Genomic DNA, 1,067,328 nt, shown 5'->3' with positions numbered 1-1,067,328 from the left:
CCCAAATAATCACATCTGTGACCCCTTGTACCCAGGTGGGGCTCTGCGCTTTGCAAAGCGCTTTGCATCTATTCCCATGACAGGTGTTGAGAAAATAGGGAGAAGGCAAGGCATAACTTTTTCCCCCTCATTTTTACCTTTCAAGAAAGAAGCTTAGAGTAAGAATCTTGTCTATGTTTGCACAGCAGAATCCAGGAGAGGTAGTCATAACATCTTACGTGCTTTTTATTTTTTCTCAGCTTTCTTTTTCTATTTGGAGAAAGGTCAATTGTCCAGAAATGTTGCACCACCAATATTACATACTCCCAACCTGGATCCACTTTGCTGCCCCCTCTGCTTTATCTCTATCTACTTACTTCTCCCCCAACACTATTTACAAGTACATTTCAGAAATAATGACATGTCTCCCCTAAATATTCCAGCATATTAATAATAATCAAGTTAACATTTCCTTTTTTTTTTAAGTTAACATTTCCTTGTATTTTATGTTTTGTTAGTGTGGCCACATCACCCATCAGGATAATCCTACAAGGAGTGGGGTGAAGAGATTTTAAGAGGCCCCCTGGAATTTCATAATAAGAAAGTGAGGCTTGTAGACAGTCAATACTTACACAGATATTCTGGAAACAAATCACCTGCTGCTGTAAGGGTGCTCAGCGCAGGCCGTTCCCTGAGGCCACATCAGCAGCTGCCCCTCCTTCCTAGGCAGAACGGTACCCAGTGCCCTTGTCATCGGCATGTTCTCCTCTCTTAGCCTAATTCACTAGGATTCTCCACCAAAGAATTTCCCCAAACCCAGGACTTGCAGTTTGTACTCACTGAAGGTGAAGAAGTGAATGGGTAGGCACCACTCACCAGGGCGAAAGGAAATCCATCAGCAGCTCCAGGTGTGGGCCTGGGGCGAGGGGCTTCCTTCACTCATTTATTCATGTCTCCATTGGCTCGTTAGCGAATTGATTACCTGGCTCTTACAGTCTGGCCCACACTGGCAGGGCAAAGGCCAGCCAGAGTCCTAGCCCAGGGTCCTGGGGTTCAGGGCCTCTCCAGGTGTTTGGACCGAGAGCTCTGGGCAGGGGAAGGCAGCAGAGGCCAGTGCCAGAACTGGCCCCGGGGGGACTGTGAGACCAGATCACCTGTCTGCCAATTTGCCCGAGGCCATGTGGCCTTATGCTGTGTCTAGTAACACTACATAAAATCTGTGTTTGTCAGATAGACAAAATAGTGCATATAATTAGATTATTTCTACCCTTGGCTTTTTTTTTTTTTTTTGCATTCTTTTAGAGATCTTAACCTATAAGGATTATTTCTGAGCATTTCAAAGATTTTTTTCATCCTACTTTTCTGAAGGCCCCTCTATGTTAACATTTTGAACATTTTTGTCTCTTCTTTGCATATATATGTGTATATAGGTATATAAGAATATTTATGCATATATATTTCTGGATTTTTTTGAATATAAAAAGTAATAGGAAGTTTTGAGGTACTATGGGGATTTATTAAAACAAAATAGTGTAAACCAATGATTTGCTTTTCATATTTATTTAGATAATTCTGTTTAACAGTATGGGTAAGATAAAATGGATTAATCCGAAGATATTTAACTATTTTTAGTATCCAAATCATAAATTAACTGGGATAATTAAAAAGGAATAATTACTACTTTTGATATGAATCATTTATCCCAATTTTTTACCTAATTTTAAGGAAATGTTGATTTCTAAACATTTTTTATTATGAAAGTAATGTATCCCCCCAAAATAGAAAGAGTAAGAAAATTATAAATTTAAGAAACCTAAAACAGTATTGCTTAGTGATATTCCCAGTCAACATTTCCAGCTTTTTACCAAGTGTCTTTTTTTGTATTTATATATTTTCAATTTTACTCTATATATGTATCTCTCACCTTTCCATCAATTTTATACTTAAAGCAATTTCCATATTATTTTTCAAATTTTTTGTGACTATGTTTCATTAGTACTTAGTGGAATATTCTAACTAGAACATGCAATATTCAGATTTTGCCTCATTTCTCATCCATTGATGTTGTCTCTCCCTGTGCATTTTTTTGCCATCAATTATTTTGAGCCCCTTAGCATCATTTTTTTTAAAGATTTTATTTATTCATCCTTGAGAGACACAGAGAGAGAGGCAGGGACATAGGCAGACGGAGAAGCAGACTCCCTGTGGGGAGCCCAATGTGGGACTCAATCTCAGGACCCTGGGATCACGCCCTGAGCCAAAGGCAGACGCTCAACCACTGAACCTCCCAGGTGCCTCAGCATCAGTTCTTTAGAATTAGTTTTCCAGAAGTGACTGAGTCAAAGGGAATATCATTAAGAAATTCAATCATGTTGTCAAATGACAGTCACTGTCATGTATGTTGATTTAATGGTTTATTATTATTATTATTATTATTATTATTATTATTATTATTACTGGTAACATGACTTTTTAATACAGTCAGATTTTTCTGTGGTCACTTTGTGGTTTCATTGGTTGGATTTTTAAAAATTCCCTTTGCAGTCCTGCTGGCATCCATCCTGGCGATGAGTTCTAAGTGAGGCTGTCATTGTTGCCCCTTGCACTCAGCATTCAGGACCCTGATGCTCTTCCCCAAGGCCCCACCCCCCCCACCCCCCCGGCTCCTGGGTTCAGGCACAGGAACTGCGGACAGGGGATGCCATGTTCTGAATGCGAGGGGATCAATTATCCTGCATGCGTTGCACTTCCTCTGACAATTTGATTAGAGGCTTTAGGTGCTCTGGATGATGTTAAATCAGGCCAGGGTGTGTCTATAGACAAAATGACGAAAAGTCCCTCAAATGATCACCATCAGAACACTTGAAAAAAACAGAAAGGATCCAATGTCAAAATAAGCTAAAACCATTATTTCCTAGACCAACTGCTTACAGGATCTGTGGGGGGGGAAAGGAAGATCTATTTGTAGAACATACAAATCCCTTTCATCGAAAAAAACAAAAACAAAAACAAAAAAACAAACCCAAGCCATTTTGTGATACATCCCAGGAGATCTTAACAGAAATCATCAGATGGCTTAGCTTACAGGAACAAAAACATTCATCATCTATGTCATCGATTAAATAATCCCCCGCCCCCACTAAATGAATTCTATTCTGAGACAGTAACACCCTTGAGCACATCTCAGAGTGTCACGTAGGAGTCCCCATTGCCAATGCTCCTCCTTTACGAGGGCATCAAATTTTTTTTTTTTTTTTTAGATTTTACTAATTTGTTCCTGAGAAGCAGAGGGAGAAGCAGACTCCCTGCAGGGAGCCCGATGTGGAACTGGATCCCAGGACCCTGGGATCACACCCTGAGCCAAAGGCAGATGCTCGACCACTGAGCCACCCAGGTGCCCTTGGCATCAAGTTTTTATCTTTGCATTTTACAAGAGAGACTTTTCCATTTCTGAGACATTATGGACATGCCGGAGGATATTGTTTCAGTGACTCTAAATAAAGCCTTTTGTTTGAAGTTTAGAAATACATCTTGGGTCTGGAAAATGTTGTTCAGGGGAGGGACTCGGGAAAAGATTGTTTCCAGTTTTCTGAATAATAACTGAATTTGTTGAGACATGAGAGCGAATGTTGTTGGTGGTGGTGAATTCCTCATAAACTCATCAGCTGCAAACAAGTTTGAAACTGAGCAGACACCCTGAGATTTCCATCAGGGGTCACGTGATACTCTGTTACTCATTTAGCCGGTGAGAGGTTCCTAACAGGGGCGGCAGCAAGTGAAGACAGGCTGTCACCACCACATCCACGGAATCCCCGCAGAACAGGAGCTGATCCCCAGATGGGTGGCAGTTAAGATACAAATTATAGAGCTGCCCTGTCCTGCTCTGCTGTCGTGCTTTCTCGAGGCAAGAAATTCTTTTTTAATGGAGGGCTGTATCTAAACACATGCCCCCTTCTTGGAAATGAAAAAGAGAATAGAACTTTCTGAAAAACTGGGATAATGACAAACAATTGAGTTCCTTGTCAAGCAACCACTTAATAGTTGGCTGTGATTTTTCTCTAATGATTTTTAGATTGTATGTCCCTGAACACTCGGGGACTGGTAGGAAGCACAGCCAGTGGTGTCTCTGGGGAGGGACAGTCTCCTGCCAGCATTGCCTCTCCATCCCGGCGGATGTGCGGTGGGGCAGACAGTGGACAGAAGCCCAAGGAGCCAAGCGCATGAGGCAGAGGAGGCTGGGGGCAAAATATCTTTATCACATGTGGACTTACCACCCAACCATGAGGTTTCTCAGGTTCCTGCCTCTGTCTAAGTGCAATATTTTAAAACCCCTTCTTAAGCAAATGATCTTCATTTTTTTCCCTTCAATTTCACTGACATCTTTTTTCATCCTGTTTTGATACGTGATCTCTTGTTTTATAATGACCTCTAAAAGTCCCCTTCTTGATGTGCAAAGCAATTTCACCCTTAGCATTGACTTAACTTTCCCTAAAGAAGACTTGAAAAAAAAAATTGAAAGCCCTTCTCCTCTCACTGTTTTTCTTTTCATTCTCTGTCTCCTTCTTTGTGGTTAAAGCATATTTATGTAGATCTACCTACATCTCTGGTGATTTTTAAGTGAAGAGCATTAATTTTGCTCCATGTGTGCCCAGAAATAGTAGACACCTGTGAATTCTATTATCATCTTAAATTCTGTGCAACGAACGTTGCAAGGGTCTTCGTTACAAATCAGGGATTTTACATTTTTGCACAAAAGCTAAAAAAATAAAATGGCTTACCTATTACATTTTCTCTAAGAAAGATAGAATTTACTCCAACTTGTGTGAATAGTAAAGTCTGTGTGAATCTTCCGTGAATCTATCATTTGTTCAGTTTCTTCTAAGAATCTAACTCATTGATCCCAGAGTCCTGGAATCAAGCCCTGCATTCGGGCTCCCGGCTCAGTGGAGAACCTGCTTCTCCTTCTCCTTCCTGCTCCCCCTGCTCGTGCTCTCTTACTCTCTCTCAAATAAATAAATAAAATATTTTAAAAAAAGGAATCTAACTCATCAACCAAGATTATTTGCAAGGACCTTGGGTTCGAATAGTCTTCATTAAACACAGCACCACTGCTGGCGGGCTGGGTTACCTTGGAGGAATCACGGACTGTCCTTGAGCCTTTACATCCCTACCTGTAGAGTGGAAGTAACCTTGAAAGGTTGTAGATGCTGTTGTGTAGGATGGACCTAGTACAGTGCCTGTAGTGCAGTAGGAGCCTCAAACTGGCAGGTATGTTTTATTGTTGTGTCTATAATCATATTATCATTGGGTTAAAAAAATGAAATGAAAACAGGACTGGAATGATTTGAGCTTAGTCATTTTATATGAGCAATTGTTATGACCATCATTATCCCTATCATCAGCCTTATTTTAACTTCAGCATGAAAGCTGATTAGAATGGTATTGAAACCATGTATTTCATGACAACAGACCTGATTCATGTACAGACTTTACAAAGAAAGTATATTGCAAAGCTATTTATTAATTACATGATAGATATGCTCTGTGTGTTCTTTAATATAGCTATAAATACAAATGAAACTTAAAAAAAATGCCTTCCTCCTTCTAAAAAGCAGAGGCATCTTACAAATCAGCCTGAGCAGCGAGCGATTACCTATCCAGTATCTACGTAGGTGTCTGCATTCACTGCAGTAGGCTGTGGGTGAGGGCCCGAGACACAGGATTCCTCCCCAAAGCTCATGGGGAAGCAGGCTGACAGCTGAATGAGTCTGTACCATGTACCTGAACATGTGGTTCTAGCCTAACTGCAGGAAACTGAGAAATTTATTAAGCGATGTTTTTCCTGAGTTTAAAAAAGGGAGACAGATTATCACGAATTATGATAGGATCTTATTAAATTTCTATGCTGTTAATTTGGAATCTTTGTTAAGCTGACCTGGCCTACATGATGGAGAATATGTGCAATGAAATGCTGTCACTTGGAGAGTTTATGTGAGCTGCAGAGCCAGATGATACGGGCCTATCGCTGATTTAAGTTTATTATATTTCCATTCTGTGCACCTAGACTTAACTCCTAATGCCATAAGCTTGAATGTTTTTGGGATTCACTTTCAAGGTAACACTCAGGGAGAAGCAATAACCCCCAAGTGCTAGGAAATCATTTCGGTGGTTGCAAAACGGAGAGAGGAGGTTTGGGAGGACATGGGCTGGGAAGCAGCAGGGGCCGTTTGCAGAAGGGTGTCTATACAGCACACATTGAACCCAGGAAGACTAACAAAATCCAGGGCAGAGAGTCAAGTAGAGTGACTGAATGGCCCTGGTGAGACTGGTTGAGAGCGACCCACTCCAAAGAATGCTGCCATGACCTGTGTCTGCGTGGTAGCAGGTGCAAACAGAGAGCCCCAGTGGGGCTGGCGGGGACCCTGTGAACGTCGCCTGCCTAGTGACTCCATCCAGGGAGGGCTGGCTGCTTTTCCTTGTTGGTTTAACCATACGATACACTATCCTGTAAACAAATTAATTTCCCCCGGGACTTTTGAAAGCATCCTAACTACATTATCATTTTTCTGCATAAAGGAAGCTTAGCAAGAGAACAATTATGGAATGGACTTCAAATGATCTCCAAATGGTCATAAAGTGGAGAAGGCCATCCACAGAGATGGGAGGAAAACACGAACAAAGTTTTGTTGGCTAAAATTGAGGATCGTTTATTCTCAAAGCTGTGTTGACCCTTTCCAGCTCTCTCTTCCAGCAGAAACCCTTTGGCGTCCTCATTTAAAATGTTTCTATTTTTCTCCTGTTGTCCATAGCCTTTCAGCTCTGTCCCCTCCAATCCAAATGTCAAAGCCAAAACAGAATTCCCAACTTGACCTGTTCTGGGATGAGCTGACATGGTGGGGCCAGAGAGAATGAGCCAATGTGCCAGAAAGATACAGAATGAATTAGGACATTCATCATTTAAGGCTGGCTTGTGCCTGTTCCTGTGCACTTCCTTGGGGGTGAGATGAAAAAAAATACACTAACCTCTCCTTAATTAAAGCAATATGTTGTCTAGTAGGATGACAGGCAAACAAAGAAGGAGTTCTAGGGCAATGAAGTAATTGCTCTGCTATGTTGGGAGGATATATTCTTGTCTACTCAATTTGGGTCTTTGGCTCAGCTTAAGAACTCTACTGATCTAAGACAGATTAACAGGAGGAAAGCCTATACCTTTTATTGAATTTTTTTATATGTACATGAGAACCTTCACAGGAGAATGAACACCTAAAGAAGTGATCAGAGTAGAAAGCTTTTTTAAGTTAAAACAAAAAACAAAAAACAATAGAAATGCCTGGGTGGCTCAGTGGTTGAGCATCTGCTTTTGGCTCAGGTCATGATCCTGGGGTCCTGGGATCAAGTCCCATATCGGGCTCCCCTCAGGGATCCTGCTTCTTCCTCTGCATATGTCTCTCTATATGTCTCTCATGAATGAGTAAATAAAATATTTTAAAAAAACAATAAATTTATGTAGAATTGATAAGACAAAGGGATTTAGACTATGGGTAGTAAATGTGAAGAAGCAACAAGGTTTGTTATCTTACCTGTCGACAAAGGAAGCAGAGTGTCCCTCCTGCACCTACTGTTTCTCAAGTACCTGTAATTCATAATCATCAATATGCTAAAGTGACCTATTTTGGAGTGACAGATTCTGGAACCTCTTTAGCTTAGCTAGATGCTTGGAGCTATAGAAGGGTAGAAGAGAGGAAAGGAGTATTGCCTTGTCTGGGCCCTGGAAAGTAAAGTCCTATTCTGAAGGCATAGTGGAGGCTGGGTGAGGGGCAAAGGTAGGTCATTCAAGACTGAAAACTCCTTTGGGGACAGGCAGGAGCAGCCAATCTCCTCTGGTCCCTCAGGCCCTGAACCACCTGCAGAGTATAGGTGAGGGAGTTGCCCAATATAGGGCCAGAGGAAAGGTCACAGGGATATGGATGTTTAGACCCTAGGCCCTAAGAAGACACAGATGCCTTGAACTGGAGTCCAAGGCGTAGGTTCTGGCAATCCAGGGAACCTAATATGCTCCTGGCCCAGTGTGTCCTTAGGAGCTGGGAGATGTGCTGGATGAAAGTCAAGTGAAGCTGGCAAGCCTTGATGTGAGCTCCACTCACTCATCAAGCACAGCCTCATCCATTCAATAATTCATCCAGTGAGCAGTACTTACTGATATCTATAATGTGCCAGCCCCTTCTCTGCCCCCCGGCTAGTCCCGGGGGACCTAGGGCGAATGGGATACCATCCCAGATAACTGGCATTAGGGTCTGGTGTCTGTTCTTCTGTGTCATAGCCCTGGTCAACTGTGACTCATGAGTCTGTGTTATCCTTCCACACTTCTGAGAAGATGTCCCTAGCCTCTTGTCATCCTCATTACAAGAAGCCTATATTTCTACTTTTCAGCCTGTCATTTAAGAACTTGTGACATCTGTCACCTTTGAGCCTCAACATTTATCTCCTCCATCTATGCAGTTGGACTGTCATTCCAAACCCCCGTCTTCTCTGCCCCCCACCCCTCCCCCCCGGCCTGATCCTCCCATGAGAATGGTCTGTCCTCTTCTGCTTATGGGGTCTGGATCCCCTGTGCTTTCCTGGAGTCCCCTACAACCACAGATGGCCCTTCATTGTCCTCCTCTGGGAAAAAGGAGCTCTTCTCCTTATGTCTCCTCCCTTTCTTGCTCCCCCCTTCAACGACCCCGTTCCTCTCATGACCCCATCATGCCCCATCTCTCATGCTCCATCCATCCAGCTTAGCACCTCAGCCCATGAAGCACCCCCTTTCCCAGCCTTACCTACTAGAAGATTCCTGGAATCACAGGAACATTGCTCTAGACACAGGCTCCTTGATGAAGCATCTCTAGGTTTGTAATAATGGGGAGGGAAAAAGGAGGACAAAGTCATGGCCCCCTCCAGATATTGGGTTTGAAGTTGCAATGGAATGAGAAAATTCGAAGAATTCCAGTTCCCTTGATATTATTCAACATATGAGCACCTCTCCATTGATTATCAATGCCATCTCCCCTCTGGAAGCAGATATCTGGAAGTGAGATCATATTTAGTAAACACGCCCTTCCTTTTTCCCCTAGCTTCTCTGGTCAGCCCAGTAGGTACGGAAAGTCTTCTCGCCAGAAGAGGTCTCAGAGCTCTTTACTGCACTTATTCTAGGGGTATTTGATTATCATTAACATTTCCCTACGCTACCAGGCGGCTCCTTCCTGAACACCTCAAGGGCTAAAAGATCATTTTCTCCTGAAGTAGTCCATTTATCTGTGGATTGCCTTGGCCATTAATGCTTTTTTATATGGATCTGAAATTATTGTTCTAAAGTTTCTACTCATGCATTTGATTTTTATTTTCTAGAGCCGGATAACTAATAAATGGGGATGGCAAAGTTACAGGACACAAGGTCATGATAAAAATTCAAAATTTTGTGTGTGTGTGTGTACTAGTAATGAATACTTGGAGTCTGAAATTAAAGAAACAGTGCCATTTACAATAACACGAAGTAAGGGAATATTTAGGTGTAAGTCTATAAAAATGTGTACATGATTTGTATGTGAAAAACTGTAAAACACTAATAAAAAGATTTAAATAAGTGGAGAGCTATTTCACATTCATAGATTGGAAGACTCAGTATTATGAAGATGTTGATTCTTATGAAATTGGCTTGCGAATTCAACATCTCAACTAAAATGTTAGCAAGCTATTCTGTATGTGTCAATACACTTATTCTAAAGTGTATATAGAAAGGCCCTGGACCTAGAATAACCAACATAACATCAAAGTACAAAATTGGAGGACTCCCATTACCCAATTTCAAGACTTAGTATACAGCTATAGTAATCAAGAGAGCATGGTGTTGGTGAAGGAACAGACATACAGATCAATGGGAAGCATCCAGAAATAGATCCACACAAATAGTCAACTGATATTTGACAAAAGAGCAGAGGTGATTCACCAGAGAAAAAACAGTGTTTTCAACAGGTGGTGCTGAAACAATTGGATATTCATACATAAAAAAATAAATGTAGAAGCACACCTTATACCATTCACAAGAGTTAATCAAAAGGGATTATAGATCCAACAGTGAAATGCAATCTGATGAAACTTCTGGAAGAAAACAAAGGAGAAAGTGTACACGATCTTGGGTTTGGTTATGAGTTTTTAGATATAACACTGAAGTATGATCCATGAATAGAGACACTTGATCAGTTAGGCTTTATTAAAGCCTAACTGCTTTATTAAAATCAAAACTCTGCTCTGGGAAAGACACCTGTAAGAGAAGGAAAAGACAAGCCACAGATGGGAGACCACACTTGTAAAACATATGTGGTAAAGAAACTGTGTCCAAAATACACAAAAAGCTATTTAAAAAATCAATAATAGGGATCCCTGGGTGGCGCAGCGGTTTGGCGCCTGCCTTTGGCCCAGGGCGCGATCCTGGAGACCCGGGATCGAATCCCACATCGGGCTCCCGGTGCATGGAGCCTGCTTCTCCCTCTGCCTGTGTCTCTGCCTCTCTCTCTCTCTCTCTGTGACTATCATAAATAAATAAAAATTAAAAAAAATCAATAATAATAATACAAACAACCCATTTAAAAATAGGTAAAAGATCTGAATAGACTTCTCACTGAAGAAGATACTCAGAAGGTTTATACAAATAAGTAAGCATATGAAAAACTGCTCAACATCATTCATCATTAGGGAAATGCATATTAAAGCAATGATGAAATAGCATTAAATCACTAGATGTAGTGGTTAGCCATTTTAGAATGGCTAAAATCCAAAAAACTGACAGTATCAGTTGCTGGTGAGGATGTGGAGCAACAGAAATGCTCATTCATTGGTGGTCAGAATGCACAATGGTGCAGCCCCTTTGGAAGACGGGTTAGCAGTTTCCTAAAAAAGTAGATGAGGTCTTACTCTGAATCATACCTTACCACCATACAGAATGAGTCCTATAGTCTTTGCCCCTAAACTCATTACCCCAGTGTAATTGTGAGAAAACACTAAACAAATCCCAGCTGAGGGGCATCCTAAAATATACCTAACCCGAACTCTCCTCGAAACTGTCAAAGTCTTAAATAGCAAGGAACGTCTGAAAAATGATCACAACTAAGAGGAGTCCAAAAAGAAATAACGAGTTAAATGTGATGTGGGATCCTGGATGAGATCCTTGAACAGAAAGAAGAAGGTCATTAAGTAAAAACCAAGAAGGTCTGAATACATTATGGACTTTAATTAGTAACAGTGTATCAGTATTGATTCATTAATTGTGACAGATGGACCTGACTGATGTAAGATATTAGTGACAGGGGAAACCGGGTGTGGGATATATGAGAGCTCTGCGTGTTACCGGCACAACTTTTCTATCAATCTAAAAGTATTCTAAAATGAAAGTTTTTTTTTTTAATAGTAGTGTCAAGTGCAGAAAAAACAAGCTGTAAGCTGCTTTTCCAAATGTCTCCTGCTTTTACTTTTCTGACATTTCTTTGGCTCAAACTACATGTATATGTTAGAGATATAGAATAGCTAAAACAAAAGCTAGCATTTATTGAGTATCTCCTATGTCATTAGGTGAGGAGTCTATTCAGATCTTTTACCTGTTTACCTATTTTTTAATTGGGTTGTTTGTACCTCTTATATACATCTATTAACTATACTAGTGTATCTCCATTATGATCCTGATAATAGCGATGGTTATGAGACAAGAAGAAAGGGACAATCAGGTTCACTCATATCTGGTTTTCCTGTTTTTCCTGAATACATGGGAAAACCATTTTCCAGCATCTTTGCAATTAGGCCACATCCTGTGCCTGGTTCTAGTGACATGTGAGCCAAAGTAAAATGTGTCATGTGCAAAGCATGATGTGTAACAGCTGGTGAGACCTATCCACCTGTCTTGTCCCCTTGGTGGTGACCATTGAGGTCATAGGTTGAGATGGATGTCCGCATGGAGGAGAACGTGGAACCACGTAGTGCCTGATGCGAGCCAGATATGAATCTTGATTGTGTTGAACATAACCTCTTCAATGTTGACTCCTGTGACGCTGAGACGTAATGTATAATATATACCATGTAGTGACAGTGTGATCATGCAGTCTTTATGGATAGCATTGATGGTCTCGGTTTTGTAATAACATCTCCTGAAGAATATTGGCTCAAGGAATGACAAATCATGGAGAGTATCACGGCTTCATTTCACACCTTTTTGGAAGTCCTTGAAGTGGACATTTCTGTTTCCTTTTAATCCCAGTAGCCAGCCGAGACCTTCCACAGCCATTCTCATATATCCTGACCTCTGTTCTTTCCTGCTGCTTAATGATCTTCCTATAAATTGTATAGGAAATGGAGCAAATGCAGTTACAGTGTCTGCCAGCTCTGATGCAGATAAATAGATGGAAGTCTAGCCAAGTGTCTCCCTAGGGCAGCCCTCAGCTTTCAGCCTGGGTCTCACTGAGAACATAATCACAGCAAGGCCTTGCTCTGATGATAGCACCAGCTCCTGGAGTACAGGGCAACAAAGATATTTCAAATGGACATAACTAGTCAACACAAACCAAACTGCTTCTGGGGCAGAGCTTTTATAAATTTATATTAGAATTCTGATTTGCCAGTGAATAATCCATTGGATCTGCAGGCCTCATCCAAACTCTCAATGTAACCTCCCTCATCTCTGTGTCCCAGGAGGCCTCGTCTCCAGCTGGGACCCAGGTCCCTTTGGACGGTGGAGTCATGACCAGGCATATTGGGAGGGCTAGTTACATGGGCCAGTCAGAGATTTATCTACATGAGAAACGAAATGCTTACATGGTTCGGAGCAGGGAGCTGGGCCTTCAGAACATCATCTCCGAGATATTCTTTAATTCCACAGCTTGTAAAAGTTAACCGTCTCAAGGAGAAGAGTTGACATAAAGAGTAAGTGAATGAACTCCTTTGTTCTTTTTTCTTTTTTTTTTTATTCATGATAGACATAGAGAGAAAGAAAGAGAGAGAGAGAGAGAGAGAGAGAGAGAGAGAGGCAGAGACACAGGCAGAGGGAGACGCAGGCTCCATGCAGGGAGCTCGATGCAGGACTTGATCCCGGAACCCCAGGACCGCGCCCTGGGCCAAAGGCAGGCGCCAAACCGCTGAGCCACCTAAGGATCCCCAACTCCTTTGTTCTTATGGTTTTTGCTTGATGATAATATGAGAATACAAGCAATTTCCTTCTTTGACCTAACTCACAACAAAATGCAGATGGAGAAAGTATCCTCCCCATGGTCTTCAGTCTTGACCCAACAGGAATAGAAACAGGAACTTTCCTGCCCAGGCTGGGTAGATGCTAAATGTTCTCACCTGTGTTTGGGCATCAGGGTCAGCGCTTGGGGACTGAGGTATACTGCCTGCAAAGCTAAGTGTGCACTCTAGAGATCTGAGTGCCAGGAGGCCGCCAGGAAGATGGTAGGTGACAGCTTTTGAAAAAGTCCAAGGATTCCAATTCCTTAAACCAAAAGGCAGGATCTTCTCCACTGTTCTTTTTCTTTAGATTTTATTTATTTATTCTTGAGAGACACAGAGAGAGAAGCAGAAACACAGGCAGAGGGAGAAGCAGACTCTCTGCAGGACTCCAGGATCATGACCTGAGCTGAAGGTAGATGTTCAACCACTGAGACACCAGGCACCCCTTCCCCATTGTTCTTTCACACTTTGAGACTTTGTTGTGCATGATGGCCCATCCTCCTACCCCATTCCTGGGCCCTTGGATGACCATACCCTTTGCTTTACCAACCTTCACTCTCCCGCTAGCTGTGATCTGACTTTGCAAAGTGGCACCTCCCATAACCAGTTAGTGTCACCCTCCTTGTTACTTTAATTGGTGTGTAATAAAGAATATGGCTGACCTTTGTGCCCTGTTCCTGGGAGGTAACCTCCAGACCTTTGGAATTCCCTGAATGATAGGAGTGTCTTTGTTATTCATGATGCCCCGCCCCCGCCCCCCCGCCCCAACCACCACCACCTTGGATAGTTGATTCTAAGCAGATGACTCAAGATGGGGGCTGGTCCTGCCTGAAAAACCAGCCATAGCATTACAAGGCTGGGGCTTTAAGCCAGGGAAGGGAGAAAGGTAGAAGCGGGGTTCAACCACCTGGCTAATGATTCAATCAATCACACCTACATAATGAAACTTCAATAAAAACTCTGGACACCAAAGCTGGAGTGAGCTTTCCTGGTTCATAATACTCTGCATAATGTCACACATCCTGATTCCTGGGGGAGAGTATCGTTCTGCTGGGGCCCTCCAAGGGCTCACTCTACGTGTCTCTCTATGCCTTTGACTGGTTCTGATTTGAATCATTTTGCTGTAATAAAACTGCAGTTGTAAGGATGGTGGTTTCCTGAGTTCTGTGAGATATTCTAGTGGCCAGGGTGATCCCTTCAATTTGTAGCCAGCTAACTTTTCTTCAAGACTCTGCCCTTCTGTAGGAGCCCAGGGCCCCATCCTGAGTGTCTGGCACAGCTGAAATGTGTTCTGAATCCGGAGTGGGGTGCTGTCCACATGGAGTGGCTCACATGGAGGCCAGAGCAAGTTCTCACAGCACAGATCCATGTTAGTATCCTCGAACAACTGAAAGGCACTGGGGACTTTTTTGTTTCTTTCCTTATGGCAAAAAGAAAGACAACTGAACTCTTAAATATGATAACTCATGAAGCCTGCTCCCTCTGTTGAGGGAGGTCTTTTCCTACCCTTTCTTGCTCACCTTGTTCCATCCTTCTCTGGCTGTCCCCCAGCTCCTGGTACCTTAAGGCAGGAAATATCAAGGCTTCTTATCTTACCCAAGTGATGAAATGATGTAATCCCAAAGTGCGCGTGCCTGTGTGTGTGCATGCATGTGTGTGAATGCGTGCATGCATGTGCGTGCGTGGGTGCATGACTCAAGCGTGGTCACAGTACAGAGACAACTCATACTATCTTGAACTCAAAGAGGTTTGCCTCAGGATACCGAATCTAGAATTTTCCCCTCCACATTTTCAAGCCCTGCCTGGGAAGGATCTTTCATCCTAATAAACAATTGATTCTAGGCCTTGCCCTACTCAGGGATGTGCGAAGGGAGGAGTGATACCTATACTTGTTGGTGTAAGGGATCTCATCCTGGACACACTCCCTTCAGGACCAGAAGGGATGAATATGATCCCACCCTTTCCTTGCACACTGGCCCTCCCACTCAGCCTTCCCGGAGTCTTTGAACCATTCCCGGAGTCTCCCATTCCCGGAGTCTTTGAACCGCCTTGTGGGAGACTGAAAGGCGCTGTCAACCTCATCCCATCAGGAACTACTCAGAATTCCTGCAAATCCAGGCTAAGCTCCCAAGGGAGGCTAGTCCTGCCCTGTCCTCTGCTCTGAGGCCCTCCGCATGAGCAGCTCACCTCATAGCTGCTCTTTCTTCAAACTCAGTCGAAGAATGGCTCCCTCCTGTCTGTTCACAACCGATTCTGTGAACTCTTTGTGACTCAGGTCTTCCTTCTTGAAGATAGGGCCAGAGGTTGGGCTAGAAATTAATTAAGGTATTCCATCCTGAAATGCTCCCTACAGAAATTCCAAGATCAGGATGAAGTCTCCATCTTGTGGCTGAATTCAATTCTGCAATTAACTCTTCACATCCAGCAACCCTAGAGTCTACTTAGAGGAGCAGCTCAGCATAAACACACTTTCTTCACTAAGATCCAGGTTTGTTTTATTCATGGCCGTTGGAAGGGGATCTCAAGTTGTACAATGAACTGTGCAAAGGTATTTATTTGTTCCTTTATCGAAGAGAGGGCCCGCTGCGGCTAGGAAGTGAAAGTCTGTTGGTGAGCAAGGCACAGTCTCTACCTGTGCTAAGCTCACAGTCCAGTGGGGCAGGCAGGTGGACAGGTGGGTAGCAGCGAGAAATACTTATGGAGATCTGTGTGCTGTGGGATCCCGGGGAAGAGCCAGGGAGTCAGGTGGGCGTTTGAGAGCAGAGGGATCTGAGCTGACACCCGAAGCAGGTGCAGAAGCTGACCTGGGGAAGGTGAAGGGAAGTGCACTGGGGGCAGAGAAGAGAATGACAGATCCTTAAATATCAGGAAAAAGTGTGTATAGAATTTGAAAAGGAGCAAATCTTACACTACAATGGAAGTTACTGCCAGATGCTCAGATTTTGTCCTGACGTCACCTGAAGCATGTGAGCAACGTGTGCTTTGAGAGAACATGCTGGGGTTGTGGGAAATGGACCAGAAGGGCATGGCTAGAGGGTGACAGTGGCCCTCTGGAGAAAGGACTGGAGAGTAAAAAAAAAGTGGGCAGAGGGGAGTTAGGTCCAGGATGTGACCGGGTCCCAGATGTTCTCATCATAACGGTAAATTTCATGAAGTCATTGGAATTGTGATGGTCTAAGGGACCAGAAGTTTGGGGTAATGAGTGGGTGGCTAACAACCAGAGTTGCATTAGTTTCCTAGTTCTGTGTCACAAAGGATGATAATCTCACTCCCACTTGTCACTTCACTGTGTGGGCAGAAGTCCAGGGGGCTCACAATGCTGAAATCAAGTGTCAGCTGGGCTGTGTGGATTTTGGGGTCCTATTTATTTATCTTTTTAAATGATTTTTCTTGGGGTCCTTTATTAAAGCTCTCATGTTTTCTTTCAGAATCTAGTTCTTTGCGTTGTAGGGCAGAGGGGCTCAGCTCCTAGAGTCCATGTCCAATCTCCATGCCATGTGGCCCCCTCCTTGACAGTGTCTTTGAGGTCAGTGGGAGAACCTCTCCCTCTGTCAGTTGGGATGAAGACTTACACAGCGTAAGGTGATCAGGGATGTGACACCTTCTCATCGTTGACACAACATACTCTGTCCACACTCAGGGCAAGGGTCATAGAGCCATGTGCATTAGCTGGCAGGATCCTTGGGGATCACCACCTTGAGTTCTGCTCACCACAGAGGTCTTCAAGGGAAGAAGGGTGGTGAGGAGGGGCCAGAGCCGAGATCTGAGAAAAGGAGGCAGTCACATGGCTCTCAGGACCCTCTGGGGGAAACCAGCCTCACTGTGCTAAGGGCTGTGCTCCACCACCACGGGGCAGCTTGTCCAATGACTGCTTTACTTCTCAGGGAAGTGAGTAAGATGGTTGAAAGCTCTTTTCTTTTTCTTTTTTTTTTTTTCTAAGATTTTATTTATTTATTTGAGAGAGAAAGAAAGAGAGTGAGAGAGACGGAGAGTACCAACAAGGAAGAGCAAAGGGAGAGGGAGAAACAGACTCCTCGCTGAGCAGGGAGCCTGAAGTGGGGCTGGATCCCAGGACCCTGAGATCATGACCTGAGCCAAAACCAAGAGCCTGATGCTTAGCTGACTGAGCCACCCAGGGGCCCCTGAAAGGTCTTCTGTTTTAGGTGCTCTTGGATATTGTGGCGCTGGAATCACAGAAGTCCCTAAACTGCTCTGTTCTGTCCCCACTTCCCAGCTGTTTGCATCAGTTCCTCTGCTATTCTGGGTGACCTTTCCTCTCAGCTCGGATCTGCTCTCTGACACCTCCTCCCACTTCTCTTTCCAAACAGAAAATAGTTTCCTAAGTAACTACTTGGGTCTTTAACTCAAACATTTTCTGCACCCAAATGTGAAATGAAGCCACATTCATGAAATTTCTAGCATCAAGAGCTGGTATAACATTTTAGGGGTTGGAGTCTCTGAAATGAAGGACTCAAGGTCTTTCTGCTTTTTCTTCTCCGTTTATAGCCAGGACTCATGCTCTCCTGCAGGAACAGCTCCTGGAGACGGGAAATATGAAGACCTAGAGCACTCAGCCAGCTCACGAAATCTACCCTGTTACTCTTTGACTTTGAACTCAGACCCCTAAAACTGAGCTCCTGTTTGCTTCTTGTGAACCAGCCCTGTCTACCCACACACATGCATTGTCACACCTCCATGGAGGCCACCCACACCTCTGTCTGCACCATCACTTCCTTCCTTGGGCTCTGTTTGCTGCAACACAGGTCTTGCTGCTCCTGAAAAAGAACCACATCCCTGCTGTCCCAGCCCCAGACTGGGTCCCAGCAGCCTGCTGGTCTCCTCTGAGGTTAGGCTGTGTGCCTGGTGGAGGGAGCTGCTCTTGGGCATGGGAACCCCTCTCTCAGCAGATACTCCTAGCATTGGTGCTAAAGGCTAATAAGTCCAGCGACATCTGAGAGAAATGTACTAGATTAGGGCTTCCTAAATGTACATAGTGTTTTATTAGGGATCGTTGGTGTGCAAGGGGAAGTATTGTAGTACATACGGGAGATTGACAAATCCATTAGCATGGAGAAGGATGTGAGCAGGTTCTATAGTAAAGAAGTCTCTACATTAGTTAATCCAATATCTTCTGAACTCTTCAGGGCAATTATTTTGAGTAACCCTTTGTGCTGTGAAGTAGTTGTCTCTAAAATGCAGTATGGGAAATACTCTTTTGCACAAATGAATAATTTTTTTTTAAGCCAGACTCCTCTCCCTCCCCTAGAAATGTCATTAATGTGGTGTAAAGGCTCTCTTTGGAAATAACTCCCATGAAACAAGGAAATAAAGGGAAGTTTACTGGATCTGCCATCAGTGAATCTAGGAAGCAGCTGAGACTAGGATCACACATACAGGAGAAATAGAAGGAACAGAGGGTGTTGTGAGACAGCGTGGTGACAGTAGACCTCAGAAAGTAGCAGCAAGACTCCCTTCTGGGAGCCTGTGGTGTCCCCTGAAGGACGAACACACACCTCACATGCAGGATGCAGGACGGCACCGAGCAGAGCTAGGGGCAGGAGCTATCCCTGCCCTCACTTACTGTAGAGAAGCAGAGGGATTGGGGGATTCAGGGAAGCACGTGAGGGAGCCTTGGGTGCAGGATGTAGCCATGTCCCAGTGCAGCAGAGCAGGCGAGAGGAGTAACAAGCCTTCAATAAACAAAAGAGCTTGTCTTAAAAAAAAAAGGAATGACTCTTTTTTGTTTAAAGATTTTATTTATTTATTCATGAGACACACACACACACACAGAGAGAGAGAGAGAGAGAGAGAGAGAGGCAGAGACACAGGCAGAGGGAGAAGCAGGCCCCATGCAGGAAGCCCGATGTGGGACTCGATCCTTGGACTCCGGGATCACACCCTGTTGAAGGCAGAGCTAAACCACTGAGCCACCTGGGCTTCCCATGACTTTTTAAAAAAGATTTATTTATCGGGGATCTCTGGGTGGCTCAGTGGTTTAGCGCCGCTCTCAGCCCAGGTTGTGATCCTGGGGTCCCGGGATCAAGTCCCATGTCAGGCTCCCTGCATGGAGCCTGCTTCTCCCTCTGCTTGTGTCTATGCCTCTCTCTCTCAGTCTGAGTCTCTCATGGATAAATAACTAAAATCTTAAAAAAATTATTTATCTATCCATGAGAGACTCAGACTGAGAGAGAGAGAGAGAGAGAGGCATAGACACAGGCAGAGGGAGAAGCAGGATCCTCACAGGGAGCCCAATGTGGGACTCGATCCCAGATCCTGGGATCACGACCTGGGCTGAAGGCAGGCACCCAACCGCTGAGCTACCCAGGCATCCCCAAAGAAAGAATGACTTTATGATGAAGAGAGAATGAACTGGTAGAGCATTCATATGAAGAAAACTATGGAAGAAAGTAGGGGTGAGCTATGAAGAGGTGGAGAGAACCTACTATGACAATGTTGATGCCAAGGAGAGGAAAGCTGGCCTGATGATTTGCTAAGGCTTGTTTTTAAAGCCGTGGTGAGCATGAGGAAAAGTACAGAGCACAAATACAGACACACAGGGAAGAGATGGAGAGATGGCAGGAAAGGAAGCCCAAGGGCCAGAAGTCACAGGGAGGAGGACATGATGGGGAAAAACAGGCATTGAGCAAAACATGAGAAAGGGACACAGAGAGTGGACACACAGAACTGAGGTGTAAAGGGCTGGGGAGAAGATGAGAGACGGGAAGCAGAGGTAGAGGATCCAACACATGCTCCGTTAGGTGATCGCCTGTGAGGAAACAAAACCAATGGAACAGAAATGGTGTTTAAAGTTGTAACTGAAGAAAGCATTCCTGAGATTAAAGAATACTTGGTTTACACACTGTAAAGACACCTCACGTAGCAGGGAAAAATGACCTAAGGCCAACAACACAAGGACATAGCTGAATAGAATTAGTGTACCTAATAGATAAAGATTCTTTTTTTTTTTTTTTTAAGATTTAATTAATTTATTTTAGAGAAAGAGAGAGCATGAGCAGGGCAGGGTGAGGGAGAGAGAAACTGAAGCAGACTCTGTGCTGAGTGCAGAGCCTGATGTGGGGCTTGATTTTACGACCTTGATATCAGACCTGAGCCGAAATCCAGAGTGGGCCACTCAACTGATTGCACCGTCCAGGCGCTCCAAGAAAGTACTCTTTCAAGTGTCCAAGTGAAATAAATTCACTTACGCTTGGAAGAAAGCCAGGCGGGTTTCAGATGTCTCCACAGCAACATTTAAAGCTGGAAGATAATATAACAACCTTTGTAGATACTCAGCAAAAGAGAGGATAATCTAAGGGTTTTATCTCCATGTAAATTGCCCTGCACAAAGCCTGCAGACGTGCTTTTGAATCAGCAAGAGCTCAGACTCCTGAGAAGGCTACCAGAGGCTGAACCCCAGTGGAAAAAGAAATGAAGAAGGACCAGCGAAGAGTGAGAAGCACCCTTAATCACAGAACTAAGACTAACATAATGTGCAAGGGTTTTAGAGCAGAATGTACGGACTCTATGTGTTAGTGATGTCGGGATGATACAAACAACAGAACCGGGTAGAAAAGCAATTCAAGGTGGGGAGGTGAAACAAGTAGACTCGTCACCTGTTCCATAAAAGCTGGAGCCAAAGGGATTGATTTAAAGCATCAATTCAAATCTTAGTCTAAATCAGGTAATGAGAGGGATGCCTGGGTGGCTCAGTGCTTGAGCATCTGCCTTCAACTCGGGTTATGATCTCGAGGTCCTGGGATCAAGTCCTGCATCTGGCTCCCCATAGGGAACCTGCTTCTCCCTCTGCCTGTGTCTCTGACTCTCTCTGTGTCTCTTATGAATAAATAAATAAAATCTTTTAAAAAATCAGGTAATGACATCCTTTAATAGTTCAAAAGCAGGGCACCCGACTGGCTCAGTCTGTGGAGTGTTCGACCCTTGATCTCAGGGTCATGAGTTCAAGTCCCATGTTGGGCATAGAGATTACTTAAAAAAATAGTTCAAAAGTAACCCAGAGACATAATATTGTAGATTAAAATGTGGTTGTAGGACAGGGAAAAGAAAAAGAAATGGGTCAACTTATCGCCATTTATGGTGATACCATCTAAACAAATCAAGAAATAATTTTAAAAAATGTTATGTTGGTAACTAGTAGAGTTCATTTACAAACCATTATAGGTATTAGAGAACCAAACACACAAGCACACACGTAAACATACGCCACACAGTGAAAGGCTTTTAAAATCATCTAACAGACACTACCCCATAAAATCACAGGACAATTCTGATGAGATGCGTCATAAATATGCAAAGTGGTTTAACTAATTTATAATGAGAAAAACACTTATATTGGATCAAAAGCAAACGTGGCTATGATGCTTGTAAGAGACGGAGACAGTTTGAAATGGAGAGATGGGCACCTGTTCACAAGGCAAATCCAGGCAAACCAGCAGGAGCTGAGGTCAAGGCCATAGGATGAGGGGACAGTTGGCTCATGAGACCTTCCACGAGGCCACAAAGCACACCTCACAGCTGTGAAGTGTGCATGGTTGACACGGGACGGCATCTCCCACATGATGCTTTGGGCCCAGCACAGCCTGGCGTCTGCCGTGTGGACCACCCTCCCAACTTACTCTTCGCTGCTAGCAGAGTGGTTCTCCCAAGGGACAAGTCACCTTCCTTGTGACATACCGTCCTGGGAAGAGAGCAGGCTGGCAAAAATAAAGAGGCTCAGGGGAGGGCAGCCCTGGTGGCCCAGCAGTTTAGCACTGCCTTCGGCCCAGGGCGTGATCCTGGAGACCCGGGATCGAGTCCCACATCGGGCTCCCTGCATGGAGCCTGCTTCTCCCTCTGCCTGTGTCTCTGCCTCTCTCTCTGTCTCTCTCTCTGTCTCTCATGAATAAATAAATAAAATCTTAAAAAAAAAAAAAGAGGCTCAGGGGAAGGGCTAAAATGTGACAGATCCAGGGGCAAAGGGCTGGGCCGGTTGGTTTTAGCCTTTCTTTGGGGATGAGGTCAAAACTTGGACATTTCACTAAATTGCATCCAGATTATTGGTCTAGAAAATAAAAGTTGGAGAACAGAGACATTAAAATGAATATAAAACAGACCCCATGGAAAGGACATCGTGAAAAAGGATGCTGTCTTGTTCTTTGGCTCGAAATTATTCCACACCTACATTAGTTCTATTGTTTAATTGTTCTTTCTTTTGTTTTGGCTAGTATAAGAATTCTGCTGAGGACGTTTTTTGCAGCTGACGTCAGATGTTACACACCTCCAGGACTATTTCCTAAGGACGTATTCTTAAAGGTAGACTAGCTGAGCTGGCAGGATGCATAGTTTAAGGAGACAGGATAAGGAATTGCAAGTCGTACTGTAAGCGGGCTGCCCTAGGTTCCCCTCCGGGAGGCACTGCTGGAGAGTGAGCGCCTCGCCTCCCGAACATCGGGCCACTGTTTTAATCTTGGAGGAGTTAGGTGAAAGATGCAATCATGGTGTGATTTAAATCCACATTTGCGTATTAGTAGGTAAGCTAAGCCTATAACCTCTTATACGTTCACCAGCCAATTATGTTTCTTCATTTTGTATTTCCTTTTATTATTGGGGCAACTGTCCTTCTATTTATTTTTACTGTTAGCTACTTGAGGCAGGTCCCGCAATGCACAGTCTCTCTGGGCCCACAGCTTGAATCAGTCCCCAGAGAGAATCCACACCGGCAAAGCCGGCTTCTTCCCCTTGCCCTCAGCGTCCTGCAGCCCTGTGAGCCTTTCCCTGCATGGCCAGTATCTGAAGCTCTCTGCTGCATGAGCAAACTACCTGGAGGAGGGTTAGTCTTGGACCCTGACTGAGAAGGGAGGGTGTGAGGAATGAGTCGGGACAGTCTATGTCATGAAGACAGTGGGTGGGTCAGGAGGCTGAAGCGAAGCAGAAATTTAAGTGTTTGGGTAAAAAAAGAATCAGGGAATGAGGAGTGTATTCATTTATTGAGGCCAGTGTAACAAATCACCAAGTATTTGGTGGCTTTTAAAAGCACGCATGTATTCTCTTACTTGTCCTGGAGGTCAGAAATTCAAAAACAGTTCCAGGAGCCCAAGTCAAGGAGCTAGCAGGGCCGTGCTGCCTCCGGAGGCCCCAGGGGGGATCCTTGCCTTCCCCAGCTTCCAGAGCCGCACTCCCAGCGTGCCCTGGCCTCTGTCTCCATCCTCGTTCTCCACCTTCACAGCCAGTGGGGTGGCACCTTATGCTGCCCTGTTCTTCCCTGTGTTCTGACCTCTCTCGGCCTCACTTTACAGGGACACTTGCAGTTACTTGGGGTCCCCTGACAAAGCTAGGATGAGCTTCCTATCTCAAGACCCTTAATGTAATCACATCTGCCAAATCTGTTTCCTATAGAAGGTGGAGGAGTTTGCTATCCACAGGTTGCAGGGATTAGGATGTGGCTATTTTTGGGGTATTCTTCAGGTTGCCCCAGGGAGGAAGTAAAGGGGATTTGGGGAAAGGGGTCACCAGGCCAGTGTCACATGTCTGGCCAGCATCTATTCCGCCACTGCCAGGGTGGGATACAGCAGGGAAGGGGCACCTTCATCCAGGACTCAGTGAGCCCTCACTTGCGGAAGGCCATCACCATTACCAACCGTGATCTTAGTGCTGTGTTCAGGAAAGGTCACTAATTCATGATTCAGCCCAGCTCATGGCTGCAAACCCACCTCCTTGCTGGTGGAAGGAGGGCTGTCCTCCCTCCTGGATCAAGTCAGCTGTCCTAGAGGGGGATGATGGAGCCCAAGGGACTGCACTTCCTTGACAGTAAACCTTGTAGGACTGCTTGACTTTTCCAAGTACATGCATGAATTTCCTGGAGATTTCTTTTTTTTAATTGAAGCAGAAATAATTTGATTCAAAAGAGACGACTAACACAAGTCATGCAATTTCCGCATATGGATTATGATTCTTCAGAATATCCTTCTTTTTAGTATCTTTATTTTTTATTTAGCTTCCATGTGCATTGCCCCCAAAACATGTGGACTCCAAGAAATACTTTATAAGTGGAATACTCTGAAGACATCCTTCTGGGAAAGTATAGGGTATCCTTGGTATTTTTTGCTTGTCTTCAATGTTTTCTAGCTCATCTTAGATATAGTAAGCAGTGAACTTACACTTGACAGTACTGTATTTTTCAATTCTCTTGGTTTTTCTTGGGTAAGTCTGGTTGGAGAGCTCCTGTGGTTATTCATGACATGAAATTCTTTTTTTTTTAATTTATTTTTTATTGGTGTTCAATTTACTAACATACAGAATAACCCCCAGTGCCCGTCACCCATTCACTCCCACCCCCCGCCCTTCTCCCCTTCCACCACCCCTAGTTAATTTCCCAGAGTTAGCAGTCTTTACGTTCTGTCTCCCTTTCTGATATTTCCCACACATTTCTTCTCCCTTCCCTTCTATTCCCTTTCACTATTATTTATATTCCCCAAATGAATGAGAACACATATAATGTTTGTCCTTCTCCGACTGACTTACTTCACTCAGCATAATACCCTCCAGTTCCATCCACGTTGAAGCAAATGGTGGGTATTTGTTATTTCTAATAGCTGAGTAATATTCCATTGTATACATAAACCACATCTTCTTTATCCACTCATCTTTCGTTGGACACCGAGGCTCCTTCCACAGTTTGGCTATTGTGGACATTGCTGCTATAAACATCGGGGTGCAGGTGTCCCGGCGTTTCATTGCATTTGTATCTTTGGGGTAAATCCCCAACAGTGCAATTGCTGGGTCGTAGGGCAGGTCTATTTTTAACTGTTTGAGGAACCTCCACACAGTTTTCCAGAGTGGCTGCACCAGTTCACATTCCCACCAACAGTGTAAGAGGGTTCCCTTTTCTCCGCATCCTCTCCAACATTTGTTGTTTCCTGCCTTGTTAATTTTCCCCATTCTCACTGGTGTGATGTGGTATCTCATTGTGGTTTTGATTTGTATTTCCCTGATGGCAAGTGATGCAGAGCATTTTCTCATATGCATGTTGGCCGTGTCTATGTCTTCCTCTGTGAGATTTCTGTTCATGTCTTTTGCCCATTTCATGATTGGATTGTTTGTTTCTTTGGTGTTGAGTTTAATAAGTTCTTTATAGATCTTGGAAACTAGCCCTTTATCTTATATGTCATTTGCAAATATCTTCTCCCATTCTGTAGGTTGTCTTTGAGTTTTGTTGACTGTATCCTTTGCTGTGCAAAAGCTTCTTATCTTGATGAAGTCCCAATAGTTCATTTTTGCTTTTGTTTCTTTTGCCTTCGTGGATGTATCTTGCAAGAAGTTACTATGGCCGAGTTCAAAAAGGGTGTTGCTTGTGGTCTTCTCTAGGATTTTCATGGAATCTTGTCTTACATTTAGATCTTTCATCCATTTTGAATTTATCTTTGTGTATGGTGAAAGAGAGTGGTCTAGTTTCATTCTTCTGCATGACATGAAATTCTTTACTGGACGCTTTCTAGCTCTAAAGTGAGAAGCTTCTGCACACTCCGGCCTCCACCTAAGGGCCTGAGGACCTGCTTTCTGTACTTGAGTTTTAAGGAAGCTACTATAAATTCTTGGTCAGACCCAAAGTCTCTTGCAGGACCGGTTTCATGTACTAGCCTCAGACCACTCCCTGCCATGTTCCATTCCCCAGCTTTGACCCTAGGGCTGTCCATGTCATTATCCTAAAAAGCAAATTTCTGTCCTAGATCAGTGAGTTCAACAACTTCGCGAGCGAGGAAATACCTAGCAGAAAACTCTGGACATGTTGTCTTCCTAGATCCGACCAAATATGTCCACTTACGGGAAGGTCATGACTAAAATTTAGGGAATTGGATTTTTAGGATTAAGTGAGGTCTTAACAATGATTCAAGGTAGTGTTTCTCAAGGTGAGGGAAGTGAATTACTTGCATCAGAGTCATTTATGATTTTGTTTAAGACTCAGATCCCTGGGCCCTCTACCTGTGGAGACAGAGTCTGTGCCAATGCCAGATGAAATGATTCCTAACTTCACTGGGATTTGAGATCAATTATACTGGACTGATTCCTCCATCCAGTTCTCAAACCACCTTGATATTTATGCATGTGATGACTTCTCCCCAGAAAAAGGCACATTTGCATCCCTCTACCCCCCCACATATGTACTATTGCCTTAATCTGCTCAAGTTGCTGTAAGGAGATAGCTGCCCTTCCCAGACTGCTGTGTCCTCACGTGGTGTCCTAAAGCCACTGACCTCATCATGGGGCTCCAGCCTTGTGATCTCAGCTAAGCCCTGTGACCTTTTGAGGGCCCCACCTCCAAATACCATGACGTTGGAGATTAGGGTTCAACACATGAATTTTGAGGGAGTATACACATTCATGTTTTTAACATTGCACCCCTGACCCCCACCCTCAAATTTATGTCGTTTTTACCTGCAAGATATATCCATTCTGTCTTACATAGCCTCAAAGTCTTAAGGTCCCACGTACACTTGTGTCTACAGCCCAGAGTCTCATTTAAATATCATTCAAATTAGATATGGTGAGAGACTTGAGGTCTGATTCATCCTGAGGCCAAATTCTTCCCCTGCTGTGAACTTGTGATACAGAGCAAGTTACAGGAGTCTGCAATCCGGAGCTGGCCCAGGTGTAGAGCAGATGGTCACATTCCAAAAGGGAGAGACCTGCAAAGATTCCCGGGTGTTGGGGGGGGAAGCATGGTGCCCTCAAGGCCCCAGTGGTCCCACCCCATAGCTCTAGGACACCCCAATGTCCAGGGCTTGGGTCAGAGGCTGGCTGGCCTATTAAAACTGAGGCAGTGTGGGCACCTGGGTGGCTCAGTAGGCTGAGCATCTGACTCTTGGTTTTGGCTCAGTTCATGATCTCAGGGTCATGTGCCTGAGATCCGATTGACCTGAGTCAATCTCTGCACTCAATGAGAAGTCTGCTTGAGATTCTCTCTCCCTTTGTTCCTCCCCATGCTCTCTCAAATAAATAAATTAGAAAAAAAAAAACCAAAAAACTGAATCAGTGGCCATATATGAGATCCCCTAACAGATTGAAGTCCGAAACCAACAGGACATGGTAGGCTGTCACAAGTCACTTTACTACCAGATAGTGAGCAAAAGCTATGGGATTTACCCAAAGCATCTTTAACTGATGGAAAGGAGAGACACAGCTTCCTGAGTTTGAAGACAAAGACTAGAGAAAAAAAACATTCCACTCCTTTTCACGTTTAGGTTAGACCTTTCGAGAAACCCAGTCATGCCTTTTTGGAAGTACATTTCAGTATAATAGCTAACATAAGTAGCTTGAATTTATCACCTAAAGCCCAAAAGAGCACGATTTTTAATGTTGGGAATGTGATATCACAGTTTATCAGGAAGCAATAATGAGACACACAACTTTGATCCCAAAGTGCTTAATTTTCTCAAAGTAATGATTTCCTTTCCTCATCGAAGACAGACTCTCACATTGGATATGTTTTAAAATCACATCTGTGTGAGGCATAAGACTGTGAAGGAAGTCTTCTTAGATCCAAACGTAACTAGAGACCATTTGCCTTTCATGATGATGACAATGATGACAATGATGGCAATTTCTTTGGCCCTGCCTATGGTGTCAAATACTGTGTGAGGTGCTTTACGTATATCAGCTCAATATGGACAGAAAAATAAAAACCCCATATGGGAAAATTCTTTGTGAACTGTAAGACACTGCATAAGAGCAGGGTGTATGACCAACACCACAAGAATAACAATTGTTAATATAACACAGAAGTTAGGTTAATGTGAACTTAAGAAAAAAGGAGCACAATGTCCAGTACGACACCTTATTCATCCACCCTGCATTGCATTATCTCTCTGACGGCAGCGTGCTGGAGACCATGACTCTCTCTTCCTTCCCTCCCACATCTGGAGATTCTGGTCCCTCCTTTATATGTCCAGAAAGTTTCCTTTTGCATCAATAACTGAATTCTGCATACCGAACCTGGATCATGCACGTGCTTGTAGGATGTCTCCAACTAGATTAGAATGCATGACAAGAATTCTTGGGAAGGCCAGATCTTCTCCACTAGCCAGCACCCCACTCACTAAGGGCTCCAGAATTGCATTGGTGTGATTACTGGTGGCAACTATGAACTCTAGCAGTCTGTGTTCAGAAACAAAGCCATTTGCCTCGGTCCAGCATGACCTCATTCTTCGGTTACATTCCGTACTTCACCTTTATGGATGCAAGCAAGAGTCTTAATTTATGAATCAGTAGTCATTCCTCTTTGTCACACGTTTGGACTTGTTTTGCAGAATTACAATATTGGATGCAAATTTAACATCCAACCTCCAGATGGCACCAGAGAACTGAGGAAAATTACATTTCCAAAGAGCCTTTGTGTTTACAAGAGACTGTAGGCTGAGGGAAGCCGCCCTATTTGCCACTAAGTTACCATATGGGATGCCCTTTCCTGGAAGGAAGGTGTGGGTGGCCTGGTAATGTCCCCGTGCTACGACAGATCCGTAACCGTGGACAGCTCTCATGCAGACACGCAAGCCTTATTGTTCTTGCAGAGACCCTAGAGATGCAGAAGGATGATGCTCCTGGCTGTCTCTGGAGCAAATTAGGACACGTGCTCAAAGATGTGTTATCTACAGAATTTACTTGTTAAAGTTCTTCTTGCAATATAATCAGATATACAAAAATATCTTCTAGAAAAGCAGGAACATAAAAGATCTACACGACCTTAGATTTTGTGGTTCATTCTCTTTGACGACATCAAGTTCTGCTATGGGCTCTCAAGCAGCAGAAAATGACCAGATTGGAAACAGAAACAAACTGCTAAACAAACAAATAAACAAAACCTAGGAGATGATTCACTAACCACAAGGAAAACCTGATAGCGTCCCTTCCCTATGTAGTCAGAGACCTGCATGTACTTTGTACCCTAAACGGATAAATGACAAGATGCATCAGGGGAATTGGTGGTTTCAATCAACAGTTGCCACCTACCCTACCTTCTTCATCAGTGACTATCTTATCTTAGAGACACAGGTTCTGCTGTGAGAAACCAGAGGTGCCCCCGCCCACCACATTATTCCTGTAGCCTTCCATAGGATTCCACTGTCTAGGGAAGCCTGGGTCCTATCCCAACACCTCTCCAGTAACATCGACACCTTTGATCCTACAATTGATGACTCAATTTTGCCACACTGATACACCTGCTACAGTTGGAGCCCAGTGCACATCTGGAGACCCAGATGTACTTTTCCTGGCTCATCTCCTGACTCTGTCTCAGCTCCCAGATCATATGTCACCTCATTGGAGAGATCTCCCTGACTATCCTACCTAAAACAACTTCCAGCCACTCTCTCATCGCCCTGCTTACTTACATCCAGCGCTTTCCAAAGTAAAAATCATTTTTTCTTATACTTATGAGTCTGCCTCCCTCCCTAAAGTTTGTGGTCAAGCAGGCAGAAACATTTTCAGTCTGGCTCCTACTGTTTATCCTTTAGAAGAGTGTGTGGCCCTTTTTTAGAAGGTTTGATAAGGATTGAATGAACCTACCTTATGACTGGTAGGTGGGTCCATTTCTCTGTTTTCTTCTGGTTATGAAATTTGATTAGAAAATAAAGCTTGGATCAAAGCCATTACTGGAGAGTATTATATTAACACAAACAACAGAATATGTGCTAGCCAAAGATGGTGTATAACAAGAGGGGATTATAGATAACTTAGAAGAATATATTCTCTATAGTGATAAAGCACTGGAACATTTTTTTGAATAGTTATAAAAAGAAAACTCAAAGGCATAGGAATCCTGAACAGGAGTTATATATAAGGGTATATAATTTCCATGAGAATTTGTATATCTTGGCTCAAAAAGAAGCAGAATGAAGTTGCCATAATCTCAGATTTATCTGCTATTTATCTGCAACTCTGGAGCTGCACAACCACATGGGACCTCCATTAAGTCACTCATTTGAAAGGGGGGAGGTGCCTTGCATTTTTGCTATATTTATAGTCTAGTACTTGCAAATTGCATTATCTTTAACCAACTTCCAGATGAGCTGGAAAAGATCATTTTAGTACCTCAAGAAAGCTTTCTCAGACTTCCAGATTAGCTCTGGTTCCTGTCTTCTTATGCCATCCTCTCTCCCTCATCCAACTGATCAAAATCGTAATGAAGTGGTAAGCTGTGTGACTTGTTAACTGGCCTCATGGTCACCTTCCTTAGAGTGTAAGGATCTTGAAGGCGGGGACTGTGTGCTCCTGTTCAATGCTGCATTCCCAGCCCTTAGCATAGTACCTGATAAATCAAAAGTAATCAATTAAATATTTGTTGAATGAATGAATGCGTATATTGAGCGCTCATTGTGCTCCAACAATGTGCTACATTTTTACATACTTTTTATTTTTCCCACTTCATCTCATACAACCCTGTCTGGTAGACATAGTTTTATCTCCATTTCACAGATTTAAAAAAACAGGCTTAAAAAGATTAAGCACTATAATTAAACAACAATTGAACAATATCACCTATAACAAATTGCCCATGTTAAGTGATATTTCACTGAATTGTGTGAATTACTGTGGGAGAAAAAGGTCTTGGCTAAGAAATGCCTGGGAGCACTCCTTGTCTCAGTCACACATAGTTGTGTATGCTCTCAGGGTTGTTTTGAGGACCAGAGAAGATAAAACATATGAACCACATAGCAGAATGCCTTGCATACTGTAAATTCTCCATAAATATTATTAATTAGTAAATGAAAAGGTAGAAAACATCTCTCCATAGAGGATAAAAATATACCTGATCAAACTTGATATTCTATTAAAAGTACTTTTTATATTTCTACTTGCATCACTGTGGTGGTCTAGGTATCCTGAAACCTTCCACCACTGCAAAGTAACCACTTTACTGGATAAATTAGAGTGAGCAGATCTTACTTGCCTTGCTGAACTTTCCAGAATGTAAAAGGTACCTACAATAATAGGTTCAGGAGCTGAATCTAGAGTGCACAAATGCACAAACCAGAGACTCCCCGAAGGCAGCTGCTGATTTCAGAAAATTAGCACTGTGAGTTACAAACGTCAGTGGGAGAATCAGAGCTGAGGCCCTTGCACGAAGAGCGGGGGTTGTGCACCGGAGACCCTTAACTAGGATAACCCCTCACAAAAGGAGATTGAAGAAATGTGTGCCTGCAGTTGTAGGGCATCAACAAAGAGAACTGCTGATCTCCCCATGGCTCTGGACTGGGAGAACAAGACAATGGGCAGTCAAGAAACCAAAGGGCAAAGCAAAACTAAATTTTTCAAATAGGAAACCTTTAACCCAAAGCTAGATCCATCTGAGTTCAGGATGTGGATGGTTGCTACCTGCAGGGCTATGCCAGTCCCCAGTTAGGAACCTGAAATCGCAGTGGCCTTAGGTTGGTAGTGCCCTTGAACCAAACAAAAAATGCAGATCTTCTCTTGAGAAAATGAATCCTCCACCCATAGCTGTTGGGGTTCCCAGAGAATACATGTAGCCAGATATTGACTCATAAACAAAACATTTTCAAATTAAGTGCTATGAGTTCGAAGATTGGTAGAACTTCCAAAAGAGGAAAAATAGTGTACATATATGCCAATAGCCGACAAAAGATGACATAATAAGGGTGTGTATGTGGGCAATCAAAAGGAAGTAAAAAAAAAAGAATGTTTTAAAAGTATTAAAATAGCACAAAATAATTTAAGATAAATGCAATCAAAGAATTGATAACACAAATAAGCAAAAGGTCCAAACACATGTTAAAAGGCATAAATTGTCCTCTAAGGTTTAAAGACATCAAATTTAGCCATCTGATAATTATGAAACACCAATGTACGTATGAGGATGGAGAGACAACAGAAATGCTGAAGGTAAAGCTGAAAAAAGATATGCCAAGCAAAGAAAGCTGGTATCTCTGTACACGTATCAATACAAAATGAGTTTTGAGACAAATCTTGAATAAGTGTATAAAATTAATAATTATGATAAAAGCGTCACTTCATCAAGGGGACAGTTCTAAACACACCTGCCTAAAAGTGCATCAAAATGTATACAAAACTAATTACAAGGAAAAGGTGACCAATTCATTATTATACTAGGAAATTTCACTACCCATCTCAGTAATTTTAGGCCAAACACAGACAGACAGACATGCAGACAAACATAGGCTCACACAGAAAAACACATGGACATGCACACACTGATATACATGCACACACGTTGATACACATGCACACGCTGATACACATACAATCGACATACATGCAATACACCAACACACATGCACACATGACATATATGCACACACAAAGACATACACATGCACACACATGTGCACAAATACACATGCATACACACTCCCCTCCCAAACTGGAGAATTTGATAATAGTTAATAAGGTAGATGTAACACATGCATGGAACTAACACCTAGCCACTAAAGAACACCAATTTTCTCAAGTACACATGGAACAGTTATACATTTGGATAAGTCTTAAGCCATAATGAAAGTCTCAACATATTTAAAATCATTTAAAATAGCTATTTCCACACAGCATACGTCGTTGTACCATAGTGCAATTAAGCTAGAAAGCAATAATGTAATGTTAATGAAAAATGTGCCAAGGGCTTAGGCTTTCAAAAACTCATCCATCAGATAGAAAGAAACAGAACTGCCTAAACACATCAGCATTGAAAACTAACAAAAACGCTATATTATTACAATACGATTTTTAAATTATTTAGCCCCTGAGATTATGATGGAAAAAAAAGAAACAGATTTAGGGCAATTTGGACAACCCTCATGAATGTTTCCTGAACGTCGTGAGCATTGTCAGCTGAGTATATTTTGTCATAGATTGATGTCCATCGTGGAGTGATTTTTATTTCTGTACAGCGTGTTTAATTTTGGCATCTCTAACTTCCTGTTATGTCCTGATATGTGCCCCCCCATTTGTATGTTGAAGTCCTAACCCCCGACACTTCAAACTGTGACTGTGTTTGGAGACAAGGCATTCAAAGAGGTAATTAAAGGAAAATGAGATCCTTAGTGGGACCTTAGATTAAGATCGCTGATGTCCCTACAGAAAAGGAGATTAGGGTACACACAATACATGTGCCATCTGAGGACCAGCGCGAAGGTGGCCATCCGAAATCTCAACACCCTGAGCTGAGACATCCAGCCTCCAGAACTGAGAAAATGCTTGTCTGCTGTCTAGCCAGCCAGTCTGTGGTATTTTGTTGTGGCCGCCTGTGCAAACAAAGACACAAAGCTAGCACCTGTTCTAGGTGGCCAGGTGGTTTCCATCTGTCATGTCGTTGAAAAATCACAGTCTAGCGTCCACATTCTAAGGGCACCAACAAATACCTCCTTGGTGCTCTTTCATCCCTACTTCCTTGGATGTGATTTCAAAAGTAGAGTCACCCTATCCCTTCCTGGCTGAGCCCAGTCTGGGAAAAGCAAGAAAAAGGCTTTGCTTTGCTGATCTGCACATTTTTGCTCCAGTTTTGTCTTCAGGCTGTAACCTGAGCCTCTGAAAATGGCTGAGTTCCTTGACCTCTCCCTACCCTTGACTCTTAGAATTGTCTCAGAAGGACAGCTCCTGGTGTTGGCTTTCCTGTTCCCCAGCACGGACCGGACTGAGACCCAGAGAGTAAGACATGGGTCCCCCAGGTGGCGAGGCTCAGAGTTCAGATAGCTCATGCAGTTGCAGAAAACTGAGCGCCTGTTTTCTCACCATGGCTTGGTCACCCGTGCTGTGCCAGGCATTCCTCATCGGTGGCTCTGACCCATCGGTGCTACCCTGTGTCAGCGTGCTCCAGAAGTCAGGTCAGACAGAGTCAGTGTCACTTTGCTAGAGCTGTGGCTCCCCGAAGCTACAGGTGGTATGAATTCCTCAAGGGCTCTCTGTCTCCGGGCTGTGAGTCTAGTTGGGAATAAATGGGCTTGTCTCTCAACCTCCCTGCTAGAAAGCTAAACAGGAAACATTGACTCAAATCCTTAAAAATCCTCCAAATTGGGGGTCAGTCTTCGCAGTCGTTTGTTAAAAAATACCTGACCTGTTTTCAGTGGATAAAAATAGACATATCGAGGAGCCACATTTAAAACCACAGGGTAACCTTGCAATATGCACATCCTCTTTTTACCTCATTCCGCAAGTGACACATTGGAGTTCCTCATTTTTATAACGAACTGCTCTGGTCATGATACCGTGAAACAATCATCAAATAAACTAGGAGATATAAAATGGTTTTTGAAAGTTTAAGTGTTATGGAAACATAGCATTGTTGCTATTGGAAATGAGCCAACACCACGATCTATATTTTAAATTCAAGATGAGCACCAGGTGATGTATGGAAGTGTCAAATCACTATATTGTGTACCTAAAACTAACAACACTGTAGGCTAAAACTTCTTTAAAAATTTAAAAGAATAGCTGGCATATGTTGAATTTGGTTGTCACCCATATCCATGACTGCAGTATGAAACCATAATTACGTCACTGTAATACCTAAAATCACAATAAGTCTCCATAATTGATCTTTATACAAATTTTTTATAGCACTATGATCATTTCCTTGTTAAAAATTTTAAAATTAGACATCCGTTTCCACGACAGCTAATCAAATACACTGTCCCATGGCAATTTCTCTTAATTTGTGATGGAGTGATCTGAGCCCATTAGCAAATAATATGTTGAACTATTGATTTAAGTTAGCAATCAATACCAATAGAGTGCCCATTACGTGGCAAGGACTGTGGTAGACCGTGGGTTAGAACCACTTTGTCTGCAACAAACAGCCAAACCAGAATCAAATTGCTATAAGGACACTTGTTATTTCCTACAACCAGAGCTCAGAGAGGATACGGAGCAGGCACAGGGCCTCCAGGGCCAGAGAGAGATGTCCACAGACGTAGTTTGTTCTATTCCTCTACTTGGCCAGGCTCGCTGTCAGCTGCATCACCAGTCTTGTGGAGGGGTGCTGCAAAACAGAACAAAACCAAGGCCTCGAGACAAGAAAAGGACCAGGGATACCACGCTCGCTCTGTCAGAGCTCTGCTGAGTTCGGAAACAGAGGCCTGTCAGATGGTGGGAATCACGATGTCTATGAAGAAAAAATACCTGCGTGGACACAGGAAGAGCTAGATGGTGACACTACATTAATGTCTTTAAATCTTTTTTGGAACTAGAAGGACATATAACACTACCCAAATAAAACATCAAATCATAATACAGTTTATCATTTAGGAAGAATGAAGGCTGGAAACAACAGGAAGAGTCGGAGCTCATTGGCAAACCATCCAGAGAAAATTTTATGGGAGCCATGAACTGGAGGAAGACATGTAGATAACATATGTGTGTAGATAACATTGGAAGATCTAGCACCATTCCTGTCCTGCCTTTCCTTGAAGCTTTGAATCTGCCGGTTGTTCCAGAACTATCCAATGAGGATGGATGCTGACTCTTTCTTGTACATCTGGATCTGCTTTGGTTCCAGAGGCATTATATGCTCGAATAGTTTCTGGTATCTTTGACTCCAGGCTCCTTGGCCATCTATTCCTATGTTCGTTGTGTATAATCAAGGCTCCAGTAGCCTCTCTAGCGCTATCCGCTGGCTTCCCCTTCAGCAACCACCCACTAACTAACTACTTGGGTTAACGCATGGTTCTAAGTACGCTGGCTCCCTCCCCAGCTTTTGCCTGGGGCCATGCTGGCCTGTACCTCTATTTCTGCACCTGGCAAGTAGGGCATCACCTTACCCACATCGTGGGGTTACTGGGAGAGCTAGTGAGTTACATCCAGGCAAAACATCTAGAAAGGTGTCTGGAACATAAATGCTCACTAAGAATTAGCTGTTCTCAATGTATATAATTATTTTGATTTTTATTTTTATGTTCCTATCAGTCTCATGAGCTTGAGTTTGATTGAGGAGATAATTATGAATATTTCAACTAGGCAATTTATATAATAAAAGTGATGGTTTAGGTGTTGAATAGATCGGTAGGTGGCGGACGAGAGAGAGAGAGAGAGAGAGAGATACTGTGATATTTCAGGCTCATCCAAAAAAAGACTTCAGATTTGGTCTAGAAAACTGTGCAAAGCATTAAAAAAAAACAAGACAAGATTTTAAAACCTTTTTTGATATAACTGGTGCATTTAGGGAGAAGGTGTGAGCTTGCATACCTGGAAGGATTGACAGAGGGCACTTTTTTATCCTATTGCTTTTTGAAAAGTCTAGCTACATTTTGTATGATCAGGTTTTGCAAAGAGGCTGTTGTGCATTTATCGACTTTACATGAAATCTTCTCTTTAATATGCAATCAAAATAAGTTCTCTTTGATGCCTGTATCTTTAGACTACAGTGGGAGTTAAATTTTTAGGAAAGAACCAAGTTTGGATGTTTTAAGAAGCTGAAATCGTATCACATAACATTGTCCTCCTTGTAAAATCACAAGTGTGTTGAATTTAAGCAAATGCAATTAGGCCTAGAAATCAAATTAAAATATGGAAGACACTTTTTCTGCCCTAAGATGTTTCCCTCTATGCAAATGAGATGGCAAACATGTGTAATTTATGAGTTTGCTGATTAAATCACCCGTCAGCAACCACCTTTCCAGGGTACTGCCTCTCCCCCAAAACCACACAACCACCGCAAGGGACACAACACTCGCACAAGCAAAATTTTTCATAAAGGACATTAATAAAATAGAATTAAATAAAATTTGAGAATTGGTATAATGATGATCAGAGTCACTGAATGTGACAGCCTTTGGGAAAACTTCCTAACTGACATTCACAATCCTGTAAGTCAGACTATCCAAAATGGATTGGCAATTCGGTCTTTGTTGTGTTTGGACACCAACTAATCCATTATACTTGTGCTTCTGTAACTGGCTAGACATGGCCACTGTGGTAGAAAGAAGTTTCCTAATGTGTCTTTGGTTTTCTTTATTTCTTAGCTTTACACATATTTAGAGAAAAAGGCACCAGATTTGGTGAGATAACCCAGAAAGAGAGAGGCAAAGCCATGTGTACTGGATGCCCCTAAAATGGCACCCTCCTGTTCTTGAGTTTCTGTAGACTGAACAGTTCCCTCTCTGTTCTCCTCCTGCTGGTGTGAGAGAATTTGTCAGATATGGGATGCCCAGTTACTAAGCATTCTGTATTCATATGTGATCTGGACTGAGAATTAACTCCACCTCTCACATATTCCCACTTAAATCATGAAAGGAACATGGCAGGAGAGAAGCACACCTCCAACCTCAGACATTTGAGCACGGTCTTGTGCAGCCAAGACCAGATGGAGGGAAAGTCCAACAAATCTTTAAGTCACGTGAGAAAGAAAATCCAACACAACAGTGGATGGAGGGGACTCTTGGGAGAACCCATCAATGTTCCCAAGCTATCCTATCCTGCTGGGACCACATATTGGAGCCCAGAAAATTTTCTGGATTTCTTAGGGTTCATATAATTTGTCATGATGGAAGTTCAGTCATTTCATAACATGTACATATATCAAGCACCACATTGTATACCTTGAATATATACAATTTTTATTTGTCAATCATACCTTCATAAAGCTGAGGGAAAGAAGTCATACATGTTTATTGTGGAGGTTTTGAAAATAATTAACTATCAGCTGGCCTCTGTGGAAAAAAATTATTAATCTTCACTTTCTCCTTCCTGTTATTTGCATGTATGTGCATATTTTTGCATGTGAAGTTTTTTTTTAAAGATTTTATTTATTTATTCCTGAGACACACAGAGAGAGACAGAGACATAGGCAGAGGGAGAAGCAGGCTCCCTGTAGGGAGCCTGAACAGGACTCAATCCTAGGACCCCAGGATCATGACCTGAGCCAAAGGCAGAAGCTCAACCACTGAGCCACCCAGGCTCCCCACTTGTAAAGTTTTTAACCATTTTTTAAAAAGATTTTATTTATTTATTCATGATAGACACACAGAGAGAGACAGAGAGAGAGAGGCAGAGACACAGGCAGAGGGAGAAGCAGGCTCCATGCAGGGAGCCTGACGTGGGACTTGATCCCGGGTCTCCAGGATTAGGCCCTGGACTGAAGGCCGCGCCAAACCGCTGAGCCACCAGGGCTCCCTTTAACCATATTTTTGAACTCAATATTGCTTACATCATGATCATTTTATGATTACAAAATTTACTTCAAAATATGATTTTAATGACAGCATAAATGGCTATACCATCATATATTTAACCCTTTCTTTATTGTTGGATATTTATATTGTTTCTAACTTCCCTTTATTGTTGTTGTAATTCATGTTTTTGTATATAAATCTAGCTCATATTTGATTATTTCCCTAGAATGTTTTCCAAGAGGTAGAAATTGCCAGAGAAAGTGTGTACTGTGAAGGTGATTGAAAATACATTTCAAATCTCCCTTTAGAGGATTTAGATTCATTTACATTTTTTGATGATCTTGATATGTATCTTTTAAAACTCTTTGCCAATTGGGGAAACCAAAACGACAGGGTTTTTAAAATATATGAATATTCACGTACTTGATTATTCATAATATTGAATATCTTTTACATTGCCTTGGGACACTTGTTTAGCTAGTATGGTGATATTGTGTGCCCATTTCTCCATTGTAGAAAAGGGATAAGAGAGAACAGAGGTTCTCTCCTGCTTCAATATTCATCTCTGATCTTTCCCAGACCTCACACCCTGTATTTAAACCAGCATTGAACCATTATTAGCTCCTCTGCAAAAATATAAACAGAATCTGCCATTTCTTCCATGCATGCTGGTCAAAAAGATGACCACCCTCATCTTTTGTTTGCACCAACTCAACGACCTTCTATTTCTTTATCATGCATTCCCCACAGAGTAACCAGAGTGGCCTTTGAAAAATGAATCTGAAATATTATTTTCCTACTTAAACCCTGAAATGACCTCTTCATTGCTCCCCATCTTTGTCCTCATCCAATATGACCACTGGTCTTCTTTCTGAGTCTCTTGAACATGCCAAATTCCATTCAACCTTAAAGGCTTTGCACTTGCAGTTTGCCCAGAAAGTTCTTCCCCAGGTCTTCTTGTGGGGCCTCCTTGGAGAGGCCTTTGACCATCTGGCCAAAACCGCTTTTCCCCAGCCTACTCTGGGTACCTCTATATTCTATTAGCCTGTTTTCGTTAAGGAACATTTTGGGTTCTAAAATTTTATATGTAAATGAATGTTGACAAGGGTGCACCATTATTCCAGGGCACCAAGAACACCCAGTGCAGAAAGGAAAGCCTTATCAATAAATGGTGTTGGGAAGACCAGGCAGCAGCAAGCAAAAGAATGAAACTGGATCCTTACCTTACATCATACACAAAAATCAACTCGAAATGGATTAGAGACTTAAATGCAAGACCTGAAACAGTAAAATTCTTAGAAGAAAACATAGGGGAAAAGCTTCTTGACATTGGCTTTGGCAATGATTTTTTGGATATGACATCAAAAGCACATACAACAAATGCAAAAATAGGCAAGTGGGACTATATTAAACTACAAAAGATTCTGCACAGAAAAAAAATCAACAAAATGAAAAGACAACCTTCAGGATAAAAGAAAGTATTTGCAAACTATGCAAAAATAAATCAGAGCAAAACTCTGATAGTTAATATTCAAGATATATGGAGAACTCTTAAGACTCAACAGCAAAAATAAAATAAAATAAAAATAAAATAACCAATTGAAAAATGGCCCAAGGACCTGAACAGACACTTTTCCAAAGAAGACATATAAACTGGCCAACAATTATATGAAAAGGTGCCCAATATAACTCATTCTCAGGGAAATGCAAATCAAAATAATCTCAATTAAGAGGTAACACCTCATATCCTTTAAGATGACTATTATCAACACCCAAAAGATAACAAGCATTAGCAAGGATATGGGAAAAAGGGAGTCCTTGGGCACCATTGATAGGAAAGTGAACTGTGTGGCCACTGTGGAAAACAGTATGGAAGCTCTTCTGAAAACTAGACCTACCATGTGATCCAGCAATCCCCCTTCTGGGTGTATAGCCAAAGCATTGAAATCAGAATCTCAAAGATATAGGTTCACCTTCAGCATTGTTCATTGTCCATTGATGGACAAATGGATGAAGAAAATGTGGAGTATTCGTACAATGGAATATTACTACTCAGGCTTCATAAAGAAGGAAATCCTGCCATTTGTAACAACATGGGGGTGACCTTGAGGTATCATGCTGAGTGAAAAAAGCCAGACACAGAAGGACAAACACTGCTTGATCTCACTTGCATGAGAAATCGAAAATAGCCAAACTCCTAGAAGCTGAAAGTAGAATGGTGGCTGCGGGGCTGTAGAGAGGACACGGGGAGGTGTTAGTCAGAGGATGTGGATTCTCAGTTACTAAGATGAAACATTTTAGAGATTCACTGTATGGCATAGCACTCACAGTTAATAATAAATATTATACTACAGGGACTCCTGGGTGACTCAATGGTTGAGCGTCTGCCTTCGGCTCAGGACGTGATCCTGGAGTCCCAGGATCGAGTCCCGCATCAGTCTCCCTGCATGGAGGCTGCTTCTCCCTCTTCTCCTGTCTCTGCCTCTCTCTGTGTGTCTCTCATAAATAAATAAATAAAATATTCAAAAATTAAATAAGTAAATACTGCATTACATAATAATTTTCCGAGGTCGATCCTATGTTAAGTGCTCTGACTTGAACAAATATCTCTAAGGCTTACAGCACAGGGATTGGCACATATTAAGTGCTCAGTAAACAGCATCTATTAGTACACTGTGAAACATTATTTATCTATCATCGCAGAGAGGTTGAAAATCTTGCTTTTTGTCTTTTTATCTTTCCTGTCCCCTGTCTTTTTCATCTCCTACAATGTGGTCCCTCTTATTAAAACAAGGAAAAATTGGGGCAGCCCAGGTGGCTCAACAGTTTAGCACCGCCTTCGGCTCAGGGTCTGATCCCGGAGACCCGGGATTGAGTCTCATGTCAGGCTCCCTGCATGGAGCCTGCTTCTCTCTCTGCCTGTGTCTCTGCCTCTCTCTCTCTCTCTCTCTCTCTGTCTGTGTCTATGTCTCTCATGAATAAATAAACAATATCTTAAAAGAAATAAAAAATAAAATAAGGAAAAACAATTCTGGTAAAAATAGTATCTCCTGGTGTATTTAAATATAGAGGTTTTAGGGGGAACAATACTTTCTGCAACCAGGAACCCTCATCTCTAATTGGAGTGAAATTTGTGAGTTGAAATTGGCCTTTAATGGCTTTGCCTGAGGCATTGGTTTTGGACTGAACAAATGGCCACATGGCTTAATGCACCTGTGACAGACACACTGAGAACTTGGTCCTACCATGGAGATGGGTTTCATGGACTTTTATTTCACGGCTTACATAGGAGATCTAATTTTACCATCAACTCCTCTTGGTATCTTGGAATAGCTTTATGTTAAACATATATTCACATAATGCAAATGATACGTTAGGGTGTGTTTGAGTTCTTAATAAAGAAAGGCTGCAAATAAAATTTAGAGCAAAAGGAATTACATTAACAATAAGCAGTGCTTCATTAACAGCAGGGCTTTTTGTTTGCTTTGTAAAATGTAATAGACAAGCATATAACTCCTTTTTTATGGCTTTGCCTTTTTGGTGGTGGTACCCTGAACATGTATATGTATTAATACCGTGAAGTACTCTGGGCAGCTTTTATACTCCTGAGAAGGCTAAAGCTGCACATAGACTGGTGGATGGGAGGGATGTGACAAGAAGCGGAGTGTATAATCAGTGATTTTAAAGAAGACAGTAGGACATTCATGAGAGAAAAGCAAAAGGACCTGCAATTAGGTGGCTAGTTTCATGGAAGAAAGTGCTGCAGGAGCTCAACTTAACCCTCTGTGGTTATCAAAATTTATTTCCTGTTTAGACAGAAAGCACATATGCACCTATAGCAATCACCTGGACACAAATTCTCCCTTCACGAATACTAGGCGATGGTCTATTTCTTTTATCCTGCAAAATAGCAATGGCTTCAAGCAAAAGGGAACTGATTTTTTGGTGAGTTTTCAGATAAAAGATAGAACTGAGCTAGCCTTAAGGGGGAAAAAAAGTCTTCTATGTAGTGACTTGGATTTTACAGTGTAAGCTACTTAGGTTTTTAAAGATTTTTCAGAAGAGCAAAAGACAAAAACCCAGTGATTTTTTTTTTTCAAGGCCACATGAAAAAGTGTGGTGTCAGGAAACTTTATCCAATACTTGGAAACAAAGCCAAAGATGACTGAATGTCCTTTCAGTGTCCTGCCGGAGCCGGGTTTCATAGTCCTTCCCTCAAAGGTTATTTATTATCTAGCTAACACACCTAAGTTTGACTTTGCTAGTGCTTGATTTAGAACCCACACACTGTGAAGTCACATGCTCACTTGTATATTACTGTCTGGTAGAAAGATAATTCCAAAGACTACTTTTTTTTTTTTTTTTTACATTATCTTGTGGGACATCATACAGTTTTATATCTATTAGCAAATTCATTTCAGTATTCCATGGACCAACTCCATCAGCCTTCACTCCTTCAATTGTCCTTTGAACCACTTTTACCATCCTATGGGTCGGTTCCTCATTAATTGAGTTGAATAACACATTTGGTGCATGTTCATTTATATTTGTGTGAGAGTCAGGAACATTGTTACTTGACAGTGGGGACGTGATGCATCACGGTTTTAGGACTGCAATGCTGAGCAGAGCCTGGCAGTCACAGGTCACAAATCTCCAGCCAAGGGTTCTCAACACAGTGCCCAACACCGATACGGGTAATCATATGGAGGCAGAACCAAGCTCACTGCACAAACTAGAGCTTGCAATGAGAAACTGGTGAGCCTAACTGAGAGGAAGATGGCAGCATCTCAGAGGGATAGGGGGTAGCTAAAATATCTAGGGACAGAATCAGAATTCAGAAAGGCCAAGGGAAACTGGAACACTGGGTTGAAATAAACCACATGTAACATAAAAAAACAAACAGCTATATTTGATGGCTTAGTACGAATTACAAAATATTGGAATCCCTTGACTCTGTAGCCCCACATATGTAAATCTATCCTGAGTTAATAAAAATATGGAAAGAGATTTTTGCACAAAAATGTTAATTGCAATGTTGTTAGGAATGATGAAAAATTGGAAGCAATCAAAATGTCAACAATATGGGAATGATTAAGTAAAGTGTACTGCATTTACTTCATGGGGGTTTTTTTCCTAGTAAAGTAAAAGAACACTTATTGTGAAATACAGCATATAATAGAAAAGGTGCACACTGCCTAATGTACAGCTTATTGAATTATCATAAAGTGAACAGCCAGATGACCACCACCTACACCTAAAACAAAGCACTACCTACACCACATTAGCTCTCTCCATGTGTTCCCTTCAAACCAAAAACCTTTAAACCGCTAAACTTATCATTATCTGGATTTTAAAATAATCACTAAAATCTTTTTGCTATAGCCTAAGCATGTATTCCTCAGCTCTATAGATTTGCTTGGTCTTTTGAAATTTATATAAATGGAATTTTTGTATTTGACTTCTACTTGCTCAACATGATTTTTTCCTTTTTGAAAAAAAAACAGGTAATGATATATATATGACACAAAACTAACCCATTTAAAGTGTACAATTCAGTGGTTTTTAGGATCATTCCAGAGTTGTGCACCATCACCACTGTCTCATTCTAGAAGATTTTTACTACTCTCAGAAGAAACCCTGTACCCACTGGCATCACTCCCCATTCTCTCCTCCCCCACCTCCTGGCAATTACTGATCAATTTTCTGTCCCTGTGAATTTACCTCTTCTGGTTATTTCATATAAGTGGAATCATACAATGTGTGGATTTTGTATCTAGCTTCTTTCACGTAACATATGGTTTTCTTCTTTCTTTCTTTCTTTCTTTCTTTCTTTCTTTCTTTCTTTCTTTCTTTCTTTCTTTCTTTCTTTTTTAGATTTTACTTACTTATTCATGAGAGACGCAGAGGGAGAAGCAGGCCCCATGCAGGGAGCCTGATGCGGGACTTGATCCTGGGACCCCAGGATCATGCCCTGGACCGAAGGCAGGAGCTAAACATACGGTTTTCAAAGTCATCCATGCAGTAGCACTAACTTCATTTCTTTTTATGAGGGAGTAAAATTTCAATGTAAGGATGAACCACATTTTACTCATCCATTCATGAGGCGATGGGTGTTTGGGTTGCTTCCACTCTTTGACTATTAAAAATAATCCTGCCCTGGATATTTGCATGTAAAGATTTATATATATATATATATATATGGTTACATTATATATATATAAATATAAATAAATAAATAAATAAATAAATAAATAAATAAATAAATGGTTACATTTCTCTTAGGTGTAAACCAAAGTGTGCCTTGCACTATGCTTAACCATTTGAGGACTGCCAAACTGTTTTTCAAAGCAACTGCACCATTTTATAGCCCCAGCAGCAATGTGTGATGGTTCTAATTTCTCCACATCCTTGCCAACACCCGTTATTGTCCATCACTTTGATTATAACCATCCTAGTGAATGTGAAGCGGTAGCTCATTGTAGTCATTGGTTTGCATTGGTTTGCAGTTCCTGGATGGCTAATAATGTTGAGCATCTTTTCATGTACTTGTTGGCCATTTGTATGTCTTCTTTGGAGAAATGTCTATTTGAATTCTTTGTCCATTTTTTATTGAGTTGTTTGTCTTTTTATTGTTGAGTTGTAAGAGATACTTATATATTTTGAATACTAGTCCTTAATCAGATATAAGGTTTGCAAATACTTTTCTCTCTTCAATGGGTTGTCTTTTAATTTTGTTGATAACATCCTTTGAAACACAAGTGTTTTGGCAATAGTTTTACCAACTAAGTATAAATCTCTGAACATTGTAGCTTAGTTTTGCCTTTTGAAATTTATACAAATGGAAGGTTTGTGTTTGGCTTCTTCCATTCAGCAGTATGATTTTTTTCCTTTTTTATTAATTGAAACAATTCACATACCATATAATTCATCCTTGTAAAATGCACAATTCAGTTAAAAAAAGAAGTCCAACAGAAGTGCAATTTAACTTTTTTTCCTTTCTTGCTCATGTTTTGGTATCTTATCTAAGGAACACTTTTTTCTAGTCCAGAGTCATGAAGATTTACACCTACGTTTTCTTCTAAGATTTTTGTAGTTTTATCTCTTACATTTTTTTAAAATCTATTTGGGTTAATTTTTGTATATGATGTGAGATAGGGATCCAACTTATGTACTTGCATGTTATCTTAGAACCATTTGTTGAAATTTTCCTCATTGGACTGTCTTGGCATCCTTGTCAAAAATCAGTTTATCATCTGTAAGGGTATATTTTTGGATTTTCAATTCTACTTCATTGATTTATATGTTTATCCTTATGCTAATAGCACACAGTCTTGTTTAACTATAACTTTGTAGTAAGTTTTGCAATACAGAACTGTGAGTCCTCCAAATTTATTCTTGTATTTATTTCAAGATTGTTCTGGCTATTCTTTTTTTTTTTTTTTAAAGATTTTATTTATTTATTCATTAGAGACACACAGATAGAGGCAGAGACATAGGCAGAGGGAGAAGCAGGCTCCCTGCAGGGAGCCCGATGTGAGACTCCTGGGACTCTGTAATCACGCCCTGAGCGGAAGGCGGAGGCTCAACCGCTGAGCCACCCAGGCATCCCTGTTCTGGCTATTCTGAATCCCTTGAATTTCCATGTGATTTTTAGCATCTACCTGTCAATTTTTTTTTTTTTTTAAGAAAGGCAGGTGGAATTCTGATAGGGATTGCATTGAATCTGTAGATCAATTTGGGACATGTTACCATCTGAACAATATTAACTCTTCAGATCCATGAACATGAGGTAGATTTCCATTTACTTAAGTCTTCTTTAATTTCTTTCAATGATGTTTTATAGTTTTTGGAGTTCAAGTAATACACTTTTAAAAAATTCATTCTAAATTATTTTATTCTTTGTGATGCTATTCTAGATGGGACTGTTTTACCTTTAATTTTTGAATTATTTATTGTTGGTATATAGAAAGACATTTGATTTTTATATATTGATTGTATCCTAAGCCTGTTGAATGGTATTTATTCGCTTTAGTATATACTTTGATTCCTAGGATTTTCTATAAACAAGATCATGTCATTTGCAAATAGAGGTATTCTTACTTCCATTACAATCTATAGGTGTTCTCCTTCTCCTTGCCCAACTGCCTTGGTTAGACCTCTGCCCAGTGTTGAATGGAAGTGATGAGAACAGGCAGCTTTATTCTGTTTATGATCTTAACAGAAGCATATTAGCTTTTCACTGTAAGTATGTATTAGTTGTGCAATGTTATCTCAGTGTTGTTTTAATTTGCAATTCCCTGATGACACACTTTTTAAAATATGTTTATTTGCCATATGTGTGTTTTCTTTGGTGAGGTGTCTGTTCATATCTTTTGCCCATTTTTAAACTGACTGTTCTTTTTGTTGGGTTTTAGGAATCATTTTGTATTTTGGACACTAGTCCTTTATCAGATATGTGTTTTGCAAATGTTTTTCCCAGTTCACGACTTGTCTTTTCTTTTTTCAACAGTGTAATTACAGTTTTAATGTGAATGAAGTCCAGTGTATCTTTTTTTCTTTCATAGATTGTGCTTTTTTGTCTCCTAGTTTTTTTAAATGTATTTCAAAGAAAAGATTTAACGCAGTTACTAAGTCCAATATATGGGCTTCCTCAAGAACCATTTCTATTGACTGTTTTCTTTTCCCTCTGTATGGGTCATACTCTTTCACTTCTTTGCACAACTCATTTTTTGTTACTGAAAACTAGACTTTTTTTGGTTAATATAATGTGGCAGCTCTTGAAACCAGATTCTCCTCTTCTGTATTTAATATTTAATATTGTCGCTGTTTATCATTGTGTTGCCATTGTTGTGTGTTTAAATCTCTTTCCTGAACTAATTATGTAAAGTCTGTGTGCTTTGTCAGGTGACCATTGAAGTTTTTGCTTGGTTAGTTTAGTATTCAGCTAGTGATTGTACTCAGATTTCCTTAAATTTCCTGAGTTAGTAAGTCTCCCTAACTTTGCTGAGAGCTTGTGTTTATGTTAAGGCCATCACACAGCTCGCAAGTCCGCCTTAGCCTTTTCTCCCTATCTGCCTAGAGCCTCAATGTCAGTCAGATGTGAGAGCTGAAAACCTTCTTATGTCATTTCTGAGCAGGTGTAACCCCCGGGAGGCCTGTGCACAGCCCTACACGTAGGAGTGGCTTTCCAGATTCCCAGCAACATGACACACCTCTTCAAAGCATCCTATGAAAATCCCTCACTCTCTAGTTTTTCCTTTCAAATTTTTGGTCTGCTTGTTGCTTGCTTCAGTGTTTGTTGCCACCTCGGGCAATAACAATGTTAAACAATTGTTGCTTTTCTTTTTTCTTTCTTTCTTTCTTTCTTTCTTTCTTTCTTTCTTTCTTTCTTTCTTAAATTGTTGCTTAAAAAAAAAAGATAAATGCCACTGGGCACAAGGTTGGGCACTGGGTGACCTCAGAGCCAAGTTTGAATGAAGACAAGCCTTGTGTGTGCTATTTTCCAGATGGGCCAAATAGTAATAATTCTCTGAGAATGGTGTTTTGAAAGAGATTGAACCCTGTCTGGCCCTTTCAGTGCCTCACTAAGCTGCTGGTTTCTGTCTGATTGTGGGCAGTTGGCTTTCAAGGGTACCATGGAGTTTAGGAGAAGGTCATAGTAACAGGGCAAATTAAAATGTCACAAAGCTCACTATTTTTAACCACAATTCCATCATTTTTTTCTTTTTCTGTTTCTATTCAAATTCTAGTTAGTTAACATATAGTGTAACATCCACCATTTTTCTTGAATATACAGTCTACAGTGAGCCTTTGGTTCATTGCTAGAGTTTTGAAGAAGTAGATTTTGTCATTATTTCAATGTTATCATTGCAGCTTTTATGGCAAGGATTTTCAGAGGTCTTTACTTCACCATTGCCACTCATGTCTTAAAATTATAATTCCAGGAGTCGTTCATGTTTTTGATTGGTTTCAATCTTAATATTCTTGCTGAACGAATCATCCTCCTCTATCCAGGACATATTTTCTATCATGCAACAAAGCACTTGGTCATACATAAAAGTTTTACCTGTCTGGTCGATCAATGAATCAATGCTGACAATGAAAGAGATGCCAGATACCTTCTCTAGGTAACTTCCACATCTATAATCATAATAAAGTTAACAATGTTTTATAGCTACTAAAATAGACCAAACAATATCAGGTTCATATTGCTTTATCATTAAGAAATAATGGTACACATTACTGAGAACCTGTCTGACCACAGGATGATTTGAAGACCTCCTAATTTTGTGTGTTTTTCTTCCCCCAAATTATGGGTTTGTTAAGGAAAAACTTGGTTTTTCCACCTATGTTTCTTTCCCATGTTTCCTCTAACTTTACATAGATACCTCACTTCTGACATTTCTGGTCACCACATGTCTGCAGGTTTTGGCTCACACCAAGCAATTATCTGCAATATAAGCTGGGTGTCCTACAATGTAGCTCAATTCTGATACTGTCTACCCAGAGAAAGCATCAGATCCCATAAGTTCAGGGCTCAGTCCCCAAGATTGCCCTCCCCAGTCCAGGTGCCAGCCATGAGTCCACATTGTCACCTGTGCCTCTGAGGAACCAGCTGTAGATGAGAGGTTCCAACAAGCCCCTCCATTTGATTAATTTGCTGGGGTGGCCCAGAACTCAAGGAAACACTGAATTACATACTAGTTTATTAAAGGATGTGATAAATGATACAGATGAACATCAGATGGAAGAGATGCATAGGGCAAGGGAAGGGTATATTGTGCTTCGGGGATTTTTCTGAAGGCTTGATGATAGATTTCTTTTTTTTTTTTTAAGATTTTATTTATTTATTCATGAGAGACACAGAGTGAAAGGCAGAGACATAGGCAGAGGGAGAAGTAGACTCCTCCCAGGGAGCTTGATGCGGGACTTGGGACTCAGTCCCTGGATCACGACCTGAGCCGAACGCAGACACTCACCCACTGAGCCTTCCAGGAATCCCTTGTTGATAGATTTCTATGTAGGCATGATCAATCATGAGCTTCATTTTCAGCTGCTCTCCCTTCTAAAGACAATGGAGAGTGGAGCTGAACATTCCAAGTTTCTGATCATGGGTCTTTCCCATGACCAGTCCCTATCCAGTCATCCAGAATCACCTCACTAGAATAAAAGATGTTCCTATCATCCAGGAAATTTCAAGGATTTCAGGAGTGCCATATCAGGAGCTGGGGGCAGAAATCAATATGCATTTTCTATTATCTCACAAGATTGTGTGAGTCTACATGTTTCCTATACAGTTTCTTATATAACTCCTATGTGTGAGGAATTATAATCATACTAACAAATGAATACCCACTGTAGGCTATAGGACTTTCCTCAGAAGAGGAATGATATGAATAGCAAGGGTAGCCTTTCCCAGCGCTCCTCAGTTTTTTAATAATATGGACCCAGACATTCTCTTTTACCGGATTTCTGCAATGGGAGTTAAGTCACTAGGGAAACTGGTAGAGGATCTAGTTCAGGAAGATCTAGTTTTTTCTTGGATTCAGGACATTGGGTTATACACCTGAGTCTGCCATTTACAAGTACATTTGAACCTTAATCTCCTCATTTGTAAAACAGGGAGAAGAAAACCCACCACATAGCTTGTGGTGAGGATTAATTGAGATGATACTTGTGAGAGAAGTGAAAGCTATTTCAACATGAAGGCTTATTCTGATGACCTAGAAAATATCCATGAATCTGGGTCCCAAGACAATGTTGCTGCCAGGAGGCATCTACTTCTGTCATGCCTGGTGCATACCTCACAAGGTTCACATTTAATTGGCCTTGGATGTATCCTGAGCATCTGGAGTTTTTGAAAAGCTCCCCAGGTGATCTATCATGCAGTTAGGGTAGCTTCATCCTGTTAAGAATAGTTAAAAGAGAAGAAGACTTCAAAAAATTATGGCTTTCAGATCTCTGTTTATCTCCATAGCTGCAATCGACAGCTTGGGTTTTGCTTCCAGAAAGCTTAAAAAAAGAAACAAAATCAGTGGATGTGTGAAAACAGTTCTTGAAATAACTCTTAGAGATGACTGAATCCACAGAAGGCAGAATAAGGATGAAAAGACCAGCATGATTCTTTCACTGTTCTGAATTTTTTTGTGCTGAAAACTAAGTGCTCACCTAACCTAGATATGGTGGGTTTTGTTCCCTTTTCACGCTATATTTCCTGCAGCAATTTCGTCCACTGTTGTAAAAGACTTCAGCAACAACAACTGTCTGAGAGTGTTTCAATAATGCAAAAGAGGGCTATGTCTGTGGCATTTGCTCAAGGCAGTGTCCTCCACACAGATGATCCAGCTGCCTGCAAAGCCCCCAACAAATGAATCCAAGGTAACTCTTTGTTCTTCCCTCCTTTGACTCCCCCGGCCCGTCTCAGCACTGTCCTGACCTAGCAGTGTCACCGTAGATCTGCTGAAGTGATTTGCAGATCCAGCAATTCTTCCTCATGTCTTCCTTTCTTCCTACTCAGAAAAAAAAAAAAAATATAGAGACATGCAGCTTGGGTTTACACCATTCAAAGATTGATTGACTGATTGATCGATCAGTTGCACTAGGGCAATGTCATTCTGAAAAATATCAGTATGCTTTGACACTTATTGTCAGTAACTGCAAATGAAAAGGGGGAGCCTCTCTAACCTTGGATGTGAACTGCTGAGAACCACACATGAACCCGCCATTCCTAGTCAGCTGGGGAATCCAAACCAAAGACTGCCTGTCATCAAGTGCCTGAAATTTGTGAGACACCCACAATTACAATCATGGTAAATGAATGGCCATCTCAAGGAGGGAGCACTTGAGAGTGAGTCATTCAATTCATAGATTTGTAAATATTACATCTTCACCTTCAGGTTTATCTTAGAAAATAAAATTCTCTTGAAATCTTTCTTACCTATTGTTAGCTTTATTCTTTTCTTTGTTTACCTATTGCTAGCTTTATTCTTTTCTTTGTATTTCCTCATCATAGCTTTCTTAATTTCTTTAATTTAAAATTTCTACACTCTTTCTGTTGCCTTATTGACAATTCTATAATTATTTTGCTTTTTGTAAAAACTATTCAATTTGACCTCCCTATATTCTCTCCTTTATCCCCCGTCCCTTAAAGAAATCATACCTGGGAATATGCCTGGAGTTGCATTAATTGATAGATTTTTAAAAATGGGAATTGATTAAAAATATTGACTTATTCCCACATAGGATTATGTTATGCCTTTCTATATCCATATCAAAATCTTTCCTTTTTCCCCCATTTTTTTCTTATGCCCTCCAGTAAAAGGCTACATTTTTCTCCTCTTAAATCTTGTAGGATTCTTAAATTCTATGAGGTTTTGTGTTTTACATATAATCTTTGACTATTTACATTTGTTGCTGTGAGCTGGGTCAGAGGATTCTGCAGTAAGAGCACTGAACTAGTCAAAGCCACAGCAGTGGTTCTTGAGAATGGTTTCCGAGGAGACTCTTGGGTTTTGTTGTTTTTGTTTTTCAAGTTTCTAACAAGTTCCCAGTGATGCTGATGTTGTGGGTCCCTTTACACTCTGAGAAGCTCTGGCTTGTTGCAGGAATACTCAGCCCTGGCTGCCCGTTCTTGTAAAAATCCCAATGTCCTGGCCACACAAGGACACCAATCCTTCAGCAGCTCTGGGAGAAGGACCCAGGCAGTAAAAATCCCCCAAACTTTCCCAGTGGATTCCAATGTGTTGCTCAGGCTGAGAGCCAGGACCTGAAAATCTTAAAGCCTGAGTGGGTTATCAAAAATGCATTTTCAGCTCCCTTTTGAATCAGAATCCTGGGACCTGGGGATTCCTTGTATTTTATTTTATTTTATTTTATTTTATTTTATTTTATTTTATTTATTTTATTTTATTTTATTTATTTTTTAAATTAAGATACAGGTGACATGTTATATTAGTGTCAGGTGTACAGCATCATGATTCAATATTTGTGTATATTGCAAAATGATCAGCATGGTTAAGTCCAGTTAACGTTCATCACTATACATAATTATAAAAAATTGCTTCTTTTGGTAAGAACTTTTAAGATCTGCTCTCTTAGCAACTTTCAAATGAACAATACAGTGTTATTAACTACAGACACCATGCTGTGCATTACATCCCCAGGACTCATTTATATTGTAACTGTAAGTTTGTACCTTTTGATCCCCTTCACACATTTTACCCATCCCCACGTCCCCTGCCTCCAGGAAGCACCAATCTGTTCTTTGTATCTATGAATTCAGTTTTTGTTTGTTTTTTTTATAGATTTATACATAAGTGAGATCATAGGATGCTTGTCTTTTTCTGTCTTATTTCAGAGCCCTCAAGTTCCATCCATGTTGTGGCAAATGGTAAGATTTCCTTGTTTTTGTTTTTGTTTTTGTTTTTTTTTTATGGCTGAATACTATTTCCGCTGTGTGTGTGGGCATGCGTGTGTGTGTGTGTGTCTGTGTGTGTGTGTGTGTGTGTGTGTGTGTGTGTGTGTGATCTCACATTTTCTTAATCGATTCATCTGTCAGTGGATACTTAGGAGACTTTTCAGGTTGTAAAGCTTAACACCTGGTGACACAGGCCCAAGATGAAGGGGGACAATTCTTGTACTAAGTAGGCCTAGCCATTTCAGGGATAGCACACAAGTGAGGGAAAGCTGCCCAGAGCAATTACTATCCCTGACATCTCCATGCCCTCCCCTTGTGTTGGTCAAATGGCATAGGGCCTACAGATCACCAACTGTGCTTACATGATGCACCTGTTTCTTGAGAAAATACTGGGTCTGAAGCGAAGACTGAACACGTTTAAGAACAGAACACGGAAATGACAGAAACATTCCAGGGCATAAACATACACACAACATGCCAATGTCAGGAAAGAAACATACTTTGGGGATTTTTTTTCCCCAGGAGGAACAGTAAAATCAAGATATCACATTTTGCTGTGAATTATTTATAAGATGAAAACATTCTTTTGCTTTTTTTTTTTAGAGAATATGTCATTCATTACATAAAGATTTGTGACAATAGCTCCTCATGTCAATTGCTCTTTATTGCTTCCTTTTTCTTTCTTTCTTTTTTTTTTTAAGATTTTATGCATTTATTCATGAGAGACAGAGAGAGAGAGACAAAGACAGAGACAGAGACACAGGCAGAGGGAGAAGCAGGCTCCATGCAGGAAGCCTGATGTGGGTCTCGATCCCAGGACTCTGGGATCACACCCTGGGCCGAAGGCAGGCGCCAAATTGCTGAGTCACCCAGGTGTCCCCGATTGCTCCCTTTTTCAATATGTGACTTCATTTTATATCATTTTTCACATTTATTGTCAGATATAATACACACATGGCTAACTTAAATTGATTTGTTTTACTTGGTTTTAAATATTCATTTTTAAATAGAGTGAACTTAAGTGTTCCTTTTTTTTCTTACCTACTCTATGAGGTTTTGTCTTTTAAATAAAAATTTTAATCCATTTATGTTTGTTATTCCGATACTATTTTAAAAAGTTTGACTATGGATGTGTGTGTATTGGGTCTCACAATTACTCAGTTACACTCAGATTTGCAGCGAAAAAAATTAACATCTATAGTTCTTAATCTGGTCTTCATATGATTCCCCCACTCTTACTAAGTAGCAGGGCAGGTCAAGGATGTAATAACATTTTACTTATTTTCCTTTTGTTTTTCCCTTAAAAGTTCCATCACAGACATTCCCTCCCCAGTTCCCCGGATGACCGTGGGAATGAAGGTTGTATGACCTCATGGGCAGGACCATCCTTAGATTCTGGTGGTGGTTTCTGGAGACTAGCAGAGTACCCAAGGCCAGTGTGGGCCTTGGGTCAGCCCTTGTGCTAAAGAGAGCAACGTAAGCATCATAGGCTGTTGTAACACCTTGTCCTCACTGTGTTGGTGAGGGAGATCCCCTCACGAGGATTAAGGACCTGTCTGAGTACATGACCCCCAGCACTGGACAGAAGATTGTCATATGGTGGCCTGTCCACCACATAGCATGCTCACAGCCTGAAGGGACGACACCACATACCACCTGGCCCACCAGGGACTGTAGAAGGCAGGCTTTGTAGTATCAAGAGAATGAGGGGACCTCTGGTTCCTGGGGAGGCTGTGATTGATTTGTTTGAGTAATTCCATGAGCTGGCCGAGAAATGAAAGCCATGATTCAGGGGTGAACAGGAATGGTGCCCTGTCCCCATGACAGAAGGGAGCCCAATGCTCCCAAGCAGAGTGGGGAAGTGGGTTTGCAGTGGGGCCACTTTGCCCCAGATGTTCAAGTGACTCATGACACTGGACCCTCATCTTGGGCCCCACACCACTCTGGCTGGTGGTGTTCTTTCATAAAAGCCCTAAGCCTGTGGCTTCTTTGTCCCGTTTTCAGAATCCCCAAACCAGTCAACAAGAAAGTCCCTCTCACAGCGCATGTAGGTCTTGCACAGCTCTGTGGCACTGACGATGCTCCCATGCCATGTTGGATGTGACTCCAAGTCAAATGACACTCATTTGCCTATGGAAATGAGGCATCTGTCTCACTTTTCTTGGATTCCTTCCTTTTGCGGCAGTGATGTATGATCTGGCCCTCAAGGTCCCTTCCCCCAAGAATGACTCACGGATGAGGTGGGTTGGAGTCTGACCTCTTTCCCCTTGGAAAAGAAAAGAGGATTTTGCAGGCAGGTGAGCACACCTGAGTTCCCTCTCTCCATCTGTCCGAGAATGGTGATCTCCTGAATTATAAGGTCAGATCGGTTATGTTAATGAACTTAAAAATTTAGAAATTACTTTCTCTCAGGACCCATGCAAGCTGGCAAAACCTTTATCCCTACGCTGACCAAAATCCCTACGCTGACTGCTATTCCATCAGCACGATACTTACTTCTCCTTGCTCCCTTGTGAAAGTCCTGATCCTCAGCCAGAAAAGTGGGCAGTCACAAGGGAGGAAACATGCATGTTAGCACATGTCAGTGTTATATATGCGGTATACTACATATGTGTAAGCAGAAAACCCAGAAGAATATATGCCAACTTGTTCATAGTGCTTGTATCTATAGAATAGAAGCAGAAGAGGATGCGGGAAAGTTCCTTTGAGCTGTATCTCTTGGGATAGCACCTAAATATTTTCTAAGCAGTGCTTACATCTTCATGTTAAATAATTATTTAAAACAAATACTTGGAGGGTGCCTAGGTGGCTCAGTGGTTGAGCATCTGCCTTCGGCTGAGGTCATGATCCTGGGGTCCTGGGATTGAGTCCCACATCAGGCTTGTCTCTACCTCTCTGTGTCTCTTGTGAGTAAATAACTAAAATCTTTTTTTAAAAAGTGCTGTAAGAAAGTAGTGCCAACCAAGAATTCTATAGACAACATGACACTTGGTTTAAGGTTTTATCTTGTTTTTTTTTTTTTTGTTTGTTTGTTTGTTTGTTTTTTTATTTGTTTGGAATGCCTCATTCCTTCATTTACGACCATTGTTTCAGGATTGCTCCAACCATGGTTTACCCTCAGCCTGGCTTTGGGTTTGTGACATTTATTTTTATTTGTCTTCTCCAGTATGTACTTGCTTTCTATTCTTTAACTGTTATAAATGACTGTTTGCCTTAATTCTGCAGGTTATTGGAGTGCAATCATGTTTGAGCATCCAACTCAGGCAAATTCAACTATGAGACTGCAGAGAGACAGAGAGCAAGAGTGAGAGTGAGAGAAAAGCTTTTTATCTCCTCCTTTGCCCTTCCCAAGGACTTTTCCTCAAATGCCAGAAGGGAAAAAAAAAAAAAAAAAAGCCATCACTTTTAAGATGCAGAACAATGATGGGAAAAAGAATCACATCTTTGGAATTTCAAGGGCCCAAGTCTAGGTAATTTAAAAAAAGACTTAATTTTTTTTCCCCCAGGGCAGATATAGCTACAGACTTTTTCTTTTTCAAACCTTTGTGCTGATTTTAGATTCTCACTCTGGCATCGGAGGCAATCCATTGTAGTCCAGAATTCCTCAGAAGCTTTAAAAAAAACCTGCTTTTGCAATTTTTGGATCCAAGACTGAAATGCAGCGCTTACTACTCCGCCTAATGGAGGCACACATTTACGAAGGTGGCAGGTGACAGGTGGGACCAGAGGGCCAGGACATGGTGGATGTGCCTTTGCACACCCGCCTCCACCTGCCTGGATAAGTAGGCTCCTTCCTCAAGGCGGCACGCATGCTCTTCACTGACACTTTCCAATCTCCCCAGAAAATTACTAATTGTGTTTATTTCTCTGTTCCTATAGTATTTCCTGTTTACCTCTGATGTAGCATACAAATAAATATTGTATTGTAGTGAGTTACACAGATCTATACCCCAGCCTCCCTGAAGGTAGAATCCATCCTATCTCATCTTTATAGGCTCATTCTAAACAGTATCTTGAACGTGAGGGGCTTGGAAAACTATTTCTGAATGAGGGAATTATATATTAAGCATATGGGTAGAGTAAATGTATTAATGATATGAAGTGAACACCAGGCTTCAAGATGCAAGACGTTCCACGTGTTTGGTCTTGGAAATCAGGACACATTTCACAGTCTGCGGCATGCTCTGGTTTATTCAGAGGCTTCTTTTACTTCTTGTGCATACTCAGAGGTGGGATGGCCCAAAGGTTGCTACGTGACAAGGTTGGCTTTGAGGGTAGATGGCCACTAACGTCCTCCCTCTGAAGTCCCTTACAGAATGAAAGTTGTTCACTCATAATTCTCTGCACCGAATTAAAAAAAATCAAATGTAAAAAGGTTTACTCTATTTGTTTAAAGTTGATAGTATCTCCTGCTGAAGGAGGAGTGGCGAAGTGAGCATGCTTGCCGCATATGGCATGGACGCATATGAGTAAGCACAAGGGCGATGTGAAAGCAGGTGTGCTGATTCTTAAAACTTCTGTATCTTTTATTTCAATATACCTGAAATACTTCCTAAGAAAATGATCATTTAAAAAAAATCAACATATAAGTAAGTTCTATGGGGCATTATTTATGATAGCAACATAGTAGAAACAATAGAAATAGCCAAAAATATAGAAAGCAAATGTGGTAAAAAATTATTATATATTATATAGTAGGACCCTCTGAAGTCATTAAAATTATATTGTAGAAGAATATTTAATGATATGCAAAATTCTCATGATGTACTGTTATATGTAAATGGCAGAATGAGAAAGGTATATAATTGTCTTTTTTAAAAATAAAATTAGATGTCAATTATGTGTATGTATTATATGTATTATTTATACATATTCATAGAGAAGTACTGGCTAAATAGTTACAAGTGGTGATTCCTCTGGATCTTGAAATTATAGGTCATTTAATAGAAGATACTTTATTATAAAAATTTGAACATAGTATTATAAAGAATATAATAATGGACTCCTATGAACCCACCATCCAGTTTCAATTATTAACTCTTGACCAATCTAGTTCCATGAATATTCTCATGTAATCCCCCTTCCCCAACTGGGGTATTTTGAAGTAAACATAGGCATTGCGTCATTTTATTTGCAACATTTCATTATGCATCTCTACAAGACAGAGGGTCTTAGAAAACCAGCCACTCTACTACTATCAAATTAGTGTACCTGTCAGTCCTCCTTAACATCAATACTAAAGATTCAAATTTTCTCAATAACTTCACATATAGATGAGTAGGTTTGGTGGATTCAGATCAAAAGCCGAACAAGGTCTACAAGTGACATTTGGTTGATCTGTCATGTGTGTGCACTCTATGGATTTCCAGCTCCCTGTCTGTCTTTCCCTTGCCAGTTATCTGCTGAAGAAACTGGGATGTTCACATCCTGCAGAACTCCTATGGTCTGGATTTTCCCGGCTGCATCCCCGTGGCATGCAGAGTATATTTCACCACCTCATGTATTTCCCGAAATGTGTAGTTAGATCCAGATGTTTGCTCAGATTTGGGTTAAATTTTTAGCAAGAGTACTCCCACTGCTGATTATTCCCTCACTCTGATATTCCATTGGGGGTGCCCACGGCTGATAATCATCTCTCATCTTAGTTGGAATAATGATATAAGGAAAAACTTTCTCTCACCAACTATTTGATTGTCCTGATGTATATATAGGTGATACCTATATAGTATATACGTATAGTTTTGTATAGCGAAACTTGTATGATTGTCTTTCCTTTGTTCATGGATTTTCAGACCTGTTCTCTAGGATTCTCCAAAGAAGACCCATGCATTTCCAATGTATTATTGTGAACACATGATTTAAATACATTTGGCATGTTTTGTTTTTTTTTAAGAAGGATTTATTGATTTATCTTAGAGAGAGAGAGAGCAAGGTTGTGAGTTGTGGGAGAGGGAGAGGGAGAAGGAGAGGAAAAGAGAGAGAGCATCTCCAGCGAACATCTCCAGCAGACTCCTCACAGAGCACAGAGTCTGGCATGGTGCTCCATCTCATGACCTTGAGATCATGACCTGAGATACAACTAAGGGTCAGATGCTCAACTGACTGAGCCACCCAGGGGTCCCATCATGTTTACTTTAAAAGAATAAGTCCTTGATACATTTAACTGCAATGAATTGTTCATTAAAAGGAAAAAAACCTGATGAAACTTTTAATATAATCAAACAAGAGGCCATCAGACTGGGGTGGCTCCAATGCCTTGGAAGACTTCTAAGCAAACCAAACCCCCCGTGAGCTGGGGTCAATGCACTCATATCCCAGAAAATGAAACTTAGCAGTCACAAACAGCCAACTAGGCTTTGCCAAATAAGGCAACTGCGTAGGTCCAAACTCATCAAATAATTTCCTTGCTTTGCTTGTGTGTCTTCTCTGTAAAACCCTCTCCCCTAGTTCCTGTGGTAGAGCACTCATAATCACTTTTGATTTGACACTGCTCAAAGAAACTCTTGAAAAGTTTAACACACTACGGTTTATTTTTTGAGCTATTGTAATTATTTCCAGGATCGCTCAAACTTTCCTGTCTTTTTCTGGTAACGGCAGCTTCTTACCAGTTGGCTTCTGAGTTTTTCTGACACGATCATGTTTTCAGGAAGGGATGAATGAGTGAAAGAACCGTGTATAGATTTTGCAGAAGCTCAGAAAAGGGCATGATAGCACTGGTTTAGACTGGAGAAGGCAGCAGGGTGGGAGAGAAGCAGGTTGCCTAGAGAGATGTTCTTGGGGCACCCTGAGAGCACCCATACTCAAGAAGCTATTTCCTAAATTCTGGTTCTTTAATAAGATCTTAAAGAAATTTATTCACATGTTCAGATGGTTAACCAAATGTGATTTAAGAGAAAATCCTGGACTCATGGGTTCTCTGCTCTGGGCCAGCTCTTCAGAAATAGAATCCAAGACACATTATCAGATCCCATAAATCCCTGCAGTTTAGACAAAGGCAGGATATATTTTCATTAACTTTCTAGGTGTCTTCCAACAAAGTAGAAACTTGGAAGTTGCACATGTTCCTTTATGAATTGTTGTCTAGGCAGCACCACTCAAGAGGAGTCTGTGAAGAGCAGTTCCTCCTGAACTAATTGTCACTGGTCTGCAATGACATACAGATTAGAATCGAGAGAGCTTTCGTAGTGACCTGACAAAGTGAGCAATTTTATGTTTGGTTAATCTAAAATCTTTAAAGAACCCTAGGGGTTCTGTTACCTATTTTTAAAGTTTCATCTATAATAATATACTTTGGTTATATTTTCCAAAATGATCAGCGAGTGACAGACTGGGGAGACACAGGAGAAGACCTGGTTCTCGTGTCTCCCAATTGCATCAAAGTGGGGACTCTGAGTTCATTGTAAATGGTGACTTTAAATACTCATTTGGAATTCATTTGGTAAGAAATCCGCACATAAAGAAGTTTTATGCTAGCAAATAATAGATGAAATGTAAAAGCAATTATCTTTGCAACGTAGCGTGCATTCCGTCATTGTTAAGTAGTTCCGTGCTTTCGATTACAAATGCGAAATTGCGGGAGAGGGAGATGCCACATACGTGATGTCCTGATTGTATCCATTCCACAAGTACAATTCAACCTGCTAGTTTTTAAATGCACGCACAGAAAATGCATCCATTAGCATAAATTATGTATGCAGATGAAAACGAGCACTCACTCTCCTTAATAGCCATTATAAATCTGACACACCCCTGCCTGAGTTTCCAAGAAATACATGTGGTAGAAACATAATTAATCAGGGTCCATTTTTTTGTCAGCCTTCAGGAGTCAAAGCGAAGGAAAGCCATTGATTTTACTGCTTTTGAAAGGCTTTTGTTTGGTAAGTCACCCTTGTTAATAAAGTTGAAAGTGCATATTAACGGGATGGAAGCATGGCTGGCTCCAGAAGAAACCAGAAGATTGAATGGTGTGATGCTGGTAGAGAGCTGTCAGGCCTCCTGTGATGGGCAAATTCGCTTTGGGGAGTCTCTGTTTTACTTTGCCCCAATTTAGAATATGTTCAACAACACACAGATGGTGCAGGCTGAGGAAAGAGTGTGCCCATGACACATTCTGATTTCCTTACCCACCAGAGAGATTTCACTCTCCCTTAAATTAAATCTCATACAACTATTTGAAGGTCAACTATATCAGTGGAATTTAGCATGGTAATTTTTCAAAAGTTTGCAGGACAGTGTGTTCCTCCCTGGAAGGACCTAGCCCAGAACCCCCACTCAGTGGGGATAAGGTGGAGGTGGCCCTCCCCACGGAGAGCTTGGAGAACATCTCTCTTTTTTTCTTTTTTAAAAAGAGTTTATTTATTTATTCATGAGAGATACAGAGAGAGGCAGAGACATAGGCAGAGGGAGAAGCAGGCTCCCTGCGGGGAGCCCGATGCAGGACTCCATCCTAGGACCCCTGAATCATGACCTGAACCAAAGGCAGACACTCAGCAACTGAGCCACCCAGGTGCCCTTTACAAAGCATCTCTTAAAAGGACACTGGATCCCCTGGTCAGAGCCCTGTGTTCTTCCCTGATTTAATTAGATTACATTATAGCAAAACAATTCACATACGTATTGAGTATTATGATAAAAACTCAACAGAGTGGCTTCATTCTGCATACTGTGGGAAAGTATAGGCTATTTAATATTCTATAATATTGGCATGATTTGCTGTTCATCTGGAAAAAAAAAGAATTGAATTTCTATTTCATGTCTCATAAAAGATCAATTCCAAACATTGTAAAAACTTAAATGTAAAAGAACAACAGCAACTGTTCTATAATCTAGATGTTAGAGAAACCATCTAATTAATACAGAAAGCTTAATGTCTAAAGAAAAGTATAACCCTATTTGAAAATACAAAACAATGTTTTTGCACAACAAAAGATAGAAACAAAAGCAATGGGGAGATGTTTGCAGTAAGAATAAGTGATCTATCAGTTAGTATGATTCCAGCTGCAAACCACAGGCTTCCCCTGCCCCTGTGTCTCTGTCTCTGTCAGTTTTCCATGAAGGAGGCAACACATCTTCCATGGAAGGCCTCCACTCTAGTAAACTTATTCACTTATATCTTATTGGGCAGATTAGAACATAAGGCCACCTCCACCCCAACCCCTGGAAATTGGTAGTGAGATTTCCACAATGGGGTAATGAACTCCTACTAAGCCTTTTCCTGGGCCTGAGCAGTGCTCAGCTGATACTAAGAAATGCAGGGTTCTATCGTCAGAGGGGAGCAGGGTGAGTGGAGGACATAACTGCCAAGTAGGACAACCACAGTGTTTGCCAAAATAGATAAAGAGTAAATACTCTTAATACGAAATAGAGCTCCTTCAAATTGGCAAGTGAAAAAGTCCAATGGAAAATTGATCAAAGAAGATAAATAGGCAGAGAGAGAGAGAGAGAGAGAGAATACAAAATGAGACATAGTGGAAAGAGAAAATTGCAACAGCCTTCCTGGGAGGTAATTGCATTAAAATATAAAAAGTCCATTTAGCCTCTGACCTGATAATCTAACCTGGAGGTCAACAGCTGGGACATGGGTATATTAGGTATTAGGTAATAAAAAGAATACTTCAGATCTATATAGCTGGGAAGAAGTTAGGAGGTAGGGAGGAAAAGAAATAAACAAATTAAGAAAATCATTGAAAGGTGCAGGGAAACATAGGTCACCAATTCTTCATGTAGGGGTGAAAATTGGAATAGAGTTGCAATATCCAAGAAAGGCTCAGTTAGCTTGGAGATGGGAACCCTCCAGGATCCCACTCTTGGAGACATGTAGTCAAGGAGGATGTGCCAAAGTGTTTACTGCAACTTAACTTCTTAACAGCAGAAATTGGAAACAGCCTCAATGGGCAACAATAATAGAACGGATAAATTAATTTGTAGCATAATGTCTGAATATGCTGTTTTTATATGAATATTATAATAAAAATAAAAATGAATACTTTAGAATTACATATAAGAACATCTATTAACTATAAAAGCATGTTGAGCAAATGAAGGCAGGCTACAGAATATATACAGTATGGTCGAGTTTAAAATTAAAAGTCAAGGAGACAAATGCTATATACTGTTTATTTCTGTGAAGAGGGACCTGGATCTGTACTAACTTCAAGATGGGGCTGGTACCACCAGGGAAGGACAGGGGGATGGACAATAGGATTATTGTCCAATAGGATTTCCATCAGAAATGCTTGCTTTTAAAAAAATATGGGGAAAAAAGAAAAATTGTTGAAGCGTATCAAATCTGGGTATAGGTACTTGAGCATTTTATTCTGTGTCTTTTGAATGTTTGAAATATTTTTCTAATAAAAATATTTTTTAAAGACTAAGTTTAGTTTACTTGGCTTCTGTACTAAACCATGAGATCGGGGTTCCCTTTACCACCCAATTTCCCACTTTTACTTTAAAAGTACATGTCTTAAAAAATAAAAGCACACGTCTTTATTAAAAGACCAAGCAGCAAAGCCAATATGCAGACAGAAATTGAACTGAATACTAATCAATTAATTCCTCTCTAGGCACCGCTTCATTTGGAAGCAAGTTCTCTGGATCATCTGAAACACAATTCAGTCTCAGAACATGAAAAATTCTGGATCATTTCTTAATCAGATACCCAGATTTACATGATGGTCCCCACATTTACTAACTGAATGATCATTAAAGAAATTAGTTCACAAATGGAACCTACTCCCCTGAAGCTTAATGGGATTTCGGGTAACCTGGTTGCTGTTGTGAAGACGAATGAAAACGTGGGTCCAATGCCCAGCACAGTACTTGAGTGGTTGGCATCAGACATACTGGCAAATAGAAGAATAGCTGATATTCACTGAGGTCTTAAGTATATCCTGCATCTTTGTGTGCACTTCACCTCCTCAATAGCCCTGGAAGGGAGAGCTATTTATGATGCTCTTTCTTTTCCCAGGTGATTACAGAACTTGCCAATGGCTAGTTAGCATCTGAAACCCAAAATCAAGTTTGTCTGACACCAAATTCTTCGTGCATAGCCACCAAACTAAGGGATGAGTAAGCGGTATATGTTGACATGCAGCTGGGAGAAGTCGGAAAAACTTGTGCGTCTGACCTGGATCTCAGTGACCCACGTTAACCTGGAGAGCACAGAATACAATCCTACTACCATCCCACTCCTATTGGATGTTGAACCAACCCTGGCTTCTGCATCCTATTTCTTAAGGAGAGAGCAAAGCTTTCAAAAGTTCAAAGCCACATACAGATAAGGAGCTAGTCCATGATTCTCCAGGCTTCCCCCGTGAGGGTGGGTACTGGAGGCTGGGAGGCAGAAAACTACTGGGGAGTCTCACCAGAGGATTGTCGCTCCTGCTTCACAGGACCTCTTACCTGGGAGTGCAGGATGGCATCCTTTGTGGCTGCTGTTCCTCTCCACTCCTCTGTCCTAGCAGTCACCCTGCTTCCTGCTGACCTGGTCTGAGAGTAGAGGGCTGCTCAATGGGGCTGCAGGTCACCCTGGCTTCTGCGGGGCATCTCCTGCCCATGAGACTGCTGGTGCGTTGTGTCTCTGCTTCCCCACACCTTTTTCTGAGGCTGTTTGTCTTCTCTCACAGCTATTACATTGAGCTCTAATAGGAACTTCCCAAAACAAGAGAGCAAAACACATATTGAGTCTAATGTACGTGTAGTCTTAACTTTTAGTGTTACCTGCTGGAATCACAGCTCCCTCCTCCTCTTCCTCTTCCTCTTTTTCTTCTTCCTTTACCTCTGTAGTCCTAAAAATTTCAAACATACACAAAAGTGCTAAGAAGAGTATAACCAGCCCTCATGAAGAACTCATCCAGTGGCTTTAAACATCTTGCCAGACTGTTTCATTTGTTTCCATTCTGTTTCCTTCCACTGCCTTTAGCCTCCAGTGCCTATCCTCTATGTGTTTCTTCAAAAGCACTCCCTAACTTCCAGCTCTTTGCTCTGTGTCCAAAGAGACTTTGCTTAGTCTGTATCAAAGATGCCTTTCTTTCCCCCTTCCAACTGGGTTTGGCAAATGGGGAGCATTAGCAAGAGATTGGAAGAAGGGGAAAAGTGAAGTTGGAAATTTACCTCCCTAGGTGCATTTGCTGGATCCCAGGGGGTTGACTACATCCCTTCAGCAAAGTTACAGGTCCTGTAAGGTAGTCTTCCCCATACACAGCTCTTTCTGGATTCACCAAATTAGCCAGTTTGTGTGTCATCTTTTCCTACTGGGATCCTGACTGGCCCACCCCTACCCTCAACAGCTGAGCCTATTTTCATTACCATGCATCCATATATTAGTCCCTTCTGGTTGCTATCACAAAAATATCATAGACTGAGTGGTTTATAAACATCAGAAATCTATTTCTTACATTCTGAAGGCTAGGAAGTCCAAAATCCAAGTGTTGGTGGATTTGGCACCTGATGAGATATATGGGTGACTTCTCACTGTGTCTTCACATGGCAGAGGGAGCAGGGGAGCTCTGTGGGGTCTCTTTTATAAGGCATGAATCCCATTTGCCCTCATGACCTAATCACCCCCAAAGGCTCCACTTCCAAATACCATCCCACTGGGCATTATTAGGTTTCAATACATGGCTTTTGGAGGTGAAATAAACATTCAGTCTGTAATACCCCCATCTCAATTGATAGTTACTAACCACATACTCTACTAATACTAAAACTAAACACTGACCCTAGACCCATTCTCTGGCATCCCTCACGTCCTATAAGAACAGGCTAACCTCTCTTCTTGAATTCCTATTGTTAATGACATCGTTCAGAATTCCATGATCTTACCTCCTCCAGCCAGAGTTATAGTTTTAAAATGTAGTTCTGACCATCAAAGGCTCTAATAGGTTTTGATAAGGTTTTGATAGTTCTCTGAGGTCTGAAGAATTAAGAAAGGTGCATCATCTACACATGTACGTGTACTAAGACAAGCTCTTTTATGTACTCTAACCAATACCTACTGTGAAATTTGAGAAAAAATTATTTATGCATATGCTCATTTTTACCTAAATATGAGTAGGATAGATTATCAGTGTTTATACCACATAAAGGGAGAGATTAATGTGTGAGGAAAAAAAAAGCATAAAACAGAGGGAATGAGCAAGGTCAAAAGTTAGATCTTTCATAGATGAAGTCTTAAATGTGGAAGACAAAGCTATAAAACTTTTAGAGGAAACTACAGAATATGCTTATGACTTTGGCATGTGGGGGGAATACTTAAACAAGACACATACGGCATACTCCAGAGAACAAGATTGATAAATTTCACTGCATTAAATTAAGAATTTATGTTTAAACAAAAGGCCCATAAATAAAGTGAAGAGATAATGTACAATATCCTGAGTATATAAATAATTGTAACTGATGAATTAGGAAAAGAAAATGACTCAATAGAAAAACTGGCACAATTCTCGAACAGGCATCACATAAAAGAAGAAATGAATGAACAACAAATCATATGAAAAGATGTCTGATAGTATCTGTACTCCAGAAAAAGCAATGCAAAACTATGATATCTCATTTCCCATCCATCACGTTGGCAAAAATACTTACACGTGTAAGATCACATGTTGACAAAGGTATGGAAAATAACTCATAACTGTGCTGGAGGAAGTGTAAATTGGTGTAACATAATTCAAATACAATTTGGCATCCTGTTTCCATTTCTAGTTGTTCAATTAGACAATTAGAAAGTTGCTCTTAGAAATGGGCATCAGGACTCAAGAATCAGAATGTTCATAGCTTAGTAAAAAAAAAACCTGAGGAAAATCCATATATATTTTATAAATAAACTGGATAAATATATTGTGGAGTATTTGAAAAACAGAAAATGCGATACAGCAATAAACATATAAACCACAGTTAGGGAGAGAAATAAGGATGACTCTTGGTCTTAGTCAATTAAAGGTAGTCATAAACCAATGCATAGACTATACATCTATTTACAAAGAGTTGGTTTTAAAGTAGAAAAACTAGGGCAGCCCAGGTGGCTCAGCAGTTTAGCGCCGCCTTCAGCCTGGGCTGTGATCCTGGAGACCAGGGATCAAGTCCCGTGTCGGGCTTCCTGCACGGAGCCTGCTTCTCCCTCTGCCTGTGTCTCTACCTCTCTCTCTCTCTCATAAATAAATTAAATCTTTAAAAAAATAAAAAAATAAAGTAGAAAAACGAAACCATGTATTGTTTAGGAATGCACATATGTGGTAAATGGAGTCAGATTTCATGTCCCTGGATGGCTGTTGGTCCCCACCAGGGCAGCCTGGCAGGTGGTTGGCAGTCGGGCAGCATGGTGCCTGAGCCTAGTCTGAGAGTTAATGGGGTTCATTCTGATATGGATATGCTGTGTATATGTTTGTTATTCTAGTTATTCTTGTCCAGTTATTCTTCTGCTGTTTCTATTTCTTCACTTATATTCACTGTATATCTTATTATCTGTATATCTTCACTGTATATCTTATTCTAGTTATTTCCTATTATTCTTTTGCTATTACAACTAACTTCTTTCTTTGTTTCTCCCTCTCTTCCTTCCTACCTTCTTTCATTCCTTCCTTCCTTATTTCCTTCCTTTCCTATTTTCACCGGTAGAATTCAGTGGACTAAGAGAATCTACAAAAAAAAAAAAAAAAAAAAAAAAGAGCATGAATAGGTCCTACATTTCATCTTCGACTCTCTCTGAAATCATCACCTTTAAGGCCATATCCAGAGTGAAACAATTAAAACTCTCTGTGAAAAATGAGTAAATAAAAAGATGTGATATAAGTATTATAATCTGGAAAAAGAAAGACACTGAAAGTTTAAGAAAACCAGAAATCTAAGAATTTAGAAGTTAAGTATAGAGAGATCAAACAGAGCAAAAGAAATATCAATCTGCACTTTGAAAGGTAAAATAAAAAAAATTTAAGACTTATTAACAATCAATAGAAACATTAAAACAATCATAATAAATCAATGTACTAGCTCAGAATTTACTGTGATCGAATTAGGTTGAAATTCAGCCACAGAAGAGAGACTAATAAGAATGAAAAGAAGATAAATAATTAAAAGGCCACTTATAAAGCAGATTAACAAATCAAAACTATGAGAGCTGGAAGGTCACTCATTCTTCAAACTGTTCATTTGGATCTTTTTGTGTGCCAGGAAAAGTGCTTGCTACTGGCAATTAGAGCCCAGACATTTAACCACGGAAAAATCATGTCCTTGTTAAATTATTCAAGGGTAAATAATAAGATATAAAATATTTAAGGAATAAATAGACACACATTTTAAATGATTGTAAAAATGAGAGATAAAAAGGAGGCTGAAAAAAAAAAGGAGGCTGAAATCCTGAAAGCGTAAAAGTTTATTATGAGAGAAAACCAGTGAAGGCACCTTCAAAACAGCGTATGAGTCCCATGCTGAGAAGCTGGGGGGCTCAGTGGTGAGTGGTCCAGGCTCTGCCCTCCCTTCCCGAATGCGGCCCCTGCTCCACACACCTGCCTCCTGCTGTCCCCATCTGTCAAATGGGAATAATGAAGGCTCCTGGGGTTGGGGGTTTTGTGAGAATCCAAAGAGATCATGAATGTAAGCAATTTGCACAGAGCTCGAACGAGGTCAGTGCTCGACAATAACTAACTGCCCCTAAAATGAGCCCAAAGTGCTGAATTTGGAAACTATAGGACTCAGGAAAGAAAAAGAGTCCATAGGGAAGCAGCCAAGACTTCAACTTTTTTTCTCAGTCATGTCTGTGGCTAAGCTGACCTAGGACTGGGTGGGAGTACTGGGGGGCAAAGAGCGACCCCGGTGGGAGGGTCATAACCTCTGACCTCTTGTTCTTGCCTTTGAGCTCTTCTAGGTTGGGGCCTCTGGCGTCTTCTAGGGACTCTGAGCTACTCAGATTTGGGCCTACCCCTGCCCAGTGTCCCCACAACCCACACCCCTGTAATGGCAGTCAGCCCTATTTAGATCCCCAATCCCCCAACCCCTCAAACCCACAAAGAGTCTCTTTAGTTTCCTTCAGGGCCTCCTCTTGTAGGATGTAGGAAAGAATACGAGCCCTGACAACTGAACTCATGACCAGGCCCCCATGGCGTCTTAGCCACTCACGCCAACATTTAGAAGTGTTCCTCCAAATGTCCTGCTCAGGGTCAGCCCGCTTATCTCACCATTTAATCAAGGTGGCTGGTGCACTTAAGAGGGCACACTATAAAACCACCACTTGTACTACAAAGCCATCAGAGACAAATGAAAACAATCTGTCTGGGTTCGGGGATTTTTTTCTGTTTCTCCTAAACTTTGCCTTCAGCTTTATAATCTCACAGAGAGAGGGGTGGGGAAGGAATTTTATTTTAGGATGCGAATAATCCTGGATGATTTGCACACTGGCATTTGTATATTGCATGGAAATATGTTAAAAGTGAAAAAAAGAGAGAGCAAATTGGCAATGGCCTGTATCAAATCATGGAGGAGAATAACTTTCAGGGATTGCTAAGTCGGAAAGTAATATCTTAAGTGATCTTACAGCCAGGAATATTGGCAATGTCAAGAGTGTTCCATTTTATCCTCCAGCGGGAGCAACATTTGCAAGCAAATTTGGCAGGGTAAAAGATCCTAAAGTGCATTCTTAACTCTCTACATTTTCTTTCATGTAAACTGCCAATAAAGAAAATTAAAGAACTGAACTAGGTACAGAGGGACAAAGAATGCTGGTTTGCTGTCTACTCAGCCCTGTAGAAAATTAAGAAGGCAGTTGTGTGCATTGGCATTACACTAGAGGACTTTCTTTCCTCAACTCTTTCTTTCTTTCTTTCTTTCTTTCTTTCTTTCTTTCTTTCTTTCTTTCTTTCTTTCTTTCCTCTCTTTTCTTTCTCTCTTTCTCTCTTTCTGTCAATGTCAAAATTCTCCATAGAATATCTATGAACTACACCCAAAACAGCAGAAATAATCCCAGAATGGAGACTGCACACTCTCAACTTGGAGCTGGAATTTTTTTTTTAATCTATTGAGCCTGGTAAAAACATGGCAATCTGAGCCCACATACGCACACATATATTCTTCTCACACATTCTTCTTAAAATGGCCATAGATGAGGAGAGGTTTGTACAATCATTGGAATTCCAGAAACTTCAAAACCTTTTTACAAACAGTGAAGTTAAGATGACACTGGGGAAAGATAATGCATAGAATTTCAAGAGAGGTAATTTAGTCCACCTGGCTAAAGCCTCTCCCTTCCAAATTTCCATTGAAATGACCAAAGAAATATGAAAATAGGAGGGGAAAATCAGTCTAAGCACTTAAAAGGGGGAAAATGTCATGCATGTGCCAGAAACTGTAGGGAAATTCCATGGGGTATACACACAGAGGATTGGGTTGAGAGGAGAAGCAACCATCTCACCACCTGTGCAGTGTGGAGTTCACAGCAGCTTAGACTGGGAACGATGGGGCCAGTCGGCCACAGGGGGATGAAGAAGTATCTTCCATGCCTCAAAGAAATGCTGGGTGCTGACAAGAAGCAGGGTATTCAGAGCTGGGCTTCTTGTTTGCAGAAAGCACAGACAGCAGACTAGGAGTAGCCATTGTGATCTCTAGAAGGAATGTTCACTCCTACTTCGTGCCATGGATTAAGTTGTGTAACAGCCTCAACCTCACTGAACTTGGGGACCAGAGTCCTCAGCTTTGGGGGATCTGTAAGTGTCCTGGGAAGTTACCAGGGATTTTGAAGGGCCTGGTGGGTAGTCACTGAACAAAGTGTTGGCTGCTGTCAGAGAGACATCTGTTGAAAAGGTAATGGGCATTGCCTCAGGGCTCACACCAGGCTTGGGTTGCTGGCAATCTGTATGAGTGACCCACTTTCTATGGTTAGTGTGCCCCTTGTCCAGACCCTGCTGGCTCCTCTTGCCTCTGGGCTCTCTCCCATCCACCAAGGGCAGGGTGTGTGTGTGCTCTGGTGTGTAGAGGGTGCGAGCAAAGGACAGAGATTTGCCCTTCCTGTATGATCCTGCTTTTCCTAAAGTCTTTGTCTCATCCTTCATTCTTTCCCTTGTCTCCCACGACCTGTGTTTTGTATATCAAAGCAAGATAGCAGGTGCTTTTATCTCTCTCTCTCTTTTTTTTTTTTTTTTTGCTTTTATCTCTTTCTTTCTGCTGTCACATTGTCGTTCAGAAAATATAAGTGGAGAATAATCCAGCTCTTGCATAGGAACAGTTGAGAGCGAAACATAAAGTGGAGCGAATATTGGCAGGGCAGGGACACGTGTCAACATTTCAGAGACAATCAGTTCTGCCGCAAACTTGATCTATTTCATCACTTACATTGCTCTTTGTAGGTTTGAAAGCAGTTCCAATCCTATCTACATCTAGGTCTCCCGAGAAATAGAGGCAATAGCCAATTACTTAGAATAAATCTCTTAATTATATATATGAATATATATGATAGTTATTATGTATTATTATTAATTACACAATGTATACAATAACTATCTTCTCTCCTGGGTCTCCAGCTTGAAAATTGAAGATTTTAGGGCTGCTCAGCTCATAATCTATTGTATATATGAAAAATATTAAATAAATACTATAATACTTATGTAATATAACAATATAAAATACTATTATGCTATATCATATATGAATATTATATATGACATTTACTTAATATGTTATACATTATATATAATAGACTTATTATATGTGTGTATATAGGTATATATAGTATATATACACATCATAAAGAGATTATAGAGGCTGAGAAGTCCCAAGACTTGCTGGAGATGCAGGAGGAAAAGGCAGTGCAATTCCAGTTCAGGGCAGAAGGCCTGAGAACTAGGAGGCTTGCTGATTGATAGAAGTTCTACCCTGAGCTTGAGTGTGAAGGCATGGGAGACTGATGTCCAAGCTCGAAGTCAGTCAAGGAGAGAGTTTTTCTTTACTTGTGGTAGAGCCTTTTTGTTCTGTTCAGGTCTTCAACTGATTGAATGGGGCCCACCCTCATTGGAGAGAGTGTTCTCCTTTACTCAGTCTAGTGACTCAGATGCTAATCTGAAATACACTCACAGACACACCCAGAATAATGTTGGCCCAAATGTCTGGGCGCCTGGTGACCTTCTCAAGTTGACACACAAAATTAACATCACACTGATCATGTGTCAATGAAATGAAATATTATTGGTCTCTGCCAATGGAACACTTGCCATAATAAGACCAGCCAGAAAGAGGTCTCACCCTTTTTCCTCTTGCTATTCCTACAGTTGTGTTATTCCATGCAAGGTTTTTAATGATGCTGCCAAGAGAGAGAAGCCAAATCGGCATCCTAACGGTGTGGATCAGGGTCTCTGACTCAGGTCACATTAGTAGAATCTTTGTATGGGTCAGTTTTATAGTTTCTGGTAAAATGGAAGATTACCAGCCAAAATTCATTGGTGAGTACAGGCATGTGCTACAAGTGTCCCCCTGTTTCAGGTAAGTAAAGGAAGAGAAATAAAGTCAACCACTGGCCATGGGACAAGTGTGCTGCTAGCATTGCTGCCCATTGGAATCACAGACTGGGGTGGAATAATATCCTGACCTGGAAGGTAAAGAATAAAATACTCCAGTACAATGATTCTCAACCAGGGGCAGCTTGGTCCCCAGGGGATATTTGGAAATATTTGGAGATATTTTGGGGTTGTCGTAACTAGAGTGATGCTACTGGAATCTGGAGGGTAGAGGCCAGGGATATTGCAAAATGTCTTAAAATGCACATGACATTCCCCTCCACCAACAAAGACTCATCTGGCTCAGAAAGCTCATTGTTCAAGTTTGAGAAACTGGTCTTCCAAGAACAATGTTCTTCATCCTTTATCGCTGCCAAGATAGCATCTCTCTCAAGGCATCCCCCTCCTCACCCTAATACTTGTTTGGCTGTAAGGACACATGCCTTCCTCTGTTTCCTGAAACGCTTGAGCCTGTTCATGGCCTGGCACTTTGCCCTGCTCTTCCTTCTCCCTCATGGGTTTGTTCAGCTAGGTTTTCCTTCATCCTTCTGGTCTCCACAAAATGCTGTGTGCTTAAAAAGGCTTTTCTCAACCACCCATTCTAAAGCAGAATCCCTTCTCCAAGGTGTTCTGTGAGGCTTACCACATTTCCTCACCAATGCCAGCTTTCACTGGTAACCTTTAGAATGTAGAGTTCCACAAAAGCAAGACCTCATAGCTGTTGTCACTCCTTCAAAGACTGTCTGGTACCAGAGAACAAGTAGCCTCTGAATTAATGACATCTCCCGAGTATTTTCTGGTCATGGGAGCTGGGACCATTCCCATGTGATACAGGCTCTTATTAGAGGAAAGGTCAAGATGTTTTTTAGTCTGAGAATTTATAATGATAAACTCTCTAACTATGTATAAATATTCTCATAATTAAGAAAAGTATGTGATCAAATAGGCCCATTGCTCTTCTTTGATCACTCTGAATTTCTTATCTGGGTTAAAATGGTCTTTCATAGTTTTCATAGCTATGTTATTTATTTAAAGCATTTCTTTTTTTTTTTTAAATTACTTTTTTTTTTTTTTTTTTTATGATAGGCACACAGTGAGAGAGAGAGAGGCAGAGACACAGGCAGAGGGAGAAGCAGGCTCCATGCACCGGGAGCCCGATGTGGGATTCGATCCCGGGTCTCCAGGATCGCGCCCTGGGCCAAAGGCAGGCGCCAAACCGCTGCACCACCCAGGAATCCCCTATTTAAAGCATTTCTTTTTCAATATAAACTTCAAGATGATTAATCCAAACTGAAGGGGTTCTGTATGAAACTTGATTAAATTCATACAGGAATTTTATCCAGTGAATAAGAACACAATCTATATTCCTCCTCAGGGTTCCCAAAACCCCATGTGACTGGCTGCCCATCCTTTCTGTTCTCATGGGGTTTGAACTTCCCTGGATGTTGGTTTCCCAATAGCTCATGCTTCCTACCAGCCTTCACACTTTACCGTCCCTCTGCTCAGAGAAGTCTCCTGCAGTCCTGCGTCTGTGTACACCTCTTCATCACTCATGTTTCATTGGAAATATCACTGCAGGGAGAAGATCCCTTCCTTCCCCAGACTGAGAGACCTTACTCCACACATCTACTCTGCATCTACCGACCCTTCGTTAACTTTCATTGCACCTAATCCTTATCTAAAATTACTCTGTCGTTGGTTTATCTGTTTGCTGCTTGCTTCCTCTCAGTAGGATATAGGCATCAAACAGAGAGGACCCTTTTTCCTGACTAGTTCACTACATGATCCAGGCGCTCAGATAAAGACCCCAGATTAGCAGGAACCCAAGCATTTGTGTCCATGGAATGAGTAAATAAAAGCATAAATGGGAACTCAGCCAATATACTCTAAAGATACAAAGTAAAACCTCAGAAATTCTGTACTTTTTTTTAATTAAAAAGGACATTCAGAAGACATTGTATCTCTGAAAATGAATCCCTTTTTCTGCACACGCTCTGCCTCCCCATCTCCGTGGCACTGATACTGTCTAGGTAAAGCACTCTCCAATCCTCCAGAAGAATGCTTTGTGATGAAGGAATGTCTTAGCTCTGTGCCATCCAGTGTAGTAGCTACCGGCCCTCCATGGTTTGTGAGCACTTGAAATGAGGCTAGTGTGACTGAAGAATTGAATTTAAAATTTTATTTTATTTAAATTTAAATAACTATATGTGGCTAATGGCTACTATGCTGGATGATTCTTTTTCATTCCAAAAGTTAATATGGATGTACTTTATTTTCTTTATCTTTGACCTATTTTATTTTTTTAGGTAACAATAAACATTACAATGCTATATGTTCAAACTTACTATGTATGTCTCCTATGGTAATGTCTTAGATTTATTGAAATGGAAATCTATTTTTAAATCTATTGATTTAAAAAATCTAATATTGATTTTTAAAATGAAGAACTTAATAAGATCTGCAAGCTAATGCCATTTATGTAAATTAATTAGAAGCACCATCATATGTAATTAATCTAATATTTTATAAGGATATATAGTGTCTTTGATAAACATACACATATCTTAGAGATGTGTAGTGTCTTTGATACATACATGTTTATATATCTGTGATATACAACAAACATGTAGATGACAATGTATGCAAAACTGGTCTTTCCATCTCTTAAATATTTTATCTCTTACTCATTTTCCTTGTCTAATCACAAGGGGCTGAAGTTACAAACCAGTGTTAAATAATGATGGTAAGAGATATTTGTATTAAAAAGGAATATGCACCAGAGAAATTAGTCAAACACATTAGCTTGCATGTCTTTAGGAGTGAGGAACTGGCACCAGAAGTTAAGAGGAAGATCAGAGGCACCAGTGTGGCTCAGTGGTTGAGCATCCGCCTTCAGCTCAGGGCATGATCCCAGGATCCTGGGATCGAGTCCTGCATCAGGCTTCCCACAGGGAGCCTGCTTCTCCCTCTACCTACATCTCTGCTTCTCTCTGTGTGTTTCTCATGAATAAATAAATAAAATCTTAAAAAAAAAAAAACAGAAAAAGAAAAGAGGAAGATTAGAGTCACCATGCTCAGACTGATGACAATGTATCATGAACTGAGGGGTCTGGTTAACTCAGTTCTCTGTGCCTTGGATCCAAATATCACATTATCACCTCATTGCTATGGACTGAATTGTGTCCCTTCAAAATTCATATGTTGAAGTGCTAATCCCCGATGTGACTGTATCTAGAGATATAATTAGGGTTAAACAAGGTCATAAGGGTAGGGCCCTAATCTAAGAGAACTGCGTCCTTGCAAGAAGAGGAAGAGAGCTCTCTCTCTCTCTCTCTCTCTCTCTGCCAACTGAGGACATAGTGAGAAGGTGGCCATATGCAAGCCAGGAAGACGACTCTCACCAGAACCCAACCACATTGGCACTTCCATCTTAGATTTCAGGTCTCCAGAACTGTGAGAAAATAAATCTCTGTTGTTTCAGCCCCTGAGTCTACAGTATTTTATTATGACTAAGACAATCATATTCTTATTCCATGAAAATTTGGCATTTCAAAAGTTTGAATTACTCAGTAACTGATCTTTGGACAGTTGACTACACATTTTTATTAAGAAAAAAACAAAGTTTTCTTCTACTACATATTTTAAACCAAATTCCAAATGGATTAAAGTTTAAAATGTGGGACACCTGTGTGGCTCAGTGGTTGAACATCTGACTTTTGCTCAGGATGTGATCCCAAGTCCTGGGATCGAGTCCTGCATTGGACTTCCTGCAGGGAGCATGCTTATCGCTCTGCCTATGTCTCTCCCCACCTCTCTCTCTCACTGTGTGTCTCTCATGAAAAAATAAAATCTTAAAAAAAAGTTTGAAGATTGAAATGTAAAAAAAAAGTAATGGAGGAATATTCTAAATAAGATATTATCACTTGGAATTCAAAGTTTATTAAAAGAAAATTAAACCATGATACAGTAGATTTAATTTTATGAAGATAGCAAACTTTTCTTAAAAGACATATATTTATTGGGATGGGGCAGCAGGAGAGGGAGGGAGAGTCTTAAGCAGGCTCCATGCTGAGCATGGAGCCTGACACGGGACTCAATCTCTCAGCCCTGAGATCATGACCTGAGCCAAAATGGAGAGTCAGATGCTTAACTGACTGTGCCACCCAGGTACCCCAAGAAAGGAACACTTAAACATGCTTTAATATGTTAATATAATGGGTTAGATTAGAAGGTCACAAATATACAATAATACAATTAACCTGATAGGTATACCACTTTTCCCCAAAAAACACTGGATAAAATTCAACATTCATTTTGATTAAAAGCTCTTGTTAAAGTAGGAATGAAAGGAAACTCCCATAATAGCATAAATGAGGTCTGTCTTAAATTGAGTCACCTGTCCTATTTGATGGTGAGAACCACAAGGGGTTACCATTGAAATTAGAAACAAGCTATAAATATCTCCTGTTGACATCATCACTTAACATAGGTTTGGTATTTCAGTCCCTCGTGATCAGACGAGGAAAATGAATAATATAAAATGTTTAATAAATGAAAATTACATTTTTGTAGATGGTGTTATTATAGGCATAGAAAAACTAAAAATAATTAATATAAAATTGATTGAGACTGATGAAAAATTTCAATAAAGGGAAAGTTATAAAATTAACAAAAAGAAATATACAAAAAAAGAACATACTTGCTATATGTCTTGAATATGCAATTGAAAAGTATAATACAATAACGATTCCATTCACAGAAGCATAAAAATATCTCATTTTGTACTCACATTGACAGAAAACTGTAGGGCTTTTATGAAAAAAGTCCCTGAAGAATGTGAAAGATCAGAGTAAATGGAAATTTTGCCTTGGAAGATTATATAAAGGTCTCAATCCACTTCAAATAAATCTATAATTCAAACATGATTTTAGGGGTGTCTGAGTGGTTCAGTCAGTTAAACATCTTACTCTTGATTTCAGCACAGGTCATGATCTCAGGGTCGTGGGATCTAGCCCCATGTCAGCTCCATGCTTGGCATGGAGCCTGCTTAAGATTCTCTCTCTCCCTCTCCCTCTGCCCCTCCCCCAACCCTCTTCTGACTCCGCTCATGTGCTCACTGTCTCTAAATAAGCAAATAATATTATATAATTTTAACAATTTTAGTATAATTATTTTGGAAATTGAAAATAAAACAAAATAAAACATCTCAAAGAACTTATGGTTGGAAGCAGCCCTAATTAGAAGAATACTGAGCCTTTTTTTCTACAATATTCAGATAGATGATAAAGTTATAATGAAAATATCAGGTGAAAATAAAGTATAAGTAGGAAAGTTATTTATGTAAACAACATCAAAGGCAGAGATTGCAAGTAAAAATGCATTAGATTAACTGTACAAAAACTACTTTTTGTTGAGAAATATCACAAATAGAAATTAAAGGGAAATGATGAACTGGGGAAAATATTTGAAAACAAGGGGTTACTATCTTTAACTTGTAAAGAGCTCTTCCAAATCAATAACCATATAAAATATGATAGGCAAAGATTTTAAAAAGAAATTTCTCAGAAGGTGATATACAAATAAACATATAAATAAATGCTACTTTACCTGAACAAAAATCCTGGAAACTAAAATACAAAAAATAACATTTACCCACATCACACCAAGAAAAATTTGAATGTTTTCATGGCACTAAGGGTAAGTGGCTATCATGTTCATTGCTTAGAGGCAACACAAATAGCTGTAAACTGTCATCAATTAAGTTTCTCTATGTATCTCAACAGCCTTAAGCTTGTGAATTTTCTTTGATCTAACAATTCTTCCTCTAGGAACCTTTGCCTCCCATAAAAGATAGTTATGTCAAGAGTTACCTATAAAGCTATTCTACACAAAATCTTTCATTTGCTGAGAAGGAGATAATAATCAAAAGCAAAAGCAAATTATTCAAGCATAGGGAATTTATTAAATAACTTATAGAGCAATAGTAAATGTATTGTAGAAGTATATGTAAGTAAACTAAATTATGTAGCCAGATATAGAATACAGTTTTTTTCCACTTGTTAGTATTCACGAACAGGTAACTTGTTACATTAATGGATACAATACTATAAAGATATATAACACAGTATCAGCACTTGGGTTTTCAAGTTTGGCTGCTCCAAACACTAGAAATTGATCCTAAATCTAGGGATTATAAACTTGAACTCTGCTGAGGATCACAGACAAAAGTTTCCCATCCAGCCATCCAGTGATATCCCTGGTCCCCAAATCAACCTGATGTATCATGGCCATTTTTAAGCATCTTTACAGCACTTAGGGATACTTAGAATTATATCATTTTATTCATTTGTTAATGTATTTATATTACCTGCCTCGTTTCCTTTTTTTCTAAAGATTGATTGATTTGAGAGAGAGAGAGCACAAGCAGGAGGGACGGGAGAGGAAAAAGAATTTCAAGCAGGCTCCACTGTGGGTGGAGCCCAACATGGGGCTTGATCTCAGCACCCTGAGATCATGACCTGAGTTGAAACCAAGAGTCAGACGCTCAACCCACTGAGCCACCCAGGTGCTCCTACCTTGTTCCCTTTTAATGTCAGCTCCATGAAAACAGGGGCTATCTTGTTCCCACTTTATTCTCAACAATATATCCAACATAGGTAGATGCTGAGGAGATATTGGTTTAGTCAAGGGCCCTTTCTTACTGTTTTGTAAGAGTTTTTAAATATTAGGGATGGTGAACCTCTACCTCCTATATCAAGAGTTGGCAAACTTTTCTCGTGCTGGACCAGATAGTAAATATTTGACAATTTGTGAGTCATCAGGTCTCATCACGACTACTCAACTACTGCCATTCCAGTGTGAAAGTAGTATAGACAACACATAAACCAGGGGTGGCTGTGTTCCAACAAAACTTTATTGTAAAAATAGGAATTAGGCAGGATTCAGCCCTCAGACTGCAGTTGCTAGCTCCATTTCATAATTGTCACTATTTTTCCATTTTCTGGCTTGCCCTCTAATTGTATGCTTTTTATGTATAGACATTTTCTACTTTTATGTAGTCATTAGCCTCAAACTTTTTCTTTAGTTTTTCTTTAGAATTGTTTACAGAAATTCTCTCCCCATTCCATTAATGTAATTATTCTCTGAATTATTAATGTATTCAAATATATTGAATTCTCATCCTTTGACCTTTGATTTTACCCTCTACAAACACAAATTTCACACAAAAACTGTTTTCTTGTGCAAATGATCTGTGCATAAAGATCTTACTGCAGGCGATGTCCATCACAAGGCTTTCTGTAGGGACCACTTTTAAAAATAATCTTACTATCTGATCATTTGAAATGTAGTATGTTATCAATATGAATAAAAACAAATGACAGAAAGTGATGAAAAAATTTTTATATAATATTTAATGACCAGGAAGTGTGTTCACAATATATAAAGCAAACAGAGAAAATCAAATCACAAAATAGAATCTCTAGTTTATTTATTGCAAACAAAATAGGCACCTATATGATGCTCAGTGACTACATGCTGAATGAGCGAGTGAATACATGAGAAAATCAAAAAGGAATATAGTTTTCTTTTTGACAATACAGCCTAAAATTTTAGGAGGCCTAAAATGCTGCTAGATTGAAAACCAAACAAAAAATAAGCAACATGTTTTTTTTTGTTTGTTTGTTTTTTTCCTAAAGCATGGTGTGGTTTACAGGAGACGAAGCCACAGGGGGATGGGGTTGCATTGGGATAAGTATATATGATGCTGCCTGTGCCCTGACGCCATCTGCTAACCTTAGGATTTCCAGAATTGCAATGAGGAGGAAGGGAAGAACCCACACTCCAAGGGTCCTACATAAATAAGGTAAATAAGGTTGGTAGTGCCTAATAAAGCCTAGACTCCCCTTTCTTGCTCTGGGTGGAGCAAGTTGCCAGCTGTGTGTCTAGCCCTTTGCCTGAGGAGTGGGGAAGTCTGAGCTGGGAGTGGCGCAGCCCAGAGAAGGCATCTCCCTCTGTAGGTTGCTCATGAAGGATTGAACAAGCATGCAAATGGGAGTCTGAAGGCCTGACTTCAGATCCTCAGGTGAGGCTTTTAGCTCCTCCGAACATGCATTTCCCAGCATGTGGGACAGGACTGCTGACATCCTTCCCAGTGTGCTGGCCTCGGGGCAGACTCAGGGCTGGGTGAGCAGAAGGAGGCGGGCAGCAGAGAGGACTGATTGGAATCTCAGGCCTCCCACTTATTTGTGATGTGGCTTTGAACACTTCCTAGCACTCGGTAGGGACCCTGTGAAAGGCGCTGATGACTGCCTTAGGGATGGGACAACAAGGAGCCTCTGTAGAAGTGACTGTCTCAGGGCAGTCCCAGTGGCCCAGTGGTTTGGCGCCGCCTTCGGCCCCAGGTGTGATCCTGGAGACCCGGGATTGAATCCCGCATTGGGCTCCCTGAATCCCGTGTTGGGCTCCCTGCATGGAGCTTGCTTCTCTCCCTCTCCCTCTGCCTGTGTTTCTGCCTTTCTCTCTCTCTGTCTGTCATGAATAAATAAACAAAATCTTAAAAAAAAAAAAAGAAGTGACTGTCTCAGAACAAGCAGTGAAACAGTGTTTTGTAAACCATAAAATGCTAATCAAACATGGGAAACAGTAATTGGTAAATGATACTAATATTATTATGCACTAACCTTATACTAAAATTTCCTAACAGTATAGAAGAATTTTCATTGGTTTTCTGAAGCAAAATCAACTGGATCTAAATTCCCACTTTTCTGCGTTTATTTATTTATTGAGTGATGTGTTCATCCTGAAAGCTGAGTTGTGGTTGAGTGGTCGGTAGGAAGAGAAAATTTTGAAGAGCAAGAATGAGAGCAAAGGATCAAACATGCCAGGGAGATCAGGGGACCAGGTTTAGGATGGGGATTTATTTCCTTTGCTGAGTGGGTTCAAGCTGGTGGTTGAAGCTCTGCTGAGCTGGGAAGGAGGAACCAGAGCTGGGACTGGGCCCTGCCAGCCTGGGGCATGTGGCACAGAGACCCAGGGCCATCTGGGTGCTAACCAGCTCTCCCTTCCTTCTATGGAGCACACTGGCCTCAGCACAGGTAGGTTCCCTCTGCTTCCAGGGCCACTGCTGCTGCTGTTGCTGTGGCTGCAGAGCAACAGGAAGCATAAGTGACAGTAACAATATTGGGCATCATGTTCATTTTTCTTTGAATGTGATGGGAAATAGGGGCACCTGGGTGGCTCAGTGGTTGAGCATCTGCTTTCTGCTCAGGTGGTGATCCCCAGGTCCTGGGATCGCTCCCCACAGGGAGCTTGCTTCTCTCTCTGCCTGTGTCTCTGCCTCTCTGTGTGTCTCATGAATAAATAAATAAAATCTTAAAAACAAATAAATGTAATAGGAAATAAAGGAGAAAAGTGAAAGAAAAGAGTACACTTGGTATTGACTTTTTTCCTGCTTCAGAGGATATAGCTAAATCCCAAACTTTAGACCCTTAAAGAATAGTGATTTTCATAAATTGTTTTCAGTGATACAGTTTTCTTCTGCTTACCATGACCTCCTTTTTTTTTTTTTTTTGAAAACTGTGCATGGCTTCTGTAAAAATGCAAAATTATCATTGTGAAAAAACTGAGCATGTATACGAAGAACACAGCAAAAAGCACCATGACATTCACATACAGAATTTGTAGCAAACAGACAAAACAACAGCAAGAAACCCCAAAGGCTTCTCTCTGAGACTTAGCAAAACAAAGGATGGTAGCCTTTTGCAGAGTGTTTCTCTTCCAAGAAACATGCAGTTTTCTTAGGAGAATGTTTTAGCGCATTGTGACCAACGGCGGCAGAGATGGCAAGGCAGCAATGAGCGTCTCTGAGCAGAAGGAGGATTTTGCCACTTAGTGTGTGACCCTGGGATGGTCACTTTGTTCTCTGGGCCTCACTTCCCTCAACTGTGCCATGAAAGGGTCGCACAGGATCCCAAGAATAAACACGGGGTGGGAGGTTTCAGAGACTGGGCGTGCGTTGTTCTGAGTCCCCACCAGGGGACAGCATTTGCATAGTCAAATGTGCACTGGGCCACATGCAGGACTGGGACCAGACACGCAACATGTGCAATAGGAAGCCTGAATCCATCTCTGCAGAGGACAACGGTGTCAGCAGGTGGAGACAATGGCCCACGTGGAGGGGCTGGCCGCTGTCCCCACAGGCGGCACAGGAGGGGACGCCTGCACCGCCGCTGGAGGACCTGGCCATAGGGAGCACCTCTGACCCCGCCGCCATTCACTTTCCAGGGTCCTTCTAAGTATTCCATTCATCTTGATTGCTGAGTGCTTCCTGGCTGCCGTTTATGATGTCTTTGGTGAGGATATAGTGGGTTTTGCCTCATTCGCTAATTGTTTTTTTTCTTCCTGTCCCTTAAATATGGGCAGAGACATCTGCAGGAATTTTACTTGTGAACTGGAGTGGTTATCTTCATGGGTGGTTTTTAAAAAGATGTCTGGAAATCGAGCCAGGCTACACCAGGGCTACTGGGAAGCCGTCTCAGACATAGTGATGCCTGTCGGGGGGTTCTAGAGCCCCTGGGCATACCATAGAGCAGGTCCAAACCAAGTCTCCAGGTTGCATGGAGGACCCAGAGACTCTGGGGACTTGGCAGGTTATTTATGTGATGATGGCAAAGGGAAGAATGTCAGAACAGGGTTCCACTGTCCAAAGAGTGCACTTAGCTGCACCCTCTCCAGCCCGAGCCTTCCTTCTCTTCCCACCAAAAATGCTGCTAATGCTGCTGTAAAGACATCAAATGTCTGCATGTGCTGCTGGTGACAGGCTTCCATCAAGACCATTGTTGAATATTCATTGGTCCTCCCGCCCTGGGAGGAGCTGCTACAGAGTACCCAGATCCCTGAGACACATTACTGCCCTTGGGGAGTTTTCAGGATGAGGCTATAAACCCAGCAGACAAATATTGTGAAATGAAGAGAGAGCATGCTGGAGGACCCAGGAGAGAACAAGCCAATGCTATGGTGACAAGAGACATCTCGTGAGCCTTCCTTGCCCTGGGGAAGGGGACTGGAAGTGGGGAGCAGATCTTGAAGAGGTGAGAACAGCAAGGATGGGCCAAGGGGAACAACCAGTCACGTTCAGAGAAGATGAATGGGGCTGCGTGGTCAACAGCGAATGAGGTGGCCCAGAGCAAGGCTGGTCAGTGCACAGTGGTGGGCGGGAAAGCACCAGAGAAGCTCGCTGTCCATGCGGCAATATCAGGATAATTTACGGGTGTTACTATCAAAGTCATAGTTAGAAAGTATGTGGGAAATTAGGCGTTCTGTATTCTTTGAGGATGTGTAAACCATCACATTTTCTCTCCCTGGGCTGTTTGGCACCATGCATCAAAATAAAAGAATGTATACACTTACGATGTGGCCATCCAACCACTTCAAGGAATGTTCCCTAAGCAGATAAGCACACAAATGCGAGAGGCATGTGTGAAAAGCTGGTCATCACAGAACTAGGTTTTAATACTTAAAAATTAGGAAAAAAAAAAACCTATGTGCTCTTTAAAATGGAACCTAAATCAGTAATGATATACAAGAACCATTTAGTAAAAAGTGGTATGTATGGTGGTGAGGGGCTCATATTTTGTTCAATGCAACAGACAACTCAGAGAATAGCAATACATAGTGCTACCTTTTCAAAGTTGTCTATGTGTGTGGCCGAGACCGTGAACCCACATGGAGTGGTCCGAAACACTGCTTGCCAAAATTTAACACATATATGTGATGTTTTCCTTCCTATTTTATGTGTTGTCTTAGCTCTTTACAACAAATATGCATGCCGTTTTTACAAAAACTTTCCAAGGAAACAGAAGCAACTGGATACTACCGGAGAGAGTAGTTTTAAAGATTTGATTGAGACGCTTATAGGCACAAATCTAGATTCTACTGGGTAAGCCAGCAGGCTGGAGGCCCGGGGAAGAGCTGGTGTGACCGAACAAGTCTAGTGGTCATCTCTGGCAAAATTCCTTCTTTCTTAGGGGACGGCAATGTTTGTTTTATTCAGACCTTCAACTGATCAGATGAGGCCCACCCACATTCAGGAGGGCAATCTGCTTTACTCAAAGTTGACTGATTTAAATGTTAATCTCATCTGAAGAACTCTTGCACAGAAATAGGCAGAATGATATTGGGCAAAGTATCTGGCACTGTGGCCCAGCTGAGCTGACACATAGAATTATCCATCCCAGGCCGTGCCCAGGATACGCTGATGTTAGGGGCTGGTTGTTGGCTTCCTGAGAGTTTCAAAAGGAGTCCTTTCATTAGGTGCTCATGACATACGGTGGGTGTGGGGGACATGGAGGGGTCAGAAGTAGGGGCAGGTGCTACGTGGGTTTTGTTTTCCTTGGATGCTAGAGAAAATTGGAATCTCACAAAGAGTTCCTGAATTGAAGACAAATCTATAAAGAAAAATGAGGAATTTGAGTTCCTTTCCTACACTGGACAGGTCTGCCGCTGTCAGTGAAAACTGTAAGAAATCTCTTGAGTGTCTCACGTGGGTGCAGCCTGTGTCAATGATGTCACTGTGGCATTCTGTTTCTGTGTCCTTTCAGGCACCCCTGCCTGTCCTCACCTGCAACCAACATACCTGGCTAGATGCGAGGGCTACGCATTGGTTGTAAAGGTACAACACGCAAAAATGCAGCCTATGTTCAAAATATAATTTTCTGCTTTCTCAATGCTTTTTGTTTCCTTTTTGGGCCTTGACACAAGAAAAGTAGAACACAATTGCTTGTTCAGGTGAGATAGACCCAGTCCTGCAAAAGTGCGAGAGCCTCTCTGTTCACCTCCATGGGGAAGAGCCCTCTGTCCTCTGCTCTGGGCTGCTACTTTCCTCAGCACCATTCTGGAGAGAGGCCAGGCCTTTGGCTTGGCGGCAAGCAAGTCCTTGCTCGAGCCCTTCCATCTGAAGCCAGGCTCCTTTCCCACAAGCTCTGAGTCTCAACAACAAACGGCAGAGGTTCTGAAACTGGGATTTGAGTGTGAGCTGTAAAAATAATGATAAATAAACCCCAGCTACCAACCACAGTGGCAGGGCTGGTTCCTCTTAGTATTAGAACTTGAGCACACACCCTGGAGGGGCTGGGGTCTGTGTGCCAGGAGTCTCCTTGTATAATTACCGGCTCTTCTCATGCACCCTGGGATTTGCACATGGTGAGCTCAGAGGGACAGGGGTGGGGTGTCCTGTGCAACCTCTGCTCCGGCTCTCTTCTCAATTCTTTGTGTGGGGTTCAGTCTGGGGTGCCCTGGGCAGGAAACCTCCCATCTTTGCACTCCTGATGAAGATCTCTTCCCTTCTCAAAATGGAATTTGTAGGCGGGGTCCCTTCGGTGTGCTTACCCTGGCCCAGAAGCCATGTTCTTCTGAGAATTGCCAAGTTAAATGTGTAGTGTGGGTGCGTGCAAAAGGGGAGACTCACTCACATTGTGTCACCTGGGATCAGGAGACGTAGGGAGCAGGTGGACTTGAATTTGCAACCCCTGACTGCCTGAGCTGTGCAAAAGTTTATTGTGTACAACCTGCCTAGAGCTCTGCCTCCACAAGCTGGCCTTCCCATCATTGGCCTCCCATCTACTTTTTACTTTTGCAATGCACTTCCCCTTCTCTGACATTTATCCTGTTTGCACTTATGTCCATCTAACAAAGTGTGGATGTTTATCTTACTTACCTGTTCATTGTCTCCCTCTAAGTGCCTCCACATGGTGCTTTTGTGAAGGTAGGGGTTTTCATTTGCTTCCTCAGGGTCATAACCCCAGAGGTTGGTTCAGTGCTCTCAATAAATACTGGCTGAATAATAAATGAATGAATAAATTCCAATGCCTTGTTCTACCTCTATCCTTTGTGCTTTACATAATAAATCTCATCAAATCCTATCTACATTGGAAATAACTTGCTAGCTATTTGTTATTTATAAGGTATTAGCAAACACGCACTGTCACCGACCTAAGAAAAGCTAGATTATCATTCTTTATAAGAAGGGAGCATTTGTTGAGCAAATACTAATATAGCAGAAATAGCGTGCAAGGACGGTACTAAGGGCTTTGCAGACAGAGGCCCATGTAATCTTCTTTGAAGCCCTGTGAGAGAAGTACTATAGTTATCAGCCCATTTTACAGGTGAGGAAGTGAGGCTTGGAGTAGTTCCTCACAGTGCTCAGGAGCACACAGCTGGGATGTGCAGAGGTGGGTCACACCAGGAAGTCTGGCTAGAGTCTCTTCTTCACTGACCTGCAAGGACTTGGTTCTCCAGTGCCAAGCAAGCCATCTGTAGGCATAGGGACACTGGGAGTGATGCACAGCCTGGACCCTGCCCTTCAGAAGCTCATGCTCTGGTCGAGGAGATGAGACACATTTACGACTGTGTCATGGGAACCGTGCAACCACACACCTCAAGAGATGGGGAGCCCGGACACCTCCCCAGTTTCCCAGGACAACCACCCCAGAGCTCATCTGTGAGGGCAGAAGGGACCCCATCCCAAGGCCCGGTCTCTGGATAGAATTCATGCTACTTCCAGGTCTGCTTGTCAGGGGGTGGGGTCAGCAAGATGGAGTGAAGAGGGCAAGGTCATCTGTGGAGTGGGGGGTACTGAGGGCCAGTATTAAACTCGAACTTTCCAGAAGCTCACTTTTCAATTATTCTTTTTCTCCTCAAAAATGCTGGGTCCTCCAACTCAACTGACTGTGCCATTCAGGTCTTCTGTCCACTGGAGGCAAGCTGGCCTCATGGAAGAAGACAGAGGATGAGGACAGAACTGGGCATGGCTCCTAAAGCTTCTGCTCAGAAGTTTGTTCCCAGTGCACTGGAGGAAGCCAGGTGGCCAGGTCGATCCCAATGCAGAGGACAATTCCAGAAAGTTGAGCCAGTTCTCTACTCACAGGCAATATCCAATTCTCCTCAGTTGTAACCCAATTTTATCTGCTAATTCAGTATAATCCCATTCAAAATCCTAAAGGAATATTTGGAGGGACTTTATACAATGAGCCCAAATTTTATAAGTAAGCGTGTTCGAATGTTCAGGATAAAGTAGAACTTTCCCTGAGGGGTGTTAACACTTATTACCAAGCTTCAAACAATCTCAACAACTGCACCAACACCAGAATCAATTGATCAGAAGGAAATCTTAAAAATCAGACTCCTCTGAGTGTTTACATGCATGTGTCTGCTATAATCAAACATGTGCTAAAGATGGAATTTCATATCCATCTTTAGTAAAGCTGGATTAGTCAGAAACAAATGTCAGGACAAGAATGTAGCAAGGTATTTCAACAACAAGAAAAATATGTTATGACATTAAATAATTAAAAGTAAAGTGTAGACAAAACTCACAAAACATAAGTGAATTTACATAATAGCAAGATAGAGCAGATCTTCCTAAGCATGGTCCTAAAGGCAGAAATCATAAACAAAATGATTGATAGAATTGTATTTCATAAACATTTAAATAACTATCAAGTAATGTTTTTTAAAAATTGAGAAAACAAAAATATATTTGTAAAATATATGGCAGACAATGATTCAGTGTACATATCAAAAGCTCCTAAAAATTAATCAGGAAAACCTAAAAACATTGGTAGATAACGTGGCAATCAGCTTATAGGGCATACAAAAGAATTCCTCTCAGATATAAGGAAACAAAAATTATTCATGATACGTACAATGATTCTCTTTGTCTTATTTGTTGTATGGCTTATATTTAATTACCCTAATTTCCTTTTCATTTTTTATTGTTTCTAATAGAAAATAGTTTAGTTTTATGTAAACATAACTCATAGAGCTCTAGCTTTGTGACTTTTCTATCCTTTCTAGAAATCCAATGGTCAATTTAATCTTTTCAGAAGTTCTGACATATTCTGTTCTCTATAGTTTCTATAATTTCATTTTGAGAATTTACCCCTTCAACACATTCAGAATTTATTTTGTATGCGATGAGATGTGGAGCTGGCTTTACCCAGCTGCCTTAAAAGTTTTACATAACACATTCGACATTTATTCTTTTTCTAATGTGTTATATTAATGGGCATTCATTTATCCATTCAACACAATTCATTGAAAGTTTTGGTGGGCTGTATGGTTGTTTTATTGGATAATCATTACCGCTTTAGAACACATGTTTATTACCTAGTCGTATGATCAACCTCAAATGTACTTCCTTTTCAATTTTTTAACACATCTTCACATTGTTTTACTAAATCAACTTTGTAAATTTCCAGGGTCCTGATATAGGCATAGCTGTGGGAACAGTGCAATTGCAGATACACATGCATGTTTGTACACGCTTGTAAGCTGAATGGATGCTTCAGTAGGGAGGATAGGGTTAAGATTCCAAGAGCATAAGACACAATGTATTTGGTGATGTTCCAGTTAGAATCAAAGGCACAACCAGATGGGTAGCTTTGGAGAGAATCCATAAGATGGCTTGGGTGTGGGGAGAGAGGGTCGTGAAGGAAACAGAGGCACAGGTTGGTTGCCAGAGGAGTGAGTCAAGGGGACCCTTCCCAGAGGACTGGGAGATGGGATATTTAACAAAACAAGAATGAAGCTAGTTCCTACAGAGAGATTTTTAAGGAAGCAGAGTCACGAGGGGGCAGTGTGTGGAGAAGTAGAAGTATTGGGGGGACAGAGGAGGGAAGAGCTTTCGTTTTGCCAAGAACCCATGCCTGAGAACACACGGCGGTACCAGGGATGCCTTCTAAGAGCAAAAATCTCCTGTTTTGATATAAACATACGAGTGCTGGCTCCTGCACACCTGTTTGGGTGCATCTTTGGTTAAAATGAACAAGTCCCCAAGAACGATGCAGGGTAGATGCCTAGTGGGAACCTTCTGAGATGACCTTAGGGGACTTTCTGCTCACAATGGATAGAATTCTCTGAGCACAAGTAGGAAAAGGAGTCAGGAGAGAGTGGAGAAGAAAAGGAGGCAAAAACAGTCTCTGAGTTTCACTTCTGGAGCTCCGTTCAGAGATGTGACCTCATATGTGTTTATAGCATCCTTCTAAGATGAGCAGGAGGTGGCTTTCATCAGCCGAACCTCACGGAGAGGTGAGAGTCCACAGTGGTCCATGGAGGTCAGACGCCCTCTCCCGAGAGGTGGGGATTTATTACAGTGATCAGGAACACCACACGGTGGGTTAGTAGCCTCAGAGATCTAGAGTCTTAAAGGGAGGGGTCCTTATTCTTAAATACAAGAGACTATGATTACTGAGACACAAATGTAAGATGTTTGACAAATGCGATCGCTTTTATGGCTCTCACTGAATTTAATCATCTTATTTGCATGTGTCAACAGAGACGCAGAAGAGAGCTCTAACCACCAGTAGGCACAGCCCCATCTCAGGATTAAAGGAGGTTTCAACTCATGGCTTTGTGCCCGGAGAGGAAATATGAGTCCCCGCGTAGAGCAAGGTGTGCTTCATCCAGCAACAGGAGCTGCTTCGGCTCTTGCTATTTGAATCGGGCCGGATGGTGGACAATGTGGGCACAGGGGCCAGGTTTGCAGATGAGGGAGTCTGTGGTCAAATGATTGGAGATGGAAGAATTTGATGCGCTTTGGGAGGAAGCCATGGCTTGAGCCTCCTTGTGGTGGCAAATCGCCCCGTGGGGCGCTGCCCATCCTAACAATGATGGAAATCTGCCCAGGGCCCCGCAGCCGCCGGGCTGGCTCATGCAGTCTGGCCTCACCCTGTGCTCAATGGGGGAGCACACATGAAAAACCTTTATTAGGCATTCCAGCACTTCTACAGCCGAGCAGCCACATTAAACACGTACTCCTAAAAAGTTCGACATGGAAATTTAACCTTTCCTGGTGGAGGACAATGTGGGTCTCCTCATCACCACCCCCAAACTCCAAAGGCTCTGGTGTCAGGAATTGGCAATGTTCCCAAAGCACTGGGATTTTTTTTCCCCCCTGAGAATGCCCGGCTGAGGTTTTAACTATGTAGTAACTAGGGAAGCTACAATAAGAAATTGAGGTTTGGTTTCTCTGAAGGAAGCTCAAGATTTTCTTGATTTTTTTTCCTTTGTTTTATCCACAGCAGCACTGGCGTGGCACCCCAGCGGTACGGCAAGGGGAACCGCAGCCCGGACGTGACAGGTATCAAGGTTCCGTGCCTATACCTAGTGCCTGCGAAGGTGTCGACTGGTTGATCACTTAACTACATCCTGTGTATTCATTTCTTTCAAGCATGAAGCAGCTGGAGAGCAGACCCAGTACCACAGTGGGTCAGTGTTAGGAACCCATCAGCTCTTGTTTTTGTACGATGCGTTCCTTTCACAAGATATATTAGTTCTCACCTTGTTCATGCACACAATTTTACCAAGACTATATTAAGCATGGGTAGACAAATTGTGTAAAGGTTCATTTTGGAACTATTTTAGCACTTGTGGGTCAAATGGTCTCTGTTTCAACTACTCAGTTCTATCACTGTAGTGTGAAAGCAGCCCTGGGCAATATGCGCATGAATAGATGTGCTGTGTTCTGATAAAACTTTATTTATAAAAATGGGTAGCAGGCTAATCCCTGGATAAGATGGCCTGACATTGCCCATTAGGAATGTACTGCTCAAATAAGTTATGTCTTGTTTCTTTGTTTGTTTAATCTGCTCATACTCTGACCCATTTTAAAAAGGATTTTTATGCTCGTTTCTTATGCTAATTATCATGGATTCAGCCATAAGTGTTTATAATAATCAACATTTGATGATGACAGTTACCCCCAAGCCCACCCCATCTGGATCTACTGCTCTATTATCCTACTAAAGCCTTTGCCTATTGTGCTAGTAAGAGTGATTCATGCAAGAAATAAACTAAGCGGGCGGGGCGGGGGGGGGGGCATTGCTCATACCCCGGAGCCAAATGACACCAGTAAGGACTGCGAATGATGGAAGAGTAGCTCTGTTTTCTGAACCTCTGTTGTGCCAAGGTCTGTGCTGTGCCCATTGGCCCTGTCAATCACTTTCCTTTCATTTACAATGTCCAGAGCACATAACTGAACTCCTCAAAGTCATGCATAAGGTCATGTGCAGGTGCATACAGCCCCACAATCAGAAGGGTCCTCTTTATGCTTGGTTTTCTGCTCTGTGGTCATCTTCTTGAAGAGCTTAACAAGTTTTGAACAAAGGATTGGTCCTGGTCATACAGCCCATAAGAGGGGAGCTGGGACTCAAACAAAACTCTATCTGACCTCAGTGGTCTTTCTCAAATCTGTATGCAATGCTGACGTCGGCCACCAGGTAACTGGACTGGGTGAAGCTGTGGACTTGGGGCTCAGCTTCCCCAGAATAATGTATTTGCCAGGGAGAGACAGAAATGTGTTCAACGGACCAAATCCATGTGATTTGAATCAACGATGCAAAACTCAACACAAAAATATTTTTTAAATCATGTGGTTCAAGAGATTGCAAATGTGGATGCTAGTTTTCACCACATATGTCTCCATTCTGAATACCTGATGCAATCCTTCTAGTTTCCCTCCAAGTGGACATTGTCATCTCGAGCTTTGCAGAGGAGACTGAGGCCCAGAAAAAGTTAAACAGCAAAGGAAGGCAGCAAGGCAGACCATAGATCCAATCTAATCTTTCTCACAAAATGGAAAGGACCCTGTCCCAGGTCTCATCTCAACATCCAAGCTTACATGTGGTTCCTGGAAAGAAATGTAATTGCTTCCAGGTATGCATGCCGACCCTCTTCTTGGCCCACAAACAGTTAAAGAGAAGAAAGAAGTGTGCCGTTTTCTCCAAAAGAGCCCCTCCTCCTCTCCTTCATCTGTTAGAGGAGATGATGTGGCTTTTGGTCCACTTGGTTTCTCTGGGAAAGATTCAACCAGAAAAGCTTTGTGTGCTCTCCAAAGGAGATGTTAAAGTGGAGACCCCCATAAAACTTAAGTAGAAGCAAGCATTTTTCCTGGAAAAATATCCACTCTGATGTGGCCATACATGGTGTTTTACAGTGCTGCCTCAGCAGCAAGAAAAGCTGGCTGCTCCCAGATTCATGGCATGGATTTCAGGCCCATCAATCACAGGGGAAAAAATTATTTCAATGAAGCCCTTTCCAGAGTTTGAAGCAAGGCTAGGGTGCCCTTGAGAAGGGCTCTAGTCTGGAAGCATAGTGAGCCAGCTTGTGAAAAGTAAATTCCAGGTGCCAGATATGATGCTGTGCCTCCCTGGGGCACTGGGATTTCAGCAGGTGGCAATGCTGAGCCAGGAGGGGCAGCTGGCCCCGTGGGGGCACCCAGCTTGCTCACCGTGCGACCTGTGGCAAGCTACCTTCCTTCTGGTGTGCTTCAGTGTCTCCAACCAAAACAGCGTTGCCACTAATGATCTCACCAGTTGCTGTAGGGGTAGAGCAGAGAAAGCAAAGCACACATGTTAATTTACATAAAATCCACAGAGGGTCCCCTCGAATAACAAAACATAAATGCTGGTAATTCATGTGCATTTCCAGCCCCCAAGGGTGAGCACTTTAGGACTATGGGACTATCTCCAAGGAGATTACCCTCCAGGGGGAAGGTACGCAAGTCCCAGTGGGAAGGATGGCACAGCCCCCAAGAGGCAGTTGCACTGAGGTCAATGAAGGGCCTGTTTACAAAGGTGCCAGTAGGTCATGGAGACCGATGGAGGGGTGGCGAGGCTCCCCGGGGTGTTCAGCTGATGACAGGACAAGGAAAGGAGTATTTTCAGAACCTGCAGGAAACTCCAGCTGTGGGAGGAGGCCTGGATTGTTGGCACAGGTGGGACGAGGTGGGGATGGGGCAGGGAGGTAAAGTCTCTGTCCACCACCTGCCAGTGCTGCCTGGGTGGGACCCAACCAGAGCTCAGAGGGACCCAACCCCACTCATGCAGCTGCTAAGAGTCTGCCTCCAAAGTGTAGAGCAGGGTGCAGAAGAGGTGGGAGAGGGTGTACAGATGCCAGTGGAGAGTATCTGGCACGGGAGACACCAGAAAGCAGTGATTTCCAAATGTGGCTGATTCTTGTGCTCATCTGGGGCCAAGCCTGGTCTTAAGTCTACTGATTTAAGAGATCTGGAGCTTTGATGAGCTTCCCCAGGTGCACCTGATGGTCACACAGATTTGGGGACCACAGAAAGATATTCTTTGAAAGCACTTCCATCCTGGCCTGTAATGGATCTGACGGGACACATGTGCAACTAAGATTTGATCTCGAGTGTTTGCCCAACTGCCCCCCACCCCATTCGGAAGAATCAATGCTGGTTGAACATCTGCAGGGCGCAGAGCACTGTGTTTGCTTTTCAGCGTGGAATTTGCTTTCCATCTCCCGCAAATTCATGTAAGATAAAACATTCTGTAAGAATAAAACATTTTCCTATAACTTCAAGGCAATATTAGGGGAAATAGCATAGGAGAGCAGCTTTAACGGGATAAGTCGTTTTTAGACAGATTCCTGTGCTGGAGAAGGAAAAGAGGGAAGAGGTGGTGCTCATGTGTGTTCCTAGCAGCGTGTGGGGTCGTGATTCCACGCGAACCCATTTCACAGACAGCAGGGTAAGGTCCAGCATGGGCTGCATCAGGACTTTGGAGAGCTCTAAGGACCCTTCACTGCATGGGTCCCTTCCTCCATTACAAAATACTAAAAATTATATTTTGCAACTATGTTGGTATAAAGATAAAGATAGCCCTAATTATTTTTTTCTTCTTCTGATTTAAAAAAAAAATCATAACATTTTACAGGCCCCTAAGACAGTCTCGGGCCAGCAGCACTGTGTCCCCTGTGCTTAATGGAGAAGTCCACCCCGAGCATTAAGCCAGGCCCTTTAAGCACACAGGTGGTGAGCAAAACTCAAATCAGCCAGCAGGCTCTGGAGCTGGGGGTCCCAACCTTGACCACACCTGAGGATAAGTCAGCAGCTTCCAAAAGTCCCCGACGTCTGTTTGCACCCCAGACTGGTGAAGTCTGAATTTCTGGGGCTGGAGCCCGGCTCCGGCAGGTCACCTTTTGCAGGCCATCCCGGTGTGTGACACAGTCGAGAACCGCGGGTGGAAGTCCAGGCTCTCTCCTCCGCTGCAGGGAGCACAGGGCAGCCGGCTCCTGCCTGTCCCACACCTCGCTGTGCGGGCTGAGGACGCATTTTCCATGAACGTGCGGACTCGCATAATCCGGCCCTGCTGCTCCCGCTGGGCCCCTCACTGCAGCGGACGCGGGGCTCCTGCCAGTCCTGGAGGCGATTTCCCTTACTGGGATCCTCGTTTCAGCCCCTGGACGCAGACCCAGCCTGCCTGCGGCTGCCCATCCTCAGGGCCGGGCCGGGGAGGCGAGCCGGCGCAGCGACCGTGGCCCTCCCGGTGGCGGTGGCGGGCGGGGCTCTGCACGCGCGCCAGCTCGGGGCCCCTCGGCGCCGGGTCCCTGCCCGCACCCCCACACCGACACGCTCCGAGCGGGGGAGGCGTGCTGGCCACCCGCAGCCCTCCGCGTGCCCCTCCGTCACGTCCACGTTGACTTCAGGATTGCTTTTGATCACTCGCAGCTCATTTCGCCCGGACCCAGATGCTCAGGGAAGAGAGACGGCCCAGGCACCAAAAACCAGTAGCCCATATTCAGGGAAAAGAAGGTACAAAGTCAGAACCAGGGATCTCCCTACAAGATCTTGTAATCAAAGGAAACGCGCAGCTGCGGAGCATATCACCGGGGCCTAACAGCACCTGTGTACTCATTCCCCGTGTCCCGGGTCCCTTTTGTGTGCTAATAAGATTGCGGGAACAAAGTCCTAGCAGCCAGCTCACCCCGTGAGCGGGTGTCCCAGCGGAGAGCGTGCATTTTACTAAGCTGCATACTCCGTTCCAGTGGTAGAGGTCCTCTCTTGTGTTTTCCTGCTATTTGAAGTAAAGAAAAAAGGGCTCTCTTGTCACTCAAACACAGCGTAAAGAACATTACCATGGATGATGGGGCCGTGGTGCGCGGTCTCCCGCTACTTCTGTGGTTCAGCCGCTACTTGGCATCCCCTTCTCACTTGGCTCCAGCCTCCCAACCTGCTGACTCTTCTCTTGCTGTCTTCCTGGCCACTCTCGCCTCAGGGTCTTTTCACGTGTAGCTCCCTGTGTCTACAGCGTTCTTCCCAGGGCTATCCACAGGGCTCACTTCAGTTAGAGTCTACTCAGATCCAGTCTCCTCCTCTCCTGGAGGACTTTTCTGCCCACCCCCCATAAAGAACAGCATTCCTCCCCTCCCCACTCTCCATCCACCCTCATTTCTTTTTCTCCCAGCCTTGTAAGTGTGCTGAGAGGTGTTTCTCCCCTCTCATTTTTTAAAAAGATTATTCATTCATTCATTCATTCATTCATTCATTCATTCATTCGAGACACACAGACAGAGAGGCAGAGACACAGGCAGAGGGAGAAGCAGGCTCCATGCAGGGAGCCCAACATGGGACTCGATCCCGGGTCTCCAGGATCACGCCCTGAGTCGAAGGTGGCGCTAAACTCCTGAGCCACCCGGGCTGCCCTCCCCTCTCATTTTTTTCTGAGGTGACACATTGGCCATGGCCAAAGTGATTGTGAGACACAGCCCCACAGCCCCACAGCTCCGGCCTACAGGCAGACAGCTCCGTGACTCAGCCACATCAAGAAGGTGCAAAGGTGTTCCAAGAAGGGGCTTGGGGGTACACCTTTTCTTCCTACGGGGACTGGTGCAACTATGCTGTGAATCCTCTTTCCCTTCTGATTTCAAGCTTTGGTGATGGAGGAATCTGCGTGCCTCCTGCAGTGTGGGGTAGGGGCAGGAATGAAACACGACAAACAGCCGAGTCCTGCCTGAGACACCCATGGTGGCCCCAGGCAACAGGGTCCAGCTGCCCGCCTAGGATCACATTACACTCCAGGGTTTTTCAGAACAAATAATGCATGATTGCTTGTGTCACATCGTGGGTGGAGACAGTGTGGGAGGTAGTTGCCACTTGAAGTCCTGCCCAGGAGGAATGATGGCCTGAGGAACAGAGGGACTCAGGACCCTCCTAGGGGCCCCCAGCAGACACTCTCAAACTAATCCTCAGGTGCGCTCAGCAGAAGCAGACTCTCAGGTGTGAGCCATCTGGCCACCAGGCCCAGGATGGACCATGTGTCCAGTTCTCTCCAGCTCTGAGGGCCTGAAGCTGAAGTGAGGATCTAGGGAAGGCCCTGTGGGTAAAGAGAGGATGACTCTACCCCTTCCCCTACTGCCACTGGCCAGTACAAAGCCGCTGGGTCAGGGCGCAAGTGGGGTGGGAGGGTGGGTGGGAGGGTCAGAGAATGTTGAACTCTGGTTCAAGTTTGGAGTTTTGATTCTTGCATAAGAATAGGCATTGTAACTACCAAACTGAGATTGTTTCCGGGATCATAAGGAATCACAAACAATTTTGTTTGAGTTTTATCTTAGAGTGAGCAAAAAAGTCTTGAGATTGCTGGAATGTTCGTCCTGGGGCAGAGAAAATATCCTGGGTGTTTCTCTGTAAATACACTTTTAAAGGGGGAGGGATGGGGAGAATGGGAGAAAAAGGGAGAGAGGAAGAGGTATGGGGAGAGGCGAAAGGGAAAAGAAAAACACATTGAAGCAAAGTTGTCTGGCTTTGTAACTACATTCATCTACACATTGCAAAAGTGATGTCCAAATGTATATGAAGGTAAAGTTGCAAGAAATCCCTGTGCTCTGACATGAAACATTATATTCAGAGCTGTCCTTCAGCTATGCCAAGCACAGTAGCTAAACAAAGTTGGCCCAAACTTTTTTTTTTCCTCTCTGGAGTCAAAACTGAAAAATTATATATATAATATATAATTATATATATATACACACATACACACACACACACACACACACACACATATTTTCTGATCTGCAAAGTTGTTTGAACAGAGTACCCTCCAAGGCATATAATTAAAATCTGGCCCTTGTTAATTGTCCTTTTAAAGACTATAGCATCTACAAATCACTTGAAATCTCCTATATTTAAAAAAGATTCCTAATTGAGCCAAAATATTAGGGTATTGATTAAACAGTTTAAGCTCTATTCATATAAGTAAATACTATGCAGCCGTCAAAATTGAATAGAAGAAATTTGGATGGCATGAAGAGGTGTCGTGGTACACTGATTGCTGAGGGAGCAGAAGTCGCTCCAAGGCAGAGGTCATGTGATGGACTAGGGCAGGGCTTCTTGAACTTCACTGATGGGGACCCACTGTGAGAAATACACTGGAGATGTGGTATACAGCCCTCCATCCCAAACACACACACACACACTTGAGGTAACAATTTTGTAAAGCTCTGTCTCCTACTCATATTTCTCCATTGAAGGAGAGTTTTGTGAAATCCCTACTAGCTTGTATCATGTCTTCCTTTTAACGCCGGTCACAACACCTAAATCACAGTCATGGTACGTTCATAAGGCTCAAAATCTGCAGCTGGAAAACCCCTGATAGGAAGAGAAACAGGGGCCACTTCCAAGCACATGGCCGCTCAGGGAACACAGTATTCTAAACACTTGGTATGAATTAAAACAGTTCATTTGGTGATAAATCTATTGTGTCATTACAACTTTATCCCCCTTTTCTAGATGAAGTAAATGTGGGAGAGAAAAGTGCAACACCTGGGACAAACGCATGAGACAGAAGAGCAGTGGAGTGACACCTGTCCTCGGGGACACGCCTTATGATGCCACATTTCATCCGCCTTTAACCAACATAGATGAACAAATCTGGAGAGCACGACCAGATGCACCAAGGCTTATCTCTTAGTGCAGAATTAAGGTGGGGGATAGTTTTCTTTCTGTTTATCTACATTCCAAATTTTTTTAAATTAAAACATTCCTTTGGAACCAAGTAGAAAATTCATTCCATTTACCTATTTCTGAATTCAGTGACAATGTTGTTGGGAAAACTCACCTTGTTCAACAAATCTTCATTCATCTAAATTTCTCTAAACATCCTTTTGAGTGACTCGGAGCAATTTATTTGAATTGTCAAGAGAGGTCTTACAGAATCATTTCGATGGCCACTGCTGGTCCCTCTGACTTTAGAGAGCTGTTAATTAACACAAATCACTTGTCAAGCCCACACCCTATTCGCTAGTAAGTGGTGGAATTTGCAGATGCCCCGTATTTCTAGCATACTTGATGTCATCATGAGAAAAACGTGGAGGGCCTTTCTGCAGTCTCTAACGCTCACTTGCCCTTGCCTATTTCCCTGGGAAGTTCTGATGGAAACAGGATTGAGGGAAAATTTACCTTAGGATATGGTGTGTTGGAGCCACTCCAGCTCACAAGAGCCAGTTGCACATGCCTCTCTCCAGTGACATCAGGTTGGTCACTTAGAATCAACCACGTTTATTTAAACCAGGCATGTTGGCAAATTCTATAAATCAAGACTTTATTTTTGGAAAGCTAGTTAATACACATTTACCACCATAGCATTGAGTATAATAGATCTGTGACTGAATGGGTCTTGTCGGGTGATGTACAATTACCCACACTGTTTGTACCAAACCTTGTTTTGCATGAGTTTTATCTTAAGAAACGTATCCACTGAAGCTCTAGACACAACAGAATCAGCAGTTAAGCCAGCCTCTCGCATAGAATATGTTGTCATATTTCCTGCCTTGAGTCAGGCTTATTCCACCAGTGAAAAGATGAATTGTCATGTCTCTTCTAACAAATGTGATTCTTTTGGCAAAGCTTTTAAAAAGTAAATCTTTTTTTAAAGTTATCATTTATAGTCATTTTGACATGAAAATTTAATATGTAGTGATATATTTTCAAACCTCTCGAATGCGTTTGAGCTCTGGCAACATAATATTGTAATACAGCATATGGAAATGTTCCTTGTTGATATCACCTGGGCCCACGCCTTTCCTGACCTAAGGCCACAATTTCTTGGATCCCTGTACCAACTGATAAGTCTCTTGGGCTTTAGCTATTGAAATAGCATATCCAACCCTGATCATTGTGCATGTATTAATGTTAATAACTGTGTAGTCACCTTAACTTATGAATTGTCATTTATTAATGAGTTTCAATGTCTAATGACTTTATGCATATCATTATCTAATTATCTAGTTATAGATATATATACACACACACATACATTAAAATCTAACTACTTTTAATTACAATGTATCAAAATCTAACTGCTTCTAGAAGACTCAGATTAACTCTGGAAAAAAGAACTATTTTAGAAACCCAAAATACATGGGCATTTTATTTAGAGGAGAGGTACTGAATTGGAGTTCAAAGAGCCTACCTGGTTCCCTTAATAATATAGCAGCCTGATTCTCAAAGGAATGTTTGTGTGGGACCGGTGGCTGGCTGTGTAGTAGAGATGTTCTCCATTACCCCAACCACCACTTCTGCAGGAGGTAGAGGTGGAAATCTAATGCTTGCACAATTCTCCTGTGAAGATATTTGTATTTGAGGCTATTTCTTAGAAATGTTTTTCTATTTCTTCACTGGTAATTGATTGTGGTGTAATTTCTTAAAAAAAAAAGATTTTATTTATTTGAGAGAGAGAAAGAGAATGAAGGGATCAGCAGAGGGAGAGGAAGAAGCAGATTCCCTGCTGAGCAGGGAGCCCAATGTGTGGGACTCAGATCATGACCCAAGCTGAAAGCAGATGTTTAACTGACTGAGCCCCGATTGTGGTGTAATTTCTCTCTTAGGGTAGGTTTTAATCATTTAGATTTTATTGGGAAATGACCACGGGGTTCTCGTTTCCTTGCACAGAATTACAAATAAGTTTTTTTTTTTTTTTAAATGTGCTTATATCTTTCCTTCCTTCTGCCTTCCTTGGGTTTATTTTATCATCTCTTTTGTGCGTATGTATGTATGCATGCATGTATAGTTACACACAGTGTCACATTACTTTCAGGCATACAACATAATGATTTGACAACTTTCTACCTTATGCTGAGCTCCCCACAAGTGGAGCTACCACCTGTCACCATATAACACTATTACAATACCATTGACAGTTTCCTTCCTTTCCTAACTTTTTGAATTAGATGCTTAAATGATATTTTAAAATAAATCTTCATTTATTAATAAATGCATTGAAGATAGTGAATTTTTCTCTGACAACAGCTTTATGTAGGTCGGCAGGAATTATACAATAGGGCGTTTGGTTCAGTTAAGGGATGGAGGGTTTGCATCACTAAGGAAATGGTATTGAGTTCAGATCTGAGAAACACACAGGGGTGCAGGGTAGGGAGCATTCCTCTCATGTGACAGAAGAGGCCAATTCCCTGGGGTGGTGGTAGGGAAAGAGTGGGATGCTCAGGGAAGTGAACTGATTGGTGAGGCCAGAGTAGGAGGGTTGATGGGGGAAGGATGGGGAAAGGGGACTGTTTGACACAAAAGTGAGAGCTGGAAGGCTGGTTAGGGGATGAAGCCTGGTGTCTATACAGAGACACAAAGAAACGGATGGATTGAAGACTGATCTAGGAAAAAATCAGAAATAGTCCCTGGTGTTATATTATTAATGGATGGGGTAAAGGAGATGGGGAACTCACATAAATCCCCTTTCTTATGCAACCACACCAGGTGCTAGTTCCTAAATCTTATTTCAGTGTAGCACTTCCTTATCCCAAGAGTCTTACTCACGGGACTCCCAGTATACCCCCCCCCAAGCCCCATCCTCTTCTATGCCCTAATGATGCCCAGGCTAGCACCTGTGTCCACATGTACCCCCCTGTCTAGAAAGCCTCGCTTTCTGGTCACCTGTCCCAACCCTAGATAGATGAGAAAGCATGTTTATAGACACGCATGTGTTTTTTCTTCTCTTCTCACAACTTTTTGTCTTGTGACCCTTCACCTACGTGGTCAGCACATCTGTCACTTCATGGAAGGGATATTCCAGCAGACAATAGGCTATTGCATTTCAAAAGCTTGGGCCTTAATGGGTTCTCATGGTGGAGAACAGTCATCTCTAAGTAAGAGTATATAAGTCAGATCCCAAGAGGAAAATATTAGCTTTTCTCATATGATGGGACTGACAATTATGAACTCATGATCAGTCAGTGGGGTCACCTGAGGGAACAGACGGAGCTTCACATCACAGGGCAATCTGACTACCTTACTCTTTCTTTTACTGTTTGTATATGTATTATAATTTCTGTGTTTCTGGTTTAGTGGTCATTTAAATTATATTTCTTGAATTTAACTAAATCAACCTTCAAAAAAAATGGACAGGTGGCTTTAAAAGATTTTTGGAAGAAACTTTGATTCCAAAATAGTACTATAATATATGCACAAGACAGAAACAAAATACCAAAGCTGACATATCTCCTACATCCAAACTGAGTTGTCAGCTACCTCATGAATTTAAAAATGATAATGTAATCTGACCTGGAAAAAAATCAGAACAATTTTAAAATTATTAAAACAATTAGAAATACAGATTTTAAACCCATTGCTATGAACAATAAACTTCACACTGAATATATATAATTCCTTGAGATAACAACCAGTAATGGTAATGGGAGTATAAATGAACATATGTATTTTGGCAGAGCCTGCCTTTGGTTGGTAAGTGTTCGTGTTCATGTAAAAAGCAATCTACAAATTACTGGCATATGGAATATTTGATAGATCATAGCATAACTCCCCACTCACTGAAAGCAGAAGATCGTCCTCCTATTGCAGTGGTGAGAGCAGTATTTCTAGAGGAGTGAGGGCTTGGATTCTGGTGCACTGCAGAGTAGGAAGCACTGTGTCCTGGCTCTGGCTGGGGCGTCTTTGCAATGAGTGCCCTGGCCCAGTACTGAGAAGTCTGTAGCAGAGTAGGCCTAGGGATCTTTAGAGGGCTCTCTGATTCTCAAAGGGCTGTTAAAGAGAACTATCTTTGAGCGCTTAGGAGGGGCCTGGAGAGATTTAGAAGACTTGTTGAATCCCTAAGGCCTTTTTAGGTGGGAATAACAGACGCAGCAGCAGGAATCTGCAGGAAGTAAGACTGAAAACATGACAATCAGCATCATGTTATGTGACTCTAAACCACGTGCTCCATATTTATCCCTAGTTGCAGGCTATTTCTTCCTGGTTAGATTGGGACCTTCTTTTTATTTTTATTTTTTTTTTAAAGATTTTATTTATTTATTCATGATAGTCACACAGAGAGACAGAGAGGCAGAGACACAGGCAGAGGGAGAAGCAGGCTCCATGCAGGGAGCCCGACGTGGGATTCGATCCCGGGTCTCCAGGATCGTACCCCGGGCCAAAGGCAGGCGCCAAACCGCTGCGCCACCCAGGGATCCAAGATTGGGACCTTCTTGAGAGCAAAGTGGTCTCTTTATAAGTGTTTTGTGCTCTTCAAAATACCTAAAGCATTGATGAGGACACACAGGTGTTAGTTGAGGGCTTACTGATTTATTGACACATTGACCTCAAGAGAAACAAAGGTTTATCTATCTCCTCCACATCCTATGGATGGTTATCAATTCAGAGACGAGACTAACCAGCCTCAGCCACTGATCTAGTGGCTCTACCCATTATTTACTCATTCCTTGCTTGTAATGAGTACTCCCAAATGGAACAAACCCCCCAGGAAGAGTTCTTGATCCATAGAAATAAATCCAAGTGAAATCCATTGAAATAAAATTTATTTTATTTTAACAATGCAACTATTGGCATAGAGACACACAGGAATTTGTTTAAGGTCACCAGGGAAGTAGTGACAGAAAACCAGATGCTTCATCTTTACCATTTCCAGGCAGCTATTAGGCAGTGATAGAATGGTCAGATTTTGTGTTTGTATGCTGATTAGTGATATTTGTATTAATTAATAATTATATTTTAAAAGGTAAAAAAATATTTTCAGTACTCATTACCTTCTCAAGAAATAGATGAGTTGATACCTACACCTTGGGACTTTATATACATAGATTTTAAAGATTTTACTTATTTATTTGAGAGAGAGAACACTAGCAGAGCGAGGGGCAAAGCGAGAGGGAGAAACAGACTCCCCGGAGCCCAATGTGGGGCTCCATTTCAGGACCCTGGGATCATGACCTGACCTGACGGCAGACACTTAACCTACTGAGCCATCCAGGCACACTGGGACTTTATATATTTGCTTCAAAAACAGCTTTTGTTTTCTTTCTGATTTGTCTCTATTATATGAATTGCTTGTGATTTTACATAATTCAATAAAAGCATCATTGGCAGAGCTAAGGCAACCCAATCTTAAACTATGGCTTTCCTTTCATTAAAACATACATACACTTTAGAGAAGCTTTGGAGAGGATACCAGTTCGAATTAAAACAGTTCAAATTCCATTTTAAAGTTCTTGCTGAATTACCCAGAAAAAATACCAAACAGGGAAAACTCCACAACGCCACCAGATACTGTTGGGGTATAAAATCAGTACATGTCAGAAGGAAGCTATGATGTATATTTTGTGTTGACCACAACACAAAGATGATGAACTTCTGTGTTTGTAAAGGGATGTGTGTGCTTGCTGAGACTAGCAAATGATTACTCCTCAGTCAAGAGAAATTTTTTCTTACAAGTATACAGCAAGGGACACATACTCATTTGAACTGTTAAGAAAGTACCTATAAGAGAAACTTCTACTTTGGAGAAAAGGAAGGGGAAAGACTCCCATTGAGCAAGACATATCCTAGAACTTCAAGGCTTCCTAGGAATAGAGATGGAAATACAATTCTAGTTCTTGAGTCTACGAAAGACAGTATGGCTTTGAACCAAACTGGTAACAATCTTCACTGTGATTTTCCTAGTGTGGCTTCAGCATGAGATTCCAAAGGACATTCATTTCTTGCTTGAGGTGCTTTGAGTAACTTCACTGAGGTGACAGAGATCTGAATATCTACCTATGGTTTCATCTTTAGCCATCTGGCTTGCGTACATCTTTAGTAAGACAGCAAAAGCACTTGCTAAGTATTGTTCATTAAGTACAATCAGAGCAGGGCCACATGGCCATGGGCCAGGGTCTTATAGATTGCTACTGAACAGAAATTATTCTCTGGAACAGTAGCTGCAAGCCAGCATTTCACCTCTGAAGATCTATTTCCTAGGACTTTTAACTGGTATTGTATCTTTCAGGGTTCTGTCATTAAAGTAGAAACCATAATAGGTATATAAACTGAAAGGATTTGATATAGGAATTGGTTTTATAATAACTGGTGTGGTTGAAAGAATAGAGAAGAAACAAGTAGCAAGCCCAGAAAACACACACACACACACACACACACACACACACACACGAGAAATAGTTATCACCCATACGTTTTGGGGAGAAAAGGAAGGAAATCACTTGGAGTTATCAGAATAGATAATTTTGGAAGTGGGAACCCCACTGAGGTTGAACTTAAACTCCTGAGAAGTTTATTTTGTTTTGTTTGTTTTGTTTTGTTTTTTCCTGTAGCTGAAATGACTCTGATGATCCATGATGATAAAGGTTTGGGAGTGTTGAACAAAATTGAAATCTAGAACTAATTTCTGCTGTTGGGGAGAAGTGCTAATGTTGAGGTGGCCAGGGACAGTCTGCAGGAAAGAAAAAAGAAGCTCACTCCTCCCTCTAGCCTTCCCACACTCCCCAGTCCTCCCTGCTGTCAGAACCTAACATGAAGTCACTTGGCAAAGAAATAGTCCCCCACACCACCATCTCAAGATGCCTTAAAGAAAGTTTGGGCAAAAGACAATATGTAAAATTTTATTTTGAGAATCTTGAAGTATTTAGTTTATTCATTCAAGGAGGAAAAGAGAAATTTATGAATAAGTTTTCTGCAGTGAAGTCACCTGGGGACTGTTTGGGTTTTTCTGAATTAGGATCACAGTGAGTATTATGAATTTGAGTTTAGCATTGAATTAGTGAAATTGTATTAAGTGATTGGAGATTTGCAAACACAGATCTACAATGAACATTTGCACTAAGTTAGGAGAATTTACATTTCGCAAGTTACAAAGCAGAGCCAAGTGTGAAGGAGGACTGAGGGCAACAGCATCAGCTGAGATTAACAAATAGAAATTCACATTAAATTCAACCCCCCAATTCCAGGATATTAATTTCACTCAAGGTTCTCCAATTTCCAAATTAATGTTAGAATTATGAGGCTGTCCAGTCACATTTAGACTTCTGTTATGCCATTCCTATTTCCCAGCCTCTAAAATGTAGTCATTTGGCCCGTTATGCTTAGATAAACACCTGGAAACTCTCTTGGGAAAGATCCCAAGTCTAGACATACTTTTAAAAAAATCCTCACATGTGTTTCTTGTTATAAGAACCGATTACTCTGCACACAAGAGAAAGTTCCCATGTCTTCAATGAGTTGCCAATTATGTCACATTTTGTGATGAAGCCCTTATGACTAATATACAAATACTTGCCTTCAAAAAGTAGAATAATAACAGGGAAGATAGAGAAGAAAAATGATTTTATCTAAACTGCCAGAAGACCTATTTTTTAAATGCAAGCCTTAGATGATGGAAAAGGAAGGTGACTCACAGCAATCTACCAAGTAAACTGTTACTGTAGTTTATAATTTTGGCAATACCACTTATGAGAAATCTGATCACAGCATTTCAGGTTTAACACAGGAATCCATGCAAATACATTTAGCTACTATTGTTTTCTAGATTTTCAACTGAGATGTCTCTTTTCTTCTCCTTCCTCTTTTTCTTCTCCTTCTCCTCCTCCTTTACCTTCTCCTCCTTATTGTCCTCCTCCTTCTTCTTTTTCTTCTTCAAATGATGATGATGAGGAAATAGGAAACCATCTACATTAATACTCAATTCTAAGAACAGTTACTGTTTATAAATCAGAAAATTTAAAAAAAATCATACATGCAATGCTACCAAGAATGGACTCAAGGGGTACTAGCCAAGAACATTTACAATTCTGCAGGTATGAACTATGGATAAATGGCAACTCTTACTAGCTACCCACTAATGTACCTTTCTTAGGGCAGCCAGGACCGGCCATAATGACAACCTCTAAACAAGCACATCAAAAGAACACAGATTTGATATCTAGAACTAAACTCTACAAAAATAAGAATGCATCGATAGTACTTGGTTTTAGCTAAAAGTTTGTATAGAAAACATACCGAATAAAGTTGGAAAATAATCAGTTATCAGGCAGGGATTTTGATAGCTTGAGGGGTCAGAGCAGTGACTCAGACAACTCTGGGCTTCCAAAATAAACATATTAAGATAAAAACTTAATATCTTCTTGAGAAGATAATCAAAACATGACTCCTGCGTTAGGAACTCTCTTCTTAAGCCACTGCATCCCCGATCTTACAAATTAAAAGTTTCATCAGATTGATTTCCCCCAGAATTTCTCTCATGGTTCCCTAAAAAATCAAAATTCGAATGTGTAAAAATTGAAAACAAACAAACAAACTAACCCGAAATTGCATTAACCCTTATATACAATATTCATTATTTTTGAAAGAGCAGTCACAACACAAAGAGCAGTACAACAAAATGTATTTATGTACAGACATTTGAAAAGATTCAGTAATAGAGAAAAGAACCATCTGATATCTCAGGGAAATACCTTTTCTTTGAAAACCTATAACCTGAAAGAAAATGCTCAAGAATCTTTCATTTCATTTATGGAATCACAGCATAGAATCATGAAGAGGGAAGAATATAGGACCAGTACAGTGCTTACAGTACAAATGAAAAATGTGTCATGAAATTGAATATAACAGGCAGTAATAGCAAATTAAATATAATAATTAACATTCTTGATTTCATGACACAGAGCAGATTAGCCTAAAGCATTTATTGATTCACATAACTGGATATTCCTGTAGAATGAGTTTCTTTTCAGGCAGGGCCCAATCCTGACACTCAATGATGTCATCCACTTTATCTATTCTGCAACTTTACTTGTCTCTGTTTTTCTTTTACTTTGGCTGCAAACCTTTCTTACTCTATATAGACTTTCAAAGTGTCTGGCAAGATACTCATCCAAAGTCCCAGGCCTATATGCTTTCAGGTCATAATCCTAAAAGAGAAAAAAAACCCTCAAGTTCCCCCAAAATATCCCAGGGAAAACTCTGGCCTGGGAAAATATCATATACTCCTATCTGAAAATATCACCAAATCCGTTGGGATGCAGTACTATGATTCTCAAAATGCACATTCCTGGGTCTGGGATTAGAGTTTGGAACCATAATTAACAGCCTACCAGCACTCCATGGGACTGAGAAGTTCCTAAGAGAACCAGATTAGGTGTGGCAGTTTCTAATGCCTGCCCTGACCAACAACCACCACGGTGTGCTACTTTGCAAAATCCAAAGAAAGAAGTAAATGACTTAAAACACATCATTATTAAATTCTCCAGAACTCAAGGGAGGGCAGATAAAGAGATGAAAATAACCAGAAGATAAGACGTGGAATTTTGCGTGAAAGATCCAATGTCCATAAAAGAGGAATCCAGAAAGAGAGAGTAGCACATATAGAGAAGGGGCAGAAAGCTAAGCGAGAGCAGGATTCAACAATGCAAAATGCCGCGTCAATAGCCAGCCCCAATGCCGCCTTCTGTGGCTTCTCACTGATATCTGGGGAAATTGGACACCAACAGCGCAGCATATGGGTTGAAATGAGTAACCTCTCTATTTTTTTAATAGTACAATTTGCTTTTGTTTTTTGAAACTGAAAATATATATTTTCTAAAAAGTCAGAAAGGTTTCAATTTGCCTTCTCCAAAGCCAAGAGTTGTGAAAAAAAGGAAGGAAGGAAGGAAGGAAGGAAGGAAGGAAGGAAGGAGGAAGGAAGGAAGGAAGGAAGGAAGGAAGGAAGGAAGGAAGGAAGGAAACAAAACATGACATCTTGACACCATTCACCTATGTTCTGTGGAATAACCAGAGCGCTGTTCTACAAGACCTGTCTGCTACAAGTTGCCATTCTTTAAAATGTCAGAGAGCAGTCAGACTATAGGAAAAACAGGCTCCACATATGTTCAGACGATTGTGCTTTTCAAATGAAGTGTTGTCGGAAAGAGTTGACAGTGGAAACCTGCCAGCAGATGTTCATATTAGAAATAATTTTTTAAATGATTTCCTTAGTTCGAAATTGCAGACTACTAGTCAGCTTTTTTTTGGCAATACACCAATAGAGAATCTTCTGGAAACCAGGAATTAGAATGGTTGTAAATGAGATCTAAAACAATAGTTTGTACCAGTGGGGAGAGAGGGACACATGGAAATCTGCTGACATAGTCTATTAATAGATCTTATTTCCAAGTCTGGAAACAAAATTCTCTTAATATCTGTGGATAAATGAAGGGGAGAAAATCAAGAAGGAGCCTATGAAAATATATAGCAGAGCAAGGGAAAGGAATACACCTTTAGAAGGTGCATAGGAAGAGTGTTTTTGTGATTTCCTTTGGTATTCAGAAGGAAAATTCTAGAAACTTTTCGCATGATGAAAAGAATTTAAGTAGACACAGAAATTCTGAAATAAAACCACAACAGGCTGAAATGGAAAGATGAGAACAGAGGGCATGAATACATGGGTAGAGATAAAGATGATCACAACCCAAGACTGTCCGTGCAACATTGAATTGTTTGTTGGAGGCATTGAAAATTGAGATGATGCCAAGACTAATGAGATGAGTAAAGTGGAAAACAGCTTTGTAACTCTCTCTTTCAGATTTTAGGAGATACAGTTGAGATGGGAAATCATGAGAGAAGGTTCTAAATGTAAATGACAGCAAAGCATCCTTAACAGATGGAAGATTATTTCTAAAGAAGGTAGATGGTAAGAAATCCACAAAGTTATAGGAGAAACTTTTTTCTAAATTGAAGAAAGTGAATAAGAATTCACTGAAAGAGGAAGGATGACGAACACATAGCGATTTCCCTAGAAAACAGAAAAAAAGAAATGACTAAGATAAAATAATTATTAAAATGAGAAATAAGAAAAATTAAAAAGAAGATAAAATTGATAGCTTTTTCTGTAATAAATACCATTAAAACTAAGAGCAATAAAACAGTTCAGTCTCTGGTCTGAAACAAAAATGTGCAATAAGCAATTTTAGGAATAAAAACAAGGGCGTGACCAAAGATTCAGTAGATATTTTGAAAAGAAAACGAACATGTTCACATTCCATTCACATGTTCCATTCAATGTAAAGAGAGGCTCTCTTGGGTTCAATGAGATTCACTTTTAAAGTACAAAGATGCTTTTAAAGGACAAAGTAAAATTCCAACAAGTATCTGGGCAGAAAGAAAATTAATCATTACTTAGTCACATAAATCAGGCTGCCCCACCTTTCTCTAGTGCAACAATCATTTTAGAAATAAGACAGAACAATTCTGGGTGCCCTAGAGGAGAAAGAAAAGGTTGTGATATTTCAATATATCCATTCAAGATCATTTATGTGCACATGTGTAGTGGGAGTAGAGACACCCCAGCCATGTAACTGCTCACAAAAATATACCATGCATTTCACTTGAAGATTTTATTTCAACAGGTAATCCTTCTAAAAAGATGATGCAAATTTCTGATTTTCAGAAGCAGGCTACCATAGCATGAAAAGTCTGAATATCAGCCACTGACATTAATTCCATGAGACTGAACCTTTAAAAAACAAATATTGTTAAGTATTTGTTGCTATCTTTAAAAAACAAATATTATTAAAACTTTTGTCTTTGAACTTGTGAATGATGAACAAATGAAAGATACTACTTCACTGTTTGAAAGAATATTGCATGATTCTGATAAAGAATATAGCTTAAAGTTAAAATTTGATCTTTTAAAATATAAACCTGTAAAATTTAAGACAGATCTCAGGCCTCTAACATACGGGAGAAGGGTGCCTGGGTGGCTCAATTGGTTAAGCATCTGCCATCAGCTCAGGTCATGATTTCGGGTTCCGGGGATCCAGCCCCACATAGGGCTCCCTGCTCAGTGAGGAGCTTCTTTATTCTCTCCCTCTGCAGTTCCCCCTGCTTGTGCTCTCTCTTTTTCTCTCTCTCTGTCAAATAAATAAAATCTTCTAAAATGATAAAAGAAAATATGGGAGAAAATCAAAACAAAAGCGGAAAAGAGATTCATTGGAAAGTTATTAGCTAGTTTACAGAATTCATGGAAACACTGAGGTGGAGGGCAGGTCCTAGGAGGTGAAGCAGCTAAGATTTTGTCATAAGAATAATCTTCCAAATACCGCCTATGTCACTTGCCACTGCCACTCCCCACCACCACCACCACCACCACCACCACCACCACCACCACCACTTGGTTGACTCTCCTGGGACCACTGGCTATGCATTCCTGTTCATTTCTATGGCTCTTGGACACTCACCTTTGTTCCAGGAGGATTAGACTCTCAGCTCATCACAAACATCTTGAATAATCTGTAAGCTACCCAGAATATTTAGGTCACTCCTTCAAGGGTTGGCATCTGATTATCTGTGCTCTGATTCATGCCCATGATCCCCCTACAAATTAATTATTAAAATTACCTGATAAGCTTTTTAATAATAAAGATTCTAGAGACTCACACTGGAAACTCAAATCCAGCAGATCTGTGATGGAAATCTCTCTCCCCCATTATCTTTAAAAACTACCCATGAAATTCCAACCAGGTCCAGGTACTGCTATTTAAGGATCCCTACTGGGCACAGAAGATGGGGATATAGCTGTGCTTACAAAATGGGATCTAGCTGTTGTATAGACATAAGGTGACTCTCAGATGAGCCCTGACCCTAGTTTCAGGAGGAGAAAGGAAGGAATCCTAAGGAGTACAGCATGCTCAAGACATTGTTCAAGACTCAAGGGTTGATGAAGAGAGGAATTAATTAGTAGGAAGAAAACTGAGAGCAGATGTTCAAGAGATTATACACAGAAAATGTGAAATCAGAAGTGATACCTGCCCAGTGTGCAGAAAGTGAGATGGGGAGGCAATTAGGAGGAGGAGGTAGGCTGGGCTGGGTGAGATCGTATAGCAAGTTCACATTCTTTTTGGCTTTTTGGAGCTTGAGATAGGAGTAGAATTAGTCTGTCGTTCATGGCAGAGCTGTTATGATGATGTCTGATCTGTTGCCGCTCATCTTCTTTAAATCAGAAAGTTTTAGAGACGATTGTCTGTGCTAAGAAAGAGAGAGAGGTCAGGCAATGGATGCCAAATACCATGTCTCTTTAGATAACTCTGCTGCTATTCCCAACATTTTTATGAATAGCAAGGAATGGAACAAGGAAACATTGTGTGTTCACAAAGTAGAATTGGAGACATGGATTACACAAAATAGTCCAGGGGGATATGGAATGTTTGAGAAGGGCAAAATTAGACTGAGAAATTATGTCTGCCATAAAAAGAAAAACTTGTCCCAGTTATAAATGAAAACAATGTTTTTGTTTTTTTTTAATTCTAGAAATGTAAAGAGATTGATGGGACATGTGATCTCACTTCTAAGGAGGAGTTCAAAAAAGGAAATGTAGGAAAATCTCTGGAAAGAAAATTAGAAGGAGTGGAAATACCATTTTCTGAAAGAATATATTTGCAGTGAATGATGTTAAAACCCATGGTAGTTTGAGAGTTCTGGTAGAACAGTGTGCTCATGAGAAGGTAAGATCCAGAATCTGGGATAGCACAGGTGGTGCATGGCACAGAAACATCCTCAATGAAACAGCAGAAGCTGTTGGTCCCTGAGATTTATAATAGTTCCCCTGAGGTAGGGAGGAGCCTCTGAATTCAGCAAAACCCACAGTTTTAATGACTAAGACAAAGAGAGGGAGTTACAGAGCAGAAAATTTGCCCCTGGTGATAGGAAAGGCCAAGGAAACTTGATATAATAGGAGGTATTAAACCAGACAGAGAAATAGATTCTAAGACTGAGCTGTAGAGTCAGTGAGTCTCAGCTGTTTAATTAAAGTGCACTTCAATTCGCTGAGTAACATTTTTCTTCCCTTAAGATTATACATTTGAAAAGTGAAGGGATAGGCAGAGAAAGACTCCCTCGTGTTTGAAGTGCAATCTGTCTCCCGTGCCATGCTACATAAAGAATGTCATTGTGGGAAACAAAGGTTCACTCAGCAACTCTTCAGGGACAGTATTACAAATCTTCCGTTTTTTACTTCTTTGGGCTGGAGTGAATACAAGCGAGCATCAAATACGGACCCATGACCTTCACCATGCTGGAGCTAAAGATACAGCAGACTGTGGGAATATCATTCATTCCTTCAACACACATTGGCAGAGAGTCACTGTGTGCCAAAACCGGTGTCGGACACTAAGAAATCAAAGAACATTAAGACACCAGACCTTGATGAGTTTGCTGAGTGGGAGCAATGCCATGATTAGTGTCTAACGTGATCAAAGACAGCATTCCGGGGATCCCTGGGTTGCTCAGTGGTTTAGCTCCTGCCTTCGGCCCAGGGCATGATCCTGGAGTCCCGGAATCGAGTCCTACATCAGGTTCCTTGCATGGAGCCTGCTTCTCCCTCTGCCTGTGTCTCTGCCTCTCTCTCTCTCATGAATAAATAAATAAAATCTTTTAAAAAAAGAGAGAGAGAGCATTCCAAACAGGTGTAAGAAAACACAATACTTAATCCAGCAGAAAGGAAAGAGATTGATCACCAGTCGAGGGTTCCTTAGCTAGAGATCTCAATTATGTTTAGTGTCAGATAGCAAGCTTTCAGTGATTTGGGAGGGAAAAAAGCGTTCAGATTTTAGGCACAAGATAATTTCCAGGACTCTGCAGGAAAAACAAATGAGTGGGAGCCTCCTACATCCATGCACTTCTGGTCTTTCCCTTCTCATTTTCTTTCCATGCTACTGAGGGCATAATCTCATTTTAGACAGGAGAGGAGCAGCTCATTCTCTCATATGGGTGAGGGGACATTGAGGAATGGGGGGCACACATAGTTTTGCAGGAGAGCAGGAAGTTGAATGAGTTTCTGTCTGAAGACCTCAGTCTTCTCCATGAAGTGGGAGGTAAAATCATTGTTAATGGGTGTATTAGACTCCAGGGCTGCCATATGCAATGCCATGGACTAGGCGGCTCAAACAATAGAGACTAATCTTCTTCTATCAGTTTTGGAGCCTGGATGTCCAAGCTGAAGGCACAGACAGGGTCTATCCTTGGCTTGAAGAGGGCCGTCTTCTCCCTGTGTGTCACATGACTTCTCTGTGTGCTCACACCCCTGAGGTCTCTTCCTTTTGGAAAGAACCAGTTCTATTGGATTAGGACCCCAGCCTTGAGAATTAATTTAATATTAGAACCTCCTGAAAGGTTGCATCTCCAAATACAATCATACTGGGGCTTAAGATTTCAACATATGAATTTGGCAGGGGGCACAATTCAGTGCATAATAGTGTATAAGGTAGATGAGGTGGGTTGGCGGTTTGGAGAAAAATGTGGAATTGCAAGAGCTGCAGAGAAGAAATGGATCAAGAACAAGCAAAGACTGACCAAGGTAAACCAAACAGTGCTAAGAACCCTGCAAAGATTAGAGATCTGGGGTATACAACACAGCCATGTGTTCCTCTAACTGCCCAGGTGTGTGAGTGGAAAGGCTGGCCCAGCAGGCTGATTGCACCTGTTTGTCAGGATCATCAGGAGGGCAAGGCATTCTGAGTCCGAGGGAGATCAGAGTGGGTGAGAGAGTATAGAGCCAAAGCTGGAAAGTCTGGCACAAGGGATAGAGGCAGGAGAGGCACAAGAGGAGTCACAAAAGGGACTCAGGAGGGATGAGAAATGGGAGGTGGTGACTCAGAGTGTGGGATATGGGAATGCAAGTCCAGAGATGCAAGAAGCCCCAGTTTCCATTTGTGAGTCAGTGACTGAAATGCCACAAATGTTATTAAATACAGGAACATTTGGGACCACGTTAAGAAAAAAAAAAGTGAATGTTTTTCTAAATGCTAATGAAAATTATAAGTCTTTGGGACTACTTAAGAAAAAAAAGCTACTAACCAAAATAATTTACAATGCAGGTAAATTCCTGAAGCTTCATTTGTGACCTTCCCCAAGATGAGCCTGAAGGAAAAGTGGAGGGAAAACAGCAGATTTCACAATGAATGTAGACAATTTTCCAGACTAATATGAAGGTTACATGGCCTAAGAAAAGGGAGGCGTGCATACCAACATGTTGTATTCAGTGAGGAACTTTGAGGCACTATGGGCTAAGGCTTAATCTAAAATATAAAATGAATCAGATAATTTTACATTTCTCACTGAGAGCTGTCAAGAATAATGGTTTGTCTTCAACTTAATTGCCACTATTACTTAGACCCCTCATCCTCTGGATGGGTTTCAGGAGGAATGAGGCCAAAGGAACTGCCCTGTCTGATGCAAGATGCTTTGGCAGGGAGGGGGTCTTTCGCTCATGGATGGAAGGGTGTTCTTTGAAAGAGCTGGCCCTGGGCAAAGAACACAACTGTTAGAGCTTGCACATACTTTCTTCTCAGATAATGCTCTGGCGTCAAAACCAAATTTGTCATCTTTGCCTAGCTGGGCCTTGGCAAGGATGCAGCACAGTTAAGTCTGGGAGCAAGAGGCTCATTGACATTGCATGTTTCTCCAGTTATATCCATCCTGAGCATGGGAGTGTTCACAAGACAAGGGATCAGGGACTGGGAAAAGCGGACATTGGCGCTTCTTTCCTTTCTGTTCTGTTCACTCTGTCCAGTAAACGTGTCTTTTTTTGTACGAGAGTCCCTGGCACTAAGAATGCTCAATTGCGCCAGAACATTCAGGTAGACTTGGCAAATGTGGAGTAAGTCGTTATGCAACCATTGTGTAGAAGTTAGGAAAAATTGCCACCTGTGTAGATGAAAATATGTGGAAACAGCACAAAACTTACGCTCTGACGGGAATGAGTTAGGTAAGGGCCAGAAAATACTTCAGGTGATAAGCCCAATTCTTAAAGCCAAAAAGTGTATGTCTTCATCACCGACATCATGAAGTCCTTGACATGATATAAAAAAGTCAGAATTTTAATCAATTCTGTTGTTTTTCTCCTTTTCAAATTCATTTCTTATTATAAACTTAATAAAAGTTCTTTCTTCTCTTAATTTGGTTTATTATGTGGCTGTTTTTCTAACTTTTCTTTAAATGCTTAAATAATTTATTGTCATTTTTTTACCAGACAATATCAAAGCAATTTAAGTCATGATTTTCCTTTTAAGTATAGATTTGGCTTTTACTAAGATACACAATATTTGCCTTGATATGTTGTTCTGGTTATGCTAACTATAGATTATTTAGAAAATAACGTCAATTTATTTTGTTACTCAGGGATGCTTTAGGTGAATTTCAGATTTAAATTTTCAAGTGGTTTCATTGTACGGTATTTGTTTTGCTTGCATTTTAATAAAATACCTTCTTCCATCACATTACGGCCCCAAAAATGTGGTCTTTACAATTTCCATTATGTAGCGTTTCTTTGTGTCCTAGCTGTGGTTGATTTCATATACATTCCATAGAAATATTAAAAGAATGTGCATTTTTAGTTCTTTGTTTATAAGAATCAAAGCACATGTGTATCCATGTCCATTTCACTAATTAGATTGTGAAGTTCCTCTATTTTCTTATTATAGAGAGTTTTGTTTGTTTCTGATGTCCAACATCTACATTCTATAGCTGAGGCCACAGTTTTTGTTGTTGTTGTTTTAATTTAGATTACTATTAATACACAATAAAGTGCACGGATGTTAAGTATTGAGTTTGGTGAATTTTGGCAAGTGTATACTGCTGCATCAGTACTACCTAAAACAAAATATAGGGTGCTTTCACAGCCTGCAGAGCACTCCTGAGCCCCTTTCTGGTCAATTCTCCTCATCCCATAACCTCTATCTGCTGAGAAACTTGATTCAACTTTGAAAGAAGCACTGTTATCTAGCTATATCTCATAATAGGAGCAAATCATGGTGGTCTAATTCAGAGGGAAGTTTACTATTTATATTCTCACAATAAAAGCAGTGTGGAGTTACACAATCCAGAATCTAGCTTCCTTCCAGGTCAGGTTAGTACATAGTCTCCCATCAAGATTACCTTGTAGTGTCAAGTTAAGCTTTACTACTGAAACAGAAATGAAGAATGAAGGAAGAGACAGGGCAAATGGGTCACCTCTCAGCTTTTTTCACAATTTTTCCGGAAGGCTTGCTTGAAAACCACTCCTTACATCTGGTCAACTGCACCCAACTACAAGGAATGCTAGACCATGTAGATTTTTTCTTTTCAAAAGCAGAATACACGGAACTGCCTCCATGGCACAGGGGTTTTGGGCAGGAAGAATGGCTATGACCAGGGCCCCAGCTTACCTCTGTCACAGCGTTCTTCATCTGTATGCTTCTGGTGAGGCTTGTATCTTATCCAGCTCCAAGCCCAGGGCCTGTGACCCCCAACTAAGTCACCTTCCATTCCCCTGACCACACATTTGTTTCAGGAAGGGCCACTGAGAATCGACAAGTCTCGCTTCCATGGCATGTGTTTGATCTCAGGGAAGCCTCTTTTTCCCTCACCATCTGGAATTGCTTGATGCTAGGTGGCTTGGCCAACTTGACACCATGTGGGAAGCAGCCACCTAAAATGGAGTCAATGTTGGGAGAAGTATGGCCAAGGAAGCTTCAGAGACCAGGTCTTTGTCCATTGTCACTGCCCATAGTGTCAGGCCTACCATCAGAGGTAATAGGTAGTGTTGGTACAAGCAAAGTAAAACATGGTCCTTAAAAAAATTAAAGACTAAAACACATATTACAGATTATTTCCAAAGAATGAGATAAAAAAAAATAAAAGACTAGAAGGAGTCTTCTCATGTCAGCCGATAAATCTCCCTGTCTTAAAACAGATTTGGTTGTATTTCTATACTTTTATGGGAGTCCTAGGCGAACCACTTACATAAGTTTTGTGTACTTGATGGGTAGAAAGGCCGATTGGTGTGTTCAGGTTTCTCTGAACAAGTGTGACCTTCCATGTCTGTAAATCTCATTTCATTTATTTTATGTCTATGCCAGTTTGGTTTCTAAAAACTTTCTGATGGCGTACTTGCATTTACTGTATATTTATTCTTTAGCAATTAGAAGCATACTGTTTTTGTCTTGTCTACTTATTTTCCCCTCCATTACTACTTTATCTGCAATTAATATTCTCCTCCCAAACTTCATTTGGATTTGCCTGGTCTCTGCCTCCCCTTCGAACTTGGTCATCTTATTCATCATCTTTAAGGTCTATCGCAATGCCTGACCTACAGTGGATATTCAACAAATATCTTTAGGATAATTTCATAGGATTTTGTTTTGAAAGATGAATCTGAGAGATAAAAAAGTATGTCCTACTTGTAATAGTCTTTAATATATTTGTTTCCTTTTCTCCTTTCTTGATAGATTTTTATATTCCTAATCTTTCATTTTGTCTCATTATGTAGAAGTCATGAATATGACTTTTAAGATATTAAATCTTTTAGTTTTGTTTTAATTTTTTCTGAAGGATCATGTTTTACTTACTTGTATCTACCAAAACCATGATCTGACTATACCCTGACATACTTACTTATTAGTTGATTCTTGTGGTACTGAGAAAATATTAAGAAGATGATATGGGCCTAAAAATATTTATCAACATGAGCCAGGCATTTTTGGGGGGGAACATTGTAGTATTTGGCATATTTCTCAAGCAATTATTAATTTCATTGCATTTTCTGACATTCTTTACTGGATTTAGGGAATTTAGGATGGGTGCAACACTTGGCTAATAAGGATCTGTATGGCTTCAAGTGCCTGTAAAAGATGAAATTTCATCCTACAATTAATTCTGACAAAGAAATGAACAATTATATTAGTTTTTAAAAAGGAGGTGAAAAAATATATTCAAAAGGTGGGACACAGAGGCAGGAAGGATGTCTTTTTCTTGGCTCATTGAAATGAAGACATATGAGAGGATCAAGAAAATCTCAAATCCCAGTATTTGTTAGTATGCTTCCTTGCATCTTTATTCCCCCCTAGGTATCAGGAGATTTTTATTTTTTGGCAACATGGGTTCTGTGCCTTTGTGTTTCCCTCTTCCCAAAGCTAAGCCAGGAAGTTCTTTATCTTTACAGACAGCCAGTGTCACAGAGATAGGATATTTAGAGAGACTAATATTTGTACTTGTACACATGGAACACATTCCGGGATGCTTGTGCCAAGGATTGAGGAGAAAAAAAATATACAAAGAAGCAAATTTAACAGGGAAACAGTGCACACCATTACAAAGTTGTGTTTAGTACGCTGTGTGCCGTGCATGCTTTACCTGAGTATTCTTACCTACCGGTGGAAGCCTCATCCGTTTTCTGCAACCCTGGAGTATGACCTCAAGATGGCCAATCCAGCAAGAACTATGTGGTTGTTCTGGTAAACCTCAGTTACTCCAGCCCATCTGGGAATCTGCTGGTTTCAGGAAAGGGCAAAACTCCTCCAGACTGAGGGAATTGGATGGGAAATGGTGCTGTTCCATTGGTGGCTGTTCTTAACTCTCCTTTTTCTCTCTCTGCCTGGGGCTTAAGAGCCAATGGACTCGGGGAAGGAGGAGGGCAACAATTCAAAAAATAAAGGAGATGCTATTTTACTTGTACCCAGAGGTGGTGAAATGACTCATATTGGTTCCAAGTACATTGCAGTTCCGGGGATTATCTTGTATACCACTTTAAAAAAAAATTTAATTATTTATTTGTTTGTTTATTTTAGACCGAGACAGAGAGGGAGAGAGAGAGAGGGCACAGGGGTAGGAGCAGAGAGAGAGGGACAAACACTCCGCACTGAGCGCAGGGCCCGACATGGGTCTCGATCTCACAACCCTGAGATCAGGACCTGAGTTGAAATCCAGAGTCAGATGCTTAACCAACTGAGCCACCCAGGTGCCCCATACATCACTTATTTTTAGGCAATTAAGCCATTTTTATAACAAGTGAATACTAAGTCTCGTCAAAAAATTAAATAATATAAAATAAATGGAGTAAAATGGGAGTTCTGTCTTTGTTTTCCTATTCTTCCTCCCTACTCTCAGAGGACTCTTTTTTTCACTTTGGGTCTGTGTGACTTTGAGCAAGTTATTTTTGTCTCTGTGTTGGAGTTTTTTTTTTGTTTTTTTTTTTAATTTGTAAAACAGCAATAACAATAGCAACTATCTCCAGGAACTTTAGTGAGGATTGAAGGAGAGACAATTCATGTGAAGTACTACTTACAGTAAACTCTTAATAAACGCTGGTTATGACCTTGCTAATATCATCATCAATTCATACTTGTCTTGTATTCTGACACATTTGGAATTTATTAAGTTGTTTCTCATGTCAACTTTTTCTTGGATATCTTTCCATTTCCATATTTGTTTCTATGTAACGATTGCATAGTAGCCCACAATATGAATAAATCATGATTGATCCAGCCACTCTTCTGTTGGTAGAGATTTGAGTTGTTTTTCGGTTTCCAATATGACACATAATGCTGCCAAGATCATCTTTGTGTATAAATTTCAGAGCACCTACTTGTGAGAATCCTTCATATTTCAAGGTATAGCACTGCCATGGTATATATTGTATATTTAATTTTAAGAGATATTGCTAAGATTACCAGTCCAAAAGTTGTATCAACTTGTATTCAGGCCACCAATGGTGAATGAAAATCGCTTTTCTTTTGCTTCATCATTTTTTAATATCTTCTTTCCCCTTTTCCCCAAGTTCTAGGGAAATTTCTCAATCTTTTCACTGTGTTCATAGCCTTTAACAATTTTTTAAGAAATTGATAAAGACAACAACCCAAATCACTCTTTCAAACTATAAGTTGTGCTATAGCATTATTGTTATTCAGAGGCATGGTGCCTATTTTCCTTAAAACTCTGGAGACTTGGTCTCACACCTTTGAGGAGAGGTGGAGGAAATGGTGGCTTGGATTTTGATTGTTGTTTTTTGTCTTATTTTGTTCATTGTGTTTATGTCTTAAGAAGCTGTGGTCATCAGCAGAGATATCTGAGATATAATTAGGACATAGAATATTGGGATTAAAGTCAGAGTTGCTCTGAATAAGTTTCATTATATGGAGTGTGGCTACCAAAAGATGTCTCTTTAGTTGTCCAGGGAGCCTGCCTGGACATGAGAACACCTTTGCAAAATGGAACACAGGACATGAGAGCTAAAAACCCAAGTTTGGGGGAGCCAGTTTTCTTTTGTTCACTTTCCACTATCTCATAGGATCATCTCTACCAGGCTGGCCTCCTTCTTGAACATGAAGTTGTGATAAATGCAGCTCATTGTCTTTGGCTAATTATGGACCATGAATGATATCACTGATGCACTGGTAGGAGAGGTGAGCCCATACACAACTCTGTACATGTGACATACACTGCAGTCAAAGGTACCAAAAAAATTAATAAGTAAATCCAATAAGCAAAACACTGGTGAATTATATATTAAGATGATGGAGTAAATAATAATTAATAATAATAAAAGCAAACTGTCTTATAACACATAATGAAATGAATGTAAATTTTTTGCAACAACAGAAACAAAATTCACCACCAGTAATCAACCTAAGAAAGGATAGAAGGATTCATGTAAAGCTGTGAACTCCCCAAAATGATGACCAAATAAAAAACCAGAAGATTCTAATGTGGAGCTGAAAGTTGCAATGCAAGACTGTCTCCTAATCCCACCCTCATTGTGAGAATGAAGGTTAGAGTTGTTTTTTTCTAAATCATGTATTTCAATTTTGGATGGTGTTAATTCCCTGCAGTTAAAGAGGTGGCTCTTCATGTTTTCAAAGGCCCACTCACTCATCTTCTTTCAATTTTATTTACCTTTAATTTTATTACATCGCTGACTTTATTGATCTAAATGTGAGCATGGAAAGATGTCTGGAATAATGCTTAAGGAAAAACCAGTATTTTTTTTTTTCCTAAAATAATTCACTCAAGAGCATCCTATATCCTGTGGCCATTTCAAGGCTTTGCGGACAGTGGAGTTCACATTCCCACGGTGCAATCCTGAGATGCCTGAGGGTCTGTCTTCAGCTCCGACCCTGAGGATTCTGATCTAAATGATTTCTAAGGCCTATTGATTCCAGATAAAGATCTTCAACAATTCCTGAGGGAGACTCTCCCGTAGGAAATCCAGGAAGCTTAGTGGGAATGACACCATCACCCACATCATGGACTGAACCACAATCACCGTGTATTTGAAGAATTAAAGACAGCATACATTTACAATGGATGACAAATAACATAAAATACGATTCTGGCATGAACTCCCAACCCATCCTCCCTGGGGAATGGGCAAATTCCTGACCCAGATGTAGCTGGGAGAAATGTTTTTGCTCTGGCTCAGCGGAGTCTGACTCTCTGTCCTTGAGTGATTTTGTGTGTCTCTGCAATGTCCTGTCTACCCACAGTTTGTGTCCTTATTGTCATCACCCTGGTGTCAACAAACAAACAGAGGAATAACCTCAGGTTGTCTGTTGTCCGTGGGCTGAGATTTGTCACGGTCAGGTGCAGGGTCATAAACAGGTCCCTATTTTTCTGCATCCCACTTTTGAGACCACCACTTGCCAGATCTCTGCAAAGCCCCAGGCTTGCAGTGTGCACACTTCAATACAAATGCCTTATACATGTTTAACAGAGGCCCTCCCTCCTGAGGCCCTGGCTCTGCTCTGGTCCACATGCTCTTTAAATCACACTTTGTCTTCCTCTGAGCAGTCCCCTGGCAAGCGGCAGGGATTTTATGTGGCTCTAAAAACCTATCTTTTGTGAGAAGACAACAGTTTCTGGGTGGAGTTCAATGTGAAAAGCCACACTTGGTGCAGAAGTCACTGATTTTATGATACTTCCAGTATCTTTCTTTTCTGAGCATCTCCTGGCTTTAGCACAGGACTATTCCACTTTGGCTTTTCTGAGTTAACCTTCCCACAAGCACCCTCAACTTCTGCCTGCTTTTAAAGACCCTGAAACAGAGACAGGGTGTGGGTTGATTGGGTGGCCTTAAACCGAAGACATTTCCCAACACCATTCTGTGAGTGAATTTCTGACCATGGTTTCAAAGTTTTATTTGTAATTCCCAAAACGATGCCCCCACCACTTGCTAATCTTAACAGATGTACCAGACAGCCATTAAATTGGGGTCGAATTCTGTGTAGGAGAAGAGAAGGGAGCTCAGATTCATTGAATTTCCATGTGTCAGATGCTAGACTGATTTCTCTTGTTTACTTCTCTCAACAGCCCCATAAAGCAGGTACTGTTCTCATTTTTCTAATAAAGAAACTGAGGCCAGAGCAATTTACGTAACTGGGGAAGGTCACTCTCCAGCAATCGATGGGATTGCCCAGGTCCATCTGATTCTGTGGTTGATACCTTTCGCATGAAACAGAACACATTTCCCAGAACTGGAAACATGAAGGGAGTTAGAGACCCATCTTTAAAAGACTTCCAAATGTTTATAACATTCTTTATTTCAGACAGCCCAAGGTTGCTCTGTAAGGCTGATGCTGCTGTTTCGTAGCTAGGGTTAGCTAAGACAGGTCGGGGGCTGAGCACCACAAGGAAATTCTTAACCAGATCCCAGGGGTATCCAGGAATCCACGTGGTACTTATTAGGAAGATTTTTGCAAATGAATCGCTTTGAGGATTTTCATGGAGGAAGTGGGTCTGGGAGACCCTCCTGCTCCATATGGGCTGCATTTCGCTCAATGGGGTCTTTGTTTGAGCTCAGCTCTGGAAGGAGGTCAGGCCGTGGTCAGCTGAGGGAACCCCCGCTGAGCAGCCTGGGCCCCGAGCTGTCATTCCCCCACTTTGCTTTGGACAAGGTACAAGAAATCCTTTATGGGCTGGTGCGGCGAAAGCTGATGGAAGCCAGCTTTGTTCTATTTTTGTAACGTATTTCTGGTTGAGTTAATTCTATGGAAAAAAATAGTCAGTGGGTTTGTGTGTTTATATAGGCCCTTCATCCCGCTGCTTTGCGCCAAAATTCCCCAAGCCTGTGAGGAAGTGAAGCCAGACGTGCTCTGCGTCCCGGGTTCTCACCCCAGTAACCTTGTGATCTTTCCAGGTTTACTCGCAGAGCATTTGCGTGGAAACTGATCTCTCAACTCCTGCCTTTTGGCAGGAGGACACTTCCTTCATATGGAAAAGTGTTTAATACCAATTTAATGGTCTGTCTAGCCACTGTACACCCTGAGCCCCCCTCCCTCCTCAGCACCCACTGGCACAGAGCATGGAAATCTAACTTTTAATCACCTTTTCCAAAACGCCCCCAAATTTTCTTTCCAGTGTGTCCACTGCTTTTCTAATGAGGGCTTGTCCCAACTCCCTTTTAATCCTGCAGAGGGTAACTGCTCCTATAAATTAGAATGATGCTCTTAATGCATCCATATTAGTTTTTAGCTTCTCCTACTCTCATTAAACTTAATCACAGACAGGAAGGAGGTGGGTTTGTTTTTTAATTCTCAGAGACCAAAGCAAATGGAAATTATTTTGTTGGTAACACTGTTAAAATGATGCCAAGTGTTTTAATTTAAAGACTGAGACTGATACAGGCCAATGGGAGGAAAAAAAGATGTTTAATGAGCATTTGCTGAACCTGAGGAATCAGATAGACACTGCATTACACGTTTTTTTTAATAATAAATTTATTTTTTATTGGTGTTCAATTTACCAACATACAGAATAACACCCAGTGCTCATCCCGTCAAGTGCCTCCCTCAGTGCCCGCCACCCAGTCACCCCCACCCTCTGCCCTCCTCCCCTTCCACCACCCCTAGTTCACCTCCCAGAGTTAGGAGTCTTCCATGTTCTGTCTCCCTTTCTGATATTTCCTATCCATTTCTTCTCCCTTCCCCTCTATTCCCTTTCACTATTATTTATATTCCCCAAATGAATGAGACCATATAATGTTTGTCATTTTTAAAAATATTTTATTTATTTATTTGAGAAGTGGGGAGCAGAAAGAGAAGCAGACTCCCCACTGAGCAGGGAGCTTGATGCAGGCAGGGCTCAATTCCAGGACTCTGAGAACATGACTTGAGTCGAAGGCAGATACTTCACCGACTGAGCCACCCAGGCACCCCACTACAATACACATTTAAGCAAATCGTAGCATTATTTTGTTCAAGTGTCCTTACATAACATATGGGTACATGGTGGAAGACTGTTAAGTATGCTGAAGTCTTCGTTAAATACCACGCAGTCATAAGATAAATTAGCTACACTATCCATTTCTTATGTCACTTAACTATGAATGATCAACTCAGTGATTTATCCCTGGCCAAATTTTGCTTTTGCTGATAGTTGCTGTTGTTTTTTGGGTTTTATGTTTGCTTCTCTGTTTTTCATTTTTAAGTATTGTTATTGTTTCAACTGTCCAATTTTTTAAAAATATATATATTTATTTATTTATTCATGAGAGACACAGACTGAGAGAGAGAGGCAAAGACACAGGTAGAGAGAAGCAGGCCCCCCACAGGGAGCCCCAGGCGGGACCTGATCCCAGATCCCAGGATCACGACCTAAGCTGAAGGCAGGCACCCAACCACTGAGCCACCCAGGCATCCCTCAAATGTCCAATTTTTAAATTCATTTAATTTTAGTAGAAATAGCTGTGTTCTAGTCTTGACTGCTAGTAATCCACTAAGTGACCTCGGGAGCACTGCTTACTCTTTCTAATCGTCCTTCCCTCACTCCCACCAATTCTTTTATTCTCTGAAACATTTATAATTCTCATATCCCCAGTGCACTTCCAGCAAATTGCAGGTCTTGTAAAGATCTTCCAGACCCCTGAGAGCTTGGACTACTCACTCGTCTTGCTTTCCGGCTGCTTTCTTATTTTTACATTTTAATATACTGCATAAACACTATTTTAGCAGCAATAAAAGAAGAGGGAAAAAAATCTTTAAATTTCCCTGAAGTTCCCATTGTCCTTAAACACCACTTTTCTCCACGTCTGGGAATCTACTCACCAAGTTCTCATGTATGCACACATAACTTTTACATAGTTATACTCATAGTCTCAGTGGAAATTATTTTTGTCTTTCACTTAATATTATATTTTAAGCATTTCCTGTGTTGCTGGAAAGTTATTCATTCAATAATCTCTTTTCTATGGACTTCTATGAATCAGTTATTATAAAAAATGTAATTATATTAATAGTTTATTTTTATGTGAGGAGAGCTCACATACAATAGTGTTATATTAGTTTCAGGTGTACAGTATACTGATTCAACACTTCCATACGTCACCTGGTGCTCCTCACCGTGAGTGTGCTCTTCATCCCCATTACCTACTCCCTCAACCCCACCCACCTCCCCTCTGATCACCAGTAGTATATTCTCTGTAGTTAAGAGTCTGGGTTTTGTTTTTTTTTTTGTCTCTTTTTTATTGGTTTGCTCATTTGTTCTGTTTCCTAAATTTAATAATTATTTCTATAAAAAGGTTACGTAAGGGATACCTGGGTGGCTTAGCCAGTTGAGTGTCCAACTCTTGATTATGACTCAGGTCATGATCTCATGGGATCAAGACTCAGGTCAGGCTCTGTGCTCAGTGAGGAATCGGCTAAGATTCTCTCCCTCTCCCTCTGCCCCTCCTTCCAACTCATGTTCTCTCTCTCTCTCAAAATAAATAAAGTCTTAAAAATAAAAAAGATATAAGAAGGCTATATAATATCTCCATAATATGTCATTAAGAAACATCATTTAATGAAGCACCCTCTTTTATTGGATGTTTGACTTTCAATTTTCTGTATTATAAGTAAAGCAATAATGTAAGTCTTCTTGCATCCAGGTCTTTTCTCATATTGACAGCCCCTCACCCCACGTAAATTTTGACGAGTCTTATTTTACTCAGAAATTTCTATAGTCATAGCAGTATTGGGTAAGAATTTAAGCTTATTTGTTTACTAGTCTTACGGCATTCAACAGGCATTTAAATCTTCTGAACTTGTTTGCTTGCTTGTATGATGTTGATAATATCTGCTTTCCATATTTATTGTGAGGATAAAATGTGATTGGTTGTGAAAGCATCTAACCAGAAAACTATGAAATAGTAGACCTCTACTAGAATTTTATTTGATTTATTGCCAAATTATATTTCAACTGTAGAAATTTACACTATGTGAGAGTATCAATGTTGCTAAAATCTCACCATATTATTTATATTTTTTCATATTTTGAAAATTGACAAGGCATTAATCGGTGCCTGATGCTGTGATTTTTTAGTAATTTTTAAAGATTAAAATATAATTTATATACAGAAATACAAAAATCAGAGTGTGCATCCCAGTGAATTTTATAAGGTGAACATACCCATAAAATGATAGAATATTATCATATCAGTATTCTGTAAGCTATACCATACTCTTTCTGCCATTACCTCATGACCAAAGGTAAACCAACATTTTAACTTCTATCATGATAGGTTAATTTGGTCAGTTTTTGAAATTTTTATGAATGCCATTATATAACAAGTCCTTTTTTTTCTCTGGATGAAATTACTCATTGTGTTTATGAAATCCATGTTTCATATAAAAATAGTTCATTTACTCCATGGTACAAATATATTACATTTTATTCCTCCATTCTAGTATTGATAAACATTGAAGGCATTACTAAATTGTAATAGAGGTAGTTAAAAAACAATAGAAAAGATGGAATAAAATTCTAAAAATGTATTTGTGAAAGAAGGAACAAAGAATAGAGTGACCACATAGGAAATAAATAAGATGATAGACTTAAGTCCAACTGTATTGATAATTACATTAACGGTAAATGGATTAAACATTCTGAAAGACAGAGATTTTCAGATTGGATAACAAGCAATATCCAATTCCATGATTGTTTAAGAGTTTTACTTTAAACTCAAATTTGAAAATAGTAGGATAGAAGAATATATACTACACAAATCATAAGTATAAGAAACTTATGTATATTAATACTAGGATAATAGGGTCACTTGGGTGGAGTTAAGAGCCCAACTCTTGGTTTCAGCTCAGGTTGTGATCTCACTGTCCTGAGATCAAGCTCCGTGTCAGGCTCCATGCTGAGTGCAAAGTCTGTTGAGTTTCTCTCTCCTTCTCCCTCTGCCCTTCCCCCACTAGTGCTCACATGCACTCACTCTCTCTTTCTCTCTCTCTCTCTCTCTCTAATAAATAAATAAATAAGTCTTAAAAAATACCAAGAAAATAGACCTCAAGATGATAAATCTTGTCTTAATAATAAGAAGTTAGTTTATGAAGAAGACATAATAATCCTATTGGTAGTATATTACCTGATAACAGACTTTCAAAATACATGAAATACCATCAATACAAATGAACTGCTGTTAAACCCCAAAACATGGATGAATGTCCCAACTAATACCACACAGAGGAAAAGAAGCAGATATAATCAATTATATGCTGATTGTCTTTATTTATAGTAAGCTCTATAACAAGCAAATTAAATTATGGTAATAGACATACAATCAGGGGCTGCCTAAGGCAGTGTATGTTGCTTACCCAAAGGAACTTTTCTGGGCAATGGAAGTATTCTGTAGCTTCAATATGATGGTGGTTATACAGGTTTACACATTTGTCAAAACCCACCAGACCTACATTGAAAAGTTATGCATTTTAATGTATGTCACTTTCACCTGAATAAAGTGGATTTTTGGAAAGGTAGAAACATGGTAGTGAAGTCCCATTCACCTCAGTGTGTTCCCTTCTATTTGCCTCTCAAGTTCCATACTCTCTGAGTGTTTTCCAACACCTGCAAGCAGTTCTTTTGTTGTTTGTTTTTGCAACATACCTCAAATTTGTATTTGCTCCTGGTGGGAGATTTAATCTCATACAAGCTCTTGCATGATAGCTAGAAGCATAAGTCCTATTGACATTTTTTAATTACTAGAAAAATTAAACACTTTTAATATTTGGAGAAAAAGGTAAAGAAAAGAGAAGTGACGTACCCCCAAATCACACAGCTTCTAAATTGAGAATAAGGATCAGAACTCAGCCACTCTTTTTCCAGAGTCTATCCTTTTATTAATCATGTTTTATGGAGAGGATGGATTCTGGATAGGTGAACATGGGAAGGGGGGGCTGCTGATTGAATGGCCCATGTATATTTTTTTCCTGCTACATGAGTTATAAGAGGGAATCATGCCAGGATTTTCAGAAGGTAAGATCTGAAAATCTTGTTGCTGCTGAAAAATGCTTTGTTTTTCAATGACCTTTTGGTATTCTGGAGAGACTTGCAGGAAGGAGCATTTTGGCACCACTGCTGTCTTCTCCTGTAAACTAATTGAAACCTTATTCAAAGCCAAGCATAATTATGATGAAAAATCTTCTGCCAAAAATGGAAAATGCATTCCTTATAAAAGATTTTGGGGTTATCTGAGAATAGATAATAGAGTGTTGAGTGTATTATGTCATTTTTGTTCTAAAATTTGATTCAGTTTAGTGAACTTAACCTTAAATACAACTGCCAGACACTTCTCTATTGCTTAAAAAATGTTTAAGTTGAACAAAAAGTTGGGATGCTCCCATCCCTGGAAGTTTTCCATCTTAGCTCTGGTTTGTCCATGACAGTTCCTCAACCTTAGCTTGACTTTGTAGTAAACGTTTAGATTCTGTCCTTTTACTAAATATGGCTTCCAGAAGTAATGCAGGCAAAATGAACTATTTTTTATAGGAAATAACAGATTTTATCATAAGGTTTCAGTGAGAGGCATTGCAGTATAAAGGACAGAAACCCGGGGATCCCTGGGTGGCGCAGTGGTTTGGCGCCTGCCTTTGGCCCAGGGCGCGATCCTGGAGACCCGGGATCGAATCCCACATCGGGCTCCCGGGGCATGGAGCCTGCTTCTCCCTCTGCCTGTGTCTCTGCCTCTCTCTCTCTCTCTCTGTAACTATCATAAATAAATAAAAATTAAAAAAAAAAAGGACAGAAACCCTTCTCAAAGATTGATTCCTACTTACCAGTTCAACAGTGAAGGAATGATTGTATCACTGTGTTTCTCAGCTCCCAAAGACTCCTCAACACCGGTCAACATGGGATTGTCCTGGACAATTTCATCTCAATTTCATCTTTCATGCCTGTATAGTACCCATATCACACAGTCTTAAGCTTAAGTAGAAGAACCATCAAAGGTCAATAACCTCTCTGAGATTGTATTCAATAATTTATATATGAATTGTCTGTTTGCCCCCCAGATCTTATTCCTTGCTCTTTCCTAGCTCTGCTGTCTAAAGCAGAGGGACTCACCGATGTCCTGCGGGACCTGGTTCCAGGCTCCCATGTCAACTGATTTCCCCCTTGCCTTGGCTAATGGAATACACTGGCTAGATATTGGAGATCCAAGGCTAAGAGAAGTCAGGGTACATTTCCCTTCCCTCTCTTCTCAGGTGACTTTTCTCTTAGGGCGTCTACCTCCTCCAGGGCTTCAGTTTCTGCAAGACAGGTTCATTGTGGTTCCAGCTTCTGTCTGATGAAGCTAAGCTCCTGTGCTACAGTAAGACCACCTCCACTATGCCATTCCCACCCGGGCATGGGAGTGGGTTTCTGATGTTGTGACTCTGATTGACCTCACCTCACCCTGTTTGGCTACTTAAGTACTTAAGTTTACATAAGTATTCCTTATATTAAAATTTCTTTGTGGGTAATTGTTAAGGTCATTTTCTCTCCCTGGTTAAATCTTGATATAGGGCACTGACTTATAGGGTATATTTACTGCTATCCTGCCATTGCTGCTAAGGCACCAATGTAAAGACAAAGTGTTAAGTAACCTACATTCTGAAGACAGTCCCAGACATCTGCCTGCAATAGGCATCATCCAGGTCTCAGGGCTTCCCAAGGGCTTTTTAGAGGCAGCAGAACCTGCTTCACCATAACCCACCATCCCACCACACATTCCCAGTCTAAGAAGGAAAGCGAGGAAGAAGGGGCACTTCTTACCATGAGAAACACAGTATGTGTGGAGAGAAAATTTCCCCTCCCTCATACTAGGTAAAGCTAGGAGGGAATGATTTGTAAAGCTGAAGTGGATCTGTAAGAAATAAAGATTAGCATGCTTTCCCTTTGATGGATGTCAGTTAAGGCAGAGGAACTGCTGATATGACATCATACCTATACTAGAAGGGATAACAAGAACAGGAAAGAGGAGGGAGGGCTGAAAATGAGGCCGGTAGGGCCCAGGAACACCCTTCCTTTCTTCATAGCCAATTCTACACAAAGGTCCTTTAGACCAAGTGCAGACAAGTGAAGGTGACCGTGTTTAAGTCATCTTGCCAGAACCCCACCTTTCTGGTGAGGGCACCAAGGATCAGCCTGTGGGTTTAAGTCTGTGAAAAGACTCAGATGCATGCAGTAGGTAGATCCTGGGGACCCTAAAAAGTCCACATACACTGCCTAAAAGTTTCAGTGCCAGTCAACATGGCCCAGGACACAATGACAACAAATGGGAGAGGCCTGTGACTTTGCCCAGCTGGTTAGGGAGACATTGCTCTGCCTTCATCTCTAACCCCTGCTGGAAGAGGAAGGATCAGGGTGCACCAAGAGCAGCTCTCAAGCTCACCCTGCAGCCCTGCCCCCAACAGAAATGCTGATGCTGGGAAGTGCAGGAAGCCTGGTCTCAGACACACTGTCCACATTTTAAACCAACCCAAGCTAAGTTCTTCAAAGAGAGATGACTCAAAAGTTATAGAATCAGGTGGCTCAGCATCGCCTTCAGCCCAGGGTGTGATCCTGGAGACCCGGGATCGAATCCCACGTCAGGCTCCCTGCATGGAGCCTGCTTCTCCCTCTGCCTGTGTATCTGCCTCTCTCTGTCTCTCTCTGTGTCTTTCATGAATAAATGAATAAAATCTTTTTAAAAAAGTTACATAATCTACTTACGGTATCACAGGGGTAAGAAAAAAGTTTAAGTAAAAGATAAGTATGAAAAAATTTCAGATTCTTTAGTGAATCAATCATGAATTTGTGTATTTTCTGGAGACAGGGTATACAGCTTTCATCACTTTGCCAAAGGGTCTATGAGCCCCAATTAGCCAAACCATCAACATATGTAGTAATGACTTCAAATCTTTATTCTTTGCTTTGATATGTCTCTGGAACACCAAACTTGAATTTTTAATTTTATGTCATTTACCTTTTCCTACCATCTTGTTTCCCTTGTTGTACCCATCACTCCCTATTATTATTTGGTTTACCTACCCAGCCTGTGAGTAAAGCCATGTATTGTCTGTCTCCCCCACTAGGATGCATGCTACATGAAGACAGGGCCCCTGGTGTCTTGCTTACCATTTTATCTTTGGAAAGCCATGGAGTGCGTGGGGTGACAAGACTGTCTATAGGGAGTGTCCTGTACACATCCGAAACAGACCACCTCACAAAGCAAACCCTTCTCAGGCCTACTCTTGTTCTTGGTTACTCTGCACTAGAAAATGGTCTTGACTTATCTCCCACACATAATCAATTTCTAAATCTTGCCATGTGCGCCTGAGAAATGGTCTTTAATCTAATCCCAGCTCCTAGCTCGTGCTGCTTCGGCTTCAGATCTCCTTCTTACCTCTCTCACCAACCTCCTAAGCAGGTCTCTGTCCCAGTCCTCCCATTCCAGGGGTGCTAAAGCTCTGATTCTAGAGTTACTGCCCTAGAACCAAACCTCACAACATCAGTCCTTTGCTTAAAGACCTCTGTTGTCTCCACCTTCTATCAGGATAGAGCTCAAATTTATCACGTGGCCTTGATGAATGTTCAGAATTTGGGCCTTTTGTCTCTCCAGCCTCATTCTCTGAGTCCCCAAAACCTTCCACCCAGGCCCTAGTGTCTCAAACATCCCAGGCCCTCCCCAGCTGGACACCGTCGTGCCCTTGCCTCCCTACCTCTAGCTTTATTTCCCTCCCAAATTACTCTTATTCTTCCAGACTGAGAAAAAAAATCCGTGTTGCTTTTCCTACTCCCCTCGGGAGAATTATTTATGTTAACTGAGCAAATTTCTTAACCACATTTGGGACTGCTGCTCAATCTGTCTAACGGACAAAGTGAGTATGAAGGAGATGATGAGCAAGGAGTCAGTGTGGCAGGGAGGAAGGAAGCTTGGCTTCATGTGCAGTGCTAACTTTATATCTTTGTTTTGCAAAAGTCAGCCCTAGCTCACGAGTGAGTGTTTCTATCACCTAGAATAGGACCTCATAGAATAGCCCAGCCTACTTTCTTATTCCCAGATGTCGAAACTGAATGAAGTTCATGAAGACTGAACACACACCAGACATGATTTTAAATATTTTCTACATATGATGCCATTTCACTCCTTCAAAACCCCAATGTAGGTGCTCTTGTCCTTATTTTACTAGTGGGGAAACTGAAGCACAGAGTGATTCAGGATTTCAGAGTCAGCACTCTCTCCCCCTACTGTACTCCCTGGACCTCAGGGAAGGGGTGATGCTTGCAGCCACACAGCTGCATGTTGGTGCAGAGTCAAGACTCAAACGTGGCCCCTTACTGCCCAGTCCTTTAGACAGTGACTCGATATCTGGGAATATGAAGATTCACCCGAAACCACAAAACTATAATAAGAGACCAGAATCGAGAACCAGCTGACTGGCCAGGACTTGCACTGAAACAGGCTGAGCAGGTGGCTGAACTTTTATGCCCCTAAAGCTTGTGAGTAAAGCACATAGATGTTCAGGCCAGAAGAACATGTGGAAACCATATACTTTCTATGACCAGAGAGCCCTGTTGGAAGGTGGAGTTGATCTACAGTGTGTGTGTGTGATAATCCGCACATTTTTTCTTCTTGGAGCAAAGCCATTTCAGTCTCAAAAATGAAAAGAGCTCACTTTGACCAGAATGCATCTCATAGCTCTTCTCTGATGCTATAAGACAGCAGAGCAGTGTGGTAGGAGAGGAGGATCCCACCCTAAAAAGACCACAAGCTACAGGAGGGTCTGGTGTGGCTCAGCTCCACTGGTCAGCCTTTGCACAGGACCTCTGGGGTCTGGGACTCACATTCATTGGGAAGAGCTATAAGCTACTGTTGCTCGGGAAGAAAATATGGAAAGATTTCAAAAAAGACAAATATCTATTTCACCTCGAAAACTTCAGAATTAATGATTCCTTTAATTGGTTGGGGTTCTATAGTTTACAAAGCACATTCTATATACTACCTCACTTGATTCTCACATGTGTGTGCATGTGTGCCTGTGTGCACATATGTGTGCATGTGCATGTCTGCCTGCAAATGCATATGTGTGCATGTGCACGTTTTGTGTGTATTTCCTTCTGCTCCCTTTCTCCACCACCATCCCACACAGAACCAGAAGAAAGTCCAATCGCAGTATTGTCCATTTTCCAATCCTGCAACTGGATAAGACCAGAGACGGGAAGACCGAGTAAAATGGCTGAAGGACACTTGAACAGGGCAGAAGGTGCAGAAAGAGCTGAGTCCTTGAAGGAGGCAGGTGAGACAGGGTCTTCGTTCAGGAAGCCCCACAAGTGGAGCTGAGGGACCTCAGTGCTGAGCTGTCTTAAGTGTGAGTCCTTGTGCTGATCAGCTGCCCGCAGACAACTCACTGACCAATATTCTAGATATGTTTAAGGTCTGTTAATATGAGGTGGGAAATGGGGAAAACTTTCATGGGACTGGGATGAGGAAGGGAAATGTTCACAAAACTGGAAGTGAATAAAGTAGTTGGAAACATTCTTGGTTTCCAAGCTTGGGTCATGGGGAGCACATTTACACTTGCAGGGGGCACATCTAGACCCAGAATGTAGGTCTAATAGGTATTATCTGCTCTTCTTAATAAATAATGAATTGAAAGCCAAAGAAGTGAGGAAAATTCACCCAAGACATAAAGTCAAGAAGTGACCAAACCTGCACTTGTACCTGAATCTTCTGACAATGACTCCAGTGGATCTCTCCTGCAGAACTGGAGAAGGCACCAAGAAGGGACGGGTTGGAATCCAACAGCCACACACCATCCCTGCTGAACCAGCCAAATACAAGTGACTTGGAGGTCTTTGTTTTTTGCTTCCACAGCATACAGGCTCGCCAGCTGATGTTATCGACCTAGGTAACAGGGATCAAGATAACAGAGCAGATGGAAAGGTGACATGGGAGAAACTCAAAGTCTAAAAGACCAAAAATTCAGATGCAACCTGACCAGTTATCAGGAAAATGCAAAATAGAGCAGGAAGGCAATATCTTTTCATCCAACAGAATGAGGTTGGCAAAACACATTGAGTTGATAATATGAAGTACAGGAGAAAATATGGGTGCTTCCCCCACACTGCTAGTGACAGGGCCTCTTGGAAAAGCATTACCAGGCAGTATCCATTAATTTAAAAATACATATGTCCCATATCCCTTTAATTCTCAGTATCTCCACAGAGAACTGCGTTAAGTGTACACAAGGAAGCGTGTTCATTGCTAAATGTTTTTTACTGCAGTGAAAAATTGGCACCAATTAGCAAATGTCTAAAGTAAAACAAATTTTTTAATTAAAAAAATCCCACTGTTATTCACTTCCTTGCTACTCACACCTAGTAAAAATACAAGGATGGAGTGACACGATCTGGCAGAAAAGATCCCTCGTAAAATTGTGCTGAGTGGACAAGGCATGCAACAGAATATCATTTTTGCAAACACATGCCTACGCATCAGCATTACAAAACTCCATGTGGACATATTTCTGTATAAGTGCAGATGAAATGGTCTGAACAAGTTGGGGTCTTATTGTGAGCAGGGGTAATGGTGAATGCATTGGCAAATTCACATCTATAAAGTATAACCATCAAATAAACCTCTAGACTGGAAGCAAGGATTGGGACTATTAAGAGAGATTTTAGCTTTATCTGTCCTGTCTGAATTTTTCAATGATAATATATTTGTGTTTACTAATATATATTATATATTGCATACACACAATTATATATTATATGTATACAAACATAAAATTATATGCATACTAACATATTGTATGTTTACAAATGTACTCTTAGGAGCAGCAGGAGGGTGCCTGTGGCCATCACAGCCCCGCTAGGTCTAGGGTGGGGGGTGCCCAGAAACTTCCCATGAGCTTCTCTCTGAGCTATCCTGCTCTGTCCTGCTGGGTTAGGCCCTCTGGTTTTATTTTATTTTATTTTATTTTATTTTATTTTATTTTATTTTATTTTATTTTATTTTATCTTATTTTATTGTGGTTATATTTCCCACATTAAAAATATGTACTCATTGTAGAACATTTGGGAAATACAGAAAAATTAGGGGGGGAGATTAAAACAATCCCCCATGGTGCCACAATCCAGAAGCAATGGTTGCTAAGCTGTGGTCATATCTATCTTTCAGGACTTTTTTTAGTACATTGTTCACATGGTGCTAATCATATGGTATATATCTAATTGCATATATTGATTTTAATATCATTTTTATGACCACCAATGTAGTGCGTATTAGCTGTAATATATATTAGTTTAAGGCCAAAAATTTGAGAGGGGGAAATAAAGATTGTAAAGAAAAAACAACAAATGACTCAGGTTCCCCTCTTCCTCAGTAAACATTTTCTCGTGTGTGTGTGCGTGTGTGTTTTTGTAATTTTATCTAGTTGAAAGCAAAATACGCCTACTGATTTTTAAGTTCAAGGGGTTATCAGTAAGTACCCGGTGAAAGACGAAGGTTAATATCTGCCGTGATTTGCATTAGCTTCTATTTCTTTCAAAATGACATGGGCTACTTAATATATATTTTTATACCTATGTAGAGCACCAGGATTTTAGTGGTTCTATGCTGCATTGCTGGTTTTTTTTTTTTTTTAATAATTTTCCTAGCATTCTTCCAACCATACTACATTTGCTATTAATTTTGTTAGGAATAACTAATTATTTAGAACACAAAACAAGTCTAATATTCTTTTTTTTTTTTTTTTTTTTTTTTTATGATAGTCACAGAGAGAGAGAGAGAGAGAGAGAGATAGAGAGAGGCAGAGACATAGGCAGAGGGAGAAGCAGGCTCCATGCACTGAGAGCCCGACGTGGGATTCGATCCCGGGTCTCCAAGATCGCGCCCTGGGCCAAAGGCAGGCGCCAAACCACTGCGCCACCCAGGGATCCCAAGTCTAATATTCTTAAATAAAAAAGCCCTGCAAGTCAGTCTACACTGCCGCACCCTCCCCACCCTCACATTCCCTAGGTTATTCATTATTATTGGTTTATCAGTAGCTCTGTGAACTGCCTTGTGTTTAGAGTCAAATTTTCACAAAGGGCACGTAGGCAAGGTATTTACAAGGTTTTTGTGTATTTAAGAATCTCTTTCTCTTTAAGGAAAGCGAGTGGGCCTGGTAAAAAATTAGGGGTCTCAGATTTTCCTCCCTCCCTCAAGTCTCACAATATTGCTCCATTGTTCTGGTGTTCAGTCTTGTAGATATATATTCCTAATTTTTGTTGCTTCTAATGTGACTGGTTTTCTGCAGGGAAGCTTGCCAAACTTTCTCATAACTATTAAACACTTTAAAAATCATGTTTTCAGGATCTTCCTTATGAGAAATTCCTTTCATAGGTATTTTTTTTCTCCCCCTGCACAGGTGTTTCCTGTGGGTGCAAGCAGGACTCCTTCCCCCCAGGCAGCAGGCACATGCTGTGTTTCCTGCCGCTTTGGCTCTAGCTGTTCTGCTCTGTGCTTTCTCAGGCCCATCACTGCCCATGTCTGCACACCCCTGTGTCTGAACAGCCCCATGTTTGCACACCCCCATGTTTGCATACCCCCATGTCTGCACACCCCCATGTCTATGACCCCCGTGTCTGCACACCCCCATGTTTGCACACCCTCATGTCTACGAACCCCTATGTTTGCATACCCCCAGTCACCGCAACTGTGCTGGGCCCCTCCCTCTCTCTCCGCTGACCTGGGTCCCGTGGAAATCCCCCTCCAGATAGAGCCCTGAGACTCATGGCCCTGCGCAGGTCCCCTGCTGCGCTCCGGGGAGCCCTCCTTCTACCCTGCACCTCTCTTCTCTGGCCCTCAACCATCTGCCCCCAGCATTGGTGAGATACAGGTGCACATAGCAGGGAGGCCAATACTTCCAGGGAAGCCAGTGACACCTGAGTAACACAATGAGACAATCAGCGGTTGAAAGGGGGGCCAGAGCCACATCATGGTGAAAGGGCAGAACTGGGGCCCTGTGCTCGGATTATAAGTGAAAAATGCCCCCTTTCTGATCCCTAATAATAATACTGGTTAGTACTGACCTCATGCTCACTCTGTCCTGAGTACTTCCTCTATTAGCGCATTTACTCCTGGAGATAAACTTGTGCAGTGGACACACCATGATTACTCCTGTTTTACAGATGAAGAAACTGAGGCAGAAGACTTCAGTCTCTTGCTCCAGCTGTCATGGCCAGGAGGGACAGAAGAAGGACTCAAAGCCAGACTGCTCCAGCGCTGAACTCTTAACCACCAGGCTCCAAACATCTCAGTGAATCAAACTGGCCATGATTCCTGGAAAAAAGACAACTTTCTCATCAACGAGTAGATAACCAGACCACTGATATTCACGGTGGGGTTACAAGGACACATTTGGACAAACCAGAGGCTGAAGCCCAGGGTCATATGGGTTGCATTTGGTTTTGGTTTTGCACTGTTTTGCACCTTTGCTCCTCGTCTCCTCCTTACCCCCAGCCTGCTGCTGTGGGGGGTGCTCCTCCCAGAGTGCAAGAAACTCTCCTAGTCCTTCCTCTGGTGCCTGCCCAGGTGTGTCCTGGCCACGGCCACCTGGGAAATGTTGTAGAAGAGAAGGACAGATGAGCACGAGTGAAGAATTGCACGTCACTCAGGATGTTACCACGGCTGTGGCCACACAGCAGAACCAAGGCTGCTGGTTCCCTTGTGGGGACAGTGTTATTTCAGAGCTAGTGGTTGGGGGTGGGGTGGGAACAGACAGTGATACAAAAATTGGGTTCTATTACTTTTATTTTATTTTTTAAAAATATTTTATTTATTTATTCATGAGACACAGAGAGAGAGGCAGAGACATAGGCAGTGGGAGAAGCAGGCTTCCTGTGGGGAGCCCGATGTGGGACTTAATCCCAGGACTCTGGGATCACAACCTGAGCTGAAGGCAGATGCTCAAACACTGAGCCACCCAGGAGCCCCAATTCTAATTACTTTTAAAGCTGGATAGGTTCATTCTGTTCCAATTGAAATAATTGCAGAATATGGAATGAATGAATGAATGAATGAATGAATGAATGATCTAGGCAAGCTATAGATCATGCCTCCACGTGTCTCAGCTCCTACAATTATTTTTCCTAAGATAGTTGACTCTGACTTTCATCCATGAAACATCCACACTCAAATTCTCCCCGACTTGTCCAGCCTTTGTTCCCATGCTTGTCCTCATGCTCCAATTCATTGTATAGGTCCTACTATAACTGAACAGTAACCATATGCCATCCTATATGTTTCAGTGTCACGTGTGTGTCCTCGTGGAGAAATGTTTGATCACCCGGGGACTGGACTTCATTTACTTATTCTCTATTCCCCCTTACTGCTTTTTTTTTTTTTTAAGATTTTATGTATTTATTCATGATGGACACAGAGAGAGAGGTAGAGACACAGGCAGAGGGAGAAGCAGGCTCCATGCAGGGAGCCCGATGTGGGACTCGATCCCGGGTCTCTAGGATCAGGCCCTGGGCTGAAGGCGGCGTTAAACCGCTGAGCCACCCAGGCTGCCCTCCCTTACTGCTTCTTGCAGAGTATTGAATATGTAATTAAAGTACCAGTGACTGAGTGCTTTTCCAAGGGTCAAGACGCTCCACAAGATGCTCCATAACCCCTGCCATAGTTAATCTCACAACAGCCTGGTAAGTAGGTATTTATACTACAGGTTAGCGGAAGAGGAAAATGATGTATCAACACATTAAATAATTTACTCAACCTGGGATTTAACCCCAGGTGGCCAGATTCTAAAGGCCATACTCTTAACATCATTCCATGATGGTGCTTTCACCCAAAAAAGACACAGATATGGTTGTGATAGGAGAACGTTATTAAATTCTAAGTGTTTTAAAATTTTCCTGAAAGGAAATTCAGTTAAAGAACAATTCTGCTAAAGAAAATTCTATTTTTGCCGATAATGAACCTTTCATCAACTTCTAGGGGTAGTCTGTGTGCTGGCCCAGTTTCTATGCTTTGGTTGAGTAGAATCTGGGAAATGGGTAGACAGAGCCGAGTAACTACCAGGAAGGAAACTGGTTTACTTTGTTTCCAGTTAAAATAGGAGGAGAACTGCATGTGTGAAAAGAAGACATTGAGGAAGAGTGGACTATCTAAGGTGATTACTTAATTGGTCTGGAAGAATTTTGTTTCAGGTCAGACCTGAGCATGAAGAGTGAGAGCGATCTGGGAGCAACTGTATGAGAGACTTGGGAGATGGGGTGGGTACGGAATCCTGTCCCTGGAGCTTGGAGATACTTTTGCCTTCAAAGAGGGTTGTCTGGCTCCAGGAAAATCAGATTGGAGCATTTTCATAGGAAAGAGGAAGGATGAAGATAATTGTCCTGTTATCATCATGTACCAACCAGGCTGTCCAAAAACACAAGAGCTCTGTTTCTGCGAAATGCTTCACGAAGGAGGGGGCGTAGCACCAAACACAGTAGATGAGATTCAGGTAAGATTTAGTTGGATTTCTAAAACAGTTCTTGGGAAGGACTGGCATGTGCATGAAGCAGCTGTCTGCATTCAGCTCATTCTATTCTATGCATTTTTAAGGAAATATTCTGTTAATGGAAACATAGGTATAGGTGTGCAAAAAGTGTACATTGCTAAATAATTAGACTATTACTGCTATTTTTGAGATCTTTATGTATTCTTATTGCTCTAACCCCCAGAATTGACCTCTGACCTGAACCTTGTATTTATAATTCCTGTGCCTTTCTTTAAATTTTCACACAGGTTTATATGGATCAACAGTATATTTTAGTTTTGCATGATTGTGAGTTCTATATAGATGCCCTCATACACCTAAATATGGCACGTGGGGTGTATATTCTTCTGTGACTTCCTTTCCCCACATTGACAGCATAATCCACTTTGATCCATGCAGCTAAAATGGATCTACCTTCACTGCTCTCTAATGTTCCATTCTGTGAGTAGACCAAAATTTATTTATCCATTTTTCCTCTCAAATATTAAGATTGTGCCCATTTATTTTTGCTACAATAAAAACACTAAGATGACGTTATGTATTAGGGTTCTCCAGAGAAACATAGACAAATGGAACAGAATATAAAATATGTATATATGTATTCCTTCTATATATATGTATGTATGTATTCCTTCTGCTCATGTGTATATATATATATATATATATATATATATATATATATATATATGAGAGAGAGAGAGACAGACAGACAGACAGAGAGACAGAAATAGAGGGAGATTTATTATAGGAATTGTCTCAGGCAATTATGCAGCCTGAGGATTCCCATGACCTACTTTGTACAAGCTGGGGAACCAGGAAATCTGGTGGTGTAGTTCAGTCTGAGCCTAAAGGCCTGAGCGCCAGGGGAGCTGATGGTGTAAGTCAGAGCTGGAGTCTGAAAGGACTCAGAGCGCCAGCGTCTGTGGGGAGGAGGAGATGGATGTCCCAGCTCAAGCAGAGAGGGCAAATTTGCCCTTCCTCTGCCTTTTTGTTCTATCCAGGCCTGCAACAGATTGGATGATGTCCACCAACATTGGTGATCACCCTCTTCTTTACTCAGTATACTGATTTAAACACAACCTCTTCTGGAAACACCTTCACAGACACACCCAGAAATAATGTTCTACCAGCAGCCTGGACATCCCTCTGCCCAATGAAGCTGACACATAAAATTAGCCATTGCACATTCTTAACCATGTCTCCTGGGATGTGGAAGCCTTACCAGGGAAGTGTGATTCAGAGAGAGGAGTTGCGGGGTCACAGTGTATTCATGGCCACCCTGACTAGACAACACCAAACTGGTTTCAAACTCATGGAGCCTCTTCAAGTGCCTGAGTCTGGTGGCTCCTGCTGGTGTCATCTAACCTAATAGATTTTGGTCAATTTATTTGGTGTGAAACAGTAGCTTATTGTGATTTTAACCTGCATTTCCTTGGTTAATGATAAAATGGAGCATCTTTTCATGTATTTACTAGTCATTCATGTTTCCTCTTTTGTAAAATGTCTGATTACGTCACTTGCTCAGTTCTAAAATTAACTTTTTTTTATCAATTTATTATTTCATTCCCAAACTTAACAAATTTTGTCATATATTTTGCAAATGGACATTTGCTCCCTATTTGTAACTTAAAGAATTGATCTTATGATGTCTTTGATCAAAAAGAGTTTTAAATTTTAACGTAGTTGCACTTTTAAATCTTCTTTATCATGGGAAATAATATAAAGATTCCAATAGGCTTTTTTATGAAATAATAATATTATTTGTTTATAATGATTGTTTATTTTCCTTTTTTTTCTAATCTTTGCCCTCTTTTCTTACTGTGTGGCCAGTACATTTTTTGAGTAGAAATGGTGATAGGTGTTTCCCCTCCCCCTCTGGTTTTAAGGAACACGTTTTAAGTATTTCCATTAATAGTAACCTTTACTATAGGTATTTTTTCCCCACATACTCTTTATGGAGATAAAGAAATTTCCCTCTATTCCTAAATTGTTAAGTGTGTGTGTGTGTGTGTGTATGTTTTAACACACTTTAAGTCTGGACTTGATGTTCAATTTTATTGAATGCTTTTTTCCTTGCATTAGTTAAAATGATCATATGGTGTTTCTCTTTCCCTCTAAGAAGTGAATTACATTTCCTAAGATAGTGAATTACATTGCTACCCTAAAATAGATCTTTTAATGTCAGCATGTTAAATTAGATATTTTTATGTTAATCCCACCTTGTGTTGCTGGAATAAACCCAATATGTCAATGCTCTATTTTTTTTAATACGTTGGTGGATCTAGTTTGCTAATACTTTATTCAGAACTTTTGTATCTGTGTTTATGAAGGAGGTACGCCTATGATTTTCCTTTTACATTCTATTCTTCTCAGGTTTTGGTTAGGCTAGTCTCAAAAACCCAGTTGAGAGATGTTCCTTCTTTTCTATTTTCTGGAATAGTTTATACAAGTTCAAAAGTCCTTAAACATTTAAGAGGGGCTGTCAATAAAACTAGCTAGGCTTAGAATTTAAAATTTTCCCCTTTATGTTTAATGCTCTCTTTTTTTTTTTTTGCTTAAAATTGTTAAGTGTATTTATCTTTTCTTTTTTATACTTTTTTTTTTTTTATTAAGTAGGCTCCACATCTAATATGGGTCTTGAACTCACAAGAGTTCACTTGATCACTCACAGAGATCAAGAGTCACATGTCTACTGATTGAGCCAAACTGGGGTCCTTATATTTATCTTTTCTATTCCAATAGTCCAATATCTGGGGATGCTATAGTTTTCTCCCAAATTATAAGTGTTTTACAAACAAGAGGATTCTTCAAGTTTCTAATCCTCAAACTTATGGAGATGATACATGTTTTTCAAAGTAGTTTCATCAGGTGACCTATTCCATACTTCACTGAGGCTCAGTGGATAAATACAGTCAACCCTTGAACAAAACAGGTTTGAACTATGCGGACATGTATACACAGATTTTCTTCAATAAATACGGTCGAGTGCTGTTACCATGTTGTCTCCTCTTTATGATTTTCTTAATAACATTTTATTTTCTCTAGGTTACTTTACTGTAAGAACATATAATACAGATAAAATACAAAATATGTGTTAATCACCTGTCTGTGTTATTTGGTAAGGCTTCCCCAAAACAGGAGGCTATTAGCAGTTGAGGTTTTGTGGAATCAAAATATATATGTGGACTTTCAACTACGTGGAAGGTCACCACCCCCACCACCATGCTGTTCAAGGGTCAGCTGTATTATTATGTGAAAGTCTTAAATAAAATTCTTCACAAGTATAGGGTACTGTTACTTTTATTTTTGCTGATGTAACAAATGAAGAACCCAGGTATTTAAATAACACGAAATTTTTTCCTAATCTAGTGGGTTTTCCACTCATACACACCACCAGGGCTAGTCTTTCTCCTAGCCTTCAGGCTGCAATATACTTGCACTGTCTCCATCATCAATTTTTCTCAACTGTGTCCTTAGGCTGGTGAATGACTTCTTACCTTAAAAAGATGACCAGAGAAAACTAAAAACATTAGCTGGAGGTTCTGCCCATGTGTCAGTAGTAATGGGATGGACATTTCTTCTCAAGAAGGAAAACAGAAATATGCCAAGGTCCACCTTCACTGTTGGTCTCTCATTTGGGTTTGATTTTATTAAAGATCCCCCACCTTCTAGGTTTTCTTTATAAGCACTTTTCACATTTCTTATATAAACGCTTTATATTTCTATGGTGATTTGTAACTTTTCATGCAACAATGTAAGAACCTCACCAATGATGAACTAGAAGCTCAAGAAACTAATGTTGATTAAATCACAATTACATGCCCGATATACACCCATTATCTAATCCTGCCACCAATTGTGTGAGTTGGGTGTTGTTATTTCTACTTTTCACATGAGGACACCAGAGTCACACATCTGTGAGTCACAGAGCCAGAATTCAGATCCAAGTTTGCTGTCTCCAGGCACAGTGCTAGACTTACAGAACTCTCCTACATACAATTCTCTAGGCTCACACAACCTTGTTACAAGTGACCTTACTAAACTCTATTCTTTTGACTTCAAGTCCAGGAAGCCTTTCACCATAGTCTACTGCTTGAACTGAAATAGTAAGCATTTTTCCTGAATATTTCTATCAGTAATGAAAAGTGAAATGGATAATATGGCAGAGACTAATTGGTATCCCCCAAGATGTTTCTCCTTCTCCTATAGCCACGGACCTTCAACCTCAGCTAAAAGGTGGGCTGTGGCCACCCTCCATGAAGGTGAGATTCCCCAGGCTCTCTGGCAGCCATGTGGGGACTGTCATGAGGTCTACCAATGGGATCTAAGTGGAAATCAGGTGAGTGACTTTGAGAAGCATCCTTAAATTTCCATTATTTATTGGAATCACAGTAGGTATTTGGGATCAAAGGAGGTCCTGGGGCAGGAAGCCAAGCCCAGTAGGACACAAGAAAGAAGCCTGGGATCCTGCTTCAAGAGGCATTACTTAGCCCTGGACAGTCTCTCTCCATTTTATATGAGAAAGAGCCTGTTATCTTGTTACATTACAGTGGTTTTGCTTATTTTTTTTCCTCATTACAGTCAAATATAATCCTAACTCATAGTAAAACTTTACAAAGAAGACTCTGAACCCAAATCCATTTTCTTTCTGGTAGAGAAAAACAAATGTTTTTAGTTTTGCTAAAACTAAAGCTATTTCTTCATTATTTCTCTTTGGGAGTGGAGAGGCTGGAATGAAGCCCAGAAATGATGTCTTTGGAGTTTTAACATTCCTGTAAGGTTTATGTAATAAAAATCAGAGCTTCTGGATGGCTTTTTAGAAGCTCAAGATGAATGAACTACAAAACCAAAATGTGGAATAGCACCCAAAGTATGAAAGGCCTGCACTCTGCCCCTTAGCTCAATGAAGAGAGCACAGCATTGCAAAACTCTCTCACTCATCAGCTTAGACCACGCAGACTGCCTTGTGACAGTCACACTGATACACAGAAGACAACAAAGGCACTTAAAATGGTTTGCCTTTTCCACTAACAGCTTCAAGCATGTCAGATATACCCATTATTGTTTAGCAGAACAATATTCTTGTGCTGCTGATGGAAGGGCAAATTCTATAACATATATATGGTGATCTGAATAAAGACTTTCAGCCCCCATGTGAGTACTTTTATGAAATATAGAATTAACTGTTTTCAATAACTTAGCTCATCTATAAAGAATATATCAATATTTCAATTGTACCAGTTGCCAATTTCAACCCAGATAAAGGATCTTTAAAAATGGAGGCTATTATTATGGGTAATTTATACACAAGGCAAAAATATATATGGTGACTAGGAAAATAGAAGAAAATAAAAATCTGTAATCATCCCATCACCTAGAGTGATCTCTAACTTGATCATGCATCAGAATTCCCTGTTGGGCTTGTCCAAACACAGAGTGCTGGGTCTCACGACCCAGAGTTTCTGATTCATTGATGTGGATGGAGCCCAACATTTTGCATTTCTGACATGGTCCTTGGTGATGTTGATGCTGCTGGTCTTGGAACTCCAATAATAGACTTTGAATAATCACTTTTACCTTAACAATGTCAATCTTCTGAATCTTCTGAATCTTCTGATCATCAATACCTAACTGTTCCAGTCAAATCACTGATAACTTTCACACTTTATTAGGGTCACTTCTTGGCCCCTCTCCTTTTTATTTATCAGCAGAATTAGGCAAAATAATCATGCCCTCCTCTTGGTAAACTGTCCTCATTTGGCTTCTGAGTTCCTGTCCTACCTTATTCCTCATTTCTTAACCTCCAATAAGGGAGTGTTTCAGGGCTTAGTCCTTGGACCTTTACCTCACTCCATCCACACTTACCTGTTATTTTTGACTTTTTGATACTAGCCATTCTAACAGGTGTGAGGTGATATCTCATTGTGATTTTGATTTACCTTTCCCTGGTAATGAGTGATGTTGAGCATCTTTTTATCTTCCTGTACATCTTATTTGGATAAATGTCTCTTTGGATCCTCTGTCCACTTTTAAATCAGGTTGTTTGTCTTTTTATTGTTGATTTGTAGGAGTTCTTTATATATTTTCGATATTAACCCTCTTATCAGATATACAGTATGCAAATATCTTCTCCCATTCAGTAGGTTGCCTTCCATTTTGATGATTGTTTCCTTTATGGTGCAGGAGTTTTTTAATTTGATGTAGTCCCAATTGTTTATTTTTGCTTCCATTGCCTTTGCCTTTGGAGTCAGATCCACAAAGATACCACTAAGACTGATGTCAAAGAACTTACCACCTATGTTTTCTTCTAGGAGTTTTATGGTTTCAAGTCTTACATTCAAGTGCTTAATCCATTTTGTGTAGGTGTAAGATCATATTCTAGCTGTATCATTTTGTGTGTGGCTGTCCAATTTTTCCAACAGCATTTATTAAAGAGACTGTTCTTTCTCCATTGCACATTGTTGGCTCCTTTGTCACACATTAATTGTCCATATATGTGCAGGTTTATTTCTGAGCTCTGAATTTTTTTCCCGTTGACCTATGTATCTGTTTTTGCTGTAATATCATACAGTTTTGATTATTATCACTTTGTAGTATATTTTGAAATCAGGGAATGTGATATATCCAGCTTTGTTCTTCTTTCTTAAGATTGCTTTGACTATTCAAGGTCTTTTGTGGTTCTACACAAATTTTGGCATTGTTTATTCTAGGTCTGTGAAGTATATCGTCAGAACTTGATAAGTATTCCATTGAATCTTTTTTTTTATTTTTTTAAAATTTATTTATGATAGTCATACAGAGAGAGAGAGAGAGAGAGAGAGAGAGAGGCAGAGACACAGGCAGAGGGAGAAGCAGGCTCCATGCACCGGGAGCCTGACGTGGGATTCGATCCCGGGTCTCCAGGATGGCGCCCTGGGCCAAAGGCAGGCGCCAAACCACTGCGCCACCCAGGGATCCCCGATTCCATTGAATCTAGAATTTGATTTGGGTAGTGTGAATATTTTAACAATATTAATTATTCAAATCTATGGGCACAGGATAGCTCTCCATTTATTTGTGTCTTCCTCAGTTTCCTTCATCAGTGTCTTATGGTTTTCAGAGTATATAGGTCTTTCCCTTCTTGGTATTTTAAATTTTAAATTTTTTGATGCAATTGTAAATGAGATTGATTTTTTATTTTTTGCTTATCTGGGAAACTCTTAAATTCTCAAAATAACCATGCTGGGTAGAAAATTCTTTGTTGAAAGTTTTTTCTTTCATTACTTGGAATATGTTATGCCACTCTACTCTGGTTTGTACCATTTTTGTTGGAAAATTTGCCAGTCGCCTTATGGGAGTTCATTTGTACATAAAGAGTTGTTTTTCTCTTCCTGCTTTTAAGGTTCTCTCTTTATCCTTAACTTTTGCCATTTTAATTATAATGTGTCTTGGTGTGGATCTTTTTGGGTTCATCTTATTTGGAGGTTTTTGGGCTTCCTAGACCTGGATATACACTCATTGCATGTTTGTAATGTTTTCCTCAATTTTTCTCTGACCTTCAATAGTGTACATTTTTTTAAATGTATGCAGGTTTTTGATTTTATATAATCAAATTGAGTCAATTAGTTTTTCTGAAATGCTTTCTGATATTCATGTCAGCAAGCCTTTCACATATATGCATGGGCTTATACTTTCTTCTCATTCACTTGTGGTTCCATTGTAACGTTTACCTCTAAACCATTTGAGATTTGTTTTAGTGATTAAGTTGAGATCTAGAGCTAACTTGCATGAATATGAAATTACCCAATTGTCTCTAAGCTTATTTAAAAATCCAATAGATCAAGTCCATTCCATGCTGAGAGAGATAGAGACAGACACAGAGACATTCTTGCATAGGCATTATACCAGATACCTTTTTTCTTTTCAGACTAATTCAATTTGTATTTTTGTGTAATGAATTTTTTTAGTTGGTCATTTTGGCTTTTTCAACCAAATACATACTCCCGTGATCTGTATTAGTAACATACCTTTATTTCATTATTTTGTATTTGTTATCTTGGCTAGCCTCTTCAGCAAAACGATAAGCATTTTCAGTCATACAAGAAAGTATATAAAAAGAAAATCACTAGTAGGGTTTATTTCAGGAATGCAAGATTAATTTGATGTCATAAAATTTATTAACACATTCAATCACATTGGTAGGTCATAGAAAAATAGCAATTGACCAAAAGAATTTAATAAAATTCAACCTCTCCTTAAATTTAAAGCTAAGATTAGAAATACATTTCTATTCTATTTGATTTGAAAAATGTTAGCCCAAAGGGTGACACTATATTTCAAGATACAAAAGCTTAAGTCAGGAAGAAAACAAGAATAGTTGCTTTCTAATTTATTTGTTTTCATATCGTTTTTCTTGATCAATTTATTTTTTTCTTGCACATTTGAAAATCACACATTTTATTTCTATTTTAGAGTGGTTGTCACTAGTAATTACAAGTTTTATTAAAAACCACTTTTCAATTAATGTCAAAAATTAATGAGTATCTATTGTTCTTCCTCTAAAAGTAAAGCATTAAGCAGAACTTTACTCCCTTCTGTCTTACCTTCTGCTCTACATAGCAGTTCTTTTGGGGCTGAAATATGCAATGTAGATTTCTATGATCAAAATTAACTTCTTTTTGACTTCTGAAGCTTTCATTTCAAGATCCTCATGACCTGGGGCCTGCCTCCACTTCTGTGGTGCCACCTGTTCTGCTCTCCCTATGGTGTTCAGTCTTTAACCACATTAGCCAACGGCTGGCTCTGGAGGGGTACCATGTGCTTTCCCACCTCAGAGTCCTTGCATAAGCATTACTCTCTGCCTTGGATAGTCTTCCCTTTCCTCCCCTTCTCCTAATTACATTCCCACTCATCTTTTGTATCTCAAGTCAAGCATCACCTCTGCATACCCTGATAATACTCTGTACTTTTTCAATTATGGTGTTTGGTAGAATTCATAATTATGTATTTGTGGGGAAATTATATGCTGTCTCTTTTCTCCACTAGTCTATAAACTCCATGTGGGCAGAGACTGTGTTTTGCTGACCATTTTATCTCTAAAAATTAAAAAAATTGAATAAATGAATGGTGTATATCTTAGATATTAATTTGCATAATCATACAAAAACTGATTTCTACCTGAATCTGTATGTTACCAATTTCATTGTTTATAAGCTCCAGGAACTCCTTTGTTTGGAGTGACCTTAAAATGGGTGATCATAAAAATGATGAGGCCAGGATAGGGTCACACCTTGTTGGTTTTTTTTAATTTATTTTTTATTTATCTTTTTATTTATTTATGATAGTCACAGAGAGAGAGAGAGAGAAAGAGAAAGAGAAAGAGAAAGAGAAAGAGAAAGAGAAAGAGAAAGAGAAAGAGAAAGAGAGAGAGGCAGAGACACAGGCAGAGGGAGAAGCAGGCTCCATGCACCAGGAGCCCAACGTGGGATTCCATCCCAAGTCTCCAGGATCGCACCCTGGGCCAAAGGCAGGCGCCAAACCGCTGCACCACCCAGGGATCCCGGGTCACACCTTGTTATACCTCACCTTTCCTCACCTCACCTCCCCATGCAGAACCAGGTTTCATATATATTCTGTGAGGTACAAAGGTTTTTATACCAATGCTAAAGGCACAGTAATACTTCAAGACAAGAAAGGCTGGTGTGATCAACTTATGGTGTATAGAACAGATCAGAGAATGTACATCAGATTTTTCATTTCTGGGTCATATCTTGGTCCCTGTCAGTGACTTTCAAATTGGTTCCCAGGGGACATTGCTGGGGGCTTCCAAAGAAAATTATTGTCTGCATTTTCCAATTGTTTTAAAATGAGTCTGCTATTTCTTTCTTGATTAAAGAGAAAATGTTAACTAAAATAGAATGGCTCTTCACAAACTTTGGACCTTTTGTGGAATTCAGTTCTGCAAAAGGTTATTTAAATTTTGGACTTAAATTCCAGCTCCAAGAGGATATTTATTTCTTGTTGCATTTAGTCAATTTATCTGTAATGAGAATATACTACCATGACTTTGGCAATCATTGGAAAACCCCTGTGTAGTGGTATGCTGGAGCCACAGTGTGCCAGCTTGCAAGAGTTGAATGTTATATTTTCAGAAATTTTGCAATCCATTTGTTAAACCCTCAGTAGCTTGAAATCAGCCATGGTGGAAGTTTTACACCATGGAAATTGGCAAATGCTACAAATCAGGGCATTGCTCCCCTGAGAGAGCTGACTTTTAACATTTACCAGCATCCCACTGAAGCAGGCTTGAACTATAGAGTATTCCCCTGGGTAGTTTAAAGCCACAGCCTAAAACACTGAGTAACCTAATCCTTTACGTGTTTGGTTAACCAAGAGAGAATTTGGAATGTTGCCCTGGTCTATGAATGCTTTATTATATTTAGGTGCTTGACAAAATCAGAGGGGACTTCCTTTAGGAGACTAGACACATTTGACTACTTTCATGGGCAATGAAGCAAAATTTCAAGATGCCAAGAAACTTAGAGACCAATCAGATGATTATACGACTTCTCATTTGTTTTCAATAGACACACATGCATGCACATACCCCTTACAATGTGTGTAAGAATAGTCAAATATTCTCCGCCTGAGTATTCAGCCCTTTGCTTTTGAGGTAGATTCATAATTCCTATATCTGAGCAGAGCTAAAACCTCCTCTTTCTGTGTGTGAGAAAGAGACTAAGGACTTAGGTCATCTTAATTCAAATAGGAGAAGGGGTTCTTTTCCTCCTAATATCCCTCTGAAGGCAAAAATGATGGGCAGTGATACCATCCAGCCAGAACATTATGTCCTCAGTTGAAGTGACATTAATGAGTATATCTTTTTCTCTTCCCTAAGTAGCTGCAGTAAAGACCAAGCTGGCACATATTTTGAACAGTTTCCTTCTAGAAACATTTTCAGCTGCTTCACGTCCATTTGTTCCTAAAAGGTAAAATTGATCTTTCTGAGAACAATGCACACAGATCATTATGGGTCTCAAGTTGAGAATAATAGCTAACAGCCAAAATTTGTTTTCTTCTCTTTTCCCCAAGAGAAAACACACACACACACACACACACGCACACACGCACACACACACACACAGTCACAGAATATATAATGAATGTCAATGGAGCTACAAGCCTATGAAAAGGAATTTGAGCATGGGTCTCTCGGGACATTTTCAAGGAATAAACATTGGCTCAGTTTAGCACCACTACTAGTTGTGAGAATAATGGTGTGCAATGCATATCCAGGCCAACTGTACACTGCTGTTCAATTCTCATCTAGGATTCCCCTGCATATTCCCCAGAGCCTCACCAACTATTCTAATATCTCACTCTTCTCTTTTTTTATTCCTAAGTGCAAAAGCTTTCGAAAGTAAAAACAAAAGAAATGAGAGATACAAGAATGTAAATAGGTGCCTTCCTTAGAAAAGGAAACCTAGTGGAATCTATGATTCAATGTCAAAGTTATCATCATGCTCATTTCTTTTGGGCTCTCTAATTTTGTGTTCATATTTCACATCTTTAGTTTTTGGAAATATTTTTGTTTAGCCAGTAATGGTGATCTTTGGAGGAATTGTTTAAAAGGCTTAATCATATAGCTTCCTTCACTCAGTTGAGATTATGGCCAGTATAGATTCTTTTTTAAGACTCTTTTTTTAAGAATCCTCAATTTTGATGTGTTTGTTGCATGTGTTCTCTCCGTGGAGTCTTGAGTCCATTTACAGTGTGAAATAGAGCAATGGGTCCCTGTGCAAAGGTGGTGCCATTGTTCTTTCCGGATGCCATTCCAATGCACTTCTTGCACTGGCTTCCCGCCAAAGCACAAGATCTCCAAGGAAACCTGGAGCTGGTTGCCATGGACACTCCCTTGGCTGATAAGTCACATTGCACCTCTCCACTTCTAAACACGCCCACGAAGCAAGTCCTTTGGGTGATCAGACAATTCTATTCATTGACATTTCCAAACCTCTTAAGCTCAGATCCATTTCATGGGCAAGGAAATGGCATACACAGGGCCCAGCAAATATTTGTGCCTATCCAAACTAGCATGGAATGAAGCCATCTTTCTGGAGCGTGGGGAATAAGTAAGCTTCTGCAAATATCAGGCCTGAATTCGAGCAATCAGACTGTAATGACCAGAGCAACAGGAGTGAAGACTGTCTGTGAAATCTGCTCCTTGTAATCAGATTGTACTCAATCCACTTCCACTTGATTGAAGGTCACATCACACTGTGTTTCTCTTGGGGATGACAAGGAGAGGACAGTGGCCCATGGGGTCATTCACACTCACGCTGTAAATGTTCAACAATTTTGAACACTCACGCTGTAAATGTAACAATTTTTTGACAGTGACTATTTTGCTTATGATGTCACAGTGTTTAGAAACCAGAGGTCACTTACTAGCATCTTATGAAAAGTTTTTCTCGTAATTTGGGAGAGGTGTTGATAGTGTAGCAGGTTTTGCTCAAAATCTTCTGGCTTGATTTATTTTCTAGAACCAAGCATTTTGAGCCACCAGTTCAGCTAATTCTGATTGCTAAATGGGAATTCTATATTAAAAACCAGAGAAAGATGAACTCCTTGGGACATGTCCAGGGGTTCAGTTGTTTATTCGGCCACACATTCCTTTGGACCTTTACTCACTATTTTACCACCAAAAGTAGCTGTGATGCAAAAGGACACCAGACATGGAGCTGTGGCTTTCTGTCAATCCACAAGGATGAAGTCGTGTGTGTTTAAATATTTAACATCAACCAATAGTATGTATGAATGGTCAGAAAGGAAACTGAAAACCTATTCCAAATTGCTAACATTTGTTATCTTACTCTGAGAGAGGGGAATGGATGAAATTGGAGAACGCTTACTCTCTTTTCTCTCAATATCTGTCTGTTGTTGGCTCTTTACAATTAGGATGCATTATTTTGGTAGTTAAATAGGTAAACTATTATTTTTAAAGAAAATTGATGGCATTTTCCCCTTTATCCTTGAACATATATCTGCTATGAATATGAAAAAAAATAAACTGGATGCAAATAGGATGTAGAAGGATGTGTGTTTTGGCCTCCCCAGGAGCACAGGCTGCAGGTTGCTTTATGGAAAATTAGAAGCATCCAAGAGGAAGAAGGTGACGGGATCTACAGTATCCAATTTTTCTCATCCTTCCCAGAATGCTGCTGGAGATGGTCCCAATCATGCACAAATGAAGGGAAACCCAAACTGTCACTCAACACGAGGGGAGAATGTCATTCAGATGCAGCAGTGTGCAACGGAGTCAGCTGTGCACTGTCTGGGGGCTGGTCTGAAGAACACCCCACACTGCCTTCCTGAGATCATGGGCCTGTAATTCTGGGAGTGGGTCGAGGAGACTGGGCCAGAGTTAGCACCCAGTCAGGTTGAGAGGCTGTTAGCACGGATATATACATGAGGATCATTTCACTCTGAAACGACAGCTTGAACTCAAAGAGAGAAAGACAAGCAAAACCACAAGAGCAGGAAGCAGGTGTGGAGGGTGTCTTATCACCCAGGAGTAAGTAGCTCAGAGCAGGAGATCTGAAGGGGACTTGGGAAGAGAGGTGACACCAAGGATGCATAACTGGTGCTTGACCCCGGAGCCCAACCAAACCCAGAGAAACCACATGGAGTGATTCCCCACGCTGGGTCTGATTAGCACTTGATCAGAATGCCCTTTCCACCACAGGGCACTGGACCCAGCACCCCAGCTTTCATCTCCCTTCCCAATTAAGACTGGGAGAGTGTCTTTAGTCTCCAGCTGGTCCGTTCTGAGAAGCATTTTCTCTTCATGTTATTGCTGACTAAATCTGCCAGGGATTTGTCTATTTTCTTTCCTTCCTCCTCTTCTCCTCCCCACCTCCCTCCCTCTTCCCCCTCCTCTATCTTTCTCCTCCTTCTTCCTCCTTTTCATTTTCAAAGAACCAGTATTTTTCTGTTTTCTGATGCCTTCATATTAAATTTGTTATCATAGATTCTTTCTTCTTACTTTCCTTGGTTTCATTTTGATGTTTTTTTTAAAATATTTTATTTATTTATTCATGAGACACAGAGAGAGAGAGAGAGAGAGACAGGCAGAGACACAGGCAGAGGGAGAAGCAGGCTCCATGCAAGGAGCCTAACGAGGGACTCAATCCCGGGACTCCAGGATCACACCCTGGGTCAAAGGCAAGGGCTAAATTGCTGAGCCATCCAGGGATCCCCTTTTTTGATGTTTTTAAATAACATTTTGAGGTGAATGTTTAGATCATATATTTATATTCTTTCTTGTCTAATAATCAAAGCCATAGAGGCCTTATGAATTTTATACTGAATAAAATGTTGAGTACATGTAATGAGTTTTGATGCACAATTGTCTCTGTCCTTCTGGTCCATGCAGTCTGCAATTGTTTTTGTTTTACTTTCTGACTCAAGATTACTTGAGAGTGCTTTTGAATTTAAAAGCAAATGGGATTTCTATTTAGACTATTTTTTAAAAATTCTTGATGTCTATGAACTGTGGTTTTTATAAATTCTGATTCTTGAAAAGTATTGAGGTTTTCTTCCTGACATAATGTATCATCAATTCTTTATAAATGTTTCACAGGCACTTGAACAGAAGGTATATTCCCTAGAGAGTAAAAAGACATAGTAAGATATTTACTGGTTATTTGTTTGCTTTGCCTTGGCTTCAGAGAGTCAAATCAGCCATCTTGTTCCACTCATGAGACTTTCTCATTCTTCATTCAAGCCAGGATTTTTTTTTCCCTTTAAGTTGACTTGCTTTAATCTATTTTATTCCCCCCACACCCATTCCCCTCTTTCTCTACAGATAGTTTCCCTAATGGGTCTGCTAATGTCTTTAGAAACAATAAATCGCTGTAAACTATGATGTTTTGTGTATGTGTATCTTAGGTTTGTGTAAATCTTATTATGCTGAGGATCTAACTTCAGTTTTTACCTTTTCCTTGACACTGTTTTAAGCTCTACCCATACTGTTGTGTTTTTTCCTATTACTTCTACCTGCTATAGTGTGCGCCCGGCATCGTGTACATTCTGTTTCATTTCATATTCAGTCTTTATGTGTCCCTGCTTCCCACTTCTGCAGACAGCAGATGATACCCTACTTCACATGAGCCCTCTGGAAGGCACATTTCTCAACCTTGTAACCACTGACGTTTGGGGCTGGATAGTTAATTCTTTGTTGCTCAAGCTATCCTGGGCCACGTAGGGTGTTGAGCAGTATCCCTGGCCTCTCCCCAACCAGAATCCTGTAGTATCCTCCTAATTGTGATACCAGAATAAATCTCCAGACACTTCCAGATGTGTCCTGAGGAACAAAACTATTGTAGTGAGCTTACTGCTCTAGGGTACATATTCAAGGAGGTAACTGGTGAGTTGTTGTAGCAGCAGGACTTCACGGAGGGTGGCCAAATTGCTCCCTGCCCCCAGCAGGGTTTTTGTTCTAGCATTTCTGCCAAAGAAAGATAGCATTCAACTTTCCTGTGGGACTAATCTGGTGGCTGTGATGTGGAAACTTATTGACTAATAAAATTACCAGTGATACTGAACAGCCCTTCGTATACTAGCTGCATCTCCAGTCCCAGGCTGTTGAAACGTCTAGTCATATTTTTGCCCACTTTCCTGAGTATGTATCCTACATTTGTCTCTCAGGGTAAATACATCCACGCAGTCAGCTCTCTGTTAACTTTATCTGGATTGTCCTTTAGGAAGCAGAAATCCTTAATTTTGATGGAGTCATATATAAAATTTTGCCCTATAAACTCTAATGCTTTTGAAATCTTAAAAAGACCTTTGCCATTTAAAGGTTTAAAAAAATATATCAATCTCTGTAGTTTGTATTAATCCATCCAGATGTGAAATTTGCAGATATCATGTGATAGGAATTTATAATTTGAGTCCTTCATTAAGTGGATGATTTTCACCCCCAGTAATCAGTACTGAGCAATCTAGCTTCTTCTAACTGTATGTGGCCAATAGCTTCTTCCAGTCTGTAACATCTTTTCATTATTGTAAGATTAGGAATTTAAGACAACCAAATTCAGCAATATTTTCTTCTGCACTTAACGCTTCCCATTCCTGTTCAAGTAGTCTTTCCCAATTGCAAGGATGGAAAAAGATTCATCAATATTTTCTACTAAAATTTTGCCACCTTATTTCGACATTTAAGCTTTTAATCCTTTTGGAGTTGATTTTGGTTTTTCATGTAAAGTAGGTACACAATTTAATTCCTCCCCCCCTCCCCGGGTGGATAAATATGTTTTCCAGCTCAATTTATTAAGTGATCTTTTCCCAGTGATTTGTTAGACCACGTTTGTCATTTATCAAAGTACCATAACGTAGGGCCTGGTTTCTGAGCTCACTACGCCATTCCACTGGGCAATGTGCTCATCCCCGCGTAATCACATGATGCTTTAAGATATGCTGGCTGCAGTGTCACTCCTAATCTCTACTGAAGCACATCTCCCCTCCTTCTTTTTCAGACACGTCTAGCTACTTAGTATCATCTTATTGAGTTCCATGAGAAACTCTGTTAATTTGTGTTAAATTCATTGTATTAAATTGAATTTGTGTTAAATTTATAGATTAATTCAAAATTCAACATAATTTTGACAGAAAACCTTCCATCCATGAGCATGAGATATTTCTCCGTTTATATAGGTCTCCTTAATGTCTTTCAGTGAACTTTTATAACTAATATGTACAGGTCCTTTATGTAAACTTTGCTAGATTCATTAACAAGTATGGTTTTCGTTGCTGCTGTAATGTTCTACATAAATTACATTTTCTGTGTGTTGTTGCCACAGTACAGAGATATGATCAAATTTTCAATATTGATCTTCTTCTTAACCACCTTGCAAGTCTCCTGTTATTTCTAATAATTTATTGATTTTTTTTGAGTGAGGTTTTATGTAGACAATTGTTATTATTTCTAATGCTGGATGTCTTTCTTTTCTTTTTCTTTTGGTTCTGTGCTGGCTATGCCCTCTATCATGATGTGGAAGAAAAAAATGATAAAAGTTGGTATTTTTGTGTAATTCCTGATTTTAAACCTATGGGGATTTCCATAGGTTATCAATGCTTTCATGATATTTTCTTATTTAGCATAATGCTGAGTATAGATTCCTTGTTTGAGGTTTGTTGTTATTTTGGAGAAAGAGTGGTGATACACATCATCATATTAAGAAAGTCTTCTTCTTGTCCTAATCTACTGTTTTTTTTAATAACGCATGAAGGATTATAAATTTTATAGGTGGGATTTTTAAAAAAAAATTCCTTTTTCATTCAAGTTAATTTAATTGTGTTATTCAAATCCTTGGTAAATTTACTTATTTCTTTTCCTCTATTTGATCCATCTGTTTCTGAGCTGGGTATATGATATATCTGACTATAATTGCTTACGTTTCTAGATGCCTCTACATTTCTAGAGGTGTTACATACACTTTGAAACTAAATTGTTAATTGGATATGTGCTTATGCTTCAGGGTACATTGTTCCTCCCCCCACCCCGGATTCATTGTTCCTTTATATTCATTATGATGATTTTCACTATAATTATTTTTGTGTCATATTAAAGCTATTACCCTGGCTTTCTTTGGGTTCAGAACGGCATGAGATTATATCTCCCATCTTATTGTTTTCAGTCTTTTCCTATCTTTTTCAGTCTGCCTATTGAAGAAAACGTGATGATGAATATCATTTTTTTAAAAACAATTCTTTTCTACCATCACACTGTCTTTTTATTTCTTTAATATTCTTTTCCTGCTCTCCATTGCTTTGAAAGTTACACATTTCTATCTTTGTAGTGCTTTCTCATAACATGTTAAGATTCATACTTATTTTCTTCCAGTCTATTTCTTTTTTTTTTTTTTAAGATTTTATTTATTTATTCATAAGAGACACACACACACAGAGGCAGAGACACAGGCAGAGGGAGAAGCAGGTTCCATGCAGGGAGCCCATTGCGGGACTCGATCCCCAGACTCCAGGATCATGCCCTGGGCCAAAGACAGGCTCTAAACCGCTGAGCCACCCAGGGATCCCCTCTTCCAGTCTATTTTTAAAGCTCACCAACAGATAAATACGTTTCAAATATTTTAAATTTTTCAAATATTTCCATCAAATAAGAAAAATAAGAGTGCTCATCTCACTCTAGTTTCTCCCTTTTCTGCTTACTGCCCAACCCCTAGGCCCAAGCCATAGTGTTAGTTTTCATTTTATTGATTAACTATTACAATTAACTTGGAGGAGTGAGATAATTATTTATTTAGACAGGAGTAAACTTACTCTTGCTTTACATATACCTCATGGGGCCTTGAATTTAGTTTTCCTTTTTTATTAATGTATTCTTTGCAATGAGTTTTCGAAGAGGGTCTTGGGGAAACTTTCTAACACTTTTTCACGTCTAAAAATATCTTTATTTTGTTCTTACACTAAAAAGGTATCTTGGTTTGGTATATTATTTTAAACTCTAAGTTATCACTATTCCACAACTGGAAAATACTATTTCGTTGTCTTCTAGCATCTGACATTGCTATTGATAAGTATGAAGTCAGTCTGGTTTTCCTCCTTTGCAGGTAATCTTCTGTTTCTCTCTGGAACTCTCTACAATATTATTTGACTTTAACCTTCTTAAATTTCACTATATTGTGAGCAGTTGTGAGGTAGTATGTACACATCTTCTGATATTCAGTCTGTAAGTCATTTATTTTTAAAATTCATTTAAAAATTATTTATATTAGGAATCTTTCACTACACAAAATAAAGACAATATTACAATGAAGTCTCATGTCCATCACCCGGTTTGAACAAATATCAACAAATAGCCAATTTAACTTTGTCTCTACTCTTCCTACTTCACCACCACCACCACGCCATCCATTTTAAAGCAAACCCCAAGCCTCATAACTTTACATTCACAATAAATTCAGTATCTTTAAAAAAAATTTAAGGGGTGCCTGGCTCAGTGGTTGAGCGTCTGCCTTCAGCTTAGGGTGGGATCCTGGAGTCCTGGGGTCAAGTCCCCCAACAGGCTCCCTGCAGGTGTCTTCCTCTGCCTGTGTCTGTGCCTCTCTCGGTGTGTCTCTCATTAATAAATAAATAAAATATTTTAAAAAATTTGTTTAAATTTTTTAAATTTTAAGTAGGCTGCATACCCAATGTGGGGCTTGAACTCACAACCCCAAGGTCAAGAATCACATGTTGCACTGACTGAGCCAGCCAGGCACCCCATAAATTCAGTATCTTTAAGTAAAAATTATTAGGTTTTTCCCAAATGAATGGCAGAGAAATTAAAACCGGCAGAGCCATGCAGTAGGTTCAAGTGTGCTTTAATGGGAAGTGCTCCCGGGCGAGGTTCTGTGACTCGGAGGGGCTTGAGTCAGGGAAGTCCTGCCCAGGCAAACGGCAGGGGGGTCTATAAAGAGTTTTCCGAGGATCCCTGGGTGGCTCAGCGGTTGAGCGCCTGCCTTTGGCCCAGGACTGGGATCAAGTCCCAAGTCGGGCTCCCGGGATGGAGCCTGCTTCTCCCTCTGCCTGTGTCTCTGCCTCTCTCTCTCTCTCTCTCTCTTTAGGTCTATCATGAATAAATAAATAATTTTTTTTAAAGCGTTTCGGCGGGGAAGATGGGGGCAGGGCGGCATTCTGATTAGGGCAAGGGTTACAGGTCTTGTAAGCTAAGTTAGGGTAGGGCGGCAAGGTGGCCTTATTGGGAGGCTGCTGGCCTGGGGTCAGCCGTTTTGAGGTCCCCAGTCTCACCAGCCCAACAAAAAGAGTCCATCTTCTTAACATACCCACAACACTATGATTACACCTAAAAATATTATATTAATTCCTTAATATCGTTTAAAATCTAATCTGTGTTATATTTTTCTGATTAATCAGAAAGATGTCTTTTTATACTTGTTCAAACTAGGCTACAAACAAAATCAAAGCATTACATTTGTCTTACATAGTTTGTAAGCATTTTTAAACTGTAACTGTTTTTCCCTCCTTATTGGTTTTTTTGATGAAATGGTGGGGTTTTTTCCATTTTTTTTCTAATTTTGAGAAATTCTTTTAAATATTTTTCAAGTATTTTCTCTTTTGCTTACATTTCCCCCCCTTTTTGTAATTCTATTATGCAGATGTTGACATTTCTACAGTATCCTCCATCTGTCAACTTTTCTCCTGCTTTTTCTGTTGTTCTACCCTTTGCTAATGCCTTTGAGACAGTGTCCTAACCTGTTCTGCGTACTAATTCATTCTTCAGTGAGACCTACTTTGCTATTCAGTTCATCCATTGTATTCTTTATCCCAGTTCTTGTATTTTTTCATATCCAGTATTTGTGATTGATCCTTTGTTACAGCCACGTTTCCATTGCACGCTATCAAAACTCTCCATTAGTTAAGACGAATTTCTACATTTATTTTACACTCCTGCTTTTCTCTTCTCCATAAAATCTCAATGGTTTATAGTCTTCCTTGTATACAGATTGGCTCAGATGGCTTGGCATTTTTCTTCCTGAGTTCCTATTTTACTAAAGATAGCAGCTATGTTGGCAGATCCTGTGTGCCCCAGGGCAAAGCTCCCAGGCAGGAAAGTCTGGGTGATGGGTGCAGAGAGAGGAGTGTGAGTTTGGCCATGCTGTCATTCTAGGCCACCCACCTTGTCACATACCTTCCTGTCTCTGCCCTTTCCCAGTTTAAATGCTCTATGGTTTCTCTCCCTTGGTTGTGATCACCTCACTTTATGGGGTGCTGGGCTTGTACCACTGTTTTTCTCTTTTCTGGGGCAATGGCTTCCTCAGGGGTATGTCTGAGGTCCCCCAAATTGTCCCCCAGTACAAACCTTTGCCTCTCAGCCCTCTTCTGTGTTTAGACACCCTTCTGTACTGGGCTGCCTCTTCCCTGCCCCTGGGGCTCCTCTGGGGATTTCCATAGGTTATCAATCCATCCACCTCCCTCTTCCTTTTATGGAGTAGATTAACCTACATCAATATAAAATGACCATCTTTGTCTTATATAATAGTCTGTGATGGTTTCAAGTCTATTCCTTTCATGTTCCTCTGTTTAAAATAATCCTTACCTATTTTACTTCCCCCTATCTCTTTTAGTTGTCTTTCTTATAAAGCGCATAGTTAGATGAGGTATTTTTTCTATCATATCTCAAGAAGTAGTCTTTTAACAGGAAGCTCTAACCTACATATAGTACTTTCATAACTAAGATACACGGTTTTTGAGCACATCATCTATTCTAATACTGATTTTTATTTTCTGCTTCCATGTTGGTTTTTTCTAGTTGTTTTAAATATCGCTTCCAGCTTCTTCCAAAATAACTCTTTTCTTTGATAGTGTTTTAAAAATTGTATTTACCATCAATTTAAAACTTTTGAAAACATCTTCTACTGAATTGTTGATATTTTGTGTTTCTCTTATTTAAGAATGGTGCTTAATCTTGCTCCTGTTTTCCCATGCACCTTTCTCCTACCCCTCTGTCTGTGTTTATAGAAACTGAAGCTTTAAATTCTAATCATTACTAATAAGTTATAGTTCAAATGTGGCAGGTTCTGTATTTCAAGAATTATTTTGAAAATATATATGCATTCAGCATTACAATCTGCTCTGCTACTATTGTGATTTATGCTCTGTTGAACTAGCTTGAACTCTCACAGTCAGTTCTAGTTTATGACGACTTCCTTATACTTGAGCTCTTTATTTTGCTCCCTCCCTCTAGATTCAAGGGCTTTTTGAAACAAGTACACATAGATGCTATTTCTGAATTTTTGCATGTTTGAGAATGTTTCTCAGTTTCCCTCACCCTCATAAGATGATCTTCATGGGAAATAATGTCTGGACAGCATTCTTCTTCCTACAAAATTTAGTAATTATCACTTTATTGACTTTCAGTGTTCTGTCAAGAAATAAATCTAAAACTCTAATACAGTATCAACCAAAATTCACACACTTCGTCTTGACAAAAAAAATACCCTAACATTTGTGTGGACAAATGAATATGGAAGGAAGGTCAAGACTTTTCAATAAACTTTCTGAATCAAATGTATAATGAGGAGGTACTTGCCAATCCAAAATGAGAAGATGTTATTAATTTCTAACAATTAAAAGAACACTGGCTCAAGAACAAGCATACAGATCATAGAAGCAGATTTAGTATAATGTTTAGCATAAAGTAAAGATAACATTACAAGTAATGTTAGAGAAAAGATAGAATATTTAACTTATGGTATTTTGATTCATTTGTTCCCAAATTGACTGATATGGTTTATAATATTTGAAAGCTATTTTAGTGTAGAGAAACTAGAAATAAATATAATTATGTAATATATAAATTTGCTGTGATGGTGGCCCAACTACATCAACCCTGTTTATCAAACCTGACAGTGTGCTAAGTGATATTTCAGGAGCAAGAAGCATAATGATGAATAAGAGGGTTTGTGATCCCTGCCCTGGCAGAGCTCACACTCTGTTACAAATTATTAAAATCTAAGAATAACACAACAGGGAAAAATCACACAGTATATGAAAATGCCCAGTGGTTAAGAGAAGGGAGGTATTGGTGTCTGATGTGAGTAATCATGCAAATTATTCCTATGAAATAGATTAACTGTAAGAATATGCAAAAAAAAAAAAAGAATTCTAGTGTCAATGAGATCCGATAGTGAAATGAAAATGAAATGAAAAAAATGATATCTGAAATTAACGTTCTCAGATGTATAAGGAAGAACTACAATTACGGTGATACACTGTCTCATTTTTCCTAGTCTTTGACAAACCGTACAAATTTTAAAATAATACAGAGCATTTGGATATTGAAAACACTCAAACTTAAATTTTAGTGATACACACACAAACATGTTTCATACTATGATGAAGTATTAAGATATTCAATTACTAAAAAAAGAGATATTCAACTACTAACATGTTAGGGAAAAAATATAAGATTATTTTATAAATCAATATGAAAAATGTAGCATCTCAATTTAAGAACTAAGAAGCTAAAGAGGAGAGAAATACAAATAAATAAGATGCTACAAATTATGCAGTCTCTTAATAACAGAAATTCACTTTATTAAAAAATGAGGCAGAATTTTAGCTCTCAGTTTGGCAAATATCTTAAAACACGATATGATGGATTGCTGCCAGGACTGTCGTGAAAACAGAACTCCCATAAACTTTTGACATTGTAAATTGGTATATATCTTCTGGAAGCCTCTCTTATATCAAGAGACTCAAAAATGCCCAACTTTTCTGACTCAATATTTCTAAGATTTCCCCCCAAATAAAATGTGTGTGTGTGTGTGTGTGTGTGTGTGAAGATGTTCAGTGGGAGATTGTATGAGGAACACAAACAGACACTTCCATTCATAAGACTAAGTCATGCACAATATTAAATCATGTCTCTGAAGATTATTTAATACAGAAAAATGTTATATAACTTAAGAAAATAAGCCACACAATTGTATGCACAGTACATATGTATTTTGTGAAAACCATATGATGTGTAAGCTATGTATACTTTTACAAAGTCCTTGTGTAGATTTTTATTGTATAGAAAAAGGTATCAAATGGAAACATGTCAAATTGTTAACAGCGGTCAGCTATGGATGGTGAGGTTAAGGATGCTTCTTTTCTTCTGAACACTTTATTTTTCAAATAGTCATCTGTGGACATATTCTACTATAATAATTATTACAAAATGTTATTTTTAAAAGTGAGTCATCTGGTTTTATAGCATCTCTGACAGATGGTATGCCAGCCTGAACACTTCCAGTGTGTAGGGGTCTCAACATTTCCCAGCTTATCCACTCCATTGTGTGACAGTTTTAATTATTAGAAAATGTCCCTTATACTGAGCCAAATTCTGTTTCTCTGTGAATGCTGTCCATTGGTCAGAAGTGCATCTTCTCCTCCATATGGAGAGTCTTTGGATATTTGAAGACAGCTGTCACGTCAGCCCCGGGTTTTTCCAGGTTCAAACTCCTTAGCTTCTTTAACAATCCCTAGTATGGACCACATCTAGTTCATTGGCTTCCAGGCTGCAGAATTATGTGTTAGAAAGAAAAGCTTAATTATCAGAATCAGTTATGCTTGCCAAAAAGGAAGACATCAAGCCTGCCTGTGACCATTTGTGGCCTTCACTCTACCTGTGATGACTTCTCACAGCCCAGGCAGAGGGGGGAAGGTCCTCACCTGCCTCTTGTCTTCTCCTCTACCTGCCAGGTCTTGGCTTCCTCCTTACTATCAGAGTACCATGTCATGCCTTCATCTTGTTCAAAGCCGAACCGCAAGGGATGTGCTTTTGCTCTGCTATTCTCTTTATCACTCTTTGTTACTTGTCTCCTTCAATTCCCTATTTCTTCACATTTTTTGCCAGTGTTGTCTGCCTTTTCTCCCACCAAACCCCACCCTCAGCCTTATCATTAGATATCTAGAAGGTCATAAAAAACAAACCATATCTTTCTTCTTTGTGACACTTAACCTCAGAAGACCACTGCTTTTCACTTCTTCTTACTTCCAAACTGCAAGTACATTTTACTTATTTTTAAAAAATATTTATTTATTTGAGAAAGAGACAGAATATCAAGAGAGAGCACAAGCAGGGAGGAAAAGGAGAAGCAGGCTCTCAGCTGAGCAGGGAGCCTGATGCAAGATTCAATCCCAGGACCCTGGGATTATGATCTCAGCTGAAGGCAGATGCTTTACCCGCTGAGCCACCTAGGCACCCTTGCAATTACATTTTAATAACTTATTATCAGAATAAGCACACTTGAAGCAGAATACTCAAAGAAGTAGGAAATATTGGGTAGTAATATAATATTATGTTGTGAAATAAAACTAAACTCCTTTCTGATGGATTCAATCAGTCACAAAGTGTCACTCCATGTGCAAGAGAATGGTCCACCTTAAGTGTCACCCCATGATGCTTCTAGCTGAGAAAGAAAAACACATTTTCAGATTGTCAAGTGCAGCAAATATGATTCTACTAGCTTCCTAAAGAGTCTACTTCTAGGGATCACCTGTGTATTAGGGTTTTCAGAGAAATGGGACTAATAGAATGTGTGTGTGTAGAAGGAGTGATTAGAAGGAATTGGCCACATGATTACAGAGGCTGGCAATACCCATGTCTGCAAGGTGGGCTGTGAAGCTGGAGATGCAGGACAGACAGTGGTGTAGCTCCAGTCTAATGGGCAGCAGGCTGGTGGTCCAGGAAGAGCTGGCATTTCTATTTGAGTGTGCAGACAGGACAAGTTGATGTTCTATTTCAAGTCAGAAGGCGGCCTGGAGAAAGTCTCTCTTTTAGGGGAGAGTTGGTCTTTTGTTCTGGTCACAGCTTCAACTGATAGGAGGAGACCCACCCACATTATGGAGGGCATTCTACCCAACACCCACTGATTTAAATGTTAATTTCATCCAAAGATTCCCTCACAGAAACACGTAGAATAATGTTTAACTGAGTATCTGGGCATCCTGTATTGATGCATAAAATTAGCTATCACAGCCTGCTTATTAGAAATAATCTAAGTATCCATGAATAGGCATTAGCTAGCAAACAACAACACCTGGTGGCATACTATGTAGCTACTAAAAACCATGAGTAAGTAACACCCAAAACTGTCTGTGAAATAAGATTCCAAAAGAAAAGTAGAATAGAAATTCATATGTCCACAAACATAGCTTACGACCTGCCAAAAATAAATGTGCATTATTAAAAATGACTAGAAAATCTTAAAAAAAAAAAGATCAAGGGTGGTGGGATGAAGGTATGAAGTTTCTAATGCATAGAAAATAATTCTTCTGCAAACTCCCAAATTGATGTCTTAGCCACATGTTCATAACTTCTGCTTTGTCCTGTGAAATTATCATCAAATGGTCCCTTGAAAACTCTGTAGGGGCTTTTACTATAAGATTTGGTTGAAACCAATGGAATTCCCTTACCTAAATTAGTGATAAATTGTTTTTTTCCTCCAAATGTTCTTATATCTCTTAAAAACAAACATCAAACCAAATAGTTTCCTTTGAATATCATCTTTTTTTATATGGGTCTTACCGATCCCTGCAATAAAAGACCAAAGGTAAAAGGTGCTGGCTTCCTGCTTCCAGAGAAGTCCCAAGCCTGATAATCATACAGTATACAAAAACTGTCAGTGGTCTCCTGAAGCTCTCCTCACTCTCTCCAGTCACAGGAAGAGGCAGAGCGTCCACTCTGGAGAACAAGAAGTAACACAGGTTTGAAGTGAAGCTCACTGGCAACAACAGTAGCTCCACAGTGAGCTATTGGCTCTTCTGCTGTTTTGTCTGTGACGGGGTAGGGATGAGTGTGAGTCAGGGCTGCAGCAGTACCAGAGAGCTCGATAAGAATAGAGTGTGGGACAGAACAAGCAGGGAGCCTTGGGACACCCTGAAGCTGGTAAGAGCAGGAATCTGGCCCCATTCCTGACCCCCCACCAGGACCACCACTGCTGCCACGCAGTTCCAAAGGAGCACAGAACTAGGTTAGGGGCTGGGCCATGTTTTCCAAGCCCTTGAGAGCAAGAGCTGGGGAGGATGGGCCCAGCAGGAGCTGTGGCCACTGAGGGACACAGTCTCTGTGACTTCAGTAGGGAGCAATTGGGGAGAGACAGCCTGGTTCCTCTTTACCATCTCTTGATGGTGCCTCCCATTGGTTGATCCACCAGAGGCCAGTGGGCATGGGAACCTGGATGGTAAGTCCAGTAGGTCCAGCCTTGAAGACAATGCAAGCAGAGAATGGCAGACAAAGGTAAAGAACAGCTTTCAGCTTATGTGGAGGTGGGTAGGAGGACAAATAGAAGGTAGTCAGCACGGTATGTTCTTTGCTGAGATGCATGGAGGAGGTAAAAGGTTTTTGCAGGGCTTCCCTTGACTTTGGGTAGATGGTGACACATTTCTGATGGTTCTCTCCAAAGGATAATCTAATCTGAACACCAGCGGGGAGCCTCGCAGGCTCAATCACGGCCAAGGTCAGGCGGAGTTTAATGATATGCCTGACCATCATCATGGCCCACTGAGACACCTCCAGGACAGACTAACCAGGACATGCTATCAAATTTGAAAGCGTGGTACTTAACACGGACAGGAGCAAGGTAGGAGCGCCCAGGAAGAATTGTGGCAGATGCAGCTCTCATAACTCAGGGAGATGCCGTGTGTCATGTGTTCAACCCCAAAGATGACACAGGCACTGGTATTCGAATGATATTTTTATCCTCACTGCCTTTATATGTTTTAATGATAATCCTGATGTGGCTCAGGCCATGCTCTGGAAGACTTCTGCATTGTCTCAAAGGGAGACAGATCTGCAGTTTGGCCTCTTATTCATGTCTCTCTGGTTTGGAATGATGCTTGTTGTCTACAGAGCAATCCCAGGAAGGGCTGTGGCCGAGGGTCATCAGGTCCATATCAGACAGGAACTACAAATGCGCAGATTCTCCTCATAGGGGACGCCCATGGTCTGGCTGTGCCACAGTTTATTCATTCACCTACTGAAGGACACCTTGGTTGCTTCCACTTTTTGGTAATTAAGAGCAAAGCTGCCAAAAACATCCTTGTTCAAGTTTTTGCATGGACCTCAGTTTTTAACTCATTTGGGTGAATACCAAGGCAAGCAATTGCTAAATCTTATGGTAGGGGTATGTTTAGTTTTTTGAGAAACTGCCAAGCTAACCGCTAAAGTGGCCACACTCTGTTGCTTTCCCATCAGCAAGGAGAGCTTCTGTTGCTCCACATCCCCCAACTGTTTGTGATGTTGTCAGGGTTCTAGATTTTGGTTATTCTAACAGGCATGTATCTCATTATTGTTTTAATTTGCATTTCCCTGATGACATGTGATGTGAACCATTTTTATTATATACTTATTTGTTATCTGCGTATCCTTTTTGGTGAGATGTCTGTTCAAGCCTTTTGCCCATTTTTTTGGGCAAAAGACATGAAGAGAAATCTCACAGAGGAAGACATAGACATGGCCAACATGCACATGAGAAAATGCTCCGCATCACTTGCCATCAGGGAAATACAAATCAAAACCACAATGAGATACCACCTCACACCAGTGAGAATGGGGAAAATTAACAAGACAGGAAACCACAAATGTTGGAGAGGATGTGGAGAAAAGGGAACCCTCTTACACTGTTGGTGGGAATGTGAACTGGTGCACCACTCTGGAAAACTGTGTGGAGGTTCCTCAAAGAGTTAAAAATAGACCTGCCCTACGACCCAGCAATTGCACCGTTGGGGATTTACCCCAAAGATTCAGATGCAATGAAACGCCGGGACACCTGCATCCCGATGTTTCTAGCAGCAATGTCCACAATAACCAAACTGTGGAAGAGCCTCGGTGTCCATCGAAAGATGAATGGATAAAGAAGATGTGGTTTATGTATAAATGGAGTATGACTCAGCCATTAGAAACGACAAATACCCACCATTTGCTTCGACGTGGATGGAACTGGAGGGTATTATGCTGAGTGAAGTAAGTCAATCGGAGGAGGACAAACCGTGTATGTTCTCATTCATTTGGGGAATATAAATAATAGTGAAAGGGAATAGAAGGGAAGGGAGAAGAAATGTGTGGGAAATATCAGAAAGGGAGACAGAACATAAAGACTCCTAACTCTGGGAAACGAACTAGGGGTGGTGGAAGGGGAAGAGGGCGGGGGGTGGGGTGAGTGGTGACGGGCACTGAGGGGGACACTTGACGGGATGAGCACTGGGTGTTATTCTGTATGTTGGTAAATTGAACACCAATAAAAAATTAATTTATTAAAAAAATAAAAAGAAAAAGAAAAAAAGAAAAAAAAAGAAAGCTAAAAAAAAAAGCGCCTTTTGCCCATTTTTTAAAAATGGAGAATGGGGGGATCCCTGGGTGGCGCAGTGGTTTAGCGCCTGCCTTTGGCCCAGGGCGCGATCCTGGAGACCCGGGATCGAGTCCCACATCGGCCTCCCGGTGCATGGAGCCTGCTTCTCCCTCTGCCTGTGTCTCTGCCTCTCTCTCTCTCTCTCTGTGACTATCATAAATAAATAAAAATTAAAAAAAAATTAAAAAAAAATGGAGAATGGGGTTGTTCTGTTATGTTGAATTTTAAGTGTTTTTTGTACATTTTGGATAATAGTCCTTTATCAGATGTGTCTTTTGCAAATATTAGCAAGCCCAGTTGTGGCTTGTCTTCTCATTTTCTTTATAGTGTCTCTTGCAGAGCTGAAGTTTTTTAAATTCTAATGAAGTCCAGCTAATCAGTTCTTTCTTTCATAGATCATGCCTTTGGTGTTGTTCCTAAAAAATCATAGCTAACCAAGATCATCTAGATTTTTCTCTCCTCTATTATCTTCTAGGACTTTCATAGTTCTGCAATTTACATTTTGTCTTTATGGTCCCTTTTCCATTAATTTTTGGAAAAGACATAAGGTCTGTGTCTGGATTTAGTTTTTCACATGTGGGTGTCCTGTTGTTCCAGCAGTGTGAGTTGAAGAGACTGTCTTTGCTCCATTGTACTGCCTTTGCTCCTTTGTCAAAGATTAGGTGACTGTATTTATGTGGGTCTATTTCTGGGGTCCCTGTTCTGTTCCATTCATCTTTTTGTCTACAGCATTCACTTTTGATGTACACCATTCTCCCATGGCTTTTAACAGCCAACGACAGGTGCTCCTTGCCCTGAGCCCAACCTCAGTGGGTGCTACAATTCAGTCCTGGGTGTTTAGGTCTCTGGAGATGCCTCTGCTCCACTGCCCTGACTACCTTTCCCAGTCATTACTATTCTACATCTCGTTTTATGAGGAATGCAGGGCCTCTGTGAGAAGTTCACAGATATCACCCCCCAAAAAACAAGACATAAATACTAATGTTCTTAGGTTGTTCCTATAACCCTCTGGAATTCTTCACCAGACCCACCTGAGGGGCAGCATGTCCTCCTCCTGCCACAATGTTGAATTTTTATTTCCTCTTGGACAAGAACTAGATCTTATAACAGCATGTATTCTCTTTCCCAACTGTTGTTTTTTATAGAAACTTTATACCTTCTTCCTTTAGAGTTTTTATTCTATCTAGTCTCAGAAGGTCCCCTTTCTCTTACAAAAACAAATAATCAAACAAAAGATTTATGTTCTACAAATGAAAACTTGGATTTAGAGACTATTAGTTATGAGTTTAACAAATCCAGTAGCAACTTCACCAATGTCTGTTGTCCTAAGGCCTGAGCTCTATCTTCCCACTCAGGTCATTTCATACAACATGTTATCACAATGCCCCAACTAGTGGAAAAAGGAAATAATATTAAAATGCATGAGAAAGAAAAAGAAAGTCTGGCTAATATCTCAGTATATCCTGGGTATACACATAGGCTCACACATAGATTACAAACAGAAAAATAGATAACTTTGTGGATCAAAATAAATGAACACTATATTCACATTGGTATATTTCTCACAATCTTTAATTGAGAGATAGTTTTGCATAGTGAAGACCATAGTAGTGTATGAGTGAAAGATCTAAGTGTTGTATCTATTTATACAACTATCTATCTAGTAGTAGAAGTATAAGCCAGTTCTTATTTCAGTTTGTTATTAAATACCTGTTTAATAAAATATCTAGTTGAACAATTAATGACTGTTCTTAATAACAGAACTGTTAATTATTTAACTTTTTTTAATCTGCATTTTCCAAAACTTTTAATGGAAATAAAAGCTTTAACCAGATTTTTTTTTGCTAATTAAAAATGTTAAAATGTAGTGATAACTATGAGATCTCATTTCCACGTAACATATTGGCAAATATCCCAGACTTCAAGTGCCCCCAAACACTTGGTAAAGCAAGCAAAAGTCCTCTCCAAATGAAAATCACCTCACTCTAGATCTCAAGAAATTTCTTCTTTTTTTTTAGATTTGGGGTTTTTAAAATTTATTCATGAAAGACACAGAGAGAGAGGCAGAGACATAAGCAAAGGGAGAAGCAGGCTCCCTGTGGGGAACCTGATGCAGGACTCGTTCCCAGGACTCCAGGATCATGCCCTGAGCCAAAGGCAAATGCTCAACCACTGAGCTACCCAGGCATCCCTCAAATAATTTCTGAAGTAGTTTTACAAAGGCAATATCCAGCAAATAATCAACAGTAACCAGAAATGCAAGAAGATCATACAACATAAATGAGATCTATAAAGCAAAACAATAGGATAGATCTATATGGATTCCAGTTACTAGAACAATCAACCACATCTTATAATATAACTGTGCTATCATGACAAAGAATACAAAAGCCATGTTTGCAAATTTCTGTAAGGAATAGGAAACTAACAACTGACATAACCAATTTTGTAAAGAACAAAGAGCAAATTCTAGAACTGAAAAGTACAAAAATGAAAATGTATTACATGGGTTTAAGGGCAGATTAGACATTGCTGAAAAGAGAATTAGAACTGGAATAGAGGTCAAAGAAAATATCCAAAATAAGGCACAGAAAGACACAGGAGGAAAGAGACATAGAGTAAGATGCAGAATACAGTGAGAATCTATCAATGCATGGAACTGGAGTCACAGAAGGAAGAGAGAAAATGAGTAAGAACCTTTAAAGAATAATGGTTGAGAAAGTTTCAGAAGTACTGAAAAACAGTAATTCATAGATTCAAGAAACCCAATAAATCAGAAGTAGAGGAAATAAAAATAAATCTAAAACTAGGCACCAAAAAGAAAAAAGTCTATAAAGACAGATTATCTCCAGTTTCAAAAGTTAGGGAGGAGGGGCAAGACGGCAGAAGAGTAGGGTCTCCAAATCACCTGTCTCCATCAAATTACCTAGAAAACCTTCAAATTATCCTGAAAATCTATGAATTCGGCCTGAGAATTAAAGAGAGAACACCTGGAATGCAACAGTGAGAAGAGTTCGCGCTTCTATCAAGGTAGGAAGACGGGGAAAAAGAAATAAAGAAACAAAAGGCCTCCAAGGGGGAGGGGCCCGCGAGGAGCTGGGCTGAGGCCGGGGCGAGTGTCCCCAGGACAGGAGAGCCCCGTCCCGGAGACGCAGGAGCTGCACCGACCTTCCCGGGCGGAAAGGGGCTCGCAGGGAGTTGGAGCAGGACCTAGAAGGGCGAGGATGCCCTCGGGTTCCCTGGGACACTAACAGAGCAACTGCGCGCCCAGGAGAGTGCGCCGAGCTCCCTAAGGGCTGCAGCGCGCACGGCGGGACCCGGCGGGACCCGGAGCAGCTCGGAGGGGCTCGGGCGGCGGCTCCGTGGAGGGGGCTGCGCGGCCCGGGAGCGCGAATCCAACAGCGCAGGCCCCGGAGCACAGGGCGCCGGGACACAGCCCAGGATCCGGCCTCCCCCGGGACAGGCAGAGGCCGGGAGGGCCCAGGACAGCAAGGACGCTCCTGCCCCAGCTGAGCAGATCAGCGGCCCCGCCCCGGAGCCTCCAGGCCCTGCAGACAGAGAGCTCCGGAGTTCCTGCCGGAGCTGAATCCAGGTTTCCAGGGCTGGCCCCGCCACTAGGGCTGTTCCTCCTGGGGCCTCACGGGGTAAACAACCCCCACTGAGCCCTGCACCAGGCAGGGGCACAGCAGCTCCCCCAACTGCTAACACTTGAAAATCAGCACAACAGGCCCCTCCCCCAGAAGACCAGCTAGACGGACAACTTCGAGGGGAAGCCAAGGGACTTAAAGTACACAGAATCAGAAGATACTCCCCCGTGGTTCTTTTTTGTTTTGTTTTGTTTTGTTTTGCTTTTTGATTTGTTTCCTTCCCCCACCCCCCTTTTTTCTCCTTTCTTTCTTTTTCTTTCTCTTTTTCTTCTTTTTTTTTCGTTTTTTTCTTCCTTTTTTTTTCTCTTTCTCTTTTCTTTCCTCCTTTCTCTCCTCTCTTATTCTCCTTTTCCCAATACAACTTGCTTTTGGCCACTCTGCACTGAGCAAAATGACTAGAAGGAAAACCTCACCTCAAAAGAAAGAATCAGAAACAGTCCTCTCTCCCACAGAGTTACAAAATCTGGATTACAATTCAATGTCAGAAAGCCAATTCAGAAGCACTATTATACAGCTACTGGTGGCTCTAGAAAAAAGCATAAAGAAAAAAAAATAAAAAAAAAAGAAAAAAGCATAAAGGACTCAAGAGACTTCATGACTGCAGAATTTAGAGCTAATCAGGCAGAAATTAAAAATCAATTGAATGAGATGCAATCCAAACTAGAAGTCCTAACGACGAGGGTTAACTAGGTGGAAGAACGAGTGAGTGACATATAAGACAAGTTGATAGCAAAGAGGGAAACTGAGAAAAAAAGAGACAAACAATTAAAAGACCATGAAGATAGATTAAGGGAAATAAACGACAGCCTGAGGAAGAAAAACTTACGTTTAATTGGGGTTCCCGAGGGCGCCGAAAGGGCCAGAGGGCCAGAATATGTATTTGAACAAATTCTAGCTGAAAACTTTCCTAATCTGGGAAGGGAAACAGGCATTCAGATCCAGGAAATAGAGAGATCCCCCCCTAAAATCAATAAAAACCGTTCAACACCTCGACATTTAATAGTGAAGCTTGCAAATTCCAAAGATAAAGAGAAGATCTTTAAAGCAGCAAGAGACAAGAGATCCCTGACTTTTATGGGGAGGAGTATTAGGGTAACAGCAGACCTCTCCACAGAGACCTGGCAGGCCAGAAAGGGCTGGCAGGATATATTCAGGGTCCTAAATGAGAAGAACATGCAACCAAGAATACTTTATCCAGCAAGGGTCTCATTCAAAATGGAAGGAGAGATAAAGAGCTTCCAAGACAGGCAGCAACTAAAAGAATATGTGACCTCCAAACCAGCTCTGCAAGAAATTTTAAGGAGGACTCTTAAAATTCCCCTTTAAGAAGAAGTTCAGTGGAACATTCCACAAAAACAAGGACTGAATATTTATCATGATGACACTAAACTCATATCTCTCAATAGTAACTCTGAATGTGAACGGGCTTAATGACCCCATCAAAAGGCGCAGGGTTTCAGACTGGATAAAAAAGCAGAACCCATCTATTTGCTGTCTACAAGAGACTCATTTTAGACAGAAGGACACCTACAACCTGAAAATAAAAGGTTGGAGAACCATTTACCATTCGAATGGTCCTCAAAAGAAAGCAGGGGTAGCCATCCTTATATCAGATAAACTAAAATTTACCCCGAAGACTGTAGTGAGAGATGAAGAGGGACACTATATCATACTTAAAGGATCTATTCAACAAGAGGACTTAACAATCCTCAATATATATGCCCCGAATGTGGGAGCTGCCAAATATATCAATCAATTATTAACCAAAGTGAAGAAATACTTAGATAATAATACACTTATACTTGGTGACTTCAATCTTGCTCTTTCTACCCTCGATAGGTCTTCAAAGCACAACATCTCCAAAGAAACGAGAGCTTTAAATGATAGGACCAGATGGATTTCACAGATATCTACAGAACTTTACATCCAAACTCAACTGAATACACATTCTTCTCAAGTGCACATGGAACTTTCTCCAGAATAGACCACATATTGGGTCACAAATCGGGTCTGAACCGATACCAAAAGATTGGGATCGTCCCCTGCATATTCTCAGACTATAATGCCTTGAAATTAGAACTAAATCACAACAAGAAGTTTGGAAGGACCTCAAACACGTGGAGGTTAAGGACCAGCCTGCTAAAAGATGAAAGGGTCAACCAGGAAATTAAGGAAGAATTAAAAAGATTCATGGAAACTAATGAGAATGAAGATACAACCGTTCAAAATCTTTGGGATGCAGCAAAAGCAGTCCTAAGGGGGAAATACATCGCAATACAAGCATCCATTCAAAAACTGGAAAGAACTCAAATACAAAAGCTAACCTTACACATAAAGGAGCTAGAGAAAAAACAGCAAATGGATCCTACACCCAGGAGAAGAAGGGAGTTAATAAAAATTTGAGCAGAACTCAACGAAATCGAGACCAGAAGAACTGTGGAACAGATCAACAGAACCAGGAGTTGGTTCTTTGAAAGAATTAATAAGATAGATAAACCATTAGCCAACCTTATTAAAAAGAAGAGAGAGAAGACTCAAATTAATAAAATCATGAATGAGAAAGGAGAGATCACTACCAACACCAAGGAAATACAAACGATTTTAAAAACATATTATGAACAGCTATACGCCAATAAATTAGGCAATCTAGAAGAAATGGACGCATTCCTGGAAAGCCACAAACTACCAAAACTGGAACAGGAAGAACTAGAAAACCTTAACAGGCCAATAACCAGGGAGGAAATTGAAGCAGTCATCAAAAACCTCCCAAGACACAAGAGTCCAGGGCCAGATGGCTTCCCAGGGGAATTTTATCAAACGTTTAAAGAAGAAACCATACCTATTCTCCTAAAGCTGTTTGGAAAGATAGAAAGAGATGGAGTACTTCCAAATTAGTTCTATGAGGCCAGCATCACCTTAATTCCAAAAGACAAAGACCCCACCAAAAAGGAGAATTACAGACCAATATCCCTGATGAACATGGATGCAAAAATTCTCAACAAGATACTGGTCAATAGGATCCAACAATATATTAAGAAAATTATTCACCATGACCAAGTAGGATTTATCCCCGGGACACAAGGCTGGTTCAACACCCATAAAACAATCAATGTGATTCATCATATCAGCAAGAGAAAAACCCAGAACCATATGATCCTCTCATTAGATGCAGAGAAAGCATTTGACAAAGTACAGCATCCATTTCTGATCAAAACTCTTCAGAGTGTAGGGGTAGAGGGAACATTCCTCGACATCTTAAAAGCCATCTATGAAAAGCCCACAGCAAATATCATTCTCAATGGGGAAGCACTAGGAGCCTTTCCCCTAAGATCAGGAACAAGACAGGGATGTCCACTCTCACCACTGCTATTCAACATAGTACTGGAAGTCCTAGCCTCAGCAATCAGACAACAAAAAGACATTAAAGGCATTCAAATTGGCAAAGAAGAAGTCAAACTCTCCCTCTTCGCCGATGACATGATACTCTACATAGAAAACCCAAAAGTCTCCACCCCAAGATTGCTAGAACTCATACAGCAATTTTTAGCGTGGCAGGATACAAAATCAATGCCCAGAAGTCAGTGGCATTTCTATACACTAACAATGAGACTGAAGAAAGAGAAATTAAGGAGTCAATCCCATTTACAATTGCACCCAAAAGCATAAGATACCTAGGAATAAACCTAACCAAAGTGTAAAGGATCTATACCCTCAAAACTATAGAACGCTTCTGAAAGAAATTGAGGAAGACACAAAGAGATGGAAAAATATTCCATGCTCATGGATTGGCAGAATTAATATTGTGAAAATGTCAATGTTACCCAGGGCAATATACACGTTTAATGCAATCCCTATCAAAATACCATGGACTTTCTTCAGAGAGTTAGAACAAATTATTTTAAGATTTGTGTGGAATCAGAAAAGACCCCGAATAGCCAGGGGAATTTTAAAAAAGAAAACCATATCTGGGGGCATCACAATGCCAGATTTCAGGTTGTACTACAAAGCTGTGGTCATCAAGACAGTGTGGTACTGGCACAAAAACAGACACACAGATCAGTGGAACAGAATAGAGAACCCAGAAGTGGACCCTGAACTTTATGGTCAACTAATATTCGATAAAGGAGGAAAGACTATCCATTGGAAGAAAGACAGTCTCTTCAATAAATGGTGCTGGGAAAATTGGACATCCACATGCAGAAGAATGAAACTAGACCACTCTCTTGCACCAGACACAAAGATAAACTCAAAATGGATGAAAGATCTAAATGTGAGACAAGATTCCATCAAAATCCTGGAGAAGAACACAGGCAACACCCTTTTTGAACTCGGCCACAGTAACTTCTTGCAAGATACATCCACGAAGGCAAAAGAAACAAAAGCAAAAATGAACTATTGGGACTTCATCAAGATAAGAAGCTTTTGCACAGCAAAGGATACAGTCAACAAAACTCAAAGACAACCTACAGAATGGGAGAAGATATTTGCAAATGACATATCAGATAAAGGGCTAGTTTCCAAGATCTATAAAGAACTTCTTAAACTCAACAGCAAAGAAACAAACAATCCAATCATGAAATGGGCAAAAGACATGAACAGAAATCTCACAGCGGAAGACATAGACATGGCCAACACGCACATGAGAAAATGCTCTGCATCACTTGCCATCAGGGAAATACAAATCAAAACCACAATGAGATACCACCTCACACCAGTGAGAATGGGGCAAATTAACAAGGCAGGAAACAACAAATGTTGGAGAGGATGCGGAGAAAAGGGAACCCTCTTACACAGTTGGTGGGAATGTGAACTGGTGCAGCCACTCTGGAAAACTGTGTGGAGGTTCCTCAAAGAGTTAAAAATATACCTGCCCTACGACCCAGCAATTGCACTGTTGGGGATTTATCCCAAATATACAAATGCAATGAAATGCCTGGACACCTGCACCCCGATGTTTATAGCAGCAATGGCCACGATAGCCAAACTGTGGAAGGAGCCTCAGTGTCCAATGAAAGATGAATGGATAAAGAAGATGTGGTTTATGTATACAATGGAATATTACTCAGCTATTAGAAATGACAAATACCCACCATTTGCTTCAACGTGGATGGAACTGGAGGGTATTATGCTGAGTGAAGTAAGTCAATCGGAGGAGGACAAACATTATATGTTCTCATTCATTTGGGGAATATAAATAATAGTGAAAGGGAATATAAGGGAAGGGAGAAGAAATGTGTGGGAAATATCAGAAAGGGAGACAGAACGTAAAGACTTCTAACTCTGGGAAACGAACTAGGGGTGGTAGAAGGGGAGGAGGGAGGAGGGTGGGAGTGAATGGGTGACGGGCACTGGGGGTTATTTTGTATGTTGGTAAATTGAACACCAATAAAAAATAAAAAAAAAAGAAAATAGTAACAGACAAGATCAGGAAGATTAGGAGAATATTCTCAAACAAAATGAAAAAGCAGAAGGAAGGTAAAAGCAATAGTAAAAAAAGTATAGTCTGTGTGATCAACAGAGTATGCATGAAGGTCAGCAGCAACTTCATTTTGACAAATTATTGGATTCGATAGGATTTGGTAATGATTCTTTTGTTATGATCTGATATGATAAGCAGTATCCCATTCACATTGTTTAATGAAAGGTGGTTTTTGTTTTTAAAATTATGATCCAATAATAACAATAGAGAATCCAACAAAGTGTGTAATGAGCAAAATATATTTTTCTAACACATTTCAAAGGAGAAAATTTAGTACCATTGTTATCCAACCTCATCAAAGCTTAAATACCTTGTTTCATTTCCAGTCAGTTTTTGACATGACAGACATTGCTGATCTTAGGTTTTCCAACTTCTGAAATGTATTGAATACATACAATAGTCATCATGATCTCAGAGAGTAGAAGAAGGTGATGTTTCTTGGATTGCATGTAGATCAAATAAAACTGAAACAGATCAATCTCTTTAAAGATATATAAATATTATTTTAAAGGGCTAAAGATAGGGCAATGCCAATTAAATTTTTACATGAAAGATGCTTACCTTTCAGAAGTCAAGAAATGAAGTGGTGTTCTTCAAATAATGACAATTTAATGAGCATATTAAACCCATTGCTGTGTTAGCACCAGAGTTATGTAAAGAGGAAAAACAATTGGCTTGCTTATTCAAAACAATTTAGGAAGAATTAATTGAAATAACTGTTAATTAAAATTAACTGAGTTAATTGAAAAAAACGGTAATGAAATTGTAAATCAAAGAAAAAACAGACACAAAATACAATACCATTATTGTAGAGTTTCTACCACATGTGGGATTTAAATAATAATCAGTGTGCAATTATATTGCATTACTGTTATAGCAGAAAACTCGATGAGTTTTAATTTTTTCACCAGCTGCAAACATCTATCTGAGAATTGATTCAAAAGAAGAGAAATAAGTTCTGGATGATTCTAACCTGCTACTAAGCAAAATTCATGGTAGGCCATGAGACCACACTGAGGTTATGGAAAAGCAAGGGGAAAGCTATATGTGCTCTCTTAAAACTTTGATAAATATGCAGAAGGCACATGAGACATTGTTCTGATAGCTCCTGGACTGCTTTCTACTTGACTATTTTTCATTAGTTCTGCATTTCTCCTTCATATTCTCCTTATGGAGAGAGTACTTGGCCAACTTAGATTTTTTTTCTGGAAAAGACCAAGTGTGATGAGACAACCTACTCATTAAAAAGCTGTTCAGCCTTGAAGCACAGAATAATAACATTTTTTTAGGAGTCCGGAATAAAATTTTGAAGACTCATAAGAGAAAGCAATCATGAATGCCATGCCAAATGTTTGTTTTACAAGTTAATACATTTCAGTTGTGCCTTGCTTGAATACACTCTTCCGCACGCTCTCCTCCTTCAAGCAACGAGAGGCACCTGCTCCTTATTTTCTTCCCACTTCGTGAAGTTGCAGGCTCTGTTTTGCCTCCTATTATGTGTACTTTGCCTCTTTCATCATGCAGCTTATTATATCTTTCACTTCCTTGTCTTCTCACTTTATGGGTCTTCTCTGGAAATTTGCATATAAGTGCAACCCCAGATCTAATGTCTATCTTATGGACACACTGACCTCTCCTCTGATGCTTACTGAACTCCTGCCTGCCTGCTGGGCCTCCCTGTGGAGTCATGCTGCTTCTACCTCAAATACGCTGTTGAAAACTGAACTCATCACAACTCATTCGCCTGATACTTGTGTGAACATCAACTATACAGTGAGTGCTTTCATTTGGGTGGGACAAAAATAAGATGGCTCTGGCCCTACCCTCAAAAAGCTCATAGTCTGGAGGGACAAAAATGTGTGGATAAATGTGGGAATGCACCCAAGGGGATGCACTGAGCCTCACTGGTCCTCAGCTTCAGGTGGATTGCACCTCTCCGCACCCAGGGCACTGGTGGCTCTGACTCACCCTCTCCTCCCCCCATACACACCCAGGCAATTCCGAGCTCATTAATGGCAGTGTCCTGGCTTCTCTTCAGTCTTTGGACACCACTGCCCTTGCCCATACCTTTATGATGGCCCTATACCAGCTTTTGAAATGGGATTTTCTTATGCCAGTCTTTGACTTCCCATCCATTTTATACAGATCACTGCTCCAGGGCTGTTACCCAGGCTGAAATGGTTCATTGGCTTCAGTGCCAAAGAATCAAAAGAATCAAATCCCAATTCTCAGCTTGATATGGAAGGATGGCACCTCCCCCAGGTTCCCACAGAACCTTCACACACACACACACACACACACACACACACACACACACTTTCCCATGTTCCCTTGGGCTCAGGTATACCAGGTCACAGACCACCTCTGAGTGGCACAAGCACTGTGAGTTCCACGCATGCACAACTGGCTTACTCACCAGAGCTGCAGTGTGGGTGCTACAGGGTGCACATCTCCTCATTCCCTATGCAGTCTCTCCCTCCCCGCCACACACACTGTGTGCATAGCAGAGTCCATGTGCCTGGTGTCTAGCAAATGCTTCTTGGATTGACAGAAGTGCTTTAGAAGTGTCATTGGCTCAAGGCAGTGAAGGGAAACTACACACATGGTGAGGGTAGCCGTGTAGCTCTGTGCTCTGCAGAGGTCTGCAATGTTGGCCTGAACAGCAGAGCGTGGGGTACTGAGTACCAGAGCACCCTCCCTGACAAGTGGGGAGGAAAGAGGGAGGGACAGATCCCAAATGAGAAAGTCTGCAGCAGGGCAAGCCTGGAGCTCAGGTCTCTGGAGGCCCAGCCTCCCTGCCTTCTGGCACAACCTGCTGCTCCAGAGTTTTTTATTTCAGTGACAGGCATTTCATGGTTCTGTCACTTTTATTCCATTTTGGTGAGGCTTCTGTTTCCAGGAAGCAAGCAGACAAATGCAGGCCTCAATTATAACATTTCCCTGCAATCCTAAAACCATTATCCAAAGGACGGGAAGAAGAATTTAGGTTTGGGGAACCGCAATGCTGGGAGGATCCTCAGTGGGGCCCGAGCCCGCCCTCCGTGGACAGTGAGTCCCAGCCTGCGCTCGCTTCTGCTTGAGGGACGCTGTGGGGGTGGAGAGGGGGTGGAGAGTGGGGCTCATGCTCAGCACCGTGGACAGCTGCTGCGGCCCCAGGGCGCGGAGTCCTCCTCGCTGGCCCCACCGTGCGCATCCACCAGGCGACCTTGGAGGTTGGAACTCCATGTTCTAAACGTTTCTGTCCCTTTCTACTTCTAGCTTTGATTCTGGAATTTCAGCGCTACTGTGACAGACACATGAGGGGCCGTGGGGTTCCGTGAGGTCAGAGCGCGTGACTTTCCCTCACAACCAGATGGGCGTCAACTGCCCCAGGCAGAAGGTCCTCTCCCCCACTCCTATCTCTCTCCTCTCTTTCTCCTCTCTCTCTCTTTTCCGTTCTCTCTCTCTCCTTCCCCCCCTCCCCCTCCTCTCTCTCTCTCTCTCTCTCTCTCTCAATCTGTCTCTCTCTCTCTCCCCCCTGCCCCATGACCTGTCTGTTCTCTGCCCGGAGCATAAGGCACAGTGTGTGATCACCCTTGGCTGCCCTTGAAGAAGTGAGTTTCCTCCCCCTGAATCTAGAGAGCTCTTTGGAGGCCGGCAGGCCCCTCCATTACACTGTCACAGAGGCTGACCCAGGCAGAGAGGGCCAGGCCATCCGCGGCAAAGAGCAGAAGCCCTGCAGCCTCAATTTCGTGCCCGTGAGGGCCTCCCCTCATCACCAAGGACGGCGAGTCCCTGGGCCCTTGCTCAGGAAGCTGCCAGGCTGGGACAGCTGCAGGCCACCGTGCAGTCATGGGACAGCCATAGGTCACCGTGGGTAAGCGCAACATGGCACAGGGAGCGAGGCCTCCAAGCTCAGGTCTGTGTGTAGGGAGTTCAAAGGCCCTCCTGCCTGATGGAGTTTTTGGATCCCCTTGTTAAGAACCACAAACAGGGCCATGACCCCTGCTGGGCACCGTGTGCCTCGGGTGCAGGGCTCTGTAGGATTCTGACTCCTCCACACAGCATCAAATCCTTCAACGAGAAACAGGAAATGGAAATCGTGCCCTAAATTTAATTCCAAAATACAAGTTGCCTTTCAGGCCATCTGATCCATATAACCAGAGGACTGGCATTCGGGAAGGATCTTTCCCTGAGGATGTTATTCTGTATTGGCAATGAAAGGCCACCAGAAGGTCACGTTCCAAACAGCATCGTGTCTGCTCCTGTGTCACCGCAACCATCATCTTTGCTCATGTTTACTGGGAACTATTCACTGAGCGCTCTGTTCAATGCCTAGTGCATGTTCATTCATTTAACCGTCACAGCGATTTTACAGTATGGAAACTATAACTGTCCCCATTTCACAGCTGAAACTATAATTGTCCCCATTTCACAATTGGCTTCTGGTCTCACAGCTGGGACGTTGTGGAATTAGGATGTGGTAAAGCCCAGATTTGAAATCAGACCCCAAAGAGATGAAATGACTTGCAGACAGTAACACGAAAGTGCTGCACGACCAAAGTCTTCTGGTCCCCGGTGCTCTCCTCTGAGAGTCCAGGAGCCTGAGCTTTGGGGGGTTTGAGGATACCAGCTTTAGGATCAGACCAGACCAAGGTACTTAGTCTTACTCACTCGGGGACCATGAATAAGTTAGGTCTCAGCTCAGAGCTCCAGTTCTTCCTCCATACGAAGGAGGGGGCGACATCACCCATAGGGTGCTTTGGTGTGTTCCATACAATTAGTTCAGGGCTTTTCAGAAGTAGAAGAACAGCCGGGACTGAGAAGCACTAGGATAGAGACGTGGCTCCTGCATTTTCCCTGCGGTGGAGCTGAGGATACCTCCCTAAGCCGCCAGCTTCCTGCCTCCTCCTCACAGCTTCTCAGGAACAACACCTGCCCTGGCCAGGGAATGTCATGGAAAGGTGAAGAAGGGCTGTGTCCTCCAGACAGGTTGATATATGAAGGACTTCTGAAGAGCCATCACACCACACTCACACATACACACATGCATACACATGTACAATGCACATGCATGTGCACACACGCACATGCACACATGCTCACACACGTGCATACACACACATGCACAGACTCGCACACACACACTTTCTACTATCACCACTGGAAGGATAGGAAGGTGGTAAAAAAATTATAAATGTTATTTAAAACTGCCTCATCCTGGGAGGTCAAGTTCTCCCCTGAAAACATGAAGACAGGGAGTAAAAGCTCTCACTTTCACCCCAATGGGGCACTGAGTGAAACCAAGGGCCTTGCCTCATGGGGCCTACGTGTGGGTGCAGACCAGGTGGTGAACGAGTCTGGAGTAGCAGTGACATGGCATGAAGCAGCCTGTCTCGAGAACTGAAGGGCTCTGTGGATGTTTGCAGGAATCTGCGGATGCATAGCTACACCGTGGTAGGGGATAATCACTGCTAAGCTGTTTGGTGCTCTTGTCACGTCTCGGCCTTTCATCAATGACACCAAAACTTTGTTGTCTATTTTGCAATTGAGGAAATCCAAGAAAGACCAGAGAGCTACTGAGTTAGGACTGGGGTCTGGGTCTCAGAATACCCAGAGCAGAGTCTTCAGAAGGAGAAGTAAACCGCATGAGCAGAGCTGATGGTGGGGAGACCCGGCTAAGCCCCAAGGCTACCACCTCAGGTAGCCCGAGCCTGACGGGCCCAGAGGGACACGTGAGGCTGTCAGTCAACAGCAAAGAACTGTTTGAAGACCAGCTCCCTGGAGGGAGAAGAGCATATTAATGATACGATTTGCATATTCTTAACAAGGCAGCCTTGGAGAAATTAAGCATCAAGGAATAGTGTGTGGCTCAGAGCTAATTTACAAACTATTCAAGGCAAAGATAATGAAGATGAAAGTCCATGTTTATTAGAGATTTTTTATGTGCCAGGAAGTGTGCTATTGGCTTTTCATAGATTATGCTGTGTAATCCTCAGGAAGCCCTTACAAGTTAGGTGCCAATATCATCCACATTTTCACAGATGCAGAAACTGAGTCTAGGAGCTTCTAACCATTCCTCAGACGCATCGTGCTGGCCATGCATTTGCCATTCATTTTGTTGGGACGCTGCTCCCTGGGTCTTCACGTGCACAACCTTTCATAGGCTTCAAGGATGCACTCGAATATCTCCTGGAGAGGTTTTCCTGACAATGAACCTACCAGAACTCCAGAGTCTCCTAAGTCTGCTTGCCTTCTCTCTAAGGCAGCTGTCACTACTCGAAATTATGTCACACCTCTGTTTGTTTACTGCTGGTCTGTCCGGCTAGAAGGTAAACTCAGTGAGAGCAAGGGACTAACCCAACTTATTGCTGGTTGCAGAGTCTGACACATAGTAGGTACTAAATAAACATTGGGTGAGCAGATGCCGGAGCAGATGGGGATTCAGCGTCCTACCCTCAGCCTTTGCTGGCCCTTCCCACTCCACACTGGCCCTCAGGTTGGTACATACTTTCCGAGAGACCAAGAATTCTGCTGCCAAGTGTCACTGCCTACTGGTCAGTAAACAGAGATGGGGATGCTCTAGGCTTCTTGCAGATCACTTTTCTACTTTAGGTCCTTGGGCTGATTAATTTAAAAACCAGAGAACTGAGAATCATCACAGGCTTTCCTGGAGATTAAATTCTGTCTGTTGTTATTTCTTTGAATATTTTTTCCTTCCACTTCTCCCTGTTTTCTTTCAGGAATCCTATTAAGTAGATAGTGAGGCTTCTGAATCTGTCTTCTCTATGACTTTTTTTGACACAGTTCCTATCTCCTTGTCCCTTTGCATTGCATTCTGGGGACTCCATTTGGCTTAAACATGCAGTTTATTAATTTGGTCTTTGGCTGTGTCTTTTCTGCTGTTTTTATCAGCCACTGAGTTTTCTAAATGATTTTTTTTTTATATAGATGCAGCATCCGCTGTCATCTCTCAGAGAATATTAACAAATCTATCAGGACCCTCTTGACTTTCTCTGGGTGGCAACTGTTCTCTTTGTCAGGTTGCTTCATCTGCATGCATGATGTCCCTCTGCTGCCATATTTGGTCCTTGTGTGTGTGCCTGCCTCTTTGAATCTAAGAATTGCCATCCAGCCATGAGTCCTGGTTTTACTTGCTCAGCCTGCCTCTAGGGATTGCAAGAAGGGACAGGGCTGTGGCCATCAGGGGTGCTCTTAGCCGTCCTCCTGGAGGTCATCATGCACAGGGACATTGCCTGCATCTCTGGTCTTGATTCCTCCACTCAACACTCCTGACTAAAAGTAGCACTCACTGTGGTCTACAGTTCAGCACACAATGGCTCTCCTGCATCTACCACAGACTCCTAGACATCTAAACATCTGATGGTGCCTCCTCCTTCCTGCCAGTAGCTTCCGCCCCAGTGCAGGGCCTGTCAAGAGCCAACACACCAGTGGCAGTGCTCCTGGGTTCTGCACCTGTGGTTCTGAGAAGTGCTCCTCCTCTATGACCTCCAGCCAGGTCTCCCAGAGACCTTCCTAACACCCGGGCTGTGGGGAGAATGACCTTTTGTTCCAGGACAGTGAGAACTCAGCATGGGTCAGCTAGGTGTTCACCATGCTCCTTTTACCCTCTTATGTCTCCTTAGCATCTGGTTGTTTTGTGGATGTAAAAAGAAGTCTCAAGTACTGAGTCTGTTGGGAGAGCAGGGGGAGGGAAACAAATAAATACACATACACACAAAACCCTCTTACATTTGAAAAATAAATGATATTGACGTAGATGTCTATCATACAGCCCCATAAAGTTTGCTGATGGACCCTCTGATAAAAGGTTGTCTCTGAGATATCTGGGTAGCCAAATGTCAAACCCTGCCAAATGTCTTCTGAGATGAAAGGACTCTAACCCAGTGAGACATTTGTTCTTAAGTAGAAAGTCCTGTCTCCCAGCTGGCTGACCAGCCCCCTTAGATACAAACAACCCTCAGGAGTCTGAGGAGAGGGAATCTGCAAGCAGCCTGGGGCTCTGTGTGTGGGCTCTTTGCTCAGCAATACTGTGGGCCCCTCTGCCACGGAACCCGCTAGTCAATGTGCTCTGTGATGAAATCTTTCCAATTTCCCTGTTAAAGGAGTTGTTGCTATTTCTCAAAATTAGAATGATTTATGAATTATTTTTCAGAGATAAAATATTATTGACCAGACCCTTTTAGAGTTAATAAACTAGCTACACCAGTAGGTTGATTGGTCAACCCAGATGAATAACTATGCGAAATTTTTGTTGTTGGAGTTTTAAAATATTTGTTGCCTTCCCTTTCTCTCTGTGAAAAAGATAGACTTTTTGAAAAAAGTTTTCAAAATCAGTTAAGAAATGTATAGCACGGAAAGGCACAGCCCTGGGAGCCTACCAGTCACTGTAAACCTAACTTAACAATTAGGAGAACAAGAGGAAATGCTGTGGTGGAGCCAAAAATTGTAGTCTTTGGGTATAAAACAAAAAGAGGATGGAATCAAATTAACAGAAGAACCAAAGAGAGGGTCAATATTTTAAAAGCAACAAAAGGAGGGGGTCAATGTTTAGAGCTATAATACCTGATAATACCAAACATTTCTCACAAATGTAGTACATGCTTTCTTTACGTGTATGACCATATGCAGTCCTTTTAACAATCCTATGAAGCACAGAGTTATTATCCAATTTGCACATGAGGAAATGCAGCCCAGGATGGTTTAGCAACTTGCCCAGAGTCACACAGCTGGTGATGGATGAGGAAGTTGGAATGCAAATCCATACCGCCTGGTTATGGAGCTCGGCTCTTGCACTGGATATGGATACTCTTCTGACATTCACAAGGGCAGCTGCTTAGGCTTCTTGTCAATCCTTATCCCTATTTCATTTTCTTTTTCTGTTTTGTCTGCGCTGACTAGTACTGCAAATTCAATGTCAAATAGAATTGATGATAACAGACATCTTTGTCCTAACTTATTTATATTAGTCAGAGTTCTCCAGAGAAACAGATACAACAGGATACAGATATGAATTTTGATGTATCTATAGATGTAAATCTATAGCTCATATTTGGCCAGGACATGAGCTACTGGCCATAAAGATTATGATACAGATGCTAGCTTAAACTGGCTGCAAGTTGGCACTCCTTAACTTTTTTAAAAGTAAACTTTATTTTTTAGAACAGTTCTAGACATAGAAAAAATTTCAAGATAGTACAGAGAGTTTTCTTATACCCCCTTTCAATTATATTTATTTTGGGTAGATAGTCTGTTTATATCCATTGTCCATTTTTTAACTGAGATTTAATTTCATTACTTGTGAATTTGAATTTTATTTCATTACTTTAGGGAAATTAGTAGGGAATGTGTGTGTGTAATGTCATTTGCAACAATTTACCCTCTCATTTTTACCTGTCTTCTCATTTTGCTTCTAGTGGTTTTTGTCATGCAGAAATCTTGTATTTGTATGTAATTAAATTTACCAGTACCTTATGGTTTCTCTGTTCTAAATTGTACCTAAAATATTTATTATTCTGAATCTATAAAATAACTCACATTTTCTTCCCTATCAAGTAATCAATTTTTCCCCCTAGATCCCCCCATATGAAATAAAATCTGTTCTATTTTTTAAATCTATTTCTGGATTGTCTATTTCGTTTCCCTGAATTGTTTCTCCATGTGACAATATCATGTTGTTCAAAATGGTTCCATGATGACTCTTAATAATAGAAAGCAAATTGAGAGTTGATGGAGGGAGGAGGGTAGAGGATGGGCTAGATAGGGGATGGGCATTAAGGTGTGTACCTGCTGTGATGAGTACCGGGTGCTGTATGTAAGTGATGAGCCACTGAATTCTATTTCTGAAACCAATGTTGCAATGTTTGTTAACTAACTAGAATTTAAATAAAAATTTGAAAAGAAAAAATAAATGGTGGGATGACATGTTTTCATACTTGATACAGATTAAGGATGCATATACATGTTTCATTTCAAAACATGATGACAACTGACGGTGGTGTTTTTGAGGTGGTGTTGATGCACACACACTGCTGGCGTTACCATGCTCAAACTGGAGAAACCTGTTCAGAACTGCTAACTCTGGGAAACGAACTAGGGGTGGTAGAAGGGGAGGAGGGCGGGGGGTGGGAGTGAATGGGTGACGGGCACTGGGTGTTATTCTGTATGTTAGTAAAAGAAAAAAAAAAAGAATTTAAATAAAAATATTAAAAAAAAAAAAAAAGAAACCTGTTCAGAAAACGAAGACAAATGCAGGAAAGTAGTCTCAGCCTTTGATCCTATAACATCACTCCTGTTAGGTGTCAGGAGAAATCATTCAAATAAATGAACATTTTACATTTGTGAAAACATTTCTCTTGCATTACTTATTATAGAAAAAAAGTAGTAAGAGCCTTAATGGCCAATAATAAGGAAATGAGTAATTAATTTTGGGAAATGATCTAAATGAAATAATATTTACTCATTAATATTGTAATTATGAAAAGTATGTAACATCCCAGAAAATATATTATGGATATAATTAATTTTAAAGAGCAAAATAAAATACCATAATAACATATGTAGAAAGTATATACACATACGGGTATTAAGCAGTGATTGATGTTTCTTCCTTTTTAAGAGATTGCTTTGAAGTAAGAGATTTTTCAAAGTTTTTTACTGTGTGTATAAAAGATTTTCATGACCCTAAGTGCTTTTTATTTGGAGGTTTTCTAAAGGTTATTATTTTACCACATATTTATCCATTATATTTTATTGTGTTCTTATCATGAAGCCACCAGTTTAAAACATTTGAAAGGAACACTTTAATAATGTACTAATTATTTTGCTAAGAAATGGCTAATTCAGAGATTGCTATAGCAGAGTGACATGAAACCTGAGTCATTAAAAGACACCTTTTTAGAGCTGTCTTGTTGTCAAGCAGAGTTCTAACAATTGTATGCCTGTTGCACAAATTCAGTAAAGAGGGAGGCAGAGAAGAAGCAGGAGAGGGGGAAAGAAAAGGAGCCAGGGAAGCCCAGACAAGTCAGGATTTCAGGGTTTTCCGTTCTCAGTATTGGATGCAAACAATGACACCCCCGGCCTGCCCACCTCGCAGGATTGTTCCAAGACCAAACGAAAGCAAACATGAGCCTAAGTGGAAAGCTGTTGTTGAAATTATAAGTGCACTCATCAGTGTCATTCCCTTCAAAATGTGCAGATTTCCAACTGCTTTGAGGGAATAATGCCACTGATCCCACTAATGCACGTAGAGGCTGAGAATTTCTTACTGAGATTTGGTCTAAAGAGAGGCCAATTATGTCTGGTTCCACACCTTGCAGGGAGCTGGCTTTTTTTCTTCTTCTTCTTCTCCTTCTTCTTCTCTTTTTTTTTTTCTTTTGGGAGAGCACTGCTTCACAAATCTTGACCTCAGCAGAGAATGAATGAGCAAATGCAGAGGCTGACATTGACTTTGAAATGTCTGACGGGACATAGGGCTGAAAGCATCTATCAATAATTCATTTTAGGTTATGGGGCAGAACAGGATCCCCGCTGGTTTTAAAGCCATTAATTGGTTGTTAGACTCCATTAAGTCACTATGGTTGTGAAAAGCATGTCTGAAGTTTAAAAAAGTCACAGATAATAAAGGCAGCTTTTTTTTTTTTTTTCTTCACAACTGGTGTGACTTCTTTGCTAGCAGGAAAAAAAGCCTAGGCCAAAAGGAGATGAAAATTGAGACTTCACAGCCATGGTTCTTTGGTCTTTATATCTGGGAACCAGAAGAGATGGCAAGACTTGCTCAAGCCATTGTTCTTTTTCCCAAACAAAACACAATTTTTATTTTAAATGTTAATTTCCTGACAGTTGCTTCCTAATATTCTAATGAACTCTGTTTGCAGATTTACAGATGTTTTGTCAAAAGTATCTATTTTAAAGAGAAAAAGGAATTCATAGGCTTGAAGTCAATTTGCCAAAAATAAACAAATAAATTTCCTTTTGGGCTAAAGTGCACTTATATTACAATGAAGAAATTATATGGGAAATCATTAAAGCCTTCCCTTGTTTTAAAAATGTTTTCATTCTTTCACTTGTCTTCCTAAATGGCCACAAGTAAACCAGGAAAGCCACAATTTCACATGTGATTGTAAAACAATATGGGGGCAATGCTGTTTACCTGCCAAGTGGAGCTCTTCCCTTTGCGCATTTAACATCATTCCTCTCACTTTGCATACAGATACCACTCATGGGCAATCAATCCTCATGAAAATCCAGACAGGAAGTTGAAACAATTATCTGTATCTCCATTTTTCACATGAGAAAAATCATACCCAGAAAGTTGAAGTGAATCTAAAAACAACACAGATAGAAACGTGCCAGACATCTTTGGAGAGATTTTTACCTGTGGTGGCTTTCTAGGTGCCATTCTGTAAAGTCCTCACCTGACCTCTTGATCAGGGGAGTGATTTGCAAAGGGTCCACTGAGTGCATGCAATACTTTACTGGGTCAAAATAATAATAATGAACCATTTGGTAATGATCCACTCTTTTTGATAGTAAAATACGCCCTTCCAGCCTTTGCTCTTCCCACCTGATTGTTCAACTTAGGAGCTCTCTCTTTTTTTTCTTTTTTTCTCAGATAAATATCCTATGCCCTCTTACCCTCACCTAGCTTTAATGGAATATCATTGACAATAAAAATTGTATATATTTAAGGTGTACAATGTGATGCTTTAATATACCTACATGCTGTGAAATGATACCACGATCTAGGTAACTAACATATCCATAAGCTCATACAGTTACCTTTCTTGTATCTGTGTGTGGTGAGAACACTTAAGATCCACTCTCTTAGCAAATTTCAAGTAGACAATAGAGCATTATTAAATATAGTCAAAATGCTTTACATGGGATCTCCAGAACATACTCATCTTATAACTGGAAGTTTGTGGCCTTTGGCCAGCATCTCCGCATTTGCATCACCCCCAGCCCCCCAAAACTACAGCACTACTCTCTGTTTCTAGAAGTAACATTCTTAGATTCCATATATAAGTGAGATTATGCAGTGTTTGTCCTTCTGTGTCTGGCTTATTCCACTTTGTGTAATAATTTCCTCTTGGTTCATCCATGTTGTCATTAGTATCAGGATTTCCTTCTTTTTTAAGGCTGAGTGATATTACATTTTTTATATATATATATAAATTTATATTTATATTTATATATAAAGTATATATAAAATTATATATATATAATTATATTTATATAAAGTGTGATATATATATATAAAGTATATCACACTTTATCCATTCATCCAATGACAGGCACTTAGGTTGTTTCTGTATCTTGGCTACTATGACTAACACTGCAGTGAACATGGGAGTGAGGAGATTCCTCTCTTCTTTCTCTTTCTAACTGTACATGACAAGGGACAAGGGTGCTACGTTAATTTTTGGAATGGGCATAATATGAATGCCTTTCTTAAAAAAGTACATCATGCCTCCAGTGTATATGTATCATTACTGCTTAAAACTTGAACTTTATAAAAGCAGCAGAAGCACTTATCAAGAATGACTGATCCACATGGACCAATTATGCACCTGCTGTTTAAAGACACCTACAAAATACATCCTGGGACAGTATGGAAAATGGTGGTACAGACACGGGCATGGATATTATTGCTGGCATTCTTCTCACTGTGTGATCCTGGGGCCCCTGCTGCTACTGCAGAAACCGTGGCTCAGATGACTCAGGGACGATAAAGAGGGGATGGTGAAGCCTGAGAAACCAAACACAGGAGATTTCAAGTCTTTGGAAATCACAGCATGTGTCTTATTTCTCCACCATCATGGTGGCTCTCAAAACGAAATTCAAAGAGTGCTCTGACATAATTCAATTCCATTTACAGAGGGCCAGAGAATTTCGGTGCGTGGCACAAGGAAGGCCATGACTTATAAGTAACAATCTCAAAGAGTTCTCACTATTCTATTCTTTCTCAACACTATATGAGTATTCCCTCCAGTATCCTTGGAGTTTGGAATATAGTATATTTAAATGATCTCTTCTGTGTCTGTGTGTGTGCACGCACATGTGTAAATAAACTCAGTCTTCCAAATGATCAAGGCTCTACTAAGGCAACCTTGACCTTGGCTCTAAGCAACCTTACTATAGTAATTTTTTTAACATGTGAATAACATGATTGAAACAATTTATTATTTGTATTTGTTTCCATGAAACAATGGAAAATACCACAGCGATCTCAGATCTGTTTCAGATCTGTGATTTGCTATGATTTTGATTTTCTTATGAAGGAGGTATGGAAGGCAAGTGTGGGCAGGACATGGAGAACAGGGAGTGTGATAGGAGTGGGGAAAAAAAGTTTCTAGGAGAAAGCTGGGAGGTCTCACAGTGATTCAGCCAGGGCTTTGCAGTAGGCACATTCCACAACCTCCACTGTTCTTTGACTATAGGTAAACACAGTCTTAACAAAAACAACGAGGCGTAAATATTAACGAGGCCCAGTGTGAAATGATGTTTAAATAGATATAACCCAAGTAAAGTAAGGTAAAAACATATACACAAACAATCCTTTTATGTGACTATTTTTTGAAGTTTTGGAAGGCGCCCACGGATTCACCATACGTCTTATAGGCAGGAAGGTTTTTAACGGGCTGAAAATCGACCGCCAGTCATTATGATAGAATCACATCTCTGTTAGGACCCTTGAACACTGTCTCTGAGCTCTGTTATGACAAAATGGGGCAAGGGAAATAGGTCAGACAAAAAGAAAATTTTCCTGATTGGAAAAATTATATTTCTATATATATTTTTTAAAAAATCAAGAGTTTTTTTTTTTTTTATTGCATCGTGGGGGTTTGTAATTCTCTTTTTCAAGCCTAAGAAAACTGAGTGGTAAAGAACTACTCTGGGAAATAAAAGACACTTTTCTCTGTTCCAAAATGAATAGAAAGCCCAAGGAGCCCAGTGGCCAATTCTGAGTGCTCTATCCTGCAGAGAGCACAGCCCGGCTGGATTTCAGACTTCTAGCCTCCAGAACCATTGTTTAAAGACACAGTGTTTGTGCTAATTTGTTACAGAAGCCCAGACAAGCTAACACAGCGCACTAATATTCAGACATGAAAATGTCAATTCATTATTCACTTTTAATATTTTCTCCAGTCCAGAGTAATTTTAGAATCATTTTGTCAAAGCATGATGAAAAATACAGTCCTATTCTGATGTTACTTAGAATAATGTTAAATACATAAAGGAAATTGGGGGCAATAGATCTCTTTACAATTTGATCCTTACACCCAGCAACATGATATGACTTTTTAGTTATTCTTCTGTTATATCGCATAAGAAAGCTTTGATTTTTTTCTTCATATGATCCTTGTAGTTGAGTTTAATTTTAAGTTTTTTGATAAGTATGTTATACATCATTGCTAATATAATTGAGTGTGATTTTATTTTTGTCATTATATGCTCTAAATCAGTGCTGTCAAGTAGAACTTTCTGTGATAATGTAAATGTTCTATATTTGCACTGACCAATGTGGTTGCCATTGGCCCTACATGGCTACTGAACACTTAAAATTGGGTTAGAGTCATTGAGGCACTGAATTTTTAAATTTTATTTCATTTTAATTGATGTAAATTTAAATAACTACATCTGACTAGAGACCACAATATGGAAAAACATAGTTCTGAGAGATTGATTACTGATGTTTTGTAAGAAGACCATGTAAGGCATTATAGTAAAATGGTTAAGAGCATAGGCTCTGGAGTCCTATAGTCTGACGCCACAGCTCGTCACCACCATTACTATCTCAGTGAACTAACACTGGAAATAACTCTAAGTATTGGTCTGGAGACCAGCACAGGGAGGTGAAAAACCCCGAGGAAGATAAGCATTGTCTTATGAGGGACTTGCATCATCTGAGGCTTCCTCCTTTTAGGTAAAAGATGGGAAATGGTAAAATCCTTCTTCAACTCCAAGAGTCCTGGGGAATCTTATGTACATCTATTCAAATAGCTCTATCCCAATTCTTCAGGCCCCACTCCTCCTCTCTCAGGATTTGGTCTTTAGTGTTGGACACCTCCCAGTACTGAGAACCCAACATTCTCTAAAATTTGTCTCCTCTTACAATTTGGTCCTCAGTTTGGTCCCCGCCTTTACCTCGGCTCTAGGAAATGAGATAGTTTTGCATGCAGTTGAAGAGGCCCTGAAGGACAGCCCAGAGAGGTTCTTGACCCTTTGCTCTGAATTGGTGATTGATTGCACCATGCTTGCCATTGTCTCTCTCCTGTGTTCAACAGTGGCTGCTCAGTTCCACAAGCGTTGTAACCACCATTTCCCCTCAAATCACTCAAAGGCTAGAGATATTGCTGGAGCTAGGCATTGGAGTTTGTGCAATCTACTGAGAAAGTGATCTCAGACAAAGTAGGGGAGAGAAGCAGAATAAGGCAGGAAGTATTGTTTAACAAAGATGTAGTCTCAACTGGAGTCTAGCTTTAGTCTGAGCATGCATTGTTCCACAAGGTCAGCCCACCACTAAGACAAGGGGGTCTGTCTTCTGCAGCCCTCTGTCAGGAAGTCATTGTCTGCAGGCTACCTGAGGTCAAAAGTAATGCCATTTCTGTTCTGCAGAGTGTGATTTTTCTGGATAAGTTGTAGCTATGAGCTTTTGGAACTTAGGAGAGCAATTGAGGCATTTGTTACTGTCCTGGTAAAGAAAATCTGTGAATCAAGAGTGTTCACTACCCTAATATTTTTAAATTGAGTATTAGGAATTGAATTTCTCTTAAAAGCTAATCATCTACTAAGATTATCATTTTTTCTTTTCTTTTTTTTTAATTTTATTTATTTATTCATGACAGACACAGAGGCAGAGGCAGAGACATAGGCAGAGGGAGAAGCAGGCTTCCTGCAGGGAGCCTGAGGTGGAACTCAATCCCAAGACCCAGGATCACAACCTGAGCCAAGGGCATGACCTGAGCCACCCAGGTGCCCCAGATTATCATTTTATCTAATTATATTTAGAGTTATTAGTTGTTATTGCTTATTTATTTGATAATTGGTCTATTGCTTGATTGCTCTATGTTACCCATGATGAGTTAGTCTTTTTTAAGCAACTGTTAAATTCAATTGACTAACATTTTATTTAGGATTTTTTTATCTGTTGTGTATAGCTGCATAAAACCTATTCTGATTCAAATTGCTTAAAATAAAAATAATTTATGTGCTCACAATTTTTCAGTTTGGGTAGGAGTGGGAGGTATGGCTCATCTTTGTTCCATATTGTACCTGCAGGGATGTAACATTTAAGATAGCTTTTTCCTAATATGGCTTGGCACCTTATGGGATTCTGGGAGGATGAAGGGTATTTCTCTCTTCCAGTGATGTCCCCACCTGACTAGCTTGGGCTTCCTCACAGCATGGTGGGTGGGTTCCAATTAAGAACATGCCAAGAGGAAAGTCCCAATGTTCAAGCATATTTCACATTTCCATTGGCAGCAGGTGGACTAATGTCTTATTGGCAAGACCCAGAGTCTCTGTGGACCTACCAGAGAGGGAATACCCATAAGGTGAGGGTCACTTGAGACCACCAGCATCAGTTTACTACAATTCTGCCCTAATGATTCATGTTTCTCCCACATGCAAAATATATTCGCCTCGTAGGACCTGTAAAGTCTAATTCCACCAAGGCATGAGGCTGAGACCTGACATCCAGAGTGGAGACATCTAATTCAATCAAGTAAAGGCAAGGCTCTGTGGATATAGCTCATCTTTATATAAAGACCTGTGAGCAAAACGTCTACATTTTCTGCTCACTCAAAACCTCCATATACAGTGATGAGACAGGGACAGCAAAACTGCAGTGGACACTGTTGTTCAAACAGAGGAACACAGGAGGCATGTAGCAATCATTGTTACATAGAATTTCTGAGATCCAGCTGGGTGCACTCTCTGGTTTCTCTACCAAGACTCAATCATCTTCCCTGGGAGAGATTTCCCTGGGATTTTTTGCTCTTTTCCATAAATTTGTGGTTCCTCCCTCTGGTTCATCCTTCTTTATCCATGAGAAAGGCCTATTTTTGTAGCTGAGTGGCTTTTGTGGCTTACTTTCTGCTCATTGTGAACATCTCTGTCCCTTTTCACCCAAGCAGTCGGTGCAAGTACAGGAACAGCAGGTGTAACTGTGTGATTGCCCAGGCAAGGCAATTGGGAACTCTTTCAAGGCTCTTTGAAGCCTAGAGAAAATGGACTATGAAGAATCCACCTTAAATTTCTTTCAATGAAGGGTCTTACAGTTACACACATAATTTTCTACTTTGAGAGTCTTCTGTTAGGAGAAACAGGATAAAGTGGAGAAGGCAAATAAAAATCCACGTCTGGCAGCATATAAATCATCAGGAACCAAACTACAGAAACCTATACTTGTGAATGATGAAGAAAGTGAGGAATTTATTCATAAATGACATTCTTCTTTCCATTCTTTCCCTTTTCTCCCCAAAATACCTCACTCCCATCGTTAAGTTTTGGAAAGACTGGGAAGTTTTATTTTTATTTTTATTTTTATTTATTTATTTTTTTAATAATTTTTATTTATTTATGATAGTCACACACACACACACACACAGAGAGAGAGAGAGAGAGAGAGGCAGAGACGCAGGCAGAGGGAGAAGCAGGCTCCATGCACCGGGAGCCCAACGCGGGATTCGATCCCGGGTCTCCAGGATCGCGCCCTAGGCCAAAGGCAGGCGCCAAACCGCTGCGCCACCCAGGGATCCCGGAAGTTTTATTTTTGAATACAAGAAGTTCTGGATTCTTTTCACTATTTCAATAGCATCTATTTATTTGCTGAGACTTCCTATTTGTGGATTCATCGTAAGTATATTTTCTTTTATATCCTTGAGAATAGTTATAATAGCTCCTTTAAAATTCTTATCTGATACTTCCAACATCTGGCTCATCTCAGGTTTAGTTTCTTGTGATTGTCCTTTCTTTCCCACATGGGTCACATTTTCCCATTTCTTTGTATGTCTAGTAATTTTGCATAGTTTACTGAACATCATGGATGATGTATTTTAGAGACTGGTATATTCTGTTATACTCCTTCCTCTAAAGAACTTTGTTAATTTATTTTATTTTATTTTATTTTATTTTATTTTATTTTATTTTATTTTATTTTATTCTATTCTATTCTATTCTATTTTATTTTATTTTATTTTATTTTATTTTATTATTTGCTTTGTTTGGGCAGACATTTATTTTGTCTGGATACAAACTCCAAACTTTTTCTTTCCTGGCGAGAGGCAGTTAAAACATCTCTTTCATCATTTTATTCTCAGCGGGGCTATTTGGAGTCATCCTCTACATATGTAGTTCAAAGGTTTCCACACAAAAAAATTGTGACTCCTCTTTTCTGGCTCTTTCTTTGTTAGGACAACTCTGATCCCTGGTGATCACACCCTAGCTGTCCCATCCCAGCCAGTAAGATGGAGAGTTTCTATTCTAAGACTTTGAGTTTCTATCCAAGTTTTAGCAGCCTCACAGGGAGTCTGCCTGGAGGCAAAGAGCAATAGAAGTGGAAGACACCCACAACTCCAAGCATCCGCTCTCCTACAGCTCTTCCCTGTATCTGCAAGAAGCTGTTTTAAAATTTTCATCCAAAGTTTATAGTTGCTATCTGTAGAAGGTTTTGTCCAATAGAAACCCTTCTGCCATTAATGGAAATGCAATCTCTATTTCTTAGGTCTTAAAAATAGTTCACCTAGAAAAACATCTAGTCCTAAAATCTGGGTCAAAGTGAGGTCGTTGGGGAAGGAAAGGGAAGAGAAGAATGGAGAAAAGAATATGATTTTTCTATATGTCTCTGTTTCTTTCTCATTAATAAATATAGCTTTTCTCATTAATAATAAACTATAGTTTTTGATGAGTTATATTTTTGGTCATGGACTTTTATCTAGATTCGTTGCTTAGTAAATGTTTCCTTGGGTAAGTAATTTAACATCTCTGAGCTACTCCTTCTTTATTTTTGTAACAGTGTTGATCATGCCTTTCTGAGGGAGAAACTGAGGTAACAGGTACTCTGTAAATGTTCATTTCTCCTCATCCACTCATTCACATGTGACTTATTCAAAGGTAAAGACTACACTTTATCTTTGAGCCACAGATTTGGATCATTTGGTTGCCACATAAATATTTGTACAGTAAGTAAACAAACAGACTTGCCTATGAATGTGGAAAGTTTTAAGATTATATATATATATATATATAATTGGTGCATATATATAATTTAAGATATTTATATAATACATGTATATATTAAGCTATTGTTTCTATGTAGCGGTATTTTATTGCTCTGTCTGTGTACAAAATCTCCTGTATTGATATCCATGCTAATAGAGGTGAAGTTACATCTGCTTTATTTTAACAGTAAACTATTTAGAATCTGCACTTCTGTTTTTATGGTCTTTGTATACTCTTTATTACTATATAAATGAGTACAATTTTGTGTACCTCTTGAAAAATAGCTATATTAAAATGTTCTGCAGAAATACCTTAGTCTAAAATCAGGTAATAAAAATATTTTTCCCTAGAGCCAGTTCTGGGAAAAGCATAATAGTCCAAAATCCCACGATTGCATAGTATAATAGTATAAACTAAGAAAAGATTTTGTATTTGTTGTTGCCTATGAATTATGTGAATTATATTAAATATTGTGGAGAATATTTTCCTTGCGTGAATAAAGTTGTTTATGTAACTAAGGTCTCAACTATGAAAAGGCCATGCAGATCTCAGCTTATACCAGCAGGTCATGGTATAAACTGCATTCTTAGCTTGCTGAAGGTATGAATTTGCTCTCAGATAAAACATTTCTTATTGTTGCTCATATATACAACTTAAATTTTTTCCTGAGTGCTCACTAACCCAAATGATAGGATGTTTATTATTAATTAAAACTGGGGCTTCCATTCCAATTCCATTTCAGAATGAAAGAAGTCCAGACTAGAGTCTTGACTGTCTTGGCAAATTCTGCACTGTCCACCCATTTATGCAGCTATTACCTTGGGCATCTTTTTCCAACAAGAGATATGGCTGTGCTGAAAATAAAGCACCTACTACATGTTGTGGCATATGCTGGACACTGTGGGAGGTTTGGAAAAAGATAAGACACAATCCCTATCCTCAGTGAAGTTCAGGAAAAATCTCAAAGTAAAAAAATATACAGTTTACAGGCTTCTGGACATAGTCATTACTTTTAACATAGCTACAATCGATATCAATGGAAAACTGGCTGTAAAAAGCAGAACCATGGAACATTTAGAAAAGAGTAATGAATATGGCAGAAAATTCAGTTCTCAGCAGAATCCTGTCAACAGGAGAAATGCTACTTCCACAAATTCCTGAGTGGAAGAAGGCGTGTAGAGAGCTTCCCAGGCCATCTATAAAACATGAGACCAAGAACAGAACAAATGAAGAAAGGTTTCTATTTTCCTTCTGATTTAGCCTTAACTTGTGATTTATATAAAAAAAATTTTTTTTTAAAGAGAGGACTAAGCTCTTCTTGGGGCCGTTACAGGGCTGCATGGCTATGTGCTTGCACTAACATTGTTTATTTCAAACATCTGTGCCATCATCTTTGGTCATGCCTGTGGAATATATGAAGTCATCTCTTTGGATGTTTATATAGCTGAGGAATAATCAAAACCAATGCACCAGAGATGGATTCTCCTTTCCAGAGTTTTGAGCTCCTTTGCCCTTTTCATATCACTTTTAAATTTGCTCAATCCAGCAGCAAATGGTTGTTGAATTAATTAATGAGCATAGTCTGTGATCACTTTCTTACCCTTCTCTCTCAACACGCACATATACCGCATTCACGTGCACATATGCACATATATATGTACATGCATGCCCTTGCACATGCACACACACCCATGTGCACCCATGTACACACACACATATGCACAGTTCAAAGCACAGAAGAAAGATGAACAACATGACTTATGGTGAGCTGAGTTCTACTCTGGATCCTGCCATCCATTGCTCCGGAACTTGGGCAAGCCCAGCTCCCACCTGCCACCAGGGTGAACTCTCTTTGTTCTTCTTCTCCTTGAAACCCTCTTTTACTTCCTACTACGTGCATGGCAAAACCCACAGATCCTTCATGTTCTGGCTTCTGCCTATGTTTCCAGCATCATCTGTCACAATTCCACCAAAATGCACCCTACTGGTAACCATCCTGCACTACTTGCTGGCCTTAACTTCAGACATGCTCTTTCTCTCTCAGCTTTTTTTGTCTGCCCCTTGACCAAGCTGAATGGCAGCACCTCCTTCACCATCCTCAGTGCTACAAACACATCCTTATGGACACAGTCTTGTAGCTGCAGTTGACCCAAAGGCAGGTGAGAGTCTGGAATGAATACAGCACTGAAGGCAATTGATGGTAGTTCTCCTGAAAGTGGGAAGGACCATGCTGAAAGGCAGCAGGATCAGTGGAAACATTTGACATTAAAGATTAGGTTGTTTCTTTGTACCTACAACCTGTTGACATATTCAGGCTCTTTATTTTCAGATTCTTTTCTTTTTTATTCCAGTTGTGTTGTAAGCAATACAAGCGGGGCAGTCTTGGTGGCAGGAGGTGGCGCATTGCGGGTGTCATGCCTTATCTGGAGACTGCTGACACCCAGAGCCCTCACCCTTGGGGGCACTTTCTCTCCCAAAGGGCTAGCCTGTCCACCAGTCTCTTTCAAGAAGCACACTCCTGAAGGCAAGTTACTCGTGAAAGGCCCCTCTCTGTATCCATCCCCATTCCTCTTCCACCCTTCCAGAAAAGGCCCTGATGGAAATAATCAAAGGACATTGAAATGGAGAAGAAAGCTGGAGCAGGGTTGAGAAATGGGAAGGGTGCACCTGCATGTCCATCTTGGCCGTAGATGGGACTGTTCTGAAGGGAGTTGCTGGCTGCCAACTCAAACTCTTTCTTCCTCAGAAAGTGACGCAGTGTGGAAGGACCAGAGCAGTACTCTGCCAGCAGCTCCAAACCAGGAGGAAGAGTTGCACATGAGGGTGGCTTCAGTGAAAGATGGGGAGCGACTCCATTGTCAGTGGAACCAATGACGTTTGTTGGTGACTTCTTAGAGAACTAGTGGCCCCTCATGAGAGACCGTCTGTGGGAGGCAGGGCTTGTTAGTTGGCCCTGCTTTCAATAGTGGGAAAATATTTCCTATGGGAATTGGACATTCTTTTACTCCCAGAGTGGCCAGGAAGCTGGCTCAACCAAACCATGACCTTGAAGTAGAACTCCAGGAGAGCAGATGAGGAAGGTGTCCTCCTGTCCATAGGTTTAAGGGAAGCCCGTGGAGGATACTTGGAGAAAAGATGTCTCTCACTTGACTACTCTGGACTGGAAACTCCTCTCACCTCCAGAGTTGGCAGCTGGACAGGCATGCTGCTCATACTACCAGGCTCTGATCTTAAGGCTAGAGAGAATTCTAGCAGTCACTAGGTAAACATGAGGGGGGCCACTCAGACTGTTTAGAGGGACACAGCAAACTGGGGCGTACCCATGCATGAATCAGAAAGCAGTGGTCCTGCGGGCAGACACTCACCCACATCATCCATCACATGTAGACTCTAAAATAGGTAAAGAGGAAAAAGATAAAGTAGGGTCTACCAAAAATTCACTAATGTAAAAGTAGGAGACATATGTCACCCACAAGACATAGAAGAAGAGTGTATCTTCACAAGAGATGCACCAGTGACTTTTTGCATTGTTATTATGCAATTATTCATTGCAACAAAACGGTAAGTAGAAAATGCTGTTAAACTAAAAGAAAAAAAAAGCCAGCCATAGTCTCATCTGTGAGACATAGCCCATCATCCTGTCCACATATATTAGGGGATAATTTACTATTAAAAAAGAAGGAGGAAAGAGAGTGAGCTTTCCCTTGTCTTACATTTATTTAATCTCATATATATTTATTATTTCCTGATACATATCAGCAAGGACCTTTGATTATTATTTTAGCCTGTGGATTATATCACTAATGGTTTGGTGCTTGTTGCATGCCAGGTTTGGCTAGTGGGAACCCCTTCAAACTGGCTCCTGTTCTCACCATCTTTGGAGTACATCCTTACCTCCCAGCCCAGCCCTAGAATGAACCATTTCTGCATGGATTCCTCCTGTGAACATTTCCATATATTTCTTCCCAGTCATTTTTTCCTAGGACAACTTAGGGAGATTTGGCTTGAATTTCATGGAAGTCCAGACATTTCTTAGCTATTCAGGTGAGGAAAGGGGGCAGGTTCTCCTGAGAACCCTCCAGGTGGAAAAGATCCTGAGGGAAGAAGAGCTTAGATGTGCTGTACCTGAGCCAGTAAGAAGCCCTCCCCCAGCAGAGGAGAGAGGTACCTGTGTGGAAGCAGGAGTCTGTCCCTGAAGAAGTGAATAAAGCCTAGAAAGCTTCTCACCAAAAATATCGTGAAACTATGCAACATGATGGCCTGGCCAACACAGATAATAGGGTCCCTCCACCACCGCACTTTGGGACTGTGCTTGCAGGGGACTGTGGCTGGTAGCTGCTGCCCTTGGAGAGGACTTTTGGGTCCCAGGGCAGGAGCTGAGGATGGACCACCAGAGTGGAGGGAAGGTAAGCATCCCACAGAAGCAGACAGGCTCGTGCACACCTGTGACTCATGCCCTGGTGCTTCCATAGTTCTGGGAAGACACCTGCAGAGGATGGACTTCTTGTCTGAACAAGAAGAGGGAAAATTGGTTAAATCTTAGTTATTATGACTAAGATTTACACATTAGCACCCACAGAAAAGTGAAGCTCTGGTTACTTGGAAGACAGAAACAGATACTCATTTTATTTATTTATTTTTGATATGTCTGCCTTCCTGTTGAAATATAATGCCACCTCCCAAGACAAATCCAGAAATTTTCCTTCTGGCTCCATGGTTCTCAATTAGGAGAGCTTTCCCCCCACCCTAGGGGACATTTGGCAATGTCTGGAAGAATTTTGGGTTGTCACAACTAGGAAGATGCTAGCGGCATCTAGTGGGTGGAGGCCAGGGAGGCTGCTGAGCATCCTACAGGGCATGGGACAGACAGGATGGCCCCCGCAGCAAAAGATTCCCTAGTCCAAAGCGTCAATAGCACTGAGGCCAAGAAATCGTGTTCTAGTTATATATTTCTTAATTGATTTGGAAAAGCTATTTATATATTAAGAACATTACCATACTTTATTGTATATGTTACACAACTTTCCCATATTTATCTTTTGCATTTAATTGTATTTTTAGACTCACAAAACTACAATTTTTGTATATCCAAATCTATTAATTTTAGGTTATGTCAGAAAATATTATTTCTATTTTTGATATTATAATTTTCCTAGGCTAACATTACATGAATATTCACCTATTGTTTTGATGTTTTCCTAGTTTTATCATTTATTTTTAGTGATCTGAAATTTATTTTGTGGTAGGGTAGAGTGGGAAAATCTCAAATTATTATTTTCTTCACAAATAGTTATTTTGTGTTCCAGCAATGTATACTGAATAAACTTGATCCTTTCTCCAATTTTTGAAATAATAAAATCATTATATTCTAAATCTAAATATATAGTTAGAATTGTTTTGGGGATTTCTATTTTGTTCTATTGGTCTATATATTGTGGTGACAGTTTTGTTGTAGCTTTTTTATTGTAGATAATAATTGTGTCAAGGTCAAAGAAAAATCGTATTGAGTTTGGATCAGGAAGGATATTTTCTGGGTTAATTTAAAGAGAATTGTTTTTGCAATGAGTTTTTTAATCCAGAAATATTCTGTTTCTCTATTTATTTATTTATTTTGTCTCTTAGTATATAGTTCAGGAGGGTTTTTAAAAAATGTCTTCTATATGTTTCCTTTAAATTTATTGCCAGATTTTTCATATTTTTGGTGTTACTAAAATATTTCCCCCTTCTGTTTTAATAGCTTATGCTCCATAGGAAAGATATTGCTTTTTAAAGTTCATTTTGTAGCTGGTTTTCTAAATTGCCACTGTTAGCAGTTTTTCAATTGATTGTTTATTTTCCAGGAATCATGCCCAGTTACTGTTCTTGTGCCTTTTTCTTTCCTGATAATGCTCTAGGGACCACCCTCACTCTTAGGAATTAGAATTGCTTTGAAGTTCTGACAAAAGTCCAAAAGTTCAGAGACTAGACACTTCCAGTAATATCCTAAGATGTACTGACTTCAGGACACCTATCATCATCATTTACTATATGCCCTAAATATGGAATGTGCTGTGCTGTATTTCTAGAGTATGAATGAAAACTGAGGTAAGATGTTTATCTGTTGAAATGCAGAGATCTTAGTTATGTAATTCCATGAGTTGCATGTATTCACATAACCACCATCTAAATCAAGATATAAAACATGCCCTTTAGCCCAGAAAGTTCTCCCTCTCTCCTTTTCAGTCCCCATTCTCCTGAAGGCAACCACTGTTCCGATTTTTATCAACCTGGTTTTGCCTCCTGTAGGATTTCATATAAATGGAATCATGCAGTACGTCATCTTCTGTGCTTGGCTTCTCTATTAAACACAGTTTTTGAGATTTGAGCCCATGGGGCCACATATCAGTAGTTCATTCTTCTTTATTGGCAAGTAGTATTCCATTTCATAAGTTTGTTTATCCATTCTTCCATTGGTAGACATTTGGGTTGTTTTCATTTTTTTTCACTACTTTGAATATAGTTGGTAGGAATATTTCTGTACAAGTCTTTCTGTGAACATATGTTTTCATTTCTCTTGGGTAAATATCTAAGAGTGAAGTTCCTGAATCATTTGGCAGGTTATATATTTAACGTTCTTTGAACATTTTGGTCTTCCAGAGTTTACCAATTCTGAGAGTAGACACTTCTGCTAATACCTGAAGAGTATGTATTGACCTGAGGATGCCTATTGCTATCTGCTGTGTTCCCTGGATGTGGAATGTTTTATAACTTTGCATTCTGGCTAGAATTTTAAACTTACAAAAAGTTGCAAAAATAGTGCAAAGAATTCTTGCATATCTTTTATGCTAATTATTCACCAATAGTTTACATTTTGCCCTATTTGCTTTCTCTTTTGTTCTATCTACCCATATTATTATCATATATGTATGTATATGTGTTTACATATTAACCTTTTCTGAATTGTTAGTTAATAATAAAAGTAAGAGTGAACTAGTTGGTAATCATTAGCTAATTCCTTTCTGAATAACTAGCTAAAGGGATCATTTGATATTTTACCTCTAAATAGTTCAGTGATCCACCTAATAACGGTTTTATCCACTGAGTGGCATTCAATTATTTCAAGAGTTCCATCTACTTAAGTTTCTGGCCACTTTTTGTCATTATCCAGCATGTTCAAATAACTGTTTTCTAAAAAATATTTTGTACAGAGTTTATCACTGTTATCTGACAGGAGGGATGTTATCCAAAAAAGCTGTTCCTCTTTTATAGGAACCAAAATATGCCTTTGATACTGCTTTTGACTGAATCTTAGTGAAGTGCAACTAAAATCTCCCAGTGAAATACTGTTAATCTTCTTTCCCTCCATTGCCATCATGGCATTGACCATACAGCATGCATGATCAAACATGAGCTCAAAATCTATGCTCCCCCAATTCAGAGACATTGAAACCCAGAAAGCTCATTCAGTGATTTTAACTTTTTGTGGGATCTCAGTGTTTTGTGGTCATAGCATTAAAAAAATCTTCCATTTAATCTTAGCTGCATTCCCATTTCTAGAATAATGCCAAAATAACAGAGAGACCAAAGCAGATAGCCTGTGTTGAACCAATGTCATAATGTAGGATCCTTTTTAAAATCATGGAATGAAACCTGGTTGGTTATCATGTATTACTCTTCTAATTTAGTGTTTGAGTTCAAATAACATTTTGTCTGTGGTTCATGTGTTTCCATTCATAAATTAAACTATGGTTTTCTCTTTTGAGGTTTCCATGTCAAGTCCCTCTACAAGGGTGATATTTGTTGCATAAACTGGTCCTAGTCACTTACTTCACTATTTTCTGTAGGAGTTCAGAGAGCAGAGAAATCATTTGTGTTTTGGGGATTTGAAACACTGCACCATGAAACTATCTGTGTCTGGATTATTATTATTTTTTTTATTAGAGTTATTCCTATGAAGAGTTTTTCAAACTCTTAAGGTTGTTGGTCTGAATTCACATTTATTTCTCTTCATAAATAAATTTTAGAACATAGTAATTTCCTTGAAGATTATGTGATCATCAGAATCATCAAATTTAATAGAATATATGTTTAGATGGTTGTCTCTTACTACTTTGGAATCCCATCTGCATCTACAGTTATGGCTACTGTAGTAATGTTGTATATTCGTGTTTACTTTTTAATTTTTAATGAGTACTGAGAATTTAGAATGGTTGTTCTCCCAATTCTTCAATGCATTTTGAGGGGCTGGTAGCTTTGTTCTTATTTTTTTTTTCCCTAAAGATACAGCTCTTGTATGTTTATACTCTAAATTAGTTTTCCAGTTCATTAAAATCTATGTTGCTATTAATTCCTTGCTTCTCTTCCCATATGTTTATTTAATTATGCATTCTCTGACTTTTTGTACTAAGTACCAATTTCAATTATTTTAATTCCTTTTTTATTTTACAATGAATATAGTAACTGCTCTGAATTTTTCAATGACTTTAGTTTCGGCATATGTTTTGGTTTAATTGTACTGCCATTTTTATTTCCAAAATATTTCTATTCATATGTTATCGATTCTATTCAATCATTATAAAAATGTGGGTGAAAATTATTAACATAAATAGATGCTAAAGATATTTTTTAAGTAAAAATACTGTGTTACTATCTGGCATCTACAGAATCATCCAATTTTTTTCATATATTTAGTAGTCCAACAAGTATCAAGTATTTGATAAGCATGTAAAAATATTTTTCGTGGGTAGATATGTATCTTAAATATATATCAATCATCTATAAAAAATATATTGACAGATAGTTTAATAGCTATGCAGAGAAAAGTTCTGGAAGAAAAATTAGCTGAGACATGATTATGTGCATATGGTAGAATTATTATTGTTTTAAATTTTTTGTTTTACTTCTATTTGTAGCAGATATTTGATTTTTAAATATTGTTATTGAGGTTTTTTTAAATGTGACTCTTCTTTGACCCAGTTTTTATGTTTGTAGGAATTTTGCCTAAGCAAATAATTCGGGATGTACAAGAATTTAGGAATAGCATTTTTTCATGCCAGATTGTAAGTAAATCAAAAGTGCTCCAACTATCTCTGTGTCCAACAATGGCTATGGATAAAATAAGTCATGGGGTTTCCTTACATGGTACCATGTACCCAATAGTATTATGTTACAAAATATATTAATGTGCATTGATGTATTTTGATAAATGACACACTCTTAAGAAAGCTATTAGCAACATATAATATAGAATGGTTATACTTAGAAATTCACCATAATTAGATAATCATAAAAAACATCTATAATTACATGGTATGATTTTAACCATTTATTTCTTAGCTGTTAATATTATCATGATGTTTTATTCCATTATTAATGCCTACCTTTTTGTTTCCTACGATAAACTTTCATGTCTTCTATTATTTTTTAAAGACTTGTGAAGGATAAAGAAGCGGAGGTGAAACCTAGGGGATGGCTGGTAATTGAAAGCATGTTTTTCATTCAACCCTTGTTTGGGGGAAATTAAAGCAAAATTGTTTTTCTGGAGACTCTAATAAAACTTAGATAAAATAGCAATAATTAAAACGGCAAGGGGGAAAAAACCCTCTGTGGAATTTTTATTGCAAATTTCCGAAAATAGAGAATGTGTGTCCATTTATGTGAGACCTTTCTTACCAACAGATTGGGGAACTTTCAACAGACCAGACAACAGAAACTAAGACTAACAGTGAACGTGAAAGAAACACATCCTTATGCTATTCCGGACCAAATACCTGGACTCTTGTTGCTGACTGCGCTGCAGGTGCACCCCTGTTCTGTTTTTTGTTAACTGTACCATGCCCCACACAGAGCCCAACTGGGGAGCACCAGCCATGAATGGGTGTGTCAGAATGTAGATGGGTCTGGGTGAAAAGTGTGGCTTTAGTGGAGTTACTATAGAATGAGGGTGAGAAGATGGTGCCCTGAGCTTCCAAGCTGTTAATTATTTTTAGAAAGTCATTTGGCAGACTACAGTAAATATGTCTATAATTTGAAAAGATATCTATTTGAAACCACATCTATTTGAAACCATGTAACCATATAGGTTTGAGCTAAAAAGTTCCCTGCTGTATTGACAGCCAGGAAGAATTAGAAACTATCTCTCCCTGATGCCAGTGATGCTGTCCGTGGACTACACTTTGAGAATCAAGGATCTGTAATACTGCCAAGGATCTATACAATGATAATTGTTCAGCTATAATGACCCTTCTCATACATAAATATAAATATTACCTTGAGCAAGATACTCTGCTTTACTCAAATGAAAAGTTAAGATAACACCTACTTACCAAGAATGTTGAAAGGATCCCAGTAGCTAATGCATTTGAAGTTTCTGGCATACAGGCACACTGTATATGGTTCGAGAGCAGCTTCTCTTGGCTCTGTTAGAGAGATGGAGTCTTTATCTTAGCCAGTGACCTGTTAGGCATGACCTTCATGATGAAGGTGAAGATGGCATAGATCATCAGATCTTTGAGATTAGCAGAATGTATTTAGGACATTTTTTAAAGATTTTATTTATTTATTCATGAGAGACACAGATAGAGAGGCAGAGACATAGGCAGAGGGAGAAGCAGGCTCAATGATATAGGGAGCCAGATGTGGGACTTGATCCCAGGATCACACCCTGAGCCGAAAGCAGATGCCCAACCGCTGAGCCACTCAGGCATCCCATATTTAGGATAATTTTTGGATGGCGATAAGAGCTTACATTTGTTGAATCATGACTTCAAGTCAGTTTTGTCTGACTTAAGTGCCTGCACTCTGAACCACTGCTTCTTTGGGGGGCATTTTAAAAAATCATCTTTTTTAAACTTTTGCAATCATATCATTTAAAAGAGAGGCTTTCTTCGTGGTTGGACACACCACCTCCCCATAGTGATATCCTAGCCCTCCACAGACACCGGGAAGACCCTTACATTTTCATCTTGAAAGGAACAATGTTGTATCCCACCACAATAAGACATATGTAGATGTTGATGGCTTATAAATGTCCTTCTAGAGTTGATCAGCAGTTTGTGGCTGTGACATGACACCTTCACAGTCAAATGCATTTGGAAAAAAAGAAAATTCTTCCAACAAGCAAAACTGATGCAGGATAGTAAGCTTGCAGCTTCTGGGTAAACCCAATAAGTGATTGCCTTCCTTTTGTGGGTATAATCTTACCAACTTCATAATGGCTCTGTGAGGATCAGATGAGATGATGTCAGCTATGTTTGTACTCTAAAAAATAAACATATTCTTTCCATGTAGATTGGCTCTGGTGGGATTTGCTTCTATGTCAAAGTATATTTAACATAGTCTAATGTTTTAAAGCACTTTGAACAAGCGGAGATACAGTAGGATTAAAGAGAGATTTGCATATGGGCTTTTCCCTTTGTGTTGCATAATGAAAATGTGAATTCCACTTTCCCAGCCACAGGGGTGATGACTTTAGCATAAAGGGCTCACCAGGTAGGAGGTGGCTTCCTGGGATGACTGGCAGCATTCTCATGGAAAATTAAAAACAAGTGCTTATTTTTAGCTATGAAAATGTAATCATTCTTGCACTCAAATATGCTTTACATTACCTGGAAGAGGGTTTATTGGCACTGAGTCTGTTGTGTAACTGAGGAAACCACCATGTGCTATAAAAATGTGCTGATGTGAAAAGCAGTCCAATGAGCAACAGGCTGATGGCAGGAACAGGTAGCAGAGCAGAGGAGGCTCTCCTGGAGGGCGCACAGGAGACTGGGGGGGAGCCACCTGGTGCCACATGGTTAGGACTCTCTGTCTTAGCATGCTGCTGAACAGTTGGCAAAAAGAATTCAAGGTCAGAGGAATTATTACCTTATCAGCATGTGGGATCATTTGCCCTTTTTAGATACAAATTTTTATCTCTTGTTTGCAATGGTCAATCATCTCTGAGATCTCACATTTGAGCTCTCTAGATTGCCTTTTTCAAGGGAGAGATTCCCAAATTCCTAAACTGAGAATGTGGAGAAGAGTTCACAGTGATTCTTGGAGGGTAGAGTAGAAATAGGCATTTTTATAGCACATTATCTGGGGCTAAACTTTAATCGAGATCACAAAGGGCTCACTGAGGGTGGATCTCTTGACACTCAGAATTATTGACCTGACCTCTGGGACCTCTGGGTCTCATATCTGTAGCTCTTGGAAATGTTATTCCACTCATAATACAGAAGCATTATCAGTAGACATAAAAATTAAAATAATCAATACCAAGGCTCCTCTGGAGAGCACGGGAGCAGGAAAGTCTTAGTATATAAGCCACAAATATTTTCCTCTTTCTGGTCTAACAATTGGCTACAATGACCTAACTCCCTCGTGAACAGCTCTGCTCAAATCTGATATCTCAGGGCAAGCCCTGCCCTTGCTGACACCTCTGTCCAAGATATTGCCTGGGTCCCTCCAATACCCTCCTCCTTCTTTCCATGAAAAGCTTTGCCTGAGCTTCCAGGGATAGGACCCTCTCTTGTTCATTTTTACAATTTTTTTAACTGTGACTATCTTCTTTTTTTTTAAGATTTTATTTATTCATGAGAGATACACAGAGAGAGGCAGAGACATAGGCAGAGGGAGAAGCAGGCTCCCTGTGGGGACTCCAACGCAGGACTCGATCCCAGGATCCTGAGATCATGATCTGAAAAGACAGATGCTCCACCACTGAACCACTCAGGCATCCCTTATTTTTTGTTGTTGTTGTTGTTAACTGTGAGCTCTGCTGCCTCTAGGCAGTGTGCCAGCATCATGGAGAAGAAATCCAAAATCTCATGCCTGGGCTGGAAGAGGCAAGAAAATAAACCTAAAGAGATTCAAAAAGAAATACTGAGATAAAAGCTGAAATTAATGGAAAAGATTTCCCCTTCTCTAGAAATGATTTGATTAGCAAAACCCAAAGCTTGTCTTTTGAAATGATGAATAAGACAGATAAACCTCAGGCAAATAGGATCAGAAAAGATGAGGCACAAGTAACATTAAAAACCACAGGAAAGGGATCCCTGGGTGGCTCAGCAGTTCAGTGCCTGCCTTTGGCCCAGGGCGTGATCCTGGAGTCCCGGGATCAAGTCCCACGTCGGGCTCCCGGCATGGAGCCTGCTTCTCCCTCTGCCTGTGTCTCTGCCTCTCTCTTTCTCTCTCTATGTCTATCATGAATAAATAAATAAAATCTTAAAAAAAAAAACACACACAGGAAAACACCAGCACACAGATAAATAAAATGTTTGAAAATTGTAACAGGATACTATGAAAAACTCCGTAACAAATTTGAAAATAGAGTTGAAATAGACAATTCTCCTGAGAAATATAAAATCAGAATTGGCCCCAAGTCCCATATACAGAGGCTCTAGATTTCCTAGATTTATATGCACAGTTGTTTGTGCAATTCCGGCTCTTTCTCTCTACTTCTCACACCCGCTACACAGACTCTGCTCAACACCTGTCCCGGTGTGCTGCTCTACTTGTACCTGCTTTTGCTCTTTGCAATTTCTTTCCTATAAAAGGAGCATCCAGGAGGAAGCAGAAGAGGCACATGTGGGCAGGGGGTGTCATTGGGCCACTCTGCACTTGTCCTCACCTCACACTCTCCATCCCATCAATGGATGGGAACATTTTGCCATGGCTGCCCTACTGTCTCCTGTTTCTCCACAAGGTGTCAGTGATCCATGCCTATTCCTGTCAATTCTGAGTTCACACATTTCCGTTCCTTCTACATCTGCTCACTGACTCTAATCTATTTTCCACCTGCAAAAGAAGAGGCTCCCTGGTGGATCAGTACTTGAGCATCAACCTGCACATATGTAGAAGAATGACTAGAAGGATGTGCAGCAACAAGCAAAATGTGCTTTTCTCACGTGGCAAGACGACAGATTTTCTCTCCCATGTGTTTTCTAGTTTTCCAGAGTGAGGCTGGACTGTCCTTTTAAAATTATTTACTTTCTTATTCAAAAGTAAAACATGAACACAGTCTCATGTTTAAAAATATGCCCAAGGTCCACAAAATGTTTTCTTAGAGGAATTACTCATCAATGTGGTGGGTATCCAAATGCATCTTTGCTTTGAATTTCAAGCTCTCTCCTGCTGTGTGTCTATTTGTCTCTATCTCTGTGTCTCTTCTCGTTGTGGTTTGTGTGTAGGAGGGGTTGATTTTGTATCTAAATCTTGTTATACTATACTTCTTGTCCTGTTAGTTATACTTTGCTCATTTGACATGTTTTGAAGACCTTTGCACATTGGCACACACAGATTCGTTTTTGGGTATGTACTGCAGAGTTTGGAAGTCTGGTGGTGTATTTATTCCAATTTGATGTATTTCTCCAGTTTTGCCTGTTACCCACACCGCTGCAGTGAATGTATATGTCCTTTCACATCAGACACATGCGACTCTGTCTCTAAGGTGGAGGAGACACCGAGGCAGATATTTGCTGAGCCATGGAACATATATATTTTTCTGCTGAAACTATACTGTGGAGCAGCTATGGAAATTTATACCCACCAAAGCAATGAATGAGAGCATTCATTTCTTTACCACATCATCAAGATTTGATATGGTAATAAGAGATGGTTAATCAGATGAGTAAGAAAATGACGTGTCTTTGTTCTCACCTGCATTTTCGCATCACCATGAGGCTGAGAATCTTTTCCCATGTCTGTTAGTTATTGGTACCTCATCTTTTAGGACCAGGACTACCTGTTCATGACTTTTGTCTGTTAGGATTTTTTATTTCTTTTTGAAACAAGTATCTTTATATGTTCTGAACGTCCATTTTTCTGTGGGCTATGCACCTTGCAGCAATGACTTTGGATACCGGGGCTCTCCCTCTCACTTAGGGCTGCAAGCAGGGCAGTGTATTGTCTCGTCTCAGATGCCAGCACCCTGTTCTGTGATGCCTGGCCCAACGCAGAGAAGCAGAGACACCAGATAACTCCTTCTGCTCATCCCCAATGTCTCCAGTAAGCACCCTGATGACCGCCCTTGGCCACATCCATGCCTGTCCCTCCAGCGTCTGCTCCCTGGGCTGTCAGCATCTCCAGAGCCCATCTGTCCTTCCAACAGCCCTCCTCAGGTGCGTTTTAGCCCACGAGTTCTCCTCCAATCTGACCCCGTAGTCTATTTCCCTTTCAGGAATCTTTATAATCTTTTCCTTTTTAAAAATTTCACTTTTTGTTTCTTGACATTGAACAGGGAACTATATTCACTTTAAAGGAAGAAGAAGAAGCTCAAAGACCTTATGGTGAGGTCACACTTTTGTTCGTTTGTTTATGAGTTAGGGTTGATAACCTCCAGTGTATGCAAGGCTGGGTTTCCTTGCTCACCTGGATTTATTCTGTAATTATTAGGCATCCTGGATGTTGGGCACATGTTTATTCTGACAGTCATCTTGAACTGGAAGTCTGGTGATTTTTAACATATTGCTGAAAGAAAGCAGAAGCAAACACCCAAACCCCAAATCTTTACATTATTCCTTAAAAATAAAGCCATTTCATCTAAAAATAGGTGTATCCAGCTACCATGCTGCACTTGGTGGTGGGCTGGGTGCCGAGGCCAGGGTGGTAAGACAGACCTTGCGCTCCCCCGGTGCAAGTGCACAGCCTCTTCCAGGGGGTCTTGGCTTAAAATACATTCCAGCAGGGGTTATCACCCAGAGAGAGATCCTTCCAAAAACTCTTGTCTAGTCACTATAATCAGGTCTCTTCCACTATGATAATAAGAACTATATGTTATAATGAACAAATCTATATTCATCTGCAAAACAACCCTATAAGGTAACCGCTATTTTTATCCTAACTTTGCATATAGGAACTATTTTAATACTCTAAGCACACAGTATTTACCTTTCCTGGTGCACAATATGTTGCAAGGAAATCCCCGTTGGTTGACATTTTGCAGTGGCAGGCCTCCATGGGTTGATGACAGACCCCAAGTAACTCTAGGATAACCCACCAGATCCGACGACCCTCCTTCCCAGACCTATTGGCCAGAGGTAGGGCTACACTGTGCCCACCTGTGTTCTCGCTCTCCACAGTGTTTCATTTGCATTAAGCCATGACTCCCTATGAGCCCTCAGGTGGAAGTGCTCTTAGGATCCTCTCCCCTTTTCCTGAGGCACAGAGCAATGAAGCAAGCAGGCAAAGGTAACAATGCTGGGGCTGGGAGGGTCAGGATTTGAACCCCTGCCAGTAGAGCTTCCGAATTTTCGTTCTCAACCACAGGGAGGCAAACCATGGATGGTTTTGCACCGTCTACAAGCTAAGGGTGTCTTTGGAATGTTTAAGGCTTGTGAAAACAAACAAAAGCAAAGAATAACTCGTGCTAGGGGTTGTGTGTATGGCCCACACAGCCTGAAGTACTTAGTCTCTGGCTCTTTATGGAAACAAACTAACAGTCCCTGCCCTGAACTGCTTAGCCACAGGGACCGCGAGTGAGCTGAGCGCTGGACCAACTTTGATGACCTTGCATCGGGAGCTCATCCCAGAAGGGATGCTGGCGCTTGTATGTGAAAATCCCAGTGAGACATAAGACTCGGGTGTAGGTCACTGGTCTGGTTCCACAAGTTCTTTTACATCTTTGGATCTTAGATTTGATGAGCTGTGCTTGTCTGCTTGGGTCTGCCAGGATTATTTGAGCCCCTTTGAATTTCAGATAGCATCGCCACTCCCAGGATTATCTGCAGGTTTTGTTCTAAGTGGAGTACAGAGCACGGATGGTTTAATAGGCATCACATTTGTCCTAGAAAAGATTGAGCTCTGAGTCTGTTGCAGAGGAGGAACTGAGGTCAGAGGGGGTGACACCTTGATGACCACGGCATGAGTGATCCTCGGTCACTGTGCAGGTCCCTTCTTCCTCCCAGTCATGAGCACACAAGGGAAATGGGAAATGGGAACAAGGGAGCATCTCTGTCCCTGCAACAGATGGGAGGATGCAACCTCCCATCTCACTGCTCCTCTCTCAGCTTTGCATCATGGGACTTGTGGAAACTTCAGAACACCTGTGAATCCTAAGACATCATACACAAAATGTGGCATTTGTGAACATGTATGGGGGACAGATAATTGTCAACAGATTCTTAAGCATATTCAGGACTCCCCAAAGATTAAGAACTATAAGCTACACCAGGACAACTGGCCCATGGCCTTGTTTTATGTATACCTGAGTAAAAAGATGGTCAGTAAATTCAGTTTCTGGCTTTGGGAATTTTGATTCTTTCCCTCAAGTTTATTGTTTTAAATAAAGTAGTAATGATTTTTTTTCCACTCTGTAAGGGACATCTGTGGGTCATCGGAGAGCCCTGCAAGAAGCTACATAGCCTACTAAGGGTCCTGCAAAGGGAACACAGACCACACATCAGCATTTATTGAGGATCTGCTCAAACATGGAAGCCTGAGTCTCTAAGGAAGGATGGTGACCCTTATGTGATGGAAGCTTGGTATGTTTTCACCAGCATTTCACTGTCACAGCTCTGACCTCTCTGACTCTAAGCCCACAATCTTGCTTTATTAAGCAAAATGTATCTTGTTTTCTCAGATTACATGTTTATTATAGAGTAAATTAGAACTAACACAAAGAAATCACTCTGTTATCACCATAGTATGTTTCCTTGTCATAGACTAGATCTAGAGGCATAAATATTGACATAGGCATTTCCGAGATTGTGATTATACCAAATGTACAACATTTTATTCTGCTTTATTTCACTTAACACGATAACGTGAGTATTTAATGTTTACTGACAACATCTTCTTAATGATTACATTATATTCTAAGGCAAAAAAATCCTGGCATCATGTATGTACTAAGTCATTCAATTACAGTTGTAGAGGAAAATCATTTACAACATTGTATGATTTCCATGAATATTTGTAAGCATAAAGGCTGTAGAGTTACTTTCTGATGGTAAAATTCTAGAAATTGTCACAGGTCACGAACCTTTTTTGAGTTCCAGTTTTGTATATGTATGTATACAAATGTACCAAAATAGCTCCCAGGAAAGTGAAGTTTATTTACACACACAGACACAACAGTTTTTCTGTTTTATCTGTTTCGTGCATATTTGTCAGTACTGCAACCTGCCAAATTCATAAATTCAGTCCATTTGATTATTTAAAATAGTATTTTATGGAACAGAGCAGCATGGTAGAGTACGAAGAGTACAGCTTTGGAGCTGGAGAGCTCGCTGTGAAGTAGCTGGAACTTGACCGGTATGTGGTCTGTAGATAAGTCATTTACCTTGCCCCATGCCTCAGTTTCCTGACCAGTGACGTTTGGAACATGACACCTGCTTGGTGGGCCTGTTGTGAACATCAGAAAAAAAAAAAAAGAACTAATGGAGGTAAGTGGCACTCAGTAAGGAGAGGTACTGCAGTCTTGGTAAACCTTCCAATTTCCAACATTTGATCGACCAGCCATGTCCAGCCCAACTTGAACTTTCATGTCCATTTTCCCCTTGACCGCAGGTTCTTTGAGCTGAAAGGATTGAGTTCTCATTTAAAAAGTTGGGAGTATTGCCTCTGTATGTTCTTCTAGCAGATCAGAGTAGGGAGGTGAGGCGGTAAGGATGCTGTACCCTCAGGCAGCTGCTCCTAGAAGAGGCATGGCTGCGAGTGTCTGAGGCAAAAGTCAGGCCATCCCAGAAGAGCCAGGAGGGCCACACCACGGACAGGGTTCAATGAAGCAGGGGTACAGGAAGAACCTTGGGGTATAGGAAGAAAATTTATATGTACTTTTTAATTTAAGAAAGTTTTAAAAAACATAACTAAGCTAAAAATATATACAAATAAAAATATTTGTATTTTTTAAAGATTTTTTTAAAAGATTTATTTATTTATTTATTTATTTATTTATTTATTTATTTATTTATGATAGACATAGAGAGAGAGAGGCAGAGACACAGGAAGAAGGAGAAGCAGGCTCCCTGTGGGGAGCCCGATGTAGCACTTGATCCCAGGACCCCGGGATCACGACCTGAGCTGAAGGCAGATGCTTAACCCCGGAGCCACCTGGGTGCCCCTAGGCTAATATTTAAGTACAGATCCTGGCATTTGCAGTTGGCCACATGCTAACCAGTTATGTATGTGAAGAACCTTCCTCTGAGACAGGAAGTTGCAGCATAGGGGTGGGCTGAGCACGCGCTTGCTTACCTGCTGGCTTTCAACATGCATTTTACATGTGTCCCCACCAAGTGAGTTCACAGATCACAATCTTAGGTGGAGCATGTACAGACATGTATACATACAGAGTAAGTATAAGGTTACCTGTAGGACTTATGTTTTATACAGAGTTGTATACATGTGTACCCATTTATATAACATTATATAAAGAATTTTATGTATCTATAGGAATATATAAAGTGCTACTAGTATTTAGATGTGTAAAACTATGTTCAAAATTTTATATATGATGTAAGTATATACATAATCCTGATTATGATAGGATTATCAATCTGTATAGAGCTGCATTTAGTGAGTACATAGATGATTTTATACATGTGTATATACAAATACACATAACGTATATATCATATAAAGTATTAATGTACTATTGTGCATATATTATTTTGCACATATATATAATGTGATTAAAGGATATTTTATAAGAAAATGTTTATGGATATAATTATGTATATATGCAAAGGCTTATATATGTGTGTCTGTGTCTGTCTCATATATTCTGTAACTACAAAGAGGTTCTTTGATTGCCCTGGAGTAACATACTTGGAAAGTTTTCAAAATTGAAGATGTCTGCAAATTTTTAGTTTTAAGTAGATGGATATTCCAAATTCACTAATACTTTCTGTGATGATAAATGACTCTGAGAACCTCACTCAGTAGGTATTATAAATGCACAATCTGCTCCTTCAAAGTAAAAAAAGTTTTAACAGAAACTAAGAAGGCAACTACTTTTCGGAAGAAAATCATAAAATGGAAAGAGCACCTTGATACAAATATGATGTTTGGAATCATTTTCATTGTTATGCAGTTTTGTTCTGAAATTTAAGGGTGTTACCCATAACAACATTCGGGTCTGCAGGCTCTAAAACCCTGGAAGTGGAATTTTCTGGTTAAATACTAAATAGCTGGGCAGCCCGGGTGGCTCAGTGGTTTAGCGGTGCCTTCAGCCCAGGGTGTGATTCTGGAGACCCAGGATCGAGTCCCACATTGGACTCCCTGCATGGAGCCTGCTTCTCCCTCTGCCCATGTCTCTGCCTCTCTCTCTCTCTGTGTCTCTCATGAATAAATACATTTTAAAAATCTAAAAATAAAAAAAAAAAACCTAAATAGCTTCAGTGGGCTTTGAACCCACTAAAAATATGCAACTAGTTTGCCAGAGCACCTGATTCCCACAAGGAGCGAGGGAAATGTATTAACTAAATTTAACAAAGTACTGTGCATAATGGGTGAACCGATCTAGTCCGTTTTAGCCAAGGATACACTGATTCCTTTTTAGACCTTTGAATCTTTATGAAACAGCTCCTCAGTTCTGAGAAGCATTAAAACAAAGTCTGGAAGATGAATTTAGAAGCTTCTTTGAATGACTGTGTTGAAAATGTAAACCAATGTTTTCCAGAAATGATACATCTTCTCACAAAACATTATTGATATTTAGTAAAGGGGATTGGTAATATTTATGGAGGGCAAAATAGATTGTACAATTGAAAAATAATTTAAAGGACTTGTTAATTCATCTTTTCCTCATCCTGTAAAAATTTCTTTGATACATAATTGACATATATTAGGAAGGTAAGGCATGTAATTTATAAACATATATAAGCATGTACTCACATATAAAATTATATGCACAATCTCAATATGTATGTATGTAATAATATGCATGTATATGTGTGTGTACATACATATATTCACACATGTGTATGTAGTATACTTAAATATTTTTTAATGCTTAGGGGAGGTCAAGTATGTATTTGGAAATCACTGCCTTCAGTAGAGTAGGTCAGAAAGAACAAGTGCTTACCCAAGTACATATAGGTAATTTGCTCCACACATAGCTCAGTTACAGGCTTTTACACATCACTTTACTGCTGAGAGACAGAAGGGCAGCTTGCTCCTGGGGTGTCCAGGTAAAGTAATGCTTTTCCTCTCACTTTCTCCAGGTCTTGATAAGTCAAATTAGTGACTTAACTATCAACCTCAATTTTAGCAAAGAGGCAGACTTAAAGGGTCAGTGACAACTGGAATGAAACTAAAAATGCATTTAAAATAGTTCTTCGCAGGTAAATGTTTTACAGCCTCTCTCTGGAGATAAAAGCCTTGATGTGTAGCATTTGCCGATTTTCACAGTGTGACTACCTCCCTTGAAGCCAGTTTCAATACCAACACATCTCTGAATGCTAAGGTTGGAAGAGCTGCACACAACCAGCCCTTGCCAGACAGGATGAGCTGGCTCCAGCACCCACCGCTGAAAAAAAAAATCATTAAAGTAAGTGCACCTTTAAGATTAAAAAGCACCATATGGGCAACAGAATCTCTTTCCCTTTCCCTCTCCACCCCAACCCATGTTACTGCATCAAAGAATAGAGTGGAGTCAGAAAACTGTGTGCCCCAAGTCAACCACTTACTTTTGGGGTCTCATACCAATCACAGCATCATGCTGGGCCTGTTTCCTTTTCTGTGAGATGAGCATGACACTAGCTCTCCCACCCAGCTTCCAAGATTGTCCTGAGGACCTAATGCTGTCCTGTGTACAGATTAACTTCTCATAACTTCATCCTGTCCATCAGGCAAACATTTCTCAAAGTTGAACTCTAGAGCCCTGTCAAAAAGGCAGATAACCAAGTGCATGAATTGTGAGCCGGAAACTAGGAAAATATAAATGATGAATCATCTAGCAAAGGAATGTCATGCCCAGTGCCTCCTGCAATTAGGGCTTCTAGCGCATTTTATTTTTCTTGATTTCTCTAATCATATGTAGTTCTTCTGTAATTAACTGGCTACTGTTCTTGAATGAGTGGAAAAACTATTTGCTAAAGGCAAAGACTTGATAATATTCACACAAAATTGTGTGCTTCTCTGACATATGCTGTTCTTAAAGTCAGCTGCTATTTTTGTATACATCCCATACACCAAACCCCTGCAGGAATATTCTAAAGACTCGCCTGCTTGCTGTCTGTCGATTACCTTGTAGAACGTGTATTATTAATGGCAGCAATTGCTTTCTGACCTCCTTGCCATGATCCATTTCCATCCATTAAGGCATTACATTATCCACTTTAGCAAAACATGAATCATAAATGAAATATTGATTTTAAAAATCACCAACTGCTTTACATTAAAAATACAATTCTTATAAAGTAAAATTTCTTCTAAACTGAAGTGAGAATTCATACCATTTAAAAGACGCAATGTAGCTCAAAGACTGCACAGTGATCAAATAAATACATTCATGTGTAGTTTCCTTTTATGATAGCTTTATTTTTAGGATCTCAAAATTATTTGTTCTTTGAATTTATCATTACTGAATTGCATACATTTGGATCAATCTATATCTTTTATTAAAGCAAATAAGTATAAGTTTTTAAAACTGCAAATCTTCTTTCTCACTGTGCATTGGAGAAATTAGGGCTCTGTTTCCAAAACAAAAGTGAGGACCATTCAGCAAGGGAGTGATTTTAGAGTAAGGCACTATTACCAAATGTAATGTAGTATCTTTCATAATGTTAATTTTCTTTGCAGCATAATAGAGGGAATTTGATACTCTGTGACAAGTGAGACACTAGATATTTGTAAAAACATAAACTTGTCTCTCTAAATGGGATAATGTGAGACAAGTGTTTATATCTATTATGATAGATGATCAGCTCTCTTGGACAGGCTTCACCCCAACATCTGAGAAGGATTATGGCTTATGTAGGGAGGAGTTGGCTGACTCTATAAAAATAAAGTCCAGTGCTGAGAAGCTGTATCCCTGAACCAAACATTACCCTGAAAGGATGCTAATTAAAAGGAGGGATTGTGAACTTGGCCATGTGCTGACCTCACTTTTAAAGCATATAGAGATCCTCAAACACACAGAGAAAAGATGATTCTCTCAAAGTGAGACATTCTCATGAGTAAATAGATCTACCTCTATGTCTACACCTATGCCTATATACCTCTTTCTTCAAAAGAAGCACACCTGGTAGTACATGAGCTCTCTCACCTGTGCTGAGACAGCCAGGTAAGTAGACCATGAGTGTGGATGTTCATGACTGTCTTCCTCTAGTCTCAGTAAACAGCACATAAATGGGTGTTCTGATTGATTAGCCACTGCCCACTAATTGGGAAAAAGAGGAGGCAATGTTAGACCCTTTTAAAGGTCTCCTTTGACTTAAAACTCCTGACAGTTATCTTATCTTTTTGGTCAAGAACATGCCATTAGGAAATATCTCTGTGACTTACTTTGGCCAGTGATATGTGAGTGGAAATGAGACAGATTATGTCTGCTTGCTTTGAGAAAGAGAGCATGAAAGCATTTTAAATTCAATACTCAGTGGTTTCTCATGATTTTCCTGGGAATTAGAGAAATAAGAACCTGGGCTGAAACTCAGGTGGAGAGGCTGAGAGGTACCCTTTCCTTGTAGGTGTGGCTAGGGTTTTCCTTTTGAAGGAAATCTTAGGGAAGTTGGTGACATGAGTATATTTAATAGAGGAGTCAGGACCCATGTATTCTTGAGATCCCCTTTAGGAGCCAACACTCAGTTGTAAGAATGATGCACTTTTGGATGCACGGGATGGTTTCTAGAGGCCATAAATTAAAATTTAAATTAGAGATGTCCAAGAAACTTCTAGATGAAAAACCATCTAACTTAAATGTCTTTTAGTCTAAATTCATTAGGGCTTAGATTTACTCCTCAAAATCCCTGAAGACAGGACTTTCATTATATCTCACAAGTAGTCCATCCCATCTGTGGAACAGCTCTGAGAAATGAATTGATGTTTATTTTTTCCATCCTTCTGCTTTCTAGGTGGTACAAAAAAAGTGTAGAACTTTTTCACCTTGATAGACACCTCAATATTTGATGACAGTAATCATGAACACTGTCCCCATTACCCATTCTTCCTCTCCTCATTGCTTTTAAGTGCCTGCCATGCTTTTGGTTAAAATTATTTTATTTATCCAAGGATTAATTTACAAAAGTAATATAATAATCTACTTTTATAAAAATTTAAACAATAGAATCATATCTAAGATAAAATGTTAAAACTCCCTTTTACTACTTTCCACCTTCCTTCCCCATGTTTCTTTTCAGAGGTAAACAGTTTTTTAAATTTGGTGTATATCCTTCCAGATTCTGTGCCATTCTATATGTGCATATACAGGCACAGAATGTTATGGTTCTTGTTTTTATATAAATTAAATTATATTACAGGTTTATATGTTTCCACTCATATATTTCCATTGAACACTTGTTTTAGAGATGTTGCTATCACAGAACTTATAAAGATACCTCATTCTGGAGCACCTGGGTGGCTCAGCTGGTTAAGCATCTGCCTTCGGCTCAGGTCATGATCTCAGGGTCCTGGGATCAAGCCCCATTTTGGGGGTCCCTGCTCAGTGGCGAGCCTGCTTCTCCTTCTCCCCGCTCTTGCTCTCTCACTATCTCTCACTATCTCTCTCTCTCTCTCTCTCTTTCTCTCTCAAATAAATATGTAAGATCTTTAAAAAACATAAAGATACCTCATTCTATTTAATGGCTGCAAAAGTATTCTATAGTACAAATAATTTATTAACATTCCTCTATGGATAGCCATTTAGGTAGTTTCCATTTTTCAGCATTGTAAGCAATGCTAAAATAAACTTATTTGTATATGCATCTTTGTGCACATGTTCAAATATTTCTTACAGAATAGATTCTTAGTAGCAGAATTGCTTTTCAGAATGATATGGAAACTGGACTTTTTATAGAGTCTATCTTAGTGTCCTCCTCTTATTTGTACAGCCTCTATGCCATGCTGATTTGCAAACCCATAAGTAACACATACAATTGTCCAATTTCACATGACAGCCTAAGGTGTCATAGACAGATACTGGTTGCAGAAGCAGATTGCTACCAATATAAGTGAACATAAGATATATAGCAATGGCTTCAGGGCCAGACAATGGTGAGTGATACATGGAGGCTGAAGAGTTAGTAACCCACATTACACAGTGGTAAAACATCTGGTCAATTTGTTTCTCTGATAACTTGGGAAGCAGATAATATACCAAATGAGCAGATGACTTTAGGCAAAGAGATTGGGAAACAAAATGCTAGCAGCAAGACTTGGTTGTTATTGGCTGCATTTGGCAAGGTAATAAAGAGATGAACTCACACAAGGATTGCCAGTTTAAAGGGATTAAAGGGACTGATGTCTAGAGATTTCTGGATTAAAAAATGAAAAATAAGACTATTCCTCATCTCCAGATCTTTGATCAATAAAGGCCAACTAATATTTAGCCTTGTCCCGTGGCAATGAGTACACTTAGTACCCTAGGGTAAGCACTAAGAAAAACTTATCACGTACACAAGCATTCTTGTAAAAATGCATAAATTAATTGTACTGTGACTACACAATCAGACAAATCCAGGATCCCATGTTGAACTTGCTCCATCAGCCTATGTCCATAAACAAGACATAGGACAGTCCCCAGACAAATCATGACAGATATGTAATCTGAGAAAGAAACAAACTTTAGAAATTATAAAACAGAGATTTTGAGATTTCTTGTTATCATAGAATAACTTAGCATAGGCTGATTGATACAGGGATGATAATAATTAAAGTGTTCTAATATCCTCAAATTATGAATTTTACAAATTAATTAATTTTAGACTTTATTAATTATTCATAGTATGTTCTTAGGAATAACTATTAAAAATAGAAGCAAGATATATAACATCCATTCCAGTAAGAAGAAGAATAAGAAATAAAGTCTCAATTACATTAAAAAAGGGGGGGGAGTCATAAAATGAAAATATGAGAAATAAAAAGGACAAGTAGTAGAAAATATACAAATATATCAATATATCAATGATAATGATAAATGTAATAGACCAAGCTCAAATTAAAGTTAAAAAACAAAGACTCTGAGTTTGCATTAAATTAAACAAAGTTCAGCCATAAGCTGCTTATAAATCACACACCTAAAATATAAAGAAAGAGAAAATTTGAAAGTAAAAGGATTAAAAATGGTATATCAGACAATGATAAACCCAAAGGAAGTTGTGTCAATTGCACATAAAATAGATGTTAATAAGACAAAATAGACTTTAAGACAAAAGGCATAGAGAGGTAACATACATGGTAATAGAAGTTTTAATTCACAAGAAGGCACAACAGTTCTTAACATGTATGTACTTAGTAACATGGCCTCAAAAATATAAAGCAAATATTAGCAAAATCATGGGGAGAATTTTACAAACTCTTCATTTCAGTGATATACTTAAATACAACTCTCTCAGTTACTCATAGATTCAGTAGAAATATAAATTTAAAGAAGGTATCAAAGAAATAGAAATACATTTTTGTCAAGCAATGAAGACATTTATAAAAATTGATCACAGTTTGGAGTGTAAAGCATATTTCAATGAAATAAAAAGAATTGATGTCATACAGATCATGTCCACTGACACAATGCATTTTAGAAGTCAATATCAAATGAAGAAATAAATCCTCATATGTTTGGAAATTTAAGATACCCTTCTTAAGTAATCTTGGGTCAAAGAAGAAATAAAAATGAAAACTTGAAAATGCCAAGACTGAATGGCAATTAAAATACTACATATCAAGAGGCACCTGAGTGGCTCAGTTAGTTAAGTGTACAACTTTTGAACTTGGCTCAGGTCATGATCTCAGAGTCATGGGCTCTGTACTCAATTGGGGGTCTGCTTGAGATTCTTTCCCTTTATCCTTCCTCTGCTTGCTGTCTCTAAATAAATAAATAAATAAATAAATAAATAAATAAATAAAATCTTTTAAAAAGGACTACATATTAAGCACATGGAAGAGAGTAACAGCTGTATTTTCACACAAATGTATGACCTAAAATGCTAATTTTTGAAAAGAAGAAAGGATGAAAATTAGTGAAGTATAAAATAATGAAATTAGGGAAAAAACAACTGAATAAGTAGAAATCAAATAAATAAAAAGGATCATAAAAACCAAAAGTTAGTTCATTGAGAAATCTAAGAAAAGGGACATAATTCTAGTAATAATGACAAAGAAAACAGAAAGAAGGGCACAAATATCAATATTAAGAATTTTAAAAAGTTATATTGCAAAAAACTTATAATATTTCATGCAAAAAGATAAATTAATGCCAATGAGTTTAAAACTTGGATAAAATACACAGATTTTTTTTTAAAAATTAACAAAAACTAAAACCAAGGAGAAATGGAAAGACTGATAATTTCTAATGCACTACAGAAACAGAACTGATAGTTAACTTACCATGAGAAGAATACCAGAGCCAGATGTTTCCCAAGCAAGTCCCAACTTTTTTAGGAAAGATCATTCCAATTTTATACAAACTATTTTATGGAACTGACAAGAAGAGAATACTTCCAATTCAATCTATGAAGCCAGTGTAATATTGATAACTGGCAAAAAAAAGAATATCATTAGAAAGAAATATTATAGGCCAGGTGCCTAGATGGCTCAGTCAATTAAGTGTCTGCCTTTGGCTCGGTCATGATCCTGGGGTCCTGGGATCAAACCCCACTTCAGGTTCCCTGCTCCATGGGGAATCTGCCTCTCCCTCTCCTCTGCAGCTCCTCTGCTTGTGCCCTCTCTCTCTCTCTCTCTCTCTGTCAAATAAATAGCTAAAATCTTTTTAAAATAGATTATAGGCAAGTTTAAACATAAGTGTAAACACAGAAATTTAAAAAAATACCAGTAAACTGAATTCAGCAACATATAAAAAGATATAATGAAAGAATTGGGGTTATTCCAGACATTTAAGTGGTTTTGCAATGGAAAAAAAAATCTATACATGCAAATGCAGAAGGAATGACACAGTTAGAAAAATCACCATTGTGCAACTCCTAATGAAGTAATCTCTCTTAGCAATGATCATCAGTAGACTCTAAGACCACTAGGTGAAGGATTGATGGCCAGTGTGTCCTGGAAGGATGAGGCTGACACCATTTGAACCCCAGGGATTCATCTTAGCTTGACTTAGAGCAACAACAGGACCCAACAGGAGGTATATAGCACCACTGGGAAATATTCTTAACAGATTGGAACCTGAATCTAGAACCTTGTATCTTAACCATCAGTTTACAGGAAATCCAAGGGAGAAACAAGCTAGATGATGATACAGAAGAGCAATCAGCCAAATCCCTGACCTAGTTTCCACAAGTCAGTGACATAAAGAAAAGAAAGAAACATTTTTGTAGAATAAAAAAGCAACAAAACAAAAATGTCCTTCAGGGGCATTCTGAAATATTCATGGGTGAAACAGCATGACTTCTGTCTTGCCATAATCAAATAATGGGTTTAATTGAGGGAATAATTGAAACAAGATTAACAAAATACACTTAGGGTTTGTTACTAAATGATGGGTACATGGTGGTTCGTTTACATCATACTACTCTCAGACATATTTGGAAATTTTTATGATAAGAAGTTTAAAAAAATGAAGTATTATTACTCAGAGAATCAGATTAAATAATGGGAAAAATATGATTATTTGATAAACATCAAAAACCTTTTCGAAAAGTCAACATCTGGGCAGCCCGGGTGGCTCAGCGGTTTAGCTCCACCTTCAGCCCACGGCGTGATCCTGGAGACCTGGAATCAAGTCCCACGTCGGGCTCCCTGCATGGAGCTTGCTTCTCCCTCTGCCTGTGTCTCTGCCTCTCTCTCTTTCTCTCTGTGTGTCTCTCATGAATAAATAAAATCTTAAAAAAATTAAAAAGGCAACATCCATGCAAGATCTAAAAGAGTCTTAGTACACTAGAAATAGGATATTTTTATATATGTTAGAATTACTAATTAAAAAGAAACTATATCAAAATACCATACTTACTGCTAAAATGTTAGTAATATCCTTCAAAAAGGAACAAGATAACTATACTCATTATCACTACTTTTTTCAAAGGTTTATTGTACGTACTAGTTAGAGCTAAAAAGTATACTGACACATGTATTCTATGAGCTCATATGCACACTCACACACACAGATAAATAGTTTTTAGATTAAGGTGTAAGCAAGGATTTGGAAAGTAAGAAACAAAACTGTCATTATTTAAAAATTATGACTGTCTATAAAATTCCAAATAATTATCAAATCAATTGTTAGAATTGATAAAAGGACATTTATAAGATCGATATACAAAATGAGATCAATATACAAAAATTCATTGCAGATTCTATAAGCAACAACAATTTAAAGATGAGATCTTTTTCTAATAGCAATGTATGCATGTATATCCCCAAGGAATAAATTTAACAAGAGATGTGTAAGACTTTTATGAAAATAGTGATTAAATTCTACTGGAAGACATTAAAGTTTCATGAATACAAAGTTTCAATATCCAAAAAATGTCAATTCTTCTCAAATTAATCTATAGATTTAATACAATTACAATCCGAATATCAATAGCATTCTTTCAGGAACATGTCAAGCTGACTTTAAAAGTATTCTCAAGAACAGGTCCTGAATAAAGAGAATAAAGTGGGAGAAAGTGCTATATCAAATAAAATGCGCATAAAGCTACAGTCCGGTGATGTGGGCACAAGTGTAGACAAACTGTTAACCATTGAACATAATAGTGAAACCAGAAACAAAGCCACACACAAACATATCTGAGGTACATAACAGATAACCAAGGAAAAGATAAAAATAGTCAATGGTTCTGGAACAATTGATCATTCTTGTGAAAAAAATGAAATTGAATCCCCAACTCATGCACAAAAATCAATTTCCATTAGATTAAAGTCTAAAATGTAAAACACTCTTAAAAGAAAGCAGAAGTAAATATTCTTATGATCTTGGGATGTGAAAGATCTATTTAAACAAGAAACAAAAGCATTAACCTTTAAAATGTTCATCAGTTCAATTGCATTGATATTAAGATATCACCATAATTAGAGTAAAAAATAAGTTAACAACTTATTGTATGAATACAATATAATACAACTTATTGTATTGTGCTTATTGTAACTTATTTTTGTATGTACCATGTGTTAACAAAAGGGAAAACTATATCTGCCAAATATAACACTTGAATGACTAACTGGAACAAAGAATCCTATAAATGAATACCGAAAAATAAGCAAACCCACCTGAGTGGTGTTGTCCAATTCTAATGAACATACAAATCCCCTGGGAATCTTATTTTAACGGAAGCTGGATCTGGCATAGGGGCTGAGATAGTGCATTTCTAACAAGCTCTCAGATGATGCTGAAGCACGTGTCAGTAGTCAGCATGTTGAATATCAAGGCAACAAGAAAATCAGCAGAAGATCTAAGTGAGAATTTCATGAAAAATGAACCACAAGTGGTCAATTTAAAAAAATGAAATGATGCCCAGTTTCATTAGTAATCAGCAGAACAATGTCACAAAATTTGAAAATTCTGACAATTTCAAAGGTTGCCAGGAGTGTGAATTAACAAAAACTCTTATGCTGATAGTGCAAGTTTGCTTTTGTTTGATTAGTGAAGGCACTTTGTTAATAGAACTAACACAGTGTTATTTGCTTAAATAATAAAATATTATATAGCAGTGAAATGAATGAATTACAGGTGCATATAACCACATGGGTACATTTTAAAGTATAATTTTTGGTAAAAAATAAAACATCACAGAAAACCCAAAGTTAGGTAACAAAAAAATAAAAATAAATAACATATTGCTTGGAGATGTGTTTATATATGATACTATTTTATAAAAAGCAAAGAAATTGTTAGAATTATGGTCAACTCTGGAGAAGAGGCACAGACAAGAAAGTATACAGAAAGTACACAGGCTCTAGTAATATTTGAACTATGTGTGTTGTGATTTCACAGATATTCCTGTAATTACTACATTTCATAATATATGTCTATTACTTATATAATTGTATGTATCATGTGTTTACAATAATAAAATTTAAATAATATTATAAATATGAAGTTCTGTGTTTATAAATAGATATATTTACTTTCTTGTGTATTGGTGTGTGTCCCCCTCTTGAGCTAAACTATTTAAAATCATTTAAAGTAGGGGATTAAGAGGTACAAACTCCCAGATATAAACTAAATAAAAGTCTTGGGGATGAAAAATACAGCATAGGGAATACAGTCAATAATATTGTCATAATGTTGTTTGGTGACAGATGGTGACTCCATTTATCATGGTGAGTGCTGCGTAATATATAGAGCTGTTAAATCATATATGTTGTTCACCTGAAACTAATATAATACTGTAAGTTAATTATACTTCAATAAAAAATCATTCAATGTAAAAACACTTCAAGAAACATTTATGTAGTTCTATAGAGATTTAGATTAAAACACTTTCACATACGCATAGGAAGATATATTTAAATTATACCTCATAAATAAAAAATTGATTTATTTTCATATTTAGTGCAGAAGCCTCTATCTTATATTTAAAGAGTTAAAATAGAAAAAGAAATTGACATATGACACTTGGGTAATCCTATACAGATACTGATGCAATGATCTTTCATATAGATCATTCTTAGAGATAACAGATACTATTCATATGCAAATAAAAATGTACTTACAAATATCTACACAAATTTACATGATCCCACACAGGTAGATTTACAGATAGATTTGCAGAATTTTAAACAAACCCTATATCCAGACATATGTATATAATCCCATATAGTCTCAAATATATGTGTTTACATATAATCTTAAATAAGATATATATATATGCAAATACATATGGGAATTCTATTTACATAATCCTATATCAATAGTGACACAGATATTTTCATGATCCCACAAAGGAACAGAAGCTAATACATTAAATAATACCATACTAGGTAGTATGTACTGAGGATTTACTGAGACACTATATACTAAACATACAAAGTTATAGAGAGCAATTAATGTAGGTAATCTTGTACAGGTATATTTAATTATGTACTCTAAACAATTACTGATATAGTAAGATTTTTGTGATACTAAACAGATACCCATACATTTACAGAACACTAAATGTTATACACAACTGATAAATCATTTAACACAACATCTGAAATTAAGTATGTACTTTATGTTGGCTAATTGAATTTATATTTTTAAAAAAGAACACTAAATGTATTAGTGTTCTATAGGTCAAGCTATGTAATTTGGTATAAATACGTAATTTATTCTATAATCTGAAACAGAATCAAAGAAAGATTTGGAACATCATCTAAATATATGGATATATTTGCATAATCATAACAAACTTCCCATTTCACATAATCAATCTGGCAATAAGAAATTTAAATAATCCCTTATGAAGATACAGATATATTAAATAATCCATTAGAGAAGTAGACTCCTATATATCTGTCTATATATTCCTGAGCAAATAGATATATATTTATATAAGTCCATACAGGAATTTCTACACATATATATTTATATTATATATATTAAAAATATCTAGAGATATATGTATTAAAATATCTAGAGATGCATTTTCATAACTAATGATGCAAAAGATATATATCTTTATATATGTATGTATGTATTTATATATTTATCTGCATATATGTAACATATATATTCCTACCCATAGATAAACTTACACAGTTAAATATATAATTAAGCATGATCTTAAATAGATGCAGAATCAAAACCCTATTCTGGTACAGATTAAAAATTCAATTAATAATACTATATAGTCAAAAACTCTATATTCATAATCCCAATGAATCTATAGCTATAAAATCATATATAGTTGCATAAAAATAAATCATAATCTCACCCAGATCCACATTTGGGTCAAGGTTTATGCTCTTAATCCTGTCCATAACCTAGTCTCCAACCTCATACCAGTGCACACCTGTGATTCCATTCTCACCTACTATCAAAACCATACCCTAACCTCAGCTCTTCCCCAATTTTGTATACTATCTCAATCTTAACTCACATACGTGTACATACTTACCCAATTATACCCACAATCTGATTGTGTATTATTACTCCTTTATAAATTAACATCTTCATATTCCTCTATACATAGCCATACATATGCCTAGTCCTCTATGTACATAAACAAATGTATATTTAAAGATATGTTTACATATACCTGGGTATCAATACATGTATATGCTTAGTCCTATATATACTTAATTTGATATATTAATACTTAAGCTTATCTATCTGTTTGAATATATATGTTTCTATATAGACACATAATTTTATTATACACATAAACACACATACAGTTTTTTGTTTGGAAGGAATTATACTTGTCTTGCAACAATTGAATCATATATTTTCCCACTTCCTTTTTCTTTCCTAAAAATACCTTGGGATAGTTTTCCAAATCAACTGGTGGGCATCTAATTCATTCTTTTAATAGGCACTACTTTTGTTCTCCGTTTTGCCCCAACTAACAAATGTAGTAAATATCTATGGATATAGAGTCTTTTTTTTTTTTTTAAGATTTTATTTATTTATTCATGAGAGACACAGAGAGAGAGGCAGAGACACAGGCAGAGGGAGAAGCAGGCTCCATGCAGGAAGCCCGATGCGGGACTCAGTCCCAGGTCTCCAGGATCACGCCTTGGGCTGAAGGCAGCGCTAAACCGCTGAGCCACCTGGGCTGTCCTGGATAGAGATCCTTATATACTGTGGCTTCTGTATCTAGAGAAAATTTTCCCAGGAGTGAATGTCTGGGTCATAAGCTATACATTATTTTAATACATGTTGTCAGATTGCTTTCCCAAGAAGATAAACAGTTTACTTTGCCACCAGCAATGTGTAAGAGTACTTTTTCTGTTGGTTCTTACCAGCAACCATTATAAATCTTTTAATTCTTTTTTACTAGTCTATGAATATTTAGTGTTCTTTGTTATTAATTCAATTTTCATTTCCCCAGCTACTGATAGATGTGAGCAACTTTTCCTATTTTTTGAGCCTTTTAGTGTTGTTGCACTGTGAATTATCAACACTTAGCTCACTTCTCTCTTGAATTATTCCATACTTTCTCAACTTATAGGAGTACTTTTTATATTATAAGTAGTAATGTAACATCTGTTGTATGAATTTCAATTACTTTACCCAGATCTATTATTTATTTGCCGACTGTCATAAGGTATCACTGGCCCATACAAAAGTGCTTCACTTTTTTTTTTTAATTTTATTTATTTGAGAGAGAGCATGACAGCACAAGCAGAGGGAGCAGCAGAGGGAGAGGGAGTAGCAGACTCCCTGCCGAGCAGGGAGCTACATGTAGGGCTGAATCCCAGGATCTTGGAATCATGACCTAAACCCAGCACAGACATTTAACCTACTGAGCCATCCAGATGCCCCAAAAGTGATTCACTTTAGACATCTGCATTAATTTTGAACCTTTGGGTGGCCTGTCTTGATGAAGGCCTCTCCACCCTTAAATTGCATATGGAGTCTCAAACATTTTCTTGAAATATTTTTTTATCATTTCAATAGTTTATTTAGCCCCTTTGTCTGCTTGCATGTGAACTCCCTTGCTTATTCAAATTGCCATCTACCAATCTGGAGTGATCTGCCTCTTTCCTGGGTCTCTCCTTGTCCTCCTTTTCTGGGTCAAGGTTAGAACATCACCCAGGGAACTCCTGAGCTCGCAAACCAACACCACCAATGATTACCAGAATACCATCACTTCTTTCTGATTTATCCAAACCTGAGAGATGTCAAAATGTTCGACTATAATTATGCTTCGATGAAGCTTTCTTTGCATTTGAAAGAGTTTTTGCTTTTTTACCTGCTATGCTATTTGGTGCTTTATTGTGTATCAGCTTTTTTGGGGAAGGGGGATTCAGGTGAATCGCTTCATAAACTGCCTCATCATCATCTCCTTTACACATCATCGTGCTCCATGCCTTAAGCTCCAGCTCACTTGATACTACCATTTCAACCTACACTCTGTTTTTATTTGCCCCCTTATCTCTTTTCCACCCCTTTATTTTCAAGCTGTCTTTATAATTTTTTGTTAAATGGGTTTCTTAAAAACAGCACATAGCTGCATTTAAAAAAAATCACAGCCTATATTTATTTTAATGAAAGAATTCAATCTGCTCAAATTTATTGCAATTATTGAGCTAGTCAGCTCTATTCCCTCAATTTTCCTTTGTTACTCATTTTCCACAAGTGTATTTTTTCTTTTACTCATTATTTGTGAGTTTGATCAAAAAAGCATTGATTCTATTCTTTTTATCTTTTGAATTGGAATTTGTGTTATATTTTCTATTTTATTACTGGCTGGTATGATTACCTTTTCTTTCCCATATCTTACATCTGTACTCTACTCTTTTTTTTTTTTCTTCCAGACTCTACTCTTAAAAACTGAAGTGTTACACTTTTTGGAAATAATGACAGTCTTAGTGGGTTATAGACAAAATTATATTCATAGAATGTAACATGCTCATTGTTTATTGAGCACCTATCATGTGCCAGAGACTTCGGAGGTGCTGGAAAGACTTCAGTGGATAAGACAAGTCCCACCCAGGCTGTTTCCACCTGAGCGAGTGGTGGTGCCTCCGGCTGAAGGCGAGCACAGGGCAAGCTCATTGGCTTGTTCATGTTTTTTGAGAGCTTGGAGTCGAGAGTCTATAAGAATAGCAAATATTTATAAATCACTTAACGATTTTCCATTGTTTTATGTGTGTGTGTGTGTGTGTGTGTTTTTTTTTTTTAAGATTTGTTTATTCACGTGAGACACAGAGAGAGAGGCAGAGACACAGGCAGAGGGAGAAGCAGGCTCCATGCAGGGAACCCGATGTGGGACTCGATCCCACGACCTCGGGGTCACGCCCTGGGCCGAAGGCACATGCTCAACCACTGAGCCACCCAGGCATCTCTATGCGGTTTTTTGCAATGTATCCACTCAATTCATGTTCACAACAGCTCTCTGAAGTAGGTACCCTTGCAGTTTCTCCAGAAATGTGAGGCAAAGAGGAATTTAAGTTTCCCGCGGTTCAAAGCTACGGAGCCACAGGGCCGAGGCGAGGTCCTAAGCACGGTCGGTCCAGCTCTCGCTCGCGGACCAAGGTTGGCTCAGACTCTTCCACGAGGTCGCCCGGGGAGTTCATGGAGGTAAGGGAAAGAGGTGTGCAGATGGGACCCACACGGCAGCACTCAGAGCTGCCACAGGTGGAGGAACCGGCCAAGGAGGCTGGAAAGGAATGGCCCTGAGCAGAAAGAAAACCAGGAAGTTGGGGCAGCCCCATGGCCCAGCGGTTTAGCGCCGCCTTCAGCCCAGGGCCTGATCCAGGAGCCCCGGAATCGAGTCCCACGTCCGGCTCCCCGCGTGGAGCCTGCTTCTCCCTCTGCCTGGGTCTTTGCCTCTCTCTGTGTGTCTCTCATGAATAAATAAATTCTAGAAAGAAAGAAAGAAGAAAGAAAGAAAGAAAGAAAGAAAGAAAGAAAGAAAGAAAGAAAGAAAGAAAGGGAATATAAGGGAAGGGGGAAGAAATGTGTGGGAAATATCAGAAAGATGAGACAGAACGTAAAGACTGCTAACTCTGGGAAACGAACTAGGGGTGGTGGAAGGGGAGGAGGGCGGGGGGTGGGAATGAATGGGTGACGGGCACTGGGGGTTATTCTGTATGTTAGTAAATTGAACACCAATAAAAAATAAATTAAAAAAAAAAAAAAAAGAAAGAGAAGTTGATGTTTCAGGAAAGAATTGCAACACAAAGAAGGCCCGGGCCTCCTGGAAACCCCAACTCTGAGCGCTTCCCAGGCAACCTCTGAAGCCTTGCCCGTCGTGGTCCCGCTCTGATGGCGGCAGGGATCGTTGCATCCGTGGATTTCCCGCAAGGCGGCCATGACGGTCGCATCAGGCTATTTCCTGGAAGTGCCCATAGAGGCTTCCGGAAGTGACGCAAGCGCAATGGGACCCGCATGGGGGTGGGGCGGGACACCGAGGGGCAGGGGTTTCCGGGAGTGGGTCCTGGAGGGATGCTGGTCGTGGTGGGGCAATGTTGGGGGCTTGTAATACCTCACTTCCTGTTACACGTTTTACGTGTAGGGCAGTGTGCTACACACCAGCATTGCCATAGGGTTCAACTCAGGAGAAATAAATGTTACCGTTTCCATATTCTGTGAGGGAGATGAAGGCTGGGTGGGGGTGGGGCAGGTGGTTTGTGCGAGGCCACAGCTCCTGTGGCTGCTCCGACCTGCTCTCTTGGGCAGCAGAGCCTGTGCTTAGACCTCCTCTCCTCCGTGGTGCTTCCACATGCAAGTGCCAGACCCCAGGTCCCCTGGAGAAGCCAGCTCAGCCAGGGCGTGGAGAGGGCCGACGCAGGGACATGGGGCCAGCCCCCTGGTGACCTGGGGCTTACCTGGCCTTCTACCCCTCCTTGACTCCCCAGCGCTGGCCGACAGGAAACGGCTGATGGCCTGGCTCAGGGAAACTGTCACCCCTGCCAGGCTCCTGGGAAGTCAGGCTGCTCCCACCACTTGAGGCCTGTCACCACCATCCTATAATACTATCTCTGGCCTTAAGAAGGGACTGACAGCTATTATCGTGGACATTCCTGCAGAAAGAGAGAGAGGGGGGAGGGAGGGAGGAGAGAAGGAAGGAAAGAGAAAGGAAGGAAGGAAGGAAGAAAGGAAGGAAGGAAGGAAGGAAGGAAGGAAGGAAGGAAGGAAGGAAGGAAGGAAGGAAGGGATACATGTATACATGGACATTAATGTAATATAAACAAGCAAAAATCCCAGTAGACTTGATCAAAATCAAAGTTTTTAAAAGAGAAAAATGGGCAAATTCTGGTGAATCTCGTTTTTTAAAGCTAGAGAAAGCTCAAGTATGCAACCTTAAGAATAAAGATGATTATACATCTACAGGTACAAAGGATATCTAAATATTATATGAGGATAATATGCCCACACTTACGAAATACATCTGAAAATACAGATAAATTGAATTAACTCCCAGAAATAGATTAATTACCAAAATCAACTCAGGAAGAAGGGGAAAACTTAAATAGACTCAAAGTCATACCAAAAAACTGAAAAGTACTTCTGAAAAGGTACTGAAAGATCTACTCAGATTGTTTTTCAGAAAAAAAAATTTACTAAGTCTTTAGAAAAAAGAAAACTGCATACTTAAGAAACTGTTCCAGGGAATAGGGAAATGTGAAACACTTCGTCATGTGAAATCAGCATAACCAACTAGGCAAAACAGACAAAAATAGAACAAAAAAATAAACGATAGAACTACATATATGTCACTTTTGAAAACAGATGCTCATATCACAAAAAAATATGTAATGATTATCTGAGTCTAGTCCAGTAGTAAAGTGAATATTACAAGCTAGGCATAACCCAAGAAGGCAAAGGTGATCCAACCTTAGGAAATATATGGAAAGTATTTACTACATTAACAGATTAAAAATCACACTTCAGTCTCAAAAGATGTTGAAGAAAAATATCTAAAGCTGTTCCTGAAAAGAAAAATAAAAAGCACTAACAAAAAAATAATCTTAGTAAACCACACATAGAAGAAAATATTGGGGCGCCTGGGTAGCTCAGTATGGCAAGTGTACAACTCTTGGTTTTGGCTCAGGTCATGATCTTAAGGTCTGAGATAGAGCCCAGCATCAGAGTCCACACTCATCAGAGAGTCTGCTTCAGGATTCTCTCTCTCTCTCTGTTGCTTCCCTGTGGACATGCTCTCTCTCTCTCTCTTTCTCTCTTTCTCTCTAAAATAAATAAATAAATCTTTTTTTAAAAGAAGAAAATGCAAATAAACTAATGAGCAATATTGCAGAAAAAAAGTCTTAGCTATACATATTAGCAATCTCCAGATCAATGGCTAAAACCATTAGGAAGAAGTCTTGAGGCACGTTTTCTAGAAGACCAACAAAAGACTTTTGTCTCATTAGCCAGAATTTCATCTCAAGCTCATTCTTAGACCAATCGCTGGTATTGGGAGTGGGGTTCCAAAGAAAATATGGCCATGTGGAGCTGTGTGGGTCAACCAAAAAAATCATAATTTCATTAAAAATAAATAAGTATGCCAGTGAGGAAACCAGCAGTATCTGTTAGCGATCTCTATCAGAGACCTGAAATAAACAGCATGTTTAATATATAAATAAATGCCAGAAAATTAGAGGCAGACTTCTTGAAGTCAGGAACAAGATGGGGCTGCCAGTAGTTACCATTCTGTTAGAAATCTTAACAACTTATTCAATATTGTTTGAGCGCTTACGAGGCACCTGGTGCTGTATTAGGTGCAAAAAACGTAATAAGCGAGCCTCAGATTCTGGCATCTAGTAGAAGAAAACAGTAAATACAAAATAACTGCAAGTTATTCTAAAGGTTGTGCGCTAGAAGAAAGGAGCACTTTCTCCAGGTGGATCCAGAAAGTCTTAACTGAGAGATATTTAAGCTGAGAGCTAAGAATTAGAAGGATCTGGAGGAAGAAGCAGCAAATGTTCCAGGAGGGAGAAAATGCCCAGAGGACAGAAAGGGTTGAGGTATCAGTGCCCAAAGGTTGATATAGCTAAAACACAGCAGACAAGGAGATATTTAGTGACATTGGCCAAGGAGGACACCGGCTTGCCCACGGGGCTGTATGTCTCCTAGGAGTTCGGACTCTAATTGCATTGACGGCTACTGAAGGACAAAGTTGGGGAATGCCATGATATGATGCCCGGTTCAGGAAAACCTCTTCTGCTACTCTTTAGAAATGGGATTGAGGAATGCAAAGTAGACACAGGGATTCCAGTTTCAAAGCATTCGCCAGTCACCCATGTGAGAGATGATGGTGGCTGTTATGGGAGTGGCTGTGTCCCTCCTGCCAGATTCATAGTTTGAAGTCTTAACCCCCAGAACCTCAGAACATGGCTGTATCTGGAAATACAGTCCTAGGAAGGCAATGAATTAAAAATGAGGTCATTAAGGTGGGCCCTCATTCAATGTGACTAGTGTCCCTATAAGAGGAAGTCTGGACATACGCACACAAAGAGAGAAGAAAAGGATTAGGGAGAAGATAGTTAGGCACAAGCCAAGGAGAGTGGCCTGGAGCAGATCTTCCCTTGCAGCCCTTACAGGGAGCCAGCCTTGCTGATACCTTCATCTCGGACTCCTAGCCTCCAGATTGTGAGCCAGTAAATTTTTGTTATTTGAGCCCAACTGCCCCCCATCCCCAGTCTGTGGTACTTTGTTATGGCATCCAGGAAACTAATACAGTGGCCTAGACCAAGATGGGGGTAGTAGAAATGTGAGGGGTGGGGAAAAGGCAAATCCACACACATTTTGGATACAGAATCACAGATGCACCGAAGGGTCATCCAATACAATCATACAATGAGATAAGAGATGAAAATATTAGAAGGGAAGAGATGGATTATCACTTGAGCTGGTGATGCAACTGTTGCCCTAGAGCCTGCCCAAGAGCTGCAAGGTCATACGTCATAGTCATTGGTTATTGGTGGTTGGACTTTCCTGACCATGTCAGTCAGTGTTTTCTTTTTACCTATTAGAGACCTAGAGCAGGCATAAGAGCTGTCTTTAAGGAGATAAGGGCTGTCATGGGGATTAGAAACCTGACTTGTTTTGTGACGCTTCAGTAGGTGAAGCCAGGGAAATAGTAGAAATCATAGGGAGGCTTAAAACAAAAGTTATTCTGATGAGAAGCATCCAACAAAAGAACTTCCTGTTAGTAATGAGCCTCCTGCCCCTGAAAATACTTCGTCAAATGCTGGGAGACAAAAGTGATGCTCCTCTTTGAAGAGGAACTCTTCCCTGGAGGGAATTGAGGCTAGGTGACCTCTCCAGTGCTGATTCAGTGATTCCAGGAGATGCAGTGATTTGTTTTTGTAACTTGGTAGCAGAGGTAATACCTTGTGGGTTTCAAATGCCAAGGCACGGAAACCTGTCCTGGATCTGGCCGTCCAGTGTTTATTGGTGAATTCAGCATGGCCACAACTCACCAGAGACACCCTCTTAATTCCCAGATCTACCAAACCCAGTCTCTTCTGTTGTATTTGGTTGAGCGCCAAGCACATGGATCATCTCACCATATTCTAGGTCAACTAAGAGAGAGCTAAATATCCTTTGAATCATTATTAACATTTATCAAATGTTCAGTTTCTTTCCAGCAACATTTACCACATATGGTTCCCTTTCCTATTTAGACTAAAATTATTCTATGGCTGTTTTGTTCCCAGGTTTTATTGCAGAACAAAGCAGTCCTGAAGAGCATGTGAAATTGCTCTGTACCTAACATTCTGTAAAAGTTTGGTATGGGCTGTGGTTCATGAGCTAGTCAACATTTGTAAAACCCTTCCAGACTTGTCTGACAGTATTTTTTGCCAGGAAATTGCTTGATCATTAGATACCTGATGTTCATGATTAGCAAAAATAATCTTTCTTAGAGTTGGGGTGTGTGTGTGTGTGTGTGTGTGTGTGTGTGTGTGTGTGTGTTTAGTTGGAGTTAGTGGGGTTTTTTTTTCAGTTTTAAGATATTTACAAAGCATTCTTTATGCTGCCCATAAAAGTGCAAAATAAAATTTTCCTCCTGACATTCTGTACAAGCTTGTAAAGAAAATGTTGCAGCCACATGAACAGCCTATACCTCCATTCTGCAGTTATGATTTATAATAACACTGGAAGTCACGGGCCAAGGAAGGATTATGAACTGATCTTCAATGCTCTGACACTTCAGCATGAAAAAGCAGTTGCCCAAGTGCCAATCTGCAAAATCCCACCATAGTTCCAGCCAGACTATAGGGCTTTGAAAAGGAAACAGATTTCGGTGACCATATGTGCAATTATTATTCATCCCAATGATGATTGAATAAACAAGTGTGTTAGCCTGTCTGGCCCTCAACGTGCTGAAGCCAGGTAGGCTGATGCCACTTAACCCCTATGCAGAAAGTTATCCCACCTGACCCAGAATCTAGATCCCTAATTCCCCCCCAAGAGGGAAGAAGCACTCTTAGTAGATCTTAGGCCAGGATCACAAGGTAAACATGTGTCACCCAGACATGAGTCATCCAAATGGAGACACATGGCCATTTCCTCGGACAGCGTGACCTTAGCTCACTTTCTCATTGCCCCTGCCCTCTGAAACACTTGACTTTTATCTGGCCTCATTTATCTTGTTTCCCCCATAAATTCATGCCCCCATTCATCTGTGATAGAATTACACACTACTTTTGTCTCTTAGTTTTGTTTCAATTGTGTTTTGTTTTAAGCAAGAACCAGAAGCATTGGTTTCATACCAATGAAGGTGCTCATATAACAACACAAAGCAAGGTGCCAAAATTAAGGGAGTTATGGTTACTCTTGCTCACTAAATCTGGCTAAAAGACAGATCTCTTTTATTTTTCCCTTTGTCTAATCTTGGATTAAAAGATGAATAAGGCATCATAATTCCTCAGTAATTCTAGCTTTTCATTCTCAATGACCCTACCACATCCCCAAATGGCCCTAGATCTCCACAGCATCCTCAAGCATGTCCTCTAACCACTGAAATGTCTTGGATTCTGGTTCCTGTCCAGCCACATTTCAGAGAGAACACTTAACAAAGTGAATCATGGCCAAGAACTGGCTCCAATAATAACCACAGCTGTGTAGTCATAGGCAAACGACACCCTATCCAAACTGACAACATTCAGAATCCCTGATTTGAAGGGAAAAATCAAGGCACACAGACTAGGAAATACACTGGCCAGTGACTTTCCCTAGCAGGTAGTTTCTTATAATTCTAGAAACATGGGCAAGGGTAGCAAAGCTGCCATGAACATCTTTGGGTCCCCAATGTCTATTTATTTCCCACTGACTACATGGCAACCACTCCTTCACTTAATCAGCACATGTTTACTGACCCTATGTCCCAAGCACTGTCCCAAGGAAATGTAGATACTAAGATGGGAAAGAGACAGAAGTGACCTGATGCACCATCTGGCTTCAAGAAAGCTCCCAAATTAGTTACCTGGCAATTGGAATCATTTCCTTTTTCTTTTTTTAAAGATTTTATTTATTTATTTGAGAGAGTGTGTGTGTGTGGTGTGAGTGTGTGTGAGCCAGGGGAGGGGCCAAGGGTGATGGACAAGCAGACTTGATCCCATACCCTGGAGATCATGACCTGAGCCGAAAACCAGGAGTTGGAGGTTTGAACCTACTGAGCTTCCCAGGAGCTCCAATTGGAATAATTTTCAATCAAATTAAATGATCTCAGTGCCTAATTTGACTAAGAAATAGAAATTCTCGTGGAGGGAAGTTCTGAAAGATGTTCCTGGAAGGGCAGCTGTGGCAAATGGCTTGGGAAGCGCACGATTTAACACATTCTGTCTCCAAATCAAAGAACAAAGATTCCAGATAAAGTCATGCTCCCCATAGATCTAAAGTCACCTAATGAAGGTGTGGGTTTCAGAGATAATATTCTAAAATTAAAAAAAAAAAAACTTTTTAAAGGAGCAATGCTATTAAATTGAAGCCCAGAAACCAGTGATAGCTACAGGCATGGAGTAACCTGGCCAGTGTATCTTATTCCAAATATCCAAAAAAAAAAAAAAAAAACAAGAAAGGAAGGAATGGCAACAATAAATGCTGCATTGATTTCTGCTTAACATACTTCCTTCTTTTAAAATAGAAATAAGGGGTACTAGGTTGCTCAGTGGTTGAGTGTCTGCTTTTGGCTCAGGGTGTGATCCTGGGGTCCTGGGATCGAGTCCCTCATCAGGGTCCCTGTAAGAGCCTGCTTCTCTCTCTCCCTATGTCTCTGCCTCTCTCTGTTTCTCTGTGTAATAAATAAATAAAATTTTAAAAATAGAAATAAGTTATTTGCATTCTATTCTGTGCTTAAAATTTGAGAGAGATACTTTTCTTAAAGGACAAAGACTCTGTGAATATAACAGCCACTGAGATCATTACTATCTAAATCAGATGTTCTTACCTTATACATTTACTTCTGCCCCTTTGCACTGCCACCTACTCTATTCACTCTCCCTTCCAACAGCCCCTACCTTGGGCCTTTTCGTTTAACACAGGAATTAGCAAAACAGGGCCCTGCCCACTGCCTGATTTTGCAGAGCCTGGGAGCTAAGAATAGCTTTTATACTTTTAAATGATTGGGGGGTAGAGGATGAGGAGAGGAAAGAAGATTATCTTGTGACCTGTGACCACTATGTGAAATTTACATTGGAATGCTCTAGATAATATTCAACAAATGAGTGTAGCTGTGTTCTAATAAAACTTTATTTGTTGGCTGCTTTTGCACCAGGACGGCTGAGCTGAGTAGTTGTGAAAGAAGCCTCATGGCTTTCACAGCCCAAACTGTGAACTTCACAGAAAAGTCTGCCAACTACCGGTTTAATCTTACCTTATTCTTTTTCTTGTAGTGGTCTTGCACATTGGTGCTGTCTCTGGATCTAGCGAGGTCTCTTTCACTTATCTCACCACAAAATCTGTTCATTCGGCACTTTTTCTACCTCTCTGAGCACTGAACTTGTACTTCATGCTATGCTTTCTTGCAGGCTGAGCCAAGGCATCACTGATCCATCCCCTCGCTGCCCCACCTATCAACCTATAGGCTTTTCCTTGTCCTGGTGATTCTCCCCAAGGCTGTTCTCTATCATTTTATCTCTGGGGCATTTTCTCCCTTCTAGAACTCTACCATACAGTCTTTCCACAGCCTTTCTGGCAAAGGACTTTGTAGGCTTGATCCCAGCAACCTTTGGCTCCCATGTCCTCTTTTCTCATCCTCCAGGAGGCTCACCCATAATGGAGACACATGGCCATGTCCCTCAACAATGACCTTAACTCCCTTCTGCATTGGCCTTCCACCTGAAACACATAGCTTCAGCCAGAAATTTTATGGGTTCCAAACGTCTTTTCCTTTCTCTAAATATTTTAACACAGCTAATCAAAACAAAACTGTTTTTAAGTTGGTGCAGGTTTTTTCTATGGTAAACTATTTGGAAGTTTTTGTCACAGTAGTTCTATTAAAGCCACATGGTGAAGACACTTCTATGACTAATGTTGTCAACATTCCTCCTGTCCCTCAAATTTGTTTTTGTAAACAATTTTTAATTTTCCATGGAAATGGTTGAGATGGGAGGGTGCAGAAGACCATGAATCAGAGCCACCTAGTGATGGTGCTTCCCGCAATTCCCTACTCCACTCCAGGACTGAGCAGCAAGTTTGACTCTGTGGATTGTATCCTTTTCTCCTTGGCCCTACACACTCAGCATCAATGGAGGTATTGACAGATTGTGAAAGACTCAAGTACAATTGCAGGTAAAGAAAGAATAAGAGAAAGATCCTAATGATGATCCAGGAAGTAAACTGAGTTTCTGATGTTTGAGGTAGGGGGAGCATATCCTTAAGAATCTTTGCTGAGTTGCAATCCTCTTTATTACTTTTGCAATTTATTTATTTATTTATTCATGAGGGACACAGAAAGAGAGACAGAGACATAGACAGAGGGAGAAGCAGGTTCCCTGCAGGGATCCTGATGCAGGATTGGATCCCAGGACCCTGGAATCGTGCCCTGAGCAGAAGGCAGATTCTCAAGCACTGAGCCACCCAGGCGTCCCAATATAGCCTTAAATTACAGAGACCTAATCTGGCCATTTGACTGCCAATAATTCTAGTCCCAGTAGTATCAATGAAGGATGAACTTCTTTGGATCTCAGTATTCTAGGACCAATACTCATCAGTGGATTGGGCAGGATTTTGTCCCCTCACAAAGAGGTAACAGGAAGCTGAAACCTCAGTAAAGTCAAATGGCATGATTACATTAACTTGATGTATAATTGTATGGTGTGATGTATGGCATGATGACAGCCAGACTAGATGAACTTCTCATCAGTGCATGTACCATGTGCAAATTCTACTAGAAACCTACTCTCCTAAAAGGTGTTCTGTATTGTTGATTCTGAAAATACCAAACATAACATACCATCAGTAATTCTGGGCGTTCCTGAACCTGTGGGATCCTCTTCTGGGAGAAGAAAGCTATTGAACCATGAGAGGTGATGTTCTTATGTCTCTGGGAACTCCCAGTCCCTGCAGACACATGTGTCTGTGCACATCGTATAATTGTTATGCAAAAATCTATAATAAGAGGCTCAGTCAGTTAAGCCTCCAACTCTTGATTTTAGCTCACGTCATGATCTCAAGATGATGAGATTGAACCTGTGTCCGGCTCAGTGCAGAGTCTGCTTGTCCCTCTCCCTCCCCCTGCTTGTTCTCTTTCTCTCTCTCTCTTAAATAAATAAATAAATAAATAAATAAATAAATAAATAAATAAATAAAATCTTTTTAAAAATTACAACAAAATCCCCGGGAGTCACCTAGATCTTGCCTTTCCACTGGTTATAAAAACTTACACTGTGTTCCTTTGTCCAACTAATCATGCACACTGATGGAGAGCACCTGCTCTGAAAGAAACTATAGACTCAGTACCAGGAAAATGAGTATCTAAGCTCTCTTATCTACACTCTTCAGATAAATCCAACTCTTCCATGAAAGAGGTAAAATGAAATAATCACTACAATTTAGAAAGGGAAAAAAATGTCTGTGCGATGTCAATCTGGGTTGTGTACAACTGTAAATAATAATAAATATGGTGGCTTAACCAAATAAATCCTATATGGATTTGTCCCAGGCACCATCTCTCTGTCCACTCCTCCCATCTTTAGGATGTGTTTCTATTTTAATGTAGGTTGTCTCATGGTCACAAAAGGGCTGCTCCAACTCCAGACTCAGTACTGAGTTCCAGGCAGGAAAGTAAAATGCAATGGGGGGACTAGGAGGGAAATGAAAAGAAAAAGAAGAAAATTGCAACATTTGTCAGAAATGCTTAGCTGACTTCTGCTTCTATCTTATTATCCAAAATTCTATTCTGCTTCTATCTTATTATCCAAAATTCTATCATGAGGTCATCCCTAGCTTCATTGCAAATTGGAAAAATTAGTATTTTAACTGAATGTATCACAAAATTGGCCTCCTGTTAATAAGGAAGAAAGAGACAGCACAAATTGGGTAGACAACTAGAGACGTCTGCCATATATGTATAATTCCCAATGGGAAGCTCAGAGACAATGTGTTTATCTATAGCTATCTGCAGCTATTACATAGGGATTCTGATCACAGAGTGTCTGTTTCTGTGTGATATTAAACATCTAGCTGTATGAAAACCATCTGAAATATGTTCACATCCAACAGATGTTTGGCACGTTGGAACCCCATTCTACATGTGCTGATTTTAACCCAGCCATCCTTCAAACAACAGATCTCCAGGTTATGGAATTAAAATGAAGTACAAGGCTTGACTTATATTAGAACTAGTGAATTGTGCCAGAACATGGAAAGAATGTATGGAATGATCTGTGAAAGTAGAAAGAATGATTTTGTTGTATGTGCGATATAGTAAGAATTGTTCTGATCTAGATGCCAAAGTTGAAATTTTTGCAAGCAGAAGGTTGATCCATTAATTATTTTTGAAACCCCAGGGTTAGTCATGCTTGCCTACCTCTATACATCTTGGGTTTGTAAATTGCCATATTGTAAGGAAAAGATTTTCAGATACATATGGAAGTTGATTGAAAATCCAACTGTTTCCAAGGATGAGGTTTGGCTGACTGGATTTGCTGTGCCTTTACAAAAAAAAAAAAAAAAAATTTTTTTTTTTTTTTTACTTCCAGATTTAGTTGAGACCCTGAAATTCTGATTGCATCTGAAGGTCACACAGCTGGCATTCATTTCCAGCTACTAAGTTAAATAACACCCCTACCTGCCACCTTTCTTTCCAAGAGAACAGAAGCATATACATTTAAATGAAGCAACATTTTTTAATGAGTCTGGGAGAAGGAAAACCAACTTTTATTGAATACCTACCATGAACCAGACCCCGTGCTAAAAACTCTTTGCATATTTGCAAAGTAAAATGATACCTTAGTTTGTGAGTCCTCTGGGAAGAGAACATTTCATGACAAAGTGAACCGTGCTTAAAAATTCTAAGTCAAGCTGAGAAGTTGAAGTGCACAATGACCCAGCTGAACAGAACTTCTATATTGTCTTTGTGATTAAAAGAGATCAACACCATCCAATGAGCTTCATGGCCAGCCCAGTTCAGCTACTTCTCAAGCCTTTTTATTTTTTCCCTCATGGTGAATTTTACGAAGTTTCTTTTCCAATTCCTTCTACTGATACAAGCGGGAAAGATTTTATATGTTGTCTTGTTAACAGATTGCAGTTCTACGTATGTGTATACCTGGTCATGATAGGAGTTCAACTTAATTTGATATTTCTGTTTTTATCCATAACTATGTGATAAAGGCTTTGTCTCCATTTTAAATTTTCCACCCTAGAGGCACATAGATTGGAAAGTATGACCATCAATTTCAATAAAACTTTCTAGGGTACTGAAAATTCCTATGCAAATAAGGTGTTCCACAGCACAGAAAAGAATGGGAAATTCCCCCAATTCAGTTTACGGATCTAGCAAAACCCTTATAACAAAACCAAAACCAGACAAGAATAACTGAAAGAGGAAGATTGTAAACTGCTTCTCTTATGACTATAAATATTCTAAATAAAATGCTATCGAACAAAATCCAGTAGCAAATTAAAAATATTGCCAAGTGTCTCCCCTCAGAATACAAGAATGATTCAAAATTGGGAAATCTAGTAACATAATTTAAATGTAAATTTACACATGAGCATTACATCAAACCTCTTCTCTTCAGAGCAGGAGAGAAGAGGACGGAAAGTTCATCGTCCAGCTGGGAAACTTAAGAAAGAGAGGCTGAAGACAAAGAATGTAAGTTGCTGATTTCATTTTTCACCCAGGCTGGCAACATTTTAAAAGATTTGTCACATCCACTGTAGTTGAGCATATGGGAAATGGGTACCTTCATACTTTAATGAGTGAGTGTATATTGGTACAGTTTTCATGGAGATCAATTTAGCAGCTGTCTCTCAAAAGGTAAAATGTATGTATCCTACTGACCCAACAATTCAACTAAGGAAACTATCCTCAAAAATATATGCATATGTGTATAAAGATATATAAAGATTTCCTATTTCTGTATTGGAGAAAATCAGAAAAAAGCTGAATGCCCAACAATAAAGAAATTGTGATATAAATATTGATGTATTCTTAAAACAATGTATTCTACAGTTACTAAATAGAATGACGTGGACATCTGAACTGACAATGGGATTTCTGAGACATTTCTTTGAATGATTAAGAAGTTGCTCTGCAATATATATACATAATGCTCCCACTTTTACAGATAAAACCTCTCCGTGTGTAGACACACACTCACACACACACAAACACACACTTTAATCATGGTTACCTCTGGATACAGCGGAGGGGAGGGGTCTCCTCTCCTCTCAGGGGAGACACTGAGATTCACTGAAAGTATAGGATATAAATGGGAACTTTACATTTTATATCTGTCCTGATTAAGTTGTACTGCCCACAGAGGTATATTATTGCAATGTAAAACAAAAGACTACAGACAAATATAGAAAGAAATTCAGGCCAGTAAGAAAGAATTGTTCTGGACAGGCTAAGAGAAGGCAGTTGTTCAAAGCACATGATTCAGTGCTCCATGGGGAAAGAGACTCCATGCCTTCAGGAAAATCAGCCAGCCACTTCAGTATTTCATAATTAAACCTCTTCTGTTTTCTATAGGCAACAAAAAACATAGTGTAGTCCTTCTCAGATATCCTACTAGAAAACGTTAGTGCGTAGAGAAAGCTCTCTGTTTAAGAGAGGTTCCCAGAGATATAATCTTAGAAAGCCCATGGAACCTCTTTCAGTGAGACACAGGCTTTCCTCCAGCCACCCTAGCCCTTTGGGAAACGGGATCTTTGTGACCTGGGCAGACTCCTGAGCGGAGTCTTTGATTGCCAAGTTCAGGTATCTTTTTAATGTATCTTGCAACCTTAATAATAGATTTAGCCAGACCAAAATATGTGGGTGGCCCCAGGGAAATTAACATTTTGTCGCCCTTTAGAAATAAAGCTCTTCAAATATCTGCTTACATCCATTTATTTAGGATCTGAGCACTGTAGGAGAAGGGGAGAGAAGTCTGTAGATAGCAGGCAATAAGCATGCTCTTGATTGTTCTGAATCATTTAGTTCCGATTTTAGGCCTATGCACCTTATGAGACAATCAATTAGCTTGCTTCTGAAGAGTCTAACCCCAAACCTAAGTGGCTCATGACATTATTTCTTCCCACCACACTTGTTACTGCCCTTTGCATGGACTCTGAGCAAATACAACTTTCTCCACCTGTGTCACATGTTCCACGTTGTATTGGTTTTCCATGGCTGCACAGCAAATTACCAGTAGCCCAGAAGCTTAAAGCAACGTGCATTTATTATGTCATGGTCTTCTGTGGGCTAGAAATCCAGGCACAGCTTCATTGAACTCTGGGTGGTAAGCTAAGGGTCAGCCAGGACTGGGGTCCCACCAGAGGCTGGACAGAGGAAAGAGCCACTTGGGAGATCCCTCGGGCTGTTGGCAGAATTCATCTCCTGGCTGTAGGACTGAGGTCTCTGTTGGCTTGCTGACTGTTGACCATGGGACTCTTTCATGGCCTAGAGGCTGCTTGCAGTTTGGCACCAAGTGGCCTGTCTCCATAGTCCTTCTCACAGCATGGAGGCTTACTTGTTCCAAAATAGCAAAAGAGAGTCACTCTTATACACACACACACACACACACACACACACACACACACTGCAACATGGCAGGTGTGATGTCCTGTTACTTTTACCATAGTCTATTGGTCTGAGGCAAGTCATAGCCCCTGCCCCTGGCACTCAAGGGGGGATGATCACAAATGTGAACATTAACATAACAGAATATAAACAGTAACTAGCCCATGCTAGGATCTATCGTGGGGTGGTTCAGCACCCTCTAATAGATCAAGGTCCTATGAATTCATTTACTGGTCTACTCCTTAGTCTGGATGATAAAGCCAAGTCTAAATTATTCTCATTCCCTAAATTCATGACACTTCTCTCATTCCTTAAGAGATTAGTGTGTTCACTTAAAAATGAGCATGGATTTTCAAGTGCTACATAATGTAAGTGTTTCAGTAAAGACAAGTATTTGAGCATTGTTTCCTGGTCTTTGTTTTTGAGCAATTGCTATTAATATTTATCTAAAAGTCAACTCGGCTCTGCTTTTCCCAGTTTCCATTGAAGGGTGAAACCATTCATCTGGGTGCGCCTGATATCATTGTAAATGGAATCTCTGGAAATGCAGCATGATATGGTAAGCCATCCATTAGGCCTTAATTTTGCTTAAAATCACAGGCGGCAGAGTATCATGCTTCCATTTAAAGAAATAATGGATGCAGAAAACAATCCTGATAGGGATCCCTAGAGAAACGAATGAGTGTGCACCCTTGATGTTGGCAACTTCTCAAGAAAAGAAAGTTTTCAAATGAGGAGGCATGATGACTCATGTTTCCACGAGTAAAAAGATCATTTCTTTCCATAGAAATAAAAAGCCACTTGGCTCTCAACAAAGATCAGGAGATTGAAACTGAAGAAAACAAAATGAATAAACATGGAGAGGATATCTGGGGTCAAAAAAGAATAAATCTATTCCCTAAATCACAAATACCCTCAAAAAGAGAAACACGACACCTTCAGGAACTAATCTTATTTATCCAAAGCAGGCAAAAGCTCAGGAGGGGAGCTCATAGGGACCTGTGATTAGCATGCCCATGCTGGTCGGTCATTTCTTCATCTCTTTGGAGTGGCAGCCTAACATGGGTGGTGGCATGCCCCCCCCCCCGCATCTTCTTCTCCCATATTTTACACACCATCCTTACCCCTTGGATTCCAGGATGGAGTGCCATGGTCAGTGGCTCCGTTTGCCCAAATCAATCCACTCCCTAAGGCCACTCCTGGTGTTGACCTGGCCTCAACTAACTACCCCATGGCTAGCACCTCAAGCCTTGCCTTTCCCAATCTCAAAGAGACTTTTTTTGGAAGTTCTGATGGCACTTTGTCCACTTTCCATCCCTTGAACCATGGTCTGATTGGAATTTCTTGAAGGATGGGAAGGCATACCATTCAAGAAGGATAGGGAACTCTTCCCTATTTTCCAACATTGACATAGATTTTGGGTTATATTGGGAAAATGAGAGGATAGGGAATTAAAGATGAGTTCAATCACCATCTTGAACTGGATTGGTGCAGATTCTTTTCCCATTGAAACCCTGTTTTTAACTGTTTGTTTTTCTTGAAGGAGGAAAAGAGAGGATCTATTCCTGACAACTCTTTGTTCAGAAATCATGTAGAAGATGCTTGTAGGGGGTGAGCCGGTGCTTCACTGGCTTACTTTTAGCATGCCTGATGCTATAGCCTGAGGCCTATGGATGGGCTCCGCCTGAGGCAGACCATTGTCTCCAAGCCTCTCGCTTGGGTGTGTGTGTTATGTCTGCTTACCCTCACCTCCACACCAGGTGTGTGGTGGGGTCACACTGAGTACTCTTCCCAGGGTGCTGCTGCCCGAAAGCTGAGTGAGGGATCTTGCACTCCAGGGAGGTCAGATGCCCAGGTCCATTGGCTGGTGGCTCCTTAGGCCGCAGCACCTCCAGTGGTACTCTTTGTCCCATCTCTGCCAACCTACAGAGACAGGTTGGTAAACACATGATACATACCAAAGAAATAAGAGTGTTGAACATTTTTATAACAGTAATTGGCTTAAAAATTGAAAAACTCTTAGAAGAAGAAGAAAAAAAATGTAATTATAATGAATTACTCAAATGCACCAATCTGAGTTTTTGACAGCAAATACACAAAAACAAACAAAAAAGAGGTGAGAAGAATCGAAACTATACAATGGCTAGAGCAGAATTGATAAAACATACATGAAAATCTACATTGTTTAAACCAACAATGCACATTGTAATACAGGGTCTAGGCATGCTTAAAGATTTGTTTTGATCACAAAGTACATTTAACACATGTGAGAAGTAGAAAGAGAATTTCCATTCTCTGAAAAAAGTAATAAATAGATGCTCTTAGTAAGAAAGAAATCAGACAAAAAAAAACAACTCTGTTATCCTTTGCAAATTGAAAAATTCTATGAAATAGGTTTCACCTATTTTTTTCTGATTTCCAGGAACCCAGCAGATGTAAAATGAACCCTTATTTTAATAGCTATTGTTTTCAGAGTCTTTAGGACAAGTTAATTAATTATATATAGATTGGGGCCAGAAATTGATGGTATATGCTTTTTGTAAGTTTCCATTAAAACTGACTTTCGAATTTATTCTTCAGTTTTTGTAATTACAGTAAAATACACAAAACATAATATTTATCATCATAACTATTTTGAAGTGTACAGTTCAGTAGCATTAAGCACATCCACATGGTTGTGCAACCCTTCCCCAGAATTCTACTCATCTTGCAAAACTGAAACCCTGTCCCCATTAAACAAGAACCCTCACCCACCCTCCAGCCCCCCACCCCCCACCTGCAACCACCATGCTACTTCCTGTCTCTGAATTTGACTGCTCTAGGTACCTCAGTTATGTGGAATCATAACGGTATTTGTCCTTTCTGGTTGGCTTCTTTCCTTTAGCTGACTATCATCCTAGTTCATCCATGTGATGTTAAATACATTTTGAGAATACCTTGAGACAATTGTTTTTCTTACATTATCTATTGTTACATATTTATTAATATATTCCCTAAGGATTTGGCTTCCGTTTATGGATGAATCCCTTCTTGGTCATGCATTGTTCTTTTAACACATTCTTGAACCCAATAAGGCTGTATTACATATATATGAATGCTATGAATTTGCTTTGCAACAAGTGTGTCTGGGTTCTTAGCTCCGGCAGGCAACTGTGCTCCCTGCTATACCACCAGCTTTTGGCTCTTATCTTTGGTAGATATTGGGATCACCATTTGAGTTGCTTCATACCTGGGCAGGTGCCCACATTTTTTAATACTCAGGATGAGTTCATTCATTTTATATAATCTCTTCCTAGGACATGTGTTATCCCTTCCCTGATTTGCTTATTTCTGGGTTTATCTGCATCAATTCCTCTCCTCATAGCTCTTTGATTATTCGTTTGCTTTCCTAGAGTGTATTTTCTTCCTGGTAAATGAAGAAAGCATTTAACATTATTTTTTTCTGATTATAGATTCGGCACGCTTCCACTGATTTTCACAGGCAATGTTCTAATTTTCATTACTTATTAATGTATATTTGATTGCCTCCTTAACCTACCATAATTCCTTGATTTTAAAAGGGCCATTTAAAAAACAAAAACAAAAACAAAAAATAATAAAAGGGCCATTTTCTCATATTTTTTTAACATTTTGAGAACCAGTTTGTGACTTAAATAAGAAAGACCCAGAGCAAATATGAAGACATAAATCAACATCTGTTCAAACTAACTAGTGGATGCAAAGGATCCATTAAATAATTCCTTGTGCATATTTATATTTTCAAAATATAATTACTATAATAATTTAAGAACATGCTTAAAAAACGAATGGGCTTACGTGAGATAGGGAAGTAGCAAAGGAAAAAAAAACTCTTGTCTCGTCCAATCTATTCTTTTCACTGATGAGGTAACTGGGGTCATTTGAGAGGAACTGATCGGCCACAGAGCGGGAGTATTTTTAGGCAGTAACTTGCAGAGCAAGCTGTCTGTGGAGCACGTCCTCGCAAGTGAATGGCCTCGCAGAGGCTGGGGGAAGAGGAGGGTGGCATCAGGCATGCAGGTGACCCACCAGAGCCAGTGCTTGAAATTGGTACACAGATCTAAACACAGACTTCCCATGATATCTGAAACACACAGCATCATTCATTTCTTTGGACCAAAATGCTGGAAAATCCTAGGAGACTATTCAGGAGAAGTGAACATCTCAACCTGGCATTGCCTTTAAAAGCTTGGCCTCAATTTATTTATTAGATATGATTGCAGCTTTCAGGACCCTGATTAAATAGGACACAGAAAGGTTAACTTTTGAGGAGGGAATAATGGGTCAGAAAAGTCCACCCTGCACAAGGTCTGCTGGCAGGACAGACTGCCAGCTGGGGAGGGAATGAGGAGCAGGGCGTTAACGCCAGGACTTGGCCGCTTCCCATGGGGGCCGGGCTGGGACGCTGCCACTGCTGTGGGCTGCCTGCTTCAGGGTCAGACTTCACTGCACACTGTACACGTGACCAACCTTGAGCTATCTCCAAGCTCTTGTTCTGCTCTCCAGATCTGTAGAAAACTCCTTCTGGACCAGATGACAATATATCGACTGCTAACATCAGAGCTGGAAGAAGCATTTAAGAAAACCAAGTCTACCATGAACCACCTGGCTGAACTGATACCTACATGATTTTGTCAATTTAATTTCTGGAAAGTGGTGATAAAAATAAGAACCTAAAATGTTAGAGACAGTCTTCAACATCATGATTTCTTTAACTTGCTGAAGTCTAGGTTTTATTTTATTGTTTATTTTGCAACAGTAGAAATAAAAATTAACCATGATCAGAAATGTATATTTTTAAAATGACAAAATATTAAAATCATGAGTCAAGAAAAGCTTCAAAAAATAATGTAATGCAGCTGGTGTTTTGTTTGGGATGTTTAGCAGAAGTTTCCTTCCTTCACATAAGTTCTTAGGAGGAAGCTGATATGTACAACAGTAATGGTAGAGTTTCAGTACTTGAACGTAGACTTGGGGACATAGAGGCAGCTCATGGGATCCCTGTAAGAGCAGATTTTGCAGTAGCAATTCTGTGTAACAACCACAAGTGTTTAGTTCTTGCTCACAGGTCTGCGGGGTGGCTGCCAGGGATCGGTTCCAAGTAGGAAGATAGGTTTAGAATTTTGCTCTCCATGTGTTCTCACTGTCAGACTAGACTGAAGGAGCACCTCCTACCCGGGACATAATGTCCTCATGGTACAGAGCATCAAGGTAAGAGGCTAAACGAGAGACATGAGACACCTCTTAAAGTCTCTTCCCATAACTGGCAATGGGCACACAGGTACTTCCACACAAAGCCCACCAGACAAGGCAAATTATAAGGCCACACCCAACGTCAATGCAATTCCTCCTATAGAAAGAGGCGTAAAGCATTTTCTAAACTAAAATATCCACCTGCTGTGGTCTGTTTGTGTCCCCCTAAAATTCATAGGTTGAAACCTACCCCCAAAGGTGATGGTATTAGGAGGAGGGCCTTTGTGGGTGATTCGATGATGAGAGCGGAGCCCTGATGATGGGATTAGCATCCTTGTGAAAAAGCTCCCTTGCCCCTTCTGCCATATGAGGGTAAAAATAGACATCTGTGAGCCAAGAAAGAGCTCTTACCCAATAGTCTGGCACCTTGACCCCAAGCTTCTGGTCTCCAGGACCACGAGGAGAAAATTTCTGTGGCTTACAAGCCAACAGGTGTGTGGCATGTTGCTATAGCAGCCCAAATGGACAAAGACTTTGCCGTTTCCCTCATTCCCCCTTCCTCAATTGTGGGCTTCTGATCATCTCCATAGAGCCCTAAGACACCAGGGAGCAGAGTTTAAAAACAGACAGTCAAATTCAACTCCCTTTCTTTTATAGTTATTGGAAACGAGGCCAGGGATGGTTCAGGTGGAGCCTGCAGCATCACAGTGCACACAGAATCCGCTTCCAAGGAAACCTGGAAACAGAGCAGCTTCGCTAACTTATCTGGTGCTCAGTCCATCAGAAGAGAGCTGCTCTCCGTTAAATGCTAATGCACCAAACTGATTAAATATATCTTTATATACTTAAAATTTTGAGACTTAGGCAAAACTTATAATTACAGAGTATATAGTAAGACTGTTAATTAACTTGTCCTTGGAGAAGATTTAGGCCAGTAAGTCATATCCTCTGATTTCACTGATGTCAAAAGCATCTTGGCAAAGATTTGCTGCCAACCTCAAACACTGGACTTGGTTTAAGGGCCCTCCTTAGGACAGAAGATGGGATGAGAGTTTGGGAGGAAAAAGAGGGTTTTGTTATTGTACCTGTTGATTTTTTGTTCTGTGTTTTCAGGTTTGTTTCCTTGCTTTTTCAAATCTGGAACATTTTCCTGATTAACTAAAGAGCCCATCAGGTAACTTTCCTATACAAACTATATGTAGTTCCCAACAAACTCAGGATGAGCCATAGTCAAATATGGTGGAAGGAAAGAGCAGCCAATCCTGTATTTTTTAAAATTCTCAAAAGAGCATTTTTCTTTATGAGGTTAGCAAGCCTTTCTAGAAGATTCCCAAACTTTCCTTTCTATCACAAAAGGTCTTCACACTAGCCTGCAGATTTTAGAGAGATGGACTTTCCTAAATCTTTAGGACATCCTTGTAGAAATAGAAATATTGAAAGATCAGTGTTCCTCACAGACTGGCTGCAGGCTTCAGCAAGGCTTTCCCCTCTTTTGCTCTTGAACAGCAGAGAGCAGGAGTCCCAGGCTTGCCTGATTCTTAAGAAATGAGCTTCTGTGGATTTCATAGAGAAATTTGGCTGCTGGTAGATTGATTGTTCTTCAGCACATGTGAGCCCGTCTTTCTGAGGATGCCAACATTAATGCATACTCTCTTCTCTAGAGTCAGACAGCACTGCTTTCCCCCTCCTCCCTTGATGTTTCTGTGGTCTGGAGGTCTTGCACACGAGTGGAAGTGTATCTCTTCCAAGCTGTTGCCAGAGTGTAAGTGTATCTCTCCCCCTGAGCAACCAGAGAGATGGGTAGGGCAGGGAGAGAGTGCCCAGCAAAAAGCAGAGACAGGACAAGTGATTCCCCTGGTGCCGCAGCCTTCACTCCTTCTTTCAGGAGGGTGAGATGCACAAGGAGGGGACTTGAGTCTTCAAAATGGTGCCGACTTTCTCATGAAAGTGTTCACTCTCATCACACCAACACTGATCCGGAAGCAATCAGGTTTATGATTCAGTTGAATCTCTGTGAAAAACCAACTCTTAATGATCTGGATCAATACAACTGAGGAGAAGGCTCTAATGCCTCGTTATTCATGAACCTTTTATGTGCCTTAGATTTCATCTGTCCAAGAACTGAGCAAACCCAGGGTTGAATGAAACACCAGATTTGTTTTAGAATTACCTTGCCAACCCCAGTTCATCTCTGTGGCTCTTCCAAGGGAGCATATTATAGTCCAATGTATTCTTCGAGATCACACTATCACATCTTAGATCTAAAAAGCTGATGTAAAAAAGTCATCTAGCCTAGTTTTAACTTAATGGATAATTAAAATTAGAGAGAAAAGTCTTTCCAACTATGATAGGCAGAATTCTGACACAGTCCCCCACATTCCTGCCGCCTGGTGGATATGACTCTTTAATCCTCTCCTCTGAGGGTGGGGGGACTGTTCACATGATGCGCATCACTTTTGTGGTTGAACTGTGCTATATGTGGGTGAGGGCAAGGCAAAGGAATCTCTTAGATATAATGAAGGTCTCTAATCAGTTGATTTTGACTTAATTCAAAGGGAGATTACCCTGGGTGGGTCTGTCCCAATCAGTTGAGTCCTAAATGAAATTGGAGATTCAAAGAAAGAGAGATTCTCTGATCCACCCTGAAGAAACACCGCCATGTTGCAGACAGGACCACATGGCAGAGACCTTTCTTAAAGGAGCTGAGGACCTCAGTCCTACAGCCACAAGGAAATGAATTTTGCCAACCACCTGAGTGACCTTGGAAGAGGACCCTGAGCCCTAGCCAAGTGCTGCTGAGACTCTGAGCTGTGCACCCAGCTAACCTGTGCCATGCCACTGACTCCAGGCTGTACAACAGCAAACCTGCATTGTTTTAAGCCTCAAAGTTTATGGTAATTTGTTATGCAGCAGAGAAAACAAATACACTTAGATCATATATCCAACCTGGGCAAGGCTGGGCCGAGAACAGTCTCTTTATCCACGAATTGGTTTCCTTCTGTTGGTTGCTGGACTGAAAGGCCTCAGCTGTCCCCCAAGAACACAGACAAGATGAGACCCCCAGAGGAGCTCAGAACCCTTGAGAAGGAATTCCTTGAATGGAGCTACCATGCACAGTTCCATGACCTCAACCAGCCTCCAAAGGGGCTTGTTTATAGCTTTATTCCCACACATTTAGGGCAGCCATCACACAGACAGCCCCAGGCCTCACACACCAGCAGACATGGTTTGTTTGGTGCTTAAGAAAACTTGGGATATGTTACCAGTCTGTGAAAATTCCAAGGATTTCATACAAAAGTTAGAATGTGTGGCTTTTCTTGAAAACTTGGGAGATGTGACATTAGCACATGGGGCCTGAGCATCAGTGCCCTTTCCAAATGGGGCGACCCTCACCATCCCCAGGGCTTCAAGTTAATTTGCACTGGCATCAAGTTAACTTGAATTGTTTCCCTCGTTTACTTTCTTTTTTTCTTTTTAAAGATTTTATTTATTTATTTATTTATTTATTTATTTATTTATTTATTTATGAGAGAAAGAGCAAGAGAGAGAACACAGGCATAGGGGCAGGGGTGGTGGTGGTTGTGGGCAGAGACAAAGGGAGAAGCAGACTCCCTGCTCAGCAGGGAGCCTGATGCAGGACTCATCCCAGGACCCCAGGATCATGACCTGAGCTGAAGGCAGATGCTTCACTGACTGAGCCACCCAGGTGCTCCTCCCTCATTCACTATCAATGCCAGGTCGTGGGAGGTTGTTGGTTTGGTACATGTTGGGATGTGTCCCTGCAGGGAGCCATTTGGCACCATACAGAGAATGAAGAGAGGATCCCTAATACAGGGGCAGGGTCCACAGCCCTTCCTGCCCTGGCAGGTGGAACAGGAGAGGAAGGGGAGCAGAAAAGGGGTCACTGGCTGCCTGCCAGGCAACTCCTGCTTCTCAGAGCAGGTATTAAGGTGCAGAAAGATGAGTGCTAGGGGGTTGAATAGAGAATGAAGTGCTGGTGGCTCTGGCTTGGGGTCCGGGGAGAGGGTCACTCCTACCTGCTGCCAAGGGAGTAGAGGCAGAGTCTAGCAGAGGCTGAGATGGAGGAAGCCACAGAAACCATACTGTTCAGTCTCCTGGGAGGCCCAGGTAGGGCAACAGCCAGGTCTGGTCACTGGTTTGCCCAGTGTCCTGGAGACCCTTCCCCAAAGCTCACAAAGACTGGACAGACAAGGCCACACAGCCCCAGGTTCCCAGCCTGGCCAGCAGCTGCTTCCATAAACCAAAAATGCATCCTCTAATGCTTCACCATACTGGGAACAGTGGGTATTTGGTAGATTAAAAGGGTGTGAGTGGAAGAGGCTACTTCCTCGGTGGCAAAGATGCCTGTCCCTGCTCTTTGCACACAGCCCCCGGTGCCACCAGAGTCCCTGGAGTCAACAGTAGCCTCTGCTCATCCCCCATGGCCTCACCCTCAGTTGTGCTCTAAAGCCCCCCACTTTGGTGGGGGAGGGGGTGCACAAGGCAACATTGTCCTAGAGTCCATGTGGCCCTTATCTGTTAAGGAAAGGGGTGCCCCCAGCTGTGATGCCAGCCATCTCTGATCTGAAGGTCCCCTCTCCAGATCCGACCTTCTCCAGGTCAGCCCTGCTGCCTGAGCATCTGGTCTCCTGTCACAGTCTCAGGGGCATTCCTGAGAACACAGAACCAAGCCATTGTCCTGAGCCGAAGTCAGTGCCAGAATGCAGAGTCCAGCCCGGACGTCGGCAGGAAAGAAAGCCTTCCAGTGGATAAGAAAATGCATCTGAGGCCAGCGTGCCAGCTGCAAAGCACAATACGAATGCCAAACACGACTAGCAGTACTCCTGCGTCGGTGCTAGAGCCGACCGTGTAAATTATGCATTCTCCAGTTGGTCTGGGGCTTACCGTCACATGCGCTTTGCACTCAACGCATCAGGCTTCCATTGTCTCACTTGTGCATGAGACCGGCTCGTCTGAAGACAGTGACACTTGTCTCAGAGAAGCAGAGGGGGCACCAGACGCAAGACAGCAGCTGCCCCCGTCTTGCTGCTTGCCCGTGGATACCTAGGAGCGGTATGAGGCTTCTCGTGCCTCCCAGGGCCCAGCCTGGATCCAAGACTCCCTTTGTTACTGCTGAGTGAACCCGCACCGGGAAACTCCCGTGAAGACGGCTTTCGTAAGGCTCCCCCAACAGGAGCGCCCGCCCAGGACATGGGCACCGGGCTCCGCATAGAAGCTGCAATCCGTTTCTTAATCCCGTTCTCCTCCTGCTTCCTCCTTTAAAGGGAAAAGTATCTCCAGGAATATGTCCTCTATCAGGAACATACCAAACCTCTTCACTGAGTCACGCCTGACTGCCTTCATTCAGTACACAACACCCTGATCGATGTCTGCTGATGAGAGATAAGATCTCCTGATGAGTCAGGTGTTATCCGGGAACAAGGCTCCCAATTCAGTGGCTTTTGCAGAACAGTGTAACTAAAAAGCATCTCTTGAGGACAGGCACATTGTCAGGGGAATGGCTCGTGGCCCCTGATCATGTAACTTTCATAACTCCTGGTTTGGCAGGAGGGTTACGTGGGTTGGAATATATATATACATTTATATATGTATACACATATATGTATATATGTGTATTGAATTATAAGATGATTACTTCACCTTTTAAAAAGTCAGTTTCAAGTGAAAAAAAAAAATTTAAGTCTGCAGAGAAAGAACCTGGAAAGGAATACAAATTCCTTCCTGGAAAACATGTATCCCTTCCTGCCCTCCCTCCACCCCTGATAAATAACATGAGCATGCAGCAATTTGCCAACAGCAGCTCCAGGCATGAGGCACAACATCTGTTACTGAGACGCTGGAGAGACAGTGGAAGGCAAATTGGCTGCCTGCCAACCCTCAGACTCCAGATTTTTGCTGACAAGGCTGTCAATAAATGGGCAGATGGCATCAGCTCTGCTGGCAGGAGAGTTCGGTTAACCCAACGTGGGACATCATCTTAAATTCATGGTGCACTGGGCTGAACCCTTTGTTGGGCCATTAAAACCATTCCTTGATGGAGAAGGGAGAGCACTGGCTTCGTTTAATGAGATTAACTAAGCTTCCCACGATTGGCAGACTGAGTAAGATCAGCCCCTGTGACCGCAGCGGGGACGGGGGGAGGGGGACCTCATTCACACACTGCGTTTTATGCCATTGAAGCACGGGGATCTGCCCTGAGGAGCTGTGCATGCCCCTGCAAGGAGAACGTGACCTGAAATAAACGCTCGCCAGGAAGGACGGGCTGCCTCCTTTGCAAACACATGGGTTTGCACGATGATCGTCTTCCAGGCGCCTCATGAGAGTCTGTGAGACCCAGGCCAGCAGCCTCTGCATGAAGAGCTGTGGGAGCTCCAGGTCTCAGCAAGCAGGGGCACGAGCATGGGGAACCCTCGGAGACGTCCTCTGGTGGTGACTCGGGAATAGCACCCTTTCCTATGGGAGACAACGATGGAAACCCCTTAGAGGAGAAGCTTTCGGTGATTACAGCATCATCTAAGGCACACGGGCTGTGACAGATCTGCAGTGAGACCTGAAGCAGGTCATCCAGCAGCTGGCCCTATTTTGCCATCTATGATGTGGAAGAAGGACGGACCACTCAGCTGTTGGAACGTGACACTTGAAATATTTCCACACACCGCGTAGCGTTTCAGAGTTGCAAGGTGCTTTTGCATGTTGTACGACAGTGGGTCTCAACTGGGGACCATTGTGCCCTTCAGAGGACGTTTGGCAGTGTCTGCGGACACCACCAGCATCTCGTGGAGGAGACTGGGGATGCTGCGAGGTGTCCCGCAATGCAGAGGACAACCCCGCGACAAAGAATGTCCCTGTGCCCGGGCTGAGAGCCTGCACGAGGGCAGTGGATGTCTTCCCAACGCCCTGGAGATGGGGAAACATGGATGGAGACGCAGGCGGGTCAGAAGAGAAAACTGGTTCTCCATGTCTTCAGCCGACTTAGTTTCAGGGTGGCTGTTCCAGATGTTATTTGCTGTTTTTAACTCTTCACTAAACTGCGAGTTCTCCCAGTTTCTTCCAGCTATTCTTGTAAATCAGATTTGAATAATGAAATGGCAGATCCATAAAAGGGCTTTTAGTTCAGCTTCTCCATCGTAGACGAGAAGATACATCTGCTCTGTAGCTAGGCCCGTAATAAGGTGAATAAAAGCAAGGTTTAAAACTGGCAACTGGGAGGGAGACAGGGTGTGAGGGGTTAAAAGGAAATTAAGGCAGCTTGGGGATGGGATTTGGTGCAGACGTGGTCTCTCTCTCTCTCTCCTTTCTTGTCTCAGGTCTGAGTTGCTTTGGGTGGACAGAGAGGAGCGGTGACTTACTTCCTTAGGCATCAGTTAGGCAAAACTTTGACCTCCCTGCTAAATTGTGTCACCCCCAAAATTCAGATGGTGAGGTCCTGACCGCAAGTATCTCAGAATGTGACCTTGTTGGGAAAAAAGGTCATTACAGATGCAGTTGGTTAAGAGAAGGTCATATCGGAGTTGGTTAGACCCTTAATCCAATGACTGGGCTCTTTATAAAAAGGGGTATTCTGGACACAGGCGTCTGGGGAGAACTGCACATGACGATGAAAGCAGGGATCAGGGTGATGTGTCCTAGCTAGGGCATGAACTACCAGAGAAGACTGCCAAACATAGCCAGCAAACCTCCAGAGGCTGAGAGAGAGAGGCATGGGGCAGAGTCTTTCTCATTGCCCTTGGAAAGAACCAACCGTGCCCCCACGTGGAATGCTGGCTTCTACTGAAGCCAGCTAGTTCGTGACGGTCTGTTACTGCAGCCCCAGCAAACTCTCACAGCCAGGCAGGTAAGAGTGGTGGCAAATGACAGGTTGTTCTTGTTGGAGTCAGCCTCCACCCTTCCCTGTGCCACCCAGCTGCTCCTAAAGAACCTGAGACTCTCTGTTCCACTCATACACTGAAGCCTCCACACCCTCCCCTCTCTAGCAGGTAGGGAGGAAACAAGTTTTCATCTCAGCAGGGCCCAGGGAAGGTTTCCAGGAATCTTTGCTACACAACTGGTGGTAAACTCTGTCTTTAAAACATCATGACAGGGGATCTCTGGGTGGCGCAGCGGTTTGGCACCTGCCTTTGGCCCAGGGCGCGATCCTGGAGATCCAGGATCGAATCCCACATCGGGCTCCCGGTGCATGGAGCCTGCTTCTCCCTTTGCCTGTGTCTCTGCCCCTCTCTCTCTCATTCTCTCTCTCTCTCTCTCTCTCTCTCTCTCTCTGTGACTATCATAAATAAATAAAAATTAAAAAAAAAAAACATCATGACAGGATGGGGGATGGAAGGCTGCCTACCTTGATTCCTTCTTCTCTGCATCTTGGGGACCTAGGGTCTCTACACCTCTGGTGTAAGGCTGGTTCAGGTTGTGGTCACCCCTGGATGCACATTAACAGGATCTGGAAGCTTCAACAAACAAAATAAAACAGTGTCTGGGTCCCCAGCCTGGAATCTCCAGTCAGGGGTGCTCAGCCATCTTCCCCATGTGATCTCATATGCAGCCCAGGCTGAGACTCTCTGGTCCAGAAGGAAGAGCAGAGCAGCCTGTGTGGGAGGGTGAGAAGCCACCATGTGACTCCTGCAGGACTCCAGAGTCATGTTATTATAGAAGATGCACATGGGGTCCCTAAAGAATTCCATACTGGGCAGTGAGTGGTCACGTTTCCATTGCTGAAAATTATGTTAGCAGCAACAAAAAGGATATTTTGGAAAGAGGAGGCAGGGAAGGCATGAAGACCAGCAAGAGGCTGTTGTGCAGTCTAGGTTAATGGCAGGGAGCATCTCAGCGGGAACAGTGCCGAGAGGGTGTAGCGGCGTGGGCTTAAACCACATGAACAGTCCGTAGCTTTGAACAAACTCTAGGCAAAGTTGATTTGGAGGTTGAGAGAGAGAGGGGTGAGACCAAAGAGAAACCCAGTGCATGTCTAATGGTGACACAGTAGGATGGGTAGCGAGGCCGGAAAGTATCCCGGTGAGCTCTGTTCCAGGAGGACACTGGAACTCAAGTGAGCAAGTGAGGCTGAGTCGTACTTCTGGAGGCCATCACCATTTTTTGAGCATGGATTGAGACCAACCCTAGGACCTCCAAGGTTTAAAAGGAATAGGGAAAGGAGCAAAAGCAGAGCAAAAGGGGGCACGAGACAACACCAGGAGAAAGGAGGAGGGATTGCTGTCAGAGGCATCAGAGAAGATTTCTTCTGGAAAATCAGTGTGAGGAGTAACCAGGGGGTTGGGAAGTTTAGTGAAGGAGTTTCAATGGATTGGTGGGGAGAGGAAGCCAGGAAAGAAAGGGTCGAGGAGCTGGGGGTGAGGAATGCCAATGGAGAAGAACTCCTGTTGTAATAATAATGTACCTAACACCTGCATCGAGGGCTTTTTAGTTGTGAAAACATACACATAACATAAAACTCACCATTTTAACCGTCTTAAGGTACACAAATCAGTGGTATTTAGTGTACTTAGCATGTGACACAATCGCCACCACTAGAGCTAAAATAAACTTCCCAATAAATGTCCAGTCTCCAGAATAACCTCATTTCCCCTTCTTCCCAGCCCCTGGCAATTGCTGGTCTTCTTTCCATTTCTATGAATTTGCCTATTTTGAATATTTCATACCAATGTGACAGTTTAGTACATGGCTGACGTCTCTCACTCAGCATATGGATTTCTTGTGTTTTCAGGCCAATCTATGTTGTAGCATGTGTGAGTACTTCCCTTCTTTTTATGAATGAATAATATTCCATCCTGTGAATAGAGAACAATTTGCCTGAGCATTCATCAATTTGCGGGTAATTGGGTTGCTCTGCGATAGAGTTTACAATTTACCTCAGTCCAGATTCTCTGAGAGGTGGATGCCAGAATGGGATTGAATACGCAAGGATTTCATTAGTTAAGCCACCTGTGAGGAGAGTGGGGAACGCTGGGCAAGGGTGGGAACCATGCAAGCCTCTGACCCACATAAAGGGGAGAGAGGGAGGGATGCATAGAAATGTTCTCGGCCCCAGCCAGTCCAAGTGAGACTCAGCAAGGCCAAAGTCAGATGTCCAAGACTTGTGTCTCCCGTGAACAAGCTCCCCTGTGGACCCTGGCAGTAGCTCCAGCGAGGCAGAGCCAGGGACAAACCAGCAATGACTTCAGAGCCCAGTGGCTGAGGCCCTGGCTGTATTTGATAGTCTGTGCAGAGCTCCCTCATGGCCTCCACACAACATTCAATCTATGAGGCAGATATTATGTTTACTATCCATATTGTAGAGCTCAAGAAAACTGAATCATAGAGTCTTGGCCGATATCAATTGGGCAGGAAGTGGTAACACTAATGTTTAAACTCAGATTTTTTTAAATCTCTGTTTTCCCCAAAATATCTTCAAAATGCTTGGAGAATCTCCCCCTCATCTCTATTCTCTGTTCTGCTGCCATTCTGAAGTTCTCAGGATTCATCCTCCGAACTGCAGCTTCTGACAAGTCTTCCTGCCTTCACTGCTTTCACACAGATGGTCCTGCACGTCTCTGCTCAAAACGCTCTGATGGGTCTCTGTTCTTATAAAATGGAACCTAACTCCTTGGCATGATTTGTTAGACCTCCAGGACGCATCTCCTGCTCCCCTTTCTAATGAGCTGCCTCTCTACATCCTCTGCCACACGAAGCCACCCTGCGTCCCCCAAGGATCCCCAGCTCCCTCAGACCCCTCCTCACCTTATGCTCTCTCTGTCCCTCACAGGTACCTTCTCCATTCCTTTGATCTGAGAACTTCTACTCATCCTTCAAGACACAGTTTCTCTGATCTCCAGGTCAGGATTAGTGCTCCTGGGATGAAGCATTTATAACACCGCACTGTAATTAATCGGCTAGCTGTTTGTCCCCCAGAATGTGGATCCCGGGAGGGTTGGGACTGAATCTGATCCATCTCCACTTTCCCTGTGCCAGAGGCAGCACTGGCACAGAGTAGCTGCTTAATCAGTGTTTATAAGCCACCCAGTTAGATCAAGGAAAGCCTATCACAGATCAAAGCCTTGCTTTTCAGTGGGTAGAACCTCATGATTTCTCACCTGAGCCTGGTGGTGGAAGCCAGGGCACTTAGGCTTCTAAGGAGAGAAGAGTGGCAGAGCTTGAGGAAATCAAGGGGTAGACGACCGACCAACATCTCCCCAGTAATCCCGAGCCTTCAACTGGCGGTTCAGAACCTGTGAACCAAGGAAGTGGTTTTCTTCAATCACTCAAGACACATTTAACAATAAGAAGATCAAGTTCCCCTCATATCTCTTTAGTTCCTACCTGGAGTAGCCTGAGGGAAGTGATATCTGATTCTATGAAAAGCACAATGCTTGAAACGTGCAAATGCCAGAGGAGGCGACGGCCTGAGTTTTGATCTATGGAAAGGAATGATAAACAGGACTAAGATCTATTAACCTCACATCAAAGTGAATCGCAGCTCCTTCTTTTCAACAGCAATTAGCATGGCCATTTCTTGACTCTTCAGTGGAGTGAGCCCAACTCCCTCTCTTAAAAAAAAAAAAAAAAAAGGCAGAAATCTGATCTTACAGAGAACTCTGGCAGGAATATTAAACTGCCCTCCCCACTTCCTTTCCACAACTGGAATCAAAACTACCTTTCATCCCTCTGGTATGCAGATTCCAGAGCCTCCTGGACGGGGTGAAGTCTGCTCAGAAACGAGTGTGGTGCTGGGCAGGGTCGCGTGTAGCTGCAGGACGGTGAATGTGCGAGCTGGGGAAGCAGCCCGTAAATCAGTTTCGTCCCCGCCTGGCTCCGAGGAAGCAATCATAATTGTGTAACTCTCTTTTAAGACCTTCCTCCCAAGTACAAATGCACTGCGGGTGAGAAGCACAGGACAAAGCCGGTCTGGCAGATCAGGAAGAGAAAGAAGTGGGAAGAGAAGCAGGGCCCTAACCCCAATTCAGATGCCCCACCCCCCACCCCGTCCAGCCACCCCTCCTACCCCATCCACCCCCATCCACTCCCTGGCCAGCCAGGTCTCCTGTTCTCACCAGTCGCACTGGGAAGAGCTGGCTGGGCAGACAGAAAGGCCTCCCCTGCCTGGAGCACTTAAAACACCTCTGTGCCTGGAAATGCAGGAGTCTGGCTGGGTCAGTTCTCAGGAAAGCCGCAGGGAACCCCTTCTGGATGCCTTGTGGACTCCAGGCTGCTTCAAACTTCCCTTCTCCTCAGAAGTGGGTTGTGCCTTACCCTCAGGCTTTCACTTTTTTACTTTTACTTTTTCCCTCATTTAAACAAATACATCTACATCTACATCTGGGACCTGCTGCAGTCCAGGGTAGGCACCCAACCAGTGTTAGCTTTGGGGTCATGTAAAGGCCCACTATGATCTCCTGAGGGGTCTCAGCTTCCTCAAAAGACAAGACGCAGGGTCCCCAAAGTGGGAGCACTCAGAGGTCAATCTTTACCTGGGGAACTGTGGTCTTGTGCCAAAGCTCAAATGCTCCTCTTGCACGCGATCTCCTCTGTACGGGCTCTGCTCCCACATCCTGCCGCCACCTTCAAACGTGGTTTCCCCTGTTTGAGCCTGGACACAGCTGGCTCTTTCACTTCTCCTTAGCACGGATGCTTGCAGTTTTCACAGGAGCTATTCAAACACCAAGAGAGAATAAAATTAGAACAAGTACGGATGATGCAAAAACAATGACCTCTATCACTTACAAGGCTGTCCTGGCCACCAGGTGCTCCGCGTGCCGGTCCTGTGCGGCCACACAGAGCAGATGCCATCCTCACGTGATGCGTGGTAAGAACAAGGGATGTTATGTACTGGGTTGCCCACCACTCCTCCTCTCTTCTCTGAATACTACACTCTTCGGAGCAGCCTCTCACCCTCTTCCCTCCAACATTCAGTAAGACCTGCTGTGGACTGGTGATCCAAAGCATGGCTTTGGGTCAGAATTGCCTGAATTCTAATCTCAATTTCGCAACTTCCCTCAGACAAGTCTCTTAACTTCTCCGTGCTTAGTTCTGCATCCTCAGAAGAGGGATGATTTTATGAGTACTTCGTCATGGATTGCCTCCTAGTGTTGTGATGGGGAGTAAAAGCTCCTATGAGTAGATGCTAGGAATATTAACAAGCCAAGGAAGAAGTGCTATGTGGTTATTTTTACTCTGGAGGGGGCAGCCTATTGTGGCACCCATCCCCTTGGCCACAGCTGACCACCTAAAGAGTGGACACACTACTCATGTGGCTAGTCTACTTCTTCGGTTTTTCTCAGGGCATCCAGGTTAGGAGAATCAGTCCCACTAGGGGCAGAGGAGGGCAACAGTTTGAGATATGAGATGCAAGAACTTCTTGCAAGGGGGCTGAGTGCTGCTGCCAGAGCAAATCCAAGAAGAGGGAAAAATTTCAAGAGAAGCACTCCCAGCAGCCTTTGAATCTCTACTAGATGTTGCTGACATCCAATAGTACCCCAAAGCTTCATCCCATCCCAGACCCCACCCCTATCTCCTAGAATTCTAGTACTCATCAATGGTAATAAAACAGTAACATTTTAATGTCTTCAGGGTGAAGAACAATCCTATTAAAATAACTGTTACTCACAGAATAACCAACCCCTGATTCAAGACACTGTAATACAGATAGATGATCTGCAAATATTTTCTCTCAGCCTGTATGTTGCCTTTTCATATTGTCTGATGGAGTTCCATTTGTTGATTTTTGCTTTTGTCACTTGTGCTTAAGAGGTAAATATCCAAAATATAGAAAGAACTCATAAAGTTTAAAAACAAAAACACAATCCAATTAAAAAGTGGACCAAGGATTTGAATAGACATTGCTCAAAAGAAGATACAGAAATGGCCAATGGGTTCACGAAAAGATGATCAATATCATGAATATCAGGGAAATGCAAATCAAAAACACCATGAGACATCACCTCACGCCTGTTATGGTGGCTATCATCAAGAAGACAAAAGAGACCAAGTGTTGATAAGACTGTGAGCTAAATTGCAGTGGTTATCACATTGCAATATATAAATGTATCACATCATCATGTGCAGCTGAAGCTTACATAATGTTATATGTCAGTTTTTTTAAAAGACACTACAACACAATATTCAGAGACATATTACACACCCAGAGCCATAGTTCATCCTTCAACACAATCACTTGAGCCAGACTTCCCCAGTTCTCACCACCATTTCTCACTCAGACTCCTCTATGCTGTAGCTCTGTAATGCTGGATGGTTTAACTTGGCCATCTGGGCCAGCTATTTGGATGCCATTCTTGATTATTTTATTTCTGCCAATTTCATAATGCCAACTTTAGATTCCAGCCAGTTAGTAAGCAGTTGGGTTTCCAACCTTCGTCAGTGACACTCATAAAGGAAGGGAGGACAATGGGACAGGGAGAGGAGGACTGAGGGCATCATGCTTGGTATTTTTCAAGAAAAATGTGGTTGGCGATGTGAGGTTTCGTGAAAATTAGTGCATATCAATTCCCAGCAAATGCCCAAGATACAACTGAGTCTTTTTTTGGCAAATAAAGAAAATACCAACTTTACACTTAATTCATATTTAATTCTGGAGGATAAGTCTGTAAAATTTTTAGTTATCCATAGTTACTATGGAGTATCAACTACAAGGAAAAGAGAGGTTAGTGGATGTTGCTCTTTGCATGTGGCTTTCTAATTGGTATAAGTTGCACAGAAGAATTAGATAAGCAACCAAATTCCCAACTTCACAATGATGTCAGTCATAGGAACACATATTCCTTCAGTCTCTATAAGTCTCTGTGTGTCTTATAGGTGTGTGTGTTTAGAATAGTCTGGGAATGAGGAATCCTGGCTCCAACACTAACGTGTAAAGCCTGAGACAAATTCAGGATTTAGGAGCATCATTTGGCCTTTCTTTCTTTTTATATTCACAGAATTCAATTAATGCAGTGGAAAAAGCTTACAATTAGAAAACATCAAGACTCTAAACCAGTTCTGCCTTAGGTTTATGCTCACTATGTGACCTAAGACAAATTACTGCCCTCTCTCAACCTATATGGTCTCACCTTCAAAATAGGAGTAATAACTTCTGCCCATCTTGTTGGGTAGGAAGGATCTGATGAATTAATATATGCAAACTACATGTGCATTGTAAGTACAGGATGACACCACCATGACCATCACCATCATTACCACCATCATCCTCATGATCGCCAGGATCACCACCATGATCACCACCACCACCACCACCAGCATCACCCATCACTATCACCATCACCATCAGTACGACCATCACCACCATTGTCATCATCACCATATCACCATTACCACCATCACCACTACCACCACCATAATCACCATTATCATCATTTATTTTTGGCCATGGTTGGTGGGCATTCCAATAAGTGGGATGGGTCTAAAGCAAAGTTTCTCAATCTGGGTTCTACTGACATTCTGGGCTGTCATGGGGTCCTGTCCTCTGCATTAGAAGGTATTTGGCACTAACCTGGCCCATGTGCCCATAGCACCCCCTTCCAGTTGTGACAACCAAAAACACCTCCGGACATTTCCAAATATCCTTTAGGGGTAAAATCACCTCCAGTCGGCAGGCAGTCAGTGGCCTAAAGGGCAAGCCCTGTCTTCCCTTAAGATGAAAGAAGGATAGAAGAAAGAGTTAAGCTTGTTTGGCAGTATGGCAACCATCATTCTCTGAACATTTGGATGGGACTCAAAAGAGATATCTGCACCTGTGTCCCATTGCTTCTAGAATATTCTTTTGCTCCTGTTCCCAAACATTCTTTCTCTGAATTAGAAGTCATCAGCCCAGTAGCCTTTGACTCCAGGTGTCTGTCTCAGAAAGCTTACATTGTTTTACATCAACCCCCCTACCCTTTGCATGGAGAGTGCACCATTCACTTTAATCTCTGCTGATCTTCCCAGTAACCTGGAATGAGGAATCTGAGGATATTATAGAGGGATGCCTGGCTTGTGGCAATGCCATAGGTGGTAATCCTTGTATACATTCACCTGGAAAAGATACAACTCAGAGAGTAGCCAGGGAAATCTGCCTTTTATCTTCAAAGTAGCAGGTCACCCCCTCCCCAAAAGCTAGCTGGGGGAGCTCAAACCCAAGTGCCATGGGGTCCTTTCTGATTTGTGTTCTACTTGGTCCTCTCCCATTAGATGTGAGCCCTCTAAAAGATCCCAGCCATCACTTTGCCTCTGACAGTGTTATCATTTGTATTTTGTCTTGTCTGGATTCCTTTTTTTAAAAAAAGATTTTATTTATTTATTCATGAGAGGCACATAGACAGAGGCAGAGACACAGGCAGGGGGAGAAGCAGGATCCCTGCAGGGAGCCTGATGCAGGACTCGATCCCAGGACCGGGATCAGGCCCTGAGCTGAACACAGATGCTCAACCACCGAGCCACCCGGGAGTCCCTGTCTTGTCTGAATTCCTAAAGTTGATGTTGCAGAGCTGCCTCCTCTCTTTGCAACCACACTGGCCCAGCTGCAGAGGCCAGGTGCCGCTTCTTCTAGCCCCAGAAATGTTCACCTAATCTCATGCCTCACCTTGGCTTTAGAGCCCCTCCAGAGACCGAGTACTATGTGCTGCTCTAGCCCCTTGACAGGGAGGAGAGATGGGGCTCTGCAACATTCAAATAAGAACAAAGGACTTGAGGAGCTCTGGGGTGACACAGTTGGTAAAACGTCTGACTCTTGGTTTCAGCTCAGGTCGTGATCTCAGGGTCATGAGATAGAGCCCCATGTCTGGCTCCATGCTCAACAGGGAGTTTGATTGAGACTCTCTCTCTCTCTCTCTCTCTCTCCCTCTGCCTTTTCCCTCCCCATCCCTGCTCTCTGTCTCTCAAACAAATAAATAAATCTTAAAAAAAAAGAATAAAAGATTTGGAAAACTTAAGCACTCAGATGCACAATTCCACCCCTCAACACATCAGCTAGTTTATTTTTCCTGTATTCCTGTCTAATCTTTGTTTAGGCCCAAACATAGCTTGCACACTTATTAAGGTATAAATATAATGATATGTCCTTCTTTTCCATAGTTAATACCATATCATAAGCATTTTCCACTTTGCTTTAAAAATTACCGTTTTAATGACCACCTAAGCTTCCATAGAGTGGTTATAAAATTCCTTACTTAACTGTTTTTCTGAGATCTAGTCTTTTTCTGTTTTCCCTATTAAAGTTAATTCTGCAATTAACATTCAATATCTTCCAAAATTCAGAATTTTTTCTTTTAAATTATTTCCTTGGGACAAATCCCCAGAAATAGAATTGAGTTCAAGGACATACATGTTTATATGACTTTGGTACAGCTTGCTGTTGCCCAAAGAGTTATCCCAGTGACCATGGTGTGAGCAATGTTGGAATAATTATTTTATCACATCCATGTCATTATTTTTTTAATGGTATCAGATTATTTATCATTGTTTTCTCCAACATCTTTTTGAATACTATTAAAGGCAAACATTTTCTCCATATGAATTTTATTTTATTTTATTTTTTTGTTTGTTTGTTTGTTTGTGATAGTCACAGAGAGAGAGAGAGAGAATGAGGCAGAGACACAGGCAGAGGGAGAAGCAGGCTTATGCACCGGGAGCCCGACGTGGGATTCGATCCCGGGTGTCCAGGATCGCGCCCTGGGCCAAAGGCAGGCGCCAAACCGCTGCGCCACCCAGGGATCCCTCCATATGAATTTTAGTTCCATCAAAGAGTTCATGGAAGGGACAGAGGAAGAGGTTTATGTCCCAAGTTCTACTTCAAATCATTTAAAATCACACGTTAAATTACAAATGTTCTGTCCAAAGCCTTCCTTAGGCTCACCACTCTCTGTAGGTTTTGTGGTTGCTGTTTTGCTCCTTCCCTCACCTCATCCTCTTGTGCAACACCTCTGTACTGCCTCTTTCTCTAGTCATGGAACCTCAAACTTCTCATGCTTTTATCTCCCAGAACCATTCAGCTTTGCTCAAACCCATACAGGTGCAAACACCTCAAAGGTAAAAGAACCAGCAGACATAGAAGGCAGTTAGTGACAGCGTGTTAGGCTTTAGCTCAGCACCCTTCACAATAGACATTACTGCTGATGCTTCTGGATAAATAGAGGGCTGTCCAAGGAGTTCTGGTGAAGAAATATTTCTGTATCCCATCATAAGCTTCCATCATGGAAGACTATCTGAGTACAGTACCTCTTCGTCACATACCTGAAGCACCACCTAGAGAATCTGTACCATGCTTCTGATAGATCTGACAATGCTTTCCTTCTAGATGTAACAAAAGCAGCAGCAATCCCCGTAACATTAGCTAGCTCTTCTATAGCTCATAGCACAGGCCAAGGACGGCTCTAAGAGTTTCACATTTATTAACTCATTTAATCAACCCTGAAAGCATATAGATTAAGTATGGGAACTATGCCCAGTATACAGATGAGGGAACTGATGCAAAAGTGCACCCAGAGCTGGAGTCCATTCCTAGACCCTGTGTGTGTCCTGCGAGCCTTGTGGGATGCCAAGACCAGTGGGGTCGGGGGGAGTACATGGGACCATGCAAGCCCCTCTGACTCCTTGCTCTGCCCAAACCTGGGCTGGCTCTGTGGCCAGCTCCTCATGCAAGGCTATTCAGAAGGAACACATGTTCGGAACCAGCATGGGCTCAGGCCTTCTCCCATGCTGGCATACAAGGTTCTCAAGACATGCTAATATCCCATTTTTCTCTGCTGGCCAGGGTTAAGGTCAGAGTGAATGTGGTTGGATAATGGATCTTAGTCAATTCTGCACAGTAGTCGTGTTTTGCTGCTCCTAATGCGCCCTTAAAAATCAATCCCATTGGCATTAATAGAACGTTCTCATTAAAAATATATGAGACATGCTGAGTGGCATATGAATGGAAAATAAACATTATGAAATGAAGTCAGGGACTGTGTGGAGTCTATTCTTTCCTGACTTCTATTTTTCTCCAAACTCTCAGGCCTTCACTCTGATGATTGCTAATTAATTACTAGTTATTTGTGCGAAATTAGCAGCATCACTGTCTAAGTGGCAGTACCATATATCAGGAAAGACAATAGCCTTTGGGTGGAATCTCAGCTGTGCTACCAGGGGCTGGTCCCTCAGCATCTCTGAGCTTTATGTTTCTCCTCCATGAAGTTCAGGTGGCTGGACCTCTTCCCACTGCCCTGCAGGCTCCAGGAAACCCACATGAGGCCATGTATGTCTCAGCAATGCCTCCACCCTCACTAACTCTGGGATTTTCTCAAGTGACATACCTGGGCGAACCTTAGTTTCCTTGTCAGTCAAATGTAGAAGACAGTATGGGATTGAGTGAGGAAATTGAGGAGGAATCGGTACCAACATAGTTTGCAAATATGAGTGTGCTGTGTCTGCATAATAGATGCCTTCTGAAAAATTAACAAGGCAGGAAACAACAAATGTTAGAGAGGATGTGGAGAAAGCGGAACCCTCTTGCACTGTTGGTGGGAATGTGAACTGGTGCAGCCACTCTGGAGAACTGTGTGGAGGTTCCTCAAAGAGTTAAAAATAGATCTGCTCTACCACCCAGCAATTGCACTGCTGGGGGTTTACCCCAAAGATACAGATACAGTGAAAAGCCGGGACACCCCGAAGTTTATAGCAGCAATGTCCACAATAGCCAAACTGTGGAAGGAGCCTTGGTGTCCATCGAAGATGAATGGATAAAGAAGATGTGGTCTATGGCTACAATTGAATATTACTCAGCCATTAGAAACAACAAATACCCACAATTTGCTTTGACTTGGGTAGAACTGGAGGGTATTATGCTGAGTGAAATAAGTCAATCGGAGAAGGACAAACATTATATGGTCTCATTCATTTGGGGAATATAAAAAATAGTGAAAGGGAATAAAGGGGAAAGGAGAGAAAATGAGTGGGAAATATCAGAAAGGGAGACATAACAGGAGAGACTCCTAACTCTGGGAATGCAAAAGGGGTGGTGGAAAGGGAGGTGAGGGGTGGGGGTGACTGGGTGACGGGCACTGAGGGGGGTATTTGATGGGATGAGCGCTGGGTGTTATGCTATATGTTGGCAAATTGAATTCCAATAAAAAAAAAATAGATGCCTCCTGACTCCCAGTAACTTCACAAATTAAAAATAATGACTAGGAAAAGGATAGAGATCCTCAGTTCTTATGGTATATCTCTTTTTGCACCCTAAAGATGGTGTGCTGGTTGCACTACACCATTCTTTCCTCCCCCATTGAGAGACTTTGGAGAGGCTCACCATTCATCCCTAAGGTGACACAGAAGAGGAGCTGTGTCAGACATGCTCAAGCTCAGTGGTCAAGTGTTATAGGTAAAGTGTAATGTGAATGTACTACATGGGCTTCTGTTGGCTTTATTCACACACCAGGGCCATCCAAGCCAGCATCAACTGTGACATTTCAGGTTCCCCAGAAAGCAGATATTTATTGGAAGGTGGAGCAACAACTGTATGAGAGTCATCCCATGAAAGGAGCAGGGCTGGGCCAGGAAATCCTGGGCCGTAATGGGGTCTGGTAGAACTTCTGTCTACACCTAGTCCTTTCTTGGAGGAGGGATAATGTTCCCCTACGCACCCCTAAGGATGTGCACATCCTAATCCCCAGTGAATATGCTACTTTACATGCAGAAAGGGACTTTGTAAATAAGTAAGGATTTTGAGATAGGGACCTTATCTTAGATTACCCAGGTGGGCCCGTGTAGTCAGTCACAAAGCTCCTTATAAGAGGGAGGCGGGGGTGTCAGAGGCAAAGAAGATGTGATGATGGAAGCAGAGGTCAGAAACACAGAGATGAAGATGCTATGGTGGTTGCTGCCTTTGAAGATAGAAGAAGGAGCCATGAGCCAAACAAAGCAAGTGGCTTCTAGAAACTGGGAAAGATGAGGAAATGGGTTCTCTCCATTTCTTTGTTTTTCCTTTTTTAAAGATTTTATTTATTTATTCATGAGAGACACACAGAGAGAGTCATAAACATAGGCATAGGGAGAAGCAGGCTCCCTGCAGGGAGCCCAATGTGGGACTCGATCCTGGGACCCCAGGATCATGCCCTGGCCAAAGGCAGATGCTCAACAACTGAGCCAGGTGTCCGTTCTCTCTATTTCTAGAGCCTCCACAAAGAACTCAGTCCTACACACCCTTTGTAGACTTCTGATATCCAGGACTGTAAGATAATAAGTTTGTGTAATTTTTAACTGTTAAATGTGTATCAATTTGCTGTAGTGGCCATAGGACATGGACACAGAAGATCACATGAGGCATCTCTGTGGCTGCCTGTGACCTCCAATGCCCTTCAGGCTCTGTACGGATACCAGAGGAAAAGCTGCTGAGCTTTAAATATTCCCTCTCTAAAGGCACAGAAAATGTTCAGCCTCAAAGGGTGTGGGAGCTTCACAGACCTTCACAGAACCCGCTCCCTGTATTGGTGCTGGGCTTTCTCGATGCAGGCATTTTGACAGGCCTGGAGCATCAGGCTCATGCTGAGCTGGATGGCCCATCATGCACAGGCCAGAGTCTGCAACACGGACATCAGTCACTGTCCAACATGGTGAGAAGGAAGTGTCAGAGGGAGAGAGCAAAACTGTGTACCTCAGGAATTCAGACCCTAATATCTCAGGGACACTGAAATCTCAGGGACGCTGGGGACTGAGTTTCCTAATTAAAAATCATTCCACAGGGCTGTCTACATACTATTTAATTTCTCTTTGTTTGGTTCCTAAACTCAACCCTGAACATATGTTCCAAAACCTCAGTTTCTTGTGTCCCTTTCCACAGTTCATCTCTAAACACAGCCCTAGTGCACTCTCCAAGAATCCACACTTTTCTGGTCCCCATATGACTAGATGCACCCTCCCACCCCCACATGGCACCTCCTGCTCTGTGGGCTCCATGTGGCCTGCCCACCGAAGCCACATCCCAGCTCCAAGAATGTAATCCCTTGCCTGGCTGGGGGTGTTTTACCTGCTAGAGTTTGGATGCAGAAAGACCCATTGCTTCCAATGAAGGGAGGACCAGGGTTGACCTTGTTATGCTCTGACTCCAGGGGGGATTGCTGCATCACAGTGCAGAAGGATTTGGGGGATGGGAGGTGAAGGAAGAAATCCCAGACTGCACATTCATGGTGTAGGCAGCTGGATGGGAGGATGGAGAGCACAGCCCTGGGGAAAGCAGAGACATTTCTTGGGCTGGCGAACCAGGTTAAGGCCTCCTTATGACTCGGTTTGCAACTGAAGCATCACCCAGCAGCAGACCTGATCCTCTAGAAAAGTCTGTAAGGGGTTCCGTAAGGAGGTTTGACCATTTTGAGGACGTTTACCTCCAGGTTGTTCCTCAGAGGCCCACCGGGTTATGACAGAGCATCTGATCACGCTTCTGCAGGCCCCAGCTGGGTGAGCCCCAGGTATCTACGACTGTCCTGGGAGCAGTCAGTCCCAGCCTCCAGCCTGCAGCAGAGCTCATTACTGCAACGCACCCAGTGCTACACCAACACCACCCAGAGATTAATTGGCTGTTACAATCTGATTGCTTGGAGCTCCCTTGTTGGAAGTTTGAAAAGGCTAACACCATCCGTGGGCTCCTCTGATGGCACTTTTTATGGCAAACCAGGCTGAGGACAGGGATGCTTATATGCAACCCAGCCGCCCAGAAGGGGTCATTAGCTGCCTCAATTATGGACCATGTTTTTCTAAAGCTTACCTTGGTTCTGGGTTTTCCAAAGTTGTAATCAATCCAAATTAAACTGCGTGAGATGTTCAATAAAACAACTGATTGTAAACCATTTGCAATTCGGTAACTTCCAGAGCTTATTATCCTGGACGCCTAAGGTAATTTTTTTACATAAATGTGTGATATTTTCCATCCCTTTATGGATTCAGTTTGGAAGTTCAGCATACAAATGTTGTTTTCTTCATTTCTTCATTATTTCATTCACTCATTCGATTCAATGATCAATTCAACAATTAAGGTCCACTGGATGGGTCCTAGGGACAGTGAGAGAATCACAATAATGAGCATGGCACCCCAAAGAGTTTGTAGTCTAGAGAAAACACAGATACATAGATTGAGTACAATGCAATGAGATATGTGTTCTAACAGGTGCACCCAGGGACACCGAACCTAGAAACATTGACAACCCACTCTGCGTGGAGCTTGGAGGTTGTCAGGAGAGATCTGAAGACTGGACAACGTTTGAGCTGAGGAGAAAAACCATGAAGGAGACACTGGCATGATCTAAGCAGTTTGATATGTTTGGGGCTCTGGTTGTCTGGGGGAGGAGCTGGAGGGGCTGGTCGGTGAAGGGACTCCAAGGGTCACAGCGAGGAGCTTGGCTTTGTTCTGAAGGCAGTGCAGAATTTGTGGTCGGACACTTCATGGGGTTCAAGTTCTCCTGAAAACCAATGGATTTTGCCAAAGGCAGTCTTCTGCTTTACCTGAGATTAATGTGCTCTCTTCTGTAGTATTAGAATTCTTTATCATAAGAAAAAGTCAAACAGAAGGTTGGTTATCTGGGTGAGAAGCTCAGGAAATAATCAAGTATAGATAGATAAAGGTTTTGGAATCATCCAAATTTTTTTTTTTAGTTGAGGCTGTAGCAATGGATAATTTCACTTCAAGAGAATTGATTAAAAAGTAAGAGAAGAATCTTGAGATACAACAAAAATTACCTGGTAATATACTTAACAAAATATAAGAAAGTGTCATATAGAACTTGGCTAAAGGACATAAAAGAAATTTAAGCTATCAAGCCTCTGTAAATAATAATTCTCTGCCCAGCTGAGTCCATTCTAGCCAAACTCATTGTGGAATTAGCTTTTAGAATTTGATTTAAAAAGAAAATTCTAGTGATCATCTGGAACAACGGTGATCTGAGACCCTGGGGTGCTCCCCATGCTCTTTCAGGGGACAGTCTGCTAGACCCAGTTATTTCCATAACAGTAATCAGGTGCTGTTTTCCATTTTCACTTCCGATTTGTGTCCAAATGTGTGACAGAATTTCTCACAGGCTACACGACATGCAATGATGTCATCATTCTGACCGCTAACAGATCGTGTGCTTTTGTATTCATGGGTTTCTTCAAAATGTTCAAAAGTAGCCAATGTAGAGGATAAATGTGTAAATTTTTGAAGATTACCTCAGTTTGCTGTCTGTGTTTTGACTGTGTCCCATTGTCCTCTTATTTTTTCCTGCAAAAATATCCATAATACCCTGTAAAGCATTACTTTAAAATCCCAACGTTTTCCTCACATCTATGCAGAAACCAACAAGAAATAATGCATCCTATTGTTAGATTTTGCAAGTCCTAAGTTTTGAAAACTTTACTGAGAAATAAATAAAATCTTTAAAAAAATTAAAAAGAAAACTTTACCAAATTATCATTTTTTACATAAAATTTATTTTAGAATGCAATATTTTGTTCAAAAGTAAAAGAAACCTTACTTATAATTTAATTTCTTGTATTTATGGGCAGATTATTGGCTTAGAGAAGATCAGAAGACAAACTTTTCTCAACTCACAAATTTACCACCTTCGTCTAGATCCTGAAGAAAGGTCAAGTGGGCTTGAGAGAATTCATCAACTTTATGACAAGAAGGAATCTATTCCAAGGAAACTGGGGAAAATTGTAATACGAAACAAAAATATGACAAACGTTTCTGTTTCCTTGGTTTATTTTTTTAAAGATTTTATTTATTTATTCATGAGAGGCACAGAGAGAGAGAGGCAGAGACACAGGCAGAAGCAGAAGCAGGCTCTCCGTGGGGAGACTGATGTAGGACTAGATCCCAGGACCCCAGGATGGATCGAGACCTGAACCAAAGGCAGATGCTCAACCACTGAGCCACCCAGGTGCTCCTCTTTGGTTTCTTATATGTTAATAATTTACCTTATTGTTTCTCACACAACAAAATATTGTCAAAAGGTATTATGGTGGAATAGTACTATGCAGTTAATTTGCTACATCGTTTTGAAACTAATAGCTTGATGTTTAAAGGAAAAGACATTGAATATTTAAATGTAGGCATGATGGGCTCTTTGAAAGCCAAAAAATGTGTTTTACATTTTTTTCCAACTAGAAACAATATAGCCAGGGAAGCCTTTTCCAGCGCAGGAGAAGCGCACTCCATAATGAGAAGACAAAAAAGCCTTATTAAGCCAGCATTGCTGACTGCCTGCTGAATGAAGTCAGTCAAAGATATAATGGTGACTCTACTTTCTGATAAGATCAGTGATGACATTAATGAATGTGATTTTTTTTTAAATTTTGTATAATGAAATATAGCAGCATTTGGGAAAGCTGCATAACTCAATGAACCAATATCTTCTAAATTACCAATACATGACATTACAAAACCATGAGTAAATAATTTATTCAAAGGATAAGATAAACAAACAGGTTTTAATGTATGAAAAGTTCATTGCTGTCATTTCAGACTCCACAGAGCAAACAATCTTTAAGAAACTTCCAATTGTTAAATTTTTGTGTAGTATCAAAGAAGAATATCCATAGTTGCCAAAAAAGCTATTAAAATACCCCTCCCATTTCCAAATACTTACCTATGTAGGGTCAGATTTTCTTCACAGGCTTTAACCAAGACAACATCCACCTGTAGATGGCATGCTGAGTCGGATGTAGGAACTAGGCAGTGTTCTAATAAGCTGGACATTGGAAATATTTGAAGCAATAGTCCTTAGAGCTATGGCTACTGGTTGGTCTCTCACTTCTTGGGAGACTCCAATTCTCTCTGATCCCAGATATCACCTCTGCTGGTCCCCAGGGCTTGCCTAGCAGGATGAACCAAACCCCAGCTCCTGGGAAGTCGGAGCTCTTGAGAGTCACACTACTCAGGTGAGCACAGTTCTGTTCACAGTCACCACTGTCTGAGATAGCACCTAAAGGAATCCAAATGGATCACATGAGTTCTACACCCTTTCACCCCTGCTATGTAACCAGGGCTATACCACCAAAAAGGGAAAAAAGAGAGAGACAAACAGACAGACAGAGAGGCTTGCAAAAATGTAAAACAATACTTTTCTCTTTTCCAATAATTTGTTTTGGAAAACATAGCCATTTTTATAAAAATTATATTATTTATGTTAACATGTTATAGTTACATGGCATTTGTTTTTAAATGATTTAGCAAATAAGTATTTTGAATAGTTCTCAGTTTTAATTTTTTTTAGTTTTAATTTCTAATAGGTGAATATCAGTAGGTATAACACACATGAAACAAGCATTCTTTGAAGTCCTCAAGAATGTTCAAAAATGCAAGAGAGTCCTGAAGCCAGAAATTTTAAGAATTTTTGATCTGAAAGAGTAAATGCATTAAAATAGTCAAGTTTTTGAAAAGGAAGAGTAAGAAATAGAAATTTTCCCTTCTCGATTTTAAACCGCATTATAATATAAAGCAGGCCACCTGAGTGGCTCACTGAGCATCCAACTCTTGATTCCAGCTCAGGTCATGATCTCAGGGTCCTGGGATCCAGCCCCATATTGGTCTTCATGCTCTTGGGATTCTCTCTCTCCTTCTCCCTCTGTCCCTCCCCTCAATCTCTCTCTCTCTCTCTCTCTCTCTCTCTCTCTCTCAAATAAATACATATATCTTTAAAGAAATAGAAAATAATATAAAGCAATAAGGTGAGGCTGGCAACAGAAAACACATATTTGGCCCAGAATATATATATAAATATCCAGTGAATGATAAAAGCAGCATTTTGAATCAGGGGATGGAGGTAAAGATTATGTAATAATTATTTATTATTTTTAAGTCTTATAAAAAGTTACATGACAAAATAAAATATAAAGAATATATCTGTAATATATTTTATAAAAGGTTAATAATATAGTTAATATGTAAGGAGTTCCCAATAATTAATAAGCAAAAAGAGAATCACAGAATTAAGAGGATAATGGGCTAATTTACAAAGCACGCTATTCAAAGGCCTAATAAACACATGAAAAAAATTTTTCTCATTAGCAACAAAGAAACGGAATAGTTAAAATCAGATATCATTTTTATTGATTGTATTCACAGAGAAATTTACTTTGTAGTCCTGGGAACAATTTTTGGGAAATAAGCACATTGATCATTATTCTCAGGACTTAATAGGCTCCTTTTTTTCTGAAGAACAATTGGTCAATCTGTAACAAATTATTTAAAAATGTGCATGTTTTTTGACTAGGAGCTTTCATTTTGGAGAATTCACACTAGCAAAAAAATCCAGCATATGCACAGACACTATGTAGAAGACTGCTCTTCACAACATTGTTTTTACTAGAGAGAAATTAAACCAATCTAATTATCCACCCTTAATAAGGGATCATGTCAATAAAATGTGGTATAGACTTACCTTAACATACTGTGCAGTCACTAACAATGACAAGGACACATGGAAAGATGCCCAAGGCAAATCAAAGGCTAAAAAGAGTAGATTATAAATTAATATGTTTAGTACGAACCCACATGTGGGGAACATCACCCGTATTCATCAATATGTGGTCTTCCTCCTCTTCTGGGCGTGCAGAAAGTCATATTTTTCAGTTTCATTGAAGTTAAGTGGAATCACAGGACTAGTTCTGGCCAACAAAATGAGTGCAGAAGTGACTTGTTTGACTTCTGGGCTGAAGCAGTAAAAAACTGATGCTGGTTGTACAGTCCCGTTTCCCCACCCACAGCAACCAAGAAGGCCATGCGGTCCAGACAGTGTGGTCACAAGACAAGAGTCTCTGTGAGCTTGGCTCACAGAATGGCTGAGTAGAGCAGAGCCACTGCCAATCTGTGTTGGAAAAGTATGAGGAATAAATCTTTGTTTTATTAAGCCACTGAGAATCCAGAGTTAATTTATTGCTGCAGTAAAACTTAGCTAACATGAGTAATATGCTATTTTTTTAAATAAAAATCACAACAAAAAGAATGTGTGTGGGGTGCTATGTAAATGTGATTGGTAAAAAATTTTATGTTGTGACTTTCTCCGGATGATCTATTTTCATAGCTGTAATTTAATCCGTATTTTTTTTCCTTGAACTTTCTACAAGACACATGTATAATCAGAAACTCTGAAGCTGTTTCCATTTTGGAAAATGAAAAGTGTATCGATAATATCTCGGAGAGAATTCTCTGGTCATTTGAGGGCTTACTCCTGTCTACTCACATTTAACCCTTATTATAAGCGGAGGATGATAACTGCCAAGTATGTGTTTCTCAATAAACAAGCATATCTGCCTGGGCAAGAGTGTGTTTTCCTTCTGGAAGGGTATTGAGAGGAGCTAGCATTGAAATGAAACCTAAGATTGTCAAAGTGGGTGATGTCAGATGAACAGGTCCTTGAATACAAAGCTACAAAAGGAAGGACCTGGAAGGGGTAGGGAAAGGGAGTTGAATGAAACCACTGAGCCAAGTGACCCCAACACATCTTGACTTGACTCCAACAGTGTCCCGGAGGAGCTAGCGTAGCCATTGGAAAAGCTAGAGATCTGCCAAGATCTGTGAAATCAGCCGCGTTAAGTTAAGGCTCTGTTTGTTCACAGAATGTTATTCATTCTGTGACAGAGTACAAGAAAAAGCCATATATTCTTTTTTTTTTTTTTTCAGGAGAGAAAAGAAAAGCAGAGACGTTCGTGCCATTTCATGAAGAGCACTAATGTTTACTCACACGTGTCTGTACTTCCACCTCCTACTACACGTCCCATCACTGCGTCTTACCTGTGGCTACTCCAGGCCAAGTCAGGAAGAGCTGAGGATGCAGAGTCAAGGGCGTGTGATCCAAGGCACAGGAAGAAGGCTGCGTCTGAGGGATGGCTTGGGGAGGGGAGTCTGTATGTCATTTGTAGTTTACCCCACGGATTGGGAGTTTCAGATTTCTGGAACCTTTAGAATTTCCCCAGTGTTAACTGTCCACACAAGCAGCAGTTTTCCCATGGGTATGAGCAATCAGATAAGTATCTAAGAGATTTGCAGGAGACAGGAGCTGAAGTGACGATAACTCCACGTGCCAGTTGGTGAGCTCCCATGTCTCAGCCCCAAACCCATCCTGCTCTGCTTGTTTCTGGGATGCTGGAGCGGGAGCTCTGCAGACCACATCTCTGCTCTGCTGACTGCTTCCTGCCTGGTCTGGCAGTAGGGGTGCTGGAGGGAGGCTGGTGGGCTGGGGGAGCCAGGGGCACCAACAAGTAAGATACAGGACACCCAGATAGATTTCAGTTTCAAACCAATAACAGGTCCCTGTTTACCATAAGCGTGTGCACGATCTTGCATGAGATAAACTAAAAAAATCTCTATCGTTGATCTACAATGTAAATTTTGGGCATCTATATTTTTATTTGCTAAATCGGACAGTCCTCAGAGAAAGTAGGCATTAATTATTGTTCCTCCCTGGATTATTCACCTCGAGGCCACAGTGTGTTCCAAGAGAAGGGACTGAATTCACTGGACAGTCTGTCCAACCCTTGCTTGAAGAATCAGCCTATTTCATACCCTCAGCGATGCCAATACCAACTGACCAGTGTCCCCTCCTCTGAAGTCTGGGTCCCAGCATCACAGACCCTCCTCTCAGTCCAGAGACACTGGCCCCAGCCAGGCAGTGCCCCTTCATAGAAATCTGCTTCAATTCAGAGATAGTTTCCACTTCTTTCTTCTGTCCCCCAGCCTTAGAAATGGTAGTTGCTACTTCTTAAGACAGGCATATTTTTGACCTTTTCAGTTCTTCAGAAACTAATGAGCAATTCTTTACAGTAAATTTTCTTTGTTAAAATGAGTGACATGGTTTTTCTTTGGATTGGGCTTGCCTGATGCATCCACTCCGTAGCTAATCGTGATACAGGCATGGAAAGCGCCAGGGGAAATTGAATGGTGGCATAGATGTAAAGTAGAGGGGGAGGGTGGGTGGTTGTCTGGACTCTCCTAGGGCTGGGGGACTGGGATCTAAGGGAATTAACCTGGATGGAAATGGGCTGTAGGGATTATCATGCAGAACGTCCGTAGAACTGCCTGACAAGAGAGCAAGAATGACTACCCTCCAGCGGCTGGTACCAAAGGGAAGAGAAGTTGACTCTGGAGTGTGGCACAGGATTCTGCAAAGATGTGGACATGAACATGAATGGCAAGAAGGAGGAACACAAAGCAATGGTGCATCGGATCAATGGTCCAAACATGGCCATGGAGAGCATGCAAGAGCAAGCTCTTCCCCTTGCTGCAGGAGCTACAGCAGGGGGCAGGAACAAGATCTGCATCAGAGTCACCCAGAGCCGAAGTTCATGGAGGTCGGGGGCGGGGGGTGGACACATCCAAGGAAAGCACTGGAACACATAGATGTTCCCAGGGAGCGAGTGGGAGCAGAGAACAAAGGAAAGATCTGGGAGGCATGTGATGGGGTGCACACCCCAGGAACCCTGACTTGGGTTAGAATCTGCTGTATTGTGCTGCAGAGTGTTGGGGCAGATGTCTTTCCTGGGCTTTTTAAAGGCCAGTGGCAACAGGTGAACCCATCATGTTACTCACTGTTCCATTGATCTTCAGACCCCAAGTGTATGTAAAAACCAGACTGCCACTAGCCTGGGGCAGGTGATCGTCATCTCTCCTGCTGGTGGAGGGCAGCAGCCTCCCAAGGCGGCTGTATTCATTTCCTATCATTGCTGTAGCAAGTTAACCCAAACTCAGTGGCTTAAAACAACACAAATTTATCATCTTGTGGCTCTGGACGTCAAAACTCCAACGTGGCTCTCATCGGTCCAGAATCAAAGTGTCGGCAGGACAGCGTTCCTTCTGGAAGATCTAGGGGACAATCTGCTTTCTCGCCTTTTCCAGCTTCTAGAGGCTGTGCCCGTTCCCTGTCTTATGATGCATATCACTCTGACCTCTGCTTCTCTGAGCACATCTCAGACTCTCCTACTCCCCTTGTGACGTGGGCTCTCCCCAGTAATCCAGGCTAACCTCTCATCTCAAGACGTGTAACTTCAGTCGCATATGCAAAATCTTGTATCCAATATAAGGAAACACATTCACAGGAAACACATTCACAGGTTCCAGGAATTAGGGTGCGGACAGTTTTGGGCACCATTATTCTGTCTCCCACGGGCACCAGGACGGAGTTTCAAGTGTACCAGTCCCTGTGACTATTCCAGGTGGACAGGAGTGACTCACCTGTTTATGATGCTAACGCCCCCCCCCCACCCCTGGTGGGAGGTAGCCGTCACCTGTCAATCTATGTTGGGTGCAGCAGGGGTGGCAAAGAAGAAAGTGTGGACAGTGGGCTCAGGTCTCCCCCAGCATGCTCAGAGCGGATCATGTGAACAAGGATGGTAGGGGCATCTTTCCCAGTGTGACCAGTTCCCATGACCCACTGGACTATACACATCCGTTTTAGCCTCTAACCCTAGAGGACTTCAGGTAAGTAGCAAACAGAAGGGAAGTTGACAAGAGCAACGAGGAACCAGCTGCAGGGAGGTGATGCAGACAGAATGCCCTCGGGGTGTTGCTGCCACCCAAGCCCTCACCAGATCTTGCCCCAGAGGACAGACATCCTCCCACAGAGGACCAGCCCGGATGGGAGCCAATTGGCAGTACCATACCCATAGAAGTTTTATTTGTGACTTAGCAGCCAGGACTTCTGTTCCAGAGCACCTGCCAAGTTGGCCAGCAAGAGAGGTTTTCTCAATATGCTAGGCCAGAAAAAGCAACCTCAATTTGCTCACATGACCCTTCGTCTGACAGGTTTAAGAAACACCAGAAGTTAATTATCTGAACCTAATTTCCCAACTGGTGTAATAAAGGAACAGAGATGTTAGTTAGCAGCTCCTGTGCAGCATCTGGAGTGAGAGCTCCGGAGGACAAACCCCTCCCCAGGCCAGGCATGTCCTGGCCACCACCTCATCCGTGTGAGCCTCCCAGGCATATGGCTCAGGATGCAGGCCAACAGTTGCATAAGCAAAAAAAAAAAGTACATAAAATGACAAAGTTGTCACCTTTCATAACACATCTCTGGCCTCCTGGGTTGACATCTTTTTCTCATTCATGGTGGGGGCTGCGGCTATTTCTGTTACTTGATCTGTTATCGTATCCCTCCCCTAACTTCTAGGTGAAGAAGTGCCACAAAGGGATTAAGTGACTCAACAAACATTTAGAGGACTTTATGAACTGGCCCGGAGCTTGTCTCGGGAGCCTTGCAAAGGCGGGCGGAAGCTGTCCCTGCACCACGGGACCTGGGACCCGCAGCCAGGGAGAGCGGGGGTGTGAGTAGTCAGGGTCTGAAAGTGAAAGCATCGATCGCTGCAAACAGCCACAGACACCGTTCAGGGGGCCGGGGGAACACAAGGCTTGGTGGGGAGGCAGGGACTGTTTCCAGAACAAAGAGTCTGTGCTGAGCCCCAAAGGACACAGAGGTAGAAGGAAGAATAGGGGTAGACATGGCAGGGCTTTTTCTGGGGGATAATGACCCTGCGGTTGGATTCCAATTTATATCCGGTTCATAAAGGGCAATGGAGAGAAAAAAGGAATCACAATGAAATACAGTGTATGATTCTTGCCTTCGGGAACCTGAAGTCTTAAATGCACTCATGTAACAACAACAAAGCTATAAAACACTGGGCAGTGGAGGGATTTGGGGCGGGACAGGTGTCTGGGTCTGGGTTTGGACGGAGGTTAGAGGAGGGTGGTCTTATTTCTGGGCACGGCAGCCCAAGCCCAGTTTTCGGGACATTTCCAAAGTCCATGAATGGGCAATGGTTCTAAGACCCAAAAAGTTCCAGAAGGCTGGCAAGTGCCTCAGGGCTTCCTTATCATCAATGCTGTTGCACTGACAGGGAAATAAGAAAGGCTCCTAAGTATCCACTACTGTGGAGTCTGGGGGACCTGGAGGTAGATCTTTGCTCCGCTGGCTTCTCACTGTGTCTTCCTGGACCTCAGTGGCTGGAAAGCTAAAAGCAATCCCCGTCTTCCTTTGCAGCCAGGTAATGTTCCACATGTATGTCCCACCAAGCTTGAGACTAGGGCAAGAGCTGATCTGGAAACCGAGTCAAGTAGCAGCAACACCAATGAGGGAATGGGGAGGAGGACCAGGGAGGCTTCTATGATGCTGCCCTGGATGGTGACCCCAAAGGCCCGGGGAAGTGGGGTCTCCCGGCGGCTTTCACTGAGCAGGAACAGCAGCTTCCCTGGAGCCCGGTGCTACAGTGCAGTGTTAGGAGTCTGCTCTGGACACTCCGTCTCTAGTCTGTTCCTAAAGCCCTCCAGGATCTGGTAAGCTGTCTACCACCGTGAGCCTCAGTTCTTTCTGCTTAGCTTGAGTAGATTCTGCTTTCTGCAATGGAATCCCAACTCAGAGGAGCTAGGAATGATTTGTATAAGCGAAAGGGCCTGCCAAGTGCTGTCACCGAGATCTCAAAGCAAGACCAAATAATGGTCCCCAAAGATGCCCACACCCTAATCCTCAGAACCTGTGAATATGTTACCTTACACAGTAAGGCAAATCAAGGATCTTAATAGGGGTGAGCCACATGGATACACAGTACAATTACAAGGGGACTCATAAGAGGAGCACAGGAAGGTTGGTGAGAGTCCGAGAAGATGTGATGACAGAGCACAGTGGGGAGTGATGCAGGGCTATACCACTAGAGACAGGGCACTTCCAGAAAGTACCTGGCTCTCCCGATGCCTTGATTTAAGCCCCATAAGATTCATGACATCCAGAACTATAGGGGAAAAAAAACTTGTATTGCTCTAAGCCACTACATTTGTGGCAGTTAGTTAGAGCAGTGATAGAAATTAATACAAGTGGCTTTAGGGATCCCCCCACCCCACCCTGGCCTGGCTGCTGAGAAGAGCCACAGTAACGCTATGGAGCTGTTCGAGGGTGGCCAGTTGACATTGAGGTGGACGGGACCCTCAGGGGCCTGGATCTGAAAGTTCCTTCAAAGGCGGCCCTAGCTCTTCAGGAATCCATCTGGGGCCTCCTCACCGTCCTCCAGCCCATGCCCTGTAGGGAAGAGTGGCAGGATGTCGGGAGCAAAAATAGGATTATAGGAGAGAGAGCACAAGGTTTGGGTTGTCCTGTGCCAGTCTGCAACTTCTGGCTACACCTCCTACCAAAATCCTGAGAAATCCCCACAGTTTATATTCAGGGCTTCTCAGGAGTCCAGCAGTGACCCACCTTGCACATTCAAGAAATTCCAAGACTGAAAAGTTATCAACAGATCTGGAGAAACCGGATGGAGGAGGTGACTTTGTGACATTTTCCCATGGAAACCAACATCTAGGTGCGATGAAAACTCTCTAGCAGATTCATGGGTGCCAGGGACAGACAGAAGGGGGTCAGGGGACTGCATATGGATACGGAGTTTCCCTTTGGGGTAACAGCATGTTCTGGAACCAGATGGTAGTGATGGTTACATGGCATTGTGGATGTACTAAGTGCTGAAAAAGGTTTAAATGGTCAATATTAATTTATGTGCATTTTATCACAATAAAAGAAAACAAACCCTCTGCTCCTTGTGGCTGGGTTGGTGCAAAACAGATCAACCACCTCGGCATTCTGCATCCCTCTAGACACTTCTCAAAAGTGAGGCTGTACTACGAATCCCACCAGCCAGCCCAGGGCAAAGAGCAGTTTCCCTGCGGGAGCCCCTGGCTGGGCATTGATCAGCGGGTTCAGCTGCCCAGACCACCCGTCAGTGGGGCAGCACCTGCTGAGGGACCCATATCTCACTTTGTGGAAGAGCCCTGGAGTCCCAGAGGCTCACACATTAATCATCCCTCTCCTGTGCTCACAGGCACACCCTGGAAGTAAATCAGAAGTCTTGGAGTTTGCTCCAGATGAGAGCAGGAAGCACGTGTCTGTTACCCCCCAGCCCTGCAGACGTGGCTGCAGGAGGGGACGTGCTGCCCAGAAGCTGTTCCCTTGCTGGTTCTACAGGCAGCTACGGCAGTTTCCAGGGACGACAGCTGCGCCATCCGGATGCACTGGCTCCGCTGAGCGAGGTATGCAGCCACCGTCGTGCCTACAGCTCAGGAGCTGAGCACATGCCAGACCTCCTGCTCCCTGCTCGGTCCTCCCAGCCAGACTTCCTCCCGTCGTTCGAGAGTGATCCACCCTCACATCCACCTTATAGGAACTAGAGCCTCAAGTACTGAAGCGCTGTGTTCAGTGTCTCCAACCATAGAGAGCTCCTGAACTGCTCTGATTCCAGAGACTACAGTCTGCACCATTGCAGGAGGGTGAGATGTAGGGAGAGAAGATGTTTGCACATTATGCTGCCTTTAAGGAAAAAATAAAAGTCCTTTTGTGTGTCCTTGGTGAGGACTTAGACGATGCAGCTCCTGTAGGTCACGGCTAACCTGTGTGCAGGTGTGAGATGGAAGCCTGAGGGAATGTGTCCCACCCTCGCACCGCTGGAGAGACTCCAGAGCAACCAGACTCAGAAAGCTAAAGCCCAACCTGGACTGTCATGTCAGAAGTCCCCAGGGTTGGGTCCCTGTGTTCCCAGGGCAGGCCTGAGACCCTGAGAAGGGGAAGCAAGCTGAGGTGCCAAGAGGTGCCTAGCAAGGGGCTGCTATAAAAATTATATATATATATATTTTTTTCTTTAGGTCCTGGGAACAAACACTTTTTGAGCTTCTTATGAAAGTGAACATAAATCATAAATCACAAGTTGTAAGCACACGGCTTGATGAATCTTCACAAACGGGACACATTTGTGCAGCCAGAAGCCCATCCAAGCAACCTGCCTTGTTCCCCAACACCACAGATCGGTGTTGGCAGTGTTTGAACTTCATGAGAATATAATCACGCACTAAATCCTCTTGCGTGTTGCCTGGTAGGACTCCTGGAAGCTTCATCCATATCGCTGCATGTGGTTTCGTTTTAGTTTATTTATTCTTATCAAGGAACTGTATCTGTTTCATCTTGTGAATCTGTCTACCCATTCTATTACTGATGGACATTGGGGTGATTTCCACCTGGCAGCTAGTATAAATACTGCTGCCGTGAACATTCTTATATAAGTATTTTGGTGAATCTCGCATGCATTTTAGAAAATCATGTGTCAGTGTCTACTTTTAGGTGTGCTTTTCTCCCCCCTGCATTTAACAGCTTCATCTCCAAACCTAGATTGAGGTGTTCCATATCTATGAAGTTCAAAATCTAAAAGCAGAAATGAAATAAAACTAAAATCCCAGATGTCCATCCGCAGTAGAACAGTTAAGTACACATTAGTATATTCACCACATGCAATATGATGCTGCATGATGGGGCGCAGGGGGCAGTTAAAGGGTAGGAATATAAAGAGAATGAGACTTTACTACTCCTCCCTGAGATTTGCATGGCTGTGGCCGCATCACCTCCAGGGAATGGGCATCTCGGGGTTCCAGACTGTTGCTGATGGTAATCTCTTTGTATCAGTGGATGCAGTACGGGTCCACAGGCAGGACAACCAGAAAGTCCAAGCTCAGCTGCACACCTCGTCAGAGCTGACCTGTGTGCATCCTTCTCTCCTTCATTCTGATATTATGGTTTGGTTATGCAACCTTCCCCTTCGAAGCAAACCATGAATGATGTATGCTGCTGAGGAAGTGTCCTCTGGGTTGAGCAGAGACACATTTTCCAGAGCAGAGCTAGTCTGAGATAATCATGAAAGAGCCTAAGAAAACACATGCATATGTGTTGCATAGAAGTGAAGAGAGAGAGGAACAGAGAGACACAGGCAGACAGGAGAGAGAGATAGAGGGAGGCTATGCAATCAAACAGAGCTGGCAGGTCTTGAAAATGAGACTCAGACCATTGACTCCAAACCTGTAGAAAAGATTGAGTGGTGGTGAGATGCACTAAGCCTGCCCGTCTCTGGACCTGCAAGTGCAGAGGTCTGGGAGGGAAATACCTGCTGTGTCTCTATCTGCCTCTTCTCATCCCAGCTTCTGCATTAGGGAAATTCATGAAGCTCATGAAAGAATTCTGCAATATAAATGAGAACTTCTGTTTCCAAATCAAAATCTGGGAGATAGACGCTATAGGGTTTGAAAAACAAAAGTTAAAAAATTCTCGCCGAGCATCTCCTAGCTCTGTGAAAACACACATTAATATTGATGCCTCCTCAATAAATGTTTGTGAACAAAAATCTCTTCCCAAAGGAAGTCAGCCAAATTGCTTCATTTCAGATAATTTTCCACATTTCCTCCAAAGTTTCCATAGCTCGCTTCGATCCATCTTGAGAAGCAAATAAAGAACATTGTTTTCCAGGAATACGTTTCAACAAAGACCTCCACTTTGAAACAGCCGCCGGGACTTTCTGCGTGGGGATTGCAGTGAGCTTGCTGGCGATGTTGCTGTCGCTTTTACCAAGATCAATATCATCGGGTGGGACAGAGCACACTCCTCCAAGGACACCTGTCATGTAGTGCTGCACGCTCCTGTCCCTTGCAGGGAAGACAGGTTACTGATCGCAAAGAACGTCCTCATCTTGACCCCGGCTGGTTAGGAAATTCTGAAGGTCAGCCTAAACTGATTATTCTCCAATGAAACTGCTGTATTTCTGCATATTTGTTTTCAATCTGCTTCCCAGGCACCTCACCTGAGATTTCCCCAGCATGTTCCATTGTGTCTGAACTTTTGTCCGTGTGCCGTGGAGACCATCCGGGACCAGCACAGTGGATGAAGGGCCCTGCCGTGGGGACCATGGGACAATGAGCCAGAGCTACAGAAGCTGCCCTGGAGATATGAAGCACACACCTGCAAGCCAAAAGCAAATACCATCCTAAATATAGCTGAAGCCACACGATATTAGGAATGAGATAGTTACGCATAAATACCACTGAGATGCTGTCATAGTGTCATCTAGAAGTCATGAGTCTATGGAGACAGAAGGTTACCGGTCGCAGCAAATAGACTGGAATAAACAACCTTGTCTTTGTCATAATTGCACAGAGGAGATGTTGGCAGCTGAGGACAATGCACACAGACAGGTGCGCATACTCACTCCCTGATACCGCAAAACCATGTTGAGGGTTCACCTATGCCAGGCACCATGACTCCTGCGGGACAGCTGGCGGGGACCAATGCAGACCAAGCCCTGTCCTTGTGTGGCCACAGATATTAGGGCCAATGGAAACCTGATGGAGCAGGTCCATGGGGGGTGTGTGCTGGAGTGCAGTGAGGGGCCTTTCTGAGCAAGTGACATTTAGGGAGGATCTATCTAGGTGACACACGGGAACAGAGAAGTAAGAAACCAGTAAAAGACTGACACACTGACAATTCATATGGTAACAAAATGAATGTTGGCTCAACATATGTTTAAGTCTCTCATTTTGCCAAAATTCAAATACCTGCAAGTTGAAATAAGAATAAACCATGATAAGCCATCAAATTGGAATTTATTAAAAAACTGTCCTAGTGCTGGCAAAGAGGTAGCAAATTGTCATTTCCACATTGGCTCAAGACTCAAGAAAACTGTATCATTTGGTCCTCCAATTCTACTTCTAGAAACTTAAACTACGAAAAGATAATAGAGTCCCCATATTTAGACTATGAGGATATCGGACATTGGAACACTGAGGGACAACGGGGGTTGCCATGTATGCACAGACTACACACTCGGTGAGAATACACCCAGTGCCACGGCAGTCATGTTTGGAAGGTGGGGCTAAAAATGACTCTTTTATTTCATTTTTTGGTGCTATTATCTATTTCCCGTTCTTTCTGCTTTGGAGTCTCCTATGCATGAATAAAAAACCTGCAATAAATGCTAAAGAAATATTTGCCTGGACTCACATAGTGCAAGGAAGAACTTAGTTTGCACTCCCGATGTCCAACAGGTTAGCTGGAAAGGTCTGGTCTCTTATGCTAGGTGCTTCTATGGGTGGAGCGGGTTCCGTCAGGGGCAGTCGGAGGGCCTGAGGGAAAGCACCCAGTTTGATGTGTCACCATCTGACAGGCATACATCTCACACCGATGGCAGTGAAAGGATGTGTCAGGGAAGCTATTACATGAAATGGGAATTTGGATCTATTGAAAAGGATTAGAGAGACGAGGAGGGATTTGGTATAAGGAAAGAATGCCTCCTAAATCTGCCACGGAAACTGCTGTAGTGGAAAGGTCAGAAGAAATATGGGAGGCGTCCGGGGCTGCAGAGCCGTGGCCTGGGACCAGAGAGGCACACCTCATCAGTCACGGGGATGCTCTCAGCCCCAAGAACTGGCTCGGCTCCCTTGCAGAGAACCAGGAGCACTCTGGCTGAATACAGCACTAAGAAACTGCATGTTACCCTAAGTCCCATGGTTAATGACCCCAAAGGAAAGATAAATGTTTGAATCATTCATAAAAGGAAAGAGCAGAATAATGAAGTAAATGAAAAGAGAAAAAGAAGGGGGAGAGGGAAAGAAAATAGATAAGGAAAAGAGATGAGAAGTAACACCATTAATATCATTTTTTAAAAAGCCACTAGAGAGTAGAGAAAGGACCATATTCAGAGTCAGTGGAAATGGGCTCTGGCCCCTCGTTCTGACCATGTCTGACCCTGAGAAAAATCCCTTACCCTCTCTGGATCCCAATCTCTCCTCCTACAAAACAGGTGGGGGAGTGGGTAGGCTTCACAAGCTGCAGGGGATGTTTTAGGCTAAATCTCAACAGGTGTAGATCGGTAGTGCTGATGCCTCGTTTCCACCCAACAAGTGAGCATGACAGTTATGTACACATGCTTTCATCTGAACAGGGGCTGAACTTGAGCGGAAAATTTATACCAGAGTCTTCCTCTCTCCACTACCCCTTGGTGGTGTCACGTCCAAAGAGAAATAGAACTGTAAGTTAGGGGCAGTCATATGTGGCATCTGCCTTCCAGAGGAACGGGAGCTGCCCGCAGCTTTAGCAGCAGTGACCACATGGATGGCCTTGGCAGTGATTGCTTCGGTGTGTGCCAGGAACAGAAGACACATTTCAGGAACACCTGGGTGGCTCAGTCGGTGAAGCATCTGCCTTCGGCTCAGGTCATGATCCTGGGGTCCTGGGATGGAGCCCCGAGTTGGGCTCCCTGCTTAGCAGGGAGCTTGCTACTCCTTCCCCTCCTGCCTACCGTTGCCCTCGCTTATACCCTCTCTGTCAAATAAATAAATAAAATCTTAAAAAAAGAAGAAGAAGACACATTTCAGGAGACTCAGAAATAAAAGGGAAATTTGAAAATAAAAAAAATGAAGACAGAGGGCGTGAAGCATACTCTCGAGCAGGTAAAAGTTCTGAAACACAGCTCTGTGTGTTGGAGTGCGAGCTCTAGGGTCTTCTTTTTTTTTTTTTTTTTTAAGATTTTATCCATTTATTCATGAGAGACACAGAGAGAGAGGCAGAGGCACAGGCAGAGGGAGAAGCAGGCTCCATGCAGGGAGCCTGATGCAGGACCTGATCCCGGGACTCCAGGATCACACCCTGGGCCGAAGGCAGGCGCTAAACATACCTGCTGCTCCCTGGCCGTTTGCTCCCAGGTACCAGAGACTCGCAAGGGGTCGCGGCCACTGAGACGGTGACGGCGGCAGGGAGAGCTGGGAGGATGGAGGGGTAGGGTCCCTTGAGATGGAGAGGTAGCTGGTGCAGACCTCACAGGTGGAGGCAAAGCTGTGCTAGTGGGGAGGGCTGAATGCAGGAGGAGCCAGGTTTGTTACTTGGAGAGCAGGCAGGAGAGCACCCTGCTCTAGAGAGGGCACCTTGGTTGAGAAATTAATATTCTTCGTGTGGATCCAAACATTGCTGAAGGCAAAGATGGAGTAAGTGTTTGGTGAGGGAGCTGGAATTTTAGTACAAAATGTCCTCATGGAGACTGGAGTGCCAGAGGACCCGATGCAGAGGATTGGCAGGCCCCTGGGGAAAAGGTCAAGATAGGAAGCAGGAGGGTGAGGGGAAGGTGAGGTAGGGGCTCAGACGCAGGATGCTGGCCAGGAACGCATGGGATTACCAAGCCTCATGGTTATGAGGGGATCAGTGATTAAATTTTATTTTGAAAGGACCTGAGCTTCTGTGAACCATATCCTAGGTGCTGAAAACATATTTATTCAGCTAATTTTCTCATCTGGATCTTTACAATTGTATCTTAACGATTTTTTTAATGTCCAGTTGTAACTTCCAGGCAAGTCCAGCCTCCACACTCCCCCTAGAGTTATCTTCCTAAAATATGGATCAAGGACCTATCAATTCCCTGTTGGAATACTGCACCAGCTCCCCAGCACATTAAGGAAGAGGTACAGCTAACTTCAAACACGTCATTGAAAGCCCAGCACAATCTAATGTATCTGACATCATCTGCCCTGCCTGGCACCCCCTGCTCCGTCTCATCATGCCAACTACACGGCACTCCCCTCGCCGGGGACAGGTGGAACATCAGTGGGCATTCGGCCTCCAAAGCCAGTTTGCATGTGTTAGAACCCCAGGGTCATGACATACAGTGACTGTGTGACCTGATTTAGTTACTGACCATCTCTTAGCACTTCCCACATTCCTGAAGTGAAGTGGTAATAGTGCCAACCTCATAGGGTTGTTGTGAGGATTTAATAAGTTCATGCAGGCACAGCACTTAGATCACAGCCTGGCACCGAGTATGTGCTCAATAAATGTTAGTGATTCTAGAACAAGTGTTCACATTTCCCGTGATGCCGCACCCTCCTCTTTGCAGGAAATGCTCCTCTTGCCTTCCCCACCTCCAAATCCCTTATTTCCTCTCAAATCCCAACTCAAATATCACTCCTTTGAAGCTTTTAGAGCTTTTTCCTTTTCCTATTTTCCAAGTTAAAATTAATCACTGACTTTGGGCTCTCGTGAGATTTATCCAGACCCAATTAGAGCAATAACAGCTTTTTACTTAAATTAACTGCTTAATGCAGCTTCACCTAGAGCAAACCGAGAGTGGGCTTCCCCCTTCTGCTGAGGGCCATGGACAAACGCAAGCTCCGTGGGCTTTGATACACAGCAGTGAGAAGGTGGCATATGTGCTTTCATTCACCTGCACATCCCAAGGGGCTAAACACGGTGCTCAGCACTTACTAGGTGCTCAGGAAATGTCTTTTGGGCCAAATGGAATGGAATGGAATAGGATTAAAGGGAATCGAATGTATTTACATCTCGAGGATTTAGAGGTATCCACCACACGGATCTCTCAATGCATCTAACATTATTACAGGTTTTAACTATTTTGAAGGAAAACTCTAAACTGAACCCCTTCTAATATGAACAACTAACATGCATTTTAATGAGCAACAGAGAGCTTATAATATCCCACTGTACTAGCCAGCAATATGTCCCTTTTCTTGCCAGTAATAATTTCAATGGGGAAAGTATCCACAAGTATTTCTAGCTCCCTTTAATGTTATTAAAAGTACCAGTGTAGCCTAGCAACCACCAAGATACAGATATTAAAACAGACACTTTATAATATATTCCAGTACTTTGCCATCCATTTAGCATAAATGTCTGCATTCTAATAATTCCTGATTTCTTATTTATAAGAATAATTTTATGCCATTTTCTGTGCTGTCTTTCTCAGGACCCTCTTCCTCCCCTCTCTGGTCCCTTCATGTGTTGATTGATCTACTCAGATGTGATGCGAGAGAAAAAACAAGTTAGTTAAAAAAAAGAAAAATAAAAAAGAAAGGAACCCAAGAGCACCTCAGGGCAGGGCAGGCTATGTGAAGTGAAAGGTATGTTTAAACAGGTCCCATGGTGAGACTTGGACTTCTTTCTAAACCCCAACATTCTGCTTTCTTAGCAAGGCAAGGGCATCTCTTTAGCTGCAAATCTATTATCTCATTGTGCAAAGAGTTGCAGAGGCCCTGGAGTCAAATGCCAGAGGTCAGTGTAGATTTTTGTGTGGGGATCTTGCATGCAACTGAACCATGAGGCATGAACAACAGAATCGTAGAATTGGGTCTTAGAAGGAGTCTTGAGAGTCATCTCTGCTATACTCCCACATATGTTTGACAAGCAGGCACCCATCCTGTACTAATGCTTTGGCCATAGAGCACACTGGCAGGGTTTTGTGCCACCAAAAGGAGCCTGAGACCCAGACTAAGGTGGACAGGGAGACTCTGGAGTCCCCATTTTGGGGAAAATCTCGGCTATGAATGCAAGAAAGGACACTGAGGCAGTCATCAAGGCACAAGCATGTCAAACAAGACCCTTTTTTAAGCTCCATAGAGATGGGAGTAGACATCTGCAGACTCTTATGGTGAATGAAGATGGAAAGATTGATGGTCCTAGAGAAAGGACACACAAGAGTGTGTCAAGCCTGGAAGGTGCAAAGCAGGGGTGAGTGTAGTCAGTGAAGCTCACATAGGTCAAAAGGAGTAAGAAAATCTCTACTAGGCACTAAAAGGAGAGGAAAATAACTGTTAGAACTAATAAATGGATCAAGCAGAGTTACAGGATATAAAATCCATATAAACATCAGCTGCATTTCTACATGCTAACAACAAATTGTCAGAAATAGAAATTACAAAAACAATACCCTTTATAAATGCATCAAAAAAGAATAAGCTACTTAGGGAATAAGTTTAACCAAGGAGGTAAAAGATGCATACTCTGAAAACTGTAAGACATTAGTAAAAGAAATTAAAGAAGGCACATGTAAATGTGCTCATGTGCTGGAAGAATTAATATTGTTAAAATAGTCATACTCCCCAAAGCCATCTACAGATTCAATGCAACATCTATCAAAACTCCCTCTCTCTCTCTCTCTCTCTCTGTGTGTGACTATCATAAATAAAAATAAAAAAAAATCTTTAAAAATTGCAATGGCATTTTTCACAGAAATCAAGGAAACAATCCTAAAGTTTGTATGGAACCAAAAAAGTCTCACTACCCAAAGCAATCTTAAGAAAGAAGAATAAAGCTGGAGCTGTCACAATCCTAGATTTCAAGATATGCCACACAGCTATGACAATCAAAACAGTATGGCACTGGCATTAAAAACCAACAACACATCAATTAATGGAGTGAAATCAAGAGCCCAGAAAGAATCCTATGCATATAAAAAGGAGCAGGGTGTGGGAGACATTCCTGAAGACGGAGGTACATCTCTTTTTTTTTTTCATTTACTTAATTTTGATTAAGCTATTCCTCCCTGCCAAGCACTGTCCTAGGCATTGGGAATACAACATAATTCCTTGTAATTATGTGCCAACATAATCCCCTAGTGGCAAGGAGCAGTTCAGAAGTGGAAAATCACATTTGCAGTAAGAAGTAACCAAGTAATAAAAGCAAAGGATCAAGAGGAGGCATCATCCATGCCTCAGTCAGCATGATTTCCAAGAGGCAGTGGCATATAGTTGTGATAAGGTGGAAAGATGGTGGATGTTACCAGTAAATAGATTGTGGGTGTTTTCTGAAGGCAATTTTTCTTTGCAATTAAGAAGTCTAAAAACTGAGGAAGCTCACATAAGCTCAAATGCAGAAGTAAGAGACGAGAGTGTGATGTGGTCGCTAAAGCCATCACCACATCTCCTGCATCTTCTGCATCAGAACAGAATCCCTCCTTGCTCTGTTCTAGAGACAATGTTTTAAGGACGGCTTCCAGAAGAAGGTGAGCAGGTGTAGGCATCTGAGAACATGGCCTACAGGAGTATCTCAGAAAGTATGCTGAGCTCAGTGGAGCAACGGGAGTGGAGATTAATTGAGCTTGACAGTTGCCGAGTGCGGGTACACGTCCTTCCCATAAACCATCCAGGGACACGTTAGTGGGAAGATGGCTCCATTGGTTTCCCATGTCCACGTTCCTTGGCATCAGTCTCCCAATGCTTTCCTAATTAAGTCAGGGAGTAACTGTCCCTACACCCCTGCTGCTACAGGAACCCTGGCCCCTGAACAGGGGCAAAGGTTCCATAATAAATTCATTTAAATACAGTGAGGAGTCCCATGTGCTGCTTGTCTCCTCTCACTCTTGATCTCTAGCTCCTTTTTCAAACCCCGTGTCCTGCAGCTAGCTGTCTAGCTGGCTCTGCAGCCGTCTAGCTGGGCTGCAGGAGGAGATGGAGTGGGGAGGGGCAGCTGGGCCGAAAGTGAGAATCTGGCAGAGAGAGCATGGGATCAAGACTCCCTCCAGAATGAGAAAACCATTTGGCTCCCCACCTCACTCTCCTCCCCTCCCCTGCCTCATGACTGAAGAACAAATGGGACCCTGACTGTTTCCTGAAAAAAAGTGCTGCCTGCCAAGCCTAGCACCATCTGTCGTATGCCCCAAGATCATTTCCACTGCACCGATAGCATTGGCTCATGTCCTGGATGGTGAATGTTGCCTAACTACCTAGGATTGAAGGGAGGAGGGAGTGCAAGGGAGGCGCGACCAAATGGGTAGATCATTCATACTGGATATAACAGAAGCCTCATCAATCGGGGGGGTGGCATCTAGAAGGATCTCACACTTGTTGAGGAAACACAAAGGTCAATCAGCAGAAGAAGCTAGCAAAGAAAAGAAACGATGCAAGTTGGCACTGAGTTCGGGAGATCGTGGGAAGATTGTTGGAGAGACCTGGGGGTGTGCGTGGCTTCTCTTCACAGGCCTGGGGTGCCTCAGCTTCTGTTACAGGGCCAGAGGTGGGTGATGAATTCATATACACCTGAGAAAGCAGGTCTCATCGTCCACCATGGTCCCCTCACTCCCATCCAGCTTCTCCTAGCGGTATCGCACAGAAGCGACACAGATGATGTGTGTTGCTGCGAGTCCTCCTGCCACACGTTCTGTTCTCACTGTCGGGGCTGCTGCCAGTAGCTGCAGACAGATCTGGGAGGAATGAGTTCTGCAAGGGTTTGAACATGGAGCTGTGAGCTCGATTCTCAGCTGAGGATTGAGCGGCATTTCTCGCTGGACCTGCCAGCCAGTGGGTTGATCTGACCTGTAACTCGGGACCCATCATCGGTGATGTTGGGGAGCCAAGACGCCTGCAGACGAGGGCAGCTAAAAAGGTGAGGAACATTTGAAGACCCTGGAAACGTGTCCTTCACCTTATATAAACCAGAATTCTGTAGAGCAGTCATTGTCAGACTAGCTGAGCCAGGGGTCTGTTGCACCCCCGATTGCCAGCCCCACCCTCCAGGTTTCTGACTGCTTGGTCTGCGGTGGGCCTGAGACTCTGCATTCCTGGTGAGTCACCAGATGGTGCCGGTGATGCGGCCCTTAGCAAAATGGGCTGCCCTGGAATGGCTACTGGGTTGGAGGCAGAACGGGGGTGAATACAATATTCCATTTTGGGTTCCCCTAAGACTAAGAAGGATTAGTGTGCAGGCACAGTGAGAGGGGTTCCCCACAACACTGGGTGGGGGGGTAGGGAAGTGAGCCGAGGAAGGGAAGAACCGACAGAGGGTACACAGCGAGGCCACTGACCCCAGCAGGCGTCTACGGCTTACTCTTGCAGAAGACCTGGGAAACCAGGCAGCACACGTCTCAGTATCACTCCTCTGTGGGAAGCAAGCTGTGGAGGGTGGCAAGCAGGAGCCCCCCCACCCCACCCCACCCCCGAGCCACTAACCTCCCCTGAGGCTGCTCCGGGGAGTGGTAGGTCCTTAGCACGTTCATCCTGCCACTCGGGGCGGTTGACAGGCTCTGCAGAGCTTGGCTGATGGGATCCGGACAGGATGCCGGCAGCAGGGGCGGCAGGGGAGGGCCAGGCAGGTGGCAGACGGATGCATGGCCAGCCCCACTCCCTGCCATCTCGGTCCGCGATCCACGGACCTGCCTCCGGAGCCCACGTGTCCCCTCCGGCAGAAACTGGCACCCACTCTGCCAGCGAGGACAAACCTCTTTCCCGGATGGTGGGTAAATCTCAGAGGCTTAAGGGAACAGGGAAGGTGTTGTCAGGGAGAGGGCATCTCCTGGGGCACCTGTCTGGGGAGGGTCCTGCATGACACCTCCATCAGGCCACTGCCCATCCCCGTGTCATGGGGTTAGCTCTCGTAAGTGGCACCCTAAGTTACAGATCATGTCCCTGGCCCGAGGCTTCAGTCATCCCCTGGTCTCTTTGGCTAAAACCCTTTGCAGGATATCCCATCCCCTTCTCCACCAAACCACTCTCTCCCTTACCAACCCTATACCCTCCTCTGTCCCGGCAGAAACCCAAGCCATAGCATGCTGAGCTTCTTAGACTTCTACAAATAAAACATTGTTTTATGCTTTGTAGTCTGCAAATGCTGTTCCCCTTCAAAGCCATTCTCACTTTCTCACCTCCAGGCATTTACTCTGCAGGATTTGAAGGTTTGGGACCACTTGCCCCATCATGCTCTATTTCCTGGGCTGAGACACCAGTGTTTTTGGTGCATTATATTAAGTGCTTGATTCTTTGCTTTTTTTGCTTTGCCAGGTCTGGCAGCGAGGAGCACCTTCTAGCCTTCCTTCTGGATAACGCCACCTAGTGCTGCAACTGGGTGAAACCCTGGCTGCTGCGCGGCGGCCCCTCCTGTTGCCTGAGCGGCTCCAATGGGTGGCTAGCTCCTGGCACCTGCAGCTACCATGTTGGGGACCGCTGACTTCATACGGACAGCCCTGCTTCCCCTGCTCCTTTCTATTTTTATTAGGGCAAGAGGGTAAAACGGCATTGTTGTTGTCTTATAATTGGAAACATGACCCATATATTCTTGGCTGCCCCAACCTTTCCTAGAAGGGGGGAAAAAGTGAAATATCATTTCAGGAACGAGGGCTTTCCTAATCTGTACGCTCAGCATTCCTGCCTCCAGGTTAATTAAGGACAATGAGATATGATCCACGGAAAACAATGTGGGAAGGAGGCAGAGAAGTTAGAAGTACAAAGCTTCCAAGAGGAGATTGAAGAATAGGATCCGTGCCTACAGCCGTCACGGGAGTTTTAAATAGCTGAGTCTATTGACTTGCCATTTTGGTCTTGGGAACAAAGCACTGGGAAGAGGAGTTTCTGGGGGACCTGCTCTGTCCTGGCCCCTGAGATATGAAGATCCTAGCCAGCACCACCTTCAGATGCCCGCAAGCAGGTAACTTAGAATCTAAGCAGACAGAGCCAGCCTCCCAGCTTCTGTGCAGCCCCGGATCCAAGAAAAGCATGGGCCCCAGATGAGTGAGACCCTTTGACTCTTTGTCCTTCCCCTTCTCTCCCTTGCTCCTACCTTGATGCTGTCATCTCAAAGGCCTCTTGGTACCTCGTCGTCTGTTCCTGTCTATTTTCCATGTGGACACTCAGCCCTACCCAATCCCTGAGCCGGTGAGAGACTCTGGCCTGGCACCCACAGGTGGGGTCTGTCCCAGCCCAGGTCCCTGTCCCTTGCATGAGCTCTTGGTGCTGGGAACTCAACGATCAAAAACTTTCCACTGGGGACCCCTGTGAATCTACGTCCAGGCATTCCCCCTGATCAGACGGGAGCCAGACCAGTCCGATCAGAAGCACCATACCCACAACATGCCTGCCACTCCCAGTCCATGAAAGACATTGAGGTAGAGGGGACCAGACCTGGCCACCATGAATACAGTGCTGCAAAGCCTCAGAGGCAGCGGGCAACAGCCTTCGTCTATCACCTGCTGCTTTCAGATTCCTAGGGCTTCCAATTCCAGCTCTGTGACTTACTACTTTAGTGGCCTCAGAAATGTCCCTCTCTGGATTTACTCCCTCTTCGGTGACGTGGATGTCATGACTTCTGCATCTGCCTCCACAATTGTCCACCCTCAGGCCATCGTGGAGGCACAGACCCTAGGCCTTACTAGAAGGTAAGAGATGGAGAAGGGAAGGGACAAAATGGATGGTTTGGAATGACAATTGTACTATGCACCCAGTGGGTTCCTATTCCTGTACTCTGATCACCGAATCCTGATCACAGGGACATTTCCTCCCTAACTTCCAACCATTCCGGTGGAGCACCAGCCACATGCTCCACCCTGTCCCTCACAGCCCTCGGAGGAGCAGCACATGACCAAGAATTGCCTTATTGTGCACTGTACTCCCTGGACAACGTGACCCAGAAAGAGACAATCCAAGACGTCTGCAAATAGGTGACAACTGGCTAGCTATTCCTCTCTGCCTGTAGATTGAGAATTCTCAGGAGTACAGACACAAGGCTGTTGATGAGCATTTTCTCAGCTACATGGAGAAAGGTGAGTGAATATGAGAGCCAGCAAAGACAAAGCAGAGACACAGATCTACCCTCATTTCTCCCATATATTTCCCAGTGAACCCACCACTACCATCACTACCACCACTCTCCTGCTCCCACCACCCAATTTATTTTTTGGCTAAGCCAGTTTGAAGTAGTTTTTATCATTTGAATCTAAAAGTGTCTGGAGTCATAGAATAACTCCTTGTTCATCCTTGCTCATATCTCTTTTTTTTAAAGATTTATTTATTTATTTATTTATTTATTTTCTTGAGAGACAAAGAGAGAGAGGCAGAGATATAGGCAGAGGTGGAAGCAGGCTCCATGCAGGGTGATCCCAGGACCCAGGGTCACACCCTGAGCCAAAGGCAAGACACTCAGCCACTGAGCCACCCAGGCGTCCCAATCCTTGCTCATCCTTGCTCATCCTTGCTCATCCTTGCTCATCCTTGCTCATCCTTGCTCTTTCGGCATCAGAAACCCACATCCCATTACTTTTCAAAGCCTCCGCTCCCTTCATGGCAAAAACCTTGCATTGTTTGGACTTTCTGTCAGCCTCCATGGGCCTTGGGCTCTCCCAGGTCTTTTAGGTTTCCTTGGCCTAATGACAAACATCAAACATACTCACACTCCCAAGAAATACAGTCCAGGGGCTGTATCCAACTGTGCTATCTTTGTGTGGGAGCAGTGTCCAAGCACGCAGGAAAATGGGAGGATGGGGACATCCCAGCCAAGAAAGGCAAGCCCCAACACTGCCAGAGAGAAATGAAGACCACATTTCCAGCATGTATTTCAACCCAACATAGACCTCCAGAAAACAAATTCCCTGTCCCCCAGTTTCCATCAACAAATCAACTTTATTAATCCTGAATACACTGCAGATGAAAAGTTTAGATGGGCTGACCTGTCTGTCCAGCCTAAGGAAAGTAGCAAGAGTACATTATGCACCAGCGCTGTTTATGCCAACTGCAAAATCCCACCACCTCGGCTTTTTGAGAGCTCCTAAGGTCATAGGTTGTGAGAGGCTCATGCAGTTTCAACACCCTAAAATAAGCCACCAAATATAATAATTTCACACCTTACTTATTCCACAGATAACCACATCCAGTTTACACGTGTCATTTGGCAAAGCCACGAAGACAAAGAAACATGCCCCTAATGAATAATCTTTTCTAAACCAACCCTGGAAAAATCTTAGTGCTTTTTGGAGCACAACATACAAAATGCAATTTCATTTTTCCATTTTTTCCCCAGGTTTCAAGTGGCAGAAGCAATCTGATGGGCTTATAGGCTCCGTATGTAGGTCACTGGCACATTTGCATGTCCTCCCAAGAGTCATTTTCCATGGGATTTTTGCTCGGGGAGTGAACACATCTAAAATTGAAACTCTCTTTGGTGAGGCTGGTATTCAAGTGGGAAAAAATAGAGAGCAGCTCCCAAGCCATGCTAACAATGTTGGTTCTATTTCAAAGTGTGTTCAGTCTGGTGAAAATGACAGGGAGGGCCACCTAACCTGCCTAAGTGTCAAGCAGCCAAAGCTGTGTTTGGAAAAAAAAAAAAAAAAGTGATGGTGTCATTTATAATCCACATGTGCCCTTTCTAGATTTATACCCAAAGGCATCTTGTCATTTATTGTTTGGCCAGTGCCTCTTGGAGACATTTTTCTGTGATTATTTCCATGCATTTTCACAGCAGCATCTGCTGCTCGGATGGTGATGCCCAAGAAGAGAATTATAGAGGCTGCATATCCAGAAAGTCATGGAATCTGAGCTCTCAAAATGAGAAGTGACAAAAGCCAAGAAAGAACATGGGATGATGTGTTTCCAATTCGGCATTTAGAAATATATTCATCTACTAAGTCACCAAAGCCACGACAGAAACCACTTTTGATTTGCCTTTGTGCTTCCTTCTGCTGCCATCCAAACAGAGGGTTAATTGGACAAATTTCACCGCATCTTCCCTCAAAGAGCAGGTTGTGGACAGAGTCTGACGCACTTGCTATATGCCTTCCCTGGTTTCCTGTCCTCACCTGGCAGAGGAGAGCCAGAGGCTGTGGCAGCAGAGTGACCTTGGGGGAAGCTCCAGGCACTACCTCCCTCCCCACACCTCCCTCCCTGTAGAAGAGAAATAATCAAGGTCAAGGACTCCATTGTTTCCAGCTACTAATAGTTGGTGAAGCCAACAACAACAACAAAAAAAACAATGTATCTCTGCTAAATGCTGTGCAGCACCATTTTTCCCTTTGCTCCCAGACAACATTGCACAGGACCTGCAGGCGTATCCTCTCTGCCTCATTAGGATGCAGGTACAGCCCAGAGGGACAGTATCTGGTTGTGGTGGCTGAATTCAGTCCTTTGCTTTCCATCTGCTGCCCTGGAAACTTGTAAATGGTGACATGGAAGGAGAGCCCGGGGAGATGCCCATGAGGCCTTGTCCTTGGCTCTCGTTGAGGCCCAAAGTTAGAGCCCAGGCACCCAAGTGCATTACCCCAGCCCACCTCAGTAGGATGAGCCCCCCAGTAAACAGGAGGTGCCATCCCCAGAGCTATCTGCCTCCCCCATTCCTGGCCCAAGGCAGGTGGGCAGATCCTGCATAGCTGCTCCTCACCGTCTCAATGGACACACTCAGTCTCCAGTCATAGAGCCATTTACTCAACAAAGCATTATGGGGCCCTGTGACAGGTGCTGGGGACATCACAGTGAGCAAGGAACACCCCTGATGTAAGGCAGCACAGAACAAAGCCAGACGGAGTTGTCTGTCAGATGCTTATGTTCCAGGGCAATACACACAAGCACCACCCAGACAACCCAAGTAGTGTGGCAGTGGCATGGGCAACTGCTCCTGGTGACACAGAGAAGACTCCAAGGATGGGCCGAGGAGGGAGCAGGAGTCCACCGCGTGGGCAAGGCAGGAGGATTGGTACATTTTTGAAAATACAAGGCAGGTAAGAAAGGGAAGAATTATTGGCTATTACAGTATGACTGAAGAACAGCACCCAGTAGAAGACAACAGGAGCAGGTGAAACAGGCCAGGGCGTTTTCACGGAGGCCCATGTACATCACCCGCCCAACACGTGTACATCATTCATTCAGCACGTAACTATGGCACGCCACCTCATCCCCCAGTACTGCTCTAGTCCTTGGGACTGTGACAGCAAGCAAGTACATTGTGCTTGTAATGTATACCAATGTCCCGATTTCGTGCGGGTACCATCTAGCAAGGGTGGACACACAAGCAAGTGAATTTCCAGACGAGGTCAGCCCTGTGAAAAGCAGTCATGCTGAACAGGGAGGTAGGAGAGATGGAGCTGCTACTCTGCACATATGTACAGGGAGCCCCGGATGGCAGCTGGACAGAGAGCTGAAGGAAGTGACCAAGTGGCTGGGGGGACTGGGCCTTCACAGATCTCGAATGCATGCACAGAACCCATAAACCACGTTATCACAGGTCCCTGGGCAGGTGCTCCATCAATGCTTCAAAGCTATCCCTCTAGATCTTTCCCAACCCCAGTACCCCCATATCAGCTGACTTGCCATTTCTCACAGTGGATGAAATCACTTTCTCTTGGTGCCGGTGTAAGTGGAGGCCTCTCTCCCCACAAGTACAGTCCCTTCTGTGCACCCCACTGTGAGCAGCCGGCCAGGAGCCACTGTGCTGGCATCCCCGGCACTCACTCACCTGCTGGATCCAGACAACTGACCCAAGCATTTGGTGAATTTACCATATCCCCTTATTTATCAATGATGCTCTTAACCACATCAAGATGACTATGAACAGCTGTAAGAACGCTCATTCTTTATTCCCAATAATGAAATACAATTTTCTGTTAAATATTGCATTAGCAGAAACCCACACTGCGTCCTTTTGCAGGAGAACTTTGCAGTTCATGCTTTTAGAACCAATTTGAAATCCTTCTTGGTGTCTTCTTGTTGTTTTTACAAATCTTTTAGCATTTTTAGGGTTTTTCATCCTTCTTTCACAATTCCACTCTTAACCGTTAACAGACGTGGAATCTGAGGTACAAACGTACAGCCATGACTGTCATTTCCCTGAGAATTCTCATTCTTTCCCCTGATTTGAGTATTGCCTAATTTTTCTGCAAATGATTAGCAAGTCAACACATCCAAAATTTTCCTTATTAGAAATGAAAATGTAAACGTTTAGCAACATGTTTGCAGCTAATTCTGATTTCTTTAACATTTGTTTCATTTAGTTCGTCCTTAAAAACTTAATTGCAAGGAATATATATACAAGGCTGATTTGAGGGATTAGCAAAAACGATACTTACGCTATAAAGATTTTAGAAAGAGAAAAATGCATTCAAACGCATCAGAAAGCAATCAGAAGTAACAAAGGAAATCGTATCACATTTGCAATACAGAAGTTTGAGTTACAGAAAGATAGTACTTTATATGGAAAATGTTCATTTGCAGTGATTTCTCCTTGGACAAACTTTTAGAATTTTACAATTTGCTTGCCAGTTTCTTAGAGGGGGGAGGAGGGGGGCAAACCAATTTTAGATTAGCTCTCAATTAGATAATCTTATTATGTAATCAGTACCCCAAAATGAACATTTCTGCCAGAGCTATTAAAACAGTCACATTAAGAGCTTTCAAACTGCAAATCTATGATTGATAACCATGATAAGTTGAATGAGTTGGTTATTTGACAAATCGAATTTTAACTGGTTGGGTTTTTGAGAATTAACTTCTGGCCATATTGCCTGACTTTGAAAGAGCCAGTGCCCCTCATACTGGGGAGTCTGTCTCCACAACCCACTTCCCAGGAGCAGTTGGTCTCCCGACTGGTTGTGTTCTTCTCTGTCTACTCCTACTGGCACTTCCAATTACATCATAAATATTGGCCAAATCCATAGCCCTTGTAGGATCTGTGGCCTCAGCTTCCCTGGAAAGACAGGATGTGACTGGTATCATGAGCTGTACCAACACCTTAGCTACAATGCAGTTCACTTCCATTAATACTCACATATATCACTCTGTTGGGATCAAGACCTCTTACTTCTGGCAGCTTATAGTGCAGACGGGAAGCCTCTGGATTTCTGCTAAAACACTGACTTCTATTTTCAAGTGGGTCATAAGGCCCAGACACCTAATACCCTTGATACTTAAATCCTGGCATTCTTGTTTTGAGCACAGTTATTCTCCACTTGACCATGAGACTATCATCCCGGATTCACAAGAGGAGAATCAGAGGATTTCCCTGAAATTATAAAATCTCTCTCTCTCTGCCATCAGTTTAGGAGAATGACAACATGGGACAGAGAAAAGGGTGCTGAGCTCACAGCCAGGAGACCTAGCTCCACCCAGGATGCTGCTCACTGGGTGACACCGAGCACACAGTCCCAGTTCTTCGCATCTTGGCTCTTGGCACTGTCCAGCCAGGGGCGGGAGCTAAATGGTCTCTGCAGCCTTTCTTGGTGGTAACTCTTTGGGATTCTTGTAAACACAGAGCTTCTGCCCGTATGTAGGAAAATGAGGCATCCTCTCCATCAACCACTTTTTCTTAATCATTGACAGTCCACTTCTTATGAAATCCTGTATTTGATTTTGATTTTAATTTTGGACAAAGTAACAAAGATCTCTCTCCCAGTAAAACCACACTTTGAGAACTGAGACAGCAAAGCAGAAGAGAAAGTGTCAGCCATCTGGGGTCTCCCAAGGCCCCATCCCAGGCTCTGTTCTGTCATAAACAAATCACCACCCCTGTGCTCTGTCTCTTTTGATAACACAGAAACATTTATACTCATCCTCTGTATTGGAAAAGGAAAATATGTTTATCAACATATTAGAGCTCAAGTAGTCATTCGGTTCTCTCCGCACATAGTAGGGATTCTCAACCTCAGGACTACTGACAATTTGGGTTGGATAATTCTTAGCCATGCAGGGCTCTCCCTCATGCAGGCTGTTCTGCAATATCCCTGGTCTCTAGCAGCTGGATGCTGAAAGACACCCCACTCCCCAGGTATGACAAACCAATAATGTTTCCAGATATTGTTGAAGATAACCTAGAGGCAAAATGATCCGACTTGTGAACCAATCAGTAATGTGGTAAAACTAAACTACAAATCTAAAACGTAGATAAATGATTTAGTAGATCATGTTAGTGCTTTACAGATGCTGATGTCATTGGATGTCTGGAAATGAAGAATTTCCAGGCCAGAGAACAGCATGACGACCTAGCAGACTCAGAAAGGAGAAGAACCTCTTTGAATCCTGCTTCCCAACCTATGAGCTGAGTGAGCTTGGGCAGGGAACATGACTTCTCTGAGCTTCCATCTCCTCACCTGTAGGATGTAGCGGTTGGGAGGATTAAATGTGAACATTTGGGTACTTACCGTAGCAACGACTATTGATAGCACAGCGACACCTACTGACAAACTTTCATATTGCCACTCAGCTCTGCTAGAACTTTTTTTTTTTTAATCCAGCATCGTTAACATACAGTGTTATATTATTAGTTTCGTACACTATAGTGATTCAACAATTCTGCACATTATTCGGTGCTAATCATCACAAGTTCCCTCCTTCATCCCCAGCATCTATTTTACCCAATCCCCTTCAGGAACCCCCCCCCCCCCATCAGAACATTCTCTGTAAGAGTCTGCTTTGGGTTTCTCATTTTTCTTCGTTTCTTAAATTCCATATATGAGTAAAATGAGCACCTATTGCGTGTATACCAGATACTATGCTGAGTGCTGGAGTTATAAAAATGAACCAAACTAAATCCCTTCCCTCAAGTTTCCCATTCATTACTAGGGGAGGCAAAGGCAGTTCATTGCTAGTCCCAATGCAATCGAGTTGGTGTGCTATGCATATGTGGGGCACAATGGTCCAGAGACAAAGGAGTATTTCACGGTGCCCTACAGAGAATCACAGTCTATTGGGGTGACAGAAATGTGAACACAAATGATCTATATAGTACACTTGAACTGTCGCAGAGATATATGAAGAGAGCCTAACATTGCCTCAGAGAATCAGAGAATGCTTTTCAGAGGAGATGATAAGTAATGTCACACCGCCTTTAATAATAAACTGTTTAGAGATTACTATAAAGTTATTTTTGAGATTTCTTAGAAATGCAAAGAAAGATGAGAAAGCATGTCTACTAATGATGGAGTATTATTTTCTTGAGGATAGTTGACACACAATGTTATATTAATTTCAGGTGTACAACATTGTGATCTGACAAATTTAGACATCATACGATATCTACAAGTATAGCAATCATCTGTCCCAATTCATCATTGTTATACTATCATTGACCAAATTCCTTAAACTCTGCTTTTTATTCTCATGACTTATTCATCCCATAACTGAAGGCCTGTGTCTCCCACTCCCTTTCACTCATTTTGCCCACCCACCCTCCCCTCTGGCAACCATCAGTTTATTTTCTGTGTTTTAGTTCTGATTCTGCTTTTGGTTTATTCTTTTTTAAGATTCCATTTATGAATATAATCATATGGCATTTGTCTTTCTTGTCTGACTTATTTCACTTAGCATAATACTCTCCAGCTCCAACCATGTTGTTGCAAATGGCAAGATTTCATTCTTTTTTATGGCTGAATAATATTCATATATATCTATATATATCACATATATAGAGATACATATCACATCCTTTTCATCCATTCACCTATTTATGGACATTTGGATAGCTTCCATGTCTTGGCTATTGTAGATAATGCTGCTATACACATTGTGGTGCATATATCCCTTTGAATTAGTATTTTCATATTCTTTGGTTAAATACTTAATATTTGGAGAATATTCCTGTTTCCCGAATTCCTGGATTGTAGGGTATTTCTATTTTTAATTTTTTGAGGAATCTCCATACTGTTTTCCACAGTAGCTGTACCAGTTTGCATTCCCACCAACAGTACACAAGGGTTCATTTTTTCTCCACATACTTGAAAATAATTGTTGTTTATTGTGTTTTTTATTTTAGTCATGCTAACAGATATGAAGTGTATCTCCTTGTGGTTTTGATTTGCTTTTGCATGATGAGGAGGGATGTTGAGTATTTTTTCATATGTCTGTTGATTATCTGTATGTCTCCTTTGGAAAAATGTCTATTCTTCCACCTATTTAATTGTTTTGTGTGTGTGTGTTGGCTTGTATGAGTTCTTTATATATTTTGGATACTGACCCCTTATTGGATCTATCATTTGCAAATATCTTCTCCCATTCAGTAGGTTGTCTTTTTGTTTTGTTGATATAAAAGCTTTTTGTTTTGATGTACTCCCAAAAGTTTGTTTTTGCTTTTGTTTCTCTGCCTCAGAAAGCATACCTAGAAAAACGTTGCTATGGCTGATGTCAGAGAAATTACCACCTGTGCTCTCTTCCAGGATTTTAACATTTCTTGTACAGCTGGTTTAGTGGTGATAAACTCCTTTATCTTTTGTTCATATGGGAAACTATCTCTCCTTCAAATCTGAATGATAACCTTGCCTAGTAAAATATTCTTGGTTGCAGGTTTTTTCCTTCTGGCTCTTTGAATATATCATGTCACTCCTTTCTGGCCTATAAAATTTCTGCTGAAAAATCAGCTGTAAGCTTTATAGATGTTTCCTTTTAGGTAACTTTTTGTTTTTCTCTTGCTACTTGCAGGGTTCTCGCTTTAACATTTGGCATCTTAATGACTAAGTGCTGTGGTGTGGACTGCCTTGGGTTCCTCTTGTTTAGAACTCTCTGTGCTTCTTAGACTTGGGTGTCTATTTTCCTCCCCAGGTTAGGGATGTTTTCAGCTGTTTTTTTCTTCAAATAAGTTTTCTTCACCTTTCTTTCTTCTTCTTCTAGGACCCCTCTAATGCTAATGTTTGTTCACTTTATGTTGCCCAAGAGATTTCTTAATCCACCCTCAGTTTTTAAAAGTTCTTTTCTTCTTTCTGCTGTTCAGCTCATATGCTTCCCATTACCTTGTCTTCCAGATCACTGATACATTCCTCTGCCTCCTCTAATCTACTGCTGATTCCCCCTAGTGTATTTTTTTTATTTCAGTTATTGTATTCTTCAGCTCTGATTGATTGTTTTTAATATTTTCTGACTCCTTATTGAAGTTCTCACTGAATTCTTCCATTCCTTCTCCAGCCTGATGAGTGTCTTTAGAATTATTACTTTAAATTCTTTATCAGGTATATTGCTTTTCTTTGTTTCATTTAATTCTTTTTCTGAGATTTTTCTTCTTATTTGTTTTGGAGAATATTCCTCTGTCTCCCCATTTTGCTTGACTATCTGTGTTTGTTTCTATGGATTAGGCAACATGGTTACTTCTCCTCAAGTTGAAGGAGTGGTCTTGTGTATGATGTCCCCTGTGTAGACCATGTGTTCTTGATGATCCTTGCTGATTGGCTGCAACTGTGGCTATAGATGCTACTTTTTAAAACCATGGCTTTTTACAGAAAGGATAAAGGAAAAAATAATAAAAGAAAAAGGAAAAGAAAGTAAGAAAAGAAAGAAGAAAAAGGAAAAAAGAAAAAGAAAGAAAAGGACAAAAACACAGGAAAAAAGCTAGAAACAAGACAGACAAATTTTAAAAGGTAAATAAAACAATAAACATTAAAAAAAAAAAGAAACACAGAACTACAGCTTATTTTCTGTGCTCCAGCACAACCAAGGCTGATGTGGGCTTCAGGACCCTGGGCCCACTGGAGTGTGAGCTCATTAAGGTGACTGGGCCCACTCATATGGGGCTCCAGACTCTGCTCGGGTCCAGGTTTCCAAGCTGAGGTGACAATGTACACCCTGTGGTTCTCCAGTCCCTCTGACTTGCAGAGCATTCCCAAGCTCCTCTGCTTTGACAGAGTTCTCTTTATATGCTAGCTGTTCTTTTAGACACTTTTTTCCTGTGCCCCAGGACAGAGATATCTGTCCCCAAACCCACAGTACTACCCTCACTGCTGTTGGCAGTGTCAGAGGTGAGACTTCCCTTCGTGTCTCCATCTCTTTGTCTGATCTTTTGTCATTCTCTATCTTTGGTTGTCCAGTAGCCATTCAGTCATCCCTCAGTTCTTCTTCAAGAGGAATCATTAGTAGACGTACAATTTGGTGTGTTCCATGGAGGAGGGAAGTTCAGAGTCTTCCTGTGCCACCATCTTGAACCAGAACCAATGGTGGAGTCTTATGATTAGGGCCCATAGGGATGTGGAGTCACATGGGGAGTCACTTTGTCAGTGTGCAAACATTCTCTGTTCCACTGTGTCTGGGTTTGAGACATACTCTGGTATCACAAATACCTGATAAGCCAACACAGCACTATCTTGATAATGATCAAAGTTGAAGTGACCAGCCTTTTCATGGTTTGCTTGTATTCAGGCTTCCCAAAGAAGTAAGATCAGATTGCATCAGGCTGCCATTCTCTCATTTAGAGTGCCTCTACTGGACAAAGTTGGTCTCAAGTCACCTCAAAGATAATTGACCTTCCTTATGCCTACCCATTGTCTTTAGCTGTGCACTGATCCATGGCACAATCAGCTGTGGCCAGCATCATTGGGTTGGTTTCAGTCAAGGTATATGGCACAGGCCAAAATAATAAATGAAATAAAAATGTGCTTCAGGTCACTGTATGGCAGAAACTTCTAAATATATTGGCCAGACCAGTATATAAATTTACATGCTAGCTTTGTATTAGTTTGTAGCATATTTCTTGTATCATAAATTATCACAAATTAAGCTGATCAGCACAATGGAAATTTGTTCTTTTATAGTCTGGAGATCTAGAATTCCAATATCAAGGTGTCAGTGAACTATGTTCTCTTCAGTTGTCTCTGAGGAAGAACCGGTACCTGATTCTTCCTAGCTTCTGGTGGCTCCTGAAATTGTTAGCATGCTTGGCTAGTACAAAGACATCACTTTACATTCTACCTGCATCTTCACACTGCCCTCTTTGTGTGTCTGTGTGTCTTCTCTTCCTATAAGGATACCAGTCATTAGATTTAGGGCCCACCCTCACCCAGTGTGATCTTATCTCAACCTTTAACTAAAAATATCTGCAAGGACCCTATTTGCAAATAAGATGACATTCTGAGGTTCAGGGTAGATATGAATCTTTGAGGATACTATTTATCCCATTACTAGCTGTAGGGTTATCAGACTTGTTTTCCAACTATACATTCAACCTTTGATGCAGGTGTGAATTTATGAAAAAAGCTGACTGGTGTATTTCAAAATAAAAAAATCAAATAGGCTGCTTTGAAGAGTTGAGGGGAAGTCTTCAAAGTCATATATGTAAATCTGGTTCATCTTTGCCTTGGACTAGTCAAATTTCTGAAGAGAAAATGTAGGTGGGGCTGGACCAGTTTGCAAAAAGGGAATGCCAATGTATAAAAGCAGATTTAGTCATCCAGGAAATAAGGGATAAGTAAAAATACTATCCATAAACGTGAGCCCTTTGTCTAGGCAGACAAGGAAGTTTTTCAGGTGTCATGAGTGTTTTAAAAATATTAGCATTCTTTTTTTTTAATTTATTTTTTATTGGTGTTCAATTTACTAACATACAGAATAACCCCCAGTGCCCGTCACCCATTCCCTCCCACCCCCTGCCCTCCTCCCCTTCTACCACCCCTAGTTCGTTTCCCAGAGTTAGCAGTCTTTACGTTCTGTCTCCCTTTCTGATATTTCCCACACGCATTCTTTATAGATTTTGTATATTACAAATATCTTCCCCCTAGTTGTGAAATATATTTTAACTTTCATATCAGTATCTTCTAATAAAGAGAAACACTAAATGTTAGTACAGAAGAAAGTTTCAATTTTCTCTTTTATTATCTGTGTTTTTCTTTAGCTTACTGAAGAAACTTTTCAACTTCTATATCAAAAATATTTTTCTGCATTTATTATTGACTTTTTTACACAGTTAGGTCTCTAATTCATCATATCATTGATTTCTTTTAAGGTGAGGATCTAACTTTATTAATTTGGAGAAGTTGACATTGTACACATGATTATGGCATGGCTCTGGAACCAAATCATCTTCTCTGGCTTATAAAATAGTTTCTTAACAGTTCCTTGTAACACGTGGACAAGAAGATATACAAGAATGTTCATTGCAATATTTTTCATAACAGTAAATGAAATGTCCCTTAAGAATAAAATTAGCAAATAATTTTCAGTGTATTTATATAGCCGTAAACGTAACTGAACTGGAGCCACACATATCAGCGAGGGATATTCGAAAATTACTGTGTTGAGAGAAAATAAATTTGAGGATGATATTTTTTAAAACCACTTACTATGAGTACTAGCATTAAATGTTCAAAACAATTCCATATGTTTCATATGTACTAACAGCATAGAAACATGCCTGGGAATGAAAGACTCCATTATGAGGTGACCGCTGGGCAACAAGGATGGAATCAAGGAGGTGACCGTGGCGGAGGGGGTGTTCAGCTTCAATTCTATCTGTAATGTTTTCACTTAAAAACAAACAGACCAGCAACAAAAACCCTGCGGTGATCCGGCGTGCTGTCTTCGAGCTGAGTGGTTCAGAACTGAGCAGGGAGTTCTCGGGTGTTGATTACAGCACTGCAGACCCGGTGATCGTTAGGCCTTCTGACTGTGACCCACAGTAAGGAAACGGTTATTTCACATTGTGACACACGTGCATGCACAGGCGCTTGCCCACATCTGCATGTACACACAGAGAACTGAAATCAGATTTTTATGAAAGAAGTTTGCGTTTACTAAATTGATACCCTCATATTTTCCATTCTCCTTTATTCCATTTATTTTCTTGAAAAAATGTTACCTGCAGTTTAAAAAACACTGGCTTATAGTTTTGCATGGTTAAAATATTTTAAAGTTTAAGAAATATCAGTACTGGCAAATATTTTAATTGGATGAAAGGACCGATTTATCTGGAAGGAGGACTGATCATGTACTCTCAAAATTCGTCACATGCTCCATCAGAAAACAATGATGTGCAATGGCTTTCAAACTCTGCTTAGCCATGAAGCCCTTTTGATAAATCCAGTGCAAAGAAAGTTGAAATGTGTGACCTTGAATAACAGTGCCAAACTCTTCCTCAGGGAGGGAACAGTGGTTCTTGGAAAACTTTCTTTGATGCATGCCTGGAGCCGAAGGTGAGCCTCTCCGAGGCCTGGCTCCAACCTTCGGAGGCAGATGAGGCTGCTCCGCGCAACTGAAGTGGGAGAGTCTGGAAGTGCCAGGATGTCCTGCAGGGATGGGGTGAGGAGCAGAGTTGGGAGGGCAACAGGGAACCAGAAGACAGCAGAGGACTGTGAGAGGCAGGAGGTGCCTGCTGCCCTGGAGCCAACCTCCAGAAACGTCTATTAAGCTCATGCATGTCTGGTATATGGGAAATTATTGTTGTTATAGAAGCCCAGGGGGCTTCATATCAGGGCTGACCTGTCATGACATAGGAGCCCAAAAGAACTCCAAATCCCAAGAGACAATTGAGGCCAAATGAAAATCATCGTCCCTTGTAATGAACAGAAATCAGGAGGAAGGTTTGGGTTTCCACTGGGTGACAAAGTGAGGGATCCAACACCATTTCAAAACTAGATCCCAAAGGGCAGGGAATTCTGTGGATGGATATGGGTCACGGTGGCATCTCAATATGTAAAATAGGTAAAAACTGGGCTGCTTTGATGAAGGAGGCAGCAGGAAGGGAGACGGGGGTCAAGAGAATGGGATGGGGGTACATTCAGTGGAATCTGGGCCCTTAGCCTCCCCCAGCAACTGAGGGACCTCTGGAAAATGCTGTGCGTAACCTATTTTACAGATTAGGAAAGAGAGCCCCAGAGTAGTAAAGTCACTAACCTGAGGTGACCCACTTAAGAAAGCAATGGGATCTCCTGGCCTCCAGTTCAGACTCTCTCATGACCATGCTGCACTTGTTTGTGTGACTTGCTTCACCGTGTGAATTAGGTAGAATCAATAAGATGAGAGCCTTGAGAGAGTAAAACACAGGTCATCTGATTTGGGCATTACTATGCCCAAATGTATGTGGGAGTTCGAAAGAGGAAAGGAGCAAGGAACAGGACATTCTATGTGGAGAAACTGAGTGACATTAACAGCAAGGAAACAACAACAACAACAACAACAACAGACAGGCAAGCCTTAGCTTGTGCAGAATTTGCATAGGGCTTAACTGCCTGCATCAGGAAGTGGGTGGGAACCTGCCAGGCCCAGGCCCCCAGTGTCCATGGAAGGTTTTAGGACAAATGGCCTCCTCTCATCCTCTCCTAATGAAGCCCATGGGAGGATTTACAGTTGTTAAAGAAACTGAAAAATGTCAAAAGATCTATATTGTGTCAAGACACCAAGAATTTGCCTCGGTTTCGTTTCTACCTTGTGCCTTCCTGTCTGCTTTTGTCAGGCCCGTGATGGAAAATCTTTCAAAGACAGCAAAGCCAAGGGACATTTGCTTCTAGGTTCTTCCTTTGACTTCTTTTCTCCAGTGACTGAAAGTGAGCAGCACACAGAATTGACAGTTCCCAGGCAGCACAGTCTTCATTCGGTTTTTGTGTTGTTCCTTTCCAGATTCTGGAGCTCTGAAGATTCGAATGGGCTCTGGTAAAAGCAGAGCTTGAAATGAAGACAGGGAAGCTGAATACTCTGTTTTCGTGATAATGGTATAGTCTGGTTCTTCAAGGGCTCTGTCTCCTGCTTGCTGCTATAAGCACTAGAAGCCACACCTAAAGCTGACTATATAAGATTATTATTTAGATATACCATACCTCTGTACACTAAAAAATCTCCATGGTGACAACTGCACTGTTTCTCTGGAGAATTCTAACATGACTACATTTCCACTTATTTCCATGTGGTGGGTCTTCTGTTTTCATGCTCTTTATTGTACAGTCCAGGCTTTCTCCAAGATTTAGTTATCACCTTTATCATATAGTAAAGGCTTTCCTCTTTCATCTCTATTTGGGTCTATGTCTGGATTTTTTTATTCTTTCTCATTCCTTTCTTTGTGTACTCTTTTGAAAGAACCACATTGTCAGGGCACCTGGGTGACTCAGTGGTTGAGCGTCTGCCTTCCACTCAGGTCGTGATCCTGGGGTTCTGGGATTGAGTCCCACATTGGACTAACTGCAGGGAGTCTGCTTCTCCTTCTGCCTATTTCTCTGCCTCTCTCTGTGTCTCTCATGAATAAATAAATGAAATTTAAAAAAAAAAAAAAAACATGTTGCTAAATTATTGTCACTTTTTTTCTTTCCAAGTTTTTATTCAAATTCTATTTAGTTATCGTAGAGTGGAATATTAGTTTCAGGTAAAGAACGTAGTGACTCATCACCTGCATACAACACCCAGTGCTCACCAGGACGAGTGCCCTCCTTAATCCCCATTTCACGTATTCCCTGCCCACCTCCCCAAATTATTGTCACTTTAAAATACATGCTAACCCTGGTACAGAAAGCTGTCCATCATTATCCCTTTTCTTTCATTATCCCTTTTTATGATATTTTTTGTCTTCTTACCACTTTATTTTGTCTGCTGAACCTTATGAACCAGCATTCCCAAAGTGTACCTTTGAGATTTCCATAGGTGACACAAAGAATTTATAGATTTCTCTGGGGACTATTGACATAGTTACAGTATTGTCTTTCCAAGTGTTCATCAAGTATTACTTCTAATTAATGGATCATTGTTTTATGTCCTTTGTTAAAAGCTTTGTAGTTCTCTTTGAGTAAATGAAAGTTATTTCTTTTTTTTAAAGATATTATTTATTTATTTATTCATGAAAGACACAGAGAGAGAGAGAGAGAGGCAGAGACACAGGCAGAGGGAGAAGCAGGCTCCACGCAGAAAGCCCGATGTGGGACTTGATTTCGGGTCTCCAGGATCACGCCCTGGGCTGAAGGCAGCGCTAAACCACTGAGCCACCCGGGCTGCCCAAAAGTTATTTCTTATTTTATTTATTCCTAGGTATTTTTTTTGTTGCTATTTTGAATGAAAATTTTTTCTTTATATATCCAAACTGGTTATTTCCAGTACACAAGAAAGTTATCAAGTACTGTATTTTTATGTTAAAAGTAGTCTTCTCACTAACTCTTTTACTTCAGATGCAGTTTCAGTTTATTTACTTGAGTCTTCCCAGAGATAGAAAGCATCATCTACAAATACTAGTTTCACCTCTTCCTCTTCAATGTCTCTGTCCCATCTTACATTTGTATTTCCCAAGCAGCAAATATACCCATAAAAATATTGAATAACAGTGTTGATAGTGATATTTTTCATTAGTGTTTAAGAAATATTACTATGTTCTAAACTCTGCAAAGCAGTTTACATGCTGTTATTAACTGAATATTGGTGTTCCCCAAACATAAAATTTTGAAATCCTTACTCCAATGTGATGACATTGGGGGCAGGGCCTTTGGGAGGTGAATGACAAGGTCATGAGAGTAGAGCCTGAATTCATGAGGATTAGTGACCTGGTAGAAGAGACTCCAGGGAACTCTCTCACCCATTCCACCATGTGAGGACACAGCAAGAAGATGGCCATCCATGAACCAAGAAATGTATCCTCAGCAGACACTGGATCTGTTGGCACTTTGGCTTGGACTTTCCAGCCTCCAGAACTTGAGAAATAAATATTTATTATTTGAGCCACATAATCTATGGTGTTTTTGTTGTGGTAGCCTGGACAGGTTAAGACATATACTTTGTTTTATTTGTCTTTCAAAAAAAACATTAAGAGGTCAGAGAAGATAGTGAGCATCCTATTCTCACTTTCTCCATCAGCAAAATGAGAGTAACAGCATCCCCACACAACAGATTATTTGTAGAGATTGATGGTCTACAAAATTCTGGTTCAACTTCTCACACTGCAAGCTTCTGTTATGATAGTTGTTAACTCTGCATCATGACTACTGTTATTTTATCATCATTTTACAGATGAAACAAGGAAATGAGACTTGGAGAAATTGAGATCCACACAGCTAGGAAGTGCTGGAATTGGGACCCAGGCGCCTATCTGTATAACTTTCAGATCTATGCTTTTGCCTCCTCTTCATTTGATGGAAATTTTCCTGTGTTTCAAGGTTAAGCAAATCACCTTTCAACTTCTAGTCAATGAAAAACATTTTGGGAGGAGTTGTTACCTAATTTTTATCAGTGGCACTTCTGGATATTAAAATGATCATACAGTCTATCTTTTCTAATCTACTAACAAATTAATTTTATGGTAATATTTCCTCATGTTGAACCATCCTTGCATTTCTGAAATCAACTGCACTTAGCAATGGTCATATTATCTTTTAACATAACAGTGGAATGCTGAATTTAATTCACATGCATTGATTCATTTCCCAATGTAAGACAAGGCCCTAACATTTTTTTGTTTTTAGATTTGAAGCAGTTGTTTTAGATGTGTCTCTCAGAAACAGCATTTAATGGAATTGAATTTTTATTGATTTAAGACATTTTGTATTTAATGTGAGTATTCAACCCAATTACATTTTGTTTCATAGCTGACAAAGGTGGCCTTACTTCTGCCAACTGTATTTCCTTATTTCTGTACTTGTTTACTGTTTCCTCTGCCATATTTTTCACTAGTTTTTCCTCATGTGGCAATTTAGAAAGAAATTTTAAAACCTTACAAGCACTTATATTTCAGTTTTCTTTCAATATACTTGATATAGCGTGACATTCTGTTCCTTTTATGCCATGACTTCTATATGTTTGCATTCTTTGTTTTGATTTATTTCACAATTGCCTGGTATATATCTTTAAGTAAAGATTTTTGGGAAGAATATAAGTGCAGTATATTTTTTTTTAAGAGTTGGCAAATCTGACCACATCTTTCTTTTGCCTGTACTCACAAATTTAGCTGTGAATAGAATTTTTGGATCATGGCATTTTAAATTCAAAAGTCTATCTACCTCACCTCATTATTTTCTGTCACTGACTTATGGCCACCTCCCACTTTATTTACATCTCTGCTATAGTGATTCCTATGTTATATGATGACATATCTCTTTGTGGGACACCATGCTACTAGGTAATAAGCTCTCAAGAACTGTGACTTTATCTTTTTGATCTTTGATTCCCTAAGACCTATCACCATACCCAGCACATAATAGAATGGTTCTCAGTAGAGGTTACTTTAATTAAGGGATATGAAAACAAATGAACTTTGCCAGTTATAATGTTCTACATAAATAGAAAGGCAAGACCATCATCAAAGGCTCTTCATTATTCGTGAAGATTACATAGCAATATGTTTAAAAGCCTTTCTATTAAAGTTAATATTATTTTAGTTTAATTTGTTGATTAATTGATTTTGTAGGTGACAGTATGACTGAGGCTAATGGTAGAATCTAGAAAAGGATATTTCTACCTCCCAGGGTTTTGTAGGTAAAGGCTATGACTTCTCCATCAGTTAGTTGATCATTGGGAATAACCATTTAATGAAAACAAATTGTTTAGATTTTAAAATAGCCTGGAAGAGAAGCAATAATAAAAGAAAGCTGGCATCCCATCACAATGAGTTCAATTATCGGAAAAACTCAAACATCCTAACCCCAGTGCAGGATAGGTGAACATGTGCCAGGGGCAGCCACACATCTTTCCTTTTTTTTTTTTTTTTCTTTTTTTTTTTTCACACATCTTTCCTAAGGTAGTACAGCAGGTTGCACAGACAAGTTTCAGAGTCTGACAAACTTAGGCATGAATGCCACTAACTGTCTAACTGTTTAGGGATTATATCATTTATCAGGAGCCCACCTTCAGATTTCCTTAAATGTAAGATTGTCATAATGCAACCTATCTCTTAGAAGTCTTATTAGAGGGCAGCCCTGGCGGCTCAGCGGTTTGGTGCTGCCTTCAGCCCAGGGTGGGATCCTGGAGACCTGGGATCGGGTCCTGCGTCGGGCTCCCTGCATGGAGCCTGCTTCTCCCTCTGCCTGTGTCTCTGCCTCTCTCTCTATGTCTCTCATGCATAAATGAATAAAGTCTTCAAAAAAAATTTGCAAATTAAAAAAAGAAGAAGTCTTATTAGAATGAACTACAATATGGACGAAGCATAGGATCTGAAAAATTGTTATGTGCAAAATTGATATAAATCCCATTCCTTTGTCCCATATGCACAGGTATTAAACAGGGGGATATCAATTAATGAGTAATTCAACTTTAGGAGTTGTTCAATGGTCATGAAGGGCATTTTGCCTGGCCATCTGTCACTAATACCTACTCAGTGAAGAGCAAAGCATTATTGTTTCAGGCTTGGCATTGTGCCATAAACCTGTAGATATTTAGTAGAATTTCTTTTTAAAAATATCATCTTTGCTCTTTAGTTTATTAACCATGTCAGAAGAATCCCATACCTCAGACTGGCCCCAGACTCCAAAAGACATAGATAAGTGTCAGATTCAATAAAGTTGTTTTGAGAACGAGCACTGAGTGGTCCTCTTTTCTAAACTCATTATTGGGACCAGTTTACATTGGGTAAAATGTTCTTTTGATGTTATAAAATGTAAAAGAAGGGGGGAGGACCTAAAATACGTATCCATGTTACTCTTTGAAGAAAAACTAATTTGTGAGAAAGTACCCAACTGGCAAAAAAAAAAAAAAAAAGTACTGAAATAAAGAATGCCAAAACAGACAATATCTTTCAAGACTGTTGGTGTCAAGCAAATAAGTTGGGAAAACTTGTAGTGATATTTAAATAATTGTTAATGTAACTATGGAACTTAATGTAAATGTTAAGAAACATCTTCAGAAAAAGGTTCATAATTTAAACATCAATAATATTTACTTGATTTATATTCTTGATTTATTGGATTATTTAACTTAATATTAACAATAAATATATTGACTAGCTTAAAGTCTTAGATATTCCCTCACAAAAATATATAAACGAAACAAATAATTATACAAAGGACAAGGATGAAGTGAATGTGATAAATTTCTCCCTGATAGAGCAATAAATTTTTTCATTCTTGTTTTTGACAGAAAGATATCAACTCAATATAATTTTACCTTAAAGTAACTAGAGTAAAAAGATCATATATTTTTGGAAATCTAGAAGGAAAAAAGACTAAATAAAATGTGAACAAAATACTAGCACAAGAGGTAAAGAAAGTCATAGTAAAAAAAAAATCAAGGAAACAAGAATAAAAAATACAAAACAATGAAAATCAAGCCTGTCTATGAGCACAGTAAATGAGAACATACTGAGTGCAGTTAAGAAGTCAATGTCTCTAATACTGAGTCAGATAAGAAAGTTCAACTTTGTTGTTTGGAAGACATAATCTCATTTCTTTTTTTTTTTTCCAAAGATTTTATTTATTTATTCATGAGAGACACAGAGAGAGAGAGAGAGGCAGAGACACAGGCAGAGGGGGAAGCAGGCTCCATGCAAGGAGCCTGACGTGGGACTCAATCCCAGGACTCCAGGATCAGGCCATGGACTGAAGGTATCACTAAACCTCTGAGCCACCTGGGCTGCCCCATAATCTTATTTCAAATAATAGTGAAAGGTACCAGGAAACATTAAAAAAGAAAGCAATATTATTATCAAACTAAGAAAAATTCTAAACAAATAACATTTCCTAATAATAAACATAAACCACAATGAATGCATAACAACTAAGAAACTTGATGCTTCATCTAATTATCATGAAAATCCATATAGCTAATCTAGAAATAGAAAAACAAGCTTACAGAATCACAACCGCGGTGGAAGAGTTTAATCCACATCTCTTGTATTTGAAGGTCAAGTTGACCAAACTCAGATGATGATAGAGAATATTCTGATAATAAAACTGACCAGCTTCTTCAATAGCCACAAACGTTTGAACTTTGGAATCCCAACACAAAATATATTCCTCTCCAATACTTCTGGTGTATTTACAAAGATCCATTTCATGTCAGAACACAAAAATTCAACAATTGTGATGAACAAAAATTACACATCACAATTCTTTTGTGACGATTTTAAAAATACCTCTTTGAACAAAGAAGTTGAGAACAAAAGGGTCTCAGAAGAAATCCTCACACTTGGGAATTTAAAAATCCTTTTTAAATTTTAAAAAATTTAAAATACTTTTTAACTTTGATGTTAAAGAGATTAAATAATGGCCCCCACTCTGAAATGACAATTTTCCTAATCACAAGAAGCACCTCATGTGCCGGCAGCAGCCTGGCTGGGCTCCCGCTGTTTCAAACCCTCCCTGGGGACCAGAGGGCAAGTGCTCTCCCACCAGCACCCCATCACCACTGGGGTTCCCACTCTCCCCTCTCTGCTTGCCTGGGGTCCTGGGGTAGGAAGGCAAAGGACATGTTTTCTTCTCAACACTAACTGAAATTAACTCTGACATTTTCTCCCTCCTCCAGTTCAGAGTCTATTTATTTTGGAAGCTTGGCTCTTTATGTATTCTTTCAAAACTCTTGGTTGGACCCTCCAGCCCAACAGTGCCTCTTTCATTTTCCATCTTTTACTGTTATCTCTTTCCTGAGGTTGTAGGCTTTAAATGCCACAGCCATGAATGGACTGAGTCCCAGAGAGGCCAAATGAAAGGAAATTTTAGAGAAAGTTTAGATAAAGTGACAATATAAAATATAAAATATAATTTTTATTTTATGTTTAAAAAAGACACACCAGATTTGCCAAAAACTGGCAAAATGTTGATAATTATTGAAGTTAGGCTAAGAGTTCATCATGCTCTTCTCTCTACTTTTGTTTGTTTTTGAAAGTCCCATAACTAAATGATTTTTAAAGTAAACTTGCATACTGTGTCAAAGTGGACTTTATTCCATCACATGCAAAAATAGTTCAATATTGGGAAATCCATTTCTATAGTTTGTCATCATATCAAAGGGGGGAGATTTTTGTTAATATTAAATATCCATTCCTCAAGGAGCTTTTAGTCAACTAGGAAAAATGTGATCTTGTGTCAAAATATTTTAAAGAAAGTTAGCAGACATCTTATTTATAAATAGTGGCAAGCCCTTCTATAGGATTTATGACATACCAGTCTCCATTCAAGTCCTTTACATACACGAATGCATTTGACTCTCCCAACAGCTCCGTGAGAAACATGCCATTACTATCCCCAGTTTACAGGTGCTGGAACCAAGAACAGAGAGGTTGAAAGACTTGCCCAATTTCACCCAGCTAATCAGTAGAGGGGCAAACTCACAGTCTGGCTCTAGAGTCCATCTCTCTCTAGTACCGGGTGCTTCCCTAGGTTATGCTCACCTACAGTAAGACTCAGAAGAGTTTATCATCGGCATTAGGACCACATTCTAAGTTGTCAAGATCATCACAGTTATCCAATATTGATCTGAAAGCTCTAGTAACTCCATAACATGAGAAAAAAATAAAAGGAAATGTATTAATATTATGAAGAAGCTAACCAAATTACCATTATTTGAAAATGTAAAAATATATTAATTTCTCTAGGAAATTCAGGATAATCCACTGGAAAATTATTAGAACACATAGGTAAAATGAAATAAATAATACACCCAAGAAAGGTTTTTTTTTTTTTACTACAGAAATATTTAGTTAGAAAACATAGTGAAAAATGGATTCCCTTTGGAAAAGCAAGAAAAAAATCTAGAACAGCTAGAAATAAACATAACAATATGGATGCCATGCCTAAATGATGAAAAACCACAATTTTATTTAATAATAAGACTTTAAAAATTAAGATGTATTCCATATCCTTGGATGTGGAGTGGCACAGATATTAATTGTAGCAAAAATATTAATTTCCAAAAAATGATTCCAAAAATCAATTGATAAAGATGATACAATTCCAATTATAGACCTAGTGTCATGATCTAAATTGCTTCCTCCCAAAATTCGTAAGTTGAAGTATTAACGAAGAAGAGATTCCCTCTCTCGCTACCAGTGTCTGCAAGCCAGAAAGAGGATCCTTACAGGAAGCAACCATTTTGGACTTGATCTTGGATGTCCAGCCACCGGAACTATAAGAGAAAAATTCCTGTGTTCAAGCCAGCCAGTCTATAGTGCTCTGTTATGGTGGCCCAAACTGACTCATACATCCATTAACTTTTTTTTTTCTGGTAAATATTTAATAAAATTGTTCTAAGCTCTTCCAAAAGACTAAACTCTTAAGAGTTATATTCTAGAAAAACATCATTTAGCAAATCTCATCATAAAGCTGATTCCCTCAAAAGCCATCAATGGATGTTAAAACTAGTAGGTGAAAGTTTGATGAGTAATGGGATATTTTTTGCATTTCAAAGGATCCCCTCAGATGATGCTTATTAATTACAAAGGGAAAATAACAACTTAATCGTGGAGACATCAGTATTTCTGATAAGTGGCATCAGTATTAATAGGACCAATAGATCTGATGTGTCTCCCAAAAGGAGAAGAACACAGCCTCCTTTCTGTGATATTTCTGCCTAAAGCTGCATAATCTGAGTCTAATCATGAGGAAACACCAGATAAATCCAAACAGAAGGACAGTCTGCAAAATTGTTGGCCTGTCCCTTTCAAAAAAGTCAAGTTCATCAAAGACAAGGAAAGATTGGGAAATTACTCATGAGAAATAAAGAAGACCAAAGAAATAGGACACCTGAATGCAGTGTATGACCTGAAATTTTCTTTTGATGCAAAACACATTATCGGGCAATCGACAACATTTGGACAAAGTCTGTAGGTTACTAGCAGTGTAGGGTCAGCCTTGCTCTTTCAACTCTGGCCATTATGCTGTGGTTGAATGAGAGAATTCCCTTATTTTTAGGAAAATACACACCTAAGTACTCAGGATAAAGCGACTTTCTGTCTGCAACTTATTCTCAAACAGTAAAGCAGAAAAATGGTGTGTGTGTGTGTGTGTGTGTGCGCGCGCGCACACACGCACATGCACGTGCATACACACACGCAAACACCTGAGAGGAAGGCCCAGGAATTGAGATTTAATCTCTGGAATCATAAACTCTCAAGATTTCAGAATTAGAAAAAGACCGTAAAACTGATTCTCCGATCCTTTCAGCAATTTTTCCACGCAGGGGCCCTCAGAGAGTGCCTACATACAAACATTAACAGGCAGCCATTAATAATAAAAGTATATGTAATTAATTATACGCCTTCATGCCAGGTGCTGCGTTAAACCCTTTGCACACATTACCTCACTGTACCCTAACAAACTCAAGACCAAGACTCTATGATTTCCACTTTAAAGAAATAGAAACAAAAGCCAAAGAAGTGAAGAAATTATCGGAGATCACAGAGCTAGCCGGGTAGAAGATCCAGTCTCTCTGTATTTTCATTGTATTAAGGACTTCGCCAGGCCTCTGGTCACAGATCTGCACCCTGGGGCACCTCTAATGACATGATTTCTCACTGTTTGCACACAGTTCAAGATGACCCTAGTCATGGGCAAGGGACAGATCAGAAGAACGAGAAGTTTGGGGGAGATTGGAGCTTTCTATAGTGAAAGACAAGCCAAGAAAAGTGTATCAGGAAAGAAAAGACCCCAAGAAAAGGGAGGGGTATATGCTTGGGGGGTGGGAGTTCAAATGAGAGGGAAGGCTGGTCCCCAGGTCAAGGCACCCAGGAGTCCAGACTGGTCCCTGTGAACCATGTCAACTCCCTGAAGTGGAGCCCTGCCATCATAGGAAAAGAGACCCCAATTTCTCAGAGAACCAAGACTTTGGAGAAAATCATCATAAACTGGAAGCATACAGCAGGGTGGAAGCATACACAGGTGTGGATGTCAGCTGGATCCTGCCTGTGCATGCCGGGCACATAGTCGAAGCTCTCTGAACCTCAGTTTCTCCAACTCTATAATGGGGATAATGATCATTATTCCAGACACTGGCTAAGGATTAAATAGTTAACATGTAAAATGTTTAGCACATAGTAGGTACCTATTAATATTAACTGTTTCCTTCTTTCCTATAATGAAAGAAGAGTATCTCCAGAGGCCTCCAGGAGGATATCAGAAAGGGAAGAAATTCTGACAAGCATAGAGGAAGATGATTAATTATTGGAGCCACTTCAAGCTCCTAGAGCAGCCGTAGGCCTTCAGCCAAAGGTCACAGAGGTTGGCCAGCTGTCCGGCCCAGCATCCAGGCCCTCCTTGCCGCCATGAGTCAGGGAGTACTGTTCCCTCCTCTGCCTGCCCTGCTCTTGGCCACGTGCTTCCTGCTTTCTTTGCTTTACTTATTATTCGTTTGTTTGCAGTCACATCCCACCTAGCTCAGAACTGTCGGTCCCCAGTGAAGATGCCGTTGTGAATTATGATCCTGGCTATTAGAACTGGAGTGGCCTTGCCACACAAAAAGGGAAACCGAGGCCCTGAAGGGGCGAGAGGGTGGCCAGAGGTTGTAGTAGTGATAGCTCGCAGGAAACCAGGCACAGGACACAGACATGTTAACTTTTGGACTCTCCCCAGGACATCAGGTAACCCTGGAAGGAAGAGTCCAAGCTTCCCATCGATACTTGAGTGGGGACAAAGAAAAAGTTCCCCCGAGAATGACAGCGGGCATGACTCTGGCCTCGCCTCTGAGTGAGGGGTGGCTGACCGCTGGACAGAGACAGACTAGTTGATCACATGCTGGCCATATTCTAAGCTCCAGCACAGCGAGCCCCCCGGATGGGGACTCTGTCCCTTGCCAGGGTTCTTCTATAGTCACGCAGTGTAGTGCTGCCAGGTGCTCGGAAAATATTGGCTGAAATAGATTGGGCTCCCTGTTCAGGTTTTGAGGAATGTCTCCTGGCTCTCTCCAATTAATTTGCAACCAGGAAGCTCCTTCCTTTTTTAAGAGAACAAAACAAAGCACATAGAAAAAATGAACAGTGAACAGAAAAGTGGATAGAAATTGTAAAGACAATGAGGTAGATACCTTATTCCTTACTTTATTCATTTGACATTTATGTAGTACTCTCCAGGGAGCCACGAGTATGGGAGGTGAGGCCCACAGAGCAGCAGTACCAGTGTTTCTGGAGAACTTGTTAAAGATGGAAGTTCTAGGGCCTGGGTGCAGACCTCTGATGAGGCTGGGCATCTGTATTTTAACAGTTGTCCAGGGGATTCTGTGCACACCGAAGTTTGAAAGCACTGCAGGAGAGGATAAAGGCAATGCAGACAAAACTCCATAGAAAATCCACCCAACAGAGGGAAAGGCTGACTCCAGCATGGCTGTGGAAAGGTTGGCCCAAGAGGTGGGCTGGACATTGTCTCCCCTGCGCCTCCACCCCATAAAAAGATAAAAATGAAAAGTAGGCAATTGTCATGTTCTTGTATGCAAATCACCTTCTATGGCAGGATTTTTTTTTTTTTTACTATGTAGGTTATGTTTTGTGAATTCATTTTCAATTATTTTGAAATGAGCTTGATCCAGCCATTTCCAGAATGCTAAATGCAGCAAATGTGGATGTTCTTATACAATCGTGGTCAAGGGACCCTGCCTTCTGTGCCCACGTAGTCGTCATGGTACCAAACTTCCCCGAGCAAATCTACAGATTGCTAATGTCAGAGGGAAGTTGGAGATGCAGTGAACACATCCATATATCATAAAACCTGTTGGTACTAAGTGAGAAACCCACTATTGGTACCACGTGAGTCTCTAAAATGGCCTTTAATTCTGCCAAAAGAATAAGCATGGTTAATTGTATGTCCAATTCAGATAATTGTTACAATTGAGCATTATAAATCACTATTCTAAAGAATAAAAATCATTTAAAAACATCCAGGTTAAAGAAAAAAAAAAACACTACTCTATGTGTGACCTGATAGAATGACTGCAAAAGTCAGCATAGAGGTGAAATAAGATACTGTCCACAAGGAAGAAAAGAAACAGAGGCAGCCAAGCTGGCGCTCCTTGTGCATAATGGGGGAGCAGCAGGGTCACTTCCGGTGGTATGATTCTTTTGTGCTCCTAGATTTGCACTTCTCAGTGGATCAGGATGGGTTAAGCAATTTTTTTTAAGTTTTAAAGATTTTATTTATTTATTCATGAGAGATACAGGGAGAGAGGCAGAGACATAGGCAGAGGGAAAAGCAGGCTCCCTGTGGGGATCCTGATGCAGGACTCAATGCCAGGACCCTGGGATCATGACCTGAGCCAAAGGCAGATGCTCAACCACTGAGCCATCCAGATGCCTCGGTTAAGCAATTAAAAAGAAAAGAAAAACTTTGATGAAGCCTCTACTACTCTAACAGCATATAGCAGTGAGGAAATTTCAATTGTTGATTATTTTGCAGAAAGCTAATAGTCTAGCCTTTCCAGAAAAAGAGTGTGGGAAGGGAACATGGTTGATGTGAAGTTAACGAGTCTCAGGGTGTGGGGCAACCTCCTCTCACCTGGATTGACTCTTGACTTTACAGAGAGCTGACTGAGATGAGGGAGGATGGGGTGGCTCGCCCGAGGTCTCAAAGCTTAAGACTGAGGAAGCCCTGACTCCCACCCCCCCACCTTCCAACCCCATGCAGGGATGCACCCCCCCTCCCCCAAGGCATCTGCAAAGTGACAGGTAACACATTTGAGAGTTTTAATTTCAGGGTCAGAGCACATTGCTGCCTTATCTTTTCAGCACCACTAGTGGCCCCTAAAGACAATTTTCCAGGTAAATGAGTCTAGCCCTTTTTAAGCACCAGATTTTGAAGCACTTTGGGGGATGAGAGTGTTTCTAAAATAAGCTAATCTCCCACACCACTTTCCAAAACAGAGAAAGCTGAATATTAAGTCTGGTGGGCCGAAGAGCGGCCCCTCTGAGAGGTCTCTATCCTAACACGTCAGCATTACTCAACGTGGCAAAAAGGGAATTTGCAGATGTGAATAGGCTAAGGCTCTCGAGAGGGAAGGTTACCCTGGATTATGTGGGAGGGCCTCGTGTCACAGCAAGGGCCCCTGCAAATGGCAGGCAGGAGGCTCAGGAGGGGGAAGGGAGGTGGGATGACAGCCACAGAAGCAGGTGTGGAGAAATGGGAGAGGATGTCTCTGGAGGAAGTTCTGTCCACCCTGAGAGGTCACCCATGAAGGGAGGTTTACTAGGCAAAGCGGGAGAGGCTGGGAAGATGATAAAGGCAGAGGAAGCAAGGTACAAAACGGCCCTATCGGGGGAAGTAGGGGGCTACGTCCAAGCCTGCCCCACGGGCTGCATTGAGAAGAGCAAGGTGCCCACCGTGCAGGGAGGGCTCAGGCTCAGGCTCAAAAGCCAAATTAGTAATGATGGACTGTGTTCTCAGAGCCACGGGAAAATAGGAGAGTATTATCAAGGGATTTGCATTTTGAAGTGGTCTGTTTGACAAGTGGTAAAGGACATACAGAAGAGGCAGGAGGAGAAGTCGGAGAGCCATGCAGAACAGTGCCAATGGTGGCTTATGTGAGAAAGGCTGGTGGCCCTGAGCGAGGAACAATCCCCAGACCCATGGCTGAGCAGGGGTGGAGTGTCGGGGGTGGAGAAGGTAGTCAAGAATGCCTCTGGGACCCTGGTTTCAACAGCTCACCAGGAAGCAATGTCATTTGCAAACAGGCAGTGCTGTACCTGAGGAAGGTTGGTCCTTTGGGAGGGAAGATGGGAAGGAAGCCTCTGGACACGCTGCATCTAAAACTTGCATGTCCGTCAGGATGACAGCGGATGACTAAGACCATCTAGGCTCATGGTGGCATACTCTGCAGCGTTCCTAAGAGGAAACTGTATGGAAAGATGAGGAATATTCTCAAACTATATAATTACATGGTGGGGAAAAGTGGACAATGTGCTACCATTTTGGTTTTTAAAAATGTGCGTGTGTGTGTGTGTGTGTGTGTGTGCATGTGCACTTGTTCATTTACATAAGCTCAGAAACAGGAGAAAATAAACTAGCAACAGGGACTATCTCTAGGGGAGATATTAGAGGATCCAGGGGGACAGAAGAGTTTTCATTGTATAATTGTGTGCCTCTTGAATGTTTTGACATGTGCACGTATTACCTATTCATTTAAATTGAATTTCAAATAAATTTCACATAAATAGATGCACAATGCATATCTTCCTAGAAGAATGGAGGGCATGAGGTAAATGCAAGGAAAACAAACAGACTGGACAAGAGAGTGACAGTATCACACAAATTAAAATCCCTGTCAAAAACGTTTAGGCGGACAAAACAAGTTATTTTATGCTGAAGAAAGATACCGTGCAAATTAATATGCAGTCACCTTGAAAGCTTATGTACTAAATATCATAGCCTAAAGCATATGGAATTTAAAAACTCAAAAATATGAAGATAAATTGGAAAAACTAAAATCACAAAGGGAGATCTAACTATACCTCTTTTTAACTGACAGAATAAAAACATAGGAAATAAAGAAATCAAATAGTAAAATTTAAAGTGTTATTTACAGAAAACAATGAACTTTGTAACTTATAGTCCATCGCTTTCAAATAAATGTGAAACGTTTACAGAAAGAAAGAAAGAAAAAGAAAGAAAGAAAGAAAGAAAGAAAGAAAGAAAGAAAGAAAGAAAGAAAGAAAGGATCTCTCAGGGCAAAATGAAATCTACAATGAATTCCCCAAAGTGAAAATTATACAGGATTCATCCTCTCCCCACAGTGCCGCAAAATTAGCAATTAATATTTGGAAAGCAACCACTTGGAAATTTAAAAACCATTTCTGAGAGAAACCTAAATTGCAATCACATGTTGTTTAGAAAGAAACAGCAGTGACATAGTCAAACATTGCGTATCAAAGCCAGTGGGGTATGACTAAGATTGTACTCAGCATATCAGTGGCCTTAAATGCTTTCATTATTTAAAAGAAGGAAATAATGACAAAATGAATAAATCCAGATCAAACTCAAAAAGCTAAAAGAAAGCAAGAAAAAAATTCAAGTGTCCACATGCAACACACACACACAGGAGTGAGGAGGGAATGGGGAGCTCCATGTTGACACAGCTGGTGAAACTTTTAACAGTATTGGTTAATCACCAATATGCATGAGCATGTTGACACTCTGGAATCTTTTTTACATCCAGACAGACTGTTGAACTTCCTACATGGCCACTTACTAGCACAGCACTGGTGTCCTCTTACCCTAGAGATGAAAACATAATTTAGGATAATATTTTATAGAGATACATTTGTAAAGGCTTAGGATTTATTTTTTTTAAGATTTTATGTATTTATTCATGAGTTACACAGGGAGAGGCAGAGACCCAGGAAGAGGAAGAAGCAGGCTCCCTGCAAGAAGCCCAATGTGGGACTCGATCCCAGGACCTCAGGATCACAACCTGAGCCGAAGTCAGATGCTCAACCACTGAGCTGCCCAGATCCCCAAAATTTAGGATTAAATTGATAGTTTGGCTTCTGGGTAATTATTCAAAAGGCATCATCCAGGAGATGTGCTAAAAGGATTTTCTCAAGAATTACTTTGATGGGGAAAGTTGGAAAACTTTCAGTGTGCGACAATGGGAGACCATTGAGTTTGATAACCCAATCTGTCGTACAGTCGGGTCCCGTGCAGCCCCTTAAATCCATGTTGAGGATTCATTTAAGATTAGGTGGAGACAGTGGCTTGTAAACATGATGCAAAGAGCCTCATTTTTGTAAAATGCCTCAGCTACTCTAAGAAATAAAACCTCCCTGAACAAACAGCCAGAGATTTCTAAGTCAAGTCATCAGTGATGTTAGGAGAACAAGTTTCTGGTTCTTTTCTTTTCTTTTTTTTTTTTTTAAGATTTTATTTATTTATTCATTCATGAAAGACACACAGAGAGAGGCAGAGACACAGGCAGAGGGAGAAGCAGGCTCCATGCACCGGGACCCCGACGCTGGACTCGATCCCGGGTCTCCAGAATCTCGCCCTGGGCCAAAGGCAGGCGCTAAACCGCTGAGCCACCCAGGGATCCCAAGTTTCTGGTTCTAAGTCTATTTTAGCTACATGACTTGGGGAAAAATGACTTCTCCCCCTAGCCTGTCTCCTCATCTGAAGGGATTGATTAAAACGATCCCTTCCAGGCCAAAAATACTATGATTCTTTTATGTGAGGCATTCACAATGATAAAAATCCTCTCAGGTACATCGTGTAAATTCAGACCTAAGGGCCTGCGTTTCCCGAATGGCTGTTTGGTGCAAGTCCCCAGGGCAAGGACAAGACCCAGGGCTCTGGCGTGAGTCTCCTAAGGCAGAAAGCAAAAAACGCCAATGCACCAAACCACCTCCATGCTGGTGAGTTTTATTCTGCAGAGAAAGCCAAGAGAGAACAGGATTGCTGCTCATTTCACGTCACAGTTTTAACAGGCCTGTTTGCTCCATTCTCCAACTTTCAGGCTATTTTCATCCCGCCAACAGCTAATTATCGCAGCTTTCCACGGTACACGTTCGCGAATTACGGCTTCGGCCAACCTCTCTGTTCCCTTCCCCAGTGATTTGCTATCCCTCTCTAAGAATAAGCATTTCTAGATTCTGAATGAAAGCTCCTAAGACGCAAAACACATGTGATCATTATTTTTTTTCTGTTATCTTTTTTCCTTTCTTCTTTTATTCCCCGTTCACTTCCTTACTTCTTGGCTCAAGATTCCATCTTCAGTTTCCTGTGCCTCAACTTCATGTTGCACAGTGAGGAGACGATGTCCCCCCAGCTCGGTGAGTGCAGATGAGACACGGTGCATCCCCCGCCCCCACTGGCAGCAGGAACATTCCTTACCCCAGGCCGGCTGGCTGCGTGTGGGCACCGGGGAGTCGGGAGGCCCGGCCTGCGTGCAGCACACGATCCAGCACAAGCCATTACTATCCCAGGCCTCAATTTTGCATCTGTTACAATACACAGAAAGGACCCCTGCTACGGTATCGCCAGCTGGCAATGCTCCTTCTAGTTTAAAGCTCTGTCAGTGTGGACGCGTCCGCAGGTCACTCGTTCACACGGAGGCATGCCTTGATCACCGTGGGTACCCAGCATGCATGAAGCAACTACTATAAACAGAACATACACCTGTCCCTGGAGATATGACACAAGCGTGCGCCTCATCAGAGCCGATGGCCATGAGATCCAGGGAACCTTCTTCCTTCCAGGAGTGGGGAAGTGAAGACTCCCCTGACTCATCGCCTGGTCATGATTCCAGCACAGACAGAAGAAATGCCTCAGCATCTTGTGCAAATCTCTCTTCCTGGGCCCAGTACACCTCCTCATAATGGTTTCTTTCAGTAACCATCGTTGGCGATGGGCGGTGAGCTCACTGAGGGCAAGAACCCGCAGCATCTGGTTTGGGACCTGCTGTGCTCTGTGCGAACAAACCAACTGGCCAGGTAGGAATGCAGGACACACGTGACCTGTGCCGAGTGCCCAGCCTGCGGAGCCCCCCTGGGAAATGCAGTGCTCGGCGGGAGAGGTGGTGTTCAGGCTGGGAGCAGAGAGTGTGTTTTTGTGGAAGAGATGGAGTGAAGCAGGATCTCAGGGTCCCTGAGATTGGTTCAAAGAAGGGAAGACTGGAGGGAATTTAGAACGAATTTGGCTTTCCTTTTCACTTTTCTGTGGGAGTGAAACATAACCTCTAAAAATCTCATCATTAGGCATTGGCTGATCAGAAAAGCATCCCTTCGGCTCAAGCCCAAATATGACCCAAGCGGCAGCCCCAGAGGGGTAAGGCCGGGACGAGGGGCCTGGCGGCAGAGAACCGACGGTTCACTTTGTGCTTCATGCCTAACAGGGCTCTTCTCTCCGGGGTCTCACGTTTAAACATATGCGTCTGCGTTAGTCACTCCAACTCAGTTTCTTTTCAATCCGATTTCTAAGCTAATGTAGCATTTTCAATATGATTCCACAGTGTCTTGGCATAGGAGAGACCATGATGTCATACTTGAACTATTCATTATGATTCTAATATGCAAGGGGAAATGGCCAAATCTTTTCTGGCTCCATGTGTGATGGCAAGATGAACACTCTCTCTCCAGTTAAGAGTAAATCAAGATGCAAACGACCTAACATTTCCCAAAGAGGGCTGCAGCAGACAGCCCACATAAATTAGGAGCTGCTTCCTCAGAGGTTATATAAACTCGGTAATTATTTTTAGGAGTAGATAACTGTGATCAGATTGAAAGGCCCTATGGATGGAAAAGAGGGAAAGAGACAAAGAAATAGGAAAATTGAATGTGCCTTGAGCATGTAGATTCTGTATTTATTCTCAGAAGTGAGGGAGGAGACAGGTGAGAAGCCAGAGGAATGAAGTTGCAGGGCTACCTTCCACGTGGGCTCTTTCATAAAAAGGTCCCATGAGTCCTAGCTCGATCCTGGGAGAAACTGAGGCCCAGAGAATGGAGGTAACTTAGCCCAATCTTGCCAGTGGGTGACACCAGAATGAGGGTGAGGAAGCATGTCTCCTAGTGTCCAGTCTAGGGGCTGGCTGTTTACCTTCTGCTTGAGTCCTTGGAGCTGTGTCTTGGGACTGCATAGACTGGGGTTTGCCTGACTAGTTACATCTGGAAGAGAGCTGACTTTTGAAGATCAGCTCAGGCTTGGGCTTTCCACCACCACACGACACAACCCCAGGAGAGAATCTAAGAGGGTTCTGGGACACAGGATCAGAAGGGTGGGCTCCCAGCTCAGACCTCCCTGGCCTTTGCTCAGTAAGGCTCCAGCCTCGTTCTCAAAGTGAGTGAGCCCATCACACCCGCTGAGCCTTGCCCCCCCAGCCAAGCAAGGTGAGTGAGAACGGAGAACCGCTCATCGCTCATCGATTGTTAAGGGTAACACAAGCATGTGGTATTGACAAGTGGTGTGATTGGGAGGAGCGTGCCGGTGGAGGCCTTCTGAAGGAGGGTAGGAGTCAAAGCCACAGGACCCAGGAACCAGGACGGCCGGATGAGCTGCCGGGGTGGGCTGCTCAGACGGGATGCCAGGAACTTCCCTGAGGTGGTGCTCTCTGCTCCATGCTCAGCCTCAGGGCTGTCAAGCTCCAGAAACTGCATACACTATGGGATCCCAGCTCACTCGGTTTCAAAATCACCACAAAAGGTGAAAACCACGTAGCACTGATGTTTACCTAGTCACAGCTGAACAGATCTAACACATTCAACTCATTTTCTGAGGGTTGGACACAGGCTGGGTCTCTCTCGCGGGGCCCCGGTTGCAATAGTTCGCTAGTATTCTGGCTTCTGTTGTCCAAAAAGTACACATCTTCAAGGAGCAAGATCACATCCAGAGAGTTGTGATGCGCAGAGCCCAGCCCCTGGAGACCAGGTGGGTAGAGAGCGCAGAGGAGTCACCTTCCTCATCCCAGGCACTCAGGCAAGGAGCTCACGGAAGAGAAGGATGGGCCAAATTCCCTCCACCACTTACACTGTCCTTTCCTCTTCTTCCTCCCTCTCCTACCGAGGTTATAACTACACTAGCATGTGTGAGGTGCCTTGTCTGAGCAAATGTTGGAGCTCTGGGCCAGTCTCAGATTGTTCCCTCACCCACCATGCTTACCACTGAGGTCCCTCAGGTTTGCTGTGGGGCCAGGCCTTGTCACACAGGGTACCTGACTGGCCTCACTGTCACCTTCGTGGACAGGGCGCCTGGAGAGCCAGCAGGGAGCCCCTGCCTCAGACCCTGCTAGAGTCCCAAGGCAGAGCTATGTCATCCTCTCGGCAGAGTACTGAGAACCCTCTGAGTATTGAGAATGACTGCAGTCAGAGGCCCCTTCTCTTATTTCCTTGGCTCTGCAGACAGAAGTTATCTAACCTGGGGAAAACCCCTCCCCTCTCTGGGGTCTGTAAATTGGGAAGATTGGCCTACATGAGCTCTAAGCCTCTCTCCCCACTGATATCCTATGTGTGCCAACATTGTGCTGATGCACACCGTCACTAGACAGTTTCCAAAGAGAGTGTGCTACACACACCTATCTGTAGCAACACAGTGCTACAGTCCCAGAGTTTCCTTAGAGTGTCACTCGGGAGCCCCAGATTCCCCAAAACTATAGGAATAAGACAGGGTGGGATCCAAAGCCCAAAGTGAGGGGCTTCGGGTACTGCTTCACTATTGAATGCGGGGCCCCTGGTTTATTTATTTAACAAGTATTTATGTAGCACCTATATTGCCAGACATTGTTCTAAGTGCTTTGCAAATATTAATTCTCTTGGTCCGGGTTACAGTCCTGTGATGAAGGCACTATTATAGCGCCCACTTTACTGATAAAAACATTGAGGCACAAAGCGATTAAGAAACTTGCCTAAGAGCATAGTGCTAATAAGTAAGGACTCCTTTACATATTTGCTCAGAGTTTAATACGACTAACATTCCCATGGAGGGGAAGACGGATGGGAAGCAAAATCTCCAGGGAGGAGCATTAAGAAGGCTGGGAAGTATGCCCAGGCTTTATGACCCTCAAGCTCATGCTTTCTCCCCTTCCATAGCATTTCTCACAGTGCTCATTTCCAGAAGACATTTATAGGTATTTTGCCAACACTTGAAAAGGAGATGTGTGTGGGGCTTAAAACTTAGCAGGTCCCTTTGCTGTAAGTTTTTTCAGAGCCTCTACTCTGAATAATACGATTAATCAATCATTGATTATCTAATGATCAATTATTATTTTAATTTGTTAGTATATAACTACTGATCGGTTATTAGTTATATAACAAATAATGATTATTATACAATTATTAATTAGCATTTATTTGTGTTATCAATTAACTAACGATTGGTAATTATTAGTATAATGAATCAATTATTATTATTTTTTAAAGATTTTATTTATTTATTTATTTATTTATTTATTTATTTATTTATTTGAGAAAGAGAGCATACAAGCATTGGAGAGGGAGAAAAAGACTTCCTGCTAAGCAGAACCCTGAGATCATGACCCCAGCCAAAGATAAACGCTTCACCAACTGAGCCACCCAGGTGCCCCAAATTTATTATTATTAATGCTACTAATGCTTTTTACTCTAATTATCATTATGAGTCTCACAGGGAGGTGGATAGAATGCAACTTTTGTCAAACATGTTTGACAATGGGACTTTTTTCTCAAGAAGTGTCCCAAGGGATGAAAGCTCTAACAAGCACACTTTGAAGACACCAGCAGAAGGCAGTAGAAAGTTGATATGTACTCATTACATCCTCCAATGTGACCATCCACTCCCTTCCCTTCTGAACTCACACATCACATCATCTTACCCTTTCCTGAACATGTCTAACTTGCCCCTTTTTGTTATGCATGAACACACCTGCCTCCCCTCTATTAGTGGTGGGTAGGCTCCCTAAAATAGAGCCCTCTCCAGATTATCTGTAATATTCACAGTAATGAGCTCAATGTCTCGCTCATAGTAAACACTCACCTGTTTGCTGAGTGAATAAATGAGTATATTAAAACCACTTCCATAGGAGAACAACAGAAACCAGTATCCCAAGAAAAGAAAGAAAATTAAATCTAAGAGTATTCATTGGGGGTTAGATTTCCAGGGTGGCAATGCTGTTAAAGACAGCACAGATCAGAAGAAAAGGCAGTTCTCACGTGAGAGTTGGTTCCCAAGTAGCAGAAAGGGGAGAGAGAGATGCAAAAGAAGCTGCAAGACTATCCAACTTTTAGAACTGGAGGGGACATTGAAGACATGCCTGCCTGAGTCTGACATTTTATAGGTGGGAAAACTGAGGCTTACACGTACATCATGACTTCCCCCAAGCCAAAATCTATCATCCCCAGACTTTCATAATGCTATCAAGGCTGTAAATCCAAAGAATCATGCAAAGCTGACCTCTGAAATTATTTTTAAGGAAATGGCATTATAGGCAGGCAGGGAAAAAAATGATTTCTTATTAGATTTTCCTCCTACTTGGAAATAGCATGGGGCTATCTAATTTGGAAGGGCCAAGGGGCAATCTTGCCATGAGTCCTGAGCCGAGCTCCCACCCAAGCACCCCCATCCTACATCACCCTTCTCTCTCCAGTCTCTTCTCCTTGAGCTTGGATCCAGGCTAACAGGACAGTGGCCCACAAATGCTAAGCTCTGAGTTTCTGCCCCCCATCACACCAACTCCTCAGGGCTCACAATAGAGAAACTGCAATTTCTGTGGCTTCCCCATCAGCTGGCCTGCTCAGTGAATCCTTTTTCATCAATCTTGGTAAGAGTTGAAGTCAAACTCATGTTTTTTATTTAGGTCTAAAATAAATGAGCGGCAGCTGATTTTCTCGGCCTGGCACAAAACTGCAGTCATGAAACATGAAAAGGAACAAAAGCCATTGGGCCAGAAGTTTTTTATGGTTTCCTGTGAAATATCATATTCCCTCCGCATGTCCTGGAGCCCTCACAGTGCTCACTGCAAGAAACCTCAGTCAGACCCGGGCTGCAGCTCAAATCCAGGCCTTGTCTAAACCCTACACACGAGGGAGCTCGGGGGACAGCTCTCTTAGAGTTCTTCTAAGGTCAAGGGTATTTGTTTGTAGATAGGAATGTCTGCTGAGAACAGGCTACAAACAAGTGGGAGTTCCCACACTGTTCTTTGGAAAGAGTCATAAATGCTGCACTAGCTCTGTCGAATTTAACAAGATATTCCAATATCTATTTGAACAATTTGGTCACATTCTTATGGATTAATGGAGGGTTGACTTACATATGCAGACTTGGACCAAAATAGAGAGAGGGGCCCGTGGGAAAAAAAAATCTAGATCTTTATTATAAACAAGAGCTAGTGGCAAGTAGAATTTCTAATGTCTCACCAATAGGAGAGGTACTGTCTGCATTTCAGTAAATACTTTTATCTATATTAAATTCTTTCAATCAACTTATCTTATTCGATCCTCATACGGCTGGCAGTGATGGTAGTAACAATAGTTGCACCGGGATACAGGTGTTGAGGTGCAGAGAAGTAAAAGAAACCAAACAAGGTCACCCTGCAGGTGACAGAGTCAAGTTTAGGGCAAGATTGGACTTCTTCCTCCATCCACTCAATCCCCACAACATTGGGTAGATTGTCCTGACTTGTGTACAGTGCTGATTGGATCCTGCCAAGCTGAAACATGCCATTTGGGTGCCTTCCTAGAGACAGGGACAAAATTCTCCATTAGGATCCCAGCACAGGAGAAGCTACTCCTGGCTTTGTGGGCATGCTGCTGCCCAGTGTGGGAGCCACCACCAGGTGCAGTGTGGTCAGCGGAACAGAACCACATGACAGAAGCAGGCAGGTCCTGTGGCACAGGCTTCCTGCAGCACACAGTTCCATTCAAGTTCATTGTAAACAACTCTATTTAAATAGCAGAGCGTGGCTATTATTAACTTCTATTGCTCTGTCCAGACATGGGATCAAAATTTAGAGGAAAACAGCCACACACAATTTAATCATTTCCATATTCGTTTTCAACTACCAGCAACCAGCATTCAATTCATCCTTGACCGTCTCCCACCCTAAACTGGAAAAGTTTAGGGCAGCACCTGTTAAGGGTGTAGGCACAGCTCTGGCTGGGGCCCTGTTTGTTGGCTGCTGCCAGCCTGCTGGGCTGCATACCAGGTGTTGAAAGCCTTTCGCCCTGACAGCCTCAGCGGAGCCCGTGCTCGGAGCCAGACTGGACTCTGAGTGTTTGGGAGTCTTGCTGTGTCCTTGGATGTGGTCTGCCAAGAGTTGTGCTGCTGGGATTCCACGTGAGTGTGCATGCACACACACACAAACACTTCAAAGGAGTGGGACCACAATGTTCATGGTATCAAGTAGGACATGAAAACAGGACCCTATTTTCTTCCCCAGGATGAATAGGAGGAATGAAGCAATTCTAGAGGGATCTGAGCAAAGACTCTACTTCCTCTGGGTAGAAAGCCTGAGTTAGCTCAGCTTCCAATCAGGGGCTGCCCACGTGAGTATTAGCATGGCCACATTTCACAGAATATAAGACACTACAGCTTGAAATAAATATCATTATTTCATATATCGATTTAAGAAAAAAAATCACTTCCAGTTAAGCTATGGCATACCTTCCATTTTAAGAGACATCCCAATATCAGAATTCTGAAATTGTGTGTGTATGTAGGAGAAGTTTTAGAAATGATAAATTCCTAAGCCTATAAATTTCAAAATAGCCTATGCTATTTTGTGGATGGGGCAGAAGGATGGAAGGAGGAGGTACAGCTAGGGGAGCTGGTTTACTCAAGGTCACACAGCTTGTTTGAACCTGGGATGCAAATCGAACTGATTCTGACTCCAAAGTCAAGATTCTTTCTACATGTTCCACCCCCTGAATTCCACCTTTCAAACAACAAGGCCTTCTAGTACCAACTAGTGTGCTTAGGACCTAGTGCCTTACAGAGCTGACCACCAATAGGGCCCAGCATCATGGTGGGGCCATTAAGCCCACACCACTCCTGGGTTTACCCTCCTGACCTCCTGTTTTCTGAGGTTTCGCTACACCGACTGCCAGAACCCACCAGCAAGTCTGCGTTCTAAAGCAGAAATGCCAAGGAGATGCTGGACACTTTGGTTTTACATTTCTGGCACGAAAGACCAGAATTCTTAATAGAGGAGCATTATTGGTATTTGGGGCCAGATAATTCTTTGTTGTGGGGGTCTGTCCTATGCATTCTAGAATGTTTAGCAACATCTCTATCCTCTATCCACCAGATGCCAGTAGCACTCCCCAAGTTGTGACAACGAAAAGCATCTTCCGACATTGCCCAATGTCCCTGGGGAAGGAGTAGAAGGCAAAAGCACCCCCTGTTGGGAATCACCACCATAGACCTTTATTAGTCTACTTTATCAGTCTCTTCTTGATTTAAAATTTTTTTCAAGGCAACTCTTTGGCATCCTCATTAGCTTTCAGAGTATTACCTTGCCTCTGGCCCCATCACAAATGAGAAAGAAAAAAGGAAGGGAAGAGTAGATTCCAACTGTGCTATAAGTCCATGTGACCATATTTTCCAGTAAGACAGAACAAGCACAGTGTTAAAAAAAAAAAAAAAAAAAAAAGTTCTTCTCTAGTCCCATCAAGTATTTTGTCAACAGCACATTATTTGGTAAGTCTGTGGGTTGGAACCCACTTGAGAAGGTTTGACCCGCAGCTTCACAGTGTGACGCTAACGGCTTCTAAAGACAATCTAGCTCTTATTTCTTGAACATAGTCTTTGTAAACGCAATTAGGCACACATAACCAGTTTTTAAAGTGGAAGACAAAGATTTCTCAACTAGGTACCCTCCCAGTTATGTGGATTTGAGTTCAAACATGTCTCCTCCCTTCCATTTCTACCTCTAGTAACTCAACTGGTCTACACAGTGGCGAAATTTAAATCTAAACTGAAGCCAGAGTCTAGTGGCTTGATTTAGAGTCTAGGGAGTTAATTCTCTTAGGATAGGATTTGAGATATCAGCCGAGTTCTCATTTCCTGCCTTTTAAGCGAATCTCTGAAGCATGGATTTAGGAATAAGTCTAAATAGTCTTCGGATAATTTTAATGATTATTAGTTTGTATTATCTTTCTTGTCAACTGCCTAGAGGCACACGGAGTGTTGTTATAACTCTACCGTAAGGCTAAACTAGCATGCGAGATGTTGGAGACAAAGATGCTGCCAGAAAAATAGAAGCTTACCCCAGCTTTGCATATATTGTATTTTTGTCCATTGCTATGCAAATTACCTCACAAAATTATAAAGAAAGTACAGTCAAGGTCCAGGAAAGTAAGAAAATAAATACATAGTGTGGGAAGAGTGTTTTTATTAAGCAGAAAAAATAAATTCTTGACCCATTTATTCTTTCATTCATCCATTGAGATTATTCAGTATAAAAATATTTATTAGGCTGCTACTTTGGGCCAGGTAGGAACAGGGGAGATAATAGAAGCAATTCAGACAGGACGTCAGAAAACCTATGCCTAGCTGGGAAAACAGACAAATAAGAAGCGCTATTGAGTAAAGCGATCATTGCAATGTGAAAAATAGGCGCAATGTTGTGCAATAAGAGGCATTCCCCTTCCAGGGAAAGTGAGGAAGGGCAGGAAGGTCCCATGGAGGCAGTGATCTCTAGGTTGAAGCTGGAAGGGAGAGTAACTCCTACCATCACAGCTGATTGATCGGGAGGAGGTAGAGTGTTCCAGGCAGAGAGATCTTCAAGCCACAGACAGTTGGAGGTTGACAGGAACGGAGATATGTGCTCACATTATGTCTTCATTTTAAATATAGGAAGCCTGAGGTTCAGAGAAGATCTTGCCCTTATATGTAACCAGCAGAGCTAGAACCTAACTATCAAATTCAACTCTCCTGACTCACCATCCAGGGTTAACCCGAATGACTGGCTAGCTGATTCCTTCTGATGCTTGCATTCCTGCTTTCATTCAACTGTTGGTAGATGACCTCTGTATGTTCCTGATGATAAAAAACTGGACCTATGATAGCCTTTGCCTTCAAGGACCTTACAGCATATATATAATATATTATATAATAAAATATAATATAAAAATAACTTCACTAAGTGCAAAAAGAGGGGTACACTACACACTAGTGAGTACGTGGAGCAACAGGGACCCTTATTCGTTGCTGGTGGGAAAGCACTTTGGAAGGCAGTTTGGTGCTCCTTCATATTTACCCAAAGCAGATGGAAACTTTGGTCCACCCCGAAGCCTGCATACAGGTTTATTCATAATCAACAAACTTGGAAGCAACCAAGATATCCATCTGTAGAAATGGATAACCAGAAAATACACTGTGGTCTGTCCAGACCATGAAATATTATTCAGCACTAAAAAAGAAACAAGTACCAAAAGACAGGGAGGAACCTCAAATGCATATTACTGAGAGAGGCCAGTCCAAGGAGGCCACACACTGTATGATTCTACCTACATGATATTCCGGAAAAGGCAAATCTGTGGAGGCAGTAAAAAGATCAGCCGTTGACAGAGATGAGGAGAGAGAGGGATACACAGAGCACAGAAGGCGTTAGCAGTGAAACGTTTCTGCGTGCTACGAGGGTACCTGCCACACGTCATTACGCATTTGTCAAAACCCACAGAATGTAGAACAGCGAGACTGAGCCCCGGCGTAAACCACGGAGCTTGGTGATGATGGCCCAGGCTCATCTGTTGTAACAAAAGTCCCACCCTGGGGAGGATGTGGATGGTGGAGAAGGCTGTGCATAGGGGAGGGCAGGGGAGGGCGTATACGGGAAATCTCTATACCTTTTGTTCATTTCACTGAATCTAAAACAGCTCAAAAAAGTCAAGTCTATTAAAAATTTTGAAAAATACCAGAGGCTGTGCACATGTGAAGAGTACAATATTTGAATGGTGTTAAGAGACTATTAGTTACAGGGGGGGAAGCTGATGGAAAGAGGAGATCCCCGAAACTCAGTGGCTGAGAGAAAAGGAGAATTTCATGCTGTCACTTAGCTGTGGCTGATGAGCACTAGCGCCAGCTCTGCCCCAGCGGCCATGCCTCCCCACAGGGGTTTCCCCGGCCGCACCCCCCAAGGTGCGAGGAGCAGTCCTGGGTCCCTCCCTCCAGAAGTGAGATGGCACCCGGCACCTCCACTCCCCTGCTGCGGGAGAGACGAGCAAAGTGGCTTCAGCTTTGGATTTCAATTACATAAGAAATAAATTTGGTAGCTCTCCACTCCCCAAGGATCTTAGTTATCTTCACTAAGCCCAAAGCAAGCCCCGCAGTCTGCGAAGCATCTCCTTGTGAAGATTTCCCATGCAGACCACCTGTGCCCAGTGCGCTCCCTCCAGCAAGGAACTGGGAGCGGCCGGCCAGCATGTCACCCCTCTGGGCTGTGTCTGCCCAAAGGCAGATGCGTTTGGAGGAGTAGAGTCAGGGGGAAGCAGGACAGGGACCCTCAGAGATCATGGAGCCCAACTAGCTCTTCAGAGAGGGAACCTGACTTCCAGGGAAGCTAAGTAGCCCATCCAAGCCCTGACAGTGCAGGGAAGAGAGTGTTTGCTCTTTCTACGGCCAACTCTGAGCTTCTGATCTTTCCTTACCTGTTTCCTTCAGGGAATCACTGAGTTAAATCCCTGAAAAGGAAGGTCAGTTTGTCCCCCATGGTACCTACAGCATCCTGCATGATGACTTCAGGGGGTGGGGCTCTCTGCCGCCAGCCAGTGGGTGGTGCAGAGCAGCTGAGCGAAGGGCAGTGAGGATAAACCAGATCTCTCCAGATGCTGTCATTCCCTCCCACCTCAAGGACATTCCCTCCCACCTTCCCATTGAAGTGACCCCTCCACCACTCCAATGATCTCTCTTTGAATTCACTGAATTTTTTCTTGGTTAAATAAAATGATTCTAAAAAGAAAATATACATCCCTCCTGCCATAAATGGAAAGCGATACCATTTCTCTTAAATGGAAAGTAAGTATGAAAATAAAAACCCATTAATTAAAAAAGACACCTGTGTACTGCCTGCATTGTCTCACCTGTCCTCAGTGGAACATAACTCCGAAAACATGTCCTAAACCACAGGACAAAGCAAGTGTTGTCAGATCAGCTTGAAGAATGCACACGGGACATGGAAGCCTGTGCTCACCTTTGCCAAGGTGGAGGAATTGCTGAAGACCAAGTAGCTGTGTCACCATGGGGTATAAGTGCACGTCCTAGATAAGTGACAGATCCCTCTGTTTCCAGGAAGTCTGGCCTTTGCAAACACACCCCGGGGCCTGAATTGTCAGTTCGACAGGGGAGAGTCCAGGTCCCAAATGCAAGGCCAAGATTCAACAGTTCATCTCTCTAATCTTCATGCCTTCAACGAATGGGCAGAAACAAGTGTAATGAAGTGGGGCAGGGGCGTTGTATTAAAACAACATCCAGCTCCAGCATTTCTCTTAGGAGAGCAGCTGGGTTCACCTGGGGGAAAAGCCTCGGGAAGTGTTTGGAGTTGAAGATGACTAGGGGGACTGAGTGGGTCCTCATCTGCCCCATGGAAGGAGAGCCCGGCTTAGTGACCCAGGGAGGGAAACAGGAAGGAAGGGAGAAGTAGAGCCAAAGACGAGGAAGGTGAAGAGTGCATGAAGAACCCCCTCCCCACCGTCCATGCTGGCTCCACGTACCCGAAGTGACCCAGAGACTACTACGAACCTGTTGCCTGCTGCCCACAGTCCCTCTGGGGCCACCGCCTCGAGTACGGCAGCTGCCCGCTTCCAGGGCCCCCATCCCTAGCAGCCAGTGACTGCCTAGAACCCACTCCTGAAATGCCTCTGACGCCTCCCCGGACACAGTGGGGACGTGGTGCCTGCCGGGGTGCAGAGAGGGTGCGTGGCATGTACCCCTCGGTCCCTGTTCCAGCAGAATCAAGCTCAGTGTTTCCCTTCATGCTTCCTCCTATATTTGTTATATGCCTTACCTACCTCAGTGTCCTAGCTATAAAATGGGTACAATAATAATAGGGCTTGCTTCCTGTTATCCTCTCCTTTCCTTCCTGCATTAGACAGGAAGCATGGGCCATCTAATAAGAACTTCCTGAATTTCTTTTCCCTCGCCCCTCAAGCAACACATCTACGCCACATCTTTATTTGCTTCCCTTGGTCACAAAACAGTGAGCAACCCTGGCCTGGGCTAATGGGGTCCCCTGTGCTCTGACCCACAGCTGTTCCTCCTCCTCTTGTACCTCCCTTCTCCTTCTTCCCTCTCCTCCTCCATCTCCCCCTCCTCCTCCTCCTCCTCCTCCTCCATCCTCTCTCTTTCATGACTGTCAGCAGCCCCACCACCATCATGATCACCAGCCTCCTTTGCCTTTTCTCCTTTGGGCTCTCACTCAAGCATCTGCCTCATCCGTCTTGCTGGGCTGACTCTCTCCTGAGTCCTTCACTCCCCCCATAAATATGCCGGGTTACTCCCCTGCCCAGAGAATCACCACCTTCCCTCAACCCGCCCTTCTCCTGTGGCTCCTGCTCTGCTTCCCTGCCTCCCTTCACTACCAAATTCCTACAAGAGGAGTGGACATGCTGCAGCCGCCTGCGCTCCCTTCTCGTTAGTTGAGCCCCTGCAGTGGGGACGCAACCCTGATGGCTTTGGGTTGTCTGCCAGCCGCTTATGTCGTCTCTCTGCAGCATCCAGTGGTCACACAACAGGCATCCGCGAAGGCTCCCTAAGGACACACACCATGCCGGTCCCTGTGCTATTGCTTCGTGTGCATCATGGTCAGTGTCTCCCAAGCTGTGAATCAAACTTAAGCTCTCTTTCAGAGCTACAGACCAGTCCAGTGACAGGCACTGCAAATTCACCCAGACTCCAGCAGAGCTCCTTAGTGAAGTCCTGTAGCTGCATGTCTCCTGCCTGCCCTTCCAAATCCACAGGCAACCTTCGCCCCTGCTCTCTACTCAGAGCTTCAGTGGGGCTCTGTGCCCCTGGCTCTCCAGGGGAGGGCCCTGGAAGAAAACTGGAGCAAGAGAGAAGTGAGGGAAAGGTACCGAGTCTTCAGCTGCCTTCTGGTGTGGTCCCCTGGGTGGGCTGTGTGCAGGTGTCTGGGCCTCTCTTCAGAGGGTCATGGCTCCTGCCAGGAAACCCTCCCAGCAGATCTTCCCCTAGAGTCCAGTAACCTCTTTCTTTCAGGCCCAAGGAGGGGAATCACAGCTCCATTGATGTAGCTCTAGGGCAGCGTACAGTCTCTGGGCCCTTGTCTATACCTCCCAAAGAGCCTCTCCGCCTCTCTCCTCTCACTGGTCAGTGTGAGCGTGTTGTTTGTTCCACCAAAATCATGTCCGACATATGGATCCCCCATTCTCTGTTCCATTCAGTGGAGGGAAACCAAGACTGACCCTTGACCCTTTGCCCTCTCTCCTCACCCAGAAGCCTATGTCCTCCGCCTTCAGATATGTGGCCCTAGAAGGCGCTCTGAATGCCTGTTCTCACTGAGCTCGCAGCCCCACACCCAGTTCTCCCTCCTGCACCAGCACGGAGGTCCTTCTAAAATGGCAGGCTGGCCATTTCTGTCTCCTGCGTAGAAATGTCCCCACGGTCTGAGGATGGAAGACAGAAATTACAGTCTCTGCAGGGGTTTGTAGAAAGACAAGTCTCTGAAAACTATAATCAAATGACTGCTGGAAAGCTTGGAGAATTTCTACACAAGCACATATTTGTCCTTAACCTAGAGACCTACAGAGGTGTCACACACACAGTGATGTTTCCCTAAATGTCTCGCATGTCATCACAGTGGTTTCATGCTTTACCATAAGCCTGGGTAAATCCAATCTCTAACAGCTAGCCCAGATCATAACAGCCACAACACACATGATTTCATCTTTCTCAGGTCTGTGAGAGTCAATACGTAACAAACCTAAAATAGAGGGAAAATATTTGCATCCTCTCCAACAAATAAAAACACATTTAATTTTGCTTAGCAAGTGACAATTGCCATAAAGCAATGCAGCAGAGGATCCAGTAATTCTGTTTGACTTTGCTAGGAGTGAAGCTTTCATTTTTGTGATAATTTTGGTGCAACCCTCCAGATGAATAATGCAAGCAGGAAAAAAAAAAAACTAACCCCTGCGCCCAGTGTAGATGCCAGAGGCCACAGAGCTCTGCAGCAAGGGTGTGAGGCCATGCCTGCAGCTTCTCAGCAGGACAGAAGGACACCAGCCAATTAGGAAGAAGGCTCCTGATCCACTTTGTTCTCTGCAGAGCAAACAGAGCTGAAGGTTTTAATTCCCTGGGAGCCAAAATCTTTCACGAGAGAGCCTCGCATAATTTCTTATTTAGGGAAGGTTTAAAGAGATTTGCGCTGGGGTATTTAATCCAAAACCCTGGAACTGTCCCAGCAGTGGGTATAGATTAGAGGACAGTTGACTTCACACATTGATATTCAAAATAGAAAGTCGCTATTCTTCAAAAGTGGCAGGGAGATGGGTGAGTGACAGCATCCAACACCAGCTGTGCCGGGCAGGGACCTCTGTCTCTCACAACCTTCAGGGTTCTACAGCTCTTGGCAAGCCGCTTAAGGGAGGACTCCCCCCTCGCGCCCCCACCAGCCTCTGGATGCCCAGCCCTTTGCAAAATCAACCACAGACCTTTCAGGAAAGTCCCTCTATCATGTCTCTCCCTCCCCCTTCTCTCTAGCATGCTCTCTCTCTCTCTCTGGGCTACCTTTCCTGTTCTGTTTCACTGGATTTTCATGCCGCAGACTAGGGATGTTTGCACTTGGCAGTGAGCCCACAATCATAAAATCCAAGAAGGCTTGTTTATTTATAAGAATTCTGCAGTTAGGGTAAGTTCAGTAGAATGTTTCAATTTAAAGTAAGCAAGAACCATTGGGTAATCCATCACCAATTTACATTTTCCATTGAGAGGACGCTATTTATCACTATCTGCAGATAGCCACACATTCCGTCTCAGTGTTTGCCAAGTCAAATCCCTGGCCAGTGAATGTTAGACAGCCCTGAAAGGAAGTGAATGCATAAATCAAATTTGGGGATTTTGTAGATAACATGCAGAGAGCTACAGGAGATGCCCACGGAACTTGGAAAGAAGGTGACCCCTGATGTCCAAAGTTAGAAGATTTGGCTCCATGCTTTTTTTAGAGCCCCAAACAGAAGTGATTCACTGCCAAGAGACATTCTGTAAGGTGTAGTGAATGAGATCCTAGAAAGCCCAAGTCCAAGCAGTGCTCATGGAGGGTGGTGTCAAGGAGGTGGGAATAATTGATGTCAAAGGAGGCTGGCAATGTGCCCTGCTGTTGGAACATAATGTGAACAGAGTAGAATGGATAGCACCCAGATGAAAAGGAGGCCCAAAGGACAACAGAGTGGGGGTTGGTCCAAGAGCACAAGTCCTGGCTTCTGGTTGAGAGACCAATGGATGAAAATTCAATTATAGAAACCAAAAAAAAATTATGTACCACATAACTGGCACATGTCTGGACAGCCAGATAGCTCAGTCTCATTCCTTTCATTTCTCTGTCTCATCTCTGAAAAAGTGATGGCTTTTGTTTTCACTCCATAAACCTATAACCCCATAACCCACCCACCTCATCCCAATCTACCAGCCATAAATTCACATTATGTCAGTGAGAAGGTACAACTCACAATGGGATGGATCATGGCGAAGTACTTGCAACAGAATGGAGAAAAGAGGCAGAGGCATGGCCAAGGTCTAGACTCACCTTGGCACTGGGATAGAATACATCACATTATTACCAAGAGTAATGCCATGCGCGATTCTGATTGTTTTCTACATATTCCAAATATTACCGTGACACTTAGTGAAAAAAAAATCACAATATTTAAAGCATGGCAAGCAAAAAGATAATAAAATAAAGGTCCAGGAAGCAGTTTTAAAAGTGGTTGGCATTTGGTGATACAGGAGAAAAGAATCCTATGATGACAGATGGGTAAAGCCCAGAAGCAAGGTAACCCAAAAGATGTTCAAGTAAGTACACAACCAAATATCAACAGATATAGGTCTCAGCCAATGGAATTAGGGTTGGGCATAGCCCTTACCCAGAGGAGGAAAAATGAAAAAGACAAGGTAAGACTCTAGTTCTAATTAGTCATGGAGATACAACACAAGTGTCCTGAACTGGAAACAGAAAACAATTTTGAGACAAAATAATGGTAGTGAGAACTAAGATATTCAAAGACAAGGGTAAGGAAAGCCTGGGGGCCCAATGTGAGATGCTAGGTCGAAGCAAGTAATGAAGTGATAGAAGGTGTGTTGTTTGTGTAGGGAAGGAAAACTAATTTCCTCCTTCCTCTTCTGAATTCTTGGCTGAAATCTCTGTAACAAAAGATAAATAAGAGACAAAAAACAAAACAAAACAGAAGTCTATTGACATATACGCCTCTTGTGCAAGTGGGAGATATCCAAGGACATAGTAGTAACTCAAAGCAGCAGCTTAGAACTCTGGCTTCTTATAACACCTTCAGTCAAGAACAGTACATTTGTGGAGAAATGACAGAAAAAAGAAACACAGCTTTAGCCTTCTGAGTGTGGAGATAAAGGCTGGTGAGCAAAATTTGTTACGTGGATTCCTCTGGTGCCATCTCCAGGCTGATAGGGTCTGTAGTTATCTCCAGTGATTAAATTTTGCCTTTCCTGATTGAGAGGGGAGAAGAGATATCTTCATCAATTTATGTCCTGCCTCAAGGAAAACAGGAAGAGGGCAGGAAGCTTTTCTTATATCTGGTTCTTCTCAATTAACTTCAGCTCAAAATAATCCTTATGTCAAAGTGGCATATTTTGGGGTGGCATATGTGCTACCTTTCATCTGCCCTACATATTTCAGCTAATTTTTGTGTAGCAAACAACCACAAAATTTCAGTGGCATGGAAAAGCATGCATCTATGTAACTCACACATACATGGATCAACCAAAGGTCAACTGATGTAGGCTATTCTCAGCTGGGTGGCTCTCCCAGTCTCAGTAAGCCTCACAAAAGTGCAGATCAGCTGAGGATTACTGATGTAGGCTCAGCTTGTCTGGAGTGTTGGGCTGGTGTTGCTCTACACCACATGTTCTCCTTCTCCTGTACCAGTGGGCTAGCCCAGGCATGTTCTGCTCATAGTGAAAGAGACATACCAAAAAGTAAGCCCAATGCGAAAGTTCATTTTAAACTTTTGGCACAGCAAGCCCACTGACATGCCACTGACCCCAGAAGGCGACAACCACACCCAGCATGAAATGGGCAGAGAAGCACATTTTACCCTTGGAGACTGAGAGGAGGGGGCAGCCCTGGGAGAAATGCATATTCCTGAACAGCAATCCACTAGCCCACAGGTTTCCAAACACAATAAGTTCAGAAACGAGGAGACATAAAAGGGAAGATGCAGAAGGTAAGAACATAGCCAGGTTTGATTATCACCACTTTGTCAGACAAGCTGCAGCTTCCCAACCTGTCCTCCAAGACAACAGGAGACACAAGTTGGATTTCTATACTTATTTTTTCTTCCCACAACTGAGGCCACATGAGCCCCATCTGCACATTCAGTTCTGCCCTGCAGGCTTGCTGTGGAGAGAATTTACAAGCTAGCCTCCCTCTCACAACTTGAACCTCCATGTTAATCCTATGAGGCACACTGCTCAGCTGTCACCGTCCAAATGGTTGGCCCATTTCCCAGAAATGATTATTCTTTAAGTGTGGAGTAGGGATACATTTTTTTAAAAATCAATTAAAGGTCAAGTATGAATAGAAACCAACATAAGGACTTGGGACCAGGATAACAGTGATTAGTGCTGGAGAAGTACTTCAACACGCTTGCTCAACTCAAAACACTTCCTGGTGATAAAAAGGAGAAATAGGTGAGCCTGATGACATCACTCAGGTCAAAGTGAAACAAAAATCTGCACGACGCAGAAGTGGAACAGAAACCGAAAGTAATGAACCGGAATGGAGGGACTGCAAGATCTTGGACCCAAAGGAAGAAAAAAGTGCCCGGGAGCTTGGTCCAGGCACGGGTGACAGGAACAAAAGGTTTTCATAAGAAATGAGATAAGAAAGAGTCAGGAGGAGGTGCCTGGCTGGCTCAGTGGTTAAGTATCTGCCTTCAGCTCAAGTCATGATCTTAGTGTCCTGGGATCGAGCCCTGTGTTGGGCTCCCTGCTCAGCAAGGGGCCTGCCTGCTTTTCCCTCTCCCTCTGCCTCTGCTTCTCCCACTTCTGGCACACTCTCTCACTCTTTCTCTTTCTCTGTCAAACAAATAAATGAAATATTTAAAGAAAAGAAAAGAAAAGAAAAAAAGAAAAGAAAAGAAAAGAAAAGAAAAGAAAAGAAAAGAAAGAAAAGAAAGGAAAAGAAAAGAAAAAAGAAAAGAAAGAAAAGAAAAGAAGAAAAAAAGAAAAGAAAAGAAAAGAAAGAAAAGAAAAGAAAAGAAAAGAAAGAAAAGAAAAGAAAAGAAAAGAAAAGAAAAGAAAAGAAAAGAAAAGAAAAGAAAAGAAAGAAAAGAAAAGAAAGAGTCAGGACTGTGTGAAGTGAAGGGCTCCCCACTACTCTTCAAAGGAGGCTGGAAGTGGCAAGTGGCTTTAAAGCTATGATTGCATAGGAAGCAGTGGAGCTACAGAGGCGTGGGCACAAGGAACAGAGACAGATGTGCCGGCTCTGTGTTTGGGTGTGTGGTATCCTCTGTAACACAACTGAGGTGGAGCCTCCTTGAAGCTGGGGTGAGATGGTGCTAAGCTAGGAGCCCAGGGGTCCCAGGAGATGGGGATCATGGAGGGTGACAGGAACACACCAAGACCATTCAAGGAGTGGAAGAAAACTGAACCACACAGATAAGACCAAAGTAAAACTACACTGCCCTCTCAACATTAGCTTCAAAACAAGGAATGATAAAATTGAGGGGCCAAGGAGAACACCTATATCAGAGCATGACCTGGTGTAGTTTGAGGGGCCCGAGCAGGGTTAGGGAGAACCCACGGGAGGGAAGGTGTCAGCCCTGCACCATGTATTGCGACAGAGAGTGGAGGGACAGAGGCCCAGAGAGCAGCCAGGCAGGGAACAGGGTACTGGGAGTGGTGGGGGAAGCTAGCTCACCAAACACAGAGGTGTTCATCAAATATTTAAGTATGCCGAGGATCATGGGAACCCGGTCTCTCATGCTGGGAAAGGAATCTGTAGGTATGAGAGGAGAAGAAACCATGAGTAACACTATGTGTCAACTGTATCTTAAATAAACAAATAAGCAAATCAGTAAATAAAATGAAGAAAAAAACACCTAGAACAAATCCTGTAATGTTGTTTGGGATTGGAATTGAAGGTGTAGGTGTGAACTCATGCTTTTCAATACATGGAAATAGAGAAATAAATATGAATGTAAATGCTTATAGATCCATAGATCTGCAGATCCATATCTGCACCTAGAAACCCCAGGAGCAAAGGTTCCTTAGAGAAATGACTGATTTCACGACCAAGACAGTTTTTATGCCAGGAAATAGGACCCAGCTTGAAGGGGTTCCCACTGCCCCACAATGCCCCACAATGACAGCATTTGCACATCAAAATAAGCAATGATAGTAATGATTACAACCAATTGAATAACATGAGAACCCATGAGCCCATGCTGATATAAATGAGTCATTGGATGAACCCAGTTTGCAAAGAAATGAAGCATAGCTTCCAAGTACCACCCCCCAAAACACTTAGGAATTACAATGAGTAAAAGAATAACTTTTCCATTTAAAATTCCAGCAGCCACCACCTTTCTTAAGGGACTAAAGTACACATCATCAGTCATGTGATGGATTCCAATGGGGCGCCACCTGATAGGAAGCAGCAAAGTGAGCACTGTGTCACTGTTAACCCCCTCCCTGTCCAAAGTGCATGGCATGAGTCTCATGAAAAAACTTTACATAAATGCAAATTTGTCAGGAAAGGCTGAGGAGCTGCTCCAGAAGAAACTAAGGAGGCCTAACAACTAAACATAAAGCATAATTCTGGACTGGAACATTTTATTAGAAGGGACCTAAATGGGATAATTGATGGAACCGTAGGGAGTCTGATGATTAGATCGTAGGAGTGGCTATTTCCTGTGATGTAAATGGCCTGATTCTTGTAGCTGTCTTGTGTACTGACCTGTGTCATTACCATCGTTTTGCCTTTTCTAGATTGTTCTATAATTGGAACCATGCATATGGAGCCTTTTCAGAGTGGCTTCTTTTACTTAATAATATGCACTTAAGTTTCCTCCATGTCTCTTCATGGCTTGACAGCTCTTTTTTTTTCTATGTTTTTATTTTTATTTTTTCATTTGGTTATGTATTTTTATTGTTGACTTTTTCCCCCCAGCTTTACTGAAATCGGTGGTTGGCAGCGGTTTGACGGGAGGGAAGAATAAGTAGGGTAGCACAGAGGGTTTTTAAGGCAGTAAAACTGCTCAGTGTGATCCTATAATAGTGGACACATGTCATTACATATTTGTCCAAGTCCACAGGATGCACAACACCACGAGTGAACCCTAGTGTAAACTATGGGTTGGGGTAATAATGACGTGTCAATGTAGGTTCATCATTTGAAACAAATGTACCCTCTAGTGGGGGATGCTGATAGTAGGGAAGGCTGTGGTGTGCAGGAACAGAGGGTATATGGAAAATCTCAGTACTTGCTTTTCAATTTTGCTGTGAGCCTAAAATTGCTCTGAAGGAATAAAGTCTATTTTTTTAAAGACAAATATTTCCAACTAGTTTTTTTTTTAAGAAAAACCTAATCATGTGCTTCTTATAAGAGACTATAAAATACAGTTACAAAAGGTTAAAAGTAAAATATGTAAAAAGATGTATCGTGTAAATACTAACCCGTATGAGGCTCTCACAGCTATATTAATATCAGACCAAGTAGACTTGAAGGCAGGAAGCATGATTAGAAATAAAGAGGGAGCATTCCATAATGAGAAAAGAGCCAACCCACCAGAGAGATTTTACAATTTAAATGCACCAAGTATAAGACCCTTAAAATATATGGAACAAAAAAGAATCTGAATCCCAAACATCATTTTTAAGAGTATATCTTTCAAACAAGTGGGGAAAAAATCAAGAGAAGTAACACAACAAAATTTGATCAATTAACTAAATAGCAATATTTTTTTTAAGCAACACAGCTTTCCAAATCTGCATTGCTCTTGGCAATGTTCCTTGGTTTTATTTCTGGCCTAGAAACTTTAAAGTTATGTTTGCTGTAACTCATGGCCATCTAGCTATATTTTGACAATAGTGGCTTTCGGAATATCCTATTCACCATGGAGCTAGAAGCAGAAGCCCCCTTCACAGCCCTTGTCACAGCCCAAATTTTATATTCCTATTGTGATTATTTGATTAGTATCTATGTTTTCCAGTATCCTGGAATCCTAAATCCTAAATCCCATCACAGCTGAGGACCCTGTTGTTTTCTGTGCCTCATACCATGATCAGCAAGTAATATGAAAAATGTGATATTTGCCTTCAAGAAATTTAGCAGGGAAGGCAGTTATTAAACAAAGAATAATACAGAGTTAGATAAATCTACGTAGGCTGAGTGATACGAAGATCTACAGCTTGCCAGGAAATACCTAAAAAGGGAGAGGATCCAGTCCCAAAGATCAAAGTTACTGGTATCTAAATAGAGCAGCTGTCAGGTGCACAGCTCATTCTTCAGGCGCTGCATTCCACTACGGATGAACCAAGCAGAGGCTACGCATAGGAGGCAAAACCTCCATTATCCTCACAGGATGGGACCGCTTTGCCTCAAGCCTGAGGAGGCCAAACTCCCATTACCCATGCTCGGGCTGTGCCTCACCGCATCGAAACTAGATTAATAGTCTACCCTTTGGAACCATTTCCCTGCAAGACCAGTCATACAGAGACAGAAGGTTTTCATAAGTTGAAAAGGGCTCTTTGGCATTTGAAGCTTCATCATTCTCTGAGGGTTTGGCCATTTTCGTATCTACAAGTTTTGAAATCTGACTGGGGTTGAACTTCCAATCTACCATTTCCTGTGTCATTTTGGTCAAATTGCTTAACCTCCCTAAGCTTTGGGTTCCTCTCTGAAAAATGGAATGAGAATGACATGTTGCCTCATGAGGACTAGGTGAAGCGAAATGGGTCACGTGCTCAGAAGGGCTCATACCCTCCTGCTCAGCACTGGCCCCCAGGCTGCCAGCACATGGAAGCACCTGCTACATGTCACACGGATGAGTGCCTCGCAGCTCTGGAGGCCTCCATGAATATGTTGATTCTCACTATCCACTCTCATTAGATATAAAGACATCTCTTACACTTATTTTGGAGTTTTAGTCTTCAATATTTATTCCTGTTAATTTCCATGCGGTATGCAGTCCTTTTACCATCATCCATAATGCCTCAATGTGTGAGGCTGGGAGAGGTGGGAGGGGAGTACACCACGCACAACCCCCTTCTCTAAGTCCAAGAAGGCAGAATGTGAGCAATTGTCTCTTCTGGCTTCATAAAGCTCACCCAGGCAACATCATCAGTTGTATTTCACAGACTGGGATTCTTATTTGGGTAGGAAATAAATAGTAGAGTACAGAATGATGACTGTAGTTAACATCCAGCATTAATGTACTTGAAAGCTGCTAAGAGAGTAGATCTTAAATGCTTTCATCATTTTTTAAAAAGGTAATTAAGTGAGGTGAAGGAGGTGTTAATTAACCTTGTTGTGGTCACCATTTCACAATATATGTGTTTGTCAAATTATCACAGTGTACACCTCAAACTTAAACTTACACAATGTTTTATGTCACTTATATCTAATAATGCTGGGCAGGATTATAATCCTAAACTACCTGTTCATGGTAGCTCATCAATTATTGAAGGAAGGTGGAAAACATATATGGATGGATGGATGGATGGATGGATGGACCGGTGGATGACAGATGAGGATAGAAAATATTTACAGATAAAAATAAAATTTTTCTTTGATGCCTGGGTGGCTCAGCAGTTGAGCGTCTGCCTTCAGCTCAGGGTGTGATCCTGGAGTTCTGGGATCGAGTCCCACGTCGGGTTCCCTGCATGGATCCTGCTTCTCCCTCTGTCTATGTCTCTGCCTCTCTCTGTGTCTCTCATGAGTAAATAAATAAACATCTTTTTAAAAAATTTTTGTCCTTGTGAAAACAATGCACTTAGGCCTGTACTAAGGGAGGCTTACAAGATATGTAATACAGATTAAGGACTCAGGAGTTTGGAATCTTGAGAATTAAAAAGCCTAGACAACGATTTGCACTGCCACTGTCTGCCTGTGCTGCAGGACCATCTCTATGGAACAGTGTGTTGACGTAGTAATAGACAGTTTGTCCGAGCACTAAGGAGAAATGACCTCTAGAAACACTTCACTGACCTGTACAGCAGGGCCAACTGTGTCTCCTTTTGTTCCGAGTGGACCGAAGCAATGACTCCAAAGAGTATTACAAACTGACAACTCACCCTGGATGATCAGGGATCATGTAGGAAACACAATTCATGACTTTTGTGTCTGTGAAATGGAAGTTGGGAGATGACACCACCCATCTCCCTGTGTGATCTAATAGTTCAAATACTCTGGTCCTTCTTACACAACAGACATTTTCTATGCGTTCCTGTAGCATAGGACTGTGAAGAAGCAAATCCTTTAAAACCCTTTGGGGATTGTGGGTTCATCAGATGCCTGCGTGCAAGCAATACCTTAAAATGTAAAGTTCGGCAATGGGATAAACCCATCAGAACAGGTTCAACGAGGACTGCAGCCTATTTATCCACAATTAAATAATTCTGACACCTTGGTGAAATACCCATACATCTCTTTCCCAAGTGCCTACAATTTCAAATAACACTAATGTTAAAGAAAGAAAATATACTCTGGTTCTTCCCTCTTCCTCACCCTACACCCCCTGCACCCTTATAGCCACAGTGGTCTACCTTCCCCACCCCAAAAAACATCATACATGCATTCGCACACCCAACATGCCCAATTAATTTGGGGGAAACCCTGGAAATTTCTCACACATATTTACAGAATATCCCATATGTCACCATGTACCATCTGCTGACTGTATCCAGATACATCAGCACCCATGACGAAGAATGCTCCCTCCCCACAGACTGTGCTGCACTCTTGTATCTCTTTCTGCTCCAGTGTCTTGTGGAGTTTGGGCTGAACCAGCCCACCACATGCCACCAGCACTCTGTTGAGTAAATCCAGGAGAGGCTGGGGGTATAAGTCTAAATAAAAAATATAGCAGGCTTGACTCAGAATGGCCCTTCCTTGCTGATGACTCAGTTTTTGTTACGTGGCCAGGAATGTTTTTTCAATCTGATTCTCTTCCTTCAGGGTATATTCTGTGCCAGGGGGCTCCTCAATGCCTCATGCACATCAGCTCCTGGCATGCCCACCCTGCAGCCCCCAGACCAACAGCTGGGAGTTTGAACTGTAGCAATGGGCACACCATCCAGGCTCAGCTTAGGACTTACTATCCTTCGTCAGCATCATCTTCAACACTTGTTTTAAAATTAGGCAAAAAAAAAAAAAAAAATTTAATGAATTGTTTAGGACTGCAATCTTAGTCCTGAAGGTATTTAAAATACCTCTTGTGGGAAGAACAAATGTTTCTGAAACCCAAAATAGACAAATTGCACTGGCCTACTTTTCAACAAGTCCTAGCAAGGCACCGACCATAAAAACTTCCAGTTTTCTTTTGGTCTTAACCAGACTAGGAAAGTGTTGAGGTTTGGTTTGCAATTTTCCACTGGTCCAAAGAGACCACTCTTTGAAATCGCTGCCTCAGGGCATTGGCACCCATGACCATCCTGCGCTCCGAGTCCCCCCAGTGCCCCCGCCCCCCAAGAGGAAGGGTTGCAAGTGATCCTTCTGCCCATGGCTGATACATTTATCATCGAAAAGAAATGTAGCTTTGTTGGTAGGATCAATGACTTCCCTAATGAAAAGCACATTTCCATACATGTTCCTAACAAGGTCTCACGGAGGGCCTGTGCCGCTTTCAAAGTTAACTGTTTCCAGGTGCCCGGAGAACAGGTCTCAGGCTCAGCGAGCCATTTGCAACCTAGTGCTTGAGTGTCTTTGTTCTTGCAAGTGTAAAGTTTCCCTCATTCTCTGCTTTATGGCCAGAGGTTTCTGAGTTGCGTAACACCCAATAAGAGAGCACCAAAGGGCTTAGTTTTATTGTTTTGTTGTGTTTTATTGACTACATGTTTTATTCAGCTAATGTGTGCCGGAGAGGCAGGCAGTAACAGCTCAATTATACCATCACGCTCTTCCTCTTTCCCGAGAGCCCAGCGACCCAGCACACTTTTATTACATCCACATGCCAATGGGAAGGAAAAGAAGGAACAAAGGAGGACGGCATGGTGCTCTGGTGTAAGGGTTAAAGCTGGAACTGCTTCCTTCTCTGGCGATCTTTCAAGGCCAAGAGCTTCCCAGACACTAGCAATGGGTTCCTGGGGTGGTCATACAACCAGCCACCGGATCCCTACCTGGGGGCAGAATGCCGTGCTCTTTGGAGAAGGGCCGGGGGAAGCTTTCTCCTCATTTAGAGGACTGGGAGCACTGGGATTGCACTACAATCATCCAGCTTTGGATGGAGTGACATTTCAGCCAAGGTGGAGGAGCTCACTCAGAGCCCCTTAGATTTGGCTGTTATTAATGTTCATGACATTTCAAAGTAATTCATAAAAGGTCATATAACCAAAGCTTTAGAATGGGTGAGTGACCAGAGTTCAAATCCACACTCAGCTACTTCCTGTCTTTGTGAACTTAACAAATCTCTCAATTTTTCTCAGCTTCAGTTTCTTCAACTGGAAAATGGGAATTATGTTACCTGCCCTCAGGGTTGTTGCAAGCACTTAATGGGATAATTGGAAAGCATGTAGCATATCACTGAATGCACACCAACTGGTACCAGTTTCCTGCTGTGCACAGTTACAAGCAAGTACACTCAGTTTTTGCAGTTTGCTTTTGTCACTTGTTGCGTGAAAAGCATATTGGTGGTTTTACCCACCTTTGTACCATAATGTTCAGTGAGAAGAAGCGACATAATGTTTGAGCCATTTCCTTGCTGCTAAAGATTTCCCCAATATCTATGTAAATAATGCTACAATGTATATATTTGTGCATAAGTTTGTCAGTATTAATGGCTATGTCCTTAAGATAGATTAATAGATGAGGACTTATGGGATCAAAAGATAGGAACACTTTTAAGACTTGATACTCAATAATATTGTTCAATTATTTCCCAAAAACTTCCCATTACATTTCCCAGCAGCACTAATAACGTCTCTTATTGGCCAACAGAAATGGGAAGAAATATCCTAAATTTGACTTCTTCAATGAAAGATTCGTATTTAGGCATGAAGTTCACATTCCCCTCTTCATAGCAAAAGAAAGGGGAAATAATGGTAACTATGCAGCCAATAGGAATTATCTAGAAAATTGAAAGAAAATTAAAACTGAGTTGCTTGAATATTTTCTTAATTCTCCACACTGCAATTCCAAACACAACCTCAATACACAGAACTGTTGTTTTCTACATTTTACAGTGTGCATATTTTTGTCCTAAAGTAGAAAGAGTTACAAGTGGAGTGCCTGGGTGGCTCAGTGGGTTGGGCATCTGCCTTCAGCTCAAGTCACGATCTCAGGATCCTGGATTGAGTCCCACGTCAGGCTCCTTGCTCAGTGGGGAGGCTGCTTCTCCTTGTCCCTCTCCCCTCCCCTTGCTTGAGCTCTCTTTCTCAAATAAATAAAATAAAATCCAGAAAGAAAGAAAGAAAGAAAGAAAGAAAGAAAGAAAGAAAGAAAGAAAGAATTACAAGTTAGACATCCAGCCACTTTGTGGAGTCTTTAGCACTCATTAGGTAGAATGTGGTGCAGAATTAGTGAATTCTGAGCAACTTGAAGATTGTGTAGGACACACTGTCTTCCATGTGGCCATTAGTGTAAGTCTAGCATCGCTATGCAGGAGAGTTTTTAGATGACCCATCTCCACATTCTCATTTTTGCAAATGAGCAAACTGAAAGCAAGAGAATGCAAGGAATCTCACCAGTTAGCCAGCTAGGAAGTGCAGAACTAGGGACACCCCACAAGCAAAGCTTGAGTCATGCTGCCTCCCTCTGCAAGGAACATCCATACTACCACCAAAATGGTAAAGCATTCCTGGAAACGGTCCAGTTCTCAAATCTAGCAACTACCTAAAGGGCATATCTTGGTGAGAACTGTGAAATGTACCCTAGTGAAAAAAAAAAAAAGCAGGAAACCATTAGTCCACAGGCTAGGATAATATACGATTTGATTGTTTTGCCTAACAGGGGGTCAGCACAGAAGTTGAGTGAGTTAGCCAGTCTCATGTTCAGGAGCCTGCTCAATACTCTCTTTGTTTACCACATATTAGACCACCTACTTCCTCCACACAGATAGGAGATGGGAAGGACTGCTTTCCAATGGAGCAAAGACCCATGGGCCATCCCAGCCAGGCAAATTCTTGCTGCACAAAGCAAGAAAGCACAGGCTCTGCTGTCTGCGATCATTCAGTGGTCTAGCAGACCCACAGCCAAATCCAGCTGGCAGCCTGTTTTCATATGGCCTGTGAGCTAAAAATGATTTTTTTACCTTTTTTTAACGGTTGGCTAAAAAAATAAAACAGAAGAATATGCAACACAGACCGTATGGCCCACAAAGCCTAAAATATTTACTATCTGGCCCTTCACAGAAAAAGTTTGCCAGCCCCACTCTAGATTAAAGCTCAGTACTGATTTATCAAGCCTACTTTCAAGGCTCTGACTATATTTTTAGACCTGAAATTCTTTCTTGTCTATCAGAACACCTCTTCTCAAATAATGTAAAGGGTGGAAAGGTAATGTAAAGGGGAAACAGTATGTCTGGTGGTCAGGAGCACTGCTTTCAGAGTCAAAGGAGTCTGAGCTTGAGACTCAGTGCCTCTGTCATCTGTGAGTTATTAGACCTTGGACAAATTGCTTTACTTGTGGGAATCATAATTTTCTCAACTTTGAAGTGGGAGAAAGATCAGTGACCACCTCATAGGGCTCTATTGAGGAGCCAATAAGATTTTCTATATGTAGTTAAATAACAAAAATACAGCTGAACACATTTGAAGATCTGATTGGCTTTATTCGGTGATTCATTAATTGGGTAGCATCCCAACTAGCTAGGAGAAAGGAGCGCTCACGAACCGGACAAAATAGGAAGTTTTTAAAGGTAGACATGGGGGCCCCTAGGTGGTTCAGTCGGTTAAGCATCTATCTGTGGCTCAGATCATGATCTCAGGGTCCTGGGATCAAGTCAGCATTTGGCTCCCTGGTTAGTGGGGAGTCTGCTTCTCTCTCTCCCTCCAACCCTCCCCCACCCCCTGCCCACTGGAACATGTGCATTCTCTCTCAGATGAATAAATTAAATAAATAAATAAATAAATAAATAAATAAATAAATAAATAAATGCAGAGAGGAGGTGGAACAGAGAGTCATAAACTGCCTCCCCCAAAAAGAATTATTTTGGACAAGGTCACCTTCCTTTGGGAGACAAAAGGGTCTATTAGGTGGATTACCTCATGGGTGCTGACCAGTAAATTCTAAAATTAGTTAATTAGTGAATATTACATTTCTGGGGAAGGTGGAAATTACAATTAGATTAAGTAATAAATTTTAGTTTGATGATGTGGGACATAGCACAAGTGACTCCATTTTGGACCTATTATTTCTGTTTAACTATATAAATATATGTATATATTTATAAATTGTTTTATAACTATATATGTATATGCATATATATGTATGTGTATATTTTATAACCTAGAGTTTATATTTCTATAAACATAAAATTTATATTACATTTACATATATATAATATATGTAACATATATATGAAGTTTTTATAGCCTATAAAGACCTACACAGATAAAGAAAGGTATTTTTACTCATGATATTGAATCCAAAATGACTTTTTTTACACTTGCTCATGTTTTAAAATATATCATATCTTTAAGTATTTTTAATTAAGGTATAATTGGCATATAACATTATATTAGTTTCAGCTATACAACATAATGATTCAATATTTGTATATATTGCAGAATGATCACTGAATAATCTAATTAACATTCATCACCATACATAGTTACAATTTCTTGTGATGAGAACTTTTAAGATCTACTCTCTTAGCAAATATGCAATACAGTATTAACTATAACCACTATGAGACATTACACTACATTACATCCTCATGACTTATTTGTTTAATCATTGCAAATTTGCACCTTTTGACCCTCTTCACCCATTTTGCCCACCCCTTTCTTTATTAAAGTAATAAAAAGCATGCTTATTTTTATTTTCAGATCATGTATAACTACTTATCCCTTGAACTGGAATAATGTAAGGAAGGCAAATGTTCCAAAGGGTGCATATTTTTGTGAAACTCAAACATATTCCTATGGTATTGAGCCCATGGACAAATCTAAAGCTACTTGTAATTTAAATCTAAAGGTAAGAGGAAAAAAAATAAAGGTAAGGGGAGAAGAGTCAAGATGAATATGAGGTTCCTGGGATAATTACTACTTACTGATTCACCAATTCATATAACAAATGAGCTTTGTATCTCTTAGAATTAAATTAGGCTGTAAACAATGACAAGCACATAGCAGTTTGTTTTTTTTTCTTATAACAAGAATTGATATATGATGGCCACTCATGCCCCCATGTGTTCCAACTCTGTCACCTGTGGCCATCTGCCTTTCACGTTCATGGTCACAGGATGGCTGTGACCATCTCCAGCATGGGCATCAGGTTCATGGAAAGGCTGAGGGCATAAAGCCAAGGTTCCTACCAGCTGAGCTTTCCCTTTTACAAAGAAGCCCACCCTGTGATCTCAGAACACATCACATGGACCTCTGCTTCCAGGAACTTCTCCGTGTTCCTCCTGCTAAGTACAGCTGAAAACTTTGGACATTGTATTTAAAACAAATATAAGAGGACTCTGAACCATGGACAGAAGAAGACAGACCAGCTGGGGACCTCAGGACTCAAGGAACAAAACAGTTGGTGAGTTCCCCGGGCTTTCTTCTTGCCTGGTGTATTTCAGATCTGGACCAAAGAGGTTGGCAACCAAGAAACTCCAAGAGGCACAGACAAAAAGCCCAGAGAAAGCCTTTTCTCTCTTAACAAAGGATCAGGGAGATGGCAGCTTAGAAAAACAGAAATCTTTTGGATAGCAACCTCTCTACTCAGCCAAATAGCACAGAAAAATCTGTGCCCCTCCCCACAAAATTGTAACAATGCGTCCCAACACACACACACTTGTACACACACACACACATCCCAGATGGTGTCAGAGTAGGCTAATGAGAAGCCACAAGCTTCGTTACTGCTGACTGGTCATGCAGTCCCACTCCAAGGTGTCAGAGGAGACCAGGTAGGACCACCATCCTCACCTGGCAGTAAGGAGGAGCCTCCACAAGCATGGAGTATCATTGGAGATGATAGGGGAACCTGAGCCCCTCCTTCACCTGGCTATTACGGGAAGTCCCTCCACCCCTGCCAGAGTGGTGTCAAGGATAGACAACTGAAACAGAATGAAGTAAGACCAATGCCTTGTACCATTATACAAAAATTTCCAGGATTCCATCACAAATCACCTGTCATACCAACACCCAGGAATATCTCAACATGAATTCAAGAAAAACAAAAACAGACAATCAATACATGCCAACACTGACATGAAAGAGATGTAGGATCAGATTTAAAATCTGACAGATTTTAAAGCGTGATAAAAATGCTTCAATCAGCAGTTATGAACACATTTGAAGCCAATGAGAAATAGAAAATGTCAGCAAAGAAAGGAAAGTCCTAGGGGAAGACAGACATCTCCCCAGCCAGAACCAGTCACACCGCCCTCCTGGTGCAAGAACGACTAGGAAATGTTTTAGCTCCAGTGTCCTGTGCAGAGGACAGGGAGGGATGACAGGGTCTGTGTGAGCAGTTAGGAACAAACAATCTTGAGTGTCTTCTATTAAGCTCTTGTGTAAGATGTTTGTAGCCAACTACTTTACCCACCGAACCAGAGTTAGCATTCTCCACGCATCGTTGTCCTCTTCCTTCTGGTGTCTGTTGCATAAGTGTGTTCCTGTGGCCCTAAGCCTTTGTGAGGACAATGGTAATTAAAGGAATTATTCCTTCGAGACAGAGTGGTGATTGGTGATCATCGATAAGTGGTCTCTGTGGGAAAAGACTCAAGATTAGAAGACCTTCGCTAGCATACTGGCATTTTTTTAAGATTGTATTTATTTATTCATGAGAGACACAGAGAGAGAGGCAGAGACATAGGCAGAGGGAGAAGCAGGCTCTCTGCTGGGATCCCGATGCGAGATTCAATCCCAGGACCCCAGGATCACGACCTGAGCCAAAGGCAGACACTCAACCATTGAGCCACCCAGGTGCCCCATCATTCCAGCATTTTAATAACTGATTTTAAGAGAGCTGTAAACAGATTAATATTTTAGGGGAAATATAAGAACGGTTTTTGAAATTGCCATAATATGCTGTGTGTTTTCCATCACAGTAGATGCCATAACAAACCTCCTTTTTCCAAAGTGACTTTGAAATTTTCCTCCCACTGAATCTTTTTGCCCCAGGAATAAAGTCACACACCAACATGGATGGAGAAGTAGGGACAGCCAAGGCAGAGGCCTGATACTTCCCACTGTGTGAACTACACATGATGGCACCTGATTAAAACAAAACAAACAATAAGGTGCTCTGCATAATTAATAGTTAACCAAAAGAGTGGAGGCTGGGCCTTGAATGAGAATAGAACTGAATATTTCTAAGAACCGAAGGTGCCCCATGGTTCCAAGCTGAGGCTCTGGTTACGCGGTGTGGCATTCTGTTCCAGGAGCAGAGCGAGGTGGGGCCCAGCACAAGAAGGCTGCTCATTAAAAAGAAGAAGAAGAAGAAGAAGAAGAAGAAGAAGAAGAAGAAGAAGAAGAAGAAGAAGAAGAAGAAGAAGAAGAAGAAGGAGAAAAGAGAAGAGAAGAGAAGAGAAGAGAAGAGAAGAGAAGAGAAAAGAAAAGAAAAGAAAAGAAAAGAAGAGAAAAGAAAAGATAAGAAAGCTAACAATTATAAAGCATATAGAGGAAATATTTCACTGATGATATATCTTATTAGGTTCTGTGTGTGAATGTGCCTTCAAAAGTTTTATTTCAAGAAATACATATTTCTAATATATGGTGCTTGTAATGCAAGAGGCAGGGCAGACAGATGCTGCAGAGGGAAAGGTTCAGAAAGGAGGGAAATCAGGCAAGAATTTTCTGTTGAAAAGAAAAGAAAACTAGAAAGAGGTAGGTGGAGAGAGACTTCTAGAAGGGGAAGTAACAGCTGTTGGATGTGGGTGACCATGCTCTGAGTACAGGGCCATTCCTGCCTCCCTCTGGTCTTTCAGGGTCTGTGGTTCTGCTGGGTGGGTGAGAAATGCCAGGGCAGTGGGTCACTTTGTTCTCCTTGTGGAAGGTAATGTTAAGAGCTAAGAAGAGCTGGGGCCCTGATTCTGGTTCTGTCACTTTGAGTGCAAGTCGCAGAAATGGGCCTCCAGTGCCATGGAGAAGCATTAATAGTAACATAGTGGAAGGACCCTCATGTGAGGGAATAGGCTCCAACTGTCGTCTTTTGATATTTAAATGCCCAGGAGAGACCACCTAAGCAGTCTTGTGTGGGCCTGGTTCCCACCTGTTCCCCAGGACTCCTGCTTCTCCAGTTCCACCATGGCTAAGAAAAACTGCAGCAGTGATAGCCAAAGATGGGGCTGTTGATGCCGACAGGTGTCCAGTACACCAGCAGAAGTCTCGGATGGGTGGGCCAGTTTCGGGAAAGGTAAAATCCCAAAGTATTATTAGTCAGTGAGTTAGAAATGAAGAGTTGAGGGAGCAGAGATTGATCCCCTTTAGGAATGGAGGAAAGTAGGTGCTGTGCTCTGAGCTTTCTGGGCACCATGTCTTCTGTCCTTGTAACAACCCAGTGAGCAGAGTACTAATATTTACCCCTTCTACAGAAGAGGGAAGTGAGCTTCAAAGCAGTCAAAGGATCCTCCTAAGACCACACAGGGGTAAAGAAAGGAGGAAGGTGGAAGACGGAGAGCCAGCTCTCCTGCCGGAGTCCTAGAGTTTACAAGTCCAAGAGCAAATGCACCAACCCAAGTGTATGTCCACCCCACAGCCTCCTTGTCTACCCCTCAGGCCCATCTGTAACCACTGTTTCTATGTAAGATTTCTTCTTGGAGAATAGAAGTGCTTCTACTACTAAACACAACAAACAAAACGTTATTCAATCCTCTGATGCAGGTAAACAGATAGAGATTTCCAGATTCTAGCCTGTGAAGACGTAGGAGGCATCATTTAAGGAGTCGACAGTGTGTGGCTCAAACGTATGGACAGAAGCCCTTCTCTGGCAATAAATACAGAAAAAGAAAATAGTTTCAGCAAGTATTTAAGGCCATAGCAGCAGAAGAAAAAAAATCTGTAATTGGTTAATATTTCCGTGTTAATTCCTTACAGTTTGGTCATTGCTACAGTCCATGAGTCATTGAGCATCATTTAGCTTTTGGTCCTGAGCAGGGTAATGCATTGTATCATTTAAAGTCAAAACTTTTAAAGACAGAGTCAAAATTAAAGCCAGTTTTAATAAAAAGCCTGAAATTATTACATGTCATCTTGATGCTTTAAACTATATATTTAATGTTTTAGTTCTTATATCAATTATTGCTATGAAATGTTATTTTATTTGGCACTTTTCTTCAACTCAATGCACCCAAACTATATTCTTTAGTCCTCGTGTTAATTGGAAATATCCCACCATATCTGATTCTGTGTGCAGGAGCTGTACTCTTTTAACAATGACAGTATTCAATTTAAAAGTCTCTACTATATTATTGCATAGGCTGTAATTTGTGCCCGAACGCTTTTGTTAATATTTCTACAAACTGTGATTCTTTTATGTGGGTTTCTTCGTACTATGGATCTCTAAAAGCTAAAGTGCATGTCCTAGTCTTCCTTCCTTTACTACACAATTCAGCTTTCAGAGTTACTGTTTCTCACCCAGTATGACATGGAGTGGTCCTCTCAGGGGGAAGGGGGAGGGGGGACCACAGGTCTCTGACCTTTGCATTTTACTTTTGGAATCTCTGTGACCATTTCTAAATATATGATGCAGAAGAGGGAACACAACTGAGGACCAGGGACCCAGGCCCTAGAAAACCATCCCCATGGCTATGCTCCTTGGGCCTCAGTCACTTCCTCTGTAAAATGGGAATAACGACCCTCAACTACATGGTTAAAAAAATATTAAAGCACCTTGGCATGATTCTTCACAGGTGACAAGACAAAGTGACATGCTTGTTCTTATTCAAAGGATTCAATAATCCTCTGCGATAGAGAGGAAGGTAGCTAAGAACATAGGTTCACACTCTGCCTCCACTGTTAACAACATCATGACTTTGGGCAAACTACTTAGCTGTTTTGCACATCCACTTCTGCATCTATGAAATGAAGATTATGATTATGTGCACAGTTTGTTAGAGGATTAGGTGGGTAAAGACAGTAAAGGATGCCCAGCAGCATGTGGTGCATGCTAAGCACTTAACTGAAAGTCTACTGTCATCACCATTTGTTATCACGCCTGCTGAGCTTCTAGGGAATCTGAGGTTTGAGTGGTGGATGCCACAGTTGCCTCACTGGATTTCCATCCCACCCCAATCCTGGGAGGTCTCCTAAGTCACAGTCTGAAAGCAGAAAACACCTCCCAGACTCTGTTAGGCTAGAGCCCTACATGGTTTGGTTTCCACCGTCCAGATGAATTTATAAGTGGGGAGAAAGACAAGGTTCAAGGTGTTAGTTTTCCCAGTTCCAAGTTAAGCAGAGGAGTGTCATTCCAGAGCAGGAAGTGGGGGTGGGGGTTGGGGAGGGATTTCCAGACTGGCAACTTCCTGACCAGGTAGAGGAGGAGGCTCCCTTGTTGGCTCAGTTTAGTGGTGTGGTTTTTGGAGATGTTCCCAGAAGCTCAAGTCTCTTCCACTCTCCTCCCTCTGATGTTGTGAACTATATTTTGTTTTTCTAGACCAAGTGGAGAGGATTCTGTTGTCTGCAACTGAGAGGCTCATCAATGTGGAAGGCCCAGGGCATCTGCCCTCAGTCATAAGCATAAACCATAGAACACCAGGTTTACAATTCCGATGTTAGTTCTCATTCCACTACGTTACAGGAAGAGAAAAGAAAATCCACCAGATTCATCTAAATTCATTTATCAAGTCTCTGAAACATGATTATATCCCTATAATCTAGGAACTGTGCTAGGTCCTGGGAAGGAGTCTGAGTTCATTTGTAAATAAAGAGTTGTCTTCAAGAAACTTGTAATCAGTGGAAGAGACCAAATGAAAACAAATAACGTGTGATGTAGTGCTTTCGTAAAGACAAACACTATACAACAGCAATAGGACAGAGAAAGCCACTATCTCCAGAAGCAACAGTGTGAGTTTCTCAGGTAAGGAGGCCAGAAAGGGTGGCTGGGGAGGGCAGTAATTACAGGTAAGGGAACAGTATTTGCAGGAGCACAGAGGGCATACCCAATCATGGCATTTTCAGGATTGTTTTAGTATTCAGAAAAAAAATATTACTTTATTTCAAAATTGTGTTACTTTATAATCATTTTACTCCATAGCTATCTTGAAGCATCTTGGGGTATTTATTTCAGAGTATTCAAACCAATAACATAGAAGCCCTAGGCAACAAATTAGCAGAATAAATGCATATGGCTATGAAGCATTTCAGCTTATTTAACCACATTAATATGACTATTGCTCCCTTTGGAAGAAAACCAGGGGCCTCCTCAAGTGAGATTGAATTAAGTATGGGGTTTCTCTACCTCTGATCTAAGGAATTTAGGGGAAAGAGGAAAATAAATCCTGAAAATTCTCACTAAGGAAGCATCTGGTGGTCAACCAAATGGGATAAATTATATCCACAATTCCTATAGAATAAATAACCAAAATATTTGATAACTATTAGTAATGAAACATAAATGTAATTTTATAATTTGGCCAGCTGGCTTTTACAGGCTTCTGTCATTATCTTGAGAAGTAGAACATTTTTCAAATCTAAAGCTGAAAAACACAAGCTGAAATTAAATTACATGTACAATCTGGACATCACAACTTCCAGGGACTGATGAGAACAGGGAAGTGGTCAGAAAATCTGGTTCTGCTTCTGGTTCCTGGTGCATTCCTACTTGGTGAATAATTACAGGTAAGCCTCCCAAAGTCTTTAAACTCATGCCAGCCCTAATTCGTGGGGATCAGCAGAGACCATGAGAGTGAGACCATATTCTAAGTTGTAAAGCACTGTACTTCCTTGGGAGTCTCTTATTGTCCAACTGTCCTGGACCTTCCTGTTTTTTCATGTACTTAAAAGGAACCTTAAAACATGACTTCACATTGTTCAAGATATCGAGTTGATTTAAATACATTTTAATTATTACAACATTTTGTATCTCCATTTTACAGGTGAGGAAACAGAAATCTAGAAAGACAAAGTAACTTGTCCAGGTTCCCACTAGTCAGTAAAAGCAGAGCCAAGACTCAAACTCAGACCTAGCTGACTCTAGAACAACTAGAAGTTGTGTTGTCTACAAAAATACCTTAGTAAGATATTCAACAGAGGCCTCTTTATCAGAATAAAACATGAGGATTCTTGATGGATTTCCAAGTAGTAAGGAAGGCAAGAGCTAAGATTTATCTATAAGTGGTCCAAATTTCTGGCATTTTCTCAGCCTGCACATTCTCATCATCTTCTCAACTCACACAGGAAGTCATTGTTACTTCCACTCGGGCTCAGGTATCGTATGTGCTACTCTTTCTTCCTGGGTATCACAGGGAGATTGCAATATTATGGCCTCTTAAGAAAGCCTTTCACATTCCCATGCCTGGTCTATCATATTGGTTTGGGATCTTCAGATCCCTAGGCTATTCCCATATTAGACATCTCCCACAGGCATAGACTTGGCAGGATGGGATGTAGTTGGTAAGTAGTTGGAGAGAGTCAAGAATGGTCAGACTGAATAAATAGGAGCCAGGGAAAGCCAAGGCCCAACACAGCCAGGCTCCTTCTTCATAATTGTGTCCCCAGGCTCTACAGGTCCTGAGGAGGATGAAAATTATACTCCTAAGCAGTCTCTGCTCTCAGGGCATTTACCCTCAAGTACCAGAGGTAAGACAGATACACAATTGCTCTTTAAACAATGCAGCACATTTCTGGGTAGGTAATATATCTCTTTTCTATACAAGTGAATACATGATTTTAAAGGTTTGGTAAAATAAACAGAAGATGAAATTTGCTTTATAACCTATAAACAGCAGCTTGCATGGGCCAGGGAGTTGATCTGACATTCATATTTATGCTTGGTTCAAAATTCAGGGCAAAGATTTACAACTGTTCTTGTAGATCAGAGATTGGAGTGTGGAGTGTGTCCAATACCACGTCTATTCACTCCACAGAAAGTAGATGGAAATCCAGCCTTCATAATTTTCACTGTTGCTAATTGTTTCTCAGAATGCTAGGAGTCTTTATAAGCTGGAGTGGACAGAAAAGGGGGAAGATAAAAAAAAATCCTAGTTCTAGAATCTTCCCTGCTGGAATGTTTGTAGGGAATATTATAGAATGCCTGCTGGCAACTCTCATTGGACAGAAGGGTAAACTGAGGCTGTGGGAGGATGGACAGCTTGTCAAAGTCACACAGTTAAAGGTGAGGCCTAGTACATTTCCTCTGTCTGAATTCAAGTGCCCTGAAAGCCAGTTTCTGTCAACTGGAAGAGAGGGAAGAAGGAAGGAAGGAAGGAAGGAAGGAAGGAAGGAAGGAAGGAAGGAAGGAAGGAAGGCAGAAGGGGAGGGAAGGAAGGAGTAGGAAGGGAAGGAAGGAGGTAGAGAGGGAGGAGGTGGAGAGAGGGAGGGAGGAGAGAGAAAGAGAGTGTTCATATTTGACATTACCATTTTAATGATCAGCAGCAGAAGGAGAGCCAGCCAGCCAGGAGAACCTCCTAACCATGAAAGCACACTTGGAAATTTGCATGAGCAAAGACAGTCATTGTATCGAGCCACTGAGATTCTGAGGCTATCCCTGCCACACTCCTCCTTTACCTAACAAGACAGTTATTACTGAAGGAGGGGTTGGCTGAGCAGGCAGTGGGCTGGTGTGCTGGGAGGCAGAGCATTTGGAAAGACGGCTGTCCTCAGCAGCTTGAAAAGGCAGCCCAGATGCCTACTGATCCCACAGCAGAGGACAGAGGACAGAACCCACGCCCTGCCTGTCGGCTGTTACTTGCCGAATTTGGCAAGGTCTTATAGGAAAGTAGTGGCTGGTTTAGAAGCACATATGAAAGAGAACAGGAAGATTTCAAGTATTTGCAGCAGCAAATGTTGAAAGAGCCAAATCCTTCTGGACCCCAGTAGCATAAGAATGGACTGTAAACGGCTTTGTGTGGCAAAAATCGGGTGAACTGACTCTAGTGACTCAAGGGATCCCAGGCTCTGACTGCATGGAAGCAAGGTAGCGCCCTAAATCCCAGTGTGTGGGGGTAAGGGAGCGAGGGAACCAAGAACCAAGACCACAATCGAGGGGAGGGGAAGTTGCATATAACACTGAGTGGGAAAAAAAAAAAAATCAGAAGTCTTCCAAGTTTTAAAGAGAATTATAAATTGCTTAAGAAAAACTCCATTAAAAAAAAAAAAGAGTTTTGACTGTTCACCATAAAACATATGCTTTAGGAAAAAGGTCAGCAGAAACTGTATCTCCCAAAGAAGGCATCCACCTGCATGCTCTCTTCCCTTAGGTACAGTCAAGGAAACCTCTTCCAGAAGGTACAGCCAGGGGCCACAGATGGCAAGGCTCTAGCAGCCTTCCCCACCTGGGTCCCCCTCCAGGATAGAATCAAGCCCTAAAGCCCCAAGACATTCCTTGTAAGCACTGAATTAACTTCTTCCCCACGAATCCAGAATAGTTCTAGCTATACACCAACCTTGGGAGAATGGGAATGGTGGCTCCAATCATTTTCTGTATGGCTTTATTCTCTCATGGAACCCCAGTTGAGAAAGGATTCCAGAGAGTTCCTTTTAGAAAACCAAACCACTCTCTAACTGGGAAACTTTCTCCAAGGCCAAGGCAGGAAGCTTCAGGATACTGCCACGGAGAGGAATGAGAGGCTGCTGTGTGGAAAGTGAGTACTCTGGAATCACATGGATGGGTATGGACATGAGGCCCACACTTTCTGGGGATAAATTAAAAGGTCTTTTAAAATGCACATCTTTTGGGGGCCCCTGGGTGGCTCAGTGGTTGAGCGTCTGCCATCGGCTCAGGGATGATTCTGGGGTCCTGGAATCGAGTTCCACACTGGGTTCCCTGCAGGGAGCCTGCTTCTCCCTCTGCCTGTGTCTCTGCCTCTCTTTCTGTCCCTTATGAATGAATGAATGAATGAATGAATAAAATCTTTTTAAAAAATGCACATCCTTTCAACCCAGCCCTTCCTCTTTGAGGATTGCATCCAGGAGACAATTGCAGATTCATGCAAAGATGTTCACTGAAATTTTCATCATGGAGTAAATTTTTAACTGTGCAGACTTGTATATGCAAGAAATATCAACATCACTTTATAACTTTTAAATTAAAGTGAATATAGCAGCATCCCCACCCAATCATCTCAAGAAGGTGGGAATTCAGTCTCGGCTGTTTTAGGAAACTCTGCTCTCTTCTTGGGGTCTCCAGTCAATGGAATCAGGAATCTTACATTGGGTCCAGTCTTGGTGGAGATGGAGGGCTTCTTTTTCCAAGCTGTCAGGACCCCCCTCTGGCCATGCACCACCCCCCAAACTCCCCCTCCATGTGGCTTCCATCGCTTGCTGGGGGATGGGGACGCCTGCCAGGGTTGAGAGCCCCCTGCTCAACACCAGCCCTGCAGCAACCATTCCCTGAGCCCAGCCAGGCACACGTTGGGTCCCCTCCCATTTATAAACCTAAACTCCTCCCTGGACAAAGCCACTTTGCATAATCCTCTCAGTAAACTGAAACTTATCCAAACAAAAGTGTCTTCACACCCCTGCCACAAAGGAGCTCAGGCTTTTGGTTTCCTTTCAAAAAGGAGGGAGAGGGAAAACCCAAAAACCCAGGGAGAAAGGGTACAAAGAACCAGCCTCCCTTCATAGTCTTTGACAAAGACGAAATGAAGCACCAAATAGTAAATTAATCCGCACCTCAAGGATAGCAAAACTACTGGGGAAAAGATGAACAGTTTGCAATTCGAGGGTATTCCCTTCATTTACAGTTCACCCAGTGTAAGGAATACCATGTGGGGATGGAAATTCAGATATAGTCATTTTAATAACAGGAAAACATTACTAAAAATTAGGTTTTTATGAGGGACTCCTGGGTGGCTCAGTGGTTAAGCATCTGCCTTTGGCTCAGGTCGTGATCCCGGGGTCGTGGGATCAAGTCCCATGTCGGGCTCCCTGCAGGGAGCCTGCTTCTCCCTCTGCCTGTGTCTCTGCCTTTCTGTGTCTCATGAATAAATAAATAAATAAAATCTTTAAAAATAAATAAATAAAATTAAAAGGGGTAGGAAAGTTGAAAACCAGGTGGCACAAAAGTGTTTAAAGATTGTCTCCCCCTTCTAAAAACCCAAAGTATAAGGGTACGTGTGTGTCCAAAGAGCCTCTCCACACAATTATGAGACGAGCAGAGACACGGGGCATAAAGCCCCAGTGCCAGGTGCCATATGCATGTCTTCTGTCCTTTTGCTTGTGTGTATATCATGCAATTTTTATAACCATGCATTGTGTTTGCATGACGAAGCGTTTAGAAGGACGCTACATCCCTCTGCTGTCACCTTCTCTTTTCCCCACCTGGCTGAGGCTCTGGTGGCTGCCCCCTAGTCTGCTAACTCAGACCCCAAAAGAGCAGAGCCCAAGTCCCATGAATTACTGAAAACATTCTTGCCCTAGAATTGGGAGTTGGGGGGCTCAAGGCAGGCTTCTAAAGACAGGGAGTCCTGAGCAGAAGAGAATCCGACCTTGCACTTGTGCATTCAGTCACACCATGGCCTTTGTTTTTTAATAAGTGTTTAATTTTAAAAATATTTTAAAACACAAAACAAAACAAAACAAAAGTTCTTCAGGGACTTTTTTTTTTAAGATTTTATTTATTTATTCATGAAAGACACTCAGAGAGAGGCAGAGACACAGGCAGAGGGAGAAGCAGGTTCCCTGTGGGGACCCGAATGTGGGACTGGATCCCAGGACCCCGGGATCACGCCCTGAGCCAAAGGTGGAGCTCAACCACTGTGGCACCCAGGTGCCCCTCGTCAGAGACATTATTGGGCCCTCTGTTGGTCAGTAGGAAGAGTAGGCAGGCAGCAGGGCCAGTCAGAGTGTGGAACATAGATGGGGTGAGGGAAGAGGAAAGAGGGGGAAGTGGGGTCACTTCTCCCTAAAAAGGGAATAAAATACGGGAAGGGCTGGGGCTTGGATCCCAGTGTCTACACCATGAATAGAGCTTGATTCATAGTGTTGAGTTGTGCTGAGTTTATAGGAGTGTCATTTTGGACATCTAGGGTTTCTGTGTCCCCAAATTCATCTCAATCCGTGTTCACTCATGGCCCCTAAGGGGGCATCAATGGATCCTTACTGTCAAACCAAAAGAAAGGTCTCTGAAGTGTGGCCCCAGGAAAAAGGTTGGAATGGCACCCAGGAGCCTCAGATGGACTCCCCCACCAACAAGCCCAAGGTCCTGGGTCAGACATCAGCCTTCCGGGACCCACATCTCCTCCTGACGTGAAGAGGTCCAGGCTGGGCTGCATTGGGCCAGTCAGGGTCAGTGGCAGGAAGCCCTGCATGTGCCCAGATCTCCAGGGACCCCTGAGGGGACACGGAAGTGGGTGTCACCCCTTCACATGGGCAGCGCCTGCCTGGTACCATGCGTGCGTGTGTGTGTGTGTGTGTGTGTGTGTGTGTGTGATTTGGTAAATGCTTTCATGTCATTTTTTTAATGCTCTACAGCTAGAAAATGCTTTGGAAACTATGACACTTGATTTTTGCATTGCTTGTCTCTTCTATCATTCCATGGTTGTTTTTAATCAGTGTAGTAGCAACAGAGAAACTCAATACAGGGCTGGAAGGGCACCTAGGGCTATGCCGTGACACCACCCAGGACCCCGCCGGGGTCAGCTTGGTGCTGCTCCACCAACTGTCTCTTTAGAACAGTTTGCACCTGCTGTTTGGGTGTTAAACATGCATTCCTGAGAAAGACAGCAAAAAATGAGAATGGAGATGGGGAGACAGGCAGGGAGGAACGAGTGAGTCTATGGTCTCCCACAACGCGAGAACACCGGGTCCTGTTGTGACATCCATGGGTCCCTTCCACCATAAAGAGATATTAAAAATTACATTTTTACAACCGCATTGATATAAAGAAAAATATAATCTAGCTTTGATTATATTCATTGCCTTCATTCTATGTTTAAATGAAATTAAGACATTTCCCAGGGTCCCTAGAAGCATCACAAGGCCAGGCACTGTACCTACTCCTGCCTGATGGGGAAGATGGTCCTGAGTCCACCTGCCTCTGCCCCTTACCCATGGCTGGCTCCTTCTGGAATATGCTCATCCCTGGTCTGACCCCAAGCTCAGTGCAAATGTCCTGAAAAAGGGATCTAGTTTTTAAATATCAGAGGGATGAAAAGTTAGACATCATGTTCTGTAGGAATCTTTAGAGTCTCTCTGAGAGAATGTGATCACAGACACAGTAAATAAATTTGAATTAAACTATCCCTCTTCTTCTCCTCTCAATCTCTTCACCATCCTAAAGAGAAAATAGGCAAATAAATAAATCATAGTTTGGAAGAAATTAGCAGATCATTATTGTGTGATTTTGCTTGGTTTCAGCAAAGTGTGGTTGACATTCTTTCTAGGGGAACAGGCAATTAGTGCACAGCAGAGAGCAGAGGCAGAGGCTCATTATAAAAATAAAATAAATGTGTGACCCGGGCACCACGAGGGAAGTGGCACGGCTGCAGAGTGACACGGTCGGGGCTTTCTTCAACAGCTTGAGCTCAGTCTGTGTCTAACACAACAAGTGAGCAAGAGGTCTCAGAAAAGCCCCCGTCAAGAACCAAGGGTCAACCATGGAAGATCAAAATTAAGGAGAAACCCGGGGAGAGAAAGGAACAAAGAAAGAGCAGGGATGCCTGGGGCTGCAGAATGTCAGGGTGGAACCAGGAACCGGTCTCCATGTTGGGCATTATTGTGCCAAAGCAGAGCGTGGACAGTCTTCCGAAGGCAGTGGGCACTGGACGTACAACCCCTGACGGGGGATGGAGTGCACCCAGGTGGCGAAGAGCACTCCGGGGGGGCCCTGGGACAGGCAGGCTGTCAGCACCAAGGTCACCGGGTGACCTTGGGTGAGTCAGCTCAGCTCTCAGTGCCTCTACTTCCACACCTGTGAAATTCAAATAACTGCATGATTTTCAGGGTTGTTGTGGAGGGAGAGTGACAGCACATGTGGACACTACCTGCTTAGAATAAGAACTCACTGATGGTTTGCCATTGCTAGTGTCATGAATCTTAATACATCATGGTCAAGATTTTTAGGCAGCTCCAGGGAGGATTATGGAGACATGGCGTGGCCCAGTTAAGTTTTGGCTCTAGGGGCTCCCTCTGAAGAGCTGTGTTTTTGAGACTGAAGGGATTCAAGGAGAATGGGATTGGTGAGAACCCACTAGGTTTAGTGATTGTTCTGTCTCATGCACACACACACACTCACACATGCAAGCAATGCACACATGCATGCACACATGTATGCACATACATGCACACACATGCACAATGCATGTATGCACACGAGCACACACATGCACATGTGCACACATGCATGGGTACACACGTACATATGCACACACATGTGCATGCACACACATACACCCAAAACTCAAGGCTGTCTGACTCCAGAGCCCACACTTGGGAGTACCAATCCTCTGCTAGTTCATAAGAGTCAAGAGAGGAAATGTAGACCCTGGTGTGTTGATAAAGTCCATCAGGGAAGCACACACTAGAGTAATTTAAATAGTTAAATGAAGGTGTATCATGGTAGGACTGACTTACACAGGGTTTACTGCAGAACAGCTTCAGAGCTTAGCCTGATGGAGTGGGGGCAGGATGGAGTCTTCATTCTGAAAATGAACTAACAGAGCCACAGGTGTAAGGTCCACAGCATCAGATAAAGGTCAGTGGGATATAGATAAACTTTGAGAATTAGAATAATCCCATAAACAGGGCTGGGCTTGGTGTCCAAGTGTGGTAGAGCTCTGGTCTGCACTGCACCCGTCTGGGGCCCATGGAAAGTCCGGAATTTGGCTGAGGTCCAGGCACTGGTGAAGCCACATAAAACCTGAACCCTCGCAGTGTTGGGTCAGGTCTAGACTCCAGGATAGCTCTGCTCTTCTCTGTGGGGAGCAGCTGCGGAGCATTTCCAGAGGACCATGGTCTCCACCAGCCATGGGTCTCCCCTGTTATCTCCTTGCTTGGCCAGTGGCACCATCTTAAGCTACCTTAAGTCCCCCTGCCCCAGGGCAGGAACAAACTCTCAGTTCCTCTGACAACTTTCTCAGGAGGGTCCAAGGGGACCAGTCCATCCCTGGGACTCTCATCTATCAGTTTCCTCCCAAGACCTTCAACCAGTCTTTAAAAGATTTGCATTTGTCCTCTATTCAAGGCCATTGCTGCAAGAAGCCCTCCTTCCGTTCCCCTAATTCCTTTACATGGAACACTGACTCCAGCTCTGTGACCTGGGGTGGCCTCCATGGTCTTGACTCAAACCTCTCCAGCCTTTGGGAGGAAGGCTTCCCCCCTCCTCTGAATGTCATGAATTCTCCATCGCGACTGGACACGGCTTCCCCACAGTACCTCGGGACGGTCAGGCAGCTCTTGTGGCCAGCACAGCTGTATCGGTCCCCAAGCGGCTCCAGTCTGTGGACCACACTTGGAGTCAGAGATCCAGGGCTCTGGGCCCTGGCCCTGCCCCCCCACCCCCCCCAGGTTGGGATCCCACCCACCCTCTGTCCTCAGTTTCCATCTGTGGCGCCAGGAGCTCAAGGAAATGCGTGCTGTTCCAGCTGCTGCAGGGCCCCGCAGAGCTCCTGGGGCTCTGGGGGACTTCCGCTCCCTAGCCTTCTGTATCAGTTTTTACTGCCTATGATTTCATTTGAAGACAGGTCTCTACCACGTTAAAGAGTTTGAAAGCCACTGGGCCCTATGGCCACTCACAGCCCTTCCAGCTGTGGCTGCCCATCATTCTGTGACAACTCCCTCCAATAGTAATTGCTGGCACCAGGTGCAGGGGCCCCACAGGCGCGGGCTGGGTTGTACTGATTCTCCTCTGGCCCCCAGCCAGGAGCCGGCACAGCCTCTGCACCGTAACACTGCAGGGGCCAGCCCCAAGGGACACTCTGGCTAGTGTTCCTGCTGATGAACAACAGCTGGCCATATGCTGGCGGCCGTTTCTTGGTCCCGGGGACTCATCCTTTCTCCTCCCATGTCCAGCCCCCCAGGCCACAAAGCCAAGGTCAACCTCCTTACGGTCTATGGAGCCTTGGCACAGCTCGAGAAGGCAGGAGGAGGCTCCCTGAGGTGGCCAGAAATAGCCACTGCCACCAGGGAGGGCGGGAAGCCTGGACCAGCATCCAGCTCACAGCTGGGTGACAGCTTCGGGAAACCCTTCGCCATGGCCAGACTCACCCCCTGTTGCCCTCAGCCTGGTTCAGGCTGGAAGCCAGGCTGAGGACAGGGACACCTGCCGGTGGCGTCTCTCCTGTGGGGAGATATGTATGTGTGACCATGGAAAAATGAGTCATCCTTTTGTTATAGTTTCCTAATCTGTAATATGGTGATAATAGTACCCTACCTTACATAATTTGTGGTAGAGACTGGTGGTGTCCTCTTGGGCCCCTACAACAGGACATCAGTTTTGTGCCCCACCCCCACAATATGGGTCATAAGTAGTCGAAGCCGGTTATGTTCTCATTTGCCAGAAACTGCTGGGGAGGAAGGGCACAGGACATAATTCTATAAAGAGAATATCTATTGGAGACTTCCAGGAAAGATGCTCATCCCTAATCAGTGATGAGAACTTTTCAAACGAAAGCTCTATTTTCCTGTTCCTTTTTCCTCTTCCTGCTTGAGATGCTGTCCTGTGGAGATATATGCTGGAACCGCAGCAGCCACTCTGCAGCTATGAAGCCATCCACCACTGATTCACTGAATATGGCAGAATGGAAAGACAGAAAGGACCCAGGTTCTAGAGAGGATCTTTCAGCTGCTGAGCCAACCCCGAGTCCATTAATTTCCAGATTCTTGTTCATAATAGACCTCACTGATGAGCACTTACTACATTTACTATATGGTAGATATGATGTTCTAGCAGATGATACATCTGAAGCACATTTTTGTGCAGTGTCTGGTCACAGTATATACTCCGTCAATATTTGTTCCGGAAAATGATAAAAAAAAAAAGCCCAGTTTTTCCCTGTGGGTAATAGCCTCTTTCGTTTTCAGTAAAATCTCTAGGTCAAGGGAATGTATTTTGAGAGGCAGCATACATTTACCAAGTGCTCACTTTCTACCACTTTTGCTCTTGAGGACATTATACAAGATGCATAGAGTCCTGTCCTTAAGGATATTACATTCCAATGAGGGAGAACAAACTAACATTTAGGAGGAAAAATTGAGTCCTATTCATAGTGCTAAGAGAAGAAGGGTAGATATTTTTAAATTTTAATTTATAAATAAGAGTAATGTAAGTAAGTGGCTTAAAAACTTTAACACTGTAGAAAAACATAAAATTAAAAGTATGCGTGCTTTTCTGTTACTCTTTGTCACACTGTTTACAATTTCTTATATATCTGATTAGGAAAAAATTTATGCATGTATCACCATTTCAACCTATAGACGTTTATATGAGTTTTATTGAGATCTAATCACGTGTCATACAATTCACCCATTGGAAATATACAATTCAAAATATACTCACAGAATTGTGCAGCTCAAGCTGCAATTTTAGAATATTTTCATAGCCCCTCCCCCCCAAGAAAGAACCCTGTACCATAGCAGTCCCTGCATACTCCCTACCCACAGCCCCTGGCAACCACCAATCTACATTTTATCTCTGTGGATTTGCCTATTATGGATCTTTCATATAAATGAAATCAGACAATATGTGGCCTTTTGTGTCTGCCTTCTTTCACTGAGCATGTTTTCAAGATTTATCCCCCTCGTAGCATGTCTCCATACTCCTTTCCTCTTTACTACTGAATGATATTCCAGTTAATGTACATTTGGATTATTTCCATCTGGGGCTATTATGAATAATCCTGTAATGAACATTCAAACCCACAAGCTTTTTAAAAAAAAATTCAGAAAGGGGTTCAGTCCTACTTTTCTTCACAGTTCATTTGTCACTTAGAAATCCACTTCAGGGCAGCCCAGGTGGCTCAGAGGTTTAGTGCCGCCTTCAGCCCAGGGCGTGACCCTGGAGACCTGGGATCAAGTCCCACGTCGGGCTTCCTGCATGGAGCCTGCTTCTCCCTCTGCCTGTGTCTCTACCTCTCTCTCTCTCTCTCTCTCTCTCTCTCTCTCTCTTTCTGTGTGTGTGTGTGTGTGTCATAAATAAATAAATAAAATCTTTTTTTTTTTTAATTTTTATTTATTCATGATAGGCACACAGTGAGAGAGAGAGAGGCAGAGACACAGGCAGAGGGAGAAGCAAATAAAATCTTTAAAAAAAAAAGAAATCCACTCGAGATCTTTATATATTAGCACATACAGGTTACTGGGTAGAAAAATAAGTGCATCATGCATTTGATAAATGCAATAAGGAGATGGGGTTTGTGTGGGGAGAAGCCATCTTTTATTTTGAATGAGTCAATTTTATAGAAAAAAGAAAAAACTGGGGTGCCTGGGTGGCTCAGTCAGTTAAGAGTCTGCTTTCGGTTCAGATCATGATCTCAGGATCCTGGGAATGGAGCCCTGCATCAGGTTCCCTGCTCAGGGAGGAGTCTGCTTCTCCCTCTCTTGTTCCTCCTGCTTGTGCTCTCTCTCTCTCTCTCTCTCACACAGATAAATAAAATCTTTTAAAAAAAAAAAAAAAAGGAGATAGCTGGGAAGGAGTGTTTTTGCCAGCAATCAGGAAAGGTATAAATAAGATTAAATGCCATTATCACCTACTTTTGCAAATATGGTAGTTTCTCTTGGTATCCCTGGCCTCATTTCTAAATAAATAGGTTATAAAAACAAAGCAAACAAACAAAACAAACAAACAAACAAAAGCAACAATTGGTGATTGTCGGACGGCATGGAATTGACAGGGGCACCTGCGAGCCTCCCGCCGCCCTGGCTGCCATCCCAGGGCACACACCATTAGAGCTGGCAACCACCCCTGCCCACCACCCCTAGTCACCCTCTGTCATCCCCACCTCTCCCCAGCACAGTCCTCCATCCATCCCCTCACATCTCACATGCCCAGTGCTTGGGTATCTCCCGTTTGCTTTATGAACAAGTCCACAGAGGTACCCCGGAGTGGCTGCTCCTTCACCACCATGCAGCCTGGGACACTGAGCGAGGTGCCCAGATGAGGAGGGGTGGTAGGAAAAGGGTCCCACATTTCCCCTTATTACCTCTCGGTAAGGTAACTAGAACTGTAGTTGTCTTGCCTGCCCACCCTCAGGCAAACCTCATGCAAAACAGTACAGGCTCCTCTTATTACCTACTTTAGCACCCCATCGCTTTGTTTTTCCTAAGTCAGAATTGGTTGCTATATTTGTAAGAATTCATTACTGAAATATTCCACCTGGCGACCCAATCAGACTGGCAGCAGACTAAGGCTGATTATACAGAAACCCATCTGTCCTCATTAATCTGGGTAATGATGTGCAGAACACCAGCCCGGTACCCTGGACGTCAGCGTGAGGGTCCCTATGCAGGCGACAGCGGGTGGTGACATGGCTATACACCACCTCCCTCTTTGATCTGCAAGAACCACATCAGAGACAATGACAGCCCGAGGTCCGAACACAGCCATGCAGACAAATCATTAGCTGGTATCACAGGGGACAGGACCAGTTCCTGTAGAAATTCAAGTCTGGCCCCATCTCCAAACACACAGGGGACTGTAAGCACTCTTTCCCCTGCTCCACCATTGCTACTTACCACCCTTTCCTAGACCTGAAAAAATCATCTAGCTTTTTTAAAAAATGCAGTTTTAAGATATCGTGGATGTTTGGAAATTTAAAAAAAAATACAAATTCATTGTGCTGCAAACTTTGTCATCACCCCCACTGGCTAGCTTCTATCCAGAACCGAAATTCTAAAATTATCCCATGGACTGACATGGTTAGGGTTATCCCAAACACCTGCCACGTGCTCATTTGCAAGTAAGCTGGTGCCACCCCTTCCTGATACCAAAGATGTTCCCTGCGCAGCTCTCCTGCATCACCTGATCTGACACTCCATTCACCACCAATATAGACTGGTACCATGAAAGGCAAATCCAAATGGTTTCACTGGGAGCAGTTGTTCACCTGGAATAAGGATTCACACTAATGTCTAAATTCCCAGATGCCCAATGGACCCTCCATTTGAAGGTCCCATGGGCCATCAACTTCACTTATCTAGAACTGAACTCAGTCTTTCTCTTCCAGCATCCAAATGAAATTCTCCTTCCTTTGCATCATGGCACCACCCTCCTCTTGGTTCATTTTCTCTGAACTGGAGCATCCCACTCCCCTTCTCCTTTTCCTGTAAGGGAGGCCACTTAATGAGCTTCTAAGCTATGACAGTCATCTGGCTATTTCCCTTCCTCTATCAATCCCTACTAGGTTCAGCTCTTCATCCATCAAATTAGCCCTCATACTTTTTTTGCACACACTATTAGTTACAGATCTCTCCAACCTCAAATACAATCAAACAAAACAAACAAAACAAGAAATAAGATATTAAATACATTAATACTGGAAAGAAAGTAAAAAAAAAGTCATTGTTCTCATATGAAGCCAGCCAGTTAGTAAGAGAGTTCAGTAATACACCAAACACATGACAAAGAAACAAAAAATTCCTGTATTTGTCCCAGAAACAGATAATAATCAACTAGAAAGTGTAACAAAGACATTGCCTCCCCAAAAGCAACAAAAACGTAAATGCTTAGGAATTAACACCAAATGAGAAGCACACAGGTCTCAGATGAAAACTGCAACACTAAAAAAGCAAAAGAATACTACATTGTTTTTAGGTAAGAGGAAGCAGTGTAAAGACGTTAATTTATCCCCTAAATTAATCCATCAGTTCAATTTAATCCAGTAAAAATCACCACTAAGATTTATCATAGAATTTGGGTTATTTGACAATTATACAAAAGGTCATATAAATCTAAATTCATAGCGAAGAACAAATATGCATGAATAATTAAGAAAGTCCTGAAAATAAGAACAATTTGGCAGGAGTTCTATTGGAATTTGAAATACGTTATAAAGTTATAGTAATGTGTGTCTTTTTGAGTCAGCAGCAAAAGTCAAAGAAGTTTGCGCAACAAAACAATGACTCCATAGACACAACAATGTAGGAATTTAGTTTATGATGTTTACTGGAGAGTGAAGGGGTTAGAGATAGAAGATGAAATCATCGATGCTATATGGAAAAGCATGTGGATTCAACCTTACTTTACACTACACAAAAGACTAAAGATAGAGCAATAAATCAAGTGCAGAAATCAAAGCTCTAAAAGAAAAAATACAAGAATATTTGTGTACTCTTAGGATGAGGAAGGTCTACTTCAGAAGACAAAGAAATCCATGAGCCATAATGTATAAGACTAATTTAGCCACTGCAAAGATTAAAATTTCATATTAAAAAATCACACACACAGCAAAGTTATGAGATAATTTACATACTGGAAGAAGAAAAGTGGCAACAAGAGAATGGGGGTGGGGGTATGGTATGAGCTAAGAGATGAGGCAGACCATGGAGGACCTCAAAGGCCACATTGTAGAATTTCAACTTCACCCTAGAAGAATTGGACAACCAATTCTACTGGACACCAAAGGGTTATGTACCAGATGGTGACATGCCTGGGATTTGTATTCAGAAAGATCCTTCTGATACAGGATGGAGAGTGGATGGGAGTTCAGCTGCGGTGAGTGTGGGCAGACCAATTACAAAGGCTTCTAGCACGGCAATCTGGGCACAAGGTGTTAACGAGGGTTGTGATGGAAATGGACAGGAGTGGATACATTGGAGAGACATGCAGGTGCTAAGGTAGCAGCTCGTGGCCATAGATTGTCATGGACTCAGAGGTGAGGAAGACAAGAGTGTCAGGAATTACTGGTAGGGGTCAGGCTTGTGCAACTGGAACGGTGGTGGGTCCTGCAGGGAGACAGAAAACAGAAAAAGATGCTTGGAAGAAAAGCCTAAGGCTGTTTTGGACAAGTTAGATTATGATAAGTTTGAGACCTCAGCGCCAGTCATCGGTGTCCCACAGGTCCTGGTTCACAGGCAATAGGAGAATCAGGCAACCGTATAAAGATGTGAAGATGCGGGATCTAGGGGAGGGACATGCCTAGGGGAAGGGAGATGCTCACACCAGGAGTGGCACACTGCTTGTTTCTCCACGTGGAGATATTTTGTGTCACTCTGACTGAATCCGTGGAGAGTGTCAGGACTTAGGGGAGTCTATGTTCAAGATGTGCTCCCCAGATCCCGGGTCGTATCAGCACGGGGATCATGCCAGTGGGATTCTACGTAAATGTTTCCTTCTTCTTCTTCTTCTCACTCATAACTTCCAGATTTTGTCAAAATATACTTGTATTATTTCATTAGGAGGCTGTAGAATGAGGATAGATGAATTAAAAAAAAATGCCTTCCAGAGAAAGACAAATGGGAAACTGAAGATGATAGATGGTTATTTTTTCTTTTTGATTCTCTTTAATGCTTACAATGTTTTGAAGAATGGTAGCATTTGGAAGGAAACTTAGAGTGGAGACCACCAGTGCCTGGGGGTGTATTGTGATTCTGTAGGGACAGGAGAAGGGGAGGCAAAATGAACCCGCAGGGGGAGAGGAGAGGAAAAACCCACTAACACACACTTTTAAAACTAGTGACAAGCTAGAGGGGATTTCTCACCTCAAAGTGAGAATGCCATTTCTTAACAAAAATATTCCCCTCAAAAAAAAAATATTGTAATGTTGCTCCTGTTTATCAGAATCACCCACTGCGGTTCCCAGTTTGGAGTCTTTCATATTTAAACTTAACAAAGTCATTGAAATTAAGTAAAATTCTTCCCTTCCACTGCCATTTCCCCCCCTTGTACCTAGTAATAGAAATGCTCAAAATCCATTTGTTGTTGATAGACTAACTGTGATTCTGCAGCGCCATGGGATTTGAACAGAAATACCCTGACATGTTCTCAAGTATATCCAGGGTTGCTGGGCTGGCAAAGGCTGCCCCAGGTCAGTTCTGTGGAGCCCCATATTCCCTCTGTGTGGCAGTTTGTGCTTTTTGCACCTTTCTGAACCTTCCTTGTCCCTCAGAAATCCCTCTCTGTGGTGCTCTGAGCTTCATTTCCTGGTGTGAGTGAGCAGATTCTCTGACATCTGCTTCCTAAGTGTGAGTCTGGTGCTTCATTTCCATCTCCAGCAGTCTAAAATTAGATGACATCACTGGGAAGACATTCATCCCAAGAAAAACCATCCAGCCAGCAACACAGACTCGACTCCAGCTATCGTTCTTAGGGACTGCATCCAACCTGGACAAAAGGAGAAGAGGGGCAAGGATGGCCCTGGGCGACCTTCTCCAGAAGGGAACTTAGGACCTTTGTCATAGGGAAGTTTCCTTCCACCTCCACAGAGTGCAAGTCATGTTCAAATATGGAGTTAGAGACACTAATGTTCACAACAGAGCAAAATACAAAATCTGAGCTGTGTTTGCAAGAAAGCAGCCCACGGTAACGCCATTAGAAACATCCCTTATCTGACCCACATAAACAATACATACACGTATGTGTGTAAATGCACATGTGCAGCTCTAGATATAGATAGAAACATATACCAACAGACTAAAGAAACCAGTCTCATTTGCTTTTTTCTCTCTAATCAAGATGCATTTTGGGGGCCTGCATTCAGTTTCAATTAAGGGATGCTTTTAGACCTTTTATAGAGGAACAACTATATTTAACACCACCATTCCCTCTAAATAGTAATTGGATTTTACAAGGTATGAAGCTTTTAAAGGTACCTTGAGTCTCAAAACCTTCTCTCTGCCACTCATGAGCCAAGTTGGCTGAACTCAAAGTACAAATGCCCCAGCAGGAGCTGCCCAGGAACCAAAGAACTCGCATTCCACCTCTGAGGGTGGAAAGCAGAACCATGCACAGAGGGTTTGGGCTCATTTTTCGCCTCCAAGGGAGGAAGCAATCCCTTTTAAAAAAAAAAAAAAAAAGAAAAAGTAATTTGAGGTAATTGGCTCACTGAATTTTTTAAGGATTCAGAATTAGGTTTTAAACATGATGACTGTAAAGAAGAAGGAGGAAAAATATGCATTCAGAAACATATATATATATATATATATATATATATATATATATATTCTGTTGGAAAAAAATCAGCTAGAAAAAAAGGACTTTTGCAGGATCCATTGAGATTAAGCATGTTTTTCATCTCAGTCTGCTTTTATGGCACCAAATCAAAATTTTCCCAATGTCACAAAACAATGATGCAAAACTCCAAATAAGTCAGAATGAAACACTAATGCATCAACAGGATGTGTTAAAAAAATAATAATAATAACCCTTCAGACATCTTCTTCTGGAATGCATGAGCCTGCCCTTATTACAGCCTAGACATCTGCTAGCACTCTCCTCATTTTCCTCCACATGGTATTCAAGAATTGATGGACAAAAAAAAAAATGCATCAAAACAGGTTTACTGGAGCCTAGGAAGATGGCAGAGCAGGAAGCACCAGGAATCTGTCTCTCCACCTAGACAATTACACTAGCAGAATCTGTCTGAACTATTTTGGAACTCCGGAATTTATTGATGTCTTGCAACTTCCAGAGGAAGGTCTAGACAGTATTATGTGGTTAATTTCTGCCAATTTTTCAGGTCTTACTTCACCAGCAGTTACCCTGCCCCACCCCAGCCCCATGGCAGGCAGCTATGCACCTGTTCCTGGAGCCGTTGGCATGAAGTGTGTGTGAGCCAGAGTGGACAATAAGGACCTTGTCCCTCCAAAAATCAGGTTTTTATGTTCTGATCACCGATTGCTGCTTCTGATCATGGAGGTGCTGGACACAGAAGCAGGTGGCCATTGTTACACTCTCCCCCCAACCCTATCATTGTTGCAAGCTCCTCCCTTCCAGTTGAATGACTTCCAGGGGATTTAAATGGCCGGCATATTTTTTCCCCATCCAGTTTTCTTTTTTTTCCCTTTAGGGAACTGGCAGCAAAGTACAGGTCATTCAAGGGACACCTGAGTGGCTCATTGGTTGAGCATCTATCTTTGACTCAGGTCATGATCCTAGGGTCCTGGGATTGAGCCCCGCATTGGACTCCCTGCTCAGTGGGGAGTCTGCTTCTCCCTCTCCCTCTATCCATCCACCCTGCTCGTGTACTCTCTCTCTCAAAAATAAATAAATAAGAAAATATTTTTTTTTAAAAAAAAGAATAGGTCATTCTAAAGCAGCTGCATATACAGAGGAAAGATTTAGGCTAGAAAAGACCCAAGAAGACCTTAAGTTTATACATCAGGCTGATCCTTGGTACAGAGCCCACATGATAAAAAAAATAAACAAACAAACAAACAAAAAGACCCAAAAAACCCCAGCAAATTCTGGGGAAGAGGAAGTATATAACTGACTTCAGACTTGCCACATTATTAGATTCAAATGTCCAGTTTTCAACAAAAACTCAGAAAGCATACCAAAAAAAAAAGGAAATTATAGACCCTCTGAAGGGAAAAATTAAACCATCAGAAACTGTTTCAGAGAGGGGCACCTGGGAGGCCCAGTAGGTTAAGCATCCTATTTTTGGTTTCAGCACAGGTCATGATCTCAGAGTCATGAGTTCGAGGCCCACTTCAGGCTCAGTGTGTGGAGTCCACTTAAGATTCTCTCTCCCTTTCCCTCCCCTTCCTCCCCATCACCCACGCACATGTGCACACCCACTCTCTCTCTCTAAAATAAATAAAATCTTTTTTGAAAAAGAAACCATTTTAGAGAAAAACCAATGACTCACCAAGCAGACAAAGATTTAAACAACTGTCTTAGTGAACTACAGGAAAATGTGGAGAAAATCAAGAAAATGAAGTATGAACAAAATGCAAATATTAATAGAAACAGAAAATCTACAAAGAAATGAAAAAGAAATTCTAGAAAGGTCTAGAGCTAAAAAGGACACCAACTGAAATGAAAAATTCACTAGGGAGATTCAAAGTCAGAGTTGAGTAGGCAAAAGAATCAGTGAACTTAGAACAATTGAAATTATTGAGTCTGAGGAACCGAAAGAGAAAGGATTGGAAAAAAGTAAACAGAACCTAAGTGACCTGTGGGACTCCATCAAGTGGACCAACATATTCATTGCAGAAGTCGTAGGAGATGAGAGAGAAGAGGTAGAAAGATTATTTGAAAACAATGGCCAGAAACTTCCCAAGTTTCATTAAAGACATGAATATAAAATCAAGAAGCTAAGTAAATTCCAAGTAGGATGAATCAAAGATACCCACATCAAGACATTAAAATCAAACCATCAAAATACAAAAACAAAATGAAAACCTTGAAAGCAGCAAGAGAGAAACAACTCATTACATATAAGGGATACTCAGTAAGATTATGAGCAGATTTCTCAGAGATTTTGGGGGTAGAAGACAATGGGCCAATGTTTTCCAAGTGCTAAAAGGAAGGGAAAAAAATTGTCAACAAGAATCTTATCTGGCAAAACTTTCCTTTAAAAGTGAGGGAGAAAAAAAAAATAAAAAAAAAAAATAAAAGTGAGGGAGAGGGGATCCCTGGGTGGCACAGCGGTTTAGTGCCTGCCTTTGGCCCAGGGCGTGATCCTGGAGACCCGGTATCGAATCCCACATCGGGCTCCCGGTGCATGGAGCCTGCTTCTCCCTCTGCCTATGTCTCTGCCTCTCTCTCTCTCTCTCTCTCTGTGACTATCATAAATAAATAATAAAAAAATTATAAATAAATAAATAAATAAATAAATAAATAAATAAATAATAAAAGTGAGGGAGAGAGGATCCCTGGGTGGCTCAGCAGTTTAGTGCCTGCCTTCGACCCAGGGCGTGATCCTGGAGTCCTGGGATCAAGTCCCACATCGGGCTTCCTGAATGGAGCTTGCTTCTCCCTCTGCCTGTGTCTGTGCCTCTCTCTCTCTCTCTCTCTCTTTCTGTCTCTCATGAATAAATAAATAAAATCTTTAAAAAAAAGTGAGGGAGAAATTAATACATGCACACATAACTGCCAAAAGCTGAAACAGTTTGATACCACTAGGTCTGTCCTGAAAAAAATACTAAAGGAAGTTGAGCCGGTTGAAATCAGCAAACACCAGACAGTAACTCAAAGCCATGTGAAGAAATAAAGATTTTAGTAAAGGTAAACACATGGAAAATGATAAAAACTAGTATTGTTGTAACAATAATTTGTAACTTCAGTTTTTGTTTTCTACATGATTTAAGACATGAACAGATTAAACAAATTATTAGTTTGTGTTTTTGGAGACAATGTATAGAGATATAACTTTATGACATCAATAAATCAAAAGGATTGAGACGGAGCTACAAAGGAGCAGAGTTTTTGTATGTTATTGAAGTTAAGCAGTATAAATTCAGATTAGAGTGCTATAACTTTAGGATGTTAATCAAAATCGTCACTGTAACTATAAAGAACATAGTTATAGAAATACACAAAAGGAAATGATAAGAGAATTAAAATGCTTTATTGTGGACAAAAAAGTGATAAGGCATATAGAAAACAAGTAGCAAAATGACAAAAATCTCTCCTTAATAGTAATTAAATGTAAATGGGTTAAACTCTCTAATTAAAAGAGAAAATGAAAAAAATGATACAAATATATGCTGTCTATAAGAGACTCATTTTAGGTCTAAAGACACAAACAGGTTTCAACTGAAAGGATGGAAAAAGATATTTCATGTAGATAGTAACCTAAAGAGAGCAGAAATAGCTATACTAACATGACACATAATAGACTTTAAATCAAAAAAAGTGATAAGACACAATGAAAGGTATTATATTATATATCAATAAAAGTTTCCATACAGTGAAATAATATAACCGTTATTTGCACAATTAGTAACAGACTATCAAAATATCTGAAGAAATTAAATGGACAGAATCAAAGAGAGAAACAATTTTACAGTAACAGTTGAAGATTTCAATATCCCACTCACAATAATGGACAGAATGCCAGACAGAAGTAAGAAAACAGAGGACTTATACAATATAGTAAACCAACTGTATCTAACAGCACTCCACCCAAGAGCAACACACACCTTCTTCTCAGGTGCATATGGGACATTGACCAGGATAGATCATATGTTAAGCCATGAAATAAGTCTCAATAGGGTTAAAAAGAGAGACATTATACAAAGTATTTTCCCCAACCACAATAAGGTAAACATAAAAATCAATAACAGAAGATCAACTGGAAAATTGCACAGATTTGTGCAAATGAAACAACACACTCTTAACAAATAGATCAAAGAAGAAATCACAAGGGAAAATAGAAGCTTCACAAGGTTAGAAATAGAATTGCCATATGCTGCAGCAAATTCTACTTCTGGATGTGCACCTGAAAGAATTGAAAGCAGAGTCTCAAAGGGTTATTTGCACACTCATGTTCCTAGTAGCATTTTTCATGAGAACAAAAATGTGAGAGCCACTCAAGAGTCCATTAACAGATGAGTAAATAAACAAAATATGGTACATACATACAATGGAATATTTTCAACCTTAAAAATTAAGGAAATGCTGACAGATACTACAACATGGATGAACTCTTAAGACATTATGCTAAGTAAAATAAGCCAGTCACAAAAAAAAATTGTATGATTCCATTTTTCAGAAGTACATAGAGTCATCAAGTGCACACAGAAAGTAGGATGATGGTCGCCAAATCTAGGGGAGGAGGAGTGGGGAGTTATTGTCTGACAAGTGTAGAGTTTTAGTTTGGTTGCACAATAATCTGAATGTACTTAATTCCACTGAGTTGCACATTTAAAAATGGATAAGATGGTAAAATGTTTGTTACACATATTTTACCACAATAAAAAAAGTGGTGTTGGCCAAACTCACAGAGTTTATGAACCTAATTCCATACTCTCCCACAGTGCCATTTTTTCCTCATTCTAAGTTTGCTCTTACCCTAGATTTCATTGCCTAGTAGTATTGTGCCTGAAAGATATTTCCTCCCATTTTACCAAGATCCATTCTCTGTGGATTGTGTTTTCAGGAGCTAAGAGAACTAGCTTTTGGAGCTGGGTTGCCTTGGTGTGAATCCCAGCTCTGCAACTCACTAGGTGGGTGATGATAAGAAATTTATTTATCCTCTCTGTGCCTTCAGTTTTGTTACTTGTAAAATGGAGTTCATAATAGATCTTATCTATGAGAGTAGTTGTAAGGATTAAATGTTAAGCTGTAGGTACAAAGCTGATCAGAATTCCCAGGCCATGTTAGATGCTCTATTATTACTGTGACTACCATTTCACTAAAACAAGCATTTTCTAGGAAATCAATCAGGCCCATGGATTCTACATTATTTCACTTTCCACTGTACTTACCTTTGTTTCATAGTCTTTTAAGTGGTCTCCCTCCTCCAGTCTTGGATCCTTCCAATCCATTATCCACCTCCAAGCTAAGGGAATCTTTCTGAAAGACAAATCTGACCATGCCTCTCCTCTGCCTAAGGTTGTTCAGCTGCCAATGCCGCAATCTAGCCCCTGCCAGCTTCCTGAACACTTTTGTAAGGTTCACCCACACTCCGATTGCCCTGAACTGCTCGCGGTTCCCTGAGTTCTCTTTTGTTATTTCCTATGGCAGGTCCACACAGCTCCCCCTCCTGGGAAATCCTTCCATGTTTGATCCACCTGGAAAACTCACTCATCTTTTCAAGTGCAGCTTTACAGTCACTTTTCCGTGAAGTGTTTCTTGGCCACCTTGGCATTGGATCACAGCAACCATAACACTTGACTGCATTTGCTTGTCTCCATCTGGCAGGAGCTGATGCTTATTCCACTTCATGTTCCCAGTACCCAGCATGATCCTGGCTCAGGACAGACAAACAATATGGAATGAATGGACCTACTGTGCACCAGCAGACAAGGAGACGGAAGTCATGGTGTGTCTGCTCTCAAGGAATTTGAAGTTATTACAGTTAGAGGCAACACCAGCCAATAGTTCAGGAAGGACTCCAACCAATGTGCAGGTAAAGGTCTCATAAAGGCTGCAGATAAACTCTCACCTTCAAAATGAGGACATCACTTGGGGAGATTTTAGAAACATTAAAATAGGAGTCAGTATCTGTTGAGCACACCTATTGTCTGTTAAGGACCATGATAATTGTGTTAAAGGCATCATGTCATTTAAGCCTCATTAATTGATTAAATAATCAGTCTGAGCAAGAGAAATCAGATACTTATATTGCACATAATTAAGTTTACACTGGGAAATTCTTAGTCACTCTATTCATTCTCTGCTCATGTATGTATGTGTCAATTTGTATTTATTGACCCTGTCACAGAAGGAATGCAAAGAGAAAACAAAAGAGGTAAAATAGCCTTTGATTCTCCAACAAGACAATGGTTTCAAAAGCCAAGCTTTAAATAAATGAAGCAGAAGGAAAAAGAATTATAACTCCAAACACTTATTTACTTATCAGAGGCAAGCCCAGCCTACTTGCAGACCAGAGTGTTTTACCATAAACCATGGAACTCAGAAGTGAAATCAGAGAAATCTCTGCCACAAGGAAAGAGGGGAATTCCACTCCTTCTCACCTGTGGAATGTGGGAATGAGAGACATGGGGCAAGAGGTGAATCATGGATGCTGGCAAACTCACCAACTTCTAGGATGAAACGTGGAGGCAGAGAGCCAAAGTCTTCAGAAAAGTTTGGAGGAATTCAAGTATACTGTGCCTAGTGGTTCATTTCCCTGAACATAGCTTAAGGAAAGTTACAGAACTAGGAAAAAGCCTTACGTGTAGCAAGACCACACACCTTACGTGGCATAGATTGGGAAGGCCACACTGACCGAGGCAGCCATCAACCATGAAGGAGATCTGGAAGTTCTGTGTGCCTCAGAGAAGTTCCCAGAGATCGGGAAAAAAAAAGAGAGAGAGAGAGAGAGAGAGAAGTTCCCAGAGGAATCCAGGACAGAGAGACTGCAGAAGATGGCTTTGGGATCAACAAAATATGGTCAGACCAGTCTTCAGCATTGGGGACTCATGTAAGCACATCTGAGTAGACACTATGCAGTGGCCCAGGTAGAAGACAAGGCCAGCCACCCAGCAGAGAAATCAGTCAGGACATAGGAGTCAGCAAAAGGTCCTGCACTCACACAGACATAAGATGACCCCTCACTTCCCCTGGGCCATCAGATTTGTAACACCCTCACTGTAGACCCAAATCTTTTGGGGGACAAGTAAGGGGAGAGAGACAAAATCAGAATGACTGCACATTTTCCAAAAGGAATTAATCCACTCATTCTACAATACTAAGTTCCTATCCCATGTAAAACAGTCTCATAGATACTGGAAATATAGCAATGAACCACATAGACAAAAATCCTACACTCACAGATCTTGAAATAAGACATTATTCTTTCTATTAGATTCTATTAGATAAGACATATGTACCATGGGGTGCCTGGGTGGTTCAGTCAGTCAAGCATGCAACTCTTGATTTCAGCTCCTGTCATAATCTCATGAGATCGAGCTCCCAGCATGGAGCCTGCTTAAGATTCTCTCTCTCCTCTCCCTCTGACCCTCTCCTCTCAACTCATGCTTGCTCTCTCTCTCTCTCACAAAACAAAACAAAATTAAAAACAAAAACAAATAAACACTAAAATACATCAAATATACAAATACATCAAATATATACAAATATAACAGAGGGGCATGCTAAACTCCAGTGCTAAGGAGGAGCATGGGGAGTGTGTGGGGTTGCTGTTTTATGCAGAATGATCAAGAAGGACCTCAATGGTAAGGAGGAAAATGAGGAGAGATCTGATATCATAAGTAGTGATCCACAAGAATGCCTGAGAGAAGAAGGTTCCAGATAGAGGGGACGGCAGGTGCAAAGGTCCTACAAGGAATATGTTATGGGTGTTTTTAAAAAATCACAGAGGCCAGTTCTGTTTTAAACAAACAGAACAGGAAAGACAGTTGTCAGAAAAAAGCAAGGGGCCAAATTATATGGGCCTTATAAGCTTTCATAAGAGAAAAGGGAAGTAATTGACAGGTTTGAGCAGAGGAATGATATGATCTGACTTGTGTTGTGAATTCATCACCTCTTGGCTAAAGAACAAAGAGGTTATAATTTCCTGATAGAAGGGAAGTGATGGGAGAGAAAAAAACAGAAAAGAAAGACACACAGTAAATATACAATAAAGTGATTGATATGATTAAACACACACACATCAGTAATGACAAACAGTACAAATGGACTCAACTCAGGAAGAAATAATAAAAATAATTCAGCTGCATGTTGTGTAAAAGACATAGGTGTTAAGCACAAGGACACAGAAAATTTGAAAATAAAAGATGAAAAAAAGAGAAAAGAAGAAAATGTTAACCAAAAGATTGACAAAATTGACTTCAAAACAAAAAGCATCACTGAAGATTAAAAAAATCATAGATGATTAAAGATTCCGTTCACTAGTAAGATATGAAGAATTCTGATGCCCTCGGTGATTTGCATATGAATGGAAGCCCCCAGAAGAGCAAACATCCATGCTAAGCCTGGAAGAACACCAGGAATGATACTGCAAGAGAGATGACCAATGCACAGCCAAAGATAACAAAGAATATAAGGAAAGGAACAAAGATTATTGATTTAAAACATCCAACTGCCATGGCCCTTCACAAGGAGACATCCAAAACTAAAGATATACTAAGATTGAAAGTAAAAAGATGCCACTTACAATAGCAGCAAAAAATATAAAAACATAGGAACAATTCTAGCAAAAGATGGACAAGCCATGGATGGGATAAATTGCAGGGCTTTAATGGAAGTTTTTTTCTAAAGCTGAATGACTGGAGAAATATAGTATTTTAAATACCCATTCTTCCCCAAGTTATCTATAAAGTCAATGCAATCCTCAACCAAAACCAAGCAGATTTTTTAAATAAGTTGACAGCTGATTCTAAAACTTCCATGGAAAAGTTAAAAGATCGAAGAAGAGACCAAACGCCACTGAAGAAGTCAAAGCCAATATGCTTGTGTGAAGATGTATTATTAACTCAAGTAACTAAAACAGTAGAGAATAAGTCAGAATAGTCAAGTAAATGAAAAGAATATCCTAGAGAGCCTAGAGACAGATCCACATCTATGTGAAACTCACTATAAGACCAAATTGGCATTGCCTATCAGGAGAAAAAAAGAGGTTACTTTTCAAAGAATGGTGCAGAAACAACTGATATCCATGTGGGGAAAAAAATCAAATTGAATACATACACCATACCATTCATAAAAATCAACTCCAAGTGGACTAAAAAAAAAAAAAACTTCCAAGTGATTACAAAAGGAAAATTATAAAAATTTCAGAAGACAGCATACATGAATATCTTTATGACTTGAGGATAAATAAAGGTTTCTTAAAACATTAAACTCACAAACAGAAGCATAAATTATTTAAAATTCAGCTACATTAAAAAAAAGGACTTCTATTTTTTATGTGATTGAAATTTTCTATAACAAAATATTTTTAGTATCAGAACTTCTGTTAATCCAAATACAATAAAGACTGCCAAAAAAGCCATGAATTAAATGAAATGTTTAATTTAGTTAAATGATAAGGGATTAATATACAAAATACATAAAGAGCTTTCCAGAACCAAAGAATTAAAAGACACACAATCCAAGAGAAAATGAGAAAAAAAGAATAATGTCAAAAAGAGAAAAGACTAGTGGACCATGAGCACATGTTCAACTCCATTACTTTCATTAGGCATTAGGCTAATGATTATTAAAATCCCAACGATAGACCTTTTCATCTCCATCCAAATGGTGAAAATTGAAAAGTTGAACAATATCAACTGTTGGCAAGGATATGAGGCAACCAACTGACTCTATATCCATTCTTGGTAGAGAAGAAAATTAGTGTAAACACTTTGGTAAGCAGTTTGGCATCACCTAATACAACTAAACATGTATGTATCCTATAACCCAGACATTCCTCTGCCAGGACCATATACTGAGTAATCTTCACACATATACATAAGAAACTCTTTCTCAGCAACATTGTTTACATCAGGAGCCACCGAACTTTCTGTCAAGGGCCAAATGGTAAATATTTTATTCTTTGTAGCGCATCCAGCAATTATTCAACTCTGCCAGAGTAGCAGGAAAGCAGTCATTAGACAATACATAAACAAATGAATGACTGCATTGCAACCAAATGTTTTTGATGGGCACTGAAATTTTAATTTCATGTATTCATGTGTTATGAAATATTATACTTCTTTTAATTTTTTTTACCACTTAAAAATATAAAACCTTTTTTGTATTGAAGGCCCTATAGAATCAGGTGGATTTGACCCAAAGGATAAATTTTTCTCTGCCTTTGGTTTGTGACCTAAAAAAAAGAAAAAAAGATAATACAATCATCCATCAACAGACAAATAGCAGGATAAATTACAACATATACACAACAGATGGGGAAGTAAGTACCTGTGTGGAAGAAAGTAGAGGGGACCTGGAAGAAGTCTGGAAGAGCCACCAGACTGCAGTGAGGGAATGGGAGGGGAGGTTGGGTGGAGGCATCCCAGACTGCCATGCAGTCGTGAAAAGGAGCTTCAGGGAATCTGTGAGCCAGAGTTGGCCCACAAAGGACCTGTCTCCCAGAACAGGTCTACCTCAATACCTTTACCTGAGGTATCCTCAGTATGGACAGTGAGTCACTGCTGGTGAGCAGCATATGGGAGGTGGCCTTGGCACTAACACTCTTGAATTTCAGATCCCACCAGCGAAACCCTTGGTCAGTTATGTTCCCTGCAGTAGGACACCCAAGACACATTGTCATGGCCACCATTATCAGATAAAGCATATATCCCACTTACACGAAGTTCTAAAACAGGTGAAACTAAACACTGTTTGGTTTGTTGATTTATCCATAGGTGCTAAAACACAAAGATAGACAAAAGAATGATTGATAAAACCTCAGGATGGCGATTTGCCCCCCCCCCTCTGGGCAGGGGAGTAAGTGGGAAATTACTCAGCATTAAGGCCACTGGACATACCATCTTGAGCTGGATAGAGGGCACATGGGTATACATTTTATTATTGGTAACCAACTGCACATAGATGTTTTACCTACTCTTTTGTATATATGACATGTCACCCAATAATTTTTATAGAAAAGTATATTTTGCATATCAAAGTAGCAGAGTGTGCAAATACTCAACCATGCCAAAAGGATAGAGACTCTGCACTTGGCTGCTGTCAACTTTAGAGATCATGTATGTGAAGCTGCCTAGCTCAACAACCCAGAGATCTCTTCCTCCCTTCCCCCCTGGCAGTCTTCAGCACCAGTCTGCACCTGGTCAAGTTTGAGAAGGTGCTTTTTCTGTTTTTTACTAAAGTCAATGGAATCACATCAGTGCTGTTCAAAGGGGGTCTGGAAGATCTCCTTCCTCTCATCCCTGCAGAAAGGGACAGCAGAGCTGTTCATTTTTTTCTGTCCCCTTCCTGATCAGTACTCACGGGTGAGAGGGAACCCATCAGCCACAGACCAGCCTTCACTAGCAAAATGCTCTGTGTCACTCTCAAATTCAGAAGCGCATACAGTACTCACACTGCACTTGAGATTCCCCACCAGCTTAGTTCATTGTAATTATCATTAAGTGCCTCCGCATTGGAGTAGTAGTTTAAAACTCTTGGCTTAAAAGAGAAATTGAGATAGAAACTTGATAATGTCGAGGACAAATTTTCCATTCCTACTTCATTGTTACTCTTCAGTAATTTAATTTAAATTTTAGCAAATACCATTTTGGTGACTATTGAGATTTTTCTTTGGACCTATGGATATATATTACAGTAAAATTTTTCTAACATCAAATCATTATCGCATTCCAGGAATCTTGTTAATTGAGTCTTGAATTCATCTTAATTTAATAGAATGCTAGCCTCAATTTGCTAGTGTTACATTCAGGAACTCCTTGCCTATTTTTGAAACTTAAATTGGACTGTAATTTTTTGTGTGTAGAGGGAGTGGGCTGTGTACATTCTGTTACCAAAGTTATTAACAAACAAATAAGGGAAATTTCTGTATATTTCCTTTCTGTGTTTCTTATACATTCAAATGAATCTAACCAATAAAACCATCTACCAGGTGCCCACATCCTTTTTTAAGTGTAAATTTTGGCATCTCTGGAAATCAGTCCTCAGTTATTCTAGTTCTCAAGATTTTCCGCTTCTAATGTAAATTTTTATAAAGGCTCTATTTTCCTTAAATTACTCTGTATTTTAAGATGTTCAGATTTATTTCCTTAATTACACAGAAGAAAAATCTCTATATTCTTTTCTTTCTTCCTTCACCAAAAAAAAATTAAGGAGAGATTAAATTAGTTTCCTTATAATCTCCATTGTTTATTGTCTCTTAATTATTCATTGGCGCTACTATTATTCTCTCCTCCTGCTTCCATGAGATTTAATCTGTATTTCCTTTTCTAACCTGGACTCCATCTTTGTTACGTTCCCTCATCCGCAAACTCATCAGTTACTCTGCTTTGGAGCCACTGCTCCCCCCACATCACTGTTCTCCCGGTGTCTCTACAGCTAATATGGGGGACTCAACTTTCACTGTTTTCTAGGATGTTTGAAATCACAAATTTAGATTCAGTATTTTTTATAGGGGATTTCAATTATTTCCCATGTGATTGAAGTTTGTGATCACAAAAATGGACTGTATAATTTCTCCCCTTTGAAATGTATTAAGACTTTCTTTGTGATCTAATTACGTCTTATAGTTGTTCAATGCATTCTTACCAAAGGGCACTCAACTATGAATAAGGTACAAGTTTCAATTTGGTCTATTTAATTAAATTTAGTAATGTTGTTATCCAGATCCTCTGTATTCTCACCTAGCTGAGGCTGCTTGATCTTTCAGAGGTGTAGGAAACTGCTGAAGTCTTCCTCTCTGCTGGCCTTTCCACTTTTTCTTCTTGGGTACCTTATACAAAAGCACCCTGTCATGTATGCCAATGACATGCTACTTCTCACAGGTACATTCTGACCCTTATGTCCACAGGGTGCCCTGTACTTTTTGTCAAAATAAAATGATCTCCATCAATTTTAATGCCTTTGTACTTTTAATTCTTAAAAGAATTATATAGGACTCATATAGGAGTCTTTTACTCAAGATTTTTGCTTTTTTGCTTCTTTGTCAAGATTTTTGTTTTAATCTTCCCATTTTTCTTTTTTTCTTCTTTCCTTTCTTTGATAGTCTTTCATGAGTGATGTATAATAAGATTTGATTTGCTATTTCTTTTATTGCAGACTAGGATTAATTTTCTCTTTGAATATCTTAATGCACTTATGTGTGATTTCATGGATAATACGTTTGATCTTATTTATGTTCATCTTGTTTCATGCTTTTCGAGTTTGAGAGAATTTTGTTTGTTTTCTGTGTTTGCTTATACTTTACACCAGGTTTTATTTATTTTGTCTTCTGTGGTGATATTAAAATTAGTCCTTTTTAAAACAGACTAGTGATTACCCTGAACTCTTATAATATTATCATACTTGCAAATACATTTCTCTAATGATCAAAATCAAATATAAAATCTCTCTGTCTCACACATGTGTGAGATGACACACTTCGTGCGCACTTCTTTGTCCCTGTTGCCTACCTTCTTCCCAGTTTTGTCACATGATATTCGGGATTTTCAGAAGCATGTTATAATTAAATTACAATATTTACCATATTTGTTCTATTTTCATGCATATAGCTTACAAAGTAAACATAAAACAAAAACAATTCCATTCTCCTCCTTTAATTCTCCAAGTACCTGCTTCCATAACTGGAAAAACCCACTTTTACTCATTTTGATTCATTTCTTGGCCAACTTAACTGCTCTGTGGATTCATTGTCCTCTAAAAGAGCATGTAGGTATTACCTGATGGCACCTTCCCGTCTCCCTCCCCTATCCCCCCAAAAGAGAAAAGATAAGATCTCATGGATGCCCTTGTCTATGAAAACTTTCCCTGATAGAAAATTTGGAGGCTAAAAGGTTTTTCTTTCAAAACATTAATTTGGAAAAATCTATGGCAAGCCTGAATATAAATAGAACAAAATTCTATTTGTGCCTTTACTCCCTACCTGGATGACAGTACGAATTTATAAAAGCACCACCACACCTGATGTGCTGTTCTTTCCTTTGTTTAATCGTACAGAATGTGTGCTTATTTGGGCTCAGAGGCTTTCTTCCACGTGTCTTCCCTTTCCATGGCTGGGCTTTTCAGCAGGTGTCCTGTCACCCACCTGTGGCTCTGCCACCACATCATGCTCCTCTCCATCCTTACTGTTCTCTCTCTCTCTGTACCTCTTTTCCAGATTTTGAGAGCTTTCCTTAATCCAATTCAGTATCACTTTCCAAAAGGTTCTAGCCATGGAAAACAATTTCAGACAAAATCTCAGATACCCAAATTATTATAAGGATTATTTTGAAGGAAAAAAAAAGGATCAAAACTAGCTGTTCTGGTTGGCATGAGCCCACAGGGCCCTGGGCCCCCATGCCCTACAACTCCTTTCACCTGCTAGCCAGCCCCCAGGGCACTCCCTTGTGGCTGCAGCATGCTCAGTTTGAAAAACACTACTCTGCATTTCTCATGAAATTTTCTGCAGTGTCAGCTTGCTTCTTTATTACTTCTACTGCTGATTTTGATTCAGCAATTTCATTTTTAATGCAAAATACTATATTTTGTTTATTTGGTACATTCTAAATGTCCCAAAGCTCTGTACCCAACTCCTCTGTACACCTGTAACCTTACAAAGCTTACACTTCACATTTAATTGGCAACACAGGCCAAAAATTTTAAAAGAAGTCAGATCTATTAACATTTGGAGCAATTTTAATAACACATTTGGCATTCACTGATGGTAGGTCTCTTTGAAAAGCCAAAAGAATAAAGAAGGAACTTAATTTATAATTTTCTTTTCACTAAGAAAGGCTCAATATACACTTAAAAAACAAATTTCGAACTCCTGAAAACATCTGTCTCTGGGTGGGAGGGGTGCAGGATGTGGACTCAGCCCTGGGAACCATACAAATTAAAAAGGAATGCAATATTCTGTGCATTTTATGTTGGTCTTTGCACCCAGGTCTGTTATCAACCATTTTAAAAAGTAATTAAATTCTAGTTTTCTTAAAAGCTTTCTTTATCACAATCATCTCCCGTTTCATGAAAATCTCTTGTGCTCTCCTCTCATCCACCGGCTTCCTGAAGTTTATTGAGTTCAAGTTAGATATTTTCTAAAAATTTTCTGCTCTTTCCCATAATAAATTTTTTCCAAAGCACGCTGTTCCTGGGCCCCTTGGGTCCTAGGTTCTCTGTCTTCCTCATTCAAGCCTTTGATCAAGGGAAGATCTTGGGTTTGATATTTGGTCATAAAAAGTGCATGTGGTTTTGCTCTGGTCCCCACCCTCGTCTACATGCCTCCCATAGAGTTTCACATCTCTGCCCATTCCCAGACAACTCTCCCGCGATCTGCAATTTACTCAACCTAATGAAGGATCTGCTAGGTCAGCTTTCTGGTCTCAAGTGGCACAAACTTATTTCCTCATCCAAGACACTGAATGAAGAACAGAGCCTTCTGTTTGCACTAATCCCACAGTTTTCCCAGTTGCCAAATTCATATTTCCCCATTAACATATTGGGATTGTAGTCCAGGAGTAAGTTGGAGAGAGAGAGAGAGGCTATCACAGACAAAGAATTTCCTGTGACCTCTTTTCCCCTATATGGCCTTACTCTGTTCCTCAGAGCTTCCTCTCAGTTCTGTGAAGTAGACATTTCTCCAGGCTTCTAGGAAGCCATTAAATAATATTTCTGGTTTCCAGCTTCGGTGGAAATCTGAACTCACTTCTATATTTTCACAATTATGTCAGAGGGAAGATGGGAGAGGGTAAGTGGAGAGTGTCTAGTTTCCTGCCATCATAACCCACAAACTAGCATGGCAACTCAAGTACATAAGGCCACGGATCCAGCCTGCAATCTTCTCTGAAATCGTTCAGAATGACTGCTAGTACCCAGAGTGAAATTTGACCCATTAGCATGAAGAAGACAGTAGAGGACTTGAGTATATATTTGTGCATATGTGTGTGTCTATGCATGGAATGTAGACATGTGTGTGTGTATACATGAAATGGGGTGGTAAAATAATCAAGGGGTGGACACACATAAATTTAGCACAGAAATAGAAATCTAACAGAATCTAAAAATCAGAGAGTTTGTATACTCATTTCTGGAGTGTTCCTCATGGCAACTGTTAAAGGTCATTTATTTTATCTGCCCTCTGGACTCTAATCTACTTGGTGCATGGCCTTGCCATGGGCTTTTGATGATTAGCTACTGGGTATCCACTGCCCTCCTAACAGTACCCAATTTGAGCTAAGCTCTTGATATTTTTACAAAGCCCTTGTACTTTGAGGGAATTTGACCCTATACTCAGTGCCCTGGGTGGAACCTGGGCACTCTAGTCGTATGACTCTAATCCAGTCAGAGTCATACCACCTGCCACAGGGCTAATTCAGATAAGTGGCCTAAACCAGCCAGTATCTGTCTTTCCTCAGCCTCAGCAACTGGTCTACACTTAGCAGACAACCCAGTGAGATATGAGAAGAGGTTTGCTGAGAAATTCTAGGAAGGAGATGCTTTCTCCTTAGCACTATAGTCACCAATATTAAATCTGGAATGGTGACCACACTTGGCTAACATGAAGAAGTCACCCCCGAGATAAACAATGATACTGCAGAAAACTGAGTAGAAACAAGGTCCTTAAGAAACTGTGGTGACTGAAGTAATCCCATCCTCAGATCACCCTACCTTGAAAATCTTCCATTCATGAACCATAAATCATGGCTTGATATAGTTCAAGCAAGTCTGAGTTGGTTTTTCCATTATCTCCAAAGAATCCCATGTAACTCAGGGACTAGGGGTCATGTTCATGTCTATATCTCTTACCTCAAACATGACATCACCTGTTCTGCTCTCTGTTTCCTAAATGATTAGCCTTACAGGAAGCTAATGCCCAAATGGCTCAGAGAAACCAACAGTGGAAGTCAGCACCAGGTTATGGGTTATCTGTGCTGGGCTGAATCTTGCCATCTGCCCCACTCAGCAAACAACCTCATGATCAATGAAATCATGGTGGGCCTTTATTTTATGGCACAAATTGCATCATCAGTTGAAACCATAGTCACTCTGAAAGCAGGAGTACCCGCTTTATTTTTGAGACTTCCTTCCAGAGCATCAGTGGTAGGAAGTTGGGTTGTCTCAAAGAAAATGAGTTAAGCAACTTGATAAGTGAAAACTTCCTGATTGGACGATGGGAACTGCCTGTGTAATCCATCTCTGTGTCCCCAGCACTAAACAGAGGACCTGATTCTCACAGTGCCTTCCAAATGTTCTATGAACGATGGCTCAGGAAACATGGCCTTCTGGAAAAATCACTGAGCTCTACGTAACTATAAAAATATCCCTTCTTTCAATGCCCACAGTTACCTAATGAAAGTTCATTGAATTAATTGTCTGTAAATATAGGCTTCATTGCACAGGTGTTTTGAGAAGAAAGGAACAAGAATCTACCCTTGTCTCCATGCAGGAATTTCCAAAGAATCTATGGAATATGAGAGAAAGTTTTAATGGCAGCATGAGTTACATGCAATTCTAGGCTCTGGGGATAGATGGAGTGAATAAAGCCCTGATAGGAGCTCTCAGTCAGAAGAAATGACCAACTTCCTGGTGATACGGAAATTTCAATGAACAGCACTTTCCTTTTCTGTACACCTTACCCAATTAGATTCCTATTAAAAGGGATCCCTGGGTGGCTCAGCGGTTTAGCGCCGCCTTTGGCCCAGGGCGTGATCCTGGAGTCCTCGGATCGAGTCCTGCATCAGGCTCCCCGCATGGAGCCTGCTTCTCCCTCTGCCTGTGTCTCTGCCTCTCTCTCTCTCTCTCTCTGTCTCTCTGTCTCTTATGAATAAATACATAAAATCTTAAAAAATAATAATAATAATTAAAAAAAAGATTCCTATTAAAATATCAAATGGGAAACAAGTTTAAGGAGACAAATATCTTAAACATGTAGAATGGTGACATCTATAGTTCAGTGTTCCTTGATAGATTCTATTATAACTCCTTGGGAAAACATGATATTAGGTCTTGACCTCAAATAATTCCTTAAAATAAATTATGTATTTACATTACATTACACATAATGCCTTATAATAAATTAAATCAAACAAATAGGAGAAAATATAGACCTATATTTTTCCATTCTTATAGTAGATAAATGCTACTTTAAACATAAGAGAAAATAAAGATTTGCTAAGAGAAAAAAAAAGACTGATAAGCACCAGTATGTTAAAAAAGAACTGTTACATTTTGTTATATGATATTTTTTAACTTTTAAATAGCTCTAAGCTTGGTATTGATGACATCATGAAATCATTTTCAGATATGTAGTAGTTTTAATGTAGTTCTCACCCCTTACACAGACCCAGATTTGGTTAGGACTATTTAGATTGTCTTTGCTTCAATGAAGTCAGTTCATTATTTGTACTATGTGTCCAAGTAGTATAATTGAAGATAGAAAAACGTTACCAAATTTTCAAAGCTTAGTAAGGCTGGCATGACCAGTCAACACATCCATCCAACACATGACTATAGCTGAGGTGTTAAACATTGGAGACCTCCTGCAGACTTTAGGGCATCTGGGTGGCTCAGTTGGTTAAGCATCTGACTCTTGATTTCAGCTCAGGTCATGATATCAGGGCTGTGGGATCAAATCCTGCCTTGAGCTCTGCATTGAGTATGGAGTTCACATAAGAGTCTCTCTCCTCCCTCTGTCCTTGCCCCCACTCCCATGTGCATACTCTCTCTCTCTTTCTAAAAATAAATAAAAATAATTTTTTAAAAATTATTCTATTTCTCAATTATTCAAATTTTCAAAATTATTTAATTATTCAAGTTCTGTCTTTAAAAAAATTCTCTCTCCTTGTCCCTCTGCTCTCCCCATTCATGCTTTCTCTAAAATAATAATAATGATAAATTTTAAAAATCTGCTTAACTTTAGTGATATGATTCAATTAAAGAAAACATGAAGTCATGAGTTAATTCAAACAGAAAAGTGACAACATAAAAACTTGCAGATTCAGCAGAGAGTGGATAACAACTTGGAAGAAAATCATAGACATTTGTAGGGATTTTTTTTTTAACTGTAACATCACCAATTAGCTTTGATGGCAAGAGGATGATACTTGTGGAAAACCATAGATATCAATGAAAAGCTTTAGATTCTTTGAAAAAATACAACTTTCAAAACTGACAGTAAAAAGACATAGAAAATTAGGATATTCCTGTATCTATGAAAGACATTGAATCTGTAATTTTAAACCCTCCCACAAAGAAAGTGCCAAGCTCAGCTTCAACAGGAAATTCTCCCAAATATTTTTAAAAGAACTTCTATTTTACACAAACTTTTCCAGAGAATAAGAAAAAGCATGAATACTTTCCATCTCTTTTATTCTCTATCCAGCATATCTTTGGTTCTAAAACCTTAATATATATATATATATATATATATATATATATATATATATATATATATATATATAAAAGTCTGATCCAATCTTCCTCATGAACATACAACAAAAGTTAAAATGAAAAAAAATCAAAACCAAAATATTAGCAAATCAAATCCAGTGATACATTAGAAAGAAAATTAGCAAGGGTCAACCAAGTTGAATTTATTTCAGGATTGCAACTTAGTTTAACATTTAAAATTTAATCATCAGGGTCACCTGGGTGGCTCAGCGGTTGAGCATCTGCCTTTGGCTCAGGGCATGATCCTGGAGTCTCAGGATTGAGTCCTGCATCAGGCTCCCTGCATGGGGCCTGCTTCTCCCTCTGCCTGTGTCTCTGCCTCTCTCTCTGTGTCTCTCGTGAAGACATTATTAAATAAAATATTTTAAAAAAATAAAAAGTAAAAAATAAAACTTAATCATCAGATTAACAAAAAAATGGAGAAAACCATTTTTCTCAAATAAATGAAAAAACATATCTGGGAAATTAATCACCCATTCACAATTTTAAAAAACTATAGCAAATTGGTAATAAAAGGGAACTTTTTTAATATAATAAAAGAACCTACAAAATAAATATATTAAATATAATTAAATGGTGAAATATGGAAATGCACGTACCTAAGTTTGGGAATGAAATAGATGCCACTATCACCACTTCTATTCAACATTGCTTTGGAAATCCTACCTAATACAAATATATAAAACAAGAAAAAATAAATAAAAGTTTAAAGTATTGGAGAACATTTGGAAATAATTATCATTATGCACACATGATGTAACATCCAAATGATCTACAGATAAGAAGTGAAAGATTTTTATACAGGAAGCAATAAAATGTTACTAAGAGGAATTTCAGAAAGACCTAATTAATCAGAGGAATACACCATGTCTGCCAATTTGAAGACTCAATATTATAAGGATGTCAGTTCACTCATATTTATCTAGAGTCAATGGTCAATGTAGTCTTAATCAACTTCTTGCAGCTCTTGTAGAAATTGGTGAACTAATTCTAAAATTTGCGTGGACTGCAAAAGGGTCACCAACATCAAACTTAATGATAATGAGCAATTCTAAATGACTTGCGCTTCCAGATAGGATAACTTATTAGAAATCTGCAGTAGTTATGGCTGTGTTGTGCTGGCACAAAACTAGACAAAAGAACTAATGGAACTGGATTGAGAGTCCAGAAACACACATAGATGTTCACATGGATTATGACAAAGACAATCTTGGAGCACACTGAGGAAAGAGTGATGTTTTTCAAGAAATGGTGCTAGGTCAATACACTATCCAGAAAAATAAAGAATATCTGAATTCTGAGGCATTTAGGTGGCTCAGTGGTTGAGCATCTGCCTTTGGCTCAGGTTGTGTTCCCAGGGTCCTGGGATTGAGTACTGCATCAGGCTCCCTGGAGGGAGCCTGCTTCTCCCTCTGCCTATTATCTCTGCCTTTCTCTGTGTGTCTGTCATGAATAAATAAATAAAATCTTAAAGAAAAAAAAAAAGAATAGGGCAGCCCAGGTGGCTCAGTGGTTTAGTGCCGCTTTCGGCCAGCAGCGTGATCCTGGAAACCCAGGATCGAGTCCCATGTCAGGCTCCCTGCATGGAGCCTGCTTCTCCCTCTGCCTGTGTCTCTGCCTCTGTCTCTCTCAGTCTCTCTCTCTCTCTCTCTCTCTCTCTGTGTGTGTGTGTGTCTCTCATGAGTAAATAAATAAAATCTTAAAAAAAATATTGGAATTCCTAACTCTTATGGTAAAGAAAAATCAATTCCACAGGGCTGATACACATTATTTGGGCTGATGTGCCCAAATGTAATAGGTAAAAGAGTAAAGCTTCTAGACCATAACATAGAGGAACTCAAGCTCCACAGATAGCACGCCCAAAAAACAACCAGAACATAAAGAAAAATAATGATAACTAAACTTATGAAATTAGAATTCCTGTTTATCAAAAGACACCATTAAAGAGGTGAGTCAAGAGTCAAGCCAGTGAGTGGGAGAAGAGGGATTTCAACCAGCATATATAAAGAACACATATATCGATTTTAAAAGAGAGAGACAACAGGTCCAAGGAAGGCCTCTGGGCTGTTGCTGCTGTTCTATTTCTCAATCTGGGTGCTCATTCCACAAGGGCTTGCCCCAGTTGGTCCTGGAAGTAGAAGGATTCCAAACCCGGGTATACCCAACTTCAGTGCCCTGTCAATAACACTGTTTTAATAAATGTGTGTATAAATCGTGGTTATGAAGAGGTCTACTTCAAAATGGTTAAGAATAAGAGGATATTCAAATCATCTTTAATCACCCATTTGGTGACAAAAAAAACACAGAACCATGACTGAGAAACCACTGCCACCTGGTGGCACCTTGCCCTAATTGCAGGATCAGATATTTTCCACCTGACTCCACTTCCAAGTGTGCAAATTCAAAACAGCAGGATGACAGCAAAAAGTTGTCCAGTCTCCCCACACACACCCAGTACTTCTTCTTCGAACAATTATTTATAGAAACCAATCACTTTTCTTTCATATCACTTCATCTTAGTATTATAAATATTCCATCTTTATCCTCTACTCATAATAATACTGTTACCTACTGATTATTGGACCATTACTACATGCTCAACATTTTTGTATCAGTCTCTTTGCACAGATACATATCATTAGCTTGTCATGGCAATTCAGTGAGGAATCTTCTACTGCTATACCCAATTTAGAAATGGGTAAACTGAGATGTGCCAAGATTTCCCAAGGGTCGACAGAGGTACTAAATAATCAAGTTGGGATTGTAATCCAAGTCTGTAGGATTCCAGATGTCCTGCTCTCCTATTTTCCCAGCATTCAAATTGGATGTTTTCTCCTCACAGTAGGGAATCCAGAGATGAGTATTCCAGAGTCCAAGGAACATGAACAAATCACTGTATTTGTCACATTATCTGCAAACTAAAAGTCTTGCCCAGATGATCTCTGAGGCTTCTTCCCACCCCATCACCTCATAGCTCCTGAACACAGAAGAAAGGCATTAGTCTAAGTCACTTGCAATATGTTTTTGCAGTTTGCTGCAACTATTTTTAGATCATCACAGAATAAGAGCTCATTTCATGGAGCCAGTCACAAATTTCTCACAATCTTTGGGGGAAATCCAGGCTTGAGGGATTCTAGTGCTTAATGAGATGATGTAATGCAGGAAAATATATAGCTGGAAGAAAATTTTATTAGTGTGAGTAAATGTACATTTTCAAGTGAATTACAAGACCTTAAGAAGTAAATGTATATGCCCCACGGGGAAAATCACCTAAGACTCTAACACAGAGCATGTAGTGTTCATTTTCAGGCATTCTGAGAACCTCTGCAGATGTGAATAAAAAAAGGAAAATTGTGCAGAACCTTTAACCCTAGAAAGAAAAACGAATGACCTCAGAAAAATATCTTCAATTAAGCAAATTGAGGACACCCTGTGACAGGTGCAATTGTCAGATAAAGGGCCTTTCTAATGCAATATGAGTTAATATATTCATTCAGCAGAAGTGCATTTATGTAAATCTGCTGATGTGAAATATCTACAGGATTAGCAACGTTTAAGACTAATACATGAAACTGGTCTGGTATTCAAATAGTTCAACATGTCTGTTTTTAAAAAAAAGAAAAAGAAGAAGAAAGAAAGAGAAAGAAAGGAAGAAAGAAAGAAAGAAAGAAAGGAAGGAAGGAAGGAAGGAAGGAAGGAAGGAAGGAAGGAAGGAAGGAAGGAAAAAGCCATGCTGCTTCATGCAAATACAAGAAGTAACATTCCAGGGATCCCTGGGTGGCGCAGCGGTTTGGCGCCTGCCTTTGGCCCAGGGCGCGATCCTGGAGACCCAGGATCGAGTCCCATGTCAGGCTCCCGGTGCATGGAGCCTGCTTCTCCCTCTGCCTATGTCTCTGTCTCTCTCTGTGTGTGTGTGTGACTATCATAAATAAATAAAAATAAAAAAAATTTAAGAAGTAACATTCCAGGTCATATAAATTTCTCGAAGTGTTTCTAAACTGTCACATATATAGGTATAATACATTCGACACATACTAGCAGATTTCAATCCTATGATGTCAATTTCAGAATTTAAAACTGTGACAGACTGTTAGTGAATGGGAAATCAGGTTATTTCCATTATGATTTCAAGAGTTCACCTTAAATGAATAAAATAATAGAGGTAAGGAACTGCACAATGAGAAAGATGCCTCAGAGAGATGCTCTTTTGTCCTGTCCTACCTCTTCTAACTCGGCAGAGGTGCTCCTGCTGTTTTTTTAGTTATTAAACAGGAATTTACCAGTGTGTAAGCTAAGAATAAATTCAGAGATTAAAAATCTTAGGGAATACCCCTCACTGATGCTTTCAAAACCAACAGAGCATTGCAAGAAATAAAGGGACCACAGCTTGATGGGGCTAAAGCAACTAACTTATCCCCTACCTCGTTCTCAGCATGCAAAGGGCCATGCGGACACTTTCACAGAAGAAGGGACCGGAGCACAGTAAGAAGGCAAAACCGTGCATGCATCCAACAGACCCAAGTGTTGATGCCTCCAAGTGTGGCCTGAGGGCTCCTCTTTAGAATGCTTCTCTGTCCATTTTAATCTTGCTATTTACCTTCTCACGCTGTCCTCCAAGGCCAAATTCCAGTTTTGCATTTCTCAGAAAGTCATTTTGACTGTAGTAGCCCACAGGGATCTCTCCTTTCTCTGAGTGTCTGCAGGACTTGCAATGGGAACCATACGGTTTGTTTCTCAAACATAAAATGCCCCGAATCTCCTCTATGTCAAAGGAAATCAGATTATTCTGCAAGAGATGCCTCTTAATGCACAAGAAATACTTTGCATTTCTGATGTGTCCTTTCCTAGACACTGCGTGGATCCTGACTTCCAAGCTGCTGAGCAAGGGTGGGAGTGGGGGGATGGATGGAGACTGCGCTGAGTTTGAATCCAACCTCCTCACTTACAAGTCATTAATTTTTCTGAGATACCACTTCCTTGTCTGAAAAAAACAATGGGATGAGAATATCTCTATTGCAAACACAGTATGACAGTTGAAGGAGACAACCCATGTGAATGTACTTAGTACAGTTCATAGCAAACGTTAGGCCTTCCACACATGCTTGATTCTCTCTTCTATTGGAACTTAAAATGCAGGGAGGGGGAGGAGGGTTAAGGTAAAATAGCCCCCTCCCTCCAAGGTTTAAGTCTATCAAATTCTAAAACAAATAGTTTGGTCCTTAAATAATTCACTGGAAGATGACTTTGAAAGAGTTAAGCTTTAAGTGTAAAATCTTTGTTTTACAGAGTCAACCCTCAGTCCACAAAACCCTGTAATTCGGGAGAGAGCAGGATGGTGTTCCACACAGGCAATACACATGTGCCATGACCCCACAGAGTCCAGGGCTTATCAGTCAAGGGCTTATCTTGCCAGCCAACATCCTTAACAGCTACATTGTCTCTCCAGAATTATTTATAAAATGTCTGCGGATCGTGGTGGTATTTCAGCCTCCTGCAAGTCATGGACAGCCTATTCCCTGCCTTCTTGAGTCTCCTCTTGCAGTGGGCATGGGCAGTCAGACAAGACAATGCAATGAGCTCTTAGGGTCCTAAATCAGAGAACTCACCACAGCACCTTCCACTGACCCTATTTACACACATTCTGGGACAGAGATCTAAATTTGTGTAGGTGAAATAAGACCCAATGAAACAGGGTCGGTAGAGGTAGTTTGTGCTCACACAACAGAGATGGGCCAAGTGGAGAGTGGTGTACTTCCTCCACACTTCTGGATTCTGCTCTCTCTGGGCACGGACCTCACCTTCTCCTCTAGGAGGGCTCCCTTCTGTGCCCCTTCCAGCTGCCATCTGAATTCCCTCATTCCTTTGTGGTCAAAATCCTTGACAAGCTCATCTACATAAGATTGCTCCGTGTTCTCCCCTCCCACTCTCTCCCTCAACCACCCCAGACTCATTTCTGTCCTACCACTGCATCCTAAAAATGCTCTCCTTCCAGTGACCAAAAACCTCTGACTTGCCCAATCCGACCGCACTTTGAGTCTTGTGCCTCTCAGGCTGGTCTCTTTCTACCTCAGCAGCCTTTTCTTGGGGTCCTTCACTTGGCTTCCTTTCTTCTACCCATCTTTTTAATTTTGTTCTTTCCCAAGGTTATGTCCTTGGCTTTCTTCCATTCTCACCCTGTTTTCCTGGGTTGTCGTAGTCACATTCTTAGCTTTACTGTCCACCTTTAAGTAATGACTCTATTTCCAACCCAGATCTTTCCTTTGAATTCCAGATCTTTAACTCTCTCTATGTTTTCCCAATGTCCAAAGGCACCTGGAGTTCAACATGTCCAAACTGAACTCAGCATCTCCCTTAAAGCTTGTTCCCCCTTTTATTTCTGAATGGCAGCATTCTTCCCTCAGAATCCCAACCTAGACACCTGATAACCACCCTCAGCTCCCAATTCAGCAATCCCCCAGGTCCTATTGATTTCTAGATTATATTTGCACCCACACACACAACGCCACTGCCACTGCCACTGCCACTGCCACTGCCACTGCCGTGGCTCAGGCTCAGGCTCTGGTCCTTTCCCCTGGAGCACCACAGAAATAGCCTCTAAATAATGGTGCTCATCTCCAGTCTCCCCTTCCTACCTCTTTCCAGTCCAATCTCAAAACTCCTTTAAGCATGCACTCTCTAAAATATAACATAATTGTGATCATGTTACTCACCCACCCCCGCCTAAACTCTCAAAGTGCTACCAATTGTCCCCAGAATAAAGTGTAGGAGAAAAATGTCCATCATGATCTGGCCCCTGCCAGCTCCCCCAGCCTCCTCCCCATCCTGCGTGCTCATGCTTTGGCCCACCTGTTCCACGGGGCTGCCCCACTGTGGCCACACTCTCACATTGGCAACGTGGCCTGAGATGCATCTCTCGATCAGGTGTTTTTCCTCCTTATTTGCCTAGAATGTTCCTCCTTATATTTTGGATTTCAATTTAAACATTGTATTAATGTCCCAGGGCTGCCACTAACCAGATGTCTCAAACACGTGAACTTGATGGTCTCTCGTTTCTAGAAATTGGAGGTCCAAACTCAAGAGGTCAGCAGGAAGGGAACAGGAGAGTCTGTTCAGTTGCTCTGCCCTCAAGTCTGGCAGCCTCAGCTCTTTCCTGGCTTGTGGAGAGCAGGCTGTGTCTCCATGTGGTCTTCCTCTAGGCACATGTCTCTCTGTGTCTCCTATAAGGTCATATAGGATCAGCCCCCCTCCCACCCGCCAATGACCTCTACTTGCAATTTTCACCTGACAATCTGCAAAGACCCTCTTTCCAAATCAGGTCACACTCACAGTTTCTGTGGGTTAGGACTGCAACATATTTTAGGAAGACGTGATTCAACCCATGATAGTCATTATTATGTCAAATTCCCTTTTTCTTTCTGTTTCGAGTAATGACCCATAAACACTCCCCCATGAAGTTTTAGGGACTTCTTCACCCAACAATTAACAGGCCAAAACTAAGAAGACTAGGATCCAGTGAGGCGATATAGCCCCACTGGCCACTTGCCCTTGCAGGGAAACTGAGCTATTCATTTTGGGGCCTTCTGGGCCAAAGGCCAAGGACCAGAAGTGACAGTCAAGGGCCACAAGATATGAGGAGTCTGCTGGAGGTCTTCCGCATCCCACATTGTGCCACAATGATGAGAAATGACAGCCGTGGGGCACGAGTGAAGCAGAAGTGCACTGGACTCCCTCCCCCAGCTCAGCAGAGCACAGAGGGCAGCTTTGGTGCTGAACAGCAAAGGGAGGGGAGAAAATCTATTCCCGAGAGGCAATAAACTGACATTACCCTCCACACAGGATTGCAGCCCAGATTTGAATCACCAAGGCCAGCTGGAAGCACCTGTGCATCCAAGAAGCGCATGGATACAGTGCCAGAAATGAAATGACTGGTGAATGAAAGACTGCATCTTTAGAATGAAAAACAATTTAAATCAAAACTATGTAATATTGATACAAAATGATGACTTTGTTTTTTAAAGAAAGCAAGTGAATGGGGAAAAAGGAGTTTGGCTTAACACCTTTAAAACTGATATTCTAACATATTATGTTTGCTATTAAAACCATATATAACAGAAGTTCTTCATTCCTCTGACATCTGATTAATCTTCTTCACTTCCTTTTACTCTTTTTTTTAAAGATTTATTTATTTATTTATGATAGACACAGAGAGAAAGAGAGAGGCAGAGACACAGGAGAAGGGAGAAGCAGGCTCCATGCAGGGAGCCCGACGTGGGACTCGATCCCGGGACTCCAGGATCATGCCCTGGGCCAAAGGCAGGCGCTAAACCGCTGAGCCACCCAGGGATCCCCTACTCTTTTTTTGTAAATAAAACTACTGGGCCTTTTGGGGGGCAGGAGGTGTTATGGCATTGTTGGAGAGAATTGTATTGCTTGGAATCTAATGATCGTGAAAACACAAGGAAGCACTGACATTTCACAACATAATAGTCAAAACAATTCTCAGGAGTGAGTTCGACCACAGAGGAGTTCAGTGCTGTGACCATGGCCTCAGAAAGTTTAAAACCCCTTCCTCAGCTGGACGTTACTGCACGGTGTCATCTTATCTGTAACAAGGCAGGTATTAGGGGCACCTGGGTGGCTCAGTGGTTAAGCATCTGCCTTTGGCTCAGGTGGTGATCCCAGGGTCCTGGGATTGAGTCCCTTATCAGGCTCCCCACAGGAAACCTGCTTCTCCCTCTGCCTGTGTCTCTGCCTCCCTCTCTGTGTGTCTCTCAAGGATAAATAAAATCTTTAAAAAAAAAAAAAGAAGTCAGGTGTTAAGTGAGATAGCAGGATGGCAGTCAAATAAAATGAGGTTTCAGAAATCAAAGAGGACTGAGAGATCAGTGTTCTGCCGAAGCTTAAGCAGGTCCTTCTTCGGGGTGCTCAGAAAGGCTACTGAGCTATTTGGACAGAAGCCCGGGTGGATGGAGCCAAGGTCGACAGCTCATGGGACACTCAGGAAGTTAGTCCCGTCCTTCGACAGGGTTGAGTGGGTCTTAAACTTTGGGGTCCCTTTGTTCCTGCAGTGGCCTCTGGCAGAAAGATGTACAGGGCCGGAGGGGAAAAGCCTCTCCCGAGCACACTCAGGCCAAGTATTTTGCAAAGCACTGGCTGGGAGAGAGAAAAACATCCCTATCTCCTCAAAATTTCAGACACATACAGATTCAGAAGTAGCATATCAGAAACTAACTAGCTACATTTAAAATGTGTGTGTGTGTGTGTGTGTGTGTGTGTGTAGCTAGTAAAGACTGTAAGGGAAATAAAATTGGAGCTATTGCAGGTAAAAAGCCCGAAAGCTGAGTCTAGAACTCAGGTATAGGATGCAGCCTTCTGAAACAGGACACGTGGCCCATGGGAAGGGGGGTGGCATGTGGAAGACCTGTGGAAGTGAATCAGAACCAGGATGATCAGAGAGATGAGAAAACAGAGGGGCTCCGGGTGAGGGGCGTGGAGGGTGGGGGAGCTTGGTATCTGCTCGCAGTTCCCTACAGAAGTTCTCCGCTTCGGACCTGCCAATGCAGGAGATGAGACGGGGTGAAGACCGGCGCACCTAGCTTAGCTCCAAGGCACTGCGCAGGTAAGTGCAGGTAAGAGCAGGTAAGCACATCCTCCCTCAGTGGGGCTCATTCCTTCCTGTGTGTCCACACAGGGCACCTCCGCCTCTCTGGGCCTCCACGTCTTCATCTATACAACCAACGGGCTGGACGACATCGCTTGTGTGGTCCCGTCCAGCAGGCCATTTGTCTGAGTTTCCTATCACTGCTATGGCAAATTATCATAAACGCAGCGGAGCAACCTAAGCGTGTTCCCCCATAAATCTGTTCCCTTCCATGGGTCTGAAGTCCAAAATGGGCCTCACTGGCCTCCGATCAACGTGTTGGCAGAGCTGCGTCCCTTCTGGAGGCTCTGAGGGAGAATCCCTTTTTTCTTTTCCAACTTCTAGACGCCCCCCCCCCCCACTACATTCCTTACCCTCCCTCCTTCTTCCAACAATGTCGGGCTGGGTCCTTCTCACCCGGCCATCCCTCTGCTGCTCTCTTTGTGTTTCCTTTACCATTTCCGTGGACTCTTGTGCTTACTTTGGGCCCACTCAGATCATCCAGAATAACCTCCCAGTCCTAAGGTCTTCTGATTCCATTAAGGTCACCTTACTTCTAACCTTATTTCCTCTTTGCCACTTAACCCATCAGTCTCAGAGTCTGGGGATTAGGACACAGGCATCTTTGGCGGGCGAAGGGGAGTCATTATTCTGCCTACCACACCAATAACACAGAATTCTGTTTCTATGATAATCACCTTTCCTGCACATCACCTCCCCAGGGCCCAAGGGGTGAGTGCCATTGGAATAAGGAATAAAGAGTTGGGCTTGTGAACCCCCTGCTGGTGGAAAGGCAAGAAGGGGGCACACCAGCTACTTATCACATGTTTCATTTATGGCATCCCATTTGTCTTCACTTTCGTAGGAGAAAACCAAGTTTCAGGTCATTTATTGAACGGGGCTAGTAAGCAGTAGAGTAGAAATTCAAATCCATGTGCATCAGAATGGACCAGAATTTATGTTCTTTTGCTTATGTTAGTATTGTCCCGACTGATGGGCCCTTGACTTGGACATGTTCCTCATGAATTTTCAAAACATAAATAAGGGAAAGATAAAGCTAAATGTACTCAATTCAAAAGACTGTCCCAGGCAGCCCCAGTGGTGCAGTGGTTTAGCATCGCCTATAGCCCAGGGCCTGGACTGGAGACCCGGGATCGAGTCCCACGATGGGCTCCCTGCACGGAGCCTGTTTCTCCCTCTGCCTGTGTCTCTGCCTCTCTCTCTGTGTCTCTCATGAATAAATAAATAAAAGCTTTAAAAAAAAAAAAACTGTCCCTATTCTGGGCTTTTGATCTTCCTATCTTTAGGTTTGGGGATATTTTTTAAGATTTTTATTTATTTATTTATTCATGAGAGACACAGAGAGAGAGGCAGAGACACAGGCAGAGGGAGAAGCAGGCTCCCTGCAGGGACCCTGATGCAGGACTCGATCCCAGATCCCAGGATCATGCCCTAAGCTAAAGGCAGATGCTCAGCCGCTGAGCCACTCAGGTGCCCCTATGTTTTGGTTTTAAAATGATTTCCAGTTTAGAGGATGCTGGATGTGGAAAATGAAGTTTCTTCCAGTTGTACAGACCCGATCTTTGGTGTCAGCACTGCTGCCAGCCCCAAGTCTCTGTTAGCTTCTCTCTGAAATGAGAATAATCGGATTTGTCTTGGAGCTGTTTCAGGAACTGAGATAAGGCACAGGGCCTGGCCTGGCACCCAAGATTGCTGCTGATGGGAATTTGCTCAGGCCACCACCTTTGCAAGGCCAGCCAACCACTGGCCTCCATCTCTCACTTGATGCAATTGCCTCCTGCACTCCCACTCCTGGGCCCTCCTCTTCCTGGCCCTGACTTGCCATGGCCTCGCCAAGCATCACCATCCTGAAGTCTTGGCAGATTCTCAGACTCACCACATCCCAAGCTGAACCCTCCTCTGCTCCTAAATCTGCTCTTCTCAAGTTGTCTTTGTTTCTATGCAGGATACACACCCCACTGCCAGTCGCCCAGGCCAGTAACCTGGAGACTCCCTTGGTTCACTCTTTCCCCTAAAGAAGCAGTCGCTGCCTGGGTGACACCCTGCTCTTAGATGGGATGCCCGTGGCCGCTATCTCCAGTTTTTCTGCCCTGGTTACTATTCTAGAGCTATCCTCACTCTCTGTTTCCAAATGCCTCCAGAGAGACATCCAGACTCCCTTGCCTCATCCTCAAATGCTCTGCAGCTCACAGTAGCTTTCCTGTGCTCCTCCTTTTCCTATCACTCTCTCACCACATCCTGAACTCTAGCTGAATTACCAAAGGCCCATTGTCTGCCTCACCACCCCCATCATGGCTCCTGCATATGCTCTTTCTTCCACAAGATTATCCTGGGCCTCGATAGGACATCCCCAAAGGATGTCCCCTGCCCAGGCCCTTGTGCCCTCCCAGTGAGTGCCCCGTGTAAGAAGCCTTCCTTTCTCATTAGCCAGTAGACTGCTCATTTTATGTCCCTAGGTCTTCCATATAAAACAGGTTGAGTAGGATCCTCCATTACTTTGTAGGATACATTTACTTTTTACATTACTTTTCAAAGCTTTATTTGAAATATAAATACGGGAACTGTCAATTGGCTTTAGTTACTTATTCATAAAGAACAGGTGCTCAGTTGAGCCTGGCAACCCAGCTTCACAGTGTCTGGCTCTTCTCAAGAGAGTTAGGACCTCACCCACTTATTCTGTAAAACCAGGGGCCCAGTGACTCACTGGATGGCAGCTACTTCTCTGGCGCCCACCAAGATCCAGTGACAAAAGTTATCACCTCTTCCCTGACTCAATGAGAAAGAACCAGTCCTTCTGGGGTAGGGAAACACCACCAGGATCTCCTCTTTCTTCCCCACCAGGGACAGCTTTTCTCATATCCAGAGCCCCATATCCATAGTGAGTCTGTGTTTTCTCTGGACCCGCTGGTTTAGAGGGAAAAGATGCAATGTCTAGCTCACCTCCTAGATCTAGAAAGCAAGTCCTTACAAGGTAGCGAATCTTTCCTTTCTCCCACCCCATGTGCTCACAGCTTCACCTCCTTCAGGCACCTGTAAGGATGCATGGTTTTAGGACTGCCCCCGCCATGCCCCATCTCTTAGCCAGCTCTCCTGCTGCCACCTCTACTGCCTTACCTCATCACGGTTTCCAACCCAGTAACCACAGAGCTGTGCCCACACTGTAATTCTGGGTCCCACCCGGACACACCCCATCATCACCTCCAGGGCCAGGGCCAGGCATCTGTGCTTTACATATATGAAGCTGCCTGATTTCTAGGGTGCATGAAGACAATGGTCCCATAACCGCATCTTGAATTACAATATTAACTCCCATATTAAGTGATATCTAGCCCCTCTGCCTTGGGGGTGCTGCACCCCCAACACTTACACTCACGAACCAGGAATCCTTCCCTTGCTCATGATTGTCACAAGCTCACCCCTTTCCTGGAAATGCCTCGTCAGATATTTGAAGGTTCTACTGGAGATAATATAGTTCACGATCAGTTCAGTTCCCCCAAAGTTTGAAGAACTCCAGAATCTTTTTCACATGGCTCGCCCAGTGGGAACGGACAACATTATCATGTCTTATAATGCTCCCTGAATTAGCAAATAAAATTATTTCTGCTCTACCTTGAGAACTACGTTGACAGTTGGCAAAGAGACATTAGTTTTTGAAGCCAGATTCAATAAACCAAATTCATAAATCAAAACAAAGCCTTTAGATCCTTTCACTGTATTATTCTCAAGTTATTTCTTTACTATTGTATTTCAGACTCCTACCTCTGATGCCCCTCCTTCACTGCAGATCAATCTGTTCATTTTTTTTTAAAAACTATACCTGCATCTATTAAATGCCAGGAATGATGGCTCTAAACCAATAAATGCCTGTTACCCTGTCATTCATTTCTAGAAGGAAATCGGCTATTGATTGAATTTGCTTCAAGTCCCATACCTGGTTCAGTTCAGCTGCCTCTGTACTTTCTGATGTAAATACTTTGCAAAAAAAAAAAAAAAAAGAGTCTGAAATCCTTTGCTACTTGATGTTAGCATTATTAGCAGCTTGTCAAAGAATTCCTAATTTTTTTATGTGCTCTTTTTAAATACTTTCACCTCTTATCGGGTATGATTATATATTGTCTTGGGAACAACGCTTTCCCAAGGAACATATGCTTAGCCGTGTACTGTGAAGCCACAGGAAAGCCATCCTCTTGGTGCAAGCACTCAATACACTGGCACACACCCATCTTCAGGGGATGGATGTGATGGTGAGAAACAGTCCTAGTGTGTGTGTGGGGGGGGGGGTTGTAGGGCACCCTTCTTGTTCCAGCCTCAGGAGAAGAGGGACACCAAATATTTTCGGATTCTGACTCAAGCATCCGCGGAACATTCCTGGGGCCCTGGGGAAGGCTGCTCATTTTGTAGTTCAGTGTGGGGAATGGCCTCTTGGAGCCATTAAAGAGGGACAAGCTGCCCAGAAAAGCTGTGGCACCAGAAGAATGTAACCAATATGGGAAGGACTCAAATTCTTCAAGCTCCAATATGTGCTGAGCATATCCTGCTTCACTCACCAATCTCAAGAGCAAAGCATGAGGCTTGATGCCACCAGGGTACAAATCTCAAACTTGCAGTTTACCAAAAAAGTGATTATCACCAAAGTCTGTGTGAAACAAAGCCCCTCATGTTCCCAAAGGCCTGCTAGCTCCAGCTCTCTTTTCTAGAGTGGGGACAAGGCCCCAGGACATGCAGTTCCGGGGGCCTGCAGGGAATGACGAAGAAGGTACAGGGTAGGGGATGAGAACCACGTCACAGTGAAGGAGAGTGGAGGTTAGGGACACCCATGGGCTACCTAGCATCACATGAAAAATGATCCCTAAATGCAGGAACCCAAAACAGTATCTGTTTTTTTTTATATAATAAATTTATTTTTTATTGGTGTTCAATTTGCCAACTTACAGAGTAACACCCAGTGCTCATCCCGTCAAGTGCCCTCCTCAGTGCCTGTCACCCATTCACCCCCACCCCCCGCCCTCCTCCCCTTCCACCACCCCTAGTTCGTTTCCCAGTGTTAGGAGTCTTTATGTTCTGTTTCCCTTTCTGATATTTCCCACACATTTCTTTTCCCTTCCCTTATATTCCCTTTCACTATTATTTATATTCCCCAAATGAATGAGAACATATAATGTTTGTCCTTCTCCAATTGACTTATTTCACTCAGCATAATACCCTCCAGTTCCATCCACGTTGAAGCAAATGGTGGGTATTTGTCATTTCTAATGGCTGAGTAATATTCCATTGTATACATAAACCACATCTTCTTTATCCATTCATCTTTCAATGGACTCCGAGGCTCCTTCCACAGTTTGGCTATTGTGGACATTGCTGCTAGAAACATCAGGGTGCAGATGTCCCGGCGCAAAATGGTATCCTTTATTGTGTGGCAGGTTCTGTTGGCCAGGACTCCGGAAGGAGCCCGGGGGCCCTAGCTTAGAGGCTCTCAAGTGGGTTGCAGCCAAGACATTATCTGAGGGCTTGACTGGGTTCCCAAGCTCACTCAGGAGCTGTCCACGGGGGTGTCCACTCTGTGCCACATGGTCCTCTCAGTGGGTGCCCTGACTATCCAGAGTACATGGCAGCTGACCCCCGCCAGAAGGAGAAATCCCAAAGACAAACCAAAAAGGAAGTCCCAATGCCTTTTACCAGCTGGTCTGGGAAATGTAGACCTTCACTTCCTCTTTGTGCTCTTCAGGAGGAGCCACCAAGGGCAGCCCACCCTGGGAGGCAGGGAGATTGGACCCCACCTCCCGAAGGAAGGAGGATCTCAGAGAGCATCTGCATTTTCAAACCACCACTGAATGGATGGGGGCTCAGAGCAACGGCAGAGAATGTCGTTGTATGCATTCTTGGCCATAAAAACACCATTTTTACACTTTTACATTCTAACACACTTGCTTCAAGACATTTTGCCCTGTCCAAGTGCCCACTCCTTCAGAAGTATGTATAATCTCTTGCACCTCCTGCAATCTGTGGTTCTGCATTAGTGCAGGCTTGCAAATCACCTTATGTCTGGGTGCTCAAAGCCAATGAGCAATTGTATCGACTTATTGGAGAGGTCTTCCAGGTCATGAGCATTCGGGGCTGGGGGGTGAGGCCCAAAGCCAAGTTCTCCGCCCTCAGACTAACGCCAAGCCGGCACCGACTGTAGCAAATCAAACAGGATGTGTCAAAGGTTTACACATTGGCCCTGCGGATTAAATTCATATAATTTCGTAGCAAGAGATAGCTTTGTCCCTGCAAAGGCTCCCTAACTCCATCACAGATAAAAATAAGCAAAGCTGCTTTTAGAAGCTTTGTATACTTTTTCCCCTTCTGACAGGCTTCAAGTGGCAGCATATGATTTGGTCTCTGAGATGTACAAAGTGTTTTAATTAAAGGTTGTCTAAAAATACAGAACGTCTCCACAACCACATCTGCCATTAACTCTTCTGACATTCTGGCGGCATTAAGTCCCAGAAGATTCTTTACATATTAAAAAGAATGCAAGTGTGCCTGCACGCTGCTGGCTGTTTGCACCGACAAACCAAACCGTGTGTTTACAGTTGGTGACCACAATAATCGCAGGCGCCACGGGGCCCGCTGCAATTTGTTCTTACGGCTTGAGAGGCAGACTCAGAGATTGGGTGGCATTTTGCTGAATGACTTTACTTAAACATCCTGGGAGGAGAATTTGATGGCATAAGTGTCCACGGGAACAGCCCAGGGAAACAGTTTTTTTATCCCAGATGGCCACCAGCGCTTCCCTGTCTATTAGTGAATTTGCCCCTGTCTGTCTCAGGTTTTTAGATCCATAACAATAACACTAGGTATGAGCTAGACAATGTGCCTAGGAGCGTGCAAAATGCTTTACACTGACGATACACCCGATCCTCACTTCCTCCCATGAGCAGGTCCTATGGTTACACCCGTCCTGTAAGCCTCCTTCATCTTGCTCATTTACACCTTATCTGATGATAGACAGAGCTGTCCTCTGAGAGGCAGTGGCGGGTAGTGGGAAACAGTATATGCACGGAAAGAGAGGTCCAGAAGCTGGCTCTGTGCTTTACCAGCTGAGCCCTCTCCAGCTAACTCCTTAGCCTCTCTGTACCTCAGTGTTCCCCACCTGTGAAATGTGGGTCATAGCAGTTTGTTAATATGAATCGAGTCAGTTAGTATCTGTAAAGTACTTAGAACAGAGTTCCGTACATAATAAGTTTTCAAATAATCTGGTCCGGTGTGAACCAGCCTTTCCTGGAAAGAAGAAGGCGACTTGGGAGTTAGATCCTTAATTAATCAGAGAAAGAGAAAAAAAAAAGTGTTTTCGTAAATGGCCTGTGTCTGGATCCCCCTCTAGAGCCTCCCACCAGAGGCGGGGAGGGGGCGGCGCGGGGGGGGGGGGGGGGGGAGCCGCAGGGCTGTCCCAGCAAGCCAGGCTACCAGGACGACAGAGCAGAGCCTCCCGCAGACTCAGCCTGAGCGGGAGACACAGTGAGTGGGAGCAAAGCTCTGCCAAACGTACTGCAAGTAGAGCCACGTTAACTATAGAGCAGAAGTCACCATACTTCACGCCGAATTCCAAGCTGCTGGTACCAATTAGCCTCAGTCATGAGACGCCCTTCCTCTTTCTCTGTAATCCCTACAGCAATCTTGTAAATAATCCATCAAGGCCCAGGAGCCTAAATCCAGCGTTTGCTCCTGGCCCACAAAGGAGAGCAGCAATGCGTGAATAAAATCTTGGGTTTTTTATTCCTTCTTCACCCCAAACATTTTTCCCTATAAAGGAAAGGTTGCCATATATATCCCCAAAGCTGCTGAGGGTAGGCTAGGAGTTCTACTCTCTGAGATAATGGGTTGAAGGTCTCCACACACAGGAACTCACCATATGTATCTTTGCAAAATAACCAAAGATAAAGCTTTCATGTATCAGAACTTAGGGAGTGAAGTGAGAAGTGTCGATTCTTGAGGGCCAAGCCACCCAAATGGACGATAAGATAAGGAGCCTCTGGCAGCTGGAGGGTCAGGAGTAGGAAGCATATCTGCATGAACAGGGCACTGTTTGGAGAATTGAAAGGGAAGAAAGCAGGAGAAGAGATGGGGAGTCCAGGAGAATTTTCCACCAAGCGTTGGTTACGGGAGTGGTTGCCGGCTTTGTGGGGGATACTCAGAGAGGGAGACATGGAGAGGGTTTCTAAGAAGAGTTGCTGTGCATTAATCAGCCCCCTGCTCCCCACCTCCCATCCTGTCCTGGGAGATTTTTCTAGAGACTAATTCGACACTGGCAGTGTTTCCAATGTTATTATTCTAAGGGACTTTTAATTCTTTTAATTGATACACTACAAAGGTGGGGCCACATAGAGCCCTGGTTATACTGAGCCTATATGTTCAAAACACACCAGCTTCAGGGGAACCTCGACCCCAGGATTCCACAGCTCTGAGAACACACTATCCAGGCAAACATTAATTAAGCTGTAGCGTTTGTGCCATGAACCCGTAAGAAAAATATGCCTTTTTGACTTGGAGGTAGCCACAACCAACATTAGGAATGGCTCGAAAGGCGGATTGTATGGGGTAAAAAAGTCAGGCTGTGCAAGAATCTTCCACCCTTGTGAGGGAGCAGCGGGCCTCCGGCAAACCCACGACGATCCAGACCCACTCGGCTCTCCTTGGCTACTGTTGTTATAAGTCTCTTATACTTTTAGGCCAGGAAAAGATTACCACTCATCAGACAGTAAGACAATGTCACTTATAAGATACAAGAGCACACTGTGACCTTAAGTCACTGGGAGGAGCTGCCCAGGGACCATGAAGTCTTCCACCAGTCAGGGCGTCAGGGCAGGATGGAATGAAATAGCTCTCCTCTCCTTCACAACACTTCCTCATCTTCCCTTCACTCTTAAATCCCCTAGACTGGTTTGGGGGCCCATCATTCCAACAACGTCATCCACAAACCCTGCTGATGCTGGGTCCTCATCCAAAGGCTCTGCAGCAGCCCGACACTCCTCACCTGTCCCTCGGCTTCCACGATGCCACTCTGCCTTCAGTACCTGTCCTGGTGCCCTGGCTGTGCCTTCTGTCCTGCTGGACATGCCCCCAGGCCTCTGCATTTTATTTTCCCCCCAGGCCTCAATGTTGGGCTCTCTACTTATGACCCCACGTCCCTCCCTGAGCAGTCACATCAGTGCCCAAGGCTCCCCTAGCATCTGAAATGTCAGAGCTCTCCTCGGAGCTCAGAAGAGCCTGTCTGAGTGTAATGCTTTAAATCTCCACTAGCGTATCTCTGAGATAATTCATATTCAGTATGTCCCAAGCTGGACATGTTATCTCCCCGACAAATGTTCCTCCTCTCAGTAAAATATCAAAAATAACAAGGATGAGAGCAAATGTATGCTCTGTTTCCCGTGCCCTCAGCACCGTGCTGCACATATTATACGTGGCGTCTATAAATCTCGTACTTTGCACAGGAATTCTAAGGGTTGGTACTTCATTAGCTGGGCTTTACAAATAAAGAAACTAAGGAGCTGACAGGTTAGGTCATTTCACTGTTAGTAAGTGGTGGAGCCGCTGTCTAGATAGTTGTCACACCAGAAGCCAGGGAAACGTCACCCGCTCCCCGCCCAAGAAGCCTCTGGCCAATTCATCAACCAGCTCTGTACATTATTGCTCCTAATAGATGTTTCTTTTCCCTGCTCTCTATCTCTGAGGACACTTCCCTTTCCACCTGCTGTTATTCCTCCTTGGCATGCCTGTGATGGCCTGACCCCCTCCTCTAGCACCTCCTGCTCATCTCCAATACATTCCCCACACGGCAGCCAAAATGACACTTTCAAAATTCCATCATCTAAGCCTTTAATATCTTCCCACTGCTTTTAGAATCAAGACCAAGTTCCTTTTATTTCTTATGATTTCATTTATTCATTCATGAGAGACACAAAGAGAGAGAGGCAGAGACAAAGGCAGAGGGAGAAGCAGGTTCCATGCAAGGAGCCCCAGGTGGAACTCAATCCCAGGACTCTGGGATCACGCCCTGAGCCAAAGATAGACGCTCAACCACTTTGCCACCCGGAAACCCAAAGACTGATTCCTAATGATCCCACCCCCACCCCGCAACACTCCAGGTCTGTGGCGTGATACTACCTTCTTCTCTGAGGGCTATAGTCACACTGTTCTCCCAGGTCCTTGGCATCCTGCTTCTTCCTTCTTCTACCCAGGCTCTGCCCTGTGCCTAGAAGGTTCTTTACCCCCCCCCCCCTCACCCTACCTAGTGAGCATCAACCCATTCTTCAGATCTGAGACCAAATTCACTGTTTAGGGAAAACTCCCTGCCTCAGAGCTGTTTGTTATCTACTTCACAGCATTAATCTCACTTGGGCATCTGATTCATGGTTATAGTGATGTCTGTATCCTTCACTGGTCAGCAAGTTGCCTGAAGACAACAATTATATCTGTTCTGTTCACCACTGCCCCCTCCTTTGACTGGCAAGTAACTGGCATTCATGGATGTCTGTTGGGTGGATGAATTGATGGAGAGACAGGTGGATGGATGGATGGATGGATGGATATGATAGATGGACGGGTGGATGGTTGGACATGGACAGGTGGATGGATAGATGGATGGTTGGATATGGATAGATGGATGGATGATCGGATGAATGTGTGGATGGATGGATGGATGGATGGATGGGTGGATGGTTGGATATGGATAGATGGGTGGATGGATGGATGGTTGGATGGATGGACAGACAGATGACTGAATGAAAAGGGACAATCAGAAGCGCAACCTACCTGCCCCTGTTTTTTGTTTTCCACATTTATCTGAAAGATGATCGGTGTTTTTTTTCTTTGCACACCCAGCCATGTCTTCAGCATGCTGCGTGGGTGTTAAGTACCAGAAGTCAAGTGATTCCTATAAACCTAAAAAGAGGCCAGCTGCCAGACTCATGAGAGCAATGAATAAAACTGGAGAGGAAAGCAGAGTTCTAATCTCAGCAGGAGACAGTGAAGAGGGCGTGAACCCGACGTCTGGAGACGTGCCTCCAGTCACAGCTCTGTCACACATTAGCCATGTGACCCTGGAGAAATCTCTTCGCTTTCTTAGTTTCTCCAAATGCTATTTTAAAAAAAAACAGTGAGAGATACAATGCTGTCTTCATCTCTCAGGATCCTTACTGACTTATTAATAACTCTCAGTTTATTTCAATTATAGTATTTGAATTCTTCCCATAGAGGAGGATTTCACATAGGATACAAAAGGGAGGTTTAAAATAAGAAAATTCGTATAAGAACTAAACGTGGCCTTTAAATTTCTTTTGGTGTTGTTTCCAGACCAGGTACTAATGTTTTGCTGCATTTTAAAATAGCAATTTAAATGTTCTGCTTCTTTTATTCACCATGGTCATTTATTTGCTGCTCTGTAGGACTTTAAATGAACATTGAAGAAGTCATGTTTATTTCATTAGTAGAATTATTAATTTCTCCTTATCATGAATGCTGGTGAGGAAAGTCATTTTATGCACTGCAGTTCAGAGCTGCAGCATATCATCTGTGTGTCAATCATCAAAACACATTTTCTTTGAAAAAAAGTAAACTATAAGTACAACAAATTGAGCTTTATCTTCTTTTTATAATCACTGAATTCTATTTGTGCACTTTCCAGACATTAACTCTGAAAGGGAAGAAAAGCAAACTTCAGATCTGTTAAGTCTAATTAAGGTAAGTATAGTGGATGCGTTGGAGTGAGACCCAGACCACCAGGAAACTTCAGTACATTTTCCGACGAAGTGTAAATAAACACGTCCACTTTGCTATTAACAACAGCAATAGAAGGCACTGAAAAGCTTGGCCGACATGAATAAAGATGAAGTTATGAATACTTAATGACCAAATGCCCCAATTAAGAGAGGCAGACCCGGAATATGTGGGTGCAAGTGTATGTGAATTTCCAGCCCGTGAGGGAAGAACCTGTAAGTTTCACAGTAATGTTGAGCTTCAAATGTGTGAGCTCTATAAACTCATTCTCAACCAAGACTTTTAGGTTTATTTTAGATTTGGTATTTTAAATGTAGGAGGGAAGCAATGCTTATGAATGGTAGATACAGTGTTCCTTTGTCAGGGGGTGGGTGAATATGGTTGAGGAGAAGCCAAGTTGGAGATTTAAATAAACCCAATCCTCTTTTATATAAGGGTTAACTCAAAAAGTACAATTTTTCAAACCTATTGAAGTGTTTATATCCAGAAAGAAAATAAGGGATTTTATCCAAGGGGGAGAAAAAGAGATGCAGGTGGTAACCACATTTTGGTTAGGGTTCAGGCAAGTTTGCAGGTTGGGGAACAGTTTTACAAGCACTAGCTGGGAGGTCTTGGGCAAGTCCCTTCCCTTCTCTGAACTCAATTTTTCATAGCCATACACTTTATGTGAGGATGGGAGTCCTCCAAAGTCCCTTTAGCTGGAATATTCTAGGATGCTATAAGAGCATCCCCATCATTTCAGAAAAGCATGAGTTGAAATTTTTTCTGTGCCTAAATTCTCATAAACGAAAATTTGCCTTCTGATTTGTACATGGGCACCTTATAAGTTTGGTAGCTGAAAGTCATTCCTGACCACTTGATCTACTTTATGGAGTTCAATCACATGGCATTCAAATCAATTTGTTGAATTGTTAATTCAACAAATATCTACTGAGTGCCATATACCCTGAGGTTAGCAAGTGTCAGGAATTGCCTGACCAAAAAGAAAGCCATGGGATGGATGCTCTCATTTGAACTTGGTCCCCAGGAGGCCCTCTCTGTCCAGCAGGTGTTCCGAACAACCATCTTTGCTTCACTGTTTTGTCTAACCCTATCAGTGTTTGTTTCCAGTATTGATCTCTCTACCTAAAATAAGTTTTATATATATCTATGCCTTTTTATCATACCAGACTGGACATATTTTCAATAAATTTAAGAGAGAATGCTGTGAATGGTCAACCGCACATTACAGTCTATGGCACCCTTGAAATGTACTTGAGTGGCCTGTGAGTATGTCTAAGAGATAGGTCCTCTCCTGAGCCAGCTAAACCTAAAGTGTAACAGGATGTCTTAGTATTTGGAAACAAATAATGATTTCAAGTGTCAGCTCCAAACTTCAGGAGTTGATTTGCAATGATGCTCTTTCTCAATGAGTAATTCAATGTAGCCTGACACAGGTAAGGTATAGCAGAGATTTACTTATTTTAAAATGATGGATGATTCTTCCACATAACACTGGAGGAGTCAAGTAATACAAATGCAACTTACTTAACTCCGTATGTATTCTATCTTTATATAATTATAAAGCAAACATTAGTATGGGCAATTAGTATTGTGTTCCATACAAAGCAGAGGATTAGTAATGCACTAAATATGATCCCTACCCTTCAGCATTTAAGTTAATAGGAGAAGGAAGATATTGACATAAATAAGTACTATACACATTTCTGTTTCATTCAGGGTAATGATAGCTTTGCCCCTTCCATCTCTTTGAAATCAACCAAAACAGCAAAGAAAATACAAACATAAAGGCAAAGTCCAGAGTTACAGGAAAGATACCAAGTCCTGCACATCTCAGACAAAAGCCATCAAAACATAATTCTCCTAAATACACAGCATGACTAGATGCCCTTGTCTGAAATGAGAGTCAGGTGCAAGAGCCAGTGCTAGGCACCCTTCTGGATTTAGGACAAAAGTTAAGAAGGCAAGAATAAATTGGTAATCACACACACACATACACACACACGTGCATGCACACATACTTTCACAAGTACACACACACACATGCAACATATTTGCAGGAAGTAGTTTATTGTTGAAGAAGAGTGAAGGAAAAATCATTTGTATTAGAAGCAGCCTATTTCTGCCAAGCTCCGGTGACCAGGTAAAAGTGTGAATCCTAAATGAACTCATTCCTGCATACAAACCTGAGAAATGAGGAAGTTGGAAGAGTTCCCACTAGCCTGAAACAGTCCTGGGTCCTCCCCTCACTGAAATTTTCTGAAAATAGCCGATCCAGGAAAGAACTCATCTTATTCAAAACTGAGTAGGATTTTTTTTAATTTATACAAAGATGCCATAAAAAGTGAGTAAAGAAACTGGAAAGCTAAATGCCAAAATAAATGCTCACTTGAAAAAATGTTGCCATAAAAAAATAAAAAATAAAAATAAATAAAAAAATAAAAAAAATGTTGCCATAAACAGGTGAAAACTGTGATCCAGCATATTGTCATGAATGTTCAATACTTAAACAATCAAAATTATCTAACAAGAGTACAAAGCAGGAACAAAGAACCAGAAAAGCAGTGAGAAAATCACACGAGGAAATATCATAACTGGTAGAACTCAGGAAATCAGTAAAACAGAAAAGGAAATAATGACCTAATGAAGGTATAGTGGAAGCAGCAAAAGAGAGAAAAGAAACTGCTGGAAACTCAGTAATGCATGTAAAGCACAACAGAGAGAAAAACATTCATTCTGAGAAATGAAAACAATCAAAAAGTTAAAACAATATTTTAATTTTAATGGAAAAATAGACAAGTCCCATGCTATATAGTTAAAATTGTCACAGAAACAGAGAACTTGAATAAGGGACTACATTAAAAGTAGTTTATATTTAACATTTATAGTTAAAAATATAAACAAAAAAAGTTTTGAATCTACTACAACTTGAAGGACACATTATTTCCTTGCCCAGAGAAGGAGGGTGTGGGCAGAGGTCAAGTGATACATAATGAACATCAACACATATTCTAGTAAAATTGTTTGAATTTATAGACATCATTATTTTGCCAGCCTGATAAAAAGATCAAGTCACCTATTAGGGAGAGAGAAAAAAAAAATCAGGTGGCCTCAGATTTCCCTACAGCAATACTCAACCTAAGAAGAACCCTAGTAAAACAATACCTATGAAATTCTCAAGGAATGCAATGTGGGGCAAGGAAGTGAAACTCAGCCAAGCTGTCATTCATATATAAAAGCTATAGATGAATATATTTCCCATGAGACCTTCCTGAGGAAACTACTAGAAGAGCCAAGTGACAAATGGAGAAACTACATTGAAATAACAGGTGTTGGACACTTAATCCACTTAACTATTTGACTACAGCTAAAGAAAATACAGAGATTATGGCTCTATAAGCAAATGTAAATGGTATACACCATGACAATATAAAAGATAATAAGACAATGAGATTGGGAGGAGGAAAAAAGAAAAGAGGTTATAGACTATACTAATTTTGTCAAGAAATAGTGCTAATAGAGCTATAAGTATAAGAGATATAACATCTCGAAAAATAATATAATCTAATAAAACTAAAGAGGAAGAGGACAGAAAAGATGGAAGAAATACACTGATTCACTATTGCTCATAAAAATTGAAAATTGAAGATTATCATTGGAAAGTAAGAACTAGAGAACACAAGTGTAAAGCTTCCAAATTAGGGGCACCTGGGTGGCTCAGTGGTTGAGCATCTGCCTTTGGCTCAGGTCAGGGTCTTGGGATCAAGTCTTGCATCGGGCTCCCTGTGTGGAGCTTGCTTCTCCCTCTGCCTGTGTCCTGCCTCTCTCTGTGTGTCTCTCATGAATAAATAAATAAAATCTTAAAAAAAAAAAAACCTTCCAAATTATAAGGAAAAAATATAAACACAGAACAAAAGCAATAACTATAAATAATTTGCCCATGGAGCTTATATAGTAAAAGATTGTTTCAAAAAGCATTAAAAACAGAAATTAAGGTGTAATATTCTGACAGAACAAGTCAAAGTCATATTAGTAATGATGTGGTAAAATACACTTATTCAAAGAAAAAAATCCACACAAGCATTTGCACAATCGTTACAAAGAACAAAGCACTCTTAGAATTCCAGCTGCCCCTTTTGCAAAAATTGACAAACTGACCCTAAAATTGATATGGGAATGCAAGGGACCCAGAATAATCAAACTAATCTTAGGGGAGAAAAAAAAAACAAAATTAAAGGGCTCACAGTTCCTGATTTCAAAACTTATTATAATCAACAGAGTGTGATAGTGGCATAAAGATAGAATTAAGATCAATGAAATAAAACTAACAGTCCAGAAATCACCTGCCATTGATCAGTTTTAAGGTCAATTGATTTTTGTAAAGGATGCCAAGACATTTCAATGGGGAAAGAATTATTTTTTCAATAAATAGTACTGGGACCAACTGTATATCCACATGCAAATAAGTGAAGTTGGACCCCTACCTCACATCATATACAAAAATTAACTAAATGGGTCAGACCTAAATGTAAGACTTAAAACAATAAACACTCTGAGAAAAAAATAAACATAGGAGTAAATCTTTGTGACCTCAGATTAAGCAACGGCCCCTTAGATATGACACCAAAAGCACAAGGAACAGAAGAAAAATACGTAATTTGACTTCATCAAAGTGAAAAGGCATTGTGCTTCACAGGACAACATCAAGAAAGTGAAAAAGTAAACTACAGGATGGGAGAGAGTATGTACAAATGTTTGTAAACATCTTTTAAGGGAGTTGTATCAAGAATATATAAGGAACTCTTACAATTGAAAGATAAAAAAACAACTCATATCTTAAATAGGCAAATTATTTGAGATTTGAATAGCTATTTCTTCAGAGGAGATCTACAAATGGCCCATATGCACATGGAAAGATGCTCTGCATCATTAGTCATTGGAGAAATGCAAATCAAAGCCATAATGAGAAACCAATTTATGCCCATGGGGATGGCTTTAATCAAAAAGATTGACAATAACAACTGTTGGCAAGGATGTGAGGAAATTGGAACCCTCCTAACATTGCTGGTGGTGGGAATGTAAAATGGTGCAGCCACTTTGAAAAAGAGTTTGGCAGTTCCTCAAAAAGTTAAATATAGAGTTATCATTTGACCTAGCAATTCTACTCCTAGGTATATATCCCAGAGAAACAAAAAAATATGTCCTACCAAAACTTGTATGGAAATTTTAATAGTGATATTAATTCTAACAACTAACAAGTGGAAATTACTCAAATTCCCATCACCTACTGAACTGATGGACAAGTTGTGCCATATCCATACAGTGGATTATTATCCAGATATACAAACAAATGAAAAACTTATAGGCACTACAACAGAGATAAGCCTTGATAATATTATGGTGAGTGAAAGAAACTCAACACAAAAAGCCACATATTGTGGGATTCCATTTCTATGAGATATCCAGAACAGGCAAATCCAGAGAGACAGAAAGAGTATTCGTCATTGCTGGGACCTCGGAGGAGGAAGGAATAGGGAGTGAGTGCTGAAAGGAACAGGGGTTCTTTGTGGGGGTGATGAAAATGTTCTGGAAGTAGAGCATGTTGATGGTTGCTCAATTCAGTGACTACATGAAGCCACTGGATTCACCATGTGAAAAGAGTGAGTTGTATGTTATATTAGTTATTTCTCGATGAAGCTGTTATTCAAAAAAAGAATAAGCCATTATCTACATAGTTTTCATATATATATATATATATATATATATATATATATATATATATATAAAGAAATAAAATGACGAAGAGAATGTACCATGCATGTAAAAAGTAGATAGATAAACAAATACTGAAAGGGTAGGAAGGCATCCAACTTTTCATCTTATGCTCTTTTGTTGTTTGTACTATGTGCAGAATTATATCTGTTAAAATAATAAGAATTCAAAAATTCACTATAAGGAAAAGTGTAATCACCAACATACAAGAGAGATTGACAAAACTCTATCCATAAAAAGATGGACAGGGGAGGATTCAAGGTGAAAAGGTAACTCAATATAAGCCTGCAAAGATTTGCTGACTTCATCTGATGAGAATCAAGGACATTTTAAAAGGACAGAAAGAACTAAAAGAGCCAAGGGGTAAAGAGTCCCTGGGCTGTATTTGTGTCAGGTCAAAGTTTGGAACTTTATCGATGAGGCAGGTCTTTGTAAATATAAGCATGTCAATCCTCTAAAAATTGCAATGACATTTATCAACAGCTCTATTACTCACTTAAATAAGGAAGGAAAAGAATAGGCAAAACTATATACCAAGCATATTCTTTAATGTTAAGCCTACTATATTGAACATCAAAAGCAATGATTATTCTTGTACAATGTTTTCTATCATATGTTACATTTTAGGGAAAAGCTATAAATATGAAACCAGAGGCCTCTGGTTCTCTCTCAATCCCTCCCTTCCTCCCTGTCCAGCCTTCCTGCCCTCCATACTTTTGATCTACCTGAAAGAAAAGAAAAGAAAAGAAAGAAAGAAAGAAAGAAAGAAAGAAAGAAAGAAAGAAAGAAGAAAAGAAAGAAAGAAGAAAGAAAGAAAGAAAGAAAGAAAGAAAGAAAGAAAGAAAGAGAAAGAGAGAAAGAGAGAGAGAGACAGGGAGGGAGGGAGGGAGGAAGGAAGGAAGGAAGGAAGGAAGGAAGGAAGGAAGGAAGGAAGGAAGAGCAAGTGATCTTCCAAAGCCCATGTGTGTGGGAAGATCTCAGAGCTCAGCACCTCTCCCCCTGCATCAGAGTGTCAGGGCCTTAGCAGATTTCTGGATCACTGGGTGCTGAGAAACAACAGCAAACTCATCCAGAGTTGCTGCCTTTGTCCATCAGCAGGTGTAGACAAAATAACCATTGTAGAAAGTGTTATGCATTCCTCCTACTATCATTTTCTCTATGCATGCTGTCACACTTGGGAGCATTTAGATTTTCTGCCAAGGACTGAAATGAGAGCTTAGAGGTGCATTCTTGCACACCCGAATCCAAGATCGTACAATTTACATCTGTTAAAATGCACATGTTCTTTGACCCATTATTCTTATTCTGGATATTTGTCTTAGAAAAATATCTGTATCTGTGCAAAATAATTCATATATGAAGATGTCTGTTGCACCACTGTTTCACAAAACAGAAAAAACTAAATGCCCATTACTATGGAGATGATAAGCCAAGTTGTGGTGCATCCATATTATGAAGTACAACATGGCATTTAAAGAGAATGATCTAGATCTACATATACTCACAGAAAGCTTTCCAAGACATATTAACAAAGGGGAAAAATCAAGCTGAAGAAATATGTGTACAGTGAGATATTTATTCAAAACACACCTCTACTCATAAAAGAATATAAATGTACCAGAAAAGGACCTAAAGGATTCATACCCCACTGATAACGGTTGCCAAGGGTAAAGCAATTGGGAAAATAATTGAAATTTCATATTTATTTCTTCTCTATTGTTTAAATTTTTTTTACAATCAACACAGCTTTCTGTATTACTTGCATAATAAAAAAAATAGTAACCCACTGACTTGGCAAAAATTTGGGAAAAGACAAAACACATAAAGAAGAAAATTAAATTGACTTTAATCCTTTTGCTCAGAAATATCTACAATTAATATTTGAATATGTTTTCTTCCAGCATTCTGTGGACCTTTTTATTATAAAATGTTCAAGGGATTTAAAACTTCAAAATCCCCAGCACAGAGCATAAACTGACAATGTAGGGCAAGGGTTGTACCCTCAAGTTACATTTCTATTAAAAATCAACCCAACCCTGCATGTGCACAGCCATTACAATGAAGTTTTAAAAACTGATATCAAAGAAAATAAGAGAAATGAAATGCCCTAAAGACCCAAAACAGACTGCACTGTGGGCTTTTGACTGCTGCAACCTCTACATCATCCATTTTAAAATATGCTGCAATTGTGTTAGGTCGCTTTTATAATTCAAATAGATCTTGATCATCTTTTGAGTTCTTTGAAGAGCAAAAGGTTTTAAAAAAATGAAATTTTACACCTGTTTATAGTAATTCTCATTTGCAATATAACCTCTATAAAGAAACATACACAATTCCTCAATGCTCCAAACCAAGGCCTAAGAAACATGCCCATCCTGGAATAAGAGAGGGGTCTCTAACAACCACAAGGCAGAGGAAGGTGGGCTGAGAAAAATACTGCTGTACCTCACAGGAAACCCAGTGATAAACCCAGCTTTATCTGCTCAGGTGGTCCCACCTGGAAAACACAGATGGGATGTCTTACTCTCCCACTGTTTGCTTCAAAGAGACAGAGCCTACACCAAAGTCATAATTGGCCAGGGCTACGGGGGCATTTTCTTGGTGGCCACTGGAATGTGAGTATCACCACCACCCAACCTGATGTGGAGGAGTCCCTGTGAATAGCATTTCCTGGGGTAAGACAGAAATTCTAGAACTACATGCTGGGTGTTATATTTAATATGTCCTCTACTAGTTCAGCATATCAGAGAGTAGAGATCATTGTGTTTCAACAGAGGAGAGTTGAAACAGGCAAATTAAGGGGAAAGAGGTGAAATAAAGGGAAAAAAACATATAAGAAGAGTGGAAATCCTGATTGGAGAGAGTAAATGCCAAAATTGATGGTGCAGAAAATTGAATCAGTATAGCAGAAAAAAACCAGAGAGTTATTCTCAGATTTGAAAGAAAGGGATGAGTAGACTAAAATGATTAAAGATAAAATGACATATAGAAGAAAGTGGAACAATACTCTGACATAGACATGATTGATTCCTGAATAACATACCACACAAAATAAGAAAATAATTACCTAAAACATAGTGAAAGAAAGTTTCTCTTAGGTCAATCATTCTCGAAATATGGTCTGCAAACCTTTGGGGGCCCGGGACACTTTCAGAGAATACACAAACTTGAAACAATGTCCATAATAATACAATGACATTATTCTCTCCTTTTCATGGAGTTGCTAATTTACAACTAGCTATCATATTCTTCACCCCCCATGCATTTTTTTTAATGCCAGTATGATTTGAGAATGTCTTTGCTGTAACAGCACAAGTAATAATATTATGAAATCCTGGCCATTTTATATTCTGAATGTTACTCTATGGTACTGAATCTCCAAGACATCCCAGTGGTGTGCACCTGCCAGTATTCACACTCTCATGCAGCCTCTCACATGAAATAGAGACAACCTGTATGACCGAAAGGATATTGCAAAAATAATATATGTAACTTCTGAAGCTAAGTCATGAAGATATCATGCCTCCCTCCTTACCGTCCTTCTCCTCTGAGGAGGCAGCTGCCATGTTGTGAAGTCACAACCCCTCTGGAGAGGTCCTCATGGAAAGAAATTGAAGTGTGCTGCCATGACCCACCAGGCATGTGAGTGGGCCACCTTGGAGGTGGATCTTCCAGCCCCAGTCAAGCCTTTGGATGATGCAACCCCAACCAACATCTCAAATGCAACCTCATGAGACCCCCTGAGCCAGGATCACCGAGTGAGGCTTGTCCTGGATTCTGGACCTGCAGCAACTTTGTGAGAAAATAAATGTGTGTGTTTGTGTTAAGCTGCTAAGTTTGGGAATAATTTGTTATACCCTCATAGATAGGCAGGAAGCCATGTGTCAACTGGAGAAGCACAATGATTGCTCCAGAAGATTTGCTGACAGCACTAGTCACTGCTTTTCATGGAATAGTATTTTTACTGAATAAGTAACTGGCACATTAAAGTTACTCAGAAGCAGGCACATGGCAGCCTTTTTCTCCAAAATGAACAAAGTGAACAAGTCACCTTCAAGGAAAACTGATAGCATTTGTTGCCAGTGATAAAATGTGGACTTTTAGAAGGAAATTCAAAGCTTGAATTTATATCTGCCACCACGAATCTGTTTTCTTTTTTAATTTATTTTTTATTGGTGTTCAATTTACTAACATACAGAATAACCCCCAGTGCCCGTCACCCATTCACTCCCACCCCCCGCCCTCCTCCCCTTCTACCACCCCTAGTTCGTTTCCCAGAGTTAGCAGTCTTTACGTTCTGTCTCCCTTTCTGATATTTCCCACACATTTCTTCTCCCTTCCCTTATATTCCCTTTCACTATTATTTATATTCCCCAAATGAATGAGAACATATAATGTTTGTCCTTCTCCGACTGACTTACTTCACTCAGCATAATACCCTCCAGTTCATCTTTTCTGATGAAATAGTGACCAGCTAATTAACTACTGTGATTTTTAATATGGCATGATGAAATGTGTCAGCATTTGGAAGATCTATAATGCTCAACAAATTATCATTTTCCACGTGACCACTGCATGATGTCACAAAAGATCCATTTGAAATGTAAGATGAACCAGTGGGTTTTAATCTAATGGAAGACGAATAGCTCATTGATAGTTTCAGAGTCCATGCTGGAGCTCACCTTTAAGAAATTACCACTTGCTAAGTTTTGGTATAATATCAAAGAGAAACATCCATAAATATCCAAAAAGTCTATAAAAATACTCCTCTTTTCATCAAATACATAACCATGTGTTGATGGATTTTCTTCATCTACTTCCATAGAAACGACGTAATGCAGCAAAGTGGGTGAAGAAGCAGATCCAAGAATTTATCTGTTTTTTAGTTATCTCCTCTTAAAGAGATTTGCAAAAATACAAAGCAATGCTAGTCATTGAGTTTTATTTTGTTCTGGAAGATATAGATAGCCTTGATAAAAAAAAATTGCTGTTTATGCAAAGATTTAATGAGCTTATTATTCTACTTTAGATTAATTAATGAATTTTTTAATCCTCAGTTTTTAATTTACAATATGGTAAATAATTGGTAAATATATCCCACATAAACAAAAAGTTTGCCGGAGAAGGTCCTCAAAATTTGTCAAATCTGAGACCAGTAAGTTTAAGAACTGCCTTATATGTGGAAGATGTGTGTGCCTGGTTGAAGCGTTGACCTTTCTGTGACTCAAAATTGGTTGAGTTGTGCTGTGGAAATGAAAGCCTGCAAAATCTGAGGCTTACAGCAAGAAAAGTTTATTTCTTGCTCACACCGTAGGTTCATAATGGCATAGCTGTTGTATAGGAAACTTGCAGTCATCATGACCTGGCGTGATGGGGAAGGAGGGCCTGGCAAAGCATGAGTGGGTCTCACAACTCCCAACCTAGAAGGTAAGTCACAGGGACACACCCGACCTGAAGAAAGGCAGACATTTCTTCTTGCATGGCTACCAAGTACAAGTGCTGTAATCGAGTAGATGACACCATATCTCAGACAAAAGTCAAGTGAAAGAATCCACATCCTACATCCAGGGCTTTAATGTCAGGAATGAAGAAAATAGTCCAAGTACACATGCAGAGAGAAAAAAGCCTACCTAAGAAAAAAGAAACAAAGTCAAACCGGGTTTTCTGCAACTCTGAACGCCAAAAGATAATGGATTAAAAGCCACAGAAACTCAAAGATTAAATCATGTGACCCAAAAATTGTCTTGGTCACATTTCAAGGTAACAGAAAACGCTCTGAGATGTTTAGGGGCTGCAAAATCCACCACCCTTGAATGCAATCTCAAAAGCATTTTCCAACCCACTGAGAAAGGAGCAACATGAAGAGCCGGGAAGTGGGAAAACCATGTTGTAAATGAAATGGTAGAGAACCCTAGAACCACTTAAACGGAGATGAGACTGAACACTTGTAAATCTGGTCATAAAATGGAAGGCAAAGAACAAGAATTATTCTGGAAGAGGAAATAGTATAAAGGAACTAAGACTTTTATAATGTCAATCAAGATCTAAAATTTCAGATAATAGAAACAAAGATTAACAAGTGGGAATATAATGAAATAGAGCTAAAGTTTTATATTTCTATTTCTTACACCAGCATTACTTCCTTCTTGAGTCTGATATTTGATGAAATATAGGTTGAAAGTTTTTAAAAATTTAATCTCAATTAATAATAGAAACCGAAATTACAGATATAAATGTAGATATTCATAGATCTATAAATATAGATTTTTTTAAATGATATAAAAGATAAAAATAATAGAGTCATTTATAAGGAAATAAAAGAAAAGCTCTAAAACACTGAAAAGGAGGGAGGGGCCAGATCAATTATGATGATTTTGGAAACTAAGCTAAACTCTTCTGAAATGGGAGTGATTCTGTAATAGGGAAATTAAGTGTGCTGTTTATAAAAGGCATTCCTAAAACACAGTAGAAAAAACTAAAAGCGAAATGAGAAGCAAAGTATATCAAGCAAAAACAAAGTCGAGATATCAATTTACTTTACACAGAATGAAGTTCAAGAAAATAAAAAGACACCACAGACTACAGAGATGGTTAATTTTATCCTGATAAAAATCACAATTTACAATGAAAAAGTAACCACAATGAATTTTTATGTGTTGGATAACTTTGTGTCAACAAACCTGTGGAAAGTATAAAGTAAAAGGAGAAATGAATATAAACATAAATGACTGGAAAGCTAGTGTCAGGCCATGATAGATCAGGACAGCACACACTTAATAAGGATATAGAAATAGGAGTACAATTTTTAAATTAATATATAAAAGAACAAGAGAATTTGATGCTTGGACTATATCTTATCTAAAATTCATGAAACATAAAATTGATCATAGCATTGGCCAGAAAAATAAGTTCAGTAAATTTCAAACAGCATAAGTTATTTGGGCCATATTTGCATATAAAGCTTCCATGAGATTAAAAATTAATTTTTAAAAGGGAGAAAATTTGACTGAGTGCCATGTAAAAAGGAATTAATATCAAGGTATTATTAAAGTAAGAAATCAAGAATAGCTTATATTTTAGAAAATCAATTAGTATAATTCATTATATCAATAGTTCATAAAGAAAAATGAACCTCTTATTTTTTAAATACACACTGAGATGGAATTTGAGAAAAATAAAATTATAGACTTCTGACATTGAAAAATATATATATTCTTAGTAAATTAAGAATAGGAACTGATTTATTAACATTATTTTTTAAATTCCTACTTTAATGCAAGAAAAAAAGTCACAATTTAAGGCAAAACTCTAGAAAAAGTGAGAACCAAGACAAGTATATGCATTTTCCCTCAAGGAGATTGCCTATTCAGCTAGCCAAAAGAGCATATAAAAAAATTAAAGATGATTGTTGTATGATCCAGCTATTCCACCTCTAAATGTATACCTGAAAGAATTGCAAGAGAGAGACAAACTGGTACTGTCACTAATTTCTCGCCAAGTTGAAAAGGCAAAAACAACCTAAGTGTTTACCAACTGATGAGGAGCTAAACGAAATGAGGTCTGTCCAGACACTGAAACACTATTCAACCATAGGAAGGCATGAAATTCTCATACATGCTACAACACAGGTAGACCTTGAAAACATGCAAAATAAAGTGTACAGACACTGCAAATATACTTAACATCACTGAGTTAGGCACCTAAATATGGTTTAAATGGCAAATTCTATGTTATATATATATTACACCATCATAAAAAATGCAAAGAAAAATTAAATATAGAAAAAGAAGAATTATAATTATTGCCTTAAGCTGATATAAATATGCTTATTATGGAAAATAAAGGAAAATAAACTGAAAAATTACTAGAACTTAATAAACTAGAACTAGAGCTTAATAAAGAGACTAATTACAAAATAAATAAACAAAATCCAATAATTTCCTATATAGCAATAAGAATTACTTATAAATTTATGTATGAAGTATTATTTATAATACTTATAAAATGCATTAAAAGTAAATATTCTAATTTTAAGAAAAAGTTTAAAAATCTAAAATACTTAGGGAAAAAAACCTAAAACATCTTGTAAGAAGAAAGCTATAAGCTTTATTGAATGACTTAAAAAGAACATCTGAAAAATGAACAGACATACCATGTCCTGGAATGGGAGGGCTCAATACTGTAAATATGTTGGTTATCACCAAATTAATCAAGATGAACAACTAAATCTCTATCAGAATTTTAAACTTAACGAAAAAATCCACAAATGTATCTGGAAGAATAAATGTATTAAAATTACTAGGAAGAAAAGGTTACAACAATCTAAAATACGTTACTAGTACTCAGATGTGCCCATTGGCCGATTCATTTCACATTTATGTAATAAAAAGCACCGAGCACACACCATGTACCATGTGCAGGGACCCAGTGATAGGCCAGACACACAGGGTTCCTGCCCTCATGGGCCAGTGGGAGGAGGGTACTTGGCAGATATAGTGAGAAAACACTGAATTCTTTTCCATCTCCACCTGTCTTAGGTTCATCGGCTGTGACTCTGCAGCTGAGATTGCAAAAAGAAAAAAACAGTTTGTTAACACATACATCATGCATACCCTGCATGCGGAGTAGGGGTGGTTACAGCTGGGGGTTTATACAGCATTTTAACAGAGAACAATAAATTGGGAGAGAGATGGGAAAACAGAGGAAAACGGTCCAGGCTTCTAGAGACGGCACACTGGGAAGGCGAACATCTAGGGGAAGCTCATGGAAGGTCAGCGTTACTTCAGTGAGGTTCATTACGTGGACTCTTCCCCATATCCTGGGCTGTTAAGTGCCTGGGGTTCTAGGGAGCTCAGCCCCTCCTGAGACAGGAAAGGGAGACACCTTTGCAAACTCACAGCCCGCTTTGAGGCAAGGAGGGAAGCAAAGCTTTTCCCGTGTCTGCTTCTTCTCAGTGGCCTTCAACTCAAAATAACTTGCATGCTGAAGTGGATACTTGGGGTGGCGTATTTTGATACTGAGGGACCTGGGGGGTGGATTGCAGTGAGCTCTGTGGAGGAGAGAACCAAGATAAAATGCAAACAGGGACCATCCCCCCAGAAAAGACCATCAAGAAACGGGAAGGGAGATCATGTAGCAGGTGAGATTTAAAGCAGGGGGTCAACTGTGGGGAAAGCCTGCTGCAAGCATCTCCCCAAAGGGAACAGTGTGCACAGAAGCCCTGAAACAGGAGGGTTCACGGGTGTTTGCATGGCAGCTGGCCAGAGGACAGGGGATGGAGAGCTGTCCACAGTGGTTTGGTAAGCAAGAGATTTTAAGCCAAGGGAAGGACTTTTGATTTTATTCTTTTTTTTTAATTTATTTTTTATTGGTGTTCAATTTACCAACATACAGAATAACTCCCAGTGCCCGGAGTGTGATTTTATCATGGTAAGATACTTTCGTAAGGATTATATTTTATTTGGATGAAAAGGTTCGATTTGAAATAGGAGATTGCATGATCACGTGCTTACTGGTAAAGCAGCAGGCTAGCTGCTGTGTGCAGAATGCCCGGAGGGGAGAAAGCAGTGGAGGAAGGGGGAGCATTGGAGTGCTGAAGCAACACCCCTAGAAGACACCTGTGATGGCTTGTCCAGCAGAGGTGACAGGGAGGATGCAAAAAATTAACTTGTGGGACAGAACAGGAGAAAGTTGTCCGGAACAGACCCAAACATGAATACAAATGGACTACATAATAATTAATAGTGTTTCAAATCGGTAAAGAAAGAATAAATGATATAATAAATAATTTCAATATGGTAAGCTCTTCCTTTGGGTAAAGATTCAGTCATGACCCTACCTCAAGTCCCACACTGAAATAAATTCAACCTAATTGAAAATGTCAGTGTGATGCATGACTTCGCCATTGCTTTAGGGAGGGGGACAAATCTATGACCGGAATTTTCCGCCCTTTGAAACAACATCCCAGAGTTTGAACATGTGAAATCACAAAAGAAAAGGGACCAGAGAAGAAAATGAAAATTGCCACTTTACAGGTACTTGTCATATTTCCCTGGGCGCCTTTTGGCTGTCTCTCAGATTGTCCTTGCCTCTGATGACTTAGACAGCCTCGAGGGATGCTAGTCAGCTCTTTTGGAGAATGTCCCTCCATTTAGATTTGTCTGTTACTCTCACGATTAAGATGGGAATCCTGGTTTAGAGAGGACGAGCACAGAGGTGAAGTGCCACCTGCGCCATATCAAGTTATGGCATCCTGTCCACGTGACTTGCCATGCTAAACCGGATCACCTGGCTGAGGTGGTGTTTGTCAGGTTTCCCCGCGTAAAGTTATTCTTTGGTCCTGTTTCCCTGTGGTCCCCATTGGAAGGAATTCACATGGGACATGGGAGGAGTAGGGAGTTGGGCTCCACCTCCTTGACGGCACAGCTTCCACATCATTTGTTTGGAATTCCTCTGCGTGGGAGATCTATCTACTCTCCTTCGTGTATTTATTTATTCAATCCTTATTTATATCAGTATGGACTTGTGGATATTTATTTTATACTTGGGCTTCTAATCTAAATACTACTTTATTTATTTAGTTGCTCAAACCATTCCAGCTTTGGCCATTGGGAGCTCTTCCATGGTTCCTGTGACCTTTGACACTTGCCATCTCCTTCTTTTTCGAGCACTTCCTTACTCTCTGGCACTACAAGATGCTCCAGGTTCATCTTCTATATTTCCTGTGCCAGACCCAAAATCAGTCACTGCTCCAAGGATCCCTGGTTCCTGTAGTTGGGGAATTGATTTTGAAATGAAGATCCAGACACCAGGTGTTAATTACTTTTTTAAAAAATCTGATATGATTCATTGCTTTCAAGGTTGTGTTAAAAAAAAACTGGCACTTTTCATCCATCACTGATGAAGGAGCAAATGATATGGCTTTCCTGGAAAAGTAAATTTTCAAAGTGTGTACAGCCTTAAGACTTACACAGATTTTGATACTGTAGTCTCACGTTTGACGCTCTATCTTAAGTGCAAAGATTTTCTGCCTTATTATGTACAATAGCACAATATCAGAAAAGCCAAATAACATAGAAATGATGAGACAAAAGAATAAGAATAAATAAATTATTCATATAAATGAGTAGGGAAATAAATAGATACATATGCATATGGGTGTTGTGGAGGAATAGTTTTTGTGTGAACGAGGAGCAATAACGTGTGTGTGTGTATTGTGAATTACAATTTGTTAATAAGAAAACACCTTTTAAATGAAAGGAAAATTTCTAAAATATTAATAGCAATGGCCTCTGAATGACAGGATTGTCATGTGTAATTTTTATTGTTTCTTCACATTTTTTTCTGTTTTATCCAACATTCTTCTAAAAGCTGTACTTATAAAAAAACTAAACATCAAATGTTTCTATCACTTTAAATTAGGGATGTGAAGCGGATGTCTAAATGATTGCTGTGGGCTGTTTGGATTTCATGGACAACTGGCTTATCTCTTCACTGAGTGACGCCATGATTTTTTGGCAGTAGGTTCCTCATCAGCAATAGAGGAGGAGGGCCTTACCCGGGAGATGAATCAACTGTCCTCAAATCACACAGCCGATTGGTAGCAATACTTGAACTCGACACAGCAAAAGATGCTGGTGTGGGGCTGGACTAAAGGCGAGGCACCAGAAGCCTCTGGATTGATTTGCTCTGTCACGGTTCTCTTGGCCATGCTAACTCCTGAGGAACACACCTTCCTGCGTCATAGGGAGGACTGAGGAAAGGAGCAGACAAGCCTCAAAGTATCACAGGGAGCAGAGCATGTTGAAATTACAAAGTCAAGCAAACTTGGCTTTCAGATGTTGGCAAGGCGGGTAATTAATTCACGCGGGACTTTGAGTTCTGGATTTGTTTTTCTCTTGTGCGAATCTGGGTTTGTTTTGGTGGAGAAGTAAGTAATAATTTTGTGTCGTCTTCCCCAGCGACAGAGCTAGGTCACATGACTCAAAGTTTTACCAAAAGCAGCACTTTTATTCTGTAAAGTTGCCAAGGCAACACCAGCTGCTTATGGCATCATGTGACGGAGGGGACACAGACTGATTTTAGAAGCCTAAAATTATCACTCAATCTGCTCACCAAAATTCTGAAACAGCCAAGATGGCCCCAAGCCCAAGGAAAAGCTTCATAAATACTGCTCTGTAAAAATGATGATGCTGATGAATTATGTATTGTTCTCTGAAGTCTGGTATCACAGCCTCAAATCACATACTAAAAACATATTCAAGACCAACATATGCTGGATATGCAGGACATGCAGGACACACCTGCTAATCTGTTACCAATTACAGTTTTCCCAATACCACATGGATAAAAATATTTCTTTTTAGTTTTTGTTAAATGGACTTGAAAAATTAAAATCTATTTTTGTATAAGTTAGATTATATCTCAAAGAGTTCTAATTCAAGATATGTTGAAGATGGAGAATGAGAATGATACTTTCTGACTAGAATATACAATTGTATAGTAATTGGGAATATATATATATATATATATATATACACACACACACACATACACACACACAGTAATTGTTTCAATATTTTTATGATAATAAACAACAGTCCATGGACCATAGTAAAAGTCTAAATCTTAGAGGTTCCCAGAGAGAATTAATTACATGGACAGATTCCAGAGAGTTATAACCTAATTCTAAATTGATCATTTGTCAGGCATTTAGAAGCAGAGAAACTGGTCTCAACCTCTCGTCATCCCCTCTTAGAGAAGAGATAAATTAGAATAGAAAGCAAAAACTGGACTCACTGCAAAATGCAATACTTTATCCTATCATGTTACCCAAGCTTTACACTTTTTGTTCTCAGAACACTCACTTTTAAATTAGATAGTTGCTTTGAAGTGTATGCTGCTTTTGCTGACAAAACGGGTAAGATTATTGTTGAGGGAAAAAATCCAGAGTGCGTGTGTGTGTGTGTGTGTGTGTGTGTATTTCTTGTAAACAGACTTCTCAACTCTTTACATTACTTTTGCAAAGATGAGTAATTGAGTACTCACTGTGTGCAGTACAGTGTGCTAGGTTCTATGGGGATACCAAGATCAACAAAATAACCTTTCCTCCGAGGACATGAGATAAAGGTACAAATAAATAAAACAAGATACAAAGAAGTAAAATTGAAAGCAACAGGACTATCCGATTACAGGAAAGGCAAAAGTGTCTCTGACTAGAAGGATCATGAGTGCTTCATGGAAAAAAGTAATATTTTGAACTGAGCTTGTAGGATGAGGAAGACTTTAAATTGAGTGAGGAATAGTCTGCTGAGGCAGAGACGCAGGTGGGCGAGGGTGGAGGAAGTAAGTCAGGAGCTCGGGTGGGAAGCAGAGAGGAAAAATACAGTCAGGAAGTTGTTTGAAGAGCGTTTAAGGGTAGGTCGGGACCAGGTCCTAGAGGAACATCATTCTGAGGTTCTGGACTGCATTCTGAGAACAAACAGAAGTGCTGATGACTTGGGGCTGCAAGAGTGACGTGTACTTTAAGATTAATTTGGAGAATGTCCATTGAATGCAGGCTAACCCAGGGGGGGCGGGAGTGAGTCATGTTGGGGGCCCAGAGAAATCACAGGTGGGAGGCACTGGAGATGGGGACTGGGTAAGTGGATGAGGAGGCAGATGGCCTTAAGATGCATGTGGGGGGTGCCCAGCAGGGCTTGGGGCCAGCTGGGTGCGTGTGGGTGGGAGGGAGTGCTCGTAGACTATACCAGTGCAGAGTATATGAAGACAAGCAGCTCTCTGACCTCCATGCCAGCTGGAGTCTGGCTTTGTCTCTGGAGCGTCTTCCCCTTCCGCTGCCTTCTATGCAGAGTCACGTGTGCATGTGTGCCCATGCGTGCATGTCCCTGTGTCTATCTGATCAGAACTGGAGGGAGAGAAAGAGGACAAATAGACATGATAAGGCTAGGGCATTGTCAGAGAATCCAGAGCACAGCACCTAAGAGAATCGAGGACCCAAAGTGAATATGAAAGCCAGTGTCCCAACCATGATCCCTTTAATGCATGAGGGAAGAATCAGATTCATTTTAAATTATTTTTCCATGGTGATATTTAATCCTGGAGACCACATATTCCAGAATTGAAACATAGAGATTGAAGCTTCAAGAGGGCTGCATGTGGCATGGACCATGATTTGCTTGGTTTGGTTCTAAGGACAGCAAGGAAGGGAGAGGTTTTTGATTTAATTCATTTTTTTTAATGTTAGAGGCAAAGGCCCAAGTAGCAGTGTCCAGGAGGCAGGATCATCATGAAATGACTGTCCTGTGATCCGTGACTGCTGTTGAAATGGACTTTCACTGGCCACGATCCACAGGTCACTTCAGTAAATACAGTAAATAAGTAAAAATTCAGACCCTTGATGTAGCGGCAAAAGTGGCTCTGAGAATATTTTAATCTGCTGTAAACTATACACATACATTGTAGCATCACACCTGCATTCAGATCCAGACTGTGAAAAATATTTACAGTGCTTTATAAGTCATCTTATGAAACAACTCAGTTGGATTTCAGGTGCCTGATTTCACCGAACTTTTCGGAGTGGTCATCTAAACCGTATGAATGTGAAGTTTGATAGGCACACCTCATTTGAAAGGTAATTCCATTTTATTTTAGAGAATTTTTTAAAATATGGAAAGGTAGAAAAAGCTTATGCTTTGCCTGCCCCCCAAGTGACAACTGCTTCCATGTTGATGCCAGTGTTTTAATATTTTCTTCTCTGCATGGATTTCCTGATCATTTTATATAGCCTAAATAATAGTTTATGTGTAAATTTGTATCATTTAATCCAGGTGTTTCCACGTCATTATAAAATTTTCATAATTTATTTTCACAGGTAAATAACGTTCCATCAGATCAGTATACCATGATTATTGAACTATCATTGAAACTTCGGGTACCTATATTTTTGCTAATAGAGGAGCATCTCACTGCATATTTTTTATGCTTAGGTTTGTTCCCTTGAAATGTGTTCTCAGAACCAGGATTGCTCACTTTTTTTTTTTCTTTTAGGATTGCTCACTTAAGTGTAATTTTATTTTGATCCAAATATCCTCACCTAATGTATAAATGCAGCATCTCCCATTTCTTACAGGAGAGAAGAAACAATCATGGCATTTCACGTGGCGAGCTTTATCATTATATCCTTCACTCCTTTTCTGTTTCGCTCACTGTCAGGCAAGCAGGGTTGAGAAGCAGGAAGGGTAAACTAAGGCTGGTGTCAGATGAACTCCCCTGATGGAGAGATGATTAGACTCTAGAAGGAAGTGTGTGAGAACCACCTACTTGTCCCCCCTCCTCTGGCTCTGTTTGGTCTCTTGTCACTCCACCCAGTTGTGATGGACAGTTCCTAACATCTGTCTGAAACTTGGCATCAGCCTCCCCTGTTTGGTGCTCTGAGGTCCTGCACCCTCAGAGCCCCAGAATCATGGTAAAAAGCTGTAGCACCTGGACTGGATGAAGCCAAGATGCGCGTGCATGCCCAGTACCACGTGGAGTCTAGCCTCCTCCCAAAATTGGAGCCCTCTGTATGAACTCCAGTCCATACAACATCAATATAGGTTTCACACACACACACACACACACACACACACACACACACACACAAGCATTCTAGGGTCCACTTTAACAAAGTTTTCTTGGTTGAAGATTTTCTCCGAGTATTGGTAGTGCTCTCTTACTCTGAATTCCCAAATAGGAGATAAAATACATAGCATTTTCCAAACTCAGTTGATGACAAGGACTCCTTAATGGTCTACTGATGGGTAGGAAGAATGTTGGGGAACAATACTGTGAAATGGTGCCTCACATTCCTGCTTTCTCCTTCTGTGTACCTGACATCCTTACCCCAGCCAGTCCTCTGAAGTGTGGAAGACCACCCTCCCACAAAGCACAGTGTTAGCACTTTTGAAAATGAGCAGGTGGTCACTGCTCCCTCTGTTTTATATCCCTTGTGTAAATACAAATTAGCCAATATCTTGTCTTCAAACCACTTTTCTAACTGTGTCTTTGTTCAATAATGGGTGCTCTAGAAAACATATAGGGACTTAGGAAGATTATATGGCATGCATTATGAACAGCATTATCTTCACATTGAAGTTGGCTGAACCCACCTCGAGATCAGCAACCATTCATTACAGGGGGTGGGGTGGGGGTGTGTGCGGTAAGGAAAAAAATGAAACCAAATGTTAAATATCCCCTGAAGCAAAAATCCAGAATAATCTGGGTTTAGACTAAAATATAGACTTCAGGGATTGGAATGAAAATGAGAACCTGAGGAGGCACAATAGTTTTAACACCTTATTTAGTAGGCTATTATTCAGAAACTAGGTTGTGTATCCCCTTAGCAGCCAATAAGCATACTTCTTTAAGAAACAGGGTCATGATTGGCCAACATGGATAAAATAAAAGTGTTTTGCTTAGCATTTCTCTTAGATTCTCTGACTAAATGAAGAACATATTATATTCAAATATTTTTGAGACACTACAAATGCTGTCTTGATTAAGATGTAAAGGTTCCTGGTGACACATCATGGAAATGAACTTTTGACTCAGATCATCCTCGGTGATGGCCAATGTGTTTAGGGCAAAGCTTTCTTTGCAGAAAGAGCCACAATTTAAGCCGAAATTATGTATAGTAGTTGTCATTCCAATTTACCTGTTTTTGCTAGAAACTCTACCTGAGATGTGAGGCTGAGGACTAGGAGTTAGAGGGACTAGGAGTCAGAGCTTGCATCTTATGCCCCCACTGCACCCACAACAAGGCCACCATAGACAATGGCCTCAGACTCCAGCTTCCCAGGGTCTGGATGGAGCCAAAATGTGTGTGCATGCCCAGTACCAAGTGGAGTCCTGCCTCCTACCAAAGTTGGAACCCTCTATATATAAACCTCATTGGTTCCAGGAACTAATTGATAGAAAGCTTAAGCATTTTGCAAAATAAAACAAACAGCTATAGCTTAAAAAGAAGGGTAGCCAAAGCTCCAAACCATAGATCATAATGTATTCAAATGAGTCAACTCAGCTCCAGCTCTTGGATTCTGGAGAATGAGACAAGGTATCTATGTGCTAGGAGGTCACTGCTGACAAGTACAGAAACAAAAGGAATGTGAATGACCTGCAAAACAAAGAGGACTTGGATCCAGGGAGGATTGACTAGGAATCCAGGCCTTCCTAGGGGACAGTCTGCTCCCCTCTCTCTTCTGAGCCATCTTAACCACAAGTCCTCTGGCTATCTCACCCTGCTGCTCCATCCTTAATGTCAACTACATTTCTGAGCACAACCACTGTTGGCTTTTGACCACCATGGATTCTAGCCAGGGGGTTCCTGAAGACACCAGGGCTTGTCAGAGACAAGATTTCCCACTCTCTGACCATAAATTGATGGTTTCACTACTTTCACTGAGCTGTTCAGGCTCAGAACCCAGGAGTCAATTCCAGAAATCCCATGTCCCTCCTCTCCAAATATAATTACTCATCAAACTTTGAAATTCTCTGTATTGTCCTCCATTCCCCCAACACACACCACTCATTGTGCTCCCAAGCTTTCTTAAAAATGTCTCTTGTCACACTAGACCCTGAGATTCATGAGGATCAGGGCTACATCTAATTCATATTCCTAGCTCTGTCCCCTGCTATCGTGCCTGGCTCACAATTGATACTTGGGCATGTTTGGTTGAAGGAATATGATCCAGCCAATTGTTCTGTTCCATGTGTTTCTTCCCTGCTTTATATTCTTGCCAATACTATCATCTTTCAACTAAGACTCAATAATATAATGATTAAATTATGGATAGTGAATGCTGTGAAGAAAATAATGTGTAATAAAAAGACTGAGGCAGGCCATGATATCACAGATAAAATAGTCAAAGATGTCCCTGAGCAGAGGCATGAATGAATGATGGAAAAGAGCTACGCAACCACCTAGGAGGCAGAGGAGAACAGGGAAGCAAAAGTGAAGGTAAAGGCCCTGAGTTAGGAATGATGGCATCTTGCTTGAGGGGAGAGGAAGAGGGCCAACATGGCTAATGCACCATTAATCAGGAAAAAAGGAGCCAGAGAAGAGGTCCAAGAAGTAGCAGGGACTAGAACATACCCTAGGTATGTCAAGAAACGTGGATCCTATTCAAGTGCAGTGGGGAACCATAGCATGGATTAACTTAGGAATTTAAGTTGTCTGAGTTAATTATTTCAAAAAATCATGCTGGATACTGTCTGCAGAGTGGGTTGAAGGGGGACAAAAGAGACCCGTGAAAGCATGTATGCAGAAATGTAGGAGATGGTGTTTGTGGATTGTGCTTGAGGAGAAGAAGTAGAGGGTATCAGTAGTGGTTGGATAACATATATATTTCTAAGGCAGAATCGAAAGAATGTGCTGATCAATTGGATGTGGCTGGTGAGGAAATCCGACAAGCCAGGGAAACACCTGGGCCCTGGATCTTGGGAAATGACGAGCTGGGTGAGGAACTGCTTTGCAAGGTGGAGACAGTGAGAAGTCAATGGGAAGAGAATCTGTTTGTGTTAAAGTGAAAATACCACAATTGCAATTGGTGTGGATCTGGAGCTTAGACAAGAAGACTGTGCCAAGGACATCAGTTTGAGAATCAGTCATATGTAGAATGTATCAAAGATCTGCAGGGATGGGTGAGTTCAATGAACCATGCATTTTAATGTCATGGGGTCCCCTTTGGCCAGGAGCCATGCAGGTGCACAATGCCCTAATGAGAATGTCCAGATGCCTTCAAACATTTGACTTTTATATCTACATCATGACCCTTATGGGCATTATTAAACTTTAAGAACTCTCTGGAGAAAACAGGGAAGGAGCAAAGGGCATAAGAACCTCAGGAATTCATGTGGCCCCCAGGGAGGCAACGCAAGAACACACAGTCTACAGCAAACAACGTAAACCAAAGTTGGGGAAACTCGCCAATGAGTGTGGCTCCAAATCGTCTCTGCAGCAGCAACAACAGCAAGGACCAAGAGCCAGAGATATAGAAACAGAGGTGAGCTGAGCACGTCTCCCCAGAGCCTCCACCTCCACCAATCTATTAGTCTACAGATATCTGGTCTCCAGAGACTTCTTCCATTCAGACCCTTAGGCCTATTTCCTTGGGCTCAAGGGCATCCTTCTTCATCTCCAGACCCCTTTGGGGACCTCCATGTTTATACCTACCACTTCCCACCATGATACTTTGATCCAAAGTTGGGGCTGACCATCTGAATGAGAACCATCATAGCATGGGAACATACCTGAATTCACAAGGAGAGTCAACCCACTGAGATGTTCAGCTGATCCTTAGGGGAACCATGAAAAAAACCAGGAAAACAATTTATGTTTGTGTAATTCATTCACGATGCTGCCCCCAATTTTTTTTTCTGTATACTAGTGGTTCTCGGTCTTTAACATCAGGATCATTTGAAGGGCTTGTTAAAACAAGCACTGAGCCCCACCTGATCTGCTAGGTCTGAAGCAAGACCCAGGAATGTGTATTCCTAACAAGTTCGCAGGTAATGCTGCTATTTCTGATGCATGGTACGTGTTTTGAGAACCACTGCCATAGGGTATTCTGTTGTGTGACTATCCCGCCATTTATTTATACTTTCTACTGCCATTGACATCTGGGTTATTGTCATTTGGGGGCTGTTATAAATAATGATTCTGTGAGTATCTTTGTCTACATCATCTGTTCACATATGTAACAGGTTTCTGCTGGGTCCCTAGGAATTGTTGGGTCATATGGCATGTGTAAGTTCAGCATTAAGAGATACTGCCAACAAGTTTTCCAAAGTAGTTGTAACTAATTTACACTCTCAGGAGCAATAAATAGTTGAGAGTTCTTGTAATGCACAGCATCCCCACCAATGTTTAGGCTTTTGAAGCTTTTAAGTCTCCGCCAATCTGTTGACTGTGTATGTGGTTTTCATTGTGGTTTTATTTTTCCTTTCCCTGATGACTAATGAGGTGGAGGCCTTTTAATATATTTATTGGGCACTAGGCTTTCTTTTTATATGAAGTGCCTCATCAAGATTTTGCCTGTTTTTCTAATTGATTTGAATGAGTTCTTTATACATTTTAGATACTAGGTCTTTGTCAGTTCCATGTGTTGCAAACATTTTCTTCCATTGTGTAGCTTGTCTTTAATCTTTATGATGCCTTCTTGTGAATAGCATTTCTTGATTTTCATGGAGTCTGTTTCCGGGTCTCTCAAACTAGGAGCGGTGAAAGACCTTTTCTCCCCCACCCCCACCCCCACCCCCACCCCCGCCTCACATCAACTGGGGAGTGATGCTTTAGAAATTACAACATGATTGAATATAAACATATAACTTTTTAAAAGCATTCAAAAAACTTTAAGCATTTGATTATCAAGAAATGTGTTCAAGAGACCCTCCCTTCATCCTTAAGCCTCACCCAGTCTTCTGAGGATATTGTACCCAAGAATGAAGCAAGACTCAGGAATCCGAGTTTTGTACTTATCAACTGACTCTTAAACAGAAGAACATTCAATTGCCAAGCTTTTTACTGCTTAATAAAGGTCACAATAGACAACTTACCCTATTTACTCCCAACTATCCCCCCACTCATTCTTTTTTTTAAAAAAATATTTTAGTTATTCATTCATGAGAGACACCGAGAGAGAGAAAGAGAAGCAGAGACACAGGCAGAGGGAGAAGCAGACTCCATGCAAGGAGCCCAATGTGGGACTCAATCCCGGGACTCCAGGATCATGCCCTAGGCCGAAGGCCAGGGCTAAACCACTGAACCACCCAGGGATCCCCTCCCCCACTCATTCTTGACCTTGACCCAGTTCATGGGCCTCCAGTGTCCTTGAAGCACAGGGGTGGTTAAAGTCATGGATGTGGTGAAGTCATCTGTACACATGATACACAGTGATAAAAAAAAAAAAAACTATGGTTCTAAAATCATGTTCCTCCCTCCAGAAAAAAATTTTAAAAATAAAAAATAAATGAAAAAAGTAAAAAATAAATTAATCAAATTAAATCAAATCATGTCCAAATATCCCCCAGAACTTTTTTCAAATTCAGAGTCCAAATGTCATATGGACTAGCTGAATGGCATGCTCATAATATAGATTGATTTTAGCAAAACACTTAAAAACTTTCTTCTAGAATATAATGATAGATAAGAGTACAGTGAGAACTGGGGGATTACACCATTAAGTCATGGAAAAGGAGATGGTTGAGCAATATTTTTTCTTTTTTTAAGGATTTCAGTTATGTATTTGAGAGAGAGAAAGAGATGGCAAGAGAAAGCACAAGCGGGGAGGAGAGGAAGAATCAGGGAGCCCAACGTGGGGCTCGATCTCAGGACCCAGAAATCACAATCAGAGCCAAAGGCAGATGCTTAACCAACTGAGCCACCCAGGTGCCCCTTGAGCAACTTTATGATATAAAAAGAAATTAAAAGGTGAAGACTGATTTAATTGATATGATCCTTATTTTCTTCTCTGTTAAGAAGACTTAAAAATTAATTATGTTGTCATCAGCTGTCACTGTTTCTGTGCCAACCCACCCTGGATTGTGAGCCACTTAAGGGCAGGAGTTAGATCTTGTTCACCTCTGCAGTGAGTCTTTTGTAGATAATCTTTAACAAGTAAAAGCAGTTCTCTTTCATTCTTTTTTTTTTTTTTAGTTCCCTTTCATTAATTTGTTAAAAGTCTACCATAAACGAATGACTGCGTACATGTTTTTCCTGCATCTGTTGAAACGATCCTGTGGTTTTCTGCTCTAATCAGTGAACGTGACAGCATGTACCAATAGATTTTCTTTCTTACATCCTTGAGATGCACCCAGTTCATCACAATGTAGGATCATTTCTACACATTCCTGGATTCAGCTTGCTAATTTTTGTTCATCAGCTCATGATCAAAACTGGCCAGAAGTTTCCTTTTCTCCTCCTGTCCTTGTCTTGTTCCGATATCAGTGTTACACTTGCATCATTAAATGAGTAGGAGAAAACTCCTTTTTTCCCTCTATTTTATGGAACATTTTGTGTGAGTCTAAAACTGTATATCCCTGAATTGTTTGTTAGAACCCACTTCTAGATGACTCCAGATTCAAGGGTGCCTGGGTGGCTCAGTCAGTTAGGTGTCAGCCTTCGGCTCAGGTTATGATCCTGGAGTCTCGGGATTGAGTCCTATATGGGGCTCCCTGCTCAGCGAGGAGTCTGCTTCTCCTCCCTTGGCTCCTCTTCTTTCTAAAGCTCTCTCTCCCTCAACTAAGTTTTTAAAAACTGTTAAAAAATAGACTCTAGACTCAACTATTTCTTTTTGGGAAACATTTAAGTACAAATTACTTTCTTTAATGGTTACAGAACAATCCGTACCTTCTGTTTTTTTGAGTCAACTGGATAAAGTTATTTTTTCTAAGAATTTGTCCATTGTTACCTAAGTTCTGAAAAATGGGGCACATAGTTATTCGTAACATTGTCTCATTACGTGCTAATCTCTGCAGCACGGACAGCTCTGTTGCCTTTCTCTCTCTGGTATGGTTTATCTGAGCTTTCTTATTTTCTTGATAAATACTGCCAAGACTTTATCCATATTATTAATCTTTTCAAACAGCAAACTCTGACTTTCTTTATTCTCTTTATTGTCCTCTTCCTCTTTTATTTAAATAATGTTTATCTTACCTTTAATATTTTCTTTGGGGGGTTATTTTGTTTTTATTTTTAAAATTTACTTAGAATCACTCAAGTCATTTCTTAGGCCTTTCTTCTGGTCTTGTTTAAGTATTTAAGGCTTTACATTTCTCTCTACCAAATTTAGCTGCAAGTCAAGTTCACATACTCTGCCTTTTTGTTCTTGTCCAACCCCAAATACATTCAATTTTCTATTGTGATTTCCTCTTTGACCGACCTCTGAATTCTTTAGAAGTGTTTTGAATTTCCAAATGGATGATTTTCTAGTTCTCTTTCAATACTGATTTTTGAAGTTAATTTTTGTTAATGTCAGAAAATGTGACCTCCTCATGGCGCCCATCCTTAAAAGTGGTCTGGCTTTTATAATCTAGTCTTACATTGTCCAATACATAACCACTAGCCACAATGGCCATTTAAATATAGATTAATTAAAATAGAATGCAATTTAAAGTTCGGTTTCTTTATTGCACTAGCCATATTTCTGTTGCTCAGGAGCCGCCACAGCAGACTGCAAATACAGAATGCTCCTGTTACTGCACGAGGTTGGTATTGGACAACTTCTGGTGTGGCGTGTGGTCAGTTCTCCTAAATGCACTCTGTGCACTCGAGAAGAGAGACTGGGGCAGCTGTGGGATCCAGCATCTTACATGCACAAGTTCGATCAACTGTGTGGTTCAAACTTTCCATGTCCCCCTTGAGTTTTAAATTTGTTTTACCTACTACTGGAGAAGTGTGCTAAGTTTGTGTACTGCTCCATGCAATTCTGTCAAATTTCATCTTAAACGTTTTGAGGTTATATCATTATGGGCATGCGAGATCAGAATTGTGACATCTTCCTTGTGACTTGCACGATTTCACCATCATGTGTTGACCTTCTGTGTCTCTAGTGACATTTTTTTTTTAACCTGGAAATCTATTTTATCAGATATGGTTACACCCATGTATGGTTTGTCTAATAGAGCAGTCCCTTTATATGGTTCATGTTTACCTGGAATATCTTTATCCAATCCTTTACTTTTCAACTGTATATTTTACTTTAGCTGTGTCTTTTAAGCAAATAATGGCTGATCTGTTCTTTAAATCCCAGGTGACAGTATTTATCTTGCAACCGGATGGTTTCCATCATTGACATATATTGAAATGAGTGATACATTAGATTTATTTCTACTATTTTATTTTGTGTGCTTTATACTTTTCTCGCTCTTTTACTTTCTTTTGTTTATTATTATTCCTTTCTGGCTGTGTTGTAGAATAGTCAAGTTGCATTTTTCTTCTGTTTTTTCTTACTACTTTGAAAGCTATGCACTCAATATCTATCTTGTGGTGGTTTCTCTAGAAGTTGTAACATGCATGTGTAACTTAGTAAAATCTTAGTTAATCAATATCCTGCCTCTTGAAGAGATCAAGGTGTATTTTAACTCTGATTAATCCCATTCTGAATAACGTGGTTTGTGTCCAGTGTTTTGGGTTTCACCTTGTCTTTATTTAAATCAGTGTTACTTTAGGTAAATGGTTAATTATTGTTTTGCCCTTAATCACTCTTAATTTCTGCTTTTTCTTGTCTTTGGGCTTCAAAAGAGTTCTACTTTCTTGCTAATTTAGCATTTGAAGGGTTTCTATGTACATATATGTGTGACCTAACAAGAGTCACTCATTTAATGAAGACTTTTTTTTAAAGATTTTGTTATATATTTATGAGAGACACAGAGAGAGAGCCAGAGACATAGGTAGAGGGAGAAGCAGGCTCCCTGAGGAAAGCCTGATGCAGGACTCAATCCCTGGACCCCGGGACCATGCTCTGAGCCAAAGGCAGACACTCAACCACTGGGCCACCCAGGTACCCAATGAAGACCTTTTTTATTAACTCTTAGAGGCTCCAGACTTAGGGGGCCTTCCTTATAGTTTGAAAGAGACATTTCAACCCAAGAAGATATTTACTGAGACCCGAATGTGCACAGGTCAAGTAGTTTAGAGACACCCTGGAAAATTCATCGCAAACATGTGCACAGCCTACCACAGGTCAGGGTTGTAACCTGCATTACTTCTTGCAGAAAGTATAATTATGATCATTATGATCTTCAGTGTTCAGAGGAGGAAAGTGTGTCTTAGATTATAGATTATCCAAATCCCCAAAGCTTGGCAGAAAGATCTGGAACATGAATCCAGATCTTCTGGCTTTGAACACCCCTGACTGTCCACTACCCCTCCACTTGTTTGTCCATCATAGGTAGTTAAGAGCAGCTAGAGATATTCTGGGAGTCCCACTGGTTTAAAGTTAATAGTGAAAAGGAGATCTGTGCCATGGGGGGTGAAGTGTGGGTGAGTAAAAACTGAACAGAGAAAAACATGTTGAATGAAGTTTGTTTTGTTTTGAAACACTGTGATTATCCTCTTCATGTCCAATTTTAAGTGCTTGCTCTCCCTTGCCTACTGTCCAAACCTCCAGATGTCTTGGAAAGACAGATGCTCCAGCATGTCAACCGTTTGGCCCCTTTAAGATGACAACGTATGGTTCCTGAAACACTCAATTACCAAAAATAATTGTGCTGTACTTAATAAATCCTCACTGGTGCAGTAAGCATATGGGCAAGGCAGTATGGTAGATGTCACACAGCAAGAATAATGACAACAGATGTGCTACTACCAAGTTCTTTCTGGAACAGCCACTCCCGTTTCCTACTCTTTATTTCAGGATTAAAAAGTGAAGCATATTAATGAATGGTCTGGCCTACAGGAAAAAAATATACGTTACATGATTTGGCCTAGTGCCCATCCCAGAGTCCCCATGACTTGTTCATCCTTGGAATTCCAAGCTGTTTTATATGGGCTAGTCATCATGGACTCTTTTGAAGGCTTCCACTTTCCTTCCTGCTCTCTCCTGCCAGGTCAAGAATCTTTAACTCTCATTTTTAAAAAATGGCATCAAGCTGATAAATGTTTAATTCTAGAACCCCTCTCTATCCCTTCATCCATGAAGCTGTGTCACTGTCCTGAGTCACCTTACGTCTGATCCAGAAGATGGAGGTCACTGACCCTGGTACCCTCAAGGCTGCCTGGATCCTCTGACTTTATGCTACAGCAGTGGCCTGAGCTTCTTCTCTCTGCCCTATAAGCCAACTCCGCCCCAAAGACTACACATTCCTTTTTTTTTTTTTTTAAGACTACACATTCCTGAGACTCAAACAGTCTCCTATCCCTTGTCTCTTCCAGTTTCATGGCTTTCCTGCTTTAACCACACTGCTGGGACCTCATCTTCCAGGTTCAAATCTCAGAGGCAGTCAGGCAGCCCTAAGAGAGCCATTGAAAAGAGTTTAACCATGTGCCATTTCTGTGTGTACCATGGGCTTCCCAGCAAAGACTCCCCCCATCCAGGGAAGTATCCTCTCTTAGACCAGCATTGCCATGGTGATTCCCAGGTCTAGAAATACTTAGTAAGCAAGGAGAGATATCCTGATCCAGGTTCTCCATGAGCAAGTAACAGGCATGGTTCCTCTGCTATGACCCATCATACTCTTCTTTTTTGTCCCCAGCAGACTGGATTCAGAGGTCTCCAACCTCTAGGTTCCTCTGCCTTAGAGACTATGGAGGACCATGAATACAGGTGGGAAAAACTGGTGATCACCATCTCATGTTTCACTGTGAGGCACCCATGCAGCATTCCCATGAAAAAGGTGTTCAAATCCTGTAAAGCTGTAGGTGGTATCTGAAACACAGTATTATGTTTAACAGGCTTGGCAAAAATCTCCTCACAATGAAGTCTTTCAGAATCTACCTCTGAGTCTCCCCAGTTCAACCTTCTCTCTTGTTTTCCTCACTAGAGCCAAGAGGCAGCTTGCAGCTGGGGAGTATTGAGTGTGAGAGCCCCCACTGGTACTGAGGCATAGCAGGAAGAAAGACAAAGTAGAGAAGAAAACACTGGCCATAGAGATTTGCTCCCAGATGAGTGGTGCTTGATCTCCCTACATATTGCTCATCATCCTTCATCCTTAACTCTGCTCCACTCTCTCTGAGAACCTCATCTCCAATTCCATTAAGAAAATTGCCTCCTTCCACCCAACCAATTACATTATTTCTGCACCCATCACTCATCTTTACTGCATTTCATTCTCCCTGTTTGACTACTCTCCCACTGGTTCATTTGACATCATCCCATCTACCTCCTTGGAAACATTCTTCATCAGTTTTTACCTCCTTGCTTTATTTCTGAAATCTCTCCCTCTCTCCTGGCACTTTCCCTTAAGTAAATAGGCATGCTTACCTCTCTTATCATTTTTCAAAATTCCTGCTTTAACCCTGTGTAGTAGATAGAATAATGCCCCCTCTGCCAGAACAAGTCCACATTCTAATCCCAGGAACCTGTGAACATGTTACCTTACATGGCAAAAGAGAATTTGCAGACATGATTAAGTGAAGTATCTTGAGATGGGGAACTTATCTGGGATTATCTGGGTGGACTCAATGTAAACATAAAGGTCCTTATAAAAGGAACGTAGAGGGGTCAGAGCAAGAGAGACAGATATGACAGCAGAAATGCAGGTCAAAGGAATGCCATTGGTAGAAGGGGAGCATGAGTCCAGCAATACAAACAATCTCTACAAGGTTAGAGGCAAGGAAGAGATTCTCTAGAGTCTTCAAAGTGAAGTGAAGTCCTGCCAACAACTTGATTTTAGCCCATAAGACCTGTTTTCCAACCTCTAACCTCTGCAACCATAAGATAATAATTTTTTGGTTGTTTTCAGCCACTAAGTTTCCACAATTTGTCACAGCTGCAATAGGAAGCTTATAAACATTGCAATCCTTCTTTAGCTAATCTTCAAGACTCTCTTCTCTCTTATCCAAGCTGGCTCACCCTCTTTTCCCATTAACCCCTTAAATTACTATAATCTCTTATCAGAGAGAAATACCCAAGGTATTTTCCTACCAATTCCCATTCTGGAACATTCCCATTTCTAGAACATAGTCTCTGTCTCCTTCTCAGAGAACTAGCTATAACTCAAGAAGATAATCCATAAAATATTATGGAGGGAAAAAAAACCTGTTGCTTCATATCCTGGTTGCCTTAAACATTGTTCATAAATAAGAGACTCTCCACTATTTTTGTGGGTCTTCTCTGTAGTTTAAAATATTTTCTCTGTGTGTGTATTTCTTGGAAGAAATGATAACATGAGAAAAAAAAAGAAAGGATAACATGGAAACACCTGGTTAAGGGGATTTTACCCACTGTTTATATCCCTTCAAACCCCCCATGACCTCTGTCAGTTCTGGCCCCCAACCCTGGTCCCATCACTACACCACTACCTTCCCCCCCAGACAAGACTGCCTTTCTGGAGCCCTCCTCCAGCCAGCCTCCCATGGCCCATTGGAATCCTGCCCTTCATCAAACTCAGAGCATGGCTCCCCTCAATCTCCTGAGGATTTCAACCTGCAGGTAAGGTTCTGGCTCCAACCCTTCTTCAGACCTTTCCCGGTCTCTGAGATCAGCTCTTCTGTCTTTTCCCTGGGCACCTTCTCCTGGGACTCACACTGGTGGTGCCATCTGCATGGATGAGGAAGATTGAAATGTCTTTAATGTCACTCAACAGAGGCCACTACCGAGGAGACCTGAATCCACTCTGTCTTGTCTGCTCTGTGGATGGAAGAGTCTGGGTGAGTTCTCCTTAGGCACGACTCTCCGCCAGTACCTCATGTCTCTGCCTCATCAAGGTTGTCCCATTTGGCCTACTTTCTTCTTGCATCTTGTGGCATCTAGCTTTCTCAGTTTGGCTGACATGAGAAGCTACCACATCTCCGATACTTTCTTTCTGTTGAACTCCAAGTTCTGAGACAAAGAGTCTTAACTCCAGCTCCTCCTTAAGGAGACTCAGCTGCTGAAACTGTCCTTCACCCCATGCCAGTATCCTCCAGGATGGCCTTTGGATGGGAAACACACAGCATCTGACCAGCCACCCCCAGGGTCTCTGCTTAGACCTCTTCTTTTTCCTTCCTTATGGACAAGCTCATGTATTTTAGCCACTACCTCCTCCTCAAAAGGCCTGATGGGATTGACAATGAACCAGAATGAGCAAACAAGAGCAAGCTTTAGAGTATAAAATATCTGACTGCCAAAATGTGTTTTCAAATTTTCAATGGAAGGGTGGGAAGATAAAAGTAAGAAATATTTTAGATGGACAGATCAAATCTAGAAGGTCAAACAATCAACATATAAACTCCAGAAAGATGTACTCACACGGGAAGAATCATATTCAAAAATGAAAAAAAATTTTCCCCAGCTAAAGGGAACACTGACCTTCAAATTAAAAGGCCCCTCAAAGTGCTGGATGCTGGAGAAAGGATTCAAATGCAGACACATCCCCACAAAGTTTCAGAACCTCGGAATGAAGCAGGCAATCCTGAACCTCTTGAATGCTAGCAGGTCACTCAAAAAGCAATAAAAATTAAACACGATCATCATCAGCGATCCCCGGTGACCTGTGACAATAGAACACCCTGTTCTTTTGATGGAACATTGCCTTCAGAAGTTCAAGTAACTGGTCCAAAGAAACAAGATTCAGGAAACAGTAGCTCCAATACAGCAGAGCAAGGAAGGGCTATCCCTTGTGATATTAATGCAGCAGACCTAGAAGCCAACAGCACAGACGGCAACAGGCTGGCTGAAACTAATGACGTGACCAAATCAGGGGTCTCACATCCAGCCCACGAGTAGCTATTGCTTGCATAGGACGGAGAGGTACCAAAAATAGCAGAGGGTGATAAATGCCATCCCCGCTCCTAGGGGCTCATAGTCTAGCCTACAGGAAACAAGCTGTGGTCGGCCCCAGCCTCCCCTCCAAATACACACCATAGCCATCCCCTGGCTCAATCCCAGGGCTGCAGCTCCTCGGCAGCGTGGCAAAGTACATGTGACTCAGTTGTTCAGGGGCGAGCAGTCTAGTAGGATAAGGGGGTTCCAGGAATGAAACCCCCATTCCTTTTTTTAAGATTTTATTTATTTATTTATTTATTTATTTATTTGAGACACACAGAGAGAGAGGCAGAGACAGAGGCAGAGGGAGAAGCAGGCTCCATGCAGGGAGCGCGATGTGGGACTCCATCCCGGGTCTCCGGGATCAGGCCCTGGGCTGAAGGCGGCGCTAAACCGCTGAGCCATCCAGGCTGCCCATCCCATTCCATCCCATAGCCCATCCTCTGCTTTCCAAACCAGGTTACTTCCTTGCATCCTTCAGTACCCCCTGCACCCCCTGAAGGGCAGCTACACACAAGAGGTCAGTGGCCCTCCAGTCTGGGCCCCTCGGGACTGGACTGCACTGGACAAAAGCTCTTCCAGAGGGTGGCCTATGGGTGGCCTCTTGTCTGAGGCAGACTCTCCCCTATTTTATATCCTTTTTGATTTCAAATCAAAACAGAATGGAGGTGTAGTAAAATAGAGAAAGTAATTCTATATATAGATATAGATATATGATAAAATTGCCATTTTACCCAGAGTTAGAAGGAGCCGTGAGATTGAACAGAGCAAGAAGGAAAATTGGAAGTTAATTACTACTTTACAACAGAATAAGAAACTGAGAATGCCTTGCGTTCTTTATCATCAGTCCTCCCTGAATTACAAAATAAACAGGATAAAACTTCATGTTTTCTCTATGCAGACTGAAGCGTGGCATTAAGAGGCTCTGGTAATTAAATTTAATTGGAGCCAGATTTATAAAACAGACTGTGGGCTGTTGGGGGTGAGGCCTGAGCACCATCTACCTTCCTCGTCACATAAATGCTGGCTATTAAACTTGATGCTGTGATCTAGTATGTGTAACAGGCCTTAGAAATAATTGATCAAAATGAGATTTTACTTCTATCAATTTTTTTAGAAGATTTAATTTATTTATTCATGAGAGACACACAGAGAGAGGCAGAGACACAGGCAGAGGGAGAAGCTGGCTCCATGCAGGGAGCCCGATACAGGACTCAATCCCAGGACCCTGGGATCACACCCTGAGCCAAAGGCAGATGTTCAACCACTGAGCCACCCAGGTGTCCCTCTATTGATGATTATAAGATTTTTCTAAGTAAATCATGGCTGGATGAAAAGCATGCACTTCTTTGTAAGGGATGGTGTTCTATAGCAGGATTTATATTTAAATGCTAGGGATAATATTTTTGTTAGGGTTCTTACAAAATCAGTCATCAAAAAATGGTTTCCCCTCCTCTATCCAGCACAAAGCCAGCACTCTGAATCTGTGAAAGGTAAACTTGCTTCTCTCTAAATGCATTCACCTGCTGGCTTTCAGATGGACCTCCTCCATCCAGGCAGAGAGCGGCACTCTGTAGGGGAAGCCAGAGGCTAGTCCCATCAACAAAACAGCACTTGCAGAGCAGGGGGTGCCTTTCTAGGACAGCAGCAGAGAGCACAGACCAGAAATAAAGATGGGGACAAATCCAGGATGATAGAGTAAGTGCCAACGCAGGGTGGGAACAAAGAAGAAGGGAGTGGGGTCCATGTGGCAGCTTGGGGAAGGAGAAAGGGAAGAGCCAAGAGAAAAGCAGACACATGGGTAAAAGCATGTGAGAAGCCAAGCTGGCCAAGCAGCAAGCCACTGTCCACACCCCAGTCAGAGCACAGTGAAAGATGGAGGAGCAAGGTGTGGGGTGTGGAATAGACACTCAGCTCCCTGTTTCCAGTTCCATTTCCAGTTCCGATTGCCACAGAGATACCGTCATATCCACTTTCATCCACATAGCAGGTACCATAAACCTCCTGGACAGAAGAGAAGAAGACCGATCACTCCAAAAGTAGCATTTAACTGAGCAGCTACTATGGGCCACACCCTCTGCTGGGCACCATGCACACATTATTTTATTGAATCCTCATAACTAGCATATGGGAGACAGATTGTTTCCCCTTCTGTTATGGATGGGGGGAAAGGGTCTGAAGGAGATGAAATACTTTTCTTCGTGGCCCAACATACAATGATGTTTGAATGTCTACAAAGTCCTTGTCCTTAACGAGAATAAAACCCAAGAATCACACAGTGCTCTCAAAGTCTGAAAGCAGCCTAACAAATTTTATCTCGTTTGTCTTATAAACACTTACCTAGTGAAACAAGCAGGTTATTTATTAATACCTTAGTGGGAAAAAAATGAATAAACTGAGTTAAAAATTAACTCAAAGCCACAGTCACACAACCTGGAAAAAGTGCCAGAACTGTGGGCACAGCCAGATCTCCCAATTCCCTGACCGACGAGTTTCCAAGCCCCTTCCAGGTTACAGGGAAGAGCTGGGACCTATTTGTAAATGGAAGTGAGAGTGACTTTCCAAGGAGCAGAGGGTCAACGGTGAATGGGTGAAAACATACATTTTCCCTTTAATATTGTATTAGGTCAGGTAACCTTGATCAATGGAATAGATAAACTCCCACATCCCAGCAGAGAAGCAAATAGAAGAGTCTTTCTCAATTATAAAAAATAATTTATATATAAATTTTATATTTATTTAATATAAATAAAGAAGATGTGGTGTATATACAGTATGGAGGCAATGGTTTTGGCATCGACCAACTCTCAGCCGGGAGAAAAAGGATCCTCTGGCTAAGTGCTCCTCAGACAACTTCAGTTTCCAAGGCACCCTCTGCCCACCCTGGAAATGCCAGGCCCCCCACCCCTGAACTTCTGGGCCTCAGACTTTCCTGCTCAATCTTCAGGGACCTCCAGGTATCTCCCGATCCTTCCTCCTCTTCTCCCATGTAAGCCGGTCGCGACCGCAACAAGTTCAAAGTCGCCAGCGGGCAGGTGACTGCAGGGGGATTCCTTATGCTCGCTCCTCCCAGCCTCCTTAGAAACCAGTGCCTTGGGTGCCTGGGTGGCTCCATTGGTGAAGCCTCTGCCTTTGGCTCAGGTCATGATCTCGGGGTCCTGGGGTCGAGCCCCATGTTGGGCTCCTTGCTCAGCAGGAGGTCTTCTTCTCCCTCTGCTCCTCCCCCTGCTTGTGCTGTCTTTCTCTCTCTCAAATAAATAAATAAAATCTTAAAAAAAGAAAGAAACCAGTGCCTTCCAAGATGGCCTCCCCAAGCCACTTCACATTCCATTCCCAAGGCCATGTTCAATGACAAGGAAAGCTCCAGAGCTCCCTTGTACACCTGGCAACTATGATAACCTGGGCACTCTTTACCCACCTGCTAGGCTGGAGCCAGCACAAGGGGATACACGTCCCTACCTCTTCCTCTACATTCTAGATGGTACCCTTGCCCCACCACTCAACCAACTTCCCCTCTCCCCCATTCCTCCAGACACAGTGTGTTTCTTTCTAGACACCACATCTCAGAGCTGATCAAGCCATCCCAAAAGAGAAAGGGCAGCGCAAATACATTCCAGTTAATGTCCAAAGCCAGTCAAATCCACAAAATGTGGCCAAGTCCTCAATAGCTCCTCCTACCCCAGAAGTTCCCTGGGGTTCCCTGTCCAGGGATGACCTCATCAGAGCAGAGCCCTGGGACTGATGGAAGGGGGTTCCTTCTTGGCTGCAGCTCAGCATGCTGTACCTTGGCTTTTTTGGTAACAAGCTGAGCCCATTCACTTGTCTCTGGAACCGGTCTGTAAGCTCCTCCAGGGCTCACCTTTGCCACAGTGCCCAGAGGATGATCAGAACTGCAGCTGAAAGCGAAGGATCACTGCAATCAGCCTCCTGCCCAGTCCCTGCTTCCCCTTGTCTTGCACCCGCAGCCTTGGGAAGCCAGCTAGAGAACCCGGATGGAGCCCAGTAGGGCCCTATGTGCAAAGAGGCACTCACCTTCTAGTTAATTAACTAATTCATCTGATCAGTCTGCAAACATATGCTGATGCTCCTCTCTGCCAGTTCCCTGGCTGGGCGATGGGCACAGGATGACTCACGGTCTCTCCTCCCAGACCTCATCCCCGGGGGGATTTTCCTACCAGGAGTTCTTTCCAGCACAATCTCTTTGGGAAAAGAGTCTGTAGGCCCCCTTCACACGGTGCATTGGGCACCAGTCAGAGGTGGAAACTGTAGTGGATTTTCTCCCCCAGGGGTATGGGTGAAAAAGATGGGGAAACAACCCCCTGCAAAGCCAAATGGATTCAGACTCTGTCAATTCACATTTCTTCATGAATCATGGGCTCTCCTCGCCCCTTGGCATGGATTTCAGGAGAGCAATTCTGCTCTCTGCTTGGGGGTTGCTAGGAGGGAAGGGGAGCATGGTGGTACTCAGACGAAGGGAGAGAAAACCTGTATGTCCTGCCCAGAAAAATGTCTCCATGGCCTTGTGGCAGTTCAGGTTCTTCAGGTTGCAGGGAACTGGGTCAAGGGTCAATACACACACACACACACACACACACACACACACACACACACTGCTGATGTGCCTGGAGCCTCTCCCACCCACCCATCACCCACAGAAATCTCTCTTCCACACAATAGTGAGGTTCACACTGGGAGCTGTGCCCCATTTTCTGGATCAGGCCGTGGTTTCGCCTCTCTTCTCCTGGGTGTCCAGGAGGGTATAAGTGTCCCTCAAAGGTCAGCTATTCTGAGCCTCCTGCCAGAGCATCTGCTCCTGAGGCCAGTCATGCTGGGCAATCAGGAGAAGGGGGTGGAGTGGGGCAGATTCCAAGGCCTCTGATGAGGGGCCTCAAAAGAGAAGACAGCATGTCCCCCTCCACTGGTTTCCCTCCCAAAGTCAAAGATCCTTATCCTCAGCATCAGTTCAGGAGCAGGGTCTTCTTCCTCGTCCTCGCACACCCCCTGCTTTTTGCATCCCTTCCAGCTGTTTTTCCAGCCTGTGCAGCTGCTGTCTGTTCACCCAACTGCTCCTGCAGGACTGGACATGTTTCTCTCTTTGCATTTTCTCCCCTCGTGGCAGCAGGCCAAGCAACAGAAGTCCCCGAGAGTCACCAGCCCGTCCAGCCAGGGTCACTGCCCGGGGCCTGTCCTCCTCCACTACCTGAGGGACAAGCTCTGTCAGGTCAGATTCTGTTTCCTCTTCCAGAGTCCCACTGAGACCCCCTTGCCAGGGGGTCTTGTGTTATCTTCCCCACTGGAGAACAAATTCTGCTCTGTCCTGCAAGCTCAGACGCTTGGGTGAGGAAGGGGGTCTGCAGGAGGTGAAAACGCAGTCTCTGCTTCCCATTCAAGTGTCTCCTCCTTTAGGGTTTTCCACTGGCTTCTCCAATGTCCCACAGGTCCAGCTTGTTGACCTTGTTGATCTCCTCAGCTACCCACCCGCCTGCCCGCCCTACACCTGCTGGGATTCTTTCTTTGAAGGATCCAGCCAAGAATATCTTTCCTCTTCTACTAATGGAAATCATGAGGTCTCTGGATCCCTGCCTTATCTATAACCTAAGGAATTCTTAGCCAGAAGCAAATTTTACATACACACACACACACACACACACACACAACCAAGGAACATTTGGCAATGCCTGGAGACATTCTTGGATGTCACACGGGGGTGGAGGGATGCTACTGGCATCTGGTGGGTGGAGGCCAGGCATGCCGCTAAGCATCCCACAGTGTGCAGGACAGCCCCTCAGCAAAGATGAGCTGTCCTAAGATGTCATTCATGGCCATTTTGAGAATTCTGGCCCTAAGGGTTTGACACCAAGGGATCTGCAAGTGTCTCTGCAGCCTAGCAGTCTATGAAACCCTATCAACTTCTTCCCACTCCCAGAGATTTACCCTTCCTGATTCCAAGTTCTGAGTCCCAAGTGTTTGCAGGGAATATCCAATCTTGTGTGTGATTTCAAGTAGACCAATAATAGGAATGCCTAACGAAAACATTTTATTGACCTTTAATAAAATCATTTGTAAATGATTTTACAAATCATTTGTAAATACTGTGGCATATTGTGTGTATTTTGTATGTGTAGAGCACCTGTCTGTTTAATTTTTTTTTTTTTGGTCTCTCCAATTTTATTATAGGACGTGTTAGGGACCTTTTTTTCCCCAAACATTTATTTGTTGAATATTAGGTGAAGAATTCCTGAGAGACTTCAAAAAAAGTTTTTACCAAACCTCCATAATGCAGTTTTCTCTCAATGGAGAAACATGTGATTTTCCTTAGTGTTATATAGTTTAAGTGGAGGAAATACTGACCTCTTTAAAGGTAAGGAATTTTATATCAGCAAATGTATTTAAGGAACGAAAAATGAATCCTATCTTTCTGTTAAGGCTTTTATGAGATCTCCCGATAGAGAAGTGTTCTCCTTGCCCCCGACAATGCTGCAGCAGGTTATCTACAGACTTGAGAGCAATGAAATTGCCTTTCTCTACACATTTGCCTCTCCAGTCAAAATTCTTGAATTCAGATTAACCTCTAGTGAGAAGTCAAATCATTGACATCTACTGTATCTTAAAAGTTGGAAGTCAGGAGCCAACTCCTCGACCAAATGCAGGGCCTGAGGAACTCTAAGGGAAGCAGCAGGGGGAAAAAACTGCCTGTGGTGGTGGTGGCCTGGTCCAGGAGCCCAGGAAGGTGACTGAGTCGGGACACCAGGCAGCAAGAAGTGTGGGTATTCATGGGGGTGGGGGGAGAGAGAAGGAAATAAGCCAGAAGGGAAAGATAATAGTGGAAACCAGAAAGGCAGGTAAGGGGATAGAGAAAGGGAGGTGGGGCCACTCAGGGATGAGGGGCCAGGGGGCACAGAAGACAGACTCACACAAAAAAAGTCTGCATCCTTGACTCTGCAAAGTGAAATTTTAAATAAGAAAACTATGAATATCTTCCTTGAAGTTTCTTGATCCTTGAGTGGGGGATGGATGGAAAAGCCGGGAAGTTAAAGAGATGGGGAGTGGGGCCGAGGGCCTGAGCGCATTATTGGGGGTCAGGACCCTGGCCCCCAGCAGCAGGGGTGCTCAGGGCTGGGGTTGGGGGGCAGCCTACATTCTGCCCACCGCACTCCACTCCCATTAACTGCAGGTATCCTTGGTACTCTCTCAGCTCCCAAGAACTTCTCAATATGGTGCTCCAACACCACCATCCTGCCCACCCCCAGCATACACCTGACTCTCAGCTCCTTTGGCCCTTTTGTTTTTCCCAGACCTTTTCTCCAAGATATTCCATTTCTGCATCTCTGGGCACCAGCCACCATGGGGCTCTCTTTCCCTCTTGGAATGCCAGAAGATGGGGTGCCATAAAACCCTTTGTCCTCTGGTTTCTGCTTCTTCTTGGCTCATCACCTTCCGAGGATTCTTCTTTGGGCCACAGACCTCAACTCAAGATAAATACCCCAAAGAGGTTCCTACTACCAACCCCAGCCACTTCAGTCAACCCTACAGCTTCCTTCATCTTGGGCGCTCAGTCTTCCCCACATCCTCCCTCCTCTCTGCCCCTTTGCTTCCAGCCAGCCAACAACCACCTCTCTAAGAGCTCATCTTGGATGACATTTTCCCCATTCCACACTCCTTAGTCCCAGATTTTCCTCCTTCCCTCCTTTGCCTACATTAAAAAGTTGATTATGAAAATACAGTTTTAAAATACTTAACCAGCATGAATTGGGGAAGAGTCATATCAAACAGTAGGCCCCTCCTGGGACTTTTTGGCATGTCGCTGGTCACTGTGCATGGGCCGGTGACCACTGAGGAGCTGGTCTGTGCTCATTATGCCTTAACTTAGATTCATGGAAAAACTCATGCATCAGTGTTCCAGGTGCATAGTAAGTAACTCTTAGGAGCTATGCAATGTGCTCCTGCACGACCATTAACTAATCGGAGACCTGAAAAAGCCCTGCAGATAGCGTCCTCACTATCCCACTTGCAGTCCATACTTCCTGCCCCACCCTCTTGGGGGCTCAGCCACTTCCCAGTACCCTCCCTGGGACAGATGTTCCAACTAAACTCTTACTGATCCATGGTCATAGGAGAGCAACACCACCACGTCTTCCAGAGGCTCCTCGCTACAAGGAGTATAGGTAGCTGGTCCCCTCCAGCTACCACATTTTAGGGATCTACTGTGCCACTCCTGCTGAGGCCTGGGCTACTCCCAGTCAATGTCTAAGTGCAGTGGAAGTACTACCGCCAGGGTATTCCTGCCCAACACGAGACTCCTCTAATGGGAAATCATAGCTATGCCACTCTCCAGCAGGCTTCTTCCTTCCGTCTTTCTCTTCACAGATGTCAAGTCAGGCTGCAGTCTGAAGGCTGCCCACTACACCTGTTCCCTCTCTCCTTCATCCTCCATAGGACTTTACCTTAATAAATATCTTGCATGTCTAATTCTGTCTTGTTATCTGCTTCTTAGAGGATCCAAACTAACACAGTGATTACCAAGAGTGGCCCAGGAAAGCAGACAAGAAGAACCCTAGTCTTGAGGCTGGATGACTCCCTCCCAGGTTGGCAAGGAGGATCCCACCTCCAGTGAAATGTGAACATGTTCCGTGGCACAAAGTAGCTGCCTAACTGGTAGATTTCACAGGTGGTAACCTGAGAAAATATCTCAGTGAGGGGCAGGGGGGCACTTTCTTGATGCTATGGTGGCTTTGAGAAGCCTGCAGAATAAGATGGTCCATGCTAAGCAATAAGGATATGCCTGATACTGCTTTGGCAAACAATAGAGGAAGGGCGAGAAAATGCTCAGGGCAGTGGATCTGATATACAAAGCTAAAAGACCCACTGGAGAATTAAGTTCCATTGGTAGGCACCGTGAACCCACCATTCATCAAGGTCACCAGGAGTAAGTTGATGAGAGGGGTACCAACGACACCCAGCAATCCAGTGGTGGCTCTCCTCTGCAGCCTAGAGCTGACTATAGGGGAGGCACTCACAAAGTTGGTCTCATAAAAGGTGAATTATGTGAAGGAGGCCCAAAATAGTAGAGTCCAGGTGGCAGTACCTCACTACCAGAAGCCAAGAGGCCATAGTTACTGCAAATCAGAGAAGCAGTCATGGGGCCTGGACCCATAGGGAATTGTAGAGTTGGTCCATAAGGCATAGTGTCCTGAGAAGTAAAATAGATCATCAGCCAACAAGGGAACTGCTAAACATCTCTTATCAAAAGAAGGCAAAAATGAGATGGTAGGAGGCTGTCAGAGATCACCCAAATAAAACAGTCATGATCCTTCTTCCAGTTCCTAGACCTGAGCCCAATGATTGAAGAGTTGGTCAGGTGCCCTAGAGAAAGGACCTTTCGACACCACAGCAAGTACATATTGTGATGATTCCTTCTGTCTTTCCCCAATGACCTCTGGGCAATATTCTCGTGACTCTTCACTGGGTAAAGGGGAATGCACATACCTTTCAAGAATTGGTAGACACTGATACTTGGATACCTAAAGTGTCATCAGGACTTCATTGTTATAGTAGGAGCCCACAGGGACCACAGGAGCGATATAGTTCTGGCTAAAATTCACTGGATCAGTGGACACATGTGGTGGTCATTTCCCCAGTCCCAGAGCACATAGTTGGGATTGATATACTTGTCAGTTCGAGTTAGCCTGTATTAGTCTCCTATTGTGGCTACAATAAATTGCCACAAAATAGCTTAAAATTATATACATTTATTAATTTATAGTTCTGGAGGTCAGATGTCCAGAAAAAGGTCTCGGTGGACTAAAATCGAGGCAGCAGCAAGGCTGTGTTCCTTCTGAAGGCTCTAGAAAAGAATTTGTTTCCTTGCCTTTTTTAGCGTTCAGAGACCACCCACATTCCTTGGCTTAAGACTCCTTCCTCCAGCTTCAAAGCCAGTGACTGCATCCCTCCAGCCTCCCCTTCTGTCACCAATCCTCCTTCACTAACCCTCCTGCATCCTTACTTCCCCCATAAAGACCCTTGTGATGATATTGGATCCACCCAGAAATTCTAGGATAATCTCCTTTTCTCAAGGTCCTTAACATAGTCACACCTGCAAAGTCCCTTTTTGCCATATAAGGTCATGTAGTCACAATTCTGGAGATGAAGATGTGAACATCTTCAAGAAGCCACCTTTCTGCCTATTACTCCCAACACTGAGTCCTTAGCCTCTGGGCAAATGCTGTCACAGTGAAGAGGACCAAGCCTGGTAATCCATCAGGAACAATGTGGTATCCAGTGAAAATTCCAGAGGCTAGTGGCATCTTTAAGGATCTTGGGGAAACACATTAGAGACCTTATTGTATCTCAGTTTAATTTATCACTATGGAGCCTCTAAAAACCAGATGGATCCTAGGGAATAACTAGAGACTCCCACAACCTCAATTAAGTAGTAACCTCAGTTGCATCTGCCCTGCAGATTGTGGCATTACTGCTGGGACAAATTAATAAAGCTTCAGGTACAAGGTATGCTGTCACTGATTTGGCAAATTAGTTATTTTCTATTCCAACCAGAAGAGAAGATGTGAAACAGTTTGCATTCCTAAGAATCAGACAACAGTATTAATTTACAGTTTGCCTCAGGGCTATGTTAACTCTCCTGCTCTCTATCATAATGTAGTCTGAAGAGATCTGAGGCACCTGGACATCCCACATAACACCACATTGATCCATTGCATTAATGACACTGTGCTAATCAGTCAGGATGAACAGAGCCGGTGAGTACTCTGGAGGCCCTGATAAGATACTTGTAATCCAAAGGTGGGAAATAAATACCACAAAGATTTAGGTACCTGTTCTTTTGATAAATTTTTAGGAGTCAAGATGTCAGGGCAATACTGGGATTTTACCTCCAAAGTAAAAGATTGCTATGCCTTGAATTTTCTACCCTAAAGAAGGAAGATAGTCCTTTTGGGGTTCCACATCTAGGAGTACTGCTGTGGTCCACATACTGGTTGACACAGAAGGCTGGAAGATTCAATGGAACCCAGGGCAGAAAAGAGTTTTGTACAGTCTTGCCCCTTGGGCCAGACAATCTGGCAGACCATGTGACATTGAAAGTGTGTGGTAGCAGAAGATGTGGTATGGAGTTCATTGCAGAGGCCCATGGGAAAAATCATAAGCAGATCCCTGGGGTACTGGATTGAGGCCTCATCATCTACAGCAGAGACTTACATGACTTTCAAGAAATAACTCATGATGTATAAGTAGGGCCTGGTAGAGACAGAATGCTTGATTTTGGAGCATCAAGTGAACGTGTGTCCACAGATGTCTATTATGAGCTGGATTCTCCACATCATAAAGTAAGATGGGCTCAGTAATCCATTAGTAATTGAAAACAAGTTATCCAAGACTGGGTCTAAAAGGACCAAAAGGCACAAGAAAGGTGCATGAATGGGCCCAGATGCCCAAGCCATCCACCACAATTTTCTCAGCTTATATGGGACCAACTGAGGAGGAGAAAAGATCTAAGCTTGGTTTACTGCTGGGTCAGCTTGGGATGTGGGTATAGGCTAAAAATAGGCAGCAGCTGCATTATAACCACATTCAGGGTGGTCCTGAAAGACAAGTTAGAGGGAAAAAAATCTTCCCAGTGGAAGAGTTGCATACCTGGCACTCTAGTTCATGTGAAAGAGAAGTGGCCAAGAGGAAAACATCTAAATTCCTGAGCAAAGGCCAGTGGTCTGTCTAGCTGGTACAGGGCCCAAAAGGAAGAGACTAGAAGGTTGAACACAAGGAAGTCTGTGGAGGAGGCACATAAATGAATGTGGGAATGGGCACACTATGTGGGGATTTTTTTCACCTGTTAGCACCCACCAGAGAGCATTCACCATAGAAGAGATGGTGGACAACCAGCTAGACAAAATGCCTTGGCCAGTTGGCTTTACCCAGACTTTGTCAGTGGCCACCCCAGAACTGGCACCATGAGCACAGGAATGGAACAGTGGAGGCCATGCATGGGCCCAACAGCCTGGACCCCTACTGAGCACAGCAAGTCTAGTCATGGCAATGTCTCAATGTTCAACCTGCATCAACAGAGGCCAATGCTAAGCATAAGAAATGGCACTATTCCTTGAGAACAACCAGCATGGAGTGGCAAGTTGACTATTTTGAACCCCTCCACCCTCAAAGGGATGGCTATTCATCCTGTCTCTAGGCTTCAGGTCCCATTTCCTGCCATAAACCAAACCTTACTCAGCTCAGGCGGATCTATTCAACTACCTGCCTGATGACCTCAGCCTTAATGGCAAATTACCGGCCCATCCAGTCTCAGCTCTTAAAGTAGGTCTGTTGCCATTTGTCCAATATTTATCCCCCACCCTCCTTCATCCTTTATCTTTTGTTCAAGATGACACTATGCAGAGCTAAAAACGTTTGTTTTCCCAACCACATGACCAGTTCGGGCCAGTGAGAGGCAGTCCACAAATGAAAAGGCAGACACTCCCCAGGAAAGTGCCTCTTTATGGTCACCTTTGCCCTTTCACTGGGCCTCCCCGCTTCTCTTCATGCAAGGACTACAGAAAAGAGGGCACCAAGCAAGCAACATGGTGGAAAGAGCAGTAGTCCCTGGTTATGTCTCTGAGCCAGCAGACCAGCCCTAATCTGTTCAGACCATGTGATGTGATGTCCTACTCTGGGGCTGTCTATATGTAAATCCACTCAAACTCTGAGAAGCCACTATGGGAAGTCATACAAGCTGAATTATGTTCCCTGAAAAAGATGTATGTTGTGATCCTAACTTCTAGTATCTCATAATGTGACCTTATTTGGAGATAGGGGTCTTAACAGAGGTAATCAAGTGGGTGGGCCCCAGGCCAATATGACTGGTGTCCTTACAGAAGGGGGACATTTAGCACAGAGACACACAGAGAGGGAAGGCAATGGGAAGAGACATGGGACAAGACAGCCATCTACACACTGAGTTCAGAGGCCTGAGATGGGTTTTCCCTCCCAGCTCTCAGAAGAAACCAGCCCTGCAAGTACCTTGATATCTGACTTCTCACCTCCAGAACCATGAGACAGTAAATTTCCATTGTGTAAGCCACTCAGTGTGTGGTGCTTTGTCAATCCTAGCAAAAGAATACAAGAGGGTTTTCTGTTATTAAAAATGGACGAATTGCCTATGATGCAGCCAGGCAGCCTCCAGGTCTGCTCCTCCCCAACCCTTCTTCCACATGTGACCTCAGCAATCATCTACTGTAACCCAACATTTGGAAAAATCTCCCCGCTCCGGGTGACTGATGGGTCAGTGAGCTATAGGGATAGCCACTAAATTGTACTTCAATTTACAGAAGCCAGTAAGAACTACCAGGGAGATTCTCAGAGGTCTTAGCAAGTGGCACACGGACTGCCCATGGCCACAAAGTTCTGAGATTTCATAAACACCATACAGGGATGTGTTTTTGCATTCCTCTTGTCCTGTGCATCAAACCCTGCAGACTTTCCTATTTTGAGAAGTTCCTAAGTATGACCAATTGTCTTTGGAGGTGGGTTTGGATCATATTCTAACCATTAGGGAAGGATTAATTGGATTGCCCTGGAAGGGACTTCATTCTGGTTTCCAAATTTAATATATGGCCGAGTTCCATCAAGAACCTGCAAGGCCTGGCTCACTCACTCTCTTACAGCGTGTTGCTTGGCAGCTCCAACCTCACTAAGCAGAGGGTAAGATACTTAGGCAGTAAATTCAAAATCCCACCCCTTCCACCACTTCCTTGGTCCCAAACTTCTCATAAATTTTTTAGTGAAATTTAAGGTGGTTTTTCTCCCTAAGTGGGAAATATAGATTGGAGGTTTTCATTCATTTTGATCTCATCTTTGGAGTGGAATTGCTGGAATCTGACTGGCACGTGCTCCTAAAATGTATATTAATGAAGACTGAGCTCTTGAAATTAAACTTTTATGACAATAACACACTGATGTACATGCTCATACAAGAGAAGATCTAAAATACTGCTACTAATAATAAATGGATCTTAAAAGCTTCCTGGTAACAACTGTTGGTCTTTGATATTTAATTAACATGAAGCCAGAGCCAGTGTAAGGCTGTTGAGCAAATCCTAACAGTAATAAAATAGTAATGCACTTATTTATTCCTAGATGTCATTTAGATACAGTTAGCAATTCTTTTTTGTTTTCAGATATCACATTCAGTGAGTCTGGGGGTCAAATATGCTCCCATTAGATGCGCAGAACTGCTTACTGTGCTCTCGTGTATCAACCTGCTTACGCGTTACATTGTGAGCAGTTCTTACCCTAAAGCACTTGGAAAAGAGTCTAAATCAAGCTCTTCCATCATGCAGCATTTAGGGTATTTATTCCATGTATTTTATCCTTGTCTCAACATGCTATATTTCAGTGTTCACCCCGATAACACATGCTTTCCAGTTTTTGCCCTTCCTCATAATTATTATTTGTTAATTATGTGCATCTCATACATTTCCGTGGTTAATCTTCCTTCCTATCTTTGGATTCTCTTCTAAAGTGTTAAATTGCTTCTTCTCTGTCTTCTGAAGCCCTGCTTCAGAAAACTTTCAAGCCAATTTGTAGGATCTACACTTCTACACTTCCTAATAGCCTTTAGCCTTTGATTATGTAAATATATGCTAAGAAACAAGACTTTTATTTAAAAAATAAACACTGGTTCTCTATAGTAAGTTTAAAGTAAGTGACAAGTGTTTGAAACGTTGTAGAATTTCTAAACTTAATTTGAAAAAGATGGAATAAATGAACGCTCAGAAATGTACACATTCCTATAAACAGAATATATGAACATACCTGTCTCCTATTAGTATCAGTATGTGTAAAACTCAACAATGGAGGTTTTCAGATAATCTAACTGTATATTCATTGGTTAGAACAATTATGTAAAAACCATACTCAGAAGAAAGCTGGGAAACATTTTTAAGCTACACACACACACACACACACACACACACACAAAACTTTGAATGAAATAAGCAAGCACATGGGGCTTTTCCATGACATTCACCTCTTTATATGGCTGTCTGGGCTTTGCTTCCAAATGCATAGTTTACCGAAGGATAGAAATGCACTTTGTAATGTGGATAATCATGATAAACCTAAAGCAAGTTGTTTCAGGTCGTACACAATTGTACCATGTCCCCTTGCTAAGGAGCACATCCTTCCTCATTTGAAGTCATCCGCAGCAGAGTTAGCCCTTCCCCGGGGCTCTTGAGCTCTCAGGTGAGCCTGTGAGTAGAGGTAGGGAAGGTTTGATTTCTCAGCACGGTCAGAATATTACTAGGCACATGCACAAAAGCTTCCTTTTCCCCGAAACAGGCTTTTTTCCCTATCTGCTCTCCCCTGGTGGGAAGGAATTCTGTGGTAAACAAAAATATATGTAAAAGAGGGACATGACTTAAAATAGCTCAGTCCATTGAGTCAGAAAGTGAAATAGTGGTCACCAGAAGCAGGGGAGGGAAGTAATAGGGAGTTTTCATCTGAGCAGATGAGAAAGTTCTGGAGATGGATGATGTGATGGTTGCCCAGCAGGTGACTGTGCTTCATGCCACTGAACTGGGCACTTAAAAATTATTAAAATGGTAAGTTTGGGGCAATGTGTATTTTACCACATTTTTTGTTTTTGTTGTTGTTAAACATATAAAAAGAGGAACATGTTACTAAAATAACACCTAGACATGATGCCGTTAGGATCTGTCAATGTTAGAAAGATTTGGTTGTCTTGTGGATGCTCTTCTCTGTAGACAGGCTTACATGCTCTCCTACAGCACAGTACAAATGTGCCTCCCACGAGGAGGAGGTGTTAGAACTGCTAGGACTTGAAGCTTCTGCACAACGAAGGAAATAACCAACAAAACCAAAAGGCAACCTATGGGAAGGGAGAAGATATTTGCAAAGACATATCTGAGAAAGGGTTAGTATTCAAAATATATAAAGAACTTATAAAACTTAAGATCTGAAAAGCAAATAATCCAATTATTAAATGGGCAGAAGACACAAACAAACATTTCTCCAAAGAAGACACACGGATGGCCAACAGACACATGAAAAGGTGCTCAACATCACTCATCATCAGGGAGTGGCAAATTAAAACCACAATGAGATCCCACCTCACACCTGTCAGAATGACTGGAGTCAACAACACAAGAAACAGCAGGTGTTGGTGAGGATGTGGAGAAAGGAGAACCCTCTTTCATTGTTGGTGGGAATGTAAACTAGTGCAGCCACTCTGGAAAACCGTGTGGAGGGTCCTCAAAATGTTATAAACAGAGCTACCTTATAAACCCATAATCGCACTACCAGGTATTTACCCAAAAATACAAAAACATTTATTCAAAAGGGTACATGCACCCCAATATTTATGGCAGCATTGCATTGCCTACAATAGCCTAACTATGTAAATAGCCCAAATGTCCATGGACTGATGAGTAGATGAAGAAGATGTGGTATATATGATGGGATATTACTCAGTCATGAAAAGAAAGAAATCTTGACATTTGCAACAACATGGATGGAGCTAGAGTGTATTATGTAAGTCAGTCAGAAGAAGACAAATACCATTTGATTTCACTCATATGTGGAATTTAAGAAGAAAAAAAAAAACCAAACAAGCAAAGGAGAAAAGAGACAATCCAAGAAACAGACTCTTAACTCTAGAGAACACATTGCTGGTCACCAGAGGGGAGGTGGCAGGGGGGGAACAGGTGATGGGGATGAAGGAGGCACCTGTTGTGATGTGCACCAGGTGATTATGAAGTGTTGACTCACTATAGTGTACACCTGAAACTAATGCGGCACTGTGTGTTAACTATGCTGGAATTAGAAAAAATAAGTAAAAGTTAATCATTTGAGAAGAGAAAAAGAACTGCTATCAGAAAGAGAACTGATAGAAAAAGGACTCCACATCCCTCCTCTAGGATGGAGATGGAACCCTCACGAGAGGACAACTCTACAGATAATACCAAAAGGGCCATGACGGAGAAGGAAGAGGGAGGAGGATAAGACAGTGGAGGGAAACCTGTGCACACATCCAATGTGGTCTGTGTTCAAAGTGAAAGCAACTCCATAAGAAACATCCAGAAGTGGTGTCCAGCCCCTATACCCCTGAGTCCCTGCAGCCCTCCTCACAATAGGAACAGCCTCAGTGTCCAATGACAGATGAATGCATAATGAAAATGTAGTATATATGTACACAATGGAATATTATTTGGCCTTGTAAAAGAAGGACATCCTGTCATTTGCAACAAAATGGATAGGACTGGGGGGACACCATGCTAAGTGACACAAGCCAGACACAGAAGAACAAATAACTGCATGATCTCACTTGTATGTGCAATCTGAAGTAGTCAAACTCATAGAAGCAGAGAGCAGAATGGTGGTTAGAGGGGTAGGTGGGGGGCACCTGGGTGGCTCAGTGGTTGAAAGTCTGCCTTCAGCTCAGGTTATGATCCTGGGTCCTGGGATCGAGTCCCACAACCCTGCAGGGAGCCTGCTTCTCCCTCTGCCTATGTCTCTGCCTCTCTCTGTGTCTCTCATGAATAAATAAATAAAATCTTAAAAAAAGAAAGAAGGAAGGAGGAATAGGGGTAAGGAGACATGAGGAGGGGATAGTCAAAAGGTACAAAATTTCAATTATGTGAGATAGATAAGTTCTGGAGATACACTACACAGCATAGTGCCTATAGCTAACAATGCTGTATCGTATAATTCAAATTTTGTAAGACATTAGATTTTATATTGTGTTCTTACTACTACTACTACTAATAATAATAATAATAAAGAAGCAGGAGGAAACTTTGGGAGGTGATGGATATGTTTATGGCCTTAATGGTGGTGATGGTTTCACAGATATACATTTATCCCCAAACTCAGTGAATTAAATATATTAAATGTGTATGTAAAAATGTATATAAATGCGGGATGCCTGGGTGGCTCAGTGGTTGAGCGTCTGCCTTTGGCTGAGAGCGTGAACCCAGAGTCCTGGAATTGAGTCCCACATCGGGCTCCCTGCATGAAACCTGTTTCTTCTCCCTCTGCCTGTGTCTCTGCCTCTGTGTGTATGTTTCTCGTGAGTAAATAAATAAAATCTTTTAAAAATGTATATAAATGCATATGTACTGCGCTTTATGTCAATCATACCTCAATAAAGTGGTTTCCTTTATATTTTTTTAACAGAGAAAAAGAGAGTGAGTGTGGCGGGGGGAGGGGGGGACGACGGGAAGGGAGACAGAGAATTCTGAGCAGGTTCCACACTAAATGGACCCTAAGATCATGACCTGAGCCGAAATCAAAAGTCAGATGCTTACCTGACTGAGCCACCCAGGTGCTCCAATAAAATGGTTTCAAAAAAAAAAAAACTATTTAATAGCCTTTCCTGTACTTATCTAGTTATGGTTTCCAATCCCTGCCCTACTCCCCCCACCCCAACACACACACAGGCCTTGCTAGGCCTAAGGTGTTTGGTGAAACATGTCTTGCTGACAACTCCAGCCAGCAAGTGGCCAGAGCCCATGACCGGGGGAGTATGTCCAGTCCTCACCATACATGGCCACATGCCAGCAGCAGGTGTGATGGAGTTTGGATGGTCTGTGTGAGCTCTGACTCGAGAATGGGCTGGCAGCGTGACCAGGTAGTCAAGAAAGCATATGAGTGCCAAGGACGTGCTCCTGCTCCGAGTCCCTGGAGCTGATGGTGAGCCAGCCCAAAGCACAATATTTCCTGGAAAGCCAAAGTCCTCGAGTGGGGTAGCGTGGAAGTCAGAAGATTCGGGGTGTCCTGGTGAGGATCTTCAAATCTCTGATGGGCTGATTGTTGGGCCAAAAGAGAAATCTGACTTGATCCACAAAGTGAAAGCTGCTGAGTGGAGCTTCGGCTTTTGGCTCCAGGCAAAGACCAGCTTTCTCACAGGTGGACCAGCTCAGGGGCACAAGACGGATGACCTCCATGGCCCCAAAACTCTCCCAGGAAACGGGGTAGAAGAGGCAACTCTAGCACCGAGGGAGGTTCTGTTTCAGCAAGACTACATTGAAGCTGCCTTCTTGCACCAAGACCCTGCCAGGCCCTGAAGGTCCTCAGCTCATTCCCCTTTCCCAAACCAGCAGTGGCCTTCCTGACCTAGGAACCTCACCACCTCCATCTTGGGCCACTGATGGCTCTTCTCAGTCCTGACTACAACCAGGCTTTCTTCTTCCTAAACCAGCATGTTCCTTAGGGAGCCACTGTGTCCACAGGCCCATGCCCAACCACATCAAATGTAAATGCTTCTCTTACCTTTCAAATCCCAGGGACCTCTCCCCACCGCTGTGAGTGCGTAAACCCCTGTTCCAGTAGACCTTTCTTTCTCAGTCTCACCAGACAGCCACTTGGATCTCTATTTTTTTTTTTTTTAAATAACGCATCTCCTAGGGATAGGGAATGGTCCAGGCAAAGGCACAAGTATGTGAAGACAGGAGATGTATTCAGGAAACAGTAAGCAAACGTGTTTCCTCTAAAATTCTATGGCTCCATTCAGTCATCCCTGAAACATCTCCATTCCTTTATCTTTAATAGCAGGGACATAGCCACTGAGACTTCAAGTCCCCACCTCACCCTGTCCCTCTGCACTCTCCAGGAACCCCCTCTGCCACCATACCGTCAATTCTATGAGGTGGAAGCCTTCAGAATTGCCATCATTTGGGGCTCCGAAAGGTCCAACACCAGTGATTTCATATGACTCAGTCGAAGATTTTTGCAAGGCCCTTTGCACTCTCTCCTCTCCTCGGGCTATCCCAGATGCTCTTCGCCGCTCTCACACTGAGCCATCTGCTTCCAGGATCAGGGCCAGGGCTCCTCACCAGCATCCCCAGCCTATCCTGGCTCTGGCCCAGTTCATCCGGCTCACGGTTACGAGAGAGTGATATGAAAAGCGTAGCCCCTGAAGGCCTGAGAGACGCACGCCGAAACCCTCAGCCAGGCCTTCTGGGCCCTCTATAGTCTCCATCTGACCTGCTTTTGCAATCCTTTGTACTGTTTCGTTCAGCTGGAGCCCTCCCTGGAAGGAGCCTGTGCCTGGAGCTTGCCCAGGCCAGTGGTTCCCAAACCTGGCTTCGCATCAGAGTCCTGGGAGCTGTTACATCATCAATCTGTCAGTTGATCGATCCAGCTTCATGGTCATTCATATACGGGCTTACGATGTTCTTGTACTTCAAACATTTTTTAAATTCATAGATTATTCCTTTGAGCAGTTTTACTTAGGTTTACACCCAAGTTTAGCAAGAAAGTTATAAGGAGTTAGGGATGCCTGGCTAGCTCAGTCAGTAGAGCACACAGTTCTTGATCCCGGGGTTGTGAGTTCGAGCACCGCACTGGATGTGGGGATGACTTAAAATGTAAAGTCTTTAAAGAAGAAAAAGTCCAGAGAGTTCTCCTATACCCCTCCCTCCCTCCCTCACACACACACACACACACACACACACACACAGCCTCCCGACCAACCACCGTTATCCCACATCAGTGGGGTGCATTTCTTACAGTCAATGAACCAACTCTGACTCATTATCAGCTGAAAAAAATGCTTTTGAATGGGTAATATTTATTATTTAAAAAGATGTAAACACTACAAAAGGATATGCAACAAAAGCAAGCCTCTCCCCAGCCCCTGACCCCCAATCTTACTCCCCAGAGGCATATTCTATATATACACAATCACACCTGCATGTATGTCTCCATATACAATTTTAATACCAATGTAGCATCCCGTCTATGTAATAATGCACCTTAACTTTTTCTTTTTAAAGATTCTGTTTATTTATTCATGAGAGACACACAGAGAGGGACAGAGACATAGGCAGAGGGAGCCCAATGTGGAACTCGATCCCAGGACCTGGGGATCATGACCTGAGCTGAAAGCAAACGCTCAATCATTGAGCCACCCAGGCGTCCCAACTTTTTCTCTAATAATGCATATTGGAAATTACCTAATATAAGTACAAATTAAAAGGTTTCCTTCTCTTCCACAGCACCTTGCAAAGTGTTGTCTAAGGTATATATTTACATCTTTAACTAACCACCCCTACTGATGGCTGTAGGGACTTGGTTAAACTGCAGATTCCCAGGCTCCTCCCAAAGGTATTGATTTTCTAACGGGTGGATCCGGGAATTTTTTTTTTTTTAGGACTTTTCCGGGTTTCCCTCACATAGACATCTCAAGGGACAAAGCCGCTTACAAAGCAGGGAGTGCGGACCAACTAACCCACCCGGGAGGTCCCCGCTATAGGTGTGGTGGTGATAAGTAACCCCAAATATCAGAGTCCTGCTTATAGAGAGCTTCTCAGCGCTCATTTTCTTATAGGGTCATACACTACTGTTGAGGTGCTTTCCGGACTCTGGAAGGAATGGTAAGGCAATACTATCATGGTTTTAATGAGAAATGGGTTTTATGGACTCTAAATTCATGGTGGTGGGGTGAGATATTTTCAGTTAACAATATATTAAATGTACTCCTAAAACATTGGAGTCACTTCTGAAAATTCTGTGAAAGCAAAAGCTCTCCAGATATCTGTGCAGGGCGTGGTTAGAAAGATCTCAGTTTCCAGAAATCCCTAGTCTCCACTTCACCAATGATTCCCTGTTGGGCAAGGTATTTAAGCTCTGTTTCTTGGGCTGTAAAATGAGGACCATAATGATATCGATATTATCCACCTCCTCAGGGGATCGTCATGAGGTCAGTTAAATAAAAACATTTTGAAAAGTGTAATGTCTCCTGTGCAAAATAAAATAATGGCATTGCATCACTTTTCAAGGTACATTGTCCATCAAAATGTTCTGATGTAGAAGATTCGACTCAGGTAAAATTGACCAACACCACTCATGCCTCCTACTTTGAATTTTTCAAATTATTTTTGACCTACGAAAATAATGCAATGACATGGTAGAAAAAACCCTAAGGGTCATGAGGATATAAAATGAAAAAAAGTCCATATATCAGACGTATGGATTAATAGGTAGTGATAGATAGATGCCCTTTCCATAGGTCACACATTATCCTAAATGCTCCTCAGTGCAACACTTTGTTAATAGTAATAACATTACTATTATCATCCCTATTGCATAAATGATAAACCCGAGGTGCAGAGAAGTTTAGTAATTTTCCCAAATTATACAGAGTGGCAGAGCCAAGTGTCCTGTCATCACCCCCAAATATCCATCTTACTCCCCAAAAATGACCACTGTTCAACAATTAATTGCATATCTGTATAGTCTTCTATTTCTGCATAACAAATTACACTGAAACTTGGACACTTGACACAAAATGCATTTATTGTCTCACAGTTTCTGTGGTTCACGAATCAGGGTTTGGCTTAGCTAGGAATCTCTGACAAGGTCTCCGCAAGGTTGTGGTTGACATGTTGGCCAGGGCTGTGGTCTCATCTCAAGATTCAACCTAGGGACTCTGCTTCCAAGCTCATTCTCATGGTTGTCGGCTGATCCCAATTCCTGACAGACTCCTGGGCTGAGAACTTCAGTTCTTCATGGCCAGAGACTCCCCCTTACCCCAATTTCTCACCCCATAGACCCCTCGCAGGGCTGCCTCGGGACATGGCTTCATCTGGAATGAACAGTTTGAGAGGCTGGAGCCAGCACAGAAGCCACAGTTTTCTTTATAACCTAACTTTAGGGGTCATGTGCCACATTCTGTTCATTAAAAGCAAGTCACAGGGACACCTGGGTAGCTCAGTGGTTGAGCATCTGTTGTCAGCTCAGAGTGTGATCCTGGGGTACTGGGATCGAGTCCCACATTGGACTCGCTGCATGGAGTCTGCTTCTCCCTCTGCCTCTCTCTGTGTCTCTCATGAATAAATAAATAAAATCTTTTTTAAAAAGAAGAAGAAGAAGCAAGTCACAAAGTCCAACCCTCACTCGAGGAGAGGGATTACCCAGGGGGTGATTATCGGGAGGTGGGGATCACAGAGGGCTAGCTTGAAGGGTGCCTATCACGATAGCCTCAGAACCTTTTCTATGCACGCAAAACTTTGCTTTCACAAAAAGCCTGTCTTTTGGGTTTCTCCTCTACAGACATCAAGGTGATGATTCTGTTTATTATAATATCTAGAATTCCACTCTGTGTAGGTTATAGAGCTTAATAAACAAATCTCCTAGTGATGGGCATGTAGGTTATTTCAAGTAAAATAGCCTTTTCTCACTAATCTTCCAGATACTTACTGAGTACCCTTGTGGGCTCTGTGTCAGGTGTTGGGGGCTCAGAAATGGAAGGATGAAACCCCTGCCCTTGAGGCATACTCAGCCTAGTGGAACAGAAAGACCAATAAACAAACAACTGTGAAAAAAACAAACAAACAAACAAACAAACAACTGTGAGAAACACCAGCCGGTGCTGCCATAGAAGGAGGCACAAGGAGTCCTTAAGCCCAAAAGAGGGGCTCAGCACGACTGACACTTCCAGAATGATGTGAGCCATCACTCTTCCCCTCAGATGAGGAAACTGAGTCACAGACCCATCATGTCTTCCACCCACACCTCCCATGAAGACATGTGCTCCAGATGAATGCCCAAGGTAATGAAGCCAATGGGAGAAAACAGAAAAAGAGCTTCGCATCCTAGAGGCTAAACAATGGATTGATTACATTTTACTTTTCAGTCAGGGGTTTGGCACCTTTTTTGTCACTAAGTTAGTTCAGTTGACATTTTTAAGGAGTTTTTTTTTTTTTTTTAAGTATTCTGTACTCATTTTATCCTCACCAAATTGTGTGTGTGTGTGTGTGTGTGTGTGTGTGCACCTGGGAAGAATATGTTATAGAATGAGCTTAATGTTCACTGTTCAGCTGGTCACAAAACAGCCAAGAGATCACAAGGCTTTGGCACAGAAAGGCCCATGTGCTTCTACGGCACTATTCGTGTTCTCACTTCCCATCAGCAGCACGGGCACATGGCCAGGAGTCCTGAGAGCTGTGAGGCCCTTGCTCCACTTTCCAAATCAACTACACTTATCAATAAGAAAGAACCATCATCCCCTTGCTTGACCGTTGTGTGATGAATGAGTGCTCACTCTTTCTGAAAATATCTCCTATAAAAGCCATTTTTTCTGAAGCGGTAAAGATAGGAGCTTTGGATTCACGTGGAATCCTAGTCCAGTGCTTATGACTATGTGGTCTTAGGTAGGTCATTTAACTTCTCAACAACTCAGTCTTTTTATCTTTGAAATGGGTTTACTCATAGTCACCCTGTTGGGCTGGGTGGGCACAGCGATGGCCCAATAAACTGTCACCAGCACATAAGGGATGCTTAACTCCTCCTCCCCACTTTCCTTTTCCTGGAAAGTAGAGGGAGCAGGAGCCATATGGGGGGGATAACCTTTACCACTTGAAGCATCATCAGTGGGGGCACAGTCAGGTTTCCATTGGATCAGGGGAGAGAGGAAGGCAAATGGTGGGCAGTACTCCGCATTAGAAGGACCCGTGTTCCCTAGCTACTCGGGAATGACCTTCTCAAGGTCAGAGTCATCGACACTGATACAAATTCCACCTCTTCCCAAGTTACCTTGTTCTCCATTGAGCTTTAAGGGCGGCTACTACCAGCGCCACACTGGCCTGCAGGCTCAAGACCCCCGTGAGAGGGGGCAAATTTGTCCACACTTCTTGGAAAGATAAGGCTTAAGAGATAAAAGCACTGGCCTGCCTCATATCTGAAGGCCACTGAAGATAACGAGGCTTTTCTCAAGAGCCAATTGTGGTAGGATAAGGCAGACGCAGGAAACAGGGAAAAGGGAAAGGCTGCTGGCACCGAATCCATTCCCAGAATTCTCCAGAACCTGGTTTCGCCCTGACGAAGCAGAAGGAGCACAAGCCTGAGAAAAGCCAGGTTTGCATTCATTCGGACCGCATTGTGAGTATTTGCATTTTCCCACAAATAGGCACAGTAAGCTGTCAGTGGTGCCTCCTGCACGGCCGTGGGAAGGATCACGGCAGAGAACGGGACAGAAAGTGCTGTGAACATTCCATGCAAGCGGTATTGCTCATCGATCGGGTGCAAACTAGCCCTGTTTGGTGCATAAAGGAGTTCTTGAATTCTGCTCCCCAGAGCTCAGGCGTCAGCTGTGCTCCCCCAGCCGCCCCCCTCCCCATATTCCTGATGTCACTGGAGCTACCCTGGCTAGTAGATAATCCCACCAGAAGATGGCTGAGGGTCAATCTTTATGCATTTAAACATCAGAAGAATATCACCAATTTCTTGTTTTGTTTTTTTTGGGGGGGTTGTATATTTTTTATTGGAGTTCAATGTGCCAACATATAGCATATCACCCAGTGTTCATCCCGTCAAGTGCCCCCCTCAGTGCCTGTCACCCAGTCACCCCATCCCCCCCGGACCACCTCCCCTTCCACCACCCCTTGTTCGGTTCCCAGAGCTAGGAGTCTCTCATGGTTTGTCACCCTCTCTCATTTTTCCCACTCATTTTCCCTCCTTTCCCCTATAATCCCTTTCACTATCTCTTATATTCCCCGTATGAATGAGACCATATAATGTTTGTCCTTCTCCGACTGACTTACTTCACTCAGCATAGAATATCACCAATTTCAAGGCAGTGAATAAACAGCAGGGAAGATACATTTGCTTTGTCTACATCAGGGTTTCTCATACCCTGGGCCACATTAATTCCATCCTGTGCCTTGTAAGACATCTAACAGCATCCCTGGACACTACTCCCTAGATGCCAAGAGGAGTAACCCCAGGTGTCATACCCAAAAATGTCCCCAGAGACTGCCTAAATTTGGGGAGAGTGCAAAATCACCCCCGTGATTTCGTACGATTAGTGTACACAAATGGGAGCGGGGAGAGATGTCTGTTTGCTGGCCTTTTGTTGCTGAAAGATTTCAGAGGGGTATAAAAGCAGAAAGGGAAGGCGCTGCCAGTCTCAGGGCATGAACGGGGCATCTCTCACCTCTCCGGCGGGAGGACTGTCACCTCCACACCCAGTGACCACCTCCACGTGGGGCTGTCATTCAGGGTATCTGGGGAATGGGACAGAGGGCTTGCCTTGGATCAAAAGCTAATGCCATCTGATACCATGAGCATTTTCCACAACCTGTGCTGGTGACAAGGGCCTGCCCTGCAGGGGAAACCAATGGTCTAAAAGAGAGAAAGCTCTTTCTCTTAAGAAACCAACATTTATTAATAATACATCCCCAAACTTCATGTCAACAAAGGGAGCTTCTCACCGCAAAGAAATATAGGCCATCCAAGGGGATGTTAGTGGCCTCAAGACCTTTTTTTTCCAAAGCAGTATATGGACCACAAGATACCTCTACATGTAAGAGCCCATAAGAAGCTCAGGCAAGGCTTTTGGGTTTTGTTTGCCTTCTGTGTAATCATTCTGCCAAAGCAGAAAAGCAAAATTACACTGGTAAAGAAGTAAGTGTAAAAAGAATCTTGGTTCTGTTCTAGGCATTTCCGAACAGCTAGCAGGAAAGGTGGAATTGGACTAGAATATTGCTGTTTGCCAGGCCTCGGCCAACCTCCAGTCCTTGAGGGAGAAGAGAGGAGGTAAACGCCGACTGGGAACGTTCCAGAGTTGGAGACGATGCCAGAAATTTCCCAAGCTGGGCCACTCCTTTTTCCCTTCCCACTCCGGATTCCAGCCTCTTGCCTTCACACGGCAGCATTTAAACCAAACCAATCAGGAGCTATGATGTGACTCAATTTCTGGACAAATAAACATTAATACAAAGGGAAAAGAGGAACCACCACCAATATATACTGTAGCCCACTGTTTGGACTCACCTGCTAAATGTTACCCATCAGCACAGATTAAAACAAAAGCCTGCCACAATCTGGGCAGACACCATTCCCCAGGGGCAGCTCAGCTGGAAAGTTTGCTGGAAATTCAGTGGCATGGTCTGATCAAATTTTAAATACTCTCTAGAAGACAAGAGTTCAGGTCAAGTGAAAGCACAGGGCTCCATCGCTTGACAAAACCCCACAGCCAGGGAGCAGGTGTAGCCTGCCAAAAGCAAACAAAAACTTCTCTCAAACAACAACAAATAGTTAACACCCTCAGCCTGTCAACACCAATTAGCCTGCCTTCCCAGCAGAAGCCTCTTAAGACAGACGGGTCCTGAAATCCAGCTAGGTCCTCTGAGAGCGGAAACTGTCACTGGGTGGCTTCTCCCAGGGAAGTGACCCTCAGTGGAAACCTACACCAGCAGGCACAGCCCTTAGGCCCCCTCTACCCGCCCCCCCCCCCAGGGGCCCCGCTGGGTGGGATTCTAACTTTGCTGGACTCCAGGCACTTTTGCTTTGGCAGGCTTCTTCCTGCATAATAATACCTACGTTAAAATTTACTTTTGATAGAACTTTAAATACTTTCATATTTTATTTTCTTAGCATTTCAGGCAAATTTTAATTAATAGGTTCTTGCGGACCTGAAAATTAAAACATTCCCTTTGAATAATTTCATTTCCTGTGGGGGTTTCTTTCTTCTAATTTGAAAAGAAATTAAACGTTTTCCTGGGGCCCCCTGAAGGTGTCAGGGGCCCTAGGCTCCATGCCCACCACTTCTCAGGGAAAAGCAAGCCCTGATTAGAAGGAACTTGCAGTTCTTACAAAATACTGTTACCCGTGGTCTGTACATCCAGCTCAGCACAGCTCTGGCCTATTCCGAAAGCCCATTCTATTGATAAAATACTGACATAACATGCCTGGAATGTACACATTTTCACTTGTCACTTAAGAGTGATTTACACAGGTGTACTCCAAGGCGCTTAAAACAAAACAAAACAAAAAACCAACTCACCACACAAGATAGATTTTCTTCAATATTTTATTTATATAGAAATACTTAAAAAATGAAGTAGCACCATTACTTAAGTTTTTACCTTTATTATGTAGAACTTTAAATGTCAGAAAAATAAAACTCTTGATACAATTTCAAATCTTGTCTCAGCAAATATAATATTAGTATTTGACCATGAGGTTAAAGGCCCTTTATCATAAAATAAAATATACTTTGTTTTTTAAACTTTGCTCAGTAAAGTACATTTAAGCTCAAGTAACGTCACCTACATATACATAAACAAGTGGTAAACAAATGTATTAAAATAGAAATACTAAAACTATAGTGGCCCAACAGAATTTTTGTAGCTTGCACTGAATTCTATTTATACAAATGTTAGAAAGCATCAACAGTTCCTTTTGACATGTTTATACATTTCCGTTTTTTTTGTAATAATATAGAATAAAATATGCTTTATATCACTGAATAGAAAATATGCTGGGTGAAGCATTTCTAGAAGATTTGTCTGAACCTATAAAATCTCCATCCCAACAGAATACTGTTCAAAACATTACACATTTTATGGTTTTGTAATTCCGTCACGATTGTGTGGTTATTAAAATAATACAGTGTTCTTTGCCATAAGGCCATACTAAAATAAAAAGATTTAACCCAGCTACAAAAAAGTTCACTGAACTTAAATTAAAATACTTGTAAACATCTTTGCAATATGAAATATAATTTTTCAAGTCAAAAAAGAATAAAATACTTCAATCTGTATTAATGCAATTTCTCTTTTAAAACTTTTAAACGTTTTTTAATATATAAGAGATATGTTACAGTTTGTTTAACTTTTATAAAGCTGCAGTATCCTGGTTTCACAGGTACTCCTGGCCCTTCCAAACATTCAGAAAGGATCCACTGTGTTCTATAATAAGCATCGTAGGAACCCAGCCACAGAGGGGAACACACTAAAACAGTCCACACATCCCATAAGCACTATTATTATCATCTTCATCATAATCATTATTGTTCATTTTTTTTCCTACTTAAAGAAAATGGAAAACTTTGTGGGGTTTTTCTTCTTTTGGAAGCCTCCTATGAAGTACAGTGTAAAAACTATCATTACTAGAATGTCGCCGTTCCTATTATTTATAGAGCATGCATTTCAGGTGGTTCGGGGGTTTCCCAGGCTATAGGACTCTGGATGCAGATATCCTGGCAAGTTCCTTTGTTTAAAAATTACTTTAAAAAAACAAAAACAAAAAACAAAAAACAAAAAACAAAAAACGAGCGGATACTACAGCTTTCCAAGCTCCTCTCGGATCTCAGAGTGTGAGCAGGGCGGGGGTGGGGCGGTGAGCGGGGTGGGGGAGGGAGGAGAAAGTGGGGCACCAAGGCGGCGGGCAGGGGGGCTGGGGGGCTGGGGGAGGACGCCGAGGCCGCGGGGGAGGGGCCCCCTGCCCCCGCCGGGTGCGCGCACGCGCGCTGCCTTCAGGAAAAGATGCGGATGGCCTGAGTGACCGCGGTGTGGCAGACGGGGCACTCGGGCTCGCTCTTCTCGCAGATGCGGTTGGCGCACTCCATGCAGAAGAGGTTGTGGCCGCAGGGCACCAGCGCGGCGATCACCTCGCTCTCGAAGCACACGGAGCAGTCGCGGCTGCCCTTCCGCCGCAACCCCGACGACGAGGAGGAGGAGCTGGAGGAGGAGCTGGACGACGACGAGGAGCCCGAGGTGTCCGACGGCTGCAGCCCGGGCAGCTGCGCCCCCAGCCCGTTGGCATAGGCGGCGTAGGTCAGGCCCCCGCCGCCCGGGTCGCTGCGCACGCGGCGGGCCAGGTGGTGCTCGCCCGCCCCCGGGGCCATGTGCAGGGGCGGGGACAGGCGCGGGCAGCTGGCGCCCGGGTGCAGCCGCCGGTGCACCAGCAGCCCCAGGTTGGCATTGGAGGGCGCGCCGGCGCCGCCCCCGGGGAAGACCACGGAGGAGGACGACGCGGACGAAGACGCGGACGAAGAGCAGGACGAGGACGCGGGCGCCGCGGGGCCGCCGCCAGGGGAGCGCTCGAACTGCGCCCAGAGCAGGGGCGCCCCGGGCGGGGGAGCGGGAGCCGGGTCGAAGGTGGGCTGCAGCTCCGGGCAGCCGTCGGGGGAAGGCACGGGGGCCTCCCCCGCCGCGTACGTGTATCCGTTGCCGTTGTTGTTGTTGTTGCCGTTGTGCGCGAAGCTGAGCGCGGGGCTGGGGGGGCTGTAGTCCGCCAGGCGCGGGGTGGCGGCTGCGCTGCCGCCGGTCCCCCCGCCGAAGTAAGAGTCTGTGGAGGCGCTGCCGAGCGAGCTGGAGCTGTCGTTGCGGTAGCTGGAGAAAGGCTTGCGGCCGGGGGTGGGCGTGATGCTGGGGGTGGGCTTGCTCCAGAGGCTGCCGGGGCCGGACCCGCCGGACCCGTGGTGCAGATCGAAGCCCACGTCCGTGCCGTTGGCGTGAAAGTCGTTTTCGTCTGTGAGCTCAATGATGCCGCCGGTGCGCAGGGCGATATGCGCCTCTATTTCCTCGCGAGCCCGGTCCACGTTCTCGGGCATGCCGGTCACCTCGAACACCGGCTCCTTGTCGCGGCTGGGCGTCACGATGTACGTGTGCGTCTGTTGTTGGATGCGCTTGATGGTCGCGCCCTTGGGCCCCACCACGAGCCCCACCACGCGGTAGGGCACCCGCACCTGGATGGTGGTCTGTCCCGGCAGGTTGGGCGGCCCGGGCACTGCGCCGTTGAGCGCCGTGTTCTTATTCCGCGAGGCGCGGATCATGGAGAAGTGCTCCGCCGCAGAGATGATCTCTCTCCGAGCCATGGCCACATCCTCCTTCCTGCCCGTCACAACAAAGACAGGCTCCTCCCCGCGAACCGGGGTCTTGATGTAAGTATTGGTCTTCGCCCGCAGCGCTTTGATTTTACAACCTGGGAGCCAGGGCGGGGGTGGGGGGTGGGGGGTGGGAGGGGGGTGGAGTGGGAGAGAGAGAGAGAGACAGACACGCCCATTATCCCGGGGTAACCGCGGGGACCCGGGACCGCCCGCGGCCAGGGCTGCGCGACGGCAGGACACGCTTTGGGCGGAAAGGGGGCGGCTCCCTCCCTGACCCCGGGCCACGCCACGGGCCGGGAAGCGGGTTCCCCCCGCGAGGCGCTCGAGGAACAGCCCATTGGCTGCCCGGCCCTCCCCCAGTGACTGCAGTCGTCCCGAGCAAACCCGAGAATCCCAGAAAAAGTCAGCTGGGGAGATGCTGCTAGGATCCAGCGGGGCGCGCGGTCCCGCCCTGGAGACGCGGCGGAGGGGTTCGGGGACGACGGCCGAAGCCGCGATGCCCCAGAACTGGGGGACTGATGGGAGGGGGGGGCAGTCCCGGGACCCATTGTTCCTCCTCTGGGCTCCATTCCGCTCTGCAGAAATCCAGAATCCTCCTCCCATCCGATGCTCCCTCCTCCTCCTCCCCCTCCCAAAGGACCGATCAAAGGCCCCCTCCCCCAAGCATCTTGTATTTAAATTCTATTTCCCGGGGTGGGCTAGGTGGGGGGCGCTAGGGGAGAAGGCAGTGATTTTAGCAGGATGGAGCGCATCCCGCCGAGGCAGCGGCGCGGCTCCGGGAGACAGCCTGCCTGCACTTTCTTTGTCTGGGGCGCCGGCCCCTCGCGCGGCTCTTCCTCTCTCCTCGAGCTCGCGGGCGCCGCGGATCCCGAGCCCTCCCGCGCCCTTCCCGCGGGGCGGCGGCCCGAGACCCTCTGCCCCTCCCGCTCCCCGTCTCCGCCGGACCCACCTTGGCGCCCCACGATCTCGGCGACGTGCTCGGAACTGGGCACCGGTACGCACTCGGTCATGTTCACGCTCTTCTTGCGCGGCTCGCTGTCGTACAGAGAGGCGCCCTCGTCACTGTCCAGCCCCAGCAGGGAGAGCTGGTCGAGCGCGAGCTGCAGGGCTCTTTGGTCATCCAGGGTCTCGCCGCCGCCGCCGCCGCCGCCGCTGCCGCCGCCGCCGCCGCCTCCCCCTCCGCCGCCTCCCCCTCCGCCGCCGCTGCCGTGGCGCTCCAGGTCTGCAAACAGGGAGCTGGGCATCGCTCGGCCGTGCGCGCCGCGCCCCCGCCGGCCCTCGGCTCGGCGGCCAGAAGCTGCGGCCACAAAGGCAGCCGGGAAGCGAGCGGTCAGGGGCGGGGAGGCCGGCCGGCTGCCGCGGGCTCCGTGGCTCCTTTCTCGGCGCCGGGAGGACTGGGTCGCTCGGAGCGGTCCGCGCCGGGCAGTGGCCGCGGGAGCCCCCGCCTGGGTCCCCACCCCAGGTCTGCCGGCGGGTGGGGCGGGGGCAAAGCTCGAGCGGCAGCCGCGCGTGCCCCCCGAGTGCCCGGCTGGCTGGCCACAATGCCGAGCGAGGAGCGAGCAGGCGAGCGACAGCAGCGTTTCTTTAAGGAGCCCCTCCCCGGCTCCTCTCCTCCCTCCCGCCCGCCCGCCCGCCCGCCCTCACTCAGCGCTTTTTCCTCCTCTCCTCCCCGCCTCTTGACTGAGCCTCTGCAGCCAGACGGCTCCGGAGGGGGACGAGGGAGGCGCAACGTCACCGGCGGGAGCTGACACTACAATGCTACTGACACTATCGCTGGGGGAGGCGATTGGCGCGCGCCGGGCCGGGGGCGGGCGGAGGCCGCGGTCGGGGCGAGCCGGGAGCGAGCGCCCCCCGCCCCGCCCCGCCCCCGCGCCCGCGCCCGCCGCAGCCCGCCCCGCTCTCCGCCCGGCCGCGCCCCTCCCCCGCCGCCGCGAACGCCTCTCTTTGTTGTCGAATGCGGGACCGGCAGGCTCGGGACCCTCGCGCGCACCTACCGGCCGAGGACGGCCTGTCCCCAGCTCTGCCCCCCCGCCTGACGGGGACCAGGGGACGCGCCCAACTCTGCGGCCGGCGGCCGGCCCGAAGCGAACGGTCCTGAGAAAGTCCCGTTAGCGTCTCCAAATAGACCGCCCCGGGAGCCCTCGGTGCCGCTGGGAGGAGGGGCTACTGTCTGCCCCGCAGGGCGGTCCGAGCGGCCGGACGCGGGGAGTGGGACTCGAGGTCCCGTTGCGCTCGGACACAGCGGCTCCTGGCGCGGGTTGCCCACCTGCGCGGGAGCGCAGGCGACACAAAGGCACAGGCCCGCCCGCATCGCTCCCGGCGCGCGCGCCCGCAGCCCCGCGCCCCGCGCCCCGCGGGCGGCACTCGGTCCGCCCGGCCCCGACCCTGCGACTGGGCCAGCCGGGCAGCCGCCGCGGCGCGGGGCCGCCCACCCCCCCCCGCCCCTGCGGCCCGCGACCCGCGACCCCCGACCCCCGGAGCGCGCGGCGCGGGGGCCCTGCACTCGCCCCGCGCGCCGGCCGAGCCCCCGCGGGCGCTGGCACGTGCACGAGCGCCGCGCCGCCACCGCGGGGACGCCGGCCATGGCTCCGGCGGGCAGCGAGGGCGTGCGCGCGCCGCCGGCCCGTCCCTCCCCGCCCCGCGGCCGGGCATGCGCGGTGCGCGCGGGGAACGGGCGGGCCCTTTAAGGCGGGAGCGGACGGAGCGCGCCCCGGCCCCTCCCGCGGCCCCGCCCCGCCCCGCCGGGAGGTGTGCGCCCGCCGCCCGCCGCCCGCCGCTCTTTGTGCGCTTCTCGGGGTGGGGCTGGCGGCGGAGGGAGGGCGCGCCCCGGCCGGCGGGCACGGCGAGCGGCGCCCCCTCCCGGACCTGCCGGGGCCGCCTCCGAGCGCGAGAGAAGAAAGGAGGCTTTGAGGGCCCGGGCCCGCCGCCCCGTCCCCCCGCGCTCGGCCCCGCGGCGCCGCCACCCGGCCGGTGGCCCCTCGGCCCCGCGCGCGCTCCTCTCCTTTGTTCCCGGCGCCCCCGGGCTCTCCGCGCCCCCGCGCCCGGCCGGCGGGGCCGCTCCGCAGGGCGGCCGGGGCTGCGGTTTCCCGCCCGGGACAATGGGGCCATGTGGCCGCCGCCGCGGACCGGCCCCCTCGGGGGACCTGGCGGGGCCGCGGGGCGAGCTCGGGGCGCGCGGGCGGAGGCTCCCCGGTGCTCGCTCCTTGCGGGAGGAGCGTGAGCGCCCGGGCGTCGGGGTGCGGAGCGTGAAGTGGGGGAACTCGTGCCTGCCGTGGCCGCCTCGCGAGTGCGGAGAACTGACTGTGACAGCGGACGCGAACGCGCCTGGCCATCGGGCCCTTGGGCTGATGCCTTTACTTGGGAGCGCGGGAAGGTGTTCCCTTCTTGCTCACCTGGAGCTGTCTTGGGGAAGAGGTGCTGATTATTTCCTCGGGGAAATGAGGCTTCGAAGCCACTTCCAGTAGTTATTTCCTCAGGATGTTTATGTCCGCGTCCCTGCGCCTGAGTGTGTGCGTGTGTGTTTCTTCAAAGGGAATGATGGATGGGGTGGGGGAGGGTGCTGTGTCCTCCCAGAGAGCCACCACCTAGAACTCCAGCGGAGGAATCTTGTCTTTTGACCTGGTTTATGGACTCAAGCCCCACTAATCTGTGAATGAGGAGGGAGTGCCTTGAGGGTGGAGAGGGTCCTGGCCGGTCCAGGCGCCTCACTCAGGGCCCGACAGCACCAGGGCGGGCAGGAAAAGCACTCCAGAGGCCCAGGTATTTGCATCCTGCCAGCACAACAGGCTTATTGCTGGCCTCTCAGCTCTGTTTCTAGGAATGTATCAGCCTCCCTCTTGGGCCAACTGAGGTTTCTTTCTTCAAATAACACGGTGAAAATAAAGTTGTTGCCCAGCCATCCAGTGCTGGTGAGGCCTGTACACAGGTAAAAGGGGGGGAGGGCCTCCTCCCCAGCGTTGCTTGTGCTGGGGAATGGGCCTGCACACATCCTCTCCTGCTACCTGCCGTGCTGGGATTTCAGATGGGAAGACTGCATGCTTCAGAATCCCCGGGGTGCCTGGGTCATCTCCACGAAGGTGACTGTGACACTTTGCATAGGTGACAGGTATCTTTCTCCACGACCTGATCATGGAGGCAGGAACTGTACCTGGCTCTACTTACACATGTCCAATGAAATCACACATCTTAACGCACATGGAGGATGAGCTGAAACTTTGAACGTAGGAATTCATGAAAAGCTGCCAACCCCAAGGAGCCTATGACATTCCTTGTAGCCTGGGGTTACACTCCATAGACCAGAATGCTTCAGTAAAACTTATGCAAACGTGGCATCGTTTTCTGAAGACACCCACGAAATTGAAATGATGGACATGGTAGCAGGAGCTATGACGATTCACAGATCTGATTCCCAGTGGAGCCCTGCTTCAGCATTCCTACCCTACGAAGAGAGGCCAGCATCCAGCTTCCCACCTACCTCAGGGGGTTGTTTTAGCAGATGGATAATGATGGTGAAAGCTAACTCATTGTAAATTACAAAGTACTAAGCAAACATATGGGTAGATTGGTGCTTTACCTACAGCCTCTTCTTACCTTCTCAGTTCAGTACTGACTGGTCAGGGTATTTTCTGACACTTGAATGCCATCGTACAAGTTACAATCTGGAAAAATTAACTCTCAGTGAATGGATTTAATAAGCCAAGACCTGATAAAACTTGCAAAGTCCAGTTCTGTTTTAAAATAGGTAATACAACCCAACTCCGTAGTTTTTGGCTAGACTTTCCCAGGCTCTTTTAGGACCTCAGAGCTTAACTGCTTTTCCTGATACAGGACACATTCCCTAAGGACTTCCCTGATGTGGCTGTATTATTATTATTATTATTATTTTTTTTTTAGCAAGACAGAAGCTTGAAGAGCGTGATCTGGTAATATTATAGAGAATTTCAGTTGTTATAAAATAAGAAAAGGTAAAGTTACTCAAAACAACCAAGATAAACAATGGGCCCATCTCGTACTGGTTTCCAAAGAACTCAAACTATTTTGCACACAGCCTTCTCACTTTTGCAAACTGAAAAGCTGGCAAAAGCAGCTAAAATCCTCATGGGAAAACATGCACACTTTCAGTCAACTCACTTCACATTATTGAGTATCTACATACCTTACTACAGGCACCCAAGAAAGTGCTGATGGTACAGAAATGAACATGGCAGGGGGGTCCTTTCCCCTGGAGCCCTGCTCATGTGCAAAGCCAGTTACACGGCAGGGATGAGTGCCCAGAGAGTAACAGGTCTGCCTGGAGTCCTGGGAAGGCTTCCCAGAGGTGGGGACGTTTGTGTTGTGCTTTCAGAAAAACAAGGTGTGAGAATTGAGATTAGTGCCTAGTGTGGCTCATGGTATCTAGTAGGAACCCCATCGGTGTTTATTAAATGAATGAGTAAGCCAAGCTGAAAAGGCTCCAGGTATAATTTTCTTAAGTATGTATGTGAATAACTGTCTCTGGGAAGCAGCCCGAATGACTCCAGCCACAACTACATGACTTTGAGTAATCACAGGCAAGATTTATCGAGCACTCACTGTGTGCCAGGCAGTTTACCAAATGCTTTACAACGTGCCATCTTGTGTAATCCTCTAAACCACTCAGGTAGATTCTTCTCTTGTCCCCATTTTGCGGATGAAGGGAAGTTAAGTCATTTGCCCAAGCGGAGGCAGATTTGCCTCGAAGCAGGTGAAGTCCAAGTTTCTGTGCCCTTTTTGTGCACATGATCTTTTCACGGCCCCAGGAAGGGTCAAAGCAATTTATGTACAGGATCACGTATTTTAGTAAAATTTCCAAGAGTCATGTTTTTATTCTTTTCCTTAAGGAGGACCACAACACTGATGTGACTTAGTCTGTAATCGTAAAGTACCCCAGGTTCCTTCCCGTCTCTGGGCTATGGGTTCCCCAGCTGGAAGTTGGGAGCATTTCCAGCCCTGGACTCCCCACAGGATTGGAATGATCACATGAGGGAGGGCCCTGAAAAGCATGTTGTTTTTTGATGTCTTATTGTCTCTACTGTTAACGTGTATGTGACATGAAACACAAAAGTTTTTTAAGAATATTTTAATGAGGGACACCTGGGTGGCTCAGCAGTTGAGCCTCTGCCTTTGGCTCAGGACGTGATCCTGGAGTCCTGGGATCAAGTCCCACATCAAGCTCACTGCAGGGAGCCTGCTTCTCCCTCTGCCTGTGTCTCTGCCTCTCTCTCTCTGTGTGTCTCTCATGAATAAATAATAAATAAAATCTTTTAAAAAATATTTTAATGATATGGGAAATCCTCCCACGTTGAATGAACAAAAAAAAAAAGAGGTAAGAGGTGTGTGTGTGTGTGTGTGTGTGTGTGTGTGTGTTACGAAACATTCAGGAAGCATCAGCAGAAGCAAATGAATAGGCTGGAAAGCAAGACATCAGAATTTTCACACTTGGCTATTTAAGTAGTGGGCCACATTTTATTTTCATGGTTCCCCATGTTTCAAGTTCTAAACATACATCTTTATTCAATTAGTCTTTAAAAGTAATACATGGTTAGTTTAAAAGTTAAATAGTGCTAAAAGGCTTAATAAAATAAAAGCACCTATCCTGCTGTAAGTAGGAGGAAAAAAAAAACCTAAAGCGAATCCTAGCACACATTGATATTTATTAAAGCTTTTGGAATTATGAGAGTAAAGAGAGAGGAAGTTCCATAAATTTTATAAAATGGGCCTTTAAAAGTCGCTTGACTTCTAAAATTTAAACATCATTTAGTTAATAATCAGTAATAACCATTCTGCAATATCACAAAGAAGTAGGAACAAGAGGAGGTAATTTGAAAATCTCTCAGATACACAGGAATCCAAGGAGCCTGGAAGCTCACTGATCTTCAGAAAGGAGATGCCCTTTCTTCTTCCTGCACAGACATGAAAAAGATTGGTGGAATCAGGGCTTTTTTTTTTTTTTTTTTTTTTTTTTTCAGTTCGATCCTCCACTTTGCACCAGACTCTTGGGTGGAGCCCCTGTCTCTGAATTGACAGAGGCCACAGGTGGCTCCCATCTCAGGATGTCCGCGCAGGCAGGGTCCCACACCCTCGCCTGGCAGGGCCCCCACGGCCGGGGATGAGAAGTGGCAAATACTCCTTGACAGGGAGTCTGCGTTGGGGACGCAGAGACCCAACTTCCAGCATGAGGTGCTCATTGTCTCGGATGTAATTAAGGTGAGCCACTGTGTGTGTCATGGGTCAGTGTGGGCTAGACTCAGACTGGCTGCTGCGGTATCTAAGAGGAATGTGACAACTGCCCCCCAAATCTAGGTGGTGGGGTCTCCCTCCCCTGGTTTCCGGCCTCCCTGAGCTCAGCAGTGCCTGGTGGCATTTATAAAGCAATAGAAATAGAGCAAAAAAGTATTTAAAGCCCTCATCTCTTTCAACATCTTGTATGACCACACTTTCTCTCTTCCTGTAACTTTTTTTAAAAAGTAAGAAATACCTTTGTAACCTAAGGAATTTTTGTATTTTCAGCAGCACCTCTAAATGTCACGATGCTAATGAGTGAAATACAGCTGTAATGTTGTCAGGACTAACTGTGAAGTACTAGCTCGTTTCACTTCATGATAAAAAAAATCCTTTCTTCCCTGCGCATTTCAGTTCAAAATATAAAGATTATGTCAGCGGAGCTATTAAAGTGTTGGCTAATAATAGAATCATTTTCATAATGCTAATAAGACAAATCTACAATTTTATTAAAATTCTAGAGTCTTCACCGTAGTAACATGTGTGTGCAGCTACATAGAGAAGACTCACTAAGCAAAGAAATACAAGGGCAAGAATGCGTTTGAGGAAGCATGATCACCAGTCAACCCAACTAGAGAACTAGAAGAGGCCATGGTGTAAACTCCACGTCTCAGAGAGAAGAAAGAAGACGTGGCCTCCAGCAGGAAAATCTGAAGCAGCGTCCTAAGTGGGAAGCATGAGACCAAACACAACTGAGTGTATGGAAATATAAAACCACTGCATATAGAAAACAGATACCAACAGGTTGGTTAGGAACAGAGCTGAGGAGGCTGCACGTCCCCCTCCCCCCAGAAGAGGTGGGTCTCAGGTAGGACTTCAGTGGGTGGAGGGCCCGCCTTGGTCTCCGGAGCTCAGCGGCCCCGGGTGAGAGCTGCCGCCCTGCCTCGTGGTGAGACCTTGAGCATGTGTGTGTCTTGGCCTGGCGTGCTCAGCCTCCGCGTCTGTAACACCTGCCTCCCGGGGCTGATTGCAGGGTGCCGAGTGACACGTACTGAGTCACCTGCACTGCTCGCTGAACTGAAAAGACACTCTCTGGGAAAGAAGACAAGGGGGCTGCTGTGTTTAGCTGTGATGTGCAGCCAGAGGAAATTAAAACCGCGGACACTGGTGTCAGATGAGAGCTGGGTCCTTAGAACGCTCACAAACGTTCAGAAGCAAACCCGAATGGAAGACCGCTTACTATGTGACAAGAGTAGAGACGCACATGAGTGGGGGCAGGAATCGTCCTGAGATGCAGCTGAGATGCCCGGCTGTTTTGAAGCACTGTATGAAAACTGGACCTTTCCCTGCTTCACAGCATAGACTCTAGTGAGGTCCAGTGGGATTAAGGAGTTCAGCTTGAAATATGAAATCCTAAAAGAGCCAAATGGAAACAGGTGACTGTTTCTATAATTTCAAGTAGGAGAAGGGCTTTCTGAGCGTCACCCTAACAGTGGAAATCACTTAGGGAAAGGCTCTTATAAAACAAAGAAACTGCACTGCAGGAGAAAATCCTATACAGGAGGCCTCCGCAGGTGTGACGTACCAGGGGTCACCTTGGGGGGGGCACACAGATAAGCCCTCCACTATAGTTATTGTAAATAAAATGTATTTATTCTAATTGTATTATAAAATCCTATCAGTATATCAAAACTTGGAATTCACTGGTGTGGATGCAAGGAGGAAGCCAAATTTGGCATGTCGTTTTTAAAAAGGAAGTCAATCTGAACAACAATCTTAGATGAAGGACATTACAGTTGGTTCTCAAATATGGTAAAATATGTAATATGGATCTTCTGTCAGAGAGTGATGATTGAGATGCGAACTGTGGATGAGATGTTCTAATTAAGGCTGCTTCTTTAAAGATTAATTTATAACTAGAATTTTATACAGTCCAATCAAAACAAGTTATTATGGGGGGAGGCATGCAAAATCTTTCGGAGGTTCATCTGAAAGATCACAGAAAGAGCACGGCTTCTGTGCAACCGAGATGCAATACGCTATAAGGCTGTGCATGGACTCCAATCCTCCTGGCAGATACTCAGCGCACCTGTCCTGCTGGCACTGGGCTGGGGGATCCAAATGTAGTGGTGACCCAGGGCAGGACTTGGGCTGATGGGCATTTGTGTAGAATCACCACTGTCACAAGTGCCATGGAGGACAGGACCATGTGCAAGGAGTGTAAAACAAGAAATCTGATAATTCTTGGTACATAGAGGACTTCATCTCTGACCTAAGAATACGTAATTGATAAGAAAATGTATTCATGAATGAAGTGAAAAAAGCAGAAGAAATTGCTAGCCTGTAACATTTCTTGAGCGCTTAATATATACTAGGATTTTGCTGGTTCTCTACATTAATAATCTCAACAATCCAGTGAAATCGGTACTATCATTATTTATATTTTCACTCAAGGGAAATGGAGCCTGAGCTAGCAGGTGGCAGGCTGACCCAGGCTGCCCAAGCCAGAGTTTGTCCATCAGCCTTTTTTTTTTTTTAAAGACACCATCATTGAGAAATAATCAAAATTCAAAACCTTGGACATACTTAACACGTATATTTTTTTAATATTTTATTTATTTATTCATGAGAGACACAGAGAAAGAGAGAGAGGCAGAGACACAGGCAGAGGGAGAAGCAGGCCCCATGCAGGGAGCTGGACGTGGGACTCAATCCCAGGACTCCAGGATCATGCCCTGGGCCGAAGGCAGGTGCTCAACCGCTGAGCCACCCGGGCGTCCCTAATGTGTACAGTTTGATGGGTTTGTACATATGCACGCACCTGTGAGCCCATCAACACAATCAAGGTGATAGACGTAGCCAATCAAGCCAAACATTTCCTGGTATCTTTTTTTTTGTGATAAAAAGATGTCACTGACATAAGATCCAACCTCTTAAGTTTCTCAGTATGCAATACAGTGGTGCTAGATGCAGGAGCTATGTAGTATGGCAGAAACCTGGAACTTACTCATCTTGCATAACTGAATAGCTTTACACCAGTTGAGCATCTCCCCATTGTCTCGTCCGCCCAGACCTGGTAACCACCACTCCACTTTGCTTCTCAGGCAGCCGTGTTGGAATATCTCTGTAAGCGGAATCATGTGGTCTTTGTTCTTCTGTGGACTTATGTCACTTAGTACGGTGTCCTCCAGATTCGGGCATGCTGTCACAAATGGCAGGATTTCCTTCCTTTTGTAAGCCTGGTATTCTATTGTATGTGTGTGCCACCTTCTCTTTACCCATCTGTCTGTGGACACTTGGTTGTTTTTGTACCTTAGCTATGGTAAGCGATGCCGCAGTGACCGTGGGAGTGCAGATGTGTCTTCGAGAACGTGACTGAGCGTATACACCCAGAAGGGAGACTGCTGGATCACACGGCAGTTCCACTCTTGTGTGTGTGGAGCTTCTATGCTCTTTTCACAGCAGCTGTACCTTTATGTGTCCGCCAACAGTGCACAAGGGTTCCAATTTCTCCACATAATTGCCAACGTTTTGCTCTGTTTTGTTTTGTTTGCTTTATAATAGCCATCTTCACGGGCATGAGGTGGTATCTCATTGTGGTTTGGATTTGCATTTCCCTCTTGATGAGAGCCCTGGAGCATCTTTTCATGTGTCTGCTGGCCATGTGGATGTCTTCTTGGGAGAAACGTCTATTCAAGTCATTTGCCCATTTTTTTAATCTGCTCTTGGCAATGAAATTATGGCTATGACACCAAAAACAGAGTCGACAAAAGCAAAAGCAAACAAGTGAGACTACATCAAACTAAAAGCCTTCTGCACAGCAAAGGAAGCCATCAACAGAAGGAAAAAGCCACCTACAGAACGGGAGAAGATATTTGCAAACCACATATCTGATTAATATCTAAGATGTTAAGAAGTCGTACAATTCAATCCAAAAAAAACCCCCAAAACACACAGTAACTCAATTGAAAAATGGGCAAAGAACTTAAAAACATTTTTCCCTCTTAATCATTATGCTACAATGCCAGAAGAATTTCAGGATTACACACACACACACACACACACACACACACACACGTGTGCGTGCTAACGTTTGTTCACACACCGAAACATCTGGCCACATACATATCTAAATATTAGAAAGTTATAAATCAAGGTACTGGGGCAGCCTGGGTGGCTCAGCGGTTTAGCGCTGCCTTCAGCCCAGGGCCTGATCCTGGGGTCCTGGGATCGAGTCCCGGATTGGGCTCCCTGCATGGAGCCTGCTTCTCCCTCTGCCTGTGTCTCTGCCTCTCTCTCTTTCTCTGTGTCTCTCATTTCTAAATAAAAGCTTTAAAAAAATAAATCAAGGTACCAACTATTGTATAAAATATATTTTATCCTCCTACCTAGACAAATAGAACTTCATAACGAACTGGAAGGCCAGGTTAGAATCCAGAACTCTCAGCCTCCATGGGGTCCTGCCGTGGAGCCTGAGCAAGTGGGGAGATGTAGCTGTGGCCAGGATCCGCATCTCCCACCCCTCTTCTGCCCCGTGGTCAGGCTCCACCCCACACCACAAGGGGTTCTCCGGCACACATGTGTAGACACCCCAGGCCCATCCACACCTGTCCCCTGCAAACGGCCACTCCCTTAGACACACCTTGGGCCTGTGCACACATTTTCGGTGGAAGGCCTAAGGGACTGTCAGGGGAGAGGTCCACATAGACACCTCTGGGCACAAGGTCCCATTGTGACCTCACATTATGGGGAGAGGCACAGCCAGAGGGCAGCAAGAGTGGGACCTTCGAGCATGGGGTCCAGGGCTGGGGCCTCTCTTGTCTGACACATAAAATGACTTAAAAATATATATGAATTTATATTTAATATTAATATAAATATTAAATATTTATATATAAAATAAAAATATATTTAATGACCTAAATACATATATGTATTTATGTATGTATGTATATGTATTTGTAAGTCACTTACAAACTTTGTATATATACATATATATATGAGTTATGAGGTAGCAATTGAGGTGAGTACTGTTATTCTCCCCATTTTGCATACGGGGAGCGATTACACAGGAACTTGCATGCCCCAGGACAGGGAGGTTGTAAAGAATACCTGTGACAGCCTCCCTCGCGGCCTCCCTCCTTGCTCCTCCTGCCCCCTGCCTCTCTTCCTTCCCTCCTTCCCGTCCTCCTCTCCACAAACGTTTGGAGGGCACCCCGTGGTGTGCCAGGCACCGCCTTTACCCAAAGATTCAAGGGTGATGGGGACAGACTCTCTCTGCGGTATACAATGTAGTGAGGAGACGAGCATCGATCCCACACAAATACATGTCTAATTACAATCTGGGACGAGTGCACTGACAGATAAGCATGTGTTGATTTGTTGGTTGTCTTTGATTTCAGGTTTCCTGCTGAGACAGGGAGGAATGTAAATCTGTTTTTCTCTTAAAGCCAGGGGCCTTCCGTATTTGCGCAAACCTTCGAAGTGGATGCATTTCGTACAGCTAGCCAGAGCTGGGTAGGCTTCTGACACGTCTATAAGCTCATTAAGTCAACTCTACCACTTAACTCTTTACCAAGAGTTTCAGAGGCACACCTTCCTGCAGTGCTACGCAGCCAACTGCCCGCTTATTGAAGGTGGGGGTCTTACTCGGGACCTCCGTGCCAGGTTCCCATGGAAACGCAGAAGGGCGGGTGGAAGAGGGTCTGCGAGCTCCTACAAACCCATTTGCCTTCTGGATGTCCATGCACCACACACCAGAAGAGGCCAGAGGTGGTGGTTAGTGCCCGGTATCTCGGTGCTGCTCCTCCGACTGCCCTACTCTAGATGATTTCTCGTAAGTGGACCCTCACGGTGTGGGGGATGGACGGTGGTCATCTTAAAACTAGGCAGAGGCCCCGTCAGCGGAGAGCAGGAGGGTCCTCACTCTCACTCGACAGTTAACACCCTCCACAAGGATTTTGGCTGAGAAGACCTAAAATCATGTTATTTTTAAATAGCTTTTGTGTTGTGGGACAGGCTCCTAGGAGGAGGATCCACTTGTGCCGTGTGACATTGGTTCTGTGGATTTCGGATTGCCTGTTGATCTTACAGCTTTTTGCACACGGTTTTCATAGTTTCCAGTAACCAATAACTAAATCCTGACGAACTTTACCTTGGGAACGGAACCGTTGTATCTTTATCATACTTAAGTGTCAGTTAGACAAATATTACCCAAGCAGCAAAAGCAGCTTGTCTTCCCCCACTCCCTCGCCCTGGACTGAACATTCCAGCTTTTTAAAATCTTATTCTTAAAATCTTTTAAGAGGAAAATCTTATTCTTAAAACTGGTTTTACACACACACACACACCTTCCTTTCTCAGGTCTGCTGCAGGGGCGCCAGTCTGTGGGCGCCCGTGGGAACTGGTACACCTTGCGGTGGCCTCCTTACCCCTCACTGGAGTGTCTTCTGCTGCCTGGTGGTCTCCCGGGGTGCACGAGGGACTGGCCTGGACGCGGTGAATGAGCCCCCGCCAGGATTGTCGTGTCCTGCCCCAGGATTTCCAGCTGGGATGCGTTTCCTCCAAGTCACTTACAAACTTCAAGGCAACTGTTGGTTTGTGGAGGTTTTTTTGTTTTGTTTTGTTTTTTGTTTGTTTTTTTTTGCCTGGGGATTGACAGGATTTGGGAAAGCACCAAAGCCCCAGAATCCGAGCTCAGAAAAGAATGAGGACATGGCTAAGGAAGGGGGACTATCTTGTCTCCAAGGTCTCTTCTACCCTATGAGCCCGAGTGGGGTGTGAGTGCTGCAGAGGGAACCAGCTCAGTTCAGGCGCAGGCAGAGAAACCCAACGCTCATGAAGCTTCTGAAGCGTCCCAGGGCCTAACGCCCAACCCGCCACCACCACCACCTCTGCTCCTCCCTCTCTACCTCCACCTCATTATTACATTATCACTATTATGATGAAGCACTTTGTAAGCTCCCAGGCTTCGTTGCCACCCTAGATGTGTATAATCTCCTGCGATGCCTCCATTTACTCGTTTAAGGAATGAGGTTGTCACGGGTGCCCGTCGCAGTGCTACAGCTTCACACGGGCAGATGCTCCCCGCCCCAGGCCCTGCACCTGGAAGGCACTCAGTGAACGCTGCCGTCTCGGTCTCAGCTCCTACTTCGTGTTCCACCAGTGCAGCCCTCCACGGCTCTGTCTCCAACGCTCTCTTTTAAAAATGATTTTCCGGACATAATTGTTCTCATCCTGTTCGGCCCCACACGGATGCCAGGCCCCCGGGGAAGCCACAGCCGGCTTCGAGCTGGGAGTGAGGGTCTCCCACACATTCTGGGTGGCTTCTTACCCCCTGCTAGGCTGCGGGTTTGTTTGGGAAATCCCAGGTGCACTCTTTCCCATGTCACCTCAGAAATGACTTAACCTCTGTGTTTCAGGGTCCGTCTTTGGAAAAGGGGGAGATGTCCATTTTTCACAGCATGGAGTTAGCACAGGGATTACAGAGACCCTGCAGGCAGGGGCGCCTGGGGGCATCTGTCAGTGAAGCATCTGCCTTCACCCCGGGTCATGATCTCAGGGTCCTGGGATCGAGCCCCATGTTGGGCTCCCTGCTCCATGGGGAGCCTGCTTCCCTCTCCCTCTGCCCTCCCCCTTGTGCTCTCTTTCTCTCAGATAAATTAAAATGCTACCCGCAAAAATGCAGCACGGTCCCTCATGCCAAGGCCACAGTGTCACATAGTAGATGCTCAGAAAGTGTCTGTGGGGCATTGTATGGGCAGCTGATGCGCCGCCACGCCGAGCGGCAGGCCGGGGTAGAAGGTCTGAGATTGTAGGTACATAGTGTCGCCGTGGTGAATGGAGTCAGCAGATGTGAGGGCCACAGATAGCTGTGACTGTCCCCACTCACGGTGGGCGACTTCGCAGCCACACAGATGCTACTGTGCACACAGCCCAGCGACCCAGAGGGGGGGCTCTGCAACTGCAGGCCTCACTGTTCCTCAGGGGCCGCATCTGCGGCCGGAGCCCTGACACCATATGTGCGGCCGCCCCAGCACGTGTCGGGTGGCTGCTCGGGGCACAAGTGTCCCTGTGCTGCCAGCGTCACATCTGTAAGGAAGCCCAGTCGCCTCTCACAGAACTGGGCCAGCTGAACTCTAACCAGATTCAAGACACATAACTAGGGAAAGAAAAGCAGCCACGGCAAGTCAGCCCCAAGTTGCTCCCGTCCAGACAGCGGGCACTCGCAGCTTCCCGGCCCTGCTCCCTGGGTTTCAGAGAAAAACAGGCATCACGCCGTCTTCTCTGGGGTGTTCACCTGCTCCAAGGTCAGCGGTCTTTTTCTTTTTAACCTTTCACAATTTCAAACGTCTAGGAAAGTGCAGACACAGGAATAGTTGGAAGAATACACATGTGTTCTTTACCCAGATTCATCAGTTGTGTGGGGTTTTTTAAAAGATTTTATTTATTTATTCATGAGAATAAATACCCACACCCACACCCACACTGTCTCTGTCTCTGTCTGTCTCTGTCTCTCTCTCTCTCTCACACACACACACACACACACACCTACTTTCTGAAACCACCAAGAGTCAGTGAGCACGTCCTGGCCCTCTACCCTTAGTCACCTTGTTACGCATGTCCTCAGACCCAGGATCTGCTCTCACAAACCCCACCACTGTGACCCACTTTAGTGTGTTCCACGCTGACAGCGCTTTCATCAAGTCCACCGTCCTGTTCCGATGTTGTCAGTCAGGGTCAGCACCTTTTACGTCCCAAAAGATGAAAGAATCAAAAAGATGAAAATCTCAGAGACTGAGTAGAGTCGTATGTATTTTAAAATCCTCACCTTTTGGAGTAAATTCTTGAGTGTGCACACGCGCGCACACACACGCACACACACAACTGTGCTTTAAGCCACCCACCTTGAGGTGCTCTAGGCTCTTTTGTGTTTGCACTGTCTTAGTGAAAACTCCCTCCGAGTCCCGTGTCCACCGTGTAGGCCGGTGTCCCAGGTCCTAGAAAGGGAGGCTCAGGGAACGAGGGGCACAGGCACGCAGAGCAGGCTCTGCCAAAGCCCGGTTCGTTCTCCAGCCACCAGCTCTCCAGCCGTCCCTGGGCTGGGCTCGGGAGGTACTAGAGGGAATGCTGACCTCTGCCCCCACTTTGGCTTTGCTCTGCAGGAAAGATCTCAGACTTAGAGGGAGGAGGAACCTGGGTTCTACTAATCAGACGAGAGCAGACTACAGAACTCTGAGCCTCAGTGTCTTGAGCTGTGCAATGGGGGTGCTAGCGGAAGCCAAGCACATCTGTCCAGTGTCAGCACCGTGTCTGTCTGCGGAGGTGCTCAGTAAGTGGCAGCCAGCATGTCATGGGGGGAGAAGCAGGGAGGCACACAATTCTGACACAGTCCCCAGATGGCTGTAACAGTAGCTAGGGCCTCCAAGGATCCCCCCAAGAATGTCTCGAAAGGGAGGCCAACTCTCAGGGGCCATCAGAGGTGTCTTCAGAGGAGGCGTTTGACCCCAGAATGGGAAGGCAACTTTCCAACAGACTGGAGGGAGTCTGGAGGCTGCAGGAGGGTGAGGAAAAGGGAAGTGGAAGCAGTCCATATTCCACCTGCAAAGCACAGGCCATCAAGAGGCTACAGCTTCCTCTGTGGGGCTAGCCCTAGAGCCAGAGGGCTGGGCCAGTGGAGGGGAGGCTGGAAGGCCCCACAGACATACTGCAACAATCGATTTGCACGGACCCTTCCCGATGCACGCTGACAGCACCTGCCCCACCTCCACCCCTGGGCCATTAGCAGGTGCAGGCTAGTAGAGGAGCCAGCGAGAACAGATCGGCCCAGCCCTCCCTTTATTAGGGACTTTACTTTACTTTATTTATTTATTACTTTATCAAAGTAACCAGGTACTTTTTTTGGACTATAAAATTAATAATGCTCATCATCGATGATTTTGAAAATATTTTTTAAGTCTTTTTTCGCATTTTCAATTAGGGAACTCTCACTCTGTAATGGCTTTGTTACCTGGCACATCAGAATAATTCAGAGGCTGGTTAGCTGGTATAAAGTCACTAGATACCACATGGACCCCCCCCCCTTCCACCTTCCCTCCTATGACCTGTCAGCACCTCCTATGACCTGCAGCTGCCCTGCAAGGTCCCAGCACCCCTTCTCACCCAGGGGGAAAGCCCCCTGTGGCGGCAGGCTACCCAGTGGTTTTCCTACAGGCGATCCATTTTGAAAGTTATGGATTTTGCTGAATGTAAAACCCCTAGCTTGGAAATAAGACCCCATCTGCTGTGATTCTCAGGCAGAAGCTGGCAGCAGTGTCACCAGGAGCATCTCGTACCCTCTCGCATCCCCCTCTGGAGCATTGGGGTGGGGGCGCTGGGCCTGTGTTTGGGCCTTCAGCTCCCCAGGTGGCGGTGGTTCCAATCCTCTCCATCAGAGGGTGTTTGTTTACTGGCTTCACGCTGAGCAGGAAGGGACCCCAGAGGGAGCTGGTTATGCCAAAGCCCCAAGCTGGAGCCCCCTCATTAAAGCTCCACTCACCCCGTTGTGCCTCTAAATGGCACAGTGCCCTGGAGCTTTTAAAACACAGTTTACTCCCAAAAGTAAGCACTTGTGTCTTCTCTTCCAGGAACAGATCCGCCAAGTGAAGCTCAGCTCTCGTCTCTGGCCTCAGTGTGGCCCTGACAGCCATCAGGGAAAACAGCACGAAGCAGAGATCTGATTCATCCAGGTTACCCGTCCTGTTAACTTTGTCTTTTTTTAAAAAATATTTCTTCTGGTCTAAAAAATATTATCTTACACAAATGCTGGCAAAGGTGTTGTGTTTCACTTCACAAAGGGCTTCTAAGAGTTCTTAAGAGCTGAGGGTAGCTTCCCCTAAAGCGCTGGAAATGTGATTCAGCTTATATCTGGGTTTTATAGAAAATTTGGAAGAAGGTAGATGATGCAAGAGATAGGTGCATCTGCCACAGGTGTGGCCCGAGGGTCCCGGACACCCCACCCGAGTCGGTTCGGGGCAGGGGTGCAAATAACAAGCCTGGGGCCCTCCTGGTGGCTCCGCCCCATGTGTTTCCCCACCCCAGCCTTTAGCCCCAAATCTCAAACACGGCCAGGCCTTGCTGGTGTGCAGGCACCTCTCCCTGTCCCTTTCTCCTGACTTCGTGAAAAATCGGGATACAAATCAACCCATTCTTGAGAGAAGCACCTGACTATGTCCTCAAGGGGAGTTAGAAGGAAAGCCATCATTCCTTCCCTGCCTTTGTGTTTTTATCATGTTTGTTCTGTGTGGTTTGTGGAACAGCAAACTATTCAATCCAGCTTGAAAACACACCCACACCCACACCCACACCCACACCCCAGGGAAGTGTGTTGGAAGGACCCAGGAAGCCCTGCCAAGGGCAGGAAACACAGCTTTGTCTCAAGGGGCTGACACCATTGGCTGCAAGGACAGAGGGGTGGCTCACACTCCTTGTCTCTCTGGGGCTCCTGGGTCCCTAACCTTCTCCTCATTTCTGCTTCTTTCTCTCTGCTTCTGTCCCTGTAGCTCCTCAGGCCAAATACCTGGCGGAAGCTTCCAGAGTCTCTGAGTCGCAATATCTAAGTTTATCGTAGGGACAATCTGGTTCAGCGTGAGTCCCATTAGCTCAGTGGGGGCAGGGTCCACCAAGGTCCTGGGACTGGCCCCCCAGCATGCATCCCCCCCACGTCACTTCACCCCAGCTCTGTCATTCATAGACGTGCACACATTTCTCTACCTCTGACTTCTCAGTCCACACGGCAAGCGTTCCTGGAACACTCTGCTCTTTCTACCTCTCTGGCACCATCAATCACTCCTTCTTCCATCCACAGAATCCCTGATTGCCTTCTGGAAATACCCCTCACCCAACACCGTGTAGGTTCAGGTGAGGCTGTCACGTCCCACTCTGCCACCTGTCTGGGCAGTGGGTCACTGTGATTCAAGGTCAGAGGAGGAGCATGTGACCCAAGCAGCAGGGCCAAGGAGCTGGGCCTGAAGCTGCCCATGGTCATCTTGGTTTGCCCCAAAATGAAGCCAGCACAGACAAAAGGCAGAGCCAAGAAACAAACCAATGATGGACAACGTGGTTTGAGCAACTCAATCTGGACACATCTGAAGTACATGTCTCTCCCCACCCCCCACCCCTGCAAAACAACCTGCTTTTTGCTTAAGCCAATGTGAGTTGTACTGAAGTTACTTTTCCCAGGAATGACCCTGGCTGGGCAGAGGGTGGACCCGTAAGACCCTCCTGAGGTCTGAATCACTTGCAGAATTGCAACTCAGTGACTTCCTAATTTCTGAAAGCGCTCTGGATGGCGGACATTCTCGAACACAAGTCTCCGGTGTGGGCTCTGCTCTGAGAATACTGGCATCTGCAGCTCTTTTCAAGACCCAGACTTCAGGATTATATAAATACGTTACCCGTGGGAATGAGAGTTTGGAAGGTAAGTGGACATAACATTAAGGGCCTATGGGATTCAACAGACAAAAAGGGCACGTGTAGACACAGTGACAAGTGGAGGGCCCTATGTAGGACTGGGCAGGTGGGTTCTTATCAGGGGGGAGCGGGGCTGCAGCAGCCCCTACGGAGGATGGACCAGTGCATCTTCCTTGTTGCCCCTGGGGAGGAGCACAGGTCATCCTGCCAGTTTGCCCCCCTGCAGGACCAGCAGGTCCCAGTGGCTCAGCCACCTACCCCATGCCAACAAACCTCCCTTTCAAAATCCCCAGTGGGAAGTGCCGGGATGAGGAAGGGGTTGGAAGGCTTAGATCATTCACGGGCTGTTGCTCTTCCTAAATCCCAGCTCTGCTACATCCTGTAATCTGACCCTGCAGGCATGCCCCCTGAGGAGACACTGGGGGCATGACCCCAAGGTTCTCAGGCTCAGCAACCTCTCTTCTTAACAGGACCCTAGCAACCTGCTTAATCTGGAGAGTTGAAAAGAACCAAATTAACAGCAAAGATGAATGCAAAGATAACCCTTAGGAAATAAGCACCAGCCTCTCTTCCTCAGGGTTCTGAGGGCCTGGGCTGCAATCTTACCCTAGAATAATCAATCAGGGCCGAGAGAGACTTAAACTATTTCTAGTGTTTGAGAATTCCAGTATATGTTTTGATACAAGGAAGAACATCTATATTAAATGTTAACGTCAACCAACAATGGTGCGATATAATCATGCTAGTTCCCAATGATGATAGGATTGATGAAAAACACATTAAGGGAGCTGGTGCCCCTGGGGGGCTCAGCCAGTGAAGTGACTGCCTTTCACTCAGGTCATAATCCCAGGGTCCTGGGATCGAGTCGGGCATTGGGCTCCCTGTTCAGCTGGGAGCGTGGTTCTCCCTCTACCTCTCTCTCTAATAAATAAACAAAAAAAATTTTTTTTTGAAGATTTTATCCATTCATTCATGAGAGACACAGAGAAAGAGGCAGAGACACAGGCAGAGGGAGAAGCAAGCTCCTTGCAGGGAGCCGGATGTGGGACTCGATCTCAGGGCCCAGGGATCAGGACCTGAGCCAAAGGCAGATGCTCAACCACTGAGCCATCCAGGTGCCCCTAAATAAAATCTTTTTTTTTTTTTTTCTTTAAAGCATCAGAGTGCACCAGAAGCAATACAGTCCAGGCATGAACCTCTGGCACAGAAATGTTGGATGTACTTTCCCCAATCCTATTGCTGGATCTCTGTGACTGTATTTGTAACCTCATTTGGAGATAACTCCAAGTCTAACTCTGAGGCTCCTCCTGAGCGGAGGGTAAATCACCCGGCCCCCTGCCCACCCCTGGGCCTCTGCCCCAGATCTAGATCCGTACTGGTCTTGGATGTGGGGTGGACGCTCCACCTCTGACCTGGGATACCAGCTTCGGGAGGCCCCCGCGGTCCGTCCAGACCCTGGCTGCTGCTGACCCCAGGGACTCTGCTGCCCCCGTCTGCAGGTGCCCGAGGTCCCTTTAATGAAGGGAACTCTTTTCTGCCCCACTCTGCAGAATTCAGCAGTCGCTCTGGACATTTATTAACTGCTCCTGCTCCTACCGTTCCTACTCTTCTGCCAAACCCATGTGACACACTCTTCCCTTCAAAACTGTGTAAGTAGTGAGCATCGGCTGGTTAACACAGACACAGAGCAAAGGGGGTGAGCGGCTCTCCGGGAACCCCCAGCCCTGCAAAGGACACAGGCATGTAACAAGATAGCACCACACGGTTCGATGAGGGGGGAGGGATATTTCTCCAGTTTTTCTTTTCTTTTTTTTTTAAATTTTTATTTATTTATGATAGTCACACAGGGAGAGAGAGAGAGAGAGGCAGAGACACAGGCAGAGGGAGAAGCAGGCTCCATGCACCAGGAGCCCGACGTGGGATTCAATCCCGGGTCTCCAGGATCGTGCCCTGGGCCAAAGGCAGGCGCCAAACCGCTGAGCCACCCAGGGATCCCCAGTTTTTCTTTTTTAAGATTTTATCTATTTATTTGAGAGAGAGAGAGAGAGAGAGAGAGAGAGCACGCACACGAGAGTGAGCTGGGAGCAGCAGGCAGAGGGAGAGGGAGAAGTAGACTTCCCCTGGAGCAGGAAGCCCGACACAGGACTCGATTCCGGGACCCTGAGATCATGACCTGAGCCGAAGGCAGACGCCACTCTGACTAAGCCCCCCAGGGTCCCCTCTCTAACCTTCACTGTTCATCTCCCCCCAGAATCCACATTCCAGGAAGACAGATGGTGTTCGTTTTGTTATGCCTCCACCCCTCCTGGCACACAGTAGGCGCACAATAAATATCTGTGGAATAGACGAATACCTCGCATGTTTTCCTACCCTGTTACTCCATTTGACATTCTCAGGGCTTAAAACATCACGCCTCAGTAGAATTACGTTCTCTTGGTAAACATCAGCTTGAACGACATCATGGCACATTTCATTTTATTTCCGTTTTATGTTATATTTATATTTTATTTCAATGTTTTCCAAATGTGTCAGAGGACGAGAATGGCCTGAAGTGTCTTTCTGAAACACGGGGTCCTGGATGCCACCCCAGCCGTTTGGAATCAGAATCTCCCAGGCGGAGGGACGCAGTCTGGGGCCAGTGCTTGGGCACATCTCCCTCATCGGCAGGGAGACTGGGGGACTCCTGATTCTAAGAAATTTATCAGGGATTACCCAGCCTGCTTCTAGTTAAGTGATTTGTGGAAAGCCTGCATTCCGGTGCACTGCATGGTTTCCGTGGCCTGTACGTCGCAGGTGTGTCACTGGGCCCGCGTCAGTGCCCAGGTCCTGACAGCCCTCAGCTCCGGCGGGGAGGGGCCCCCGCTGCACTTGGGCCCGCACCCGCCACCCTGGCCACCGCCGGGACCTCACCCGTCTTACCACCGACTCCAAACCTCCTCATTCTATTTCGTGCTGGTTTGATCCCTCCTGAGACTGAACATTTTCCAGTGTTTGCATACTAATCATATTTTCTCTTTGGAGACTTTCTCTGACCCTGTTTTTTGTCTGTTTAATTCCTGGTCTCTTCATGTTTCCTGCCTAGTTTCCACAAACTTTATATACAAGATAGCAACTCTTCATCTTTCATATTTACTGCAAACACTTTCCCCTCAGTGGTGTTTGCCTCCGACTTTATTTTTGAACACAGGAGCTACATGTGCACATGGACTCACACACACCTATGCACACACACTCCCTCTCCACAAGGAGCATTTGGATGTCTGCAGGCTGGCGGCCTGGGCTGGCGACATGGACATGGCAGTGGGAGCTAACAACACGAAGGACACACAAGACTGGAGTTTCGACGATCACTTAGGAAGAAAGTAGGAAAGAGAAGACGTAAAAGGACCCAAGGACTCCAGCATGCAGAGGCCAGTGCAGAGGGAGCGATGGCACGGGAGGCTGGCCTCAGAGGCAGGAGAAGGCCAGGAGCCCTGGGGGTCAGAGGTGCCGAGAGGGGAATGTGCAAGGAAGACAGGGTTCTGGGAAGAGTTCGGGTCCTAAGGTGGACAGGCCTTTGCTTTTCCTTCTACTTGTTCCATGGTTTGCTTGGTGGGTTGTGCATTTAACGGCTTCATCCGTCTGGGGTATCCACAGAGAAGCAGTGCAAGGTGTGCCTTGGCAGCCTCGAGATGGAGGGGGCTGAAGCTCTGTCCACTTTCTCCAGCCTCACAGACCAAGGGGTAGAGGAGGAAGACAGAATGGAAACTGTTTCCTCCTGACCTGTGGTAAGGATGTGGTTTCCAGGACAGGCCCAGGTGACTCTGTGGGTCTCTCCCATCTGGATTAGAAGCCCAAGGTTTACTTAGACACTTGAAATTAATTGGAATTAATTTAGGAGAGGAGTGGAATTAGGGAGGAGAGCCTTTCCTGACCACAATAAACTATTTTAAAATCACTTTCAACTACTTGTGATGCAAAGTTATGGCTTTATACTAATAGGTGAGGAAACTGAGTCAGAGCAGTCATGTGAGCTGCCGGAAATGTCATGACTAGAAAAAAGTGGAATTGGGAGAAAACCCCCAATCCGGTCATTCTCCAGCACATCAGGCCACCTGAAAACCATAAGAGCAAGACTGAGGGAGCTTGATGCTCCTCTCTTGCCTGAAGGGACATCTCTGGTCATGATGTGTCCCGGGAAGACACAGATCTGAGGCAAGTGGGAAGGTCTGACAGGCATTTGGCTCAGGTGCTCTCATGGCTTTTTGAGGAAAAATGTTCTGCTTTCTTGAATGAGAAAGGGACCCCTCCAGGGACAGCTCTCCTCTGGGGCAAGAGGGGGCTCCATTCGCTGCGGCCAGGCCAGCAGTCTGCACGCTGTCATCTGTTCCTGTCCTTGGACTTCACAAGGCTGGCTTACTTTAGCCAGGATCGGGGCTCCATCATCCAACAGGTAGCGCGAGTGTGTACTTGGGGTACAGCAAAGTGGGGGCACGAGAAGGTGCTGGTACAACAGTTTGGTATTTTAGAAAAATATGTCATTATCATGGAGGAAATTAACCTTGTTGAACTGGCATGTACTTAATTTTAGAGCTTGGTATTGTTTTGTATTTTGAATTACACATTGCGGGCAGGGGGAGGGGAGGGCACACTGTAGCGACTTCAGCATTCAGGGCCTCCTTTTTTTTTTTTTTTTAAAGATTTTATTTATTTATTCATGAGGGACACAGAGAGAGAGGCAAAGACAGAGGCAGAGGGAGAAGCAGCCCGATGTGGGGACTTGATCCCAGGACCCCAGGATCCCAGGATCATGGCCTGAGCCAAAGGTAGACTCTCAACCACTGAGCCACCCAGGTGGCCCGCATTCAGGGCCTCTAGACGGATTCTCCCTGCCTTGGTGAGGACTCGGGGGTCTGAAGAGGCCATGCTCTGCTCTCCTGCTGGGCTGGGGAGGGAAGCAGCTGAATTTCAGGCTTCACCTAATATCCTGGCTCTGCTCAGGGAATCAAGAACAGGACATTGTAGGATCTGCGTAAAGCTAACAGCTGGCATAAGAAGATGTGCAAAAAGTGGCAGCCCTTGGCTTAGCCGCTCCTGGACAGCTAGTCCTGTGGCCTTCCTCCGTGCAGGGCTAGCCTCAGTGTCTCTGTAGAGGACTGGGTGGTATTTTTGGTCGCCGTCATACAGTGTCTGTGTTACAACTACTCAGCTCTGCTTGGTGGAGGGCAGGAGTGGCCACAGAAAATATATATGAACCATGTAGTCCCAAGAAGACTTGATCTAAAGATAAGGTGACTGAATCTCATGTCATTTTACAACTGCCCCCAGCTATTTAAAAAAAAAGTGCGAGGACCATTCTTCCCTCATGAGCCGCATAAAGCCCAGCAGCGGGCCCACCCTGGCCCTCAGACCACATGTTACAGCCCTCCCATCCCCTCGCCCCCTCGCGCCCCCTCCCACCTCATCACATGTTATAATTGGCTCTTCCTTATGCAGGACCGGCATCACATTTCTTCTCGCTAGTATAGAATGGAAATTAAGTACCAACCTGTCTTAAAGCCACACAGACAGTGGGACAGCCGAGTGCCCAGAAATGCAATTGTTCATTTATTAGCACTGCCACCCTCTCTCGGCTACGGGGCTGTGGCTGTGATGGGGCGCCCCCGGTCCTAGGAGATGCAGGGAAGCTGGTGGCGGCAGAGATGGGGAGCATTTGCCTTTAGATTTCCCGGTCAATGTGCCGAAATCTAACTTGGAGGTTCAAAGTCCCGCTTCTCTGCTTCCCAGCAGTGTGATGCCAGACAGCTCCTCGGCGTCCGGCGAGGCGTCCGGGGTCCGGCGTGCAGAGCCCGCGCTCCCCCTCACCTCGCAGGGCTGCGAGGATTCTGGGAGAGGAGGCAAAATCGGTACCGACACACGATAAATGCTCAGTGAACGCAGAGGAGAGCACCCTGAGAGCCCAGGGTAAGCGCCACACGCATGGTTCCTGATGTGGCCTGACATCTGGAGAAGGCACAGAATGGCAGAGGGCTCCGGGACATCTGCAACCTGGGGCGGGCACAGTTGTCCACAGTGCTTTTTGGCTTCCATGGGGCAGGGAGCAGGTTCCTGTCTATGGATCCCAGCTATCGTGAGCAGAGTGTGCAAACATACTGGTGCAAAGAGTCTACTCTTACCCGCCAGCAACCCCCCAAAGTCCCCACCTCTCCACAGGAGACAATTTGGGGAGGAAAATCTCTTAGTGGGATCCTCCTGTGGGCGGCTGTTCTCATTTCTGCAGCCTGGCTCCCGGGCCTCCCCAGTCAGTGTATACAGATGTTTACACAGCTGCAGACCTCACCGAATGTCCTACATCCATACGTTCCCCCATGTTGCCGTATGGTGCTCTTATCTACCAGTGGTGGTGGCAGCAGACTATTTCTCCGAATAGCTTCACCATCTTTGTCTTAACACAGCCTCCTCTGAGGCATTGGGCTGGGTTGGTTGATTTGTTTTTCCAGTGTCATATATAATGCAGTGCCCACAGCTCTTACATTCTGCTGAACTCTTCCCCTTTGTTTTCTTCTGAGAGATTCTAAGGAAAGGATTGAAGCCGCGCTGCACTCAAATCAGGTTACAGGTTTCTCCATCCCCCTCTGGCTGCATCCTTCCTCATATGATGAAGGGTCCCCAGCAGAGTCCCTGCCCCAGTGGCCCCAAGGTCATCTCCAGATCTGCTTTCTGGATCTCTCCTCCCAAGGTCCAACCTCCCCAGCAGTGGGCATAGACGTGGACCTGAGGGGTGGCCACTGGGCACTGGTACAGCGGACAGAGTTGGAATGTGTGAGCCAGGCTGTCTGCACACATTTACACGAGGTCCCTCCCAATGCCAAACAGACCCAGGAACAGGGAAGAGATTGGGTGTAGGAGCCAGCGACTGGCACTTCCCATGTTGTCACACTCCAACATGGGACCCGGAGCAGTCTGAGAACCGGACACGTGAGCCTGGCCTTCTAGGTGCTGTGCACATGTACCCGTCGAGGAAGGACAGGTACCCACTGGTTCGTAGCCTGACTTATTACCGTAACCTACTGATGCACATGGTAGGTGAGGCCCCAGTCGTCCTCTTACTGGCACCCTGCGAGTGAGCAGGAGTCCTGGCGTTGCCACCATATTTAGCCTCTCAACGCGTCTGTGCGGCCACACTGCCTTTCCCAACAACCATCCTGGTTTACAACCTGTGCGCAGGCCAGCTTCGTCCCTGCTCCCTCAGGCAGCGGGGACGGTCACTGCTGCTACCTGTGTCCATTCAGTAGGAGTGGGACCATCTGTCCGCACTGCTTCCCCCTGCATTTCTTGGATCAGCTGCATGAGTGATAATAAAAATCACCTTTTACTGAGCCCTCACCACACTCGGGGCAGGAAGATAAAACACTCTTGCCCGCACATTCTCAGTTACTCCTCCCTGGAGCCCTTTGACCTTCGGGGTCCCTATTCCAGAGACGAGAATGGCCAGAGGAATAAAGGGGGTGATCAGTGCAGAGAAGCTCTGCTGGACCCTCCTTCCCGCCTCTGCGGGCTCTCACTCTGCCCCTGTCCCTGCCGACACCTGTCTGCTCTGGTCTGAACACGTCATACAGGTGGAGTCCTACCCCAGTGACCCTTTGTGCCGGGCCTCCTGTTCAGGAGGCGCCTCCGCCCTCCACGCCGTGGCAGGTGGCAGCACCACATTCCCATCTGCGGCTGCATGTTCGAACTATGTGTTCTTCCGTCCAGACGGCCAGAGATGTTCCTTCCTCTGTAGTGCGCTTTTGATTAATTTCCACGTGGGGAAGGGAGAGGACTGTCTTCAGGTGACAGACGGCCCTTGTCTCTGTGGGACCCCCAGCCTGTCACCCTCCGGAGGGCACCTGTTTACCTTCTCCCCTCAACAGCTTTCCTCTCTGAGTGCCAGGGTCCTGTTGACCAGAAAGTCACCAGGCCTGCCTTGGGCATGCGGGAGGCTGGTCTGCGGCGAAAGCACACTTCCTATCGGTCTTAGCTGGTTGGTTAATGGGCTTGTGGATGATACCAAAACAGAGAAAAGTGTTTTTATGGTTTCCAGGAGTTGATGAAAAGCCACAGAGGGGGTAAAACAGAGGCTCAGCTACAGCTTGAGCTTCCAGGTTCCTTTTAAAAATGAGCGCCAGGGCCCAGGGTTTCATAAATAATCACTGAACACATGGGAAGATACCACCTCTTTCGTGAAGCCTCTCCAAATGCCCATCAGACACCGAACTCGCACATACCTTCCCAAGGGCTACCTTCCCTACAGTTCTGTGACGGCACCTTCCACGTGCCCCAGACCTGTCTCTGTACTCATCCTTTGCCCCCCGAGAGACGACACACTGTCTACAGTGTGGGGCCAAGGCAGAGACCTCTGGGGCTGCACACCTTCACCTGTGCACTGGGCCGGGACAGGCAGCTTGGAGAACCTGTCCTGAGTCACAAGTGAGAGAGAGTGAGCGGGTGAGCAAATGAAGTGAGACCACAGCTCTGTGGTGCACAGCCACACTGCCCAATGCTGTTGCCGCTGGCCACACGTGGCCACTTCAGTTAAAATTCATCAACATGACATGCAATCAAAAACTCACACTGGCCACAGGGCAAGTGCCCCATAGCCACACGTGGCTGGTGGCCTCCAGTGCACGGCACATGTGATGGAACATTCCCATCATCACAGAGAGTGCCTTGGACAGTCTGATCTGAACGCCTGTGTCTGTTGCACACTCACACACGGACGGACACGTGGGATTGCAGGGACTCTCCAGTGCAGGCACAGGAAGGGTCATCTCACCCCGACAGATTCAGCTGAGTCACTGCCAGATGTGCAGGGCGTCCAGGTACGTAGGGGGGCAGAGAGGGTTCTAGAGAAAGTGACAGGGGATGCATTTGTTCCTAGGTACCTTCCTCTTCCTACTTCAAGCCCTCCTAGAGATTAAAAAAAAAAAAAAAAAAACCCTCAGGGGGTGAGCTCATGGCCGGGACGTGAGAGCCCTTCACGCCTTTCCCAGACAAGCAGCCTTGCATGGTATTCCCATGACTCTGCACTTTTGATTTGTGAGGGGAAAGTCCTAGGTGTCACGTGATAAATCATCATTATTTATTTAGGGCTGGGAAGGGGCCCCAAGCAGACGGTCTGTGAGCCACGTGCGGTCACCACAGATGCCTGCCTAGAGAGCCCGCGTGGGGCACACGCCTTCCCCGCCGATTCCAAAACAGTCTTTGCTGGGCCATGTTTGCCCAGACGGCTTCAAGTGTGCTGTGCCTCTGTCCCTGGGGCCCCATCTCAAGCAAGCACATCGGTCACCCGCAGGAGGCCCCCTCCCCTTTGGGGTGACATCTGACTCCAGCCCCGGAGCTCAGCCGCAGCCAGACACCCCCACTCTCTGCTTGGAAACAATGAGCGACCGTTACTGTGCGGGGCAGGGAAGTCCCTGGGGTAACAACTGGATTCTTTTTCTTTTTTTTTTTTAATAATAAATTTCTTTTTAATTGGTGTTCAATTTACCAACATACAGAATAACACCCAGTGCTCATCCCATCAAGTGCCCCCCTCAGTGCCCGTCACCCAGTCACCCCCATCCTCCCCTCCTCCCCTTCCCCCACCCCTAGTTCGTTTCCCAGAGTTAGGAGTCTTTATGTTCTGTCTCCCTTTCTGATATTTCCCACACATTTCTTCTTCCTTCCCGTATATTCATTCCCTTTCACTATTATTTATATTCCCCAAATGAATGAGAACACAACTGGATTCTTTTTTTTTTTAGACATTTTTTAAATTTTTATTTATTTATGATAGTCACAGAGAGAGAGAGAGAGAGGCAGAGACATAGGCAGAGGGAGAAGCAGGCTCCACGCACCGGAAGCCCGATGTGGGACTCGATCCCGGGTCTCCAGGATCGCACCCTGGGCCAAAGGCAGGCGCTAAACCACTGCACCACCCAGGGATCCCCCACAACTGGATTCTTAAAACCTCGAGGCGACCCGGGGTCTTCCAGGCAGCAGCTTCTATGAATGGAAGATTTCACAGGAGAAAGATCTTGGCATTGCCCCCAACACAGATACCCTGGACGGCCACAGTCTCAGGCAGAACGCACAGCAGGGACATGCACATGGAGAGGGCGGCTCACTGCGCTCCGGCTCCGGGACGGGCACACGGCAGGGGCAGGGGCGCAGTTCCCGGGGGCCCCGGGGGTCCCCAGGCCTGAGGAAGCCAGCCAAGACGGCCAGGAACACCGTCTCGGCTGCAGAGACCTATTAGCTGAGATTTCTCTACGTGGAAGCCTGAGGCTTCAAAATAAGCCATCGAGTGAGACGAGGAGGAGGCATGTCTCACCCAACAAGGATGAAACCCGCAGCAAGAAATTCATCCGGAACCAGAAATATTTATTTGTCAAAGTAAGTGCCTAAGAGTCTGTGAGTGCTACAAGCCCACTGTAAGGCAACCGGCACGACTGGAATATTAAAAATAAGGTTGTGAATGCTCGTGACTGGTAAGGGGTGAGTGGGAGCAACGCCCAGAGGCCCTGCCCGGAGCACCCGGTGCCAGCGTGAGAGGGACCCCGAGAAGCGTGATGAGGACGCCATGCGCCGGGTGGCCTGAGTCTGCCCGAAGAGTACGGGGAGTCCCGATGGGTCTCTGCAGACCTTTCAAGGTTTCCCTCCTCCGGAGGGTAGGTCAACAATGCTGCTTGTTCTGAGCAGGGGGAGCACCCGCCCGAGTGCCATGCTGGGGGTGGAGGCTGCTCATTATATTTCAAGCTCAAGGGCACACAGCTTGTAAGTGGCAGCACTGGCACTCACACCTGCACCCTCCTGATACCCCGGGCCCCTTCCTTCGGGAAGTCCACCTGACTGTGCCAGGAGCCCCCTGACCTCTGACTTCTCTCCCCGGTGTCGCCTTTCCTCTTGGGTGGCTCCCTCGGACCTCTTCTCCCCTCCACGGAACCCACTCCTCCACATGGTCTCAACGTCCATCTCCCCCTCCTGCGGAATACCCCCGCAACACCAGCTGACCCACCTGCCCAGCCCCCTGCCACACCCCTCCCCCCATGTGCAGCTGTGGTACCTATTTCCCCTCACGCTCTGGAGAACGACTCAACGAATTGACCAGTTATGGCCTGAACACTTACTGGGCTCAGGGTGGCTGGGGGTGTTTGGGAAACCACCAACAGGAACAAAATAATACCCAGAAATCTCCATCTGATGGTTAAACAATGGACTCTCCGCATACCCAGCTAGCGCTCCATCCCTGCCTCCCAGGGCACAAGAGGTAGAGATGCCCACAAGTAACTTCGGGTGTTGCGGGCGATGCAGTGGAAGCACAGAAGTCTTCAGGGGCTTGCAGGGGCCTGTGGGGGGCCTGCGGGCATGTTCAGGTCGGTGTTCCGCAGGAGCTCAAGGGGCAGGGAACATGGAAAGGGCACCCCCAGGAGAGTCACTTTGGCAGCTCCAGGCACGGGGACTGCACTGCTCAGACATGTCAACACACGGGGGTGGCTTTGGGTATTGATTGCAAAGGTCAAATTGTCAGCTAACTATGAGCGCAGGTGACAGGGAGGTGATGGCATTCAGCACACAACTCAGGCCCTCGGGCTCGTTCATCATTACACTTATTAGAGCAGGAGCACAGACTGTTGGGGAAGGGATCTCAACAGGGCCTGATGGTCAGATGCAGCCATGATGCCCTGTGATCCAGCAGTTCCCCTGAGGACGGTACCCTACAGAAGCCCATCGCTCACCTCACTGCTCATCTCATTGTCCAGCACATTGTTAATTTTTGTTTTTTAATAGTGGGATGCTGGATATCTTGCTAATGATTTTTATAAGGAATTACTTGACAAATTATCAAAGATCCACAGGATGGAATATGATGGAGCTGACAAAAGGAATGAGTTCAACATACATGTCTACATGGAGAGATGACCATGAGAGACTGTGCTTTGTAGATCAGGATACGCACAGGATTCTGTCATGGTGCCCGTGTGTGTGTCTGCCCAGGAAAAGACCTGAAAGATCTGGTTGTACATAAGGGTTGACTCTATCTATACCCAGGAAGGGAAGAGGATGGAAGGGAAGGTTTTCACTGTTTACTGCATGTGTTTCTGGATCGCTTAAAGGATTCATAGCACACAGAAGTGACAACTTCTGTTAACTTAGAAAATTTTTGAATGAAACAATTCAAGAGAAGATGCTGGCCTACAATGAGATGAAGTAAAATCTAATTAAATATCTGCTTCATTCCTTCTCCAAGAGCCCCCAACCAAAGGGCCAGATGTGCTGGCAGGAACCACGCAGGTGAGGCCAGGCACCTGGCACCCCTGCTGCTCGCCTGCGGTGAGTGGTGGCTGGGGACAAGTCTTGCTGCCCCAGCTGGAGGGGGCCAACGCCCATCCTGAGGGACCTGATTTTCCTACTTAGGAACTGTGTCCGATCGCTATCCTTACCCTTTCCAACCTGTGTCCAGTGACTGTTCACACACACACACACACGCACACGCACACGCACACCCACATACATGCATCCCAGGCGCTGAGCAGGAGCCTCTCTGTTTCTCCAGCCAGGATAATTTTCGGGGCCCTGCTTCTCACTTGTGACAGAAGTTTCCCTTCTCTCACTGCACATGAACCCATAGCAGCAGCAGATCAGCATCACTGCTGCAATGTACAACCACGTGTGCTGGAGCAGTGCTGCGGACACACATCGCACATCTCCGAGCAAGTGCACACGCTTTGTAACACACCCGGCAGCAGTTACTGCCTGTCTTTACTCCGTATGAAAAACTCAGGCTTCTCCCACAACTTATTTGCAGCTTCCCACTGAAAGCACAAACGGTGCAATTGCTGGGTCGTAGGGCAGTTCTATTTTTAACTCTTTGAGGAACCTCCACACAGTTTTCCAGAGTGGCTGCACCAGTTCACATTCCCACCAACAGTGCAGGAGGGTTCCCCTTTCTCCGCATCCTCTCCAACATTTGTGGTTTCCTGCCTTGTTAATTTTCCCCATTCTCACTGGTGTGAGGTGGTATCTCATTGTGGTTTTGGTTTGTATTTCCCTGATGGCAAGTGATGCGGAGCATTTTCTCATGTGTTTGTTGGCCATGTGTGTCTACTTTGGTGAAATTTCTGTTCATGTCTTTTGCCCATTTCATGATTGGATTGTTTGTTTCTTTGCTGTTGAGTTTAATAAGTTCTTTATAGATCTTGGATAATAGCCCTTTATCTGATACGTCATTTGCAAATATCTTCTCCCATTCTGTAGGTTGTCTTTTAGTTTTGTTGACTGTCTCTTTTGCTGTGCAGAAGCTTTTTATCTTGATGAAGTCCCAATAATTCATTTTTGCTTTTGTTTTCCTTGCCTTCATAGATGTATCTTGCAAGAAGTTGCTGTGGCCAAGGTGGATGGAACTGGAGGGTATTATGCTGAGTGAAGTAAGTCAATCGGAGAAGGACAAACATTATATGGTCTCATTCATTTGGGGAATATAAAAAATAGTGAAAGGGATTAAAGGGGAAAGGAGAGAAAATGAGTGGGAAATATCAGAAAGGGAGACAGAACATGAGAGACTCCTAACTCTGGGAAACAAACAAGGGGTGGTGGAAGGGGAGGTGGGCAGGGGGATGGGGTGACTGGGTGACGGGCACTGAGGGGGGTACTTGACGGGATGAGCACTGGGTGATATGCTATATGTTGAAAATTGAACTCCAATAAAAAAAATAATTAAAAAAAATAAAACCAACTTCCCAGAAAAAATAAAAAAAGAAAGAAAGAAAGCACAAACGGGCCCCTGTAGCGACAGCCTGGGACTCTGTGTAGGGGAGGCTGCTGTCTGCCTGGGTCCTCCTCACCCCAAACCCGGGCCTCTCCTACGGGAGCTTGCAGGGCAACAGAAGAGAGGTCAGTGAAAGCGCACTTGAGATCACACACTGGCCTCTCCAATTAGGAAATATCCATTTTAGTCTTCGTGTCTCTACTTCAGTCACTCTTAACTCTTCTTCCCGCGTCAGTACCTCCTTTCCATATCATGGCCTCTTTCTAGATTCCTCTATGCATTTGATTTGTCTTTAAGGATTGACTCAGCAAGACCTTTCAAAAGCAGACAGAGAAAAGGCCTTAAAACTCTCGCTGATTTAAGTCACTTATCCTGTCAGAACTTCCATCTGGTTCCAAAGTCATCCCAGCTGACAGGAGCTCAAAGGCTCACAGATCCTTCGTTAGTCCGTGACGCTGACCCCACAAAGCTGGTCTAAAAACCTCCTCAGGATGCACACTGGCCTCCCAGGGGGGTGGGGGGCGGTCACAAAGCTCCACTTCTTTGGGAGAAGGAACTGCAGGGAACGCTGGGTGAGCACAGAACACGGGATGTCAGAGCGCTAAGGGCCTGGACGTGCGGAAAGATAAGGAGCCTGAAGCCCCAGGACAGCAAAGTAACCTCCCTGCAGTGGAACGTCTGGAAGAGCCTCTCACACCATGCCCGGCAGTCACGACAGCCCGGACACTTAGCTCCTCAGACCGTCACTCACCTCCCTGTGCATGAGCCCCTGGAACCTTGAGCTGTAGCTCTCATAATTTACACCCTTTTCCAGCTAGCTCTGCAACACAGCTCTCTGTGTTTAAAATGTGGCCAAGGGTGGAAGTGAGTACAAAGGCTTCTGAGCAGCCCAACTGAAACACTGTTTACCCACAGAAGCATGTAACTCACTCACATTCAGATGCAAGCCTCTCCACCTCACTCAGAGCCCGTGTGCTCTTACTTAACATGCAATTCTAACAAGACCAGATGTGAGGCTCCTAAACTAACAGCAGATCAGAAGTAACAAACTACAAGTAGATAGAGGAACGTATCAATATGTAACAGAAAATGACCCCTTACAGGAAAAGATACCTTTCCTACAGGGAAAGATAGTCAACAAGGAGTGAGTGCAAAATCTGGGCTGTTATGCTGGAAGACAGATAGTCTTGCATCCCTCAGGGTCTTGAGCCTTATAACCAAGCACCTACCCTGTAACAGGCTCTTTGCTGGTACATTAGTCATTGCTTTTGGTCACTAGTTATAGGGACCCAAAATAAAACTGGTTGAACCAAGCTGGAGCATGGGGGGCAGATGTTTTCTTCCACATACCAAGAAACCCAAGGGGTAGGGAGGCAAAGACTGAGATGGCTCTTGATTTCATTAGTAACCTTCACCATTTTTAGCCTGTGGCTTCCAGCCTCAAAGTCACCTCATGATCACAAGATGACTGCTCCAATTCCAACCATCACATCTGCATTCCAGTCAGCAGAGGGGAAGAAAGGGAAATGGAGGGAAGAAGGCACACTTCACATCTCTATTGACCTCTCTGAAACAGCTTTACCTGATTTTGCTTTTATCTCACTGGCCATCCCAATGTGCAAGAAGAATGGGAGATGAAGGTTTCCATGGTGGCTCCAGACAACACAGAGGTTCCAGTGGTGAGGATGAAATGAGAAAGAGGTGTTGGGAAGACAAAGACATCGCCGTTGGGCACCACGGGCAACGCAGGGATTTAAACACAACTCCACCTTCAAGGAGCTCAGGCTTCAGGGAGAATCCTTTCCTTCCAAAATTGTTAAAATAATAATTATGTCTTGAGACATAAACTCTCATCTTGATGAACAGACTCCGTAATTTAGGGCAACACTTTCCCAGAAGATTCTAGACTGCAGAGAATTTTGCTGAGTTTGTTTGTTTGCTTTAATTCCATGAGAATTACATTTCTGTCTATGAAATCCGCCTGGGCCGCGCTCCCGCCAGCATGTAGAGTCTTCATGAGTCTGCGGTAGGAAATGGGAGAGGTTTTTGCTAATAGCAAATGGCCACAGAGTTCCCCAGGCAGGTAGACGTGGAGGGCCTGTGCTCCTGTCTGTCCCCCGACTTACTCCCTCGGGCTGGTCCCGGGATCATTCAGGTTGTGGGTATCGTGGCTGCGATTCTTCCCTCGTGGCACTTTATCAGGAAACGAATCGGCCGCAAGAGGCGGGAAACCCTCCGATCACGCACCATGTGGCTGCAACTCCAGGCATGGGAGGGATGCACTTTTAGATTTCACTCCGAGCAAAACTGATGTTTTCTTAAATAAAGCGAATGTGCTAAACTGTGATGGTTTTCTGCCCCCAGGGGAACAGGTGAATTTGAAGCAGGTTTTTTCTATCTCTACACTGGCCAGGGATGCGGATTTCCCGACTATGCTCTATGCCTCCTCCCCGAGCCAGAACTGTGGGGGCGAGCGCTGCACTCTGGCACCTCCTGCCTCTGCTGTTCACTGGCCCTACCTGTCCTCTCTCTGCGTAGGGGCAACATGCAGGCTTAGTGACAGGTGGAGGTGCTGGGTGGGGCGGCACTGAGGGAGGGTGTGGAGCACCCCACGCAGCCTTGGGGAGCATGGAGAAGTGGGGCCTGAGGGCACAGGAGGAGCATGAGCAGGTCCAACCAGACACCCAACAACCTTGAGGATGAGTCGCACATCAACGCAGGCGTGCCAACCCCGTTGTCACTCACTCGGCATTCCTCCTGCCGGGTGCGAACCAGGCACCATGATCTGTCCATACCAACTCCCTGCCTCCCAGTAGGGTTGATGGGCACAGAAGTTTTTCTGAAAGAGGTTTGCCCAAACTGAGTTCCAATGGAGGGACAGTGCAAGCAAAGCAGAGCGGGGAGCGGGGCTGGTGGGGGGAGCCCGTCCAGGGCAGGTGCAGGTGAGGCTGGGCAGGACTGGCTGGGGTAGGCGACAGGCCGAGATGATGGGGCCGCCCTCAAAGGGGCAGGATGCCTGGGCCCCCATGGACTGCAGGCAAGGAAGGGCAAGGAACCATGTGGCCAGGGGAGGGCAGCTTGGGGCGGGCCTTCCTGGGGGTCAGACAGTGGGCTGCGACACAGACTTGTCAGGATACCAAACACAGGGGCAGAGGTACAGGCTGCTAGAGACAAAATCCACAACTGCTGGGGAGGTGGGGGGGGCACTGAGCGATGGGGAGTGGGTGACCTCATCCCAGCTACACATCCTGCTCTGAGAGTCTGTCAGAGTGGGAGGTTTGGTGGGTTAGCCGTGGGGCCTCCCTCTGATCAGCTTGGGGTATGTGGGTCCAGGAGTATGGAGGGAGCTGGGGAATGCAGCAGGTGTCACTCTTCTGCTGCGGCCTGAAGACTGAGCAAGGCTGTCCCTGTGACGATACATGTACTGTTCCCCTAGAGAGCATCAAGTGCCATAAGAAAGGATGAGGATCCTCAAAGGGAGAGGGGCCTTTTTATGGAGGCTCTGTCATCCTTGGCAATGGGGACCCGTCATTTGCAAACACATGTCTTCAGAAAACCCTGATGGGTAAGTGCTGGGTAGGATTCACTCCCCGAAAACCACAGTGAATCAGAGGATCAGAGATGGACAGCGGCTCCCTCAAGCTGACCCAGACAATTAGTGACAGACAGGGAACCAGACTGCAGGCCCAGTGGTTACGTGAAGACGGGTCAAGGCTCGGATCACAGCCCTGCCACTCTCCAACCTCCCTGAGCCTCTGCTTTGTCACCTGTGAGCTGAGGCTAAGCGATACCACCTTCTCACAGGGACACGGGGAGGCTCAGGTGAGATCATGCAAACCTGCATCATCCTTCACACGGAGCCCAGCACACGGAGCTGCTCAGTTACGGGGGATACTTAACAAAGCGACCAGTGGGCCCAGTCTCGTGATTAATCTGAGAGTAGGACATGAGGGCTTGGCAGTCTGGGAGCCATGGATTTCCACGGGGTGTTTTTCTTCCTCTAAAAAGCTGAGTTCATCCTCCGTCCAAAGCTCAGTGCAAGCCAGGGTCGGGCCTGCAGCTGAAGCCCAGGGGAGAATGTAAAGCCCACCCTCCTGCTGGGCCTGACACAGGGACAGCATATGACACTCCTGGCAGAAGCAAGCCAGCCTCCTCCATGCACCCACTGGGCTTAGCCACCGCTGCCGGCCCACGCTCCCGGACCCCACTCTGCCTCTTCCTGCACCGCCCCCTCCAGGTGGCCCTTGGCACTGACTCGGCGGCCCCAGGCAGGGGCACTGGCAGGGCAGGCAGGAGCGGCCGGGTGGCGGTGGGTAGGCGTGTTTTGGGGCCCTGCCTTCTGCAGAGCCAGCGCTAAGGCGAGCAGAAGCTCTGACTCAGCTTGGCTTCTTCATCTGTGCCCTCAGTCACATGTCCGTGGTCAGGACCACAGGCCCCAGTGACAGTGACGTCCGACTGTGAGCAACACAGCACACAGCTGCTCTGTTCCAGGTCTGGGGTGGGGGTGTCCCGTAGGATTTCTTGAAACCTTGTTCCTGTGGTTGCTATGGACCAGACACTCTTTTGCTTCTAAAGTTCAAATATAGCCTAGTCTAAAAAAAAAAGAAAAGAAAAGAAAAGAAAAGAAAAGAAAAGAAAAGAAAGAAAACAAAACCTGCCACAATTCAAAGTGAACTCTGTTTCTATAAAAAGGAAAAAAAAAATAGTACTTTTCCAAAAAACCATAGCCCAAACTGGAACATTTAAATATGAGACTGATATATAAATATGCATACCCTCTCATAAAAATAGAGCGGTTTAGGTTGTGTTATTTTTTTCCCTCATTGTTGAATGTCATTGAAAACCCACCAAAAGCCATCCTGTGGTGAGTAAAATCGACTCCACACTGGTCACACCTCCCCCTGCTCACAGCAGACAATTTCTAACAGAGGAAAAATCTTAGAGCCTCTTACAGGGCCACAGCTGGTTGTTGCAAAGTCAGCCACAGTCATGATGCCCATTCTGAGGCAGGAGGTGCATTCCCAGGCCCCCAACCCTGCCCTGGGGAGCTGGACGCTGCCTGCTAGCAATGGGGCCGGGGTGAGCAGAGACAGGGGCGGGGTCTGTGTCCGCCCAGGGGTGCTCTCGGCGGTGGGTGCCAAGTGAGGCACCACGAAGGGGAAGTCTCGGGCTCTCATCCTGCACCCTTCTGTGTGCTTCACTTTGTGACCTGTGGTGACCAGGGGCCTGGCCACTTGGGGGTGCTGCGGTGACCTGCAATGACCAGGGACCCAGCCACACAGTCATGGGGCCATGTTGTCTCAGGGCTGCACAGTGTCACAATCTTGGGGCTGTGCCATCACAGGGGCCACCTGTGGGAAAAAGCTGGATACACTTGACCCCTGGGGCAGTTGAGGCATTTTTCTACATAAAAACAAAGAATTGAGAAGGCCCAGGAAGAGTCAAGAATGGGGATGAAAAAAAAGAAAGAGCACATCTTGTGCCATGATGAAGGTGACTAACTGCCCAAGCGTGCCCACAGATAGGTGGAAGGGCCAAGAGCCCAGCTAAAGGAACCCCCATGCCCGAGTTGGAGCTGCTGAGTGACAACATCAGTAAAGGAGGACTGAACGGTACACCCAAGTATAAAATAAATACCCATGAGTCTATACTGACATAAAGAAATGATCGAATAAATCAGTAAAGAAGAGAAGAGACAAAGCTCCCATGCAGAATTCCAGGTAATTGATGTGGGTTATCTGCCCTCAAGCAGGTGGAGCTGACCCTCCAGCTCTGAAGTGTGGGGGTGCCCTGGCCTCCTTCAAAGACCACTGGTGGGAAGAGGGGCAAGAAGGAGTAACCTGACTGTCTCTCCTGGGCCAGCATCACAGCCAGAGGTCAGGCTGACAGTGTCTGCGATGGACGTTGATATGATCTGATGACAGTGGAACTTTACCCCTGGGACCTTCCTCACAAAAACCTATTGCTCTGCTCTAATCATGAGCAATGCATCAGAGAAAGTCCAGCAGAGGGGCCTCCTAGGAACATTTGCCCAGAGCTCCTCAAACCTGCCAAGCTCATCAGAGACAAGAAAGGTCTGAGAAACTGGCAGAGCTGAGAGGAGCCCAAGGTGCAAGGCCTAATGTCACATGGTGTCTGGTATTGGATCTTGGAACCAAAAAGGATGTTAGGTAAAAACCTAGGAAGTCTGAATAAATTGTGTTAATCTAATGTTAATAATAATGTATCAATACCACTCTATTAATTCTGGCAGAGGTGCCCTACTGGTTAGGTAAGACCATGATCATAACGGGAGAAATTTAGCGGGGTGGGAATGGGAGAGCACACGGGGAACTCTCCATACTATCCACTCAGTTTTTCTACAAATATAAAACTGTTCTGTTAAAAAAAAAAATCGGGTCCATTAATTTAACAAAGGAGGAGGAGAAAAGAGAATTCTTAGTGCCTGCCTCCACACAGGGGTGACCCGAGGGAGGGCAGGGTCAGCACGCGAGGAGGGGAATCGAGGCAACCCCACACCCCCAAGTTTGTGGGGAGGTGTGCAAACCTCCCTGGGCAGTCGGGAGAGGAACCCCATCAGCATCAGCGAGCAGGCTGCCCGGGCGCCCGGCATCAACACCACACGCTGCGGGGAATTCCGGGCTCCTTACCCTCGCTGCTGTAAAGGAAGGCCATTGCTTTGCTATTTATAACCACAATAGCCTTCTAAGGAAGAGGCACCCTGTCCTGTAAAGACCCTTTGTCCTGCCAAGCACAGCTATGGCTTCAGATAGCCGGAGGTGAGTGGGAAGGGGAGGACAGGGAGGGAGAGCAGCAGGAGCCCCAGAGGCTGAGGGCTACAGGGGGAAGGGAGGCTGGCCGAGAGGACTTTTATACCCCGAATGTCAAAGGTGAGGCTGTCGCTGTCTGCACGTGGCTCCCAGGCGGGAACTCCCGGGTTGGCCCACAGGGCGCCTGCAGAAGCCCTGCCAAAGCGATGGCCTGGGACATCCCAGGCTGCTTCACTGGCAGAGGAACAGGGCTAAGTGTTTGTCTGTGTATCACTCAAGTGGACATAAGGAAGCACCCACAAGGCATGGAGCAGCAGACGAAAATGCAGTCCATGTGGGAAGCTGGCTGTGGAGGCGACCCCCCTCCCCTTCGAGATCTCAGATGTCTCGAGGGAAGTGAAGATTTCCATGCATCCTTCCTGGGAGGGTCTGTGTGGCATAGGGACATGAGCCAGCAGCTCCTAGGGGACGCCAGGAGCCAGGAGATGCCAGCTGACATGTGGGCTGCAGAACTCTAACTCAGCACTGGAGAACTTGCAAAGGTGGCCCGGGCCATGGGACCAGCGAGGTGGGTGCAACCATGTCCGAGCAAGGATGCCCAGGGCTTTCCTGGGGAAGACCTAGAGCTCTCAAGGCGGGGGCCGCAGCTCCCTGGCCCTCGGCACACCCTGGTAGAGGTACCCTACTGGGGTACTTCCAGAACACGCCTGCCTGAGTGAATGTGCCTGAAGTATACAGCGCAGTGCCGTTCCCTCCATCTGGGAGTGCGTTCGCTCCACTGCTGACAATCATTTCTCATGGGTAACAATGAACACACCATTCACTAATTAGCACCCTCAGAAAACATCTGTTTGTCTTGTTTCTGGTGGATATTTGGAAATAGAAATCACTGCCGAGCTAAACTGAGCGAGTGAGCATGTGTGTTGGCGAGCTGGGGAGTGGCATGGTGGTAAGGCCGCCAAGAGCAACTCTATTTAATATCTCCCCTCAATGCCTGGGTGGCTCAGCGGTTGGGTGCCTGCCTTTGGCTCAGGTCATGATCCCAGGATCTGGGATCGAGTCCTGCATTGTGCTTCCTGAGAGGAGCCTGCTTCTCCCTCTGCCTATGTCTTTGCCTCTCTCTCTCAGTCTGGGTCTCTTATGAAGAAGTAAATAAATTTAAAAATAAATAAATAAAATAAAATCTCTCCTCTACCCGCGTCTCACTGTTCAGCACAGGCTGCTGGCACAGGTCAAGCTCTCGTGGAAAAATGGCTAGGGTGGTTTCTGTTGTCAAGACCCACTGAAGGGCTCTTGACAGAGAAAGGGCTGGAGGTGGCAGGGGCTGCACACTGACACCCCTCTGCTGCGGGATTTATCTGGCCATAGAGCACAGGCCAGCAGAGGGCTCTGGGAAGAAGGAGCCTTAGAGCATCAACGTGGACTTGCAGGGTCTGGTGGTGGGACGAGGAGACCAAGGAGGATCCAGAGTCATCTGGGTAGAGCCAGCCATTCAGGTGAGGGGGGAATGAAAGTGGGCAAGGTTGAGGGGAGAGGGACCCCAGAGGGCTGAGAAAGGGGGCATCTGGTGTGCTCAGAGGCAAGCAGAAACCCAAGTGTGGTCTCACCGCTTCCATTGTGCCCCATGGGCCAGTATCTGGGTCACACTTGATGCTCAGGCCCTTCTTCCTCTCCAGGAGGAAGGACTCTCCCCCAACCCCTCTCACCGTGCACAGGACACATGGCCGGGACCCAGTTCTGGTGGCCACGTGGTGGTCAGCAGGAGGACCACATCAGGCCCACTGAGATCTTTCTTGAACCCTAATCCTGTCATCGCCTATCTCTTGTGGCCCTCAGAGAAACTGAGCTCTTTCCAATGATAGTCAGAGAGAGCCTCCACCACTAGGATAAGCCTGTAAAAAAGTGCCCCCATGATCCAACTCCCAAGCAAGGAGGGGCCCTGCGCCTGCACATGGCTGTTGATGGCGGACACTGGCAGCCTGTCCCAGAGCCCAAGGTGAGCTCAGGAGACCACTCACAGCCCCTTGTTCCTGCCTAGCACCTGCACGCACAGCGTCCATCCCAGCCCCAGCCCCAACCCCGGCCCCGGGGGTGTCTGCCACCCCAACAACTCGACTTCTTCATTACTCTTCCCACATGCAGGGTTCAGGTCACTTTCTTACCTTTCCCATCCTGAAAACACAAAACCTTAATGGATCATTGGAAATTGATGGCTAGAGTTCTGGTGCCCATCACCACCCCCTCCAAACGCAACCACTTAACTTTTGGGTTTGGGTTGGCAATAAGGAAAGCTCAGACACTAGGAATATAATCATTAGTCTGTGACTACAATATATAATAAAAAAGAGGTAACATGTCATGTGTAGTAATACAGATGTATATGTAGCATTTAATACCTACTATATGATACATAATATATGACACAGTATGTATGTGTCTCAACACATAGTAATGGGTATTCGGATGGTTACTATTATTTGAATTCAATCAAATGTATTATAGCACTTGTCTTTACAATACACATTTTTCTATAACAAGAGGGACTCCAGCTTCCCATCAAGTCTGTTACCATGTGCTTCACTCACGGTGGGGAAGTTCTAATGTTCTCATCCGGGGAGGAAATTCTACCTCTGTGAGACAAGGAAACTCCCTCAGGTTTTCCCAACCCTCATCTCAGTTACCTCTCGAGCTCAGGTTTGCACACGTGAGCCATGGATGGCAGACTAGGGAAGACGTGACGCACACAGACCAGTGAATCCAGGCCAATTGAGGTGTGCTTTTTCACAGCCCAGCCTGGCCAGCTGGTGAGAGGTATGCAAGGTTGTGGAGCCCACAGCCCACGCCCCCCATCCTGCTCTCTGCCCTGAGCACCCGTCTCCCTCCCCTGCCACCCCCTGAAGTTCTGTGTGTCTTAGAAATTCTCCAACCCTGAGGAGTTGAGTGTTCATCAGTCCCAGCGAGAGGGAAGAAAGTGGAGGGGCCCATGGAAGCCAGCACACAGCCACTGGGAGTGCCCACTAAAGGGCCAGGCCTCCACATCCATTCCTGTGCACTGCTCTGAGCCTCAATCCTTGCGCCTCTCCCTCCCCCTGGACATGTCCACACGGATGTAACAGTGGAGACTCCATGTTAGTGTTGGGAATGGCTTGTCTCTAGTCACCCCAAAAACCCAAGGAAAGGGAGTCAAAGGGAGCCGAGGAGAAAGATACCCAGCCATCATTCACACATCATGGAGGCCAATCCATCAGGGGAGAAAGGGCAGGGATCAGAGGGACCCCGCTACTGACCTTGACTCAGAAAGTAAATGCAAGCCCAGAGCTGAAGGTGGCAAACAAATCTGAGCCCCATGGAGCCTCATGTGGTGTTCTATAAACAGCTTTTTGTAGCATACGCTCTATCAAGATCATCTATGTCCATAAATGCACTTGCACAACATAATGTTTAAGGGCACTCTAATGATTTCATCAATCCTTTAATAACAACTTTCGGGTTTTACACTAGAATAGACAGTGCTGCTCAGAGTCTAATCAAAACAGCTTTGCCCACTTGTCTACTTCCTTAAGACAAACCCCAGATGGAAACGTCAGATAGGCACACTGATAAGGCTACATTTACATTCTTTTCCAGAAAAGGTGTGGCATCTTTCAATCCCACCAGGGAGACAGGAGAAGGTCTGTTTCTCCCTGTTCTCACCAAATGGGATTTATCGTTACATGATGCTTGCCAGAGCTTCTCAAGAGTCAGGATGCACATATCCTTTGATACATTAATTCCTTTTCTGAATGACCCCTAAGGAAACATTCATTCATAGCTGTATGAACAAAGACCTATGATGGCGCAGTGTGAATCACAAGCCGGCCTGCTGTAGGGTCCTTTCAGCTGATGGCTAAGTGTCTCCTACCAAGGACAGCATTAGTCCTCTCATCAAAATCCTTAGGGCCATGATTAGTAGGGCGGGTATCCTAATGTCCTCCCCACCCCAATAGCAGCGCTCCCCTGGAATGCCCACAGCTGCATTCCCGGGACAACCACAACCTTCCTTCCCCAAACCTGTCCATCAGACCCAATTGCTGGCAACTTCATCTTTCTTAAAAGCAACTTTTAACACTTCATACCTTGGCTCAAAGCAAGAGAGATTCTGAGGTCACCTTGTAGGCCGTCTGGCTTCAGGCTTTCCTGGCCCCTAACCCTCACCCTGGCCCTCCTTCCTCAGTCCTCAGGACGAGCATCCCACAAAGGAGCATCCAGCTTGTGGACCAATGCTGACGCTGTGACCAATGTCTGCCCTCCTCCTCCCCACCCGCCACCAAGACCCTGCTGCCCCCCTCTGTTTGGTCCCCGAAAGACCTGAAATATTCAGAGAACACAAAGATCTGAGTGGCGGCGGCAGGGGAGAGGGGGAAGGACACCATGAAAATTAGAGATCCATCTCTGGGTAGAACTGGACTCCCTTTCCTTGATGCCAGAAGTGATCTTTGTCCACTCTGTCCAACTTCAAACCTCATTTCCTTATTCTGTCCAACAGCCCAACAACTAGGAACCCATGAAGATGAATCTCAGGAGTGCTACTTCCCAGGGGATAAGGTACCTGAGAGTGAAATCGATGGTTCAATCAGCTTTCTCTCCCTCAAGCCCTCAGCTGCCATCATGTGCACTGGGGGCTGGGGGTGTGGGGCATGATGGGAGACGGACAAGCTACTGTGTGGCTGGGGGAGGCCCAGGCGGTACCCTGCGGGGGTGGAGGCCTGGGGGGCGAGGGGTGGGTAAGGTGAAGCCTCTGGGACAGAGGGAAGGAGGCCCAAAAAGAAAGGAGTGCACAGACAAGGAATCAAAAGGATGTCAAACTCATCTTGCTTATAACAACACCTGACTTGGACAGGTCACATAGGAATCCAGGCAGAAAAGGAAACTCAGCTCACACTCCTCTTTTCTCTTTCCTCGCAGCCCCCACCCCATGTCTCTTCCCAGTTCTACTGAGGTATAATTGACCAGCGATGCTGCATAAGTTTAAGGATGATTCGATATGCACTCGTGTTGTAAATGTTTACCGCAGTAGGGTTGGTCAACACATCCTTCACCTCACACGATTACTATCTTGTTACGGCGGTGAAAACGTTTAAAATCTACTCTCTTAGCAACTTTCAGGCACACAATACGGTACTGTTAACTCCAGGCCCCATGCTGCACATTAGATCCCCAGAACTTGCTCATCTTTACCGGAAGCATGTACCCTACTGCCATCGCCTGATTTGCTGCTGCCACCTTCTGCCCCTGGCCTGGCACTGACCGGTCCACACTGTTTTCCAGAGTGGCTGCACCAGCTGGCAGTCCCATCAACAGTGTAAGAAGGTTCCCCTTTCTCCGCATCCTAGACAGCACTTGCTATCTCTTGTTTTGATTCTCGCAGTCCTAACCAGTGCAAAGTGATAGCTCATTGTGGTTTTGATTTGCATTTCTCTGATTAGTGCTGTCGAGAAACTTTTTGGGTACTTATTGATCATTTGCATGTCTTCTTTGGGAAAATGTCTATTCAGATCTTTTGCCCATTTTTTAATCAGATTTTAATTTTTTTTTTTTTTTGCTGTGGAGTTGTAGGAGTTCCTCATATATGTTGGAAATTAACTTCTTATCAGAGACAGAGTTTTGGCACAGTGTCTCCCATTTCATGGGAGGCCTTTTTGTTTGGTTAATAGTTTCCTTTGCTGTGTAGATACTTTTTAGTTTAGTCCCACTTACTTTTTTTTTTGCTTTTATTTTTTATCCTTTTTGTGTATTTTACAAACCATTCTGGCCAAGACTGTCAAAGAGCTCTTTTCCTATGTTTTCTTCTAGGACTTTTATACTTTCACACTTTACATTTATTTGTTTGTTTATTTATTTATTTATTTATTTATTTATTTATGTTATAACGATTTACTTATTTGAGAGACAGTGCACACCTGCAAGCGGAGGGGGGGGGCACAGAGGGAGAGAGAGAATCTCAAGCCTACTCTCTGCTGAGCGTAGAGCCCAACACAGGACTTGATCCCATGACCCTGAGATCATGACCTGAACTGAAATCAAGAGTCGGACACTCAACCGACTGAGCCACCTAGGCACTCGACATGTCTTACATTTAATCTCTTAATCCATTTCAAGTTAACTTTTGTGAGTGGTATAGGACACATTAATAGAATAAGAGACAAAAATCATATGATAATCTCAATAGAAGCAGAAGTAGCATTTGACAAAATTCAACATCCTTTCATGATAAAAACTCTCAACAAAGTTGGCATTGGAGGAACTCACCCCAACATATTAAAGGCCATCTACAGCAAGCTGCAGCTAGTATCATGCTCAGTGGTGACGGGTGAAAGCTCTCCCACTAAAACCAGGGACAGGACAAGGGTATCCACTCTTACCACTCTTATTCAACACAGGATTAGAAGTCCCAACCAGAGCAACATAAGCAAGAAAGAGAAACAAAAGGCAGCTAAGTCAGAAAGGCAGAAGGAAAATTGTTTGCTTATGACATGATGTTACATGAAGAAAATACTAAAGATTCCACCAAATAACTGTTAGAACTAATAAATTCAGTAAAGTTTCAGGACACAAAATCAACACACAAGAATCAGTTGTGTTTCTGTACTAACAATGAACTACCCGAAAAAGAAATAAAGAGAACAATCCCATTTATAGTAGCATCACAAGCAATTAAATACTTAGGAATAAATTTAACCAAGAAGTGCAAGATCTCTACGCTGAGGTCTGTAAGACACTGATGAAAGACTGTGAAGAAGACACAAATAAATGGAAAGATACCCAGTACATGGACTGGAAGAGTTAATATTGTTAAAATATCTGTACTACCCAAGGCCATCTATAGATTCAACACTATTTTTATCAAAATTCCAATGGCATTTATTACACAAATGGAACAAAGAATCCTAAAACTCCTATGCAACCACGAAAAATCTGAAATAGCCAAAGCATCTTGGGAAAGAACAAAGCTGGAGAAGCCTCACCTCACACTTGCTGATCTCAAATATATTTCAAAGCTATAGTCATCGAAAGAGTATGGTACTGGAACCAAAGCAGACACCTACATGGCTGGAACAGGGCAGAGAGGCCAGAAAGAAACTCGTCCATCTGGTCAACTAGTACTTGACCAAGGAGCCAAGAATGCACAACGGGAAGAAGACAGTCTCTTTAAGAGGTGGCCCCGGGAAATGGATTGTCCACATGCAAAAGAACGAGATAGGACCCCTGGTTCCAGGAGCACTGCAGAGTCCTGCAACCCTCATAAGCTCTGACCCTGGCAGCAGGTGCTGGTGCAGTCACCACAGAACTCTCTTGAGACAAGCAAAGAATTTTCCAGCCCATGATGAAGTGCTCATTTCCCATGTGGGGCAGGGAGGGGAGCTTAGTGATGCTTTATGAAGTGGAGAGTCAAGTTACAGATTTTTTTTTTTTTTTTTTTACCATCACTTCAAGCACTCAATTTTGTCCTCGCTGGCACAGAAAGGGCTAGAGTCATTTGAATTCTGTGCTAAGGCTGCTTTTCTGGAAGGGAAAACAGGGAGCCTTTTAGGATAGCGGCCTCACTTTATTTCAGAAGAGGGACATGGGATTCAGAGTTGAAATGCCCTTCCAGAGGCAGCACAACTGGTCACACATGAAGCCCAGAGTGGACCCCAAGCCTGCCTGACTACAGGGTCCATAGTCCCAGTGCCATTGTAGCCCAGGATGCCCTCAGACTCAGGCCCGCAACGGGGGACCTGTCACTCGGCTGTCACTGTCCTCAGCTTCAGCCTCGGACCCAAAGAGCCCATTTCCCTGCAAGCTTAGTTGCCTGAGCTTCCTGGCTCTGCACCGTCCAATGTGCAAATGTGGGTTTGTTTCCTCAAAATGGATCCCCTCAAGTCGGAGCTTCAGGCCCCACAAAACTTGATCTACTTCTGCTGACCAAAAGCATCTCCATTTCATCTTCAAAACCCTGTCTGATGGGACTGTCTCTGGGATGAGGGACAGAAGAGCCTGGGCAAATATGGACAAGGCTTCGGAGACAGTGGGAGCTTACCCAGAGCAGCCCTGATGACCCCTGGTGCTTGATCTCTGGGCAGCCAGTCCGAATACACGTCCTAAAAGGCTTCCTCTTAAATTCCTTCCTTCCTAATTGGGGTGGGGCAGGGGCGGGTTCCCCCTTCATTTAGGACTTCCCACAGGCTCAGAGCCCCATCTGTAAGCCCCTGCCACTGACGATCTCCTCCATCCAAGACATGCGTGCACAGGACCAGAAGCTTTGGAAGAATCATCCAGGCCACAGAAAGAGGGCCAGGGGATGGGGAAAGCCATACCGGAAGAGAGGAAGGCCCATCTACAGAGCTGGAGGTTGGAGATCGCAGCGTGCTGTGGACACTAGGACTAACTGCATGCGATGGAAGCTTAATCCAAAAATCAGGTGGAAGACAAACTGGTTTGGGGAAATGTTCAGAACAGACTAGACTTGGTGAGCATATAGAACAGGTGAGTGGGGGTGTGGGAGGAAGGACTTGGGTGGAAAGTGGTGCCAGGAACCGAGGCGGGAAAGGCTAGAAGTGGACCCAGTTTGGGGAGGTACTGGGAGGAGGGGAAGGCAGAGTCAGCTTTGGACATTTTGACTCTGTGGGACTCCTGGTAGGCACTGGGATGAAGTGCCTGCTGGGTGAGGGGCCCAGAGTGGGGCAAGGCATGGATAGCAGCCACAGAGAGGCAGGGGGAAGCCCCCTTCAAGGCCACCCAAAAAGCCCACGTGGGGACCCTGGGGAGGAGCAGCCCTGGAGCATCAGCTCCTAGAGGTGTCCCAGCCAACAGGGCTGAGCATGCCGCTCCTTCCTCCCCGCCCTCTACCCTGTCCTGACTGATTCTGGAGACCAGATGTGGAGGGTGACCGGGGTGGGGGGCCAGGGTGGGGGGAGGTGCAGACATGCTCCCTCCCATCCCCACCTCCTTCAAGCCAAGGCCAGGCCAGTGTTAGGGAAAGAGGTTGGGCTCTGGGAGGCAGAGAGTTGGACAGACATTTTAACCTGGGCCAGGCATTTTTCTTTTTAACATTTATAGGTGACTGGGAAGTTTTTAGATCTTCCTGAGATGACAGCAAGGACCGGACAGGAAGGCATGCTGCAGGTGGGATTTTGTATTTCTAAGGCAGTTTCCAGGACCCCACTGAGTTTGGGTGCTTGATGAACCAATTAAGGGGTTAGAGATGTTTACTTCAGACAATTTTAGAAAACACTTGTCTGCAGAAAGATGGAAATAAAAATCAAGCATGATCCTAACACCAAAGTATTATTGATGTTTTGGGGAATAACATTCAAGTTTCTAATGTACTTCTTGTAACTTGTAATCCTGACGTCATTCGAACTTGCAGAAAAGTTGCTGCAACAGTGTGAGAAGCTCCCACACGCCCTCACTGGGGTTCACTCTCCCTCTTCTGTCTCCATGTATACGGGCACAGGTGTATGGGCAGGATGACTATTATAGTGTTAAATGTATCAAATGTGAGTGTGAATATTTAAATAATGATTTTAACAATATACTCCTGTATTACAGACATTTATTTTCTGAACCATTTGAGATTGAGCTGGAATCGCTTCTCGGCCTTTTGGCTAAAATCAAATGCGACTAAGCTGGAGGCTCCCTTAACCCCTGAATGTTTCCACGTCTGTTTCCCAAAAGAAAGGTAGCTCCCTACATAACCACAGTACTGATACCAATACCAGTATCAATATCTGTCAATATCTAGCCCACAGTCCATATTCAGACGATGCCAATTGTCCAAATACTCTTTTTCACAGCAACTTGCTTTCCTGACTCAGTGGCCAGGTCAGTGGTCTCAGGATTTTGAAGAACACAGGCCAGTCATTCTATCAGCTGCCCCACAGTGGGCAGTTATGTGACGTTTCTTCGTGGTTCAGGTGACGCATCTTAGGGTATAGATACCCCAGAAAGGATGTGTGTTCCCAGTCCATCCTGGGAAATGCACAGGAAACGGGCTTATCCCACTCTCAATGATGTTAACTGACATTTATCACCTGGTGGAGGTCAGACGTTCTTTAGGAAAACTGATATTACACTGGATATGCCATTTTACAAATAACTTTTTCACTAAACAACCTGCTATAAATGTTTGGTATGTTTTAAACATACTTACATGGCACTATTGTAATAGATACATAGTTTTACATGATATGCACATCCTATTTACTTATTAAATTCCCATTTTTTGCCAATTTCAACATTTTGCCAAATTTTTGCTAACATTAGCAATATGGTGATCATTTTAATAATTCTTTATACATCAAAGATTATCTCCTAAGGGTACGTCCCTAGGACTGGAATTAACAGTTAAGGGTTATAGATATTTTTAAGGCTAAAAAGGCCATTAAAAGGGCCTTGTCCTCAAAAGCATTCATGGTATCCATCCCGCTCAGCCAAGTGTCCTCCTCACCATCCGCCTCCCTAGAGTATGCCCAACATTGGGTTTTGTCAGTTTCCAAAATCCTTTCTTGCTCCAGTTTCTGTTTCTTTACTTAGAAAATGTGAACTTTTTTTCCATTTATTTTGGGCCATTTATGCAACTTCTTTTCTTCGGCTTCCTAATCACACCCTTTGCTAGTTTTTCTGCTGAGTTTTCATCTTTTGTTATAATATATAGTTCTCATTGTTACTATTGTATGAACAATTTGTAAGTTTGGTTTTGAGTTCCTCCTTTCTTTTTCCCTTAGTGTGTGTTTTTCTAAACTTCCAAACAATATTTCCATTACTCTATTTGTAAATAGAGTAAATTTGTATTTGTAATTTTTTTTACACATTTGTCAATGTAGTCATAAGTAATGCTCTGCTGATTAATGTGTGATTAATGTGTGGTGCTACATCTTCTGGTTCAAAAGCAGAGCCTGGAAGACTTTATAGTCAGTGGTTAAGATCATCAGCTCAGGGTCAGGCTGACCTGGTGTGGAGTGCTGGAGTGCTGTCTCGACGGGGTGACTTTGGGTGGGTTCTTCATTCTCTCATCTGTAAACGAGGAGATAATAGTAGGGCTTTGGTGAAGATTGTATGAGATAGCGTGTGAGGTGCCTGTTCCCTGGCGTTCAGACAATGTTGGGCTCTGTGGCCATTTCATTGCTCTAATGCAGGCTCCTGGGGACCGCATCCAAGGCTCTGACCATTCAGGATGGTATAAGAGGACAGTGAGCTGCTCCTGGGATGTGGAGCGGGGCTTTCAGAGAAGCTCGATGGTGGGTCAGCACGGAGACTTGTTCGGCATCTGATAACTGGCTGTGGTGAGGGTGCCTCCAGGTGCCAGCCCCAAATTGCTGCTCTGCCTCTAACTCTTCCAGGTCCGAATTGGGATGAGCGGCTGTGTCTATCAGTTTCAGTTTTCTATGGTCCCTGTAGGCCAATGACTTGGAGTTTTAACCTAAGTCAGTAAGTCCTCGTGAGCCACTGAGTGAATGATGAACTTGGAAAACACTGAGCCTGGCTCCTGGTACAGGTACAGGGCACAGGGTACAGGTGCACAACCAGCGCAAGCTGCTTCTGTGGTTCCTGCCTCCCCATCTCCTGCCCACACTCTCATGGACAAGGCAGATGCTGTGGACAAAGCCCAGGCAGCAGTCTGGTGCCAGCTGAGGTTCTGCTCGTTACCTGCTGTATGGCGCCAAGCAAGATGGGCACCCCGGGAATTCTCTTCCCTCCTCTTTGAAATAATGGTTTGGAGGACAACTTGCGTTCAGAGGGCCATTTCCCACTTGAACATTGTGTAATCCTATCCTATGGGATTTGGCATCAACGCTGATCCCTGAGAGCTTACCCTCTTGAGCTGCGTGCATACCCACAGAACGAAAGCATGACACAGGAGGCGAGCACCAGAGTCTTGGGAAGGGCATCCGACCCTCTACCTCTCATCACCTGACCTGCTTCCCAGGTGTCCACCCTCCCATTCCTGCTAAGTGCCCATAGAAACTCCAACTTGTGGGCACCCCCTGAATGCCAGGCTTCTTACTCAGCTCTACAAGCTAATTATTCGTCCGACCCCAACTACGCACATATTGGGAGAAGGGCCGAATTCTTTCCAACCTCACGATGGAAATCTAAAGAAAACAATGTGAGACCAAAACAATGGACAACTGCACATTCCCCACCACAAATGGTGCCATCACCAAGACAAATATGCAACATTGCAGGGCTTGGGAGACGGCCCAGGAGCGGCCTATGCTAAGAATGGGAGCAATCTGGTCCTGTGGTCCAGTAGAGGAAAAAACCCCAAAGTTTCTAATTACCTCGCCACAGTCCTTTATTTTTGATGTAAAAAAGAGGAAATAGCTGAGATCTCTCCTAGTCACAGACACGCTCAAGAGTCAAGAGAAAAGCCTCGTGGCCAGAGCATGGCTGGCCTGGGCCCGGCAGCCCCTGATGCTCCTCCGATGAGCCCTCAGGAGCCAGCGGTCCCACTTCCTCCTCTGCCCGCTGTGCAGGGGTGTTGGCAGCAAAGTTCCCCTCAAAATGCACCTCCTCCCACTTTGGTGTTCTTTCTCACAAAGGTCTGTTATGGGAGGAAGGACCTGAGGTCAGTCACCATCCTGGTCTACTCAACAACAAAAGGAAATTGCAGCTCGTCCCCATGGGTGCTCTCCCATTCCTCCACAGCTCGCTGCTTTCATCCTTTATGTCCTCTGGGGGCCGCTGGGGGCTGTGAGGTCAACAAAGAGCTCATCCACTACCGGCTGCAACAGAAGTGGAATCAAGCTTCAATCCTTAGACTTTTAGGGTATCACTAATGTCCTGTCTCAAGAATTTTCCAGAAGCCTCGGCATGGACAAGCATGGCCTGAAAGGATGCTTCCTTCCCACAAATAGCATTTCTGCTGGGGAAACGCTCGGCTGCGTCTGTTTCCCTCAGTCTGGCCCCGAGTGTGGCTCTCCTTGCTCAGCCGCAGAGTTACCCCAACTGCCCACAAGGGACATGACTCTGTGGTATTTCCTGTCCCTTGTGAGGGGACAACTGGCATCCTCCTCGCCGCCTGACGACACTCACAGAACACACGAACCCTTCTCCCAGCCTGCCCGGTTTCAGGACGTATAGATAGGAGAATGGAGTAGGGACGGCACATGAGGTGAAGGGCCAAGGAGAAGAAATTCAGGAAGAGGGAATGAGGGATCCTCTCTTGTTGCGGTTGGCTTGCCTCTCAATACCACCGACACGTGCCAGCAGGGCTCATTTGACTTTTGTCCTATCTCAACAATGGCAAATCATTAAAACACACACACACACACACACGCCCAGTTTATCAGAAAGTATAAAAAGAAAAAAATATTACCATATGGCTGTGACATCTCCCCTCCCACATCCTAACCACACAAGCCCCACCCCGGCCCCGATGCCCCTCCTGCTTCCTCTGCCCGACCAGCCCCACTCTGTTCTCCTGTGATTCCTGAGCACCTCTCCCAACAGAACACCATCAGATCTGGAGGAGAAATGCATCGCTTGAAATGATGCAGGAAGGACAGTCTGTCTGCAGAGGAAGAGGACGCTTGAAAGAGGGGAAGCAGAGCTGGATTCAGAGACAGAAGACCAGACGGGTCGTCCAGAGGAACTCGGGGTGGCAGCGCTGGGAAGAGCAGAGCTCATGGGGCAGGGTGCCGGGGGCTGCCCAGTGCTCCTCTCACCATCTGCCAAGGGCCCCAGGAAAGGTCTGGACAGAGATTTCGAATCTTGATTCCTGCCCCCGAATATCCTTGTTTCTTGTGCAAGACCCTCACCACAAGTCACCTTCAGGGAGTCTACTATACCAGGTCCTGGTGACCACCCTGTTCCAGTGATTGCCAGGTCCTGGTGACCACCCCAACCCAGTGACCACCAGGTCCTGGTGACCACCCCATCCCATTGACCGCCAGGTCCTGGTGACCACCCCAGCCCAGTGACCACCAGGTCCTGGTAACCACCACATCCTGGTGACCACCCTGTCCCAGTGACCACCAGGTCCCGGTAACTACCCCATCCTAGTGACCACCCCAGTGACCACCAGGTCCCGGTGACCACCCCATCCTAGTGACCGCCCCATCCCAGTGACTACCAGGTCCCGGTGACCTCCCCATTCCGGTGACCACCAGGTCCTGGTGACCACCCAATCCTAGTGACCACCACATCCCGGTGACCGCCATGGCCCAGTGACCTCCTCGTGTGAGCTCCTGGAGGGGACTCCCATCGAAGTGCCTGGGGCCACCATCTTTCAGGAGTGACCCTGGGAGTGGTGGCCTCAGGGTTCTGTTAATGCACTGACCGGGCAGTGTGGTGACAGGCGCCCCTCGGGGTTCTGGGAGGGACCTCGGGGCAGGAGGTCCAGCACCCAGCCGTCCAGGGAGGCCCACTTCTTGGTCTCCAGGCTGCGTCCCCGCATGGGGACCCTCCCCCGTGGGCTCCCTGGGGTCTCTAACCCCATTCCTGGGGGCTCCTCCCTGGTGGCCCCAAGTGCTCCCAAAGGCGCCGCCTCGGGCCGTCCCACCGGGAACTCGGTTCCAACCGAGGAGTCTAAGGGGGACACGGCCTGGTGTCTACACAGGTGGGCTAACCTCGGTGTGCGTGGGGGCGGGAACAATGGCGACGGCAGTAATCATAGTGGGCCCCGCACTAACCGCTCCACGGACCCACCTGACCCGGCGCTCCCCGAAGCCGCGCCCCGGGGGTGGGATCCCCCTGTTGCAGATGAGGCGCGTGGGGCCCGGGGAGGGCACGTGCCCCCAGCCCACCAGCTCGCAAGCGGCCGCGTCGGGATCCAGGCGCTGACCTCTCTGACCCCAGAGGCCAGCTCCTCCTCACCGCCACCCGCAACCACGTCCAGGTGGGACAGAGGAGGCCCAGCTTCTCCGCCACGCAAGGCCGGGTCAGGCCTGCCATCGCTGATTGGTGGAGCTTGAACGAGCGACCCCACCTGTTGGCTTCCCATTGGCTGGTTTGTCGCTGCACCCGCCTCTTCCGGCCCCACCCAGAGAGCTTTGATTGGATGGGTAGGGGGTGGGGCTGTGCGAGGGCACGCCCACTAGTGGGGCGGGGCACCCGGGAGCCCCGCCCCTTGGAAGCCGCAGGTGGGAAGGTCTGTCCCTGGCTTTTCCCGGACCGTGTCCTGGGAGACCCCTCAGCCCTCAGCCTGTTGGTCACCCCAGGGGGGCCTGACCCTGAGCTGCCCCTGCCCGGACCTGGGGCCACCCGGTGAGAAACCAAGGAGCGTCCAGCTCAGAGCACGTGGCCAGGGCCCTCCCGGGCTGGCCTGACTGGCAGGTGCTTGCACCCATCCATCAGCTCGCGGGGACCCTGCGGCACCCCCAGGCCACAGCTGGATGGGGCCTCTGCGGCCAGATAGTCCACCTCGCTTGGCATAACGCGTGGCTGTTTCCTCTCCCTGGGGACTGGTTGGAATGCACCCCCCCCCCACGCCCCACCCCAGACTCCCCGCCCCAATCAGGAGCCCTGGGACTCGGGCCACTCTGCGTTTTAAGTCCTACAGGAGATTCTGGTGCAGGGTCCAGTTGAAGAGTCTTCAACACTGAACTATGTATGGGTTCGCCTCTCTCCCCAGGTCGGGCCTGGGGCTGGCAGTGCCGGGAATGGGCTACAGACCTGAGGCTCTGACCACCCAGAGGATGTGACCTGGCTGGGGGGTGGGAGTGGGGAGCTCATCCCCCATCCCCCGAGGGGCACGTTGATCACCTTCTGAGGTAGAGTGGATGGTGTTGGGGCGACACCGCCAAGGTGTGGAGGAGGTGGTTGAAAGTAGATGGGGTTGGGGCGAGAAACTAGGCAGAGGGCGGAACCTGTTTTCAGGGCTCACATTCCCCCCCAGCAAGGCCTGCCCCTGCCTGGTTCACACTGTGCTCCTAGAGCTCCCGAAACAGCCGTCCTCAGGATCAGTGTCGCCAGAACAAACCTACCACAGGAATAATTCCTGAAAGCAGTTTGCACAAACAGATCAATATTTAATTTCTAATGAGCAATTTTCGATGAGATCCTCAGTCTGCTGTCCCCTCACTCACCTGCACCCTCGGTAGGCCTTCTGCTTCTGCCAGTGGCTGCATCCACCTGATATTATGGCCTTGATAATCTGATATTACGGCCACATTAAGACGGTTTTGCTCCTCAGGAAACATTTGACAGTGTCTGGAGACATCTTTGCCTGGACCACTGAGGGATCTACTGGCATCTAGTGGGTAGAGGCCAGGATGATGCTAAATAGGAAGATGCACCCTCACAAGAGTTATATGCACGCCGCACACACAGACACACACTCCACAGCACTCATTGCCTGCAATCTAACAATCTAAACTCTACCAATGATTTAGAGCCAATCACACCCTGGGGCCACCTGCCCTTCTGCTTTTTAAAAAAAGATTTATTTATTTATTTGAAAAAGAGAGAGAGCACAAGCATGGGGGTAGGGAGAAGCAGGCTCCCCACTCAGCAGGGAGCCTGACACGGGCCTCGATCCTAGAACCCCAGGATCATGACCCGAGCTGAGGCAGACGCTGCACCAACTGAGCTCCCGGGCTCCCTGCCCTCCCACTGCTGTCCCCTTCTCCCTCCAGTTGCTGGCCACAGTCCCTATCCCAGTGACTCTCAAGCCTGACTCTGCACCAGAACCTCCTAGAAGATTAGTTCGAACACACATTCCTGGACTCTGTCCCCGGTCTTTGATTCTTGTAGGTCTGGACCTGGGCTGCAGAATTTGCATTTTGTACAGGTGCTGCTGCAGCTGCAGCTGCTGTTCATCTGGGGAGCACACTGGAGAACCACTACCTGGCGCCAGCTTCTCTTCACCTCTGGTCCTGTTCTCAGGCTGCTGCTGCTGCCCTGGCGCCCCCGGGGTTCCACCCTCAGCATCCGGCTGGAACGCCACCTCCTCCACCAAGTCATCTCGGGTGCCCAAGTGGAAAGAATATTTCTACTGCTGCCCTCTATCAGCCATATGGGCTCTCTGTAGCCACTTATTTTCTTCTTCCATTGACAGTTATTTAAATACATGCCTTGCCAGTCAGGCATACTCAAAAGCTAGTCACTGGAAGAGACTTTAATCAAAGAGATTATCCACAAAAATGTGGGAAGGATTGGGGCACCTGGGTGGCTCAGTGGTTGAGCATCTGCCTTCAGCTCAGGGCATGATCCCAGGGTCTTGGATTTGAATCCTGTATTGGGCTCCCTGCAGGGAGCCTGCTTCTCCCTCTGCCTGTGTCTCTGCCTCTCTCTGTGTGTCTCTCATAAATAAATAAATAAAATCTTAAAAACAAAAAACAAAAGATCTGGACAGGATTTAGGGAAACTAGCAAGGATGCTGAAGATACCCCCACCCCGGGCTACAGTTGCTGGAAGCCATGGCTCCCTGAAGGGCAAGTGGACAAGTCATTACTGGAATCAGGAGAGGGTCACTGGACAGGAACTATGGCCTTGGGAAGAGGAGCACAGACACTGCCAGGGGATGGCCTGGCAAGGAGGAAGTTGCAGGAATAAACACTCTGGCCTCTCCCTTGCACCTGTCAGTATCCTGCCGGTGCCTCCCACTAGCTAAAGCCAACAAGCACACAGATGGCTCTGGAGCAAATGGATGCAACCCCTAGGGGTCAGCCTCCCAGGGCTTGAAGATGGTGGAGCAGAGCGGAGGGTGGGCCTAGTGGCCAAACAGAGGGTCCCTGGCACACAGCTTCCATCCCTGCAGTGAAATCCCAGAGTGTAGAGTCCACGTCAGAATCACCCACCCCCTCCCAGATCCATGAGAAGCCCAGACCTTGCATAGCATAGTAAGTTATTAATAAATATTTGGTGAATGAATCTTTCATCATTAGTGGGTGAGCATGTCTGATGATTAACTTTCAGATGTTTTATGGAATTTAGCTGCTCAAAGAAATTTCTGAGAATATTCTAAGAATGTTCATAGCTCCACAGGAAAACCTGCCAGCAGAGGCCCCATGATATGGCTAAGAAAACCAGCTCGTCATATTTCCCAGCTCCATCCGGCACTTTCTCACTTATATGTCACTTTATCTTTCAAAACAAAGAATATGAAGGAGGGATGTATCAGACATGTGGAGGAATGAGAATTTTCTCAGGTTTTGAGTCATCAGAGAAAACACAAAGCAACAGAATTAACAGCAGAGATACTAATCTTTTATAAGTGAAATAGAACCACACCATATGTAAAGGGAGAAAATTGACTGCAAAACATATTTATTTATTTAAAGATTTATTTATTTATTTATTTATTTATTTATTTTCTTAGTGTGTGCAAGCAGGGGGAGGGGCAGAAGGAATATCAAGCAGACTCTGGGCTGAGTGCATGGAGTCCTGCTTGGGGCTCCATCTCATGACCCTGAGATCATGACCTGAGCCGACAAGAGTCAGACACTTAACCAACTGAGCCACCCAGGCACCCCAAAACACATTTACATTAGAAGTGAGTATGGGTTCAAATCTATGCAGTTCTTGCAAAGATGACCAAAAAACAAACTAGAGCTTTTGAGAGAGAGAAGTGGTCTTTATGCTAACACTACCAGCTACTGTTTCCTGAGCACTTACTATGGATAGGAGCTGTGCTAAGCGCCTTATATATTTTGTCTCATTTAATTCCCACAACTAGCATGTGAACCACATACTGTTACAATTTCCATACCAACAGGTTCTCATAGTTGGTCAAAGGCAGGGTCAGAGTTTAAATCCAGATCTGCCTAATTAAATCCGATTCTCACTAGCAAATAGGTGGTAAAAAGTCAAAACATTTAGACCAGGGACAGAGGAGAGGCCCGCCGAAGTCCCCTGGGATGGTGTGACTCAGGATACAGGACCCAGACAGAGAGGCACAGCCACAATTGTTTGCTCCCAAGCTCACTGACCTGGAACGACAGATGTTGATTTGCAGCTGTTGAGCAGGTGCAGAGACGGGCCAAGGTGGGGGAGCTCCCTAGTGAGCATGAGGTCCCTTCCTGAGCTGGGGGAGAGCGTCCTGTGCACCCCTGCTGGCCACTGTGGGAACTGGGAGAGGCTTTCTGCCTCTGCTGCCTGGCCTCCTGGAAGCACCTGCCCCTCAGCCCTACTCTGGAACAGGTGTGTGGAGCATTCAGTAGCGCCTGGCACCTAACAGGGACTCGATAAGTATTTGGTTTTCACTCTTCCCTGATTTGTATCCAACAAATTAGTGGAGGAAACATGTGTGTACAGTCTTCATTTTATAGGATAAGGCTCACCTCGTTTGGGGTTTTAAGTTCTCACATTAGTGAGAGGGCCTAGTGGCTGGAGCTGGCATGTATGGAGCAGGGGCAGACAGGACAATGTAGCAGGGCTCCACCGGAGGGGAGCAGAGAGCTGGGAGCAGGGGCGGGGGGCAGGGGGTCTGCATCCCTGTGCCAGGGCAGGAAGACCCAACAGGGCCACGGAGGCTCTGGGAGGCCCTTCCAGCCTCTGTCACTGCAAGCTGGTAGTTTATAGGAGTTATGAACTGGTGTCATCAAACCCAAGACTCCAGAGGCAGAGATCTAGGTGAGGAGGAGCCCAGGATGGCTTTTCGATTAAAGGTGTAGCAGTTCTGTAGGGTCTAGAAGGAACCCTCTCAGAAGGGGGCATAATGACAACCACCGCTGTTCACTGAATGTGCTGCTATATAAGGATATTACTGGGGGGATCTTAAACCGATACATTCTTCCCTGTGGTAACATCTAGTGCCAAACCCAGCAGACGCAGGTCGCGGAGTGTGTTCTGGGATGTGGGGAAGATACCCCGGAGGCACCCCATGGGTTTTAGGACTTGGGCGGGGACGAGGAGATTGTGTGGAAGGAAAAGCTTCCAGACAGGAAGGGGAAACAAAACTCCTGCTATTTCCTCTCGATGGGCCGGGGAAGGAAGAGAAGGGAGGAGAAGCAGTGGGTCAGACCCATGTGTCCCGGCTTCCCCAGGATGTGGCGGCGTTGGCGTGAAATCAGCTGAGGCTAGTGCCCTGCCTCTGGGTTGTGACTCTGAGAAGAGTATTCCTTGCCAGGAGCCCCTCACGTTGACACGGAACGGCCACACCAAGTGGACATGGAGGCTCCATGGGGGAAGGTAGACTCGAGGCCTGATGGAGAGCTGCCCGGCTATCCATTGGTTGGCAGACCAGAGAGCCAGCGCATGAGAACCTGAGCTCGGCCCAGGGACCTGGGCTGGTAAGAGGTGAGAAGACCCCACGACAAAGGCCATGGAGTGCACATCTTAGGAGGGTGTGTCTGACTCTCGGAAGCCATGCAGAACCATGGAGAGCTGGGGTAGGGGCAAGTCAGCAACTGACCCAGAAAACAAACTTCAAGTTAATCACCATTCCCGGGAATCAGAAGCTGAAGCAGCCCATGGACCAAGCATCCTCACCTGTGCTGCCATGCGGCCTCCAGCCAAGCCACAGGGCCTTTGCACATCCCCTCTCCTCCCCTCAAACTCGGCTTCATAGGTCTTCCTGGCTCAGTCACCTGCCCCTCTTCCATACTCTCTTTTATAACACTTGTCATTTTATTTGCATACAATCTTACACTTACCTTGGCAGCTCCTTGCCTAACACCTGCCTCCCCCACAGATTATAAGCAAACTACAGATATCCTGCAAATCTGGAATCAAATACTTCAGTTTGCATCTCTAGAAAATAAGGACACTGCCCTGTTGAACCAAAACGCTATTATCATACCTGGCAGGATGAACTCTAACTTCTTCATCCCCTTATACTCAGGCTGCGCTCACATTTCCCTGAGTCTCCAAGATGTCTCCTGCGCTTGGTCTCCTGGATCCAGGATCCAATCAGTCCTCACACAGAGCAGCATATTTAGAAAACCATCTCAAATGTCATAATTCAGACCAGATGTTTATCAACATGGATCACAGAGAGCGCCAGATGCCTCCCATGTGCATCCCTGCAAACTCAGGCCCTTCCAAAGCAGCCTTGGCCTGGATGGGCATGCGCGTCCAGGAGTGAGTAGCTGTGTGGATGCCGAACGTTCCAGAAGCCGACTCCCTGAACATTCCAGGAGCTGCGTGGAGGGGCCACAGGGTGCTCTTCAGAGGAGCAGACCGATGGCCACAGGGAAAGTTTTCTCTTTCTCTAAAGGACGCCACAAATCCTGCCACCTTGTGGGTGGCACTGCCCCCGAGGCAGGTCCCAGGAGGCAACCACGTGGGCAGCAAGTCCTCCCTGGTGCTCGGCCACAGTGCAAACAGCGGTGTCACCACACCAGCTGGGGCAAGGGCTGGGCCTGTGAAAATTTTGTGGTTTGCACAATCGTCTTGTGACAAAGAGGCCCTTGGTGCATGGGACCCCACTGGGCACCAAATACTTGGTGGTTCGGGGCCCGTCCTGTGAGCTGTGGCCGTGGAGGGGCTGCCTGGCCTCTACCCAGCAGTGTCCTTGGTGCCAACATCGCCCTCAGTGGACGATGACTCCGGTCCTAGGTCTTATAACCAGGGACTGGCTTGAAAGAAAAGCCAGGAAAGTTCCAGAACTATGAGGGAGAACCTCAAGCCAGGCATTTCCGTGGTGCCGGGAGGGCACCTGCTCTCGGGGGTAGGCAGATGCATGGGGGCCACTGGCCAGCTCCGTCCTGAGCCTCAGTGTCCCTCCACCTGTGTCCGCGGCAACCAGCACTGGCAGTGAGAGGACCGATGGGGCACTTTGGCTCCTGACTCCTTCCCGGAGGCCCACTCACTCACCCCCCCTGGGCCTAGGCCGAGGCCTCACCCCCCCGTGGCCCCTGCGGGCCGCACAGACGGCCTCTGTGGCCCCCACCAGGGCCGCCCCCGCCACGCTTGTTGCCGGCCGTCCCCGAGGTAGCACCGAGGCCGACCTCAGCCCCCAGGGCCTGGCTCTGGGCCTGGGCTGCGGCGCAGCTCCCGGGCCTCTCAGCCGGAGGCGCAGGGAGCACGAGGCGTGGGCAAGCCTCGGCACGGGGTGGCACCCGCAGGGGCTCTGGGGTCCCGGTGGGCTCCTCCATCCTTCCTTGCTATCCCACCGGGGTGGTGAGAGGGGGCCACACGGGCCGGGCCAGCCCACCGACAAGAAGGGGTGGCACTCACAGGGAGAGGTCAGGAGGTCAGGAGCAAGCCGCTCTGCTCGCTGTGCAGGGGCGCAGGGAGGATGCCCCTTGTGGCCTCCAGAGCAGGCACCCCCGTCCTGGCCCGGACGTGCCCGAAGGTCCCTTTCTCACTAGAGGCTTTTCTGGCCCCCGGGAGCTCAGGGCCGGGGCCTGAAGTCTTTCCCTCGAAGGCCCTCGCCCTAGATCTCCAAACACCTTCCCCCCAGTGGGGACCCTCCGTCTCTCTCGCCAGGATCTGCCTGGAGCTCAGCACATGAACGAATCTCACTCCCGATCCTTCAGTCTCGGGGGACCACCTCCCTCCCCTTCTCTGCCCGCACCCCACTGCCCACCCACAGCGAGGAGGCCGTGAGAGGCCGACTCTGCCCGCCTCGGTCCCCCTCACCACGTGCCCCGCCGGGCTCTCACGTCGAACACGGGCACGGGGACCCCACGGCCGCTGGGGCCAGCCCGGGAGCACCCCAGGCGGGTACAGCACACCTTTCTGCTGAAACCAGGTTGGGTGAATTTCTTGGAAAACAACGTGTTTCTTAGGAAGGACATGAAGCATAATGTCTCCCCTCGCTTGGTCTCCTTGGTCTGGCGGGCGCGTGCAGCTAGCTGGGCCTCTCTGCCTTCTGTAGCTCACACGCCTCCGCCAGGGAACCAGCATGCAGACGCCCCGCGGGGTGGGCTCTGCTCCCCCACCAAGTAGCTGTTGACCTTTAGCTCAGTGAACCTTAGACCGGCATCTGTAAATGAAATAGAACCAGTGCACATCTCGTTACCAGCAGTGTTCGCGAGCATGCAGTGGGTGCCAGGGTTCAAATCCCAGCTCTGCCTCCTGTGGGGCCTTGGGCAGCTTCATCTCTCAGCCTCTAGGTCCCTCGTCTGTAAGAAGACCTCCTGCCTCAGACAACTGTCACGAGGCATTGGGATGCCTGGCACAGAGTAAATTATTAATGGTTCTGGAGGATTAATTGTAGGTTGCTTGGCACGGTGCCCAGCACCTAAGGGCTCGATGCATGGCAGCTGCTATTATTGTAATGAGTTCCCTGATATGCCAAGAGTGAGGGCACCCTGGGCTTTTGGGGTCAGCCTGTTAGTGCCACGGCTCATAGTGTATTTTTTGGTTCCACTCAATCTGTTCTCTACCTCTCCAGCCGCTTGATCAAGCATCTCAACCATAGCTACATCCAAAATCCGAGGCAGCTGAACTGAAAACCCCTTGTTTGCAGCAGGAAATGGTTTTTCTACTTTTTACTCCAGTTTTAACAGTCCAACTGTGTGGCGACGCCTGGGTGGCTCAGTGGCTGAGCGTCTGCCTTCAGCTCAGGTCATGATCCTGGGGTCCTGGGATCGAGTCTCACATCGGGTTCCCTGCATGGAGCCTGCTTCTCCCTCTGCCTGTGTCTCTGCCTCTCTCTTTGTGTCTCTCATGAATAAATAAATAAAGTCTTTTTTAAAAAAAATAAAAGTCCAGCTGTGTAGATGGAGATAAACTCACAGCGAAATAATCAGTAATGCTGGCCTGTCCTTGATTCAAAGTTTGAGCATATTTTTCAGCTGATGATGAGAAGTTGTAAGGACAGGCAGGTTGGGCCAGACATTTTCCAGTTTGGTGAACCATGGTGGCCCTCAAGTCATGACCCACAGGGAGGGGAGGGCCATCCCTGGCACAGTCCGGGTCTGAGCATTCATGCCACCTGCCACCTCTCATCACACCCACAACCTGGAACACAGGACAGCAGATTCCAATTGCCAACACTTAGCAGCGGGCCCCCGAGAAGCTGGCAGGGCTTCCCTTCTTCGATAGAAGAGCACAATGATGAGATATCCAGGTCCCCCTGATTCATAATTTAATTGACTGTATCCCAACATCTGTGTGGTGCTTGGGCAAGGTCTTCAGCCAATCTGCTCAGTTTTCTCAACCATCAGAAGGCGCTATCTGGGAATCATGGTGACGTTTGGAGGTAATCACATGATGTGCTTGGATGGAGTCTGGCACACGGTAGGAGCTCAAACAATATTTATTTTCACTACTACTGGTTTTATCATAAACATGCTGAATTGTTTTGGGAAAGAGTAAGCATATTGTATAGGAGGCAGGTACCCATCTCAGAAAGAATCCCTGTGATGCTAAGGAACACCCGTGGGCTCTTTCCCTGCTGCGTGTCCAGAGTCAAGAACTGTGTGAGGGCATCTGTGCCCTGAGACCCATATTTCTTGTACATAAATAATGTAAAAACCCAGAAGGAAGGTGAACAAGGGTCACTGCGTTCAGTGAAATAATTAGTAATCAATGTGTATGTGTGTGTCCCAGAGCCTGTGAGATTTGAAAAATGTACTGTTTGTATCCAAGGGGAGCTTCCCCAGGACAAAGCATTGTTGGAGGGACAGATGGACTCTTATCCCTCTGCTGGCGTAAGGCTCTTGGCTCCTGGCAAGGGGTCCCTGATTTTTCCTTGAAGTTCCCTGGGAGCACTTCCAAGACGGGGTGCCCACGGTATGGAAGGGAAGCTGTGCTCTCTGGAGGCACGAGCTGGGACTGGGCAGCAGGGGGACAGGTGTCTGCTTCCTTCCACGCCACCCTTCCCATAGGAAGGAGGAGACTGCACTGTCCTCTCCCCCAGGACCTGAGAGATCCAGCGAGACAGCTTTTTCTGGGTGTGCTCACCACCTGCAGTGGGGTTGTCATGAGAGGCTGCTCCAGGAGCCCAATCTGAAGAGCAGGCCCCGGGTGAACTCCAAGGTGCTCCTTTCTTGGCTCTTGCTGGGGGCAGTGGTCCTCAAGCCGCAGAGTGCATGAGAATCGCTAGGAGGATCGAGGTGGCCGCCCCCACCTTCTGGTTCAGTAGGTCTCGGGTGGGCCTGAGGGTTCGCACTGCCCACTAGTTCCCAGGCTAGGCTGCTGCGGCTGGTCCAGGGCCCGCGCTCTGGAACCACTCACCGATCCAGGGCTTCGCTACTGAATTAGTGTCCGCCTAGACGCCCTTTCGAAACAGGAGTCTCGGGGGCTGAGACATGTGCACCTGAGTCACCTCGGTACCCCCTGAGCTCGGCGACAAGTCAGCAGCCAGCTCACTGGCTGCCACGCCCTGTGACACGGCGTGCTCACGTAGACTCTGGGAACGCAGGGATGGGGCTGGGGTGTGCGGGGAGGAGGGGGACCCGGAGCATGCCGCCTGAGTGGGATCTGCGGCTGGGGGGTCTTCAGATGTGCTCTGCAGGCCCCTCGGAGCTCCGAGGAGTCTGTTGCGAGCCACTGTGTTGTGCTCCTGGGGCTGGGTCTGAGGCTTCCCTTCCTTCCTCCCCCTACCCCCCTGGAGCCTGCAAACGGGTAAGTCCACTTGGATTGCTTTTACGTTGGACCTTCCACACTGGGTCTGTTCTGGAGGGAGCACCCCAGGCCTAGGTGGACTGCATGTGTGCCCACTTTAGGGTGAGCAGACCTTGCCCTGAGGTTTCCCTATAGGGGGAGGTACACCCGGGAAGCAGCCAGGCCTTGAGTGACCAGGGTCACAAGGCCGGGGATGCAGCACGGCCAGGTTGTGGGGATGGGGAGCCAAGATGTGGTAGGGTCCCAGGAGACCCAAGGACTCCACCCCGGGAGCTGAGCACAGAGCTTCTGGTGACTTCACAGCCCCTCCACCTCCCATGGCCTCTCAAGGGCTTCTCTGTTCCCCTCCTTTCGTCTCCCAGCTCTCAATGCCAGATTCCCTATTCAAATTCCTGAGACCCATCAGCAGCCTGCCCTGATCTGGGAGCTGCGGGTGCAGACACATGGTTCAGGATGGGCCAGCTCCTGGGACAGGTGCATCCAGGGTCCTTCCCCCCAATAGATGCTGCAGGGGACGGTGGGGGGTGTGTGGGGACTGGGGTGCCCCGTCTGTGGGGTGACCAGGTGCCAACCATATCCCTCCCCGCACTGCCACTTCCCTGTGGACACAGAGCCACTCAAACCCTGGGCAGCCAGGCTGGGGCACCGAGATGAGGCAGGACAACTGTATTCGCTGTCTCAGCTCCTGGAATTACCTTTTTCTGATCATCAAAGTAATTCACGTTGGATTTGCAAAAGAAAAACTGTAGAGAAAAACATAACATAGAAAGAAAAGACACTCTAATGATGACCACAGAGGTAAGACATTTATTTAACAGGTTGGTAACCAGGTCTCCAGGTTTCTTCTGAGCATTAACAATGTACACACGTTATAAATGCGTGATAAAAACGGATTCAGGCAAAGTATAGAATCTTGGGATTTCAACGTTCATGGGTGGCTGCTGGTGACCCGCTGGTGCCACCGTTGACGTAAGCCATCCTTATCGATATCTGGGCACCTGTAGGAATGGAAGAGAGGCTTCTATACAGAGGCCCGGGCTACCCGTGACAGTCGTACCTTCTAGCACATACTGCCAAACCAGGCAGGATCCCTTCTCAGACCCTGGTGTCGGGGTCAGTCTGCAGTGGCCAAAAGACGGCCACTTCCCCTCTGGTGCTACTGGTGTCCTGTCTCGTCTTCAAGCCTCGCCCGGCTGCCAGTTGCATAGCTGCCACCACAGTATAGTAAACAAGGTCATGGTGGTGGCAGTGGTGGGGTCTCCTTAGAGGGAGCTTGGGGTATGAGAAGGAGGCAGACTCATTTATTTGTAGGGGATCTGAGGAACTTTCTGGTGCATAAACATACTATAAAAAGCACGACTGGTAGAGTCACGGGAGGACATAATAGCTCTGAGTACACTAGTGATGGCCATTTGCATCCAGCCCAAGCCAGGCCTCAGGGACACCTGCCGAGGCCCCGGGGTGAGTAGAGTGTCAAGGAGCTGATTTACTCAAGATTCCACAGAACCCCAGGACATGAAGGCCCACTGCTTTGAGGGCTTTCCGATGTGACAACACAAAGAAGGTAAGATAGAAAGAAACAAAATCCAGCTCCACGGCTCTGGTAGGAGCGTGGCCCAGGGAACAGTGGTGGTGGTGGTGGTGGGCAGGGGCCTGGGGCCCCAGAGAACGCAGGTCTGACCCTGGGGCTGAGTGAGCTCCCCAGGAGTCCCTGCAGTGGCTGCCGCAGTGAGTAGGGCTCCCCTCGGGCAGGGTGGCCCAGGGCTCCGTGAGGAAGGCTCCGTGCACACGGCTTCAGAAACATCAACCTTTTCTAGGGTAAGGGAAGCAGCTCTCAGAGACAAGGCTGGGCACAGTCTCAGACTTCGACGGTGTTCTGCCTTGTGTGGAGAAATGATTGGCCAGTAAGCATCGCTTTTTCTAAATCCAACTCTACTCCAAATGTAAAATGCTATTTTTTTGGAAAGACTGAGAGGAGATGGGGTGGGATGGGGTGGTGGTAATTTAAAAGCACCCTAAAGCCGCTGCAAACAGCCAAATGAGCTCACTTCCAGCTGATACTCTCAAAAGTGAAGTTGTTTTAATAAAAGAAAATGACTTTGGAAGAGGTGGCATATAAAAGGAAAAGCATATATTGTCAATGATCTCATGTGATGGGCAGAAAGAAAAAGTCTCCAGCTCTGAATTTTCTAGACATACTTTAAAAAAAAATAGAAGAGGAGTAAACATTCATAGCTGTACCTCTCATAAGGTCATTTTGTCCCCCCTAGAATTAGGGCAAATAAAAAAAGAAACATCTAAATCGGATGTTCAAACAACCCCGTCCAGTATGATCCAACCCTCACTCCTTAAAAGCACACTTAGAAGTGCCCCAGATCCTCCTGCTGGGCTTGAAAGGCATGTAGCTGCTTCCTCCATCCATCTGTGTTCTGTGCAGAGCAAACGCTATGTGGATGCTCTTTCTCAAATCAAACAAACTTTTTGGTGGTTCTATCCTATGCCCTTTCATGTCCCAATCCTAAAAATACAGCGTACACATGTGGAGAGACTGCAGAGTTTTTTTTTTGAAATGATCGTTCTGATTTTATTACATCAGAAACTCAGCCTATACATTTTCTACAACTAGTCACTGGGGAAAAAAGCATTATTTTTTCTCTGTATCTCTATTTTTAACTTTTTATTATTATTATTTTTTTAAGAGTTAAGAGTTTCTCTATCATAAAGTGGAAGAAAATCTCAGCCAGACACAAAGACCTGGCAGAGACATGCAGGGTCAACGGATTAATGAATCCCCAAACCAAAAGCTCCACCCTGTGGGGCTGAGATGAGCTGGGGGAAGAACCGGTGAGCTGGGAATACAACTCTCTGGCTCTCTGGAACTTCCTTAGGAAAGCCAGGCACTGAGGAAGGCCATGTGTGGGGTGAAGAAACCCCATGCCCCTCCTCAGGATCATGCCTCTGGCTTAGCCCTGCTGGGTCCAGGAGTGCCCAAGTTGGGAGAGGCCTAGGGAGCCCCTCAGCCCCTCCTGCCCGGCCCATCTGGCAGGAGCTACTCTGCCTCTCTGGAGTCTGCAGCACAAGGCTGCAGAGACCCCACGGGCAGAGACACCACAGGTGGGTGCCTTCCCATTTCTCATCCCCAGGCCACCAGGAGACACTCCGGGGCAGGCTGTGTGTGTGGAACAGCAGGATCAAAGCAGAGGCTCAGTCCTCTCTGGTCTGGTTCGTGTTCTGGTTGGCATTCATAATCTTGCTTTTAGAATCTGAACAGAATTCTTGGCTTTTATTAATTTTTATCAATTTTTGTCTCCTTAGAAAGCTTAAAATGCTCTTTGACTTAAAAAGACTGCTTCACAGTGGAACACCTTTGAATTAATCAATCACCTGCTCCTCTGGAGGGCTCTGGGCTCAGGGACGAATGGCCTGCGGCCCTGTGCCTTATTTGGTTGCTGTAAGACAGGAGAGGAAGGACACGTCCTATCCAGGCCCTTATTCTCAGTTCCAAGTGCACAAAGTCACCTTCCTGAAAGCAATTATTTTTCCAAACTTACCAGCCACAAACCAAGCCATTATATGATTTTGAATCTTGGACACTGTGAGTAGCTTTAGCTTCTAGGCTGGAGATGCAGACTATAAATACAATAAACATAAAGATGTCCCATGTCCTCCTCTCTGCCAGAGCAGGGATTCAGCTTCTGTTGAAGAACCGTGGACAATAATCCCTGGAGCGTAGGGCTTACCCGAAAGACAGATGGGACCATGGGCTGTGCACTTAGCTCTTCCCAGGCCCTACTAGATTTCCTTATTCCTACCCCATTCAACACATGTGAGAATTCTTCAAGTAATTCCACACGTGTGTGTGTACACATGCACACCTACACATAGTTATACACACACACACACACACACACACACACACACAATCTATGTGTCTGTGTGTATTGATATGGTATCCCAAGGATCATAATGAGATTTGGGTATTTTGCATCAGGTCTATGAAAACTCTGACCCAAGAAGCATGTCTCTTCTAGCCTTCCCTCGCTTGGTCTGCCTCTGCTCCAGGGTTGGAGGGGAAGAGGCATTATATTGATGTTTCCTGAGCAGAAGGACGGTGGGCCCTGGACCTCCATGAGTGAGGGTCCTGGTTTTGTGGCTGCCTCAACCCAGCCCTCCTCATGGCCCCTGAGGTCATCTATAATGCTGCAAGAAAGCAATGCCTATGTGAGAACAGGAGCACTTCTGCTGAGGCAGGGTCTGGGCACAGCACTGGAACATAGAGTAGAGACACAGTCTCATTAGCACGCCTGCCACAGATGGATGGGGATGCAGTGACTCGGGTTCTGGCACGAATTGCGTTGTAGGATGATCACCCCCGGGAGGTGCCTAGCTTACCCCTGGGCTGGCCTCTCTGTGGTTACTTGACTGCTCATGACCGTGTCCCTCAAACAAAGAGAGGAGGGAGGAAGTCTGTGAGCCCGACTGCCACTGCCCCCACAGCCACACACTTGGCAGCGCCCATGGGGCTGCAGAAAGAGCTCCCACTCTAACTCTTGTGCTTCTTTTTCTCTGTTAAATGCAGCATGTGCTGCTAAAGGGTAGAGTCTAAGAATACTTTTTATAGCACATCTGGCAGCTTGAAAGATGTTATTTACAAATGCTATAAATCGACGTGCCAGCTTTTCCTGCGCTATCAAAGTTTTCAAGATAAACCAATACATGGACAAACGCTCCTAAATTAATTCAAATATCAGTACCTGTTAAGCTCAAACAGATTGCGAATTACCTAGCCACGCTTTCCTCAGCGTCTGGGCCAATCAGACTCCACCAGCTATTCTGGGGCTTGAAAGATTAAAGATAAAATGTCTATAACTAGTATTAAGACCTAGTTTATTGACCTAGTTTATTGGGGGGAAAAACCATTAAAAGCATTTCGAAAACAAAGCCTGGTCTGATCATTTTATGTGTTTTGAAAAAGAATCCTTCCTTGAAGTGGCTATAAAAATTATTAGGGCAACATCAAAAAATTACAAAATCTATTTTTGGCTGAATTGCATTAGCTCCTTATATGGAGATCTCCCTGAAGGATGCAGCCGAGGAGATTTAAGAAAAATATTTGCAATAAAGGCAATGATCTCGTCACATGAGCTAATATCCCGTAAGACTAAGAGGAAGCAGCCAAGGAAATTATAGAATTTTTTTTTTTTTTTTTTTTTTAAAGAAAAGGTATAAGGCATGACGGTCACTAACACCTATTTGAACACGGGCAATCTGATGCACGAGGAGCTGTGAAAACACAGGGTTGAGGTCAGCACCAATCAGACCGGACACTGTTTTGCCAGACAGAAATACCAACATAAGAAGGTGGGCTGTGCCCATGCCTGGTTCAACCAGCTAAAAGGGAGGTAGTCTCCTGAGCCTGGGGTCTCTTCCAAGGGATAGAAGAGATTACATGCGGTATGATGCGGGAATTAAACATGAGCCACATTTAGGTGGAGAACCCCAGCAGAGGTGTGATGCGGTGGAGGCGTGGCTGCCCAGCGTGGGGTCACTGTCTGGCCAGGGGTCTGTGCATCAGGCCCCGACAAAGCACATGCCTCACTGCCAGGGGTTACACACAGGGTGGGCACACGCCACCACTGCATCGTTTATTTAACCTTTCCCCTCTTACCAGAATCAATCAAGAGAACGCTTCGGATACATGTTCTCTAACACCTTCTTTAAAATATTCATAAGGACCAACTTTATTGAAAGTGGACACACAGAGAGAATGCAGCATAAAGAAGTGTTTCCAGGATCAAACCCTGGGTGATGCTTTTACATTTACTATAAAGAAGAGAACTTGTCAGTAGAGTAGCTACTTATTTTTGCTGAGGGTTCTCTGCTTTTCTGCGTGCTCCACGATCTTCTCTTCCACGTAAAGACCCTTCCGTTTGCGCACGGCGTTCATGTACTTCCGGGCCTGGTTCTCAGAATCAGCCTTTTCCCCAAAGTGCAAGTATTCTTCCTCGGTGGTTGGCACCCAGAAGGGGTCGCTGGGAATGATCTTGTAAAAAGAAGGTGACAGAATGTGCTTGATCAGGCAAATATACTTTCATGCCAAACAGCCCTTCAAAATTCGTACAGTCTTAGCTGAAGGACAGTTAAGCAACGAGCAGGGGAGCAGGGAAGCTTGCCAGAAATGGTAATAAACCAATGTGGACAATGAAAGGAGTGGGATGAACATAACTGGTAACGTCCACACCCCAGAGCCTGCATGTGACACTAAGGAACGAGGGAAACTCTTAATTTTGAATAATGTAATAAAAAATCCCTTTCACTAGGATATTATCTGGGTACTGGTGTCTCTTCATCAATTTTGCCTTTGTCCCCAGCAGAGACCAACACACATAAGCCCATTCTTGATGACTCTGAGCCTTTGGCTCCAAAACCCAGTGGCGTGCCCGCTGAGCTGGACTGGAGGGTTGGCCCGTGTTTGCCTGGATGAGACGCAGACAGAGGCACCTCCTTCCCTCTTCTGTCTGGACCCATGCCTGTTCCCACTGGGCCCGTGAGGAAGACAAGGCCAGGGGCAGGCACGCCAGGGATGCTTTCTCTCTGAGGCTACTGCCAGGGTCAGGGGGCGGGGAGGGGAGGAGAGGGCCAAGCAGGGCCCAGGGATGGCAGTGGGGAAGGGCCGAGGGGCTCTGTGGCTCTGTGATGACCAGCCAGGTCACGATGTCCATGGAGGTGGTAATAACCCAGGACATGACAGAAAGTGGGGGTGGTTCCGACTCCTGACGGTTTCATTCAGGCAGAGAAAGATCCACGAGCCCAACACTCACGGCCTCTCTCTGCCTCCTCACCTCAGACTATGATGGTGAACGTGAGAGGAGGAAAACAGACCTGAAGAGCATGGCCTCCCCTTCCTCCAGAGGCTGCCCCCAGGAAGCACACAGCCTGCCTGTCCCTTGCACGACTTGCAGCAGCCTCACTGCCCCCTTCCCTGCCCCTGCGGCAGGGGCCCCGCCAGGCCAGCTGGTGTCATTCTGGAACTCAGGATCGGCTGCGCAGTACTGCCCGCGGTCAAGATTGCATCCTCCAAGGTCAGCTTCATCAGTAATGAAGGTGAGAGTCTGCCCCTACGTGCCTTCTTCTTATGTGTGTTTTCTCCCGTTTCTCAATTGGGTGAACAAAGGGATGGTATTTATTAAGTGGCCTCAAATCCTGACACTTTTCAATTTAAAACAGATGTGAAAGAAAAATGTATTTTAAAATAGTTGCTCTTGAGCACAAGAAAGGGGGGTGTCTGTGGCCCAGGAGAGGGAGATGTCTTGGAGGGAGAGATGGGAGCCCCCAGTAGAGGGAGGCAAAGGCCCCATCCCCTCCCCACTTTGGATGGGCCCTGCCACACAGCCCGGCCCCCAGGGGCACGGGCCACTCCTTCTCTGGAGCTGGAATGACCAAGGGCCTATGTCCCTCATCCTGTGCTGCCCACCCTGGTGGCGGCACTGAGCCAGAGCTGTGGCTCTTGGGAGGACAGAGGGACAGGCGACTCGGACACGCCCTGCCACGCCATGACACAGTCCATGGGGAAGGAAACTCTCACTGAGGTCAGCGGATTACTGGGCAGGTAACCCCGCACATGAGAGCAGGAACCACGCTCAACAAAGGGAGAATTCACAATCAAGTAAGACATAACAACAGAGGGCCTGGAAATTATAGGTTCATTTAAAAGTCCTCTAAGAAATAAAGGGTGTGTGGGGCCATGGCATCCATAAAACGTTAGGCAGTCAGAAAAAAGAACTGGAAATCCTAGAAATAAAGAATTTGGGCTACGAATAAGAAAGAAACTCCATAGCAAACTGCTCAAGGGAGTAAGTGAAAAGATGGACTTGACAATCAGATTCTGTAACGAACTCAGCAAAGTAGACACACAGCCCAATAAAACATGGGTTAAGACGTGAGAAGACCTTTCTGCAAAAAAGACATGCAAATGGCCAACAAGCCCTGGAAAGCCTGTCATTAGTCCTCAGGGAAACCCAAGCCCACAAGGAGCTTCCTCTTCTCACACAGGAGGACAGCTACTGCTGCAAACAGGAGAGGGAGAGACAAACACACTGGTGACTGGCTTGCGGCAGGAGGGACATGGTCAGAAGGGGGGACACCTGAAGCTGGCTGGGCCACCATGCTAGCAGAGATGGGGAGCACAGAGGGCACTGGGATCGGAGCCCCCCGCCTTGCAGGGGTATGAGGAGGCCCCCGGGAAATGGAACCATCACCTGGGCACCTGGGCAGCCATCCACAGGACTGTCTATACTGCAGGAGACTAATTTTAAGCTGATTACCCTCCCTTTTCCAGCGGGACAATAAACCCACCACAGATGATAAAGAAGCTATGTGTTCTTAGTAAGTCTGAGGGACAGTGGCAAATAAGTTGTTGATTCTGCTACAAAAGTGACAAATTTTATGAACAGCAAGAAATGAGCTACTAGTTGAGAGATACCAGACTTGGACTAGCCAATTTAAGACAAACCAGAGTCCTTGATTCAAAAATTAAGACCAGGAGTTTCAAAAGATCTCATTTTGTGTGGGCCTTGGGCATAGACTTCCAAGGTTTGCTCAGTTTGTTGGCCAAGACTCCAAGCCCACCTTCTGCACTCACCTTCATCTGCTGGAGGCCTCCTCTGGGGACCTGCTTCCTACCACACTCCCTGGGGGCTGAGGCACCCACATTCCCTGCTCCTCCCCAGGGCAGGTACTCCCTACCACCCTCCTCAGGGGCTCAGGCGCCTACACTCCCTGCTCCTCCCCAGGGCAGGTACTCCCTACCACCCTCCCCAGGGGCTCAGGCGCCTACACTCCCTGCTCCTCCCCAGGGCAGGTACTCCCTACCACCCTCTCTCTGGGGGCTCAGGCGCCTACACTCCCTGCTCCTCCCCAGGGCAGGTGTTCCCTACCACCCTCCCTGTTCCTCTGCAGGCAGGTGCTCCCATCCAACTGTCCCCAGGAGCTCAGGCGCCCACACTTGCTATGCCAAAATGAACAGCATCCTTGAGGCATCAGTTTGGAAGAAAAGATGCTGTTTGCTAACTGGCTCAGCCAGAATTCATCGGCCCAAGGGGAGAATGTTTTTTTTGCAACCCCACAGGCTGAAGGGAATGGCATTTACTAGTTCATGGAAAGGGAGGCACCCAAGTGTTTGCTGTTGTCCTGAGTATTTAAAAAAAGAAAAAGAAAAAGAGAAAGAGAAAGAGAAAGAGAAAGAAAGAAAGAAAAGAAAAAAAAGAAGAGAAGAGAGGAAAAGAGGAAAAGAGCTCGGAAGGAAAGAGTCTGGGGAGCCCCATGTCCGTCCTATACCCAACTGCCACCAGGATTAGGGCCAGCAGGTGGGAAACACCGAGTCCAAGATAACCCCGTCGGGCGCTCCCGTGATCCTAACTGTGCTCCTCAAGGCAGGGGAGCCCGGGCCTGCCCCCAGGGTGGGCTCAGCGTCACACAGCCAATCCCGAGCCTGTGCTAACACAAATGTACCCCGGCACTGGCTGGGGATATTTTTCTTTCTGTGCCTGTTATTAGCTCCTTTTCTTCCTTTTTCATAGAAGGGGCCAAACATAGAAAGAGAAATTATGGGATTGCTGACTTCAAAGGTTTCCTCGTGGAAAATGCCTGTAATCTTATCTCCTCTATTTTTTGAAGCACTTTCTCTCAAAAGCTCTTGATTGTAAATTATATGGTGTGATAGAACACAAATGAAAGAAAGTGCCTTGGAGTGAGAAGCCAGATCTCAACAACAGCGTTATTTCTAAACCTAGCTATGGGGGAAAAACCAAGACAGCCAGAAACTATCAGATCAATGGCATTTAATTATAACATCGTTTTCAAGACTTTCAAAGATGCGAAGCTTTTGGGAATAGGACCAGGACAGGTGGCCGGGGGATGACACGGGACAGCACCAAATTCTTGACTCTGTTCTCTTTAAAGTTGTCAGGAGACTGATTTTTAATAACAAACTAAGGAAGCCAGAAACCAATATTAAAAAAAACCAAACCACTATTATTAAGTATGTAAGATGCCTGGCCTCTTTTTAATTGAGAGAGAATGGAGACTGAAAAAACCATCATGGTTTTCACATTAACAAAAACTGCCTACTTGGTATAAACTTGCTGTTGTTACATGGCTGCCCCTAAGCACCCATCCTCCCCAGTTTCTTGGCTAATAGGTATTTCAGGTGGGCATACTTAGGATCAGGATGAGGGGGCACACTTCTTCTGGGAAGAGCCAGACAGTCAATATTTTAGACCGCAGGCCACACGGTCTCTGTTGCAAGTACTCAGCTCTGCTGGAAAGCCACCACAGAAAATATGTAAATTGATACAGCTATACTCCAGTGAATTTTATTAACCAAAACAGGTCACAGGCCACAGTTTGCTGTCTCCTGACCTAGTCAAAGACAACATTTCCCAGCCTCCTTGTTAGGTGGGCATTATCAGATGTGTCCGTATGAATGGCTGTGGGCAATGGGACTTGTATGAAATCCCACCGTGTCCCTGCAGGGAAGGCGCAAGCCCCCCTCTTACTGGCTGGAATGCAGGGATGCAGGGGTATGGTGGGAGGCAGAATGGCCACTCTGGACCATCAGCAGGAGCCCAGCAAACCAGAGGAGCCTAAGCCCCTCCCAGTGAGCCCCCACCACCCCAAGCTGCTGCCCTAGATGCAAAAGAGCAGCTCTGCCTTAGCTGAGCCACTCTACTCTGAGACCCTTTTGAACGAACAGCCTTACCTGCCGCTTATTTGCCAATTAAGAAACCATGAAAACATGACAGATTTTTTAAAATGCATTTTATAAACCCACTTTCCGGTTTAAATCTGACTATACAGCGATGATGTATTTCTAACAAACAATAGAATATATAAATTCACACATCTAACTCTTCCAATATTGATAACATTACAACTGCTGTGAATACCTTCTTTGGATCTTACATGCAGGGAATGCTGGGCATCACTAACTACACTCTCTGTGCTGATCAAGCATACTCTACCCCGGTCCCGTCAGTAGTGTGGATTGAGGCTATCTTCCTGAAACGGATGAATTGTCATCTCAAAGATATCAGAAGCATGAGCTGCAAGTTCTGGAGGCTGTTTTCAGCCATGGCAGCACCAATGAAGAAAGTGCTTTGCCTCTCAAGGTCATTGCTTTGAAGTGGGATAAATCTCGCTGTGGTTCTACATATCATTTGGCTGCACTGCCCCATAATCACAGCTCTGGTCCCCCCAAAAAACACAGGAGAGGGCTGTCGAGATGTGTTTCACGGAGAGCATCACTCTGATTGACACCACAGACGGAGTTCCTCACTAGCTGCTTGGATAAATCCACTCCTCCTATTTCTCACTGCTCTGTGTTCTTACATAAAGTTGAGTGCCAAAAACCCAAACTGAAAGGGTAAAAGTTTGGGTGAGTGGGAAATTACTACCTGTTTAAATTCAGAAGTTAACCAGTCAGTTAAATGTTTTGGAGCACCTGTTTTCCACATAACGAAATATAGCAATGACATCTATTCAGATATAAACCAGTAAAACCACCAAAACCTCATTTCTAGACAAAATACACAATGCAAGAAAAGTTTCATAGCAAATCCCTGCTAAAATGGAGACTGTGCTGACATAAGAAAGGAACCTATATTAGAACCTTAACCGTAGTTCTATCAAGCTATAAGAATGACTTTCTCTATGGAGAGGCAGACTCAGGTGTGAGCTCTGGATTAGCATCTTCAGTTATCACTTCAAGTGACACGAACTGACCAAGTACAACTGGCCCTGTCCAGGTCCGTGGTTCTCAAGAGTCACCTTTCTTTACTATGCTGAGTTACCTGACTATAAAATTCATTTTAAAGAGGAGGTTCTCCCTCACTTACTACATTCGCCTTTATTTTTTTTTTTAATAATTTTTATTTATTTATGATAGTCACACACAGAGAGAGAGAGAGAGAGGCAGAGACACAGGCAGAGGGAGAAGCAGGCTCCATGCACCGGGAGCCCGATGTGGGATTCGATCCGGGGTCTCCAGGATCGCGCCCTGGGCCAAAGGCAGGCGCCAAACCGCTGTGCCACCCAGGGATCCCTACATTCGCCTTTAATACCTGCATTGATATGGGACCCATCTGGCTAACGGAGGTGAGAGAAGGAACAGCTGAGCCCCGATCTGAAACCGGGAGCTGTGCCAGGGCAGCACTGAAGAAGAGCCTGGTGGTCTGAGTGGCCGAGACAAGCCTAGTTGAGCATGGAGCAGATGCCAAGCACACGCATGCCAGCGATGGCCCATAGCATCGGGCATCAGGCCCTGCACTCACCATGCCTGATGTCAGGGAGAGATACACTGAGCAGGTTCCGTCTGCCCCAGGGAGCAGAAGGACACTATGTAAAACCAGAGTCTCCCACTGCAGAGCCAATGCTCCTTCCAATAACAATGACCCTCCCAGGGAAGAGTGAACACTGTGACATTCTTTCTATTCCCTGTAAAGTGACTTACAGCCAGTAATTAAAATATTCCACTCCCGACCCAAGGCCATGTCTTGAGACCTCTCCAAGGCTTCCGGCATGCACTCTGTACTCCCCCCAGCAGCACGCGCCTCTGGTCTCAGCAACCTGTGGGTCTCTGCTCAAAGATGCCTCCAGAAGGCTGCTCTGACCTCCCTACCCTCCTTGGATTATTACCTTTCTCTCCTGCTCACCATCTTCTCTTCTCTCCCCAGCAACGTGGATCAACACGTCCAGTTTTAATCTCAGGTAAGGTTTGCTCTCACCCACCTCTCCCTACCCTGGCAGTGGGGTGTTCTGATGAGCCCCTTCATCCCAGTACATGTGAGAGCCGTGGAGACCCTGAGCCTTCACAAGGCGGAATGAAGGTTACATGATGCATCGGAATTGAAAGCTGTCCCTTGCAAGAAGCACAACTGTCCCCTAAATACTTCAAGTACTTTTCCCCCAGAAGATAAGTTCCTGAGAGTTTCACTTTCAAAATGTCTGTGATTTTCCTTTAAAAATCTAAAATCTGGGATCCTTGGGTGACTCAGTGGTTTGGTGCCTGCCTTCGGCCTAGGGCGTAATCCTGGAGTTCCGGGATCGAGTCCCACATCAGGCTTTCTGCATGGAGCCTGCTTCTCCCTCTGCCTGTGTCTCTGCCATTCTCTCTCTCTCTCTGTCTCTCATGAATAAATAAATAAAATCTTTAAAAAAAAATCTGAAATCTATCTTCGAAGGGAAACACAGAATTGAATGTTGTGGCTTAAATTTTACATCCAGTAAAAGGAACAAATGAGTGTGTGTGTGTGTGTGTGTGTGTGTGTGCGCGCGCACGCACGTATGTGTGTGTGTTTATTACAGGCCACCTGTGACCTAAGGATCATTCGATCTGAATGAAAAGCAGCCCTGCGCCGTCTCCAGGGCCATTGGCGGAGCTGCAGGAAAACCAGCCGGCGTGGGAGGTCCTGTTTGCCACTCTCTGGCGTTATGTGCAGGAAGCACATGTGCCCCCAAGGAGGAGGGAAGGGGATCAGGGCTGTTACCTCCCAGTGGCTGAACACCAGCTGCGGGCTGGCCAAGCCACTCGTCCGCTTCCTGATCTCATCCGCAAAGCCGAAGCTCTCAGCAACGGGCAGCACCGCCTTGATGATGAACATGTCTGTCCCTTCTTTCATTTCTTCTTGAAGCACTCGACCTTCTCTCTTTGACAAGACGGCATAGACACGACCTGCAAGGCCATACAGCTTTTAAATTCACTGAGCAGTTATGTATCTAGAGCCACACAAAGACATGATTACGCACACCCCCATAACAATCCACCAGTGAGTGTAACTTGGTTCCTGATAACTGAAGTTTCCAAAAGCATGAAAACTTTTTCAGTAGTTAAAAGTAAGCTACAAAAAAATTAGAGGCAAAAGGTAACAAAAAGCAAAATCATCCTACCTAAAGGGCAATCCCAACACAGCATGAGAAGCAAGAGACTTTCAGAGGAACTTCTGATATAATTTCACCCATGAGCAGTCTCATGAGATGAGTGTGATTGGGCTTTGTAAATATTAAACTATTTTAATAACTATGAGACATCATTAATAGGATGGTGATAGCATAAGGCTATTTGGGACTCATAAGCGGGCAACTGGCACAGTGACATTTTTTATATCAGAAACAAAACCACACAGAGACAACTGGATGCTCAAATTTTTAAGAACCGCTAATATGTAAGTGGCGTAAGATTTTATTCCCCCTGAAAACGGATAGTCCCTGGCATCTTTAATGTCTGATAACAACGTCTCCTGCCACATCACAAGAACACCACCAAATCCTCTTGGCTAATACTCGCATTTCATCCTTAGGCCCGAGGCTGCCTGACACTGCGAGGGGGAAGTCTTCCCTGGGCGGCTCGGTAGCGGTGCCTCCAGGTGCGAAGTCTCCTATCAACTGGTAAGCAGGACAGACGCTAAGAAGAGAGACAGACTCACACACAGCTGTAAGGCACCAGCTGGGGCCAGCAGATACTCTCATTAAAGCCTCCTCTTTCACCTGCCACTTAGGAAGTTTTCATTGCATAACTGATCCGTCCTTAAAAGTTTACAGCGTTGCAGCTGAGCAGAGCAGAAATCTTCTCTGAGCACTGGCAGGGTCCCTGATGTTTCCTAGGTGCCCGGGGGACTGCCCCAGTGTGCCCGTGCCCACCTTCCTCCCTAGGTGCCAGGGGGTGACCCGGTGCGCCCGTGCCCACCTTCCTCCTTAGGTGCCGGGGGGGGGGCTGCCCCGGTGTGCCCACACCCACCTTCCTCCCTAGGTGCTGGGGGTGGGTACTGACCTGGTGCGCCCATGCCCACTTTCCTCCCTAGGTGCCCAGGGGGGCTGCCCCAGTGCGCCAGCACCCACTTTCCTCCCTAGGTACCCAGGGGGGCTGCCCCGGTGCACCAGCACCCAATTTCCTTCCTAGATGCCCAGGGGGGCTGCCCCGGTACACCAGCGCCCACTTTCTTCCCTAGGTGCCCGGAGGGGGGCTGCCCCAGTGCACCAGCGCCCACTTTCCTCCCTAGGTGCCCAGGGGGGCTGCCCCGCTGTGCCACGCCCACCTTCCTCCCTAGGTGCCCGGGGGGCTGACCCGGTGCGCCCACGCCCACCTTCCTCCCTAGGTGCCCAGGGGGGCTGACTTGGTGCGCCCGCGCCCACCTTCCTCCCTAGGTGCCTGTGGGGCTGACCCGGTGCACCTGTGCCCACCTTCCTCCCTAGGTGCCCGGGGGGGCTGCCCCGGTGCGCCAGCGCCCACCTTACTTCCTAGGTGCCCGGGGGTCTGCCCCGGTGCGCCAGCGCCCACTTTCCTCCCTAGGTGCTGGGGTGGGGGGCCTGACCTGGTGCGACCGCGACCACCTTCCTCCCTAGATGCCCGGGGGTCTGCCCCGGTGCGCCAGCGCCCACTTTCCTCCCTAGGTGCCGGGGCGGGGGGCCTGACCTGGTATGACCGCGCCCACCTTCCTCCCTAGGTGCCTGGGGGGCTGCCCCGGTGCGCCAGTGCCCACTTTCCTCCCTAGGTGCCCAGGGGGGCTGCCCCGGTGTGCCCACGCCCACCTTCCTCCTTAGGTGCCGGGGTAGGGGGAGCTGACCCGGTGTGCCCGCGCCCACCTTCCTCCCTAGGTGCCTGGGGGGCTGACCCGGTGCGCCCATGCCCACCTTCCTCCCCAGGTGCCCAGGGGGGCTGACTTGGTGCGCCCGCGCCCACCTTCCTCCCTAGGTGCCTGTGGGGCTGACCCGGTGCACCTGTGCCCACCTTCCTCCCTAGATGCCCGGGGGTTTGCCCCAGTGCGCCAGCACCCACCTTACTTCCTAGGTGCCCGAGGGTCTGCCCCAGTGCGCCAGCGCCCACTTTTCTCCCTAGGTGCCAGGGCGAGGGGCCTGACCTGGTGCGACCGTGCCCACCTTCCTCCTTAGATGCCCGGGGGTCTGCCCCAGTGCGCCAGTGCCCACTTTCCTCCCTAGGTGCCGGGGTGGGGGGCCTGACCTGGTGCGACCGTGCCCACCTTCCTCCCCAGATGCCCGGGGGTTTGCCCCGGTGCGCCAGCACCCACCTTACTTCCTAAGTGCCCGGGGGTCTGCCCCGGTGCGCTAGCGCCCACTTTCCTCTCTAGGTGCCCAGAGGGGCAGCCCCGGTATGCCAGCGCCCACTTTCCTCCCTAGGTGTCCAGGGGGGCTGCCCCGGTGTGCCCACACCCACCTTCCTCCTTAGGTGCCGGGCGGGGGGGGGGGGAGCTGCCCCGGTGTTCCTGCACCTACCTTCCTCCCTAGGTGCGGGGTGTGGGGGGGCCTGACCTGGTGCGCCCGCACCCACCTTCCTCCCTAGGTGCCCGGGGGGGGGGGCTGACCCGGTGCACCCGCGCCCACCTAGAGCTGCTTATGCGTCCCTAGGAACTGAGGACGCAGAGCCAGCCTTCTGCCTGCGAACTCTGAGGACTCAGATCCCCCTGGTGGTGGTGATCAGGAAAGACCAAGGAAACAAAAGGCAGGAGGCCCTTGTGTCAGACAGTGGTGGCCTTAGGAATAAAAACCCCTAAAAACTCTAAGGGGTCTTCCTCATCTCCAGATTTAATGGAAAAACAAGCAAATTGCAATTCTGTTCGTGCTGAAAGGCTCGGCCTCCCCTTCTCTCCCGCCAGCTCCCGCACTGCTCCCTTTCTTCTGTTTCCCGAGTGCTCAGATTTTCACTTCTTCAACACCCGGGTTCTACCGGCAGCCTGGGCTGAAGAACGATGGCTGCCCTGACGTGCCACCATCACTTTCAGATGGCAAATGTCCTTTCCCCATCCTCTCATGATTTCTGCGTGGCTGAAGCTGCTGGCCCACACCTCTGACGGCTCTCTCTGGCATCAGCATCGACCCTCAGAGCCTGGCCCTCTGACTGTCAGCAGCATCTACCCAGGGACCAACGCCCCAAGGACCACTGGCCGAGGCTCCCATCGCTCCTCTGAACACTTCCCACAGAGAGCCCATCCATATCTTTTGTGTGAGTTAAGCTAGGGAGGCCGTGCCTGAGCTGCTGAGACCAGTTCTTTGCTAGGCCCCGCGGTCACCCACGCTGACTGTGACTGCCAGGGCATCCCCACGTGCACCCCAACTCCTCCAAAGCCAGCATGCTCGGGATGAAACACAGTTCCCACCCGTCATCCAGACTAGCAATCTGCGGTAGGGAAGCAGAACAGAGGTCAGAGGGGTAACGGAAGGGTCACCGTGATCCACCCCAGCTGCCACAGAGATTCTGCTCACCACTCTGCAGCTTACCTCCTCCCACAAGGCCCAGTCCATCAGGGCCACCCTCCCCCATGGGCCACTCTCCAGCCCCAAACCTGCTCCCCTCTGGTTTCTGTTAGCCCCAGCTTCTCTCACAGGGAGACCAGCCTATAAGCTCCTGGAAGATAATTGGCTCTCTCTCCACCCTGAACACCTCCAACTTTTCCATCCCAACCCTTTCCTATCTGTACCACTGTGACTCTCTCATCCTGCTCTCAACATTTGGAGCCCAGACCTGAACATAGCACTCTGGGTATGGTCTGGAAGCTTTGACACAGCACAACAAGGGTCTGTCCCCTAGATGCCCTATGTAGCTGCCTGCGATTCCCAGGAGGGGAGAAAACCTTCGTAACCTTGACTCAGCTAGCTTGTTGCAGGAAAAGCTGTAGGTGATTTACAGAAGCAGATACGAAACAGCGAGGCGCAGGGTGGGGGCGGGGGAGAGATGGTGATCTGATGAGTGAACTGGAGTGGAGACCACCAGGGGCAGACACTGCAGAGGCCCCTTCCTTGGGGGTCATGCCAGCGGGCTCAGATCAATAACTGAGATGGAGGCTGAATGTAATTAATCGTGTAATTTTGAGCCATTCAATTTTAATTCCACTAAAACTAAATCCTGAAACTGGGGCACAGTGATGGATCACTGAACAGGGGAAAATAGCTATAAATAGAACCTTCCAAAGATACTTGGCTTTTATGACAGGTGTGTCCAGTGCTTGGACCCTGTAACCCTGGCTCTGCTCTCACAGAGCCATGATGGCTGCCTTACCCAGGAGGACTCACCATTGTGTGGCCTCTGTGGTGACTCCAGCTCCCCTTCAACCAGACGTCTGCTCCACGATACAGGAGACCCCTGTCCATGCGCCAAAGGCCACGGTGTACCCCGCTGTACCGCATGCAAGGCACCAAGAGCAAGCACCCACCAGGGAAACCACAGCAACAAAAAGCTTAGTCGATGACAACAGTCTGGTCACAGCTGGTCTTTGAATGACTACACCACGAATTTCTCAGCCCGAATTCAGGGCCCTCTGTGGCCTGTAGCAACCCAGGATGTCAAGCCCCAGGGAATCCAGGCCCTGCAGCACAGAGCACAGCTGGAGCACTCACTACCACAGCCACCTGAGGTCCTCCCACTCCCCACTCTACCTACAATGCACCTACTCCCACTCCATGGTCACGTCCTTTTCATGAGTTAAAGCCCATCTAGAACCACCATCTTTCATGGGATCCTACAACAAGGAAAATCATCTCTTCACCACTTGGGCTTCACTGAACCTACTCTGCTCTAAACGCATTCATTATATGTTCTTATATGTATATTTTCTTCTGTGATAGGCAGCAAGACAGGTCTGTATACTCTACAATCATTCGAGCTGAAAGTTTGGAAATTAAAGGTATGATTTTTTTTTTTTTCCTCCAGTATTTAGGAAAGGAAGCAGCTGTTCATAGCAATGTTTTCTCTTACAGTCAACAAACAGGAAACAATGCAGATTTCCAATTTGGGGATGATGGGAAGTAAATTATAGCCTAACAAGTTGATAGGATGTTATGCAGAGGTTAAAATGAAGTTTTGTGAATACTGAGTAGCCACATGGAAGCGGGCTTATAAAATGAATAGTAAATACAAAAAGCAAAACTAATATTACACTCCTGCTACCATAAGGTTAGAGCCACGCAAAATGTAGTATTATGGATGAAGATTGTAAAAGAAAGTGGAAAACGACATGTTGATCTCCAAGGAGGAAGATTTTTCTTCATCTTGTGGTTTCTGTTATTGTTGGCAGCCCTTGCAGTGTAACTTCAATTAAAACACATAGATGGCAAAATTGGTGGGCACTTCTCACTCTAATAAATCAGGTCACACTAACCTCTTTCCCTTTTGTTACAGAGCAACCAGGCTGCTAAATCCAGCAAATGTGGTTGACAGGATGCAGACGGGCTTCCACCAAACATGCGCTGCAGGGTGCTGTGGACTGTGGGGAATGTGGGCTGCCTGCTTGCCTACAGAGGAATTCAGCCACGAGTTTATAGGACAAGCATGTCAACCAGTTGCCCCCACCCTGGGAAGACGCGCCAGTGCTCTGACTGCAGCTCCGTGCCCTTACGATGATCACCAGCAGCTTACAGGCTCAGAAGGCATGGGGATCAAATCCCAAGGTGACAGGATGCTGAAAGGCTAAGAGATACTTGGACAGAATCAGGGTAACTAGGTAAGAACACACACTCAACATGACATCAGTTAGTATGGGTAAATGCAAGGTTTTACAGTTGGCTTCAACCAACCAGCCATCCAGGGTTAGAGGGAATGCTGAAAAGAAGCTCCTGTAAGTAGTTTGGTATCTACCAAGTAGATACCAGTCTTCTGTAGGCTCTGTCTTTAGTCTGTGGTACACAGAGAGCCAATTTCACACTTAGCTGCTCAACTCAAAATTATTCCATCTATCAAAGCCCATTTCAAAGAACTATCACTTTCAAAAAGTCTACCCTGTTTCGAATTTTCCTAATCCCAATTTCTCATAAAATTTCACTGGAAGGCCATATTTATTCACTGGATTCAACCATGTTGCACTTCCTGTTTTACAGTTAGGCTTTGTCACCCAACTCATCTCTCAAAGCAGGATCTCACACAGCATAGGCATACATACATATCTGTACATTTTTGTTGAAATGAATTATGAGATGCTGATGAAATGTAGAAAGAACTCCGAGTTTGGAATAGGAAAGGTTTTTAAAAGTAAACAGTGACACTTATTAAGACTGTTTCTGACATGTTAAGGCATGCATGTTCTCACAATGTGAGCATTTATCCCTATAGGTGAAAACACAGGATGGACTACAATAGCTGTTGCTGTGATTAAAACTCTAGAACTAAAAAAACAAAACTCTAGAACTACCAGAAAAAGTTATTTTTCATACGTGAAATTATTGCCAAAAACAATGAGAACCCAAGAATGAAAGAAGCTACCAGGTTAGAAGAAGGAATATAAAGAGAGACAGCTTGCTACCCACGTGGGAATTAAAAACACAAACAAATTCCACTAATGTTAATGTTAAAGACGCCTGGGGGGCTCAGTCAGTTAAGAGGCTGACTCTGGGGGCTCAGGTCATGATCTCAGGGTCATAGGATTGAGCATTGCATCAGGATTCCTGCTCAGTGCAGAGTCCACTTGAGATTTTTCTCTCTCCTCCTCACTCTGTCTCTCATGCCCACTCTCTCTCTCTAAGAAATAAATTAAGTGGAGCATTTTCTCATGTGCTTGTTGGCCATGTCTATGTCTTCCTCTGTGAGATTTCTGCTCAGCCATTAGAAACGACAAATACCCACCATTTGCTTTGACGTGGATGGAACTGGAGGGTATTATGCGGAGTGAAATAAGTCAATCGGAGAAGGACAAACATTACATAGTCTCATTCATTTGGGGAATATAAAAAATAGTGACAGGGAATAAAGGGGAAAGGAGAAAAAATGAGTGGGAAATATCAGAAAGGGAGACAGAACATGAGAGACTCCTAACTCTGGGAAACGAACTAGGGGTGGGAGAAGGGGAGGTGGGCGGGGGGTGGGGTGACTGGGTGATGGGCACTGAGGGGGGCACTTGATGGGATGAGCACTGGGTGTTATTCTATATGTTGGCAAATTGAACACCAATAAAAAATAAATTTACAAAAAAAAAAAGAAATTAAGTAAAATTTTTTAAAAGTCTTAAAAAAATAAGATCAAAGACAATTTTCATGGGTAAAGAACGAGAACAGAACCATACCTCTGAGAAAATAGAGTTTATAAGTAAAGAAGGCCATTTTCTTGGGATCATTCCCCAGGTAAAGTGATTCTGAAATGACTATTTTTCCACAGAATGTCCCAATCTGACCATAAGCAATTTTATCTATTTAAAGAAAGACTTCTATACTTTAACAATCTGTGTAGAAGGAACTACATTTTTAAGAGAGACTAAGGACACTGACTTTGTTAAATAAAAAAGACCTGAACTTGTCTTTTTACTCTTCTTGTGTCAATTCTTGGAGAATTAAAGCATCGGTCAGCAAAGTCTGGAAGATCTCTGAATATCCAGGCAGGGATACTGCTGGGTACTAGAGCATGGCTATCATTACCCAAGAGCCCCTCAAAGCCATGGGAAAATGAACTTGAAAGGAGACCCTCCCCTCTAAGCAGCTTCACACTAATTCAGGAGGGAATAATTCCAGACCAAATCAAAATAGTTTCTTTGTGAGGCGGAGATGTGGCAGCCACGTAGGCCAGCCAGGGACGATGGGACTGAGGCTGAGCAATGACCAGCCCACACACAGGAGCCGTGTTGCTGGGGGCAGAGAGGCCAGCGCAGTGGAAGGTGTACCAGGTGGAGGGGAGGAAAAGACTGACTTTGCTCCTAAGACAGAAGAGGGCAAACAACCCTGAGGATGGAGATGTGTGTGTAACTCTCCCACTAGGTGCCAGAATGCAGCCTGACGGCCAGGTGAAGAAGAGCGCCAGGATGGAGAGAAAGGCCAGGAACCCAGCGATATCTCAAGGGGCTGTCCTAGGGCTGTCTGCTCTTGTGAAGGGTCCTGGTGGTGATTTCCTACAGGAAAAGGGGAAGCGGGCATGGCACACTGATTCGACAGTCTGCCCAGAGTTTCAGTCTGATAAATGCCAACAGCTGATCCAGGTTTCACGTGTTATGTGAAAAACTGTCTTCTCAGAAAGCGAAGGACAAATGCTACTCCAAACACACAACGTAGGAGAGCCGGCAACTTGAGGAAGAGATATGTGCTCCTGTCACTATCGTAGGAGTGCAAGAGAAGGAAGGACAGGCGCAGATGTATGGGGACCACAGACTTTTTGAAGGATTCCCCAACCGCATATACAAGAAGAAACAGAACAAGACAAGTTTTAGGATAACAAACTCCAAGATAAAATTCCTTTCAGGAGTAACAAGAGTCTGAAATATCAACCACAAATAGTCCCAGTGAGAGACAGAGGAGAAGAGATCCTCCCCACCCCTCAAATACAACAGTAGCTCCAAAATAAACCTTGGGTCAAGGAAGGGATACTTTCACTGTCGTTAAGAGGACACACACGGTGGATAGAAGAAAAGGTGATAGAAGCACATCCAGAGTGTTAAGCCGATCCTGACAAAACCACAGTGCCAACTAATGATACCACAAAGGGTCTTCTCTGTTAGCTTCAAAGTGACTGAGGCAGGCCCACAGTGAGGAGAAACATGTGCAGTGTCAACAGAGAAGAGCCGGAACGCAGGGCTTCCTCATATCTGTGTGTCCTGCTCTCTCTTTAGTGGGGGGCACACACGTAGAGACAACACTCGCGTTCAAGACAGCAGAGAAGCTGACGAGCAGGTACATGGATTCTGTCTCTGGATCTCATGCTCCTGAAGGAACTTGGCCTTCTGAGAAACTATGGATGATAGGCATCTACCAACAAATGAACCTCTGGGGAGTGGGGTGAAAACCCCCTGCAGTATAAGCTGCAGACTACGAAGCCACATGCTAACTAACCCTGCAGATTTTTAAGAAAATATTAAAGATTTGTGCATATTTATACAAGCATGAGTTAGGCCTCTGGACATCATGGACTGTGTCACAATAGCTTATCAACCTACGCTTACTTCTTTTATATGGTTGGTATGCTGATCATCAGGGGAAATCTATATATATGAAGGAACTTAACTTCATCAAAACATTCAGTTCACTGCTTACAGAGTTTCAGTTCTCAGCAGATGAAAAAAGACACATGAAAAAAAATGAAAAAAGAATCTGTGTTAAGATTGTGGTGCTGGGACTTCTTTGTCTTGGCATTAAAAACAAACAGTAAAAACCTTCCTATAAGCATTGTGTATCTATATAAAACCTAAGGGAAAAATGAATTGTATAAATCTGGCTGACTCATAACTAAATACAGTTGTCTGTGGGGACTATGTACTTTCTATGACCTAGTCAATACCAAAATTTGGATTCTGCTTTCTGGAGAATAAGCGGGAAGATATAACTTATTTTAAAAAGAAACGAGGTTGAGGTTGATTTTGACTCCCTACGAGTCAGTGACAGGATGCAACTGTTAAACGCTGTCATCAGGAGAGTGCTGTCACATTGGGGAGGCGAGAGCAAGTCTGTGCTCCATGCCGGTCAGATGGTATCTGCGGTGCTATGTTCACATACGGCTGCTTTAAGAGGGATGCTGAGCAAGTAAAGTATGCCTCAACAGACGGCAATGGAACAGCGAAAGGGCACAGAAAATCTTCTCAAAAAAACAAGCCGAAGGCTCTGGAGAGTCTTCTCCAGGACGTACCTAGAAAACAAACGTGCCACAGTGTGGAGGAGGCACACATGGTTGGAAACTAGCAGGAGACAAGACTTTTGCTCAAGAAAGGAAAGATGATGCCTCATCATGGAACAGGTTGTGAGCCACCCATCAACAAAGGCATTCAAGTTGAGGTGGCATCTGTCAGGGTTAGAGAAGTTGGAGCTCAGGTCTCCTTCATGGGTCCCTGATTCTAACTCCACCTCTGCCTTCATGAATTAAGAAAGTTCTTGGTGAAAATGGAGAATAACATCTGGGAATGGCCTTGATTGGTTTTCTCAAACTAATCTATGGATTCCACAGCTACTAATGATACACTGGACCCAAATAATGCCGAGGCACATTGTATACTACATGGCACCCCCGCAGATGTGATTCACAGCACACACAGGCTCTGAGCAGCCCCACATCACCAAATCCGTGTGACTGTGTAACCCAGCTGTTTCTGAAACACTGTTACAGATGCTAAGTCCCTATCATAAGAGCCCTGCTGTGGAGAAAGGCATACATTTCTTTTGGGGAAAAAAAGCCCTAACAATTTAGATAGCTGCTTTTAGGAATGAATCAGCAGAAGAACTTTACCAAAAAGAATGTAAGATAACCACAAAGTGACTCAAAGGGCCGCAGACCTAGAGGAAACCTAGTAATTTGGTCCACTCTCCCAACCAGCGCTCAGCTCCCTATCACCCTTCCAGGCCCACAGGAGAGCTGCCGCGTGCCAGGCACAGCTCGAAACCCAAATCTGTGTTCTCCTGTTAATCTTTCCTACCTCCAGTGAATGATTATTGTACTTCTTACAGATGAAGACAGTAAGTCTTAGCAAGAAGTACCAGCTGTCAAAAGTCAGAACAGCTCCTAAATGCCAAGGCTTGTGTCTCCAGGGATCCCAGAGGATCTTCTTCCAGAGAGGAAAAATCAGAGTGGGATTTAAGGTAATGCTTAGTGGTGAATAAAGCCCCCAACAATTTTCTTCTTCCACAGGGACCCATAATTTATAGAAGCCCTTCTGTGTTAGGTGTGTAAGAATGTCACCCACCTCTTTGACCATTTCCAGGAAGACTTCTGGCTACCCAGACTGATACGGTTACTCACTTGAGAAAGAAAATACTGCACAGGTTTGGGTGGTGATGTTTCTGGGCAGTTTACAGCTCATTTACCAGACCTCTCATGACAGAAAAGAGTCTATGTGCCGCAAATGAAAAGACCTTGGGTAATCAAGTTTCCTCCCCCAACCACCCCATCACAATTTTAGTATTTAAGATGCCTGGCTTTCAAAGACCTTAGTCTTTTAGTAAACTAGATGATGATGTAGCTTCTGTAAAAAAAATATTAAGTGCATTTGAGTTTTCTGATCTCAGAGACCTCACCATACTCGCCCCTTCTTACCAAGAACATCACCGGTAGCCATGATGTCACACGTGTACATTGCTGCCATCAGACGCTGAGGTTTCACCTGCAGGGCATAGCGACAGGCTTCCTTCATGGTGGCGATGAGCTGTCCTGAGAAGGGTCCGTAGCAGTCAGTGAGTGAAGACTCTCCTCTCTGGGAAGTCTTCTTCTCCATGGGCTCAAGGCTGCCATCTTGGAGTCCCTGGTTTTCACCTTTGCTGGAACAGGCTTCTCCTCCCCCCTGTCCCTCCTGCACCAAGTCTCTTTGCTCTGGATTGTGTTTATCACTCGCCCCTTGTTCCTCAAATTTACTTAGGTCCCATTTTTCCAGAACGAAACAGACACCCATGAGAGGCTCCTCACACATGGGGCCAGAGAGGGTTGCTAGCTGGAAACCACTCACGATGCTATTGCCAAAATCTCGGTATCTACTGGTCTCTTTTGAAGCTTTGATGGCTGGGCCTGTCCATACTGAGTTCTGAAAGTCTTCACTCTTATTTACTAATATGTTGGGCCCGCATTTCCTTGGGCCAAATGACCAGATCTGGTCAACAGTGTTCCTCCATTTCCTCCCTGTTAGGTGCTGCTCTAGTCTCCCTTTGAATTCCCACATTTTTTCTTGGGTCTTCTGGTGCATCATCTGATTATGTCTGCCCTCATTCAAAGAGGATGTCAACTGCTCCATAGAACGAATCAAATCACTATTTTCTTCCAGGATCTGTGTGACTTCTTCTGGAAGGGGCATGGCTCGAACACTGAGTGTGGCAAGCTTATTGGGGGTTGTTATGGTGATGAGCCCGTCAGAGTCAACTTGGATTCCTTCAGGGATTTTGCTCTGATCTTCTTTTGTTTGGTGGATAACTGCAACTTTTTGTTGTTTGCCTATTTCTTCATTGACCATGTCAACTTTTGGGGGTTTGGTGATTGTTTCTCTGAATGGAATAATGGGTTCAGATACACTGATTTGAATCCTAGCAAACCTACAGACAAATTCAAAAGAAATAGCAAGGTTATATAATAAAAAATGGCATCAAAAATCCCATGTAGAAATATCACAAAATGGAGAGTCTGCAAAAACACAGAAACACAGAAGTGATTTACTAGGAAAGATCGGTACTGTACATCATATCAGAATTCAAAATCCGCTTTCATTTTGGATTGAAAGGACTCCCTCTAATGGGGACATATCTTCAGGGAGTTCTGTGCATATATAAGAATGTCACTGCTTTGTTCACTCAAAATAAATAAGCCATCTATTTAGAAAAAGATGTTTTGAGTGGAAAATAAATATTTTAGTAAGATCTGACATATGAATTCTTTAAAATAATATTTGCCAATTTAAGAACCTGGAGAAGAAAAGCTCCATGATTATAACTCTGAACAAAGAATATCAGAACTTAAGGACACCTTGTCAAGTGCCGGCAACATATCTGGCTTTGATAGTGAGGCTCATGGCAAGGCTAGCATGATGCAGGAGTGTGCAACTGGGGAGATGAGGCTTTATTTAATTAAATTTAAATAGCCACACGTAGCTACTGAGCATGTGATATGTGGCTGATGTGACTGAGGAACCGAAGTTTTAATTCTACTTAACTTTAATCTGAAATAGCCCCACGTAGCCTGTGGCTACTGTATTGGCCAGCGCGGGTCTTGGACCGTAGTCTGGTACCATGTTCAGAAAGCCCCTTTTCCACATGTCATGAGGTTTAGTTTCATGCTGCATTTTTTTCCAAATGAATCATGAATTTGCAGAGAGGGGATTCAGAGAAATTGGTGTGGATTGAATGTGATGACAAAGAACCATGCAATTTTTCTCTTCTTTTCTATCTAGTTCACTCTCAGGTAACATCAAGGCTCTGGTCTGCTCTATGTCTGCCACTGGCAGTGGATGGATGGATATGCAGATCAATGGACATACAAACATGTATGTGCTCACATATACATGTTATATGAAATTTTGGGATTGCAGAACAATGCTTTTCTCTGGGAAATGTTATTCAATAAGAATATTGAACATTTCTTATTCAGTAAGAAAACTAAACACTAAACATAAAAGTTTATCCACATTCTGTGGATCTAGGCAGGTATTTGGTTTATCTGATTTTATTCTTTTTGATTAAATTTGAAAACTCAATAAATGGATGGTTTTCTAAAAACAGCATGTTATCAAAATTGGTAAAAATTGAACCTAACTGATTTCAGAATATGGAACCTGAATATACCATAAAGTGTGGAAGAAAATAATGTAAAAAAACATTATTTTCAAGAAAGGTTTTGGTTTTGCCAGGGAATGTGTTCACCTTCAAGGATTAGCTTATTTCAATGCTGTTATGATTCACTGTTCTTACTGTTACAGAATATGTAAGGGATGTTTTCTTGACTTTGCATTAATTTAAAATATACTTTGTGAGGGGCACCCAGGTGGCTCAGTCACTTAAGCAGCCGACTCTAAATTTTGGCTCAGGTCATGATCTCAGGGTTGTGAGACTGAGCCCTGTGCTGGGCTTGGCACTGAGCATGGAGCCTGCTTGGGACTTTCTCTCTGCCTCTCCCTCTATCTCTAAAAAAAAAAAAAAAAAAAAAAAAAAACGAAAAATGAAAAAAATAAGAAAAATATATGCTTTGTGAAATAGGTGATGGGGATTAAGAGTACACTTACAATGAGTACTGGGTAATGTATGGAACCGAACTACTATATTATACACCTGAATAATATAACACTATATATTAGGGGGCCCCTGGGTAGCTCAGTGGTTGAGCATCTGCCTTTGGTTCAGGTCATGATCCTGGGGTCCAGGGATCAAGTCCCATATCCGGCTCCCTACAGGGAGTCTGCTTCTCCCTCTGCCTATGTCTCTGCCTCTCCCTCTGTGTCTCTCGTGAATGAATAAATAAAATCTTTTAAAATAAACCCACTGTATATTAGTTACACTGGAATTAAAATAAAAAACTCAAAAGTACTACTTTATTCAAGGTATTGTGGCTAATATAAAAATTATAGCTGAAGTCATCATCAACATGCATTTGGTGCCCTCTATGTACACCAGGACATGCCCCATACATTTTCATGTGTTAAGAAAATAATAAAATATACTTTAATATTTGAACTACACAGACAAACCTGCAGTTCAATCTTAAGAATTCAAATATAAAGTCTAAAATAACGGTGAGAAAAAAGGATATATGTGTTTTTTTTTAAATAGTCATTTACTATGTATGAGGCACTGTGCTAAATGTTTTACATGTATTATATCTTTAGTATTATCCTCATTTTCTACAGAAGTAAGAAACATTAAGCCACACCCCCAAAGTCCCAGAGCTAGTCAGTAGAGGACCAAGGACCCAAATTTAGGTCTGACCCCAGAATCCATTCTTTTTCCAGTTATACTACACTGAAAGTTAAATAGCACATCAAAGGAATACTTCACCACAACACTAAGTAGCTTTTATCACAGGGTATAAAAATTTATTTGTATTAAGAGATCTGTTAAAATAATATAGCATATTAAAAATGTCAAATAAAGTAATCAATCTATGTAACCATCTGTAAAAATGCTTAGCATTCAATAAAATTTTAATACCCTTTTCTGATTTTTTTAAAAAAGGAAAGCATTTAGCAATCTCAGAAATAGGAAAATATTTTTTAAATTATCATTATTTTGAGAAAAAACACTCATGTTTTTAGAACATTCCAGAAAATCACTGCACAGCTACTAAGATAATGAGTGCCACATCTATGACATCACCCCCTTTTCCTCGTGTTGTGAGGTGCTGTGTGTCAGACTAGCCTTCAAGTTTCGGAGGGTCCCAGGAATTCTCTACAGGAATCATTTATGAGATTGATGAAAACCACGCCATGGAAGTGGGACTGTGCACAGGATGGTCACACCTGCAAAGCCCCTTGGGATCAAAGGCTCTTCAAATCCCGGGAATGCAGAGCCACCATTACTTCAAAGAAGATGCAGCAGGCTCAGACACCCCAGTAACTTCCTGCAGTTTCCTGTCACCCTGACCACCACCACCTGGAGGTCTTGTGGTCTCTGACCGGTACTTCCTTGAGCTCTGGACACTGAGAACACTGACAGTTTCTCTGGCCTGGACAAGACAGACTGTCCCCTACCTCCCGCTCCTGCGCATAATATATTCCTGAAAATGTGTGTGAGCTGAAAAGGAAGCTTATGTATTAGAAGGCAGGTTCTGTCCCATGAGGGCTAAAATACTCTAAAATTCTATAGTCCTATAGGACAGGTGACCAAACAAACATCTACTGATCTGTGACTGACGACATGTAAACAACTTGTGACTGACCCACGTAAACAACCACTCAAGTCAAGACTATTCGCTGTCAGGACCTGTCAGAATTTCCTCCAAGTCCATCCTGAGTTCTACTGTCGTCCTTTCTTTAAAATTCTTTTTATCACGTGAACCTGGAACCCCCATACTTTAGTTCAATCTGCTCTGCTTTCTTGTGCTATATGTATAAACAGAATTGAATTTTGTTTTTTCAGTTGGGTTCTTTGGCTCAGGATTATGTTGTGAGATTTCTCCATGTTCGCTTGTTAGCTTGTTCACTGAGATTACAGAATTTCATGGTAAGAAAATATCAAAATTTATTTACCCACTGTGCTGTTTGAGTTGTTTTCAGTCTTGGGCTATTAAAATGTTTGTTGCTATGAATATTCATTATGCATGTTTGTCAAACTTTGTGTTAAGTATCCTTAGACTAGAAACAGGAGTAGGTTTGCCAAGCCACAGGAAATACCTACATCCTACCTGAGTACATAGTATGGAATTGTATTCCAAAGTAGTTATACCAATTCACATTCCCACTAGTTATGTAAGTGAATTCCTACTGCCTATCTCTGCCACCATCTGATACTGTCACTTTTAAATTTCAACCACTCTGGTGGGTATGAGGTATCTCACTTTGGTTTTAATTTTGTTTCATTTCATGTATCTTTTCATGTATTTATTGGTCTGTAGACTTCTGTTATGTAAAGCACCTGTTCAAGTCTTTGTTCCAATTTCTAGGGATTGTTGCCTCTTGAATGAATTCCTCTCTTGGAATTCTTTATACATTGGGACTTTAAGTCCTTTGTTTATTGCACGTATTACAAATGTGCTCTCCAACCCTGTGGCTTACCTTCTTACTCTTCATAGTATCTTCTGATGATTAAACTTCACTTTGTCATTTATGCATTTAACACTATATTTAAGAAGCTTTGCTCTATCCTGAGGCCTCGAAGATATTTTCCCATATTCTAGGTACTTTATGATTTTGCCTTCCACACTACTATATACCTGGAATAAATGTCTGAGTTCAGGATGTCAGGAGTTCAGAGGCCTGAGCTGCCAGCCCCATCTGCAGCCTTCCCACTGTTCCGCTGTACCCCTCATTTCTATGCTCTGTGAGAGTCTACCCACCCATCCATCTATCCTTGTGTCAACAGCACAGAGCCTACTTCTGTAGCTTTAAAATAAGTTTTGATTTCCAGTGAGTGCAGTAAGAACTTGCACCTTGTTATACTTTTTTTTAAGGGTTTTGGTCATTACTGGCCCTTTGTATCTCCACACAAACTTCAGAATCAACTTGCCAAGCTCTGCAAACACATGCAGTTAGCAGGATTTTGATTGGGACTGCTATGAATATATAATCAGTTTGGGGAAAGCTGATATCATTATAATATTAACTTTTTAAAGCCATAAAGATACTTTCTTTCGTGCTTTATAAGTTTTGCACAGAGGGCCTATATATGAGTACATTTTATTCCTGGGTATTTAATAGTTTTGTTACTATAAATAGTAACCTTAAAATAATTTTCATTTTCTGTTTACTAATGGTATATAGAAATGCAATAGATTTTGCATATTAATCTTGAATAGAGCAACTCTGCTGTATTTACTTTCTAATCCTAACAGTTTCTGTAGATTCTTCTGGATTATTAGTACACGATAATATCATGTACAAACAGTAATGGTTTTAATTTTTCTCTTTCAATTCCCATACCCTTCATTTTTTATTCTTTATAATGCTGCCCAAGACGGATAATATAATGCTAAACAGAACTTGTAAAAGGAGGTACCCTTGTCTTATTTCTGATCACAAAAGAAAGCTTTCAAAAATTTCATCCAGTAAGTACATGTTTGCTATAGTTATTCTGAAGATACTCTTTATCAGTTTAAGGAAATTCCCTTCTATTCCTAGTTTGCTATGAGTTTTGATCATGCATGAATGCTGAACTTTATTAAATGTTTTTCCTTAAAAAAAAAAATGTTTTTCCTTTGTCCACTGAGATGATTTCTCTCTTTTTTTCTGTTAATCTGGTAAAGACACATTCATTGGTATATTTTTTTAAATAAAGATTTGGTTTATTTATTTGAGAGACAGAGGGAGAGAGAGGGAAGGAGAGAGCCTAAGCAGAGGGAGGGGCAGAGGGAGAAGCAGTCTCTTGACTGAACAGGGAGCCCCACTGGAGGCTCGACGCCAGGACCCTGAGATTATGATTGAGCCAAAGGCAGACGCTTAACTGACTGAACCACTCAGGTGCCCCTTGACTGATATGTTTAATGTAATTCCAACTTTGAATTCTTTTGATAGTTATAGGACTATCAGGCTTTCTATTTTTTCATGGGTCAGATTTTTCTAGGACTTGGTCCATTTCCTTTAAAATTTATTGGCATAATACTGCTTTTAATATTCTCTTCTGTTTCTTGGCCTGGGACAAGCTAGCACCTAGCACCTGATTCATCAAGGTGCCCTAAACTCCGACACGCCACGAGGGACTTAAAGATACAGTGACCTGTAGTCAATACCAGCTGATGCAGTTACTCGGGGTCCCCATGGGGCACGTAACAGAACTCTGCCTCACAGGGTCCTGGAGGATCCATCCATTATCCTCTCCAATGCTTAGTCTTCCCTGCTAACTATCCCTCCCTACTTGGGCTCCTGGTCTCCTCTTTGACAAGGGGCAGTAAACAATGAACTTGAGCATTATTTCTCTGTCACACCAGGGGCCACACAGAGATTATTTGTGTTTTCTTTTGAAGGGGGTTGGTGTCCTCACTTTCAGAAACGAATTTTTAGGAGAAGAAGATAATAAACAATTCAGAACTTATCAAGTATCTTATTAAAACAGTATATATTTTTTGAAAAGTAGATATGTTTTTGCTTTTGTTAGCCTCATTCAATGTAAGTCTAACTTATTTTCAGGTATTTGGATATTTTCTAAAAAGGTTTACATAGAGTAGTTTCCAAAATAAACTGATGCATTAAAGTATTTTAATGCTATGTTAAGGGCATATTTTTTAAAAACAAATTTCTTTTATTGTAAACTATAGTTTTTTTCTCCTGAGATAAAAAAAAAAAGTACCCATATGAAAGCCATGAAGAGGAAAATTAAAAAAGACTAAACAAAGATACAAATAAGTAATAGTCAATTAAATTAACTTTAGGTTTATGGGAAAACAGTATTTGAAATGTAATTCTAAGTGCCGAAAAGCATCTTTTTTTTTTTTTTTTTTTTTTTTTAAAGAGGAGTTAATGGCCTGAGAAATGTAAGGTTATTTAACCTGAATTTTAATTGGCAACAGAGTATGAAAAGAGAAAATAATTTAGTTCAAAGACCCCAAAAACTAACATAACATTTCAATGGTTTAAAAAAAAAACCCTCTTGAGGGGAGGAGCAAGATGGCGGAGGAGTAGGGTCTCCAAATCACCTGTCTCCACCAAACTACCTAGAAAACCTTCAAATTATCCTGAAAATCTATGAATCCGGCCTGAGATTTAAAGAGAGACCAGCTGGAATGCGACAGTGAGAAGAGTTCGCGCTTCTATCAAGGTAGGAAGACGGGGAAAAAGAAATAAAGGAACAAAGGCCTCCAAGGGGGAGGGGCCCGCGAGGAGCCGGGCTGAGGCCGGGGCGAGTGACCCCAGGACAGGAGAGCCCCGTCCCGGAGGAGCAGGAGCTGCACCGACCTTCCCGGGCGGAAAGGGGCTCGCGGGGAGGTGGAGCAGGACCCAGGAGGGCGAGGATGCCCTCGGGCTCCCGGGGACAGTAACAGCAACTGCGCGCCCAGGAGAGTGCGCCGAGCTCCCTAAGGGCTGCAGCGCGCACGGCGGGACCCGGCGGGACCAGGAGCAGCTGAAGGGGCTCGGGCGGCGGCTCCGCGGAGGGGGCTGCGCGGCCCCGGGAGCAGCTCGGCCGGCCTCGGGCAGAGGAAGAGGCTCCGTGCGGAGGGGGCTGCGCGGCCCGGGAGCGCGAATCCACCAGCGCAGGCTCCGGAGCACAGGGCGCCGGGACACAGCCCAGGATCCGGCCTCCCCCGGGACAGGCAGAGGCCGGGAGGGCCCAGGACAGCGAGGACGCTCCTGCCCCAGCTGAGCAGATCAGCGGCCCCGCCCCGGAGCCTCCAGGCCCTGCAGACGGAGTTCCTGCCGGAGCTGAATCCAGGTTTCCAGAGCTGCCCCGCCACTGGGGCTGTTCCTCCTGCGGCCTCACGGGGTAAACAACCCCCACTGAGCCCTGCACCAGGCAGAGGCACAGCAGCTCCCCCAACTGCTAACACCTGAAAATCAGCACAGCAGGCCCCTCCCCCAGAAGATCAGCTAGACGGACAACTTCCAGGAGAAGCCAAGGGACTTAAAGTACACAGAATCAGAAGATACTCCCCCGTGGTTCTTTTTTTGTTTGTTTGTTTTTGTTTTTGTTTTTGTTTTTGTTTTGTTTTGCTTTTTGATTTGTTTCCTTCCCCCACCCCCTTTTTTTCTCCTTTCTTTTTCTTTCTCTTTTTCTTCTCTCTTTTTTTTTTTTTTTCGTTTTTTTTTTTTTCTTTTTCTTCCCCTTTTTTTTTCTCTTTCTCTTTTCTTTCCTTCTTTCTCTCCTCTCTTTTTCTCTTTTTCCCAATACAACTTGCTTTTGGCCACTCTGCACTGAGCAAAATGACTAGAAGGAAAACCTCACCTCAAAAGAAAGAATCAGAAACAGTCCTCTCTCCCACAGAGTTACAAAATCTGGATTACAATTCAATGTCAGAAAGCCAATTCAGAAGCACTATTATACAGCTACTGGTGGCTCTAGAAAAAAGTATAAAGGACTCAAGAGACTTCATGACTGCAGAATTTAGAGCTAATCAGGCAGAAATTAAAAATCAATTGAATGAGATGCAATCCAAACTAGAAGTCCTAACGACGAGGGTTAACGAGGTGGAAGAACGAGTGAGTGACCTAGAAGACAAGTTGATAGCAAAGAGGGAAACTGAGGAAAAAATAGACAAACAATTAAAAGACCATGAAGATAGATTAAGGGAAATAAACGACAGCCTGAGGAAGAAAAACCTACGTTTAATTGGGGTTCCCGAGGGCGCCGAAAGGGACAGAGGGCCAGAATATGTATTTGAACAAATTCTAGCTGAAAACTTTCCTAATCTGGGAAGGGAAACAGGCATTCAGATCCAGGAAATAGAGAGATCCCCCCCTAAAATCAATAAAAACCGTTCAACACCTCGACATTTAATTGTGAAGCTTGCAAATTCCAAAGATAAGGAGAAGATCCTTAAAGCAGCAAGAGACAAGAAATCCCTGACTTTTATGGGGAGGAGTATTAGGGTAACAGCAGACCTCTCCACAGAGACCTGGCAGGCCAGAAAGGGCTGGCAGGATATATTCAGGGTCCTAAATGAGAAGAACATGCAACCAAGAATACTTTATCCAGCAAGGCTCTCATTCAAAATGGAAGGAGAGATAAAGAGCTTCCAAGACAGGCAGCAACTAAAAGAATATGTGACCTCCAAACCAGCTCTGCAAGAAATTTTAAGGGGGCCTCTTAAAATTCCCCTTTAAGAAGAAGTTCAGTGGAACAGTCCACAAAAACAAAGACTGAATAGATATCATGATGACACTAAACTCATATCTCTCAATAGTAACTCTGAATGTGAACGGGCTTAATGACCCCATCAAAAGGCGCAGGGTTTCAGACTGGATAAAAAAGCAGGACCCATCTATTTGCTGTCTACAAGAGACTCATTTTAGACAGAAGGACACCTACAGCCTGAAAATAAAAGGTTGGAGAACCATTTACCATTCGAATGGTCCTCAAAAGAAAGCAGGGGTAGCCATCCTTATATCAGATAAACTAAAATTTACCCCAAAGACTGTAGTGAGAGATGAAGAGGGACACTATATCATACTTAAAGGATCTATTCAACAAGAGGACTTAACAATCCTCAATATATATGCTCCGAATGTGGGAGCTGCCAAATATATAAATCAATTATTAACCAAAGTGAAGAAATACTTAGATAATAATACACTTATACTTGGTGACTTCAATCTAGCTCTTTCTATACTCGATAGGTCTTCTAAGCAAAACATCTCCAAAGAAACGAGAGCTTTAAATGATACACTGGACCAGATGGATTTCACAGATATCTACAGAACTTTACATCCAAACTCAACTGAATACACATTCTTCTCAAGCGCACATGGAACTTTCTCCAGAATAGACCACATATTGGGTCACAAATCGGGTCTGAACCGATACCAAAAGATTGGGATTGTCCCCTGCATATTCTCGGACCATAATGCCTTGAAATTAGAACTAAATCACAACAAGAAGTTTGGAAGGACCTCAAACACATGGAGGTTAAGGACCATCCTGCTAAAAGATAAAAGGGTCAACCAGGAAATTAAGGAAGAATTAAAAAGATTCATGGAAACTAATGAGAATGAAGATACAACTGTTCAAAATCTTTGGGATGCAGCAAAAGCAGTCCTAAGGGGGAAATACATCGCAATACAAGCATCCATTCAAAAACTGGAAAGAACTCAAATACAAAAGCTAACCTTACACATAAAGGAGCTAGAGAAAAAACAGCAAATAGATCCTACACCCAAGAGAAGAAGGGAGTTAATAAAGATTCGAGCAGAACTCAACGAAATCGAGACCAGAAGAACTGTGGAACAGATCAACAGAACCAGGAGTTGGTTCTTTGAAAGAATTAATAAGATAGATAAACCATTAGCCAGCCTTATTAAAAAGAAGAGAGAGAAGACTCAAATTAATAAAATCATGAATGAGAAAGGAGAGATCACTACCAACACCAAGGAAATACAAACGATTTTAAAAACATATTATGAACAGCTATACGCCAATAAATTAGGCAATCTAGAAGAAATGGACGCATTCCTGGAAAGCCACAAACTACCAAAACTGGAACAGGAAGAAATAGAAAACCTGAACAGGCCAATAACCAGGGAGGAAATTGAAGCAGTCATCAAAAACCTCCCAAGACACAAGAGTCCAGGGCCAGATGGCTTCCCAGGAGAATTTTATCAAACGTTTAAAGAAGAAATCATACCTATTCTCCTAAAGCTGTTTGGAAAGATAGAAAGAGATGGAGTACTTCCAAATTCGTTCTATGAAGCCAGCATCACCTTAATTCCAAAGCCAGACAAAGACCCCGCCAAAAAGGAGAATTACAGACCAATATCCCTGATGAACATGGATGCAAAAATTCTCAACAAGATACTGGCCAATAGGATCCAACAGTACATTAAGAAAATTATTCACCATGACCAAGTAGGATTTATCCCTGGGACACAAGGCTGGTTCAACACCCGTAAAACAATCAATGTGATTCATCATATCAGCAAGAGAAAAACCAAGAACCATATGATCCTCTCATTGGATGCAGAGAAAGCATTTGACAAAATACAGCATCCATTCCTGATTAAAACTCTTCAGAGTGTAGGGATAGAGGGAACATTCCTCGACATCTTAAAAGCCATCTATGAAAAGCCCACAGCAAATATCATTCTCAATGGGGAAGCACTGGGAGCCTTTCCCCTAAGATCAGGAACAAGACAGGGATGTCCACTCTCACCACTGCTATTCAACATAGTACTGGAAGTCCTAGCCTCAGCAATCAGACAACAAAAAGACATTAAAGGCATTCAAATTGGCAAAGAAGAAGTCAAACTCTCTCTCTTCGCCGATGACATGATACTCTACATAGAAAACCCAAAAGTCTCCACCCCAAGATTGCTAGAACTCATACAGCAATTCGGTAGCGTGGCAGGATACAAAATCAATGCCCAGAAGTCAGTGGCATTTCTATACACTAACAATGAGACTGAAGAAAGAGAAATTAAGGAGTCAATCCCATTTACAATTGCATCCAAAAGCATAAGATACCTAGGAATAAACCTCACCAAAGATGTAAAGGATCTATACCCTCAAAACTATAGAACACTTCTGAAAGAAATTGAGGAAGACACAAAGAGATGGAAAAATATTCCATGCTCATGGATTGGCAGAATTAATATCGTGAAAATGTCAATGTTACCCAGGGCAATATACACGTTTAACGCAATCCCTATCAAAATACCATGGACTTTCTTCAGAGAGTTAGAACAAATTATTTTAAGATTTGTGTGGAATCAGAAAAGACCCCGAATAGCCAGGGGAATTTTAAAAAAGAAAACCATATCTGGGGGCATCACAATGCCAGATTTCAGGTTGTACTACAAAGCTGTGGTCATCAAGACAGTGTGGTACTGGCACAAAAACAGACACATAGATCAGTGGAACAGAATAGAGAATCCAGAAGTGGACCCTGAACTTTATGGGCAACTAATATTCGATAAAGGAGGAAAGACTATCCATTGGAAGAAAGACAGTCTCTTCAATAAATGGTGCTGGGAAAATTGGACATCCACATGCAGAAGAATGAAACTAGACCACTCTCTTTCACCATACACAAAGATAAACTCAAAATGGATGAAAGATCTAAATGTGAGACAAGATTCCATCAAAATCCTAGAGAAGAACACAGGCAACACCCTTTTTGAACTCGGCCATAGTAACTTCTTGCAAGATACATCCACAAAGGCAAAAGAAACAAAAGCAAAAATGAACTATTGGGACTTCATCAAGATAAGAAGCTTTTGCACAGCAAAGGATACAGTCAACAAAACTCAAAGACAACCTACAGAATGGGAGAAGATATTTGCAAATGACATATCAGATAAAGGGCTAGTTTCCAAGATCTATAAAGAACTTATTAAACTCAACACCAAAGAAACAAACAATCCAATCATGAAATGGGCAAAAGACATGAACAGAAATCTCACAGAGGAAGACATAGACATGGCCAACATGCATATGAGAAAATGCTCTGCATCACTTGCCATCAGGGAAATACAAATCAAAACTACAATGAGATACCACCTCACACCAGTGAGAATGGGGAAAATTAACAAGGCAGGAAACAACAAATGTTGGAGAGGATGCGGAGAAAAGGGAACCCTCTTACACTGTTGGTGGGAATGTGAACTGGTGCAGCCACTCTGGAAAACTGTGTGGAGGTTCCTCAAACAGTTAAAAATATACCTGCCCTACGACCCAGCAATTGCACTGTTGGGGATTTACCCCAAAGATACAAATGCAATGAAACGCCGGGACACCTGCACCCCGATGTTTCTAGCAGCAATGGCCACTATAGCCAAACTGTGGAAGGAGCCTCGGTGTCCAACGAAAGATGAATGGATAAAGAAGATGTGGTTTATGTATACAATGGAATATTACTCAGCTATTAGAAATGACAAATACCCACCATTTGCTTCAACGTGGATGGAACTGGAGGGTATTATGCTGAGTGAAGTAAGTCAGTCGGAGAAGGACAAACATTATATGTTCTCATTCATTTGGGGAATATAAATAATAGTGAAAGGGAAAATAAGGGAAGGGAGAAGAAATGTGTGGGAAATATCAGAAAGGGAGACAGAACGTAAAGACTGCTAACTCTGGGAAACGAACTAGGGGTGGTAGAAGGGGAGGAGGGCGGGGGGTGGGAGTGAATGGGTGACGGGCACTGGGTGTTATTCTGTATGTTAGTAAATTGAACACCAATAAAAAAAAAAAAAAAAAAAAAAAAAAAAACATAAAAAAAAAAAAAAAAAAAAAAAAAAAAAAAAAAAAACCCTCTTGAGAACTATTATTTTTTAAATATACTTTAAGATTTATCCAATTAGCAGAATTCTCTAACCTGATACTATAACCTTCAGAAATTGTAAGAAAATGTTATCAATATTGAGGAGATGGAAGATCTGCCTTCCAGTTTTGTGCTAATCATGGCTATAAAACCATTTAAAGAAGGAATAAGCCACAACATCATTTAAACTAGAGAACAGAGCTGAGGAAACTCCTCCTCCAGCAGGAGATTTTACAACATCCCCAGGAAGGTGCTGCAGAGCAGCTGTTTTCATGCTATTCCATTATCAGGAGTAGCAGGACAACTGTAGCAGGAATACTACAGCAGGAATATTTTAGTAGTAGTATCGTAGCAGGAGTAGTAATAGTTGGTGTACTACTATCAATGTGACTGGCTCATCATAAGGATTAAATGAGACAGTGTTTAATACAGTGACTGGCATGTAATATTTAGTATATAATTATGTTGATTATTTATAATTATCATTACAATCATCACAGCCCTCCAAAATTTTAAAAATAAGAGGAAGGAAGGCCATGACAAGGCAGTTCATCAAAGAAGAAAAATGAATGGCCAAGAAATACAGAAAGAAATGTTTCAATAGCATGGAAAATGTCTTTATTAACAGTGAACATCTTAGCCGTCTTCCAGACTGGTGAATTTAAAAAAAATATACAGGGTTGACGAAAATTTGGGAAAAGAAGCACTTTCAAATACTTTTTGCTGGCTACAGTGTAAACTCTATCAGCCTTTCCTAAGGATAATGTAGATCAGAAGCCTAAAAAATATGCCAGCAATATATGGCACCTGGTGAGCCAGAAATAACACCTCTGAAGTTAATGTAACCAAATCAGAGCTGCGCATATGTAGATGTCCGTATATATGAGAATGTGCACAGAACAGGCTGCGGGTTTGAGAGCCCAAATGTAAGTGAGTGGTTCTTTTCATCCTTCTGGCTTTTCCTAATTGCTATAATAAACACACGTTGGCTTGGGAATAAAGAGGAAAAGTGTTATTTATAAAAAGTGGTCTGGGATGCCTACTTCCTAAAAGGCATCACCACCAGGATGGAGAAACAGATCCCCTCAAGGTGTACCTCGCACAGACTCCATCAGGAAGGAGAGAACTCTGTCTCAGTGGCCCCTGAGCTCACAATGTATGACGTCATTCTGTTGCCCTGACATGCTGTGTGTGTGTGTGCACCTACAGGAAAATACGGATGTGTAGAGATATTTTATGACTTAAGCTTAACAATGTTAGAGTATTCAAGTCCAGAAGTAAATGGTCAGTCATTAAAAACCTAGTCTACAATCTGACAGCACAGTAACAGTTCATGTTTGAATTGAGGGCATTTCATTTTTCTCCAAAAACAAGCCACAAAGTCCCCCTGGTTCAGGACCCATTGCCCCCCAATGACTTGGGGGCTATGCTGGCCCACCACCATCCTACCTTTCTTTCAAGTCATCCAGGCACCGCTGAAGGTGGACCTCCCCTGCTGTCACTAAGACGTGCTCTCCTGTTTCTTGAATTAAGATCTGGACACAGGGGTCAGCCTGGTTTAAGAGTTTCATTCCTCTGACGAGCTGAGGCATTTCACCTAGGTTAATAGAATGAAGTGCTGATTAAGAGCAGCATAAGGACTCATCAAACCTCAAGACGGTGTCCATGGACACTGAAAGGAAAAGTATAATGAAAGTCTTAAAATAACTCTTCCAAATCATGCAGCAATGTGAAGAAAACTGACTTCTGCTCATTTGAGTACAGAGCACTAACATGAAACACTCAGAAGCTTACCGTCAAGACTCCCAAAGCTGGTCTATACCACTTCTTCAAATGCTCGGCAAATACAAACTACCACCACTGTATGTGTAAATCCACCTAAATTGTATTACAGAAGTACATACTCTCTACCTAAAATGTAATAGAGCTCTTCCCCAAAGAAGAGTTAAAATCAACAAATCAGCAAATAATGACAACAAAACCCCACTTCACATGGTATTCAAGAAACTGCAGTAGAGCCACACATGTAAAATGATCACCCTGAGGCTCTTGACAAAACTGTGTTTTAGAAGAAAGCTGTCCCATGGGTCGAGGCCACTGTGCCCGCTGAGCCATGGGCACCTTCTGTATTCCCTGCTGCCTGTGCTTCTGGCATGCGGCAGCTTTCCCGTATGGTCTGTGGGAGCTGAGGCCATGGCCAGGATTCTGGTCCATATCGTGGGCTTGGCCACTCTTTCACATCTTCCTGCATGCTCAGCAGCTACTGTTCATTTAAGTAGAGACTCCAGTCTTGAAGGCATTTCTATGCAGCCTGGTTTCGCTTCTGCACTTGAAGGAAAGCCTCTACCATTCCTCAATGCTTGGTTTTCAACATGCCAAGCAAACAAAGCCACAGGAACTTTCTGCCATCAGTAGTTTTCAGTATGTCTATTCCATGGCTATTTATTTATCCATATCTACTTGGTTCTGAAATAAAGCTTTTCTAATGATAATACTTCATATTAGCTAGTGACATGACAACAAGTACTTCATAGAGACAAGCTTATTAACTATGTGGCAGAAATGAGTACCGTTCTTGTTTTATGGATGAGGAGGCAGGTATGGAGAACCTAAGGACTTATGTCAAGGTCCCAGAACCATGGGCTTTGAAGCATGCGGGACAGGTGTCAGCCCCCCGCAAAGCCAGGCAGCCATGAACCACACATGGGATGCATGCAATAAGAGGACCCCACTGTGCATGGGACTACCAGACTCGGTCTCATTTGTTCCCTCAAAGTATACTGTGTCTTCCTCTGCCTCATTAAGTGGACTCACGGGCATTACCTAGTGTTAACTTAAGTTTCATAGAATTTGAAGCATGGCTGAAAAGCATTCCTGCAAAAAGACCACTGATGACACAAATAACACAAAGCACAGAGGAATCAATAAAAAAATAAACAAAAGAGCTTTCCATCAGCTCCCCATTAGCCAAATTACAAATTCTTTTTTTAAAAAAAAAGAAAGCAAATACACTTAAATCTATCTCTTCATAGTAAAGGTGACAGTTTAACAATAAAGAAGAAACTTTCTCAAAATAAAACTTGGAATATGGAGACATTTTGAAATTAGATGTTTGAAAATGTTTATTTACAATGATAGTCATTTTGTTGGCAAAAACAACGTTGATTTAACCTCTTAAAATCTGGAAGTTGATTTTCCTAACCTGCTTAAAAATCTTCCAAATGATCTGTTAAAGATAAAAAACCAACATCTTTTAATACTGTAAAAAAAATCCTGAGATGATGACAAATACTATCTGGATTTAAAGGAAATCTTTGTGTGTAAACTGCTGACTGGGTTTTAAAACAGACACTGTGAGCTAGCAAAGGCAGCCCATGATCTATTTCTTCCATCTGGACCACACAGTTTTGAGGTGTCTTTCCTAGTGGTGAGGCCCATTTAAAGTGATGGGCTGAAGTCAATAGACACTACAAGCAGATCCTTGGATGACTGTATCACAGTCCTGTGTCAGGACAAGATTTCAAAAACAACAAAGTGTCTCTGTGGCAGCCATCTCTATGATAGCCCAGCTGTCCTCACCTCCTGGCAGTCCTTATGGGCCCATGTGGGCCAGAGTGAGCCTAAGTGCTGTGTGACCCCCAAGCCTCAGCCACACAAGCACTCAGCCCCCATGTCAGGGTGCTGGACTACTGGCTAACAGCAGCTGCCATGCTGTGCCACAGGGCACTGACTACTCCCTGTAGAGCCTTGGGCAAGAGTTAGTGTAAGCCTCAGTTTACCTCTCATGAAGATGGGGATAACACAGCACAGGGCTAATGAGAGGATTAAATAAAACAGTCAATGTAAAATCCTTAGTGTGTGGCATGGAGTAATGAGGAAGAGGATGTACTGGTTGTGGGATGTCTACACTGTTTTGTACTGGGGTGTCTGATCTTAGGAGGACCCTGTGGATACAGAACTGAGAGGTGGTCACCATGGTATCCTAACTCCAGCTTCAGAAATCAGAAAAAGAAAAGTGGATGAACAAGTGCTCAGAATTACCTATGCTGAAAGTGAGAAAGAGGCTGTCTTGTAGATTAGTCAACCCAGTTTGTGAGTATGAACAAGAAAAAACGGCCTGAAAAAAAAAAAAAAAAAAAAGAAAAAATGGCCTGTTCTGCTCAGAAATAAATAGCACATCCACCTGGTGGTTCTCAGGGGCAGTGTCACTGGGAAGTCTGGGTACAGGAGGGTGGACACCACAACAGTTGGCACACATCATCCACGGAGAATGGAGCTCTGCGCCACAGTGAGGAGGGGCACAAGAGACTAGGACACAGTAAACACAGGGGACTCCTCGGGGAGTCACTGTCCCCGAGGGCTCACGGGGTGAGGACAGCATTGGGAGAAGTGTTCTCACACATCCTCAGTGTGTAATGAGATGTGGGCCTTGTAACAACAGCAAGAAGACAGAACAGTGGGTATAAAATTCGGACACAGAAGTGTGGGAATGGGGCACCTCAGTTACAGTCAGTAACATGCACAGTAAATCCAGCAAAAACAATACATCTGTTGGGAAAAAGGAGCAACACTCTTTAAAATTATGAGAATTGGGTGCTCCTTCTAAATCATCTTAGTTTCTTTTTTACCTAGTACATTCTAATGAAACACATATGAGGGAAACCCTAGCATCCAGATGGATCATCCTTAAGTCTTTCTATTTATTCCATCGCCTCATTTATGGAGAGGAAATCACTCTTACTGAGAGTCTGCTATGGGACGGGATGGAGACAAAATGGGGGCAGGAGCGAGGTACCAGGGTCCCTCTCCTCCTGCCGCCAAAGCTGTAGAGAAGCTGGTTCGGCTCCCTTCAGGGCTAGGAGTTAACTTGGCAGAGACAACAGCATAGGGCAGCACACAACCCTCAAACAGATTTCAAATATTATAAATTTCTAGTAAACCATCATGGTTTGAATTATCAGTTATTTCTTTAATCTCTGTTTTAAAAGTTTAGATCTAAATGGAATAGAGAAGAATTAAGTAATACTAGAAAGGCCCAAGAATAAGCTATGGTTGCCAGACTCAAATGTCACAACTCCAATAAAACTGAACTTTCTTGTACTGTATGTACTTCTGAGGTGGAGGCAGCTGACAACAGCCAGAGCCAGACCCGCAGTGAAAGAGAAGAGCCAACCAGGAGGGCCCAAGATCTGGACAAGCGCACAGAGAGGAAGCGGGTGTTAGATAGAATAGGGTAAGTCCATGCAGTCAGTCACCACACGCTGGTCGTCTCCAATGACAGCCCAGAAAGGAGGCTGTATCCCTGGGGCCCAACGAAGATGGCTGTTTCCTAGGGCAGAGCCCAGAGGTCAGAGATGCAGTTCTCCAAGTATCTGCTCTAGCATGCAGGGAGCCTCAATGCCAAGGCTATCTGGTAGAACTTGAGGCAGAGATAAGCTTTCGGAAGGCCCAAGTTCTGGGGCGAGGAGGCGTACAGCCATGCAAGGACAACGGGACCATCCTCTACCTCGGCAGAGATCTACCACTTCACAGCGCTTGTCCTTTGGGTCCCTGAGCACAGCCTGGAGGTTCCCTGACCTACCACCAAGCACTGGGAACAGCAGAGTTGGGGTTAGCGATGCCATGGGAAACTACATACAAGAGTTACTGAGGACTGCTCAGGCAAATGCTAGAAGCCAAAGACTAAGCACCAGTCAGGACATAATCTGGCATATGTGGGTGGGGCAGGACATGCTTCTAAACAGGCAGGAAATGCTCCGTGTCCAGATAATCTAGCAAACCTAGAGGGAAGGGCCCCCCCTGTGCCAGGGCTGTGAGGGTGCAGAGATGCCCTGGTTTCTGCCGGACAGACAGACCCAGTTTCTCAGGGAACAAAGGTGCCTAAGTACACCATGTTCCTAAGGCAGAGGTCAGATTCCCTCTGGAAAACTGGCAGAATGTGTGGCCTGATGGCAGGGTGGGGGGAGGACTCCTTCTATTATGCACCTGAATGAGAATTCACAGCATACTTATGAAACAAATAGTGAGGAGTCAAGTATGAAATCCATGCATTTACAAAGTGTAATGAACATTACAGGCTTTTAAAAATGAAGTCATCTTACTTGGGTGTTTCGGTTCAACAGCAACCCTCACAATAGGGGTGGCCTCGAAGTTGAGCGGTATGAACGGCGGGCAAGATGGCACACTGCACAGTGTTGCTGACTTCAGCACCAAGTCCTGAAGGCCCCCGATGCCTGCAGGGAGGAAAAGATCCATGTGATCAGTAAAGGGTGATGGGTTCTGAATTTACGTCAGAAAAATAAGACCATCAACCCAGTGCATACATTGCTGAGGAAAAACACTTAAAGATGTTGCAAGGAACGAGGCCGACCAGCACCCATGGATACTATTTAACTGCTGATAAACAGACAGGAATTCTGCTGGCCACTGGCTTCCAGACGCACAAATCATGTGGTATATCAAACTGGGCTAACACATCTCTACTTTGACCACAGAAGTGATCACGTCCAAATACATGTCTGAAAATACTGATGATTTCGAATCATAAGTTTTAGTTTTTTAAAGTACATTAATGTGATGAAAGTGAGTGTCTACTGAAATAGTCTCTTTTCTCAAATCCTTGCTTCGGGTCAAGGGCATTTGGAGACTTCAGGTTTGAGGCTGCTCTGGAGTCCTTGACCCAAGCCACCCTCATACCACCCCAATTTTAGAAGAAGACATCACACCTTCCCCACTTCAGGCTCCCAGAGACAGTTGAGTAGGACCCTCCCGGAGGGCATCCATCCCTGAGCAGATGGGGGCAGAGAGAGTGCTGACAGGGGAGCTCCTGGGGCATACTGAGCCTCACATCCACACTAAGAGCAGACAGCATTTTAGAAGAACTCAAGTCATACGTACAAGGGCCATTTTCGTGCTTCTGGGCTAAGGCAAAGATTAGGGAGGGTATGGAAGGAGAGGCAGTCTACTCAAAGGAGAGGGGACACAGGAGACGGGCAGGGACATTCCATCAGCATTCCATGTCTCCACTGTGAGCTCAGAAACAACAACGGAAGGGAAACAGGGAAACCACTCTGTTGCCTTCAGTTGACACCCAATACACTCTGTTTCAATGTGTATTGGGGTGATGGGATGCTCCACGACTGAACATCCAGCAAGGGAAGGGAAGTGACACAGAAGCTTCCAGCACACAAGCTCAGAAGGTGGTGGAGAGGTCTCCCATATAGCATGGTGTGACCATACAGTGTGGATGGCCCTCCCTCGTCCCCCACTGAATGCCTCCAGTCTTCACCACCTGCCTGCATGAAGGGAGGCTCTAACCACACGAAATCTCCTCCTGTAGCATGTATGGCTACACATGCCCAGTTTAGCTCTCCAGAGGTCCACATAAGACAGGCTTCCATGTCCATCGGACACCCTCAGGATTTTGAAGGCTCCCGTCAGATCCTCTGAAGCCTTTTCTGCCTTACTAATCATCATTAGCTCCTTTAACTGTTCAGCTCCTGACAGGATTTCTAGACCTTTGTTGTGCAGGGGACCCTCCCCAGACTGAAGTTTCCAAGGTCCTAAATTTAGTCTTCGTGTATCCTGTGTATGTGTCTGGTCAAGGTATAAGTTTCTTATCACTGTGCCCCTTGGCCCAGTACACAGAAAGGTCTACCCTGGTCCCGAGCTTCTTGCTACTTCCCCGTACTGGTAAACAATGATGGAACAGATCTGGGTCTGCCCAAGTTACCACCAAGTCTACTAGGACTAACATCCTCTTCCCTTCCTCTCCCTCTGACCATGCACACACAGCACATGGTTTCAATGGAAACAGAGAGGCCAGTCCTTCCTCTGTATTACCAGAGATGTAGGCTGCAGATGGTCAGCAGATTGGCAACCCTGTCTGTCTGAACTTCTGGTCTACATTTTGCTATTCAAATTACCAAATCTATTCTTGCTACTTAGATGTGTCCAGATTTGTGAACATGATTGTAATTCCCCCAAAAATAGAAAAGAGAAAAGTTATTACCACAGTATTCTTAGTCAAGGTTAAGGATTTACAGAAAAAGCAATGCTCCAAAGATCATCAAAAACCCACCATCTGTATGACGTGTCACCATTTTTACTTAATTTAAGATATGATCTTAAAATCCAGGAAAGGGACCATTTAAGTTATTGGGCAAATCAGAAAAAAAAATTAAGAATCACTTTAAGAATTCCTTGAAATACTAACAGATAATTATTAAGTGTACACTCTGGTATTTATGCAAAACACAGTTTAGAAGAAGCTTTTTGTTTTCAAATGATAACACAATTTTGAAAAAAGAATACCCAGGATCACACCATCCTAAGATCATCAATGTTTTCATTTCCCCCGCCCCCCCAGGCACACATAATTTATCGTTACAATGTTCATATAATTTTTTATCCTTTCTCTTTCACTCCTATTGCTCAAGTCACAGTGATAGCAACTTTGGAGGAAGAGTTTCTTCACAGAAAGGACATTTGCTGAGGCCTTTTTCAACTGGGGCTGAGGGGGTAAGGGACATATTCCTTCAAGAGAATCACTTCAGAATTTCTGGGATAGAATAACAGTTCAGAAAAAAAGATCAAATTATCATGTCATTGATTAGGGTTAAGGACTGACGAGTACAAGCTTATGTTTTTTTTAAATATTTATCAAAAACAGATGTATGATCTATGAGAGAGAGAGAGAGAGAGAGAGAGAAGACAGGCTGAGGAAACAGGAACATGGGGTCACAGCGACGTCCTGAACACCAGAAAGCTAGCGTTGTTTCTCTATGGACACGGGCAACTGTTGCCTGGTTGAAGATAAATGATCCAAGTCCTCTCCGCTCCGAATTCTTCTCTCCACAATATCACTTAGGTGAACTCCGGCTCCGGGGCTGGGGTGGAAAGTAACACACCCAGGTAAATGCCGAGCCCTGTGCCGTAGGCCCCTGCCAGGCTGGCACACCGCCCCCTCCCAATTCTTATCTATGCAGATCAGCACTGGACAACACAGTCAGGCCCCAATTTTTTCCAGGCTCTCTAATGTTTCCCTTTCAAAAGTATTCCAGAAACAATACACAGGAGCATCTTTTATGTCTCCTCTTTTATGGTCTGAGACTGGAAATTTGGAGTCTGAGAGACAGGCTGGCTCTTTGCTGACAACGTTCTTCTATTCTGAACAACTCCCTGAGCACAGGCTGAATGAGTCTAGGCCCAGGTCACATCAGCGGGCAGGAAGACAGTAACAATGTCACTGAGTTCTAACACTGCTTCCTACAGACTGAACCCACTGCCCATCTGAACAGCATTACTATCTTCAGGGAAGTCTGGATTCTGAAGTGTGCATTCAATGCTGGTATAAAAATGGTATTGGATTTTAAAAAAAAAAACAACTTTGTGGGAAAAGATGTTAACGCTCTAGCTGGAATATAGTCTCCTAAATGCCAAGGTTTCATTTCAAGCCATTTAAACATTACTGCTCAAGAACCAGCAACTCGTTCCTCTTAATCTGTTTAATACATCTGAGATACCAGTTTCCTTTACATCTCCACAGCAAATGCTAGTTATATACCATGAATGCCCACAGAGCCTCAGGCCCATGAGAGCAATGAACGTGACCTCAGAACAGACATGGCAATTCAGACCATGTTGCTGACCCTTGAACAACAAGGGGTCAGGGGTTCCGGCCCCCATCCAGTTAAAAATCCGCGTGCGACTTTGACTCCCCTAAACTACTAACAGCCTGTTGTTTACCGGAAGCCTGATAACATAAATAGTTGGTTAATACATGTTTTGTATGTTATATGTATTCTACACTGTATTCTTATGATAGAGTGAGCTAGAGAAAAGGTCATTAAGAAAATCGTAAGAGGAAAATATATTTACAGCACTTCATTTACTGAAAAAAATCCACATATAAGTGGATCCACGCAGTTCAAATCTGGATCCAGTTGTTCAAAGATCAACTGGATAAAAAAAAAATTTTTTTAAAGTGCAAGTTTCCAGGGTAGTATGAATCCAGAAAACCACTGGCTGGAAGACCACCTTCTAATCTAGGTCCTTCTGTCTTTGGATCCCAAAGAAGCCCAAATCTTCTGTCTCAAGTTCATGCCCTTATTCTGTATTTTTCAGCAAAACTCTTATTCCGCCCCCTTTGACTCGGTCCAGAGGGCAACACAGGGGATCCACACAGTTTATAACTTGTTACGGAGGTAGGGGGGCAGATGGGTACATGAATATAAAATATACTTGAGGGCCTTTTGCAAGTCTGCTTGGCTAACAGAATAAATAGCTCCAAAGTAGACCAACAGTGCTGACTGAGGTTTTCAGAGAATTGGTCACGTTTCCCCAGCATGCTCAAGAAGTCCATTAAATCAATTGCCCTGTAGCTTGTGTTACAAGAGGCCCCAGGGAAAATCTTACAGCAGTGACATCACCGGGTCAGAATTTCTTCTTCTCATAGGGACAGATGGAGCTCATAAGCAGTTAATAATAGTTCTTAGGCAAGTTACATCAAGACCAGGGCCTTGCTCTCAGAAGGGCCTACAGTAAGGAGAAGAAGGAATACCTAAGGAAACAAAAAGACTTTTTTCTGGAGCTGTGGAGGCTTGCTATCCTTGTCCAAGTTAGAAAACAGCCAAAAACTTGCCCTGCAGTGTCCTGCATCAGATAGGAGTGACACCTGGGTGTCACAGTGGAGTCTCAATTTACACCCCAAGAAAGAGTCCTAAGGGAGCCAGACCCCCTCCACTCCTGCAGGAACAGACTAATGCCACTGGGCCTGTAAATCCTCACCCAGAATCCATGGTAAGGGAGGCCCAGGATTAAAATGATGGAAGAAGGGGCACCTGGAGTGCTCAGTAGGTGAAGCATCTGCCTTTGGCTCAGGTAATGATCCTGGGGTCCTGGGATGGAGCCTTGCATCAGTCTCCCTGCTTGGCGGGGAGTCTGCTTCTCCCTCTCCCCCTGCTGCTCCCTTTGCTTCTGTTCTCTGTCTCTCTCTCCCTCACCTCTCTCTCAAATACATAAAATCTTAAAAAAAAAAAAAAAAAAAAAAAGTGAAAAAATTCCAGCTTGGGCCTGGAAGTGGAACAGATCACTAAATGCTGCCTGATATCCTATCTCAGAGCAAATAAAAAGACAGTCAGAGAAAGAAAAAGAAAAAAGCCTTTAAGTCATCTCTTGGTGTGTCACATCAGGACCAAAAAGACTTCCAAAGGCGCTTTCTAGGGAAGCCAGGAGTCTAGAGCGCCTGCAGTGGAGGGCGGGCCAAGCTGGAGGCCAGGGGAACACACACAGAGCATCAAGGGCCTTGCACGCCACGCCTGGACTTTCCACTGAGGGTGGATGTGGGTGAACCAGACCTGGAGCAGAGCTGGCAGCGAGGGCTATTACTCTGAGGCTGGGCAGAAGGGATGAGGAGGGAAGTGAGGCCAAGATCCAGATTTCACATCCAGATTTTGGACTCAGCAGAGGATAACCTGTCCAAAGTGTTTCTCTACCCTTCTTTCAGCTTCATAATTATTCCTGCCATTTGTATATGGGTTTTGTGTGTGTGTGTGTGATAAATATTGTGATTCTTATTTTTCCCTCTAGACCATAATTTCTCTTTTTGTTCTACGTCTATATTTCCTCTCTAGTACCTTTTCTGAGCCTTTTTTGTTTGGTATCTAAGTTTAAATGCTTAGAAAGTTGTGCTTTCAAAAAAACTAATAAATATCTATTCAACTTTCTGTTCATTTTTTGATGATTATGTTTTGAGGGCAAGGGTACAAACAGGCACTTCATAAAGTTTTTTCAATGAACAGGTGAACATGAGCACAGCTGTGTCCTCAGAACTGAAGATCCAGATGTGGACAAAGGCAGGTGAAGTTGGTGACAATAAAATGTGACAAAGGTCACAAGGAGAAAAACATGAGGTTTGTTCATGGAAGAGAGAGAAGTGGGTATGGGGGGTGACTGGGGAGGTGAGGTGGGAGGGCAGCACCACGGGGGGGCAGGGGTGGTGATGGTGGACATGGCACCTTCGGAGACCCAGTGGGATACCGGCCAGCATCCACAGAGGCCCTGGGACCACATGTATGACTGAAGATCCATTTTCAGCCCACTATTTCCACTTCTCTGGGACCCTGCAGCTGCTGCCGGTTCTCTCATCTAACAACATGTGACCATGTTATGTGCACTTTGCGGTCACAGGAACCAGGATGTAATTCCAGCTTGAGCATTACACCGGCCACCTCACCTCTTCCAAGTTCCAGCTCCCTCATGGGCAACATGCAAATGCAGCAGGTGGCACCTTTCCAAGGTTCCTGTGAGCCGAGGATGCCCACACACAGTGTCTGAGTCCCAGGCACACAGTGAGCATGTGTAAATGGAAGTGGTGGTGTGGTAGTTGTAGGGGTTGTTTTATTACTAAAGTTCTTAACCAATTTGGGGTTGGTTTTTTTTTTTTTGGTGTACGGTATGAATTCGTTAATTTTTTTTTTACAAATACTATTAACTGGTTAACTATTACATATACTGGTTAACTGTAAAGAAGGTTATAATAACTTCCTTTGAGGCATAAAATTCATATTCATAATCAGATCCACATAGGAGCTTTGTATCCTGGCCCACTGACCTACATTTATATTTTACTCAGTTTTATGGGATGCTCCTTTGAGATAGGTTTCAACTCGAGTGATTTAAATAAACAAGGAAATATAACAAAAGTAACCACATAAGAAGTACAAAATGCCTGGTATGGTTTAAAACAACACTGGAAATTTATTTTTATGGTTAAAAAGAAAAAAAAGAAAAGAGATATGGCTTTATACAACCAGACAGTTTTAACTGGATTTATGTTTCAGCTCAAAGTATTTCCAGGTATTTCCAGTTAAAAGTGGGAAGCAGAGTCACTTGCAGATGAAGTAGCAACCTTGTCACAGGCTCATACCAGACCCTGACTGAAGGATCCAGGGAAGAAAACAGAGGGTAACCCAAGTGCACGAGGCCTGAGAAGAGCCTCCAAGCTCTGCGCTCAGGTCACAATACAGACAGAAGCAAGGCTCTGTTCCTAACTCCTTTCTGGGAAAGTAGTGCAACTAAAGGAAACCCAATGCACAATGTAGCAGTTGCAGCAGTGGCATGTCTGATTACACAGCACGCGCAAAGAGCCCAGAATTGTGTATGTGGGAACCCAGACATGACCAAGGGGACACAATGGGGAAAGGAGGGACCACTGGGGAAACATCATGGAAACAACAGTACGTGTGCCTTGACCACACAGCACATAGAAAAATAAATCTCTCAGGGATCGAAAGCCTGAAGGTGAAACAGAAAAACAAAGCACAGATCACAAGATGACACAGCGAAGACTGGTAACTCTCACGATATCATTAAAACTGTATCACAAAAAAGCCAAGGATTAAATGTTTCAAAGTATTTTCAATGTTTAAAAGACAAAGGATTAGTAAGCATAATATATAAAGAACTAACAGAAATCAATGAGAAAGATAGGCAAGCCACTAGCAATACAGGCGAAGAATATAAGCACTTCCAAGAGAAGACTGAAAGACAAGGAAGCTCTGAACAGTCAGAAAACACATTTAAAAAATCTTAATCTAAATAATAAGGTAAATGCAAGTTAAAACAATGAGATGGCATTTCATGCCAATAAAACCGGTATAAGTCTGAAGAAAGCACGGGTTTAGTAAAGAAGTGCAGAATAAGTAGGTCCTCTGCACTGGAGACAGAAACAATTGTCATGACCACTCAAGAGAACAGCTCTGCATGTTCAGCGAAGTACGCCCAGACAGTGCAGCTCGACAGTCTGACTTCCAGCTGTATATCCCCCAGTGTTGGTAACATCACAGCAGTGCACACTGGCAGCAACCCAGAAGCAGTGACAACACCAATGGTACGATCTAGGAGATCTGGTCTCTACTGGGGACATTTCTGGCTGGAGCCTACTGCTGACATTCAGCAGGCAGGACCAGGGACCAGGGCCTTGCAATGTGCAGAAACATACACTGCAAGGAATTCCCCCAAGGTGGCACAGCTTTTGAGTATTCTGCTGGACAAACCTGCTTATAATGATCTGAGCTTAAATCTAACTTCCTTTTAATAATGAAGTACTTTCTTCACAGTTTAATATATTGAGCTTTCGAGAATTCTGTTCTGAGAAGGAGCTGTTCACCATTTCACTGACAGCCACACACGGCATCTGAGTCATCAGTACCATACATCTGTATCAAGCTACATCTGCAGCCACCACACTCACGGTGATTGCAAGTTCCTGACTTGATTATGCTATCGGTATGGTCCAACTGGAGCACTGACATGCTGCAATGTATTTAATTTCATTGTGGATCATTTCTCTTTTATTTATCTTATCACAACAAAGGTAACTATTGATGTTTTTGAAATTAGGCAAGAAGGTAGATTATCATCGAATTTCATTTCTAGGTGGATGTTCATTATATTACATGCTATTTTTATTATTATAATTTTTTTAACCAGAAGATTAAAAAAAAAAAAAAAACACACACAGCCTTTCAGTTGCTCCTGTGCCTTGAATGCTTGCATTGTTTGAATGACCACACAGCAATAAACTCTGTGATTATCCTGCATATGTATTACATCTGCATTAGCCGGTTTAGGCCCTAGATACTAAAAATGTGCTCTCACCTCTGGACTGCCAGACTTGGATTTCCCTGGTGCCTGGTGTCCACTAAGGGAGTTTTGGATTCTTATCTGATGGGGAGCTAGAATGTTTCCTGAGGTTAATCAAGGTTCTGAGATTGAGGCGTCTGATACTTTGAACTATTCACTCTTAGTTCCACGAAGACCCTAATCTCGAGATCCCCTCACAGGCCATCCTGGCATTAGATGTGGGCCTGTGTCACCTGACATTACCACTGTGTCCTCTACCATTCATAATAATCATTTTTCCAATGATTAATATTTTCTTCAAAGTCAATTCAGTAATTACAGAATTTAGAGGGTCCCACAGAACCTTATAATCTCATATATCATGATTTATTTAAAAGTAGAGCTCAAAATAGTTGGTGAAAGAATATTTCATATAATTCCTGTCCATTTTAGATTTATGTCAACAAACACCAGTTGACCACTTAGATTTATAGGTCTGTGCTGAGCACTATGAAGGACACGGAAATGAAGACCAAGACCCCACATTTAGTTTTCTTGCATTTTGTTACTGTAAGTGCCAGCAGAGCATTTTGAAAACTCAGTCACATTGTTGCTGATAGTTTATTCAGTCCTTGAGCCTTGGAGTTTGAGATGTCTGAGACTACTGCTATGTGTCCGCATCTTGATGAAGCATAGTCACTATGGCACAGATACAACTCACTTGATACCTGAAGAAATGTAATTTCTAAGAAGAAATGAAACAGTATTAGAATGTTAACTAGATTTTAAGCAAACTCAGGTCATCCTAATGCAAGCTGGTACTTTTGCCAGTTCATGCAGCTTTCAAAGCAGTTGTTACTGTGGACTGATCACTTTATAGATGAATAAAATAATATATCACTTAAAATATTAGTGAGGCTTACATTATAGTAGTAGTGGGCTTTAATTTTATAATAAATGAAAGCATTTGGTCAGTATTGGTATCAACTCCCTTAATAAAGGACCAAGGAATCTGTGCTAGAGACTGGATTAATGGGAGAATCAGCTTAAAAAGAACTGAATAAGATGGGGCCCCCGACAGATACATCCATTCTCATTTGCTGCTCTCTCGTAAAATGACAGGTCAATAAAATTTCCACAAGGTAGCAGTTTTCATCACTATAAGTTAGAACATCCTAAATGCCTAGTAATATGCTGAACACAATATACCTGTCAATAAAATACCATACTACAAATCGAATTTTGAAGACTACTTAGACACAGATAAAGCAGAATATAAAATTATATGCTGTAAAGATGATATGAATAGAACTATAACTAAAAATGAAAATTGTAATAGTATTAGGATTGACATTATGATTATTTTAAAATAAAAGGCATTGTAACTCTACCATGAAAAGTTATTAGACACAAGCTTTAAGAACTCTGGAGGGTTTTTGTTTGTTTGTTTTCAAAGAGCTGTCATTAACTGGGTCAAATGAACATAAACCATATAAACTGATTTACAGCAGAGGGAACACCACAGTGCAGTGAGGATCTGGTAACGACTCTAGTCACTGGCGTATCTGCACTGGAAGAAACAATTCATGTGACTCTCACCTCATACATTTTACAAAGACCAATTTCAGACAGATCAGAAGTCTAAATCTCATAAACAGAACAAAACAGTTTACAGAAGAAAAATGCAGAACTTCTTATGACTTTGGAGCAAGCAGATTTCTGAAAAGGACACTAAAAGCACTACTCATAAAAAATTGGTAAGTATTACACTGCATTAAAATTAAAAACTGGGCAACCCGGGTGGCTCAGCGGTTTAGCGCCACCTTCAGCCCAGGGCCTAATCCTGGAGACCAGGAATCGAGTCCCATGTCGGGCTCCCTGCATGGAGCCTGCTTCTCCCTCTGCCCGTGTCTCTGCCTCTCTCTCTCTGTCTCTCATGGATAAATAAATTTTAAAAATCTTTAAAAAAATTAAAAACTGTGGTCCACCCAAAGACACTGTTAGAGAGAAGGTAACTCCCCGAGTAGGAAAAACTATCTCCAATAAATACATGCAACCAGGGACTTTAATGTAAAATATATGAAGACTACGTACAGATCAATACAAAAGAAGGCAGAGAACCTTAAAGAAAGCAAACACTTAACAGGCAATTCATAAGTGGGTAAAAATCAATGGTCAATAAATAAATGAAAAGGAATTTAAATTCACTAGTCATCAGGGAAACCAATGTGAGATACTACTCCTGCACATACCAGAATGACTCAGTGGCAAACAAAACAAACACTGGCAAAGGTATGGAGCAATGGAATTTTCAGCGAACTGGTGGAAGCATAAACTGGTACATTTACTAAGTTTGTACATATGCCTACCCGACAACATAGCAATTTCTTTTCCAACAGAAGTGTGTTCAAATATTTAGGAAAAGACATGCACAGGAATATCCAAAGCAACGATATTCCTAACAGCCAAACACTGGAAATAAACAACATCTGCCAATAGAAGAGTGGATACACTATGGCAGTCACATAAACAGTGACAAGAACGGACAAATCACAGCCACATACAGGGACACGATGACTCTCACACCACTAGCACATGGAGTGAATGAAGCTCAACAGACGACACATGAGGACATTCTCTCTGATTAGGCTTTCCCAAAGCTTAACAACAGGTAAAATGAATCTATGAAGCCAGGATGGTGGCTACCCTTGGCATGGGGTGGGAGGCAGGTGGCAGTAACCAGAAGGGCATTTGGCTTCAGGGAGGCTGGTTGTGTTCTGTTCCCAAATCTGGGTGCTAGTAACACTGGCACATGTGCAGTTTATGAAAATCTATCAAGCTGTGGTTTAAGATTTGCATGCTTTTCTCTATGCCTATTGTGCATCAATAAAGATTTACTTAAAAATGTTATTTGACACAGATTACAGGCAACCTCAGGTGCTTCTGAGTCTTTTACAGATGCCATAACTCAACTAATAAAGATAAGCCATTTCAGAGCCTTCACAGAGGAAGTGGCAGCCAGAGAAAGAACACATGGTGTGTTGCCTTGTCTCTTTTCCTGCCACATCATCCAGTGACTAATGAAAGGACTAAGGGGCCATGTCCTTACATGGATTTTTCTGAACACTGTCCTCGAGGAAATCACTCCCCTTATCCAGTCAGAGCAGCCAATCTCTTCCTGGCTGTAAGTGTGTCTACCTCCTGGCTCCTGACACTGCACTTCGTTCAGAGGTTGGTCTTTTTAAATTCTCATTGGTAGATGCTCAAAATGATTTTGAAATTTATTGTTTGGTTTTAGATCTATTTCATTTTCCAGGAAAACAAAACAATTCCCAGCAAACATCACATAATTTTCTACTGCTACCTTTATCTATTTGTAAAAAGCATCCAACACATTACCCAAAGAATTTCCGGGTGTCTCCTTCCACTCTAACTAAGTACCAGAGCTGAAATCTAGCCACCATTAGAGTAAAATGATCTCAGTTACATCATGGGAAGCATTTCTTTGGCTCTAAGAAAAACAGGAAAAGTGCTGCAAAAAGTACGTCAGCAAAATAATATGAAAGTCACTTCAAGTTGATTATTTCCGTAATGTGGTCCACCGTATCTCTCGACAAAGACTCCAGAAATACTGTGAGGTAAGACTACCACCTCTAACTGACCCTGAATAGGAGAACATAAAGAGCGATATCAGGAGAACCTCCTTTACTCTACTGGGGCCCTTAGTGTATCTTCTTAAACAACCACAAGTGTCCTTCTGATTTATTAACAGGCCCTGCTCCCCTAGTGAAACCTGTTACAAACCAAAGAATTCCACTATAGCACAATGCAGAAATGCTGATGGAGCATCGAAAAAGCAGCCTTCCTAGGATAGACTCATGAAAACCATTCTCAGGGCTTCCTGCCCCTAGTGGAGTTAGACTAGCCATAACCAGATCCCACTGGCTCTCTGTCCGCCAGTTCCAACAGGGCCCTATTTCGGACCTGGCCACCAGTTTCTCTGGGGCTGTTCCTCCAGGGCCCAAGAGCTCACACTCACTATAGATACTCAGGCACTGGTACTGTGAAGGTGCCAAGACTTGGCAGAGGGATCTCTGAACTAGAAATGCTTTTTCCATATGCTATACTGTTAGATGGTGTAAGACACTGCTCATGACCAAAAGTCTCACAGAGGTCAACTCTTGCAGCTCTTACTCTTTCCTTCCAAAGGTCTTGGTCATGGGAGCAACAGGCCTGGGCCAAAGGCAAGTCAAGGGACAGTGTCACACCCTTCCTCCCTCCAGAGGCTAAGGTGTAGCTACTGGATTATTCTGTCATGTGTAGTTTCCTATTTCATAGGAGGAGTTTCCTTCTAAGAGGTACCTCAACCATATCCTCAAGGGCCCGTTCTACAACCAGGTGGATACAACCCACATCCAAACCCCAGAAGATAATGTAGTCCATGCTGAAGCTGGTCCTTCACACTTCACTATTCGAGTAACTATTCCACATTCCGGAAAGGGCTCATGATATTCAGCTCAGGTGGCAGAAGACGAGGGTAGTGGGAGATGTGGGAGCAGCCAGGTTTCCAGATCCAATACCACATCAGGCTGGCAAAGGCCTTCTCTGGAAAGCAAAATCACCTCCAAAACTGTCACCATTGCAGATAACATCAAGGGCCTTCTTTAAAGATTTGCAAACACCTTTCGTAGCTTGCTTGTAAAGCAGCAATGTTCTTGGTTTCAAGACACAAACAGAAACCGTAAATTCCAGCAAGTCCTCAGAGCTCATCCATTTCACAGAGGAGGACCTGAGGAGTACAGTGGGGTAAGGCTGATCCCAGACCGTAGTTCTGGAGAGAGACCAGACCAATTTTCCTGACTCTCAAGCCAAGAGTTTTTCCCTCTATGCCATGTTCCCCTGATGTAGTCCAGACAAGAGGAGTTACATTTTTCCAAGGACAATAAATAGTCGTAACATCTCTGCTCCTTTCCAGGATCACTAAGATCTCATTCATATGAGTTCACGGCTTCATCCTGAACATGTACTGCATTACACGCACGTGGATGTTATATCACCTTCCCCTGTCAGGCTCTCCCTGGCTTCTCGTGTTGTATCCAGATGACAATCCTTCTTTGTAATGCCACTGCCTCTACTTTTACCTTCTGGAATAACACAAGCCTTTACACACTCGAGAGCTAGTACATCTTCCCCAATACTTCTGTTCTCATAAAACTCCCTGGAAATGTCATATTCCCTCCATTTTTGGGCCCATTTCTAGGCAGTTCAGCTTGTTCTAAGCACAGGTCTGCTGGGAGTAGATGGTCAGGCAGCTGCTGGCTCAGACTCAGGTTCCCATCCAGTGGGGGTCCTGGGGGGGAACCTCTTCTTCCTCTCTGCCTCTTTCCTGTCCTCTCCCTCCGTCGCCAGTCACCAGCCATCCTTCTCGACCAGGCAGAGGGTGGAGCGGGCAGTCAGGGGCCTGGGGTGGCCTGGCACAGGCCACCGGCCCACAACCCCTTCTCTGGTCGCCAGTATTTCCCCCGCCCCAGCCCTTTTTAAAACGAAATGCCCTCGTTTGTAAATCCTTAGACGCTTGAGAATAAAACCCCTCCCTTTTCTTCAAAAAAAAAAAACCTGCACAGTGCAGTTCATAAGCAGCAGGTTCCCACAAGGGTCACCTGCATTGGAAGGATTATTCTGTAAGGAAAGCTGGAGTCCACCCAGGGATGGCAAAAGAGGATGTCAAGCCACTTGTAAGGCATACTTTAGGGGCATGAAGGACAAGGAGCCTGGACATGGTGCTAAGTTGGGTTTCACGAAAGCACAGCAGGTAAGCATGTGGACAGGAGCTGGGCACCCACCTCTACGTTGGGGATCCAGCCCCCTGGGCACAGGCCACAAGGCAATGACAAGGTCAGCAGGTGGAAGGCTCACGTGGTGAGAGAGCTAGCCTGGCACAGCCCACGGAAGGCCTAGTCTGTAGAGGGAGCAGGAGCATCAGCAGGCCCTGTCGCAAGAATTTTCCTGGAGAAGCACTTAACTGAATACTGAGGAGTGAAAAGTATCAATTTCTCAAATGAGGGGAAAAAGGAAGGTTAATAATTACATTTTATAATGATTTTGTCCCTAATATAAACTTAGTGACACCAAGCGTTGCCTATGCCTGGGTGTGTGCCCATTTCTGCAGGCACAGGGGTTAAAGACAGATTTGGCATCAGGGTCTATTTCTCTGCACACAGCTCCCACTGGCTCCTTCCAAAAGTGAATCTCAGCATGCTGCAGGGGTGATGGCTCCACCGCCGAGGGCACCTTGCACCGTGAGCTCTCCCTAGCACACCGCACTGCTCTCTCGGCAGCTGGGGCCAGCTGAGGAGAACACGTCTGAAGAGGCACTGCACCCACCCTCCCCAAATCTGATAGAAGGAGCTGGAAGAAATGCAATCATAACAAAGGTTCTAAGGATGGGCCAGGAAAACTTATTCTGTGGCTCTGAGTTGCTGAATTTCTAGCCATTTTGAATACGATCACTGGGTTTACAATAGGCCCTTGTGTTCTCTGTTTGCGAACAGGGTCAGTTGGCAGCTGCTTAAATTTCTTAGGGAGTTACCGAAGCCAACGTTAAAACAAAACCAAGCACAGGATTCCCTAAAAAGTACAAAGCACCGGGAAGTATGCCCAGAAGAATAATGTCAGGTGATCTTCTGAGTCCAAGAGCATTATACTCTATCGGTACATATTATTAACGAAAAGCTCACCCTTCCAGATGGCTAGAGCCGGCTGTGCCCTCCTCCCCAAGGTCCTAGTTTACTTTCCATGGTGCTGTGGTGCTCTTGGACCGCAGAGGTGAGGAGACACATGAAGCAGACCAGAACAGAGGCCAAGAACAGTGACTCAGTCTTCTGGCTGTCATTATAATCAGTGGTTAATAATGTTTTTTAATCCAGAGATTTGGCCTCGATATTGTCAGGAAAGTCATTGTTACAAACGTCTACCCCGGGAAAGCCGGGTGCTAGATTGCCATGTGGAAGGTCTGCAGTTGAGACACACATGCAGGATTCTTTTTTTTTTTTTTTAATTTTATTTATTCACGAGAGATGCAGAGAAAGAGAGGCAGAGGTACAGGCAGAGGGAGAGGCAGGCTCCATGCAGGGAGCCCGACGTGGTCTCCAGGATCATGCCCTGGGCTGAAGGCGGCGCTAAACCGCTGAGCCACCCAGGTGCCCCACATGCAGGATTCTGACCAGCCAGTGTCACTCCTGGTACCCATGGGAGATTGAACTTGAGGAAGGCTCCAACCACGGCTGGTGACACACACTCACGCCAACTTCACAAAGTGATGGGGGAGCATTAATTTAGTTTCAAAAAAGTTGCCTAACAACAAGAAAGACAACACATTGCAATCCGGTTGGGTTGGGAATCCTTCAGTTCATTCCCCAGAGGAGGAGGGGATTAATTATCACAGTGAGCCTCTCCTTGAGAAGGAACTGTCCTCCCACTGCTCCGAAGGCATACTTAGCATTCAATCAGGGCAGAGGAAGACCCTCCCGGCAGGCCCAACCCCCGTCAGAAGCTAAGGCCATGTTATGACGTGGGGCGGACAACCTGCCGTGCCCCCCTGCCGGCATGGACAGACTCAAAACACACACATTCACAACACACATGCATCCTGCCCAGGAGACCTGGGACTCTCAGGAGCGCTGGGTGCATATCTCTGACCACCCTCCCTCGACATGGTTGGGACCACCTACTTTCAAAAATAAAGAATCAAAGCTAAAATTACACCTGCATCTCACCCAGGAGGCCAAGGTAAAGATGCAGGGGGGGTGAAAAGTGAGACAGGGACTCGTTCTTGTTTCTGTAAGCCCCACACCAAGTACCAGCCAAGGGGCTTCGTCAGAGAAAGGAGGAGGCCAGAACTTTTCTCTACTTGTCACCCTTTTGCTTGATTCATCATAACGTGTCTTCTTACATGAAAACAGACAAAAATGAAGTAAAGAAAGTCAAAGAACAACAAATATCTAAGAGAAATTAGGGGGGGGAAATAAAAGGAAAAAGCACATCTTTGCCTATAAATTTTAAAACCTTCTCTACGGCAAAAATAAAAGTTAAAAGGTAAACCAAAAATTCCAAAAAGTTATATAAAGTGTACATCAGAAAAAAGACGAATAGCCTCCACATATAAAAAGCTTTTTATGAATAAATGAGAAAATGACTGAGATATAGCCAAATCTAAAGATGGAGCCAGGGACACCTGGGTGGCTCAGCAGTTAGCACCTGCCTTCAGCTCAGGGTGTGATCCTGGAGTCCTGGGATCAAGTCCCTAGTCAGACTCCCTGCGTGGAACCTGCTTCTCCCTCTGCCTATGTCTCTGCCTCTCTCTCTCTGTGTCTCTCATGAATAAATAAATAAAATATTTTTTTAAAAATAAATAAAGGTGGAGCCAAAGAAATGATTCAACAGAAGTAACACAAGAGGCCAACTTACATGTACTGCCCCACTTCATTGACAACAAAATAAACGCACATCTGAATGAAAACTCAGTTCCACTGGTCTGACATATATGCAGAACTCTCTAACCTAATGTTCTGAGCCTAGAAGAGTGGACAGTATCCTCCTACAATTTAAAAATCTCCATGTGTATCACTCTATTCCCACACATTCCTAATGCATGGTTGTTTCGCCCTCCACTCAAGGAGAAATTGATCTGTTACGCTGATCTCTTCAAACACATCTGCTATTTATCAATTCGAGGGTATTAGTATCGTCCAATCTTCCTGGTTGTTTCTTTGCTGATGGTTGTTCTTTCTCTGATTTCTTAGTGTAATCATCTGCTGATTTTTTTTGTTTGTTTCTTATGAAATAATAAAAGCAGAAGCTAGTGTTTACGGTCAGAGTTTCGGAACCACATCTCTAGGGTTTAAGTAAGTAGAATCTCACTTTTGTCCACTTCAGAATCTGTGTGGGAAGTGCCCTTTCCACCTTCAAATAATACCCATAAAATGTAGGGCACCAGGCAATAGGGGGAAAGGCCATTAAGAGAACACAAAAATATTCTCAAGGACTATCCTGTGTTGTCTGGCTCTCTGGCAAAGCCCAGCAGGAAAGTACATTCTCTTTACATAAAAAGCCAAAGGAAATTCTGCTTTAGCAGAGGGCACTCCATCAGGCTGAACTGAACCAGTTCCAAACAGCATTTTGCTTTTGCAAGAAGCACCATACACTTATTTTTGGATCCTTTTTGAGTATCTGCTACCTTTAATTTTGATAACTTAGCTAGATTATACATTATACAGCTTATTTATTTTTATCTAAACCTTGTTAGTTAACATACAGTAGAATTCTGGTTTCTGGAGTAGAATCCAGTGATTCATCCCTAATGCCCACCCCCCACCCACTTCCCTTACAATTTAATTCGTAATAATGGCCGAGTTTAACAGCTGGTTAGCAAAATTCATTTAACAACTGGCTCTCGTGAGCTCCTCAGTTTCCTTTTCCACATTTTGCAGGGCTGATTTTCCAGACCTGAGCTTTCTATTTCAACTTTCTGGAAGCTGTATTTATAGGACTCGGTTTTGCTCCTGTTCTGCAGAAACGACCTTCACCGTGCATGCATCCTCTCTTATGAGGGAGGCTCATGAGGCTCTTACTTGCACGGCTCCCTACAGCAGACACCCCACAGTGCTGTGCCACTCATTCTGGTAATTCAGGGGCTCACCCAGAGACTCCTCTGAGCACCTCCCCACTGGGACCTCCATCTGCAGTGACTTCAGCTACTTTCTAGAGGGACGTTGTTTACCATTCCCTTGAACCCTGAGTCCCCTAATCATCCTAACCCTAAGATATTTTGTTTAACTTTCCTGTGTAAGCTATTTCTAATCTATTTTTAAGTGTGATTTCACAAATGCTATTATATACTGCCTTGCAGAGAAGTTAGCAGGGGGTGACAAACACCACTGCCATCACAGTGGTTTTGTACTGGGGACACACTTGCCAGGGAGTAAAGGAGCGAACACCGTGATGCATATTTAAAGCTCAAGTTTCACTTTTTATTTCTAATGGTAGGAAAAAAAATATTATAAAATGGACATAATTTCCACTAAGCTGTTTGGTTAAAATGAAATTCAAGTGTTTTAAATCAAGAGATACTATATCCTATAGACACATATTTAATTTCTACTTTGTTCTACAAGTGACTTAAGAGATTATATTTTAATATCTAACTGGTGAGAAGTATTTTGAATATATTTTATTATTAATTTTGACTTTTAGTTTATTTTATAATATAAAACTGCCTTGCTGCTTATATTTTGGGAACTTTATCAAGATTTGGCCTGTAATCTAGAACCCAGTTTTTAAATTTAATTTACATACAGGGAACAATGTTTTATATACACCTATTAAATTAAGCTTACATTCTAATAAGGTAAAAAGATGGACCCAGAAGGACACAGAATTCATGAGGAAGAGCTTTCCCCTTTTGGAATTCTGGAGATAGGAAAAGAAAAGCCTGATGCTGACCTAATTTTCTTTTTCTCGTGGGTACCCCTGCTTTCAATGATGTGGATGTTCTGGATTTTTTTAATTCTTGAAATTCTTGAGATATCTGTTTAGAAGATTTCTGGGGGTCTTCTCTCTTGTGCTCCTGTCCCTAGCCCTCAACGGTGTCTGTTCCTTGGGTATGCTTTCAACACGAGGACGCAGGTCCCTGGACACTCCCCCCATGACTTCTTTCTGGTGTGCAGACACACACATGCAGGCATGTCAGTACACACATCTACTTATACTGAACTCACTGTGACTGTTTCCTGTGTCCCAGCTTTGCACTCGAGTTTGAGTTCTGCTAGAGTTTCTGCAGAGCCTTCTTCTCAGTCACTGACTCAGGTCTCCTCTGCCCAGAATCTGCTTCTCCACGGCTTTGTTTTAAAAATCCTACGGCCATGTTTGTAATTTCCAGTAATTTTTCTGTTCTCAGTTCATTTGTTTTTCTTGAGTGTCTGCTCTGGCTTTCATCAGTGCTCTATCCTCCTAATCTTACCCTGGATAATAATTCATTTTTCTCTATTTCCTCTGGTTTCTTGTAAGAAGTCAGTCTCAGATGGTCCTACTGCTTTTGTGGGTCAAACTGGTCTTTTTCCTTAGAAACGCTCTATCTTTCTCTATATCCACTGATTCTTCCCATGTTTACTCTGGGAGAGAGAAGCATCTGTTTTGTGAGTGGTCAGAAGCTGTGCCAGAGTACTCAGGTTTCTCTTTGAATCTTTAGTCTTCATGAAAAGAGGAGGGAAAGTCTGAAATTTACTGTAAATTTGCCATCTTGGTGACACAATCATCTATATGGTACCGAAGGGGTTGGCAACTGAAATCAGAGCGGGGGGGGGGGGGTTTACTTTATTCTTCTCATGCCTTGAGTAATATAAGCAATAATACTGGTTTAATAGGGATGTGTGTGCATGCATGGGCATACTTCCTTTTTAACGTCTGTGGAACATTTTTTTTTTTTAAGTAGGCTCCACGCTGGGAGCCCAACATGTGTCTTGAACTCACAATCCTGAGATCAAGACCTGAGCTGAGATTAGCGGTTAGATGCTTAACCAGCTGAGCCACCCAGGGGCCCCAGTGTCCGTGGAACATTTTAAAAGGGACATTAGGTCACAAGTATAATCTCACTAAAGTCCCCCCAAAATATAAGCTGCACAGCTATGATTTTATTTTCTGATTCTCCTTGGATTTTTTCCATCCTAGTTTGCATCCCCACTACGATCAAAAAAAAAAAAAAAAAAAAAAGGATTTTTCCACAATGAAAATTATTTATAATTCATTTCTACCACCTTAGATATTTAAGGAAAACTGACAGCTTTCTTCGCTCCATATTCTCTCCTGGCTATATCCAGAGCTTACCCTGCACATGTTACTCGCTATCCACATCTCGGTCAATTACAGACACTCTTTGTAAAGAAAAACAACAACAGAATGGAAATCTCTGAGGTTGCTAATTTCTCAGATTACCTAAAGCAGTGAAGTATTCTTTTACGGAAAAGCAAGTTTAAAGTTTCATCATTCAAATGCAGCCTATCTAAAACACCTGGAAATGATTTCCAAGTTTTCAAAGTCACTATTCTAATAGGTATTACTTCCAACCTAACCATTACTGGCCTTTGAAATATAGAAGCTAAGAGCAGACTGGACGGATCAAATACTATAGATAAAAGGAGTCTGAAAAGCATACAGTGCTGTAAAAACATAAGGTGGTAGTATTAAAAATGGATTTGGACATGAAATCCCAAACTCATTCATTTCAACGACTCCCCTAAACCTTGGCTGAGGGCAGAGAACAGTGAGACTTTAACCCAGATCTCATTCTGCACCTTACCAGGGTCCTTCCAGGCCATCAACACCAGTCGAATTACACCCCGTCCCTATGTGATTAGAAACAAACAGGTTTTCGTCAAGTGCCCTGGGTTTTCACTCAAACCCAACACGTTTACTTTCTGGGGGCACTTCTGCAAATTATGTGATCAAATTTGAAAGTAACTTTTCAGGAGCTGCATGTGGTCTGACAAAGAAGAGCTCTGCATTTGTGGCAAAGTGACAATTCCTGGCTATAACTAATTGGTTGGTAATAAAATCATCACAAGGAAAATGGATGCAGACTACCAGTCATAAGAAATCTCAGACTCTAACATACACGTGTTAGCTGAAGGAAATTTATACACTCATCCACCCAAGAATACACAGCTGAGTGCCAGTGAATATATGCAGGAAAGAGTTGCTGAAGGTACAAACTAATGGGATTTTTTAGTATCTGCTGAGGAAAAGAAGGCTAGGCACGCTGTATCCGAAAGTAACAAATGCAGTAAAACCAGGTGTGGAAATGTCCAAAAGCCACTAAAATAATTAAAATTGAAGGAGATGTACCAGTCTGTCCTTTAGGAATCACAGAAACTAGAATTATTCTCAAAAAATTATTAGCAATCATCGTGGTCAGATCCTGCTGCTCTATGTCTAATGAGGGGCTTTAATAAACATTTCTTTCTTTGGTTTTCACAACTCTATAGGGTGGAAAGTCCTCATGTGAATCAAGAAAGAAATTAACAACAGTAATGACTTGGAAACTGTGTCAGAAGGGAGTGTGATAAATTATATACCTGTAGTACACAATCCCTCCTGACCCTGGGAGTGAGGCAAGACCTGCACAAAGTAATCACATATTCAAGGCCAATTTTATAAAACAAAGAAAAGGGGCAAAAATTTGTGTGTGTCCGTGCCTTGTATAAGGAGGAACTATGGAAGAATACATCCCGATTTGTTACTAATGGTAACATCAGAAAAGTGGTTGTAGACGTGATACTATTACCTCTGACATTTCTGTATTGTTGATAGTTACTATTGGCATGTGCTACCTTTGAAATCCAAAATGAGTGAAATCAAAATAAAAACATATCAGTTAAATTTGCCAACAAAGAATGGGTATATATTCAAAACAGAAAACAATTCAAATTTCATACACACACACACACACACACTCATACATTTTAATAAAAATGAAAACACCCTTGGATTATGCTGTGGTTTGTGACAAATGGATCTTGAAAATGGAAGTAAAGTTGATCAAATATACACACTTGCTGGAGGAAACAAAATACAGATTCCACTATATGTACATTTACTGAGCATTAATCATCATGTCTTAAACATTACCTAATGACTTAGGACTCAAGAGAATATTTTTTTTAATTTTTTTTCAAGAGAATATTTGTAATCAATTTATCCACAGCCTTCCTTCTACACTCAATTATATCCATTTCTATCCTTGCAGATAAGCAACCCTTACACTTTGAACACAAAGTCCAAGATTACTGTGCTTCCTCATTGCAAAGGCTTTTATTCATGACAGTCTACAGCATCATGACAATGTAAAAACAGTTATGTTTGTCCACATTCTGCTTAAATGTGGAGGTACTTGGTTAAAGTAAAATTTGGCAAAGCCTTTAAAAGGACTATTTTTTTTAAAAAAAGGACTATTTTTTTTGATGGTATAAATGCCTATCAAAGTACAAAGTCATATCTTACTAATTAAATTCTTTAAAAGGGTGTTCTTCCCTCCTCTGGCTCGTAACTGATCAAGTGTTACTAAATACACCTAGCTTTTAGACTAAGAAGCCAAACCCATTCTTTAGAAAAACCCGGGGCCCAACCAGCTGATTGTGCCCACAAAAATCTCTGGCCTCTTCCACGACCTCTTTTCAGGGCTCTCCAGTTACCATCCCACTTGGTCTCTCCCACCTAACTCAGGGCTCCTACTCTCCCTTGGCCTTGAAGCAAGGTTGCTGCCAACACTGCTGGCATCCACAGTGGCCAAACCAAGCTGGAAAAGTCCTTTGTCTTTACACTCAGTAGCAGTGTAATCTCTGAAGAAGAATTCTAACTGAAAAAGAGTTTACTGAGGACTTCTTTGGGAGTCCCTCAATAACAGAGCAAGATGAATGGCATCTCTTCTACAAGGGGGTTGGTCAGTTTGCAATGAGGAAGCACAGCTATGGGGCTCCCACTCCTTCATCTGCGGGAGGACCTTACACTAACTTCAGATCAGAAGTTCACCCTTCCTTCCATATGACCAAACTGTTTCCCCCAAGATTCATTCCAGAAACGTTTCTTTAGCTCTTACCTAGTTCAAAGCATACTACCAGATGCTGTCAGAAACAAAGATGAGCCAGGTAACATCCTGAAAGAATTTATAGTCTCCGTCTTAAATTGGCAGGATACGTGGGATGGTAGCATTTCATTGTTGACTCTTATGTTTAAAGAATGATTTGAAAGACATAAAAGGCAATGATATATGGAATTAAAAATAGCATATGCCTTCCAATTAGCAATAATCGCGCCTTGGATAAACCTCATTGGCTACAATACTGCCACTGCGCAAAGCTAGCATGTGCCTTCCAAAATGTTAAGTAATCCAACAATACACAAAAGTATCATAAAAAAATGCAAAAAAAAAAAAAAAAAAGAAAGAAACATTAAGATCAAAACATAAAATAAAATAACCAAGGATAAATACTTTGGTCATAATTAGGGTGGATCACAGAATTCAGCATCCAAACTAGGATTTTCAAGAGTGAGAGGGGGCACAAGGACTTCTCCAAGACAACAGGCATAAACCAGAGTGTCCCGCACAAGCCCGGCTGGGAGGTCCCCATCAGAATAAAAACAAACAGCTTGCTTGACCAAGGAAGGGAGACAGAGTGATAGGCTCTAGTATTCACTCTTCCTGTTCACCTCACGCCCCAACACAGTCCTGCTTTCAGAATCTGGAAGTCAGTCAGGCATACACTGAAGAAAAATGGAAAACAAAAAAGGATTCACACACACAAAAATATCCTACAGTGTCTGCAAAGAACAAAGCTACAGACTTCTTACATTTAAACTAAATTTAAATTTGGTCATAATGTGAATTTTGGAAATACTGGGCTTTTGTTTTTAAAGACAATTTTAGATTTTAGCACCAGGTTAACACACCTGGTTTCAGTTATAAGCTGGTCTAATCTCATAAAGGGAACTGTTTTCCAAATTTAGTATCTAAATAACTATGAATACATTAGACTTTCATGGGCCAAACAAATCCATGAAACACTCAGTTATTCAAAAAGCGAAGTTATTTTGAAAGATCTAAGTAAGACCAGTGCTGTATTACTTGTGATCTCTCACTGCTGTAGGAGTTCAGGCTGTGAAGAGCCGCAGATACATCCCATCTGGGCAGATTGACACATCTCTGTATGAAGGATACCCCGCCACCAGAGTGCATACACCCAGCTTAGGTTACGACACATTCTGCACCTCTCAACTGACGTTGGCTCTTAGACAAACTAATTTCTGGTAAACACACTGAGGATCAGAAGCAGCAAAGCAGCAGCAAAGCAGGAGACCAGACATGTGACTGGTGCCGCAGGCTGGAAACTTAAGCGCCCAGTAAGCTGGGTCTCTACTCTCCCTGTCTGATCTCTGGGACCTCAGTTCTCCCATACATACTCCAGAAAGGAATCCTGGCAAACCAACAAATTACTGTAACAATATCTCTTGGGATTTCCACAGACTCTCTTCTTTCTCTGGCTCAAAATCCACTCCATCCCTATGCTCAGAAGGAGCAACTGGAGGGGCAGTATACACCTGCATGTCCACTTACACATAGCCGCACTGTGCCATGAGAACACGCCCCCACTTGGTAACAGGCCCAAGGAATAAAGGTGCTGAGAGATGTACTAAAAGAGGTATAGGGACTCAAAGGAAGGAGCCAGATATATCTACTGGAGCAGTTGGAGAATGCTTCAAAGAGGTGGCAACTGAGCTGGGTTTTGTGTCTGCGTTCACAAGGAAAAGGAATCCTGGAGGAGATAGCACATGCTGAAACACACAGGGAAGAAAACTCTGAGGGTGCGCTGCTGGTGGGAATGGAAACTGATGCAGCCGCTGTGGAACAATATGGAGATTCCTCAAAAAACACAAATGGAGCTACCCTGTGACTCACTGCTCCCACCTCTGGATACACAAGTCAAAGAAATAAAAACAGGACATCAAAGAGATATCCACACCCCCTGTTCACTGCAGCATTATTCACATTCGCTAAGATATGGACACAAGCTAAGTGCCCACCAACAGGTGGACAGAGAACGGTGTATGGAGTGTGTGTAATATTATAACAGGATAATAATGGGACATTGTTCAGCTGTTAGAAATGAAGGAAATCTTGCCATTTGCCATAACATGGATAGTTCTTGAGGGCCTTATGCTAAGTGAGGTAAGTCAGGCAGGGAAAGACAAATACTTGCATGAACTCATTCATATATGGAATCTGAAAAAGCCAAACTCATAGAGAGTAAAATAGTGGTTACCAGATGCTGAGGGCTGGGGGCTCTAGGGGCAAAGTTGTTTATAGGCACAGATTTGAAACTAGCAGTTAAGTAAGTCCTGGAGATCTAATGCAAGCTTGGTGATTACAGACAATAAAACCATATCATAAACTTCAAAACTAAGAGACTACATGTTCTGTGTCCTCACCACCAAAAAGAAATGATAATTAAGTGATGTGATAGATATAGGCTAATGTGACAGAGAGAGTCATACTGCAATATATAAATGATTCAAATCAACACACTGAACACCTTAAATTTAGACACTGTTATGTCAATTATGTCTCAATAAAAATAAATTCTTAAAAATCCTGATATATTCAGAAGTGGTGAGAAGCAGATGGCGAAGGGTCTCTGAAGCATGAATACAAAGCAAGTCTAGACAGCTGGTGTGTGGTTATCAGCAGAGAGGAAGTATAAAGGGGCCATTGGAAAAGATTGTTGCTTGGGGACAGGAGTCTCACTACCTCACCTCTGTATATAGTTCCTCTTTCTAAATGACAAATTCTCATTGATCAGCTTCTCTCCTCTCCCTTTTGAGAGAAGCCCAGCTATCTCTCCTCTTGTCCTTCTCTACAGTTTTCTCACTTATAAAAGCAAAGACTGGATCCTAGTTTCAAGTCTCATCAACCAAGCTCAGAAGACTCTGAGTCTTAAATTCCCCTTTTATAGGAGGAAAAGACTGGGCTACAGAAGGATGAAATTCAAGGACCCCACAACAAAATGTCACAGATCACAGCATTTCTGCATTGCAACAATCAGAGAGTGTGAGGAGAACCTGGCAGAAGGATTTAAAATAATCTGGGCTACACAACTGAGCAGGAAACAAAATCCAGCTAAAAAGCAGTGAACGAGACAGTATCATTTGTTGTAAGTCAAACTTCCTAGGCTCTGTTTTCTCATCAAGTTTCTTGTGAGGCTTCCATAAACAAACATAAACGAAAGGGACTCACTGAACACCTGGCATACAGTAGGTGCTCAGTAAATGCTGGGTAAGTCTAAGTCTTTGATACATCGTTCAAGCACATTTAGAAATGAGGCATCTCAGGCACCTGGGTGGCTCAGTGGTTGAGTGTTTGCCTTTGGCTCAGGGTGTGATTTCCAGGTCCTGAGATCAAGTCCCACATCGAGCTCCTTGCAGCAGGGAGCCTGCTTCTCCCTGTGCCTATATCTCTGCCTCTCTGTATGTCTCTCATGAATAAATAAAATCTTAAAAAAAAAAAAGAAAGAAATAAGGCATCTCTATGTGTATCAGTTAGCAAAATATATACAAATATAAACTGCTTAGAAAATGGAATGACAATGGTCATTTTGGAAACACTGAAGGCTTGTGGCTTTGAAGAGAAACAACTATTCTGCAATAAATCTACTAATTGCTGCTTCTCTAGACCTGAAAGAAAACATCCCCTATCTCACTCCCACCCCCAGGGGAGAGGGGCTTTGCCTTTGGTTTTTAAAGCATATCTGATTTCTTGCAGCTTTTACAGAGTCAAATAGTAAGATCCATTTAGCTCCAACAGAGAAGGAATAGCAACTCTTGCTTCGAATGTGCACTTGAACCAACAGATCCAAATCCTTTGAAATATGACCATCAATGCAGTTACGAGTTGAACTGCTGCAAATTAACAAACAGTCATCTGGGAGACATAAAACAAAACCAGCGACGAAGTGCTTCTAATTGCACGGGAGATCAGGATGTTAGTAATGTTTTCTCTTCTGCTTCATTGCCGACTAACCAGTATGTATTTTCATAATAATGCTTCTTCCAACTAGAAACCACCTAAGGAGTTATAACTCAATTTCTAAGATGAAGCGGAAACCAAAGCAAACAACAGAAACAATGCCCTCAATGCCTATCTGGAAGAGAGGTGGGCTATGAAATTGTTCTTTGGGTTCCAGCAGCAAGCTGAAACCATGATCAACATCTCTATTTTAATGACTCCCACATCTCTCATCCTCCAGGAATGAAAGCTGCCTGGCTGCCACGTGCAGGACGCTGGGCCGGCAGCCGCGTTCCCGCACAGCCCCATGCAGAGGGAGGTGGGTCATGTTGACATGCTGCGGTCCAGCGCAGCACAAAACCCATGCCGCACTTCAAACCCTTCACCCAACTGCTTAGGACTCTCTATAAACATGGTGAAGGGTTACAAGTTTCACAGGCGGCGCTGGCAGGGCACAGGCTCGGGGCACGGGGCTCACAGACACCAGCCTTTGTTCCTCCGTCCCCAGGCAGGATGGAAATCCGTGGAAAAGGCTGCCCCCTTGTGCGCAGCTGTGTGTAGCTGCGGCCCCTGCTAGGGCTGGAACCACCCTCTGCCTTTACGCATCCAAGGATGGGCGGCGGACGGCTTCAGAGAGCAGGTATAGCCCACTCAGCCTCTGCCCAGAAATCAAGGATCTTGTGTAATTATGGGTCGGAGAAAATACCAATGCTTCCCACTTGGCTTAAGTCTGAGAAAGCATTCTGGACCTCCCTTGGGGCTGAGGCCCCTCAGCATCACGCCTCTGAGAATAACGGGGATGGACAAGCTCTCCAGAGTGAGAGGCAGTGGGGTGCTGCCTTCCTGTGGGACCACCCTCAGCTCAGGACATAGCAAAGGGGTTTCAAAGGGCTCCAGGGTAGCAATGGCCTTAGGAAGAGGAGGGCAATGTTCTCCTGTTGACCGAAGCATGGCCAAGAGAAAGAGCAGGGACTCAGAACATCTCTGCACCTCTAACATCATGCAGCCTTGCTTCTCAGCCTCCCACAGCACCTGGCTTACACCTAGCGGGGAGAAGGAACTGGTTTCAGTGTACTGCGGGAGGGAAACAAAGAACTTCCAGTGATGACATCACCTTGGCTCTGGGGCCCTGGAAGATCTCATCACATTAAAAAAAAAAAAAAAAAAAAAAAAAAGATGTTACTATCCTGATACCCTTTAATGAGAAATGTCCAGACTGAGAAGAGATTCTGCTCTCAGCTATGAAATTCCAGAGTATTTATAATGAAAAGAAAATGTGTCCACTATTCTAAAGAAAGGTCTTCCCCTTAAGGGATTCCTCCCCCAAACCAGCTTCTGTGAAGCGCAGAAGCTAAGTGTCCACCTACAAAAGAGACAGGAACTTCCTCTTTTGGCAAAAGGTAAAGTGACTCTCGTCCTCCATCTACAAAACTGGAAAAAGGCCACAATCTATTTTATGCTGGGGCAGAACCCAGGTGCTTTTAGCTCCTCTTGTTCTTAATACAATTACACAGAGGTCTAAGGATTTCCCTTGCAAATGACAGCTAAAAAAAATTAATAAAAAATTAATATATTTCCTTTTATTTTAAGGAAACAAATTATACTGAATCAAGATTTTTTCAGAATATTATTTCAGAAGAATATATACTCATTTTTATAGTTAATAACTTCTTGCAAAAAAAAAAAAAGGAAGAAAAAAAAGAAAAAGAATTCAAACCTTAACTCTGAATCTACCATTGCACACAGCTCATGGTCAACACACAGCCTGGCCTCTCATGGAAGAACCTGTTCTGTGCTCTGTGTTCAAGCCTGCACACATGCTTCCCAGTAGAAAATTTTTGAGCTCTCTCAACTTGCAAGCCGTGGCCTCTGCCAGCCGGCCCCTCCTCCTCCTCCCAGATGCCTACTTCCGGAGCCAGGTTTGGAGTGGAGTTCCAACATCAATGCTGACGAGTCAGGAGCTTCATGGATTTACCCCTTCTGCCTTGCTTCTCTGGGGAACTAACTCCCTATCATCTCTGCTGCCTGGAGCTTTCTCTTGTGGAAGCTAACAGAAGTGCTCATTTTCTGTAACTAAATAAGCAGGATTAAGAGAGAGTCAAGAAACAGTTTTAGTTACAGCCAAAGCACCTGATTTCTTTTCTATATCTGCTGGAAGACACTTTTCAGATGGGGTTCACTATAACAAGTGAAACATCAGAACGCTTATGATGGCTTGCTTGGATTTTCATTAGATAAAAAGAACCGCATTTAAATAAATGACATGTTAAGTTTGAAAAACGTTCTTTAATCTTCACAATTAAGTGCTTTACTTATAATTTATCTTCTTTGTATGTGTGACTTTTGCCAATTAATGGTATTTCCCATAGAAATCTATAGGAATAACCTTCTTACTTAATCAACATTTTGCCCTTTGATACTTTTAGAAACAAAATAAAGGCCACCATCCCACTGTGTCCTATAATCTGTACCTGCAAGATGGAACTAAGGATCAGAGAGGTTGAGCACTCCACCTAAGGCTACAAAAGCCAAAAAAAAAAAAAAAAAAGCTCTGCAGGAATGTAACCCAGAGTATCCTACATCCACTCCATACACTTCCCATTTCTCAACTCAGCCCTTGGGGACAAATTCTGTAAGGCAACACCAACAACATCAAGTAAAGATATTAACACGGTCTTCCCTCCTAATCTAAAAAATACATGAGATGACACTCAAGATATAAAAAACTTTAAAAAGGAAAACAAAACAGACATTACAGGCCCACTAGTCATCTGAAGAAAGGAGACATTCCTAGTATGTGTGTACTCCTCCCTTCTCAATCAAATCTCTCCAGGGAGTGCTTTGACCTTGCAGTTTATGTTTCCCTGTGTTATTTATTATATATGTATCTGTTCCTCAACGATACATGGTATTTATATATTTTTAACCTCTATATAAATGCTTGGCAACTTGCTTGTTTTTTAAGTCCACTGTACTTGTGAGATGGACCCCAGCCAATACATTAGGTGTCCTGGTGTCATTCACTTTCACTCAGGTATAACATTCTTCCCAAGTAGACTCCACCATAATTTACTGATCCATTCTTCTGTCCATGGATGTTTAGGTGGTCACCAATTTTATTTTTTGCTATCATAAACAGTGCTATTATGAACGTTCTTGTGCCTACTCCCTTGTTTAGAGCAGACTTAAAAGCTTCTCCAATATATATACACCTACTCATGGAGTTCCTGCATCTTGGAGTCACATATTCAATTTAGGGGTAAAAGAGAACATATTTTTTGAGGTTTTTGACAATCAGTTGACTGTCTACAGAAAAAAAAATCAAATTTCACCTTGTCAACAAGAAGACCGTTGTATCAATTATTAAGGACATCTCAACCTTCATTAAACCATTTACAGAAGTCAAATTATTTCCCCACTTCTGGTCATGCATTAAAAATACCAAGAAGAGAGGGCAATCTGCTATCTTGTCAGAGCCATTTAACAATAAAAAAGGCATGTACTATTTTGAGATGGTGGGGAAGAAAAGCCCTATCAAATAATCCTTTGTTCTCAAATAATGTCTAGAGAGGCAATGAGCTTATTAACAATTCTTAGCTTACACACCTGTAATAATCTATCTGTTCAAAAGAAGATATGTGGTTACAACCAGTTACTTTAGTCCATGAAAAAGGATGAACAGACACACCTTAACCTGCGGGATGAACATTTTGCCAAACCCTATGCTAACAATTCTGTGTGAGGCCACTGACAAGGGGACTCCAGCTACTCCATAACCTGGTCAGCTTGCTCCATTTGTAATGAGCGGCTGCAGTCCACTGGTTGGGAAGGACACAGAAAAATGAAATGATAAAGAGAACAATGTATAAAACTAAAGAAATCCAGACAAGGTTTTATGAAGATTCAGGTCATAAACACATTCATTTGAAGAAGAGAAAAAAAAAATGAACCAATTCTTCTAAAAAAATAAATAAAATAATATATGATATATTAGAGGCAAGGCTTCATAAAGATGCTAAATTAATGTATCAAAAACTTGTAACAGATGAGGAATCTGTTAAGGATAGAAGTAAAAATACAATATAACAAACAACCAAATAACACTGATCAAGAGAAAAGGAAAAAATAAAAACCAATTAACATAAAAACAAAGAAGGTGAAATAAGCACAGATAACATAGGAAGACAAAGCTTCCAGCTTGCTCTGGGACAGATGATGATAGGACCTCCCCAAGCCTCAGTTTTCCCATCTGTAAAATCAGATAATCACCCCCTGAACACACAGGAGTTCCTGGCACACAGTAAAGCACTAACAGATGCTAATTTTTGATGTCATTATAATCAATATTAATACTGGTATTCATGCAAATGAACTGAAATACATGATTATCTATGAGAACATGAAGTTCCAAAACCAACATAAGGAAGAGTAAAAAGAACCTAAAAGGGAGAATAATAACTGATAAAACGATCACATCAACCTTGACAACCAACCAGGTATAGTTGGTTTCATGGGTGTTAATATCAAACTGCTTAAGGACTAGAAAATTTCTGGAAAACTGTGTGGAGGTTCCTCAAAGAGTTAAAAATAGACCTGCCCTACGACCCAGCAATTGCACTATTGGGGATTTACCCCAAAGATACAGATGCAATGAAACGCCGGGACACCTGCATCCCGATGTTTCTAGCAGCAATGGCCACAATAGCCAAACTGTGGAAGGAGCCTCGGTGTCCATCGAAAGATGAATGGATAAAGAAGATGTGGTTTATGTATACAATGGAATATTACTCAGCCATTAGAAACGACAAATACCCACCATTTGCTTCAACGTGGATGGAACTGGAGGGTATTATGCTGAGTGAAGTAAGTCAATCGGAGAAGGACAAACATTATATGTTCTCATTCATTTGGGGAATATAAATAATAGTGAAAGGGAATATAAGGGAAGGGAGAAGAAATGTGTGGGAAATATCAGAAAGGGAGACAGAACATAAAGACTCCTAACTCTGGGAAACGAACTAGGGGTGGTGGAAGGGGAGGAGGGCGGGGGGTGGGGGTGAATGGGTGACGGGCACTGAGGGGGGCACTTGACGGGATGAGCACTGGGTGTTATTCTGTATGTTGGTAAATTGATCACCAATAAAAAATAAATTTATTAAAAAAAAAAAAAGAAAATTCCTGGGCCATTTAAACTGTGTCATAAAATAAAAAACAATGAAATCTACCCCTTAATTTGTTATTCATTTCATGCAGCTCGTACAATGCTGTTACCTATACTCCATGAATATGAAGTAAATATAAAGTAAAACTAATCTATAAAATGCAGATCATCCAAACTTAACAAACATAAACATTTTACATGAAAAACCATCAACAAATTTAATTCATTGCTCTGTTAACATACTGAAATACATTCAACAGTAGTTTTATTCCAGGAACACATGACTCATTGATATTAAGAAATGTATTACTGTGATTCATGGTATAATGGGCTCAGAAAAGAAAAAACATCTATTGCCTGAGAGGTACAGAAAAGACCATTTGATAAAACTCAACATCTAGCTGCCTTTAAAAAATTAATCCAGTAAATAGAAACAGTTGTTGTAGTCACTATATCATTATAAACGCCATGCAGATCAAATCTCTTAATGCAGTGTAGCATATGTAAGAATTCTGACAATGGCAGGCATGAGAAACCACATTGCACCACCACTTAACACTGTCCGGGGAGTTACAGCAAGTGTACTGAAACAATAAGCTATAAATATGAGAGAAGAGATCATCTCTAAGAAAAATACGTATAGGGGATCCCTGGGTGGCTCAGCAGTTTAGCGCCCAGGGCGCGATCCTGGAGTCCCGGGATCGAGTCCCACATCAGGCTCCTGGCATGGAGCCTGCTTCTCCCTCCTCCTGTGTCTTTGCCTCTGTCTCTCTCTATATATCATAAATAAATAAATAAATAAATAAATAAATAAATAAATAAGTAAGTAAATAAATAAATAAATAAATAAATCTTTAAAAAAATACGATAGGTTATAAAACAAAAAGTATGATTATTTTTGTATTAAATATATACTATTTAACTCTACACTTAAAAATGGTTAAGATGGTAAATTATACATTATTATCTTTTTTACCACAATTTTAAGAAACGATAGTTTCATACGTGGATATAAAGAGACTGGTGGTTACCCCTATGATAAGAGAGAACTCGTACACAGCCGTCTGCATTTTTCAAACACACCTATATTATGGCCTACATTATACTGAAAATTACTTTTTAAGAAGAACTTAAAACATAACATTTAGCATTCATATAGAAGAGCTATAACATAGCTCTTCATATAAAATAAAATAGACAAACTTATATAATAAACAAAGCAAGAAAACACAAACAGAATTGGTAATAAGACAATAAACCAGATTGAAAGAACCAAATATTTTATGTACATCTTATGTACCCAGCCTAGATGACTTTATAAGTGAACTGTTTCCAAACTTTCAAAGAGAAGGTAAGTATCACATTCTACAGATACTTCTCTAGACCGGCACTGTCCAATACAGCAGCCACGAGGAACATATGATTACTGAGTACTTGAAATGTGACCAGGGCATCAGATGGAGTAAACTTTTAATGCTATTTGGTCCGTCTATGTAAATAACCACATATGGCCAGTGGGTACCATCACACAGTGCAGCTCTAGAGGGTGGAAGAGATGATGTTTCCTATTTTGGAAATAGCAAGAAAATGAAGACCAAACTTACTTAATATCCAAGAAAAATCTGGACAAAATGCTAGGAAACAGAACAGAATGGTGTATCACAAGAATATGCAATGATCAAGTGCTGTTTTTTTTTTTTTTCTAGGAATGCAAGGACAATTGAATAATCAAGAAATAATTAAAATATAATAAATCCATGACATCAATTACAGCAAGCAGAAAAGCTCTATAACTTTGTCTTCAGATGCTGAGAACACATCAATAAAATTCAGTATCCCCGGTTTAAAAAAAAAAAAAAAAAAAAGCAGCATAGTTTGTTAGCACAATACATCAGAGATATGAACCAACCAGCATCAGCAGACCTGAAACTAAAACTACTGTTTTCATTGAAGTTAGGAACTAGACAGAAGAGCCGTAATGAGTACCTATCATATTTCTATTGGTGATTTAAAAATAAGAAACAAGACACATTATAAGGACACAATAAAATCACTATCATCTATAAAAGAATAATTATTAAAACCAGCTGAAAATTAATTCTAGGAAGTGACTAGTTAGGCCACTGGTTATTTGCTGATTAAAATAGATTCTGTCCAAGTGAAAATGTTGATAATAAGGTGTATTTAAAAGAAATTCAGGGATCCCTGGGTGGCGCAGCGGTTTGGCGCCTGCCTTTGGCCCAGGGCGCGATCCTGGAGACCCGGGATCGAATCCCACATCAGGCTCCTGGTGCATGGAGCCTGCTTCTCCCTCTGCCTGTGTCTCTGCCTCTCTCTCTGTGACTATCATAAATAAATAAAAATTTAAAAAAAATTTAAAATTTAAAAGAAATTCACTAGTAAGTGAATTCAATGTATTACAAAATGTACAAACTTGAGATTTCCTTGGAAACAACAAAATCAAATCTGCGTGTAACGTCCAATAGCTCTGACTCCTCACATACCCCACACGACTAAAGCCAGAAAGATGGGCAGATGGACACACAGCCCTTCAGTCAATCTCTGCTGACTTCCCATCACCCGGCAACCCACCTCAGCGGAACTAAAACCAGCTCAGAAAAAAGCTAATTACTGTTATTTTTCCTCCTGTTGTGAAAAGAGGAATATCATGTTTCCTCTTAGAATATGTCCTTAAAATGTTGAAGACTTAACCATATGGAAGAGTTCTGAAAGTATATAAGAAAAGGCTAAAGATTTGGAATCCTAATTCAATTTCCCCTCACATTTTAATAGGAGCCTGTAGCAAACATTTATTTTTAGAGACATTCTTGGTAGGGGCTGAACAAAGGGCTATTGTGTGTTAAACACAGGGAGGTCTCTCTGGTCTCATCTACCCAAGTTTTTCAAACATCAGGTTGGAATTAAATGATTTTAAACTTTAAATCAACTATTTCCAGACCACAAACTCTATTCCACACTGATCAGTCAATGTGTTCTCCAAGTGAGCTATAACGGAGTTCAAATGTGAAATCTACATTTTCCAAGTGCCAATAAAGGAACTTTCCTTTGGACTTTGACTATATGCACTGAGTTGTTCAAAATGCCATATAAGTTTTCATTTCCTTCTCCAACAGAAATTTTCATCTGCATTTCATCAATCCGACTCAGCATCATCTCTGATGAAAAGCACATGAGTATCAGTCATTTCATTCTCTCTTATATTCTTATTAAACAGGAATTACAACTTTTCTCTAAGTTAACAAGAGCAAAATAGATGGGCTTTATAGGCCTGCCCTGATCACTATGAACTTTGTAATGTCTTAATTTGTAATATGTGTTCTGTCACAGGCCTGCTAAAATAGAAAAGAAAACAAGAAATTATCTATGGTTTGTGGTGTGGTCATTTTAAAACATGCTAACAAATTTTTTTGACATGTCTGCCATCAAAAGGTGGAGTTGGTCTCCTCCCTCTGAATATGGGCCGGCCATGGTGACTCACTTCTAATATGGAGTGAGGTAGAAGCTAGGGGGAGGCAGCAGAAGCTATATCAGCTTCTCCAGGCTCTTCCTACGGGATGCTCACCTGCAGAACCCAGCACCATGCTGTGAGGCAGCCAAGCCGCCATATGGGAAGGCCACATGTTCAGGCCCCAGGCCCACCCCCAGCCATGGCCCCAGCTGCCAGCACCAGCCTCCCCACGGGTGAGTCAAAGGAGCCTTCTGTCACTCTAGCGCACAGGCCTGGAGCTCCCTAGCTGATGCCATGAGGAACGGAGACAAGTTGTCCCACCGAACCACCCCCAAACTGAAGATTCATCAAAAAATAAAAGCTGTCTGTTTTTGGCCACCAGGCTGCGGGTACCTTATTATGCAGCAACAGGTAGCTGGAACATGTCCATTAGTTCAACCAAATTCATCCATCCATCTTCTTTTTAACTTCAAATCTCCCCAAGAAGACAAACCTCTTTAAAGTTAACAAAGATACAAAACACACTCGCTCTCAGCCCACTCACCTGGACAACCTGGTGGCTGGGGTCCCAGCATCGGCTACCCTTGGCCATTAGGAAGCTTTCTCCTGGGCTGTGTGCTTCCCACTGCCTGACATGCCAGGAGACTTGGACTGCTGCTCTCTGCTGCCTGAAACTCACTCCTAGCTTTGGAAAGTTCCTTATTAAATACCTGGCTGATGAAAATGCTGCTCCTGTGACATATGCTCCAGTTTTTAAATCAACAAACAAGTGGAACTTGCCTAAAAGTGTGGTTCTGTTTCCAAGGCTGCTAACTAGTTTCAGGATGTTCCCATGAAGCAATTCAAATGCATTATCAAGCCCACTGAGTAACCATATCAAAAATTTTCTGTTCCTGAATACACACGAGGAAGGAAAGTATCCTAATTACCTGAAATAACATTTTTCCCTAAGAAGCACAAGCCTAAGAAGTTAAAGCTGGAAGGGACCGGAGAGATAATCTAGGATTTAGGATTCTTTTTAACCAGTGGAAAACTGACATAATCTATGTGAGATTTTCATGACATAAGTACTAAGAATTTTTACCTCGCTCCCACCTCACTGAAATATCAACCTACCAGAATATAATGGCAACGTTAAACTTCAATTTTGTTCATATCTTACAAACCAAATGTACAAAATATAATTTGGTGGATATTTTATCACTAGAGCAATAAAATGTACTCCTTATGATGTTATTTAATATTCCATCCTTAATGTTTAGAATATATGATAATAAGTATAACAGTATGTGATGAGCATAATAAAAAAAAAGTCCTGTGAACCCACAAATAGTCTTCTAAAAAAAAAAAAAAAAAAAAAAAGAAGCAGCAAAGTAGCTATTCTATTTTTACCAAAAGAAATGTTAGCAATCACTGCTCTAGTCCAAATCATTTGGAGAACTGATGTCCAGAAAGATTATACAACTGGCCCAAGGCCATATAACTAGTTAGTGGCAAAACTATGACCAGAATTTTGGTATACGCATGTTTTCCAGTCTTGCACGGGGCTCAGATTTTAATTAATAAAAGGAAAATGATTATTTTAGTTTCATTTCAAAAGGCAAATCAAAGTGGTTGGCTGGATTCCAACTCCTTCAAGGTTACTTGCGTAATCCTTCTGGTGGACTGTCTTCCTCCTTAAGGTAAAGAAATGGGGGCCCAGGCAGTGCAGGCATGTGGGAAGAATGTGGCTGACAGTGTGGACTGGCCAGGCAAAAGCACTCACAACCCAGCATCCCTGGCCTTAACCGTGGAGGCTATAAGAGTAAAATACTCATTCCCTCGCCTCTACTGCAACTAGGGGGGCCATGTGACAAAAGCCACAATAAATGAGACTACATATACATAGACATCACTGAGCAAGCATTTCTTCCCAAATGAAAACAGCGCTGTGAGAAGGACTCTGGCTCTTGTACTCTCTTCCTGCCAGGAATGTGGGTGTGATTCCTGGAGACACTGAAGGTGTTGTGGTTCTCTGGGGGCAAAAGCCACACACTGAGAACAGCAAACAGGCATACAGAAGGAACCCAGCTCCCTAAGAACACAGGAGAACCAAGCTCCAGCCCTGGATTATCTATCCTCCCGCTTCCTGTTGAGTGAAATTCCAAACTATGTAGTTGGTTTTTAGTTACCTGCAGCTAAACACAATCCGAACTCTTATGCAAAATCAATCTGGCTTTCCTCCTCAATCCACTTCATCCCCAAGTGGTGTGTGTGTGTCTGTCTGTGTTATTTCTACATAGCTAAATTTGGTGAACAAATGTTTTGTTACCTTGACCATCACCCTCAGCTCCTACCAAGCACCCCACCATTATTTCTGAAATAGCCGTAAAGGAGAAAGAGGCACACCTCTTCTAAGAGGCAGAAAGTGTTAGCTTCCAGCAGGTCTCCTACAGCAGAGGGCAGGGTGAGGGCTGCCCCAGGCAGCAGATGAAAGACAGATGGTTTTCTTCCTCATACACCACAGAGCCTCAGCTCTGGACAGCACAGGGAAATCCAGAAACTACTGCACATCAAGTCCCCAGCCTCTACTGGGGAAAGACTGCCAACACTGGGCCTTAGTTGGTGGAAACAGGACAAAAACCGTTCACTCTACAAACACCCTCCCTTTCACTTGAGTGTTGTGTTAGAGATCCTCTCTGCCTTACCTTCCATTTAAAAACAGTGTCTTCCATTCTTCTTCCCATACCCCTTCTGATAAATTATTTTGTTGGCTATGGTAGCTCATAGAGTTATATCAACTGCTTAGGTTCCATGGCATTTTCCAAAGGGATGGAAGAGAATAGGTAAGAATGATGAGAAGTCGGGAATTCTACTAATTCCATGCCCCTCCACAAAAAAAAAAAAAAAAAAAAAAAAACAAAAAAAAAACCTCATAAACTAAAGAAAAGAATGGATCTCTGTGAGGGAGTAGCAAAATGCTTAGGCAAATTTCTTGGACCCGAGTTCACAAAATCCAAACAAATCGTCAGCTATTCTGGACCAGCAGTCTAGACCATTTCCTTAAAAGATAAAGAGAATTCCTAGCGCAAACAATCACCCAACAGCTTTATAGCTGACAGTACCCTAAGGGTTTGGAAAGCAGCAGCACAGGAGCTACGGCATCCCCACACCACACTCAGGTTCCTGTGATGCTCCAAGGGAAACTCCTCAATCTGAGACTTTCGGGTTGCATGAACAACCTCAAAAAGTGAACTCCGCACATGGGAGGGGAGGCTAGCAAACATTATGGGGTTGATAGTATTTATGGATGGAAATTGGTAACTCCTATTAGGAAAGCAACATCCAATGGATTAAAAGTATTGGAAGAAATGAAAGGAGTTCCATAGACCTTTACATCAGAATAGTTTCTAATAATTTAGAACCAGAAAGGTCTTAGTCATCCAGACTGACTTCTATGTGAACAGGAATTCTCTTTCTTGCTCCCAGCCAAATGGAACCCCAGCTGAAATCAGAGCATTCACAAATTACTTAAGCAGCGCTTTCCGAAACAGAACTGCGAGAATTCACAGCAAGTCACAGATCCACAGGCTAACTGCTCAAATGCAAGAATTTAAAGTCTAAGGACGCCAGAAAAAAACAGCCAAACTAAAAGAGATCACAGTTGTTTCCTTCAAAGATCTCACTAAGTTTGTGCCACATACTGGCCGATCTCTCCAAATGGCACAACACAGCCTTACCTAGCACATTCCCTGGAGGTACCTCCTCTAGGTCTTCCAGTTCTCTCCCCATCAGAAGATACAGGTTTTCTAGAGTGCAGCATGCCATGTGGGGAACCGGGGGAAGGTCCTCTAGAGGAGCCGAGAAGCCTAATGGCACCTGGGCAAAGAAAAGCAATTGAAGAGAAGTCAGGAGGCATTGAATAAAAACATTACGTACTATATATACGTTATTTATATTCATGGGTGAGATGGTACAGTCATACTTGATATAAACCTGAAATACGGAAATTTGAAAGGGTATGATATAAAATATATCTCTTTTATGAATAAAATCGGAAGTAGTGAAACTTTTCACATACTTAAAAACTGTCAAGAATTCGACAATTGTCATAAGCTTTATGGCTTAGTAATATAAATTCTGCTATGATCTGGACCACCACATTACCCAATAGACGCAAATCCCCAGAGTCCCTTGCCAGTATTTTTGTAAACCATGCCATACACCAGTTCTGGTGGCAACTGTGCTATTACTTCAACACTTGTTACTACTATTATCACTTAAAATTCTTTTACTCTTATTATAATGCCCTTCAAGCATTCAGCAAGAGCAGGTGCCAGTCCTGAGTTACGCATGAAAATGAGTAACTTTGGAAGAGTAGTCAGATGTGATAAAAATGCCATGAAAATGGCCAAATAACAGCTATTCTAAGCTTATGTTGGTAATCTGGAAGACAGCACGCTGCAAGATACTGGGGATAATATTTGTTCTTACAGAGAAACCGTCTCAAATTATGTAAGTTTTGTCAAGAGTTATTCAATATCTTGAAAAGTATTCAAGACAGTGCCTTGAATTATTCAGCAACCACCGCATAAATGCAAGTACCCTGAAAGTCTTTTAATCAACCAACTTATCTTTGGTACCCCTAGGCCCAAGGCACTATGGTATCTGTGAAGTGAGAAAAAAGTAAAGTTATAGCACATATAAAGATAACATCACAAACGGAGTGACAAAAAGCACCAGAGGCCAGGAAATTCATAAAAGCCCAGAGAAGGGAGAAGCTCTTATGTTAGGGAAGACTTGGAAACCCCATGAAAATGCTGGCCTCTCAGGCACACACAACATTCAAATGTACTTGCTCTGATTCAGCGACAACTCTGTAGGATAGCTCTAAAGACACACTGGAAAGACATACAAAATAGAAGGATGACACAAGAGGAAACGGAATTATCCACAGATAATGTGATCACCCACTTAAAATAAGCTACAGATAAGCTATAATTAGTAAGACAGTTAGCAAGGTGGCTGGACTCAAGGACATCATACAAAAGTTAACTGTCTACATCAGCAAGAGAAAAAATATTTTTTTAAACAGTAACTTTTAGAGTAACAACAAAATGTAAGATAGCCAGGAAGAAGTCTAATGAAAATTATTAAAATAGAGAAAATTATAAAACTTTAATGAAAAACACGGAAAATAACCTAAATAGATATGCCTAATAGATGCATAGATTCTATACTGCAAAAAAGTCAATTCATGCCAAATACATGTGCTAATTTAAAGCAGAGTCTCAATGGAGAGTTTCACAGGACCTGACAAACTGGCAAGCTTTATACAGAAGAGAAGAGAGCAATAAGCAAAGCACTCACACACACATGAAAAAAAGGCAGATGACATGGCTTTTTAAATATCAAAACACTTAGAAGTGAAGTCAGTACTGAATAGAGACAGTGATTGATAGACAAACAGAAAAATGAAGTCTAACAGTCCAGAAACAGACCAATGCACATATAAAATTTAATTTCTGACAAGGTTGACAGAGCAGTGGGTAGAGAAGGGAATTCGCGGAATGGTGTTGGAACAACTGGTATTTGTGAACTTTTTTTTTTTTTTAAGAGTTTATTTATTTATTTATAGAGACAGAGAGAGAGAGGCAGACACAGGCAGGGGGAGAAGCAGGCATCCATCATACAGAGAGCCTTATGTGGGACTCGATCCAGGGTCTCCAGGATCACGCCCTGGGCTGCAGGCGGTGCTAAACCGCTGCGCCACCGGGGCTGCCCAACAACTGGTATTTGTATAGGGACAAAATAAGATAAGATCCCTTCTTCATATCATATACAAACACTGAATCAAATATTTATACGTGAAAGGTAAAACTTTAAACTTTAGAAGGAAACACAGATGAAATATTGCCTTTGGTACAGTCACAATTTTAATTTTCTTAAACAAGATACAAAAATCAAAACCCATAATGGAAAAGACTGACAAATTCAACTACATTAAAATTGAGAACTTCTGTACATTAAAAGATACTAATAGAAAATGTGACAAGTCCCAAACTAGAGAAGAAATCTATAAGACTTCAAACTAACAAGGAATTAGCATCCAGCTTATACAAAGAACATCCTAAAAACCAGTGTGTTATAAATATTTAATTTATTAAATTTAATGTAAATTAAAACCTCTTGAAAAGACCATATCATATGCATCTGATTGGCAAAAATTAAAATTCTGGCAACAGCAAATTTTGGTGAGGATGTGGAACAACTGAAAGGTTAAGCACTCCAGCTGGGAGTGTAAATCAGAACTATTTTGGAGGACAATCTGGAATTAACCAGTTAAGCTGAAGATACACATACTCATTACCCAGACAATTCCACTAAAGGTGTATTCCCTAGAATTTCTTGCAAATGTGCACAAGGAAATACGTATTAAAATATTCAAGGAAACAATGCTTAGATTAACAGAAAATGAAAGCAGCTCAAATACATAAAAAGAGGAAAATGGAAAAATAAAATTGTTTATTTATATAATGGAATATTATACAGCAATGAACACTGGAGTACAGGAATAAGCGTCAACATAAATTAATCTCACAACGTTAGGTAAAAACACTGAGCCGTAGAAGCATAACTACAGCAAGATTCCATTTATACAAAGTTCAAAAATAATATATCCTTTCATAGCGCATGGATAGGTCATAAAACTATAAAGAGAAACAGAAGAATGTCATAGCCTAATGGTAGACCCCCCGATTCCTGCTTCCTGTTCATGCCTTCTTGCAATCCCCTCCCCGGGCGTGAGAGGGGCCTGGAGCCTGCTTCTCATCAGAGGCATATGGCAAAGGCGGTGGGATGTCACTCTCATGATTATGTCACATCACCACCAGACTGCCTCGCTAATAAATTCAGCCTGGACTCTTCTTGCTGGCTTGAAGGAGTAAGCGCAGCCAAGCTGGGAAAGTCCACATGACAGGAAACTGCAGACAGCTTCTAGGAGCTGAGGGTGGCCAACAGCCAGAGAGAACGTGGAGCCCTCAGCCCTACTGGTACCAGGATATGAATCCTGCCAACAATCGAAGTAAACCTGGAGACAGATCCTTTCCCCAGTGAGCCTCCAGAAGAACACAAGCTGGTCAACACCCTGGTTGCAGCTTTGTGAGACACCACCAAGCAGGACTGGCTAAGCCATGCTTGGACTCTCAATCCACAGAGACTGTGAGATGACAGAAAGTGTACTGTTTTAGTTTGCTAAATTTGTGGTAGTCCATAATGTGCATCAATAGAAAAACAACATAATGGATAAACACGCAAGTCCAGGTAAGGCTGACATCTGGGGTACGTGTAATAATGTATCTCACATTGTTTTTAAACCAGGTTGGATTTAGATTCTTCTGGGGCCCCAACTACTGGAGCATGGAGTCATTTGCACTGTCAATTCATTTCACTGTTGCTCCTTGAGTCAACTTGACACATGAGAAGTGGATTTCAACCTCTAGCCTCACGAGAGCAAAGATACACTACATAAGATAAATCGGAATGCTCATGGAATTTATAATGCCCAATAAATCAGTGCTATGGTAAGTAACAATTTCTTACTCATCTTGACAGTTTAGAGAACTAAAAGGAAAAAAATTAGCCACTGCTTGACCCTTACTGATAAATTACAAACTACCAACTATGTCTAAACCAGAATGTTAAGATGACCATAACTGGGTTTTTATACATGCCATCACAGCACTCTCAGCCCCCAAAAATATAGCCCTACACACACCCACTGCTGTGCTCCCTCCTACCAAAGCAGAACACACCTCAGCCCACCAAGGGCTGTTTACCCACAGCCTAGCACAGGAATCTCTAAGGATTAAACTGCTAACAGTGATGGAATAAACATCTGAGGCGAGGCAAGGCAGGTTAATGGCAGACCCTCCCAACTGCCACCCGGCTCCCTGTCATGTTTAGCCACGACCAGAAGCTTCCCTGGTTTACCCACAAGGAGAGGAGCCTGCGCTCTCCTGCTCACGACACAGCACATCTTACATGTCCTTACTCACTGCTTCTTGCTGATCCTGACTCACTCCCAGGACTTCTGGCATCTTCATTATCCTACGACCTTCAAAACATAACTACTGCATATACACTTTGCTTATGTCCAAAACTGTTGTAGGTAGCTCGAGCCTATGGTTTCTTTCTTGCACTTTGGCTCAGGAGCACTTAGAGGCTGGCTGTTCACCTGCCTGAGCCTCCTGATCAATTTCTGGGACCTACTTGCCAGGCAATGGCTGCTGGCCACCTGCTCTCTGCCTGTGTCACCCAGTTTTTGGATCTCCATATTTAGTGAAGATCTGCCATTGCCTTGACTCCAACATGACAGCTGCTCTTATCGTATCTTTTCCTGAGCCTTGAAAAGACTTATGATTAATTAAATAAGGCCTGAAAACAGAGTTCATATACTGGTTTAGTTTTCCAAATGCTACTAAGTGAGATAGATTAACAAATGTCACCAAAGCAACATAAGAGGAGATATATGGATTCATATGAATGTGCCTTTCTAGAGACAAAACCAATCTACCAATAAGGTAAATGCAACCAGTTTGAAAAGATATTAAGAACCTTGAAACAATATACTAATGTTTTCCTTCCAATTCTTACCCGCTGCAAAAACTCAACGGGACTGTATTTAGGCCCCAAGACAAAAATTTTCTTTCCTCTTCGAGCCACACCACTGAACACGCGAGCAAATGCAATAAAAGACTCTTGGTTGTTTCCTTCCTGGGGCAGAGATTTAAGGGTCACAGTCTCCAGCTGATGCTCATCGCCTGCCGGAAACAAAAGGATAGTGAGTGCTAAGAACACTCTTTCCAATCCAGGACCCACCTAGAAACACTACAAACACAGAGGGAGCACTGAATAAGGCACACCTGGCCCAGTTTCAGGAAAGAAACACCCAGAATGGCGGAATACTGATGAAAGTTATGATTAAAGCCGAGCCCAAGAGCTATAGGATGAGTGTTCTAAGTTAAAAAACAAAAACAAAAACTTACTTCAAACCTATTTAGGAAAACTATACCTTTTGGCTCTTCTGCCTGTGGACTTGTTTCAAGGGCACTCCCACCCTGGGGGCGCTCCATGGGTGCCTGGCCCTGCGCTGCTGCCAGCTTCTCCGCGTGCCTCTGCTTTGCACGCTCACGCCTCTGAGCAATTTCTTCCTGAGTGAGAGGTCTACAGGAGATCACAGATATGTTAACATCCAGCAGCACCATGAACCTCTTAGTAGCCGGAGCAGGGAAACGGCAACTATCAGTGTGGCTGGGTGACGATGATGGTCACAGGTCCCCTCCAAGCAAAAGGTTTCCCCCAGCTGTGGCGACAGAAGAGAAAGCCTCGTGGGCTCTCTCTAGAAGAGAGAGAGTGTATCCCTAGCTATACAGAGCTTACAAACTGACATGGGGGAGCCCATGTCCCCCGAGTCAGCCACAGCAGCACAGGGCCTCTCTGTAACACCCACATCCACCTCCCCATACACAACCACCCACAACAGCATGGGTCTCTCTGTAATGCCCACATCCACGTCCCCATCCAGAGCACCCACAGCAGCACAAGGCCTTTCTGCAATGCCCACATTTCTTCTGGATGAGGCAGGTACCAGGGCTCATAGCACCCCTTTAGAGAAGCAAGGGTAAGACCTCAGTAGGAAATGGAAGTTTTCTCCACAAGCACAAAAACATATCTTCAGGGAGAACTGGGGTCCAAGAGGCAGGGTTCAAGGTCAGGCTGAACGCTGGTTCAGCAGGCCTGAAAGGTCACACTGTGATTATCAGCCGCAGCGTCAGACCTCAGTGCACGGTAGAAAAGGCAGGGCATGGGTGTGTCTGTGGGTTCACTAGGCGTTAGTCTTGGTTGGGGTGAGGGAGGGGGTCCAGGTATTCTTCCTAAAGAGTTACCGTCGAGTCTATCAGGCCACAAAAAATGCACATACATCCTTAATTAATAACAAAAGTCTTTTCAAAAGGAAAGCGCTAAACTGAATAAAAATGGACATTCTGTTTAGGAGTTTAAGTTTGGAAGGTGGAAACCAGGCAGGTGCACTAAGTCCCAGGATCTGGCTCTTTCCCATGTGCCTTCCTAAACCTACGTGCGTCCTCAACTCCCGCACAAAGCAAGAGCAACTGCTACCCTAGTGCTGGCAGCACTAGAGCATCTCAGCCCTGTACTCTGGGACCAAGCACCAAGAAACTCAAGACCAAGAAATTTCTGTTCCTAATTTTATGCTCTAGCTGTAGAAGCTCAGCTCTGCCACCTGGTCCTGTCACTCTGTGCCTCCCTCCCGCTGTCCCTCACCTTTGGCACTGTGATTTTCTCTCTGATCTCTGACCTGACACCCAACAGGTAATCTCATCCCCACCCTGCCATCCTGCTCCCCGCCCCCCTCCCCTAAGTACAGGAACCATTCAGATAGTCCTTCTGCATATACACTGTTCCTGTGCATTTGAAATGGCCACATACTCATGGAGCTCCTAAGCTGAGGGCCCTAAAACCCTTCTCCCTCCTACTTCAGGTGGGTTAGCCTGGAAGATGATTGCTTACAGCACTGACTGTCCACTGCTGTACCCTTCACATTCCTGTCTGTTAGACAAGGCCTCCCAACAGGACTGGACACTAGTTCTACCTCCCTTGGCAACTGCCCCTCAAAAAGATGAGTTTGGTTCTAGGAGCTGTCTCTTTTGGTCAGCCCCATATGACTGCATGGCTGCATCATAGGACACAAAACCTGAGCAAGTAATCTCTGAGAACAGACTAGTCAGGTGTGTCTTGAGCCAACCAAAACTGCTGGTACTGGAGGCTGGCTTCCCCTGCAGGAGATCAGCTTCCCTCCTGGAAATTCTAAGTATTAGAAGCCCTTTAAAGTATGGAATAGGTCTGCTTCCTCATCATTTCCCACCACAGCTGCAGTTCTGTCCTCTGGAGCAACATCCAACTGACCCACCTCTCCCTCTCCTTGTGATGGCCTACACTCTTCCCCTTGCCCTGCTCCATGAGGGGCAACACTCCAACTGTCCCATCCATCAGCCCCATGTTTGTAGACTCTTGCTAAAACCTCTTGCTAGGGACGCCTGGGTGGCTCAATGGTTGAGCATCTGCCTTTGGCTCAGGTCATGATTCCAGACTCCTGGGATCGAGTCCCACATCGGGCTCCCTGCATGGAGCTTGCTTCTCCCTCTGCCTGTGTCTCTGCCTCTCTCTCTGTGTCTCTCATGAATAAATAAAATCTTAAAAAAATAAAAATAAAAAAAAATAAAACCTCTTACAAGAATATCTGAAAAGTGCAAGTTAAAATATAAATGTAGGATGTAATATCTTCATTAGAATAGGGAGGAAAAAATACAAGACACCTATTTGCCCATGAAGAAAAAGTCTCCTTCAACGAGCTTATCACTAGGATCTTGACAACCTCTTAATCACTTTGCATAATTACAGTACATAATTGTTACAACAATTAAATGAAATAGATATTATCATTCCTACGTTACAGATGATAAAGCAGAGGCTTAGGAAATTTAACCTGAACCAGAGTCACCCGGAAAATAAATGGAGAAGCCACAATTCAAATCCAGATCTGACTCCAAACCCTGTGCTCATTATCCTCAGGATGTCTCCCATTCAGAAGGAATTAAAGATGATAATATCATCATCACATTAAGTAAATCACTTTAACTTTGGTTAAGAAAGAAACATATTTATTCACATAAATTACATCTTCATTCTCCCTAAATTCATGACACAGTCTGTAATAAATTAGCATTTATAGTCATAGTCATCAAGTCAGCATCCAATGCACAGAGGCTCCCTGCCCGTCTGAGCATTTGCCCAGCCATCCCGTGAACACTCACTCTGTGCCCAGCGCTGCTGGGGGCTAGGGCAGTGGTGCAGGGAAACAGAGCAGACAGCTGGACAGGGACTCACACAGAGTCCCCACTGCATTTCCAGCATTTGTGGAGAATAAAGAGGAATTTATTTACAAGGAAACAGAGCTTGATCAGCCAAAGAAAAGCTGTGGGTGACAAGTTCCTCAGGCTGTAGCTGAACGAACCATTGATGGTACTTCCCGAATGGAGGGGCATTACTGATTACTGACCCAACAGCAGAGATGAAGGGGTCAGAGGCAAGCACGCTGCCTGGAAGGCTGGGGAGAAGAGTGGGGAGTGAAGGAAATGCTGCAAGGACGCATAGCCATCCATCCTCCGGGCTCCACACAAAACGCTCATGCTCTGGCTGGGCGATGCTAGAGTGTCAGGGGACATGTTGCTGCAGCTGCTACCAGAGATGAGATGGGGGAAGCAACAGACCCAAGAAGTGGCTTCTGTTTGAAAACAGCATCTCATAACTGGAAGGAACTGGTTCTTGAGAAGGAAACGAAAGCAACACACAGACTCAGAGATTCAGGGGAAGAGGAACCGCCTAAAAACTCGCAATAGAATGTTACTTACCAGGCATTTAGACCAAGTACATACTAGCAAGAATTCGTAATCAACTACAGTTGAGAAGAGCAAAAACAAAGGACCAAAATCTAGAAGGGCTGGGAGGTTGGATGGCTGCCAGACATTTGATAGCTCCTAAATTTAGGAGCAGGAGCTGAAAAGCCACACTGGGTGGAACTTTCCAGAATACCCAGTGAGAAGCTAAGGAGCAGCAGAGTGGCATTTTCAAAGTTACATGAAGAGTAAAACCAAATGCAGAAGCTGGAAAAAAGAAAAATAAAAGAAAAAAAGAAGGAAAAGCCACCCTGGATGAGCAAGGCCAGATTCCAGGCAGCAAACTACAGCCCCAGTGGCCTCCTTCCAGCATTGTGACCTGGAGCACCTAACTCACTCTTCTCCAGGATCCTTATTTTCGTCACAGGTGAACCTGAAACCCTAAATCCTTCCACTGGAGAAGTGTTGTTAGATCTCTCTCTCACCATGGGTGGTGAGATACGAATACTGTAAGAGCTCTGTAGACAACAGCCAGTGATTACTGTTACTGCCATTATTATTCACAAGACAGAAGAGTAAGATTTAAGATGCTCCCGAGTTGGTAGACATTCTTAAGAAGTAATATTTACATTATTTCTCTCGGGTTACTGAGAAGATCCCTACAGAGAACATCCAGAGTAGATGTGGGTACTACAGAAAGAGAAGCTTCCAGACCCCACAATCACACTGAAGGAAGGTGGTCTATGGATTGGCAGAGGCTGAGACAGTACGGGGAACCAGACAGGAGGCTGCTGCTGCTGTCATTTTCATAGGAACTGATGAGGATCTGAACTAGATGGAGAAGTGGTGGAGTCGGGAAGGAGGGTAACACACATGGAAACCGAGATGATGTAGAAGAGATTCTCCAAGCCACGGGCAATGTGAGAAATAATCCATCTCTGGGGGTGCCTGCCTCCTGCCACAAACACACAGATCAGCACTCATGCTCAGGCATTCATAAATCTCCACGAGGTCATCAAAATGGGCTTGGAAAACTTGCCAGATGCTCAATAAAAATGAACTGTGGCTACTGGATTATGATTCTTGAATTTACATGAATTCAAATCAATCGTCTTGGCACTGACTCAACAATGTCTCCTACAGAGAGATCACAGAAAGATACTGCACTGTGCACAGTGTGTGCTCCCACAGGGGATGCTCAGGACCCATCCCGGCCTGAGGAGGAAAAGGGCTGTCTGCACACTCCCACCTATGCCACCTCTGTGCCCCCCCAAACACACACCACCATATCCAGGGCCCAGCCCAACCTTCCCCTTCTCCTTACCTGGGTTTATTCTGGGGCAGAGCCTTGGCATCAACTGCAAACATTTTGGAAACAAAGATAATAACTGGAGCAGTGTCCTCGCTTCCACATTTCAGGAAAGCTAAAACAAATAGGAAGGAAAAATGTCACTAGCTTTGCCCATTACCAGAAAGGCAGACTTCTAAAACACAGGATGCTTAGAATATGGCATCATCTCCCAGCCTATAATCTTTTATAACTACAATAAAATTTCTATTTAGAAAAGTATAAAATTGCTAGAACATAGTAGAGTAAAAGCAAGCAGAGCTGGTAGAAATGGAGAAAGAAAGGTGAAATAAACAGAGCAGAAGGAGGGCTGGGAGCTGAAGCATGCAAAGAGTGCTAGCCCCTTGCCCCCACTACAAGCCCTCATAAATCCCTCCCTACATCCTGAGAGGGGGTAAAACTGAGAAATCCTACCACATGTCAACAGCCCACAAAGCAGCTTATTAATAAAATACATAAAAGTTACACAAGTTAGAAAATGGACAAAATTATCTCACCATGCAGTAACAAAACACTTAGAAATAAAGATTCAATATTATAAACATGTCAATTTTCCCTAAATCTAAACATTCTAATGCAATTTCAGATCAATACACTGACATTTTTCTCAACCTTACTGGAGGTATAAAACCACTGATTGGTAAATTTCTTAAAAAAAATAAAAAAAGTTAACCCCCCCCCCATCAAAATAATGTGCACAAAGATTAAAGAATTCAACAGTAATACTGAAATAGGAGCAAAGCTACAGGAAATCAGAAGAAGCATACAACAGGTGTCTTGCTGGGGACACCGGTGCAAGGCTGTCAAGACCACACTGTCTAGGATCACTCAGGCTGCACTGGGGAGAGAACCAGAGGAAACCAGAGTGGAAGAGGGGACTCTGGGTGAAAAGCTATATTAACATCCTAATGAGAGATCACGGTGGTGTGGCCCAAGGAGACAGAAGCAGAAATGCTGGGAAATAGGTGAATTCTGCATAGATTTCGAGGCAGGAATATGCAAGATGTGCAGATGGACTGGACGCAGGGCTGTGAGTAAACTTAAGAGCCACGGATCACTCTGAGCTTTATGGAGTGAGCAAATGAAAGGACCGAGTCTCCTATGACAGAGCTGGAAATAACCAGGAGAGGCAGGCTGAGGGAGTAGGGAAGAAGCCCACTTGGGGTATGTTAGGGTTCAGGTGCTTCTCAGACAGCCAAGCAGAGAGAGGTGCTGTGGGCACCTGAGTCCAGAGCCGAGGGGGCACACAGACCCCGAGACACACGAGTGAGAACCATGAGCAGATGCTGCTGTAGAAAGCCCCGAGACAGGTGGGATCGCCAGGAGAGGGAACACAGGCCCTGCTTGGAGCCTCCCGCCTGAAAGAGAAAGGAAAAGGAGGGAGAGGAGCCAGGAACAGAGAGTAAGAATAACCAGCCAGGGAGGAAAGCAGAGACTGGTGGGACGCCTGGACACCTAGATAACAAAATGCCTCAAGGAGGAAGGAGTGACCTGCTGGGTTAAGCGCTGGGGCAGGTCTAGTTGGATAATTGTTCAAAGGAGAGTCAATAGGGGCCCCGAGAACAGCAACCAAGTGGTTTTGGGGATGGAGGCTGCAAATTCAACAGAACGGGAGGAAAAGAAGTGGCAATGGGGAGTACATGCAGGGGACCTTATGGAGCCTTTCAGAGCCTGGAACAGGCAGTTCTCCTCCTGTGGGGAGCAGTGAGAAGCCCAGCCCTGGAACCCTTGGCACAGTCACTAGGGACCCAGCCATGCTGGTGACACAGCAGCTCAGCGACACCTTATTGGCTGTGAGGGGCTGGTCACAGGGTCCCAGTGGCTTCTGAGATGAGATCCAGGCAGAAGGGATGAGGCTCAGAACCTCTGATGTCCCACCCCAGGAGTGAACAAAACAGCAACGCTGAAGCTCTGGCAAAATGGCCTTTTGTGGAACTGGTCATTTAGCAAACTGGCATTTGACAAACTGATCTAGAGCAGCCTTGACTGAGGATGGTCCGAACTACGGCACATGCTGAGGCCACCTCTACCTCACCTGCTTTCAGGGCCTGGGTTTCCGGCGGTAGAGAGTCGAACGTCTGTGATCCTGTGCACATCAGTCTCTCCACCCTCTCGGCTGTCATATCCAGGGGGCTGGGAAGCTTCTGGCATACCATAGCTGACGTCTGCTGTCAAGGGCTCACAACCTCGAACACATGCCCTTCACCCAGATACAGATTCCCAGTGCACACTATGTACCGAGGTGACAGTGTCGGTCCATACAGGAAATGCCTGAGCTGGGAAACGCTGTGCACCACATCTCATGGTACAGACACACTTCCAAGGAGTTCACAGACTCGCTACAGCCTGGGAAGGACCCTTGGCACAGATATTCTAGGACATGGATGGCCCAGGGAGCAAGAGAAGGCAGCATAGCTTAGTAGCTCGGCTTCACATGGTTTCAGTCTATCTACGCTTCTATCAAACAACCATTAGCCACCAGCCAGGATACTGGAATGTCCCTGACCAGAGCCAGTGTCACTGCAGGGGTGAGGTGTCACTTCCAGCCCACGCCCAGGACCCTGCACCCAAAGCCCTCCATGTGGGGACTGCTTGGGACACGCACACCAGTGAACAAGAAGACAATCTGAATTCACCTATAAAATCGCCTCAGTTAAGGTGCACCACCTCAAATCAAGTCTTCTGGTAGTCACTAATATGATGAGAAATATCAAAAGGCTAAGAAAATATGGCACTAAAATTAAACACTGATCTAACATAACATAAACACCTAAATTATCTACTTATATGTAAATCTTAGTAAAATATTTTATTTTTACAAACTACCAAATAAAAATTCAAAAAATGCATCTTCTTGAAAGAACCTGTATGTGAGTTGGTTTAGTAAGACCATGAATCAGTACCAGAACATTCATTTGTAAAAGCAGTAAATACAGCTTCATAGCAGAGTACTAAGTACAGAAGACTTATTTTGAGTTGAAATGTGTTATCTCCAAAGGATTTCCTGATTGCCAGTAACGTGATGTTTTCTCCAGTTTTGTCAGAACCATGATTTCATTACAAACCATCCAGGCAAAGGATACCGAGCACAGCATGGGAGATGGGCAGCCACTGGCTGCAGATGGCATTGATCTGAACTTTAGGATCTGAATGTCGTGCCTCTCGGGCTCCAATTTTCAATCCTAAAGAAGTCACTATTTTATCAATTTTTTCTCTGTCCCTGTAGTAAGCATACAAGTGGAGGGAAAGTCAGAGACAGGAGGGAACAGACAGGAAATGGAACTCCACGTTCTCTGACACACTTACTTCTAATGTACGTCTGCTACAAGGACCTGAACATGCCCATGGAGGGGCACCTGCCATGGTGGGGGGCAGTTCGGTCCTGACACCCTTCCTTTCCAAGATCCCCCTCCTGCAAGGCTCCCAGGGGGGCACCATTCCAGGGCCCATAGGTGAGCTGTGGTGACCAGGAAAGCAGCCTTATGTGCGAATGCTCAAGGTCATGATTCCAACTCTGGAAAAACTCTGAATTTACTAAAGCAAAATTTCTTTTCCACTGGTTTCAGGCAAAGTGTTCCCAAGTTCCCAATTAATGATCCTAGATATCAAACACCCTTTCTGCTACAATTACTACTTTATTTTAGGCTGAGTTTATAAAGACAAAGACCCAGTGTTTCCCTCCATCCCTGTGTCCCCTCATCTCAGCATCCTGGGGAACCCTGACTACCGTTCTGTCCCTCCTGCTCCCTGTGACTGGCTGGTCTTCAAAGGCTCTGCTCACTTCCTTGACCAACTAAGGTTTCTGAAGCATGTGGCTCATCGACCCTGAAGGTGAGGGTGGATCATACTGCCCAAAGATAGACGATTTTATGGCAGTCTTACTTTTTCAAGACGGCATCATACAAACTCCATATATTCTCCAGGATCAGCTGCACAAATAAAGGTTTCTTTCCTTTTGCCTGTAAAAAAGAACACATGCACTTAAGTTTCTGAATTTTTAACAGGTAGCTTATTTATCCTTGACATGTTTTATTAACAACAGGTCTCATTTCTACCAGAAAACATTCACTTAGCAATAAAGTAGCAGGAAACAGTTGTAAGAATGCACTAAACAGCCAATAATGTGCAGTGGATATAACAAACCACTGTTCTTTTTCTCTGGGAGCAGGGACTTGACAGATGATGAGAACCACTATGGGGCATGTCACTGCAACTGCCCCAGCACTGCCATCAAAGGCATGCATGACATCCAGGCCAAGCACAAAAATGTCACACTGTGTGTGCAGGTCCCTTCCACAGACTTCTAAACAATGCTCTTAAATATGAAAAATGTTCAACTTTGAAGAAAAGGATACTAAAACAAAAAACAAAAAAAAAAAACCCTATCATTTCTCTTACCAAACTATATGCAAAATAATGGCACCTCAAGAAGGATACCGTCACACACATGAGATGGAATATACATGGCCACCCCTTTCCTGAAGGACAGGTGAGTAACGAGATAAGGATGACCGTCTCCAGCTTACAGATGTAAGAATGAGGACAGTCCACAGAGCTGGTAGCAGCAGAGCCAAGATTCAAATACAGACTTGGACTCTTGGGTGCTCTTTGCCACCTCACTACACCGGCTCCTTTTTAAAATATACTGTTTATAAAACAGTATTTTTGGGCAGCCCTGGTGGTTCAGTGGTTTAGCGCCGCCTTTAGCCCAGGGCGGGATCCTGGAGACCCAGGATTGAGTCCCACATCAGGCTCCCTGCATGGAGCCTGCTTCTCCCTCTGCCTGTGTCTCTGCCTCTCGCTCTCTCTCTCTCTCATGAATAAATAAAAAAATAAAAAAAAATAGATATATATTTTATATATATATATATATATATACACTGTTTTTTTTTTTTAAAGATTTTATTTATTCATGGGAGACAATGAGAGAGAGAGAGAGAGAGAGCGAGAGGCAGAGACACAGGCAGAGGGAGAAGCAGGCTCCATGCAGGGAGCACAATGCGGAACTTGATCCCAGGACCCCAGGATCACACCCTGGACTGAAGGCAACGCTAAACCGCTGAGCCACCCGGGCTGCCCTATAAAAGGCTTTTAATGGCACAGGAAGATGTTCACGATATGATGTCAAGCAAAAATCCAGCCATGTTATATAAACAATATAAGCTCAGCTGAGGGATGGACATCTCTATTCTAAAAGAATGAAAAAAATTAAAACCACAGCACCAGCAGCGTTGGCTTCTATTCCTTTCTTATAGCTTTGTATTTACAAATATTTTCTAAAAGGAAATATATATATGCTCTTCCATGAGAATAAATTTATAAAATCCTGAATTTTACATTAAAAACAACAAACAACAAAGCAGCATCAAGGAAAGTATCCTTTAAGGTTCTGTGACTCAGCAGCCCTGCACCCATCAGTTCTCCCTATAGAAGGAAGGGTCCCGGAAGCACCTGCCTCTCCCCATCAGTAGGCATGGTGACCAATGTTCAGCGAGAGAAGGCCTGGAGCTAAGCCTAGGAATACAGCATGTTCAGAAAGAGTCGTCTCTTTACAATGAAAGGGACAGACACACAAAAACTTGATGCACAGGCTCCCTGCATGGAGCCTGCTTCTCCCTCTGCCTGCACCACCCCCCCTCTGTTTCTCATGAATAAATAAATAAAATCTTTAAAAAAAAAAAAAAAAGGTTGATGCAAAATATGTCTCTTCAAGTGCATGGGGTCTGAGAATTTTGCTCCTCTTAAAATAAGAAAGAAAAGAAATAAACAAAAAGCAGTTCTTTGTTCCCTGAATTTAAAGAATTCCATTTAAGCTATTCTTGGAAGTGAGACATGTTAATGTGAACCCCTCATGAACTGACCCACTTTTTTTTTTTTTATTTTAAAGATTTCATTTATTTATTCATGAGAGACACAGAAAGAGAGGCAGAGACATAGGCAGAGGGAGAAGCAGGCTCCTTGCAGGGAGCCTGATGTGGGACTCGATCCCCGGAACTGGGATCATGCCCTGAGCTGAACCCAGACGCTCAACCACTGAACCACCCAGGCATCCCATGAACTGACCCACTTTAACCAAAACCAAATTACATCTACCAGAGATGTTACAGTACAAGTGTGAATATCAGGGCAAGAATGTGGCTGACACACAAGAGGGACAAATGCCACATCACCTGATCAACCTTCATGATCTTCTTAGCCTTCATATTGATATAATAATCTCCCCACAAGGTTTTCAGAAGAACTTCCTTTTTGATGCCAATTTTTTGACTGTAGATTGTGGCAAAGTGCTCAACCCTGAAAGAAAAGCAAGTGTTTGTATTATGAGTAACAACACTTATTATGAGAGTAGCTAACAATCCACTATTTCTGTCAGGTTCTGTTCAAAGTGCTCTAGATGTACTACTACATGCCCTCATTTCCACTTCTGATGAGCTGGTACTAATGACCTCCCCCATTGTACAGAAAAAGCTGAAGCACATGAGATATTATATAGGTAACACATGAGGTTGGGACTCAAATCCAAGCAGTCTGGCTTCAGAGCCCATGATCTTGCCCAGCCACTCTACATTCATATGGATTAGAGTTCATTCTATTGCTCCCTTTTGTAATTCTGCATGTGTAAAGCAAGGCAAGAGGCACAAGCGTTAAGGAGATGCAGACTCCAGCTGCCCTCTGCAACTATGCCAGCAATAAACTTTGTTTCTGCCCTTTGCTACTAAAGGTGTCTGGTGCTCACAATGGAAAACACTACAGAGCCAGAGCCTGCCCGAAAAAGGCCATTTAGCATCCTGGATTCAATAGGAAACATATGCATGCTTACTAAGCTCTCCCCCACCTTCAGAAAAACCAGTTAGCACCCAGGTCTGCTCAACTGCAAACCCCAGCCACGGAATGTAGTCACTTAACAATGCGAGGTGCTATCTGTAGCTCTGTGCCGTCTGGATCAAAGAAAAAAAAAATCTTTTCTGCATGGAATAGCACACTTCACAGAAGGTGTGAGTCCAGTTCTCAAAGCACCAGCATCTGGGAAGATGCCTGCTATCCTGTCCATGGCACACAGTCCACAGGTAACAGACTCTTGACAAGTTTTTACAGAGTGTCAGCAAGTGTGGTATTGCCAGAATCCAGGGGTTAACTACAGCTTAGTCCGATGAGCCGAAATTCTCTCACGATAATGGAACCCTGATGGGAGCATAGGAAGCTAGTTCATGGTTGCAGTCGGAACCAGAGATGTGAAAAGCATCAGGCTTCAGCTTAGCAGCAAGGGCAGGCACCACAAAGTGCTGGAGATAAATACCCAATGTCCCTTTCACTGAGGATGCAGGGAGAGAAAAGACCCAACCAGGAATCAAAATCCTGATTATGAGGTTACAGGCTGCTTACATTCCAGAGCTGGCATCAAGGGGCCACCTCAAAGTGACTCACTATTATCAGCTTAATTTCTCATCTGATTCCACAGTTATTTGTTCAGGTAAAGGGTTTGTTGTTGTTTTTTTTTTTTTTCAATTTCCCAAAATTTTAGTTTCTATTATTATTTTGTTTATATTTATTACACATATAAATTATATCTAGGTTTTGTATATATATTATATATGATTAACTTAAAATTGTTCTCTCCACAAACTCCCAACTCAGTCCACAGCCCGACAGCTTCTCTGCCATGGAAGGCTGAAAGAACGTTAACTGGTCTCTCTCCCAATCCAGTGGCACATCACCAGTAGAGAGAGCAGGGCCTCCTCGCCTTCCTGTGGTGAAGCACACCAAGAGCATGGCACAGAACCTGCCTTCCATCCAGATCAAGTCAGCAGACCATATCACCCTGCAGTTTTCTAATTCTAACCACCGGATTTTGCCAGGTTCAGTACAATCCTGCATGCAGATTTGCAGATGCATTCTGGGACCTATGGGAGCAGGACAACGAGAGGCAAGCCCTATGGCCTTAGGGTCCCAGGCATGTCCTTCAACCCAACCTTTGCCGAGAGCCCTAACCTTTGCCCTGATGGTTTTTAGGCCTCAATGAGTAAAGTGGACACTTTGATCGACATACTGGCAAGTTGGGTCTATTCTTATGTGGCTAAAATTGAAGGCGATGACCAAGTGATTAGCACAACCAACTTCCAATATTTTCATATTTCATATTTTTTGAAATTGCTTTTTTTCTTGATATAGGCCCAATTTTTATATATCCTTCACTGACACTCAAATTCTGACTTTACTTATTATCTGTTCACATGATTTATGTTTCTAGTTGACCTGTTAACAGTCTGTGATATAAAATCTTCCCCAAACCACATAGATTTCTACTTATACTTCTATTTTTGTCTCATGCACTTTGTTATGATCACTGATACAAAGTTAATCTCTGCCCATTATCCATTAAAAAGGATCGTTATACCTCAATATATTTGCTATAAATTCTGCATTGTTCTTCAATACTGCCAAATTGACTTTCTTTTTGCTCATGTTTGACTGACATATTGAGCCAAAACTCTCATACTTACCTCTTATCTATTATGTTCCCTGTTCATCTATTTTAGGTAGCAAATCTTTGGGGTTTTTTGGTTTTGTTTTTGTTTTGCGGTTTTCCTTCTTTTAAAAAGCTATCTCTTCAATGGAGTATTCCATGCACTTAGTGTCATAACTGTTCTTGTCAGGTGGATTTCTAATAAGATTTCTGCTCATGTTTCTAGGATTGTTTTTAAATGTTACTTTGTGGTACCTAGACTTTTCCATATTCCAGATCTTGTACAACATTGTGTCAGATACATGTCCTGTTTTTAATTTGAAAAGTGGTAAGCTCAAAGGTATCCACAATCTCAAACCTCTATCAGAGTCACAATTTATACTGTAAGAAAACTGCCCATTTGCTCAGGCCATGGTCCTCAAATCCTTTCCATTATTCATTTATACACGCAGGCACAGAAATCTCCAAAATCTTGGTTTTTATCCTTCTCATTCTTTTTCATCCCATAGTTGCCATTAAATTTGCTTATCAGCACTTCCTCCACTACTGCTTCATAATTTTGTCATTAGTTATAATTTTAAAACAATGACAATTTCTCCATTCTTGGATTCTATTTTAATCTATTTCCTCCACAGAGTACCCTCAAATGAGATTCTTGGGAAGATCTGCAGACCTACCGACCTACCCATCCTGGTCTATCTTCCTGAGCAACAAGGTGGCCAAGTGGCAGGTTCTGGGGCCACATATCCTTCTGCGTCCAAGCTGCCTAGTAGGCTGATGTTAACTGCAGAATCCGAAAATGCTGGTGTTCAAAGATAAAAGAAGTTGCTTTTGGGAGAATTCCTGCCACTACTCTATAGGGTTGGGAACTCAGTTGTACTTATCGAAAACTGGAGCCAGATTCTGACCTATCCAAGCCAGTGTGTCTCTGCTTCTGTGCAGCAGATTCTCCTAAATTAACATCTACAACAGGACAGGCTGAGGCCAGACACCCAGGTTCAGCCTTGAGCCATACTTCATCCTGTCCCATGGCGTGTAAGTTTAAACCACTCTCCAAATTCTGAAATGTGCTCATGTCCCACCTTTAGGGATACTGGAAGTTACCACCTTTCCCTAGTCACTGACTTATGAGGAGAAGGCCAGTAGGAGAGTGCCTCTAGTGCTTCCATTTCTAGCACCAGCTCCCTTTAAATGACCATGTCCACGTGCTGACCACAGGCAATGACAGATCTCTAAATGCCACCTTACCTAACACAAGGGAACTCAGTAACTGGCTGAAAGCAGGTGGAAGTATCCAGAGTTGTAAGGGATCCAGAAGCCATCCGTTCAAGACTCTCACCATCCCTTTTCCTTTCACAATAACTTACACCAATTTCTGAGATTTAGACTAAAATTCACCTGAAACATTATTTACGGAAATCATTCCAAGACAAGCCCCCCACACTGTGACTTATGAGCAAAATGCTTACAAATTAGGAAACTAGCAGGCCTGGTCTGGTTATATGACTGAATGAACCAGTACTTTTTAGCTCAAAGAGATTCTCCAAAATCATCCGAGCCCAACATTCTTAGTTTTCGGTTGAGGATGCTGAGGCCCAAAATAGTGACTGTGGCAAGTCATCAGCTATGTGGGAAAAGTGCACACTCTCTGAGGGTTGGAAGTTTCTATTTTCATCATATTTCCACTCTGAATTTTAGTATGACCTTCACAGGCACCAGATGGACTCTGGTATCTATAACTGATGACAGGGATCCCTGGGTGGCGCAGCGGTTTAGCGCCTGCCTTTGGCCCAGGGCGCGATCCTGGAGACCCGGGATCGAATCCCACGTCGGGCTCCCGGTGCATGGAGCCTGCTTCTCCCTCTGCCTGTGTCTCTGCCTCTCTCTCTGTGACTATCATAAATTCAAAAAAAAAAAAAAATTTCTATAACTGATGACAAACCAAAAAGGAAAAATCATGGTATTGTCATTTATTATACTATCAAGGCAAAAACTGTTCAGTCAAAAGGGAATGAAGAGCACGTTCCTGTAAAATGGAGGACAGAACAGCCAAGATTGGTTGGGCTCCCCCTAGGCCATGCACTATGCTCAATTTATGATCCCTCCTTCTTTTCCATTTGCAAACTGACAGACATTTTATGAATAGGCTCTGTTTCCCCTGGTGCATTGTGTCTGGTTCTATTATCCCTGCAATATATGCAAGATTAAGCCCATGACCAAAGTAAACTTCATTGTGGTCCCATAACTGTTCATCCAAACTGAAGACATTTTTATCAAAGTAATAATTCTCTCATTGTATTTGGATTTTTCTAATTCCACAAGTCAGTAATGGTTGTGGGGAAGAAATATAATCAGATGCCCAGCCCATTCTAAAAACTGAGATCACTACTCCATGGCTTGGCGTGTACGTATCCAGAAGGGGCGGTCAGAAGAGACAAAGTCCCTGTATCCTAAGCAAAGAGCCCACGGAAGCACCACGTTAAGAAAGCATCAATAGCACATGTGCATCCAAAGAAAGTTAGCTTTTCATACCAACTTGTGCTAGTGCAGATAATAGAAGTTAATATAAATGTATTTGCTCATATAGTCATAAATAGCCTCCAGATGAGATACAAGAAACTGCTAGGATGTACTAGTTTCCTGTAGGAAAATGAATTGAAAACCTAAGGGACAGGGTGGGAGACTTTTCATGGTCTCCTGTGGACACTTTGTCCTTTCTGAATTTTAAATTTATTCAAAAATAAAGTTCTAAACAAATCATTTTACATAAAATCCACAAAGAGATACAAGACTCGTTCAATATCCAAAAAATCAATCAATATAACCAACTATATTAATAAATTATATAAACTAAAGGAAAAAAAATCATATATTAACTGACACAGAAAAAGCATTTGACAAAATTTGATATTAATTCATATAAATGACTCTGAGAAAGGAATACAGGGGGAACTCCCTCAAACTGATAAAGAACATCTGAAAATAACCTACAGCTAACATTATACTTAATGGTGAAAGACTAAGTTCTTTCCCTCTAAGATCAGAACAAGGCGAAGATGTCCACTCTCCCTGCTGTTACTCAAATAGTCCTGGAAGCTCTTGGCAATAGGGCAAGAAAAGAAAAGAAAGTGGCATGGTAAAGGAAGGGGTAAAGTAGTCCCTATCAGCAGGTAACATGACTGCCTTATAGAAAATGCCAAAGCACCTACAAAGAACTCTAATGAGTTTAGCAAGGTCACAGCAATACACAAGAGCAATACACAAAAATCAATTACCTGTATTTCCAAAAAAGTAGAACTGAATATGTGAACACCAAAATCAAAAATATAATACTATTTATAATTGCTCAGAAACAACAAAAAATTAAGTGCAAATCCAATTCAATATGTATAGGACTTTATGCTGAAAACTACAAAGTGCTAATAAAAAATCAAAGAAAATCTTTAAAAATTGAGAAACATAGTGTTCAAGGATTAGAAGTTACAACGTAGTAAAGATGTCAATTATCCTCAAATTGATATAGAACTTTCCCCATGCACTTTCAATAAAAATCCTAGCAACATTTTTTTTTGCAGATATAGGCAAAGATTATTATAGAATGTACATAGAGGCAGAGACCCTTGAACACATGAAACAATTTGCAAAAGTAGGAATGTGGGCAGAAACAATTTACCCAATTTCAAGCCTTATTATATCCTTATAATAATCCAGACTGTGTGGTACTGGCGAAAGACAGACACACAGGTCAAGGAAACAGAACTCTCAGAAATAGATCCACCCAGGTATATCCAGCTGATTTTGACAAAGGCACAAAACCAGGTCGTGGGGGAGGCATGATGGTGCTGAAGTAATGGGACTTCTAGACCAAAAAAAAGAACTTTGACCTGAGTCTTGGAGCTTATACAAAAAATTAACTCAGAATGGATCACAGACTTAAATGTAGAAAGTAAAACTAAAAACTTTTAGAAAACACTATGAGAGATCAGGATCTCAGGGCCATGCAGAGTTCTTAGACTCAACTTTAAAATCATAATTTATAGGGGTGCCTTGGGGTGACGCAGCTGGTTAAGTGCCCGACTCTGGGTTTCAACTAAGGTGGTGATCTCATGGGTGCTCATGAGATGGGCCCCATGTTGGGATCTGTGCTCAGTGTGGAGTCTGAGTTCTCTCTCTCCCTCTGCTCCTCCTCTCCACGTTCTGTCTCTTTCTGAAATAATAATAAATAAATCCACCCAAATTTTGCTCGATGAAAGACACTGTTAAAAGGATGAAACATCAAACTATAGACTGAAAGAAAATATTTATGAAGCACATAGGAGACAAAGAAGTAAAATCTAGAAGATATACAGAAAAACCAAACGATACAATTAGAAAATGGGCAAAGGACTACAGAGCAAAGGAGCTCATCAACAAAATGAAAAGGCAATTTATGGACTGGGAGAAAATATTTGCAAAAAGGGGTTAATATCCAAAATATATAAAGGGCTCATACAACTCAATAGCAAAAAAACAAATAATGCAATTTAAAAACTGGCAGAGGGACTGAAGAGACATTTTTCCAAAGAAGACATACAGATGGCGACACTGAAGTTGCTCAACATCACTCCTCATCAGGAAAATGCAAATCAAACCGTAATGAGCTACCACCTTCTATTTGTCAGAATGGCTACTATCAAATAGATGAGAAATAACAAGTATTGATGAGGGCATGGCAACAAGAGAATCATGGTGCGTCACTGGTGGGAATGTAAACTGGTGCAGCCAGTATGGAAAACAGTATGGAGTTTCCTTGAAAATTTAAAAATACAACTACCATACAATTTGGTAATTCTACTTCTTGGTATTTATCTGAAAAAAATTGAATTTGAAAAGATATATGCAACCTCCAGTTCACTGCAGCATCACTTACAATAGCTAAGATACAGAAACAACCTAAGCGTCCACCAAGAGATGAACGGATATAGATGTGCATCACATATAATATGTACGTATTGTCTGTAGAATCAAAAAATAAAAACCAAACCAAACCAAACACCTCACAGATATAGAGAACAGACTGGTGGTTACCAGAGGCAGAGGTGGGCAGTGAGTAAAATGGGTGAAAGGGGTACAAACTGACTTACAAAATAAGTAAGGAGGTCATGCACAGCACAAGTGACAACACTTACATATCGTATTGTATGTGGGAAAGCTGCTAAGAGTGTAAATCTTCAAAGTCCTTATTACAAGAAACAAACTTGCTCTATACCAATCTATGGGTAACTACACTTATCACGGTGGTCATTGCACAGTTTATACAAATATCCAATCATTCTGCTATACACTTGAAACAAATGTTATATGTCATTCATATGTCAATTAAAAAAGAAAGAGAAAAGAAATGAAAATGAGCAAAGGACATGAAGAGATGTCTCACCCAAGGACACTCATTATTAAGCCCACAATAACATAACAATACACATCTGTCAGAATGGCTAAGAAAAAGTGACACCACCCAACGATAGTGAGGATGTGGAGAAACTTGATTCCCACACTGCCAAGCAGCAGAATGTCACTAGATGCTTAGCACATCTGTGGGGGGGATACACACCATCTAGAATAATCAGTCAGTTTGGGCTCCATGGACAGAGTTGATGTTTACAACAATAATTAAATGGCACCCCTTCTGGGAAACAGACATACTAAACCTATGACTGCCACATGCCCAGCAAATACACTCCCACACACTCATCCCAGAGAGATGAAAACTCATGTTCACATGAATGTCTGTAGTGGCTTCACTCACAACAGCCCCAAACCAGAAAAAAACCCAGACATCCCTCCATGTGTGAACAGTTACACTGTGGCACACCCACCCCAAAGGATAGTACTGAAGAATAGAAAGGAACCCACTTCTGATATGCAACAACTTAGCTGAATCTCTAGACTATACCACTGTGTGAAAAAAGCCAATCCAGAAAAGGTTATATAATGTTTGATTCTGTTTTTATAACATTTTTGAGATGACAAATTATAGAAACGGAGGACACTTAAGACTGCCAGGGGTTAAGATGGGGCAGGGGGTGTGAAGGAAGCAGAGGTGACTATATTAGGGCAACATGAAAGATCTTTGCTGGGATGGACTTAATGAACATCAATTCTCTGGCTGTGATCCTGTGCAACAGTTTTGCAAGGATACCTTACTAGGTAAAGGGCACAAGAGAATTACCTATACCTATACTATACTAGGTAAAGGGCACAAGAGAATTCTATTCTTTCTTAAAACTGTATGTGAATCAATCACTGTCTCAATAAAAAGTCTTATTAGAAACATCACTTGTATATACAGACCACGAAGAGGAAGAGATCGAAGGAGATTCGAACAGACTTACCCAAAGCCCCACCCATCTAATGCACTTGTAAACACCACATTGCCCTGATCTGGAGAGAAGTAGAGGTGAGAATCATCCGTGTCTTCCAAGCCAGTGCTCCAGTCGTATACTTGCTCTCCTGGTTCAGAACTGGGATTCACCTGCGATTCAGTCTCTCTCTCTGCTCTTTCTTCTAGGACTTTAGAAGTAAAAAGAGTTCCTGTGAGTGCATTAATCTAGGAGAGAGGGTGAAATGGCAGAAAGTCACTAGATGCTTAGCACATCTGTGCTGGGCAACACACTATCTAGAATTGTCAGTCATTGGGGTGGAAGGACAGAGCTGATGTTTACAATAATAATAAATTTACATGTTATCAACCCATTCCTTCCAAACCCAGCAAGACTAAACCGTAAGGCTCTCAAAGGTCATGCTGGGACGCGAGGGAGTGGCATGTGCAGCATGGGGCTGGCGTCACCTGAACTCATGACCCCCGTGATCCTAGTCCAGAGCTTGAGCCTATCCACTCGCCAGTTCTCACACCTGGATGTTTTTTCACTGTCCTCAGGCCCTCTTCCCGGCTGCCAAACCTCCTCACCTACTTCCCTCCCAAGTAAGCGACCTTATTCCTACTGCAGAGAGAAAACGGAACCTATTATTCAGAGACCCTACAAGCTCCCGAGATTCCACCCTACCGGCCCGTTTCTGTCTGCAAACACCACTGGCCCCTGTCCTGCTGCTTCACTGGTGCTCATCCTTGTCTGCCTCCACAGGGAACTAGATCCATTGATCTACACTTTCTCCTTTGATCATTTCTTCCCTTGGGCAAATAAATACTCTCAACTGGTCTCATCGGTGGTACCCCACTATCTTGAAGAAAGTCCAACCCTCCACACCCAGCACATGACATTCGCCACAATCGAAGCCCTGTATTCCTCTCTACTCCTGCCTCCTGCCACTGCTTTATAATCTCATTCTTCAGCTACAGCAAGTAATCGGTAGTTCTTTGAATGAAACATCCTCTTATGCTTTTCCTTGCGTTTACTTTGTACATCTTATTCTTGCTCTCCTAAATGCCCTGGCCGTAATTCCTGACCTTTTTCTATCTTGAGGCTTCTGTTGCATGACTCTTCCTCTCTTCCCTCCTGACCTCGTCTGGGTAAGGTGGCCCTCATTCATTGTAAACCACACCCAGGGCTTCTTGCTGTTCTTCAAAGACCTCTTTAAAGGTCTCTCCACCACAATATGAGATCTCTGAAGACAGGGATTCTGACCTGTCAGTACATTCATGCTCTCAGCACACAGTGGACATCCCAGAATTCATTTACTCATCACACAGCTATGTAAATGTCTGCTGAGGAAATAAATGGTTGGGCAAACTGTCATCTAAAGGCAGGTATAAAACAACAACAACAACAACAAAGAGTTGTTGGAGGGGATTCCCACGAGGATGCCTGTCCTCTGCCCACTGCCTCTGTTGTAGTGTGATGACTCTGACACACAGCAATTGTAGGTGGAAAAGTTCTAAATATGCGATTTTCTGTGGCAACTTACCAGCTTCCCTACAACTCTCCTTGGAGCCCCAACCTTTAAAATATTGAAGTAAAGGATGAGATACCTGCTCTAAAATATTCTTGAGGTGAGAATAGGCCTCCTGGGGGGTAAATTTCAGTTCCACTATCAAACGATCTAGCTTATTAATCACCAAAACCGGGCGGATGTTTTCGAGCCAGGCTTGTCGCAGAACAGCTTGTGTCTGACGAAAACAGAAAGGCAAATGTAAAATTCACGATTTGAAATAATTAAAGCACCTGAGAAAAATCCTGATTAATAACCAGCTCATTGCCATACTTTTATATCACAACCCAGATTATACCAGTCAGATATGGGGGCTCAGCAAACGCTCCCGAAGTCTCCATCACAGAAGGAAAGAACCCCAGACAAGAAACTGCCTTTGCCTTTATGGAACTGACCATTTATTTAAGAAGGATAAATAAAATTGTGCAAAGTTTACTAAATAATTAGAAAACACTCATGTGGCCAACACATAGGCCTAAAAACCAGAGCATTCCCCATGGAAGTCCCCACATGCACCTTGCTGACCACAATACCATCTCCTGGAGTGAACTACTGTTGTGCTTTTCTGAAGTCAGGCATATTAACTCCACTTATCCTGCAGGGCAGAGATTCAGGCTGTGCTTCTCCAGCCTGAGGATCTGTGCCCTCAGGGGAAACCAGAAGGGAAGAGACAGGACAATGATGGCATAATTTCTTGGAGTTAACCAAATTTCCTCCATTTGAGTAATTTAAGCCTCTTACGCCTTTTTAAAAATATTAAAACAAACAAGGGTATGCTAAGAGGGAAGATATAAAGGCTGACATTTTCTCAGATAAAACGTAAGGCCTGCAAACAAGTCCTTCCAAGAACTGAGGCCGGGGAGCCACCCTGAGGTCCATGCCCAGAGCATCACCCTGGTGAACCTTCCCACCACTGGTGCAAAGGAGAAACACTCAGTTGAATGAGAGAAGGAGTGGGGGCGGGAGTGGGTGTGCAGGCGGGCAGAAGCGTGAGCGCCAACAGAGAAGCCAACAGAAGAGTTTCATGTAGGGGAGAACTGGCTCCGTATCTTGCCATCAACCACCTCTCACAGTCCAGAATCCTCTCCAAACCCGGCATCTCCCCCGCTTTGGCACAGTCCCTCTCCAAGAGGGCATCAGAGATGCTTCCAAGTTCTTAGAGGTAAAGTCATCCTCTCTAGGATCTCTTCCAGGCGTGGGTGACTTAACTCCATCTCAGACTGGAATGTCATCAAATGAAATGTGAAGCCCTTTCTGTCAGGGAAATGTCTGAAATGGCACAGAGCTTCCAGTGCCCAGTCCCTCCCCTTTTCTCCACCTTCTTCATGTGACCACGTTGTGACCTACTACCTGTGGACACACTCCTTCCACGGCATCGACCACGATGATACACCCGTCACAGATGCGCACAGCTGTTGACACTTCTGAGGAGAAGTCCACGTGCCCCGGAGAGTCTATGAGATTGATCAGGTAATCCTCATTATCTAAAACAGAATTTGAAAACATGTATTCAGCTGTCCACAATATACTCCCTTAGCCATGCTAGAGTAAGAAAGGTTGTGAAGAAATCACTGAATGAAGCTAAAGAATCCAAAAAGCTCCATCGAAAGCTGGTGTTCCAACTTAGGAATTCCTGTGGATGGAACTACTGATTCCAAGGAGCATCTATAAGAGAATGTCGAAGGAGTTTATTATTCGAAAAGTTACTACTTATTTAGAATTCTCTGTGAGCCAGGCACTGTGCTAAGCACCTCTCACATGCTAACCACACATTACCAAATCCTTACAATGCCCCTATGAGATAAATATTACTATTTCACTCTACAGATTAGATGCTGAGACTCAGACACCAATATCTGAACGTAAAAGCTGTTCAAAGAAGCCAAAATGGGAAATGCTAATTTTAAAAGATACGAAGCATTTTGCCACTGCTTTCCTACAACCTCTCTGAGAGTAGGGTGTGAATCTGAGATTTAGATGTGATTCTACAAATATTTAAGGAAGGGTTATTATGTGCCAAGCAACATGCTATGTGTTCACATACAGAGACTACCTCCTTTAATCCTCTTGACAAACAGGAGTATTTAGCTTTTACTAGGGTGGTAGCTCATAGGGATTTGTCCCAAGCACTGAAAGCCCCACAACCCATCAAACTCCAAAGTCAGTCCCAGACCAGCCAGAATAAGAGGCCACCCCAAGTTACAAAGACTTCACACTGGTACGTAATTAAGAAAACCTTGCAGAAGAATAGGAATTCATTAGACTTCTATGCTCATTCCCAACTGTCAAACCTGATAGAGTTCTCTTTTAAAGGCAAAACCATCACTGAATGCTCAGGCTCCCACAGAGACACTTTATTTCCCCTTTTCCTCCTAATGTGTTGTTTTCCTACTTCTGTGAGCTCCCGAGCTACTCCACTGTCCAAGGGGTAGATATTGATATTACACTTTGCAGGCCATTTGGAGGATTTGCCCTGCTGTAGCCTGAACAACCTGACGACAACTCACCTTGTGTCTTAGGTGACAGTGATGATCATCAAACATTAACCACCACAAAAACCACAGCCAAGGTTCACGTTTTGTGGACTCTTGTGCCCGGCACTGCTCTAAGCATTTTACAGACACTATGTAGTGTTTGCCAGTAACCACCCTTTGCAGTTGCTAGTATCATTAGCATAATTTCACAAGGCAGGAAAACTAGGGTACAGAAAAGCTAGGTATCTTTCTCGAGGGCATCTAATGGGAACCCAACTCCAAGGTAAAATGCCTAGGATCAAACAAATCCAAATGGCAGAGTTGAGGTTCACCTTTAACACTCCACTCAAGATGGCGCCAAGTTCATCTCATGTGCTGAGAGTCCGCTGGTAGTGAATTCCTAAACACTAGGTTAAGGATTCTAAAAGGCACCAGGTCTCAGTGAAACTCTGCCACCAATTAGCAACAGGCTGCTTCTTACACATCCCCACTCCCAACTCCAACACACACCACCTATTCCAGGACTTCTTGTGCAAATTTTGGTCTAAGGGATTCTAGCTCTGCTGACCCACCAGGGAAGGCTCCAACCAGAGGACTGTGGACATCTCCAAAGAACACCAAAGATGTCAAAGACCCAGGGCCCTGAGGCAGTGGCCCCTGGGTCTCATGGGACCTTTTACTGTCAGGGTTCACATCACTCTCTGGCATAAACCTATGCTCTCTACTGAATAATCCAGAGGAAAACAGGCAGTACTAGCAGGGTCCAACGTCCTATCAGCCCCCATCACATAAAACAGAAGCTGTGAGATTCCTAAAATCTCTCCGCATTTTCCTAGGCTAACCCTTCACTTCATAGATAAACATGCCCCCGAAAGGGAAGATATGTACCCAAGGTCACAGAAGGAGTAGCCAGCCAGAAGCACACCCAGGTCGGTCTAATGACCTTAGCCACTTCCCATAGAGGTCTTAGATTGCTTTATACTTTGCAGCCAGGGAAACAACACTTGCTTGTTCATTTGGATAAAGTCCAGACTCTGGTGTGGGAGAACTGTAATCACTTTCCTACTCCACCTGACAATGCCTGGCCCTAAGAAAGAACTTTCAGAGGCTGTGTCTGCTGTCGGTTTTTACAGAATTTAAAAATGTGCCCACAGAGAAACCTCAGGCTTCCTACACAGCAGTGCTCTTGCTTCTTGTTGGGGTTACAGACCTTTTAGACAACACCTAGAAACACAAACATACCTACCTACAGATCCACCTATCTATCCATTGTCTATCTATCCTCCCCTAATTATGCGCCCAATCCCAGACCCTTTGAAATTCATTCAAATTTGGATCTCGAAGACAAGAGAAAGCCAGTGGATATACCAGGTGTTTTCGCCTGCAAACAGGCAGAATAAAAAATAGGACTGTGTGATCAAAAACCTTTGGGAAATGCAGTGGAGGGGGTGTAGGGATGAGGAAGAGGTTACAACACACATATCTGCTAAAGGCTCAGAGAAGCTCTATAGTCAAAAAGACTGACTTCCCAAATGTATGTGATGGAGAGAATGGGAAGTGTCATGGTCACTCACACAGCCAGTAAGCGTGGTGCTCAGCACACAGCCAGTCTCTGGCTTTCAATGATTTTTTTTTTCATCCTAACGCTTTCCAAATAACTTCAAACACTCATTTCAAAGGTATGAAAAAGATCTCCAATATCCATCAAGAGAAAAAAAAAGTCCATAAACCCAATTCTTCTGCTGTCTTCAGCTGTGTTGTACTCTCTAAGATCTATTTCCCTGAATTCCATCTACCACTTTTTGTATGCCTGAGAATCAAATACACACACAGTATTTAAAAAAACAAAAAGAACAGTTGTGGGGTTTAGCATGTTAGATATTATTACTCTTACTAAGGGAGATTATAATTTTGAGGCATGCTAAATAACCTCTCTGATTTGTCACATGGTCCCAAAGCTGCACACAGGGCTGACTCCTGCTAATGCATGAAGCTGTACTTCCCAGAAATTCCCACTCTTCATTTCAGGGACTGATCTAATCGGCAGAGCGCCAACGCAATTTTTTTTTTTTTTTTTTTTTTTTTAATGTTCCAGGTACCTGGGAAAAAGAAAGAGTTGGAAGCCTTTAAGTTAATCATGGGAGGTGTCTTTCAGACAAGGTCTACTAACGGGGTGATGGGAAAGTCATCTTTCCGCGGCCTGTGAGTCCTCCAGTTTTAAGACGCTACGGGTAACTGTCTCACTGAGGGTGCACATTTATCACCAGGGCCTCCCAAAGGTCTTGTCTATGAAGAGGAAAACTTCATATAAGGTCATGTTCAATTTCCAAAACACTGGACATGTTCACTAACACACATGTGGGAAGCTGAAATGAGAAAACTTGCCTTCAAACAAAGGGACGTGGTTGAAGACACTTCGTGCAAGTGTCTCTTACATTTCGGTGTATTAGAAAGATACTATATCTCACAACAGAAGCATCAGGAACACGCAGAACCTGAGCCACGGGAGAACACAATCCTGAGTATGTTACTTACAGAACATGCAACACTTACGGACATCAGTTATGCCCCAGCTGTATGGGAACCACCAGTTTTCACAGGAAATACCATTGCTATCCCTTTCTATGTTAAATTAGTATATAAAATTCTTGTAAATCAACTGATACAGTTCATTATTTCAAAGAACCGTGTGACATACTCTATCTCCTATTTGCTGACACATGTTACAGGTCTTGACAGGAGAACTGTGTGCTCAAGAGGAAATTGTGGGTGGTTGATCTGGATGGCACAAATGTCAAAAGTGAGGTGTCTTAGGGTGGAGACAATGACCTACAGACAGCTATGAAGGGCAAAGTTTCCTTGCTGCGTGACTCCATTCCCGAAGTCCCCCCAGACCCTCCCCAACATGAGACAAATGAAACTACACATGGGCCACCCCTGACTACAGTTGACCTCACTGGCTTGTGGTTCTTCTGTGTGCCCATCTGTGCCAGCCACTCAGTACTGTGGCCACACCCTGAACTCTGACATCACCAGGAACCCTGCTACCTTTGAAATTGTGCTGCATAGGTAGTAAACCTAGTAATTATACATCCATACTGTCTTGATCTTCTACTCACTGGCCTTTTTGCCTAGAAGGATGTAAGAAGAACCAGAAAAAGAAGCCTTGTGAAATAAATAAATAAGTAAGTAAGTAAGTAAGTAAATAAGTAAGTAAGAAAGTAAGTAAGTAAGGCTGATGTTCATTGTTTGGAACAAACCTGCTTAGAATCTTTGTGTTTACTTCACCCCGGAGGGCAAGTCAGAGGCCAAGGACTATCTTTTACGCAGTTTCGTGCTGGTCATGTGTTATGACTAGAAGGCACAGGTCCCATTGTCAGAGTAGCTGCAAGCATGACAGTAGCACACCTCTGACCAAGACAGCGCAGCAGGACATGAGCTAGAAGGATGTATGAACATCTTTTTTAAAGATGAGACAGACTTGAGGGAACATCATTAAAAGCTGATGGTCAAGTGTCAATGAAAATATCAGAGAAGAGGGATCTTTGGGTGGCTCAGCAGTTTAGCCCCTGCCTTGGGCCCAGGGCGTGATCCTGGAGTCCCGGGATCAAGTCCCACGTCGGGCTCCCTGCATGGAGACTGCTTCTCCCTCTGCCTGTTTCTCTGCCTCTCTCTCTCTCCCTGTGTCTCTCATGAATGAATAAATAACATCTTAAAAAAAAAAAAAAAAAGATATCAGAGAAGAAACTTAGCAGGTGCCAAGTCCAGAGCACAGGTCTTCCACAATGAAGGAGACCAGCAAAGACACTAAAATCACTCTGTGTTGAGGTGTGGTAGCAAGCAGCTGAGAGAACTGTTCCATTTCTGTGATGCAGAAGGTAAAGATGTCTGCTAAGATTGTGAGGGAGGGGAAATGTGTGGGCTGGGGTCGGGAGGGAGGTTTAAACAACCTGCTGGAGAGAACACACAAGACCCAGCAGAAGAGACAAGAGAAGTCTGCCAGCATCCCTGAGGACCAGCCAAGACCCCAACCCAGCAAAAGAAGGAAAAAGTGTGGCACTAGCTCTGTGAAGGGTTAGTGTTTTATTCAGAGAAGTAAAACAGGAGGTCGAGGAAGCAAAGAAACTGAGGACCCTGGAGAGACGGTTAGTGAGATGGCACATCTGGGCTGTAAGAGACAGGCTGTGGACGGGGCCCAAGGAGCTAGAGAACCTGATGAAGTCAAACTTGATGGGCACTTCCCCACATAGGTGAGAGAGTGGGACAATCGAAGAGTGTGGGGGAAGGGAGTATTCCAATTTGAGTCAAAGATAGGCGGTTCCAGGGGATGCTGACACCAAAAAAGGAACCATGACAGTGAGTGAGTGAAGAAGATCTACATGCCACCATTGTTGAGAGGCCATGCCGCTAGAGAGCTCATTGTCAAGAGTGGTAAAAGCTACCTTGGTAGATTTGGGTAAAATGGATAATCACAAGCCAGGTGCCAATGTCACTCATGAGCTTGCACCATACTCAGGAGCTGACAGGGATAAGAAAGAAGAGAACAGATAGGATGAATCTCAAGAGATGGGGAGTTTTGAGACAAGGCTGGAAGAATGAAGCTTTGAATTAGAACCAGGGAACAAAGAGAACAGCAACCCTGTCCATGTCTTAACCCAGAGACAGATGGAGCGAGGAAGAATGAGTAGCATTCACTGGAAAGAAGTACAAGGAAAGCAGTGTCCTGGGAAAACAGCCAGGCTAGCAGCGGCAAGGAGAACATCAACAAAAAGACGCTGAGGATGGAGAGATGCTTGTTTCCCTTGGAACGTTTGCAGAGTGCATCTTGGGAAGGAAGGGAATACCAGGAAGTTGAGAGAAGGGGTTAACATCACAGAGAAACACGGGGAAGAGCTGCTAGAGAGGCTCCCAGTTTGGGGGATGACCAAGGACTGCGGGGATGTGGACACTGCTGGGTACACGAAGATGTCTGTACGACCCCCAGCACTCCCTCGTGCACAGCAAAGAGGCACACTTCAGGAGCCATGAGCCATGGTCTGGACTGACCAACTTCGAAGAGACTCCTGGTCCAAGTGAACAAGCTGGAGATGGAATCAGCTGATTCTCAGGACCACTGCCACATGCTAACCACTCTGTCCCCAGGGAAGTTTCTGAAACTCCATGAATACCACTCTGTATGTATGTCAATCAGGGTAGCATCCATCTCACGAGGTTGCTATGAGGATTATACATGAAATCATGTATATGAGGCACCCAGCTCAGAATCAAACCATCACATACCCACTTTCTTACAGCTGGCATCAACGGAATGCTTCACAAAAGCAAAGCATTATCTTAAGAGTAAAAAGTCTGACCTTCAGTCAAATAAAGGATGGACAATGGAAGCCCTCCCTCCTAGCCTCAGTCCCATCAGCAGGACAATAATTAGGACCAGGGGTTAAAGTTCACATTTCCAGAAGGAAAGGGAAATTACTGTGTCTAAGACATTAGACTTTCCAGTGCCTGCCAGCCATGGGTGAATGTGGGGGCGCAACTTGGTTTCCCCTGGGCCTTGTCTCTGGGGATCAGGACCAGGGTACCTGCAGAAAGCCCTGCCCACTTTCAGCCTCTAGGCCCCACACAGTTGCCTCGTGGATGAATCCTGAGTGTCTTGCCAAACCAGGCCTTTAGCCTGTATGCCTCACATCACAAACAGAAAGCCTCTAAGTTAAATACCCACTGCAATTTGTTCTACATTGTGTTTTAAACATCTTTAAATAAGTTGCCAATAGCTTAAAAATTAGAAGATTTTAACCAAAATCTCAAAGCCAATTAAAAAAAAAAAAAAAAAACAGATTCCCACAAAGCATCAATCATCTGGAGCTGAATGGCATCTGCCCCCACCTGGGGATTTTTTTTTTTTGGGGGGGGGAATGGTGGTATTTCAGGGGTGGGTACAATTAATTCACTCTCCAGACTGCCTTGCTCATGTAGAGGTGTCAACACCAACACCATGTCAAGAGCTAATAATGTAGTACTTAATAATTACATTTGACTTGTGTTGCAATAAGCAGTTAATTATTTGGGGGTAAAATTAAATTAGACATTTACCTCACAACTTGTGTGCATGTGCATGCACATATACACAATTATGGCTGGATTAGATGTAAAACCTGAAAACATAATATGGTAAAACTAGGAGTGATTTTTTTTTTAGGAGTGATTTTTATTTCATTCTTGTGTTTTACTGTATATTCTGTAACATACTGAATTTTCTATAATACATACAAATATGTAAATGTATTTAGAATTTTTAAAAAGACGAGTTGGATTGAACACTTCATTTCAGAAGTTCTGCAACAGTAATATTTACTCACCGGTATAAAGAATGGCTACGTGGTAGAAATGGCAGCAATATGCCTTGAAACTATTCGAAGAATACTCCAAGAATTTCAAATTATTTGACCCATTTAAAGACACTTCTCTCATCTTTATCTGAATTCTAGGCTAAAAGATTCAAAGGAATTACATCCCCTTAGGACTTTTTAATAGAATGTATAATGTATAGTGTTTCCTAACCCTTGAAATCCCCAGATGAATGGATGGTATCCTTGTGGGAAGGACAGAGAGAGAAGTAAGAAACAGAGAAATAATGAGGCTTCACAATATGGTCCCAATATTTGTAGCAAGTTTTGATCACAACGATAAAGATGAGGCTCCATTTTCTCAAGGAAGAACCAGGTCCCTAGAAATGCTGAGATAGAGTATTACCTTCGATAATGTACCTAGGTTTGTAAGCTTATTTGTTTACTTCAAACTAGAAAAAACACCCTCTCTTTCAATCCAAATATGGATCTGAAAAAATTTTTGAAAGCCAGTTAGGAGTCAGAACCAGACTGGGACTTGATTGACATTTAGCACAGAGCTTCTTAATGGATTATTCAGAAGAGGGCATGAAAGAGGGGAGACACAGGGAAATAAAAATCACCTGTAGAGTTTCTTCAACCATCAGGTTTCCTTTCTCCAAGAGGAGATCCCCTTCAGACTGTCCCACCTTCACAGCAGGAATACTCTCTTGCAGCAAATGAGTACTGAGATACAGATAAGAACGTATCTCATCTCAGAGGTGTTCTGAGAGCATGTGCCTCACTAAAGATCCCCAAATTCTAGCTACATTTTGTATACTGGGAAAAGAAGGTTCTGTACCAATCGTCAGTTGCGACAGCTGCCTCCACCAAAGCCCCCTCTAGGCCATCATGTTCACAGAGACACATTTGATGCTCTATGACTCCACTCCAATCACCACTTATCAGACTAGAAGGTGACCATCCAACCCAAGGGTGGTCAGTCCATTGGCACAACCTCTGATAGGGCCTGACATAAAAAGATAAGCTGGGCCACATCTTGCTCCTGGGAATATGTGATCAGAAACACAAGAGAAAGCAGCACTAAGCAATGAAAATGGAATAAAAAAACAGGAGTTGAGAGGTCAGGGCAAAGTGAGTTTATGAAGATGGGGACACTAAGAGTAGGTAAAAGCTATAAAATAGAGAAAAGACTTACAGGGTAACAGAGAAAAAGACAGAGACTGAAACCCAAGGAGAACAGTGGAGTTCCAGAGAGAAGATCCATTAACTTGTACTGATGGTCTCCAGGGCCATGCTGGATCCAGAATCAACATCTGGCTTCAATTCCTAGGAGATATCGCTCCAATAATGCTGTTTCAGTAAACAGTTAAAAAAGGGAGTGGGAGAACTGAAAATACAGAGACAACTAAAACTGACAAATGGAGGAATTATCAAATAAAAACAGAGTAATGGTATGAGTGTGGACAAAGGAAGACTACAAATCTCTTGAGGTCTATAAAAATAGGGGGAGATGATAAATAAACTGAGCATTGACCCATGCCACGCAAGAAGGATACACTCTTTAAAATGTGAAAGTTAATTTTAAAACAAAATGAGGCATTAATTTAAATATTAAATTTTAGGAATTCATCGAGAATGCCTAAGAGCTTCTAGACTGGTTTCATACAAAAATATTTTGAAGTCTGACATCAAAGAGAATATAATCGTGTCTCATACAGAATGTCCCTTATGTCAGTGACAGACACAGGCCACTGTGAAAGATGAACCACAGATCAGTCGCTTAGGGAAATGAAATACATCTTTATTATTTTCTTCTAATTATAAAAATACACATTTTGTGTAAAATTTCCAAATAGTACAAAAATACATATTCTAGACAATGTACATTTCACATAACTGAACCCCTGGTGGTAACTGGTGTGAGGTTGTAGTGTGTATCCTTCCAGACTTCTTTATCTACACATATAATATCAAGACATGCTCTTCTCATACAAGCATTTACTCTGCAACTGGCTTATTGTCTCAACATATATTCCCTGTATTATCACATGTAGATCAAACAGGTGTAGAAGAGCTCTATGCTCTTCTTGGCAAGGATGTATCAGTGTCCTTGACCATTTCCACAGACAGACATAAAGGTTGTTGGTATTTTTTTTTCCACTAAGACAAACTTTTCAGTGACTATCACTGAATATGTGTGTGTGTGTGTATATATACACACACACACACACACCTCTCTCACATACTTGTATGACTACTTCTGTCACATAAATTCCTGCAAGTATTACTGGTAAAATGATATCTTGGTTTGAGGATAGCAAGTTGTCACGGTCATGGCAACCCAGTTAAATAAATAAGATTTTAAATCCAATACTGAGGCCATAGGAAGGAAGGATCCAGCCAGGAAATGGAACACTACGGCTGAGCCAGCAAAGTCCTGAGACTCTTGACCATCCTTGTGAAGGAATCCTTACAATCACCTGGGTGGATGGGGGGCAGGTGTGAACTGCCAGTTCTTCTGCCCTCAAGCCAGTCAGAGGTCCCCATCTGCATCCAAGTCTGCACAGCCTGTCTCTGACAACAGATCTGGAGGCCAGAATGAAATTTGTGGGATATAAAGCAAAGAAACTGAGGCATACAATTAATTCAGAAAGAGAAAGAAGGACACTGAAAAGACAAAACTATTTTTCTTTAAAACACAGATTTACCTTTTGCATAATGTAGTGAAATGGCACTGGATTTCATAGTGATCCCTCGAACCTGTTCATCTTCTCTGCTGTCCATGTACCTTAACTGTAAAAATGCAACATACGCATCCTTACTTCCCAAGGAATTAAAATGTTAACATCAAAATGGACTGAGTTGGGACTTCTGCTTTAAACACATAATTTTTAAACTAAAAGCCCCTTGTCTTCTTTTTAAAGTGGGGAAGGGTTGGAGAACTATCCAGATGTGTTCCAGTACCACACATTCATACAGAAAGTAGCATGCGGGGGAATTCCTTCTACTCATGCAGAGCAGAGCCTGTCTTTCCCTACTCATACAAAATCCAAGCAAAGACTGAAACAGAAGCTCTCTAGAAGCACTCCTTTCCCCAAATTAGCAGATTTTACACACATTTTTAAAAACAGAATGGCATGATGGACGATATTTATAATATCACCAGTTAGCTGATGGCGTTCAGTGTTAATGCCATGAACAAGGGCCCACGTCTTTTTCTCTGGGCTACGCAGTGCATCAACACTGACGGGACTTCACATACAGGGCAACCACCTCCTTGTACCCCCTCAGACCTACGTGCCTAACTTCCTAACTCCGTCTCCAGGACCACCTTCCTTTGCCCTGCCTTACTTCTCTCCACTGTTACTCCTTTGAAAAATTCTTCACTTTTACATTTACTCCTTTCAATCAAAAGCCTTGGGGAAAATGTACTGATGTGGGATTGCCACATTTATTCATCCCACATTAATTCCTTAATCTTCCAACAGCCTTCCAACCCCGGCAAAACCAAATGCCTAAAAGCTACAAATGACTTCTGGCCAAACACGATAATCCTTTTTAACATTCAATCTTTCTGATTCAGTGTGGCATTAGACAGACATAGCTACTGACCCTTGTGTGTAGGTGTGTACACATGGGCACATGAGATTCTTCAAGGAGTCTGAAATCTCCAACTCCCTTCCTATCTCATGAGATGGTAGTGCCAGCTCCCCTTCCCCTCTCTGAACTCTGAGGTCTTCCTCCAAAGTCTCAGGCCCTGGTCATTCTTCTACATGTGTATATTTTTAAGTACTGAGTTGATATAAAACATACACAGCAAAAAGAATAACACAGTGAACATCAGTGTGTGTGCCATTCTATTGAAGAAAGAAAAAAAAGATTTATGTTAACGTCCCTCTACGCCCCGGTCAGAGGCAACCACTATCCTAAATTTTACCTTGTTCATTCACTTGCTTTATAATTTGTAAAAATGAGTATATCACTAAGCAATATATATATATTTTAGAGCTGCAGGTTTTAAGCCTCATACAAGTGGAATCACACTTTCTATACCTACATATCACATACATACACACACCCATACATACATATATGTACACATATGTGCATATACACACATACCCATATGTACATACATGCACCACACATACACATATGGTACTATCACTTTATCTCTGCTCAAATTCAGATTCCTGAGATTCATCCATACTGACAGATACAGTCATAATTCATTCAGTAGGACTGAACTACACAAATCCACCACGCCTTGTTCATCCATGCTGTTCGTGATGGGACAAGTAGACTGATTCTAGTTTTTCTAACTAACCCTGAGCTGTCATTAACAGATGGGTGTCTGTCTCTTGGTAGACTACCCAGGAGTGGTATTTCTGAGTTATTAAATGCACCCATCTTCTACGTTACTAGCTATTTCCACAGTTTTCTGAAAAGACTGTACTGTTCTGCACTCTAAAGAGTGGATCAGTGCCTGTCCTGCTTGGCCACCTCGGCAACACTTGAAATGGTCAGGCTGTTTTTTTAAAATAGATGGATGATAATATTTTTCTAATTTACATCTCTCCAATTATCAACAGGGTTGAGTATCCTATGAGTTTACTGTGAGTTTCTTGCTCAAGATGTTTGTCCATCTTTTTAATGGTTGTATTACAGATTTGTTGTTTTAGACTGAGTTATTTATAGCCTTTGAATACTAGACCTTTGTCAATTATGTGTCATTATTTTCTTCCAGTTAACAGGCTTGTCTTTTCCCTCTCTTTACGGTGTCTCCTGAAAAATAGATGTTCTTAAGTTTTAATGTAGTTGAGTTGATCAAACACACGTAATGGTATGTACTTCTGTCTTCTATAAATCTTCTCTTAAGGTCATAAAAGTATTGCCCTACATTATTTTCTACAAGTTTTATAATTTTGCCTCTCACATGAGTATTTTAATTACATGCTACTGGTATGTAATTACATGCTACTCCACAGGTAGAGGTCCAATTTTATCTATTTTCCACATATAAACCAACCATCTAAGGACAACGTATGAGGAAGCTCATCTTTTCCCTCCAGATCAGAAATGCCAGCTCTGTGATAAATTAGGATCCCTGTTTCTAGGCCTGCTATTCTGGGCCATGAGTCAATTTTATCCCTCAGCCAACTGCAATCTACAAGCTGTTGTAGGTTCATAGTAAGTCTTGTTATCTAGTAAGACACACTGCACATCCCACTCTTTTTCAGATGTGTCTTGGCTATTACTGGCCCTTTGTTCTCCTGCATGATTTTAGAAAAAGTGTATCATACTCACATTTTTAAAAAGCTGAAATTTTTACAAGAACTGCTTATAGATCAACATGAAAAAATACTGAGTCCAACAACTTGTGAACATGATCTAGCTATTTATTTACATTTTCTTCAGTGTCTCACAGGTACATCTTTTATGCTATGTAAGTATTATATTTTCTGCTTATTGCTCATGTATACTCTTTTCAATGACTTTTATATCCTGAAATTTGCTAAATTCTTATTAATATCCTACCAGTTTATCTGTATACTTTTCTGAGTTCTCTACAAAGTCATAGCATCTTTTCTAAAACTTTATTTATTTATTTATTTATTTATTTATTTATTTATTTATTTATTTTGCTTTATTGTTGCAGCAGAACCTCCAGGGCGGTGTAGAGCAGAAGCTGTAACACAATGAGCAGAAAGGAAAAAGAGCGCCCTGCCTTATTCCTGAATACAAATGCAAAAATGTCAATACTTCATCACTAAGGGTGCAGGACTTTTTGTAAATACTGTCAGATTGTGGAAATTCCTTCTATGCCTACTTTGCTAAGAGGTTTCATCAAAAAGGATGTTAAATTCTATGTTTCCTACATCTACTGAAATGACCATGACTTTCTTACCTTTAATCTGTTAATATGATGAAATGTGTTAAACCAATCTTCAAGTCTCTGCAATAAACTCTATTTAGCTATGAAAAACTAGCTTTTTATACAATTCCAGATCCTGTTTCTTAATAATGATTATAACTCTTGTATCACCCATCACAACAGCTGTCATGAGATTTTCCCATCCTGTATTATCCTTGCTGACTTCGGGGATCAAGGTGATGCCATTGTCTGGGGAGCTGGAGAGTACTCCCTGCCTCCTCTCTCCTGTGATATCGAATGGTTCAGGTAGAGCTAGAGCATGTGTTCCCTCAATGTCTGGTAGAATGAAAGTTAAACCATGTGGACTTTTTCTTTGTGGAAAGATTTCTGCCAACAAATCCTGTTTCTTGAATGACTGCTTTCTCTCTCTTCCTGACCTCACAGTGGTGAGTCCCAGCTCTCCATCTTTAAGTCTGTTGCTGGGCAGCGCAGCTCACCATGTCCCACTCGCGCCTCCCCCATCCCTGCAGCACTTCCTTTCCTAGCAACTCGCACCTTTTCCTCCTTCCTTTCCTTCTTGATCAGTTTCACTAGCTATTTATCACTCTTGTTAAAAGATAACCAGAAATTATATTGCTAATATTTTTCAACAGACTATCTTTCTAGAGAAATTTTAAGTCCACGGAACAACAGATCAGAGAGTAGAGTCTCGCAAACTCCACCCCTAACACTCACACGTTTCCGTATTATTCACACCGTGTGTTAGTGTTAGCGGGTAGGTTACATGTAATGAACCAGTACTGATAGGTGACTAGGAACCAAAGTCCCTCGTTTACATCAGAGTTCGCTCTTTACATGTGTGATGACCCGTGTCCACCATTACCAACCATATGTGCTGGTTATATTAATCTTTTCCAAGAACTAACTTCAGCTTCATCGATCTTTTCTATAAAATATTTGTTTTCCACTTCATTAATGTATGCTTTATTATTTGTTTCCAGCTACTTACTTTACAGCTATCACGTGCTTTTCTAACTTCTCAGGTGGAGGAAACACAAGCAGTTGCTCATCTTGCTCAGCCTGGTTTCCTCGGCCCTCTGTGCACCACCTGCCTCCTCTAGCTACTTTTCAATTCATTTCTACTTCTCTACTTCCTCTCCTCTCCCATCACTCGATAAATTTTGCTGATTGCGTCCTAAATGCATTAAGGGAAGGAATATCTCCAGTTCCCTACTGCCAGTAACTTATTCTATGTCCTCCTACTCATGGCTGAAAACAAACAGCTCTTTAATTTCATTTTCCAAAACAGTCCTTTCACCATGACTCTCAGACTTCAGAAGTCCCCTCTTGGTACTCAAGTCAGCCTTCAGGTTCTTCTCTGATCCGTTACACTCTCTCCACCAGCACTCTTCCTCCCCCAGGGGTCTCTGGGCAAGTGTTCCTCTCAGATCAAGCACAACACACCAATTAGCCTTGATGCATTTTATCCCCCCTATCCCCCCACCTGACAGTTTCTCCGTCTTCTCTTCAAAACACAACTCATCCCCGTGAAGAATCTCATCCTCTGTGAAATCTTCCACAATTGTGCCAGGCTCTCATTAGACTTGTTGCAAAATCTTATTTTGGCATTTATAAAATATTCATATAAGGCCATATAAAAAGAACTTTTAGCAGCTTCTTAGACACACAAATTGTGCTTTACACTTTTTTAGGATCTCTAAGAACACATCACATTGTAAACAGCTAACATTTATTGAAAGGCAACAAGTATTTATCAAATAAAACAACTTACCTTGCCTGCGAGGCGGCTAGAAATGATTCCATTGCTGGATATAAGACAGTCAGCTAGAGTAGTTTTTCCTGTTAAGATAACAATATTAATTCAAATCGATTTCTTTTTCTAAAAGGAAAGGAGATGCACTGCATCCTCAGAGTTAACTTCTGACCATGAGAACTGGTTTCACAAAGATTTCCTATTTACCTATAGTGAGTGAAGCAAGACCTAATGAGCATTTAGACTTCTGAACAGAATACCATCTGGAAGGACACAGACACTAGCGCTCAAAGTGCTGTAATTTCTATCTCCACGCCTAGGGATCGCATCACCCTCACGTGAAAAGTTGTCAAGCAACTTTTTTTTTCCCCAGCGTAGAACTTTTCAGTAATGGAGGCATCATGTACAGAGTCAAATGCAGACTCCTAGGTGATGAGACAAACCATCATGCCAATCAAAAGACAGAACATCTAGATTACAAACATTTGCAGAGTTAGAATAATCGGTCTTACAAGAATTTCACCTAGTTTATCATAATTATTTTTTTCTTTTTAGTTTATCATAATTATTAATCATCTGATATCCATAACACTGACCATGCTATTAATTTAAACTCTTGACAGCTCAGAATGACAAAACAATAGCAGAGCGCTCATCTTTGTCTCTGAATGGCAGACTGGGTAAACCACCACCAAGAAACAAGAGAATATAATCTTCCGCCACATGCCCCCACATATGGCCTCAGCTGGTATTTGCGGGTTAAAGTGTCTTAAGAAAATACTTTGCAAAGAATTTCAGGAAATTGGCTCTTAGTCCTATAGTGAGCAAGCCCATGGAGGGCATCAGCTACCCTACATCTACTCCCAAAGCTACTTGCAATCCATACTAAACCTAGGGATCTACTCTGTAATAAAAAAGTCTTGGTATATTCAAGTACAATTTCATAAAAGATTTTATGAAGTCTACACAATTTAAACTGGTATAAACAGATAACTCTGTTTAAAGAACACTGCTTACATAGTTACTGCAGCTGGACTGAAGTAGCAAAAGGAGGGTCTTGTCTTTAAGACAAACAAGTCCTAAAACTCTAAAACTTTCAGCAAAGCAATGGAATCTGTTAACAGTACAAACCAGAAAGCAATCTTGGGAGCACTGAAGAGCTTTAACAATGTGTTGTCCACTTGGCACATGCATCTTATGTGTTAGCACAATCCTAGAGCATCACTTGTCTACTATTCAGTGGAGCAGAATTCATTCTCAGGATGGCAAGCATGTATCCCCTAGAGTGTTAAGCACCCAGAAAGCACTATCTTTCAGCACTCTGCTATATTCCTAGGGCCAGACACCACTGACCTGCCATGTGATTTAATTCACAAAGCAAAAGAAAAAATACTTTTATCAAACCTCTCATCCTCAACGTGTGAGCAAATTATAAGAACTCCTAGGGCAGGGGTCAGTGACTGGACCTGTACACACTGCTCATGCTCAGCTGGCTTCACCTGCATAGTGACCCACTACTTCTCCTCCCAGTTCCCACACTACTGCCTTTCAGCTACTACACCAGTGGCAACAGTCACCTCACTAATGTCTGCCTTCAGTGCATACTGAATACTTCCACCAGACTCATCTTTCTAACGTGCTGATTACAACACCCCTGCTTTGTTTTGTTCTCCCAGTGGCTCCCTACTCCCTAAGAATAAATGTTAATGATCATCCTCACAATAAAGTGCGTACTTGCCAAGGGCTTCTCGTTATTACCTCATTTAATCCCCACAATCCTGTTAAGTAGGTAAGATCTTCCTTTCAGTCTAGACATTGCATGTCAAAACTCAAAAAGGCGAAGTGACTTGAAAAGGAGTTTGAATTCAGGCTAACTCCAGGGCTGGGGTCCTTAACCTTGACCCTAGTGCCCAGCTGTCACTTAAATGGAGCTTGAACTCAGCCTGTCTACCTCCAGGGCTGGAGCCCTTAACCCTGATCCTGGTGCCCAGTTGTGACTTAATTGGAGTTTGAACCCCAGCTGTCTACCTCCAGGGCTAGAGCCCTTAACCCTGACCTTGGTCTCCAGCTGGCATGAAGGGCTCTCCGAACTATGACCCAGCCAGCCTCTTCACCTTCAGGATGGTAAAGATATCTTCACACACCTGTTCCTATCACCATGCTGTGGCTACCTGAACTAAGAAGGAGTCTGAAGTCAAGAGCAGGAAGAAATGCGATGGTGTAAGAGCAGCTTTTCTGTCAGGAGCACACACATTGTCCATTAGCTATCTCTGCCCTTCCCATGGCCTGTGTCTCCTTCTTCCCTTCTGATGCTATTCCCACTTGGAATGTGTGCCTCACCTTCAAGGATCACCTTTAAAACCAAATATAGCATGAAGATGCCTCTTCTTAACCCATTCCTGCCTTCCCGATCCTCCAGTTCTCCTACCCCTCAGAGTCCAGTTTGCCCCTCATCTTGTGCGGCTTCAACCCCCAATCTCCTCTAGAGCTCCACTGCTGCCCTATTTGTAAGCTCCTATCTTCTGACAAAAGTAGCAAAATAACTGGAGTTTAACAGATGTTCACTAAATACGTGATGAGTTAAATAGAATCACATAACACAGGCTCTGAAGACGTTATGTCAACACTACAGACTTTTTATATTACAAATCCATTCCAAAGATGTTCATTTTAACCAAAACTCAAGTTCTCATTAAGAGAAAAAAAAAAAAATTACACAGGGGCACCTGGGTGGCTCAGTGGTCGAGCATGACTCTCGGTTTCAGCTCAGGTCATGATCTCAGGGTCCTGGGATCAAGCCCTGCAGGGAGTCTGCTTGGATTCTCCCCCTCCCCTTGCTTGCACGCTCACACTCTCTAAAATAAAATAAATGAAATCTTAAAAAATAAATAAATAAACAAAAAGCAATGAAATACACTACACAGAAGAATGCTAAGCACTAGTTAGCCACGTTCATTTCAAGGGCTTTATGGCTGCGTCTCTCGCAGTAAACTTGCAAAGCCATACTCGCTTTCATCAGTCTCACCTGCCCACAGCTTCGCTCCTCCCACACCTGCGGAGACACACCCGCTTCATTACTGAAAGTAAGCCCTTTAAGAAGGACTCTTACAATGGAATATTACTCAGCTATTAGAAATGACAAATACCCACCATTTGCTTCAACGTGGATGGAACTGGAGGGTATTATGCTGAGTGAAGTAAGTCAGTCGGAGAAGCACAAACATTATATGTTCTCATTCATTTGGGGAATATAAATAATACTGAAAGGGAATATAAGGGAAGGGAGAAGAAATGTGTGGGAAATATCATAAAGGGAGACAGAACATAAAGACTCCTAACTCTGGGAAACGAACTAGGGGTGGTGGAAGGGGAGGAGGGCGGAGGGTGGGGGTGAATGGGTGACGGGCACTGGGGGTTATTCTGTATGTTAGTAAATTGAACACCAATAAAAAATAAATTAAAAAAAAACAAAAAAAAACAAAAGCCACCTCATTAACATAACAAAAAAAAAAGGACTCTTACCGTGGTCGACGTGAGCTAACACGCAGATGTTCCTGATGTTAGCAGTGTTTTTCTGCAGGTGAATCATCTTCTCCAAACTATTGAGCACCATGGTCCCTGATTTCCTGTGTATCACAAGAGCACACGCGCTAAAGATCGGGCCTAAACTATTAATTTTCCCCCGTGAACCTATTACTTTTCCCCTGTAACGTGGGGGCCCGACAGGGCTCGCCAGGAAGGAACCCGGGGCCTGTCTGCTCAAGCGCACGCCGCCCGGGTCGCGCCCAGGTCCGGGCCCAGGTGAGCACCCGAGCGGAGGTCACAGCACGCCTGCCCCCGGGGACCCGCCGCACCGCGAGGACCCAGCCGGGACCCCCGGCCGCTCCCTCCCTCCCGCACTCCGGCCCCCGCGCCCCCGCCCCGCCCCCGGCCCGGCCCACGCGCGCCCTCACCGAGCAGGTGCACTGCAGGGCTCCCGGAGCGCAGCCCCCCCCGGGCGCCCTCCCTTCACCTCCCGGGGGCCCCGCGCTCGCCGTCTCACGATCGCGGCCCACAGCCCACGGAGGCGGCGGCCCCGGGTGGACCCGAGGGCTCTGCGCGGCGGCCGCTCCCAGCCGGGGCTCCTCGCGGCCCCCGGCCACGCCCCCGCGCTGCCGCCCGCAGCCCGCGGAGGACGCCGCACTCACCGGCCCGCACTCACCGGCCGCCGCCGCCCCGCCGCCCCGCTCAGCCCGCAGCCCGACACACCGCGCGGACGGGACGCGCCGACTGCCCTGCGGACCCGGACGCGCGCGCCGGGGGCGGGGCTGGCGGGCGCACGACCTCTGACCCGCGCGCGTCGGACGCGCCGGAAGCCGGAAGCCGGAAGCGGGCGCCGCGTCGGTCTCCCGGGCGTCCGCGGTTGCCCTGACGACCGTGGGCGCCGCGGAAGCTGCAGGTGCTGAGAGCCCGCGGGGCGGCCGCTGCGGGCGGAGAGCATGAGGAGCCGGTGTCTGTGTCAGATCTGCACCTGCGGGTAAGGGCGGGCCGGCGGGGCGGCGGCCGGGCGGGGTGGCCGGACCCCGGAGCGGGCGCCCCCGGAGCCCAGGGAGGCGGACGCTCGCCCCGCACCCGCCCGCTACCTGGCTGAATGTGTCGGCTGCCGACCCCGCGGCCCGGTGCGCCCTGAGCGCGGGCCCGCTGGCGGAGGTGGGGGCGCAGGGGCACCGGTCCTCTGGGGCCTGGGGCGTGGCGGGGGAGGGGGAGGGTCGGACCCCCTGGGACTCCACAGGAGTAGGGCGATGCAGGTCCCTGAGCGCTCAACCCTGCCTTGCTTCCTTCCACCTGCAGCTCCGTCCATCCCTGACCCTGTCCCCGTCCCCTCCAGGCAGTGCCCGCGCCCGCTCTCCCTCCATCCCTGACCCTGTCCCGTCCCTCCAGGCAGTGCCCCCACCCGCTCTCCGTCCGTCCCTGACCCTGTCCCCGTCCCCTCCAAACAGTGCCCCCGCTCCCTCTCTGTCCATCCCTGACCCTGTCCCGTCCCTCCAGGCAGTGCCCCCACCCGCTCTCCGTCCGTCCCTGACCCTGTCCCGTCCCTCCAGGCAGTGCCCCCGCCCGCTCTCCGTCCATCCCTGACCCTGTCCCGTCCCTCCAGGCAGTGCCCCCACCCGCTCTCCGTCCGTCCCTGACCCTGTCCCCGTCCCCTCCAGACAGTGCCCCCGCTCCCTCTCCGTCCATCCCTGACCCCGTCCCCTCCAAGCAAGCAGTGCCCACGCCCGCTCTCCGTCCATCCCTGACCCCGTCCCCGTCCCCTCCAGACAGTGCCCCCGCTCCCTCTCCGTTCATCCCTGACCCTGCCCCCGTCCCCTCCAGGCAGTGACCCCTAGGGATCTGCCTGAGAAGGGAGTAGCCTTCACCTAGAAACCAAGGATTGGTCTGGGAGTCCTGCCTAACAACTTCCCAGCTCCTGTAAACACAGTCTTCTCCTTTAGCTTCACTGTTGGCCTAGGAATTAAGTAAGTATTTGCTAAATAAATATTAGAAGCATGTAGATTCCCCACAATGAAAGAATGATCATGTAGCAGTGGGAAGTGAGTATTGGAATGGTATCAATAAAATCTGTCACATTTATGTTAGGATTTGAACTTTTGTAAAATTTAAGTGGATAAATCAAGATGTTAAAAGCTTACTAAAAAGAAAAAATAAAAAGCAGATGTAGCCTCCAAAAAAACTAAAAAGAGATTGTCAGAAAGTTGTTTCTAGAGATTGGAAACATTGGGACAGGAGACTTTTGCTTTCCTTTATAAGCTTTTCAGTATTTCTTAATTGTTTTGTTATAGTATGAATGAATGTTTTTGATGGAAAATAAAACTAAGAACAATGAGAAATTCCAAAGCTTTGACTTGATTCTTGTAACTCCATGCACCCAAATCAGAACCTGCATGTATGACCTATGTACCCTGTCCCTGATTTTTCCAAAAGACCAGATGTGATACTAAATCACTTCAGCACTTTCCCAAAGCCTCCATTGTCAGCGGATAATCCTGAATTTCTTGACTCCTCTCACTTTGAATTTTCCTGAACAGCCTATGACACCACCTCTTCACTCTTCCCTGCACGGCAATTCTTGCTGTCCAGCAGCCTCTAAGCAAAGCTGCTTATCTCTCCTGTGTTCTTCCTGGGGGTTATGATTTCATCTACAGACCATATGCATTTTCTTCAAATCCAACCTTCCTTCCATGGGCTTGGATAATTAGCACTTAGTCCCCAAATGACATAGGACTGAGAAATTGACCTCATATTTCAGCATTGCGGGATTTTACTTTTTTGTGTTTTGCTTGGGTTTTTCTGTTTAAGAGCTTTTATTTTTTTCTGATTATGAAATGAATAAATAGGCATAGTATGCAAATTCAAGGCAAAAAACCTAGAATATAGTGAAAATCCCTCATAATCCTGGTCGCCACAAATACTAAATGTTCTTTAAGGCTTTTTGTACCTTTGTACCATTTTTGTACATTCTTTAAAAGGAAAGAGAGAGAAACCATACCATACATTCTGTTCTACCACAACTTTTTCTCTGCATCTTGCAATGGCTGCACCTCAAGAACAAACCCCTTCTCTTTAACCACTGCATGATATTAGCTTATATGATATATTGGCCAGGGTTCTTCATTACAGACAATATAATCTATTGTGTTCTAGTCTAGAAATAGAAGAATTTAAAAGGAGTATATATAGCTCACAGAACTGTTGAAGAACCGAAGAAACAGTTCTCAAAATAAGATTTTTAGGAAAGATTCCCAGAAATGTCATCTCAGAACTGGGCTGCCAAGGGAGCTGCTGCCTCTACTAACAACCGGGAACCTGCAGCAGCCAAGCTATAGGCCTCAGAAGCACTCCTTACTGCCAACGTCAGGGAGCTGCTGGTCAGGAAGCCCCCTTGCAAGGCTGAATGCTGCCGGATGGCTGCTGGCTCCAACCTCCCTGTCTCTCCCACAATCCTGCAGCAATGGGGCTGTGTCCTGCCTCTCTCCCCAGGTAGCATTCTGAGTCAGAGTCTCATGTGAACATCCAACAGGTTGAAAGCTCAATTGTGTGGAACCTGCCTGCAAGGGACCTGGGAAATGTGCTTGTGGGCTTTTCAGTTTCTCAGTATAAGAAGACCTGCTAAATCTTTGTCAGAGGAAAACCAGAGTTTCCACCTGAAAGGACATACCATAATTTATTCTTGTTTTGGCAAACACCACTACAGAATAAACAGAAGGGTTTTGTGTGTGTGTGTGTGTGTGTGTGTGTTTTAGTAAAGCTGCTTTTAAATTTAGAGATCCTATGCTTATTGAAGGACTGATTAAGATGCAATTATTATAAAATATTTTGGGAAGTCAAAATAATCTTGCAGTGTTTTTATGTTTGCACAGGCGACATCACTGTCCACATGGAACCACGAGAATTTATGAAAATTCTGGCCATTCTTGCCCTACAACTGAATATTTGGAAAAATATCCTACATATGGCAATGTGCTTCCACCTCAGAGTCTTAAACCCAAGCAAGAATTTCGAGCATGCCGTGGCAAAATGGAAGGAATAACAACATTTAAGTAAATATTAAGAAACTATTTGCTTACTTATTTTTTTCCCAACTCTTCCAGTCTTAATAAAGTTTTTTTTAATTCTTTAAATTGAACTATTAAGTTTATCAAAGTTGAACCAAGAAACAAGGAACTAGTTGAGTTGCAACTTGAGAAAATCAGAAAGATGAGAAGTAACTTAGAATGACAAAGTAAGGAAAAGAGGAAATAGAAAGTTTTCTTGATTTTTTTTTTTTTTTAACCACCTAAAATCTCTCATGTCTGTCTGCTTTCCACTGTCACCTCCAACTGGAGGAATACAAGAGCTTCCCGTTTTTTCTGTATCTACTCTAGGTCTGACATCTCTGATCTGTTTCCTATACTTCAGCCTGCAGAGATGATCTTTTCAAAGTGCAGTTCTAATCCTATCACCTCCTTGCTTAAAATACTTAAACTTTCCCATAATAGGGCAGCCCCGGTTACTCAATGGTTTAGCACCGCCTTCGGCCCAGAACGTAGTCCTGGAGACCTGGGATCGAGTCCTGGGTTGGCTCCCTGCATGGAGTCTGTTTCTCCCTCTGCCTGTGTTTTTGTCTCTCTCTCTGTCTCTGTGTCTCTCATTAATAAATAAATAAAATCTTAAAAAAAAAACTTTCCCATAATATTTAATATATATAAAAATCCCTACCAAAATCCCTTCTTGGTTTGGTCCCTAATTGCTTCTCGATTTTATTGTCACTGTGCTCTTTAATGCTCACATCCCATAGGACATTTTTCATCTCTTGAAAATATCAGGATTCTCTTGCCACAGAGCCTTCCAATATACTATTTTACTTACCTGGAATTTTCCCTCACCATGACCCCAGTTAGTGCCTGTGTAGCCTATAGATCTCAAAGTACTCTGATGGCCGCTGGCACTGTACCTGGTTCTCAGGCTGGATAAAATCCCCTATGTAAGCCCCTAAAACATCTTCCTATTATTTATCATTTCAGAGGGCCATGCAAAGAGGGACTCTGTCCCTTCTCATCTTAGCATTTTATTTCCAGAAACCTAGCACAATGTCTGCTAGCATAATAGGCACTCAGTGTTTATTCAGTGGATGATAGATGACAAAAGAAAAAAAGAAAGAAAGAAAAAAAAAAGATCCTAATCCTAAACTCATTTGGACTTAGCTTCTTTTTTATTTTTTAAACATTTTATTTATTCATGAGAGACACAGGAATGCAGAGACATAGGCAGAGGGAGAAGCAGGCTCCCCAAGGGGAGCCCGATATGAGACTTGATCCTGGGATTCCAAGATCACGCCCTGAGCCAAAGGCAGATGCTCAACCACGGAGCCACTCAGGCATCCCGCTGCTTCTTTAAAGAAAAAATATTTTTTATCTTTGTAAATGCATTCTTTTCCTTATTAATGTGCATACCATATTCAAGGCACAATCTTAGGTGTTAAGTATAAGACCAATAAATAGAGGTTCTTGCTTTCAAGGAACACATACATCAGATTTCTGGAATTTGGGGTTTTAAAAATGCTCTGTAACAACTTCAATTTGCAATGTTACCATTTTCATATCATTTTAGATAGAGCTCATTTTACTTGCATGAGCAAAGGTTGAAACTTCCAAACTTTTAGTCCAGTACTTCTACCTTTAACATTTTAGGCAACCCTTGAAGTTAACAGTGCTTTGGTGACTCTCTTTGACTTCTGTAGGTGTGCAGCTCTTCCACAGATTTGAAAATCTTCCATAGCCCTCAGATTGCTTTAGAACCATCCAGAAGGGTTAAAATTGCAGATTCCAGAGTTCCACCTAAAACAGTCAACAGGTGACAGAGTGGATCCCAGGAATCTGCATTTTTAACCAGCATTGCTGGTCGTTCTGTTGCCACAGATTCAGTGAAGTGGGCCGACTACTGCACTGTTCCCTGTGTCTGACGTGGGACGCGAAGGACTGTGCCTTCCTGTTGCTTACAGCCTTGTGGAAGTGCAATTGAGAACCAAAAACTCAAATGAATAAACAAAATATAGATTATAGCAAATAGGATGAAGAAATTGAACAATCGATTGGGACAGAGCAAATGGGAGTGGTTGCTCTTTTTTCTTGCTTTAACATTCTTCCTCAATGCCTTAATGATCCATAATGGAGATTTGAAATAAATTCTACAATAAGCATATTTGTTGAATAAAGATTCTGTGTTTAACTAGTTCTAAGTGTTAAAATAATTAAGTGTAACCTGCCATATCTTTCTTTAAAAAAGCAATTGCTTTTCAATTCTGGGTTTGTCAGGTAACTTGTTCAAGTATCCCTTGATAGTAAAACAAAAAAAAACAAAGCAAAACCCAAAAAACAAACAAAAAGAAAAAGATGTCCCAACTCCCAAAAGGTCCAATATGCCAAGAAAACTAAAATATCCATTTCTTAAATCATCATCTCTACACTTAGTAAAACATTGCATCTTTTCTTTACATTTTGACCAGGGAACTAGCAGTATTTCCAAGAGCCCTATGCTAGAGGTTTGGAACCTTTCCTTAACTCCCTCATGTTGACTGTGTTGACTAAGCAGCAGAAAGCTGATGTATCTGTACCAAGGGAGAACAAAGTATCGTTCTATACTTTTCTATAATAAAGGATGAGACTGGGTAAAGAGCAGAGGTCTAGACAAGATTTTTGATCCTTTATAGCATTACAGTTGCAGTAAAGTGAGTGCCAGAGTTGGCAGGAAGTCTGCCCTGGAATTATGATTATGGACATGTTCTATGTTTGGGGACATATCTGATGTCTAAGAGTGTATTCAGTCATTACTGCTCATAGAAAGTTGCTTTGGGTGAGGAGGTATACTTTCTAACACTTAACTAATCTAACTAGAGAAACTAAGACATCTAAGCCTTCTCTCTGTCTTCTCCCTGATTCTTCCACTCCCTGATTGCATTTTAGCCTATTCCCCTCTAGCTGGTGTTTGGGAAGAGCAAAGAACAACTTAGATGTCTTGAGAATGAGAGGTATGTGACTTCTATTTATCTATTCAATAATACTTAGTAAGCATCTATTTAGTGTCAGGTACCACACTAAGCACCTGGGATACAGCAGTTAGCAGCAACAGTCATGATCTCTGTGCTCACAGGCGCTGCGGTCTAAGGAAGGTAGCAACATATCACTCAGAATAAGTACAAAATCGCACCAGGGAAAAAATCTATGAATAGGCATGAGGTGACTTGAGAGCCAGAATAAAAGTTTTGACTTTATCAGGAAATTGAGAGGAATGAGTGAAATCCTGAAGGATGAAGCAATTAACTGGATGAAGTGGGTAAGGAAATGCATGGCAGACAATGAGCAGCATGCAGGAGGCAGGAGCAGAGAGAGGAGGAAATTCTCAGAAAAGGTCAGCTCGGGCACAGAGGAGGCAGCTAGTGAAGGAGGCCACATGCATTTTTTTCTGTGTCATTGGAGCAGTAAGAGATCATGGGACATCTCTTTTCTTTCTCATTTGTCTGTCTGCTTGTGTGCTTGCTTGTTCTTTGAGGGGGTGTGGAATGGGGTAAGAGTCTAGGCAGATGAGGACCGGCATGACCTGATCAAATTTCCAAGTGAAAGGATCAGTTTGGGTGCAAGGTGAGGAAAGACTTGAGAGAAACCAGAGTGGATGCATATAAATGAGTTTAGGAATTGTTGAACTGACTTGAATGAGCTATTATGAGAGCTTGGAGTGTTGTGGTAATGACCTGGAGAAAAGGGTGGGTGAGATTGGAGAGAGAAAGGAGGCCAAGGTGGCGGGAGCTGGTGATGAAGCAGCCCCAGGAGAGAGCTAAGGGGTGAAGGGTGAGTGCTTGTTGGTCACTGCACAGCTGAAGAGATGGTGATGCCCTTCCCTATGATGGGCCACCAGCCACCAGACCACATCTGTCAGGGGCAAATAGTGCATTGGACTGGGGGCATGTTAAGTTTGGAGATGGCACTGCAAATGCAGGTAGGGAGCTCAGAAGTCTGAGCTGATTTACAGGTTGGTGGGTCATTATTGGTAGTAACTGACGTTGTAAGTGAGAGTAGAGCTGTCTTCAGGGGTGAGCACTGGGGGAGAACAGTACTGTGTGTAGCTAAAGTGTTCAATGGCTGAGGAGCGGGGTCACAGCCACATCAGAGACTGAGGAGAAACCAGCATGAAGGCAGGAGGAAAGAGGCTCCCAGAGACGGAGGGAGTGGGGAAGAATGCCCCACAGGACAGATGAGAAATGGACTCAGTCACAAAGAAGCCACCATGGCCCTTCAGCCATGCTCAGAAAGCCGCTGTGCTGGACAGTGGCCCGGAGCATGTGGACCCAGTTGAACAAGAACCACCAAGTCTAAGAAGGGACATTGTGAATGGGAGGAGGGACTCAGTGAGGCTTCTGCTTTAGGGGGCTTATGGACGTAAATAGGAAATAGTAATATAAGATGGTTCAAACCAACAAAATGAGTGACACAGTAGAGTTCAGAAGGAAAAAAGCAGTTTTGAAGACTTGTAGTCATAATAGTAGGAACTAACATCTTGCTGCTGCCATGTACCAGGCTCTCGTATGCGTGTGTATGTGCATGTGCGTGTTCCAGTCCTTAAAATAACCCTATGAGGTAGATGACATGCTTGTCCTAGTTTATATATAAGAAAACTGGGGCCTCAACAGGTTAACTAAGTTGTCCAAGGTCACGCATCTAGTGAATTTGGACCCAGGCTGTCGGGTCACTCTGGGCCAGTCATCTTCACCCCACCAGTCAGCCCCAGTGTCTGCAGCACCACTTCTGCAAAATGCCTGGGGTGGCTGGACTACACTATGGCTCTCATTCATGGCCAGGGCTTCTCAAGGATCCAGAGATGAGTGAGAATCACATCTATACTATGAATGTGACTTATGACTGAAGGCCAGAGTTTAGACATTGATTATTCATTTAATTGATTATTTAATAATAAGTGGGAAGCAGCATGATTTCAGTAAGAAGCGTGTCCAAATTTAGCTTAGTCTTCAAGTAGGATAAATAAGGATTTTGACAAGTAGACTCAGGATACATTTAAAATTTTTTCTTAGAGTCATTAAATCTTTCACCTAAGATTTCCTTCTAGTTAGAAAAAAAATGCAGTTACTAAAAGATTTTATTTACGTAAGATCCAATCAACTAAAGATCACATAATAATGATGTTTGAAAACTAGGATTTTTGACACACTTATTTCTTAAGCTATTTAGTCAGTGGATAGGACATGAAGGAATTAAAGTATTTCAAGCAGTTTATCAGCTATCACCACCTTAATATCTTCTTAGACTTTCTAAGTGAAAGAAACTTTGAAAACATCAATACTGCATTGAAATAATTAGAAATAAAGGAACCTATGAGGCTATGTTTCAAATTTATATGTTTCAGATCGGATTACCGTCCTTATGAGATAGTCAAACAGCCTCGCCCTGTACCAGAAGAATACAAACCAAAACAGGGGGCGATTGATCTTGGTACTACCTACAAACGGGATTTTAATTCTTATAAGGTACAGCCTGTGGCCATAGTCCGGCCTTTGGAAAGAAAACAAGTGAAACGAGGGAAGGTGGACACTGTCCCAACCTATAAAGGTAACTTGCCATTTCAAAGGTGAAGGAGCCAAAAAGACTAAAGCTCACTTTCACCCAACATCACAGCATAATTTGGTGTGTTGCCAAAATTAGTTCCCACCACTTAGGAAACTTTTTTTTGCTTTGGTCAAAGTAGTATTATATAGTGAAAAAAAAAAAAAAAGACCATTTGCCTGAATGAAAGTTAAAAGACCTGAATTTCTGTCTAAATTTAGCCACTTAATTCATTTTTTATATCTAAAAGCATATACAGTTGACCCACTAGCAATGTGGTTCAAACTGTGTGGATCCAAGTAAATGTAGATTCTTTTTTTATAAATACAGTCCAGTCCTTTAAATGTATTTTTTCTTATGGTTTCCTTAACACTTTCTTTTCTCTAGCTTACTTGATTGTAAAGAATAGAGCATTGTAATACATATACACAATATATGTTGACTGTTTATGCTATTGTTAAAGTTTCTGATCAACAGTATGCCATTGGTAGTTTGAGGAGTTAAAATTATGTGCAGATTTTTAATTGTGCAGGGGCTCAGTGCCCCTAATTCCTGTGTTGTTCAAGGGTCAACCATAAAAACAAAGAATGTCATTGAAAAAGCATTATGTCACACTTACCACATTATGCCACATTTAGTTGGCACTGTTCCTTTCTTTCCATTCCAGAATGAGCTGAAACTCTACTGAGTTTACTTGAGTCTTTCAGAAGGTCAAATAAATAGCAATTCCCTTCACGATTTAGGTTCTGAACCAACTGATAAAGCAGAAGAGTTAGCAAATGGAGAACTATATATTCCCTTTATAGTGATAAAGACCAGCATGAAGGATGAAACAGATGCTTCCCGATACTTAACTCAATAAAATAGGCTTATCCACCCAGTGACAATGTTGGACCACCACTTAGGAGACCAGCTCCTCCAAGACTTCCAGCATGGAAGAAGTGTGAAAATACCTTTTCTCTATTGGCAACTGACTTAGAAGAGTAAGGGGCTGGTTTCTCCCCAAAAATCAACCAGATTTTAAAATATTCTATTGCTTTTAGAGAATGGGGTCTTTTTTTTAGTAAAGTCTATCTTGTTAGTACATATTATTTCTATATTTTTAATAATGTGATTTCATATTTAAGTTTATATCCTTTTCATTCATTATGTGATACAGCTGAATCATATACCTTTATATGAGGTATATCCTCATATAAAACCCATTTATAAAAGTGATGTCACCCACAACAAAAGCAATGGTGTACAGTTTAAATAGGCAATAGCTGAATGCATATGTTTTCTTTAAATATCACCCTTACCGGTTCAATGTGTAAGTGATTGCATGTTATCAGTATGCTATGATCTATGGGGAGGGAGGTCAGGAGCATTGTGCTTTCATCTTTTAGGCTGTGAGCACATAAGATGCTACACAAGGAACAAAATTTTAAGACCATGCACGTGGTGAACAAGTATATTGTTATAATGCAATACAGCATATAGTAATTGCAGTTCTGTATTTACTGGTATGCAGAGGAGGTCATGTATTACCATAACAATTGGACATAAAATAAAATTAGTGAAAACAACTGTGTCTTTTAACAACCATCATAATTTCTTTTCTTTTTTGCCCTACAAGATTTTTTAAAAATATCAGTAATATTGATATTCCCTGTGACTATTACACACACACACACACACACACACATACACACACACGTTCTCTAAGCTCATTACCTGGGTTTCCTGTAGATTTCTATACTTCTCCCCCTATAATCCAATGTTGAGGATTCCTGGGCCTCTGATTTTCTCACTTCTGACCTTTCCTCGTGAGGAAAGGTTATTGTATTTCCAGATGTGGGAGCATGAGACAATAAATACTAAGGGCTAATGCAGTATTCATTCTGTGTGATGATTATACTGCAGGTTTTGTAGGTATTTATGTAAGGATAGGTCTGTAGCTGGCAATAAGTCACAATGAGAAGAGACTCTCTCACTATCCACTGAGAATTGGGAAACAGAGGAAAGACAGAGAGGGAATATGATAATGAGAAAGAAAGAAAAAACCCTGTAGGGCTATGGTGAGAAGGGTAAATCTAGATTCTGGAGATGCAGTTCTATGAGACAAAAATGTATCTGCCCCCAGCACGCTCAGTTTAGAAAGTCATTTATACTGAAATGTGAATGATGAAAATAGGCCAGTATTTGGTTTGATAAATGTTTAAGGATTACTCTGCTCTGTAGGAGGCCCTATAGAGATCTGAATGCAGAGATTTGAATTGAGCATGTTTGTTAACATTTAGATACTTTATGATTGAGGGGAAAAAGCAATAATAGCATAAAAACTAAATAGACATACTAGAAATAAATAATATGTGTTATCATTAGGGAGGAGGAGAATTCACTAGAAAATTAATGGAACAAGTCATGTTCCAAAAATTGAGACTGAGCAAGATAACACTTCAGTCCAGCCTGAGAATGTATTAGAGACCAGTAAGTATTGATCTATAGGAAAGGGAGGGAAATCACAAAAATTAAGATGAAATGAGCAAAAACACATAGAGCCAGAAAAATAAATAAAATAAAAATAAAATGTTGTTCAGTAAACATCTGAGGATTTCAGGAACTGAAGAGATTGGGGTGTACCTCTATAAATGTAGATAGAGATCAGATTGTGAAGTCTTGATTACTAGGCTGGAGAGCTTAGTATTTTTCTTGTAGCTGCTAAAAATGTTTGAATTCTGTTCCCAGATAGGATACAGTAAATGACAGAAAGCCATTATTTCCACTGCAACAGCTAAAAATATGTACAAATTTTTAAAATATAAAAAAATTCTGTTTCATGGCATTAGACAGCTGTGGAAGCAAAGAACTAAAATTGCAGAGATGGAGGAGGCCTTCTTAGGTGACCTAAAATAGCCAACTGTTTACTTCCCTGGGAGCATTTGTCACACCTAAGCCTAGGCTGAAGACTGGGGTGGCATAACAGAGACTCTACTGGGTGAAAGCAAACCAGTGGAGCACCTGATATGTGGACTGGTATGACAAACTGGAATCTATCAGTCCTCCAGATGTATGGCTGATTTTCCCTGTGGGATGTTTGCTGAGTGTTTAGAGGGTATGATGGGCTAGGAGACTAGGCCAGAAAGATCTCACAGAAATATCCTATGGCTGTACTTGGGAGGAAGTGCTTAGGACATAATGTACCACAGAATGAGGACACTACCACAAACACACCACAGTTCCTGTCCTTGTAACTAGAGAAAGATTTTGAAGATTATGTCTAACTAAAAGTGCCTCTGAGCACCAACCTAGCTCAATTCCTAACTCAAGGTGATCTGCCTAACATTGGGAACACCAAGCTTTCTCCTTTTGAAAATAACATTGATTTTAATGTCTGTGGTTTACATATACATGCCATCTAGCATTTGGTAAAATATGAGACCTATGAAAAGTCAAGAAATATCTGGAGAGATGATGGTCAAGAAATTTCCAAAATTGATGCACAAATCAGGTCACAGATTCAAGAAGCTCAATAAAACCCCCAAATAGATAAATACAAAGAATACCACACTTAGGCAACTGTCATCAAACTTCTAAAAGCCAAGTGAAGGTTAATCTTCAAAAGTAGTAAGAAAAACTACACATTATTTATGAAAAGAAAAACTAGACATATGCCTAACTTTTCATCTGAAGTCATGGAAGCCAGAAGATAATGCAATGACATCTTTAAAGTGTTGAAAAACAAAACAAAGACCCTAGAACTTTAAACCCAATGAATCCCAGAATTTTATATCTAGTGAAAATATCCTTCAAAAATAAGGCAAAATAAAAATGTTTTCAGAAACAAACAAAACCCCCAGAGAATTTGTTAGTAACCAACCCATACTATGAAAAGTAGTAAAGGAAGTTCTTCAGGTTCAAAGGAAATGATTCCAGAGGGCAGCATGAAATGCAGGAAGGAATGTAACACACAGAAAGGGTAACTTTGTGGATAAATATAAAAGAATATTGACTTCTTAAAGTCAAAGTTATATTACGTATTTTATATTAATATAAAAGTAAAATGTAATAGCACAAAAGACAGCAGCGTGTAAATGGAATTACACTGTTGAAAGTTTCTTCCACTTCTCCAGAAGTGGTAAAAATATCGGTTTAAGTTCAAGTAGGCCAATAAGGTCCCCTAATACATAAAAATGCATTTTTATTCTAATAGTAGGGCAAGTTCTAATTAAAATGCTAATGGAGGGATCCCTGGGTGGCGCAGCGGTTTGGTGCCTGCCTTTGGCCCAGAGTGCGATCCTGGAGATCTGGGATCGAATCCCACATCGGGCTCCCGGTGCATGGAGCCTGCTTCTCCCTCTGCCTATGTCTCTGCCTCTCTCTCTCTCTCTCTCTCTCTCTCTCTATGTGTGTGACTATCATAAATAAATAAAAATTGAAAAAAATTTAAAAAAAATAAAATGCTAATGGAGAAAACTGAATAATAAAAATACCCTTTATCCAAAGGAAGGCAGAAAATAAGGGGTAAGAGTAAGGAAACAAAGAGCATGTGAGAAGAGTCAAAAGCAAATAGCAATATAGTCAACTTAAATTCAACTACAGCGTTCACTATTACATTAAATGTAAATGAAATTAAAATTTCAATTAAAACTTCAAGATTGATTATTCAGTTGGAGCATACAGAATTTCCATTTACCTCTCAAAATAGAGATATCTAGTAGGAAGGTAAATATGTTGGTTTGATGTTCGAAAGAAAGCCTGGAATGGAGATTCAGCCTGTAGAAGTCATCAGCTTACAGGCAGTATTAAAAGTATGGGAGTTGTTTGATGATATGTAGATTGAGAAAGAAATGCCCATGGTGGAGCTCCTTGGTTTTATAAAGGTTATTTCCAAGTCCGTGGTGCCATAAGATGCCGCAGGGAACAGGTTCCAAAGTACCAAGGAAGAGAACTAGCATATGCAACTTAGGACTTATGTCCTCAAAAAGGAACATAGAACAGGTCACTAATAAGGATGAGGTTGGAGCTCTGCATACAGACATTCATGGTGAGCAAAAGCATGCAGGCACCTCATGGACTTCAAGTGGTTCAGAAGCAAGCAAACTTCCTAACTAAATTTTAGTGGCTAGGACTCAAAAGAATGAGCAGAGGAAACTGAATTGCCCTTATCTAATCAGGACAATACTGCAGTTGCCAAATGACCAGACTGTATTGTTAGATGTGCATGGCGTTATGCTTGCCTTTCTAGAAGTGTCCATAAGATACTAAAATCAGATGATATTAATAAAGACTATGATGTTTTAAAGGTATCATTAGAATGTTATTAATAAATATTCCAGAGTAAACAAATAATCAGTATTCCAGGCATATGAGCATAGGCATATGTATAAAAGGAGAATCAATTTTCTGCAGTTATCTGGAACTGATATTCATGGTAACATGTGCTGTCAAACCTTGTGTCTCAGTTTCCAAATTCTTACTTCCTTTTTGAAAATTGAAGCTAGTGGTTGGTAAGGGAGAAATACTCATTTCTATTTATTTTCTCTCATAAAATTAACATTTTCCTCAGTTGTTTTGGCAGTAAGGTGGAACTCTAGGCCTTCAAAAGCACCCTGTTACTTCCTTTTAGTTTCTGAAAAATTGTGTTATGATTTTATACATTAAAAGGGAAAGAATATATACAATCTTTGTAAAGATTCCAAAGATTAATTTATAAAAGACAGAAGTTATGCAAGATAACGTATTAGAGTCTAGACTAAAGTCCATGTAATGTCTATTGGAAAGGCCAAAACTCAAATGCTTTTTACATGGATACCTACTTTGGAGAGAAAAATTCTTCATTCACAGACATTTCTCCCACAACGGCCAAGTTGTGGACTGAATGATTACTTCTACCCCATCAAGCTACTGATATTTGGATGAGGGTAGATGCTTGGCCCAAGAGACAAGACAAAATAGTCTGGCAAGAAGAGATGAGCTGAGTAAGCCATTCTTCTTCTTGTGAACCCAAATTTGAAAAAATGGAGCTAGATAAAAGTGAGAGATGAATCTAAAAGGATGCCATGAAGTAGAAGCTGTGGTAAGGTGAAGACTTCAAAATCCACCTGTAAAAAAAAATCCACCTGTAGGGTAACAGAACTGATAAACAGGCAGAAGAGCCCAGGTAGTAGAGTAGCAATCAGACCAGATGCGTGCAGAGAAGTTAAGATGCTGTAATAGAAACCATGGGCTCTTGCAGAGAGGGAGGGAGGGAGTAGCTCTTTCTTTCCTCAAGCTTCCTCTGACCCTGACAGCTTTCCAGTACCAGTTCCCTGGAAGCCTTTACTGTGAACTCTCTTTTTCTTGAAGCATCATGAAGGAACCTCTGTTGTTTGTAACCTGAAGTATAAAATAGGTTAGTTGCTGTTTGAAAGCACTCAGTTCAGGCCTCTGGCCTCTAGATGGCCCTTTGTCTTTTAGTGACACCTTGAAGTCCATTTTCTGAGAAGGTAAAGTTGAAGGTAACGATCTTTCTTGGATAGTTCAGGTGATTCTGTATGTTTGCTCAGAGCATCTGGTAGGCTTTCCTATAGTATAATGGAATTGAAATTTTCTCTCCTTTGAGGAGTCCCTCCAAGGCAAAGAATAATGCTCACATCACTTTTGCCCACGTATCTGGGCCTTTGATTTTATGTTAATCTCTAGATTTTATGGTTTACTTTAGCATTTCATGAGTTATGGTGAAAATCCCAACCAGTTCCTGAAAAACACAGCCATAATCTCCTAAACTCTGTCTTTACTCAGAACACAGGCTTTCAAAAACTATCAACAATCCAAGCTCAGATGTTCCATTCCCTTGTGTATTCAGGTAAATCTAGAAGTAGAAAGTTATACGTACTAAAGTGGGGAGATAGGAAGAGAAAAGTGGATATGAAAAAAACATAAATCAGAGGAATCTGAGCAACTTCATACTTGATTAGTGTTTTCTGAAGGAAATGGAATGATGTTTGACAATGAGAGAAGTAAGTCATGATTTTTAGAAGATGGTTGTTTTCTTCAGTATTTTAAAATGCTCTCTTTTTTATTTTCAAGATGATTATAGAGCTTGGGACATTCAGAAAATTGACCTTTATAAACCAGAACAAACTTATCATCCCCCAACTGTGAAATTTGGAAATTCAACTACATTTCAGGATGATTATGTTCCTCAGGAGATAAAGCCTAGGCAAAACTTTAAACCCAGCCCTGGGGCCAAATGCTCTACAGTTCCTTTTAATGGTGATACAAGTCATCGCCTTGATTATGTACCTTATCAGCTAGAATTCAAGTTTGCAAGGCCAAAAGAAGTGTACAAGCCAACCAGCCAACCCTTTGAGGATCTCACAACTCACCGATATGACTTTCAGGGTCTTGTAGGTGAAACTGCAAAAATCTGCAGACCTCCATATACCAGAGTGACCCAAAATGCTCATTTTGAAGGAAGTACTGAATTCCGTGAAAGCTTTCAACCATGGGAAATTCCACCACCTGAAGTCAAGAAACTACAAGAGTATGTCCCACCTACAGGTACCATGCAGTTAAACAGCACGAGCCATCTTGACTATGTTCCCTATCAGATCAAACGTGTTGTTCCCATCAGACCAGTTTCTCAGAGAAGAATTAACAATTTTCCTTTTCAAGGAAAAAGCACCACAAAGGAAGATTTTCCAGCCTGGGAATGCTGTCGTCAAGGTCTTATTAAGCAGCAACAGCAGATTCCCAACCCATCTGGAAAATTTGATGGTTGGAGCACTTTCAGGTCTCACTATGTGCCACATGAGCTGGTTCCAACAGAGAGCTGCAAACCTGCACATGCTTTGTTTAAGAGTTCTGCTCCATTTGATGACACAACCATGTACTCTATAGAGTACACACCAAAGAAACAGGAAATCTGCCCTGCTAGCTATCCTTCTCCTCCAGGGTATATCTTTGAAAATACAAATTCTCGAGGTCATAAATTCTTCCGCAAGATCATGCCCACAGTGGAGGCCTTCTGATCATCAACTCATGTTTGAAAGGAAGCTAACAGATATTGGTTTTCTATGGGCAAAGCCAACTTTTTTAGAGGGGGAGAGCAGAAGAGTGAGAGAGAGAATATTAAGCAGGCTCCACATCCAGCACAGAGCCCAATGCGGAGCTCGATTTCACAACCCTGAAATCACGACCTGAGCTGAAATCAAGAGTTGGACACTTAACCGACTGAGCCACCCAGCCACCCCAAAGCCAATTCTTTTTTTAGTAAAAATTATTTATGGGAGAGCTAAAACAAATCATTTTTAAATTTTGAACAAGAAAATCAGAAAATTAATTATAGGAAATAAGGACATTAAAATCCATTTTTTAAGATCAATCCATTGATATTTTTTACCAAGATTGTTCTTTAATCTGTTACTCTGAAAGTTGAATAATAGACATTCATTCCCATCTGAAGTACTTTAATTCCCAACATACTGTTTGGTAGCTTGTCTCCAATTGATTATCATTTATACCTATGTTTTAAATTATGGCAACTACCTGGTTATTTACGTACCAGTTGCCAAGTATAAAACACGTTAGAACTATATAGGCACACCTCTGAAAATGATGCATGGATTCCCTCATCCAAGACAATGGCCTTCATTTCCTCAGACATCAGAGTATCTATGCGGTGTACTTTGTTTGGTGGTGTTGAGGGTGATTGCACTGTTCTTCACCACGTTCAAGGTCATAAGAGGAACTGTGGTGTGACAAGCAAAGGCTCTGCGGGCTGGGAATCAAGGCTCTGAGCATGGGTTCCAGTGACATCACCCTAGGCCAATGACTCATGTCTTTGAGCCCCAATGTCTTCATTTGTAAAAGGACACCTGCCCTGCTTAGTTCAACATTCTGTTTTGAGCATCAGATCATATGACTCATCGTAAGCTGAAAGTAAAAATGCTGAACAAATCTCAGGAATTCTTAATAAGTCCCTTAATCTCTTTTTGCACTTGTTTTCTCCTTTTTCAAAGTAGGGTAATTACCTACTCAATACTCACTTTCGGGCCCAAGGCAAAGATTGTAAAATGACCAAATTTGCGTTGAACTTCTGAGTAGTTTGGTTCCTGGGAAGAGTCTTGTCCTCCATAGTCATGCAAGTGCCTGCAAGCTTCTTACAGAGAACAGAGAGTTTGGATTAGGAGAAGAACATGGTTTGAAAGATCTCATTTACAAGAAGGAAAAAAGTATTTGTGAGAGTAGTTTTAGGAATGATGGACAGCTCTGAAGGATCCTCAGGGTGACCTTGGGTAAGGATGCATCTAATTGCCATGCCTAGAGTCATTGTTCCGAAGCAGCACCAGGCTTACAATGGGGCATAATCTTGTCCTTCTCCAGTGTGAGCTGAGTACTAAGGTTGGAGGGAAAGCATGATGCCAGTAAGTGAAGGGGGAAGAACATGTTGCATTTATAAATGCTGAAAATTTCCTAATGAATCAAACTCCTGTTTTGTTTTCTTTGATAAATGATTGCATTATGAGAGAGGATGATTTATTTTTTTCACAATGTTTGGTCTTTTATAGCTTTAGAGCTGTTTCAAACTATATGCTAAAATGTTTTTAGTTGTTTGAAAGTAGCTTGTTTTTATTTATGTTTGTATTTATTAGTGAAAATTATGACATGTAGAATTTTATATTTATGCAACATTAATAAAGCATCAATAAAATGAATGAATTTTCATGAAATCATTTCTGTACCAAATTTTCTCTGGAAAAGAGAGCTTTTTAATAATGTCTTATCTAATTTAACCTGTACATAACTAGGTATTCCTACCTTTCCAATAGAAAACATTATTATATACTCAAAATGAAACAGTAGGAAATACGATAACACTCTCAACCTAGCCCATTTTCTGATGCTGGACGTTCAAATCCCCCTGCAATCTAATGGGGGTGGTCTCCTCTTGAGACAAAAGTTACTCATAATAAGATGTATCCTGGCAATACATCCCAAGGCAATGTGACTTGAGCTGAGGACACAAAGATGAATAATGATGTGTCCCCATAATCTAGCACTTACTATAATAGGTGTGACTAAGATTGGAACAGAGTGTACATGGGCCACTTTGCCTGGGGGTTTAGGAAAAACTTCCATAGAGAGAGGACAGCCGAGCTGAATCTTGAACAGTCAGTAGGCACTTGCCAGGTCCAGGAAAGCAGGAAAGGGGGAAATAAGGTGAACACAGGTACAGAGGGATCTATAGCTGCATGCATCACCTGATTCATGGTGTCTTTAGGTCTCCTTGAAATATGTACTGCACAGGCACACACACACACACAGCACTGTAAAAACACTGGAAACCAGTAATATTTAACAGCCTGCCAGATCCTAGAAGCAATTTTTACTAAGCCAAACCAGGATGAATCCAATGAAGAAAGCAGGCACTAGGGAATTTCCACCCCCACCCCATCCTGTGTCCACTGTCTCCCTGCATATCCTTATCATGGAAAATGAGCCTCACAGACTCAGAACGGGCTTGTGGTTTATAAGGCTGAGTGAACCCTGTGGTAAACTAGGGACTTCGGGTGATTCGGATGTGTCGGTGTAGACTCATGGATTGTAACAAACGTACTGCTCTTGTTGGGGCTGTGCATGGCAGGGGAGGGGGTAGGGGGTACAGGGCATCTCGATACCTGCAACTCCATTTTGCTGTGAACCAAAACTGCCCTAAAAAGACTATTTAAAAAACTGCTGGGCAGGAAGAGGAGGGAAGTGTTCACTAGTCAGAGTTTGGGAACCCCATACTCCTGCTTAATAAGATTTACAGATTTGAGGGGCACTGGGGGGCTCAGTGGTTGAGCGTCTGCCTCTGGCTCAGGTCGTGATCCCAGGGTCCTGGGATCGAGTTCCTCATTGGGTTCCCTGCAGGGAGCCTGCTTCTCCCTCTAGCTGTGTCTCTTCCTCTCTCTCCTTGTCTCTCACGAATAAATAAAATCTTTAAAAAAAAAAGATTACAGATTTGATTTTGTATGAACCTACTGCCTAAGGCCCTAAGAACTGCTGTGTGAAGGGAGGCACCTCCTAATACAAAGGCAAGCAGAGCCCCCTTGAACAGCCCTCAGAGAGGGGGAGGGTGAACTTTGTAATCCTAAATTAGCAAGCTTCAAAAAGGCTGTTTAAAAAGAGGGTTGATAATATGTTTCTGAAAGGGTCACCATGTCCAACAGAACACGAGAAGTCTTATATTCTCTCAAGGCTTCAGCTTTTTTCCCCTCTCCACCCAATGCTGTTTTATGTGGATGTGCAGGTTTTACCCTGTGTCATCCGTCCCCAACCTACCCAGGGATATAGCACGTGGTTTGGTAGCTGCTCTCTAGGGCAGCTGGGCCTGTCACCATCACTCCAACATGGCCATCAGCACTTCTTTATTTGTAGTCTGTATGGAACTATCACTGCTCACCAGGACAGGTGGCTGGGAGAGCCTCACCTTCAGCAAGCATTTAAAAATGCTAAGTCTATGCTCTAATCAAATCATGATTAGGAAGTGACATCAGCAGGGATCACTGACGATAATTCCTGGCTGATAGCAGAAGGAAGGAAGGAAGGAAGGAAGGAAGGAAGGAAGGAAAGGAAAGGAAAGGAAAGGAAAGGAAAGGAAAGGAAAGGAAAGGAAAGGAAAGGAAAGAAGGAAAGGAAAGGAAAGGAAAGGAAAGGAAAGGAAAGGAAAGGAAAGGAAAGGAAAGGAAAGGAAAGGAAAGGAAAGGAAAATGGAAGGAAGGAAGGAAGGAAGGAAGGAAGGAAGGAAGGAAGGAAGGAAGGAAGACAGAGGAGGGGGAGGGAAGGGAGGAAGAAAAGAAGGATGGAAGGAAGGGAGGCAGGAAGGGAAAGGGAGGCAAGAAAAGATGCTGAGTCTAGAATAGTAATGGGAACTACATCTTTTTAATTTTTTTAGGATTTTATTTATTCATGAGAGACAGAGAGAGAGAGAGAGAGAGAATGAGGCAGAGACACAGGCAGAGGGAGAAGCAGGATCCCTGTGGGGAGCCCAATGTGGGACTCGATCCCAGGACCCCTGGGATCATGACCTGAGCCGAAGGCGGATGCTCAATCACTGAGCCACCCAGTGCCCCTAATTCTTCTTCCATAGACTAGTATATGTGATCTTGCACAAATTATTTTCCCTCTCTGAACCCGTTTCTTCATATACAAAATAGACTTCAAAGGATGTTTATCCAGAATATTTAACGAATATTTAAAACTCAAGAACAAGAAAAAATAGGTAAAAGATCTAAACAGATACTTGACCAAAGAATAGATAGAGATGGTGTCTTATTTTGCTAAGGCTGCAGTGTCCCAGACATTTACTGTCTCTCAGTCCTGGAGACTGGAACCCCGAGATCAAGGTGTTGACAGAGTTGGCTCCTTCTAGGGCCAGTAGGAAGAATGTGTTCTGTTCCTCTCTTCCAGCTTCTGGAGTTTTGCTGGCAATCTAACATTGCCCGGCTTGTAAATCTCTGCCTTCATCTTCACATGGCACTCTCCCTGTGAGCAAGCATCTTGTCCCATCTCCCCTATTTGTAAGAATGCCAGTCCTACTGGAATTCACAGATATAGGACTCTCCCCAGTGTCACCTACCCCAACGATCTCATCCTAACTTGCTTATCTAAAAATACCCTATTTCCATATAAGGTCATATTCTGGGAGTTAGAAACTATTTGAGGGGAAGACACAATCCAACCCATGAGAAATGGCAAATAAGCATGTGAAAAGGTACTCAATATCATTAGTCATTAGGAAAATTAAAATCAAAACTACAATGAGCTATCACTACACATCTATCAGAATGGCTACAAAAGGTAATACAGGGGATCCCTGGATGGCTCAGTGGTTTCATGCCTGCCTTTGGTCCAGGGCATGGTCCTGGAGACCGGGGATCGAGTCCCACATCGGGCTCCCTGCATGGAGCCTGCTTCTTCCTCTGCCTGTGTCTCTGCCTCTCTCTGTGTGTCTCTCATGAATAAATAAATAAAATATATTTTTAAAAGATAACACACACACAAATCTGACAATCCAGGCATTGTGGAAAATCATTTGACAGTTTATAAAGTTCAACATACACATACACATCACATGGCTAGAGAGAAGCAGGACAAGGGGATTTTAGGGGTTGATGGAAGTGTGTAGGAAATGGCTGGTGAACAACTGTCTGAATTTTTCAAAACTGTTAGAACTGGAAACCGCAGAGTCAATTTTACTGCATGTAAAATTACAAAAACCATCCCCCAGGATGAGAGGAGAACCCAAGAAAGAATGCAGACTGTGACACATGTGTCTAAGGGAACAACAAATGAGTCATGTAACCACACTGAAGAGGGTGCAAGGAAAAGGGATGACCTAAGGAATTTTGGAAGACAGTATTCTTTTCTTTTTCTTTTTCTTTTCTTTTTTTTTTTTTTGGAAGACAGTATTCTGACTGAACACTAGAAAGCTATAGATAAAAAGGATCCCACACGAACACAGTATTCCAGTCAATAAATTGTTTTTCTGTCACCGGGCTATAAACCAAGAAAATGTATTGTAGGTAATGAGAGCTAGGCTTCGTCAGAAAGTGTCAGAGAAAGAAGCTACAAATAAGAAAAAAGTGTCAACTGTAATAATGATCCTGTGGTGCTGGGTTGACATTTGAGATTTCAGCGTGAATTCACAGATGCAGAAATAAATAGATGTGTATGCATAGGTGTGTGTGTGTGTGTGTGTGTGCACGCACCTGTGCATGCATGGGTTAGTATATATGAAATCAACCTAAGAAACCCCATTACCTGTTTCTCGTCCCCCCACCTCTGGTAACCAGTAGTGTCTTCTCTAGAGTTAAGAGTCTGTTTCTAGGCTTGCCTCCCTCTCTCCCTCCCCCCCTTTTTTTTTGTCCTTTGATCATTTGTTTTGTTTCTTAAATTCCACATGAGTGAGGTATTTGTGTTCCTCTGATTGACATTTCACTTAGCATCATACTCTCTGGCTCCATTCATGTTATTGCAAGTGGCAAGACTTCATTCTTGATATAATATTCCATTATATATACACCACATGTTCTTTATCCATTCATCAGTCCATGGACACTTGGGCTGTTTCCATAATTTGGCTATTGTCGGTAATGATGCTGTAAATATTGAGGTTCATGTGCCCCTTTTAAAACAGCATTTCTGTATTCTTTGGGTAAATACCTAGTAGTACATTTGCTGGATCACAGTATAGTTCTAATTTTAACTATCTGAGGAAACTCCATACTGTTTTCCAGAGTGTTTGCACCAGTATGCATTCCCACCAACAGTGCAAGAGGATTCCCCTTTCTCCACATCCTCACCAACATTTGTTTCTGTTGTTGATTTTAGGCATTCTGACAGGTATGACATATCTCACTGTAGTTTTGATATTTCACTTCCCTGATGATGAGTGATGTGGAGCATCTTTTCATGTGTCCGTTGGCCATATGAATGTCTTCTTCAGAGAAATGTCTGTTCATTTCTTCTGATCTTTTTGTAATTGCATTATTCATATTTTGGGTGTTGAGTTCTATAAGTTCGTTATGTATTTTGGGTACCAACCCTTTATCGTATATGTCAAGTGCAAATATCTTCTCCTATTCCATAGATTGTCCTTTAGTTTTGTTGATTATTTCCTTCACTGTGCAGAAGCTTTTTATTTTGCTTAAGTCCCATTAATATATTTTTGCTTTTGTCTTCCTTGCCTCAGGAGACATATATAGAAATAAGTTGCTATGGCCAATGTCAAAGAAGTTATTGCCTGTGTTCTCTTCTAAGATTTTAATTGTTTCAGGTGTCTTATTTAGATCTTTACTCTACTTGGATTTATTTTTGTGTATGGTATAAAGAAAGTGGTCCAGCTTCATTCTTCTGCATGTTGCTATCAAGTTTTTCCAACACCATTTGTTGAAGAGACTGTCTTTTCCCATTGGATATTCTTTCCTGCTTTGTCAATTAGTTGACCATATAGTTATGAGTACATTTCTGGGTTTTCTATTCTGTTTCATTCATCTATGTGTCTATTTTTGTGCCAATACCAATTTCTTAGTTGTGATCACTGTATTATGGTTATGTAAGATGTCAAGGCTAAAGGAATTTAGGTGAAGGGGATACCAGAATTCCCTGCAGTGCTTTTGTAACTCTTAGTCATCTCAGTATAAAAAATTAAAAAAAAATAGTTTGACCTAGTCTGCCTGACTCATTACCTAATGAAGGAAGCCCTCTATCCATCACCTATCAATAAATTTACTTCTAATTTTCGATGTCATTCTACACAACTGACAATATGTTAGATGCTGGTACTGGGAGTAAGCTTCACCTGGCAGAGGCCAGGGTTCAGTAAAGAACTGTGGAATGTTGCCCAAAGCTTGAGAAGGGGAATTAAGGAGCTATGCATGAATACCTGCCCTGTTGGAACCTTCCCTCTCTTTGCACTTGGGAATTAGGGCTTGTTGCAAATTTCACCTATCCTCTGTTTATTTCAAAGAAAAGCCTGGGGATGATCTCTCCTTATATTTTCCTAGAATGACATTTTTCACCTTTTCTCTAGTTGTTGATATGTAAGAAATAGAGTATTTGGGTATTTATTTCATCATGTACATGAGAGGACCCAAGCCTTGCATTAGAGCTCAGACTATAATCTGGATTTTTCAGTATCCTTGTGTAGTTACTGCAGGTCATAAAGTATTTGAGACTACCAAGAAAATAGTAGGGAGTTCCTAGGGAAATTTATCTGAATTGGAAATGACATCCCTCACATTTCCTGTCCCTCCAATCCTTGTAACCCACATAGGCCTTAGTTTGATAGAGAGAGAGAGAGAGAGAGAGAACAAAAGGGAAGAAAAGAAAAGAGAAAGGAAGGAGGGAAAAGAAAGAGAGAGAAGGAAGGAAGGAACAAAGGAAGGAAGGAACGAAGGAAGGAGGAGAAGAAGGGAGGAGGGAAAGAGGAGGGAAGTGAGAAGGAAAGACAAAACTATATTTTTAGACATTTGAGGTGTCCAATTGCTAATCTCCCATGTGGCTCGGCCTCATGAGGTTAAGAGTCTCACAAGTTACTCTACAATGATTGATTTTTCTTCAATGAACGACCTTAGAAACCCCAAGGCTCAAGGCAAATGGCAAGGAATCTCAAATTCAATGACTGTGACTGTAAAGACTCACTGCCAATCTTCAAGCATGAAATGGCTGGAACACAGAGGAAGGGCTTCCTCACCAGCCGCTGCCAAAAAGCCTTTAGGCGCAGACATCTCTCAAGTCCATTCCTAAACTCATAAAGGGCCAAAAATAAAAGGGTATTAGTACCTCCTGCTGTCCTACTACCACCTACTTCTCTGATGTCTCCGGCCATCCACTTGGGACTCAAGCCCTTCTGCCCTTGACATTGTTTGCATTACAGTCCCCAGGGTGCAAACGATTGGGGTAAGGGAGTCAGAGGGAATCTTGTGTGATCTGTCCTGTATCTTGTAACCCACCCTTCCTAGGACAGGCCAGGGCAGCGAGCCCATCAGGTTTGCTCCCGGATTCACAAGCCAAGGTGACGATACTCAAGGCTGCCAGAAATGACACAAATAAGCCACCCACATTTATAAGGATGCCACTGAATAATCAAAGTAAATTTATTTCTGAATTACTTAAGGGTCATGAGAGAAACATTAACTCTTATAGGAACAGTAGTAAAATACAGTACACAGGAATGTCACTTGAATGATAAGACAAAAGTACAATAGCAAGTGAAAAATAGCAACTTTAAATACAAAGACAAAGCAATTTAATCAGAAATTTTGTTAATCAGAAAAAATATATGTCCCATGTCTTTATTACATACTGTACAAAATAAAATATTGCACCTTTAAGTCATATAATAAATATGTACAAAGAGTATTTTACAAATGATCTTTCTTTTAATTTAAAAACCTTCAACAATCAAGTGTGATTGATGATTAGCAACCCATGGGCTGGTGTGTGCCCTTCACATCCCTATCCATCCCGGCCACCAAACCCTCCACATACAGTAGTGCTCATTGCCAGTGTCAGTGAGGCTGAAGTTAGAACACGAGAGCCGGTGCTCAGAATATATGGTAGAGAGACTCAGCAAGCTTGTCCACAGACAAACCCAAAGCCCTCATGTGCTGTTCACTTATTTATGATCAGGGACGAGGTGCAGCACAACCCGCCTTGGGTGACGTGGTGGCCAACTGGCTGTGGGCAGCACAGGTACAGGCAGCAGGGATGCTGAGTAAGGAGGGATGGCCATTTCCTTGGGGTTGTGTGCCATCTAAAGACATAACTGGTAGGATATAAGGGAAAAAAGCCCCAGAACCTAATCAGCTTTAACAATTTCACGCAAGCCCCGGACTACTTCAGCAGAGACAATTCATTCCAAATTGACCCTCCACCCTGACAGTATCACTAACACCAGCACTGGCCCCGGTCTAAACACAACCCGACGCAAGCAATCCAACGCAACCCAACCTGGCCCTCGCCCCAACTGCCAAAGCCAACCAACTCCAGCCCTCCTCTGACAGAACCTCCGTTCTCACCTAAACCAATCCTGACACTTAAAAGGAACCCTAAACTTACTCACCGAATCCTAACTCTGACCCTTAGCCCTAACATAACTTCTAGCCTAACCCAAGTTCACTTTGGATTTACCAACTAATCAGTTCGAATTAAAACTATTGACTATAAACAATCCTTTCCAACCACCTTGTTTCATATTTAGATTACTTTCTTATAATCTTCCTGGGAAATAAAAAAAATCCTTAGGAGTACTATTTTATGCATAAATTAGGTCTAATAAGGCTTTTTGATTTTCTGTTTGTGTGCAAGAGAATCGTGCTTAGAAAAAGTTTCATTCACAGCTCTTAAAAGAAAGCTTTGAACACACTTCAAAATCAGTAGAAAAGGTGAGCCTTCCCTCTCCTTTAATTTCCAAGATGCCTCATTTGGTCACAGATCTCTGGGTTTGTGAAACTGGCAGCGGCACTTACTCTGTGTTTTCTTCCCCGGATTCTATACAAGCAAGGACAAGATGCCACCCCGCCCCACCCCCGCCCGGTCCTTGGGTCAGTCAGTGCTGCAAACTTGTCCAGAGTGACTGCCTCTTATTTGCACGTTAGACGTAAAGACCCACAAAAATGCCACTGGCGCCACTCATGCCACCTTAACAACTACTGGCCAGAGAGCTTCTAAAGTGTGAATGCCTATGAACCTGGTGAGATCCTAAAACCGGAGAGAAGAGGAAGTCAGCAGTTGCTGTGTGTCCCTCACGTCCTCAGGACATCCTGCCCTCTCTGGGTCTACACGTTACAGGAAGCAGCAGCCCGTGACAATGCACTGGGGAGGACACCGGCAGGGCCCCAAGTGCAATGGCACACTTGCTACAGTATTTTTGTTCGTCCCAGAAAACATCATCTCAAAGAGCTGGGATTAAAAACCAGCCGTGGGGAAAATATTAGTATGAAATCCCACCAGTGGTGAGTTGGCATAGACCCCTGAATGCAGAATCTAGAGTTTTTAAAGAAATAACATGTTTCTGAATCAGCTACATGGGGAAAAGAGCTTTTACATTTCTGTTCTATCTTCACAGCAGCATTACGACTCCACCACAGGTTTACCCTTCTTGACATGACCGGCAGCACCTCTGTTTGTAGAGATCCAGCGAACACAAACTGAGATGCTTTACAAACATACAGTAGTGAGTTGTGTCTGAGCAGTCTCCTGCAAAAAAAGGAAAAAAAAAAAGATATCCACTGAACACATAGCTCATTAGAGAAGTAAACACACACACACACACACACACACACACACACACTTTGAGTTAATGACAAGCATATACTGCATGATCAGAGTGAGCTGGAGAAACTGGGCTTGGATTCACAGCCCTGGGAATACAGCCAGTGGCACTGTGACAGTGCCAGGTGGTGACAGCTGGCACCTGGACTTGTGGGGGAGCCCAGCATCATGGAGAGAGCTGTTATATCACTTTGTCTTATACCTGAAACTAATGCAACGTTGTGCATCAGCTAGGCTCAAATACGAAAAACTGAACACAGCCCCACCCCACTAGGCTTGGGTGAGAGCCATGGCCCCACATGACAGCCAGCATACCCGGAGCTTCCGTCTCAGCCAGGCCAAGTGGCTTCACCTGCTCTCCAGGCCTCACGGCCCCTCTGGCCTCAGTTCTTAGAACAGGGGAGCATGGGCCCCTGGGAGAGCTGATAAAAATGATGGACCTGTGTCCTATCAAAATATATTTATGATTAAATTTCATAAAATAACAGTTATATATATAATATAAAAATATATGCATATATGAACATCTATGTCAAATTGTTAAGAATCCTCATCCTAGCAGATGAGACAGTAAAGGAGTGCTTGATGAGCCCCTACGAGCCAAGGCCGCTGACACCCAACTGATCTCCTGTTATCTAAAGAACGCTGAGCACCCAGAGCAAAGCTGCAGACCTCCTCAGGCCCCAGGGTGCCACGTGCATCCTGAGTGGCCCATCAGCCAGAACCTACAAGGTGGGTGCCCCCGGGGGTCTGGCTGGGACAAGGCTGCCGGGTAGGTGGTGGCAGCTGGGAGGAACACCTACTATCACAGGAAGGCCCAAGGCAGTGCCGCCAGGAAGCCGGCCTCTTCTCCTGCACACAGTGTCTCTCGGCCACCGGCCTGCAGCTCCTGGCGCGCACACACTCCACCTTCCGAGACTGGAAGCCCCGGCCGCAGGCAGCGGTGCAGGGTCTCCATGGGCCGGTGCGCCAGCACGTGTCACAAGCCCTGGAAGAGCAGTTCCTCCTCAAGCTGGGTCTGGACGAGGAAACAAAACAGAAAACAAGGGAAAAAACAAAAAGTGGAACATGGAAGAAGTGGGATGTCACTTCCTGCTGGGATCAGGCCGTTTACCAAGTACCATATTTTCAATGCACTAAAGGTTTCCTAATTAGGAACCTATTGGTCTGGTGCATGCTTTGCATGGTGCATGGCTGGTAAAGCAAAGTGCATGATGCATGGCTGGTGGTGCTATTGTGACTACGATGGGCGTGCAAACCACCACTTCTCACACACAGTCAAGACTCAGGCCTCCAGAGATGCGCCCTCCTGATAAGCTGGAGCAGCTCAATTTAAGCAAGGAAGACAGGAGTGGCTCACAATCCGTCACTTAAAGTCTGCTAACAACCTTTCAGTTTTGTTGATCTAAGCCCTTGGGCTAAATTCCGTAGGAGTGTAAGTATGCGTGTGAGCCAAGCTCATCTGCTAGGAGACAGTACTCTGATATGGACAGTTAGGCCACACCATGACTCATAGTCCATTAACAGAGACCATTTGGGGACAGGGACCTAGCTCCAGTTCCTCGCCCTCGCGAACAGAACAGAAAGTTGGTGCCCTCTGATTTTGGAAGATGCTTATTCACCCCAGAAGGGAGAGTCCGCTTAGCGGAGCCACTCTGGGGTCCTGGGAGATATCTCCGCACTACCTGAGAATGTCTCCAACCCCACAGGTGGTGGGAAGAGAGCCCTGGCATGACTGAGCTGGCTTAGGAACTGTTTTCCTTCCAGGAATTTGGATGTTGCTAGAACAAGATCTGTAAACCTGAAGGCTGGGGCAGTGCTAGTCATATTTTGCCACACAGGCCAGAGAAATAGAAAAAAACAGTAATATTCAGAAAAAAAAAAAGAAAGAAGAAAGCAAAACACAGAGAGCTGCAGAGACAAGAGGAGAAAAAAAAAAAAACAGTGACTTCTCATTTCTTTGTCCAAGTCCTTGCATCCTCCCTTTGGATTCTTGAGGCATTTTTGTGTTCCTGTAAAAGGCTCCTTAGCAGTGCACGTGATCTGTAAGGAGTGCAGAAACCCCACTGGAAATGTAGCAGGATGGGGCAAACCTGATGGCTCCTTCAGGGAAGAGTATTACAGAGTTGGAAGCACTACTATGACTAGCCAGTAGAGGGAGACCCCATCCTCCATCAGAAGGTTTACTTGAACAACAGGGTCACACACCAAACTGCAAGATTTTACACGGAAGAGGAGCGTGTCCTGTTAATTCCAGGGCTTTATTTTCCCCACTGGGTATGAATCAGAGGGGCCAGAAGTTTAGTTGCTTTGGACAACCGGGCAGAGACCCAGTACTTCTCAGCCATCCACTGCTCCCCCCATGTAAGAGATCTGCTTTTTTTACTCAAAATTTTTGAAAAAATATTCACAGAATATACAATAAAAAAAGTATTTTAAAAGGATATCAAATTGTTGTGCACAAGTGTTGGTTGGTCCTTTCTTAATAAGAAATCGCCCACCTTTTGTGCATAAATCATACTGAGCTGACTTGTGTTGTTTCCAGCCCAAAGAATCTTCTGCTCCAATGGAAGGCAGGGCCAGTGGGAAGTCAGAAGGAGCTCCAGAGCTTATACACAAGGAGAGGACACAGGAGCTAGAGACCAACATGGAGGCTGAAGCTCAGGAGGCTAGTCATTAAAGACCCAGCGGAAGAAAGAGGTTGGTCCAGCAAGAACATCCCATATTCTCCCAGCCAGGGATAGGACTAGGGATGGGGATGCCCAAGCTAGGGGGACATGGTCTGGGCACCAGCAGTACATACATCTATGCATGGGAGCTCGTGTGCTGTCCTATATCACACATCACACACCCCCTCCTCTTCGGTTATGCCCACACCCCCAGAGGCCCCCCAGGTCCAAAAGAAGAAGCTGTGAGCAGCCTGCTTGCCTTTGATCCTCCACCCCTGGCCACTGATACCATCACTCCAACAGCAGGGCCCGACTCCAGGACTCAAGGTCCCCAACCTGCCCACTGCTCCCTCCCCTAGGGTGCTAAAGGGACAGGGACACCCCCTCTTCCTTCTCCAGCCCATGGTCAGCTCGCCCAGGCAGCAGAACAGGCCTGTAGAGAAAACACAGCAGAGACCACAAGAGGGACGCACAGCAGCTCCCTCACTGAGTCCTTCACCCACAAACCTCCAGGTATTTGGAGGAGACTCCCAGCACAAAAACAAAGCACCAGCATGTAAAAGCAGAAGAGCCAAGCCTGGATGAAGCAGGGGTGATGCAGAAAAATGAAAGCCAACCTGATCCTTCTCCTCACTCAGCCCCGGAAAGTTTTCTTCTATTATTTCTTTTAAATACTTTCACACACACAAAACCACACTTTCACATTTTCAGTTCATCTCCACATCTTTTTCTTTTTTTTTTCTTAAGATTTATTGATTTGAGAATGAGAAAGAAAGAAGAATGAGTGGGGGAAGCGGCAGAGGGGAGAGAGAGAAGCGGACTCCCTGCTGAGCAGGGAACCCGATGGGGTATCGGATCCCAGGACTCCAGGATCACCACCTGAGATAAAGGCAGACGCCTAACTGACTGAGCTGCCCAGGTGCCCCTACATCTCTTTTTCTTTCTTTTTTTTTTCTTTTCTTTTTCTTCTTTTTCTTTTCTTTTCTACATCTCTTTTTCTAAAGCCACATTTGGCCATTTATTGAGCCTTCTTACAGACCCTTCCATGCCTTCTACCTTCTCCAGTATATTTCTGCTTCTTGTTTTTGCTGCCATTGGTTGGAAAGAGTGTGGCACATCCAGTGTGTATCCTGAAAGGAGAACATTGTGGCTGGAGCACCAAGAGTGAGGGGGTGTGAGGTTTGGGATGAGGCTGTAAGGCGAGGGAAGAGGGGCACATGGGTGGCTCAGTCGATTAAGCCTCAAGTACACTTGATTTTGGCTCAGGTTGTGATCTTGGGGTCCTGGGATTGGGCTCTGAGTTGGGCTTTGTGCTCAGCAGGGAGTGTACTCAAGATTTTCTCTCTCTCTCTCTCTTTCTCTGCCCCTCCCCCATGTTCTCTCTCTCTCTCTCTAAAAATAAATAAATATTTATCATTTATGAATAATAAATAGAAGTTAATAATAAATAAATGGAAGCTGGGAGGGCTGTGTTTTTTGTTGTTGCAGCCTGTGCTTTTGGTGTCATATCTAAAAATACCATTTCCATTTTCTTTTAAAAAATAAGTAAAGGGAGGGAAGAGTTGACCATGTGGTGTTTTCTAGACCACATCACAGACTTTGGTCCCCCTTCTTCTTAAGATCAAGTGAGATCTCTAAAGTTATTTCAGTCTGTTGGGGAGGTGTGGTGGTGGTGATGATGCTATCAGATTTGATTTTGGAAAGGGCTGCTCAGGCTGCAGTGTGAGGAGTAGGCTAGTAAGGAGCAACAGGTGGAGGGGGACCAGCAGGATGGCCTGGCTATGGGTACCCACGGTAGAGATGGAAAAAAAGAGTGAATGGGTTTGAGAAAAAGATATAAGGAATCAAAAGGTACATAAAAAGTAATCAGAGGGTGGTTCAGTCTATTGGGCATCTGATTCTTTATCTGGGCTCAGGTCATGACCTTGAGATCATGAGACTGAGCCCCACACTGGGCTCCACACTAAGCGAGGAGCCTGCTTTAGATTCTCTCTCTCCCTCTGCCTCTGCCCTTTCCCCCTTCTCGCGAGCATGTGCATGTGTTCTCTGTCTCTCTCAAAAAAGTAATCAGAAAAGCACAAATTACAAAGGATGTAATTTTTCATCCATCAGGTTGGCAACATTTTTAAAAAGACTGAAACCCGGATAATATTCATAAAAAGGGGGAACCCTCCTACACTCTTGGTAGAGACATTTTGATGGTAACTTAGTAGCATCAGAATTATGCCTGTCAATTCCATTCCATTCCATACCAAAAACTATCCTACAAGCATATAACCCTCAGTGCATAAAGTTGTATGTTCTGGGATACTTCCTGCAGCATTTATCTGCAATAGCAAAAAACGAAACAAAACAAAAACTCCAAAACCAACCTGAAACAATTCAATGCCCATCAACAATGGAATGAGGTAATGTTAAATAGTGAAAAAGAGCAAAGTGAGTCTTACGTACTAAGATGGGGGAAAAGTCTGTAATGTAGTGATTAAGTTTAAAAAGCAAGTTTCGGAAAAATACATCAGGTATGTTAAAAAGAAAGCTCAATCCGCATATGAATCTGTGTTGTAAGCATCTCTGAGAATGCAAAGTGAAACATCTGGGTAATGCACATCAGCCTGTGTGTGGTCTCTATCTTCTCAGCAAAAGACAAAACTAGGTTGTCTGTTGAGAGGAGGGCAGCTGTTCCAAACAACTTCCATTTCAGGAAAATAGTTCTGGCTTGAGCTGTGTTGTGGGGAATAGGAAATGCGGCAGATTCTACACTGCCAAACCTTACTGAAGGCTCAAAATGGAAACTGAGCCAACTGTCAAGGTCATTTCCTTTTCTCTGGCAACACTCAGGGTGGGGAGGAAGGAAGAGGAGCCATATCTCGAGCACCTGCTATGACCCAGGCTGCTTAGGGGCTCCTCGCTAGCCAACTACTCAAAACTTCCCAACCATAATTTTACGTGGATGGTACTATCCCAATTTGCAAATTAGGAGGCTGGGTAGCCCAGGTCACACAACAAAAGAAGGAGAGAATTCAGAATTCCTTCATGCTTGCTGGGGAGTGCTTCCCTGCGATGGTGGAGAGACCAGGCAGAAGGAGCCTGGGTCTCTGGGTGACCTCATGAAACAATGCTCTCTACCCCAAACCATGCACCAGCCTTGACTTCTACACAAGAGAAAAGCAAACTCCTTTCTTGTTTAAGCCCCATCACAAGGCAAAAGCTGATTTCATTCTCTGCTAAACCCCCATGCCAACATCCTAAACAACATAGTTTCTAGACAGAGGAATACCGTGGTTCACTGAACACATTAGGAAGACGTAATCTATAAACTTAAATATTATTAGGCTTGACCAACTTTGTATATAGAGGGAAAAATATCTGTTCTCAGTGCTACTCTTTTTTCTCTTTGGGGTATCCCTCTCTCAAGATGTTTAACATTCAAATAATTTGTACTTATACTTGTACATAGTAGTTAATATTTCAGTATGATGTATACTATCGAGGATGGCACAATCAGAAGTCATCATTGGATAGGAATTGTCAATTGTGAGAGGTGGTAGACAGGAGAAGTCATTCGTTTCATTTTTCAAGCATTCACAGCCACGGACTGATGCAGATGATGATTCATGTCACCCTGGGGCAGGGCCATTACCTCCTTCTGTCATCGCAACGGGGGACAGAGCTGTTGTGGTGTTGACAAACTGCATGATGCTGCTGCATCCTGCCAGGGCGGCCCAGGCAACGTGCAGGACACTAGAACAAAAGCACAAGGCAGCATAAACAACATTGTGAGGTCACGCGTGCTGTGGTACCACAAGGTCACACATCAAACCCCAGCTACAGGGGACCAGTGGTTCCCCAGGGGAGGTCATGGAAGTTGGGAGGGCCAGACAGCCTTCCCTCAGAGCCAGGAAGATTACCTGAGAATCTTCCTCCTCCTCTTCCTCCTCCCCCCACACCCTGCCCAGAAACGTAGACCATCTCTGGGGAGAAGGGAAAAAAAAGATGGGGCCAACCACTAACTGACAGGGCTCAGGTCCAGAAATGATGATGCTTAAAGTCACAAGCGACTACCAAGTTTGGGTTTTCTTGCTCTGAGTGAAAGTGGAGGCTTGTGTGTCAAGGTGAGTTCAAATGTAGAAAAAAAATTTTTCTGACATGAGGTTCTTAAATTTTCCTGTAGTCATAATATTAATTTTCCTTATACTCTGTCTTATGCTTGAAAAGGCCTTTCCCATCACACTGGTCCTATTTCCATTCACCTTCCTGGTCATGTCCTTTATAGCACCAAAGTTTTTAATTTTTACATAGCCCAAAGGCTGTGTTTTTGTTGTTGCAGCCTGTGCTTTTGGTGTCATATCTAAAATTACCATTTCCTAACCCAAGACATGAAGATTTATGTCTACATTTCTTCCAAGAGCTTTATAGTTTTAGCTCTTAAGTTTAGGTGTTTGATCCCACTCTGAGTTAACTTTTTGCATATGGTATAAGCTAGAGATCCAACTTCATTTTTCTCTGTGTGTGGATATACAGGGGTCTGGCACCATTTGTCAGAGAGATTATTCTTTCTCTGTTGAATGGTCTTGTCACCCTTGTAAGAAACCAACTGATATGGATATAGAAATTTATCTCTAGACCTAAAATTCTATTCCAGTGATCTATATCTCTATCCCTTGTTAGCACCACACTGTCTTGATTACTATATAGCTCTAATAAGTTTTGAAACTGACAAATTTGAACCCTCTAACCTTGTTATTTTTTCAGGATTGTTTTGACTATTCTGGGTCCTTCATATTTCCATATAAATTTTTGGATCAGCTTGTCAATTTCTGCAGAGAAGCCAGCTGGGATTTTATAGGGATTGTGTTGAATCTGTAGATTAATTTGGAAAGCCTGGTCAGCTTAACATTAAGTGTTCTGATCTATAAATATGGGATGTCTTTCCATTCATTTAGGCCTTCTCTAATTTCCTTTAAAAACCTCTTGTGGTTTAACACTATTTTTAATTTATTTTTTATAAAGATTTTATTTATTTATTCATGAGAGACACAGAGAGAAAGGCAGGGACATAAGCAGAGGCAGAAGCAGACTCCTTGTGGGGAGCCTGATGTGGGACTCGATCCCAGGACCCTAGGATCACGACCTGAGCCAGAGGAGATGCTCAACCACTGAGCCACCCAGGTGCCCCAACACTATTTTTTTTAAACCATTCTTCCAGTGTGGTTAATTACCTTTGAACTTTAAACCCACTTTAACACGAGTCTGTTCTCTCATTACACTGCATGACTCAGTGTTACTCCTGCAGGAATGCTGCATTATTTTATTTACATCAGATCACACCAAGTAAAGAAGGTCAACCCACCCTTCTAATAAGTTTTCCTAAAAATTTCCTGTGCTCATTTGCTCTCCCTTATGAATGTCAGAATTACCTTAAGTTCCAAAAAAGAATTCTACTGTAGTTTTAGTTGGAATTTTATTATGTATTTCAGTTCATTTAGGGGAATAGATATCTTTATAGTATGGAGAGTACCTTTTATTCATCCTTCTTTTCCTTTATCTGTTTCAATAGTGTACTCTATTTTTCTTCATAGGTTCTATTTTGGTTAATTTTATGTGTCAACTTGGCTGGAATATAGTGTGTCTAGATATCTGGCACTTATTCCAAGTGCTTCTGTGAGGATGTTTTGGAGGAGATTAACATTTAAATAAGTAGTCAAGGGAAAGCAGATTATTCTAAGTGGGTGGGGCACACTCAATCAGTTGATGGGCCAGAAAGAACAAAAAAACTGACCCTACCCCCAAATAATAGGGAATTCCTCCTAATTGTCTTTGATCTGGAATATTGACTTTCTCTTGCTTTTTGACTTGAACTGAAATGCTGCCTCTTACAGGGTCTGTGGCCTGCTGGCCTCTGGGCTGGAATGAATCTCCAGTTTCCTGACTCACTCTGCAACTCTTGGGACTTGGCGACCTCCATAACTGCATTAACTTGTTAACTCATGCATGTATGCACATGCAGGCGCGCGCGCGCACACACACACACACACACACACACACACAACTGGTTCTGTTCCCCTGGAGGATACCTGCTAATACAGATACGTAGATTTTGGTACTGAGAAGTGGGGTGCTACCATAACAAATATCTAAACATGTGGAAGTGGGCTTTTGTACTGGGTGACAGGTAGAGTCTAGAAGAGTTTTGAGGTGCATACTTGAAAAAGCTGGACCGAGTTAGAAATATGAACATTTAAGGGGATTCTGATGAGGTTTCAGATGGAAATAAGGAAGAACTGGAGGAAAGGCAGTCGTCATTTGAAAATGGCAAAAATACAGGGTGCCTGGGTGACTCAGTGGGTTAAGCATCAACTCTTTGTTTAGGCTTAGGTCATGATCTCAGGGTCATGAACTTGAGCTTCTGTGTTCAGCAGGGAGTCTGCTCAAGATTCTCTCTCCCTCTGTTCCTCCCCCTCCCCCACTCATGCACTTGTGCTCTCTCATGCACTCTCTTGTGTATACTTTCTCTGTCTCTCAAATAAATAAATAAATCTTTTCAAAAAACAGCAAAACTTGGCTGAATTGTGGTCCAGTGTTTTGTGGACAATAGAACTTAAAAGGGACAAAATTGGATATTTCACTGGGGAGATTTCTAAGGAAAGTGTTCAGGGTACTTATAGGAGAATGTGAGGGGACAGATAAATTGAAGGAATCATTAAAGTAAAAAGGAACCATAACTCGAGGATTCAGAAAACTCTCAGTCCATCCATATTTCATTCAAAGAATGAGATCGTATGTTCTGGAGGGACCACTGCAGGTGTGGCTGTAACTTCACTCCATGGAGCTCCAAGGAGCTTACCCACGGAGTTAATCAGCCATCCCAGCAGAGGTCAGGAGTAGAGATAGAATTGTACCAGGAGAGATAATGATGGGACCCAATTAAGGAAGGCTTTAGAAACTGTGGATTCAAAAAAAAAAAAAAAAAAAAGAAAGAAACTGTGGATTCTACAGGATGGGATAAGCCATTCAGCTGCAAACATGCTTTATTCTTCAGGAAGAGGGAAGAATGACCCCAGATTCAGAGCTCACCAGGGCTGCCACTCCCACAACAAGCCCAGGGGGGAGGTTGTTTCCTCCTCAATTTCCATGGGCCCCACTGCCCCTGCCTAGTGCTTCAGGAGCAGGACCATTCCAAAGAGCCATGTGGGAGAGACAGGCATGCTGTCTTGGGCCATGGGGGCAATGCCACTGCCCCGGTGGGTCTGGAGGGCAGAGCATCAAGCCAAAGAGGATTATTCTCAAGTGTTAAGATCTAATGGATTAGCCCTGCTAGAGTTTGGACTTGACTGGGACCCACCACCCCTTTCTTCTGATTTCTCTCTTTTGGAAAGGGAACGTCTATCCTCTGCTTGTCCCATCACTGTATTTTGGAAGGATGTAACTTGTCTGCCTCCACAGCTTTGCAGCAGGAGAGGAATTCTGAATCAGGATGGCTTGCTTCTTACCCATACCTAATTTAGGTGACATTTGGTGAGACTTTGGATTTGAATTGAGGAAAGAATGGGACAAAACTTCTAAGGATACTGGGATGAGATGAATGTACTTTGCACATGAGAAGGACATGAATTTGGGAGAGAGGGGCAGAAGGCGGAATGTTATGGACCAAACTGTGTCCCCTCAAAATTTGTATGTGGAAGCCCTAACCCCCAAAGTGATTGTATTTGGAGACAGGCTCTATAAGGAGGAATTAAAGGTGAAATGAAGTCATAAGGGTGGGGCCTTCATCTGCTAGAAATTGTGTCCTTATAAGAAGAGGGAGAGGCACCAGAAATCAATCTCTCTCTCCGTCTGCACAGAGAAGGTGCCCCCTGAGGACACAGTGAGAAGGTGGCTGTCTTGAAGTGGGAAAGAGAGGTCTCATAAAACTAATCCTGATAGAAACTTGATCTTAGACTTCCAGCCTCTGAATTTTGAGAAAATAAATTTCTACTCTTCCAGGCACACCAGTCTGTAGCATTTTGTTATGGCAACCCTAGCAGACTAACTAGCTTCCTAGACATTTCTTTTAAAATTTTTTTCCGGGATGCCTGGGTGGCTCAGTGGTTGGGTGTCTGCCTTTGACTCAGGGCATGATCCTGGAGTCCCAGGATTGAGTCCCACATCGGGCTCCCTGCGAGGAGTCTGCTTCTTCCTCTGCCTATGTCTCGGCCTCTCTATGTCTCTCATGAATAAATAAATAAGATCTTTTAAAAATTGTTTTTAAATTAAAAAAAATAAAAAATTTTTCTCAAATATTTTTTTATTTATAATGTTATTCAGGGTGGTATTTGGGATACGGGCTATGAGACTTTTGTGCACATGTTACTAACATTCTTCTGCTTCTTCTCTTGAAGCCTTCTCTAATTCTGATGGCCCTGGACCAGCCCGTCTTGGAACTTCTGTCACTGAGCTACTATATTCAAAGAATCCAACTCTGATTCACCTTTACATGGGAAGACAGAGATACTAGGATTTCCAAATCTAATCCTTCACGTCAGATACATACATTAACTTTAGAAATCAATCAGATTATCCCCACCACCCAAATTTTTTTTAAAAAGAAACAACAACAAATGTATTAGAAGCAAAGTGATAATCACAGTTCTGTCAAAGCACTAGATTTGTCAGCTTGTACCTGGCCCCCTGGTTCGACGACCCACTGACCACAAGGATGAATGGAACATGGCCGTCTTCCTAGAGGTCTCTCCGTGGGAGCACATGCTCTTGGGGACACCACCTGCACAGTTCCGTTGGCTTTGATACGCTTGCAGGCCACTTGCCGACTGTGGAATCCTTCACCGCAAGACACAGAGCACTCTGACCATGCACCCGTGAGCCACCTGAGAACAAAAACTATGGCAGCTTAGTGAGGACTGCAATGTCAGATCCCAGAGGGAGTGTCTGGAAAAGGAAAAATTGAGCAACAGAATTACCAGGTAGAGACAAGGAACACTGGGGTGGAGTCTGCACGTACATGAGCGCTGGCACTTGTGTGGCCCCAGAGTACAGCTGGGGAAACGTTAGGTGGGAATTTAAAAAAGATGATTTCAACTCACTGAAACTAAGGGGAGAAAATAATTTTAAAGCACATAGGTGCTATTTGCTCTATGAGATATTTACATGTTATTGCTATTCTTGTAGGGAAGACACCAATGTCCAAGAGGGTCAATAACTTGGTTATGGCCACATAACCACATGCCAGCAGAGCTGGGGTTGGTCTAGGCTTACTGACCCTGAAGTTCAGCAGAGCAGGGGTTCCTAACCTGAGCTCTGTGGTGTTCCAAGGGACCACGCACCCGGATAGGCAAAGAATTACCTCTTCATCATCACTGAGCTACAACTGAAACTTAGTATTCCTTTTGTTATAAATATGTCAGTCACAAAATATGGTAGTACTAGCAATATCTGGGATTTTGTTAACCAATGGAAATCATAGATGTTTTTACATGACATAATAACTGTGGGAGGCATCTCAAAATGTCATTTATATTTATCACTTCAAAATTAATGTACTGCTAGGTATTACAGTATTAACAGAGAAACAAATCCATGACTGTACCATCATTTTTTAACATGTTAGTATTGTATTTCAATGTCTTTGGTTTCCTTTTCCTTTTTCCTTTTACAGATTAAAACCGTCATTCCCCAGGCTTCTCCAGACAACCAGAGGTATCCGTGGCACAGAAAGATGAAGGACCCTCTGTGTGGAGAGCCCTAGGGTTACATGACATCTAAGTCATCTCTCGTAGATGTGAAAGTAGACAGCTGCTTATTCTAGAAATCTGCATAGGTTTGAGAATACTTAATAAACACGGTTGCTGGTAATTTTTTTTCCACTTTGTTAAGAGTTGAGAATTGACATAACCAGCTCCCCCAAGTTACTGCCACAGCGGTTCACTGCTTCCCGAGGGACAGATGACTCTGTGCAAGACCTTTCTCCACAGAACAGGACAGGTGTGGAGAGACACGTCAGCCAGGGTGCCTCCGATGGCCACAACCCTTCGAGAACATGCTCCCAGGCATCTGTTTGTTTTCCAGTGTGGCCCTGCTTCCCTCCTCCCTCCAAGACCCAGGTCAGCAGATCTAGTGTGGACCTTTGTATGAGGGCAGTGAGCTCTCCAACATAGTACCTGTCTCATGGCTGTGCTGCATAAATGCTACTGTTATTATATTTTATTTCATTTTATTTTACTGGGGATGCTGGTGCCATTTGGTCAGTTACCTGCCAGGTACTCTGTGATTCAATCAATCATTCATTCACTCCATACATATTTGTGGAAGGTGCACAATGGGGCAGACATTGTGCTAAGTGCTGGGAATAAGATGTTCTGCAAACAGCTGTGGATTTACCTCCTGGGACAGGACTGTCTAGCAGGAGAACAAGATAGATCATGGTAAGATGAAGATGAATGGCTATGAAGATGAATGATAAAAAAAAAAAAAAGAAACTCCTATAGTACAGGGGCCTGGCTGAGCTTGGAGGGGAAGGTCAGGGACAGTTTCCCTAAGAGACATGAACAGAAAGAACTAAGTGCAAACAGTGTTCTAGGCAGAGGGAGCAGCATGTGCAAAGGCCCTGAGTTAGGAGGAAGGCACGCCTAAGAGACAAAAAGACAGCATGGAGTGATCACATAACCAGGCTGGGACAGACAATGACAGAGTATAATGGCAGCCCGAGGTATAAGCACAGAGGGACTTTTGTTCTTCCACTCCTGTATTCAGCCGGGCAGCAAATTTTACTAGTGTGTGTGAGGCACTGGTGTAGACTCCAGGGTGAAAAAACTGAGCAAGACAGACATACCCACAATGCTAGGGATTAGGGCCATTGTCCTAAGAACCACAAGAAGTTTTTGAAGTGTTTTAAACAAAGAGGCATCACGGAGAATTCATGTTTTATTTTTAATTTATTTTTTAAAGGTTTTATTTATTTATTCATGAGAGGCGCAGAGAGAGAGGCAGAGACATAGGCAGAGAGAGAAGCAGGCTCCCTGCGGGGAGCCTGATGCGGCACTTGATCTCGGGACTCCCAAATCATGATCTGAGCCAAAGGCAGATGCTCAACCCCTGAGCCACCCAGGTGTCCCCAAATTCATGTTTTAAAGACTATTCTGCTTACGTAGGGGAAAAGCACTCTGGGGAGGGAGCCAAGAATCAGGAGGATTCTGTAGCAGTCCCCATGAGGGACGCTGATGGCATAAGCTCCTGCAGGAATGGTGGAACTGGACAAGAACAGTTGGAAGTGAGAGAAGCAGGGAGGTCTGGGATGCAGTCACTGGATCTGGAAGCCTGGGGCGGGGGGCAGATTAGGTTTGGTGGAGATCGTGCATTTGATTCTGGACATTTTTAAATTCTTGATTTCTATCATCTCTTACATTAGAAAGGTTATTAAGGGTTTTTATCCAGGGTGGAATCTAGGGAATGGCACTTTGGACAGGACCTCTGATGACTCTGGCCTGCTGCATTGTCTCCGAGGCAAACTCACAGGCCCGGCACCACTAAAGACCAGATAATACTGTGAGCACAGAAAGAAGATTTGGGGAGCGGTCAGGAGCCAAGGCTCTGAGCGCAGATCATCTTGATTTGAATTTGGCCTTTATAACAGTGCGGCCTTGGGGTCCTTGTAAAATAAGAAACCCACATCTACCTCCAAGGTAATGGTGCGGTGGTCCCCGTGAAGCACTTAGCAGAATGCCTGGTGCCAAGTACAACTTACCAGGCCTTCTAACACAAGCAAATACCTGGTACAGATGAGAAGAGTGACTACACATACCTCGGGGGGCAGTCCCGGATGTTACAGGGCTGAAACCCGGCCAGCGGCTTCTGGAGGTGTTGGCAAAAGGCCTCACTTACTTCCTGCCCGGTGGCCAGCACACACCGGGGCCTCTGAACTCGGGTTCCCAAGTGGCCACAGGTGGCAGAACAATGTGTCCAGTTACCGAGCTCCCAAAAAGGCTCTGTGGAAAGGAAATGAAATGTCATGACAGCCCTAAATGAGGTATGATGATGGGCCTGGAGCGGACATGGCTAAAGACCATCAGGAGCTGTGTCTTGGTTAGCCGAGGAGCACAGAGAGCAAACCATCCCCTAGTGCAAGGGCTCCTTTAAATTTCATGTTTCCTCCACTGACTTATTGTAATAACTGGGGAATGGTGGCCAGCATGGGGCCCTTGGACCACAGCCTGGAGAGGCGCTATTGGAGGCCAGCTGGACTTGCCAGAAAAATCCCAGAAAGAGGGAGGAGGTGCTCTGTGCAGTGGGCTGGCTCCTCGGCATTCTCCGAGCAGAGCCAAGAGGACGAGAGAGAAGGGTATCTCCAGGGGATGCTCTGACCGGTTCTAGTTCTCCAATGTGGACCAGGCGGAGAAATGAAAGACTGTTTAACAGGGACTGGGGATTAAGCACTAAGGTTAAAAATGCATTTCATTCCATTCTTACTTTTCCATTAATTCTTATCTAAACTTCAGCTTACTGCTGAAACTGCATAAATAATTTGTCATGGAGACATCTGGAAAGGTAAGAATGGGAGTTTCCTTTAGCGAAGTTGAAGCTGACCACCTCCAATAATTATGGCTTTTTAATTTTAGTCCTCATTCCAAACAGCCTTTCCCTTCCTCTTTGACACTTGGTAAAAAAGATGAGATACAATACGATGATGACAGATTTGTGTGTGACCACAGAAGGTGCCAGATTTTCCTGTCACAATCACAAGTAATTGATGGCTACCAGCTGTGTCCACAGACTCCCTCACAGAGCAGAGCCATTTCTTTAACTTGTTGTTTTCCAGATTTTCCTTCTGATTTTTGAATTTTTGTCTTAAGTTGCATATGGCATCATTTGCAAAGCAGAACTGTATATATTTTTAGTTGGGCCCCCAGGATTACAGTTTATTTAAACAATTTTTAAAAATAGCTGGGTTTATGGAGAACCTCATAGGTGAGGTGTACTGAATTAGACACTTGGTCATCAATTTTTCACTTAATCCTTATGGCCATCTTGTGAATTCGATCCATTTTATTTGCAGAAGTGTGAAAAAGCTAAGTGACTTGCTCAAGTCCCTTCACCCAGAACCCAAGTGTGTCTGACTTTACATTGAACTTTACTATGCCATATTTCACAAAGACACCTTGACACTTCATGACAGGACAAACATGCATTTCTTTAAAAACATGTGGTTTTTTTGTTTCTGTTTTTTAATTGAGGTGTAATTCACACACAATAAAATGCTCAGCAATCTGGTGTGCAGGTTTATGAGTTTTCACAATTGTATGTGTTCTTGTAACCATAATCCAAAGCAAGATATAAAACACTTCATCATCCAAAAAGTTTCCTCTGAATTTGATCAATTTTAATCATTAATTGAATTATTTTAATCAATTATTTTAATCCAAATTATTTTAATCAATTCCCCTAACCCTCCTTCCCAGGCAATTACTTGTTCATTTCCATAAGTATTCGTTATTAGTGTCATCTGCTCCTGGACTTCATTCATGTACTCTTTTGCATTTGGTTTCTTTTACTTCACATAAGATTTTTGAGATTAACTTGTATTGTTGTACATAGCCCATTCTCTATTGTTGCTGAATAATATTCCATCATATGAATATACTATACTTTGTTTATCTATTCTCCTTTTGGTGGCCAAAAGGAGAATATGAAGTGAAGGCTGCTATATACATTCTTGTACACATTTTTTTGTGAACATGTTTTCATTTTTCATTTACCCAGATATGGGCAAATATCTGTGAGCAGAATTGCTGTGTCAAAGGTAGGTGTATGCTTAGCTTTGTTAGAAACTAACACACAGTTTTCCAGAGTGGTTGTATTAGATTACACACCTACCACCCATACGTACAAAGAGTTTCAGTAGTTTCACATCCTTACTGAAATCTGGCATTGTCAGTCTTTTCATTTTCACTGTTCTAGTAAGTGTAAAATGGTATCTCTTTGTGGTTTTAACTGTCATTTCCCTGATGCCATCTGTAGATCTTTTGTGAACTATCTGTACAAGTTTTTGCCCATTGTTTTGGAGGGGAGGAGAGAGTTCACTGTTTTGTAGGAATTCTTTATATATTCTAGATATAAGTTCCTCATCAGACATATGTTGGGCCAATCTTTCTCCTAGCCTATGGCTTATCTACTTATATTCTTCATGGTGTGCTTGAACAGATTTTAATAATTGTGATGAGGTTCAATTTGATAATTTTTTGTTAATGGTTAGTGATTTTGGATACAAGAGCATTTGAAAAGTAGATCATATTTACTCCCATAAAAGACTTATCATTGCTTCATATGTGTTAGGACTATACTCTAGTCTTTTTTTAAATTGAAGTATAATTAACATAGAGTTGTATTAATTTCAGGTGTATAATACAGTGATTCGATAATTCTATACATTATTCAGTGCTCATCGTGATTAGTGTGCTCTTATCTCCTCACCAATTTCACCTATTCCCCATCCACCTCCCCTCTGGTAATAATCCATTTGCTCTCTGTGTTTTTTTTTTAATTTTTATTTATTTGTGATAGTCACAGAGAGAGAGAGACAGAGGGGCAGAGACACAGGCAGAGGGAGAAGCAGGCTCCACGCACCAGAAGCCCGACGTGGGATTCGATCCCGGGTCTCCAGGGTCGCGCCTTGGGCCAAAGGCAGGCGCTAAACCGCTGCGCCACCCAGGGATCCCTGTGTTTTTTTTTTTTTAATATCTTTTTGTTTCCTTGTTCATTTGTTTATTAGATTCCATACATGAGTGAGATTATATGGTATTTGTCTTTCTCTATCTCACTTATTTCACTTAGCTTTATACCCTCCAGGTCTATCCATGTTGTTACAAATGGAGAGATTTAATTCTTTTTATGGCTGAATAATATTCCATCGTATATATAAACATATCACATCTTCTTTATCCATTCATCTATTGATGAGCATTTGGGCTGCTTCCATATCTTGGCTATTGTAAATAATGCTGCTAAAAATATACGGGTGCATATACTTTTCAAATTAGTATTTTTATTTTCTTTGGATAGATACCTGAGTAGAATTACTAGACCATATGGCAGTTCTATTTTTAAGTGTTTGAGGCACCTGCATAGTGTTTTCCATAGTGGCTGTACCAATTTACTAATATTAGTATCAATAGTACACAAAAATTCCTTTTCCTCCACATCCTCGCCCATACTTGCCATTTCTTGTCTTTTTGATTCTAGTCTTTCTGATAGGTGTGTGATGATACCTCATTGTAGTTTTGATTTCCATTTTCCTAATTATGAGTGATGTTGAGCATCTTTTCATGTGTCTGTTGGCCATCTGAATGTCTTCTCTGGAAATATGTCTGTTTAGGTCTTCTGCCCATTTTTAATCAGATTATTTGTTATCTTGCTGTAGAGTTGTATAAGTTCTTTATATATTTTGCATATTAACCCCAGATGTATCATTCACAAATATCTTCTTCCATTCAGTAGGTTGTCTTTTTGTTTTGTTGATTGTTTCCTTCACTGTGCAGAAGCTTTTTATTTTGATGTAGTCCTAATAGTTTATTTTTGCTTTTGCTTCCCTTGCCCGAGGTTACATATCTAGAAAAATGTCTCTACAGACAATGTCAGAGAGATGACTGCCTGTGCTCTCTTCTAGGATTTTTATGGTTTCAGGTTTCACAATTAGATCTTTAGTACATTTTGAGTTTATTTTCATGTATAGTGTAAGAAAGTGGTCCAGTTTCATTCTTTGCATTGTATGATACTGGAATAAAAACAGACACCTAGATCAATAGAACAGAATAGAAAGCACAGAAATAAACCCTTGCTTATATGGCCAATTATTCTATAACAAAGTAGGTCAGAATATACAATGGGGAAAAGACAGTCTCTTCAACAAATGGTCCTGGAAGAATAGGAATAAACTCTAATCTTTACCTTGACCTTCAAAGGTCCTCAGCAACCTTCTAACTTCATTTCATATCTCCTCCCTCTCCTCCACTGTGCCCCCATCACATGAATTTTCTTTGTGTTTCTTGACCACATTAAGCTTGTTGCCACTTTATGGTTCTTGCACTCACTATTCCCTCTGCCAGAAATGCTCCTTCCTCATTCTTGTGTATGGAGGGTCCTATCTTTATTGTTTAGTCTGGGCTCAAGTATCACATCCTTGGAAGGCTGGTCCTGACTTTCTTCTCCAAGGTGGCAAGCACTGTGTTATCACCCTATTTTGTTTCCTTCAAAGCACTTACCACAGGGAAATATATGTTTCCTTGTTTATTGTCCATCTTTCCTACTGGGATGCCAAGTCCATGACAGTGGGGAGCTCTTCTGTCCTGTCCACTGCCAGACAGTGCATGTTATATATTAGGTACTCAAGCAGTATTTGTTAAATTAATAAACGAGTCTCTTTGAAATGTTAAGGTAAGGATCCATTGAAGGGCTGGCATATTCCAGAATGTATACATGTGTATGTGTGTGTATGTATGTGTGTAGGAGGTGGTCAAACAAGGTAGGTAGTATTAATAAACCAAATGTTTAAATATTCCAAAGATTTCAACTTTCCAGCACTTTCAGCCTCATAAATACCTAATTTTTAAATTAATTGATTTGAAGGAGTTCCTTGATCTCATGTTCCCTTCCACATGGAATTCCTATCTGCCTTTGCACATCTGTCTCTGCCTGGAATGTTGTTCTTCCTCATCCCAGAACAAACATCATGGCCTGTGCAAAAACTTGGTTGTCTTCTCCAGAGTTAGGGCCCCTTTCTCAGTGCTGCCAGTGTAGTTGGTCATCTTTCTATTACAGCACTTGTCAAAATACCTATTTACATGCCTGCCTGTCTCTCTAGACTATGAGTGTTCCAAGGGCCAGGTCATCTCTGTACCCCAGCCTGGCAAAAGTAAGTGCCAGGCAAACACTTGTGTCTATCCAAAATTCAGATGTCAAATCCCAACATCCAACAAAATGGTCCTAGGACGTGGGGCCTTCAGGAGGTAATAAGGTCATGAGGGTGGAGCCCCCATGAATGGGATTAGTGCCCTTACAAGAGAGAACCCAGGGATCTTCTTCACTCCTGCCATGTGAGGAAACAGTGAAAAGATGGCCATCTGTGAACGAGCAAGTGGCCTCTCATCAGACACTTGATCTGCTTGTGCCTTGATCTTGGGCTTTGCAGCCTCCAGAATTTGGAGCAATAAATGTCTGCTGTTTATAAGCTACCCAGTCTATGGTTTTTGTTTTAACAGCCAAAATAGACTAAGACAAATGCTGAATGATGAATGGATTATAGTGCATTTCATAATGGTAGTATTATATCTGAAAGAGGAGAAGAAATATATAAATACTCCTGGGGAATAATGTCATAAATAACACAAGCTGGACTGTTTGATTGGTGGTCCAATACTATTTTCCTCTTCATGCTCTCTCTGCTTCTGAGAAGGTGGGGGCCTAGGAACTACATTTCTAGACTCTCTACCTACAAAGTTATCCTTTGGGATATGTTCTACAAAGGAGAGGCATTTGTTCAAGATTTAAAAGATCAAAATGATGTAGCCAGTATTATTCCTGTATAGGACATATAATAAAGCATGAAGTCCAATAGTAGCTTCTCTGTATCCTTCTGTGATTTACTCACTTCTGAGCTACAAGAATCTGAGATCATCAGTACTAGTTTCCTGCAATTTCAGCATTTTTGATTTTCTTAACTCTACTTCTTTCCCTTGGCCTCCTAAAGAGTTTTGTAACCTTGAAATACTAAGATTATGTTCTCCTGACCAAACAGTGATGCATAACAAAGTTAGTAAGTATAGGGAAAAAACTTATGAAAAGAGAAAAATGAAAGAATTGGTTCCAGAATTCTTAGCAAATCTTCCCTCTGTGAATATTTACCAAGTTGGCAATAGTTTTAAAACTGGAAAGCCAATCCCTATTTTATCACAAATAATGATGCACATTTGGGATATGAGCTCTGCAGGCTTCTTTGGGAGTGATTTCTTTTTCGAAAATGTTTCAATATGGAAGGAACAAATTGAGCCACAGAAGACTGAGGGCAAGGGGAGAGTTGGCCAAATGCCTAGGAAAAGTTTTACTTATTGAGAAGTGCAAAACATGGAGTCTTGCAGCTTAATCCTTTTCCCTGCATGTGCCTCACAAATGGTAAATCCCTAAAAAGTCAAAATCTCTGACCTGGAGGTAGGGGTTCTCCTGTTGGGTCATTACTGTTGGTTCCCGTGTTGGATGCCTGGAGCATATGTTTTTTGTGGTCCTTGGGAAATACACTTTTACTGTCCAAACGTCTTTGTTCTGAGGAAGAAAAAGAAAGAAGAAAGGAGCCTTTCTTTTCCAGTTAAACAGTATCAATTCTTGTCCCCACTTGGGTGTTTTTAAAAAAGACAACTACTAGGAAGTCAGCTCTTTCCAAATAAATGCTCTGTCTTGGATGCTCAGGCTCACACAGATCTGGGAGTTATGTGTGGGTTTAGGTGTGTGCATGCTACAGAGGCTGTTACAGCAATTTTGCTAACATGTGGTACTTCTGCATGTTTTCATGGTTTATAGCCTAATAAGATGAAAAAAAAAAATAGATTCACCAAAATTCTAAAAGGGCTGGATGAGGCAGCTGAGAACAGCAGAGTTCTTCCACTCAAGAGGGGCCTTGGCAGCAGGAAAATGGATGATGTCTCATAGGGGACTTCACGTGGTGGGGAATGTGGGCTTTCAGAAAGGCCATGAAGCCTGAGCATAAGAGCAGGGCAGTGGAGGAATGCCATGTACTGTGCCATGTAAAACATTCTTGATTCCTCAGTCAAGTTAAGCAAAATGATGAGCTGCTTAGTGGAAGGGACTTCTGAGGGAAGAGGTGTGCAGGGCAGAGCTGAGATGACCATGCAGCTTCATAAGTGGAGAAGATCAGAAGCAAGGAATAAGGCTGTCACTTCTCAGAGCACGGGGAGGCATTCAAGAATAAGACAGGCTTGGCCAATTCAATCAGTTGAAAATCTTCCATTCCATAATCCTAGAAGACCACAGGGATCTTTGGGAAGAGTCAAATGGAGGTACACCACTGCCTTCCTGGTCAGCACTTATGGTCCACAAGGGGTAGTATGAAACATTCCAAGAGAAGGTTATATATTTAGACTCTAGGAAAAATTTCTGTGGGGGTCTCCTTATTTGTATAGTGGGATTAAAACTTCCCCCCAACCCTGTGCTATTGTAAATATCAGAGGAGTTAATGAACACCAAAGTGTTTTATGCATGATAACTGTTCTAACTGCCCACATTGGCATCTCCCATCTGTTCATGTCCCTGGGTGCCTCTAAATGACAGGAAGAAAAGCCATTGGGAAGGCTCTTTTCCATCAGTCCCTTGGTTCAGCAATGGATTCTCTAGTAATGTCATGCCAGGTCTGCCAACAACTCAATTTCATTCATTTGTGAAACACTGATTTAATACTTAAATACACCTGTGTTAGGTACTAGAGCTATAAGGAGGAATAATAAATGATCCTTAATGTCCATGTGACTGACTTATGGGATCAATTCTCAATTGGTTCCAAATCCTGATGGGAAAGAGGAGTATTACTTACTGAGTCCTAAAACCTCAACAATTTAAAACCTATTTTGGTGACAAGAATCTGTTGAACTCCACATATTATCCTACAGATAGTAGAAGCAGCACTGAGCTTGTCACTCTGTGCCAAGGGGCACATGGTAATGAGCTTCTCCAAATTACACTACTGATCCAACTGTACGATGTCTTAAGACTCAGTTGATTAGTATTTAATGAATACGTACTATGTATCTCATTCTATATTATATCCTCAGAGTTGCAAAACAAATCACACATGGTGTCTATAATTAAAGGACCTACAATTTAGCTGAGGAAACAACTGGAGAGAAATGTGCGTTAGGACTTAATCAGATACTGAATGGTAAGACCAGAGAAAAGAGGTCAAACAAAATCCAGATAGGAACTCTTCTGTAAAAGGCAGAAGTTGGCCCTCCATTTTTCCAAAGAGAAAGGCAGTGAGGGACACATCTTCTTTGGAGAGCAGTGTGCCCAGAAGCCATACTTCAATGGAAATAGCATGTGCGTGGCAGAGTCTATTGGATTATAGGGCAGGAACCCATGTTGACTACAACAGAGCTCGTTGCTAGCTTGGAATGGGGGTTGGGGTCAGCAGATAAGCAAATAAAGAGGCAGAAGCTGAAGGGTCTTGATTCTGAGCAGAAAACTTTATAAGTCAGTGTAGTTTTCTGGGCAGAGAAGTATTAGCAAGAAAGTCACAGCCTTCTATGAGGAGAACTGGTAGGACAAAATGTCAGACTTAGTGCTTGTTGTAAGTGGGGAGAGGGAAGCCATGGTTAAACCATTTAAGATCCATCTTGTTTATTCCTCAACTCCAGAATGACAAAACTGGGTCCTGCTTTGTATATATTACAGGAAGCACTTCAGCCAGAAGAATTTGACACTTACCCAGCACGTGGAGTACAGATGCTGCCACTGCCTTTCCAAGAACATTGGTGGCTGTGCAGACATAGGTTCCTTCATTTTCAAGGGAAACATTCTGCAACAACAGGGATCCATTGAAAAGCAAGGAAATATTGTCACTCAGAGATCCTCCTCTCTTCAACCAAGTTATATTAGGTTGAGGGACACCTTTGGAATAAAAACAAATATGACAAAGGCAAATTCCTTTAAGAATAGGGCCACAGAGCCATATGACAAATACCAGTTAGCATTTCGACCACAAGTTAATGAATGGATTTAATTACATGTAATAGGACAAGTGGCTATTTCTATATGTATAGCTCCTCTATAGCAGGTAGGGCACTCCATTAAAGCAAAGGGCTTTGGTCTACTATATATCTGACTAGTTTATGCAAGTAAGTCAATAGGAGCCAAAGAGGGTGGGATTTGCTCTATAGCAGAAAAAAAGTACAAAGTTCAGTGGGGGTAGTAGGAGAGTGGCTGGAAAAGAGCTGGTGGAGATGAAGGCAGAGACAGAGAGAAGTTCTCAGTGCTGAGTTATTGCAAAAAAAATCTCTGGAAAGCAAACATATCTACTGCATATCTTTATTTGCTGTGCAGGAGCAACAAAACATTCATCCTTCAGAAAAAATATAAAATCTTTAGGGAAAAAAACTTGTTCATTAATACTGCTGTAAAAGAGGATACTTTCAGGGAACACAACATGTTGAGTTTCAAGTCTGGATTGACATAGCAAGGTGCAGAGACTATAAGCGACATCCCTGGACACAGAGTGGAGCATGAGAAATCAAAAGAATTTCTTCCTCTAAATCTAGAGAAGTCTTAGAATTTTGCTGGGATATGAGATGCAAAGCTCAGGGGAACCTCCCTTGGTTCTTAAGAGCGAGGGCAGCCTCAGAAAATCCTGAGATCCAGCTAGGTAAGGTAAGTGGTTTTGATGAGGTGCTCTCCTCCTGCAGTGCTCTGCTTAGAGGAAAGGTGCAGGCCTGGTGAGGCTTCCTGACAAAAGAGAGGTGTCACCACTATCATCACATTTGCAATGCTCCCTACTGTGGGCAAAATGCATGCACCATGAATGCTGTGACACTGATTCCCACAGTTGTTTCCTGACCTGGGAAGTGGGTCTTGTTAGCTCCACCTTACAGCTGAGAAAGCTGGTCAAGGCAATACTAGGCTGGAACCCGAATTCCCAGAAAAGTGCTAATCACACATACATGTGTCTTTTCAGTTATTTCTTCTACAAACACACACATATATATAGAGGAGTTGAAATCTCCCAAGGTCTCCAGTTAGTAAACACTGGAGTCAAGATTCACACCCATGTGGTTTATTCCAGAACTGATCTTTTAACCACAATGTAGGTAGGTCTTGCACACTCCTTGATCAATTTATTCTGAAGCACCTTATAGTGTTCATTGCCAAAGTAAGCAGACTTTCTTTTTTTTTTTTGTAAGCAGACTTTTAAAAAATATAGCTTATGGTCGTTTATTGCTGACAATAATAAAGCTACGGGAAATTATGAACACTTGTATATTTCTCTTATATTGTCAGGTTACAGTGGATCCCTAAACAATATGGGGGCTAGGGATGCTGACTCCTCTCCCCGGCACAGTCAGAATTCCATAAGTAACTTTTGACTCCTCCAAAACTTAACTACTAACAGCCTGCTGTTGAACAGAAGCCTTACCAATAACCTAAACAGCCAACTACATATATTTTGTGTGTTAGATGTATTACATTCTGTATTTTTGCAGCTAGAAAAAATGTTATTAAGAAAACCATAAGGAAGAGAAAATGCATTTAAAGGACTGTACTGTATTTATTTTTAAAAAATCCATTTAAAGGTAGGCCTATGCAGTTCAAATTTGTTTTGTTCAAGGGTCAACTGTATTTGGAATAGTTTTCAAATGACTTTTTTTTAAGGTAAACAACCAGGGATGTCTGGGTGGCTCAGTCAGTTAAACATTTAACTCTACATTTTGGCTCAGGTCATGATCTCAGGGTCGAGATCGAGCCCTGCATTGGGTTGTATGCTGGGCATACAGCCTGCTTAAGATTCTCTCTCTATCAATCTCCCTTTGTATTACCCCTGTCATTTACACTCTCTCTAAAAAATAAATTAATTAATAAACTAATAAAATTTAAAAGAATAAAAGGCATACAATCATATCTATACATAGTGACAATTGTATCTTTTTCCAATATTTATATCTATTATTTCTAACTATTGCATTGCATTGATTAATGTCTATAAAACAATACTGAATAAGAATAATTACAATAGGCATATTTGTCTTATTTCCAACTTTAAAGGAAATATTACTAAAGCTTCCTCCTGATGCATGATGTTTCCTTTTGGTTTCTGATAGTTGTCAAATCAAAGAAATTTCTTTTTATTTCTAGCTGACATGGAAATTTCTAAGTCTCTGAGTTGATACTGAGTTTAATTTTCTTATTCTAAAATTAAAATATTTAGAGCTATTAATTTTCTTTTGAGTACAACTTTGACAATATATCTTATATTCTGAAATGCAATACAACTATAGCCATTCATTCATTCAAAAAAATGTTTCTGAAGTGCCTACTCTATGTGAGGCTCAATCCCGGGGCTAAGGATATAAGGATGAACCAAGTTCCTCAAGAAACTTAATTTAAGAAAAAGAAACTTAATTTTCAGAGAGGGCTTTGGAGAGAAACAGGCAATTGCAATAAAAGGAGATAAAAGTTTCTGGTAAAGGCAAACACTGGATGTCATCACATGGAAGCTGCACTTAATGCAGACTGAAGAGGTGGGAAGATCCCCACATGAAGGATCACCTAGGCTAATACCTTAGGACAAGTAGGAACATGTCAAGCAAAGGGGATAGCAGTGGTGAGGAGACTGTTTTAGGCACAGGGAACAGTAGGCATAAAGTCCTAGACACAAAGTAAAACACAGTGCACTTGGGGGATCATGGAAGTTTACTATGACTGGAGCTTAAAATGCATGGAAGAGGAGTGAGGAAAGAGGAGGTGAGAAGTGAGCAGGTGTCAGTCAAATGCAAATTTATTATCCACAGTAAAGAATGCAGTTGAATTTATTTTAAGGGAAATAGGAAACATTTAATTATTTTAAGCAATAATTATTTTAAACACTCTGAAAATATCAGATTGGTGCTTTGGAAATATCATCCTGGGTGGCTTAGTCAATCAAGCATCTGACTCTTGATTTTGGCTCAGGTCATGATCTCAGGGTCATGAGACTGAACCCCACATCAGGCTCCACAGTGGAGCCTCCCTTCCCCTCTCCCTCTGCCCCTCTCCCACCGCTTGTACTCCTGCTCAAGAAAGATAAGAAAGAAAGAAAGAAAGAAAGAAAGAAAGAAAGAAAGAAAGAAAGAAATATCAGCCTGGATGTGTTGTAAAACAAGGAAGATGGGCGACCAGGGTCAGGAGGACCAGTAGGGAAGTTATAAGTGAGAGATGAGAGACAAAGGTAGGACAATGAAGGCAGGAGCAGTGGGTTTAGAGAGATACAGGTTAACCTAGCACATATCAAGGAGGAAAAAAAACAATAGGACTTGGTGATTGACTTTACATAAGGAAGTAAAGGAGAGAGGATTTAAGGATGACATGCAGATAGATGGTGGTGCCATTAGCTGAAGCAGGGGAAACCAGAGAAGGAGTAGACCTGCCAGGAGTACATGAGAAATTATTGTAAGTGTGTTGACAGCAATTTAGCATAATCTTCCAAAATTACAGTTACATTTATTTTTTTCTAGGAATTAATGCTATCAATATACCTGCGTACAAAATGCTCCATTTACACAGTTATATAAAAGCAAAATATTGAAAACAAGTCACATATCTAACAATAGGGACCCATTAACTAACTTCTAGTATATCAATGTAATAAAATATTGATGATATACTCAAATTACTGAAAGAAAAAAGTAGCCAACCAAGAATACACCTAGCAAAACTGTCCTTCAGAAATGAAAGAGGAATAAAGACTTTCCCAGACAAACAAAAGCTGAGTGAGTTCTTCATCACTAGACCTGCCTCATAAGAAATGGTAGAGAGTTCTGCAAGTTAAAATGAAAGGACACAAAACAACACAAAAGCATGTGAAAGTATAAAACTTACTGAAGATGCTAAATATATACACAAATACAGAATACTATTATACTGTAATGGAGCTGTATAAGTCACTTTTAACTCTAGTATAAAAGTTAAAAGACAAAAGCAGTGAGACTATAAATGTGAAAAGCTGTTAATGGATACTCAATTTAAAAACATGTAAAGTGTGACATCAGTAATACAAGTAGGAAAACAGAGAGGTAAAAAATGTGTAGTTTTTGTATTAGATTGAAGTTATGTTGTAATCACCTTAAAATAATCAATTATAACTATTTTATGATTTATATAACCCCCCAATAACCACACACAAAAAAACCTATAGTAGATATGCAAAAACCAAAACCAAAAAACAAAAAATAAATTAGGTACAAATAAGGAAGATAAGGAATAAAAGCCAATAGAAAATATTAACAAAAATAAGATGCTTTTTAAAAAGATTTTATTTATTTATTCATGAGAGACACAGAGAGAGAGAGTGAGAGAGAGAGAGAGAGAGAGACACAGGCAGAGGGAGAAGCAGGCCCCATGCAGGGAGCCTGACATGGGACTCGATCCCAGGTTTCCAAGATCACACCCTGAGCTGAAGGCGGCACTAAGCCGTTGAGCCACCCAGGCTGCCCAGATGCTTTTTTAAAAAAAATAATAAAATAAAATAAAAATATAAACTAAACTGACAAACCTTTATCTAAACTTACTAAAAATCTTAAGAGGATTCAAATAAATAAAATAAATGAAAAAGGAGACATTAAGACTGATGATACAGAAACCAAAAGGATCACAAGAGACTATTATGGGTAATTATACACCAAACCTAGAAGAAATGTATATGTTCACAGAAACATACAAACTACCAAGACTGAATAATGAAGAAACTACAAAATTAAACGGACATGAATAATGTACAAGAAAATTGAATCAGTAATCCAAAACTTTCCAACAAACCAAAGTCCAGAAACAGAAGACTTCACTGGTGAATTATACTAAACTTTTAAAGAATACAATCCTTCCTAAATTCTTCCAAAACATTTAAGAGAAAGAAATACTTCTAACCTCATTTTGTGAGGCCAGCATTGTCCTGACACCAAAGCCAGACAAAACACTGCAAGAAAAGAGAACTATAGGTCAACATCTCTGATGAATGCAGATGCAAAAATACTCAAAAAAATTAGCAAACTGAATTCAATAACACATGAAAAGGATCATCTAACATCACCAAGTGGGATTTATTCCTGGGACACAGTAAATTAATTAATGTGACAGACTATATTAACAGAATGAAGCATAAAAACCACATGACCATCTCAAAAGATGGAGAAAAAGGATTCAACAAAATCCAACACTCTTTCATGATAAAAACTCTAAACAAACTAGATATAAAAGGAATTTACCTCAACATAACAAAGTCCCTATATGACAAACCCACAGCTAATGTCATATGCAATGATGAAACTGAAAGCTTTTCCTCTAAGACCAGGAACAAGCCACTCTTGACACTTGTATTCAACATAGTACTGGAAGTCAAAGAGTATTTAGGCAAGAAAAAAAAAAGCCACTGGAAATGAAGAAAGTAAAATTATCTCTGCTTTAGATGACATGATCTTTTATGAAAAAATCCTAAAGATTACACACACACACACACACACACACACAAAGAACCAGAATGAATACAGTAAAGTTGAAGGATACAAAATCAACATACAAAAATCAGTTGCATTTCTATACACTAACAACGAAATATCTAAAAAGGAAATTAGGGGCAGCCCGGGTGGCTCAGCAGTTTAGCACCGCCTTCAGCCCAGGGTATGGTCCTGGAGACCTGGGATCAAGTACCGCATCAGGCTCGCTGCATGGAGCCTGCTTCTCACTCTGCCTGTGTCTCTGCCTCTCTCTCTCTCTCTCTGTCTCTCATAAATAAAATAAAATAAAATAAAATAAATAAAAAGGAAATTAAGAAAATAATCACATTTACAATAGCATCAGAAAGAATAAATACTTAGAAATAAATTTAACCAAGGAGGTGAAAGGTTTACACACAGAAAAGTACAAAGCATCCATGAAAAAAATTAAAGACACAAATAAATGGAAAGGCATCCCATTTTCCAGGACAGGAAGACTTAATATTGTTAAAATATTCATACTACCCAAAGCAATCTACAGATTCAATGCTATCCTCATCAAAATCCCAATGGTATTTTTAAAAATAGAGAAAACAATCCTAAACTTCATATGGAATCACTGAAGACACCAAATAGGCAAAGCAATATCAAGAAAAAAGAACAAAGCTAGAGGCATCACACTTCCTGATTTCAAAATATATTACAAAGCTATAGTAATTGAAAGAGAATGGTACTAGCATTAAAAACAGGCACACAAACTAATGGAACACAATAGAGAGCCCAGAATTAAACCCACATAAATACGGCCAACTAATCTTTGACAAGGGTACCAAGAACACACAATGGGGAAAGGACAGTCTCCTCAACAAATGGCGTTGAAAACAATCAGATACCTCACATATAAAAGAATGAAATTGCACCCCCAAGAATGAAATTGTAAAATATGTGTATTTTACACCATACACAAAAATGAACTAAATACATATACATACACATATACATAACTAAATACATATATATACACATGTATATTATATATATATATATAAAGTCAGATATAAATATGACTAAAATATGTTCACAGAAGCAGAGAATAGAATGGTGATCACCATTCTGAATGGGATCAGAGGGAAGGAGAAATGGAGAACCATGGTTCAACTGGTATTAAGTTTTCATTAATGCAGGATGAATTAGTTCTAGAGATTTGCTGTACAGCAGAGTGCCTATTGTCAACAGTACTGAATTATGCACTTAAAATGTGTTGAGAATCTCGTATTAAGTGCTCTTACCACAAAAAAGGGTGCACAAGTGTTGGAAGTGATGGATATGTGTATCACCTTCATTGTGATAATGGTTAATGAGTATGCATATATCTATCCTCATCAAACTGTAAATATTAAGTGCATGTGATCTTTTGTATCTCAATCATATTTCAAAAATACTGTTTAAAAAAAAAGAAACATTTTCAGCTGAAAAATACAAGGTATAGAATGGTGTGTTGAATATACTAACCTTTATATAAGAAAGAAAAACCTAAGAATTCATGCTTGCATAGAGAATCTCTACAAGGATTCATTAAGAATCTAATGAAGGCGCTTACCTGGGTGTGTGGGGCGCAGGTGCAAGGGAGTGGAAATAGGGGATGAAGAAAGACTTTTCATTCTATGATGTCCTTGGAATGCCTTACCTATCTCTAAATTTTATTTTTTGGAAAGATTTTATTTATTCACGAGAGATCGAGAGAGAAGCAGAGACATAGGCAGAGGGAGAAGCAGGCCCCCCACAGAAAGCCTCATGAGGAACTGCATCCCAGAACCCCCAGATCACGACCTGAGCCAAAGGCAGAGGCTCAACCACTGAGTCAATGAGGCACCTTACCTATCTCTAAATTTTAAAAAGTTAGTTAAAAAACTCAAATGACATCTCCTAGATCACCAATTCTCCTAGGATAAAGAAAGGTGAGGTTTTCCTTCCTACATCTTTCCCCTATCCTTTTTTTTTTTCTTCTGACATAAACTGGGATTTGAAATTCAGGTCATTTTACATTGTTACTTCTCATTATATATTTCCTTTTAAACATTTTTTTGAGATTTTCAATCTATTTTTTCAGTCACTAAAGTAAACTCTTAAATTCTGTATTTAAATTGTTCCAATATTTCAGTGTGATTGCTCTTATGCTGCAATATCTCTGTGATCATAATTAAGATGCATTTCTTGCTTGACAGGGCAAGGGCAGCATCTTGGTAGTATTTTTCCCACAAATGTAGGTCAGTGAGTAGGATTGATTATGAATCCTTGAGTGGGTGAGAACATTTTCTCTTATCACTAAGAAACAGCTTAGCTGGTCACAGAATTGGAGTGTTGCGATGCACCTTCCCCCAAACGGCTCATGCTGCCCATTGTCATCTGGGCCTTCACACTATGAAGGAGTCTGAGGCAAGCCTATTTTTTATTATACTTTAAGTAATCTGTTATCATCTCCTTTTTTCTTTTTGGATTCCTGCAGGATTCTTTCTATGATCAAAATTTTCAAAACGTTTGCTAGGGTATGATCATGAGATAGTATTACTTGCTCATCCATTTTGCCTGGAACACTCTGGGGCTTTGGATCTGTAAACGAGTCATTGATTCCTTCCATTCAGTAAAACTTACCTTCTCTCTCTCTCTCTCTCTCCGTTACATGTCTCTAAGTTCTGTGTCTGTTCCTTTTGCTCCATTCTCTCGCTCAGGAACACCAATAGTTGATTAACGTCTTTCCTCCATGTCCATCACCCAGGTATCATTGTTTTTAGCTCTCTGCTCTTTTCCTTGGCATTCTGCAAGCAATTCTGAAACTTGCTCCTACTTTGCTCATTTCATTTAGAGTGTTTTATTTTTCTGCTTCTAATTTGGCTTTATTTTTGATTGATTTTTAAAAGTCTTTCCAGCCACTATTTTAATTTCTGCCTCTCTTCTAGCTGGTTTTCCCCCCAGCTTTATTGAAATATGATGGACATAAAACATCATGCATTTTAAACACGTGCAACATGTTGGTTTGATGCGTTTGTATATTGCAAAATGACTGCCAGCATCCCCTTCATTAGCTAACACCTGCATGGTGTCATATAGTTACCATTGCTTTTTTTGAGGTAAGCACATTTAAGATTTACTCTCTTAACAACTTTAAGTTAAATAAACTAACAAATTAAAGTTTAGCGTTTTAAAATTTCTCTTTGTTTTCATCTTGCTTTTCTAGAGTTTTGGGGAGACACAATACATACACTACCTCACATTCACTTTTCTGATACAGTGGATACTCTTCATGGGCCTCTTGAGTGCTTATTCTACATCATTTTTGCTGCATAACCTCGGTGTTCTGACTCAGAACTCTAATGAGCAGAAATCCCTTGTGGCCTCACCCGGGTCCAAACAGACACTTTGGCTCCCAGTGCTACAGATGCTTGGTGTCTTTTGCACATTTTATTATTATTTCAAATGGTAACATTAGGAAGAGCAAACTCTGCTGAAAGACCACAGTAGTGAATTTGTGGTTTCCTGAATATCTTAGATCATATTGCTCAAAACTGACAAGAGTAAGGGCAAGAGACTGTGTTAAACTATCTCCTGGGATCCCCCTCCACTTTAAGATATGTGTGAGATCAATTCGTTCATTCATCCGCTCACCCTTCCTTTTATATATTTATTCAACTCATGTTTTTTTATGTGCTTTCTATGACCAGCACTCCTTCAGAGCATCTTTACTGCATTAATCTCAGGCCTCCCCAGTAGGCTGTGACGACAGTGTCTGGCAAAGAGTAGACATATGAATATCTGCTGAATGCATAAAGGAGTGAACAAAGGGATGGATCTCCTAGAAGAAAATCATTTTATCTCGAGGATACATCAGTGTGACTTTTTGGTTACTCGTGGCAATGTTCTTTTCCAAGGTAATAAAATACGGACTCTGTGGTGAAATCTTCATACGTTCATGCACATTTATTTTGGAATCCATGGTAGCTTGGAGAAGGGCTGTATTAGCTAGGAAGAAAATAATCTCCTTAAATATTTTGATTAAAAAAGTGTAAAGCATTTCAAAAATCTCTTCAAACACTTCTCCAGTCTCCATATATGTGAATTTAAATTATTCACTAATTGGAGGAGATTCCTTTAAGAGCTCCCATGGAGTAATCCTCCAGTGGCTAAATATTTTTGAAAGCAATACATAAGTTTGAAAAAACATTATAATTCAAGGATCTTAGTGAATTCAGACTTATCTTCTATAATTAGTCTAAATAAATGGGGTTTTCTCAAGTTATAAAACCTCTTCCAGGAGGAGACCCTGAAGCATTTCAGATGCATTGGCTTCATCATTATGCCTCCATGGTAGGAAGCATGTAAGCAATAGTGCTGTAAATTCTAACTTGAAAGGAGGTTTATTCAAGGCCTTTAGCCAGACTGTACATGTGGGGGTTTCATTCAGGCAGAAGGGACAGCAGGTGCTTTGGCTCGGAAGCAGATTCCTCACATGGAGTCTATTAACCTCAGGGTCTCTAGGTGGAAGTCAGGGTTCCATGACCTTTTCAGTAACGTTAGCTGACATTCAGCATTTCCATCAACTATGAACACAAGCAACAACCAAGGTAGCAGTATTTTTGACTCTGCTGCTCATGGAAACCACAGAGAAATATTTTCATTTCACATTACAATCGTTGCAGATATCTCAACATATCTTCTACGCCACCACAACTTCAAAATTATGGTAGTTATTGGACCTGATTGTAGATTTTGAAGTGATCGCATTAGGAAAGAAGCACTTATATTATTAGATCATACTTTTGATTTATTAACATTTTCATATCTGGATTTTGAGAATTAGTTTTCTTTATAATATGATGTGTTTTATTTTCTGCATTTGAAAATACTATTCTGAGAACCAACTCCATAGACTTCTTCAGCACACTCCTACTTTGGAGGATCATGAAAGAACAGTGGGGTTGCAGAGGTGTGAGCAAGGGAGGTGAGGTAGGAAACAAGGTCAGAGAAGTGGCAGGTTGCTGTGTGTGTGTGTGTGTGGGGGGGTGCTCTGATCATGGCCTCACCAGTCACTGTGAAGATTTGGCTTTTATTCTAAAGGATTTAAGGAATGGCATGAGATCTTTTGAAGAATTGTTTTGACTGCCTGAACAGATCTCAGGGTGCAAGGGCAGAGGTGGGGGGACCAGAGAGGCAGGCAGTTATAACAATCCAGCTGAGAGATGATGGTGGGGTGAACCAGTGTGGTAACAATGAAAGTGGTGAGAAGTGGTCAGGCTGAAGGTGGATATGTTTTGAAGAATCCATCAAAGGAATGGCGGGGGGTGGGGGGGTGCTCCAGAGAGGTGTGAGAGAAACACAGATCAAAAATGATACCAAGATTCCTGGCCCAAGCACCTGAAATAATGGCATTGCCACTCTCTAAGATAAGAAAGTTATGAGAGCAGGCCACTTGGGAGCAAAACTCAGGAGTTCAGTTGAAATTTGTTAGGTTTGACACATCTGATAGTCATGGGGAGATGCTGAGCAGGTACTTGGATCTGTTTACCTAGCACTTAGAGGAGAGGTCTGGGCTGGAAATACAATTTGGGAGTTGTCGGCATATAGATGACATTGAATCCTTGAGCATGTATGAGGTTGAGAAAGGAGTGAGGACAGCCAGAGAATGGAAAATGTCTGAGGCTGGCCCTGAGGCACTTCCCCAAGTAGACTAGAGAGATGAAGTGAAAGCAACATAGGAAGGCTGAAAAGGAATATGTGACAGAGCGGGAGTAGAATGGAGAGAGTGGTTTCCCAGAAGCTGAGAAGAAAGTATTTCCAGAAGGAAGGAATAAGCAATTGTCAAAATGCAATCACAACCAGAATGGCTAAGATCACAAAGACAAGCAATAGCAGGTGTTGGTGAGGATACAGAGAAAAAGGAATCCTCGTGCCTGTTGGTGGGAATGCAAAGTGGTGCAGCCACTGTGGAAAACATTGTGTGGAGGTCCCTCAAAAACTTAAAAATAGAACCACCATAGGATCCAGCAATTCCACTCCTGAGAATTTACCCAAAGAAGACGAAAACACTAATTCAAAGGGATACATGCACTCCTATGTTAATAGCAGCATTATCTACAGCAGCCAAATTACTGAAACGGCCCAAGTGTCCATCAATAGATGAATGGATAAAGAAGACGTGGTATAGATATATGATTATTACTCAGCCATACAAAGAACGACATCTTGCCATTTGCAACGATGTGGATAGAGCTAGACGGTATTATACTGAATGAAATAAGTCAGAGAAAGACAATTATCACATGATTTCACTCATATGTGGAGTTTAAGAAACAAATGAACAAAGGGAAAAAAGAGAGATAAGCCTAAACACAGACTCTTAACTAGAGAACAAGCTGGTGGTTACCAGAGAGGGGAGGCGGATGGGGGGCTGGGGGGAAACAGGTGAAGGGGATGAGGGTTACACTTGTCACAGCACTGAGTAATGTATAGAGTGGCTGAGTCACTATATTGTACACCTGAAACTAATACAACACTATTAAAAAAAGACTGATGATCCTCCCAGACCAGTGCCATCAGCAAGCCCCCACATGCCTCAAACTCTACATGCCCCATGGCAATGGTATCTCCCTCCTCCTCTGCTCCTCATCATCATTACAATGACCCAGCTACCGGGCCACTCACCCTGGAGCCTCAGAGCCACTCCTGGCTCCCACCTTCTTATCCTCCATGGGTAATTTGCCCCCAAGTTTGTAAAAATCACTTCTAATTTAGAACTCCCTTGGATCCAGTCTCCTCTTCCCCATTGCCATGGCCACTGCTATAGCTTAGCACCATAATTCTTCTCTAAATTACTGAAACAACTTCCCAGCTGGCTTCCCTACTTCCAAACCATCTTTCCATGTGAAATCAGAGGGAGCAAAGTGCTGGTCCCTGCCTATCTACGGAGGCACATAGTCCTGGCAGTGCCAGCCTGTGCCACGCAGCTCTGACCACACCTCTGGCTGCCTCCTAACCCTGTGGCCGCAGACCCTCTGCTGTAGTTTGCTCAGTGTCCTGTCAGTGAGACTGCCAGGCCTGCCAGCTATCCTTACTCGTGCCTGTCACTCATCCACAGTGTTCCCACTTTCTCATCTTGGTCTACTCCTCTCACAACAGCCCTGGAGTTGCTTGTATTCCCCTCCCAGTTCCTATAGAGTCCTGTTCATACAGACACTATTGTGTTTGCGACATTGTATCACTGTTAAGACTGCAGCTTTCTGGGAGTTCCTTGTTTCAGCTGGGCATGCAGCAGGTGCTCAGGAAGCCTGTTGAATCCAAAGTGTGCAGGGCCCTTGCATGGATGTGTGGGTCCCTCCCCTGCTCCCCACTAACAAATCCATATGTGGAAGTCCTAACCCCCAGTGTGATGGTATTTGGAGATGGGGCTTTTGGGAGGTAATGAGGTTCAGATGAGGTCATGAAGGCGTGGCCCTTGTGATGGGATGAGTGCCCTTCTAGGAAGAGGAAGAAACGAGAGCTTGCCCACTCTCCATTTTTCCATCATGTGCAAAAGCAGTGAGAAGGTGCTCTTTGTGAGTCAGGGAGGGGACTTCACCAGACACCAAGGCTGCTGGCACTTTGATCTTGGGCTCCCGAGCCACGGACACTGAAACAGATGTCTGTTGTGATTCCCTCTCCCCACCCCCACCCCCCCAATCTATAGTATTTTATCAGCCCAAGCTGATAAAATCAGAGGAGGATTTATCAGAGGAGGATTTGGCTTTGGGTGAGTTGCCTATTATGGGATTCACCTGTCCTCAGGACCTCATGGTACACATTCCCAGCTGGGAAAAGAAAAGAAAAGAAAAGCTCTCCAACATTTTTTTTTTAGTCCATTTTGGTCACTAGTTATTCTGAAGCACAGTTATGTCCTAGATGCTTTAAGTCCCTCGTGCCTTTGCTTACATCACTTGGTGTAGGGGACAACATAAATGCCGCTCAGACTATCCTCCTCCCCCTGAAAAATCCCCTACACCTTTTATTAGTCATGAATTTATTCATCCAGTGAGTACTCTTTAGGTGCCTCCTGTGTGCCAGCACTCTGCCAGGTACTAGGGTCTTAGCCTTGCTGAAAGCTGAGCATCAGCTTCTTCTGCCTTTAAGCTTTCAGGAGGGAAGGAAGGGGTAAGACTCCCCTCAGGAGGCTGTCTCTTTCTCCAGCAAAGACACCTCAGGCAAAAAATCAGCCATGAGCTTCCTCTAGGCTGAGACGTGCCACGCCACTACACCTCAGAAGCCCCCAAGCAGTGCCTTACACGCAGCAGGCTTGTTGATTAAATTCAACAGAACCAACTACAGGCTGGAGAAATAGTTTTGTTCTCTACAACTCCAGCTGTCTTTGGAAGAGGCTGGATGCTTTTCCTTCAGGACATTTTTCAAGATTTCAATGCATGCATTTGTAGGCAAGAGCCACATAACAGGGAGAGAAGAATTTGGAGTTTCTATGGCAATCTCAGGGGTTGGAGAAACCAGAAGGAGGATGGGATTGAGAAAGAAGAGGGAGCAGAGGAGCCACCTTGTGCCTCTGCCACAAGCCCTCAATTTTCAGCTTTGCTTTGACAAGTCACCAAATGCCTGGTATTAATGAATGTCTTGCTATGAGTAGAAACCTGTCAAGGAACTGAATTTCGTATCCCAGTCGATAGAGGGCAAGAGAGAGAACCTACCAGGTCAGTGCAAGAGGCAGAGCACCCAGGCCAGGGTAAGCCCCCCAAAACTGTCAGAAGTCAGTTCCAGAAGTCTTCCGGATTTCCAATCTCTGGAACTGACAGAGGTCAGAGACAATTCCACTTAAATCTCAACCTCAGAGTGGCAAGGGTATGATAGTGAGTTTATACACATAGTGATATTCTACATATACCAGGAAGTTCAGAGAACAAAACAGAACTTGGCAAGTTTGAAGATGCGAAAGGAGACACGAAGATCTCCAGCATGGAGGGAAGAGGAAGGAAGGTCTCCACCGCAACTCGGCACCTACAAGCATCGTTACACATGTGAGCATTTTCAAAGAATGGAAGAAGCCAGAGGAAATTCAGATGGGATTCTTCATACTGCTGTTCTTTACGGTCTTTCAAAATAACAAATGTTTTCTCTGTTGAAACAGCTACAATATGTCAGAAATAGTTTAAACTTATTTATCTAACCTCAAAGACAGGCTATTTCCCCTAAGACGCGCAGCTCTGAAATACTCAACGTTCTGTTTCCACAATGCTGAAGTAGTTTTTGGAAGGCAAATGTTGTGGAAAAAAGTTCAGATCTGGAGGGGCTGTAAAACATGTGTTGCAGAAAGCCTGCACCTCTGGGTGTCTTTAAAATAGTCACTGTTTAAAAACAAATATCCTTCATCCTTGAAAGGTTCATGAAAAATTCCACACTACAAAATCCTTGGCCTATATTAGACTGCTCTAAAATGCTGTGTTTTTATATCAACATGTCACATATACTATACCTGATGTTTTCGTTCATTTCTTTGTTTCTTCTAGCTACTCAACACTCATACAATATTCTGTATTTTTTTCCCACATAACAATTGAGTTTGAGCTACCATTAGTTACTTCCAGGGCCTATGAAGAAATGGTGTTGTCAATTCATAGGATAAGAGGCAGATTGAACACATTGTAGACAAACCACACAGAGAGTCATTACTAATAAATGAAACAAACAAGAGCTCACAGTTCCAGTGTCAGAGAAAAAAACCTCAACACTTCCAGCACAGAGAATATACTCTTCTTGACAGTGGAGTCAATCTTCACAATATCATAAATTTTGTAAAAATATTCCCATTTTGAGTTAATCGCATACCCTTCCGTTCTTTTTGCCAATATGTAATCTACGCTTTTTGGATATAAAGGACTATTTATCAGTGATGCCATATCCAGAACTTCCTCCAAATATGCGAAAGGCTATGGTTTTTACCAACCACAGAACTCTCTTGAATAGCTGAAGTACTTTCTCTTCTTTAGCAAAATGATGTTAATGGATTGACATAATCAGGTCCCCAAGCAATTTGATTTGAGGAATTAGAAATAATCTGGGTTGTACCATCTAACCCCAAGAATCTTTCCCCAGAGACTTTTAAAATATGTTTCTTCTGCCATGGAGGAAAGGTGTCAACAAGCCTCTTCCTAGTGTGGCCATCCTTGACTCCTGCTTTGCTTGGGACTGGACAGTTCTCTTGAAGTCCACCAGTCATATCTCAAGAGTGCTACACAATCCATTGCTGGATATTGGCCCCCAGGGGCTTGTTCATAGGCTAGAAAAGGCCCATGGGGGTTATTCCACATATTATCTTGAAAACAAAACCCTCCAGTGGTTCCTTGAAGAGTATGATTAAAAGTCAAAGCTGGTACAAATCAAGCACAGTGATGCATGCCGAAGTTATCCAAGTGGTATAAACCACTCACACTGGGTCAGAGACTTCTGCAACAACAGCTAAAATGAAGATAACCTTAGACATTCTGGAGGCCTTTCCTGATCAACAGCAAGTTTGATAATTGACCAATGTAACACCAGAATGCTGATGAACAAAGAGCTAAGATATGGTCCTCAAAGGCTACATGAAAAGTATTGCCTATTTGGAAATCATGTGCCATGACCTTGAAGTTGGCCCTGCTGCTGTCATTGGCAAACCCAAAGCCAAGGCCGGGCTGATATCCCAGGGCTCTCCTTCCACCTCCCTCAAGGCTCCAGCTCATCTCTCGTTTTTCCAAGCTGCCCTCACTTACTTTATAAAGTGGGTCCTTTCTCCCTAGGATTGAGGAGGGAAAAGATTCAGTTTTCCCAGCTCCATAGCTTGCACTCTTTCCAGAGGATACAGACGCAAAAGCCCTTTCAGTGTACGGGTACTGAGTGTTAACGAGAGCTCATCCTCTGGCCCCAGCCATCCAGCCCTCACTGCTCACCAAACATGCCTCACTCTGTGTATTGTTAAGATTTTCTATGTGCTCTTCTCTCCACAGTGGAGTATTTGCTATTCTCCTTTATCACGTGGAAAATTTCCTCTTTTTCTAAGATTTTATTTTTTCATGAAAGACATAGAGAGGGAGAGGCAGAGACATAGGCAGAGTGAGAAGCAGACTCCCTTTGGGGAGCCTGATATGGGAACTGGATCCCAGAATCCTGAGATCACGATCTGAGCCAGAGGCAGATGCTCAACCACTGAGCCACTTAGGCGCCCATCACTTGGAAAATTTCTGTTCATTCTTGAAGATCCATCACAGGCCCTCTTGTCCCTGACCCTCTTTGATTCTGTGGCTGATTCCTCTTCTGTGGACCTTAGCACACTGAGGTCTCAGCTGTTAATGGGCCTGATCCCACCTTCAGAATGAGCCCAGAGCATGGATGCAGACCCTTGCCCATCACTCCTTGCTACCCACTGTTTCCTGAGGATGTCTCTCATTTTGAGATAACATTTGAGATAAGTCCCAGGAGACTCTCTGGCCCTGTTTACTGACTAATGCATTGGTTCTTAACCTTGGATACACATTAGAATTGCCTTGGGAATTTAAAAAACACAACATTCTCAGGCCATACTACAGATAAATTAAATCAGACTCTCTGGGGTAGGGTGGGTGGATAATTTAAAGATAAATTAAATAAAAGAAAAGATAAGGAAAAACAGAGGGGCACCTAAGCTGGATGTTAGTAGAGATGCTGAAATCTATTCAGGTCCTATGGTGTTTTCCCCACAATGAGGTTTTTTTGTTTGTTTGTTTTGTTTTGTTTTGTTTTTTATCACCAGGTCTTGAATCCTTTTTCAGACTATAGCAAGAAGCCCTCATGCTTTTTTATTTCGGGGGGTTGAATTCCAACAAGATTTTTCTCTCCTTTAGCTCCTGGCCCTGTGTGGGTCCTGTGGGCCTTATCCCAGAAAGGCATAGTTGAGGCAAAGGAGTGAGAGCAGAGCGATGGATGGGTCATGGGAGGGCTTTCACCGGTTCCATGTATTTTATACAATAAATATTCCTCCAGCCCCTACAGCTATCCTGTGCCCTCTGTCACTATCTGGGGGTCTCAGCATACACAGGGAGAAGCTGACGCTCTTGGGGGACAGAACAAGCGAGAGCCTTTCTTATAGGATAAGTAGGTGTAATCGGTTTGATGTTGGCTCTTGCTGGCTTTTAAGAAAAGCCTCCCAATTGTTTACTAGCAAATCTCATACAAGTCTGGGAAACTCAGCACTAGCCACTCTGGCTCTGGCTCTAACAGCATCCTGAAGAACCAAGAGAACACAAGGTCAGCCTAGAGCCACCACGGGGGACCCATGGAATTGAAGCAAGTTATTTGTTTAGAAATCTGCGCTTCAAAAGATCACCAAGAGAATACCAGATGTCTGAAAGCACAGAGGACAAACCTAGTTCCTGCCCTCCTGGATCCCCACAGGTCTATCCTACACAGAACACAGGCTCAAACAGGACCAAGTCTGGGTCATTTTATTAACATTACAATTTAGGTGGATTTAATGAGTCTCCATGTGAGAAACACAGTAATGAAAAAAACTGTGAGGTGAAAGTTATTTAAATCTGAAATAAGATGTAATTGTGGAAAGGTTATGTGTTATTTTGGAAGAGGAAGTCTGTAGCTTTATTCTTTTATTTTTTTAAGATTTTATTCACTTGAGAGAGAGAGAGAAGAGAGAGAGAGAGAAAGAGCAAGGGGGAGGGGCAGAGGGAAGCAGAGAAGCAGACTCCACGCTGAGCAAGGAGCCCGACATGAGACTTGATCCCAGAACCCTGGGATCATGACCTGAGACAAAGGCAGACATTTAACTGACTGAGCCACCCAGGTGCCCAAGGTTATGTGTTATTTTGGGAGCAGAAACTTGCCATGGGGGTCATAGGCCCTACTCCAGTGTTCTACCCAGTGGTTCCCAAACACTGCTGGTAGTAGAACCAATTTTAATTTTTTTTTTTTTTTTTTTTTTGTAGAAGAAAATCTAGTTTATAAAACCATAAAACAGGAAGGTCTTTTAGTTGAACTGTACATTGGCAGAAAGGGTAGGCAGGGTAGAAAAGGAAGACTGGGGTCCTTGACAAGGCTCCATGGAATCTACAGTTTGAAAACCACTGGCTTATTTGCTGGTCTACTGATAGTATACAGGAGAAACGTTAGTTGGAGACAGGGAATGAGTGGGCCTAGGATGTGAAATTACATGATAAAAGGCCTATGGGTCAGTGTGTTTTTATCATGCGAAAGAGTGAAGGTGAATGTGGGGCTGGATGTCCATGAGGTTTGGGGACAGAGAAACATACTGGTGGTACTGAAGATAGAAGTAGGGTATAGACACCTGAGGATGAAAGCAGTGTTGTTGATAACAGGACCAAACCACAATAGCTGTGGTCTGGAGGCTTTAAGACATGCATGACTCAGTATCCGCAGACACACACACCCAAGCCTGAGGTTTTTTGCAATAAGTATGAAATTTGATAGGTTCTAGAATAGCCCTGTTTTTCATCTTGCATATTTAGCTACCTTATTCTAGCATTTCTTGCTACTTCTTAATTGTGTAGAGACTCATGTTTTCTCCATATGGGAAATGATGTGAATCAAAGATGAGGAGAAAATCTTTACTCGAGGAGCACTGAGAATGGAGCTTCCACAGATAGATATTCAAAGAACAGCAAATGGTTTTAAAAATGAGTCTTTTTAATCCACTAGCTCAATAATCCAAATATGAACACAAAGAGATCTGGGGCAAGGGTACCAAGGTTTAGGTGAGGGAGTGAAGAGTCATTACTAGACAGACCCTTTCCTGTCATCGTCATAGTAATGGTAGAAGCATGTGTCTGGGGGCAGGTGGGCCTCCATCAGCCTGGGTGCTGACCCAGCTTGCTGAGGCAGACCCCTGACCTAACACTGGTCAGCATCCCACCGGCGAGCGAGCAAGAGCCAGCCTCTCTGTGCATGCTCCCTGGACTCTCAATCTCACACCATGGGGGCAATTCTGCAGGCCAGAATTGGGCCCTGGTTGTTGCCTATACCTGAGCCTCTGACGCTTGTCTCCAAGCTGTGGCACTTCCTAATTCCCCCCTCAGAACTTTTGTCTTGACATCCTTCTCTTTGAATAGCACTCTGGAGTTCCCATTTCTTCTGTCTCAAGTCCAGATTCTCCTTTTCCATCCAGTTCCTTTGGGGTCACACAGACTTGGGATTAAATCTGAGTTTACCCTCTCACTAGATATATAGACATGGGAAGTAACTACACGTATCTGAGCCTATTTATTCACTAGCAAAACAAAAACAATAATCATATCCACCTTGTAGGCCGTTCATATTTTGACACATTAAATTATTAATGATGAGTTTTGATGGATTTTCAATGTGCACCTTACGAGATGCTATCTATCAGCATACACTCCTTTAGCTCTTTGCAATGTAGTGTCTCTCTGTGTTCAACTCAACTGCTATGTGCCAACACTCTGGGCTGGCCTGGGAACACCTGTGTTCCAGATCTTCAATTAGTGACACATCGGTTGCTAAATGCCAGATATGCTGGCTCTCCCTGTTGGACAAATCAGAAGCATTTAATATCTTGAGTAACTGGTCCAACAGACCAATCAATTGGCCATAATACAATTCCACTGATTTCAATTAATGGCTTTCTGCAGTTTCTTTCCCCTCTATCATTTCATCCATGCTGTAGGTAGTATGCTCTTTCTAAAACACAGATTAGCTCACACTACTACTCCGCTTCAAATTTTTCTTGCCTCCCCACTGCCAATGAAATGAAGTCCAAGGGTTTTAGCCTGACATTAAACGCCCTTCACAATATGGTTCCAACTTATACTTCCAAAGCCACCTCTTCCCACTCTCCTTCACACCCTCTGTTTTAAGTCACCCAGATCTGACTGTGGTTTTGCAAATAAGCCAGGAGCTTTCATGTTTCTGTGCTTTTGCATATATGCTGTTTCTTCTGCTTCAAATGGCCTTTCTTTTTGTTCCAAGTCTCCTGGTTGTAACATCATCTGTTCTGTAAACCTCTAATCCTTTAGAAGCCTTAACTATTCTCTCCTGTAGGTGTGTGATGCACTTCATACACACAGATTTCTGCATTTGTTATATCATAGTTTCTTTGTCTATAAAGCTGTAGACACCAGGTCTTATTCATCCCTGCACACTAAAGAACGAGATTGGACTTAGCACATGCTTAGTGAATGCTTGCTGAATGGATGGAAAAAATGTGTGGAATTTCCAACCACCTATGATTGATTGTTTGATTGAATATAGTATTAAGAGAGGAGGGTGCTGGGAAGACTTCTGTATCACAGGCAGAAGTAGGGGAAAGCAAGGGATGGGCAGCCTTTTTGAGTGGGAGAATAGGTTTTAAATATACTTAAAAATAATTGTAGCAATTTTAAAGATTTTAAAAAATTTTTTTATTGGAGTTCAATTTGCCAACATATAGCATAACACCCAGTGCTCATCCTGCCAAGTGCCCCCTCAGTGCTCTTCACCCAGTCACCCCAACGCCTCGCCACCACCCTTTCCACTACCCCTTGTTCGTTTCCCAGAGTTAGGTGTCTCTCCTGTTTTGTCACCCTCACTGATACTTTCACTCATTTTCTCTCCTTTAAGGATTTTATATGGTTTAAAAATGGATAACCATAATATAGAAGAGGGCATACATTTCAAAAACCATAGGTTGAGAAAAACAAATTAGTTTTAATATGGCCAAAAGCAACAAAATGTTTAGTTCATAAAATAGGTGCAAGCAGATGATCCTCAGGTTTTCTTTTTAAGTATTCTGAAAATTATATGCCAAATTTTGTAGGTGAATGTATTTTTCTGAAGCAATGGTTCTTTTTCTTTAGAGAGGATCAAAGAGATTTGTGATTTAAAGATGTTAAGTGACTACCATTGAACTCTACACTACGTCATATAAACCAATGGCTTTTGGGTGAAAATAATTGTCAGAGAGATGAGCTACATATAGGACTTTAACCATATCATTTTGCTGTACCACAAAAATGTTCTCAAAATCCTCCCCTGTAAGGGAAATTATTAAACCCAGTAAAGAAAGCTAGTAATTCCATTAGACATCACCAAAACTTTAGGTATACTCAACAGAATTTTAATCCTAAAAAAATCTCATGATTAAGAAACTACTTTTAAATTTATGTCATATGTTCTGACCACCATCTCTTAGACATTGAAAGGCTTTCCTTCCCTCTACTCATGTTGTGGAGCACCAAGCACCCCACTGTTACCTGGGCACACTGGTGCTTCCCACCACCTGCTTGTCCATATACGGTAGGGGGTTAATCCTGTAAACTTCCACCTACATGTTTCCCTATCCTTTCCCATCCATGGGCAGCATAACACTGATAGGGATGTAGGGCTTAAACCCACACCACTAATAGGATACTCTTTCTAGAAGGCAATTTGTGATAAGCATTTTGAGTTATCGAAATTTTAATGCCTTAAGATATTATAAAAACATTGAATGACCTGTGATTCAGTAATTCTAATCCTGTTAATCTGTTTTAAAAATTAATCTCAACAACACAAAAACGTTATACGCACAAAAAACGTTCCTTATATAGCTATATGTTACTGTAAAGAGTATAAGCAGCTTAACTTTCCCTAAATAAGAGAATGGCTTAGTTGAGCTGCATTCATATCATTTGTGAAGCAATTAAATTATATTTATGATTTTTTTTTTAGGGTCATGAGAAAATTCTGACTTAATGAGAAAAGGTTGCAGGAATGCAACAAAGAGGAAATGCTGGTTGTGTCTTTGTGATGGGATTATGGGAATTTCTTTGCTTCTTAATGCTTTGCTGTGCTTTCTAATTATTTTATAATGAGATGTGTTACTTTTTATAAGGAGACAAGAAAACTGAAAATAGGGGGGACCTTTGGAGCAGAAGGAGTGCTAGCTTCAGAAGCAGTGAACTCAGCCCTCCCATGGACTAGGTTTATCCCTTTGGTCAGGTCCCTCTTCTCTGGGTCTTATGTTTTCAAAACATAAGGACTCTATATTCAACTACCAAGACCAAGACCTGGGTGGTTTCCAGTCAAGGCCACCTACATTGCTTCAAATCACCCTCTGTGAAAGATGTTTTTCAAATGGTGAAATTCCGGTTTCACCAAATCACAGATTCTTACAGTATTTGGTTCCTTCTTTTATCATTACAACTATAGTGTTTGAATCATAATATAGGTAAATGAGTTTTTCACAGACTGGTGTTTCAGCTCCAAGTAACTCCTTGATAAGGACATTGTAACTACCTTTCTTTTTCCACTAAAAATTTTTTCATTGAAGTAGGGTTGATATATAATATTAAGTTGGTTTCAGGTGTATATCACAGGGATTCAGAAATTATACAAATTATGAAATGCTAACTACAATATATGTACTATAGTATTATTGACTATATTCCCTGTGCTGTACTTTTCATCCTCATGACTTCTTTACTTTATAATTGGAAGTCTGTACCTCGTCACCCCCTTCATCCAGGTCACTATCCACCCCTCCATCTCCTCTTTGGCTCTTTAGAGAGAGATCTTTCTGGGTTCCCTCCTCAGTCTTCCTGATATTGGGTAAGAAGTTTGTTGGCACTCAGTTATAAGCCCAGACTGGCCAGGTATCTTAGCTCAAGCATTTTTCCTACTTTTACTTCCATTTGTCCCAGATTCCTGCAAAAGACCAAGGATCTAGGGTAGAATTTTAGGGCTGGTCATCAGCCTCCAATCCCTTATTCTGTAACAGAGAATCACGGTTGAGTATGTGACAGGACCAATGTCCCACAGCACAGCAGAGGCAGGGTGGAGAGGAAAACCAAAAAAACCACGGGTCTAGGATGCAAAATTAGTTCCCATTCATATTGGACTATATTTGCTTTAATTCTTGGTTAAGCAGTAAAGCATCATAGCTAAGCTAAAGTTCCTGCCCCAAACTTTTTCTCCTTTTTTTCCTGGCAGTACCGACAACCCTGCCACTGGTGTCCATCCTTCCTGGGAACATCTGTGCATTTTTGCCATTACTTACATACTGATAAGTGGTACCTATGATTGTGTTGTCTTGAAAACTTTGTAGTGTTATCCTATTGTGGGTATTCAGATTATGATTTTAATGAGATACAATTTATATACTGTAAAATTCACCCTTCCAAGGGTACACTTCAGGGACTTCTTTGGCACATTCATAAAGTCATGCAACCATCTCTACTTGATAATTCCAGAACATTTTCATCCCCTCAAGAAATGTGTGCCCATTAGTCATCCCTGCCATTTAGTCTCTTAGTCACCAGCAGCATCTTATCTGTCTCTGTGGATTTGCCTGTCCTAGACACTTCGTGGAAATGTAATTACACAATATGTAATCTTTTGTGTCTGGCTTCTCTCACTCACCACAGTTTTTCAAGATCTATCCATGTGTTAGCATGGATCAGCCCTTCATTCCTTTTTACGGCCAAAGAAAATTGCATTGCATGGATGTGCTACATGTTGTTTGTCCATTTATCAGTTGATGGACATGACATTGTTCCTACTCTTTGCTATCAGCATTCATGCACCAGGGTTGTGGGGATGTGTGTTTTTATTTGTCGTGGGTGTGTATACCTAAGGAGTGGAATTGCTGAGTCTCACTTTTGGGAGAACCGTCAGATTATTTTCCAAAGCAGCCATAGGATTTTAAATTCCTCTTGCAGTGCAAGAGGGTTCTGACTTCTCTACATTTTCCACACTTTTATGATCTTTAATGCTTATACATTCTGATTACAGCCATTACAGAGAGGAAAGTGGCATCTCATGACTATGTTTTCTATGCAACTGATGAGTCACTAAACTGTACATATGAAACTAATAATACGTCAATATGTTAATTGATTTTCATAGAATTTGAAAAAAATAAAGAAAAGAAAGTGGTATCTCTTGTGGTTCTGACTTAGGCTTCCCCAATGACTAAGGACGTTGGGCATCTTTTTATGTGCTTATTGGTCATCTGTACATTTTTGGAGAGATGTTCACTGAGATCATTTGTCTGTTTTAAATGAGGTTGTCTTTTTCTTGCTGAGTTCTAAGAGTTCCTTTTATATTTTGGACAATCTCTTACCAAATATATGATTTGCCAACATTTTCACTCATCCTGTGGGCTTTGTACTTTCCTGACATGTCCTTTGCAGTAAAAAAGTTTTTCAGTTTGAAGAAGCCTGTTGACCCACTTGTTTGTTTTGGTGTTTATATCCTAGCTAAGAAACTATTGCCTGGGGTTCCTGGGTGGCTCAGTCAGTTAAGTGTTGGACTCTTGATTTTGGCTCAGGTCATGATCCCTGAGTCATGAGATCAAGCCCTGCATCAGGCTCCCTGCTCAGCACGGGGCCTGCTTAAGATTCTTTCTCTTCTTCTACCCCTGCTTTTGTTCTCTTTCAAATAAATAAATCTTAAAAAAAAAATTATTGCCTAACCTAAAGTGACTAAAGTGACCTAAAGAATTGTGCCTGTTTTGTACTAAGGGCTTCATAGTGTTAACTTTCAAATTTAGGTTTTTGATTCACCATGAGTTATGTTTTGTATATGATATAAGGTTCCACTTCATTCTTTTGCAAGTGGGTGTCCAATAGCACCACCACCATTTGTGGAAAAGATGACACTCTCTCCCACCTTGAACCTTCTTAGTAGCCCTCTTGAAAGATCATGCTTTAAAGATTTACCTGTGTTGATTCAGCAGCTCTAATTTATTCATTTTACTACTTTATAGTATTCCAGGAAATGAATATATTTTCATGGCCTCTTTCTCCTGCTGGTAGAGATTTAGGTTGTTTTTATTCACATTTTTTTCTTTCTCTTTTCATTTCTCTCTCTCTTCCCCTATCTCTGTGCACATTCTAGTTAACCGTCTCTTTACCTTGTTACAAAGGCTACCCCTGCAAGTAGAATTTCTGGCATCCAGAGGAGCCTGACACACAAAAACCACGCTACAGCAGAGACTCAGGTTAGCTGCACTTCTAATGAGCTTGAGTATGAAAAACAAGCAACACAGAATATACATGCAATAGAAAATTATAAAATAGAAAATTATAGAAATTTATATAAATTTGCAAAGTAAATGATAGATAATTATAAAATAAATGATGTTCTTACTTAAGCATTAACACTAGGGAAAAAAAAATGCACAGCTAGATTTATCAGTAACTTTTCTCAGATGAGCTTTTCTTTCTTGCCAGAAGGTGGCAGAGAGGATGCAGCTTAAACTCATCTTCCTCCATTTTTAAAGGGAAAAAAAATTCTTTTTAAAGATGAAGGCAAATAACTTGTGCAACTTAAAACTTCTAACTTTTAAACATACAGATTTGCAGGTTCTAATATTTAATACAGTTACTGAAATATTACCTAAGAGTGACTGGAGACAATCACTTTGGATATCTGTATACCTGAATTAAATAAAACATATTTGGCCATAACAACAACAACAACAAAAAAACCTATGAATCTGTCTAAAAGGTATGAATAGATGAGCTCACTATAATTACTGGAAAATATTTTAAGGTTAACTGAGAAGAGAAAAATACATACATGCCACTGATTCACGGAAATAGTATCAATTTGCAATATGAAAATATAATTTTGAGAAGCAGCATTCAAGTTTGTAAATGCTCTATTGCCCTCACCTATAAATGAGGGACTGGATTCCATGAAACCCAAAGTCCCTCCTTCCACTAACACGGTGCCTTTCCCACTGTAGAGACGAGGGTAGGAAGGTCATATATGAGCCAGGGACAGAACTGTCTGTAAAATCCAAGTTTTCTGACCCTTCACCACCTTCCCCATCTGTCTTTAAAAAGACGGATCTCCATAAAAAGCTGTTCCTATGGCTTCTGCCCATAAGAAAACACAGTAAGTTCACTATAGGTTTATTTAAAATGGCACATAACTCAAAGTGAGACAGGTTTATTTTGAGAAGAAAGGTCCTGATGAGTCCCCAGGGTCCAGCCCATAGGGGATGGCTGCCAGGAAAAGAAAAACCCAATGGGGCAGCTCCCAGTAGGAGAAAGGAGTGGGGGAGGAGGCAGAGGAGTGCTCCCAACACCAAGCTCCATCCAGACCCCAGGGGTGCAGAGGCGAGGGGCAGGAAGGAGGTAGAGAAAGGTCAGAAAGAGGCCCACATGCTGACGGGGCCTGGCCCAGTCAATAAAACCCAGACGAGTTTAATGTCTTTGCTGGAGGTTTCACTCACAAGAGCAGTTGCCACTGAATCCGGCCCCCGACTTATGACAGCAAGTAATACACCAGGATCCTTTCAATGGCTTATCCCCTGAATGCCTGATTTTAAACTATTGTGGAAGTAAGAAATTTAGAAATAATGTTAAAAGTTGAGGTTTCTCTTAATAGAAGTCAGATCTATTTTGCAGAATCCTCTGCAGGTGTAGGGCTGGAGAAACTCTAGCCGTTTGTGGCTTGGCAACTGCAAAGTTCCGTTCTGCTTTTCTCCTCCGTGCGGCCAGAGAATGCGGGCCCGTTCTGTAATGGTAGGTGCGCTCTGCCAGAAAACTCACATATTTGTGGGTGGAGTCAGTTGGGAGGCTGGAGGGATTTTGCAAGTCTGCGTAGGCCAAACACTGCAGGGACTTCCAAGGGGTGAAAAATAATACCTTGGGGGTTAGCAAATTTCCACTGCTTGATGAGCCAAAGATGCAGCTCTGGAAACATGGCAAAGGAACAGATCATCACAGTGAGGGAGTGCCTGGAAGGTAGGGGGATGTGTCCTAGGATCACTTCACTACATGCATGGTCACTATGTTACCAACAACAGCAAAAGGACTCCCTGGGTCACCCTGGTTATCTGGGCCACGGTCTCTGTCAGATTCATCTGAAGTGGCTACAACTTACAGGGACCCTATTAGCTGGAATTGAGGGAGACACAGTCGCCCTGGCAATGAATGAATGTACAGTAAATCACGGGCATGCCCTCAGTCACCTTAAAATAGATCTTCATTGCAAAGAGTTCACAAATCTCACTGAAAAACTGATCAAAATTATTCACACAGCTCCCCTGACCCCATAAAATGTACATGTGTGCAGGATATAACATTTATCCCAGTTTGGGGATGCATGGGTCCAGGTTAAGACTTAAGAATCTGTGATTTAAAGAGAAAGAATGGCCTGACATCAGGGCAAGTTGGGACTGCAAGTGTTGTTTCTATTAAAGAAAGAAGGAGTCAGAAAGAAAGCTTATCTGCCATTGCAAACAATGCAGAATGAGCCACTGAGGCATAGACTGGTTATGCTTGCCTTAGGATTGTCCAGGATAGAGAGAGTGTAGGCCAGGAGACCCTAATATTCCCACCCCCAAACCTGGTTTTTGCCTAGCTGGGGGACACATCTAACAATTTCCAGCAAATCCCCTCCCTGACACTCTGCTTACTCAGCAACTACAGGACTAGAAGTTGGCCTGTCATGTAGGTCTGCCCACAGAGACACAGTGTCCTGGGTTGGCCAATATGAGCATGCCAGTGTGCAAGGCAGTCACAGTCCTCACTGGAAAGGGATAAATGGGGATTCTATTTTACACACTGGTCTCATATGAGTTGGTCTCACCCTTGAGAGACAGATCCACTGTCAGGTTGCTGGAAAATCAGATCTTTAAGCCAATCAGGCTGAGGTCTGAGATGTCAAACTGCCAGCTGACATCTCCTGGCAACAGTAGACTGGCCATGCCCCCCTTCACCCCCCCACACTGGAAATGCCCATACTTGCCTTTTACAGGACATTGGATTGTCACGTCTGCCTGCAGGGCTGCCTCTATGATGCCTCCAACCACAACGGACAGATGGCTGTGTTCCAGTCTGCTGATATTTCTTTCAATAGACAAGATGGCAGGTGCCTCTTAATTCAAAGGGAGCAGGAAACTGTGTTAGGTGCAGGCTTTTGCTCCGATTAAACCCTGCTGCATTTGGTAAACTTGGTTGTGCTCTGTAAGAGCAGGGGCAGAGTCTGGCTCTCTCTGTATCCCTCATGGTGCCCATTAGGATTTCCACATACACAGCCAGGGGGTGCCTAGTGCACAGATGGACAGGCAGACAGATGGACGGACACAGTCAAAGAGATACCCACAGGGTGCACAGCAACAACCATAGATGGGTTATGGGGTTATTCTGGTTTTATGACCAGAATAGAAGATAACTCTCCCTTTGATAAATCAAAAAAGATGGAATTCAGCAGTTCATAAAAAGCCAAGGAGGCAGGGCAGGGCAGGGCCAATGTCTCTGCAGTGCCACCCTGCATGAACTGGCAGGATCCAACACACCAGGGCTTCGGACCAGCTGACTCTTTCTCTGGGAGGAAAACTTGGAACAAACTGACATAAAACTTGCATGGGGAAATAATAACAAGTCACCAAGAATCAAGAACCTAATCAAGGACTTTTATGTCCCTGGATTTTGAGAAACATGGACTTTAAGCAGATGCTTTCGTTAACTCACTCAGGAAATAAACTTTGTGCCTGAGCTGAACAACAGGAGTGCAAAGTTGGAAAACAGCCACTCTTGGCCTCAAGCAACTCAGATTGGTGGGAGACTCCAAACCACACAGGCCGGTGGCTGCTAAGGCAGGAGAAGGTGCTGGTTGACCAGGGGTCTCTCAGGAGCATGTGAGGGTCAGGGAAGGCAACAACCCAGAAAGGGTGTTGACAGAGTATCCCTCTACGGAGGATGACCTCCATGATTGCATTCCCTACTCTACCATCAGCATGTGAGCCACTGTGGGGAGAGGCCTGTTTTGTCACCTATGCATGTGCATGCAAAACGAGTGCATTTCAGTGGACTGTTTGGTATCCATGGATTCAGGAGCCAGAGGACATGCTGTACCAGCTCTCCCAGGAATCTGGATTGTCCTCGATGGGCCTAAGGGGAGACTTATGATCACCAAAGGGGACTGCCATTCTTCCTGGGAATTCCCAACCTCAGGGCTGATGCTCACAGGAGGGTCAGAGCACAGAAAGTCAAGACCTGGAGCAGTCCAGGTGGCTCAGCGATTTAGTGCCGCCTTCAGCCCAGGGTGTGATCCTGGGGACCTTGGATCAAGTCCCGCGTCGGGCTCCCTGCATGGAGCCTGCTTCTCTCTCTGCCTGTGTCTCTGCTTCTCTCTCTCTGTGTCTCTCATGAATAAATAAATAAAATCTTAAAAAAAAAAAAAGTCAAGACCTGAAGGCCCCACCTGGGGAATGCAGCTAGGGGCAAAGCTCAAGCCAGACAGGTTCAAGGAGCTTTTAAATTCAACTGGTCCAACCTTCTCAGTGTGTGGATACAAGGCACCTGCTACCAAGCTCAGAACTCAGTTGTCCGAATGCTGGATTCTAATCCCTGGTACTTCTCTCCTCCTCTTACTCCCTGTGAGCCACAGATACCAGAAACCACAAGGCAGATAGCTGGAGGAGGGAGCTCGTTTTATTTATAATCCCAGAACAGGGACTTACCACAAGGAAGCGTTGCTTACAACTTACCACCCAGAAGTCTTCCTTCGTAATTAAGCACATTTTAATATTAAATGACACCATCTGCCTTCTGGGAAGACAGTAAATTTACATCACCTCTGAAAGTGTTCTGAAGGACTGGTAGGTGTGCCTCTGGAGGTATATAGCCCTTTTTAGAGGATAATTATTCACTTGCATTGGCTGGTGGCACTTAAAAAATGAGAAGTTCATACTATCAATGCTGCCAGTTAAACTCTGTCTCATTAACACCCAGTTCTCAGACGGCAAAGCTCTAAAGCAGACATTTTTGAGATCTGGTCCACAGGCCAGCAGCATTGGTATGACTTGGGACCGTGTTAAAAATGTGAACTCTTGAATTCCATCCCAGACCTACTGAGTCAGAAGCTCCAGGAATGGGGTCTAGAAATCTGTGTTTAGACAACCCCCCTGCCCTCGAGTATTTCTGCTGTCCATGCTGACCTTTGGGAGCTGCTGCCCTAGAAAATCCCAAACCAAGCATCTCAGGTTTCAACAACGGGCATTACCTGCGTAGAGCACTGGAGAACTCTCCACATCTGAACCAAGATGGTTAGCCACAGAGCATCCATACGTTCCTTGCTCCTTCTTTGTAGGGTTCCGTATCTGCATTTTTCCCATTCCAGCCAAGACTATCCTGTAGAACAGTTAGAAACGGGTGCGTTCATGTAACGTACTTCACAGCTCTAGGCTCACAGCATGTCCCAGGGAAAGAAAACTGCAAAATTATACTCTGAGCTGGCAAAGATCCTGCCCATAAGACTATAGAGTGGAAGAGTCTTCCTCCTGGGTTTGAGCTCAGAGATGCAGTACCCAGACATGCTTGACAAGCCAGTCTTTCTGCCTCACTTTGTACCAGAAAAGACTTTTCTGGATGAACTCAATGCTTAATCTACCGCATTTTCAGAAAGACAAACTAGCAAGTGTCACTTTGCAGGAAATTAACCTCTCATTGTGTGCCCAAACCCTTCTTTGTGAACTGCAGGTGTGAGTTTTTTGGTTCAGATTTTTACACCGGAAGCAAGCGGGCTGTCTGGCGATACAGCTTGGCTCAAGTTGTTACCTCAGTAGGACCGAATGGAGAAGTCAGAGGAGGCAGCAGTGCTAAGGCTGCCTTAGGACTGACCTGTATGAGTCCCATATGGCTTCCCAATTACAGATATCCATAAACACCTGCAGGTAAATACTGCAAGAACCAGTATTGCTCAGGTATATCCTGACAGGTGAAGTAACTATTCAGGGATTAGAAAAGGGTGATTGTTCTTCTTTTCTTTTAATTTTTTCTTGACAATCTGAAGCTGCTTCTAGATCACCTGGGTCGGCATCCTTAAACTGTTTTTTCCCTGCAACCTCCCACTTTCCAGATCTTAGCAAGATGAACTATTCTGACCACTAAATGCTGTATGTTTTTCTTCATGAATTCTAGAACTAGCAAGCTGGAGAAGAGTCAGTTCTCCATTTCCTGTCACTTCATGGTGCTCACCCTATGCTCCAGCCATAATGAACCTCTAACAGTTTCCAGAACATTCTATGATCTTTCATCACCCCGAGCATTTGCATATGTTGTTCACTGTATTTGGAATGCCCTTCCCCCCTCCCACCCCATTCTGGCAAACTCTGATTTACCCACTGAATCCTGGATCAAATATAATTTCCCCTGTAAAGCTTTCCCCAATACTCCTAGAGTTATCTTCCCCTGCTCTGGGTTCCTTCTGCTCTGGTTCATATATTTATTTGATGAAATATCTATTTCTTCCCATCAGATTGTGATCTTTCAAAAGCAGGGACCAAATCTTATTCACAGCTGTGCATTTACAGTGCCTAACACAGTGAATTTGTATAGAAAGTTCTCAGAAACGTCTGATGACTAAATGTACGAGTGGTCAGAATATAACAGAAGAATAGCACATGGTTTGCATACTAGCAGGAGCTCCTCTGCAACACACATATGAAATACACAAAGGTGGGCAGATATACAACAGTGGAATTGCCCAGACCAAAAACGACAGACCTATTTTCTTTTTGCAGTCAAATGCATTAATTTTTAGCTTAAGCAAGACAGATGAGAAACACAGAAAGAGGGAGAGAGAGAGAGGCAGAGACACAGGCAAAAGGAGAAGCAAGCTCCATGCAGGGAGCCCAACGTGGGACTCGATCCAGGGTCTCCAGGGTCTTCAATAAATGGTGCTGGGAAAATTGGACATCCACATGCAGAAGAATGAAACTAGACCACTCTCTTTCACCATACACAAAGATAAACTCAAAATGGGTGAAAGATCTAAATGTGAGACAAGATTCCATCAAAATCCTAGAGAAGAACACAGGCAACACCCTTTTTGAACTTGGCTGCAGTAACTTCTTGCAAGATACATCCACGAAGGCAAAAGAAACAAAGGCAAAAATGAACTATTGGGACTTCATCAAGATAAGGAGCTTTTGCACAGCAAAGGATACAGTCAACAAAACTCAAAGACAACCTACAGAAGGGGAGAAGATATTTGCAAATGATGTTATCAGATAAAGGGCTAGTTTCCAAGATCTATAAAGAACTTATTAAACTCAACAGCAAAGAAACAAACAATCCAATCACGAAATGGGCAAAAGACATGAACAGAAACCTCACAGAGGAAGACATAGACGTAGCCAACACGCACATGAGAAAATGCTCTGCATCCCTGGCCATCAGGGAAATACAAATCAAAACCACAATGAGATACCACCTCACACCACTGAGAATGGGGCAAATTAACAAGGCAGGAAACCACAAATGTTGGAGAGGATGCGGAGAAAAGGGAACCTTCCTGCACTGTCGGTGGGAATGTGAACTGGTGCAGCCACTCTGGAAAACTGTGTGGAGGTTCCTCAGAGTTAAAAATAGACCTGCCCTATGACCCAGCAATTGCACTGTTGGGGATTTACCCCAAAGATACAGATGCAATGAAACGCCGGGACACCTGCACCCCGATGTTTATAGCAGCAATGTCCACAATAGCCAAACTGTGGAAGGAGCCTCAGTGTCCATCGAAAGATGAATGGATAAAGAAGATGTGGTTTATGTATACAATGGAATATTACTCAGCCATTAGAAATGACAAATACCCACCATTTGCTTCAATGTGGATGGAACTGGAGGGTATTATGCTGAGTGAAGTAAGTCAATCGGAGAAGGACAAACATTATATGGTCTCATTCATTTGGGGAATATAAATAATAGTGAAAGGGAATATAAGGGAAGGGAGAAGAAATGGGTAGGAAATATCAGAAAGGGAGACAGAACATGAAGACTCCTAACTCTGGGAAACAAACTAGGGGTGGTGGAAGGGGAGGAGGGTGGGAGGTGGGGGTGACTGGGTGATGGGCACTGAGGGGGGCACTTGACGTGATGAGCACTGGGTGTTATTCTGTATGTTGGCAAATTGAACACCAATAAAAAATAAATTTATTATTAAAAAAAGAAGAATATAGGGCAGCCTGGATGACTCAGCGGTTTAGCGCCGCCTTCAGCCCAGGGTGTGATCCTGGAGACCCGGGATCGAGTCCCACGTCAGGCTCCCTGCATGGAGCTTGCTTCTCCCTCTGCCTGTGTCTCTGCCTCTCTCTCTCTCTCTCTCTCTCAAATAAATAAATAAAATCTTAAAAAAATAAAAATAAAAAAAAGAAGAATATAACGAGTAACCACATTTGAAAAATAAACACAAATAAAATAAAAATAAATACAGGAAAATGTTTTCTTCCATTATTTCATATATATGTTTACATGAATTAGGAATCCTCAATCCCTTTATTTTGTAGGTCTCTACAGCACAGTGAGAAATCATTGAGATTGGAAATGGTTGGCACATGTGAATCTTACTGCTGGAGAAGCCACCTGGTATCTAGTCTGTGTCGGTCCCTGGACTGGAGAACAGTAGGTAGGGTTCTATAGGGGGGTGTGACCTTGGTCTCTGCTGTACAACCTTGGTCTTGATGAAGCTGATTCACAGGCATCAGCCCCAGTGAATCTACCTACAATCTGCCCTTCCTGGCTGAGATTTCTTACCCAGTTGGCATCCAAACGCCTACACCCCTACACACTTTCCTTTCATTGGATAGAAGCTCTCTTGGGATCCCAGTGGTTTGGCGCCTGCCTTTGGCCCAGGGCGCAATCCTGGAGACCCGGGATCGAATCCCACGTCGGGCTCCCGGTGCATGGAGCCTGCTTCTCCCTCTGCCTGTGTCTCTGCCTCTCTTTCTCTCTCTCTCTCTCTGACTATCATAAATAAATAAATAAATAAATTAGAAGCTCTCTTAATTCCATTTCTTAGTTACTTTGATTGAAAAGACATGTGAGATTCAGAAAAATATATCTAAAGGTGAGAACCTGTGTTACATAAAGAAAATAAAACGTAAGGGGAACAAATTAATTAGGTAAGATTAAAGAAGAAAATGGAAATAAGAATGGATCTTATTTTTTAAATTCTCTTAACAACCTAAAAACTTTTGGGGCACCTGGATGGCTCAGTGATTGAGTGTCTGCCTTTGGCTCAGGTCATGATTCAGGGATTCTGGGATCAAGTCCCTGTGGAGAACCTGCTTCTCCCTCTGCCTATGTCTCTGCCTCTCTCTCTCTCGCTCTCTCTCTCTGGGTCTCTCATGAATAAATAAATAAAATTTATAAAAAAAATACAAAAAACAAAATTTTTAATAGCCATATGTAATTGCTTTGGTATCAAATGTTTGATCCTTAAAGTATGCAGAAACACATTTGAGCCAGATGTACTATATCAAAACCTTTCTTCCTGAGACTTCCAGGAATCTCAGGGTCAGAAGCTAAAGTTAATTCCACATGATCAAGTCAAACTACTTAAAATCAACTCAACAAATATTTACTTAAACTGGCCATGCTCTATCACATCCCTGCCATACTTATATGGCCACAGTTGAATCGATTACTTCAACTTGCTCAGCCTCTGCTTCCTGACAACTTATGAAGTGAAAATTGCTGAGCGGTCCTCCAAGGGCAGTCCATGGACTCCAGAGGTTCTTGAAGTCAAAACGATTTTCATAATAATGAGAAGCCATTAATTGCCTTTCTTGCTGTGTTGATCTCTGCTTGGATAGCAAAAGCAGTGGCAGGTACAATCCTGGCACCAGGATGTACGAGTAGTCACTGTGTTCTTGACTGCCACACTCTTCCCATAAAAACAAAAATGCCAGTTTCCCTTAAGAATGTCCTTAATGAGGCAGTGAGACTTAACTAGTTTTCCTAAATCTCAACCCCCAAGTATGTATATTTTTCATATTCTGTATATGAAATGAGAAGTACACACAAAGCAGTCCTGTAGCATGTTTGACTTGCTAGCTGAATTAGCTGCTTTTTTCCCCCATGGAATACCATTTTTACTTGAAAGAATAGCTAACAAACTATAATTATTCAGGCTTGGGTATGTGACAGCTATTCTAAAAAATAATAATGATAACTAAAATGAGCTAACCAATTCAAGGAAAACGATTGACAGTGTTTATTGCCAGTGACCAAATTCGAACTTTCAAGTGAAAGTTAAAATTTTGGAAAATTGGTATCCTCCATTGTAAGCTTGGCAGTTTGCCAAAACTCAGACTTTTCTGATGAGTTGGGTCGCAATATTGCAGAGTATGTGTATTCTTTACATTGCCTAAGGAAATGTGCCAACACTGGGGAGATGGTATAATGCGGTGAGCTAATATTTTCCAAATGACCAATGTGTGATATAAACACATGTGTAGGTAGAAGATCCATCGAAAGTGCAAGATAAGCCAATATCACATTGTAAGGGAGTAACAAAATTTCATGAATATGGTTTTAGATTCCACATTCCAGGCAACTTTTAAGAAGCTACTGCTTGTTTACTTTTAGAGTAGTTGTAAAGAATTGCCATAATTATCTGCAAAGGCTATGAGAATGTCCTTTTTCCAACTAACATATCTGTATGAGGCCAAATTTTCTCTATAAACGTTAATTAAAACAACATATCACAACAGATTTAATGGAGAAGCATTTATGAGGATCCAGCTGTGTTTTATTAAGTCAGACATTAAAGAGCTTTGCAAAGATATAAAACAGTGCCATTGTTAGTAATTTTCTTTAAATATTGCTTTTCAAAAATTGTTATTTATATGAACATGTAATGGGATTCTGTTATTTCTACATGCATTAATAAACAGATATTTTAAATATTCTATGTGTTCATTTCTAATATGGTAAATATCGATAGCTATAACACACATTAACGAAAGCTCTTTAGGCTTCTTGGAGAAGCCTTTAAAGATTTTTAGATTCAAAAGGGTCCTAAGGCCAAAAGATTTGTGAACTGCTAAGCTAGTTGATCTGGAAGGTTTATTCCACTTGGAAAACTTCTTTACACTCCTGTGTTCAGAGTTCCAGGACAAAAAACGAAAAAGTTAGATTTGTTCTACCTTTTCACTCTAAGATACAACCTAATCATTTATAATAAAAAATCGAGTTTTACCTAGATTTCTTCTGCTGCTTCACACAGTAAGCTCAAATGCACTAAAAGACATGATAAAAATAAAATTTGCATTTTTAAAGTACAATATGGTCTGCAAAGCAATTTAACATCTGCTGTTCTATTTCTCTTAGTAATCCCTAGAAGCAGCTTGGACTCTCTGAATGCAAATTAAAAGAAAGCAAAGCATCTCCTGTCCTGTGTGCACAAACAGCAAGATGTGCAGATATTGAAGAATGCAAAAATGAATTTGTTAATCCCTGTTATTTTATGTGAAATGAATGAAATGTGATGTCTTTGTACTGACATGGAGCTCGTAATAAAAAATATGATTTAATATTTGGTTTTGAACATCTCAAAAACTTTGATCCTTACTTTTCATGACATAACAAATTGCATGATACAGAAAATTACTTCTGATCCTCAATCTTTTCACTAAGGCTATTATTTGTATGATATCCAAACATCCTTGGTGGTGTTCAGGACAAGGGTCCCAGGTTCTGGATGGCCATGGATTAGTCTTGGGATTCAGTGACCTCATCAGACAACTACTAACCCCCACCCTGCCAGCTCGCAGGACTGACGTGAACGCCAAGGAGATACCATATCTCCTAGCTATAGAAGGGCACTGTAAATAAATTCTGATTTGCAGTTCCTACGTGGCGTGGGATTACTGCCAGGATGATTACTTTTTTGGGGCCTTATATGGATTTTGTTTTTAAATGTTAAGTGCCCTACAAAGAGAGAGGCTATACACGCTTAAACTCATTCTGTCTGTACCCAGTCTTGGTAATGATGGGGATGGTATGGTTTAATTTTTAAAATTCCAGTGTGTATGTGAAAAACACACCCTAACATTTTTTTTAGTCTCTTTCCTAAAGACTCCTGTTGGAAACACATTCTCAGGAGAAGGAATTTGAAAATCTTGTCAAGAAAACTGGAATGCCCATTAAGAAGGTATGACACAGTGAACACTGTATTCTTATTTTACTTACTTTTCTGAGGGCTGTAACAACGCCCCATCCTTGGTCCATGTATACGTGGCCTGACTGGGGGTAACGAGCTCACACAGTATATTGATGACCTCCGTCCTTTTTGTAATGTAGACTGTATCTCCAATCCTTGAATTTATTGTTTTATTAAATGACATCGAGGTGGGCTGGCTTTGTCTCATGAGAACAGGTCCCTTCAGCTTGAATGTCAGCTTGCCTGAGTTTTCCACATTCGAGCTTTGAGGCATACTTCTCGTTTCACCCCTTAGATGAGCAGCAGGAGGCACCCCTTCCTGGACACCCCTCCATTGGCTGTGTGCTGGGGGCACCTTGGCTAACTCTGCCACCAGCTGATAGATCACCTGGGATGCAAGATCATCACTGACCTCCCTGGTTTCCATGAGCTGACTCATGTTTCTTATCAGTTCATCAAACTGGGCCGTGTCCATGCTGTATGCTCCCTGCTTGACTGCTGCCTCAAACTGCTTGTTCTTAAACTCCCAGGAGTTGGTATTTCCCCCAATATTGTTACAGGCACCCAAGAGAGCTCTCAAGAAAGGCTGGTTATCGATTTGGCCATCATCCAGATGAAGCTCATTTTTGTTACCCCATATTTGCCTCATTTTCTGCCATGTGGCTCCCAAGCCATTGGTCTCACTGTGGTCCATCCCAGGATATTCCCTCGTGTGCTCTCTGAGGGCTGGAGGTGCAATGAGCCGGTTGTCAGTGCCAATAAGCTTGAGAACCACAGTTTCCTGTGCAGGGCCGGCGATGCACCGGTATGTGCCGATATCAGGGGCTGCAAGGCTGTGGATTTTTAGTGAGCCCGACTTGGTGATGCCAAGCCGTTTGGAGTTCTGCAGACAACGGCCATCCTTCTCCCACTGGATCAGAGATTTCTGGAATCGTCGTACTGGACATTTAATAATCACAGATGTGTTGGGCAGCAAATAGGCTCTGCTACCAATGGTCAGGTTAATGCGCTTCTCTTCCCTCGTCTGAATGTAGACTCTTTGGACATCAAGGATCTGGGGCCCCTGCTCACTGGCTTTTGTCTTCTTCTCTGGTTTCACTTCTGCAAAGAGAAGAAAGAAAGAAAATACAAACAAGTGTCTCAATAATAAGAGCTTTCTGACAGTAGTCTTCCAAGGTTGATGCAAGTCAACAAATGTATCTTTTTTCCTCCTTTAAAACAGCTGACAGTGAAAACATAAATAACGTATATAATATATCTACAGATGCAGATAAATTTCACAACTATCTGGTACTTTAGCAGCAAAGAATGGAAATTTGAATGAATGACATAAAATGTGTAAATTATTTTGCAAAGCCCTGGTTTGGGGAGACGTGAGGTTAAGTGTTTATATGAGTAGGAGGTGTCCAATGTTTTGGGCTTCCACCATCTGGTAGGGGTTCTGGGGGTGGTTAATATGGCTCAGCCAGAGGCATATCAGCTCTAGGGGAGAAAGCAGGAGTGGGGAAATGAGAGAATGCATTTGAAGGATCTGGAGGTGAGGCCAACGTGGCCAGTGGCAGCAGATAATCAGAGCAAGTCCACTAAACCTGGGCCTGAAGAAGCAAGTGATCCAAGAAGAAAAGAGGAAATAGGTACCTTGAAGCCAAACAAATCTAAGTTTGGATCTTAGCTCTGCCACCCAGACTAATCACTGAGCTCTCTGAGCCTCAGATTCCCTGCCTAGGAAGTGCGGGTAATGTTAGTGCCTTCATCAGGTGAGTATGAAAATTTGGTTGGACATTTACACCAAATGCTCGGTGCTTTCACACACGTGAGTGCCCCTGACAGCTAGCGGAGAACGGTCTGAGAGGAAGTGAGAGGTGGGGCTGGCTCTAGCTTCCTCCTGGGCGCGGCCCCCAGTTCATGGCCTCCGGCCAAAGACGATGCACCTTAGATCTTTCCTTTAGAAGAGGAACCTGCAGGAAGGCCTCGATATGTCCCAGGGTGATTCTGAAGTGAGGGAGGCATGATGTGGGTAGAATCCCAGTTCCTCTTTGATAACACACTTAGGTCCACAGGGACACAGAGGACCTCATAGCACCAGGTATGACAGAAGAGAGACTGGACTCCTTTCGAGGGAACTGCTAGATTCAGAAGGTCATGGGATCGGGGGCCTCATTATTTTGGAGGATCCTGGTTACAGGTCCTCCTGGTTGAAGCACTTGCAGGGATACACCAGAAGAATCAGATTGAGTCTCCACTTAGGTGGAGGAATTTATAACGGTGCCACTTAGGTGGCCCTCTCGGCCCGAGGCCATACCAACAGCATGCTTACTGATACCCTGGTTCTCCAGAATACCTCCTGGAGTCCTCCTGGGTGGCTCATGAGCTTCATAGGGTCTAGCTGCTTGCTGGGGTGTGGTGGCATCAGTACATTCCTGAAAACAACAGGGGTGAACCCATAATTTCCATGGTAGAGGATGTTCTTGGTGAAGGACACACATAATGAGTTTGCATTCAAATCCCGCACAGATGCGATTGGTAGGCCAGGACTATTGGCCCGGGCTCTGCCCGTGGATGCTCCTCAGCTCATCTCTAAGTGGAGCTGGATGACCTGCCACACATACATGCTTCCCTGTTGGATACAATCTCCACGGGGCATGTCAAGCTCACCGCCCCCCCCCCCCCAGTTGATACATAAACATTTTCTTCCAGTTGGCAGCACAGTATTTTGAATATACTGCTGTATGTTCGAAAGAAGGAAGAAAATGTATGGATTCACTGGCAAATGAATAGTTTATCCATTATTATAGGCAGAGATGCTATCCGAAATAGTTAACAACGTGCACAACAAGGGTGCCACCAACCAGAACAGACGCTGGCTGTCGCCCTGGAGTGGGGTCCTGTTGTCACACCATACTCCCAAGTATTCCTTCCTTCATTGCTATGTTATGAGGAGGTCAGGCTCACCAGGGTCCCAAAAGCTGGGAGATAGTCATGGTATTCAGGCAGAGGCTATTTAGCAACCATTTGGGAAGTATGTTCAATTTTTTTTTTTTTTGAGAGAGAGAGAGAGAGAGAGAGAGAGAGAATCTTAAGCAGGCTCCATGCCCAGGGCAGAGCCCAACAAGGCTCTGAGATCATGACCTGAGCCAAAATCAAGAGTCATATGCTTAACCAACTGAGCCACCCAGGTGCCCCAAGTATGTTCATATTTTAACAACCAATATGTGGGGGTTCAATATCAAGTAAAGCAGCAACTCTCAAACTTCACTGCCTGTTAGAAGCACCTGTATTATTATTTGTTAATCTCAATGCCCTGGGTCCTCTCCCCAGATATTCTGACTTACGGAGTGCAGCCTGGCACTAGAAATTTTTTAAGCTCTCCAGGGGCCTGAAATGTGTAGCAAAGTTTGAGAACCTCTACCTCCAAGCGTACCACTGTATTAAACCAAGGCAGCACAGAGAGAGGCTCCTGACTTCCGTTATTTTACTGAAAGACAATGTGTGCTAGGATGTCGCCAGTCAAGAGAGGAGAATAAGAAGCAGCATCTGTGCTCTCTGTGTGAACCCTGCCAAAGTCTTTACCGCATGTGGTGTCTTCTGGAAGAAGCCTGCAGGAGGATTTCTTTCTGGCCTTGGCCTCAGGAATCATCATACTTTATTCTGAATAATTAGTCTGTTTCCTATCCAATGAGTGCTGAACTGTGTCACTAACCAGGCTGCTTTTTCAAGGTTGCTATTTTGTTGACGAGTTTAGAGCCAAATCTGTGCCCCTATGTAAGAGGAGTATACAATTCAAGACATGATCACGTACTAGCCTTGTTTGTTTTCCTTTCTCATTCCTTATCTACTTCTAATTTTACTTGCCTGGTTGCATCTTATAAATACTTACAAGTGGCCTATTGTTGTCACAAGGCAGGGTATGTGTGCATGTACACACATGCACACATGTGAACATGGTATCTACCCAGATGTGTATATATCTACCCACACAGATCTCTCATGATGATTTAAAAGGACCTATTTGAACACCCTGTCTGGTCATTGGTCCCTTATAGGTCAACAAAGGAAAGATATGAATGTGCAATGGATAGCCTCAAAATTAAAATACAAACTGGGTCAAACTCAGGTTTTTATTAGTGCAACTGAGGCATTGAGGAGGTAGGCTATTTTAGGGTAGCCATGCTGTTAAGAAAGAGGCCATAGCTGGAATGTTTCTGCACTTACTGGGACACAGATTCCCATGTAGGAAATGGAGCACACCTGTCTGGCTGAATTGTTCAGGCTGGGGATGATCTGAGGTCCATATAAGCCCACACAGCATCCTGATGCCCTAGAAGCAACCATGAATGTGGTTTCTCATTACTGTTAGGTCCACTGGTAGCCAGATGTTCCTCAGTTAAGACTGAGGCTTAAACTAGATGGGGCTCTGACTCCTTCCAAGGCAGCCTGGGGAGTCTAAAGGTGATGGGCAGTGTTCAGTCTTGGTGACGAAGCTGCCCAAGTGGCTGGGTGAGCTGCGTGAGAGCCATCTGCTCCCTCTGGCTGCCTGCCCATTTGTTGGAAGGTCAGCCCTGTGACCTTGGCTGGCTGCATTCCCAATCCTGCAAGTGCTCCTGCTGAGTACAGAGCAGGTTAGTTAGCAGGTGTGCCTGAGAAGTGGTCTGGGATTCAGGCTCTATCTGCCAGGCTGCCAGGTACCACAGCTTGGATCAATTCCTCTCTTGGGACTCCTGTGGGTTCCTTTGGAGAAGTGCCTGGAGCATGACATCATTAGACACGGTTCTTAGGCAAGAACTAGTCTGGTTTCAGGTGACTGCCTCCTCCTGAACCTAGATATGCCCCCAAACTACAACACTGGCTTAGCCTGATCAGGTGCGGCATCATCTACCGTGCAGAGAGTGGTCAGGTACCTATGGCATCCTCCTGAAGGGGCTGTGGGCCTGTGCAAGGGTCCCGACCCATCCTCCACCTCTCTCACTGTGCTGGATTTGAGAAATGTCACATCTCTGGCTTTTCTAGAAAATGAAAAGATCTTTCTTCTAGAGGTCTTCCTTCTAGGCCTCTGGGCCAGCCTGCCCTACACAATAGAAGCCAGCCAGCTCTGGGAACCTGAGGCTGTTTACAGCAACTGCATCTCGGTTCCTTACTTGTTCATGTCCTGTCTTAACTCCAGTCATATCCCTGCCATAACTCTAGATCTTGGTGCCATGCCAGGTCTCTGCCCCAAGCCATCTGGGCTGGATATTTCCATTTGGTCTTGCCAGCATATGCCTCCTGCCACACCCGAATGGGCTTCAGCGGCGAGGCAGCCTCTAAGACCTCCTAGAGCCCTGCTGGAATCCCAGGCCTCTCAGAATCCACCCCTGAGTGTGGCTGCTGGGCTGAGGCTGGCTCCCATCCCGCCCACAAGCACTGAAGATCCGGCAAGCTCATTTGGAGCTCAATCAAGAACTTGAGCATATTGGATTCTTTCCAGCCTTCTCTGAGGGTAGAAGCCCGGGTAGCTGAAAGGGGGCTGCAGGGGGTGCTGTGGGTAGGACATGCTAAATGAGCTGTGAAGGCCCCAGAGGCCCCATGGAAGACGGCTACTGTAAATGCCACATCAGCCTGAGACGATGGCTTCCGTTTCTTGCTTCCCAGGCACTTTCCAACCAAACGCCGTCTGGCTTCTGCTCACAGTTCCCCACTAAATGCTCTTTGGGAAAGGCCACCCATGGTCTGCCCCCCTAGTGACAGAATCAAAGTCTCCCTTCTGTGTTCTTACATGGCCTTTCTAGGACATATGGCAACCTCAATCCCTCACTTCTGGAAGAAGACTCTCCTCTCATGTGAGGACCCTCACCTGGTCCTTTCCAACCACCACTCATTTACACTGCATTACGTGCTGTTGCTACCCCTCTGGCATCGCACTTGGCTACTTTCCTTTCTTGCTCTGACCTTTCCCTTGGATGACCTTGTAGGTGTAACAAGCAACTCTGAGCTATCTAACTTACCTGGTCTACTTCACCTGGTTTATCAGATCTAGTCTATTGGTCTAGTTTATCTATCCTGGTTTATCTGGTCTAGTTTTTCTAATTGAATTGATCAACTCTAGTTTATCAGTCTAGTTTATTGGGTCTAGTTTATCTAGTTTATCTGGACTAGTTTATCAGGTCTAGTTTATCTGTGTAGTTTATGTAGTCTAGCTTATCTATCTAGATTATCTGGTCGACTTTATCTGCATAGTTTATCTAGTCTGTTTATCTGTCTAGTTTACCTGGCCTAGTTTATTATTCTAGTTTACCTAGTTTAGTTTACTGGCCTAGTTTATCTAGTCTAGTTTATCTGTCTAGATTATATGGTCTAGTTTATCAGTCTGGTATACCAGGTCTAGTTTAGTCTAGATTATCTGGTTTAGTTTACCTGGCATAGTTTATCAGTTTAGTTTGTCAATCTAGCTTCTCTAGTCTAGTTTATCAGGTCTATTTTATCTAGTCTAATTTCTCTGTCTAGCCTGAACCTCTCTCTGGGGCTCCAGACCTAATTATATCTACTGCTTATCAGAAATCTCTTCCTGGTACTTCAAGTTTTAAAATATTATCATCTAAACACATTATTTCTGCTTCCTGTCCCATCCCAAGTATCCTCCTTTTCCTGTATTCCCCAAGTTAATGGCATCACTTTCTCCCAATTACCCCAAGGCAGAAACCAGAAAATCATTGTGATTCCTCTCTGTCCACTGGAGTGCTGACCCCACCTCTCACTGGCTCTCAGGTCAGTAAAATTGTTAGTATCTGTCCCCAACTCTGCATTCAACCATATCACAGTGGCCACCTGAAGTTGGCCATGGTGGGAGTACTTACACCACAGAAATCAATACGGCTAAGAAATAGTAACTACCCTTCTCAACACTCCTCCCCCAAAGCTGGTTGTTAAACACTTACAAGTACATCTCATCCCTGTCCCTTAGCTCCCAGCTCCAAATGTCATCCTGCTTAGGCAGGATATCTGAAACATTGTGAGCATCTACTGCCATACTCTCTCTGCTAGATATTGCCATAGTCCCTTCCCCAGACTTCCAGCTTGCACCCTTGTAGTTACCCAATGTCTCCATATAGCTGTCAGAGTAAATAAACCAAAATAAAATCTGACTGTGTCGTCTCCTTGTTGGATAAAATCTAAACTCATTAACATGGAGTCCTAATATCCTCTATAACTAAATTCTCAAGCTTTCTCTTTTGTCATAACCTTGAACCTATGTTCTAATCCCATGGTATTTCTGGTAGTTCTTCCCAACATATGACTCCATTTGACACCCTCTACCTTTGTCCAACTGGTCTCTTCACCCAGAGTCTCCTGTGTCCTCCCCCACATAGGCCTAGAGAATGGACACTGATCTTCCAGAACTCTGCCCAAGGGATCCTCTTCTGTGAAACTTGTCCTGACCTTCTCCTCACCCAGTGGCATTGGCCACTGCCTTCTGCATCCTACCATGGCACCGATGGTGCTTTACTGTTCTCATTTGTTTATGTATATATTTCTCTCCCATTGGACTAGGAGGTCTTTTCCATTTTGTATCATAACATCTAAGACACAGTAGCAGGCAGCCCTGGTGGCTCAGTGGTTTAGCTGGGGTGTGATCCTGGAGACCTGGGATCGAGTCCCACATCAGGCTCCCTGCATGGAGCCTGCTTCTCCCTCTGCCTGTGTCTCTGCCTCTCTCTCTCTCTCTCTCTGTCTGTCATGAATAAATAAATAAAATCTTAAAAAAATAAATAAAACACAGTAGCACTTGATGAATGACTGCAGAAAGAATTAATAAGGAAATGGTATCTCTGACACTGAAAACTGTATGTCTAGGCAGAGAGATCGTCTCTGCCCTCAGGGCACAGCATAGCACCTGGTACACAGTAAAATCCTCTTTACTGAATGAATAAATGAATGAATGACTGAGTGTATGCCCTTGGATGCTGCAGGACAGATGATACAATTCTGAAAGGGGTGCTGGCAAGGCAGACCTGTGCCTCCCTGGGCTTCCGAGGGCTGCAGCGAGGTCAGGCAGCATGGGTCACTGGAAGCTGAGCAGGTTACAGGGAGAGGAGAGGCAGGGGGGGCTATAGTCTCTTCTGAAGTCCAACGTATGTGCAGGAGGCGGGAGACCTAACGAGGCAGATATGGAGCTGGAACCAAGAGGGAGACCAAGAACTGCAGAGAAGCGACTGCATTCCAGATAACCCTGGCAAGTGGATGGGCAGATCTTGGCATTGCCGTCACAGTGCACACCTGGGTGCCTCCCCTCCCTCAACCATCTTCATCTCAGTACTTTGACCAAAAATAAGAATTCTTCACTAGAACTCAGGAAACCTAAAAACCTAGAGCTATAATTAAAAAAAATCTAAAATCAAACACTACATTTCTATTTAAACCAAGACAGGTAGGGATACCTGAGTGGCTCAGTCAGTTGAGCATCTGACTCTTGGTTTTGGCTAAGGTCATGATCTCAGGGACATGAGACGGAGCCCTGCATCAGACTCTGCACTCAGCCTGCACCCTACTTATATTTCTCTCCCTCTGCCCCTCCCCCCTGTTTCCATGCTCTCTCTCTCTCTCTAAAATAAATCTTAAAAAAAAAGAAAAAAGAAAGAAACCAAGACAAGTAGACTTTTAACAGCAATATGAGGAAAATCCCAGTCTGACATATTTGGAAAGCATCTCTATGGGTAAGTCATTATGATAAGCACTTCCGGTGGCCTATGTGGAGAAAAGTCCAGGGCTACTGCGAACCTACCCCCTACAAGTACACACCCCTGTGGAACACAAGATACAGCACAAATTGCTCCGTTACATTTTATCCTATCTTAAAGCTATAATAGGAAATAAAGGGATGGCATTAAAAATAACTAATGTTGTTGAGCCTTTAGCATGTGCCTGGCATTGTTGCTAAGCACTTTATAGGTATTATTTCTCAGAACAATCCTATGAGGTAGAGACAATGACTACTCCCATTTTACAGAGGAGGAAACTGAGGCTGCCAGAGATTAAGTAACTAAGGAAAGATTGGAACAACTGGGATTAGAACTCAAGTGAGTTAGCTTAGCCACCATGTTGTATTATCTTCCAGAGATCAATACAGCTAAGAAAGATTATTGGAGAAAGCAGGGTTTGTCGTGGTCTTTCAGGAACAAGAAGACCATCAGTGGCAAGATATAGCAGAAGAATTCAAGGGAGAGGTCAAAGTCTGCAGTGGGGGGAAGCCGGGAATGGAGGGGAGACACAGGCCGGACTGCGTGGTGTTCAGGACATCTCTTCTACCCGCCCTCCACCCACTGCATATCAAAGTTGTCAAAATGAAGTCCAGCAAAACTCATTCCTCCAAAGAGAATGAGTTTTACTTAAGCCTAAGGCTCCAGTTTGAACTTTTATCTACAAATGGAGGCTTGAGAGGGAATAAAGATCACAGCACAGGTGGCCTTGGGCTTTCTTGTCTTCAGACCCCTTCAATAATGCAGGGGTCAGGTCTATAGTGAAGACCATGCATTTCCAGTCTGGGGAGTCGATGGGGGCGGTGCAGAAGTGAGATGAAGAGGAGGTGAAAGTTGGAGGACATATAGGCCTCGATAGTCTCAGTGGAATAAGACAAGTGCACCACCAGAGAAAGGGAATCGGAGCTGCTATGGGATGGTGGATTTTTAGGGGATTTTTAGGAAATAGGAAGAAACATATGATGCCCAAGTAAATCAGACAGTATGAATACCAAGGACGTCTAAATCAGCATGGTGATATTATTTCCTTCAGTGAATCCCAGTAGCTCAGGCCAGGGAACCAAAAGCCAAATAATGTCACCTGAAAAGTAATACAAGGGTGGAAGTGAGCAGATGATCCAGGCAGGGGGTGAAGGGAGGGCAAGCCTAGCTACAGCGAGATGGGGGTGGGGGAGGGAGAGCAGGAAGCTAATTCTGAAGGTCATGTTTGAGCTGGTGTAAGGGGTCACCATGCCAAGGTGATGGGGCAGGGGTCAGTGAAGTGAACAATGGTAGGAGATAGGGATAGAAGGTTAGAAAGGTCATGGGCAGGGATGCTGGTTGTCGCCAAGGAAGAATGGATCTGGAGGTAGTGTGTGCTGGAAAAAAGGCATCCAGTGTCTTGTGATGCAATGAGGGCAACGTTGGTGCTGAGTGCATGATGGTGTTGGGGAAATGGTGCGACAGAGCAGGAGTTGGGAGGGTGGGTGAAGGCCAAGTGTGTCACTTGGCTCTATGATATGGTCAGGGGGAGAAGAGGATGCCACATCACACTGCGAAGGGAGAGGCCAAATCTCAGCAAGCAAGGGCCACTGAGCAAAGGTGACGGTGTGATCCAGGCTACTGCAGAAATGGAGGCCCAGCTCAGGGTGATCTGGCGGGGCTGGGAGCAGAGGCGTTCCCCTCTCTTCTCTGTTTCTATGACCCACATGTTTGGCAAGCCAAGGAATGGGGTGGGGAAAGAAGAGATATTACTGTCTTTTTTTCTTGTGTTTCCCCCCTCCCTAAAATTTATAATTTTACCCTGTTCTCCATTGCATGCTGTAAGAGTTTATAATTTCATCTGCACTGCATTGTGCGCCTTAATAACCACGCTGTATTTCCGCATGGTATTTTGTGATTATCTTAGAGGAAGCTCCAGTACTCCTGTAGTTTCTTTCTCCTTGAAGGCAATTTACAGCCTAATTGCCTTGCTATGCAACCATCCACAATTAATAAAAGTCAGATAGATAAGTGCTTTGAAGCATGACACTGTGCCATATGCCACAGGCATTCTTGAATTCCAGGACATGACAAAACTTGGGATCTCAAGTTTTTGGAATCTCAAGATTTCGAAAATGTGGTCTCAAAGAATTCCCAAAAAAAAAATGTTGACATTGTCCATGAATCAGCATAGAGAGGCAGCTAATAGCAGGGACTCAGGAATCAGACAGACCTGTGGTCAAACAAGCCAAGGCGTCCAACTGGCAGCTACGGATCTTTGGTCAAGTCTCATACATTCTCTAAGTCTTGGGTTCCTCTGTCTAAATGGAGATGATATTTGTCTCACAAATTGCTGGAGACTGAAGGACTTAATGCATGCAAGGAGCTCCGCATCATAAATGTTCAATAAATAGCTCAAAAATGCTTTTATTTTTAAAGTTATAACTGTTTTTTTTTACTTTGTTTTATGAGTTTCTCCAGGAAAACTATTGACAATTTGGATTTTATATCTAAGGTTTTTTTTTTTTTTTCAAGCAACATTAACGTAGTTAATTTCTGATTTTTGTTTTCTTCCCATAAGCTCAGGAGGTACCCAAGGGTCTTAATATTACTTTATGGGTAAATAATTAAAGACCATGAACAACAAGGCAGGAGACAGACCAAGAGTCTACTCTGGTGGTCCTACTCTGCCTTCCCAGCTCTGAACACCCCATCACTATTCTGCTGCCTTATTTTTCATTTGCTGTAGGACCAGCCCTCGACTCATTGCTGTCACCCACCCTTCCACATGAAAAACACATGCATATGTGCAAACATATATTCTGTTGTGTACACTGAAAATACAGAGGAGTCCGACATGCATGTTAGCTTTTGGTTATATATTATTCTAAGCTTAGTATATATTTATATACTTCATACTAAGATTACTATTATTTATTTTCTTTTTTCTTTTTTTTATTTTTTTTTAATTTAAATTCAACTAATTAACGTGTAATGTATTATTGGTTTCAGAGGCAGAGTTCAGTGATTCATCAGTCTTATATAACACCCAGTGCTCATCACATCACGTGCCCTCCTTAATGCCCATCACTCAGTTACCCCATCCCCCTACCCCCTCCCGTCCAGTGACCCTCAGTTTGTTCCCTATGATTAAGAGTCTCTTATGGTTTGTCTCCCTCTCTGATTTCATCTTGTCTTATTTTTTCCTCTCTTCCTCTATGTTCCTCTGTTTTGTTTCTTAAATTCCACATATGAGTGAGATCATATGATAATTGTCTTTCTCTGATTGATTTATTTCGCTGAGCATCATACTCCCTAGTTCCATCCATGTCATTGCAAATGGCAAGATTTCCCTTTTTTGATGGCTGAGTAGTATTCCAGTATGTATATATATATATATATACTGATATATATATGTGTGTGTATATATATACACACATTACACTAAGCTTATTACTTACAATTAATTGAAGAAGTGCCCAAATCACCATTAAAAAAAACAATGATAATTTATGTTTTCATCCTTGCTGGTTTTAGATTATACACAAGAACAGATACTTGAATACTTAAAAATACTTAGCTCTTCTACTCGTACTGGAATGGGTCCAAAAGCATTATTGGCGAAGTAAACCAGAAAGTAGTAGTTCAGCTTAACTTCTATAAGGAATACTCCTGAATTGTAAGTGGAAGAAATCGTGGCCAAGTGAAGGACAGAAGGAAGTTTAAATCCAAATTTAAACTAGGAAACCTAATAGATGCATTTGCTAAGTTGTGTGGACATTCCTTAACATTGGTTTTCCTTAGAACTGTATCATGTATTCAACATCATATTGGTTGCTGTTCAAACAATTCTGAGTTCTGCTCGATCTGCTCTACCTACAGATTAGAAACGTGCTGCTTTATGGGAAATAAAGTCACCAGGATGAGAGGAACAGAATGAGTATTTCCTCTGGAGCACGGCCTTTACATACTTACTATTGCACGCAGGCATCTGGCAAGGTCTCATAAGAGGGGGCCCTGGAAGGTCTCGGCACATCATCTCACTGAGAGGCACGCGTCGGCCTTTGGCTGTCAGCCTCTGACACACCTGCTTTCTTCGCTGGGTTCCAACACCACAGCTGACAGAACACTGCAATGAGAGTTAGGCACCTGTCACGTGGCATGTCGGCAGTTATGCACCTGTCACAGCCAACCGCCAAGTGTCCGGCGGCACAACCAGGGCATCTCACAGGTGGCTGTGCCAGTAAGTACGCCATTTCCTAGGCTTGAACCCCTCTTATTTTTTATTTATCTTTTATTTCTTTAATTCAAGTTTATATGACATACACCATTACATTGGTTTCAGGTATACAACACAGTGATTGGACAAGTCCATATGATATTCAGTGCTCACTGCAGTAAGTGCTGTCACCACGGGTCACAACACAGCATCATTACGATGTTACTGACTGTATTCCTCATGCCATGACTTGTCGTGACTTTTATCCCCGTGACTTGTTGTTTTTTGTTTTTTTTTTGACTTATCTTTTATAACACAAGGAGTTCCCTCCTCCCCACCCTCCCTTCCTTCTTCCTCTCTGAGACAGTAATTAATTTCCGGTAATTTACTGTATTGGGGATTTTTTGTCAGTATAATCGATATCTATTTTATATTGGATAAAGCATGAAGATTTTTGGACGAGGAACCTTCTAAAATTTATAACCCAAGATCGAACTAGTTTAGAATAAATTCATTTTATCTTTACTTCTCTCCTGTTTCTACACAGCCTTTAAATGGTTGAAAGGACGTTTCTAAACAAGGTTTGGGTTGTTGTTTGCTTGTTCATTTCTTTTTTTTTTTTTCATTGAAAACACCAAACTGTTATGGACTTTAAACTAGACAGCCATACTGATTTTTTTTACTTATTTTTTTTTTTTATAGAGTAAGATGAGTACACTCTAAAAAAAAAAAAAAAACCCATGATCATACCCATGACCAAGACTTCAAGAAACAAAAAAGTATTAAAGTTTTTTAAAAATCAAACTACTTTACATAACACTAATATTTGATCATCAATGTGTGCATAACACTGATATTTGATAATAATTCTGTGTACATGCAATCTTAATTTAAAAATGTAATGTAGTTTTATTTTTTATTTATTTTTTTTGTAATATAGTTTTAGTAGGCATATTAGAAAAAAGGGAACTAAGGTAACAACTAACAAAGCAGTTGTTAAACATCTGAGGTTTTCTACCCACCATAACAATTAATTCCCAAAAGAACGCTGTAATGTTAAGGAAGAAAACTGAAGAAGCCAACGGAGATTTGGATGGTTGTTTTTAAGGTTTGACTCAGGAGAGTAGCTATTGGCCTACTGCTGAGAAGGATGAAGACATAAGCCCATTTGGTTCTCCCTCTCCCTACAAACCTCCAATTACCTCCATGATCATTTAGGAGACATCTGGATTTCTGATATCTACGTTCTGTATTGAGATGTGATTGTTGACTGATTAGTCTTAACCCTGTACATAAATTAACTCATTACTCATCTTCTGTCTTTTCATCAGTGTCTGTGCATTTATGGTGAGTCATCCTGGCCCTGCAGGATTTTCACAATGTACTTACACATATTCTCTGACTACCTCTCTGTTGCCTTTCTTTTCCATTTAATTTATTTTTATTTTTATTTATTTATTTTTTAAGTAAGTTAATCTTTTATTGGTGTTCAATTTACCAACATACAGAATAACACCCAGTGCTCATCCCATCAAGTGTCCCCCTCAGTGCCCATCACCCATTCACCCCCACCCCCCGCCCTCCTCCCCTTCCACCACCCCTAGTTCATTTCCCAGAGTTAGGAGTCTTTATGTTCTGTCTCCCTTTCTGATATTTCCCACACATTTCTTCTCCCTTCCCTTATATTCCCTTTCACTATTATTTATATTCCCCAAATGAATGAGAACATACACTGTTTGTCCTTCTCCGATTGACTTATTTCACTCAGCATGATACCCTCCAGTTCCATCCACGTCGAAGCAAATGGTGGGTATTTGTCGTTTCTAATAGCTGAGTAATATTCCACTGTATACATAAACCACATCTTCTTTATCCATTCATCTTTCGATGGACACCGAGGCTCCTTCCACAGTTTGGCTATTGTAGACATTGCTGCTAGAAACATCGGGGTGCAGGTGTCCCGGCGTTTCATTGCATCTGAATCTTTGGGGTAAATCCCCAATAGTGCAATTGCTGGGTCGTAGGGCAGGTCTATTTTTAACTCTTTGAGGAACCTCCACACAGTTTTCCAGAGTGGCTGCACCAGTTCACATTCCCACCAACAGTGTAAGAGGGTTCCCTTTTCTCCGCATCCTCTCCAACATTTGTGGTTTCCTGCCTTGTTAATTTTCCCCATTCTCACTGGTGTGAGGTGGTATCTCATTGTGGTTTTGATTTGTATTTCCCTGATGGCAAGTGATGCGGAGCATTTTCTCATGTGCGTGTTGGCCACGCCTATGTCTTCCTCTGTGAGGTTTCTGTTCATGTCTTTTGCCCATTTCATGATTGGATTGTTTGTTTCTTTGGTGTTGAGTTTAATAAGTTCTTTATAGATCTTGGAAACTAGCCCTTTCTGATATGTCATTTGCAAATATCTTCTCCCATTCTGTAGGTTGTCTTTGAGTTTTGTTGACTGTATCCTTTGTTGTGCAAAAGCTTCTTATCTTGATGAAGTCCCAATAGTTCATTTTTGCTTTTGTTTCTTTTGCCTTCGTGGATGTATCTTGCAAGAAGTTACTGTGGCTGAGTTCAAAAAGGGTGTTGCCTGTGTTCTCCTCTAGGATTTTGATGGAATCTTGTCTCACATTTAGATCTTTCATCCATTTTGAGTTTATCTTTGTGTATGGTGAAAGAGAGTGAGACAGGGATGTCCACTTTCACCACTGCTATTCAACATAGTATTGGAAGTCCCAGCCTCAGCAATCAGACAACAAAAAGACATTAAAGGCATTCAAATTGGCAAAGAAGAAGTCAAACTCTCCCTCTTCGCCGATGACATTATACTCTACATAGAAAACCCAAAAGCCTCCACCCCAAGATTGCTAGAACTCATACAGCAATTTGGTAGCGTGGCATGATACAAAATCAATGCCCAGAAATCAATGGCATTTCTATACACTAACAATGAGACTGAAGAAAGAGAAATTAAGGAGTCAATCCCATTTACAATTGCACCCAAAAGCATAAGATACCTAGGAATAAACCTAACCAAAGAGGTAAAGGATCTATACCTTAAAAACTCTAGAACACTTCTGAAAGAAATTGAGGAAGACACAAAGAGATGGAAAAATATTCCATGCTCATGGATTGGCAGAATTAATATTGTGAAAATGTCAATGCTACCCAGGGCAATTTACACGTTTAATGCAATCCCTATCAAAATACCATGGACTTTCTTCAGAGAGTTAGAACAAATTATTTTAAGATTTGTGTGGAATCAGAAAAGACCCCGAATAGCCAGGGGAATTTTAAAAAAGAAAACCATAGCTGGGGGCATCACAATGCCAGATTTCAGGTTGTACTACAAAGCTGTGGTCATCAAGACAGTGTGGAACTGGCACAAAAACAGACACATAGATCAATGGAACAGAATAGAGAACCCAGAAGTGGACCCTGAACTTTATGGTCAACTAATATTCGATAAAGGAGGAAAGACTATCCACTGGAAGAAAGACAGTCTCTTCAATAAATGGTGCTGGGAAAATTGGACATCCACATGCAGAAGAATGAAACTAGGCCACTCTCTTGCACCATACACAAAGATAAATCCATTTAATTTATTTTTAATGTTTTATTATAAATTCAATTAACATATAGTGCATTATTAGTTTCAGGGGGAGAATTCGGTGATTCATGAATTGTATATGGCACTCAGTGCTCATTACTTCATGCCCATCACCCAGGTACCCCATCCCTCTACCCCTTCCCCTCCAGCAACCCTGTTTGTTTCCTAGAGTTAAGAGTCTCTTATGGTTTGTCTCCCTCCATGTTTTCATCTTACTTTATTTTCCCTCCTTCCCCTATGTTCATCTGTTTTTTTTATAAATTTAATTTTTATTGGCGTTCAATTTGCCAACATATAGAATAACACCCAGTGCTCATCCCATCAAGTGCCCACCTCAGTGCCCATCACCTAGTCACCCCCACCCCCCTCCCTCCTCCCCTTCCACCACCCCTAGTTCATTTCCCAGAGTTAGGAGTCTTTCATGTTCTGTCTCCCTTTCTGATAATTCCCACTCATTGTTCATCTGTTTTGTTTCTTAAATTCCACATATGAGTGAGATCATATGGTATTTGTCTTTCTCTAGCTGACTTATTTTGCTTAGCATAGTACCCTCTAATTCCATCCACATTGCAAATTGTATGATTTTATATTCTTTTTGATGGCTGAGTAGTATTCCAGTGTGTGTGTGTGTGTGTGTGTGTGTGTGTGTGTGTGTGTGTATCATATCTTTATCCATTTATCTGTCAATGGACATTTAGGCTCTTTCCATAGACTGGCTATTGTGGACACTGCTGCTATAAACATTGGGGTGCAGGTGCCCCTTCGGATCACTACATTTGTTTCCCCTGGATAAATACCTAGTAATGCAGTTGCTGGTCATAGAGTAGCTCTATTTTTAACTTTTTGAGGAACTTCAAGAAGGCTGCACCAGTTTGCATTCCCATCAACAGTATAAGAGGGTTCCCCTTTCTCCACATCCTCACCAACACCTGTTGTTTCCTGGCTTGTTCATTTTAGCCATTCTGAGAGGTGTGAGGTGGTATCTCATTGTCATTTTGATCTGTATCTCCCTGATGCCTTTCTACATGATGAACACCAAGAGGAAGAACGGATAGTTGGGTCTGATTCTCTTTCCCTTTGAACTGTGCAGACCCTGTTCCACTGTCTTCATGCACTGAATGCTACTGTGAGGATATGCGCAGCCAAACAGGGAGTTTTTGTTGTGTATCCATTTGCCCTTTCTGCTCAGAGGCCTGGGGGCTCCTTCTCTATCCATGAAGTTCTGCACGGTAAGCACGCTGTGTCGCACTGGGTCATATCTTCTTGGCACATTAGTACGCCATTATGACTTACAGACCAAAGCTTTTATCCAAGAAAGGTTTTTATTATTACTATTTGTTATTAATAAATTCTCCTTTATTATCTCTGAATATTTCTCTCTTTTATTTTCTGTGCCATTTGATCTGTTCTTTTCACAAATGAACTTGGGTTATTTCCTTTCCATCTTTCATGTCCACAGCTGCCCCTGAAAATCAGTGCACATCTGTGCTCTTTCCCCACATAGTAGACGCATCATTCCAGCCTGTACACATCTGTCTTCTGTCACTTTCTTTAACTTTGTTGTTGTTTGTAATATGTTTTTTTTTGCAGCAGGCTTTTTTTTGCCCTGAATGTTCCAACTGTCTTCTCCTTTTGTTGACTTACGATCTCATTTTGAGCTCAAACCTTGTTTTAAAGCCACTTTCCCGCCAGACACCATAACTATAATTTTCTCAGGGACACAGAGCCTATTTGTTGGCAGTGTTCCCTGGGGGATAGTGTTGTGATATTACCATCATTCGTGTGGCTCTTGCCTGGTGTTGATGCACGGGTTTTATGCTGGAGCTCTGAGTGCAGCTCTTTGCCAACAATGTGGGCAGAGGATGAGGAAGGGCAGCTTACATCTGTTGTGTGCAACACTCTGGCACCGCATTTTCATTTCTGTTGCCCATGTCTGTTCAGCTCTTGGCATTTGAGTGGCTGGTGTGACTCAGAGAAAAGCCTCTTCCGCAACTGGCTCACTGTGTAATAATCCAGCAACTGCTGCCCCTTCTTCCCACTTCTTCATCCCTGGCAGCCATCCCTCGGCCAGGAGGGCCACAAATGCCATGTCTCCTTTGGTGCCACCTGCCCGCAGTTCTGCAGGGACATTCTCAGGGCAGCTTACCTGCCCTCTGTAATCAGAGGACCATTGAATAGGCCCCAGAGGACTGTCACATGTCGTCCTAGGGAGATCTATACCGAGCACGGCGCCCGAGGGATACTTGCCAGCTCGCAGCCTTCCCTCTCATTTTGGCCCAGGTTTTACGGCCTTTGGCAGGTGTGTTCCATGATTTATAGTTTGGGATTCTAGCCATTTCATTGTTCACTGAAGACAAACTGTTCCCTCTCTTCCATTCTCCTTGTGGGTTTTTTTGTTGGATTTCAAAGGAGTAGAATGGAATTTTCTTAAAGTCCTTTATTGTCATTGTTAACAAGAAGCCCTCAACTATTCATATTTTCAGTACAGAGAAAAGCTTTTTGTAAACTTTTGAACAAGTAACTTTATTTTTTTAAATTTATGATTTACTATTTTTTAACCAACTCAAATCATCATCTAGGAGTTTCTCATTTAATAAAAATTAACATCAACTTCTTTTTCTTTTTAAAGATTTATTTATTTTAGAGAAAGACGGAGAAAAGGAGGAGCAGAAAGAGAAGGAGAGGGAGAGAATCCTTAAGCAGGCTCCCCACTGAGGACAGAGTCCAATGTGGGGCTCAATCCTAGGACTTCGAGATCACAACCTGAGCTGAAATTAAGGGCTTTTAGCTGCCCAACCAACTAAATCACCCATGTACTGCAAAAATTCACACAAACTTTTTAATGTCGGTTCATGTAACAGTGAGTTACATAATTGCCAGTCTCCGCTCATAAGCCATTTCTAATAATAAATATATGATTTTTTCCTCCCCATTATGAAGCATCATAATGAGGAGCATCATTTGTAAACTCCCTCTTGGGATGGAGGTCTTATGTGACCTTGTGTTTTCTAAGTTCAAAGTTAGGGTGCCATTAAAGAATGTTCCCAACTCAGAAAAAGAGGAAGGGACAGAATCAGTGCCATTAATTACAATTCACAAAGCCACAACCTTTTGCCAAAGCTTTTGCTATTTATTCTACAGAAATCTGGTAGATTCCTTGGGAAGAGCTCCAGGGAACAATATACCTTGAGTTTTTGCAACTTTGTAACTATTTATCTGTGATCTTTACACTTTAAGGTCACCTTGGTAGGATATAACATCCTTGGCTCACATTTTCTTTTTTGTAGTATATTAAATCTGTTGCTCCATTGCTTTCTAGTATGAAGTGGTCTTGTCAAGAAGTCTGCTGCTAATCTGATTTTCTTTCCCAAGTCACGAGCAAGTGACTTGGTCTTTTTGCCTGGATACACAAGTACATTTTCCCTTATCTTTAAAACCAATACTTCAGCAGAAGATGTCTTGATATTAGCCATGGTGGGTCCATTTACCCAGGGTTGTGGTGTCCCCTTTCAATATTGTGATTTGTGTTAAATAGTGATTTTATTTATAGTTTTGTCTTGTTGTTTTGGTTTTCTTTTCTTGGAACTCTAGTATACTTATATATTGGATTTTATTTCCTCTTTCATATCTATTTTTACTTGAATTCTATTTTTCTTTGATTATTTTCAATCCCCTCCTTTCTTTCATTTCTCTTATTACCCTTGTTTCTAGTTTACTCTCCACTTGAGAAATTTTCCCCATAAGTTTTCTGGTTCTCTCCTGAACCACGTTAGTTCTTTTTGGTAACATCCCCCTGTTATTTATTCAACTCATGCCTGGGTTTTACTGTTTCTGATTTGTTTCTGTGTATTTCTTAATTTCTTTCAGCTCATTTCAAAACAGTAAGTTATATTCTCATCCGAGGCCAAATTTTCATGATGTTGCTATGCTATTGACACTTTTAGCTTACAGTATCTTTGTATGGGGCTTGCTGACACTCCTATTTAAATGAGATAATTTTTTGTTTCTGAACTTTTAGGAAAGTATACGGAGGTGGCAGTGTTTTGAGGTCATTGTCTTCACTGTTCCCTCTTCTGGTGTTGAAGAGAAGTATTCAACAGTTTGGACACAGTTCTGAGATTCATATGTTCTGGAATCTTCTGTTCCCAGGGGTCTGAGCTTTCCTTCCCTTCCTTTTCATATCCTTGCTCAGCTTGGATTACAGTTATGGCAGGTGTGCCGTGTATTGCTTTGGCTCTTAGAGATGTGCATTCCCCTCATGCTCTCCAGTCTACTTAAGGCCTAAGTGGGTCTACATGATCTTCCTTGCACTCAACCATAGCCTGGGACCCAGAGTCCTCTCTTCTGTGTCACTGACGGGTCTCAGACCCTGAGGTGGCATGCATCATTGACTTCTGTGTTCCCTGGATTTTGGCTTGCTCTTACCTTCTTTCTGTTGGCCTAGCTGTTAAACTTAGAGTTTCTGCACAGTTTCCTTGACTGTGTGTGGTTGGGTCTCACCCATGTGTCTCACTCATGTTAAAGTGGCTATCTGTGTTTTTTTTTCTTTCTTTTGGCAATCCTAATTGTTCTGTTTTCTTTGTTTCTTTAGACCGAAGTATAGTTGATATACAATAATATATTAGTTTCAATATATTATTATATATTATATAGGTGTACAACAGAGTTTCAGGTGTACAACAGAGTAATTTGACCTCTCTATATACGTTACCAGATGCTCACCATGATATGTGGAGTCACCTTCTGTCACCACACAAAGTTATTACAATATTACTGACGCTATGCCTTGTGCTGTGCTTTTCATTCCTGTGACTTATTTACTTTGTAGCTGGAAGTTTGTACCTCCTTAGGCCCCTCACCATGAGGGATCTAGTATATTCTATAGCCATGCAACCATTGTGATTTTGCTTCACCGGAAGCCTCCTACTTTCAAAAGAATTCCTAGCGATGACATACACATATATATCATGGTATTCATTTCTCCACGGTTCAACTACTGCTTAAATGCTGATGCTTCCCACACTTTAGCGCAGATCTCTCCTTAATGATGACTTGTTAGGCACTTAGCTACACACACATCAAAATAGACTCATTTTCTCTTTCAAGTCACCTCCCCAATGTGTTTTTCCTTGCCCAATTTGTTTTAAAATTAATGCCGGCTCTATCCACAACCCTTCTTTTCCATTTCTTTCTTACCACTTCAGTAATGAAATCTGCCTGCGATATATGCTAAAAACATCTCTTACTACTATCTCCTATTCTCTACCCAACTGCTTCCTTATTCTCCTTGGTTTTATTCTACCCTCTCCTAAAAAGCTCTCCCAGGATCCAGTTCCTTCTCCCCCAACACACTGTTCATACCACAGCCAGAAGCACATAAAAGGCTGCATTTGCCTTCTCTATTCAGAAACCTTCCTTGGTGTCCTCACCACTTCAGGGACCAGCAGACACTCAAGGTCCTTCCCCATCTGACAGCAACCTCTCCTCTCTATCTCATCCTTCCATTCCTCTACAGCATCCTCATCTCCAGCCACATAAGCCTGACAAGTCCACCACCTGTGCCTCCGGGTGCACTCCTATCACCACCTGGACCACCTGGGGCTCATTTCCACCCAGCCTGCACTCAACCTTTAAGACTCAACTCTAGAGTCGCATCTTCTGCAGCACTTCCTTGGAACCCACACAGATGTAAATGTCTCCCCTCGATTTCCATGCAGTTCTGTAGATGGGAGTCCTTGTGGGGCTTGTTACATAATTTTTTTGTGTCTGCTTCATTAAACTGTGAGCTAACTGAAGGCCGCATTCTTGGCTGTCTCAGGTCCCTAGGGCCTGGGCTAGTCAATACAGCAGTGCTCCATCAGTGTCTGTTGGTGACAGGACAGGGCTGTGGCAACAGGCATGTTCAATTTAGAAGCCTTTATAAGTCTAATTTTAGTCAACAAGTGTTTACCAAGCACCCAGTGGGATGCACAGATGCAGAAATGGTCCTTTTCCTCTGGCAACTACAGTCTAGTCAAGAAAATAAGGCATATTCGGGTGTGTGTGTGTATGTGTCTATTATTTAAAATAAGTGGAACAGAGAGAAGTGCATGGACTTGAATGCACTGGGTATATTTCAAGTAGGTCAAAATATAAGAATAAACTGTCATCTTGAGTCTAAAAAGACATTATTCAAATAGGAGAGTAGTTATCTACAAAATTATTAATATTTCAAAACTCATAATACTATGATAATAAAAAAGTAAAATGAAGTTTTAGAATAAACCTTGAGAGCTGGAATAGCCTTTTATTCATGGAAGGAATACCTAATGCATTTGGATCAATCACCATGGATCAAGACCAAACTAACCCTGCAGGATAATGATGGATAGTTTTCATCTAGAGATCAGATATTTCCTAGCTTTGCCAAGCACCAATTATGAAGATAAAAATAAAAACAACACCTTAGAGAAGCCCAAACAAGGTTCTTAAACTCTGTGCAAAAGAGTCCAGACATGGGTACTTCTTTAGATCATTTTCATCCTAAGTAACCATCAATAAGCTAAAAATTGTCTTATCAATAGTATTATGTGTGTGTATGTGTGTGTGCATGTGTAACTCCTTTCTGTGGCTGTGTGTTGGTAAACTACACAAGTTCTTAGGGACAGAGCACTTACTATAACATTTGCTAACTTCTGTGGTATAAATGCTCCCATCATGGCTGATTTCAAATTATCAACCTGACATCACTGAGCACAAGGTAAGAGATCACAGTTTGGTTTTGCAAGCTGGTATGGACAGGCTTTAACAAACTGCTACTTTCATGAGTCATAATTAGTAAGCCTACTGAAAATTAGAATGCCATATTTATAAATCCATGTGTCTAGGACATGTCTTGAGATGTTCTTTGTAAAAATATTCTCATTAAAGAGATCTCATTTTTACTTAGCATATGGATATATTTTAAGAATTGAAGAGTTAGAAGGTATCAGTAACCAAACACAGGAGCCAAAGATGGCAGAGATGATCATAAGTGTTGGAAAGATGGTGGAGTGAGGTGGGGAGCTGATTGGAAATGAAGAGGTTGTCTCTTTGCTTTCCCAGGATTAAGACACATCCTATTTGGAGACCTGGGGACACTGCATTGAACAGAAGGTTATAGACTGTTTCTCAATATAGAGAACTATCTATAGAAGTCAGAGAAGAGGTCAGGACACAGAACCAGCCATGGAGGAAAAATGCAGTGATGTATATCAAATATCTGGTCAAATATAGAGCTTTCTGGAGATCTGGAAGAAGGCAAATCCATCAACAAGATGTAATTAAGTAAACAGAAAAAATAAAAAACACCAAGAAACATCATGAAGGAGAATGATTAAGGTAGGCAAAATGGTAAAATACTCTATCAAAATACAGAGAATCAAGAATGAGGAATGGTTTTACTGATTTCCGCCAAGGAATGAGCCACAAAACAGGCTGCAAGGGGTCCATGGAGCACAGGAATCCACCATTTGGGAAGACTGCCCATATATGAGTCAATACTCCCTTCTTACAACTTGAAATGTGGTGTAAGAATTGAAGGCTTCTTCCTGCCTAAAACTTAGTTCAGATCTAAAAACTAATGAGCCAATGAAGGAAGAAAGCCCAAACATGCCATGAATAGAGCTAGTGTCAGGAAAGAGGACTATTCCAGCTGCAGGCTGAGAGGTCTGGCTCAGTGAAAAATGGGCATTCTGGCATGGCTCCTAAGCCTCTCTGGGTCCAGGGTTGGTGGCCAGTTCCAATGTAGAAAGGCCTTATCCAGAACCACAAGATGGATGGCTGCCCCCAAGTGAGCTAGCCTGCGGCAGAAGGATCAGTCTGGCAGAAACCTTTGGAGAAGGTGGCAGTTTGGCATCAGAGCCTCTGCCAAAACAAAGTAACTCTGAAATGAAAGGAAATTTCAACTAACAGGAGAAAAGCTGAACCCAGTAGGAAACCCAACATGTGTGCCTGACTCTTCAATCCCGAGTCTGGATGTTCGCTTTTGGTCTCAAAGGCTGAGACTGGCTCTGCCTTCCTGAGCCTGTGTGCACACCCACCCTCCCTCTTGGACATTTTCTAGAGATACAGCTTTGGCTGGGAGGGAGAAGATGTCTTGACTGTGCTTGAGCTGATCTCTGGGGGTGACTACCAATTTGCTCTTGCCCTGCCCAGTGGTTGCCTAGGAAACCGACTCACCTGGGGTCCAATCTAGCTCATCTGGGTAACCTTCACTTCTGTCTCTTCTCATTTCTCCCTGTAAAAAGCCCCCCTTTTTTTTTTAAAGATGTATTTATTTTAGGGAGAGAGAGAGCATGAATAAGATACTCAGGAAGCAGCTCCCATTGAAATGCAATAAAAATTTGGGTCATTGTGAGTTAAAGCTGGGAAATGCTACATGATTTCAGGGGTTAAGAGATTTCACAGAAAAGGAAAGCTCAGATATGGATCCAGGACCTGAGAGCAAAGACAAGAGCAAAGACATAAAGGCAACCATGAGTGGATGTGCCGACTGTGTTACTTCAACGATACATAGCCAACAGCTGCCAATTCATTGTTCGCAGAAGGAATGGACAGGGGAGGAAAGCACCTCCAGCCTCCACTCTACGAGGCCAATGAGAAGAGCTTGTTCTATTCTCAAGGCAAAGGAGAAAAGAAAGAAGTAGAATGCCATACTTCAGGGTACAGGAAGGGTTCTAGGTGTTCCCTGGCTGCATCTAAAACAAGGTGCCTGGTTTCCCCTCAACCCCTGATCACTCCTGCCCTTCCCTTCCTGCCTCTTCCCCTTGGGTTATGGCAGGACTTGCTCAGAGAAATCATTTCCCACAGCTGTTCCTACCTTGGATACAAACTTAAGGGCTGAGCAACCCTCACAAGGATGAGGGGCGGGTAGAGAAATGCTTCTCCAACTATGATGTGCTTTACAACACTTGGAGATCTTGCTGAAATGCATAGTCTGAACCTTTAGATCTCAGCTGGAGGCACTTGAGAGTCCTCATTTCTTGTGAGCTCCCACCTTGTAAAGAGACACCCATTGGTTTGGTTCTTGAGGCACACTCCATGTAACAAGAAGATAAAGTACCACAATGCTAAGAGTTCTCTCCACGACTGCCTGGCAGCCCGTCCTTCCTTACAGTTCTGTCCCTAACTTCATGGAGATAGTAATTGGATTATCCCCTCTCAGAGAGAGTGGCAGGACTTCACTCTTGGGGCTTAACTGGGTGACTGGAATAAATATTGCCTACCCACTAGCCTACCTAGATACCCTCCTGTCTAATGCCTTTGCCCAATTCCCCCTGCCTAACCCAGTCTCAAAGAAATGCTTCTCCCTTGGGGTCTCCATTGTTCCTTATATAGAGAGGAGGGGAAACAAAGCAAACCAGCTTTTACAGGTGAAGATCCCCAGGGCAGATTTCTACCTGTCCTTCCACATCCCTAGCCTGAGAAAGATGCCTCACCTGTAATAGTCTCATCTCTCATTCCAGGCCCTGACTGTAGGAGGAAATAATTCTGTCCCTCATGTTACTGATATACAGTGAAGCAACTCATAGAGGGAAGTCTTGGCCACTGGCTCTGGCTCCTTGGGAGTTAGACAGAGTGAGCGGGGCATGGTGGCTCAATCCTGGGGCTCTTACTGCTCTAAAAACCCTGAAAACATGGGCTCATTTCCTGGGCATTTTCTGAGAGTTTAGGGAAACATTTATATGTCAGCTCTCCTGGATGAGGACAATGACCAGCAGCTAGCTTGTCAATTAAGACAATCTTTGAATACTAGCACTTCATTGAGCTATGTAGTTAAGACAAGAAAAATATAAAGCCAGAGAACGTGTAAGCAGAAGTAATATTGATCCAACCTATGCCGGAAGCATGTGAGCTTTCTCTTGGGAAGATCACAGGGCCCACTCTGCTAGGGGTTTCTGTCCTAATATTTCATGTTATCCTCACAGCAACCACTGCATGTAAATAAAGGAAAGTGGGGCTCAGACAGGTTAACTATATTGGACCCAGTTTCTAGGCAACAGAGCTGGAAATCCATCATGGGTGTGTCTGGCACAAAAATACTCGTGCATGAAAGACATGTGTGTACACACTTTGTACTAACCTTGGATTCCACAAACCTGGGCTCGAATCCTGGCTCTACCCTTGGGAAAGCCACAAGTCCTCATATACACACATGGACATGATGTCTGCTGCTGGTACCCTTGTAGAATTGTAGGATGAGATGAGCATAACAGGTTTTGGCTGTGCCCAGCCCTGAATTTAGGTCTCAGGGAAGTTCAGCAAGTCAGCAACTGCCCTTTCTTGTTTGTGCAGATGATTTGTGATGTCAGATTGCCTCTCCACCTCCACTGGACAACCCAGGTTACATACCCCAACCACCTGCCTCAGGATCATCTTGTGGAGGAAATAACTAGAGTCTGAAGCAAAGAAGGGGCAAAAAAGAGGGGACTGTGAGGTTAGGAATGTCCCTTACCTTCGACCAGTCCCCCACAGTTATATGCGGAGGGCAGTCTGTTCTGGCACAGGACTTATGGGAAGATGCCTTGGGTCCTTGGCACAGTTCATCGGAGAGATTCAAGAAGCTGCCATCTGTTAACAGCTGCCGACAAGTGACTCTTCTATTGTGAGTTCCCCCACCACATGTCCTGGAACACTGAGAAGATGGAAGGAGGCGGGTCAGGGTTCTTACGGTCCCAGATGGGGTGGGCGATGGGGGCCCCCCATCTGCCATACCTGTTGCCATTCTTCAATGTGCCAGCTAGGAGGGCAATCAAACTGATTGCATGCTTGTAAGGCATGGGGCTTTTCATCTCCACATTCCTCAGCAGGGGCTGGGGACTCCCCAGGGTGCAAGCAGTACACCTCTCGGGTCTGGATTCCAACACCACAGGTAGCTGAGCAGGGGCCCCAAGAGCCTGTGTACCACCTGCACCAAAACACAACACGAGAAGTAGAAGTGTCTGGTGAGACTATGTGCAATGGTCAGAGCATAGACAATTTCAAGTTTTCTTGGGATGTCCAGACTTCCTGCTCTGTGGCAGACCTCAGAGTCACAACATCCCCACCACTAAATGTGATTAAAATATAGGAACATAATATTTAGAGGCAAAAAATGTTGGGAAAGAGTTTAAAGGTTTTACCCATTTGGGAAAGCCCAGAGCACAAAAGAAGCAGATTTCTCTCCATTCTAACATACCACCAAATATCCATAATAAAATCTTGGGTTTTGTTTTGAATAGAGCCCCAAGGCAAGCATGATTTATACGGGTGTCAAAAGAAATTTTAAATGCTCAAAAGCACACTTCAGGAAATTTTCAGGGCACCTGGATTCATTATTTGGAATATCCCTAAGAAAATTCTTCTCTGTTAGGATTGGATTTACAACACGTATATATAATGTGATTCCTTTCCAGTAAGATCTTGGAAAAATCAGGTTTTCTCATGAAACATCTGTAAAAATGAAAAACCAGGGCAGCTGCTTTTGATACATATTTCCAAAGTGCATTCAAGGAAGATTCTCTCAATTCACACTCCCAGTAGAAGCATGTGAGGGTGCCTGGCTTCCTACACCCATATCAACACTGGACAGTATCTCTGCCCATCTGAGGTGTGAAAAGTTGTACATTATACTTATCTTAATTTGTGGATATTTAATTACTAGTGAACATGGATTTTTAACTAGTTACCATAGAGCTATATCACAAGGAAATAATTTTAAAATGCTTAAAATTGGCATGAAGGGATGTTTGCTCCAAGGTAGTTTGTAATAAAAAAAAAATAAAAAGTTTTGCAAAATGGAAGGAAACAATCTAAATGTTCTACAATAAAGGGTAAAATAAGTAATTATATATTCATACAACACAATGCTAACAGTCATTTAAAAATGAAGTACAGTTATTGATATAGAAATAAATTTATATATTTTTTTGAGAAAACAGAAATACCTTATAGTGTTTTTTTATACATTTATAAATGCAAGTAGAAAAACGTCTGGATTATTATATATCAGAATGTTAACAGTGATGTTCTCTAAGTGATAGAGGATTTTTATTTTCTTTATTCTTGCCAGTATTTTCTCCTGTTTTTTTCTTAAAATAAACATTCATTATTAGAAAAAACAAGTTAATTCTTTGAAAAATTTTTTATCTAATTTTTTCCTTATCTAAAGGCAACCTCCAGTTTTTCTGATTTCTAATTTTCCATAATAAACATTTTTAACTTGTATAAATAAGAGGAAAAATTAAAAATGAAAAATATTCAAGACAAATATAATGGGAAAAATATTAAAATTTTTACTTATGAAGACAAAATTTCACAATATATAATCATATAACTATGAAGACTGAATAAAAAGTATTTATGAAGTACAGCTGTAAGATATAAAAAAATGGAAGCATAATAAAAAATTTAAAAAGCTATAAAATACTTCTCTAAGCCCCTGATATATCAGCAAGGCAAACCTTAATAAGAATACAGAGAATTGAGGTGCCTGAGTAGCTCAGTGCATTAGGCATCTGACTTTAAGAATTCATTTATTTATTCATGAGAGACACACACAGAGAGAGAGGCAGAGACACAGGCAGAGAGAGAAGCAGGCTCCATGTGGGGAGCCTGACATGGGACTCGATCCCGGGACTCCAGAAACATGTCCTGGGCTGAAGACAGGTGCCAAACCCGCTGAGCCACTCAGGGATCCCCAAGACATTTGACTCTTGATTTTGACTCAGGTCATGATCTCAGGATCTTGGGGTCAAGCCCCATGTCAGGCTCTGTACTCACTATGCCATCTACTTGAGATTCTCTCTCCCTCTCCCTCTGCCCACCCCCACTCATGCATGTGCACTCTGTCTCTCAAATAAATCTTTTTTAAAAAAGTATATAGAAAACTAAACAACACATTTGAAAACCTTGATGAAATAAATAACTTTTTAGGAAATTACAAAATTTCTATTCAAGATATTGACTAGATCCTGTTAACTTTGTGGTTGAGTTCCTACAAATTTTAAAGAAACAGGTGAATTTCCATGTCATTTTAAAAGTATATACAATACTAGTTAATGAAGGACATAAGGATAAAAATGTTTTCTAATACAAAACAAACATCTCAGTAAACCAGAAATCAATTGGAAGCACAGTGGTAGCATGAACTAAAGTTGTCCAGGTTTAGTGGATGCCAAGATTGGAAACTTACAATGGCAGCTGGGAGTTCTATTTGTACGGGGAAATTAAGAAAATAGCACCACAGTGTGGGGGTGACTGAAGCTAAACTCACTTGTAGAAACACAACTGGGTAAGACTCCCTGACCCATAACTGAAGGCTAGAAAAAAAGCAGCCTGTTTATGTGCTTGGAATTGATCAGCTGACTGGGATAACATAAAAGAATAGAGATAACCTGGAGCCTGCTTATTTTTCTGAAAGATTTATTTATTTATTTATTGGAGAGAGAGTGCACAAGCGGGGAGGGCTGGAAGGAGAGGCAGAGAGAATTTCAAGCAGACTCTGTGCTAAGCGCAGACCCTGATGCATGGCTCAATCTCACAACCCTAAAACCATGACCTGATAGGAAACCAAGAGTCAGAGGCTTAACTGAATGAGCCTCCCAGGCACCCCTTGAGACTACTTTTGAGCCAAACTATCATATAATATTCTGGGAGGGGTTCTGCAATATTTCACCTGGAATGAGAGCCCAAAAGAAGCAATATGAGACCTGGCTCTGATCTGAGGATCTTGGGGAGAGATATTCATTCAGGTAAGCACAAAAGCCCCAGATAGGAATATATAACACCCATTTAATATGAGCTTGCAAACCAAAAGGTCCAAAGAGAGAAAAAAAAATACTGACGTGAAAGATAGCAAACACACTCACAACAGATGAGAGAATTCTTCCCTAAAGAAGTAGAAATAATAATAGCACTACTTGCATACCATGTACTATTTCCCACATTTGGTTTTAATATAATACTCATGTTATCTTCATAGTATCTGAAAAAAAAAACTTTAATATAACTATGTGGGATTTTTTTTTTATTCTTCAGGGCTAATAGTGATTCAGGAAATAGCAGATTGCATATGCTTACTTCTGTTCCCTTCCAACCACATCCCAAAAAATACCCAATAAAAAGACAGGAAAAAGATAAAAGTGGAATTAAACAAAAGCATATAGCCATAAAGATAAAGAGACTGTGAGAGATGCAGTTGAAACATTTTATAAGCTGGAGAGAAGATGGAAAGTGATGTTTAACTTAGCAGTCTGGAGAAATCTAAAAACCAAGCCAATAGTTGGGAAACTCCAAAAGCAAGAAGCCATGAAGGGATCAGACACAACATATTTCTAAAAGTGGGGTATAGCTGAAGCTAAAATAGATTCACTGAAAGTCTATAAAAACCTGAAATCCTTTTGTGTCTCTTAGGCATGCAGGAGATTTATTCTCCTGCACCCAGCAAGAGAGTGAGAGGCTACTTAAGGGCTTGGGGAATAGCAAAAAGTGGGAGACTGTACTAAAAATAGGGATTAAGTGAGGGTTTATGTATTATCAGGTGAGACCACCAGACTTCTTCCCTGACTTGGCTCAGAGAAAACAGTCCCAATCAGACTTGTATTCCTTTCCTACTCTCAGACAAAAGATTGGAGAAATCCTCCCTAGAAACATTAACTGGCTTGAGAGCAAAAAAAATTCAGGATATCTCCCTCTGAAATAGCCCATCGAGATCACTCTACAGTGATGCCTACCATTCAACGAATTTTGTCCATATACACAGGGCTTCCAATCTGCTTTTTAGTGTGTCATTCTTAAATAAGTAGATAGTCAAGGAACATAAAATATTTAATGAAAACATCTAAGAAAAAAGAAACAAAAGTAGGCATACAGGAGAAAACATATACAATGCAAAGTACAGAAGAGAATAAAACAAAACTAATATAAAATAAAACTCCATAATTCATATTCAAGAAACAGAAGATATAGTATTCACAAAATGAAAACAGGACGTTATTAAGAAAGGTACTAGGAACCTACAGAGAACCAAAAAAGACTCTTGTAAATCAAAAATGACTAAATAAAAATGTAACCGATCAGTTGAAAATAGAAGTAAAGAAAACTCTCAAAAGTAGGAATAAAAGAAATGTAAAATAGGGTCAGTTCATTTCAACATTATATAATGGGAGTTTCATTTAAAAAGCAGAAGAAAAGAATAACTCAAGAAAATTTCCCAAAATGGAAAGAAGCATTTGGATTTCAAAGCCCTCCCCAATTTCCCAACACAAAAGATAAAAATGAACTAAATCAAAGTATACAACATTGTTCCATTGTCTTCCAGAGGGAATAAAACAGGTCTCTCTAGAGGAATGGGGATCTAGGTGGCAAAGCAGTTCTCAGAAGCAGCATTGAATGTTAGAATTCAGTAAATGGAACAACACTTTGAAAAAAATTTTTGAGGGAAAATTATATGCAACCTTGCAATCTATACCCAGACAAAATATCAAAGTAGAATAAAACATTTCTAGATATTCAGAGCAAAAAATTAATCCCCAGTTTTCTTGGGAAGCTCTTGGATTTATGTGCTCCAATGAAAAATACTGAACAACCTAAGAAAGGGGAAGGCCTGGAACATGAAATATGGCAAAGAATCCAAAGTAAGAGAGATGCAAGGAGCCCTCAAGATGAGAGTGAAAGGAGAAGAAAGCTGTTCAGGAAGGAGCAACTAGTCCAGTTTGGATCAGGAAGAGGGATATTCCAATAGGGATATCACTGAGAAAATGATGAAACAGAGTATGTGTTGTATTTTAATGTAGTGAGAGGATATTTAAACTCTGGTAGATATTTTGAGAATAAATTAGTGATGGGATCATAGGAGCTGAGAAAAAAAAATCAATCCACTCCAGAGAAAACAAAAATGAAAATGCAACCATACTTAAAGTAATTAATGGTCTCATACTCCCTTTTTTGGGGGGGAACAGCTTTATTGAGATAAAGATGTTTATTTAACTTAAAATTTATTGAGATATATGTTTACATAACTTAAAATTTACCTTTTAAAAATGTAACAAAATCCCTTTAAGAAACAAATCCTGCCTAGTCCTAGGCCCTTTTAGATACTAGAAGCCTCACTATGGTGGAACATCTGACCATGATCCAACAGATAAGCATGCAATGTGAGCTACTCATCATGACATGGACATTACCTGATCTATAAAATTATAGTCAGATATGTCCAGAAATGGACTCCACTGAGTTCGAAGTGGTATATGGGACCAGGCATTGGCGGATAAATCATTGAGAAATGTCTAGTGATAGAAATGGCCTCAAGTGCCCAGCAATACCTAACCGGACACAACATCTAATACAATCTTAGCTGTGTTTTCCTTCAGTCTAACCTCTCTTGGTTCTTACCACTTTTATGAACCTCATTCTCCAGCCTTTCTATTATTCTTGTTGGCCACCTAATATCTTTCCAGTAATATTTTTTCAGCTTAAGTTAGCAAGAATTAATTTATACTGCTTGCATTAAAGAGCCCTCATTAAAAAAGAAAGTTTAAGTTTTGAATCCTTTTTTAAATCTAGAAATTTTACAAATTAATGTGCAAAAAACAATAAATATATATTTATATTCACTTAGCACTTACATTTAAATATAACATACATCACTAGGAACATTAATAACAAAGTCTAGAGTTATTTGGTATTTCCATCTTTTTCTTGATCAAGATGACAAGACTTTCAGCAATCTTGAAATTTTCTCATCTGTTACTTTTATCTAGAATTCTGTTTTTCCTGACTTTTCCATATTTATTATAATTATATCCTGTGGGATACTGGTTGAGTTTGTTATATTTTTTATTCTCTTTCCTCCTCTGCTATCTTCTATTTTCAATTACTCTTGGAATTTTAAAGGACCCGTTTAAATTAATAGCTTTAGAGTTAATCAAAATCATTTCCATTTCACAAATAATCTAAGGGGCTTAAAGACTCTAATCACCACCCTTCCCCCAAATTTTACTGGGCTTTATCATCCAAATTTATTTCTTTTTTTCAAGCACAAAAATCAGATATCATTACTGAGTTACACAGTCAGTGACTTTCTTTTAGATTAACTATCTTGACAATGTACATTGCTCATCATCATTCATTCTTATATTCTTATATCTTTCTTCTGGGATCAGTTTCCTGTATAATGAATACACTAGTTTAAAATTATCTTTAGTGAGAGTTCACTGATAATAAAGTCTCCTGGTTTTGTTCGCCTAGGATATCTAACATAATAGTAGTTAACATTTATTCATTACTATGTGCCAAGCTCTTTTGTAAGTATTTTGCATATATTAATTCATTTGATCCTCACATAAACTATAAGTCTCTAGTTTGCAGACCTGTGGCATATCTGAAAATATCCTGTTTTGCTAAATATGCAATACTAGGCCTGACAGTTATTTTCTTGAATGATTTAAAGGTAATATTCTTTATTATCAATGAGAAGAAAACTTATTTTTGTTTTTTTTTTTAATTTTTATTTATTTATGATAGAGAGAGAGAGAGAGAGGCAGAGACATAGGCAGAGGGAGAAGCAGGCTCCATGCACCAGGATGCCCGATGTGGGATTCGATCCCAGGTTTCCAGGATCGCGCCCTGGGCCAAAGGCAGGCGCCAAACCGCTGCGCCACCCAGGGATCCCAAGAAAACTTATTTTTGTTGCTATTGTTCCTCTTGTAGATCTTTTCTCTCTGCTTTTGAGATATTTTCTTTGCCTTTTGAGTTCTCAGATTGAACTATCATGTGTTTAAGTGTTTATTTCATTTTATTTTTCCTGCTTGGTGTTAGTTGTGGCTCCAGATTCTTAGGATTCATACTTTTCATTAATTTTGAAATATTCTCAGTCATCTCTGAATATTACTTTTTTTTCCTTCAGCTCCATTTAGATATATTTTACATCCTCTCAAATATTTCCTCTCTTACCTCTAGAGTATATTTTACATACCTCATTTGCTCTCTGTGCTTTATTCTGGATAATTTCTTCAGATCTCTCTTCCAATTTACCTGTTTACCCCAGTCCACAACTTTGAAGTTTCAATGATTATGTTTTTAGCCTATATATATTTTATCAGGTTAAATCAGATGAAATTGCCAATATGGGACCTTTTGATGGATAAAATTGGAATTTCATATAGTGCAACCTAATATTTGGTTCTTTAAAAAAAATCTTCTAGGTATTTTAGATAGTTTGTTATTCCCATGTTAGGTTTTCAATTTCTGTTTTATATCATTAAATATTTTAGACAAATTTATGTTATATTCATACTTGATAATTCCTATATCTGAGGCCCTGTATATCTGATTTGGGTTTTCTCCCCCCACTGATTCTCACACATTTTTTTCTTCGTGTGTTTTTTGGTTTGTTTTATTTTGTTGCTGTTGTGAGCTCTTTAATTAGGTCTTTGTGGGAATTTTAAGTTTGGAGGAGAAGACACATTCTTCCACAAAGTGTGTGCATTAACTCTTGTCAAGAGCAACGTGAATTAATTTTTCAGATCACACGGTCAGACTGAATATGAACTGCATTCCTACATAAAGGGCTATTTGTAATTTTTAAATTCTCAGAAGAGTCTTTTTTTAACCCACTTTATTGAAGTATGACTGATAAGTAAACAGTTATATGTATATATTAAGTGTATACAACTCCGTGAGTTTGGGAATAAGTATACACCTGTGAAACTATCAGCACCATCAAGGCCATAAATACATTATTACAGAAAGAACATTTAACATAAGGTCTACCCTCTGACCAAATTTGAAGTATACAATAATACAGTATTGTTAGCTATTAGTATTATGCTGCAGAGTAAATGCCCAGAACTTACACACCTTGTATAACTGTGACTTTGTACTCTTTGACCATCACCTCCCAATTTCCCTCCTCCCAGCCCTCATCATTCTCTTCTCTGCTTCTGTAAATTTGACTACTTTAGATTCCACATATAAGTGAGATCACACAGCATTTTTTCTGTGTCTGGCTTCTTTCACTTAGCATAATGCAGGGGAGGCTTTTTTAATTCCTTCCACTCAGACACAAAGCCAAGATAGATAGTTTTCCTAGAGATCTGCCTTTTAGGGGTGGATTTTTTTCCAATTTGTCTTTTCACTGTAGACCCTGGCTTCATATGGGAATCTCCATTCCATTCCTTATTTCCTGGAGGTCCAAGGACTTGTCTGTTTCCAGAAAAAAAAATTAAAACCAAAGATCTAGATTAGTGGGATTGGCAACTGTCCCCCATGGAAGCACTAACTTTAATACAAGTTTACCATGCTAGATTCACACTGTAGCTTTTTTTCTTTTATCTTTCTTTCTTCCCTTTTTTTTTTTTTTACTTCTGAGGATTTATCTTACTTTCTTACAAGCTTAGTTTTAGATTTCAAATTATTTTATACATATTTTGCTCAGTACTTTAGAATCTTTTATTAGAAAGGCATTCAGTAAATCTAGTTCATCACTCGGCTAAAAATGGACATTTCACATTCACATACTTGAAATAATATTTTAGCAAGTTTAGCTCTAGGTTGATCATGACTTCCCCATAGTACTCTAAAGATATCATTCCTTTGTTTTTTGGGGAACTATGGTTGTTAATAAGTTGTTAGTAGTTGATAAGTTTTTTACGTCTTGTAGCTCTTAAGATTTTCTTATCATCTTTGACTTTATGCAGCTTCACTATTATGTATCTAAGTGTATTTTCATTTATTTTTCTTGATATTAGGAGTAGACTTTTTTCTGAAGTTTTAGTGAGCAGTTTATTTAATATCTTGCTTCTCTGCCATTACACCTATATTTCTTTTCTTCTCTTTTCCCCAAACTTCAACTTACTGTGCCTTCTTTCTTTTGACTTCCTCAGCACTTTCTTTATTTTTTTATTTTTTAAAGATTTTATTTATTTATTCAAGAGAAAGAGAGAGAGAGAGAGAGAGAGAGGCCGAGACACAGGCAGAGGGAAAAGCAAGCTCTGCGCAGGGAGCCCGACGTGGGACTCCATCCCAGGTCTCCAGGATCAGGCCCTGAGCTGAAGGCAGGCACTAGACCGCTGAGCCATCAGGGCTGCCCTCTTTCTTTTTTTAAAGATTTTATTAATTTATTCATGAAAGACACACACACAGAGAAGCAGAGGCATAGGCAGAGGGAGGAGAAGCAGGCTCCATGCAAGGAGCCTGATGCGGGACTTAACCCTGGGACTCCAGGATCATGCCCTGACCTAAAGGCAGATGCTCAACCACTGAGCCACATCGGCATCCCCTCAACACTACTTTCAAGGCAACAACTTTTTATTTGCCTGTAGTTTACTTATTTTTCACTGGCTTTTAAAATTTCTGAGCTGTGTAATTGGTTCTTTTTAAGACTCATCTATTGTGACTACATTTTTGCCTATGTCTATCTCATTTCCTGTTCTTTACATGAATATTCTTTACAATCTGTATCTCCAAAGAGTTTAGTAACACTTAAAGTCTTTTTCAGACTGTTCTTATACTTTTATTTCATCTGGAGTGAATTTATCTTTCAACTGCTGACTCTGCTGACTATCTTCTTTAGTAGTGGTAGGCCTCTTCATGTGCTTTGGAATTTCATTTTGCAGGCTCAATTTGGTTTCTCTCTCTCCACCTCCCTTTGTCCTCTCTGATTCCTAATCTTCCCCATCTATAGTGTTATTTGCTTTAATCTAGACCTCCAGTCTGGAATCAAGTCTCATGGACAACAAGGCAAAAAAGCACTGTAAGGACACTGATGATCCAATAACTGAGCCAATGTAATTTTGGCTGTATTGTTGTGTCTGTCCTCCCCAAGCAAGAAGCTTCATACATACAATGGCTTCAGGTTCTGATCAGCAGCAGCTTTTTCTTGCTTCCATTCACAAAGAAGCAGTGAACATGGGTCCAATCAAAAGGAAGATGTTCAGTCCTTCCTTTCTATGGAACTGAACTCTCACACGTCCTGATGGCTCTGGGGTTTCAAGTCCACCAGAACTACAGATCTGTTTCCACTCACCACTTCACATTTCCTTTCCTTTCCTGGCCCAGATATTTCTTTTCATGATATTGCCTTGGGCATGTTGTTTTAATTTCCCTGTTCTTATACTGCATCCATCATCAATCTGTATTTGGAACAGATTGTCAATTTAAAATACCAGCTTAATTGGAAGCCCATTAATTAGTTAGATTTTAACTGATTATATCTAAATTTCCAGTAGCTTTTGAGGTGAGGGAATTCACCAACAGAAGAAATATACATCATATTTTGATGATAATCAAGCTATATGGATAAATAATTAAAAGGATGCTGTTTCACTATTAATTCAGCTTAAATATATAACTTATTTGGAGTGACTTCTGGATAATCATCTTTCAAGAAAGTATATAGCTAGAAAGAATCATCAGAGGCACAAGGGACTAGAAATGAAACCACTGTTATTCAAGAAAAAAATCCAAACTGTTTCTTCTTAACAGATAATGGGCTAAATTCAGAATTTTTTAAAAATTGAAGAGTTGGGTAACAAGTAGGTAAAGAAACACATGACTCTTGCCTCTTGCTTCCTGACTTCCCTCCCTAGCAGTGCTGACTGCTGTCAGAGAAGAAAGCTCTTCTCAGACGAGTGGGACCATTATGTAACCCGCATGTTTCTACAAGCTGCTGGCTCTCTCCTGGAAAAAGCAAACTCCATAAATAGCAGACACTCAGCAGTTATAGCATAGACCAGGGGGAGTAACCCCATAAGAGCAAATAAACATACAACACCCCACCTTGGAGAGTCCAGGCTAATACATCAAATGCATCTGCCTTTGGAGAAATAAAGACCCACTGACTGTCCAACCCAATCTCAGTGGTAAGTTTCACCCTGGGGTGATATTTTAATGCTATTGCCCTTGGAGTCAGTAAATATTTGTGTGGAAAATATGATGCAACACCCTGTTCCTGTTATTCCTACACCACTGGTTTCTAGAACCTAAAACATTTTTGTAAACTTACCTTTACTTTGGCACCAACCCTTTGTCTCTGCTGGGTTTTTTCCAATATAACTCTCAACCTTCGAAAAGTTTATTAAATTTGCAATTTTGAAACGAGGAAGAGTATTTCCCTTCACAGAAAAACAGACTCTTAATTTTGCAAAGTGGCCAAGTCATATTGCATGCTCTATTATTCCTAGCTTGGAAGCTCTGTGGGCAAGACGTTGCTGGAGAAGATAATGTGCCATCATTCTTGCTGAGCAAAGCGATGAGGGGATGGGGATGCTGCTGCACAAGGGACGGATAGGCAGGCTTCCTTCAGGAGCCTTAAGAAACAGGGTCCAGCCTTGCAACTAAATCTTGCTCTGGTCTGGTCTTGTCTGACTGCATACCGAATTCAACCCTGCCATGACCTCCTGGGCAGGTCAAGGGAAGGCTGTTTGTTGTTCTTAGAACTAAAATGAAGCCTGGGCATTAGCAACTACTCATGAGTAGATGTAGGGATCCCTGCAAAAAGACCACAAGTGGTTCTGAGGATGTGAGTTAAAAATGCAACTTGAAAGCACCCTCCACAGCAAAAGGCTGGAGGTGAAAGGATCTTGCCGCCCACAAAGTCCAACATGTTCGTCATTACTCAGATGAAGAAGCAGGCTCTATCTGGGCTGAGGCACCTGTCTGAAATCCCCTGAGTGGGTACAGCTGGGGCACCACCTCATGCCCCTGACCTGCTCTCAGCCCTCTCCTGACTACTAAGAGTTTCCTTCTATCAAGGGTTTCAGGGGAGGGTCCTGTTTCACATTCTGTTTGATTTCATTTTACCAGTGAGAAGTGATCACTTTCCTGGGAGAGACAGAACTTGTTTTATGGTAGAAGAGGGTTCTAGACAGTAGGCATGGTATGTGCAAAGTCCCGAAAGCATTAAGGAACATGAGTGTGGGGCACAGTGAAAATTTTCTGTGGCTACTGAGCACATTCCTCAGGGCGTGTGCATGCTTGTGCCTGTCTTTCACATGAGCTGAGGGTGGTAGTGACAGGAGATGTATTTCAAGAACCTAAAACCAGGGTCACAAAGGACTTTACAGCTCTTACAGACTGAATTGTTTCCCCACAAAAAGTTAGGGAAGCCCTGACTCCTAGTACCTGTAAATATGATTTTATTTGGAAATAAGGTATTTGCAGATGATCGATTTAGATGTGGTCATTAGAATGGACTCCAATCCAATATAAGTGGTGTCCTTATAAGAAGGGGACAATGGGGCAGAGACAAACAGAAGGAAGACAATACAGAAACATGGGGAGAACAGCATCCACAAGCCAAGGAATGCTTGGAATACCAGCAGCTGGGGGAGAGACCTAAACCAGGATCTCCCTTCCAGCCTCAGACACAGCCAATCCTGCCAGCACCTTGATCTCAGACTCTCCAGCCTCCAGAACTGCAACAATAAACTTCTGATGTTTATGCCACCTAATCTATGGTGCTTTGTTACAGCAGCCCTAGGAAACTCATACACAAGCCAAAGTAAAGAACATGAATTGTGATCTACAGGTAAGGAAAATTACCAAAGGGTTTATGTAGGAGCTTCACATGGTCACCGCAATTTAGAAAGATACTTGGAGGCCGTACATGTCCCTATGGATCACAGCAGGAAACACAAGAGGCCAGAGTTTATTTTGAAACTGCTGAAACAGTTCATGCAAAATACCTCTGAGTTAAGGCAGCAGCAGTTAGGAATGGTTGGCGCAGACTGATAGAAGGTTGAGAGATAAAGCATCATGAATTGTGTCCATGTCATCAGAGGAGCAATGAAACCAGAAAAAGCCACTTAACAAAAGCCACTCGAAGAAGGGACTCAAATTCTATGATAAATAGAATAAATAGTGGGGAAATGTTTGATTTGGAATTCATCTTAAAAAATTGAACTAAAGATTATGAAACCAAGTTATTTATCTTACACTGAACATAACATAGGTGGTAATTGCAACTGGGTACTCTAATTCTTCGAATGAGGAAAGAATAGATTGTTTTGTATTTTCTCTCTCTTTTCTTTTCTGAAGAAATTATATGATGATCTACTATGGCTGTCTTCACTTTCAGAGCAAGATCAGAACAGGATTGCTTTTACAAAAGTAAAACCCAGTTTCACCAATGTCCTCAGCCCCCTCTGTCCCCTTGCTGTGCCAATCCCCCTCACTTGAAGAACACTTTTTGTTGGCACCTGTGTCCATTTTCCTGGTTAATTGTCCAATGTCTACTTGTCCTAACATCCTTATTCATCAATTCATCAATGGTTTGGGCTAGAAAGAACAGTCACAACTGGGTGAAGACTAGCTTTCTGTTGATACAGAATACGATTTGAAACTAGAAATAAAGCACACTCCAAATTTAGTAGTAATAGTTTCTTCTTTTCACTCTTGTTTGTTTATGGCTATGGAACTGCATGCTTAGCCCAACTGTAGTCACCATTTAGAGTTTGTATAAATTCCAAATCATTTCTTTTATAGTCATCTTTCCAGAAAGAGAGTGCCGGCTGGTGTAGAGAAGGCAGCACTTAACATAAGTGTCACTTCTCCAAAGATAAAAGGGACAAATCAAGTAGATAAACACTCAGCATTATACCCACATGATTGATACTCTTAGAAAGCTCTGGACACACCTGACAAAGTGGGCAACCAAAGTCGGAGTTGGATCAAACTTCCTAAAACCCCTCTTGTATGTCTTTCTGTAATCTGGGAATCATTCTGGAATGCATCAAGCAAGGTAAGAGGGGCGGGTGGGGCAGGGAGGGAAGCATATTTCCCTGTGCCATTTCTGGGCCGAGGTCCTAACTGCATCTCAGTGGAGCACAGCAAGATGGCTGTAACACAAGTCCCTGGTATTTCCTTAGCCTACAACAGAAGTCAGAAATATGGTCATGGATATGGAACACTGTGCCTGTCTCATTGCAGGGGGTACTCTCACCCGGGATGAAGCATACACTGGAGCCAGTCTCCTCTGGATACTGTGCCCATTGGAGAAGCAGACTCAGAAAGAAAGGGCCCATCTGCAGGATGGAGAGGGCTGGATTCCTAAGATGGACTTGCTTATTCCATCCCCACCCCCATATCCCTCAGACCACCAAGGCAGGAGTTTTTACAACACAGCCCACATATTTTATGGGCTCAAAATCAGAAGGGGTCAAGAAATTTCCAGAATCAAACATTTTCTGAATAAACATAAAATACACCTGTCCTTCCTCCAATATGGCCAGAGGGACACAGTAATCTTCCTTAGTTACTTAGAGGCTCAGGTGTAGCAAACTTGACTTTAGAGAATACAGGTACCTCATTAGATGGGCAATATGATTACCAAGAGGCAGTTAAGAGAATCTGGCAAAGAGGGAGAGGAGATGCTTGAGAATCTGTGCTGTGTTTTTGGCAATCGATTTGTGCTGGAAGGGTGATCAAGTCAACAAACGTGAAGGAGTGAAGAAGGAAAAAAATTGGGAGGTCGGATTCTGGAAGCTCTTAATGTTAGAAACCAATGATGCTGAGCCTTAATCCTCTGTAGCCAGCAACACTCAGAGATAGAGGAATATGGGGGAAAATCTACCCTCCCTTCTGATAAAATTCTCCAAGATCTTATAAGGACTTAAGCAAGGAAGCAGATTAATTTTTCAGGTCAACCTTTCAGATCAAGGAGAGCAAAACTAAGTAAACCCCATCTATTCATGGGGGCCTATAACACTGCATGCCTCAGTCTGAGATCTAAGGTAAGTCAGTGGAAAGGGTGATGATACACAGTGTGTAGGTAACAAATAGGAGATCATTCAATCGTTCAATAAATATGGACTGAGCACTTACTGTGTAAGGGTGCTAACTCTACCTCAGATCCTGTGCTCTTTGATGTGACCTGGGGCAAGAAGTGCCCCTGAGGAGACATATAGGAGAAAGAATAGAACTGTGGACCTCATGGCTTTGCCAGCAGTGGACCAGCTGACATTCATTCACAAGAACCAGGCTAAAGGGGTTCCTGCTCAACACAGCAGTATCCATGCACCCAAGCAGAAATCTGGCTGGAGCCCAATGTGAATGGAGAAGAGAGAACTCTTATGTAAACTGGGTGATTTACCTTGGGTGGATGCGCAAGCCTCTATGTACATGTGGGTGTCTCTGCAGAAGGGGGTGTTACGGTCAGATACAGTGTCCCAGGAGCACAGGACAGCACTTACCTGGGTGGGCAGGGCTCTGTGTTGCAAGCCTGGCTCATTGCTGGAGGACGGTGAACTAGATCACACAAGGTGTCACTGACTGTCTGCTGGGTCTGGGTGTGCAAGCACACTGCGATGGCTTCTTGATGACCTGGAGGTTGGAGAGAGAAAAAAATGCAAATGACTTAGAATAGCTTATTGTGGGGGAAAAAATAGGGTCTTGGGACTTTTCAAGCCACTGCCCTTTGACTATACTGCTTGGCTATAGGCTTCATTTCAGGGTACACATGGGAGCAAATAACTTTGTGTTTTCCAAAATCTTACAATCTTTTTTCTTTTTTAAGATTTTATTTATTCATGAGAGACATGCACACACAGGAAGAGAGAGAAGCAGGCTCCGTGCAAGGAGCCTTGTGGGATTCGATCCCGGGACTCCAGGATCACGCCCTGGGCCGAAGGAAGGTGCTAAACCGCTGAGCCACCCAGGGATCCCCTTACAATGTTTAATATTCTGTCACCTTTTAAACTCAGCCCCTCTACCCTCCCTGCCCAAATATACTTACCTTGATACATGAGACCCCGACTCCTCATCTACTATCAGATGTACCTGCATTCCAAATGTACTCAAAGTCCCCTCAAATGAACCATCAGAGTGTTCCTACTAAACATACACCATAGATTCCTGAGAAGGCTTTTCCTATTAGATGCTAAAGAATAACATTTTTTTTTATGTTACCACACAGGTGCTAACTTTGGTGTACATATCTTATTAAAATATTCATTATGGTGTGAAGTCCTGTTCACTATTACTATAAATAGTAGTATTTCCATTGCTAGCAAAAACAACAGCAATACCTCCCATTGGCAAGGTGCTCTGACATGTACAAAGTGCCCTCTATAATCTTGTGAGGTCCAAAGAATGGTACCATCATCTCCATTTTATTAACTTAATAATAAGGAACCTGAGGTTTACAGAAAAATTGAGACAACAAAATAGTGGTAGATTCAAAACTAAAAATTAGATTTCCTATTTCCAGTGGAAAGCCAGTGGTCTTTTTTTCTCCTGCAGGGATTCCAAATACAGTCAACTAACCGCCCAAAGCAGTGACTGCCTCTTGGGCAAAGAGGAACTTCTCCAGGCTGATCTTTCCTTTGAGGCCAGACAGGTCTGTCTGGACCTGAAGCCCACGTCTCAACCAGTATTCTGTGTCTACTGAGACAAAAAGAATTATTGGAAAATCAGAACTGAACAAAATATAAATCAAACTTTTGATGAGAAAAAAATCACATAAAAATTGTAATAGCAACTTGACTATGCTATTTGAAATATGCAAATGTATTCAGTTTCATGCAAGAATGTGTGTTCCATTATGTTAGAAGACTGTGGTTCTCTTTCCAAATGCCATGTTTCAATTCATCCGTTTTATGATATTTTACAGAATGCAGAATAGGCTAAAAGTATATATAAAATATACATTGGTGATGTTCAGTTCTTTCCACTAAATTTTCTCCTACTTTCTTTAGTTGTAATCTTATGTTCCTGCCATGGCAGGATGCGGTCTTCAATCTCCATAGATCACCCATGAACTTTTTTTTTAAAATACATACTGGCTAACTTGAGATACCAAGAGGACACAGCTACAACTGAGTAATCAGTTCCCATTTACGAACGTCAAACTTCCTTAGTGACTTTACAGGGGTACAGATGCTCATTTTCTAGCAGGACTGCATTTCTTTTTCATCAAAGTCCAGTTCTCTTTCACATATATTTTAATTTGTAATCAAAATTCTGTAGAAAACATACACAGAAACTATTTTGGAACATTTTCTGGAGACACAGTGTGTGGGCCTTAAGGCTCTAAAGTCATCTCATTTAATCATTCAGATGAAGTGCTAGAACACTTGTGAGAAATTTCTCTGTCTTAAAGCAAGTATACTCAAAAGAATGTAAAAAATTAATAGATGGTTTAGGATACTTATTGAGGTAAAATGTATTTTCCAAAGATGACCACAATAATATCTTCTATCCCACATACCCAACCTACAAGATGACTTTAACACTCTTGACTTCAAGAGTCTTGATAAGACTTGACTTGTGTACTAGTGTTGTAATTTTTCAAGTTAAAAGTGTCCCTAAAGGCCACTTCCTATATCTGATTTTTCCCAGTAAATGAGGCAAAGCAATTCTAAGACCTTCCACAAACATCTAGCCTTCTAAAATGGAGAGGTGAATCCTTCTGCCTATACAAACAAGCTAGCTATTAGAGAGTGGTCGGGGTATGCTACTCTTAGGATTTCAGAGTGTCTTCAAACTGAAATCTCAATGTTCTCAGTAATGAAAAACCTGAGATCAGATGCTTATGTAAGGAAAGTGCTATTCACCCAGTAAATCCAAAAAAGCAAATGGATAATGCTGGCCATATTTTGCCTTTCTGAGATTTCCTTGGGAATCTACAAGAACCTCCCCTATCCCCTCCCCCAATAAGACCATTTAAGTGTGTGTTAAGCAACTACAGAATACTAAATAAGAAGTTTGGCCAAAACCAAAAAAAAAAGAGTCTTGATACAACTTTTTATCTTCAAAAGTTAAAGTAAAAACCATAAATACAAGTTTACCTCATCTTATGCTTAGCAAAACTTGGGGGATAATTGTGATGCATTTAGAAAATAAATGTTCAAATTTCGTTCTAATTTTTCTAATAAATTCCTTTGGCAGCATGAGACAACATCCTTCAATTCACATTTGACTTCTACAATGTCATAATAAGAGGATATTTTTAAGGGCAGAAATAACATTCAAAACCTTCATCAAGAAATGGATTTACAATTTGGGGAGGGGAGGTGGGTGGAAAGGACTCAGAAAAGGGAAACAGAGCCAATTAACACATTTCCTTTTGTTGGTTTAAGGTTAGCGTGAGTTGGGTTTCTTGCACACAAGTGCTGAGTAATTCAACATGCCAAATAATATAACACACAAACACACACACTCAATAAGAAATATCTGGAGGAATGAAGAATATGTAGTCAGAGTCTTTAAGGTGCTCTATCCACTATTTAAAACATCAAGTTGTAAAATAAATATGAAAAAACAAATTGAATAAGAAAAGTATATTGATTTAATAACCAAAGAGCCTTGGGCCCTAGAAAGAGACGTAATATGCTCTTTTGAAGCACCAGTGGAACACTAATAAAAACTGATCCTCTATTAGTCTATAAAGTAAACTGCAGTAAGTTCCAAAAGCAAGAAATCATGAAGCTCACATTCTCTGACCACAACAGAGTCCAACTATAAATAAATAATAAACAATTAAACCCCCAAATCCAACTGTTAGAATTTTCCAAAAGTCATTCCCTATGTAACTGCTCAGTCAGAAAGAGTGAATGGATTCTACATTATTCGTGGCCAGAAAAAGACAAGAGAGAGGCTTAAAGCAACTGGAGACTAGATGAAATTACTAATAGTAATTTCAATATTGTCATGAAGTGGATGACTTTTTTTCCCAAGAAAACTTAAATGAGGGAATTTTCTTAAAAATCAAGATCTTGACTGTAACAATAAGCAGGGGTTGAGGGGGGTTGAAAATGATGCTAAGATCTAGCCGAGATGCTCTCCCTTCAATCCTGCCCCCAAGAGGGAAAAACAAGAACGGGTAGGAACCAGTGCTTTCAAACTTCTTAAACAGATCTGTGATATAAACTATTTTTAAAAGATTTTATTTATTTATTTGAGAGAGAGAGAGAGAATGAAAGCGTGCATGGGTGGCAGAGGAGGGGCGAAGAGAGGGGAAGAAGCAGACTCCCTGCTGAGCAGTGAGCCTGATGCTGGACTCCATCCCAGGACTCAAGTGGGATCATGATATGAGCCGAAGGAGACACCTAACCAACTGAGCCACTCAGGTGCCCCATGATATAAACTATTTAAGATTGTTGAAAGGTACAGAAAATCCCAATTCATGTTACAAGACTACTCTAACCCTGATGATAAAATCTATAAAAGAAAAAAATATATATCTACTTTATTTAGTATTGCCTTGTACAATGCTGTATCACAGAATCAAGCCCAAGGCCATACTGAAAAGAACAGTCAATACATTTTTCTTTCTCTGAGCTGATTAGCTACTGTGAATGAGAGGATACTGCTCTAAACTCCCAGGTAAAGTAAAAGAAGGGAAGCATGATATGCTATGGGTTGGGAGAAATGCCAAAGAACAGTATCACTCTTGGCGTTCAAATGCAAGCTTTATAGCACTGCAAATAGGTGAGTTCCTTTTAGCAACCAGTTGAGGACACAGCTGGTAAAGATTAAGGATTGTTGAAACCATTTGGCCGCATGAAGGGCATCATAAACATCGCTGGAGCCCGAGAGGAAGTGACCAATTATATCAAGAGTGGCTGGAAGAAACTACAGCTCGAGGCCTGTCATGACTTGAAGAGATCTGAAGAGAACAAAACAGTGATTGCTAGCCTTCCGTGTCAGGAACACATCTCCATGGGGAGTAGGCTAAAACTAGCCCGCAGTGGGCCAATTCAGTTTTCACTCCTATTTTCCCCTTTGTGGGAAGGCATGCTTGGACTCCATCATGCTGAATGCAAGATACATACATGCATCAATGTTATGCATCTAGGGCACAAAATCTAATACCAGCACATTGCAATCAGCTGTGTAAGAAGAGTATTACACCTTGACCTCAGACATCTATCCATTCAGCCACCAAATCCCTCATATACAAATATTCATGCGCATGCGCGCGCGCGCGCACACACACACACACACACACACACACACACCAGGAACTTTCTGCGGTCAGGCATATGGACCCATAGCCTCTCACGTGCATCCTGGCTATTTCCTATCCTATTTCAATTAGGAACTGCCCCTCCCACTGCTGAAGACTGATCTCTACTGCTGTAGAACTGTAGAATTCCCTTCCACCTTCCCAGGAAGTCTGCTGGTGACTTTGGCCTTCGCTTTCATCCTGGAGCATTCTCTCTGCCTTATAAATGTATCCAAGCTACTCAGTCACTGAATGACACAACATACACACAACCCATAATGCCTTCTAGTCTCTTCCCTCTCTCTATCTTCTTTATTACAGATCAATTTTGCCACAGAAATGTATATTCTATTCTTCTCCATTTTATCACATGTCATTCTTTCCTCCAACCTTTCAAATCTCCTTTCCATGTCCAATACTTCACTGGATTGACTCTTCAAGTCACCAGTGGGCACTCATTCTCTTCCTGGAGATTCTCATTCATACCAGGGCTTCAATTCTGTCCATACACAGATGACTCACAATTGTGTAATTTCAGTCTAGATCTTTGCACTTTGCCTCAGATTCACACGTTCAATGGCCTACTTAGCATCTCCATTTGAAGCCCAGAGGCATGTCAAATTCATTATGTTCACAACTGAACTCATGATTTCCTTGTCCCCAACTGGACCTCTGGTGAGCACTCATCATCTCAGAAAAGAATCCAGGACTCAAACTAGCCACTTCATTTCCACTCACTCTCTCCACCCACAGATTCTCACCTGCTATACATTTTTCAGAGTCATCTGCTCTACTCCATCTCTAGCATCTTTACTACTTAAGGCCAAGCCTTTTCCTGGATGAGGCAATAGCTTCTTAAGACAGCCTCATTTACATCTGTTCTTATCCCTTCCAAACCCTTTTTTAAAATACATCTGGGCTCACCTTTTTGAAATAAATTAAAGTTTGATCATGTAACTTTGAAAATGTAACTCCACTTTGATTCCTTGTATGGATTCCCATTGATCCTGGGTTAAAGAACCAAGTCGACTTTGCTTGTAAGGCATTAATTGGCCCTTGCCTTCCTCTCTAGCATCACCTCACCATCTTCCTGAGTACTCTGGCTGCACCTGCCTCTTCATTCCTAGGAAGGACCAGGAACCTGAAACCAAGGGACTTTGCACCTGCTTATTTTTCTGCTGGGAATTCTCTCTGTGCCGCCTCCTTCAATCCTTCCCTTGTTTGATTAGTTCCTCATCTTTCAGATTTAAGTTCAAATGCTATTATTTTTTGGAAAGCCTTTCCCTTACTTCCCTAATTAGGTCAAGTTCCTCCCATTATCTGCTTTATAGTGCCATGTATTTCCTTTGCTATAACCAGCCTGATTCACACGTATGTGCATGATTATGTGATCAGTGTATTTTCCTCACCAGGTATGAGTTGCAAAAGAACAATTGGGTGACTATCACCCAGCCCGGTGCCTACCACAAAGAAACATGCAATAAGTATTTGTAGAATGTTGCTTTTGAATGAAACAACAGAAAGATTCCTGCTACTGTCAGGACAAAGGCAAGGTTGGCATTGCCTACATTATTTATTATTATTCTTAAAATTCTAGATGATACAATAAGACATAAAACTTACATAAGATAAATAACTATTTGAAAGGGAAAAGTAAATTCATCATTAATTACAGACGATTATTTTACTTAGAGAATTCATAAGAATAGACTTGAAAACTAGTAGAATGCTTTAAGGGGCTCAGCAATTTAATCAGATTTTTTAAAAGAGAAAAACATGGCAGCATTATAAGAAGAACATCATATTATTATTATATGATAAAATAATCATTCCACCAGCACTTCTTCTATACCATATGTCAGGCACTGTAATTAAGCACTTCTCCAACATCATCTTGTCAAATAATTATATATAATCCTTTCATTGACTCTAATGAAGTAGGTATGGCTCTTCTCATTTTACAAAAATGAGCTTCTACAAACTTATGTAACTGACCCAAAGAAAGTGGTGGAAGGGGAGGAGGGCAGGGGGTGGGGGTGAATGGGTGACGGGCACTGAGGAGGGCACTTGACGGGATGAGCACTGGGTGTTATTCTGTATGTTGGCAAATTGAACACCAATAAAAAATAAATTTATTATTAAAAAAAAAGAAAGTGGCAGAGCTAGATTCAAAGTGGGGTCAGGCTTCAAAGTCCATGCATCTGCTACTAGCTTGTGCCATAGAAAATACGAAGGTAAAAATGAAAGGTCCCAAGTGCAACAGATGACATAAAATACAAAGAAACATTCTGGTGAGGAATGTTTATGATGCAGTAAATTATAAAACCTTAACAGGGAGTATTGTAGAGGTAAGCATATCTTCCAGGATGTGTATGTGTATAGGCACGCACACACATGTGCACACATGCAAGGCTGCACACATACACACATGCCCTCTGGAAGCTGGAAATTCAGTATGCCTGAATTCTTCATGCTTTCAAGAATTAAAAAAGAATTGCTTGTTGCCACTCCAGTATGAAAGCAGACTTATGAAAGCTTCTCAGGTATCAGCAATTAGGACGAGTAGATGGATTTTGATTTCCTGTGTGATATGAAGACAAGTTAGAAGATACAAGTACACAGATTATCAGGATGTGACCAAAAGTTTATCCTTCCAGAAATCTGTGATTTGTATGTATTATTTTTCTATTATAAACAGGAATGTTGGGGAAATAGCTAGGTGCCTGGGGAAATTCTATTTTTCTGTGGTATTCAGTTAGGGCAGATCAGGGTGAAGGTTAAAACTGACATTCATAGCCACACATAAGTGGACTCATAGAGGTTGAGCCTCCGAGACAACATTAAAATGGACCATAGAGAGGCAAGTATCACTGCATGTAAGTAGCACAGTCAAGACAGGACAGGCAAAATAACCAAAAACCATGGTGCACCAAGTCAAGGACTGTGTCCTATTCATTTTATATCGCAATACTGGGCCCAGAACCCAGAGACATAGAGCCTAGCACAGAGCAGGAATGCAACTTCCTGCCTTTATAGAGGAGTTTGGTTTCAAATGTTAGGCCTTCAGTGTAATAGAATTTAGTGATCTATGTAAAAGGAAATTTTAAGCTTGAACCCACAAAGTTAAAAATATTACTTTCTGCTAAGTTAAAAAGCTTATTGTATGCACTTACGGTTCAACCCTTTCTGAAGAATGAGAGTTGTTTTCTGTTTTGGACCACGAGATGGGCTATGAGTCTCAGTTTCCCTAACTGTAAAATTTGGGTTAGTGGATATCCAAAGTTCATTTAAATGATATTCTAGGATTAAGTAATATAATACACCCTCACGAGGCTCAACTGCTATTTAACTGGGTATTGAAAGATTTTCAAGTTGATCTCTGTTAAAATTTGTAAAATGTATTCTAGATGCACAAGAGGATGTCAGAAAATAAATTGAAACCCTCACACCAACCATCTGAACACTGAACTGCATGCACTTCTACCATGTTCAAGGCAGTTTCTCTTCTCACAGTGGGCCCAAAGGTCCCCAGTGTCACTAAGGATAAATTCAAGTAGCCAAGTTTCACAAAACTTGTATGTTTTATATGGATTCAAAGCTCATTCTCTGGGATTCCTGGGTGGCTCAGTGGTTGAGCGTCTGCCTTTGGCTCAGGGCATGATCCTGGAGTCCTGAGATCGAGTCCCGCATCAGGCTCCCTGCATGGAGCCTGCTTCTCCCTCTGCCTGTGTCTCTGCCTCTCTCTCTCTTTCTGTCTCTCATGAATAAATAATAAATATATAAATAAATATAAAAATATATTTAAAAACAAAGCTCATTCTAATACTTCGAGGTATATACCCAAGAGAAAAGAAAACATACATCCATAAAAAAATATGTACCTAAATGATCATAGCAGTATTACTCACAACACCCAAGACATGCCAATAATCCAAATTTCTAACTGATGAATGGATAAGTAAAATGTGGTATATCCATACAATATAATAGTATTAGTCATAAAAAAGGAACAGAGTACTGATTCATGCTATAACATGCTATAACTTCAACTAGAAATATTCCACTAAGTGAAAGGAGACAGTCACAGAAGACCACCTATTATATGATTCCATTTATATGAAAAGTCCAGAATAGACAGAAAATAGATTAGCGGCTGCCAAGGGTTGCCACTGGCAGGAAAAATGGGGGTTTGAGGAAAAATGGGGAATGGCTGCTTACGGGTACAGGATTCTTTGGGGGATAAAACATTCTAACATTGATTGTAATGATGGTTGCACAACCTTGCGAATATACTAAAACCCACCAAAGTATATACTTCAAATGCATAAGGTGTGTGGTATGTGAATTATATCTCAATAAAGCTATTACCAAGAAAAAAGGGGGAAGAAAGCCTGATTCCCATGGGTTCAGTCATTCTGGAGGTGGACCCTAGGGCCATAGGTTCATAACACCATAACAGATTTAACACTTTGGCATCAAAGCTTCAAATAAGAAAGAGGTCTAACAGACTCCACCAACTGGATCAGAATTAACCCAGTTGCATTTCCTTGGGTAATTCCAAGTACTCTGCTAGTTCCAACAACCCAACATATCATCCTTTCCCAAATCAAGGGGGAATTTTCCAGTCAGGGAAAGAACTAAAATCAAGGATGACAGAGTACTAGACAAAATAGTAATTCTACCAAGGGCAACATTCAAAAGCTTGAGGGGCACCTCGATGGCTCAGTTGGTTAAGTGTCTGACTCTTCATTTCAGCTTGCGTGTGATCTCAGGGTTATGAGATCAAGCTCCGCATCGGGCTCTTCACTCAGTGGAGTCTGCTTGAGATTCTCTTCCTCTGCCCCTCCCTCTGGTCCCCCTTTCTCTTTCTCTAAAATAAACAAAAAATCTTTTTTTAAAAAAGCTTGAGATGGGGATCCCTGGGTGGTGCAGTGGTTTGGCGCCTGCCTTTGGCCCAGGGCGTGATCCTGGAGACCCGGGATCGAATCCCACGTCGGGCTCCCAGTGCATGGAGCCTGCTTCTCCCTCTGCCTGTGTCTCTGCCTCTCTCTCTCTCTCTGTGACTATCATAAATAAATAAAAATTAAAAAAAAAAAAAAGCTTGAGATGAACAGATTTGAGGGTGTGCAAGCAATAGTAGGATTTGTTTCTGCTCTCCATAATAAAAGACAAAGTTCCAGGCTTCTGGTGAAACCACAGGAATGTGATAGTTCAGAAGTGGTATAGACAGCTGACATTTTGCAGTAATGTAGTAAAAGTTCCAGACATCTATAATTGCAGTTGAATATGGGACCATTTTTGCCTCACAGCAACTAGCTCTAGACAGATTCTCCAGACTCATCAAGGAAGTACCGGTTCCTGTTATCACCAAGGGCATGTCAGAAATATGAAGGTTTCTAAACTAGAAACAAGGGCTGTGTCCAGGGTCCTGAACTCAGAGGGAGCAAGAGTTAGGCTCTGGGCAGCAACACAGGTGTGGCTAAGGTTATGTGCCCTGGCAGCAAGTGACAGAGCAGCCAGTTAGGGTCCAGGTGAATAAGAAAGTCTAAATTCCTAGCTGGTTAGATGGGCTTTTAAAAACCAGGGAGAAGCCAGTAAGAGAGCAGAGAGAATGTGACGGCAGTTAAGGGTTCTTTTCTTAAATTCTTTGTGCATAAGTCCATATGAAAGGTGGTAGTAGCTTAGCTGAAGCCTAAGGGTAAAACATATGCCACTCCATCTGCATCTACTGCAGGCTGGCAATGTCAGAGAACAGGTGTCCGAGTCAGGATAGGTAGGTTTAGATGTTGAATTAGGACAAGAGAAAGACAAATACCATCAGGTCATGGAGACCAGATGGAAAGGACTGGGAATTCACCTAAGAGCCTGGGGGACAAAGGGTGAGGGGCTCAGGCATAGTGATAGGACCATGAGCTCGAAGACCTGATAGGGAGTTCCAAGTAATGGGTTCAAGACCACCAGGAGGCACTCGATCCTATTGCCTTCTAAGGTAGCAGCTTCTTCCCGCCACCAGCTGGGACTAAAGTTAGCACACATTTAGCCACCAAGTTTTTCCTATCCACTCCCTTTGGATCCTGGAATGCTTAATAACCTTGGGGCCAATTTCCACCCTACTGAGGCCACCTGACCATATTAGCACTCCCTAATCCTAACAGGTCTGCCTGCTACACATGTGATTCCACATGTACATACATAACCTGTAGTCATCAGTATGTTCCGCACTGGTTTCCAGCCCAATATGTGGATATGAACCTAGCTACTTTCTGAGGCTGACTCCTAACAGTGTAGCAATTCCAGGCCACTTTACTTTGTAACACTGATTTATGAGCAAGATTGCCTAGACTTACCAGTTCTGCATTTTCCTATTTATTCCATATTAATCAGTGGCCCCTTTCCCCATTTCATTTATGCAGATGCTTAGGCCAAAGGAACATAACATTTTTTTTTTTGGCCATGATATAATCTCACTATCCTGTATCTTCTTAGAATAATTATGATGGAAAATAAAGCAAGCTTTTCAGTTATTCAAATGACTTCACCTCCTTTAGATTTATCTAACTTGCATATTTGGCTTGGATGATCTAGTGTTTGTCAAACCATTAGCTGTACAAGACAAGACTGTCCCTCAAGTGAGAATCAAGTACCTCCCAAGCATGTTGCTGTGCAAGGGGTGAACCCGGCATACTCCCAGTGGTAAGTCATCCTGCTGTCCTCCTGGAGAGAGGCGTCCAGCTCATGGGAGGCAGGGCTCTCCTCACACGGCTTCAGGAGGCAAGGCCGCTCGGTGGGCAGCTCAGGGCCTTCACACTCTTCCTCAGGCAGCTCGGTCTCTGTCTGTGTGAACGTGAGGAGCACGCGGCACTTCACCTCTCGGACCTGGATGCCCAGCCCGCATGTGGTGCTGCAGGCTGACCAGGGTTCCGGAATGAACCTACAGAAAACCCGGAGGACCCGGGGGAGGACAAACAACCATTACATATGCATCACAAAGGTGACATGCATGCTCCGAAGAGAAAAAGTAACTTCATTCTGAGGGAGTTCAGAACATTGGAAATGCCATACCTTTACTGATGCTCAATTATGTTGTTAGCAAATTTTCAAATCTTATTAGCAACAGAATTTTCCCTAAAGATATACTGAATGTTTTCATCCACTTTATGACTCAAGTTCTGTGCTATGACCCTTGCATAATATCATCAAAATTAGGGGGCACCCGCGTGGCTCGATTGGTTAAGCATCTGACTCTTGGTTTTGGCTCTGGTCATGATCTCAGGGTCATGAAATCCAGTCCCACATCCAGCTCCACACTTAGTCTGCTTCTCTCCCTCTGCTTTTGCCCCTCCCCACAGGCTGTCTGTCTCTCTCTCCCTCAAATAAACAAATAAATTTTTAAAAAATATATTAGTTTTTTCAAATTTGGTAATAAATAAATCATTCCTGGATAATTTCTAATCTGATTTCTTTTATATTATGGAGCTTTTTCACCAATATTTATTCATCTAATCTTTATCAGGCTTATCCTTTAACTGGCAAGGTTTTATTAAACCCTCAATTTTTAGGGGCTAAGCTACAGGATAACAAATGTTTTCTGCAGTGTAGACAAAGCTTTCATATTCTTTCCTATTTACATAAATACACTGAACTTCATCTTCTTGAAAATACCTTAGGTATTTCACAATCTAGCTGAATAAAGTATTTATTTCTGATCCTGAATTATTATCTACTGAATCAGAGGTTGTCAACCTATGGCCTACAGGTCAATTCTAGCCCACCTGTTTCTTTACAGCCTACTATCCAAGAATGATTTTGATGGCTTTAAATACCTATTTATCTAGGGTGAGGGGAAAGGATAATATTTTTGTGAATGGCATAAAATTCTATTGAAGTTTCCATAACTACAGATTTATAAAAATACAGCCATGGTCACTTAGTTGCCTATTGTTTAAGACTGCTTTTGTGCTATATGGCAGAGCTAAGTATCTGCAACAGAGACAATTTGGCCTGTAAAGCCTAAAATATTTACTATCTGGGGCTTTGCAGAAGATGTTTACTGATTCCTATACTGAATTTAAAAGCATAAGTTCAGTAGGGACATAAGTATTTAAGATATCCTGAAGCAACTTACATCATGAGACATTCTCAAGTGACAGACAAGGAAGAGCTCAGTAATAGAATAAGTCTGGGGAATTGTGGGTGCAGTCATGTTAAACGGGTTAATTTACTACAAACTCTCCTAAAGACTATGATATATGAACACATACCATAAATGCTAAGAGGGGAATATGGTGTGCATCATTTCCTAAGTTTAAGTGAATACAGACCTTTCTCTGCAGGATAATGTGCTAAGTCACTTCAGAAAGTGATTAAGATGTAGGTCCAAGGCTTAATGTTCAAAAGGTAACAAGAGTCTCTTGAGTCCTCCAACCTTCTCTCCCTGGACAAGACATCACAGTTGTCCACAAGAGCACATTCCAATCAGCAGAATGAAACACCATTGCTGTGTATGAGCCCAGTAAAGAGCTATCAGGAAACCCTTCAAATTTTGTTTATTGTGTTGAAAACTGTTAGTGGGGAACTCCCTCTCCTAACCTTCCTAGGCCAGGAGAGGGCTCTCCCAACTTCCCAGGATGGAGTTGTACTGTAATAATATTTGCACAATATTTTTCTTTCCTTGCTGTTTCCCCAGGAGAACTGGAATGAAAACACTTGAATAAATTGATTGAATTGAAACACTTGATTAAACTCTTGGTTTTGGCTCAGGTCATGATCTCAGGGTCATGAGATTGAACTGCCCCTGTCAGGCTCCCTACTCAACAGGGAGTCTGCCTGAGATTCTCTCTCCCTCTGCCCCACCCTTACTCATGTTCTCTCTCTCTAAAATAAATAGTCTCTCTTTTTTTTAAGGAGGTGGGTCTATATTAATTGAGCAGGAATAGTCTCCTTTTGGATACAGCTAAATGAAGTAAGTTTGGGGTAGTTTATATACTATGATCTTTTGCATAAATACACACAGAAAGGTATACAGACACATATATAGTATATATGCTATGTAACTATATATTTATAACACATACGTCTATATATGCTGATTTATGTATAATTTCTCTTTTCTGGAAGCAATCACATGTGTTAGGGTCTAGTGTATATAAAAAGGGGGCTTCAATTTTTTGTTTGTAGCTTTAAAAGTTATGAATTTTCTAAACGTGTGCATACTGTACTTTAAGGGACACTATTTTTCCCCCTTCTCTCCTTAGTAATAAAAACTTAAAATTTGGGATTTTGCTTTAATGGGAAGTAGATTTTTTTCATTCAGACTAGACTCCTGTGTCTTTTGTGATCCATAACCCTGATAGATTACAGGGTAGGCAAGAAGGCTCACCTCATTTCCCAACAGGGCAAATGATGGTTGCATCCAGTGCTTTCCTAAGGCACCCTGTATGTTTCAGGTTGGTTTTCAGAGGTCCTTTTAAGGGTCCTCTTAAAAACCAGATGCAAGAGCTGTCCAAATTAGCCATGAGTGATTTCAGGGGAGGGGGGTAACCTCACACTTTATGCATAAATGAGCATGAGTTTCTTCTGTGGATTTTTAAATTTTTTCATTTATTATTGCTAATTTAAACAAAAGACATTACAGTGTTCATGCAGTTCTGAATCTTGTTTTTTTCCTTCACAGAAAAAAAAATTTAAGGATACAAAAATGGAGCAGAGCCACATGAAAACATCTGGAGTGCCATGTCTACGCCAAACGCAACCAGAGAAACAGGGCACGTTCCCTACGTCTGTAAACAACAGAAGAACTTAGAATAGCACTTCACTACCATGAGAGTTTAGACACGAAATGATAAAAATGACAGAATAAAATGGAAAACTATGGGGCTGAAGAAATAAACTGTGAAACCTAAGGACATGGTTACAAATCTCATCAGGAATTTAAAACCTGGAAAACGCAGAAGAAACAGGGCTGATGATCAAATTGATGACACAGAGGCAGGACTTGGAAGTGCATGCAGTACTGAGAGGGCAAAGCTTTTGGAGCAATTGGAGGGGTGGAGGGGATGGACAGGCTGCAGAAGGGACTTTCTGGGGTAATGGAAAGGTTCCGTGTCATGCCCGAGGTGGGAGCTACAGGGCTGTCTCCACCTGATAAGATGCATCATTTTAAATAGACACAGCTTACTGTATATAAATCACACTTCTCCAAAATGGATTGTTTATTTTTTAATTTTTTTAATTTTTAGAAGATTTATTTATTTGAGAAAGAGAGAGACAGAGCATGAGCACAAATGCAAGGACAGGCAGAGGGAAAGGAAGGGAATCTTAAGCAGACTTTGCACTGAGCACAGATCCCAACATCCCATGACCCTGAGACCATGACCTGAGCCAAAAATCAAGAGTCAGACACTTAACTGACTGAGCCACCCAGGTGACCCCAAAATGGATTTCTTTAAATGGCAGTTTTTAGAGACAAAATGAGAGAGAAACTAAAAAATCCGATATTGAAGATACGTGGATTCTGCAAGTAGAGGTTCTAACATGTGACCAACAGAAAAAGTGTTCAGAACTAAAATATGTAAAAAGAAAAAAGGAGTGTCTAAAATACAGCTTGGAAAGGCACACCGTCTTCCAGGAAAAAGTGATAAAAAAAAATGATGAGCATAAAAACCTAGAGTTTCAGGCAGGATAGTGGCCACCCCAAATGCTTATACCCTAGTCCCTAGAACTTATAACTAGGTTATACTGCATGGCAAAAGGAATTTTGCAGATGTGGTTAAGATTATGGACCTCAGGATAAGGAAACTGTCCTAGCAGGATAATCTAATCACATGAGTCCTTAAAAACAGAGAAACATCTCTGGCTGAAGTTAAAGAGATGCAAGAAAAGAGCAAGAGAGATTCAGAACATGAAGGGCACTCAACCTGCTGTTGCTGGCTCAGAGATGGAAGGGGCCAGGAGCCAAGGCATGAAGGCAGCCTCTGGAAGTTGAGAACAATTCTCAGCAAACAGCTAGCAAGGAAGTGGAACTTTCTTTTTTTTTTAAGATTTTATTTATTTATTCAGAGAGAGAGAGAGAGGCAGAGACACAGGCAGAGGGAGAAGCAGGCTCCATGCAGGGAGCCGACGCGGGACTCGATCCCAGGTCTCTAGGATCACGCCCTGGGCTATAGGCAGCGTTAAACTGCTGCGCCACTAGGGCTGCCCGGAAGTGGAAGTTTCAATTCTACAACTGCACCCAACTGAATTCTGCCAACTATCTGAATTAGCCTGGAAGCAGATTCTCCCACCAGGGTCCCCAGAGAGGTGCTCGGGCTACAGACACCCTGATTTTGGCTTGGTGGGACCTAGCACAGGGGACCCGGCTGAATCTGCTGGGCTAGAAAACATGTATTAAACCACTTGGTTTACAGTGAATTGTCAGAGCAGCCATAGAAATTTAAAAGCTTTGAATTTTCTAACCTGGATAAATTTTTTTTTTTAATCAGGAACTTTGAAATAGCTTGGTAATAAAGCAAGCTATGTCCACCCACTCATTTTAAAGATGAAAATATCAACAGAAATGGGGTGTTTATGATAAAAAAAAAACATAGAAAAGGATGAAATTACAAAGGATTGCTCTGTCATTGGAGAAAACAAATCAAGAGAATATATGTCTGAAATTAATGATGTACTATATGTTAGCAAATCGAATTTTTCAGAAAAGGAAACACACACCTTCTAGAAAATCAGAAACAAGAAACACTTAAAATAGAGGCCAGAATTTCAGCAATGATAAATTTAAAGGAATTAAACTATCCTATTAAAATACAAAGACTCAAATCTCAAAATCTATAGAAGATACAAACAAACTGTCCTCAGAAATGTAAAAAGTGTAAGGAATAAAGAAATGGGATAGGAAAATGTAAAAGGCCAGTATACATTTTAGGAAAGAAAAGATGACATTATTCTTTGATTATGACTTGACACTGATGGGAAAGAGTAAAGTTATTTGAAGATTTTTAGGAAAAAAAATCATAGTGCAGTAAAATAGTCCCTGTCTATCTATATATCTATCCTAAAATTACCTGGTTTTCCAGAATTCAGCCAACACTTCTTGCCGGCATCGGCTGCCAGGCGCTGGTGCTAAGGACGGTACATGCATTACTTGAATATAATCTTCACAACAACCTTACAGACAAGTACCATTATTTTCCTGACTGTAGATGAAAAACAACTGAAGCTTAACATGTGTACGAAAATTGAGCTTGTGAATAAAAACTCTGTAAGCAAGTGCAGGCCACTTGATTAAAACCACAAAATACTGAGGGGATTCTAACCCCAGACACCAGAGATAGCAGCACACACCTCTGAATGGGAAGACTCCAAACTGTAAAATGTTTGTCCCTCCCACTTTATTAATTTAGCAAATGAATGCAGTTCTGATCCATGTTTTTTGTGTGTGGCATAGAGAGATTGGAAACAGACAAGACAACTCTCAAGTTTTATGGGAGGTTAGGTGAGGATAGTCAAGGGTACGCTTAAAAGGAATAACAATTACACAGCATTTACACAGCCTGAGAAAAATGTACTAAAACGTGACAGTAATTCCTATAGTAGGAGACTGGTGATGGAGTCCTCTGTTTACCCAGCGAAGGCAACTGGGAATCAGAGAGGACAGTACAAATTATCCACTATCCAGTGCTGGAGTGATTTGGTAATAATTTGGGAGAGAACGACTGATGCCACATACCACAATCCCCAGGGATCAGAGTCACATATAAACCATGAAAACGTTCAAAGTACAGTTGACCCTTGAACAACTTCAGGGTTTAGAGGTAAGACCGCTTCCTCCTTCCACCAGCCCACGGTCCAAAATCCACATATAACTTCTGACTCCCCGGACTCTTACCCATAATATAAACAGTCACTTACACACAGTTTGTATGTGGTAAGTAATATATACTGTCTTCTTAATAAAGCAAGCTAGAGGAAAGAAACATGATTAAGAAAAGCATAAGGAAGAGGAAATACAGGTATAGTGCCATGCTGCAAAACATCCATGTGCAAGTGGACCATAGAAACTCAATGCCTTCTATGTGCCTGTCTTCCGGCCCAGTAATTCCACCCCAGCAAATGCATCCCATCTAGACAATCAGAGATGTGCAATTTGAGATTTGATGCAGTTTGTTTTGTTTTGTTTTTTGAATCATGGTGAGTGATCAGAAACAAGCTACAGACAGCCAGAAAGATCTTTCTAAAACATAATCAGGATGACATGACTAGTTAAAATCCTCTCACTGCCTTCAAAATAAAGTTCAAATTCCTTAGTGAACCCTGAAGAACCTCCAAGACTTGCTTATGTTACCAGCTATATCTTTGCTGCCACCACCAGCTCTGTATCTTCTAGGCTTCTCTCCACACTCAGGACTTCAGCAGCCAGGCACGGCCCCCATAGGCCAGCTGGCCGGCATGCAATCCCAAATACTAGACAGGCTGCTCTTCTGACACTCGTGCACATCTCAGTACCTTAGTCCACACACCATCTCTCCCAGGAAGCTACTACCCCTGATTCCTAGACCTCTCAGTATGGTAAGACAACCATTAAATTCTCTGCCTACCTTATTAGACCAACCTAAGAATGGGTGAAGCTTGAATTCAGGTTACCTAATGTAAAACTGGAGCTCTTCCTAGAATCACATGCCAGAGAATCACCGTCTACTGCTTAACAGCACTGAAATGCTGGACAATTCCCTGATCTTTCTGTGCCTTGGTGTCTTCAGCCCTAAAGTGAGGGTAACAATAACACCTCCTCATGCGGTGTTGGAATTAAATTGTTGGAATTAAGCGAGTCAATCCACATAGACCTCCGGCACAAACAAAATCCTCAATATTAGCTGTTAGTACCAATGTGAGAAAAATAGGTGTCTGAAAGAAGACATAATTTGATTTTAGCAAATACAGCTCCCACAAATGGAGAAGCTAAAATAGCAGAGAAGAAAACATCCAAAGTGCTCTAAACTTGTCCTGTTTCCTTGGTTTTCACCTATGAAAAATGGGAGAAAGGGCAACATAGCTGCAGAAGCATGAAAAATCCCAAAGAAATGGGGAAGTCTCTAGGGAAGGCCTCTTAAAACAACGATAAACCATATCAACCGTCAACACATTCCACAGCTGAAAGCTAAGAAAGGTCAAAATTGCAGTTCTCTTGGCTTAGCTTTATAAGCTATAATTTTTATTTTCCTAATTAAAAAAAAAAAGAAAAGCTTTTGAACATCCACTCTCTGTGTAAATTCAGAGCTCCAGCTATGGTAAACCACAGAGGTAGAAATATTTATCTTCTCCATGCAGGTTTGGCAGGCTTTCCTCGAGGGATCTGAAATATAGCTGCGTTCACCTTCTCCTTCATTGTCAACAAGCAAGCATCCCCAAACCACAAAAGACAGTGGTTATAGAAGGATGAACTGGAAGCTGAGGTATGTTGCGGTTTTGTTTGGAAATTGAGGGAATGAATAGAGTCAGAAGTGGTAGGAGGAAACTATAAACTTCACACTAGACAGCCAGGAACAGGCCAGAATCTGCCAGCAGCGTGAATTATAAAGGAAAATTGCATAGAGACCACAGAGGGAGAGAGGCAGAGGAAGCAGGGAGGAGGGGGCCGCATGGACTGGGAACAGGTGCTGTGAGCTCAGTCTTCCATGCTGGAGAGAAAAGAGTGGTGTCTTTCTGGAGGAAAGGGGAATAAGGGGAGCAGGAAACCAGCTGCAAAGTCAGGTAGGCTAACATTAAGAGCAGGTTTGGAAGGAATAGAGCCTGGACTCATGCAGCTTACATGATCTTGTCCCTTCCAGTTCAATAAAATGAACAGGATTTTCAGACCATGAAAGGGACCCTGTGGACTACCCGATCCAGTGGTTCCCAAACTCGGATGCACCCTCCCAAGTCACCTGGGGCACTTGCTAAAAATGCTGGTGACAAATTCACAGAGATGGAAAGCAGAAGGGAGGTGCCAGGGGCTGGGGGGAGGGCTAGGGGGAAACGGGGAGCCAGTGCTAATGGGGACAGAGTCTATGTTGGGGGAGATGAAGCAGTTCTGGAGGTGGGTGGTGGTGCTGGCTGCACAACCATGTCAGCATGTACTTAATGCTGCTAAACTGTGCCCTTAAAAATGGTTAAAATGGTAATTTTTTAAATCAAACCACAACTTACACATGATATTCTATCCATTTCAGGTGCACACCAGAGTGAGTTGGTATTTTTATACATTACAAAATGATCCTCACGATAGGTGGGTCATCACCACCTGTCACCATACAAAGTGATGAAATACTATGGACTGTATTCCCTATGCTGCACTTTTCATCCCCGTGATTTATTTATTTTATAACTGGAAGTCTGTACCTCTTCAACCCCTTCACCTATTTTGTTATGGATATTTTACCACACACACAAAAAAAGGTATCTGGCGGGGCCCCCCAAAAATGCCAGTGACTAAGCCCCCCTCCCTACAACAGTGTCCACCCTATGGGGCCCAGAGATCTGCATTTCAGTAGCACCACAGGTGATTCTGGTGGAAGTGATTTGACAGTTAGACTTTAAAATGGTATTATGGTTATGAAGGAGAAGAAAGAAAAGAAGGGGAAGGAGGAGGAGGAGGAGGAGGAGGAGGAGGAGGAAGAAAAGTAGTGGTCCTTCTTCTTTAGAGGCACATCCTGAAATATTGATAAATGAAGTGCCATGCTGTCTGGAGTTTTGCTTCAGTGTTGGTGGCACAGGAGGAACAAGAGTGGCCCTGGTAACTGAAGCCAAATGATGGACACACGGGGTTCATTATACTATTCTTTCCTCTTTCATAGAAGTTTGACACTTTCTATAATAAAAAAGCTTTAAAAAAAGACTTAGCCAGGTGGCATCCCTTCCCAACAGAGAAGTGAGCATGATTAAAGGGGTGGTGGGATGAGTAAGTCACGGGGATGAAAGGCATAGCGTAATGAGTATAGTCAGTGGTATGGCAACAGCTTTGTGTGGTCTTAGATGGTAGTAGCTACGCTTGTGGTGAGCATAGCAAAATGTAGAAACTTGTAGAATCACTGTGTGGTACATCAGAAACTAATGTAACATTGTGTCAGCTATACTTGAATTAAGAAAAATATTAAAATGGGGGGGGGTGTAGAGGTTAGTGGCAACCTCTTGTAGGCAAGGCACAACCAACAGTTCAATGTGGCTGGAGATCCCACTCAAGGCAAAGCAAGGAAGAGCTCAGGGATGAGGCTGGGAACCCAGAAGGGTGATGCCCCCACCCCCTACCCACTAAGTCTGCTTGGCCCTGGGAATGAGGGTAAATCTTTGGGAGATGGGGAACCATTGGGATAGTCTCGATGTTGGAAAGAAAGAATCAGATTTGTGCCTTTGCTAGACTTTGTCCAGGAGTTGTGGGATATCTGGGTTTGAGGGGACTGCATGGAAAGTGAATCAGAAGGCTGTTGCAAGTGTCCCGGGAAGTGAGTTCAGGACCTGGAAAGGGTGGTAGTAGGAACAGAGAGAACTACAGAGTTAACTACATATTAGGGAAGAATGAGAGAGAGAGAGAGAGAGAGAGAGAGAGAGGCAAGAATGACCCCAGGCTTGTGATTTGGGGAACTGGACAGCAACCCCATTAACCAAGAGAGGACGCACAGGAGGAGTAGCAATTATAATCTAGTTGTGTTCTGGGGACAGAAGATCCAGGTAGGATATATTATTCTAGATGAAAACTCTAAACCTTCCTTGTGTGACAACTGCACACTCCCTTTCAGCTATCTCTAATCTCTTTCTTCCCTTACAGAATCACAGGAGATCAGAGCAGGGAGAAGGTTCCAGTAGTATTGAGCCCAACACCCTTCCTGTACAGTTGGAAAGTGTAGACATGTTAACTGACTCATCTACAAACTTTATTATTTTTTAAATATATTTAAGGCCATCCTCACTTCAAATAAAAAAACAATAACAAATCAAACATCCAGAGAACCACTTCTTTCCATCAACTTTCCTACCAATATTCACTCCTTTTTCGGTACTCAAATACTTACCTCCTTCTAATTGGGAATTCGTGTCTTAAATCTCTGTAATGTTTACTTCTCTACCCTCTGAACAATACTACTCTAAAATTAACTGGAAAAGACTCTCTTGTCCATCTAGACAGCGTTTTCTTGGACTGCATCATTTTCCCTCAGCTTTCTAGATCTACACCCTTTCTTAAAACTTTAATGCTTTGGTCTGTACCACTGTGGTCCTTCATTGGGTCTCCTCTTCCCTCTGCTTACTACTCCTTCTCCTGCATCACCCAGTTCTTGCGTCCCCCCTCCTCTAGATCACTATGCTACAGTCATGAGCACAGAACTCCTCTCTAGTCCATGTGGAAAAGTTCTATGCGTGTCCTAAATGGGACCCTCCAATTCTCTTGGCTCATATCACTTGAGGCATGGTGCCTTCTCAAAGAGAAGTAATCCACATTCCCCTGGGGCTCACTGGGAGGGACCCCAGTTGGAAGGGACGTTGACAAATGAGCGTCTTCTGAAAACAGCAATGAGGTTGGTAAGAGACCTAAAAACAACACATGAAAACCACTAGAAAAGGCAAAGAGTGATGAGCTTGGGAAAGACCACACTCTTGGGATCCAGTTTTCTTCAAATTTGTGAAAACCTGTCACAGAGGATGGGGCATAGATGTGGGTTGTTTTCTGTTTTGTTTTTCTGTTTTAGAAAGCAAAAATTTGAAGGAGGTGTATTTAGCTCAACCAGAGAAAAGTCCTGCATATAAGTCAGGTTGTTCAACAGAAAAATGAGCGGTCTCTCCTCGCAGGGAGCTCTGAATGTCACTGAAGGTTTTGAAGAAGAAATGCCTGCTCCGAGCGGAAAATGGCCATATTGCCTTTGAGATCCTTCCTCCTACAACACTCTGTGAATGCCCTCTTGGTAAATAGCCTATCAGCACCACAGACTTAATGTGTCTGACAGGGAATCATCTGTCCTGTCCAATTACTTGAATCTATCATTGGTGCTATTGTTCTTCTAGACTCCTGGATGAAACATCTCAGAGCACCTTTGATTCCGTGCTCTCTTTAGATCTTTAGATCTCTCTGTATCCAGAAGTTTCTTTGATTTGCTTTGCTCTTGATTCTCAATTTCCACTGACACCATTACACTCCAGATTTGCCAAATCACACATGGATGGACATCACTGGATTTTTGAGTTGCAATGGACCGTGGAGAAATCAAATCCCACTTGCTCGTTTACAGGATGAGACACAGAAAAATTAAAGATTTGTCTAAGGTCACATTGTTAAAAGTGGTGGTTCTAGACTCTGAGATGCGCAGAGCCATATTCTTTCCACTGCTCCATATCGTAGCAGCTCTGGGATTTCTCCTTATAATTCCTCAGGCCACCCTGATACATTTCAACTGAACTGATTTTACAAAGAATGGCCTTGTCTTAACCATGGAACGATTGATTTATTTGTATAATATTGTCATGGTCCTTGGTCAAATCATAAGTGTTAATCGAGATTGAGGAATTATCCTCAATCTCTTAATTGTAACAGACCACTGGGTCTGCTTTGAGTTAACAAACACTGTTCTTTTATGTGCTTCTCACCAATACTGCCAAAGTGGGACTGCTGAATTGCGAAATAAAGAAGAATTCTAGCCAGCTCAAGCTCTCTAGAGTCTGAAAATTCAGGTCATTTGGATTTGAAATGTATCATTGTACTCCAGTGAGTACAAAACTTACATATATCATGTTAACTGGCTATGCCCTGATTACTCCCATAAATGGCCCTGGACTCACGTTGGTTCTTCTGTTGCTATTCTGGTCTCTTCTACTTCTTGTGCTTGTTTCAGCCAAGGTAATTTAGCTTCCACTGGACTTTTTTCTAAGAAAAAAGGAACATAAACAACAAGCTTAAGGGAGTTGGATACATGATCATTGTTTGCTGAATGTTTCATCAATAAAGCAGTCATGCTTTGCGAATGCAAGCTGAGTCTTTTAGCACAGGACATGAAGCAGCTTCTGGAGTGAACAAGGCATTTCTGTCATATATATTTTTTTAATTAACACATTATCCAAATACAACCAGATGATCCCACAGCACAGTTGAGCATGTTCTCCAAGTGAACATAAAAATGCCTTTTTATTAAAAAAAAAAATGCCTTTTGCAAACTAACACCAATCTCTGTTATTTACATATTAAAGCTCTTACTTCAAGCCTATCAGCTTGCTTTCTTTTGCCACAAATTCTAGTTGCCCTTGAGTAAAGAAATCACTAGAGAAAATCAAATAACATAGCTGTTTAGAAAGTTGGGAGGAGGAGAATCTGTGCTTTGGTTTACTTAAAATTTGATTGTTGTAGTTCCTGAGGGCACTCATTACCAATTACAACCATCATGCAGGAGCAAGATGCATGCTCCCTTCTGTCCATGAAGTCTCCCTAAGATATGAAGAAATAGTAGTTATGAGAGAAGAAAGGAAATAATTTTGGACTGCTGCAGAGAAATCACAGACACTAAGAACGTGCTATGACAGCACCATCAACTGTATAAGGAAGGAGGCAAGACTTCCCTGATGAAGTTATATAACCAGGATTTGTCCTTTCCATGGAAGCCAATGATTTTTCTGGAAAGCAGACACAGTAAATCAATATTTGCCCAATGGTTGATTATGAGGCTATTTGTATGGACAATGAACCCTGAAATAATGAAGGAGAATTTTACTATCCTTTCTAAGATGTTAAGGAAGACTTCTTGGCACTAACAGGTGGGAATAATCCCTCTCTTATTTTCAGAAAGGAAATACTTGTCATAAGGGTTGGAAAGATGACCTCACAAAAATATTCGGAAATAATCCTGTATAGAGAGGAACATATATCTGAGAGATGATACCAAGGCTTCCTGCCCCTGGATGCTACCCATTTCTGCTAATTCATGTGGAACAAATAGGAACAACAAAAGAAACTCTAGAAGTATCTATAGGTCTAGATTGGGAGCTGAAAGTCTTCATTCATTCCATAGTAGGCAACAGGACACATGACGAAGAGGATGTATAAAATACTGTGAGAACAAAGACTGAGAACCCTAGGGGAAATTTCCTCCTCCTCTTCCTCTTTATTCTTCTTCTCCATTTCTACACCAACCTTTTTCTCTTCCCATTCACCCTGCTTCTTTTTCTTCAAAGCAGGGATTACACCAAATTATTGTAATTCTTGTCACACCAAGAAACATTAGTGTAAGCCCAGACAGATAGGAGCCCCTCTCTATGTACTGAGTCAATACCAGCTCACTTTCACCCTGCATCCCCCCAGATCACTTAAACACATCGGTCCAGCTTCTTTACATAGGTGGACGGGTCTATTGCCATTTACAGGTGAAACCATTTTTTAAGAAACTAAGTTGAATGTAAATGCTACAATATTGGAAAACACATTTGTTTTCCATACCACAAACTTACCTTTTGGTTTATAACATGGGATGGGAATGATACATTCCTCTTTAATGTGTAACTTCAGTTGTGGGTTGCATCCGCCAACATGCTGCCCACGGTGATTGATACACAGAACAACACGGTAACGTAACCCTCGGCCGCAAGTCACTGTGCACTTGAACGAAGAAATGAGAGGCCAGTGAAAGTCTTGCTCGTGAACAGACCCACAAAGGTGTTAATGACTCATGCCAAGAAGAGCCACTCATTTACATGAATATTAAGCAAAAAAGCCTGTCAGACAAACATGTAAAGAAGGGGCTAGAAGCTGATTTTCAGTGATTCTTATGTTTCAGGGCCCCTCTTTTGCAAGGCATCCTTCCAATTCTCCATTTGAAAGGTATTTTAGATGAGGCCACAGCATAAGAAAATCTGAAATGCCCTGAAATCTTTCTGCTCAAATATGAGAGAAACCTGATAGAAGTTTTCTCAAATTTGATTAAAAATTTTTATGACATTATCCAAAGTAAGTTGTGAGAATGGAAAAGAAAAGCTTTTTTAAACTATTAATTAAAAAATCAAATTCTGATCAATCACCCCACTCTTATGACCACTGAACAAATATTCTAATCAACTGAGTGAGGTTTGACATTAGACCCTATTTCTGGGAAACTGACTCCCCAACCTCAAGATTTATCTACTTGAAATATATATGACACTGAGAGGCTGTTGCATACTGGCCAAGAAAGAAACAAAAATTCTGCCCAAAGATAAAGAAAATGGTATGATTATAAGGTATAACTATAGCAGAAGTGGTCAATCCAAAGGAGTATTGCCTCCTCCTATTCCTCCTCTTCAGGAAGCTGGACATTTATTCCAACAATGCTGTCAGTATTTATGTTTCCAGAACCCCTCTTTGGAGCTGAATATATCTGTAATGATAGCAGATTCTTATTACTGAGAATGTATTTAATTTTTGTAAAGAAATGAAAAGTATCAAAAGCCAAGAAAGGTAAATGAGATGATTTGGTTAACAACCTTTTGTTTTGAAACTATGAGTGACGATAAAGTCATGATATTGATACGGGTGTGTTGGCAGGAGTGCTATAAAAGCTCTAAAGCCAACACAAAACATGTAGATGAGACTTGTAAGAGCTGAAAACAAGTTCTGCAGGTTATAGAGTTAAAAATCTTGATTTCTGATGATAGGATCATAATGTGGTTTTTGGTACATCACTCAGGAATTCAATAACTGAAAATCTTACTATAATAAAATCCTCCCACCTCAGGCTACTTATTTATGTGAACAAGGTTTCCTGGTGTGTACATACAAAACAAAACAAAACAAAACAAAACAAAACAAAACAAAACAAGAAATCTGCAGTTAAAAATTAAGAATAAAATTACTGCTGAACCCATCTCTCATTCTGGCAATGGACTATTTTTTCAAGGCCCCCTCATTTTCTAGAAAGATTGACAAAACTGTTTACCAAAATTTGAAATCTATTTATTATTTCTAATACGTAAAGCCTAATGGCCACAGGAAAATAAAATAAATTTATTTCAAATAAAATTAATTAATTTCCATCACCATACATATTTTCTTGGAGAAAAGTAAGAGTTTAACAAATAAAAAAGACTATAAAGCATAAAGGTACTTTATATTAAGATAAATTTCTATGGGGAGAGTAGACTGAAAATGTGAGTTCAAGGGGGAAAAAATGTAAACTATCCAAATTGTTCAAGAAGAACTTCTCCATGTGTTTTTTTTTTAAGGGAAAGATGGCAAGGGTAGAAATTAACATGGCATTTACATTCTGCTGGACACATTTTTTAGCCATAACACTTTTATTTTTAAAATGCCAGCATTCACAACATGTTAGAAATGACAGTCTTTTGATACTTATTATTTAAACTTACACAAAAATTTTAAATGTCAGGGCACCTGGGTGGATCAGCAGTTAAGCAACCAACTCTTGGTTTTGGCTTAGGTTATGATCTCAGGGTCCTGGGACAAGCCCCACAATGGACTCTGTGCTGGGTGAGGAGTCTGCTTGTTCCTCTCCCTCTGCTCCTCCCCCCTCAAATAAATGAATAAATAAAATATTTTTAAAAACTTTTAGATATCAACCTAAATATATGTGAAGGGGTATATAATTTTGCAAACATCTTTTAGGGGGTATGTGAAAAAAGGATCAACAACACCTTGATTAAAGTCTGAGGTTTAATTAAAAGTGTCCTGTCCTCAAATCTTACCTGAGACCACTCCATGGCGATCCACTTGGGGCAGTCAAACAGGTTGCAGGTCTGCATGACCTTGGGTTTGGGAGCATACATACACTTCCATTCTTCCACCTGGAGTATCTCTCCATGCATGGACTCCTCCACACACACGAAGCTCCGCCTCTGAATCCCACCTCCACAGGACACCGAGCACGCAGTCCAAGGATTATGTTCCCAGCTCAAAAGCAAACAAATAAAAATACATTATTTGTCATTTGCTTTTTGTTTCAAGCTTACAAAGGTGATGGATGCCAGGTGTGGTTCAGTTGAAAGCACACAGGGCTTGGAGTCATGAGACTTCTATCTTGACTGCCACACACAGTCCACAGTAACGGGTACTTCACTCCTCTGATCCTGAGGGAATACTATACCTGCCCTTGTGCCCCTTCCCAGGGCCATTCTGAGAATCACACTGGTTAAAATGGAGGGTATGAAAGGATTCTTTAAACTGTCTCTCCATTATAAATACAGATAATACTACTAGAGAATAACAGAAACTGAAGGTCAGAAACTAGTCACCTGGGTGTAAAAGGGAATTCACATTTCCTGACCAACTGCAATGCCTGAGCTCCCTCTGTACTAGCCAGTTACCCAAGCTGTATTAACACCTCCAGTAATGGGAAATGTCGCTGTTTGAGGGAGCATATTCCACCTAATTCTTTTTTGTAAAGACTTTATTTATTTATTCATGAGAGACACACAGAGAGAGGCAGAGACACAGGCAGAGGGAGAAGCAGGCTCCTTGCAGGGAGCCCAATGCAGGACTCAATCCCAGGATCCTGGGATCACCACCTGAGCCAAAGGCAGATGCTCAACCACTGAGTCACCCAGGTGACCCCCTAATTCTTAGACAGATCTTCCTTATTATGGAGTTGAAGTCTGCTTTCCCTTAGCTCTCTGTAAAGGATCTAATATCTATCCCTCTTACGTTTCAGACTACTGCCACAGATCTTTCACAATTCCTTGCAAACTACTTAGAGCTAACTGCAGAATGGAAAAAAGCAAACACGTAACTCACCGAGGGAGAGGCTGGAAGTGGTCATAGGGCATGATCTCTTTAAACCCATCACTACAAATGAAATAATTGGGACAATGTCATTTTTCAATCAATTAACATATTTATTAGTTTGACCAATATAGACTTGACATCCCAAAAGACAGAGCTCTTTCAGATTGAAAACTATTTATGCAAAGTGTTGGGAACTCTTCCTAAAAGCTCAGCCACCAACTTTTTGATTTTTAGGAACATTTCCAGCACATGCCATCCCCAGTTATATGAAAATACAGAAACTAGTGGAAGGAAAGAGTGTTTCTTAATTTAGATAAATCTATTTTTTATCATCTAAAATATTTTTTGGATATAATATATTAATGATATTAACACACTATCATATTAGTAAGAATATTCAGAAAAACTTTATTTCATAGAATTTGTCCTTTGAAAAGGTCTCTATTAATAATTATGTTCACCTGGGATTACAGGAAATGGGCAGTTCAGTGATAGGAAATGAAATCCACTGAGAATGCTTCCTTTTCCACTTGCACACTTCTGCCGCAGCCAGCTGGCAGATGTCGGGGGGATTCTGGGACTTGATATTGTGCTGTTATTTTAAGATACTGTAGTAAAGCCAGGAAACTTCCCCAGGCAATCCAAGTCAGCAGGTACTAAATTATGCAACAGGGATAGTTTATGCATAGCTTTTCTGCTTTGGCATTAAAACTTTTTACTTCCTTGCACAATGCATCATTTATACCGAATTTAATGTGAACACTTCAAAAGTCAAAACGTGGTAATGGGTGACCCAGTTTAAAAGTGAAAATGGTGAGTTCAAGATATTTATGACTAGCAGATGGACAGGACCTCATACTTGGACGAAGAGATCTTTCCTATTGTGTATGCAGGAGATACTCAAAGGGGTTCGTGACAAAGGGGCAAGTATCCAAGCGCACACACACGACCAGACAGGAGAGCCCCAGACCAGTGAGCTGGTGAGCCTAGTCCCTGCTGAGCAAGGTTACAAACACAGATAGGGCCACTGGCATGTGTTCAACGTCACATGGTGCAAAGGTCACTGCAAAGACTGATCAGTCTCAGCCACAGTTGATTTATTTCTTTTTAGAGCAAAACCCACAGGTAATTATGCAAACCTTGATGGGCAAGGGTCCATGCTGCACTCCTTCAGCTTGGGTTTTGGTTTTACGTTTTCAGGGTAGTAATGGCAGTAATGGTCAGGAACCACCCTCTTCAAGCGGATATCCACACATTCAGCTGAATTGAGCTGATAACCTAACGGAAAAAGAAAAGGCAGTTCTGAATACTGAATGGTGTCCTTTTCACGTGGCAGTGATCACTTGCCACACAGTTTTTTTTCCCCTCAAGAAATTTAACTCAATGGTTCTCATCCCTGGCTACACAATGGAACCCCTGGGAAATTCTAGCACACATCACTGCCTGAGTCCCTTCATGGTCCAATGAAGCCAGAAACGTTGTGGCTTGGTCTAGAAAATCGTGTTTTATTTTGTTTTGTTTTGAACCATTTTTAGGTTCTTCTAAGATAACTAAAATGTGTGGCCAAGATTGGGAATGATTACTGGAACTGATTACAGTAGTCTAAGCACTTTCAACGAGAAAGTTACAACAGACTCCTTTATAGAATACCTGAACCTTGGGGCAGAGGTCCGTTCGTTGGCCTGTCTCCTGACCGTCCCCATGACTTCCCCTCTTTGCCTGTCACCACCCGCCTCTCGGTTCCCCCAGAGATATCTGTTCATTGTTTATATGTTCTTAAATATACATCTGCCTTATGTAATGTTGTTTGAGAGTATCTGTTTTAACTAAATAAGTATTTTAAATCTTATTCTATTTTCTACTTTTCTCACTCAACATAACATTGTCGAGAGCTACCCATGTGCCTGGTAGGTGCTTCCTCCCACTGCTTAATATCCTGTTGCTGGCGTATACCACGTTTCACTCTTTTGCTGTCCTGGGGGATGTGGGGGCATCTCTGATGCCAACAAACTTCTCTAACTAGGGAAGTAAGCATTATAGGGAGAACCCAAATCCATCTCCTATACCGCCCCCTGCCTCCAAAGGCTTCAGAGGAGAAGGGATCAAGACTCACTTCCGATTCTATTAAATTCAAATTGTCATCTCTAAGGAAAGTGAACATTCCAAATGGATGAGTGCTATAAACTTTAAAAACTCACAAAATGAAGCTTCTATTTCCTGAAATATCTGATTCCAGGTTTCCTGTCACTACATAAGTGTCATGCTAAGTTAAAAAAAAAAAAAAAGGCAATTTTTCAAAACCAGAATGAGCTCTTCAGGGAAAAAAAAAAATGCCCAAAGCTAAGCTCTCAGCCACAGCCAATTGGTCTAAAGGTCTAAAAATACATTTAAGGGCTTGATTGTCGAGAGGAATCTGATTTTATAAACCACTAGACAGCTTTCTGCAGGCCATGGCTTGGATGTAAGCTGAGTGCAGAAGGACAGACTGGTATGCATTATAAAAAGCAAGGTTGAAACCGCAAGAACGAAAATCCAAATGGAGTCAATAAAATGTTACTCGGGTGCCAATATCTGCCAGAGAGTCTACAATATCAGATGGTAGCAGTGATCCCAGAACTCTCTCCAGGCTAATCTTAAGAGTCCCACGTAGATGATTACAGATGAGACCAGGAAAGTCCATCCAAGTATCTTAGGAAGCAGGGAACTAAGTCCCCTGATTATCTGACCACTCAGAAATGGCCTTTTCATATATCATGTACACTTGATTACTGATATAATTAAATTCTGGTAATTCTCTCCTTGTGGGTTTTATGTGTGTGTTTTTATTTCCTCCAACACAAGAATAGAATGAGATTATAGCTCCTTGAATTAAAGAAAAATCTTTCTTCTAAATGGAAATATACTTCTAGGAGACAAAAAGCATACAGGTGTTTATCATTTTAGGAGAGACAATTTTCCTCTGTAATTTTATGGCAGTACAGAGATAACTTAAAGAGAAGGAAATAAGGCAGATTGGCTTCCTATCCTATATTATGAACAAATGTACTGAGATTCTGCTAGTGTGCACAAAATGGCAGGCTGCAAGGGGAACCCCCAAAAGCAGCCTAAAGTCTGCCTCTGTTCTTACAACTACCACTCTGCTTCTGCTTGGTGGGCAGACTCACTGCTAGGTGCTCCCATCCATGATTCTAGCAGGGCTGAGTGTGTCTTTCCTTTGGTCCCCATGTATGAGACATATTTGTTTTCCTTCCAAGGATTTAATCAACGGAACTAAGCCAAATCCCATTACAAATGTCCCTCCCAGAAAGTGGAAAGCTTCTCTTTTATCTTCTGTGTCTGAACAGGAACATCTCTCTGAATAACTGGCTGTTAGAGTTAGCAAATAAATTAAAAAGAAAGAGATGTTTGTTTTCCTGCTGAGTAAGAATAAAAAAAGCCCCACCAGCTCTTTGCTTTTGTTTTGGGGGCCATGAGAGACTCTGTGTTCCCTGGAGCCATGACCCACATGACTCTGAGGTGGTAGGATTCTGCTTCTGGATATCAAGTGTACAAGGAGGGATCTATAGATATGTCCCACTTCGCCAGAGAGCTTTTCACTATCAGCACTGAGTCATGTATGTATCTCATAATTCATCACCAGAAAATGCCAGGAGTGGGGACGGCCAGAACTCTGTAGATCATGCAGAGACATTGTTAACAAGATTCAGGCTTGTCTAGACTCTGACATAACAGGTATTTCCCGAGCACTCACTAATTACCAGGCACTGTTCTGGGCTCCTTGACATATGTCCTCTCATTTTGTCTCCCAATGATGCTGCAGAGAAGGGGGGATCATCCTGTTTATGGATGATCAGATTGATGTTCAAAGATATCTCAGAGCAAAGTAGTGGCAAAGCCAAGGAGTGAGTCCAGGTCCCTGAACTTAAGCTCCATGGCCACACTGCCTCTTGATGTAAATGTTGTCACACAATTTTTGGAGAACAAGTTTGGCCAGAATGAGCCTGAGGCCCAGGTCTGGAAAGACTCATGGAACTGACGCAGATCATGGTCTCAATTCCAAACACTGTTTCACCTCAATCAGCTTTCAACAAGACTAAATGTGTTGTAAGAATTTCCTTGGGGTCACTGTTGCAAGGTCACTGGCTCAAAGCTCTGAAGGAGCTTCTGCCTGAGAACAATATTCAGCATGTTCAACAAAACCAGATTTCACGTTCAGGGGGAAACAAGAATGGCCTGAGAGAACGTGAGGTTCTGGCAGGGACTTAAAGACGATCTCCAGCATTTTGTTTCCGTCGTATTTATTTTTGCGATTGTGTTCTATTTATGGCAACAGATCACAGTTTTCCACTCTGAGGTGATCATATTAGATCCTTTTTGGTGCCTATGTTTATGTAAATTTTTAAAAGGTCCATTGAAAGAAAAAAAAAAACGTAAGTTATAGTACAGGGGTAACACAGATACGCAAAAGCAGTGAGGTTAATATGGCTACAGCCGATATCCAAAGCCATTGCTTTAGAGAGCAGTGGTTCTTTTTTTTTTTTTTAAGAATGAATGAATGAATTTATTTGACAGAGAATGTGCACAAGCAAGGAGTGCAGCAGGCAGAGGGAGAGGGAGAGGGAGAGGGAGAAGCAGGCTCCCCACTGAGCAGAGAGCCTGACGCGAGACTCAATCCCAGGACCCTGAGATCACAACCTGAGCTGAAAGCAGATGTTTAACCCACTGAGCCACCCAAGTGTCCCATAGGGAACAGTGGTTCTTAAGCTTGAAACTGCACCATAATCTCTTGAAGGGACTGTTGCACAGGATTGATGGACCCCAGTCCCAGAGTTTCTGATTCAGCAGGTCCAGGGTAGGGGCCAAGAATCTGAATCTCCAACAAGTTCCCATGAGGTGGTGATGTTCCTGGCCCAGGGAGCCCACTTTGAGAATCACTGCTATCAGATCATAATCTAGGAATCTACTGCCCACGCCTGGCCCAAGAAGAACTCACTTGGAAGGTTAACTTTTTACCTTGTTTCTAGAGCCCCATGCAACCCCCAGACTGTTTCTCTTCCATTCCCAGCAACACCAGCTCCTTCTGTGGTCTGGGCTACTCAGTGGTCCCACAAAGCACCTGCCTCCTGCTTTCACTAGGAGCCTAAATCCCAGAAGAGAGCGGTCTGATGTACACATTCAGGAGAACCTGATGCTGGCTGAGGAGCCCTCCATGATAAGCCTGTGGTTTAAGGGAGAAAAGGCAGAAGCTGCACTCAGTTTGTGGCTCTCTGTATAAGCTGATATTCTGTAGCCCTGCAGGGAAGCAGTGGTTTGGGGCCGGGCTGACTTAGGCTGGGCTGAAGGAGGAGGATTTATTCTAGTCCTTCAAACACAACCATACCTGAGCCTGCGTACTCTGATCTGCTCCCAAGTGTGGTAGGTGGTTGGGGGAGATATAAGAAGAAAATCAGTTAGAGCATGGGGCTCTGGCAGCAGACGGACCTGGAGCTAGATCCTAGCCATGCTGTCCACTAGCTGAGCAAACAGAAGCTCATTCTTTAGCTTTTCTATGTTTCTGTTTGTTCACACATAAAACAGGCATGGGGCGGGCGGTGGCGGCGGTGGGGGGACCTGGTGGCTCAGTGGTTGAGCAGATGTCTGTCTGCCTTTGGCTCAGGTCATGATCCTGGAGTTCCGGGATCGAGTCCCACATCGGGCTCCCTGCAGGGAGCCTGCTTCTCCCTCTGCCTATGTCTCTGCCTCTCTGTGTGTGTCTCTATTAGATAAATAAATAAAATCTTAAAAAAAATAGGCATGAAAAGAGATCTTTCACAGGTTTGTTTGGAAGAACAAATGTGAAGATGAGTGCCCTAGCTCATGGTTTGATACACGTAAATGCTCAGCACTGTTGCCCGGTGCTTTGAGAGGAAGTATCAGCATTGAGTCCCTCGAGCAATTCTAGTAACTGTGGTTCCTGGGGTGGCACGAGTGTTGAACCATTTACCTTCAATTTAAAAATTCAGTTCATTAAAAGAGACTTATCTCAATGGAGGCTCTGGTCGCCTCCTCATTTCCTCCAGGCAGACACTTCCTCCATATTAAACAGATGATGATCCCCCACATGAGCCTGCAAATATGTGTAGCACATGTGCAGAGCCCTGGGTTAACTGGCCCAGAGCCTTCCTCAGCTGCCTGTGAAATCTCTGAACTAAGTGAGCAGTGAGCAGGCTCTCCCCCTCACCACTTAGCAGTTACCCCTTCTGTCTTTGGTAAGTTCTGTTTTGGTACCTGAGGGAGGATAGGGTGAAAATCTAAATGTTAGAACCAATGCATCCATTGACTCGATCAGACAGGGCAAGCAACCTGGTCTCTCTGTTTTTCAGGTTTTCCATGGATAATTAAAAATAATACATGCTTTAAGAATAATCAAAACAAGATACTCAAGAATTAGTGTAAATATGTTTCCTGCTTTTTGCTATAAGTAAAAAGTGTTTTCCAAATCCTGTTTTCATCTGTCTTCAAGAATAAAGATAATACCACTGCATTCCAGCTGCTGAGTAGGATGCCATGTATTACACAAACACCAATTTTGAAGTCAGCTTCAAAAAACACAAGTGTGCCATTTCTAACTCTGAGCCCTGGCATTCACAAATGAAGTCTGTGCCTCACCTCCTCCGCATGTTACAGTGCAGGGAAAGAAGTCAGTTTGTCTCCACTGATGACTGATCGGCTGGTAGAAGAAGAACTGGACAACACTGTCTTTGGCCACAGTGTACCTGGTCTGGACAGAGAGAACTGTGGTCATGTATCTGCATACACCGAGTAGTGCTTCCCGCACCTTTCCAAATGTGATGAATCTATTTCACTAATGTAGGTAGACAATCACATATCAATCACAACAAACTATGGCACATGAAAATTCCAAAAATTCTAACATGTGATAACATTTCATTTAGGTTTGGCATACATGGGGGCTCAACAGATCTTCAACCAGTCTCCCTGGAGTCATCCTTCCAGAGGATTCCATGCCTGTGAATGAGTTCTCAAATGTGTAGGTGGGCTTGTTTGTTTGTGTAACTTCTTTTTCCTATCTGATATATCTGATTTTAATTTCCATGAGAGCAGGGACTGGGACAGGCTGGGTTTGTTTGCAACATGGCACATAACTGGGATTCTTACACTTTCAATAATAATATCCTTAAGCAAATACTTTCAAAAAGGTTTTCTGAAAGCACAACAGCAAAAACGCAAACACACAGAAATACATAGTGTTTACACATGATGTTTACTAGCGCTCCAGAATCTAACTAAAGAGGGGAAAGGGTACCACAGTGCATGTGCAAGCAGAGGGAAGAAGGAGGTACTGCTGCAGGACTGATGCAGCAAAAACAGAAAAAGAAAGATGAAAAAGAAGTTGAGTTCATGCAGAACTGATCCAGAAATGCCAACACACATCACATATGGATGGAGTTCAGGTCAGAGACCTAGAGTAAATAATGAGTAGCCGATATTTGATGATGTAATTGCTGAGAATTTCCTAGACCTTGAGAAAGACAGGTATACTTGGTTCAAAAAATTTTTATCAAGTTCTGAGCAGACATTTTTAAAAAGTTACAACCACCAAGATAAAGAAAAATCTTAAAAGTTCAGAAAGAAACAAATAAGATTACCTACAAAGCATTGGCATCAAATTTCTCACAGCAAACACTGGATTCAAGAAAACAAAATCATACCTTTAAAGTGACGAGGAATAATAACTTTTCATCTAGAATTCTTTAAATTATTAACCAATAATCAAAGATCAATTATCAATCTATGAATGATCTATAATCAAATTAACAATCATAGTCAATGAAATAAAGATATTTTCAGACACAAAATGACCAAAACTTTACCACTTGAGACCCTTATCGGAAAAAAAAAAAAAAGAAAAAGCTACTAAAAGGTACCAAACAAGACTAATAATAGAAAAGCAGAAGAAGGTAGTGGATACAAGAAACAGTAATGATGAAATCAATCAGTAAAAGCTTATTTATAAATGTCAATAAATAAGAGTTGACTAAAAAAAATAATACTTTGATGTATCTGATTATAAAACAGTATAAAAAGTCCAGCACGAGATGTGTTGTTGGGGAGGAGAGGCAGGGCAGTGTGGTGGGGGAGGGAGTGTACAGTGGTCATAGGGGCACAAAACATTTCTAAAAGGTTTTTCTCTAGCTATGGAAGAATGGCTTGTCTCTGATGAATCCTGCCAGTGAGAATAAGTGAAAACACTGCCTAAAATATTTTTTAATGTAGTTGAAGGCACCAGAGAACTACCATACTAGTGAGTGTTTGCAGGGCCAAGAGCCCAGACACAAAGAAAGCCCAGAGAGGTGAGCATAACACTTGGCACCCCCTCTGGCACCACATTTCTGCTGAAGGCATTTTCCATCATGCAAGTGGTGACTGAGTGGCTGAGAAGCTGAGCAGACCTGTCATCAGACTCGTGTGGCTGAGAACAAACACTGGAGCCCAAGATCCACCAAGCTGATGCCTTACTGGTAAATGCCCCAGGCACCCAACTGAGACCCCAAAAAGCTCTCTCCTAGGAAAAAGTGTGAACTGGAAGTAGACCAATTTTCAAAGGGAATGAAAGGCCAGGTTCAAATTACTTCAATTCCTGTTGGCTGAAGGTAATTGGCTGCTAATCTGTGTTCCAAAAGCAGAAATTAATCCAGTGTCAAATCATATCTATAATCTTTCATCTACTATACATAGAAAAACTTAAAAATAACTAGGCACACAAAAAGGTAAATTTTAATAACAACCAAAAAAGGTGGAGGAATAGACTATAAGTGGAATTACAGAACATCCAGATATTGGCATCACCTGATAGAAATTTAAACACCTATATATACTGCCACCACCCCCTCTAACTCTAGCTTTGGCTTCAGCTCATGTCTCACAATACTCCTTCTAATCCCAGGGTATTACAGCACCACTGTTAGCACACAGCTCTCCTTAGGCTCTGTTTTTTAGAAAGCCTAAGCTAAGATACAGTGGTTACAATGCTTAAGAAACTAAATAACGGGGGTCCCTGGATGGCTCATCAGTTTAATGCCTGCCTTCAGCCCAGGGTGTGGTCCTGGGGTCCCGGGATCGGGTCCCACATTGGGCTCCCTGTGTGGAGCCTGCTTCTCCCTCTGCCTGTGTCTCTGCCTCTCTCTCTCTCTGTGTCTCTCATGAATAAATAAATAATTAAAAAAGAAACTAAATGACAAGAGAGAGAATTTTACTACAAACAAGAAGCTACAATAAAAATAAAATGGCAGGGGTGACTGGGTGGCTCAGTTGGTTAAGCATTTGCTTTTGGCTCAGGTCATGATCCCCAGGTCCTAGAATTCAGCCCCCGCATCAGGCTCCCTGCTCAGTGGGGAGCCTATCTCTCCCTCTCCCTCTTCCCCTTCCCACCTCCATGCATGTTCACTCACTCTCTCTCTCAAATAATAAAATAAATAAAATCTTAAATAAGTAAGCAAATAAATAAATAAAATGGCGATTCTAGAAGTATGAAGCATGATCATTTAAATCAGTATCTCAATGGATAGACTTGACAGTGGATTAGACTGGAGTTCAGCAAATACTTTCATAAAGAACTAGATAGTAAACATTATAGTTTTCAGGCCATATCATCCCCATTTCAGTTATTTGATGTGGCTGGTATAGTGAAAAATCAGCCACAATCTATAAACAAATGGCTTTGGCTGTGTCCCAGTAAAATTCCACTTACAAAAACAAGCCATCAGCTTGCTGGCTAGGATTTGCTGGCCCCTGGATTACACATACTTGAAGAGAGAATCAGCAAATGGACAGGTAAGAAGGTACTGGAAAGTAGACATTGAGAGATAAAAGTATATACCTATAGCCCCAGAAAAAGAGAACAGAGAGAATGCAATAGAAATAAATGTGCAGGAGCAATAAACGAGAATCTTCCAAATTTGATGGTGGATATGAAACCAGAGTTGTGAAGCACCACAAACCTCAAGCAGAAGAGAGCCACTAATTACCTCACAGTCAAATGGATGAAAACAAAAACCAAGGAGAATACACTTAAAAGCAGCAAAACCTCCTAAGGCACAAAAATAAGACCAACAGCTGACTTCTCAACAGAATTAACGGAAGCCAGAAGACAATGGAGCGATAAAGTGCTGAAAGACTTTATCAGCACTGAAAGACTTTCAGACTCTAAAGTGCTGAAAGAAAATAGTTTCATAAGGGTAAAACAGTCATATCACTAGAAGAGGTAACGACTCTAAATGTGAATGTGCCTAACAATCTAGCCTCAAAGATAAATAATTTGAAATTAACAAGATTAGAAAAGAACTAAATAAAGGAACAGTCACAGTGGCAGTTTTACCATATCTCTTATGGTAACTAATAGAATGAGCAGACAACAACCAGTAGGCTATTATTTTTATTTATTTTTTTTAGTAGGCTATTGTTTTTAATAAAACCATTAATAATACCATGATAAAATTGACATATGAACAGTGATCAACAACAGAAGATGATGCATCATATCTTCTAATATTTGCTATGTTCTGAGCCACCAATTAAGTTTCATCAGATTTCAAAAAAAAAAACATAATATAGAATATGTTCTTTGACTAAAGTGAAATGAAGCTATAAAATAATGATGAGATTACTGGAAAATTTCTACATACTTGGATAAGACACTTCTAAATATTCCATAAATCAAAGAATATATCACTATGAAAATTATAATACAATTTGAATGATGATGGAAAAGATTTCATATCAAAATTTGTGGAATAAGGGGATCCCCGGGTGGCTCAGCAGTTTGGCACCTGCCTTTGGCCCAGGGCGCAATCCTGGGGTCCCGGGATCGAGTCCCATGTCGGGCTCCCTGCATGGAGCCTGCTTCTTCCTCCTCCTGCCTCTCTGCCGTCTATAATAAATAAATAAATAAATCATAAAAAAATTGTGGGATAAAATATAAGGCACACTTGGAATGAAATTCATAGACTTAAATACATGTATTATGGGAAAAAAAGGAAGAAAATAAATGACCTAAACAGTCAACTCAAAAAGTTAAAAAAGGAATAGTTTATTGAATCCAGAGAAAGTGAAAGAACAGAGATAATAAAGATGAGAATGGATATTAATGATATAGAAAGGAAACTACATTAAAATTGGTAATAAAGTCAAGATGTGTTTCTGTGAAAAGTCTAATAAAAGCAATAGCCCCCCAAAATGACCGATCAAGTTAAAAAGAAAGTAGAAACAAACAATCAGTATCAAGAATGAGAAAAGGCACTCACTACAGATCCTGGAGACAATGAAGAAATAATAAAAGGATATAAAAATGAACTATTGGGACTTCATCAAGATAAGAAGCTTTTGCACAGCAAAGGATACAGTCAACAAAACTCAAAGACAACCTACAGAATGGGAGAAGATATTTGCAAATGACATATCAGATAAAGGGCTAGTTTCCAAGATCTATAAAGAACTTATTAAACTCAACACCAAAGAAACAAACAATCCAATCATGAAATGGGCAAAAGACATGAACAAAAATCTCACAGAGGAAGACATAGACATGGCCAACATGCATATGAGAAAATGCTCTGCATCACTTGCCATCAGGGAAATACAAATCAAAACCACAATGAGATACCACCTCACACCAGTGAGAATGGGGAAAATTAACAAGGCAGGAAACCACAAATGTTGGAGAGGATGCGGAGAAAAGGGAACCCTCTTACACTGTTGGTGGGAATGTGAACTGGTGCAGCCACTCTGGAAAACTGTGTGGAGGTTCCTCAAAGAGTTAAAAATAGACCTGCCCTACGACCCAGCAATTGCACTGTTTGGGATTTACCCCAAAGATTCAGATGCAATGAAACACCGGGACACCTGCACCCCGATGTTTCTAGCAGCAATGTCTACAATAGCCAAACTGTGGAAGGAGCCTCGGTGTCCATCGAAAGATGAGTGGATAAAGAAGATGTGGTTTATGTATACAATGGAATATTACTCAGCTATTAGAAATGACAAATATCCACCATTTGCTTCAACACAATAAAATGAGTCAAATGAATTTTTTGGTTCCTTGGTGCATATACAAGTGATATTATATAGCACATTAAGCATTCAGTAGCATTATGTCTAAGAAAATAATGTATGTACCTTAATTTAAAAATTTATTGCAGAGCACCTGGCTGGCTCAGTCAGTAGAGCATGAAACTCTTGATCTCAGGGTCCTGAGTTTAAGCCCCATGTTGAATGTAGAGATTATTTAAAAATAAAAAATCTTAAAAAAATTAAAAACTAAAAATACTTTTATTTAAAAAAATAAGCTCAAAAAAATAAGCTCACATGGTAAGCTTTCAGCTAGATGTTGTTACTGATCACAAATCACCATCACAAAGAGAGTAATAACAAAAAATTTTGAGATATTCTGAGAATTACCAAAATGTGACACTGAGACATAAAATAAGCAAAGTCTGTTGGGTAAATGGTGTCAATAGACTTGTTCAATGCAGGATTTCCACAAACCTTTGTAAAAAATACAGTATCTACCAACTGCAATAAAATGAGGTACACCTATAGACAAAGTCCATGAAACAAAACTGACATAAAAGGCAACTAAAACTCTGAGTAGTTCTATATATTTTAAAGACCCCAAACACACACTTCTAAGAATTTCCTGTTGAGTATTTCCAAATATTTAAAGAAGAAATAACACCAGTTTTATACATACTATTGCAGAGAATAAGAACTCAGAAAACACTCTAAACTTGTTTTATAAAGACAGTGTAAATTAATACCAAGACTTGACATGAATACATTACAAGAAAAACAAAAAACCTCTCCTGGACATAGCTACCAAAAATATCATAAATAAAATAATTTAAAATTATACTCAGTGATACATAAAAGGATATCTTTTTATTAATAATGAAATAATAAATACTAATAAAATATAATAATGATAATGACGAAGTGAAGTTTACTACAGGAAGGTAATATGGGTTTAACACTTAGAAATCAACATAATTCAGTATACTGAAGGGAAAAAAACAGCCCAATATATGAAGGAAAAAACATATGATCACTCCAAAAAATGTAGAAAAAGCATTTGATAAAATTCCACATTTATTTATGATGAAGCAAATTAGAAAAAGTTTCTTTCGTTGGATAAAAAAGTTATCCAAAAAAAGTTTCTTTCATTGGATAAAATAGTTATCAAAAATTCTTAGCAAACATTATACATGATGGGGAATTACAGGGTCCATTGTCCCTGAAATGAGAAGCATGACAAACATAGCTTCTGTCAACTATTACTCAATATCATATCAAATATCCTAAGTAGTACAATGTAGCAAGAAAAATAAATAAAATATACAAGATTAGAAAAGAAGAAACAAAATTACCATATTTGTAGGTGTCATAATTGTTTATATATCTACTACAAAAGAATATATTAATTATTAGTATTAATAAGTGAATATAGTAAAAATAGAAAGCCAATATACAAAAAATCAAGACTTCCATAACTGGCAAATAAACTGAAAATGAAAAAAATGTCATTTATGATAACATCAAAATAACAAACTGGGAATAAATTTACAAAAAATATATGACATAAACATTAAAAATTAGAAACATGAGAGAATTTTTAAATAAATGGATGGATATACCATATTTATGGATTGAAAAATTTGGTATTGGAAAGTTTTCAGGTCTCTCCAAGTTGACAAATAGATTGAGTGCAATTCCCATCAAAATCCAGAAGAATGTTATAAAAATTGATAGGCATACTTAAAAGTTGCTATGGAAATGCGAAGAGTCAGTAATATCAAAGATCATCTTCAAGAACAAAGTGGGAAAACTTACACTAGCAAATATCAAGACTTGCTTTAATATAAGGTAATTAAGTTATGATGGTACTACACAGATCAATGAAACAGAATAGAGTCCAGAAACAGATCCACACACATACAGTTTGGGATTTAAGACAAATGGGGAACGGACTGTCTTTTCACCAAATGGCACTGGGTCAACTGGATAGTCATGTGGAAAAAGATATAGATTCTACTTCACAACGTGTGCAAAATCAACTCTGGGTGGATTATAGCTCATAATACAACAGGTAAAACAATAAGGCTTCTAGAAGAAAACACAGAAGAATAGTTTCATGACCCTGAATGAGACAAAAATCTCCTAACACACAAATATAAATTGTCTAAACATAAAGTTATAAGTTGATAGCTTACACTACAACAAAATTAAGAGCTTTTGTATGGCAAAACTGATTGCCCTAAATACATGTAACAGAGGGGAAAAAAGGTTGAAGATAAAATGAATTAAGAATTGAGCTCTAGAAACTAAAAATACAACACCAAAATAAACCCATGTGAAGATAAAGGAAAGAAAAAATTAAAATTTATATAAATCACATAGTTTTCAAACTTGGGAGTTAAAAAGACAAAAATCTGGTTTTTATATGTCTCAGAGACAAATCTTTGGAGGGTCTGAATGAAACAAAAATGAGACAAGGAACCAGTGGAAGAGACATAGTTACTTAGAAGTACAGTGAGATTTTTTTTTTTTAATGCTAAGGCAATACTATTATTACATTTGAAAAGTTTGAAAGAATTAGATGAACTGGATACTTCTCTAGCAAAATACAAATTCCAAAACTGGCTTAACAATAGAACCCTAAATAAATCAATAAGCCTAAGAGGGGCTGAAATGGTTTTCTGAGTCCCACCCATTATCCCCAAAAAGAAAGAGAAGAGGAAGAAAAAGAAAGAAAAGGCATTAAACCCAGATGTTTTCCATAAAGAGATGACCTTATCGGAGCAGATGCATTTAATTGCTGACCAATATCCACTTCCCTTCCCCATCCTGCCAAAGGCTCACTTTTGTTCCGGTGCTCATGCCTCCCCCACGTGTCTTAGCTAACGCATGATTGTCCCACGTGATCATAGTGGGCACAGCTGCCTTGCCAGGTGTGGGGCCCAACGTGATCGTGCCTTTGCTCACACAACTGCAGAGCATAACTGATCGGTAGTGCCCATCCCAAGTCAAGCTCGCTGTGGGCTGCTCCCACCCAGGGGGTCCGAGACTGGCCATTTCCCAGGAGACACTGTGTCATGTGATAAGATGACTCTGGCTCAGAGACTCTCCTGCAGCCTTGCTGAATTCTCTAGAACTGCTCTCCAATCTGAGATGCTCCCACCCAACTGTCCTTCCTTCCCTCTCTCCTCTGCTTGTGGTCAGATCTTCCCTATAGCTGGACATCCCTCCTGGCCTCTCTCGGCTCCATCTTGCCTGTCCCTTGTGGGCATGCTGCTCCTAAATGTCTTGCATATCTAATCCTGTCTTGGCATCTGCTTCCTGAAGAACCCAGAAGGACTAACACCCAGGGAATGGTTTAGAGCAAGCACATGACCCAAGTCTTGTCAACGAGAGGTGATAAAGGGTCTGTTGTGGAGCTCTTGAGAAAAAAATTTCCTTACTGGAAAGGTTTATAAGAAATAAAAAGTCCTATTGGGCTTCTGGACTTTGTCTTCTCTGCATGTTAGCCTTCTACTCCAAATGCAGAGCAATTATAAGCCAATTTACCTTTTTCTTTTTTTTTTATTGGAGTTCAATTTGCCAACATACAGCATAACACCCAGTGCTCATCCCACCAAGTGCCCCCCTCAGTGCCCATCACCCAGTCACCCCAACCCCCTGCCCGCCAATTTACCTTTTTAGAAGCTGACATATAACACTGCATCTCTTCAGGTAATGCCCTATCAGGTGAGGTGACTCTACCTTCATCCCTCAGCTACAGAGTCATTCTGCCCTCACTGTGTCAGCCCCTCCAAGCATGGCCAGCTAAGAGCACAGAGAATTTTCCAGATACCTTCCATGACACTTGGGGGCTGAGGGAGCCTCCAGACAGCTGAACTCACAATCTGTGCCCCAACTCTTCACGACCCTAAAGCCAATTTCATTCCAAGGTAGCTTGCCCAGGTTGTTGCTGATGGATGCAGGTACTCCACAGGGCATCTTCCTCTTGGGGTTCTAGATGAAAAGTGGACCAAAAGCTCCTTTTCTGCCTTTGCTGTGAAACCTAGTTAATATTCTTCCCTGCTTCAGAGAGTGACTGCAGTCATGACATGTGTCTCTTTGCCTTCCCTCCTCCTGCTTGTGTCCTCACACATCCTTGTGGGACCCCCCTCATTATGGGGTACACTCCTGACCACAGGGTGCTGAGGACACAAAGCCCAAGGCTCCGCCTGATGGGGGAATGGGCATCCCCTCTATACCGAAGAAGACACACTTAGATTTAGTCTCCAAGCTTGGCTCCTGACATTTCCAGAAGCTGAATCAATTTAGAAATAGCCTAATTTCTCTCCATAATTCTGATTCTCAAGACAAAAGTCCAAACTAAAGAAGAAGAAGGAGGCGAAAGAGACAAAGAAGAAGGGAAGAAAAGATCTTACCTTAATAATAAAAAGTTGAACATAAATGTGTGAACTTATGGTTTACACATATAATTTAGCTGTGAATTCTGAGAACTACTAGGGCAGTATTTGAACTGCTTTCACTGAAAAACTCCCCTCAACAGACCACATGACAGCAAATATGGAGTGACACTTTGAAAGTCTCTGCCTCTGTGATTAGCAGCAAACTCTCAGGTTGAAGGGAATTCGGATTGAGAGGCACAATGAAATAGGTAAATTTTCTTTTCTATTAGACATTGGTATGGGTTTAATCCTGTTCTCCCCCCCACCCTGCCACCGCCAAGAGATATGCTCACATTTTAACCCACGGTCCCTCAGCACATGTCTTCGTTAGAAGTCGGGTCATTGCAGATCCAGTCAAGGTAACTGAGGTTATTAGGGTGAGTCCAATCCACTAAGGCTGGGGTCCTTATAAAAAGAGATATTTAGACAGGTGGGCCCCAGCCGAAGACGGTGTCACGGCCAAGGGAGAAGGCCTGAGGACACATCAGCTGAGGGGGGGCAGAGGGAGGCATGGAACAGACTCCCCCTCTGCCCTCAGAAGGAGCCAGTCCTGCCCACACCTTGATGGTGGACTTCCAGCCTCCACAGCTGTGAGTATGCGACTGTCTATCATGGAAGCCAGTTGAGGGTACTTTCCTGTGGCCTCAGGAAACTGACACAGGCACCAGCCCTCAAAATTATGTCTTGCTGTGTTTTGAAATACCTGTGAATGTATACATGTAGTCACTGTCTGCAGCACATTACAAGGCAAGAATCCATTCTCTGAGATAAAGGAAAGCAGGAAGTTTCAAATCCTCACATCCCTGCATCAGTCAGATGTGCTATTGTAACCACCCAGAAAGAAAAGAGATTGTGTAAGGACAAAACAGAACGTGGACCTAGGGGAAACTGAGGCAAGACTTGCCTCACTGAACACGAGTGGGAAGAGCAATCAGAAAACATTTTCCTACAGACACACAAAATATCTGGCGGGGAGAAAGACAAGAGACATCTAGAACACAAAGGAAGATTTCAGACCATGAGGAAGAGGAACTTCATTCTCTCCCGTAAGATGGATATGTTGTCAAAGAGAGGGAAAGCTACCAGCACCATTAAAAATAGTGAACTACGGAAAGAGATGTCTTTACCAAAGCCATTTCATTTTGTTCTCGTGGGCAAACACTTAAAATCGATATTCACAAGCCTCTACTTGCAGACCCTCCAATGCACAGGGCATTCTGCATGAAGTATTTGATTGGGACTCTCTACTGCTACCTGGTGGCAACATACACACATTTAAAAAGCCAAATAAGAATACTTCAGGGGCTCTAATGCAAAATACCATGTGCTGTGACAAAGGTCATCCATGAGAAACACATCATTCGGGAAAGGATATATAATGAGAAACCTACTGGGGGGAAAAAGTGCAATTTTCAAGAATGGCCCAATCATGAAAACATAGCTTCTGAAAAAGTAGAAATAAAATTTTTTTGGTCTCATTGGTGCAGTGATTGATAGGCTTTACAATCTGAACAATAACCACAAACGAATCTAGCATCCCACTGATGTCTTCAGAAGTTACTCATGATGTCAGAATACAGTGTTTTTCAATGGTCTGTTTATTAAAAGTCCATGAAGTAAGGTCTTATCTAAGACCATATGAAAGAGTGTGCCTCGGTATCCCTTGGTGTGCCGATGACTGTGCTACCTTGGCACTGGGTGGGCAGAGCTGGTCTCCATTCTGCATCATCAGGGTGAAGCCAGGTGTTCTGTTTTTAGAACAACTGCTCTTGGTTGATTCGAATGGATAAAGAAACAGCGAAACACATGGCTGACCATCATCAGTGACCTTATATGCACTTTTTACCTCTCACTCAAAGTACAGCCGTTACTTGATTGTGTGATGAGCCGTAAACACATGAGTGGAAGTAGAGCTCCCTACCTTAGCAAGAACACAGGCTGGGGAATACTATGGTGCTCCAAGAAAAAAAAAAAGAAAAAGTAAGATGGAAAAGTATATTTCCTAGAAACCCACATTATTTGGACAAGCTTATAAGTCAGGGAAAAAACAACATCAGAGTCATTCTTGCTTCATCACAGTGTCTGATTTTGCCAAATTCTCTCCCACCAAGTGCACACCACATTTGGGAAAGCAAACTGCTGTAGGCACGAAAACCAGGCTCTAGTTATGCGTGAGTCAGACAGTTGTATGTAACACCTTCTCTGATGGATATATATTTTTGAAACCTTTCATTTAAGAGAGATCAAAAGCTTCCCAGAGGTTGAAATTAAAGCCCAGAATTGTTCATAAAATCTGAGGAAAACAGAACCCAGAGTGGAGAAGAAAACAACACTAATTTGGACTTGAACAAGGTGCTACTGAAATGTATTCTAGTAAGAAGTGGACATGTAATTTAGACAAGAAGGTGTAAAATAATTTTTAATTATGCAAGTGATATGTGATTGTATTCTTCTCTTTAAGAATTGTTTTAAGTATTGGAGTATTCTAAATGATCTAAGCCAAGATCACTCCCCATAGCACCTATCCCCTCTAAAAAGAAGCATTGTGTTTTCATGTTTTCAGTTTGGAATATATCCTCTCAAATCTTAAAAAATGTATACACACACACACCTACAGAAATACACAGTTTATGTGCATGTGTGTTTTTATGTATGGTATCAATAAACAATATGCTTTCCATGCTGATACTGCAACCAAACAATATCTTGAAATGGTCATCTTTGTGGCTATTCCTCCCAGTCCATCATTTTATTAATAGCTCCTATGCAGAGATCTCCAAGTTGACTTGAGAAGAACTCAGGTTGTCTAAGGAGAAATGAAAAGAGGACAAGAAAAAAATATAAGGTGCCTGTGTGCATGTATGCATGTGTGTGTGTGTGTGTGTGTGTGTGTTTTATTACTTGGAAACCAAATGGGAAAACCCTAAGAGAGCAAAACAAGTACAGAACATATGCCTAACAATGAGAGAACAGAAGGAAAGACGGATTACAGTTATGGCTTCCCAAAAGCCTTTTACAATGCTATTGTCCAAGAACAACACTGGGTTGATGCTTTAAGGGTCTGACACAGAAGTCACATAAGCGTCTACGCATGGCAGGTAATGTGAACGACACTCTCTCCAACTATGAACTGGCACTTGTGCCTTCAATGCTGGGAACACAACAGGGAGCAGTGTGGACGAAGGCAAATGAAACAGTGTGCCCTGATGGGAAAGCCACTGGTATCCAGCTGCCGCCAACTATTGCTACAAACAAGTGTAAGCTAGTAGTCAGATCTTCCCATTTTTAAAGAGGAGTGGGGGGCAGGGAGGGAAGCCTGGCATTTTTATGTTACAATCCTTGATTTTTAAATGTTGACCATTTAAAACTCAAAATTTCAAAGCAACAACACTGTGCCCTCAACACTTGGCTCGTCCCACCGTAGGCAGAACGTGGAGCACGGGATGTGTCTTCAATCAGAAACATTCTTTGACAAGTTAATATATGGAACACACAGTTCTTTTTGAAGGCACTGGGTCTGTATATAGGTAAAGCAAGTCCTGGCGATCAGGGCTACTTGTTTTCCTCCATTTCCATTCAGAATGGGTCTCCAAAAAGGGATGGGACAAAACCACCCACTGAAACACCCTTTCCTTTTTTCATGTATCAGGTATTTTGAATTTTATCAGAAGTATCACACTGTGTCACCTTAGAAATATATTGCCCAGTACCTTTTGTATCCTCTGAGTGAAGAAGGATGCACCCTGATTCACCCAGAGAGGGACACAGGCCCATGGTTATGCTCAAGAAGACTTCTTAGAGGAGTCCCTTATGACCATGCCCGACAAGCACGTGTAATGAGACACAACTGAGGAAATGAGGAAGGAAGGAAAGGACGAGCCTCTGTCTTCTCTGCTGTCCTCTGCAAGGAGAGAGAGAGCATGCACAGTGGCACAGCACCCGTTTCAGACGTGGAGCATTTAACGAGGGACCATTTTCACCATCTAAAGGTTTACAAGTGAATACAATGGGAATCTACAAATGCAAAAGCAAGCTCACCCCTATAAAAGTGAAGTTTGTTTCTTAACTAGTGGGGTTAAGGAGCAGACACTGGAGAGAGAGATGAACGATTTTTAGGAATCCACTGCCACGATGGAGAAATTAATGGTACATGCTCTGCACAGAAATAATTACTGATGACGTCCTGCTGAACAAACTCAATTTTTTAAAAATTCAAGATGTGCTGAGCTTCAGATGCAAGGCACTGACGAAGAGTCCCATCCTACCTTGAAGATGAAATCAGCCATCAGAGGTCCTGGAATCTTAAAAGTCTGCCTTTCTGAGCCCTTCTGAAATTCAACTGTGGTATTTTCTATGACAAAAACTCCCGGGCTGTTAAAGCTGTGTTCTCTTTTGCTTCCTTGAAGTGTTTTTGATTCAATAACTAAAATTTAAAAAGAGAATTTAAGTGAGAGAACTGCCTTCAAAGTATTCTATTTCAAAATATAATTCATCACAAATATCAGCATATGATATCAACACAATACCAGTATATTCACTTAGTTTACGTTGACTCAGATCAGTGGAATACATATGTAAGCCTTTTAGTTGTCCACAACTAAAAATTGGTTAGGTCCAATTAGGTCTATTCAACTCTTTGGAGCCATTTCTACAATAAGGGGAAAGAGAAAATGTCTCTTTCTTCATACTTTTTCATAATACCGCTACAGGTTACTGTACAGGTTACTCATTTCATCTAACCGAGAAGATCTTAAGCATGGTCTTTTATTTAGACAAAACTGCCATGAATTTTGAACTTCTTTTTTTAAAAACATAAATTTTTCGTATTGAAATAATCATAGTTTAGCAGGAAGTTGCCGAAATAGCAGAGGTCCTATGCACTGTTTATCCAGTTTTACCCAGAGGTATGGTTACATCTTATGTCACTAGAGTATAACATCAACAGCAGGAAATTGACATCGGGGCAAGGTGTGCATTCCTATGCCGTCTTCTATCACACATCACCATGACCGAGATACAGAACTGTTACATCACCACAAAGATCTCTGTCCTGCATGTTACCTCTTCACATAAACTTTATATGAACAGAAGGGCTTTTAGAACTCCTACAGAAAAATGTCAACAGTTGGACCAAAATAGCATTTCTACTTTATTTAAATGATTTTTCATTCCTCCCCTTTTTACCTCCTTTCATTTGATAAATATCACTATACTTGGTGGACCTGGTCTGAGGTTGAGAGGGGCAATTTTTGTCAATTAAAAAAAAGAAGGCACAGCTAGGGGCTGGGGCATCTGCAATTTCTGACCCCAACTCTATCTCTAAGCCTTGGGTTTTCACTGCCTCATTTCTAAAATGTGGAGTCAGAGCAGACAAACTCGCAGGTCCTCTTCTGTTCTGAAACCTACACTTGATTTGCAGATATTCAGTGGTTCTTTGACCACCTTGAACAAAGGACACAACAGAACCCGAACCCTAGGAAAGGGGATAAAACATAACAAAACCATTTGGCCCTGGGGGCTGCAATCTGCATGCGGCTGTGCTTGGCTGTTTTCCTTTGATTTGCCTCTGCCCCTGGAGCATCTGCAGGAATCCAAGCTCCCTAGACAGACTGTATAACAGGCATTAGGAGACATCCCTGATTATGCCTGACAGGCAGGCTGGGAACTTTGCTGGGAAAATTCAAAGGCTGGACATGAGCTTCTTGATCTGCAGGAGTCATTAGCGGTCGAAGAATACTGCTGGCTACTCTCAGGCACACAAAACCCCAACCACGTTGGCCCTGATCTCCATGACCGCAGTAGGTTTTTGGAAAGTGTGAGATTAAATTCATTTCCTAGTTCCAATAAAGATATAAAACTGAGTGTTATAAAGTGAGCTGTCAGTAAAAATGAGGTGGGAAGCTAGAGATGGTAAGAAGGCCCTACTCTGAGTGGATTATCCCTCTAAAGTAGAGGAGGAGATAGAGTGAGCATTCCGGCAATATCGCAACACAGAGTGAAGCTGGACAAAATCCATCCTCGTGGAAGGCCTGTAAAACACCAAGCTTCTAGATGGAGGTTCAGCCTGAAATGAGTTGACTAAGTTCAAATGATGTGCTGTGCTGGGGTAGTGATGGCTTCAGCATGGTGCTAGCCTTCTGGACCCCAGCGTCCGAGTGCTGTCGGGCTGCAGACAGCAGGGGTATTAGAATCTGGAGAATCAGGGAGGAAGGGAAGATTAGTAGGACAGCTACCCTCTAAAACCAAAGGCCAGCATTTCTGTTAGTCTGGTCCTGGTGTTTTGTCTTTTGGTGTCAAGTCTATTCCATTGGACAGCATCCAAGACCTTTAATGGCAAGGACGTGAGAACTCAAGCAGCAAAGTCAGTTGTCAAGTGCATGTGAATTATCCAAGCCACTCTTTTCCTCCATTGAACCATATGCTTATGATAAAATGTCTTCACTGCAATTCTTTCAAAAGGCTTCCAGCTCTAAAGGTCACAAACACCATTTGCTTACATAGAAGGTAGAAGGCAGGTGCTCTGACCTCTAACTGAGTCAAGAAATGGGCGAATAAAGACAGGGGAAGTGATCTTATGAGGGTAGAGTTCATTGATACAAACGACTTTGATCATTGCATTGACAAAGTAACTGTGATGGATCCCCAGGTGAGATGGAGGTCAATGTAGTTTTTCAAAAGTTGTCATTTTTGCTGATGGCAAATCTGCCTCCCCTTAGTGACTATGCCTCTTAAAATAAATAACAGAATAAGGGTTTGTAAAAACCAACAATACAGATGATGCACTGACTTATAAATACACATTTTAAGTTTTGTTAATTTCTAGCATTCCACTGTATTTGACTGCAGCCCTATGTCATGCTAATATATAATTCATGGCTCATGAGACTTACACACATACGGTCCTTGAACTCTCAGAGCTTTCCCTTTCCCCTCTGTGGTTCTGCAGCAAGAGACCTCATGCTGGGTGGAGCCCCCAAAAAGTCTATTAAAATACCCATCACTGTGGGAAGCAGACGGTATGGCCCTTCATCTCTGCTGTCCACTGCCAATTTCTTTCCCCTCTTCAGCCTTAAAATGGTAAATGGTGGGGGGGTCGCAGAGTACGGTCAAGAAAGACATAGTATATGGCCTCGACCAGATAAAAGTAGAATCAGAAGTCAGAATCCTCCTAAATCTCCCAAATCTTCACAACTCAAGTCTATAATGGTGCCTTTAAATATTTTGGTCCATCCCATCTTTAAAGATGATGAAAGCTTTTGCTGCTTCTAGAGGGAAGGGTGTGTATAGAGAAGTACCAGTCCAGGCTTCCTTCAAAAGAGACAGCCTCCTGCTCACCATCCCCAAAAGGTCTCCTTACATTCTAAGGCCATAAAAGTATTGTTAGGTAAATGTAAGGAATGTTCAGCACAGGTAAGTCAGTTATAAATACACCAACTTAGGCTTAGAGTGTGGTATTTTACAGCACATGGGCACATCATCCAACATCCGTGTCCTTTGGTCATTATGCATCTATGTTTATGTTTTTAGAGTTGACCCTTCGAACAACATGGATTTGAACTCTGCAGATGCACAGATACAGGGATATCCTTCCTTCCTAAAACAGTCCAGTACTGTAAATGTATTTTCTCTTCCTTATGACTTAATCAGATTCCCTTCTCTCTAGCTTACTTTATTGTAAGAATACTATATCTAATACAAATAATATAAAAAATGTGTCAACTGCTTATGTTGTCAGCAGGCCTTCTGCTCAATAGCAGGCTGTTAGCAGTTAAGTTCTGGGGGGAGTCCAAAGTGTTACACATATTCTCCACTGTATAGCAGTTGGTGCCCCTAACCCCCACATTGTTCAAGGGTCAGCTGTATATGTCAATGTATGATCATCAACAGGACTTTAGAGGACAAAACAACAACAACATAAATGATTCTTCCTATCAATAATGGAGGTTTTCAGTGTATGGCGTCTTGGCGTCTTGGCTTCTCAAGTCTACTGTTAGTGAAACACATTTAATGCTGAAGTTTTGCTACAATAAAATCTCTTTTGCAGGAATCTTCTTATTGCTTCCATTTTTGAAGTTTTAGAGAAATTTGGAACTATGTAGTTGGGATAATGCTGGGTCTAGGTGTGTGACAGGACTGGAAATTGAGGATCTAAACAACTCTAGGCAAACAGATAAGACAGCCATTCCAGAAAGTGATCTTACCATTGTTGGGTATTCCCAGTTCTTCATGATATAGACTTTTGGAGGGTTGTAATTAATACAGACCTTAAAAATGATTTATTACAGCAAAGTAACCTTTATTTCAAGAATATATCTTTGTTTCAAATAAAAAATTAAGAAAACAGTTGTATAAATCAAGAAAATAAAACCACTTCTATATTTAGGTGTTCAGAAATGTTAACTAATCCTTTGTAAATCCTTTGTAAGTGAAGCCAGTTCTATTCATCAGCAGAGAAGGGTGACTTTCAGAAACCCTCCCAGAGCCAACTGCAAGATGGTTTAGAGGAGAAATATTCCAAGCAATGGTTCTGTCACCTTTGGAGAAATGGGAATGTTTCTGAGCCTTGTTCTTGGAGCAGTGCCAGTTTTGAAATCTAAAGTTATGTTTAATATGCCAGAACATATTTGCATGTAAATGAATATTCTGCCTCCAAGTATTCATCTTTGCTTATTCTGTTTACTGTCTACTTATTCTGGTTTTGCAACTTACAAACCTATTTTTGGAGCTGAAGTTTTGGGAATTGCCGTTAGCATCATGAGAAAATTAGGTCCAGTCACTGAATATTTTTTAAACATCCCTTTGATATGCCATAAAATTCACATGCCATGAAATTCACCCATTTATAACATAGTTTAACGATTTCAGTATATTCACAGAGTTGTGAAAACATCACCATGATCTAAGTTTAGAATATTTTTGTCATCCCCAAAAGAAACTCTATACCCACTAGCAGTCATGCCCTCATGTCCCCATCAACCCGACATCCCCCAGCCCCAGACAACCACCAATCCACCTTCTGTCGCCATAGATTAGCTTATTCTGGACATTTTATATAAATGGAATCATATGTGGCCTTTTGCAACTGGCTTCTTTCACTCAGCTGTGCGTTTTCAAGGACCATCCATGTGGTAGCATGTGTCAGGGCTTCATTCTCTGTTATAGCTAAATAATATTCTACATATGCCACATTTTATTTATCCATCCATCAGCTGATGGACATTTGGATTATTTTTACTTCATGGTTATTATGAGTAACTCTACTATTAATATTCATCACCTTGTACTTCTGAATCCCAAACTGTATATTCCAATACAATCCTTCAAATGATTCACAAAATTTGGACCTGAATAACCTTTTACCTCTTTTCAAAAATACAGTTCACATTTACAAGGATGAAGATTTACTCTCATCAAGAGCTATAGGCTTTAAGCCATTTTAAAAAGCTTAGAAAATATTTTGATGTTTCCTTACTAAGAAACCCTTGAATACAGTGACCATTTTAGGATTGTAAAGATTTTAGTATTTTAGTTAAAAAAAATTGGTCACACCCTTTTAATCATAATTGATAAAATAAAGTTAAGGGTTAAAAAAAAAAAAGACTTTCAAACAGTCATTCACCCTTATAGCTCCAATATCTTTGGATATTGGAAGCAAGATTTTCTCTTGCTTTTCTAGTTGCAATAATAATATATTACAGAATTTCTTGTTTTTTTTCAAGATTTTAATCTACTGGGGTGCCTGGGTGGCTCAGCAGTTGAGTGTCTGCCTTCAGCTCAGGGTGTGATCCTGGTTTTCTGGGATCAGGCTCCCTGCATGGAGCCTGCTTCTCCCTCTCCCTCTGCCTCTGTCTCTGCCTCTGCCTCTCTCTCTCTCTCTGTCTCTCATGAATAAATAAATAAAATCTTTTTTAAAAAAGATTTTTATCTACATTGTTGGTGATCTTAAACATTTTTACTTAAACATTTTGACATAGACTTTTATTTAATTTTTTAAAAATTTTTATTCATTTATGATAGTCACACACAGAGAGAGAGAGAGAGATTGGCAGAGACATAGGCAGAGGGAGAAGCAGGCTCCATGCACCGGGAGCCCGACGTGGGATTCAATCCCGGGTCTCCAGGATCGCGCCCTGGGCCAAAGGCAGGCGCTAAACCGCTGCGCCACCCAGGGTTCCCGACATAGACTTTTCTTAAAGAATATTTCTAGTTGGAATATTACTACTGAATTCAACATATGCAAATACACACACACATACATGCTCATGCATGCACACACACACACACACTTAAAATTTACCAAAAACACAAGATGTTTGTTGCCCAGAGAAAATTGTATGAGTCAAAAATCTAGGATGATGGCTCAGGAAAAAATAAAAGGCAAACTATGTAGCACTTTTATCCAGTGGACCTTGATTTGTATAGCTTTAAAATAGTTATAAGTATTGTTTTGTACTTTTATGGAAAGAGACGGCTGAACTCAGTAAGCTTCCTCAAGGCCAGGGAGCCAGTCTTGGCAGAGACGCATTCTCCCCTGAAAGAGACTAAGAAAGTCCTGTCTCTGGCCACAAGAAGACCTTGGGAAAGAAGCAGACAAACTCTGTTATTTCCTGTTCTATTAGGTCCTAAGAGACCAAAAACAAAGAAGAGATGCCATCTGACTTTGGCCAAAGAAACAATATAGTGGCAGTCTTCTATCATTTCAAACTCAATATTCTGGGAAAACAGTATTTCTTTTTGCTGCCCCTGCGCCTGAAGTTGTGATGTGCTGGCAACAAAGCTTATACTTTTCAGCTATAATCACTGATATGGTTTGGTGTTTCAAAAAAAATTTCTTTTGTCCCACACTTTTGAAATCTCTAGAAAACTCTTGAACCCTATTCTGCTCTCCACATAAAGATAGTTTATTTCCCATACAACCTGATTTCCTCTCCCATGAGGAGGTTAATCCTGAACTGATTTATTTCCAAACACTGGGGCATGAGAATAGAAAAGTTCAAGGTATTGATCATTCCCTAGTGATACAGATGATTTCAGAGTGGTCAGCAAAATCCTTGAGATATTTTTCTATCTACTCATTAACACAAAGAAAGGGCTTTTTTTTTTTTGGCTAAATAAACTATCAGAAATTAAAAATATGTTAGGATTAAATTGTACTTACAAAGATGTGCTGGTCCTTTCACTGTAATTCTTACACTTCGACTTCCCAGAGGAACAGCAATTACATTTTCTTCCCCTAGGAAAGAACGCAAGGCAAATGTAAAACTTGTGCACAAAAGGCCTATCAAGATAAGTAAGTCAATCAAAACCGGAGGCATTTGTAAAGGGCTTTTTAACTACACTTCCATCTTACAGTCAAGAAATCTCTGGAAAGCACCTACTGTTTATAAGGCATATTCATACTACTCATAATTTCATTTTAATGCATTAAAATAAAACATTAAAGAAAAGTTTAAAATGAATGCGCTGGCCTACCACCTCATCTGCCTTAATCCCTCATCCACCTGCTTTGATGGGGGTGGGTCAAAGTAGGTCCCTCAGGATGAGTCTGGCAACACCCATTCACTTAAGGCTGCTTTACCCTACATGAAGGTAGAGTTGAGTAGTTGTAACCAAGACAACATGGCTCACAAAGTCTAACCTATTTACTAACTAGTCAAGGCTCATATATAGAATTTTACTCAAGTAGTCCTTGATTTGAACATTAAGCCTGTTTCTAAATGGTATTAGCATATTATCATAATATGGATTACATCAAGTAGATGTTTTTGTTTGTTTAACTTATAGAGAACAATTTTTTTGGATAAATTCTTGGGTGAAATTGTTGGATCAAAGGATGTTACTGTTTGCTGACTTATCTGTAAGTTTTTATTAGATGAAAATATCTGTTTACTATTGAAAATTTTAAAATGCAAATAAGCAAGAAGAGAAAATAAAACTTTCTAATCTTGCTACACAGAGATCATCACTTCTAACACATGGATAATAATTCTTTCCATATTTTCTGTTTGTTCCTAACATACATACATGCAATAAACAAAACAAGACAATGAACACTATTTAAATGTCCATCATTGTGGGAGAGATGAAACAATGATCTACCTATATTAAGAAATACTTTAGGGCAGCCCTGGTGGCTCAGCGGTTTAGCGCCGCCTGCAGCCCAGGGCCTGATCCTGGAGACCCAGGATCGAATCCCATGTCGGGCTCCCTGCGTGAAGCCTGCTTCTCCCTCTGCCTGTGTCTCTGCCTCTCTCTCTCCTCTCTGTGTATTCTCATGAATAAATAAATAAAATCTTTAAAAAAAAAAAAAAAAAGAAATACTTTACTAGTGATAAAATACTTTACTAGTGATATACTAGTTTATATAATGATAATAAACTATAGGACTTGATGTGGAAAGAAAGCTAACATATGTACTGATGAATAAAAAAGGAAGTTAAAAGATAATATATATAGGCAATTATTTCTTGGATATAACACCAAAAGCACAGGCAACAAGTGAAAAAAATAAATAAACTAGACTACATCACAAACTTTTGTGCATCATAGGATACTCAGCAGAGTAAAAAAGCAACCTATGGAATGGGAGAAAATATTTACAAATCACATATCAGATAAAGGGTGAATATCCAGAACATATAAAGAACTTGTACAACTCAACAATAACAACAAATGGTCCAAAGTAAAAATGGGCAAAGGACTTGAACAGACATTTCTCTAAACAGAATATACAAATGGTCAATAAGTGCATAAAAACATTCTGAACATCACTAGTCTTCAGGGAAATGCAAATCAAAAACATAATAATGAGATCCTATTTCACATCCATTAGGCTGGCCATTATTAAAAAAAAAAAACAGAAAATAATCCTCAGAATGAGGAAAAATTGGAATGCTGTGAACCACTGGTGAGAATATATAAAATTGTTCAGCCACTATGGAAAACAGTTTCTCAAAATATTATATACAGAATTACCATATGATTCATCAATTCCACATCTGAGTTTATACCCAAAAGAATTGAAAGCAGGGATTCAAACAGATATTTGTACACCCGTGTTCAAAGCATTATTTACAATAGTCAAAAGGTGGAAGCAACCCAAGTGTCCATCAACAGAGGAGTGGAAAGCTATTATGTGGTACATACATACAATGGAATATTATTAAGCCTTAAAAAAGGACAATTCTGACACATGCTATGTAACATGGACGAACCATGAAGATGTTATGCTAAGTGAAATAAGTCCATCACAAAAGGATAAATACTGTATAATTCCATTTGTATGAGTAGTAAAGTTCACAGAGACACAAAGTAGAACAGTGATAGAGGTAGGAGACAATGGAGAGTTTTTGTTTAGTTGGTATCGACTTTCAGTTTTACAAGACAAAAAAAGCTAGAGACAGATTGTGGTAATGGTTGTATACCAATGTGAATGTATTTAATGCTACTGAACTTAAAAATTATTAACATGGTAAACTGTATGTTATGTATATTTTACCACATTAAAAATGCATGAGGTATAAACTCATTGTGAAGTACATGTGTTTAAGTATTGCATTTTCATTTATGTTATCTATAGCAATATATACAATATATAATACATCATATTGTGTGTAAATGCATACAATAACAGTGTATACACATAATATGAAAATGCATAGCACTGTGCAAGTGCATGTTAGTAAATAACAGACTGCAATTTTAATTTTTTAATTTTTTAAATTCATGGAAGAGTTTTCACCAAGCCTTTGACACTGGTTACCTCTAGGGAAAGAAATGAAAGTTCCAGGAATGAGTGAAGAAGAACATAGTTCTATATTTTTAGTTTTGTATAGTGACAATGTAGTGATGAGTTACTTTTCAAATGCAGTATTAAAAAGCTAAAAACATTTTTTACAAAAAAAAAAAGATAGAAAGTGAAAACAAATGACCAGGGTCCAAAAGTTTTACTGGGAGAGTTTGCAAAACCTCAAGTAAACAGGTAAGTGCATAAAAAGAAGACTGAAAGGTCCTTGGTAATGTAACTAAAATAATTCAGATACTCAAACCAAACATCGCACAAAAATAAACACATGAACCACATCTTAATTATGACTATGGATGTATAAAAACAATAAATAAAATAAAGCAAATTAATTCCAGAATTCTATCATAAGGATTATACATCATGAGCAAACAGAATATATCCTAAAAATGAATTACTGACTTAACATAAAACTTATTAATGTAACTGGTTATATCAACATATCAAAGAAGGTGCACATCATGATCATTTAAATGAATATAAAAATGTGCCTGATATAATTCAGCATATGATAAGATTCCTATTAAAGCTAGGGATACAATAGAAAGAAATATCCTCAATTTGATAAAGAATCAAAAGCCATGAGCAGATTTAATGGTGAAACATCAGAATTACTTGCATCATAGTAATAAAACAAGGATTATTACCACCATCTTTTCCACACTTTTCTGGAGATCCTTATCCCAGTCAATGTAATTAGAAAATAAATAATTTCTAGGAATATATGTTAGAAAGAAACACTTTTAAATACCATTATTTGCAGGCTGTCAAATAAAACTTCAAGAAGAAAAAATCAATTACAGGCCAATATCCCTGATGAATATAGATGCAAAAATTCTCAAAAAAAATATCAGCAAGCCAAACTCAGTAGCACATTAAAATGATCATTCACCATAATCCTGTATTTCACAGGATACAAGAATGGTTCAACATACATAAATCAATCAATGTGCTACATCACATTAATAAAATGAAAGAAAAGAATCCTATGATTATCTCAATACAAACAGAAAAAGCATTTGACAAACTTCAACATCCACTCATTATATATAAAAAAAAACATCTTAGCAAATTAGGCATAGAAGGAACATACTGCAACATATTAAAGGCAATATATGACAAGCCCACAGCTAGCATCATACTCAATGGTAAAAGGTTGAAAGCTTTTCCTCTAAGAACAGGAACAAGACAAAGATGCCCATTCTCACCTCTCCTATTCAGCACAGTACTGGAAGTCCTAGATAGAGCAGTAAAGCAAGAAAAAGAAATAAAAGGTATCAGAATTTGAAAAGAAGTAAAATTGTCTCTACAAATGACATGATTTTGCATAAAATTGCCCCTTGAACAATGCATAAGAGCATCAACCACTCATGCCATCAAAAATCTGCATATAACTTCCCCTAAAACTTAACTGCCACTAGCCTGCTATTGATCAGAAGCCTTACATATAACATAAACAGTTGATGAATACATATTTTGTATAAGCATTATACATTGTATTCTTACAATAAAGTAAGCTAAAGAAAAGAAAATGTTTTCGAGAAAGTCATAGGAAAAATACATTTATAGTACTGGACTATATTTATCAAAAATAAAAATCCACATATAAGTGGATCCATACAGTTTAAACCCATTGTTGTTCATGAATCACCCATATCAAAAATCCCAAAGATTTTACATACAATTAACATACAAAAATCAGCAGCATTTCTGTACACCAACAATAAATCTTCTGGAAAAAAAATAAAGAAATTGATGCCATTTACAATAGCATCAAAAATAATATTAGGAATAAATTTAACTAAGGAAGTGAAAAATCTCTGAAAACTGCAAGACAGTAATGAAAGAAATGGAAGAAGATACATATAAAAGTAAGAGTATCTTATGTTCGTAGATTGGAAGAATTAATATTGTTAAAATGTCATTACTACCAAAGGCCATCTACAGATTTGATCCAATCCCTATTAAGATTCCACTAGCATTTTTTACAGAAGTAGGAAAAATATTCCTAAAATTTACATGGAACCAGAAGAGACCTCAAATAGCCAAAGAAATTCTGAGAAGGGAGAACAAAGCAGGAGGCATCAAACTTCCTATTTTCAAGCTATACTTTAAAAAACGCAGTTACTAAAACATTATGGTATGTTGGGGCACCTGGTGGCAAAGTCGTCTGAGTGTCCAACTCTTGGTTTCAGCTCAGGAGTGATCACAGGATTATGAGATCAAGCTCCTGTCCCCACTGGGCTCTGTGCTCAGCAGAGAGTCTGCTTAAGATTCTCTCTCCCTCTGCCTCTCCCCCCATGCTCTCTTACTCCCTCTCTCTCAAATAAATAAATCTTATTTAATAAAACAGTGAGGTATGTCATAACAAAAAAATAGACCAATGGAGAAGTATCAATAGCTCAGAAATAAACCCAAGTACATACAGTCAAGTAGTATTTGACAAGGGAGCAAAGAATACTCAATGGAGAAAAGACAGTCTCTTTAATAAATATGCTAAAATAATTGGATTTTCACACTGAAAAGAATGAAACTGGATCCATATTTTACACCACTCACAAAAATTAACTTGAAATGGATTAAAGACTCAAGTGTAAGATCTGAAACCATGAGACTCCTAGAAGAAAACACAGGACTACATGCTCCTTGACATGCATCTTGGTAATGATTTTTTTATTTGACACACAAAGCACATGCAACAAAATAAAATATGAACAAAAGGGACTACATCAAACTAAAAAGCTTTTTCACAGCAAAAGAAGCCATCAACAAAGTGAAAAGGCAATCTACGGAATGGGAAAATATATTTGCAAACCATGTACCTGATAAGGGGTTAATATCAAAACTTTATAACAAACTCATGCAACTCAATTGCAAAAACAAACAAATAAACAAAAAAAAACAATTTAAAATGGGCAAAAGACCTGAATAGTCATATCTCCAAAGCAGCAATCTGGACAGAATTTATTCAAGAAAAATACTGGGTAAGAACAACAAATTTTATGGCATTTTAAATTGTCTAGTCCCATATCCCCCATTCTCAGCTTCTGCTGTATGCTTGAAAACCAACATCCCATAGTCATTGTGAAAATCAGCAGCCTGGAAGATGCTACAGGGGCAGATTATAGTTGGAGCTCCTTCAAAACCCCAATTTTCAACTATCATTATTTAACTTGAATGATGATTCCTTGGAAGACTTCACTCACAAAGCTGTCTTTATTTTACCTATCTAGGAGCTTGCCCAGTGCAAACAGCCTTTTCCTGAGAGGCACTTGTCCAAAACAATCAGAGGCAACTGTTTAACATTGAGGCTGCCCAAAGTGGTAGATAACAGTTGAAGAAAACAATGAGCTATCCAAATAGCTTAAAAGGAAAAGCTGGAGAATAGAGGTGTCCACAGGGGACTTTGAAAAGCTCCAATATACCCCTGGGAATCTAGAAGTCCACACATATATGGAGGGCTGTGTGTATACTCAGAAAAGACCTGAGAAGGCCCCAAATTCTCACCTCTGGCTGACCTTGAGACTTTGCAATAAGCAGGAAATGGAGGCTATAACAGAGTTATCAACTTCCTAGTTGAGTGCTGAACTGTGTCTCAACATGCACACAGAACCCCTCAGCAAGACTTTGGGATTTTAGATATTTTAAGTTTCTATCTAATCATTAGCTGACCACTAAATGAACTGAGCAAAGATTTCAGAAGCTACAGGTGACAATGACTTTACAAAACTGGCTCAAAAGAAGTCACTAAACAAACAGGAGCAACAAACAACAAACTCTGGTCTTGGGGGGGGGTTGATTTCCAGATATGCAACATTATATCTAAAATGTCCAGTTTTCAACAAAAAGTTACAAGACCTACAACAGAACAAGAAAGTTTGGCTTGTATGCAGGAAAAATAAAAGCAACCAAGAGAAACTATCTCTGAGTAAGCCCAGAGTTGGAATTTTAGACCAAAGTTTTAAATAAGCTATATTAAATATGCTCAAAGAACTAAAGGAAACCATATTTAACCTGAGCAAGTAAACTATAAGATAATATTTATCAGATGATCTGAGAAAAATGAACATAGACTGGATGTTTGACAACATTAAGGGATTAAGTTAAGTTAACACTTTTAGATGTAACACTTTTATTTTTTTTTATTTTTATTTTTTTACATTTTTTAAATTTATTTATGATAGTCACAGAGAGAGAGAGAGAGAGGCAGAGACATAGGCAGAGGGAGAAGCAGGCTCCATGCACCGGGAGCCCGACGTGGGATTCGATCCCGGGTCTCCAGGATCGCGCCCTGGGCCAAAGGCAGGCGCCAAACTGCTGCACCACCCAGGGATCCCCCTGATGTAACACTTTTAGATGTTAACATTAAGTTAACACTTTTAGATGTAATAATGGCTTTGTAATGTTTTTAAAAGAATCTTAATTTAGAAGAATAAAGGTCTTAGATATAAACTTATACTCTAGGCAAATACATACAAAAAATAAAACAGGAGTCATATATGATTGCCAAAGTTTAACTCAAGGCAAAATACATTAAAAAAAGGAAGATCACTTCATAATAATATAGGAAATAATTCAGCTATCATGACCTTCATAGATGCTTTAGATGGTGGTACTAAAGTATATGAAGCAAAATCTATAGAAAGGAAAGGAAAAAATAAGAGAAAATACCTATTAATTGAAAGATACATCTTTCTGTTCTTGAAGGATATAATATATGAGAAGGTATTTCATAGAAAATTAATTACAAATAACTCCTAAATTTAAGAAAATGCCCAAGGTTGTGGGAAATTAATATAAAAATATACCTAAAAGTTTTAATCTATTCTTTTAGCAACTACAAAGACCAACAACACCCCACATTGGAAAACCTGGAGAAAACAGACAGGTGCTAAAACTTTGAGTGGGAGTGTAATTGGCGACATGTTTGTGAAAGGCAATTTGGCAATATCAACCAAAAATTTTAATATGCCTCCCAGTTGATGCTACAATGGACTTTTTAAGAACTTTTCCTACAGAAACAATCTTACAATTGTGCAAAGATAGATGCTTAACATATTTTACATACATAAAATCACAATTATTTACAACATTCACTGCAGCATTTTTGAAATAATGATGGACGCTGGAAACCACACAAACATTTACGAATGGAGGGTTTGTTATGTAAATGTTGACATATTCATCAGAAAGACAGAGGCAGTCTACATATACCAACATAGAAGTAGGTCTACAGTACAGTGTGATGTGACAAATACTATTTAGGATATTAAATATAGCATGTATATCCATAGACACATACAACATTGTGTCACTAGTGCTTCTTTAAGGTTTAGGAATATGAATGATTTTTATGTGTTTGTTGTGAATTTTCTGTAATTTCCAAATTTTATATAATAAAAATGTGTTGATTTTATTCTACAATGTTATTTTTAAAAATTGCTCAGTTAATTGTCCAATGGTTTCAGATTTTAAGATGGCATTTATAATATTAGAAGGTGACAAGAATCTCCAAGTAGAGTCAGAGTGACCACAATTCTTAATAAGTTGAGGCTGGCCAACACATTAAGGACAATAACCAAAAATATGCACTTCATTGGTATTATTTTAGATGGAAGAGTCAAAAAATACCATATTGATGAATGACAGAGTATAGACAACTTTTTGACTTTTAATTTTCTTCTGACTTCTCTGTCAAGAAATACTTACATTTAAAAGTAATAAAAACTTATCAAATCACTATGTTGTATACCTAAAATTAGTATAACATTGTGTGTCAACTACACTAGATTTTAAAATAATAAATAAATAGCAAAGTAGCACATTATAAATATCTGAAAAAATCTTGTTCAGAACTCTCTAATAAAATACTGGTAGTGACTATTGTTAACACTGCTGTATGGTCAGATGCAGTGAAACACCGGGACACCTGCACCCCGATGTTTATAGCAGCAATGTCCACAATAGCCAAACTGTGGAAGGAGCCTTGGTGTCCATCGAAAGATGAATGGATAAAGAAGATGTGGTTTATGTATACAATGGAATATTCCTCAGCCATTAGAAATGACAAATACCCATCATTTGCTTCAACGTGGATGGAACTGGAGGGTATTATGCTGAGTGAAATAAGTCAATCAGAGAAGGACAAACAGTGTATGGTCTCATTCATTTGGGGAATATAAAAAATAGTGAAAGGGAATAAAAGGGAAAGGAGAAAAAATGAGTGGGAAGTATCAGAAAAGGAGACAGAACATGAGAGACTCCTAACTCTGGGAAACGAACTAGGGGTGGTAGAAAGGGAGGTGGGCTGGGGGGGGTGACTGGGTGACAGGCACTGAGGGGGGCACTTGATGGGATGAGCACTGGGTGTTATTCTATATGTTGGCAAATCGAACACCAATAAAAAATAAATTTATTTTTAAAAAACTGCTGTATGGTACATTTTGAAAGTGGCTAAAAGAATAGATTCTAAAAATTCTCATCACAAGGCAAAATTTCTTTTCATAATTATATGAAGTGATTCCTGTTAACTAAACTTATTGTAAATAAATAAACTTATTGTAATCATTTTGCAATATATACACATGTCAAGTCATTATTCTATACACCCTAAATTGATAGTGTTGTATGTCAATTATATCTCAATAAAACTGGAAAAATAAAAGTAAAGTTGATAAAAAATAAAGAAACCATAAAAGTAAACTTTAAATAGGCCCACAGGTGGGAGAGTTTCACTTTTTCTGCAGTCTATATTTTCAAAATTCTCTGCAATGAAAAGGGCCTGAAAGCAAGATTACCCAGGAACAATAAGTATTACCTACATCTTGGGATCTATCTATCTATCTATCTATCTATCTATCTATCTATCTATTTTACGTCTTGGGTTTTAAATACCATTTCCCAGTAAAAAGAAAAGGTCTGGAGGAGGGAAAAACTCCAGGTGAGCCTTTTAGAAACCAAGGCAGTGTTTAAAATCTGATGGAATTTAAAAAAAAAATCTGATGGAATTATGTCAAAAGGAGTCAGCTTAAAGTTCTCCCACTGGACACATTTTGGACAATTTGAGACCCCAAATGAATATTGCCTATAATATTATAAAACACTGAATGAATAAAAATTCCTGAATGCAGAGTGAGAAATGAAAAATAGGAAGGGGGGTCTTCTTTACAAAAGAATGGCTGCAGAACACGAGAGACTCCTAACTCTGGGAAACGAAAAAGGGGTAGAGGGAGGGGAGGTGGGCAGGGAGGATGGGGTGACTGGGTGATGAGTGCTAAGGGGGGCACTTGATGGGATGAGCACTGGGTTTTATGCTATATGTTGGCAAATCAAACTCTAGTAAAAAATATATACAAAATAAAAAACAAAAGAATGTCTGCAAGTAAATGTAGATGTAATGACAGGGTTAGAACATCGCCATTTGTAACCAACCCCCAGTGTAAGTACTATTTCAAGCAAGGATCAACAGTGGATGCTAAACTCATGGTGTATAAAATTGTTGCAAGATGGAATATTTATACCTTGTCAAGAGAACATCCTGAAGATTTCTTACTGGGAAACATGGATCTATGTCACCACCTTAGAAAAGTGATCAAACTCAGAATTACTAATATTGGGACAGGCTGATATCATGGGCTTCCCGATATGATGCAATGTAAACCACACAGTATCATATCGATATGTTCCTCCAATTTTAATCAAGCTGCAGCCCTCACTGTTTGGTTTACAGGAGATACATGAGGGAGATCAACAGATTAAATGACTATCAGGCAAATCCAGAATATGGGAAATTCTATAAGACGACTGGGGTAAACTCTTTCAAAACTTAGTATCATGAAAAAAAGTGGTCTAGAAAGAGAAACTACAAACACAGAACTACTAAATACAATAAATGATCTTTGGATCAAGGGAAAAAAAACTATAAAAGATATTATTGGAACAATATGAGAAATTTATAAATGGCTTGGATATCAGATAACATTTTAACATGATAAATATTTTTCAAATATAATAATGAGATGGTATTATTAAGAACAAGTTCCTTATTTTTAGGAGGGTGATAATATATTTATAAGTAACTGTAATGTCTTTTTTAAAAAATAAATTTATTTTTTATTGGTGTTCAATTTACCAACATACAGAATAACACCCAGTGCTCATCCCATCAAGTGCCCCCCTCAGTGCCTGTCACCCATTCACCCCCACCCCCCGCCCTCCTCCCCTTCCACCACCCCTAGTTCGTTTCCCAGAGTTAGGAGTCTTTATGTTCTGTCTCCCTTTCTGATATTTCCCACACATTTCTTCTCCCTTCCCTTATATTCCCTTTCACTATTTTTTATATTCCCCAAATGAATGAGACCATATAATGTTTGTCCTTCTCCAATTGACTTACTTCACTCAGCATAATACCCTCCAGTTCCATCCACGTTGAAGCAAATGGTGGGTATTTGTCATTTCTAATGGCTGAGTAATATTCCATTGTATACATAAACCACATCTTCTTTATCCATTCATCTTTTGATGGACACTGAGGCTCCTTCCACAGTTTGGCTATTGTGGACATTGCTGCTATAAACATTTTCATTTTCAATACTTTTTCATTTTATCATATTTGTTATAATGGTCTACGATCAATGATTATGACTCACTAAAGGCATTTTTAGCAATAAAGTATTTTTAATTAAGGTATATACATTTTTTATATATGCTATTGCACACTTCATAGACTACAGTATAAATGTAAATATAATTTTATATGCACTGAGAAACCAAAACTTCATTTGGCTCACTTTATTGTGATATTCACTTTATCACAGTGGTCTGAAGCTAAACCTCCAATATCTCCTAGGGGTGCCTATATTCAAAAGTTAATAGCTTTCAGAAATACCAACAATAATCAGCAAACACACTGATAGAAAATGTCTCATTTACAATGACAAGAAAAAAAAGATGGAATACCTTGGAATAAACTTTAAGAATGAGCATGACCTACAAAAAGAAAATATTACATCTCCCTTTAGACATAAAAATGCCTTGAGAAAATGAAAAGATTAATTCATTTGACATAAAAATTAAATATAAAATTGTCCAAGACAGAAAAATCATAATTATGTACACTTTTGTTAATATATAAAAAGTGCTTATAAATAAGAAAAAACAAACATACATTAACAAGAAAATTGGCCAAATGCTTGAAAAATAGTTCAAAGGAAAAAGGACTAAAATGACAAGAAGCTCATGAGAAGATGCTTAACTCATTGGTTTTCACAGAAATGCAGATTAAAAACAAGATACATTTCACTTATTCTATTAATAAAAATGAAATGCTCTCATAAGTTTTAATTTGTGAAGATATCAATAAATCTTATTGGAAGAAAAATTAGCAGTATCTTTAAAAAATAAAACACACAATCAAAGATGTACTTGTACAAATGTGAACAAGCACAGCAAACCTAAGAAAAAACCTAAATGTTCATTAAATATGGGTCTAGTTAAATCATGGCATGTGTTCCTTGGTCAACATTATAAGAAGATAAAGTAGACTTTTCAAAACTAACAGGCAAATGATCTTAGTGATAAAATTAAGTTGTAAAAAATACATGTAATTATCAATTCTGTACAGTCCTCAAATGCGTAAATGTATGGAAGGTCTGTGTTATATTACTCAAACAGGACAAATACTACTCTAGACACACAGCCTAAACTCATAAAGATTTTTTAAGAGTGCTAAACCCAAGTTATGTGCCCAAACAGGTTTTCATCAGCTCAGGTAAGCATTCCAATTTACACGCATTTTCAAAACAAATTTTTATTATGCATACAACATGCTATTTGTTTACTGCAGAAAATTTAGAATATCCAGGCAAAGAAAATAAGCATGTCATTAATAAGTCACAACACCAATATGTTATTATATTAGCATGTTTTCTTCTTGGGGTGCAGGGAAATGGTTGAATATGTATAATATAAATTAATAATTTATTATGGTAAAATTAAGGAATGTTTTTGTAAAAACACAAGAAGGTATGACCATGACCTCACAAACTCCAAACCAATTCCATTCTTTAGAGGTATAATTATTAATAGTTGCTTGAATTACAGATATCTACTCTGTGTGTGTGTGTGTGTGTGTGTGTGTTCCAACCATCACCAATGGACAGTTACATACTCAAATGAAACCTCTCCAGCTAGAACCCCTGGCTTTTTTTTTTTTTTAATTTTTATTTATTTATGATAGTCACAGAGAGAGAGAGAGAGAGAGAGGCAGAGACATAGGCAGAGGGAGAAGCAGGCTCCATGCACCGGGAGCCTGATGTGGGATTCGATCCCGGGTCTCCAGGATCGCGCCCTGGGCCAAAGGCAGGCTCCAAACCGCTGCGCCACCCAGGGATCCCTTTTTTTGTTTTGTTTTGTTTTTTTTTTTGTTTTTTTCCTGGCTTTTGATTTTAGTCAGAATGCTCAAATCTGGGAACAAATGTTTTTCTGTGAAGAAGGCAACGAATCCCCGGTTGTTCACAGTATTAACCTTGGAGAGAAATGCACACTGTAGGGCAACTAGGCAAGGCTTGGAATGGGGGGCAAACTATAAGGGACCACTGTTAAGGATTTAATGTCCTTAGAATTATGGGGAAATAAATCTATATTATACAGCATTAAATGTCTTCTCCTCCTAAAGTGCAATCCCCTCCGATCTCTGTAACTCTCACATACAGTTTGATATATCTGTAGAAGTCTCAGTGACACTTTTATAGGGCAGTACCTCCCAGAAGCACCTGGAGAACTTGTTAAAACACAGATTCCTGTTCCACCCACAGAAATCCTGACCCAGAAGTTTGGAGTGGAGTACAAGAACCTGCCCATTTAGCAGCCTCCCAGGAGGTACTGATTCTGCACATGTGTGAGCCCTGTTTTGCATAGCACTGATTCAGAGAGGCATAGAGACCGAAAACTCCACATCATAATGACAGTAAGAGAGGACTGTTCCATAGTCATAAACTTGTCAGCATTTCTTCACTGTCCTGCAGGAAATGGCAGAGCTCTGACTCTGACCAGAAGTGCAGCAAGAACTCAAGCAAGATATAGGATTTTGAAGAGGAAGGGGCCGGCAGTACTAAAGTCTTCACAGCAGTAAAAATTGTTAATGGGCTTTGTAAAAGCATCTTCAATTAAGTGGTAGGCACAGAAGGCTGGTGTTTGAAAATAAAATGATCATGAAGTTGTAGAGAGACAGGAAGTACAAACCGTTTTTCTAAAATCTGTCAGTAAAGGTAGGGGAAAGATTAGGGTGGCAGCTAAGGATGCAGAGAATTTAAAATACATATACTTTTATATATAATTCATACACAAGTTTTAAAATTATACTTACTTGACATCACTAATCATCAGGGAAATGCAAATTAAAACCACAGTGAGATATCACCTCACATCTGTCAGAATAAATAAAATCAAAAACAAGAAATAACGAGTGTTAGTGAGGACATGGAGAGAAAGGAACCCTCACGCACTGTTGGTGGGAATGCAAACTGGAGCAGCCACTCGGGAAAACAGTATAAAGGTTCTTCAAAAAGTTAAAAATAGAGCTACCATATAATCCACTAATTCTACTACTGGATATTTACTCAAAAACAATGAAAATACTAATTCAAAAAGATATATGTACCCCTATGTTTACTGCAGCATTATTTACAATAGCCAGGATATAGAATATGGAAGCAAGTGTCCACTGACCAGTGGATAGATAAAGAAGATGTGATATGCATACACACACACACATAAATAAATAAATAAATATATATATATATATATATATATATACATACATACACACAGTGAAATATTATTTGGCCATGAAAAAGAATGAAATCTTACCATTTGCAATGACATGAATGGAGCTAGAGAATATAATGCTAAGTGGAATAAGTCAGAGAAAGATAAATACCATATGGTCTCACTCATATGTGGAATTTAAGAAACAAAACAAAGAAAAAAAGAAAAAAGAGACCCAGACAAACAACCAACCTAGACTCTTAAGATACAGAGAACACACTGGTGATCTCCAGAGGGGAGATGGGTGGAGGATGGGTGAAATAGGAGATGGGATCAAGAGTATACTTATTGTGATGAACACTGAAAAATATATATCACTATATATCACTATATTGTACAACTGTAACTAGTATAGCACTGTATGTTAATTATACTTGGATAAAAAAAATAATACTTGTATTCAAGATGGAAGAAACCTGGGATCTTTTTTAACCCTGATGAGAAAGGAAGAGAGGGAGAGATGGAGAAGAGAGAGGAGATGATGGGTGGAGTGGGATCTCTGAGGAAGCAGAGGGGCTAGAGTCCAGCACACAGATGGAGAGATTAATTAGCCTTGGAAAGGAAGACAGACACTCATGCCTCTGTTAACAGGGGGGAGCAAGGAATGGCTGTGTGCAGCTGCAGGGCGAGGTCTCTTCTGGTGGTTTCTGTTTTACTAAGATTTTTTTTGCAAATCTTCTTTGGAGTCTAGCACAGAATCAGTTTTTATAAAAGGTCAATAGCTGCTTAAAACGACAGTATATTCTCTCAAAATACAATATTCAGTAATACCTGTTAATGTAACAATAATTATACTGTGCAGACCCTACATGTAATTTATACTGACTTAAGTGTATCAAAGTTTCTCACAGCAGTTTTACTTCTTTTGATTTCTCCTTATATATTTAGAGGGTTTTTAAAATATATTTTGATGTAATGATATTTGCATGCAAATTTTTAAGTCTGATTTTTCATTATTGATGGATATAAAATATTCATCTTTGGGGATTTTTTGCCTTTAATTCTACTAGCTCTGATATAAATACTACTATCATGTTTGCTCTGTTACAATGGGCCACTTTTAAATCCCATACAAACAGCCTTTTGGTCAATCCCCTTCAGTTTGGAGCTACCCAGAGTTAGAAGCCATGATGGATGGAGAAACCAGTCATAAATATCATGGGAGCAGGCTGCTACTTGTGCTTCAGGACAGGCTAAATACAGAACACTTAAAGTCTCCTATCACGAGTTTGCAAAAGAGGCCACCAATCAGATCTGATTCCAAGGCTGCTTTAAGATATACCTTCTAGGGACTTTAAGGCAGCCTGGGTGGGTCAGTGGTTTAGCGCCGCCTTCAGCCCTGGGCCTGGTCCTGGAGACCCGGGATCCAGTCCCACGTCGGGCTCCCTGCATGGAGCCTGCTTCTCCCTCTGCCTGTGTCTCTGCCTCTCTCTCTCTCTCATAAATAAATAAAATCTTAAAAAAAAAAAAAAGGCATACCTTCTAATGGTGTAGATTCTAATGGTCGAGAACATGTCACATGGAGGAAAGGCTCCTCCTCTGTCCCGTCCTACAATGTTGATGGCAACAGGTCTCTGTCCAGAAACACCCAAATTTGCTGGTGGTGGTGGTGGTAGGTACTGGTTCCAGCTGAACACTTTCAGTGTTTGAATTATTCTAAAACTTTTTAATTGAAGTTTGGTATAAGAGATTCTTGATACTGCTACTCACTGGGCCATTTTCCAGGCCAGGAACTTCTTGTCACATATTAACTGTCATCTGCATTTTTGTTACTGCACAAACCACCAGAAAAGGCAATATGGATGGGTGGTTAAGATCACAAATGCTGGAGCCAGACCTGGGTTGGAATATTGGTGCTGCCACTTGCAACTGCTGCATGACATTAGACAAATTTCTTACCTTCTCTGAGCCTCAGTTACATCTATAAAATGAGGATAATAAGTATTCTTGTTTTGAGCGAGTTTTGAGAGAGTTCCACAAGGTAATATATACATAGGGCTTAGAAGAGAACTTAAGCATCAGTAGGGCTGGGTTAGTGTAAGCAAACCAAACTTAAATAAAAATAAATGAAAAAAAAAAAAGACTGATGAACCACTGATCTCTACCTCTGAAACCAATAATACATTATATGTTAATTAATTGAATTCAAATAAAATTTAAAATGCAAAAAATAAAAATAAAAAACCTCACTGAGCACCTGCTATGCCCCCCAGCACAATGCCAGGTGACTTGAGATAAATTACCTCTTTAATTCTAATAAAAATCATTTTCTACAAGTAAGAAAACTGCATTTTTTTTCTTTTTCTTTTTCTTTTTAATTTTTTTTTCAAGTTTAAATGACTTTCTCAAGTTCACAGAGTTCCAAGGCAGTAGAGCTGAGGCTAGAATCAAAAACTACACTCTTAACCTTAACGTCTACCATGAAACCAGATCATAATTGCATAAACCCAAACTCACTCATCAGAAGTATGTTCATTACGGATTTTCATTTTATGGATTTTACTTGTTTGATTTTGCAATCACTGGGCTGACCTAAGGATCCATTAAATTTGCTTCCATGGACTTCCCTCCCACACATAAATGCTCAAATCCAGCTGTTCGATCATATTTTTTCTATGTCTCATTTCCTGCTGCAGATCACAGTTTTGTTAAGTAGCAAGATGTACAGGAAGTAAATTGTCCACACAATATCAACTAATCAATAAACATCAGTTTCAGCCCAGAAGGACTGTAATTTATATCAGATTGTTTATTTTTCACTGTAATGTCCAACTAGAACTACAACAATCTAAATATATCCTTTCCATGGTATTACAAAAAAAGAGAAGCTTTACTCTCCCCTTGACAGGCGCATTCCCTCTCTCCCATTCCTGGTTTTTGTTTTTCAATTTTTAAAATTTGGATGTTTTTTTTTTTTTTGCTGAATAAAATTTTCTGTCAAGCATTTTTATGCTACTTTTCTGACCCTGCCTCTATCTTCCCCTTCTGTTCTTTCGGTGAAAACATACACACACACACACACACACACACACACACACACACACCCTCTTCCCCACTCTCCATTCCCAAGGAACAAAGGAGTGTTTTTAAAGAGGAAGGAAGGTATCTCAATAAATGCTAATGTGAATAATAATAACAGCCTTATGGAAATATTGGAAAGAGTACTTATTTTCCTTTAAAATGAGAAAGTGGCTATGAAAGCATTTTGTAAGCTCAGCAACAACAGTGTTTGTGAATGCATTCATGTGCCCATCACCACTTGGTGTCATTTACACTACAAGGAGATAGTCTGTGTGACACCTCACAGAGTAGGGGCTGAGGACTTTTCAAAGTCGGCCACTCAGTTTTGATCAAGTTCACCTGTCACTCTGTGTATGTAGGAGGGGATTGTGGAAGACAAGGGAAGGGAAAGTCAGTGTGTGGAGATACCAGTCCTGCAGCTGGAGGATTGTCTACACCACCTGTTGTAGCTGGAGATAGGACAAATGAGACACGCCAATGAGCAAAGACAGGCAAAGTTAAACTCAGAAATTGACAACCACTTCTTAAAAGTAGAGAAGGGACATGTCAGGGACTTGATTTAGTGAGAGCAATCAGTTGCAAGTTGAAAAGTGATTTCTATACCTACATCTGCCCTGCTACAACATCCCCTGGTCCTGCCTCAAGCTAGTTCCATGCTATATCATGAAAGTCTATTATTACTGAATCCATACCTGAGTATCCTCGGCTGCCAGCCCTTGTGTCTATGCAGAAACATCTGCTCCCAGCCTGGAGCTATGTTTCTTTACTGGCCTAAAATGCCTTTTCCTCAGAAGAGCATGGTAATAGGCAGGGTGCCTAAGAATGTACCCTTCTATAGTCATTTCCAGGACTCGCATTGAATGGCATGCAATAGACAGCTTCATTATACACAAGCAGCAAGCAAGAACTGTCTGTCCAGATGTTCCCCAGCATTGCAGTCTAACTTTCTTCTCTGCCCTTTAGAATGCCTCTCAGAAATCAAGAGCCTTATGAGGATTAAATGTTCCTTTGCCTTCTGACTCTACAGTGGGATGGATGCAGGGGTTCAGAACATGTTACCTCAAGTATGTCACTTTGGTATATTGATTATTTTGAATTAAAAGTACTTGAGAAATAGCAGGTGCAGGAAGGACACACTGCCCCTCCTTTGTCCACTTGAGAGGAGAAGGTAAATCTCCTGTGAGAAAGGCACCCTCCTCATACCAGGGGTGGGGTGGAAGTAGAAGGCATTTTTGTCATCACCATACACAAGGAATTTAGAGCCAAGAAGGCTTCATGAATTTGATCAAGTTCTACGTTACTACGTCACAATTTACTACCCACAGCCCAAACCCTTTGTCTTGTCAATTGTTCACAAATTTATCATTCCTTTGTTTAAAAGGTATAAAAGCTTCCTGCTCTGGCCACTTCTTTGAGTCTCGTATCTCTGTGGGGCTCCCATACTTATGTACATAATTTTCTTTTTCTCCTGCTAATCCGTCTCATCACTGGGGGCTGCCAGCCAAGAACTGAGAAGGGTAGGGGGGAAATGGTCTCTCCTCCACTACAGAGCCATCAGAGGCTGAAAAGCAGAGGTATTAACCAAAGGCACATATCAGAGTCATCCGGAACATTTGGTGACATAATTGTCCAGATTTACATCCCAAAATTCCAGGGTAGGGCTTGAGGACTAGAACACAGAACACATTCTCTAGATGGTCCTGATGTGCAGGCTGGGTTAGGAAGCATAGGGCCAGCCTATGAGACAGGGAGCCAGGGGCTGGCTGGTTGAGGCAGCTTTTGCTTCACTTGTGGTTCCATGTCTGTGCTTTGTTCTGACCCCGTCTCTCTAGGCCTCAGTGGACATTTCCTCTCTTGCTTATCTGGCTACCCCTGGAAGACAGCTCAGGAGGGCGGTGGAGTATATGGACTCTGACGTCAGATCAGCTGAAGCACTTACTTGCTGTGAGGCTTTAGACAAGGTATTTCATTTCACTGAGCCCCTTTGTCACTGTCCCATTTGTCAAAGGGGAGGCTGTAACAGAACCTACTCTATAGGGTTATGGTAAAGAGTAAATCATATCATACATAAAAGTACTGAGTACAGTGCCTGGTACATCCACATAGAGCCCACAGAGGCCACTGTTATTATGATTGTCAAGAATCCTCGAGCTCTCATCTGGTTCATGGAAGTCAGGTCTCCTGGGTGGCTCCAGGTGTGACAGGGCTTGGCTGTCAATACTTTTAATTCACATGGGCATCTGGTCTAAGTGGGCAGCTGGTCTATGTGGGTTCTTCAATCCTAGTCCAATCAATTCAGTACACTTTTACAGAAAACATACCAGGTGCCAGGTATTAGGCCAGGTGTAAAAGGCCCTTGATGAGCTCACATGCTAATGAGGGGGGTCAGCACACAAACAAAACCCCTCCCATGTAGGTAGTGATGGTAGCAGATAAAAGGTACCCAAGCAGTGATTCATGGGAGATAAAAGGAGACTTCACGCCAACTCACTTTTCTTGCATATATAAAATTTCCTGGGACCCTAAGAATAAAGGTAAGCCACCTCTATTGAACTTTTTCATTAAAGCATTGGAAAAAGTCTTCATATAAAATCCTGCTTTTATTTCTCTTACCTCCATTCAATCCCAAGATCTGCTTTTTTAAAAACAAGAAATAAATTACAGATATACTTAATAGGCTTTCAGAGCCAGAAGAGGTCTTGGAAATTATCCATGCTAACACTCTTAGTATGTAGATGAAAAAGCCAAGGTCCCTGTGATCCCGCCTAAGATCACAGATAGTTAGCGGCCAAGCTGAGGTTATTACCCCAGTCTCTGGCTTCCAGCACAATTCTGTTGCACAACATTATTTAGTCCCGCTGAAACCATAATAGGAAGCAGAATCATCTCTAGCAAAGAGCCTGTATTCATTCATTCAATATGTATTGAACTCCTGTGACATGCTCTATAAAGGCCAAGCAGGAAGTAAACAGAAAAGAGAACAGCCAACTGTAGATTGGTAGATTGGTCAGAGAAAGCCTCCTTGAGGAGGTGACATGCCAGCTCAAGGTGGAGAAAGAGGCAAGCAACCATGTTAAGAGCTAAGGGAAGTGTATTCCAGGTGCAGGGATTGGTCATTGCAAAGACCCATGGAGGGGAAGGGTACTTGCACTCTAGAATCTTCCAGATAGTTAGACTGGAGCCTAGTGCATTAGGGGCAAAATGGTGCACATGACATAACACGGAGCCAATCATGCAAGACTTTGAAGGTCATAGAAAGTGTAATGGATTTTACCCTAAGTATAAAGGCAATTCATGAAGAAGCTTGAAGCGGGGGAGTTCATGGTTAGTCTGCCTACTTTGTGAAAAACACAATCCATGGCACTCCTTCGCAGTGGAGCCAGCAGGTCATTTTGCTCTTGTTTTTCCTCATGCAGAGGACACAGAACACAGACATAGAGGAGTGGGAAAGAGCTGGAAAGAGCAGGAACACCAGGCCCTAGATATCCAGCATCAGGATCTTTCCTCCACCACCTGCTCTCATTGAATTAAATGGGGGGGGGGGGGGGCGGGGGCGGAGAATATCTCATTAAAACTGTTGGATTTGAATCTTTCTTATCCACACAGAGTTCTGGTATAAGAATATAATTGGTCAGAATACTGCCCTAGAAGGATGAATGGGAAGGTAGAGAGAGATGATGTGAGCAGTCTGTGTGCTACGTTACAGCTAATACAGTCTTCCCTGCTACGGAATGATCTCAGTGTATGGGCTATTTTTGGAAGTGACAGTCAAAGGAAAAATGGACTGTGTGTGAAGAGAAAATATCATAATAATAACCCTCCAGGCCCAGGATTCTATTTCTGTCAGGAGTACCAAGCAAGGGAAGTTTTGTAAGAGGGTGTGGTTATCTTAAAACATCAAATATTACTGAAATGCTGGGGTTCCAGGTCAGCCTTGGGCATCACTGTATCAATAGGCTTGGTTGCCGCCAGGTAAAAATACACGAAGAGGCCAGACCAGACCAAGTGAGCTTGTTTATTTGCCTCATGCATGTGCACCCTTATGTGGAGAAGACCAAAATAGTGGGGGTGCCTGGGTGGCTCAGTCGATTAAGGGTCTGACTCTTGCTCTCAGCTCAGGTCTTCATCTCAGGGTCATGAGTTCAAGCCCTCCATTGGGCTCCATGCTGGGTGTGGTGTCTACTAAAAAAAAAGAAAAAAAAAAAAAAAAAAACAAAAGCAAAATAATGGACAAACCTGGAAACAGTACAGAGTACCTAAATGCCAAATCAAGACTCCAAATAGATGTGTTTGCTTCTTTGTTGCTGTGTGTAGAGTTTTCTCTCTTTAAAAACTGAGTGGCCTCTACTTCCCTGAATCAACATCCAAAGCTATTTATGCCATTGTTAGTTGAGTCTCTCCCCTTCTCCTGCAGAACAGGAAATTTGCGTGTTGTATCTGGATTAATTTCGGATTTTTCTCATAGCAAAAGTTTTGGCTCCAGGAGCTACAACCTTGAATCTGCCTTGCGGCATGGTGGGAATGATAGCCTGGAAGCAGCCTTGAGCACTTTCTCCAGAGTGAGCCTGTGCCAATGGCCTCTTGTGGCCATGGCCTGCCTCAGGGTGAGCCCCAAGGAAGACAGGAATGATCACTTGGCAAGGTGAGGACGTAGGAGCTCTGTGCACTCTACAGGCCCAGTGATGCACACTCGGGGAGAGACATGGCTTAATTTCCCACATTTCTTTCACACAAAGCATGATTATAGGGAAGTGCTTCCATATGGCCCACAGAAAATCCTGGCCAAGAACGGCTGCAGCAGGCCAGTTTCGGAGCAATAACAGACAAGAAGGGGCTATATTGAAAATCAAGGACGAGTAGCAGCATTGTTTTCATGCAGACAGGGATCTGCTGAGTTTAGCTATAGCCCAAGCACAGAGGTACGGAGCCTGATGACGGGCCAGCAGCCCCGCTCTCACCATATCACCTCTCCTCCCATGTTCAGGGATCTGTCCGGATGCTCTCATCACCCTTTTGGGGAAATTAATCACAAAGATTAGATTTTTAGGGGTTTTGACCTGGAATGCCCTGAACTGGTACAGGGGTCTGAGATGCCCTCAAAAAAAAAAAAAAAATCAGACTGGCAAATTTGGGCCTTATGGGGACATATGCATTTTCCCTCTATTTTCCTGGAGGAAATACATACAAGACATATAACTTCCAATAGATTCTCAAAAGGATCTATAATCCGCAAAGCATAAATCCATGCATGAGAGAGACACAGAGAGAATCTGATCTACCTTACCAGGAGTGCGAAACTGTGAAGTACAAGCAGGCCCCTTTCAGCCAGCACCCCTCCCCATCTATCCCTTCCCATTTCAGAGCCTCTTCGGCACACTTCCCCCCAAAACACTGATTTCTTGACCCAATTTCACTTGACTTCTCCCCTGGCTCAATTAGAATTATCTCAGTTTCTAATCTCTCTTGGATCCTGACAAGACCACATCTATTTCTAATGAGACTTCCAGGCTTTTTAAAGCCAGTGCTAACTCTAGGCACTTCCCCAACACCAGAGCTGGCTATTATGTTCCCCATTCCATCTTCTTGTCCAAAAGCAGACCTGAATTAACTGTTTACGGTCCAGGCTGGCTCTTCTTGGTCTTCCCCTGAGCTGAATATTTCCTCCTCCCTTAGTTTCTAATTCACTCTTCCTTGACACTTCTGACAAGTTATTCCTCCACACCCATCAGTAGCTCTCTTACAAACAATATCCAGATTGACAAAATGTTGACTTGGACATCTGCTGGCAAATATCCACATATACATTGAATGTATGCAAAAGGTGTGACATCCATTGGTACCCAAATGAGCCACATGTCTAATAAAAACACTGCTAGCATTTAGTGGGCACTCACTAGGTGCCAGACACTATTTGCAATGCTCAGCATGACTGATTTACTTATTAAACAATACCTCTACAAAGGGAGGACTATTGCCATTTCCAATTTAAATGAGAAAACCAAAATATACACAGGAGGTTAAAAAAAAAAAAAGTGTTCTGCTTACACAGCAGTAAGCAACAAACCCAGGATTTGAACACTGGCCCCAGAGCCCAATTTCTTTCCTATATTGCCTTTCATAATTGGTTATGAGAGATGTTCCTTAACATCTCTGGTCCATAGTCTCCTCATTCATCAAATGGGTTTGACAGTATCAAAGCTACGATGGAAAGGCTTAGTGGAATTAAGTGATAGGCTGTGCCTGAAGGGAACTCCGTGTGATAAAGCACTGTATCAATGTTAGTAACAACAGAGTGGGTGGAATGCTGTAGACTTGCTCTCCCAGCTCCTTAGAAGCCAGTGTGTACATGGCACACTTGTAGGCAAAGAGGCAGACCTCCCCGGGGAGGATTTCTCTTCCTGAATAAAGAATATAGCATTCAAGGGATGGCTGCACCACCATCTTTATTGTCTGGGGGTGGATGAACATGAATGTTTAATAGTGACTTTGCAACTACAGAGATGAAAGTCATCCTCTAAGGATAATGAAGGAGACAGAGAGGAGCCTGGGTCCTTAAAGACATAGCAGAACAGCTTCCCCAACCTTGACTGCCTGAAATGCTGTCCTGCATTTCAAAGGTGAACTTTCCATGATTTGTAGAAGAATGCATTCTTACCAGTGCACCACTACTCAAAGCCAGCTCCTTCATGAAGTCCACCCATTGGAACCTCTATGAATTCACGGTTTCCAATCTCAGATAGACTTCACAGCAATTCCTCTCCCTTTTCCCTGTTTTGGTGAGTTCCTTCCTCTCCTTTATTTGATGCGAACACTCTAAAGTCTCTGAGAGCTCTTATTCCTACGCAGCTCTTACCTCTTAATGAACAGTACCAAAAAAAAAAAAAAAAAAACCCAGTATGCTGGAAAAGTGCTGATTTCTCACCATGTTCTCCATGGTGCCTGTACGGTCATCTAGCTGCTGACACGGTGTGGGTATATACCTTCCTTTTGTCCAGGGCAACTCTTTCCTGCTATATAGTCTCACCTTCTGCTCACTCACCAATCCACTGCAACTGGGCTTTGCCTTCAGCCTGAAATTCATGGACACCACTCTTGCTAAGGTCACACATAGTCTCTGAGTTGTCAGAGTACATTTTGGACTCTTATTCCAGTTAGTATCTCAGCAGCTGTTCACATGGTTGCCCATTACCTCCTTTTTGGAATTACTCCTCTGGCTTCCATGACACTGCTTTTGCTAAGTTCTGCATTTACCTACTCTTTTCATTTCCTCTCATTCAGATTCCATTAAATTTCTTCGCTGGCTAAAAGCCTAGACTTCGATTAAAAAATAAATAAAATAAAAATAAAAATAAAAGCCTAGACTTCAGGTGTTCCCCAGGATGCAACTCTTGACTTCCTAATATATTCTACACAATCTCTTTAGGTGGACCTACCTAATTTACCATCAATGAGGGAATTTTGCCACCAGTCAACAATAGACAAGCATATTTTAGATCACTCCTTCAACCACAAATAGAATATGATCAACATTTGTTTGAAGGTATCAGAAAGGTATCAAGATATCTAATATTTATGGAGGCAAGTTTCCAAAGAGAAGGGAAATCCAGGAAGGTGAACCTTTATCTTTGGTATGTGACTCCTCTTCATGAATTTCTCACCCAAGTGAACAGCAAACATATCCACCCTGCCGCTCAAGCTGGAACACTGGCCTCTTCCTCACTTCTTGGCTCTTGCAATCTTCATTCCAAGGATCATCAAACTCTGCATATTCTACCCCGTAAAGATCTTTTCAATCTGTTCCTTCCTCTACCTCTCCCACCGCAACTCCCTAGACTAGGGCTTCATTTTTTCAAATACTTTTGAGTATTTTTTAAAAAGCTTCCCATTTGGGCTCTTTGCCTCCAGGCTCACCTCACACGAAGCCCAACCTCCACGTGCTGCCAGAATTATTTTACTAAAACACACATCTAATTATGTCACTCATCTGCCTGACTTGCTCTGGTGACTCCACTTAACATGAAGTGTGCAGGACAACAATGAAAGCCCATATGGCTGCCTCCTGAATGCCATCTGTCTCATCCTTCACCCCAACCAGGTGGAATGGGATTCAGGCCTGAGCAACATATTAATAGTTCCTCAAGGATGCCAAGGATTTTCCTTTATTTTTTTAAATTTTATTTATTTATTCATGATAGAGAGAGAGAGAGAGACAGACAGACAGACAGGCAGAGGGAGAAGCAGGCTCCATGCCCGGAGCCCAATGCAGGACTTGATCCCGGGACTCCAGGATCACGCCCTGGGTCAAAGGCAGGCGCTGAACCGCTAAGCCACCCAGGGATCCCAGGGCTTTTCTTTTAGGGTCATATCGAATTAGGGTCATCTGAAATTCAGGGTCATCTGAAATTCAGATTTCCTCTGCCTGGAAACCTCTCTACCCTCCACCCCTCCCATGGTGCTCACCCTATTGGAAAGAATAAATAAAATCCCTATTTCATAAGTCACATCAAAATAAATTCAAATGAACAAAAGATACTAAAGGAGGAAAACAAAACCATAAAAGTGCTGGCAGAAAACACAGGAATAATATTTTTTCCCTTTAAGGCAGAGGTCCACAAACTACAACCTGAGGGTTGTAAATTTATTTTTTTGTAAACTTGTATTTTTGTAAATAAGGTCTGTTTTTTTTTTAATTTTCTATATGCCTTGTATTTTTCCTCTTCATTACTGTGTTCTTTTGAGTATAACTAACTTTTTATAAACCATCTGATTCCATTCTCATTTATTCTTCTGTATATTTTGGATATATATTTATATATTTCTTTTAGATGTTCAGAGATTACTTATTTAAATACCAAACAGATTACAGTTATTCTCCTGAATTTATAACAAATCTAGGTTTTTTTGTCAGAATTAAAACATATATGTAAATATATATATAAATATAAATATATATATTTATATATATTTACTTTTAAAAAAATGGAAAAAGGAAAGCTTCAAAACCAGAGTATGCTACTTTTGTATGAATGTCTAATGTGCATTCAAAGTATTGAAAAGCAAGCCTTTTTACCAAAGGATAATGTCACTAGGACATATGGACTGTAATTATAAAAGAAGACTTTGAGACATAAAGGTGCGCATAGAAATTAGTAAAGAAAGGAAGCCCTGGTGAGGACACAGAGCAGTGAGCAGGTGCTTTGGGAGGAAGTCTCCGGAAGTGAAGGACATGGCCCCGGGTCTGGGATGGATGTCTGGCTCACCACCTGGATGCCAAAGGGAGAAGAACACACCTGGCAGGATTCCAGAAGAGAGCGTCACTGCAGCCTTCAGAAAAGCCACAGTTTTTGCTCCCAAGTGGGTAGAGGAGCCCCTCCAGATTTCAATAAGGTCCTCTCGGGAGGATCTGCTTTCCAACCTGGAGTAAGAAGCCTAGGCGGGGGGCTGGGGTGACTGGGTAATGGGCACTGAGCGGGGCACTTGACGGGATGAGCACTGGGTGATATGCTATATGTTGGCAAATTGAACTCCAATAAAAAAATATACAAAAAAAAAAAAAGAGGAAGAAGCAGCAGCCTAGGATAACAGCTCCCACAATGGGGGATGTCCAGTATGAACAGCGACTCTTATGCGTGGTATTTTTGGAAGGATTTTTACTACCACTTTGAGGTTTGAGGTCCCTCCAAAGCGCACCACCAGTACAGTCCTGCTTCATATGCCCCATAGCATCACAGATGTCACCTACACCCTCAGTGCTTTCACTTACTTCTGCGCCAGCTTGCTGGGACAAAACCTCTTCTCTGCCACCAAGGAATTGGTGGTGTAACAGACTTGCCCAGGTCACTAGCCACACCTCCTTCCAGGTGCTGGCTTCATCACCTCCTCCAGTCAGTAACAGGTGACAGAGGCCTCTCAAACCCTGGCCCCTGCCTATCACTGCTGCTTGTTGCCACAGTCACCTTTGGGCCTTGGGGTATCTCTTCCCTCCACTCCCCATTTTCCGTGGCTGACTTCTACAGCAAGTCCAGCTTGAATTGATACCCATAGTAATAAAGCTTTACTGGAACACAACTATGCCCTTTGTTCATGAGTTGTCTGTGGCTGTTTCTGTGCTGCAACAGCAGCGCACAATAGTTAAGACCATGGATATATATGCCCTGTAAAGCCCTAAAATACTATCTGACCCTTTACTCAAAAGGTTTACTGACCCCCAAATCGAAGGATTCAAAAAGACAGATACCATTAAATTAGAAGCATGAACATTTCTGAGGCTATAAAACTTAGAAACTATGGATCCCAAAAGTACAAACAATACTGAAAGTCAAGTAACGAATGGAAACCAATATTTAAAAGAGCCATCACAAAGAAATCTGAAAGTTAAAATTAAAATAAAATCAATGTAACAGGCAAAAGGTTAATACTCACGATGTAATAAAAGCTCACGATGGTGGGTAAAAGATCAATGTCCAAGCAGAAAAAATGAGTAAGTGACTTTAGGAGCTGACCGAAAGATAAGAAGGAATAGAGGGGCAAGAACCACTAGTGACAAGATTTTCTGCCTTGTTAGCAATCAAGGGAGGCAAATCAAAAATTACTACTTCATGCTTTACCTTAAAAAAAAATAGCAAATGGGGCACCTGGGTGGCTCAGTGGTTGAGCGCCTGCCTTCGACTCAGGTGGTGACACCGGCCTGGGATCGAGTCCCACCTCGGGCTTCCTGCATGGAGCCTGCTTCTCCCTCTGCCGGTGTCTCTGCCTCTCTCTCTGTATATCTCTCGTGAATAAATAAATAAAATCTTTAAAAAAACCAGCAAATTAAAAAAAAAACCAACCTAGTCGTATTCTGTAATGGTCATGATTCAATGAAATGGGTAGTCTTGGGGAAAAACCAATGGAACCAAACGTCTGACAGACATGTTTTCAAAGAAATCTGACTTTCCGGAAACTAGTCAACAGCGCTTTCCAACAAAAAGCTTCAGTTAGGAAGACGGTATTCGGTATTCGGGGACCAGGGGGTCCGGAGCACCTTCTGTCCTGTGGGAACACAGCGGCGGGTTGCAGACCTACTTTTTTCAGGAGAAACGTGCGACTTGGATTGTCCCCGCACGAGCCTGCAGGTGGAGCCGTTGCCAGCACAGACGCCGCAGCTGTCCTCCCGGGCGCTGCTCCCCAGGCGCCGATCACAGCCCACGGCCTGCGGGCAGAAGCGACAGCAGCAGGTGTCAGGATCCGGGGATGGCTGAGGGGCCAGGGCCCTCGGGAGGCCCCCACCCCGCCCCCGGGCGCAAACCTTCCCTAATTAACCACTGGGCTCTCTCATGGTGACAGAGTTTTCAAGCTAAAAATGACAGAAAGCCTTAAGATTCCTGGTAGGAATCTTACCAAGGGCCCAGTCTAGTTAAAAGAGAATTGTGTCCCTCCCTTTACATCTTAATTTATCTCTTTATTTTAGTCATATATTTTTATGTATATAAAATGAACAGAACATTACAGAGGCTGTTTCCTCTGCCCCCCTGGCTCCCCACACCTCCCCTCTTCTCTGGCCCCTACACTGAAGTTGACGAGTATCCTTCCAGGCCATAGTTTTATACATTTTCCCCTCTGTTTGTATCTCAATCTCCACATACTTATCTCCCAACATCTTTACATATCCATATCTCTCTATACTCTGGCTCTTTATATATCCTTCTATCATTATTTATGCCTATACCTATGTGTGTCTTCCTCTGTTATGAGATCTATAGACACACTTTTGTAAACCATTTCTTTTTAAAATTTTTATTTAAATTCAATTTAGTTAACATATAGCGTATTATTAGTTTCAGGGGTAGAGTTGAGTGATTCGTCAGTTGCATATAACACCCAGTGCTCATCACATCAAGTGCCCTCCTTAATGCCCATCACCCAGTAACCCCATCCTCCTACCCCCTCTTCTCCAGCAACCCTGTTTGTTTCCTAGAGTTAAGTCTCTTATGGTTTGCCTCCCTGTTTTCATCTTATTTTATTTTTCTTTCCCTTCCCCTTTGTTCATCTGCTTTGTTTCTTAAATTCCACATATGAGTGAGATTATATGGTATTTGTCTTTCTTTGACTGGCTTATCTTGTTTAGCATAACACTCTGGTTCCATCCGCATCATTGCAAATAATACAATTTTATATTTGTTTTGATGGCTAAGTAGTATTCCTACACACACACACACACACACACACACACACACACACTTGCACATATACCACCTCTTCTTTATCCATTCATCTGTTGATGGACATCTGGGCTCTTCATAAACCATTTCTTAAATGCAGAAAAGGAATGAATGGGAGTGACCTCATAGCACATGCCTATACTGCTACCTTTCAGTCCTTTGTGAGTTATTATTTTTGTGAGGTATCTGTGTGTGTGCATACATGTGTGCATCTTTGCCAGATTGTGAGCTTCCATAAATGAGGACAAGGGCTAGGCACATTTCTTTTTACGGTACAAATCGGTCTTCTACATAACATGTGCCCACTAATATGAACTGGTGAGAAAGTTTCTTTCTACCTCCCTGTGTTACTCAACTTTATTTGCATTTCTATACATGGTGTTTAAGTGCAGGGACTCTGGAGGCAGAGAGCCTCCCTGTCCCACCCCTCCAACCCGTTCAAGATGGCAGACAGTAAACAGTTCAAACACTCAGAGACACATCTTCCTCAAGACTAACACACAGACAATAATACACATTTTACCCAAGATCTAGTAAGGATAAAATGAGAATATGTATGTAGACTCTCTTAGTATAGGGATTACAACATTACAAAGGACTCAACAAAAAAAGCTCCCTTCTTGGGGCACCTGGAACGCTCAGTAGTTGAGCATCTGCCTTTGGTTCAGGTCTTGATCCTGGGGTCCTGGGATAGAGTCTTGCATCGGGCTCCCCACAGGGAGCCTGCTTCTCCCTCTGCCTATGTCTCTGCCTCTCTTTGTGTCCCTATTGGATAAATAAATAAAACCTTTTTTTAAAAAAGGCCCCCTTCTATCCTCTCTGTTTTTCATTTTGTTTTGAGTCCTGGGCATAGCCCCTAAACCTCGGAGCAGGGAGTTGCTGAATCACTACATCCAAGGTGTTGAAGACAAAATAAAACTGGAGGGAGTTGAAACCACATCTACAGACTATTCTTTCCAAAATTTCAGTGCTGAAGGGAAGGAGAAAGATCAAATGAAAGTTTCAGGGAGAGGTAGGAAAAGTTCCAAGGAAGTTTAAGGAAAAGCCTGTGATTAAAGATATTTTTAAATTTACAACGGGCTGTCATGAAGAAAGGGATTACATTTGTTCCTTGTGTTTCCAAATGGTGAAAACTACAGGTTTAAGCTGAAGTTTAGTTCAATGTCAAAGAGTTTGAAAAGTCAGAGTTATCCAGCACCAAGTGTTCAACCGTGAGCTAGGTAGGAGACTTTCTGGCGGGGAAACTGGAGAGGGAATTAAATTATCTGAGGAGTAGCTAAATCCAAAGACTTTTGAGATCCTTTCATCCTTATTGTATATTTTTATAAAGGTGGTAATGAAATATTAATAGTTGATTTTTTTTACTGAATGCCTACCATGTGTCTGGCATTATGCCAAGCACATCACATACATCATTGAATCTTCACAGCAACCTGATGACATAGGTGATTTTTTCTGCCTCTATTTTACAAATAAGGCATCTGAATGTCAGTGAGGTTAAATGACCTGCCAGCATCACACAGCTAGTAAACAGCACCAGTAATGGCCTGAAAATTCAGGTCGGTTGACTCCAGAATCTTAATACCATGGCACACCTTCTTTACCTTTGGTAGCAGTGGGATAGGTCATAGAGAACCAAGTCACACAGGCAATTATATTAATACTTAGCAGCACACGTGGAGCAAATGAAGAATGACTGATTTTGGAAACGCACTTGCATGGTTGGGATTCAATCAATGAGTAACTTGTGTTCATGCAACTTTCTCCAAGGGGAGTAATTCTACCATTAAGTTATAGAAACACTGTTCCCGAGCCAACCTCTGTCCTCACAATTCATGTCCCTGAGCACTTCGCATTTCATGAGAATGAGAATAACTGTCTATCTGGTCATCCAGAAAGGGTGTGGGCTTAGCAGCTAGGATGGGCTTGTTTTGAAGAGTGTTTAGGGCATTGTAAGATCTTAGGCAAGCAAACACTTCCCTGAGCACTTACATTTGTTTCAGAATTTTGTTTCAAGTGACAGTTCATCCAAATCTTACAGCCAAAAAAAGCAAGTGAAAACATCACAGAAAAATAATATCTGAGAAGCAGCTCTGATTGCCTTGTAATTCAGAGGGTATAAGTCAGAATGGCCCTTGAAACCATGGGCCTACTGAATTTGGGCTCTCAGGTCTCATCATAATCAATAATAAGCAACTTCTGAAAAGCTACCCTGAGGTGTTTTCAACCTCTATGACATCTCCGAAAGTCAAGATCTTTAATTGTAATGATTTAAAAACCACGAACCAATAAAACATATCAAGAGATTAACATCTATTAAATTTGTATATAGGCAGGCATGACAGGGTATAATCTAACAAGACAAGGCTCATGTCCTACAGTGCTAATGAGACAAGCTACACAAAATGTCTGATTTAAACAAATATTTAAAATATATGAGCAGTACCTTTGGGAATAAATACTCCTACATAAATCATCACTTCAGCTAAGGATATTTCACTATTTCTGCATATGAATTCCTAATCAGCTAAAAGAACATAGTATTTAAATAGGTGGCCTCCTCACTCCATATTAAGCCACCTAGGAATCTTTTTAGGTAAATCTAATTTAATCTTTCTAGAACCAGTTTTTTGAGTCAACTTTTGTTTGAGATCTCTGAAAACTGGATGCTACATTAGGAAAAAACTCTAGATGTCTGCCTTGAAAATCAGAGTATATAGAGCTACAGTCGTCATTAGAGATGTTCTAAAATATGGAGCTTCTCCTTTCAGCCCTGGAAGGACGATACTTCTCCATCTCCTTAGAAGTTAAGTGTGGTCTTGACCATCTTGGGCCAATGAACTGAATCTAAGTGCCAGTGTCATTTCTGTAAGAAGCTTTAAGGGTCAGTTACTCTTATTGCTACTGTAGTTATTATGTAAAACATGTGTTTGAATAAAACCTCCCTCAGTCTGATCTCTTGATATTCAAAGAACAGAGACCTCCTGCTGACTGATGGTGGACAAGTAGCATTAGCAAGAAATGATCTTTAATAGTGTTAAGCCACTGAACTGTGGTGGTTGTTGGTTACTGCAGGAAAACCTGGCCAGTGTCAGAAAGAGCACAACCTAACCATTAATGGACAAAGCAAGGTCATTAAAATAGCAAGGTTTTTTTTTAATTGGACATTTCGCATTAAAATCCCAATTTCTGGCTTCTGTTGACAAATAGAAACTCTAACGTGTTTATGTTAGTTGTCCCTTTCACAATGAGCAAGTACATAGTCTCCAGGTCCCAACAGCCCTCATGCTCAGCATGACCATATCCGAGCACTTTCTGTCTCTGCGAAGTGTGGAGACACTTGAGTTTGTCTAAGCATGACTGTGCTGTCTGTGCAAGGCCCCCCTGTTGTCCTGGCTGTCCTCTACCAGAACAGAACCACCTCTCATTTCCCGTTACAAACTTCAGCTACACTTCAGGCATCATAATACTTTCAAGGACCATCAGTAAAGTACAGTGACTAAGAAAACAGATTCTGAGATTAGGTAGCATGGGTCCAAATTCCAGCTCTACCACTTTGCAGCCATGCAATGCAGGAAAATCCCTTAGGCTCTTCAAATCTAGTTTCCAAGTGGGGACAATGACTGTACCTACCTCACACATATAAGGACCTACAGCCAAGTGCTTCAGACAATACCTGACACTAAACACCCAATAAATGTTAGTTTTACTGTAACTACAAAGTGGTTTCTTCATCTACCCAGCTGTCAGGGAATTCAATAAACATGAACAATAAATCAGATTTGCTCTGAGGACGTGCTTCCAACCAGGTCCTATTTGTCATAAAAATCAGATGTGCAAAGCTGAAGCAAATTTCATTCAGTAGGGTCATCATCTCATGCCGCCTGCTGTGCTCAGATTCACAAAAGTTATTCCCAGGAGTACAGTGACGGCTCATTTAAGTGAACAGACTGTAAACACAGTTGCAAAAATCATCTGTGGTCTGTGCCAAGTGAACATCAGGGCTGTTTGCTCATCCTGAGGCAAGCAGTGAGAATCCCATGGTTTATTCTCTCCCATCCTAGCAATCGCTGATGGCCATGGCCACGTTGGACGAGAGAGGGCATGTGTGTGAATGTGATCCTGTTGAAGAAAAGATCTGAGTTCTTCTGAGACTCTCTCACAGTCACTTCTGAAGAAACTACGTACATTTCTTTTCACCCAAATAGCCTTGCCAAAAGAGCATTCAGCTCTCAGCAGCCAGGGTATCACCTGTTACTGCCTTAAAGAATCGGTTTGCCCATCAGCATCACAAAAATATCACAAAAACATGGGAAGCACACTTTTAAAATGAATGAATTTGGTATTGAAAACCACAGTTTTCCTGCAAGCCCCATTCAGCCTTGGAAATTACTAGAGTAAACTATACATCTGAGATAATGAATATGAAGAGAGGCTGTGGTCAGTGAACACAGACAGGAAGCAGGGGAAGGGAGCCAGTGCAGACTACAGGCCTCCTGTGCGACAGTTACTGGGCTGGACTCATGGAATGTTTTTCATGAAAGAACGGGTTTAAAATAGGACTTACATGGAGAATAATGCCTCCCTTTTATATACTGAAAAGACCAAGGCTTAGAGGTGGTATGAATGAAACCACAGGAAGTGAATACATCTGCCACCACTGTCCACTCCAACCATGTCACTGAGATGCTCAAGCTGAGATCACCAGTGGTATTAGTTTGGGCCACATGAAGCAAGTATACTTCCCCCTTAGCCCTCTTGACTTCTCTGCACTATCTGACACTGCTAACTTTTCTTCTTAAACACTCACCCACCCTTAACTTTTTTTTCTCAGTTTTCTATTATACAGAAGTTCTGTCCCCATCAAATGCACTCTGTCCGAAGTTTGCTCCGAAAATGATGGGGCCAGGACTCTGTCACTGGAAATCTGCTTTTTTTATTCAGTTCTCCAAGGACATATATTGGCCTTAACTACGATCTATGTTTCTCTATTAGAATTCTCTTCTAAGCTCTACATTCATATATCAACTTCGCTATTCACAGGTACATCAAGCTCAGCATCTTTTCCCATATATTGGTCCTCACTCAGTACTTTCTGTCTTGAGGAATGGTCTCATTATCTACTTAGTCATCATGTCAGAAATCCAGGCCTCATTCTAAACTTCTTTCTCACTCACCACATCCAATATCATCCAGTCCTAAAAGACCTTAATTAACCTCTACAGTTTGTCATCCCTTCTCCATTCAGCCCACCTCTGCATACTCTAAGCTCTTGTTAACCCACATTTGACCTTCTATAGTTTGGCCAGACCCTCTCCTCTCCAAATAATCTGCCACATTGCCACTTGAGTGATCTTTCTAATGACAATCCCAGTTAGGCTATTACTTGTAAGATTCTTCAATAATTCCTATTGTAACTTTCAGAATGTTAATGATTAGTTTCCACTTATGCTTGTAACCTCAACTTCTACCGTTATCCCACAGGTGTTTTTCACCTCAATTCTACAGAATGAGTCATTGATCCTTAAATATATCTACTGTTATATCTCTTCACAAGTACTATTCACTCTGTTTTTACTCCCTTCCTCATTCTGGTTTATGTAACTACTACTCAACTTTTCAAAACCTCAACATCAAAACATTACCTTGTCCAGATTATTCTTCTTCAACCCAAACTTAATTACTTTTAATGGTAATTCTTCTTAATTATGCAAGCAACACATAGTCATTGTCAAAAACTTGGAAACTAAAAAGCATGATTCCACTGACAAGTGATTAACTTTCATTATCATTTAGAGGAAAAGACCAAAAGTGAACTGGAATAAAGATAAACCACTAGCAGCATATAAAATAGAAGAATGAAGTAGTAAGCCTTGATCTTTGGGAAGATTTGTCAATAGCAAACACCAAATAAGATGGTTCAAGAGTAGTAGAGAAAGGAAGAGACAATGGCTAGGCCACAAAGGAAGAGTGGCTAGTCTAGTCTTGGGGAAAAAAGGTGAAAGTGAGAGGGGAGAAAAGACTAAAATATGAGAGATTTGACAGAAGCAGCAAGATATAGAGCACATGGGAGCAAATCCATTGACTACAATATGAATTCAGGAAGGTAACATTGAGAATTCTGGTGCCATAAACAGAAATGAATAGGAATAACAGTTAGAATAACTCATGGATCGGGGTAAGAACAATACTAGCTTATTTGAGGCAGAGGAGGGAGCATGCTGAATTGACAGAACCTGTGGAATCTCCCAGAATGGTCATTAAACTGAACTAGAAATGCAGGAGTGGAGGCTGAAAGAGAAATAAAAGAGGGACCAAAATATTTTAATAACCTCTGCATTTGCAAGTGAGTAAACTCACTTGTTCAACCAGTTTTTACTAAGGACCCTACATGGGGCCAGAAATGGTAAGAATTCTGGGGTATGGCAATGAGCAATAAATGTGTGATTCTTGTCCTTAAAGAACTTACATTCTTTATGGGAGAATGTCATAATCAAATTATCACACAAATAAATATGTAATTATGAAATATTACCAGGGCAGTTAAAAGGTATTATAATAGAATCAGGAAGACTAATTTAGGTAGAGTAATCCCAGAAGCCCTCTTAAGGAAGCAATATTAAGCTGAAACCCTGAAGATAATAAGAGTAGTCAGGAGCATAGGTAAAAGGCAGTGAGAACAGCATGTGTAAGAGCTTTCTGGCACTTTGGCAGAAATGAAAAACAGCACAAAAGGGAGAAGAGTGGAATCTCTGAGGAGAGGTCAATAGAAGCTTCCAAAATAAAGAGCAAAAAGAAAAAAAGACTGAAAAAAAACCCCAGAACATCCAAGAACTGTGGGACAACTACAAAAGGTGTGGCATGAGTATAGAGGGAATACTAGGAGGAGAAGTAAGAAAGAAAGGAACAGAAGAAGTATTTTAAGAAATAATGACTGAGAATTTCTCCCAATTAATGTCAGTCACAAAACCATAGGGCCAGGAGCTCAAAGAACACTAAGAAAGATAAATGCCAAAAAGACTACACGTAGGCATATCATATTCAAATTACAGAAAAAAAAAGATAAAGAAAAATCTTGAAAGAAACCAGAGGAATAAAACACCTTACCAATAGAGGAGCAAAGAAATTAATTACATCTGACTTCTCCTTAGAAAACATGCAAGCAAGAAGACAGTAGAGTAAAATATTTAAAGTGTTGAGAGAAAAAAAAATCAACCTAGAATTCTGTACCCTATGAAATTATCCTTCAAAAGTGAAAGAGAAATAAAGACTTTCTCAGGCAAATAAAAATTGAGGGAGTTTTTTTGCTAGTGGACCTCATTCTTCAGAGTAGGAAAATGATATGCGTCAGAAATTTGGATCTATATAAAGAAAGGAAGTGCTTTGGAGAGTGAATAAAGGAAGATAAAAGAAAAACATTAATTTTGTTATTTTTAATAGATGCAAAAGATAATAGTTTATCAAAATGATAAAGCAACAATCTGTTCAATTGTGTATGCTTAGGGCAGCCCGGGTGGCTCAGTGGTTTAGGGCCACCTTCAGGCCAGGGTGTGGTCCTAGAGACCCAGGATCAAGTACCATGTTGGGTTCCTTGCATGGAGCCTGCTTCTCCCTCTGTCTGTGTCTCTGCCTCTCTCTCTCTCTCTCTCTCTCTCTGTGTGTGTGTGTGTCTCATGAATAAGTAAATAAAATCTTTAAAAAAATTGTATATGCTTAGATATGTATATTTGTGTAGATATATGCTTATGCATAAGTGAAATGAATGATAGCAATGATACAAGGGATACAGAGAAGAATCAGAATTTTGTTGTTACTATTACTTTGTTGCAGGTATTTTCTCTATACCCATGAAGTAGTATAGTGTTATTTGAAAGTAAATTTGAACTAGGTATAAATATATACTGCAATCTGCAAGGCAACTACTAAAAAAGGCAAAAAATAAAAAGAAGTATAACTGATGTATTAAATAAGGAAAGAAAATGCAATCATATAAAATGCTCGATTAAAACAGCAATAAGCAGAAAAACAGTGGGTAACTGTTTTAACATAGAATAAGGGTAGAATAAGGGTAACAAATAGAAACAGTAATAAATATGATAAATATTAATCCAATTGTATCAATAATTACTTTAAACATCACTGACCTAAATGTACCAATTAAAAGGCAAAGATTGGGATCCCTGGGTGGCGCAGTGGTTTAGCGCCTGCCTTTGGCCCAGGGCGCGATCCTGGAGACCCGGGATCGAATCCCACGTTGGGCTCCAGGTGCATGGAGCCTGCTTCTCCCTCTGCCTATGTCTCTGCCTCTCTCTCTCTCTGTGACTATCATAAATAAATAAAAATTTAAAAAAAGGCAAAGATTGTCAGAGTGGATCAAAAAACAAGATCCAGTTATCCATTGTCTACAAGAATCCCCTTTTAAATAAAAAGACATAAATGTATTAAAAGTAAAAGGATGGGAAAAGACATAGCATGCTAATTAATCAAAATAAAGCAGGAGTAGGTATATTAATATCAGACAGAGCAGACATCAGAGCAAGGGAAGTTACCAGATTTAAGAGGGGCATTTATGTAACAATAGAGGGATCAATACTCTAAGAAGACATACAATCCTTAATATGTATGTGCCTAATGAGAATGTCACAATGCACAAGGCAAAAGCTGATAGAACTGCAAGGAAAAACAGATGAATCCACTACTAGAGTCAGGAGAATTCAAAAGCCCTCTATCAGAAATGCACAGATCCAGGGATATCTGGGTGGCTCAGTGGTGTCTGCCCTCAGCTTAGGGTGTGATACCAGAGTTCTGGGATCAAGTCCCACATCAGGCTCCCCACAGGGAGCTTGCTTCTCCCTCTGCCTATGTCTCTGCCTCTCTCTGTGTGTCTCTCATTAATAAATAAATAAAATCTTAAAAAATGGATAGATCCAGCAAGGAGAAATTAGTAAAAACATAGTTGAAGTCAACAGCATCATCACAAAAATTGGATAGAATTGGTATCTCTTGACTACTTCATCTGAGAACTGCAAGATGTACTTTCTTCTCAAGGTCATGTGGAACATTTACCAAGATGGACCACATTCTGGGACATAAAACACATTTTAATAAATCTCTTTAAAAAATGGAATCATACGCCATCTACTCTCAGACCACATTGGAATTAAACTAGCAATCAGTATCAGAAATATGGCTGGAAAATTCTAAAATACTTAGATATTAAATAGCATACTTCTAAAAAACACGAGTCAAAACATCTCAAGAGAAATTTTAAGATATTTTGAGGAAAATGAAATACTATTTGTCAAAATATGTGGGATGCAGTAAAAGCAATGCTTACAGGGAAATTTACAGCATTTAATGCATATATAAGAAAAGCAGAAAAATTTAGAATCAATAATCTAAGCTTCTACCTTAGGGAATTAGAAAAAGAACAAATTAAATCCAAAATAATAATAAGAAAAATAGTAACAACTAGAGCAGAAATCAGTAAAATTGAAAACAGGAAATCAATAAAGAAAATCAATGAAACCAAAAGCTGATTTTTAAGAAGATCAATAAAATCACAAGTCTCTAACCAGGCTAACTAAGGAAAAAAGAAGATACAAATTACTAATATTAGAAATGAAAGAGGGGACATCACTACAGATCTCATGGATATTGAAAAGATAATAAAGAAATAATATAAACTATTCTCTGCCTACAAATTTAATAATCTAGATGGAATGGACCAATTCCTTGAAAGACGCAATCTGCCAAAACTCACACAAGAAGAAACAGATAATCTGAATGGAATTGTTCTATTACATTTCTTTCTATGAAAGAAATTTAACCAATAATTAATAGCCTTCCAAAAGAGAAAGCACTAGGCCCAAATGGATTCATTGGTGAATTCTACCAAGCATTTAAGAGGCTATACCAATTCTCTATGATCTCTTCCAGAAAAAAGAAGAGAGGATACTTCCTAACTCATTCTATGAGAATTGCATTATCCTGAATGCCAAAAACGGACAAAGATGTTACAAGAAACCTACAGACTGATATTTCTCATGAAAATAAATATACTAACAAAAATTTTGTACAAGAATTATATGGGGGAAAACTTTAAAACTCTGATGAAACTAATAAAAAAAGAACTAGATAAATGGGGAGATATTCCACCTTTGTGGACAGGAAGACTCAATGTTGTCAGGATGTTAGTTCTTCTCAATTTAATTCCAAGAAGTTATTCTGTGGATACTGATAAACTGACTCTAAAGTTTATGGAGAGAGAGGGAAAAGACATAGAATAGTCAACACAATACTGAAAGAGAAGAACAGTGTCAGAAGACTAACACTACCCAACTTCAAGACTTAATACAAAGTTAAAGTCATCAAGATAGTGTGGTATTGGCAAAATAAGAGAAATAAATTAATGGAAAAGAATAGAGAGCATAGAAATACATTAATACAGTCAACTGATCTTTGGCAAAGGAGAAAAGGGAATAATATGGAGAAGAGATCATCTTTTCAACAAATGGTAATTAAATAACTGTATATCTGCAGGCAAAAAAAAAAGTATCTAGGCCAGACTTAAATCCTTCACAAAAATTAATTCAAAATTAATCATACACCTACATGTAAAACAAAAAACTATAGACTCCTAGAAGATAAAATAGGGGAAAATCTAGATAACCTTGGGTATGATGAGGACTTTTTTTTAAGATTTTATTTATTTATTCATGAGAGAAACAGAGAGAGAGAGAGAGAGAGAGAGAGAGAGAGGCAGAGACACAGGCAGAGGGAGAAGCAGGCTCCATGCAGGGAGCCCAATGCGGGACTCGATCCCAGGTCTCCAGGATCACACTCTGGGCTGAAGGCGGCACTAAACTGCTGAGCCACCCAGGCTGCCCTGATGATGACTTTTTAGGTACAGTACTACCAAAGGCACGATGCCTGGAAAAAAATAATTGTTAAGCTGGACATCATTGCAGTTAAAAGCTTCTGCTCTACAAAAGACACTGTCAAGAACATGGGAAAATGAATTATACTGGGAGAAAAATATTTTCAAAAGACTGTTACCCAAAATATACAAATAACTCTCAACAATCGAAAACAAACAACCCAGCTTAAAAATGGGCAAAAGAGCTGAACAGCCACCTCATTGGAGAGGATTTATAGATGGCAAATAAGTAGAAGAAAAGATATTAAACATTATATGTCATTAAGGGACTTGCAAATTAAAGCAATGATGAGATGCCACTACACACCTACTAGAAGAGTCCAAATCTGGAAGAATGACAACACTACTGCTGCTGGTGAGGATGTGAAGCAATAGAAAGTCTCATTCATTGCTGGTGGGGAGTGCAAAATGGTACAGCTTCTTTGGAAGACAATTTGGTACTTTCTTATGAAACTAACCATACTCTTAGCATGATCCAACAATTATACTCCTTGTATTTTCCCAAATGTGTCAAAAATTGTGTCCATACAAAAATCTGCACATGGATGTTTAAAGTAGCTTTATTCTAGTTGCCAACACTTGGAAGCAACAAAGATATCCTTCAGTAGGTAAATGGATAAGTTAAATGTGGTCCACTCAGACAATGGAATATTACTCAATGATGAAAAGAAATGAGCTACCAGGTCATGAAAAAATATGGAGTACTTAAATGCACACTACTAAGTAAAGAAGTCAATCTGAAAAGCATACATACTCTATGATTCCAACTATAAGACATTCTAAAAAAGGCAAAACTATGGAGATGGTAAAAAGATCCATGCTTGCCAGGGGTTGGCAGGGAAGGCAAGGATGAACAGGAAGAACACAGAGAACTTTTAGGGCAGTGAAACTATTTTGTAAGATACTCTACTGGTAGAAACAGTCAACAAACATTTGTCAAAACCCATGGAATACACATCAGTAAGGGTGAACCCTAATGTAAACACAGGTCTTGGGTGATAATGTGTCAATGTAGGTTCATTGATCATAACAAATGTATCACTCTGGTGCAGGATTTTGATAGTGGACAAGGTTACACATATAAAGGGGCAAGGGATAGAAGGGAATTCTCTGTACCTGCTACTCAATTTTGCTGGCAACCTAGAAAATTAAGTCTATTTTTTAAAAAGGGTGAGGAGGGAGCGAAAATAGTCCAGGAAGAGCCTGGAAAGGCAAGCAAGGGTCGCAGTTTTCACATCAATGCAATGATAAGTCATTGAGAGATTTGAGTCAGGGGAGTGACAAACTCTTAAAATGAAGCTTTCTTAGGTTTTAAAGCAATCACTTCAGCTGCTGTGTGGAGAGTAGACCTGAGGAGAACAGTGGTGGAAGCTGGGAGATCAGAAGAGGAGGCTAGCAATGCAGTTTAGGTCAGAGTTGATGGAGGCTTAGACCAAAAAAGAAGTCATGCAGACAGAAAGGAATGGTGGATTCAATAAAAAGACTTTTGAATACAATGGATTGGCTGTATGTGTTGAAAAAGGAGAATCAGGGACTCCAAAATTTTACAGTAACTGGAGGCCATTTTCTAGATGGACAGATGGAAGAAGGAGAAGCTACTTTGAAGAGCAGGAACATGATTCACCTTCGACTATGAAACGTCTGAGATGGCTGGTGGTGCCCAACACTTGGTAGGTGATTGAGGTGTTCACTTGCTCTCATTCATACTGTTTTTGTTATGAGCATAATTGGGTATGGAATACAAGACATAATTGTTTTAAAATATTTTTCCAGAGATTAAGGAATGGGGGTGGACTCTCATCCTCTCCCTGCCATTCCCATTCTATCTCAACAACCTGTCACGGTGCCCTGAATCCTCATACCCACTGCAAGCTGGGGGAGGGGGAGGGAGAGTGGGGGATGTTTCAGTTACATGCATCACAGTTTTGCAAACCCCACTCTGAAAAATATGCTGGAATGCATTTGTGCTAATTTTGTAATAAGTAAGTCATTGCTCCCAAAGACCCAAAATAATAAATTCATTTTAATAAAACAATAAGGTGTTAAGAGGCTCAAAGGACCTTTCGACATTACCATTCTAAAGTAGTGGTTCTCTAAATGGGGTCCTTTGACCAGAAGCATCAGCAGCCCCCACGTGAACTTGTTAGAAATGCAAATTATCAGGCTCCAGCCCAGACCTAACTGGATCAGAAACTCTGGGAGTGGGAGCCCATCACCTTGTGTTTTAACCAGTCCTTCAGGTGGTTCTGAAGTCCCTTCAAGCTGGAGATCCAATGACCCAGAGGAATCCTAAGATGGTATTTACTGCAATATTTTGATTCTATGTGGACAAAGTTTACACTCTTTTAAATAAGTAAAACCTAACTTGAAGGCAAGTAACACCCTCTACAATATTTTTTACATGAAGATCAAAGACAATATTTCATTTACATGAACAAAAGTCTCTTTATGGAGAGCAAGCATGGCACATGAACCAGGGTAGGGGAAGCAGGTGTGGCTCACCTGACAAATGCCACTGATGCACATGTCCAAGGAGTCTGTGCTGCAGCGAGTTCCATCCAGTACCTTGGGGGCCAGCTCCACAACCAAGTTTTGTCCCCGTGCGTGACACTTGAGTGCACAGGGGGCAGCAGGATCATTATACCGAGGAAGCCATTCATAATAACGCCCCTGATATTGGACGTCATTGTAGGCAGAGCACTGTTGGGCTCTGAAGTCCTCTGCATCAGGAGGGCAGTCCTGGAAGCAAAGAAAGGCCACAAGCACATCACCCAGAGAGACAAGCCACGGAAAGGCTGAATGAGTTTACAAGAGTCTCAGGAGACCAGACCCCACCAGGGATTCACATCATTTCTTCCCCATATTTAAATGCTCTCTCTTAACCATCTTGCTTCTAATCTTCCCAGGTGACTCCAGGTCTTTATATGGAATATTAACTATCATCCATGCCTTCAAGGAACCATTTCAATGGGAAGGACTATTTGCCCCTAGGTTGGCCCCAAACTGTGTGTTTGTTTCTTTGTTTCTGTTTTTGTTGTTTAATTCATGTGTCTTTCTTCCCTTCTTGCCAGGCCCCCAACCACTGCTTTTCTCTGGAACTAGCTGCCTGCCTTCAACCTGCCAGAGGATGGAAAGAGAAAGAAAACAGATCTCGTTCAAATTCTGTCTACAACAACAGCAAGGAAATTCTAAGTAAATGCTCTAGGGAGCTCTCATAATAATAGTAAAAAGTGTTTGTGCAAGTCTTGATGACTCAGAAATCTTTTTACTTAATTACTAATCCCTCCCATCCGATACTTCCAAAGCTAACAAAATATGACTTTACTCTTCAAAGTTGGGTACAAACTTCCCAATTGATGGGAATTAATTAATCCTACACAAACTTCCCAATTAAAGAAAATGGATACAGAAAGGCAATATATTATTTTCTATTTTTTCTTATTACAAAAGTAATCGATGGTCCTTATAAAACCTTTGGGAAATAGTATCTATTAAAAAAAAAGAATAAAAGACAAAGATTCTTGTACCTAAATCTTTACACAAATCCTTGATAATTCCCCAAAAGCAAATTTCTGGTAAGAAAATTTCTGAGAAAAAGGGTGTGTTTAATGAGCTTTTCAAACTATTGCCAGATAGCCCTCCAGATATTTCCTTCCTTGTTATCACCAGGCTCCCTAAATTCCCTTTTTCTCAATCTCTCTTCTCAGCTTGGATATTATAATTTTCTAACATTTTTCCAATCGTGTTAAATAGAATTTCATTATTTTAATTTATATTTTCTTTCCTTTCTTAGGTTTGATAGTTTTCATGTATATTTGTTTTTTGCTATTTTTAACAACTATCAACTTTCCTAATAAGGTTATCAACTCTTTGCCATCTGTACTGGAAATATGTTCTCCATTTGATTTTGATTTGGGTGCTTTGAGAAGTCAAGAAGCTTTATGTTTCAAGGTAGTCAGCTCTATTTTTTTTTAACATTTTATTTATTTATTCATGAGAGACACGGAGAAAGAGGCAGAGACACAGGCAGAGGGAGAAGCAGGCTCCCTGCAAGGACCCTGATGCAGTACTCGATCCCAGGACCCCAGGATCACACCCCGAGCCAGAGGCAGACGCTCAACCACTGAGTCACCCAGGCGTCCTGGTAGTCAGTTCTATTAATATTTCCTTTTAAGGCTTCTTTCTTCATTAATGAGTTTAGAAATGCTTCTTCTACCTAAGAACCTAAGAGGCTTCTACCTCTTAGGTTAGAAGCCTCTTAGGCTTCTACCTAAGCCTAAGAACAGATAAATATTGAAATGTATCTTTCTAGTTCCTTTCTAATTTAGCAATTATATTTAACTCTTTGTTACATCGAGGATTTATTTTGATACGTGGTGTAAGGTAGAAACCCACCTTATTTTATTTCTACAAATAATTATTAATATATTATCATCCAGAATCTTACAATACAATTTCTCTCATTTCTTCCCTTTTCACTACTTGACTTTTGTATCTTACTGTATTTATGCTTCTGGCCTTTATAATCTGCCTCAAATCCTTTTTGGAAGTAGGTAGGGAAGAGATAAAATATAAGAAATAAGCATCCCCCTGGGAGCTGTTGTATTAGTTTGCAGTAAATCATTCCAAAATCCTGTACTGCATCCACATTTTTCTGTTTAAGAAAGATTAAACCTTAACCCAGGTCACACCTATGAAAGAAAGAGTCGAACTAAAGATCAAACTGGTTGACCTTTCTCTCTTGAAATGAGGACTGTGTTTCCAATCCAGCCCCAGGGAAGATCATTCCTTGATAAAATTCTATGGCCTCCTCTTCCCTTAACCACAGCCAGTTTTCTCTATATCCGACTCTTTGAAACCCAAGCCAAAGAGTGTGAAAGAGCAGACTGAAAACAACTTCCCCTGCATTAGAGGAAGCAGGCTTTAGGGGCTGACATTTCTTGCTGATTCCTGACTGCCTTAAACTCTATAAACCCAGGGGCGCGTGGGTGGCTCAATGGTTGAGCGTCTGTCTTTGGCTCAGGGTGTGATCCCAGGGTCCTGGGATCGAGTCCTGCATTGGGTTCCCCTCAGGAAGCCTGCTTCTCCCTCTGCCTATGTCTCTGCCTCTTTCTCTGTATTTCTCATGAATAAATAAATAAAAATCTTTAAAAATATAAAACTCCATAAGCCAACGAAGTTTCACAAAATTAACAATGTTTAAATAACAGCCAGCCTCCACTTAGTCCTTGCTGGAAGGGTGGCCAGGTTTGGACACGAGACCTAGCCTCCTTGGCCACAGCTGAATATCAGAGGCAAACACCAGGTCCACTTCTGGACAGTCTTTCCCAGGAATCTGGGATTGCACCAGAAGAGCTAGAGCTGAGGACTCCCATCACTGCGTGGCTGAGCTAACCATCTCTTTCATGAGATGCCTGTTGAGGCAAAGCAAGCCAATTCTCACAGCAGAGAAGAATGAATTAGACATGAAAGCAGGAAAGATGATAAACCATGTATTTCAGTAAAAGTATGTAACTTGAGTTTCTCACTTTCTGATTCCTGGGTCCAGGCCCCCTCAAGGTGTGCTGATGCCCAAATTCTACTAATATCCACACATCCAAACAGTGAGTCCCATTTTTCTTGAGCTATTTTGGGTGGGTTTCTGTTCCTGGGAAATCCTGTTTCTGAATAGTGCTTTCCAGTTTATGAAGGATCATTACTGACATTCTTTCTTCACCACCACCCTTTGAGGGAGGTAGGTCAGAGTTATCATTACCCTCATTTTTATAAAGAGAGGAAACTGTGATCTACAGTCTTTAGTCACTAGCCCAAAGACACATACCCAGAATATGACAGAGCCAAGAATGATTCCCAAAGTAACAAGTGTTCCATTATATGATACCACTTTCTAGTAATCTTGAAAGACATTGAGGACTTACTTTAAACACTTTCATTTACTTGGCATTCTTCCAATGTCAACACTAAGGCTGTCTAGTTGGCTTCTGCTGGGTCCCCTGCCCTGTCTCAAGACAATCTAGGGATTTTTGTGTCTTAAATAGTTCAGTTGATATTTAGGAAACTTGAATACCAAACATTCTTCAGCTTTCCTTTCCATGAGAAGCACTTCATCCTATCAGTTAAGACAACACATTTGTTAAATATACTTTATGGGCTTTGCCTAGGTTACATACTATGGAGAACATCCACCGCTGTCACTTAGAGAGCTTGTTATTTACTGGAGATGTAGCATCTACATGCATGAAATATACTGACATAATGGGTTACTGTTTGTGGATTCACAAGTAAGACTTTGCAATTAAGGAAATAAAATTGCTGCCCAAGTGTTAAATTAAAATTGATTAAGTGGCAGGGCACCTGGATGGCTCAGTCACTTAAGCATCTGACTCTTGATTTTAACTCAGGGTCCATGATCTCAGGGTCCTGGGATCCAGCCTTACGTGGAGCTCTGCGCTCAGAGGGGAGTCAGCTTGGGATTCTCTCTCCCCCTCAACCTGTCCCCCTCCCACACACTCTCTCTCTCTGTCTCTAAAATAAATAAATAAAAATCTTAAAAATGTGAATAAGTGGAGCTAATAAGGAAAGGACAGATCCTAGATCAGGAAGACCTGACTCAATCAGGAGGGGGCAGCCAGCTTGGAAAGCATAGAAAAGAAGAAGGAGGAAGAGTATAGAGATTAGGAGGAGAAGAAGGAAAAGGGGAGGAGGCTCATTCATTCAAGCACTAGCCCTCATTCAAGGACCATCCTGAAGACAGAGATCTCTTTTTCCTGCTCAAGCCATGAGGATACACAAGTCATTCTCATCGACAACTTGAGGATAAATGCTGAGACAGGGAGATCATCTAATAAATGGAGCATTTTTATGCAGAAGAGATAAACCATTAACAAAGGGATGATTTATATAATAGGATTGAACCAAGCTTTAATATGGGTTATATATTTATGTCATTTCCCCCAGATAAGCAGTGAGGAGACACTTAGGAGAAATATGATTTCTTTTGTAAGCAAATTTAAAATGTTTATTTTATCTTCCTATCCAAGTTGTACTATGAGTTAAATTTGGGGATCCTCTAAATAACCCAATGCCAAAATTTCTAGCATGAAAATGAATTATTGTGAGTGGCTATTATAAGACCATTAGCAAATGATGCATCCCGGAAAAGTGACATTCCAGATGAGATTTAAGGGCATGATGTAATTAGGACAACATACAGGAGGGAACACTGGGTGGCTCAGTGGTTGAGCGACTGCCTTTGGCTCAGGTCATGATCCCGGGGCCCTGGGATCCAGTTCCACATTGGGCTTCCTATGGGGAACTTGCTTCTCCCTCTGCCTATGTCTCTGCCTCTCTCTGTGTCTCTCATGAATAAATAAATAAAATGTTAAAAAGAAAAAGAGAAGGATCACAAATAGGGAACAACACAAGCAACAGGGAAACCACAGAAATAAATGCAGTAGTGATGAGGGACAGGAACCAGTCATGTCCAGCAAGAGCAAAAGTTTGTGAGGTGAACACAAGCTAAGTCTAACCAACTTCTGAAGGTCCTTGAATGCAAGTCAGGGGAATTAAAAAGCAGTATGGATCCACAGAGGAAGCACGGCACTTTAGGAGGACCAGTGTGATGGCAGGATGGACTGGGGCAGGAGAAGTGACAGGAGAAAGTAAAGAACACCTCTAAGAAGAAACTGCCAGAAATTAGCCATCCTCAGGACCCATAGTATGAAGAGCCTTTCAAAGGTCACATCAAATGTCATCTCTTCTGGAAAGCTACCAGGGACCCCAATGTGCAGAGCTAACCATTACTCCCTGTGTGCTCACATAAAAATGTGTTCATGCTGCAAAAACACTCTTACCAAACCATGATACTATTGTTTTTAAAGATATTTTCCCTCTGCTCTCTTCCAGCACTGCCTTTGATCTCATAAACCCTGGTATAAAAAAATGAGTAGTCAGTGAATTCAAGCATTAGAACCCCTTGCTGACATGCATGAGTTCCCTTGGAAAGTCTCCACTGGGTCTGGAATACGCCTGATAAGGAAAATTCTTCACTGAGGCCTCAGAGGCCTGGTCTTGGCCATCAGGGTCTTTGCTGAGCATTAATTGGAGGGTTATTGCTGAAGATGGCAATTACCTGGAATTAGGGGGTGCTCCTTGGATTCTCCAGACCCTCCAGCCCAAACGTGCATTTCTCCAATTTCTCAGGGAGGACAGTGTGGTCCTCATTCCCTATCATGCCTCCCATTCCTGTGCCATCAGGAGTGGGATTTCTTCCTCTCTGCCCTCTGAATGTGCATCCCTATCACATCCACACTTCCTAACAAAAAGACATTCGGTCTTTCCTTGAGTGCCTGCATCCTATTTTTCTCAGGCATCTTCTGCTGAGGTGGGCAGAGATCAGAAATGTGGCTGTCAGGGTCTGTTCATGTCAAGCCCGATCCTCCCATGTCAGGGACGCCCCTGGACCACTAATGTGGAAGGCCCACGGCTGTGGAGGACTTCATTTCCGTGACTTCCCCTCTGCTGTCTCTCCTCTCTCCGACCTCTGCCCCTTGCCAACTCTGAATATCCGGAAGGTCTGTCCTGCAGCTCCTGGGGTTGGCAATTCTATAACAGTATCTGAAAAGGGAAAGTTCCTGCAGATCCCCCTGAGAGTCATGCTCCTGGCTTGGGAAGAGCAGCCACGTTTTAGACTCTGTCTATAGTGCCATCTCACATCTAACAGAGCTTGAGACTTTTCAGGCTCCTTTCCAAGAGGCAGTCTGGTGTAGCAGAGTGGATAGAAGCTGGCACTCCAGAGCCTGGGGCCCGACTGCCTCGGGTATAGTTCACCTTGGTCATGTTTCCTAACCCTCCTTTGTTAGAATAGAAATGAGGGGTGCCAGGATGGCTCAGTTGGTTGAGCATTTGACTCTTGACTTTGGCTCAGGTCATGATCCCAAGGGTCTGATAGAGCCCCACATAGGGCTCCATGCTCCGTAGGGCATCTGCTTGAGATTCTCTCTCCCTCTCCCTCTGCCCCTCCCCGTGTTCTCTCTTTCTTTCTAAAATAAATGCATAACTCTTTTTTAAAAAGTAGAAATAAAAATATCTACTTCGTCAAGACATTATGAGGATTAAATCAATTTATTCATGGATAGGCACTAGAACAATGCCAACATTTAGGAAGTACTGAATATGTGTGATTCATCATCATCATTATTACTACTGATATTGGTTAAGAGTTTAGAAGCTGGCACACACAGATGACAAACTTTGGTTTTGAGGCTGAGTCTGAGCCTTCAGATAATGATGTGGAGGAACAGAAAGAAGTACAAGCCACCTCTAGGGTGGGATGGAATGGTAGGTCCCTGGAGCCCCCCCACAGGCAGTGACCTCTGTTCTCCAGGGAGCAGGCTTCCCTGATCTTCAAAACTGAGGTGGTGAGGTCCCTCAGGTGGGAACAGGGGATCTCGCATCTCCATAGGACGGGCTCTCATGACCCCTGGAAATATAGGTGTGGGCATCTCTGAATCATAAGGCAAATCTCCCTCACAAGAGTGCCTCGTCCTGGAATCACTAACATCAGCTTCCTTCAGAAGAATGGGTGATGGGCCCCATTTCCAGGGGAATGGGAAGCCATGACTATGGAGATAGCATGGCCTGTTCCCAATGGAGACACTGAATGGCCATGAGAAGCAACAGCAGTGGTTGCTGTTCTCTCCCCATTGGAGGTAGGCTGCACACTGGCCTTCCTCCTGCCCTCTGCACCACTCTGAGTGATAGAGAGTAGGCGATCTCAAAAGGGTGATTCTAAATCCCAATTAATAAAGCAGGAAGCAACTCAAGAAAAGATGTGACTATCTTTGTATCCTGAGCTCATGTGGTTACATCCACTCATGGTGCCTGACATCCTGGCAATGTTTCTATGGTATATTCCCAGGAACACACTGTATCCTCTCTCCTATGGAGGAACAGACTCCTTAAAGAGCACCAGCCTTGCAGCTGGGCTGCACAGAGCCACCTCTCATCTGCAGAGGGGCTCGAGGATGCTCAGCTGCAGACCCTGGCACATGGAGATGGAGGGTTCTCCTGAATGCTGTAGCCCTGAAAGCCCTGCCACAATTCCCCTTGTTTCCTAAAAGGAATTTTGTCAAAAACTCTGAGTTTTTAATGGCAAGCATAGTGATGAATGCCACATTCTTGCAAAATTGCTTTAAGGACTCCAACTCTGAGAACTAAACAGAGCAACATTCACATTGCTGTCCTCCCCACTGGTCACCACCTTCTAAACATCTAATCCACACCAGCCTAGCAGTCAGAATCCTCCCAGAGGGGCCCGCACTGAGAGACCACGGGTCCTCCCAAGACCCACGGAACCTCAGATGGGATCCTCACTCAAGCGCAGCCAAGTCCTAACCACTGCACCCAATATGCGCTAATTTTAGTAGTTTATATTGTATGTCTACACTGTATGACCCAACACTCCTAGACCCTCGTAACACTTGTGTTGAAAAAAAAAGTGCCTTTTTGGAATTAGCGAGACCAGAGTCACACACACACAGAAACCCAAGAATGAAATCTCAAAAGGCAACACCCTGATCAGGCCATTTTAAATAAATTCCCCTAGACAGTTTCAGAGCATTGCTTGTGAGGGTACTGTTGTGAAATTTATTTTTGAATGACTGCAAGGAATTTGTGGTAATGTATTAAAGCAGCACTTTATAAAAAGAAAAAAAAACCTAAAAAAATGGCAAAAAAATATACACCCAAGCAAAAGGTAGTAGATCAAATGCTTCCTAGATAAAACCCTCAGGCTGCTAATGTATTCACGTGCTTGTATAAGAAAACAAAGCCAAACTGTTTGTTTGACTTTGAACAATGAAATGACTGCCTCTATGCTCAAGTCAATCTCTCTCCTTCCCACACCCTGACCTGGATCTAAGCTCATTTAATTAAGCATCATGCACACAGGTGTCTCCCAATTCCTTGGCCCTCCATCCAGTCATAGGACATGTGAAATCTATTTGCTTTGTGGCCCCAAATTCCTCCAAGGAATTAATGGACACTAAACTGGGTGTCTAATGGCTGAGTGATATTGGAGTTTGAATGCCCCAAAATAATCACCCACATTTCCCACTTAAGGTTGAAATCAGTTGAGTGGGAAAGACCATCTTTTCTGCTTCATCACTGATAAAAACAGACTGAAAACACAGCTGAGCCCCACAGTCAGGTCTGGCTCACACTGCCTGCTGACTACTGCTCCAGCTTGACAGGGCTGCCCTCCCAGGGCAAGTCTGGGTCTGCAGAACAGAAGCCTTCAGACAGGACTTCTGTCTCACACTGGCCCAGGACAGAGAAGGGATGAAGAGGGACAAAGCCCCAGTGAGTGAAACTTTTGAAATAAATTAATCATGACCAACTGAGAAAAATGGATTGAAAAAAATCTAAATCTCACTTAGATTTCCAGATTCTAATAGTTTCCTTTTTATTCCTGTCGTTTTCATTTGGGCATATATAACAGGCTAGGAAACGGTTTTCAGTGGAAAATAGGATTGATTCCTTCTGATATTTATTTTGCATTTTCAGATTTGTAAAGCAAAATGTTTGAATTTTTTAGTTACTCATCATTGTAGGATAAGAGTGCGGCTTAAACCTATCCCTGTGTACAATTTTCTTGAATCACCAATAGAGTGCTCTTAGCACATTTTGCAGTGGGCAGGGCAGGTGGTTCGGAGCAGGAAAAACAGCAGTAGACCAATTCAAGTCTGTGCTCTTCCTTTGTGACCTACGGAAAATAATTTTACACCAGGCCCCTCACTTGCAAAAGAGAAATAACCACACCTCATCTGCCTACATCTCAGAGACAGTGTGAGGGTCAGGTGGCACAGTGTGCATAAACACACTTTGAACTTTGGAGGCATTTACAGGCATCAGGTATTGTTTCTATGAATTCAGGAATTATTAAATACTTACCGAATTACTTTATAAATGAGAAAAGGCCTAAATAAGTAGTACACACATGGAAGGTATGAGATACACAAAATCTGTTGTCAATTTAAAAATATTTAAGTTTTCCACAAAGAGTATCAAGAGGTCACTAGCTTTACAGTACGTATAATGTTCCAACTTAACACATGGGCATTATTGTATTATATATTTTTATTACAGAACTTACATGATTGCTGCATGTCTTGTATCGAATGTTTTGTCCTTCACAATTCCTAGAGGGGAAAAAGAGGGAAAAAGAAATGATTTCATGGAAGTGGCAAGCGACACAAAAGAAAGAAGGAAAGGATGGTAGGAGGGAGACAAGCCAATACAAGGTGATGCTGATAAAATTTTTATTAGTTTATGTTACCTCAGAGATTCAAAGTTTAAATTCTCAGAAATAACTTTCAAAAAACCAGGAGGGCAAGAGTCTCATGAAACTGTCACTTTACATAGAAAGTGAATTCCTTAGCTGAATTAATGTAATGCTATTACTTACATGCAGTTTTTACCCTGGGAGCCATATAACTACTGAAATTAATGGATAACGTGTGTGCATACTTGTGGGGCTTTTCTTCTGTGAAAAAGAAGAGGAAGCTCCGGGTAGAAGCATTTGTGTACTGTGTCCCTCCCTCACTGAAGTAACTAACCTAAGTTGGCTGGACACCCCATGACCTCCTTCTGTAATTGATACAATGCTCTCTGTCAGACATTTGCTTGAGGCAACCCTTCTACGTTTTATTTCAACTACTGGCTTTACTGAATGGTGTCTGGGTGACTTTCTTGGGAGACTGGTCCTGTAGGGTCTGAAGTCATATATGGATTTGAAAATCCTCCAGGAAAGACCGCCACCAACACTGTCCTCCCCTCCAGCCACTGGCTCTATTACCCTGCCACTCATTCTCAAGGCAGATTTTTCCTTTGAATGCTTGAGATTCCATCTGGCAGCTACTTTCCTGAATCAGTGCTTGCTGCTCCATAGTTTATATTAACTCTTTAAAGTTAGCTGGTCCACTAATGGTACCTTTCCCAATTTTTCAATTACACATTTTTACCTTTTTGTTTTCCCGGTCACTTCAATGACAGATTTGCAGCAAAGAAAGCTAAACACAGGCTTAACTCATCATCTTGCACTGAAAGTCAATTGATGTATTTCAATTGTTTTAAAATATTTAGTCCTACAAACATTATATGTTCTCATTCATTTGGGGAATATAAATAATAGTGAAAGGGAATAGAAGGGAAGGGAGAAGAAACGGGTAGGAAATATCAGAAAGGGAGACAGAACATAAAGACTCCTAACTCCGGGAAACGAACTAGGGATGGTGGAAGGGGAGGAGGTCGGGGGTGGGGGTGAACGGGTGACGGGCACTGAGGGGGGCACTTGACAGGATGAGCACTGGGTGTTATTCTGTATGTTGGCAAATTGAACACCAATAAAAAATAAATTTATTATTTAAAAAAATAAATAAATAAAATATTTAGTCCTAGAAGAATAGACATTTTTAAGAAGTGATCTGAGTGGGAGCACTGGGTGGTTCAGTCAGTTAAGCAGTCAACTACTGATTTCAGCTCAGGTCATGATCTCAGGTCCTGAGATTGAACCCTGTGCTGGGCGCACATGCTCAGTCAGGGAGTCTGCTTGAGATTCTTTCTCTCCCTCTGTCACCCCCCTTGCCTCTCTAAAAAAAGAAAAAAGTGGATCTGAGTGGATCTGACTTTTTGCTGGTATAAATTGGAGCCAAGATGAAATGACTGATAATCTATTTCAGTAATACACAATTCACTGCACCTATTTGCTGATGACTCCATTTTTACTGATTACAAAAAGAGTAAGTGAAAACTAATAATATGCCAAGATGTATAAAAGAGAATAATCAATCTTTCAAAATCCCATCGCCAAGACCTTCCCTCTCAATATTTTGGCATTTAATCATCCAGTGTTTCTGCATGACTTACAGATGTGAAAGCATATTTAACTCAACTTTGTATTAATTTTAATCTAATATAAGAAGCATTCCCCCATTTTATTACTAATTCTCTGGAGAAATTATTTTAATAACTAAATAATAGTCCATTATACAAACATTACATTTTTTGTAGTCCTGAATTTAAACGTTCTTCATTGTGGTAAAATACACATAATTGACCATCTTAACCATTTTTAGGTAAACAGTCCAGCATTAAGTATATCCACATTGCTGTACAAACATTACATTTTATGGTTATTTATGCTGCCTCTCTTTTGCCTGTACTTTTTAAGTTTATATACAGTCAGGTTTTGGTGGGTATACAATTTTATGAGTTTTGACAGATCCATCCTCCACATGACCAATTTTCTTTTAATGGTGTGATTATTTTGTATTTTATTTATCATGTCTGATACTGTTTGATCTTGCTTTCCACTTATTTCTTTACAATCCTTCTCAAACTCACCCTTCACCACTTACATCTCATACCATAACTCACCTCCCTTTCTGTTCCAATTGGAGCACATACCCCTAATGGGATTATTGAGACAGGCCTCTGCGAGGAAGAAGTTTGGGAGTGAGAAAAACAGCATTGCAGCTGCCTCGGAAAGCATTATCTAAATGACAGTTAAAGTTCTGAACTAAAAGGTAGACAAGGTATCCAACTAGTTCCCTTGGTTTAATAGAATTCTCATGACTTGAGGATTAGAACATTGTCCCAGATGTTATCGTAATAGGTCTTAGCATTTTGTAACCCTGCCTATTTCCTTTTTTGTGTGTCTTGTCATAGGTACATGACCCTGAAATCTATTAAGCTTTCAATGAGGCTACATCAAACTTTAAGCATTCAGGAAGCGCCAAGCTGGGAGGCTGGCGGAGAAACCAGTATTAGGGTGGAGAAGTCTCTCTCTTGGTCAAGGGGAAGTGACGCCACTCTCCTGGGAGACAACAGCTATGCCAGTGGACAAGGTCATGTACTTACATAACTTATTTCATTGTGCTTTTATGTGTGGGGAAAAAGAAGAAAATAAATTACAGGAAAAGTGAAAGGGGTAAAGTACTCTGTTTATTTTGGAAAGGTCCCAACTGAGGAAAGCAGCTAATAGATTAGGAAGGTGATAACCAAAAGCTTTTGTACCCCACTGACTTAGACCCCAAAAAGGCTTTTAATTCTCGTGTCCAGAAAGCAGGCAAATTGCAAAGATACATGTTAAGACAGTATTTGAATTAAGTACTGATATATAAAAAAAATATCAAAACCTAACAAAGAGTGACATTTTCTTTAAAAGTGTTTTGGAACTTCAGAAAAATTATTTCAGATGCACATTTGCCAACTGCTTAACTTTAACTGTTTAAATGAAAACAAAACTACTTTTGTGAAAAGAAATTTAAAACTAAAAGGAAAGAACTTATCCTTGAAAACAGCTTATGGTTGTGTCTCAGTCTGCAGTGTAGACCATACAGTCATGGTCTATACCTCACTGCCATCTGTTGTGTCCTGATTGTAAGCCTAGTATCCAGGAGGCACAAACTTGCATCTTGACTGGTGAGTCTGAAAATCTAAACCTAAAACATGAGTATATCTCCATTACAAATCCCACTACAAATGCTATGAAGTGGTATGGAAAAAGAGCTTTTTATGTCATGAATTCTCAAAATCTAAAGTACCATTCTGGACTCATTCTTTCTCCAACAACTTCTTATGGTGAATCTACTAAGTACCAGGATGTGGATATAAAGATGCAAGGAGACTGTCTCTTAATTCCCCTAACAAATCAGTAGTCAGATTTTTTTTTTTTAACCCAACCATCTGGCCAACATTTTTAACATTCTACTTCACTTCAACCTAACACACAGTAAACTCAGTGACTGGTCTCTATTGATGTGGTATGCCTTGGTTACAATTTAGTATGAAAATGAATGACCACTTTATGAAACAGGCATAAAAATGAAATTCAAGTTATTTTAAAGTTAAGGACACTGGAGTCCTAATTCCCCAAGCAGGAACCTGCCAGCTTATTCTGGAAATAATTCCTTTGGCCCGAAGCAACTGAGCTGCAGAAATATTACTTCCAAGTTTTTAATTTCATTCTAATTATTGTACGCAAGAGCTAATGGTTATCAGGAGTATATGAAAATTCAAGAACATCATTTCACAATTATGTATTTTCTATCCATTACAACATTCATAACACCCTGAAATTGGAGATTTTTGAAGCCATAAATTTATGAATATATAAAAAACATATGTTGATTCCACATGAGGATACATTAAAAACATTAATAAAATTTCCCTGGAGTTTATAGCAGTATAATTTATTACATTCATTTGATGATATATTGACTCAAATACTAGTGTCTTAAAGACTGAGAAGCATGTGTTTTGAAGAATAAAAATATATTAATTTTTTAAATAGTAGTTAACTTAAACCTGTTTCCCATGGTTGGCAGTTGACTAGCATATCAAGTTACAAACTTCTGCAAGACAGACATTCTGGCTGGGGTATGCACTGCAGTGCAAAAGCACTGACTGTATATTTAAATATAATCAAATCCTGAAATAACATTATCCACAAAAAAATAAATGAGCAAAATAGCTGCATTCATCCCCTTCCCTAAATCATGAATTTAAATAAGCACTCTGATAAAAAGAGAAGGCATTGAAATGCTTTCAAAAGCTCTGGGATGGCTCTTTGTTTGATTTTATATGTAATCACCTCCACCTTCCTTCTCCAAGAAAAATTGACCACAGAGCTCAATATTTATGAAGATTTAACAAGTCTCTAAGGTTCTTCTAGGATAAAGAGACCTGATAAGCTTTCCAAGGGAAGTAGGTTTCCTTCTTAAGAATCTCAGAGTACTTTCGAAATGACAGTAAAAGTTCTTAATATGGGAGTGGGTCAGGAATGATTAAAGTTTTAGGCTGCCTAAAAGGTGGGGAACAGGGATAAGTGAATTAATGCATCTGCTGCCCTTCTGTTGAATTAATTTAATTCAGTTTTTATGCAGAGACATGATGTTACTGTCCCCATTTCTCATCGGAGACATGGAGTGAGTGGGTGTGCCATGGACCTGGCCCCATGCCAGGCACAAGCCAAAGACAGGATATATATCACCATACATTTATTTTACTACAAATACCACAGAACACACTATTCTCTCATTTAATTTTTTAATAGTTGATTAGGATCTTTTCTAGCCCAATATATTTGTTCAAATTAGATGAACTCAGGGAGTAAACAAATTTGGGGATTCTCGGCTTAAGAGCAAATTTCAGAATATAGGTTAAGATTTCTGCATAAATTTTTAAAAAACCCATCAAAGTCCTAAAAAAGAAAATTTAAACAAGTACTACTTCAAGACTGGACACTCAAAATCAAGTAGCAATATTTGTAATTGAATTGTTTTGTGTTCTTACAAGTATTTTATTATGAAATATTTTTAAGTCCAGCAAAAAAAGTATGAATGACAGAAACTCAAGTACCCACTAGCAAGCCTCATCATTTAAGTTTTTTTAAATTTATTTTTAAGAAATGTATCATTACAAACATGGTGGAAGTCCCCTGCCAAACCTCCTCCATTCTATTCCCTCGTCTCCCTCTGCAGAGACAACTAAGCAAATGGTATCACAGTGTGCATGACCTTCTGCAGCTTTTTAAAATCTATCAATTTTTGAGAACATCCATGTTGATAGGTGCAACTCAAATTCACTCATTTATATGGTTCAATAGAAACCCAATGTATAAATACATCATCATGTTTTCATCAATTCTTTTTAATTTTTTATTGGTCAATTTTCCTAAAGTTTATGAAGATTCTGCAGTAAGCGAACTTACACAATCTCCTTAGGCATATCTGCATGCAATTCTCTGGGATATATACCTGAGTGGGACTGTTCTGTTGTGGGCATTTACAGCTTCACTGTTACTGGATATATTGAAAAATTGCTATCCAAAGTGAGAATACCAATTTTAACCCCCATTTGTAGTACAGGAAGGCTCTTATTTTCACACATCTAGGTCAAGATTTGGCATTTTAAAACGTGTTAAGTTTTTCCCAATCTGAAGGATATAAAATATCTCACTTTGTATTTTTCAATGTCTTTTTATTAATGAGGTTAATATTGCCATTTGTTTTTGACTATGCAGATTCCCCTTCTGTGAATTGCCTATCCATATTCTTTCTTCAATTTTCTACAAGTTTGTTACTGCTTTTGTTTTATTGGTATGTAGAAGTTACTTAAATATTTCAGATACTAATCCCTTATTGGCTATATTCACTGTCAAGAGTTTCCCACTCTAGGCTTTTCTTTTGGCTTATAGTATATTCTTATGATACAAAAGTGTTTGCATGGTGAGCCTGAATTTATCAATATGTTCCTTTGTAACTTAAACTCTTTGTATCTTGGTTAAAGAATAATTCACTATCCAGAGACTATAAATACATTCTCTGGTATTTTCTTCTAAATGTTTTCAAGCTTTGCTCTTTATAAGTAGATTTTAATGTACCTAGAATGTATTTTTAATGTGTATTGATATTTTCTAATATTTTCCCTTTGGATATCCATAATCATACCTCAGCTCCATGTATTGAATATCCACCCTTTCTCTACAAATTTTTAGTGCCACTTCTAATATATATCAAATGCTCATATATGCCTGTTTTTGTTTCTTGTCTCTCCATTTTGTTACATTGGTCTATAATTTGTCCCCATGCTACTATGGTAGTTAAATTTTTAAACTTTTAGTGTCTGGGCAAGTTACTTATATTGTTGTTTGAGAAACTATTTTCATTACCTTTGTATTTTGATATGATTCTTAGAATTGGAATTACACTTAATTTAAAGATTAATTTGGGGGGAAACTGGTATTTTTATGATGTTGTGACTTCCTATTTAGGAACATATTATATCTCACCATTTATTTAGGTGAGATTTTAAATATTTCATAAAGGTCTTGTACATCTACTGAATATTTTACAAGGTACCTTATGTATTGTTGGTAGCAAAAAATGGCATCTTTTTGAAATTCTGCTTTCTCAGTTCTTGCTACTGTATAAGAATATGGCTGTTATCTATGCATTAATTTTGTTTACAGTAATAGGACTCTCATTAGCCCTATATTTTTATGTGTAGATATTCTTAGATATTCTCTTAGATAATCAGGTAGTCTTTGAATCATGAGAACTTTATTTCTTCCTTTCTAATTCTTAAACTTTATATTTCTTTTTCTTAACTGATTATACAGAGTAAGGCCTCCAAAACAATAACACATATAAACAATGACAGCAGGCATTCTTATTTTATACCTAATAGAGAAAATGTGATCATATTTTACTATGAGGAATGAAATCTACTGTAGATTAAAAGAGTACACCACTATTTCCAGTTTGCTAAATTTTTCTTTTCAATCATGAAAAAAAAATTGCATCAATTTAGATAACTGTAATTTTTCTCTCTTACATCATCAGTGCTGTGCCAGATGGTACTTATTCATGGTAAATATTTCCTTTTGTATTATGTGTTTTAGGATTGCAAGCTAATCTCAATTAAGGGATCTATTGATAGGAATAGGAATCCCATAGGGCCTGCCCTGGTGGTCTGCCCTTCCCTATCTTTTATTACTGCCAGTAGCCTCAGAGCTATCTAGGGTTACAAGACTACTTTTCATATTAATTTCTCACCTCAAAGCTTCCACAATCATATGGGATATATACATTCAACTCAATATGTACAATATATGTAAATCAATATACATGTACCTTAAACTCTTAGGGGAACAGGTTCATTATTCCAAAGTGGAAACTTTTTAAATTCAGTGTTGAGACCAAGGATTTAAAATTTTCTAAAATTTTTTAAAATTTTTGTATTGTTTTGTTTTTGTCTTGCCTTTATATTATGGTGGAGTCCCTATGCTGTGCCTCATCTACACTCAAGACTTGATCTCTTGTGATTATGAAGGAATTAAAGCTCAACAGCCTGAGTTCTAGACACCAGCAGATCCCCTCGCCATTCCCCAGAGAGGCACAGAATCAAGCTATGTGCTTCTTGATCTGGCATTCAGTTACCTGTTTGTTTTTTTGGTTCTGTGGATTTCCTTTAATTTCTTCTATACTCTTTTATTATGACTTTTTAATGTTGTGGGGTTTCTATCCAATTAACTTACAATGTTAGATTAGTTTCAGGCATACAATATAGTGATTCAACTATTCTATACATTTCTCAGTGCTCATCATGAGGAGTGCACTCTTGATCCCCTTTACCTATTTGACCCATCCCCTCACTCTCCTCACTTCTGGCAACCACCAGTTTGTTCTCTGTATTTAAGAATCTATTTTTTGGTTTCTTTTCTCTTTGTTTTATTTCTTATAGTCCATATCTGAATGAAATCTTATGATATGTATCTTTCTCTGATTGACTTGCTTCACTTAGCTTTATAACCTCTTGCTCCATCCATGTTGTTGCAAATGGCAAGATTCCATTCTTTTTTTATGGCTAATATTTCACCTACTGAAGGGCATCTTAGTTGCTTCCAAGTTTGGGCAACTAGGAACAAAGTTGCTATAGTCATCCATGTGCAGGTTTTTGTGTGGATAAAAGTTTTCAACTCCTTTGGATAAATACCAAGGAGCTCAACTGCTGGCTAGTGTGGTAAGAGTATTAAATACATTGCTAAACTATCTTCCAAGGTGGCTGCACCATTTTGCACTCCCACCAGCAATGAATGAGAACTCCTGTTGTTCTACATCCTCACCAGCATGTAGTGTTGTCAGTGTTTCAGATTTTGGCCATCTAACAAAATGTAGTGGTAACTCACTGCAGTTTAATTTGCATTTCTCTGATGATATAGAGTGCAATGTCTTTCCATATGTTTATTTGCCATCTCTATATCTTCTTTGGTTCAGTACCTGTAAAAGGCTTTGGCCCATTTTTTAAATTAGGTTGTCTATTTTCTTATCATTAAACTTTAACAGACCTTTGTATATTTCTTTATCAGATGTGTCTTTTACAAATATTTCCTCCCAATCTGAGATTTGTCTTATTCTCTTGACATTGTCTTTTGCAGAGCAGAGGCTTTAATTTTAATGAAATGTCTTTGGTAGTGTATCTAAAAAGTCATTGTCATTGCCACCCTCGAGACCATCTGTGTTTTCTCCTATGTTATCTTCTAGACATATAGTTTTGTGTTTTACATTTATGTCTATGATCCATTATTTTGAGTTAACTTTTATTAATGATGCAAATCTATATCTGAATTCTTTTTTTTCTTTGCATGCAAATGTGCAGTTGTTTCAACACCATATGTTGAAGAGATTATCTTTGTTCCATTGTACTGCCTTTGCTCCTTTATCAAAGATCACTTGACGATATTTATGGGGGTCTATTTCTCAGTTCTCTTTTCTGTTCCATTGATCTATTTGTCTATTCTTTCACCAATACCAATACCATATTGTTTTGATTACACTGCTTTATAGTAAGTCTAGACATCAGATAGTGTCAATCCTCCGGTTTTATCCTTCTCCTACACTGTTGTGTTGGCTATTCTGGATCTGCCTCTCCAAATAAATTTTAGAATCAGTTGTGATGAGCACTGGATATTATATGCAACTCATGAATTACTGAACTCTATATCTGAAACTAATGATGAACTATATGTTGGCTAATTGAATAATTTTTAAAATATTTTTTATTGGAGTTTGATTTGTCTAATTTTTAAAAAGAATCAGTTTGACTTACTTCACTCAGCATAATACCCTCCAGTTCCACCCACGTTGAAGCAAATGGTGGGTATTCGTTCTTTCTAATGGCTGAGCAATATTCCACTATATATATATATATATATCATATCTTCTTTATCCATTCATCTTTCTTTTTTTTCAGATTTTATTTATTTATTCATGAGAGACACAGAGAGAGAGAGAGGCAGAGACATAGGCAGAGAGAGAAGCAGGCTTCATGCAGGGAGCCCGATGTGGGACTCAATCCCAGGTCTCCTGGATCACGCCGTAGGCCAAAGGCAGGCGCTCAACTGCTGAGCCACCAGGCATCCCTCCATTCATCTTTCAATGGACACTGAGGCTCCTTCCACAGTTTGGCTACTGTGGACATTGCTGCTATAAACATTGGGGTGCAGGTGTCTCGGCTTTTCACTGCATCTGTATCTTTGGGGTAAATCCCCAGTAGCGCAATTGCTGGGTCATAGGGTAGCACTATTTTTAACTCTTTGAGGAACCTCCTAACTCTGGGAAAGGAATAAGGGGTAGTGGAAAGGGTGATGGACAGGGGGATGGGGTGACTGGGTGACAGGCACTGAGGTGGGCACTTAACAGGAAGAGCACTGGGTGTTATACTATATCTTGGCAAATCGAACTCCAAAAAAAATAAAAAATAAAAAAAAGAAGAAAATGAAAACACCAGAAAATAAAATAAAATAAAATAAAATAAAAAGAATCAGTTTGTCGATATCTCACAAAATAACTTGCTGGGGTTTTGATTGGGATTGCATTGAATCTATAGGCAAAGTTGGGAGGAACTGACATCTTGACGATATTGAGTCTATCCACGGACATAGAATATTTCTTCACTCAGCTTTACTTTTTCAAAAACATTTATGTCCTATTTTACCTGGAATTTCTAGGTGTTTTTTTCTAATTAATTTAAATCTTTTGTTTAAAAATAATTATAAATCAAAAAAATTAAAAATTAAAAAATTAAAATTAAAATAATTGTAAATCTCATGCATTTGTAAGAAATAATGAAAAGAAATCCTGTACACTTGACCTTATTTCCCTCAATGATAACATCTTGCAGAAGTATAGTACAATGACAGAATCAGGATACTGACATTAATACAGTCAAAATACAGAACATTTATATCATCACAAGTTTCTCTCAAGTTGCCTTTTATAGCTGTACCTTCTTTTTTTCTACTCTCACTACCTCCTTAATACCTGGCAACTACTAATCTGTCCTTCAATTCCATACCTTTTGTCATTTTAAGAATACTATGTAGTTTGTAATGTTTGGAGAATGACTTTTTCACCTCAGCAATTTCTGTGTTGATTCATTCTGGTTGTTGCATGTATCAGTGGTTTATTTCTTTTTATTGCTGTGTAGCATTCCATGGTGTGGAAGTACCACAGTTTAACCATTCACTCACCAAAGGGCATCTGAGTTATTTTCACTTTGTGGATATTGCAAGTAAAGCTGCTATAGACATTCACGTACAAATTTTATGAGAACAAAGTATTAATTTCATTTCTCTGGTACAAATGCCCAAAAGTACAACTGCTGGGTTGTATATTTACTTTTAAAAGAAACTGTCTGTTTTTCAGAGTGACTATACCAATTTACATTCCCACCAATATATGAGTGATCAGATTCCTCTGCACCCTTGCCAGTATTTCATATTGTCACGATTTTTCTTTTAGCCAAGATAAGTATCTAATGATATCTCACTGTGGTTTTAATTTGCATTTCTCTAATAGATAGCGATGGTAAGCATCTTTTCATGTGCTCATTTGCCATATATTCATCCTCTTTGGTGAAACATCCTCTTTGGTTTATGTCTTTTGTTCATTTTTGAACTGGATTGTCTGTTTTTAAATTATTGATTTTTAAGGTTTCTTAATTTAGATACTAGTCCTTTGTCAGATATGTGGTTTGCAAATATTTTCTCCCACTGATCTATGTGTTCATCCCTCTGCCAATAAAACAGCTTTGATTAGTAGCTATATAATAAGACTTTATATCAGGTAGACTGATCCTCCTACTCCATCTTTTTTTTTTTCCAAAATTGTTTTAGCTATTCTAGGGCCTATACCTCCCCATGTAAATATTAGAATAACACTGCTTTAGAATAATTATTTTGGAATAGTCTACAAAAAATATTACTGGAATTTTGAGAGAAATTGAGTTAAATCTATAAACCAATCTGGGGAGAACTGACCTCTTTCCCATGTTGACTCATCCAATTGATGAACATACTTGTATCCATTAATTTAGATCTTTGACTTCTTTCATAAGCACTTTGCAGTGCTCAGTATACAAGCCCTATACATGTTTTGTTAGATTTACACCTAACTATTTAACATTTTTTGAGTAACTGTAAATAGTATTATGTTTTTAACTTCAGTTTCTATGTGTTCATCACTAACAAAGAGAAATAAAATAATTTTTACGTGTTAATTTTGCATCCTGTGACCTTGCTAGTTCTAGGAGTTATTTTGTACATTCCCTGGGATTTTCTACATTGACAAATAAGGGCAGTTTAATTTCTTCTTCTGGATTAACATATCTTTTATTTTCTTCCCTTATTACATTGGGTTGGACCAGAGTGGTGAAAATAGACTCTTCTGCCTTATTATTGACCTCAAGGAAAAAATATTCAGTCTTTCACCATGATTATAACATATAATGTTAACTATAGGTTTTTAGATATTCTTTATCAACCTGAGGAGTTCCCTTCCATTCCTATTTTTCTGAGAGTTCCTTATCATGAATTGGTGTTGACTTTTCTCAAATACATTTTCTGCATCAGTTGAAATGATCCTATGAATTTTTTCTTCTTTAGCTTGATAACTTAGTAGATTACAGTGGCTAACTTCCAAATATTGAACCAGCCTTACATCCCTGAAATCAACCGCACTTGATCATAGTATATAGTTCCTTTTATATATTTCTAAGTATTATTTGATAGCATTTTATTAATCATTTTTACATCTATATGTATGTGGAATATTGGTCTGTAGTTTCATTTTTTGTATAGTTTTCACCTGATTTTGATATTAAACTAATATTGTATTCATAAAATGAATTGGGAAGTATTCTCTCCTCTTCTGTTTTCTGGAAAAAATTGTGTGGAATTGGTGCAAATTCTTCTAAAATACTTGGTAGAATTCACCAGTGAAACAATCTTGGCCTAGAGATTGTTTTTTGGGGGGTCAAGAGTTTTTATATTATGAATTCAATTTCCATAATAGTTATGGAGCTATGTATCTACTTCATATTAAGGACATGTTTGGATTTCACAGACCAAAGAAAGAAAGTCCAAAGACAGCAGTGGGGAATTTTTAAAAGCAATTCAATTTGCTCTGCTGAATTCACAAAAGGCTCCAGAAAAGACACATCAGATATTTCTGGAAATGGGATAAAATTGAAGCCAAAAACAGTAAAACTGGTTGAAAGTCTGCCTAAGGAGCAGTTAGATGCCCAGCTCCCTTTCCATATTTTGGCAAAACACTGCACATTATTATCTAAAGAGGGTAAAACAGAAAGTCTCCAGACTGAGAGATAATTTGGTTCAATTAAGGGCAAAGGAACCATATTGAAAATAGGGATTAAATTTAAAAATCATATATTTAGACCTGAGACCCCACCTTTCAGCTCCACTTGGTTCCTAGTCTATTGGAATCAAAAGATCCTTGTCTGACAAGTCAGAGCAGCCCCCAAAAAAACACCTAGAACAACATCAGGCAATGAGATAGATCAAGCACACCTCCTACAATCAAGCTCACAACTCTTTTTCTTAAATATGAATACACAAGGATTACCAGAAATCTTAGAAAAGTCTCTAACAAGAAACATAATGACAAACATTAAATCAAAAACAGTAATTTGGAAGGAACTAAATCTATGTGAGGAGAAGAAAAATTCCTCCTCAAAGAGTCTATTTATATGCTCGGAGATAAAAGAAAATATACTGCATCTGGAGATTAGGGATAGAATGCTATATTTTTTTTAATTCAAGGAACAAAAAAAATCTCAGAAAAAGGATATAGATATAAATGTAGATATAGATAAATTTCCCAGAAAATTGGGCAAATAGATAAAGAGAAAAGAAAAAGTCTAATATCTGAATAACAGGAGTTTCAACAAAAGAGAATAGAGAAAAATGAAGAGAAGAAATCATCAAAGAAATAAGTCTTAAAGGAATAATTTTTCATAGTGAAAAAGTCCATGGTGAGTATAATACAATGGATGAAAAGAGACCCACACTAAGACCAACATTATGAAAGTTCAGAAAACTGGGAGCAGACAAATGCTTCTATATACATCCAGAGAAGAGGAAAAAAAGAATAGAAAATCAGAATGCCTTCAGATTTCACAATAACACCAGTGGAAGACAGTGAAGCAATGCCTTTGAGCTCCTAAGGGAAAATTATTTCTATAGAATTCTGTACCTGGAAAACCATCCTTCGACTTTAAGAGTAAAATAAAGACATATTCAGATATCCAGGAAGCTCCTGAAAAACGTACTCCATAAAAATAAGGAGGAAGTTAAGAGAAGAAAAAAAAAAGAGAAGTGATTAGGGAACAGAAGATTGAACCCAGGAGAGATGTGAATGAAATATGCAGGATGACAGGAAGATGAGACTCAGGATGCCCTGTGTTCCTAGGTAGAGAGCAACTAGTTCAACTTAAGGCTGTTGGGAATTACCCAGGAAAGAAGTCTAAGAGGAGATTAAGTCTAAGAGAATGAAAATTAGAAAAATTTGTGAAAATTAGAATAACTAAGTTTTTTGAATTAGTGATAAAAATGTAGAAAACGAAGAAAGCAAGCAAACAAATGAAGAGCTAATTATGGATTCTAGGGAAAAGAAAAATACACTTAGGAAAGGAAAAATAATCAGACTATATTACATGGCTCAGCTGTGAATAGTATAAAGATCACAGTCATAATAATTTAAACATTGAACAATGGTCTAGCCAAAGTTGCATATGACCCTAGGATGAGGAACTAAAAGTAAGAGAGTATTTGCCTGTGTGTGTGTGTGTGTGTGTGTGTGTGTGTGTGTACGTGTGTAGAAATGTACATGCACACTCAGGGAACTAGAAGTGTGAGAGATTTATAAAATCCCCATCTTCCAAAGTATGAATCTAATAGATAATGCTTACAACTGAAAAATCAAGAAGTTGTAATATAAGCATCAGAAATTTAGAATAAATATAAAAACAATCAGTCACCCCTGGGGAATGAAGCCATGGTGAGTAAGGGATCCAGAGATTGTTGTTTTTCATCTTAAGCCTAATTGAGCTATTTGACTCTTTAAATTGTATAACTGTACATCTTTGAAAAAAATAAACATGGAAAAACTTTTTTAAAAATCTCATTGTAAAATGTTCATATTCCCCAACTTAGCTTTCAATATGCTCTACAAAATGACCAACCTTCTCTATTCCACAGGTCTATACTGTAGTCAAGCAGGCTTTTTTTTTTTTAACCAACCCTGGGATTTATTAATTCATTTATTTATTTATAAAATAAAATTTACTATATTTCCAATATATGTCAGTAGTAACACTGAACATAAAATAAAGAGATGAAAGACACAATCTATGCCACCTAAATTTGGTCTCAATTGTAGAAACAGAAAAGTAAAACACAGTGAAATAAACACTCTTATAAAAAATATTCACAAGATCCCATGGAAACACAGAAGAGTTGCACATAACCTTGTAAAGAACAGGAATTGCCAACAAATGCTTAAAGGACGAAGTGAAGATTCAAAAAAAGTTTTCAAGATCAACTATGCATCAATCAGAAAAAGGAGAAAAGGAAGCTTTAGTCAGAAAGAAGAGCATTGACCAAAATATCAAGTTGATAGTGAGCACACATTTCACTTATCCACTCAATTAGCACTGTTTGGGTCCTAATACCATGTTAGATACTATGTTAGACCTTGGAGTGGTAAAGTCTTTGACCCTTCACTAAAAGGACTCCCATTTTGCCAACAGTCTAAAAAGCACAAAAGAGGAACATCAAAATTATAGTAAGGTGTCAAGATAGGTTTCCTAAATGAGGGTGACCTCGACCAATCAGTAAGAATTAGTCAGATATCATACCCCAAAAAAAGACCCAAAAGCATATAATATATGATGCAGATGATTAAGACAGCAGACACAGAAAAGGGCCAGGTTTAATGTGAAGGAAAGAATGAAAGGTAAGAAATATGCCATAGAGCATTTTTAAACTTCATTAGAAGTCAATAAATTGATCTCTCTCTCTCTCTCTCTCTCACACACACACACACACACACACACACACAAATTCACATGGCAAGGATCTTGAAAAATCAATCCCAAATATACAAAAAAGACAAAGGAGATGAAAGTGATTGGAGAAAACACAATAAAAGTGGAAAGCAGACAGAAATAAGTGATGTTCATGAGAGCCAGAGCAAAGGGGCAAGAATCAACAGTGAATGATACAATAGAAGAAAAATTTCCCTACAGTAAATAAGAATCTAAATCTGTACAACAAAAATAGCTGCTATGTGCCAAGGAAAAATAAATTTTAAAAGACTAAGAGCTAGACACAACCTGTAAAATTCTTGACTTGATGAAAAAAATTAAGTCTCCTATAGGCTGCCAGACAGAACAAATAGGTTATCTACAAAAGAAAAAAATAAATCAAACTGGTCTGAGAGCTCTATGAGCAGCAACACCAAACATTATGGAAAAAAGAACTTCTGGGTCTTGGGAAGAAAAATTTATGTCTCAGGAATTTCATACCCAAATAAGCCATTCACTATTTATGTGTGAAGGCAAGAGAAAGATACTTTCAGATATATAAGGACTCATAAAGAATAAGACCCACATCTTTTTCCTGAAATTAAAAAGGCTATAAAGCCCTGCTGCTTGAAGTGTGGTCTATGGACAAGCAGCATTGACATCACCTGGGAATTTGTTAGAAACGAAAGCTCTTGGGCCCCACTCCAGACCTACTGAATCAAAGTGTATATTTTAACAAGATCCCTAGGTGATTCATATGCACATTAAAATTCCAGAAGCACAGCTCAAAACATATCCCTGCCAACAAAGTGATGATTCAAAATGAAGAGCTAAGAAGACTCATAATGAGCACTGAAATCATGTATGCACACAGACACAATTAAGTTTCAACAAAGATCTGAAATATGATTACAAAAGAAAAAATATAAAGGAAAATGCTGGTGCCAATAATGGAGTATCAAATCTCAAACAATAATAACAAAACCCAAGAAGTGGAAACGAAGAGGAAAAACATAAAATATTCATCATCTTACATCAGAGAAATCAGAAGAAACTATTTTATTATTGGCTTGGCATTGATAGTTTTAATTATTAAAATACAATTTTTAAACGTCTTCAATTTAATCATCAGTAAAAAAAAAAACAGATCATATATATAATTTCCAAATTTCCAGGGGTAATATTTCAGAGAAAAACATAACAGAAAAAAAAGATTTTAAATAGAAATAATAAAAAAATAAAATAAAATAAATAGAAATAGTAATCTGAACACATATATTGAACTCCTCCTACCTTAGAAACGCATACTGAAATGATCAACCCAATTTGTTAATAAGTGGACATCTCTATATCATACCTGGAAATCCAAAGAGGCTATACACAAGCCAGGAACTTTGAGATACACTGTAAGCAAGTCTAAATAAATTAAAGGGAGTGCAAAAATATAATACTCACTGTATAGAGAATGGAACCCTGACTTTAAATTAAGCCAAAGAGATCTGTAGGAGAACCTACCTATAATTAGTAAATTAAAATGGACCATGGAGCCAGAATTCCAGGCAATTAATAGCATGGGGGTGGCTAGGATAAGACAAAAATGTAAAAGTACATAAGATCCCACTGGATGGGGGTCCCTGTGAAGTCTCAGTGCCTACTTGGACTACAATACTCTGAAAGGGTCACATATAAGATAGGTAATGCAGAAACTATCTCCAAATAAAAAGGAAAGTCACAAAAATCATAGAAAAGAAATTTGTTTAGCAGAAAGGCAAATTCCTTCCCATGAATGCTCTCAACTGTGCTTCCTGTTGATCTCCCAGTATAGAGATACTGACCCAGAGCTGCAGTACTTTCAGGGCAATGATTCTTAGCCAGTCAGAAGGGAATTTTTTTCCATGAAGATCCAAAATGGAATTAACAAGGGACTTGATCAAATACTGACTCTAATCCAGACCCCTAGTATTTGAAGTATAGGGACTTGGAGATACACACACACACACACACACACACACACACACTTTTAAAAAAAAAGATTTATTTATTTGAGAGAGAGAGAGAGAGAGAGAGAGCAGGAAGGAGGGGGAGAGGGAGAGGGAGACAGAGTCTTAAGCAGACTCCACTCTAAGCATGGAGCCCAACATGGAGCTCCATCTCACAACCTTGATATCATGTCCCAAGCCAAAATCAAGAGTCAGATGCATAACTCACCATGCCATTCAAGCACACCACATATATACTTATTTTTAAAAGCTTCCTCTTATTGCTTAAATGGAAGATTAGACCATTAACTGTTTCATCCAAGTCTTTTCTAATATATGTATTTGGGTCATAAACTTCCCTATAAGGATGGATTAAGGTACATCTTCCAAGTTTTGATATTTTTTCATATTCCTCTTTATTTCTGATGTTTCTTTCCTTAGTCTCTACTTTAACACCTGTATACCTTCACCTATTTCCTTTTAATTAGTGTCACATGTTATAGCTTCTTCCCACACTTCTATTTTCAGGCGTTCTTATACTTAATATTGGCTCTAGTTAACACCGTGTAATTTTTGTTTTACCCTCTAACTACTTTTATCTTTTAACTGGACTACATAGTCCATATACATCTAATGTAAAAACTGATATATTTGGGGGTTCAAATCTACCATCTTACCATTTGTTTTCTATTTGTTATACGTACTCTATGTTCCATTTTCTCTCCTTGAGTTTTCTCTTTTGTGAGTTATTTGGAGTCAATCAAATATTTTATCACTATTCTACTTCTCTCTATGATAGGTGGTTGTTAGTTATATAATTTTTTATTATGCTTTCAATGGTAACCCTAAAAATTGCAACATGCATCCTTGACTTTGAAAAGTCAAATGTAAGTTAGTTATATTTTCCGGGCAATTCAAAACCATTAGATCACTTTAACTCCATCTGCCCCCTTCCCAAATTTCATGTCATGGTTTCCCTCTCTTTTTAATTCTATATATACTTAAATCCCACAAAACTTACTTTATTACTTTAAATGGTTAATAGTCATTTACATTTTTAAAAGATTTTATTTTTTATTTTTTTTTTTAATTTTTATTTATTTATGATAGTCATACAGTGAGAGAGAGAGAGGCAGAGACATAGGCAGAAGGAGAGGGAGAAGCAGGCTCCATGCACCGGGAGCCCGACGTGGGATTCGATCCCGGGTCTCCAGGATCGCGCCCTGGGCCAAAGGCAGGCACTAAACCGCTGCGCTACCCAGGGTTCCCTAAAAGATTTTATTTATTCATGAGAGACACACAGAGAGAGGTAGAGACATAGATAGAGGAAGAAGCAGGCTCCCTGCAGGGAGCCTGTGTAGAACTCGATCCCAGGACCCCAGGATCACGACCTGAACAAAAGGCAGATGCTCAATCACCGAGCCACCCAGGTGCCCCATCATTTACATTTTTTTCTCAGTTGTTCTTCATTTCCTCCTCATTTCCATTCTCCATATGGGAACATCTTCCTTCTAGCTGAATAAGTCCCTTTTAGCCCTTCTTTTAACACAGTTCAGGTAGCAAAGAATCCTGAAGTTTTTATTTGTCTGAAAATATCTTTATTTAATCTTCACATTTGAAGGCTATTTTTCCTACATAGAAAATTCTAGGGCAGCCTGGGTGGCTCAGTGGTTTAGTGCTGCCTTCAGTCCAGGGTGTGATCCTGGAGACCTGGGATTGAGTCTCATGTCAGGCTCCTGCATGGAGCCTGCTTCTCCCCTGCCTGTGTCTCTGCCTCTGTCTCTCTCTCTCTCTCCCTCTCTCTCTCTTTCATGAATAAATAAAACCTTAAAAAAAGAAAATTCTATTGTAATAGTTATTTTCTTTCAAGATGTTAAACAGACCATTTCATTATCTTCTAATAAGAATTTATCAGTCAATCTTATTTTTGCTCCTTTGAAGATAATGTATCTTTTCTCTCCAATTTCTTTTAAGATTTTACTGTGTGTATTTATTCTGTTTGGGGTTTGTAGAGCTTCTTAAATTTTGTGGCTTAATATCTCATAGCAGTAACTTTTAGAAGCTCTAAGAAATTCTTGGCCACTATCTCTCAAATAGTGCTTCTACTCTATTCTTTATCTCTTTCCTTTTTAGGATTCCAATTGCCCATGCTTTAGACTTTTTCACCTTATACCACATATCCTTTATTCTATTCCCTTTTTTCCCCCTCTATAATTTAGCCAGGGTAGTTCTATAAACCTATACTCTCTTCAATTTAGTTCATAATTTTAGTTATATGTTTCTGTTCTCAAATTTCCATTTGATTCTATTTTATGGATTCCAGCTCTCTGGTAAAATCCTGTATTTTGTCATCTATTCTTATAAACCTATTTATTACAGAGTTTTTGTTTTGTTGTTGTTTTTTAACACAGAGATCTAACAGCTCCAGTACCTGTTTCTATTGTCTGTTTTACCTCTTTATCTGGTCTCATGGTAAGACTGATAATGTTTTATTAAATTATGGGCACGATCTATGAAAATGTGTATAATCATTGGTTGATGTCTTCTTCCTGCAGGGTATTTTAGGGTTTTTTAAAAGCTTCTTGGAAGTAGTTGGAATCACAACACATTTCATCACTCAAATTAGGACTGAGCCTATTCGAAGTCAGATTTCAGTCTTAATAACATCTAGTCTATTTAAGACTGTTTTTTTTTTCCCTTTCTCTTAGGGTATAGTCCTTCGTGAATACCAATTTATCACCTCAAGTGTCTACTGGAGCCTTGAACCTAATTTTTATGTTCCAGGACCCTGAGACTGTCAATAAATCTACTTATCTTCTCAACCTCTTTGTAACTGCTTTCTGCTTGGCTTCTCTGCGTCTCACTGCTTATGAATCAGGGAATTCCTGGATGAAAAGTATATCTCAGATAAAATCACTTTTCTACATATTGCTTCCTTCAAGGATCTTAGAATCTCAAGTTCTGAGTCAATGACTATGTTTACAATTTCTGGTTCCCCGTTGCCCATCACTGAGCTATTAATATGTGCAATAGTTTTTATTAACCCAAAGCAAAGTGAGACAAGAGGAAAACTGTGGATTTTCATAAAGCTAAATGAATTCAATTTAAAGGCAAGTTTATAAATCTAAGAGTATGTCCTACCTTTAGATGTTAAAACAAAAATATTCTGATTCTAATTCTTTTTTAAAGAGTCTGTGATAGTAGGCCACAGTTGAGTTTTGCTTGTTCAATTTTTTAGTCCTTATTTGACTAAATAAAAAATTGACAACCTATATTAACTCCAAATATGCTTTCTAAAAAATTTTTACTAGTGTTTGAAATTTAAAAGTCTGAGAACCAGATTCTTTACCCTGGCCTACAAATCTACCTTCTTCTTCAATATTGGCCCATTCTGTTTTCTTCCTTTCTTCCTTTCTGCTGTTCTCCAAGAATATTCATTTCCTGCTCCAGCACTTTTACACATGCTGCTCCCACTCCCTTAACTGTAAGAAATATGAGGGCAGCCTCTGTGCTAGTCTAATTCACAATTGTTAAACTCTTTGCATACGTTAAGGCATAAAAAGGGCCTGGTGAGAAGATATTTGCAACTGACATATCCAATAAAGGGGTTAGCATCCAAAATATATAAAGAACTTATACAACTCAACACCAAAAAACTCCCAAGTAATCCAATCCAGACGTTTCTCCAAAGAAGACCTCAAATGGCAAACAGACACATTAAAGATACCCAATGTCACTCATCATCAAGGAAATACAAATCAAAACCACAATGTCACACCTGTCAGAATGGCTAAAATTAAAAACACAAAAAAGCAAGTGTTGGCAAGGATGTGGAAAAAAGGAACCCTCATGCACTTTGGCAGGAATCCAAACTGGTAGCCACTGTGGAAAACAGTATGAAGATTTTTTTTTTTATTAAAATAGAACTGCCAAAAGATCCAGTAATTCCATACTGGTTATTTACCTGAATAAAATAAAAACACTAATTTAAAAAGATATATGCACCCCTATATTTATTGCAGTATTATTTATAATAACCAAATTATGGAAGCAGCCCATGCGTCCATCAATAGGTGAATAAAGAAGATGTGTACACAATGGAGTACTACTCAGCCATAAAAAAGAATGAAATCCTGGCATTGCGATAACATGGATGGATCTGGAGAGTATAATGCTAAGTGAAAAAAAATTAGTCGGGGAAAGACAAATACCATTTAAAAGAAAAAACAAAGAAAACAAATAACAAACCAAAAAACAGACTCTTAAGTATAGAGAACAAACTGATGGTCACCAGAAAGGAGGTGGGAGAGGGCATGAGGGAAACAAGTGAAGGAGATTAAGAGTACATCATGGTGAATACCAAGTAATGTACAGAATTGCTGAATCACTACACTGTACACCTGAAACCAATATAACACTATGTTACCTATAGTGGAGGATGGATAGATAGATAGAAAGATAGATAGATTTTTAAAAGGGTCTGGTAAGAAAGGCACCTCAATGGAGGATTACACAGAGGAAGGATTTCTGAAGATTTCTTTGAGAAATTTGTGCTATAATCCTACTTTTCATTCTGCCCCACCAAGAAAGAAAAAGAATGAAGGCTTCAATCTGCTAACCCCAAATCAGGGGGATGAAATTTTAGCGACCCCACTTAAAGAATTCAATCTGTGTGTCCTGCAGTTGGTTGGTGGCTAATTCATACCTGAGAAATATAAGGGCAGAGAGATTCACTGTAGGCCTGTGTATGAGGAGCAGGTATTGCTGCACTAAATCCCAGAACTTCAAGAGTTCTTTTAGCAAAGTTCATAGGCGGGTCTCTGGTGAGCCAAAGGTGGGCCACATGCAAGACAGGCAACACGCTGTCTTAGGAACCTACCAAGATGGCCACAGAGGCGTGGGTAGACATCAACAGAGGGACATTTGGAGTGTGCCTCATTGTCCAAAAGCTGAGGAAAGAGCAATCATACTAAGATAGGATTGTGAACAGCACATCTCAAGGGTGCTGCTAGCAAGACATGCCAAGGGACTGGGAGAAAAGAGAAAACAGAGTCTCAGAGAAAACCATCAAAGTGTTCATAACAGAAGGACCCAGCTTTAAATATCTGTCAAACCACAGACCACCGATATGTACTCACTCCCCCTGTTGCTCTACTTATGCCCAAACTGCTCTTCCTGAATAGGTGCAGAAAAGACAGAAGAAGCTTAGCAACTTCCCTTCCTTATCTGAAGTGTTTAATGATCAGCTGACCCCTGTTTGGAGGGAGAATATGCAAATTCACACACACACTGAAATAGATCACTCAGCAAAATTATATTCCAGACAAAATCAAAGTCATTTTTTAATTAATAAAATAACCAATAAATATGTAAGCATTTTGGTTGTATGACAAAATGATGAAAGTGGTCATCATGGTCTTTAATATATTCCTCCAATTCTTTTTACAAATTCAAGTACATACTGTTAAAACAAACACAAATAAACCCACTCCTTTTCCAACCAAACCCCCCAATGATTGCAAATTATTCAGACCCCTCAGATCTGGAGGCCACAGAGTGGTGAAGAGTCATACCTTCCACACACCAGACTCTATGCTAGAAACTTCTCCCCCAAGTGACTGAACAGCAGTGGGAAAAATCTTATTCCACACATGAGAAGTCCCTCCCTGACCCTTGCTCACAGGCACACAGCCCTCCTACCGTAGGCCTTACTGGAATCAATATATGCCAGTGCAGCATAATATCCTGGCATCTTTCCACACAGCATGATGCACTTAGAGTCACAGGGTCTTCATTCCTCCTCAAGGTAACAGCACAGGAGAAGGTATACAAGGGTGTCTATGCAAGACTAATCCCTGGATTCAGTTCTGCAACCATTCACTTAGAGCCCAGTGTTCTGAGTTGGAACCCAGCCTGGGGTAATGACATCAACAGTGCCTCCCACGACCTTCCCCTGCTTTCCTACAGCTTTAATATCCCATATAATGTGAGCCAGACAAAATATCTTCTCCCTGCATTTCTGATCTACATACACCTTGACATCACCAGGGAGAATAAACTTACCCTTCTGCTTTATAATATCCCAAATCTGAAGACAGCTGCCGTGACCCTAGAACCTTCGTTTAGTCCAGAACCAGGACATCAGGTTCCATCAACCTGGGGCTCTATCTTACCTGACAGCCGAGGTAAATCTTGGCTAGGATTTAAACCACCCTATGAAGGATTACTTCAAATTGTCCCAAAATCAATGATGTGTGTGAGCTTCTTACAAACTTAGGATTTTTTAAAGAAGCCAATCTTACATTTTAACATGTTATTTAATATAAAAATACCTAAGGGTATTTTTATATTAAATATAATGAAAAAAGAACTTGAATTACCTTCTTAGCCAATGGGTTGCTCAGAGAAAGTGAACAAGAGATGAACTAAAATTGAAATAACTCAAGGGTAGAACCCAGAAGACCTGAGCCATTCTTCCTAGTCTTGACAGTTTGGCGCAAGTGAGTTAACATGCTGGCCTTCCCTCCTGAAAAGCTTTAAGTGTCTAGTGCCTCCAGGCTCCTTTGAGCTGGGAGTCTCATGTGGATGGACTATGGCCACAGTCATGAAAATGGGGCCATTACTATTTAAATATGATACTGGAGGATGACTAATATTTATAGATAGATGTCCTATCACCATCCTAGTGCCTTCTGAAGCCAAGAAGCCAAGCTGTCACCCCAGTGCCATCCTTCAAAGGCACTGCCAATCCATGGAAAAGAGCAGATGAAAGCATCACTGACCTCCCAGTCAAGCACCTCCTCAGAGAGTATGATGCTCCTCCCCCGCAAGTCCTGGAGCAGTCACTCCAGCTGCCCCAAGCATCCCAGTTGCTGTCTTTTTCTTCATCAGAATGAGTGTTTCTTGAGGTCTAGAATGTGAAAAAACACAATAAATTATAGACAAATATGCTAGAACTATCCCAAAGCTTCCTTGCTTTTTCCAGAGTCTTATTCTAAGCGGTTCCCAGAGGACAAAGTGGCCTAATGATGCTTTGCTTTGGAATGGCTATGTTAAACACACACACACACACACACACACACACACACACACACACAAGATAGTTTTATATGGAAACTAGTGTCACATGAGTACCTTTATACCTTATGAAGGCTTTGTCGAGGCAGCTTCTAAGCTCAGTTTTAAATCTGGAATTTTATCCTTCCAAAATTTAAATAGACTAAGTTATGTTTTATAACCTACACGCAGGGTCCCAGCCTCTACCTAAGACATTCTTGCACCTGAAATGAAATCCTGGCTTGAACTTCCACTAGACAGATGAGCGCTAGCTCCAAGGAAATCATTTTGCAGAAGTATTGTGAAATCTCCTGAAAAGGGCTCCATCCCTCTGCCAAAAAAATAACAAAAGCCTTGGGGATCCACCAGGATCCTCCTGGTTCCACTAATTAAACCAACTGATTAATTTGGTTTAATTAGTCTTCTGGAATGGCCACCATTGACTATGTTGGGATACTCTAGAGGAAAGAGGAGGACATGTGTAAGTTAAAAATATATAGACAGATGTAGATGGAGAAGAAATTATGTGTATTACTTACATAAAGTTACAAACTTCACTAAGGGGCCTACAGTAGGCTCTGCTGAATAAATGGAGAAATGTACCATAGTCCTAAGTGGGTAGACTTGATACCATAAAATGTTAATTCTTTCCAAATTAATCTATAAATTTATAACAACTCCAATCAAAATCCCCAAGGGAATTTTTTTGTAACCCAACAAAATGATTCCAAAGTTCATCTGGTGGAGTAAAAGTCTATAAGAGCCAAGAAAAAACTGTAAAAGAAGGGAAATTGCCTCAATTAAGAGTAGAGTGCTGGCATAATGATAAGCAGTGAAAATCTACTAAATTAAAAAAAAGACAGAGAGTCCAGAAACAGACCCCAGTATAAGGAGGTAGGATGGAGCCATGAGTCAGTGTGATGAATGTCTTTTAAAACAAAACAAAAACCAGGGTGCCTGGGTGGCTCAGTCAGTTAAGCATCCAACTCCTGGTTTTGGGTCAAGTCATGATCTCAGGGTTATGAGACTGAGCCACAAGTTTGGCTCTAGACTCAGTGTGGAGTCTGCTTGAGAATCTCTCTCTGCTCCTCCCCCACTCTCTGAAATTAATTACTCAATTTTTTAAAAAAAATAGATGACTTATTCCCAAAAGACACTAAAATGATTTCCAGATATATTAGAGCTTTTTATCAAAAGCACTGAGACCATAAAATAGTAGAAAAAGTATAGATTGATAGTCTTACAGATTCAACATAGGCAAGACTGTCCTAGATAGGTCAACAAAGGTAGAAAAAAAGAAAAAGAAAAGACTGGAAAATTTCCAGTAAAATAAAAACACATAAGGCATTTTCTAACTCTTAACCCTTTAAATAAAGATGCAGGTATGTGAGTGTACATACAAAATGCATACCACAAGGACAAGTATATGGGCTGGAAGGAGCAACATGCCTCTGAGAGTGAAAGATATAGAGCTAGGAGCAAACATTGTCCTCAAAAGACACAGAAGGGATGCCAGCTGAATATCTTATAGCCTCGATACCCTCATAAAAGATTTGAAGCCAAAAAAAAAAAAAAAAAGATTTGAAGCCAATATGACAAAACATTACACCTGATGAAGCCAGGTGGTGCTATAATGGATGTTAGTTTCATCCAAACTTGCATGTTTTATTTATTTATTTATTTATTTTTTAGATTTTTATTTATTTATGATAGTCACAGAGAGAGAGAGGCAGAGACATAGGCAGAGGGAGAAGCAGGCTCCATGCACCGAGAGCCCGACGTGGGATTCGATCCCGGGTCTCCAGGATTGCGCCCTGGGCCAAAGGCAGGCGCCAAACCACTGCGCCACCCAGGGATCCCCAAACGTGCATGTTTTAAAAAAATATCTTTCTCCAAAAAAAATTTTCTGAAAGAGGGGATAAAAGTCAATCCTTAGAGCACAGGATAAGTCTGTGTCACTTTTCATACAGGTAACTGTGTACATGCTCTGAGAAAGGAGTGAGTTAATTTAAAATATTCGCCATGGCCACTTCCAGGTGCGAGAACTTTGAGTGATTTTATCTTTTGTTTTTGTTTCTCTGCATTTTGAAAAAAAAAATTTTAAGTGAAAACTTTAATATTTGAATTAAATGTTTGCAGGAAGCAAACAAAGGCCACATCCTGGTGACACACAGAAAAGCTGAAGCCAGAGAGAATTTCACAGGGAAGCTGTAAGTGGGAGAACAGAAACGTTTATGAAGGAAACCCTAATACTAATAAAACCACATCGAGCAGCTGAACTAGATATTACATGGGCTGCCTTAAGCCCTTAGACCACATTACCTCATCCAACCAAAAAAATAGTTTTTTTAGATTAAGATGGGTATCTGTAGAAAGGACTTTCAAAAGTGAAACGAAATAATGAACCAAGGAGGGGTTTTCCAATAATTTCCACCCAAGACTCACCGGTCAGTGGGCTTCATGGCTTCTTGCCAAGCTACCTATTTATAGCACAGTGCTTGGCCCTGCTTGAGGCAATAGTTCAGTAACAGTCGAGCGAAAGGAAAGGATAAATATCTGGCAACCGATCAAATCTGTCATCAGGAATAAGGACTAATTAAATCCATACTATTTACTGTTCTAATTAGATCACTGTTCAGTTCAATTTTCTACACTAAACGTCACCAAATGGAACTGTGTCCGGTCTATCCCATAAAATAAAGTTTTAATTCATAAAAGAACAAAAATAGCCGTTTAATACATTCATCTGGACTTTTAGGTTGGTAAGTCCAAATCATTTAGGTAAACGTTTAAAATATACACAGCTGAAATTTAGTTTTCATTTTGTCACTCGATCTACCGATAGGTTGAATGTGAAAAGTTGAAAAACATCATCATATATATTTTTAAATGAAAGTTGAGAGTTCTTTGCAATATTGTTTTAATTTGTTTTTATTCCCACTATCCCATCTGTTCAGTTTATAGTTAGAGTCAGGTTTCTTTCCATAACTTCTCCACCTTTACTTACAAAAAAAAAAAAAAATCTTGATTCTAAAATAACTAAAATAGGCATGTTATAAATGCAGGCATTTGGTTTCTCTGGTTGGGTCAGTGAGATATTTTCCCCCCTAAGAAAACAGGGAAAAATCATATCTCAAGAGGGATCCTTGAGTTTTTCTCCTGTCCTTGGCTGTGAAGATGAAGATGAGATTTTGCTTTGAAACCCCACTGATGCTTTCTGCCAGCTGGTCTTCCTGCCCTTCTTATACATGCTTCTTTACTCAAAGAGCAGCAATAATACTCCCAATTTGTCTCACCTCTCCCCTCTTCTGCCAGCAGTGTGAAAACAGCACAAACATTCAGAAAAAAAGCTCCATGGTGCCAGAATAAAGCACCACCAGAGTCGCTTCTGCACCTGCACATTTGTGCATCCTTCTTTACACTGACACAGCATCTCCTTCCTGGACCAGACCTCCTCCCAGTGCAGGGGGCCATCAGTCTCCATCAGCTTCTGCGGACGGAACCAGAGCCCTGTCCTAGCTTTCTCAAATAGTCTGTTGCCTTCAACCGTCCCAGCTCTTCCACGAATATTTACTCTGCACACGCTTAAGTTTCCACATGTTTAATCTTAAACGGTAGTGGCCAGAATGACACTGTATCAGAGAAGAACACAGACCATGCTCCAGATTTCTTCTGATAAAATCTAAGTTTCCTCCTCCCCCCTTCCTCCCTCCTTCCTTCTCTCCCTCCCTCCTTCCTTGCTTCCTTCCTCTCTCCCTCCCTCCCTCCCTCCTTTCTTCCTTGCTTCCTTCCTCTCTCCCTCCCTCCCTCTTTCCTTCCTTCTTTCCTTTTTAGGCACACCATTTCTTGGATACCATCACGGAGGCCATATCACAAAATGGTTAAAAGCTGTGTGACCCTGGTAATGTTTCTTAACCTTTCTAAAACTCATCTATAAAATGGAGATGATAATCTTCATTTCAGCAGGATTTAAACAAAATGATACATATATAACAGATCACACATCACCTCACGAAATGTAATAAGTGGATGTCTCAATACGTGCAAGCCATTATTCTTCAAAATACCATCTTTTTCAAAGCAGCAACAGTAGAGCCCGTTCTCTCCCATTTTTACTTATGTGAGACTTAACATTAATCACTACTGAATTTCCTCTTGTTGGTTTTGGCCCAAAGTACTGGCCTATTGAGATCGGTTTGAATCCTGATCCTGTCACCCGTCTACGAGCCACTTTGCTCAGCTTAGCAGCTTCCATGGTCCACCCAAGTCCCTGATAAACATGCTGGACATAGCTTCCTAATCTTACAGAATTCCATTAATGCATATTTCTGCTTTTTCTTTCTTTCTTTTTTTTTAGGTAGTAAGCAGGCCAAAATGCCAAATAAGCAGCCAATGAATCAGACCTGGAATCGGTGAATGCAGTTTGATGTTATAATAAAAATATGAAATAATACCTATCACCATCATCAAATGTTAGGAGGTAGAAGAAATTGAGGGGATGGAAGAAACCAGCCATTCAGGTGCCCAGATATGGCAGGTGGGGCCTGTATTCTTGGGCTGTTGGGGTGGTGGTGAGCCTCCCAAAAGAACGTGTATTTGGCAGCCCCAGCCCTGAAATCCAAGGACGACAAAATCTGGCTGATTGAGACCAGCTCGTTGTTTGGCCTGAGGAGGCTACTTCTGGTATTTCTAGGTGTGTCAGCTGGGTACCATGGTCCCCGGTTCCCTCTTTACAAACATCTCCATGAGTGTACTAATTATCTAAATTCCATGTTATTCATACCTTACAAGTTGTTATCTGAACCTATCTATAGGTTTTTCTCCCCAAGTCTGAGTCAACCAACATCATGTCCATCAGCAACTCTGCCTTGGGCAGGTCTCTGAAGTGAAGGGTGTAGGAAAATCTGAAGGATCTGCTCCTGCATAAAGCTGCTGCTACAGATGTACAGACTGAGCAATGCTGGCCTATACTTTTCCTACAGTCCTTCTAACCTCAACAAACCCTTGACGTGGGTGCTCCTAGCCCCATTTGATGTATAAACAACTGTGGCCTTGAGAACTACGTGTCAGGCAGGTGTTGGGAGTCTGGGGGAGTGCCTTCCTGTCTGACCCTGACAAGCCCGCACGCTCTTCACTGGTGTTCCACTGCACTTGTGACCAGGAATCCAGCAGATACAGTAGCGGACCTCTTGTCATTGGCAGCGAATTTGTATCTTGGATGGAACACACCTGCTGCTGTGATTAGCCGGACCACAACATTCTTCCAGTATCTCAGTGAAGACTCCTCCTTTTTTCTCGATCTTGCAAGTGAACTACATTTCTGGTTTTCTTAGAAGCATTTGGCTGTATCTAGGTTATTACATGAGGGATACCCATTCTTTGACAGATGCTGATGACCCCGACACATTTGTTAATTTCCCACACAGAAACAAAGTCCAAGGGATTCTGAGGTTCAAGACTTGGTGCCCTGGGAGGACTGGCCTGGACGGGCCGCAGGTGCAAGAGGGACGTGATGACAAAAAATCAGCTGTTGTGCCTTGACAGTGACAGACACAGGGCCCCAGAGCAAGAAGATGCTGACACAGAAGCACCTGCCAGCTGGTTAGGAGAGCCTTGGTAGGGACAAACACTTTCCAAGGACACACCAACTCTGCTGGAGGCATAGGTAGGCCTTCATACATCACCACCAACCTCTCTCCCAGGATGTGACTGCAGGTGGGGTCTCACCCTTGGTTCATCTCTACTTTGTAACCATGATGGAATTAGATGCTTTTCTATTCTCTTCCTTTGGCTCATCCACAGTTCCCATTTTTATACAATGAACACAATTTATGCAATAAAACACCCAATAAAAGTTCTTTTTTTGAAGGGGAATAAAAAACACTAAAAGGAAACATACGGAAACATCCAGGGAAGCAAAATGTGCTTTGTGCTGTTTGGTTAAAACTATCAGGCTTAAAGATCTCTTAGGAAATCATATTTTCCTAAGTGAAGTCCTAGCTGGGGAATATTTTTGGATGAAATATTCAAAAGAGATATTGTTTACTCATTATATAATAGAACTGGAAAAAGCCAAGAATATTGTAGGAATAACTGTGTTCACAATCTCATAAAGACTCGAGGACTCCTTGCCTTTCTTGGATTCCCATGCATAAATCAAGTCATAAAATATTTTCCTGACAAGTTCTTAAATCTGTGACTTATAATGAATACTACAGTTCTACCAGTCTTGCAAAAATGTTAGTAATTAAACACAGATTTCACATATAAGGTCACTTATTGGAAATGCTATATTAACAACTCCATATTAAAAACAACCCAAAATAAAATAAGTTCCACTGGGATATTACTTCCCAGACATCAAATAAATGTTCATTCCAATGTTACCACAAAGGTTATTTAAGGAGATCACAAATGACCCAGATTTTGTTAACAGTAAATACATTCTTCCAGGTTAATCCAACCTTACAGTCTTCAACAACAAAAAATTTAAAAATATATGAATTGGATAAACAACATAAAAAATGCCACTCAAGCTGTCACAAAGACTCAACAATTCAATTCAACCAGAATATATTAAACACAGACATATCTAAAGATGTGCACAAGGCTCTATTGAGAAATGCTCCATGCTCCTGTATCTTATCTCCTCCTTTTCAGCTCATTTGACCGTCTCCTGAAAAGTGTACACAGTAGTCCCCCTTTTCCATGGGGAGGGGGACCCCCAGTGGATGTCCCAAACCTCAAGTAGTACAGAACTCTCTATATACGATGTTTTCTCCTCTACATACATAACTAAGATAAAGTCTAATTTATAAACTAGGCACAGCAAGAGATGAACAACAGGGGTGTCTGGGTGGCTCAGTCAGGTGAGTATCCTACTCTTGATTTCAGCTCAGGTCATGCTCTCAGGGTCACAGGATCGAGCCCCATGCTGGGCTCTGCACTGAGTGTGGAATCAGCTGGAGATTCTCTTTCTCCCTCTCACTCTGCCCCTCGCCCCACTCATGCTCTCTCTAAAATAAATAAATAAAAATCTTTATAAACGAGATATGAACAATAACAGAATAGAATGATTATAACAATACATGTAATAAAGTTATGTGCATGCGGTTTCTCTCAAAATATCTTTTTCTCACTCCTCTTCTTGTGAGGATGTGATGACACAATGACTATGTGAGGAAATGAAGTGAGGTGAAGGACGTGGGTATGTGATATTCCATTAGGCAGCTAGTGACCTTCTGATGTTGGGTAAGAAGGAAGATCGTCTCCCTCAGGATTGTGGTTGACCTCTAGTAATGGAAACCACAATAAGAAGGACACCTGGATGTCCAGGGCTCATGACCCTGATGATCAGTGACCTCCAGAATTTGGTTGACCTTCTTTCTCCAACAATGTGGTCCTCAATTATTTTACTGCCTCCTTAAAACTCTTCACTGATTTCTCAGGAAATCATGTCCTTTACCTCTTGTCTCTCTGTGACCTGCTCTGCCTCATTCTCCAGCTTGGGCTCACACCACCTTCTACATCCAAGCACACCATAGTTCAAATTGTTCCCCAAACACAAACACATCTGCCAGGTCTCATGGCAAACTCCAAAGCGGCATTAACACTGTCCTCCTGTGGCTGCTCTCTCTGTAGGAGACCAGCAAGTGGACAGCCAGCTGGCCCTGCTTCCCTGAGCCTGGGGTCGGTATAACCCAGGAGAGCTTCTGAGGAAGCATTTTGCTCCTTGGATTCTTCCTGCTGGCCCCAACAGCTGGAAGGCTGCCCCCAGCTCTGTGATTCCTGACCTCATCTAGAGCCTACCCTGACTTGGTCAGGCGTGGACTGACCTGACTCTGTGCAGTCCACCTCCTCATCCACACCCTCTACTGAACTCCTAATTTGGAGGTTGGTTGGATGTCTTGTTCTAGTAAAGAAAAAATCTCCCACAAATCTTATGAAGACTTCCCAAATCACGGCAACTAAGGTTTTCTCCAAGTCCAGAGAAGGAACACTGACTCAACATTTCTAGACTTCTGAGAATGAGGTAGACCTTCCATATACAGCCATTCAGCCCACTGTGTCAGGGAGGAGATCTAGGTCCCAGCAGGACACAGAGGGCAGTTTCAGATGGGGACCATCTGAGGGGCATTCTAAAAACACACAATTTACTAAGGTGTGGACAGGGCACAGGGAAAGCACAGGGCTGATGCGCCCCCCACCTCGCCCACCCCCCCCCCCCGGGCTGGTACCAGGCAGGCTCTGTGAATGCAATGATTTGCATTATCTGCTTGGGTCTGCATGCAAGATGGGGCCAGGCCGGACATAGGCCATGTGTAAAGGCTGCCTGAGAGGCATGAAGGTCATGGCTAAGAATTATAGTTTGCATCAACCCTACAGTGAGAGCTGAAGCAGCAAATACACTGCCATCCTCCCTGTCTCCAATGCCCTGCAGTGCTCACCAGAGCCAGAGGACACGGGAGATTACCAATGCAGACCGCACAGGTCTGCCTCCTGGGAGAGAAGATCTGGAGGGCCAAGGGAACCTTTCCAGCACAGTGACTTACTGACTTACTGGAATATTTTTAAGCAGAGGAGAGGCTTCAGCAAATTGTTATTTTGGAAAAATACTCTGGCAGGGATGTGGGGAAGATTGTAGGAGGAGAGCCACACATAAGAGCACAGCTGGGAGGCCACTGCACAGGGGCATGCAAGAGTCAAGAGCCTAGGGCTGGAGACCACCAGAGTCTGTAAGAGGAGAGTACAGACGTGAAGGTCTGTGCTGTTTGTTTGTTTACTTTTGTACTGAGATACAGCATTGTATTAGTTTCAGGTATATAATATAATAATTCAATATTTTTCTGTACTGCCAAATGATCACTACAATGAGCCTAGTTAACATCCATTACCATCTATCATTATAAAACACTTTTTTCTTTTGATGAGAACTCTCCAGATTGACATTCTTAGACATGAAGTCTTCAGGAGCTAGAATCAATAGGACCTGTCAGCTGCCTAAACTGTAGGGAGAAAGGAGGTGCTGGGGTGACTCTTGGGCTTCTGTACTAAGTGAGTGGCTTGTGGCACATGTTAGTATCACTCAGGCCTCAGCCATCTGCAACCCCCACCCCTGAGGTGAGACTTGTAGTGCTCTGTGTAAGCAGGGCCTGGACACCAGCTAAGATAAAGGGAGCCAACCCATGGTCCCAGAGGAGCCTGACCCGTGTGTCTGATTTCTTTAACCACAATTGCATATCCTAGCCCAAAAAAAGTACTTACTGGCTAATGTTTAAAAATATGGAGATTTTACATAACAATCTATATTTCCAACTTCTCAGGAAAAGAGAAAAGGAAATTGATATAGGACCCACATGCCAGCATGGCAATAACTCAAACTAAGCATCGCCACATGTTTTTTTCAAGTATAATTAAGACAGATGTAATACTGGTTTTAGGTGTAGAATTTAGTGATTCAACACTTCCATACAACACCTGGTGCTTATCACAACAAGTGCCCTCCTTAGTCCCTGTTACCTGTTTCCCCCATCTCCCACCCACCTCCCCCTCTGGTGACCAGCAGTTGAGTCTCTATCACTGAGTCTAAGTTCATCTCTTTCTCTCTTTTTTTGTTCCCTTTGCTAATTTGTTTTGTTTCTTTAATTCCACCTATAAGTGAGATCATAGGATATTTGTCCTTCTCTGACTGACTTATTTTGCTTAGCCTTATACTCTCTAGCTCCATTCATGTCATTGTAAATAGCAAGATTCCATTCTTTTTTATAGCTAAGTAATAAACCATTGTAATATATATGCCATATCTTCTTTATCCATTCATCTAGATTTATTGCAGCATTATTTACAACAGCCAAGATATAGCCACATGATTTTTAAAGGGCACATGCCCTCCAATTTGCACAGATCTCATCCAGCCAGTGTGAGGATTCACAATGTTTCCCAGGCCCATGGGGGCTGAGCTAGGAGCTTGTTGGTAATGAATGACTGTCAGTCTGAAGGTAACCAATAGATATGTGTAGCTATAACTAATGTCAGATTCTTTACAATCTTGCTACAGAACAATATCACATTCCAGCAAGTAAGAAACATAGACACAAATAACTTTAAAATAAAAAACAAAGGGCACATTGTCATCTTCACTGGACAGTGAGTTCAGCAACATGCACACAGAAACAGAAATAAGAAGTTACTCCTTGATGCTTGTTGTCTAAACTCTACTCCCTTTGCACCCATGGGCTTTCTCTCTGGGGTATTTCAGATATAAAATATTAGTGTATTTTAAAAGCTCAAATATGGGCAGCCTAGGTGGCTCAGGTTTAGCGCCACCTTCAGCCCAGGGCATGATCCTGGAGACCCAGGATCGAGTCCCACATCGGGCTCCCCGCATGGAGCCTGCTTCTCCCTCTGCCTGTGTCTCTGCCTCTCTCTCTCTCTCTCTCTCTCTCTCTCTGTGTGTGTGTGTGATGAATAAATAAGTAAAATATTTAAAATAAATAAAACCTCAAATAAAAATCCCCAGATTGTAGACAAAGCATATTTTGGAACGTATCTCTGCTGGCACTAACACATGGGACACCATGGCTGCCAGGAAGCCCAGGAATCACTCAGGGCCACCTCTCTGTAACAAGCTCTGCACAATCCTATATTATAGATGAGAACATATAAGTAATGTTTCTCTCCAGAAGTGCAATTTTCAAAGCTACTAAACAAGTTAGAAAAGAACTATAACCAGTTCCTCTCCAACTATAGGAAGACACATGAATAAAAATACCCAAATACTATAAGGGCTTTGTTTTGCTCTGTTTTGCCTTTTTGTTGAAAAGAAATCCCTAAATATAAAGGTACTTTATATGAAGAAAGATTTAATAGGATATCACCTACAATACTTGGGCAAGGCATCGTGAAGCATGTCCAACACAACACCGGGTAAGACTGACTAGCAAGGAAAACTAAATGCTGCCAAGCACAAAAGTCTGTTGGGCAGTTATGGTGAGCTAGGTAATATGGATCCACATCCCACTGAGGACAACTAGAAAAGAAAAAATATTCTCTGTGAATGAAATTAAGACATTCCCCCTCCCCCCAAAAAAGGACATTTTCAGACAAATAAAAATAGAAATATAACAATAAAGAGAATTTATCATCAGAACAGTCTTAAAGAGTAAAAGGTGAGGTTTTTTAAAGATTTTTTATTTATTAATTTAAGAGAGAGAGAGAGAGTTTGACAGCACAAGCAGGGGTGGAGGGGCAGAGGGAGAAGCAGACTCCCCACTGAGCAGGGAGCCTGACTCAGAACTTGATTCCAGAAACCTGAGTTGAAGACAGATGCTTAACCAACTGAGCCATCCAGGTGCCCCATAAAAAGTATTTTTAGAGTTAGAGGAAGCTTGGAGAAGTAGGAGGAAATGAAGAGTCAAAATAGGAATGGTGTGAGTAAATCTCAACAAAAAGCAACTACATAAAAGCAATTATAATGGCTTGTAGGGTTTTAAATATGTGTATGTAATTAAGCTATGTGACAATGATGGTATATGAGTCAGAAGAATGATAGATAACATTCAATATCTGGGGATCCTTGCATCATCGAGGAGGAGGATAAAAGGACAAATTCATAACTGATTTTGATAAGTCAGGAATACATGTTTTGATCTCTAGTATTACCACTAAAAGAAAAGAGCTACAATTTCCAACTTAATAGATGAGAAAACATACATTAAAGATACATATTCAGTCAGCCCAAAAGAAAGCAAAATGGAGAGAAAAAAGACATAGATAAGATGAATAAATTTTAAAAGTGCATAGAAAAACAAAAGATTTAAATGCAAATATATCAATAATTGCAATAAATCCAAATAAAATAAATGTGCCAATTAAAATACAAGGATTATCAGGATGAAATTTGAAAATTCAATTATATTCTGTTAAAAGAGACATCTTTATTCATTTTTTAATTTTTAAGGGGGTTGCAGAGGGAGAGAATCTTTTTTATCTTATTTTATTTAAATTCAATTAATTGACATATACTGTATCATTAGTTTCAGATGTAGAGTTCAAGGATTCATCAGATGCATATCACCGAATTTTCATCACATCACATGCCCTCCTTAATGCTCATCCTCCAGTAACCCCGTCTCCCTCCCTCTTCCCCTCCAGTAACCCTCAGTTTGTTCCCTAGAGTTAAGAGTCTCTTATGGTTTGTCTCCCTCTCTGATTTCATCTTGTTCTGCTTTTCCTTCTGTTGAAATCTTACCATTTGCAACCACATGGATGGAACTGGAGGGTATTAGACTAAGCAAAATAAGTCAATTAGAGAAAGTCAACTATCATATGGTTTTGCTCATAAGCAGAATTTGAGAAACAAGACAAAGGATCATAGGGGAAGGGAGAGAGAGAATCTTAAGTAGGCTCCAAACCCAGCATGCAGCCCAATGCAGAGCTCAATCTCAACCCTGAGATCATGACCTGAGCTGAAATCAAGACTCAGATGCTTAACCTACTAAGCCACTCAGGTGCCCCTAAAGAGACAGTCTTTAAATATAATGACCATAAATATTGAAAATAAAAGATCAAAAAAAGAAACACAAGACTACTAACCAAAATAAATTCAGTCTAATTACACGAATCAGACAGAGTCAACTTTAAGAGGAAGAGACAGAGATGTTTAATGATATTTGAAGTTTAAATTATCCAAAATGTAACAAAAAGTCTAAAAGTGTCTAATAACATTACCTCAAAATATACAAAGCAAAAACTGACAGAACCATAAAGGGAAACAGAAAAATCTACAGTCATGGAGGCAGATTTTAACACAACCCTCTTACTAACTTATCGAACAGACAACAAATCAGTAAAAGTACAGGACATTGAAATAATTAAATTACAAATGAAATGAATATACATGTATAGAAAGCTGTAACAAACCACTACAAAATATACATTGTTTATATTTATAAAATGTTTACAAAAATTAACTGTAAACTGAGCCATGTAGTAAACCTCAGGAATTCAAAGGATTGAAATCATACAAGTATTCTGAAAGTTGAAAAATTCAGTGACCTCAATTTATTTTAAGACATTAAGAAAATGGCAGCATATGAAATCCACAGAAAGTAGAAGGAAAATAATAAAGATGTGAACAGCAATTATGAAATAGAAAACAAAAATAGTATAAATAGCATCAATAAATCTAAAAACTGGTTTACTATAAAGACAAATAAAATTAATAAAATTCCTTCGCAAGACTATTGAAGAAGAAAAGAAAGAACAATCTCTAATAATTAATTCCAAGAATGAAATGTGGAGTATCATCACAGAGTCTGAAGGCACTAAAAAAAGAGGATGGAGGATAATATTTGCACACTAATATATTTCAAAATTTAAATGCAGGCCAAGACCCCTTGCTTTGAGGCAAGGCCAACTCTGCAGAGTGATGATGCTCCAGAGCTCCCTGCAGGATGAGGTGGAGGCAGGGACTCTTTCTGAAACCCCACCTTTGCTGTGCTCCCTTCCCCTTTTCTTTTCCCTGTTTTGCTTTTCCCACTCTCTTATTAGGCTCCACTGGAAATACTTCGCAAAAAGATCACTTGGATGTGAATCCTCATCTCAGCTCTGCCTCTCAGACCCCAACCCAAGAAAATTCTTAAACTATATACATGTAAAATACTGATTAAAAAAATACTGTGACCCAAATATGACAAACCATTAGTATTTATTAATTCAGGGTGGTGGGTTCATATGAGTCTGTTATATTAGTCTCTGCATTTTTTTTCTTTAGATTTTTCTTCTTAATTGATTTTTCTTCTTAATTGATAAAAAGGATAAAATCCTCTCCTTAGAGGATGCAGATAGGGAGAAATTCTGAAGCATTCATTTAGTAAAAGCAGGTCACCTGCAGTGGGAAAAGTCTGCCTTTGCCACAGTGAGACTTCATAGAGAAGACAGGGAAACAATACCTACAAGAAAGATTAAAAAAAAAAAAAAAAGTACCATCCAAGAAGATACTACATTCAGCCAAGACGTATTCAAGAACAAAGGCACTTCATCAAAATTTAAAACTTTTTTTGCATCAAAGGACACCATTAACAGAGTAAAAAGGTAATCTACAGAAAGGGAGGAAATATTTACAAATTATATATCATATATGGGATTGATATCCAGAATATACTAAGAATAATTCAACAGCCAAAAAAGAAACACCCATTAAAAATTGGGCAAAGGGGATCCCTGGGTGGCGCAGTGGTTTGGCACCTGCCTTTGGCCCAGGGCGCGATCCTGGAGACCTGGGATCGAATCCCACGTCGGGCTCTCGGTGCATGGAGCCTGCTTCTCCCTCTGCCTGTGTCTCTGCCTCTCTCTCTCTTTCTCTCTGTATGACTATCATAAATAAATAAATAAATAAATTTAAAAAAAATTTTTAAAAAATTGGGCAAAGGACAGGGATCAGCATTTCTCCAAAGAATACATAAGATGGCCAATAAATACATGAAAAGATGCTCAACATCACTCTTCATTAGGAAAATGTAAAGGAGTCTCATGATGAGATACCACTTCACACTCATAGGATGACTATTACTGTTTTTACAAAGCCAGAAAAACAAAAACAAAATAAAACAAGTTTGGAAGGGGATGTGGAAAAATGGGAACCCTTGTACTTTGCTGGTGGGAAGGTAAAGCAGTGCAGCCCCTGTGGAAAACATTCTGGTGGTTCCTCAAAAAAAATCAAATAGAAGGGGCACTGAGTGGCTCAGTTTAAGCCTCTGCCTTCAGTTCAGGTCATGATCTCAGAGCCATGGGATCGAGTCCCACATCGGGCTCCCTGCTCAGGGCCTTTCCCCCTGCCCGTGCTCTCTCTCTCTCTCTCTCAAATAAATAAATAAAATCTTTTTTAAAAATTACCATGTGAACCAGCAATCCTATTTCTGGATATGTATCCAGAAGAACTGAAAGTAGGGACTCAAACAGATATTTGTATGCCCATGTCCACAGCAGCCTTATTCAAAACAGCCAGAAGACAGAAACAACCCAAATATCCATGCACACATGATTAGATAAACAAAATGTGATATATAGACACAATAGAATATTATTCAGCCTTAAAAAGAAATGAAATTCTGGCACTTGGTACAACAAGACCATTATACTTAGTGAAATAAGCCAGACCAAGAAAAAAAGACAAATATTGTATGATTCCACTTATGAAGCATCTAGACTAGACAATTCATAGATATAAAAAGTAGAACAGTGATTACCAGGGTTGGGGAAGGAAAGAATAAGGAAATGTTTTTTTAATGGGTATAGACTTTTATAGAATAAAAAGGTTCTGGAGATGGATGGTGGAGATGGTTGCATAATAATATGAATATACTTAATTCCACTGCACTGTACATTTAAAAATGGTTGAGATGGTGAATTTTATGTCATGTATATTTTACAATAAAGTAGAAAGAATAAAAGCAACAGTAACATTTTCAAATGTTAAGAAAAACTCAGAAGATGGAGCCTTTCCTTAAAAAGTTGATGAACAAATCTAGCCAACCAGGAGATGATGCAAAATTTTAAAAACCAAGATTGTAGAAGTCACATAAAAGGAATGGTGATGAGTCTTTAATTCATGTAAATAAACACAGGAACATTAAGGATGTAGGACAGAACATGTACTATATTAAATTAGTAAAAATATAATAAAAATTAGGAAGTGAATGGAGGAAAGTCAAGTAATAGCGTCTGAAGTTTAGTCATGAAGTTTTTAAACACAGCAACCCCAAACAAGTTGCTCATAATCTCATTCTTAGGAATGTCTCTGAGGATATGATTTATTCTTGTGAAGCATTAAGCCCAAGTTTATCAAGTCCTTCCTTTCATTTCGTTATCGTCTATTAAATTCACAAAAATTAAATATTTCTAATTAAAAAATGGCATACATCATGTGATAGCATTTTTATAGAATTACATCAATTTATTTATCCTAGGCAAAATCCTAGTTGTATATTTGTTTGAAAATGTCTGGAAATGGTATTGACCAAATGCAAACACTAGTTATTTCTAAAAAGTGGGGTAGGGGTGATTTGTAGTTTTCTTTGTAGATTTCTTTACTGCTGGATTTTTTTCTTTTTAAGAACAAGCATAATTTTTTTTTTAATGTCAACTATTCTGATGAATGAATAAATCCAACCTGCATCCAAAGAAGCCATCCCGCTGTAGCTTCAACACCTAAAGCAATTCAGGGTCTCTCTGGTGAATGCTTGCCAAGCAGCCTGTACTAGGGGCTGCCATTCCTGTGAGCATTATTTATGGAAACTGCCTCAGGGTATCTCAAGGCTGCTGGAACAAAGGCCTGCAGTCACATTCTATAGATTATTAACTTCCAGCCTCACACATTTCAAAAAACCTTCTAGAATGATATTTCTCAACGAGGTAGTTTTTTCCCCCAGGGAACATCTGGAGATGTCTGGAGACATTTTTTGGTTGTTGCAACTAGGGTAAGGAGGATGCTAATTTGGGGGACAGCCCCCCACTGCACAGAATTCTCTGACCCAAAATGTTAACAGCGGTGAGACAGAGAAATGCATTCTAGAAGGATTCGTGTCCACACAACCAAGATTCTTTATGCTCGTAGTGACTTACACAAGTTAAAGTGAAAATAATTATTTTACGTAATTCTTTTATATAACAACAAAGCATCATTAAAATCTTCAACCACTGGATACTCTTAACAATGCAGACAGCTTTGCCTGCACTCATCACCATGAAGCAAATTACCCTTTATCCACATGATGCTTCTTACTATTTTCTTTCTTTTCTTCTTTCTTTTCTTCTTTCTTTAAGATTTTATTTATTTATTTGAGAGAAAGAAAATGAGTGAGTGGAAGGGAAGAGAGAGAATCTGAAGCAGAGTCCTCACTGAGCACAAAGCCGATGTGGGGCTCGATCCCATGACTGAGAAATCATAACCAGGCCGAAACCAAGAGTTGGACACTTAACCAACTGAGCCACCCAGGTGCTCATGCTTCTTACTATTTTAAAGTAGGTTCGTGTAGGTTACTTTATATACTTTCTTGCCCTACATTAAGAACCACAAAATAGTCTTAAGAAGCTCTTAATTCAACATACCTCAAACCATATTCAAAGCATTCATATTTGACAATCCACAGTGGACTTTTCTTTCCAAGAAAAAAATAAGCATAGATTTTCAAGTTTAATGATACCAAGTTTTTAAAAAATTCTTTTTTGACTTTTCTCAGTGATTTACTTCCATCCATGGTTAGGCATTTCACATAGAAAAACAGAGGTTTTGTGCCAACAACTCATCAAGAATATTACCCAGACCACATTTTAGGGGCATAGGCTTTAAACAAACTCCCACAAGAAATATTATTTGACAGCTACAAAAGTAAGTCATGAAAGAAGCCAGCATGTTGTTTTTATCTCACTCCTTCAGGGATTGGTTGGCAGTCTGCATGCTCTGGGCCACCCATAGATGGCATATCATCCCAGGTACACAGAGAAACAGCACATCCACAATGGGAAGAGCTGACAACAAACTCAAAATTCCTTAACAAAAATGATAGGAGAGTCTCCCTGGTTAAATGACAATAGCCTTGTGTAGGCCATTGCTAAATGGTTGACATTCAAATCCGTTGAGTTTTCCAGAGGGTTAAGCAGGGCTTTGGCAGGGTTAACAGAGTTAAAATTCACCAAGTCTAATTTTGTCACTGCCCTCAAGATTAATCTAGTTACAAGAGAAAAGAAAATACATGAATTCTAGGGGCCACTGAGTGCTCAAAGACAAAGGACAACATCTCTCAGCATGGGAAGTTAGGTGTGTTTCCTGAGAAGGTGTCACTTGAGCTGAAGCTTGGTGAATGAGCAGGAGTTTATGAACCATACCAGTGATCATCTAAGCAAAACGTCTCTATAATTTGTGGGGAAGGGAGGTGATACTTGTATAAATTCTAGTGGGTTGCAGAGAGAGTAATCAAAGGAATATGGTAACTTGTAGAGATCTGTATCATGTTAGATTTTTATCTATCTCATAATATGACCACGAACTTAACAACCAGCCACACTGCAAGCACTTGCTGTGCACACATGTAGCTCGTGGTTATTGCATTAGTGCAAATATAGAAAATCCCCATAATTACAGAAAGTTCTGTTAGACATCAATGGTATAAATGACTGTCAGAAATATGGTCACAAAGTCGAAATAAAAGCCAAAAGTTTTCTTGGAGAGAAATCTTACATGTCTGTATGTACACACATACATACATGTATGCTACAACCTTACATGAGGTCAACCATTTTATTTAATCATGTATGTGATTAACTTAGAAATATCCAGTGGGAATGTTTATTTATTCTTTTTAAGATTTTATTTATTTATTCATGAGAGACACACACAGAGAGAGGCAGAGACATAGGCAGAGGGAGAAAAAGGCTCTATGCAGGAAGCCCGATGTGGGACTCGATCCCGGGACTTCAGGATCACGCCCTGGGCTGAAGGCAGGCGCCAAACCACTGAGCCACCCAGGCATCCCATGAATGTTTAATAATAGAACTTAAACTTCCAAAATTATCAGAGACAATGAATTCAAGAAAACTAGGGTCTGGAGATAAAAGTACCAAAAATTAAAGAAATATACCAAAAATTGAGAATTTTCACTTGTTTAGATTCTGTGTCATGGATTCAGTTTTCACAGCATTAATTTTTCCTTCACCCTACTATCAAAATCCTGCTATGACATCATTTGTTTACATACTTGTCTTAACTTTTAAAACTTTTTCATCTCATTTTATTATTTTCATATACTCTATGTTTTCTTCAATTTCACCAATAGCCAAAGCAAATGTCATTTAAAATATAATTGTTTCCCTGCAATATATTATCTTCCAAATATTCCTTTTTACCTCTTGGAGGATATAGTTGTATGTTATGATACAGCATCTTTTCACATTTCTCACGTTATTGTTGTTGGTTTTCATTCATTATACAAGGAGAGATCTGTTCTAGGCTGGTGTTTGCCCCAAAATGTTGTAGGACAGGCTCTCGTTGAGTGGACAGATTTTTACTTCCCATGTGGACTCTAGGAGTACAATCCTTCACCTCAGTTTGGCTGATGTGTGTGGAGCAGGTAGTGAATCTAGCCTGAAATTAGTGCCAAAGAGACAATATCACCTCTGCAGTTTCTCCTCTGGATTTATGAAGGATGCTGCCTCCAAGAATGAGGTTTCCATGTGGAGCTTTCTGTTCATACCAGTGAATTTCCTGGCACAGCTGTTTGCCTTCTTAGAAAGGACCTGAAATGTCGGGGAAAAAATCCACATGGGAGAAAAGCACAAACGCCCACAGCTTTATGTCTGGTGTGGCCTGGCTTCTGCTTGATTTTACCTGGGCCAGGAGCTTCCAAATATTGTTAATCCCCAGCAGCCCAGCCAACAAGGCTCCAAGCAGAACCACGGCTGTCTCCCTGCCATTCGAGACTCAACTTCAAGTCCATGATAAATTTGGCTCTGCTTCTAAACTACTGGATGACCTCCAACACTTGGTGAAGTCAGCCTATTGAGCTTTTTCTTTTTCCCGTGATAATATAAAATGCCAAAATCTTAATGACCTTCAAATAAATATTCATCACTGACTCAAAGCTACAACCTCATCTCACCTGGTCACCTGAATCCACCAAAAATTTCATTCTCCAGACCTCACCTCCATTTCATTTCCTCAGAGGAACCTCCCTGACTTCAGCCTATAATTAGCCTCCCTCCTCACCTGCAGTTTTGTTTTCCACATTTTTAGTGACCCTGCTCAACTGCAGTCTGGATGCAGTGATCCTCTTTCTGACACATCATCAGATGGTCAGTAGTAGCCTAATGCTAGATTACCATGGCTACATCACCCACCTCACTTCATCTCATCATGTAGGCATTGTATCATCTCACATCCTCATAAGGAAGGTAAGTACAGAACAATATGGTGGTTTGAGAGGGAGAACACATTCACATAACTTTCATGACAGTATACTATTTCATTGTATATTGTTACAACTATTCTAATTTATTTTTGGTTATTATTGTTAGTTTCTTAATGTGCCTAATTTATACATTAGACTTCATCATAGGGATGTATGTATAGAAAAATACATAGTATATATGGGGCTCAGTATAACTCCATGCACGATTTCAAGTGTCCACTAAGCCCTCGAATGTATCTCCTACAGATGGGGGGGTCTACTGTATGCAGCAAACCATATGATTACCTGATTAATGTCTGTCTCATCAACTAGACTACAAGCTCCACAAGATCTGGCATTTGATCTAGTTTTATCTGCCAGTGTATCTGCAGCACTTAGCATGGTACCTGACATACAAGAGGAACTTAATAAAAACATTTACTAAATGGATGCACGAATTAGTAATTTAGCTAATGGGCAAACACACGCATAGAGCTAATACTTTGAATAATAAATGTGTATGGATAAAAATTCATGTTTTGAGATAATGAATCAAGAAATTAAAATTTCTCCAACATGGAAAAATTTCTCTATGAACCATTTTGAAAGCGAAGGGGGCCAGACTCCTGAGCTGTGAGTTTATCTTTTTTATTATCTTATTTTTGTTATTCCCTAAATTAGCTTTTGATTCTGGTCATATCAAGCTATGCTACAGAGCCCACAAGGGAGAAACATATCTTACCCAAGTCCTCAATGAGTATGGACTCACACTGGCTCGTTTCTTTATTGACAGTGTTAATCCTCTTTTCATTACTATTTAAGCAGAGGCTTAGGTGAAGACATTCCATCTCTGTACAATAAGGAAAACTGATTCTGTCTTCCGTGGAGCTGGGTTGAGTTACCGGGTATGTTATAATTGATTAAGAAACAAACCCCTCAGGCTTGTAATAGCTGATACATGATTCTGGTTCAGCTTGAATCCATAATCCATTGGCTTCAAAATTTGTTTAACAATTGGGGGATTTTGAAGGCCATGAGTGTAGCGGAACCAATTAGCAGACAATATCCCAACCAAAGCTTCCAGAAGTCTGGTGTTACACTAAACTAGCCTTTGGCATCTTTCTCAAAAACACAATTAAGAAATACACACTGATAGGTAACTTTAATGTAGAATCACAGGCCGTTAGAGCTGAAAAGGGACTTTCAGGCTTATACTTTTACAGATGGTAAAACAGAGGCTTGGAAGCAAAGCTACACAGTTGATTTGGTAACAGTATGCTTGGATGAGAACTCAGATTTCTGCTTGCAACCCAGGACTCTTATCACTAGCCACAGTCCTCACCTTTACCAGTGACTAATCTACAGCCATTCCCCCCCACCACCTTTTGCCACTACTATTTCTCCTACATGTCGAAGCTAGATGTGTCCCTTTAAAATATAGTTTCACATCTGTCATACTCACCTACTGCTCTAACATCTATAGGACAAAGTCGGAAGTCTTTGGCTTGGCAGGCAAGATGCTTCGACTTCTGCCTCCTACCAGCACATCCAGCATCACCTCTTGCTATGTTTCCACGCAGTGACAGCTGCTTTCATTCAACTGTTCTGGTCACCACTGATCATCATGCTGGCTGTGCGTACATTTGTTTATGCACTTCTCCCTCTGATGACACGCAGTGGTGGTGGTTGGCGGGGGGGGGGGGGGTGCCCAAAATCCCTGTCAATGAAGCTCTTGTTGTCCTCAACTGCAGTAGTGTGTTATCAAAGAGCCATCAGCCTTTTCAGAAGTGAGATGCTGCAGAAAGACATCTCCCTGAGGTCACATCCAGCAGCAGCCTCCATTCAATGAATAATGCAAGCACAGGTATAAGGGCCTGGCCATCTCAGTGCAACTTGGGATGACTAGTTGGCTTCAATTGCTCCAGCGTTCCTTGTGGGGTGGGTGGAAGCTGCATTTGGGTCTACATTACAGCTCAACGTCCCCCTCTGCCTGTCTTCCATGGGTGTCAAGCCCAAATAAACATCTTGCATGTTGAACTCTCCCCCAGAAAACCCAGCAGGCAACACTCCCTGCCCCAAAATGCCTTCTTCCATTTAAGTTCTATTCCCTAGGCCACTCCTCTTCAGAAATTCTGCAGCACACATAGACCATTTGATTTATTTGACATCAATATGAACCACCTCATATCACTCATTATTTCAGAAATACATGATATCAAAGCATCCACTGTGCTTTATGCCCCTTTGTATTCACAAGAACTAGCACCATGCCCTGTGCACAGTGAGTAATCAGTGCACAGTAACACTGATAAGGAAGATGGAACCAATCCTGAATGGACAATCCATAGATTGTAGCTCCCTGAGGGCAGAGTACTGCTACTCCCCTTCCCCAGGTTCTTTATAGCAGGCACTGAAGAGAATGAAGGAAAATAAGTTTGCTTTTGCATTCTTAGCCACGGGAGAGTAGGTGAGGAGGGAAAGGGAAGCAGAAGAAACGTTTTGTTCAAGGGGAATGACATACAAAGTATGTTGTACAATGTCTTTTTTTGATGCCTGAACGACTACGGAAGACACTGAGTAGACACCTGCTGAAAGCTGCCACTCTGGTGCGGGGGAGTCTGGTTCTGCCACGTGTGATGGCTGCTGATGGCTGCCCACGTCCATTTAGAATGACTCAAGTTGTGAAGTAGAAGCCACTTCTCACCCCAAAACAGCCAAACAAAACTATTCCTTTTGTTTTCTCCTTATGGAAAACCATAGATGTTTGGAAGACAGGCTTTTGTCTTATTTAAAATAAAACTGGATCACAGTGACTCTCATGAAGTAGACCAAAAATCAACAAAAACTCACTGTGAGCAGTTAGAGCCATGGCTTGAATTTTGTGAGCATGTTCTGAAGAGGACCAAGAAATCTCATCCTCTAGGGAAAACTCAAAAGCTAACATTGGATACCGCCCTCCAGCAAGGGGCACTTTGCCTACTGCTCTGAAGTGGTGGGCACCGGGTCCAGCCCTTGTCTTACACATGTGGACAGATCTGGCCGGGTACCTGATGGGAAATCTAATGAGGGGGAATGGAAAAATCTACTGAAACCATTTCTCTTGCCAGGACAGACAGAGGAAAACAAAACAGGAACAGGACACAAGGGGAGGGTCCAGGAAGCAGGAAAACTCAGGAATGGTTAGAACTGGCTCTCAGTTGAATGGATTTCAGAAGCTTGCAGCAAGAGGGCAGCCCAACACTTCCTTATATAATGTAATTTCCAAATTACACCTAGACCACACTATCTGGGCAGCATCCTCTGAAATCCAATCTAACCTGTCATTTGTTAGCTTTGGACATTTTCTTGGTGTCCAAACAGATAAGTTAGGAGGCAGTCCCAGAATCCTTTTATCTCCCCCCTAGAAAATCTATGACAAAAATCTTTGCCTTACATTCCTGGAAATCAATCATCTCATCAGAATGACAGGGAAGGAAACTTCCTATTTTACTTCACTTTGAACAAAATGAGAAATGACTTCAAACCTGAAGTGTACTGTTTTCACCTAAGGCTAGCTTCCTTGTGTGACCATCATTGTATATATCATGTATGTTACACAATGTCCTTCATAAAATGACTCTGGCTTTCAGCATAATAGTCAGGGGCGTCAGGGGCATCAGGGGCATCAGGGGCATGGGCTTAAGAGTGAAATAGACCTCAGTTGATACTATGTCACCCAAGAACTGGTAATTTGGACCCAACCATTTAGCCTATCAAATCTGAACTTTTCCATGCGTACAACAAATATGGGATTTGTGTCAGACTCTAACAGCTGACCTTCACTATCCACACCTTCCTTCTTTTTTGCTAAAATCCCAGGTAGTGACAATCTTGTTCCCACCTTCCAGCCTCCCTTGCATTCTGGGTGGCCATGTGACCCAGTTCTGGTCAATGATACAGAAGAAGACATTTGTTCCGGGTGTTCAGAGCAAACATGCTTTTTTGATTAATGGGAATAATCGGCTCCAACCCTCTTCTCTCCTTCTTTCCTCCCAGGGCTTCACTATGATAACTGCAGGTACAACAGACATCTTGCTTTGACAAGAGGAAAAGCCAATACCCCAGTATGGGGAGCAGAAAGGCAGACTGGATTTCTGGTGGTGTCACTGAGCTACAGTACCAGCCCTATTTGTTTACATAACTATTGGTATAGCATTATGTTCTCCCAGCTAAAAATACTCAACTGATATAGAGGTTGTTGTGAGGAGTAAAAGACATTCTTTATTAAAATTATTTGGTAAAGCACCTGGCACATCCTAGGTTTGTCCAACTCCAAAGCTTACCCTTCTTCCATGACAGCAGGCTTGTCCATAAAAATTACATTTATCTGTGACATATATTGCCCAATGGCATAAACCAAGTATCATTCCATGTACTTTTTATTTCATGTACTAATGCAAATACCTTTTTATAACAAACAAACATACCCTTTCAACATTATGCAAATAGTTTCTCTAGAAAAACACATGTGGGAAATCTCAAGCACTAAAGTCTTGTAGACAAACCACTGATTCTACTTTACACGGGGTGAGAATGGAGAAAATCACAGAATCTGAAGAATGTCAATTTGAACAAAAATATTTTGGGTGTCCTTGGCAAATACTGAGTCATGGAAGTGGTTTAATTTTTCTTGTATAGCGATGCTTCACTTTTCTAGGACTAGAACTAACTGTGGTACCTAAGGACACCTGGGTGGCTCAGTGGTTGAGTGCCTGCCTTCAGGCCCAGGGCATGATCCTGAAATCCCAGGATCAGGTCCCACATGGGGCTCCCTGCATGGAGCCTGTTTCTCCCTCTGCCTATGCCTCTGCCTTTCTCTGCGTGTCTCTCATGAATAAATAAATAAAAAATTTTTTAAAAGAACTAACTGTGCTACCTAAATGAACTTTCCACATAAAGAAAGTTTGCCCCTTAGGCATTATTTGCATTGAAAAAATACTATTATTGTTATAAATATCAATTATTACACTAGATTAAAATACAGCACTTTTAATATTCTCACTTGATCTCCTCATACAACTATTATAAAGCTATTATATTTTAAGGCAAAATGTTAGACTCGAGTAACTCACATCTACCTTTATCAGTTCCTCCACCTTCCCTGAATGGCAGGCTGAGAAATTAAATTTCATAAATGTCAAAACCATTACAAATGTAGATGCTTGTGCAGGGAAAATAAAAGAATATACACCACTCAAAAGGCAAAGGAAAGCACATTTTAAAAAATATTTGTTAAAATCAAAAGAAGTAATGTTAGATTCCTGTTCTTGCTCATTTAAATTCAAGACAAATGGTAGAAGAAATAAAAATGGAATGATTAGGTAATGAACTCTCACCAAAAGAGGGGGATACAGATGAAGCTAAAATATAAGATAGTTGTAATATCATAGAATTAAAAATGAATATAAGTGTTATCAAGCAGAAAATAAATAAATACATAAATCTGAATCCCATAAGGAATAGCAAATACTAAAGCTTCTTTTAGAATGCTGATGAAAAGGATAAGTAAATTAAAACAAGATAAGAAATATGGGATCCCTGGGTGGCGCAGTGGTTTAGCGCCTGCCTTTGGCCCAGGGCGCGATCCTGGAGATCCGGGATCGAATCCCACGTCAGGCTCCCGGTGCATGGAGCCTGCTTCTCCCTCTGCCTGTGTCTCTGCCTCTCTCTCTCTCACTGTGTGCCTATCATAAAAAAAAAAAAAAAAAAAAAAAAAAGAAATAATACTTGTGGCAATCAAAGAGCATTATCAGGAAATACCACTGTTTTTTATTGTAGTAGAAAGAAATTTTCTGAACCGAAGTCAGATCTCCATACAGAGACTACCAAGGTTCATTTCAGGTAAAATCATTGAAAAAACACATTCCCAGTAATGCATCCAGACAAAGTTTCTCCAACACAAGATTTAGAACTAATCTTCTAAGCTTCCAGACAGGAAAAACATAGGTGATCACAAACTGAGAAAAATCAGTCACCAAGGATTATTTTATTATTTTTATCTGTTATTGTACTTTGTTGTTCCTTTGTGTTAACATGAGGCTTTTTTTTTTTTAGTTTTTAATTATTTTATTTTCCAAATAACTTATAATCACAGATCTTATTTCTTCTTTGATCCAATAATTGTTGGCTTAGGAGACAAGCTTATATCAATTTACAAATGGCTAGATTTATATAATTTCTATTGTTACACGTGTCTAGTTTTAATTGCATTGTGATAAGAAATGAGGTATATGTCTCTAATATGGAAAATTTATTGACTTTTCCTTGTGAATTGATACGGGTAACTTTGGAACTATGTCTTTTTTAAAGAAAATATATTTTCTATTTGGAAAGCATAGAGTCCAACATAAATCTATTAGATCAAATGCATTAAGTATATTTCAATTTATATCTTCCTGATTTCAGCTTTTAGTTCCAATAGTTTTGGAGTAATCTTAAACTTTTGGATTGATCTCGGGACACCTGGGTGACTCAGTGGTTGAGCGTCTGCCTTCGGCTCAGGGCGTAATCCCGGGTCCTGGGATTGAGTCTCACATTGGGCTCCCTGCAGGGATCCTGCTTCATCCTCTGCCTATGTCTCTGCCTTGCTCTCATGAATAAATTAATAAAATCTTTAAGAAAAAAAATTTTTGATTGATATTTCTTCAAAATAATAATAGTTCTGTCTCTTTCTTTATAGTCTTTATACTACTTATTGCCTTTTCTTATTGCATTGGCTGGGTATTCAAATATAATACTTAATATTATTATATTATTCTATTATTCCCTTCCTCATTTCAATAGGATGCTTTAACACTAAGTGTCATGTTAGTCATGTTAGTTAGTTCCTTAATATCTATTAAGAAATATTCCTTACAGTCCCACTTCACTAAAAAATTACTTTATTAGTATTCTGTGTTGAATTTTGTCATATGCCTTCATGATATACTGAGATAATTCTACAATCCGTTAATGATTTAATTTTTAAACTGAAATAACTGCACTTTAAACTACTCCTTCATTCCCAGGAAAAATCACACTTGGTTGTGATGTATTAACCTTAAAAGAAAAGAAATAAAAAGCTGCTAGATTCCATTAGTTAATATTTTATTTAGGATTTTAGCATTTGGTGCATTAGATTGGAATATAATTTCCCTTCTCTGGATTATCTTTGATGTTTTGATATCCATAACATACATAACACACTAGCCTTTTAGAAAGATTTCTAGGGCAGCCCCGGCGGCACAGCGGTTTAGCGCTGCCTGCAGCCCAGGGCATGATCCTGGAGTCCCGGGATCGAGTCCCACGTCGGGCTCTCTGCATGGAGCCTGCTTCTCCCTCTGCCTGTGTCTCTGCCTCTCTCTCTCTCTGCATCTCTATGAATAAATAAATAAAATCTTAAAAAAAGAAAGATTTCTAGCTCATTCTATGCTCTAGACAGTTTATATTAATCGAAATACCTTTGAATGGTTGTTAGAGTTCATATGGAAAAGTATCTTGGCCTGATGTCTAAGTAATAGACAGCTGGTTGCTTTTTCAACTTTTCTATAAATATTGGTCTATTATGCTTTCTGTTCTTTATTTTAGGAATTTAGGTTTTATACTGAAATTATCCATTGTATCTAATTTTTAAATTTTGTTATTAATTAAACATAGGAGAGGATGTGTGGTCTGTGGAGTACGCTGGTAGTTGATCCTCTAAATTTGGGCTCCCTATTTCCCTTAGTGGTCGCTAGCTTTCTGGAGCATCATCCTATTCTCTGGCCCATGTTCTACTTCCTGCTACGTAGGAGAAAACACTACTGTCATGTACTGCTCAGCTCAAACAGGCCCACACCCTACTATCCTTCCACTTCATTTTTATCTGCTAATTCTAGCCTTAGGCTTTCCACAGAATGGCTTCCATCACAGAATTTCTCTTTAATATATGTGGGCTACAGTTTCCTACAATCTATATGAACTACCTACTTTTTATTTTCATAATTCCTTAGAATTTCTAGTTTGTTGGTACAACTTTCTCTTCTTTTCAGGGTTATCACTGACTTCTTATTCTTTATACATCTTTGAGGTCATTTCATGAGATTTGCAATATGTGATAAAGCAGATACAAAGTTATTAGCCACCATCTTGACCCAAAGTGTCATGTCCTATCTTAAATTTCTTATAAAAATGCCTAATATCTCCTTTTGACATGGGATCTAATTTTTAAAATTAGATTTATATATATTTTATATATTTTATATATATTATTTTATATATTATTTTAAAATTAAATTTAATTAATCATTAAATATTCTACATACTCCATGGTACAGCTAATCATTTGGGAGGCCTAAATGCCAAGACCAATGGAAAATCCAATGGAATATCATCAGAATTTCTAAGGAATGGAAGGGCAGCTTTCCCATTTATGAACCCTAGCTTATTACATAGGCTGGTATGTTGAATAAACTTAATGAAGTTTCTGCAAATATTGCTAGTGTGCTTTAGCAATACAGAGTATTGAGTTTAGTCAACTTTACTTCCTCCTGTCCTTAGAATGGCTACTGCAGATCAAGTCAAAAGGAATTATAACTCCCTTATTTTCACCATGTTCATAGTGACCCAAATCCTTTCTGCCCATTGATTAGACCAAGGTAAGAAGGACAGAGGCACTTTCTAACTTTATCAGTAAAGACTCTCAGATTCTACAGTATGTGTCTTTAAGGTGATGCTTCCACTCTTGTCACCAGTAGGTTATGGAAAACCCAAAACCATTTAATTTATGAAGTAAATTTATGAAGTAGCTGATGTCACAAATATGGCTCAGTAGCAAACAAACCAACCAACCTACCTTTAGGTTATGGAGATGTCGAAAATAGATAAAAACATGTCTTCATTTATTAAAAATCTCCCACTGACCCCAAAAATGTCCTTATAAATACTTAAAAAATTCTTAATGGAAGAAGCTTCTAGAACATAATCATTAAAGATATGAATCTGGTAAGCAAGGTTAAGAAAGGTCATCATTGGAATTCTTTTTTCAAAGCCAAGTATCCTGATCCTTGTGGACTGACTACAGGCTGTTTTCTTATAAAATCAATAGCTTTTTCATTTTAAAATAGCCAATACTTGGTTTTGCTCCTCAGAAACACTGTTAGTTTATAATCTTATGGGTCCTGTGAATTATGTAATTGATTGGATTTCTCTCGCCAAGTCAGCTGCTGGTAAGCTCAGAACGGAAACTGCTCGATCCTATAGTAAGTACGTAGAGCTCTATGGTATGCATCTGTATTGCAGTCTTATTCGTGGCTTCATCACGTGCCTTTCTTTGTCTTTGTCATCTACATCTGGTTTATTTGTCAGATTTTCAAGCTCTTTAGTGGCTGCCTTGTTTAAAATTAGATATAACTTTTTTAAAAAATAAAAACTCTTACTCTGAAATGTTTGTATAGTGAGGCTACCTCCTGGAGTTTTAGTGTCCTTTAGATGGACTAGGATAACTACAACTGGAGCTCAGAATGCAGCACAATCATATCAGAAAACCAGTCCTAGGGGTGCGGGCTCTCCACTTTCTTGGAGGTTTCCTAAGAGGAGTTGGATGATTTTATAACAGAGATGCAACATCAAGCATGACACCTCTTGCCCTCCCCAATACGGTAAAAGCCAGAAAAAAAGAGGCTTCCACCCATCGATATCCATCATTCCCAAGGCAAGATGGGAATTATCTGGGGGCAGGCTGAACCTGATGTTCTGTGGAGTCTGAAAAAGAGACTCACTTCTTAGCTCCAACTTGTGCCTGCATGGTATAGAGGAGAAATGTTCTGATTCTTTTATGCCTAGTGTTCATATCTATAAACCACAAGACTATTTGCTGAGCATCTTCCCCTCCCCAAAATAGTTCCACTTGTATCTGAACTGGCAGGTGTAAGTCAGCAGAGGCAATTCATCACAAAACAGGCACACAGGTGCTGCAATACTGAATAGTTCCAGCTGTTGGGTCATGGCACTCCTATATGGAACTCCATCCCTGGTTTTCCTAGCTCTGCCCTGGTTATGCCCATAGCAGCTTAGTGACAGCTTATAAGGATGAAAAAAATCTTGTTTTAGAAATTAACAAAATGTCATTGAAATTATCAGTGTCATTAACTATGGAATAATCTCTACAAATCCAGATTAGCATAATAGGTGACTCCTTACAATTGCTATATTCACTCAGATCCCCAAAACTCCAGAGCGGATTTTTTTTTTGCACACAAACTGCAAGATATATGTCAAAGACTTTTTCCCCTTTAAGAACCCACACAGATGCATCATAAATTGTTGCCGTAAAAATTACTATCTGGCCTTAATGTTGTTATGAGTTCATACTTTCTATTTTATAGTTAAACTGTTTCAAGCTGTAGATACTATTATAAAACAAAAAAATTAACAATTTTTGTTTCAGAGACTCATTACTCCCTTTGTGCGAGGAGTCTCACCACACTTTCCTCCAGTCTGAATACCAGCCTTTAATTAAATGTCCGCCTGCAATGTCTATTCCTCATATAGCATTCCAGATGTCTATCCAGTGGGAAGGAGTCCCTGGACTGTTTTGTGGTTGATGTCCGAGTCACTTTTCTGCTTTTGCTGGGCACTACGCCAAATAAATGATCTAAAGCATTCAAAATAGACGCCAAAATTAATAAATTTTTACTCATATGAAATTCAGGACCGTGCACCCTGTTTTATGAAGTATGAGTGCTGTCAACAAACTGGAGGGGATTTTTAAATAAAGTCATCCCCCTGTAAATTTAATCAACACCATTTTCTCCAAACAGCAAGACAGCTTCCATCAGACAAAACTCAGTGAGTATGGTACCATCATTTGAAAGATTTGCACGAAAATGTAGCATATTGCAGAGTGAATTATTTTCCAAACCTCTAGACCCACAAACTTTTTCTGGTGAGTTAAAATGACATTAAATCCCACTCATATAATGTGTCTCACCCACAAAAATGCTGAAAGACAATGAACTTAGCACCAGTCCCAGAGCTGCAATCATGCTTAGAAGCTGTGATTCAGTCTCTCCCCACCAACGTTCATGCCTAATTTGTAGACATTCATGCCTGAACCCCTCACCCCATGATACTCTCTGTCACAGAGTCACATTAGCATTATTTTGTCCACTTATGGTCCCTGCTGGACTGTGGACCAGTTGGAAACAGAAACTGTCCTGTTACTCATTTTTTTCCCGCAAGAGGTGGTGTATAGTAGGTGCTCACCTTGCTTGACTGGATGAAAGATTCAGTTCATTTTTGTGTAGGAGGGTGTAAGGAGACATTTTACGTTTCCCATTTCACTCTTGTGATTACACCCAGACGGTCAATGTAATGAAACGCAGAAAATGGAATGATGTGGCAGGTTGTAATAAATGCCAGCTCAGGAATTCTTTAAAAGCATGCTTCCCAATACAATGCAGTATTGTGCTCTTTCCAAGGGCCATAATTTATCCAGCCCATTTTGACAGATTCTAATGAACCAAATGTCATTTACGACAATATCCATTACCTGTGCTCACTGCAGCCTGACAGGAATCGAATTCAGAGTGACACTGTCCCTGAAGCTGGCAGTTTCTAAATAAACCTACCCCTTCCACACAAAGAAAGATAAACAGGCATATGTGATGTTCTGATGAAAAACCAGCCCTATATGAGAAGTAGAAAGATAATCTAGTACAAACAAGGAAAATTCAATAAGTTCCATGAAATGCCAGTGGAAAACAAACAATGGTTTTATGGAAGATAATCCACCGGTGAAAAGAGAGCTGAACATAGTTTATACAACTTCTAATACAGTCTGAGAGTATTTCTTGTGATCCAAACTCATCAATAAAATGTAGATAAATGTAGAAGCAATGCCCCTGGTATATATTATTGCCCATTATCATTCAAACAGAATAAAATTTACTGGAAAAATCCATTTTTAAGGGATCACATGGATGCCAACCCTTTCTTTTAAATCCCAGCGATACTCACGTATGTTTTGATCTGACAAAGGAAGCATCTGTGAGATAAAACGCAGTGATAACTCATTTATCTGACATCATTGGGGGAATTAGTGATTTTCCAGGTAATAAAGGGTGCTCCTCCCAAATATCATTTTTAGTATAACTCTTTTTAAATGGAAAGCATACAGGATACCTGGGTGGCTCAGTAGTTGAGCATCTGCCTTTGGCTCAGGTCATGATCCCAAGGTCCTGGGATCTAGTCCCGCATCAGGCTCCCGACAGGGAGCCTGCTTCTCCCTCTGCTTATGTCTCTGCCTCTCTGTCTCTCATGAATAAATAAAATCTTAAAAAAAAAAAAAAAAGGAAAGAAAGCATACGTGACAGCCTTTAGACAAGGAACCTAGAAAAGAATGTAACACCTTGTTGGTGCTCAGGATCATTTCTGAGAACACTCATTACTATAAAAGCAATGGGTAAGTTGTTTATTGTGTTTCTAGCATTCCCAACCACTAAGCTTCTGAGTCCCTGAAGCTGGCTTTGCCTTGCTGTGAACCTGTTCTGTGGTTTCTTTTACCCCAGTCTCCAGTGCCAGCTTCCAACTGCCCTATCTTGCTTCCTTCTTCCTTGCCACACAGTGACCTGGGTACCACTCCACAGAGGATCCTCCATGCTCTGTCCATCTTGGTTCACCATTCCAGTCTTTGGATATCAATTCATATCCAACCCTGCAGGCTTTCCTCCTGGAGTTCCCACCTATAAATCTCTTGTTTTGGCACATTATAGGTGGCCAAGGCTCCTGGTCTTGTCCACTAGCACCTCCTCTGAGCAATCAGTACTCAACCAACACAGACACAGTACCTTCTATAAAATTCCATGTCATTTTAATTTTCTTTTCAAAGGTTTTATTTATTTGAAAGACAGAGAGAGTGAGCAGGGGGCAGGGCAGAGGCAGAGGGAGAAGCAGACTCCCTGTTGAACAGGGAGCGCTGATGCAGGGCCTGATCCCAGGACCCGGAGATTATGACCTGAGCCGAAGGCAGACACTTAACGGACTGAGCCACCCAGGCGCCCCTCCCTGCCATTTTTAAATATCAGGTTTTTAATTTCTATTTTTAGACATCATCCATCTCCTAAAGCATAAAGTTAGGACCTGCAGGTCAGGTACCACTCCGCTAGTGACCTGCTCTGTCCTTCAGAGATGAAAGCAAAAACCATAGTTCTGGGTGGTCTTTTTCAAATTTAGATCCACTGAGGTATTTATTCCCAGTGCATTTTTTCCTGCTGCTTCCATTTCAGAAATCATCTGAGAAATTCATCTAGGCGTACTCTAGTTCATCTGAGGGTGGGGACACTCTATATGTCCCTGTTCCCTTTTGTGTTGCATTGATGGTTCTGTTCAAATTGATGGATTGCCCGAAGCAATTGGGTTTTACTTTCAATGCAATATTTCTCAAAGTAGGGTTTGGTTGTAAGGGTTGAATGATACGGCAAGGGAACATTGCTAGAGGGTTCTCTGCCCAGGTCAAACACATCTAAACTCAATTTTTTATTATACCTTTTTTAATCATAAAATATTTCATTAAATGATTTGATTATGAGCAACTTTAAGGAGTAAAGAAATTTCTGATTTCAAACCAACTCTTGAGCAAATAAATAGTTTTGCATTGATAGATGGATATTCAATTGACCTTACAATACGATTTCACCCAAATGTCAGGAGGAGGGGAATGGACGTATCTGGATTTGTGTGTGTGAAACTGAACACGTGAGCACATGCATCGCCCAAGGATGAATCCTGTAGACTTATCTGTTCTGAAAAAGAAAGGGTTTCCATAAGAAAACAGAGTTTCTCTATATAAAAACAAAAACAAAAAATGGAAAGGTAAGCTCTTGTATCTCTTGGTGAAGTTCTTTAAAGACAAACAAGAATGGGAATCACCACTATACACAGAAAAAGGTGAGCATTATTAAAATAAGTGTTTGGGCAGCAATGTCCACAATAGCCAAACTGTGGAAGGAGCCTCGGTGTCCACTGAAAGATGAATAGGTGAAGAAGCTGTGGTCTATGTATACAATGGAATATTCCTCAGCCATTAGAAACAACAAATACCCACCATTTGCTTCAACGTGGATGGAACTGGAGGGTATTATGCTGAGTTAAATAAGTCAATCGGAGAAGGACAAACATTATATGGTCTCATTCATTTGGGGAATATAAAAAATAGTGAAAGGGAATAAAGGGGAAAGGAGAAAAAATGAGTGGGAAATATCAAAAAGGGAGACAGAACATGAGAGACTCCTAACTCTGGGAAACAAACTAGGGGTGGTGGAAGAGAAGGTGGGGGTGACTGGGTGATGGGCACTGAGGTGGGCACTTGACGGGATGAGCACTGGGTGTTATTCTGTATGTTGGCAAATTGAACACCAATAAAAAATAAATTTATAATAAAAAAATAAGTGTTTAGGGCACCTGGGTGACTCAGTTGGTTAAGCAGCAGACTCTTGGTTTCAGCTCCCAATCATGAGATCCAGCCCCATGTCAGGCTTCCCGCTCAGCACCGAGTCTGCTTGTGGATTCTCGGTCTCTCTCTCTCCCTCTCTGTTCCTGCTCCCCACCATGCTCTTTCTCTCAAATAAATAAATAAAATAAAATAAAATAAAATAAAATAAAATAAAATAAAATAAAATAAAATAAAATAAAATAAAATAAAATAAAATAAAATAAAATGTTTAGGCCAATTTAGGATGTCCACTCTGCCATTTTCTATTTATTAAAATTTCCCCCAACCCTCATGGGGGTTGGTCACATCTCCTGAGTGCTCCTTCATCACTACCTAGAATAATTATCATGTTGATCATGTTTTTGTGATCAACATATTAGTTGCACACTTGTAGAAAACATGAGAAATACATTTAAAAGAAAATGTAAAACATTCATAATTCCACAGTCCAAAGACAATCACTGTTAACATTTTGAGGTGTTTCTTGATGTTTTCTTTTTGTCCACATATGAATAAAATCAGAGACTTGTATGATTTTATGACCCAATCTTAACTTAGGGATATATTAACATTGACCCTGTTATTTCAAAAGTGTAAATACAATAAAAATTTCTAATATTCCATCTTAGAAAATCCCATAATTTACTCAGCCATGTCTTTATAGTTTAAGATTTGGACTGTTTCTGGTTTTCACATATTATAAATAATCAAGAGATTAATGTATTTTTGCATAAAACATTTTGTTTTACTTAGAATATTCCCTTGAGAAATTCCCAGGAAAGACATGTTGCTGGATCAAAAAGTAAAGATATTCTTGAGCCTCTTAATACATGTTGCAAAACTGCTTATCAATAGGCCTGTACTTAGAATTATTCAGGAGCACCATATACACCTAATCTCTCCTACGACAAGCACCACCACTGAGTTTTCATACTTTTCTTTAAAGTAATGCTAGAAGTAAAAATGCATTTGGTCACTATTTGAATTTACATGTTATCCAGTATAAGTTGGATCTCTCCATAGGGCTGCTAACCACTTGCTTTCCTAATGGAGGTATATATTATTTTCCTTTAAAATATGCATCTACTATCTTTAATTTTTCTTGCCAATCTGAGAAGTCTTTATATAGTGAGCATTTTAACATAAGTTCTATTATGTGTAGTTTTTCTTTAACTTTTTATTTGAATGTTTCTTGACAAATATCCACTTTCAGCCTTCTAAGTAGTCCAACCCATCGATACATTTCACTTTCCATTCATTGTAAGTTTCTTATTGTAATTTTGAGAAATTTGAGAAACATCTACTTTTATGGCCTTTTTATATTTTTATGGTTTAATTTTTATTTAACTCTTCAATCCATCTGGAATTTATTTTGGCACATGGTAAAGGTTTAAATTAACTTTCTCTAAATAGTTAACCAATTGTTTCCAATACCACTTGTTGAATATATTAAGTGCTTACATTTACTGAAAATATTTGAAGTAATCTGTTCAGTTCTTTTTTTTTAAAGACTATTTATTCATGAGAAACGAGAGAGAGAGAGAGAGAGAGAGAGACAGGCAGAGGGAGGAGAAACAGGCTCCATGCAGGGAGCCTGATGTGGGACTCGATCCCAACACTCCAGGATCATGCCCTGGGCAGAAGGCAGGCGCTAAACTGCTGAGCCACCTAGGGATCCCCAACTGTTCAGTTCTCAACAGAGATTGTGGTTGCATTATAACTTTGGAGATAGTCTAATTTTTGTTATTTCCTACAGAGTGTATAGTTATATTTTTCATTTCCTCTTTGATCAATAATTGCTTTAGGAGAGTATTTCAACATTTCTAAATGTTTATAGTTCTTAGCTTGAAAATATGTTCCCCAATGTTTATTCGCATTACTTAGAGAATGTGGCCTATATTAATTCCTATATCTTAGGTTTTTTTAGTTTTGCATTTTCTAAATTCTATGACACCACTTCTTTTTTTTTTTTTTTTTTCAGTTTTTGCCATCAGAGTACAACGCATCTTACAATCAACATCATTAGTGATAATCTGGGATTTTTTTTTTGCACAAGATTTCAGTAAATCAAAGATGTCTTACAACATTTAATTTCCTCTCCTCTTGCATTTCCCTCCTCTCTTTTATGAGTACATAGGTTGGCTCTCTGATGTCTATACGACATAGCTACAGTCTCCTTCTCCTAACTTTATTTCCCTGTCCTTTCCCTGTGTGACTCAATGGCTGATATTTGTTTTCTCTGCTTCGATTTTCTGCTGAATCCAGAATGCTTGATTCCTCCTGCATCTTTATTTCATTTGAAACTAGGCCTTTCCTTCGTCACCATAGGCCACTTTGCCCCCAAGAGTCTAAGCTAGTTTCATAAGGGTAGCATCTTCTAAAAAAACAAGGCAGTGTCCTGTGTTTCTTAGGACTCTTGTTGTGAAACTATTCTGCAGGAAGGCAATACCTAAGAGTGTTTAGAGAATTGGAGGTCTCCTCTCAAATTGTAGAACCTTTTGTAGGTTCTCTTATATCTCTGGCTTATACTTCTCTAGGAGGTTAATCTATCTGGAATTGGATAATAACTGAGCTGCTGAATTGGGGGTTGGGGAGGGTGATCTCTCAGAGACCTTTGGGGAAAGGAACCTTACTCACCCAAACTCTTTATTGAGGGATCTATGAATCTGAATCACCAGTGTGTGCATATGGACAATGTGACTGTTGGGTCCAATGCCACTAAATGCTCATGAATGATAGGGCCCACCAGGTGTTTAATGATCTTGCTAATCAGATGAACTCTGGTTGTTTGGAATAAGATTTCCTCTGGTGTGTGGCAAGAGTTCGGCCCAAGAGGCATAGAGCACAGCTATAAGATCACACACAGCAGACAAGGCAACCTTCCACAGCTATCCCAAACTGTTCCAATCCCAGGTCTGGTCCATTTTGCTAAATTAAAGAGTATATATGCTGCATCTAAATAAATTATAACATTAAAAATAAAAATATAAAAATTGCTTAACTAAACTGTATGGAAGATTTTCTGCTAAAAAAAAAAAAAAAAAGATTTTCTTGACTCATCTGAACCTAGGAAAAAATGAATGTTTTCTGCATTTCTTTCCTAGGCTCTTATTCTAATATCCTACAGTAAAGTTTGGGAGGTTTAGTGATATGTTTTTTTAACTTAAAAAATACAAGTAGAATATTTTAAGGCTGAAAACTGAGGAAAAAATATGCTTTTAAAACATTTTAGCTGAAGGTTTACACTAAGCTCATAGTGTCATAAATCCATGTCTTGGGGCACCTGGATGGTTCAGCGAATGAGCATCTGCCTTCAGCTCAGGTCGTGATCCTGGGGTCCTGGGATCAAGTCCTGCATCAGGCTCCCTGCAGGGAGCCTGCTTCTCCCTCTGCCTATGTCCCTGCCTGTCTCTGTGTGTCTTTCATAAATGAAGAAATAAAATCTTAAGAAAAAAACATGTCTTAAAACGGGCTGAATTTGGGATACTTTTACTTTGTAAGAACACTGTCCTGTAATGGGACAGGGAATTAATCTGCTTCAAGTTAGAATACAAAATAGACTCAACTTGCAAAATATGCTAATAGTAACACAGTTTCACTGCCAATAACAAGGCATATTTTCTGTCATTAAAATATTTTAGTGCTTAACATAACTATTTAGAATGTAATGCTCATGGACACATTCTAACCTTTGTCAATGCTGACAATCCAAAATACCTTTTGTCACCAACCTCTAAATCAATACTTCTCAAACATGTTCTGGCATCAGGATGTGTGAAACATCATGGCATGCTTTTACAAGTCCCTATGGAATACTAATAAATTAAACTTTAATTTACAACACTTACAATTTGGGACTAAATTGAAAACTAGTTTCTATCATATTTCAGTGTGACAAAGAGGTCAGGGGCTATTTAAGAAATATCTATAGAAGAAGTATCTAATTGTAAAATGTTTTTCTGCTAATTTTTTTGAGAAGTTGAGATTTCTTTTAAATTGCATTCTTTAAAAAAATAAAAAAATAAATTGCATTCTTTAATTTTGGGTATGTAATCTAGTGTAGTAAAAAGTAAACATTTTTTCCCTTGAGAAAGACCTAGGTTTGGTGAGATCATTACCTCCTCCAGAGCTCAACTTCCTTACTAATAATGCAATGACACCACCTCACAGGAATGTTAGTGTCTGTTTTCTTGTTTGTTCTGTAATTGTTAATTTTTTTACTTTTTAATAAGGAAATTTTCAAATGTAAAATAGAATGCTATTCATGAACCCCAAATGTCACTCACTCAGCCCCACAATCAGCAACCCAAACCCAATCTTTACCCATCCACTATCCACTCTCCTTCATTAATTCATAGCAAATGCAAAACATCATGTCATTCCATCAGTAAATATTTTCATGTGATTCTGTAAAAGATACTCTTTTCCAACACAATCACATTATTATTTTCCCAGCTTATAAAGATTAGCAACTGATAATAATATATTAATTTTCCAATTTTTCTTATGCCATCAGTGGTATTATAATTCAGGCTAATTAATTAGTTTAAATGAAGATCCAAATGAGGTTCATATATTGCAAATGCTTGATATGTCTTTTAAGTCTCATTTAATTTTTTTTGGTTCCCCAGATAGTCCTTTCTTTTTTCCTTTACAATTTATTTATTGAAGAAACTGGGTTGTTTGTCTTATAAAGTTTCCCACTGTCTGGATTTTGGTGGTTGCAGAACCATGATTTGATTTAATACATTTCTCTGAACCCTATATTCCTTGTAAATGGGTAGTAGGATCTGGAGCTTTGATTTTTCATGGAGTGTGGGGACAGATACCACAGAGGGCTGGAGTACTTCACAGATGATATAGTGTTCTTCATCAAGAGACAAATAATGCTTACGTGTCTCTCTTTTTATGATATTATTAGCAGCTGCTGATACTCTATGCCTAGAATCATCAGTTCACTGGAGGTTGCAAAATGATGATATCCTCATTCTATCATCATTTCTTTATTAGCTGGAGTAAAGACAGATTTTCTTCATTTACCATTTGGTCACTCAGTGGTACAACTCACATAGAGAAGGCAGGATAAATATTTGGAGTTCTTCCTCTTATTCATTTTCAATATCATGAATTGATTCCTGAGCACCCACCAACATTGATTAATATGTTTTGTTATCATTATTAATTTAGGGATTTAAACATATGTGATATATTTAAATCCTTTGTAGTTTTTATTCTTGTTGATGCTCAGATTTTCCCCTTTTATGCTCATAAGAGTCTCTGCAAGTTGTCCCCTGAGCCCTTGTGAAAAGGTTCTAGCAATCCTGATTACCAGAGTTAATTACATGATGTTCCAGTCTAATTCTGCATATTTCTACCCCCAAGCCATTTTCTCATGAGTCCTGGTTCCTTCTATGCAGGAAATGATATTTAGAGACCATAATCTGGGCATTAGGGGTGCTATTACCGGTCAGTTGGTCATTTGGCCAATGATTTTAGGACTTTTCAGTGAATGGAGCTAGAAAATGCATCCTATTTTAGTTTTTTTTTTAAGATCAAATACCTCAGGGATTCTTAAAGATACTTACATTTCAACCTTGGGACTATCAGGTTTTTCATTTCTCTTTTATGTCTATCTCTCATTTCTCCCACACCAAGAATCTGGGTTCTCAAGAATACCACGAATAAAAAAAATGGATGATCACACTTGTATTTTTCACTTGCTTTATCTCACATTACTCACATAGCAGTCTCAGGTAGCATTATGGATGCTGCTACCAATAAGATTACACATTTTATAATTTTATTTTTAGTTCTTTTGTCCTTGGATATACCCACATACAGTCAAACTACTATGTGTTAAAGTCACTTCTAATAATTCTCTCTGTGTGGTTAATATGCTTCCAATGAAAAAAAAGGTTGTTTTTTTTTTTAGTTTTGTTACTTTATTTTAGATTTTTAGAGAGTATACTTTTTAAAATCTAATTTCATTTTACGATTTTGTAAAATATTTGCAGGATTCCAGAGTCAAATGTATAAGACAGATGTTTAGAAAAAAGTCTGGCTTCCATCCTTCTCTGCTATACCTTATTCTCTCCCTTCCCATATATTAGCTCCTTGGTTTTTGTTTTCTGTTTTTTTTAAACTCTTAACAAATTTTATCTCAGCTAGTCCAGGGGCCATGCTAATATCCTCTGTATCATGAATTTCAGTATATATGCTCCTGAAGAAAACACAGAAGATGGTTTTGAGAAGTAACTGTAATTATAATGCACATGCAATATGCTTGTACATCAAGGTTACTTGATAAAGGACAGCTATAATCTTAGTCTTATTTGAAAAAGAAGAAGCCCCTTCTTCCCTAGTTTTCAAGATTGGATTTGCAGGAGCTATGCTGGAAACAATCCAATTTCACATGACCACACCCCACACCCAGCACAGTGCCTGGCCCATTATAGAGAGTGAGTCTATACTTGCTGAGGGAAGGACTGAATCAGAGCTTGAATGCCTAATTGCCCTCTTAGACCTGCTGCTACCAGCACAGATGTCAAACACCAAGGCCTCAGTTTAAGGCATCTTATCCTTTGTGGGAACAGTGTGTTCAGGATTAGGTTTTCAAATGGAGCACAGCTATACTTAATGCATATATTTAACACATCGCTGCTCTATTCACTATGTATATATTTTAGTGTAGCATGAACCTAATACAAAAGGAAAAATTCTGAGTCAAAAATCTTGCCTTTCCTAATGAGAAAGGAAAGTTTGCTCAACCATTTTGATCTGTACAAAATTTAAAAACATCAGCATTAAATCCCAGAGGGAAGGACTCAAAAGAAGGCATCAGCTAAGGTGCATCAGAAGTACTGGTGGTCTGTCTGCCATGTGGAAAGAGTGGAGAATTAGAAGCAGGGCAGCTGGTGTCCCCAACAAAACAATCTGATTCTCCAACCAAATCTCCAGATTATCGGTGTTTGGAAAGAAGTTCTTTCCACAGTTTCAGGTAGAGTAAAAAACAGAAATGAACACACATACACACAAGCAAGGAATCAAGATAGACTTGATTTCTTCCCAAGGGGCTGACCACAGGTGGAGGATGGAAAGGGCAGGAAGTGCAGTTTGCTCAGGGCGCTGGGCACATGAAAAGAAATGAAGGATTAGAGGAGCCAGGTAGCCCAGGCCAAGCTATGTAGTGACACGAACACTGTTTAAGGGTTGAGCTATCTCAGAAGAGGGGACAAATGGGACCCACTTAAGGTTTCACACAAGGGATAGAACTTTCAACAAGCAAATGTTCACTGTGCATCTACTATGTGCCAGGCTGTGAGTCAGATCTGAGAGCATAATGATGAGAAGACCTCGCCCCTGCCCCTAAGGGGCTCAGAGCCTGTGGGCAGGGGCAGGGGAGGAAATAACCACTGTGCTGGGGCCAGAGGACAGGGAATCAATGGGACAACCTCCAAGGGGGTGAGGGAAGAACTGATGGAGAAAGTACTTCATTATTTCAACCTGGCTCTGGGAAGGGAGGTGTATGTAATATTCATTAATTTCTACATAACTCAAATGTACTCATGTAAGCAGCCGCACAGGGATCCCTGGGTGGTGCAGCGGTTTGGCGTCTGCCTTTGGCCCAGGGCGCGATCCTGGAAACCCGGGATCGAATCCCACGTCGGGCTCCCAGTGCATAGAGCCTGCTTCTCCCTCTGCCTGTGTCTCTGCCTCTCTCTCTCTGTGTGTGACTATCATAAATTAAAAAAAAATAGAATAAAATTTTTAAAAAGCAGCCACACATTATTAACTTTCAGAAGTAGAAACCTGTCCAAGACCATTGTGTATGTGCAGAATGACGAAGAAATTGAAACAGTTTCTGGGAGGCAATATTAAAGGCCATCAGTCACTGTCCAGGACTATCACTGCTGACCCCAGGGACAGGAGGCTCAGCAGAAAGTGCTCCAAACCTCAGATCCTGGACTGTGCTTTCTTGGAACAGTACATGATGCAGCAGCCCCACAGGGTTTGCTGTTTGGATACAGAAGTCACCCAGACTAGCACTAGAAATTCAAATTGACCAAGTAACCTCTATGACCACACCCGCCTTCTCTCCTCACTCCCTCCTCCACCACCCAGGAAGGTCACAGTCTGCTCAGGAGGCAGGAAATGATGTAAGCAAGTAATGCAGACTGAGTCTTACCTGGGTGGGAAATGAAGGTGAGGGTGGAATCAAGGGACTTCCCTGACAAAGTCATAATTGAGCTGGAAGATAAACAGCTCAGCAGAAATGCCAGGGGAGGGGGAGGGAAGCAGAGGGCGATGTTCCAAGAACTGGGACAGTTTGTGCAGAGGCTGCCATTGGAGAAGAGCCACAGGAAAGGACACATGAAAGCTTCCTTAATAAAAGCAGGCCTGGAAATTCACTGGAAGGCAGTTTCCAGAGAGCATCCAAGTGGGGCATCCCTAACAGCTACACACTTGCCCCCTACTTGCCCTTGGAATGTCCTACCAAGCATGGCAGCCAGCAGCACCCCATCTCAGGACTACCAATCCCATTTAGTAACCGCAGCCCAAGGGTGGACAGTAATGTCTGGTCTGCAAAGTGGGATGACCAACTGTTCCAGTTTGCTGGACCATCTCAGTTCTGGGAAAACCAGGATGGCTGGCCACCATATAGAAGCTTACATAAGACTAATATTCAGAGTAGTGTAAAAGATAACACAATATAGAGGGTAACACAACAGACACTTTCAAGATACTTTTCCACCTGGCCCCAGGAATCCACATGGCAGAGCATTTTTCCCGCCATCTGAGGCCTCAAAGATGCCTCGGGTCCCCCAAGTCCAGATCCAAGAAAATACGGTCTGGAGAGACAAAGCTCCACATGGGAGCAGACAAAAGTGTCCACAGAATGACCCAAGCCGCACAGAGCCTTAGCCTGTCAGGAGGTGCTTTGCAAGCCATGCCTCCGCTTTAGCGATGGAAGCCAGAATTGGCCCAACCAAAGGAAACATTTCCAAACTCCAAATAAGCCAATCAAAACATAATGCTTGAAATCCCTCATGATAGGGAATAAATTCCATCATTGCCTCTACATCCAGCTCTTCCCATTCCAGCTTGGAGAGGATCAGCAATGTCTTTTCCTGCCTGACATGGCTCTCTCTCCCCTGGCCAGCAAATCAACTCACCTTTGTTTTGTTTCTTCTCTTTGACAAAAGAAAGACACGGCATGGCTCCATCCCGCCTCCACCTGCCATTATTCCCCATCCTTATGGCAAGGCTGCAAGTCCAATTCCCTGTCCTGTGCCCTGCACTTTGCCGATGGCAGACACAACCAAACCACTCCCTCTGCCATGCCACAGGGAAAGAAAGCCCTGGTGCACACTGCAGAGGAACACATGTTTGGGAGCAGAGAAGAGAGGTTGGGCACACTCACTTTCATTTAAGGAGTGAGGATGACACAGTGGGGTTGCTTGAAGTGACCTAGTCTCCCAGTGCTTAAAGACGGAACATCTCCGAGCAGGGACTGGCCTGATCTCAGACAGAAGGGACAACTGAGCACAAGCATCAAGGGCTTTGTCAGGATAGGATGGGTCTCTCAGCACTCATGACCGCAGGGAGAGACTTGGTGGGAAAGCTGCATCTGGGACTGTTGACCTTCATCACCCAGTACACATCATTCATATCCACTTGGTGAGAGTGATTTAAAAATATCACATGGTACCCCAAAAAAATGAGTCTAGGAAGACAGCGTTAGGACAGGAAAGTGTCTGCATACTTCAAAAGCTGGACATTGAGTCTCCAATAACAGACCCTATTCTTTCATGCTTGAGAAATAGCTGATCTGCTAAAAGCTCAATGATAATGAAATTCAGAGTTCGTGTGTGCCAAAGCTGATCAGAACAGCATGTACTGCCTCATGTGCAACGTTCATGTATTTGCTCTGTGCCTGAACTGAGAACAGACTATAAGTTATCCCAATTAACGTATTCTTGTCCTCTCCTAATAGACCATGAGCTCGCCTTCTCATTAGATCGCTAAATCTTTGGAATATTTAAGGAGCATAACTACATTTGACCAAGATTACTCACTAACAAAGGAATGAGCTATTCAAGCTCAAATGGCATGCTGCTTAAAAACATTATACACACAGGCCAGAAACAACACGGAAACTCTCCTATCTGGAGAATATGTGAACACTCGTTTTGATTGGGGGCAGGAGCTGACAATACCCTATACATTCAAGGGCTGCATCTATATCATCTTCCACCAGAAATTTCAGAAGTTGGTATACACTTCCCAAGTTAAAAACTATTACATAAATAACTTGGAAATGTCAAGTGATATTTCTGAGGCCTGCCAACAGTTTAACCACAATGAAGCTCCTCGCCAAGATATTCATGAAAAGTTCAGAAGAAGTTACTTTGAGAAAGATGTACTCACAGCAAACAGATTTCTTCTCCTTAGAAAAAAAATGCATAAATCAATAGTTACAATACGGAAAAGGAAAATTAGGTTTGTCATAATAGTAGAATAAAAAAGACTTTTAAGAGAAGTTTAGAAATGAGACTACACAAAGACTTCATTATTAATATATTATTGCTACTACTAGTATTAAAAATTCATTCAAACATTTCTCTCATACTTTTCCTTCCCACAGATTAGATGTAAAAATGTCTTAACTGAGCTTAAGAGCAAAGAACAGGCACTTGGCTTTGCTACCGCCTGGCTGTGTGATCTTGGGTAAGACCCTGTTCCTCTCTGGGGTTCGGATTCCTCACCTGAAAAAACAGAATCCCTAGACGTCCTTCCAACTCTGACTTGCTACAATTCCAGATGCCTGTCAGGGCCACAGATCCAGCCCTCTGCCTCCCTGGCAATGGAAATAGTAGAGGAAAAACAAATTGGAGAGGCATTTTGAAACGAGAAATCACACAAATAGGCGGTCAGTGGCATCCAAGGAAGGAAAGAGAAGAGTCAACCGTGACTCCATCCAGAGCGTCATAATGCCTTAGGATTTTACAAAGACAGAATTTTACAAACATAGAATGAGTCACGTGAGAGTCTGGATCTGACTTCCGGAAAGTAACTGAAATTCTTAAAAAGGATGCCTGCCTGAGGGTGAGGCTGGGGCAGGGGGAGGGTGGTACTAGAAGTCAGGTTTTAAAAGCTAAAATGAACAGGAGGAAGTAGCAGGAGACAGTAAGAATTTGAAAATCAAGTCACCAAAAGCAATGGTAGATCAGTATAGGTGACAGAATTTTTAACTTGAAAAAAAGTTTTGAATCCACTTAAACGTGGGCAGTAAGAGACAAAGTAGGGGTTCCTTACGTGGAGTCCACAGGATAGAGAAGGTGACCGCAGAGAAGGGATGATGGGTACAAACAGGTGTACAAGGACCTCTATAACATGAGATCAAGGCATTCTCTAACCAGCTGCAAGCTTACATCAGAATTTATCCTGAGTTAATTTTAGCAAAGTCCAAACCCACGCAGCCTGGTCCCACATGCCTAGAGTCCAAATAATTAAAGTTTGTTCTGCCTTTTGATGTCTCATATCCTAAAGCTACCAAGGTTGACATTACACCAACATGTACACACACAAAGCACACTGACCTTAGGAAAATGAACATGGATCCTAATTTTTAAGTGCACTTGACCTCCTTTTATTCCACTATGGCTACCCATAAGAGGAAATGTATTTTAGCAATCCACAAGGTCCAGAAAGATGCACCTTCCACATTTCCCTGTACCTAACACATACTAAAAAATAAAACACAAAAATTAAAGATTATTTGTGCAAAACAAAGGGTCTTGCTAACTTTTTAAAAAAGATTTTATTTATTTGAGAGACAGAAAGCACAAGGCAGAAGCAGACTCCTCTTGAGCAGGGAGCCCAATTAGGGGCTCGAACCCAGGACCCTGAGATCATGACCTGATCCAAAAGGAGACGCTTAACCAACTGAGCCACCGAGGCACCCTGAGTTTTGCTAACTTAAAAAAAAGAGAAAGAAAGAAATGACTTCCAACCAAGAAAGACTACACCTAGAACAGACTTTTGTATCCATCCCCATAATAAACTTCTGAGGTTCCAAATTTAAGGCTTCTGTGAATTGGAGGTAAGGATGAAGACTTGCCACCCTCTTTCCCAGAAAGAGACACAGGCCGAAAGTGAGGCCCACCCCAATCAAACCAACTGCAGAATTCAAGACTCTGCTCCCTAGACCTGGCCCACATTCAGCTGTTCGCCTGTGAACAGGTCCTCTGCAGAATCAACTCCAAAACTACATGAGGAATGACAAAAGAATTTACCGCAGAGGCTGGCTAACTAACAAGTCTTTGAACCACAAACCCTTTGCTCATTGTCCCAAATGAACACGTGTTAACTACCTTGTACGACTGAAGCAATCCAACATCAGGATGCTGCCCCTGCAAGGATACGCTCACTTAATGGGAAGTCAGTGCCATTTTCACTTAGGCTACCATGTTCCACCCAAACTCTGAAAAAAAAAAAAAAAAAAGTCATTCCTAGTGTGATAATAATTACACTTATAAATGCCATCAGAGTAGGGCAGCCCCGGTGGCACAGGGGTTTAGCGCCGCCTGCAGCCTGGGGTGTGATCCTGGAGACCTGGGATCGAGTCCCACATCAGGCTCCCTGCATGGAGCCTGCTTCTCCCTCTGCCTGTGTCTCTGCCTCTGTCTCTCTCTCTTGAATAAAAAAAAAAAAAAAATGCCATCAGGTAGATAATTCTTAACTCCTGAAGGAATCAAGTCAAGAAGTTGCTAAGGAAGCAGCTCAGTAATATGAAATCCTTTCCTTAGGTCTACTGAGGTCTGTTGACTATGGTGAAAGCAGGATTTTTAGAAAAGAAGATCATTTTCTGGGGGATTCTTTTGAGAGAAGCAGCTAGATGGCTGAGGTTGGTGTGCCATAGTCTTCATTGTTTCAAACAATCATCTGGGTGTTCTTGAGTCGGTCACTTCATATCCAGAGTCTATGGTTCCTTCATTCATAAAATCAGGCATTTGAGCCAAGGTTTGTGCCAGCTATAAAATTCTATGATTCTCTAAGTAACAGTTTACTGCACCTCTGGCAACAAGGCCTCAATAATCAGAATGATCCAATTAACACTCTGTAATGCAGGCTATGCTAGCTATAGTTTCAAAAAAAAAAAAAACAAAAAAAAAAAAAACCAACAGATTGTTCCAGAGTGGAAGGCATTCAGATCATGAAACACGACCACTTTGTTTTTCAAAACAAATGGCGAATCTGAGGTCCAAAGATGCTGAAAACCTATGTTAAATTACAAGCTCATTAGCAGCAGAAGCAAGACGAAGGCTGCCTGACTAGTCCCATTTGCACTGAGCCGCACCGCTCCCCCGCCCACTTCGGCCCTGCCGTCTGCTCCAGAAGCTGCCTCGGCCCCTGCAGAATCCACACTGTGCCTTTTATGTGACTCATTAAACACAGCCTACATCACAGCTGTGCTTTACTGGCCTCGGGGTTATTAGTTTTCCAGACACCTAATCTAGGAGATGTTGGAAGAGTGACCTTACAGGTCCTCCTGAAAGCAGGCCAAGAAAAAATACTCAAAAAAGTCCTAAGAGATCTGTTGAAGACAGCAAACATCTCTCCTCTACCTGCTTGCTCCCCATTTTTATCCAATGAGGATTTTGTAGATAGGAGAATCCCTGGCAACCCACTCCTGATGCTATAACTTCAGAAACCAGACAGCAGCCTCGACAGCATAAGTTCTCTGTTGCTCTGGCTTCAGGTGGCTCTGCCAGCAGAACGAGGCCTCTGTGCAAATCTACAAGCGCCTCAACTGGGTACATGCACCCCATGACATTGCAGACGCTGCCCAGTGGCTGCTCACACAGACCAGCGCCTGTTTCTGGCCAGGACAGAGTCTGTGGATCCCAGCAGCTGCTGAGTGTGACAGGGGTGACACCACACACCTGTCCCCACCACTCTCCAGATGTGGACTCTGCACAGCGACAGAAGGACAGCCCTGAAAACCCTTTAGCGTCAGCCTGGGAATTCCCATGCAGGGACCAATGTCACATGCCACTCAATGTGCTGCTGCATGTTCCAATACAAGACAATTTGTTCCAAAGAATATAATTTATGGACATGAAACCCTAAAGTACATGGGATAGGCCAACTTGTCAACTCTCTCGGGCATAATGCTGTCTGAGAGAGGCCAGACACATCTGGGTACATGCGATGTGACTCCATTCATGTAAAATTCAAAATAAAAAGCACAACTGACAGAAGTCAGAAGGGTGATACTTCTTTGGTGGAGGTATATGGAGCTTCCTAGGAGTTGGACACGCTGTTTACTGATCTGGATGGTGATTACACAGATATTTAAAAGTTCATCAAATTCCATACTTTGTATGTGTGTACTTTTATATGCATGTTATACCTCCACAAAAAATTAATTAAAAATCCATTTTAATTAATTAATTTAATTAATTATTGTGTGAGGTCCCTGATGAGAGTGAAGAATATGCTTCCTCCTTTCCTTCAGCATAAGGATATCTGAGATGCTCCAAAAAGGGTCTTTGCAAATCATATGAGTCCTGACAATAGCTGGATCACATGCCTACATGCACCAGGCCCTATGCAGAGAGACTTAGATGAATGACCTCCTTTCATCCTTACAGCATTTCCTCGGGGTAGATGCCATCCACATCTCCATCTCACACAGGAAGCGTGAAGTGTGAAGCAAAGTAGCATGCCCAGAGTCACATAGGAAGTCAAGAGTCAGAAGCGGGATTCAAAACCCACACAATCTGACTCCAGAGCCTGTGCCCCTAATTGGTCTGCACATTTCATTGTGTGCTGCAGGGCCAGGAGATTTTTCAAGCTGGGTAACGCTAGACTCATTTTCTTTTCCCTCTGCCAGAGAGGGTCCTGCCAGTACAATGCAGGCTGCATGCTCGGCATTAAGAGGAAAAGAAGACCAAGGCCCAGGGTGATGGACTCTCTCTAGAAGAGTGTGTTCTAGAGTTCATTTAGGAGATACACCTAGTTTGGTACAAAGGCCCGTGTCTCTTGTTTCCTTTGCCTTTGCCAGCAGAAAGCAGGCCCTATTGCTGACTTGTTATCATCTGACTTTAAGAGAAACACACAATAGGGAGGATACAGAATGTTTTCAGGTGCTATTCACTGGGGCTTTTTGGAACACCGTGTTTCAGGGCAAAATTTCCACAGCATGCCACACACTTTGATGATCTCCTTTAGGCCTTTTGAAAAGGCTGAAGGGGCTTATTTTCCTCTTTTTCTAGCTTGTATATTGTTATTATATTAAATATAAATACAGCGTGTCCTTAGGACGTGGAGAAGGCATTAACCACTCTTTAATTAAACAGTACGTAGCTCATGATTTTCCAGACACCCTCTTTTATCCTCTACTGCCCTCTCAATTAGCTCCCTGAAGTTCTCACACCAAAACCTGCTGGATCATTGATCTCTCAATTAAAAGCAGCCATAAATTACAGGCCCCATAAAAATCCACTGGGGAGAAGGATAGAAACCAACTTAATGATAGCTTAGACCCCACTAGCAGCTGGGTCCCAATGCCCATCCGAAGTATAACTGGGCTTGGTTACATTAACGTGGGATTGCCCCCCTTCTGCTTCCCACAGCAACAATTCACACACACGCTCATCAAGATACTTGGAAAACTAATTGCACCTTGAAAAGTTTTATTAAAAATTGGTCTCCTCTCACCACTGCTCCTGAGCACCTGGGTAGCTCCCTGCACACAGCTGGGACCCTGTGTTCATAGCCTGCCCCTCACCCCAACTCCAGGTGCAGACCCAAATGTCCCAAGTGCAGACTGCTCAGCAGCAGCCTGGAGGATGGAAAGAATGGGGCCTCCCCCAAGTTGGGATGCAGGGTGCTGGGGACAGACCACCATTCCTGCCACCCTCTGCACCAGACTCAGCCTCCCTCACCAGGCTGGTAACTCTCACCTCATCTCCAGAGCTCTGCCTGCCCAGCTTGCCCACAGCCAGGCCCGCACCCTATTATCACATCTCACACCTGCCCACATGCCAACCCAGAGCTGCCACTCCTGAGAAGCACCTTTCACTCCCTAACTAGCCTACTGCAATCAGGCCTTGACCACACAGAAGAGTACTCTCGGTCACTGGGCCACCTTGCTCTACACCATCATGTGCCCTGAGGAGACATTCTCACCCCATTCTGCATCTGCACCTGGCCCTGTAGGTGCCAAGCTCTGCCAGGACCACCCAAGTCCTCCATCCCCTCACTGCCCATACGTCCATCCCCATAAGTCTCACCCTACTGCCTCATGAATTCAGGCCTCACCTCTGCATTTGGCAGAGTGGACATGCTTTGCTTCAAACAAGTTGTGAGTAATTTCAGACACATACAACCCTTCATGCAGTTAAGGCATCAACATGAGCTGGAGTAGAAGGGAACCAGTCCCACGGGCCCAGCTTCCATGCCTCAGCCAAGCACAGCCTTGTTCTCTGGTGAGCTGCCATGAGCTCCAGTGTGTCACACACACACACACACACACACACAGAGGCACACCTACCTTGTTCCTTTCTGCAAAGTGGACAAAAAAAAAAATCCATTTGGCACTGGTGAAAGAAACGAAGCAAACGCCAGAAGGGCAAAGAAAGGAAGGCTTATTCAGAAAACAATAGTCCTGTATGATTTCAGATAATAAATAAATTTGGTGATCACTAAAATGAATGAATCCATCATAGATTTCCAATAAAAATAAGAATAAGAAAAAGTGATTCAAGCTGACATCCCAACCAGAGCAAGAACCACACATTGTATAGGAAATTGTATGCAGGCATGGGCAGCCCAGAGATCTGGGATCCTTCCAGAGAGTCAATGGCTTATTGTACTAGTTGTGCCAAGGAGGGAAAAACATAATTATTTTGAAATTATTTTTGAGAAACTGTTTCCTGCCCACTGGCAAATGGCAAAGCCAAAGGTAGGCTCTTTTAGGAGGTTCTTACCTGATCATCATAGCGGTAGGTGAGGAACTGTTCACCCGTTGTGTCTTCAAGAAAACTTCCCTGGGGGGAGAGTGCAAACTCAGGAAGGAAGTAGGCTCCAGGGGACTTCTCTGCTGTGGTCTGAAAGGTAAAGTCACCGGGTTACAAATAAGGCCCCATGAGGACCCCCTGGCAGGCAGTCCTTATGGCAGGGCGATTCCCAGGGCATCGCCCTGCTGAAGGATGTACCAAGAAGGGAAGTGACCTTGCTCAAGGCCAAGGTGAGATGGGTCTGCGTGAGACCCTGCTAGGCTAGGACATCCTGCTGGTCCCCCTCAAACTGGTATGCACAGTATGTGCTCCCTGACACCTACCCCCTTCCACTCCCCATTCCCACAACCATCCCCAAGATTCAGCTATAGGACAGTTAACTTAAGTGCTATTGTTGCAAATCCATTGCTTCCAGACTTTCTTTCTTTTCCTTCCTTCCTCCCTTCTTCCCTTTTCACTCCTTCCTTCTTTCCTTTCTTCCTTCCTGCTTTGTTTGGTGAAGGAGTAAGAAAAAAGCTTTTTTCCGCACTACCAAAGAAACGTACATTCACCATGGAAACCTTTGAAGATCCAGATGAACACAAAAGAAAATAAAAAGTACCCCATAATCCCTTCAACCTCTAATAACCACTTTTAATTGTTTTGGCATATTTCCTTTGAGAATTTTTTTCTCATAATGCTTTGGATGTTTATAGAAAAATCCAAGATGAAATAAACATGGCTTTTACAGAAAGGCTCCATTTGGTTCACGGAAAGCTCAAGCACTGGCATCTGAGTCATTAGACTAAGCCCCCGTTGTCAGGGTTGAGGGGGGTCAGGGAGAAGAATCATCTCCTGGAGACTATGGGTGGGTCCAACAGCCCAGGGGACTTGCTGCCATCGCTTGCTATCACCTGCATCACTTGCCATCATCACCTGCAGCCTGGAAGAGCCCAACCAGGAAAAGTTGGAGCATGAAGAGGGCTTACTAGGATCACTACCTTGACTGGTTGACAAGGAAGAAAGAGATAAAGGAGATGGAGGAGCACCCCCCTCACCCCCGAGTGCAGACCCATCTGGTCCAGGAACACAGATCACCGACTCTACCATCAAAAGGGTACCTCACTCCCCCTGCTTGGGAAGGAGTAAGAATCAAAGAAAGAGGACACAGGTGCTACTCTGAGGAAAACACTCTGCAAATGGAAAGAGTGAGGAGTAAAAGTACCCCTCAAATATCTCTGCTCGCTCAATGGTCACCTTTTAAAACCTCAGCAGGAACTTCAGTTCAAGCAAAACACCCATTCGAACACTGCACTTTAAAAAGTGAAATTGGTATCTGATAGCTTTGGGAAGGCACAGAGAACAGATAACTCTCTGTTTTGGATGGCACTAGAAGGTTCCTAAAACTTCAGAAGTTTTTTATTAAATTTCATCCACACAAGGGTTTCTGCACCCTGTGAACGACAGGAATCTTCCCAGAGCCACACAGTCCATACCTCCCTTGCCAGCCCTCTGAGTGGCTTGCGTGAGTCCAGGTTACTCCGATCTGCAGTGAGGAAAACAGGGCAATCCCCTGCAAACGTTCTGCATGGTAAGCAGAAAAGTCTCCCTTGACACAGGCCTGTCATCTCAGTGTTCAGACCAGCACCGTGTTCTGTGCAGGTTTTCTCTATTATGCCACCTTCTATGGGGGGAAGCTTGCTCCAGAAATCACTGGGGTCACCTGCAGCCCGCAGCAGTGCCAGGGTGTCAAGACTCTGGCAGGGAAGTCTGTCTAGGCCCCACCAGAGGCACAGAATGAATCTATCCCACCTGGCCAGTCAGTGCTCTGATGATTGCTGGAGATTACTGCTAAGTGGTCCGGGAAGGAAAGGAAGAGAGGCTAATACTGCAGACCCCACAGAGACAACGTGGCTCTCACACGTTGTGGTGCTGTTTTATAGATCTCAACATGCAACCCCAGAAAAAGCAAAAAAATCTCTCCAGGACTCCTGCTTTCACTTTTTGGTAGTTATTAGCATAGGGGGGAAATATGACAGACTCTAGGCTTGACTGTAGCTATAGCTGATTGCCTTCTGCTTTCTGACCTGCTTTTCCAATCTTAAAATTTTATCAGGCTTAAAAAAAAAAGTGAGACAGGAATAAAAATGTCCATGTGAAAATAGGAGGTGAATTTAACAATAAAACTTCTTACTTCTGTGTATATTTTCCTAGCAAGTTTGAGTATGTGTCAAAGTCCAATTATTCTCACCAAAGAGAAATACATGTAGGTAAACCTCAGGGGAAATTCTACATGACTACAAGACAACGATTTTTTTCATCATTTTTTAAAGATTTTATCCATTTATTCATAAGAGACAGAGAGAGAGAGGCAGAGACAAAGGCAGAGGGAGAAGCAGGCTCCCCACAGGGAGCCCGATGCAGGACTCAATCCCAGGACCCCAGGATCACGACCTGAGCAGAAGGCAGATGCTCAACCATTGAGCCACCCAGATGCCCCTGGATTTCATCTTAAGACAGTTCATATAAACTGGTTACCAACATGCCTAGCAAATACTCCGTAAAATGTAGTTGCTGTAGTTGTGATTTGCCTCTGTTGCATTTAGAATTCATAGAATCATAATTTTAAATGCCTACAGAGACTTGTCACACACCACAGAGCCAAAGCCAGGCCTGGAGTCCATGAGAGGCTATGTGCGAAGACACAGCTCCCATTTCCAAAGGGTGGGTGCTGGAAGCAGCCCAGGGTCATCACCTAAAGATAGCTCCCTGAATGCAGGGGGCCTTCTTTTTTTATTATTTTTTATTTTATTTTTATTTTTATTTTTGCAGGGGGCCTTCTAATACAATGCTTTATATTTAGCTGACCACATGTTCCACATGTATTTACTGAGCACCTACTAATGCCTGGAACCATTCTAAGAGCTATGGCTACAATGAGGAACAAGAAAGATAAGGTCCTTATTTTTATGGAGGTTTCATTCTAATGAGAAGAGAGAGATGATAAGTAAATAAATTTGTAAACAAGACAAAGCTCTAAGTACCATAAAGGAAATAAGTAGGGTGATATGCAGATAAAGTTGAGTCTTCAGAAAGAAAGGGGGTGAGTGAGGCTGATCCAAGATGCACAAGGAAGAGAGCAGCAGGAAAGGGAGAGAAAGAAGAATGGAAGAGGCAGGACGTGTAGAGCACTGCAGGCCCAGGCAAGGGTTAGAGAACCACCAGGTGTATCTCAAATACTACCACATCATGGAGGCTGGGTTAGAAGGTGGCAAGAATGGAACCACAGAGACCAGTTGGAGGGCTGTTGCACTAACCCAGGTGAGAAGGGATGATTCCTTGGACAAGGATGATGGTGGTAGAAAAGGGGAGAGCAGGATGGACAAGAAGTAGAACATTCAACACTTGCTGATGGGAGAGAAGAAGGGAGAATCAAGGATAATTTCTGGGGTTTTGGCTTGAGCAACAGGTTATAATAGAATGCCAGGGATGCTCAGGCCTGGTAAGATGAGAGGGACAAAGAGGTGATAGTTCTGTTCAAGTCACGTGAAGTTTGAGATGCCTATGAGACATCCATATGGAGAGCTTGAGTTGGGTGTTGAATACACAAGTCTGGAGCCCAGAAGGGTGGCCTAAGGCTGAAGACAGAGATTTGGAAGTCATCATTGACATTTTCTTACATACATACTCATGTATTCATAGTCATCCTACCTGAAAAGACCCGCCCTGGAGAAAGAGTTTGGCAGATAAGAGGGTTTTGTCTGGGGCCCTTGATAATTCTAATGTCTGAAGGTGAGTAGAGAAGGAGCAAGCCAAAGAGGTGAAAACTGGTAATCATTTAGAGAAGAATGAAGAGGGAAAAAAAAGAGAAATATTGAGTCATGGAAGCATTCAGCATCAAAGAGAGTGGCCAACTACCTTGAATGTCCCTGAGAGATTGAATAAGATGAGGCTGGAGGAGGGTCCCCTGGGTGTGGCAACAGGAGGTCATTGTTGACCTTGACAAGAGTAGGTACAGGGGAGGAGCAGGGACCACGGGAATGGGTTTGGGAACTGGACAGAAGAAGAGGAAGAAAAGGTAAGCTAGAGGGAAGGTGGAAGTATGGGCAGAATTTTTAAAGATTGGAGGAACGAGAGCTTGTGTGCTTGGTTATGGGAATCATCTAGTGGTAAGAGAGACCATGGAGGCGACAAGAGAGAGAACTGCAAGAGTGGGGCTCTTAAGAAGACAGAGGAATGGGTTCAAACTGAATGGAGAGTCTGGGTTTCATAAAGATGAGAGCCCTTGGTCCATGTAGGTCTCCACCATGCTACACCCCCTGACTTCGATCCTCCATCCATCTTCCCTATGCTTATTCCTGTGACATCCTTCTACTGGGTCCCAAAGTCACCCACCCATGTCTATCACTCCACTTCCCATCTCCAAGCTGGCTTTCCTTCCCGGGCCCCTCTGCAGCTGCCCTACAGATGAAAGAGCCTGTGCCCACATTTCCCCCCAAACAGCCGCTTTCCATGGTATGGTGGGATGTCCTGAGCCTGGTGTACATTCAATCCTCCAAAGGTTCCTTTAGTAACACCACAACACTTCCCTGCATTCAGGGTATTTTGACTGTGTTTCCATACTATTAAAAACAGCTACAGACATTTAGCTCCAATAAGCTTTCTTTGCTCTGCTTAAATTCAGGTTGGGTAAAATGAGGAATGTTAGCCCTACATTTTATTCCTACCCCAGGCTTCTGTCTCTCCTCCCAGGCCCACTGAGGTGTTGCATTTTGTTCCCCAAGGCAGAGTTGAGTGTCTCTATCACATCTGCCATTCCCCACAGCAGGTGTGTGGGCAGAAAGGAGGAAGGACAGGTGGGCTGCAGGGCCTGAGCTACCCAGGACAGGGTGCTTCCTCCAGAGAGCAACCCCAGTTCCACCTGCAGGAGTCCAAGGTTATTAGTCCCTGGGCTACCATAGATTCTCTCTACACTCACATCTCACTCCTTGATACTACTGAAAAATAATGCAGATTTTATACTCATCTCTTTTTATCAAAATCTTTACTCCTGAGTAAATATCTGATCATTGAAGACTTGATTCTAAAGCTCTGGTGCAATCCAAGTCCAAGTCCTTTCCCTCCATAGCAGCAAGGGTAAACCAAGGTCACGTTGCCCAACTATGGCTGTCTGAAATTTGAAAAGGTGTACTGTGCCATCCCACGATTATGAAAGCCCAGCACCTGAAAAGACCCCCCTCAGTCATCTAATCCAGCCTGTCTAGCTCAGGAATCCTGCTAGATGCCCTGCAGTCTCTACTTGAATACCTTTAGTGATGGGGAGCTCATTCCCTTCCAAGACAACAGGAATCTGTCAGAATCTAGGGAGTTCACAGACACCACACTGGTGGTGTCTGAAGTGGTCCTCTGTTCCCCAGTTGAGGTATGAGGTGCTCTGGGCATCCATCAGGCGGATGCTGGAGAGGATGCCAGGAGAGCAGTGCCCCTCCCCCACAAACACACACATTCTGAGTTGAATTCCAGAGTCTGAGCACAGAAGCATCTGAGTCCCAGGATTACAAAATGCAAGCAACTTCAGAGTCACTCGAATCCCAATCCCTCTCCAGGAGCAGCATTTCTCCTGCAGCATCTCTGACCGTCCAACAAAGCAGTCATGAGAGGCCCTCTAGAGAGAAAGCCAGGGAAAAAGGAAATCAAGCCTACTCAGCACCCACTGTGAGGTGGGATTTGTGAAAAGGGTCTCATTTCATCTCGTTTTGAGTGGGTGCCATTTGTGTCATTTCACACATGAAGAAACCAAGACGCAGGAGGGCAGGCGATTTGACCAGGAGCACAGGAACGCCCAGCGGCTGCGTGCAAGGTCAGGCCATAGAGTAGCAAGAGTGGAAGGGAAGGCAGAGGGAGGAAAGCTGGGCCAGGAAGTGTGCAATCTTCCCAGGGCACAGGTCCAGGGCCCAGAGAGAAGCTGCCAAAATGTATCATCCCCCAGCCACTGTCCGCAGCTGCCGAGTCACCAGGGATGGGGTCAGAAGGAATCCAAATGGTCCCTCCAGGGACCATGAATCTGAGACCTGGGGATGCAGCTGTGTCTCCAGCTCCCGCTCCAGCTGAAGGCTCTGACTTTGGCAGGAGGAAGTAGCTGTGCAATGCCAATTCGAGGACAAGATTTCAGCGTCCCAGGCCTCCATCTGTACCCCGTAAGGAGGGAGAATGCCTATCAGGACTGAGCAAAAGGTTTGGCTGATATAATGGAAGGAGAGAGAAGCAGGAGTGAAGAGGGTGTCCTATATTTAGAAAATGGGGCCCCATGTGCCTCAAAAGTCAAGCAATCACCAGTTAAGAAAAAATACCATGTGATTCCCATTGAAATTCAATAAGCCAGTTTACACACTTCTCCCAACTTGGTCTGCGCATACCCATGGAGCATGCACCTCCCTCCAGAGTGTGCACACAGCCAAACACCACCCCACTAGTCTACAGACTTGTGGTCAGTGAAGGCCACCAAGCCTTTTTCCCACGTGCCACTGCAAAGCCATGTCTCTGCACTCTGAGAGCCAGACTGCCCTGTTCCCCATCGTCCACATCCTCTAGATCCAGCCCATTACTCCAGCCCGTCAAGACTTTGGATCCTGATTCCATCTATCAGAATACACAATCACTGTCTCGTCACTTTACATCAGCCCAAATTTGAGCAGCATGCCCTCTATCTGCATCTTTGTCACTGCCACACAAAGGCTGAGCAGGAACAGAGCTGAGATCCGGGCCCTCTACCAAGCTGAGAAGAGCCTGTCTCCAGGCTGATGGTGACTCCACCCAGTTCCGGTCCTCTCATTTCAGATGTCTGCATGTTGGCCACGTGAGGACTCAAAACACACCTTAAGATACTTCACATCTACAGTGACACAGACAAGGCATGAAGATGGGAGATGGGGATACCTGGGTGGCTCAGCGGTTGAACATCTGCCTTTGACTCAGGGCCTGATCCCAGATTCCCAGGATCAAGTTCCACATCGGGGTCCTTGCATGGAGCCTGCTTCTCCTTCTGCCTATGTCTCTGCCCCCCCCCCTCTCTCTCTCTCTCTCTCATGAAGACTCTCTCTGTCTCTGTGTGTGTGTGTGTGTGTCTCATGAATATATGAATACTAAAATCTTTTAAAAAAAAAAAAAAGATGGAAGACAGAAGAACTGATATCCCAACAGATCTTCATAGGTTGGGACAAAGGCTAAACTCACGAGGGCAAGGCCTAGAGACCCTAATGCAGGCATCCCACTCAGAACACCAGCACTTAGCAGAAAATTATTAAGGTTCCTACCTGGAATATTAATGCACAGGAAGCCAATCTTGATTCACAGCAACCAAGAGCTGCAGGGGCAAGTTCACTATCTGGATGGGAGGTTGGGACCACTCCTCCAAATGGTCATACTGGATGAGTCTAGAAGTGTGCCTTGCAGACAGAGCAGATGGAAGCCCCAGGCCCTGGGGACAGTCTGCAAAGACTGTCTCTGGAGGGCCCTGGGGGTTGTTCTTCCTGGCCTGGATGCACATAGGACCTTACAGTCTGCACCCAGAGCCCACGGGGGAAAATCAAGTGAACCAATATTATTTAAACTCAGCATACCGGGATCCCTGGGTGGCGCAGCGGTTTGGCGCCTGCCTTTGGCCCAGGGCGCGATCCTGGAGATCCGGGATCGAATCCCACGTCAGGCTCCCGGTGCATGGAGCCTGCTTCTCCCTCTGCCTATGTCTCTGCCTCTCTCTCTCTCACTGTGTGCCTATCATGAATAAATAAAAAATTAAAAAAAAAATATTTAAAAAAATAAAAAAATAAAAAATAAACTCAGCATACCAACCACATGTTTGCTCCAAAAAGCATGATGGGCATTTTGTCTCTTGAACCTACAATGGTTGTTTAAAAAACAAAACAAAACTTTCATTTTGTTTTTTCAAATAGGATGTCATCATTCCAAGACTTTTCAAAGTCTTAGGTGTCCCAACACTTCCTGATATAAAACACATTTTATATCTGTGAAACACATATAGATGTGAAACATACACATATATAGGAAACATATTTACTTTGGCAGGATTGGAAAAGTGGGCAAAAAGAAAATTAGTTTTCACGTTTTTTTGTTAGTTTTTAAAAATTTATGCTAGGGATTTAAGATTTATCTTCCCTATTTACCATCAACTAATTAATATGTCCTCCTGATATTGTTGGGTTGAAAGACTGAATATTTGGATAAACATCTGAGTATGCCTTGGCCAAAAGACCATGTAGTTTCAAACTTCAGCTTCTACTCTGGGTCACGTTTTCAAAAGCAATATGAGCTAGCGGCAGGCCCTCCTGGATCCCTCCAGGAGCTGTGAGGTGGGGGGTGCCATGGGGGCATGCATATTCAGAAAGAGCTGTTCCACACAGGAGGTCTTTTCCCTGAATTTGTCATTAGGACTCTTTTTAGCAAATTGGAATTTGGATCTAATACACATCATTCACAGCACTAGTCCGCCTGCCACTAAGCATGTATGCTCTCTCTAATTTTCTCTCTTTCCCTTCTTTCCGCCCTACACACACACACACACACACACACACACACACACACACACTGACAGAACTAAGGGTCATGGGTGAAATGATCTTGCTGGAACAGATTTCATCATTCAGTTTCCTGAAAGGAGAAAACCTGAAAGTGGAGTCCTAACACCTCTTTACATCTCTGAACCTTCCTTAGTGCTCAGGGTTGGGCTTTGTGCACAGAAGACATTAAGCAATTCATTTTCTTTTCCAGACAAAGCCACACAGGTCGACCCCTCCGCCTCCACAGAGCCCTTGCAGGAGCGATGCCTGAATATTCTCTCCACCACAGAAAGACCAAAATGCTCTGGCTGAAGAACGCGCTGGCATTTCACAAGGGGGTTATTTAAAAACTCCACTATTACTCTGAATGGGGAGAGGAGCGAAAGCCTTCCCCTGCCAATATACACAATACAGATCCTCATTTTCTGGACCCACCCCACCCCCAAAATTTTATTTAAGAGTTCAGGTTTTTTTTTCAAGACCTTGAAGTTAGCTGAGCCACTGGAATCAGCCTCAATTAGCAAAATGTCACATGGAAATACTCTCCCTTAAAATACCTCAGGGGAAAACACTGAATATCGTATCCCCTAAACACGGCTCCACCAGTAAAGAAAAAACACTAGGTGGATGGTCACCTCAAACCCGACCAGACTATACATTCACCAACACAGGCAGCCCTGTCCCTCCGTGCTTCCCTCCTGGTCCAGTCCCACTGGTGCAGGCCGCACCCCAGAAGTCAGCAGAGGAGGGGACCCCCAGCTGCTGCCCCCCCCCCAAGCACTGGATGAAGATGCTGTGTGTCTGGGAACAACTGACCAGGAAGTGCTCACCTCGAGCTCCCTCTGCGACCCTCCCCACCCCCACCCCCTGATGGGGCTTGGGTGCTCAGGGAGGAACACTCCCAGGCCCAGCATGGGCATGGCCCTCTGCACTTTGATCTGAAAGTGAAGCATGTATTTTCCCACAGCCTCTTCACCACTAACACTCATGATTATCTCTCTGGCAGAGAAAAGGCATCTTTGCTTTTTAAATCAAGCACAAACAAGTATTTTATTTTACCAAAGTGGTGGAGAGGTTTCGGGAAGCCCAAAAGCATGGCCTGTTCCAAGCAATTCTTGGGTTCCCTGCATCTATTCGGTTACTGGGTCCATCTGTGTTTATTATGCACCTACTGTGCATTGAGGCTGTTTTTGACACAGAGAATTCAGCAATCAATGCAACAGATGAGAATCACTTTTCCCAACGAGCTTTAGCATCTTAACTAAGGGAAGCGGAAAATGAACACAAAAAAAAAGAAAAAGAAAAAAAAAGGAAATGAACACAAGAGATACATAAAGTGCATATACTTACATCACATGGGAAACGATTTGGGGGAGAGAACAAATTGCAGTTTTAAAGAGAGTGGTCACGGTAGGCCCAGGTAGATCAAAGTGCCTTGTGGAATCACCTTTTGTTTTTTTACTTTTTCGGATTATCAAAACTGATGAGTTTGAGGTTTAGAAATATCTGCATTTGCTAAGACCCTGGCTGGGATCTGCAGGGCTCTGGACTCATCTGCTCCTACCTACAGCAGCGGTGTGACCCTTTGCTCCTTGGCCCCAAGTTCCTCTCTGCCTTCACAGTCATCCAACTCAGCCCGGCCAGGCCCCAGGGCTCCTCCCTAACTGTTCCAACATCTCCTGCTTCCAGTGAGCCACAGCCTGACCCGCCCAGGCCCCAATAACACAAGTGCAGTGTGAGCGTGCAGAAAACACACCAGTGGACAACCCATTACTTCTGCGGGCATGCTACCTCTGTTGCCAACCTCGGCGCCCATTACTGGGTATCAGGCAAATCTGGGTGTGTGCCTCAGGCATGAATTTGCATGAACTCAGTAGCAAGAAAGGAAGGAAGAAGAAAATAAAAAGAAGGAAAGAAAGAAAGGAAAGGAAAAAAGAAAGAAAAAAAAAAAGCGTTACCAGCTCTTCCTGATTTGGCAATGAGACACCACCCAACCTGACACAGTCCAGAAACACGTCGGGGACATATTCATGTTTATTCAAGATTTTTCTCACCCCTACAGTTTTATTTCTTTCAGGAAACAGCTCGTCTGTGTGGCTGAAATCATGCAGGCTTTCAAAATCCAGCCTTCCAAGAGAAGAAAAAGACAGAAATGTGCTGTTTGCACATACTCTGAAAAACATTTATATTCATCATAAGCCGGTTTGTTTTTCTAAGCTTAGCAGGGCAGGAAATCTTCAGTGCTAACAAGTCAGCAGAGCTGCCAAATGTGCTGTTGGGATGCTCCTGCCTTTCAGAATTCTTAAATTAGGAAGATAGTGATTTAGAGGCAGCGGTGTCTGTGGTCCATGTGTATAAAATGGCATCACACTAATTTCCACAAACTACAAAAAAACTGAGGGATTTGCACAAAAAAATGCTAAGGACTTCTTGAAAGTAAAAGGTGATGCTTTTATAAAATTAAGATGCTAATGGGGAATCTGGGTGGCTCAGTCAGTTAAGTGTCCAATTCTTGGGTTTGGCTCAGGTCATGATCCTCGGGGTCATGAGATCGAGTCCCATGTCGGGTTCCACACTCAGCTGGAAGAGTCTCTAGACTCTCTCTCTCCCTCTGCCCCTCCCCCTACTCATGCTGTTTCTCTCTCAAATAAATAAATAAATCTTTTCAAAAAAAATTAAGATGCTAACATCAACCCCAATGGTAACAAAGCTCTACTGGAACCATAAATCAGCAAAAGAAATTATCACAAACACATCACCTTTTGTTACAAAAGAGAAAGAGAAAAAGAGATACAAACTATAGTCTTTGATCCAAGTGGAGTGTTGGCCATGATACAGGTTTATGAATTTAAGTTGATATATGTTAAGGTCTAATTTTAATTTCTTAATGATACATGGAATGATAAGTCTTTTCTTTTGAATTCTTAAAACATCATCACCCCATTCCATATTTGTTTGACATGAAAACGTCACATAGTTTTAAGTCCTGAATAAACAGGATTAGTTTTGCAAGTGGTGCCAGATACATAGACAATCACATTCATACACTAATCACATTTGGAGACACTGGACATCTGTTACAATTGATAGATTGATAGATGTTCAAGTTTAGAAATGGAGTCAGGTTTGTAGTTGTGTGTCCAGGCTCCAGCCCACCTCCACCAGAGACCATGTGGCTCCTGGCACGCCTTTCCCATTTCCAGTGCTTGCTCACCACATTGTTAAACAGGAGGACTGGCGTAGATGAGCTCCCAAATCCTCCATGACTGGAGAAAAATCAGGCAAGATGAAAGTGTAGTAATTTTGTTTATTGACTGTATCTTTATATTATCGAAGGAATATTGTTAATATGAATTTAGAAAGTCTCCTGTGGTGGGGAAAAAAAAAAACAAGGGGCGCCTGGGTGGCTCAGTGATTGAATGTCTGTTTGGCTCAGGGCATGATCCCAGGGTCCTGGGATTGAGGTCTGCATCGGGATCCCCACAGGAAGCCTGCTTCTCCCTCTGCCTATGTCCCTGCCTCTCTCTGGGTGTCTCTCATGAATAAATAAAACAAATCTTAAAAAAAAAAAAAAAAAGTCACCCAGCAGTCAACGCAACACTCTGGCATCCTTTATAATGAGAGTCATTGCATTTTCTTAAACCAAAGGCAGGCCCAAGAGAGAACAGCACAATGACCCCCTTAGTGACTCACAGGGCCCTCACATACAGCTCACAAATCCCAAAATTAAAAGAAAAACACAGAATAGTTTCAGGATGAAAGAATCAAAGCTGCAGACGTTAACCTTCTTCTGCCCCCACCCCACTGCCACTGCAGAGAGGAAGCTCGTGTAAGGTACATTTGTACTGAGACTCAGTTTCCTCACCTGTAAAATGGAGGTGAAAACCTTATACCTCCCCTAACTATTTAATAAAATAATGCAAACGGTAGTGCTCCTTAAACTGTTAGGATCTGCACAGGGTATGGTACCATGGTTGTTAACATGCATGGACTGAGCCCTTCCCCCCACAAGCACCTACTCTGCTGGCCATCAGAGACCCGACAAGGCACAGTCCATGCCCTCGGGAGCTCACCAGCTCGGGGTGGGTGCGGCCGAGGAAAGAGACAAGCGGAGAGGCAAACTGAAGCCGTGCCGGGAGGACTATCCAGGGAAGGCAGGCCAGAATGCTGTGGGAGCCTCAAGAGGGACATGCAGAAGGTGGAGGAGGGAGAAGGGAGGCCCCAGAATGCATCAGAGGCACAAGAGCCACCACGCTGAGATGGGAGGAACAAAGGGGAAGTAGGATAATGGAAAGAAAGATGGGAGAACAGAGCCTTCTAGAATAATATGGGCATATTAAGCAGTATGGACAACACAGGAACTGGAGAGAGCAGGACAGGTTGGACGAGTGACGTGTAGCCCTGTGTGGCTGGAGCACAGAATGAGAGAGAAGCCAGGGCAAGCTGGAGAGGCAGGTGCAGGCTGGTCAGGGGGTCTGTTGGTGCAGACCCAGAAGTCGGTGCTTATCCCTGGGAAGTACTGGGGGGATGCTAAGTAGAGACATGAGACTCTGATTATGAGACTGGATGGAACAGGATGAGGTAGGAAAAGGTCAGGAGGTGAGTAGGCTACTATAATGCCTGGCAGAGAAGCAATGGTAGCAGTGAGGACAGAGGGGGAATGAGCCCTAACAAGATAAAGTATCTCAGAACTCAAGAGAAAAATTATGTCAATATGTTTGAAATATTAGGAGACATGAACGTGTTTTAGAAAAAATCTAAATAATCAAAATAGACTCTTAAAAAAAAAACAGAAAATCTCAATGGTCCTTTGTTCAAAAAACAAAATCAGTATTTAACATTCCTCCCATGGAGGAAACAATACATCTGGAAGGTTTTAGAGGTGAGCTCTACAAAACATTTGAGGTGTAAATAATTCTAATCTTAAGAAAAACAAAAACTTTTAAAGATCAGAAAAAGAGAAACCTTCTAATTCATTTCATGAGATCATCACCTTGATAACAAAACCAAGCAAGAACAATGCAAGAAAGAAATTACATATCAATTTCACTCTGAAAATGAATGCAAAAAATCCTAAATAAAACATAAACAAAAATAAATCTAACACTGTATAAAAAGAAACCATCCATGGAAGGGTGGATCAATCAATTGTGGCATATTTGTGCCCTGGAACACAAGAGAGGATCAAAAAGGAATGATTTCAGCTTCACACATCAACAGAGATGAAATTTCAAACCACAACATGGAGCAGAATAGACACAGTATGATTTCATTTGTATGCAATTCAGAAAGGGCTAATGCCACGTAGTATATTATTGGGAGATATAAACTCAAGAGGCTAAAGGCAGTATAAACACAAAGCTCACTTTTTGCTGTGGTTACTTCTGAGCAGAGAAGAGGATGTGATAAGAAAGCGACACACAAGTAGCTTCCGGGCTACTGCCAATGTGGCATTTCATAAGCTCCACAGTGAGTACTCAGGTGTTCATTACATCACTGTTCCTGGGCCTCTCCTGTATGGCTATGCAAGTCGGGGACTCCTTCAAAAATCATGTTATGGAGGCGCCTGGGTAGCTCAGTCAAGTAGTAAGTAGTAGACTGGGTTTCAGCTCAGGTCATGATCTCAGGGTCATGAGATCAAGCCCCGTGTCAGGTTAGACACTCAGCATAGAGTCTGCTTGAAATTCTCCCTCTGCCTCTGCCTTTCCCCCAACCCTTTCAAATAAATAAATAAATCTTTTTAAAAAATCATGTTATAAACTTAGAGTGGAAATCATTTCACAACATATGTAAGTCAAACCATGATGCTGTATGCTTTAAACCTATATGATAAAATATGCCAATTATATTTCAATATAATTGGAAAAAAACATGTTATATAAATTGCTTTTTATATATATTACATATATTTATTATTTATAAATAATAAAATAAGTTTTAAGTTAGACCTGTAGCATATGCATATTTATACTTGACACTAAATGAACATAGTCTCTTATATCAAGGGAAAGTGGTGGATCATTCAAGAAATTCTTTAGGATAATAGGTAAATTAGGAAAGCCAGACTCAAATCCCTCTTCAGTCAATGCACTAAAATCAATTCTATGTGAAAAATTATATAAAGACTAAAAAATATTATATTATATAATATGTATTATATATCATATATATATTTCCAGTATTCTGCAGAATCAAGAATCAGGAAAGAAAATTCTGCTACCCACCCCATGTCTTCCAGTGTAAGTTACTTTTTCTTTCATCTGGGATTTCTGAACATCTGTACACTGGCTGCTGTAAGTACCTATCTATGAATGTGGCTTCCTAAAAAGACCACTTCTATTGGTTACTTTCTTTCCCTGTGTATGGGCCACACTTCCCTGTTGGTTTGTGCTTCAGATCTTTGTTTAAAACTAGACATTTTAAATAACTGAATGTGGCAACTCAGGAAAGCTTTTCCTGTTCACCCTTAGAAGTCAGACATTTTACCAGAATATGGGTACATCTCCACTCCTGTCTTTCTTCACTGGTCCTGACTATGACCCTTGCAAACTCAGCTGTGCCCTCACTCAAGGACTTTGTACGCAGAGCTGTTTCTCTGTGACCTCCTCCCTATCCACTCCTCTCCCTCCGTCCTCTGCTGCTGCTGTTTGAACACTAGGCCCCCCCTTGGTATGCTCTCCATGTCTCTCAGCGTTTCCCTCATGACTGATTCTTTCTGGTTCTCCACTGTGTTGGATAGTCTTTTGTCCCCTTATGTTGCTTTCAACTCATCCCCTGAATTTTTGCTTTGAAAGCCCCATTGATTTTCAGCTTAAGAAAGCCATTCAGGTCTGTGGTGGAATCTCGTAAGGACCCTTGAGGATTTGGGGACTAAATGTGCTGCCTCTGTACTCTCACATAAACAACGTTGCTTAAGTCTACTTAAGTGGTTACCTCCATCCATGGTAAGGAGGAGGCATCACCAATGCCCCTGGAGGCCCCCAGAAAACCAGCTGGCTACTAGCAATCTCCTATGGCACCAGGAGAACCCCCCTCCGCCCCTAATACCCATTCTCTTCCCAGGAGAAAAGCTCTGAGCCTGTATCCTAATGCACAGCCTCTATAGGAGCTGGGAGAGCCTGAATCCTCTCTTCAGACCAGCCCCCCTGCCAGCCCCAGAACCAACCCTCTACCAGGGGGGTAGTTGGCTTTAGAAAGCCTTAGAGGGGATGGCAGCATGAACCAATTCGATTTGCTGTCATTATAGGATTACATGACCTTAAATGATTCTGATACAGCAACTGTACAGAATGAGATATACGTAATGCATATCAGATCTTGGTGTGGGAAAAATCTTCAGAAGCACAACATCAAAGGCAAAAACCATAAAACATATTTATAGAGTTAATATTAAAATTTTTAAATAAAATTTAAAAGTGAATATCAAAAAATGAATAATCCAATTAACAAATGGGCAGAAGACACAAATAGACATTTTCCCGAAGAAGACATATGAATGGCCAACAGACACACATGAGAAGATGCTCAATGTCACTCAGCATCAGAGAAATACAAATCAAAAGCACAAGGAGATACCACCTTGCACCTGTCAGAATGGCTAAAATCAATAACACAAAAAACAAGTGTTGGCAAGGATGCCAAAAAGGGGAACCCCTCTTGCACTGTCGGTGGGAATGCAAACTGGTGCAGCCACCATAGAAAACAGTATGAAGGTTCCTCAAGAAGTTAAATATAGACCTACCCTACGATCCAGCAATTGCACTACTGGGTATTTACCCAAAAATAAAAATGCTAATTTGAAAGGATACATGCACCTCGATGTTTATAGCAGCATTACCTTTGATAGTCAAATTATGGAAAGAACCGAGGTGTCCATCTAAAGAGGAGTGGATAAAGAAGATGTAGTGTATATACACAATGGAATATTATCCAGCCATCAGAAAGAATGAAACCTTGCCATTTGCAACAACATGTATGGAATCAGAGAGTACTATGCTAAGTGAAATAATTCAGTCAGAGAAAGACAAATAACATATGATTACACTCATATGTGGAATTTAAGAAACAAAACAAATAAGCATGGGGGGGGGGGAAGAAAGTGAAGAAACAGACTCCGAACTATAGAGAACAAAATGATGGTTACCAGAGGGGAGGTAGGTGGGAAGGTGGGGGCAATTGGTGATGAGGAGGGTACTTGTGGTGATGAGCACCAGGTGATGCATGGAAGTGTTGAGTCACTAAAATGTACATTGGATACTAATATTACACTGTATGTTAACTAACTGGAATTTAAATAAAAACTTTAAAAATAGCCCCTTCAAAGAAAAAAATTTTAAGTGAATAATAAAACATTAGAATTTTTAAACATACATAAGAGGCAAAAGATTATTAACTTCAGTGTATAATAATAGCTTTTTAAAAATCAGTAAGAAGATGAGGAACAGATTAATAGAAAAAGAGGCAAAGACATGACTAGGAAACCCATAAAAGAAGAAATGAACACAGCCATTAAGCTTATGAATAGCACTCGCAATAAAAAATAAATTTCAAACACTTATCAGATTGGCAAGACTCTTTAAAATACTACCCATTGCCAGCAAGGGTCATGTTTGAAACACACTGTAGCAAACTGGACTTTCAAAGGTTTAAATTCAAATAAAGAACATACTGCAATCTTGAAAACTTTACACAAAAGAAAACACTGTCTCCCAAATAAAATCTCAGAACAAATCCACATTTAAAAGCTGAACTGGCTAAAACTATAAAACAGTACACTGGGGGCACAAGACACCTGAGCACATTCATGTATTCAGGAATACTCCTTCAGTATTTTTGAGCAGCAGCTCTATGCCAGGCCATGTGGGAGTCACTGACGATTCAGGAGTAAAAGACACAGACACAATTCTGCCCTCAAGGAACTTATATTCTAAAAAAATTATCAAGAGAGCATTTCAAACAAACGTTGCTAATTTTAAAACACGCTAATGATATGCTTGCTGGACCTCCTAATCCAAGAATTAATATCGAGGAATGCTGAAACATTACTCAGAATTGCTTATATGTAAAGATGAACTTTCCCGAGCACACTTAAATCACAAGTAGCTTATTGGTAATGGTGATGGAAGGGGAACAGAGTTTCCACCTGCTCCAGACTACGGAAAACTTCAGCTCCACATTGGTTGTCTCCCTGCAAGGAGAATAGAACACAGAAAATTAGCTAGTTGTGGTCCATGCCATGCAGGAAAGATTGGACACAAGGTATGCGGATTCCTACCTCTTCCCAGAAGTCCTGCTGTCCAATACGTAGCCACCAGGCAATGTGGCAATTGGGCATCTGAAACATGACCACAGTAGCCCCCCGCCCCCAGTGGATGTCTGAAGCCACAGATTGTACCAAGTCCTATCCAGACTATCCTATCCATAGATATCTATGATCAAGTTTAATGTATAATTCAAGCCCAGTAAGAGATTAACAACAAGACTGGTAATAAAATAGAAACTGTAACAAGATACTATACTAAAAGTTAAATGAATGTGGTCTCTCTCTCTCTCTCTCTCTCAAAATACCTTACTGTTCTATACTAAAGCTTCTTCTTGTAATACTATGAGATGATAGAAAGCCTGTGTGCGGAGACAACGTGAGGCGGATGACGTAGCCATAGTGACATACCATTAGGCTGTCAGTGACCTTCTGATGATGCATCAGAAGGAGGATCACCTGCTTCTGGGCTGCAGGTGACCACAGGTAGCTGGGGTTGTAGGAAATGAAGCCATGAACAGGAGAGACAACAGTATTCTGAATTGAGATGGGCGGTACATGGAAAATACTTAGTATGAGAAAAGGCCTGGTGAAGCATCTCATTAAGAATTTTTATATTGATTACAGATTGAAATGGTAATATAGGGATTTGGGGTAAAATGAAACATATTGCTACAGTCGATCTTGTTTCTTTTCACTTACTTTAATGCGGCTGCTGAAAGATGCAGGTGATACCTGTGGCTTGCGTTGCATGTCTACTGAGCAACACAACACAGGACCCTGGAGTCATTCTCACTTCCCTGAGAGTTTCAGGAAGGAAGCCCACTGATCTAAGATAGGTGGGCATTTCCAGCGCTCCCTGGTCACCAGGATGCAGTCTTGGGGTCAAGACGAGTCACATGATACCCAAAGGGGCTTCAGAAAGGATTAACAGGCACCTCATGGCACTGCAGACTATGGCCGAAGGAGTCTCCATCCACAGCTCAATGACCAGCTGGCAACGGCAAAGCAGTATGAGCAAAGCAATGCCTCAAGTCTCACAGTCCAACGCCACGGTGACATCCAACAGCTGGATTCACCCTGACTCTTGAACGAGAAGCCATGAAACAGCACAAGCATCCCTCTGGGACTCTGTGCGCAGCCTCTGACAGAAAGCATCCTCCACGTCCCCCACCACCACCCCTGCGTTTCAACACAAATCAAAGAGCAGGGCTGTCACTCCTCCTCGGGTTCAGTTCCTGCCCGACGGCCAGAAGCCCCATCCCACCCTGGAGAACTGCACGCTGTCGCTGGCTGTGCTCAGGAGCAATGGAAACGTGGACGCCTCACAGGCCCTCCTGTGAAGAAACCTGGGCAGACACATCCTCATGTAAAAACTGATGAAAAGGGTCTTGACGTTTTCAGAGGGAAAAATGGCGCAGCAGCTCCAAGACCTGCCTGGGTCTTCTCAGGGGTCTGTGACAGGTTGTAAAAGAGAGGCATCTGCTACTTGGCTTAGGGCAGAAACCCAGCCTGTGGAGCTGAGGCCAAGCCAGGGAAGGACAAGGAGGAGAGCCAGCTGCCAGACAGAGGCTAGGAAGAGCCCATCATGGGGTTTCTACATGACCATGGGGAAGTAGCTGGGTAAGGCAATGTTGGATCCCGAGGGAAGGGGAGCTTGCTCTGGCTTCGTGGTCTTCAGTGAAGGGATGAGAGAAGGAAGGAGTGGCCACATTCCTGGAAGCCTACCATGTGCCAGGCATGTACCTGGTGCTGGGCACGGTCTAGCTAAGTTACTCTCACATCCACCCTGCAAGGCAAGTTCATCATCCCCCCTTTTCCAAATAAGGGGAAAACACTGAAGTTCTCGAGGTAAACAGAGCTGTCTTATATCACAGTTAGTAAGTACCACAGCCTGTTGTAAAATGCCTCCATTTCCTCTTCACAGAGCCATACTGCATATAAAATAATTTTTCTTTGGGGAAAAAAATGAATGAGACCAAATACCAAGAGAAAAATATACAAGGATATATGTGTGGCATCAAGGTAAGAAGGGATTTCTCTAAAAAGACTCAGAAGAGGCAACTGGGTGGCTCAGCAGTTGAGCCTCTGCCTTTGGCTCAGGTCAGGATCCCAGGGTCCTGGGATTGAGTCCCGTATAGGGTTCCCTACAGGGAGCCTGCTTCTCCTTCTGCCTATGTCTCTGCCTCTCTCTCTGTGTCACTTATGAATAAATAAATAAAATCTTTTAAAAAAGACTCAGAAAAAGGCAAACTATAAATAAGAGGAATAAACATTAATCCTTTAATTTATTCAATTAATATTTTTGAACATCAGCCACCCACAATGCACTGAATAAAAGAGACCAAAGTCCCTCCTCTCCAGGAATCTGTATGCAAGGGAGAATCTGTGGTAAAATTCAAATAAACATTTTTGTTTACCATAGAGGCAAAAATGTAGGCCACTAAGAAGAAACATGTAAGAAACAAAGAATTAATGTCTAAAATATATAAATAATGTCTACAAATAACTGAAAAAAGAACAGAAAAACTCATGAACAAAAAAGTATGAATAGTCAATTCTTGGGTAGAAACCCGAATGCCAATAAATATGAAAAGGTGAGTATTTTACTAGTAGTCAAGAAAATATAAATTATAACACCAAAAATGTACCATTTTCAACTAGGAAACTGACAAAAATGAAAAACCCTGACAACAGCATCAAATGTTGGAGATAATGTGATATGAGTATCCCTAGATTTTTGGTTGGACTTCAAACAGGTACCATGACTTTGGATAATAGCTTTGCAACTGATGATAAAGTTGAAGATGGGTGTATCATTTAACCCAGAAATACCATTCCTAGGCATAGACCTTAGAGAAATTAATCTTCAAAAAGAAGATGGACAGGGATCCCTGGGTGGCGCAGCGGTTTGTTGCCTGCCTTTGACCCAGGGCGCGATCCTGGAGACCAGGGATCGAATCCCACGTCGGGCTCCCAGTGCATGGAGCCTGCTTCTCCCTCTGCCTATGTCTCTGCCTCTCTCTCTCTCTCTCTGTGTGACTATCATAAATAAAATAAAAAAAAAAAAAGATGGACAGAATTGTTCATAACAAAACTGGAAACAACTTAAATGTCCAACAGAAGAATGAATAAATAGGTTTTGATGTCTTCAGTGGACTACCACACAGCAACAAAATTAATGAATTAAAGCTACATTTAACAGCATTGATGACTCATTGACAGAATGTTGAGCAAGAAAAACAAGCTTCAGAATACTCTGTATAATTCTATTTTTAAAGATTTTATTTATTTATTTGCAAGAGAGAGTGAGCACAAGTTGGGGAGGAGGAATAAGGGGCAGGGGGAGAAGGAGACTCCCTGCTGAGTGGGGAGGCCCACCCCACGTTGGGCTCAATCCCAGAACCCAAGATCATGACCTGAGCTGAAGGCAGACACTTCACCGGCTGAGCCACCCAGGCACCCCTTTGTGTATAATTCCATTTATATTAAGTTTAAAAAGAAAAAAAAACACTATATACTTTAGAAATACATAGGAAAAGTAAAAAGACAAGGAAGGGAATTCAAAAGAGTCATTACTTATAAGGACAACAGGGAGAGAAAAAGAGGGAAATGTACCTAGATCTTTGTATTGACGATGTTTTATTTCCTCGAAGCTAGAAGGCAGTACATGATATGCACTGTATTATTATTCAATCCTTTCTAATTCTTTTTTTCCTTTCTAATTCTTAATTATTACATAACAAAAAGATTTTAGCAAACTAAGCATAAATCTCAAGAAGAATAGAACAGTTACAGGAAATGAATAAGGATTCTCAAAAGATAAATCAATGCTGTTCTTGGTAAGTCCTAAAACCAGGTCATCTTTGCTCTGAATTTCGAGTCTACCAGGAAGACCTAATATTGGAATATCAATGTGAAATGTGCAACCAGGTACATAAAGTACTATTGTATCAGGGAGAAACTTTAAATCTTTTTCCAAACAGCAGAATGAGAAAACACAAACCAAAGAGGTACAATAAATGGTCTCAGGCTATATAAAAAGGTTATGCCAGGCCTTGAGGATGTCTCAGGCTCAGGGTTATTTCATATCAGAGGCTCAAGTTTTGAATGTCATGAGGTGAATGTGAAAAAGGCCAAGGGACACTCTACCCAACTTGGTGAGGGCCCAAGACAAGCACAGAGAGTAGTGTTGGATGGACGGACTGGGGTTCTGGCTGGGTCAGACACTCAGGAAGGCAACAGGACCCCTTCTATACTTCTCACATTATCCACTTGTCTCCCAACTCAATATGAACTTCTTCCAAAGCAGAGACTATGTCCTCAAATGAGTCCTCATGGTGTCCAGGGAGCTGTGCTAGACTGCAAGCCCAAAGGGAAAGCAGACATAGAACTTGGAAGAAAAGTCAAATGTGAAGGTCAATGACAGAGAAAAGACATGTATAGAAACAAGTCAGTTACAACGTGAGACACGATAAGGGAGAGATTTCCAGTAGTGAGAGGGTTGGGGAAGATTCTGGATATCTTGAATCTTAAATTAAGAATAGGGGGGCAAGTGGAGAAAAGACTAAGCAGGGGAGAATGAGCAGAGCAAAGCTTAAGCAACAGTTCATCTTGACTAGGGCATGGATACAGAATCAGCCAACTGTTTGGAGGAAACAGTGAGCCACGTACAAAGACAGAGCAAGAACTCAGAGATGCCTATCTCGATGACCACAAATAGAAGGTCTGAGCAAGTATCTACTTACTTTCATTCTTCCCACTGATTTCATCTTGGCTCAAAGGGATGACCGGTTTCATTGAGCCAATACCTAAAACTGAGTATGTGGCCTAAATCCAGTTACTTCCAAGTGAATTTCCTTGTACTCCCAAACTTTGGAAGGTTTGAAGGCCTGCCTGAGATGTCTTCCTCTACTGCCACACAATGAAGGCAGTTTGGTCCACCTGACAACAGACTGGGTAATGACTCAGTGAGAAAAGTGGATGGGAAGCAAATCAGAATACATTCACATTTCTTTACAAGTTATAAACAACACATTTTTGTAACTGAAGAAATAAACATAGCTCACTTCTAAGAAAGCAAACATTTGTAGGAAAGTCATTTTATGACATCTGCTCTCTGATGGAAAATTTAAGGAAAACAGCATGATTCAGGCCAAGCCAAGAGAAAGCCCAATTAGCATTATTTAGACTACAGCACTATCATGCTTCCTTGTACAATAAACAAATACCGAATCTCTCTACCCTTTCACACCAATGTTCTCCAACTACACATCAAATGCTTCCCTCTCCAAAACACAGTCAGTAATCTATTCAGTACTTAGTGCCAACAGCAAGGAGACGCTCTACTAGTAGGCTCCTGTGGTAGACCAACATATATGGGGGAAGAAGGGTAAAACGAATGAAATAGAAGAGCAAACAGTGAGGAAGCACAGAAAAGAAGTAAAGGAATATATGTCTAAGGTAGTGTCAGGTACAGTGACTCAGCCACTAGCCACTGGCCCTGATGCTGTAAGTTGTCTAGAGCAAGACATCAACTGTGGGATGTCTAGTCTAGACTAGGGTAGTGGATCTAGTCTTAGTTCTGACCCTCCCCTGTTCTGAGACCTTGGTTAGGTTGGTTTTGGGCTCCATGATGTTTGGCGTTCTGTTTATCCCACCCCCAAGTTTTTAAACACAAGTGGCCTACCACATATGACACCAGAGGGAATGAGGAGATGCCTGCTGCAATGCTGAGCCCATCCCAAGAGCCACAGGGTCAAAATGTCAGCATTCAAATAATGGAGGTGAACAAGTTCCCCTACCCAGCAACTGTCCCAAATGACCAAAGAAAAACAGACCTGGGAATATCAATAGTTTTGAATAATCATCTTGAGATGATGCCAGTCATAGGATACAAATTCTAAGGATTTTTTTTTATCAAGTATAGGAAGGACCAGATAAAGAAAAAGTCACTAAGGGCAGATTTTTAAATGTCCATTCTTAGGAAAGCAGTGCATAGGAACAGCACAGGAGTAAGTAAACAAAATTCTAGAATAACTTCTAGATGTCAAGGGTTTCCCAGACATGGGAAACCATGACAAATCACAGGGAGGCAGGAACAATGTGAAGGCTCTAACCATGGATCAAAGTCAAAAGTGGCTGGGAAAGCAAGGGGCTACACCAAAATGAGTCTGTAGACAGGGCAATGATCCCAGCTCCCACAACCCTTTATGGTGCTGGATGAATAAAGTTGCAATAAAAAAAACCTATATGATCAAGAATAATACTTAAAGTATTTAACAACTAGTAAGGCACAGGCACCAGCCAATCAGATGTCAGCTGAAACTACAGATATGACCAGGCTTGTAGGTACTTGTTTAACTCTTAACAATCATTCCTAACAATCTTAAAGATGGATTTCTAGGGTACACAAGCAAACAATGGGGGAACTATGGTAGCCATTAGTGCCATTCGCCAAATATTTCCAGTTTCCCTCTTGGGTCCCTGATAGATGTGCACATTCCTATCCTTTTGAGAGTAGGTGTGGCCATGTGACTTGCTTTGACTAACAGAATGTGAGTGATATGTGTCAGTTATATTCAGAAGTTTTAAAAACCAGTGCCCAACTTGCCACATTTTGTTTCTCTCTGCAATGTAAACAGCAATGTTTATTATTCTTTTAAGAATTTATTTATGTATTTGAAAAAAATGAATTTATTTATGTATTTGATAGAGAGAGAGCACAAGCAAAAGGAAGGGCATAGGGAAAAGGAGAAGCAGACTCCCTGAGGAACAGGGAGCCCGATGCAGGACTCCATCTCAGGACCCCGGCATCATGACCTGAGCCAAAAGCAGACACTTAGCCAACTGAGTAACTCAGGCACCCATCAACAGCAATGTTTTAGATGGCAACAGAGCTAAGAAGAAATGTGACTGATACGCAATGAGTGAAGAGAAATTCCTTCATGTATTATGGTGATGCAATTTTTTGAATGCTATTGCAGCATGAGCTAGTCTATCCTGATTGACACCAAGAAAAATGTGCCTCACTAGTTTTGGGAATAATGCATATGGTGATAGGGTCATTGCAAATGCTCACTAAACCAATTTGGAAACTGCAAATATCTGTAGCATGAAAAGAAATAACATAACATGCAAGAGAGAATTTTTCAGAAAAAAGTTTTACTCTAAGAAACAATTTTAGATAGCATTTGCATTGAACATTTAAGAAAACTAAAGTAAATGTGTGCTTTGAGAAACAAGATAGGAAAGATGAGTCCATAAAACAATAGTTTCAAATGAAAAAGAAGCCAGCATATGAAAATAATGTCATAAAGCATTAGGTAGATTAAAGAGAAAATACATTATACAAAATTAAGAGTTTATGAAGTAGCAGATAAGCAAGAGAATTAGGAATGAAAAGAAAAATGCAAGAATTATAATAGAAAATAACAGACAATGAGAATAGACAAAGGAGATCCCATATGCATAATTCATGTTCTTAAAGGAAAGAACAGAAAAACTGGAACAGAAAAAAAAAGTAAAGATATACTGAAAGAAAACTCCCCAATCCAAAGAAAATAGCTAAATTGTGTAGATCAAAATCAGAACCTAGTCAAATACTAGTAAAAATACTGAATTCCTCAACGATAAAAAAAAATGCTGGATTACAAACAAAATGGTGTAGACTCATGTGTCCCTAATTCCCTTGCTAAGTATAACTAAAACCTTGGACATAATGCAGCAAACAATCATAACATGACCCAGAAAGGAGGAAAGAAGAGGGCTGATGGACTAGGGACCTCAGGGCTTGAGAAACAAGATAGTACTGGGTTCCCTAGGATTTCCTTTTATAATTCCCCATATTCTGGACAGGGTGCTAGACAATTACAACACAGAAAACCAGTTAGCAGAGACACCCACCCCATAAAAGCCCCAATAAAAATCTATGCTCTCTAGTCAAGGACCAGGAGACAGTCCAGCAGGACAGAAATTCTTTTGACAATAACTACCTTACCCTATCAAAGAGCATGGATGCCCCCCACCACCACCATCACCAGCAGTGCTAGCAAAGAATGAGTAGAATGAGTGGAGAGCCTGGACTTTTACTTCTGGACTTTCTCACTGAACTACCCTCCCCTAGCTGATGGCATGGTATCACCAAAGACCAGGTGGGGATGTTAGAACCCCGTTCCTACACCAGAAATAGTGGGTAGTCCAAGATGACACTTGCCCCACTGATGCACAATATCTGCAGGGACCAGGTGGGGAGCCTGGACTCCCACCCCTGGCCCAACAGTGGCAAGTGGCACTCCTCCCCCTCCCAAGTAGAATGAGGAGAGTGGAGCAAAGCTCAGAAAAGAGTAGCTAGAGAAAGGAAATTTTTAAACTTGCATATAAAGTCCTAAGCAGACCCTTAATCTACCCACAAATGAAACTGTCCAGTATTAACGAGTATAAAACGTTTGGGAACTGAACTAGAGTGTGGTATATCAGTGCATGTACATGAGGCCAACCAGAATACAACTGCAAGGGCTCTAAAAATTGAATTGTCATTATAATTATGGCCCACAAAAGCAGACAAGGACCTGTATACTAATCTAAACAGGGCAGTTATATGCTATAATAGAATATAGGCTTAAATAGATTCCAGATTCTCATAACACCAGAAATATTTAGAATACAATTTTTAAAAATTATTTGTTATACCAAGAACCAGGAAAATCACAACTTAAATGAGAAAAGACAACCAAGACACCAGCACTGAGATGACTCAGATGTCTGAATAATCTGACTAGGATATTAAAGCAGCCATCATAAAAATTCTTCAGTAACCAATTACGAATCCTCTTGAAACAAATTTAAAAAGAGAAAATCACAGAAAAAAAAATACACGACATGACAAAGAAACAGAAATTGCAGAACTGAAAATACAACTTAAATTTTTAAAAACTCACTAGATGCAGTTTTTAGCATATTAAGATGACAAATCCATAAACCTGAAGAGAAGTAGTGTGGGATTGAAAAAAAAAATTTTTTTGAAGAAATATTGGCTGAAATTCTCCCAATTTGGGAAAAAGCATAAAACCAAAGATTCAAGAATCCATATCCTTAAACAGAACAACCCCAAGGAAGTATACAACAGGACACATCCTAATCAAACATCTGAAATCTAAGGACAAACAAAAATCTAAAAATCAGCTAGAGAGAAACAATGCATCGCCTACAGGGGTACAATCTGAATGACAGTGGATTTCTCATCTGAAACCAAAGTGGTCAGAAGGAAGTAGCACTTGTTTCAAGTGCTGAAAGATCAGTTAGACCAGAATTCTATACCCAGCAAAAATGCCCTCTAGGAATAAAAGGGAAATGAAAACATTCTCAGATATAGGAAAATGAAGAATCTGTCACCAAAAGATCTACCCTTAAAGAAAGAAAAGAAGTGCTCCAGAGAGAGGGAAAATAATGAAAAGAGGAGGCTTAGAACTTCAAGTAGGAAGAAAAAACTACATAATCGATAAAAATAGACAATGGAATACCCTTCTCTTAATGAGTTGTGTTTTTTTTTTAATGTTTGACAGTTAAAAATGGTATCATCTGATATAGCACTCAATCTACAAAAAGAATATATTTAAGACAGTTACCATATTAAAAGGAGGGAGGGGTAAAAGAACCTACAGGGAGGTAAGGTTTCTACACATCACTTGAGGTAATTGTGATAAGACAGAGCAATCACAATGTGGGGGCAGAGGGAATCAGGAAACATTTTAAAATCTCTATAAATAGGGGCACCTGGGTGGCTCAGTTGGTTAAGCAGCTGCCTTTTGCTCAGGTCATGATCTCAGGGTCCTGGGATTGAGCTCCATATCAGCCTTCCTGCTCAGTGGGGAGTCTGCTTCTCCTTCTGCCTCTCTCTCTGCTCATTCATTCTCTCTCTCTCTCTCTCTCTCTCTCTCTCTCTCTCTCTCAAATAAATAAATAAAATATTTTTACAAATAAATAAATAAACGTACATGGAGTTCTAAAAAATGGTTAAGTACCCCACAGGAAGGCAATAAAAGAGAAACAGAGGAAACAAAAAGAAAAAAATAACAGGCTTAAATCCTAACATAACATATAATTGTAACATATCAATAATCACATTAAATGTAAATGATAGAAATACACCAGTATACCAGATAAATACTGGAAGAATAGATGAGACACACACACAGCTCAACTATATGCTCTCTATAAGAAACTCACTTCTTATATAATGGTATATAGATAGGTTGAAAGTAAAATAATATTGAAGTAAAAGGAAAATTTATATTTTGCTAATGTTATATTTAATAGTAATTTTTAAAAAGGAGTCACTACATTAATATCATATGAGCTCCAGAACAAAGAAAATTTCCAGGGACATAAAGGAACATTCCACCAAGCAAACACAGGAATTTTTGTTTTGTTTTGTTTTTGTTTTTTTTTTGTTTTTTTTTTTAAATTTATGATAGTTACAGAGAGAGAGAGAGGCAGAGACACAGGCAGAGGGAGAAGCAGGCTCCATGTACCGGGAGCCCGATGTGGGATTCCATCCCGGGTCTCCAGGATCACACCCTGGGCCAAAGGCAGGCGCCAAACTGCTGCGCCACCCAGGGATCCCCAAACACAGGAATTTTAAATGTGCTTGTGCCAAACAAAAGAGCTTCAAAATACGTGAAGCAAGAACTGATAAAATTGAAAGAAAAAATAGACAGATCCACAATTACAGTTGGGGATTTCAACACCCCTCTCTCAGAACTGGCTGAATAACTAGAGAGAAAATCAGCAAGGACAGAGAAGAAGTAAATAATATTCTCAACCAACCAAACCTAATGATATTTAAAGAACACTCCACCCAACAACAGCAGAATATACATTCTTCTCATGTGCCAATGGAACATTCACCAAGAGAGACCGCATTCTGGGACATAAAACAAACCTCAATAAAGCATGCAGACTGAGAAGAAATAAAACTGTCCTTATTTGGAGATGACGTGACTATCTGTTTAATCACCTCCAATTCACCCAACAAGGGAGGAGTTCTCCTACAGGGTTATAGGAATGGCCAGACACCCAACACTTGACACTGAACTGATGAGACAGCAGTTTATTAATCACATACTCACAGCCTAGGAGAAGAGGGCACTACATGCCATGTAGGGCCACATGGAGATTTCACTTGGAAACAGAATAAACAAGAAGGGACAGAGGCAGGCAGGCAGTATCAAGCCATGACCTCTGATTCCTTAAAGAGGATGTGATTGGCTTGTTTGATTAATCCTGGAATCTGGCAAGGAACTGAAACCCACTTTCAGGTATAAGCAGGAATCCTGTGCAGCCCCCTAGATAGGGAAGATTGTTTGGCTAGGGGATCATATCCATGGGAGCAGATTGGGGAAAGGAGCCTGCAGTGAGGCCATCTACACCCTCCTGGTTTCACCAGATGTCGAGGCAGAACACAATACTGGACCTTAATCTTAGGCTTAAAATTTTTGTCTATATACAGAATCCTAAGGAATACCCCTACACACACAAAACCTCCTGGAAATAGTATATGAGTTTAGAAAGGTTGTGAGGTACAAAAGCAATACACTAAAATCAATTGTTTTCCTATGTATTAGTAACTAACATGTAGATAATGAAATGAAAACCCCAACACCATTTACAACCATTCTAAAAAAATATGAACTATTTAGGTACAAATCTAAAAGAAATGTTCAAAATTTTACAAAACACTTATAAAAAGAGTCAAAAACTATGTAAATAACAAAAAGTCAGACCATGTTCATGGATTAGAAGACTCAATATAGTTGAGACATCAATCTTTCTTCAAATTGATCCATAGATTTAACACAATTCCTATCAAAATTCCAGCAAGATTTTCTTGTATATATAGACAAGCCTATTCAAAATGTATATGGAAATTCCAGGGAAACTGGAATAGCCTAAATAATCTTGATAAAGAAAAATAAAGTAGGAAGGAGCACTTTAATACTTATTATACAGCTACAGTAACACAGGGTCTTATTGGAGGAGGAATAGACATATAGCTCAATGGAACAAAATATAGAGTCTGGAAGTAAACCCACACAGATACTCCCAATTGATTTCTGACAAAAGAGTAAAAGTAACTATGGAAGGAGAGTTTTTTCAACAAATGATGTTGAAGCATTTGGATATCTATAGGTAAAAGTAAGGCTTAGCCTTAACCTCACATCTTATACAAAAATAATTCAAAATGAAACACAAATTTAAACACAGTGTAAAAATATAAAACTTTTAGAAGAAAGCATAGGATAAAAATCTTCAGGACCCAGAGCAGAGTTCTGAGCCACGACAATGAACATCATGATCCACAAATGAAAAAATAAACTAAACTGGACTTCATCAAAATTCAAAATTTTGTTCTTCCAAAGACTCTAATTAAGAGGATTTTTTTTTAAATCAAGGTACAGACCAGGAGAAAATACTTGCAAACAACATACCCCACAGAAGGAATTCCAGCATACCACAGAAGCTACAACTCCTTTGTATATACCCAACTTACTCTTCAAGAGAAAGCAGGGAAGAATCTCTGAATTTTAAATGCTGAACACAGATTAGGACTGCATATGCACTTCTACTGCCAACTCTAGTCTCGTATTAGTTTCCATTAAGATCTCTTTCTTGATCTCATCAGGGATTGTCAGTCAGGGGATTTGTTAATTGAATCTCAGAATGATGTGCTAATCCTACAGTCTTACATTACAAAACAGAGCTCTGAGCTCAGTGAGTGCTTCCACATGACACTTACAGAAAGCTGTCCATGTCCTGGGTGCCATGTGTCTTTTGAAGGACTAGCTTCCCTTGTTTATTTCTAGAGTGGAAAAATCCGTTAACTCTCTCCAGGAAACCACTCAAAAGGGCTAGCCAAGGGAGAACACTGGGAGCCAAGGCAACACCTGTGTTGTGGGGTGGGCACCAAAGTGGATCAGCAGACAACACATACAAAAAAAATCAGAATGAGGCCAATAAGGACAGAGATTCTGGCCTGCCACTTTCAAGGGATTTACCAGTGGCCCACTAAGGAAGGACAGGGCTGCATCGGCACACCATCTGTATTGCTACGTGCACACATATGTGCAAGAGTCTATCGATTAATTTTATCATTTAGCTACACAAAAAACCATAGCTAGCTCATTCCACAGCATGGGTGGGGCTCTTCTCTGCCCCCACCCCAAATCTTTCCATTGTCTGTTAAAGCATAAGGTTGCTAAATACATTGCTAAGGATCTGCCAGGCAACCGCACTCAGCAGCCAGGTACACAGGGTACACCCCCCAGCCCCCAGGTAAGCAGCCTCCTCACATCAGGGCCTAAACAGAACCCGCCAGAACATGGCTGCCTGCCACTGCACGCGTTCCTTCCCTGCTCCACGCACCAAATGCTTTCCTGGCTCTCACAATGGAAGCTGCTAATGCATCCCAGAAAGTGTTTACAGAGTGTGCAGCACAAGTGCTCCACCCCCAAAGCAGTGAACAATGATGCCTGCCACATGCTGGACCTCCCAAGGATGGAGAGGAGGGTTTGAAAGGTCAGCTCAAAGCCACTGGGCTTCCAAGATGCAAGGCCACAAAACCCATCCTGAAGCATGAGGCAAAGACCTGAACAGGGCCTGAGAAGGTCTTTCATCAGAGAGCCACAGAGGATGGAGTATTAGTGGCCATATTTCCTGTGACCACTGCTCCATGGAAAGAAAGCTCTGCATTTAAATATAAAGTGTGCATTGAAAGGAATTTCCTTTAAGTAGCCCCAGGACATTGGACCTGCTTCAATCTGCCCATCCCACAGATTTCCCCCTTTCCTCTCTCCCAACCTGAGCAAAGGATGACTACAAGTTATTGCCAACAAATGGGCAACCCTTCTGCCAGAAAGATGGTCATGCCCCTCACCTTTGGGCATCTTCAGTCCCAGTGAATGGGCAATCATCCAAACCAACAAACAGAACCAAACAAGCAGAAGACAGTCTCCACAAGCCCTACCTTCACCCCAGCAGAAAATTCTGACAGTTTCCTTCTTTTCAGACTCATCTGGAGTCCTGTCTCCCAGATCCCACTGAGCCACAGCAAGTCTTGCTTGTAGTTTTATCCACCATCACCACCCCAAAACTTACCAGTACCTTATTTTTGGACTTTGCATGTATGGGTCCTCTTTTCCCCTCTAAATTATAAACTCTTAGTTAATCTATTTTATAACATAGCTTAAAATGTACCCCTAAATGAGCTATACCAACCCTCAGAATTCCAGGCTCTGAAAACCAAGGTGGTCACTTGGATCTAGATTTAAGGACAATGAAGTTTAAAATGTCCAAACTGCTGTTAAACAGACAACCTTTTTTAATGATATCAAATGCTGGTGAGTGTTTGGTGACAAGGGCAATCTCCCAGGGCCCTAATGGGAGTGTGAACTGGCACAGCTCAGTAATCAAGATATTTGTGTATAAAAATGTTGAAGACTTCGTTATGGATAATATCGGAAAAACTACTGTGGGGCAAGATCAGCAAATGGGGAAGCAGAATTCAATTTCACCCAACACCTGGACCCATTGTTCCTCTTAAGGGGAGAACTATCTCTGTCCATGAAACCAGCTGGACAAGCACTTGGGTGCATGTGCACTCCTAAAAACAAAGATCAGTAGGAGACAAGAAGACAACAGGTAGATTGCGCCCCCACCCCGGGGGGGGGGACTAAACAGGATTCAGTGTGGGGAGTGAGTTAACAGTAGATGGGAGGGACCAGAAGAAAGATAGAATAAAAGGACAGCATTCTCTAATACAAGTAGTATAATTTATAGTCAGCTAGCCATGGACATTTAGAAAAATGTCAAAATGTCAACTATCCCTACCACATTCGTGAAATTGAGCACTTACAAATTCAGCATTTCAAAACCAAAAAACTTAAAAACTGTTCTCTGAAGATAAAATATATCACAAATTAAAGCAAAACTTAAAACATTTTTGAAAAACTACAAAATACCTCCCTCTGTCCTACAAAAGTTCAAATTTTTGATGAAGTATAAAGTTTCTAGGAAAAGGTACATCACCAAAATCAATTAAAGAAGTAGGAGAAAACCTGAATAACCCAATAATCATATAAAAAGTAAAAAAACAAAAAAAAAAGCTGTCAGAAAACATTCTCCCAAAAAAGGTTCTGTGCCCATTTACTACCAAGTTCTTTCAAATCATCAAGGAATAAGTTATTCCTGTGCTATTTAAACTGACCAGAAAAGAAGAGAATGATGGAAAATGCTCCAACTCATTTTTGTGAAATTAACAAATACCTTGATACAAAACCCTGAAAAATAGAGTACTAACCAACATTAGTTATGAATACAGATGTAGTACTTTTCAACAAACTATTTGTAAACCAAACCCAGTCGAATATGAAAAAGACAATATATCACAGCCAAGTATCATTAATGCCAGGAATGCAAGGATGATTCAATATTAGGGATCTCGTTAATATGATTCATTGTGTTAGTAGGTCATAGGAGTCAAAGAATATGATTATCTAGATTTCTCTGAAGAGTCCTGATAACCAAGTGTGCTGGCAATTACAGCTTCATGTGAACGCCACTGGCAACAGTTCAGCAGGGGAACATACCATCCCAGGAGACCAGAGCTACACTAGGTGATGGCCAGCCAGAATCTAGGAGTTGTGCTGGGAGTCTGTCTAATTTATCAACCCTATCCCTCTAGCCAAGTATCAGAGAAGGATAACCAATACACACAGAAATAGACAGAAAATGGGATCTATTAACCAGCGAAGTGTTTTCTCAAACTGTAAATATAGCCCATTAGCAGGTCATGAAATCAATTCATTAGGTCCTAACCAGCCATTTTTTTCATGAGATCCATTGGAATGGAATGGGTAAAAAAGCAATTATCACAGTGAATCCTTCACAGAAATGATAAGCATTGTTTCTTGAAACTTTTGTTCCAGCAACATGATTTCATATACACATGATGTAAAATGTACTTCTTCCTAGCTGGCTTTACATTGTTGAAATGAGACTTTGCTACAATTTCTCAATTCAGTAATATTAGTTTATGATGAGGGTCTAAGTGTAATGATTAAAGTATGCTCTCCAAAGCTATACTTCCTCTACTGAAAAGCTTGGCCTTGTGTCCACTAATTGATGAATGGATAAAGATGTCTCTCTCTCTCTCTCTCCCTGGAATATTATTCAGCTGTAAAAAAGAATGAAATATTTCCATTTGCAATGACATGGATGGAGCTAGAGAGTATAATGCTAAGCAAAATAGGTAACTCAGAAAAAGACAAATACCATATGATTTCACTCATATGTGGAATTTAAGAAACAAAACAAATGAACACATGCAAAGAGAGAGAGAGAGAGAGATGAACTAAGAAACACTCTTAAGTATAGAAAACAAACTCATGGTTACCAGTGGAAGAGGGGTTAGGGGAATAGGGGAAATAAAGGATGAAGATTAAGGAGGGCATTTGTTGTAATGAGCACTAGGCAAGGTATGGAAGTGTTAAATCACTATATTGTACACCTGAAATTAATGGAACACTGAATGATAACTAACTGGAGTTAAAAACCTTTAAAAAAAAAAAAAACTAAAAGCTTGGATTTGCCAGTAAATTAGGTTAGATTATTTGAAAATACTCACCCCTCCCCCTCACCTCCCCACAACACACATACACACATCATCTCAATGGGAGGAGCATACTTGCCCACTCCAGTGATCTCAGGCTTGGCTTTATAATTTGCCCTGGCTTTGCAGTAGGTAAAAGTACTTCCCTACCCCCTAAGTATGGCTTCAGCTATGTGAATTGCTTTGGCCAATGGGATGTTAGCAAAAAATAACTCAAGTAGAAGGCACAAGAAAGACCCTTGTGTATTTGGACCTGTTTCCATATGTGTCTGTTATCATCAAGGGAAGAACATACCCTGGCTAGCCTGCTGGCCTAACCAAGGAGGATGAGAGACACATGGAGCAGAGCCCCATTACAAAAAATAATAATAATAATGATAATAATAATAATAATAATAATAATAATAATTCCCAACCGAACAGAACCTTCACAAGATCAATGAATACAATTTTTAAAAATAGAAACATAACCAAAAAATAAAATAAAAATAGAAACACAAGCAAAATGTAGTCTTGATACATGTAATGCTAGATAAATTTCTCAAAATAACAGTCACAGATAAATTATAGATAATCTGATCTCGCTTTCAAAAAGCTCAGGTAGAAATATAGGAGTGTAAAAAAAAACAGGACAACAGAAATAATGAGCTTAGAAAAAGAATGGCAAAAATAAAAAAATAAAAACATTAGAAATTTGAACCTCTCCTGAAGTTTTCTCCTGAACACACAGCACACACTTAGGAAGAGAAAAAAATTGTTTACATCATGTCCGGATAAAAATATCAGACTTCAGAATAAAGAAGAAATCATGTAGCTATCTATCATGGCAGATAAAATGAGGCACGTACAGGTAGGAAAGATCAGATTGGCCACAGCCTCCTCTTCAGTAACTCAATGCCAAATGGTACAGAATTGATATTTACAAAGACCTCAGGAAAAAAGTGAAAAAAGTCTTCTTTAATTGTCAATGGTTGAAGTTTTGGGGGTTTTTTTTTTGTTCTTAAGAGATATTAACTATATGTATATTGGATCCCCTTTTATCATTTAATTGTTCGTTTATATTTCATCTTGTGGAATATCCATTTTGTCTGGCTCATCCGCAGTTACTTATTCCATTGTGCCTGTCATTCCTCATGGGGTCAGCTGCTCCTGAAGAGCAGCACAGGGAGGATGTGGTATGAGACGATGAACTAGAGCAATCCAGCACTTTGATTCTGCTTTGGTGCCTGGCTCATCCTCTTACTAAGCTCTTTCCTTGTCTCTGGGGCAACAACTTCCTTTTTTGTCAACACTCGAAAGTCATTACGTTCACAAGAAGCCCCTTAATGCACAGCTCTTAGTTCTGGGACGTGCTGATCCCTCTCCCTACCTTAGACCCTTCACCTTCAGCAGCCTTTCTGTAGAAGGTTAGCTTGAGCATCTAGAAAAAAAACTCTCTGTCAACAATGTTACCCTTCAACTCTGGGTTGCTTACCATTTGTGATGTCCAGTAAGACCTCCCTGGGAACAATACCCACTTCTTTCAAGTCCCCTCAGGGCCCCCACTTTCACTGTTCTTACCAAAAGTTTATTAGGTATGCTCAATTTGTGACAGTCACCATTCAGGAAATCTCTGTCCTGCTCACAATCCAAGGAGACATAGATCAGCCTTCAGCATCCTCTCCCTGATCTGGATTCAGCAGTACTCAAAAACAAAACAAAACAAAACAAAACAAAAAATACTTCATAGTTTGTGTTGGAGGGTCAGTATTTCCTTCTTTGACTGAAGATAAACTTCTTTTTTGTTGTTGTTTGTTTTGTGTAGTTTTGAGGCAAAGAACTCTTGTGACTCCCCCATTATGTCAAATCCCACATAAAACAACAGGACTTTTGTTCATGGAACTTGACCAAATCATTTGAAAGACTCTCTAGATTAGTCAAAAGTATAATAACAAAGAGAGGTCTTACCTTGATAGTTACTGAACGCACTACAAAGCTATAGTAGATTGTTTAAAAATACAATATTAGCACAGGAAGAAACTAGCAGATTAATTAAATATATTCTAAAATTGAAATGCTAATGCTCTTTTTAAAAGACTAGAAGATATACACATATATTTTCTTTCAGTATGATGTCATTTCTAAGCATGATGCAGAGGCAAAGAGTTCTTAAGAGATTCCCAGAGAAAATGGCTTGAAAATTTTAAATGTCAGTGTATTCAAAACATAAATAAAAACAAAATATTAATGAAAAAATGAGAAAACTATTTGCAACAAAAAAGGATAATATTCTTTATATATAAAGAACACTTACAAATTGGTAAGAAATTCTCAATAGAAAAAAACAGGCAAAAATGCGAAGATAAAATCTGTTACACTGTTTCTAATATCTTGAGGAAACCTTATATAAAGGCAGTATTGGAAATGGCCCAAAAGTGGGACGCCTGAATGGCTCAGTGGTTGAGTGTCTGTCTTGGGCTCAGGGCATGATCCTGTGGCCTGGGTATTGAGTCCCACATCGGGCTCCCTGCAGGGAGCCCGCTTCTCCCTTTGCCAAGTCTCTGCCTCTCTCACTCTCTCTCTCTCTCTCTTTCTCTCTGTCTCTCATGAATAAATAGATAAAATCTATAAAAAAAGAGAAAGAAATGGCCCAAAAATATTTTTAAGAATCTTTCACTGCTAAGATTTCCTTCAATCTTATCCTGACAACTATTACACAGTAAGAGAACACATTGAGAGAAGCTTTCTGAAAGAGAACTTGATAGTATAAACTTAAGGTCTTAAAACCACATGGCTTTTGACCCCCAAATTATGTTTCAATGAATACATTTTCTTAGAAATGTATTTAAGGAAAATAATCATGAATGTGAGCAAGATGGATCTGCATACGTTTTTGTAGCAGCATTATTTGTAACAGCAAGAAACTGATATCGAGGTTCAGCAGTAAAGAATTGCTTAATATAATATAGCACATCCAAACAATGCAGTACTCTGAAGACATTAAATGTTATAATAGAAAAAATATTTAAGGACATATGGAAATATTCCTCACATTGTTAAATTTTTTAAAAATTACCATCAAAATACAGTATAATCACTTTTTAAAAGATGCATAGATGTTAATATTCTAAAAAGAATATTAGGAATACATATATACAACAAAATCCTAACAATCGGTACAACTAAAGATTATATTTTTCCCTTTGTTTTTCTACATTTTTTTCTAATAAATATGTTTTATGTTTTTAAATCAGGAAAAACACACAATGGAAATTTCAAAAGAGAGAGCAAAGAGAATTTAAAGAGTCCTTTAATAGTACAAATGAGTTCTTATTAATATAATGGGCATTCTTCCTTTTTCTAAATTATTTTCAAAACAAAAGGCTATTATATTTATACATGAAGGCTTGGAGAACAAATACATTTCTGAGTATTTGACCACAATAATTTGTAGCATACATTGGCTGGAGCTGTTCAGTGCTGACAAATTCTAGAAAGTAATTGCATAAAATACTTGGAGAGGAAACTGCTTTATGTTTCCATGCTATTTATGGAAATTAGCATCTTTGTAAAAATAAACTGCAAGCAATCACAATCACAAACCTTGAAATGTGGTTTCCATAAGATGTTAGCTTTGGTGCTTTAAGATCCATTAGCAAGGCAGTGGGGGAACACTGCCCACTTTTCTGTTACGAAGAAATTACATATAATTGGTTTTTTCCTCTTGTATCTTTAATCCCTCCTTTTTCTCCTAGATGCTCCCCTATGGAGTCCATATATGCTGACATGTTCACTTTGCCCAGAATAACCTTTCTAATGATCCTGTTTCCTTTTCAAAGAGCATTGCACATTCTCTTTATTCCATGCCTCACCTTCTGTAATCCACATCTTGTCCTGAAACTGCTCTTTCAAACATCACCAATCATTTCACAAGATCAGGGTCAACTTTCATTTTCATAAGTCTCTAAAACTTGTTCAAAACCTGAAGGAGTCTTCATGTTTTTTCCCTCTCTCTCTATCTCACGGTACTTGTCGGGATCTATCTCTCAGTTCTAAAATGGTTTCCTTATCCATCCTCTTATCTGCAGCTAACTCCCACCCATGGCACTCTTGTGAACTGAGTTGAAGGTCTCCTTATTACCAACCTGGACCTGTGCCAGCTGCCTTCCAAGCACCTCTGTTCAAGTGCATCACCAGTGGTCCACTGGAATCCTAACAGTGCCTCCATAACCCCCTGAACACCCACAGGAGTCCACACTGCCCACTGAATAAAGTCCTCTTTATTGCTGACTTACGTAGCATGCTCCTCAAGGTCCTCTCCAGTATGACTACAAACTGTCTTTGTTCATCCTGATTTCATACCCCGTGCTGCTAGGTACCCTACTCTTCAAACAAATCAATGGAAGCAGAGGGGCAGACACAGATTTAAAAAACAAGTTCTGAGATAGAACAAATCCAAGTTAGTGAGAACAGGCACCGGGAAGGGTGACAAAGATGAATGCCTCTAGAGGGAGCCCAGGATTCTGGCTCAGATGACCAGAAGACAGAGAATCCAAGCACTGAGACACAGTCAGGAGCAGGGGGGGGCTGAGGACTTCCATTTAGGAAGTAGTGTGTTTGAGGCCCCAAGGAATAGTCTAGTGGAAGGAACTAATAATAGCTCCTAGATAGGGGATCCCTGGGTGGCTCAGCAGTTTAGCACCTGCCTTCAACCCAGGGTGTGATCCTGGAATCAAGCTCCCTTCATGAAGCCTGCTTCTCCCTCTGCCTGTGTCTCTCCCCCACCCCCATGAATAAATAAATAAAATCTAAAAAAAAAAAAATAGCTCCTGGATAAACTGATGTGCAGCTCATGGAAGAGGCACATAGAAGCCTCTCAGAAATACTGGCCTCTTCCATTTTAGAGAGGCTTTTGAGTGAAAGAAAGAAAAGAAAGAAAGAAAGAAAGAAAGAAAGAAAGAAAGAAAGAAAGAAAGAAAGAAAGAAAGAAAGAAAGAAAGAAAGAAAGAAAGAAAGAAAGAAAGAAAGAAAGAAAGAAAGAAAGAAGAAGAAGAAGAAGAAGAAGAAGAAGAAGAAGAAGAAGAAGAAGAAAGGAAGGAAGGAAGGAAGGAAGGAAGGAAGGAAGGAAGGAAGGAAGGAAGGAAGGAAGGGAAAGGAAAGAAAAAGAAAGAAAGAAAGAAAGAAAGAAAGAAAGAAAGAAAGAAAGAAAGAAAGAAAGAGGCAAAGACAGGCAAACCAAAATAAACTTATCAAAATTGTGTCTTATCTCCAATGTTTATATTTAGAAGTTAGAGTAAAATAGAAGCCACCTTTTTATCTTTCCAGTGTATGGAGAATCTAATTTGAAAGCCTGAATCGCTAGGAGAGCTGGGTCCCCTGGTAATAAACCCCAGGCAGGAACCTCTGGAGAAAAAAACAAAGGAGTAATGGAAGGTACCCAGGGACAGCCTATGAAGGGAGAAAGAAGAGGCCAAGTGCAGAACTCTAGAACTGAGCAGCTTTGGGATCCCTGGGTGGCGCAGCGGTTTGGCGCCTGCCTTTGGCCCGGGGCGTGATCCTGGAGACCGGGATCGAATCCCACGTCAGGCTCCCTGCATGGAGCCTGCTTCTCCCTCTGCCTATGTCTCTCTCTCTCTCTCTCTCTCTCTCTCTCTGTGACTATCATAAATAAAAATTAAAAAAAAAAGATTTAGAACTGAGCAGCTTTAAAAAAAAAAAAAAAGCCAGAGATGGGGGATTCAGGGCGTGGCTCAGGGTGTGATCCCCGGAGTCCAGGATCAAGTCCCACATCGGGCTCCCTATGAGAAACCTCTGTCTATGTCTCTGCCTCTCTCTGTGTGTCCCTCATGAATAAATAAATAAAATCTTTTAAAAAAATAAAAATAAAAAATAGAAAGCCAGAGATGGGAAGGTCAGAGAGGCAGGAAGAGAAAGGAGTCAGGTGTCATATATGACAAATAACAAGGGGGTTCCCCTTCATTCTTCCCCTGGATTCTCAAGGGATCTACCCAATGACTCCATCCTGCAGCTATGAGAGGCCTTGGGAGCAATGTGGTAACAAGGTGGACCCTCCCGCCAGGACAAGCTCAGGTCTTTCCACTCAGGCTCCATCATGAGTGTCACACACAGCTTGGAATCTGCATCCAAAATCACTGTAGATGGTGAAGTCATACAGGGAGTACATCTACAACATAAAACCCAGAATGCTGGAAGACCTCTACCCAGAATAAAAGAGGACAAAGAGAGGTATATCAAATGGGTAGCAAAGCACAGTCAACTAAGAAAAAATTATTCTAAGGAATATTCAAATAAGCAAGAAAATGTGTGAGCATAAGATATTCACTACAAGTGGCTGATGGCAAACACAAGTGAACGAACTATCTTGGAAACAACCCAAATGTCAAACAAAGAAATAATGAGTTTAAATTATGGTATCATAGTATACCCTAAGTACAATGAACACAGACATTACAAACGAAAACACAGTCATATATGTACTGACATGGAAAGATATTCATGATATATTCACTGAAAACAATGATATATAACAGAATCTGTAGCATAATCCCACTTATCAAAACATAACACATGTATTTATATCATATTTATGCATAGAAAAAGTCTGAAGGATTACACATGAAAACTTTAAAAGTTATTACCTGGGTGGCAGTAGGAAGGCAAATTTTTTATTTTGATTTTCCTTTCATTTATTCAGATCTTCTATTTTTCTACGATTTAAATTTTTACATGCATAATTACCTGCCAGTGCTCAGTGCTGCTAGACACAGAATGTCAAGCTACGGCAATGAGGTCAATCAATTAATTCACTGCCATTCTCTTAAACCTCTTGTCTAGATGGAGACCAGCAGGAAAAAGCGCCACAGAACATGGCTGGGGAGTTCTGAAGACGGGAGGTCATGCACATGAGAGTATGAGAGGAAAAGTGGTTGTACCAGGAACTCACTGGTATCGGCAGAACTCACTCTGTGAAGAGTGAATACAAGTGTTGATGGCTCTCTAACCACTGCTCACACAGGACCCAATTCAATCAAGACGACACTGACCCAGGCTGCCACCTGAGTCCACTCCCCTCCTTCTCCCAGGCTAGGAGAATAGTTCTGAGGAGGTAGGAGATTTCTGCACCTCGCAACAACCACCAAGGCTTGGGGTCTGCCTTCTGATGTAAAAGGGATAGGGTGAGAGCTAAAAGGTCACTATTAATGTTTGTGGCATGAGAAGGGAAGAACCATGGCCAAGGCCAGAGCCAACACCAGGACGAGAACTACGAATCCCAAAGCCTCCACCAAGATAACAGCCACCCAGACAAAACTGCCATCAAGTCTCGAACCACCCAAACATCCAGAATCACCAAGATCAGAACCCCTCCCCATACCAGAACTGAGGAAACCAGAATGATGGATAAAGACCAGAAACCATGCCAGAGAGAAGCACTGAGACCAGAACCACCAAGAACCACCTAGAACAGCAATCCTTAAAACTTCAGGCCAGCATTGCTGAAATCCAAATCCCTGAGAGCAGAACTACCACTTAGACCAGCACTGGCCCTAAGCCTAGAGCCATCGCGTCTAATTTCAGTGTCACAATAGTCAGGGGGATCTTTCCCCATTCTAAAACATTGGTCTCATAGCCCAAAGTGGTGACAAAGAGGAGCTAAGTGCCTCACTTTCTAAAGAGAGTGACTGACATTGGGCAGATGCCTGCCTCAGAGCTCGCCAGGGAGGGAGGGCCATGACAAGCCCTACTGTCACCAGTCACCACCTCCCTCATCTCTATGGAGGGCTGAGATTCACTGAGGAAAAAGAACACCCAAAGAGACTGCATGGTGAGCCTGCAAGCAGAGCCTGGCAATCCACCCCCCAGATAGGCATCTGCTCAGAGGGTCTGCTGATGCATCCCTGGGCCTCCCCGGGCAGGGAGTGGGGAGCTGGAGGCAGCTGGCAGCCAGAGAGAGGAGGCAGTGTGGAGAATCTGATGCCTCCACTGTCTGCACAGCAAGAATGCATACATTTCCTATCAATCAAGTAGACAACACCAAAGGGAGCTGGGGTGTCTTTTTCTAACTGAAGTGTGGTTGACACACAATGCTTCATTCGTTTCAGGCATATGGTACAGTGATTTGGCAAGTCTGTAGGTTATGCCATGGGTTGGGGTTTAAACCACCATGCTTGTACCCTAGCCCACAGAGCTGCGTGCTGGGCAGGAAGTAGAAATCTCTCTGCTCTTCTCCCCACCACCTCTGCTATTTCCAATGCCAGGAAAGCCAGATCCAGAATAATTAAAAGGAAGAAGTGCCCCAGAACCAGTCCTCACCGCTGGTTGAGGTGGGAAGAGACTAGACCACAGCACAATCTCGCTTTATGTGCCCAGAGTCAGGTGATCAACCCTACACTAGACAGAAGGGAGGTGAGATTTAAATCAAAGTAGGGAATCAAGATTTAAAATTGGACTGGACTTTTTTCAAATGAAAAAATGAAAGTGAATCTGTCCAAGATTTCACTAAGGAATGGAATGAATCTGATGAAACACAGTTGGAGCCCATTCCTCGGCACCATGTTGAGACCCACTGAGTGGAAGCTTCCCGATGGAGGCTGCAGGGGAGAGCTGAAACAGGGGCAGCTGCCTTCTCAGGGGAGACCAGGATCCTGAAGGAAAGGATGTGGAGCAACAGGGAGCTTCCAAGGCCCATGACACAGGAAGGGTGAGGGAAACAGTAAGCTCCTCCAGAAACCCTCAAGAACAAGTTATAAAAACACAAGCCTGCCGACCTCATGGTTTGCTCTGCAATCCATCACATTCACTTGTGGTCAGCGAATATAAGAGGTTGAGTTTTCGCTGATGTATTAAAGGAAATCTAGTTTTTATTAAATGAGTTGACACACCCACGCTCCCTGTGGCTCAGCCTCGTGTCTATTAATTCTCCACCAGCCACCTAGGGGCAGCATTGACAAAGCAAGGGGAGATACTGAAGAATATCTTAAGGCCCCCAAACACCAAAGTCCCCGGACACCCCAGAGGGGCAGCTTTGAATCAAACCCAGGCTGACTGTAGGCAGACAACCACGTGCCCATGAGCAGGGTCTCAGGACTGAGGGACCCTTCACTATAACATTCTCCCCAGGCCCACGGTGAGAGTGTCCTGGCCAACCCCACTCACACCTGAGGGAACTGTCCTGAGAAGATACGGGCCCCACCTCCTCCTCACCAGTTCAGCAGCTTCTCTGTTCAGCTGATGCCTCCCGAGTGCCCCCTACAGTACCACAGCGGGAACTACAGGCACTGCTCTAGTTTTAAACCTGGGTGCAGGCGGCAGCATCAGCAGCAGCAGAGAGCTCAGGTCTATTGCACTTATTACATGCCAGACACTGTCTCTGTTTTGTCTGTTCCTTTCTTCCATTTGCAGTGGATTAACTCCTCCAAACAATTCCATGAGGCAGATGCCCCTCTCTACAGATGCACAAACCGATGCAGAGAAGTTTATGTGACAGGTCAGGAAGCAGTGGTGCTGGGAGTCGAGCAATGGGCAGTGTGGATGATAGTGTAGTCCGAAACCTCCTTTTACGATCTCCTGCGCACACTGCCCCATACATGGAAACAACGCTGCCAGAGGCACACAGATATGGAAAAATTCAAAAGAGGTCACTGAGTGATTCAAGCTGGGCAAACACTGCCCTTGGCCAAAGGTCAACAGACTGCCTCAAAGCACATTTAAATTTTATAGGGTGCAAGAAGACAAAATGAAACGCTGTGCCTTGAAACCTCAGCCCCAGGAATAAAGCTCTGAAGCTGTCATAGCCTTTTTCAGCTCTGCTGGGGTGGCGGGGGGGGGGGTCGGAAAAGCAAGCCTCCACCATTTGCCAGCACGTTACACCACATGGACTAGAGAAACCCTAAAATCACCCTGAAAATACTTAACTTCTGTTCTCACAAAAGCTATCTATTAGAATGTGCTTATGGAGCAGCATGAATGAGATGGGATAATGGGGGAGAAAGTGCACATCAACAACCAGGTTTTGTGAGCCACTGAAATCACAGGGCGTTAGAGTTGGAAGAGGCTCAGAAACACTATGTCCAAGAAACCAAGAGGAGAGGCACTCTGATTAATCTATCCCATGGTGTGTGCCTTTATTCAAGTGTGAATCCTCATTTAACAGACATGAATGCCCTTCTGAAGGGCCAGGCCCTTTGCTAGACCCTGTGGAGACACAGGCCACCAAGCCATGTGCCCAAGAAGTTATGTCTGAAGAGAGGGGTCGCCTTGTTCTAGTTCATGCAAAGTTGCTGTCCTGAGCCAGGAGCAGGTCTGGGAGGCCATGCTAAGACTTGCTCTGGACCCTTAGAACACGGACTATGAACTCCGTGGCAAAATCCAGGCTGCACACACATCTGCCTGGCTTTCAATGCTTTCAAAACTGGGAGGTTTCAGAGAAAATCTGGATGATCCCGCTATCTAGAAAATGAGAAGATATGGCCATCCTGGGTTTGTGTTCCCACTTGGCAACGATCAGCTGGAGGTGAGTAGAGGCTCCTGTAACAAGATGGAGCATGTGCCATCCTACTTTGCTGTAGTCTCCACCATTCCCTATTGTCTCTCCGGCGATGCTCTCTTCACTCCTATATTTCAGTCTGCCTTAAAGGCAAATGAGGATGCAAGAGATGAGCCAGGCCTTCCCAGGCTTGTGAGAAAGACAGGGGTCTAAAGAAAGGACTGCAAAATGGTGTGATATGTGTTGACAGAAGTCAACTCAGAATACTGACTTAGCGGCTGAACTGAGGTCAGAACCTGAGCTCTGCCCCGTTCATTGTGTCCGGGCCTTTATCAGCCTCGCCTCTACTGGGCACAGGCAGGCAGCCATTCTAGACTGAAAAGACAGGGCCCACCAACAGCCCCAAGTCACTGCTGGTACATGGTATCCAAGTGGTATCAAAGACCTGCTCAAGACTCAGGAAGGACCCAAGGGATCTGAATCATTCTTACAGCTAAGATGACCAGAAATACCATTTGCTGGAGGTAAGAGAGAACATTAGGTTCCCTTTGGTATGGGGTTAACACAAATCCTACCACATTTTAGGTGATTTAGAATAATGCTCCCAAGCAAGCAGAGGGATGCCTGTCATTCTTCTTGCTCTGCATGTTACCTGCAGGAGGGCAGAGTGCATGAAGACCATCCACATTAGCAGCCACCAGGAGCTCTTCCAGGAAGCCATGGGGTCCAGTCTCCTGGGGAATCTCTCTTGAGCCTGCAAAAGAAGAAAAAGTTGGTTTCCAACCTGCTCTGTCCCCAGTGGCAGCAAGGATGACTTAAGAGACCAATCAGAGGGAGGCATCCTGAGCCTCCCATAATGTCTTGAAAAAGGCTTGTGCAGGTCCAGGATGGAGCTACCGGCAACATGGTAGAGGCTATGGAAATCTGTCTTTAAGACCGGTCCACATCAGGGTCAGGAGGGCAGCTGGACCTGACCCCAACAAGCAACCCACACACCTCCAGGCTTTCAAAAGCTGAGACATCTCTGCACCGACCACTTTCCAGCTCATGTGTCAGCAGCAGGGTGTGGCTGCTGGCATCTGACTCAGGAAGCCAGCATGGAGCCAAGGATTAGGGCACCTGCCAGCTTCTTCTTCGACTTCAGGCAAAAATGAATCTAAGACCAACTAAGCCACCCCAGAGAGGGGCAGGGACCTGCCTAAGGTCACACAGCAAGACGGTGACTGTTGTAGGACTGGAACGCAGGTCTGAGAGTTCAAGGCTTTCCCCAGCGATGCCACCGCGTGCCGTGCGCACCGGGACCTGCAGCTAGATCTGGGCTGGGCCCGGGGAGGTCCCGAGCGCGCAGCCTCCGCGCCAACCCAGCACCGTCTCCCGAGAGCGGGTGAGGGCACACCAGCAGAGGCCGCCGGAGCCCGGGCGGGCCGCGGGGGGTCCTCCGAGCTCTCCCCACAATTTACAGGGAAGTCAGTATGAGCCCGAGACTGGAAAAGCCGAGGTCACACTCGCCTCTCGCTTCGCCTCGCGGGCGCCTTGGCGGAGCCGGTGTCCGGGGGCGGGTCGGTGGCTTCCCTCCATCTGGAGAAGGCATTAAGGGCCCGGCCTAATGCGATCCGCAAATGTGCTGCTGTTTCCGACCTGCGGCGGCGACTCGGGGCCGAAGGGAGGCGGCCGGTGCCGGGCCCGGGACCGGGACCGCGCGCCCCGCCGGCCGCCCGCCGCCCCGCGCTGGCTCCTCCCGCGCGTCCCCGGCCCCTGCTCCCGCGCTCGCGCCCCACGGGCCAGCGGCCGGACCTTGCGACGCTCCGCGCTCCTGGCTGCCCGCCCCCGAGGGCCCCGCTCCCCAGGGCCCCCCGCGATCGCCAGCGCCCCCCGCCCGCCGGCAGGGCACGGCCCTCCCCGCACGCCCCCCGCCCCCCGGAGCGGGCCGGACCCGCGGTCCCCGAGCCCCGCAGAGGGTGAGAGCCGGGTCCCGGGGACCCCGGCCGCTCGAGTCCCCCGGCGCTCCCGCACCCCCGCGCGGAGCCCGCGGCACCCACCTGGCGCCGCACACAACCCTGGGACGTGCGGCCCGGGCGGCGCGGGGCGGCCCCGGCAGCGCCTCGTGCGGAATCCGGGCCCGGGACGTTCCCCGACGCCGGCCTCAGCCCGCGGCGCCGCAGTCGCTGCGCGGCCGAGCAGTTAAATGGGGCTGGGACGGGGGCCGCCCCGCCTCTCCCGCCCCCTCCGGGCGCCGCGCGGCGCTGGCGGGGGCCCAGAGGCGGAGGGCGCGCGCCGCCACCTGCACCGCCCGGCAAGTGCACGGCGCGCCCGGCCGCCCTCCGCCCTCCGCCCTCCGCCCTCCGCCCTCCGCCCGAGCCGGGGGCGCCGGGGCGCGAGGGGAGCGCGGGAGGGGCCGGGCCCGGGCCGCTCGGAGCGCTCGGGGCCTCGGCGACGGCGAGACGCGGCTGGAACGCTCCTCCGCCCGCTTCCTGGAAGCCACTCCTCGCCCTGGGCCGGCCGCCAGGCGTGGTGCCAAGAGCCGGGATTGCCGACGCCGCCACGGCCGCCGCCGCCGGCAGGCGCGCTGGGGAGAGGCGGCCGCGGCCTCGCCAGCGGCCCGGGCGCCCCCCGCCGCCCCTCCGGCAGCACCCGGCGCCCCGGCCCGTGCGGACCTCGGCGGAGTCCGCGCGCCCCCCCCGCCCCGTCCGGGCGGCCTCGACCCGGGCGCCCCGCGCAGACCCGGTGCCGGCCACGGACCCCTGGGCGCGCTCGCCGCGAGGACACCTGGCCGCCAGGGGCCCCCAGCGCCGAGCAGGGGCACCCGAGGCCGGACACTGGCCGCGACTTCGCGGGAGCTGGGCGTGTTTGAGCTGCCCAGACCCTGGGGTGCCAGGCCCGGCGTGAGGGGCGGGGGTGAGTGTCGAGACCCGGTGACTTTCCTTATGGAAGCGTAGAGAATTGGGATGAAATGTTTGTCCCCGGCTCTGGCTTCATCTCAGGAGGATAAAGGCAGGGGCCAAGGAATCGCCCGGAAAGTCTGCCTTATGCCCCCGCCTAGCAGGACCACGGGCACCACTTCCTCGGGTGCCCGGCGCGTGCTAGCCACGCGCGGAGCTCCGCAGGCGCCGCCTTTGGGGACGGTCAGTCCCCTTCCACAGTGAGGAAGGAAGCTGAGGCCCGGGGCGTAAATACCCAGCACGCAGGGACTTGCAAAGCCACGGTGGCAGCCCGCGTCCCCTTCTCTCTAAAGTTCCTCTGTTGTTCATCCCCAAAGTTGCTCTCCTCCCTGTTCTGTAGTTGAGACATTCAGATGGTGCTAGAGCTTTACCAAGAGGAGCTGACCCCCTGCCTCCCCACCCCACCCCCCACCGTACCTTCCTTGCCCCGGTGACTCCCCTGGCCAAGAGGAGGATCTCTCCAGTGGGGACTGGCTCTCCACTCCATGTGAAACGGCTGGAATCTCATGGGGAAATGCGCAGAGGACCTTCAGTTGAAGAGGCAGAGGAGCAGGATGCAAGGCTCGGCTACGTGGTAGGGGGCAGGGAGCCCTGGGCTGAGCCACAAAGAACGCACCTGTGGACAGTTTTCTTTGCCATGGTTATGTTCTCATGAAGTCAAGGGAACAATGAATTTGTGAATACCGAACCACTGAAATAGAGAGTTAGGTCCATCAACCAATCAACACACAACCTCATCTTATACAGGCTTCTCACTGAACCATACCTTATTGATTCGTTAGCATTGAACCCGGGGCCACCAGCAGTACAACTCCTGCCTCAATGACGCACATCTAGCCCGGGAATTTTCTCTGTAGGGCTCATTCCAACCGCTGCTTAGGAGCACTTTCCAGCGCTCCAGCACTGCCCTTGGGGGCTCTCTTAAACAGCAAGATTACCAACAAAGAAGACAAAAATGTAAAAAGTGGCACCACACAGACCATAAGAGGACACTTCTTTGCAGTGTGAACGCTGAAACAAGAAGGCAAAGGAGCGCCACCCTGTCTACCTTAACTGGGAACATACATACCAGACGAGTCACAGTTTCTGCCCCTTTGCCAAATGCCATGATAGAACTGCAAGATTTGTGGGTTCCAAATAAATCTTAGCAAGTAGGTGAATTCACAAACATGGAATCTGCAAGTAATGAGGACCGCCCATATGTGCTTCTCATATCAGGGTATCAGTAGGGAAATAACAACATCATTTCAGAACATCTATGGTACGCCAGGCACTGTTCCAGGCACTTTGCAGGTAGTAAGTCAGTCATCGCGCCAGCCTACGGGGTAGGCATTGTTTTTATTCCATTTTACAAATGAGAAGACTGATATAGAAAGGTTTAACTGCATATTCTTAGCAACTCGAGTGTACCAGCTCTCACGTCATTCATATTCTAAAACCAGCTCTGATGGTTTCATGGAGTGTATTGCAGAAAGCACATGAATATTCAGGATGAAATGGAGAATTCAAAGAGATATTATGCCTGTGCAGCTGGGTTGAGCTGTGGTCCCCATGCCTGCAGGTCAGGAAAGCACCAAGGAGGCCTCTGCAACAGAAGATGTGCTGGGAACACTGGAGCTGCTCTGCTCCAGGTATTAATGCCTCCGCAGGACTTCCTGTCTCATTTTCCCGTGGGCGCTCTTGATTCCTGAGCCAGCCTCCAGGGAGCGCCCTGCATCAAGGATGGAGGCCAGGCTATGCCTCTCTCTCCCAGGAGTTCCATCTCCTATCAGACCAGCCCCTCAAGAAACAGCTGGTCTGGAGTGAAAAGAAGAGTAAACTTCACCAACAGCCTGATGGCAGCTCTGCCTTCCTTTCCTCTAGCAGATCAAGCAATCCTGTTTGTGAATTAGGATGATGAAGAGCCATGCAGGGCAGACTCCACTTAGGGAGGGCTGGCTGAACCTCACAGGCCCTGTCCCCAGATTCCCACCTAACTACCCCCATTAGGATCTCCTTCACCACTCTGCCCAAGTGTAGACCTCAAGCCTTCCCTCAGTTCCCCACCCACTCTCCCCTCCACCCTGGACCCCCTCCACTCAGATCTGGCCAAACTGTTTAAATAAGACATTGCCAAAGAGGTGGGAGAAGATTGGGAATGGGAAGAACAGAAGAGAATGAACCCCCCGCCCAAAAGCCAATCTGTACGATTGGGCCACTGGGTGCAGAGATGCCCACCCAATGTATCTCTGAGGGTTCAGGCCCTAGACTACCCTCCCCACCAAGAGAGTCCCCACCACCTGAGTAGAAGGGCAGTGTCATCAACCCTGAGAGGTCTAAAAACCAAGGTCTACTTTCTCCCAAGGATCCGTCTTCATGAGTTCCCAGTTCCCAGTTTCCATTACCTGTCACAAGATCTGCTTCTTTCCTGTAAGAGTTTCAGGGATTCCTACTTCTAATCCCAGCATGGCCTACTGACCCCAACTGGACAAGCAGACAAGCACAACAATGCAACATTTGTATGAGAGTCATGCCCAGAGGACCAGAGAAGTTACTATGGGTGATGCTGGGGTTGGAGTGTGTGTGTCTTTTGCCCTAAGAGAGAGAAAACATCACTTCAAGGCAGCAGCTTGAATTTGTTTTTGATACAGAATTGCTCTGTCTGCTTTGTGGGACTTGTGAGACAAGTTTGGGAAGCACACCTAAGAAGATGACATTGGAGGCTTAGAGAAAATAGCTTGTGGGCACAAATCCTATAAAAGTTGCAGTTACCTACAGTAGGCACAAAGGATGCATTCTCAGCCAAAGCCACCAGGAGATAAGAGGCTGAGAAGGTTGGGTGAGCATGGTGTCTTAGGGGTATGAGATTGTGAAGGGGGTGCTCTTATAGAAAAAAAAAACTGTAAGGGAGTAGAGAGCAGAACAGGAAAGGGGTGAGAGTAGAGCAAGCCTGTGGCCAGGTGCATTCTCACCTTTGCTCGATCCTTGGGGCTCCTGGCAGAGGAGTCCCACAGTAGACTTGCCCACATGCCGGTCACTCCTTGCCTCTCCTAGAGTTGGGTGGTGGCATAGCCTCCCAGGCAGTTCTCAAAACCAAAGACAGCGCTCCAGAGCTCTCATATGTGCGCCCTTGCTCCGCCCTCGACTGAGGGACAGGTGCACCTGCCAATATTGAGGGTCTGGATAGGGCATCCACCCCGACAACACTGACTCCACATGGTTTATCAGGTCTCCTTAGCCCCATGTGGGAAACATGCTCAGCTAGTGGTTGTAGTTTTCTGCCTCTTCAGGGTAGGGTTCTTCTTTGAAAGAGAAATTTACTTTATAAAATGTGTTCAAGGCTTCTGCCTCCTAAGCAAAAAAAAAAAAAAAAGAAAAAAAAAAGCCTTTGGGAGGAGGGGTGACAGGAGATGGTTCTACTTGTTGAGGGGCTCTGTGCTTTGGCACATCCTCACGCTTGGTTTCTCCTCTCATCCTGTACTGAGATCCCCAAAGAGCACCTAGGGGTGCCAGGTCCATGATTTTAAGTCAGGAGCTTAGGAATTATGATTGCTGTGGCCCTGGAAGTCTGAGCCAATCAGAATCTCTGTCGGGACAGTGGTGTTGGACAGACTTTTTCTAGAAAGCTTCAAATCTTTAGGGGTAGGATAAGGAAGGCCAGAGTCTCATAAAGTGTGGGAAAGGAACAGAGCTGGGATTTGGTGACCTGCCATGCCCCAAACCAAGGCTGGTTCCCATCTGACTTCTAGGATGAGGAAGGTGCTGACTTGACTTGGTTCTGTGTGCATACCAGGCTCTGATAATCTTGCACATAGACACATATGTATGTCCAGATAGACTCTACTGTGGAACAGGAGCAGGTGCCCTGCACAGATGCCCCAGGAAGAATGGATTTGCTAGTAGCTTTGAGCCATCTCACTCTTCCCTTAACCACCCTTTTCTTCCCCTCAGAGGCATGAGGTGAGTGGGCGACACTGGAGCTATCATCAGGAAATCCACTAGTAGTCCAGGATTGGCCACAAATTGGAGGATTCTGGGCAAGTCACTTTTACCTCCCTGAGCATCAGCTTTCTCTGCTACATTATGGACAATAGGTACTTCCAGTGTAAGGTCCAAAATTGTTTTTATACTCTGCTCATATAATAGGGCAACACACCTTCCTAATCTAGAACTCAGCCATAGCAATCTCTGCGGGTCTAACCCCAACCAGAAAAGAAAAGGCCTCTGAACATCCACCTGACATCAGATTTAAGCATATTGCATCTGAGTTAACGCTTGGGTCTCACTCAAACTTCTGATTCTTTGCTGGCACATAGTTCCAATGTGTTTGTTCAGCTTTCGAGAATAACTTAGAGGCTGTAAATTTAAAAGGAAAAGAAAGCATGCTAAGAAAAGGGATATGAACAATGTAAAGTCACTACAGAAGAACTAACTATAAAAGGCACAAAAAGAGTGAAAAAACACCATAGTCTGAGACAGTTTTATTTCCCTCAGAAGGCCTGAGAAAAATCACTGTGTCATGGCTCAGTCCTGTGTTCATGCTCACGAATCCAGATTCTTTATGAATGCATTTGTTCATTAGATTCTGCTTATGGAAGTGTAGAAGTACATGCTACATTTTAGAAGAACATTCACTCACAAAAGGGTTAAATTAAAGAAAAAGAAAACAAAATCAAGCAACATATTTTCTTTCACCTCTTCTCTCTTAGCTTTCTGGGGAAAAAATCACATCTAGAATATCACTTCTGACCACTCTAGGAGACCAAGATTTTATTTCAGAATTGATCAGTTTGCACAAAAAAAGAAGAGTGCCAAGTACTCTGTACACACTATTGTCTGTTTTCTTTTCTGTACCTGCTATTGTTTCAAATCGTGATAACAGTTTTCTCCCAAGTCGTCAAGATCAGCTTATTCCCCAGTGCCACACTGCATGTCACTTACCTGTCCCACAAAATGAGACCTCCTTGTTTAGGAGGCTTCCCTACATGTTCATTTCTCTGGCAGTTTGGCAATATTTGGGTTGGAAAGACCTCTAAGGAATAACTTGAAAAGTCTTTTTTTTTTTTTCATATATAAGTTCAACAAAAAACATGTCTATGAATTAGGTTTGCAAAACACACTGACTTTGGGATGGTTTTGATCACCAGTTAGGCATTTTTGTCCTTTCTTTACCAAGACCCAGGCAAAAATGTTCTATTCATGAGTGTGAAGAGCCAATCTCCTTCAGATCCCACCATCCACAACTGGTCAGCTTCAGACCCAAAGAAAAATTCAGTTCAATGCAGTGAAATGCGGTCTATATTAACTGACAGTCTAGGCATGTGCTAGGTCCTGAGAACACAATGGCACAGTAAGATAATACTCTGTCCCTGAAGGAGCAAATGAGATAGGGTATGAAAAATGTTCCCAGAGGTGTCAGAACAGGGAGCTATAAAAGAACTAGGTAGGATGGCAATTAATTCAGCCATGGGAGTGTTAGAGATTTCTAAGAAGTGATGTTTCGGTTGAGAACTGACGTTTAAGTACCAGCACAGGATCTTCTTGTTTAAAATAAAATCAGAAAGCTACTCTCCTTCTCTGCTTTTTCTCCAATGAAAACCAATCTACTATCCCATATAGGCATTTCAGAATAATGTAAATGGCTGGAGTGGGGGGTCAGATCTAGGAAAGAATCAATAAATTCATCACATGCTCTAAAACAAATCCTATCTGACCACTTCCATCACACATGTGAGTTATGCATGCTCCTTCAGACTAACGAGGAATTCAGGGAACGTTGTAGAGTCTCTGTGGTGGACATTACCATAAAGGGGACCCCATTGATCCTTGTCTTCTGGTATTCACACCACCATGTAATCGCCTCCCCTTACGTGTGGACAGGACCTGTGACTTACTTCTAGTGATAAAATATGACAAAGGTCTCTCTTTCTCAGTGCTGCCTACAGAGGTGGAAGCCCTATCCTGTTTGTAATCATGGCCACCCTTAAATCTCTGATGAAGCTCAAGATCTGTAAAAAAAAAAAGGACCAAGAAAGTTCATCCAGTACCAGTCAGACCCATATGTCAAAATAATGCACAACTGGGAAAAACCCAAAGGCATTGACAATAGGAAACATAGAAGATTCAAGGGCCAGATCTTGATGCCCAACACTGGTTACAGGAGCAACAAGGAACAAAGCACATGCTTCCCAGTGGCTTCCAGAAGTTTCTTTTTTTTTTTTCTTCCTTCCAGAAGTTCCTAATCCACAGCATTAAGGAGCTTGAAGTGCTACTGATGTGCAACAAATCTCACTGGGCAGAGATTGCTCACAATGTCTCCTCCAAGAACCTCAAAGCCACTGTAGAAACAGCAGCCCAGTTTCCCATCAGAGTCACCAATCCCAATGCCAGGCTGTGCAGCAAAGAAAATGAATGGATAACTTGTGTACACATCATATTTTTGTTGATAAACCCATAAAACTACACACACACAAAAAGAATTTGCCAAAGACAATGGTACAGCATTTCTTTCATTATGTTGTGTGACATCATAACTTCCCTCTTGCCAAGAGACTTTCTCCTTTGTTTGATATGATGAAGCAAGCCAATAATAGAGAAATCCATGTGGCAAGGAGCTAAGGACCTCCAGCAGACAACCAGAAAAAACAAAAACAAAAACAAAAACAAAAAAAACCTGAATTCTGCCACGAGCCACATGAAGTTGGCAGTGCATCTTCTTCAGTCAACCCTCAGATGAGACCTCAGCCCAGCCAACACTTAAACTGAAAGACCCTGAAACATAGAATCCAGGTAAGCCCTGCCTGGACTCCTGAAATACAGAAGCTGCAAGATATTCAATATGTGAATGTGTGTGTTTTTTAAGCCACCAGGTTTGTGATACTTTGTTACATAATGATAGATAATCAATACAGCTTTATTACATTCTAAAAAAGAATTCAGGGGGACCCTGGATGGCTCAGTCGATTAAGCATCTGACTCTTGATTTCAGGTCAGGTCATGATCTCAGAGTTGTGAGATGGAGCCCCGTGTCAGGCTGGTGTTGAGCTTGCTTAAGACTTCTCTCTCAAAAAAAAAAAAAAAAAAAAAAAAAAAGACTTCTCTCTCCATCTCCCTCTGCTCCTCCCACCCACCCCTCATGCTCTCTTTCCCTCTCTCTCTTAAAAAAAAAGAGTTAAGAAATCATTCATCTGTTACTTGTTCATCTCATTTCTCTTTCCCACTATGTTCTCAGCAGTATCAGCTGTGAAATGGACTGGATATCACATCAGATCCAGAACTAGAGACATGGATGCTCATTGACTTGGAACCAACCATCTAAACATAACTTCCTCTTATCACACCCAGAGATATGAAAATCTATATAAATAAGCATTTTTATTTGATTTGAAAGTTCTATCTTATTTCAAGGATGCCACTTAAAAGCCAGCTTCTAGAGTACTGTTCCAGCTTTCAGGATCCTGAGAAAGAGGTTCTAGCCTGGCATTCCCATGCATTCCTCCACAAAAATAGTTCTGGGCAGGAATTATTCATGAGAAGGTTTGGGTGTGAAGTAAGAATTCCAGACAAGAAGGAAAACGTGCAGAGGCCCAAAGATGAAAGTTCCAATTCAACAACCACGTGTTTTTAAATGTTTGGTGTGGCAGAGAAAATGCTGCATATTTGCCAAATCCCTTCTCATATGCCTTCTTCTTGGAGGCTATAATTCCCAGCTTCTTGCAGAGCCATGTGATTTATTCTGGCCAATGAAAAAAGAGTGGAATTGATGTGTATCTCTTCCTAGTCGAGGCAGTGGAAAGCTCTCGTGGCTTCTCTGATCTCTCTCTTCCCCTTGGGTAGTTAATATAGATGCTGTGTGTTGGTGTGGCTGAGCCCCAAATCAAAGGATCCTGGATTGCTAATCCATGAAGGACATTTGGCTTGGAGAGTCATCCATTCTACACTGGGATGTATACCTTCATCTGCTGAACCTCTGATATTTTTTAGTTACTTTTGACTGTAGCATAAACCAGTCTATGCAGACTAATACATTTGGTGCACAAAGTGAAAATGGGATTGGCACAAGTTAAATGCACAGAGAAGTAGGCAGGGGTCAAGTTTGTGAAGGGCACATACGCCATGCTATGGGGTTTTGGACTTTACCCTAAGCTCACAGATTGCTTAGTATAATATCTGGCAGAGCAATGGCATGACAAGATTGGATCTTAGTAATGATTACTCTAGCTGTATGTTTAATAACCCAAGTGAGTCACATTGGCATCACCTGGCACAAGTTGTAATGGACATAGGAGGAAATAGATGGATTTGAGAGTTATTAGAGATTGATTAAGATTGATAAGACTTGGTGAATGACTTAAAAAGGTAGGGTACCAGGGACAAATGAGTCAAAGTTAGCTCTTTGATTTTTTGACTTGGACCATGTGTTATTCACTAACACAGAGAACATAAGAGGAAGAGGAGCATATCAGATGGGAAGAGGCAGCGTGGAGACAGTGGCTTCACCTGGAACAGTTTGAGCTGGAAATGCCTGTAGGTCTAGAATCAGGAGAACAGCCTGGGGCAGAGATTCAGATTTGTCACTTGTCAGCATATGGCTAATTCTTGAAGCCACAGAAGTTGATAGTGTGCATGAAAACAGCTATCTAGCCATCCACCACCTATCCATATGTCTGCTTATCAGGTAAGGAATCTTTTTATTTTTTTTTTTAGGTAAGGAATCTTTAAATATTCTCTCATATGCATATAAGATGTTTATAATTCCCCTAAACAATGAAAATATCAAAAGTTTACTTCTTTCTCTCAGAAAACAAAACCAAGAAGCAATTATTTTGAGCCACTCTTTGATTTCTGCCTTTGTCTTCATCATTTGCTCATCTAGTTCAGAGGCTCAGGCTTGAAGCATGTGGTCTCGACTCTGTTCTTTTGCTTTTCCGTTGTGAATGTCAGCCTGAAAGGCACACCCGGAAGCTCCTGAGCCCTCCAAGGCAAGGATGACATTCAATCCTAGCCTGGGTCCCTGGTTTACCATCAAAGCAAGAGTGGGACTTACTCGGCATTCCCCATGAAATTGCTAAATGCTATTTCATTAAATATGTGCCAGAGCAATGTACTTTTATTGTTGTTTTTGAAAACCAAGAAAGAAACCAAAAGACTGCATGAAACAAACATTCCTAAACTCATGTATGTAGTCAGGAAAATTGAGAACACAATGTCCTGTGTTTTTACAAAGCACAAATAAAGAAACGGGAAAAGAAAATTAAAAAAAAAAAAACTGGTATTGACATGAAATTTTGGGTCAGGTAGAAACTTCTGATCCAAGAAGATGATTTGAGCTCAAATTTTTTACTCAAACCATCTGACCATAACCACTAAATGGATATGATATAAAAGTCTACATTAGTGCTGGAAACTGGGAAAGAAAATCATCCCCATAGCTGAGATGTGGAGGGTTGTTGAGATACAGCAGTAAGCATCACTCTGCCAACCATGGCCCCCAGGACGAGGGAAGAGAGCCATGTCCTCCCTCGGCTCTGCCAGGAAGGCAAGGAGACCACTCTGGAAGTAAATGGGGTGACAAGTACAAAAGAAAACAGTAATGATGCAGGTTGGCAGTATTGCTTTACCCTTCTGCCTTTAAAGATGCACTGAGTCTTTGCCTGCTCCATCTGCTGGGAGACTTCTCCTGGGCTTGGCAAGAATCAGAAGAAT

General features: G+C 42.3%; 4 protein-coding genes, 12 long non-coding RNA genes, 1 other non-coding gene and 2 pseudogenes across 28 annotated transcripts; 11 read left to right on the top strand and 8 right to left on the bottom strand.

The window, feature by feature from the left end:
- Window positions 1-162,981: 162,981 nt before the first annotated feature.
- On the bottom strand, window positions 162,982-181,116 carry LOC144298924 (uncharacterized). The gene is made up of 3 exons (XR_013365765.1): window positions 180,294-181,116; window positions 178,188-178,250; window positions 162,982-163,918 (listed from the first exon to the last, which is right to left on the bottom strand). It is a non-coding gene; the product is annotated as an uncharacterized LOC144298924 (long non-coding RNA).
- Window positions 181,117-181,218: 102 nt separating this feature from the next.
- On the top strand, window positions 181,219-215,931 carry LOC144298903 (uncharacterized). 4 transcript variants are annotated; one of them, XR_013365762.1, is made up of 6 exons: window positions 181,219-181,733; window positions 194,728-194,854; window positions 207,761-207,881; window positions 212,948-213,183; window positions 213,303-213,351; window positions 215,381-215,930. It is a non-coding gene; the product is annotated as an uncharacterized LOC144298903 (long non-coding RNA). The 4 variants fall into 4 exon arrangements; XR_013365764.1 differs by lacking the exons at window positions 181,219-181,733; window positions 194,728-194,854 and adding exons at window positions 206,798-207,141; window positions 207,512-207,557 and having other exon boundaries at window positions 215,381-215,931; XR_013365761.1 differs by lacking the exons at window positions 181,219-181,733; window positions 194,728-194,854; window positions 212,948-213,183; window positions 213,303-213,351 and adding exons at window positions 206,798-207,141; window positions 207,512-207,557 and having other exon boundaries at window positions 215,381-215,931.
- A 30,808-nt stretch (window positions 215,932-246,739) lies between these two features.
- LOC144298896 (uncharacterized) lies at window positions 246,740-253,831 on the top strand. The gene is made up of 3 exons (XR_013365760.1): window positions 246,740-247,029; window positions 249,421-249,502; window positions 253,468-253,831. It is a non-coding gene; the product is annotated as an uncharacterized LOC144298896 (long non-coding RNA).
- On the bottom strand, window positions 249,812-280,933 carry LOC144298884 (uncharacterized). 2 transcript variants are annotated; one of them, XR_013365758.1, is made up of 10 exons: window positions 279,744-280,933; window positions 278,323-278,374; window positions 276,887-277,170; window positions 266,631-266,809; window positions 265,817-266,036; window positions 265,483-265,577; window positions 265,257-265,391; window positions 264,904-265,014; window positions 262,508-262,616; window positions 249,812-256,165 (listed from the first exon to the last, which is right to left on the bottom strand). It is a non-coding gene; the product is annotated as an uncharacterized LOC144298884 (long non-coding RNA). The 2 variants fall into 2 exon arrangements; XR_013365759.1 differs by having other exon boundaries at window positions 249,812-250,866; window positions 279,744-280,932.
- A 7,669-nt stretch (window positions 280,934-288,602) lies between these two features.
- LOC144298875 (uncharacterized) lies at window positions 288,603-300,954 on the bottom strand. Its single transcript, XR_013365755.1, has 2 exons — window positions 300,662-300,954; window positions 288,603-291,899 (listed from the first exon to the last, which is right to left on the bottom strand). It is a non-coding gene; the product is annotated as an uncharacterized LOC144298875 (long non-coding RNA).
- LOC144298856 (uncharacterized) lies at window positions 299,495-321,780 on the top strand. Its single transcript, XR_013365732.1, has 3 exons — window positions 299,495-300,098; window positions 301,490-303,243; window positions 320,123-321,780. It is a non-coding gene; the product is annotated as an uncharacterized LOC144298856 (long non-coding RNA).
- On the bottom strand, window positions 314,815-465,053 carry LOC144298866 (uncharacterized). The gene is made up of 3 exons (XR_013365743.1): window positions 464,822-465,053; window positions 317,039-317,168; window positions 314,815-316,431 (listed from the first exon to the last, which is right to left on the bottom strand). It is a non-coding gene; the product is annotated as an uncharacterized LOC144298866 (long non-coding RNA).
- Window positions 465,054-493,094: 28,041 nt separating this feature from the next.
- MEX3B (mex-3 RNA binding family member B) lies at window positions 493,095-497,532 on the bottom strand. Its single transcript, XM_077874091.1, has 2 exons — window positions 496,864-497,532; window positions 493,095-496,009 (listed from the first exon to the last, which is right to left on the bottom strand). The coding sequence occupies exons 1-2, from the start codon at window positions 497,156-497,158 to the stop codon at window positions 494,559-494,561; spliced, it is 1,746 nt and encodes a 581-aa protein (XP_077730217.1). The 5' UTR covers window positions 497,159-497,532; the 3' UTR covers window positions 493,095-494,558.
- A 10,617-nt stretch (window positions 497,533-508,149) lies between these two features.
- On the top strand, window positions 508,150-513,954 carry LOC144298827 (uncharacterized). Of its 3 annotated transcripts, none has more exons than XR_013365713.1 (4): window positions 508,150-508,989; window positions 509,517-511,462; window positions 512,318-512,484; window positions 513,779-513,954. It is a non-coding gene; the product is annotated as an uncharacterized LOC144298827 (long non-coding RNA). The 3 variants fall into 3 exon arrangements; XR_013365717.1 differs by having other exon boundaries at window positions 508,587-508,989; window positions 509,517-509,749; XR_013365707.1 differs by lacking the exon at window positions 509,517-511,462 and having other exon boundaries at window positions 508,627-508,989.
- Window positions 513,955-534,477: 20,523 nt separating this feature from the next.
- On the top strand, window positions 534,478-535,581 carry LOC144290748 (uncharacterized). Its single transcript, XR_013358293.1, has 2 exons — window positions 534,478-534,864; window positions 535,124-535,581. It is a non-coding gene; the product is annotated as an uncharacterized LOC144290748 (long non-coding RNA).
- A 31,695-nt stretch (window positions 535,582-567,276) lies between these two features.
- Window positions 567,277-693,299, bottom strand: EFL1 (elongation factor like GTPase 1). Of its 2 annotated transcripts, none has more exons than XM_077874076.1 (20): window positions 693,276-693,299; window positions 692,597-692,700; window positions 689,093-689,160; window positions 684,134-684,218; window positions 673,955-674,088; window positions 672,645-672,782; window positions 671,050-671,264; window positions 662,385-662,508; window positions 660,097-660,173; window positions 659,298-659,434; window positions 658,250-658,372; window positions 656,191-656,290; window positions 651,464-651,615; window positions 651,046-651,212; window positions 646,131-646,269; window positions 606,651-606,782; window positions 601,999-602,146; window positions 586,558-587,540; window positions 575,108-575,292; window positions 567,277-567,606 (listed from the first exon to the last, which is right to left on the bottom strand). In XM_077874076.1, exons 2-20 carry the CDS (start codon window positions 692,685-692,687, stop codon window positions 567,418-567,420), a joined length of 3,387 nt encoding a protein of 1,128 aa, XP_077730202.1. In that variant the 5' UTR covers window positions 692,688-692,700; window positions 693,276-693,299; the 3' UTR covers window positions 567,277-567,417. The 2 variants fall into 2 exon arrangements, with proteins under 2 accessions (XP_077730202.1, XP_077730201.1); XM_077874075.1 differs by having other exon boundaries at window positions 693,262-693,289.
- LOC144298817 (uncharacterized) lies at window positions 607,592-612,938 on the top strand. Of its 2 annotated transcripts, none has more exons than XR_013365700.1 (3): window positions 607,592-607,748; window positions 612,351-612,461; window positions 612,739-612,938. It is a non-coding gene; the product is annotated as an uncharacterized LOC144298817 (long non-coding RNA). The 2 variants fall into 2 exon arrangements; XR_013365699.1 differs by lacking the exon at window positions 607,592-607,748 and adding an exon at window positions 609,226-609,462.
- Window positions 630,016-630,083, bottom strand: LOC144304163 (U4 spliceosomal RNA; annotated as a pseudogene).
- Window positions 693,300-693,431: 132 nt separating the features above from the next.
- Window positions 693,432-711,884, top strand: SAXO2 (stabilizer of axonemal microtubules 2). 2 transcript variants are annotated; one of them, XM_077874068.1, is made up of 4 exons: window positions 693,432-693,590; window positions 696,472-696,651; window positions 702,005-702,207; window positions 709,255-711,884. In XM_077874068.1, the coding sequence occupies exons 1-4, from the start codon at window positions 693,553-693,555 to the stop codon at window positions 710,196-710,198; spliced, it is 1,365 nt and encodes a 454-aa protein (XP_077730194.1). In that variant the 5' UTR covers window positions 693,432-693,552; the 3' UTR covers window positions 710,199-711,884. The 2 variants fall into 2 exon arrangements, with proteins under 2 accessions (XP_077730194.1, XP_077730197.1); XM_077874071.1 differs by lacking the exon at window positions 693,432-693,590 and adding an exon at window positions 693,851-694,569.
- Window positions 711,885-713,672: 1,788 nt separating this feature from the next.
- LOC144304030 (small nucleolar RNA SNORD49) lies at window positions 713,673-713,740 on the top strand. The gene has a single exon (XR_013371021.1). It is a non-coding gene; the product is annotated as a small nucleolar RNA SNORD49 (small nucleolar RNA).
- A 5,047-nt stretch (window positions 713,741-718,787) lies between these two features.
- ADAMTSL3 (ADAMTS like 3) lies at window positions 718,788-1,056,859 on the bottom strand. 3 transcript variants are annotated; one of them, XM_077874055.1, is made up of 30 exons: window positions 1,056,745-1,056,853; window positions 1,055,358-1,055,459; window positions 1,009,713-1,009,832; window positions 958,011-958,138; window positions 933,456-933,501; window positions 923,804-924,040; window positions 909,227-909,353; window positions 880,670-880,744; window positions 873,777-873,934; window positions 859,649-859,760; window positions 854,140-854,278; window positions 853,010-853,060; window positions 851,965-852,169; window positions 849,739-849,886; window positions 848,083-848,167; window positions 835,932-836,218; window positions 824,534-824,663; window positions 809,079-809,271; window positions 808,819-808,998; window positions 794,497-794,650; window positions 781,861-782,932; window positions 774,890-775,017; window positions 772,631-772,759; window positions 744,132-744,314; window positions 741,843-741,959; window positions 735,454-735,637; window positions 732,319-732,523; window positions 727,300-727,400; window positions 721,794-722,008; window positions 718,788-720,915 (listed from the first exon to the last, which is right to left on the bottom strand). In XM_077874055.1, exons 2-30 carry the CDS (start codon window positions 1,055,424-1,055,426, stop codon window positions 720,809-720,811), a joined length of 5,085 nt encoding a protein of 1,694 aa, XP_077730181.1. In that variant the 5' UTR covers window positions 1,055,427-1,055,459; window positions 1,056,745-1,056,853; the 3' UTR covers window positions 718,788-720,808. The 3 variants fall into 3 exon arrangements, with proteins under 3 accessions (XP_077730181.1, XP_077730175.1, XP_077730185.1); XM_077874049.1 differs by lacking the exon at window positions 741,843-741,959 and having other exon boundaries at window positions 1,056,745-1,056,859; XM_077874059.1 differs by lacking the exons at window positions 718,788-720,915; window positions 721,794-722,008; window positions 727,300-727,400; window positions 732,319-732,523; window positions 735,454-735,637 and adding an exon at window positions 738,231-739,419 and having other exon boundaries at window positions 1,056,745-1,056,859.
- Window positions 727,469-733,508, top strand: LOC144298779 (uncharacterized). Its single transcript, XR_013365666.1, has 3 exons — window positions 727,469-727,771; window positions 732,038-732,619; window positions 733,312-733,508. It is a non-coding gene; the product is annotated as an uncharacterized LOC144298779 (long non-coding RNA).
- Window positions 752,186-781,227, top strand: LOC144298788 (uncharacterized). The gene is made up of 3 exons (XR_013365675.1): window positions 752,186-752,317; window positions 778,173-778,291; window positions 781,000-781,227. It is a non-coding gene; the product is annotated as an uncharacterized LOC144298788 (long non-coding RNA).
- A 6,737-nt stretch (window positions 1,056,860-1,063,596) lies between the features above and the next one.
- LOC144289884 (large ribosomal subunit protein eL32 pseudogene) lies at window positions 1,063,597-1,064,080 on the top strand (annotated as a pseudogene).
- Window positions 1,064,081-1,067,328: the final 3,248 nt, after the last annotated feature.

The sequence above is a fragment of the Canis aureus genome, chromosome 2 (genome assembly GCF_053574225.1).
Source record: "Canis aureus isolate CA01 chromosome 2, VMU_Caureus_v.1.0, whole genome shotgun sequence".
Taxonomy (NCBI): Eukaryota; Metazoa; Chordata; class Mammalia; order Carnivora; family Canidae; genus Canis; species Canis aureus.
Note: the sequence above shows the minus strand (reverse complement) of the source record. Positions and strands in the feature narration are given on the sequence as shown.

Coding starts and splice junctions, on each gene's coding strand:
- MEX3B (XM_077874091.1), bottom strand. CDS start 497,158: ATGCCCAGCTCCCTGTTTGCAGACCTGGAGCGCCACGGCAGCGGCGGC. Junction 496,010..496,863: donor CGAGATCGTGGGGCGCCAAG/GTGGGTCCGGCG, acceptor CCTGGCTCCCAG/GTTGTAAAATCAAAGCGCTG.
- EFL1 (XM_077874076.1), bottom strand. CDS start 692,687: ATGGTGCTCAATAGTTTGGAGAAGATGATTCACCTGCAGAAAAACACT. Junction 672,783..673,954: donor TGGAAGGAGTGTGTCCACAG/GTAGTAGGTCAC, acceptor TGTTTTCGTCAG/ACACAAGCTGTTCTGCGACA. Junction 671,265..672,644: donor TCAAGAATATTTTAGAGCAG/GTATCTCATCCT, acceptor CCTCTCTCCTAG/ATTAATGCACTCACAGGAAC.
- SAXO2 (XM_077874068.1), top strand. CDS start 693,553: ATGAGGAGCCGGTGTCTGTGTCAGATCTGCACCTGCGG. Junction 693,591..696,471: donor TGTCAGATCTGCACCTGCGG/GTAAGGGCGGGC, acceptor ATGTTTGCACAG/GCGACATCACTGTCCACATG. Junction 702,208..709,254: donor CACTGTCCCAACCTATAAAG/GTAACTTGCCAT, acceptor TTTATTTTCAAG/ATGATTATAGAGCTTGGGAC.
- ADAMTSL3 (XM_077874055.1), bottom strand. CDS start 1,055,426: ATGGCTTCCTGGAAGAGCTCCTGGTGGCTGCTAATGTGGATGGTCTTC. Junction 849,887..851,964: donor TCGCCATGGAGTGGTCTCAG/GTAAGATTTGAG, acceptor TCTTCGTTCAAG/TGCACAGTGACTTGCGGCCG. Junction 741,960..744,131: donor ATCTGTACTCCACGTGCTGG/GTAAGTGTCAAA, acceptor TTTCTTCCTCAG/AACAAAGACGTTTGGACAGT.